Raw genomic sequence first — 1,109,613 nt, 5'->3', positions numbered from 1 at the left:
TAACTGATTGACAGTTCGGGGATGGGGGAGCTAGGGTAATCAGATAGCAAGTGTGAAAATTGCAGACAGGGGTAGGGGGTAATAGGCGCCTATATAAGACAAAGCCCCTACAATCAGGACTGTCCCTATAAAATCAGGATATCTGGTCACCCTAGGGAGAGCTCTAACAAATTCTGGCTTTCTCAACAGAACACACTTAAGAGTAGGTACAGCCACCCCAGCCAAACCAAATCCTGGTGCAGTGAGTCCCCGTTAGGGGTGGGGGTGCCTATGGATCCTGGGGCTTGGCAGGGAAAGGTATTTTTCTGGTAGATCATTGTTGCTGTTGGGCAGAGACTCCCCTGGCCCAACAAGTGCTGCCCAATTTCTTTATATGGGAATAATCTACTAACAAGGTGGTTGTGTAGATCTGAGATTGCTGATGCTCTGCTCTTTCCCCACTCTCTGAAGTGGAATAGGATAGCAAGCTCTTTGAGGAATAGGAGAATCAAGCAAGCACTGACTTTTCCATCACACACCACCACACCCCTATGTTTTCTGAAAAAAAAAAAAGAGAATGTAAAATAGTCTTCCACCAAACACATAGCAGCAGTAGTAACATTGCAGTAGGATCTAGGGATCCTGATGATAGACCAGAATCCCATTTTGCTAGGTGCTACACAAAATAAAAAGTCAGTCCCTGCCTCTAGGAACTTACAATCTAGTATAAAACAAGAGGCAACAGGCGGATACAACAGAACAGATATGTGGAGCACAAGGAAACAATAAGACAAAACTGCATGAAAAGCAGTGTTACCACACACCAGCTGCATAACCATTGTCAAATTTGTTGTAGGAATCACAGCAGAGGAGAGTTTTAAAACACATAGTGGTTTTATGTATGTTTTCCACTATATATTCTCCCTGCTCCCATAATGCAGCCAGGGTACAGAAGAGCCACTAATCTAGCTAGCACAAGTAGCAGTAGCAGTGTAGACGTGGTGGCGTAGACATGGACTTCAGCACTGGCTAGCAACCAGAGTACATACCTAAGGTTCCTGGCAGGCTTGTACTCTGGTTGCTTGGCCATGCTGAAGCCCATGCCCTCTACATTGCTGTGATATCTAGATTAAAGTTAGCATATGTAAACCTAACCATGCTATAATCACACCTTCATTTACAGTGTAGACATCCCCATAGAGCCAAAGATTCTCCACCCCCATAGGGGAGAGTTCTAAAGGATTCTGACAGCTAGAGTTAATGGTAATTATCTCTAGAAAGAGTTAAAACAAATTTCCTTAGAAATTAAACTCTTTGGTGAAGGAGTAAGGTTCCTTAAGAGAATTTGTGGGTTGTTGTTGGTGGTGGTGGGGGGGGGGGTTTGTTTTTGTTTTTGTTTTTTGGTATTGTTGAATTACCTTCTTATAAGAAACATCATGTGGAGGCTTCAGAGACCCAGGCACTAAATAGCTGGTTTCAGGGGAAAAGTTTCCACCCCTAGGAACATTATTCCATAATTGTCCAGTAGGAGGTTTCTTGAACTTTCACCTGAAAGCTCGAGTATTGGTCAATATTGGAGACAGGACATTGGATTAAATGGATCATTGGTCTCATCTGGTATGGCAATTCCTATGTTGCTGGAAGAACAAGAATAAATATGTTCCTCAGACTACAGTGGACTCAATGGAGCAATGAATAGACAATAAAGTTAATAGGGCTCTGCATGAGTGCAAGGGTCTATGCACATGGTAGGACTGGAGCCAAAGAAAATTAATTTTTCTTTACCATGACAGTAAAATGTATTAATATAAAATGTACCCCCATGACATTATATTTCTTTCTCTGCATAGACACCCAAATCCTTGACTGTGTAAATAAAAAAGGTAATTTCTTAAAAATATTTTTTATAGTGAGAACATCCTTTTAGCGGGACTTGAATTAGGCACAGGACTGGTGTTAGTAGATATGGGTTCTAATGTTAGCTCTGACTCTGACTTGCTGTGTTACCTGGGACAAGTTACTTAACATCTCTGTGCTTCCGATGTGCCATCTGTAAAAAATAAATAATAGTACTTAGCACTGACATGTTCCTGAGAGCTGTACAGACACCACCTAATTAACCTTCATAGAATCATAGAATATCAGAGTTGGAAGGGACCTCAGGAGGTCATCTAGTCCAACCCCCTGCTCAAAGCAGGACCAATCCCCAACTAAATCATCCCAGACAGGGCTTTGTCAAGCCTGACCTTAAAAACCTCAAAGGAGGGAGATTCCACCACCACCCTAGGTAATGCATTCCAGGGCTTCACCACCCTCCTAGTGAAAAAGTTTTTCCTAATATCCAACCTAAACCTCCCCCACTGCAACTTGAGACCATTACTCCTCGTTCTGTTATCTGCTACCACTGAGAACAGTCTAAATACATCCTCTTTGGAACCCCCTTTCAGGTAGTTGAAAGCAGCTATCAAATCCCCCCTCATTCTTCTCTTCCAACGAAACAATCCCAGTTCCCTCAGCCTCTCCTCATAAGTCATGTGTTCCAGTCCCCTAATCATTTTTGTTGCCCTCCGCTGGACGCTTTCCAATTTTTCCACATCCTTCTTGTAGTGTGGGGCCCAAAACTGGACACAGCACTCCACTACTCCACTACTCCTCTCTGAGACGTAGATATATTATTCCCCACCCTGTTTTGCAGATGAGGGGAATTTGGGAAGAATAATAATATGAGCTGCCCAAGGCCATGGAGAATGTCAGTGGCAGAGCCATAATTATGAATCAGAACTCTGACTGTTTAATCTGTGCTCATTCTTCTACTAGATTGTGTTGCCTCCCTGAGGAGGAGTGGGGATTTGCATTTGTTGGTACCCAGATATCCTGGTGACGGGCACATTAAAAACATCTTGATAGATAAATTGGTTTGCCTGCCTGCCTTAAGATTGGCAATTGCAAGACTTCTATGTACAGAGAATTATTATTTCACTATTATATTTTTAGAAAGATTCTGTGAAACTGACATTTTGGTTCCTGAGCTAAGATGTTGTCAGTCATTTGTTCCAGATCCATGTTGGTTTATGTTTGAATTTTAGATCTTCCTCCTTCTGTGTAATGTTCCCATGAGTTACCTGTCAGTTACAATGTATGGTATTACTATATAGGATCTATTCTTGATAAATACACTTCCTGTCAATTGGCAGTCTTGCAGCATATTTTTACAACAGAGCTCTCCTGCTCAAAGCATAGTCTGTTGTTTATAATATAGGATTGAGATGCATTGCTTTTCTAACACTCACAGTTAAGTCTCAGATATCAACATAAATAATGTTAAGCTTTCAAAAATCCCTCAAACAAGGAATATATTATTTTCCACATGAGGCTTAGTGTGACAGAAGTAAATAAAGAGATTCTATCTGGTGCTTGCTTATGCTTAGGTGCAGTTGCTGAGTATGTAAGTCAAGGGCTAGCAAAAAGGGGTATAAAGGGAGAACATGCCCAAGTCTAGCTCTTTTTTAAGGATCTTACTTCCTTGTTAGTTGGATTCCTTTCCCAGGGTTATCTGAGTGCAGGCACCCATAATCCTTTCAAGGCAAATAGGCTGCCATGTGGACTGTGCTGTAGTTTCAGACAGTAGACCTCAAACATATACCACACACACAAACATGTGTTGCTTTCTCATTTCTTGCTTAAGCTGTATTCAGACCCAGCTACCCCATCCATTCCCTTCAGTATTTTTTTGCTCTTCCCACCATCCCTCTGCAGCACTTTGTATTGTAACTTCCTAATTACTAAATACTCAGAATTACAAATCTGAAGTTACACAAATCTGTTTTTAAGTAGTTTCACCTATGACTGGTGAATCTCTGAAGATTTTCTTTTTATGTTCAAGTTTATAAACTCCCCCTCCACAACTGAGTCAATTTTTTTTTCTAGCCAAAGAGAATCCTTGGCATGCCCAATGTTCACACTTCAACACCTTCCTTAGCACTCTTACTGCAAGTTATCCCATGTGAGTAAAGTCAGTCGGCCTCCAGATGTGCAGTGGGACCCCAGAGTGCCTTCCATGCAGAATAGTTTATAAGATTAAGTCCTACCATTCTTCTCCTATCTACTGTAGCCCACTGAACCTAGTAACAAAAGAACTCTTGCTGTCTGCACTGGCTCCCCATTAACTACTGAGTCTTAATGGAGGCTTCCATGTTCATTGTGAAACCCATTCACAGGATTGGCCTGAATTACTTAAGGAACCACCTTTCCTAGGAGGATCATGAGCTCCCATGGCAGCGATGTTTGCCTGGAACAATGGCACTGTCAGCCGCATGACACACACATGTGGCCAAACATTCTCAACAAGTGGCCCACAACTGTGAAATTCACTTTTAAAAGAGATTCGAATGATCCTGAAAAGTAGACTAGTACTCACAGAACTAAATGTAAAAACTCTTTATTGTGAGAAGGCTAGGCCAAATAATGGTTTTAAAAAATGATTCCTATGGCCTGGGGAATGGAGAAAGAACTTTGCGAGTATACGTCTTTAGATATGTGAGCACTCATAAGAACAGCCATAATGACTGATGATTGATCATTGATGATGATTGATTGATGATGAAGTTAATGAATTGGTTTTTATTTTCCACATTTAGTACAAAATAAATGTTTCCCCCTTACTGAGATGTGATGGGGAACTGGATGCCCGAGGCTGAATACAATGTGCCAGGCTGGTTAGTTACTTAACCATTTGTGCTTCGTGTGTGGTCAGGGCAGGGGTTTTTTTTAAATAAATAATGAGGGGAAAGGTTCTTGGAGACTGAATAGAACCAAATAAGAGGAATGTGTAAGGGGAAAATAAATCTAATAAGCTCAGGGGACTGAAGCATGCACATAGTGTTGTTGGTGGTTAGAGAACAAGATCTCTGTTAAGGAAATAATTAGGAAAACAAATCCACTTCTGTAACTGGACAATACACACAATGTCTATTGGCCTGTACACAGAGAGAGCCACCTACTGGCTCTGAGATGTATGTAGTTTTTCCATTGCATTTGATTTAGCTTTTTTGGCGAGGAGATGGGCAGAAAATGAAATATTTATGATTTTCTGCCATGTGAGAATCATGACTCCTGCCAAATACAAACTGTTTATCATCCAGGGCCTATCACTTGCAAGATCTCACATTCCCTTCTTTACTACTGCAATTTTGAGTATACATACAAAACAAAGTTTTGGTGCAAATATCTTCAAACAGATTGTATCTTAAAATGCTTTACATGGTTTAAAAAATATATTTACAGATCTAGACTGCAATCCTGCAAAGACTAACATGTGTGAATAGTTCTACTGAACTGAATGGGACTGCTCACCTCCCTAGTTCTTTGCAGGGTCAGTCCCTTAAATAATGGGGGAGGAGGGAGCAAACAGTAGTAAGTAAAGAAGAAAGGTTTTCAACTGAGATTACTGCAGTGAGTTACAACCCACTCCACCCCTCAACATTTAAGTCAATAAACGTCACATAAAAGTTATCAGTTTACTCTGCACAAAGAAGAGGTATTTATTCACTAGATTTTGCTGATACAGACTAACACGGCTACCACTCTGAAACTTATTCACTTTGGATGCACTTTACTAGTTCTATTCAGTTAAACATGAGGGTTTTTTTAAGGCTAGAAGGTTTCTTTCCAAAATAAATTAATATAAGGTGCCACAAGTACTCCTCGTGGTTTAAGCTTTACAAAGTAAACCATATTAGCACTTGGAATAGGTTCTGGGAAGAGACTGCCCTCCACTGGCATTCTGGTGATAGTTCTATGGTTCAGAAGACTATTGTAAAGCTATAGTGCATTTCCTACAAAGGGCCATACATCATCCCTGTATGTTATGGATTCAGAGTTTCCTCCATATGTTGTTCCAAATTTTGGTACTGTAATTTATTTTGCTGCAGCGGGTAAGACCACTGAATGGCAGCTAGAGAAACAATTTCCTAGGAAACAATTTCCTACCCTTATATCTTACAATAGGAATACTTCAAAGTTCTGTGAATAGGTCAATACTTTTTACTAAGGATAGATATTATTTGGAGTGTCCTGTTCCGCTAGCTTTATATGTACATTCCTCATTTTTGTAATCTGTAGCCTCTCTAAATGGGTTACTGTCCCACATCCCTATTAAGTTCAAAGGATTAACCTAGTAATAATTTCATATATTACTATTGTAAATTTACAGGAATTTGACCTGTGCACCATGTTTTGTCCAATAACTGGGTTTAAATTTTATTTGCCCCATATTAATGATTGAGACACATCATTAATGAAATAAGTAGTTAGACTGTACTAACATTTTAACTTGCTAAGGTATTTCAAGAATTTTCTTCCTCTCCTGTTCCTGGTGAGTTGCATTTGTATATATATTATATTGTTACCTCATGTCTCATAAAGTATTTTTCTATAAAAGGCAGCCCCAAACACTTACATACAAATTTATGCGGGATTGGGAAACTATAGCTTCCCTCCCCACTACAAAGTTGACCAGAAATTCCCTTTAAAGTGATATATTGTGATTCTATAGACCAAGGATCACTACCATATCAGAGGGCAGAAAAACAGAACTAGAGTGCCTGAATTTGTTTTAGAAAATATGAAGAGGAAACCTTCAGACCAATACCTGCTCAAAGAACAAAAATGATCCACAAATATGCTGCAAATCAAATGGTCATGTAAAAGGATAATCTGACTTTTAACAAATGCATCTAATCTGCAACAATCTCTGGCACCACATAGATACATGTACTCTGAAGGTAGGTGTGACGCTTCCCAAGGGTACCCAGGGCTCTGAGGCATCGCGCTACCACTGCCCTTTGCGTGAGGAAGCCTTGTTGTGCCTGTTGGGGGTCAGCTCCCCAACTCCACCACCACGGGCAACATAAGCTCTTCCCTGTTGGTCTCACAGGCCCACTACACACGTTAGCTATAGGCACACTCCAACCCTCAAGCCCATCAAGTGTCTCACTGGAGTGTCCCACTCCTGTTCCACTGGACACTTGCAGTATTCACAGATTTGCTGCTGTCAAAGAAACATTACACCCCTGCTTACCAGTTCCCCCTCAGATCACTGCTCCACTTAACACACAGCACTTAGATATGTTTATAGTGAAATCAAGTATAAGTTTATTGAACAAAGCACAGAGTTTCAAGTAATAGCAAGTAGAAGTATTGGAAACAAATTATTACATATAAAACAAAATTATAACATGCATCCTACAGCCTAGACTTTATTAGCATGATACTTCCATGTCTTGCAGAATATCCAAAATCCTTGCAGTGTGTAACAGCCAGGCTGTCTGAGTGCCTCCTTTCATAAGACAAACACCCTTTTAGCTTGCCTCCTTAGTGAAGGACCTAGTGTGTTCCTTTGCTCCCCACGATATACAACTTCCATTATTTGTCTTCTTCATAAACAGAACACCACCCTGCTGTTTTGTTTCTTCCTGGAGATTTTCTTTCTGGCAGATTTTGCAGTCTCTTGAATGGCACCTGGCGCTGTCTGCAGATAGGTCTCCATTATGAGGCAGACAATGCACAATACACACTTGACCAGACAGAGATATAAGTCTCTGTTACCTCCTCCCTGAAAAGAACATATCCGAGGTATGTCACCTCCTAGTGATCTGCATTAATTCCAAGACCGTAGGAACGTAATTTTTAGTAGAGACACATCACTCCTTAAATATTGTTTTTACATACATTTCACAATAATTATGATGACCATTGGGCTACGGTCTCTCAGTAGAGCCCTCACATGCCACCCTTTGGTGACCTATTATGCATATATCTGACCCAGGGGATCCCTGTAAAACCCTATGAACCCCCTGTGCTCTCTGCAGTTGGCACTAACAGCTTCCTGAGTCACAGTAGGAATCTAGGCCTTTGATTCCCATTGTTCATTCACTTGGACACAGATATATATACAAAGGGTCCCACTGACTTTCCAAAGTCTTATCTAACACATTGAGCATTGAGGGTGCCCAGCATCCTCCAGGCCACTCTTGGCACCTTGCAGTATGGGGCTCAGACTCTGAGTTGTCAGATTAAAGAATATATTTGCAATTCTGAACAGACAGAATGAACCACTGGGATAGTTAACTACCCAATAAGAATGCTCTGAAGATTAATCCATTTGTGATTAAAATACTGTGAATGGTACATATACAAAACAATTGGATCCTGGGGAGTGCTGGAGGAAGATGCAGCTGTGTACCATTGGTATTTTAATGAGGGAGCAGGTGTTTCTCCAATTATTGGGGCTCCTAAGGGGAGCTATTTCAAGTACCCAAAAACCACTGCACTACTTATATGGTAGCATCATACCAATTACCTGGTAACTGCCTAAATATTATAAAAGTGAGCTATTGCACGCAATCTATGTTCTTTAGTTGTGCAACTCCTGCAGAATCTCAGTTTTCCACCTGTCATCCTCATAGGCTCTGCAGCATCACTGTCTGTCTGAGGACAGCTGAATACAATCCTTAGAGTAGCCTGTCAATATCACATTGAACTTTGCCCATTCAGGTTTATTTGAAAATTATTTGAAATGCTCCCTCTTTCAGGAACTAAATAGCTCGTCTCTAGAAGATGCCAGCCCCTGTCAGCACTGGGAGCTCAGGCCTTGAATTTGATGTCACAGAGAGCCACTCTGCAGTAGCACGGAGAGATGAACAAAGTGGCCCAACAGGTCTTTTCCACTTCTGATTTTGAGGAATCGCTGCACTTTGACTCCTGTTTTGTACTAGCCCTGAACTTCCCCTAGCTTTTTAAACAGCTAACTTGTCAAAGTGTGTTGGTACAACCTATATTGCTAATCTTTTTCCATACGAAAAATTCTCTTCCTGTTTTAATAGACTGTTAAGTTCATTGCAGCAACATGCTACTGTGTTCTGTTTAATTGTGACAAGATGTGATGTCTCCAAGCAAATGGCTATTTTTGTGGCCAGGGTTCTCAGTGCCACATGACAGACCAAAACGTAAAATCTGAACTAGTCAGAGCATTACTCAAGCAATTAACTGTCTCACAGAAGATGGCTCAAAGCCAATAGGCAGACACTGGCAAATACCGAAACTGGAATGCTACCTTAGTGATTACCTCAAGGTCTTAATTTTTGTTACTTTGAGTTCTCTGGAGGAAGGCAACAATTCTTTTTACATTCTTACAAAAACAGATAAATCAAAGAACTAGATGTTTGAGTTTTCCTCACCATAGGTTCCTTGACATCTTTTGTGGACAGACATCCATCAGAGATCACTCCCAAAGAACTTGAAACAAATTTCCACACATTCAGGTTCTCAAAGACTCTTCTCAAATTCATCGAGAATTTATTTGTTAATCCAGGGTCAAGTTTGCTGAGCATTTCCTTATTCAAGCATGTAAGCACTACTTTAATGGTTTACAAATTGTTTGTTAAATGTTTGCACACAGACAGGCTGCAGTTCCTACTTGGTGGACACACCTAACAAAAGGAATTAGATTACAGGGTTTATAAGCATCTGGGCCAGAGCATTGAGAATTGTAGTTCTGCATATTTTATATAAAATTGGCCCATCATGTGTTTGCTAGAAATCTACAGAATAAAGTCATCTACTGGTAAGAAAGCAGAAGACCAATTAATCTGAAATGGAACAATTTCTAAATACAGTATATTAGGTCTTTTCCATTTTACCATACATCTACTCTAGAAAAAGTTACAAGAATTGGAAGAAGCTGCTATTCCTTGGACTAAGTTTATTTAGGTACTTTTATGGTCCCCCATCAATACAGTATTGCATTTGTGACCTTGTTCACAATAGAGGATATCCCTGAATCCCTTTCCTGAACTAGTCTGAAGACAACTACTCTTCCCTCCTTCACATCCTTCCTCAGGACCCAGTTTACTGTGTTGCTTAGAAGAGACCATCCAGCCACTGTAGCTAGGTGTGTGTCAGTCAACAATACCTCATTTAGGATTTTTTTTTAATGATTTGGAACCCAGAAGTGTGCAATTTCTTAACTATCCAGCCATATGATCGTCTTTTTCTACTCTCATTCTCCCTTCCCTTCTTTCCTTTGTTAAACTCACTTTTTGTATCTTGTTCAAATCAGACAGTAAGTTCTTCAGGACGGGGATTGTCCATTATTACGCATGTACATAGCTCCCAGCCTAATGTGGACCCATGTGGAAAATGTAGGCACTGCTGCAATACAAAAATAGGAAGGATGAATGCAATTTTATATGTAATTTGAAGTCAACAGATCTCTTTTTACTAGAAGTAATGGGATGAAATTAAGAAAAAAAATGTAGACCAACTACCCAGGAAGGCTTTGTGACAGAGATTGACATTAGGCTGAGGACCAACTTCTTAGAAATGTAATGGAAGCCCCAGTGCCTGACATCAGAGGGGTAGCCGTGTTAGTCTGGATCTGTAAAAGTGGCAAAGAGTCCTGTGTCACTTTATAGACTAACGGACAAGACTCTGAAAAGTGTACTATGGAGAACAATCCTGCATTAACAGGAAGACGTGCTTGATAAGAGGGTAGATTTTTTCACCATCAGTCTTCCATGATAAATCAGTGTCATCAGTTGATAACCCTGATAACAGGGTTCAAAAAAGAACCAGATAAATTCATGGAGGATAGGTCCATCAATGGCTATTAGCCAGGATGGGCATGGATGGTGTCCCTAGCTTGTTTGTCAGAAGCTGGGTATGGGTGACAGGGGATGGATCACTTGATGATTACCTGTTCTATTCCTTTCCTCTGAAGCACCTGGCATTGGCCACAGTCAGAAGACAGGATACTGACATAGATGGACCCTTGGTCTGACCCAGGATGGCCGTTCTTATTCTCTTATGTAAGCCAGCATTCAAAAGAAATCCTACATAAACAAAGAAAATGACTGCAATGAGGGCTAGAGCCCAAATCTACCTTGTCTAGGGGCGACTGATTGGCAGGCAGAGTGAAAGCTGATGTGTGCCCTAGGAGGTTGCCCAAATTCATGTAAATTAGTTGCCACCCTTAGGCATTTGCAGAGGAGGCTGTGCTATTACACACACACTTACAAAGGCAGGGATAAGGAGGACTTGTGGCACCTTAGAGACTAACAAATTTATTTGAGCATAAGCTTTCGTGAGCTACAGCTCCAGCTCACTTCATGGGATGCAGGGATCTGACTGCTCGGCTTGTATGAATTCTAATCCAGAGGATTTCCACTACTGTGACCACTGAAGTGGTGGGGAGAGACTAAGGGATGGAGGGAGCAAGTACATCCCCCTCGTTTTACATGTCCTGTGCAAGGGGGTTTCCACTCACATGACTCGGGGGAAGCCCTGGTTCCTGGCATGAGAGAATACACTCGTGTCACCATTAACCACAGAGAGCCTACGGCCCCATGATAACGCTGCACGGGAGGAGCAGGCGGGAAAAGGCGGAGCTGTCACGGCGCGAGGCCCTCCACCGGGATATGTCGTGACACAGGCAGGGAGGGCGGGGTAACACTAAACCAGCCCGCTGCCGGCGGCACCAAGGCAAACAACAAGGTGGGGACCGCCCTCCCACTTCCGATCCCGGAAGGTCGCCGGCAAAGCCCGTCCCCGCAGCTGGGAAACAGCGGCCCCCTCAGCCGTTCCGCCCGGCCCCGCTGACCCCCGCTGCCCGAGCCGCGGACGCCCCCAGTCGGGGGAAGCAGGGTCGGGGTGTGCGAGGGAGACAGACCCGGCGGGGATCGGCGCCACTCCGGGCCCCCGCGGCCTGCCCTCCCGGCGGGGGAGGAGAAACGCGCTGCACCGCTCCCCCTCCCCCGGCTGAGGCGGCGGCGGCGCCACGTCTCGGGCTGGCAGCTGGAGGACGGAGCCCGTCGGGAGCTGTCAGGTCTGTGGGGAGGGGACGGGGCCTGCTGGGGGTCCCGTGGGCGGAGCGCTGGGCCCCGAGTCCCCACAGGGAAGGGCTGGGGGGCAAGAGCTGGCGGAAGGGCCGGGGGTCCTGGGTGGGCCGGCGCCGGGGAGTCTGGCTTGGGCTGGGGCTCTGGGCTGGAGGGGCCGGGTCTGGGCTGTGGCCTGGACGGGGCGGGGGGTGGTGGTCTGAGCTCTGGCTTGGGCTGGGCTGGGCTGGGCAGGCCGGGATCTCGCTCAGCGTCCGTGGGGGCTTCAGGCCAGCGCTTTGTGTGTCCCAGGTAGGCGAATTAAACCCCGTGCCGTTGGTGCGGGGCGTGTCAGTCCTCGTGGACACCTTCCTGCCTGCCCTGTGTGGAGGTTAAACCTTCTTCCCCGCACCAGCGCCAAGGCCAAGCGGTGGGTGGCTCGGTGGTGCTGAGCGTCTCTAGTTTCTTTGGGGTTGTGGTGGATGCAAGGTGCGATGTCAGTGCGGAATATTATTGTGCCATCTCTTTTTTCCTAACCTCCAGCCTCCTGTCTCGGAGTCAGATAGAAGACTTCTGTCATCCTAGGTGTCCCTAGCTTATGCTTCTTGTCGCTTGTTTTTCTCTGCCTCCGATAACCATAGGCATAAGTTTTAAGTTTCTCAGGGTGTCCGGCTGTGTTGTGCTTTTACTAAAATGGGTTCTTTTGGGGTTTTGGGTTTAGTGAACGCCTGCGCTCTTAGTGCCGGCTATACACTCCCCTCCAACACTGCTCCTTTCTGTGTAAGGGGTCTGATGGGAGCCTGTGATGGGTATGTTATAAAGAGATAATTTATAATGGACTTTAATAGCAATTAGAAGTCAAAATGTGATGACTTTATATGATTAGGAACAAGGAAGAGCCTTAGGAAGGGGGAGTACTGTATAGACACAGCCCTTTGTACAAACTTTGTTGTTATATTTTGCTACGTTTTAAAAGTCTCTCTGTGCAACGTGAATGTTTATGTAGAGGGCAGACACGGGTATTTGTTATTGCTAGGAATGTGTGACAAATCATCTAAAGTAGTCAGACTGGATTGTGTAAGGTGTAACTATGGTGATCGTAAACTCTCTTTACCCTATTGCTACAGTCAGGATCCCCTTATGATTTGTTCTATGTACAGTATCTGTTGTGATGTCAGCACTGGTAGCAGCTATTACTCAAGTTTAAGTTAGAGTTATATGTAACTTTAAAAAGTCAGCGGTTATTTGTAATGTATGCATATTTCTCTTTTGTGGAGGGAAATTCCATCCTAAAATGCCTACCCCAGTCCAGACACCTGTTGTGAAAATAGGCGTGGATTAGCTGCTGGCTCTCTAGGGTCATTGCCTCTTTGTTATCCATGTGATATAGACAAGGCTCTTTGGTATTGGGATAACACTAAGTCCAGTCCTGTGCATGTTAAATTTCTATTGATTTCAGTGAGAGTTTTACCTTCTTGACTGCAGGATCTGGTCTTAAATGTGGTTATATTTTTCCCTTTACACCATTGCTCTTATCACCAAGAGATCAAGTGGTGTGGCACCTCAGATGTACTCTCTGGAGATGGAGAGGGAATAGAAGGTTAAATTGCTCAAATTATTTGATTGTGTGTGGAAGTGTAATTTACACTTTTAACAGTTTTTACACTGTTAGCTAAAATTTTGCTCTTTAGTCAAATGCTTTTTAGTGTCTTGTTTTTTGTAATCTTCTACACTTTATATTTAATTAGCCTATTGGTAATTTAAATGAATGCAATATTATCTTTATAATTTAACAAATTATCAGTTTATGTCTTGACCCATATTTAAACATTTGGCTGTTTGACATATCATTGGCAGAATGCAGTGTTTTTTGTTAGGAAATCCTCTGTAGCCTTGCCCTAAGAGAAGGCCAGCCTTGACTGGCAGCTAGCTTTCATTTTGACTGTCAACACAAGCTGTAATTAGTAGGTCATGTTCCTGCAAAGTTATATGTGTTGTTTGCTGTGGAGGAACCTGAGCTACAACTGAATAAACAATAGTGTCATGATTTAAATAAAAAGTTAAATTCAAGCCACTATTTGCATTCATACAGGTAAAATAACAGACTTCAACTGGAATAACTCCCCAAAATGAAAAATACAGCACAGGAGTCCAGATTATTAATGAGTAGGGTGACCATATGTCCCATTTTGGCTGGGATGGTTCCCTTTTTAAGCCTTGTCCTGGACATCCTGACTTTTTTGGCAAAACTGGGCAGGTTTGCTCTTGCCAACTGATCATCATGCCCAGTTTTGCCAAAAAATGGTGCACGACCACCAAAGGGTGTGTGCCGAGGAAAGTTCATGGGGCTTGAGCAAGCAGTCAGCCCTGGGTGGGGGGGCCTGGGCCAGCCCTGCATTGGATGGGGGCGGGGTGCAGGTTTGAGAGAGCCCCAATGCGATGACCCGTTTTCCTTTAGGGAAATATGGTCAGGAATGAGTGACCACTGTTGGAGTAGGACAATTACATACTTCTAGTTTATTGGAGCTGATACCAGGTTTAAAATATATATTTACATTAAAAAGGACTTTAGGATAATGATCTTAAATCAATTGTCTGGGTGCAGAACCAATTTCTGTAGGCTTGCACAGGTCTTTGTACTGTAAAAGTTGAGAAATATGTTAGTAAATAATGTATTCATTGTCCAGGACAGTGGATTATTGTCTGCACTATCATTTCATACCTGATCTGTACATTGAAGTAAATGGATTGAGTGGGTGAAGAGCAATTTGTAAGTGCTACTTACTGTCTATCTGGTATCTTCAAAGTTGTGAATATGTTTTTTAAATAAATGTATTTGTTTCCAGTGAATGTAGCATCTTGGTAACTGCTTTTTTTACTCCAGGATATTTTATGACCTCCTGGAATTTCTGAGCTGCCTACTGTAAACCAACGAAAGAAAAGCCCACTATTGTGCTCCTGTATGACATCTCGAATAGCACTGCTGCTGATGGAGACAATCCGGACTTGGTAGTTCACTTGGAGGCAAATTATTCAGAAGAATTAATTTCCCTGGATCTGGGTCATTCTTACCATGGACTCGTCATCTGTTCAGCAAGATGCCCTGTTGGAGAACAGAGCTAGCAATGGGGCTTCTCACAGTTCAGAAGAACGGCTGAATTATAAGGCCAAATCAGATATGCCAACCGAAGGAGCTGAAATTAACAGTAAGTTGTTTCATAAGAATTGAATCTCTTTCTGATTATAAGGTCTCTCTTTCACTCATGATTTTGTCATACAAGACATTGACCATTATTTTGTTGGAATCAGTAGTGTATTTTGCTGTATAGTACTACAGAATGTCTTGTGAATACTACAACCCATCTGTCTTAGAAATTCAGAAGAATTCCAACTTTTTAATTTAAAAACTGCTTCTAAATTTTGTTTTTAAAGCCATTAATTAAAACCAATTAATTATGATAGGGACTGCTCAATCTGTGTTATATTTCTCTTCTGCTGACATTAAAAGTGGTAGGATCCTTAAGGGCTTGTCTACACCTGGAGTTATTATGGAATAGCTATTCTGGCATAACTCCATGTGTGAATACTCTCTTATTCTAGAAAAAGAGTGCTTTTTTCCAGTTTTAGCATAATCCACAAACTGTTCCATTTTATGAAATAATGAAGTAGAAAATTTTGCACTTGTTCACAAGAAGTTTAATAATGTGCTTACCTAAATAGGCCTCCTTAGCATAAAGATTTATTGTTGAACATAAGAACGGCCATACTGGGTCAGACCAATGGTCCATATAGCCTAGTATCCCGTCTTCTGACAATGGCCAGTGCCTGGGCCTTCAGAGGGAATGAACAGAACAGGCAATCATCGAGTGATCCATCTCCTGTTGTCCACTGCCAGCTTCTGGCAATCAATGGCCAGGAACACCCAGAGCATGGGGTTGCATTCCTGATCATCTTTGCTAACAGCCATTAGTGAACCTAATATGCATATGTGGAACTGATTTAGTGTTGGTTGGAAATGGTTGAGTAATTAATGTATGTTACAGTTTCCACCTATACAGTTCTGGTTGTTTTTGTTTTGTTTTTTTGGTCATACAGCTACAACAAGGGGAGCCCAGAGCCTTTATTTGCATTTGTCAGACAGCCTTGTATCTGATTGCCAGGGTATAATCATAAGATGAATCATTCATCTTGCATGAAGTTAAAATTTAACTGTTTCCTGTCCTTATCTCTGTCAAGCATCTTCCTAACAATCATAGCTTGTAAGTAGCATGCTTTTTCTCTTGTTTTTAATCTATTTAATTATACTTTCCAGTGCTTTCAGCAAATTGCAGACATATATCAAAATTACTGTCACTAAAGAACATTGGCAATAGCATATAGTGTCCTGTGTATTCTGTGGCTATAGAATTTGTCATAAAATCATTCCCATGCTGAGAATTATGCTCCAGAATCTTTTTTTTTAATGTATTTTTAACACTTTTTTTTTTTATGGTTGAGGATAACCTTTAAATCATGAAACAGATGTAAATTGACGCAGCGTTGTCTGCAGATTGAGAAAGACAGGCTGAAACAGTCGCTCAAAGATTTGAACTGCCCAGTCATTTCTGAGGCGTTGTGGCTGAAGCCTATAAGTGACATAGCTATTTCACTACTCACCATCACAGTAGAAATAGCCAGCTAACATGCCAAATTGCCTCCCATGTCCCAACCTAGCTTTCAAAATGGCTCTTTCCTCTTCACAACTTCTGATGCAGTTATGCATTCCCAATACAAAAATCTGAGACATATCAAAAACTGAAACAGCACCAGTATAATTTTTTTAATATAAAAACCAATAACATGGGCTGTTGTAGTGTTTTTGTGGTGTTTATTTTAATATTTAGTTCAATGCAAACCTCCATTGATTATATTTAAATGAAAATGTCTGAAGAATTTCAAGTATGATGTTGTGAAGGCCAAGACTATAAAAGGGTTCAAAAAAGAACTAGATAAATTTCTGGAGGATAGGTCCATCAATGGCTGTTAGCCATGATAGGCAGGGATGGTGTCCCTAGCCTGTTTGCCAGAAGCTGGGAATGGGTGACAGTGGATGGATCACTTGATGATTACCTGTTCTGTTCATTCCCTCTGGGGCACCTGGCATTGGTCACTATCAGAAGACAGGATACTGAGCTAGATGGACCTTTGGTCTGACCCAGTATGGCTGTTCTTATGTAAGTATGTTGCATCAGAATGTTGGCAGGTCAGCACTAGATGTTTTTGTTCAGGTGTGGTGGGGTTTTTTTTTGGGGGGGGGGGGTGTTATAACGTTTCTATACTGGGGGAAAATAATATGTAGATAATTATATCAGCAAAAAATGCTTTTGCAAGTACAGTTTGATTTGTTTGAGGAACTGCTATCAGCTATTTTGGCAAAAAGCACTCTTGTAGGTATGTATCTTGCTAGTATAACTATACTGGGAAACCTTTTCTAGGACAGACTAGGCCCTAAAGATTCCAGGGATGTTGTCATGGAATTTGGTTCCATCTTACCACAAACTGCATGGCCCATGACCTTAGTTAACACGAAACGCAGTGAAGCCCTTTACAACAAGACATTTTCTTGGTAAGCAGTGGTTCGTTATAATTGGAAATACAAGTATCACCCTGCAGTAAATCTCAAACAAATGGGCAATACTCTATAAACGGAGTATAAACGGAGTATAAACGGAGTTTCACTATATCCTAATTTACTCCAAGTGGATTATAGTGTGTGCTTCATTTTTTTTAGGTAATCTTTGCATCTTGAATCAGTATATTCATTTGTTTACTGTCTTTTCATTTTAAAACTCTTCTAAAGTGTAATTTGACCATACTAAATGAGAAGACCAGTTTTTATGTAACAAAACAAAAGCACTGCCCTACTTGAATCCCCCCTGTCCCCCCAATGTATCTTATTTAACTTCAGAGAGGTGCTTTAAAGGTTACCACATCTGAGTATTATTATTGTTCCTGATTTTTGTATAACTTCCCTTCTTCCTTATCTGGTGCTTGAAATGATCCTATTTTATGCCAAAAGTATTTCATAGCTAAGCAGTAACTTTCATATCCAAGTGGAAAAAGAACCACTTTCTTTAATCATTGTGATCTATTTGCTTATATTTAGTTTCTGTACGTTATCAATAACAGCCCTCCTTTCTGAAAAGATGAGTGTGTGTCAGAAGTAAGCAGCAGAAACAATTCTATTTTAGCACAAGTTTTTTTCAGCTCTGTTTGTTCACATAAACGTTTTTGAATAAACTGTACCAGCCGGGTGGCTATTTCAACTTCCTTTTGGATAGATTTTTTTTTTCTCGAGCGATCTAGAAACATGTGTCTTAAAATTAATCATGAAGTTCTGCCACAACCATGTCTTAAATGTACATCTTTGCTCCATCAAGCAGAGAAGCAAGATGGAGGTCTTTAAAATATAAATTTGTATATTTTATATATAAGTGTTATGCTTGAATTGAGGATGTATTTTTTTCCTCATGTAAAATGCATATAGACACCGCCAAACAGGGATGAGGTCCAGATTTAGGTTAGTTCTTTTTGCGTTATATATGAAATCTAATAAAAATTAATTGGGGGACTTCTGTTTTGTATTTTCTTGCTTCATTATTTTGGTTCATGTTGTCTATTGTGCTGTATACATATGATGCATCTGAGAACTGGGATGATACTTGCCTAACAAGGTTGTTGGGAAGGGGCTTAGTTAATGCTTTTGATGCCCTTTGAGATCCTCTGATGTAGGGCATAATAGGAGTGCAAAGTATATCTGCTTGTTCTGAATGGAGAAATAAACTTCCTCCATCTAATTTCTCTTTGAAGTAGAAATCATAGCAATTCGTAGACATTCTTACAATCCAAAAACCAATCCTATTAATTTGTTGGATTTGGTTTTGGAAGTGTGTGCAGGGTTGAATGGGAGGACTTATAGCTGCCAGTGTGAATTAATGCAATGTAACTTTCTTTTCAGCAACTAGTATTAATGCCAACAAAGTGCCAAATGAAGGAGAAAGTCTGGAGATAAACAGCAAACGGGACACTTACCAGAATGGACCAGAGGCACTCTATCCTGACCTCCCTTTGTCTTTTGAATCAACCAGCAGTCCACATGGTCAAGACTCTCCAGGTGTGGCTGGTTTCCATGACAACCTAAGGAAGTCTCAGGGAACTAGTGCTGAGGGAATAGTTCTTAGAAAAGAAGCTTTGCAGTCACTCAAACTAAGTCTTCCCATGCAAGAAACTGAATTGTGTAAGCATCTGTTTACTGTAGAGCCCCTGCTTCTCTTGCTGCCTAAAGCTTTTTTTCTCTGAGCGTGTCTGCAGAATCACTTAAGCTTGGACTAAAATTCATTTTTGCAATAAACCACTCTCTGCTCCCAGTAAAGCATGTGCCTTAACATTTAACAAGTTTGGTTGTTCTATTGACCTACACATTATAGTGGATAGGAAGCTAAATTGCCCTAGTCTGTCCCACTTCGGGAGTAATGGAATGACACTGAGAAAATGACAATTTTAGGTTAAATAATAGCAGAAGTTTCTTACACTGGGATGTCTTAGGCCTTGTCTACACTACAAGGGAAATTCGATCTAAGCTACACAATTTGAGTTATGTGAATAGTGTAACTCAAATCGACGTAGCTTAGCTCTACTTACCGCAGGATCCACGCTACATGATATGGACAGGAGATGCTCTCCTGTCGACTTCCCCTACTGTTCTTGATCTGGTGGAGTACAGGAGTCGATGGGAGAGTGATCTACAGTCGATTTAGTGGGTTTTCACTAGAGCTGCTAAATCGACCACCGATGCATCGACCGCCACTCAATGATCCCCCCGGTAAGTGTAGACAAGCCCTTAGACTAGAATAGTCTCTCAAGGGAAGTAAGAGGAGCTGCATCACATATTTAATACTAAACTGGACAAAATTCAAGAAGATGTACTGTAGGGAACAATCTTACGCTAGCCTCTGAGGGATGGGACTAGAAACTGAATAGATTTTTGCCTATTTCCTTCATTCTGTCAGAATTCGAGTTCTAAAGCAGGTGGGATTTAGATGGTAAAAGTATTCTTGCTCTTACTGTGGAAGGTTTTGTCTCAGATCACTTGAAAGAATTGTGGCATTTGTAAATATAAAATGATTTAATTGAGCACTGTAATCTCAATGCTTACACAAGGACACTTTGGAAGATGGGGGAGTATTCCTGAGCTGCATGCTAAAGGGCTGTCCTTGAGAATGATGCATGCTCTGCTTAAGCATGAATGTTGTGTACATGTTGCTGATGGGAGAAGGGGTTGATGTAGGGATATTTTCCACCCTTTTTGTGTTGTTTGCCTTTTGAAGTTTTCTGAGTGACTTTAGAGGTAACTTTTGTACATAGGTTCATCTGCGTCTTCGCTCCCATTGGAGAAAGAGGAACAAATCAGACTTCAGGCAAGAAGGCGTCTGGAAGAGCAGCTCAAACAGTACAGAGTAAAAAGGCACCAAGAAAGAGTAAGCACCTTGTAGCAGATCCTCTGTTTCTAGGTGATCTCTGTGTAGGTGGAAAGCTAGGAAAATGAACCCATACCTGTTAGCCGACGGCCAAGGATGTTTGGTGAGGTGCCAGCTATGCCCGTTTATACCATCCGTGACTTTAACCGCTAGGACGCACTGTCCCTTTGCGGCAGGCAGCCCGGGCTAGGCTGACGGATGCCCCAAGGTCCTAACCACCCGTGACTTTAACTGCTACAGCTCAGAGCTCCTTCGCAGCGGGCAGTCAATACTGACTGACAGGTGCCCCAATGTCAGCACTAAGAGCCTCTCCACACCCGTGACTTTAACTGCTAGAGCTCAGAGCTCCTTCGCAGCGGGCAGCCAGGATTGACTGACAGGTGCCCCAAGAGTTTGCCCCGTGGAGGCGGCACAACTCAACGCTAGGCTCTTAGTACTCTCACCTAATGGCCAGGCTTTAGAGCCAAAACGGCTGAGGTTCTTTAATTGTGTTGGCTGCTTTACAGTAAACCAGAGAAAACAAGTCAGGCTTATGCATAAATGGTTACCAAAATTTATTAAGCTAGATTCTAATCATGTGGTTACAAAATTGCTAGTGCCTACTTATTTAAATGTAGAGATGTTACACACACAAACAAGTTACAAAACTGAAGCCACAATCCCAAAGAAAGAAAACAAAGTATAGAGCTCTATTTCAAAATATGTGTACACTAAAGATAGGAGATCAGGTGTGGGTGCTTCTTACCCTCCTTGCATCTCTCGATTCCAGCGGTGCCAAGCCAGGATCGGTCACTCAATTCCACGGAAAGACGAATAAGGGACAAGGCTTAGGGACCCTCTTAGCTGCAGAAGCCTTGGGAGGCTGTCACTTATCTGACCAGCAGATAGTGAAAAGCACTCAAAAATCATGGTGCTGTAGGTCCCCTACTTATACCTCTGTACTCCTTTATTCTCTTTCTCCTTTCTTATGCCAAATTGAGGCTGGTCTGTCTGGGTGACGCCAGCTTTCGCAAGAGTAGTTTACACTTGCAAGGGAGAGAAACAGTAAGTTTAGACTACTGGACATTTCTTTTATCAGGGTAAATATTTCCCCACCTAGGATGTTGGTGTGTGTGCATCACGCTATTTAGTAGGGGCTAAGAGCCATGTCTGTCACAGGGCCTCTGCCTGCTGTGAGCTTAATCGTTGTATCTGCTCCCAGAGGCACATTGTAGCAGCACACCTGTGCTTTTCACAGCTTCAAAGGCTGTGCTGGAATATATGTTAAGTGCCCTGTTCCGGCTTCCTCCTGTGTTTCCAGCAATGCTGGTCGGGGGGGGGGGGGGGGGCTGTCTGTCTGGCTACAATACCTGCCCTAAACTGTCTGTTTCTTGGCTGTACGCATTCAATAACGTCTAGCCAGGAAAATGTATTTTTCTAATTCTCTTCTGTATGTGCCAAATTTTGCCTTCAGTTGCATCATGGTAATCCATGAAGGCTGCAGGGTACCACTAGAGTAATTGAAGGAAGAATTTGGTCCTATATATTTTTCCTGAGGTTGGAATGATTATTTGTTTTATATATTATGGTATCCTATTTACCGTAGTCCACAACTTTGAGTGTCTTCCCTCACTTGCTAGGAATTTCACAAAGAAATTGCTGCTTCTAGGTTTTTTGATGATAAATTGGAAAATCTAGTGTGAAGAACAATAATATATGGTTGGACTAGTAGAAATGTTAAAAACAACAACAAATTTTACAATCCCTTGTTAAGAAAAGCATAGATCTGAGTAAACTGCCACTGCTCTCTTCAAAAGTGTACAATGCGAGATTTCCATTTAGGCACCATCTGCAAAAACTGTACACGTTTCATCATACCACTATATATACATACTTTATTATTTGTTTATAGTGCAGTAGAGCCCATAGCCCCCACTGGGGACTAGGGCTCCGTTCTGCTAGATACTGTTAGTAAATTTTACTCTGTACTAACAGACAGGAAGACATGGCTCCTACTCAAAGAGCTTACAATCTCAAATACAAAAATAGATGAAGCCTGGGGGAAAGGTACACAATATCCAAGCAAAGGCCATGATTCCATGATGACAGGTGCAGTCTAAACCTGAACATAATTTACCATGTAAGTAGTCCCATTAAACTCAAATGAGACTCCTAACATGCATAAAGTTACAAATAGTTGTGTTTGAAGGACTAGGGGCAGCAAGATCAAGAGAATGATTGGCATGTTTTATTTCCTTGATTTACAAAAAAGAGTGTAGGGGTATAGTGTGGGGGGAATGGGAGGAGCAGGTGGGAGAAGGGGGTAATCCAGGAGACAGAGAAGTGGAGAAGGAAGAAGATGGATGGAGAGAGTACACAGGGAAGATTAAACCCTTTGGAGATAAGTCCTGAGTAAAGGATTCTACAGTTCATATTTGGGTAATACTAAATTGACCTTGTGCTCATAACACTTTTGGTTATTTCTAAACTGAGTCTCTTTGCTCTTATGCATTTATCTCATAATGTGACATTTTAATCTAGTATTTTTGAGCATTTAATTGTATATTTATGTAATCAATATAATTGCATTTGATTTATCTAGTGTCAACATAGAATTGCATGCTATAAGTAGAATGTGCAAATCTGATATATTATTGTGTATATATATTATTTTAAAGAGAGAGTATTTTAAAGTTTAAAGCTTTGCAGTTTCACTTTTTGAGGAGATACTAAATATAATTAATCCCCATTAACTGACTTTCCATAATATTGTTTTTAAATGCCCGCCCACATCTAAATCATAGATGTTCTGAAAAGTATCTGAAAAATCCATATTCTTTTCTTTGTCTTCTCATAATACAAAAAAAAAAACCTTAAAAAATTTTGGAAAGTTTTAAATATAATTATTTAGAGGCTGAAGCCTTTATAAAGTTGTTAAAGAACACTTTTGCAATATCTTCTGATTAGTTTTCACAGTTTACCTAGATTACCTTCACTGTGTCTGGATTGAGACTCAATCAGTTAGCTCTCCTCCATATCCAAATCTCAGCCAGGACTGGGTTAACTAGCTATTAAGAGAAGCTTGTTCGTGAAGTGCTACATAAGCCCAAGTGCTGTTATAAAAGAAAAATGAACCTTTTACAGCTTTCTAAATACAATGATAAGAAAAAATTGATGTGAGTTTAAGTGTAGTCTTCTAGAATTTATTGTTCGCTTCTGATTTCTTTTAGTCCAGCTACTCTACAACCAAAAACCGGCCCTCTAGTACACTAGATCCGGAGCTGATGTTAAATCCAGAAATCTTGCCAAGGGCCAGCACTGTAGCTATGACAAAAGAGTACTCCTTCTTGCGGACCAGTGTCCCAAGGGGGCCAAAACTGGGCAGCCTGGGACTTCCAGCCCCTTCAAAAGAGAGAAGAAGCTCCAAATCTTCCAAGTCAAGTAAGATCCGGTCCTTGGCTGATTACAGACCTGAAAATTCAGATCCTGGAAATGCTACTAGGAATTTTGTGACTGCCGATGCATCTGGTGGGTCTCTAAAGGAGAATAGAAGTGGTCTGACTTCTGTAGTATCTGAGATCTGTCTCCGCTCTGAAACAGATGACCGACTGGAAAATTCCTCCATAGCAGGAGACAGTGTTTCAGAGATTGACGGAAGCGATTTAGGAATAAGGCTGGATGGAAATGAGAGTGACAGCTCTACCTACAGCAGTGTGTCAGGAAGGGGGACGTATAGCATTTTATTGAATGCAGAAGGCAAACAAGGCATTTCATGTACTGTAAATGGCCAGGAGATCCCTCCAGATGGAGTGGGGCAATTTCCTTCCATCAGGGAAGTATTGCAGGCTGCAGCAGCAGAGCATCATGCCCAGGAGCAGGAAGTGAATGGGGAAGTGCGGAGTCGGAGAGACAGTATTTCTAGCAGGTAAGACATTACGTTGCACAATACACACATTGCACTTCTTTGGCATATGTAACCTGATGCTTTAATTCCCAACTACAACATTTGGGGTATAACTAAAGTTCTGTTCAGTATGATCAGATGTGTGATAACTAATGAGTCCTAATAGAAACCACTGCGCTGAATACATTTTTATTATAGATATTTTTAGTTTATAGGAACTGTCCCTGATCAAGTGATTAAAACAAGGGCACTGTAGACATGTGTATGCTTTGTCATCACGATTCTTAAAATATAGTAGAATTTGATTGTGGTGTCCACTGCTTGTATTATCCACTCAGCCCTATACATCAAAAATGGCTTTCCAAAACTCATATCCAGTTTGTGCTGGTGTGTTTACCTATCCTGTGCACTAATCACTGGCCGTTTGGTTTTCAGTATCTGATTGATTGAAGGGATTTCTTTGTTTTCATAGAGAGGTAATAATTTTGCACCTTTCTGAGGACCACTTGGTTGAGACTAATAGTGTTACAGTTTGTGGGAGTGCCAATTAGAGCCAAATATAACCAGATTGGGAAATTTGGTTTTTCACAATAGTGATCATTCAGATAGAGTTGTCAGAACGGGTGTAGGTGCATGGCGAGGAGAGGGATTATTCAGGCATTACACGCTGAACAGTGAATGAGCAGAATTTTTAAGGTATGCATTTTTAATGGCCTAGGGAACAAATTTACCTAAACTGTAATATTTCAAATATTTGTAACTTCCTGTCATGATTCCAGTCAGGTTTTTAAAAGTTCCTTACTTTCTTTTAAACTTGTAGAAAGGGACCCTTTTGGTACACCCATACGTAACTTAAAAATACAGTAATACTGTATAAGTTTACCCACCACCAGTGACTATGGCTATGTCTACACTAGCACTTTTGTGGGTTAAACTTTTGTCAGTCAGGGGTGTGAAAAAACACCCCTGACTGACAAAAGTTACACTGACAGAAATGCCGGTGTGGACAGCTCCATCAGCAGCATAGAGTGGGTACACGGGGAACCTTGCAGCAGTTCAGCTGTGCTGCTGTAAGTTCTCTAGTGTAGACATAGCCTTTAGGCAACTTAAACTCAAATTGTCTTCCCCCTAACAATTCCTTCCTCTACTCTTTTCGGGTGCCTAGAGCTTTGCTCTATACCCTGAAGGTAGTTAGATTTGGGCTTATTTTGGCCAGGAGGTGGGGGTTGGTGGGGGCAAATTTTAAAACCATAGTGCCTTCATAGAGAATGCCCTGTTAGCAGCCCCCCTCTTTCCATCTAAAGCTCTCTTTGGTCTCAGACTAGTTATGTATTACGTGCCACAGAATTTCACTGGGCTGCACTGATTTTTTTAAAAAATGAAATGATATATGATACTGTCTTAAGAAACACTAATGTGTTCTCTTTGGTCTGTTTATAGACTAGTGATCTGTGCAGAGAAGTGTGTGGTTCTTCTATTTATTTGCTTTCGGTCCTCTGTACTTGCAAGATGCCAGGATACTTGCCCTAGATACTCATATCCTCTTCAGACCTTTAGAAGGGGTTTAACTGTTAGATCCTCAGAAGTTTGTGTCTCTGACATCCTAACTATGGCTTAATATCTGTCCCTTACAGGAGATCAAGGTTAGACTAGCAAGCAGAAAACTAGTCAAACTCACAATACTATTGTTGTCTAAAGATGCAGTTACCAAAACAACTTGTACAAATTTAGAAAATACAATTATTTGTCTTATCTTTGGAAGAATTACAAACCTCAAAATTCTTAGAGCAAAATCAGTTGTCATTAGATAATCATAATCTATGCCTAATCCTGACAGGAGAGAAAGCAGAAGTTCTGCCCATTTTCTCTGAACTTCATGGATTTGCTGAGTAAACTATACTGGGGAAGGGGAATAGGGTATACTCCATGCTGAATAGCTTTTTTTTTTTTTTTTGCTTTAGCTATCCGTTTATTTTCATGTTAAAATAGTTTTATGTGGTTAGTGCATGTGAAAGGTGCTTGATCACAAGTCACTTTTCCCTTGAGATGTCTGTAAATCTCTTGGTAAAGGGATGTTTAGTTTCTGAGGATAATAAAGTCAGCCCATTAACTTTCTTTCCTGGAGAACAAACATCCGTTCCATGATATGCCCAGTTTTGGGGAATTCAGATAGCTCCCAATCCAGCGTTTTTTCTGTCAGATGGCAAGTGAAATTTGTTTCGTTTTTTGTGGTGAGTCTTTCACAAAGCTAAAAAGACTGCCCAAAACTGTAGCTCATTTAGTACTGAGTTATTTAGTGGAGTTTGAACATCTTGTAATTTCAGCTTCACCTCTTTATAAATGGGTGATTTATAAAAAATCCTAACTCTTTAAATGCCTGTGGTTTCTGTCTCCAGCGTGTCTGTGGAAAGCTCTGTCACAGGAACTCATGATGAAATGTTGCAGGTCCTAAAAGAGAAGATGAGACTTGAAGGACAGCTCGAAGCACTGTCATTAGAAGCGAATCAGGTAGAAAATTAATCTGAATTTCTGTATTTAATCAACTACAGTCATACACTAATTCAAATTTTAGAGTAGATCCCACATTGTGTTTGCAGAGAGGTGGTTTTCATAAATGTTACATAAGATAGCTAAAAAGGCTGTTTGTTTAAAATAAAGCTTTTAAAATCTGAAATAATAATAATAATAATAAAAAACCTATACTGAAGTGGTCCACAAAAGAGAGAATAGAGAAAAAGGAGTGTAAAGAAGTAGAAGTAAACGTTGAGCCAGTGGTGGGCTCAACATATATTAAATATTTACCCTTAAAGTGGGTGGCAGTTTCAGACTTCTTTCTCATTCCATTTCTGTTTAAAAAAAAAAAAAAAAAAAGTTAAGGACAAGTGAGTGTCAAACAGTAGGGGACATGAGAGCAGAGGAATGATCACTTGCAAGCATAAGATGGGTATTTAAAACAAGACTGAGACTGTCAGTGTCTAGCAAGCTATCTTAAGTACCAAATACCTGTGTCCGTCTTTTTTTTAAGGATGCTGTCTATATTGTATGCACTTTGTCTACATTTTTCCTGCATATTTGAGACATTTATTAAATACAGCGTGATTTTTTTTTTCTTATTTTACATAGAAATGTTATCCAGCAGAGCAAAATAATATATTTGGAGCGGCTGACTCTTTTAGACAGAATATTGATATCTCTACCTCTCTTGCTAATGCACTATACTTATTTATTAGTTTCTCCTAAAATTATTTTTTATTGTTTGGACTTGTTCAGGCACTTAAAGAGAAGACTGAGCTGCAAGCCCAAATTGCAGCTTTGAACATGAGGCTTCAGGATCAGATGGAGCACAGTCAGAGCAGCCAACAGAAGCAGGATTCGTTGAGCTCAGAAGTGGCTACCTTAAAGCAATCTTGCTGGGATCTGGAACGAGCTATGGCTGACCTGCAGAACACCTTGGAAGCCAAGAATGCTAGCTTGGCTTCCTCAAGCAATGACCTGCAACTGGCAGAGGAACAGTACCAAAGACTCATGGGAAAAGTTGAAGATATGCAAAAAAATGTTCTCAGCAGGGATAACACAGGTGAGCTAATGTAAACTTGAATCTTGAAAATGTATCTTTTTTTTCTGTTCCACAAGCAATTTAATTAAATCTTACTTCTTGTGTGCACTATCAATTACTGATGTAACTACCTTGCAAACAAGAAAGTGATTAATTTGTTGTGTATCATGATGCTGCCTACAGGGTCTTACTAGATAGCATTTCCATCTTAAGACAAGGAAGAAACTGGTTTCCAGTTAGGCACGTTCGGCATTAAAAACGAGGGAATAGGGAGAAGTTATTAACTTGTATCTCATTGATATCAGATCCTTAGAGATTTGCATGATTATTTATTTTATTATTACTATTTCTTGTTTTGCGTTACAGGAGTTCCCAGAATGTGCTAGGCACTGACCAGATGCAAAGGAAGGCACAGTCAGAGTCTGCAGTCTAAAAACTGTTTGACAATTCATTAACAAGTTTTTTTTCAAAAAGAGAAATATATTTTGGTTAGCTTCAAGTATCCTTTCCATTTCCCAGACATGTGCATACTCCCAAATGTTTTACTTATTTCCGCCCTTCTTTATGCAAAGAAGTGACCTCAAAAGCTGTTTTCTCCTAATGACCCTAATTCTGTGGGTCCTGAAATTTCTTCTGGTTTGTGGGAATGGATGTTCTTTGTTATTTAGGCACACTTCCAATAAAAAGATGACTGTGGACATATGTTTAAGGTTCATTGCAACACTTAAAACCATCAAAAATTGGACATTGGAATAGCATAGTTTAATTTTTTTTTGCCTTTTTTAGTACACGGGCTGCGACAGCAAATGGCTTCCTTACAGAACCAGCTTCAGCAGGTGCAGTTAGAACGGACCACGTTGACCAATAAGCTAAAAGCGTCTCAAGCAGAGGTCGCATCGCTGCAAAATGTGCGGCAGTGGTACCAGCAGCAATTGGCAGTGGCTCAGGAGGCACGTGTTAGACTACAGAGTGAGATGGCCAATATACAGGTAAGTGTGTGAACTTTCCACACCCGCACTGCTTTCTTTCTTACATTAGCTTTAGCCAGTGGATGAATTCTTTTCAGACTTTTAAGGAGGGCCCAGTCTCATTTCTGTATTTATGTAAGGTGCATGATTAGCTCTGTCCCTTTTACCTGTCATCCTTAGGTGTTACTTCCTGTCTAACACTGAGGCATAAACTTAACCAATGCACTTTCTGAAAAGCTTATTAAGCTTTCTCATGGATGTAGATCTGTAAAGCCATTAGGTGACAGCTAAGGCCCAGGTAGACTGAGTCCTCTTCTCTGGAGCATTTTCATTGTCCACCCACGTTTTGAGTATTTGTATTGACTTTTCCTTCCTGCAGGCTGGGCAAATGACCCAAGCAGGTATGTTGGAGCACCTCAAACTAGAGAACGTGTCATTGTCCCATCAGCTAACAGAGACCCAGCACAGATCCATCAAAGAAAAGGAACGTATTGCAACACAGCTGCAAAATATTGAGGTAAGGTTGTAGGTGGCCTGTCTGAATTGTGTTCTGTTGTTCAAGTTTTATATTCCAGTTTAGTGATCACCATATCTTCAGATTCAGGAAGAAGGTATTTGCACTGGTAGAAATGACTTCACTATGAGTACATTCAATTGGTGTATATCTTTCATGATCAAAGAGCTTTTTCAAATTTACATCCCCAGAAGGCAAGTGTTGCTTCTCCAAATTTTAAAACCACATGAAGAATCTTGCTAGTTAAAAAGGAAACTGTCAGCCTCTGTAGGTCACAAACTTACCTACCATAAAGAGACCCTGTTGACAGGCCTAAATGTAGCCCCCTTTGATTAAAGTAAAATGGAGCATTACAGACTGGGACCTGGAGTCTGAGGCCCTAATTTTACAGTTGAGATTAGCCCAGCCATGAGATACATTGGAAAACTTAATGAGCCACACTTTGGCCACCCTGTTGTAAACAATATACATGCGAGGGATGTGGCTCTGGATTATTTGCAGCAGATAAATTCTACTGAGACTTGAATCCTCATTCTTGCACTCTGATATTACTAAATATTGGGAAACCCAGTTAATATTGTGGCTGATCTAAAACACCTTACTCATTTTAGTGTTGGTTAATAGGTCAAGAATTTCATCCAAAAACAAAGGCTGGTGGCAAAGATTTGTATTTGTTATTGCAGATTAATAATTATTGTTATTTTAAATAGAGGGGTGGGGAACTTAACCGAAATTGGTCATATCGTTAAAGGGCTCTCTGTGAAAATCTCTCATGCCCCAGGCTTATCCTTCCTGTCCTCTAGCAGAAAATATTAATAAAATTTTCAAAAATTCCTAGGTAATTTACACTCCTAAATCCTGTTTTCAGAAGTGACTTCGGAACCTAACTCCGAATCTCACTGAGATTCAATGGGACTTAAATCACTGAAGTTCTTTTGAAAATTTTATGCTGGGACTGCAGAAATGTTCGGTCTTCCCTTCTGTAGTAGCTTATCAATTTTTAAAAAATGAAAAGCACTTAGCTAGAATTCAGTCTCTTATGAATGTGCAAGATGCACACTAGTCATTTCAATGGGTGTGTCCTAGAAGCCCAGTAATCTTCAAATACTGAGTGGATAACTTCACTGAGGGCTAGGAGTGTAATACAAAGAACTGAATAATGTTTTCCTATTTTGTTCTCCAATATTTTTTCTGACTTTTTTTTTAATCCATTTCATCTGATATTTTTACCATTTTCCTAATTCCTTTGTAAATACTTCCTGTTTTTTCTGTGCAGGCTGACATGTTAGATCAAGAAGCTGCATTTGTACAGATCCAGGAGGCTAAAACCTTGGTGGAAGAGGATTTGCAGAGAAGGCTGGAGGAGTTTGAGGATGAGCGAGAAGAACTGCAGAAAATGGCTGATTCTGCAGCAGCACTGGAACAAGAACTGGAACAGGTAGACTTGATTACTGGATAGTGTCCCAAGGACTTCCTGGAGAACATTTAAGCTGAAAGACTAATACATGGATTTTCAGTTAACAATGTTTAAAGTGCTGAAAGATTACTCTAAAAATGGCATGGAAAGATAAGCATGTTGTGTGTGTCATTGAATTGCAGCTCAAACTTGCTCAGTTACTTGTAAAAAGAGTCCACTTCTACCCACCAGTCCTTCAAATTCTACCTGGGATCAGAAAGTTAAACCATTATATTTCTTTCTTGTGCATCCTTAACAATAATAAAGATTTGGCAGTTTGGAGCAGAGTTAACTATTCTTTTGATGTGTGAACTAGAATAGAATTGAGCTTCGTCTCTTGGTGATTGTAGTTCTGCAGTGCCAAAAGAATTAAATAATAGTAAAAGTTAGATGTGCTAGTGAATTCTGCAGATAATGATTCTGCATACACACAGGGAGTGCATCTCTGTTGTTAGAAGTTGTCCTTTTAGATAGTCATTTTCCTGAGTGCAGCATCACTTTACACCAGTGTTTCGTAAAGGATTTCATTTGATGATGATGTGCAGGGGAATGGAATGAGGGTCTGGTGCGTGATAGAGCTCAATGTTATGACCAAAAAGGATGTCTAAGGGTAATGGTATTTTAAGCAGAAGCTAACGTGTTTATATGCACACTGAACACTTAATTTAAAATAGAAATTAAAAAGGTCATAAAGTAAAACATGTAGTCTCCTAGGATTGTCAGCCTGATCAATGTATGCTCTGTAGTTGCACAGAATGGCCTCAATATAATCAACACTGTGAATAGAGAGAATCAGTGAAACATAAGATCGCCTTCAGCTTTCTTTACAGTTATTTTCTATTAGTCCCTCAGAGATACTAGGTTATTTTAATTTTTTTTTAAAAGTACATTCCTAAATAAAAGTGGATTTTGTAGTTTAAAATTCATCTGAGATGGATTAAATCTTTTAAAAACTATTTTTTTCTTTAGGTGAAATTGACTCTGCATCAGCGAGATCTGCATCTTGAATCTTTACAGCAGGAGCATCTAGCGCTCATGAAGCAGCTCACCATAACCCAAGAAACATTGCACACCAAAGAACAGTCCCTAAATGACCTACAGACTCAATATGATGAGCTGGTGGCCAGGTTAGAGGAATTCCAAGGTGATATTATTTCCAAGGATGACACGATCCAATATTTGCAGAATGAAAAGATTGTCCTAGAGGTAGCTCTGCAGGCAGCAAAAGCGAGCAAAGAAGAACTCGATGAAGGAGCAAAATGCTTAGGTGAAAGTACTGAGGCGGCATCAGAAATCTTGGCGCAATTGAGACAAGAAATAGCTATAAAATCAAGCCAGGTAACGAATTTCTAAAATTATTCTTTTGCAAGTAACAGATGTAAGTGTTGACACAGGCTTGTGATAGAGCCAAATATATGACTGGAGCATTGCAGACCAATGGTGTTTAGTATCACGTGCACATAAACTTTAAGATCTAGAGAATGAAAATAAATCTAGCTGTTTTATGACTGTTCCCCAATAGTGAATATTGCTCATTTATTCTGTTTATATCAGTGGAATGTTCCTATTATTATTTTATATCTGTGTCTGTGCTTCTGGATTCATAAAGTTTGTGATGTGCAACTGAGTTATTCTTGCATCTTCAGGATTTAATAAACAATATTTGTTCTTTGCCAAGAAACACAGATTCATGTCTGATATCAATTTTCAAAATGAATAGATTTATATTATAACTTTTTGTATAAAGTACACTTTTTGGAAATAGTATTTTTAGTGCACTGTGTTCATGAGGCAATCTCAGCAAAGAAAATGTTCTTATGCATACAGTAAGGTTAGATTCTCTGTGGGCACTCCTTTTGGAAGAATTAATAGCTGCTTCCTAACTTAAAGCATACCAGATCTCATATTTGTCCATTACTATATGCTGAAAGTGGTTCCCAGACTTGTTTTTTTCATGTACCAGTTTACCAGATAGGTTTGCTGTCTACTAAGGTTCTGTTGTGTGTGTTCTAACCCACAACGGAGCTTCAACTAAACAAAACTCGATTTTCATAAGTAAGTTTGGACCTACAGTTTGTGTAGAGCATCCCAAACTTGAGAGCAAGGTAGAGCATCTACTTTTCTAGTGGAGGCTTGCACTGGGACATGTTCAGCAAAGAACTAGATAAGTTCATGGAGGATAGGTCCATCAATGGCTATTAGCCAGCATGGACAGGGATGGTGTCCCTAGCATCTGTTTGCCAGAAGCTGGGAATGGGCAGCAGGGGATGGATCACTTGATGATTACCTGTTCAGTTCATTCCCTCTGAAGCACCTGGCACTGGGCACTTTCAGAAGACAGGATACTGGGCTAGATGGACCTTTGGTCTGACCCAGTATGGCCGTTCTTATGGGACCCAGCAAAGATTTCACATTGAAGGTAGGGAGGAGGATTCTAGAGTATTGGTCACAGAAGTCCAAAGTACCTCTGCTGGTACATGCAGTATGAAAACATTTTTGTAGCTCTATAAATTATGAAGCACCTGCTATTTATTTTGATTTAACTTGAGCATGTAAACTTGAATCGGTGTCATCTAGATACACTATATAGAGCCTAATGTATCCTAAAACATGCATGCCCAGATAATGGGAGATGCTGCATCCTTGATGGTGGCTTCGGGAAGATTAACATTCTGAATCTGTCTCAACTATTTAGGTATAAAACAATTTATTATTTGCATTACAGTAGTGTCTGATGCTACAGTCAGGATCAGGGCCCTGGTTTGTCTAAGCACTATGCATATACATAACAAAAAGACAGTTCCTGCCCAGAGAATTTATAATCCAAGTAAGGCAACATGTCTGCATTTTTCTCTAATAGATGGAAAATCTGCAACAAGAAAGTGCCAGCCTGAAGAAACAGACCCAAAAAGTAAAGGAGCAGTACCTACAACAAAAGGTGGGTATACATAGCCATTTCAATATTGTATTAAAAACGAGCAAAGATTGTGTGTTGCAGGGAAGGCATGTACTAATAGGTTAATGGCATCTTACTTCCTAATGACAATGGTATTATTTAACTTGCAGGCCATTATAGCAAATAGAAGGAATGTTATGACACAATTTATTATAAATGTGTGTGTGTGTGAGGTATATTTCTGTAGGTTATACATTGATTTTTTTTTAAACTGTAATTGACATAAAAGCAGACACTTAGGCCAAATCATGTTCCCATTAAAGTCTGGGAAGTTTTCCACATGGACTTCATTTGGCCTACAATATGTTAAGATTTCTCTAGTTAATTTGTACTAGGTGACCACTTTTTCAACAATATTCATTTTTATTCAAAAAAATTGGGTAACTTTTCAAGTATCTTAAATTTAATGCAACTGTATGAAATTCTGTTGGCATGGGGAATTTTAATTTAAAAGAAATAATTTTTCCTCCAAATCTTGTTTGGAATGATATAGAATATGATTCTAATTTTAAACTAAAGATGTACCAGGACTTCAGATGTCCCCTATAGTGGCACCGTTGAGTGGTACCATTTGCTTGCCTATTAGTCCAACAACTGTTTTAGAAATTGTGCCCTGGTGGATATCTCTCTGATTCTGATATGTGCACTAGGTAATGGTGGAAGCTTATCGAAGAGATGCAAGTTCAAAGGACCAGCTGATTAGTGAACTGAAATCTACAAAGAAGAGGCTGGACTCAGAAGTGAAAGAATTAAAACGGGAGCTACTGAAAATTCATGGCGAAAAGCAATCCATTGATGTTGAACGTTCAAGACTTCAGAAGGAAGTATCCCAGGTTCACCAGCAGATGGTGGAGTTAGAAAGCCATCTCCAGTCAGTGCAAAAAGAACGGGATGACATGGAGATACAGCTACAGGTGAGGAGGAAATCTAGTGCAGCTATCTCAAGGATAACACACATTTGAGCTGCAGCTAATCCTATTAATTATTGAGGTGTTGCAGGTAACAGTAATCTTTTAAACTAAGGTTATCAAATACGTATTGAAGGCAGTTGTATGTTACTTACTTTTGATGGTTAAACTGAATGATGATGTATTGCTATGTATTGGTACTGTATAAACACATATTGAAGTCAGTGGAGTTATACTGATTTTATACCAGTAATAGAGTGAAGAATTAGCTGCAGGTATGGTATAGGAGTGCTGTGGAGGCAACATTCTTAGCTCCCAAAGTTGTCAAGAAGTGCAAGTGTCTTATTTTGCTCAACAACAATCTTTCACCTTAAGGACTTGTATTAGCATATGCCAAGGGGACTACTGCCCAGTCTGTAGATGTCAGGATGGTGACTCGAATTAAAATAGAATTAAAAAGGGATGGGAACGGAGACTGTTTTGTACATGGAAGGAAACATCCTTCCCCTCTCACCCCCAATCCTTGTATACAGAAAAGGAAATAGTTTTGAAAATTACCACATTACTTTGTTGTTGATTCATTAAACTAAACCTTACCATAAACTGGTTGCCAAATATATACAAAACTAGTCCTGTTTTTACCATTCTGATACACTCTGTGTGTGTATATATAGCAAACTGGAATGAGGATTTCTTTTGTGCTTACCGTATTTTCTCCTTCCTCCCTCATCTTTTTTCCCCCTCAAGTCTTTGCAGATTGATAAAGAACAAATGACATCTCTTGCTGAGACGAATGAGGTACTAAAACTACAGGTAGAACAAATGCAAGAGGAAGCCAAAAAGTAAGTCAGCTTTTTACACAGCCAGAATAACAGTAGCACTCGCTATTCTTATTGTGCTTTTTGTCTTCAGTGTGCTGTACAAAAATTACTGTTTAGTTTTTTCCTCTACCCTTGTAGGACAGTGTATTTCCATTTTACAGCTGGATAAACTACTTAACTTCTGTGCCTCAGTGTAGCCTGGGCACACAAGTTGTTGGTAGGACAGGAACTCGTGAGTTTCAGGTTCACAGACCACTCCTCTGACCATTCCTCTTTATTACCAAGCTTTGTGGAGTATGGCATGAGGCCAAAGGCACCTGAAATTGTACCAATAGCAAACTGTTGCTCACCAAAAGTGGCTTTTTGCAATTGGTATATATCAAAACAGTTACTACACAGATGTTAACATTAATAAATCTTATTTTTTAACAATGCCACCTTTCATAAACACTAAATTGAACACCACAAATATTGTTACTGTGGCTGTAGATGTGATGGGAATGGGATGGAAGAAGACATGTAAATGGATGTTGGGAAGGAGAAGGGGAGCAGTAATATAGGCTCCACCACTGTAAAAAGTACAGTGCAGACCTACATAAAAGTGAGTTTGACATACAAAGAGAGGCTGTCATGTTAGAAGGTAAACTCAGGAGTAGTTTTCCATTTCATTTATAGGCGTCTCCAGCAATGCTGCCCAAGTCATGCACTCTCTTGTTGCTGATGCACAAGAACTGTGACATCACCAAGGACTAACTATCAAATCAGAAAATGGCTTTCTGCAATTAATATACTAATTTTGTAGAGTAAACAACTTGGTATTGTCCCCTTAATATTTGAAAAACATGGTTTATGTGCTAAGCAAAAGCTTTAGTGGTTCTTTTATCAGTATATTTGATTTTGTGTAACTTTGGGAATAAATAGCTTCTTTGGGAATCAGCGTCCTGTAATGGTTGTTTGCTATGACCTCTCAGTAGAGTTTTGTAAATCTAAAAGTTTAATTGTTCAATACAGTTTTCAGGCAGTTCTCTTTGTGCTTTCTCATTCTAGGGCCATCACCGAACAGAAACAAAAAATGAAGCGTCTGGGGTCAGATCTGACCAGTGCACAGAAAGAGATGAAGGCAAAACACAAAGCCTATGAGAATGCAGTTGGCATCCTTAGCCGCCGGCTGCAGGAAGCCCTCACTGCAAAGGAATCTTCTGAAGTGGAGCTGAGCAAACTAAAAGCACAAATTGCTGATGGAGGAAATAACCAGGCTTCCCATGTAGGATGATGTCCTGTAACTTTGTTAGTAGAGAGATAGGATTATCTTGCATTACTACTAAATACTTAAAGACATGGCCTTACCTATAGGTTCATTTATCATATAGAGAAAAATTTTGGTAATGAGATGATCATCTTTGGGCAGGATTGTATTTTACAGGGTTTTACCTTCTACTGAAAACACTGCAAGTTTTTCTGTGTAACTGTATTACTTTATACCAACAACAAAGCTTCGTTCCCGTAGCCAGCTGTGAAATCTCCTTTCAGGACTTAAAAAGTTAATAACTATGGTGCCTTTCAAACTAAAATAAACTAGAAGCTTGCCCTTTAACATGCATTTAAATCTGCAGTAAAGATTCTATATGCTACATATCAGTCACTGGGGAATTCACTTAATGTGTGCCTTGATTTATTATTTTAAAGAAAACCACTTCTGCAGTAAAGTATTACTTAAATATTGTGAAGATACTGCCAGTTTCCAGACCTATAGACCATGTGCCAGTGTCTCAAACTGTGAATTTCCTTATCAAAAATAAGGAAAATGTTTTGGCAATCTCCAAATATATGAGTAAAATAAACAGCCTACCCCCAGTTATAGCTTCACTTCAGAAGGAGTGTCAGCCGTAGCCCTGAATTCCTGTTAATGTTCCTGTTTAAGCACAGGTTTTCAGTATTTTCTTTTTATACTGAAATATAATGAAGCCTTTTTTACTTATTAACTAATAGTTTCTCCTTTACCTGCACCAAACACTCTGTCCTCCTTCAAATCCCTCCTTAAATCCAACTATTTCCACATAGCTTTCAGATGCTAAAGCTCTTTTTTTGAAGTTGTGTGAAGAATTCTGTTCTCTTATTGTATATATTATGTCTGTCAGTGAAAGAAGGCAAGCTTCTCAGGGCAGAGATGTGACTTTTTTATATGATTTCATACGCCGAATATTTTTGGTAAAAAAGTGACGCATCAAAGAGTGAGGGTTGGCTTATAAACAGGTCTACACCAAAATTTGATGATTTTTAAACTCTATGAAGTCATTGAATTGAGTATCTAATACATGGTTGTTTTGTTTACCTGGAGCGTCTGCAGGCATGGAGCCCCTCAATTTCCTGTGGCTGCGGTTCGCCGTTCCCAGCCAGCGGCTTACCCTAAGGGGCCGGGAGCCAAAGTTTGCCGACCCCTGAAATATAGGGTTGGCTTATGAAAGGGTCATGCAGTTTTTACTATTTTTCCTATCCATCTTGGGGGATCGGCTTATAAACGAACGGGCTAATGAACGAGTATATACGGTATATTGCATCTATGATGCAATATAAATATATTCATTAAAAGAGTAATTTCCTTTTTAGCAAAATAATCTGTTAAATGTAGTAAGTTGTTTTTTCTGACCCAAAATATTGTCCAGTAAACATAATAAGCACTTTAAATCTATACCTATTGGAGGAATAGACTTGTTTAAAAAAAGAACAATTGCTTCTGCAAAACAAGTGTTTTACTAACTAGGCTTCTGATGTCTTTGTCTTTAGGAAAGGATTCACGCTTTGGAGACAGAGCTGCAGGCTGTTAGCCACAGTAAGATGATGTTGGAGAAAGAGCTGCATGAAGTAATTTCACTCACCAGCCAGGAGCTTGAGGAGTACCGGGAAAAAGTGATAGAACTTGAGGATGAGGTAATTGCCTGCGCTTTCCTTGCAGACAGGGAGGTTCAGTGTACAACCCAGGGGGCAAAAGAAGATTTGGGACTGAACTGTTCAAATCAAATGAAAGTATGTTATAATCTTACAAAGGGAAGATTGTGTCTGCCACAGCTAATTTTGCTGCAAGCTGCCAACTCCTCATGACTTTATTGGGTCCTTATCATTAATGCTATTATTTAGTCACGGGTATTTTTAGTAAAAGTCATGGACAGGTCACAGACAATAAACAAAAATTCACGGCCCATGACCTCTGTCCTTGACTTATATTATAAATACTCCTAACTAAATCTTGGGTGGGGAGAGGGGTGCTGCTGGGGGAGCACCCCAGAGGCCATTGCTCGGGGACCACCCCGGGGGAGGGGGGGGTCACTGCTGATGGGGGTTGGGGCCAGCGGCAGCAGCTGCTCCGGCCACCCCAGAGACCACTGCTCAGGCAGGCCACAGGGCCAGCCGCACTGGCCGCTGCTCAGGCATTCCTGGGGCCAGCTGCCCGACCAGCAGCCAGTGCAGCTGGCCCCAGGGCCGCTCCAGCCGCAATCGGTGCGGCTGATTGCAGGGCCGCCCCCCAGCGACTGGCTGCAGAGCCACTCCAGCACCGGCTGGTGTGGCTGTCCCTAGGGCCACTGAGCAGCTAGCCCCGGAGCCAGCTGCTTGGGCAGCCCTAGGGTCAGCCACGCTGGCTGCTACGGAGGTCGCGGAGCCACCACCTCCATGACAAACATGGACCCCCTACTTATAATACAGGAAAAAAAGCGTGGTGGTGAAAGAAAAGAAGCTCCTACATAAAAGAGACCAACTAAGCCTGGTCAAGAGATGCTGAGTACCCAGGACTCCCATTAATTCACTGTTGAAACTCTAAGGTGGCACTAGAAATATGCAGTACTGACTTCTCTACCATCAGTAGCACATCCCTTCTTTTCATCTCCTGTGGACAGTACTTGTGCCCTCTACTTCTAGCCAGCATTTTAGTCTTGCAAAGAAAATCAGAATAAGAATCTGGTTGAACTAAATTTTAGAAGCATCCATTGTGAAAGTTGGAGAATTTTTCTAACATCTTATGCACAAAGCAATCATCATGTTTGATGAGTCTACCTCACAACTTCTTATGACAATAATATTGTGATTTTATTTATTTATTTTTTTGGTTGCAGCTTCAGGAATCTAGAGGTTTCAGGAGGAAGATAAAACGTTTAGAAGAAATAAACAAGAAGTTGGCCCTCGAACTGGAACATGAACGAGGGAAGCTCACTGGTCTTGGTCAGTCTAACACTGCTTTGCGGGAGCACAACAACATCCTAGAAACAGCACTAGCAAAGAGAGAGGCAGACCTGGTACAGCTGAATCTCCAGGTATTCAAAGCATTTGACATTTTGATGTGACATTTTTAGAAGAGGCGGCTAATATTCTTCTGATTGCAGAAGGTACAGGGACTTGATTATGTCTGTAGATTTTCATTCAAAACACGTGTTTAAAGAAATGATGTGCTTTCTCCAGGTCCAGGTCTCATGTAGCTTACATTAGAATAATAATATAGGTATGAGAGACGTGTCATAAAAAAAATTTCCACTGGGTTAAATTATGAACTTTCTCAATGAAAACATTAACAAAAATTTCCAAGAGTGAAAGCGACAAATTTAATACAGCTCTTGTTAACATATATCTTGTATCACATAAAGATCTGATATCACTGTTGATGCTCTTACTTATTTTAATATTTATGTCAATATAGCACCTTCCCCCCCCATCTCCAATCTACATTCACCATTACTGAAATATAGCCATTTCAGGGGTGAGATGGCAGTGTGCAGTGAGAGTGAATAGCAGTAATGGGAGGGGAAGTTTTTGCCAAGGATTCTCAGGCAAACTCTTGCTCTTTCATAGGTGCCATGGGATCTTTAAAATGTGCAGAAAAGCAGAAAAGACCCACGAGCCTAATAAATTTCATGTTACTTCCTTTGGAAGGTTTTGTGGCATTTTTTGTTTCTGAAAAGCAGGTCCTGTTTGCACCCTACTGTATTGAATTCTGAAAGTTAAATAACTCTGCATTTGTAATTCACCACCACCTCCAACGGGGGAGTTGGGGCAGAGGTAGAGAGGAAGATACTCTTCCTCCATCTCTGTTGGAACTTAGAGAATTCTCATGTTTTCCTCATTCCCCAGTGCCCTTGAGACTCTATCATGACAACAGTTCTTCCACCCGAGGGAGTCCACTTAAAAGCATCATTAGACTCTCAAGGCCATGCAAGTTGTGCAAGGAGTGGCTCTGATCACCTCACTAGATAAGGCATGTTTCTACAGTGCACCCAGCTCAAGGTGCAGGTAGGGGGAGGAAGTTGACCCAAGGTGTGTGAATGAATGATTAAAATTATACCTAAAACCAGGGATGATATTTTATTCAAAGCCAGCCTTTTATAAACCCTAAACCTTCATTTTTTAAAAAACAGTTGACACTTCATGTCTTACACAAAACTACATGCAAATGAACAATAGCTCTCTGGTCAGACTAGGCACTACTGCCTTTTTTTCCCCTTCTTCCCCCACCCCGTGCCCCAAAATTTCTGCATGTTGTGCACAGACCCTGTGTTGTGCCACTGAACCTCTGGTTTTGTGATACCATAGGTTCAAGCAGTCCTAAAGCATAAAGAGGAGGAGGATCAGCAAATGAAACAACTTATTCAAGCCTTACAGACTGCCTTAGAAAGAGAAAAGTCAAAAGTTAATAACCTGAAAGAGCAGGTAAGGGCTCAGCTTCTGCTTTGTTACTTCATAAGTGATTTAAATACAAAATATTGAATAAGTAGTAAATTCTGTTTTATGTGTGCGTGTCTCACCCATGTATCATCTCTACCTTTTAATAATCCTATAATACTGGTCAGATGAAGAAAAGCTGTCTATTTTGCATCTGTAGGTTGCGGCAGCCAAAGTAGATGCAGCACATAACCGTCGTCATTATAGAGCTGCTGTTCTTGAGCTGAGTGAAATTAAGAAAGAGCTCCAAGCCAAAGAACTGCTTGTCCAAGCCCTTCAGGCTGAAGCGGACAAACTACAGTAAGTATACAATAACATATACTAAACACTAAGTTTCTTAGAACAAGGTGAATAAAATGGTTGCAATATATTAAGAAATCTAAGAACAACTTATGTATTTGAATTTTTGGTTTTGGTCCTCTGGTCTGTGTGGAATTAGTCCTGTCTGAGTCTTATCACTTGCCACAAGTGTGCACTGCTTGCAAAAACACTTCTATTTTCTGTCTCATGATTCTTGTACTGTATCTGGGATACACTTTCTTCAGACCATCTCACCTGCACTTCTTACAGTTTTGATACAGATGAACCCTGCCTCATATACTAGATGAGGTTAACACTCTTCTCAATATCTTGACTCTGTTGCACTTCCCTTTTCCATATCCCTGAGACCTTAATTGCAGGATGACCTTGATAAGCAAATGAAGCTTCAGCTGACTATCTACTTTTATGGTATATACCAATTTGTTTTGTTATGTGGAAATTTGAACTGGCTGCTTGCTGCTGAACATACTGGTTATTCCATCATGTTCCAGTGTCTTCAGAATGCAGGATGTGAAAATTTGAAGTACAAGACCTCAATGAAGCTGCTTACAGGATTTTGAGCTTTTTGGAATGATGCTTTTTTTTTTTTTAAATGTCAAATAATTTAAGGCTTTGTCTAAACACACGTTGTACTTCTTTAACTATACCAGTCTAGTTCCATCCACTGTGGATGGAATAGTTTATTCCAGTATGAGAAGGGTAATAAGCTATGCCAGTATAAGCACTTTTATACAGGTATAACTGTGACCACATTAAGAATTGTACCCGTATAACTATTTTGGTAAGAAATCACACCCCAGCTGAAATAGATATACCAGTACAAAAACTGTGGGTAGACCAGGCCTTATTCCTCCCTCCACCATAGAATTAACTTGTCATCTCACAGCCTCAGTCCTGCAGATAACACTGACATCAATGCCAGAATGGATCAATATGGGAACTGCTTCTTTTAAAATATCCTACTAACAGCTTTCCCTTCGTATGAAATATTATCAGCCATCAAGACATATGTCAAGAAGTATGTAGCTATATATCAATATATCTATCTTACTGAAATTCTGTCTTTTGGCTAAAATCCAGGGGTGAGCATATAGACAAAGCTTGTCAAAGAAATAGTTCACCAGACTTTGCTGCTAATTTTATAAATCCTAGACTATTTTGTGCCTCAAGCTGATGATCTATATCACGTACTGTTAAATATTTCATTTTATTAGCCATATCTGTTATATTATAAAGAGATAAAAATACAGATAATGGCAATTTGAGGTTTTCTGCCACTTCCGTTCTAGGGTTGAGGATGGGAAACATTCTCAAGAAGTATCACAGTTCCAGCAAGAGTTGGCAGAAGCCCGGTCTCAACTCCAGCTTCTACAGAAACAGCTGGATGAACAACTTAGCAAACAGCCTGTAGAAAACCAAGAGGTAAAAGCTTCTAGTTAATTCCTTACTCCCATACTGAATATGTCTTATTCAGGAGCATGAAACAGAAGGTTTAATTCACATCTCACCTGAACAATTTTTGTATGATTTTCTTTTAATCAGCAGTCTAAAAAGTGGGAGATGTTTACGGCAAATAAGTAACAATTAAAATACTCATCAAATTTATGATTGATTGCTCCTGTAATGAATTTTAAGGTGTTTTTTTTTTTTTCCTCTCTCTGTAGGTTGAAGACCTCAAATGGGAGGTGGCACAGAAGGAGAGAGAAATCCAAACGCTGAAGCAGCAGTTGGACATGACTGAGCAACGCAGTCAAAAGGAGTTAGAAGGAATACAGCTAGTATTACAGGTACTTGAACTGGCCTGTATGACTCTGATAGACAGGTGTTTTCATTGAAGAGTAAATCTACAATTGGGGAGGAGATACTTAGAGGGATACTGTAAGGTTAAAAAGCAAAGTACTGTACCAGTGTTACATATAAAACTGTAGATGATTAAAACTGAGAGACTTTTTGAGATTTATCAGTTTCCATTTCATTATTGTGTTTGCTTTTTGTACTGAAACAAGCTTGGACAAGCAGCATAGGCTAGTCATGTGTTTCTAATTAGCTTCACTTTCTGGTTCTTCTGCATGAACACAATGCTGCTGTGCCCAGTTGGCAAATAATAGCAATGGAGTGAGATGGAGGGGTGGTAGTTACTATTGAAATTAAAGAAATGATGGAAACATTTCTTTTGGGTCTTGTCGAAACTTACTTTTTACATAATCTAAATCTAAACTTCACTTCAAGAAACCTTGCACTGGTGAATTATCAAACAAATGACTTGATAGGAATAGGTACTATAGGACTTGTACATAATGGTTTAAATGATGCCAGTATCTGTCACTGCAAGAAGGAGCAAGAATATGTCGTTTAAATAGGTTGTCCTACAATACTCTTTCAGAAGGTAATACACTGAATTAAATGTTTCTGGCTTATATTAGTGGCATATCCTACACTGGCATCTGACTTCAGAATTTAGCAAGTAGTTGAAATATTTAAACTAGTAGAATATATAAAACTGCAAGAGTCATTCAGCTTGCAATTTAATGGTTTTTAGCAGTTAAAATATGAACACTGTACTAATAAGCTGGAATTTTCCACTTTAGACGGTTTCCCTCACACTGTTTTTAAGCTTCTTTAATGGTTAATTTTTCATTCTTTAGAATATCAAGACCGAGTTGGAAATGGTGCGGGAAGATCTGTCAATGACTCAGAAGGACAAGTTCATGCTTCAGGCTAAAGTGACTGAATTGAAGAACAGCATGAAGACACTGCTGCAGCAGAATCAGCAGCTGAAGACTGACCTGAAGCATGGCAAGATGAAGAAGGTATTTAAGTAGGAAAAATACTTTGATTATATCAGGGTTCTTATGAAGTTATGCTACAGAAAACTTTGTTCCCAATTAATTTTAAAATAATGTCAGAATTACACGTGGGGATCTGTGGTTTTCTTATTTTATAAACAGTAATTCCTGGGGGATTTGCTGGTTTGTAAACAGGGAGTTCACTTCTCTTTCAACAGAATATCTTTCTTTCTGTGTATTGAAGCATCATGTTGCATTCACATGTTGATTCAGTGCAACAAACCAAAAAGGAGAGAGAGAAATAATAAACGGTGGGCAAATCTTCACTCCTTTAGATAAGCCCTTAAAAGGGCACCTGCTTATGCAGTCTGTCCAAGTCCTTTCTGGTCTCTTTCACTCATATTTTCAACAGTTAATGGCTTCTTCACTAGTTCTCATATTTAGTACTTATAAAGAAAGGTACTCTAGCAGTGAGTCTCTCTCTTTTTTTCTTCTGCTGACTACTTAGTAAGAGAATCTTTCATGGACCAACTCCCCTTTCCATCTCCCAGTACTTGATTATCAAAATATTTCACCTTGAGAACAGCAGGAAGGGTTCTGCAGATCACTGGTGATCCACTGATTACAGTTTGAGAATCAGTGCCCTTCAGTGTAACCCATAATGTCCAAAAGGATTTCCTTAACCTATGCCAGTATTTTGTCTGAACTGGCCTCTTGATTAACATTCTTCCCCCCCCCCAACCCCCCCGTATAGTTAAACTTACCACAGAGGACCAGGGCAATTAATTGAATGCCATACTGTCTCAGTTGCCTATTCATCGGTCCCTTAATAGTATGAGATCTTGACTAGAGACTGTCCCTCTTATCTAGTATATAGAACTGAAGAACCTTTGACTCCACCTCACCTACCTGTCTAGAATATATTTGTTTACTCACAAGTATGACTGACAAACTAGACTGATTCAGTCTGTTATGTAGCTGAGTCTACTCTGTGAGTAATCTTCTATTATCCTCTGAACTCTGACCATTATGCAAGTATGTGGATATGGAGCAGGATTTAACACTGTTCCTGTGGGGTAACAGTGATGTCAGGGAACATGTTTTATTCCGTTTCTGTTTGGGTTTTTTTGTTTTTCCTTTAAACAGAAGAAGGAACTGAAGGGAGAGACTAATTCTTCAAATCCTGTGACTCCAGTGAAGATTCCTGACTGTCCAGTACCTGCCGCACTGCTAGAAGAGCTCTTGAAACCACCAACAGCTGTGAGCAAGGAGCCTTTGAAAAACCTGAACAGCTGTCTCCGCCAACTAAAGTATGACACTTTTTTTTAAACCACATGTTATTTAATATTAAAAATATTCTTAAAAGTCTGCCACTAGTCTGTATCTGGAAGGTGACCCTTGTGTTAGTTTTCTCTTTGATGTGCTGCCTGGATTCCTGTCTGCTATAGAATGTTTGTTAAACATTTTCATTTTTGTAGCAGTTTTCATATCTCACCCTACAAAACTCCCAAGTGAGCTGTATTGCTAAGAGAGCTACACTCCCTCCCTATCCAAAGTAGATTCTGGGACGGCAGGTTGATTGTGTGTGCTAAGGTTTTTGTCTGTTCCTTATTCTGTATTGCTTTCTTCCCCTTCTTCTTCCACTTTATAGCATTATTTGCTCTCTAGCATATCAGTATGTTAGTAAAATCTACATCCAAGTTGCTGTCATTTAGCTGCTTGGGAGGGTTAAATGCTTCCACTGAGGCTATAGTTCTGCTTCATGCCTGACCAGGGGGATGTATGGAAAAGAGCACACTGCAATGTTGCCCTCTCCCTTTGGACTAAGTGTATCCTCTCCATGTTGCTCCCAGCCCAGGGATTAAGAATCCTCAGTTTCTTGGAGACTTAGGCTATGTCTACACTTCAGACACTGCAGCTGCACTGCTGTAGTGCTTCAGTGTCACTACAGCAACAGGAGGGATGTTCTCCCATCACTGTAGTTAATCTACCTCCCTGAGAGGGAGTAGCTAGGTTGATGGGAAAATTCTTCTGTTGACCTAGCGTTGTCTACACCAGGGGTTAGGCTGGCTTAACTTCATGTCTCACGGGGCTGTGAAAAATCCACATCCCTGATACATTAGCTATGCCATTGTAAGTTTTCAGTGTAGACCGGCTCTCAGTTCTCCCATACATAAGTGCATTGTGTTTCCATTATGCTTCAGGTAATTTTGGGTAGATATCAAACCTCAGAAATGATTTAGTCAGTGTTTAATCATGCCTTTTTTTTCCCTGCGAGACTAACTTTCAACTGATGATACTTCCGCTTTCTCTCGCACCATTTTCAAAAGGCAAGAAATGGACAGCCTTCAGCGTCAGATGGAGGAACACACCATAACAGTACATGAATCGATGTCTTCATGGACTCTGATTGAAGGGCAATTAATGGACCTTACTTCTACCTGTCCTGCAACAGCATCAGGCGAGCAGGAAATTCCTGCTGTGGACATAAAAGAACAGAATCACAATGCTGGTGACAAAGAAGCATTGAAACAATGACCGTTGTTTTTCATCACAACTGCTTTAAGCGTGTACAAGAATCTAACATTATTTATTTGTTTCAGTGGATTTCTTTGTTAAAGGCAAAAGCAGAGCAAATGAATGGTTTCAAGGAATCAGCAAAACATTCACTGCGGACCATGCTGTATTAAGGTTTCATATGAAACCATCCCTCACCTCACTGAATTAGGTAAATCCATGTTGGGGACAGATGATAAATTTGGCCCATTTATGCGCCTAGGCAGAAATTCAGAGGAAGGATTAAAAAAAATCTGAATTATTATTAGAGATAGGCCAAGAAGATAGTGTTAGATTCTGGATCTGGATTTGTTTAATTTAGTTAAGGGATCACTGTAATCTTGCAACATCAGATTATCTCAAATTTTCCACCATTTTGGGCTGCATCCACATCATATCTAGAAAAGTAAGACTTTTTCCAGTTCCAACCGTAGGCACTGGGTCAGGCTTGGGAATCTGAATCCAAAACCTCCACCCTCTTGAGTTCAGGCTATAGGTGTCTGGATTTCAGATTTTGGTTCAAGCCTGTCTCTAGTTATGGCAAGCACGATTGCCCTGTAGTAAAAGAAATCGACTATAAAAGTTGGTCAGTGCAGACCAGTAAACTTTCTTTGGCAATGTTTGCCCAGGACATTTTCTGGAGTGCCTGATTTCCCTCTTGCATTCTCAGGCCAGTAGGGAGCTTTGTTTCACTGCACAAATGCTTTTTTTGCACCTTTTTAGTTAATTTCTGAAGTAGACATCCCTGGTACAGGGTATGTATATAAATAATAATCATCTGACCTGGAGTGTCTGTTTTAATATGCTTATACAGTAAATTAAGATTGACATGGGTGTTTTTGTTACTGCCATTGTTTTAATGTTTGACATTTAAGTTTGCTGTTGGAAAACATTGTACATAGTCCTTAGGGAAACTAACCCAAAAAACCAGAGATTTTACAAATGTAACTATTTTATTTGTATCTTTTTAAAGACAAAATGATATGCCTATAAAATTATTTTTATTTGCATCAGCTTTAACTTTGTTTCCCTTTTCTCATCCTGCCTCCCAAATAGGTGCACATTGTTCATGCATGGGAGCTTTGGCACTACTGCAGCCTTCCTTGCAGAGGCACCCTGCTCAGTCTAATGCAAGATGGCTGAAGCAGTGGCCTTAGATTCATTTCTCCTTTGATCACATCCCTGTCCTGTTGACAGTGCGGGGACAGGTCATCCCTTCCTCATTCCTCTAGAGGTAACACGGATGCTTTGTTTTGCCTACTCTACAGTCTGAATCGCACTTTGCCACATGACAAACTTACATCTAGAGGAATCAGTGGATGCTCACATACATACATGTACTTTTTTGTTTTTGTTGAAAGATATAGAAAATAGGGACAGTTGCATGCGCTGTAGTTTGGATTTTTTGACCAATCAATACCAGTAGATTAATTTACTGAAAAAAACTGATGAGGTTCTCGTGAGATAAGGATTGTTTGTTACTTAGGTTTTGCATTTACTGAGACACATTATCATTGTTATCTCTGTTCTGCAGATGGTCAAAATCCATCTTTTTCTAGAAAGGCAGTTATCTCTTTTCTTTGAGAGGGCTGCTCTTTTGCAATATCTTTATTTTAAAACAAACAAATTTACCTTCTATGTAAAATTGTAGTTCTCTAAATCTCTTTTACTCAAGCTCTAATCCTGCTGAACAGTTTGTACTGTCTAAACTGACTGTGAAACTCCAGTATTGGATTATACCTTTCTTTTTTTTTTTTTTTTTTTTGCTAAAATTAAAATATGAAGGACTGATATTAAAGTTAAAAGTCAAGGATTTCAGGTTTGAGAGGGAAGGAATGGTTTAATGTGGCCTTAGTTGCCAATCATGTAGGGTTACTGAACTGTTTTAAAAAAAAAAGCTTTACTGACTCGCCCAGATGTGCTAATATTTATATACTACTTAAGTCTTATTTTACAGAGTAAATGGTACGGAGTAATTTTGCTGCTGTTCATGTCCTTTAAGCTGCCTGTATATTGTGCTCTAAGAGGAAAAAATAAAAATACTGTCTTGTTAATTGATCAAGTTAAAACTACATAATAACTAATATATTCAGTGCAAAAAAATGTATCAAATGTTCAGGTTTTTAAGTAAAATACCCTTTGTGCAGGTTTAATATTACTGTTCTGTGTGACAAAATGCATTATCTACAGGTTAAGAATCCATTATGTTTTAATTTGTAAGTTTGGCATCATTTGTACAGCCAAAGCATTTATCTGAGATTTGTATTGTACTAGTTATCATAATGCACCCTTTTTCAGGGCAGTGCTGCATCTTTCTTATGACTGCTAAAAGACAACAGAGCAAAGTACCTTAAGTGTATAGTTTTCCTCTTAAGAAAAGAGATAATTATGTTAAGTTGTGAGATACACTAGCAGGGCCATCCCTATGGAGGTGCGGGGCCTGGGGCAGAAGTGACAAATCTGTCTCTTCCGGGACTGTGCCGGCCAATCGTTCCGGCCTGTGGGGCCCTCAAAGCGCAGGGCCCGGAGCAGTCGCCCCATTCACCAGGGATGGCTCTGTACATTTGTTATGTGAAAATTGAATTCTCCTTTACTCCACCCACCTGTCTCTGAGGGTACCCAGTTTCCTTTTTTAGACTCTTAAGATATCACACTTCTTGTTCCTTTAATTTATATTCACCACCCTTTACAAAACAAAAACAAAACCCATCCTCTGGACCTAAAAGGGGTGGATGACACTTGAGGGTGCTAAATCCTATGAAGTGCTGAGGACATCCTTCTCCTAATGAAGTCAGCAGGAGTTGAGGGAAGTCAGCATGTCCTAGGAGATGCTCAGCACATTACAGATTCAAGCCTTCACTTTAGAGCCCTTCAATCTTATTCCTTAATTCAGAGAGGTGGTGATTGTGTTTTTTAAAAGGTTCTTCCTTCCACCCTGGGGTTCAGCATAATGTCTCCACAGCATTCCCAGATCTCTTGTTTCTCAGGCCAGTAAAACTAGGAGTGGGAATAAAAACCCTGGTCCCCCCTGCATGTATAAGAGCACTGACAAATAATTAAGAAGAAAACTGGTGCCTCATTAACATTGGTGTGCTTTTAGAAATTAAAGGAATAATCTCAAAGGGATCTATTTTTGCTGTGGTTTTGCACTGCAATAGAATGTAATTTCTGTGTATGTTTCCTCACTCCTAGTAGTTGCTACTTCCCCAGCCAAGTTTTAATGATGAAAGAGAAATAAATGTTGCTGTATTGTGAAAAATTTACGAAGTGATAAGGTGGTAAAGTCTGCTGCATTATTTTTCAAAACCATGTATTATTTTTGTTTTTTTGAAGAACCTTTCCCAGTTGTATGTTTAAACCTATGTTGGAAGGATGCTTCTAGAGTTAGTCTCTGGTGTTGTATTTTGCATGAAGTTTAATTCCATTGTCTTCCAGGTTACTTGGAAGTTTTTGTGTACCACATTAGGTGGTCAACTCAGTCCTTCCTCTTCTTTTGAAAAGAGTCTGATCCCATACTCTTCACTCAGGCAGTACCCCTATTGAAATCTGTGGGTGTTTCATGTGTGTAAGGAGTACAGTATAGTGCCCAGAATGGAAATTCTATCTAGGGCATATACATTCATGTATTGCAAATTTCTCCTCATAGAATTGAGATTCAGTGTTGTGAGTGTTTAACAGCAATTAAGCTATCCCACAGAGTGCATTGATGGTGATTAATCTGGTCAATATAAATTTGATTAAAAGATGGCAAATTCACTATTGGTTTAATAGATGCACAAACTGGTGATGTATGTTTATCTTAATTTTGGAAGTGAGGTGTGAATTCTTGCATGTCATACCCCCAGTGACCAGAAGCCTTTTTTATGGGTGCAGTGTTTTCATTATGAAAGCAGACACAGCCCAGAGTAACCATTAACGCTAGCCAGGTAGGATATGATGACGTTTAATTCCCAATAAAACATGTATCAATCAATCATGTGAGACCTTCTCACTTAGGAGCAGCCTTGTCCCTGTTACAGATGCAGAGATTTCTTGGGGAGGGAAACATTCTAAATATTGTAAAAGAAATGCTGTCATGTTTTATACGTGATTTTCAGTCATCTGTCTAATTCAATTGTATTTATAAAAACATTGTCATTTCACAAAGTTTCTGAGTGGATAACCCAGGGGAGGGAGGAGTTATACTATGTACAACTAATGATTATGACCTTACAAAGCATGTAATTAAAAAAATTAAGATGTGCATAGGAAATCTTTAAAACTTTTTTGTGCAATAAACTATTTTTGGTAAAGGGTTTCATGTTTTTACTTTGATCGTGAAATAAGTACACATTTTTCAGTAAACTTTTTTAAATATAAAATTCTAAAGATGCTGTACAGAAACTTTTTAAAAAGATCTTTTTTTTAAAAGAAATATTGTATATTACTTAAAACATTTAAACTATTGATTGTAAAGATTCATTGTAATTATGTTTCCATTATATTTAATTTATTGAGCGTGTGCTGAACGTGTCAGGAATGATGAAAGATAAGTGGGGTGCATCTACATTTGAAGTCAAATGTACAAAACTAAACAGTGGGGAAATGTCATCATGATTTTAATTTAAATTCAGAAATTTGAAAGCAAAAGAAACTAATAAATGACTGTACCTTGCTTTCAGCATTAAACAGTATACGTTAAAGGGACATTGTCAACCTCTGAAGGCTTCTCATTTGAAGTTGTACACGCTGGCTGGTTTATTGTACAGTCATACCTGTACAATCCCTATAAACTCTCAAGGTAGATATGCTGTACGTGCCTTGTCCATACAGGTCCTATCATTAACTGACTGTGTCCTGAAATTGTCCTACAATAATGTTTTTAATATGATTACAGGTCTTACAGCTGTGCTGGCCAGCGTGAATGAAGCTTAACATCACTTTTTTTTAAATGGTGTACTATTCACAGTGGACAACAGTTACGTTTACTAAAATAATTTTGAATGGCTCTCAAAGAATACTTTGATTCATGATCTGTCCACATTGCAGACAAAACCATACATTTAATTAAAAACTTTGTTACAAGATTTTTTCCTAGCACATCACTTCTGTAACACAGACAGGACCAAACAGTGGGTGTAGTTTAGAGTAGACAATTTATAGTACAAAAATAATTGATAGTCAAAAAATCAGCTTTCATGATGAAACATTGCCCTAGAAAACGAAAACTTATTTTCTACATTTCTCTGCCAGGTGCTTAAAATTTTTAATTAGATGTATGTTAAAATTAGCTGGTAGGAAAGGGAATCTAAATTTAATTAATCTGTCTTCACCCCTCTCACCCCTTTTCTGTTTTTTCCCCTTTGGCTCACTTTCCCATGACTCTGCCAATGATGCACACTCCAAGGCACTCTGACACCTCAGAGAGGCATCTGGTCCAAGCTATCTGTATTTCAGATTTATATATGTGAGACCAAGCTAGAGAGCAATGTCATGAAGTGGGTTAAAATTCAGCCTTGCCTCCAGCAGAAAAACCTTGGTTCGGTGATTGGTTCTTAGAGGGTTACTGCCCTCTGAAGTGGGTGGAGACTTTTAAAATGGTAGTTTTATTTTAGCGAAAGGATAGCTGAAAAAACACAAATTTACTTTCTATCTAAGAAGAGCAAACTAAGAACAACTGTAGAACTATAAACTCAATCAGAGCCAGACACCACTGAGTGGTCAGGAGACAACCAGACTCCGGGGAAGTTTATCAATTCATCTGGTAGCCCGTTACCTGCAAAGTGGACTCCACCAACTAGCAGGTCAAGTAAACTCTGAGACATAAGCCAAAAGTAACCCCATGTCCCTAGGAGTCCACCATTACCAATACATTGTCCACAGCCAGCTCCAACCTTTTTTTTTTTTCAAGTTCCTCCTACTGCCTTGCTGCTTTTATGATACTTAATAAAACAACAAGCTGTATGTTAGACCCTTTTCTGAGTTTCATGCAGTATCCAGTCTTGTGCCTGTCTTAGAGAGTAAGCTCTTTTGGGCACAATTTGTTTACATTTTCTGTTTTATCTAGCTCAAGTACGTTGTTGGCATGGAAACAATCACTGAAGCAGAGTAGGGCTTCTAAAACTAGTGGAAGAGCAGTGGGCAGCTGAGAAAGCTACCTATGCCCCAGGGGACACACACCGCAGTATTTTCTGAAACAAGACCTGGTCTGGTTCCAAATATAACATGCATCTTGAGAACTACAGAAGGGCGGGTGGTCAGATTCTGAATATACTATAAATGTAGTAACTGGATAAAGGAATACTTTTTCATAAAAGTAATAATTTTGCTGAAATACAGGGCTTCTTCACCCATCTGCTCATTTTTAAATGGCTGAGTCACGATTAGTGCTGTTTCTTTTGACTATTTTTAAAAATAAAGTTAAATTGTTTATCTGCATAACTTTTTTGTGGTGTTACTCAGGGATGCTGGAACAAATGTTATAGTGGGGGTGCTGAGAGCCATTGAAACAAACTGTAAACTATGTCTATAATGGAAACCACTTCAAGCCAGGGGGTGCCGCATCACCCCTAGTCCAACACCTATGGTGTTATGGATTCCCAAATTCTTTGGGATCTAGCTGCTAATCTGGCAGAGACTCATGGCAGCCTTAGCTGAACATTATCAAGGGCTGGACTACACCACTTCCACAAGGACCAAATTTTGTTAACTGAGTGACAAATCTTCAGAATGACAGTACAAAATACAACTGGAAAAAATCTTTCTAAAGATTTTAACAGAAAGTTCTTAAAATAATGAAAGTATCAGTGTTAGAATAAAGTGTGATACAGCCATGCTAGTTCCAGAGTGGTAGCCATGTTAGTCTGTATCAGCAAAAAAACAAACAAACGAGGAGTACTTGTGGCACCTTAGAGACTAACAAATGTATTTGGACATAAGCTTTTGTGGGCTAAAATCCACTTCATTGGATGCATGCAGTGGAAATATATATACAGAGACCATGAAAAAATGGGTGTTGCCATACCAACGGTAACAAGACTAATCGATTAAGGTGGGCTATTATCAGCAGGAAAAAAAAAAACTTGTAGTGATAATCAGGATGGCCCATTTCAAACAGTTGATAAGAAGGTGTGAGTAACAGTAGGGGAAAAATTAGCATGGGGATCCGATGAAGTGGGCTGTAGCTCACGAAAGCTTATGCCCAGATAAATTGGTTAGTCTCTAAAGTGCCACAAGTACTCCTTTTCGTCATGGGGAAATAGTTTTTACTTTGTGTAATGACTCATCCACTCCCAGTCTTTATTCAAGCCTAATTTAATGGTGTCCAGTTACAAAACAGAGTCCAGGAGGGCAGCTCCAGGCATCACTGTATCCTACACAATCCAGGAAACACTTGTCCAAATCAACTCACATTTGGCAGGAAAACCCCCTATTTTGTCCCCTACAACTCAACCTGCTATGTTTTGAGGCTGACAGGGCTGGGGGGAAGCCAGGGGGCAGAATTTAGGCAAGGGAAAGGGTGAGTCTAATACATACATAGTATGTCCACATCTTGAATATTGTGTGCAGTTCTGGACACCCCATCTCAAAAAAGATATAATTGGAAAAGGGCAACAAAATATTAGGGATATGGAACAGCTTCCACAGAGATTAAAAAGACTAGGACTGCTCATCTTAGAAAAGCGATGACTAAGGCAGAATATGATAGAGGGCTATAAAATCATGAATTATGTAGAGACAGTGAATAAGGAGGTGTTATTTACCCCCTTCACATAACACAAGAACCAGGGGTTTCACTCCATGCATCTGAAAAAGTGGGGTTTCTTTTTTACCCACGAAAGCTTACGCCCAAATAAATCTGTTCATCTTCAAGGTGCCACCGGACTCCTTGTTGTTGTAGGCAGCCTGTATAAAACAAACAGAAGGAAGTACTTCGCACAACCCGCCGTCAGCCTGTGGGACTTGTTCCTGTGAAGGCCAAGAGGATTCCGGGGTTCAGAAAGGAACTAGGTCCACCCATGGCTGTTAGCCAAGCCGGGCAGGGCTACAGCTCCATGCTCTGGGTGTCGCCAAGCCTCTGAACTGCCAGACGCTGGGCCTGGACGACAGGTGATGGACGGCTTGAGAAACTGCCCGGTCCCGTCCCTTCTCTCTGAAGCACCTGGCGGACAGGCGCAGCCCACGCGAGCCCCGTCATGTTTTTTCCCACCCGGCGGCGGGGCCGTGCGTTGTTAAATTCCCGTCAGGCAGTAGCCTGGACAGCTTATTATTGTGCGCTCTGCTTTCCCGTCAAGCACTTGGGCAGGACTCAGGAGGTGCAGGCGGGAGGGGGAGATGATTTCCTGTCAGGCAGCTCCGTGAAGGGGGGGGGGAAAGATCTGGTTTTTTCCCTCAGGCACTGGAGAACACAGACCTAATCTGGCGGGTGGGGTCCTTGTAAGGCCCCCTGGGGTGCGGCGGGCGCGATAGCGGTGCCCGCGCGGGGCGGGGGAGGGGGTAGGAGGAGGAGACGGAAGCCGGGAGGCTGCCTGAGGTACCGTCCCTAAAGGGCGTTTGTTAAGGGAGTGCCCGGGATCTGGCGTGAGGCGGGTGGGCTGAGCTTGGCCTGGGCCTGGGCTTGAGACGGAACGGGGATGGAGCGGTGGGCCGGGTCGGTCTGGGGTTCCCTGTGGGGGGCCGGCGGGGGCCGCTGGCCGGGCTGGGAGCTGTTGGCCGCCTGCGCGGTGATCGGCGTGGTAGGCTGGCTGCTCCGCTTGCTGGACAGGAGGCCGGGCGGCCGGAGGGCGCCGGGGCCGCTCCCCTCGCCACCTGTGCTGCCCGGGGGGAGCCGGCGCTGCAGTGGGAGCCGCCCAGGTGAGAGACTCTGGGGAAGCCGGGAGGGGGAGCGTTGCCTCCAGGCCTGCTGGATGAACGGCCGGGCTCTGGCGGGGCAGCAGCCTGGGGTAACCGCCCCCATGGCCCCCGCAGATCTCGGGGCCTCCAGGCGCTTCTCCCCGGTTCTTCACGGGCCCTTTCTTACTCGGGCAGCCGGTCCCTGCGGCTTGCCCACCGAGCGCCTCCCTCACCCCTTGTCGGACCTGACTCCCCTGAGAGCGTCGCGGCGTCTGTGTGTGCAGCTGCTGCTCTGCTTCTCTTCTCGCCGAGCCTGCCACACCCTTGCTCTTTGTTGTGGGGCTGGCCTGCCCCAAACCTGCCTCCAGACGCCTTTGGCTAGACTTGCCTGCAGGCAGCATTGCTACTTGTGCCGCCAACTCCCCACCACGTGTTATCTGCGCCACCCCCAGGGATCACTCTCTTTCCAACGTGTCCCTTCCCTGTTTTTCCTTTCCCATCTCTAGATCGTCTCCCTCTCGCACGTTGTGTTTGCCCAGTGTTTTCTCAACATCTTGTCACTAACCTCACCCTAGTAATCATCCGTCCTTTTTCCGTCTAGGCTCCCTCTTCCCCACATCTTATCGCAGACACATTTTCCAGTATATTTTTTTACCACACACGTGAGTGTGAGACTCTTAGGTGCCATACTAATAGGCACTTTAGAAATACCCAAAACACAGAGTCCCCAGTCATACACACTATTCTTCTGTTGCACACGCATCTTGGCTACTTCTTCACCTGATTTGTAGCTAAAGACAGGGCTGAGTTTTAGGATTGTGCAGGTTTTAAGGAGGGAGGAATTAAATGATATGATCTCATTGAAATACTTGTCTCACAATGTTTCTTAACATAATGGAGAGTCTTTCCGAAATTAATTCATATGTATAGCTGTTGCAGAAAACTGAAAGTTTTGGCAAACTGGGTGGGTGAAAAATGGATTTGAAGACTAAGGGAGGTCTACATATACAGTGGTGCAGCTGTGCCTAAGCAGCTGCAGCACGTCTGGTGAAGATGCTCTATGACAACATGAGCTGCTGTCCTGTTGGCATAATAAAACCATCTCCATGAATTGCAGAAGCTATGTTGGCAGGAAAAGCTCTCCCGCCAACATAGCGCTGTCCACACTGGCACTTATGTTGGTGTAAATTTATTCACACCCCTGAGTGACAGAAGTTATGACTTGTAGAGATAACTGCAGTGTAGACATAACTTTAATCATTGCTTGAAAACACAGTGCTTAAAACAATTTTAAAGAGTAGTAAAAGCTGCAAAAATGAAAACCTTTTTTGATTTTAAAAAAAAACAGAGGTGGGGATTGTGTCTTGATGCAATGGTATGCAAATACAACCTTTTAGATCTCCAGTTTTATTCCTACCTTCTGTCAAATAGGGACTTCGCTTTTGATAGTAAATATGACATAAATGTGACCCATACCAGTTAGATCTATTTATAATAATGTCTCAGCTTCCTCCCCAAAATAATTATTTAAATGTGTTTAATGATATGGTCACCTGAGGTGAAGTATATATCAGTTTAGTTGTTCATAAGCTGAATATTTTTGGTAAAAAAGTGATGCATCAGAGAGCGGGGGTCGGCTTATAAACCAAAATTTGATGACTTTAAACTATGAAATCATTGAATTGAATATCTAATACATTGTCGTTTTGTTTACTTGGAGCGTCTGCAGGCATGGAGCCCCTCAGTTCCCTGTGGCCACACGCCACTTCCCGCAGCTCCCATTGGCTGGGAATGGCAAACCACAGCCACTGGGAGCTGAGCGGGCTCCGTGCCTGTAAACGCTCCAGGTAAACAAAACGTCCCGACCCGCCAGCTGCTTACCCCGGCGGGCTGGGAGCCAGAGTTTGCCAACCCCTGAAATATAGGGTTGGCTTATGAAAGGGTCATACAGTTTTTACCATTTTTACCTATCCATCTTGGGGTGTTGACTTATAAACAAAGGGGCTAATGATTGAGTATATACGGTATTGTTTTATGATTTGTGCTCTCCTTGCTTTCTCACCCCAAGGTGCTAAGATAGATATGTGGCAAAGTAAAGGGATAGTTTAGTAGGGTAGTTGCTGTTTAAGGAAAAAATTCAGAGACCAAACAGCATGACAATACAACTGAATCTTAGTTTTCCCTCAGAAACACTCTTCCAGACTCTAGAGTAGGAAAAAGCTGAAGTCTTTATGGTATCTTGTAGTATGCTGTGTGCTTATTTTTAAAGCATGTGTACCATTTAGCTCCTACAAACTGTAATCACACATTTTAAGTTTAGTTATGGTCTTCAGAGTCAAGTCCCATGTATGGGTTTTTATGGTAAGAAATGTAATAGTTTACACTGAGATCATATTTGCTTGCAGCCTCTGCTTCTTGACTGAATGTGGAAGTGTGTAACAGTGGAGGCTATTCCTGTGGTAAGAGAATTCCTGTGCTACCCCCATAACTTTGAGATAGATGGGTTGGAGGCAAAATGAAGTGTCATTGGTGGAGAGGGAAATCTGGCAAAGTGACCAGTCACACTTCCAGTTGTTTGCCCTGAGAACAGGGAGAGGAGAAGAGCCATTTTAGTTTCTAAAAATTGTTTTTTCCATGTGTTGACTGGAAAAATACTATACTGTCTTTTTGCAACCTACATAGTTCTCTCCTTCATGAGCAGATAACTAAAATAACTTATGTCACGCTTTCCCTTGCATTTAATAGAAAATATTTCAATAGTCAGAAAAAAGCAGGGTGTTTGTAGCTACAGTTGATGTCACTTTGCATTTTTTCCAGGTGAAATAACAATGGATACTATATTGTCTCGACTGAAGCAGCTAACGCCAGATGATCTTAGAGAAGAAATTGTGAAAGCTGGACTGAAGTGTGGACCCATTACCTCAACCACCAGGTTTATTTTTGAAAAAAAATTGGCTCAGTTTTTGTTGGAACAACAAGGAGGGTTGGAGATTAATGCATCCACTCTTTCAGAGAAATCTTCTGAAAACATTGCATTTCATAGTAGCCAGTCAGAAGTACAAAGAGCTTGGAAATCTACTGCAGTGAACGACAAGAGTCATGTAAATGTCTCTGAAGAGGGAGACTTTGGGTACAATATGGGCCTGAATCCCCCAGAAGAGGAAGTTGTAATGCACAAGACCTGTTCTGCATCAGTCTGTGGAGGAGTAGATGTTGATTCGCAAATAAATGCTCAGACACCATCTAGAGATCCTCCTCTATACTATGGCGTATGTCCAGTTTATGATGACATACTGGCAAGAAATGGTAATTACATTTATAATTTCATATGTTTGACTATTTTTGAAGGTCAGAGATCGCATGTGCCTTTTACATAACATATTACAAAAGAAAATAATGTTTTCCAGCTGGTGTATTCCTTTTTTAGGTATATGGTGTTATTACTCCTGAGGGGAATTCAGCATCAAAAATTAAAAATTCTGCGCACAATATTTTAGAATTCTGCATATTTTATTTGTCAAATAATGCAATATAATAACACCAGTTTCAATTATTTTGGTAATTTATTTAGACTACAATACATTGGATGGGAATGGGGAGCACTGGAGGAAATCTCTAAATCCCCTTTGTCTAATAGTAATGTAGCTAGTTTTGACCCTTTATTTCTAGTTATTAGTCAACAAATGTATGGAGACATGCTCAGTATTACATCATAGGCAACTAAAGCACAAGTCAGGGCTGGGGAATCAAATTCAGAATTTATATTGGCTACTGATCATCTTCAGAAAGGTTAGGTAGTAAACAGTTCATGGAGCGCGTTTTGATGTCTAAATTTTTGCACTGAAAAATTTTCCTCAGTTCGAATCGCTAAAGCACCAAAGCATTTATGAGACCATACTGTCGTTTACAATAGGGATCTAAAAGAAAAGGAGTACTTGTGGCACCTTAGAGACTAACCAATTTATTTGAGCATAAGCTTTCATGAGCTACAGCTCACTTCATGAAAGCTTATGCTCAAATAAATTGGTTAGTCTCTAAGGTGCCACAAGTACTCCTTTTCTTTTTGCGAATACAGACTAACACGGCTGTTACTCTGAAATAAGGATCCATTACACCACTCTGGCAATGCAAAGGAGCCTTAAAACTTTTTACTCCTGGGAGTAAAATTCCCCCAGGAGTAAACTTTTACACCTGTTTTATGCTTCTGGGGGAATTCACCAAGAATGGGAACAATTCACTAACAACAATGGGAACAACTAAGCAGGCAGGATGCTACATTATGCTGTGCCTGAGGGGACAGAGCCTGCCTCATGCCTACCTCCAAACACCCTGAAGTCCTGTCCCTCCATGCTGGGCATCCAGCAATAGTGAGCCAGAGGGACAGTCTCTCTTGTTTGCTCACATGCCTGCAGGGGATGGGGTGGGGTGGTGAATGACATCTCTCCATGCATGCCCAGCCGTTCTCCCCCCACCCCACTGATTTATGTCTCTGCTGGCTGTTGGGGAGGGGTGGAGTGACTGTTCTTGCAAATTCCCTTTGCTTCCCCTCAGAAGTCATATTTCTGTAGGGAAACAAAGAAATCTGTGGAGGACATGAGTTTTGCACCCATGAGTATCTCAGAATTCCCCCAGGAGTAAACTGTTGTATCATCATGAACTGAGATAGCTAAGAGGACACTTGGGCCAGTGGAGCCATAATGTGACCTATATTGCCTTTTTGTTTTCTCTGTTGTCAACATTCATGGCATTCTTTGTTTAATTTGGATATTTGTACTTGTTTAAAACAATCACAGCAAATCAGTAACCTGGCAGTTTGGTGTGGGCTCAGCATGAATTTAGATAAACAAGAAGCTTACAGTTGTAAATGATTATTAGAACATTGTTTTTAAATTATGAAAATTTTCTTAGTAGCACTTTACAAAAAACTAGAATTACAGTGAAAGGTTTGAATACTGCTGATCTGGAATAATGTGGTTAATTTGAGATTAGAGCAAATCTTGTTTCCCTGTAATGACCAACCATTGTTGCTATAGGAGTGATCTGGTGAAAGTTTTCATTCTCTTTTTGTTTTCTTCCCTCCCAAGCCAAAATGCATCCGAGAGAGTAAGCATTTTGTTTCAATGCAAGTGGTAATACCCATTTGAGGGAATGGGTATAAAAATTTGTTATGAAAGGTTTAATGTACATTCTGAGACTTTCTGAAGATATATAGTTTATCTTCAGCTCCTAGTAGTGTAGGAGTTTAAGTAATTGAGCATGTACTAAATAATTTATATAACATTGTACATTTATATTGTACTTTACAACATTAACACATTATTTTGCCCCAATTAACATAATGTAAGTTATTTTGTAGCTTCTTCTGGTCTGTGAAACAAGATTGTCCCAAGGTCTTCATATATTGTTTCAAATTTTCAGTGTTAAGAATTTATAAACAGGGCCCTGTGTAAATCATGATTGATTGATTTTTTTTTTTTTGTTTGCCATTTACAGTTGTGAATTTTCTAAAGTATTGAATTTCACGGAATTAGTATGGAATTAATTTTACAAGTAAATTTACTCAATTTCAAGGATGGAATTAATTTTACAGATAATGTTAGTAAATTTTGATGTTGTCCTTTTTTAAACAATCATGGATTGGAGACATTTTAATTATTTACACTGGACCCTACTTATAAATTCTTGTCTATTTTTAATTCGATTGGGATCTGTGTATGAGTTTGTAATATTTTTTTAATGGCAGTTTGCCATTATTTTGGAGGTTTTACACTGTTTGCTTGTTTGAAGGTTTTGTCTAGAAGTGTTGGGGAAAAAACAGTAAGCATCATTTCCAGTGTATAGAATCATGGTTATAAGTCATTCCACTTGTTCTACCATAACAGCTGGCATTCATGAGCACCCCTACTAGATGTCACTCAGGTGAAAGAAAAATGAGAGAAATGATCTTCTCTCACTTTTTACACCACCTATTCAACAGGAACAAAAAAGCAATCAGAAAAAGAAGCAGTCAACACTTCATTCAAAAAATGTAGGTTTTGAACTGATGGCATCAGTAGTTTTTATTACCAAGTTCTATGTATTCCTTCACATCTCATAGCCATGTGATATCCTAAGGCCTAGATCATATAATTCTTTCTTTTTACTCATTTGATGCAACCTAAAATAAGATATTACCAAATTTCTCAGTTCTAAGATGTCAAGAAAACATTTCAGAATATCTTCTGATAGAAGATAGGGGCTCTTACACTTTGAAGCAGTGGTAATTTATTCCTCCTCAAGAATGTCCTGCTCTTTATGATAAATCCAGTGTCCAACAGAACAGAATACTACTTAATAAAAAGCTTTGGACACGGTGGAAGGTTCTGTGTTGGGAAGTCTTCAAATTATGACAGAGTCACTTTTATAGTAGATCTTCCTATACAAAAGAATATTGAAAAGAATTTATGACTATTAATATGTTAGCTTTCGGTCTTGATTTGAGATATTTATATCTCACTTGGTGAAGATGGTAAGTCATCTTTTTAAAGAGAGAGTGATGCTCTTGTGCTATTAATACCATTGCGTCTCTCCCTCTAGCAAAAGTTCCTGAAAATATTGCAGTGACACCACACATTATGTTCCATTCAATCTGGCACTGGTTGGAAGTGATGAAATTCTACCTATCTAGTTTTAGAGGTTAAAATTTATAAAGGTCACTTGCAACACTAGCAGGTATGTTCTTTATTACAGACTGCATCTAGTATACCATGTTTGGTAGGTAAACACAATGTGGGAACAAAGCTTGAAGGGCAGTTTGAGAACTTTGTAATCTGATTTCCATGATTAAATTTGACCTTGAAGTGTGGTGTTATGGAGAGAGCTTAATTTTGGTTGTACTGTTTCTATTCCAGAGAAAGTGCATGTTTATGATGATAAAAAGGAAGCTCTGCAGGCTGTTAAGATGATTAAGGGCTCCCGATTTAAAGCTTTCTCCAACAGAGAAGATGCTGAGAAATTTGCAAAAGGAATATGTGATTACTTCCCATCTCCAAGCAAGTCATCCTTATCTTTATCTCCAGTGAAAATAGGACCACTATTCAACAGAGGTGAGTAAAAGCATATGTCTGTGTAGACTAAACGTATGCATCATAGTATCATAACTTTTTAGGAGGTGGGGGGAGAGTTTTGAAATCATAGAACTTGTGAATCAATCTGATAGTAGATGAGCCCTTCACAAATGTAGAGTGCAGTGTAAAGGTTTCGAATTTCTTGGAATCTTACATTAAAATTTGTTTCCAAGCTTTTCTTTAAAGTAAAGGAGATCTTAACCCAGAATTGTGGATCTTAATTTAGTCTAAATGGGACTGCTATCATTGTGTATAGAGAAATGACAGCCCATGTTTAATCTGTCCATTAACATGAGAAAAAGCTAGAAATATGCAACAGAAATCCTATCTCTATTCCTTCTATTTGAGTCTGAGCTTTACCTCAGTTAAAACACTACTGTCAGCCTGAGAAAGGAGAATTCTGAAGTCTTCTGCATAGTGAAGGTAACTGTTTCCTAGAAATTCAAAAGACCAAGAATTATGTTCAGAAACAAAATAAAATATATTTTTGGTACATTGGCAACTGTACCATTACTAAAAAGAAAAGGAGTACTTGTGGCACCTTAGAGACTAACAAATTTATTAGAACTTAAGCTTTCGTGAGCTACAGCTCACTTCATCGGATGCATTACTGTATCCTAAAGAATGAGCATGGAATCGGGTTGGAGTTGTGGAATCTATTGAAAGTTGGCTGTTTCTTGATTTAAGACAAAGAGAAAAAGATATTTTTATTATTTGTATTGTTGTAGTGTCTCCGAGCCCTAGTCACTGACCAGGACTCCTTGTACTAGGTGCTGTACAAATGCAAAAGATCTTGGCTAGATTTCCTTCCATTGTCTTCCGTTGTTTTCAGTCCAATTACCATAAAATAAATTGGTCTTATTCAGAGTTGAGTTCAGTCATGCAAAGAACCACATGGATTATGAAGCAAACTTATTGTGCATTGTTTTACTAAAGCTAACATAAAATATATTTTACACAGCCCATATACATGTTGCCTGTTGCTGTACAGACAGATGTGGTAGGATTTTATTTATTTATTTTTCAACCAATATTCGTTTTAATCATTTACATTTTTTAATTGGGAAGATATTTTAAAAATCACAGTAATTGTACTGAGTTGACAAAGATTCCTAACAGCTTCTGAAATAAAATAATTAAATTTGATCATATTTCACAGTATTCTTAATTGATAGAATTGACAGCAAAAGAGCAAATCGCTTACAAATTCAACATATATTTTTAACTTTCTTTGTACATTTTGATTTTTGCAAAATATTTTTTTCTTTTTGGATGGAAACAGAGCGGCAGTGATCAGTTTCACCAATTAAAATCAAAGCCTTGAAAATCTAAGTGTATATTGTGTTATAGCAAAAAGAAATTATAGTTGTTTCCCCATTACAAATTGCTAGTATTTAATGAACAAACATTTGTGATCTTACTCTAAAAATTTGAAATTAAAAGCATATTTCAGTGGCAGAGGATATGAAAATAACACATTTTGGAGAAAATGCATCAAGAATAATATAAAACTTTTTTGTTTTGTTAGATGGCTTGTGCTCCCCTGAGACAGAAACGGTTAATAAAGAAAGAGCCAACAGTTATAAAAGTCCCCGTACTCAGGACCTTACTGCCAAACTTCGGAAAGCTGTAGAGAAAGGAGATGAAGCAACGTTTTCAGAACTTATCTGGAGTAACCCACGCTATCTGATTGGATCTGGAGACAACCCAACAATTGTACAAGTAAGAATGTTTTCCAAAGTAGAATTGGAAAAATTCCTCCTTTTCCCTCCTCCCAGCCTCAAAACCAAATATTTTTCATAGAAACAGTTAACAAAGAGCCAGACTCTTGTGTCCCTGCCCTTGTGTCCAACTGAGACCAGGACTCAACCATCCAGTTCTGTGGTCAGTGAAGCTGGGTAGCTGCAACTGGCTGTTTCTGCTGCGCTGCATCTAGTCTAATTTGATGCTTCATTTAGCTCATTCTAATTTGAAATTTATCTGTTTTTGTTAACAATATGGAGTTTTTCAACCTTACTGGTTTTTGTAGTTTGATGCTTTTCTTTTTCTGTTTTTCTTTGTCAAACTAGTCAGTGGCCATCACCTCATAGTTTCAAGAATTTTTAGCTCCCATTGTCTTGGCATCTTTGCTCCAGTTCCAGTACTGGTCAGTTTCATTGTTGTACGCTCTCAATTTAAAACTCTGTGCTCTTTCTCCTTTTGGAGCTTGTATCAGCTCTTGATTTTAGTCTGCCAAATGATGCAGTGGGCTTTGCATCAACAGCTTTTCTTCCTCCATTTTTAGAATGTGGAAGCATCCAGGGTTTCAAGAAATCTTGAATGCTGTCAGATACACTCTCTCTGATCTCTGCCTTGTTAAAAAAAAAACAAAAAAACACTAAGGGCAGGAAGGAGGCAACCTTAACAGAGAGCTAGATGTGGGAGGACATGGAAAATTACAGTAGGGTCATCACAGCAACGAGTGAAATCAGTGAGCGAACCTGCTCAACATCTTATATGTCTAAACATAAATGCAAGGAGTATAGGGAATAAACAGGAAGAACTGGAAGTATTCCTACATAAGCTAAATTATCACTTAGTTGGCATTGCAGGTACTTGAGATAAGTCTCATGACTGGAATATTGATATGGAGGGATATAGTTTTTTTTTTTTCAGGAAGGACAGGCGGGGTGGGGAAGGAGGAACTGTTGTGCTATATGTCAAGAATATATACATTTGTTCTGAGGTTCAGGAGGAGGTGAGAGGCAGATCAGTTGAAAGTCACTAGGTCAGGGCTCTCACAGGAGGCTGAACTTGATGGCCTCTCAAGTTCCCTTTCAGCCCTATATTTCTATTATTCTGTAACTGGAGTGGCTGTTAGATTTTTTTCAAGTATGTCACCATGAGCAGTCTCTTCCTATAGAAAGCTCTTGAAGATCCTGCTGGCTGAATCCTGATACTTCCGTAAGTCAGGATGAATTTGTAGGCTATTGCTAAGGTTAGGTTAAGATTTTGTCATGGTTATTTTCAGTAAAGTCACAGACAGGTTGCGGGCAATAAACAATAATTCACAGGAGCTGTGACCAGTCTGTGACTTACTAAAAATAACAGGGGAGCGAGGGCTGGGAGAGGTGGAAGGAGGAATGATAGCTGGAACCCCATGTGGGGGAAAACGACAGCCCCAGCTATACCACCACGGGTGGGTTCACAGCCCCGTCTCCAACCTCTGCTGCTGCCATGGGAGGAGGTGGGTGGCGCCCAACTCTGGCTGTAGCTGTGGAGGATGAAGGGGGATGCACAGCCATGGCTCCAGCCCCTGCTGAAGCCATGGTGAGAGGTGGGGCATACAGCCCTGGCTCCTGCCACAGCTGCAAGGGGGGCATACAGCCCCAGCTTTGGCTGAAGACGTGGGTTGGGGATGCACAGCCCCGGCTCCGCCCCCTCCGCTGACAGCTGAGTCACGGAGGTCTGTTAAAGTTATGGAATCCATGACCTCTGTGACTAAATCGTATCCTTAGCTGTTGCCTTGAATGACCTAGTGAAGAGTCATAGCTGGGCTTCAAGGTTTGGGGGAGTTTTTGGCATCATTCCAATGGAATAGGGCTTAAGTTGTCCCTGAACAAACTATAGGCACCCAGCTAGACATGATGAATCACCGTCACCAAAACAGGTTAAGGTGGTGTCACTTTTGGTGTTTTAATGTGCTACTGAGGTTGGTGTTGACTTCCTTGCTACTCTGGACTTGCCAGTCTGGTTGACGTTGACTCAAGTGAGTCATTGCCTCTGCTGAAGAAATAAGTTTGATCGACATCAAGAGGAACCTATTTGATACCTACTGTGCAGCATTTTCTGCCCTAGATGCTGAAAGCAATCAGAGAAGGCATCCCGTTAGCCCAGTTCTGTTGTGGCTGGTGTATTCATTTCCCAGAGCAGAAGGAAATATCGATAGGCCTGCTGTCTTTGTTTAACCAGATTGCTTCTCTCACAAGTTTTTCCATCCACTTTAGTACAATGAAGTAGTGTTGCAGTGTTGACCATGGGAGTTCAAAGCAAATGAATGTCGGGGTCTCTGCCCAGGATGACAGAGGGCAAATGAGTTAAAGCATTGAACACCAGTACTATTGACAGTCTGTGCCTTAGGCCTTTGTGCAGCTGATATCAGTGTAGGCTTTGGCAGCCTTGTGCGTCTGTCCCTGGTATTGATGCAAAAGTTGAGGATGCCTGCTGTAGGGGACTGAATGACGTGCTATTTGGACACAAGATACAGGGAAGTTGTCTGAAGCTATGTACATCTACGCTAGAGAGAGAGAGAGAGCTAGTGGAACACAATGACACTATGAAATGAACCCCAAGGTAGGGAGAGACAAAGTAAAGTAAACTGAATCTGAAAACAATTAGCTGTTAATATAAAGAACCAGTGTAGTGAAGGTGTGCACAGATCCAAAGTTCTACACCAACACTAAAAATACCTTTGGAAGCTCTTTCAATGTAAGGATTAAACTAAGGGGTTAGGTATTGCAGTACTTAATACGTTTTTACTTTTTGTTTTCAGATCAGAACTGTGTGTTTAAAATCCCTGCTTGGTATCTTAATAAGTAACCAAACTCTTAAGCCATTATCTGTAAGATCATTTGTAGGTATGGCTTTCCTTAAAGAATGTTTGATTCAATTACCAGAATACATAAAATGAGACCTATACTTTTCCTAATATAAAAAGTGGACTTAGGATTTTAAAATATTCTTTATTTTTGCTAAGAAGTCCTCTCAGTTCATAGTACTAGTTAAATTTTAATGTACATGGACAGAAAGCTAGGAGCAGAGTTGAATTCAAGCCTGTAGTAGTATGAACACTTAAAGATATTGCCGAGAGAGTAGTTCTGTTAGAACGGGATCTAATGTAAGTTGAAAGCAAACAGAAACCTGAGAATTCTCTAACTTTCCCTAAGTATTCTGTTCCCTACTTTTTCCCTTCATTCATTATTAACCTGCAGGATTTTTTAAAATGTTGGACGGTTGCTTAACTATTTCCTGAAATAAGAAGTTTGCAGTTTCTTGCCCATTTTGTTTTACAACTACTCCAAAGAGGCTGGAGTGCAGAGGTTGAGTACAGTGTCTGAGACTTGGGTTAGCTTTATATCATTCAATTATGATGAACTCTTATCAACCATGTACAGTAGTATTAAGGAAGGCTGGAATTACTTGAAACCCATTAAGTGGAATAACTGTTTGTAACATAGGGCAAATGCTGGATCATTAAGAAGTCCTTGTGGCGTCTTGATGAAGCACTACTTATCTGGTTTCCTCTCTGAAAAAAATTGCCAAAATGCTACTCTGGGCCCACAATCTTTAGAACTGAGGAGATTTATCAGTAGGCTGACACTTTATCAGAGTGAATTTTATATGCAGTATACAGTAAAATCTGTAGTATGTATAGCAAACTGAACTTTAAATTTATGGCTTTAATTTTCTCTTGTTGAAGTGATTATGAAGCTCAGTATGTCAGGTGATACTTTGGTGCTCCTTTTGAAGGTATACTGGCCCCTTTCTCTACTTAAATCTGTCCTAAGCATTTAGTGGGTTTAAGGCCAGAGTACCGTCAGCTGTAAGGATAACTTGGATAACTTTAAAATCTTACCAAAATTGTGCAATATGTCATCTTTAAAATGTTTTCATACTAATTTTTAAACTACAGTAAAAGCTTTTAGAACAATCATGCTGGAAGAACAGGGGCTGCCGGTAAATTAAAAATGCCGGTTAACTCAGAGGGAGGGGTTTGGAGTGTGGGGTAGGGGCGTGGGAGAGGCTGTGGGGCATAGACTCTGGGAGGGAGTTTGGGTCCAGGAGGGGGCTTGGGCCAGGGGGTTGGGGTGTGGGAGGGGGCTCGGGGTGCCAGGTGGGGGGGGCACTCTCTCTTCTAGCCATTCCCCATCTGTGCTGCTCCTGGTGGAGGCACGGCCAGGCAGCTCTGTCTGCAAGTGCCACCCCCCACAGCTCCCATTGGCCATGGTTTCCCGGCCAATGGGCTGGGAGCCACGGAGTCAGCACTCAGGGAGCGGGGATGGAGACAGCATGCCTGCAGAGCCGCCTGGCTATTCCTCTACCAGCAACAGCAGAGACAGGGAGTTGCCTGAGCTGAGTACCCCTGCATCTGGCACCCCTCAGCCTCTCCCACACCCCAGCCCCCTGCCAACCCTGCATCAACAGCACTATAAACCAGACTTTCAGTGCAGATCGGAAATGCTGGTTTATAGAGTTTGCCGGTTGGTGAAGTGCCAGATAAAAGAGCTTTTACTGTTTGTTTTTTTGCTTTAAGGAAAAATTTTCCAGTAACAAAAAACAAATCTAAAAATAAGACTGAATGATACCCCCATAGTTAGTTTTTGCTGTCAAATGAGTTAAGTTTAGCAAGGGAAGCAAGCTGTTTAGATTTCAAATAGTTCTTAATGTTTGTGTTTTATTTGCAGGAAGGGTGTAGGTACAATGTCATGCATGTTGCTGCCAAGGAGAATCAAGCTGGCATCAGCCAGTTGCTATTAGACACTTTGGAAAATCCTGAATTTATGCGGCTCATGTATCCAGACGATGACGAAGTAATGTTGCAGGAGCGCATTAGATATATAGTTGACCTTTACCTTAATACACCGGATAAAATGGTGAGAATTAAATGTCTTCTAGGGCACTCATTTGTTATGAAAGGAAGAGCATGAGTGGCATGGAGCATTGTCACTTCTAAAAATGATTAGGGGTTTGGAACACATGACTTATGAGGAGAGGCTGAGGGAACTGGGATTGTTTAGTCTGCAGAAGAGAAGAATGAGGGGGGATTTGATAGCTGCTTTCAACTACCTGAGAGGTGGTTCCAGAGAGGATGGTTCTAGACTATTCTCAGTGGTAGAAGAGGACAGGACAAGGAGTAATGGTCTCAAGTTGCAGTGGGGGAGGTTTAGGTTGGATATTAGGAAAAACTTTTTCACTAGGAGGGTGGTGAAACACTGGAATGCGTTACCTAGGGAGGTGGTAGAATCTCCTTCCTTAGAAGTTTTTAAGGTCAGGCTTGACAAAGCCCTGGCTGGGATGATTTAATTGGGGATTGGTCCTGCTTTGAGCAGGGGGTTGGACTAGATGACCTCCTGAGGTCCCTTCCAACCCTGATATTCTATGATTCTAGTAGCAGAAATTATCAGGTTGTGTCCTGATTTGTTTTTAAAAAATCTTTTTTTTTTTTAAAAGCGCCCTGTAGATTAATCATGGTGATGGCTCTATTTTTAAGATGGGGGAAAAAATAAAATAAATATATGGGTTTGGTCACATCATGTTTCCAAATACATACTAAGTCTGGGTAATGAATGAGAAGCTGGGAATGTTCAATGAAGGTATATGTATAATTTTTTTTTCCTGTGTTGTAGGTATTTGATACTCCATTGCATTTTGCTTGCAAGTTTGGGAATCTGGATGTGGTTAATGTGCTTACCTCACACCCAGACATTGTAAAGAATCCAAAAAACAAGTATGGTCAAACTCCAGCAGAAGTAAGTTTTTCCGCATCGGGTGCAGAACTGTGATGATTGCAGTTGGACATCAATACAATTTTTGATTTTTAGGGTTCAAGCACAGATCCCCTGACTAACGTCAATAGATTCTTGCTTGAGAATGTCAGGTTATTAGGGTTAGAATATACCATCTCTAGTGCTGGAATAAATTTGTAGTATTGATTGCATCTGGGGGAAGGTTTTAGTTTGTGGCTCCCTAGAATTTCCTACCTCCAAGTTGTATTACATTTAATGGCCTGACCCAACCTGTGGACTTTAGATTTGAATGTGAAAGCTGCAAGTTTTGATTTGGTGCACAGTGTTCCACATTGGTGGAGGCGAGTCATACGGTTCTTACTGGAATGTTGACAGAAAACTTTATTTATAGGAAAGTCTGAAATATGTTTCCGGTTTTAAAAAAAGCAGTTTGCAGGTGGGTGGGTTGGTGGGTGGGTGGTATGTCTGAAGGACCAGGGGACCCTTTTGTATCCAAAAAAGACATGGGCGTGGGAATTACAAGATAATGTTGTGGGCTTTGCTAACTAAGAGTAACATTTCTTCTAACAGGTAATCTGTGAAAGAAACAAAAATAAATCAGTGGAACTGAAAGAGAAAATAAGAGAATATTTGAAAGGTTTGTATTCAGAGATTTAATATGTAATCTTCGTTGTGTATACAACGTCCAAAAATGTTAATTGGTTGTCATTCTGTCTTATACTTTCATATTTATGTTTAGTAGTGTTCCTGTTGACCAGTTGCCTTGGTTTTGATATAAAGGGCTCTTACAATGAGAGAAACTGGATGACCTGTTGATCAATATTTAGAGATTATAGAATAGACAGTAATCCTCACACCCTTGTGAGGTAGGTACTATCCTCATTTTACTGATCAAGAATTTGAGACAGAGATTTTAGGCTACTCAATTACAAAAGGCTGCACAGGGAATCATCATAAAGTGAGGGATTCATCTTGTTTCCTTGTGGTTGTCCTTAAATGCCAGATCTGTGGGTGTAAGTTTTTGCAGCATGCAGGTTTTGAAAGTGCTAAAGATCCTCGGGAAGCAGATATGTCAGTACAGCAATTCCTTCTTTTGTGAGAAAGGGACCTAAAATAAAATCTTCAGCATTGAATTGGTATTAGAAGCAGTGAGTTTTATTAAAAGATGAAGACTTTTTTGCTAGTGAAATTAAGTCAAATTTCTAGTCATGCAGATGTACTGACGTTTTAAATAATTCCAGAAAGAGGCAGCAAATTAGTGTAACATTGGGTTCTTAAAAAAAATCATATATCATTTTATTTTTAGGTCGATATTATGTGCCACTATTGCGAGCGGAAGGCAATTCCTCATCTCCAGTGATTGGTGCACCTTGGTCACCTGATCAGTCAGATGATAACCCCCTTACATCTTTACCTAAACACAGTGGAAGCCCCAAAGATCCAGTCTTGTCAGTGAGAGCTTTTGCAGGCCCAATGACTCCCTCCAAGGTAAGGATATAATCAGTGATGAGCTGCCAAAATCTTAACAACCGGTTCCCTATAAAAAGTTCTGATTTAAGGGATGTGCCCCAGTATGTATTTTTTTGTACCAACAGAGTTACCATATGTCTGTATTTTCCATATGTCTAAATTTACCATATGTCTAAATTTTAAAAATTCCTCCCAGACAGCAATTTAAGAACCAAAAAGTCTGACCTGTCTGGGAAAATACGAATGTATGTTAACCCTGCCTAAAGTCCTTTTCTAAAAAGATGGGCCTGAACTAGAAATGAGCTCCATTTCACACGTGTGGGTCCCCACCACTCCCTGGGGGTGTGCTAGAGTGACCAGATGTCCTGATTTTATAGGGATAGTCCCAATTTTGGGGTCTTTTTCTTATATAGGCTCCTGTTACCCCTCACCCCCTGTCCTGATTTTTCACACTTGCTGTCTGGTCACCCTAGGGTGTGCACATATGTGTGGGTCCCAGCTGCTCCCTGCCCACCTCATTGAAGCAGGTGTGCAGGGTTACTGCCCTGGGAACTGCAGGGCACCAGTGGACGTGGGGCCAGCTGCAGACGGGCGTGTGGCAGGGCTAGCTGGAGGCAGGGGGTGCAGGATTGGCTGGAGGCAAGGGGGTGTGGGACTGGCTGGAGACAGGGCAGGGGCTGACTGGAGGTCTAGGCTGGCTGCGGGCAGGGCAGGGGCTGGGTGCGGCAGGAGACGGGCTGGCTGCGGGCAGGGCAGGGGGTGCGACAGGCCTGGCTGCAGTCAGGGGGTGCAGGGGTGGCTGGAGATGGGCTGGTGCGGGCAGGGCAGGGGGTGCAGCAGAGGCTGGCTGCAGGCAGGGGGTGCGGGGGTGGCTGCAGGCAAGGCGGGGGGTGGCTGGAGACGGGGCTGGAGGCAGGGCACGGGGTGCGGGGGTGGCTGGAGGCAGGGGCTGGCTGCGGGCAGGGTGGTGAGTACTTACGGGGAGAGCAGCAGGATGCAGCCCAGGCTCAGCAGAGCAGCCGGGGACCCACCAGGCAGCATCGAGAGCCCCAGGGGCAGGGGAGCAGCAGCAACAGGGCTCGTGCCCAGGGCCAGGCAGCAGCCCACATAGCTCAGCACAGCGCCCTCGGCGGCCGGAGGAGGAATTACATCACTTCCTGGCCAGAGCCCAAAGCCTCAGCGCCCCCTGCAGGGAAGGGGGTTAACAACCGGCTCTAAAACCGCTTCAAAATTTAACAACTGGTCCGCGCGAACCAGCTCACCACTGGATGCAACGAAGATGTCGTAAAACCAGATGCTTTCCTAATTCTCTTGTGGCTTTCAAAATATAGTAATTTGAGCCCAAGCTGATGGCTCTTTCATTGGCATAGCTTGTTAGTTTGGTAGACCCCACTGAGGGTTCAGCATCATTGCTTTCCATGTTTTTTGTGGGGGGCAGAGGGAATTTTTACCATGCAGAGAAGGGGTGGTGGTATGTTTGTATGTTTTTTGGAACCCTCTTAACAGATTATTGTGGAGCTTTGGTATCTGAGGAGGCTGAGCGTATCAGGAAGTGGGGAAAGGTGGTAAAAATAAAGGAATAGTTGAAAACTCTTGTTTTCCTACTGGGACCCTAGTTAAATATTCTAAGACGAAGATGACTCTTGATGTATCTTCTGGATCTGTACAGTCCTTGCACATAAGTGCCCTGGTTTCCCCTGCCTGAAACTAAAACTGATTTTAGAGGTAACTGTTAAGCACTTATGAAAACATATAGCTAGAAATGGCAAAAGATCTAGCATATTCTAACTAAAAACTGATATTAAATGTTTGAATCAGTTTATCACCACTTAATCCTGCTAGAGTAGACTAGTAAAATGTTTATCCAATTGAAAAAATAATAAATCCTAATGGAATTATAGGAAAACATAATCGTTACGATGGCAGGTAAATATTAAGGTATCTTTAATACAAAAATCATTGTCTACAATTCAGACATTTCATCAGTTTATTATCTGAACGTATTAGTCTGACACCTTTAGAAATACTAATTAACATGTGTAACCCTTCTGGCAGGTGGTGTCACCAGCAAGATGTACCACTGGTATGCGTGAGCTGTCTGCTTTCCATCTGTTGATGAGCTAGAGGAAGTGACTTAACTCAAACTAGTGTCTTACACATGGTTGAGAGCTTTTTCCTTTGACACTTTATGACCACTTGATGTGTCAGGCTTATTGAGAATGTGTTGTTTTCCCCCTAAATAGCCTTTCTTGATTACATTTTTACTTATTCATTTAAATTCAAAATTTATACTCTTTGAAAACTTGTGGAGTTGTGACATAAATGACAAATAATGCATTATTTTAGGCACAGGCATATACCCTTAACCGTCTAAATGTAGCACTCAGCTATTAATGTTGGCTGGCTCACATGTAATGAGATAAAAATGTAGGTGAGTTTAGAGAATTAACATTTTAGAAACTAAAATTGTATGTCTTCTGTTCTCTGGTGTGCACCAATCAATAGATTTCCTTCTGTGCTATTTCCTGGAAAATAAATTCAATAATTAATGTAAATAGCTTAGGTATACAAGGCCTTAGAGAAAACACACTATCTTTTTAAAAAAAAAATCCTCCAAGGAGGATATACACCACCTTATAGCTACAAAAGAGATTTCCATTTGACAATTACGGATAATCTAGAAAAGTCAGTCAAACCCAATATGTGACTTGCTGTAGTACAGAAGTTGGTAATGGAAGCTTTAAATTGTGGTAACTCTTCTCATAGTTATGCCTAATATCACTTTCCAAATTGGTGCTTATGAGACCAATTGTGTACAGCAATAAACAAGTCTGTTGGGGTGAAATTTTGTGTCTAAAATGAAAGACATAAGTTATAAGTGGTTATAGTTGAGCAATGTATATAGCTAAACTTGAATTGTATATATGCAACTGAAGAACAGCTAAATTCGTCATTGAACAACCTAATGTGTGTCTGAAGCAAAAAAGCTTCTAGGTAGAGAGGCTTAAGCTGCAGTGTACTTAAAGGTGCATGTACTTTTATTGTCTACATTCTGAATTTGTTTTGAAGGCAGAAGAATTTCGCAAGCTTTGGAAAACTCCACCTAGAGAGAGAGCAGGCTTCTTTCACAATGTCAGGAAATCCGATCCAGAAAGAGGAGTTGAAAGAGTTGGAAGGTACTAAGAAAATCTCAGCATGAAAGAAATGTGTTAGCAATAAGCCAGAAAATCATTTAAAAAAAACTCCATCACTAAAGGCACATTAATGGTTAACATAAGAACAAGCTACATAAAGCAAAAATTCTTCTACAAACATTTTACAATGTATATTTTGTTTGGGTCCTTATTGTATTTTTGTGTAAATAAAAAATGCTTTTACTCAAAAAATGACACCCATAGACCTTAAATTCATAAGGGACCATCATGATTATGTAGTTCTGCACATTGTAGGCTACCTATTTAACTACAGTACTTTGGAAGGGGAGAAGAAATACATTTTTTAACTGTTATCCGCATTATGTCCAGACCTCTTTTCTCAAACCCCACCCACTCTTCTGCCTAATTTCTCAGAATATTTCAGATTATGAAGAAAGCCAACAATTGGGACTTTGTCCTTTTGAAAATCAGATTGTCAGCTAATTGAGTAATAGATTTGAGCATTGCCTACATTTTCTGGAAGCTGGGAGATTGTTAAAGTTTGGTGAAATGAAAAAAGATGGAAAGGTATACCCATATCCTTTCTCCAGCCACACAATACAAAAAGTGTCCACCTTTGTAAAGGTTTCAGAGTAACAGCCGTGTTAGTCTGTATTCGCAAAATTTAAATTGGTTAGTCTCTAAGGTGCCACAAGTACTCCTTTTCTTTTCACCTTTGTAAAAGGTGAATGTGGGTATGCATGGATCCTCACCACAAAAGATAGATTTTCTGTGTTGTGGTAGCACGCAAATGTAAAAACTTTTAAAGCATCTAAGCTTGTTTAAAACCAGGAGTGGCGTCTATCTTTTCTTTAAAATTACCCTTTTTCTGAAAAATGAAAAATGTTGATTGACTTCAACTAAGAAGTGCCTATGCCAGTAATTGATTCATTTCTCCACCTGATGCCTAGACGCAGTCATCTTAAATCACAATCTGAGGCATTTTTACGATTAATAAGTAAAGCTTTAGGATTACTAAAAAGGAAAGAAATTAGAGATAACACCTGATGTGTTATGGAGAGGGATACATATTATTGCTGATGCAGAACTTGGTTGTTACAGAATTCTTACATGTGTTTCACAATTTCAGAGGCTTAGAAATAGCTGATAAAACATGTTCTTTAAATTTATTGTCATACTAATATATTATGTCTTCACAAATTATTCGTTTTATCTTATTTATTGCAGGGAGTTAGCTCATGAGCTGGGGTTCCCGTGGGTTGAATACTGGGAATTTCTGGGCTGTTTTGTTGATCTGTCTTCCCAGGAGGGGTTGCGAAAATTAGAAGAATACCTGAGTCAACGGGAAATGAGCGAAAAGGCTCAGCAAGAAACAGGAGAAAATGAAACCTGCAACAGATATAAAACTCCACATTCTTCTGGTAAGAAAAGAGCAAACATTATTGTAAACAAAATGATTTACTTTAAGAAAAAACTGTGAGCAGGTCTTGGAGTTCACATTTAATTAATTTTTTTTTTTTGAATTGCAGATATTAATCTGTTACTCAAATATTCTACTTTCAGTGTAAAAACATTAATTTAGAGAAGTGTGGGAGGTTACCAGATCATATATCATTAAACACTCTCCATCTTGCATGCTGTTGTTCACTAGATTACAGATTCTGGATTGAAATCTTGGCCTCTTTAAAGTCAATGGCAAAACTCTCACTGACTTCAGTGGACCAGGCTCTCACTTAGAATGTTTGGGAATTCCTTTGTGAAGTACAGTCAACATTCTAAAACAGAAATAATTTTATCCAGTTGTGGGCAGAGGAGACACACTAACAAAGGCCTAAATCCAAACTTTTTGTATCAATTTAATGGGCTGCAGGTCATAACTCAGAATTTCCGTTTCACAGGAAATGCTGATGCTTCAGGATTTGGTTTTGTCCCTTATTGGAACAAAACTAAACATTTTTTTTTTTTTTTAAATTTCCCAAAAAATGGGAATTCGCAGGTGGGGGAGGAAATCATTCTAAAAATTTGGTTTTGGAAAATTTTGGGTTTTTTCCTTTTTACATTTTCATTATGTCATTATTAAAGTGTAGTATGACATCATGTCATTATGACAGTCATAATATTCTATTTTTAAATATTAAGGGCAGCTGTTTCAATCTATATGAAGTAACATCTTTTCTTATTGCCTAGATCAGTGTCTCCTGTTTGTTGCAGTGTAACTGACATTTTGTCAGTGTTTAATTAAAACACATTATGCTATGACTTTGACCTATCATGAAGTAATGTAAATAATATAAATATAATATAAAAGTGAAAATAATTCTGAAACAAAATAAAATGAAATGTTTTTTTATATTTTTCCAGAAAATTTATTCTTGCAGTAATTTTCTTTGTATTGTGAAATTGTATCAATTTCATTTTGGTTTTGTCAAAATGACATTTTCTGATGGATATCTGTTCTGACACAGATTTTTTTTGACCAGCTGTAAGCACAGATCCCTTTTCATAGTGGTTCCCCATTAGGGAAGTATTTTTCCTGTAACCAAGGTTATACAAGTCTCACTGCACCAATTGTTCCCAGTTTCTCTTTTAATTAGTTTGCGTGGATGCACACACAACCCAGCCCTACAGAATTTCTCCTCTTACTAGTTGGCTGTTGGTGGGTTTAATTATTTCTATCCAAATAAACGTGTATGTGAAGCGATCCTATGCTAAATCTTCAGAGGAGCATGAATATGGCAACTGGTTCCCCAATGTACTTAGAGAGGTGGACCTGGAAACAGAGCTGCTTTTGCCATTTTTTTTCCTTTTAACATCTAAAGTCCTGTATTCTCAAACCACCAGACTTGATGCTAAAGCAAATACTTTGGTAAAATTCCTAGCTTAACCATCGACCAAGTCAGTTGCAGTAAAGTAAAGGGTTTGTCCAATGTTAAATTTCTTTCTCAGACACGCTCCTAATGTTCTTAACATAGAAAAAGTGAATGCTTTTTTGTCTCCAGCAGCAAAAGGTGGGTGTACTCTATCAAACTCCTGTGTACTTTTCAGTAATCTCTAATTGCAATATTGTAGTAGAAATAGGATCTGCAATAGTTTATGTGCTCACCTAGGTCCATGTTGCAGAAATAAATACATTCTGTAAAGTGTATATCATTGCCTGTTGTTGAAAGAGGACTGTATATATTTAGGTACCTATTGTAACTTCAGTGGAACCTCTGGTGTGTAGGAGGACATGGCAAACTTAATAGTTAGCTTACATCTATATCTTTTTGCCATCATATTCTGCCTTCTGATTTTATCTTGGAACTTGGTCTGTTTCTGTGAATCGGGCACTTTAAGTGAGAAGCACAGGAAACATCTCTCTGATGAATACGATAAAAAAGGATCATTGCAAACAAGATGTGTATATTTTTTGATGATAGGATTACTTAGGTTAACTAATACCATTACTTACATCAGATTATAAAAGGGTCTCCATAAATGGATACATACATGCGATAATGGAATTACCTTAAACCATAAAGACCATAGATCTGTTCCTAGTTTTATCTGATAGGACTTCAGTTGTCAAGCCTCTTATTTATATCTTTTTATTAAAATTGTTTGCAGGCAAAAGTAAAAAGTGCTGCAATTCCATTTCTGTTGGAGCATTTTTAGATGAAGATGATGACGACATGAGCTTGGAAGAAATTAAAAACAGACAGAATGCAGCACGGAATAACAGCCCACCTGTTGTGTCTAAGGAATCTAGTATAGATGCTATTGGAGATTCGGAGTGTGACATACTGTCAATGGAGCACAAAGTAAACATTATAGAAACATCGGACCTCTCCATGCAGTATGAGAAGGGGGTTTCTTCCAGCAAAAATGGATTTTGCAGCCCTGTAACTAATGAGAAGATAACTAGTGACAGAAAACATTCACGTGGTGGAGAGGAGTGCCTTATATCCCCAGTCTCCAATTTAATGGCAGAATTTGAAAGACTGTCTTTCCAAGATGAAGCAGTGGCAGGGGAATGTTTGGTGGTGAAATCAAACAAAATCATTGCAAAAACTGAGAATGAGAGAATTTTGGCTGAAGGAATGAGCCAGGTCAGAATATCCAAGGACCAGCTGGGTAAAACCTGCTCAGCACTTTCTATGGCAAGCTGTTCTGAGCCAGCTACTACTGAAAAGCCTGGAGATACAAAATTAAGGACAGAAAACAAAATACCATCAGAAGCTGAGAGACTGTCATTGGACCATGGTATCTGGGACAAAGAGACACAGCAGCTTGGCAGTCTTGCAGTGCAATCTGAGTGTGCTGCTTATTTGTGTCAAGAGCCCTCTTCTCAGAGATTTCTTTTGAAGACTCCACCAACAAATGAAAATACAGACAAGTTATTCCTCTTTGGGTATGAATTGGATTGATGTTTAATATGATTTTGTTTTACTTTTTTGTCCTTTGATCCATACATGCAAAACTAGTTCCACACGCTTTTAACCTTGCTGTAAGAAATTCTTCAAAAAAGTTTCAAACACCAGTTATAATCACTTGAAAAAAGACCTCCTTAAAATGCTTTGCAGTTCCTACAGTAAAGATGCAGTCCTTTCACGCTCTCTAAAGATTGTGTGTAAAAGAATTTGAGTATGAAGAAAAGAGCTCTGCGGTTTTGTTTCAGTACTAGGGTTTTCAAACAGACTCCTCAGCCTGGAGCTAGCTCCTGTTCGTCAGGCAGGCTTGTTCTTGGTTATGAACCTTTCAATTAGGGATGTAAAATGTTAACCGGTTAACCAGTCAGTCTTACTGGTAATGTATTCAGTTAAAGATTAAATGCCTAATGTGCACATTAAAAACGTTGCAGCAATTCCATTTCATAGTGTATGTGGAACTAGGTTCTGCATTGTTTCGGGACCACTGCCATGGAACTGATGTCATAGGCGCGGAACTAAAGAGTGTGGGGGGTACTGCAGCATCCAATGTTTTACATGGGGTCCCAGGTGCTGGCCCTGCACCTGGGGCCCTGGCTGCCAGCAGCGGAGCCATGAATATGGGGTAGTAGCGGAGCTCCGCTTAAAATATAGGGGTGCTGCAGCACCCCCAATTCCCGCACCTATGTTGTGAACTCGTTAACGGTTACGCATTTAACAGATACAATTTTAATAGTTTAAACGCTCTTTACATCCCTAATTTCAATTAGATTAAGTTCTAAATAGCTTTCACATTCTCAACATATATGAAACTGAATTTAAGGATACTTTCCAAGCTTTCCTCTGATCTGACTACTAATACTGTTTTGCAGTGAAGCACATTGAATGTCCCTACGGATGGGCATTATTTCTTATATCAAAGCATGCTTGAAAACGATCCATTTGAATGTGAAGAGCAACTAATCCAGTTGACATGCATGTACCTATTAAAAACATTTCAAAATATCTACACTGGGGTGTGGGGACATTGTCTTGTCTAAAAAGTTTAACAGCTCTGTTTTCATCTAGTACCATTTATATTCTAGGGAACAACCGTCAAAGCTGGATAGTGATGTCTTAGCAGCTGTAGAAGGAGTAGAGATTGACCCACAGAAATACCCCATTACTTACAAATGGAAGAATGCTGTAAAGTCCTACTCTTCTTCTGACAGGCAAAGGTATTTATGTAAATTCAACAGAATAAGTTGAAGAGGAACAGTTTTTTAGTGTGTCTGTGGCAGGACATCTTTCGTAGCTAGAATTTAAAGCCCTAGCCTATACAAAGTATAAATAAAATGTATTCAATTCTATAGCATCTAATGTCTTTTAAATTAAGACTTATACCCATTGCTGAACTAGCCAGTCTCACGATGCTGAATGTTCTGTTATTACTCAACACATAGTGACTGCCATATTTGCCTGTACAGTCACTGCAATACCAATTTCTAACTTATAATCATTGGTGCAATATAATACAATAATAGAACTGCTTTGGAATATCTAGATTATGCAAGATGCCATATCAAATGAATTTTTAATTTTAGATTATACAATCTAGATGTCTTCAGACATTTTGTTACCCTGCCATAGTAGATGCAGGTTTTGATACCTGCAGGGGTGTGTGTTTAGATTATGTGTATGGAAATATTCTCAGTGGTCTTCTTGAAAAATATGAATAGTATGTTCTGCTAGCCCAGCAATATGAACAGTCAGCACTTCTTAGCATGACTACATATGTGGCATGAAGTTACAAATTTTATTATGAAACGTAGTTGATGTTTCTAAGTCATATGAGGATTTTTCACAAGGGACCAAAGTGGTGGTGGTGGTGGTGGTTTGTTATATTACAGTAGTTTTAGAGGCCCCAGCCAAGATTTGGCCCCGCTGTGATAGGTGGTGTGGAAACAGATAGTGGAGCAGAGTCCCATGTCCCAAAGATCCTACAGCTTAAGTAGACAAGACAAACTAAGTGTGGGAGGTAAAATGACTTGACCAAAGCCATGCAACAGGTCAGTGGCAGAGCCACAGAAAGTCCAATACCCTTTCTGCCATACTGACTCCTGTTTTTTTTCTCTCTTCTTTCCTTTTGTATTGGTATAGCCATCCTTATATTCATTTGAATGTGGCTGCTTAAAATGTTCCTGTGTCACATGGAAGTTTTTTCACTGAAATACTCTTTACATTTTAAAATTCTCTCTCAAAATGCATTATGTAAAAAAAAATCCACTTGTTCTTGCTAACAGTCTTAGTAATAATTTGACTTACTACATTGGAACCCAATGTAAAAGCATGAATACTTCCTGGAAGACTCAAGGGTAGGAGTGGGAACACGCAACAGCCAGGCAGCTTATGATGGCGCAACTTGGAGTTAATGGGTAGTGTTGTCTGGTGGGAAACTTTGGGAGAAGAGCTGAAGCAGCAGATTTAGCGAGGAGTGCAAAAGGATAAGATAAGGAGAGGGAGAGAAGTTGCCTGCTGGCTGCAGGTGTTTGGGAGGAAGAAAGATGAGAGGGTGGCAGAAGCTGAGAGGGGCTGTTCCCCAGCCCATTTTTCTAAGATCAAAAGGTCTTATAAGTCCAAGTGGTGCATTGAAATAAAGGAGTGGCTTTTTTTCCTTAAATCATGAAGATCTGTCTTTGATTAAAGTAGTGTGGAAACAGGTTTTTGTTCTTTCCTGCTGGGTTGCCATACTGCCTGTGAGCAGTGGACACTTTTCAAACACAGCCACCCTCTTGCAGCAAAAGGCTCAGAAATGGCAATTGTAAAAATAAACTGTGTTTACAAATAAACTTCACACTTCAGTCAAGCTGCTTTTTAGTAAACTTTCAGGTGTCTGGGTTGAAGAATCCTTTCTTCAAAGAAGCTGATGTATTATCTAGGAGCTTTTATTCTTATTGTACGCACTCAGTTTTACAGGAGCGTTGAGAAATTGTTTTAAAATCCTAAATCAATAATAAAATAAGTGTTTAGACTTACTACAATATATTTACATGTTAAAGCATCTTATTAAGGCAAGGAGCTATCTGCTCTTGTGTACATTGCTAACACATGGTTGGTGCTTAATGTAAGTAATAAAATATTTGGAAATTAGTGTCTTTTCATTTACTTGGCAAGAGGGAACTTTGGTCTTGCCATTTCCATTTCAAGTGTTTCTAGTGCCAACAACACCTCAATCAGAGACAGGGAGTACAGAATAATGCCCTGCTTAAGTATTCTTAGTGTCAGGAAAAATGGAACCTGGCAGTACAGGTCTGGATAGGTACGAAGAAATGGATATTCATACATTCTGAAATAAATATCTATGCGTGCAACTGAATCTAAATATGTATTATTGACTTGGAGTCTTTAAAAGCTTTACAGTATGTTTAACTCTTTCATTACTCTTTTTAAGGCTGACAGTGTTATCTTCAAAATCTATTTCTGCTTCGGTAGAAAAATATACTGTCGTGAGATTATTGTTCTGTATGATAGAATAGTAATTAATTGGTAAAACCAAAGTGAGTAATCCTGGCTCATTCAAAAATAAATATTAGAGATAATTTTATGGTTTTTAACCAAGTAAACATTTAGTCCATAAAAAATGTATTTATTATTTCTATTGCATATGGACACATTGCATTAAAAAAAAAAAAAATACTGAGTCTCTCCTATGGCCAAACCTACAAAATCACTGGTACAAAGCCTTCTTTAACCAAATACCTTGTCCATAGTCTTTTAAGTGTTGATGTGCTGAAGTGTCATTTTGAGCTTTACAAAACAAAGATAACCTGCCATTTCTTTGATGTTTCATGGTAGGCTGGCCATCTATGCTTATGAGTTCTTAAATCTTATCACATGATCAGCCATAGAAACAAGATAATAAGCGGGTCCTGGTAATCTGGTTGGTCTGCTCAGTACCTTTCCTAATATATATCGGTGTTGAATTGCAGTTGGCCAAATGTGCACAATGTGTTTTTTATAATTAGCCATTTTGGAGAAAGAGACATTTGCTGGTTTCAGTGACATATCCATGTGTGACCTAATATGCTGCACCCTTGTTTTTCTTTCCCCCCTGTCTGTCTCTCTCGATCTGTTCAGTGTTTTCTGATGCATCTCCAGCAAGCTCACAGGGTGCTAGTGAGAGCCTATTTCTCACCCCATTAAGATTGTCTGTCTGAAATATTAACCATATGGTGATTCTTTATTTTCCTGTAGTTGGCCAAGTCCAGCACTGAAAGGAAGGTTCAAGTCCCAGTCTCTTGCAGCAGGCCCACCAAATGGTTCAACGTACTCAAGAAGAAACAGTCCAGTGATGGGCAGCCCAGGGAAATATGGCAATGTTGCTTCATTTTTTCCGGATCTTGGGAGTCCTGGGCGGTACAGTCCAGTTTATGCCAACAATATCCTGTTGTTAAAACTGCATCACTTGTCAGAACCTTCTGCCCATTAGAACATAACTCATCTTCCTGGGACTTTAATTATATTTTCATTTTAAGAGTGAAGGGAAAAACTGTAGCATTGCTAAAGTGACATGAGGAAGTGTCCTTGGCTATTTATTTATCCTCATTTGAGGACAAATATACATTTTAAAAATTGAGTATGTCTTGACTTCATGTACTGGATAGATTACTGGTGATTTGCAAGAAGTTAGTGAAGTTAACTCTTATCCAGTAGTTATAAAACTAACAGTAGGGCAGTGACCTGAACCTTTCATGTAGTCATTTCTGCTAGAAATGGTGGTGTTTGCTGTAGGCCAAATGTGATAGTCAAAATGAACCCACTGATGCATTTTTTTTCACTTGGATAATTTTGAAGCATCTTCTCTCTAACCTAGAATTCTGTTTATTGATAAGTCATGCAAGGAGTCAAATGCATTCATATTCCATTTACAACAGGAGAAAAAAAACGTTTAACCTGGGCAATTACCTCTTCCCTGTTCCAGTAAGAATTTGACTCCCCACTGCTCAATACAGAAAAGTTTGCTTATGGCCAACTATTCAGTCTAAACAGTAAGAAATCTCTAAAATAAAGAGCAGCCAGAGAAACTTTTATGAGTCACTTCTCATTCTGAGGATGATGATAAAAACACATCACAGGTTGAGAGTTTTAGGAAAAAGGCACTATAGAAATTAGTGACCTATGTTTATGTTAATTTGAAAATAAAAGCTCAGCTTTTGCTGTTTGCAGACTTCACTAGTAATTACACAAAAGCTTATCAGCAATAATTAAAGTAAGTTTACCAGTGATGTATGTTAATGGTCTAGTTTAATGTAATATATTATGGAGATAAACAGAAACCCATGAAGTGGTTCCTTATTTCCTAACTGTTAGAAGGGATGAATAAGGACTGAGACATTGTTTTTATTGAAATTTATTGTTTTATTGAAATGTCTGTAGTCTAGATATAGTAACTACCTTTTTTTAAAGCTACAATTAAAAATAATTTAATTTCTCAGTATTCTTTAAGGATGAACCCTTTGGATAGTGCTATATGGAAATTGGAAATGTTTCTCAACTTGAAACAGAACACTCAGAATGTAGATTTTGATAGTTTGTGGTTTTGCTTAAGAAAAGGCTTTCAAGTAGTGTAGTTCCCTATTACATATAGTTTCTGCCACACAATTAAAAATAATCTTTATGCTAGACACCTGATCAGAAAATTCAAAGGTGCCATGGGCATATGAGTAAAAAGGATAGATTATATTGGTTGATAACAATACCCCCCCCATTGCAAAGAAAAAATAGCCCCTCAAGGAGCTTTTGTAACATGCATATGTATCTAAAGGAACCCTAATAGTAGATGGGATGGCATAGTATATTGTTATCCAACTGTGGGACCTTTATTACGTCACAGAGGTTGGATTAAATTGTACAAGACATGGCTGTTTTGGTAGCTATTGCACACTAGAGTAAAATGACTGTTTCATACACAAACTGTACACTGTTCTGAATATACTCGTTTGGTACGAACTTCAAAACTGCACTTAATGCTTTTGCAAGCTTAATAGTGCCTTTTATAGCATTTTTGTTCGTGGTTTTAAAAGTGGCATCCACTTACATGGGAATTTAAAATGTAGTTTCCCCTCTAAGACTCTGAATGGAAAAGTATTCTAAAGGTGCTTACTGTTTTGGTAAAATAGCTCTGGAGTTACAGGTGTATGTTTTGGAACTGTGTTTATAGGTGGCTTAAATGGAAATTGTTGTTTGATTCCCATGAGCTGAATGTTAGAAATGAGTAATTGACCCATCATTCAAATATTATCCACCCAAGTTGCTTTATTATGGGACTCTCCTCCAAAAAAACCTACTATATTAGTAGTAACTTTTCCAGTGGCTATTCATTTTTGTTGCTGTAGAGGTCTGTATCAAGCATACATTTCAGTTGCTTTAACTTCTAAATTATTAAAAAATCAGTTTCCCTAAACTTTCTGGACTGTGTGTAGTAATTATCCAGTCTATCCAGGTAATTGCTTAAATATTATATACACAGACAAGTGATGTGTGTGTATATAAAAGCTGACAACACTTCACAAGTTAGTTGTACTCATCTTGATATACAAACCTTAACACTGATTACTGCATATATTTTTTTCCAGTACTTCCAACATTTGTGCCTGTCTGAGGCAGCTATGGGCCTCCAGATAATGGAAATTCCCACTTAAATCTATGATATAAGTTCTACGTTCCTGTTTAGAAATAGCTTAAGAAAAACTTTGGTAAAACACAATCAGGGGATTGAAAAACTGATGCTTTATAACTAGTTCCTGTCCTTTTCTTTTATATGCTTTTTTGTATTAAAATGCAAATTTTTGGCACCAAAACTTCTAACTCTTGTTTGGGGAGGGAGAGAGCATTTTTTAGTGACAAATGCCTTATAGAATTTGCATTTTAGTCCATGTGTTTGTACTGTTTTAAGTAAATTTATAATACATAACTTCATTTATTTAAAAATATAGCAATTTGTTCATTCAGAATCTTAGAAGATCTTCTAGAAGAGTCTGAAGACACTATAAATCTAGATTGGGACTGTTTGTTTAGTTTTTAATAGTTGATCTCTGATTACGCAAAGGGTCTTTTATATGTCAAGTAAGACTTTAAAATGCTGAGCTTCTATTCTAACAGGTAGTTAAGGTGTCATAGGTGGATGGGAATATAGATCCATGTTGTGAAACTAAATGCAGCGATATACAAACAAAGCATCTTTCTGTTAGATACTATGGTTTTGTTTCTATAATGAAATTTAATTGGTGCCTCAATTTGGGACATGAAACCAAAGGTTTGGAAAATATTTCACAACTTGAAAGACTTTTTTGTCTCTTGCTCATGGCATTTTGGCATTCAAAAGAAATGCTCATGTTTGGGGGGAGAGAAATTTATGCTCCACGTTGCTCAGATCAGAGAGGGGTATTTTAATGGTACAAAATCTGTACTCTCTAAATAGGGCTATTGCCAGCTTAATTTTGTTTTATGCCTTAGTGCCAATACAAATGCTGATTTCTGTACATGTGCAAAAGATGTGTTGTATGTGTTCTTGCCTTCCACCCTGCACGTATTTATGGTTCTTTCAATACTGTATGTAATGTGCTGGAATAAAGTGCACAAAATATTCAGCATTAGACACTGCTACTGATTATATGGTGGGGGATTTTCAAGATGCCCATCTATCCTGTATGTATTGGTTTCAGGCATAGAGTTGCTTTTGAACAATTATAAGGGTATGAGATCATGAGCCAATGATGTTGGTGTAGTCTTTTTAAAATGCAGAAATGTCATGCTTCAGTTCATCACCAATACACTTCCCTTCTTAGGGCTTGCAGTGGGTATTCCAAAATGTGGTGATTGCTATACTGAAAAGTACACAAAGAGACCCCTTAAATTTTTATTCAAATATTTTAAAAAGTTGATAGACAAAATTATTCCAATTTCTTGTAGTGATTGCTGAAGACAATCTCCCCCCCACCCCATTTTCCATATACAAAGTTTTATGTTCTTTACTAGCTTGTTTCACTAAACTAAGCTATCTGTCTCTAGCAGTTGGATCAAACAGCCTGGAACAAGTTCAGGGTTTTAACTGCTCATGTTGCTAGGCAGTATTTCTCATGATTAAAACTTCATATTTGTTCTGACAAGGGAAAGGTGAGTACCTAACATTTTCTTCAGGAAAAGTTTGTCATGTTATTAACATGATTAGCAGTAACTTCCTACCCACTTATTTGCTCTTTCACCTCTTAACTCATATAGCACCAGAGTTTTTGCCCAAACTTACTACTCATGGTTGGAGTGCCAAAAGGTACATAGGCATTAACAGCATCAAGTAGGGAGTTTGTTTGTTAGTTCTTAAAGCTTACCTACATAAGCCAAGCACTTGCGCAGCCCTCTACTACCTGACCAATTTGATACTGCCACCAGCCCCATTCAGACATCAGGACAAGGTAGTGTGGCTTATGGGGAAAGTCTGTCTTAACATTTACTTTCCTTCTGGAGTAAGAGGGGTAGGAAATTTCTGGCTTCTAGCTGCTTCTGTAGATACAAAAAGACTTCTGCCATTGTGCAAGGCAAGAAGTATTTTTCAGAATAGGGGAATGAACATCCAAGACAGGAAGCATTAAAGTCACACTCCAACGTAACACCACAGCTCTATACTTCTCTCCTCATTTCAGTATGCCTTGTGTCTGCTAAACACCTACATGTACATAACTTCAACAGGGGAAAGCATGAATAGTCATACCCCTCTATAGTAAAGGAATCAGTTCACCAAAAGCTCAACAAGGAAGAGTAATTTTCACTTTACAGGCAAGTGATGCTCACAAATATCCTTTCACCAGTCTTTTCCCACTCCACATCTCAGAGCAGGGAGGTGTCGCTCTTCATTTTATGAAGTGATACAAGTCCATAGAACTCTGAAGAAATGTAGTCTTCTTTTTGGGACTGAAAAGCAGACATGAGTATGCAAAGGAGGTAGAGGGGATTAAAGTACAATTTTAAAATACCATCATACCCTGATATTACAAATAGAAATTTAGTGGTACAGTAGTTGGATGTACTAGTGCAGAGAGACTAGAAGCAGCTCCCACATGGCCATCACCTGCAGACTCAGGTGCGTGTGATTTTATCTGGAGGCATGAATCCTGTGTCTCCAAGTGTTCTAAGTGCCACTCTTCCACTAGGACGGATCACCAAGTGGGTTATACTGCCATTATTAAGGGACATCCGAAGCCAGCCTTCTGGGGGGAACTGTAATGCTCTATTAAAAGAGAAAGCAATTAGTATATGGTTTACTCCACAAGCATATGTGAAGATTAGCATGCATCTGACAGAACTATTGTCTATCATTTCTTCTATCTAGAACAGAACCACCCCCATGAAGCTGTCAGCCTCCAGCATTTACAGTAGGGCTAAATATTAAAAAAAAAGTATTTTTAATTTATAAGGGAGGTCTCACTCAGAGGCTTGCTAGGTGAAAGGGGTCTACCATACAAAAAAGTATGAGAACCACTGCTGTATACCAAGCAGCTCACATGCAGAATCTCTGCCTACTGCTATCTTTGAAAAGTTGATATTGAGTGGTCAAAGTTAACATGAAAGCATATATGGCTTTGTTAATCAGTGGCCACTCCAGCAGGCTTTTATAAAAGAGTGCAACAGATTAATGTAGATTGGACATGGAAAGCTTAAAAAAACCTGTTGCCAGGAGAGCTTTGAGTAACCTAATAAAACAAGATGACAGCTGCCCTAGATTCAAGACCAAGGAGCCAGTGTAGAAGTTTTCAACTTTGGTATTGTGGTTACACTCCTTGAAAAGAAAGGTTCTCAGAGGAAAAGCAGCTGATAGGAAGGAAACGACAAACTATATCATGCACTTGATGTAGAGGCTCTTGTTTAGCAGTCCTTTCCCAGCTCTAATAGGATAGTTTACTCCCACAATTACTAACTGAACTTGGCACATTAAATTATAGCACAACACCTGGAGACAGTATTAGAATACTATGCCAGAGTAAGACTATAGCTTTGACTGCTGCAGCTCAAACCATTAGTGGCCACAAACATCAACACCAATTAAAAAGTATTATTTTATACTGTGGCTTCCCAAAGAGTGCAAAAATGTTCTGCTGCAGTAGTCAAACTAATTTTAAACTAGACGTAGAGAGGTGGGGAAAGCAGGGAGGGAATGGAGTGAAGGGGAGCCACAGCATAATTTAAGCGGAGTCCTCAGCTGCAGAGAATTGGTGGTTAGGGAAGGTTATGACCTGGAGGTTCACAGTGAGAAGGACATGAGATGGGGTGAGCAAGTCCACTGAGAACTTTAGGAAACCAGGCAGGAGAGTGAACTGGAGTCATAGGTGCATAGGAAGTCAGTGAAGATGACAGGATATAATCCCCTTTGTGCAGAAAAGTAGTCTGGCTCTAACCTCAGCTTTCTTCAACAAGGGGAAATAGCACTGTTTACCTTGCCAATAAGTACTAGAGTTTTTAAAGCACCAAAGAGGGCACACTAATATAGCTCACAGCAGAGAAACACAGATCTATGGTTTTAACAGAGTATCTGCTTACTAGAATAGAATAGCATGAATGCTTTGTTGCTAGTGAATGGCAACTGTCCTGCTCACAAGGCAAATAATTTGTTAGGCCAGAGCCTGTAGAGAAGAATGGTAGCTGGGTAAAGACCTAACACTATCCCTCCCCAGTTCCTGAGCCACCTTGCTGCCCTAGCGGTAAGGGTTTTTTCCCCCCATTGACATTAAATGCTTTTGGGAAATAAATTTATTTAGCTGCAGGAATCCTGAACTGCTGACACAAAGGTGCTAGTTCTGTTTTAAGGCAATATGAACCACTGGGTATGCATGTAATCAAGTTTGAGTCCAACTAAAAGCCACCTCAAAATACCTGCATACCACTGAGGCCTGCATAAAGTTAAACTTTCTATTACTCTACAAACATTTTGTATTTGTCCAAGTTTCTCTTGACAGCAGTCCACACCTGAGTTGTGCCAAAAACTAGAATAGCCTAGGACAGCATTAATGATCTGATGTTAATATAAAACCTAGAAAATCAGTCCCAATTCTCAGTACTCTGTACTAGTCTCTCATTATTAATTCAGTGTGGATGTTCAAAATTATTTTAAAATCCCTTTTTCATATCTGTAGATTAATCTTCTGATCATATGTTGTAAGCACAGCTGCTCAGAGAACCAGGCACTCATCCCCTCCAGTCACTTCAAACCTGTTAACTGATTTCCTAGCTGTAATGGACTAGAGACAGTGCAGTGCACTAACCCAATTTAAAAAGGTTAAAGGTTTGACATTTAAATGTGCAGGTGGGTATTTGGTCCCTCATAAATTACCTGCAAACTATGTAGCGGATCACATTGGCATGGCAAACAAAAATCTCATAGCTGTCCTCTTCCTGTTTTGCATCAGCCCTATGAATATAGTTTCGGAAAGCAGCCTCAATACGAGCCCCATCTTCATAATACTGCTGATGACAAGAGAGTTTGTAAGTAGACACTGAAACAGATCAAACCAGCCATGAAGCTACATGCACCTTCAAAAGGGGTGCTGCTTTTGGCTATGGCTACACTACTGCTCAAGCTGACATAAATTATGTCGCTCCTGGGTGTGAATTAGCCACCCTCCTGACAGACATAATTTATGGCAACATAAGCACTGGTGTGGACAGCGCTATGTCAGCAGTAGAGCTTCTCCCACCAACATAACTACCGTCACTCTCAGGAGCTGGAGCAATTAAGCCAACAGGAAAGCGCTTTTCCCCCCCCCCATCAGCTCAGAGCAGCGACAATAGAGACCTTTCCAGTGCCGCTGTAAGCTCTCTAGTGTAGCCATAGCCTTAGACAGTTATAATTCCTTTAGGGAAAAATAGCTCAGCCTCAAACCTGGCCAAGCGGCGAACAGAACACTGCCAGGTTACTATGGGGAATTTAAAGTTATGACCAAATATTTTAAAATATAGGACAGGTAAAAGGTATGGAGTGATCCAAGGCCTAGGACATACAGCCTACAAACAAACAATACAGTTAATTAAAGACTGGACTATGCAGATTATTTATATATAAAAAATATAAACTTACCACAGCTTCTGGTTTCCAGTGAGATACTGGAGGGACTGGTTCTATAGGAGCTCCTTCTCTTAGCAGGTCAGTACTAATTTTTTTGACCCCTGGAAATGAAGTACACATTCAGAAAGTGAAGTAAAAGCCACTTTATAGGCCAGTTCACAAACAGACCAACCACATAATTTCTCTTGCCATCAACCTAACCCAAGAATCCTTACCACCATCTACAGGCAGGAGTGAAACCACACCTCAGAACAGCTGCTATCTTTATCCATCACCCTTTCAGTATGCTACCACCTCCTCCTCCTCCTTTAATTTAAAGTGACAAGCACTGCACACAGCAGCATCCAGTACACACTTTCCATACAAGAGTGGCTAACCCAGTCACAACACTGTCCTGTATTAATTCCAACAGCTCTTGTAGAAATGATCATTAGCATTCTCTCCCTTTCAGCAGAGTTGCACTTCCAGACGCAGGTCTGTGGCAGTCAGTAAGCATTCTTGGTTACAAGCTAACTATTCCAGCCTCTCCTCCTAAACATTCTGAAAGTTCAAAGAGCAAACTGCCAACGTCTCCTACACAGTAATACATTCAGGTATCGACCACTCAGAGGGGTCAGCTCACTCTTTAAATTGCAGCTTCATTTCTACTTCGTCTTTATGACTATTTCATTTTTAAATTAAAAAGTTAATTTACAAAGTGTACAGTGGTCTAGGATATGGCTACACTTCAACTGAACACTACATGTCAAAAGGTGCAAAAGCAGCAATCATAAGACAGCATTATGCTATCAAACCCCACTTACCTGGAAGATGCTTGCTGATGATGTCGGTTGTTTCCATTGCTCTGGTCATAGAGGAGTGGATAATTGTATCAAATTTCAACCCCAAACTTGCCAGCCTGCGCCCAGTCAGCTCTGCCTGCTCACGACCTTAAGAGTGAGATTAGCTATATAATAAATTGCTGATATTTTGCTCTTTATATTTAACAAATATTAGCTCATCATCCTTCTATGCCAGCCCTGATCCTTCCTTCCAGCAGTCAATGCTTTTAGCAGCATCACCACCAAGAGACCAGGCTTGCTAGCTGCCAAGCTCCAATTCACATTACACAGGCTGGAAGGGATTTCTGTTGGTTAGGCCAGATCCAGTTCTTTTAGTTTCTGATTCTCCACTTTAATGGGAAGCACTGAAGAGAGGACCTCACCCATTAGTCATGGTCCTTGCTTTTTAAATCCCACAAGGTGAACCACTTCCTCACTGGGCCCATGCAAATAGCTGTTACTGTAGCTAGGTCTTCAATTTGCCAGTCACTTTCTACCGCCCCTACATTCTAGGAATGCAGAAGAAGGAGAATTGTGTGCATGTCTGGTAGTCCTGCTTGAAACAAAGGCTGCAGATATGTTAGCTTGGAAGGAAACATGCATTATCCACTAATTGAGCTTCCTCAGATGTTACTTGCAAGATGAGAATAAGTTTTTACCTACTATCCCAGGGTATTTAAAATCTTAAATAAGCATAGATGGATAGAAGGGTAGATGGCTGAAGGAGACATATGACCAGACAATTGCAGAGCCAAGAATATAAGCCAGGAATCTACTATTCTAACCACTGTTATTGTCTCATCAGATGTGTATTTAATATATTCACACCTTTAATCAAATTTGTTCTTGAGCATGCAAATTAAAACTCAGAAAGCATCCATATTAACATCTGGCACCATGTTTTCAGCAACTGAAGCAGCATCACATACAGAAAATTCTTGCCCTTTCAGGGAAAAAGGGTATAAAAACACCAAAGATGTTTACCACTCTTTTTTAAATTAAACAGCTACAGAATTCTAGTCAGTGCTACTTACAGTTTTTGATATCCAGACATATGCATTAGCCAAGTACAGATTAATTTAGGTATCAGTATACAAACAGATTGTCTCATCTCATCTCAACAAATGGGGGTTTATTAATGTAATTCCCTGCAGCCTCATTAGAGATAAGGATGAAGCAAGGAGCATATATAATGATTCTCTAACTACGAGCACTCCAACTGAAAAGACACACAAGAAAGCCAGAGAAAAAAAATCTAGTTAACAGCTACATGAAACGCCATTTAGTTATTTTCATCACCAGAGTCAAAAGGTGTGGCCTGCATAATAAAATCCCATATAGAAACCCATTTCCAAGACTTTAGAATCCAGAATAGTCATCCTGGGTCTTGAATTTAACTCAAAATTTCAGCCAAGGGAAATTTTAAAAAAATCTGCTGTGAAAGTTTAGTTCAAAGTCTCAAAGGAATCCAGTACGAAGCGCTGAAGCATGATTACTGCACAGGTGGCGGCATGTTTGATATATGCCTAAACATGCATTTTATTTATAGGATGGGGGGGGGGCGACACGACAAACTTATTTTGGCCTATATATGTTCAAAGGATCCAACATCCTAAGTAGGAAGTTGGCAATAGGATCCAGAGCAGAACTGGTTGCATTAACGTATGAGATTAGTGACAGACAAAGAACCTCTTTCTCTATGAAGCTGCACAATCAAGTAGGGTCCTAGTCGCACATACCCAGTTGTGTCAGAGTTCTGTCTTTATCAATCCGGCCATCCAAGTTGTACTGAGAATGGCGGATAAGGAATATGTGTCTGGTAGCTTTTGCTTTGCAGTGATCTAGGCGGGAAGCAAGCTCTTCTTCCCCAGTCTCTTCATTTTTCTTTTTCCGGTTGATAAGAGCCAGTGGCTCACGTCTAAAAATATTAAAACAAGTCATTTTTATATGTGGCAGACGAAAATGTTACAAACAGGGACTCCCGCCTCAATTGATTTCAGTATTTGGAGGATCTAAAGATTTTTTCCCCCAATTATGTTAGCAAAAGTTTTTATCAAACATTTAACTCTTCTCTGAAATACCCCAAAAACCCATATACAACACATTCGAGTTTTACACCCTATCTAGCTGAAGTCAAGCTAGCACCACCCACCTACCTGAGACTCATGCTACCTATTAGTCAGAATATAGTATAGTTGTAATTTAGTTCTCAGGGGGAAAAAATCCCTATAAACACTAGTAAGGGATTCAGGCATGCTTTGACAGACTATTACTCCTGAGGGCATTCTGCACCAAAAAATTAAAAATTCTGCACACAATATTTTAAAATTCTGCAAGTTTTATTTGTCAATAAATAAATGCAGAGGCTCCAGCATGGGTGTGGGGAGCACAGGCCACTGGCTGTACGAAGGTGGGAGATCACCCTGCAGTTCCCCCACCCCAGGGACATGGATTCAGTAGTAAGGCTGCACCCGACCCTGACACAGCACAAGGCCTGGGCCTGCCCCAGAAACTCCTTGGGGCCCTGCCCCTCTGCGCCAGGCGCACCAGGTGTGGGGCAGACAGGCTCAACCAGGCAGGATCCAAGTGGGGAGGAGCTCAGTGTGCAGGGATCCAGGTGTGGGTGAGAGGATTCTGTGTGGGACAATCTAGGTGTGGGGGACCTGGATGCACAGAAGCTTGTTGGGGGAGGTTCCAGGTGCAGAGGCAGGGGGCTTCCAGATGAAGGTAGTTGGGGCTCAAGGGAAGGGTGTGGGGGTCTGGGTGTTGGAAAAGTGGGGCTTAGTAGGGGGGATCTGGGTGCAGCTAGTTGGTGGTCACTGGCATGGGGGCCTGGATGTGGGGGCTCACAGTGCAAGGGGTGGGGCGTGGTTTGGGTGCAGGGATGGGAGTCTGGAGGTAGGGGTTGAGATTCAGTGTGGTGGGGTTTAGGTATGGAGGGCTAGGGGGGTTCTGGATGTACCAGGTGAGGCTTGGCAGGGGTGTCTGGGTGTGGGAGGTCCAAATGCACAGGGGTTGGGAGGCTGGGGGAGCAGCTCCCTGTATAGTGACCCCTCCCCCACAGCTGAGGAGTGATGGAGGTAGGAAGCAGTGGAGGATGCTGAGCTTCCTGCAGCTGGGGGAGGTTTCTGGGGGTGGGTATGACACAGCCCCAGCCACTTCTTGCAAAGGAATAGGAAGTCCTGTCCTTTCCTGCCTCCAGCCTGGCTGAGACTAGCAGCTGATCCCGGCTCAGGGTAGGAGCCACTGGCTGCAGCATCCCCAACCCCGCAGTGATTTACCTCTCCGCCCAGGTGCCTGAAATGATGTACCTGCACAGCTAGGGAGTGGTGTGTGACTGCTCTTTCAGTTTCCCTTTGTTTCCCTGTCATAAAGTCATTTTTCTGTGGGGAAGCAAAGAAATCTGTGGGGGATATGAATTCTGCGCAGTGGTGCAGAATTCCCCCAGCAGTACTTTATGGCATATATTAAAGTACATCCAAGTTACATTCTGTTAGTTTGGAGGAGAGGAGCACAAGCGAGAGCATCTTTGAAATATCTGATTATTAATTTTACTCTTGCCTATTGAGTAGTTACCCTTGGGTTTCCACTGGAGTGTGAATGTCAAGTTAGATGGTATTTTATGCGTAGAGAAAAAGAAATCTGAATGGAATATTCAGCAAAATCTTAATTTTACCTGTCCAATCTTGCAACACCCTATTCCCTACTTGATTCTGAAATTCATTAGAGTGGGAGATCTGATTCAAACTGTTGTATTGTCCATCTATTTAGTGAACTAAAATTATGAACAGTAGGTATGGCGGAGCAACACATTCAGAAACAGGACTCACAGATTGAATCAATTAACTAGGAAAACTCAGACAATGCTAGTTCCACAGCATAACGTCAATTTTTGCCTTATATTTGATTAACACAGAACAGATCTACATTTCTAGAAGGAAAGAAAAAACCCTTCTTGTTCATTTAGCTTCTAGCCAGTGAAACAGGATTGCCAAGAATATGCTGGTACATATCAGGTACCTGTATCAGGAAAACAAAATCATAACCTGTGTTTGTATAGACATTTAATTCTTTGTTCTTGTTTGCTAGAAGCACTGGTTAAGCACGTGTCAACAACTGATTCTCTACACCAGCTAAAAATATTTCTTGCATCCTACTCTATGTTTACCTTTTCTTTGATATGCTACTGTACTAAATTAAGACATAATTAGACATATGGCTCAATTAGTGTTCAGAGTACTATTCAGGTATACAGGAAATTCACAGTTGAGCATACACTAACCCACTTCTTAGTAGTGCAACACATTGGATGTCACTGCAGTACTTACATATGGAAGAACCACCACTGACTGAATCCCCCTGCATAAACCAGGTACAAAGGTGCAGGTAGAGCCTGCAGTGGGACTGGGATCTTGCAGGACCTATTGCCATAATAGCGAGAGCAAGTAAAATGTACTTTGATGCATGCAGGATTGGATGGTCAAAAAAACCCGAAAGAAAAGGAGTACTTGTGGCACCTTAGAGACTAGCCAATTTATTTGAGCATGAGCTTTCGTGAGCTACAGCTCACTTCATCGGATGCATACCGTGGAAACTGCAGCAGACTTTATATACACACAGAGATCATGAAACAATACCTCCTCCCACCCCATTGTAGGGAGAGTGGTCACTTTGGATGAGCTATTGCCAGCAGGAGAGTGAGTTTGTGTGTGTATGGGAGTGGGGGGGGGGGGGTGAGAAAACCTGGATTTGTGCTGGAAATGGCCCACCTTGATTATCATGCACATTGTAGGGAGAATGGTCACTTTGGATGAGCTATTACCAGCAGGATAGTGAGTCTGTGTGTGTGTGTTTTTTGGAGGGGGGTGAGGGGATGAGAGAACCTGGATTTGTGCAGGACATGGCCCACCTTGATTATCATGCACATTGTGTAGAGAGTTGTCACTTTGGATGGGCTATTACCAGCAGGAGAGTGAGTTTGTGTGTGGGGGATGGAGGATGAGAAAACCTGGATTTGTGCTGGAAATGTCCCAACTTGATGATCACTTTAGATAAGCTATTACCAGCAGGACAGTGGGGTGGGAGGAGGTATTGTTTCATGATCTCTGTGTGTATATAAAGTCTGCTGCAGTTTCCACGGTATGCATCCGATGAAGTGAGCTGTAGCTCATGAAAGCTCATGCTCAAATAAATTGGTTAGTCTCTAAGGTGCCACAAGTACTCCTTTTCTTTTTGCGAATACAGACTAACACGGCTGTTACTCTGAAACCAAACAGAGTGCAGTAATTTGCAGAAAAACAATCTTTTTTTAAAAAATAAAGGTTTTAAAACAAATTTGAGCAAGGGATAGAAATATCTGAGGTCTATTGTAACAGGAGTTAAAGTATTTTTTACATGATTTAAGCAAGTTTTTTTAATTCTTTTAGTGGTAAAAATTGTGTCTGAATTCTATTTATATATAGACTATATTAACGGACCTTTTTGGGGGGTGGGAGGGGGATTAGTAGCATGGGGAAATCTCTCTCTCTTGTGGGATTTACAGGTGGGAGCATGATAAAAATACAAGAAACAATGCGGGAGCAAAACTGGGTATTGCGGGATGGGACAGGAGAGGGATTTAAAAAGTAGTCCCGCATGGGGTTCTAGGGGCAGGCAAAGAATAGTTCTCATGAACCCTTGTATACAGCATTATATGAAAATCTTTAGAGAACAGATATAGTCTCAACCCTGAATTTTCTTACTCTCCTAGTTTTAGGTCCTCTGTATCTTGACTGCATTCTGGAAAGAATATTTACAGAAATATGCTAACATAGTTTCACATTTCAGCATTGGCAGAATCATTAAGCTACTGCTTGAAGTCCAATATTCCCGTGGATCTGTAAAGATGTAAAAGTGGCAAATAAACTTGGGCATTTGTATCACCTGTATGCTATAACTGCATTAGCATTGTGTGTGCTAAGCTATGCACTATAATAGTATCTGTTTAGCCAATCTATGTTCATTAGTTTAATATTATTCACATCATGAGCAGCATGTCTACCTGTTCTAGATATCAGCTACACAGGAAAGCCATTCCTGCACAAGTACTAGAAGAGTTATCACCTCTGAATCTTGTTAATTTATAGGAGGGAGGGGCTGTTTGTGCAAATTTAACACTCATTGAAGATGACAGAAAGATGTGCTGAGATCTAGACAGCCAGCTTCCCTCAAAACCTTACCAAAGTGCCTCAGTCTTGAACCTGGAAACCACCTTTAAGGGTGAAAGGGAAGTTCAGTAATCCTGGTCCATTCAGCTCTTTGCTTCTCTGCAGAGACTGTCAACAAACCTATTGTCCAAACAGCCTCAACACTGCAGTGGTGGCTTTTACTGATGTGAACTAGATCAAAACAAAATTCAGATATAGGGAAGCAGGAGGAACAGGCTGAAAGATACTCCATTTTAGAATTACTTCATAGAATATCAGGGTTGGAAGGGACCTCAGGAGGTCATCTAGTCCAACCCCCTGCTCAAAGCAGGGCCAATCCCCAACTAAATCATCCCAGACAGGGCTTTGTCAAGCCTGACCTTAAAAACCTCAAAGGAAGGAGATTCCACCACCTCCCAAGGTAACCCATTCCAGTGCTTTAACACCCTCCCAGTGAAAAAGTTTTTCCTAATATCCAACCTAAACCTCCCCCACTGCAACTTGAGACCATTACTCCTTGTTCTGTCATCTGCTACCACTGAGAACAGTCTAGATCCATCTTCTTTGGAACACCCTTTCAGGTAGTTGAAAGCAGCTATCAAATCCCACCTCATTCTTCTCTTCTGCAGATTAAACAATCCCAGTTCCCTCAGCCTCTCCTCATAAGTCATGTGTTCCAGTCCCCTAATCATTTTTGTTGCCCTCCGCTTGACGCTTTCCAATTTTTCCACATCCTTCTTGTAGTGTGGGGCCCAAAACTGGACACAGTATTCCAGATGAGGCCTCACCAATGTCGAATAGAGGGGAACGATCACATCCCTCGATCTGCTGGCAATGCCCCTACTTATACAGCCCAAAATGCCACTGGCCTTCTTGGCAACAAGGGCACACTGTTGACTCATATCCAGCTTCTCATCCACTGTAAGCCCTAGATCCTTTTTGCAGAACTGCTGCCTAGCCATTTGGTCCCTAGTCTGTAGCGGTGCATGGGATTCTTCCGTCCTAAGTGCAGGACTCTGCACTTGTCCTTGTTGAACCTCATCAGATTTCTTTTGGCCCAATCCTCTAATTTGTCTAGGGCCCTCTGTATCCTATCCCTACCCTCCAGCATATCTACCTCTCCTCCCAGTTTAGTGACATCTGCAAACTTGCTGAGGGTGCAATCCACGCCATCCTCCAGATCATTAATGAAGATACTGAATAAAATCGGCCCCAGGACCAACCGTTGGGACACTCTGCTTGATACTGCCTGCCAACTAGACATGGAGCCATTGATCACTACCCGTTGAGCCTGACGATCTAGCCAGCTTTCTATCCACCTTACAGTCCATTCATCCAGCCCATACTTCTTTAACTTGCTGGCAAGAATACTGTGGGAGACTGTGTCAAAAACTTTGCTAAAGTCAAGGAATAACAGTCCACTGCTTTCCCCTCATCCACAGAGCCAGTTATCTCGTCATAAAAGGCAATTAGATTAGTCAGGCATGACTTGCCCTTGGTGAATCCATGCTGACTGTTCCTGATCACTTTCCTCTCCTCTAAGTGCTTCAGCTATCGTCAATTTGCTTGTTTCCAGCAGAAAACAATATGAGCTTAGAAGACAGCTTTGTGCTTTCAGTTTACTAAGTCAGCCCCAGGCCCTTCCAACAGCACTTATTTTTAACTTAGTTTTAGTGCATCTATTTATCCTCTATTTAGATCCCGCTCCCCTACCACACAGCTGCTTTAAGCCTCCCTCTTTCATTCTCTCACACTGCACAAAGTAACCCTCCTGCAGCTCACACAGATTAGCCCCATTGCTATCCTGCTGCCAATACCAACATTGCACTCTACCACCATAAACCTTGCCCAAATCTTCCACAAATTAGCCCTCATGGTTCTGTTTCTCCAACAGACATACAGTAATCATCTCCATCTCATACAAATCATTTTACTACTCCTCCCTGTCTCAACACACACAAAGTAATCCTCCTCCTCCTGATCCTACAGCACACAGAACAATCAATTTCTTCAGTGCATTACATATTTTGCTTCTACAGTTTACACACATCTGTGTATTTGTTTTATGCATTTTTATAAGGAATAGTACTTGGACTCTGGCTGAATAAAATTAGTCTGGTCACAGAGAGTTGCCGCTTAACTGAACTGTGATTTTTGCGGTCAACAGCCCCCATGAGTAGCTTTAATAACATTTGATCAATATTTTGATTTGATAAACACACTACTCTACTAAATAAAGAATGAGCCTCATATGTTTTTAAAAGTTGAGAGATTTCTGAAGTTGTTTCCTTTTCTCCAACGGTAAGACATTAGAAAAAACATGCCCCATAAGGAAGATTCATGTCTATAATATATTTTACAGGACTACTTTTATTCTACTAGTGAACTGTCTTATAAAAGATGCATGGGTAAGACAAGTCTGCAAGGATGGCTGTCAAAATTCATACTTGGAAAGCTGATCCTACCAAGTGTGGTGAAAAATACACAAATGAAAAACCCACGGCAATTTTGATATATTACTACAAAGCAATTTATACCTCAGGGAACAACAGAAATATCAGTAATTTTAAGAACAAATCCTAACTAGATAGTCTAGCTCAACACTACTTCCATATTAAACCAATCTTTAGGTTTTGATGCATAGGAAATTTTTAAAACTACTCCTAGAAGTTTGCAGCTTGAGTGGGTTCCTTTATGAACTTACTTTTTTTTTTTCCTTCAGAGACCTAAAGACCAACAAATTTAAATCTGCAACAGGGCCATTCTCTTCTAAAAGTCTTCTAAATTTGACTGGACAGGGGTTTTCTAGCAGGTGTAAGTAACAGTGCTCAGACTTTCAATTCCAGCCTGATTAAGTGACACATGCTCCTGTTTCAAAGATAGTTGTCCTTTCACCCCTTCACCTCCCCAGATCTAGAGATCATTGAGACCAATTATCTATTCTGACTGCTCTTGCATGTTGCATCTTTAAAGGGGAGAATTCCTGATGATTCACTTATTAATAAGTTATTCTTAAGAGACTCAAAGAAAAATTTCCAGTACTCACTAAGACGACTTCAAGTCACACACTGCCTTTAAGAAGTTGAATCAAAGCTACTGGAAACAACTTGAAGCATGACAATTCTGAAATAAGATTTTTCCTTAGATTTTTTCCATACAGATTTCTAATTCTCATTTTCCATTAAATAGAAGCTCTCTAGGGTGACATAACAAAAGTAACATTCTATATGGAGTAGAGACAAGGCCAGTCTTATTTTAATTAGACACTTTAGTTCTCAGAGAACCAGATTTAAACCAAAGTAATAGTCCATGCTTAGTGTGATAGAGTGTTTTCAACTTTCATGTAAAAGCTTATTGGAGTTAATCTGCATTAGTTCTTACATAGTCTGCAGTTTCTAGCTTCAAAAACTAAACTCCAAAAAAGTGGCAATTATGTTTCTCTATTCCCCACAGTAGACATCCTAATTCATGCATGTGATAATGAGCAATCAAATTTGCAGAAGTAAACTTTTCCAAGAAGCACTGACCAATTGTGTGCTATGTGCGTGTATATTTAGCAACCTTAACTATAGGTTACGGCCAGCTCTAGCTGTAATTAATTTCAGAAATACACTTTTTGGACAGCCACAGTAAAAGGCTGCACTACCAGTTAGAGTCACAGAGATAGACATCTAGTCTGACCTGTATATGACAGGCCACCACCGCCCAGCACTAAACTCAACAATTGAAGCTAGACCAAAGTACTCCAGCCAACAGGAAACTAGACTATTATGTGCCACAAGCATAGACAGGCAGCACCAAGGTGCACCAGTGCCTAAAGCCCACTCAATGATAGGGAAATGATTGAGATACTTCCAGATAATCCTGGCAAGTAACCTGCACCACACACTGCAGAGGAAGCCAAAAAAAACCCCAACAACTAAGATCACTGCCAACCTGACCTGGGGGAAATTCCTTTCTGACCTCACATAGTTAAACTCTGAGCACATGAGAAAAAAAACAGTCAGCCAAGCACCCGAGAGAGAGAATGCTCATTGACACCTGAGAGCTCTGGCCTTCTCCATCCAGTGTCCCATCTCTGGCCATGGCTATCCCTGATCCTTCAGAGGAAGGATATTAAAAAAAAACAGAATAGACTGGAGATGGAAAAAAATCCCTTCATGACTCCTGCACGTGGCCATTTGAACCCTTGAAGCATGAGCTTTTAGGAACATAAAACAAACCACAAATGAGAAGCAGGGTTGCTGAGCCCAGCCTCCTACCATCACAAGCTAATGAAAACGTCCTATCACATGGCTATGTTAGAGAACTTTGAGTAGTATATCAAACAATGAAAAGGTAGTATAAAGAGCAGCTCAAGTGAATTTGTGACATATAACTTGGCTAGTCACCCATCACACCACTAAATGGTGTCTGCCCTGATAGATGTATCATCTACACTGCAAAAAATAATCCAGATCTCTCATATATTGAAAACGACATGTTTTTGTGGCAATCTACAAGTCATTCCCCCACTCTAGCAGTAGAGAGATCAACTGAAAACCCAACTATTTTCGTATCACTTAGAGGGCTCAAGTGAGATCAGAAACCCGCTTGTGCTAAGTACAGTACATAAAAATTGTGAGCTCTTTGAAGCAGGCAGTGACTCACCTTTTTCGTTATTAAAAGTGGCAAAGGGTGGGAGTAAAGAAGCATTACACTCACTTTACAGATGGGCAACTAAAACAGACAATAAGTCACTTGCTCAAGGTCACCCAGGATGTCTGTGATAGATCTAGGAACTGAACCTGAATCTCCTGAGCTCAGCATCTTACAGAGAGGAAGGATAGACTTGTGGTTATTACAACCTCTGCAAGTGCTTGTCCATTTAGAAATAGATTTTAAGTCCCACAATTGCCCAATCTTCTAGTTGTTGTCTAAAATGGTTTGCTTTCAGAGCATAGTTTACTATTGTACTCTAATTCTGGCTACTATTCACAAGGGCTAGAGTCAAGTTAGCAATCCGAGTAACCATCTGTAGCTGCTCTGTGGTCTGTGTCAAGTGATTTGGTATGGTGTCAACTAAAGTCATCACAGTAAACAAATGGCCTCATCACAAAAAGTTCATAACTGGCCCTTGTGATGCAGGTCTGAATACAGCAGCCAAGAATGGATTGGGAATAAATTGATCTACCCTCCCCACTGCAAGTAGGCCTCCATGTCAGAGAGAGGGCATACTAGTGGGCATATTAAGTTTGATTTCAGTCTGCTACAGTTGTTACATAGTTAAGTACATTTCTAGTGAAAGGAGCAAGGTTGACTGAAGTACTAGAAATAAACTTCATTTGCACACAGAAGTAAATATGGGTAATTAATCATGTGGATTCATCAGCACATGAATTCTACAAATAGTCAGATACGCCATTTGGCCACATACCTACACACACACCCACCCCAAAGATAACTAAAAATAACTATTTAAAAATGCATCATTGCTTTGAGATTTTTAAATTACATCTATCTAGCACAATCTTTAGGCATATTAGATTGGATAATGCCTCATGTTTTGATTCGAACACATTATACAATCAAAACAGCCTGCTAGGATTTTAGTTTGGATTTTGTTTTATTAAACTGGAGTCTGGCATACAAATCTCTCTGGGGAGATAATTACACCAGACAGGAGCTCAATGAGCTAAAGCTTGATACTTATATTTGCCCATTTTAACTGCAAAGTATTTATTATAATGAACAATACAGATGATTAGTCATTAGCTGAATATAGTCAGTCCCCTAGAGAGGCAGGCAAATTAAGTTCATTAGAATTAAAGAAAAAAAAATCTAAATCTGATTTGCAGTTGCAGAGATTAACCAAACAGTATGTTTGATATCTGCATAGTCAAAAGTTTACTATCCACAAAAGCACTCTGATAGATTCAGTCCTATATAAACTAAGCCTTTTTATGATACAAGATATTAAGATAATTTTTTACACAAAATGGTTAATTTAATAAAAACTGAATAATCCAAACAGGCTAATTACTGCAATTTCTGATACTGCATACACTTGGACTTCACAGTCTCCCTATTCCAAAGAATTAGTAGGATACATTTACTGAGCCAAAAAGGAGAAATGACTTGTATATGTCTATACCATAGAGAGGACTATGAATTCCATAAATTAAAAACGAAGAAGGTATTCCTACAGAATATTTAGGCTCTATAAAGACACAAATTACTTAACATTATTAACCTCAGTATTTTAGCTTTATTTAAGTTTCGCATAATTCTACCTTCCTACAGTTCCTCCTGAAATTTCAATTACCTGAATTCACTTCCTGTTTTAAATTGTTGCATAGTTCAGTGCTGCTAAGAGCTATTAGTTGCCACAGAGAAAGTTCCACTACAGAGAAAGTTATACCTCAATGGCAGCTGAGCAGACCCCTCTATATAGTCTGTGGAGTACTTTGAGATCAAAGAGTCTAGGTATTAGTTATTAATTTCTCCTCCCACTCTGTTATGAAGTTGGTTATATGTCATGTTCTCTTAAAACGCCCCCCAATAGACCTATATTTATGTCCATCCCGCAGGGGCCTGCAATAATTTCACTTTCGTTATTGTAATGAACTTATATCAGGAAGGGGAATCGTCAAATGCATCCAGTGAAGTGAGCTGTAGCTCACCGAAGCTTATGCTCAAATAAATTTGTTAGTCTCTAAGGTGCCATGAGTCCTCCTTTTCTTTTTGCGGATACAGACTAACAGGGCTGCTACTCTGAAACCTATCAAATAGAGAGCGTAGACAGCAGTAGTTGAAAGATTTATCATACGTAATTATGCCTTTTGTGTGCTATTTTTCTACGTGTAAGTCGTTTAGGTGTGGCGGTGGTAGTGGAGAGGTAATGTGCTGTTTATTTGCACCCCAATACACCAGAGGTGGCTGCATTTCCAGGGTACTTACGTAATTTAACGATGAAGCAATTTAGAAAGGCAGGCCCGCTCCCACAGCAGCTTTTATCCAGCATCCCAAAACACTTTACAAACAGGGGCAAATCCTCCTCTTTTCAGACTGGGAAACTAAAGGACCGAGACATTAAGTGACTTGCCCGCAGTCAATCAGCAGCTGGACCAGGACTGGAACTCAGGAGAGTCCTGACTCCCTAATCATCTTCTCTCCTCATTACCAAAACCACAAGCGGCAGGGCGTGCGCGCCTCCCCCACGAGAGCCCATTTGGGGCCAGGCAGCCCCCTCCTGCAGGAAAGGCCTTTCCCCCCGACAGGGAGCGGGAGGGACCCTGGGTTCCCCCATGTGCATCCCCCCCACAAGGAAGAATCAAAGCGCCCCCAGTGGGGAGGACTGAGGGACCCCTCCGCCCGCCGGCAGCCCGTGTCGCCCGGGGACGGGGAACTCGGGGCGCAGCCTTGAGGCCGCTCGCTGGGTCCCAGCGGGGGGACCCGCTGCCCAGCCCCCTAGGCCCCGGCCCCACCTGCGGGCAGACGCGGCTCGCTCCTACCTGTCCCAGTTGCTGTCCCAGTAGCCGCCCGCGCCGGCGGCTCGCTCCACCCAGCCCGGCGCTGCGGGGCAGGAGGCGGCGGCGGGGGGCAGGAGCAGCAGCCCGGGGGCGGGGGCGGGGGCTCCCGCCGACCGGGTCTCCGCGTCCCCCCCGGCGCCCCGGGCCGGCTGCTTGCCCACGCCCACGGCCGAGAAGAGCACGGAGCCGCCGGCCAGCCCGCAGGCGGCCAGCGCCAGCGCCCGGCGGAATGACATGGCCACGGCAGAGCCGGGGAGCCTGAGCGGGAGCGGAGGCGAGCCGGCACTTCCCGCCCCCCTCACAGCTCCGCCCTGGACGGGGCGCGGCGCGGGACAAGCTTCCTCCGCGCAGCGCACTGCCCGCTGGCCTAGGAGGATGAATGGCAGGGGAGGGAAAGGAGGGAGCGGAAGGGCGGATGGTAAAGGGGGGAGAAGAATGAGGGAGAGGAGGAGGGGGAAAGGGGAGGGTAAGGTGAGAGGATGAGAGGCAGAAGCAGAAAGAAGAAGTGGGGGGAGAAGGAGGGAGAGAAAGGGTGAGGGGGGAGGAGGAGGGTAAGGGGGAGAAGAGGCAGGGGGAGGTCTAGAGGAAGGGGAAAGATTGAAGAAAGTATGGAAAGAGAGATGGGGAGGGTGTCCCCCAGACCATGTTATTAATTATGAGTTTGTACTGGAATATCACCCAAGAGCCCAGTCATAGTTCAGGACCACACTGTGCTGGGCGCTGTACAAACACAGAAGGAGAAGACCGCCTTTGTCCTATATAGCTCTGTGCTTCCCTTCCCACATGGCTGGCCGCAAGTTCCGAGCTGGTCCCTGGCCCCAGCCCTCTCCTGTGCTGACCCCCTGCCTGACATGAAGGACAGTTGTGGCTTCTCTCAGACCCTTAAGCATTATGAACTGTATTTACATGCACAGCAGCAGCATATCCCACCCCCAGCACGCTGCACAAGCCAGTGGGAACAGTGACCAGAATATCATGAAACAGTGGCAATTAAGGAAAATAAACCAAATAGATTCTAATGGGTACTTGACTTGCATTGAGTCAGTAGGCTTGCTGACGGGATTAGGCCCTCAATTGTGTTTCATTGTTATTTGTCCCCAGACATTAAAAACATAGGCCTTCATCCTGCACAGGTAGTTCCCTATGCCCATATTGAGCGCCAATGAGACTCCACCTTGGTGCAGGGGGTTACCCACACGGAGATCATTGCAGAAAAAAAGCCCCAATGTGAGTATCTCTGGGCTAAATTCAGTCCCAGTGTAAAAGCAGGCACCAATCAGTTGATCCCAATAGATTTGAGCTAGCTTACACTGCAGTGGAGTGGATTTGTTGCTTAAGAGCTACAAAGGAAGTGGGTTTAAATAAACCATGTGACTCAGATACATTTAAAAAAAAAAAATTGTAGAGTTGGAGATAAATTGTCTTGCACATATAACTGGCCAGTACCTACCTCCCTTAGTTTCCTGACAAACTGTTCAGCTATCAAGCCCACATTTCTCGGTTGCTTATTAACAGTGCACTCCTTTCCAAAACAAATTGTGCTCCACAATTATCTAACAAATATTAACTGAGCCCTAGTGCAAGTTCTTTTCCTTGAATCAGGATCCTTGTTTAGTTCTGTCAGTATTACAGTGTGCTCAGGCACAGGACAACCAAACACGGAAATTAACCACGCACATATTGATATCGATGCAATCCTTTGTCCTATATCACAATACTGCATACCCAGAATTCAGGTAAATTCTTTTCCTATCACTGTACCTCAGAACACACATCTTGGGAATGGCAGAAACACCCAAGTAGGACTGTTGCACTGGAAGTTATGCAATAACAATATAAGGGTGTTTGCATAAGGTTACATCTAAATACTTTGTTAAAGTGCTCAGCTGTTTAAACCTAGGTGCATTGTAAACTTTGAAACCATAGAACGCGGAGGCTGATAGTGCATTTAATAACCCACACAGAAGATGCCCTAGATATGGGATGTGCATAACTTTAACATATGTAAACAGGTCTCTACATTGATTTCTTAGAAGAATTAAATTCTGTGTTGGTTTATTTTCTGCAATGAGAAATTTTAATACCATGTTATATTTTCAAGCAAACTGTTGAGCAGATCAGCTATAAACTATAAAGATCAAATACGAGTTTTGTTAACGTTGTTAACTATATAATGTATTTTTATATAGGGGGCCTATTGGTGGTTTCTTGGAGCAGGGAAGCAGAAGGCCTTAAGTGTCCTCCATAAGAATGACACTTATAATACTCACTCCCTTTGATCACTAAACTTCTACTAATACCTCTGCTACAAACCAAACCAAACCACAACAAAACCTAACCCAACCAGTGTTTTTACCTGCAAAACTGGGAAGTTCCAAAAACTCCATGAAGTCCATTAGAGGCTTCACTATTGCTATTAATTTTACATAGAAAGCACTTAGATACACCGGTGATAGGAGGCAGGATGAAACCCTGACTTAGGGGCTAGCTTCCTCATGTACAGGATCTCAGACAGACATACACTCAGGGAGCTAGCTGCTCCTGCTGTCTTGCTGATGTGGCTATATTCCATTTTTAGTGCACTAGCTTGATGAGAGCTAGCTTGAGCCTGTCTCCTTATGTTGGGAATCACACCCCCAGCTGGAAGTGTAGGCAGACAGTAAACTCTTCACAACAGCAGACCTCCTAAATAGCAGCTCTCAGTGAGTACTTCTCTAGAGCTGCTTTCCTCCTGCCCCTGTCATATCATCTCTAGCCCTCCCACACACACACACATCTTGCTACTATATCAGGAAGCCTGGCTTCATTAAAACTAAAACACAACATAAAAATTAACTGCTATATTTATGCATATTATTTCATTCTCTTAAGAGGAGCAAACCAAGTTGAGGTTTAACTTTTCAAAGTCCTTTATGGCTGGTAATTTCTGTGGGACAAGAACACACAAGTGACAAGCATTCAAAAAGGTTCTGAGTCTTAAAATTTGCCATTCAGGCTTTTGCTTCTTCTCAGAAAATTGAAGCCATACAATCTCCCGCTATGAAGCATTGAGGACTGCTGTGTAAATGAGAGCAATATAGTCTCCCCATCTACCCCATTGCCATAACCCAGTTGCATGACCACAAGTTACTAAAAACATATCACTACCATATCCAAACAATTGCTTGAGTAATGGTTTAATGTTTGTGTGTGAATTTATTTGCAAACTATAAAACACAAGTCTAGAGATAAGATAAGCAGAACAGAACATTTAGTGCTAAGCTGGCTCCCAAGTCCCATATTTATCCAATGAGATGACCTAGGAACCGGCTTCAGCACTGATTTACACCCAGTGAACTCAGTGGTTTGCAAAAGGCTGAAAGGAATTCTGTCAAATTTGAGCCTCAGGTTCCTGTATTATTTTGAAGATAAAATGTGTTATTAAGCTGGAGAGACTTTGTACATTTGATTGTGCATTCTGATCATTCCTAGTTTCTCTGTTTAAGATGCACTCTGCCCCTCTTAAATTCCTCATGCTAAAGCAATGCTATTCATAGTGTTCTACCAACATTTCAGCAGGGAGACCAGTTTCTGATTTCAGTCTTAGTGCACCTCCATGGAGTTACTCTGGATTTACATCAGTGTAACTAGAAAAGGAGGACTTGTGGCACCTTAGAGACTAACAAATTTATTTGAACATAAGCTTTCGTGAGCTACAGCAAAGCTTTTGCTCAAATAAATTTGTTAGTCTCTAAGGTGCCACAAGTACTCCTGTTCTTTTTGCAGATACAGACTAACATGGCTGCTACTCTAAGATCAGTGTAATTGAAAGCAGAGTCTGCCACACTCACATTTATCCCAAACAAACTTGGTATCATCATATTTTTATCACTGTGAGTGATTTACATCAGAAACACTGAATGATTAAGCCAAGACTATAGAAAAGATTACTTCTGCTAAAGAAGTTAAACCTTTTCCACCTAAGTGTTTTTCCCCTGAAAACCACTTTATGATTCTCTGTCCTGCACTTACACTGTGGCAGCTGAGACGTATGTTTGGATGCCTTATACTGCCTCCTCCTTGGACATTTTACAGATCAACAGTGGCTCCCAGGGGTGAGACAAGTGTATCACACACACATACAAACGTTTGCTACTGACTAGGACTTTTTTTGTCTTTCTCTCTCTTTCCTGAATGATAATCTTTCAGAATCATTTTAGTTCTTAGTTTCTTCTTAAACAGCTTTAAAACTAAACTTAGATTTTGTTTCAATTTATCATGGAACTATGAACCCGAATCATACTGAGGAACTGTGTTTGTATTCCTTCTTATAAGTTACCTTCAAGCAATGAAGGCAAATGTATTTATCCTCAAATCTTCATCCTATGCCCTACAAGTATACCCTTCCCTTTCATCAGATATCAGTCCATCCCTCTCCCCTAAAAGATCGACTCCCTCCCAGCTTCCCAAAAGTACCCTGAAGCATTCTGCCCTCCCATGCACCCTGTCTTCCCTCCATGCTAGTTTCCTCTCTCCCTGAGACAGCTATTTTCACCTCCCAGTTGTCTTCCAGCCTGTGTCCAGCTAGTTCCCTCCCAGCTCCCAGTCATCCTGAGTCCCAGCTTCCACCTCTCCAGTTAATCACTCAGGAAGATGGGGAGCCTCTGGGCAAGGCACCCATCAGTACTCCACAATCCCAGGAAGACATGATCAGGGCCAGGCCTGCAGTCAGCAGCAGCAGCAGAAGTTGCGGACTAGGCCTTCGGGACAGGGGCAGTGTGCAGAGCCTTCCTACCCACCCGTGCGTATAGGGGCTGCAGGACCTGGCGACCGCTTCTGGGAGCCGTGCAGAGCTAGCCTGCCTTAGCCCCAGGTCTGCGCTGTGGACTTTTAACTGCCCAGCCGGCAGTGCCAACCAGAGCTGCCAGGATCCCTTTTTGACCAGGCATTCCGGTCAAAAGCCGGATGCTTGGCAACCATATCCGGTTGCCATAAGATCCATAGAGGCAACAGCACAAGTTACAGCAGCCCTAGGGGTCAGACTCAGGATCAGGAAGCATGATCCACTTCTCCTGGTACTTGTGTGGAATCTGCTGGACCACTATAGGACTGAGTAAGTGTCTGGGTCTTCTACCATTCACTTAAATGGGAGCAGAAGCAGGAGCAGGTCCCTGGTCCGTAGTTTGTAAGTGGAATGTGTGAACCTTCAGAGAAAAAAATAGCAATTATAGTAATAAAAAACACATCTGAAAGGATAAAAATGTGTTTATGAAAGCACTTCCAGCTTCGGCAGGCAGATTTAATCACCATCCATCATCCCTGCGTATAACAATACCGCTGACTATTTAGCACATTAAAAAAAAAAGAGGAAACAGTGTCTGTGTCATTTGATCCAAATGTGTTCAAACATATACTGTGGGCTTGTTCCTGGCCTTCTTAAAGGAAATATCGATGTCATTCTGAGCTGCTTCAGATCCAGCACAAGCTAAACATTACATTAGTTTTAACTGTTGGGTTATGAAATAGAGCTTGTAGAAAGTCATTAAATTTAAAAAAAAAGCCAAGAAAAACACTGCATTTAAGCAACACTCCACTTGTGACTCAGCCTGTCCAAAGAAAGGAATTTTGGAGCTGAGCCTCGCTCTCTCTCTGACCTTATATGACATCATCATTTAAAGAGAAGCATAAGATATTTGAGCTCAGTGAATATTGTACACAATTTTCCATTAATATTTATTTGCTTGCTTCAGCCATGCTTGTACCTCATTTGTTTTCGCTTGCCATGACCACCAGAGAGAGAATGTTTTACTTGGGGAAAGCAAATTGCAAAGTTTCATGGGGGAACTGTCTGTGGAAAGTGAATTTCAAATATGCATGTGGGAGTACTTGTGCCATCCTATCAAAGGTGGAAATGATACAGTGTGATTTATCTGACCAGTAACTACTAATTGGAAAGAGCAATTATGGAATACTCAAGGCAAGCTGTTAAAACTCAATCTGTAGAATGAAAATGTTTTGAAAAGAAACTGGCATATAAAATACATATATCTGGAAATTATGATCTGCTTGCAGGTGTACACTGAGCAGAAAGATGGTAAATGTAATGGCTGCATTAATGCACTATTGTTGCAAGAAAAGGTGCAAAAACTGCTAGAAAGAGTAGTGGGGGAAGCAGAGAAGTGAGGTCTAAAGATCTCACTTGAGAAGACAAAGACAATGGTGACATCTAAGTCTGTTGAAAAGGTGAAGCTATTCCTATCCAAATCTGAGAAGGCATTGGGGTGTGCTGAGCACTTCAAAGACCTGGGTAGCAAGACTACAAGGGGCGCAAAACAACACTTAGAGATCTGACATAGAATTGGACTCGCTACTGCTGCTCTAGTGACACTAATTTTGAGAAACAAAAGTATTACCACTGTAAACCCCACTTGGAGTTTGCCACCTCCTGGAATTGGTCTGAGCCTCTAGAGGGGTCCTACCCTTTGGACTACAACAATGACAGCTACCAGCACTCTCTGACACCATTTCCCAGCATGCGTGGGAAGAGAATGGACTCAAAACTCCTGCTGATGCTGTCAGGGGGCTTCTGCATGGGGTGATAAGGACAAGTAGTTTTCTGGGCCAATGATGAGTCAGGGCTCCTCAGTTCTCTCAGTGAGAGAGGACAACCTGACTCTGACTGAGGGGTTTTAGCTTTAGTTTTGAGCTTTGATTTTGGGAGCTGAGAAAGAAGCAGAACAGCTCAGGGAATCTCTGATTAACTCCCACTCCCCACAAAAGGAGTCTTTGAACTGCTGCATGATCAGTGTCTGGGTCAGGCAGTTCCAGCCCTGCCAAGACCAGTGTCCAGAGTGGCAGAGATATGACCCAACACTGTCTACCGAGAGCCAGCCAAGACCTCTGCATGACTTCAAACCAGAAAGCCAGGAACCTGCCCCACCTGGGGCAAAGACACAGGAAGGGGACCCTTTTTGTTTAAGTTGGCCACTGTTCACAACATTGCAGACCTTCTCTCTGAACTCATCCTCAGTGTGCCTGGGCAATGCCAAGGTGATCCAGGCGCTTGAGATAAATTGTGAATGGTGGGAGGTGGGTAATTTGTTGATTTATTAGTGCTTAGTACTTGTGAGTTAACCTTCTCCTTTTCTTTCCCCAGAACCTAATTTCCTATCCCCAATAAAGCCCTCCTTTATTATACTGTTATGTCTGGAGTTGTAATTTCTTTGCTGGGGTTTGTGCTGCATATTGTTTCTTGTGTATTGGGTTCTATACTCCTTGTCAGTAGTGGTAGCATTATTCATTTTCCCCTAGGGACACATCCCTTGTGCCTCAGGCACAGTGAGGAGTCACCTTGGGTGGAGGCACCAGGCGTCTAGAACCTAGGACCCAAACCATGAAAGAAGAGGGAAGAAGCCACAGCAAGTAGCCAGCAGCAGGGAAGAAGCTTGAGCCACACTCATGAGAGAGGCTCTAATTATAAAGTGTAAAATTAGGTTGCTGCAGTCTTTTGTCTTCAGCATCTTGCTATGTGACTATGAGACAGGAAACAGGACATTAAGAGGCTTTCTGCATTTGAATTGAAATGCTACGCCTGAATTTACAGTACAACTGGAGTGAGACTTGATATCATCAAGAAGATCAGATGAAGAAAACTTGAGTTTGCAGGAGATATGGGTTAAATGAGTAGAGGAAAATTGACAAAGCACGTTCTGTAGGGACTGGTGCCTGGGGGCACTTGCAGCAAGTGTGGCTTAGTGATGAGGCTGACTGGATGGGATGCGGTAAGACTTGCTTCTAGTGGCTGTGTGAAGACCATGAAATGTAGAGGAAGATTGCTGGCCAATGACTCTTGTGTGTTGTGTTTACCCTTCATTATGATGTGACTCTATTGTGCTTTGTACTATGAGAGAATGTGTATGTATGTTCTATTCCATGAGATCCATTCTCGCAGCTCTGTAAGCTGTGATGAGAAAGGTAATGTAGCAACTTTGAGTCAAGATTCCTACTGACCATCATTAGGCAACACCTTAATTTGAAGCAGAGGGCTGAGCTGCAAAGTGTCCTTTTGTGCCTCCCTTGCGCATATGAACTGCCCTGTGCCTCAGCCAGCCAACCCAAGAGCCTACTGCATTGACCAGGACTACCCAATAAGAACACTCCTCTTAGAGGTACTGCCCTATTGGATGATTGTTGCAGGCTCCACCCTGCAATTCCACACTGGCTGTGTGCCCTTTCAATACTCACATACCTTACTGGAGTTTGAGATGTATGAATGCAAAGGTGCCATATAAGTTTAAAGTTGTATTCTTACTTATAACAAAGGAGCATCACCATCACACAGTGGACAGGGAGATTCCATTTCTTTGCTTTAAGGATTCAACCATTTCCTTGCTTTAAAATCCCAGGCTCCATGTCACAGCCACTGTCCTTCCAGTTGAGGAGGACTGGAAGGAACTCTCTTTAGCAACAGCCTTAATCAACTAAAGCAATTGCTAACAATTGATGTGAGGCACTCCAAGGTCTGAGCCTGTCACCTCTACCGCATACCCAGACCCCATTAGCCCAGAGAATAAGAGATCTCCCCAGACTGTCCTGTATTTATTGACACCAAGATTGCAGAGATAAGTGATATCACTGTAGACTGGGCATGACCAAGAGAATTGTGTGTCTTTTGCATATGGTAGCCATGAAGCTATTTCTTCTAGCAGCTGCGTGTAAATACAGTCTACTGAATAGGACAGGAATGGAACCCTACAAAACTCCTCGAGGGAGGACTCTGGTTGCAGAAGTCCAGATGACCCCAGCATCCTGTGATTGACCCTCTTGCTGCAGAGAGGTTCAAGAGTATGAGGCTGAATATTTGCCCTTCATGCATGGAATGCAAGAGACTCCTCCCATCAGGAAAGTTATTCACGTGCATAAATGTTTGCAGGACTGGAACCATAAAACTTTTAGTGAAATCATCATGGAACGTTGCTCCTGCCATAAGCTATTTTTCAACATATTGGATTTCTGTCATTTCAAATTAAAATGTTTCTGTCATAAACATACAGCTAAGGGTAGCATAAAGTCCTTCCACTGGGAGGGAATGGGCAAGGACATTTCTACCTATGTCTGGTCTTGTGAGGTGTGCCAAAGAGTGGGGAAAACCCCAAGACCAGGTCAAAGCCCCTCTCCAGCCACTCCCTATCAGTGCGGTTCCCTTTCAGAGAGTAGCTGTGGATATTCTGGGTCCTTTTCCGAAAAAGACACCCAGAGGAAAGCAGTACATACTGACTTTCATGGATTTTGCCACCCGATGGCCAGAAGCAGTAGCTCTGAGCAACACCAGGGCTACAAGTGTGTGCCAGGCATTAACAGACATTTTTGCCAGGGTAGGTTGGCCCTCCGACATCTTTACAGATTCAGGAACTAATTTCCTGGCAGGGACCATGAAAAGCCTGTGGGACGCTCATGGGGTGAACCACTTGGTTGCCACCTCTTACCACCATCAAACAAATGGCCTGGCGGAGAAGTTTAATGGAACTTTGGGGGCCATGATATGTAAATTCGTAAAATGAGCACTCCAATGATTGGGACCGAGTGTTTCAGCAGTTGCTCTTTGCCTACAGAGCTGTACCACATCTCAGTTTAGGGTTTTCACCATTTGAACTTGTGTATGGTCTCAAGGTTAAGGGGCCATTACAGTTGGTGAAGCAGCAATGGGAGGGGTTTACACCTTCTCCAGGAACTAACATTCTGGACTTTATAAACAACCTCCGAGACTCTTTAGCCCTTGCTAAAGAAAACCTAAGAGATGCCCAGGAAGAGCAAAACGCCTGGTATGATAAACATGCCAGAGAGCGTTCCTTCAAAGTAGGGGACCAGGTCATGGTCTTGAAGGCGCTCCAGGCCCATAAGATGGAAGCGTTGTGGGAAGGGCCATTCACGGTCCAAGAACTCCTGGGAGCAGTTAACTATCTCATAGCATCCCCCACCTCAAACCTAAAGCCTAAAGTGTACCATCTTAATTCTCTAAAGCCCTTTTATTCCAGAGAATTAAAGGTTTGTCAGTTTACAGCCCAGGGAGGAAATGACGCTGAGGGGCTGAAGGTGTCTACTACGAAGGAAAAAGTGACGGTGACGTGAAGGAGGTGAACATCTCCATGACCCTTGGGCATATGCAGCGACAGCAGATCAAGGACCTGTGCACTAGCTTTGCGCCAATGTTCTCAGCCATCCCAGGACGGACCAAACGGGCATACCACTCCATTAACACAGGTAATGCTCGCCCAATTAGAGCCCAACCTTACCGGGTGTCTCCTCAAGCCAAAACTGCTATAGAACGGGAGATCCAGGACATGCTACAGATGGGTGTAATCCACCCCTCTAACAGTGCATGGGCATCTCCAGTGGTTCTAGTTCCCAAACCGGATGGAGAGATACGCTTTTGCGTGGACTACCATAAGCTAAATGCTGTAACTCGCCCAGACAACTATCCATTGCCGCGCACAGATGAGCTATTGGAGAAACTGGGATGTGCCCAGTTCATCTCTACCTTAGACTTAACCAAGGAGTACTGGTAAGTACCGCTCAATGAATCCGCCAAGGAAAGGTCAGCCTTCATCACCCATGTAGGACTGTATGAATTTAATGAGCTCCCTTTCGGGCTGCGAAATGCATCCACCACTTTCCAAAAACTGGTAGATAGTCTCCTAGCGGGATCGGGAGAATCTGCAGTTGCCTACTTTGATGAGGTGGCCATCTTTTCTGATTCATGGGCAGAACACCTGGAGCATCTGGAAAAAGTCTTTGAGCGCATAAGGGAGGCAGGACTAACTGTTAAGGCTAAAAAGTGTCAAATAGGCCTAAACAGAGTGACTTACCTGGGACACTAGCTGGGTGAAGGAACTATCAACCCCCTACAGGCCAAAGTGAATGCTATCCAAAAGTGGCCTGTCCCAAAGTCAAAGAAACAGGCCCAATCCTTCTTAGGCTTGGTCGGGTATTACAGGCGATTTGTACTGCACTACAGCCAAATCACCACCCCACTGACAGACCTAACCAAAAAGAAACAGCCAAATGCAGTGCAGTGGACTGAAGAGTATCAGAAGGCCTTTAACCAGCTTAAAGCGACACTCATGTCTGACCCTGTGCTAAGGGCCCCCGACTTTGACAAACCATTCCTAGTAACCACAGATGCGTCCGAGCGTGGTGTGCGAGCAGTTTTAATGCAGAAAGGACCGGATCAAGAATTCCATCCTGTCATGTTTCTCAGCAAAAAACTGCCTGAGAGGGAAAGCCACTGGTCAATCAGCAAAAAGGAATGTTACAGCATTGTGTACGTGCTGGAAAAGCTATGCCCATATGTTTGGGGACAGCATTTGCACCTGCAAACCAACTGTGCTGCGCTGAAGTGGCTTCATACCGTCAAGGACACTAACAAAAAACTTCTTCAGTGGAGTTTAGCTCTCCAAGATTTTGATTTTGAAATAAAACACATTTCAGGAGCTTCTAACAAAGTGGCTGATGCTCTCTCCCGTGAAAGTTTCCCAGAATCAACTGGTTAAAATCGTCCTTGAAATGTGGAAAATATTGGTAGTTTTTATATAATCAGTAGTATATCTAGAGGCGCATGTGTCTTATTAATTCTGTTTTCTCCTAGAGCTCCAGGAAGAAATCACAGCCAGTGTGGAGCAGGCTGTCCAACACCATCTATGATTTGGGGGGCGTGTCATAAACATACAGCTAAGGGTAGCATAAAATCCCTCCTTTACCTGTAAAGGGTTAAGAAGCTCAGATAACTTGGTTGGCACCTGACCAAAAGGACCAATAAGGGGAGAAGATACTTTCAAATCTGTGGGGGAAGGTTTTTGTTTTGTGTTTCTTTGTGTTCTCTCGGGAGGCAGAGAGGTACCAGGTCAGAGAAAACCATCTCCTCCAAACAATCCTGAAATGAGTCTCTGATATTACAAAAAGTGTAAGTAAACAAGGCAAGGCGCGTTAGGTTATCTTTTGTTTTAGCTTGTGAATTTTCCCTGTTTTTTGTAACTTTGAAGTTTTGCCTAGGGGGGAATCCTCTGTGTTTTAAGTCTTATTACTCTGTAAAATTACCTTCCATCCTGATTTTACAGAGGTGCTTCTTTTACTTTTTTTTCTTTATAATAAAGTTCTGCTTTTTAGGACCTAAAAACCCAAGGGTCTGGTCTGTGCTCACCTTGCTTACCTATATGGTTGGTAGATTATTCTCAAGCCTCCCCAGGAAAGGGGGTGAAGGGGCTTGTGGATTATTTTGGGGAATCAGGAACTCCAAGTGGTCCTTTTCCTGAATCTTTGTCTAACTCACTTGGTGGTGGCAGCAGTACTCATCCAAGGACAAGGAAGGATGTGTGCCTTGGGGAAGTTTTTAACCTAAGCTGGTAGAAATAAGCTTAGGGGGTCTTTCATGCCGGTCCCCACATCTGTACACCAGAGTTCAGAGTGGGGAGGGAACCCTGACAGTTTCTATCTACCAGTTATGAACCAAAGGGCTTGCCAAGTTACACTTGTGAAATGAAAGCCTTTTTAAAAGTTATACAGGTGCAAAAACAAAACAATTCCCATTTGTTAATCTTTTTATTTCGATTAGACCTTTCATTAGGTACACACAGCCAATTCTGCTTCTGAAACCTTGTTTCTGAAATTAAAGATTTATTAGAAAGATGCTGAAAATATCTTACCCAGTTTAATGCTCTAATAAATAATGGTGTGTCACACCAGGAGGGATTAATTAGGAGCAGATGGCCTAATGAATGGAAACATAAGGAAAGCATTTTAGTGTGGTCACTATCCAGGAGGAGAAAACGTTATTTGATTATATGGCCTCAATCAACAGTAAACATTTATTTTGTTAAACTAAGCACAGGTGCTGCTGATGGCTAATAATGATGCAGCATTGAGCGGTATGAAACATGGTTAGGCATTTTATAAATCCTGATTAGTAAGCAAGATCTAGGTTTTGCAACAAGGTTTGTAAACTTTTCAGAAATCATAACTGTTGGGCTGACCACTCTTTGTTAATTGCATATTTATTTTGTCCCTTTTAGAAAGAAGATAAAGTTCATAGAATCATAGAAGATCAGGGTTGGAAGGGACCTCAGGAGGTCATCTAGTCCAACCCCCTGCTCAAAGCAGGACCAATCCCCAACTAAATCATCCCAGACAGGGCTTTGTCAAGCCTGACCTTAAAAACCTCAAAGGAAGGAGATTCCACCACCTCCCTAGGTAACGCATTCCAGTGCTTCACCACCCTCCTAGTGAAAAAGTTTTCCTAATATCCAACCTAAACCTCCCCCACTGCAACTTGAGACCATTACTCCTTGTTCTGTCATCTGCTATCACTGAGAACAGTCTAGATCCATCCTCTTTGGAACTCCCTTTCAGGTAGTTGAAAGCAGCTATCAAATTCCCCCTCATTCTTCTCTTCCGCAGACTAAACAATCCCAGTTCCCTCAGCCTCTCCTCATAAGTCATGTGTTCCAGTCCCCTAATCATTGTTGTTGCCCTTCGCTGGACTCTTTCCAATTTTTCCACATCCTTCTTGTAGTGTGGGGCCCAAAACTGGACACAATACTCCAGATGAGGCCTCCCCAATGCCGAACAGAGGGGAATGATCACGTCCCTCGATCTGCTAGCAATGCTCCTACTTATGCAGCCCAAAATGCCATTAGCCTTCTTGGCAACAAGGGCACACTGTTGACTCATATCCAGCTTCTCATCCAATGTAAGCCCTAGATCCTTTTTGCAGAACTGCTGCCCAGCCACTCGGTCCCTAGTCTGTAGCGGTGCATGGGATTCTTCCGTCCTAAATTCAGGACTCTGCACTTGTCCTTGTTAAACCTCATCAGATTTCTTTTGGCCCAATCCTCTAATTTGTCGAGGTCCCTCTGATTCCTATCCCTACCTTCCAGCGTATCTACCACTCCTCCCAGTTTAGTGTCATCTGCAAACTTGCTGAGGGTGCAAGTTGGGACAAGTAAGATATGTAAACTTTACTGAATTTTTTCTTTCAGGAACAAATAACTTTTTGATGGCTGTGTGTATTGGTAGGTATGGCTGAAAATGATTAGATTCCGGTGCACTGCATGAGAAGGTGGTATTCTGCCTAAGAGGAGGAACTGTGGTTAGACTACGTGCCCCGGGGATCAGAAATTCTAGGTTCTGTTTCTGGGCAAGTGACTTAAAATCTGTCTCAGCCGCCCAGTTCATGAAATGGGGCTAATAATATCTATTTCACCGTGCTATGAGTCTTAATGTTTGTAAACATTTTGAGATTCTCAGATGAAAAGCACTACATAAGTCTATGTAGGACCAACTGTGTGCTACATGCTTTACAGACAAATAGGAAGGCAAGGTTCCAGCCCCAAAGAAGTTATACTTTCCATTCTTCCTAGCTCTGTCTCTAATGCTAGTTCAGAAGATATCCTTCACTTCTTTACTTCATTTAAATGACTCCAGGGATGAGCTTGACTCAGGATCTCTAAATCCTGCTGTGTCTCTTTTGGAAACAAACATTTAAGTCCTTTCTTTTCACGTTCAAGCTGCAATGAGATTCTATATGTGAAACCCTGCAATGAACTGCTATGTGAGTGAAGTGATGCTAATTATGAGCCTGGAGAAATGGCAAAATATGCAGCCACATGTATGACATTCTCGGCTGGCGACACCAGAAAAAACAGCATCTGCAGATAGGATTTAGCCAGACGAGCTTTTCAAACGCTGCTCTTAATTTTCATGAGCCTAAGATCCAGATTCAGCAAGGTGCTTAAGAATGTGCCCAATTTTAAACATATGAGTAGTCCCATTAAAGTCAATGGGGCCACCAATACTACCAAGCACAAGTTTCACAACCTCAAAGGTATTGATAATCAATGGGAGTTAGGCACCGAAAGACCTTTGAGGACCTATGCCTCTGTACCTGAACGGGGATAACTACAGAGAGATGTATTTGGCCCAGTGTTTGTAAAGGTGGATCTGGGTTTCTCAGCAGAAAATTTCATGCATGACTGTTGGTAAGAGAATTAGTGAAAACAGATTTGTTTGTATAAATCTTTTAGGAACAGAAAATAGCCTCTAGTTACTTACAGAACAGGACACTGCATCCGACTCAGCACTGCAAGCTTCCCCACGCTACTCCTGCCAGCTTACTTTAGGGGGACCTCTTTCAGTTGTGAAGAGTTAGTGCAATTTCTGTGTCCATTCAGTTTTTGGCCTCTGCACACAAAATCCAGAGTTAAGGACAGATTCTGATCTCAGGTACACCAGTGATAACCTAAAGTAGTTCCATTAAAACCAGTGGAGTTATTCCAAATGTACTCCAGTTTAACAGAGATCCATCTTACCTCTGAAATCTGATTTGCCTAGCTTTGGTCTGCTTGCGTCCCACTAATGTTATTTCAACTGAGGATTGTTGGTTTTTTGTTTTTTTGTCAGCAACTAGAAAATTGTGACAAGCTTCTTTTGTTCCAAATACTCATTATTACACATGTCGTCTTTCTGTCGCTCACTCCCAAGTTTAATAAGTGTAAGGCATAGTTATGCCCATTTATAAATAACTTTTTTCATCCCATCTCTGTTCCAAAAAATTTGGCAGATATCCCAGGTAGAAGATTTGAAATTATGTCCTGCCAAAGACAATTGCTGTTGATGAATCACAGCACACACGTGAAGGTTACTTGTTGCTGAATATATATAGCTGTATTTTGAAGGCAACTTGGAAACTCTATACGATAGTTGCCAAATGTATCATAAAGTCACAAGAAAAGGCCATTTGGACTCCAACTCAGTCTGATTTGGGTATCTTTGCTGGCCAAGGTTAACACGTTATACAGCTCTGATAGAATTCTCAACACAGCCAAATTCACTCATGTCAAGGTTCCTCCCCCACTCTGAACTCTAGGGTACAGATGTGGGGACCTGCATGAAAAACCTCCTAAGCTTATCTTTACCAGCTTAGGTCAAAACTTCCCCAAGGTACAAAATATTACACCCGTTATCCTTGGAATGGCCGCTACCACCACCAAACTAATACTGGTTACTGGGGAAGAGCTGTTTGGACGCGTCTTTCCCCCCAAAATACTTCCCAAAACCTTGCACCCCACTTCCTGGACAAGGTTTGGTAAAAAGCCTCACCAATTTGCCTAGGTGACTACAGACCCAGACCCTTGGATCTTAAGAACAATGAACAATCCTCCCAACACTTGCACCCCCCCTCTCCTGGGAAATGTTGGATAAAAAGCCTCACCAATTTGCATAGGTGACCACAGACCCAAACCCTTGGATCTGAGAACAATGAAAAAGCATTCAGTTTTTTACAAGAAGACTTTTAATAAAAAATAGCAGTAAATAGAAATAAAGAAATCCCCCCTGTAAAATCAGGATGGTAGCTATCTTACAGGGTAATTAGATTCAAAAACATAGAGAACCCCTCTAGGCAAAACCTTAAGTTACAAAAAAGATATACAGACAGAAATAGTTATTCTATTCAGCACAATTCTTTTGTCAGCCATTTAAAGAAATCATAATCTAACACATACCTAGCTAGATTACTTACTAAAAGTTCTAAGCCTCCATTCCTGTTCTGTCCCTGGCCAAGACGACTACAGACAGACACAGACCCTTTGTTCCTCTCCCTCCTCCCAGCTTTTGAAAGTATCTTGTCTCCTCATTGGTCATTTTGGTCAGGTGCCAGCGAGGTTACCTTTAGCTTCTTAACCCTTTACAGGTGAGAGGAGCTTTCCCCTGGCCAGGAGGGATTTCAAAGGGGTTTACCCTTCCCTTTATATTTATGACAACTCACATAGAGTTTTGCCCCCCTGGAAGGGAAACATATGTTGTAAATTATGCTGCTGCCCTTACTGGGCCAAAGTTCTCCCCTCAGATCTATTCACACAGCTCCATATGGCATCAGTGGGAATTCTGGATGAAAAACCAGCCCTATACAGAGGGCTAGCACATCAATACAGCCCTACACAGTGGTGCACATCCATAGCCTATGTCAACTACAGGGTTTATATATCAACTTAAGCCCTCAGAGGATAGGCTTAAGTGAATTTTTAGGGCATGTCTACATGTATAGTGCTGCAGTGGAGAGAGCTCTCCTGCCGGCATAATAAAACTGCCTCCCTGAACAGCAGAAGCAATGTCGGTGGGAGAAGCTCTCCCATTGACATAGCACTGTGCACACGAGTGCTTATGTCGGTGTAACTTATGTCACTCAGGGGGGTGGTTTATTCAGACTCCTGAGTGACATAAGATTTATTGACATAAGCTGTCGTGTAGACATAGCCTTAAGTAGTAAGACTCAAGAGGTAGCCCTCGGCACAGGGGTGAATTTAACGCTGTGTGTGTCTATCTGAGCACATAATTTGGCTGTTAGGGTACACATTAAGGTGAAAATTAAGTGTGAAATGTAATGGGATTGCAGGGCTCAAAATGAATTAATGTGGCCCCTGGCTCAAGAGAGCATTGTGCAGGCCTATTTCAGACCAGAATGTGGCTAAGAAGGACAGTAGCATTTACACTGTTTTCTTCAGTTGTTGCTCTCCCCCCAACATCTTTGTGCAGAGAACTAGCAATCCGGGAGGTGCCCGTGTTTACACTCAGTATGCGGTCAGTGTTTACTCCCTATCGATAACCGTTTACTGCTTACATCACTTTGGCTACTGTGGTGACACTAGCTGCAATGGTATTAGTACCAGTGGAAGCTTACTGTGGTGAAGGTCTCAGTGACTTATAGCATTTACCACCATAACAATTAAACCCACTGAGGAGCATGCAGGTAAAAAGGCCGGAGCTAAAAAAACCACCTTGCTGAGACCAGGCCTCTGCCCATTGCTAACATCACTGCAGTTGAACTACTGGTAGCTCTGGTGCTCTGGGAATTTTTCCTTACATTCCCTAGTATAAACAAGACGTGTGAATTTGTTATGGGGTGGGGGGGAAAGGATGATTTTCACTGTGCTAAAATGACTGCCACATGCTATGAATTTTTACCTTCTTTGGCCCTGAAACATCAAAGCAGTTAAGCACATGCTTACATTTGAGCATACCAATACTTCCATTGACATTTAAGAATATGCTTTCGTGCTTTGCTGAGCTGAGAACTGTATGAGCAGATTCTGTTCTGTAACATTTTCTCACGGAGAATGTCAGCGAAACAGTAAAATAAAATGTTTGCCATTTACATAGATATTTGTCATGTGCATGAGCAATGGGCATGGCATTATCCTTAGCCTGTTTATTCACTGGAACATGGTAGTTGTTTTATGGCACCGGTTTAAAAACTGCAGCTGTTGGAGCAAAGGAAAACTGCTCTACACACCAAGCAGGGTCCCTTTTTTAGGTGAGGTCTATGCCTGCAAGACTGGGTAATACAAAAGCAAGGCTGAGATTTCTAAAGCTGTCTAATTGACACCTAATTCCCATTAAATGAATAGGAATTGGGTGTACAGACCTCCTAGATGGCTCTCAAAAACAAACCCGTCCATACGTACAAATATAATCCCTTGAATCGTCAAAACCGTTTAGCTTAAAGAATGGGAGAAAAATCCAATCATCTTTACTAGCTCTAGCAAGGACAGAGTCTAAATCTCCACCTTCCTGCCCCAAATTTCTCAGTGTGGTAATCTTGAATGCAAGCAGATGTATTATAAATAAAAAAACAACAACTGTTAGTCTGACAAAACCGTTCAGACTCGAGGTCTTGTTTTTTAAAACCCATTGTGCTGGAGGTATTCAGAGAGGAGGAAAGATGGGTGCTGCCGAGATAGAGTTTCCGGAGAGAAATTATTTGAAAGCCTTCTATAGACCTTTTCCCACTGTAAGCAATTTACCACCAGCATATTGTGCAAATGGTTATAATCCAATATGAATTGTCAGTGAGTCTGTTTCATAGAGACAGGGAGTATAATTGGAGGTTAGTTAAAAATAGGTTGATTAGACACGTGTGATACTCGTTGACATTGATAGGAATTTATGAATGGTCTTGTCCAACTATTTGTCAAACCTAAAGTAATCAGCACTTGCTGTAACTATCACCGGAATATACTGAACATTTTGTGCAAGTCTTTTGATCGTTAATTGCAGATTGTCTTATGATTCTTTTATAGTTGAAAAAAAAATGAAAGAGCGTCTCCAAGGTCTTAGCTCAGTTACATCAGTGGTAACTTTGCATGTTTCAAACTTGAATGCTGCCATTTCATGCTTATCTCACAAAAACACAATTTTGGGGCTGCGAAATGCCTGGAACACAAATTGTGGGTATTCTGAATTGTGTGTGTTGTATTTTTTTCCCCATAAACACAGAAGCCAGACAGAAGCCTCTAATTAAAAGGAACCTGACAGACAGTGACACAAGACTACTGGCTGCTGCTTGAATGCATAAAAAATATTAGCATCAGTTCTCTTTATCCAGTTTACCCATAAGAAATGAACCCCTTTTGCCCTTGGTTTTATTTTGACATTATATATTCCCTTCCCTGTCAATTTAAGATATTTCTTTTCTTCCTTCACTTTACCTTCGTTTCTCTCTCCCCTGGGTTTCTGATCATGAACTGAATGGTTGGTTCCACTCCCTAATACAGTGTACCTACACCAATGTTTGCACTGTCTATATTACATGCTGCCCAACTGTTAGCCATTTTGGGATCCTGCTCGCATGAAAAGCCATGGATGACATAACACTGTATTTTACTTAATAAATTACTATTCAGATGATCTCAAAGCACTATTCAAAGGTTGTTCAATATCATGCTTCAGAAGTAGCTGCAGTGAGATGTGACTTTCCTAAAGTCACAAAGTGTATCAGTGGCAGAGCTGCAAGTAGGACCCAGATCTCTTGGTCCCCAGGCCTGTGTTCAGTCCATTGAACTGCACAGTGCAGCATGTAATATACTGTTGTCCCCTTTGGATCCAAGAGGCTAGTCAAAGTTCGGAACCCTAGGGATATTTCAATTGGAAGTAGAAATGTATACTTTGGAATGTTCTTTGATGCCAGCTTCTTTATTTACGAGGAACGTACAAAGTCCTGTGTCTCTGAACACTGAAGGAGCTAAGAAAAAAAGCACCAGTTTCTTAGCTCACAGCCCCCAAGCTTCTTAAGTCAACACCTGGCCAAAAAGCTCTCTCTCTGTTTTTCCAGGGTCACACTGTTCTTACTCTGAAAACTGTTCTTACTGGCTCCCGCTTGGCTTTCTGGCCTCTCCGTCTCTCTCTCTTTGTTTTTGTCTGTTCTCCGTTTCTGTGCTCTCTCTCACACACATGATCCCCTACCCAACTCAATATTCAGAAAAACACTCCTGGGTGGGTTCACACACACTTTTTGTCGGTGGGGGGCTTATGCATACAGTTGTGTTAACTGAAGGCTGAGTTCACGCCTATCAATTTCAGTGGGGTCTGAACCCATAACAAGGTTTCACCCAGCTCATAACAACACTCCCCACCTCAGCTTCACCCATTGTCTTGATGAGGCCTAAAATGGTGAGCCCCCAACCATCCAACCCAAACAGAAAGAAAAGAAATAATTTAAATTAAAAATGATAGAAGATTAATTATTTACCTAGGTACAGTGTGTTTCTGACAGGACAGTTTCATATCACCAACATACAAGAATTTTATTCACACCCAAATCTGGGGATTTTCTCTCCAGAGATTTGCGTTCAACAATCAGGGAGAGGTCCTTTTCAATCAGCCCCTGAGGAACACCTATTGTTTCTGTTGAATTTGCTGGCCTGCCATTCTGTTTGAATGGGAGATTTGCCTCTAACAATTTTTCCAGCCTTAACTTCCACAGCTATATTCTCAGATTCCCAGGGGCAGCCAGGATCAGTCACAAGAGTCTGAAAATGCTAAATCACACTCTGCTGACTGTTGAAATGGTTTCCCCTCTTTTATTATGTCTTGTCTGTCAGAAACATTCAGCAAATGAACGGGGATCTGTTCCTGATTCAGATCCACAAGAGCTTCAACAGCTAAGGGTACGTGTGTACTGTGATAAAAGACCCGCAGCATGGCCACGGCTGGCCTAGATCAGCTGACTCAAGCTCACAGGGTTCAGGCCGCCGGGCTATAAAATTGCAGGGTAGCAGTTCCAGCTCAGGCTGGAGCCCACGTTCCGAGACCTTGTGAGAAGGGAGGCTCTCAGATCCTGAACATCTATGCAGACCCCGGCAAGCCCAAGTCAGCTGACCTGGGTTCTGAGACTCAGTCCCGCAGGTTTTTAAATCACAGGGTAGATGTACCTTAAGATCCCGCTTGCATATCAAAGACCCTGCATATCGAAGACCCTGCATATCAAAACAGGTTTCACCCACTTCCCATCTTTCCCTTGCTGGACAGCTACCATAGCATGTAGTTGTTATAATAGTTGTGTCTCCAGGGTAGGGAAATTCATTCACTGCAGACCAGCTGACTACACACCATTTGTCTCACCCGGGTAATTTCTCCAAAGGGAATTTCCACAGACGGAATGTGTAAGACACCTTTCCTGACACTGATTACACAGTTATTAGCCAGACTGAAATATAAGCCAATTATTAGCTCATCCACTATTGCAGCCACACAGACTTCTTGCTCAAATTGCAGAGGTCCAATGGTCAAAACCCTATTTTCACATGGGTGCCCTTGCCCCAGTCACAGTCTCTATTTGAGACCAATTAGGTGATTCAGTTCTGGATCCCCTATTCCCTAGCCTTTTTAGTGTGACTGGTCTAATAACTGTTATGTCTGAGCCTGTGTCAACTATCCCTATACATATCATAGATCCGATTACATACCCAATAGCCAAACTCCCATTATTGTTGTTTAATTGCCCAGATCTAAACAAAAACAGTGGGGCTGATCCTTGTACCTTTGCCCCTTCAGCTTGGCATTCCCCCATTTCTCAAAGTGTCTCTCTAGGCACCTGCAGCAGTCTGTCTTGGCCTGCCTTAGATTTATAACAATCCTTTTTTGTCCAGTTTTGTCACAGTAGCAGCATTTAACGGAACTGTTTCCTTTACATTTTTGCATTCTTGCCAATTTCCCTTGTTTTACAAATCAAATTTATACTCTGTTATAATTCAATATGAATCAAATTAGAATCCTCTTTTTTATTATGCATATTAGACACAGAGCTGTACTTACAGGGCTCCTGGTGATCAGCTTCCATCTTCCTCACTAGCAGCTGTTTCCTCTTCCAGCACACTTCTGCAAGAAAAGATTCAATTTCTGTGGCAAAATCCCCCAGCTTCTTGAAGTGCCTTTGGCCTTCTTTCACTGATCTTGATCTGCAAGTCCACATGAACATCTATAAATTGGTCCATTGCCACCCTATCCTGGAAGGCTTCTGGGGTATCTGGGTATGCCAGGAACACAAGTCTCTTCAGGTCCTTCTCCAGTTCAGAGGGGGTTTCTTCTTTCCCTCTTCTAGCTCCTAGCTGTGCGCTGGCCCGCTGAGATTGATGGCTAGCTCCAGATTGCAAGTCAAGGGCTTGTATCAGGTCTGTATAACTCTCTCTCTTTCCTAGGGGTAAGTTCTGCAGCACTATTAGAGCTGGGCCACCAAGCTGGAAACCCCCTTTCTGTCCTTCTTCCCAGCCAGTCATTTGTGGCTCTCATGTTGAATTGATCCAACTGAGCCTCCCAGGCAGGGGTACTGGAATATTTTTTATAGTGGGTGTGCTGAGAGCCATTGAACCAAACTGTAAACCCTGTATATAAGGGAAACCACTTCAAGCCAGGGGGTGCAGCAGCACCTCCAGCACCCCTAGTTCCAGTACCTATGCTCCCAGGGTGTTTTCCCTTCAAAGAGAGCGGAGCTTTTGTATTATTTAGGATGAAACAGCCTGACCTCTCCCCTCTGGGCCTCTGTGGGTTACAACTGGGGCAGAAAACTGTTGTAAATATCCAGTCTTATTTAAGTCCCCTGGCTCAAATTCCTCAGCTAAGCAGCTGCTTTCCACTGTGACCTGTGATTCTTGGAATTTTCAGCTCGCTAAGTCCTTGCTGCAGTTCATCTATGTTAGCAAGTTCCATGCTGGCTAAAGCTTACACGGTCTCCACTATTTCAGGAGAAAACTTCTGGTCTATGGCAGTCAGTTTGCTAGTCACCTCTTTGATCTGTCTTGCCATTCCAGCCTGAGGGCTTTGCAGCTGGGCTTCCCGACCTGCCTAGAAACTGTGCAGATGTCTCTCCAACAAAGATTTAGCCATCAGCTCTTCCTGAGAATGCTCCAGATGCTGCTTTAAGTTCCCTTTGTGAAGTCTCCAGATATTGTTCTGAATCCCGTTGGCCATTTCTGATTTCTGCAAGCACCTCCATTATTCGTTTCATCTTGGTTCAACAGGAATACCAGTTGACAATCTCGCTCCTTGGAAACTGGATCCTGCTTCTTACACCTGTTGTGCTCCTATTAAGTCAAAGTTCAGAGCCCTGGGGATCTTCCAGCTGGAAGTAGAAATTGATGGAGTCTGCTATTTTCTTAGATGGCATCTTGGTTATTTACAAGGAACATACAAAGTCCTGTGTGTCTGAACACATAAGAAACCAAGACCACAAGGAGCAGTTTCTTACCTTTCAGCTCTGTAATAGGATTGCTGCATAGTGAGCACCCCCTCCTGGCCAGAGGTGTCTCTGCAGGCTCCCCACCTCTGTTTTTCCTCACTTTGGGACCCTTTAAGAACTCACAGGAGGCTCTTTCTGGTTAAAAATACCCAGGTTTGGGGCTAGTTTAATATCAGAACCAGTTTACAATGACCCAGAGTCCCAAACTAAAGTGCTTTGTTTACAACACAAATAAAAGTCCTTTCTTAGCTCTGGCATTTTCTCTCACCTACAGGGCTCATCTTCTATCCTGGTGTGATCTCCCAGCTTTACCTCACTGGGGTTCTGACGTCTGGTTCCAAACACAATCAGGGTTTCCCACCCCACGCAGGAGCCTCCTGCTCATCCGAATTCACCTTCCAAGCTCCCTGGTGTCATGGTCCTGCAGAAGTTTTTTTCTCCTCCCTGCAGTATCCAACATCATAGCTGCAACTCCCTGGGCTTCCCCCCTTTTATTGGATCCACCTTCTTTTCTTTATAGGGAGTTGCCTGGTTCCCCTCAAGTAGGGCCCATTCTATAATTAGTGTCCGCTAAGCCCCAGGGTCTCCAGCCCATAGGACAAGCCACCCTATTACATGCCCCCTTTAGAACTTTGCCCACACCAGAGCAAGATCTCCTACAGAGAATACCCACACCCTTTTTTTCCCTGGCTATTTCATCGGTGTGGCCGGCTGCACCCCTGAATGGTCTGGGCTCTCAGAGACTCCAGCTCCCCTTCCACTTGCTCACCATAATTAGCAGCAGCCTCCTGTGTGCTAAGGTTGCTGGACGTTCCTCAGCCAGTTGTTCCCAGGCACCCTGAAAAGGGGCTTGAGCTACTCACACTTCCCTTGTTACCTCACAGTTCCCCCCTCCTCATGTCATCTCGGACACTACAGCAACCCCCTGTAGCACCATTTGGGTGCCAGCTTCCTCCCTTTGGGCCCTAGTTTGCATTCTGATGGTTCCCTGGACCCACACCTGCTTCCCAGGATTCATTTCTGTTGGGGGTAGCTCAAACTCTAATTTTGGCTCACCTTCTACCTCATCTATCTTATGCTCATCCTCCTCGGGTGGTCTGGTACTCTGATCTAAATTATCTGTGATATCCACAGAGTGGTGCAGAACTCCATCCTCTTCCTGACCCTTTTCACATACAGGGGGCTTACAAATTCCAGCTAACAAATTATACATGACACCAGCATTTGATGGATTGTTCCAAAGATCAAGTCCCATTTCTGTCAAGATTTGTCTTTTCTTGCCATCCTCAGACCATTGTATCCCCTTCCCACAGTACCAACCTTCAAAAGGGCAAGTATTCCACTTATGACCTTCCAACCCGTACCGGAAACATACCTCAGAGAGGCTAGACTTTGTCCTTGTTGGGGTCAGCTTCTTCAGAGGGACCCCAACCTCCTTCGATGGCTGAAATAACTGCTGACTTTTGAGACCCCTACCACTGCTGCTGCATGGCAAATTGTACCGCCTGCTGCTTTTGTTGGCTCTGCAAAAGTTGCAGGAGAAGTGTGCAAGTCTTTTACTGCTGCTCGGCTAATAGGCAGACAATTTCCTCCATCTGTTTTTATGATCACCTCTTCTATATCCCCTTCCCTCCTTGGTGGGAGAGGGGTGTCAGATTCTGCCAATGATGCCAGTTTGTAACAGGACTGCTGCTTACTGAGCGCCTCCTCCTGACCAGGGCCTCCTCTCTTTCTTTCACCTCCGACCCCAAATAATATTCAGTCAAAAGCGCTTGGCTAGTTGCACACACACTTTTTGTCTTAGGTGGGGGCTTAGGCTTACAGTTAAACTAATTGAAGGATGAGTGCACAACTATCCAGCTTAATGGGTTTTAATTCATAGAATCTCAGGGTTGGAAGGGACCTCAGGAGGTCATCTAGTCCAACCCCCTGCTCAAAGCAGGACCAATCCCCAATTTTTGCCCCAGATCCCTAAATGGCCCCCTCAAGAATTGAACTCACAACCCTAGATTTAGCAGGCTAATGCTCAAACCACTGAGCTCTCCCTCCCCACAATTCAGCACATCAGGTTTCACCCAGCTCATAACAACACCCTAACTGTCAAAAGGACAAATCATAAAGGGCTTGATGGTGCACATTACACATAGTAAGGGGTTATGCAGAGCTCCCCTGCCCAAGAGGGAACAATGGGAGGTGGTCTGCTTCAGGAATGAATAAATAAATAAATAAAGAATGTTGATAAACTGGAGAGGGTTCAGAGAAGAGCCAGGAGAATAATTAAAGGATTAGCAAACATGTCTTTATAGTGATAAACTAAACAGATTGAGCTCTTTGAGTCTAACAAAGAGAAGGTTAAGGGGGCGGCGGGCCTTAATTCATCAGTCTAGCAGAGAAAGGTATAACACTATCCAGTGGCTGGAAGTTGAAGCTAGACAAATTCAGACTGGAAATAAGATGTACATTTTTAAGTTGGAACAACTTACCAAGAGTCGCGGCGACAGTTTTAAAATCAAGATTGAATGTTTTTCTAAACGATCTGCTGTAGGAATTATTTTGGAGAAGTTCTCTGGCCTGTGTTACCCAGGAAATCAGACTAGATGATCGCAATGTCCCTTCTGGCTTTCTATGAAGCTATGAAAGAAGGCAGAATATTCCATGGGGAACAAGGATTGTGGGCGCACCCTCAAAGCCCCAGGGAGGATAGGGCAGGAGGAGGGGCCATTGCTCTGGTCCCTCTTCCTTTTTTTTTTTGGAAACTGATTTATGTGTGATTTTTCCACATTATCTTTACAAGTACATAAACAAAACCTCTCACAATCTGAATAAAGATCCTTCGCCAGCACATGACATGATGCTAAAATGGGGCTCTGCAATCTCCAGCACTTTAGATATATATAAAAAGAGTCTGTATAGATATCTAAAGAATTCATGTAGATAAAACACAAGAAAAAATTTATTTTGGAAATTAAATGAAAAGCAAAATACCCAGAGAGAACAGTATTATAAATTCGGTAAAAAAAATGAGGGAGAAATACAGTAAATTACCATGGTATATTTTCTTACTTAGGGTTACAGGTTTTGAAAAATGCAGCCATTCTGTGCTTTAATACAAGTGAAAATAAATATATTTATTTTGCCTTTACATTTAAATAAACTCATGCAAATTGTATTTACACACACTCTCTCTCACACACACACACCTAACCAACTAGCCCTTAAAAGCAGGGTGTGTTTTCATATCTTAAACATCCCAAACAGTTATTATTTCTAACTCTCCCAACCTCTTTCAAATTATGATTAAAATCAGGGTCCTGCAGAAAGGACCATCTTAGCAATGGAAATGTTTTGTACACCAATATATGATTTTATTCCTTCTTTGATATCCTTCATGTGCTATGAATACTGGGCATCAGATATATATTTATATGTATTTCTGTACAACATTAAAATGGACACGAAAAGACAGGAAGTAATAACGTTTTTGTCATGGCAACATAGTAGCTTTTTAGCTCTCAAGAAAAAATAAAAAAAGTTGTATTTCCTCAGCAACGCGGGCCTTGGCAGCAGCTCCAAAAGCCCACTACCATTCTGTATTCTGTGCTGCAAACCCACAGTTCAGTCAGATGTAGTATCTTCTTTCTCAGGCCACTCAATCTACTGCAGTTTATTCTATTGTATTTCTGCTCATTGTTTGAAAAAATAAATTATATGCACAACCATCCCAATAAGCAGGGAAAGGAGAGCTAAATTGCTTAAGGCAGTCATGCATATGCCCTTTTGGAATAAATAGGACACTGTAAAGCAGGTATTATTGGCAGTGGGATAAACATTATAAGGAAATATTCAAAAAGTCAAAGAAAGAATCAAGCAGAAAGTTGTTATGGATCTGTACTAAACTGGTCTTTCAAAGTCAGTGTTTGAGACCTAGATTCCCATAAACAACATCCATCAGACAACCAGCCTCAAAACTCCATCACCAAAGCAGTGATTTAAAAAGATGCTAAACTCTTTAGCGTGGAGCTGAAAATGCACACAGCTACCGAATTGCTCCTGGATACCTATGGGGTGTCTCTATCTAATCCTCATCACTATAGGATCTGAGCCCTGGCAGAGATTCACAACACCCTTGTGAGGTCAAGAGGCAGTATCCCCCATTTGACACAGGGGGACCCATTTGACACAGAGGGATCCGAGGCATAGAGAGATTAACTGATGTGTCCAAAGTCAAATAAAAAATCTGTGGTTGAGCCAGGAACTGAACCCAGTTCCCCTAAAGCCCATCCCGGTGCCTTACCCACCAGATCACCCTTCACACTGACCACACAACTACTATATCTGGTTTCTGCATCATAAAGCATAATGCTGGGAAAATGCCAGTAAAATACCTGTGCAAAATTTGCACATTTTGTTATCTAATGTACATTAGATTGTGACCAACTCCATGGAAGTAATCTGTATGTTTGCATTTTGTTATAAAACTTTTCTGAAAAATCACTCAGTTCATACCCTAACCCATCTACTTACAAGCATTTGCTTCCCTATTTTAAAATCTATACTTGCAGACATCTTTCACTGAGACAGTTAGGGGCTGATCCTGAGACCAACTGGACTAGCAGTGTAAGGGTTGCAGGACTGAGCCCACAAGGAAATTCATTGAATTTACTCAGATGTTGCATTGACAGCAATGGGAGTTTTTCCTGACTAAAGCAGCAGGATCAGACCATTAACTTGTATAAAAAATCTTGTATCAAATGCCTTCTCCAGAGCTTTAAAACAAAACAAACTAATAAAAGCAAAAGGATAGAGATATTTGGAAAGATTTTTTGTTGGTAGCATGAACTCATTTAATGTGTGATCTCACAAGACGAACAATCAGGACAACATTTATTCCCTCCAACACCTGTGTTTTTGATTATTATTGTGGGCATTGTCTGCCATAATAGAAGTTATAATATTAAATTGTGATCCCCTAGTGCCTCTCATCCAAGGATCCTGAAGCATTTTGAAGCCATTCAGTAACTTAGGACCATATGCTGTCACTCTTCTAAAATGGGTGAAGGAGTCTTTCAACACAGTGAAACTGCTCTGGTTCCAGTGTATGTGAACCACACGGAATCTATTCACCTCCATAGGCACAGTGCTTCTCTGCTACAGTGCGGGTGGTCTGGGGACAGGGTACGGGAACTGACCTATCAGCCATGGCCCATGATTCACAGGTATAAATTTCCCATGGAGGTGGATGCAGGAAGACGGCTGAGTACTGCTTAGCTGCTCCATTACCAAAACCTTAGCTTGTGGATGAAGGATTTCTTCCTCATCCCAGGCCCTTTTAGATCCCCTGTATAGAGCACTTTTACACAGGCTTTGTGGGAGTGCTGCAGCAGGACCATTAGAAGTACAGCTCGTCAAAAAATGGGGAAATATTGGTGAAAGTTTTCACAAAAAAATGCCCTTCGTTGAAAATTATTGAACATTTTTGACCAGTTCTAATTAGGATCCCTAAATGTTGTTCTAATGTTAGATAACTTATGTCCTAAAGGTGCCACTTAAGAATTACACATTGGGTGAAATCCAAGATCCACTGAAGTCAATGGCAAAACTCATGCACTTTAATGGGGTCAGGATTTCACCACTTCATTGGAAGCTGTGCACATGTAATTCACTGGGCTTAATATGTGGTATCATGTCCCTCTGGAAACAGGTACTCTCTCATGCCATATCTAAGAGAGTTACTTGTTTATCTCAGGTGGCCAAAGCTGGGGTTTTGGTGTGAAAAGCCCTAGAGTCAGGCTCCGTTGAGGACCATGTGTGCAGCTGTGGCTCAATACACACTCACTTAAGGATACTTTGGTTCCAAAACATGGACAGTAATTACAAAGCGATACATTCCTCAGATGACAGCCTAACTTTTCTTTAATCTCTTACTCAGGCATCAACTTTTCCAAGGCAAACCCGGTATATTCTTTTAATCTTTTCCCTAAACTATCTCACTGAAAGTTTTCCCAGCAGGCATCAAGTCCAGGCAATAGCTTAAGTGCATCCTCAGAATGGTACTCTTGACCCCATGGAGCAAAAAACATGCCAGTAAGTGAGCATTGATACGGAGTGGTGGGATTTTTAAGAGATTAAATAAACCCTGGAAATTTCAATAGGGTCCTGAGGATTTTACATGGCTGGTAACCTACATACCCTTCTTACAAGAAAGGCTTTTAAGCCATTTACGTTTGTAAGGTGGATGGTTTTTGGTTTTGGTTTTTTGCAAAGGGGAAATTTTTAAAATAAAAAATGTCTTACTTAAGTAATTAACAATGATACTTTAGATCATTTAAAACTGAAATAATTTAAGAAATCTAGTCAATTTTTTACTCTTTGCTTGCTTTCTGCACTCCGAACAGATCTCAGAGTGAAAACAGATGGGACAATTTCATTTTTGTTTCCAGTCAGTTTCTTCATCTAGTTCTCATGCGCTGGCACAAGGATTGCAAGGCGATGTTTAAATCCAAGCAAGAAGTTGTTTTGGCTGGAATTCTAAAGACAGCACGAATATTACCGTTGTTTGTCTCAACGAAGCTTAAATTTAGGCTGGGACTTTCAAAGCTGTCAAAGGGATTGGACGTCCAATTCACATAATCAGGCTTTGAAAGTCCCAAATTTGGGGCATACACTAGCCAACAAAATCCATATCATACCATCAGATGGTTTCTTGGTCAGGGTAGGCAGGAAAGTAACTATATTATTTTTTCAAACAAACAAGTGCAGGAGAATTGCCAAAGGATTAATGTTGAGACAAGAGTTTTGCTAGTCAGAACACAGAGATGGCTATCAGAGGAACAGCCGTGTTAGTCTGTATTCGCAAAAAGAAAAGGAGGACTTGTGGCACCTTAGAGACTAACCAATTTATTTGAGCATGAGCTTTCGTGAGCTACAGCTCACTTCATCAGATGTATACCGTGGAAACTGCAGCAGACTTTATATACACACAGAGAATATACCAGCAGGACAGTGGGGTGGGAGGAGGTATTGTTTCATATTCTCTGTGTGTATATAAAGTCTGCTGCAGTTTCCACGGTATACATCTGATGAAGTGAGCTGTAGCTCACGAAAGCTCATGCTCAAATAAATTGGTTAGTCTCTAAGGTGCCACAAGTACTCCTTTTCTTTTTGAGAGATGGCTATGGGGCTCTAGTTCACTGTGTTACCCCAGTTTTACACCAGTGTCACTCTATAAAGTCACACGACCATAATGCTGTGGTGAGTCAGCCTCTGTGAACAGCCACTTTGCAAATAGGACTCCCCTTAGATGTTTGTTAGGAAATTACATTACAGTGTTGCCAACTCTCAGGATTTTATGGCAAGTCTCAGAATTTTTGATATTTGGCTTAAAACCCCAGCTCCTGGAGTCATGATTATGTGAGAATCACTGCTTTCACTTTAAAACAATAAAGTCCTTATGGTTGTGAAGAAAAGCTTGACAATATGAACCAGATGTGCCTTGAAGGTGCAAGAGAAGAACGCAGAGAAAAAGAAAGAACAAAACAGCAATTTTTGAACTTTTGTGTTGGCTGTACTTCTCTTCTCCCATAAGGAGCTTTCAGATTCTGTTTGACTATTGGAAGGCCCAGGAACGGAGCAGAATCTGGCCCATAAATCATAACATACTCTTCTGTGATAGCACTGGACCACAAACTGGGTGCCTCCACTTGAAGGTTTGTGCACAAGAAGTCCTGAGCAACTTTGATTAATGAGAAATGGATAGGTGGAATATCTGCAGATGCTGATTATGTTCATGTTGACCAGAAAGCCAGCGTTTCCACATCTGCTATTGTTGCTGAGGCCAGATATTCCGGGAGTGGATCTACACACTAGATCTAATACATGGAGGACAGCTAGTGTTAATCCTCTTTAATTCCCACAAACAGTTACTGTTGAAGATGAGCAATAGAGAACCCCAGTTCTATGGTACAAGTGTCTGAAGGATCCACCAAAAGGAATGAATGTGAACGAAATCTAACAGGATAGCTACATGGCATGAGATAGTGTGAGGGAAAGAAAGTGTAGGGGAAAGATAATATGGATAATGTAAGTTCTTCTTTACAATCACCAGAGAGGGTGAATCATTTATACCTAGACTCACTTATTTCACGCTGAAACAAGATTTAATGTCCAAAAATGTGCAAAGGCCATAGCTGAGTACATGGGTATGGCTGTGTGTCTACTGAGGAAGAAACTGTTTGATGTCAGTTTGCTCACATGAAAGGACTAACGAAATGCTGCCAAGGTCAATGAAACACAAGGTGTCTTACTGCTGTACATGAGCCAGCTTTTCCAAGTCTGCTTTGTTTGAAGAATTACTTCCATTTTTCTATCCTCTCACCCTCTTTTAGGAAATGCAACCCACCCTTCCACACTCACCCTGCTTTATTCCTTTGAGCACCAGGCATGTTTCCCCTCTTTGTAGATCCAGGTCCAGGAAGTATGCTAATAGACATCATATACTAAGACAGCCATATTGCACACACTTGGGGATATGGAGACATGCATAGAACAGAACTGGAACAAAGGATTTACCACAGCAAGATCATCACGTCCTGTATCCTGCTTTCTACAATGGCTTTGAAAGAAGGTGAATACATAAGATATGGGTCAATAGGAGGGTGTACCAGTGAAAATAAATATATGGAACTAACCTGAAGGACAAGGTCTAAGATAATAACACCGGTTTTCCCTAAGTCTTCGTAACCACCCCTCTTTTTAAATGTTCCTCAAAAGAGTCTTAACTTGCTCTGCCACCTACTTGATTTTACTTTTTCAGAGCCTTCAAGAGAACCCTTTGGCAGAGATGCTGTCTCTGATCTAATCTTCTATTGTATTTTCAGCTTGTATTTCAACAAATATTTTTGGTATATATGTTGCAGCTGACACAGTCCCTAATTTTGTTTCTGTAAACAAACATCAGTTGCACTTTTAAAATATACCAGATGAGCAGATCTGTAACCAGTTTTCTTTGAATATATGTACACACTTATGTACATATTATATAGATATATATACACATATCATATATCTTTATAAGGCACAGTCAAATGTACCATCGGTTCTTTAGAATTCTTTTTAACTATGGAAGTAGATCATATTTCACCATATAGTTTGAAATGTCTAACCGAGACATTTTTGAAATGTTTCAATGATACAAGTTCACGAGCTGTGAGATGTCTTCTGTAAAAACTCCAGTTATTGTGATAAGACGAACAAAAATTATTTTGACAGTAATTCAAATCCACTTAGTATATAATTGTTCTTCCCCTAAAAGCTATTTTCACCTGCACAAGTAGTTCCCATCTGTGTCTCTCCTTGTTTCAAATATTACGTTCTCGTCTCTAGTTTTAAAAGTGAGCCGAAACTTGAACCCACAGGACTCTAAAAAGAAATCAGAGAAATTAATGCTAACTTAGTAAATTTAGCTGTGTCTTATAGAAAACATCTGAATAAGCTGGAATGATTTTATATAAAATATAGTGGGCCAGACCCTCAGCCATTTGACTCAACTGAAGTCAATGGAGCGATGCTGATTTACACCAGCTGAGGATCTGATCATTATATATATATAGCCTAATCTTTATCATTCAAAGAGACTCCAGAACACAAGCATGACAAGCATTTACAATGAACACCCTTCATGAATGAATCCTCTCTCAGTGTCACCATACAGTGTCACCAAACCCTCTTAAGAGCAGCTGCTGTGGGATCTGCTCTTAAGAGGGTCTGGCAACTGTATCAACTATAAACTAGTAGCACAGACCTAACTGGCATATTGTCACAGACTAGAAACAAACAGGTTGATGGAGATGGTTAGACAGACTGGAATTTGGCTATCTGTCAGATGTACACATCCTGTTGTCCTGGATAGCACAGTTAATCATTGGCAATACTAGTGCCTTCAGAGATTACGATAAGGAGTCATCTCATCTTGTTTTCCACCCTCTTTTAGGCATCTGGAAGAAGGTGTTTAAGATACAATTAGTTTCCTTTGTGTTTTACCACCGGAGGTTTTTGCATCCAGATTGACCTTTGTTCCATGCAAGACTACCACATTTCACACACTTCTACGTTTTACATATACATGGAGGCCAGCCCACAGACGGTGCTGAGTATCTGCAACTCTCTGTGTAGTCAGGGGGAGCTGAAGGCCACTTAGGATTTCACCCATGGAATGTGATGTAATCAATGGAATATTAACAAGGCCTCAGAAAAGGGGCAGAAAGAACATATAAGCCTTCTAGACAATACTGAAGCTATACCGTCTGATGCAGAAACACCAGGAAAACTTGACACCTTAAAATACCAAAGTAACTCAAGCATTTAAATCTATCTATCTATCTATCCATATATGTATAACCAGAGCCAAAAAATGTTTTATAGACAGAGCTCCACAAAGCCTGCACAGATACATTCCAACAATTCAAGGTGGCAGAACAGGTGCAATATAGACCGTAAGAACATGTCAACATAAACATCCCAAACTGTCTACGTGACAGCAACATTGACCCTCCCGACCCTTCCCTCTTCAAATATATATCTCTAGGCTGGACCAGAGGTAGACTACAAAGAAAACTGCATTGCAATTTCCACATCATTTAAGCTTTATAGGAGTGCAGCCATCATCTGAAGAGGCTTCCTTATAGTATTCATGATGCAATTATCCTAGGCAAAGTTCAGATAATGCTTGGGTTCCACTTTCAAAACAGCAAGACAAACAGTTCATTTGCCACATATCAGATTTTTGACATTAAAGCACAGGTCTGGGTAGCTCTTACAGCTGAGGTTAACCAAAAGAAATGATTGAATTTGGGTTTTATTTAATTTAAAAAGTAAATACAAACATGTGCTGACTGTGTGCTTCCTGTGATAGCCTCCCACAATAATGCAAGGTAGAGATTTCTTTAATATACTTACTCACAAGCTGCACTTCTCTGAAACTTTATTACCCAGCTGCATGAAAATATAGAACCCTGAGGTTTTTTTCCCCTTCAGACAACACAACATTTTTGCTCACTCAGGTACTTCTGCATCCAGTTTTCAACATACAGAGCCAAATGACAGTTGTAAGTCAGAGCAGAATTTAGCCCACCGTTTCAAATTCATTGCTATGCAGGTTTTCCTATTAAGTCAACACACAAAGAAGTAAAAAAAAAAAAGAAAAGAAAAATTGTAAGGCTTCAAGTAAAAACATCTCCTCTCTCACCCATTCAGGGAGTACGGTTCATTTAATATCATGTTACTCTATTTATTATACAGTTAATTAAAGCTACAGCTCTCAGGATACACTGTACTAAAATGAAACTGGGGTGTTAAACTGGAATGAATGAACAGTGAAATGATGCTAATAAAATGGGATTTGCAATGAAAACTTGATGTTTCTTAAATAAGAAATAGACATAATATACAATCTACTGCTAAAAATAAAAACATATTAAAAAGATTTAAGACTTTTGAAGCACAAATTAAGAAAAACAAAACAAGAGGCTACTTTAAAAATATATTAACCTGCAGTGGATCTTCTGTTATGATCCAGGGGATCAGATCCTCAATTAATGTAAATTGGCGTAGCTCTATCCAACATAAAGAGCACTACTCCAAATCACACCATCTGAAGTTCTGGGCCTTACTGTCTATAAACACTGAAGGACTATGTGAGTAAAAATAGCACATCACTGATAATTTGTAAATGCTTAAAGAACTGTAATTTTGGAAAGCTTGAAAAAATAACATGGGCCAGATCTTGCTCCCAAAGTCAACAGCAGTTTTGCTAATGAGTAGATCCCCACTCATCCAACAGGAACTATGCAAGCAGATGCTTGTGCTCATGTGGCTCCAATTGCAGGACTGGGGCTTTAGATGGGAATGGGGCTGAATTTACTGAGTGCAATCTCAGATTATTTCTTAGATTATTACTTCCAGGAAGAGTTGAAAAATTTACTTCCATCTCCAGGTCATTCATATTACTCTATTATGCAAACTTCAAAAAAGAATTTTAGTACCATCATAAGCCTATTAATGTGCCAGATGAGTCTTAACTCTAGTTAAACCACCTTCAGAAAAAGTATATAGAACTGCACCTGAACCTAATTATTTGTATCCCCAATGCAATCATTTTTCTTCCTCTCTCCACATGAGTTATAGCTAAATAACCCTGGCTATAAGTGTTTGAAAGGTTTACACATATAGTACTGTGTTTAGTCTTATTGAGCCATTCTTGCTCAGGAGCTTATGTAGTAATTTCAAAGACCTATTTGCCCTTAAAATATGTGGATTTTTCTTTTCTAACATCGTAAAGTATGTTCAAAGTGTAGTGCCATGGGACGCATATTTTAAAAGCTACATTGGTGCAATATAAAAGCCTCACTTGGATGGCTTGGTTTTATAATCACTCAGGGTGATATAATCTGCCCCTGTACAGACTGCCAGCACAAGGCCTATGTTCCATTTAACCCCTGTTTTGATAGCTTAAGTGTGACATTAAGTGGTACTTAAGTGATGCACAGACCTTGTGCAACTCTCTCCACAGAGATGAATTTCACCCCTCAAGAGTTAAATTTGTGCTGGAATTGCAGATGAGTAGAAATTAAAGATGAAAGAGAACTATAAGGCCATCTAGACCAAGTACCTTGCCAGTACACAATTGCTCCCTGTAGAAGGTTTTCTAATACTTTATCCAATTTAGTTTAAATGTTCTAAGTGGTCAGGCTTCCTACTAAAAGACTATTCCACAACCCCTACCCCTACTATTAGCTTAATGTTTTTCCTTTTAAATATATGCCATTTGCTACCAGTGATAACCCCTTGTATCACCTTTGGGACTACATTCTTCAAATTCCATATCTGTAAGCTTATCATACCTCCTTCCCTTAATCATTGCTCAGTCAATTAATTACATATTTTTACCTCTTAATCTTTTTATAAATCAGCCTCTCCAGCTTTCTGTTTATATCTGTTGCTCCCCTCTGAACTTGATCCAATTTGTCAGTATCATTTCTGCCCAGTATTGTTCTGGCAATAAAATGCCTGTAACTAATGACAATACTCTAGATAAAATTATACCAAACCTATATAGAGGGACTATTACTTCTCTGCTCTCTGATACCTCTGTGTATGCAGTTCAAAATGTCACTGGGCCTTTTTGCTGCCATACTGCACTGCAAGCTTATATCTAGTTTGCTGTCCACTATTACTTTAGGTCTATTTCTGCTACGTTAATTTCCAAATTTCTCTCTTCAGATGATCTGGTTCAAGCCAAGACCGTTACTCAGAAGCATGATTAACCCCATACATTTCTATCCAACCTCTCAAAAAGAGATGTGCTATACAAGGGACATAATAAGCAGATATTGAGGTGGCTGTCAAAATTTACTGAATCATGAGGCAAATGTTAACTAAGGCAAATCTGAGGTCAGTATTTTCCTCAATGTACAATAAATCTTAGTGTTTATGTATTGTTACATAAATTCTAACTATCAAATATCTGGAGATCTCTCCATTTTCAGCATGGCATGCAGAGAAAACATTACTCCCTTTGAAGCCAACATCCTGAAGGGGAGATGAATTTAGTTGTCCAGCAAAACCTATTTACCTCTGAAGGGCCAGTCAGAAGGCAGAGATTCCATACGCTATCTGCCTGGCTCTTTTTTTGGTTCTTAAAATAATGCTGCCTCAAAATCCAACAAGATAAACATAGCTTTGTGAGGGCAGGAGAAGGAGGAAAGCCCAGAGAACTAAATAGACATAACTGATATTGAAAAAAGTTATTGACTGGAAAAAACTTTCTGCCCAGCAATACTGAGGGCTGGTGCTCATTAGGCAGGCAGCAAATTTATATCCTCTATGTATGTGCTTGGCTCAGTCACACACACACTGCAAAACTCAACTCATGATCATGATAACTTTCCTCTAAGATTATACACACTGCACCACTGCAAGACAATAAACCATGTTACTGCATACATCCCATAAACAAAAAGGAGGAGATAGTTTCCCATCTGAATTTTTTTATGTCTTAGAGGCTTGTTTTTCAGAGTCAGAAGCCTTTAAAAACAGAGGGAGGGGGAGTAACAGGGAGGAATGAAAAATCCTTACTTATGTGGCAGTCCGATTCCATAAGACACAAATGGACACACACAGAATTTCACACATAGGGAGGCGAATCGTGGACAGTGAGAAGCTGCTGCTATTCTTTCTCCCCTCCCACCCAGAGCAAGTGGTGGGGGTGGGGGGAGAGGGAGAGGGAGAGAGAGAGAGAAAGAGAGAGACTTTAAACACTACATGATGCTTGAGGGCCACTGCGCCCTGCCTGGTTCCTTTAAAGCAGGAGGAATAACACCGACAATGGTTTGGGGACAAATGGTAGTTCTCATACACACAGACTGCAAACAGGGAGTCTGGTCTCCATATCTGTAAGAAAACAGCAGTCAGGCCAGTGGCTCGTCCCAAGATTTTGCTGGCCAGAAAACTCGTGGTGAGGAAAAACATGACCCCAGATTAATTCTTCATCACAGCACAACTTCTACACGACAGTTTTGTTTGACAGACAAATACACAATGGCTTTTTCGCTTTCTTTCATGAAAGAAATAATCTCTGTGGTTGAGGTGCTAGGTGGTAGCCAGTTTCCGCAGTCAGTTCGAGACAGTTTCTGATGGACTGTACAATTTTATTCCCACAAGAATAAGGCTGCAGCTCTTTTTTGGCCAAAAGAGAAAGATGAAAACAAACAGAAAAAAAAACAAAAAAGGACACTGGCAGCTGCTGCTCCTTTTGTGGTTGATGTTGTTTGAGTCTTCACAGTGCACCTAGCTTCATGGCTGGCTTAATGGATGGCTCTTTATTTTAAATTTCTTTTTATTTTACACTGAAATTTCATAGGTTGTTCCACCAACGCCAGACACCTTCTTAACGTTTGAGTGTCTAGCAGGACTGACCGGGGCCCCCTGGGAACTTGACGTTGAACCCAGTCGACAATCTGCCCTGGAAATTCCTTTTGGCTGTCCATTTATTTTACTATGAGGTGTCTTCAACTGCATGTCCTCCCTGCAACAAAATAAATATAAAGCGATCCAGGGTTAGTGATCAAAGTAATGGCAGCCAGATAGCCAGACAAGCAATTGCCCTTGTTACTTTATGTCTTGATACAGCAAAACAGTTAAGCACGTGAGTATCCCCACTGAAGTCAATGGGCCCGATGCAATGCACACTGAAATTAGAGACTGCAGCTTAATTTTGTCTTTGCATCAGGCCCACTGGGATTAATCACATGCTTAAATGCTTTGCTGGATTGGATCTTATTGCGTAAGAATTTGCTTTTTTGAAAGGTCTCTTCTGCATTGCTGGCCTTTGCTCAAACTTCATTTTACTTATGTTCAGAAGAAAAAAAAAGCACTCCAAAAAATCTCCTAAGAAAAGGCAGTAGCAAAACACTTCTAGTGAAAGAACAGAATGCTGTTACTAATCACTAAATGTCACAATAAAAGTAAAGAATAAGCCTCTAGGGCCAGATTCTCAACTACAGAGGAAACACAGAGTGCAAGTCAGGAAGGGTAGCTTAAAGCTCACGTTTCTATTCCCCTAATCCTGGTGCCATGTTAGACAATGCTCGCATTTGCATTTCCTGGACTCCATCTATCATGTTAGAGCAGCCTAAGGAATGCTCTAGTTTATGATGGTCTGCAAAGGCCTCAAGGGAGCTGAAACACAACCAAGGATAACCATAGCTCAGGGTGCATGAGCCAGGCCCCTTTTTTCCTGCTATGCCAGCAGCGGTACAAGAGTTCCTATGTCACTCGACAACAGAAAATCACCCTTCCATCGGACCCCTTCTGCAATGGGTAAGATGGCTTTAAGGCTGCACTGTAGAATCCGGCCCTTACAGAGCAATTATGACAGATGTGATTAAAGATCTTTATGAAAGAAATGACCATATTGAAAAGGTTAACATATGTCAAAGTAGGGTGTAAATCCTTTGTCCATCACAATCCAATAGCCCTCAGGTAAGGCATATATGGAGCATGAATGGAATCTGCTGAAACAAACAAGGTTAGTTTGTGCTCTAGGGCAGATTCTCTTACTTGGCTGCTCCTAATGTCAGTCCCATCAATCTATCAATTTCTCAACACTACCTTTCAGGGATAAGGAAGCAGATGAGACTGCTTTATAGGCAAGGACATGGCTTACTCTTGTACAGGGCCAGATTGTGTCATTGAATTTTAAAGAGAACGCCCAGCTAATTTCAATGACACTGAACATGCTTACAAAGGATTTTTTCCTGTCCCTGTCTGATGGCTAGTCTATGTAGAGGATAATAGCCAATTAGCAGCCCACTGAGTTACTACTTTAACTCAAGTGGGAGAGATATCTGTACCTGGTGTTGAAGGTCCCAGGTTCAAACTCTGCTGATGACCTGTGGCTAAGGTTGTCTCAAGAACATTTTTTAAAAGGAATGCGCTGTCCGCACTGGGGGACAATCTGCAAGCCAAGACCATTTTTAATTGGTTTAGAACATGGCCCACTCTGCATGGGAGCAAAGCATTTAGAGGCAGCACAAGGTAGGATTTATTGCATCCAACTGATGAGCCTTTACTTCACACTGCCACCATACACTCCCAAAATAATATGTCTCTCTCTACTGGCCCAAAGTTTCCCACGATGTAAAGATGTAAAGACAGGGATTCATCTGACACCTGGTATGAATGTTCTGCCCTGGAGCTAAGGAAGCAGCTCCAGTATTTCATGCCAACCTAAGTTCTGCTACACACTTAGGCTGTGCCTGCACTAGAGAACCAAACTATAGGTAACTGAACTGGCAAGACATCACAAGTGTAAGTACCAGCATGTCCATGCGGGTTTGACTGAAGTTCTGCCCTGCATCCACATTAGTGTTGCCATGGTCCACTGCAGTCTCATTGCCCTCCAGGTACCTATCCCACAGTTCCCAGAACAGCTCCCTGAAGCACTGGCTCCTCACAGATTTTAAAAGGCTTCTGGGAGCCTAGGAAATTGTGGAAGATTTCCTATAAGTCCTTGGGTACCAAAGCTATTTCTTGCTACTTTTTTTAAAATGGAAGCCAGGCTGAACATTTGCTCCTGATTCTTTCTTGTCAAAAAGCTTATCAGGAGCTCCTGCAGAAACACAGATGTGAGAGAGCTGCAGCAAAAGTGTTGTCTGTTCTGCTATGGCCTAGACCACTATAGTATTGGAGTGCCGGTATCTTTGGGGAGAGTTAGAGACCTAAGAGTTGGAGTTTTTGTTGCAATGGTCATGCACACTTCCACCCCTGGAGCAGTCAGACCAGTGTAGTACTTGAGGATGAAGTTCAGTGGGTGGAGCGCTGCTTTTGGAGCAGGGCCAGGAGCATAAGTGTAGTTTCTATATTTCTGTATTTGCGGGAGTGGGGCAGCTCCAGTCAGGCCAATGGGACCACGCATAGAGGAACAAATTCTGTGCCTGCTTGAGGCTTGTTGTTGCGGGGGAGGGGCACTGCCCTCTGAAAACTACACCCAGGGCCAGGAATGCAAACTGGTAGGACAGAGTTTGTTGGAGAAATAGAATGATCAGCCAAAATTCTTCAGTGTAGACAAGATCTATGTGTAGATGTTGATCTTGGATTTTCTGTAAACAAAACTATAGTTGATACAGCTAAGGCAAGGGATATTAGGTGACTGAAGCCAGACTTTAGCCTATAATTCTTTATAGCATGTCACTTGGGATTTGTTTGTCTTAATCAAGAAAACTAGCTCCAGAAACTAGTTTTTGAGTGGTGATTTAATGGCCAATGTCCCTGATCTTCTGTAAAAAGTAAACACAAAAGTCTTCACCTGCTCAGTAGAGCTCAGCAATAGAGCACAGCCCCTTATGATGCAATTAATGCCCAAAGGTGGCTCTAAAGTGGACTGGCTTTTATTGATCCTTTGCGGGCCATTTCACTGGCAGAGAATAGCAGAAGTGCAGTGCATTCCAGACATGTTCCTTATGTTGTTTGAACAGTGCCTATCACAATGGGGTCCTTGGGCCTCTAAGAGCTACTGCAATAATAAAAATGGAGGAGGGGACCAGCATAGAACTGTTACTCCAGTCCTATACTGGCCAGAGAACTGCCTCCCAATATGTGGGTTCTCTGTGGCACATAAAGCAGCTGCTTCCTAAGGGAAAATCAGGGATGTTCCCAGCGTGTATTTTCCTTAAAGGTGCTTGTCAGCATCTGAATCTCTTGCTCCCCAAAATCTGTATTCCCAACTTTAGTGCAAACTATTTAAAAACCAAATTCTGCATTGATTTATACCATGCTCAATCTTACTGAAATGCAAGGGATTACACAGGGCCTAAATCAGCACTGAATTTGGTCTCAATAGTCCAGTTTCTTCTTATCATGTAGCATAAGAGGTCTGAGGATCTCCTCCACGAAACATGAGAGACAGGAGTTAGGAGAAAGTGGAGGAGGGGCATTAGCATCTGCAGTGCTGCTGTCATGGGAGGTAGAGCACGAGATGTATGCAGAGTTACCAGCACAGAACTCCTGCTGCAGGTTAACTCTTGTAGGCTAAAAGTTTCAAATGTATTGATTTTTATGCTTGACTTTGGGCACCATCTAGGCACGTAAATGGAAATGACTCATATTCAGATGTGCTGAGTGTAACTCCCTTTAACCTCAAATGGAAGTTATGGGTGCTCAACCTATTTGGAAAAATAAATTAGTCAGGCCACTTGTACTGCACTTAGCATTTCTGAAAACTCCAGAGATCTGACCTGGAGTGAATTTACTGACACTATACCACTCGCCCATAAGGTGACAGCTGTATGATCAATAAGAGACAGAGACCAATGTGATGCAAACAGCTGTTGTATCAGCATCCTCCCTCCCCGCTCCTTACACTAATTACCATAGCAGCACCTGGCATCTTTGGGGCTCAAACTGAGGGCAGACTTGGAAGGGAAAACAGACAGTTCTTAGTAAAATAAACTCATTAGTTTAATATATATGAAAAGGAGAGAAAAGGACAGAAGTGTCTTCTTGCTGAATGTTCACTATTCTTCCACTGAGAAAATCATTTTCACAACTACAATTCACTAAGAGGCTTTGGAGCAACTTTCTAACACTGGATTTTAGGGCAATGGCAGAGGGCATGACAGAGTGCACAAAGCATCAGGTGTGGAAAAAAGCTGGACTTCCCTGATGCACAGAATTAGATCCTTCCATCATGCACTCAGCTGAAGTAATTACAGCATGGGCTGTGTATTGTGAGGTCTTTTCAGACCTTCAAACTCAAGGTGCATATTTTCCCCAAGGAAGAGAGAGAACCACATGTGATCGATGCTAGCATTTCAGGAAACTGCTCAGATACCAGTTATCCATGTTCTTATTCATATTAAGCCGCAAACTGAAACCCTCCATTCTTCTGTAGAACCATTATAGCATGGGAAGTGGTGGTACAAGCTTCCCAGATGCTGCCTGCCAGCTAGCCTCAATTCTGTTTTACAGGGACCACCTCCATGATTAAATTAACTCAGGCTACAGGGCTGTTCAGTTCTTGGTCTTTCTGCTGAAACTCATCATGAGGTGACCGCTGTGATGGGCAAAAAAGAGGGAATTTATTTATTTATTAAAACAGCATTTACTTGGTATTTTTAAAGAAACTCACTCTTTGCCATGCTCCCTGCCTCTTATTCTTTCCTTTTGGGGGAGCATTTGTACAATAGATTTATTGGCAAGGATATTTGCAGAAAGCAGATTTCAAAGTGGTAACTGCAAGTATTCAAGGAAGCTAAATTATAAATTCTCACATGCAAGTGCTCCCATACTCAACCAATCAGAAAACAGAAACAATAGTATCTGAGTTATCTGACTAATCACAACAATAAAAAGAGGTTATCAAACACTCAGCTGTTTACAGTCAAGCCATATTTTTAAAAGACTTCTCCAAAAAGTTCAAATATATTCAAATAAATACATGTGAGGAAATTCAATCAATAATCTATTCAGTGATATGCCACAATTCAGAACAATCTAAATTAATTTATTCCGTGATTTGTTAAATCATCTCTACTAAGAAAGTGAAGGAAGGCCAGTTTCACCTAGTCTGTTTTCCAATGAAAACATACTTTTACATAGAAACAGACCAGTATCTCCACTTTAGTTTAGAAGAGTAACAAGAGCAACATCTGTAACCAATACCTCATACTAGCAACATAAAACAATCTAATTTTAAATTACTACACATGCAAACCAGATTTTACAAAACAGTTTGGGCAAATTATCTGACTTGAATGAAGCGTCACACTGATATAGGAGTTTAATATCACTGCTTGGACCTCACTGGCCCAATTAATCACTGCACCCACCTTCATGAATAAGGCTACGTTTTAGTCACGGGTATTTTTAATAAAAGTCATGGACAGGTCAGTAAACAAAAATTCACAGGCCAGTGACCTGTCCATGACTTGTCCTATATACACCTGACTAAATCTTGGGTGCTCTGGGATGGGGGCAGCTGGGGGCTCAAGAGGGAAGCGGCGGTGCGCAGCCTGGGACCCCCACTGCTGCTGAGAGGGGCGGGAGGACACAGTGGCCTGAGACCCCTGCTGCTGTTGGGGAGGGGAGGCACCATGGCCCAAGACTGCCCCAGCAGCAGCTGGTGTGACTGGCCCCCGTGCCAGATGCACCAGACGCTGCAGAAGTCACGGAGGTCCCAGAAAGTCACAGAATACGTGACTTCCATGACCTCTGTGACAGACTCGCAGCCTTAATCATGAACAATCCAATTATGGGCAAGAGGAATGAACTGAGAATTAACAGGTCAGTAAACCAAGAGGAAAATATTTTTTGAATTAAAAGTGGAATGGCTTTGGGAAGGAAACACTTTCTCTATTTATGGACAATCCAAATAATTTATGGGATATAGCTAGAAGTATAATCATAACATAAATAAATAATAAAATAAATAAGTTTTCACACAGAATTTTTCCTTCCTTATGCCAGGAAGAATACAGCAAGGTGTAGGTAGATTCTAATTGACCAGTGCTCTTTAATCACCAATTCTGCATTACTGGGCACCCAGAATAATCATTAAGAACCAGATTTTACAATCCTTACTCACAAAAAGTAACATTTTTTGCTGCCAGCAGTCCTAAAGTAGAAGGCAATACTCAGCGTGGGTACGAGTGGCAGAATCAACCCCATAACTTTAAAATAATTATCTAATTTATTCAATTAATTACCTAATTTATTCAATTAAACGCTTGTTTATTCCTAACTTTGTAAAAACTTTACAACTTCATTTAATCATCGAAACATTTCACATTATAAAATTTAAACTCTTCTTTCACCAAAAGGCGTTATACAAGCTCAATGATTTGTATAAAATGTTAGCGTCACTACTCCACCATTACTGGAACATGTTATGAAGAAAAGGAGGAAGTCCTTTAACGAAGCACTTCAGCCTACTGAAACTCCTTATATTACAACCTACAGCCTGAGTAACAAGAAATAAACAAATGTTCAGTGACGATAAGGTTGTTATGAGACCCAGAACTAAAGAGCTACCCACGCACATCACAATGCCTGCTATTGTTTAGGCAAACAAGTAAGCTGGGTCCCGACAATTAATAACTGCGATTGTACTCGCCTGCAAGGACGACCTTGTTACTTACAAGCTATTTAAGCAATCCATACCTTTGTGCTCCCACAGATTGCACCTCCGTTATTTCCACAGTGTTAACAAATGAGACAGCCTTCGGACCGTAAGAGGGTGACCTAGGCATCCCTGTAGGGGATGATGGGACCTGATGGCCTGGTGACTTGTAGGAGCCATTGCTCACCCTGCCCTGTAGTGCCTGATGGGACTGGACATTGTTATTGGCTAAATCGGCTTGAAGGGAAGTTGTGGAAGTCCTTGGTGCCCTGGCCATTGCACTTGAGAGGGAAGACACTGAGGACTGGAGTATAGGGTTCCTTGTGCTAAAACTGGCCGCAGTCATCAAATTGTCTCTGGAGCCATATCTCATCACCATGCTGCGAGGGTCTTCAGACAGCGCACTGACTTGCTGAAGGCTGTAAGAGCTAGGGGTGTCATACACACCCGAGTCTGCAAACACTGAATCCGGGTGTGAGAGGAGGAGCTTCTCCCTTTCTTCCATTTCTTTCCTCTCCTGGATGGATGCCATGATGGTTTTTGAAAGGTTGTCGTAACGGACGGGAGAGGGGTCCCGTTGGTGCGGCGCTGGGCCACCCAGTACTGGGCTGAAACTCTGTGGAGCCTGGCGTTGCAGCTCGCTCCCCCGGAGGTGACACATTTTGGCTGACAAATATGGCGAATGGTACCCGACGGAGCCAACAGCAGAATGGGCTATGCATTTCCTCCCGGAGGGGGACATGGAGTTGAGCAAACTGTCATAAGACAGACTTCCATTTCTGTTTGACAGCGAGTTGGGGGAAAAGATGCTTTTGTAGGGGGTGGAAGCAGCCCCTTCTGATCTTATTGGATGAAGCGGTACTTTGTCTGTCCCTCTCCTGCTGGCAGACTTCAAGCTCAGGGATCGCGAATTGACGGCGAAGGAGTCTGTCTGGAGTGGGGAGGACTGATAAGTCTTGTGAAGCGAGCTCTTCCTGTAGTTTGGGATGTCCAGGTTGGGCTCCGATTGATAATCAAGGCTCTGGTTGTTCTCTTCAATCAGAACTTCTTGCTTGTGTCCCTCCTGCATGGTGATCTAAAACAGAGATGAGTATGAGAAAGGGAAAGCACAGGACACAGCACACCGCACTGATTTGCTTCTCCTGGTGAGTGAGAAGTGCATAGGGAGAACAGAGCTGGGAATCAGGTTGTCTCAAATTCTAAGCCCAGATTTGACACAGATTCATTCTATGGGTTTGGAAGTGTCACTTAACCTCTGTGCCTCACGACACAGTGATAATAATTTACCTCAGAGGTGAGAAGGGTTAATTCATATTTGTTACATGGTAAGTATTACTGATTGTAATAAACATGCTGAGGAGTGAGCACTGACAGTTGCAACAAAGCCCTTTGCAAACAGAGGTGACCAACCCTTTCAGACTGAACCCCTGTCAAAGTTGGTCAGATTTTGACTGGACAACATTGACCTTGGAAAACGTTGTCCTTGCAGATTAGAAATAAAAGTTTCCAAGAGTAGCTTCCAGTTTCTGGAACCTTCATTTTGGAGAGCCCAGCTACCCACAATTTGGGCTTTTTAATGGTGCTGAGCACCCCCAGATTCCTATTGACGTTGGATGGTGTGACAAATGCTCAGTGATTTTGAAATATAGGCCAAAGCTCTTCGAAGTTGAGAGGCCACAAACTGAGCCACCGTTGGTCAAAGGTCACTTTTGAAAGTTGTGGCTTTGATGCAGAAGTGAAGGAGTTTTTCCCATTGCATGTGCTGTGTGGGAGAGAGTGCTATACCAGACAAGGAAACGTAAACCCCATGTTTTATTTATATACATTGAAAGCATGAAGAAAACCCCTCTGTTGTAAGCATCCACTTTATAGTATATGTAAGATTGCCTCTAATTTTGTTCAAACTTAAAGGCCATTCTCTGCTAAGCAACTGATTTTGGCCGGTCCCTTATGACAGGTTTCACCATAACTGACAATGAACTGGTTATAGGAACTTTGCAAAAAAAAAAAAAAAAGAATGATTAGTGAATGCTTACTTAATCAGAAAGGCAATCAATACAGCTCGTATTGACTCCTTTCAGTTTTTTTTTTAAAGGAAAAGGAAAAAATACAAAAAAGCATAACTGACAGAAGGGTGCTTTTATACTCATTTTTACTTCAAGGTTGTGTCTTTGAGTGGGAAGATAGAGAAATGTGCACGATAGTTCACTACCTTCCTCCACCATGGAGATAGATTGGATTCTTCTCTGGAAAAGGGATGATGGACTCTGCTTAATGGGGAAGATATGATGCAAGTGGTTGGCCTATTTCCTCCCACTGGGTGTTCCGCTCTCCCTCCCACAATTTGTTTTTATTGCTCATGAATGGTGCTAGATTGACAGGCTGAAGACCCGGTACAACTCAGGAGTAGCAGCACAATCTTCTTCACACCAGTCCGCCACTGTACTTCAAGCCTGAAGCGAGAGGACAGTTACGCCCAACCCCCTAAATGTGGTCACCGTATCTATTCAGTCCTCTAAAATTGCCAGCAAGGTTGCCTGTTGGTACCAGTTTCTGTGATGTGGCCACTTGTGATGTTGGTACCACTTTCTGTGATGTGGCCACTACTACAAAGACCACTAAACTCATTTGACACAGGTCAGTCAGCCTAAGGTGACTCTGTCATCTTAGGCTAGATTTGAACCAGAAACCTAGAAGTTAAAGACGCTATACCCAATTACCAGAACCCACCACTCCCCTCGTCTGATTGGAATCTGTATTGCAGAACATCCCAAATGGAGAAAAAGATTCATCCGTTGTAGGTTATGTCAGGCACTGCATCTGGACCTGGAATACTGTCGGTACTGCACTACCCTGCTTGCACACATCAACATTTCAGCTTAAGCGCTAGCTGATGCCTGTAAATACATTTGGAACTCGCTGGCAAGCCATTTGTCCAGTAATAAAGTGAAGATGAGATACAGATTTTGATTTTGATACAGCCAGCTTGGCGCAGTACTCATGTTCTGAAATGCTCCCTTTCACAAGGCAATTTCTGCCTCATTCTGGGGACAGATCTGGAAAGCATGATTTATAAGTAGATCATGCAGTAAGACTAAAACCTCATGTTTTTAAAGCTGATGAAGAAGCAGTGACATCTAGAATGAGCAGGCACGTCCTTCATTTTCAAAGTTAAAAGGACATTGCCAAAGCCCCCCTTTACCCCTACCCCCATCACTGCCGTTTAGAACAACCCCTTGGAAGCTTGAATCTGACTTCTATTTCATACCTCTACTACATTCATTCCCTTGATTGCAGGTATACCCTGGATATTACTGTAGGGCGGAAGATGGAATTGCTGCTGAAATTAATTTTAAGAAAATAGCATTGGGCTATTTGTTTAAGGGGAAATATCCATCCATATATAAACATTTGCATGGATTTTGGCAACATACGTGATAGAACAAACCAGTAACTTCTGAGCCTATTTTCCAGGACAGAGTGTGTCCCTTTAACTGTTATGACTTTAATTTCTTTTCTGTTAACAGATAATATAAAGGGTCATTTAAAAAAAACCTGTAACTCAAGCATTAAAAGTGTGTTAAGGCAGTTCAAATGCACATAATCTTATATTCGTTTTAACAACAATATATACCCACAAGGAATTCTTTTAAAGCTCTTTTTGTGAGCTTACATGCTCAGGCATCTCCAAAGCATGTCATCTGTTGGCCTAAAGGGCCCGATCCTGAGAAGTATTAAGCAGACACAAACTACTGTTGACGTGAATGGGAATTGGCTTTCACGTCAGTTGAAGCTGATAGGAGTTGAGAGTTCTCAGGATCAGGTCCAAAATTTGGTAAAGCAACTGGGCACATTTTTCAGTAGGGCATCATGACAATTACAATAGTACTGAAAAAAAAAGATGATTTCACACAGAAAGTACTGTACATTCAGTGTGTACATCAGGTTGAAGTAGCCTACTACTCATTTGGAACAGGTTCTTCTAGACAATTGTGGCGTGCTCACCTGCTCAGCCGCAGCATGGTAGTGGACTTTGGGATTGTTGCTGAAAGCTGGTCGATACTTATACATGGCAGGAGTGGGGGGACTGATCAATTTAGGTGAAAGACCACTCTCTGGAAAAACAAATGTCAACAGACCGTGTCCATTAACAGTATGTCTAAAATGGCACATTAATAAATAAGATTACAGAATTGTATATAAACCCAATAAATACACATGGCAATTTACAAATTGAGCTCCAGTCCTGCAAAGGGTTAAAACTCTGTGTATACGTACTCATGCGCAGAGTCCCACTGAAGTCAATGGGATGCCACATGGAAGTAGCTACACGCATGGCTGTAACTCTTTGCAGGATTGGACACGTATACGTGTCACATCCTGTGGCCCATAGAGCTTACAATCTAAATAAAACAAGAAAAACATACGACATAATAGGTTCTTGGTAGCTAAAGCCAGAGTTGCAAACTTACCTCTTCCCCCAACTGCAAAATACAGCTGGGTCCAAACTAAATACCCCCACATTCAGTAGTGTTTGGATCCAGAAAGTTAGGACTTCTCAGCTGTCTCCTTTGGCCTAACCATAGACCTGGACTAGAACACTTTGGGTTCTGGGGGAGTTCAGATCCAGATCCAAGTTCTGAGTCTAGGGGTTTATCTCTACTGTAAAGCCAAACAACCCTCTTTCTGGAATTCCAAATGACCTCTGCCAGGTCCTTTGCTGGATCTCATCCCAGCTGAAATGCAAACACACATACTTGCCTACCCAGTATCAAAGTGATATATTCTGAAGTAAGTGCAGTATTTTCCTCTTACAGTATGCACTGAATTCTATACTTATATCAAATCCTCTATCAAATTAAGAATTAAGAGAATTAAGAGCTTCCCCAAAAGCACAAAAAAATCCGTATTCCATGAAGGTTCTAGAAGAACGATGAAAGCCCATTGACACCAAAATATTTTCATAGCATCAAAAATAAAGTATTGATCAGGCTACTATACCTTCACTGGTTCCCAGCTGCCCCTTTAGTTCAGAGTACTTGCTTGGATCTCCTTTGGGAGGCAGAGGTGGCTGGATGTCCATGGTTTTATCCTCCAGACCTTCCAGGCTAACTTTAGACTGAAAATAACCATGGAATCAATCATTTTCCTCAAGTGGTTTAGACAACAACATGTGCTAAAGTATTATAGATTCTGAAGACTTGTCTACACTGGGATATGCCATAGCGGTATACTGTGTGTTAACGAACATGGGGATAAACACAATCTAGCACTCTACGTACATAGGCCTGTTATGTCTAAAACTGAGTTTAACCGCACTCAACTGACCTGATTTTAAACCAAACAGTCCTTATCTACACAGAGTGACAGATCATGTTTAACCTCATGTACGTTAACACACAGCATACCATCGTCGGCATTTCCCCATGCAGAGAAACCCTCAGCAACTAGTGTTCCTTTATTACCAAGGAGGCCATTCCAGGAGTTCACTACACAAAGCTTGAGAGATGATTTCTAATGTCTATAACACTTAGCACCATAAATCTTGCAGCACTTTACTAAGGTAAAAGCATCATTATTCCCATTGTATACAAACAAACAGAGAGTGAGACACCAAGATGTAGAATGATCTGCAAAGGTCACACTGCCAGAGCTAGGAATAGAATCCAGTTCTCCTGGGTACCAGTCCTATGTCCTATGCACTGGATCACAGTGCTTGCTGGAGTTTGAGGCTCGTTGCTTGCCTCAAGTAAGCCAGGTCACCTAATGGTGCCAGGACTCCTGCCATCAGCACAATGTAGTGGATTCATTAAAAAAAAGAAAAGAAAAAAAAAAACAGAACAAGGGCCAGGAAGTGAAAAGACCTTTGCCAACTCTTAACTAACTGTCAAAAAGAACCAATGCTCACCCTTCTCTTGCTCTCCCATTGGAGTACTATAGGAGGACCTTCAAAGAGTCAATAGCTCTTGGCACTATTATTCCTAATTTACTTTCAGAATGCAGGGAAGAGGACTTGACTTCCGTCATGTTCCTCCAGAGGTGTATTATCTCTAAGAGCCTCCCAATAACAAAAGTTATTTTCAGCCTAGTACTGGTTTTCAAGTCGTACTCGTAGACAGAGGGTATTGAAGGCGGCTTTACCTTGCTTCGGTGAAGATTGGCTTGGATCCCATTGTCACTTATCTTCACTGTGATCTGTCGCTCGGAAAGATCTGGTCTGAAGAAAGGAGGCTTCACACTTGCAGCCTGCTTTTTCTTTGGCTCAACAATGTACCTGATTGATTATTCAATAGTAATGGTTAAAAAACCCTCGGCATGCAGACAAGAAAACCCCCATATTTGCACTGTATAATTGAAGAGATCTGGCAAAATCTACACGAGTGAAGGACATTTATCTCAATGGATGCTTGCCCAGGAGGTACAAAAATTAAAGTGAATAAGGAGCTGAACAGGAGATGCCACCAATAAAACCCCCCCTGCAGTTTTGATACACTGGTCTCCAATGCAGTTCAGGTGAGGAGGGGCAAGAGGGTAGCACACAGCCACACAACCAAGTAAAAGTATTTCCCTAGGACTTTGACAGCTCTATAGGAGATGTGAGTAGTAATGTGCCATGCCAATTGTGTTTTGGGAGAGGGCTTGGTTTACCAGCACCTAGAAGAGTTTAGTTATATCAGGAGACGTGGGAAAGGTAGACCCTTTCTAAGGATGATAAAATTGGAACACAGGAATGATTTTGAGCTGGTGGATCTCTCCACATCACTCTTCTCCCCAAAACCCCCCAATTTTATGGTGAAAGGAGCATTCCTGGGAGCTGGTTGAAAAGTGATAGAATTTTTCACTGCTTAGGGACCAATAAATGGAGGTAAAACAATTTGATAAACTTAAAGGAGACAGCACCACCATTTGACACCCAGTGACATAAGTGACAAAATATCTGCACTAGCTTCTTCTAATTTGGACAGTGGACAGGACACCTCAGCAATGATGGTTTGCTTGGTGATTCCCACAAGTTCATGAGGGAGAAGATATGTGACAGTTTGAATGGGCCTTGATAAAACACTAGGACAATATTTCCTAAAATTCTGAGTACAGCAATGGCATTTTAAAAGTGAAGATACTACTCAATACTCTATCCTACCAAAGAGACTACAAAGGAAAAATGACTGTCCAGTTTAGGTGCATATAGGTTTTAACCTCCTGCTCTCTTAAAGTCGCTGGGCCTAATTCAAGGGCTCATGATTTTGGTCAGTTCAGGAAATTTATTTAACACTAGGAACAACCTGCTAAGCTTTGCTTGCTGTCTAATCAAGAAAAACCTCATACTAGAGATAATAGTGCGTGTGGGTTGGGACAGCCCAGCACCTTGAAAAGTATATTCAGCCCACTCCCACTACAATTAAAATATGTCTGTGTGTGTGTGTGTGTGTGTGTGCTGGACAGCTCAGCACCTTGGACATCTATGTTCAATCTTTTCTGTTCTATAGCAACATTAAAGTTCGTGACCATCGTTTCAAAGGGCACAGGCACAAATAAATCTGCTGAAAAGTAGGGAACCATAAATAAAATCCAAAATCGCAAACCGTAGCACCAGGTGGGAAATCATCTCTGTTTTATGATGATGAAAGGTGTCTGTGAGATTGAAAGCAACAGCTGCCTTGAATTAATTATAAAGCTAAGGGGCAAAAGGCCGGGTTTAGATACTTCATTTCTTTCCAGCAGTGACTAGAATCTTTAATGTGTACTTTGGAGGACAGTGTACCATGCAGAAAATATGTTGCATTAGGAAGATTACAGCTGACATGGATCCTTCCAGTTATTGAATTTCACTGGATAAACAACTTAATGAAGCCATGTTCGAGAAAAGCGGGAAGCGGGAACAGGCTATCAACCCCAATTATTAGTTTTTTGAAAAAAAAACTAGTCTTATTATAAAATGGCTCAGTAAACAGAAAAAGCTGTCGATATGACATGGCCTGCTAGCCATAATACTTGGTTTGGGAGTGAAGACTGTGAATTATATTAAATGAGAATGGCAAGACTAAGAGCTGTGCAAAGTGCAGGCATTGTACAAGCTTCCCCTCAGCTCTGCCAATTTCTTGCCATACCGTACCTCTCCTCAGCAGATATTACTACCGGATATGAACGGGGCCAGACTCTGGGGTGGCTCAGAACGTTGTTTTGTTTACCTTGTGACCCAAGTTTAAGAATAACATTCTTCCTTACCTGGGAGCCAGAGGGCTGCAGAGCACATGTTCCACGTTACCACAGCATCCTCGAGTGAAAGGATTCACCCCCCCACGGAACTTACCCGTCACCTGGAAAAATATTCAGTGCTCAATGCTCTAAATGTGGAAGAGGCACCCGTTAACACTTAGAACCCCAAGAATGAGTATTCCAGCCCTTGCTGTTCTGCATATCCACCACGCTTCACTTTCCCCAACTGGTTATTCTTTCTTGTAAATGCTGCTCCCTCGCTCTGTCAGCCCCAACAACACAAGAAACCTTAACGCAACTTCCTAAGCTCTCACCTCCCCATTATGCTACCATCTGCATGTAGGCTAAAGGCCCCTGCCCAAAAGTCCAGAGAACTCGAGGCTCCCTCTCTGCAATCCACAGGCACCAGCTCCATCTCCCCGTATCCTTCATGTTCCAGAGTCCTGTCTGCCCTCAGCCTGGCTGCCTGATCTGTCCTGCTTCCCTTTCCTCTGCCCTGGCAAGACATACTCTAGTAGCTCCTAAATCCCAGACATGTCCCTTCCTACGTTCCTAATATTAGATGAGACCAAATGGTTCATATAGATCAGCATTCCATTTCCAGCAGTGGCCAATCCTAATGCTTATCTGGAAGGTGCCAGGAAGCCCATAATGGGCAGTTATGGAATGATAACATCTGCCTGGGAATTAGCTATTTTCCTAGTTGTTAAACCCCTCTAGACTGGTGGGATTCACTTAAAACTTCGTGTGCCTGGGACAGAGTTTCATAAGGGTCATTCTAGCCATATAGATAAGAGCCCTGAGTGGATACAAAATTGACATCTGCATCCGATCCGCAATCCGCAAAAATGGTCTGTGGATATCTGCGTATTTGCAGGGCTCTGCTTCTAGAAGGTATGGAATCATATCATCGTTGCACACCGTGGGAAGCCAAAAAGGTAAAAATGGTCATATTTGGGTAAATCTCAGTAAAGCCAGATCCTTCATTACAGGGGTTGCCATTAAAATAATTAGAGTTGTCATTTGCAAGTAACACTTCTTAGTCATGGGATAGTCCTAACTTAGTGCTAAGTACAGGGAGCACCATATAACTGCTGTAAATATAATGACTTGCACAACACCAAGTATAAAGATTAAATGGCAATCACTGTCTTGGTGTTCCTATTTTGTTGCTGGCCTTTTTAATGCAACAGGAACCTATTTACAAGGTCAATATAGGAGATCTTTTCTTCTGAAGATTGGAAGAATGGCTTGATGGCTAAAGCACAGTACTGGGAGTCAGCAGCTCTGGCCTGTATTCCTGGCTTAGTCATTGACCTAATGCCTGACCTTGAGAAAGGCACCTCATGTATCTGTGCCCATTTTTTCATTTATAATATGAGGATAATAGTTCCTTAGCTCACAGACTACACTGTCAATTACATGAATTATGCATAAAGCACTTTGAGATCCTCAGGTGGAAGGTGCTGTGGAACTGAAGGGTATTGTTGATTCTATTCAGGAACTAAAAATACAGTGATAAGATGACATCTTGTGTTATTTGGATCCCATAAATGAGTTCCTGAGTCATTCCAAAAGCTCACGAAAAATGTAAACTCAACTGTTATACACCCCGAAATCATACCCTCTTTAATAAGAATAATCAGAGAGAGTGACACCTGGCATGGACACACTAACCAAGAATTTCTAGCAAAACACCAGAAACCTGCACTATCTGGCTATTAAAAAAACAGGAGAAAAGGGGGACAAATGCAGCTGAGCAAATTTTGCTTGTTCATTATTTCAGATAGTGAGGAAAGCGATTCAATACTGAGGCTGCCGGAGAAAAATGAATGCTTTAATACAGTGAGTCAGTGCCAAAGCTAGGAACAGAATCCACATTACCTCACTCCTGGGCCTGTGCTTTAATTACTAGAATGAGCTTCCTCTGGAAAAGACCAGATGGATCATGGAGCCCATCCTCCAATCAGGGCTGCATAGTCCACATGATAGAGAAGATGAGATATTCAATGAAAGGTACATTTAGTCTTGGGCAAATAGCACAGAGAGATAGGAACTCCATTACAGATAGGTGAACCTCAAGAGATTTGGCAGCTCAGGTAAGCAGATCAAGTTTGGATGCATTATCCAAAGCTTATTTGAACATCATTTTTCCTGGAACTGCTGTGAGTCTTAACTACAACAATTTCTGACACTTTTCAGTTTCAGACTAGTTGGAAATACAAGGAGACTAGAGTTTTCTAGTATTTCTTCTTTCTAGCCCAGATGAAATCCAGAAGGACTATTTCACCTGGATGCAGAGGGCTAGCATGAGGCCTATGCACAGTGCCACCACGTCTTGTAACATGATTTGAGCCTCTGATGCAGACAGGCTTGCCGTGAGGCACAAAGCTCTGGGCCTCATGCAATTTTCAGGCTGCCATGGAGAAAGCCCCCTCTGAGTGGCTGCCATTTCCCAGCCCCCTGGGGAAGGACAGCCAATCCCAACAGGCATTAAGCAAAGCATTTCCCCCTCCCCTCAGAAGTAATATGAGTTTTCAGGTAAGGGGTGTGAGGGTGTGTGAAAAAAACAGCCATACCATTTTCACAAGAAGGGAGGAGAAAGCAGAAAAAGCCAAGCAGTGTCACCCAGAAGAGTGGTGATGGGTTATTGCACCTCAGCCACTAGACCTGTCAGATGTGGAGTCTCATAAGGATCAAGTCTCTCTCTAGTCCTATTCAACCTCTACATGAAGCTTGGGTGAGTTGGTCTGACAACATGGATTCAATTCCCAGCAGCATGAAGCTGACACACAGCTCTACCTATTCGTCACCACAGGTGACCACACCACTACCACCAAGAGGGCCCAGAGCTTGGACAAAATCAGCTCATGGATGAAGAAAAGCTGGTTGGAGCTTAACCCCAACAAGGCAGAGGTGATGCTGGTGGGCAAAGGAAAGCATTTTTAAGAGTTTACTGACACTATGAAGTCTCCTTCGGTTGAAAGAAAACACCCACAACTGGTTTAGATTCCTTGCTGATGCTAAGCTCTCATATAGCAGCTTTGCAAGTAATGCTTCCTAACATGCCTAACTGCCCACAGGATGTGATGGAGTCTCTTAGCCAGTGACTTGGTCTCAGTTATTTACACCTTTGTCAATTCAGCATTTTGTCTGGACAACAGCGATGCAATGTACCTGGACATTAAGCCATCAGCCCTTAGGAAACTCCAACTAGTACAGAATGGTGCAGCACATCTTCTCAGTAACACGGGCTGCAGCAAGCACATCAAACCTGTCCTCTGCTCTCTGCATTGGCTTACCATAGAATAGGATCAAGTTCAAGATCTTGATCCTTACCTTGCAGGTGCTCAATGGCCAGGGCCCAGGATATCTAAAACAATTGTCTAAAGTTCTGGGATGAGAATTATGGTCAACCACTCCGCTCCTCAGGTGCAATGGCACTTTCTATCACATAGGTAAGCCTCATCTGTGCAGGAGACAAAGCTTTCTCCAGGGCTGATCTGAGACTGTGGCACAAATTTGCCCAGGAGCTAAGGACCATTACAAACCTTCTGCTCCAAGTGAAAGGTGCACTCTATCGATCTGCCTTCCCTGATGCACACAGAGCAGTACGTATGTATAAAGAGAATCCCCTCCCCAAACAAAATCCTACCAAAACAAAACACTCCACTGCACATGCAATTCTCCATGTGGGAAGAGGATGAGAGAGAGAGGACGAACCACATGTGACTGACGTTAGTCACATCACTTAATACATTCTTGGAAGATAGTAAGACACTACAATGAGGAGGGCAGGATTAGCATCTATTTAAAATAGAGGACCCTACTGCAGCTGCCCCCTTGTCTCCACCCTGAAAGGGTGTGAGTGAAGAATCTCCATAGCTGCCGGAGGAGATGAGATGTGTTGGGGGACAAAGGGCAGATGTGGAGGCACATAAATGATGTGGGCCCAGAGGGTTGGAGCAAATGTTAGTGGGGCAAAAAGCTAATGGTTAGGGGTGCCAGTGTGTGGCTGGGGAGACACCATATTAATTAACTGGCATTTTGGGAAGATGCTGATAGATTCCCTGCATCATCAGGCAGCACATTCTACATATTTGAATAATTTTGTGGAAATTCAAGTTCCACTGGGTATTTTGTCACAAGATGTTGGCCGGCACAGGTTTTGGAGCAGCAGAATGAGCTCAGATCAGTGTGTATGTGGCAATGAGCTAGCTCAAAGCTGCTCATTGTTACACACATTGTGGGCCGGCAGGGGCAGCTGACAGAATCAACAAAATCAGAAGACAGAACAAAGCATGATTTAATCTTTTTTTTTTTTAAAAATGTGATGATTCTTTTGAGTCTAACTCATGAGTTCGGAACTTTTGAGGTTGGCAAGACTCCATGTACCACTTAAACCGTGTTTTGAGGACTTACGTAGGACTTAAGTGGTACATAGGCCTGTGCTGTTCCACTGTGCCTGGGAGCTTGCCCAAAATTTAGTCAAACAGAAATTTGAGAATAAAAGTTACCCAACCTTTTTAGACCCTCGGTAAAGCATCAGTTTGAGTGTTAGTGTTAAGGTTTGGTCAGCTGCTGCTTTGCCCAACCTGATTTGCCCATCTGTAAATACTATATCTTCTCTTTATCCTCCCCTAAGAAAGGGATCCTTCTCAACTCCCACATTTCTAACAGGAACATGGAGGTAGAATTGTTTTCTTACCTGCTCATTGGTGGTACGCCCTCGTGCCACTAGAACAATATGGAAACCTGTGAGACCAATGACTGGGATAAAGAACAATCCAGCCACACACATGACAGCCATGCTACATCCCAGAGTTAAGGAAACTGTGTCCAATGACAGGGAAAAGGGAGATGGGGGGGAGGGGAGAATGGAAGGGGAGAGAGAATTCCCTGAACTAGAAATCTAGTAAGTAATCCCTATCTTTCTTTAGGGTTTTTTAAAATTACACATTGAAGTATGTCTTGGAATTAAGCACTAGAAATTACTTCAGTCTTTCAGTGCTGTTAGTTTCTTGTTTAACATGAGTCCTAAAGTTATCTACTCCTCAGAGTCCAACACAATATTGAGTATTTGGAAGCCATACGGTCCCCATGCCTCCCTTCCTACTTTACTTTACTTCATTCTTTCTACAGTATCTAGTAGCTTCAAGGAGCTAGTCAGCTGGTCCATTCCTTTAAGAGCCAGAGGAATACAATCATCTGGGACTGACCATGTCCCAGAATGTCAAGGTAGCAGAGTAGTGATCTCTCTCCTGCATCTCTCCAAGCTGTCCTCTCATTTTAAAATGCACACTGGAATTTATAGCACATATAGCACTGTGAAAACCCATGATCTATGAAGATGCAGGATCCTCAACAAAAATGTGCATGGAGACCAGCAATGATTATCACTGCCAGTGGCTTTGGCCAAATTTATATGTGGTGTAAGATGGTGTAACTACAAGCATTTCAATGGAGTTACTTGTGTTTACGATAGGTACTAATCTGGCCCATGTGATGTAGATTCAGGTAAATGCAGATGTTCTGCTTCCTCTTCATTGAAAAAGCAGTCCCTTCACCAAGCATTTTGAGAGACAGAAGCTAAACAATAATTTAATGAAAAAAGAAAAGGAGTACTTGTGGCACCTTAGAGACTAACAAATTTATCTGAGCATAAGCTTTCGTGAGCTACAGCTCACTTCATCTTATGCTCAAATAAATTGGTTAGTCTCTAAGGTGCCACAAGTACCCCTTTTCTTTTTTGCAAATACAGACTAACATGGCTGCTACTCTGAAACCAATAATTTAATGGTCTCTTTTTTTTTTGGCAATGCTAAATTTTACAGCCCAGCCTCCTAGTATGTTGAGAAGCTATTGGTTGGCATTTTTAGTATCATAAAACTATTTTCTAGCATGAGACTAAAACTCTCTATATTGCACAGGATGCTGTGAACTGACTCAAACGCTACAGTATATTCTTCTGGGAACCTTGGTACAATGTGTAGTGCAAGCTGCTGAGTCAAGAGGTGTAAATAGTCATTTGACAAGAATGTCTGGATCCCTGCAGAGCTAGAATGCCAGGCTGCAGCATGTCATACATATCTTCCACAACAGCCAGGTCAATCAGCCCCCCTTGAAGTGACCATGGCAGAAGATCCACCGAATGCTGTAGAAAAACCACCTTTGGAGTATCAGGAAGGAGCCCTGGATCTTGAGTGGTTCTGAAGATCTGTAGCTCCCACTGACTAAATGCAGTGGGAAGACCAGATTTGATTATTTCACCCCCTTAAATGGGTCCTTGAAGCATTAAAAGAAGCTGAAAAACAAACAGAATGTTGATTCACTGATTTTAGTTGTAACTATTCTGTAAAGGCTCTTATACACTTTGAGTCAATGAGAGTTACTGGGGATCAGCACTCCTGAGGATCAGACTCCAGCTATGGTCCCCAGTTCATATAGAATTGTGAAGATTCCTTTTGTTCTTCTTCAATCCCCTTAATTAATGATAATGTTATAACTGATATAGTGCTTTATGGTAAATCCTCACCACACAGGCTAGTAGATCCTTACCTGGTATCCCCTCTCCTTCTAACTCTGCTTCTTCCATCTCTTTATCTCATTCAGATAAATAAAAAAAGAGTAAATGTTTTTCTATAAGCCAAGACAACCATATAGAAATCTTTAATCCTGAAGGATCCCAAAGCACCTTACAAAACATGTAGAGGGATATACAGCTACCACTCAAATGCAACAACCTCTGGGGCAAAGCAATTGTTTTAAACACAGTAATATTACCCAACAGTCTTAGACAAGACAAGTAGGAGAACCATATCCAACTGAAATTAAAGGGAGGATTTTAATGAAGCAGGATGTTGCTTTCTGTTATGGCAGCTGGATGACAGATATACACAGAAGCTAAGCAGCAACTTCTGAGGCAATCAAGGCTTCCGTAGGTCAGGCAAATGTTGGGGAGAAATTGGGTTGGGTTTTACAATAAAAGAACATGGGTATCAGAGAAAGGGAGCCAATCCCATTATTTCCTGAAAGGCAAATCTTATACAAACAGTTTCCTTACGGCACCTCGACTTCTTAAAGATTAAAAGGAAGGATACGTAATGGTGGTATGAGCTGCCCCCAGCTTTTCCATATGGTTTAAAATATAGATCAGCCCAAAGCTGAACACTCCAACCATGTGTGTGCTTAAGGACAGCAAGAAGAGGAAAAAATATCGGTAGTTCCTCCGTCCTATGCAATTGTTGACCCATGGGCAGTGATGGTCAAAGTCCTTGTAAAGAGATGGAGAGACATGGAATAATATCCAAGCAGTGAAAGAAAAACATTGCCTTAGAAATAAATGTGAACCATTGTGCTACATCTATCCAAAAAAACCCCGAACTTCAGGTAAAATCAGATTAGGTTTGGAGCTTTGCAGATTGGCTCCATCCTGACATTGCCTGGCTGCCCAGGTAACAAAACAACATGCTGCACCCTCTTTATAAGATTCTCCTGGGACTGAGGGACTCTTATGACTGTGGATGAAGACACACAAATAGGTTTAAAAACGAAACAGAGGTGTACACCACATTGTGGGGCGAAGACAGTTTCTCTTCTTCTCTGGCTCCTGTAGCATTGTATAGTTATCAGAGTAAGATTATCATAAATCGTAGTGTCTTGTACCTGTAACTTCCCTGCCAACTATAGATTTCCACCCCCCTCCCTCCCCCACATTTTATATATGTAAAGGTTCAATAAGGATCCAGAGGTTTTTTATTTTGAGGTTTTGGCCTCTTGAAAAAGTATTTTTTTTTTTTGGCAAAGCTCAGGCAGGAAGCAATATCTGGCTAATAAGTGGGGGAAAATTCTGGATGAAGTTAAAAAAATAAGCACTTGAAACACCCAGTTTTTCCTGATCAAGAGTTCCCATGTGCCAGAAGGCTGGATTAAGGAGATACTTATAATGAGGTCATAGACCCTTTAAAGTTCCTTTAACACCAGTTTTATATGGCTGTAACTCTGCTGACTTCACTGGGGTTATTCCTGGTGTACACCAGCATAAATCTGAGCATACTCAAGCCTGGAGTGAGCAAATTTATTCTATTCTGTTCTCTTCACACCCAGTACAGTACATCCTTTATTCTTGTCAATAGTGACTTATCCTTTCCTTTGTAACAATGTTATATTTAGATAGATACCTCCCACTAATGGCAAAGTGGTTTTTTTAAAAAGTAACTTGTAAATTAACTATAAATATGTTGTGCGAGAGACATGTGCAGCTCAAAATATTTGGAAATAAAGCTATATTGAAACCTCAGCTTTGGGCACTTCCATGAAAATTTGTCCTAAAATTTTATTCTACCACAAATTCGTTTTCAGGTCCAGTTGGTCACACCAAGTGTATTTATTATATTTCACTTGGTTTTGTTTTTTTAAGGGATGTGATAGAAAAGAGCACCTGTCTCTGAAAGCTTGGAAGCTGGACATTGCTTTGCACATCTCCGAATCAGAATCAGTCTGATTGTTTGAAATCAGATGTGCTCAAAAAATCTGTCTCTAGGCTAAGAGCTTTTATCATGAGTTGCAGCCCAAAGGTGAAATAAAAGATACAAAGTACAACCTCTTCCTAAAGGAGTATCCTAACAGAAATGCCAATAGACTTTTTCATTATAACTGTGTCCAGGCACTACTAGAATGTACAGGTATACTAGGGAATAAGTGTCACAAGAATCAATAAGCAACTTAGCCTGAGACTGAAATTTATTGATTAATGAATTAATGCCCTTGCTTGTATCCCTCAGTAAGCAATCACATTTTAATTATGCAGCAAGAGATTCCCTGTTAGCCAATCAGAACAGCAAGTAATGCTCAGCTGATCTAGGCATAAGTAACACTCCTCAGAACTGGAACTCACTGCACTGGAGTCTTGCATTCTGACTTGCTCTGAGGTCCAAGCCATTTTATTTTTAACGAGAAGTTACTCCGGGATTCCCTCCCACTTTCCTCTCTGACTTCCCTGGAATATTGTGCCTCGATGCCACCGGTGACATTAGGGGTGCATGGAATTGCCAGCGTTTACACCAGCTAGTTTCAAGAAATCTTGTGCTGGCAACACTTCCTTTATTGAAAATGGGGTTTTCACACAGACACTGAGGGGTAGGGGGGAAGGATTTCAAATTTCAATTCAAAATTTAGCTTCACCTAAACAATATTTTGATGTTAGAATTAGTGACAATGTTGATGTTTTAACTCAAAACTCTGAATTTTTGGTCCAGTTTTCTAGTGAAAAAGCCAGCTCCATCCAACAGCCTACATCAGCCCAACAAAATGGCTGTCATGGCTGCCCCTGTCCTTTCTGGGAGCCCTGCTTCTCCCAGCAATGCATTTCTCCCCATATCCCCTCAGCTCTCGCACCTTGCTGACTCTCCCCATGACAGGGAACTGGAATGTTGTCCTATCTATTAATGGGTATTAGGCAGAGCATAGCTTCCAGCTGGCTATAATTTAGGAATCTGCTCTTAGGGATAAAGCAAATGACATAAACTAACCGCAGATTGCCTCTGTCACATGACTAGCTCCACTGTGATTATTCATATGATTAAGGCAAAGAGGCTTTGGCCCAATATGGTATACATTATATTCTGGCTGACTTTGAAATTCACTTGGTGAGTTTTAGCCTATTGCCAATTAGGGATTCCCATTATTTTAATCATACAATTGAATACATTTTAAAATGTATTAAAGATTTAAATCAGTCTAATGAAAAAATACACCTTACAGTAGAAATGATCATTAAGAAGTGGAATTTGTAGCTCAGCAATAAAAATTTCCCGTGGCAATAAAACACCATGGTTACAGTCCACTGTATTTATGAGTTTGGGAGATGTTTATGGCCCAATAACATACTCCTTTACTTTGGGGTCATTGTTTAAATATACTGTGTGCTTCACTATGACCTCAAATTTATCAATGTGTGTCCAAGCCGCATAACATAGAGGAATTAGAAGCATGCATGAGGTCATGGCCATAGGACTAACTGCAGTTTATAAATGGGTATGTAGTATTTTAATTTTAGACTCAGGGATTCTTATTCTATTCTTCCTAAAATTCACATGCCACTGAGTGTTATGATTTACAATTCAAAAAATCATACTCTTACTGCTATTCATATTTACATATTTAATAGGGGACAAAGCAGAGGGATCAGGAATTTTGCAAGCAGACTTTCCCCCCGTCTCCTCCTAAATTCTGCCAATGCCCCATAACCTTCCCTTGTAATGCTTCCAGTTTCATAAGCCCTAGGCTACTCCTGAGCAGAGACGGCTAGGAATACCAAATCATGCACTGCGTTTGGGGTGGAGAAAGAGTCATTAGTGACAAGGATGACACCAAACTCTGTTTCACTTGTGACTTCAATCAGATTGAGGGCAGGATTCTTAGGCAATCTGTCAACATCGGTGGAGTGGCCGCAATTTACACCAGCTGAGAATTTGGCCCTTTACCGCTAATTTTTTTTGGGAGGGAAAGACAGGGAGTCTTCACTCAGCTGGGTCATCTACCTGTTCACAGGTCCACAACCTAAATCCAACCCAAAAGATCAGCTAATCAAGGAGATTTACCTCAACGCAGTTGTCACAGACGCTGCAATGGGAGCAGCGGGGCGGGCGATAGAAATGGCACGTGGCACACCATTTCATCCGTACTTGGATTCCTTTAATCTCCACGTTCTTGTAGAGTGGAGCTCGGAAGTCATCATCTTTATCCTCATCTTCATCTGCTGCTCGATGCAAAAATATAAATAAATAAATAAAAATAATACAGATTACAGTTTAAAGGTGGAAGATTTAACACTATCAGGAGTCGGATACATGGACACTACATGTGTGCTGGTGCTTTTTGGAGAAATAAAGAGTGATAGAAGTGATGTATTGTCAGAAAGGGGTGTCCTGATTGCAGAAGGATTGAATACTCCGGACCTCATTTTAGTAGCAAAGAGAATAATCCCAGTGCATTTATTGCCTTGCTAGCCAGCCCACTGATCTTATTTGATTCTTGTTTTAGACAGCATTTGCTCCTAGAAGGATATAACTAGTGCTCAAATGGTTTCAAAGCGGGGTGGAAATCTACCATGCTTCCCAAGCATCTTGTTGTGAGATGTTTGCTGCATACATTAGTAGATTGAATCAACTCTGACCACCACTTGGTCAGGCAACAGGAATTGCAATAAAGAATGTCAAGGGAAGACTGAATTAGATTGAAAAAAAAAATCCATACAAGATATCCCTGAGAAATTAATTATCTGATTCATCAGTACTGACCCAGAAATCTGCTTCTCCAGCGTAGCCTGACATACTATTCAGATCAATAAAACATTTCATTCAGAAGCTATATACATACTCTAGGGGAGGGAGAGGAGGAGGGTGGCAAACTTTTTGTCCCGAGGGCCACATCTGCATATGGAAATTGTATGGCAGGCCATGAATGTTCACAAAATCGGGGTTGGGGTGCAGGAGAGGGCAAGGGCACTGGCTGGGGGTGTGGGCTCTAGGGTGGGGCCATAAATGAGGAGTTCAGGGTGCGGGAGGGGGGCTCCGGGCTGGGGTGAGGGGTGTGTGTGGGGGAGTGAGGGCTCCAGCTGGGGGTGCGGGCTCTGGGGTGGGGCTGGGGATGAGGGGTTTGTGGTGTAGGAAGGTGCTCCAGGCTGAGACCAAGGGGTTTGGAGGGCAGGAGGGGGATCAGGGCTGGGGCAAGGGGTTGGGACACAGGGGTGGGGTGTGGCTCAGGGGTGCAGGCTCTGGTGGCACTTATCTCAAGCGGCTCCCGGAAGCAGCGGCATGTCCCCCCCCTCCAGCTCCTACACAGAGGCACAGCCAGGCGGCTCTGCTGCTGCACGCTGCCCCATCCGCAGGCACCGCCCCTGCAGCTCCCATTGGCCGTGATTCCCGGCCAATGGGAGCTGCGGGGGCGGTGCTTGGGGTAGGGACAGCATGTGGAGCAGAGCCCCCTGGCAGCCCCTTCGTGTAGGAGCCAGAGAAGGGACATGCTGCTTCTTCCAGGAACCTCATGGAGCAGCCCCTGACCCTGCTCCCCAGCTGGAGCGGGGCAAGACCCAGACCCCGATCCCCAGCGGGAGTTGGAGGGCCAGATTAAAACGGCTAGCAGGCCGGATGTGGCCTGCGGGCCGTAGTTTGCTCATCCCTGTTATAAAAGCTCCAGTGTGAAATAAAACAAGCCCCTAGCTTAATGGCTCCTGGGAAACGCTTATAAAGATGCTAACCTATCCAAATAAGAATCTGCATACAGTATATATACACACAGCTGCCCTTCAGAAAAACTCATGATGAAAGCTGGCACTTTACACACACACAGAACTGTCAAGAGTATTTATCACTGTCCACAAAGAAAAACTGCATGTTTCTGAATAATGGTTTACATTTGGAATTGAATAGTCAGCAAATGGGCCCAAACTAATGCCTTAGGTCTGGGTCCAGGGCTGTCCTTACCCATATGCAAAGTACGCAGCCGCAAAGGGCACCAGGAAATTTGGGGCACTAAATTTCCTGGTGCCCTGCACAGCTGCGTGCTGCTCCAACTTTTCCCCAGGGCCCCGCCGCTGCTCAAGCCCCTCCTCGCCCCTTCCCCGCCCCAGCCCTGCCTCTTCCCCGCCCCCACTCCCCTGAGCTCTGCAGCAGGGTCAGGCCTGCCACTCACTGGCGGGGGGAAGTGCAGTGACCCGGCCCCAGCCACGCCGCTGGTGAGTGCTGGGGGGTGAGACCCCTCTACCCCCCAAGGCAGCCCACCCCCCCACCCCACAGAGGCCTGAGGCCTGCCCCCCCCGCTTCCCCTCCCCCACAGAGGTGTGCTCCCCCCCGCAGGGGGGCTGCATAGGGCCCCAGAATAGCTAGGGATGGCCCTGTCTGGGTCCCAGGCTCCCAGCTGGTGTCAGTGTTCCCTCTAATTTTTTACGTCCATGTGCGGAATGAATTTTGTTATGTGCACCAATATGGAGGTGATGTGTGATGAGGGTGGGGTCGAGGGGTTCAGCGTGTGGGAGGGGGCTCAGAGCTGGAGCAGAGGGTTGGAGTGTGTGTGGGGGTGAAGGCTGTGGCTGAGAGCGCAGGCTCTAGGATAGGGCTGTGGATGAGGGGATCGGGTGCAGGCTGCCCCAGTGCTGCGGCAGGGAGAGAGTACTCGCCCCAGCCCTCTCTCACTGCAATAGCTCGGGGCCAGGTGAGAGGTGCCTCTCCCTGACTATGGCAGCTCCAGTGGGGCCGGGCTGGGCTGGTCCTGGGGAGGGGCACCTCTCCCTGCCTGTGCGGCCCTTGGTGGGCTGCAGCTTACAGGGAACTTAGGTTGGTGTCTGTATTTGGCCACTGATGAATACCCCAAAATCGGGTCCAGATTTCAAACTAAGTTTCTGAGCGTTCAAAGCTGGGCTTTAATTCCTCCCACCACTGAGATACAAGGCCTGATGCTCTTCTCACGTATACAGATATAATGGTATCCGTCTCCACAGAGCTACTCTTGGTTTACTCCAGTGTCATTACAGTAACTCCTCACTTAATGTCGTCCTGGTTAACGTTATTTCATTATTAGGTCGATGACCTATTAGAGAACATACTTGTTTAAAGTCCTACAATGTTCCCTTATAACATTGTTCGGCTCCCCCTGTCCCGTGTTACCCATATGAAAATATGCAGCTGCGAAGGGCACCAGGAAATTTGGAGCACTAGGGACCAGGTCAGGGTGCAGGGGCTTGCCCTGTTCCGCCTGCCCAGCATTCCAGCCAAGGAGCGGGTCCCCACCCTGTTCCCCAGCAGGAGCGGATGGAACGGGGCAAGTCCCCACGCCCCGACCTCCCCGGCTGGAATGCCCAGTAGGCAGAGCGGGGCAATGGTTCCCAGCCAATGGGAGCTGCTAAGTCGGCACTTGTAGCGGGAGCAACACGCAGAGCCCCCCTGGCCACCCCTCCCCCTAGGAGCTTTAGGGACATGCCAGTCGGAGCTGGGTAGGGAGGCTGCCAGTCCCACCAACCCTCCCCCTACACCAGAGGGGTCCTGGGCCACCCCCCCCCCCCAGCACCCCTGGACCACACCCCCCCAGCACCTGCAGCTCCCAGCCCAAGTTTTAGTCCGGGGTATATAGTACAAGTCATGGACAGGTCACGGGCCGTGAATTTTTGTTTACTGCCCATGACCTGTGCATGATTTTTACTAAAAATACCCATGACTAAAACATAGCCTTAGTAATTTGGAATCCAATCTTGGACCAGTAAAGTCAATAGGAGCCTTGCCATGCATTTAAAATGGGAGTAGGACTGGACTCCTAGGGTAGGATGTTCAGAATTACTCAACACTGGACTATCTCTGCTCCCACTGACGTCAGTGAGTGCTGAGTACTTTTGAAAATCCCACATCTAAAAACATAATCCCTGATCATGGGGTTGCATCCCTGACCATCTTGGCTAATAGCCATAGGTGGACCTATCTTCCATGAACTTATCTTGTTCTTTTTTGACCCCAGTTATGCTGTTGGCCATTGCAATATCCCATGGCAATGAGTTCCACAGATTAATTGTGCACTGTATGGAAAAAGTACTTCCTCTTGTTTGTATTAAACCTGCTGCCTATTAATTTCATTGGGTGATCCCTGGTATCTGTATTGTGGGAAAAGATAAATAACTCTTCTGTATTAAACTTTTCTACACCATTCATGATTGTATAGACTTCTGTGGTATCTCCCCTTAGCCGTTTCTTTTCTAAGATGAACAGCCCTAATCTTCTTAGTCTCTCCTCATATGGAAGGTGTTCCGTACTCTTCATCATTTTTGTTGCCCTTCTCTGAACCTTTTACAGTTGCATTCAAGGTGTGGGTGGACCATGGATTTATATAGTGGTATTATGATATTTTATGTCTTATTTTTTATCCCTTTTCCAATAGTTCCTAACATTCTGTTAGCCCTGGTCTACACTAGGAGTGGGGGAGGGGGAGTCGATGTCAGGTACGCAACTTCAGCTACGACAATAGCGTAGCTGAAGTCAACGTATCTAGATCGACTTACCACGGTGTCTTCATGGCGGTGAGTCGACTGCCGCCACTCCCCTGTCAACTCCGCTTGCGCCTCTCGCGGCACTGGAGTTCCGGAGTCGACGGGAGAGCGCTTGAGGATCAACTTATAGCGTCTAGACTAGACGCGATAAATCGACCCCCGATATATCAATCGCTACCTGCCGATCTGGCGGGTAGTGTAGACCTACCCTCAGTCCTTTTGATTTCTGCTGTGAGCGGAAGTTTTCAGAGAACTATATACAGTGATTCCTAGGTCTCGCTCTTGAGTGGTAACCACTAATTTAGAAGCCATCATTATATATGTGTAGTTGGGATTATTTTTTCCAACGTCCATCAGTTTGTACTTATCACCACTGAATTTCATCTGCCCTTTTGTTGCCGAATCACTCACTTTTTTTAGATCCTGCTGTAAGTCTTAGTTAAGTCCAAACTGGCTGGTATCTTGAATAATTTTGTACCATCTGCAAACTTTGCTACTTCACGTTTTCCAGATCATTAATGAATATGTTGACAGCACAGGCCCCAGTACAGATCCTTGGGGAACCCTTCTGTTTACCTCCCTCCATTGTGAAAACTGACCAATCTGCATAGCTGGCTCAACCCTGGTCTTCTCTTCTGAGATGAATCACAGGTAGTGGGAGTTAGGAGTCTTGGATTTTATTCCTGGTGAGTCACCATGGGTCAAATTTTCAAAGATATGCACGCACCTGAAGATGAAGTTAGGTACCTAGGGTGGGATCCACAAAGGGATGTAGGCAACTAACTCTTGTTTTTAGGCACCCAGGTCCTGTTTTTTAGGTATCACTACAATCCACAAAACTCACACTCAGCTGCCACCTAACCTTTTAGGCACCTATGTTTTTGCCTCTGGGCATATGCACGGCCGTCTCACTCTAGGCGTCCGGGCAACTATCTCCCACCTGAGCCTGCACGCACATGCCTCGTGATAGGCGTCTGGACACGTTATCTCCCACCTAAGCTCCAGAGTGATTCACGGACTCAAAGAGATAGGCACTCGGCCACCTAAATCACACACAGGGACGTGATCCAGTGGGCATTCTTAGAGGCAGGGCTTAGCAATCACCCCTCTGGTCAACATCTCCCATTAGCTACTTTAGGCGGCTCCCCACCCCGCCCACTGAATTTGTGGATTGCAGTCTAAGGCACCTATGTCCCCTCATTCATTATCTAGGTGCCTAGGCACCTAACTCAGGCTGCCTGAATGGCAGTGTTGCTCCTAGATTTTCTAGATGCCTGAAAGTTAGGTGCCATAACGCTAAGCATTGCAACGTCTAAGTCCCTTCATGGATCCCACTCCTGTGGGTTTTCAAAAGAGCTTAGGCATCTAACTCTAACTGATTTAAGTGGGAGTTAGACCCCAGGTGCTTTTGGAAATAGCAGTTGCCTATCTGCATCTTAAGGAACCTAAATATGGTTGAAAATTTGGCCCCATATGACCTGGGGGGCAAATTATTAACCTCACTGTGAGTTAACCCTTAAACTCGGTAATTATATTTACCTTAATCAGTGTTTGTAAAGGGCTCTGAGATCCTCATCTGAAAGAAGCTATATAAATTGAATATGTTTATCACTGGCTCCTGTCTGGAAAGAAATAGCATCACTTGCATGAGCAGTTACGGCTCATTCAAGGGAACAGTGAAGAGAAGATACTGAATGCCGGAGAGAAAATGCACTTTGCAAGGGGCAGGGATCCATTTGTTTTGCGACCTCCCCCAAAGCAGGCTCTGTTGCAAGCTGTGTGTGAATGACTAGTGGAACAGGGACAAAGTGAGACAGTAATTCTCTCATTTTGATGGTTTAAAAGAAATAGTCACGTCATCGTTCCCATAACGATAGACAAACAGTTTTTATCCTGTTCAATCAGCTATGCCCCAGCACTAAATTAAACAGCCATTTATTTTACAACATATATTTAAAAATCTCCACTCTAACTCTAGCCTTAATCATTATCTTTTTTAGTGTTCAGTGCTACTGTGTTTGTTCTAAGCCTGCTGGAGTGAATCGCTGTTTTAATGCAGCCGCTTTCAGAAGCTCAGCCCTCCACTGCACCATGCTCAGCTGCCTATTGTGAAGGCAATGACTTAAATCCAATGTGCCAGCATGACACAGGGGATACTAATCACAATCACATCAGTCAGGCTATCTTCTCAATGAGAGCTACGTTATCCAATGCCAGGCCCCAGATTACCAATTCAAGCAAGTACAAGGAGGAAAAAAACCTTTCCATTTCAGAAACCGACAGAGCGTAGCCACAATTTAGCTTCATCCGTGCATTTACAGCCAGCTGAAGATAAAAAAGGGAGGGGAAACGAAACCAATAGCAAATGGGCTGCTTCGGAAACCCTACTATTTGCCTTGGCTTTTTTTTTACCCCTATCCCCCATTACCTCGTGGAAAAACTCCAGGGTCCATGAAAGTTGCCATGCTGAAGTTTGCAAGTACGAACAAGAACACGAGCCCATTGTACACAGGGATGGCTGGGGAGATGGCTCTTGTTAACCAGGGGCACCTGCAGAGAGAAAGAATTAAAGATGAGGACTTTTTATGATGTAACAAGCAGAAGCTTCCTGTTCACAGCGTTCAAGCCTTACTCGCCCCCACAGATCATACAGTGGTTGAATTTGTTACCTCAGAGTTGAAACAACTATGACAGCTGGTTTCAATGATCTACAGTACATATGATCTGCCCTCTGTAAAGCAGCATAGTTCTACAGGGCAGAAAGGACTGAATTGTTTATTTGTAGGGTTCTTGTGTTATGGAGCAATCTTTTTTTTTTTTAATGACTTGACATTTTACTTGTTTGTGTCATTGCTGCACCCTGACATGGCATTTCTGTAATCAGTGGCAAAGATTCTGCTTTCAGTCACTAAAACAGAATAACTTTATGCTTTCAATTGGGATTACTCCTGATTCCCACTGGTGTTAATTAGAACTGAATCTTTCAATCATCAATCTCCAGAGGATGTACAAATAGGAAAACAAATAATTTCCATCAAGCTCTTATTTCCTATACAGTTCTCCCCAGTGAGAGCCCTTAAATCTGTAAATATCACTCCTGGACATCATTGCAAAACCTCTTTCTATGGGGGAAGTACAGGGTAAAAAGCGTTAGTTAAACCTCGTGTTAGGGGGCCAACAGAATGCAAGCATAGTAGTTAAAATACTGTGCATAGCATCTGCCATGTAAACTGTTTTCCAGAAGAAAGGAGATTTGTAACGAGTGTATAACTGATGAGTCAAGACACAGGAAGGCTGTTCTAGCTGCAAATGAGAAGGCTCTTGCACCAAGGGGGATGGGAGTACCAGAGCAGAGCACAGATAATTTCCCTGATACACAGACTATACTTAAGATGATTTTCCTTGATAAAGGAATTTATTTATTCATTCTGCCACTTATACTGCTTATAAACGTAACTCTGAAACCTAAACCAAGTTTATTTTTCTCCATTGTGTACAGGGCTGGCTCTAAGACTTTTGCCACCCCAAGCAAAAACTTTTTGGCCGTCCCCGCTTTTTTTTCGTGCCCCCCTCCCCCCTGGCTCCGCCCTAAATCCGCCCCTTCCCAACCCCTTCCCCAAATCCCCGCCCCCACCTCCTCCCCCGGGCGTGCCGCATTTCCCCCCCCCACAATTGCTTCCTGCAGCTTCCCCCCAGCCCTGCAACCCCCTGCCCTAGCTCACCTCCACTCCGCCGGCTCCCCTGAACACGCCGCCGCTCCGCTTCTCCCCCTCCCTCTCAGGCGAAGGAGAGGCAGTGTGTTCAGGGGAGCAGGCGGAGCAGAGGTGAGCGAGGTGGCAGGGGGGAGCACAGCCTGGGCGGAAGGGGGGAGAAGCGGAGTGGCGGCGGCGCGCTCCGGGGAGCAGACGGAAGCGAGCTGGGGCGGCGGGGGCACATTTCTCGGGGCGGCATGGCCCGTGCCGGAACGCCGCCCCGAGAAATGTGTCGCCCCAAGCACCTGCTTGTTTTGCTAGAGCCGGCCCTGATTGTGTATATAGAGGTTTGTTATTGTAGGGTTCCTAGGAAGCTTACCTCCTAAAGAAAACTCCTGAAGAAATACCTACTTTAAAAATGGGAACAAAGAGGACCCAGGGAATTATAGACCAGTCCGCCTAACTTCAATAACTGGAAAGATACTGGAACAAATTATTAAACAATCAGTTTGAAAGCACCTAAAGGATATGAGGAATAGCCAGCATGGATTTGTCAAGGACAAATCATGCCAAACCAAACTAATTTCCTCTGACAGGGGTACTGGCCTAGTGGATGGAGAAAAGCCATAGACTTTGTATATCTTGATTTTAGTAAGGCTTCAGTCTCACATAACAGTCCCATAAGCAAACTAGGGAAATGTGGTCTAGATTAAATTACTATAAAATGGGTGCATAACTAGCTGAAAGACCATACTCAAAAGAATAGTTTTCAATGATTCACTGACAAACCGTGAGGACATATCTAGTGGAGTCCAGTCTTGAGTCCGGTACTATTCAATATTTTCATTAATGACTTGGATAATGGAGTGGAGAGTATGCTTATAAAATCTACAGATGACATCAAGCTGGGAGGTGTTGCAAACACTTTGGAAAACAGGATCAGAATTCATAACAACCTTGATAATCAGAGAATTGGTCAGAAATCAACAAGACGAAATTCAATAAAGACGAGTGCAAAGTACTACACTTAGGAAGGAAAGATCAAATGCACAACAATAATATGGGGAATAACTGGCTAGGCATTAGTACTGGCTGAAAAGGATCTGGACGTTATAGTGGATCACAAATTAAATATGAGTCAACAATGTGATGCAGTTGCAAAAAAGGCTAACATCATTCTGGGATGTATTAAGAGGAGTGTTGTATGGAAGAGATGTGAAGTAACTGTCCCACTCGACTCAGCACCAGTGAGGCTTCAGTTGGAGTATTCTGGTAATCATACTTCAAGAAAGATGTGGACAAATTTGAATGAGTCCAGAGGAAAGCAACAAAAATGATAAAAGGTTTAGAAAACCAGACCTCTGAGGAAAGGTTAATAAAAATGGGCATGTTTAATCTTGAGAAAAGAAGATAATAGTCTTCTAACATGTTAAGAAAAACAAGGAGTCCGGTGGCACCTTAAAGACTAGCAGATTTATTTGGCATAAGCTTTCATGGGTAAAAAACCCCACTTCTTCAGATGCATGGACCATGCAGCTGAAGAAGTCCATGCATCTGAAGAAGTGGGGTTTTTTACCCACGAAAGCTTGTGCCCAAATAAATCTGTTAGTCTTTAAGGTGCCACTGGACTCCTTGTAGTTTTTGTAGATACAGACTAACACAGCTACCCCTCTAATATGTTAAGGGCTGTTATAAAGAGGATGGCGATTAACTGTTTTCCACATCTGCTGTGGTAGGACAAGAAGTAATTGGCTTAATCTGCAGTAAGGAAGATTTAGGTTAGATATTAGAAAAAACTTTCTAACTGTAAGGTTAGTTAAGCTCTGGAATAGGCTTCCAAGTGAGGCTGTGGAATCCCCATCATTGAAGGGTTTTAAGAACTGGTTGGACAAACACCAGCCAGGGATGGTCTAGGTCTAGCCCAGCACAGGAGGCTGGACTAGATGTCTGTTCAAGATTCCTTCTAGCCCAACATTCCTCTGATTCTATGGAAAAAAAGCATATTAAAAAGTCACATGGATTTTGCAAACAGAAGTAAGAAAAATATAGAACCAAAAAGTTTGAGTCCTCACAACTGAGAGGACACCTTTAATCTGTACCAGTCCTGACAGTCAGGCACTACCCCATGCCCATATCAGCATAATGCACTGCCCCCATTAGTGTATCTCATTCATCATCACCCTAGGTTGTGTAATCTTTGGCTGTTACTTAAACCTATATTTGAGCCAGACTGTTTGCAGTGCTGAACCCTGTCAAAAAAAGTAATACTCATAAAGCAACCAAACTTTCCCCAAATCTAATTCAAACTGTTCTGTTCCAGACATATCACTTTAAACCGCTGTGAATGGTGCTGTTGACCTTGGAGAAAGACCATTAAAGAGGCCCCTGTGGCTAGTATTAGAATGACAGAGCCATTTGCATGTTCCGTCTGCTAGTGAATGAGCAATACACAGAGATTCTCTTACACTCCCCTCCCCTCCCCAACCACTATAACAGGACGAGGCGTCCCACATTTTACTTCACAGAGTGCCTGTAACATTCTTTACTAACAACTAAGCTAAAGAGGCCTAGGTGCCTTTATTCGCTTCAGTCAGCCTATATTTGCTGGATTTGTTTGGGAGTGGACCGCAGAACTGTCATGCTCGAAGAGACCAATATCCTGTCACCGACAATGGCCAGATGCTTCAGAGGAAAGTGTAAGAAACCCAGCAGTAAGCAGTTATGGGATAAACTCTGCTCATGGAACTTCCTTCTCTAAGTCTGTTATAATTCCATTCCATCCAGCTACTGATGAATCCATTTTCCCAGTGAATGAGACAGGACATCTCAGCAATCAAGGATTATAAAGTTGCTCCTCACTTGTCAAGCAGGGAAGGGACAAGTCAGCAAACCAAAGGACAGGAAAGTCATTCTTACAGATAATTTGCCACACAGAGCAGGTCTTTAATGAGTGAAACTGCCTTGGATGATTAATGTGATAACTGTTAAAGTTCTTGTGTGTCATTTATGTTGTCATATTCCCAACAACCACAGCATAACATTAGGAAAACTATAACCACAAACTAAGCTGTTCATTTACTGAATGAGTAGCGCAACTGAAAGACTTCACGGAAGTTGAAATAAAGGGTATAGTCAGTCATCATAAATATTAGCCAGAAGCTCTGGTCTCTTCCTTTCTACTTTTTCCTTCCAGAATTTTTATGTAGCATGAAATATTGTGTAAAATGAGATCTTATGAAAGGCGCTTCTGAGCTTTTCCTCTGTAAATTAGAATGACAAGTAAAAGCAGAAACTGGGATCAAGCCAAAACCAATCTCAGCAAAGATATGTTTTTAAGAAGCCAAAGCTATCCTGAAACTTTCATGCAATAATCTCAGCCTCTTTGAAGGAGAACTTCTGGGGAAAAAAAACAAATGAAAAGTACAGTTTGATGGGCAAAGGATTCTCTAGAAACAGCACATTCTAACTGTTCTTCCTTCACCCCCATTTTTAGGCAAAAAATAACAGAAGCCTTAACCGAAGTTTGGAAGTTTCTTTTGCTACTAATACTTTGTGCAACAAGTATGACGTTTCGCATCTTGCTATTTTTATGCCAGGAGGGGAAGTTCACAGTCATATTTATGCAGATTCCATAAGAGAGATGCCCTTCTCTTCTGGAGACTTCGATTCAAGTCTAGGCCAAGGCACAAATAAAAATGCATTTGGTGGCCTTAACTGCCTTCCTCCACCTCCATCTGCTTACTTTCCAAAATATTTCAGTGTCTTGACAAACTCCTCCTTAGCTTGGAGATGAAAAGCTTGCAGTTAACTATATACTTTGTCATCTTGGTACGTGACCAAGGACTTTTTGGACCTATGGCAACTCTAGAGTAAGTGGTTTTGTATTTTAAACCACAGTCCTGAACTGAATTAGTATGGTCTAACTTTCAAGTATGGACCAAATCCAACACCGCTAAGTTGGAGATTTCCGCAAAATTTGCAGCCCAGTGCAGCAGAACTGCAAAAGTAATTTACAACAACTGCAATCCTACAAAATATGTCCCTGGACAGATTAACTATATTAGAATGATGCCAACTGCCTCACAACAAGTGTGTACTTTTTGGAACTACAGAACTATTCCCAGTTAGGCTACCCAAGAATAGAGTAATTTTATTAATTTGCCATGGACAGTCACAGGAGGGGTAACCAAGGGTGATGCCAAAGGCAGCAATTGTACAACTTTACCTGGTAAGTTACCATATCTGTTGCTTCTGGGGTGTTGTTTTGCCTTTGATTTCAATGGGGCCATTATTTCACCCTTAGACTGGAGTCCCACCCGAACAGAACTAGCCCACTGCATATGTTATTGCCTTGTATTTCTCATCCCCCACTTTCAGAAGAAGCCAGCCCAATTTGCTATCTAGTTCAGTTGTCCGAATTCACTATATTACAGTTAATGTGTTTTCTTTTAATTTCCCACTGTTTTTACTTTGGAGATACCCCATCTCCAGTACCCAGATTTTCAGCAGTAATCCTAGTAAGGTATAAGCCAGAACTAGATGCATTTATTCAAACACTCCCCACTAAAAAACTTTAGGGATTCACATAAATTGGATCTGTATTCAAACCATCCCAGGCTTTGGATTGTAAGCCTAACTCCAACAGATACAGTTTTGCAGAACCAAAGCCACTCCAGTGTTGCCCAGCTCGAGGTTAGCACCATACATTTGCCAACATTAGCTATTCTTCACAGCATCCCTGTGATGTGAGCAAGTTAACCCACATCTAAAAATTTACCTGTGGTTTGAATTATTATTTGCTAAATGTGTTATCATGCCCTGTTTACCTCAGGTTGCTGTTTCAATGCCGTTGTGGCTTCTTCATCTCCCAGGGTGTCACAAATGACTGCCTTGCAAGACATGATTTCACCCAAGCAGTGTGCAAAACCAACTTCTAGGGAAGCTGCCTTTCTAGGTCACTTGGTGGAGGGATGCCTCATTCCAACACAAAATGCTCCTAAGCCGTGATGATATTCTGACATTTATACTGGTACATTACTATTGTGCACCAAGGCCAATGATAAGTACAAAATGCAATTGTGTAAAATTTGAGTACCATTACTGTCATAGGATCAAAGCTGTTAGAAAGACCCATCAGCACACTGCCTGCAAGACCAGCATACAGTTCCCTGATGGAGATTGCATTACAGAGTTTTTTCTGTGGTAGAAATAAAAGCCAGGCATCTTTGATGTGGATTTACATCCAGAAGTGGAACGATGAGGTTCAGCATGGCATCTTTGTTCCCTAAACCCCAGTCAATTTCCTATTAGATGAAGCTCTACCTCCTTGTCTTCACAGAAACACCTAATAACACTATGACTGGAGAAACCAAAGTGAGTGACCGTAGACAAGGTAAAAGATAAGGGAGGGGAGACAATGCCAGATGTTTTATGACTTCACGTGGTTTTGGTACAAAGCAACCAGATTTGCCCCACCTGGCATAACTGTAATCTCAAAGACTCCCTATCTCCTACAGAAGCTATTCTTAACATAACAATAAACATTTAAATTCAAGTTAACTGGAAATAAAGAGCACAATAAGCCCCCTGTTCCAAGTTTAATTTAGATCTCTAACCCAATGCAGGAAATCTGCAGACAACCGCTATTATTTTTCCCCAGCTGTGCTACAAGGAGAAATTCACCAAGAGAACAGCCCTTTAATTGTTTTGTTTACTACAAAAATTAGAGCCAGCACACACCAGAAGCACATATTGTAGACAGTTATGAATCTCTGAACTAAGCACACAATTACACAGGCAGCATTTTCCGCATAATTATACATCTTTGGCATAGAGCAATACTGCACATAACACCTTGCAGAGTAATTCAGGATGACAGATTTAATCTCATTTATCTTATTTGCTCTCAGAACCCTGTCACAATAAAATGAAAAGTTAAAAAGATTAACAAATAAAACTTACTAGGTGTCAGATACACCTAAGCATTATCAACTGACTTCCTTTACTAAATTAAACAGCAGACAATTTTTCTCAGTTGGTGCTAAGAAGTAGGTGTGTCGTACAATTACAGTTCATCTGTTTTTAGATAATTGATCAAGGTTATTTGTTCCAACACCAAATTAAAGTTTTATTTAATCCTATGGAAATCAAGACAAAAAAAATACAAATGAAAGGAGCATAGTGAACATCAAAGAAACGTATTTTTAAACAATGAAATCTAATATGAATCCACTGTATTTGCAGGTGGGAGACCTGGGTTTAATTCCATGGTCATCATGTGGAAGACAGAATAAGCTTTGATACAGTGAAGGCCAGAAACTCTGAAAGCAAGTAGGCAGAGACTACTGCCTACCATACTTACCAATATTATATCACTGTTTCTTTGTACTCCTCCATCTGACTATAACCATTTGTTGTGTCTTGTCTTATACTTAGATTCCAATCTAACAGGGACTGTCTTTTTGGTCTGCGTTTGTACAGCTCCTAACATAATGGGGTCCTAGTCTATGACTAGGGTTCCCAGGGAGTATGGTTTTACACATAATAATAAATAAATAATAATAATAAAATTATAATAATTAATTAGACACAGGTACTGGAAAAGGGCCTGAGCCACAAAGCTTGAATCCAAACCCAATCTTCCCACCAAAATTAAGGAGGCTTGTATTAGGGTTTTGGGTTACAATCATAGAATATCAGGGTTGGAAGGGACCACAGGAGGTCATCTAGTCCAACCCCCTGCTCAAGGCAGGACCAATCCCCAACTAAATCATCCCAGATAGGGCTTTGTCAAGCCTGACCTTAAAAACTTCTAAGGAAGGAAATTCCACCACCTCCCTAGGTAACACATTCCAGTGTTTCATCATTCTCCTAGTGAAAAAGTTTTTCCTAATATCCAACCTAAACCTTTTCCACTGCAACTTGAGACCATTACTCCTTGTTCTGTCATCTGATACCACTGAGAACAGTCTCGATCCAGCCTCTATGGAACCCCCTTTCAGGTACCTGAAAGCAGCTATCAAATCCCCCCTCATTCTTCTCTTCCGCAGACTAAACAATCTCAGTTCCCTCAGCCTCTCCTCATAAGTCATGTGTTCCAGTCCCCTAATCATTTTTGTTGCCCTCCGCTGGACTCTCTCCAATTTTTCCACATCCTTCTTGTAGTGTGGGGCCCAAAACTGGACACAGTACTCCAGATGAGGCCTCACCAATGTCGAATAGAGGGGAACGATCATGTCCCTCGATCTGCTGGCAATGCCCCTACTTATACAGCCCAAAATGCCATTGGCCTTCTTGACTTTTGACTCATATCCATCTTTTTGTCCACTGTAACCCCAAGGTCCTTTTCTGCAGAACTGCTTCCTAGCCATTCGGTCCCTAGTCTGTAGCAGTGCATGGGATTCTTCCGTCCTAAGTGCAGGACTCTGCACTTGTCCTTGTTGAACCGCATCAGATTTCTTTTGGCCCAATCCTCTAATTTGTCTAGGTTCCTCTGTATCCTATCCCTATCCTCCAGCATATCTACCTCTCCTCCAAGTTTAGTGTCATCTGCAAACTTGCCGAGGGTGCAATCCACACCATCCTCCAGATCATTTATGAAGATATTGAACAAAACCAGCACGAGGACCGACCCTTGGGGCACTCCACTTGGTACCACCTGCCAACTAGACATGGAGCCATTGATCACTACCCGTTGAGCCCGATAATCTAGCCAGCTTTCTATCCACCTTATAGTCCATTCATCCAGCCCATACTTCTTTAACTTGCTGGCAAGAATACTGTGGGAGACCGTGTCAAAAGCTTTGCTAAAGTCAAGGAACAAGACGTCCACTGCTTTCCCCTCATCCACAGGGCCAGTTATCTTGTCATAGAAGGGTTGGCCTGTTTTGTGGCAGACTTCTTGTCTTGATTGTTTTGACTCAAACAAACAAACAAAAAGAGGCCCAAATCATTTCAGACCTAGTTATCTGACAGACTACCTCTCTGATAATGAGATATCTTAGCAGGTGATAAGCAGAGATACCTGAGATGACAATGCCCTGGTTTTAACGAGAGACAACTACTTGCAGGGTATTTCTCAGTGTGGGGCCCAGGATTCCGGAACTTGCTTCCCAACTGGACCTTACACAGAATGAATCAGGACACACTGAAAGGCCAATGTATTATTCCAAGCTTTCAAGTAGGGGGTGGGGTTTGCAAGAGGGAAGGGACAGAAGTGGTGTGTGGGATTGCTGTTCTTTCTTAATGGCTGACTGGGTGAGGAAAGAACATGTGATTTATTTGGTAAGTTAGGGAAGGGTTTTGTTTTATGGTGCACTTAGAGCAAGACAAGCAGGTAAGATCTGTATCCAAACTCCTTCAGAGTTCAGGAGTGCTTGGACGTGGTAGGTTCAGAACTGTTTTACGGTAACCTGCAACAATAACCTTGCTGCTGGTAACAGAAACCAGAGCAGGTAAATACTGTCTTAAGAAGCCTCCACTGCTTTGTTGGGAGCAGAACGATAAGCAGAACCCTGTGTTTTTTAACAAATATGAAATAAAATGCAAAACAATGTATACAATTAAATAAAATGACAAACTCACTCGGCAGAGTCGGCTCCTGTCCCATGGTCCTTGGCCTGGCTCCTCACTCCAGGTGCTGCAGCTTGGTGCATAGGGTCACAGTGCCACTCTGGTTTGGCCCGGCTGCCCCTCCATCATCATGACAGCTGGGCCAAACCTGAGTGGCCCTGCGACCCTGCATACCAGGTTGCAATGCCCAGAGCAGGGAGCTGGGCCCAGCCCTGCAGGACAGGAGCCATGGCTGTGGGGTTAGTACAGTTCATGCTGTGGGGTGAGGTGCACTCTGTAACACCCCCTCGCACCGCCCACTCCCCAGAGGCAGGACCCAAACCAGCATAGATAAAATGAAATAATTCAAAATTCCCAAAAAATAATATGGGGGGGAGCATTTCACAGGACTCTAAAGATAAGGGAGCTCCCAAAAGTTCAGACAAACATCCAAGCTTTGAGCTGCTTATCCAAATCAAATCAGAATCTTCTAAGGTTTGCTTATATGACTACTGAACTGTATCTAATGTTTGATCGGAGTTTAGCACACCTCCTTCCTCAGGTGGAATGAAAAAATTTCTTTCTGTACAAAACACAAGGTGCTGGTTTACAGCTCGGAGAAAGAATATCTTTTAACTCAAATCAACAGTATTAGGGTGATGCAACAATTATGAGAAGTAATTGGCTCAGTGCTGTTCAGCCATGCAGACATAAGCAGCTCAGCAAGGTAGAGCCTAATTAGATAATAAGATGGGCCAACAAGAAGGCATAATTTGATAATCACCGGTATAAACTTCATTGGAGACCTTCCAATTAGCTGTTTTCTTAAGTTGTACCAGCCTGTTCTTGTTTGATAAATTCAGAGTTTATTTTCCTACACCCTCTTCATTAAAAACAAATATTTACTTGGGGGCAGCATTTGACCAAAAAATTGTACAGTAAGGGACAGTAAAATATCACTGGAATCTGGGCAATGGTTTGACATTAGTCATATTTCACTAGCATCTTGTAGCCCCAACCAAGATTGGGACCTTATTATCCTATGCATTGTATAAACAATCCCTGCTCTGAAGACCTTACAGTCTAAACTAGGGGTGGCCAACCTGTGGCTCCGGAGCCACGTGCGGCTCTTCAGAAGTTAATATGTGGCTCCTTGTACAGGCACCGACTCCGGGGCTGGAGCTACAGGCCCCCACTTTGTAGTGTGCCAGGGGATGCTCACTGCTCAACCCCTGGGTCTGCCACAGGCCCTGTCCCACACTCCATCCCTTCCCACCCTCTCCCCTGAGCCTGCCGTGCCCTCGCTCCTCTCCCCCAGAGCCTCCTGAATGCCAAGAAACAGGTGATCGGGAGGTGCAGGGAGGGAGGGGGAAGCACTGATTGGCGGGGCTGCCAGTGGGTGGGAGGTGCTGGGAGCGGGGGATGGGGAGCTGATGGGGGGCTGCTGACATATTACTGTGGCTCTTTTGCAATGTACATTGGTATATTCTGGCTCCTTCTCAGGCTCAGGTTGGCCACCCCGGTCTAAACAGATGAGAGAAAGGTTAGGAGAGGAAATACCTAGAGAGGAGAAGGAATTTGCCTCTGGCCACCTAGCAGGCCAGCAGCATAGCTGGGACTAGAACCTAAGCCTCTTGACACCCAGGCCAGTGGCCAAGCCACTAATCCATGCTGCTTTCCTTCTTTTAGTAGCACCTGTATTAGAGAGGGACCAAACCAAACAAACTTTGGACAAGTTCAGACTTGGATCTGAATTTTGCACGCCTGGCCCATCCTTGCTATTAAACAGAGCAAAGCATTTGGAAGACAGAGCCTTCAAGAGTTGTTTGGGAAAAGTTTGATGTGTACGGCACAGTCTGCACCTCATGGTGGGGAAACACAGCAGAGCCGTCTTAGCCTTAAGTGCTGAAGAGCTGACGCACCTCTTACATAGCTGAGGCCAGGAGGGATTTTTCAGTTTATACACTGTTTTCCTGCCCAAAGTCACAGGTGAAGCAGTTTTCTGATGATGTACAGTCAATACAGTGACAACAAGAAAATATCTTCCATTTTTGGTCCTTGCTGAAGATGTTGGGGGATTATTGTACATCTCAATACATAGCCCAAGCACCTGCAACTGTAAATAAAGTCCTTTATAAACAAAAAAAGGTGTCACTGCAATTTTTTTGAGGTAAAGGCGCATGTCTGACATCATACACAATACATGGTCTTGCGTCAAAAGCACAAACCTAGGACTCCGGAGACCTAGGCTTTATTCCCAGCTCTCCCAGGCTTACTTTGATAAATTACCAAATCTCTGTACCTCATTTGTAAGAGTAAGGATAATATAGTAGCTACCCTGGCAACATACCACTGCTAAGAGGTAAATTAGTGATGGAAGGTGATACAAATGCAGAGTATAAAACAGTTGGGGTGTTTCATAAAAAAGGGAGTTGGGGGCAGAAAAAATAGAAGTTAGAGAATTTATCAGTTTTCAATATTGAAACTGATAAAGAATGGACTCTGACAATGTGAGAGGTGTTGCAAAAATATCTACCTTGAACTGTCAGGTGCAGTTATCCATCACAAAAGGGGTTTTTTATCCTCTCTTTCCTAGTGAAATATAGTTGTGAGCCAGAGCCAGAGGTTCAAATCCATCTCCAGCTTAACTACAATTATTCAAAGGAAATGTGCTGGGTTGAAATTCACTGAGGTTTAACAAGAGCTGATGGGGTTTCAGTGAACTTTCCATTACACCCTGGACTCATTCCAAAGGCTAGTTGTCCATGTCTGGTATAGTACAGATGAGAGGAGTCAAATCAATTAAAAAGTCAACTTGAGATATAATGCCCCTTGGTGGAAATTCTTATCTGGGCTATATATCAGCAGCACCAAGTAAAATCTGTTCAAAGGCTTCTCACACCGCTGCTTGAAAGCTCTATAGCCTGCTTCCTTCCTCTTTTTAAATAGTCGGCTCCCAGTTTATCTGAGAAAAGCAACTACTGCCATATGAGCTGATGTGGCTGAAAGATGGAAATAACTAAATCCATTTAGACTATAAACAAGCAATCACAGGCAAGGAGCGCACTCTATTCTTTTCACTTTGAAATTTGTATTGCCTCTTATGCAAGAAAGGATAAAACAGACTGTACTTTGTCCTCAGCACTGGAGAACCAAACTTACTCCAAATGAAGGCTTAAAACCATCATAAAGCACCTGACTGAGCAATACTAAGGCAGGAGGAGAAAATCTTGCTTGACTCCATTTGGTAGTCACCTTAGTTTGTAAGCTCTTTGGGGCAGTGACCTTCCTTTGCTATGTTTGTAAAGCACTAAGACACAGTTGTACATTTCCTTTTATCCATTTAAAAAGTGAAGCTTTTCAATTTCACCAAGCACTTAAGGCTTATAGTGTACTCGGGTTCTATGACATGTATAAGTCAGATCTGAGAACACACAGTATCATTTCATAGTCAAACACAGGAGCGTGATACAATTCATATCTGTAAGTGAAGCAGTAGAGATTCACACCATTTACAGCCTCAAGTGGGGGATGCCTGGTGAGCCACAGATGGAACAGCAGTGAACTGGAGTCTCCAGCTCCTCCCACGCAACCTGGAATGGAGCTTAGTGCTGCCCACAGTCAAATAGGAATGGACCTGGAGGACTGGGAAATGGACTAAGTCCACAGATCCAGTGATCTAAATCCTCCGTGTGAGGTGAGGTACAGAGCAGCATCGGCTGCTTTACCAGCCCACGGAGTAACAAAACACCTGCAGAGAGACCAGGCAGCCTGCCTTTAGGCGGAGGTGGAAAAGGAGGGTGATTTTTTGGATTGCACATACTTTTTGCAGGCTGGATGAATCACATACCTTAATGGGCACTTAAAATAATGTCATGTTTAAAGCTCTTGCAAGAGGAGACAGTCTTAGTGCTTTTCAGACTTAGTGCTTCCCCCCCCCCCCCCCCCCCGGTGACACACACACACAAACTCACTCTCCTGCTGGCAATAGCTCATCCAAACTGACCACTCTCCAAGTTTAAATCCAAGTTTAACCAGAACGTCTGGGGGGGGGGTAGAAGGGGGGGGTGAGAGAGCCTGGATTTGTGCTGGACATGGCCCACCTTGATTATCATGCACATTGTAGGGAGAGTGGTCACTTTGGATGAGCTATTACCAGCAGGAGAGTGAGTTTGTGTGTGTATGGGGGTGGGGGGATGAGAAAACCTGGATTTGTGCTGGAAATGGCCCACCTTGATTATCATGCACATTGTAGGGAGAGTGGTCACTTTGGATGAGCTTTTACCAGCAGGAGAGTGAGTTTGTATGTGTGGTTTTTGGAGGGGGGTGAGGGAGTGAGAGAACCTGGATTTGTGCAGGAAATGGCCCACCTTGATTATCATGCACATTGTGAAGAGAGTTGTCACTTTGGATGGGCTATTACCAGCAGGAGAGTGAGTTTGTGTGTAGGGGGGTGGAGGGTGAGAAAACCTGGATTTGTGCTGGAAATGGCCCAACTTGATGATCACTTTAGATAAACTATTACCAGCAGGACAGTGGGGTGGGAGGAGGTATTGTTTCATGATCTCTGTGTGTATATAATATCTGCTGCAGTTTCCACGGTATGCATCCGATGAAGTGAGCTGTAGCTCATGAAAGCTCATGCTCAAATAAATTGGTTAGTCTCTAAGGTGCCACAAGTACTCCTTTTCTTTTGACATTCAAATGTTTTCCTTATAAGGTCAGATCATGCCCACCTAACTGATATGAGTAATCCCAATGAACGCAGTGGGAAAATTCACTTCCATTGCAGTCTATGAGTGGACATTAGGGATGAGTGTAGCTGATCATGTATATAGAGAAAGATTTTGCCCACTGTGAACCATTTCTTAAGATCCTGTCATCGACACCTCCCCTTCCAGTTCCAATCCCGTTCTTTCTCTGGAGCCATTAGAGTGTTTAGTAGCATGAAAATAATCAGAATGTACCAAGGAGAGAAAATGAAAATAAACTGACTTTAACTGATGGATGCTTCTACTTGACTATATTTGTTCCTATCTCCAAGTATAAGGCTTTACATTTTGTAGCACTGACTCTGCTGACTTCAGGCCCCAGTGCTTTGGTATCTCCAGGTCACTCTACAGTTTGGTTCAGTGTTCTCCCTAACTGTTACCTGTTCTGTTCCAGATCACAACTAAGTTTACCCCCAAAGAAACTCTGAACATGAAGCAGCTATGTGTATCCCTCTCTGCTTTTGACTTTAATCGGTCATATATCCCTTCAAAAATCCCATAATGAAGTCCTAAATCAAAGTTTTGATTAGCAGGAAGCATCACTGCATGAAAACTATGTTTATCTACCTATTTATGTGGCTCTCACCAACACAGTATCACAATTATTAAGGGATTTTAACCCCACCATACCCTTGTGAGGCAGGGAAGGATTACAGAAGGGGAACTGAGGCAAAGAATAGATTAAGTATCTTGAGACAGACATGGAATTGCTATGCAATAATTTAAAAATACTGAGTGTTAATAACATTGTCATAAATATAAAGGGAAGGGTAAACCCCTTTGAAATCCCTCCTGGCCAGGGGAAAGCTCCTCTCACCTGTAAAGGGTTAAGAAGCTAAAGGTAACCTCGCTGGCACCTGACCAAAATGACCAATGAGGAGACAAGATACTTTCAAAAGCTGGGAGGAGGGAGAGAAACAAAGGGTCTGTGTCTGTCTGTATGCTGGGTCTTGGTCGGGGATAGACCAGGAATGGAATCTTAGAACTTTTAGTAAGTAATCTAGCTAGGTATGTGTTAGATTATGATTTCTTTAAATGGCTGAGAAAATAATTGTGCTGAATAGAATAACTATTTCTGTCTGTGTATCTTTTTTGTAACTTAAGGTTTTGCCTAGAGGGGTTCTCTATGTTTTTGAATCTAATTACCCTGTAAGATATCTACCATCCTGATTTTACAGGGGGGATTTCTTTATTTCTATTTACTTCTATTTTTTATTAAAAGTCTTCTTGTAAAAAACTGAATGCTTTTTCATTGTTCTCAGATCCAAAGGTTCGGGTCTGTGGTCACCTATGCAAATTGGTGAGGCTTTTTATCCAACATTTCCCAGGAAAGGGGGGGGTGCAAGTGTTGGGAGGATTGTTCATTGTTCTTAAGATCCAAGGGTCTGGGTCTGTAGTCACCTGTGCAAATTGGTGAGGCTTTTTATCCAACATTTCCCAGGAAAGGGGGGGGTGCAAGTGTTGGGAGGATTGTTCATTGTTCTTAAGATCCAAGGGTCTGGGTCTGTAGTCACCTAGGCAAATTGGTGAGGCTTTTTACCAAACCTTGTCCAGGAAGTGGGGTGCAAGGTTTTCGGAAGTATTTTGGGGGGAAGGACGCATCCAAACAGCTCTTCCCCAGTAACCAGTATTAGTTTGGTGGTGGTAGCGGCCAGTCCAAGGACAACGGGTGGAATATTTTGTACCTTGGGGAAGTTTTGACCTAAGCTGGTAAAGATAAGCTTAGGAGGTTTTTCATGCAGGTCCCCACATCTGTACCCTAGAGTTCAGAGTGGGGGAGGAACCTTGACAAACATTATGAACACTGTATGTGACCTGGTTAATAAGGTAAAGTTATTGTACATGGGGTATAAGACTTTTCTCTAGGACTGTATTGTTCTAGCTAAATAGGGGGTTGAGGAAAAAACTAGCAAGGAAGCTAGGGTTGCCAGGTAGTACTGACTGGACACCAAAAGTCCAGTTACCTGGGTAACCGTCTGCAATCGGTTTCCGTTCTGCTGCCAGGAGGGAGGGAGGAGCAGTTGCTGGAGCAGTGCTCAGGAACTGCCTGGCTCCAGCGGAGAGAGGTACCGGCGTCCAGGGGGAGGGATCCTGAAGAACATGGCATTTGAGTGGGGCCGGTGGCTGGGCTCACCGCTGGGCCCCCTTCTTAGGTTCCTTTGTGCCCCATCCCCAGGGTGATGCCCCCCATCCTGCCCCAGTCACCCCTCCACCTCCAGAGCACGGCTCTCCCTCAGACATCCTGCCCCAGGCACGCCTCCACCCCGGGAGCACGGCTCTCCCTCAGACATCCTGCCCCAGTCACCCCTCCACCTCCGGAGCGCAGCTCTCCCTCAGACATCCTGCTCCAGTCATCCCACCACCCCTAGAGCCCTGCTCAGCTGGTGGGGGGAGGGAGGTGGAGAGAGCAGCGAGTGATGGGTGGGGGGGATAGGGCCTCAAGGGAAGAGGCAGAGCAGTGGGGAGGGAGGTTCCAGCACTGAGTGTCTGGTTTTCACAAATTAGAAAGTTGGCCACCCTAAAGGAAGCACCACAGGGGGTCCACATAAGCAACCCAGGCTCTGAGACTCGGGGCTGCAGGTTTTTCTTTGCAGCATAGACATGCACACAGAAAGAGGTGCTGTGGAGGCATCTGAAAGAGCTGTGTCTTTCCCCAGATCCAGGGAATGGTAAGCCTTGGGGAAAAGCAGGCCTGAGTATAGACGGGTTTATTGTTTTTAAGAGCTGTTTTCTCTGAAATGCTTTTGTTCTAACTACATAATACTTTGCTTTAAGAAGGCTGTTTGGTCACTGGATACCATTGTCATAGCTCCCAGAGGGAGATACTGAACCCAAGTCCAACCAGCCAAGGTATCATGGGTAGTACCTGGGGGCTACCGCCTACTCAAAGAGTGGAAGAATCACATGATTCCACGCAGAGACAGGTGACAGCTTGAGGCCTGACACTGGAGAGGGGGTGAGCTCAAAGGAACCAGGAAAGGTCCAAGATGCCGTTAGCCCACAAACATGACATGACTTGCCCAAGGTCATGCAGCAGATCTGTGGTTCACCTAGGACTTGAGCCCAGTTTTCTGCGCCCCAATCCATTGTCCCCTCCACTAGAACAATTCAGCATTGTGACAAACATCAACTTGAACATGGAATTGCTCTGCAAACTAGAGATTTCGGACTACAGGTGCTGGACGTAGGGGAGAATTGTTATTCTTAAAATAAAATAAATCCCTTTAAATGTGACTAACAGCTCTTTTCCTACAACAGAGAAGCCAGGAAGAGCAGGAAAGGCAATATGCAGGAAAAGGAAAGCGAGCAAGATTTGCCAACCAACAAAACAAACAAGACCAGAATGAAACAATGGTCAGAGGTTTTTAGAATCTCCTAAACTTTAATGTATTATTTGTATTACAATAGCACCTAAAATCCCCAACAGACCAGTACCCAACTGTGGTAGGCACTGTTCATACAGAGCATGTAGACTAAATAGACACAGGAAGTATTATCAGAGCCCTGTGTAGTCCAAATTCTTCACCAATGTTAGTTTATTCAATTCTCATCCTTCCACACCTTCTAGAATTACACACACACAGGTATATTGACTAATTTTGTATTCAAAGATTATTTTGGGGGTATTTTTTGCACTATGCTCTCCCGGTCTTCACAGTCCTCAGTTGTCGTTATACTGTCCAGAAACTCAGAACCTCCTTTCCCACAAAGAGACCAGAGAAGAGGGAGCTTGTAGCAAGCTTTAGTGCTTCTCATCCCCAACTGCTGAGCCTTGGTGCTGCATTGTTCTCCAGGCAGCTCAGTTCCCCAGTCTACACTTGGGGCTCTGCTCCTTGAATGCAAACTGTACTCAGGCGCTGGGTACACAGAACCATGCAGGGAGTATTCACTTATAAACCAATTAACTGCCCTTGTGAGGAAATCTTGTAAACAAGTTCTAGCAGCCTAGGGAGACAAAACAAAACATTGGATGTCTGGCTGCTGCTAAGTGACCAATTCCACAGCAAGAGAGCTGAATTCTGTGGAAAAATGCCAAATTTTACAGCCACAGAACTGTAGTTCCTGGCATCCTGACTAAGATTAATGGGACAGTTCACACCTCTCAGAGCCATTGTTTCAGGCTGTCTGCAGACTTGGGCAAGCATCAGTTTTCACTGTTCACTTTTAAAAAGATTACGTTAAAAACTATGAGGGCTAGAAACAATTCTTTACAAATAAAAGTAAAGATTCTGGAGCCTAATTTTCTATTGAAAGAGCTGAATTTTGCCACAAGCTCCATGGGCACAGAGTACATGGATTCCTGATTATCTCCATTTTACAGATGTGGGACTGAAGCACAGAGTAAGGGACTCAGGCAAGGTCACACAGGAAGACTGTAATAGAATCAGGAACCCAACCCAGCTCTCCTAAATTCTAGGCCAGTGCCTTAACCCCAAGCCCCTCCTTTCTTTTTCACTTTATCAGACCACTGTATTCGATTTCCTATGTTACCCCTTAGACACTCAGAAGAACAATCTGGCTCCCTATTATGGAGTTAAATACCTGGCCTACTTTAGTTTGTCCTGAGGTGTTTAAAAACAGTGGAGTGGAGGAGACTCCTCCAACCACTATATCCCATGTTAGTGGAGTATAGTTTGAGAGGACATTGGTCACGCAAGCAAATGTAATAAGGATTCTTCACAAAAAGCAGAGGAGGAAAAACAAGATGTGCAGCTGAACACTGCAATAAAAAGCTCAGAGCTACTGGATGATGTTGAAGTGAATGAGGCAACAGAGCTGGCAAATGCTCATGTCCAGATACAGACAAACAGTCCCGGATTTCTATTTATTGTGGGGACTGTCGCAGGTTTAATTCTCTTGGGAATGTCCTTGATTTCCTTTCTAATTCAGCTCTTCTTTGTCCCAGTTCCACACTTCTCTGCCCATTCTACCTGACCACACAGCAGGGAATTTTGTTGTTCTTGTGAGTTATAAAAGCTAGTACCTGCTAGTCCACCTACATCACAGTTCCTCTGCCGTTCTCCCCAACACTTTACCAAGGGTAAGAGAGAGGCCAAACTCAGTCCTACCATAAATCCATTCATTTCAGTGAGGTTAAGGGTTGCCAACTTTCTAATAGCACAAAACAGAACACCCTTGCCCCGACCCCTTCCCGAGGCCCCACCCCTGCTCACTCCATCCCCCCACCCTCACTCACTCTCACTGGGCTAGGGCAGGGGTGCGGGCTCTGGCTGGGGGTAGGGGCTCTGGGGTGGGGCCAGAAATGAGGTTTCAGGGTGCCAGAGGGGGCTGCAGGCTTGGGAGGGGGTTGGAGTGCAGGAGGGGGTGAGGGCTCCGGCTGGAGGTGTGGGCTCTGGGATGGGGCCGGGGATGATGGGTTTGGGGTGCAGGAGGGGGCTGACAGCTGGGGCAGAGGTGTGGGAGGGGATGCGGGCTCCTGGAAGGAGTTAGGGTGAAGGAGGAGGCGGCTCAGGGCATTGGAAGGGGGTTGGGGTGTGGGCTCCGGTCAGGCAGCGCTTACCATAGGCAGATCCCAGAAGTGGCCAACGACTTCTAGGTGCGGGAGCCGGGGGTTCTGTGCACTGCCCACGCCCACAGGTGCTGCCCCCACAGCTCCCATTGGCCACGGTTCCTGGCTAATGGGAGCTACGGAGTTGGCGCTCTGAGCCGGGGCAGCACGCAGAGCCCCCATGGCCACCCTTGAGCCTAAGGGCCGGACATGCCAGCCGCTTCCGGGAGCCACGCAGAGCTAGGGCAGGCAGGGAGCCTGCTTTAGCCCCCCGTGTCGCCGGGCGGACTTTTAGCAGCCCGGTCAGCAGTGCTGATTTCAGCTGCCAAGGTCCCTTTTCAAACTGGTGTTCCAGTTAAAAACCGGATGGTTGGAATTGGCAACTCTCACTGAGATTAGAGTAAGGGAGTATTCAGCTGAAGTACGTTAGGGAGGGAGGGGGACTGTTTCAAAATTAATTATGAGCAAAATGTTTGTCTTTTTAGATCTTTTTATTCCACCTGCTGATTCTCTGCACTTTTGGCAAGGAAGAATGGTCGCACACTCACATAGCAATGCCCAAAAATACAGTGCAGTCTTCCTCATTACCTTTTATAACATTTAATAGTACATTTACCACTCACGAAGGTGAGAGACTCCTTGCACTGACTTGAACTAGATAAAATGCAGGAAGTACTTTGAGCGCTTCCCAGCACAGCTCTCCCCCTGCACCTCAGTGTTGATCTGCAACACCCCCTCACACTCTTCAAACAGATATTACTCATCTGCGCCACAGTGTGTAGTGTTTTTAGGAAAGTAACCAACATGAAAGAGGAAAAACAACACTTACTCAATGTCAAATCTGGGCGTTAAGACCCAGATCCTCAAAGATATTGAGGCACCTACATACTTTTGAGGATCTAAGCCTAAGTCCGTAACTCCCCAGCTCTGTTGTAAACCTGGGCAGAATCAAATGCTAAAGGAGACGTGAACAGGAAGTGGTTATGAAATCAAAGGAAGTTAGGAACCTAAATACCTTTGTCGAACTGGGCCAAAGACTCTAAAACAACAGGCTTCCCGAGCAAACACACCACTTTTTATCAGTGTTGTGCTCTGACAAGAGATCAAAAGGTAGCACCAAAATCCAATTTTTCAGCACCTAGGACATCTAACGAGGAGTTGTGCACTAGGAGGCATTCATGTCAATATAGGGAGAAATGGGCAGCAGGAGATAAGTGAGGATCTCATCTCATGCCATAGTAGATCTAAATTCCCAGGGATACAAGAAGAAGAAACTGCTTCCTTACCATGTTTTTTTACAAGTAAGTCTGGATATGGCTAGGCACCAGCACTTCTGCATTTCAACAGCTGAAGGGACTCTCAGAACAACTTTAAGCCAGTTTCAGCTGAAATATTCACACAGGGAATTATTGCACAGTAGGAATCTAGCCAAGTGAGAAACCAGCAAATGACATCCATAAGACACAGTGTGCACTGACAAGTCATAATGCAGCTGAGTCCTCAGTAAAGGTGGCTGCATTATCCTTCTTCCATCCTTCTAACTGCATTGTCTGCAGCCAGCATGTCATACTAATCATAACCCAGCCTGCTAGAATGGTGCCTCTAAAAGATCAGAACATTCTTTACAGCATCTCAGTGGGCACTTCTATCACATGCTTGAGCTTTTTCTAAGCATTGCATAGAACCTATGTGGAAAAGACTTAAACACACCTGCTTCTAACTTACAAAATATCAGAATCATTAAATTAATGCTAGATCCACAGATCCACTACAGAAGTGATAAAAGCAAGGAAGCAAGATAGTCACTCCATCCTTCACTGTCCCCTCTTGATTAGAGGTTGCTGGGGTTACAGCTCAATGGGGTGATCTTGTGTTCTGTAGTACCTGCTGCAGCAGGAAACTACTGGCTTTCTATGCATCAGTGGGTGAGTAATATTGCCCTTGAATGGCTGGCTCACAGAGCAGATAAATGACCTATTAGTACTACTAGCAACAGGAGTACATGTTTAGCTTGAGCATTGGAGTATTTTTTGGAGCTGAAAAAAGAAAAGGGTTCTAGTCCCACCTCTCCACGTATCTGGGTCACATTTCTGAGATAATTGTGTGGTATGTCACAACTAGATTCATTACACAGATGTGAGCTTGCACATGTAGAATTGATATAATCTGAACCATAAGTCTGGGTTTGGGAGTTTAAGACACCTTTAAGATCAGCAGCTCATTAGCAATGAGCAAGCCTACCACAACACAATCACTGGGAAAAACCACAAATTCAGTAAAGATAGATTTTGGTTCTAGCTTCCAAGACAATTAGTATAAGACCAAAAAAGAAAAGTAGTACTCCTTTTCTTTTTGCAAATACAGACTAACACGGCTGCTACTCTGAAACCTATAAGACCCAAGTTTATTATTTTAATATATATATTAAAAATAATAAACCTCTGTGTGTGTATATATATATATATATATATATATATAAAAAATAAAATAAACATAAAAACAGAGACACTGTCAGGCCTTATAGAAAAAGTAATTTGTTTGAGGAGATGACCTGGCAGCATTTTACCAGTAAAGTGAATTAAGTCCCCCACATCAAAATGGTCACCAGCCATGAAAAACTGCTTTGTATGTTGGATAACGTGCAACAGGCTATGATATAACCACCACCTGTGAAACAAAGCTTAACTCTCTGCATCTCTACAGGGATGCCAGACCCATGATGAATATCTGTTTTGCATGCTGGGATTTCTAATAGATCAAACAAAACAGGATTCTATTCTTGACATAGCTGGTGCATACAAGTGAGACAACATTTTATATATCCATATTTATAGAATTAAACAAAGAATAGTTTTTAAAAAAGTAATACCCTCTTAGAAGTTCATGGTGATTCAGAGAAATTCTGCAATCCCATATGACCATTTGGCTTTGAAGTATCAATAGAGGAACAGCAGCCAGTATTGTTTCTTTTATATTTTCAAAGAAAAAAATCCAAATACCATCACCAGGCCACAGGTGTTCATCAGAATATCCTACCCTTTCAGATTGATAAGATAATAGAGAACAAAGCTGGTGCATTCTTTAAATATGGGGGTGTTTATTGCACCAGCAGATGCATACAGATTTACATACAATCCAATCCCCCAAAGGTGCTGAGTGATCACACTACTACTACTGCCCTCAAGTTTTCCCTTAAAATGAATCCTAGGTTTTTACAAACATGAAAACCCTTATCTATATACCAGCTCTAGTTATATTTTGTAGGTCAAGGGAAAAAAAAAAAAACCTCCCTCCTTTCCCTGAATTTTGAAAATCAAACATTTCAGCCATTTTTTTACCCAATCAGAAAGTTACTCTTGTTTATAAAAATAATTCAAAGTTTTTCTATTAAAATCAAGATTTGATAAACAGTCAAAAAATTTCAACCCACTCCAGTTAGCTGACTGAAAACCCAAAGATTATCACCCACATACACCACTTTCTCTAACACTAACTGAGAAGCTGGAGAGCCTGTATTATATATGGCCCTGGACTCCTCCCATTCCCAAAATGCTCTGTAAAAAGGAAATTAGTCAGCAGACTTCCCCACCCCCCATTCTTTCAGTAGGTAGAACTTTCTCTGTACTAGGGCTTGAATCTCTCGCTGAAGTAAGGAAAATGGGTATGATTTATGAAAGTACTTAGGTGCCTAAGTCCTGTTTTTAGGCACCACTGTAATCTACCAAACTCTAGCTTGGCTGCTGCCTAAGCCTACAGGTACCTAAACTCACTTGGCACCTAAATTTATGCCATGTGCCCTGCAGCTTCACTCTAGGTGCCTGTGTACCTATCTCCTGCCTGAGCATGGGTGCTGCTGCCTCATGATAGGCATCCAGATATCTATCTCCTAAGCCTCAGAGTGATTCCCAGACCAGAAAAGGTAGGGGTCTGGCTGCCTAAGTCACATGGGAGGAGGGGGCTGATCTGGTAGGTGTGCTCAGAGGCTGCCTACCAGATAGGGTCCCTCAAGCAAGTTCACACAAAACTGCCAGGTGAAAGCTCCCTTTAGCCTAGCGGATAGGGAATGCGCCCAGGATGGGGGAGGTTCCCCACGTCAACTTTCCCCTCCTCCTGGAGGGAAGAAGAGATTTGAACAGGGATGGGCCACCTGTCAGGTGCATGCCCTAACCATTAGACTATGGAATATTCTGATGTGCGGCTCCCTCACTCCCTCCTGTTGATGTTGTTTCACTTGAATTGAATAATTAAATATTAATTGGGCAAGTGAAAGGTCTCGAATGACCCTATATCCTAGTGGTTAGGGCACTCTGAGAAGTAGCAGGTATCTGTTCAAATCCATCCTCCCCCTCAGGAGAAGGAGGGATTTGAGCTAGGGGGTCTCTTAACTCCTAGGTGAGTGCCCTACTCACTAGGCTAAAGGGTATGAGGGAGAGCAGCCTCCTTTTGCTTTAGGCCTTGCATGTGACCTAGACAGCCCAATGCCCATCTTCCCCACTTCTGGATGGCAAGCAGAGATAGGTGCCTGCCTGCAGCCTACTTTTAGGCTTAGGCACCTGTGCCCATGAGAGGGGTGGGGCTTAGGATACACCCCTCTAATTGGCATCTCTCATTGTCTAGCTTAGGTGGCTCCCAGCCTTCCATATGAAAGGTGCTTTCAACGGTGAGCATGGGCAGGGAGATGAGACTGGTACGCTCAGCCACAAGTTTTTGTTCTGTTTTGGTTTTGTAACATGCAGTGGCTTCACATACAGGGGGGAAAAAAAGCCTTGCAAGACTGTAGGAGCATTTTAAGTTTTTCCTTGACTAGAATGCAGTGATGCCTGCAGCCACATGTACGGTGTGTACCATTGGCAGGGACTGATTATGGCATAGGCAACGTAGGGCTCAATTTGGGGGTGGGGGGATGGCACAACCTGAGCTTCAGGGGATGGGGCTCAGGTTTGCTTCAATTTTGGCTCTCCTGCCACCTCCAACTCCCCCCTTGTGAGAAGGCAGGGGGTGGCTCCTGCACTGGTGCTCCCCCTAGTGGCCCGTCTGGCCTCACCCCTCTTCCCACAGCCTGTCTCTCCTTGGCTCTGCCCACAAGACTCTCCCAGCAACAGCCTCGAGACCTGCTAAAAATACAGGAAGCTGCAATGGGGGAGCCAGCCAGGAGTGGGGGAGCAGGGAGCCCTGGAGGGGTGGACATGAGTGAGGGTTTGTAAGATAAAGTGTCTGGTGACGTCCTGGTAAATTAAAGTTAGCGTGGTAAAGTTGTGCATACCGTGTGCTTGAGCGAGCTCTTCATGAAATATGTAACTAACTGAGAATATGGATTCTTGCTGATTCCTCAGAAATTGTTTTTCCGGTCTGGAAGGTAATACCCGATCTCAGCATGATTAAGCTGCATAAACACTGCTCTCTGAGATCGCTTATGGGCATAGTAATAGGCTTGTGTGGGAAAGAGAAGCTGCTCCTAGTGTGTGCTTTAGTGCTTAAAGTCTCCTTGCAGGTTTATGAGGCCACGTCTACACTACAGGCACGATAGAAGCACTGTTCTGATACCACAGCTATGCTGCTATAACCCTGCAGTGTAGATGCAGACTGCAGCGACAGAAGGGTTTTTTCCCATCACTGTAGGTAGGAACTCCACATCCCCAAGCAATGGTAACTAGGTCAACGGAAGTGTTGGTTATTCCATAATTATCCATTCTGTGGCTTCTTGTACCTTCCTACAAGACATCCAGTACTGGCCATTGTCTGAGACAGGATATCAGACTAGAAGAACCACTGATCCAATCCAGACTGGAAATTCCTGTATTCCTAAATCAGGGCAGTTGTGGCTCGCGTAGTTATAACTAATATGTGGCCAATGAGGATTTCATGGCTGTTACTATGCTGCACACCATGTCCAACCTGGAACTTCACAGTGACAGCAGGGATAGAACCCAGATCCTCCTACTTCAAAAGCCCCCGCAGCTGAGCTAAAGGAAAATTACTGTGTGTTAGCAGGTTAGGTGTTATGGAGACACTAAAGCAATTCCTATTCCATCCACTAGAGGGCAGTGAGACATACACAAGCCAGAAAATTACAATCTATTATGGCATCTTCGTAACTCATAATGAGAGATTTAAACAAAACCAAAGTTTCAACATTAAAGACAAAACAGTAAGCAAAGCTATTTAGGGCAGTGAAAATGTTACAAAATTCAATACATTCACATTATAAAATGCAAGAAAATCATAGCTGAAACTAGCTCTTTTTTTTTTTTTTTGGTCCTTTTATTATCCTAATTTCCTTCCTAACTTGATCTTCAGCCAGCTACTTTCCCTGCCTCCTTCTGAAGAATTTTGGGAAAGGGAGGTGCCTGGGCAGCAGCGATATTGGAACTGCCTATGTTTGGTAGGCAAAGTGCACGTCTCCCCTGGGAGCCTGTCTCCCTTATTCCCCTCCCAAAACTCTTAACTTTCCCCTTCCCTTTGGCCTCTCAGGGACTCTCCAAACTACTTTCAGTCTTTGCTTGTGCTTCGTCACCATCTCTGGTCACCTGGCTGCCGCGCTAACTAGTTCAGTTGCTGTGTAAATCTTTTCCTGCTGCAAAAGAGTCCCAGGCTACTGTTGCAACAGGCTCAGCTATTGGACGAAATGGTGTGCTTGATTGCCTCCATGCAGGCACGCAGCTTCCAGCAGATTTACTGTGAGAAGTCTCTGAGGCTCAGAGTCAGACATGAGATGTGCAGCGGCTTTATAGCTGCTACCGACAGGACCTGTGTTTAAGGACGCTTATTAAGCAAATGCTCACATGGGGCACTGAGGTGGAAGTTGGTACTCACAGTAGGGTCTCAAATTATTAAAGAAATGCTGCCCCCCCGCCTAGTTTGTGTTTCTATTTTTTAACCCCAGCAACAGAGCTGTGGGCCCCAAGCTTTCCAGCCTGCACATTGGTAACTCTAGTCTCTCTGTCTGCCCATGCAACAGAGACAGGGCAGGCTCCTAGTAGCATCTTCTCTTGAAATCATATCACTTTCTTTCCTCAAATAAAAATCCTTGGTTAAAAGAAAAACTGCCTGCATCGGGAGTGGGGAGTGACAAAACCTTTGATCCTTCCCTCTGGTGAAACAGAAATGGATATTTTAACAGTAAAAATTGTTTATGATGAACCATGTTATCTGAGGTTCAAATACTTGTCACTGTTATCAAACATAAAAAGGGAGTTCTTGTGTTTCCGTTTTGTTACACTTGGAGAGGTATAATTTCTGGCAGTCTGCAAATGAAATACTTGTCCCAGATAATGCCCTAAGAGATGATACAATCCTAATTAAAATGAACAGGAATGGGATTCCATATGGCACATGTGATTTTGCACCTTGCCAATGATACTTTGTAGTGTGGCAATGTGAGGATCTCCATGATGGAGCTAGGTGGCAGGAAAGAAGTGTAACTGTTTTATTTGTATGTAGTATCTCCTACCCCTGCTCTATTATCCTGCAAAATATAAATAAAAGCACTGTAGCTCAGGCTGAATGGCTTCCTTATATACTATAGTAACCTGCAAGTTGGGAAACCTGGACATAGACTGAGGGTATGTCTACACTTTGAGCTGAAGGTGTAATTCCCAGCATGAAGAGACATACATACGCTAGCTCTGATCGAGCGAGTGCGCTAAAAATTGAGTGTAGTTGTTGCAGTGTGAATAGCAGGAAGGGCTAGCTGCCCTGAGTACACACCCGTGCAAGACGCTAGGAATATATTTAAGGCAGCTAGCACATCTTGCTGCTTGTACCCTTGAGACTACACTCTATTTGTAGTGTACTAGCTTGATCAGAGGCAGCATGAGCTGGGAATCACTCCTCCCAGCACAAAGTGTAAACATACCCTAACATGGCTAAAGGAGTTTGTCCTTTAAATCCATTATTTGATCTGTCAGGTAGGTTGTTAATCACATTTGCCACCATATGATACCTCTCAACACCCAGTAGAGGCCTGTGGTTTTCTGAAGGTGTTACAGTGTTGTCAGGAGAGGTGCAATTGTGCTCTAACAGCAGCAGCACCACAAGCCTCCTGGCCCCCGTCGGCAATACTGTCCTAATCCTAGAACATCAGGCAGGTTCACAATTTCCCGGGCTGGACTAGCAAAACCTGGTGCAGTCCCAAACCAAAGGGGACCCTTGGCAGATCCATTACAGATGCAGAAAGTTAAGCAAACTGTCATCACAGCACTGTCCACCAGCTGTTAATGATGTGGGATGGGCAAACAAATTCAGGAGGGGGGGAAACAACCAAAAAAACACTTCCTGCTGAAACTCACACCCATTTCCTAGCACCAAACTGGGATGATTAAAGGAATGTTCAACTCAGCATTATAACTTCCAAATTCACATCCAGGACTATAATTAGAAATGCCAGGTATCTCATGATTAACTCTCTTAGGAAACTTCTAGGTCAATGTTGTGGGCAGCGGATGGGGGGTGGGGGGAATGCCCAAATTTTAGAGTGTTTCATTCTGGTACTCATCACCAGAGCATGTGGAGTTTTACCACTGACTTCAATGGGAGCAGTTAGGTCACTGCTTAAATCCTTTAGAAAACTGCCAATCCCTGAATTTGGTTGATTCACTTGTTGCTTCTTGACTTAATTTAGTTCTTTACAAATTACAGAGTTGGATCAAGAGGTTTTCCCTTTAGGATTGAAAGGCAAATCTATTTTTTTAAAACTGCAACTTTACAAGAGATGTCACAGTGGGATATGATTAATAGCGATCACTGGATTTTCTGAATGAAAAATCCACCCATATTTTCTGAAAAATCTTATGCCACAGACAAATGTGCTTTGGACGACACTAGAATTTTTCTACAACTGTGGGATATCTTGTTTTCCCTATATCCACCTTCACTGGAAGTCTGGTATCTAGTGAAATGCTTAGGGGATAGATACGTAGCTGTGATTTGCATGAGATTTTAGCCACGTGACTTGATTAATGTTAACTGCTGAAAATGTATCCTCCAGACATACACACATGATGCAAGAGAAAAGCAGCACATTTCTTTCCTGTTTTGAAATACATAACATCACTCCATTTGTTCACATAGGTTCCTTTAGCTACTTATAATCATAATATGTAGCATGAACAGCTCCAAGTCTTTTCACTCTCATCATTGCTTTAAATGGCTATTAGAAAGTGGAGATACAAATCTATAACCTGTATTCATAAGGTGTAAGGTAGGAGTAGGAAGAACACACTAAATTCTCCTTAGATGGCTAGCTTAGAGATTCCTTTTCAGGAGAAAGGAATTGAGGGAGAATGATAGCACATTGCTCTCTGGAGTTGGGCATAGTAATGTGGGAAAATTGAAACCATCTCTTGGGAAAGGAAACCATAAAAAAGAGCACTTGGAGGGCGGGTGGGGAGAGAAATGAAAGTCTAATTAAGCTAAGTTTTCAAAGATGAAAAAAGTATGAAATTAATAGTCAGCTCAAATGCATACACCTGAATTCCAGAAGAGCAACTGCTTCCACATGCACACTTTAAATAAAAGAGCAACTTGTTATGGTCAGCTGAGGATGGAAATGTAGTCGATCAGAGGATCCTTCACTACCTATTCTACGTGAGTTTAAGTGACACCTTCTCTGCACCTCATCTTATTCACATGTATAATTAGCTGTTCAGGGTTGTGAAACTTTCTTTTAAAAGTACTTGGAGATCCTCTGATTAAATGAATTGTAAATTCAATGTAATACTTTCACTGATCAGTAGAACTTCATGAATTGTTAGTATATTTGGACAACAGGACCCAGTTCTTGCAGAGGTTAAACAGGATTTCAATTAGTCTCTTTAGCCAGATGCAAAAGGAAAAGCAGAGACTCTTTGATGTGTTAATTGTACAAATCAGCTCATCAGTAGTGAGAAAAAAATAAACTTTCTACCACATTTTAAAGTAATCCATCAGCAATAACATTTAAATTACATTTTTACTGAATCCATTTAATCTGAGTTTTAGTTTCTCTAGGGCTTTTGTGAACGGCTTGGAAAACAATTATAGAAAAGACACTCTTTGACTTCCTTGAAATAATGGTATTGAGTTAAGTTAAACATATTGCGGACATATACAAGCTGGAGGATTTAGTCTCCTTGAGTGTCTTCTTTCTGAATAATAACAGGTTTCAGAGGAACAGCCGTGTTAGTCTGTATTCGCAAAAAGAAAAGGAGTACTTGTGGCACCTTAGAGACTAACCAATTTATTTGAGCATGAGCTTTCGTGAGCTACAGCTCACTTATGAGCTGTAGCTCACGAAAGCTCATGCTCAAATAAATTGGTTAGTCTCTAAGGTGCCACAAGTACTCCTTTTCTTTTTCTTAATAATAACAGATGCCAGGAAAGCATTACATAGCCTCAAACCAGAAAATAATTAAATTCTTCACTTTTTATTCTTGCAAAACTAGACAAACTTTCAAGTTTATTTACTGAAGTATTTGCAATTTCTAACAAAGCTCTCATTTCAAAGCAGAGAGAGCATTTTAATACATTTAAAAAACAAACAGTGGAGAAAATCTTGGTCTTGTTTAACACCTGTTTTCTGAAATTCGCTTCTTTCTGGCAGCCAACAAAGACAGGCACAAAGCCTCATCACACTGGACAGCATGGCACTTGTATAGTGAAACAGTGTTAATAAAGGTGCTGCCTTGTTACAGCCAAGTTGGGTGTGCACTTTTGGCAGAAAGACTATCTTAGCAGGGGTGAGAGGTCAAAGAGAAACAAGCCCCCGTTCTACCAAGGTTTTTTAGATCATTTGTAAGACACAATTCATAGTGCGTGCCTAAGAATGAAATAAACCTGTTATATATAAAAAAGCTTTTACTGTTCATTTAGAACTGCACAGCTGGTGTTAAGAATAAGGGCTAACCACATTCATCTCACTTCAAACAGCAAGAAAGAGTGTGGTGACTAACTGCTGTTATCAGTCATTCATTTTTCCTCCATCAGTACAACATCCCACTGTTTGTAGGAGAGCTTTCTAGGAACACTGTGTACAGCATCTGGTCAATTATCTGTATTAAGGTGTAGCAGCTGATTAAATCTTAAGATGTTACAAGTAACCTTCAGGCAAACAGACTGCTCTAAGACATCAATTCTGCAAACCTTTGTATATATGTGTACATTACTTCCCTGAATAGTTCCACTGACTTAAATGGGCCTAAACTATGAATGGTGGATTTGCAGATTGATGTACAGACCTGGTAATAAGCAAGAAAGCTGTAGTTTATAATCTCTAATTTAATGGCATATGTTTTGTCCAGCCAGCAAACTCACTACTTTAAAAAAAAATGCTACAATGCATGATTTGCCTGTGTAATAGTTACATCTTGCTTTACATGCAATCAATACTGTACATGAAAAATTTCTTGCCCTGGCATCTGGTCTTACACTAGTGTAAATCAGGAGTAATTCCATTTAAATCAATGGATTTACAGGGATGGAACATCTGTGCAAGATCAGAATCAGGCTCCTTGTCAAGACTTGAATCAAAAGAACAGTAAAAAATTTGCAGAGGAGAGGGAGAAATAGCACCTATCTGGGCCAATCTTTTTCAGTGGCAGCTTTGTTGCATTTTTTGGTCACTTCTGCATTTTCAGAGGATGTCCAATCGGTGAAGGACCCTTTTCTTTCTTATCATTTGGACATTTTAATGAGGATGAAAAAGGCCAGCTCTCGCTCTTTCCATGAGAGGCTTTTTCTAAATCTTCAATGAAAGGCAGCCACACTGTACAGTAAGTATGTTGCGTTATCTTCCAGTTCCAAAGTATCACATTTTAGGCAGTCATTTATCATTGGTCCCATTAACTTCAGTGGAACTACCTGAACAGTAGCGCACGTGAGTAAGGGTATATCAGTCTAGCACTCAATAATTAGATTTAGTCCATATTAGAAAAATTGCACTAGTGTAACTAAATCTAACATTGATCTATGCAGAGCAGTACAAACCCATAATGCAGGCACACAAATTGATCTAAGCAGAGTTGTTAGCAGTTTAGCTTTATTTGGTTATTTTTCTAATGTTTAGCGTAGCACCTTCTGTTGTGTGAAGGGCGGACTAGGGATTAGGATAGGGAACCAAGCATTCTTCTTCATATTTTACCGCTGTTGCAGGTAAGTCACATCCTCCGACTCTTGTTTCCTCATTCAGGGCAGTGGAAATAGTGCTTGTCTACGTCAGAGTATTGTGATAGCGTTTGTAAACTGCTTTGAACCCCGATGAAAGGTGCTATCTAACTGGAGAATATTGCATTCTTTTTAATAGAATATTAAATGCACTAGACACCTCATCTGCCCACAGCACTGCTGTAATCAGGGATGATAATAAAATGGTGCAACTGCAGATATTAAAATAAGCTCCCTAGGCTCTCAAATATTCTTGATTATTTCCTACCTTAATATCTGTCTGTACCATAGCCAGGCAAACTATGGCCTTTCAGAGTTCTTGCATTAGCGGCTGCAGTTTCATGCTGCAGGGACTATTCACATTTAAGACTCAACCCTGGGTTAGTTTTTAAAATGGATAGTTGTACAGTTTGGAATTCAATTTTAATTTAAAAGAGGTGAAGAGGTGCACCAAATTGAGCTCATTGGGACCAACAGTTTGGAGTTGATTATCCTACCTCCAGGAAAGGCAAAAAGTGGGAAGACTTGTGGGGTGGTGGGCAAGAGGGGCCCTGAATATTCCCTCTTTCTAAACTATGATATTACTTGAAGGAGTCCATGCAGGTAGTGGCAGCAGCAGGCAGGTAGACAGCTATAAGTGCAGTTTGTCTTTTTCACAAAAAACACCCTTCCATGTGTGACTTGGGTCAGCAGTCCTGTTGGAGATGACAGAACAACTTGCTTCCTAGGAAATGCATGTTGCTTGCTGTATTTTATTTGTCTATTACACAACTTAGTAGGTTATTTAAAAATCAGATTAAACATTTATCGGAATAAGACTAACATCTGCCCTGAAGCTAGCAACAATAAAAATAAGGGGCCGAATTCTCCACCACCCTGTGCAAAACAACCATAAACTGCTGCCACATTGGATTTCTCCACTTATTGCTGTTGGTGGCTTTTTATACCCATTTCACCCAGGTGTAAAGGACTGCATAAATTGCAAGGCAGTGGAGAACTGGGCCCAATGGCTATCATTCCTCATGGTTCATGGCATAAGTTGAACCCCAGCTGGATACAGGAAGAAATTTCCTCCATATTACAGTACAGCATAATAAGAGCCATTAGGGGTTTTTTATATCTTCTCCTACTGCATCCAGTAGAGTCAAGAAACTGAATTAGCTGAATCAATGATCTTTTGCAGTATGTCAGGTTCTATTAGGAAGCAAAGTAAATATTTCAAGCAGAAGTTGGTTAGAGCTGCCTGGTTTACAGAGCCTCAGTGAGAGGGCATTGGCTTCACCCAAATGTTTTCAGGACGACAGATCGGAAGTCTGCTAGATGTACTCCTGGGGGTATTCTGTGCCACTGTGTAGACAGAATTCATGTCCCCTGCAGAGTTCTTTGCCTCCCCTGCAGAAAAATCACCCCCTTGCCGAGCCCCAACCCCCTCCATCTGGACTCCTACTCCGGCACCCAGACCACCCACGCTGAGCCCCCCACACTTGAACCCCTACCCCGACAAGCCCCACACCCCCATACCTGGACCACCCGGACAAGCCCCCCGCACCAGGACCTCCACCCCACTGAGCCCCAACCAGCTGCACTCACATTCCCACTCTTATTTATCCACTTAATCTTTTTTGTCCCTCCCCACCCCCATCCTCTTGCCCTGTGGAAAGGGAGTCAATACATTATTTTCGGCCAACACTCCAGTCTAAACAGGCAAAAATCCTTCAAACAATAAAGGTATTTAATGTTGCTGATCTTTCACAAATCACAACGTTTACAAAACACCTCATGGCAGATAGTCTCCAGCTGCAAAGTTGCAATCCTACTTCATATTTACAACACCTAAGGCCATAATTTGCCTGACTTTACTTTTAGGATTCAGATAAGGGATAGCACTGGGAAAAATGAGAAACTTGGCACCATGTAAGTTTGACCTGAAAATCAGGCCACTTATTTAGGTGCTATCATGTGGAGCAGAGAGTCCTGGTTTAGGCAACCAGCCAGGAAAGCGTTACCCTTAGTGACCAGCAGCCTCACAGTGCATAGGACCCATCTGGGTTCTTGTTGCTTGGAGTTATGGGAGTCTCCCGCAAATACAGAGAGAATATCAGTCCTAAAATAGGTTTTAATTGGGCCACTATAATGTTAAACATGGATATCTAATTAAAGAAATAATTGATGGATACAACTCCAGGGAAATGATGGGCATAGACAGTAACTGCAAATCAAGACTAATCGGAAACCCTTGCTTTCTAAGGAAGCCAGCCTGGTACGCTGGTGTTAACATCTCAGTTTACTATACAGTATCATTCACTGTGGATTTTGGTCCTTTCACTTTTAATAACTGTTCTATCTGTACTGTATGTTAACTGGAATAACCCTGCTTTCTAATAATGCTGGAAAGCTATTAAAACAGAACCAGGGCTTAACATGCTATTTATTGATCTATGCCTTTAAGCTGAAGACATCATTGATGTCAGGTCAGCAAGCTAAATCTGTAAGCAGATATTTGAATGAAAGAAATGTTAAACTGAAAGTACATTATCATTCCACTCTAAATGATAAGGCTCCATTGTCTGTCTTTAAGACAGTGGTTCTCAAACTTTTGTACTGGTGACCCCTTTCACATAGCAAGTCACTGAGTGCAACCCCCCTTATAAATTAAAAACACTTTTTTTATATACTTAACATTATTATAAATGTTGGAGGCAAAGCGGGGTTTGGGGTGGAGGCTGACAGCTTGCAACCCCCCACGTAATAACCTCACGACCCCCAGTTTGAGAACCCCTGCTTAACAGCAGACACTCATGAATATTACATCTTGGACTAACTTAAGGAATGTGGGGGGACTATGCCCATTTAAGATTTAAAATACATGACAGTCCATCAAAACAGAGGGTTCTGGGACATCACAAGACTAGTTTTGCTACCCAGTTGCAAACTCTTTCAATACACTGGTTGGTGAAGTCATCAGAATGCCTTCACGGAAGAGCAGGCTCACTGAGCAGAGCTTAGCCATTTGTGCACATGTATGAACTCTACTAATCTTTCCTTTCTCCTCCCCAAAGAGGTTCCCTGGAGTGAAGGTTAATTGGCACTGTTGTTGGCAGACTTCAGAGGGGACAGCGAGAGAACTAGCCTCCTGCCCCACGTTTATGCGCATTAGCAGGGTAAGCTGAGGAAGCAGACAGTGCCTGTGCCGCAGTGTCTGTAGGTAGCACTGCAGTCTCTAGCTCTTATTGTTTATGTTACTGTCTCACCTCAGAGCCCCCGTCATGGACCAGGAAGGATGCCATTGTGCTGGGCACTGTACAAACACAGAACAAAGACAGTCCATGCTCCAAAGAGCTTACAATCGAAGGACAAGACAAAAAACAGACAGACTGATGGGGAGCACAAGGAACAATGAGACAGTATCGGTTAGCACAATAGGCTGTGCTGATGTCATTGCATGGCAGCCTAACTGTTGTCAAATTGTCTCTAGGGGTGTAACCTTGCAAAAACACTAAAATAATTAAATCTTTACAAGTGATAGTGTAAAAATACCCCTCCCCTGGTCATCCTGATGCCTTAAAATAAGTACAAGCTTTAAATCTACCTGACTGTACTACATTCTGTTCTTAGAAACCTGACTGAAAGGTCACTTCAGCATGAAGGCAAATAAAACTTCACCTGAGCCATAAAGATGGAGAGCCTTCCATGTGCATCAATGACTGCACGAAACAGGGTTTAGTTTAACAAAAGAGCATGAATATAGTTGATTGAAAATGTTGCATTATTTGCAAGTAGCTGAATACACAAAGAAATGGAGAAAACAGTCAAATAATTTAATCTCAAACTCTGAGCCCAGTCTTGATTACACTTACTACCAGCCATGGTGCGTACCACCACCAAAAGCAATCCGATTTATCTTCATAATATTGCTCCTGCTTGTAAGCACTATGACACCCTGATTCAGGAAAGCATCCCTATATAAGACAGCACTTCAGCCGTGTTTAAGTCTCAAATTGGGGCCTATGCCTGCTACTAACCGATTGCCTGATCAAGACCAATTTGTACAATGCATTTGTGCAGTTCTAGAGACAGGCCTCTATCCTACAAGCAGCTCTGTGGAGCTCTACTGAAGTCAGTGGAGGTCCCTTATCCAGATAGATGAAAGATTGGGTCCACAGCTTTTAACCCCTTAACATGCTATTGAAATGGCTACAGACTTGTTTTGTAAGTAACTACCATAAGAAATGAAGCCATTGCGGGGGGCTCTCTTAGCCAGTACATCTTGCCCCTTTTCCCTTTAGTTCTTCACAATGCACATGGCAAATCCTTTGCTCATTCATTGACAAGTCTGCTTTCTCTGCTTGGTTTCCTGGGAATCTCTATTGGCTGCTTGTCAGCCAACTGCTCACTTTGCCATCTACATAGCCAGGGGGCTCAGTGGTGCCAGCCAACACTTGTTTAACTAATGCTACTGCTTTATAACACGTCATGCTCTGTGGTATTGAAACGAAAAGCCAGTAAAAGGAATATTTAATCTAGTGACTAAACACAACACCCTTTGCTCACTGCTGAAACTGGCAACATGCCACCCCTGTCTGCTGTCTTCACCACCAAAAGGACTATTTTAGAAACTCAGGGTCCTGTGGTATTGGGAACTGTACCTTTAAGTGGCTTAGCTTCCCAGACAAAGTCTGGGGTATGGGCACTGCAGAAGCCCCTGTTCTGTTATGCACAGGCATTACTGAATAAAGGGGCCCTCTTTCAAGCACCTGGAACCCAGAGTGATTACTAAACACCATAGCTCCCTGGCTACGAATTATTAAATTGAGTAGCCTGGCAAGAAAAGCTGGCCAGCCATCAATAAAAGCTTTGGTCCATCAGGCGGTGAAGCTGACGTCCTCCATTTCCAGACCCAGGTAATCAGAATACAGTTCTTTTGCAAGATTTCTGCAAAGCATAAAGACTAGACCTGTATGTGTACACACTACAATTTATAGTGAAGAATTTATTCCATAAATGTCTCCTTCCTTCCTCCGGTCTGAGAATTATCCAAACAGAGCAAAGCAATCTCAAGCTTATCTCATCATAATTATTTGCAAGATAGTCCAGCAGCCAATTCTTGGACTGCAGATCATTTGTTAACATGAATACAGAGGGCCTGCATGGCACATAAAGCATTAACACAGGCTTATGAATCACTTAACTTTTGTGCCGGCCGTGGCAAAGAGTGGAGTTTCTTCTCCATTGTGAATATTTGCAATGGATGTGCTGGGATGGTTAGTGAAGCAAAGGAGTATTGTTTCAGTCCCCTGAACTTAAACATAGCTAAACATCAGTGTGAATTGTGACTTTTATAATCAATTATACAATTCACAGTTTCCTCCGAGTGAACGTTGGAGCTTAAAATTAAACTTTTGATGAGTTTTTCTTCCAGGGAAGTTTGACTGATTAAATGTTTGCAGAAAACCAGAACAAGGATCATCAACACTGTCAAAGTAAAGAATTCACTTTCAAATGAACACTTGAAGGATTTTTTTCTCTGATCACCATTCATCCAGAGGTAATACAGATGTAACACGAACCCCAGTGACCTGAAATGGTACTATGAGGATCCTAAACCATTTACTAGCCCCTGCTCTCTTTCTACCCACATCCTCTATTTGCCACAAAGGTTCCTGTTGGTTGGCCATAAAATCTGATTAGTTTACACTCAAAATGCAGTTCTAAATTCCAAGTGAGTTGTGCCTAGAAAACACCCTCCCTCCTCCTAAGAGCCATCATCCAAATCAAAGCACAGAGGACTGATGTGAATAGCACCACCAATATGAATTGCAGCAAGAAAAATTAAACATGTTTAACTGCTCAAATAAGTGACTAAAATTCTCTTTATTTCTGACTTTAACGGTTTGCAGAATCAGGTCTGTATATTTTTATACCTGCTCAGTATAATAAATTATACTTCCAAAATGGCCTCTTAAAAGGCAGCTCTTCCTGGTAGCATTACAGGGCTGTCTCCACACAAATGTGGTGGTGCAGTTATTTCTTACTAATAAATCCTAACAATATCACAGTTTCCCAGAACAAATGCTGTCTTTGTAAGAACATCTCTGTTTGCACAGTGTATTAAAATACTCAATTAAATTATGCTAGTGGACAGTGGGAAAACCTGATGAATGGATCACGAAGCTCTTAATCTTGTTCTATGTTGGCCATAAGGAAGATTTTCATTAAAGATGAACACTAAATAGTGGTTTTTAAGAGAAACATCTTGAATTAAAAATGCTGTTGTATATTATATTGGTTTTATGGCCCACATGAATATGAAGGTGGCTTGTGTATATAAATCACAGCATTTTAAGTAGAATATCACTTGCTCATCTGTATTAGATTTCTCTAAGGGATAAATTTTAGCTGTTCCTCAGGTCACCAGGTTGGCACCTGTACGTGCTGATGCAAAGGTCATGAGTATTATTGGCTACTGCATATATATGGTTGACTGATAATCCTGCTGTATATGTAGCCCCAGTGAAATACAGCCAAAGATTACTAAGCATGGCTGCGTGATTTAGCAGCCTACATCTCACATTCAAAGGTGCTGAATTTTCAACCTAGCCCTCCCTGCCCTGCCCCACCCCAGAGTCATCTTCCACCATAGTCTAAAGCCACACTGCTCACACTCCATGTATTCTGTTCACCTGTCCCCTTCTCCAGTCATTCTTTTCAACTCAGCTCTCTACCAGCCCCAACACCATGTTTATGGACACACTAGTTTTAGTAGTTAATTAACACCCATGACATGAAAAGGTGATTCACATTCTGGGGAAATTCTTTGCCACACTCTTGGATGAGTGCATGCAAGCTATTTCTGTTATAGGAGACAATTACTGCATATATGTGCCTATAATGGACAGCAGATTGGTTTCAGATTAATTCCATCAAAGCCTGCTTTATATCAGATTAGCCCAACGAGCTAAACTCAAAATCAACTCTACAAGAGTGGCTTTAACTCCCTTTGGCCATATCTACGCTATGAAAGTACTCCGATTTTACAGAAGTTGGTTTTTGGGAACAGATTGTATCAAGTCGAGTGCATGTGTCCACACTAAGCATATTAATTCGGCGGTGTGCGTCCACAGTACTGTGGCAAGCATCCCAGTTTCTGCAGTTCCCGCTGCCCACTGGAATTCTGGGCTGAGCTCCCAATTCCTGATGGGGCCAAAAATTTGTCATGGGTGGTTATGGATAAATGTCGTCAGTCAACCCTCCCTCCCTCCATGAAAGCAATAGCAGACAATCATTTCACGCCCTTTTCCCTGGATTGCCTGAGCAGACGCCATAGCATGGCAAGCATGGAGCCCGTTCAGCTCACCGCAGCAGTTATGACCATTGTAAACACCTCGCACATTATTGTGCAGTTTATGCAGAACCAGCACCTGAAAAACCAGGCGAGGAGGCGACAGCAGTGCGGTGATGAGGACATGAACACAGATTTCTCTAAAACCGGGTCCCCAACAATTTGGGGATCATGGTGTTACTGGGGCAGGCTCATGACGCGGAATGCCAATTCTGGGCCCGGGAAACAAGCACAGAGTGGTGGGACCACATAGTGTTGCAGGTTTGTGATGATTCCCAGTGGCTCCGAAACTTTTGCATGCGTAAGGGCACTTTCATGGAACTTTGTGACTTGCTTTCCCCTGCCCTGAAGTGCAAGAATACCAAGATGAGAGCAGCCCTCACAGTTCACAAGCGAGTGGCAATAGCCCCATGGAAGCCTGCAACACCAGACAGCTACTGGTCAGTCGGTAATCAATTTGGAGTGGGCAAATCTACTGTGGGGGTTGCTGTGATGCAAGTAGCCAACGTAATCATTGAGCTGCTGCTGCTATCAAAGGTAGTGACTCTGGGAAATGTGCAGGTCATACTAGATGGATTTGCTGCAATGGGATTCCCTAACTGTGGTGGGGCTATAGACGGAATGCATATCCCTATCTTGGGACCGGACCACCAGGGCAGCCAATACATAAACTGCAAGGGGTACTTTTCAATGGTGCTGCAAGCACTGGTGGATCACAAGGGACGTTTCACCAACATCAACGCGGGATGGCTGGGAAAGGTTCACGATGCTTGCGTCTTCAGAAACACTGGTCTGTTTAAACGGCTGCAGAAAGGGATTTACTTCCCAGACCAGAAAATAACTGTTAATCATAGAATCATAGAATATCAGGGTTGGAAGGGACCTCAGGAGGTCATCTAGTCCAACCCCCTGCTCAAAAGCAGGACCCATACCCAATTAAATCATCCCAGCCAGGGCTTTGTCAAGCCTGACCTTAAAAACTTCTAAGGAAGGAGATTCCACCACCTCCCTAGGCAACGCATTCCAGTGTTTCACCACCCTCCTAGTGAAAAAGTTTTTCCTAATATCCAATCTAAACCTCCCCCACTGCAACTTGAGACCATTACTCCTTGTCCTGTCCTCTTCCACCACTGAGAATAGTCTAGAACCATCCTCTCTGGAACTACCTCTCAGGTAGTTGAAAGCAGCTATCAAATCACCCCTCATTCTTCTCTTCTGCAGACTAAACAATCCCAGTTCCCTCAGCCTCTCCTCATAACTCATGTGTTCCAGACCCCTAATCATTTTTGTTGCCCTTCGCTGGACTCTCTCCAATTTATCCACATTCTTCTTGTAGTGTGGGGCCCAAAACTGGACACAGTACTCCAGATGAGGCCTCACCAATGTCGAATAGAGGGGGACAATCACGTCCCTCGATCTGCTCGCTATGCCCCTACTTATACATCCCAAAATGCCATTGGCCTTCTTGGCAACAAGGGCACGCTGCTGGCTCATATCCAGCTTCTCGTCCACTGTCACCCCTAGGTCCTTTTCTGCAGAACTGCTGCCTAGCCATTCGGTCCCTACTCTGTAGCTGTGCATTGGGTTCTTCCGTCCTAAGTGCAGGACCCTGCACTTATCCTTATTGAACCTCATCAGATTTCTTTTGGCCCAATCCTCCAATTTGTCTAGGTCCCTCTGTATCCTATCCCTGCCCTCCAGCGTATCTACCACTCCTCCCAGTTTAGTATCATCCGCAAATTTGCTGAGAGTGCAATCCACACCATCCTCCAGATCGTTTATGAAGATATTGAACAAAACCGGCCCCAGGACCGACCCCTGGGGCACTCCACTTGACACTGGCTGCCATCTAGACATGTTGGAGATGTTGAAATGCCTTTCATTATCCTTGGGGATCTAGCCTACCCCTTAATGCCCTGGCTTATGAAGGCGTACGCAGGCATCCTGGACTGTAGTAAGGAGCTGTTCAACTATAGGCTGAGCAAGTGCAGAATGGTGGCAGAGTGTGCATTTGGACATTTAAAGGGTCGCTGGCGCAGTTTACTGACTCGCTCAGACCTCAGGGAAACCAATATTCCCATTGTTATTGCTGCTTGCTGGGTGCTCCACTATCTCTGTAAGAGTAAGGGGGAGACATTTATGGCGGGGTGGGAGGTTGAGGCAAATTGCCTGGCTGCTGAATACGCACAGCCAGACACCAGGGCAGTTAGAAGAGCACAGCAGGAAGCGCTGCGCATCAGAGAAGCTTTGAGGGAGGTTACCAGTGGAGTTCCTCAAGGATCTTATTTAATCTTTTTATTACTGACCTTGGCACAAAAAGTGGGAGTGTGCTAATAAAGTTTGCGGATGATACAAAGCTGGGAGGTATTGCCAATTTAGAGAAGGACAGGGATATCCTACAGGAGGATCTGGATGACCTTGTAAACTGGAGTAATAGTAATAGGATGAAATTTAATAGTGAGAAGTGTAAGGTTATGCATTGAGAGATTAATAACAAGAATTTTAGTTATAAGCTAGGGACACATCAATTAGAAGTAACGGAGGAGGAAAAGGACCTTGGAGTATTGGTTGATCATAGGATGACTATGAGCCGCCAATGTGATATGGCAATGAAAAAAGCTAATGCGGTCTTGGGATGCATCAAGAGAGGTATTTCCAGTAGGGATAAGGAGGTTTTAGTACCGTTATACAAGGCACTGGTGAGACCTCACCTGGAATACTGTGTGCAGTTCTGGTCTCCCATGTTTAAGGAGGATGAATTCAAACTGGAACAGGTACAGAGAAGGGCTACTAGGATGATCCGAGGAATGGAAAACTTGTCTTATGAAAGGAGACTCAAGGAGCTTGGCTTGTTTAGCCTAACTAAAAGAAGGTTGAGGGGAGATATGATTGCTCTCTATAAATATATCAGAGGGATAAATACCGGAGAGGGAGAGGAATTATTTAAGCTCAGTACCAATGTGGACACAAGAACAATTGGATATAAACTGGCCACCAGGAAATTTAGACTAGAAATTAGACGAAGGTTTCCAACCATCAGAGGAGTGAAGTTTTGGAATAGCCTTCCAAGGGAAGCAGTGGGGGCAAAAGATCTATCTGGCTTTAAGATTAAACTCAATAAGTTTATGGAGAAGATGGTATGATGGGATAACATGGTTTTGGTAATTAAATATTCATGGTAAATAGGCCCAATGGCCTGTGATGGGATATTAGATGGGGTGGGATCCGAGTTACCCAGGAAAAAATTTTCTGTAGTATCTGGCTGATGAATCTTGCCCATATGCTCAGAGGTTAGCTGATAGCCATATTTGGGGTCGGGAAGGAATTTTCCTCCAGGGCAGATTGGAAGAGGCTCTGGAAGTTTTTCACCTTCCTCTGTAGCATGGAGCACGGGTCACTTGCTGGAGGATTCTCTGCTCCTTGAAGTCTTTAAACAACGATTTGAGGACTTCAATAGCACAGACATAGGTGTGAGGAGTTGCAGGAGTGGTGGGTGAAATTCTGTGGCCTGCGTTGTGCGGGAGAAATAGTTTTTGCAGGAGTGGTGGGTGAAATTCTGTGGCCTGCGTTGTGCGGGAGGTCAGACTAGATGATCATAATGGTCCCTTCTGACCTAAATATCTAATATCTATGAAAACCAGTTTCATGACTGGCCAGGGTACTGTGTGACACTTCTGTTTGTTTCTCCTTGATGAAAACCCACCCCCTTGGTTGCCTCTAAATTCCCTGTAAGCCACCTGCCCTCCCACCTTCGATCATAGCTTGCTTGCAAAGGAAATAAAATCACTATCATTTAAAAAACATGTATTCTTTATTAATTTATTATAAAAATAGGGAAATAACTCACAAGGTAGACCAGGTTGGGTGTGGGAGGAGGGTAGGAGGGAAGGAAAAGGTCACTTTAAAACTTCTTGAATGACAGCCTTCTGTTGCTTGGGCTGTCCACTGGGGTGGAGTGGTTGGGTGCCCAGACCCTCCCCCCTCATGTTCTTGGGTGTCTGGGTGAGGAGGCTATGGAACTTGGGGAGGAGGGAGGGCGGTTAAACAGGGGCTGCAGTGGCAGTCTGTGATCCTGCTGCCTTCATGAACCTCCACCAGATGCCGGAGCACGTCCGTTTGATCCCTCAGTAGCCCCAGTGTTGCCTCATGCCTCCTCTGATCTTCCTGCCGCCACCTCTCCTCACGTTCGTCGGCCACTTTCCTGTACTCTGATATTGTGTCCCTCCACATATTCTGCTGAGCTCTGTCAGTGCCGGACGACTGCATGAGCTCAGAGAACATTTCATCGTATGTGCGGTTTTTTTTCGCTGCCTTATCTGAGATAGCCTTTGGGATGGAGGAGGGAGGCTTGAAACATTTGCAGCTGCTGGAGGGAAAAAAGGGAGTGAAGTATTTAAAAAGATACATTTTACAGAACAATGGTTATACTCTTTCATGGTGAACACTATTCACATTACATAGCACATGTGATTTTGGTACAAGGTCACATTTTGCATCTTATATTGAATGCCTGTGGCTTTGGTGTTAGAGATCACACACACAGTGCCGGGCAACAGAATTCGGCTTGCAGGTGGCCATGATAAGCCATAGTCTTTCGGCTTCTGCAACCTTCACAACAGCAGCGCCCTCCTCTCTCATACCAAACAAAGCACGTTGAGTTGGCCATCTAGTGCTGCGGTTTTCCTGTTAATGTGCAGCAGCAGGAACCAAACTAAGCCCTCCCCATCCAATGCTCTGGGATGATTGCTTTACCCCTCACCCCACCATGTGGCTGGTATCAGGGAAGATCCCTGCTAGCCAAACGCAAACAGCTCAGCGCCAATGGCCCCCACCCCTCCCACCACGTGGCTAACTGCAGGGAGGATTTCTTTTCAGCCACAGGCAAACAGCCCAGTAGGAACGGCCACCTCTGAATGTCCCCTTAATTAAATTCCCCTATTTCAACCAGGTTACCATGAACGATATCACTCTCCTGAGGATAACACAGAGAGGTAAAGAACGGATGTTGCTTGAATGCCAGCAAACACTGGGACCATACACTGCCAAGCTTTGTCATGCAATGATACCAGATTACTTGCTACTAGCATGGCTTGGTAAAAGTGTCCTACCATGGAGGACAGAATAAGGCTGCTCTGCCCAGAAACCTTCTGCAAAGGCTTTTAGAGTACCTCCAGGAAAGCTTCATGGAGATGTCCCTGGAGGATTCCTGTTCCAACCCCAGACACGTTAACAGACTTTTCCAGTAGCTATACTGGCCATGAATGCACCCTAAGTCCTCAGGGCTACTTAATCATTAAAAAATGCTTGCTTTTATAACATGTATTATATTTAAAAAGGTACACTCACCAGAGGTCCCTTCTCCGGCTTCATTGGGTTGGGAGGGTATTTCAGTCAGGGTGATAAAAAGATCCTGGCTGTTGGGGAGAATAGTGAGCTGTGTGCTCTCCTCAAGCTCATCCTCCTCATCTTCCCCGTCCACAAAATCCTCAGGCGTGGCGGGGAGTACCCCATCATTGGAGTCCACGTACAGTAGTGGGGTAGTGGTGGCGGCCCCCCCTAGAATTGCATGCAGCTCAGCGTAGAAGCGGCATGTCTGGGGCTCTGTCCGGGAGCATCCGTTTGATTCTTTGGTTTTCTGGTATGTTTGTCTGAGCTCCTTAAGTTTCACGCGGCACTGTGTTGCATCCCTGCTGTAGCCTCTGTCCCTCATGGCCTCAGAGATTTTGTGAAATATTCTGGCATTTCGTCTTTTGGAACGTAGTTCTGATAGCACGGATTCCTCTCCCCATACAGCGATCAGATCCAGTACCTCCCGTTCAGTCCATGCTGGAGCTTTTTTTCGATTCTGGGACTGCATGGTCACCTGTGCTGATGAGCTCGCCTGACCAAACAGGAAATGAGATTCAAAAGTTCCCAGAGCTTTTCCTGTACACCTGGCCAGCGTATCCGAGTTCAGAGTGGTCACAATGGTGCACTGTGGGATAGCTCCCGGAGGCCAATACCTTCGAATTGCGTCCGCACGAACCCTAATTCGAAACGGCGATGTCAATTTCAGCGCTAATCCCCTCGTTGGGGAGGAGTACAGAAATCGGTTTTACGAGCCCTTTATGTCAAAAAAAATGGCTCCGTTGCATGGAGGCGTGCAGGGTTAATTCGATTTAACGCTGCTAAATCCAACAAACTCGTAGTGTAAACCAGGCCTTTCACAGTTTGATTTCTAGAAAAAGCAGTTAATTCTCAAAGACAGATCTTGGGGAAGAAGAACTGGAGATCCTTTAAAAAAAATCTTATCTGCAAATAAGAGCATTACGGCTGTGACAAAGGAAGGGAAGCAGAAACACAAACAGACTTCACACACATACACACACAGGGGCAATAGGAGAGCTCTGCAGGTAGCACCCTATCAGCTATAGCTATTGTGCTGATGCCACTGGGTGCGATCTTGTAAATGTTACCGACCAGAGTATTTACTACTGTGCGTTGTTCCGTTGGTGTCTGTTCATAACAGTAAGCACCACACCCAGTAACACGTGTTTGCAGGCACAAGACTCAGTTTAATCTAGCCCATAAATACAGGTAAAACAGTGGAGTGGAGGACCCTTCAAGTCGCCTCTACTGCTCCTGCTTCTCTGACTGAACCATGTTGCTACAGTGACTTAGTTTCTATAAAATGCTGTTGTCTGTGGTCTCTTGCAGAAAATTAGAGAGGAACAGTTGCAAAGGTTATAGGTTGGAGAAAGGGGGGGAAAACATTAAAGAAAGAAAAAAGCTTTTCACGCTGCTACAGTTAAGAGTGTTTCTATTGGAAAAACCTATTCCTGGGAGTTCATAAGCCTGGGCATAAAAACTTGCTCCAGGCTAACTTTGCCTACAGAAAAATACGTTCCTTTCATTCATGTGAAACTCCCAGTTACTGGCAGGGACAAAAAGTGGATCCCCTGAAGCTTCAAGCAAGGAAAGTTTTTTTAAATTCACACTGCAAAAGAATGCAAGCTTCTTTGTGTGTCAAATGCTTGTTTTCCTGTAATTCAATAGCAGCTCAAGGTTCTGTAAATACTAATTTGCAAATGCTCAATAGCATAGACTGGCTGAGTTTTTTTTAATATTTATAAAACAAACCCAGCGGTGGACTGCTTGCACATGCTCAGTACCTTGTTTTCAGGCCATCTGCCACACACATCTATTAACAATACAACAGTAGCTCCACAGTGGAACAGAAATGCCTTATAACTATGGATTTACATAACCGACTGTAGTAACTCCAGGTTAGTGAGGGCAGCTGATGAACAGGCCCAGAGTAGGATGGTATTTAAGGCCTCAAAAATGTGACCAACCCTACAGCACATGACTCAGCTTCCTAACCCCATTACAAATCTAAAATATCAAGCTATCTATTTAAACCATTCAGCAGAGGGTAAAAGTGGTGTAAGAAGAGTCAAGCCTCAGATAAATAAATGCAATATTTTATTGTTGCATTACATTTTTCAAGCTACATAAATAAGTGCAAGGACATTTTGTGGTTGTACTAAGCCATTATGACAATTATGACCATATTGTGGCAGCAAAATGCCAAGAAATCCCCTAGGATTTAGCAGTATTCTGACATTACAATCCTGCAGTCACCTCCATAAGCAATAAAACTAAATTGCTGCACTGATCCCTGCTGTATTCAAGAGGACTGTGTCAAAGCAATGCAGCCTGTCAGAGAAGAAAGTCAAAATGTATAACTAGTGGCTGATAAATTCTGAGCAGTTCTAACAAGTGGTGTGGTAGGAATGACTGCAATGCAAAAACTAATATATATTCCAGAGGCTGTAAAAATTTTTTCTTCTAGCTGTGTCAGATCTACCTGAATAGGAAACCCATATTCTTAAAGAGAAAGTTAGTGACCATGGCAGACTTGCCTGATCCTATGCGGTGGTTAAGGCAGAAAAGAAGTCAATGGAGTTGCATAAAAATATAAAACGAAGTGGTGTTCTTCCCGAGTTGCGGCCACCACATGTGCTGAATGCAACATACCCAGCTCCCTTCCTCTGCGTGTGAAGGTGGAAGGTTGGCACACTGTGTCTTGAGCAGTTAGTGACTGGGCCAGAAAACCAGCTAGGCTGGTGACAGAAAAGAATAATGTCTTCAATATCCTAAAGGCGAACGTAAGGGATATGGATTTTTGGGGGGCAGAGGGAGCGTGATGGATGGACACTAGGTAATAGAGAGGACTGATGAGGATGAAACACTGATTAGAAAGAGGAAGAAAGCAGGAACGAGAATATGAATGAAAACATGGGGAGAAACAGAATGAATGCAGGAAGTAGATGCCGGAGAAGAGAGAGACACTAACAGCATGTAGCATATAACAGGAGACAGTGTACAGGATGGGAAGAAGAAAAGAAGAAAACAAAAGCAAAGGAGATGGTATAAAGTGTTGGAACAGTATCGTGTATTAGTGAGTCCTGTGGAGTAATAAGTTACTCCATATTTAAGGGTGCAGTGAGTTACTGTTTATGTCTATAAGGGGCATCCATTCCAGGATGATGCATCACTGCCTCATAAAGATACTACTGAAGAACAAGGAAGTTTGTCATTAGAATGCAGCAGATTATTGTATATGGCAGGGCTTGGCATCACCCCGCTACACCGATTGTTAGCACGCTCTCGGGAGGAGTCCCAAGACTGCTTTTAGCCCAAATTCCAAGCAAGTGCCAGGGATCAGCAGGATAGGGAACTTCCCCACACTCACTCACCACCAACTTCCAACAACCAGCTCTAGGGGCCACAGGAGTTGCTTAGTCTCTCAACAGTCCGTGCAGTCTGTGGCCCTTACTGGTCTTTCTCAATGGAGGGCCAACGATCAGTGATAAAATTTGCTGCGGGTTAGTTTTTAAACTATGTATGTCTTTGTCCACTAAGAGCTGAGCTGAGTCCAAACAGCTGAAAGCTATAAGGCTTGGTCATTCCTGACCTCTTGTTACATCAGTGGCTGCTTTACACATATAGACACCTTGATCAGCGGCCAACTGCCTACATGCAGCATCAAGAATAGAACTTGTGACCGTCTGCTCCAAAAACTAACTCTCTCCTTGGCAAGTTGAAGAAGTGACCGTACTCGCTCAGTATTTACGGGACCGGGCTCAAACAGATGCAGGAGGCTGTAAAATAGGAGACTATTTTGTCCGAAGTTAAAGCAACAGGCTCTAACTTTTTGCCTGGTTTCGCCAGTGCAATTTCATGACTTTCCACCATAAGCAAAAGTCACTTTCTCAAAATATTAAAGGCTTGGTGAGTTGGCATTGAACAAAGACCACAGTCCCACCCTGAGTGGTTTATAACACTCTTGAAAAACTGAAGATAGTTTGCTAATCAATAGCCAGGCTATATATTTTATTGGCTTAGACTAGACAAGAAGCATCTGGCCCAAGCAATGGTACTGCAACAAATAATGCAACAACTATTTATTTTGCCTCCTTAAGACAATCACATAAAGCACACTCAATACGTAACCTGTATTTGAGATCTATTGTCCAAATCCTGCTTTCAATGGCTGGATCAAAAACTTGCTTCATAAATTGTTGGGGCTAATTTTTGGCATAGTTCTTTCTTAAGGCCAACAGCTGGGGACAACATGCCCTTGTTGCACTCAATGGCTGTTTTAGGACCAAAGCCTGCAATAACCTTAATGCAGCCTGCACTCACGTGATGCTAATTGCAGGATCAGGGCCTTATTGTAGACAGCAGGCTAAGTACTGATATGCATGAACCATGCTTAGAGATCTAAAATGTGTCAGCTAGTAGTTTTGGCTGAAAAAGGAGGGGCAGGACTTGTGTAGTTTCCACAATAGGGAAGATTTGACTCTAGTCATATCCAAAATACAGACCAAGTAGTGAGTTCTAGCCTCCATACATATGGTAGTTCTACAGATTAAAGGAGTCTGGTGTTTACAGCCATTTCCCCTTAAAACTGGGACAATGTGTCTCATTGGGTTTTATTGTTGGGAGTGAAAAAAAAATTTTGATTTTAGATTAACCTGAAGCTGATTTGTTTCCTCACTTGGGTGTGTGAAAATAAATGAATGTTTGTGAAACACTCAGATTCTATAGTGACATGCGCCACAGACAAAACAATGAGGAATTAATAAATTCTGTCTTCAGATCACTGTTTGGACAATGTGCAGTTAATACAGCATGGGGCCACACACACAGTGAACAATGAGGAAACACTACTGAAGGGCATGTTTACATCAACAGCACAGGAAACAGGGGAGTACGTTTACAGCACTCCAGCATGCTGCTCACTATCTGTCTGTGTGGACCCTGCTGCTGTGCACTAAAATTCTCTATTGTCAATGCACATTTAGGAACTTTTAGTGCACAGCAGCAGGGTCTACACGGACAGCATGCAGGAGCACCGTACATTCAAACTCCAGCATGCTGCATGGTAAGTGTTTGTGCAGATATGGCCAAAGCGAGCATCTTCCATCCTATGCACTGAATGAGGCAAGGGGGATACTGGGAAAAACAGGTTTCAGAGTAGCAGTCATGTTAGTCTGTATCCGCAAAAAGAAAAGGAGGACAGTATGTGATCATGTAATTAAAGAGTATCATAATGCACAACAAGGTGGTCACATTAAAGTTGCACAGGTAACCTTAATTCCGGCACTTCCTATCTTTTGAGTTCTACACTTTGGAACCATATAGATGCTCTTTTAATGTACTGTTTGTGTATTTGTACTCCAGTAGCCCCAGAAGAGATCAGGGCCCCATTGTGCTAGGTACTGTACGAACATGCCGCTGCTGGAGAGAGCCTGAGTGCAGAACTGGTGCAGATTGTGCCACCGCAGTGTGGAATTCTATCTGGAAAAGAATGATGGCTTAAGAAACTTCAAAAGGCATGAAACTGTTTATTTACTGGTGACCCCAAAAGGGCCAGCATCAGTGTTGCCTGATGAAAAAAAACCTGCAGATAAACAGTCAAATAAGGATAAGATGTGGTTTGTCAAACAAGCTGTGCTAAACCTTAAAATTAAGTGCCAAACAGCATCGCTGTTACCCTAAGTAAGGCAGATGGGGCAATAGCTGTGGAGGAAAGGCAGATAGTGCTACAACTGAAGATGCGCACAGGTAGATGAAATGAAGAGCCAGCTGAGGACCTAATGAAAGCCAGAACCAGAAGCCAATAGGACAGGAAGACCTGTCATCCAAGAGAGAAGTTTCTTACTCTGGAGTCAAAATGGGAGCAATTGAGGGGTCACGTATGCTGGAGAAGCACGAGAGTTTACAGGATCCAAGAACTCAGAAGCGCAAGGACACCAGCTGGTAGTCTGACCCATTCTCGTCACATTCCCTTTCAGACAGATGTTAAGGACCAGGAGAAGTCTAGTGTAGAGCTACAGGTAAGAGGGGAAATTGTTTAAGCCATGAGGAAAGTGAACCAGGACCAGCAACAAACCAAGGGCCATGTCAATGGAGCCAGGTTTCAGAGGTCAGCCACATGAAATTGGAGGCTGGACGTGCTGAGCAGCGTAAGTCAGGTGGTGATTCCAAATGACCGTCTGGTTAGCTGCAAAGAAAGAAATTGCAGATAAAGGTCTTATAATTGTTCTATTTTTTTTGCTCACAAAAGATAATGATGTGTTTAAATTACAGGTAGCTATAATCCTAGTACTCCATGTTAGTAAAAGTCAAACATTCATTGCAGAGAAAGTCAAGGCCAACCTATGTTGGATGATGGAGGCCAAGAATTATCAAAAAGACAGAAATCGCTGCTTGATGGATACACAAGTTACCATTTCTGATAGCAAAATGTACCACTGCAAAACATTGGGGTAAAAAACAAACAAAAAAAAATCTGTGCATGCTCTGAATCCTACTTGGGTAAACAAAACAATGCCTTGTTTCATTCTAATAAATACATTACTATGTTACAATAAAGAAGTTTGTATCTGTGAGACTGAAAAAGGTTTACAAGAGAAGTTACTTTAAGGGCTATTTGAAGTATAGACTGAAAGGAGTTTGAGGAAGATATTTTTGGTTTAGAGGAAAAACTACTTAATGTAGAACTTTATATACCTAAACAGGAGCACTTACCTCTGCTGGAGCTAGAATTCCTACACCTAGAAGAGAACAGAGGAACACTTCAGTGTTTAGTTGCAAGGCTGAAGTTGGCATGTCAAAAGTTAAGTTTATTTTCAAAAATAAATACTTACCCAATTGCTGTGCTTCTAGGGTGTTGATGCCCCTATAAATCCACTGATGGATCTTAAAATCAGGGGGGAAGGCAGGTAGAAGATAAATCTGCAGCTCAAACACTAAATGTTGATATAAAGAAACTAATGTTGAGCAACAGGTGCTGGTTGCTGCTGGTGTTAAAGTAACCATGGCAGAGAGAACAATCTTGCTTCCTAGATGACTAGATTTAGGGTTAGTCCTGACTACCTGGTACACAAGAGAGAGAGTCTAATGATGATGTCTGGGGTTAGGTTGTTTTTCTTAGCTCTATAGATTGGAGGATTTCATGCAGAACAAATTGCTCATTAGTCCCTTCCACACAAACCACACAGTCTATACAAAGCAAGTTCATCCAGCACAGTTGTGTTTCCACTGGAGTGATGCCTAAGGTCTGGAGTCCACACCTGAGGTTCTCCCCGTTGGCAATATAACATGCCATTGTCTGTTTGTTGTACCAAGTTTTTACAATATGCAGTCTGCTCTTCCTAAGGCATTTGAATCTATTAAAGAGAGCTTCCACTGAACAGGAATTGCACTTCTGAGAAAATATCCTTTGACCCCCACTCCCTGGGATGTGAACTTTTGTTTGTACTTGACTAAAGAAATTTTTCCAAACTGGGCCCTTTCAAGTCTTTACAATGGACCTAATTGCCTGGGATTGATCTCAAAGTTACCTTATTAATGAATTCCCATTATGAGATGTTACTCAAAAGAGTTATAGAGAATGCCATGGTGGGATTACTGGCCACAGAGGACCAGCTAGTTTTAAGTATTACGACAGACCCAATGTTTTGCTGCAGTGTGGGGCTCCTCTTTCACACCGAATGTCAAATTCTGTAACAATGCACATAAGCCGCAAACAAAATGTTATCCTACCACACAGAATAAATTCTGGTGAACTAAAAGGGCTACATCCACCAAACCCACTGCAAGTAAGCCAGTGCACTGCATGATTGACTCATGTTTATTTTTACATATGCTTCTCTTTATAATAGTATCTATTCGCTGTGTGTTGTATTTGTATGTTTCATTTTAAAAATCCTATCTTTTTCAGCTGCAAATTATTATAACAGAAGATGTCTTATTTCTACGGATACTGTTACCTAGTTTCTGTCACTAAGACATTGGGCCAAGTTCATCCTAGGCATAAAAATAGACTTCAATGAAATTAAACCAAAAGGGTTTTTTTAAAAGCTTTGCCAAGAAACTATTGATGGATTGCTGAAGACTTATCCTGACTATCTTGCTGGTAAGCTGCTGCCACTATTTTCGATCTTTAAGGAAAGAATCATGCTTCACCTATAGCAAAATAAAGAGATTGCTTTCAGTAGTAAAAAAAAAAAAAAAAAATTAACCAAGAAAATCTTTAAGGTGGTTCTACAGATGGTCACACTCCAGCTAATTATCTACAATTATATCTAAATAAAATTCCTATCAGAACTGAATTGTTAATTAAGATTCCAAGTGATTATTTAAAGCCTTAGAGATTTCATAACTTTGCAATACATTAATTTATTATATCTAGCAATAACAAGATGGCTTTCCTGAGGTTATTTTACAGAACACCTGTCCTCGTAGAAGTAATTGTTTAACTTTGTGCTTGCGAAAGGTATTGGATTCACAGCTTTGGAAACTGAAGCTTTCTGCATTCTTAAAACAGGTAGAATACAGAGGCAACAGTGAGATTTCCTGACCTCATTGCTCTGCCAATGTGCCATTGCCCTGCTTGGGGGCAGCGAGAGAAGTGGTGCTTCTCAGAATGAGGCCTCTAGGCCCATTCTATTGGTCTCCGCTGAGATTAAGAACAAGCAACCCAAATGGTTTTAAATAAGTAAAAACTTGACGGTGGAGATGAGGGAAATTCAAGCTGGTAACTTGGAGGTGATGGAGATGGTTTGGTAGCAGTAGTTTTCAAGGGACTAAGCCCCAATTCCTGAAAGAGTATTTTGGCGGAGAAGCATATTCTCTCCCCCGCCAACGCGGCACTGGTGCTGTGGGTTTAAAGCAGGGGTGGGCAAACGTTTTGGCCCGAGGGCCACATCGGGATTGCGAAACGGTATGGAGGGCCGGGTAGGGAAGGCTGTGCCTCCGCACACAGCCTGTCCCCTCCCCGCCCCCTGACCGCCCCCCTCAAAATCCCAAACCCATCCAACCCCCCCGCTCCTTGTCCCCTGACCACCCCCTCCTGAGACCCCCTGCCCCAACCGGGGACCCCACCCCCTATCCACATACACACACCCCAACAGGCCCCCCAGAACCCCCGACCCATCCACCCCCCCCCACTTCTTGTCCCCTGACCGTCCCCTCCTGGGACCCCTGTCCCTAACTGCCCCCCCAGGACCCCACCCCCTATCCAACTCCCCTTCCCGGGACCCCCCCAACCCCCCAGGACTCCACCCCCAATCCAACCCCCCTTGCTACCTGTCTCCTGACTGCCCCCCTCCCCGAACCTCCGCCCCATCCAACCGCCCCCTGTCCCCTGACTGCCCCCCGGGACCTCCTGCTCCTTATCGAACCCCCCCTCACCATGCCACTCAGAGCGGCAGGATAGGCTTATTGGAAAGCCTGGGAGGTGGATGGGTGCAAGGCACGCTGCCTACGCAGCAGGCTAGCTACAGGGGAGGGGCCGGGGGCCAGCCTCCCCGGCCAGGAGCTCAGGGGCCGGGCAGGAGGGGCCTGCGGGCCTTAGTTTGCCCACCTCTGGTTTAAAGTGTAGTTTGCCCAGAGGATTCCCTGGAGCTTAGCCTAGCAAGTACAGAATGCGTGGGAACCCTTGAGATTTGGGGTGCTGCAAGCATGACCTGAATTATAGGATGCTGCTACTGGAGAAGATAAAAGCCATTCCATCAACAGGTACAAACCTTACCAATTAGAGAGATGGATCAATTTCCTTAAAAGAATTTTTGATTTGGTTCTAGGGATGAGTAAAGTGTTGATTTTTTAAAAATACTTATTTTCGTCTGTCCAATTAATCTATTACTAACTCTCATACAGAAATGGAAGGATGGGGTTATGGTTAGTACGGGAACCATAACCAGCTTCCTGATTCTCCCCCCATGTTTAAACTCTCGTCAATTTGCATCAAAGATTTTTGCTGCACAAATACTAGTTTTATTCCTGCATCTATCAGATATAAGTATAGACCAGTACATATACTTTATCTTTAATGATCCTATATTTAAGGTTGAAAACAGGCTTTCACACAACTTCGAGAGCCTCTGATTGCTAACTAGACATCAGTCCAAAGTTATTTCTTTGGAGAAAGTTGAGTCAGTCCCAAGAGAAAACTTTATGGGGAAAAAGTTTAAAACTAAGAAAAGCTGTTTGAGACAATGATAATTTTGCCCAATTGCCATATTTTAGTTGTACTGGCACAAAGCTCCTCTTAGAGATCCTGCCAGGACTCCAGCACTAGACCCTTCCTTGTAATGACCAAAGGATAAATAGAACATGATCTCAGCATTGGAATCGGCATGACTCAGATCTGCTAATCCTATTTAAGGTAGAGTGAATGGTCCCTTAGAATACAGGCTAACTATTTATGCTAAACAGTCTGCTCAATCTTGCATTTAGCTGTGACATTCAGAGTACTTTTCCCAGACCTGAAGAAGAGCTCTGTGTGGCTCGAAAGCTTGTCTCTCTCACCAGCAGAAGTTGGTCCAATAAAAAGAAAATACCTCAACCACCTTGTCTCGGGAAATTCTCCGTTAAGAATTCAACACCAAACCTACCTGTTCACTCTGACCTACCCTGGAAAGGTAGGTGGGGGTACAGACACATCCAAGTCATTCCCTTTGTGGGCTGGAGACTACCCCTTGACCCCATCGACCCCACTGCCCTTTCATAATCATGAACCAGCACACTGTAATACATAACACTGATCAATCTCACAAGGTCCCAGAGCATTGCTCCACAGAGATCTGCACATGCAGAGGTCCCTCCACTCATTAGTCTCCCTCCCCTCTGCACAGAAGGGTGTTTTCTTAACACTGCAGAGTGGGTTGATCGGGACATGTACTGTCCCCACCGAATTTCTTTGAAGGAGTCAGTTCAGCCTCAAGTTGCCTTTTTTGCTTAACCTTCCCGTCCCCCACCCCGATCAGTGGAATCCACAGCCAAAGGTGCATAGCGCAAGGCTGCTAGGGCACTGCCAGGGACAAGAGATGGCAGGGGGTATGGGGAATTCTACACAGATATCCCTGGACTCCCAAGGGTCCCCAAAATATAGGGACAAACCTTGCTCCCTCACATGGGACGATGCAAGAACAACTCATTGAGGGAATCCTCAGTAAAGAGTGACAAACAGTGCCTATCAGCAGCTGTTTTGTTATACGGTGCCTATCAGCAGCTGTTTTGTTATACGGTGCCTATCAGCAGCTGTTTTGTTAACACTAGCTCCAACCCTACTGTGGATGTGAGTTTGTTTTTACTAAGAGCAAGTCGACACTCCTGCTTAAGTCGATGCAACTTAGTGGTTCAGGGGTGTGAAATAGACATACACCTCCCCCGAGCGACGTAAGTTACATCGACTTAAGTGCTGTCCACCCTGGTGCTATGTCGGCAGGAGACGCTCTCCCACGTCTATACCAGACGTGCTACAGCGGCGCAGCTGCATCCTTGCACGCTCTAGTGTAGACTTGCCCTAAGAATCAGCCAAGAGACTGGAGTTCTCTTAATCATAGGGAAAAAAAAAACCTCTCTTCAATTGTCACATGGGCAGCCAGAGTCTACCAGAAGCAAACTCCTGATGTAAGGATAACACCCACTATCCCTTTACTCTATGTTTTAGGGCTTGTCTACACTTACATTTTATAGCGCTCTAACTTGCTGGCTCAGGGGGGTGAAAAACCACCCCCCTGAGCGCAGCAAGTCTGAGCGCTTTAAAGCGCGAGTGTAGGCAACTAGACGTCTTTATACAAAAGCAGTTGGCAAGAGACTATTAGTAACTCATCTTTACATCCCATTTAACAGTTAATAGATTGCTTTTGTAATTCATGACTCAGCTGAAAGCAACACAGTAACAGTACCAAAACCCCCAGGCAGTCTCTCAGGATTTAGAAAAGAAGCCAGTAAATTATAAAACAGCAATCCAACAAGAACACAAAAGCAGGTTCCAGCAGCTTTGCTTACTGACCATGTTCACACTGGTTAACCTTAGACAATATAGACTGACACCATTTGCCTGACCAAATTCAAGTGATATCCCTAACTGACTGCCTGATGTGTTTTGCTATGGCATCAAATATTAAGTGTTAGGCCTAGTCTACACTTAAAAGTTTGGTCAGCATAGCTATAGGGCTCACAGGTGTGAAAAATTCCACCCCTGAGCCACGTGGCGATGTGGATCTAGCCCCTGTTGACCTTGCTACTGTTGTTCGGAAAGATGAAGTTCCTACAGTGACGGGGGAAAAAAACCCTCTGTTGCTGTAGGAAATATCTACACTACAGCTATGGGTCTGTAGTTATGCTGCTGTAGTATACATAGTGTAGACATGGCTTCAGTAATCTGTCTGGGGCAGATGAGTGACCTTTTACATGGGCTTGTGAGTTTATGCAATTCAATTTTCAGATAAGATCCAACCTTAGGCCTGGAGTGGGCCGGGGGGAGGGAGAGAGAGAGGTGTCTCCAAACCCTCCCATCTCTGGGTAGCCAGAGCTTTGGAGGCTAAGGTTCCCTTTAAGAGTGCAGAGCACGCCACTGAAATGGCAGTTCCCACCTGAGCTGGGATAAAATGGAACACTACTGCTGATCAACAGGAACTCTGTTTTTCCTGCAGATATTGGGTGTATAACATCCTGGACTTTATCCAGATACAATGTAAGAAAAACATCCAGAAATAAAGCTAGAAAGAAAATGTGGAGCAGCCCTGTCCATAGATGAACAGCACTGCCCCATTAACCTTATTTTTAAAAGGTATTTTTTATCTGAGTCCCCAAATTAACAAAGACCCTGCTCCCACCCAACATCTAGCTGTCACATTGCTGAATCCAGGTTCCCTTTTAGGGCCAGTGACTCAACACCTTAACAGGAAAAATATAGTCCTGGCTGAAATGGGAATCCAATGGGAAGGGAGAATGTTAAGCTTATTGCAACACGGAAGGAAGGAAAAAACCATTAGTAGCTAGAAAGGAAGCACATTTCAATAAGGTTGCTTCTGTCCTTAGAAAAAGGGAAAGCAAATACAGGAACATGTTCTCTCCTATACACAGTTGTGTTTTTATGGTTGGAAAATCTTTACTTTCAGTAAAACTAGGCAGAGGAAGAAAAATTAATCTTCTTAAGCACAAAAACCTGCCAGATATCAAAGGCAACTCAGATCTAGCCTGGAAGAGGCTTAACTTAATACTGTTTCCTTTTATGTAACTAGGAAGAGTCAAAGACCTGCAAATGTACAAGTGAACAGGAGGGACAAACTATTTTTTAAAAGTTTACACCTTACTACATATGCTTAAATATGAGCATCAGATCTGTAAGACTCATTGGGCCCAAAAACCTGGACGCTTCTTTGGTGCCAACAATCCCCTACCCCCTCTTATTTGAGTGCTACCAGATTTGTTCTACCTTCTAACGACTTAGGAACCACAGGAGCAAAAATATGTTTCCATCCATGATCAGACTTAATATTCTGGTATTATTTTTACATAAACTTTTGGAACTATTTCAAAGAACTAATTCCCTCCACACAGGACTTTGCTGAACAGTAGATGAATGCAATGTAGCCCCATGATGGAAAGGTGTGTCACTGGTTTGATGAGAATTAGAAGAATCACTTTCTCACATCAGTAGGATCATTAGGTCATCCAAGAACTCTTTTTTGGAGACTTTTTATTTTACCTCTGCAAGGGTCACCCAGCACACCGACACAATTGTCATTCATGGGAGGATTTAAACGAGTGGAAAGCATGTTTGAGATCTGCTCTAAACAGTCCGTGCAATAATTAGACTAAATCAGTTTAGAAATTAATTGTTAAATTGGAGCAACCTTCTGTGTGTGTGCCCATATTCTGGATTAAGAGTACCTTATATCAACTGAGGTTAAGTCAGTAAAAAAGAGACTTAAGCCAATATAAGAAGTGCCTTAAACTAAAACAGATTTAGAGTTTCCACACAAGGAAGTTGTTCCAATTTAACTAAGTTCAGATCTACACACAATCTTTCATTTGTTTCGGAAAGCTCAAAATGGATTTAACATTACAACTTTAATTTAAACAACTGTGGAGACAAGGCCTGGGTGTGTGTGTATGTGGCGGGGTGTCCATCCCACAAAGGTTTGGAAGGAGTTAAGATGGCCAAACTGGCCAATTAACTCCTCAGGCTGCACCTGGAGGGAGAGCCAGGAAGCAGGGAACTAACTGACTGCATGCAGGCTCGCCTCTACAGGAACAGGTGGGGCCTACAAAGCCAGGAAGCTGGCTACAGATGGGTGTGTGGGGTTCCAGGCAAGGAAGTAGGTTGCAGTCATTCCCTGAGTGGAGGGAGATGGGAAGCCAGATAAATAAGTAGGAAGAAACCAAGGGAAACAGCAGCAAGGGGTAGGACCATGAAGAGACCGTGGCTGCTTGTTATGGGGTCACTGAACTGGAACTCAGTGCAGAGGGAGGGCCTGGGTTCCCCTACCACACACAGAAAAGTGGTAAGGACATTGGAGATGCCAGGCGGCGGGTCTGGAAGAACTCTGAATTCCCCAGAAGGGGAGCACTTTAGTGACCTGGCCAGAGGGCCAAGCCACCGAGAGGAAACTGCAGTCCCTGGAGTGAGGAGGGCCACAGGGCATGGGGGAAGACACCACTGGAAGGGGAGTGCAATGCCTGACAGAGCTAATTCCCAGCACGAGGCACCGCTAGCGTTGAGTGAAACTCGTGACAGTGTATGAGAAGGATACTTTAAATAATCAAAGCTCCTCCAAAGCATTATAAACACCCAAACATCCTGCATCTAGCTAGGTGTCTTGTAAACATGGTACAACACCACAGTGTTGGCTGAGTCTTGCTAATTAAAAATTCACAATATTCAAATAGAGAAGTATCCTCCATGGACCATTTTATTCATTCTGTATTAGAAATAGGCCCAAGCTGTGAGGTTCAGATATCAATTTGAACTACCCCAAAGTTGAGGGACTGGTGCTTGGTTCCAGACCATCTCTTTTACAAATTATATACTTAAGCATCCAAATGTACCTCCTCCTCCAAACTATCCGTACACCCCTCCATTTTCCCCATCGCTATTGCAGTTTACAGAACTGCCAGACCCCTTACCACGTTCCCTTCCATGAATACCATGTTTATTCAGTTTTCTAGACTAATAGGTTCAGCACCATGAATCTATGAATTAACAGCAAATACAGCCTACACCTAGCTTAGCACTGATTCTTCCTTTGTGCGTTCTTCCTTGGCCTCCTGGATTTGAGAACCTCAAACACAGGCAAAGGTCTCACTGAGTAGTTTTAATGTTACAACTCTAACAAGATGTGGTCATTACTACAGAAAAACAAGAAGAGAAGAGACGCCATCTGCCTTATTAGATTTATTATCTGTATTTGATTAGCTCAGACTTTGTTAGTTTTAAGCTCCAATGAGAAAGCTGTTTTCTCAAAATTATTCTGGATCTGTTTTCTGTGGGAACAAATCTTTTTATTGTAAAAATTTCCCATTTATAGTAGTATGGGATGATTCAGGGCCAATCTACATGGCATTTTGAATTTAGGTCCCTCCATCTTCCCAATGGTCCATAGTCCATAAGCTAAAGCAGTTGCCACAGCCTGGGAAATGATGCTGAAACAGAGACTGAGAGTGAGGAGGGTGGATTTTGCTCTAAACACAATGAACCACCTGAAACGCATAAGTGTCTTATTAGCAATGCACATTGCTCACTTACAAGCCAAGGAGAAGAGCTGAACCTTGAGATTTCTCACTGCTATATACAAGTTGGGACAAAGATGTTAGATGCATTGTCTTGATATTAAGCAAGTTGCAATTTTAAAATCCAATTAATGCATACACAAAAATATGTAAGTTTTAATGTACTGCATGATCCAGTTTGGAACCCACTTATCTATGTGAGTGAGTGCCATCTCTCCACTTGCGCTGAATGTGTTGCTAATACAATATATCACTGGTAACAGTACATTACATACAGCACGCCTGGCTAGTTTTGCTAAGGAATGTTTAAAATAATAATAAAAAACAAAACAGCTCTGCCTGTAAATCTGCTTCCCGTTTCTGACTAGAAATTAGCAGCTTTGTTAGTAAGGCAGCAAATTCAGTCCATCAGAGTTTTCTCCAGAGGAAGCTTTATACTCAAGAGCATCTCTCTGCCAATTGTACAAGAGAAATAGCCACTTCTCATTATCTCTTAGGGTACATCAACACTGCAGCTGTGAGCTTGCTTCCCAGGGTGGGTAGACAGACATGTTAGCTCTGCTCAAGCTAACACACTAAAATAGCAGTGTAGCCAGGGAAGCAGGGGAGGCAGCTTGCTTGGGTTAGCTGCTTGAGTACAAACCCTCCTGCACCTCCAGACAGCTAGCCCAAGCTGTCACCCATGCTACCACAGCTACACTGCTATTTCTAGCATGCTGGCTAGTGTGTGTCCATCCACCCGTGCTGGGAACCACACCCCCAGCTGCAGTGCAGACATCATTAGTTCTGCTCTGTACACAAATTACAGTACTAGCTTCTTCTCCCTAAGATTGGCAGTCATCGCACCAAGGCATTGGAATCTACTGCCTGTTACCTGGTTTACACAGTGTAGAACATGTTTCAATATTTTTTTTTTTTTACCTTCTTTCCACACATTGTGTATATTACCATATATACACAATGGCTGCTGAGCTCATCAACTTTGGATGCCACAGGACCATTAATGCTATGTTAACCTTGCATTTTCACTGTGCCTGGATTTTAAAAAATCAGAACCCTACCTGGCAGCACATTTACAAATTATTTCTCGGCCTCTTCCCAAATTTCCAGCTATAGGGGGCTCTACAGACATGATACATTTAGAAACTAAAATATATTCACATGAGAGCACTGACCTCTGTTTTTTAGATCCTTGATTCAAGCATATTAGTACAGTTAGAATTAGTAAGGTACTGGTTGATGCTACAGGTTCATTGCCTGCACTCATCCAAGGCTCACCAACGCACATGCTAGGATGGCTTATTGCTGTTAGGATATAGTGCACTACACCTCCTCCCATTAAAAAAAAAAAGAGCAATAGCATTTAACATGAAAAATAGTTACTAGTCCAAGAGTAAGAAATAGTAGGGAAAGTTTATTAATGCCTTCTCTATTATTGTAATTACTTTCTCCTATCCATTTTCATTTTTAAAAAGCCACTTCAAGTCATCTCAGAGAAGGCCAGCTGCCCTTTCAGTAGTGTCTCTCAGTCACTTTCACTCTGGTGGAAACCATCTCACCAGAAAGTCCCAAACTGCCCTTCAGAATATAGCACTGGACAATCAGTGCCACCTGAAATCCTGATTTAAAGCCAGCTGGCATTGCACAGGGAGAAGTGGAGTTGCCAGATCTCCAGAACCTGGTTGGGGATTACAGCCACAAGCATCCCTTCCCAGATAGCCATGCACGGTATACTGATACCTTGACAGCAAAGGCTGACTAGAGTGGAGGTAAATGAGTTTGGGAACCAATGTGCCATGACACTCCTTACTATTAAGGCAATATACATATTGTTCCACTGTGCTCTCCGTCCACCTGTACAGCTTCTCACTGGTGTAAATGTACCAACCACAAGGAACTCTTTCGGAAGATTTTCTATTTAACTATAGGTTTCAGAGTAACAACCGTGTTAGTCTGTATTCGCAAAAAGAAAAGGAGTACTTGTGGCACCTTAGAGACCAACCAATTTATTTAGTCTTTAAGGTGCCACAAGTACTCCTTTTCTTTTTATTTAACTATACATCATCTGTGTATGGAGATGCAGCTATGCAGCATGCTGCTGTGACAAGGAAGAGTCTCATTGGGCTTGGTTGTGTGATTAAGCCAATATTGCTTGCCAGACACACTCACTAGGTTACTAGTCACAAAAACAAATAGACAGCGAAAAGTCCCGAGTGCTGACACTTCTTTCCATTATGTTTTTCCTGACACAAGGCAGCAGGAAGCCATCCTGCTCGCCACCCTTTTTACAGAGTCAACAGTGTGCCTACATCCTCTGCCTTTGTGTAGGACTTTTTATATTTAAAAGTAATCAGTATAAATAAAAGGTGTTTCCTAATAGTAATAATTCTCTTAGCAACCTGGTGTGTAATGGGACAAGATTTTCCAACTTATGTCTCAGTTCCACTCCCTCGAAAAAGTTTCCTCTGTACTTCAAACATCTTGTTCGCAGGATTAGGTCCAGATGGTTGGGTAAGCATGAGATCATATTGCCCTCTGTCTTTGGCAATCCTGGACTACATGTATGTACACAGAAGGGAAACCAGCTTAATAGTGGAGCGCTTAAGCAGAATGAACTGAAGATACAGTTTGCCTGCAATTTGCGCTACAATGCATAATGACTGCTTCTGAAGAGGACCGAACAAAAAGATATTTGTGAGATATTGAAATGATGCGGAGTTGAATACTTGACATTTTTTAAACATGCAAGGGCTGTGACATGCTGAGCAGAGGCACATTCTGAACAAAACCTTTTTAGAGAAGATTGAAGCAAGCCCACTCATCACCCATCTAAAGGCCTTCATGACAAGTTTTGAACTGAGGCTTGATTGTACAACACAGAGCAAGATATTGTGCCAAAACGTCTCGGACAGTGAAAGGCTCTTTAAGTTTGTAGCTATGGTGCTGTGTGCAGGAAGTGCAGTTCATCTAATCCCTCCACCCCCTAAGGATGGAGGAGCCTTAAGAGAAAGAGCAACAATCTAAAGTGCTGTCCAATGCCAAGATCCACCTCTGCTCACTTGAGAGCAGCAAGTCTTAGCACAGCAGCTAGAGTCCCTTTTGGATTATTCTTTTCTGGAAAGAGCTGGTCTTTGGCTTATGTGGTCTCCATACTTTTGCTCAAGAGTTTAGCTCAAATGGAGTTGTTGGCTCAACCCTAATAGCTATTTTTAACTTAAGTCCACTCTCTTCTCTTCCCCTGCCCCCAACTTATTCCTTGTGCCTAATGGGGCAAATCCTCTCCGCCCAGCACTGGTCTGAGCAGCCAGTTCAGGTGTGGGGCACAGCACCAGGGTTGGATGATGAGCAGGGAGGAGCTACAAACTTCTCCAGGGAGGCTATTCTAACCTAGCGACTGAAATAACTTTCACAGGCCCCTGGACACACTTCTCTCTGCAGGGAAGGGTTCTGCAGCAGTGGCTCCTCTGGCTTCACCCTCTGCACAGGGAACATGCACAGAGCAGAGGTCTCATGGAAGGGTCTGGACCACTTGCCTGGTCCCTTCTGGCAAAATTCTGCCACCCTTTGCCCAGCAGAATCACACCAGCTCTACTGCCAGGCCACCTTATACAGCCATTATGGAAGGGGCTGGATTTCCCCATCAGATGCCTGACACGATAAAACAAGTTAAACAGGTGCACCTTATGGCCCAGATCTCTGTGCCATTAACGTTGACGGGAGGAGGCTCTGGTGCACAGATACCATGTGTCAATTAGTTTATTATGAACTTCAAGCTAGGGAGTGGTTTGAGCACTGAGTTTGGGGCTCTCAGCTCAGTGGAAACAGGTCCAAATCCCAACAGGTCAACTCATCGTAGAGACCCACACCCGAAATGATGGAGGGCTGAGACTTTAGAGGCTTATTCATAGATTCCAAGGCCAGAAAAGACCATTGTGATGATCTATCTGACGTCCTTTATAACAAAAGCCATAGAACTTCCCCAAAATAATTCCTACAGCAGATCTTTTAGAAATACATCCAATCTTGATTTAATAATGGCCAGTGAGGGAGAATCTACCACGACCCTTAGTAAATTGTTCCAATGTTTAATTACTATCTATCTCAAAGATTTACACTTTATTTCCAGTCTCAATTTGTCTAGCATCTGTTACAGCCATTGGATCAGGTTGTACCTTTCTCTGCTAGATTGAAGAGCCCAATATTAAATATTTGTTCCCCACATAAATACCCATAGATTGTAATCAAGTCACTCCTTAACATTCTCTTTGGTAAGCTAAATAGATTGAGCTCTTTGAGTCTAACATTATAAAGGCATGTTTTCTAATCCTTTAATCATTTTGTAGCTCTTCTCTGAACCCTCTTCAATTTATCAACATCTTTCTTGAGTTGTGGGCACCAGAAATGGACACAGTATTCCAGTAACAGTCGAATCAGAGCCAAATAAGAGGTAAAATAACCTCTCTGCTCCTACTTGAGATTCCCATTTACGTAGCCCAGGATCACATTAGCAGCCACAGCATCACACTGGGAGCCCATATATCAGCAGAATATCCATCACGACCCCCAAATCTTTTTCAGAGTCACTGCTTCCCAGAATAGAGTCGTCCCCCCCGTCCTACAAGTATGGCCTGCAGTCTTTGTCCCTAGATGGATACATTTAGCTATGTTAAAACACATGGTTTTTCTTATCTGTTCTGGACGGATAAGAAACCTCCCTCCCCACTTTGCACATGTCATTTACCAAAATTACCTATGCATGTCCACAACCTTTGTGCATCAGTCTGTGTAACCATTAAGGATATTTAACATGTGGAAATGAATTAATATGCAAACTAGATACCATTAACTAGGGTTTGAATAGAGACTGGGAGTGGCTGGGTCATTACACATATTGAATCTATTTCCACACGTTAAGTATCCTCACACCTTCTTGTCAACTGTCTAAATGGGCCATCTTGATCATCACTACAAAAGTTTTTTTTTCTCCTGCTGATAATAGCTCATCTTAATTAATTAGCCTCTTACAGTTTGTATGGCAAATTCCACCTTCTCTCTCTCTCTCTATTCTTTCTAATGTTCCATTCAATGCATCCGATGAAGTGGGCTGTAGCCCACGAAAGCTTATGCTCTAATACATTTGTTAGTCTCTAAGGTGCCACAAGTACTCCTGTTTTTTTTTTTAATTTTAAAGGAACGGGCAGGGAGAAGTCCGCTCTTAAATTATCAAGACTCCACAGCACGTCCTATTTTATCTTTATGAGACAGTTCATCTTCCCTTCCCCCCATTACACAACCATCCACCACCATAAAGATTCTCTTTTCACTTACATTCTTACCAAAGGAAAACACAAGGTGGACTAATTTCCCCAAACACTTGCAACAAATACAACTGAAACTAGAGACACTCACTTGAACATGACTTCATTTCATTATTACTTGATTTCTAATCCCCCATATTCTAGGACCAGCTCGATTTGGATGACAGCAAATGGTGAGGAATAAATTAAATGGAAACTTCAGGAAAATATTACTAATCCTGCCTGAGAAGAGTGGGCCAAGAGTGGGTTTGGTCAGTCTGATTCTGGACAGATTTAAAGCTTAACTAGTGACTACAACTACGCAAGAGTGGACACCGAATACACACATAGTCCACATCAAGTCATTTACAATCCTGGGGCAAATTCTGCATCTCTCGAATACATTGTAAATAAGTCATTATATTACAAAATCCACATTGAAAAATGTTCCTGAAGAGGCCAATGTCACTTTGTGCCAAATAGAAAAGGAGGACTTGTGGCACCTCAGAGACGAACAAAGTCCTCCTTTTCTTTTTGCGAATACAGACTAACACGGCTGCTACTCTGAAACCTGTCTTTGTGCCAAACAGTCACTTTTTTTAATCTTTAAGAGTACTGTGCAGAAAAGTTAGTTGCAAGTAGACGAGTGAGTCTGAGATTTAATTTTTAATAGAATAATTGAGGATTAGCTGAATTCATAAGCCTCAGATGCTCCAGTATGGAACTTGAACAATACTTTGAAAGTTTTCTATTCAGGTGAAGTTATTAGTAAGAGCAGCCTATTAAAGTCTCTTCACCCCCTAAAATTATATCACAGAATACCATTATTGAATCCAGAAATATTCACACTTTGAGATACTGCTGCTTCAGTAAGTCTGCTGAACCACTGAAATGCATGGGCCTAACAAACCTTTGGGGGGAGGGGGATTTATACCCTAGAGAAAGGAGATAAAGGACCCCAAATATAGAGGAGTAACTGAGAGCAGAACCTGGTCCCACAAATGACGACTTAGGACAACTGTTCAAAAAAAAACTGGTATTGTCCCAATATTTGGGATAAAAGGCAATGCTTGCTCAGCCCCCTAAATAGGTAATGTCCACGAGAAGTAAGGGGTGGTCAGTAGCATGAATATGCAAAGCACTGTTAACACCACACTTTTCCCCGAGTGAAGCATATTAATAAATGAGTTTCCATGTACTATATAGGGTTCCTTACTAATAAAGACATTGGAAAATCCTGAAACAATGTGTACATCTACACAGCAGACAGTGATGAGGAAAGATGGGGGAGATTTGTAGGACAAATCCTTAATACAATTAAACAATTGAAAGAGGATCTCTTGATCACATAGCATCCATGTGTCCTTTGAGTAATAAGACTTTAAAGTGCAACGTTTACTCAAAATTGTGTATAAGTCACTTTGAGACCTCTCTATAATAAGTTACTCGATTTTAATACCAGATGTAAGAACTTCTAAACTGTAGTTTTGTAAAATAAGTGTTCTGTATGTATACTTTTTAGGAATGGACTGAATGTTGCCAACTTTGTGATTGCAGAAAACTGAACACGCTTATTCCACCCGCTGCCCCGCCCCAAGGCCCCGCCCCTTCTCTGAGGTGCCACCCCTGCTCACTCCATTCCCCCTCCCTCCCTTGATTTCCCCAACCCTCACCCATTTTCACCAAGCTGGTGCAGGGGATTGGGGTGGGGCCAGGTATGAGAGGTTTGGGTTTTGGGAGGGGCTCACGGCTGGGGCAGGGGATTGGAGTGCAGGGGTGGGTGAGGGCTCTGGCTGGGGGTATGGGATCTGGTGTGGGGCCAGTGATGAGGAGTATGGGGTGCAGGAGGGGACTCCGGGCTGAGGGGTTTGGAGTGCGGCAGGAATTGGGGGGCTCTGGGAGGGAGTTTGGGTGAAGAAGAAGGGGGCTCTAGGCTGCGGCAGGAGGTTGGGGCACGGGAGGGGCTGTGGGGTGCAGGCTCTGGGTAGCGCTTACCTCAGGCAGCTCCTGAAAGCGGCTAGCATGTCCCTGAGGCCTCTAGGGGGAGGCATGGCCAGAAGGCTACGCGCACTGCCCCACACCCCTGGCCGCAGGTGCCGCCTGCACAGCTCCCATTGGCCACGGTTCCCAGTCAATAGGAGCTGCGGAGCTGGCACTCAGGAAGAGGGCAGCACACAGAGCCTCCCAGGCCACAGGGCCATACTGGCTGCTTCCGGGAGCCGCGTGGAGCCAGGGCAGACAACTGGACTTTTAACGGCCCAGTCAGTGGTGCTGACCAGAGCTGCCAGGGTCCCTTTTTGACTGGGCGTTCCAGACATCTGTTAAACCTAAGTGGACCAGAGAAAGCAAAACAGAGAAACAATGTGTTTGACCAATAGGAAACAGTTAAAAATCAAATGACTAAAACCTCAGTGTTAGGTACCTGGAAGCTAGGCTGTCCACTGAGGGAATACTAGAAGGTTCATGCAACCTTTCCCATGCTTTCCCATCCTCCCCCTCTACATATAAAACAAAGTCTAGAGTTTTGGCTTCCTCTACCTATAGGAAGACTGGTTTCCCCAGGGAGCAGTGCATCATCAATAGGGCCTTTAAAGAGTTTGTGCCGTCTCTTCAAGGAGTTCAGCCTTTTTAAGTAATTGCTCCTTTTTTCTCCATAGCTAAGTTTTATTCAGCATCCAGTGCAGGGGTCTGAAGTCTCTCCCTCACCAGCAATGTAGAGCTGGATGGCAAATACCTGATCTGTGTGGTCCGGGGATTGGTTGACTGTATATTTAAATCAAGTTTTACAGCTGCATAGCCATTCATCAACACATACTGGTAATATTTACAGGCTCTTGATATTTGGGAGAGGTTTTTTATTTAAATAGACAGTTGAGGCATAACAGAACTGCAGAATTTATTATCACTTTGCATTCTCAGTTCTGCTCTATGTATCTTGTGCACAGCCAAACTGTTGTCAACTAGCATTTGACTAGATATTATCATGTACTTAATCACTCTCTGATGGCTGAACTCACTACAGGTCGACAGATCACAGCTCAGAACTAGCCAGGAACCTTGGTCTGCAGCCAGCAGCTTTAACAGATAAGCCTAAAAGGAAGCTTTCCCCTGGCTGAGCCAAAAGCACCGAGCTAGGTTGTCTGAGCTGAAGTCACTCTTTGTGTATCTTAGGCAAGATGATAAACACTGGGTCAGGTTAGATTTATATTTGCAATCTCCTGAATGAAGTGGCTGGGCACTGTCCATGAGCAATACCTCTCAGTGGACTGATGCTATCAACTACCAAGCTGTTTTGGGATACCATATTAATAAGCATATTTGCTTTCGCTAGTTTCATGTTTCTAAAATGAAAAGACTGTCAGGATAAGAACAGCAGGATGTCAGTTCTATATTCAAGTTTCTCTCAGAACCCTATTCTTTCTGTAAGATAAACAATTATCACTTCAAGAGTTAAGTTTCCTTTTTAATGCTACAAGCTTCTGAATGATTTTCTGGCAAGGTAAAGAGCACATGATCTTCCAAAGTAAAGGAGGAGATCGCCATACAATGTTTCATTCTTGTTTGTGATCATGCATTAAATCTTGTATACAACTGGCCATGGTTTTCAATAGGACTCAAGCTAGCCTTTGAAGCAGCCCTGGCAACTATCTGCACCTGCAAGTAATGGAATACTTTTGATTTTTGGAAGCAAACAGATAGTTAGATATTGCACCTGGAAATGATTTCATTTGCACAGTTACAGATGCAAACAATTAAGGGTGGAATTTTAGAGTTTTTTTTAAAATGGCATAAAGAGCTTAATATTTAAATTATTCCAGTTGCTTATGCAGCATGGATGTTTAGTTTTATTATGTCTTTGGGGATTACAGTTGCATATACTTTGCTATACATTATCAGTCACCCAAACATTCAAGTTTACATTGACTTTTCCTCTGCACAGAAGGTAAACTAAGTAGTACAAGTGTTTCAGGGATATTAAGAAAAAAAATGTTTTTTCAAACAGGATGTGAACTACATTGAATCTCCACTTATCCCCTCTCCCACCTCATACTATGTGATTTCAATGTCAATGCTACTGTATTTCAGCCATTCTCTGCAAAAGCTAACTTAAAAACTGAGCAGCAGAAATTAAAGATGGAGTGGCTCAAAACTGTAGTTAAGCAAAATCTCTGCAATGTATTTATCATAAGAAAAGGATAGGCTTCATAGTCCATCAGGATATATTACTTGGAAAACAATCAGCTACTGTGATGAATATTCTTAAGCCATTGCAGGCACAGATCTGTACAAAAAGGGATTATCTCAAAACCTCCTTATCAGCAGAAATTCAGATGGCCCATTTTACTGATTCTACTTTACAGGGTTAAATTTAAGCTATCTGGCACAATACTAGAGAAACATGTTAGTTTAAAAAGACTTTTTTTTTTTAACTGCACTGATGATTCTCAGAGCTCAGTTTTACCCTGGAGCAAATTTGCTATTTCATTGTTACTAATGAAGTCAGAAAAGTCAGAAGAACAAAAATAGCAAAACAGGAGCTATTGTATACACAGCATTTCTTGCTGATATCAAGGATGCTAACAATTATAAAAAGATTTAGCAATCTCTCAAAATAATCTTTAAACTATGCAAAGAAAGAGGCTTTTTACCTTGAAAAGAAGATTTGATCCATGTTACGCTTTTAAGATAGTTATTCACTGTTAACACTTTACAGTTTTATTTAGCTCCATCCTTCTCATACCAAAATGCAAACTGCATGTGAAGTATATATATATTTCTGTAAAGGCCAGCACTGTGCCCTGTTCCCACTGAACACATGTGCCTCTTCTCCACCATTCTTGGAGAATACCCTTATGGACAGATACTAACCATCACAATGCCACTTTGATAGAAAACTGCACCAAGCACGATCTTCAGTGTATCAAATGTTGCTTCAAATCCCAGGGCCTTGTCTACATACAAACAAATCAGTTTAGTTAAGCCAGTGCAAACTCCTGTGTTGAAACTGCTTTTGTTGAAATTTAGCATAAGTCACTTCTTAGACTTTAGCTAAACGGAAGAAAGCCTGGTTTAAACCAAAATGAGAGAGTCCACACATCCTTTTGCACCAGTTTAACAACAGTTAACAAACAAACAATAAAAAACTCACCCTAACCACAAGTTAAACTGGTGCAACTCTGCAAGCAGACGAGCCCTAGGATATTCCAGAACCTCAACAGCATTCTTCATCAAAGAGCAAAACAAAGCAACTGAGTCTAATCAATTCTGCTTCCCCTCCCAAACCCCTGAGAGCAATAGCTGTTAACCATGACATCCCCTCTCTGAGACATTGGTACCCGGACAGCTGTTACAACAGCTGTTACACGTGAAGATCCGCACCAACAATGCCATAGATCAAACTGAAATCCTTAGGAGTAGAACACTATTTACACTAGCCTCCTAATTGAAAGTTTGTATGACAGCCAAGGAGTTCCAAGATTTGTTACCCATAGGTTAAGTATAAGCTGATTTGCAATTAAGAGATCTAGCTGGAAACATTTATAAATACCTTTCTCTACCAAGGAAAAAATCCTAGCAGAAGGCTGATTTGTAAAGCAAACTATAAGCAATGACATCAAACACAAACCCTGGCTTTAATGGAGACAAGAGGCTGACCTCTGCCTAACACTTGGAAGACGGACAAGCATTTTACAGGACCTGCTGATGCCTCATAGGCAGTCAACTTTTTTGTTGATTTATTTAGATATTGTTCTCTTTGCACAGCACATATGTTGTATCATTTCCATATTTCCCTTCCCCCATTTATTAGCTAAGGGCAAACACATCACATTGAATCATAGAAGATTAGGGTTGGAAGAGACCTCAGGAGGTCATCTAGTCCAACCCCCTGCTCAAAGCAGTACCAACACCAACTAATTCCACCACTGCCCTAGGAAACCCATTCCTTGCTTCACCACCTGCCTAGTGAAATAGTGTTTCCTAATATCCAATCTAGACCTCCCCCACTGGAACTTGAGACCATTGCTTCTTGTTCTGTCATATGCCACCACTGAGAACAGCCGAGCTCCATCCTCTTTAGAGCCCCCTTTCAAGTAGTTGAAGGCTGCTATCAAATCCCCCCTCACTCTTCTCTTCTGCAAACTAAAAAACCCCATTTCCCTCAGCCTCTCCTCATAAGTCATGTGCCCCAGCTCCCTGATCATTTTTGTTGTCCTCTGCTGGACTCTCTTCAATTTGTCCACATCCTCTCTGTAGTGGGGGACCCAAAACTGGATGCAATTTTCCAGATGTGGCCTCACCAGTGCCGAATAGAGGGCAATAATCACTTCCCTCAATCTGCTGGCAACGCTCCTATTAGTGCAGCCCAATATGCCATTAGCTTTCTTGGCAACAAGGGCACACTTAACTCATATCCAGCTTCTCATCCACTGTAATCACCAGGTCCTTTTCTGCAGAACTGCCGCTTAGTCAGTCGGCCCCCAGCCTGTAGCAGTGCATGGGATTCTTCTGTCCTAAGGGCAGGACTCTGCACTTGTCCTTGCTGAACCTTAACAGATTTCTTTTGGCCCAATCCTCCAATTTGTCTAGGTCACTCTGGACCCTATCCCTACCCTCCAGCACATCTACCTCTCCCCCGTCATCCGCGAATTTGCTGAGGGTGCAATCCATCCCATCATCCAGATCATTAATGAAGATGTTGAACAAAACTGGCCCCAGGACTGACCCCTAGGGCATGCCGCTTGATACCAGCTGCCAACTAGACATCAAGCTGTTGATCACTACCCGTTGAGCCTGATGATCTAGCCAGCTTTCTATCCATTTTATTGTCCATTAATCCAAGCCATACTTTTTCAATTTGCTGGCAAGAATACTGTGGGAGACCATATCAAAAGCTTCGCTAAAGTCAAGATATATTATGTCCACGTCTTTCCCCTTATCTACAGAGCCAGTTATCTCATCATAGAAGGTAATCAGGTTAGTCAGGCATGACTTGCCCTTGGTGAATCCATGTTGACTGTTCCTGATCACCACCTTCTCCTTCATGTGCTTCAAAATGGATTCCTTGAGGACCTACTCCATGATTTTTCCAGGGACTGAGGTGAGGCTGACTGGTCTGCAGTTCCCAGGATTCTCCTTCTTCCCTTTTTAAAAGATGGGCACTATATTTGCCTTTTTCCAATTGTCTGGGACCTCCCCCGATCGCCCCAAGTTTTCAAGGATAATGGCCAATGGCTCTGCAATGACATTAGCCAACTCCCTCAGCACCCTCGGATGCATTAGATCCGAACCCATGGACGTGCATGTCCAGCTTCTCTAAATAGTCCTTAACCTCTTCTTTCACCACTGAGGGCTGCTCACCTCCTCCCCATACTGTGCTGCCCAGTTCAGCAGTCTGGGAGCTGGCCTTGTCTGTGAAGACGGACGCAAAAAAAGCTTTGAGTACTTCAGATTTATCCACATCATCTGTCACTAGGTTGCCTCCCCATTCAGTAAGGGCCCACACTCTCCCTGGCCACCTTCTTGTTGCTAACATACCTGTAGAAACCCTTCTTGTTACCCTTCACATCCCTTGCTAGCTGCAACTCCAATTGTGCTTTGGCCTTCCTGATTACACCCCTGCATGCTCAAGCAATACTTTTACATTCTTCCCTCGGCATCTGTCCAAGTTTCCACTTCTTGTAAGCTTCCTTTTTGTGTTTAAGCTCACTAAAGATTTCTCTGTTAAGCCAAGCTGGTCGCCTGCCATATTTGCTATTCTTTCTGCACATCAGGATGGATTGTTCCTATGCCCACAATAAGGCTTTTTTAAAATACAGCCGGCTCTCCTGGACTCCTTTCCCCTCATATTAGCCTCCCCGGGGATCCTGCCCATCAGTTCCCTGAGGGAGTCAAAGTCTGCTTTTCTGAAGTCCAGGGTCCGTATTCTGCTGCTCTACTTTCTTCCTTTTGTCAGGATCCTGAACTCGACCATCTCATGGTCACTGTTGCCCAGGTTGCCACTCACTTCTACTTCCCCTACCAACTTTTCCCTGTTTGTGAGCAGCAGGTCAACAGGCGCACGGCCCCTAGTTCATTCCTCCAGAACTTGTTCCAGGAAGTTGTCCTCAACACTCTCCAAAAACTTCCTTGATTGTCTGTGCACTGCTGTGTTGCTCTCCCAGCAGATGTCAGGGTGATTGAAATCCCCCAGGAAAACCATGGCCTGTGATCTGGAAACTTCTGTTAGTTGTCCGAAGAAAGCCTCATCTACCTCATCCTCCTGATATAGAGGTCTATAGCAGACGTCCACCCCAACATCACCCTTGTTGCTCTCGCCTCTAAACTTAACCCAAAGACTCAACAGGCTTTTCTCCAATTTCATACCAGAGCTCTGAGCAATTATACTGCTCCCTTACATACAGTGCAACTCCTCCACCTTTTCTCCCCTGCCTGTCCTTCCTGAACAGTTTATACCCATCCGTGAGAGTGCACCAGTTATTTTAGTTACCACACCAAATCTGTTATTCCAGTCACATCATAGTTCCTTGACTGTGCCAGGGCTTCCAATTCATCCTGCTCGTTTCCTAGGCTTCTTGCATTCGTGTATAGGCACCTAAGATAACTTTCTTAGTATGAATCAGGCCTCCCCTGTTGCACCCTCCTCCTTGTGTTTCCTTCTAGTATCCCACTTCCCCCCTTATCTCTTGGCTTAGGTCACCATCCCCCAGCGAACCTAGTTTAAAGCCCTCCTCACTAAGTTAGCAAGCCTGCAAAGATGCTCTTCCATCTCTTTGTTAGGTGGATCCCATCTTTCCCAGCAATCCTTCTTCCTGGAACAACATCTCTTGGTCAAAGAATCCAAAGCCCTCTCTCCGACATCATCTGCGTAACCACTCATTTATCTTCACAATTCGATGGTCCCTACCTGGGCCTTTTCCTTCAACAGGGAGGATGGATGAGAACACAACTTGCACCTCAAACTCCTTTATCCTTCTTCCCAGAGCCATGTAGTGTGCAGTGACTTGCTCAAGGCCATTCTCGGCAGTATCATCGGTGCCCATGTGGAGAAGTACGAAGGAGTAGCAGTCTGAGGGCTTGATCAGTCTCGGCAGACACTCCGTCACATCCACATGGGTTTTGGTTTCATCAGCTCCGCCTATCTATTCACCATTTTGATTATAGTTTTTTGAAGCAAAGGCATAGGGGCAAGACCAGAGGACCCTGGTTAGATTTCTGGCTGTCAGACTGATCCTGTCTTTTTCCTGCCCAGCCCCAATTTATGAAATAGGGATAATACTTATATGCTTAATGGAAATGGGTTGAGAGTTAAATGCTTCAACACCCTTGGGTTAAAGACACTACAGTATATGGGACAGTCAGCTTACCTCCACTCAAGTCATTTACACTAGCTGAGGTTCTGGCCCAGCATGCCATGTATTTATTCTATGTGTTGACACCCCATCATCATCAGTAGTGGAGAGGGTAATTCAGTTTACATTAGATCATAAGCTCTTTGGAGTAAAGGACATTTTATCTACTCATCCTGAAAACACTTCCATGTGTACCCTCATGTGAATGCAGGTCCACTAAAATCAATGGAACTATATACCAGTGTGGTCAGGACCCATGTTTGTTAAGTGCTCAGATGCTATGGTGACAGGGACCATGTCAGTACTTAGATAATGCAGTCAGATTTGACAAAGCTAAATTAGGCAAATCTAAGATGTTGTCTCTCCTGTTTGCCTCATCAAATATTAAATTAATTTTGACATCATCTAGCAAGTAAATTCTTCAAATAATTTTTGCATCATTCAACCAGCTCTATAAATGGTCCACACTCTCTACCAATGCTGCAAAAAATAGAATCAAAGTTGGAGTAGTATTTTGTACAAGTACATATTATTTATTTAATCCTAATATTTTTTCCCATTCATTTAATATTTAAGCGCTCTGGAGGTTCAAATACAGAACTAAATAACTTTTCATTTTGCAAAAAGCAGCCATATTTAACAAATTAAGAAGGCTTCATAAATTGTGTCCTCAATAGACATTTTGGGTTTGTCCTTTGTATGCTTAAAATTAAGTAGCAAAAGGGCTAAAAAAAAAATCCCTTTGCTTTGCATATCCAGAAAATCTACTATATCATATTTTGCATAAGTGGTGTAAAGTCATCGTATTTTCCTTCAGCAGAATTACCTGCAGTCATTCCTAAATGTGACAAGCTGTTTATATTTAAACCAATTCCTCAGTATTTGCACTATCAAGCTCTAATTCATTATTTAGGAACCAACACAAACCAAGCTAAGTATATTAAGGGTTACCTAATCTAAACCTCATCATTGTATTATCTGAGCACATGTAAGAGGCAAAAGGTGGGCATGTCATGCCCAAGCTTTCAAAATGTGTATTGAGGACAGAACACTGTGTATCTCTTAGTATGAGGTTCTACATGCCCCAAAGAGGATGTCATGGAAGAATTTAAAGCCTAAACTGATGAAAATGGAAAATATGCCCAGAAAAAATTGAGGTTTCACAAAAAGATTATCCTACCCATCTCCGATTACTCAATGCGGACATGATTACAAGTTTCTGTTTCCCCCCGCTTCCTCCTCAAATCTGCATCAAAGTTCATTCCATCATCCTCTTAAAAAGAGAGTAGTAACATTTCCATTCGTTTTCTGTATCGTTGCATACAAAGCTTAAGCGCCAAAAAGCTTCTTAAAATTTTAATTTAATGCTTCAAAAAAGTTAAAAAATATCAAAGGGAGGCCAGCTAGCAAAACTGCTGAAAAGCTGAACATGTTTGTATGGATAACTTCCTCAGAATGCAAAGCATTGCGGCTGCTTATGGTACACCGTACAGTCAGTGTACAGTTGACCACCCTTGCAAAAACCAGAGCAGACACAAAGAGAAATAGGCAGCAAGTTTAGTTTGTTACTGCAGGAACTGAAAGACCTAAAAATCTTTATTTGCTATTGCACTGCCATCAAAGATTTTTTTTTTTAAACATAGCAAGATGAGTGAAATTCAGCAATTTGAGATCCCTCAAGTAAGATTTGGATATTATGGATGATAGGTTTAACTGTCTAGAGTTTCCAAATACCTGAAGCGTACGTGGTACATGTCAGTCCTGATCAAACCCTCCGCATTTCTGATCAACCCCTTCTGTTAAGAGGCAGAGACTGCTGAAACACTGCAGAAATCATTTTAGGGTATGGATTATTCTGCAAAGCTTGAGAACAGAGCAAGTGTCAAGATTTCTTACCTTGTGTCCATTTGTCAGTAGAAGTTTACAGTTCTCTCCAAAAAATACAACTGTGATGGATTAGTGTCTCATTTCCATAGTTTCTCTTTGATATGTGAGCATAATGAAGGAAGAGAACATTTGCCAAACTTGGCTGCCTAAATAAGCAAAATGGCTAGTGTGTGCAAACACAAGAACAATGTGCAACCAACCATCAAGCATTTACTTGGGAGGGAAAGATGGACGTCTTCTTAGAAATTACAGTGTCCTTCCCTGGCACATCCATAATGCAGTACAATGGTCTGTCTGTGCAGGCACAGTACTACGCCTCTGTGTCCTATGCAGACAGTGGGGGAGAAACAAACCGCATTTTGAAAAATCATGAGAGCAGAAAGTTGAGCCCATTACATACCACCTGCAATAAAATCCTTCTGATCCGCTAGTCTGCTTTGAATGCTGAACTACAGGAAGCTTTGACAGCTTTCAAAGACTGGATGAACAGGCAGGCCTCTTAATCAGCTATGTCTAGGTTTGATAGTTTTCTGCATGGGGATGGATTTGATCACCCATGAAGTCCCTCCCCCCCAATAAGATCTACGAACCAAAGCTCAGCACTGCATTTCCCCCCCCACACACCCAAAAGATTTAGACCAACAAATACTCCAGTAAAGGATCTGCATTTTAAACAGAACAAAAAATGAATTCCCTTTTTATTGTTAACAGCTAGACTCCACATTGCACGTTATTGGAAAAATGTGACCCCCTCCTCTTATGGGATTTGTGGTATAATAAAATATGGACTACTGTTGTAATGGAAAAGCTTTCACACCACATACATACACAAGAGAAGGGCTAAAAAGAAGACAGGTATTTAGAAATTTGGTCACCTAGCATACTCTGAGAAGGAGGGTTCCCCAGCTGGCAAGCCAGATCATTAACCTGATCCTGAACAAGTAATGTATAATATTAATCTTTTATTGTAACTTCGCCTTAAAAAAAATTTAAAAAAAAAGATTTAGACCAACACAAAAGGGAAACAATCCAGGTATCATAACTACATTTTGGATATGGAATATGACACAGCTAAGAGGTAGCCACTTCCCCTCCTCACTTAAATCCATCAGAAACAATCCAGAATTTCATCTGGTTTATCAAATACATAATATATTGGAGGAAGAAGGTACACCAGCTATTCTGTAATGATAAAATTATGGAAATTAATATAATGGGTAATATTAATACATCAGCTTGGTCTTATTTGCACTAAAACTTTCTAGCAAGTCCCATGTAGGAATCCTAAGTTTTAAGAGCCCATGAACAAAAATAGAAACACTAATTATGGGAAAGGCCACTTCAGCAGGCCTCAGTGCTACATAGTTTAACGAATCATTATTGATGGACCCAGAAGATAAAACTAACTTTATGAAAAAACGGGAAAAGGATCTAAAAGCACATTACTTTGGAACAATGGCAAAATACATGGAGGAAGGCCAAAACTTCATCTATTTGTGTAACTAAGGAAAACTGCAAGACACTATCAATGATATTTCACTCTAAGTTAAGGAAACTATATTTTTTGGTGTGTGTATGTATGTATGTGTGTGTGTGTAAAGGGAGATAAATGCTGGACAGGATGTGGATGAATAGGTACCTTTTTGCATACCTGGTGGGAATGCTTTAAGATAATACTATTTCCTGGAGCAAAACAAATAGAATGTAAAGTTAGGCTTCCCACAGAACCCACAGTGATTCTATTAGGTTAGCATTCGAAAGGAGGCTGACTCAGGGAAGGACCCATTGATAAACACAATGGCTACTAGCAGCCAGATGTGAGATTGCTTGTTTCTGGAAAAGGACAGATCCCCCAACATTAGTGGTATGCAGAAATGAAGGCTAGGGAATTCTGTCACTGGAAAAAAGGACACCCAGCCTTATGAAGATCAAATAGATTTTATAATGTATGGTTACCATTTTTGGTATTTGAACAAAATACAGATCTGAGGGTGATGAAACACAAATATGTCTTTAAAAGGTACCAAGTAGAGCTTATTAATAAGATTTATTAATACCTGTATGGAAAGTTAGTGTATGATAATAGTGACAAAATAAAGTTTGAAGAAAACATAACACGTGAAAGTTTGACCAGTTCTAGCCCCGACCTTTCGTTTGCCCTCATTAGAGAGAGCTCTGCTATAGCACCCTTTGCCTATCAGCTACCATTGGTCATACACTAACTTCCACTGGGTTTGGGGCTGTGCCAAACCCCAACTCACAAGTAAAGTTTTTTAAATGCAGGTCATCCAGTGCAACTCCTTTTGCCCAGCCAAAAGGTCTGAACTTGACCTGAAGCATTTTAAAGAGTTCCTTCCTATGCTAATGGATAAAGTTTCTTGTGGTGGTAATTTTGACATAACTGATGGCACAGAAAAATATAACTCTGAACCAGGGTGCTTAGCTAGCATAACCACACTAATTTAGGGTATGCCTGTGTATTTACTCTTGGCATTTCCATTTTCTGGTATAAGAGCATAGCCTAGTTTGTATACTATAAATTACGCAACTTTTCAAAAATAGATGCTGTTCTGTTGATTTGCATATAAGAGTTACTTATGTAAAATAGCCTCCAATGTTATCACATTAAATGCCAGAGCTGAAAGCCCATTATTTTCCCCAACAGGAAAGCAACACAGGATTGTAGCAGTTAGAGATGAAACCCACTATCTAGCCCTCTTCCAGAGCAGAATACAGTCCTCCTGAAAGACACATCAATTTATGTAATTTATGACCTTTCCAAGCATTAACTGTTCCACAAGAGTTGCTAGCTATGATAAATAGCTACATTAGCAGGTCAGTTATTCCAAATTAAAGATCGCTTTTTCTCCATTTATTTTGGCTTAGTGAGGAGACGCGAATATACAAAGCAAGCTACCATGGGACAGTTGTACTGGTGTTAGATCCAGCTATTGTGAGATCTGTATAGCCTACAAACCTGGATTGCCAAATGCTGTGTAGAGGAAATTACTGTTAACCTGACCCCATCCCATTCTGCGGCAAAATCTATGCACCATATGCAAAATATGCAAGAGCTGTAACGCAAGAGGCCTACAGGCCTGTATCCTGTAAAACTTGGCTTAAGCTAAAGCATTTACGTATGCTATGCTGTGGCACTTGACCCAGATAATGGACTAGGCCAATCTAACCAAAGGGCATCCGAAAAAGTCCTTAGTTGTCCAATACATGCACCCTCCACCCTGCAAAAGTCCCTAGTCAAAATGCTGCCACAGCAAACCGCAGATCTTGATAATGACAAGGTATGTCAGCACTGTGCTAATTATGAAACTGTCCTTCCAATATTCCTTATAAGACTTTATTAATAATGCTTGAGTGGTGGAAAATAACTAATAAGGAAATGTATCATTTGACTCCGGTTCTGGACCTATACAAGTCTGGTATTATAGGGACAGGGGCAGAATGAGAGACCAGGGTGGCACCTGCGCGTGACCATCTCAGTCTCCCTCTCCCTGCATGCTTGTGTTCAATAAAAGGTCTCAGGCTGTTTAAACCAAACAAATGGTGTGACTCATTTTCCACAACAGCTGTTAACAAGCCACCACCACCACTTTTCACATCCACTAAACAACAAAATAAGGTAGCTCATGATTTCACATTTTGTAGATAGTTTCAGAAACTGCTCACTTCATTATTATTATTTATTTGTATTATTTTAGGATCTCAGAGCCCCACTCATGGACCAAGACCCCTTTGTGCTAGGTGCTGTTCACTTGGAGTCCATCAGGAAGTAATGCATACTATATACTTGCTAGGGGCCCCAATTTAGAAGTCCAATTGCACAGAGTTGGTGCAGGACATGGTCCCCTACTTGAAAGAAAGTGTGCAAGTGTAACCCACACACCTCCTGGGTGTGGTGTTCTGTCCCATGTAGTGGCACTGAGACCACTTAGAGAGAGAGATTAATGAGTCTGCTCTAGAGCCTTAGCTTTTAGCTCATGCAATAGAGGCTCATGCATTAGTTCCAGAGGTCCTAGGTTTGATCCTGCCCACCGACAACCGAGGTCTGTCAGTGTTACACAAGGATGAAAAAAAAATATCAAAGGTTCTACTAATCTCCGTTCTCCTAAAACTTCACTAATCTCTAGTGGTTTATCATTTTGGCAGATACTATATCCATCCCTTTCATTGAGCTGGAAGATACTGATGGAGTCATTGATTAAGCCTGAACAGACAAATAGAAAATGTACCCAGGACAAAGCACAGAGCCACATTTCATCATCCTCCCACATGGGACTGATATGGAATTCTGTTTTCTCTATGAAGGGGAGACAAGAAAAGCCAGTACTTTAATACTGGCCAGAGAGGGGGGCACTGTATTCACCCCCCATAGCACTTGGTTAAGATACACATCCCACTTTAGCTACATTTGAGTTTTAGATGATCTTTTAAGCCAACCATTCCAAAGAACACCAGTACACCCCTCCTCCATCTAGGCGAGGTATAGAACTTCTGTAACAAGCATCACTACTGGCAAAGCATTAGGCAGCAGCTCTTTAGGGAACAGAAATGTTTTGTAGGGTAGACGTGGAAATAGAGGAACTAGTAAGTGAAGAGACTCCATCATTAAGAATCTGTTTGTTCAGCTTCTCTCCCGCCCCCAAATCTATATCCCAAGCATCAACACCAACTGTATTTTAAAACTCACACCAGCTGCTATGCAAGGAATTCAGGCTCTGCAGTCTCTTAGCCGCATTCCTATTAATAGGATCCATTTAAACATAATCTTCCACATTTCAACCCCACCAGACTCGTCAAAGGTTGAAATTCAAATGCCAATATTACAAAGCCCATCCATGAGAGAGATCCTCAATTAGTATTCAGTGACTGGCAGATGTGATATCATAGTTAGATTTCAAAGCAACAGCTTCATAAGTAAGGGGTTTGGAGAAAGATAGTTTTAGTCTGACTGACTGCAAGTTTAGTGGTCAGATGAGGGTATATACTACCGCAGAGAGGTGCTCAGAGTATGTAGCTCTGTACAGCCAGTCAGCTCACAGCATTAAAGCAATTTGTGAGTGTGTGTTTGAGTATGTTTTTCAAAGTTGTAGCACTCACTCATCTCCATTTTTAAAAGAATCCTGTTCACAGCTTCACAAATGGAATAGAAAGTATTACCATGCAAAGTTCTGGGACGGACTGGACGACAAGATACATTACAGAAGGATGCCAAAAGTGGTGACTGCATCTGCACACAGTTCAGATAAGGCTTTATAATCAAGACCGAATCAGGACTAGGGTTTGGGATGGTGCCAAAAATCCTCTGGTGTTTCACCCACAACTGCAGAAGTCCCATGAGATTTCAGCCTCATGAGGCCACATGAAACAGATGTAACATACACAAATACTAGATAAAATATTCTGCTTATATACCAACTTCAGCCCAATTCTCTTCCCATAATGGTGTAATTCAGAAATAACACTGTTGACGTTACTAAGTTACAATGGTGCTGGGGCTCAGATTAGAGTTTCTGGTTTTGCGAGTGTCTAGTTTATCTAACAAAGCTAGAAAAATCCCATGATGAGTCACTAGATGCCAATGTAATGTTTTTGTGCTTATAAGAATTTAGTGGTATTGACTCAAGATTATTCATCTCCCAGCCCCTATAATAAAAAGCAATCTACCTTTCTTGTAGAGTAAGAAATGCTGGTGATAATAGATAAGATGCACTATGCCCTACCCCACAAAATCAAGACCCTTCCCCTTATTGTTTCCGAGATATCTTGTTTCTTATTTATTTTGCTCCCTAAAAGGAGATTTGCTGGTGACTGTGTGTCTAATCCATGTTTGCACAGCATGTTCTATTACACAATACCCCACAATAAGGGGAGTTATTCAGTATAAACAAAGATTTAAAAAAATATATAGTTTAGCAAGTTAGAAAGCCAGGATTTGGGGGGGGGGGGGGGAGAGAATGTCCATATTGGCCAATATTCAGCACATTTTGCTATTTTCCCCTGTTCCTGTCATCATGCTCTGGCATGGGTCTCCCCAGCCATCCAGATGTGAGCAGCTGGAATGAGGTAATGAAGCACCATCCAAGAACAGCATCAGGGCCCACAGGAACTGCGTGAGAGAGGTGCCAGACCTCGATGCAGCAGCAAGCCCAGCTCTAGCAAGGGGGCAGCTTCAGATATGGCCGCATCAATGAGGCCCACTAAAAACAATATTCAGAGGATTTTACTTTGGGGAGGGGAGTCTCCAATAGCTAGGCCTTCCTTACGGAACTGGATCACAAACATCCGTCTATTTGCCTAGCCCCAATAAAATAAGCCAAACTGTATTAATATCCTGAGGTCATCACCAAAGCATTTAAGTAGCTAAGGCTTTGCTCTTCAGAAGCCGTGGGCCAATTTCATGCTCAGAACAGTATTTAGTATCCTGAGAAGCCATGAATGAGCAGGGCCAAGAAAGCCCATTGACGTGATCGTGGTTTTGGCTAACCCCATAGGTACCTCCTGTAGGAAGATGTCTCTCATAAGAACCAAAACGAAAGTTTATTTTATATGCCTGGCAGATGGCACAAACAGTAGTGTACGTAAGTCAACCTGGCCCCACAGCTGTAGCAGAAAGTCAAAGGAAGGTGAATGATGAGCAGGAATGGCCTTTCTCCTCCTTCAAGCGACAAGCATTTAGTGGATAGTAACTTCTAACACAGTTTTAAAAAGTTGGGTTTGGAACCAGGAAGCAGGGCCTGAAGGAGTGATCTGATGCCACAGATGGGACCCACTTGTCCCCCTGCTGAGTCTCACTGTCATGATGCCACTCCAGCTGCATGTGCACTCTGGAGCATAAGCACTAAGGATTTTATAAGCATAGCATACCCTGAGGTAACAGTCAATCCGAAGAGCACAGTTGGAACAGAGCTGAACATGGCCACCATGTTCTCCTACATGTTCCAAAGGTTCCTAGTAATTAAAAAGTCTAATTCCTTATAGTGCCTCTTTAAGCATCTTTCCTATTGTCTGAAGCAACTCACCCTTTCAAGATCATCATATTGTTGGAAATCTGTAATTTCCCTGCATTTGTGTTCCCCTCCTTTAAAAGAAACTCTATCATGCTCTGGAATCGCTAACCAGTGGCAGTGAAAAATATACAGGATTGTCAGCCCGAAGGATTGTCCTGGGGTCTCCAGGAATTAAATTAATCTTTAATTAAAGAGTATGTCATGTGGTGAAATCTCCAGGAATACGTCCAACCAAAATTGGCAACCCTAAAAATATGCAAAGAGGAGAAGAAAGCACTCAGACAGTCTCAGAGCAGTCCGCTGCTACATGCAGTCAAGTAACGCTGAAGATGGTTCTGAACCAAGAGTCGTGATCACGTGCTGCTTCGTTTTATTTTTAAAATGCTGCATGCCAGCGAAGTGTACTTACTGTTCTGTACATTTAACTGTTTCTATTTCTTGCTGCAAAGGAAGGACTTTTGTTTTGCACACGCCTTGCGTTCTGAACCTGGCTGAGCAACAGTCAGTCGCGGCATTACTTTAAGGGAAGTTGATCATTCCGAGAGAGAGAAACCCTCTGTCCACCTCCTTCTATGGCCCAAGCCCCTTTCCATGTGCTCTGTCTCCTCCCAACTGCCCCTTCATGCTATGCTTGGAACAGCCACCCAGTGAGCATAACCAAGCCCTCCCTCTCTTTTCTCAACCCCCCTTCTAAAAACCCACCTGTTCCACGCGGTGTACCAGCAATAACGTCCTCATGCCTCTGTTCACTGTACTGTACCCGCTTGTGCCTTTAGACTGTAAGTTCTTCAGGGCAGGGATCTTGGTTTTTGTTTAGCATATTTTACCTGTTGTAAAGCGCAATATAAATAATAACGTTAAAAAGGGGCATTGTCAAGTTTAGGCCCCAAAAAATTTAATCCAGCTTTAAATTTGTGTAGTCATTTCAAATTTGTTGGGGCCACCTGTGGTGTCTTACCCTCTCTGTATCAAATTGCACCAGAAGAGAGCTTAACACAACCTCAAGTGCATAGGTCCACCAGAGTGTCAGGGTGATACCTCTGGCTCGTACTATCCACGTACTCAAGCTAGATGACCATAGTGGTCCTTCTAGCCTTAAAAATCCATGAATTCTTGCATGTGCCCTCTAGGACGACAGGATGTGGGCCCTGGATCATCATAACTACAGAGTTATTTAGGTTTATTTGCTATTTATTATTATTTCCTACAATAATGTAAAAGAGACTGGTATTTTTTAAAAGTCAAGATTTTCCATACTGTAAGCTATTATATGTGTGCCCTAAAAGCCAAACAGGTCCTGTTAGCTTTTTCACTTACATGGGATGTCTGACATCTAAATTTTAGAAAAAAGGCTTTACTGTTCTACAGAACAGACAAATTGTAGCTTACCTCTAAAATTAAGGTGTTTAAAATCATCTTTAAGATGAGGGATAAGAGGGTTGAGAGCATGCACAACAGTATATCAGTTAAATGGGAAACAAATCACTACCAGGTGTAAATGTTTTTTTGATAGAATCTTTGTAAGTGGCTCTGAATGCCTAATGGAATCCAGTGATGATAATGGACAATATTGCATTGTTTACATGATTTGTGTTCACTGGACAGGCAAGAGGGAAAAATTATGTAGGCAAAAAGTTCACCAATGGAATCTATTCACCATGCACTTCCGATGCTTCATTCAAAATCTTCAGTCCTCCATTAAGAAGATAAATATATTGCTAACCACCCATCTAGAATTCCTCTGCTTTTTACCTTACTTCTGAACCCAGGAAAGCTAGAGGGGGAGGAGTAACAGCATTTAAATTGAAGAGGGAATCTCACTCTAGATATCTTTAATTCATCCCTTACAGGCTTGGCTTTTATCCCAAGTTCAAAAAGATGCTTTGAAGAGCAAAGGTGCTTCATGTCCTGTAAAATGAGGATACAAAGTAGGATGCTCCTGAACCGCTCTACAAGGGGGTTTCTTTCCTCTATACCCTCTGCAAATCAAATTAAGGAACTGGATTGGGACTCTGAGTTAAATTCACTGTTTTGGCAGATTTTCTTTAGCCCTGATCAAGTCACCTACTATCCCTTAGTTCCCTAACTGTAAAATAGGGATAAAATTTCCTCTTTCCAATGCTTTGACTAAATTTTTTGAGGCAGAGATTGTCTTATTAGGTGTTTGGACAGAGCCTTGCCTGATGGATCTTCAGTAGGCTACTGTAACAAATATATGGTGATATAATATACCAGGCAGAAAGGAACATATTTGTTCTGGCTGCAAAGATTTTCAGAGACCTGTTTCAAGCACATACATTCATTAATACTGAGGACAGCTTCAGCCTTTTCAGTGGGGACCTGTATCCTCGAGAGGTCTGGGAAAGGAAATCTGTTTATTCTGGTTTGTCCATAGCTTTGCAAGGCTGGCCATTGTGGCCAACTTAATTTTTATAGGATGCGACTATTACAGAGTTCCAAACATAACATATGTACGTAATAGAGTGATTATATGCCATAAAGAGAAAGTACGCTTTGTGCCTGCTATTTTCAAATCAAATCAAATCTCTACCCTTTTAACATGTTTTCCTTCTGAAATGGGGACTCACTGGGGAATTTTGTTTCATTTGGTCAAATGACTGTCCCAAGAGCAGAATTTCTGAACCATAAATAGAGGTGTCATATTTACAGACTCAAAAGACCAGACTACAGCTCCTTTAAAATGAGTCCTTCTACTAAAGTTTCTTCGTAGATATCCACTTTCCATCTATTCTTTCACCAGCATCCTTAAAGACAAAATTATACTAAATTTGCATTACCCAAGCATAGGAATTTGAGCCATTTCAATCCCACCAGATAATCTAGTTCTCCTAAAACAAAGCTCTTATTCCCATGAAAAGACCAAAATCTGCTCATTGACTTGTGCCATCCTGTATTACAGTAGGATTGCAGACTGGGTGAGCTCATATTCCTTGTGTTAAGGTTCTGCTTCTGATTATCATTTGTATTATGACCTAATGACCAATCAACATCATGGTTTCATTTAATTATATTTTTACTTCTCCAAGGTTACATTAGGTCAGTGACACAGAGTCATGAAAATAAAACAGGTCTCAAGTCCCAGTTTAGTACTCTGTTCACATTTAGGGGCTTCTGGCAAAGTTCTCTGGTATTCCTCCTCCTTTGCTGGCCCCACTCCTCCCAATTGCAAGTCTCTTCACTCTCTACCTTCTACTCCCACACAGGTGTCTCAGTTCCATGAGTTATTTGGAGCTATCCTGCAGGTTCTCCCTGCCATAAAACTCCAGTGAACATGCAAGCTAGATTTGCACCTTTCCTCCCTCCACCCCTGGAGGATCATGGGCCTGCTCAACTGAGAGACTGTCATAAATATAAAGGGAAGGGTAAACCCCTTTGAAATCCCTCCTGGCCAGGGGAAAGCTCCTCTCACCTGTAAAGGGTTAAGAAGCTAAAGGTAACCTCGCTGGCACCTGACCAAAATGACCAATGAGGAGACAAGATACTTTCAAAAGCTGGGAGGAGGGAGAGAAACAAAGGGGTCTGTGTCTGTCTGTATGCTGCTCTTGCCAGAGACAGAACAGGAATGGAGTCTTAGAACTTTTAGTAAGTAATCTAGCTAGGTATGTGTTAGATTATGATTCCTTTAAATGGCTGAGAAAAGCATTGTGCTGAATAGAATAACTATTTCTGTCTGTGCATCTTTTTTGTAACTTAAGGTTTTGCCTAGAGGGGTTCTCTATGTTTTTGAATCTAATTACCCTGTAAGATATCTACCATCCTGATTTTACAGGGGGGATTTCTTTATTTCTATTTACTTCTATTTTTTATTAAAAGTCTTCTTGTAAAAACTGAATGCTTTTTCATTGTTCTCAGATCCAAGGGTTTGGGTCTGTGGTCACCTATGCAAATTGGTGAGGCTTTTTATCCAACATTTCCCAGGAAAGGGGGGGTGCAAGTGTTGGGAGGATTGTTCATTGTTCTTAAGATCCAAGGGTCTGGGTCTGTAGTCACCTAGGCAAATTGGTGAGGCTTTTTACCAAACCTTGTCCAGGAAGTGGGGTGCAAGGTTTTGGGAAGTATTTTGGGGGGAAAGACGCGTCCAAACAGCTCTTCCCCAGTAACCAGTATTAGTTTGGTGGTGGTAGCGGCCATTCCAAGGATAACGGGTGTAATATTTTGTACCTTGGGGAAGTTTTGACCTAAGCTGGTAAAGATAAGCTTAGGGGGTTTTTTCATGCAGGTCCCCACATCTGTACCCTAGAGTTCAGAGTGGGGGAGGAACCTTGACATGGTGGCACAGTGGTGGGATTAACCTGAAATCATCTGAGATCCAGTTGAGATTTTTTGAACTAGAAATACAGATTTTAAAAAGGAAATTTTTTTTTCTTTGGAAAGAAAGTCCAGAAAGCAGCTTTGAAACTGAAAGCAGCTTGGTTTCTCTCTGCTTTGTGGCCAAGCAGAGACAAAAGGGGATTATCTTGTGAATTGCAGGTTTTCTTTGCCTGGAGGCAGGGTACTTAACTCCTGCAGGGAAATTCACAGTCTTCCAACCCAGAGGTTTTTTTTTTCTCCTTTCTTCCTAAAAGTAAATAGGGGGTGTGTGTTCTACCCATTTGCTTTTTCTTTGGGCTGGGTAAGCAGGTTTCCAAGTAGTTGGAGGTTTTTTGCTTTAATTTGGGCCCAGAGCAGAGACAAGGGAATTGTCTTTTTCTGTAGGCTGACAATCACTATCAGAGAATAGGTATTCTATTCCAGCACAGCAAAATTTTACAGCCAAGTTTTGTTTGTTTATTTCTAAACCTCGGGTGTAAAGTTAGTAAAAACAGAGAGGTTAGAATGGCAAAATCTGCGGCTCGACTACAGCTCGAATTAGCCAAATTTCAGGCTGAGGAAAGACAAAGGGAACATGAAAGACAGATAGAACTCATGCAGCTGAAGAAGGAACAAGAAAGGGAGGCAGAACACCACCAAGAGGCTGCCCACAAGAGGGAAATGGAAGCAAGGGACAAAGAAATGGAAGCAAGGGCCAAAGAACTGGAGGAGAAGGAAAAAGAGAGGAAGCATGTGGAGGAGGTGGAGAAGATAAAGGCCCAGCAGAATATACCAACAAACCCTAGCAATCCTTCTCCAGGTACCACTTCCCATCCCAGAAAGTTCCCCACCTACAAGGCAGGTGATGATACTGAGGCCTTCTTAGAGAACTTCGAAAGGGCCTGCCTTGGGTACAACATCTCTACTGACCAATACATGGTAGAGCTGAGGCCGCAGCTCAGTGGACCCTTAGCTGAGGTGGCAGCTGAAATGCCTAAAGAACACATGAACAAGTATGCACTGTTTAAATCCAAGGCGAGAGTCAGAATGGGGATAACACCCGAGCAGTCTCGTCGGAGGTTCAGAGCCCTAAGGTGGAAACCAGACATGTCATTTACCCGACATGCCTACCACATTGTGAAACATTGGGATGCCTGGATATCAGGAGCAAGTGTTGAATCTCCAGTAAATTTGCCCTTCCTAATGCAAATGGAACAATTCTTAGAGGGTGTTCCTGAGGAAATAGAAAGATACATCCTAGATGGGAAACCCAAAACTGTAATTGAGGCAGGAGAGATTGGAGCCAGATGGGTGGAGGTGGCAGAGAAGAAGAAAACTGGTCGCAGTTGGAGAGGAGACCAGAAGGGACCACCCCAGACCACACCCTATTACCGGGGGCCGCCCAAAGCCCCACCTACCTCCCAAAGAACCCTCCAGACCCCTTATCGTCCCACCACCCCATTCGCCAGCAACCCTCCTCGCCCCAGTGACCCGTCAGCTGGACGATGTTTTAAGTGTAACAAGCTGGGGCATGTAAAGGCCAACTGCCCCAAGAACCCCAACAGATTACAGTTCATTGCACCGGAATCACACCAGAGGTCCACAGGCCCAGATACCTCCCAGATACCCTTGGAGCGGAGGGAAACTGTGAGTGTGGGCGGGAAGAAGGTCACCGCGTGGAGGGACACCGGAGCACAAGTGTCAGCTATCCATGCTTCCTTAGTGGACCCCAATTTAATCAACCCAGAGATCCAAGTGACGATTCAACCCTTCAAGTCCAACTCTTTCAATTTGCCTACAGCCAAGTTGCCTGTCCAGTACAAGGGCTGGTCAGGAATGTGGACTTTTGCAGTCTATGATGATTATCCCATCCCCATGCTGTTGGGGGAAGACTTGGCCAATCATGTGAAGCAGGCCAAGAGGGTGGGAATGGTCACCCGCAGCCAGGCTAAACAAGCCGTGAGGCCTAGCTCGGTTCCGGAAACTTCTATCAGGACCCAGTCAGAGGTGATGGACCTGGACCCCAGGCCAATGTCTGCAACAGCAGTAGTGGATCCAGTCCCAGAGACCCAGACGGAACCAGTCCCAGAACCGGAACCAGCCGAACAACCAACACCAGACCCCGTGTCAGCACTGAATCCAGTACTTGCAACCTCAACACCAGAGGGCCCCACCGAACCTGAACTGGCAGCAGCCGATAACCCGACCCAAGAGGCTCAGCCGGAGCCTGAATCCCAACATAGTGCACCAGCGGAGAGCGGTTCACAGTCAACAGAAACAGCTCCATCCCCTATATCGCTTCCAGAGGGACCAAGCCTAGGTCCACAATCCCATGAGGAACTGATGTCTCCAGCATCAAGGGAACAGTTCCAGACCGAACAGGAAGCAGATGAAAGCCTCCAGAGAGCTTGGACGGCGGCACGGAGCAACCCACCGCCTCTCAGCTCTTCTAATCGATCCAGGTTTGTTGTAGAAAGAGGACTTTTATACAAGGAAACTCTTTCTGGTGGACACCAGGAAGACTGGCATCCTCAGAGACAGTTGGTAGTTCCAACTAAATACCGGGCCAAGCTCTTGAGCTTAGCCCATGATCACCCTAGTGGCCATGCTGGGGTGAACAGGACCAAAGACCGTTTGGGGGGGTCATTCCACTGGGAGGGAATTGGCAAGGATGTTTCTACCTATGTCCAGTCTTGTGAGGTGTGCCAAAGAGTGGGAAAACCCCAAGACCAGGTCAAAGCCCCTCTCCAGCCACTCCCCATCACTGAAGTTCCATTTCAGCGAGTAGCTGTGGATATTCTGGGTCCTTTTCCGAAAAAGACACCCAGAGGAAAGCAGTACATACTGACTTTCATGGATTTTGCCACCCGATGGCCGGAAGCAGTAGCTCTAAGCAACACCAGGGCTAAAAGTGTGTGCCAGGCACTAGCAGACATTTTTGCCAGGGTAGGTTGGCCCTCCGACATCCTCACCGATGCAGGGACTAATTTCCTGGCAGGAACTATGAAAAACCTTTGGGAAGCTCATGGGGTAAATCACTTGGTTGCCACTCCTTACCACCATCAAACAAATGGCATGGTGGAGAAGTTTAATGGAACTTTGGGGGCCATGATACATAAATTTTTAAATGAGCACTCCAATGATTGGGACCTAGTATTGCAGCAGTTGCTCTTTGCCTACAGAGCTGTACCACATCCCAGTTTAGGGTTTTCCCCATTTGAACTTGTATATGGCCGTGAGGTTAAGGGGCCATTGCAGTTGGTGAAGCAGCAATGGGAGGGATTTACACCTTCTCCAGGAACTAACATTCTGGACTTTGTAACCAACCTACAAAACACCCTCCGAACCTCTTTAGCCCTTGCTAGAGAAAACTTACAGGATGCTCAAAAAGAGCAAAAAGCCTGGTATGATAAACATGCCAGAGAGCGTTCCTTCAAAGTAGGAGACCAGGTCATGGTCTTAAAGGCGCTCCAGGCCCATAAAATGGAAGCATCGTGGGAAGGGCCATTCACGGTCCAGGATCGCCTGGGAGCTGTTAATTATCTCATAGCATTCCCCACCTCCAACCGAAAGCCTAAGGTGTACCATATTAATTCTCTAAAGCCCTTTTATTCCAGAGAATTAAAGGTTTGTCAGTTTACAGCCCAGGGAGGAGACGATGCTGAGTGGCCCAAAGGTGTCTACTACGAAGGGAAATGTGGTGGTGGTGTGGGAGAGGTGAACCTCTCCATGACCCTTGGGCGTATGCAGCGACAGCAGATCCAGGAGCTGTGCACTAGCTACGCGCCAACGTTCTCAGCCACCCCAGGACTGACTGAACGGGCATACCACTCCATTGACACAGGTAATGCTCACCCAATTAGGGTTCAACCTTACCAGGTGTCTCCTCAAGCTAAAACTGCTATAGAACGGGAGATCCAGGATATGTTACAGATGGGTGTAATCCGCCCCTCTGAAAGTGCATGGATATCTCCAGTGGTTCTAGTTCCCAAACCAGATGGGGAAATACGTTTTTGCATGGACTACCGTAAGCTAAATGCTGTAACTCGCCCAGACAACTATCCAATGCCACGCACAGATGAACTATTAGAGAAACTGGGACGGGCCCAGTTCATCTCTACCTTGGACTTAACCAAGGGGTACTGGCAGGTACCGCTAGATGAATCTGCCAAGGAAAGGTCAGCCTTCATCACACATCTCGGGCTGTATGAATTTAATGTACTCCCTTTCGGGCTGCGAAATGCACCCGCCACTTTCCAAAGACTTGTAGATGGTCTCCTAGCGGGATTAGGAGAATATGCAGTCGCCTACCTTGACGACGTGGCCATATTTTCGGATTCCTGGGCAGACCACCTGGAACATCTACAAAAAGTCCTTGAGCGCATAAGGGAGGCAGGACTAACTGTTAAGGCTAAGAAGTGTCAAATAGGCCTAAACAGAGTGACTTACCTTGGACACCAGGTGGGTCAAGGAACTATCAGCCCCCTACAGGCCAAAGTGGATGCTATCCAAAAGTGGCCTGTCCCAAAGTCAAAGAAACAGGTTCAATCCTTCTTAGGCTTGGCCGGTTATTACAGACTATTTGTACTGCACTACAGCCAAATCGCTGCCCCACTGACAGACCTAACCAAAAAGAAACAGCCAAATGCTGTTCAGTGGACCGGAAAGTGTCAGAAGGCCTTTAACAAGCTTAAAGCGACACTCATGTCTGACCCTGTACTAAGGGCCCCAGACTTTGACAAACCGTTCCTAGTAACCACAGATGCATCCGAGCGTGGTGTGGGAGCAGTTTTAATGCAGAAAGGACCTGATCAAGAATTCCACCCTGTAGTGTTTCTCAGCAAAAAACTGTCTGAGAGGGAAAGCAACTGGTCAGTCACTGAAAAAGAATGTTATGCCATTGTCTACGCTCTGGAAAAGCTACGCCCATATGTTTGGGGACGGCGTTTCCACCTGCAAACCGACCATGCTGCACTAAAGTGGCTTCACACCGTCAAAGAAACTAACAAAAAACTTCTTCGGTGGAGTTTAGCTCTCCAAGATTTTGATTTCGACATCCAACACATCTCAGGAGCTTCTAACAAAGTGGCTGATGCACTCTCCCGTGAAAGTTTCCCAGAATCAACTGGTTAAAATAGTCCTTGAGATGTGGAAAATATTGTTAGTCTTTATGTACTTGGTAGTATATTTAGAGATGCATGTGTCTTATTAACTCTGTTTTCCTAGAGCTCCAGGAAGAAATCCCAGCCAGTGTTTCACCCTAGCTGAGATTTGGGGGGCGTGTCATAAATATAAAGGGAAGGGTAAACCCCTTTGAAATCCCTCCTGGCCAGGGGAAAGCTCCTCTCACCTGTAAAGGGTTAAGAAGCTAAAGGTAACCTCGCTGGCACCTGACCAAAATGACCAATGAGGAGACAAGATACTTTCAAAAGCTGGGAGGAGGGAGAGAAACAAAGGGGTCTGTGTCTGTCTGTATGCTGCTCTTGCCAGAGACAGAACAGGAATGGAGTCTTAGAACTTTTAGTAAGTAATCTAGCTAGGTATGTGTTAGATTATGATTCCTTTAAATGGCTGAGAAAAGCATTGTGCTGAATAGAATAACTATTTCTGTCTGTGCATCTTTTTTGTAACTTAAGGTTTTGCCTAGAGGGGTTCTCTATGTTTTTGAATCTAATTACCCTGTAAGATATCTACCATCCTGATTTTACAGGGGGGATTTCTTTATTTCTATTTACTTCTATTTTTTATTAAAAGTCTTCTTGTAAAAACTGAATGCTTTTTCATTGTTCTCAGATCCAAGGGTTTGGGTCTGTGGTCACCTATGCAAATTGGTGAGGCTTTTTATCCAACATTTCCCAGGAAAGGGGGGGTGCAAGTGTTGGGAGGATTGTTCATTGTTCTTAAGATCCAAGGGTCTGGGTCTGTAGTCACCTAGGCAAATTGGTGAGGCTTTTTACCAAACCTTGTCCAGGAAGTGGGGTGCAAGGTTTTGGGAAGTATTTTGGGGGGAAAGACGCGTCCAAACAGCTCTTCCCCAGTAACCAGTATTAGTTTGGTGGTGGTAGCGGCCATTCCAAGGATAACGGGTGTAATATTTTGTACCTTGGGGAAGTTTTGACCTAAGCTGGTAAAGATAAGCTTAGGGGGTTTTTTCATGCAGGTCCCCACATCTGTACCCTAGAGTTCAGAGTGGGGGAGGAACCTTGACAGAGACACTTCCCTGGCACGTGGGAGGGCTGTTGGTTAGGACTAGTTCGGTGAGCACGGTATCTGGGCAGGAGTAGGATATTTGAAGTCAGTGGAGTTTTGAGCTGGAACAGCTGCCCCGAATTTGGACACCAAGTCAAGCAGAGTTGGAGAACAGAGGGTAAACTGTACAGAACTGCTGCATCAGCATGGAAGAGCCACCCCAACAAGATGTACTGCTGGGGGCCAGATACTTAAATACCTTTAGCGAAGGGAAGGACTAAGAAGGAGCAGCCCAGGTATTAAAGATCTTTTGAACTGCCCCCTAGGGTCAAGCAAGAAACTGTATTCTTAGTTATCGGATTAAGCCATGGACCCTAGGATATTTGCAACATTTTCTGCCCATCCTACTAAATCATCCTGGTTGAGTCACACATCAGTGTATATTGGGACTGACCAGGTGCTAGAGCCCACAGGCCTAGAAAGACGTGTAAGCACCCTTAACACTTGCCTTCAATTTATGGTACAAAGAACATGCTATCAAGTACAGTATCTGTCCTGCAAGTTCTACCCTCCCGATTTGTCACTAGATCCCATTCCAGACTTTTTGAGTCACAAAGGCTGGCTCTGCCTTTCATTTTTGTGCTTTCAGAGGTGTAAAAATAGAACATTTCAGGACATCAGTAGTAAATTACTAGACGCTTTTTACTTTGAAGCGATATTAGCTTGGTAACAGCTAATTTTATGTTGAGCATAACCAACTTTATTAATAGCAAGATTCCATCATGATTTAAGAAGTCTGGCTTTCAGCAAGAAGCAGAATGACTATTTTAAGCATCTCAGTTTCCAAACCCCTGAAAATGGTAGTTTTCCCTTCTTTCCAGTATAACAAAATAAACCAAATAAGATATTACAGCTTATATTAGAGGATCAGAGGATCCAAGAACAACAAGTCTGCTAGCCACTAGTGGATATATAAAAACAGTCTGGCATAAGGTTCAAATATCCAGTAGAAACCAGTCTGTAGCTATTGACAGTTCTCATGTTATAATTTGACCTTCATAACTAGATTGCATGCCAGTATGGGTACACTTTTCTTTTGGAAACTATGCTAGGAAAGGGGCCAGTGAGTTCATGAACAGTTGGGAAAGCATTTTATTCTTGGTTTTAAGTGACTAAGGTTCCAAAATTTGTTCTCTGAACTTTAGTCCTTGGGAGGAGATATGGGGATGAAGACCCCATTCCCACCCCACCCAATGCACCTCTGTAAGGAAACATCTGGAGTAGGCAGAGACAGTAGAACCCCAGAGTTACAAACACCTTGGGAATGGAGGTTCTTTGTAACTTGTAACAAGTCAAAAGTTTACAATAGAACATTGATTTAATACAGTTTTGAAACTTTACTATGCAGAATACAAATGCTGCTTTTAACCATCTTCATTTAAATGAAGCAAGCACAGAAAGTTTCCTTACCTTGTCAAATCTATTTTTTCCCCCCCTTTATATTTTCAGTAGTTTAACACAGTACTGCACTGGCTTATATATTTATGTATGTATTTATGGTCTCTGCGGCTGCCTGATTGTGTACTTCCGGTTCCAAGAGAGGTGTGTGGTTGACCAGTCAGTTTGTAATTCTGGTGTTCGTAACTCTGAGGTTCTACTGTAGTTTTAGGCCTTAGACAGGTAACTGCAGTTGAGCAGATCTTATCCATAAAATAATGCAAGATGGTTTTTAGAATGGCAGATTAAAAAGCAGAAGTCTGCACTTACAAATGGTAGCCAAATTTTCAAAACTTCACAGTCTTCAACACTAAGGTAGGGAGCCTGATTCCACATTTGTGTGAGCCTAACTTCCAAACTAAGGCATTCAATTATGCCTTTCATAAGTGTGTTTAGTGTCATGAAAATGGAGGGGAAGTGAGAACTCACATCTCAGAGCTCCAAAAGCACTAAGTAAATATTTCATGTTTTTTAAAGACAGAAGAGAGATAGCCCTTTGGAAATGAAGGAATCAGATTCAGATACTCACTGGAGAAACAGCTGGATGTTCCACTTCTCTTTTCCCCTCTAACCCCTCTAAGTTTTAGCACGAATGAAGCCCGGCATTTGGAAGGATATTTAAAGAGGTTCTTTTCCTTAGAGTTGGATGGAGCTGCTGCTGGAGATACTGAACAGTTAAGAAGATCTATTTAGATGTAGTCTGGTTATTGAGTCCCGGGGGCAGGGAGTGGGGAAGCTGGGTTAACTACCTTAAAGATTTGTTTTCTGTAACTGCTAGTTAAAAAAAGAGGTTAATCAAGTTCTTCGGACACATAGTCCCAGGTTAAAATTAAGACTGAAGCGATTACGAGTAGGGCCTAGATTAGTCCTGCCAGCATTTGTTTTAAGCTTTCTCCATAGCTATCATATCTCCTTTCTCCCCCAAAGCAACCCCTTTTCCCTGACTCATTCCCCTGCCAAAGAAACGATCCACACAACATACAAGATCTCTGTCAGGTTGTAAATATAGTCTCCATAAATTCCAAAACCATGGTCATTTATGACTTAAAAGCCCACATGACCCCACTGAATTATTGTAACTATTTCTGGGCCATTTAGGAGACATTCATTCAGTTCCCAGTTTCCTCGTACCCCAAAGCTCAAAGCTGTAAGAGTACACTTAACTTTCATCACATGCTCAAATCCAATGGAAGTTAATGGGATTGAAACATGTGCTGAAGAGCTTTACTAATGTGACATATACATGGGAAAACTTCCTGTTTTATTTGAGAGCATGTTAGCTCTTTTAGCACTTTTCACCCAAGTACTTTTGGGGAGAGTGGATTTCTCAGACTGACTCTATAAAACATTACTTCTTAAAAACACTTTAACCCCCACCCCAAAAACAGAAAATATTTTCACCCACCAGCAAATTACAGCCACATCTGGGATGGCACACAGCTGCTGTTTGACAACTCATCTTACACAGCTATCTAATTGAAATTCATTGATTCCAAGCCCAGAAGGGACCATTGTGATCATCTAGTCTGACTTCCTGCATCACACAGGCCATAGAACTTCTGCCAATGGCTAGGTATTCTCATCCTTAAAAATGTATACCTTATTTACAGTTTGAATTTGTCTAGCTTCCACTTCCAGCCACTGGATCCAGTTATACCTTTCTCTGCTAGATTGAAGAGCCCATTATTAAATATTTGTTCCCCATGGAGGCACTTATAGACTGTAATCAAGTTACTCCTTAACCTGCTGTCTGGTAAACTGAATAGATTGAGCTATTTGAGTCTATCACTATAAAGGCCTGGTTTCTAATCCTTTAATCAGTCTTGTGGCTCTTCTCTGAACCCTCTCCAACTTATCAACATCCTTCTTGAGCTGTGGGCACCAGGATTCCTGCAGCAGTCGCATCAGTGCCAAATACAGAGGTAAAATAACCTCTCTATTTCTATAGAGATTCCCCTGTTTATGCACCCCAAGATCAAATTAGCTCTTTGGCCTCAGCATCACACTGGGAGCTGATATTGGGCTGATTATCCATGACACCAAATCTTTTGAAAAAGTCACTGCTTCCCAGGATAAAGTTCCCCATCCTGGAAGTATGACCTACATTCTTTATTCCTAGATACACTTACATTTAGCTGAATTAAAAACGCATATCGTTTGGTTACACCCAGTTTACCAAGCAATTCAGATTGCTCTGAATCAGTAACCAGTCCTCTTCAGTATTTACTACTCCCCAATTTTTGAGTCATCTGCAAACTATCAGTGATGATTTTATGTCTTCTTCCCGGTAATGGATAAAAATGTTAAATAGCACATGGCCAAGAACTGATCCCTGTGGGACCCCACTTGAAACACATCCACTTAATGACAACTCCACATATACAATTACATTTGGAAATCAATCCATTAGCCAATTTTTAATCCATTTTGCATGTGCCATGTTAATTTTATATCATTCTCGTTTTTTAATCAAAATGGCAAGGCAGGTATTTAGACAGGCAGAATTTGACCATCCAAACTGAAATTCACTCAGAACATCTTTACCTTTGTGAAAAGCGTGATGGGATCTTTAATGACCTAGCCAAGATTCTCACCCCTTCTGAAGAAAATAGGGGATCGATCCTCAGTGATCCAAGAGGATCAGGTCAGATTAGTTAATCTAAGTATAGCACATAAACTACCCATCTCATAATATGCTATCATCTCTCCAACAATTAATAGCCCTGTGTAAGCAACTTTCGTATTAGCAATACTTCTTGCAACTTCTAGTAATCACAGTAGTCCATTTGAATCTTAGTCAAGAACATTTCCTTGAAGGACATCACTACTTACTCGTAAGGAGAATCCAAAGAGTTCAAGATACTGCTTTCCAGGTGTCAGGAGGATTTTAACACCAATTAAATATTGCATGTAAATCTTAAAAGCTAAAACTACATCCCCAACTGTAGTGAAAACAATAATAATAAAGATAAATCCATGCTATGGAAAAATTTACAGCTAGCCAGTCAGAGGAGAGGTGGAAGAGTTAATCAGTTTTTAATGCAGTTCATCTGGGTTTGCTTTGCTGCCAAGATTTTATCGTGTCTGAGTTTGGATTTTGTTTTTAATTTTAAAGCTAAGTGTCCATGCATATGGGTACATGGTATGTGTTTTGCTGTCAGAGAACATTTATTTGCACTCTTATGGTGCCTGTCATCTGATATTACAAACTGCTTCAAAGGTGGATCGATATTCTTCAGTAAAAGTGAACATGATTCTCAAGGCACAGACAGGTTAAATGACTGCCAAGCATAACATAAAGAACGTAACAGAGTCTGGAACAGAACTTATATCTCCCAGCCCCATGCTTTAAATACTAGATAATGCCTCTTCCCTACAGGATATAAAATGACAAATCCTTTAAGTTGTTATTTATTTGTGTAGTTTGAGATCCATTCAAATTCTCCCCCCATATGTTTTCCTTAACCCGCATACCTAAGAACAGCTTTCCCAAATGGAAATAGCAAGGTGAAGTGGCCCTTATATTTGCCAGATTCACAGCTTTTCTATGCTCCCCTGCATCCGATGCCCAGGGTTGTTTTCATGCCAAGTCTTTTCAGTCTTATCTTGCAGCACAAGATGCTGAAATCAGTACAGGAATACATGCTCTGATTTAGATCACCCCACTTAAATATTTATAGGTAATGCTGAGTACTTGCTGAAGTCTGAATAGCCCTTCCTGCAAGTATTCACAGGAGGTGCAAGAATTGCCTAGGAGAGCGTATCTCTTGTCCCCAGTCAGCCCCACACTCCCAACAGGAGTACCCCATCCACACCTGTAGCTATGACAGAAAAGACTGTAATTACGTCCTGCCCGTGGAAGGATAAAGCAGGATGGCCATAGGGATATAAGAAAGTCTGACAAATGCCTCAGGAAGCAGTGTGTATTTTAAAAAATAAAATAATAAATCACACACAGGGTAGCCAGCAGGAGTCAGCCATGGGGGGCACACGGTCACCTGTGCCGCACACACACTCATTTCACCCTGAGCGAACATCCCACCTCCCAGGACCAGCACCTCTTCTTATCCGACCAGTCCTCCTATCGTGCTGCTTCCCTACTGCTGGGAAAAGAGCTTTGATTCTTCTGCTGTAGAAAAAGATTCCAGTGTCTGGTCTGCCAGGAGCAGAGAAGATACAGTTCCTTTGTTCTGTGGGCAAGATGAGGCAGCCCTCCCTGTCATACAGGTTTTTGAAAATATTAGCATAGTATGAGTCAGCCCAGACTACGCTAGTGTTTTCTGCCTTTGCTACATGCCCAGGGCTTACAGCAGGGGTTCTCAACGTTTTTCCTGCTGAGGCCCCCCCTCAACAGCTATTAAAAACACCAGGGCCCAGTGGGGGCAGGGCCGGGGGGACCCTTGGGCATTAGCATAGTTTTACGTCTATTTGGGGGGGTGGAGGAAAGAGCTGGCGGGGCTCGAGCCAGCTCCGTACAGTGGGGTCCAGGGAGAGCGCACCACCTCCACCCCGACTCACTCAGGAGGTCACCCAGCCTCTCTGGGCTGTGGTGGGATGCAACCAAAAAATATAACTCAAAGGGGGGACTCATTTCAAAAAGTCTGAAAATAGCCCAGGGTGCAGGGAGAAGGTAGCTAGGGGCTGTGTGCATGCAGGTGGATAGCTCAGGGTGCATGGCGGGGTAGCTGGGGCTGGGTGCAAGCAAGAGGGTAGCTCAGGGTGCAGGCAAGGTGGGTAGCTGGGGCTGTGTGAAGTAGGGGAGTAGCTCAGGGTGCAGGAAGGGGGTAGCTAGGGGCTGTGTACGGGTGAGGGTACTTCCAGTGCGGCTCCCAGCTTCGGGGTGGGGGCACAGGGAGTCCCGACTCCTGGCGAGGGGAGGTTTGCCGGCTTCAGAAGGGGAAGACATTCCAAGTCTTTACGAAGGACACCAGCCAGTGCTCTGCTCACATGCCCCACTGAAGCTAGAAGGTTGCTGAAGGAACAGAAGCTCAGTTTGGAGAGGAAAGGTCATGGGTTTCTCCACAGAACATTAATGCTGTGCATGGATACAACGTACCGTATGCGCCCACAACAGGATGGTTAGTATGGCCTCACTGCACTGTTGCAGCTCTGCCCACCCAGTTCCTAACGGTGCAAGTTGCATTGGTGCAATCCTGGAACATCGCCGAGCTTGATGTGTCAAGGCAGAAAAATCAAGCCTCAAACCTCCGGAATCATCACAGCACTTTCATTATTAAGAGGAGAACCCAGAGTATCTAATCTAGGATAAATGTATAGTTTTCTTATTAAAGCCATGTGGTTTTAGGCATGTTTCTAAAGCAGCTTCAGATAGTGCTAGTCAGACATCAGAAAGGTTCAAAACCCAATCTGTTATTCAGATACGACTTTTCTCTTGCTCATTCCTGATTTGTAAGTTATTAGAAATATCTATCTACAGTACAAGTAGGAGAGAGTGAAGTATGATGGGTTCACTGTAAACAATGAGGAGGTGGAAGAAATGAATGGTTGGTACATGCTTGAAACAGACTGACAGTGGTTCCTGCATTGGAGTTAGGGTTGCCAACCCCCCAGGATTGCCAACCCCCCTGGAGTTTTCTGGAATCAGCATCAATCTCCCAGTGACTATTGAAAGGAATCCAGGAGATTTTAGTAGGATATTTTCAGAAAAATAACATTTTGTCATGTTGGAAAAAGAAATCTCCCGAAATAGCTTCAGTCAGAGTTGGCAACCCTAACTGGAGTCAAGAAAAGAAAACTGAATTGTAAGTCTTTTGGGGCTAGGGCTGTATTTTTGTTGTGTGGGTGTATACTGCACCTTGTCCATGGCTGGGGCTCCTCAGCCCCACCACAATGCAAATAATAAAACATTTAAAAGAAGTTGACTTTAATAAATCTTAGCATAATCCCCTGAAAACCTTTCTTGTGTTTGAATGGCACGTATTCACCTAAAGACATTGCTGTAAATGCTTTGGTTTGAATGGGATTAATACAAAAAATGTTTGTACTACTGGTGGTCCATTAAAGCTAATAGACCTGGCCGTCGTCTTCAAAGTCAGGAGAGTGTCAACAGTGACAAGGACACACAAAAGCATTTTTTGTTTTAGTGATTTTGAGGGAACCTGAAGTTGAGCTCTGCAGTGAGGGATTTCAGCTGGTGTTGCAGTAAGCGCTGGAAAGGTTTTGATAGATGCGGATTTTGTGATAATCTTTCCCTGTTGTACTTTATGGCATTATCCTCAATCTTTTTTCCTTCCCTAATTCCAGTGAAACTATAGCACCTCAACAATGAATGCATCACAAGGCCTAATTTACCGTAAATCTTTCCAACAGATTCTCTGAGAAGTTAGTGAGTTAGTGACTCAGAAGTAATATCTGTGGAGCTGCAATTTAGTATAAATAAGTAATACTTCCGCAACATTTTGCATCTCCAGGGCATTTTACAAACATTAATGATCACAACTCAGAGTTCAAAGTCTATCAGAGCTGTGATTAGACATCCTGACTCCCAGTCCCACACTTAACCCAGATCTAATCCTCAAATGCAGATTAAATGGATCCCATACTTACACTAGTTTACCCAAGGCCCTTCAAATGCAGAGCATGGCTAGCAAGACTACCTTCAACCCTGTATATTCTTGGCCATATCATCAAAAATACGTACTCAAGAACATGTGCACCCATTAACTGCATATTTGCAAAAACTTGTATTTACCAGGGTAGATAGGTAAACTGCATATTTAAATTCCCAGTTGTACAAGCAGATGCAGGACTTTGTGCTTGTAAATGAGGGTATCTGTCAGTTCTGTAGCTACATTTTGGGTGACTTTAAAAATTGCTTCCCCCTCATGCCAAAGCAGCAAACAGAGGCTTGGAAGCCAGATGTTGAGTCTTTAACAGGTTAAGTTTAGGAAAATGCCCCCACCCATAAATTATGATGGCTATATGTAATTTGGACAGACTATGTACTCTTGCTTTATACATTACAGGCTACAATAGTATTATCAAGCTTGCTTGGTGGTGGTTGTTGGAGGAATCAAGCTTGCACCATAAAGAGTGGAACTGCTCTAAAAATAATGACATACTGTAGAACTATAAGAGAAAACCCAGGTGGGAAACTGTCAGAAAGAATTGGCAAACGTTTGAGTGCTCCCTTGAATGTAGCCAGATATCTGTTGCTAGCCATCACCTGCATTACTTTCACAGGGCCCGATCCAAAGACTATTGAAGTCACTGGAAGGACCTTAATTAACTTCAATGAGCTTTGGCTCAGGTCCTCGGTGAGTACTGAATAAATGAAGACTCTTCTGATTAAAGCAGCTCAGCAAGAGGTGAGAAGTCTTGTTTGCAAAGGACAAACACCTGGCCTCTTATGCCAGAATTCTTTAGCCCAAAGAGGCTAAAAGGGAGCCAAAACCTGCATACTGCTGACTATTTCCATGCATATCTCTAATCATAAATTGAACATGACAGATTCTCTTCTATTTAACATATTCTTGCTTTAAGCCTCTCTTATTGGTTCAATTTAGTGACAAGTAAAATCTTGTTTAAAAACTCTTCCGGAAAAGAACATGGTATAAAATCAGAAATTGTTTAATTAAAAACATGGTCACATTAAAAAAAAGTAAATTTAGCCTAAAGAAGAACAAAAATGAAATTATTTACTTTTTAAAAGTAAGAGACGATTGTCAAAGTTTCATCTTTAGCTGGTCATGATGTTTTACAGAGGTGCTAGAAAGATCTTGAAAAATTGCCTCCCTGTAATGCATCTATTCACTGGATTTACGGTCTTATTAAAGTGTGGCCTTTATCTAAAATTATATTCTTTATGCTAGCATATCAAAATAATAGGGTGGTGCTTTAAATCATGTCTACCCCAAGCTGCAGCAGTAACATTTCCATACACTCGGCAGAGTACAAATCTCTACCCAGCTGCTTACTTGGCTTGCATGAAGATGCAGGACAACAAAGGTTGTAGTGGACGGGTTCACCTTGAGGTATATGATCTTACTGTCCCAGATCTACAGATGTATTTAGGCACCTAAATCCCAGTTTTAGGCATCACCGTCACCCATTAAACCCCCACAGAACCCTTTCCTGCTTTACTGTAGGCAAAGCATAGTAACACTGATTTTTTTTATTGCTCTCCAGGGATGTAGTCTTACTGATTAATAAATAAGGAGTAACAGAACACTTTAAAAAATTCAGGTTGAAAGCTTAAATTAAACCTAAATGCTCATAGTTGTGGGAATTTCTACCATACACAGTTATGGAACATTAAAACTTTAAGTGAAGAGACATTTGCCAAGAATTAGCTTCATAATCAATCCGTCTCAGATTACACTATACACATTTCTCTTGGGGGATCTACCATCACGGGGGGGGGGGGGGGGGGAGCAGTCATCCACATCAGTACATAGCACTCTTCAAATATTAGATTTCAGATTTGTTCTAATTAAGGGTAGTCATTCAAATCCCCAGTGTCATTCCAGATACTTACTGTCAATGAAGTCCAGTGAATAGAAAACTGGACCATAAAACAACCTGGGTTCTATTTCCTGTGCTGCGATTGACTTTGCTTTGCAGACCTTCACCTCTGTGCCTCAGTTTACCCATCTGTAAAACAGTGCTAATACCTGCCTCTCTCAGCAAAGTACTTTGGAGATCTATGCATGAAATGCACTATGGAAGAGCTAAATTTTGCTAAGATTATTCTTTTCCAAGTTTGGGGGCCTTGTTACTAGATCTTGGCCAAAAATCTAGACTAGACATGCTAGCAATGACGGGACTGCTCTGAGACTAGGTGCTGGCATTTTAATCACATCATTTTAGTGTGTTCAAAGCAAGCCAAGATAACAGCAGCTGGTCTACACTAGCACTCACCACGGCTGGCACTGAGTTGTGAGTATTCTCCTCTTGCAGACAACTGATACTGAGACTGTCAGATTTCACTTTTTCCATGCACATCCCACCTTGAGAAATAATTGCTATTATATCCTATTCACAAGAAAAGCCAAATACTTTTAGAGATAAAGTAAACCAAACTTGCACAGCTAATATGGCTTGGCTTCCATACTCCATTTTATAGCCTTGGAAAGAATAAGTGAAAGTGATCACTGATATCAGGAATGTCAAAGTTAGCATGCTCCTCCCAAATAAGTTTTAGGGAGGATAGTAGGAAGCATAAGGTGAATGAAAGAGTTAAAGAAGTTATATTCTGCACTTCATCAACTGAAGCAGAGTTTTGGCTGCAGTGATAGGTTTACTGAAAAACCACAATAGTACTGTAATGAGACTAAGTTATGATTGGTCATGCTGTCAAGCCCCTCCTGAAATCAGACTAAATTATTGCAATAGGAAGACATCATAGCAGAATTTTTTACATGGTATCCCTCTGCACAGTATCATGTCCCTTCCTTTTTCTACTACACTGATTTAGGAGTGTCCAGATGAAAAGTGATTTTTCCCCCTTGTTTTTAAACACTGTTGTGGAACTGAAGGGGCAGTTTGACCATGTTCTCATTTGAGATGTAGTCACTTCCCACTCCCACAAGCTTCAAATTTATTCAGTCTAGGGGGAAAAAAAGTTTCTAGGCAACAGATTTAGTGAGTTGTGAAATAGTCTCACAAGTAAAGCTGTGAGATCCCCATCATTGAGTCATATAGAACTAGATGGGACAAGGGACTGAAATATATGCTATAGAAAGCCATCCTGTATGGGCAGCAGGATGGTCAAGGTCTTTATCCATCTAACTTTTAGGATTTTTTAAAAACTTGATATGAGCCAATATTAAATTGTTTTTTTAAACCCTTTCCTATTGTGGGGCAAAATACTTGCAGCTGGTTGGCATTAGCCAGTTTCCCCAATGATAATCAAGGGAAATCATTAGTGTAAATAATTTTGCAATAAAGTTTCTTAAATGTCTTAATATGGTCCATTCCTTAGACAGTTTTGAAGAAGTCTTTCCTTCTAAAATAATTATGTGAAACAGTTTCCAATCCAGCTCCCTCCAGCAAGCTTGGCTGCGTTTACAAATGCCTTAGATGGAGGTTTGATATTCTATCAGCCATATTTCTGGTATTTGCAGGGCATAATAGTTTATTATTGTCTCAGAGAAAGCTGAAGGCTTCATTTTGCAGCATATAGGTCCGGATTCAGCAAAGCACTTAAGTGTGTGCTCAAGTCCCGGAAGTCAATGCTGAGCCCAAATACACTTGCAATTTTTCCATCCTTCCAGCCAAGGCAGGTGGGTGTTGCTACTTCTGGAGTCTAGCAGTCTCTCTTCTGGATTGTTCAGGTAGTAGTCGATACAACAATATGAGGGACCACTCTAGAGGATGAGAGAGGACTTCTACTGGCTACCTCAGTTTCAGACAGTGGTACATTTAGCTACTTAACAGTTATGTCTCTCCTTTCTATGTACTGCAATGTTCAAACTAAGGACACGAACGAAGAGCACGCCTGACAGCATTACACAGGGACAGACAGCCATTTTGTGTTTAATTCTAGGCATACTGTTAGGCTACACGCACACTCTGCTGTCTCATGGAGGCTAAACTTTGGTTGCCCCTAATTTTGTGGGTCTCGAAGGCTGAAAAAAGGATAATTCTGACAACTTCTGTTTTGTGTAGGTAAAGAAGCTTCCTCCAGTTCTCACACAGTCCAACCTTTTGATAGAATACCACGCTCAGAGGCAGCTACTAGGAGATGGGAGACCATGCAGTGATTGATGAGAGATATGAATCAACTGAAGAAGTGGCACCACAACACAAAATAGCCAAGGGACAGATTCTGAGACCCCTCATGGTCCCTGCCTGAAATGTTCCTCTGAAATAGGAAGTTTCTGCCACACTGGTGATGAGGAGCGGCATGCAGTTTTCATCCTCCAAATTCAGTTGTCAGGGAGTAGAGCATGAGGTACCTTTGCCCTCAAAGTCCCACTACCGGAGAACAGGGAGAAATGAGGGGGGATGTCAGGATCTAGCCATCTTTTCCCACCACCTCCATCCCACAGCAGAGCAGTTCAGCATAAGGTATCTCAAGGGGTAGCATTAGGTATTACATGTGCAACAGAGAGGCAAAACTGAGCAGTTTAAGTCCAAGTGGAAGGTTAAAGTTGAAAGTTGGGGTTGCTGTCACTCCCAGTAGCACTGAGCGTGGCTCAAACTTGTATGTACAAAGTCTTGTATGTATTTGGTTCCAACTAGGAGTTCTGCCCATACAGTTTTCAAGACCATGGAAGAGGCTATGATAGGTAGCCAATGGCTCCAGAGCATGTCTCTTTATAGAAAACAAACTAGATGCATCCCTGCTTGTAGGTGTCCTCTCAGTGCAGGAGCCGTACATTGTGACTTCCAGCCCCTGTAACTTCCAACAGAAACTACCTTCATGAATTTTTACATTTTATCTTTATTTTCTAGCCAAGTGACCTATACTATCTTCTGGAACTAAATAAAGGAGACATTAGATATGACCCTAGGGAAACTAATCTTTCCTTATGCCAAGGCTTTGTCAAGCACTAGTGAAAAACAAACAAATAAAAAACCACCACCAAAGTTATATGAGGGGATCAGAGGGAGGATTGGGGACCTTAAACAATTCTACACAAACTTTATAAGCACTAAGCATAAGAGCTGAGATTGTTATATAATTGGGGTGTTATGAAAATATGGCACTAAGTCGAAAAAGCAATATTGGTCTCTCCCTCTCTCTACACACACACAAAATATGCTCAATGAGTATTCCAGACTAAGGAATCTTTAAAATTATATCATCCTGGACTGGTTTATTTTCAGAAGAAAAGTTAGCATTTTTCCCTTAGAAAAAGTAGTATTTCCTTTAACCAAGCCACTTTATAATAGCAATAAAATACTCCAGGGTGTGGTGATTAGCTGTCTAATAATCACCACACTGATGGTGAATGAAGTCATGTGTCGCAGCACAGCATAGGTGTGGCAATTCTAGACAGCATCACACATCCTGTTGTGACTTATTACTTAATAAAAAGAGCTGTTACCAACTTTTTATGGTGCTGAACTCTGAAATAACTTTACATATATAGTACCATGTAGTCAAGGAGCAGGGCAGGGAGGGAGAAAAAGCTGTGCATGTATAATTAGGTCCAAATATGTAAGAAATAAGCCTGGGAGAGGATTTATAAGACGTGATAGCAGATTTCCCCCAGACACATCAAAAAAAGTTTTTCTTTTGATAGGATTCCCACAATATGCACTGTTTTTTCTCCCCTGCACCAGACAAGCATAAATCTGTGTAGGGTTTTTTAAATTTGTAGACCATTACATACTGTATTTTAAAAAGCAAAGTCACTGCTTAATTTAGCTCAGTACAGTTAAAGCTTGTCAGAGCATTTTTGACAAAATATGCTGTTAGATTGAAGCCAAGATGTTTCGTGGAGACATCATCAACTACAACAGGAAGATTCCTGAGATCTAGGGTGAATTCTGGTTACTTCTGAGAGGGGAGAGAGTAATCAAAAGCCTGATCTTTTCTTTCCAAAATGGACATTTAGACCATTCCATTTAGTGAAAACTTTTGAAATGTTTGCGTTCTGATGCGGAACAAAAACAAAATTTGCAACTTTGAAAGTGGTCGCAGCTTAGCGTCGTTGTACTCCCCCCTTCTCTAGAATTACTGTTTTCCTTATTCTACTAAAGTTCCTTACTCAGTGTTAGAAGATAGTGACCCTGACTCTTTACCATTGTCACAGGACAATAAATTGTCTGAAAAGGGGCACCTGCCTTTAAAGGGCTACTTACTTTAACAAAATAAGTCACTGCCTTTAAAAAAAAAAAAAAAAAGGTTTTGGGGGTGGGTTTTTTGTTTAAAAAAAAAAAAAAAAACCAGCTCAGCATGCTAGCTCAAGAGGGATGATTTGTGCATGTTCTGGATCTTCTATCCAGAAGAGGAACTAGAAGCTACAAGTTAAGCAGACTGTACAATTAACCAGGTCCTTCAAGTAGCTAGGATACCTAGCTTACAAAATATGCAGAATGGTAGAAATGGCTGTGAACCATTTTAAAGTCTTTCCTTTCCCATACTCCCTTCAAAAAAGTTGTGTTACCCTATTCATGTTGTTATCTTCAAGCCAAGCAGCTACAGATTGGGGGAAAAAAGAAAAAAAAAATTATGCCCCTGCATTACGGCTGATGATAAAATGGCCTTATTTTATTTAGTTTAAGTACATAAGTATGCCACTCTTACATAACTAATTTCAGTACTGGGGCTAAGGCAATGAGTCACTGAAATGTCTCATCAAAATGTAGCAGCTGAGAGATGGAACTAGGTTATTTTGTTAGGTTTGTTTTGGGTAATGGAGTGGAATTGCCACCAGAATATTAATGTTACACAGATGTGAAACGGCAATAGACGCAAGTTAGTCTTTTCACCACATTTACCTTCATTAACTGCCATCTCTGTTCCAATTTCATGACTACATTAAACACGATAAGCTATGTTTCTTTGAATTTCCTGACTAGTGCCTGTTCGCATCACACTATAATTTTAACATTGAGGTTTTAACTTGCACCATTATGAGGGTGAACAGAAAGGCTAGGCTGTGAATCAGTGCTGAAGCAGTACAATTCACTTCAGATTTCCTTGCTTTGTATCACAATTTGAACATTTCATTTCTTCACTCCCAAACCTCATTCTTCTATTAGAAAGAAAGGAATTTTTTGGTTAAACATCCAATTCACCTGAGTAATGGCAACTTCTTTTGGAGTGTCAGTTTCTCATATAAACTATAGTCCAGGCTGTTTACTTAAAAAACAAACCAAAAAACCACACACACACACACACACCCCTCAACCTGGAGAGCAAAGAGGCCAGAACTGTAGGTAATCATAAAATACTCTGCATATGTACAGTGCCTTTTTTAATCCAAAAATCTCAAAAACACTTTACAAAAATGGCAAAGTACAATTAGGTAAGAGGGCTAAATCATTTGGCATGAGGGAACAGGGTGCAAAGCTGCTTCGGTATCATTACAGTTTACTACACATTTATTGGATGTCCTTTGTAAAACAAAAAACAAAAACAAACAAAACCTTAGGAATGTGTGTGTAGGTAGCAACTTGGATTTTAAGATACAGTACCTCACTTGTTTATTGCAAGCACCATGCTCTTATGGGACACCTTTGTGTAGACTTTCTGTAATACAGATTCATTTATTTAATGGATGAATATTGTATACAAAGCTAATCTGAAATCCCGGTTATTTAACTTTGACTAGTAGCTATGCTCATAATTATTTCAAAGGAATAATAAAAATAGCTTTGAGAAAATGTAATTAATCCAGGATATAAAATAAATCAATTGTCAAGCTAAAGAGGATAGAACAACAATTTATGAGTCTTCAGAAGAGTACAAGGACTTAAATTTATTTAAAAAAAAATTAAAAACACTTGTACGCATCTCAAAACAGACCAATGAAGATTTTCTTCTTAAGCACAAGAGACAGAGTCTGGTTAGTTAAGCATATTGCTTTTATGGGGGTGCTACACTGTCATCATCAAATGCCTGATATGTCACATGGTGCCCTTCTTTAGAAGTTTGTGTTGGAACTGCCCAATCCTAACTGAAAAAGTGAGACTAGGACAAGTGAAGTTTTAGAATCCCATAATTGCCCTTAAAAAAACCCCATGCACTAAGTTCAATGGGCCTTATTACAATTTACAGGGAATTAAAAGAGATGATTGCATGCTTTAATATTTCATGCCTGCAATGCAGACAGTTATTTTCAGTCATAGTCTGAAATCATCACAAAGTGAAAGTCTGCTCTATATCATCTCACACTAGCCAAACCATCTTTCAAACCTTGAAGTTCTTCCCATTTTCAGATATAGGATTTCTCACCCTCTACCCCAAACTATTAATTTAGAAAGCTCAAAAAGCGCGGAGTCCTAGCAGGACAAGGACTTGCTTTGGGATACCAACTATGGCAAAATGCAGTATACATTCACTATTGCATAAATAAAATTAAGAATATTAATGTTAGAAAGTCAAGCACTCAGACCTTGGAAAGTGCCAGAATTAAGGTTCATGAGCAACGTTAATTTGGCCTCTTTGTACATATACATTACAATAGTTTAATTCCATGATCACACTTCTTTCCTACTGGACCGCTGCCTCATTCAATACCCAGGATGTATGGTGCTCAGTGAATGGGTAGTGATTCAAATTTTCTTTGTATCCTCACCATTCAATGCGTCCCCCTACATCTTATTTATTGCATACCATTTAAACCCTGCACTGAACATAGAATTAGTCTCCTCATGGACTTTTCTATGATTGTGAAACATTCATACTAAAATGATTAACATATTTATCATTATAACACCCCATGTGCTAAAATTATACTCTCTCTGCCCCCATTCCCGATCTGCAAAATGAGATTAAGGCCAGAATTGTTAAGTGCCCACCTTAAAACCCCTATGGCCTGACTTTTCAGTGTTCTTGGCATTTTTTAGTCATTTATCTGTTCAGAGCACAGGGAGATGCAAATGCTCAGAACTTCTGCAAATCAGATCCCATGAGTCTCAAGTTGGACAGCCCAAAAGTTAGGTACATAGCTATTATCCAGCTGTGAACAATTTGGTTGAAGTGACTAACCCAGCAACACCGCGGAACATTGTGGCAGAAGCAGGGATAGAATGCAGTTCCCCAGCATGGCACTCAATTGCCTTAACCACAAGATCATCCCCTTCCTGTATGGTTTTGTGTCATTCACTGCACACTTTCCATGTTCTGCATGGGGAACACCAACAGGTCCTACAGACAATAGCCTAATCCACTACACAACTTTGATTCATTCCCTCAGTATTGTCCATTTATGCACTGAATAAGGCAGGGGTCCTCTGGAAAAAATACTATATGATTGTGTAATTAATGCATAAAAAGGGGGGTGAATTAAGGTTACATGAGGTAATAGCTTTCTGTTGGTGAAAGAGAACCTTTCAACCTTACATAGAGCTCTTCTTCAGATCTGGGAAAGGTACTCAGTGCACAGGTAAATACAGCATAAGGAGTTAACACATGTTGTAAGAGACCATCCAAGGTGGAGTGGGAAATTAACGGATCTGCAGTCATAGGACACAGGAGGGTTAGTTGGTTACCGATTATTGTAATCGGCCATAAATCCAGTGTCTTTATTTAGTCCATGATTTTTAGTGTCTAGCAAAGATATAAATTTAAGTTTCCAGGCTCATCTTTTAAAGTTGTTATGCATCTTTCCTTTGAGGACAAAGGACTAAGAGGTCAGATATGGAGTGGTCATTTGTGAAAAGTGTTTGCACATGGCTGATATGGTGTTTTTGTCTCTCTAATTCATCTGTATGAGTTCATTTGGGAGTGTAGCAATTGACTGGTTTCACCCACATAGTTGTTATTGGGGTACCTAGTGCAGAGTATGTTGCAATAGGCACGTGTAGAACCCATTGACTTTGAAAGGCATGTTGTGGGAGTTTTTGATAGTCATAACAGTGGAGATGTGTCTGCAGGTTTTGCATCTGTTGTTACAGCAGGGTCTGGTGCCACTGAGTTGGTATGCCTTGGTCCATGGGAGTTTCCTTCTGATGATGAGCTTCACGAGTCTGGAAGGTTAACTGCGGCATTTCAAAACTGCTTAGCTTTTGCATCCTTAACGTTCTTTTAATAAAGGCTTTTTGTAATTTTCTAAGTTTTAAAAAAAAAACCCTCAAAAGCCAGAAATTCAACCATATGGAACCCTATTGCCCCGCCTTCCTCTTCTCCCCCCACCACACACACAAAGGGCATCAGCAGGGTTGGAAACTTTAGATCCACAGCAAACATCTCTATCACTTGAGCTGAGTATCAGCTCTCCACTCGAGGGGTGTTGTAATAGTTGGGAATACAAATTTACCCTAAATATAAGCTTAACTGTAAAAAGATAAAACAAGTGTTGATGAAAAATAGGTCAAGTTGCTTTCAATAATTTTATAAACAGGTGCAAGTAGGATGACCAGATGTCCCAATTTTATAGGGACATTCCCGATATATGGGGCTTTTTCTTACATAGGCACTTATTACCCCACAACCCTGTTCAGATTTTTCACACTATCTGGTCACCCTAGATGCAAGAGAACCAGACAGAGACTAAATTACTCCAGAAACAAAAAAGAAGGCCTCATTGATATACTTCAAGGACTATGTTGAAATCATGCTTAGTAAAAACAGAAGATGTGGAACCAGAAATTAATGAGCCAAAAATCAATGGGTTAGATATTAGGCCTAATAGGAAGACAAAATAATGAGAGGATGGGCTATTCCACCCAACACTCCTTTTTTTGAGTCCCTATTTAAAAAAAAAAAAAAAAGGGCTTTGGAAGGAAAAGAGGGAAGAACAGATAGAGGCTATTGAAGCAAGCTTCACCATTACAGCGGCCACCCTCACCATATCCTGGAACCTCAGGCCTTTTTCACCCTAATCATAAGAGATGTCCTGACCAGACCAGGCCAGAGAGAGGGACTCAGATAACATCACCACCTCTACCATCTCCAGCTGAATCCCAACCACCACCTGGGATGAAACTTTGGGCTGGACTACCCTATGGGGGTGAAATCGTGAACAACGTAGCTGAAGTCGATGTACTTACTATGGTATTTTCACTGTGGTGTGTCGATGGGAGACACTCTCCGTTGATTCCCCTTGCGCTTCTCGTTGAGGGGGAGTATCAGAGTCGACACTAGAGCGATCAGTGGTCTATTTATCGCATCTATACGAGATACGATAAATCGACCCCCGCTAGATCGATTGCTGCCCATTGATCTGTCCGGTAGTGTAGATAAGCCCTTTAACAGCAGCAGCTCATCTCAACTAATCTTCCTTTCCTTTCCCCGATAGGACAGTTATTCCCATCTTTGATACCATCTAAGTCTGAGACTGTCATACAAAGGGGGTATTCCTTCTTAAAAACCTCTCTCTAGCTAAAGGGGAAAGGAACAAGAAATGTCTTACTTTTACATTGCAAATGCTCTAACTGGTTTTCCCTCTTTTCTATATCTTTAATGAAAGGTTAAAAGGATTGATAACAGCATGCTTGTCATGGTACAAAGCAAGCTGAGGTCTCTGTATACCAAACTTTGTTTAACCCTGTTTAATGTTGAACAGTGACTGGGTTATGTTAATACCTTTGGCTCATTTATTCCATCTAAATGAATGCAACATTTCTGGCACCCAATGTAGGGCTTAAAGGCTTAATACATACTCAGAAGCTGACACCTTGGCAAACAATTTGCCAATTGTTTTCAAAGCTGGTTATGAAATTCTTAAATGTCTTGAACTTGTTTGAGATAAGAATGCAAAGCGAACTGTTTGTTTTTTGCCTTTTTTAAAGGAGAAGGTTAATTGTTTTAAAGTTCTTTTATTAATTTTTTTCTTTGATTTTGAAGTTTGTAGTTCTTGTAATTGGTAATAATTTTGAAGGTTTAGTGGGGAAAAAGTGTTTTTAACAAAATCAAAAGTGGTAAAAATGAAGTGTTCTATATTTTTGAACATTACATTACTAACACAGACTTCTATTAAAACATATTGGGTAGCTCTCCCTTGTTAACAAAATGACAGCAAATTCAGGGCTGCTAATGCACAGACTGACTCAAACAACCAGAATCAAGGACTCTTGCAACTCCAAACTTTTTGGAGATTATTCTGTTTTGTTTGAGCATTTTTTTTTCTTATTGTCAAAAAGAAAAGATTTTTTTCCTCCTTGTTGTTTTTGCCACCTTTGAGTCACAAATGGCTCATAAATGCAGACGTGGTTCCAAAAACCATCATTTTGTTTCTTCTTTTTAAAGAAGGCAACACAGTTGGATAAAAATGTCATCAGGGCTAAAGTTTTTCTCCAAGTAAGCAAGCTGAACCACTAATGCATAAAATTTTCATAGTTTATGTAAATGCACAGCTTTAACTGTGTAAACAGCAAAAACAGGGGACGTGTTTTCCACTTTTGCCCATCCTGGGAGGATAGCCAAAGTAGTAATAAAAGATGAGTTGTTCTTAAACATCTTACAAAAATATAGCAGCAGCAGTTTTAAATTTTGTTTTAACTACAAATAAAGCAAGTTGTAAGTTCTCAAGCTTTGTTAACATCTAAAAAGTTTAATTGTAAATTTTTTATGATCTAATCAAATAATATTCGCAAATACCAATTCTGGAATAAGTAATTTGCAAACTTAAAAATATAGCCAAGTACTCCCCCCTCCTTTCCTTTAGGATGCTTAAATTAAAATAAGGATTTTCTTTGTAATTGTGATTTTATGAACAAATGTCTGATCCTATGTGGAACTGGTTCATAAAAACAAACAAAAAAGGGATTATGTTGCAATAATTGGGACTACAAATTTACCCTAATTGTAATCTTAACTGTAAAAAGCATGTAAAAGTTTATAAAATGACAAAATAACCTATAAGAATAAGGCCTTGTCTATACTGCCACTTACATCACTGAAACTTTTTTTGCTCAGGGCTGTGAAAAAACACCCGCCTGAGCGATGCAAGTTTCAGCGCTGTGAAGTGGCAGTGTAAACAGTAGCTGTTACCCTTGCAGAGGTGGTTTTATCACAGCGCTGGAAGAGCTGTCTCCCAGCACTGGAGCCACAACTACACAGCCACGCTAAAGCGCGGCCGTCGGCTGTGTAGACATACCTAAATGTTGATGGAAAGTAAACCGGAGTTGCTTTCAATAAGCAATGTTACAGACAAACGCAAGAGAATCAGACAGCGAGACTAAATTATTCCAAACAAAGGCCAGGCTGACATTACTCAAGGACTGTCACTATGTTGAAATCATGCTTAGTAAAAACAGAAGATGAGGAATCAGAAATTTAATGAGCCAAAATCGGCATGGTGGATATTAGGCCTAATGGGTGGACAAAACATTGAGGGGATGGCTATTCCACCCATTGCTTCCCTTACCTTTTTTTTTTATTATTATTTTTTAAAAGGGGACCCAAAAAGAGATTTTGGAATAAAAATATAGGAAAAACAAGCTGAGACTACTGAAGCAAGCTTCACCCTCATGGGTGCCACCCCCAGTGTCTCCTCAGACCCTGGACCACCTTCTTCATCCTAATCCTTTAAAACATCCTGACCAGAATAGCCCCCCAGCCCTGCAAAAAAAGAGGGTGGAGTGGGGGGAGGCAAAATAACATTGCCACCTCTTCTGGCTCCAGCTAAATCCCAACCACCACCTGGAATAAAATAAAATCAAACTAACTCAAAAAACTTCTTTTCGATTCCCCAAAAAACAGTTATTACCTTCTCTAACATCTTCTAAAAGACCAACAAACAAAGAGGTTTTCCCTTCTAAAAACTCTCTCTCTAGCTCAAGAGAAAGGGAACGAGGAATGTTATTAAAATTAAAGCCTTACTTAATACTTTACATTTCAAGTGCTTTAATTATTTTCCCCTCTTCTCTATATCTGTAACAAACAGTTCAAAGGAATTTTAATGCTGTTTGCGCCGTAGTACTAAGCAAGCTAAAGTCTCTGTAAACCCAACCCCAAACCTTGTTTAACACTGTTTAATGTTGGACAGTAACTGGATTAGGTTAAGGCCTTTGGCTCATTTATTCCATCTAAACTGACACAACAGGGGAGGAGACACTTTGCCAGTACGTTTCATAGTTGCAGCTGGCAACAGAGGAATGGTAGGACTCAGGAACCTTGGGTTATATTTCATGCTCTACCCATCTGCCTGTCGCCTAGCATCCTCCTCTGCTCCAATTACCTACTGCCTGCACCCCAGGCCCTGTCCATCCCGCCTAGCCTATGTCTTCCTTTTGCTTCTCCTCATTCATGCAAGTAAGTTGGTTTCTTTCTCCACCATACTGCATGGGTTCCAGTAGTGGGAGCAGTGAAAGCACAGGAGAGAATCTTCTTCCTCTCAGTTAGGTGCCTGGTCCCACAGATGGAGGAGCAACTGGAGGAAGAGTCCAGCACCCCTAGGATGCAGCCTACTCCGTTGCTGTATAGGATGGCATGCATGCCAGCTGGTTGGCACACAATAGCTGTGGGGGGATACAGCATGCTCACCGAAGCTGGAATGTTCAGAGAGAGTTTCACTGTCAGCCTCTAAAAGGCCTCCGAGCATAACCAAGTGCTATGTTGAGAGGTTTACACCTTGACCAAATTTGAGCTGATTTTCACAGAGACACCAAAAGACCCTGACACTAAACCAGTCCGGTTCCCCTGACAAATTTCAAGTCCCTGCTTCAAAGCATGGAGGTGCTAGCTTTGCTGAAATGAAATTTACCATTGGCAAAACATTTTTTCCATACCTCATTCTGTTTAGCTTAAACTTTCCAAAAAAATTCTGCATAAGGCCGATGCCTGGCAAGGAAATTTTCAGCCTAAATGGTTAGTTTGGCAATGTTATAAACAACTGAAAACAGAGCCTTATAATGGAAAGCGTTAGGCCACCTTAATGATAAGGGATTGCTGCCAGTGCTACAGATAATTAAAACCACAAGAAAGTAAGGTAGTGGACAAGAGAACCTTAATTTTAGTCGACTGATGTTACAATAATTTAGCCACTTCTACAATTTCCTCCATCCTCAAAAGCACTTAAGTTGACATCCTTTCTACTGTTGAAAAATCTTTTTTTCCTACCAGAGTTACAACGTGCAAGACAGACTGACTAAAAGATTAGAGGAAAAAGTCTCTATATTTTCAGTTTTACTTTGCATAACCCAGCGGTTCTGAATCAGGAGTCCAGGGGTCCTCCTAGCAGGATCAGTGTTAGACTCGCTGGGGCCCAGGGTGGAAAGCCGAAGCCCCATCCTGAGGGGCTGAAGCCTGGGACCCTGAGCCCTGCCACCTGGGGTTCAAGCTGAAGCCTGGGCAATTTAGCTGCATAGGGCCTCCTGTGGTGTGAGGCCCTGGGCGATCGCTCCGCTTGCTACCCCCTAATGCTGGCCCTGGTTTTTATATGCATCAAGACAGTTGTTGTGGCACTGGTTGGCTGTGGAGTTTTTATAGCATGGGGGGGAGGGCTGTCTCAGAAAGAAAAAGGTTAAGAACCCATGGCATAACTGACAGCCTTGTGTGTGTATGCACATATATTTATTTTTTCTCTGTTTATGCAAACCTTTCTTAGAGCAACTGGAAAGGACATTTTTTTAAGAAACAGGAAAGATTCTTGACTAAGCATTTGAACAGATGAGCAGTGCAGACAAGGACCGCTCCAATTTGGACTGCTTAAAACAGAAGTAAACTGCTCAGGTGCAAGTGACTTCTCTTTGTCTGCCTTTGAGGTTTAACCAGTTCAGCTACATTGGTTCAGTGGAATCAAGGCACATTCTCTGTTTAGATTAATTCTAGAATTAAAGTGGATGGTGCCCCTTTTGCTAACTTTACCACTTCCCATGTGCGTTAGGTAGTCTTCTCCACTTTCAGACAGTGAGGTGAATGTAGAGGTTATATGACTCATGACAGAAAGGGAAGAGCTAGAATTAACACTCTGGAATTCCTGTCTCCCTGTTTTCTGGTCAGATCACAAAAGTCACCTAACACAAGAAGAAAGTAATCTGCACCAATTATTTTAAATATAAGTATATATTTAAAGCAATCTGCTAGAAGGAACAGTAACTAATGATACAATCTTAACCGATTGTCCAATCAATTGGAGATCTGAACTAGTGCAAGTTAGTAAATGGATACTCCTAGAACTCAAATTTTACTTCAAGTTACACATGTATGAAGGGGACTATAATCCAGTGCCTGAAAGCAATAAATCCTAGGATTCACAAATTTTATGTCTGCCAAATAAAGCAACAGGAACATCAGAATTTTAAACCAAAGAAGTTCTCCCAGATTTGGTCAGTAAGGAGCCATGGTAGTATAAAGTGTCCTTTCAGAGTCTTCTTTTTAATTAAAACATGCAGATCAATAAGATTACTCTAATATATATATTAGTATATAATTAGATTAATGAAACCATTTGGCCCTCCATTTTCCACATCAATAGATTAAAAACATTTTTATTGATTAACTAGGAACACGCTGGTGTTTAATAATTCAGCCTAAGATTGAAGCATTGAAAAGGCTAGGCAATGTAGTAGTAAAACTGCAATGACATATGGAAAACCAGAGCTTGATCTGAAGTCCCCTTTTTTGCGCCCTGAGCCAGATGGTTCTGGAATTACTGTGGAGGATAATATTTACAGAGTACTTTTTTTTTTTTTTAAGTCCATAGTAGAATACATGGCACTTTAGAGCATCTTAAAGGATCTCTTAGCACTTCTGCTCCTTCACCATGATGCAAGGATGAGAGATGACAATTTAAGAATCAGAATTAGTGTTAAGTTAGACAGTGACATACAGTAACACTCCTGAAGTTACTTTTCTAATGAAAAATTACTCATTTTACAGGTGTGGAAATGGAACCATAGACAGAGTCACTTGGCACCAGTGAACTGCTGGCAGAACAACCCAACCCAACAGTTGTACACAGAGCCAGATCCATAAGTAGTCGTACAGACCTGAAGCTGTCTGTTCAGCCTATTACTTGATAGATTTACTTCATTGTATTATGGGCTATATTAGGAATAAGATAGCCCAAACTTTTAAAACAAGCAAATTTTGTTCTCTATACCAAATGTGTTTTAATAGGATGGATGCATCCTGAAATGCCAAATATACCATAGAAACAGAAAGTAGGACAACTACAATCTTTTCTCTTCTTTATGTTAAGATTGAGTTCCATGACACCTTCAGTTCTTCTGGTGACTCTGTTGTACATGATGCTGCAGTTCCCTCATGAAATAATCCTGAAGGAACTACAGTATGTTTGTGCATGAACAGTGGTTTCCACTGGAATTTCAAATGCTCTTTTACATTAACTTAAATAAAGTGAAATTGCTTTTCAAGGGAAAGAGCTGATGTCAGCACCAGAAGCTTGAGAGATGGCTTGATTTTTCTAATGCATTTTAAAATAGCTAATAAAAGATGGATTTTTTTAAAGAGCTTGGCACATGTGTAAAAATGTGTAAGAGTTAGGACTGGGATTTTTCGGAGCAGCGCCTCTTGGCCCAGTGTTTTTTTCTACTTGTCTCTGGACAAAGCAGGTCACATTTCTTGAGAGCAAAGACCCTGAAGTGTAAGGGTGGTGGCTCTATTTTTTCCTTCCTGTCCTTCTCCCCTAGGACCTGCAGATGTTCATAATCCCCGCAATTTTACTCATCCAATCTCTGTACCAGCTACAGCAATTGTCACATGGAAACATTTTCTGACATTTTGAATTCAATAGCATGGTCATTTTTGGATAACAAAAGGGATTTAATTTTTTTGTTCATTCCCTCTCTCCTTCCCACCTGTCCCCTGTTCCCTAACCCTCCTCATCCCCTGTACATCCTTCCTCTGCTACACATTTCTCTTTACCCCTTGGAATAGTTGTGTTGTTCCTTCTCTGCAGGAGGTGGCTGTCGCCTTCAGGAGTTGGCTCCTGCTTCCTTTCCGCTTCTATAGCGGCAGCCTATGCTGGTTAATTCTTGTTTCTAGCTCTTTCTACAGTCCTGCAGAAGAAGCTAGAAACGAGGAATAGCCAGCACTATGCGACCTACCAGTTATTCATGGATCACTGTTTGGGAATCAGTAGGTCAGCCACACCCTAGAAACGCTGCTGTTCATCATCATCTATATCCAGTCTAGGTGTGACTAGTTTAGAGAGAGAGTCAGAAGGGTAGGAGCAGAAATTGAGGTAGTGTGAGCAATTCTGCTGTATAAGAAACCTAGGGCCCTTTGGCGAGGTGCTCCAAGAAGGCAAAAAAACTGAACTGAAGCTTCATGAGCTGCAGTCCTAGATTTAGGTTGTATTCCTGGTCGTTTTGGGAAGCTATAATCTATATTTATAAGCACCTCCAATAAGCTTGTTCTGACTCATCTCTTTGCAGTCCTACCTCCACTTTCAGCTGGTGACTCCAGGAGACCAGTCATCTGGCTGTATGTAAGAGAAGCTGCCGCTCTCCAAGTAACTTCAGTTTGAAAAGAGAAAGCTTAGCAGGGTAATGAGGAAAAATGGTCTTTACAGTTTAATGAAAATAAATCACAGATTGTCTGGCAAGAGACTTATAATAATGACTATTACTTACATACAGGAAGTATGTCCAGTGCTGTACAAAACACATAAAAAGACAGTCCCTGCCCCCAAAAGTTTACAGTCTTAACAAGCTATGAATGCAGCTGGATTAGCAAGGGACATTCCAATTCTGTAACTTCTCAGTATTGGATACAACAAAAAGTTAGAATAGCTTCAGTAAGAGTTTTGTGCAAAAGCACAATTGTTGTTATTGCTAAGAAGTTAGTTTATCTTATAGTAGAGCATCAAACAAGCTTCTAGTCTAGCCTACTTGCACAGAGTAGAACTGTACTCAGTTCTAGCTTTAAAATCCAAGATATTGCAGCCAGTAACCCATCACACACATACAACGCATCACCATGTATACACAAGAGCATTGCTGCTTCTCTACATACCTTGGCTCCCCCTACGTGACAAAAATAGTTATGTTTAAATACTATCGTAAAATGATTATGGCCCAAGCATATTACAGGCATGAGGTAAAATTTTCACAAACATTTCAATGATTCTGGAGCCTAAGCTCCACTGAAAAAAAATCAATAGGACTTAGATGTTTTTGCAAATTTTCCCCACAGTGGCCAGTAAAAAAAAGTATCATAACCCTCTTAAGCAGAGTTGATTAGGAAGCGGACAAAAATGTTTTTCTTTAAGTCTTTCCATTTTCCAGTCAGCCCCAACATTAAGGAAGTATGTTTTAGCTAAACATTTCCTAACCATTGTAACATGTTTTTATTGTCCAAACAAGAAGTTATACTGTTGGTTTAAAACAGTGTTATCTTTACAGGTCTTAAGGTTAACCAAAAAAAAAAAAAAAAAAAGAGATAAGCACTCTTCAGAGATAAATTGGACAACATCATTATTCAGTTCTTCTAACAGATATAGGTACTTATTGAAATGAATTTCTCCATCCTCGAGTTCCCTGCCAGAACATGCAAAGCCATCATCAGCAAGCTGCCACTTACGTAAGACCAAATATTTTGGACGACAACTTCAGGCTGATCAATTCAGTGCCTAACACGCTGCCAGGGCTTTAATAAAAGGTACTTCTATTTCACACGTCTATTGAAGAACCAAATTACTATTAGAAACCCATAGATTTTTAATACCTTTCCAAAATACTGATCAGTTTAACTTAATGGAATAATTTACCTTGCAACTTCTGTTCTCTCGAGAAAGAGTCTTCCCCTTCCCCACCACTCTGCATTGAGACACACGCCCAGAGACAGGCAGAAGGTAAACACTGCTGCCCTTGGAAGAGCGAACATGTTAAGTAGCAGTTTATTCCCAGCCTCAAGTTCGTCCTGAAGCTAGTTGCGCAGCTGTACCCAAGCCAGCGGGAATACCAGCAGTGTCATGTGCCATGTTTTTTATGTCAACTCAAGGCATGTTAGCTGGAACATAAGCTTGAACGCGGACAAAAACTGGCCTAGAATTACTGCTTCATAGCTACAGGCATGGGATTAAAATGGTTTTAGTTGAAGCCATTAAAAAGTTTAAATACAAATGACTTAATATAATTAGTAACATCAATATAGGCCAAGTGTGGCTAATTATAGCATTATGAAGCTGTTGCAGCACTAAATGCATCAGTAACTGGCAGCATTATGTATCATATGCTTAAAAACAGAATGGCTGCTCAAGCACTTAAGTTTTAGTAGTATTAAATAGCTGCCTACTCACGGCATTAGCCATTAGTTCAAAATAGCGTCTGTGACAGCCAGTCAAATACAGTGGAATCTTATGATGGAGTCTTCGCACACTTCACTGTAATAAGTCAAACTATAACTATATTTCTAATCTGCACACTACATTGCGTTGAAATACTGTCTTACTATAAAGGGTTCTACTGTATTTTAATCGGCCCTGGAAAAAGACGATAAAACTGGGGTATGTGCCCTTTTTGTTTTTTTTAAGTGATGCATGCATAAGGCCTGAAAGTTTTGTATTAAGCTTAAAAATTAGCAAATAAAAATATTTTCAAAGGCATCCAGAATGACAAGTCTGTTCTTCCATGGTTTGCTGTCCCCCACCTCCAACAGTTATTGGCCCTCGTGTTCACCAGGAAAAGAGGAGCAGTTTTTAATATGCATTAGCTAACATTAATATTCTGACATAAACTGAGCAAGCTGTAGCTTGAACACATTAGCTGCTTGAGGTAAATCCCCAGTTGGAGCCTAACATATTAGCTAACACCCCTTTTTTTCCCTCTAATATAGACATGGCCGCTGAAAAGAAGGGGTTTTAATCCTTGAGATCCATTTTCCCCAAGTATTCATTCGTCATTAGAATCAAACAGGTGTTCAAAACTTGAAGAGGCTGAAAAATTTCTTCCCCTCCCTGTTGCTCAGTCTCCTGTAGTATCATAGTTTCACCAAGGCCATGCCCACTTTACAACTTTTAACCATGCTTTTGTGACAAATTAGGAACACTATCTGGCCATCCGGAAGTTTAGACTTGAAATTAGATGAAGGTTTCTAACCATCAGAGGAGTGAAGTTCTGGAACAGCCTTCCAAGGGAAGCACTGGGGGCAAAAGGCCTATCTGGCTTCAAGATTAAACTCGATAAGTTTATGGAGGAGATGGTATGATGGGATAACATGATTTTGGCAATTAATTGATCTTTAAATATTCATAGTAAATAGGCCCAATGGCCTGTGATGGGATGTTAGATGGGGTGGGATCTGAGTTACTACAGAAAATTCTTTCCTGGGTATCTGGCTGGTGAATCTTGCCCATATGCTCAGGGTTTAGCTGATCGCCACATTTGGGGTCGGGAAGGAATTTTCCTCCAGGGCAGATTGGAAGAGGCCCTGGGGGTTTTTCGCCTTCCTCTGTAGCATGGGGCACGGGTCACTTGCTGAAGGATTCTCTGCACCTTGAAGTCTTTAAACCATGATTTGACGACTTCAATAGCTCAGACATAGGTGACAGGTTTATCGTAGGGGTGAGTGAGATTCTGTGGCCTGCGTTGTGCAGGAGTTCAGACTAGATGATCTTGATGGTCCCTTCTGACCTGGATATCTATGAATCACTTCAGCCAGTTCTAACATGATTCAGTTCACCTCCAGTCCACACAAACACTTGTGGCATCACAACCAAGTTCACCTGTTCACACCTATCACCCTATCTGTCGTGTTTACATCACTCCATTCTAGGATGTCATGCCAGCCCTCAGTGCTTCAGCAGGAGGCAGTGCCAGAAGGACATCCGCACAGAGCAGTGCCAGTAGCATGCAAACCAATGCAGTATGGTACGTCCTGAGGAAGGAAGACTAGCCAAAAATCAGTGAACACATTATGATTAGGAGTCACCCCCGTACTGGAAAAAGTATGCCAAGCCAATTACTAGGCAGCAACTATGTGCCAACTCCATCTCTGACAGGGGACACCATTACTAACAGAATTTTAACCACGTGGCATATGGGTATAAGACAGTTAATGCCAAATGTATTAACTGGTTACACTTTGTTGAAAGTTGTAGTGTGGACAGAAGCAGCCACTATGGCATCCTTCAGACTGGACAAGAGACTTTGAATTGGGGGGCGGGGGAGAGAGACTAAAAAAAACCAAAGCATAGGAAGGATCCCTGTTCTCCACAAAGAACAAGAAGATTCTAAAAGGGGCACAAGCTCAATTATTTTCTCTTTGCAAGTCATCTTTAAAGTCTGCTTCCCAGGCATGGTGATCCCCCAACCACCACCTCTGTTCTTTCAACCTTGGAGGAGCCATCCTTTCCTCTCACCCCTCTTCCCAGCCAGAGGCACATCTGCAGCTTTATCTCAAGATTACCACCACCGTTCCTTGCAGTGAGCAAGGCAGCTTTTAAGCAGTTGGCAAAGACAACTGAAGCCGGCCACATCTTTCTTGAGAAGCTCCCACTGGGAAGAAGGGTAATACGAGGAAGGCGTTCTTTGCAAGGGAAAATTCGGCACTGCTCCCAAAGCCCTCACACCCTCGGCAGATACAGCTGTCAGTGACTGAGCTTCAGCCCAAAATTGGTCTTCCCGTGTGGCCCATAACCACTGTGGTGTTGCTAGAGAGTTAAGGCTAGGTTGATGACCCCATTACATAAAGCCTAGTTTTCCAAAGAACTCATAATATAGCCACTTGACTAGCTTCAGGATGAAATTTAGGTCTTGTCTACATAGGAAAGTTTCAGTATAACCCAAGGTATGAATTTAAAATAATTTGTTATACCAGTGCAACATCACCCCAGCCCACACAGGGATATTCTCATTCCTGCAGAAGAGTAGCTAGCTTATGTTGTGAGGGAAGAAGCAGAATGAGTGTCCACACAAGGGGTTATACCAGAATAACTATGTCAGTTTAAACAAACAAACAGGTAAAGTAATACCAAAAATCTTTTGCATGTAGACAAGGCCTCGATGCACAAATTCTCTGCCCAGAAATAAGCTTCGGAAGCTGAGATTTAAATATTGATGCTCCTGTGTGGCTAAACCTCACCCACACACTAGGTCCCACTCTCTCCCTTTCAGTGTTTCTGAGGCAATTGCTCATTCCAGGCTGGTGCTTTTAAAACAGCTCTAAAATGAAAGCAGAGCCTTGTTTTCGGTTCTCATGACTCCATTCAGTAAATGGTAGCCCTGATGCTATGAAATGAGTCACACGAAACATGACACCAGGCAGCATTCCCTCCTCACAATGCATGATTCAAATAGTCATTTTGCTGCTGACACTGAAGGGGCCTTATGTTTTTATTAATTTTAAAAACCTGAACAATTCTCCCCCTTATCCATGCTAAAGGCAATTCTACTATCCCCACAACAGTCAAAATAACACAACCTCCTCCCACTGTGAGCCCTCCTCCCCCAACTAGTCGCAAATACTGTCAGGGCAACACGCACTGAAGCTCTCAAACCCCTACCTTGCAGCCAATGCAGTATTCAATAGGGACCCCTGCACCCCCAAAATCAGTATTTCCCTGAAGTTAGCAGAAACAACCAGGCTTGTAAAATGTTGAGTGAGGTTCCAGGCTAAACGCAGTTGGAGTTTTGAGGTTAAGAGCTATACATCCAGCCATCACTGGTGGAGGACTCCATTTATATATTATTTAGATTTTCAGGAATGCATTACCACAGGTGAAGGTCTTTACAACAGGCTTGCAGGCATCAGATCCACACTTCAGAATTCCAGGGTATCGCACCACCTTTGATGAGATTGCCTTGAAGTGCTATGTTTAGTCAGATGAGCTTGGCTACAAACAAGATCTAATGCAAGCTTGTGTTCTGTGCTCTAGTGCAATTCCTAATTTAGGCACCCATCGGGCCAAAAAATAAATAAATAAATAAAGAGAAATCATTAAAGAACTTCTATAATGAAAGGATGTCCACACTGGAGTCACAACTGAGAATTTTCAGGAATTTCAAAACCAAAAACAAGCCATCACTATTGCAGTCACATTAAAAAATTGTCCTGAAGAGTGCTTAAGTTTCTCGTACCAAAAATAGCCTCCCTTCAAAGCACCAAGTTGTACAACCACCAAAACTTGAGCGAAGAGGTAATTAACTTTATGGGGATTACTAGGAGCTTAAAAGCCAGACAGACCACAGATACAGAGAAACATTTACACCTTACCCAAGTCACAGTGGATAACAAAAGACATGCCATTTGGAGCAGAATCTTCTGGTTTTATGACTCTTCTTTTAATGAGTGGTTTTTGCCCATTAAATTAGCTACAGAAATTATATCTATCTAGAGTGATATGTAGAGATCCCATATTTTTAGTGTTTCTTCTGAAAAAATGCTACATTACATTGATATTATCTAACCCAACATCAAGAGAGAATAAGCTATTTACGATAGCATTACCAGAAGGAATCAGTTTCTCATTTAGAAAAAATGAGAAAAAGCAGGCAGAAGAGATGCAACTGATGCTCTAAAGCTGAGAATTTGAATATCTACTTTGAAAGAAAAGAATGGAATAATTAAGTGTCCGAATAAACCTACAACAGTGCAGAAGTACAGCTAAGCATTTAAAGGCACATGCATCAAACAATTCAAAGTTGTAGGTACCTATAGCAACTATGACTTGCTCCTGCAATCATATCAATGATTCATGATGCCTCATTCACAATATCACCAACCTCCAGCGTTCAAAAATCATGAGCCAAACCTTTAAAAAGTAACATTTTAATGAAGAATAGATTTGGGACGATATTTGCCTTTGAGTTTTTGAGGCTTTAAAACGTTTTTAGGCATTTCTTTCAAACATGAGAACGAGAAATTTTTTTAATGGGAAAACTGAGGTTCTTACATAATCACAGAACTCAAGAATCTGGAGTTTTAAGTAAAAAAACAAGTATTACTAGACTAACAATAGAGTCATGAGAGTTGGCCTGACAACATTCACTAGTAAAAGGGAGATAAGAGGAGAAATGGAGCAGTTTATTAAGAATTACGGTCCTTTACATACATAGACATAACGGTTAGTCCAGCTCCCTAAAGTTTTCTCCAACATACAATTCATCTTTCAAAAAGGAGAGCACCTCCAATGCCCTATCTGTAAGTACAATGGAAGAAAGCCTGAAGGACAATCTTTCCAAACAATTTCAGCAGAACAAGCCTGTTGTATGCAACACCATGAAACTATTTCCCACGTAAGGACTATCTTCCCCTCCTCCCAGTCTGATTGCACTGGAGGAGAATATAAAGCCCTGGCTCACTCTTGTCTCAGGGCCCTAACAAGTAAATGAGAAGAATGAGTCTACACTGTAAAAAGAAAAGAAAAGCATGATCTTTTCTTACTGCCACCAGGGACGGCTCGCTTGGTCACAATCCCCATTACCTATCTGCGGTGCTTAATTTTTGCTAGGGCTGAGCTCAGGCACCTCTAGGCTTGGCAGTTCAGAGCCCTGGCACCTCTGGGGTTGCCGCATCAGTTATGAAAGTAGTAAAATTGCTTGAGCCTGGACACCTCTTTCATTACAAATGTAGCGCTGCCTATATCTAAGGGTCTTACTACTATAGAAACACTACCTAACGATATATAATTTACATACGTAGCACCTCTCAGTCTGAATCATCATCAACTTCCAAATCTCCCTCCATCCCCACACACGTACAATCAACACTTCCTCCCTATAAATTCTCCTTTGGGCAGCAATCACACCTTAAATTTTTAGGTAAAAAGAAGCTGTTTGCTTTTTTGTTTTTGAGGGGTGAGGGGAACATATTAGATGGGGGATTAATGAATTCTGATTTACGCGATAAACATTTACAACCTAAGGCCTCAATCCTTCAAGCTGCTCTGCATGGGTTGACCTTGGCACCCAGGTCTACCCACACCTTCCAAGATTGAGGACTTAGCTATAGGGTCACTACTGTAGCTCAGTTTGACAGAACAAGAATACTATGTATTTGCAAAGGTGCAGACTTCCAGCTCCAGGAGTCATTTAAACTTTTAGTTACTGCACTTTGGTACATCTAAATTCCATATCATGACAGTGTATTCATGTAAGAACTGTGCAAGGAATAATAAAATAAATAAATAAATAAAAATAATTTAAAAATAAAAAAGCAGGTCCAACATGAGAGGCATTAAGGAAGCAGTGGTTTACAAACTTCACACTCATAGACCTCAAAGACAAAGGGGAGAAAAATCCCCCAAAAGCAGCCGATCAGATTTAGATAATCCTGAAAAGTACTCCTAAAATCTATAATGATTTACAGACACTTGCACTTCCTTCCATGATCTTTGCCAAAACCCTGTTAAAGTTACACAGAAAGCAGTTTTGCCTTACACATTTTAAAAAATTGAACTAAAGCAGTTTGCTTTAAAATAATATAATTAATTTGGCTTTTATATCATTCATGAAATAGAGGGCAGAGCAAAAATCAAAACCTAGGATGTCTTTTGAAGACTATTTACAACATTTGAAAAGCTTTTTTTGACATGTCACTTACTCTGCGTTGAACTCCTTCAGAAAGAAACAAGGCATGCTGTTGACAATAAATGAACAAAAAAGTAACACCAGAAATTTTGCTGTATTTAAACAGCAGCAGTTCATATGGTAATAAGAAGTGGTATCATATGTTTATTAACATGCTTTAGTTGATCATTTCCTGTCTCTTTGGCAATCTGCTGAGACTTTTCTAAATGCTATTTTATTGAATACATAAATTAAATGAATAAATTTAAATCAACTGTACAAACTGGATACACTTGCATCCTACAAATGATCCCCTCAGGCAAGTATAAGTAGGGTATTTGGGACTGTTCTTATTCCCTGTAAAGTCCAAGGAGAGATTCCCTCTGACTACAATAGGTATGTTATGAGGTTCTTGATATGAAGGTGAAAGATAAACATGGCAGGGGTAATGAGGCTGAACGGGTGCACTGGTCCTTGAATAATGTTCCCCACTCCCAAATGCATTTGGGCACAAACCCATGGCTAATTCACAGATGATCCCACTTGTCACTTGTGTTTAAAATTTACTCGTCTCTCCTTCCTAGGACTCTGATATGAGCAAAAATTCAAAGGATGCACTAAAGTGTGCTAAAATTCTAAGCTTGTACTGTATATGCACAGTTTATCAGCTGCAATCTATAAAGGACTGGTGCCTGGATTTACCATGGTTTTGGGACACAAATGATGTTGCATTGTTGGAGAGAGGACAAGTAGCCCTAATATTGCTGTTGTAGGTGTGGTACACATCACTACAAAGTTATTACAAAAGCTGAAAGCAGTAAACCGAAAATAAAGCTAAACTTTCCATATGTGCACAGACACCAGCCATTTTGTTCTCAGATTTGCTGCAGCTTGTTAAAGAGGACACACACAGTGCTTTCTTGTGGAGTTTGCTTTATTTCTTGTTGTTTCCCTTAGAATAAAAGTGAGTCTTTTAGATATTAAATACATGCTTGCACTTTGAGTGTGAAAAAACAACAGCAGGGCATGCGGAAAATCTCTGTGCTGATTCACTGCCTATTCCTTCAAGAAGTTATTTCCAGAAAGCTGGAGAAGACACAGTAAAACTAGATGGCTTTGGACTCCATTTATCAAAAACCTTACAGTTTCCTTCAGGGCACAGGAAACATAAGTAATGAGGAGAGAAAGCTAAAACTGTATGCAGAGCATTAATAGATAGTTTAAAAATTCACTGCAGACCTATTGACTCATGCCAGCTCCTGCTTTCTAAAGATGTATCCCTTCAAGGCTACTGTGCCATGGAGCAACAACTGCTAGGGCAAATTATTTCGTGCATGTGTCACTCTTGACATAGCCTCCTTCTAACAGCCTTCAGGGTGCCACAGGCACACCTAAGTTAGGAGGAAGCAAAGGTTTTATAAACACAGAACCACAGAAGCTTAGAAAAGACACCGGGCTCAAAAATCAGGATATCCCCCACTATACAGTCTCTTCCGTACTGTAGGCATATTTTTGGTTCGCTCTCTTTTTTTTTTTTTTTGCTAATTGTTATCTCAGAATGCCTTTTCTCATTTCTTAAGGAGAGTGTTTCTACAGTACATCTGTTCCTCACCTTTTCTTAAGCAGTTGGAATAGCACCAGCCTTGACAACCTCACAGTCACGATCAAAATTTTATTCACCACAAGCATGTAGGACACAGTGCATCACTTCTGTAAGCATGGTGCTGATTAATGTGTTCAGAAAAGGATTTCCAAAATTAGTAACTTCATAGACATCTGATCTCTACATATTTTACATCCAGAAAAAAAATCACATTCCTGTTTTATAGTTCATCATGAAAGGGTTGCCTTCTAGAGCCTTTCTGGGGTTAGGTCCATAATAGGTTTACATTAGGAAACTTTGACATGAGAAAATAGCTTAACTATTTGCAAAATATGTTTGAAGAAGTTGTGTATAGTCTGTCCTGCTGAATCTGCATGATTATTTGTAAATAGAAGAGGAAAATTAAGTAAGATGTAGAAAAAGCAAATCCATGAGTGATAAGACGACAAAACAATGAAATTACACACACATACAAGCCACGAACCACTAAGGCCTTGTTTCAGAGTAGCAGCTGTGTTAGTCTGTATCCGCAAAAAGAAAAGAAGTACTTGTGGCACCTTAGAGACTAACAAAAGTACTCCTTTTCTTTAAGGCCTTGTACGCACACAAAAATTGTACTAATTTAACTACATAAGTTTAGAACCTGTCGATTAAATCAGTGCTATGTCCTTGTACTGACTCTCTTAAATTGATTTAAGAGCTCCTTATACCAATTTACCTTGAGCTGGTAAGAAACAAAGGCACAGAGAACTCAGCTGCTACTGGCATCCCAAAGCTACCCCAGCCTGCGTGCTGCTAACCTGTTTAATGCAATGGTAACAGCTGAACTCGCTGCAGAGTAGAATGGGGAAGTGTCTGATCACAGTGGAAGAAACAAGGCTGCCACCTCTAGAAATAGCTGACAGAGGATTGCAGAGTATCTCCATGAAAGCTCCACTGAGATAACTCGAGTTTAAAAAAAGGGACATCCCTGTTCAGATAAATAGACTGCTCTGCATGGCCCCTCCCACCTAGCACAACAAGCCCAAGAAATGAAAAGCAGACATCAAATCTACCTCTGTTTATTCTACCTTTACCCAAGCACAGGGCACGGCTATGATGCTGACTGTGTAACCAGACTGCCATACATCCCTTCTCTGAATGTATTCCCTGAACTTTTATTTTCTAATCTTCTAGAAGTAAAGCTGAAAAGTCAATACTTTTGTCTTAGCTTTGTGCCATTTTTTAAGGAAACAGGCAGGAGGGAAGTGGGGGGAAGAGGGGGCAGATTAGGTCTGAGGGAAAGGAAAAGCAAAAAAAACCAACAACCTATTGCAAGTAATAATGCATGTACACACTTCCATGAGCTCCCATCCTCTTCACCTGCAGGCTCACCTGCACTTGTCTGGCGGGCCTGGATGGGACTCCTATGGAGTTTCAAACAGGTCCTGGCTCACCGCCTGGTTTGAATCCCCAGCCGTATCTCCCCACCCCCCCTGGTCATAGCAAGGATCTTCATCTCAGGCCCCTCTGAGGTATCCACAGTCACTGGCAGGGTGCTGGTGCGGTCACCACCAAGTGTGGAATGCAGTTCATTGTAAAAGAAGCAGTTCTGCAGAGCAGCACCAGATTTCTTGTCCTCTCCCTCCCGTCATGGTATGCCCGGCATAACTCTTTCACATGGCACTGCTCCTGATCCCTGCCGTGCCCCTTTGCCAGCATCTCCCGTGCAACCTACTTGTAGAGGTCATTGTTTTTGCAGCTGGTCCACAGCCTGCTTGCATATTCTCTTCTCTCCACAGCCCAAGGAGATCCAATACTTCTCGCCTGCTCCAGGCAAGAGTGCATCCAGTAGTTCTCTGTGCGTGGAGCAGGCATGGTCACTTTGGCAGTCAGATGCACGCAACACACGTGAGGGAAAAGCACTTCAAAAACACGCAGGGATTTTAAAGGGGAAGGTGGCTTCCAGTTTCTACGACCCATGGACAATGGAGTTCAAAACTGATCAGAGAAATCACTCTCACAGGACAGGGGCATTATGGGACAGCTGCTGGAGGACTGCTAGAGTACACACAGGTCATGCATGATCTGCACTCACACTGTGTCAGCCTAAGTAGGTCAACCCCGGCTCTGCTTCATTCGGAGAGGGGTGTTACTGCATCACTGTAACAGGACGCTTATGTCAGCTGCAGACACATGCATAACTCGGTGGACACCACTGAACTTACATTGACCTGAATTTGTAGCATAGACCAGGCTTCAGGCTAAACGGACATAAGGGACTCAAAACAATTTAAGTGTTCACGTAAGAGGTTTTCACTGATTTAACTGCATTAGTTTCTAAATTGAAGTAGTTAAATTGTTGCAATTCTTGTGTGTAGACAAGGCGTAAGAAAGTCCTTTACCGTACCAGGATGTTTTTCTGAAACTTTACATACAATTTAAGAAGATTTTGCCAGTATTGGTGAGTCAGGAAAGAGAAAGGGAACACGTTTACCCATACTCGTGAACCAGACTAGGAGCATAGTAGCCTATTTGTAGGTTGGTCCACACAAGGCCAGGTTGTACTACAGAATCACAGTAATGAGGAGTCGTTTTGTCAGTGTTTCTAACAATGCATCATTTTCTCTTGCAGTTTATCCTCTAGGGTTCAACACCTTATAAAAGGCATAGCAATTTTCTCAGCAGTCTCCCACTCAAGAATTGACCAGGCCCAATCCTGCTTCTCTTACTTAAGTCAACAAGATCTCAGCCCAAGATGGTGTGGCCTACAGTGGTGCAAGACACAGGAATGCTAGTCCGAGACGTATGTTGTGGGTCAGAGTTACAAAGCGTTCTCTCTCAGGTGGTAGAGGTTAGTAGCCACTGACTGCAGCAGCTATTGTTACAATGGGAAAAGAAAGCTAGCTCGTTTGACCTATGGTAAAAAGTGTTGGTGCAATACATGGAATTAGACTTTTCACCAGCAGTTACATACACCTGGATCCCTTGAATAAGTACCTCGTTTCTGTTTGAGATCTTAGCTCTTTTCAGAGGACTAACTTACTCAGCCTAGTGGTTTATAGCTAATTACTGTCCTTACACAATATTTAATTTAATCACCCGATTTGAAATGGGAACTGCAAGGTCTTCGATAAAGAGAGCCAAAAAGAGGCTCCAGCTTTACCACTAAAGCTGCTCCAAAGTTCTTGTTTCTGTATCTTTTGCTGAAATGCTATTTTGTAACTTACCATTAATATTTGGTGAAGAATAAATAAATATCCCTAGACCTCCAAATACAAAAGGACTCTTTCTTATGTTATTCGCATCATATGTATGGACGTAACAAGTAAAGACAGGTCCCTGCCCACAACAGTTTACAGTCTGACATTCTGAACCTGCAGTTGGTTCTAGGCAAGCACAGATATTGATCCACCTGATTCCAGTTGCAGGATCAGGGCTGAGACCTAACAATAGACAGGGTATGATGGAGAATGCATGGGAAGGATGAAAGTAAGTGAAAGATAAGGTGATGTTTGTGTCCGTGAATTTTAATTACTTTTACCTTTTTTTGATAGGGCAGATGTGGAGAAAGGAACAAAAGCAGAGATGGCAGCATGCTTCCAACTTGTGAAGCATAACACCTTCACTCAGAGTAGGATGGGCCAGAATACCAGTCCTTTTCATGAAATTAACACTAGAGCTAATTCTTACAGTACAGACTCGTGAAATCTGATGATAGGCTAAATAAGGTTTAAGACTTCACATCCCTGAATCCTGCAGAAAAATGTAAAATTTCTATAGGAACTGGGGTGTACATTATTCTCACTACTTGGATATAGATAGCCTATGCTAAGTTACTGATAACACCTGATCTCATTACCTCTCCTGCCACCCTCCAAACACAACCCAGCCTCTACTGGGGATCCCAGTATGTAGTGATATAAAATCTAGCTAAGAGAACTGTTTCTCCCTTTATCAAAAATGAATTGTAAATCAAATACAACAGACTGGGGAAAGGATCATAATTTCGCAGTTCTTGAACCACAGATCTTACAATTAAATCTGTCCCACTAGCCCTGTAATACAATGCAAGAAACATAATTTGGCATGGAAGATTAGCCACTCTAGAATGATATAAATGAATGTTTAATGACTACAGTGTTATAGCATAAAACATTTAACGGTAGTTAGTGAAATTTTGATACAGGCATGTCCATGTAGATTTACACATTAAAATAAAAAATCCCAGTCGCATCATGCCAGAAAGATGTACTAACGGCCCTCTTGTTTGACTTCTGGCACACAATGAATGGGTAAAGGCCAGAGGGCAGGCAGAACCTTTGGAAGAAAGTCTTTCATGGCAGCATCTTGGCCAGGACTCTATGTATCAGCTGTACAAAAAGCCTGGCAGTGGCACACATTTGGGCATCAATAGACTACTAAAGTAGAAGGCAGTCACAGCAGGAATTAAAGTTTAGGTGAGTTATTTTTTATTTTAACTAACTCAAAAGTTGGATTAAGTAACTTGCCTGAGGTCAAACAAGAATCAAACCCAAATCCTGTGAAGGTCAGTGCTTTAAACAAAAGACTGTCCTCCTCTAAAAAAGATGCCTCATCTAGACTGTCATTCCGCTGACTCAGAATTATTCCCTGTAATTACATTTGCAGTTATGGTGTATAAGTGCTAAGCATTATTACTGAAACTGCTTATTAGTGCCAAGGATGATGCTAGTTTAAACACCTGTCCACTGGGAACTGGACTGCAACCACAACTCATTTCACAGCCAAATGAAAAGAGATAATAATGACTCATTCATTACTGACCTAGACTAGTTAGATGACCCAACACTTTCAGAGGAATTTAAAAGCCTCCCCTGAAAGACATCTGGATCCACACTAATCATCCTATCTGAATGCATAAGAACCATATATCAGCACACTGAAACGTGGCTCTTTGAAAAAGATCAGTCATAACCAACTGCTTCACCATTTTAAAAGATGACCATTACACACACACACACCCCCACAGAGTCCTCTTAATTGAGACATCCCATGGGATGTCTTATCTTCCTGTTTAGGTAGTTGTCCTGATTAACACCTCAGTCCTGCATTGAGCTTTGCACAGGCAGATCCCTGCGCTCACACAGACTCCCATTTAAATCAGTGAGGCTCCATGCAGGTACAGGAATCTGCTTGGGTGAAGCTCACGGCAGGACAGAGGCTTAGACGTGAAATAAAAAACAAACAAGGAGAGGGGTTCAGTGCAGTCGATCTTTACTCTTCTTTAGCTTGCGTGTTAGGAATGCGGCACACAGATTTCCCCACTTGTTTAAAATGGCATTTGTACCCAGTGGCAGTAACTAAATGAACCCGCTTGGAAGAAGCGGTAGACAGTGGTCATTGACATTCACGTGTCAAACACCATGCCCTAGCTGGGACACATCCTAGCAAAACGTGAGGAACATTGTATTTAAAAGAAACCAAAACTTCCTCCATACTTATGTGAAGAAGCATTGAGCATCAGCACGTTAAGTGTGAAAACTCCCCCCCCCCCCCGGGCTAGATTCCTAAGGGTCTGTCTACACAGCAACTAAAAACCCGCAGCTGGCCTGTGCCAGCCAATTCGAGCTTGCGGGCCTCAGGCTGCAGGGTTATTTCACTGCTGTGTAGACTTCCAGGCTCTGGCTGCAACCCAGGCTCTGGGACCCTCCCACCCCACAGGGTCCTAAAGCCTGGGCTCCAGCCTGCACCCAGAAATCTACACAGCAATGAAACAGCACTGCAGCCGGATCCAGAGTGAGCGGGCATGGGTCAGCTGCAGGCATCTTGACTGCTGTGTAGACATACCCCAAGTTTGCTCAGCACCTACAGCAGGGGCCAGATTCTCAACAGAACTCTGACCCAGCAACTCCAATTGTCACTTATTTAGGTGCCTAAATGGGCGTGGCTGGGTGCTGAATGCTTCTAAAAAAAATCTGGCCCTTGAAGTACAGTTGCTGGTACCTTTGTGTGTCAGTAGCTGGAGGGCAGCATTTAGGCCTGGTCTACACTAGAGTTAGGTTGACATAAGGCAACTGGGTGAAACGATTTACCATGCCTTTCAACATTTTATTGTACAAAGTCATATCGTTGCAAAATATTGAACCCTGGGTGAGGGACATGAATATTATAGAGCAAACCACATATCATAGAGACAGGAATATGAGAAATAATAGATTTTGTAAAACTGGCTATATGAGGTTATCAAGACTGCTTAGAGCAATATGGCATCTTTGACAAGCATGGGTGGCGGGATGAAAACTGTGGAATAACTGCTCAATAACTCTCTCAGACATTTTGCATTTCACGTTCTCTAAAGGATCACATTATAAAAAGATCCACAAGGACTAAAATAGCAAAATATTTTCTTGAATAAATGATGATTTTTTAATACAGACCCTAACACAAATTTGATTGTTTAAATATATATGTTCGTCTATAAAGCCAGTCAAAAACTTAGTCTCCTGGGGGTTTAAATTAAATTGTTATTTACATTTCCTCTTTCGTATCCTTGTCAAATAATCTATGTAATATCTATATCAGAACAGGTGAAGTACATTGAGCATAGGGAAAATGTATATAAGCAAGAATCATTTAATTTTTTTTTTTAAATAAAGGAAGGGAGCTTTGTTTTGAACAATGTGATGCTTAAAATGGACAAGTTTGGATTCTTACTGCTTCCCCATCAGCCCTGTCTGCTGGCTGTCAGAGGCAGGCCTGGTTTTGGAAAACCCCTACCTTTTTACAGCAAATTCAATTTAAGAAAGTTGTATGGGATTATTTTCATTTTATATCTAAAACCTCACTTTAATTTAATTTTGCTCGTGAGTGAGATCTCATTTTGCGTGTTTGTTTTTCTCTTAAAAATTAATGTTTTGCACTAGCACGATGACTCCCAGGTACATTGCGATCCAGCAGTGGTGGGTCTCAGTGGTCAATCCTAGTTTGCTGTCAGCAGTGTACTGAGTTGCCTCAACATTTTATCAGAATATAATATTCGGTTTCGTCTTATTACTTAGCTCCTCAGAAGCCAGCAATACTGAAGTGTAGTACAACATTAGCCAATTGAACTGCATATGTAAATTGAGTGCATTCTAACTGGTAGCAGTGGCTTCAAATTGTTCACTTCCTGGGTGGTGCGGAAGAGGTTGCATACGGAACCCCCTACAAGATCTACAATGTCCGAGTGGTCTCAGGCACCAGACTTGAGGCTTTGTCTTCCCCTCTACTAAGTGGGCTGGTGTCCGTACAGAAGTATAGGTTCAAATCCCACTCTTAACACACAAATAAGGCCACTGGTTCCCTGCAGGCTGAATATGTAAAGAGAGTGAACCACATGGGGCCAGAAAAGACGCTGAGATGGCAGATTCTTCTCCTGTTCCCCATGGAAGGCAGGCCTGAGAACATCAGTATTACCAACCCCAGGTGTTTGGTGTTTTTTTTTTTAAAAAAACACCAAAACACAAGATTCTTAAAAATAAGCTTTAGATTCTTGCCTTCTGGGTTTTAACCCTTTAGGGTACACTCAGGTCACACTTCTGAACTTGTGTCTCCAACCATGAGGGTGTGCAACTCTTCAGTGAAAGCAGAGATTCTCACATAAATGACTATCTCCAGGAGCAGGGGCTTTAAGAAAAAAACATCAAGTCTCATGAGACTTGCAATAAAATGTGAAGAAGCTGTCAACAGTAATCTTTGCAAGAGGTGGCTCTGCTCACTACTGAGTGTGCAGGAAGCATCATTCTGCTCCCATACTGTGGAACAGCAGCATCCTTGCTGTGGTTTTTTCCAGGCTGCCTGAGTGATTTGGGTGGGGCTGGAGGGGGGGGAGGGAGGGAAAGAGAGACCCTGACCCTCAATCTTACACCAGTCTGTCCAAAAAGCACTCGTCTCAGGTTATTTTGCAAGGGTTTATCAGCAATGAGAGAACAGTAAAAAATAAATACGTAGTAGTTTACTCTCATCTACTGCAGCAGGCACCTCATTGCAGCAGGAGAAGATTTGACGTGTACAATATCTAGAGTCTGTAGCAGCAGACAAGCTCAGCATACTAAACTTACACCCTGCTCTGTAGGAAAACGTTGGAACTGGATGTTCTAGAGTTTGATTGCATATACTACATTAAACGCTATCCCCAAAGTGAAATCAAAGCTTAAAACTACCAAAACACGAATAATCGGACTCTAGTTTTGTTCTCATTCTACATATGGCCAGGGACCATTTCATGGTATGTAGCCTCTTAATTCACAGTGGCTTTACTGTTTGTCACATTCTAGCTTTAACTCGGATTACGTGCTCAGTTTAAGTGTGACATTTACCCCTGTACAGAGGACCAAAACAGGCTTATGAAACCATTTAAATCCAATGTCTTAAAGTGCTAACTCCCTGAGCAAGGGCAGATTTCACACCAAGTGCATTGTCGAGTACATGCTGAGATTTCTTGTATAGATTATCTACAGATTTTAACCAGGAGACAGGTTTTGTTTTCTTTTTTTCTCTTCATTTGCACGAACAGCAAACTGCCTCAATAACTTATTTGAAACAATCCTGAATTTAAACAAATGTGTGACCGAGACAGACTGAAGCTGCTCAAAGTATTGTTATTTTACAAGGTATCAGTAACTTTTCCCTAAAATTGTCGTCAAGTCTTGATAATTCTGCAGCAAAATGCATGCTAGTTAACTGCTCCTTTCTATGTATTATGAGTTAATTCAAAACAATTTCCAAATGGAGGAAGATGCTCCTACTTCGAAAATAATCAAGTGCGTACCATCTCGTGAATTGCAATTCAGATTGTTCTGGCATGTGTGGAAGAAGCTTGTCTAGTGAAGTCCACGATAAGGGAATTAATACTTGGCATTGAAATGTTAAGTACTAAAAAAAAGGAAGGTTATTTTTACTTGGTGGACTAGGAAGTGGTTTTTGTTTTTTGTTTTACAAACACTATTAAACTAAGGGCATGTCTACACTGCAACATTAAGTCGACTTAAGAGGACATACAGCCACCAGTGATTAATTCAATTTTTAATGTTCCTTCTGTCAATGGTGAACATCCTCACCAAGAGCGCTTACACTGATTTAACGGGCATTGTGGGACACTGACAGATGGAGCCCCGCTGCCAGGGCTCTCCTTCACACCCTCCCCCCCAATCCCTCACCACAGGCTTGGCCAGCAACAAGTGATGTAAGCAATGCAGTGTATACACAGACACTGCTTTGAACTAACTACATTGACTTAAGCGCTACACCTCTCACGGAGGTGAAGTTAAGTCGGTGTAACGGACGACTTACATCAGCCAAAGTGACATGTTAGTGTAGACACTAACAGGCATGGTAAAATAATGAGTAATAAGCTTCTATATAAAGCAGCTGTTCTCACACTAACGTACAAGGATTTAGCCTTAGAACATCTGAGAGACTCTCCCCCTATCTGCAGTATGATCCAGGCCATTGGGAAGCCTCAGAACATAAGAGTAAATCTCAAATAGTTAATGATTTCACATTCAGAATCTAAAAAGTCAGTATTTACTATTTAGCTATGATTGAAAGTAACCAAGATAATTTCTAAATTGAGTTAATAAAGGTTTTATTTGATATCTGCAGCCAGTTCACATGATGAGATAAAGGGTAGCATTCCCAGTAATATCTACACAAGATGTATATGTTAAGATCCAGCTATAAATAAATAGTTTACCTCCCTGTAAACAATAATTGTTAGGTTAGTCTAGCCATATTTTATTTGCAGTAGTAGGAGAGCAATCTGGGGCTAATGAAATATTCCAGCTGGACATATATATTGCAAACTGAAAATTTATGTAACATGCATGATGGTGTTGTCCAGTCATCTGAGTTGATTTTTATTATCACTAAGTCAGATGTTCGCAAAAATGTCTTTCCCATTGCTAAGTGGGTTTCCTTTCAATCGGAAGTAGGCTATCTGTACGGTGTCAGAGAAACTATTAAATGCTTTATTATCATATGGATTGTAATTTTTTTGGCACAGGTGGAGAAAATTTTTTTCTCTGGCTACTAAATTCACCTAATGGGTTTTTTCTTAGTGTAATTTAAGATACCTATTGAGATTGTAAGAACTCCAATTGTCTAGCCTTAGATCAATTTCATCTGGCATTGCTTGATGGGGGAAAAATATAAAAAACAGACACCGAAGCAGTGACACCAAAGTTTTGCTGCATCACTACTACTTAACCCCTCATGTGCAGCTCCAAAATTCTTGCAGCAATGTAATGCTGCCATTCCACTTTTAAGGCCTCTTTTACATGAGAAAGTGTTCAGCATAATCTAATGTGTGAATTCAAACAGATATACAAAATAGGTACAGCATTACATGGACACTTTTTTCATTAGGTCATTTGGGAAAGGGTATAAGCTACACTGAAAAGCCACTCATAATAATGTTCACATGAGGATATAACTGTAAAACTAGCAACTGTCCCTTGTAGACAAACCTTAAGACAGTTGGGGAAAGAGGTGGAGTAGGCGGACCTTGCAATTCTGAATTAGTTACCACTTTTAAAAATTATTTTGTTTTGAATGAGCGACCCTTATAGTTTACATTATCCAGAGACCAACAGAGCTTGTTCCCAGGCTGTTTATAAATAGAAACAATCTCTATGAAAATGTTCAAAGGGAGCATGCCCAGCATAGTTTTCAAACATGGACCATAGTTCAACTAATATTCCATAAAATACCCTAAGCCAAAAAATTGCTTTGGTATAACCAAGTACAGAGACTAGAGGCTTATGCTCATCTAATTCAGACAGCACTTTGTTTTACTCTATTTCTGTATGCCTCAAGATTCCTAAGCTCTGTTCATTAGGAAAATTAAAGGAACTCGCTACTAGCATAAATCGCACATGTTGGTCAGCCACAGCTGCAGCCAACATGCAGGGATAACTTTCATAAGATTAGTTATTTCGACTTTTCAAACTAGATTAGCATTCCAATACCAAAGTGAGGACTGCATTAAAAATAGCTACTGAAAGGAGATTAATATATAGTCTCTTCTCAGTCCACATGCATCTCTTAGTGGTAGAGAAGAGAAAAATAGCACTTAAAATAAGAGGGCACACAGGAAATAGTCTTGTTAAGTAACTAGGTTCTACAAATAATGGAAAACCTAATCTACGTAATTAGGAAGACCCGCTTGGCCTCTTAAAGAGTTTGTGTACACCTGGATACTTAGGAAAATTAATGAATTAACTTAAGGTGTATATGTAATATGGACATCTATTCAGAATTAAAGTAGCCTTAATTCAATTTAGCTTAATACATTTCCAAATGTCATTTTAATTCTGAATAGAAGCATCCAAACAGGGGTTTGTTGAGGTTTATATAGTTTAAAAGTAAATTTGGATCAGTGTTCCTGAGCGTTCCCATCTCTTCATGGAAAATTCACAGGCAAGTTGGTGTGAAAAAGCTAGAATGTATATTTAAAGCATAATAGTTATTCCACATCAATTTCTGTGTAGATACTCTCTTATTCCATACTAAGAGTGCCTTTTTGCAGTTTAGGTTAATAACTATTCCATACTATCTATTCTGAATTTTTTTCCCTGTGTAGACAAGCCTCTACTGTGACACACTGGACAAATCACCTTTGTGCCTCAATCTCTCTACCTGTAAAATCGGGATAATATTGTTTACACAGTTTATGGCTAAAAGCACCATGTTAAGTGTTAGCTATTTGTTACTGTCAATGAGGAATTTAAACATGTGTGTTGCATACTGACTTCAACTGTGATTAAAACTTTTACCTTTAGAGGCCCTAATGTTTTGTCCATTTCCCTCTTAGTCCACAAGAGTATATAAACTCTGATCACAGACATTGTGCATTATTGCCCATGAATGGATTTCTGCTCCTAAAAGAGAAAAACAAGCATGCTAGATCCGTTGGACTCCACATGAGGAAGAGTCATAGAATCCATGGGAAGTGGCTGTAATAAAACCATGTTATATTCCATTATAAAAGTCACCTTTCACACTCTAGGTGAATGAACTTTACCACTGAGAGAGCCTGGATTTATGTCTCACCATGACAAGTGCTGACTAGTGTCATCTTATAGAAGCTATAAACCCACAATGAAACTGTCACTATTTTGCCTTTTTAAAAGGGCACTTCTTTGGGTTGATACAAATAAACATATTTCAGGGACACTGGAAAGCCTTAAAATTTACACCTTGATTATTTCCATCTGAAAGACCTTACCTTTTCCAGAGTCATTCCATTTATCTTCCCAACTGGAAATCACGCACTCACACAAAGCAAAAGAAAAACACAAACCTGCCACTAAAGAGGCTTTCAGAATATAAAAGATGGAAAGCTCTTACAATACATTTGCAGATGCACATGACTGTCCTCAGTATCATCTCAAGCTAGAACTTTCAGTAATTATGCCGGAGAGTTAATTTCAAGTTCAACTTCATATTAAGCAAGATTTCTTTCTTTCTTTTTTTTTTTAATCTACACAGGAAGTTGTACCATTTTAAACTGAACGGTGTTATTTTACACCCATTTTGTTAACCTTGTGCAGCTTTAGCTGTGGATACTCAAATTGATTTAAGCCAGGCTTATATTAGTTTAGCTTGCATCACTAAATTCACAGTTGCAAGCTGAACTGCTATGGCCAGTTTTAACCCAATAGAAGTGTCCACACAGTGGTTTGCACCAGTTTAACTAAATTTTGTACATCACACCTTTTGTTAAACTGGTGCAACTTGTGGTGCAGATAAATCCATTGTACAGGTGTGAGGTTGCTTTCATCTAGTTTTCAACTACGTAGAACACTTTTACAAATGCACTTTGATACCAGCTAAATTTGAAATCTCACTCTCCATGCCTGCGGGGCCAGAGTGTAACTCTGGTGAACGTTACTGGTCCCTCCCTCTGTACCTGATCTGCAGAGGATGAGTGTTATGCCCTTACCCCCACAGCTGGAGACTGTTTAGCTCAAGTGTAGAGATGCATGTTTTTAGCTCTGGAGTAAAGACAACTCAGGCCTAACTTTTAGGCCCAGATCAGACCCAAGCCTACACAACATGAGAGGATCTAGTCATTTTCTGATCTGACCCTTCACTGCAAACCAGCGTCAGCATGGCTCTCCTCCAGGCTGTGGGGTCAGCAAGGCAGCTGGTGAGTCCCCTGCTCCTGCTGTCCTCTGCTGTGCACACTGCAAAGTGAGAGGTGCCGAGACATCCTGGTGCACTCACTCCACAGCACAGCAAGATGGCAGAGGCCGGCAGAAGCAGGCCCAGTTCAGCCACTGCCGTGCCAAACCCACAGAAAGGAGATGACGCAACCCAAGAAGGACTTGTTGTTTTCCCACCCAACCTAACCTGGACCCAAACACTTGAAGTCTAACCTCATCAGGTTTGGTTTGGGTTACAGGGCTCTAGTCTGGAGGTCCCTGCTTCACTCCTGGGTGTGCTGGACAAGATGGCATCCAAACAAGCAGTGAGCGTTCAGGGTACTTTTTCCAGAAGAGCTAAGAAATTTCACACTTTCCCTTTTAAAATCCTCAGTTAACGAAGGCAGGTTTTTCTGATATTTGTGTTTCAAAATAAGCAGGAAGAATCCAGAAGGTGAGGCATTGCAAGAGGTACCCCCAACAAGCCAGGTTAAAGGGATACTGTCAGCTTGACTTTTGAAACTAATTTAAAAATAGTGTTCCGATAAAACAGCTTTTAAACAATATCCAAATTTAAAGAAAACAATTAAAAAACGTATAATGGGTTCCTTCTGCTCCCCCGTGATGTTTAAGAGCATGATTCAGGAAGTGCAAGAGCAGCACTCAACATGCTTGAGCCACCCTTTTTCCTCCGCTGTGTACCTGCTCCCTCTTCACCTTCAGCTGTTATTAGTAAACAGCACAGGGCCTGGAGACCAGCATAGACTGAGCTAAGAGGTGCAAATGATCAAGGAAACAACTGATTATAAACCAAAGTCGACTGAAAAGGAAAACAGGTTTCCCTCCTCTCTAAATTCTTCCATTTCTAGTAATTTTGTATTACTTGCAACTGCACTGGCTAAAACATTATCAAACTGAACTGATTTTAAAAAAAGTATAGTGTCCCTTTAAAATTAACCTAGCAAAGCAACCTTAGCTGTGTAGCAACTGATGGCATCCTCCTAAGGGTACATCTGCACCACTCAGACTATAACCAGCATAGTTACATCGCTGAAGCTATGCGGGCATAAACCCATAGCGTAGACGCAGCCTACACAAACACAAGGGGGTTTTCCATCAGTGTAGGAAAACCACAGCCCTGAACGACGGGAGCCATGCTGATGGCAGCATTCTTCTATTGGACATAGCTGCATCTATACTGGGGATTAGTCTGGTATAGCTTCATTGGGCAGGGGTGTGGTTTTTTCAGAAAAAAAATATTTGGGTTCAGAATCAGAATTTTAAGTCAATGTTGTAAATTAAAAAAAACCTGGAGGAAATATTGGAAACTCTTTCCAAAGAGTATAAAATTCTCTAGCAAGATTTAGGATATTCTGAATAAGACAATGCCATTACACAAATAAAACTAAACAGGGTGTGGCAGGAGATAGCTTCTGGAAATTAACAATATTCAGACAAGAAAGGAATGAGAGGACATCCCTGTTACCAAGCTTCTTGGTTTAAAGTGAACAATGGAGGACAGAGGATAGGAAACTGTCATTAGTTAGCTGTCTGTTTACGGATTCTGAAGTGACAGTGGTGCCAAAAAATTTACTTAGGACGACATCGGAGACTTCGTCTTCATTGCAAAAAAGAGGTGTGTTTTTCATCTAGATAGCAATCACAATTTAAAAATCTCATTGGAAACAAGGAACAGATAGGGTTAACCTAGATTAGCTTCTGTTGAGGTAAAAACTATGCCCCCTATCCAGCATCTGCATCTACTAGATGCATTGAGACATCTTCATATAAAATCTTACTGGAGACAAGGTAACTGTCTCAATGTAAGAACACTTTTTGTAGTGAAAACATGGGCCAAAGATCAGATCTAACAACCAAACCTCCATACAGCTCAGTGAGGTACCTACCACTGATGCCTTACCTTCATTAGGAAAAGGTGTTCTAAGATGTAAGCATCTTAGTGTAAATAAGGCAAGTTGTAGTTAGTGTGTGTTAACTGATCAAGGTAAACTTTAAACTCCCCCTTGCGCAGCTAGCATGTTAAAGTTACAACTAGTTTGTCTACACTCAGACTAATATGTTAGCTCACTTGCGTTAAACACTGCTAACCCTGTTCTCCTAGTGTAGATATGGCCTGAATGTGCATGCTAGAATTCAGCTCTAAAGCCAGTAAACTAAGCAGCTTAAACATTTAGCTAACTTTATTCCAGTCAGCATCCTTGATGCTTTCTTAAGAAGGTGCAGAAAACAGTGTGCTCAAGACTAATGATTGATGAGCTCTGTCTGGGGGAGGCGGTTGCAATGTTGAAGTTAAAGCTAATAGCTAACTTGCTCATAGCAACAGCAGTTCTCCTGGGGGCGGGGAGGGGGACCTATTTAGAAGTGGGACTGTTAATTCCACCTGTCTATCCCCATCAAAACAGCATTCCTCCATTTTTTAATCACTGTATTGCAGAAGTGTTTGTATTTGACTATTCATGGAGTGCTAACCAGGTGGGAGGCACCACATGTACATTTAGAGGACACATTCTCTTGGTGTCCCTAGCCTCTGTTTGCCAGAAGCTGGAATGAGTGAGAGGGGATGGATCACTTAATGATTACCTGTTCTGTTCATTCCCTCTGGGGCAACTGGCACTGGCCACTGTCAGAAGACAGGATACTGGGCTAGAAGGACCTTTGCTGTGACTCAGTAGGGCCATTCTTAAGTCTCAAGGAGTTCACAATCCAGTCCAGACAGACAAAACAGTTCCGAGGTTGTTAGTACACTGAGTGCCAGGATCTTGGGATTTTTTCTGAAAGAAATTGTGTGGGTGAGGAGAGAAAGGAGTTCATCAAGCATCATATAACCGACATCAGCTGTCCTCTTGGGCATACAGAGGTAGCAGGGGACAGCCATTTTTTATTTTTAGATTTGTAAAATGTGCCTTTCGTGTCTCAAACTATGTATTAAATGTAACAGCTATCACCTTTGCTAACAAAGAAGAAAAATGACACACAAAGCTTGGATAAGGAACTTCCACCCGTGCTGCAGTAAATCTGGACCTTTCAGCACCAAAACCACAAGCTGCTACCAAGTGAGCTAAAACCCAAAAACTCCTTTAGCTGCACCTAGCAAGCTGTTGGGCAGAGGCCAATCCACTAGAGGGAGACATAACTACACACTAAGCCAGCATTTACACCTTCCACCATCCTCTAGAAATGGTCAGAGCTGAGTGAAATTTTTCATTTCAAAACATCTTAAACCATTTTTTCAGACGAGTGAAAATTTGTGGAAGACTTGTTCAAAACTGTATTTTCCCCTTCTTCCCATTTGCCAGAGGGAGAAGGAGGAAAAACCAAATCAACTTTTCACAGAACATTTTTAGAAAACAATTTAAGTTTTCTGCAAAAAGCAATTACTAGGTTATTAACCAGACAGAGAAGTGAATTCCATAAGAGGACTTTTCACTGAGAACATTAAGCCACTAATTAGTTTAAGCACTTTCACAGCTTTTAGAGGTAGAACTCCACATTTTAACAGTGTTTTCCCTCCATCTCTAACTCAGATGGTCACTATTTTCTTTTCACTCCTACTGTGACTAATCTTCAATTTCTCTCTCCTTGCACACCCATTAGTCTTTAAGTCTATTTTCTCTGGGATGGTCCTGTAAAAAAAGGTCCCGAGTCACAGACTGCAACCCCAGAATGTCTGTTGCATGCACCTATGAGTACATTCCATTTACTTCCTCTCTATAAAAAACAAGCTGAAGTCTTATCTTTAAAATTTATTGAACGAGTTTCCACTTTTTGAATTTTCTCTTTACTAAAAGTTCTCCCGTTTTATTAACCTTGTTTAAACCCCAATATACAAGTTTTATTACAGAAGGGACTTTTTGCTGCCTCCCGTGATCTCCGTGAGACCATTTCTGCAACGTCTCTCTATTAAGGTTCATGTTCCTGCCATGATTTAAAAGGTGTTTGAGTCACAGAATGTTCCTTGAACCAGCATTCCATTTCAGTAAGTGGAACCACCAGAAATTTCTGACATGGGGGGGAGGGATAGCTCAGTGGTTTGAGCATTGGCCTGCTAAACCCAGGATTGAGAGTTCAAGCCTGGGGGGGGCATTTAGGGATCTGGGGCAAAAATTGGGGATTGGTCCTGCTCTGAGCAGGAGGTTGGACTAGATGACCTCCTGAGGTCCCTTCCAACCCTGAGATTCTATGATTCAGTGGGAGAACTCAAAGCTTTTCCTAACTTCTCTGCACTTACATGTATTGCCACACTTTTGTTTAAGGCCCTGCATTCCTAGCATATTGTGCTACCTGCAATTCTGATGATCACAGATACCAGACTAAAAATCCACAAGTTCAAATCATTCAGTACTAAAAACCGCAACAAGTGGCAAAAAAAAGATTGGTTATCTTTCTCTTTCCATTCTGTTCACTACAGAATCACATTTCACTGTGTGCAGTTGTGCATTTACAGCACACACACTTTTAGTAAAGTACAAAACCCTTAACTGTTTAACTGCAATTATGCAATTGCAAATACATAAAGGGGTGAGAGTTCATGGCAGAAGTCTGGTTCTTTGGTTGAACATCCCCATATTTACACCATGGTAGTCTGTGGTCAGAGGCATAAACCCCCATCCTCCATGAAAGATAAGATAAAAATATTGTATTCTGTTGCCAAAAATGACAGCAATTTGAAGAAAGCATGTTGAAGAAAGAGGTAACAGAATTTCTGCTACAAGTGAATGGTCACTCTAGATATTTTGAATTCTAAACATAGAAACAAATTTTCCCTTAGTTCTTCCCTGCCGCAATTACTCAATACATCTTTCCCATCCATTTAAAAAAAACAAAAACAAAAAACAAAAAAAACAACTGTGAATGCTAATCATTTTTGAATAAATGTTAGATTTAATTACATTGTACCAGTCTTTTATGGGACTGAATTAGCCCACCTCTTGGAATGCTCATATTTATTATTGAAGCAATATACTTTGAAGAATTAAGGGCACAGAAGTGCAATATTCAGTCAAATTCCTTGATTACTAACAAATTTAACTCTCCCCAAAAGAGGACACACAAGAAGATTCCCACATCTTGGTGAAAAAAGTAGTGAAAAAAATCCATAATGGCATTTGTGTGAATTAAAATCATAAGAGCACCATCGATTAGCAGCACCATGGAATAACGCTAATGCCAATGTCTATGTAGTGTGTATTTCACATGATCTTTAATTGCTACCAATTTATGATTTAGCAAAGTTTTCAGACAAAAGGCTAAAAATAAAAATTCAATTAGTAAAAAGCTTAGACTGGCCTTCATTTTTAAAATGTAAAAAGCTCTTCATGGGGAGGAAAACATTTACTAATGACATAAGGCTTAAACTTGCAAGCACTTACACATGTGAGTGGTCCCATTCACATTCTCAGCACTTTTCATAAGAGTACGTTACTCTCAAGTGTTTTCAGTATTCTCTGTATAGTAGTTCAGTAAGTGGCTTGGAAGTGATAGGTAGCTAGGTAAAGTATTTTCATATTTAACCAAAGTCGGATTATCTTAATTATTAGATTCCCAACATAAGGAAGATTAAGATCCTGATTAGAGTGTCCTACAGATTCATATGCTAACTTGGTGTAATACACACGAATGACCTCAATGAATTAGTCGGTCTTGCTAGGGCACTGAAGTTCATGTCACAGGAATATCTGCCTTAAGAATTGAAAGTTTTAAATAAGGAAATAGTGAGTGTTGATAAATCTTAAAACTAGACCCTTCCAGCTAATAACATATTCATGTTATGATTGTCATGAATACAATTCAATCCTGCTAAGGCTTAACCATTTAGGACCAGTTCCTCAGCTGGTGTAAATCAGGGCTTCACTGAAGTCAATGGAGAAGAAGATCTGGTTCACAATCCCAGCCTTGCAGAGATGCTGCCAAAATCTGTAAAACAAGCTACTAAGGTGGAGAGAGAAAGTTGTTGGAGAAACCAAACATGGACTCTACCTTGACTTACCCAATGCAAGTCAAACAACTTGTTTGTATTACAAGAAAAATATTTATTGAAAAGCTAGTGGAAGATGGAAAACCAATTCTTGAACAGATCTTGTTTGTGCAAATGTTGGTCTGGCAAGTGACAAATCTAAGGCCCTGTCCATTCACACCTACTTCCTACTCCTGTTATAAATCAAGACTTCACAACAGCAGGCAAGGGTGTTCTGGGACTAGAACTATTCTCAGAAAAAGCAAAGTGCATTGGAAGACATTTAGGCATCGACCATTTGCAGCACTGAGTTCAAAGTCTCTTATTCAACTCAATAGATACTCATACTTCCAAAGGAATGGTCATATTCCTTTGTATACATCTGTTGCTTATGATACAGTGAAACATTATGGTAGTACCGAGAAATCATTTAAATTGCAAGCATACTTTGTGCAAGAGTCACAGTAATCTTTCTTCCCCCCAACCCTCAATGATTAGAACTGAACATCACAGAAACTATTAGTATGTAAGGTTCAAGGTCACAGAACAATGAAGACTTCTTAAAAGCCACACACTGTCAGTCTGAAATAACCGAACCAAACCTACCACATAAACCAACCTGTGTCTCATGTCTGTCCCTGTACAGCCAACTATAATTAGATACTCAAATGATGAATGGCAGGCCTGTAAAGCTAGCAGCAATTCTTAGAGTGACAGTCACAAGGAAGTACAGGATTAAAGCCAAAAGAAAAGGAGGACTTGTGGCACTTTAGAGACTAACCAATTTATTTGAGCATAAGCTTTCGTGAGCTACAGCTCACTTCATCGGATTAAAGCTGGCAATTTCTTTAAACCGAAAGCACTAATAAAAATAAAGAATGATTTGGTCAAGGGCATGTGTGCCATCGTCAAAAGCTCCTTCAAAAATACAATATAACCAATATTTGTATCTTATTCTAAAATTCTAAATTAAGATTACTCTAAAAGGCTAATGAACACCCTAAACTGCTGGTACAGTACAGTATTGAAAATCATATCACAGCCAATACAAACCTGATAGCAGACAAGAGTATACTCCCACTGTTAAATGGCAATCTTGCAGTGCTGACAGATTTCCTGGGCTCAATTTAAAATTCAACCATGACAAAACAGGATACATACAAACAAAGTTTCAAAATAAAGCAAGGAAGCATGAATCTTCTAGTTAATATCCACGTAAAAAGCTTTTCATTTCTAGGAGAGAGAGAATATTCATCGAAGCACATTTCAATCAACTACAACAAACCCATGAAGACAGTTTGGAACACACACTTGAATTAAGTTATTGCAACCTCTGCTTAAAATATATAACAATGCCTTTGCAAGCAAACTCCAGTATTTCAAGCAAAAAAAAAAGGGGGGGGGGGCAGTTTTAATACTCTCTAACTCAATTTAACATAAAGAGAAGGGAAAGAGAGCTAAAGCAGGACACGACTCACATATTAATATGACTACTGGAGAGCTGCAAGCCAGTGTCTTCGGAACCAGAGCATAATTTTGCATCTAATGGGGGGAGGGGAGAAGAAATGAGCAAAAGGAAGATTTTCTGGGGGGCGGGAGGGGGCAGAAACACCACAAACCAAAACCTAAGTCTGTATATCAGATTCTGAAGCTTCAGGGACAGTTACATAAAAAAAGATACATCAATGATTATCAGCGTCTCAGAAGAATCCCCGTCCCCTTAAAGAAAACCAACCAACAAAAAAAAACCAAAAAACAGAAAACAAAAACCCATGAGATTTTCAATACAAAAGGCCACTTCTCTCTCTCTTCCCCCTTTCCTCCCCCCCCCCCCCCAACATCCACAGACTTTAGCCAGATTTCACTGCTAATGGCAGAAAAGCATTTTACCTCTGCAGATCTATTTCTCTCTCTCACACACACACACAAATGGACTCTATTTGCATATAAGGGGAAGAGGAGGGTAGTTAATTGGCGCCTTTGGAGTGCACAGACAGCAGCTGCCAGAGTCTGGGAGAGCCACCATTTCATGGCAAATAAACCCCTAACGGGGGAGGGGGGACACACACACATTTTTATGCTGGGGAAATAGAACAAACCTCTGCAAACTGAAGCCAGGGAGGGGATGGCAAAAGGCGGGGGGAGAGCCGGAGCAGCAGCGTCAGGGCCTTGAGGAGCTGTCAAGCCGCGAACCCACCCCCAGCAGCCCAGACCGTGCAAGCCCAAACCCAGCCCCCGCCCAACTGCCCCCAGCCAGCCCCCCCAGAGTCCCCCACGCCAAACCCTCCAGAGAGAGGAGCTCGGCTTTACTTACGTGAAAACAAAAAATAAAGTAGTCGAACCCACTAATAAGGCAGCTGCTGTGGAGACAGGGATGTATTTAGTAGGTTTAAACCTCTTTCCAGTGCTGCTGGGCATCCTGTAGTTAACACATCACTGTGTACTGCAACCCAAGAGGCGCCGGGGAGGGAGGGGAGGGAGGGAGAGAGAGAAAGATGCGAGGACCCTCCAATGCAGAGGCAAGGCAGGGAGCGGGGGGGAAAAGAAGGGACGAGACAGAGAGAAAGGGAGTGAGAAAGAGGGATTGAGAACAGCTGACCTCCAGCACAGGAAATCCCACCCACACAGGCCAGCCCACTCAGCTGATGTCAACGAGCCCCTTAAGGTAGAACTGCTCGGCGAGAACCACCCCACGCAAAGAAGGAAGACAGACAGGACCACGGCCACGTAGCGTACAGACACGCACGTTCAAACCTGCAGCGCAAACAGAGGCAGCTCAAGGCACAGGCTTTACGCTCTGCACACGAGAGGCTACAGGCAAGCCACAAACGTGCGGTGGAGACAATGCAAACAGGCCTGGATCTACAGATCAAACCACCACACACGCAAATGCCTACCACGCTCATCCCGTATGTCCTATCGAATTGATAATTGTTCCATCGAATTTTTTTTAACCCATCCTTCAGCATTCAGTAGACACCTGTATTCCCGCTCTTGGGATGGACAGGCTTTTTGAACCAAGGTGGAAAGGGGTCGATGTAACTATTTCTAGAGAACCCTATTGGCTTAAATTCCAAGGGACTTTTTCATGACATTCAAAAGTTGAAGTTAGTCAGTTATCGGGCTACACAACACAATCCAGACTTTCCTGTCAAATACCGTTGCCTCGGTACTGTGGGCTACTGCTCATGGACAAGCCTCTGCAAGGGTCCCATTGAACTCAGCAGGGCTCTCCATAGAGGGGGCTTTCTATGCCAAACAGCTTGCAGGGTTAGGGCCCGTAATGAAGAATGCCAGCACCACAGACCCAAGTTTGATTTACTATTGAACCAGGAATCATGGTCTTTAGTATTCAAACAACTGCTAGGTTCTGCTAATTGAGTGTCCTGGAAGTTTAATTAGTTGTTGCATGAATGATTTAATTAACCCAGAATTGTGTTGTTTGCTCTTCTGTTGTTTAAAGGGGTTTCAACCAGTGCAGTTAGGGGGACACAAATACTATGTGATTGAAGGTGACAGAGCAGAAAGTTTGCCACACGGTTGGTTCTATGCAGAGAATGTTGCTGTGAGCAGCTCTCTCTGCTTCATATTAAAGGGGGTCAAGCTCAAGTACCCTCACTGGTCACAGTGGAACAAGTATCACATGGGGAGAAAGGTAATCTGGTCGGTGCAAGGCCATTTAGGATTTTATAAGTTAAAAAAATATCTAAAGTCTTGTTTACACTGGATATTTGCCTCCATTCTAATCCTCAGCGACCAGCTAAAGTTATAGCTGCACCAATGCATACCCTTCGTATAGATCACAACGTAGACTGGTAGAGCTTACCTTGCTTCAGCCAGGAGTACACTGCACCTCGACAAATAGCAGCTTCCCTTCTCTACATTAGAGCCGAGCGCTAGCACAGCGAGACTGGTAGCTAGAAACTAAACATCCCAATTTTGGCCAGGTGGATATTAATATTGCCCATTGTAAGAGGCCAAATACATACCTGATTTCCCAGTAAGAAATCAAGAGCATTCCCAGAGGCTCTAAAAGAGCAATCACAAGAGCAGATTCCCAGAGGCTTTAAAAAAAAAGCTTGCTCTTGATTACAAATAAGGTGCAGCAGTTTAAAGTAATTCGGTCAATTCACCTGCCCTCCCCGCACACCTGAACTGAAGCTCTTCCCTGAGTATAAGGCAGCTCCAAGAGAAGCATTTGGCTAAACTTGTAACCCTTCCTCTTTTTAGAGAAGCGAGATGAGTGGAGGAAGTGTAATGACCAGGAGGTTCCCTTTGGTGAGACCTATACTATCCATCACTATAGTATTTCGAAATTTACCATCCTCCCCCTTCAGAACTAGATCAATTTGATCAGATAAGATTGAGATGAAGCTGCATATGCAAACGGGACTGCACACCTTTCAGTGTCACATTTCAATTGGATAGAGGGAAGCTTTTAAGCAACATGCTTGCTGTCTATCTATGCAGCACTCAAAACCCATGGGAGCCTGAGGAATAAGAGACAAGGACAAGGAGTTAAACCCAAGACGGCTGCATGGCAGCATACAGCACTACCAACCAGAGCCTCTAATTCTACTTTGGTAGTTATAAATAATTGATTTCTCATGTACAATTATGAAATCTCAGAGTATCAGCTAGCAACTTTCTTTCTGCACCCTCTTAGAACAGAATTTGATTTTACATCTCTAAAGGTATCCAAAGAGTTTTAATTAGGGCTGTTAATTAATTGCAGTTAACTCACATGATTACCTCAAAAAAATTAATCACAATAGCCCTTTTAAATAGAATACCACTTAAAATGTATTAAATATTTTGGACATTTTTCTACATTTTCATATATATTGTATTCTGTTGTAATTGAAATCAAAGTGTATATTTTTTTTGATAATTTTCACAGTGCAAATATTTGTAAACAAAAAATTTTTCAGTTCACCTCATACAAGTACTGTAGTCACAAAAAGAAAAGGAGTACTTGTGGCACCTTAGAGACTAACCAATTTATTTGAGCATAAGCTTTCGTGAGCTACAGCTCACTTCATCAGATGCATACTGTAGAAAGTGTAGAAGATCTTTTTATACACACAAAGCATGAAAAAATACCTCCCCCCACCCCACTCTCCTGCTGGTAATAGCTTATCTAAAGTGACCACTCTCCTTACAATGTGTGTGATAATCAAGGTGGGCCATTTCCAGCACAAATCCAGGGTTTAACAAGAAAGTCTGGGGAGGGGGGAGCGGGGTTAGGAAAAAACAAGGGGAAATAGGCTTTAATAGAGACTGGGAGTGGCTAAGTCATTATGCAAGGTAACCTAAGTTAATTGTATCCAATTTGCAAATGAATTCCAATTCAGCAGTCTCTCGCTGGAGTCTGGATTTGAAGTTTTTTTGTTGTAGTATCGCAACTTTCATGTCTGTAATCGCGTGACCAGAGAGATTGAAGTGTTCTCCGACTGGTTTATGAATGTTATAATTCTTGACATCTGATTTGTGTCCATTTATTCTTTTATGTAGAGACTGTCCAGTTTGACCAATGTACATGGCAGAGGGGCATTGCTGGCACATGATGGCATATATCACATTGGTGGATGTGCAGCTGAACGAGCCTCTGGTAGTGTGGCTGATGTTATTAGGCCCTATGATGGTGTCCCCTGAATAGATATGTGGGCACAGTTGGCAACGGGCTTTGTTGCAAGGATAGGTTCCTGGGTTAGTGGTTCTGTTGTGTGGTATGTGGTTGCTGGTGAGTATTTGCTTCAGGCTGGGGGGCTGTCTGTAGGCAAGGACTGGCCTGTCCCCAAGATTTGTGAGTGTGTTGGGTCCTTCAGGATAGGTTGTAGATCCTTAATGCATTGGAGGGGTTTTAGTTGGGGGCTGAAGGTGACAGTTAGTGGCGTTCTGTTATTTTCTTTGTTAGGCGTGTCCTGTAGTAGGTGACTTCTGGGAACTCTTCTGGCTCTATCAATCTGTTTCTTCACTTCCGCAGGTGGGTATTGTAGTTGTAAGAATGCTTGATAGAGCTCTTGTAGGTGTTTGTCTCTGTCTGAGGGGTTGGAGCAAATGCGGTTGTATCGCAGAGCTTGGCTGTAGACAATGGATCGTGTGGTGTGGTCAGAGTGAAAGCTGGAGGCATGTAGGTAGGAATAGCGGTCAGTAGGTTTCCGGTATAGGGTGGTGTTTATGTGACCATCATTTATTAGCACTGTAGTGTCCAGGAAGTGGATCTCTTGTGTGGACTGGACCAGGCTGAGGTTGATGGTGGGATGGAAATTGTTGAAATCACGGTGGAATTCCTCAAGGGCTTCTTTTCCATGGGTCCAGATGATGAAGATGTCATCAATATAGCGCAAGTAGAGTAGGGGCTTTAGGGGACGAGAGCTGAGGAAGCGTTGTTCTAAGTCAGCCATAAAAATGTTGGCATACTGTGGGGCCATGTGGGTACCCATAGCAGTGCCGCTGATTTGAAGGTATACATTGTCCCCAAATGTAAAATAGTTATGGGTAAGGACAGTCACAAAGTTCAGCCACCAGGTTAGCCGTGACATTATCGGGGATAGTGCTCTTGATGTCTTGTAGTCCATCTTTGTGTGGAATGTTGGTGCAGAGGGCTTCTGCATCCATAGTGGCCAGGATGGTGTTATCAGGAAGATCACCGATGGATTGTAGTTTCCTCAGGAAGTCAGTGGTGTCTCAAAGGTAGCTGGGAGTGCTGGTAGCGTAGGGCCTGAGGAGGGAGTCTACATAGCCAGACAATCCTGCTGTCAGGGTGCCAATGCCCGAGATGATAGGACGCCCAGGATTTTCAGGTTTATGGATCTTGGGTAGAAGATAGAATATCCCAGGTCGGGGTTCCAGGGGTGTGTCTGTGCGGATTTGATCTTGTGCTTTTTCAGGGAGTTTCTTGAGCAAATGCTGTAGTTTCTTTTGGTAACTCTCAGTGGGATCAGAGGGTAATGGCTTGTAGAAAGTGGTGTTGGAGAGCTGCCGAGCAGCCTCTTGTTCATATTCTGACCTATTCATGATGACAACAGCATCTCCTTTGTCAGCCTTTTTGATTATGATGTCAGAGTTGTTTCTGAGGCTGTGGATGGCATTGTGTTCCGCACGGCTGAGGTTATGGGGCAAGTGATGCTGCTTTTCCACAATTTCAGCCCGTGCATGTCGGCAGAAGCACTCTATGTAGAAGTCCAGTCTGATGTCTCGACCTTCAGGAGGAGTCCACCTAGAATCCTTCTTTTTGTAGTGTTGGTAGGGAGGTCTCTGTGGATTAGTATGTTGTTCAGAGGTATGTTGGAAATATTCCTTGAGTCGGAGACGTCAAAAATAGGATTCTAGGTCACCACAGAACTGTATCATGTTCATGGGGGTGAAGGGGCAGAAGGAGAGGCCCCGAGATAGGACAGCTGCTTCTGCTGGGCTAAGAGTATAGTTGGATAGGTTAACAATATTGCTGGGTGGGTTGAGGGAACCATTCCTGTGGCCCCTTGTGGCATGTAGTAGTTTAGAAAGCAACCTTTGTTGTAAAAGTGCAACTTACAAATGTAGATTTTTGTTACATAACTGCACTCAAATGCAAAATGTAAAACTTCAGAGCCTATAAGTCCACTCAGTCCTACTTCTCCTTCAGCCAATTGCTAAGACGAACAAAGTTGTTTACATTTACAGGAGATAATGCTGGCCTTTTATTTACAATGTCATCAGAAAGTGAGAACAGGCATTTGCATGACACTTTTGTGGCTGGCATTGCAAGATATTTACATGCCAGATATGCTAAACATGCATATGCCCCATCATGTTTTGGCCACCATTCCAGAGGACATGCTTCCATGCTGATGATGCTCATTAAAAAAAAAATGCATTAATTAAATTTGTGACTGAACTCCTTGGAAGAGAATTGTATGATTCCTGCTCTGTTTTCATGTTATAGCAGTCTCGCATGATGACCTAGCACATGTTCATTTTAAGAACACTTTTACTGCAGATTTCACAAAACGCGAAGAAAGTACCAATGTGAGATTTCTAAAGATAGCTACAGCACTTGACCCAGGATTTAAGAATATGAAGTGCCTTCCAAAATCTGAGGGGGACGAGGTGTGGAACATGCTTTCAGAAGTCTTAAAGAGCAACACTCTGATGTGGAAACTATAGAGCCCAAAACACCAAAAAAGAATCTTCTGCTGGTGGCCTCTGACTCAGATAATGAAAATGAACATGTGTCGGTTTGCACTGCTTTGGATTGTTATCAAGCAGAACTCATCAGCAGCATGGACACATGTCCCCTGAAATGGTGGTTGAAAGCATGAAGGGACATATGAATCTTTAGCGCATCTGGCACATAAATATCTTGTGACGCCAGCTACAACCATGCCATGAGAACACCTGATCTCACTTTCAGGTGACATTGTAGACAAGAAGTGGGCAGCATCATCTCCTGCAAATGTAAACAAACTTGTTTGTCTGAATGACTGGCTGAACAAGAGGTAGGACTGAGTGGACTTGCAGGTTCTAAAATTTTAGTTTTATTTTTGAATGCTGTTTTTTGTACATAATTTTACATTTGTAAGTTCAACTTTCATGATAAAGAGATTGCACTACAGTACTTGTATTAGCTGAATTGAAATATACTTTTTTTTTTAACAGTGCAAATGCTTGTAATCAAAAATAAACAATGTGAGCACTGTACATTTTGTATTCTGTGTTGTAATTGGTATCAATATATTTGAAAATATAGAAAACATCCAAAATTTAAATAAATGGTATTATATTATTGTTTAACAGTGCAATTAATTGCAATTATTTTTAATCACGATTAATTGCGATTAATTTTTTTAATTACTTGACAGCCCTATTTTTAAGATAAGCCTTCTCAGTTTCTCTAGGTTTTTTCACAAAGTAATAACTTACTAATAAAATCAGGGGGTGTTACTAAAGGAGGAAGTGGTGAACAGTGTAGGAGTATTCCTTAACCTTCTAAAGTACTCTGAAGTCTCCAAACTTCCACTTAGCCACTACTACTAAAATGCAGTGCCCAATCTTCTAGGCGGCTGCTGAAAAGTTCTAAATTAGGCAAATTTAAACATAAATTAGAGTTGGGGGCAGGGGGAAAACAACATGACCTCTACATTGCTGCTTTGAAAATAGCATTTGTATTTAAACTGTTTGCTTTAAAAAATACAACAAACTGGCATTGTAGTCGTTTCAATCTGCAACTCTCATATCTGATCAGCATTGTGCTTAGACCCTGAAAATTTCCCAGTGACACCCCAAATTCAGAAAATTATATTTATGTTGGAGACAGGATAAATCACCCTTACTATGTAGAAAAAAATGGTCTTTGCAGGAGATGACATTTGGGAAAGTGTCTGCTTTACATAAGACAGCAGCTTTCATCAGTATGGCATAATGACAAGACAACAATTTTTTGTGAGGGGTCTGGGTTGTGTTGTAATGTTTAAGCATCCAGTATTTAATATATTCAAGTAGCTTGTTCTTATGCAACCTTGTGTTGTTTCTTATGAAGCTCAGTATTAACAATTTTCTAATATGTACCTACCTTATCTAAGGTATGCACTGACAGAGTTTAGAGAGTAAAATTTACTGAATATGATCCTCTTCTACAGGAATTCACACCCATTAATGCAGATATCAAAATAATTTACAGGTCAAGTTTAAACAAGTACACTGAAGGCATTTTAAAAAAATTATTAATGATAAGCTTTAGGAGTAAGCAGATCTTAAAAACATACACACAACCCTACCCCCCCCCCCCCCATAATCCATATAGAGGGTTCAGCTGTTTCTTAATTGGATACAGGGTTATCACTAGCCCCACACCTTAATTCTCTCCATTCTCCCAAACAGCTGATCACTATATCCCAACAAGAAAAACGTTACCATTCTGCTCATATCGACAGCATAATTTCTGCAAATCAGGCAAGCAAGTATTCTGCAAGTCACAAATTTAAGCATGTTCTGCCCTTGATGTAGCTTTTGCGTGCATTATTTTTAGAGACTCCTCCACTCCCCCAATATATTACATATTCTCATATAAAATAGGATTAAATATTCTGGAGGCAAGATGGGGTTGGAGTGAGTAAATAGCTGGTAACATACAAAAATGGAATCCTGTGAATTTCCTCACTAGGATTGAAAGTGTAAGCATAATAGAAGTAACCACTAAATTATCTCAATCGAACTTTCAAAAATACTTCCTTAGCAAATCTGTGTTACTCCCATTTCCATACCTGCAGTTTCGTAACTGACAATTTGATGTGGTAATTCAACTAGAGACTGCTACAGATACAGGAATGAGTTACTATTCCACTGTATTTGCCCAACATATCACAACTAAGACATCCGTTCTTGTGAAATTCTGAGCTCTAATTCCATACATCGTATTACTATACTAATACGATATGTAGTTTAAGTCCTCTGATGCAGATTCCTAAACCTATATAGGGAAAACATTTATACAAGCCTTTATCAATACTGTCCCTTTAGAAGCTCATTAAGTGGGTAATATAAACAAATCTAGAACACTAATCTTAAGATTAGAGATCTGCAGTATAATTCATTAAAGAAATGCTGCTTGAAGGGTTTGTTGAAATATAGTTGTCAGGAAGAGAAACATTAAGGAGTGTGAGACAATGGGTCCTCAAACTAATTAACTTAGAGCTCCTACTGAGCTAGGAGATTGGTAAATGTTAGTATGCAAATAAGATATGTATGTATATTTGTCAGTTTCTGCTTCCTTTTGTCTCTTATGTTAAATTGGCTTTCCCTTATCTGTTTAAATAAGTTAGCTTGAGCTTTTGCAAGAGGCTCACATATCTGGGTGCACTGGCAAAGTGCTTTGCTAATAAACAAAGTGGTCTGACAAATTTTGGGAGTCTTGAATCTGACTTTGACAAACCTGAAACTACCAACAGTGAGCAATACTGTTGTAAAAGGGCAGGGGAAATAAATCAAACGGAAAAACATCCCGAGAACACAGTAGCCAACATCTTGAGTTTATGAAAACTATACAAAGTTTTCTATACTAAACTTAAAGATTCTTTTTCAAGTCTAATTTTTATGTTAAGATCCATTTTTAAACCACTTCTTGCTTTTCTATTTATAGAACAGCAGCCAAATAGATTGCGGTACTTTGTTTTTTAAAGTAGTAATGTTTCAGTTTAATTAAAAAAAAAACAAAAAACAACCCACCAACTTTTCTTTGAAATGCTTTTCCACAGAAATTGTTTTAAGTGTTCACTTGGAAAACAGAGGAAGCAATGAGAAGACTAACAAGCCATGAGCACTAAACAAAGGCCTACGGAAAAATTCATACCAACGGACTTTCACTAAGGATGAATATGGCCCATGAAGTACAAGCCTGAATCAATTCATCTGAACAGTAGAGTAAAACTATCAAGCCAATAAAACTAAGCACACATGCATGAGTGACTAAAAATCATACAATGAAGTAATGACAATTTATTTCAATTGTAACAATACCTGGGATTAACAGGTTAAAAAAAAATGAAGTATACATGAGTATTAATTTTTTGCAGTCAGGCTCAACAGCAGAACTAGAATGGCCCGTTTTCTGCTTCTTATGCAGTAGCATAATCTATTGTGTCTGCATTTCCAAAACACAGTTTTGTTGTTTTTTTTTTTAAATAAAAAAAGCAAATCTTTTAAATGAAAAAATTTAATGTATAGTTTATTTTGAAATTAGATTTGTAAACTTCACCTCCCCTTTAACAAATTTAAAAACATTGCTTGTCAGCTTCCATTTAAATCTACAGTGGCTTTCATGAATACATAACATTTTGGCTTTTACATTGAGATGGCAGTAAAATTAAGTATTTGGAAACATACAATACTATCTTAAATCAAAAACACAAATATCAAACACATCATGCTGCTGAGATCCCTTACGGAGGAGACAGCTGAGGTATTTGTTTTATTCCCTAGGATCTTTATAATTCTAAAACATTTGATTTATGTATCTGGTGTTTGGAAGGGGCAAATCTCACACCAGATAGTACTTGTGAAAATCTGCTGTGCTAGTAACAGAGGAAGAGAAATGAACTTTGCTCATGTCAAAAGTTTATTTTTTCCCTTTAATATAAAATGGAGTACCTTCTTTATAGTTCCAGATTTGATCAATTTACATAAATTTAAAGCATATTTAATGCTCATTTTCCATGTAGTTGGTCTTGGAGAATTTAAATTTAATAAATGGAAGAATCTATGTAGAGGGAAGTCAGCAGGCTTTTAGACCCTCTTTACCAACATTCGGTTCCCTCTTTTAGATATTATTGGTCATCACACCTTGACAGTTCAGAAAGGCTAGATTGAGTTTACTTTTAAATAATTGTTTTACTGATAGTTGTGTTAATCTTTATACAAGGAAATTTGTCTATCAAAAAAACAAAAACAAGACATTTACTGAATGAAAAGGCTTTTTGTTGGTTTTCTACCCTGGTTTAAGTCTTCCAAAACTCTAGCAGTAGTTAGAAACTAAGTAGATCTATTGCTAATAACCACTGTTAAGGGAGCAGCTTCAACCATAATACTTATTCCCATTTAAAGAGCATATTAACATTATATTCCATCTTGCATATTCAAATTATAGGTTTAATATTTTTGTAGTAGTATTAAGACCTCCTCATACTTTTCTAAAATGCAAGTATTTTATAACTCCACAAATTCTGGTAAAGTGATTGCAAGTTCTGAACACATCAGTGCCAAATTTAGAAAGTGACTGTTGGAGTGTATTGCTTACACCATTGTATTTCAAACTGTGGGAGGAGGTTATCTGGGGTGTGACAGTTGGGGCAAGGGGCTCCAGGTGTCCAGGCTAGGGAGAGCATACAGGGAGGTTTGGGGCAAGAGAGAGTACATGCAACCCCACCCATAGCCTGCTGCTTTCCATGCATCACTGACCACTGCAGTCTTCCTGAGCATTCCCTTGTTTGCTGCCCTGCACTCAGCCAGAAAGCCATAGCCCTGCAGGAATGAAAGGGAGGGTGAGAACCCCTGGTTCACTCTGCTATGGGCTTCTCCAGGGATGTCCAGCTGGGTCCTGCCATCTGCTTGTCTCAATGAGTCACTTTCTGTCCTGGATGGGCAGGAGTAGGGGACCCTCTTACGCCACTCACATTGTGGTGGTGGAGCACACAGCTCCATGGCATGTTGTCTAACGAGGTTAGATTCATCCCTAACATTAAGTAGATATAAAAAAAAAAAATGTACTTCCTTAAGAGTCAGTGAATGGCACATCATGAGTGATCTATGGTCCTATCTACAATATAGAAGTAGGTTTTATAAGTTGTTTTCTAACACAAACAGCACTCTTGATCCTTTAGCATGGTTAAAAGAGCTTTTGAAAGTCATTAAGACTTTTAAAAAGTAGCTTCCTACTTATCTTTTGTAATGAAAACCTACATGAGACTGTATTAAATTACATCCAATGCTAGTTCAAAGGATATCTTTTTCCACTACTGTCTGCCATAAGTGGCCATCATACCAGTGGAGTTGTGCCAGGAGAATAAAAAATTCTACCATCCAGAATTCTCTGGCACTATAGCCTTCTAGGAAGCAATAGATATAGTGGTCTGCTAAAGAAAACTGTAGGTACCCTGTCAAGCAGGAACAATCCTCAATTAGCAAACAAAAACAACCAAAACTGGTGTAAGAGGCCTGCTTAAGTCTACTAATTTAACTTAACATACAAGAAATGTCTGCATAATTTTACCAACAGGAAGGATTAAAATGCACTTAATCTAATCTGATTACATCACTTATATGAAGATACGCACCCTCAAATATGTAAACACCAAGTGCAAGAATTATAGTCACAAGTGTTTGAAGTGTACAGAAAACTCAGTTCTGTCCTTTGATGCTGTTTTCAAATTTGTTTTATTCACTCTTTTGGATGACTATAAATAAGTGTTTCCACTATGGAAAAGAAAGTTAGCACAGTACATTTTCATGACTGGGGAATGGATTTTCTGAAGACATCTTCAAAAGGGCAAAAGTTTAGAAAAAACAATCTGAATGTTGGAATTCAGTTCTTTATAAAGTCCCTTGTAAAAATTAAAAAAAAAATTAAGGAAAAAACACAAGGCCCAAGATGATTTATTGCTTCTCTTCAATTTTTTCCTTGGTCTCTTCTTTCTTCTCAGATTTTTTACTCTCTTCCTTAACAGAAAGCTCTTCTAATTTCTCAGCAACTTTGTCAGCACTATCATTTTTCTCTTTGCCTGCTAAGAGATTGTTTGAAGAAAAAAAGTTACACACACAGTATGGTAGATTTAATTAACAATTGGAAAGCTGTATTAACTTGTTTTTCTGAAGAAAGAGTGTAAATTGGCTTTTGAAAGAGGATAAAGAAGTGTTTTTTGAACGCCTTGAACTCTCTGCCACACTCCAAGATGATTCATACTGTTTCTTTTCCCTTGCTGATACATACCATGCCAAATGAATGTAGACTCACTCCTTCCCCCTCCTTTAAAACAAAAACAAACAAACCAACCAAATAAAAAAAACCCCAATCACTACACTAGGCCATAGCTTACTGACTAAATGGGATGCTACCCTTTGCAGTACCCTCATGAACAGTTTTTTGGATTGCTATAGGGTAACTACTGACAAGGTGTATTTTGTGGAATTGGATGTGCTGGTTCCACACAACTTCCAGCTCCTTAGATAATATCCTTATTCTAATAAGGAGTTATTTGCAATTCAGGTCTCTATCCTCCTCTCTCCCGCCACTCCAACAGCTTTGCTTGAGTGAGAGAAAACTAAGGCTACAGTTTACAAGGGAATTCAGTTCCCTGCATTGCCTAAACCACCCAGATTTCCTGAAGCATTTGAATTGCTGACCAGCAGGAGTCTATACTTTAGAAATTTAGAATGGAATTTTATCCACTAAAGGAGTAATCTCTATATGAAATTGAAGATATTTGTTCAGAGAGCTTCTCTCCGTTATACGTGTTGTGTGTGTGCCATACAGAACCATCAAATTAAGTTGGTAAAGTTACTTCACAACTTAAACAAAGTGAACCAAGTTTCAAATGTTAGTTTAAAATATAATCCTGCAACTGGGGTATTTACTTGTGAACAAAGGAAAATTAAATAAATAATTTAAAAAATCAGTATGGTAAAACTGCTACTCAAGTGTAGTATATATTTTCATTATTTATACAGAAAAGTCTTTCTATAATATTTGCCCTAAAAATTATGTCCCAGGAGCAATTGCAAGTCTTCTACAAGGAAAGAAGAGTTCTCAAACCATGGACCATTACTCTAGCAGACTGAAAAAGCCCCTGGACTGAAGATTGCAGTCAGGCACAGAGTGAGTCTGCCAAGAGACACCAAATATTACAATGAGCAATCTAAGGATATTCCCTCGCCCCCACCATAGACATTAAAAACTTGGAAAAAGGAGAGGACAAAACAGTGCAATACTCATCTAAATTCCAAGAGGAGATTAACATCTTACCCTTCTTTGCTCCCTTGTCTACCTCATTCCTGCATTCTTCAAATTTTGCTTTGAATTTCTGTGCATCTGTTTGAAATAAAATGTTTCTTCATTACCTTAAATTATGTACAATGCCTCTTCTTTAGATCTATTTGTTCTGAAACAGACATTTATCCTGAAACAAATTCATTTCTACATGTTAGTTTGACTGCCTTTTTAGTCTAGAAACATGCACTTAGTGGATTTCATCTTAGTTCAAGTGATCTTAAGTATACAGGCTTCAATTATTTCTCATTATTTAAATACTCTCCAAAGAAAGCAATGCATGTTGCACTTTTGAGTGGGTTTTCTACAAAGTTCTCATCTTAAGCTTCTGCTGCTAAGCACTATTTTAAGCTATCTGAACTTCTATTCATACCTTTGCTACTAGGCATTCACATTAGAAGTCTACCTACCACACATTCTTGTTCAGTCAGGGCCAGGGACTGAGAGGACCATAGACATTTATTTTCTCACACCTAGAGATTGTTCTGCCAGGATACAGCTAAGGAGGAATGGCAAGTTGTCACCATCACTACCTATACTGCACCTGAAGGGAGAATTTCCGTCTCCTGAGTTGAAAATCCAGTCCATTTCATGAGCACAAACTGTACTTTAAAAACAAAAACCAAAAACCACCGCCACCACACAATGCCATCAGTAAAAAGATGCAGGTAACATGGCTCAAGTTACAGCTAACCAGAATTCTTCTGAAGACAACCTACATCAATACATTTCAGTCTAAGTGATTGGTTCGGAATAGTTCCATTTCAAAGATAGAAACTTTCTGATAATGGCTGCTATCAGTCCTATTACAATAAGCATCCCTCCAACCCTTTCTAACTGAAATAATTTGAGAAGCAGATAACCACAGTCAAGTCACTTTCAAATAGAACTAGAAAGAATAATTTGATAAGCCCACATTGAGATAGCATGACTGGCCACTTGAGGTCACTATTGCTCTACAGGAAAATGCGCATTTTTAAAGACTGAACATGAAGCCAGAGGTTTTTTTAGAATCTCTTCAGAGTGTGCACCCTCCTCATGGATTTTCAGAGCTTCTTTGAAAGGGAGTTCATCGTGCATAGTGATACCCCCGACAGGACCAGAAACTGAACTTTAATTAAAAAGACCAGAAGTATTTGTGGCACCTTAGAGAGTAACAAGTTTATTAGAGCATAAGCTTTCGTGGGCTACAGCCTACTTCATCAGATGCATAGAATGGAACATATAATAATTATAGATATATAACACAAAGTGGAAGTTGCCATACAAACTGTAAGAGGTTAATTAAGATGAGCTATTATCAGCAGGAGGAAAAAAAAACATTTTTGTAGTGATAATCAAGATGGCCCATTTAGACAGTTGACAAGAAGGTGTGAGGATACTTAACAGAGGGAAATAGATTCAATATGTGTAATGACCCAGGCACTCCCATAAAACACAGATCCATGCTTCTGCTCTAATAAATTTGCTAGTCTCTAAGGTGTCACAAGTACTCCTGTTCTTTTGGCGGATACAGACTAACACGGCTGCTACTCTAAACCTGAACTTTAGTTCTTTGTCTATAAACCCAAGAAGGAACTCCACTAATAGTTTGCTTTCTATCCCCTCTTATCTGCTACTGCAAGGCAGTGTATAAAGGAAGCAATGAAAGCCCTCAGTCACCCCACCCCACCCTCAAACTCAGAGATAACGTTAAAACCCCAATCCTAAGCTTATTCTTCTAAGTAGACTTTTTTTGGTAGGGGATTCAGGGGTTTAAATAGAAGGCTTGGTTTCAGTGAAAGTTTGCCTGAAGAAGAAAGGATGCTTTATTAGAAAGGTGAAACTGAAAAAAACATTGTTTGCCGATATGTGTTTATATGGATCGGCCACAAGGTGCCAACTGTGCAATGGAACATGTTGGTAGTATTTTTGTTTACTACCATCTTACCTTCCTCCTATGTGCCAAGCTAGACATTTTAATGTGGCTAACCCACTGGCACATGCAACCTGAAAGTTATCTGGGATGCACAATAAGAAGCCAGCAGTTATAATGGTCTTTGACAGTCACACACTGTTTGCTGCATTAACTGCTTGAGGGCTAGTGAGAATAGCTGGATCTAGAAGTCCTTCACCCCTTACAAGAGCTACCACTAGACTAGACAGGAGCCAGAAGAGAAAGATTAAGCTGGTTGTGCAGCCACCATGGGATTCTCCTTGGATGCCCGAGTCACAGGCAGAAGGGGTTTTAGCAGCCCCAGAGAGCAGTTCACTAACCCAGTAGCTATCTGGGGGGGTGTGATGAGAAGGGAAGAAGTGTGGCAGCCATTTTGTTTTCCAAGTCTCATTTTATTTCTCATACAATTAGTTTTGCATGTTCTATTTAGGAATGAATGCAGTCTGGCATTCCATGTAGGGAATTCCAGGCAAACCACTACAATTTATCGTCACTTATTTTGGCGTTTGTAAGGTATTTGTGGCAGAGAGTGGCTTCCATGCTATGTCTGTATAGTCCCTAACCACTCCTGACTGGGGTACTCAAGTGCTACCAAGATACAAATAATTTCACCTCTAATTCCCTAAATCATGGCGTCTATTCTCCTAAGTTACCTAGAGGAGATACTGCACAGTCAAATTTGTTTTTATATTTTGAATAGATGAGAGAATTTGCCTGTTCTGACCACAGATATGAGATACTCCCTTCAACAGGAGTGTTATTCCTCCACAGTGCTCAAAGCCTTTCATTAACATAAAATAACAGAACCAGAATCTTGCACCATCTCTCTGAATGGTCTAACTATACTAACCTTTGGGAGCATTGTAGCAAACAATATATAAACTTTAAATAAACTTTAGTCTAGAAAGATTTACTATAACCTATCGTCCAAGTTAACCATGGTTGTTAGGATTACCATATTCCACTTAGAGGATATTTCATTTGATATGTTAAAAGGAAGAGACAAATGCATATTAACACCTAGTACTTGTTCAGTGTAGCGGTCAGTAAAGTATGTGATTCTAAGGGAGATACGCCTGAATGAAAGATTTAATACAAGGTAATAATTTCCATACAGTATTTGTAATGTCACAAATCAGAGGTTCTCAAACTGTGGTCTGCGAACTCCATTCAGGTGGTCCGCGGATAGATCCCTCTAAGGTTTGTGCCTGGGTGGCCGCACACAAGAAAATAAAGGGCTACCCACCTAATTAGTGGAGCTGCACAGGCATGGCTCCACAAATTAGGTGCCTGGACCCTGGAGAAGATACACATGTAAGGTGAGGTGGTGGCCTTGGGGGAAATAGAGGGTAAGTGGGAAGGGGCAGTGGGAATTTGGGACGTGCAGGGCAGCGGCGGCCAGAGAAAGAGGAGACTTCCCCAGCTCCAGGGCTGTGGCGCCAGGGAGAGACGGCCCTCCTTCCCAGCCCCAGCTCAGGGGCTGCTGCAGCAGGGGAGAGAGGGCACATCCATCGCATTAGAAAGGTAAGACTACTGATATTAAAATAGGAGTTGTGCGCTTTTTTTTGTAGAACAAAAAACGTTAAAGGTTGTTTTTTTTTTTTTTAAATATAGCGTTTTTACCCAAAGCGCTTTACAATAGTTAGCTAATGGTACAAATGACATTTGGAAAGATCATTAAGTGGTCCGCTGAGACCCTCAGTAATTTTCAAGTGGTCCGTGGGAAAAAAAAAAAAAAAAAAACAACCACATTTGAGAACCACTGCCACAAATTTAATCTTCATTAAAACATGAAGTTGAGGTAATTAATGGAAGTAAGGTGAATACACTGGTTGAAGTCCTGGAGTTATATTGTATTAAAATTATTTGGAAACACTAACAAGCTCTCTTGAAAACAAAGTGTCAGCACACTTATCAAGGCAACCCCCCCCCCCCCAAAAAAAAACAAAAACAAAACCAAGAAAGTTATAAAGATGGTGTTGGATGGAAGGTGGAAGATAACTGCTCTATTTATCTACATATTCAGAGCATTACTAATTAACTAGTTGCACTCTGAATTATTTCTGCTGCAGTACTATTTAGATAGAAGGGACTGTCCTTCTAGACAAATATTAGGGTGGCTTTCTATGGACAAATGAGGCTTTTTTCTCCCCTCATCCCATTTTGAGTGCTTACAGCCAGTGGGATAGATTCTTTAAAAAGACAGGGAATATTTATTCTTTTCTACCATGGGAGCTACAAAAGGTAGTGGTAACTACTTTCATACATTTACTGTAGAATACTGTGCAGTATTAAATGGCCCAAGGTTACTTCCTAAAGCAGATAGTATAGTATCAAAAGAAACTGATCTTGTGCCATCACTCACTTTCTGCATTTAGGAACCGGATTGCCAAAAGTTCAGGTTTAGGGCTTTCATCTGCAAAGTCAGCATGTGTGTTCCAAACCCATGCCCTGTCACTTCCAGCATTAGGCTTCAGCTCCATTAAAGGTGTAACTACAAAGAAAAAGAACTGATTAGTCCTAGCTCCATATAACATTTTGAAATACATTTCCACATAAGCCCCACAAGTACCTTAAGAAAGTCAGCTCTTAGTAAGATGAAGTAAATAAAAGATTTTATACCTCACAAGGGATTGTAATGTAGTTATTTCTAGCTGAAATGGAGGGAAGGGAAAAAAGGATGGTGCCCATATTGTTCTGTCCTGTGTCCCAGAACAATCTGTAACGGGAAGCCAATACTGCCAGAGTGCTAACCACACACTTCTATTCAACTCCCCCCAAAAGGTCATAGTTCCAATTTAATACCATTTTAGAATGCAGTGTTCCCCTACTGAAAGGCCAATGGTCTAAAAAGTACTTTTAGATAGTGGCCAATACGTATGCTTCAAAGGAAGGTACAAAAGCATCCAAATAAAATAGTAAAGTTTCTTCCTTTCTGCTGCTGGTAATCTTACGTATTATAGACAGCACTTAGCTTTCCTCTGAGATTATTCATGTAAGTGATTTCTCCCTCCTCCCTTTATGCCATCTTAAAATTCTGTTTCAATATCCTGCGACAAACTACAAATATTCAACAGTATCTTTTTAACTGCCTTGTTACGCTTGCTTACCCTTTTCTGGGGCAGGTGCACTAAACTAGAGAAACTGTAGTTTCAGCAGAAGTCACAAGCTTGATGAACCCTTCGTTCCAATTTTTGTTCATCCCCGGGCCTTTTATTTAGTGTATATAGTAAGTACAGGGACCACAGACAAATAGAATGCTAAAATGCTATTTCCAATTATACTTTTCAGTTGCTTCAAACATCTCCATTCAGCAAAACTTCCCATGTCTGATTTCTGTTCAAACAATTTTTTCCTAAACTTGTGTCAAGACAATCCTTTCAGCCATCTAAATGATTTCAGCAGAAGAGTTATTTTCTGCTTTAAATAAGTTTGAGACTTTGCAGAACTTACATACTCCACATTGCTAGATCTCCTTGAAAATGAATGAGCATTCAAAGAGACTTCATTACAAAACTAAAATATGCAACAAAGTATTCTGATGCCTGTTTAATTTACTAGATTGTAAATATACTTACCTGTAGTATTATAGAACTGTGCACAATTAATAAGTTAAACGGGCATCAAACTGGATGCATACACAGAACTTGTCTATTTACTGACGTTAGACCACTGGCCCATTCTGCCAAGCCATTTTTAGGGTTAAAAAATAACCTGCACGAATCCTATAAGACTTGATAACTATATTGCACATAAAAATAGGTGACAGGCAAAGGGAAGTTATGGGAAATAATGGAACAAACATACTATAATGATTTGCACAGATTTTTAGGGTTTTATCTCTCCTCATGAGAAGGCGAATTGTTCCCTTCTCCCTGTGCTTCAGGAGTTTCACATCCCCGGTTCCTCGTTCTTTCCACTCTGGAAGATCATTTTCTGATGCAAATCGAAACAGCTTTGCTCGCCTTGAGAAAGAGAGAGCAAGAGATTAGAGTTTGTACGCAAGAACAAACCACGCTGAATAAAAGGTCCTTCAGCCCACCTGTCTTAGGTGAAAGTTAAGATTCCACAGAGCTTTCAGGAGAGAGGAAATAAATCCAGAGTCCTCACCAACAAATTAGAGTTCAAGATGACAGATTTTCTAGGCAAATTGAGCACCATGCTATCTGTAGTCAATGAACTAGTTCAGGACAGAATACTGTATGAATGGAGTCATTAAAAAAAAACAACCTTCACTGCCCCACAAAAATGTTGCTGAAAGAACGTCTGTGTAATTCCAAGACAGCTCCATATTAGCACTGAATTTATTCCATCAAAAAGTGAATTTCATGATTTTTTTAATCGTAGGGTACACGGATTTAAGTTACAGAAGAGATGTGTTACTGTCGTATATATTTGGAATGAAATTAGTGCATTGAAATTACAACCAATGATTCAACAAAAACACAAATGAAGCCAGCCATGTTGGCCTATTTTCATGGCAGTTTGTTAATTAACAAACTTGTTAAAGGAGAGACGAACATTTAAAAGTAGCTGCCCAGCCTCTTTTCCAGATCCGTTATTTTCTTCAGCTATCTACTTGTGGGGGAATTCTGCACCACTGCACATGCACAGAAACATGTCCCCCCACAGATTTTTTTTTGCTTCCCTGCAGAAAAATGGTTTCTGCGGGGAAGCAAAGAGAAACTGCACCAGTGCTCACTCACCCTCTCCGGCAGCACGGATGCATCTGTTCGGGCAGCTGGGGGAGAGGTAAGTCACCACGAGTGTGTACGTGGGGGGTGTCTGTAGATGCCTTGGCTGCCCAGGGACGATAGTCCCGGCTGGAGCAGAGAAGGGGGTGGGGACGGAGACAGAGTTCCCCCTCCCCTACATGGAGCAGCCAGGGCTGGGTCAGATCAACCCCCAGAAACCTCCCCTGGCTGCAGGAAGCTCTGCAGGTAGTGGGAAGTGGGGTCTGGGTGCGGGGGAAGGGTGTGTGTGTTCCAGGTGGGGTGGGGCTAGGGGAGTCCAGATGCACAGGGGATGGGCGGGGAGGGGTGAGCAGCTCCCTGTAGAATGACCCCTCCTCCCACAGCTGAGGAGCGATGGGGCCAGGAAGTAAGGGGGAGGAGTCACTGTACAGGGAGCTGCTCCTGTCTGCCCAACCCCCCTGCATCTGGACCCCACCCCACTGCCGAACCTCAGCCCCCTGCACCTGGAATCCCTCCCCACTGAGCCCGCCCCTTACATTGGGACACCCCCCCCCGCCAGATCCCTACCCCACCAAGCCCCACTCCACTTACACCCAGACCCCCCCGCTGAGTCCACCCCCACCATCTTCACCTTGACTCCTCAGCAAAGTCCCATTCCCCCTGCACCGAGAATCCCCCAACAAGTCCATGTGCATCCAGATCCCCCCCCGACCCCCACACCAATCTGTCCGCACACAAATTGTACCACACAGAACCTTGGTACTCGAGGGAATTCTGCACCAAAAGTTAAAAATTCTGTACCAAAACATTAAAATCCTGCATATTTTGTCAAAACAACAGTAACACATTAACAATATGATCACATCATTTTCAGTTATTTGTTGAAAAGTGTTTTGAAATAAATTATGAAAATAATTTAAAATGGTGAGATTATATTGTGTTATTTTGACAAATAAAATGTACAGAATTTTATAATATTGTGTGCAGAACTTAATTTTTTGGCAGTTTTACTCCTGAGGCAATTCTATCTCACACACCACCAACAGTTCCATTTAGGAGGGTGTTTTCCAACCCAATATATTAATGTAAATGCTTTGCATTCAAAGTTAATTCAGTCTTACAATTCTTTCATTTAAACTTTAGTGCTTGCTTCCCTCCCAATTCACAAGGTGGACTTTTGTGCCCTTCTATAAGGGCTACAGGATTGATATCCTAATTGGAAAGAAAAAGCAGACTAATTTACAAATAATTCTTAGAGTGTACTGCTTTTCTGATGTAAACAAAAAGGTACCAAGCTAACAGCATACCTTGTTTTAGATTGGTTAGCTAAAAATGTAGTATTCCTACCTGGAAAACTTTCAGATCAAATCAAGACATCTTCTTCCTAACACTAAGGCTGAGCAAGACAAGATTACCTCATGAATATTTTTAAAGCAAAAGGTCAATTCCCTTTGTGTTTAGGGATCTCAGATCCATGTCAATACTATACCCCCAATAAAGGGATTACTTGCCAAGTTAATTTTGACCTTCAAACAGAGCCATACCATAGGATCAGGTGTCTCACAATGTAACCATAAAACAATTTGGTTAGTGTTTACCAGTTAACAGGAGTGTGCAAGTCCCTGGATCCCAGTGTTCCATACACCAAAGGAATAAATACTTCACTCCCTTAAACTATCCCTCGGTTGCTTTCTACCCTCAGAATCTCAATTTGTAGTTACTGTACAACACAGAGGAAAGGGAGATTGAGTGTTGCTCTGCAGAGGCAATATAAATAGGACCCCCCCCACACACCCCAATGTAAGTAACTCCCTTCTCTCCTTCAAAAACAATGCCTTCACAAAGCCCTTAGTGTAGGAGATTATGTAGCAGTGACCTCTCTGTAAAGGTAGGCCAAGGAACTCTGCTAATGGAACTGATTAATATGTATCTTCTTGATACTACAATGAAGTTGTGACTTGAAAAGATATAAGTAGGACAACGTATTTATGAAATAAAGGTAGGTGGGGCCTGCACACCAGTGTCTGCAATTGAGCTGCAGAGAAAGTTTTAACTTTAAACTAAGAGTCTAAAGGAAGTAGTCAGGAATTAATGTGATAGAATTTGAACAACCTGCACTCTCTACCACAGCCTTGTGGGGAGGTTGAGTCCTATGCTGCAGCCAGGTCAGTCTGACATGCATCCTAATGCAGATCAACTACCTGGATTCAAGGTGGCTTATTTTTTGGAACCCTAGGATTCAGGAAAGACCAGAGCACTGGCATCCAGCCAGGTCTCAGCAAATTTGTCAAAACACTTCCTTTTGCTGTACAACATATTGAACTGCTGGCACCTTAACAGCTTTCCTAAACTCTATTTAAAGGACCCTCTGATCCTTAGCAGAATATATTCCAGTGTTTCTTTAGGGGTTGTTTTTATAAGAGAATGGCTTCTTTCATCTGGGACTGCACAACACTTGGCATACAGAAAAGTTTAGTGGTCACACTCCTCATGCAGGTCAATATTTGGAGATGTTCTCATAGAACCATGTGTTATCAGAGTCTTACAGGAGCACACTCTGGAACGAAGCTTGAAAATGACTACTTTTGGCCATCTGACTTTTCCCAAATGGGCTTCATGCCTATTTGAAGCAGGAGCATCATGGAGCTAAAGGAATGCATCTTAGCTCCTGTGCTACATACACTTCTCTCTACAGAGGTCTCCAGCTTAGGAAAAGTTCAAGGCATTCTACAAAATTTAAACTTAGAGTAAGCCAATTTGTCCAGTTTTCTAACCATATAGCTATTACAATTTGATGTCTGCTAACACAATGGAAAGAGCAAGAGGTGTTTCTATGACTGCTGCAGATGATGGCAGAAGGGAACCATTGAAGAGTTAGAGAGGGTGGAGCATTAACACCTCAAATCTATAAAATATTGATTCAGTAAGCAAGCAGACAGCTTCTACTGGGGGGGAGGGGCAGGGGGAAGATGGGCGGAGGAAGTGTCACGATGACCCAAATATTTAAGCACAGAGTAGGACATGTTAATTTTAAAAAAAGAAAAACCTAATTTGTGACACAGTTACACATCTCTAGACCCAACATTTTTGCACAATTCAAGTTAAAAGGTTTAAATTTTTTCAAATCCAAACTTTCTAATGATATCTAATTGATAGTGAGAGTCAGGATTTCGTCATGTTACACTATATCAGCCCCAACACTCCAGGGGCACAGACATTAGTCATATCAAGTGCTATTTTCTTTCTACTAGTACTACATTGTTTTAGGCAAGTACCCCGTGTGGTGTTTTGCAACAAGCTACCTTCCTATCTTTTATTAGTGTTTTTCACAGTTTAAAAGCAACTAGTGTTTAGAGACCTACCCAGTGCCATCCTACTTACATCTTAAAGAGTTCTTCCTCATCCTCCTCAAGGGTCTTGATCTCTTGTTCAGGAAGGGAAACTATGGGCTCAAATTGAGGATCATGGTTAGAATCATCTGCGTTTTCAGTTGAGGTGTCATGTTCCTCATGAGTTTCCTGTGAAAATAATGCAATTTTAAGAACAGTTCTGCAGTGGCTACATCTGTATTTAACATGTGTTACCAAAGGTATTTAGGAACTACTCTGAATGTTCCAACTACATATACACTAACTACATTTTATTCAGCCTTTTAAAATATGCAGATTTCCTTCACATTAGTGAAACATAGGAACACTCACCCAGGAGTCTAAGGACTTGTCTACATACTGCACAGATGCGCACCAGCTGTGGTGTAAATTCTAGCGCACACCAGAGTATGGCGCACTGACTGTGGATCTTACTGGTGGACACTAAAAGCTCTAACACAAACTGATGTAGTCCCGTTTGAAATGGAACTACATCGACATGCACTAGGGAACTTTTAGCACATTTCACTTTTAGTGCCCCAGCCCTGATCCCCCTCCCACTTTCCGAACCCCTCAATCCCAACCTGGAGCCCCCTCCTGCACCCCATATCCCCAGCCCCACCTAGAGCCTGCAGCCCCAGCCCTCACCTTAATCCCCTGCCCCAGCCCAGAACCCCCTCCTGCACCACAAACTCCTCATTTCTGGCCCCACCCCAGAACCCTCACCCCCTCCTTCACGCCAACCCCAATTTTGTGAGCATTCATGGCGCGCCATACAATTTCCATACCCATATGTGACCCTTGGGCTAAAAACTTTGCCCACACCTGCCCTACCCAAAAGCAGTAAAGAAACTATTCATACAGAATGACTCTAGTCACAGTGGAAATAGTGAGAGCAGAAAATTTCTAAAAGTTTTTTGAAAATAAAAAGGTTTTGGTTTGTGTGTCATAAAGCACTGCACTAGCTCTTTGAAAACAAAAATCAAGATTTCCTTTTTTATTGTAGATCCCTGCCATGAAGAAAGAGAAAGGATGCATATTTGGAGAAACAGGGGGCACACAGAGTCCTAGACATAAGAGTGTAGATGGAGGAGTTGCAAAAGTCCTTGAAATAGAGGGGGGATGGGAGAATGGCACCCAGGGACCTTGTGGGGTGGAACAGATGAACACAGAGCCCCCTGGTTTGTGCGATTAGCTTGGCCAACAGAAAGCAAGAGAGATACCTTCTCCCTAGTATTCTCACAGTAAAACAATTAAGATAACATAGCTACAATGTTCCTTTAAAAAATTAAGCTGACCAATTAACCATCAAAAGATCTAAAGCAACACCACTAAGTCAGGCTTCTAGCTATAACACAACTTTGTAATACGAGAACAGTATCAAAATGTCTCAGGTTAAAAAGAATGTTGGTATTCTTGCAATGTTAGAGATATTTAAATATTACACTGATTTTATTTTTAAATCTTGATTAAAGTATCGGCTGGAAACCTAGAATTAGCAAACTAGCCTAAGGCTATGAAAAACTGTTCCCCTATTTTTGGTTTTGGATAATATGTTTTAAGTTATTGAAGTAGTACTCCCTCCTACAGGTTTACAGTTAACTTTAGATGCTGAAGTTCACAAGTTCAGAGTCATCTACATTATAAGGATCCCATACAACCTAAGGAGCATACTTACCACCACATCCATATCTGTTTTTATCATTTAAGTTATTGGTTTTGAGACACTGTGCACTCAAAGCAGGTTATTTTTAAAAGAACAAGATCTGTATATTAAGGAAATATTAAGATACAGAGATTTAAAAAACCCTCAAAATGAAATTGTCATGGCACATGTGAAATTTAAGAAAAGTGATATTTTTCATGAGAATGTTGGGTTCAAATATACAATTAGTGTTTTCAAATTATGACTTTGTATGTGCAACATAACATAGTAGCTTCATATCAATAGGGAACAAGTAGACTGACAGCTGCGACAGGAGCTCTTCTATAACATTGGGTCAATTCATGCTTCAAAATATTTGACTGGATAAATGAGAGAAAGGACATTTACTAATACAGCTTAAGTAACTGTGTTGGGAGAAAAAGAAAAAAAGTGTGAAGTTTTGTAAAAACCATTCATGGCCTTCTTGAAAAATTCCATTAAAAATATTAAGATACACAGTGGGATGCTATATCCATTTGAATTTAAAATTTCTGTATGCATTTTAATTATAACACCTAAGATCACAATGGTGCACGTATGATCAGTTTATCTTACTGAAAAGATCTTATAAATGTCATTGAGGAGGAAAACCCAAGATGTCAGCACATACCATTTAAAGAATACTCTATCAGAAATTTTTAAAAGTTAAGTTGAGAATACCCCTTTAATACACACGTAAAATGTAGACAGTTTTAGATATGGCTTTACACACAGAGTTAGTATCACACAACTGAATTTCCAATTTAACACTTTACCCTGCAGCTATGTTGTCTTTGTTCTTGACTTAATTTTAATATATAAGAATCACTAAAAGACTTCTCACTTAAGAAGCCAAGAAATGAAATGTGGTTCTTCTATAGCCAAAGAAGCCACAAGAATATTCCAGAAGTCTAGCAAACAGTTTCTTTGCAACACAGGGAGGGAGAAAGCATGGTCTTATGGTTAAGGCATTAGCAAGGGACTCGAGATCTTAATTTAATTCCAGCTCTGCCACAGACTATGAGATCTTGGTCAAATCACTTAGTAGCTGTGCCTGTTCTTTATCTGGAAAATGAAGATAATTATTCTGTTCTTCCTCACCACTGGCAGTTTAGATTATAAACTCCGGGCAGATACTGTCTCTCACTAGGTGTATGTACAGCACAACAGGGCCCCCAGCTTGGTCGGTGCTTTTATTGTTACTGGAATACAAGTAATGATTCGACAGGAAACCAGAGTTAGTTCAAAGATGCTACAACACACCTTTTGGTGACACCTGTTGAATGTCACCAGTGTTCTAGCACACAAGAAAATGGAGAACAGCCACAGCAATAAAACTGTGATAGAAGTACACTGCACCAAGACCTGATGGTTTCCAAGAGAAGGGGGAAAACATCCCAGAGAGAACACAGGCCAGGCTTGTAGAACTGATAGACTCCAGTACTGAGATAAACAAACCTCACTGCAGAGATAACTGATCCCTTTATTCCGCCCCCACTTCGATTCCCTGCAGGAGCCACAAGAAAATCTTAAGTAACAATAAGCACATGTTAGAGGTGGCGAAAGAAAACGAATCACAGTATTGCGATAAAATCCCACCCATCCGCGATATAAAAAGCACGTGGGAGTCTAGGACGACTAGCTCCGGCCCTGCCGATAACATGAAGGGGGTGGGGGGGGAAGCTAAAGCTCCTGAGTCATAAACCAGATTGTGGCGCCTGCGGAGGCTCAAACGCCCGCTTGGGGCAGAGCCGACCCCGCTGCAGGGCGAGGAGCCAGAGTGAGGCGGAAAGGGATGTCACCGTCTGTCTCGGCCCCGGCCGCCGAGTGATGGGCCCAGCAAGAGACCGGGACGCACGTGTGGGCGGGCAGCCCCCTGCACGGCGAATGCCCGACCCCACGTGCATCTAGGGACGCTGGGTGAAAAGCCACCCAGGCCCCCTTTCCCGCCAAGACAAGGCCGCCCTCCTATCTCCCTCCTCAGCCGCCGCTCTCATCTACGCGCTCGGCCTCGGGTCCCTCACCACGAGTCCCCTAAACCCCACTGCTCTCCCGGACAGCCTCGCTACTCTCCAGGGCCCCTCACCCGAGCGGGCCGCGGGCTTCTCACCCATCCGTTCCCCGCTGCGCCTCCAGGCCCCCCATCCACCGTCTCAGCCCACCCTAGCCCACTTCCTCAGCGCCAGGCCGCCCCACGCCACCTCCGGCTCCCGAGCCCCAGGCCGCCCCAGCGCTGCCCATGGAGCCCCTCCGCCCCAGATTGACGAGGGAAGCATCGGCATCCTCACCTTGGTCTCCGCCATGGGGCTGGGAGGTGGCGCTGCTCCTAGACTAGACTCGTTCGCGTCGCTCTCTCCCCCCACCGCAGCTTTGGCGCTGAATTTCCTGCTTGCCGCTCCCCGCCCCCTCCCGCTTTTACCTCATTCCCGCAGCCCGCGCCGCCGTTGCCGCAAGGCCTGATGGGAAACGCCTACTTTACCCCGCTCCCTGTCTCTCTTGTAATGCCGCTAGCCGTAGGCAGCAGGGCGACCCCTCCCCCTGGTATTAGCCTTTTAGTGGTACTAAATCGCAGCCACGCCGAGGTGTCCGGCCGGGCAGTTTCTCCAGGCTCCCACTCGAGGTCTCGGAAAGAGCACGAATTCCCCCACGAGACGCGCACAGCATCCCCCACTCGCCGGCTGAGTCTAAAGAAAATTCAGCTCCAAAGATCTAGCGTGTGCCCCCAATTAAACCTTTTCACCCCATTCCCGAGCTGTTTCCCATCAGCCTTTGCGACTTGGCGGCGACCATCCCGCGTCTCTCTACTCTCAAGATGGCGCCTGCGTGTGTGGTGGAAGGGGGGAGGATTATTTTAATCTTGTATTTTTAGGATTGGGGGATGTTATAAGCGCAAGGGGCGGATTCCATGGGAGAATCTGTGGGAAAGGGTGGAAAAAAATTGCTTTTTTCCCGCGGGCATTTTAGCTTCCCGGTGACGTCACGGAAGACACCCCCCCCCACCTTGAAGCCCGCCCCCGTTCGGTGTATGTGTGCCGCGTGAGGTGGGGACGGGTCGCGCGGGGAGATGGGCGGGAGGCGAGTGTAGCGGGGGGAGGGCCTGCGACTGAGGAGAGCGCAGGGCTCCCTCAAGCTCCCGGCGGAGCCTGAGCCGGCGCTCGCCGCATCGGCGCTTATTGGCCGCAGGAGCCGCGCCGAGATGCGGTGGCATCCTGGTGTGGTCCCGCGGGGCGCGGACGGGATGCCCCAGGCTAGTGTCTTGGTGCGCTGGATGCTGCATGGGTGGGTGAGGGTGCTGCCCTGGGGCCGGGGCGGGTCGGGATAGCGCTGCAGCCTGGTGGCGGCGGCGGCGTTGCACCACGGGGTGAGATGGCGGGGCGCGGTGATGGGCCCTTGCGGTGGCTCACGGGGGGTGGCGTGGTGGCTGTGCACTGTGGCACCCGGCCTCAAGTGGGGTGGGGCGTGGTGATGGCCCTTAGCTGTGGCACGTCGGGGAGTGCGTGGTGATGGTGCAAGGCTAGTCTGGAGCGGAATGCTGCAGTGGCCTCACACCCTGTTGTGCGGGCACGGTGCTGTGCTTTGTGGCATCGTGGTGGTGTGGCAACGGTATGGGGGAGGGCATGCTGGGGTGTGGTTGGAGTGGAGGGGCATGGCCATGATTACACATGCCCAGGGCTGGGCGCTGTGATGATGGAACCATGTTGTGGCATATTGGTGGCAGGGGCTGGGGGTGCACTGTGGCTCAAACTCCCAGTATTTTCTAACTTCAGCAAGTCCTCGTTCAAAGAGTATTAAATCTGTAAAACTGAAATCTTTACAGGACTGAAGAAATGATGGAAGGAAAGAGTAGTCTCTGTGTCCCTGAAGAAGAAAATACAGCCCCTTCGGTAGAAGCAGAAAATATAACTGAGGTGGAAATTAAGCAAGACAAGGGAGATAGTAGCCATGCAGAGAATACAGAAAATTGCCCTGATATGTACAGATATATCAAAGGAGATTTGTTTACATCGGAGATTTATAAAGTAGAAATTCAGAACCTTCCAAAATATATTGGCTTTAATGATGTAAAGAAATTTCTTGCCAAATATGGACTTAACCCTCATAAGATAAAACTTTTTGGGAAACAAACTTTTGCATTTGTGACATTTAAAAGTGAGGAGGAAAGGGACAAAGCTATGAAAGTCCTTCATGGAGTCATGTGGAAGAGCCGATATTTGAGTGTTAGGCTTGCAAAGCCTAAAGCTGATCCCATTGTAAAAAAGAGAAAGAAAGAAGGGGAGGATACTGAACAGAAAGAAGCAAAGCGTCCAGCTTTAGCAAAAGACAGTGAAGAGGAACCTCTCAGTAAACAGATAGCAGATGTGGTGACCCCTTTGTGGAATATACCATATGAAGAACAGCTGACAAAGAAGAAGCAAGAGTGTGAACAAGTGCTGCAGAAACTGACAAAGTAATTCCTTTTTGTAAGGGTACTTTAATAATGTTTATGAGCTTTAATGCAAATTTGTATTACTATAGCTAAAATCCAGTAAACCTTCTCTCTATTCCCTACACAAATATAACAGTATAAGTAAGTCTCTTTTAATATGTAAGAATGCTTTTCCTTAAATTACCACCTCAACCCCAGAGCTTGAAAATTACATTGGACTAATGTATAGGACTTCATATTTTTAGTACTTGATCTGCTTGAAAAGACCCTGCGAAATTAAGGAATGTGGTTTTAAGGAAAATTATTCCATAAGCCACCAAGGTTAAAAATGAAAATTTTATACCACTGAAAAGCTAGAATTAGCAGGTCCTCAGTGATATAAGGAATGAACTCTGATAGGTGTTGAGATGTAACTTTTCAGTCACATCATTCTGATGGTCTTCTATAAACCCCTCTACTCTAATTCTCACATTATTTAGTCTTTAAAGTATTACTCCTGTCTAAGAAAATAACTTAAATATAAAATTACAGTTTTATCTATGCCTTATTCTGTTACAAAATTATCCATATAAAGAAAACATTTAACCTTGATAGTCATTACTCACTTAAAAAAAATAAAAGCAGACAAGGTTATTTTTTCCCACCTCCATGCTTAAATACCCACCCAGGTCCCATCATCGTAAGATTATACTTTGCAGCAGCCATTATTTCACTTCAGCAGGACTGGATGAGACTCTCTTTACTTGTCAACTTTTATTCCTTAATTAGTCGGGGGGTCATTATAGAAAAATGCAGGGCTCTCCTGTTTCCCTTTTTACAATGATTCCAGCTGAGGGGTGACAGATCAGCCATTGCTTTATTCTGGAACTCTGTAGCTGTTTTATGTATTTATGTAGATTTTGAAATTTGCATTTAGTAGCAGTATGATGTAAATACTGTTTAGATTTCCCATTGACAAGACTCTTATGGAAGAATATCCTTCAGGTATTTAATAATTGATTTTCAGATAAGAAAAATAAAATTGGATGCCTGTAAATGGTCCTGTATTGTTTTGTATAACAGCCAGTTAACCTGATTCAGCTGTTTAAATGCATGTATTTATTGAAAGGCTTGTCTTCCGTAAATCTGTTAAACTTTTGCAGGGAAATAGGAAACAACAACAAAGCCCTGTTACCTTGGTTGTTTGTACAGAAGCAGAAGTATAATAAAATCTGTTGCCCAGTAGAGGGAGTGAAAGCATCACCATTACAGGTACCTCAAAATCTAACTTGTGGGTATGGAGTGATAATGTGTAATACACTCTAAAAGTAAACAAACTCTGTTGGTTTGAGGGATGGGGGACTATCTGATGGGCAATACTGTGGTAGCAAAAATATCTGTAGGTTGGTAAGTAAGTAGAAGCTTGTGCTTTACTACCTTTAACATAAATACTGTAATGGAACTACTAATCTAGCAGTAAAAAAAAAAAAGCTCTAAACGAATTGAAACCTTACAAAAATTAAAAATATTGGATTGTGCCTTTTCTCCATAGGCTTGCTTACTATTCTGTAATGCAAATTCAGATTTTTTTCAAAGGAGTTTTGCATTTGTTACCCAGATATAGCAAAACCTCCTAACTATAACTCAGGTTCTTTCAACAATATCATTACTAGATCCTTCTTCAGAAATTAAAATTTCCATATGGGCTGAATTTGGTATTCTGGGTCTCAGGCCATCAATAAAGAAATAAATTCACTAACTAAACTTCAGTATTACAAAATTAAAATTTAAGACTAGTGCTACAACAGATGTTTCAGGACAGAAGCAGTTGATATGCAAGGTTCTATGTATATAGCTTAGGTAGTTTTATTTCTTCTTTTAAAATTTTAGACTGAATACCGCAACAAATGTGAATTTTTGATTGGAATGAGTTTAAATCAAGAAGACAAAACTGTGGGTTGTCGCCTTGGCAAATACAAGGGTGGAAGCTGTGCTGTAGTGGAACCATTTGACACTATTCACATTCCTGCTGTTGCCAAAAAGGTAGTGAAGGCTTTTCAAGACTACATAAGGTGAGAACTAAATTAGGCTGAATGGCTTACCCTGAAAGATTCGTAGATACTAAGGTCAGAAGGGACCATTATGATCATCTAGTCCGACCTCCTGCACAATGCAGGCCACAGAATCTCACCCATCAACTCCTGTGAAAAGGTTTTTGCCGTCTTAAATATTTTGAAATATGTACAAAATGAAACATTTTGAAGAGCTGGATGGTTATTTTGAGAACTGAAACTTAAGTAAATTGGTTCCATTCTGTAGCAACTCCTTTATACTTCGTTTTTACACATGGCTCATCATGTGTTATTTGTTTTATTTTATTTACTTTTATTGAGCTTTTTAAGTGTGTTCAGCACTACGCAATACATAGAGGAAGACCGTTACTGCCTTAAGGTATTTAGATCTAAGATGGACAGGCAGTACTAAATCAAAATATTAAATGGCCCAATCTCAAAATAGAGCAAATATTTTGTTTTAAAGTTTTCTTATGTTCTCATTGTAATTGGTCGATTAATGTTAAAAGGATTTACAGAGAAAAGAGTTTTAACGAGGAATTTGAATGACAGAGGGCAATAGTTTGGCATACAAGAAAATGGGGGACTCTTCCACATGTAAGATCAGCCTGAAGGAAGGCACAAAGATGAAAATATGAGACTCCTGAGTAAGGAACAGTTAGGAAAAGGGCAAAAAAAGTTTTTGAAGAAATGAAAATAGAGATGTGGGCAGAACCCTGAAGGTAAAAATGAGACGTTTGAAAGGGCAATGATGTGATCTGAACGTTGAGAAAGGAAGATACTTGTATCTGTATTTTTGATTAAGTAAAGAGTGTTAAGTGAGAATCATGAAAACCAGAGAGGAGGAAGAGGTTGAATTCATTAGGGGAGAGATGATCAAGGCCTGGATCTGAGTTTTAGCCTTAGGGTATTGCGATTGGGTGTATAGATGCTTCAAGGGACCTCCCTTGCAGTCTATGGGCAGGCTAACAACAACAGAGATAAAAGGCTGCAGCCCAGTCAGAACAGACAAAGCCACAGTGAAGGGGCTCCATAGGGCGAGACCTGAAGAAGTCATCCAGAGGAACCCTGTTCATACAGAAGGGATCAGAGAAGATTACCAAGCAGGAGGTATGTTCAAGGCCCTGAATTAGGAAGCATCAAGAGATTTAAACGAACAAGCCACTGAACCACCCAGAGTCCCTGGGATACAGAGGAGAGAGCGGGTCTGGGTCCCCTACCACCTTTATACAGGTGGGTGTAGGACTGCTGAGAATCCCGAACTGAGTGGTAACAATAACAGAAATATTGGACTTTGGCTTTGTGTTCCTGTTTTAACTTAGTTTATTTCTGTCCTGTTGAAGAAAGAAGGGAAGAAACCCATAAAGGGGGTAGCACTGGAAAAGGGGTTAGGAGAAGCCCTGAGGCAAAGGGCCAAACTTCTGGGACTATCGAGCAATGGTCTGCTAAAGGGGTTGGAAGAACTTCGGGTAGAGTCAGACTCCTTTCAGTCCCAAAAGCGGAGAGACATAAGCAACCCAGCTAAAGGATTGGAGTTATAGATGAAGATTGATAGATATAGGTTCCGTCCCTGAACGAACTAAGCCAGACTGAGGCAGGGATAACCATAGTTCTGTGGCAGACCACCATAGGGTACTACAGGCCAGAGCTCCCTCAGTTACAGGTATATTTTGCAGATGTCAACAAGGGTCAAAACTAATCTTTTGATTTTAATAACAGCTTATTTTCTTCTACCTTATTGTATGGTGAAGTTTTTTACTTATGTGAATTATTAAATATTATGCAGAATTTGCTCTTCTATTCAGTAACTGAACTTTTGAAAATTGCAGGTCAACCCCTTACTCTGTGTACAGCCTAGAAACCTACGAAGGTCACTGGAAACAACTCACAGTCCGCACCAACAAAAATGGTCATATCATGGCAATTGTTTATTTTAATCCTCAGGTACTGAAGCTTTATATAATATAAGAAAACCCTCTGAATGCAATGGACACTTGTTTAATGAATTAGCTGATTCTCAAGCAAAGTTCTCTGATAACAGTACTATATTACTTGTATTTAATCTGATAATTATTGGTGGGCCATGGTATATATGTTGTTCATAACTATTCTACCTCTTAATTACAAAGCCTATGGATTTTTTTAAAAGAAAGTTCAGTCAGTTTGTCTGAAAATTATAAATTATCTGAAGACTTTCTTCTTCATGGTCATGTCTCTGGGAAATGTTATTTTGTGCATGGAATCCCTGTGTGGGGCAGGGCTCTAAGATCTGACATATAAAAATTAGGTAAAGCATGACCATGTATTATGTATAAGAGTGTTACAGGTAGCAACATCTACAGTTAAGGTTGTGCTGTGCTGCTCATTAAAAGTCCCCCACCCCCTTTTTTTTTTTTTTTAGTTGCTTATAACTTTACCATGCTTAAATGGTTTGGGCTGAAATTTTCTATGCCATATGTCTGCCTCAGACTGATTTGATTTTAAGTTTTAGCTAAAACGATTCAGCTACTTCCAAGAACTAGTCTAGGGAAAAATGAGTTTTGCCTATGTTTAAAAAAAATAAATCTTAAAACCATTTCATTGAGATGCTCTAGAGTTGACGTGCTTTGGAGCAAAGGTTTGAGATTTGGCAGGAGGTTCACCCTGGTATCGGGAATGTGCCTTTTGTCATCTTTGATGATTTGCTCAAATTTGTCCAGTTTGCAAGCTTCTGAAAAATCTCAGTTCACATATGCTCTCACAGCTCCTGCATGTCACCTGGACTTAACATGTGCATCCCCACAGAGCTATTGAGCATTCTTTATCTTGGGGCAAACAGGACTTCTGTAATTGCTCCTCTTGCCCCATGCCACTGGTGCCCTAACGGCAGCGAGGAGCAGCCTGACTCGAATACACAGGGGTGAGGAAAATGTGGACCGAGGAAAGAAGTTAAGAGCAGGAGGCATGAGGGTGGGGGGAATGTCAAGAGTAGATGGAGGCAGAAGACTGGAGTGGCTGATGGGAAGGCGCTGACAACAGGAGCAGGCATAGGAGGGGTAGCAGATTGGAGCAGAAGGAGATGAGGCAGAAGAGTCTAATAACTAGAGTCCACTCCCCTACAGAATCTAGGAGAATGTACAGAGGAAGGTCTTGGGCCTTTTACATAGGCCAGGCTGGAATAAGGATGTCCCACTAGTTAATGCCATTTGTAGCCACATGACTCTTATAAAACCCAAGCTGTGTCTGTTTAATGTCCCATACAAAATAATACAGTAATTAGAGTCACTGTTTGATATCTTTTCCGTATATAAAATATTTGCTTCTCAATACACAAACAAATGAATAAAACTGAACAGAACAAATACTAAATTAAAGTGTTGGAAAATAACTAAACACACAATAATCTCATCTTCCTTTCAATGGAACTTCTAGAAATTAAGTAAAGAAGAGCTTGTTGACCTGAGAATCTCACTGGCAAAGTACTTTACAGAAGAAACTGGAAAGGACAGTGGGGTAACCTCTCTTTACTTTGTAGAGGAAGGGCAGAGGTAAGTTTTGTACCTGTAAAGGAAATCTTAAGTGGCATTTCTCCTGTAACTACCACCCTGCATAGTAATTAATATAGAATGAATAGCAGTGTCATTATTATTTTATTGCTAAATTATTGACATTGTCCATGGAAGAGACTCCTAATATTTTATGGTCTTCTGCATTATAGCTTGTTTCTCTGCTTGTGGATTAGGTGCCCTTTGTTTATTGGATAAAGGCAGTTAGAGCTTTGTATCTGGATAAACCTGGCCAGTTAGGGGCTGTCACAGGAGGGAGGATACCTTTTTAATTTTGTTGTGGAGAACCCAGGAAGAAATTTTCTGGGACACTTCTGCTCTCCCCACCTCCTTCCTTTCTTGCCAGTTTCTGTCTGGTTTTGCTCTCTTCACCTCTGTCCTTCACAATCTCTCTTCTTTTGCCTGAGGACCCCATTTTATTTTTCCAGAAACACTAAATGCCTCCTCTTCTGCCTCTATACCGTGGCAGATGTACCCTTTGAGAACAGAAATTGGACAGTAAGACACAACTTTTGGTCTTAAGATATTTTACAGCTTTCCTTAAAAACAGCCTGTGAATTGTTTTCATTTACAATATTGCAGTTTAAGGCTAAAAAATAACTTTCTGAAGACTCTGAATTAAAGAATTTAAATGCAATTATAATTTAATCATTGCATTGATAGGTCTCATCCTGTTACAGTGAAGCACAGTAATTGTACAATATTGTAAAATCAGCTGTGTGTCCAACTAAATTATTCTTTAATAACTTTGCTAGGCTTCCTATGTGTGATAATAGTGATGCCCAATTCTCACTAGTAAAAGTAGAAAATCAACATATGTAAGGTCAGAAACCAACATACTTTTGTTTTTAAAACTGTTGTGTGTGTCTGCGTGGATTAGTTTTTGGTTTGTTTTTTTTTAAGGTCCCGTTAATGTGGTTGTAGTGTCCTCCTTCCTTCCCCCCCCTTGAATGTGTCTGTACTATAAGTGGCCATGGCTAAAACCTGCTGTAATGTGTTTGGTGGCTTTTTTCTTTCAGAAAATCACCCAATCGTGAAGACTTGCCCTTACAACATTTGGCTGGTGATAAGTACATATATGAAGAGCTTCTTGGTCTAAAGTTTAGAATTTCCCCCCATGCATTTTTCCAAGTAATGTTGGTATTGAATTTTGCTAAATTAAATTGTATTAGAGCTGAAGTAATAAGATGGATTGCTTAAATTACTGCATTAAGATTTTTAAACATTTTCTAACAGATTTTTTGGCTAAGAACAGTAAGGTGGCTAATACTGCAGAAAAAATGCTGCCTGGACAAAGAGGCTGCAGAAATATACTGAGCGATCTAATCTCCATAATTACATAAATCTGACGTAGCTGAAAATATTTTTTAGTGGATGAATACCGGTTTTTGCTATATTAAATATTTAGTTCCAGCATTTTAGCTGAAGTGAATGTTTAATGGGTGTTTTTATTTTTGTTTTTTTTTTTTAACTACTTTGGTATCTGACACATTCTGTGTTAGCAAGCAGTCTGTGAATAGAACAGAAGAGAAGGTTACTCACCATGTGCAGTAACTGAAGTTCTTCAAGATGGTTGTCCCTGGGGTGCTCCATTTTAGGTGAATCTGTATCCTGCACCTACGATCGGAGAATTTGAGTAGCAGTGCCCGTTCGGGGCACACATGCGCTGTCCTTGTCTCACGCCATCTCTGGCGGTTACCTAGTGCTGTGTGACCAAACCCTTCTTGGTTCCTTTTCTGCCGCCCTTGGCTTTAGACTGAGCGATTGGCAGTGCCTCCGAGCTTGCCTTTATCTTAAAAATTAGATTTAGCCTGAGTAGTTATAGAGCTCAGTTACTCAGTTTAGCTACCCTTCTCTTCCCCGTTTATTTTTCTTTTTTTTTTTAAAAAAAAAATTCTTAATAGATTAGCTATTTTCTTTATTATTCCCAGTTACCCCTTAGTATAGTATACATATCTTCCCTCACAGGGGGAAACGTTATTCTTAGGGGCATGCCCAGATCTCCAGGTTTTAAATGCTGCCTAACTTGCCAGGCGTCAATCCCGCTCTCTAACAGACACTTGTAGTGTGTCCTCTGTTTCAGCGAGACATTCGTTCTGCAAAAGTGTTCCATTGCCATACTCTTAAGACTCGTGCACCAGAAAAGCGAGGAACCTTAAGCTAAAACTTCTTCTGATGGAGAAGTCTCTGCACCCAGCTTCCGATCTAGGATTATGGACTCCTCCTGGACATCGCTCTCCAGCGACAGCATCTGACAGACATTCCTTATCACCCTCATAGAGGAAAGAACACCATTCTAAAAAGGTGGCAAAAAAACTGGTACTGTGACAGCCAAAGACCCTAAGTGGGCAGGTTTGGAGAGGAGCAGCAGAGGGAAACTTACCCTCCCTTCCAAGGTAGTGCTGGAGCCACTCAAACATGCATCATGAAGCAGCTCAGAAGCACTGCTGTCTATGGCGCCACCTTCTGCCTCTATAACGCATAGCGTGCAATCATCAGCACTGAAAATCTCATTGGTGATGCCAACAACTTCCTCGGTACCACAACAGTCTCTCTAGCACAAAGACCTGCTAGTCTCTTCAGCACTGGAATCTCCTCAACTCATACTGATGTTACTCCAGCATGATCGGTACCATGTCAAGTTACACCACCATCCAGAACAACTCCTCCCTTCTCCAGCAATGAGGAGGATGATGCGGAAGGGGAGATCTACTCATCATGCCACTTCTTGCCCATGCAGACAGCCACCAGATTGGGTCCACCAGAACATATTGAATACCACCCCATGACTGAAACGCATGGGTGGTATAGACATCCAAGGATATCACCACCAATGCCATTCCCGCCACAGTAGTTCAACTGGGATCCATGGGTGGCATACTGACAATGCTTCTCTAAGCCTTCCAGTACCCACAGGGGGGGTGAGCGAGAGAGACCTTTTCCCATCACCCTCAATACCTGGACCTGCTGATCCTTTGGAAGAGGTGATTGAAGGGCTGGAAGAGACTTCAGATCAGGAGATCACCTCAGCTACTAATTTCTCCTCCTCCTCTCCGGACGAAGCAGTCTTGTCCCCACCATCCACGACGGGTGATGATTTTAAACAATTCCAGGAGGAGTTTAAGGAGATTGTGGACTCGTTAGAAATACCACTGGAAGAAGTTGCAGAGTCTCAACACAGGCTGTTGGACATTTTATAAACGTCAACTTCATTCAAGGTTGCTCTCCTTATAAACGAGGCACATAGATCCAGCCAAGACCATCTGGCAGACTCCAGCAACACTTCCACCCACTTGTAAAAGAGCAGACAAAAAAATACTACATTCCCTCCTAGGGAATGGGATTTTTTTTTTTCTTCCAGATCCCACACCAAACTCTGGTGGTAAAGAAAAGGAGTACTTGTGGCACCTTAGAGACTAACCAATTTATCTGAGCATAAGCTTTCGTGAGCTACAGCTCACATCGGATGAAGTGAGCTGTAGCTCACGAAAGCTTATGCTCAGATAAATTGGTTAGTCTCTAAGGTGCCACAAGTACTCCTTTTCTTTTTGTGAATACAGACTAACACAGCTGTTACTCTGAAACCTCTCTGGTGGTAGAGGATGTGAATGAATGGGGCAGACAACATCAATCCAGATGTACCCCATATCATAGGAACTGGAAGTGGTTAGACCTCTTTGGGCCTAAGACCTACTCAGCAGTGACCCTACAATTCAGAATTGCCAATTACGAGGTACTGATAGCCAAATGTGTAACCACTCAAATTATTTAAAAATGTCCAAATTTATTATCTATCTCCTTTAGGACAAAAAAGAGCAATTTAAAGCAGTCATCTTGGAGGGCCACCTTCTTGCTCAAACAGCCTTACAAGCCTCACTGGACTTGGCAGACACAGCGGCACAATCCATCGCTACATCCATAGTCATGCACTAGGCTTCCTGGCTCCCCATCTTTCTGAGTTCCCCAAAGAGATACAGTCTACAGTGGAGGATCTCCTATTTGAGGGACTGAAGCTGTTCACAGCTAAGACCAAGTCGCTTCACACCCTAAAAGATTCCAGGGTGACTCTTTGGTTTTTAGGCATCTCTACACCTACACAGAGATAGAAGCAAGGGAAATATTACTCATGGCAACGAACAAGATCTGTGCCATACGTACAACCACCGAGGTAATATGACCCACAGAAACGTAGACAGAGGGCTACAAGGAGTAGACCACTCCCATCTCAGCCATCCCAGCAATCCCGCTCGAAGCAGCAATTTTGAGGGTTTGGTTGAGGACCCGAGATGCCTCCCCCGTTTTCAAGTGCTGGAACCACCTACAACCGTCCATCCTTTTGGAGACCGTCTGATCCCATTCCACCCATCGTGGCAGAGCATCATGTCAGACAAATAGGTATTAGAAATCGAGACTAGCTATTCAGTCCAATTACTCTCCATCTCACTATGCAGGTTTGTCGATCTAGTCAGTCTGATCACTACAGCACAAACCAGCCCATAGACATTGGCCAGGACCTGCCTCCAACTATTAGGCATCAGCCCACAATTTCACAGAGCACTGTGCAATAGAGCAGAACTCAACATCAGATGCTCTGCTGAGACTTACCGTTTTATCATCCTTCACAAATTCAACTCTGAAGCCCTTTCCTCCCAATGAGGGGCACTGCTCTACAATCACCTAAAGTAGAGCACCCACAGAGACACTCGAAGAAGAAGGGACTGTTACTCATCCAGTGCAGTAATTGAGGTTTTTCGAGGTGGTTGTCCCTGCGAGTGCTCCACTATCCACCCTTCTCCCATCTACTTCGGAATTTCCTGCAGGGACTCTGTGGTAGAGAAGGAACTGGGGTGTGTGTGGGGGAGGTTGGTCTCAAAGCGCTATGTAAACATCAGAGATGACGTGAGATAGGGTCAGCACATGTGCGACCCAAACGGGCACTGCTACTGAAAATTCTCCACTTGCAGGTGCAGGGATGCAGATTCACCACAGGGACGCTCCTTCAAGTAGTAGAGTTGCCAGTTGGGAAATACACTACAAATGTTGTATTTCAAATAATTTTCTTCCAGCAAACACTTAAGCCTCAACAAATGCTTGTCTGAAAACACAAAAGAGGTAATGTTCGTTTAACAAAACATTTGGAGGAGAGGGGAAATAAAGTGAGTGCTAGCATTAGGGGAAGGAGAATATTCTTCACCTTAGTTTGCATGTAACTTCCTTGAGAAACTGGGAATGACACATGTGCTTTAAGGAGATCTTATAGTTGTGTTTTTATTCCTCACTTGAGATCTTAAGCTATTAAGTTCTTACCTTCTTCTTAATGTAGACCATTTTTCTAGGTTAGAGGTACTGACCTGGACAACTTCTTTCCTGACCCTCCAGTCCTGATTCCATACCTACACTTGGTTACAGGAAAAGTAATATTAAGGCAGGCAGCATTAATGAGACAAGGTGAAAATAAATTCACTTTGTGATGGATGTAGTTGCATGGGTATGTCCTCCTATTTCTGTATGTGGAGTATTTTTTTTGTTTTGTTTGTTTCCTCTCCCTGGGTAGGAATTGCCATTTAACACAGATTTGTCCCTTCATTGCCTGCAGTTTGGCCCTGTTCTCCTGTGTTTGCTGTCCCCTCTGATTTCGGTGTACAACAAACACGACTTATTTATTTAGTGCCTTAAGCGTATGCTGTATTACATGTTTGAATTTACACCAAAGCAACATCCAAATACGTGAAGGGGTTATATAGGGTTTTTTTTTAAACTTTGTCAAAAACACCTCTTGAAGCCTTGAATAAGTCCTGGTCTGTTGGGCCAGTTGTGTATCTTGCTGTTGCTAGAGATAAACTTTGATTTGCTATCTCATGCTGTCAGTACAATTCTGCTTTGAACTTTATATGTAAAGTTGGCTTATTTTAATAAGTGTTAGAGATGAGGAAGGGGAAAGCACGTTTTCATATAAGGGACTTAATATTGTTTAAATACAATAGTTTTTTGTATTTATAGGTTATATTACCTTCGCTGTTGTAACAAAGGGGAATATTTGTGTTGGAATTCCATAGGTAAATACACAGGCTGCAGAGGTTCTATATAAAGCCATTAGAGACTGGGCCCAACTGAACCAAGATAGCACTGTACTTGATATCTGCTGTGGAACAGGAACAATTGGAATTTCACTGGCAAAGGTGAGCCATATGCCTTAAATGTATTATTCAGCAAGTCATAAAATGAACTTGAAAGTTAAGTTGCAGATCTCTCATATTGCATTTAACTGAGGAAAATGCTTAAATCAAGTTATTGCACTTTGCTATTGCCAGTGCTTTAGGAAGTTGACTTAATTCTGGACATAAATAAATACTTCCCTGCTAGATATTCTGGCTACATTTCCTTTATTAGATTTGAAAAGTCCCACATAACTTAATTTCAATTAACTTCGTAGCAACTGACACAACTTTCATTGTCAAAAGTACATGAAGGTGTAGTTCATATTTTTGAAAAGTCACTGGGAAAAGGACACTTTATTAATTTTGCCGGTCTCTGCATATATTCAAAGACAGATCTACTTTAGTGACCGTTTATCTCTAGAAACAATACTGCTAAAACTGACTGAGCTGGACTCTCTTCCATTTTGTGCACCAACATAATTATTTACTAAGTCCTAATCAGTTACATCTGTGGAAAAGCATTGACAGCTATAGAGATGTGCACACATAATTGAGAACCTAATTTAGTCGTCATAATTTCTTATTACTGGTAATTATGCACACAGTGGAAAGAATTCAGTTTCACTCTAAGGCAGAATTTACAGGGCTGGCAGTGAGGGAGATATATATTTAAGAATAAATTGAGCACGACTAAAACGTCTGCCTATATGTGGAGGTGGGGAAGTCAAAGGAAGTCTTTCCATCTATCCTGATCTATTGGACAGTCTGAGGGCTTGTGTAGAGGAACAATTGGTGCACAGCAAGTTGATGTAAATCTACACCGCACTAGCATGCTGGGCCCTGTCTGAGTAGACCGGGGTAGCCAATCTGAGCCTGAGAAGGAGCTAGGCTTTACCAATGGACGTTGCCAAAGAGCCACAGTAATACATCAGCAGTCCCCCATCAGTTCCCCCCAGGCTCGGGGAAGGGGTGGAGTGGGGGATGGGCCTGTGGCAGGCCAGGGGTTGAGCAGTAAGCACCCCCCCGGCACATGGAAAGTTGGCGCCTGTAGCTCCAGCCCCAGAGTCAATGCCTATACAAGGAGTCGCATATTAACTTTTGAAGAGCCACAGGTTGGCCACCCCGGTGTAGACCCTGCTACTGCGGGTCCCTAGTTTCCTCGTGTGCATTGATCTGTTCTGCTTTGAAATGAGTAGATTACACAATATTGAACTTTTAGAGCACAGGAGCAGTGTCCACAGACAGCGCACTAGCATGCTGTGCACTGTAGATTATACCCCAGCTTGCTGTGTACTGTCTGGTCATCAAGACAAGCTCTAAAGATAGCCTACTAGTTTACTCACCACTTGCTTTATTTATTTATTTATTTAACTGCTGTAAAGGTAGTGCTTTTTTCTTCATCAGGTAAACCGAGGAAATGAAATTCTAAAGCCTGTGCTATGGCAGGAATCACTGATGCATGACAATCACCCTCAGTTTTCCTCCAGTCTGGCACTTGTGTCGTCAAGCATGTGTCACACCCTGTTGGACCCATTGATGTTTTTTCTTTGATTTCACAGAAAGTGAAGAAAGTTATTGGTATCGAACTCTGTCAAGAAGCTGTGGAGGATGCCAAAGTGAATGCCCAAATTAATGGTTGGTAAAGTTGTGTGTGTAAATGCTAGGATCTTTGTTTATGTAGGAATATAAGAGTTAAGCACCTGACTTCCATTGAATTTGCCTAACTTCCTTATTTTCATCTGAAAATTCCAGCCTCAATTAATTACTTGAAAGCTGTAATTATTTCCATCAAATATTTCCATTGATAAAAATCCACTGACGTTAATAGTCTTTTGAATACAAATTTAGTATCTCTTTAAATCAAGGAAATTTACCTAGTTTAATTTTAAAAATCCGACCTCGGAGACTCCCAGGAGGTGCCAGGTGTATTGTTATTCTGTATGTGTGTGAGACATAGACCCTTACAGCAGAACTTGAACAGAAAATACAGGTGGTAGAGATGATACTTTTGTAAAATTCTGGGCATCTCCTACTTCAATCATGTCACTAATAAAGAGTTCTGCAACATCATCACCCAACACGCTGGGTCAAATGAAGACCTGACGACCGTGAAGACGCGCAAGCTGAAGTGGTGTGGCTATGTAACAAGATCATCTGGCCTATCCAAGATCATCCTCGAAGGGACAGTAACAGGGGAAGAGAAGAAGAGATGGATTGACAACATAAAAGAGTGGACAGGAATGAACTTCGGAGCCTCAAGCACTGACAATCGTCAGGGGTGGAGACAATTGGTTGATTGCTTATCAATGATGGTGCCCCAATGACCAATGAGGTTATAGGAGTGATGATGATGATGAAGAATTTTTAAAATAACTTAAGCAATATAATCAGCAAATTGCTCATTTAACAACATTGCCTAACACTATGTACCATAACGTTTAATGATGGCATATTAAAGACTGAGAACTTCCTTGACACAGAATTTTAATGCAGGATTACAAAAATAATTCATATTTATGTTGATTTTCAAGTTGTATATTAGCTCTCAGGCACAATAATAGATTATTTAAACACAATAGCTTTAGTATGTCTGCTTGAATATTATACCGATGCCAGTTCCTGCAAAAGCTAATCCACAGTTTGTCCCAAGGCATCAAATATTGGCATTTCTATATGCAAAATACTATAAGAACAATTTAGCTAGTAACTCTACCTACTTATGTGTGCACACTAATTAAGATGTTTTGATTTATACTGAAATTTCACATCAGTTCTTTATTTTTATATTTACCTTTCTCAGATTTGAATAACATTGAATTTCACTGTGGAAAGGCTGAAGACGTTGTTCCTTCTTTAATTAACTTATTAGCATCACACAACCTGATTACAATTGTAGATCCACCTCGGGCAGGACTACGTAAGTTTATTTACTTAGGTCTTATTTAACGGATAATTAGTTGAATGGTTTTAACAGAATGAAATCAGTTAGCTGATTGTTGGGAGAAAACTTGAAACAGCCTTGTACTATAACAGGACAATCTTTATGCTCAAGTTGAAAGTTTGTTTTTCTGCAAATATAGTAACATACACTATTGGCAAACAACTTTAATTTGTCGCCTAGATTCTAAAGTCATTCTTGCAATCCGAAGAGCTGAACACTTGAAGAAGCTCATCTATGTATCCTGCAATCCCAGAGCTGCCATGAACAACTTTGTGGAGTAAGTTTTTGAATTGGCCAGGTAAAGCCAGCAGGCAGAATATGCTTCCTGAAAAAAGTGAGGCTGAATTCTTTTTGCAAACAAATAGATTAAGCATATTCGCTGTAGGATTGTATAGCAGTACTTGACCTTGCCTTGGGAGACCACTTTTGATTGTGTGATGGCAGGCTCTCCCAGCAGGACGGAGGAAGACTTACCCTCCAGTAGCTTGTTAAGTAGTAGACCTGAAATGTATGATCATCCTATGAGGCAAGGGCTTTTCCTAGAAAATGCAGACTGGTGTTCATGGTCCAGGAAAATTAATACTATACTTTGTTTTTCTCTTAAGTCTTTGTCGGGCCCCCTCCAATCGTGTCAAAGGAACCCCTTTCCGTCCAGTTAAAGCAATGGCAGTGGATCTTTTCCCTCAGACTATGCACTGTGAGCTGCTGATATTCTTTGAAAGGGTAGAACATTCAAATGGAAACTCTACTGAAGCAAGCCCTGACACAGCTCAGGTCATGAATACAAATACAACAGATTCTACCCAGGATGGCAGTATTGACCCACTTGAAGAGAAAGTAGGAACTCTGTCTTCTACCTAATGTTGTGGTAGGCTGGGCAGTTTGTTTGCGCACGTATGTGCATATATATTTTATACACTCAGGCAACCATCTTAACCTATTGATTTCCTTCTAAGAGGCAGAAGTTACTTTTGCTAGTTAAAGAATGTTGCAGTTTGAGGCATCAGCAGAAACACCATACAAGTTAACCTCTGTACAACATCCTAATTACCTGACTTCCAAGTGATGAAGGCTTTCAGTTAAGTATACTGACAGCAGCATTTTTCAACTCCGTGAAGGAAGATTAGTTTAACTTTAAGATGCTTAAAACAATCCAATTCCTACAAGGAAAATAACCTTATTACAGACAACTTGGATCAAAACCTGCTATTTTCACTCATGCACACTTATATTGAAGGTATTGGGACATCTTTCAGGAGTAAGGCCAGCATGACTTGACCTAAATATTCTGCACGTTCTTCATAAAATACTATCCAGGTATGTTACTAGGATTCAGATATGTGGATTCCCTCCAAAAGTTGACTGACTGTAGGATTTTTTTTATGCCCAAGAAATTTCTTTGTTTGAAGATGAGTGATAAATAGCTGAGAGAGAACATCACTTAATAGCCATCTGGCAGATGGGCAATTCTGTTGAACAGTAGACTTTTGCCTTGCAGACCACTTTAAATAAATTTGATTTTTAAAAGCATTGTTGAAATTTTCCTTAGCTGGGATGTTGGTTTGCATTGAAAAGTGGTTTGAGTTGGCAGTTGCAGGTTTATAATAAATTATTTGCATTAAAGCAAGCCTGATTTTTAGTTACTATTGTAAAAAGACTTTCCTGCTGCCCTGGTATGTAGACTAATTCTTTACTGTGGGGAGAGAGATTCTAAACTCCCTCTTCAACTTGCTTGTAATCTGAAAAATACATGAAGCTTACATACTCCTGGTAGAAAATGGACCTCTGTTTTGTGGTTCTGGTGGAGACAATGGGTTGCCCCCTTCAGTGGAAGGATCAATCACCCTCCTTAAGTGTGACTGTTCTGAGTTAAACTGGAGCTATGGGCCAAACTGATGATCTGATGTTTGAGATCCAATACAACTTCTAAGGGAGAGAGTTTTTCTTGTTCTGTAATAAAGCGAAAAGAGGACTGTATTCAGTGCTACCCCCTCCTATTTCAAAAGAGGAAAGATTCAGAACAAAACAAATGCACACAAAAATACTCTATTCCAGAGATGGAGGAGGAAGCTAACAGAACAGAGTTAACTTCCACAGCAGATTAATTCATATAGGGGTATAAGGTTAGGTTAGGACTGAAACTGTGGACCTTACCATGGTTAACTATTCCTCTAGCACCTTCAGCCCAGAGTGCTGTAATGTGAGCTTTCTTAGGCATATGCAATCTACACAGAAGTTTTATCTGACTCAGAGCATAGCTAACAGCTGAGGAAATTCTGTGCAAGGCAGAATTTGTGCAGAATTCCATTTTTTCCCCCCTGCAGAATTGGCAGTGCAGGGCTGCTGCTAGGAGCTGTGGAACCCAGCAGAGCCCAGCTCGCAGAGTGGCTGCATGGGAAGACTGGTTCCTGGGTTTGCTGGTCCTGCTCAGTCATGTGATGTGGCTGGGCCCTCTCCTTGCATGGCAGCTGCTGGAGCCAGCAAGCTGCATCCTGCAGGGAGAGGCAGGATGGGATTCCTGCTTTCCAGGAGGGGCAGAAACTTTTAAAATTGTGGGGGCCCTCCCCCCAGCAGCAGGTACAGGTCATCTCTGCTTGGCAGGACAGTAATAGCTATACAGAGCCTGTGGCTGGGCTTGCGGGGGGAGAAGGATGCAGGTTGCTGGGTACAGGCCCCTCCAGTAACCCTAAATATCCTTTCCCAGTATACATGCACCCCTCCAGTTCCCCCTCACATTATCTTCTATTTGGGAACTTGAAATATGGTAACTCTAGGGGTTCAAGGTGAAAAAACCTCCTAAGAATTGACTACAAGACTGGAGGGGCAGGCTCCTTCCTCCCCTCCTCCCGATATGCACAGCTGGGACATGTGACACACCCAGACTAAGGGACATGACAAAAGCATAACAGGAAGTGGCTTGTGGTAGGCGTTTCTTTAACTCTCTACTCCCAGGGGAATCATTTTTGTCATCTGTATTGTTAGACGTACTTGGACAAGTATTTTGAAATAAATTACTAAAATAATTGAAACAGGCATGATTTTGTTGTGTTTTGACAAATGCGCAGAATTGCTCCAGGAGTAATAGCTGCTTCTCCCAGGTGGAAGAAGTTGACCTGACTGCATTAACACGTGATTCATGCTACTTTTCAAAGTTCATTACAACTGCAACTTGACAGTGTTTTATGTTTATAAAGACATTAGGTAAACTCCCACTCACTAATGGGGCCAGGATTTTACCCCTGCACTGTTGAACACCTCACTGTTGCAGTAGCTGCAGCAGTGAGAATGAATGTGCTGTCTGTCATCTTCCCCCCACACCCCCTTAGAATTAATTCCCTCCAGTGATGCACAAGGGCTCAAGTTAAGTGACTGGGGACTTAAAGCAGTACACTCATTTGTATTTCCATAGCACCTAGGAGCCCTCAGTTGTGGACCATGACTCTGGTGATGCTAGGCATAACACTGTGCCTATGAACTCAAGTAGAGAGTCCACATGTGACCTATTCTTTTTCAGAGCTAGTGTTGGACTAGATCCTCTGCATCAAGCTATTTTAAGTGAGCTGGTCAGTAACATTAAAACTTCAAATACAATAACTTCTCTATCTACTGAAAAAGCCAAAAGCACATCAACAGGGTGATGTTACTTCAAGCCAAGTCCAGAATGTAAGAAACAGAAACATCAATAAAGTTCAATAACTTAATCAATTATCAACTTCTGAAGTAATTTATCAATTGAAGAAATCTAATACAGGCAATTTATCCTAAAGCTTACACATTTGTAACTGAAGTCTTATACATTTACATACAGAATACAAAAGAGGGAATGTAATGATTTATGCAGGGATGGGTTTTAGGTTGTGTGGAACTTCATTAATAAGCAGGGAAAAACTAAATCTCATCTCTGATTTGGGAGAGGGAAAAACAGTTACTTAACTTTTGTAACTGTTGGTCTTAGAATGGAATGGACATGAGAAACACATCTGTTGCACAGTCAGATTTTTGCCTTAACGGTAGCTGTAGGGGTTGTCAGTGGCACGCTCTGGAGTTCCGCGCTCATATGTCGGTATATTTAGGTGTTGCTGGCCCTATGCCCTCTCAGTTCCTTCTTGCTGACAACTCCAACTGAAGGGCAGGAAATGGAATGGACATGAGCAACACATCTTGAAGAACAGTACAAAAGATGAAGAAAAAACGGTTACCTGAGTACTTGCTCATGTTGATTCCATTCTAGGTGACTCTGAAGCAGTATCCCTGGAACTGGGCTTGGAGTTCATGATCCTGTGGTTTACAACAGTGCTCTACCAAAGCCAGCATCATCACAGGCCTGCTGGGTAAGTGCATAATGAGATGTAAACATGTGGATGGATGACCACGTCGCAGCCATGCAGATATCTTGAATTGGTCGAGGGGGCAGTTACAATCGCTGGTGGAGACACTTTTGTCAGATCATAGCAGAAATGGATGTAGGTGGTCATCTGTGATGGAATTCTCTGGGTGGACACAGGAAGACCTTTCATCATGTCCACCACCATGACGAAAAACTGTCAACTTATGGAATGGCTTGGTCATTTCCATGTAAAAGGCTAGCATTCTCCTGACATCCAGAGAGTGCAATTTACGCTCTTCTTCTGACTTACGAGGTTTTGGAAAGACAGGTAAGTATACATCCTGGCTTGTATGAAACTGTGAAACTACCTTGGGCAGGAAAGCCAGGTGTGATTGCTGTTGGACCTTCTCCTGGTAGAAGAATGTATAGGTTGTCTCTGAGGTAAGCGCCCTAATCTCAGAGACCCTGTGGGCAGATGTTATTGCCACCAAGAAAGAAACCTTCCAGGAGAGTAGAAGATGGGAGCAGGAAGCCAAAAACTCAAAGGGGGGAGCCAGGAGCTGCGGCAGTATGAGATTCAGTTCCCATGGCTAATGATGAGAGAGAAAACGGCTATCCACTTGTGAGGCAAGGGGAAGGTGCTCTGACCAACCATCATGGTAAGAAGGAAGCGAGAGGGCGTAGGGCCAGTATCATCTAAATATACCGATGCATGAGTGTGGCACTCTGGAGGGTGCTACTGCCAACCCTATGTATACCATGAAGGCAAAAATCTCCAACTCTGCACATGGGTACGCGCACACACCTAGACATGAGCAAGCACTCGAAGAAGAATATCAGTGTGCCTGGCTAAAGGGTTTTCATTTTTATGAAAAGGGGCTAGTTTTACCATGAAAATGTAAATCAACATGTTACACCTGCTAATAAATGGTAAGATACTGATATTTGCATAACAAAAGCAGACTTCAGTTAACTTCAAAAGACCAGGTGGGAGACAGCTCAAGGAGAGGATTCCCACTCACAGACAGTGGCAACACAATACTATTAGTCAAACAAATCATTTTTATAATGTAATATCAAACTTTATTGCTTAAAACTAATTGTCTGAAAAAATACACATGTAGTACTCAAAGACCAAACACAAAGGCTTATATGATTGTGCAGGAAAAAAAGCAAAGCAGAGGTTCAGTGAGAATGAGGCTTTATAGTTGTACCAATTTAGCACTGGCATCAAGCAACTGCACTCTACAATTCATACAGCAACCATTGTTATCTACTTGGGCACATAAGAATGCATTATTCACTTTTCCCTTCTCAAATACCCATCAGAATACTGTTCACCTTTTATTTTGTCGAGAATGGCATTAGTTCTTGCACTTTTCTGATACTTAATCTAAAATTCTTCCCCCAGGAAGTTTGACAAGGCAATTACCTTTGTGAACTTTGCCCCAGAACCAAAATATAGTGCTTGTGTAGGATGTAATCAAGCTTTTAAAGAAAGAATACTTAGATGTTACAAGTGTGTATTGTATGTAAAGCCTAACAGTGTCATAGGAAAGTGGGAGTTTACATACAACAGCAAGAGTTTTTAAGCTTAATAGAGCCATTTCAAGCATCTGGGAACCCAACTATATCTCTTGCTTAATAAATATTTAAAGCTGAATGACTTGTGTTTAAATAGGTAGCCTCTGACTATTTCACTGGAAGTCACAGTAATTTTTCATTCAGTACCATAAAGATTTGAATGCACACTAATTTAACCCTTAAAGTCAATACACCACACTTCTGTCGAGAAGCACGATATGCAAAGCAGAATAGGTCTAATTCCCAAAGGATGGAACAGTTCTTATTAATACATTCCATCCCCATAAATATAACCACCTTTCCTAGGATAAGGGGGAGGATAAAGAACAAAGATCAGTGACAAAAGCAGTAGTTTTGCTTTATGCATTCATACAATCAAGATCTAAACCTTTACAGCTGGTTACCTAAAACACACGAGTTACAAGACAAATTTAGGGTACATCTTGAATCACACCTTAGTGTTCATGCAGAAGCAGAAATTAATGCAATGACCTATCCTCTATCACAGCAGCTCGTGCTTATGTGCAAATGCAAGACTGTTACACTCCAAACAATAGTAAACATTAAAACACAAGAATACTTCACAATGACAATAAACAGCAGTTAAGTTGTTTGTTCCAGCAGTTATTGCGCTTTATTTTCTGGACAACTCTCCAGTTAAAGGCTGCAGCAAGGTCTAATACCATCCTTTTAAAGAATGCATAATATGTGAGAGGCTTTGGTTCACAATGAAATATCTAGATGCTTTATTTAAGGGCAATGGTCACCTTACGATTCAGATAGTGGCAGACTGAGGTAAGACTAAAGCAAAAATGCTCAATACAGCAATCCTCTTAGAACACAATACAAATAAATTCCTAAATGAGGCATCTATGGATAATCTGCAGGTGGCCTGCAAAATATTGACATTCTGATTTTGGACAAAAGATCCACAGGGGTGATTTGTCTTTTACAGTATTGTCCAAGGACAGATTTTTTTTGCTAGAAAACACACAAACTGAAACACCACCTACTTACACAGTAATATATTTAGGCAAAGATATAAGCCCTGTCTTCATCAAAATCAGAGAGAAGCAGCAACTACTGCTTGTAAGTACTGCACCAATGTTACACATCTTTCAAAAGATGGAGATTAAAGCTATATTAAAAGAAGAGAAGCAGAGGCAGTACTTTTTAGATCGGTCACTTTTAAGAATAACGTCTCATCCTCCACCTATCCTTCTGTACTGAAAACAGGATTACAACTCACAGAACTCAAAAGCTGAATACGATAATGAAGATTGGGTGAGTTCTTATTTGCAGACACCTCTGAGCATATCACTTATAACAATGCAAATACAGAAACAGATGAGACTGATCTCAAATATCAGAAGCAATAAATTACAGAACTTTAGCTTGGGATCAAAAATTTAAGTTTTCTAATTTCCAAAATAGCAAGGCTGATAGTAAAGGTGTTAAAATCCAGTTGGCACGATCAGTCAGTATACTGCAGTATGCTGTACTCAGATTTCAGACATGACAACTGTCCGGACAAGTACCAGACCTGCAGCATTTATAAGGATTAAGAACTGTATCTCTGTCCCACCAATGATTCAGGGAGCATACAATATAGCAGTACTAATATCAGCTCTTGGATAAGTCATTGGACCCCTACCACCAAACTGGCTTCTTGCCATTTCCCCCCTTCTCAAGCACTAAATGGTTCCCCCTTCAAATCTGAGCAATTTACTGCATTAGCCAATAAGGTAAAAACCCTAAATAAAGGGGAAAAGCAGTGCTTTCACTACAACCAAAATATTTCTTCTGTGCATAACTTATTAAAGCCTCAGCAGATACAGTAAGTACTGCCCGTTTTCTAAGATTGTATTTCAAAAATGCTTGCATATTCATGTCCTTTTTCATCTTAATCAGTACACTCTATTACGGTCTTATTCTAGTCTTTTTTCTACATTGTATCCCAAATCTACGTTCTAATTTCCATTGCAGAAATTAAGTTTTTTAGTATTTGAAGAAAAATGTAAGTAAAAAGCCAGTAACAACTTTTTTTTTTTAATGTAAGATAGCTGCAATCAGTTAGTTTAGCATTTCCAAAGGCCAGGCCACAAGGAGAAATTGTTTCAAAAATCTTTCATTTAATGAAGCAAGTTATCTAAGACTTAACTAAACAAGTAACATGGCCAGACACCAAACAAATTAAAATTACTCTATTACAGGGGAGTAAGGGTGGAGCTTCTTTAAACAATGCACTGGCAATATATTTCAGAATACCCATCAAGAGTCTTCAGTTATATTTCTCCTTCAAGCTCTGCAGATAGCCTCTCGAGTGGCTAAGTTACTTGCAGTTTATATCAAATTACTGTGATTCCCAACATTTTCTCTGCCATGGCACATCTCGAGCTCCAGGGACTTTTCCCGCTGCCCCCAGCTAAGCAGCTGCAGGAGGGAAGGAGCAGGAGATTGAGTTCTGATTGGTTGTTCCACCCTTGGAGGAGGTGGGACAATGAGGCATACTGCCAATCAGAAGGCAGTTTCCCCCCTCCCCCGTTCTCACATATAATTTTTAAAAAAAATTCCACGACACTGGTTGGGAAACACTGAAATAGAGGGCCAAATATTTTCCCTTCCAATTGGTTTGTAAACAATCATAACTTTTCCTTTAAAATAAAGCCCAACAATTTGGGATATCCAGCTTGTTGCTCTTAACACTACCAGGTACACTTGTTCTTTTCAAGTAGAAAAAAAATCAAAACAAAACAAAAAAAACCCCAAAACAAACAAACCTGCATACTGTGATCTCAAAAAAAATTAAAAGCAAACCAACCTTAGCCTGGCAGTACACAAAATAAAAACGGCATGACTGGCCTAATCCTATGACATTAGGAACATCGCTCATCACTTTTTCCATGTATCTGTCAAAGTGTCTTATCAGTGCATATTATTATGTGCTGAAATGCAACAAAACTTTTCACAAAAATAATTTTAGGCATGTTCATACAAGAGTATGTATATATAAAAATTTATATATAATATATCAGCTTCAACCTGTACATAGATTTTCTGAATTTGATCCTTAAAACACATCCATTCAAGACAACATGGATGACTTTCAAGGAAAAAGTGCTTCCTTAAATGTATCCTGTGTGAACATGCCTATATCTTCTGTGCATTTGCCCAAGTAGAGATCTTTATGATCAATCATTTAAACATACATATCTCAGGAGGTAAAAAAAAAAGTAATATTGCCCTGATGATGCAAAAGAACAATGCATAACTGAAGCAGCCAGGATTGTAAAGTTATCTTGCATTCTGCAGCAAATAGATTCTTAAATAATTGTTGAAAGTAGTTTCTCCATTTGTTATTGCTCCCCGCTTGTAAGTTTTCTGGTCACACATCAACAGTACACAGAGGTTCACTACCAGGCTGAGCTGATTCTACTATTGTCATCTTGGGTTTCTTTCGAGTTTCCTCCTTTAAAGAAACAAAAAGCAAAAAATCAAGGATAAACAAGTTTTTTTTAAAAAAAAACAAAACAAAACTGAGCAACTACTTAGTTCTAGTGGCAAAAATCAATTAAGTTTGACTTGATGAATTCAAATTATGTGAATGACTACTTTAGCTCATGATGAAAAAAGTCTGGTAGCTATAACAGAATTTCATTAAAAGGAAAAAGTTTTGCTCCTGAGGGAATTCTGCACAAAAAGTTTTTAAAATTCTGCGCATTTTATTTGTCAATAAATGAATCTGGAAGCTCCAGCATGTCAGTGAGGAGCACATGCCACTGGATGCACAGAGGAGGAAGATCACCCTGCAGGCCGCCCCCCGACTCGACAGTGAGGCTGCACCCACACCTGACATAGCGCAATGGCCAGGCCTGCCCCAGAAACAAACACCCTGGTTGCCCTGCCCCTCCATGCCAGGCCCACCAAGATAGGTAGCAAATGGGACAGCGAGTCTTGTACGCACGCCCAGCCCTGGCCCCCAATCCAGGTTGGTGCAGGCAGGCTCAGCCCAGCAGGATCCAAGTGTGGAGGGGCTTAATGTGGAAGGGATACAGGCATGGGGTGAGAGGGTTCTGCATAGGGTAATCTGGGTGCAGGGAGGGACTGGATGCACAGGGGCTTATTGGGGGATTCAGGGGGAATGGGACTATGCAGGGGGGGTCCATGTGAAGGAGCCTGGAGCTCAGCAGCAGGGTCCAGGTGCTAATGGAGTAGGGCTCAGCAGGGTGGGGGTCAACATGCAGCTGACTGGGGATCAGCAGGGTGGAGGACTGGTCAGGTTGGTCCATGTATGGGAGGGGGTGGGGCACATCAGGGTGCGGGTTTGAGGGTGGGGAGGCAGTCTGGGTGCAAGGGTGGGGATCCAGATGCAGGGGGTAAGGCTTGGTGGGGGTGGGATCAGGGTGCTGGGAGGCTCGGCAGGGGGTCTGGGTGTGAAGGGTGTTCAGATGCACAAGGACTGGGTGGACAGGGGAGCAGCTCCCATTACAGTGACCCTCTCCCCCTGCAGCTGACAAGCAATGGAGGCAGAAGGGGGGGGGGGGGAGGTCCTGGAGCTTCCTACACTGGGGGAGGGGGTGTCTGACCTGGGAAATCCTATTCTCTCCCCCCGCCCCGCCCAGCTGGGACTAGCAGCTCAGGGCAGGGTAGGAGCCACCGACTGGGGCATCCCAGCCTCCCCGCCCCGCAATTTACCTTTCTGCTGGCTGCTCTGGGCACCCAAAACAACATGCCAGCAGGGGCACATGACTGCTTTTGCGGCTTCTCTTTGCTTCCCTGCAGAAAAATGACTTCTGACGGGGAAGCAAAGAAACCTGAAGGGCACATGAATTCTGCATGCATGCAGTGGCGCAGAATTCCCCCAGGAATAACATTTAAATTTTGAGTGTCTAGCCTTCACTAAGGTACTGTAGGAAACAGATTCAGAACACTAAAAATAAACGAACTTTGTTCTGTGTTCTGGCCCTGCAACACAATTTTAACACGTATTTTTAAGAAGTCTGCAGTATGCACTCACCCTTTCTTGTGCCAACTTTTTCATTTCTTCCTGTAACTTGTTCAGGATGTGTAGATTTGGCTTGTTCTTTTTGGCATACTGCTGAAGTTCTATCACACTTTTATCAGAGGTTTCCTGCACAATAGGACCATAAGTAGTAGCAGAAAAAACATTACCAAAAAAATCAGTCTCTCGTGTGTATTTTTTAAATAGTCACACCTCACAGAATTTAAGCAGGGGTAGGTTCCCTCCCACCCGTCCCTCTTTAAATGAAAAGGAACGTGCAACAAGTCAACTGTGTATTAGTTGCTAAAAATTGGTTTTACCATTTTAGCCTATAGCAAACACATGAGCTTGAGAAAATGCTGCATCTCTAAAAGAGTGCTGATCTTATGTCATGACAATAGCAAGAATCAATTAATTCAGAAAGCAGAATATCCTTTAGGGTTACTTATCAATATAGATAAGTAACATGCAACGAATAAAAGTATTAAGGCTAGAAAGCTATGCCAAGAGAAGGAAGGGAATGAAGAGTTTTTATCATTTTTAACTGCTCAGTATCACAACAGAAAAAAGCAACTTTTTACAGGGTAGATTACAAAGCAACCACAAAATCATGTTTACCTGTTTGACCATCTTGCTATTCTCTCTACCATACATACGCAATAAAGAGCCCCAGTTTTTCACATGCGGGTGCAGTAGCTGTAGGATTTTCTGAGAAGCTAGTTGTTTCCCAACTCTCTTGTTCTTACCTGGACAAATAATAACCAACACACAAACATCACACTAGAACATTAAAAAAGGGTGTACATAAAAACTACATTAAGGGACTCAATTAATATATTCCTAATTCTCTTCAAGATTTATACACCAAAGGGTAGAATAAGCATGTATCAACAAAATATTCACGCAAGATAAGCATTGAGGAGTACAAGAAAAAAGGAAGAATAATTTGTAAGCAAGCATAGGAAGTAAAAACCAAGAACAGTACTTACACCAGCCTCGCACTGTGTGCTTGCCACAAGTCATGACATATTCACTCTTCTGATTTTTACCAGGAATCACTTCAAACTTGATAGATGTGTCACCCATTCCATGGTTTCTTAAGCACACAAACTTAATATTGTAAGGGTCAACCAAGTAAGTTGCATAGAAAGAAACTGAACTGAACAATGTGAGGTCAACATAATTGAATCTGGACTTAAAGTACAGTAAATTTCAATTAAAAATTAAGCAAACTAACAGGGAGTCTCATTTTCTGTGCCAGGAACGTGACTGTACCGCTTTGCAAAAAATCAGCATTACCGCCTCTCAAGTGACAGACAAAAATACATATAAAATTCTAAGGACCAGATCCTACGCTTATGAAGGGGGAGCAGCAATACCAGACCTGGGGCAATGCTGCGGTATAGACACTGGTGCAGACCACAGGTAACCGGCAGTTCCTGTCTCCTTCGGGTCATAGCAGACGGAGTAGGCGGGTGGCCACACTGATATTCACAAGTGCTGGAAAGGTACACCATCCTGCCGGCACCTCAGTAGGAGTAGACGAGGAAGAAAGGAACAGAGGGACTCTTGTACCCTTCCTACTTTAGTACATCTAACAAACAGCAGAATTTGCCCCCAATAACATTTTTAGCATGGTTATGATGTGATCCTACCTTTTAAGGCACTCATGGAGAATCTGATACGGAGACAACAGTCCAGCTTTACTGGTCAGTTCATATACCCGTGAGTCCTCAATACTGATATGGTTAAAATACTACAAAAGAATTGAGACACGTTCTTCAGCTACTGGTCAAACAAGCACAATATTGAAAGTGTCCTACTTCTCAATTTCTTCTATATTTACGTTTGTAAACAAATTAAGTTTTATATTTTTCATCACAGAGCATTTTAAACTACACATTAGATCTTCATTATCAGAATTACTGTGTTAGCCCTATTTTAGCAAGCAACACTACAGACCATTTCCTTCACACTCCAATATACAATGAGAAAAATTTACTTGTTCCTCTACTGTATATTAGAAAGCTTCTGACCTTATTTTTTTAAGCTCCCCCATTTCCACAAAAGATGTAATTCTCAGTTCTACTTATTGGCATTTCATACATAATAAAAACATTGTTGCCCAATACAACGAACTCTCAACTGTGATTTAATGCTTTTAATATTACATTTAAAAAAAAAAATCTTTGGGCTGTCTCCTATAGTAAAATAGAAGCTTCCCCAATTCCCATACTTATTACTTCAATCTGCAGAGTGGTCTGTTTAGGTTTTTCAGGGCAAAAACAAAGGGCTCAGTGATGACTGTTCTTTAATTTCTACTCATGATTTACTGTGTATTTATTGAAAGAACTCAATTAGGCAGATATTAGAAATTTAAAATAATATTTTCTCTACTTTAATCAAATAGCACTGTTGTCATTCCTCCAAACCACTTTTCTAGTACTTTCCACGATTTCGGGTTTGTAGCCCAAAGTTTCAGCTTGAGGTTGGAGATTTACTAGCCTCTTACAGTGAAGAGCTACTATCCACTTTCTATTATATGAACAAGTCCAGAGAGTTCAGGCTCAGAAAACTCCAGCAAAGTGTTCCTTCTAGTGTGAATCCCGGTCTTTTTATTTTAAAATCAGTATCTGTCTCCAATTATTTCAAGATTGGACACACATTCTTTAGGGATCGTTTAAGAACAATAAGCTCAATCCCACCAGGAATGATATAGGAGGGCAGACTAGAACAGTGACTCACAAACATGTGGGCCACCAGCACTCTCTGGTGGTCTATGGAGAGCTAGCTGTCCCTGTTTTCAGTCTCTCTACAGATACTTGAGATGCTTTTTGCAATGCACAGCTTGGAGGCTTGCAGAAACTGCTAAAAACAAGAAAGAGTGCAAACAGGAGCCAGCCTCAGGGACTGGAACCACTAGCATATGAGGAATATGCCAGGGACACAAGGCTGGCCAACAATGTCTAGTGAAGCAATGGAGAATCAAGTGGCTGGACAGTATATGCAAGTGACAGGACACCCAGAAAACAGGGAAAAAGGCAGGGGAAGAAAAACAAATGTGAAGGGAAATGAATTTAAGAGCAAAATTAGACAGTGATTAATCTTTGATCAAATTAAAAGATTATTAGAATATTTAATGTGACCAATTTGTTGCAAGCAATTGCTGTAGTTGCCACAATGATGTTATGCAATCATGGCTAAAATGGAGTCACACAACAACCTCTATCAAGCAATGGTCTACAATGAAAGAGTTTAGAAACGCCTGGACTAGTTAACCCACAAGAAGTTGCTTCCAATGCATGTACTGGTTAAAACAGCCAAAGTCTAAATAGTGATCTACCTCTAAGCTACTATTAAAAGGTTTTATGTACATTTTTATTTGTGCTGTTGCTTGCACTTCCATGGGCTAGGCTTGAACCCCATGGATAGGGCTAACAGAGAGAGTTAAGGGACAAAACAGGCTTGACAACTGAAGTCTGGTCTCTTTCTGAAGTTTCTACACATTTGTCCAATGTACTTTTCAACAACTCTGGGCATGTGAAAAAAGTCAAGCATTAATAACTATCATTTTCACAAATCATCAAGAGGACATAGAAAAAGACCTCATCCCTACTAAGATCTTCCCACCCAAAATTTGTTTACCATGGTAGTATTAGACTATCTATATGTGACTCTGGATTTTTCCCCCCCTAATTCTAAGCACCATGTATTTGATAATATAAGAAAAATCACAAGTATTGACTGTTTCTTCCTGAAAACACGAGGGACTCTTCTTCAGTAATTAGGACAGCACTTTGTAATGTTGAAGGAGAAAAAAAAGCCAAAAACAAACAAATAAAAAAACCCACAAAACATACAACCAAATACACTATCTTGTATTCAGGGCTGGAAAAATCCAATTTCCCCATGACAAATCCCAATCAGAGCCAAGTCATCAGTTTCCTCAGAATTTAAGTTTTTATTGACAGCCTTCCAAATGTGAAACAAATTTAAGTGGATTCAGTGTTGTCTTATGAAGTCAGCAAACTAATGGCTTCAATTTGCCATTTTGCTATTGCTTCACTTAAATTAACCGCTAAGATCAAATTTCATATCTGCTCTTCAGAAGGTCAGGTTCATGATGCTGGTCAGGAAATTTATGAGCAATACCAAAGGCAGCACTAAAAAGTCACTCACAGGAAATGAAATCCCCACAGAATGGAAACTAGGGAGGGGATTGAGTAACAGAGATCTGCTTCGTCTTGTATCAACCAGGAGACTCTGGTCAGAGGAATAAAGCTGCCAACTTTGTCATTTTTAGCAGCTGAAGCAGATTTGGGGTGAACTGCAAAATGTATCAAGAACTGATATGAAAGAAGACGAGAGGTCTCCTTTCCCCCACCAAGCAAGCTCTAAAGACAATACTGTGGTAGAAATCCCAGCAGCCAAGGCTTGGAGAGATCCGCATTTCCCACAAGGACTGATGCTGGATCTTGCTAGAGAGAACCCTTCACCCTCTTTATCACTTTTTGGCTACTAGGTAGTTACTATAAATTTCAAGCCTTTAAACTAAAATCTTCCACCTGAATGGGAAACTGATAACTACCACTATGTAGTCAGCATCCACATACCCTCTGCCTTTTGGCATCTAATGCTTTTTAAATTAAGTTATTTTATATCAGAAGGTCAAGTTAATTTATACCTCAAGTTCTTCACTGTCTTTGGGCTTTTCCTCAGAGGTCTGTTTAACAAAGTCAGGAATGAGGATTTCCAGTGTAGCTCGGGCTGTGAGAAATGATTTAATGTCTTGATTAGATTTACTATATACAAAGATTCTACAAAGGCATGTTTATGACAAGGCAACATCATTTCTTTCTAAAACAGAGGCCCTCAAAGTGTGGGGCACAGCCCCCTAGAAGACGAAGGGGACCATGGAAGGGGGTGTGGCAGGGCCCAGGCCACCCCCACGGGGTGGGGGGTGGGAAGGAAGCGCCACCCATCCCTTCCCCACCCCCTGCTCTGCTCCAGTTCTGCCTCCAGTCACGTACCTGGCTCCCACCCCCGAAGGAAGCGCCACCCATCCCTTCCCCACCCCCAGCACTGCTCCAGTCCTGCCTCCAGCCACATACCTGGCTCCCGCCTTCGCACCCTGGGTGTGGCTCCGCCCCAACCCCAGCCTTAGTCCCACTCCCAACCCTGGCCCCTTTACCCTGTCCACATCCCCGCCCCCGAGCCATGGCCCGAGCCCCAAGGGGGGGGGGTCCACAACCCTCAAAAGTTTGGGGACCACTGTTCTAGAATGAAAGATTCTCAGAGCTGCAGTTCACAGATAAGTAAACTTGTTTCTACTTTATAATGAGGCTTGGCGGAACTGGATTTTTTTAAGAATAAATTTCAATATAGATAATATGAATGTTTATTTTTAAGCTTTTTTTCCATTTTTATCAATTTAAATGTCCACAGTTATCAGTAACTATGGGGAACTCTGTCAGTAAATAATTGTCTGTAGACATACTAATTCAAAGAGTTAAAGCTTTATGACTGTTAAACACCAATTGTCAACATCACATCAAAATATACAAAGTAAATATCCTTAAATAAAACACTAAGAAGTTCTCAAGCAGCATTTTTTTAACTAAATGTAAATTTTTATCATCGATGGAAATGTTCTTAGTTGGTTTGTGCATGTACGGTGAAATTGACATTTACTGATAAAAATCTAATCCTTCCAAGCCTCTATGTAGTATACAATTTATTAATTTATAAGTACAGAGTCTGTCTGAACATTGACTTATTTAAGAACGTGTATTTAAGCTTACTGAGTCAACACTGAAAGACTCATCACTATTAAGCTGTACACTCACCCATAAACAATTGCTTCTGGCAAAAGTTTGGAGTCACAAGAGAGTTTAAGTGCTTAAGTTCCATTTGCAAAAGTGGCATAGAAGACCAAGTTCCACTGACAGTCAACATGACTAAGGCCAGGTCTACACTTAAAGATTTTGCCAGTGTAGCTATGAAGGTTAGAAGTGTGATGCTTTTACAGTAGCCATGCCAGAAAAAAAAACAAGTACAGGTGCAGTTATACCAGCAAAAAAAGTGCTTTTAGCAAGTATAGCTTATTTAATTTGCCAAACCAGTCTAAGCTATATCAGCAAAAGTATATTTTGCTCATATAACTGCATCTGCATTAGGAGGATTTTGTCGGTATAGCTCTAAAGTTGGAAAGGCTTCAAAGTGTAGCCAAGGTCCTAGGTTCCTAAATCACTTAGGCACTCTTTAAAATATGATACCTTGTCTTTATGCTGAGCCCTTAAGCCAGAGTTTGAAAGCAGCTGGCCTCCAAAACATTCACATCTAGGGATGAGTACAAAGTTCTAAGTATCCACGCCCCAAACCATCCAGAGACTTATTACAGAACAGAGTCAACATCTTAAACTGAAAGCAAATAAGGAGCAAATGGTAGTCTTTGGAAACTGGAACAATAAGTTCAATGTGGCTTACACTACCAAGCAAAAAGATCAAAATTACCAGAGAATTTCACAGAAGGACAAGAATTGGGTAATTATATTTTACCTTTCACATTTATATGATCACCCTTTGTACTCCCTTTATGATCTTAAATCTCACGAAATCTTATGGCTTTTCTAGAAATAGAGAATTACTTCATATCTGCTGATTAAAGATCCAAGATTAGTATTTATGTTAGTGTCTGAAGTTTCTCCAAGGTTTCTAAATCCCACAGTTAGTTGCTTGAGACAGGATTCATTGTAAATTTAATAGTGTTCCCCAGTTCAATTGTTAACCATTTTCCTCCAAAAATATACACGAATACACCTCTCAGTTGAGTATCAAAAAAAGCTTAATTTAATCCTACTCATTGCTGTTAACCAATCATCTCCAAAGCAGAGGTACAAGTAGGCAAGCATAGCAATTCAATGGCTGGTACTTAGGAAGTATGTATGTTACCAGCTTTATTCTTGGCGAGTTTTTTGCTGCTTGCAGTTCCTGCCCCATAAGTCACTCCATCAATAATCACTGAGGCTCCAAAAGGCTCACTTGGGTTCTCTTAAAATGTGGGAGAGAAAAGCTTTTCAAAATTCCAATCTTTTAAATATAAACACACATTAAAAACATACAGTAAAAATAAAATCATCAAGAATATGAGAATGCCCCATACTTGGAGATTTGTTTTCTCCTTCATTTGAACCTCAAGAGATCTGAAAACTAACTTCTTCCTCGCAGGGGTTCTCAAACTGTGGGTCATGATCCTATTTTAATGAGGTTGCTAAGGCTAGCTTATACTTGCTGGGGCTCAGGGCCGAAGCCCAAGCCCCAGGGGCCGAAGCCGAAACCCTTGGGCAGCGGGGCTCAGGTTACAGGCCCCCTGGCTGGGGCTGAAGCCCTTGGACTTTGGCTTTGCCCCCCTCTCCCTCACCAGGGCAGTGAAGCATGGGCTTTGGTCCCCCCACGTGGGGCTTGGGCGGGCCCAGGCTTCGATCCTCCCCTCCTGGGGGTCACATAGTAATTTTTGTTGTCAGAAGGGGGTCACGGTGCAGTGAAGTCTGAGAATCCCTGCTCTAGAGAATAGCAATCACCGCTCACCCATTTATATACAAAAACATATGCATCTTTTCTCAGAAGGGACATATCAACCATGAAATCATCACCATCTCATGTACTTGTTCAGAATTAAAGTACTGTGATTGTATTACATTGTGAGCACATTTTTTTGGAATTTCTGTCAACATTAAGGTTTTAATTCCATATGATGTTTTGGAGTCACTTACATAGTGTTCCAACACAAAACCTAAGCATTTTATAGTGAAGCATAGTATCAAACGTTTCAGAGTAACAGCCGTGTTCGTCTGTATTCGCAAAAAGAAAAGGAGTACTTGTGGCACCTTATCTCTACGGCGCCACAAGTACTCCTTTTGTTCATCAAAAGTGCTTTTTGAAGAACTAGAGCTGAAATATAAATCCAATAGGATTAACACAACGGGTGAGAGAAGAAAAGGGTCTTATTTCAACAAACATGATCTAGCAGCTGAATGGCTTTTTTATGTGCCCACCACACAGCTGGAAGGGCACAAGTTCTTTCTCCAATATACATGTGATGAAATGGATAAAAGCAGAGGCAAGGAAGTTATGTATGCCTTTGGGTAAGGCTGACTGGAGTGTGTGGCTGGATGAAGCAAGGAAAACCTGGAAGATATCTGCAGACGAGGTAGATGGTTTTGGTACAATAAACTGTGATCTGCTAATTTTGTGTCATTTTTAGGTTGCCTTTGTTAGATAATGTAATCTAACTCATTCAACCCCAATCCTTATCTCGAAGGGTAGATCCCAAGGACAGTTGCTCCCCTGGATCTTTGTCCAACTGGGAGCCTCTCATAGGGCAGATAAACCCAGCAGGAAGTTTAAAGACTCAGCCAGGAACTATCAGGATATGGTCCATCACCTTAGGATAATTTGATTCTTTTTTCATGTATTTATTTAGATTTAAAATTATAAAATAAGATGGCACGCAAAAATGCTCCTGGCAGTCCAATAACTTCATTAATTAAACAATATAATGAAATCCCAGCAGCTTTGAAATAATAATTCCAAGAGGAATCCAGCCAGCCACCTACAGAATTCATTCCACCCCTTCATCATTTTGGGAAGCAGATAGTTAATCTTTACACTCTTTCTATTCTTATTAACTGGATGGAAACTTTATAATCTATACCTAACCAACTTTATTTTTTCCTCTTCAAATAGAAAAAAACAAAATTATAATTCCAGCAACTGCCTGAGGAGTTAACGGCGACTAAGTATAGATCCACTTACCACATGACCGTGGTCATTTTCAGTATCCATTCACATATTTTCAGAGGTCAATTTGTATGCATACAATTCTAATGTTACCAGATTTATGAAGGAACATAATGCCATAATGACAAGACTGATACGGATCAACTTCAACATGAAATACAAGAGCTGTAATGAAGATATTTGAACTTTGACTTGCCAAAGTCAATCCAATTTTTGTGAGCAATAAAATTCAAATTAATGTTAAAAAGTTAGTATGGCTATCCCAGCATAAGTGTGTGTTGTGTGTAACATAATAGATAATATATTAAGCGAAACCTTACAATTCTAAAGATCCGTTGACACAGGAATAAAAACCCCACAGTTGGCCTGGGTCAGTTGATTCAGGCTCATAGGGCTCAAGCTGCAGGCTAAAAAATTGTTGTGTAGATGTTCGGGCTTGGGCTGGAGCCCAAACGTCTACACAACAATTTTTCAGCCCGCAGCCTCAGCTCCACGAACTGGAGTCAGGGGATCCAGGCCAGCCACAGTGGTTCCGCAGGTCTTTTATCCCTGTAGAGACACACCTTAAGAAGCATTTCCTAATTAAAAGGTCTACGTTAACTTTAGTATAAGGCCATTTTGGAAATAATTTGGGTTTATTTTTAAAAGAATTCTTTTAACACTAGTCAATTCAATAATAGTGCACAACATGCTATTCAACTGGCTGCAGATCAGATCTTCTGGATACTAAGTGACATGAGTAAAATAATCAGACACTACCCTTATGACTGATAGTGTCATACAATAAAAGTTAGGATTACCACATTTCAATAGTGCTTCCTTTTAGATGAAAGTCAAATATATACATTACCTAAATCAGTTTTCATTTTAAAGTATTTTTTCCAGCTCAGAGGAACATAGTAACACTGTTTTTGTAGTGTACACGTGTATACACACACGTACGTACGTATGTACGTACGTAAGGGAGAGGTAAAAGGAGGCAGAAGATTATGCTACTTTTGTTGTACAAACTAGAATTTGGCCCACAGTATACTCTCAAGATGCTTAGTAGGAAAGTCTCCATTTCTTGCTGCTTTTCAGAATACCCAAGCATTAAAATAAGTATCACTGAACAAAAAGCATTGTGCTGAAGTTAGAATTCATGCAGACTTACCACATTCAAAGAAATTGTAAACAGGGCGGACCTTTAGGACTCGTTGCATATATTCATGCAGTATGCAAACTTCAGACTTCCCATTGGGATTAATAACAAACTCTGGGAAAATAAAGACCTTTCATTTAAGTAATTCCAGGCTTTTGAAAAACGGTCTACAAAAAACAAAAATCCAAAACTGCAAGCTACTGAGATTAAAAATGCCCTGCTTATTAAACATTTATTCAAATGCATGAAACTAAATATTATGATAAATGCAGTTTACTCAAACATGGATTACTAAAATCTCAGAGAGTCCATTTTTAAAGGCTTTTTTAAAACAATTACTAAGAAAATAAATCTTAGATCAAGTTCTGAGAAGATTGAAAAATACACTAATTATTGTAACATGCCTATTAAATAAATACTCACTTTTCTGCAGCCACTGAGGTTTCCTGACATCCAATCATAGAACCACAGAAATGCAGGGCTGGAAGGGACCTTGAGAAGTCACCAAGTCCAGCCCCCTGAGCTGTGGCAGGACCCAGTAAGACTAGACTATCCTTGAAAGCTGTTTGCCCAATTTGTTTTTAAAAAACTTTCCATGATAGGGACTCCACAACGTCCTCTAGAAACCTATTCCATAGCTTAACTGACCTTAGCGTTAGAAAGTTTTTCCCTAAGATCGAACCTAAATCTCCCTTGCTGCAGATAGAGCCCATTACTTCTTGTCCTACCTTCAGTAAACTTGGAGAACAATTGATCACCATCCTGTTTATAAACAGCTCTTAACATATTGGAAGGCTTACGTCGCCCCTCAGGCTTCTCTTCTCAAGACTAAACATGCAGTTTTTTCAACCTTTCCTCATAGGTCAGGTTCACTAAATCTTTTATCATTTTTATCCTTTTATCTTCTAGACTTTTTCCAATTTTTCCACATCCTTCCTCAGCTGTGGTGCCCATAACTGGACACAATACTTCAGCTGAGGCCTCACAGTGCACAAAAGAGTGGGACAATTACCTCCTGTGTCTAACATACAACACTCCTGTTAATACATCCCAGAATCAAATTAGCCTTTTTGGAGCTGCATCACACTGACTACTCATTCCGTTTGTGGTTCACTATAACCCCCAGATCCTTTTCAGCAATACCACCACCTAGACAGTTATATTCCCCATTTTGTAGTCGTGCATTTGATTTCTCCTTCCTATCAGACTCTAGCACCTCAAATCGACCACAGAAAAGTTATTGTCTCATAGCAAGATAAAATGGGTTATGTATGAATCCGTTCCTTTCCCTGGTGGACGTAGGCTTCAAATCCAACTCATGAAAGTGAAAAGAGCTTGTCCTATCCCAGAGAAATGTGCCAGCAAGATCTGCCAGGTCCAACTGGAAGGCTGCACTTATTCCCATGGGAAGAAGCAGCATATTTCTCCACAGTGGAGAGAACTGTTTGCTGGACCCAAAAGACAAAATACACTATCCCTGAACTATCCTAGAAAGGGAGATCACATTTGATTCTAGCCAAAAAAGGACTTTTGTTTGTTAATCATCCCCTGAAACAAAGGAACTGCTTCATTTATACCCACTGAAGCAAACTGCTTTAGCGTCACCACCATGAAGGGACTGTTTGTTTAATCATACTGGAGCTAGAGAAACTGTATTTTACTAGAAAACAATGAAGTATTACATTAAATAAAAAGGCAGAAGGAACTAAGACAACCATTTACAGAAAGTCTGACCAATAAACACCCCTTTCCAGGTTCTTAGAAGACCATGCACAAGCTCTACCCTGTGCAGTACATGTATGATCTCACCACATTAATGCAGGAGATGTTAGGATAAAAGTGACTAGTCAAAGTGCGGTCAAATAAACAAAGCAAAACAGTTTTCTCTTGATGGGAGAAAAGAATGACAACTGGAACACTGCTCAGGACCAAGAAGTCAAAATAGGCGCTTGGGGGGTCCCAGGCGAGGGCTTGTGGACTGGCAAAACCCCGGCTCTGACTACTTCCTCCTATGGGATCTATGCCCCTTTCTGGGGTAGTCCCACTGTCTCAGGGGAGGGAAAGGCTGCGTAAATATGTACTGTGGATGATACTGCTGCTGCTGACCACCAACATAATGGCCCCTATGCACTGCTGGCATGTACACTCCCAAAGATCAAAGGGTAGCCTAGGAGTCCTTGAAGGAGTGCAGAGTCTCATCAGCCTTGTCCGAAAACAGTGCTCGATATCAAAGGGCAAATCCTCTATGGCCTACTGCACTTTGGGAGCAATGCCCAAATTCTGCAGCCAGGAAACCCTTCTCATGATCATTGCCTAGACCATCACTGTGGCTCAAGTATCTTAACTACCAAGCAGCCTTCACTGACAAATGCCTGAAATTCTGCTCTTGAGGCTTCAGGCAGCCTGTCTGCAAACTTAAGACATAGCTGTACTTGAAACAGCAAAACCTGCTGGTTAGCAATTTGCACCTGCAAGGAAAAGGAAGTGTAAATCTTCTTAAGTCAATTTGTTTAGAGTCCTTTTCCTTGAGAGTGGATTTAAACCTGCCTTGTTCACCATGGTTTTGACCAGTGAATCTGAGGCCAGATGGGAGTGAAAATTCAAATCCCTGCACCAGAACAAAGTAGCGCTTCTCCATGTGCTTTATCACAGGTGGTACTGAAGTTAACATGCTCTAGAGGACCTTAACAATGTGTTCTTTGAGCCGGCTAATAGGAAGAACGACTCTCCCAGGCGCAGTTGGCTGTGGGATATCCACTAACTTGTGGGTGTTCTCCTTCATGAACTCTGCTTAGATACCTAGAGAAGCGGCCACTGACTGCAAAAGGTGCTGATACACTTTGAAATACCAAAGTGGAGGAAGAGCCAGGCATCACAGATTCATCCAGGGATGAAGATGAAGCGGTTAACTATTTTGGATCCTGCTCTAGGACTGAGGGGCCTGGACAGAATGATGCTGGAGGCTTACCAGTGCCTGTGGTGGATCGACAGTCAATGCCACAGATCTGGTCAGTGATCTTGCCTTTGAGCGAGATGAGGAGTAGCACCTCCTCTTCTCCTGGAGGCTACTGGTATGGATAGGCCCTTGGTAGCCTGTAGATGCAAGGCCAGGGACCCCCAACCTGATAGTAAGAAGAGTGCTGATCCTGGTACCCAGAGCACTCCATGAACACCCCCTGGACGCCAAAGAGTTCCAGGCTTCAGGAGATAAAGACTGAGCAAGCACTGAGGGTGCGAGCAACCGGTCTGACTAGTGAGTCCATAGCCCAGAATGATGAGGAAGCTGGTGCTGATGGTGGAAATGCTACCAGAGGCACCAAGTATGCCTTCATTGTTTCGGTACTGGAAGCGGTATTGATCCTGAAGACAGTAGCCATGCCAAAGGAACTGATAGTGCTGATGTGCAGGGTGGTGACTGCTGCCAGAGTAACATTGGTGACACCAGTTGCAGGAATGCCAAAGACATTCCTGGTGCTGGGGAGGTCCCTTGCACCAAGCCTTGCACCAGCCTCTCTTCCAATGACTGTAAAAGGGAATCCTCAGTGTACAGTGTTGACAGACTCAGAGATTCAGCTGCCTGCCCAGTCAACAGGGCTATCAAAGCCACAGCCCTGTTAAAGTTGTGGACCAAGGGTTAGGTTGGGACAAAGGCAGAGGAGGTCCGTTGCTGCCTGAGACACTGCCGACGCAGAAACAGCTGGTGCTAGTCACCTCATCGGTACCAGACACAACAGATGCCCGGGGACTGGAAACAGAGTCAATGCTATGGGGGTCTCTGATCTCCTTGCATGGTACTGGGGTGCGGTTGATGGGACCTGCTCCAACCCATGCATTGGAATTCACCCTGTGCCAATCTGCCCTCCTTCTGGGGCATGCAGAGGAGTCCCCATGCAACCTGGAGCTGCCTCAGGTCAGTCTTATGCAACCTTTATCTCAGCACACTCAACAGGGTAGGACTCCTCCATCTCTTTGGAGGGTTGCCAGTTCCTGAATACGAGCAGCAGCACTCTCAGAAAGTGATGGCAACCTCTGATCTGACAAGGGCCTCATCACTGAAGCAGGCCAAATGGCCTGTTTGAGCTATTGCTGCTTCAGACAAAGATCCCTCACCACCTGTGTCAGTTTGGTCAATGATCTGCAAATTGAACACCGCTCCTTGATAGGGGCTTTGCCTAGGCACAGCAAGTATCACATGTGGGGATCCTTGTTGAGGATCACCCACCCAGCCTCCCCCCCCCACACACACACAATGGACAATGTTTAAACTCTGGTGAAGGCATCACCAGGGAAATACTTAAATTACAGCTAACGCTAAATCAAACTAAACTATACTAACCAATTTATTTGAGCATAAGCTTTCGTGAGCTACAGCTCACTTCATCGGATGCATACTGTGGAAAGTGTAGAAGATCTTTTTATACACACAAAGCATGAAAAAATCTCCCCCCACCCCACTCTCCTGCTGGTAATAGCTTATCTAAAGTGACCACTCTCCTTACAATGTGTATGATAATCAAGGTGGGCCGTTTCCAGCACAAATCCAGGGTTTAACAAGAACGTCTGGGAGGGGTGGGGGGGTAGGAAATAACCCTATTTCCCCTTGTTTTTTCCTCCCCCCACCCCTCCCAGACGTTCTTGTTAAACCCTGGATTTGTGCTGGAAACGGCCCACCTTGATTATCATACACATTGTAAGGAGAGTGGTCACTTTAGATAAGCTATTACCAGCAGGAGAGTGGGGTGGGGGGAGATTTTTTCATGCTTTGTGTGTATAAAAAGATCTTCTACACTTTCCACAGTATGCATCTGATGAAGTGAGCTGTAGCTCACGAAAGCTTATGCTCAAATAAATTGGTTAGTCTCTAAGGTGCCACAAGTACTCCTTTTCTTTTTGCGAATACAGACTAACATGGCTGTTACTCTGAAACCTAAACTATACTAATTAACTATATACAACTAGAAAAGTCACTAAAATAGAGGGATTGTGAGGCGAAAGCCATACATAGTTCAAACTGCAGCCATGGGTGGTAAGTTATTTCCGTGATAGCATAAGAAAAGGCTTCACCACCTATGTCCAAAGCAACCAGTATAAATTAAATTAGAGCATATCCTACAATCTTTCCTAAGTCAAGCAGAGTCTTCCATGCAGGACAGCAGGCTCATTAGCCTTTAGTGTGTTGTAAGATTCCCAGCTACTGCAGCCAAAGTGCTCAATGCATTTTTGGATGCTATCAGAAAAGTAGGTACCATCTATTATTAAGTTCAATAAGGCTGAAAGAACCATTCTTTAGAACTTACTGCTCAGTATGACGCAAATTTAAATTGCAAAATAAATATAATTACATCATATAGCATAAGAGCATTATAAACCTAGAGCAGTAGAAAAGGAATGACTGAGCAAAAAAGATAAAGGGCTTAAGGACGAATTACAAACACCCTATTACCTGTAACTGGTGATTTTTAAACAAAAAAATGTTTTTAAAAAAATTCTTGTCATTAACTGATTCAGAACAGAGGCTGTGAAGATGACATTTCATTAATGATTCACAATGTAAGCAAAAATGTGTACCTTCTACACAACGTTTTCTATAGTAAATATGACAGGTTTCAGAGTAGCAGCTGTGTTAGTCTGTATCCACAAAAAGAAAAGGAGGACATGTGGCACCTTAGAGACTAACAAATTTATTTGAGCATAAGCTGTAGCTCACGAAAGGTGCCACAAGTCCTCCTTTTCTTTTCATAGTAAATGTGTTTTGACAATAATTTTTCCAATGACCATAGCAGGTACAAAAACAGAACCAAGACTATAAACTTTCAAAAAGAAAAGGAGGACTTGTGGCACCTTAGAGACTAACCAATTTATTTGAGCATAAGCTTTCGTGAGCTACAGCTCACTTCGTCGGATGAAACCTATAAACTTCCAGTACTTCCTAAAATCATGGGACCATATAGAAATCAACACTTTCCATACTTTAAGTCAAATTTAATACTGGAAAATGACAAATTTCAAAATTCTAACTCCAACTAGATGAAACTTACCTTTCTTTGTAGGTGCATCTTGCACAGACAAGGTAATGAGTTTCTGATTGGCTGGCAGAATAGGCCGCTCAGACTCCGCCTGCTTCCGCTTCATTTCACGGTTGAACTGTCGTCTCTCAGCCCAGGTTCTGAATTTTTTTACGGTAACTTGTTCAAAATCAAAACGCTTTTCAAGGTAGTGTCTAAAATCCTCAAGGTCTATGAAAAATAATCAAATCCAGTTATTCCTATACTTCACCATGCAAGAGACCTGCCTGTGGACTCTCAAGAGCAAGATTAATGAAAAACTGCATGTAATTCATTTGTACAGTCACTCATTCCTGTCTTTTATTACATGTGCAACTGTTGTACCTTTGCCAAAAAAAGACTAACCCTCCACTGTGTCCAACACTTAATATTTTATATATTTTCAATGACAGTGCAATTTTGTTGGTTCCCAAAGCTTTACAAAACTTTCTCAAAACATAATTTCTATACTTGTTCCTATTATATTTATTCAAGTCTATTTTTAATGTAAAAACAATTTTCAGCTTAGTCTCTTTTTAAAAACAAGTTTTACAAATTGCCATCCTTGATTAGGCACAACAACTGTCAAGCAGGTCTTAAACAAAGAAATGTGTATTTACCTCAATTTACACATAAGTAGTAAGCAAGGTCCTTGAGACAGCAAGAGAGAGAGAGAGAGAAGGCAAACCTGCACTTTAGCAAACAGCAGCATGAAACCTCTTTCACAACAAGACCCCATATCTCCATCTCCACAGCTGGTAGGAACTTTATCTAGGGATAACCCTCAGGAAAATGCATTTCAAAGGGTGACAACTATAAAAGGGAAGGGCAAGCACACCACTGTTCTCTCTCCCTACCCATCTCTCTCTTTTCCACCTAAGACTACAAAAGAAACAGCATATGGACTTTGGAAGCGGACACTGACTTGAAAATTTGGTCAGCAGTGTCACTGGGAATCTGTGGTAAGAATTTTACCTTGAACCAATCTAGTTTATGTTTAGAAAGTGTTTTATCTTTCTTTCTCTTGTAACCATTTCTGACTTTAATGCCTTATACCTGTACTCATTTAAAATCTTTGTAGTTAAATAAACTTGTTTTATTCTTTAATCAAAACTAATCACGGGTTGTGAACTGTACAGGAATCTCCATTTATGGTGGCAAGCTGTTATATATTGATCCCCTTAGAGAGGAAATGAACCTAATATATCTGGACTGTCCAGTAGAGTATGTGAGTATATTGGGTTCGCCCTGCAATTAGTAACCAAGGCTGCTAGATGCCAAAGTGTGGCTGGTGTTTTTGGACAGGCTGCTGGGGTCAGAGTTGCTGGACTAGGATTTTGTCTATACACAGCCACTTGGGCTGTAAACCTGCATGCCGTTGGTGAGGAGCCCAGGTTGAGAGCTACAGCAGCAAAGCATTGTGAGACACCCCAAAGTTTCAGGGCTGGGGTGACAGCCCCTCACTGGTCTGGATTGCACCCCAGAATGTCATAATATGTACCTCAGTTTTTAGTTCAAAAGGAGGCTCAGTAGAAAGGGAGAATCAGTAGAAAACAGAACAATGACAAAGCTAAGTTTCCTCCAGAGAGAATACCAATGCTTCTTAAGAGAAGGGGGAGGGACAAAGGGGAGGAGACTATTAATGGGAAATGCTTGCCATTCTGGCTCCTGCCAGATTAACAGGATTGAATTTTCCCCAGGCCACAGCCTAGGGACACTAAATTGTTAAAAACCCCTTGCTACAGAGGAAGGAAGGGAGCACCAGCTGGAAGAGAGACTGACAAAGAAATGCAGAGAATGCAGCAACTCACTATTTCTCCCAGGCCAGAAGTACTAATACCATCACCTAGCTTTTATAGCATTTTTCATCAGTATTTCTTAAAGTACTTTACAAAGGAAGTCAGTATCATTATCCTTATTTTTACAGAGGCACAAAGAGGTGAAGTGACTTGCCTAAGGTTACCAGTGGCAGAGCCAGGAACAAGCCCTGAGCCCCAGTCCAGTGTTTTAACCACTGGGCTGAGTGGAACTTACCAAAAAAAATTCAAGGAAAGGAAAAAGTTTTAGGTAAGACCTTGGCATATAGGCTTTTTGTTTTTTTCATTTCTCTTCTTGTTATATTCCTCTGAATGAATAAACAGTACGTTTTGATAGAACTCGAGTCATTTTAATTTGATGGTGGTCACAGGCCCCTGGAGAGACACTTTCTTGCAGGTGCCAAATACAGTTGGACCAGTCACGTTTACACAGTTGGGAAACAGGGAGACTGTAATCCAGAGATCCAGTCCAAGAGTAGCTGAACCACAGTATTCCACCCCTGAGAGGTGCAGGAAGCCAAGCATGCAACCTGAGGGGGGGCTGTTGAAAGGGTCTGCAAAGGGCTCTAAAATGCAGTTCGCCATGTAACTGTAAAAGCAAGCTTTTTTATTTTATTCTCTGCTGATGCCCTGGACATTTTTAAGATACAATCACCACCTTCATCCACAATCTCTACACTATTGCAGCATAGAGGTTCTCTCTACAGTTCAGTTTTCTTTGTTTGTTGGCTGGGCAGCCACTTCATTTAGCACAAACTACATCAGCACTATGTACTTCTTACCAGGAAGCATCAATAAAATGGCAGCTCGCTGAAAGACCATCGGAACAGTTCACAACATTGAAAATACTAAACAGGTATTTCTTAAAGATACTTTGGGAAAAAAGTTGAGCTTAAGTTCATGTATTCTTAGTTAGTTAGTACACTACTCCATATTAGAAATAATCTGCATTTTTCCCATAGTTCTGTACTAACCTTAAGTTTTCAAACAAGTCTAAAAAGGAACTCATTTTAAACTTGTTGCTTAAGAAATTTACAGAGCCTATCTTAGGCTATCTCTACACAAACACTTTTGCTGGTCATGGGTGTGGGAAAAAACAAAAAACAAAACAATCCCCCTGACCGACAAGTTTCCCTAACAAAAGTGCTGGTGTGGACAGCGCTATATTGGCAGGAGACACTCTCCCACCAACATAGCTATCGTCGCTTGTTGGTGGTGATTTAATTATGCCAGTGGAAGATCTCTCCCACTGGCATAGAGTGGCTACATGGGAGACCTTACAGCGGTGCAGTTGCAGCAGTACAGCTGTGCCACTGTAAGATCTCTAGTGTAGACATGGCCTTAGGCTTTGTCTACATTACCCTGCTTTTAGCAACACAGCTGTGCTGCCACAGCTGTGCCGCTAAAAGGCACGCAGTGTATCTGCTGTTTGTCAGCAGGAGAAAGCTGTCCTGCAGACCAAAGACTTCCACTCCCTCCCCCCGAGTGGCAGCTGTGGTGCTGTTCACACCGGCAATTTTGCCAATGAAGATTTGCCGACAAAGTTGCAGTGTAGACAAAGCCTTAGTCCATTCACTGCAACATCTTGACTAATTAAACTACTACCATGAGGCTCTATTTTAACCATTATTCACACTCCTGTCACCTAGAGCAGTGCTACTCAAAGTGGTGGTCCGCGGACCGCTGCCGGTCCGCAAGCCATTGGCTGCCGGTCTGCAAGCACACTGGAAGAAAAAAAATTGCCGGTCCCCCACATCAGATAGCTTGAGAAGCACTGACCTAGAGGACACCTCTAGTGCACTATACACATGACTATACCATGAGACAATCTGGCAGCTGATGCCAATGCACATTGTGGCCAACATTAAGCACAACAACATAGAGAGAACACTTTACTCTGGTACTCCATAATCTCCATTGGCTGCCTTTTAGCTTCTGGATAGAGTTTAAGGTGTTCATTTTAATCTATAAACATGAAACAATTTAAGACTTGGTTACTTGGGGCACAGCCCCTCCTCCGGTCTGGGATACTGTTGCAGATGCAATTAGTGGAAGCAACAGAGTTCCCGTCCGCTCAAGATGTATTAAAAAAGGATGTAGTAGGAAAGCTCCTAGCAGGGTGTTTGCTAATGATGAATTCCAAATATGCTCTCCTGTTTGCTCTGTCAGAACATGAATTGTTAGCTTTCCAGTAACACCGAACAACCCATATGTTACTTCCTGGATTTTAGAGGCGGGGCAGACTGCTGGAATATGTACAGAGGATAGTAAAGGCTTATTGTGGATATTGCTTTTGTTTGGAAGTATTATTCATAGATATTTAGGTCAGAAGGGACCATTATGATCATCTAGTCTGACCTCCTGCACAACGCAGGCCACAGAATTTCACCCACCACTCCTGCAAAAAACCTCTCACCTATGTCTGTGCTATTGAAGTCCTCAAATTGTGGTTTAAAGACTTCAAGGAGCAGAGAATCCTCCAGCAAGTGACCCGTGCCCCATGCTACACAGGAAGGCGAAAAACCTACAGGGCCTCTTCCAATCTGCCCTGGAGGAAAATTCCTTCCCGACCCCAAATATGGCTATCAGCTAACCCCTGAGCATATGGGCAAGATTCATCAGCCAGATACTACAGAAAATTCTTTCCTGGGTAACTCAGATCCCACCCCATCTAATATCCCATCACAGGCCACTGGGCCTATTTACCATGAATATTTAATTACCAAGACCATGTTATCCCATCATACCATCTCCTCCATAAACTTATCAAGTTTAATCTTAAAGCCAGATAGATCTTTTGCCCACACTGCTTCCCTTGGATTCCCTTATCTATAATTCCCCAATTCTATGATGACTTATATGGTCAATCTTTTTAATCTTTACACATAAAGAGTCATAGTCTAAAGCCCAGGGTAAGCTTCAAATTTAAAAGACAACGCAGACCACTGGTAGCCTATGAACCACAGTAATATTTCTAAGAAACAGCAATATACATTAATTAACCAACCAAGGTAAATCACTGACAAAGCTCATAATGAGGCTTGATCAGAAGTTGGCAGGGAAGGGATTCAGACGCGTCTTCATAGTTTTTGTACCAATGTAGTCTATTTCAGTTATGGGTGAAATTTTCTGTTTTGTTAAAAAAATGGTTAAAGCAATAGAACCACTAGTGGGCATGCAATTATATTGGTCTAGCTTACTCCCCTGAATATACATGAATAAGCTATACTAGTTTAACTGCATGCTGTGCCTCAAGAAAACAGGTTGCAAACCAGTATAGTTAAATCAGTACAGAAAATTTGTGTGTGTAGACAATTCCTCAGATGGGTATGGGAATAATACTTTACAAAAGGATGACCCAAATGGTGGTAGTATTTATTTATTCTATAATTTAAGTCTCCTCTAAATAGTCCTTAAATGCATAAAATACAAGTTTACAGTACTATATTCTGATAATTCTCAAATTTCTATTTCTAAAAGATCCTTTCATGTTGACCATAAGCACTCCTCAAAAATACTCCACAGTTACATACCTCCATTCACTGAGGATCAAATTGCTTTACTGAAGTGGGTATGTATCCCGCCCCTTTTGCAGATGAGGAACTGAAGCAGAGAGAAATGTGATGGCTTGCCCAAAGTCAAGCAGTGAATCAGGAATAAAATCTAGGAATCTTGACTGCCAATCCCCTCCTCTAACAAGTAGTAGGCATGGCTTTCAGCACTTACCTACAGATTCATCTTTACACACTTCAACTTTGGCCTTAACTTGTCCTAAGGCTCCTGGTGCTGCATCACCCCCTGAAGGCTCTCTCTCATCTAAAGGCCCAGAATCAGCAGCAGTTGAATCTGGCTCCTCTGTTTGGCAGTCCAGGTCTGAAGACTTGTCTATGTGCTTTATAGGCGATACTTCCCCATTTGGGGTTATGTCATTGTTTTGTTCCCTTTCCTCATTGTCCTTCATTTTCTTGTAATGCAGACAGGGAATGCTACTCAAGGGAGGATCATGTTTCTAGAAGTACAATTATACAAGAATATATAAGTTTAGGAACCATGAAAAGACAAATCTAGTCAGTTTCAAGATGCAGTAGTGGTTATACTAGAAATCTACACTAACCGTCTCTCAATCCGCCCAACATTTTTAAAGTCACATTTTCTGATTTTTAAGTGCTCCTCTGCCCCCTGCTGCCCTATGGAGAATGCAAGCAAGTAAAAAAAGAATAACTATGAGAGAGAAGAAACAATGAAACTGACTACAAAGTGCTGTCCAATGAACAAACAGTTGCAGATAGTGTTGTTGTAATCATATTAGTCCCAGAATATTAGTACTTCAATCACCTTGTCTGTCTATCTGAAATTCAGAGTTGATAAATGCACATTAGAAAATATAATCCCAACTATACATATAAAATGATGGGTCTAACTTAGCTGTTGCCACTCAAGAAAGATCTTGGAATCATTGTGGATAGTTCTCTGAAAACATCTACTCAATGTGCTGTGGCAGTCAAAAAAACTAACAACGTTGGGACTCTTTAGGAAAGGGATAGATAATACCATATTGCCTCAATATAAATCCATGGTACGCTCACATCTTGAATACTGCATGCAGATGTGGTCACCCCATCTCAAAAAAAATATATTGGAAGTGGAAAAGGGCAACAAAAATGATTAGAAGGAACAGCTTCCATATGAGGAGAGATTAATAAAACGGACTCTAGCTTGGAAAAGCTGACTAAGGAGGGATATGATAATCACAACGGGTGTGGAGAAAGTAAATAAGGAAGTGTTATTTACTCCTTCTCATAACACAAGAACTACGGGTCACGAAATAAAATCATTAGGCAGCAGGTTTAAAAAACAAACAAAAGGAAGTATTTCTTTACACAATGCACAGTCAACGGATGTTGTGAAGATCAAGATTATAACGGGGTTCAAAAAAGAACTGGATAAATTCATGGAGGATAGGTCCATCAATGGCTACTAGCCAGGATGGGCAGGGATGCAAAACCATGCTCTGAAGTGTCCCTAGCCTCTGTTGCCAGAAGCTGAGAATGGGTGAAGGGGGATGAATCACTTGACGATTACCTATTCTGTTCATTTCCCTCTGAAGAACCTGGTGTTGGCCACTGTCAGAAAACGGCATACTGGGCTAGATGGACCACTGGCCTGACCCTGTATGGCTGTTCTTATTGGATTAATTTCTGTTAGATCAAGGCTTGTGTCTCTCACCAACAGAAGTTGGTCCAATAAAACATAGTACTTCACTCAAACTAAAACAGATAATATAAGAAAGTTTCTATCTAATAACTTTCAATACAGTTACATAATTCCATTTAGGCTCCCATACTTCACCCCCCCCCCCCCCCCCAGGACACCCTAGCTGTTATAAGTAATAATAGATAGAGCTACACTTCCCCCCCCCCACCCTTCTCCAAAACAAGATTCCTTTTGATGAAAGCTCTGATTTTAAAAAGGAAAAAGATAGTTTAGACTGAAAAGTCAAGGTTTTGTTAAAATTACAAATATATTTATATTTACAAAACTTAACAGGAATGCTTTCAGATAATTCAGTGACTGTTTCAATTTAAATTAATGGTGTTAAGAGAAATTCAGGTTCTGCACACTCCCACTGTAATTTGTGGGAGTTCTGTTGTATTTGGGTAGCACATGTCTAGTTCTGGGAATGAGATTCCCAAGCCATAATTTGACCCTCTAAACAGAATGAATACCCACAATTTAGATATACCTCTGCAGTATTAAAAAAAAAAAAAACAATTTTGCAGTGTTGTGGTAGAACAAGTAAACCAGAAAGTAAGATTGACTAGTCCATTTTAATTGCCCAAACTGTAGTGTAGTTAAAATATATTTGAAATAAGGTGTTAAGAACACAGATAAAACTGTTTGAAAAACAAAACGTCCCTATCTGGTCATATCTAAGAGGTTTGAAAAATTCTCCAAAGCATACTTCCAAGACTGTTTTGACCAATTACAAATAAATACATAAACTGATACCTAATATTTTTAAATAACTCAAACATTACAATAATAATTAGCAGCTCAGACCCCTACCCTTATGCTTCCTGTTCCCAAGAAATAAGGTCTGGACCAGGTAACAACTCTGGATTCTCTGTGCAGATATACAGGAATGCCTGAGTTATGGAATGTCATGATCCATCCATCAGGCAATGGTTCTGTAGGAGGACGGCCACGACCTTTATGAGAGGAAAAAGAAACTCATGCAGACCGTTCACCATTTTTTAATATAACCTGATTTTATTAAAAATTAATTTCTGGTTCTATATCCTGAGAACATTCTTCCACCTAAATCCTCATTATAAAACTAAAAAATGCTACATATATTTTTATCCCCCACAGATACTACTTCTTAAGTGTTTGTACAGTACCTAGTACTTTATTGGAGTGCTATCACATATCAACCACCACTACACTGTGCCCCTCCCAAGTTCCCACACATAGGTGGATAAAAGCAGAAGGTAATTTTAGCCATGACTGAGCCTAATTTAACTAGGCAAAAAATTCTGAATTTTAATTTCAATAGATTCTATGGCCAACCATTACTTTTCTTAAATGGTTATTTCTGTAGCTATCAAAGAGTAATTAGGAATCACTTTTTCACTCTCAGTCAAGACACAACCCAAACATGATTTCATCCTACAATCTTTCATACTTAAATCAGCTACCTTTTTATAAAGGTGACAACTCCAAAACAATATTAGGGAAAGATTCTTATGCTCACATAGAAGGCAGGATGGTCTCGTTTTTCCTACCTTGTAAACCACAGAACAGACTATGACAACTGAAGGTTAGGACAGTGTTTTGTTGGTTTTTCTTAAAAAAAAAAAGGGTTTTTTCCTTTTTTTATATATAATAGGATGCATTTTTAAAAATGCATTCCTCAAGATCAGACTGAGTTTAAATCTAATTTAGACTATTTTCAGTTGGATTCTTCTGTATTACTTCTGATTTAAGTTCTTTGCGATGTTTGCATAGGGAAGGTTACATAAATGCAAGCAACTGACTTTTTCGATAGTTCTTCATACATGAAATATTCCCTGTAAAATAAGACAACTTTAACCACAAAATTTAAGTGACTGAAGCAGAACAAACATTTCCGTTTTTTGGCCATGCCATGATGTTAAAGATGGAAGAAAAAGTAGATTACATAGTTCATCTGCCTGCTAATGCAGAAGTGTTCCCTATATTTCTCCCATGGTACCCTGTATCTCAGAGTAGCACCCTTGAACCCAGATATTCACCACTGTCATATAATTATGATATGTTTTGTATAAAAGTATGCCTTGTGAGGTATCATATTAAAAGTCTTGATCTGTTGAACATTAATATCCTGTTGGACTGTATGTGAAATTATGAAGTTTTGCTATGTGTGTGTTACTGAAATATGTCGTGAGGTTGGGAACACCCACAACCAGCCTCTCAGGTACAACAGTGGAGTAACCAGATGCGCTGATGGCCCATTAAAGGGAATCCACACTCCAAACGACCATCCCAGAAGACTTCTCAGAGAGCACACAGACAATGGAGGCTACTTGACCAATGGGGGCAGACCTTCATGTCACAAGCATAGATCTTTCCAGCAAGCTGGAAGAAAAACTATAAAAGAAGGGGAAATGACATCATAACTTGACCTCTCTCCCACCACAACTCAACACCTGGAAACACTTTTGGAGGACAGAGACTTTGAAGTCAGGAGGGTGGTCCTGGGCTGGAAGACAGTTGAAAATCTGTGACCTGTTTCTATCATCAGGGTGAGACACTACTTGATTCAAATCCTGTTTAGTTTATATAAATCACGTTGTGAATTTACTTTTATTTCTTAGCAAAAAGAACAAGGAGTACTTGTGGCACCTTAGAGACTAAAATATATTTGAGCATAAGCTTTCATGGGCTACTTTATTTCTTAGGTAACCAACTTTGATCTCTATGCTTACTACTTATAATCACTTAAAATCTATCTTTCTGTAGTTAAATACATCTGTTTTACATTTTACTTAAAACAGTGTATTTTGGTTGAAGTGCTTGGGAAATCTCAGATCAGTGTACAAGGCTAGGGTGTGTCCTCCCCATATCAAGGGGGGGCGGGGAGGAGGGAGAGGGACTGGGTAATGAACTTACACTGGTCAGGCTTCTGACCAGGGCAAGACCGTACAGTTCTAGGGTGCAAGGCTGGGGGGAATTAGCTAGAGCCTCTTTATTGTTGGTTCATGAGTGGTTGTGAGAAGCACTCGTGTAACTCAATTGGGGGTGTCCCTGCCTGTGGATATCTGTGTAAGTGCAGTACCTGCCAGAGGTTTGTAGCTTGCTAACAGCATCACAGTGAGAGAGGGAGCCCAGGTTGATGGGATAGAGGGCTCAGCAGTCCCACAGTCCAGGTTGCACCCCAGAAAATCCCATCACATCTCCATAAATCCATATAAATAAATTTGCACATTATGGAGAAGGACTGAACACAAAAATTCTCAAACAAATTCTGAAATCTAGAAATGTCATGGTCCTATCCTATGAAGCGAGGCCCTTTAACAGTAAGAACCATACTAGTCTGTCTTTACTAAGTTCCAACATTGAATTACCCACAATTCTACATACATGCACCACAGAAAAATCAGAGATTTAATTAAAAGTAACTTACTTTTAAGTACAGTTTTTATTTTGGTCATCATTGGCTGCACGCTTGTCTCTCCATCAGATGGGTGGTCACTCTCACCTCCATATTTCTCATCTATTCTCCTCTTTTTGGGAGCTCGAAGGCCCTCTTCCAGCAGAGCATCCACATCATTATCAAAATCATCCTGAAAAAGACATGGTCAAATACCATCCTTCTATAGCTACTACTGTCCCTTGCTCTGTCAAGAAAAGGTACACATTATTTATACATAGTTTGCCTATGGAGTTGGATGAAAGATTCCCAATGCCATGGTAAGGAGACTGAAAAACAAGGAAGTAAATTTTCATAAATGGTCACTGGATCAGCAACTGATATTTCATGACAATCTGAAAGGAACTGAATGAAACCTACATATCCAGGCAGCCCTTAAAGAGTCTGTTACAAGGCAATATATCATAATTCAGAGCTAAATTCAGCACCTTCTAAAGTATTTTGCTATATCATTCAAAATTTTAACCACCAAAATTCTTACTATAATTAACTAAATAAATTAAAGGATAATTTAATTTAAGTTGTGCACAATGGATAGAATTTCTTCTGTCAAAGAATTTTGCATTTTTATCTTCAAGACTGCAAGCTCTTAGATGTGGTCTTTCTTACACATCTTTGCATAAGTTTTTCTAATCACTTGGTAAAAAATATTTACATACCTCATAAGAGTAATTCAAGGTTTCTTCATCCACTTTATCTCTTTGAACGATTGCTTTAGATGTGAACCCTCCTCCTTCATCAATTTCCATCAAATTGTCAGTAAAATCTTCTAACTCATCCAGAACTGCATATTCCACTCTCTTTTCCTGATCAATATCATTTTCATCATCCTTCTTGTCATCATTTTCACCCCCTACACCTACAGTTTTACCATTACTACCACCAAAAGGACAAACATACAAATCCCCATTGACATTATTAATACTAAAATCTGTATCTGGCTTATAATCTTGCTCAGCTCCAGTGTACAGAACTTTTCTGTCTTTGCTTTTGCAGCTTTCTGTAAAGCTGACACTAATTTTTACATCTTTAAGTAACTTAAGATCAGGGGTGAACTTTCGAACTGAAGGTGCATGACGAGCAGTTCTTGGGCTTTGGTCACTATTGTTAGGGTCTATTATAAGACGAGTTTTGTAGCAAGCGGATCCCTTTGTCAGAAGCTGTGTTCTGCAGACAGTGTGCGCGTCCCCAGCAGGGGTATCTGACTGTCCATCACCACCAGAGCCAACGTCCATTACCTCTGCGTCACTGGACGTTTGCAGGGGAGGTGGTGGAGGCTGTTCATTAGGCGGCAGAGGTGGGGGACAAGTCTGGTTCTCCACATTCATTTCTCTTGCAGGTTCTTTGGGGAGGGGAGGTGCATTTTCAGTTTTCTCCATATTTAAACTGTAAAACTACTGTTTTAAAAAACAAGGCTTTAAATAAACGTATATAATCTATATTCCTAACATGCACAAGTCCATCAAGATAGGTTTATCATGTTCTATTCAATATGCAACACTGATGATTCAGTTAAGCTGACTACATTGTTCTTTTCATTAATGTAGACAGCTTTCAGAATCACTGTCTCAATTATTGGAAATCACAATGCATTCAGCTTAAATAGCTGAAGACTAAGTAGAGTGCATCTTCATTGGGCAAGCAGGTCTCCTTTTCTTCTTTCAACCTACAAAAAGAAAAAGATTTGTCACAGAAGAGCTTGAAAGTCAACTGTCCCATTCATCAGAGGTAAAAATGGAATTCCCTCCCAAACTCTTACTTAAAAAGGATACTTGCACATCTATTTTAACTTCCAACTGACTGTAATGCTCTTTTTTACCAGAATTAAGAGCTTTCATTGTTTCTTTGTTAGTGCGCCAGAATCACATTACGCCAGCACAGTTCAAGGAAAACCTATTGGTAACTACTGCGGCATGACCAGCAGGTGCAAAGCACTGGTTTTTAAATGGGTCAGATAAAAACAGCTGGTTGAATAGCATTCTGTTACTAAGATACTTATCTATATATTCAAAAGACAACTAGTTTGCAATGTTAAAGCAGGGTCAAATAGTGAAGGCTTAAAATTTGACCATGTTCTTAAGAGACAGTGGATTATTTTTTTCAGTGTTCAATTAACTATTTGCAATATTTTGCAGAACAGTTTATCAAATCAGAAATTACTCTCTGGATACTATAACACAAAAAATTTGATCACCTACTAAAAAGTCTGAATAGATTTTTTCTAAGTAGGGATGCTAACAGTTGTGTGGTCTTATATTCATGACTATTACAGGTCACTAGAATTCCTTACTCATGACATATTTAGAACCTAAATCCTGAGTGCTAAAACTGAAGTCTTGTAACCATTACTATTAATTTTGAGCAGCATCTACTAGCCAAAGTATTTTAGGTACTTTAGACTGGCACACATATTCAATTACTCTGTAATTTTACAGTGTTACATCAAATAGGCTCTTAATACCATTTTACTTGCTTTCTATATGGGGGGGGGAAGGAAGGAAGAAGGGAGGAGGTTAATTGTTGTCTGTGCAGGGCCCTGAGTACCTGGGGAAGGAAAGAGGCCGCTTTTATAGTTCTTTCTTACCTGCTAATTTGGTTTCGCCAAGTCCCTTTGTGCCACCCCATACAGTGGGTGTAAGTCCTCCTACCAGCAGGAAATAAAGTGATGTTACTCCCCCTACGAGAGTCAGCTGGCTGAGTCTGCTCTATTCAAAAACTTGCCGGGCAGTAGAGAAATTGTACCCAAACATTTCAGAAGTCTTTGTCAGTAGTACCACCACACATGAAGAAGCAAGGGCAAGATGTCTGGGTTACCATAGGGGGACTTAGAGAAGCCAATTATAATTCTCTAATGGATCTCTATGTATCCAGCCCAGCTAAGTGAATTTCAACAACAGGATCCAAGCTACAAAACAGACAGGAGAGGTAATTAAAGCATTCAGAAAGTAATGGATTACAACATGCCAAGCCTACCCATGTAGAGATAGATGAAAGATAAAAAAAACAAGAAAGAATTGAAGCTTGGCTAGGCCACAAAAAAGGCAGTTTTGAGTTCAAAGCAACTGTGAAATGTGAAGCACCAGGTAGAAGTCCCGATGGACTAAAGAAGAACAAAGCATGATTTGAATGTTAAAATCAACTGTTATAATCTAATTAGGAAGGATCAAATCACGGGTAAAGGAAAAGAGGAGTGACAGTCAAAAATTACATTACAGAAACTCCTCACTTAACATTGTAGTTATGTTCCTGAAAAATGCGACTTTAAGCGAAACGACGTTAAGCGAATCCAATTTCCCCATATGACTTAATGTAAATGAGGGGGTTAGGTTACAAGGAAATTTTTTTCACCAGACAGTATACACACACAGTACAAGTTTTAAACAAACAATGTAATACTGGTACACAGTGATGATGATTGTGAAACTTGGTTGAGGTGGAGGAGTCAGAGGGTGGGATATTTCCCAGGGAATGCCTTACTGCTAAATGATGAAATAGCAATTGGCTGATCCCTCAAGGGTTAACTCTCACACTCTACAAGGCAACAGGAAAGGTGGGAGGGCAGACAGAGACACACACCCTGTGTGTTTGAGAGATAGAGATGCGCATTTCCCCTTTAAGTGTGAAGAGTGGGGTCAGAAGTACACTGCCTTGTTAATTAGATCAGCAAGCTGAGACCAGACTGCAGCTGCTGCCTAAGGCAGCGGCTCCCTCCCTCCATGTGTCCCCCCTGCTCTATGGAAGATGGGGTAAGCAGGGTGCAGGAGCAGGGGGACACCCTGACATTAGCCCCCCTCTTCTTCCCCTCCCGCCCACACAGCAAGCAGGAGTCTCAGGGAGCAGCTCCAAGGCAGAGGGCAGGAGCAGCACACGGCAGTGGGGGGAGGGACAGCTGAATTCCGGCAATTGATAGCCTGCTGAGCAGCTGCTGCACAGGGAATTTAGGGGAGCTGCCAGTCCACCCTGGTTCTAACCACCCACCGGCTAGCTGCAATGGGCTGCTCTTCCTGTACGCCGTGGACAAAACAGGCGGCTGCCAAATGACATTAGAAGGGAGCATTGCACAACTTTAAACGAGCAAAATTGTAACAACGTTGACCAGGATAGCTTTAAGTGAGGAGTTCCTGTACCTGTTTCCAAGTCACTAACAACTCAAAAGAAAACAATGCTGAATGCTTACAGATCAACGTCCTAACACTTAATCACATAACGGGATATTAGATGGGGTCAGCTACTGACTGCCAAATCAAACTAGGCAACAAGATGAGCACCTATATAGAACATTTAAGTGTGTGATCATCAGGGACTTCAATCCGAACGACATATGCTGAAGGTCTCATACTCCCAGTACTAAAACATCCTCAGAACTTTTCAATATTATAGAAGACAACTTCCTAACTCAAAAAGCATTCAGAGTAACAGCCATGTTAGTCTGTATTTGCAAAAAAAAAAAAAAAAGGAGTACTTGTGGCACCTTAGAGACTAACCAATTTATTTGAGCATAAGCTTTCATGAGCTACAGCTCACTTCAGAGCTGTAGCTCATGAAAGCTTATGCTCAAATAAATTGGTTAGTCTCTAAGGTGCCACAAGTACTCCTTTTCAAAAAGCATTTATCAAATTCTCCTGTGTTGGATACAAAGACCTCAACTTCACTAAAAGGAACTGAGCGCAAAGCTAAAAATCAGTGGTAAACTAAGGTACAAATGTGATCACAATTTGATCACATTTAACGTATGCAAACAGCAAACAAATACAAATCAGTAACATAGTTAATGCTTTAAAAGGGCCAATTTCACAAAGCTGAAAGTTATGAGCCAAATCAGTTGGAAGAAAGAATTTAAAGAGAAAAAAGTTTAATTGGGAACTGTTTAAGAACAAATCCCACAAGTGAGAAAGAAGGCCGCATGGTTAAAATCCAACCTGGCTACTAAATATATATACACATACCTATACCTATATAAATATAGGTATGTGTGAATGAACAAATAGAAGAAAGGGGAAGCTGAGAGTAATTAATATAAATCAGAAGCTAGGAACTGCAAAAAATTGTTAACTGAAACCAAAGGACACAAGCAGAAATCTATGGACAGCAGAGTTAAAGGGTAGGCTTTTTTTTGTTTAATTAGATTAGAAACAAAAAGGAATACTTAAGGGGGACTACCATGGGAAGCAGTGACTCTGAAAAAGACTTAGGGGTCATGATGAATAATCACCTGAACATGAGTTCCCACTGAGATGTTGTGGCCAAAAACATTAATGCAATCCCTTAGATCAGGGGCGGGCAAACTTTTTGGCCTGAGGGCCCCATTGGGTTTCTGAAATTGAAAATGGAGGGCAGGTTGGGGAGGCTGTGCCTTCCCAGACAGCTATCCGACCCTCCCGCTTCTCACCCCCTGACGCCCCCCCCCCCCCCCGGGACTCCTACCCCATCCAACCACCCCTTCTCCCTGACCACCCCCCAGACCCATCACCCCTAACTGTCCCCCGCCCCCCGGGACCCCTGCCCCATCCCTCCCCCAGCTCCCTGTCCCCTGACTGCCCCCCACGCCCCATCCAACCCCTCCTCTCCTTCCTGACTGCCCCCCTGCCCGCATTCAACCCCTTATTCCCCGCCTTCTGACTGCCCTGACCCCTATCCACACCCCTGCCCACCCCCCAAACTCCCCTGCCCTCTACACAACCCCCTTCCCCGGTCCCTGCTCCCTTACCACACTGCCTGGAGCACCGGTGGCAGGCAGTGTGGCTGCACCAGGACAGGCAGCTGTGCAGCACAGAGCACCAGGTCAGGCTGGGCTCTGCAGCCCTGCCGCCCAGAGCATTGCACCACGTGGCAGTGTGGCTGCTGGGGAGGGGTGACTGCCTCCCAGGCCAGGAGCTCAGGGGCCAGGCAGGACGGTCCCGCAGGCCGGATGTGGCCCACGGGCCGTAGTTTGCCCACCTCTGCCTTAGATGTATCAACACAGAAATACTGAGAACGGGGAAGGTATTTGGCACTCATATGACCACTACTGGAATACTGTCTCTGGTTTTAGAGTCCACAATTTAAGAAGAATGTTGATGAACTGGAGAATATTCAGAGAAGGGCCACGAGAACAATTTAAGAATTGGAAGACATGCCTTATAGTTAAGGCTACGATTTAGTCATGGGTATTTTTAGTAAAAGTCATGGACCAGTCACGGGCAATAAACAAAAATTTACAGCCTGTGACCAGTCCATGACTTTTACTAAAAATACCCATGCCTAAATCTGGGGGAGTGCTGGGCAGGGGCGCACAGCAGCTGCTCAGGCACTCCCCAGGGCCAGCTGCCTGGGCCACCTGAGCAGCAGCTGGTACAGCTGGCCCCAGGCACTCCCCAGGGCCAGCTGCGATTGGCCATGAGACACCTGAGCAGCTGGCCTCAGGGGTGGCTGTTCTGGGGTCAGCCGCACCTGCCACTGCAGCTGCAAAAGTCACAGAAGTTGCAGAAAGTCACAGAATCCATGACTTCCACAACCTCTATGACAGAATCAGCCTATTAATAAGTACCTATATGGGGAACAAAACATTGATAATGGGCTCTTCGGTCTAGCAGAGAAAGGTACAGCAAGAATCCAATGGCCAGAAGTTGAAGCTAGACAAATTCAGACTGGGAACAAGATGCAAATTTTTAAACAGTGAGGGTAGTTAACCATTGGAACAATTTATAGACGCTCCCCAGGTTATGCAAGACCCAACTTCCGCAAATTCGCACTTATGGAAAAAGTTCCATAATCTAGAAATAGGAGGGTGGTTTGGGGTTTTTTTTGGTGTAACAGTCAGGTATACTTTTCCAACTTACGCAAAATTCGAGTTATGCAAGGCGTTCCAGAACGGAACAATTGCATAGCCCGGGGAGCATCTGTACCAGAGATTGTGATGGATTCTTCATCGCTGGCAATTTTTAAATCATGACTGGATGTTTATGCAAGACATGCTCTAATTCAAACAGGAATTAATTCAGGGAAGTCCTCTGGCCTGTGTTAAACAGGAGGCCAGACTACATGATCACAGTGCTCCCCTCTGTTGTCATCCCCTTTTAAAAATCTATGAAAGCCTCAATTTAATTGCTCTAAAATAATCCCATTATTCTGGATGGGAAGCCACTGGAAATTAGTTCTATTTTGCTTCTGTAAGACCTGAATAGCTAATACTTGGATCCTCAGGGTGCTGATGCTAAGTGTTTATCCATCCCATCCTGAAAAGGCAGCAAGATTGTTATATTAATGTTCTAAGTGATCTGATTTGCTATTTTTCCATCAGGCTCTGAAACACCCTAGACTGTGTGAAACAGCCCTACACTTTTATACCTCTGTGGAATGCATCCATTACAAAAACCCATTTTCATCACATACACCTACATAATGGCCAGACTGAATGACAAATTCCTAGGTTCTTCATGGTAAAATAAGCTTTTCATCAGAAAGTTTTGGCTGAAGGGAAGATAAAACCAATAATCTCAGTATAAATTCACTAACTTTGGGAACCAATGCCTCCTAAATGGTCCAGGTTCTCCAGAAGGATTCTTGAGAAGAATGCTGACTATAAGGAGTAGAAATTATGTACACAAATTCAAAATCCCAAGGATGAAAGAAGTACCCACTCCAAGACCTAATATGTTCCTGACCTTGAAGAACAGTTTACCTCCCTGTCTGATCAGGAAGCTCCCAGACCCAACTAGAAAGATCATCTTTTGTGGCATATCAATTACTGCAGTTTCTCTTTTCCAGGCTGTGTCGAGCTACAGCTCAAGAAGTTTATTCTTCGGCCAAGTTTTACAGCAATGGGACAGGAACTTCCTTTTTACCTGCCAAGATTTGGCAGCTTTTGTGCCCTGTCTGGATGTTATTGCCTGTAAAATTATTGTTGCTTAGTCCTTCCTTCACATCAAAGTTGAAGTGATGAACTGGGAATCAAGCTGTCTGTTACTTGGTACCTGCACTTCAGCTGGAATGGAGTTAAGAAGGCCAAAGGCGCCTTTAAGCCAACTTTGTGCTTCTTGCATTTTTTGTCCTGTGCCTGGCTGCTGGCATCAGAGCTATCCTAAGTCTGATCTAACTTATCTTCTGCTTCTCATGGCTCCCCATGAGAAGCTAAGAATAGGCAGAGCACAGAAGCACTCCCAGCCACATCCTCACCCACACCTCTAACATCAGGAACGGAGAGAGAGGACCTATAAAGAGCCAGTGGGGAGACCCCCTTATGCAGAGGGTATTTTACTGGGACTCTTTCTACCCCCTTTATGCCACCTGTTTTCTAAGGGGATGATTTGGAGGGCCCTCTGCTAAAAACAGAGCCAAATGGAGCCTAGATTAAGACAGCCAGCATGCTAAGCACACTAGATCCAGTAATGCCATTATGGAACTCAGAACCTCAAGGCATGCCCTCAGCTGTTACAAAGGCCAAATGGATCAAGAAACTCACCTGTGATTGCAGCTTCACTATTAAAATATTCCAAAAGGAACAGCTTACCTATCAAGGTATTAAATTACTAACCCCAAGAGACATTAATTCCTATGGTAGAGAAAGGTTCTCATTTATCATCCAGACATTGGATTCCCTGAAGATTCATGCTGACTGCTAAGCCATATGCCCAACATAACCATACTAAAAAATTGCCTATGTAAATCTGACTAACACCATCCTTTTGGAAAACTGCAGTAAGAACTACAAGTACCTTTGAGAAGATGTGGAATGCTACTGTCAAGTGGAAATTAAGCACCCTGAACATTCAGAACAAAAAACTGAAGGAACTTCTGATAAACTGGAGGGAATATAGACACATAGGTCTGTCTCTTATTGATCTATAGGACACCTAACTCCACCAAATAGAACATCTGAATTATGGAATGCTAGACCTCCATCTGGAAGGAGAGCATGGAAAGGAGTTTACTTTCTCCACATTCTAATGGGACAGTATATAGGATGCTGTCAGGGATTATAAAGAACAACAAAAACAGCACTGAATCACAAGACAACATACTACCCATCCTAATTTTTGCTGCCTTTTTGAGCATATTCTTTGAAGGAGACAGATTCTTGCTACAAGATAAACTTGATGGAGTAGACACGAGACATGAAAATATCTAGCACACAGCAATGTGAACAGGTCCAGTCAAAGGCAAAGCCCTAAAAGGCTTCAGGAAATTAAGTTCCTTGTTAGAAACTGTACATTCCCTGCCCAAGATGTCCAGAAAGGATGAGTGGTTCAGAAGAAACTTGAGCCCTTTCTATGGCTCACCATAACCAGGGTTTCCCCTCCTCATCCTCTGGCTCCGGAAAGCCATGTTTTAGAATAGAAATGCAGGCCACTTGTATAATCAATGCAGCTTAGAAGTCAAACCAAAAAAAATCTCAACCCAAACTACAGACTATTCCCCCAAAAGGAATTTCTCACTCAGGATCATCTATCTTAATGTCATCAGAATCTACCACGTCTGCATGACAACACTGCCTTCAGGAGAGAAGTTATTTTCTGCTTACAAAACAAAGAAGATTCAGTTTTGAAAGACAAAAGCTGAATTAACGATTGGAAGTTCAGTTCTGATTTTGTGACAAAGGAGAAGGCCCCATAAATCACCACCACACAGAACAGTTCACGTTCCTTCATGTCACCAGTCTTGGCACAGAGAAACATGTTCTGAAGGTAGGGAATAACCTCTGGAGGCCATCAAGATGACCAAGTAAAAAAGCCAAACAGGGATACAGCCATGATTTTCTCCACATACTGGAAAGAAAACACACCTATGCAAAACAGATGACAATATCACACACATAAACACGAAGAGCACTGGTGCGGCCAGTTAGCGATCACCATTTTGACCAATATGGTCACATCCCTGTTGTGACCCCGGCACCCTCTTATTCACCACTGTCATATCATCAGGATATGTTTTGCACAAAGTATGCCTTGTGAAGTATTATTCTAAAAGTCTTATCCGCTAGACATTAATATCTCATTGGATTATATGTGCTATGTATGTGTTACTGAAACATGTTGTGAGGTTGAAAACACCCAAAAGCAGACTTTCAAGTACAGCAGTAAAAAGTACAAACAATGTTAATGGCTTATTGAGGAAATGCACACAAGCACAAGGATTACCCCAGGAACTGTGTACAACAGAAACCTCTCAGAGATAGCATTACGCAATGTGAACTGTTTCACCCAGGTCACAGCAAAAGAGCTTTCCAGCAAGTGGGAAGAAGACATGAAAGGGGAAATGACATCACAATGGTACCTTGCTCTCCCTACAACACACCTGGAAACACCTGAGGAACAAAGACTGAACTGGGAGAAGTGATGGTCCCAGGCAAAAGGGATTTCTAGCCTGTGTATGAAAACCTGGGATACCCAAGCTGCAAAGCAAAGGCAGCTCGTGCCTTAAGAATCTGCCAGCCGGTTTATCACTCAGGGCGAGAATTTGCTAATTCATATCCTATCTATCTACAGTAAAAGCTGTGTTATCCGACCCTGTACCAACCGGAAAGCTCGAAACTGTCATTTCTAATCTTCATAGAAAGTCTGGTTTATAGTCCGGTTGGTGCAGGGCCGGCAGACTCCCTACCTGGCTCCACGTGGATCCCAGGAAGTGGCAACATGTCCCTGCTGCTCCTAGGCGGAGGAACAGCCATGAGGGATTTGGAGTGCAGGAGGGGGTGTGGGACTGGGGGTTGGAGCACAGGAGGAGGTGTGGTGCACAAGCTCTGGGAGGGGGCTCAGGGCAGAGGCTCCCTGCAAGCGGCCACCTGTCCCTGCTGTTCCTAGGCAAAGGCGTGGCTAGGCGGCTCTGCATGCTGCCTCCACAGCTCCTATTGGCTCCTATGGAGCCAGCGCTTGGGGCACAGGCAATGCACAGAGCCACCTATCCTTGCCTCCACCTAGGAACAGCAAGGACAGGTTACCGCTTGCGGGGAGCAGCCTGAGGTGACCGCCCCCTGGATCCAGCACCCCAAAACCCCTCCCATGCCCCAACACCCTGCCCCGAGCCTCCTCCCACACCCAAACTCCCTCCCAGAGCCTGCACCCCCTCCCTCACTCCAACCCCACACCACCTCCTGCACCCAAACTCCCTCCTGTTTAGTTAACTGGAATTTTTCACTTACTGGCACCCCTCATTCCCCCAGCATGATGCATAAAAAAGCTTTTACTGTAGTATGTTAAACTCAGTTTGCAGTTTTGTTTATTTACTAGGTAATCTGCTTTCATCTGTTCGCTATCACTTATAATCTATCTTTTTGTAGTTAATAAACTTGTTTTATACGTTTTAATCCAAATCAATGTGCGTTTGACTAATGTGTCTGGGGAAAATCGCAGCTTGGTTACTACAAGTGTGCATGGTCCTCTTCACACTGAGGGAGAGGCGGACCAAGTATTAAACCCATATAAGGGCCAGATTTGAGCAGGGCAGGACAGTACTGCTCTGGGGTCCTAGGCTGGTGGTTAGAGAGCCTGCATGTAACTTCACCTGGGTGAGTCTCTACCTCTGTGAATGCTGGTGAAAGTGCAAGCATGGAGGGCTTTGCAGCTTGTCACAGCAGCACAGTGTGAGAGGGAGCCAGGCTGGTGGGTCAGAGAGCTCAGCAGTACTCCAGTTCCAGGTGGCAACCTGGTGGGAATCAGTCACATCCGTCCATGAGTACCATAGTAGGTTATCTGGAAAAAGCAGCAGTAAACTGCACCTTAAATAAGCCCCCCTCAAATAGTGAAACAGCTGCTCCATTTACAGCATGACCCACTTGCTAACGTGGTTTCAATGGGGGGAGGGGAGGCAATGTGGGACCATTTGTAGTTCTGTAGTGTACAGAAAAGAATAAGGAAGGCTTCCATTCACCCCACACTTAAGTATTGGCTTCCTAATAATAACAAAAAAGAGAGAACAAACAAATTGTAAGGCAGCTTTTTGCAAGGTAATTCTTGCCAAGAAAACACCACATCAGAGCCAAAAGACCACCCCCCATATAGTGTTCATGTGAATATGCAGAAGTGATACTTTTTATGAAAATCCCTAAACTATCTAACCGTAACAGAAAGGGAAAAATTCAAAGAAAAAAAACCTAAAAAATAAGTTCAAAGTTCTTTGGCTGGCTAGACATCTCTCACCTGCTGGAGACAGAAATGGAATTGAAAAGGTTCAGCCAGCCAGCCCACCCCTCTTTGGGGGTGGGAAATGATAGCACACAGCATTGCCAGTTTCCTGTCTCCATCTGATGGTAGGAGGACTTGTGCCCACTGCCTGGGTTGGCAAAAGAGGGTTATAGAGGAAATGTTACATAGATGCCATTATATTGGGGCAAGAGAATGGCTGGAGCAGCCATTACTGGGGTGGAAGGTGATCAGGTACAGAATCCTCATTTCCCAGTCAGGAAGGAGTGGCCAGTTGGGGGATCCCCATTAGCTGGGGCCAAGGGAAACCTCATTATTGCTCACATAAACAGATCAGGGCAAGAATCTTCATTGTTTAAAGAAGGAGAGGATTGGGGGAAAGCTTCTCCATTCCTGACCACAGAAGAAACAGTCAGAGAAGAAGAATTAGGGATAAACCCCCACACTGTTCTGGGAATGTATCAAATGGAAATCCACCCCATTAATCCACAATTAGGGATAGAAGAGGTGCAGGGAAGCGCCTTCATCACTCCAGCGAGGCAGAAGAAGAAAGTGTACAAGAAAAATCCTTCCTGTTACCCCAAAAAGTGAAGGTGAGGGGGTGGGAAAGCAGGAAGATGTGCAGGCTTCTCCTCATTACCCCAACGTGAAGGGAATCCGACGGATGGGGAGGGGGGCGCGGAGGAAGTGGGCGGAGTTCTCCTTACATTGTTAAGGCTGAGCCTGTGAATAGGCAAAAGGATATGAAGAGGACTGCCCCGCTCCTCCATCACCTTGCGTGTGAGCGAGCGAGATTCCTCTCATTACACAGAGTAGGGGGACGCGCGCTGAGAGGATGCGCAAGGGCAAATATTTCCCAATCCCCATTTTCCCACTAAGTATGCGCGCGCAGCGAGAGGGGGATCCTCTCCATTCCCGGGGGGGCGGGGGGGGCAAGAGAAGTGCATGGGGAGGACTCTTTCCCATCAACCCCCGCGAGCCGGGCAATAGGATGTGCGGGGGAAAATCCTCCATATTACTAGGGGAGGGGGGGAGCAGAGAGAATCCCCCCCCAGGGATATTTGTCGCCATTATTCTGGGGGAGGTCGGGCGCCTCCTCACTGCCCGCGCCAAGGGCAGGGGGGAGGGGACTCGAAAGAAGGAGGTGCAGGTAGGACGGGGCCTCCACACACCCAGGGTGGCTCTGGAGAGGAGGCAGAATAGTCCCCGTTACCTCGCTGTGCTGGGGGGAGGAGGCAGAGGATTGTCCCGCGGGGAGGAGAGGGAAACCCTCCCCATCACCCCGGCCGGGGGACGGCACCAAGCCAGCGGCTGGGCCGCAGGCCCCGCTCCTGCCCACCTTCTTCGACGCGGGAGTCTGTGGGCTCAGCACCCACCTGGGCCATTCCGTGTGTCCCCGCCGCTCCTCTTTCCCGGGCCGGGGGAGTGGGGGGGGGGTGCCTCGGCCGCCGCCTCCTCACAGGAGCCGCCTCCCCCGCCCAGGCGCCACCATCTTGAAACGCCTGCTTCAATGGGGCTCCTGCTCCCGCGGGCGGGACTATGCGGGCCCTGAACCAATCATACTGGCATTTCCATCTGCCGGTCACTTCCAGCCTCGCGCTCTATTGGCCGTTTCTCAACCATGTCAGTTCGCTCAGCGAATAGATACACACCTAGGAGACATCCTGCGGAAAAGTGACCAATGGGAGAAGGGTGGAGGCGGGGGAAGAGAGACAGCGAGAGAGGGAGGAAAGGTCTCGTCTCAGAACCCAAGAATGGGCAGGGTCCGAAGCCGAGAGGCGCTGGGCCCCTTCTTAAGACTAGGGGAGAGTGAAGGCAGGAGGCCCTGGGCGATGCCTGTCAGAAGATAGGGGTTGTTTGGCTCGTATGTTGCCAAGGCAACCATCACCATGGTATCCAAGCACCATCAAAGCCCCAGAGTCCCTTTCAGGGAAATCCCAATGATCTCACCCACTAGGGCAACAAGGACTAATAGGGAGCCTGCTGACAGTGAAGGAGCCAAGCAGTTCACCACAAAAGGTGGCTTCTCTGGATTCTTCTGTACTAAGTGCCCAAAGCCAGCCATGCCCAGGGCCCATGAATTACTAGACACAGTGAATTATTAAAAAGAAAAGGAGTACTTGTGGCACCTTAGAGACTAACCAATTTATTTGAGCATGAGCTTTCGTGAGCTACAGCTCATGAAGTGAGCTGTAGCTCACGAAAGCTCATGCTCAAATAAATTGGTTAGTCTCTAAGGTGCCACAAGTACTCCTTTTCTTTTTGCGAATACAGACTAACACGGCTGTTCCTCTGAAACCAGTGAATTATTAAGTGTTCACACCACAGGCCGGAAACCCAAAGTCAGGCAAATTACAATGTACACTATGGGATAGCAGTCCCTGGAAGGCTTGATCCTCTTTCCACTGGAGATTGCGTATTTCTTTGTACATACAGGCCTCTACCCCGGAAATAGCCTGTGAGCTTAGCAACCTCATGTCCAAAACCTCTCTCACTTGGCCTATGCTAACTAGCCTCAGTGTTGGTGCTGTACACTGACACTTCAACACCCAAGCACAATAGGATTATTCTTAAGAGATCCTGGGGCAGGTCTAACTATCACTATCCAAGAGTTCCCCATACACAAAGGGGAAAAAAATGCTCCCACAAGAGATTTCTCCTTTCCCTGTTTTATCAGCCCTGCTTGTGTTGGTACAGTATTTACTTATGTTACCTCTTTATACTAGATTGTAAAATTCTCTAGTCTGGGAGATATACTTCTGATATTTTATACATCTGTTCTCTGCATCTTATAATTAAAAATAGGCTTGACTCAATCCACATACAAAGCTGGCTTACACGGACGCATGTTTACCCTCCCCTAGTTCTTCTGTTTGTTTTACCTAAAGCTTCTTGTCTTTAATAAATAAATTAGATTATAAATTCCCTACGGCAGGGACTATGTTTCACGCTGTGTTTGTAAAGTACCCAGTAGAACTGGGCCTGAATTTGATTAGGGCCTCAAGGTACAATTACAAAACCAATAATAAATAGGAAGATGCCATACATACCCATTTTATATAAATACTACAATTAGTCAATGGACACTTACTGTTATAGTTCTTCCTCTATTACTTTGAAATTAGGCTTTAAAATATACACCTCACAGTTGCTCATACACAATTATCAAAGTTCAGTAACTTTACCTTGATGTGCAATGTAGGACTGCCAGTTCTGTGATTTGTTACCAGCTCGCAATAATTTTACATATGCAACCTAATTTGACAATGGTGCATCAGAAAGTCATCGCACCACGTTGCAACCTTATGATGCAATGACATTTCATAAGCCTGACTAGTGTTTTTAAGATCCAGGAACATCTGTCAGGCAATTTTTGCAGTCATGGGATAGTCCTGAGGTTCCTAGAAATACTGTTATGAGAGATAACACTTACTTAACATTTCCTTTAGTAGGGGTTTCCACAGGAGTTGGTCTGATTTGATTAAATCACGTCTAATAATGTGGCATTTAGGTTGGCAATGTCATACTGTTACATTGGTACTTTACAATGTAGTATAGCAACATGTCAAAACATCATCACCGAGCAATACACACAACCACGACTGCATTGTATGGAGTTCAAAAGTTATTTCAGGACACTTTGTAGTATTGTATTTGCCAGGGTATGGTGTCAGGATAAAAACGAAGATAATTATGGAAATAGTAGGAAGAAGGTATTGCTATAATTTGCTTTCTTTCTGATCCCATGATTATTGGCTCTTGCTCTGATGCGACAGCTCTGTACATGCTGTCTTGTGATATCATAGCTTCAACAGCATTAGGTTGGAGCATGGAACTGTCCTGAAGGCACTCTCCCTTCCCCCCCATTTTTCAAAGTTTCTTTTTCAAAAACAAATAAACAAAAAATAAAATAACCAAACAAAAACATACAACACAAGAAAGAACTTATTTAACTCCTGATGCACTGGCTTCTGTGGAGTTTTAGGGCATCTATGACATCCTATTATTGATGTCCCTTTAAGCAGGAGCAAGACTGATGAAAGAAGGGGAAAAAATGGTTTTAATGCGCCAGATTCCCCTCTTAGCCTGGTTATTGGGATCAAGTAGATATTATAGGGTAGTTCCTGAAATTTAGTTCCTTATCTTTGCAGGCCATCTTTAAAACTGAAGTAAATTTCCAATCTATTTATTCATCACATAGGTTTGCACACACAAATTTGTTATTGTAGGGGGGCTCATAAGTGATGGCTTTTATCACTGATTTTAAAAAGCAACCTGAAAGGAGATATTTAACACACGCATTGTAAGAAATACCTATGGCTTTCTAAGACAGTAGGTCATATTTTGACTATTTCAGCCTCAACAGTGTCAAAAAACAGGTAGTTGCATTATTAATTGTAGAATTTATACTGACATGAGAATTTGTAATGAACTATACCCATCATGTTAATAATCTACATAACAGTGCCAATTCACTGACAGAAGAGAAGGAGGCAGTCCTTTGGTGGGTGTATGAGAAAATACAAGTGCTATGCTTATTGGTATCAGAATGATTGCATGACATCCAGATTATATATATCGTGCAGCCATGTGGAAGAGTTAAAAGTTGCAGAGAAAGTATCACACTTAAATGTTTGCATCTTTTGATACATGGCATTTTCTAGCTCCTTAATAACTATTTTTCTTTTAAAATCTAACAATACGTTACTCAATTTTTATGGGTATAGAGAATTCTGACATCATAAACATTGAATTGTGTAGAATAAGTAGTCTGACCACTGGACTTGGGAGCCTAGAACTTCTTGAATTCTAATCCCAGCTCTGGCTTTCTTTGTTGCCTTAGACAAATAATTTAACTTCTGACTCATAAAAAATTAAAACAGTAATTACTTCACAAAGATGTTGTAAGGATTAATATTTGCAGTGTGCTCTGAAAATGAAAATCATTATTTAAGTGCTAAGTACTATTTAATATATACTACTATTTCTTGATTACACCTCTCTTTTCAGCAGGTTATAATACCATGCTTTTGTGTAGAAATTTGCTATGGGCTGATAGGTAGGGGAGAGAAAGACTGAGGGAAAATATATTTCTAAAATTTTGTAATTTTAGCATGTTTTTTCTTTTAAAATTATAAACCATAGGGAAGAAAAACAACCAGGAACAGTTTAGCATGCTTGTTTGCATTCCAGTAATAAAAAAAATAATAATTTAGAAAAAAATAAATATGGCAGGTGGCTGGTTTAATATAGTTTATTTATAAGAACTTTGCACTATATAGCATTTTATAGAAGGATTACAATGTCTTTTATAAACACTAAGCCTCATAAAAGCCTTTGAAGGACATAAGCATCTCCCATTTTACAGGAAATAAAGAAGGAGGTTTACATAAATTAAGTGGCTTGCCCAGGATCACACCACAAATCAGTGTCAGAGCCAGGAAAAGAACTAAGGATTTCTGACTCCAGTCCCACTCTTTAATCAACAGATTAATTATCTCTGCGCCCTAACATATGGTCCCATCCCATGGGGGGTGGCTGGGAAGGAGAGAGTAAGGAACATGAAGTAGGAATCTCTATTATACTTGGGTTTTAAAAAGTGGCTTGTTCACTCTACAGTAGCTATTTTGTCTCGTGTTTTCTAAGTCTATGTTTACTGAGTTTCTGGAGCATTCAGCCTGACTAGATTAATGAGGGGAAACTAATAGTCTTCTATACCAGATACAAAAGGCACAACATCCATTATGTCACGTAATGGAGCTAAGTGTTGTACAGTAATAAACAAGCATTCAACACTGGCCAAGTTTACAAGGCAAACTAGGCTTGTATATCCTATTATACAGACCATCTTTAAAAAGTAACTCATACTGTACTCAAAATGGCTATGGCAAAGGAGGAATAAATTAACCTAATTTCAGCAACCTCTTATTCTCTTTAGTTAAAGGTTTCTGTTTAACCTTCCCCCTGCTTTTGATTGTAAAAGGAGTCGTCCCCATAAGAGTGGGAAGATGTGTGGCAGGGGCAACGAGTTTTGTACCATGACTCCAAGGCCCACAAGCAGTGAACACCCACCAACATAGAGAATGAGAAGCCTCCTGAATTCTTAATATGATTTCTCTTTCTGTCTACTTTTATAGATTTTCTTCCCACAGTTGTTCCCTTTGTTACACTAAAATTCTTAAGTCTTCCTCTGGAGAAATAAAAAACTGTTACTGGACCTTAAAACAAGAAAATGCACAAAGTTTTGATTTCAACTCCAGCAAGACAGAAGAAAATGTCCAGTGTTGTGTTTGCATTTCATTAGGAAACAAAGGGGTAAAAAACTTGGTCCACTAATCTGGTTCAGAACAGGACTCATTTTAGCCTGCAGACGTGCAAAGGGACATGTTCATGAGAAAGGTGTGGCCAAAGTTAAAGGGGAGATTAATTCTGCAGAGTTCTGCCTGCCACCTCTGGTGCATCAGGATAATGTTCAATTAATTTGAACGTTGTTACCAAAACAGTGGCTGATGGCATTTTAAAAGTGTAGAGGCTATAATTCTTCTTTGAGTGCTTGCAAATGTGTATTCCATTATGGTGTGCATGTGCCCAGCACACCAAAGCCTGAGAACTTTGCTTAGCAGTATCTTTTAGGGCACCGTTGACACCATCTGGCCTTTAGAACCCTTCCTATGGCTATTTAAGGGCAGTGCTACACCTATCCCCTTCAGTTCATTCTCACTGCCTGTGACTTGAGTTGGAGCATTCTGTTTAGTATTTACCTCATGCTTTTGTTGTTAACTTGGAGTTTTCTCACCCTTTTTTTTTTTTTTGCCTAAGGTAGTAGTACCTTAGCGTTTGTACCAAATACAAGGGTTTATTACCTAAAATCTTAAATCTGTCCTCAAAAGCTAAAACAGAATCATAGAAATGGACTGGAAGGAACCTAAGCAGGTCATCTATCCAGTCTCCTGCACTGAGGCAGGACTAAGTATTATGTAGACCATCCCTGACAAGTGTTTAACCTGTTCTTAAAAACCTCCAATGACTGATGAAGTGAGCTGTAGCTCACGAAAGCTCATGCTCAAATAAATTGGTTAGTCTCTAAGGTGCCACAAGTACTCCTTTTCTTGTTGAGATTCTACAACCTCCCTAGGTAATTTGTTCATTGCTTAACTACCCTTACAGTTAAGCAGTTTTTCTCTATCTTAAATCTCCCTTGCTGCAATTTAAGAAAATTATTTCTTGTCCTGTCCTCAGTAGTTAAGGAGAACAATTTATCACCCTCCTCTTTATAACAATCTTTTATGTACTTTAAAATTTATGTCCCCCCCGTCTTCTTTTCTCCAGATTAAACAAGCCCAGTTTTTTCAATCTTTCCTTACATCTCTTGTCTTCTAAATGACCTTCAATAATTTTTGTTGCTCTTCTCTGGACTTACTCCAATTTGTCCACATCTTTCCTGAAGTGTGGTGCCCAGCACAGGACACAATACTCCAGTTGAGGCCTTACAGTGCTGAGTAGAGTGAAAGAATTACTTCTCATGTCTTGCTTACAACATTTCTGCTCAGACATCCCACTGTGATGTTCACTTTCCTTGCAACAGTATTATACTGTTGACCCCTATTTAGTTTGTGATCCACTATAACCCCCAGATCCTTTTCAGCGGTACTCCTATTTAGGAAGTCATTTCCCATTTTGTATTTATGCAATTAATTATTCCTTCCACAGTGTAGTATTTTGCATTTATCCTTACTGAATTTCATCCTATTTAATCCAGACCATTTCTCCAGTTTATCTAGATCATTTTGAATTTTAATCCTGTCCTCCAAAGCACTTGCAACCCTCCCCAGCATGGTATCACCTGCAAACTTTGTACATGTACTCTCTGACACATTAGCCACATCATTTATGAAAATATTGAATAGAACCAGACCCAGGACAGATCCCTGCAGGACCCCATTCAATATACCCTTCCAGTTCAATTGTGTGATGTCTGTGTATTGTGACAAAGTTCGTCCTCTACCTTGGTGGGTCCTGGGCTCATTGGCGGATTTGCTCGCCTCAGAGATTCATGGCAGCCCTCAGTTTGGCCACTTTTGTGGCTCAGATCTGCTGTTTTACTCAGATAACCTCATCACCAGCCAGCCTGGGGAAAAGAAAGGAGAACAATCCCCGCTGTCTCTGCTGATCCACCATGTGGGTCAGGGAACAGCCCAGAGACCTTCCCCTCTGGTGGGACCCACAGTCCAGGTCAACTCCTCCTGTGTCTGACCAGGAGTTGGGAGGATTTGGGGGGAACCCGGGCCTGCCCTCTACTCTGGGTTCCAGCCCAGGGTCCTGTGGAATGCAGCTGTCTAGAGTGCCTCCTGGAACAGCTGTGTGACAGCTACAACTCCCTGGGCTACTTCCCCATGGCCTCCTCCCCACACCTTCTTTATCCTCACCACAGGATCTTCCTCCTGATGTCTGATAATGCTTGTACTCCTCAGTCCTCTAGCAGTACGCCTTCCCTTCTCACTCTTGGCTCCTCGCGCCTCTTGCTCCCAGCTCCTTGCACACATGCCACAAACTGAAGTGAGGTCCTTTTTAAACTCAGATGCCCTGATTAGCCAGCCTGTCCTAACTGATTCTAGCAGTTTCTTCTTAATTGGTTCCAGGTGTCCTAGTTAGCCTGCCTGCCTTAATTGGTTCCAGCAAGTTCCTGCTTGTTCTGGAACTGCCCATTACCTTACCCAGGTAAGATCTGCTTAATCTGGGGCTAATATATCTGCCTTCTAAACACTCTCCTGTAACCATCTGGCCTGACCCTGTCACAGTATATATAGTAAAACTAATTGATTATGAAATATAGAGGACTAGCTCCAGTAGTGACTTCTGTAAGTATTACTAAACACATCACACTTACCTAACACTTCCAAAAGAGGAAAAATAAATCTAGGCTCGGGATTGTCTGAAACTGGCCACTAACCTGCATGAAGACTAAACTGTTGCATGCCTACAGGCCAGATATTAATATGAATAAGTAACTGAGGAGTTACATAAATGCCTTAGATGGACAAGTGTTTTCAGGATCTAGGACACCAGCTCAACTATAGACCAGGTTAGGAGAAAATGAAAGTTGTTGTCACCTGATGACTTTAAGATGACCTAATTGAAATGCATTGGGTGGGTTCAGGTCAGTTCCCAATGAAAAGGCACCTGCATAAGTATTATTACCCTCACAAAAGATACCACCAGAACTGGAAGCCTCAGAAGAGGGGCCAAGGGGCTGTGCAGAGGGAGATCCCTTTGAGGTGGTTGCTGCAGTTCAGGAGACCCTGTAGTGAAGCTTGTACCACTGTACCTGTAATGGACAGTAAACAGAGCATTTCATTCTCCAGGACTGCCAATTTGTCACCGTTTATGAGCAGTAAATTCACATGAAAATTACAATTATGGACTTCTGGAAGCCAGATTCAAAATTTCTCAAACACCCAAGCCCTTTACCACTAAATCCCTGACCCTTCAAACTGCTCAGTGCACACACAGGGATCCACCAACATGGAGCAGCTTGCTTTCAGGATCAGGGTTTAAGGATGTAACATCAGGAAATTTAATTAACAGTTAGCTCTGGCAAAACTCAGTTCCTAATGCCACAGAGCTCATCATATGCAGGGCATGGGAGTGGTGGGTAGAAACAAATCACTTTAACATCCACCCACAATTCAGCATAACACTGCATTAAAAAAAAAAGTCAAGGCAATAATGACTCCAGATTACTCTGTCCTCCAATTCTCGCACCCACAATACATCCCAAGAAAACTAGCCTTAAAAAATCAGGAGTTACAGGCTTGCTAATAAAGTTGGCAAGACTGCATTTTATCAGATTGAGAATTAGGTGGAGCTAGTGCCTTTTTCATATCTACAGTAGTGTACTATCAGTGTGCAACAGCACAATCCCATCTGAATGGCAGTGAAACCATATATTGCAAGACTGATTTTGCTCAATCCAGGCTCTATACTGAACATAGAGTTCTCCCTATTCGTGTAGGAATTCTTGTTTTGTTAAACTATAATTACTTCCAACAAATCAATTATTTTAAATGTTTGAAAAGTTAAGGTAAGAAATCAAAGTAACAAATTGATGCTAGCTACATAAAGCCATTAAAATAGGTTTAGTATCTGTGTACATTTTACAAAATAATTTTTCTGTGAAGTTAAAAAGAACATAGGCCAGATCATCAGCTAGTGTAAATGATGTAGTACGACTGAAGCCCACTGAGCTACATCAGCTTACACCAGCTGCATATCCGGCCTGATATTTAAAAACAAACTGTCTTGATTGTGTTATTGAATCAGAAAGAATTTTTTAAAGTCTAGTTTAATGTTTACCATTTGTGCAGTTTGTAATGAACAACAATTACACATCGGTTAGCTTGGACAATGAAAGACAAGTCAGTTCTGGAATATTTTCTAGTCAGATTCTCTTTTTTGGTTCTTGTGCCCTGGCACAATGCTGCAATAGCAGCAGGGGAATTTTCATCCTAAGCTGCATCTGTGGTGTAGGGTCTGTGCTCCTAAATCCCTAGGTGGCCAGGTATGACTGTTGTGATCCAAAATCGATTGACATCAACAACAGTCTGTCCATTGACTTCAATGGGCATCAGATTAGGTTCCAAGTAGAAATCTCAGGACAACCTTAACGAGCACCACCATAATACACAGATTGCCTAGCTATATTTTGGATCATATCTTAAGATAGTGCATGCCAGTAGTATCTGGCTTCCGAAGAGCAGAGAATAGGAATGAGTATGAAGTTGATCCACTTCTAGAAAGCTTTGTGGGGAAATCCAAATTCTTGTCCTTGTGGTTTTTTTGCTTCCCAGGCCAACAAGAGCTACCAGGCACGTGCAAACAGCATTCACAGGCAGTGAGAGAGTGAGAAAATAGAGTCTGACATAATCTGAAAGGCTCTAGAGGAAGTGAGAGATCTTCATGGAGGGATGTCAAAGAACCCTGGCAAAAACAATTCTAGCCTTCAGCCATCCAATCCTGGCATTGGAGGCAAGCTGCATATACAGACATGAGACACCACATCTGTGGGGTTGCTGTCTGGAACAAGTCACTTTTTTTTTTTCTTTTTTTTAAGATGGAAAATGTCAAAATATAATCCATGTCCAGGATGAAATCCTAACCACACTGAAATCAATTACAAAACTCCCACTGATTTCAATAGGGTGAGGACTTCATCCCCAGCATACTAGGTGCAGAAGGTCACATGTGCCAGCAAAATGTAAATATTCAATAGCTAGAAACTGTTGGTATGTTCAGAGGGAGGGGCACGAGAAGTCAAAGCTGTTTGGAAGGGAGATGGGGAAGGCAAATGTATCTTTGCCCCCGTCAGATTGTATTTTACAATTCAAGTCCCAAATACCTTTGAAGGCCAATATCCTTCAGCAAAAACAAATAACGTAAAACACACTACTGCTCTCCTTATCTGGCCTCCACAAGTAACCATCTCTGTCAGCTGAGGAAAGTCCATGCCCCACGGAAAGAGATGTCAGGGAGACTCCACGGCCATGCTTAGGTCAGTCCTCTAATGTCAAACAAAGTTCACTGATTGCTACAGAAGATAATCAGAGTAGACACATCCTTTGTCTCTGTGCTAGAGGAGAATTACTAATGTTGCATGTGGCACCCCGTCTGGTTTCAATTTTAGGGCAACTTGGACTGTGTTGCTGTGGAGCTATGCTGTCCACAGAAGCTCTGAAGGTCTAGCAAAAGTGGACCCTATTTTTTTCACTGGAAAACATCCACCTATAACATGACTGACTTTAATGTTTATGAGATTTCAGTTAACAGAATTAAAAACGGCATACCTCAAATTAATATGCATTCAGAGTTATTTGGAGGAAGAAAGATAGTTCTGTGGCTACAGCACTGGGATGCAACACTGGAGATCTGATTTTCTGGCTCTGCCCTGCACTTCTAGTGTGACCTGGGGCAAGTCATTAACAAAGAAGAAAAAGGGGGTTATAGAAAATAGATCTTGTCTAACTCGACTCAGTTCTTTGAGTGATAAAAATAATAGTCTTGATGCAACAGATCTGTGTAAGGCATTTAACTCTATACTGCACAACTACATCAACATTGCACATATTAAATGGATTAAAAACTGACTGATAGGATCTCAAAATGTAACTGGCAGATCATCATCATATAGGTGTGTTTCTAGTGGGGTCCCACCTAGATCAGTTCTTGGCCCAACACTATGTAATATTTTTATCAACGACCTGGAATAAAACAGAATAATTACTGATAAAGTTTGCAGATGACACAAAGGTTGGAGACGTGGTAAATAATGAGGACAGGTCACTGATTCAGAGCAATCTGGATTACCTGGGAAATGGCACAAACAATATGATTTAAATATAGCAAAATGTAAGGTCAGACGTCTAGCAACAAAGAATGTAGGCCATATGTACAGGATGGGGAATCCTATCCTGTAAAGCAGGGGCTCTGAAAAAGACTTGGAGGTCATGATGGATAGTCAGATGAACATGAGCTCCCAGTGTGAAGCTGTGGCCAAAAAGGCTCCCGCAATCCTTAGATGTATAAGCGGGGAATGTCAAGTAGGAGGAGTGGCTATATTACCTCTGCATTTGCAATGGGTGCAACTGGTGCTGGAACACTGACCAGTTCTGGTGTTACCACAATTCAAGAAGGATGTTGAAAAGTTGGGGAGGGTTCAGAAAAGAGCCATGAGAACAATTAAAGGATTGGAGAACATGCTGTATAGTGAGAGACTCAAGGCGCTCAATCGGTTTAGTTTATCGAAGAGAAGATTACGGGGTGATTTGATCACAGTTTAGAAGTACCTACATGGGAAACAAATATTTGATAATAAAGGTTCTCTGTAGTCCGGCACACAGAGGTATAACAGGAACCAATGGTTAGAAGTTGAAGCCAGACAAATTCAGACTAGAAATAAGGCATAATTTTTTTAAGTGAGAGTAATTAGCCATCAGAACAACTTACTAAGGGTTGTGGTGGATTCTTCTTCTTCACTGGAAATCTTTAAATCAGGATTGGATTTTTTTCACTTGAAGCAGGAATTAATTCAGGGAAGTCCTATGCCTTGCTATTAGGAAGTCCTAGGCTAGTAGGAAGTCAAACTAAATGGTCATCAGTCCCTTTCTGCCCTTAAAAATCTTGGAATCATAAACAGTTATTCAGTGGCTTTTAAATTGGTGGTCTTGATTAATTTCGTAATGATGCCCCAATCACACAAAACTTGTCAATTATTGGAGACTCTGCTCAGATCATTAAAGCAGCCAATTTTGAAGTCAGCAAACACACTGCATTAGAGATGTGGTCAGCCAGAGTGGGGGTCCCTGCAGGTTAGGGCTGAGCCTATGGTGGTGCTGCTGTATAGCAACAGCAGCTCTTCCTTGTACTTGATAAAAATAGGCTAATTTCCAGTGCTTCAAATCCAGCAACCCTTAAATACACTACATTCACCTATGGGAATAAAAAGTATTTAAACTATTTCCATGAGGGAAAGAATACCAGTCTTAATAATACTTTGCTTTATATAGGTCCTTTCATCTCAACCGATCAAAGCACTTTTCAAAAGTGGATAAACATTATCTCCATTTTTACAGATGCATAAATTCAAGCACAAAGGACAACAATCCTCCTCACCAGTTAGCGGCTGTTCCATTTCCTCACGTCTCTGACATAAGCAGTTTTTCAAACGTAAAAGAAAGACTTAATAATTTAAAACTAATCACTTCTCAAGAGCTGGAGCTGTTACATTCCATTAATAACCACATATTGGTATCTTATCTCTGTAAGTCCAAGGCCAAGTTTGCACTACAAACTTTGCCAGCAAAGCTATGTTAGTCAGGGGCGTAAAGATGTGTAATTCCCTGATCCACATAGATGTGCCAGCAAAAGCCCCTAGTGTAGAAAGTTACATGGGACAAATTGCACTGGTACTGATATAGTTTATTTTGCTTTGTGGGGAGTGGAATAAGCTGTATCAGCAAAAATGCAATATAACTAGGAAGCGCTTTGGCAGTATAGTATAGTAGCAAAGTGCGTCTCGTGTAGACCTGTTTACTGTTGAATGGTCACCAGAAGAAAAACTTTTGCAGTTACTTGGCATATTTAAAACTCCATTCGTTTACTACGGTTGCCTTAAACCTTTGTTTTGCGATGGCATCAGTCAGGCTCCAAGTAGGCTGCACTGTGGAATTTTTTCAGAACAAAAAATCACTCGATTAGCTGTTCAGATGTTTGTGTTCTGTTTTGTTTTTACTGCCTCTCAAGCGCTACATTATTTCAAGACGATGAAAAATCAAAATGATTAACAGCACATGTAGTGAATCAGTATGGTGGGAAATTTACTTGATTTAAATGCATATCAAAAAGGAGACGACACAAACGTGGATCCATATGTTGTCCCAGTGATGCACACAGCATGGTATCCATCGACTACACATACTCAGTTTGGTTGCCACGTTAAAAATATGCTTGGGAAAGAACCCTGTAAACAGGAGCCAGTAAACACACTTGCTTTACTGGTCCCACTTTCTTGTTCCTCCTCCTCCTCTCCCTGTCCCAATACTGGAAAGGGCAACAAACAACATCGGGCTGGATCACAGACTGTGAGCCTTTCTGGGATCCTAAAAAGTCAGGCTTGTTGTGTGTAGCTAAGGGAATTTTAGTAACCAGGGTTCACATTTGTACGTGTAAAGCGTCTGTTCCATGGGGAGGAAGAGGTAGGTGGAGACATTCATGAGCAAGTGCAAAATCATAACAATCTTAAAGGGATTTAGAGTCGTGAAGAGAATTTCATCTGATGGATGGGAAGGAGTCTATTAAGGCAGAGCTTTCTTTTGAAGAGGTTTTAAAGAAATCATTAAAGGAAGCGCAAGAGATGGATAACAACTTGGAGAATTTTAATAGCTTATGCCTGCCCTTGTCTTCAGTGGTGCCTGCCTTTCCTTCCTGCACCTTAAAAAAAAAAAAAGCTTATCTTCAGAAGTCAGTGGTCTGAAGTGAGCTCTTCTGTGTCTCAGTTCCATTTCCAACAGGCAAGTGGTCACATCAAAAACAAACTCACCACAGCTAGCTTCCTTGCTCATAGGCTTAGCAGAGAGGCCAGGAATTCAATGGGTTCATGGGCACTGAATGATCCTCTTAGAGTTAGAGTTGGTGCCCCAAGACTGGGATTTGGGTGCACCAGGGTAGAGAAGCTTCCACTGCTGTGGCGGTCTGTGCTGTACCTGTTTTCATGGACAGAGGACCTTTGTCTCCAGGCCTATGAATCCAGCACCTTTCATAAGCCTCCCCCCCCCCCTTTTTTTTTGCTTTTGTTAACGTAGTGTCATCTTACTGCTTCTGGATGGCTCCAAATCATGCTTCTCTAAGCTTTCCTCTGTATTCCCAGAAGGCCAAGCTCTCTCACCATAGCAACTAGAAAAATCATGCTGTAATGGAACCTGCCCATGAAATTTGTAGCTTATGGAAAAATTTGAAAAAACATAGAATCATAGAATATCAGGGGTGGAAGGGACCTCAGGAGGTCATCTAGTCCAACCCCCTGCTCAAAGCAGGACCAATCCCCAATTTTTGCCCCAGATCCTAAATGGCCCCCTCAAGGATTGAACTCACAACGCTGGCTCAAACCACTGAGCTAACCCTCCCCATACTGCAGAGAAAAAAAATTCAGAGGTATCCGTTGAAACGGAGTATGTGATCATACATGTGGGGCTTGCAAACATCTGGTATGAATAAGTCTAAACTGCTGTTTGCTCTTGCCAGTATAGAACTTTATGCACTTAAGCTCCAAAAAAGGACTATGTAGACAGCAGGCTTTGAAAGCACCTCCCCATGTATTTCTAATCAGTCTTTTGGGGCCAGATCTAAACCCTATTGAAGTTAATGAGAGTCTTTACATTGCCTTCAGTAACAGTCAGATTGGATCAGGGTCCTTCATTACTAATCTCTTTTGCATGGTAACAAAATCATGTTGTCTTAAGAGTTTACCTGCTGCCATTGCCCATTCTATATCTGAAGTTGTCCTCATCAGAATATGACAATTATTTTTAGAGTGATTAAATATAGTATAAATTGCAGGGAACCAAATCATGCCCCCTCCTCCATAAGTACAGAGGGCTTGACCTGCACTGCAATTGGTATGGTTCCACTGAAGAGCAGGAAGGTATTCATTCAAATCAACGTATTCAGTAAAATGGATCAGAAATCTCCCAAGAAAAGCCTCTCTAGTGTTACTCCAGCATTTCTGCTGCTGCCGGAAGTTGCCTGTAAATGCTCTCAAAAATGTAGAGAGGCGCAAGGGCAAGTGACTCATATTTTCAAACTGCATACCACTTAGCCATATCGTGTAGATCTGGGTAGCCTGGAAAAGTCTCATTATGTACGTGAAGTTTGGAGATAGAAAGGGGAGTGGGACAACAAGTTGCAGAAGGAAGTAGTAGTAATAGTGTGTGATGGGTGAGCCCTTTGTCTCCTTCCTAAATATTTTCATTATGTCTCGTTATAGTACATGTTGGGCTTAAGTTTACAAAACACAAAGCTGGAGGACATGACTTTCAAAAGGATACTGACAAATTCAGTATACCTCTAGAATTCTCATACCCCACAAAAAAGTTAAAAGTGCCAATGAACCACTTTTAGGGGACCCAACAATATTAGTCAACGAAAAACGATACAACTATTTTCGAAGTGATGCTTCCATCTCCCTTAAGTGTCAGCTGATACTAGAAAGTCATCTCAAGATCAAATAAAATTTCCAAAGATTGTTTTCTTCCTAAAAGAAGAGACTAGATTTCTGCAATACTTCTGTAATAAAACTAAAACAATATAAAAACCTCCCAAAGCATTCCTAAAAGCTTGTTTGGTATTCTGAAAGAGTGATGGTCTGCTTCTGGAAAGCATGCACAAGTCATCTAGGGGATAATAATGTTTTTTTCTGAAGGACAGTATGGAAGGAAGAGCTATTAGGATGCTGTAAAAAGTTAGATAGTCATTGAAAGGATGGCAATTTTTCCTGAATGTCAGATGTAGGATGAAGGGGTGAACTTTTCTTGTGCCTTGACTTGAGGATAACCTCCCATCACCACCCCACCAATACATAAAGTGGGAAAATAATCCCAAATTTACAGTGATTTTTAAAAGCACAAATTTCTGAATCTGGGACCTCCTATTGCATAGTGGGTAATGCTCTCAATTATTCTACATTATAGCACTGTATCACCAGAAAAGTCACTATAAGCGTAGATGGTAACACAGATCCAGTCTATTATCTAATTTATCTTAATGAACCCCAGCAGAAGCAATCAATGCATGTTTATAATCTGATCAAGTTACTGGCCAAGAGTTGGCTCACTGCCTATAAAGGCTAGCATGTCAGGTGAGATACCACTTAAAGCATTTCCTCTATCACAAGAGACAAGCTTGTAAGACGCTTTATTATGCTAACAGACATGTTGCCTTTTCAGATGTCACACACAGAGCAAGCATATAAGCTTTTATGAATAGCCTCAGATTCAGGAAAGCATTCCTATTCAGGAGGCCATTTAAGCATGTGCTAAACTTTAAGCCAAGTTCAATTTATTTTTTTGACTTAGTAGCTGTACTTCTCGATGACTATTCAGCATCAGACCCATGCTTTACAACATACACATTCTTTGCAGGCATTACATAATTCTTACCGAGCTCTAGGGATCTTTTTGACATAACTGGTGCAGAGCTCCAACCTCTACTGAAAATGAAAATGTCATTAGTAATTATGTACCATTCCAGACGTAAACTAGTTAAATCTTAAATCATGTAATTGATGACAATATTCTTGTACATATACTGTAAACAAGTAGGCATCACTATTTAAATGACATTGTGATTAGCAGCTGTTTGTATGAAGATATCACTACAGTGCTACCAAGTATCCCTGTTCTAGCCAAGATATTCTAGAGTTACTCTCCATCTGTCTTGTCATATGACCAGTGCATTTCCACTTGAGCTTCTGCAACATCTTTAGAACATCTTTCAACATAATGATTTTTCTTCATCATATTTGTTCTGTCTATGCAGAATCAACTGTATTTCCCCCTGCTTCATTCCTCAGGCTTTTGAGCTATTCTTTTCCATTTATCATGCCACTACAAACATGTCAAAGCCTTTATGTGAACCAGCAAGGGATATTGCTTTTTACTATTTTGTATGGTCTCCCATTCTTCTTAACCGGTTCAAGTTCTTGTCTATCCACGGTAACCTTCACTTTTTCTATGTTTGCTGTAAATTATTTTTTTCCAATATCCGTACACCATAACCTCCGTGGTCAGTCTTTTGATCTTGAGCTTTAAAGGCATGAGGAGATTTTAGGACTCTAATCAGATCTTGTTTCAGAGTAACAGCCGTGTTAGTCTGTATTCGCAAAAAGAAAAGGAGTACTTGTGGCACCTTAGAGACTAACCAATTTATTTGAGCATGAGCTTTCGTGAGCTACAGCTCACTTCATCAGATGCATACCGTGGAAACTGCAGCAGACTTTATATATACACAGAGAATATGAAACAATACCTCCTCCCACCCCACTGTCCTGCTGGTAATAGCTTATCTAAAGTGATCATCAGGTGGGCCATTTCCAGCACAAATCCAGGTTTTCTCACCCTCCACCCCCCCCACACAAATTCACTCTCCTGCTGGTGCTAGCCCATCCAAAGTGACAACTCTTTACATAATCAAGTCGGGCTATTTCCTGCACAAATCCAGGTTTTCTCACATCCCCCCCACCCCCATACACACACAAACTCACTCTCCTGCTGGTAATAGCTCATCCAAACTGACCACTCTCCAAGTTTAAATCCAAGTTAAACCAGAACATCTGGGGGTGGGGGGGTAGGAAAAAACAAGAGGAAACAGGCTACCTTGCATAATGACTTAGCCACTCCCAGTCTCTATTTAAGCCTAAATTAATAGTATCCAATTTGCAAATGAATTCCAATTCAGCAGTTTCTCGCTGGAGTCTGGATTTGAAGTTTTTTTGTTTTAAGATAGCGACCTTCATGTCTGTGATTGCGTGACCAGAGAGATTGAAGTGTTCTCCGACTGGTTTATGAATGTTATAATTCAGATCTTGCTTTTTCATTCAGTTTCTAAAGTTCTTCTCCAGGCAGGATGTACCAGACAGATAGTATCTCTTTCATTTTAGCTTTTTGCTCTCCTTGTTAAGCTTAAATATTGCAGCATGATTCACACAGATGAGTTGTGTAGTTCTCATAATTTGTTCTTCTGCTTCCTCTTCAGTTGATTACAATACAGATTCTGTTCCCACCGAGTCTAGAGCCTTTCATGAGCCCTCAAAATCCATCAACAAGATGTCTCTGTGGAAAATAAAGCAGATGAAGAATTATCCAGTGTTTTGTTACTTGAATCTGATGTGGAAGTAATTTCTAGCAGTTAATATTCTGTATAAATAAGGATATTTGTTAAACCAGAGACGCAATATTTATTGTTTAAATTGTTTAGCTAAATTTCAAGTTTAAGATGCTTAAACTTTCCTATTTACTCCCTAGATATTTCAAGGACTCTCTTGTTTTGAGACCTTGGTAAATATTGTTTTGTGCCATTGTAAATGAGAATTTACGTCTCTTTAGGATATCGTCTCAATATTTGGTTATTGATGTATTTCACTTGCAATAATGAATAATTTAAAAAGCCATACACAATGGATTATACTCAGACATCTACAATACTATCTAATCTTCTGAAGACAAGACTGCATGTGTCTTTGATGGTATAACTATTATCTGTTTAAGATTTAGAGCTATTCCATCTTCAGCTTGGTTTCTTGCTCTTCATTAGTGGAAAGAGGAAAGGGACCTGGCATCCTAGCAACCAACAGCCCCATGGGACATCCAGGAACTACTGTTATTGCTTTTTCCTATTTGTTGCTTTTGCATCTTTGGGAATGATGAGCTACTACCTGCTTGTCAGAAACCTGAAGCACCCATAGCACCTTTCATCTAAGTTTATATTACACCAACACTTTAAGGCCCCAAGTCTTGGCAGCGTCTCTTCATGACCAAAAACATTTTGTATGGGACTCTTCAAAACCCAGCTATGCTACTCCAATGTTAGCCCTGCATTAGCTGAAGCAACCAAGCAACCTGAGGTGCAAAATAAAGGACTGATGCACAAGTGAGACCAGATTCGTGAACCACCCCAAGTTTTCTGCATGGTAGTGCAAAGTACCAGTTGCAGGAAGAGTGGATCTGATCCAACATTCCTCTGTGGGTGGAATTGGGGGAGGAGGAGTTGGTAACAAATATTTTAGATCCGTTAATAAGGTGTTTCTCAAACATCCTTTACAATTTACTCAAGTGCCTTGATAGTTGGTCAAATAATGCTTCTTGATTGCATGTTAGTCATGGGTTTATCTGGGAATTCAGTGTCTCCCTGTAACATGCCACCACATTGACCAAAATTAGGACAATTTTGTCTTAATAGTTAGTCTTCTCAGAGCAACCTCTGCTAGTCTCACAACACTGCTGGATAGCTCCACCCATTTCACCTTAGAGGCAAGAATAAGCAAGTTTATTCTCTTTTGTCAGCAGTTCCTACCACTTTATGAGTTTGCTTGGCACATTTTGATTGGGTCCAATTCTCCTCTGTTATTTGACTGAAATCAGTGGAGTTAGACTGATGTAAGATATCATAGAATCAGGTGTCAAATCTGCATCTGTTGCTCAAAGCCATATATTGTGTCTCACTATCAAGAAGTATCAGGTTATCTTGCTTGAGTGGTCACAGACAAGAGACAGGTAGAAGAGCAAGCCTCTAAGACCTTTGCTTTTAGGACTTCATGAAGGCAGAACCAGGAAAGTGAAACCTGAAGGTGATCATGTACACCACATCTTCAATAAAAGCAGAGAAAACCTAGCAAAGGATTGTGCTGTACATATGTTAGTTACATTAAGAGAGGCAGGACCCACAAACGGAATCATTGCCTTTCTGGGGAACCTGTGTGCAGGGCATCTGTTTTAGGGACAGAAGTCAATCTTTTGAGATTACATAATTTGTGACAAGTGCAACTAGTGAATCTCTTATGATCTAGCTAAAACCATTCAGGTCACCAATCTTGTTCCCCAGGGAATCTAGGATTGGGAAAAAAAAAGAGTACAGAAAACTCATTTCATGTAGGTCTTCACCTTTGTCAATTGAACCTGTTCTCCAATATTATCTAGGTCCTTATGGCCCTAGATATGCCCTTCTTCTAAGCTGGACTGTGAGGACGATGAAGATGAGAGGAGTAAATCCTCAGAGGAAGGCAAGTGCCAGGTTCTCTCAGATTTTTGACCTCCATCTTAAATCTTTTTTCTTGGCCCTTGTTTGGGAGATGACTAAACAGATAGCATAAGAGAAAGGAGGAAGGGAAAAACCATAAGCAGCTTTAACTTTGGGGTGGCCTAGAAAGGTTTCCACACCCTGTTTTTGGGATCCGGAGGGGAGAGGAAAATAAATGCTAACTTCACAGATGTATGATCTTCTTCAGGATGTATTCACCATATATATATATATTTTCCACTGTTAGTATGCATGCACCCAAGTTTGGATTCTTTTAGCCAGCAGTGTCCATTGGGGACATGTTTACATCTTGATTGTCCTTGTGCCTCTCACCTGAAGGTATAACGGGCAGCATGACCCCCCCAAAAATTCCTCAGCTCCTTTGTCAATGGAGAATCCAAATGGTACAGGCCTCCATAGTAGCAAGGAAGGAGGGGGGTCATGGAATAATATAAGGGACACACATCAAGAAGAACCACAATTGCTGTAAAGGTAAGTAGCCATTTCTTCTTCACAGCTCAGACCCACAAGCAATAACCTGATCACAGGAGGCAGGTGTTAGGAGCCTATCTGAACAGTGATTGTAAAACTGCTCTGCCAAAATGAGCATCAGATTTTGATGCTTTTACTATGGAGTAATGGTGAGTAAGTATACATCAAACCCCAAATTGCTGTCCTATATATTTCCACAGTGGACAATTTCTCAGATGTTGAGTAAGTTGCTTGAGCCCCGGTGAAGTGGGCTGTAACCCTCAATGATTGGTCTAAATTAGCTATTTCATAACATAATTTAATACATGTAGAAATCCAATTAGGTACTCTCACTGTTGACATAACCTGACTTTTCACCCCATCTGCATTAGCTACAAATACCTGTGGGGACACTTTAAAAGGAATAGTCTTATTAAGATAGAAGGATAGCATCCATTCTTAACTATATGTTAGATGTGAAGTTTAGCTTACCCTTTCTTGGAATGTGGCTTTGGAAAGAAGACAGGCAGGTGTATTACTTGGTTGAGATGGAAGTCCGATTACCTTTGGGAAAAACTTTGGGTGAGACCTCAAGGTTACCATGTCTTCATGAAATACAGCATATGGAGATCCCTCCATGACAGCTTATATTTCTCCCACCCACTGCTACTAGAAAGGCTATTTTAATGGATAGGTGGAAAAGGGGACTGGTAGCTAAGGGCTCAAAGGGAAGACCCATCAATACTGTCAGCACTAAGTTGAATTCTCAAGGAGGACAAGCCTCTTTGATTGGGGGATGTACCCGCAGAAGACTCTTCAGGAACTTAGCTACTCTAGGGTGGGAGGACATTGAATGACCTCACATAGGAAGATGGAAAGCTGAAATGACTGCTAGAGGGACCCTTACAAAGCTCATGGATGGTCCTGAATTCTTTAAGGACGAAGGGCATTCTAGTATATCAAGTATTTGAGTTACAGATGAGGATAAACTGAAGTTGCTGAGCCCAGACAGTGAATCTCTTTCATTCGAAAGAGTAAGCTAGCCTTATAAAATCTTTTCTAATGTGGATAAGAACATTCTGTACCTCCAAAGAGTGGATCCTCTCTACTGTTAACCAGCCAGCATCCATGCTGTGAGGTGCACATGGAGAATCTGTCCCTTCCTTCAGAATATCACATCTGGCTGAAGAGGTAACGGGACTGCACGTCGAATGGAGAGATTTATCAGGTCCGAGAACCAGAACTGCCTTTGCCAAGCCAGTGCCAATATAATGATCTTGGCAGAGTCCCGAGTTTTCTGATTACTCTTGGAATTAGCAGAAACAGAGTATACACACAGGTTAGACCCCTAGCCCAGGGCATCAGCAACACATCTGACAGATTCAAGTGACATTTTTTGTTTTCTCCCATTGAAGTCTGTAGGTCTGTAGAGGGTTGACCTCATATGATGAATATGTCCCGTTTGACGGTGTCCTTCACTGACCATTCGTTGGCATTTGTAAACTACCTGCAGAGGTAGTCTGCCAGAACGTTCTGCAAGCCTGGTAAGTGAAGTGCTTCTCAAGTAAATGCACAGCTTCTTGACAAGGGGGGTGGATCTTACTCTGCCTTGCCTATTGATGTAAAACATTGCTGAGGTGTTGTCCATCATGATCCGAATCATTAGACCTCTCAGAATTGGGAGGAATGCTGTGACAGTTTTCCTGAGGAATCCATAGGGCTTGCGTGTGAAGACTGTCGAGACTGGAGGCGTCTTTCTCCAAAGTCTTTGATAGGTATGGTGGAGAGAAGAGAACTCCTTTGTATACTTTTAGAGGACACTTTCACCAAGACTTCTGGGGGCCATGCTCCTTCATGTCTAGATTATGTCTGTTGGACTGATATACAAATTTCAACCTCTCTGGCATGCAGTGAAGATGAAATCTGGGATGCTGAGAAATGTATGTGCAGGAGGTCACGTGTCCCAGAAGTCTGAGGCAAGCTCCTACTGACGTCTGAGAATGGCCTTGTATATAACTGATGATCTACTATGGCTTAGAATCTTTCCAGGGGAAACAAACACCTCATATGCCCATCAGTAACAGATATTACTGCCTTACAAGGACAGTTTTCAAATCCTGAAGACTTCAGTTCCAACATAAAGGGTGGACCAAAACTGGGTGAAGTCTCAGAGAAAAACAGGGTTTTATTTTAAAAAAAGAAATGAAACACGATGTACAAAGCAATCCTAAACAGCTGTGGCACTACAACTATTTACAAAAAACAGGAAGGGATTAGAGAGTGAGCAAGAGGCTTGGATACTGCCAAAGTTCTGACTCAGCCACAGGCAGTGAGAAGGAACTGAAGGATGGGTAGGGTTGTCCCACCATTTATGCTCTCGGGCGGGAGTCACAAAGGCATTCAGGGTGCAGGTGTGGGTCCTAACAGACAGTGCTGGGCAAAAATACCCAAACTCGAGTGCATGGGGTGACTGCACACCAACAGGGAAAGATATATGAGCAAGCACTGAATGACTTCCCTACATATCTACGTAGGGATTAGTAATTATGTTCCCAATGCTTCCTCGAAGGATCCAAGAGGAACCAGAGGCTGTGACATGGAGAGAGACAGCCATGGGTTGTTAGAGGGGCTTCACATTTTCCATCTGGTCCTGCTGTGCATGGAGTGGCATTTGTTAAACCCGCTGAGAAAAGGGGAAGCGGCTTAGAAGAAAGACATTGGCAAAAGGTGTGGCACAGGGCTAGTCTGAATTCTGAGAAGCTGCAAGGAGGGCTGTGCAGCAAGTACTAGCAGATGGCTAAGGCCACAGGAAGGTGCAAGGTGGATTCTGCTGAGGAAATTTGCCTCCAGTACCTCTCCCACGCCACGCTGTGTGAAGAGGTACAGACTGAAGAATACGGCACTACGTAGAGGGGATTCCACAAGCTGACAGAAGGTGACAAAAATGCTCATGATGAGATGAGAGAGGAAAAAAGAAGTTAGCACAAGCTACAGCTCTATTGCAGAGAAAGGAGGAGTGAGGGAAAGACATCAAACAGGTTCTTGCAGGGATGTACTATATTGGTGCCACCAGAAAAGCAATGTGTGTATATGCCTGCCTCTGAGCCGAAGTGGGCAAAGCCACTCAGTTCATTTGTCTTGTATTGTATCCGTTCATCTACTCAAACACAATATGCAATTTCCACCCCATTTCCAAAAGAATTTGTGCATTTAATTTTGAGTATTTATTCCCACAATCCACAGAGAAATTTACTGAAAAAGTGTGTCAAACTTGTGCAGCTGAACACTGGCACGTGACCATAGCTTCCTTCCTGTTCTGTTATGTATTAACCTTTTGGTCATACTGCTAGGCCAATGCTGAGCGGTTTTGAAAAAGCCACCCTAAAAGAAAAAAAGTGAACGTGTTGGAAACAGATGTCATTCTACATCTCTCTCTTATTTCTACTCCCCGTTACATCACTGAGTGTCTCCTTACCCCATCCCATGTGCACACAGGTACAAAACACGTACACAATTTATTAGGGTGGCAAAGATTTGGTCACCAAACAATTTATTCGGACTCTGGTTTTCAATACAGATATACAAATGACAAAATTTAAAATAGCTTAAAAAGGCAAAAACTTGGAATCAAGATTTATAAATAGTATTTATAAATTCCTTCTAATTATCATCACAGTGGAAAAAACTGTTTGGTAGGAGAAAAAGCTGCTGTAACCTTATGACTTTAAAAAGATACCCCACACAAATTAATTTCACAGCAAGAAACTGAAAAACATGTCACCCAATAATCTAATTTGTAGTTTTACATTTGATATTCCCTCTTTTTAAAATACCTTATAAAAATAAAATGCCTTCTCTGTCAATTTTGTCATCACTTGGTTATAGTTGATTTTTTCCAGTGATTGAATGCAACTAAAATTAGCACTTAGCAATGAACACCAGCTTATACAAATAATTATACCTCAACATTTCCATGCTCTAGTACCATTGCTGATATCAGTGCAGCTCTGGGAATAGAGAGCCTGATTATGTTTCCACTAAAGTCAAGGGCAAAACTCCCATAAACTTCCACAAGAGTAAGCTAGGGGTCACTGTATTACTGCTATGATACAGCCAGCAGAGGAACTCTACATATTTTGTAGAGCCCCCCCCCCCCCATGGTCTTTTTCATTTTAAACTCTCAGCAATTAGAAGTTGGATATATTGAACAAATACAAAACCCAGCCATCAAGAGATTGATTTAAATTGTAGGAAAGGGCGTTAAGATCTCCTGTGGTCGAATCCAAGCTCCGACACCGACAATCTGCCTCTGGCTAAGGTGATAAGCCTCTGTCTCAATTTCCCCATCTGTAAGATGGGTTAATACTTCATTTTCATACTTACCTACCTCAAAGGATTGTTCTGAAGATTGATGTTTGTACAACATTTTGAGGATGAAAAGCAATTGCAAATATTTCTACTTTCTATGAAGGTAATATGTTTAAATGTAGGTAACAAGTTTAAATGTAGGTCAAATTTTAGCCATTCATACTTTGGCAGTGTTTCTGACATATATAAATAGACTGTGAATGATGAGTTAAAATACTTTTAGTAACAACAAAAGTTAAATGCACACTTGCCAATCTCAAATTTAAAAACAGTTTTTTAGTACTACATTTACAAAAGCTTAGAGGTTCAAGGCTCAATCAAACACTGACAGAACTAAATCAGAATCCTTTGCCACTACGGAATACCAACTGGCTGGGTTATAGAATCTGTCTGAATGAGATATTTTTTACCATTAATTGTAAACGATAATGTAATTCCATATATTCCTGATTATGGACTATTTTTTGCTTCTGTGTTTATATTCATTATGTTTGCAAGTACAACAGATTATACACACACACACACACACCAGTGAATTTAATTGATAGAATAAATAGCCATGTAAAGAAACATTAAACTCCTTCCATAGCTCAGGAGAAGGAAATCCAGGAGTCCCCCGCACTTGAAATGAAGTTCAATGCAACCATCCAGGTGCATGAGTCACAAACAGGCATAACTGTGATTGTGATAGCAGTCTGGTCCTTAAAATTTGTTCGAAGGTGCACTTGTGCATTTGTTACACAGTATGGCTCTGATCCAGCAAAGCACTTACCCGCATGCTCAATTAAGCATGAGAGAGTAGCCTGGTATCACTAGAAATATTTAAACAGGCAAAACTCTTATCTAAAATGATCATAAGAGGGAAATAACTAATTTGAATACTGCTTTGGTATCGCCAGACAGTCATTACTCTGGAAATGGCCTTTTGCAGTCCTATTAGAACCCCAATGAGAAATCTGGTTTCCACTCACACCACAGATGACACCCTAAGAGGCCTTAGTTTCCTCTAAGCATTTCAGTACAAAATAATAGGCCCGGAGTAGAGAAAACAACTGAACTTCTCTATGAGCAATATAGGAAATACTGCTATATTGCAACCCTTTCTACAATTCTCTGATCACAGTAAAGAACACACTCAATGAAGGGGGAGGAGGGAGTCAATGAGTCAAATCAGTATTTAAGGTTTGGCATTTGGAGTAAGTTACAGTACAACTATAACGGCAGCAAAATAATCTTGGATTTTAAAATACTTTGACATTAGCAAGAGATTCTCTCCATCACCCACTATTGGCACTGACTAATGGAAAGAAAAAATACATTTAAATAACCAGCTTTATAATTTACAGCTTAAAGGAACATGGGAAGTGTATTTTAACACCTAACTTTTTCCAGCACTATAATATTGTAATATGTCACCAGGTAACAAATATTCTATTCTACCATAAAATATCAGCAATCACTCCCAGCTTTTAACACATTATACCAGTACAGAAATAAAGCTAAAACCAAAGCTTACCAAAAAGCATAAGTATAAACTTCATATAGTTCACTTTTTGTTTGAAAACATATCCTACTAGTTATCAGTCTAGAAGAAAAAAGAGGCCTACATTGCTGGTTAGACTGCAGGCAACAAGGTGCCACAATACAGAGCAGCTGATTCCTTCACTTCAGAGAGGGAGCCCATCACACTCCATGATGCTTTAATCTCTCCTGAACAAGAGATTAAAGAGCACAGACCCAAACTTCAGTTTCATTCCCTCATCAGAAACAAGTATTGGATACAAATGAGAAAGACAATACTACATAAATCACTTTACTCAACACTGTACAACTTAAGGGAAAATAGACTTGTGAAGAATAACAACCCTTTTCCCTGTGCAGAACACTGCACCATTGTATGTCTGAAAAATTGTTATATTACACTAAAACAACCCAGTCTGCGAACGTAACATACATTCATCGATGCCCAGATCCATGATCAAAAAATCCTACAAGCATATGTTGAAAAGGCAGACAGATTTTCTAAAACCTTTATGGTCTATGATCAATAGAAATGTTTCTTTGTAAAATTCCAATGGAATTTTTTTTATAATTCACATAACCACCATTCCCAGGGATCATTTCCAGAAGTCACATGACATAGTTATGCCAGTTCACAAAGTGACTAGAAATCAACCATAAATAAATGTGTACCTGACTAGTTTGTCTTTGGCCAAGCTGAGCGAAGTGTGAAAAGTTATCACGATTGATTCTGAAGGTTTAAGTTACATTCTGAAAATCTTTGAACTTTAATAACGTAGAACTTGATCTTCCAAGGTGCTGCATACCTTCAGCTCTGATTGAAATCAAAAGGAACTAGGGGCAGTTAGCACCTCGTAAGAAGCACTCAATACCTTGCAGGATCAATCGCCTAGATATTAACAACATAATTTAAAAATCATGCCTAGAAAATAAACTGTGTCCTTGAAACTTAAAATAAAGACTTGCACAAAAAGCAACATTTTTAATCCAGCCAAAATTTTACTGTAAAAACTTTCTTCCCTTGGTTTTGTGCAAAAGGTTTTAGTAGTTGCTAGGGTATGCTATGGATTTAATAAGCTTTTCCTTTCCATCTCAGGGTGCTGGAGGCTGGTACAAAGCCTTCACTGGAGTTCAATAGCTTGTTCTCTTGTTTCTTTTATCATGATTCATTCAAATGGAAAGTTGTTAAGTCTGCAGTTCGAACTGATAGGTGCTTGTTTTCCATTGGTTGATATCTGCATTGAGCATGGTGCGCTCTGTGAAAGTAACATGTCCTTCTGCATCAATGAGAATGACTGTGTTAGTCCTGAAAGAAAATAAGGGAAGAAAAAAATTGTAAACTTCATTTTTGTCTAACCATTTGCACAATAATACTTTAATCTAAATTTTTCCATTAATTTCACTTGACCACAATAGCACCACATAGAAATAGGTCTGAAAAACGCCAATAAAAACTCAGATTTGAAGAAGGACTAGAAACATAGAATCATAGAATATCAGGGTTGGAAGGGACCCCAGAAGGTCATCTAGTCCAACCCCCTGCTCGAAGCAGGACCAATTCCCAGTTAAATCATCCCAGCCAGGGCTTTGTCAAGCCTGACCTTAAAAACCTCTAAAGAAGGAGATTCTACCACCTCCCTAGGTAACGCATTCCAATGTTTCACCACCCTCTTAGTGAAAAAGTTTTTCCTAATATCCAATCTAAACCTCCCCCACTGCAACTTGAGACCATTACTTCTCGTTCTGTCATCTGCTACCGTTGAGAACAGTCTAGAGCCATCCTCTTTGGAAACCCCTTTCAGGTAGTTGAAAGCAGCTATCAAATCCCCCCTCATTCTTCTCTTCTGCAGGCTAAACAATCCCAGCTCCCTCAGCCTCTCCTCATAACTCATGTGTTCCAGTCCCCTAATCATTTTTGTTGCTCTTCGCTGGACTCTCTCCAATTTATCCACATCCTTCTTGAAGTGTGGGGCCCAAAACTGGACACAGTACTCCAGATGAGGCCTCACCAATGTCGGATAGAGGGGAACGATCATGTCCCTCGATCTGCTCGCTATGCCCCTACTTATACATCCCAAAATGCCATTGGCCTTCTTGGCGACAAGGGCACACTGCTGACTCATATCCAGCTTCTCGTCCACTGTCACCCCTAGGTCCTTTTCCGCAGAACTGCTGCCTAGCCATTCGGTCCCTAGTCTGTAGCTGTGCATTGGGTTCTTCCGTCCTAAGTGCAGGACCCTGCACTTATCCTTATTGAACCTCATCAGATTTCTTTTGGCCCAATCCTCCAATTTGTCTAGGTCCTTCTGTATCCTATCCCTCCCCTCCAGCGTATCTACCACTCCTCCCAGTTTAGTATCATCCGCAAATTTGCTGAGAGTGCAATCCACACCATCCTCCAGATCATTTATGAAGATATTGAACAAAACCGGCCCCAGAACCGACCCTTGGGGCACTCCACTTGATACCAGCTGCCAACTAGACATGGAGCCATTGATCACTACCCGTTGAGCCCGACAATCTAGCCAGCTTTCTACCCACCTTATAGTGCATTCATCCAGCCCATACTTCCTTAACTTGCTGACAAGAATACTGTGGGAGACCGTGTCAAAAGCTTTGCTAAAGTCAAGAAACAATACATCCACTGCTTTCCCTTCATCCACAGAACCAGTAATCTCATCATAAAAGGCGATTAGATGAGTCAGGCATGACCTTCCCTTGGTGAATCCATGCTGGCTGTTCCTGATCACTTTCCTCTCATGCAAGTGCTTCAGGATTGATTCTTTGAGGACCTGCTCCATGATTTTTCCAGGGACTGAGGTGAGGCTGACTGGCCTGTAGTTCCCAGGATCCTCCTTCTTCCCTTTTTTAAAGATTGGCACTACATTAGCCTTTTTCCAGTCATCCGGGACTTCCCCCGTTCGCCACGAGTTTTCAAAGATAATGGCCAATGGCTCTGCAATCACAGCCGCCAATTCCTTCAGCACTCTCGGATGCAACTCGTCCGGCCCCATGGACTTGTGCACGTCCAGCTTTTCTAAATAGTCCCTAACCACCTCTATCTCCACAGAGGGCTGGCCATCTCTTCCCCATTTTGCGATGCCCAGAGCAGCAGTCTGGGAGCTGACCTTGTTAGTGAAAACAGAGGCAAAAAAAGCATTGAGTACATTAGCTTTTTCCACATCCTCTGTCACTAGGTTGCCTCCCTCATTCAGTAAGGGGCCCACACTTTCCTTGGCTTTCTTCTTGTTGCCAACATACCTGAAGAAACCCTTCTTGTTACTCTTGACATCTCTGGCTAGCTGCAGCTCCAGGTGCGATTTGGCCCTCCTGATATCATTCCTACATGCCCAAGCAATATTTTTATACTCTTCCCTGGTCATATGTCCAACCTTCCACTTCTTGTAAGCTTCTTTTTTATATTTAAGATCCGCTAGGATTTCACCATTAAGCCAAGCTGGTCGCCTGCCATATTTACTATTCTTTCGACTCATCGGGATGGTTTGTCCCTGTAACCTCAACGGGGATTCCTTGAAATACAGCCAGCTCTCCTGGACTCCTTTCCCCTTCAAGTTAGTCCCCCAGGGGATCCTGGCCATCCGTTCCCTGAGGGAGTCGAAGTCTGCTTTCCTGAAGTCCAGGGTTCGTATCCTGCTGCTTACCTTTCTTCCCTGCGTCAGGAAATAACTTGGGTTCCCCACACCCCATTCCACTGAATCAAATTCTGTACTATCTTTCTTCACTGCTGCACTTAAGGCAACAACCACACAAAGCTTCAGGCTGATGGACAAGGAGAACAATATATAGCAGAGAAGACTAATGATAAGCTTTTTAATTGCTGAATATGTTCAAGTCAGTTCTAGCTTGAAAATAAATTTTACCTGGCAGCATTTAGTTGGCACAAATATCATCAGACACACACATCCTTGCTGATTATTTATATCAACTTACTTCTGCATTCTTCCTTTTTGTATCAAATGCCCATACAAATCTCCTCAGCCTTATTGCTCACCCGTCCAGAATACCACTAATCACCACCTGAGGACACAGACGCAAGGTCATACAAAGAACCTCTCCGTTTCTCTTCTGAGGAGCACAGTCTCTCCAAAGAGCAATTTTTGAACATTGAGATGCAAGTCTGCTCTCACCCAGATGTAAAACTGCTGTGTGTAACTCCACTGACTTCAGTGCAACTTCTGATTTACACAGCAAAAAAATCAGGCTTCGCGTGGGAAGGTATGAGACCTTGCAGTCCACCTTAGCCTTGATTACCAGCTCTAATTAGTACAGCCATAAATCACAGATGTGCAGGGACACCTATGTACTAGTCAGCTGTCCCTTATTTCAAACCCAAGTTGACCTCTGTTTTACATGAATTGCATTTTCACACAGGCAATTTAGTCTACCGATTCACTCAAAGGATTGGCAGTCCACACTTCTGAGTTCCATGCCTAATGCTACCACTAATTTTGTGGTGTTGGTCAAATCACTTCTGCTCACCCAGCTGCAAAATGGGTACAACTGCCTGAATGGGATGTTGTGAGGCCTAATGTTTATGAAGAGCTTGGAGATTGCTAGATGAGACCACCTGTACAGTATTAATCAGAACTGAAGTCCTAAATAAAGAAACAGCAATGGTGAAAAATAGGTTAGACTAGTTCTGCTTACATATCATTACATGTTTGCCACACTCTTCCTACTCTGTCTTATATTGGGGATTTATTCCACTTTGTCTCCCACATTCAGAACCATTAATTGTGAATGGCGTGACTCCATGTGTTCTCTCCTAAGGCTAGTGATGTGTTGAGATACTGCAATGGTCATGCACTTTGTCAGCAGCAACGTCTCAACATATGTGAATAGTAATTCCAACGAAGATGAAAAATGTATCTGATATTTTCACGGAAGACAACTCTGAGTGTCTGGGATAATTAAGTCAGCAAGTTTGAGGATTTAAGTTGCCTTATGCTGAGAGTTGGGAAATACTAGACCTGGCATGGTGAACTAAAGCGACTAATGTATTGGGAATAGGTTAAAACTATGTCTCAATATTTAGTCCATAAATATCCAATGCCATTTCTCCTTTCCCTAAAATTGGCAGAGTACAACCAGTGAAACACAAAAACAAGTATTTCCCTTCATGTATTCCTTCAGGACTTCAGTACCCAGTACATAAATAAACAGGTCATGTTTCTGCATGTGTTTTATTACACATCAAAGCAGTACTCTGCATTTTGCAATGGCTTCTCAGTCAGTTCTCTCCAAATCTGTTTAAAAGTTCTGACGTTATTCTTTAAAACCCCCTAGGAAATTAGGACCAGCCATTTCAGAGACTACCTCTCACTCATTTATCCACCAAGACAGCTACAGCAATGGAAATGACATAGCTGACTGAGTCAGTTATTGCGGGGACGCCAGTTTATTCTCCCTGGCAGACCCATATCTGAGGAATTCTCTGCCTCCAGGTATTGGCAGAGCCATAACCTTCACGTTAGGGTACAAGATATATATTGTGCAAACCTTCTCATAACAATAACTGATTCTCAATGTTTACTCCTTTCTTCCTGGAGGGAGAAAGTGAGAATACCTCACTTAAGAAAGCGAGCACAAATTAAGAGAAGATGGAGGAGACCAAGCTTCAGCTGATCATAATAATTCTTAATCTGAATATGGCACCTAGCTATTATATATAGTGAGTTAACTACAATAAATCCCTAATATAGCTAGGCATACAATATACATTTTACTTTTAGAATCAAGTCTATTTCTCCACTTACTTAGGTAGAAGAGACATAAAAAGGTTTATATTTTTCCATACAGGGTTATGTTTTCTTCACGTTTGGAATCAGAAGTTGAAGTGGGTCAGTATAATGTACTAATACTTTCTGATGTTCAATATAACTCATCACTTGCTAGCAGATCTGTCACTTTGCTAATATGCTGGCTCCTGGAGATAAGCAGAGCAGCAGTAGGCAAAGCTGAGATAAGTAGAGCAGGGTAAAATCTTTCAGGTCAGTATTTTACTCGCCAAAAAAATGGAGTTCTGGGTTGACTGAAATTACTCGCAAATTCAGGCTGAATTCAGCAATTGTTTTCAGCTGAAAGTATATAATTTCCCCCCCCCCAAAAAGAGTCAAATGCTTTGTTTTGACATTTTCAAAACGAATATTTTGACTTCGTTTTGAAACTATGTTTCTTTTCCAAATTTAGCTAGATTTAAACAAAAAATGGTAAAAATACCCAAAATTAAATTAAAACCAAAAATGAATTATTTTGTTGGTTAAATGACTCATTTAAGCAAGAAACGTCCCAAAAAATTCTGTTTTGGGTCCATCTGAAACAAGTCCCCCCCAGTTTTTTTTTGGTTAAGCCACCAAACTGAAAAAAGAAAAATCAAATATTCGCTCAGTTCTAATGATAAGCCCAGCTGAATGGCTACGACACAAAACTGAATAACCATTGTCAGTTTCCTTTTGCAGCCAACTCCATGTATATAATATTTGCTGCAGAAGGAAACTGAAAAATCCTACATCAGTTTCCCTTTATAATCTGTCACATATAGCTGGCAAAAAGGCAAACTAAATGTTAAAATAAAGGTACAATGGGGGATGGAGGGAAAACAAAGGAAAAGGGGAGAATGAAAAAAGCAAGGAAAAAATAAAATGGAGCTCAAAAATAGAAAAAAAGGATGTGGGAATGAGCAGTGACTACATACTACATAGATGGGTGCTCTAAAAATGCAACAGACCCCTCTAGTGGTGGTATAATTCCTTCTTTTCCCTGCTATATTCAACTGTGGCATAGGATATGCAAAATACTCCAGCTCATTCCAGAAGGGGAGCCAAAGCCTGGATTTGGTAACCTTAGGAGATTTCAGGTTTCACCTGGTTTCCTGAAGATTGATGAATAGAGGAAGAAAGAGGCAACTGAGAGGCTGCTGCATGCAGTAATTTTGCTGTGGACTACAATGTCAAGTAAAGCATTTTCATGTACTTAGAAGAAGCTGTTGCAGTAACTTGTTCGTGTGTGTGTGTTCTGAGAGGGACAGTGTGATTTTTTGACTCAATGAACTTTTTAAAAATATAAAAAAACTTTCTGAAGCTGAGGTTCTCAACAGGAAGAGGTGGGATAGCAAAAAAAACCACACATTTTTGAAAGGGTAAAGTTACTTAACTTTAAGGAAGTTATAGCTAGCATCATTAGTAACTGTTTGACAAATTGAAAAGGAGTACTTGTGGCACCTTAGAGACTAACCAATTTATTTGAGCATGAGCTTTCGTGAGCTACAGCTCACTTCATCAGATGTATACCGTGGAAACTGCAGCAGACTTTATATATACACAGAGAATATGAAACAATACCTCCTCCCACCCCACTGTCCTGCTGGTAATAGCTTATCTAAAGTGATCATCAGGTGGGCCATTTCCAGCACAAATCCAGGTTTTCTCACCCTCCACCCCCGCACACAAATTCACTCTCCTGCTGGTGCTAGCCCATCCAAAGTGACAACTCTTTACATAATCAAGTCGGGCTATTTCCTGCATAAATCCAGGTTCTCTCACATCCTCCCCACCCCCATACACACACTACACTCTCCTGCTGGTAATAGCTCATCCAAACTGACCACTCTCCAAGTTTAAATCCAAGTTAAACCAGAACATCTGGGGGTGGGGGGGTAGGAAAAAACAAGAGGAAACAGGCTACCTTGCATAATGACTTAGCCACTCCCAGTCTCTATTTAAGCCTAAATTAATAGTATCCAATTTGCAAATGAATTCCAATTCAGCAGTTTCTCGCTGGAGTCTGGATTTGAAGTTTTTTTGTTTTAAGATAGCGACCTTCATGTCTGTGATTGCGTGACCAGAGAGATTGAAGTGTTCTCCGACTGGTTTATGAATGTTATAATTCTTGACATCTGATTTGTGTCCATTTATTCTTTTACGTAGAGACTGTCCAGTTTGACCAATGTACATGGCAGAGGGGCATTGCTGGCACATGATGGCATATATCACATTGGTGGATGTGCAGGTGAACGAGCCTCTGATAGTGTGGCTGATGTTATTAGGCCCTGTGATGGTGTCCCCTGAATAGATATGTGGGCACAATTGGCAACGGGCTTTGTTGCAAGGATAAGTTCCTGGGTTAGTGGTTCTGTTGTGTGGTATGTGGTTGTTGGTGAGTATTTGCTTCAGGTTGCGGGGCTGTCTGTAGGCAAGGACTGGCCTGTCTCCCAAGACTTGTGAGAGTGTTGGGTCATCCTTTAGGATAGGTTGTAGATCCTTAATAATGCGTTGGAGGGGTTTTAGTTGGGGGCTGAAGGTGACCGCTAGTGGCGTTCTGTTATTTTCTTTGTTAGGCCTGTCCTGTAGTAGGTAACTTCTGGGAACTCTTCTGGCTCTATCAATCTGTTTCTTTACTTCTGCAGGTGGGTATTGTAGTTGTAAGAAAGCTTGACGGAGATCTTGTAGGTGTTTGTCTCTGTCTGAGGGGTTGGAGCAAATGCGGTTGTATCGCAGAGCTTGGCTGTAGACGATGGATCGTGTGGTGTGGTCAGGGTGAAAGCTGGAGGCATGCAGGTAGGAATAGCGGTCAGTAGGTTTCCGGTATAGGGTGGTGTTTATGTGACCATTGTTTATTAGCACTGTAGTGTCCAGGAAGTGGATCTCTTGTGTGGACTGGACCAGGCTGAGGTTGGTGGTGGGATGGAAATTGTTGAAATCATGGTGGAATTCCTCAAGGGCTTCTTTTCCATGGGTCCAGATGATGAAGATGTCATCAATATAGCGCAAGTAGAGTAGGGGCTTTAGGGGACGAGAGCTGAGGAAGCGTTGTTCTAAATCAGCCATAAAAATGTTGGCATACTGTGGGGCCATGCGGGTACCCATAGCAGTGCCGCTGATCTGAAGGTATACATTGTCCCCAAATGTGAAATAGTTATGGGTAAGGACAAAGTCACAAAGTTCAGCCACCAGGTTAGCCGTGACATTATCGGGGATAGTGTTCTTGATGGCTTGTAGTCCATCTTTGTGTGGAATGTTGGTGTAGAGGGCTTCTACATCCATAGTAGCCAGGATGGTGTTATCAGGAAGATCACCGATGGATTGAAGTTTCCTCAGGAAGTCAGTGGTGTCTCGAAGGTAGCTGGGAGTGCTGGTAGCGTAGGGCTGAGGAGGGAGTCTACATAGCCAGACAATCCTGCTGTCAGGGTGCGAATGCCTGAGATGATGGGGCGCCCAGGATTTCCAGGTTTATGGATCTTGGGTAGTAGATAGAATATCCCAGGTCGGGGTTCCAGGGGTGTGTCTGTGCGGATTTGATCTTGTGCTTTTTCAGGAAGTTTCTTGAGCAAATGCTGTAGTTGCTTTTGGTAAAGCAGGTACTGATGGGCATTTCAAGCAATGTCTAAGACACAAAGCTAGGAATAAAAAAAGATCAGAATAGAAGAAGATAATCTATGGATTACAAGTGATTAAACTTATGCATAGATATTAAATTCACTGAACAAACCCATTTTATGGTCTAGCATGTTAAATTTTATGGCAGCATTTGACTTTAGATATATGTCTTGATACAATAGTTGTCTATTTTGCCTTGAAGTATTTATTTTACCTTGTTCCATATCCCGGGCAACGAACGCACAAAGCTGCATATTCGGTCAATACAGGTTGCACGTGTTCCTTTCCTTGATCCTCTATTGCGGGATCTGGTAGCTGACTGAAATATAAATAGCACTATTTCTTGCCCAGTATTAACACAAAACAAACCCTCCTACCCTTACTAACTATAATCAACACACAGCTTGATAATGGTAAAAAAGAAAAGGCAAAATGTCAAAATCAAATGTGATTTTTTGAAAACAAACATGAAAAGAAGGGACCAAAGATAAAAAGGTTTGTCAGCTGTTTCCAAGAGAAAATTTCTCAAGGACTTGACCTTTCATTTCATCAGCTTTCTATTAAATATTTTAATGATTTTTGACAGTCTCTCTCCTTTCATTGCTATTCCTTCCTTTCTGTATTTGTAGTGTTTCTTGAAATAAAAGAATACCACTTTTATGGTCAAGTAACTTAAAATACAAAGTGTAAAAAACAAGTATTATTCAAGATGGACTCATGGGGATTTCTTTTGTTTTGGACAGAAACCAGTCTGCAACTTCCAAGAAACATTTGGAGGAACTGGAAAATTATATTGCACAATGCTTAATAAATTTCCAAAGTAAACAAGTCTGCCATGGTAAAGCGTATTGCAATAGTAAAATGGTATTGAGATTTGTAAACTGTAATTAATGAAACCTCAACACCCTACAGAGAAAGAATCCAAGATCAGAGAGTCCATAGCAGAGCTAGGAATAATACCCAGATTTCCTGCCTTCCACTCCTAACACTAGATCGTGGTCCCCAAATGTGGAAAAAAAATATAACTCATGATGTCAATGACTGACAAATTCAATTTGTAAAGACAAATTTAAAACTATTTTCTGCACACTATGCCTGCTTCTCTGGTTCTCTGCCTCTTCCATCTCCATCACTACTCAAGTTTCTGCCTCCCACCATAGGCCAGCTTGTGTCAGTGTCTACCAAAATAAGACGAAGTTCATCAGCCAGTTAGGCACTCAGCGTGACAAAGAAGAGAGTGGAAGGAGACGGACGATTCAGTCCTGTTTTTCTAGAGTTTTTCCTGCTCCACAAAGAGATGATACAGTTTGACATGACTTTAGTTACTGCTATTGAAGCCCAGGGTCCCAGATCATGCTAGTTTTCTTTGGGGGAAATATACCAAGTCAGACTGTTTACACAAGTGAGGGGAGAGGGAATCACTAAAAACATATAACGCATAATACCAACAGGGGAAGAGATCCTGAGGTGGGTTTGTTATGGGAATTAAATCTTATTCAATAAACCTATTAGATAGCTCACAGAATTAATGCTTATGAAGTGCCAAATATTTCATATGAAAGATATCTTTAGTTCTTAATTCCCATTGGGTGCTTTGAAAAAAATCTCAGCCATTTATTTTAAAATTTTGAACTTTAAAGTTACCTTTAAGACACTCCCCCCTTTTGGAACCAAAGTGATACTCTTGATGTCTATTAGCACAAATGCAAGATCTTGGGTGCATGTGCATCTGAGTTGTGCAGTACCCTACAGGTCGGCTGTCTTACTGCTAAATGAACAGTACAGCACAGCAAGTTTTTTGAAGCACATCAGTGTTTTTCATTTGTAATATCGAGTGCATAGTAAAAATAGCGGAACAGATGCACAACTTAACACTCAGTTCAGTTTTCAAAAGCCCTCAGCTTGTCATGAGAAATGTTTCACTTCCTCTGAAGCTTTGAAAATACCACACAAACATACTTAAGTTTTGTTTTAAACCAGATTAAGCTGACAAAAGACAGGGAACTTCAAGTCTTCATTCAAGGAAATGCACATGCTATTCAAGTGGAGGTAGGTGTTTATGTAAGAACTGCTATGGTCCTAGCGAAGGGCTTGGACTAGTGTTTTATGCAAACTCACATACTGTATCCAATGGACCAAAATCAGGCTATATTTACTACATATATGTGTCAAGAGAGGCAGCTAAACAGTGTCACTACTGACTCCTGTCCTGAGCCATCCCAAATCTGTGGCTCGAGCTAGGGCAACATCTGGGGTTAGGAGTTACGGAAAGCATGTTTTAGTTTATCATGATTTATCCTTCCTATATCTTGCATGCTCTACTCCTGCCCTGGCAGGAGTAATCTTTAAGGAGTAAGGTATGATAAGTCAGAACACAGATCCACACTAATGCTGCTTTTGCAGTGATAGTGTCTTGTAGGTCTGTATCTGCCTGCAACACACACAAAATCAGATCAGTAGGGCTGGAATTTGTTCCAAGGGGGAAGGGAAGTATATTATTTTACCTTTACTTGACTTTGGTTAATATAAGATGAAGCTTTAGCATTACTTTAACGCAGTTTTTGTAGGTGAGTTTTAAAATGTTTGTACTTCATGTTAAGTAAAATGTGCGTTATGTACTTACGGGTCTTGATTATTCAGCACTTTAATGAGCTCCTGTACCAGGTCTTCTTTGGCAAGGTCCTGACTTTGCTTGATCACCTCTGTGAAAAGCTGCTTTCCATACTGAAGTTTCTTCCATGGAGTATCCAGCAGAGAATTACTCAATCCATAGATTCCTGAATATTGAAATTAATAAATAATAATAAAAACTTGGGGGCAGGTGAGAAAATGTTTGTATTAAGCATTTCTGTGGGGTGAAAAAGTTAACACATATGCAACACAGCCAAAAATATAACATTGCCTCATCCTTCAGGGTTTGAAGGAGAAAATAAATCAAGCCTTGTCAGCAAAACTCATCATAGGCCTTTTGTCATCTTTTCTCAGGAAAATTTGCTTATCTTTAGCACTTACTCCATTACCACCTACCGTTCCACCATTTCTGCCTCCAATACCGTAGAAGGTATTAACCCATATGGGAAAGAGAAACGTAGTATTCTAATTTAAAAAAAAAAAAATCAGTTAATGTAAAGTCTCATTTCCAGATGCTTAACTCTTCATAAAAAAACTATTTCTCTTTGTTTTGGAACACAACATTTTAGTCTGGCAGTTTTCCTGAAAAAAAGCTATGGATCGTCACACTAAAGGTACTAAATATTAACTGAATCACAGGATTTTGCCACAGCTATTAATGAAATGTAGGTTGAGATGTGAAATCAGGTGTAATTTCAAGAAAAGATTTTTCCAGGAGGAAGACATTGTAATGGAAGTATTAGTATACTGTATAACCTAAAATTGAAAGAAAAACAAAAACAAAACCATGCCTCATAATTGTGACACTGCAGTTACTTCACAAAAATAAAAACCAACAATACTTCCAGCTTTGAACTCCATCAAATAAATGGTACAAGGAATCATTAACAAGAGGCTATGTGTTAACGGTTTTAGATTTTAAAAGTCTCATGCATTCAGAGAACAATCCCTATGGATCACTTCCGGCAGCATTCCATCTATATAGCTGCTAGTATATTTTCAGGAGAACAGAACCTTAGAAAGAATTTTCTGGTGATTTACAGTTGTCTCATACAGATTTCATCATTTTTAATCTCATTCAAATGATTCCCTAGCTAATCTTTATAATTAGATATGCTATAAAACGTATGTCCTGATACTAGGCAAGAGATTAGAGCTCTCCTAGCACACATTAGGGTATGGTTATGTATTCCACAGTGTTAAAATGAAGTGATTTTATTTGTTTCTCAGTTTTATACTAATCCTCATCTGCAGCAATTACTGTAAACCTCTGGTTTGGTAATTTATGGCAAGGTATCTTTCGAATTACTTAGTACATTTTGCAATCTCGTCTATCCAGTTTATTCCTTTTAATCACATAATTCACTTTTCTCTCTGATGTGACTCTTGACTAATTCTGCACTCATTGATGACAGCAGGGAAATTTCTCCTCAATCGTGCCCTACATTTCCTGGCAACAATCCAAGAGAATAAGCACTGGCTGAACAATGTAAAGATCCTCCAACACTCAGTTCTCCCTTTAGGAGGCCACATCTACCAAGAATGAACTCTCTGTTGATATGTGGAGATCAGGAATAGCTCTGCTACATTCTGCAGATACCTGGTTTTTATAATGCAATTATTTTTTAAACCGCAACATGAAAGAAAGTTGCTAGTCTTTCCGAACAGTATTAACACACACACAAAAGACAGTCTATTAAAATGTCGAGTCCCCACTTTTGTTACTGGCTAGGTTATCCCAGATTCTGAAGCGGTTTAATCAAAGAAATGGAAGAGATTATATATACATTTTACCCATGCTATCATCCTGGCTTGTTTTCTTTCTACACGCTAACGTTTCCCTGTCAACAGCTGCCACTGTGACAGTCATGCTTTCATCTGGACGAGCATGCCAGAGATTGGCACAGAGGGATTACACAGAATACAACAAAGCAGTCACTGGAGACCATGCATATCACTACACATAATATCCATGTGCTCCAGGATTAAGACCCCCAGTTCTCTCCCCAAACAGTGCCACTGTCACCCTGCCTGACTGTTTTTATTATGATTAGCGATTACATTTTGTGCTCCTGAAAGCAGGGGCTTGACGCATAGCGAAGACAGGCACTGCAGAAGCTTTTCCAAATCCTGGCCTGCAACAGTTTTGTTAATCTGGTTCTGGGTTCCTCTTGTGCAAAGCAGGCCAAACATTCTGAAATGTGTCAAACTAGATGGTGGTCGTGCAGCGTGAAAGATACATGGGCAAGCAGATTGCCAGCAAATTTGTTTGCACAAATCTTTATTTCAAAGATTTGGGAATTATCAGCCCTTTTGTTGCTGTTCAAGAGGATGTGTTTTAAAGGAGTTATGTTATAATTCCCTTTTTAACTATTTGCTTACAGAGAGTATCTCATTAACCTCGTGAAAGGCAAAATAAAGATGCCATCAGCATTAAACAAAACACAGAGCAAACTGTTCTTAAAAGCTACGTTGTTCAGAATGGTTATTTATTTTTGACCATTCAAAAAAAAATTCAGTCTTTTGGTGTTGGAATTTTGGATTCATATTTTGTAATGTTTACTCATGCAAGGATGAGTACATGTTCTGTCAGCAAATCTAAGGATTCAAATAAAAAGAAGTGTTATTTATTACGTAATTGTGACAACATATGCCAAATTGCCCCCAAAAAAGCATGGGGGGGGGAATAAATGTGAGAATTAGCAGTCAGAGAATAAATTTTGAAGGTACTATACTAAAGGTGGGATTTTTCAGAAGTGCTCTGCATTTTCCTAACATGCTGTTACTTAGTACTTGTAGTGCCTAGAAGTCCTAGTCATGACCTAGGGCCACATTGTGCTAGGCACTGTACAAACACAGAACAAAAAGACAGTCCCTGCACCAAAGAGTTTACAATCTAATTATAAAACAAACAGATGGAGACAGACAGGCCAAGTGGGGAGTACAAAGAAACAATGAGACAATATTGTTCAGCATGATGTTCAGCAGTGGTCTCAGCACACCAGCAGCCTAATCATTGTCAAGTTTTTTTTGTAGTCATCATGACACAGAAGAGGTTTAGGGGATAATGATTTTGTAGATATTTATGGGGCACTCATTCCTCCCAAATGCAAGTAGCAGCTTGTTCGAAATTTGACAAGTAGGTCAATTGTAGGCATGGGTCAACATCTTGATAGTAAGTGACAGATGATAGCCGATGTCAATAGGAGAAACTCTGCTTCCAGTTATGTTAGTGGGAGTATTACCATTGATTTCTGTGAGAAGTCAAAGCTGAGCGCTTTTGAAAATATCACCTGTAGAGACATAGGCCTCAGTTCTGCAGTGATATTAGCATGGGGATAGCCCCATGGACTGCAGTGGGGCTCCACCTGCATGGAAACAATTGTAGGACTGGGCCATACCATGAACTTATTAACTAACACTTCATTTATGAGTTTTCACAAAAAAGGATTTAAAATAAAAATGTTAAAAAACACAGAATGTGCCATAAAATTAAAAAATTCAATTACTTAAATATGTCTTATCCTCTCGGATTTTTCCTCTTTAATAACTAAAAACTTAGAGCAAATAAATACACATTTCACTTTTTTAAACAGGGCAACAATAATATTCACAACTTTATAAAATAAACCCACCAGCATTTAGGAAGATAGGTTCTGATTCTCCTTTGTTTCCATAGTAGCAAATTACATCTCCGTTGGTGGTGCTAAAAAAACAAAAAAAACAAAAACTTTTTCTCCTTGTGAAGTGACAACTCATATCTTTGATTAAGTTCTAATTTCCTGCAACCTTCAACACAGCAAGACATTTTACCTATTACCACTATCTGGCTATACAGCTCAGAGATCAGATGATTAGTTATAATCATGCTCCTTCCCTTTACAATCACAGGTGAAATACTTGTATCAATCTCACTTTTAAATATCATTGTAAAAAAGCTAATAAAAACTACAAAAATACTGCAAAGGATGCTTTGCAACTTGGCTTAGTGAGGTAGGTGTGTGTGCGTGTTTTCTAAATCAGTGGTTCTCATCCAGGGGGTATGCATACCCCTGGGGGTACTCAAAGGTCTTCCACGGGGTACATCAACTCATCTAGATATTTGCCTAGTTTTACAACAGGTTACATAAAAAGCACTAAAGGTCAGTACAAACTAAAATTTCATACAATGACTTGTTTATACTGCTCTGTATACTATACATTTCAGTGTAAGTACAATATTTATATTCCAATTGATTTATTTTTATAAATATATGGTAAAAATTAGAAAGCAAAACACTTTTTCAGTAATAGTGTGCCGTGATACTTTTGTATTTTTATCTGATTTTGTAAGCAAGTAGTTTTTAAGAGAGGTGAAACTTGGGGTACGCAAGACAAATCAGACTCCTGAACGGAGAACGGTAGTCTGGAAAGGTTGAGGACCACTGTTCTAAATATGCAAAGATTCCATTACTTGGTAAGTGTTTTGTTTGTTTTCTGGCTGCCTGACTTAAAAAGAACAATCCATTGTGGAAAACAACCGCACTTTTCTATAATTTCATCTAAATCTCCAGTTTATTCTAGAAAGCAGGGGACTGTGGGCCATTTGACAAGTCATTTTTATACCCCCTCATTAGAAACAGGATAGGACATAATATTTGTCTCTTAAAAGAGAAATGCAGCTGCAGGCTCCTTTCAGTGAACTGCAGCTACTGGCTGCGTGAACTCTCTATATTTTTAATATCATTGGATGCACAGTGTAGTAGACACCTTGAAATAATGTCTAGACCAGAACTTTTCAGGGCAGTCCTACAATATAGCTAATGAGAATGCTTTTGCTTGGCAAGGCTGAGATCAGCATATCTATATAGAATTCGGGTCTGCCTGAACAAATCTGCTTTTTTAAATAGCCTAGCAGATGTAGGCAGCATGTCAAATTCAAGCCAAGTGACAAGGAAATCAGGCAAGTAATCAATTTTCAAGATTTCTCTCTCTTATGGAGGAGGGAAGGAAAAAAGATCATAAGCTGCCATTAGATTATTCACTCTCAGTATCCTTCATTCCCTTCTGCTGACATGTAAAGGCAATTCCTCAAACTGCTATCAATTTATTGGTCTGGACACAGCTATGAGATCATATCAAGCTGTATTTCACTCCAGTGATTTACTTATTATTTACCATGAAAACAGGCATTACTCTAGTCACCAATAAATTAATTACAACTGTACTGGAGACTTTAATTTATTATATACAAACCTCAGAAACGTTACCCTCTGAGACAGGTTCTCTTTTTGGATTAAGAACTTTCAGCAAAATTGAATATTGTACGAGGAGGAAGCAGTATAGTACAGCTGATGAACCATTTCTAGTTCCTTGTTTTTCCATCAGGTAAAAAGACAGGCACCAATAGCTTGATGCAAACATGTATCAACAGAGTAAAATCTCATGAACAAAGAACAGCGTGCTGGAAGTTAGGTTGCCTGTGCATAAATTAGCAGCTGGTACATGAACCTTAGTAACCACTGAAATTGTTCTTTTGTTCAGCTATTAATATTCTTCTCAGGAAGCTATAGTGCAAGATATAGTCTAAACTTTCCTTCCCAAGACCTGGGGGGTGGGAGGAAAGGGGACGGAGGAAGTGTAAGTTCTAGGACAGAAAAAGAAAAAAGGCAGGAGGGAGACAAAAACAAGCACAAAAAATACAGTTTCTGGCCCTATAAATGACTGAGTATTCTGGGTGTCTGGCAGACGGATGATCTGGTAGGCGAGTGTGCTGTAGGAGGTGGTCTTTAAAACTGACCTATTTTATTTTACCTTCTGCTATGAGAAGAACACTACGTAGACCTTTTCCCTTGTTTGTTCTAATCTTAAAGTCTTAAGAAATGTGAATATTTTCATCAGCATTTTGAATTAGGGGCTTTATACACATTGGTAATGTGCAGCTCCCCAATCCTGATGGCAGTGGTGTAGGTGGCTTCTTTTTCTGTTGGGGGGAGGGGACATCAAAATCCAAGATGATGTTCTTCATGTATATGACCAGGCCGTAATTTGGATGGTAGTGGCTAGTCATAAAGTTGTAACCATGGATATGGTAGCGGCTAGCCTGCTGGTCATTGGAGACGTGGGTTTCTTGGAGTGTAAGAACGTTGATGTTATGAATCTTCAACATGTTTGTGAGATATTTGCACTCCACCTGGGAAAGTCCCTCAATGTTAAATTGGAGGATCCTTGTTCCAGAACCTATCTGGCATGTTACTTGGCCCTGAAGAGGGCCATTATGGTGGCTTGAGTTGTTGCTCTGAGATCATTGATCCATGTTTGGTCGCCAGGTTGATGGCATTAATCATGATTTCTCACTTAACAGAGTGGGCTGCATGAAGGCTGCCTTCTTCCACCTCAAGCCAGCGTTCCCGAGTGCACCAATCCCAGCCCTATACATTGGTGACTTTAACAGCCACCACACTACGTGGGGCTATAAAGTAAATGAAGCCAATGGTGAAGACCTCATGGACTGGATGGCCACAGAAGAACTGCAACTGGTCTTTGATCCCAAACAGAGAGCAACTTTCCGTTCTGCTCGCTGGCAACACGATTACAAGCCAGACTTCACTATTGTTTCCAAAGATCAAAGTGGGAGTACGCTTCAGCCATCCTGCAAAATACTTCCCAACTTCCCCAACAGCCAACACAGGTCCATTATCACCCATGTCAGCATAAAAAATCCTCGTGATTCTGTCGAAACAAATCCCATGGTGGAGCCTTGCCAGAGCCAACTGGGATTCCTATAAGGAAACTGTCAAAAAAAATGACCTTTTGCAGCAACACTATGTGACACGACCCAACACTGACCTATCTCGGAGGAAAGCTGGATTGCACATTCACCTTCCACGACTATCTGAAGAAGGTAGTTTCCAAAATGAAGACAAGGGTCAACCTGGTCCAGAAACTGGTAAGCACAAGCTGGGGAGCTTCAGCATCAGAGTTACGGACATCAGCAATGGCCCTTGTGTACTCCGTAGCTGAGTACTGTGCACTAGGATGGATCAGAAGTAGCCATACTTTACTTGTTGATGTCCAACTGAACACTGCAATGCAGTGCATCTCTGGAACCCTCAAGTCAACCCCAACATTTTGGCTGCCAGTGTTGTCACACTGTCACACACTGCTCCCCCATGCAATCACCGCAATGCTGCAACCCTTCAGGAATTCCCGAGGATCGTGGAAAATGAACATCTTCCCATCTACCAGGACCTTAACAACGACCCTCTCCACCACCTGAAGTCACATAAGCCCTTTTGGACCCATGCATTTAACCTTCAACAATGCAATTAAAACCCTGATGAAGCTTGGAAAGCCAAATGGAATTCACAAGAAGTCAAAACAAAACACCTCATGGAAGACCCAATTTAGACAATCCTTGGCTTCGATCTCCCATGAAGTTCATGGGCAACCCTAAATTGTATCAGCATAAACCATGCCAGATGCAGATACTTGCTGCAAAAATGGAAAATTTAATACTCTCCAGTGTGCAACTGTGGTCACCCTGAAAGGACCATGAAGCATATATGTTCAATTCATATGCCCAATGAATGCCCAATTCACAAAAGGAGGAAGGAGGAGGAAGGAGGAATCACAGCAATACACTCTGCTACTCTAGACAAAATTATCGGTCTTAACCATGTAAAATTATAGTTGTTGCTCTACATTTACAGCAGTCATACGAAGAAGAATCATCAGCGTTTTTCTTTTCAACATTAAGATACCAGTTCAAACCCAGCCCAGGTTAATAGGAAAAGAGTTGATATAATCTCATGGCTGTTTGGGGATCACTCCAGTTCTCTACAGACAGATGTCCACATCAGAAAGACATGACAACAGGCAGCCTCAGCAGCGCATTGTTGATTGATCACTCCCTCACCCCTGTGGAAGTGCTGCTGCCACTTAAGCTGCACCTCTGCTGTGCATAAGGACTTTGCAAGAAAAATGCTAGAAAAGATTAATGAGTGCATTGCTGGTAGAATGTGCCAGAGTGAAGTTCCTGTATTTTTCCATTTAAATTCAAACTTCACACTTTCCCATTCATAAATTAACATAGCTGTTTTCACAACTTATTCCCTGCTTACAGAGCCATTTGTTTAGTGGTAGGATATCTGAAGTCGGACCATCCCACAGCAGTTCTTTTTCCTTATTTTTATGGACAGAAAACATGCTTAAACCATTTTAGGGAACTATGCTTTAGTTTAGGGAATCATGCATTAGGGGCTTGTTTACAATTGGAAATTTACTAAAATAGCTATTGCAAAATAATTATTTCATGTGAACACTCTTATTCTGGATAGCTATTTTGTTAAATTTCTGTGTATAGATAAGTCTTAAGTTTGTGTATCTACCAGGAGTTAAATCATCACTCCAGTGTGGTTTTTTCCTGTCCATACAGGGAAGAGTAAGCATAAATAACTGCCATTCATCTTAATGGGTAAACTCAAATTTTTACTCTGTCCTCCCTACACTCTCCAGCAACACCACTTCAGCAGAGAACTATGGAAAGAAGGGCTCTCTACCACCACTCTTCATGTTTCACTAGGGCCCCTACTACCACTCCAAGTCCTCTGTTAACTTCGGTAAGGGCTGAGTACTTTTCTCTTCGACAGATTCTGGCCCACCTAAATAGAAACGATCTATGGAGTGGGAAGCCCTATCCTGCCCAAAATGAGGTAGAGGGGGCCACCACCGGCCCAGATGGTAGTTTGTGTGTATGACTCTTGACACCCAAGGAGCAACGAGGACACAGTGACTCCCCCACATTTGTGGTGTGCTTAGATTTTCAGATGGACTTAATCTGGTCACAACCATTGATGCAGTTCCATTAATGACAGTAATAACGATCCTTAGAATAGACAGGGCTCCTGTGTTTTTACCACTGTCACCTAACCCTGCTTAGAATAGGTCTAGACAACAGTAGCAAAAATGCCATTGAAATTTAAGAACTCTAATGTAGACACAGCCCATTTTATACAAGGTTAATTTTGCAACGTTGATATGACCAAAAAACCCCAAATCTAAAGTTTTAAGCTGCTGTTATTCTACATGAAGAGTGGCTACAGAATGGTCTCCCTGGCTATTAGGAACAGAGAACTTTCTCAGGTTATAGCAACTTTAAATGTTGTGGCCAACCTCGATATTGTCTCTAACTCTAGAGATTTTCCTTTTAATATATGGATTTAATTAAGTGACAAAATACTAGGCTTTTAAATTACAATTTTCACAGAAGACATTCAAAATTTGCTGACAAAACCAGAGAGTCAGAACTCCCTCTCCACTTACATTATTGACAGATAATATAAATAGCATTTGTTTTCCTGACAGCAAACAGTTATGGGCAACTACTTCCAACTTACTAAGGCTTCTCTAGAATTGAACTCTAGGAAAGTTAATTAAAATAGAGCTCAATATTGTGTCCAGCTGTATTGGCATGACAGTACTCAGCACACTGAGCTTCTGGGCGCTGCTGTTATATAAATATTAAATACATGTTAATAGTAAATTATTAAGTCTTCAAGTCCTACCATATTATCAGATAAATTACTTTTGTTACCTGTTACAAATGACTTCAATACTGACAGCAACTTAGAAACTTCTGTAATATCAACAGTTTCAATGCATTTATATAAGGTTTGATCAAACTAAACCGAGACATGAAAAATGAGAATTCCTCTACTATGGTGATGGTCCCAATATGAAATAACTAGCTGTATCGCCTGGAGACCATTGTCGGGTCTCATCTGGAACGTTTTATACTGCATGACATTGAAGAGTTAAGAGTCCAGACTGACAAGATTAATTTCACATACATAGGGATTGCTTTACAAGGAAAGTCTTTAAGAACTTAACATGTTCAACCTAAAAAACCTGCAAGAAAATAGACTTGTGGTTTAAACACACCTGAATGGAAGTAGATCCCATGAGTAACTGGGTAGGAATCAGTTTCTACTATGAGAGATGAAATAGGCCTCAGGTGCAATACAGAAAGGGATTTTATACTCACAGAAACACATTAAGTATCGTGCAGACACAATAAATTGACCCCTGCTGGATCGATCGCGGCCCGTTGATCCAGTGGGTAATGTAGACAAGCCCATTGTGATATGCAACAATGGAGGTCAGCAGTGTCACATTTCAATCTAGACTATATGCTGCATCTAGTTATTAATATTTTGTGGTATTTGCTGAAAACTAGGCATTGTTTTTGTGAGGCAGAAGATGGATTATAGGCTGCTATGATTCTCCAAGTTTCTCTTTCTAGGTTAGACACTATACAAGTAGTAAGCAACTGTACTTAGTATTACCATGCCCTAAAGTGTTTGAGGGATTTTGCAGAGGAAAAAAAAATCTCGATTACACTATGTGATTCTACTATGAGACTATTTAAAAAAATACAACAGTAATACCCTCAGTTAAGCCCTTCAATTACCCTTCGCCTAACTACTCCTCTGCCCCATTCCTCTTTTACATCTTTTCCCACTCTGACTACTGTCCCTTGTCTTCTTTGCTGACTCCTGACTCTTTGACTCAATGTGCCTTTGCTCATTGCCACTTATACTTGAGCATTCAGCTAATGCTTCTCCAAGCCTTCTTCCCCTTATCTCCTTGAGAAATCTAAAAATCCAAATATTCCATGACTTTCCAGCTATAAAGATCATTATGGTGTATTATGTTGTAACTCCGTTAACAGCTTTAACTACTGATCATATTTTTCTAACTATAGTACTACCCAAGTAACAACATGCATCTTGGGTCAAGTGCTTGATTTGCTAGAGCATAAAAGTTGCTCATTGCTATATTGTTTTCTTAAATTACAGTGCTAATTTTAAAATTGAATCTCAGCTAAAAAAAGAAAAGGAGTACTTGTGGCACCTTAGAGACTAACAAATTTATTTGAGCATAAGCTTTCATGAGCTACAGCTCACTTCACTGGATGCATTCAGTGGAAAATATAGTGGGGCGATTTATATACATAAAGAACATGAAACAATGGGCGTTACCATACACACTGTAACGAGAATGACAGGTGAGCTATTACCAGCAGGTGCGCGGGGGGGGAAAAAACCTTTTGTAGTGATACATTGGTCAAACTGGACAGTCTCTACGTAAAAGAATAAATGGACACAAATCAGACGTCAAGAATTAGAACATTCAAAAACCAGTTGGAGAACACTTCAATCTCTCTGGTCGCTCAATTACAGACCTAAAAGTCGCAATTCTTCAACAAAAAAACTTCAAAAACAGACTCCAACGAGAGACTGCTGAAATGGAATTAATTTGCAAACTGGATACAATTAACTTAGGCTTGAATAGAGACTGGGAGTGGATGGGTCATTACACAAAGTAAAACTATTTCCCCGTGTTTATTCCCCCCCGCCCCACCGGTCCTCAGACATTCTTAACTGCTGGAAATGGCCCACCTTGATTATCACTACAAAAGGTTTTTTCCCCCGCGCTCTCCTGCTGGTAATAGCTCACCTTAAGTGATCACTCTCGTTACAGTGTGTATGGTAACACCCATTGTTTCATGTTCTCTATGTATATAAATCTCCCCACTGTATTTTCCATTGAATGCATCCGATGAAGTGAGCTGTAGCTCACGAAAGCTTATGCTCAAATAAATTGGTTAGTCTCTAAGGTGCCACAAGTCCTCCTTTTCTTTTTGCGAATACAGACTAACACGGTGCTACTCTGAAACCAGCTAAAAAAAGGTGCTTTTCACTTTTTGTCTTTTCAATCGCCAATCTCAGTGTTTTACAAAGTCATGCATCATTATTTCTATGTTACAGGCAGGGAAACTGGGGCACAGCTAATTCAAGTTACTTTCCCAAGCCAATGGCAGAGTTGAGACTAGAACTCAGAGCTCCCAAATTCCTAAACCAGATACATCTAATAAAACTTAAAAAAAATCAAATACATGGGCACCTCAGAGATGACCAGGAACACTGGCAGGGGAGATCAACTGAGAAACTCTAACTAACAGCAATTTAGAGCGGGGGCAGAAAGAGGTGGGGGGTGGCTTGGGGAAAGGGGTGGAGTGGGCACAGGGCCTGGGATGGAGCGGTGGTCAAGGACCCCTCGGAAACAGAGCAAGTTGGCGCCTATGGATGGGAGAGTCCTCATTTGGGCTATACTGGAAGGATTTCAGATCAGCATTTTAGAAGAAATCAAAATAATCATGACTTATTTTGATCTACAGCCCAAGATTATTTGGTTTAATTTCCCCCCAAAAACAGATTTTTTCCCATGCATTAGGAAGGCATACATTGCTTGCACTGTAAGGTATACATGACCTGTCCTATCTTAATTCATCAAAATTATGGCTGCAAATTCAGTAAAGTTGTTAAAAAATATAGTTTCTTCACTGAGGTTACAATTTCCCTTTTCCTTACTTGGAATGTCTGTATTAGGAATATTCAGTTGATCTTTAACAAAGGGGTTGAAGCAATGAGGGTGGTAAACAAGAGACAGGATAAAAAAGCTTTCTATTTATAATGGAAACACGCAGGTTTTTTGCCCCCCCTTCAACATATCTCCAGTACATATAAATCCTATTTATGGAATTTGGTGGATGCTGCAAAAGATTGTTCTTCACCTTCTATTAGAGACACAATAATAAGGACAGACTTTAGAAAAAACTGTAAATTATTTTATGACCAACTGGTGTATGTGCTTTGGCAATATCATTACTATTTTAAAAAAAGAAGCAACATGGTATTTTCCACAGGTTAGTGAAAGCTCTGCTGAAAACCAGAGCCAGAAGAATAATTTATAAGGAATAACTGGAGGAATTTCCTCTTGTTTCCTAGATGGCAATGACAGATTCTCAAGTTATAAATTAAGCAATTTTCATCTGTAGTTTGTCCACGAACAGTTGAACTAATAGTCAAGATTCAAGCTGTTCTGATTGGACATATATCTTTTTAAATTTTCTGGTTAGATGAGCTTACTTTGCTGTTTCAGAGAACATTTCTGTCAGCACACTTGTTTGCAAGAATACTTGCAAACCAAACCAAAAAAACAACAACAAAAACCCAAAGACCATGAATAGTCAAAGTTGAGGACGTTTAAAAAACAGACACAGGAACTGCTGAAGCGTTCTTTCAGGATTGACACAGCGATGAACCTCTATTTTCTTCTCCTGTTACTAGCTCCTCTGATCAATTGCTGGGATATTGTGTAGATAAGCCAGATGGGCTCTGTGACAACCTCTCTGGCGCCAAGCATGAGAGCCATTGACTCTCAGATGATTTTGTACTGGGTGGATTCAGTCTGTTTCCTGAGGATGGCTGTTTTATGGCTTCCCGGAAACCTTGATCCACGTCATATTTGACTGCGTAAAGCAAGTAGCATATCTGAGCTGAGAAGACTTATGGGCATTAACAACAATCAGGCAAGAGGGAGAAAGTGTCAGCCATTTTTTTAAAAAATCCAGTGTTCCCCATTTAGAGGGACCCTCAAACCTTATCCTTTGAGGGAAGGTGATTGGGAAGCTGCTGGCCATTCACTTCCAGAAGCCCTTGAACCCTGACAACATCCTATGTCATTTCCACTTTGGGCTTCTTCTGAGGAAGGATCTGTACTTGCTGGGACTGTAAGTCATTGCTCATTAGTTTTTAGATTAGGGCCAGCTCGCCATTTGGGCCAAAGTAGACCTCAGCAGCTTTTGATGTGACTCACCACATTCACTGAAAGAACAACCTAATGAACATTGTGGTGGGTCTGGAATTGCCCTCAAGTCATACCTAGAAGATTGGCTTCTGTCAGTCAGTGGTGACAGACAAACATTTGCAATCACAGAGGAATTTGATTTATGGTGTTCCAAGGATCTCTCCTAACTCTTTAGAAGGAGATTCAGTACACATACTCAAACCTCGCAAGTGAAATCCTTATAAACATGTGGTAGGGTTATTAGTATTGATATATAACTCTTGCCCTATATCTACTGCATGTTTATCTCCCTCCTGGAAGAATGCTTGGATAGTATTGCCTGTTCTCAAGCCTAGGAAAATAGAATTCTTGCTTAGAAATTATTATGAAATTTCATGTCCCCGGCTACTGAGGAGAATGAATGGATGAGTCAAGTTTTATGGTCTAATTATCAAACACACTCTTTCCATAGAAATCTCACCTGAATCGGACATCTACAAAGCATTTTGTACTCAGGTAAGGAATATGCAAAGGCTGAAGCCATATTTCTCTCAACTGTAATACCTATCGTGAGGATCACAGAACCAGATTATTGCAAGTCCCTCCTAAAAAGACTCCCAGCAGTGCTTCTTCTCATTCAGATTACATTAGCACATTTGTGCACAGCTTTGAGAGACTGATTATATTACATCCAACTTGCACGCTTTATATTGGCTGTCTAAGAAATGGATTGGCTAAACTGATACTATTTTAAAGCCCTTAACTATGCACGTCTACGTCGTACTTGAGACCTTCCTGTGAGTCTTACACTAAATGGTACTTTACAAGGAACCTACCACCAGACCTTAGTTTGGCAGGCAATTGTAATATGGTCTGACACACAAGTGCTGGTAGGTTACTAGTCTCCATTTCCTGACCTGAGTCACATGGCATGGCCCAGGATTACAAAACGTTACACCTCTGACCATATCCATTGGCTCTAGTAATTAGATCTTCCCTCTTCAATTGTTTAGAAAAAGGAATACTCTACTATACCATTTAGTTTAGCTCTCATGTCACTAATGTGATGTTTTACGAAAAAGCTGTTATTGCTTAGAGTGTTGGTATTTCATAACTAAATAAAATGTTTGGCAAAAAATCAAATGCAAATAAAACAACCAAAACCAATCGAACTAACACAGCCTATTAATAAGTACAGAAAAAAGTCACCTAGGATACAGGTAAGAGGAGCAAATCCCTACATGACAAAGGAGAAGATTATTCTGAAGACATCTCTCAATTACTAGCTGAGCCTCAATAGTATTCTGACCACAATTCTTTTTTTCTAAAATGTTCTTTCTGCAATGGCTCATTGTATTACCAAGAAGAATCCACCTCTGCAGCCTGTATTTGCTGCTTCTGAGTTTCCGACCATCAGCAAATGGGTGGGCATGTGTCAGCACATGACCAACAATCAGTAGCATTCAGTGCGGTCATAATTTTAGGCAGCAAATGCACATCCTACATTAACCAATAAGATGAACTCAAGCCAGGAATTTTTAACCAAAATTACTATTAAAAGCAGTGCAAACACATTGTACTACCACTCTTTCTATGTAGTTCTATTCCTGAACTTGTTGCCCACATCCCATTAACAGGTTCTGTGCATCAGTGGAAGCACAAATTGCTATAGCAGACTGCGAGATGATATTTTAAAAGATAAGTAATAGGAGTGCCATAGGCTACATTAATACTAGAACTGATGAATTTGCCATCTACAGAATGCAGCTATGTAGTCAAGAAAATATGGGAAACGAACATATTTCCTTTTTATTTATTTCTCTATTTTCTTTGTAAAATAACTCAAATTTGACAGATGCAGCAATGAAACAAATGAATTTCAGTATGCATATCCCATTATTCATTGTGATAGGTTTTCTTCTGGCTATTTAGTATATCTATGTTTTTGTATAAATATGAATTCCTTACAAAGAAATGCTGGACGCAGTAGAAGATCTTATTAATAAAAAAAACTTGAATTCAGCTAGAGGAGCGCAGCGCTCTCCCCTTGAAGGCAACATAAATAAATGTGGTGCTCAATAAAAAGACAGAATCACTTGGACTATTTTACAACTCCTTGGAGATTTTTTGTGTGGGCTACTGGATTATCACACTTTTTTATATTGTAAATATTTTATGGGCTGAGAGAATAAGGCAAAATTCATTAATACAGATCATGGCATTATGATGTGTAATATCATAGTACATAGATCAAAAGTACAGGAAGGTATAATGTCTTTTTTAAAAGGCACCAACCATTTTAATGGCTGTTTTATTATTGTATAAACAATATATTTTCAGATTACCAAACCTGTAAACTGTAGTAGAGGGGCTTTCAGGAAAAAAGATCAGAATGATTCATCTCCCCAGGAGCCTGAACAGGAAAAGAGAACTAAGTTTTAATGGAAGGGGATGAAAATGGAGAAAACAGCCCTTAAACACAGCTATAAGATAAGCCTCATCATAAATGAGACCTCCTGCTGAATAAGAAGTCATTACTGCCTTCCTTTACTGATGGCTTTTTGTGTGAAAAGATTATTAATATCTACCATCTGCTTTGAGATTCTTGTGACTGAGTAATGCAGTAATAAGATTCCCTGGAGTTTAACAAAAAAAGATGGGGAGTACATAGAAACCACAAGGTCACTAATTCAAGACATCTGTATCTTATTGTTTCTACATTCCACATTTTCCCAGCTATGCATTTTCTATTACACATACCTCAACCATAAAGTTGCTGCTGCCACCTTATAAGGGGAATTGTTTTGTCAAATAAAATAAGATTGAGGTCTTTCAGGAGAGTTTTTAAATGGAGATGCTTCCAAAGTTTAGCTGAATGTGCCAGTCAGCTACTCTTCCTACTCTCATTTGGCTCTGACAGTTTTTTCCCTACTGTTTACAGCTACTCTGTACTGGAGCCCAGTAGCAGAAGTCAAGATGAAACATCATTGCAAGCATGATCATGAAAATAGCACAAATGCTGGACAGGACTTCCATGGGGCAAGAAGCCTCAAACTCCCTCCCCTTTTCCCCACGAGCTCCACAAATATCAGTAACAATTGGGCTACGGAAGCGATAAAGATGCAATTAAAATGATTGCAACCTCAAAATGCAAGGCAGCCACATTTCTTATAAATCTCAGATATGACAGTAGCAAAACAAACAAAAAAGAAAAAACCCAAACCTCCACAAAACATATGCTAGTTTAGATTCCCTCCCTCCTTAAATATAAGCAATAACAAATATTCTAGAAAGCATAAATCTTAAAGTGATATATGGCTGCACAGCAGCTGAAAGCTATTCAGAATTTATCATTCAGAATTACTTCCTGGACCCTGCCTCCACACTCAGGGCAGCTCCATGTTGCAATCAACAGTAATGTAACAAAGTGAAAAGTAATGAGGAAATAAAGTACAACACAGGGCATGGTTATCATGAGATAACCATACCCTGGGGACATCATGAGCTCTAATCTTCTAACAGGATGAATATTTTACATGTAACAATGCAGCCTGGATTGTTTTACAGCTAACATAACAGTGTGAATGCATATTTTCTGTGCAAGCAAAAAGAGATGAAGTTGGCAGTTTAAAACGCTGAACAGAAATTTCAGCTGAGCTGTGTGGTTCACACAGATTAATCTACTTCTTTAGAATGTTCATGAGGTCATCAGAATGCTCCCTTTCTGTTCGGAATATTTTTTTGAAAAATACTTGGCATTTTTATACACTATTGTACATACACTACCAACAAATAAAATGACTGAGAACGTACGGTCAGATATTCAGAGCACATAAAACATTGCTCAGTGATTTTGCTGGCAGAGTTTCAAACAATACCAGTGTGGTGGTGTTCTGTTTTTTTTTGTTGTTTTTTTTTTGGGGGGGGGGGAGGAGCCTGAGGCCAGGGAGAAAAGAGATCAGTTCTTTCATACTCAATTTCAGCTTCTTTTTCTTCCTACCCATGCTGGTGCATGGGATGCTCCAAACTCTCAAATAACTAAGCACTCAAACATCAGAGTGAACAATTCAATAAAGGTGGCACAGCAGGACCACAGACAGCTGGGTCCCTGTGTTCATCATTAAACCACAGGGCAAGGTGGCTTTACTGTGCAGAGGTGGGGATAGGATGAGGAATGTAAGAAAGCTCACAGAAAATCAAGCACAACACCTGACTCTCCTTCCACTTGCCCAAAGCCTTCTGTATTATTCCCATACTGATCCCATTCTACATGCCAAAGCCTCCTGGACTACTTCCTGGGCTGGTAACTAAATCCCACCCGTGTAATCTCTTTGTTGATGACCAGGTTGAGAAAGGCATCCTGGGTTTCTAAACTCACACGGCTACCCCTCTGATACTTGGCAATGAATTTAGCCGTATGAAGAGGAAATCCATCAACTTAATGAAAAAAACTTGCACAGATACAGACAGACATCTTCCTCTCCAAGTGCAAACAGACAGACATCATACCAAATGGACTGAAAAGTAAAAAATCTAATGCAATCGACATACTACACTGACTGTGGTGAGAGATTGTGCCACACACTCTCAAAGAAACTGAGGAACCACCTGATCAGCATCCTGTACAGCAAAGAGGAGAAGATCAAGAATGAGCTCTCAAAACCAACCTTCCACACAAACTTCCATGTGGCTGGACTTTACAAAAATGAGACAAGCCATTTACAATGCACACTTTACTTCTCTACAGAGGAAAAAAGACAGTAAACTATCTAAACTCCTACATGCCACAGGGGGCTACAACAGTGGTACCCTTAACTCACCCAACAATATTGTTAATCCATCCAACCACACACTTAGTCTGGCAGAAGAATCTGTCCTATCTCGGGGCCTCTCTTTCTGCCGCACCACCCCCACGCACGTGATACAGTTCTGCGGTGACCTGGAAGCCTACTCTCACTATCTCTGACTCAAGGAATATTTCCAATACACCACTCAACAGTGCACTGACCCACAGGAACGCTCCTACCAACACCACAAGAAGAACTCTGCGTGGGCTCCTCCTGACGGTCGAAATGACAGACTGGACTTCTACACAGAGTGCTTCCGCAGACGTGCACGGGCTGAAATTGTGAACAAATAGCATCACTTGCCCATAACCTCAGCAGTACCGAATGCAATGCCATCCACAGTCTCAGAAACAACTCTAACATGATAATCAAAGGGGCTGACAAAGGAGGTGCTGTAGTCATCAAGAACAGGTCAGATTACGAAAAGAAGGCTGCCAGGCAACTCTCCAACACCACATTCTACAGGCCACTATCCTCCAATCCCACTAAAGAGGCATTTGCTCCAGAAACTCCGTGCTATAGCACAGGAACAAATCTACGCAGACACACCCCTAGAACCCCAACCAGGAGTATTCTATTTGCTACCCAAGATCCATAAACCTGGAAATCCTGGATGCCCCATCACCCCAGGCATTGGCACTCTTACAGCAGGTTTATCTGGCTATTTGGACTCTCTTCTAAGAGTCCTAGACTACCAGCACTCCTAGCTATCTTCGAGACACCACCGACTTTCTGAGAAAACAACAATGCATTGGTGATCTTCCTGAAAACACCATGGCTGTAGAAGCTCTTTACACCAATATTCCACAGGAGGATGGACTACAAGCTGTCAGGAACAGTATCCCTGATGAGGCCACGGCACACCTGGTGGCTGAGCTTTGTGATTTTGTCCTCACCCACAACCATTTCAGATTTGCAGACAAATTATACCTTCAAGTCAGCGGCACTGTTATGGGTATCCGCATGGCCCCACAGTATATCAATATTTTTATGGCTGACTTAGAACAACGCTTCCTCAGCTCTCGTCCCCTAACGCCCCTCCTCCACTTGCGCTACATTGATGACATCATCATATGGACCCACAGGAAGGAGGCCCTTGAAGAATTCCACCTGGATTTCAACCATTTCCACCCCACCATCAATCTCAGTCTGGACCAGTTCACACAAGAGATCCACTTCCTGGACACTACAGAGCAAATAAGTGATGGTCACATAAACACCACCCTATACCGGAAACCTACTGACTGCTGTTCTTACCTACATGCCTCCAAATTCCATCCAGGACACAGCACACAATCCATTGTCTACAGCCAAGGCCTAAGATACAACCGCATTTGCTCCAATCCCTCAGACAGAGACAAACATCTACAAGATCTTTATCATGCATTCTTAAAAATACAGTATTCACCTGGGGAAGCGAGGAAACAGACTGACAGAGAGAGAGGGGTACCCAGAAGTCACTTACTACAGGACAGGCTCCACAAGGAAAACAACAGAACACGACTGGCCATCACGTACAGCCCCCAGCTAAAACCTCTCCAGCACATCATCAACGATCTACAACCTATCCTGGGAAGCTATCCCTCACTCTCAGAGACCTTGGGAGGCAGGCCAGTCCTTGCTTACAGACAGCCCCACAACCTGAAGCAAATACTCACCAGCAACTACACACCATACCACAGAAACATTAACTCAGGAACCAGTCCCTGTAACAAACCTCGTTGCCTACTCTGTCCCCATATCTACTCTAGCGACACCATCAGAGGACCCAACCACATCAGCTACACCATCAGGTGCTCGTTCACCTGCACATCTACTAATGTGATATATGCCATCATGTGCCAGCAATGCCCCTCTGCCATGTATACTGGCCAAACAGGACAGTCTCTACGTAAAAGAAAAAATGGACACAAATCAGACATCAGGAATGGTAACATACAAAAGCCAGTAGGAGAACACTTCAATCTCCCTGGACATACAACAACAGATTTAAAAGTAGCCATCCTTCAACAAATAAAACTTCAAAAACAGACTTCAAAAGAAAAATGCAGAGCTACAATTCATTTGCAAATGTAACACCATTAATTTGGGCTTGAATAAGGACTGGGAGTGGCTGGCTCACTACAAAAGCAATTTTCCCTCTCTTGGTATTGACACATCCTCATCAGTTATTGGGAGTGGACCACATCCACCCTGACTAAATTGGCCTTGTCAGCACTGGTTCTCCACTTGTAAGGTAACTCCTGTCTCTTCATGTGCCAGTATATTTATGCCTGTATCTGTAATTTTCACTCCATGCATCTGAAAAAGTGGGGTTTTTTTTACCCACGAAAGCTTATGCCCAAATAAATCTGTTAGTTTTTAAGGTGCCACCAGACTCCTTGTTGTTTTTGTAAACTCAGGACAGTGTGTCCAAGATATTTTGAGGATTCCATAACTTCTCTTATGGATACCAATTTCTCAGATAAACTCAGTTTGCTTTTTTGTTGTTGCATTTTAGTGCAGTGGTGTCATGTCATGATCAAGTAACTTTCTAGACTTCAGCGCAAAAAGTCTGATTTTTCAGCCATTTGCTGTTTCAGCAGATCTTATGGAATTCAGACCCACCCATCACCATTTCAATGACAAACCCAATTAATCAACCTACCCCAAATTAACCAAATAAAGGTCTGAATGGAGCACCAAAAGAACATACCCACTTCTCATGACTACTTGCCAACCCTTCCTCCTAGAATACCTTTATCTTCATTACAGAGACCATGGGCAAATTAGTGGGATGTATAATTGTATCTACCCAGCAAAAGATGACCCATGGCAGTGAGTTCCAGAGCCTGGGACAGCTGACTCAGGCTTACAGGGCTTTCACTAGGGGGCTAAAAATAAGTAGTGTAGATGTTTGGACTTGGGCGGGCGCCCAGGCTCTAAGACCCTGCTTCCTCGCCAGGGGGACAAAATAATTCCCCCCTTGTAAGGGCTGAGTTTGCTGTATGCCAAACTCCACTGTACTAAAATGTGCCTATCCACACACAGAGTTTCCTCCAAATCAGCAAGAAGAGTGTTGCTTTCTAAATATACCACTTCAGAACAGGAAAATAGGCTGAGAAGAAGTTAGCAAACTCCATACTGTTTTGAAGTGGTATATTTAGGAAGCAATACTAATGAAGAGATTAGAAAACTAAAAACCACAGGGTTTTTTTTTTCCAGCATGCAGCCCTGTCATTAAAAATCAACAATGTTAAAGGTGACAAACACCTGTGATGACGTGGAGAACCAGGTTAAACTAGAAATGTCAAATAATTTGTTTTTAAAATGAAGATGCAAAGACAAAGCTGCGGAAGCAAACAATCCAGGCTTTAAAAATCCTCATGGTTTCTCATCCAATTCTTTCTGCACATGGTTGTATCTGTTTCAGTCTAACAGGATGTCATTAGGCCAGGGTAGAGAAGACTGAAATATGTATGTGTACAAACCTTCAGCATGTTGAGGATCAGTCTATAAATGTACTTCCCATTGTTTGTAGCATCACATGCTTGGATATTTCCCTCCCTTTCTTAGAGTGTAATGAAATGAATAGTAAAGATAGTAAACAGGAGCTGCAAAAGAACGCTATCTACACAGCAGAAGGCACTGTCAAAATAGTTTTTAATCTGTCTTTTAATGGTTATTTTGCTGGGCCATTTTACATCAACAACTGCAATAATAATCATGTTTGCCGTTTATATGGAAAACTAATTTACATTTATATTTCTTTCATGACTACTTCTAATTTCATGACATGATGAGTTCACATATTTGATAGCAATGGCTTTGGACCATTAACATGCTAAGAATCTTATTTCAGCCGGGTACTCAGTGTTGAAGCAGTATCAACACTGAGAAAAATGAGTCAACATGTACATCTTTCTGGGAGATATATGTGTCTCTTATTCATGGAAGTCTGACCCAAAACACAAAAACAAATGGTCTTACGGAGCTGACAGTTACCTACTGATCTAGTGTAATTCTTTGTATTTTACACTCCTATTGCTAACATTAGTTGAAGATTAAGATAGTTTGGAAAGCAATGTGATTATGCTAATAGATAAATGCTTCCATAAGTATAATGTATATACACAATAGAACTGACAGAGTTATTTTAAGGCTTTTCTTGGTCAATTTGAATCTCATTTTAGGTGTTTGTTAACAAACAAGAAGTTACCCATGGTATCCTTTCTGATCTCTTTTCAGCTATAGATGTTGTATAACCTCATTTACAGAGGTACTGTACATCCAACATCAGATTGCTGAGTAACCACAAATCTCTTAGAAAAAAAATTAAAATAAAAGGAATAAAAAGAATCAAGGACTGTAGTGTTTAAAACTGCTATTTAGTTAGGGGTTATGTAGTAAGGCAGCCTTGCAAAAATTCTACTACTTCACTTGTCCAGAGCAAGTTATTATATTTGGTGGTGCAAAGTGTGTTTTCCCCCTCCATTCATCATGGTAAAAGGTAGGGAAGTAGTTTTTGAACTGATCCTGGTAAAATTTTCCTGAGAGTCGTGCAAAGGTATAGTAAGCCTATGGCAGCTGGCTCTTAACTCATCTGAAGTTTCTTTTTAACATTTGCAATTTTTGCTAGCAGGGTTCCTCAGGAGTCAAAGGATGTGCAACAGCTTTTGATATGGGGGGGGAGGGGCTGCCTTTTCACTCTCTTTACCCTATTGGAAGATTATGGCATTTTGTTGTTATAAATATCACTAGTGGACTGACAAAGAATGAACAATGCAGTCAGAATCCCTGTCTCCAGCACCCACCCTAAATAACTAAGCACACCACCTTTGCAACATGGGTGATCTTTGATCCTGTCAGCAATAGCTGAAGTCTATCCTGAACATTAAACCTTGTCACTCTATTGCCAAGTCATATACAGACAATGACTTATAGCCTCTGATTCAATATGCATTTTGCATTTAAAGTCTCGCTACTCGTAGCTCCCAAGTATAGCCATTTAACAAAGCAGATTTTTCATCAAGCATTTCTTCTATAACCTTTGATGCTGCAGATCCAGCACAAGCCTGCAACTCATTAAATCAACAAAGAAAATCCTGCACATGGAGCTTCCCCTGGGGTTATTTCTTTTACACCAGAGAAGCAGGTTACCAGAGAAGTAGATTGAATCAAGGAATGGGCCACCCAAATACCCGAAGAGAATGTGCTTCAATATGGAAATAAAACCCCATCTGACCACACACCCCTAAGTTGTCACCTACCATCCTACGCTGGAATGGGGTCTCACCAAACAGCTACAATGCATGCTTGATGGGGACCACATTCTGACAGAAATCTTTCCTGAATCCCCTCTTCAAGTCTTCAAACAAGAACCCCCCGAACCTCATCATTAGAAGCAAGCTCCCCACAGAGCAGGACACACCAACTCAAAGTGGCCCAGATCCTGCCAGAACAACAGATGCAAAATCTATAGACATAACACCATACACAACACTCCTTTCCAAGATCCAAAGGTCCTACACATGCCTATCACAACATGTGGTGTACCTCATCCAGTGCATTAAATGCCACAAGAACTACGTAGGTGAAACAAGACAATCACTATCAGTGTTCCCTTTAATTTTTTATATCCTGTGTGGAATGAATTTTGTTATGTGCACCAATATAGAGGTGATGTATGGTAGGGTGGGGCTGAGGGGTTTGAGTGTGGGAGGGGGCTCGGGGCTGAGGTTTGGGGTGGAGGGGAGGGCTCTGGCTGGAGGTGCAGGCTCTGGGATGGGGCTAGGGATGAGGGGATTGGGGCATAAGAGTGGGCTCAGGCCTAGGGGAGGGGATTGGAATGTAGGGGGGTGAGGGCTACAGCTGGGGATGAAGGCTCTGGGGTGGGGCCGGGGATGAGGGGTTGGAGGTGGAGGAGGGGGCTCAGAGTTGGGGTGCGGTGGGGTGAGGGCTCCGGCTGGGGTGTGGACTCTGGGGTGGGGCCAAGGATGAGGGGTTTGGGGTGCAGGCTGCCCTGGGGAGAAAGGACTCCCACTAGCCCTGCCTAGCCCTCTCTGGCTGCAGCAGCTTGGAATGGGGGAGGGGACGCACCTTTCCCAGGCTATGGCAGCTCCAGTGGGGTGGGGCTGGGCTGGGGGAGGGGTGCCTGTCTGTGCCGGGTGGAGAAATAGTACCGCTGCCGCAGCCAGCAGTCACACGCGGCTCCCCTACCACAGCCCCTCCAGCCCAGCAAAGTTATGGGGAAGGGGCCGCCCCCTGGCACCACTGCAGGCACCTCCAGCTTCATGGGCTGCTGGCCAAATGGGCAACTTTGCACAGGGGGGGGCTCTGCCTTCCGCTCCCTGAGCCCATGGGGGAGGTACTCACGGGTGGGTTTGAGCTCCCCAGTCCCCATGGGAGGGGTAAAACCACCCTCGGCTGTATCAGCCACTGGAATTGCGTCCCCGGCTGAGCTCCGTGCATGGACACATGTCCCACAGGCGGGATCAGCCTTTGCCTCCCCGAGCCCACCGGCTGGCTTCCAAGGCTGGGCAAGCTCGGGGGTGGGCCCAGTGGGATGGGGGGCCCGGGGCAGCATGGCACTCCATCCCGTGGGATGCAGCGGAGTGGCGCTCAGGCACCTGCCACTAACTCACCATCACTTGTTAAACTCACCAGATGACTTTGCTGCAGCACAATGGACGGGGGGCGCCGCTGCTTGGCTCAGGGTTTTAATTCCTCTCCACTGCATGTAACCTGACCACCACCACCGCCCCTGGCAGTTCCAGCTGGGCCGGGGGAGAGACGCCTCTCCCCGCTTCAACAAGGTTGGGCTGGGCAAGGGGCACCTCTCCCCGCCTGCACGGCCCGTGATAACCTGCTGTGCAGCCGTGCAACTTAGAGGGAACTTTGATCACTGTGCTCTCATATGAACTCACACTGAGAAAAAAAAATAAAAATCAAAGTGATCACTCTATATCTGACCTCTCAGTCCTCATCCTTAAAAGAAACCTGCACAACATCTTCAAAAAACAAGCCTGGGAGGTTAAATTCATAACTTTGCTAGACACTAAAAACCAAGGACTGAATACAGACACTGGATTAATGGTTTATTACAGCAATATATAATCCACTAACCCCACCACCATCTTTCTTCCCCACTTTCCCCTCTATGACTGGAAAGTTGTTAACTGGTCACGTCACGTCACCTTCAATGGCCTCTTGAAATATGAAAAGTCTATTATTCACTCAGCTCTGTCTGGAAGTACAATTCAGAAGGCTGTCACGACAGTCTGTAATTGGAGAGTCTTTCGTAACCTATCAGTATTCTTGGGGTAAACTAGCAACAGATTTAATAAACCAAGCTACTCTAGTTGAAAGCTAGCCAGATGGCAGCGAGCTGGGGGTGAGGGAGGGTGGAGGAAGAAAGAGGTCAGCAACTCTAAATACAGTAGAGCTAAACGAAGCAATTCAAACTAAAGGGTAAGGAAGTCCCAGTGTGGAATAATGAACTTTGCAGAGCAGAGCGCACCAATGGTGGAAGGAGCACACACTATAAGTATCCAACTTGGTTTCTGTATCGGGCTGGTTAGTGTGTGTTCAGAGAACAATATATGCATTATCTCAGCCACAACAAATCAGTTCACTAGTTTCAGCTTTAGTAAAGAGCAATCTACTTTTGCTGTGGATTTACAGTTTCCCTGATTTGCAGGTTTACAAAGTCCTTCTTTATACCAATCAACATGGAGTGGGGGGGCATCAAACTTGTCAAAAACTGACTCCCTGATAAAGATACTGAGTCTCCCAGTTTTTGTTTTTATTAATTAGATCATTCAAATTACTGCTTGACGATGCTTGTTAGAGTTCAGCTGAACATACCAGCAGACTTTCAAAACACCGTCTCCTCTCACTCCAGGTGAGCTTGGGGGCTATTTGGTCCTTCACCTATTCCCTGGAGCAGTGATGTGGGGGACTGGTTTGGTGTTCACGCATATCTCTGAAGTGCTCACTTTATCTTTCTGCTGTTGCAGTTCTTAGAGCCAGGTTATTTATCCCTAAGCAGGAGCAGCAAGCACTGAAAGACTATTGGTATCTTCACAGCTGGAGCGCGTCTGCCTTGATAAAACATGTTTCTCCTTTTAAACTTCAATCAGCTAAAAAGAGTTCCATTTTCCCTCCCCACCTTATCACAGCAGTTTCCAAAATGAAAACAAACAGCCAAAACTGGCAAGAAGCTATGGTTTTGTGTACCTAAAGACCTTTCAAGTGTTTTATCCCTAGTCCTTTATCTAAAAATTTTTTTGGGGAAAAGTGAGTGATGGTGACTGGATTATGACCAATTGAGGTCACTTCAGCAGAGGGAACAATAATTGTAACAGTGTCACATTTGTTGACAGGATTCTAGAAAGGTATAATGAACTTAATTCCAGCACCCTCTTCTCCAAATGAGAGTGATTTTCCGAACTTGTGCAGAAAGGATAGTTGCGGGAGGAGGATTCTGGTCTGCAGGTGGTGGGAAGTTTGGAGAATACAGCGCTGGAGGGCCGGCCATCCCTACTGGGAAAGGATTACAGTTGTGGTGCATTGTCTGTGATGTACAGTGAGTCTAGAAACAAGGACCACACTTGAACCGAGTAGAGGATATGTACTATTAGATGCCTTAAATTTTTATAGCCTCTCTCTTGTGATAAGCATATAAAGTACACGTACACATTATGTATCCGTTAAGGTTGTCTGTACGGAACATATAGCACCACCTATGGTTAAGCTTGATCAATGCTTATAAGACCCTGTTTTCAGTTGCTTAAAACTTGGCCAAACTGACCATTTAGGCTGAAACGTTCCATGCCAGGTACCTGCCTCAGGTTAGTTCGAGAAATTTCAGTGATAATGGTTCATCCATTTCTCAGAAAGAGATCAGGAAAAATATGTTTTGTCCAGATTAAAAATAATTCTCACAATCATTTCCATTAAGTTCTAAAGATTCAATGATTTGGAACAGGGACTTGAAATTGGGTAAGGGGTCATCCTCATGTCAGGAATGTGCTTGCTGCAGTTCATGAGAATCCATCCAAATTTGGCCAAGTCATAAGGCTCTGAAAAAAATCTCAGTTTGCACATATTCAGTAGAGGTTAAGCAGCTTCTGGCAAATAAATTCTCTAAAGATTCTATCTGCACTGGACATGTTCCATCTCTTCACAGCTCAATTGAACTGTGCATGTATCATCCCCTAGAGTAAATGAGCATGCTGCATCCTGGGGCTGACCAGGCTTCTCCTGCAATTACTCCTCCTGCTATTGACTACTGCAGTGCTGGGGAATTGAGAAGCGAGTCTCTCCTGTGCTCTCAATGTTCCCACAGCTGGCATCTAGGCACTGTGGAAGAAGAGGAAGCAGTCACACTCTAATGCAGAGGAAATTTGAGAAATAAGGGGCAAGAAGCCAGGATGGGGCAGATAGGGCAGGGATGCAGGTCCATAAGGATCTATAACCACTAGAGAACACTACCCTAGAGAACCCAGAATTAAACCCAGGAGTTTTGTCTCTACATTATTCTGCATCCTCAAATAGCTGTGAAACTCACTGGCAAAGATATAACATCCTTTCTCCCACCCCACCCCCCAAGTGACAAGTCCACACAGAGGATAAACAGACTACCAATGCCACTCTGTTAGCTCAAGTCTGTTAGCAGAAGTCTGTGCTGTGGATCTGAAGGTCCAAACCCTGATAACCCAAGCTGGGGATCAATGTGGTTCCAACTAGATGTAATGTTTGTTTTCAAATTTTTGTTTAAACACACACAGATAGGAAATTACATCCAAAACCACTATGGTAATAGAACATTAAGGTTGCAAAGACAAGCACTGACCTTAGAAAATTCTTGTTCAATCTTAATCCAGCCCCCTTGTGGGTACACATTAGATTCAGTCTTTAATTACATTCTCACATATGACCCCTGCCTTATTCAGTGGATGGGAAGTTATTTGGTACTTCTTTTTATCCTCTACTTTCAATGTGGTCCAATACGAACACACATACTCTATTACACTCCTAAAGAAAAGTACTAATCACCAGTACAAAATGTTTCCATTTTACTATTATTATCCTCAAAGGGCAGAATTGATCCAACTTTTCTTACTAGATATCTATAAGGAGAAAGGCCGTTTAATTGCATTAAAAAACCAAAAAGCAAAAACACAACCAAATGCCAACACACAGAGAATTTTAACAGTCTCCCAATAAAGTATTAATTCTATTGTTTTCCCATTTTGTCATCCTACAGGGATACTACTAATTCTATTAAGAACTGCTGAAATCTCAGTCACACTTGTTCTCTGCCTGGGTATTAATTCTACTTTCTCTCAGCAATATACACTGATAATAGGTATGAAATAATTCATATTCTTGTGAGTGCTAAACAACAATCTGAGATGACATATGAACTGTGTCTCAGTTCGGATTCTCCTCTGATCGCTGACAGTTCTCGTTTGATTCCTGCGATGCATGTCTTCAGGTAGCTTACTATTCAAACGATTTTCAAATCCTCATTACAATCCTCATTCCCCTCTTATTCGAATTCTCCCTGTTCACCTGACCTGGTGACCAATGTGAACAGCTTTCAACTTTTCTTTCAGTTGTAAAGTAATTCCCGTTACATCTCCCACCCCCATTTATCTTCATCCTTTCATCTCACTCTTGAATTTCATTCAATATCTCCAGCAGTTCTAAAATCTTATCCCATCATCTAGCCCTTAATTCCCAAACGCACTTCCTTGAAAGGTTGTAGAAGCGTTAGCCATTTAATCAGTCACATCTTCAGATACTCAGGACTTGTGTATACTGCTCTGCAGTTCAGACTACGGGGGTGACACTAGCATTGTGCATCAAAGTGGTGTGCTGTAACTCCCCTGTGTGGATGCTGCAGATGTGAAATAAAAGGTTCCTAGTTTGCATTAATAGAGTCCTTTTCAAACAGGACTACATTAATGAAAATTAGCAACCATTTAGTTCACACCTGCAGCATCCACATGGGGGAGTTGTAGCACACCATTCTGGTGTGCACTTCTAGTCACACCCTGGTAGTCTGAACTGCGGGGCAATGTAGACAAGATCTTAGCGTCTAATCATTGGCTTTTGCAGTTTGTGTTTTTCCCTACTCATCTCATTTAATTGATACTGCCAGACTCCATCAAATACAATTTGCTGCATTGATCAAGTTTCCAGGTTCTGAACACTATTCCCCATCACTCCATTGCCCCTGTCACACTGATTTCCTTCTGGGTTCTTATTTGGTTTCAGCGCTAAAAATCTTACTCCTGATCTCTCAGCTAAATTACTGTAGTTCACTAATCAAATCTTGATGTTACGCTCCAGTAGCTGTCAGTGTATTTTTTACAGTAATGGTGTCTGTACTGTCAGGACAACGTTTTGTATTTGACTGGGTTTTTATTCCTGGGTCTTTATTAGCTTTGTTAAGTCAGGAGACGGACAGTATTTGTTCACATTAAATTGGCAATCCAAATCCTGAATCAGAATTTTTGTAGTTGTCCAGAAGTCTGGCAGTCAAAAAATGTATCACAAAATAAGGGTGGAAGAACTTTAGAGATATTTCAATGGAAAGATTTCCTATCTTCAAGAAAGGAATGCTGAGAGACGCACTACAAGAAACTACTAGATAATAAGACAGCCCTCTGGTTTCTGAAAGAAACAAAAACAAAAAGAGAACTGTAGAAAGTATATGAAATGGAGTAATATTCAGAACTTTGAATACCCATGCCTGTTAGTAAAAGCACAAGAGCTATAGCTTTTGCCTGTGACAAGTCACAATACTGTGATAATTTGTGCTAATAATTCTATGCACTTCACTGCTTTCTTGTTTCTCCCTCTTCACCTTTTGATCTGTAAAGTTTTATAGACTTACCTCAAGTCGGCTGCTATTAAATTAAATCCATTGTAAAGGTGTCCTTCTAATGAAACTTTCTTCAAGTAAGAGAAGCTGTCCAGATCTGTAGTCAAGAAGTTTCTTACAAGTGCACCTAAGAAGAGGAGGAAGGATTTAGAGTTAGTTAGAATCACTTGCATATGAAAAGTGAGGATAGCTAATCTGGCAAATTCAGTCAAACAAGCAGAAAACATAAGGCTTAGGATTCCTGTTATTGGTGAGGGGCAAAATATGGAAATTAGGGTTTTCTATAGTGCTCACATTAAACCAATATAGCAATGACGACACTTATTTTTACTCTGAGGAAGAACTCCCAATTCTAGCTCAACTGCATTGGATTTATGTTTGCGGAGCCTTATGTATTAGATGTTCTTTCCCATTACCACTCTCCTCAGTCTTTTATTTCATTTCCCCTACATGTTCCTTGTAGCCCTGGCTTGGTATACATCTAATGAGGCTGGTTTATTTGATCTATTTAATGTCATATTTTTCCACTGCAGGACCTCATGACCCTGAGTTTACAAGCAGACCTACTTTTTTTTTTTTTTTTTTACTATAAAAATATAATGAGAAAAAGTCTCCTAAAAAAGAAAAATGGACATTTTCCCATTTCATATTATGTTCTGCTCACAAAAGTGTCCAAGGAATACATCAATCTAAAACACAGAGCTCAACCACAAGAAGTTTAAGTAAGAGCTTGTTACATGTTCAAAAAACTCTTCAGAGGAGGGACAGGGTGTACAAAAAAAAGGTTTCTACAAGCCTTGTTAATAGCTACTAGTATCACCTCATCGGATGAGAAAGGGGGTTAAAACAGCACTTAGTTAAGGCTGTAACAAACATTCCGTTATATATAGTCTTCATGCTTTATTCACTCATACATTTTCATTTCCTCATTCTGACTCCATACCTCTTCCCTTTGCATTTTTATCAATCTTTGGCTGCAAGTAGTTTGTCAAGGCAGCCATCTTGCCTTTCTTACTGATTCCAAGCCATGTCCCGCCTTCTTTTCCTTCCTCCATATCCAAACCTAGAGCAAATAGTGGCATAAGCAGAAATAAGACAGATTCACTACTTTGCTGCTTTATCTCATTTCAAAAGCCTTAAATCACAGTTCCTTACTAAAACACTGAGTTTAGCTAGGGCTGGATAGATGCCTAGAGTACCAAGGGTTTTTGGTTTTTTGGAAAGTAAAAATGAAATTTTAAAACTAAAATCAGTATTTTACAATTGTTCAATATTCACCATTTAATAAAATCTCAGTGATCATAGAAAAAAAAAAGTCAGTAAATTAACCCAAACCAAGATTTAAAAAATTTAGACTGTGTTAAAAGGAATATAACTGGATTATGTAGAGCTAGAATATTTGTTAATTCAAATGCAAATCTCAGGGAAGGATTAGCTTGTTGGAAGCACAGGGGCTTTTGGGGGGTTCTGGGTGCAACGGTAATGCCTGCAGGGAGGGTCCAGGTGAAGGTGGTTAGGGCTCAGCGGGGGGGAGAAAGGCTGGGTATGGAGGAATAGAGCTTGGTAGGGGGTCTGGGTGTGGGGGACTCAATGGGGGGGTCCAGATGCTGGAGAAGTGGGGCTCAGTCGGGTGAGGATCCAGGTGAAGCTAGTTGGGGCTCAGTGGGGTGGGGATCTCTTGAGGTGGTCCAGGTGCAAGGGGAATGGGGCTCAGTAAGGGGAAAGGGGTTCTGAGTGCAGGGGGTGAGGCTTGGTGGGAGGGTCTGGGTTTGTGGGGGGTCTGTATGCTCGGGGGTTAGGTGGATGGGGGAGCAGCTCCCTTTGCAGAGATCCCTCCCCCTGCAGCTGAGGAGTGATGGGTGCAGAAAGCCAGGGAGGAGGGGGATAGAGTTTGCAGAGCTTCCTATAGCTGGGGGAGAAATCTGGGGGTGGATCTGACCCAGCCCCGGATGCCATGCAGGGGAAGAGAAGTCCTGTCCTCCCCAGCCCAGCTGGGACAAGTGGCTGAGCCTGGTGAAGGGTAGGAGCCACCAGCCGGGTCTTCCCCAAGCCACCCTCTACCCCACAGTGATTCACCTCTCTGCTGGATGCCCTGGGCACCTGAAACATACTGCTGGGGAGGGTCACAAGACCACTCTTGTGGCTTCCCTTTGCTTCCCCATCAGAAAGTAATTTTTCTGCCAAGATGGGCATGCTCATGGGGTGACTCAGAAAATGACAAGGCAGAGCTGCTAGAGCATAGCTTTCTGAAGCACTGTAGCAAAGCTCTGCCCTAAATTTCAGGTGCTGGAGTGACAGACTGGACTGCTACACCCCAGCTCAGATTTGGATGGGCCTGGGTGCTAACTGGGTGGGCTGTGGCCCACCCGTGGCTATGCCCTTGGCATGTAATAATTTTCTTTATGTTGAATCTGCACACAAGGCATTACTGCCACTCTACACTACAGTTGCCAGGCATCCGTTTTTTGACCGGAACGCCCAGTCTAAAAGGGACCTGGCGGCTCTGGTCAACACTGGTGACTGGGCTGTTAAAAGTCTGGTCAGTGGCACAGTGGGGGCCCGGGGCTAAGGCAGGCTCTCTACCTGCCCTGGCTCCGTGCTGCTCCCAGAAGTGGCTGGCAGCCCTTAGGCATTGGGGTGGCCAGGGACTGGGAGGCTCCGTGCATTGTCCCCGGCCCGAGTACCAACTCCGCAGCTCCCATTGGCCAGGAACTGCGACCAATGGGAGCTGTTGGGAGAGGAGCCTGTGGGCGCAAAGGCACCTAGCCACCCATGTGCCTAGAGGCTGCAAGGACCTGGCGACCACTTCCTCGGAGCCGCAGTAAATGCCAGCGGGATCCTGCACCCTAACCCCCTGGCCCAACCTGGAACCCCCTCCTGTTCCCCAAGCCCCTCATCCCCAGCCCCACCCCAGAGCCTGCACCCCCCACCCAGAGCCCATACCCCCTCCCGCATTCCAACCCCCTGTCCCAGCCCAGTGAAAGTGAGTGAGGGTGGGGGAGATGGAGCGAGTGGGAGATGGGGCCTCAGAGAAGGGGCAGGGCAGGGGTGTTTGGTTGTGTGTGATTAGAAAGCTGGCAACCCTACACTCCACTCCAATTGTAAGAAGAGTAAAGAATGAATATCAGCCATCATAGCTATGATGGACAATCCCTGTAAGTTATGGTACAGCAGTACAGAACAAGCAGCAATGTTTTAAGTGTCAAGAATGATCATCAATAATAAGTGACAACAGGCAAGAATAAATTGGATATATTTACTTTTTTGCCTTGCTACTTTCATTTGAAAGAAGTGAATTATTAATTCAAACAGTGTACTAATCAGATCTGCACAGCTAAAGCCCCTTGCAGTGAATTGCCACAAACACCAGCTAGGGAGGAGGGGGAAGAATATACAATAAGAGTAAAACTTCAAAAATGGATTTTATTATCTATTACACTTTGCTGCAGGCTAGTATTCAGTTAATGTTATGATTTCAACATTTAAGTATTTGTTCCTCCCCTTTGGCGGCTGTGTAACAAAGGAGGCAGCATCCAGAGTGTCTGGCAGGAATTCTGGAATGTCAGCCAGAATTTCAGAAAGCGAGGAAGCTGCAGTGCAGTGGGAGTAATTTATCCTCACAGACCTCTCTGCCAACGACACCACCACGTAACATCAATGAAAATTCTGTGCGGAGTCAGAATGTTCTATTTAAACAACGCTGTCTACTTGAGCCTCACATTTTTATTTCGGAGACTATGGAGATGTCATCCAATTGCAACTGTATTTTAAAGATAGATTCTCTATAAAAAAACGGGTTACTCTACAGCCTAACAACAACAGCCAGGCAGAAAGCTCATAAACCAAAACAACTTTGGTCATTCATCAAAAAATTTCAAACTGATAAGAAATTAGCCATACATTTTTAAAATTTCATTTCCTTTTAACAATTTTTAAGTCACTGACTACTATTCAGTAATTTCATTTTCCAGTTATTCAGGGTACTAAATAACTAATTATGTTAGATGGTATAATGCATTTTCACTATACTGCTTGAACTGTGGCTTTTGGAGAACATATGATGAAGAAGAGTGACGGACATTCAAGGAAGTTTTTTTGTAGTCAACTAAATGCAACAAAACTCAGTGGACTTTATATAAAATGTGACCATGAGTTGTCACAGCTGATTTACAAATTGTTGTCAAAGTATCCATTGCATAGGTTTACTGCAGCTCTGAATCACTTCATTCCAGAGTTCAGGTTTACAAACCACCCACTGAAGTTCTTAAGAAGTTACAGTACAGATTAAAGAAAACATACAAGACAGCAATACAACTAAGGCCCATTCCTTTTTCAAGCCCATAAACTGGTTTTCAACCACCACATGTGAAGACAGGTTCTTATAACCTGTGAATGTTCTTGTATTTCTAACAATGTTTTTGTAGATTTGCGAACAAAAGTACATGGGGAGAGAGATTCAAGACAAGATTCCATTAAAAAAAGTTACATACCACTAAGGATTTCATTGCTGCTATCCCAGAAGTCTGCTGATTTTGATGGTCTGTTGTAAAATTCATCCCTATTAGCTGCTAGGATAAGCCTGTAGGACAAGAGGAAGACTATGAATTTCAGATAGTGCACGGATCAAGTATGCAAGACTTGTAATTTTTTGTTCCCCCTGCAAAAAACAGTACATTTTTGTAGCTGGAGGAGCTGATCACGAAGGTATCTTTCTTCAAAGACGACGTAAACTACAGATCCTCCAATAATGAATTTAACACTCTACGCAGAATTTCTCAGATAAAATTTAATTAGCATGATCCCCAAAAACAGAACCAAAGTTGCTGAACTTCTGAGGAAAATCACATTTCCATTTAAAGATTTTGTACTTAGTTACAAATAGCTTCTTGTATTACTGAAAGATTAAAGAAAAAGGGAGAAAGTTTGCTTCTATGAAAATATGTTGCAGGCCTTTCACTTCTCACTCAGTTGTTTAGAGTTTTTTTGACCCCAAGGGTACGTCTAAAGTACAAAATTATTTCGAAATTATTCTATTTGAATTTTCGGAAGCTATTTAATACATTCGGTTTTCTGTGTCCCCACTAAAGAGCGTGAATTCAGCGGATTGCGTCCACAGTACCAAGGCTAGTATCGAATGTCGGAGCGGTGCACTGTGGGTAGCTATCCCAGTTTCTGCAGTCCCCGCTGCCCATTGGAATTCTGGGTTAAGCTCCCAGTGAATGATGGGGCAAAAACATTCTCGCGGGTGTTTCTGGGTGTGTGTCGTCAGAAAGCTACGGCAGACAATCGTTTTGTGCCTTTTTGGCGTGCAGATGCCATACTGCTTTCAGCAGATGGTGCACCGCTGCTCTCCTGCTATGATGAATCCACCTCTCATCTCCCTATGTAATCTCTACTATCTACTCTTTCTCTTCCTCATCGAATGCTTCCGCTGCCAACTCTGCTCGGCCATCGTGAACCGAGCACCACAGCTTCCGCCACCAACTCTGCTCTCCTGCTATTGCCATGCTTCCAAGCTTCTCCATGTTGTCTGTCCTGGGCTCCCACCTCCGTTAAAGCCACAGAAGACAAAACATTTTCAGCCTTTGTTCGGCTACCGTGAACCAAACAGCACAGCTTCCGCTGCCACTCTGCTCGCCTACGTTTCGCGCCCTTTTTCCAGGATTACCCGTGCAGGCGCCATAGCCATGGAGCCCGATCAGGTATCCACTGCAGTTTTGACCATTGTAAATACCTCACGCATTATCCAGCGGTATGTGCAGTACCTGCAAAACCGGGCAAGGAAGCGACGACAGCGCGATTACTATACCAATGAGGACATGGACACAGACAGCATGTTGGGCCAGGTTCATGCTGTGGAACACCGACTCTGGGCCCAGGAGACAAGCACAGACTGGTGGGACCGCATACAGTTGGGGGTATGGGATGATTCCCAGTGGCCGAGAAACTTTCGTATGTGTAGGGCCACTTTCATGGAACTTTGTGACTTTCTGTCCCCTGCCCTGAAGCGCAAAGACACCAAAATGAGAGCAGCCCTCACAGTTGAGAAGTGAGTGGCTGTAGCCCTGTGGAAGCTCGCAATGCCCGACAGCACCTGTCGGGTCGGAAATCAGTTTGGAGTGGGGAAATCTACTGCGGGGGCTGCTGTGCTGCAAGTAGCCAACACAATTATTGACTAGCTTATATCAAGGGTAGTGACTTTGGGAAATGTCCAGACCATTGTGGATGGCTTTAATGCACTGGGGTTCTCTAACTGCGGCGGGGTGATTGACGGAACGAATATCCCTACCTTGGCCCTGGAACACCAGGGCAGCCAGTACATAAACCGTAAGGGGTACTTTTCAATGGTGCTGCAAGCACTGGTGGATCATAAGGGACGTTTCACCGACATCAACGTGGGATGGCCGGGAAAGGTGCATGACGCTCGCATCTTCAGGAACTCTGGTCTGTTTGAACAGCTGCAGGAAGGAATTTACTTCCCAGACTAGAAAATTACTGTTGGGGATGTTAAAATGCCTATAGTTATCCTCGGGGACCCAGCCAACCCCTTAATGCCATGGCTCATGAAGCCGTACACAGGTACCCTGGACAGCAGCAAGGAGCATTTCACCTACAGACTGAGCAAGTGCAGAATGGTGGTAGAATGTGCATCTGGACGTTTGAAAGTGCGCTGGTTAGAATGTGCGGTTAGATCTCAGCACAACCAATATTCCAATTGTGATTGCTGCTTATTGTGTACTCCACAATACCTGTGAGAGTAAGGGGGAGACGTTTATGGCGGGGTGGGAGGTTGAGGCAACTCGCCTTGCGGCCAGTTTTGCACAGCCAGACAACAGGGCGATTAGAAGAGAGTGCAGCAGGGAGCGCTGCACATCAGAGAAGCTTTGAAAGCCAGTTTCATGACTCGCCAGGGTATGGTGTGAGAGTTCTGTTCGTTTCTCTTAAAAGTTACCCGCCCCCTATATATATATATATGAGAAAAGGAAATAAAGTCACAATTGTTCAAAAATCATTCTTTATTATCAAAACATTGAGAGAAATCAGAAGCTAGACGGGGGAGGGGTAGTATTGGGTTAGGGGGGTGGAGGAGGAGGAGGGAAGGACAAATCCAGAAACCAAATCAAAACTTAGGATATGCCAGCTTTCTGTTGCTTGTACAATCTTCTGGGGTTGACTGTGTGGGTCCCTGTAGCCTTCCCCCACCCAGTGTTCTTGGGCATCTGGGTGAGGAGGCTATGGAACTTGGGGAGGAGGGACGGCAGTTATTCAGGGACTGCAGCGGCAGTCTGTGGTCTTGCTGCCTTTCCCCCATTAGAGCCACCATACAGCGGAGCATGTCAGTTTGCTCCCCCATGAGCTTGACCATAGCATTATGCCTGCTCTCATCGCACACGTCCCTCCTCTCTTTGTATTCATGTAACGCTTTACATGACTCCACAATTGTTTACCTCCACGCATTCAACTGGGCCCTATCAGTGAGGGAGGACTGCATGAGCTTGGCAAACATGTCGTCCCGAGTTCGTTTTTTCCGCCTTCTAATCTGGACCAGCCTCTGGGACGGAGTAGATAGGGGCCGCATTGAAACGTTTGCGCCTGCTGCAGGAGGAGAAAAAGGGAGGGCAGTATTTTAAAAGATACATTTTAGAGAACAAAGGGGACACTTTCTCAGTGAAACAGGCAATTCATAGTACACAGCACATGTTCTTTCTGTACAAGGTCTCATTTTGCCTCTTATACTTAAGTGCCTGCCACTTTGGTGTGAGTAAGCCATCACATGCGGCCAGGCAACAGAATTCAGCTTGCAGGCAGTGGCCAGGCAACAGAATTCAGCTTGCAGGCAGTCTGCGGGCTGTCTGGGATGATCACTTCACACAACACTCTCCCCTGCCCATACACACCCACCCACCGCAGGGCTCCGATGAGGCTCTCAGCAGCAATGGGCCCTTTAAACTAAACGCGAACAGCCCAGCCAGCTGGGTTTCCCCCCACCCCATGGCTCCGATCAAGCTCTCACTCACCAGAAGTGCCTTCTCCAAGGTCATGGTCCAGGAGCATGCTTTGGGAGTAGGGGAAGGCTATTGACTCCAGCGTTAAGAACAGTTCCTGGCTAGGGGGGAAAACAGATTCCCCACTTGCCGCCTGTGTACTGTCCTCCTCCTCCACTTCCACCTCTTTGTCCTCCAAAAACTCATCCTCCTCGCTCCGTGCTACTCCCCCCTTGCAGGTGTCCACAGACAGTAGTGGGGTAGTGGTGTCGTCACCCCCCATAATTGCATGCAGCTCACAGTAGAAGCGGCATATATGGGGCTTCAGAGTAGCAGCTGTGTTAGTCTGTATCCGCAAAAAGAACAGGAGTACTTGTGGCACCTTAGAGACTAACAAATGTATTAGAGCATAAGCTTTTGTGGGCTACAGCCCATTTCATCGGATGCATAGAATGGAACACATAGTAAGAAGAAATATATATACACATACAGGTAAGTTGGAAGTTGCCATACAAACTGTGAGAGAGGCTAATTAGTTAAGATGTGCTATTATCAGCAGGAAAAAAAAAACTTTTGTAGTGATAATCAAGATGGCCCATTTAGATAAGTATCCTCACACCTTCTTGTCAACTAACATGTGGAAATAGATTCAAAGTGTGTAATGACCCAGCCACTCTCAGTCTCTATTCAAACCCAAGTTAATGGTATCTAGTTTGCATATTAATTCAAGCTCAGCAGTTTCTTGTTGGAGTCTGTTTTTGAAGCTTTTCTGTTGCAAAATTGCCACCCTTACATCTTTTACTGAGTGGTCAGAGAGGTTGAAGTGTTCTCCTACCGGTTTTTGAATGTTATGATTCCTGATGTCAGATTTGTGTCCATTTATTCTTTTGCATAGAGACTGTCCGGTTTGACCAATGTACATCGCAGAGGGGCATTGCTGGCACATGATGGCATATATCACATTGGGAGATGTGCAGGTGAATGAGCCCGTGATGGCATGGCTAATGTGATTAGGTCCTATGATGGTGTCACTTGAATAAATATGTGGACAGAGTTGGCATCGGGCTTTGTTGCAAGGATAAGTTCCTGGGTTAGTGTTTTTGTTGTGTGGTTGCTGGAGAGTATTTGCTTCAGGTTGGGAGGCGGTCTGTAAGCGAGGACTGGTCTGTCTCCCAAGATCTGTGAGAGTGAGGGATCATTTTTCAGAATAGGTTGTAAATCTTTGATGATGCGCTGGAGAGGTTTTAGTTGGGGGCTGAAGGTGACGGCTAGTGGCGTTCTGTTATTTTCTTTGTTGGGCCTGTCCTGTAGTAGGTGACTTCTGGATACTCTTCTGGCTCTGTCAATCTGTTTTTTCACTTTAGCAGGTGGGTATTGTAGTTTTAAGAATGCTTGATAGAGATCTTGTAGGTGTTTGTCTGTCTGAGGGGTTGGAGCAAATGGTTGTCTCTTATAGCTTGGCTGTGGACAATGGATTGTGTGGTGTGTCCTGGATGGAAGCTGGAAGCATGTAGGTAAGTATAGTGGTTAGTAGGTTTCCGGTATAGGGTGGTGTTTATGTGACCATCGCTTATTAGTACAGTAGCGTCCAGGAAATGGACTGCTTGTGTGGATTGGTCTAGGCTGAGGTTGATGGTGGGATGGAAACTGTTAAAATCATGGTGGAATTCCTCAAGGGCTTCTTTTCCATGGGTCCAGATGATGATGTCATCAATGTAGCACAAGTAGAGTAGGGGTGTTAGGGATTGAGAGCTGAGGAAGCGTTGTTCTAAGTCAGCCATAAAAATGTTAGCATACTGTGGGGCCACGCGGGTTCCCATAGCAGTGCCGCTGACTTGAAGGTATAAGTTGTCTCCAAATCTGAAATGGTTGTGGGTGAGGACAAAGTCACAAAGGTCAGCCACCAGATTAGCCATGACATTATCAGGGATACTGTTCCTGATAGCTTGTAGTCCATCTTTGTGTGGAATGTTGGTGTACAGGGCTTCTACATCCATAGTGGCCAGGATGGTGTTTTCTGGAAGATCACCGATGGATTGTAGTTTCCTCAGGAAGTCAGTGGTGTCTCGAAGAGCGCCCGTTTGCCTCCCTGGCTTTTTGGTACGCTTGCCTGAGCTCCTTGATTTTTGTACGACACTGTTCTGTGTCCCTGGAGTAGCCCTCTTTCCATCACGACCCTGTAGACTTTAGCGTACGTATTTGCGTTCTTTTTTTTGGAACATAGTTCTGCCATAACAGATTCGTCACCCCAATATGCAATGAGACCCAGTACCTCCCGTTCGGACCATGCTGGAGCTCGTCTGCAAATCCGGGACTGCATGGTCTCTTGAGATGGTGGACTCTGCATAGTCACCTGTGCTGATGGTTACCAAACAGGAAATTCAAAAGTTCCCGGGGCCTTTACTGCCTGGCTAGTGCATCGGAGTTCAGAGTGTTGTCCAGAGTGGTCACAAGGGAGCATTCTGGGATAGCTCCCGGAGGTCAATATCATCGAATTGCATCCACAGTACCTGTAACCCAGAACCGTGATCTCGATTTTAGCGCTACTCCACTTGCATGGAGTACAGAAATCGGAGCCCTTTAAAGAGCCCTTTAAATCGAAAAAACTCATTTGGTTGTGTGGACGGAACCAGTTTTATTTCAAGGTAACTCGGCTAATTCCGAAATAAGCGCGTACTGTAGACCAGGCCTTAGAGACCGTGGTAGTGGAGGATACAATGTAAGCCAAGGCTCCTATGGTCCACTGCATGCTACCATACTGAGTAAACTTGCAAGCCAAGAGTTCCTGCCATTGAGCAGGAGGTAAGTCTTCCAGAAAATCAATCAGAGGCACAACTGAAAATAAGGCAAAATAAAACCCAGTTCTCTTTTGGAGTAGGAAAGTTTAGCCTTTCCTCTCCTTGGAAGCAAGCTCTGGAGCAGAGAATTTAAAAACACATTAATGCTGAAGGCTGAATACAGCAATAATGCTGAATATGTGCACGTGTATTATGATACGTGTACTATTTTTTACCCACAGTATCCGTCCCTCATTCAGGACTCACGATAGATGGTGCTCACTCAGAGTAACTATTGTATCCTCATTGTTCAAAGTGTTGTCCCATTCCCGATTTACTGTACACTATTCAAACCCTGCTCTGAAGAAAGAATTATTAATTTACTCATGGACTATTCTACAGCACTTATCTGAGTGCTTCATAAAGATTAGTTAACTAATCTTCACAGCATTTGTCTGAGGTTAAGGAGTAGTATTATCCCAGTTTTACAGATTGGGAGTTGAGGCACAGAAAGATTAACGTCAAAAGTTTCCACTAACTTTGGGTACCAAATTTGAGAAAACCAGGACCTGATTTTTCAGAGTACTTAGCATTATACTGCACTTTATGTATTCAAGAACAGATCCCAATGACTTCAGCCGCCGTTGTGAGCGCTCAGCATTTCTGCAAATCATACCCCAAGGAATCTAGCTGGACACCCCAAAAATGAGGCACACACAACTAGTGATCACCTGAGAAAAGTCTGTTTAAAGAGGCTTGCCTAGCATCACATAAGAAAACTTTGAAAGAAACAGGGATAGAATCCAGTTTTCCAGACAGCATTCAACTGTATAACCAAGAAATTATTATTTATTTGTCTGAAGTCCCCTGCCTCATTAACTATACACCTTCCAACTTCTGCAACAAATGAGGCAGAGGTCTTACAGACAATGCCTCCATTATGGTGCAACTCTGATTCAACCCCAGAGCAAGTCCACCCTGTGCACTGAATGAGGCAGGTGTCCTGTGGACAAAAGAAATAGTATATGGTCATGTAACTAAAGACTGTACATAATGCAAAGGGAGTCAAATTAAGGTTACCCAGGCAACCTTAATTCCAGCACGTCTTAACTTCAGAGAGCTTGACTTTGCAACCTTAATTACGTCCTTATAATGTAGTTTGTAATATATTATTGTATATAAAATTTATTTAAATATAGAATGAAGAAGGAAATAGCCTCTTTGTCTTCCATTCACTTTTAAATATTCAGGGCATAGAAGGGATGGTCATTCCGTCTTAGACCCATCCCGACAGTGAAAACTGAGCATCAAGATCATTTGTCTGAGTCTTACTTCACTGGTATGTGCTAATCTTTCGTAGATAAGGGGAAGTGAAAGGGAAAGAGCATAGCCTTGTTTCATACCAGCCAGGAATAGGGTGACCAGACATCCCGATATAATTGGGACTGTCCCGATATTTAGTTGTTTGTCCTGCGTCCCAACTGATGTACGGTCAGGACGCCATTTGTCCCGAAATTTTGCTTCAGCGGCACTCCAGCTTTTTGGGGCGGCAAAAAACCAGGAGCGAGCCTGTGGCTGCCCCCCCACGTGTCCTGATATTTTGTTCTTGTCATCTGGTCAACCTAGCCAGGAAATGTTACAAGAGGGCAGAGTTTGAGCTTCCTAAGAACAGTACAGAGAAACATTTTAATCCTTACTGAGATTTGGCCACTGCAGCAAACAAAATGCAGGAGGCCCATGGAGGCTCCATAATCAAAGGCTAGTAGGAGGTTAAGAAATACAATATGTAATTGAAAAACACTGTCAGATGAAATTCTCTGTTTATATTTGGTAATAAGCTTTTCTCACTCAGAGCTCTCAGACTGCTGTGTTGTGCTTCGCAAAATGTGTTACAGCTCTTGACATACCGCCTAAATCTAAATTATACAAGTTTAGAAAGTCAAACAAATATTGTATTAAACCATGCTGGGTTTTACTCAGGCCTAGTGAAGATATAAAGATAAGATTTTTTTTCTAGCTATGTGCACTGTCTTCTGTTTTAGGATTTATGTAGTTATAATTGGTGCTTGGAGACTTAACAGGCAAGCTCATGTGCATTTAAAATATGGCTGGACATGTAAGAAACATGTGCAGTAAGGGCATTTTAAAAATAAATTTTTTAAGCCTTGTGGGAACACAAACCAGCCAAATTAAGAGACTACATAATTTTATGTCAGGCAGGGTGTGAACACAAAGCAGGTAGGATATGAAAAGTCAATATGGTTAGATTGCCTCAGAGGAATCCAGAACAAGTACTCTGGCTTTTTTAACCTTTAAAACATGACTTCTCTCAATTATTAAACCAATACACTCATGTACAAAGCATTCCAATACCCACTGGATCATCCCATACTGCCATTTCATCCCCATGCTAACGGTGAAGCTCTGGAAACAAAATGAAAGTTTGTGCTTCTGTGTCTGTGCACCCATATCTTTTCTGACAAAAAGCCAACATTTGCGATTGTTTAAAATCTTTGGCAGTCAGCATTGAAAGCTCAACCTATTGTCTTAACGCAACAAGTAACTACACAAACTAAACAAGCCTCAAGAATAAAAACTGGAGTTGGCAATAAAATTACTCCATGTCTATATTGAGAATTAGGCTATTAAGATTATCCAAACTTCCTATAGAAGTGCAAGTACGCAGATTAGCTTCACTTTAGCACTGTCGAGCTCTTCCCGATCCATAGGGCCCCTACCAAATTCATGACCATGAAAAATGCGTCACAGACCTGAAATCTTGTCTCCCCCTCTATGAAATCTGGTCTTTTGTGTGCTTTTACCCTATACTATACAGATTTCATGGGGGACACTAGTGTTTCTCAAATTGGGGGTCCTGACCCAAAAGGGAGTTGCGGGTGGTGGGGGTGGGTCAGAAGCTTATTTTAGGGGAGGTCGCATTATTGCCACCCTTACTTCTGCGCTGCCTTCAGAGCTGGGCAGCCAGAGAGTGACAGCTGTTGGCTGGGTGCCCAGCTCTGAAGGCAATGCCCTGCCAGCAACAGCACAGAACTAAGGGAGGCAATACCATACCATGCCATCCTTACTTCTGCGCTGCTGCTGGCGATGGTACTGCCTTCAGAGCTGGGCAGCTGGAGAGTGGCAGCTGCTGACCAGGAGCCCAGCTCTGAAGGCAGTACCGCCACCAGCAGCTGTGCAGAAGTAAGGGTAGCAGTTCATTGAACCCCCCTCTACAATAACCTTGCAAACATCCCCACCCTAAACTTCTTTTTGGGTCAGTATCCTTACAATTACAACACCAGGAAATTTCAGATTCATATAGGTGAAATAATGAATTTACAATTTTTAAAATCCTCTGACCGTGAAATTGATCAAAATGGACCCTGAATTTGGTAGGACCTTACCTATCCAATAGGATTTTTTTTCTGCTACAGATAAAACAAAGTATCATCTTGGCAGTAGAACTGGTTTTGTTAAGCAGAAAAATCAATGTATAAAAAACTTCCCATGTACATACATAATGTGGGATAGGAGAGTCTTAAAAATAAATTGTCATTGCTTACTAAAAATGAATAGTCCCTTCTTCACAGAAAGCCCTAACTGTTTAAGCATTACTTCACAATGTTCTTACCCACCTACCAAAAATGCCCACACAAGCTTACAACACTAAATGACTGCAAATAACTGCCTTCTTCATGCCAAAGCAAAGAACGGGGGATACAAAGGCCCAATAAGTTTAGTGTGAAAAGACAGTCAAGGAGCAGCAAATTCTTAAGTATTTTAAGGGTGATCTCAGAGACAAGTTGCTTTTTAAACCAATTATTTGTAATGTATTTGTTCATTATAAAGTAATTTCAGTGATCCACAAGAGTCCTTTATTCTGAAAGCAATTAATTCACTGGAATACAGTACAATGGATTACTAATGTTTGTAAACCATTTATCTAAGTCAGTTTTATGTTCAGTGTTTTAGCTTTAATATCAATTACCATTTGGTTTGCCAATAACATTAGCTCATTTCTCTCAGACCTAGAAAACCGAAATTATTCCTGGTTCTCCCTCCCCCCACCAAAACAGAAATATTCTTTTGGCAGCTTATTGGTACTGTGTAGGTTCAGAGTATTTGCTTTTGGTTCAAAATCTTATTTACTGTGCTTATTTTAGCATTTTTTAGTCCCATAAGCAGAACTATAGGAACCTGTGGTATCTTGAAATGGACACACAGAGGCAGAGGGAGAGGGAGAGGGGGGCACATGTCCTGCAGTTACCATCTTGGTTTCCCTTCATTAAAAAAAAGTCAATGGACAATTTAAAATTTCATTTTAGTTTTAAAAATGTATTGAGCACTACCAAAAAGTGGTATTCTGAAAAGAATTTTCCTGAAAATCTAGAACAGATTTAGGAACGCCCTACAAGGCGAAGACATGTGCAACTAGCAGTCTGTAATTCTAAGTAAATGGCACTATAGGGAAGATGGAATGATGAGTTATTTGTTAGAGTCACGTAAGGCTCCCACTGTGGTGGTACGAACAACATATTCTGCTGAAACTCAAGCCTTTGGTAAGAAGAAGAGTATGGCCCGGGGTGGGCAAACTATGGACTGAAGGGACAGATGCGGCCCCCAGACATTTTAAGCCGGCCCTCAAGGTCCCACCGGGGAGCAGGGTCTGGGACTTGTCCCGCTCTGGCACTCCAGTCAGGAAGCTGGGTCGGGGCTTGCCCGGCTCCTGGAAGCAGTGGCATGTCCCCCCTGCGGCTCCTACACATAGGGGCAGCCAAGGGGCTCTGCATGCTGCACCCACCCCAAATGCTGCACGCACAGCTCCCACTGGCCGGGAACCACAGCCAATGAGAGCTGCAGGGGCAGCACTTGGGGTCAGGGCAGCGTGCTGAGTAGCCTGGCTGTGCCTCCGTGTAGGAGCTGGAGTGGGGACATGCTGCTGCTTCTGGGAGCTGCTTGAGGTAAGCACTGCCTAGAACCTGCACCCCGGCCCCTTCCCACACCCCAACCACCTGCCTCCCGAACCCCTTGGTCCCAGCCCAGAACACCCTCCTGCACCCCAAACCCTCATCCCCAGCCCCACCCCAGAGCCCATATCCCTGACCAGAGCCCTCACGTCCCGTCCCCACCCTGGAGCCCCTTCCCACAACTGAACTCCTCACTTCTGGACCCACTAAAGAGCCCGCACCCCCAGCCAGAGCCCTCACCTCCTCCCGCACCCAACCCCCAATTTTGTGAGCCTTCTTGGCCCACCACACATTTTTCATACCCAGATGTGGCCCTTGGGCCAAAAAGTTTGCCCACCCCTGATCTAGTTCCATTTTCAAAGACACTTCACAATATATGAAACAGAATTGGTTTCAAAATAAACCTCAATAAGATCTCACTTGTTTGTTCTGCGTAAAAATTTACTGACATTATCTGTAACAAGTTTCCTCATAACAAGACCTCATAACATTTTAAATCCCAAACATGAGTTGCTAGTCAAGTTGTGTGTTAAAATGCTACATGAAAAGATTAAAATGGAGACAAGCTAGGAAGCGCAGAGAAATTGTAAGTTAATGCTACAGTGATGTCCTTAATCAGGGCATGACAGTTATTTACAGAGAGCTTAGAAATCCCTGATGAAAAGCGCAAAGTATATGTATTTTCCTCTTTGAATGCCACTTAATTGCCATGATAATCCTTTGACTTTAGTGTTGCATAGTTTATTCTCTTCTGGATATTTCTATTCTATAATCTTAGCTTAGAATTTTTGTCATCTTGCTTAGATGTAAATGAACAATCTTATATACATTCATAAAAGAGTGAGTGAGTGAGTGAGTGAGTGTGTGTGTGTGTGTAGAGAGAGAGAGCGCGCTTTCAAAACTAAAAATTGGAAGCAGTGGTTTCCTGAAGCTCCAGCTAGCTTCAAAAATTCAAGACATAAAACTACGGTTTGTTGAATTGAAATGCAATTTAAAATGAAAACTCTTAAGACTTACCAATAAAATTAAAAAAACCCACAATATTTATAATAGAAACTAAAAGTTTAATTCAAACACTACAGAATGCTGCTAAAATTAAAACGTTCATTTTGTCTCCTGTAACACAGTAATCATACAAAAAAGGAGCAATTTGAATGACCCTTATGACCAAATTATATAAATCCTAAAAATAACTCAATATTTCAACTGTGTTAAGATTATGTAACATTTTAATGTTGCAGCAGAGAGATGAAAACATGACAAATCATTTCATTAAAGCAATTTCCTGTGATATAATTCCATAATAAAAAAGATTATGTGATTATAGCTTTGAAGCCTGAAACCTGTAATATTTATTCATAAGACATGACTCGTGTAGTTAGGTAAGATGTGATGCCAGCACGCCACTTTTTATTATAGTCCAGGTAGCCATTCCCTAGCATATGATACAGTGCTTCACACTTACACTAAAAGAACATAAAGTAGCTTGGATATAAAAAGACTGTAGACAAACGGTACAAATAAAGGGCAAATCACCAAGTTCTGAGGTGCAACAGGACAGAGGTCCAATAGAGCGTGACAAAAATCCACATTAGGCTGTGTGTTTAATTTAGTAAAAATGAAAGCTGTCAGACGAACAACTCCATAAATGAAGTTACTAGAATGGTAGTGGTGAATGCGTAGGCGCTTACTTTTATTTTTCCCAGGGATGCTCCACCCCTCCCCCAAGGCCTTGCCCTGGCTCCGCCTCTTCCCCCCCCCCGCTCTGCTTCTTCCCAAGGACCCCTGCTCACCAGCCATCGCTGTTCTGCACTGTCCACCAACTCCTCCCTGAGCTGCCAAACAGCTGATCGGGGGAAGCCGAAAACAGCTCTGGCTGGTGGGAACTGACCATCCACTCTCCCCACCCCCCCACCCCCCCGAGTGCTCCAGCCCTGGAGCACCTAGAGAGTTGGCACCTAAGCGGGAAATGTGTTTATTGCTTGAGAATATGAACTGCACTGGTTATGGGGGAAAATGAACAGGCCAACCCAACAGGTCTCCTCAGCCTATTTTGATTAAACCAGACACAGTACATCTATTAAACTAGATAAAGAAAGTGTCCAAAGAAGATAAAAAGGGAAAAGATTGTTAATGTCAGTTATGACGGTGACTGACAGATTAGTATCTGTTTGCATGCAACTGTATCAGATTTTTGTAAAAGCCATTTTGAGTCTAACCGTTTTGTTTGTGCCTTCACATCGGCTCTGTAGCCTCCTCATCGAACTGAAACAGGTGTCACCTAGTAGACGGCTAGCCATAGACAGTCATTAAACCTTGATGACCTTCCATTGAAATGGAAGCACCCACGGACAAAGACCTGGCTACCATCCAGGGAAACCCTTTCTCCGAGGTGGGCTGGTAGTCAAGCAACAGATCACCTGACAAGGGGTTGAGGTTATAAAAGAACTAGGTCTTCTCTGAGTAACACTCTCACTGACCAAAACAAGAGAGAGGAATGAAGTCCAGGAGAGGAGACCTAGAACCCTGGAAAGACACTGATCAAATTCCCAAGGAATGCTATAGAGTGGTGAGGAAACAAAATGGCATCTGGGTATTTTTTACTTTGCATGTGTATCTGTTGTGCTGTCTAAAATAAAGAGTGATTAATTTAGACCTCTCTGTAAAGTCTGTCTTATTGGTTTCAACTATTGAGTGATCCCACCGGGCTAAACAGAACTCGAGTACCCACTAGGGTGGAGCTCTGAGGAGGATGTGGTTCAGCACTGATTTGGTGGACTAGGGCAGCTGGACCCAAAGGTGGTACTTCCAAGAAGTGCGGCCAGACAAAATCTCTGCCCAGGAAGTGAGCCCAGAGGCCAAAGAAAGAGGCAGTGCTGGAGCTTACTCAGGTCCAGGGAAGCTTAATGTACATGGACCCAGCATATGGGTCCAAACAACATGGTGAGCTTAGCTGGGCCTGTGACAGTGACACATTCCCAACGTGTTAGTACATCACAAGAAAATCTTGACAATACACTTTTTCAGAGAACAGAAAGAATATCCTTTTTAACTAGCATTTTTAAACATGGAAAGCACTAATGTGTATTTGAGATAAGTGAAAGTTTTAGTCATTTGACATGCAATATAGTGTAATCCACTGGTAGGACCCATGGAAGAGATCCATTTCACACAGTTCTTGGACATGCTGAAAACAAAAGTAAAGTGCTAAAATTTCCATTGTAAGTATTTTTGTAAGTGCTCCAAACAGAAAAATACCCACACGTTCTAGAATAGATAAGATTATTGTTACTTATTGTAGCACTCTAGAACCAAATCTAAAATTTGAGACGGTGTTGTATTACAAACCCCAATTTTCATGGGTTCAGATTTGGCATTTGAAGTGATGTTAAGACCAACCAAAACATTCAGGTATAGTACACTTTTTGAATGTATCTACAATGTGGTTTCCAAAGGTGTCTTAATGAGAAGCATCTAAACAAAAATCATATGGACCTCCTGGAATAATCTTGACAAGTTCTCAGGGATCTTTTTCAGAATTTGGATACCCAAGCAATAAAAAACAAGAGTAGACGGAAGGTGAGGACAGCTGAAGTAGTGATTTTAGACCAAGCATTTACCCAAAGTTACTGCAGGAGGAGAAAAGTATTTTTACATTTAACGTTTGCAGTAGACACAATACAGCAAGTTAAGATCAAAACTCAAGTCTGACCTGGCTTGCTTATGTGGTCTTATTTTGCTATTTGAGTTTAAAAAAAGTTTGCTTTCCTTTAAATTGCTTTTAGAAAATATTTAGCGCTCGGAAAAGGTGCCAGATAAGCAGGCCTAGAGAAAGAAGTCCTCTATTAATACACAAAGGCAGGCAGTGCCATTAAAATACGAGTATGATGCCTCATCATGTCTGATCTTTGGACATTGCTTCTACTGCCTGAACAAAAATGGACAAATTCCAGAGTGCCTTTTAGCTAGCTAAGAATTTGATCCTGATAATAAATTGAAGAGAAAGCACATTTTCAGTGTAGTAGCTACTAGAGCTGTCAAGCAATTTAAAAAATTAATCACGCAATTAATCGTGTTGTTAAACAATAATAGAATACCATTTATTTAAATATTTTTGGATGTTTTCTACATTTTCAATTACATTGATTTCAATTATAATACAGACTACAAAGTGTACAATGCTCACTTTATATTTATTTTTATAACAAATATTTGCACTGTAAAAAACAAATGAAATAGTATTTCAGTTCACCCAATACAAATGCTGAAGTGCAATCTCTTTATCATGAACGTTAAACTTACAAATGTAGAATTATATACAAAAAAAATTGTATTCACCAACAATATAAAACTTTAAGGCCTACAAGTCCACTCAGTCCTACTTCTTGTTCAGCTAATCGCTCAGCCAAACAAGTTTGTTTACATTTGCAGGAGATAATGCTGCCCGCTTCTTGTTTACAGTGTCACCTGAAAGCGAGAACAGGAGTTTGCATGGCATTGTTGTAGTTGGCGTCGCAAGACATTTACAAGCCAGATGCACTAAAAATTCATACATCCCTTCATGCTTCTACCACCATTCCAGAGGACATGCGTCCATGATGACGACGGATTCTGCTCGATAATGATCCAAAGCAGTGTGGACCGCCACATATTAATTTTCATCACTTGAGTCAGATGCCACCAACAGAAAGTTGATTTTCTTTTTTTGGTGGTTCGGGTTCTGTAGTTTCTGCATGAGAGTGTTGCTCTTTTAAGACTTCCGAAAGCATGCTCCACACTTCGTCCCTCAGATTTTGGGAGGCACTTCAGATTCTTAAACCTTGGGTCGAGTGTTGTAGCTATCTTTAGAAATCTGATATCGGAATCTTCTTTGTGTTTTGTCAAATCTGCAGTGAAAGTGTTCTTAAAATGAACAACATGTGCTGGGTCGTCATCTGAGATCACCGTAACACAAAATATATGGCAGAATGTGGGTAAAACCAGGGACCAGGAGACATACTGTTCTCCTCCAAGAAGTTCAGTCACAAATTTAAAACAAGCATCATCAGCACGGAAGCATGTCCTCTGGAATGGTGGTTGAAGCATGCTAAATATTCATATGCCTCTTCATATCTGGCATGTAAATACCTTGAAATGCCGGCTACAAAAGCGCCATGCAAAAGCCTGTTCTCACTTTCAGGTGACGTAAATAAGAAGCGGGCAGCATTATCTCCCGTAAATGTAAACAAACTTGTTTCTCTTAGCGATTGGCTGAACAAGAAGTAGGACTGAGTGGACTTGTAGGCTCTAAAGTTTTACATTGTTTTATTTTTAAGTGCACTTATACAACAACAAAAAAATCTACATTTGTAAACTGCACAACAAAGATTGCACTACAGTACTTGTACAAGGAATTGATATACTATTTCTGATATCTGATGAAGTGAGCTGTAGCTCACGAAAGCTCATGCTCAAATAAATTGGTTAGTCTCTAAGGTGCCACAAGTACTCCTTTTCTTTTTGCGAATACAGACTAACACGGCTGTTCCTCTGAAACCTGTCACTATTTCTTTTGTCATTTTAACAGTGTAAATATTTGTAATCAAAAGTAATATAAAGTGAGCAGTGTACACTTTGTATTCAGTGTTGTAACTGAAATCAATATATTTGAAAATGTAGAAGAACGTCCAAAAATATTTAATAAATTTCAATTGGTATTCTATTGTTTAACAGTGCGATTAATCATGATTTTTTAAAATGGTGATTAATTTTTTTTAATCATGTGAGTTAACTGTGATTAATTGACAGACCTAGTAGCTACAAATCCTATCTCTCTGAAACTAAAAAAGTTGCAAACCACAAAAAATATTTTGTGCTCCCCTTCTGGCTGGCTCCAAAAAGGGTGTTATGGAGGCAACCTGGGCCTAGTGACTAGGACAACATACAGAGAATCAGGAAGTTATTCCCAGTTTTGACACTTATAGGGTGCGACCTAGAGCAGTGCTTCTCAAGCTATCTGATGTGGGGGACTGGCAATTTTTTTCCCCCCAATGTGCATGCAGACCGGCAGCCGATGAATTGTGGACCGGCACAGGTCCGCAGACCACCACTTTGAGTAGCACTGACCTAGAGGAAACCAAGGCATGAGATGAAGTGACTTGTCCCTGTTAAATGGGGATAATGACTGTTTTTTGCTGTTTTTTGTAAATCTGAGATCTAGGGATAAAAAGTACCATGAGAGCTGAGTATTATTGTTGATCAATATTTAGAAACAAAATTTTGCAGAGTTTTTATTTAAAGGTGCCAATGAACATTAAAGTTTGGTGACAAAAAAAAGTATTTCATCCTTTTCCTCACTAAACAAAATTAAATGGATTAAAAGTACATTTTGTGTAAAAAAAAACAAAAACAAAAAACAAAACAAACCACACAACTGAGCCAAGCGTGATGGGTTGGACTCCCCTGTCTGGGATGCCACCTGATGTGCTGGGGTTCTACTGACCCTGCCCGCCTGTTCCACTGGTGGGCTTCCTCACACTGTCCTTGCTGTGCCAGGCCCTCAAGCCTTCTCTAGCACAAACACAGGTAAGGCCACACTCAGCTGCAGACAGACTGAAATCAGCTCTGTGTGGGAGGATTCAGCTCAGGACTTTAACCAGCACTCACGTGAACACCTCCTTTGGGGTGTAAACCCAAAATTATATGGTCTTCTACTGTATAGAGAGATCTGTACAGCATAAGCTCATAAAAATTGCCCCTTCCCTCAACGTGATATGCACAGCTTTTTGCCCCCACCCCAGATATGAATTGCACAAACTGGGTCTTAAAAATAAAGAAATAAGTTAAAATTTACCTTTTGTAGTTTTTAAAGTGGTTATAAGGGATAGCAAACAGAACAAAGCAGATTACTGAGCAAATAAAAACACACACAACCTATGCTTAATTCACGAAAGAAACAAGTTACAAAATGTAATTTCTCACCCTAAATGTTTTTTCACAGGTAACAGTTTCTGAAGTTTAGAGTGCCAGTTATTTCTCTTTACAGACTAGACCACTGTCTCAGCCTGGACTCAGCCCTTGCCTTTCCCCAGCTTAGTTCCTTTGTCTCTTCAAGTGCTTTCAGCAGTCTTCCTTCTTGGGCGGGGAGGCAATGGAGAAGAACCCTGATTGACTCACTTCCCAGCCTTCAGTAGGCTTTACATAAGGCGGGAATCCTTTTCTCCAGTGGAAAAAATATCAGAAGCATTCAAAGTGGTACTCTGTACCAGGTGACATTATCAGATGACCCTACAGGGTCAAAGCAACATCCCAGGAAGCTTCTCAGGAAGGTGGGAGATTAGTATCTTCAAAGTTCTATTGTCCTTCTTAAATGGCTCACCCAGGCTGACTGCCTACTGTCTGGTGGGCGTTCTCCCAAGTACACACACAGTTGTAATTGTTATATAGTCAATATTCCTAATTTCAGATACAGAAATGATGCATGAATACAAATTGGATAATCACATTCAGCAAATCATAACCTTTCCAATTATATATTTTATGCAAGATGGGTCATGTAAGGTATCTTAGTTATGCCATATTCATAACAATATTTCTATGAAGAATATGGGGTGTAGCATCACATCAAGATCTTGTATATTTTGAACCTAAAATTATTTACTGCACATTTATATAAAAATTAAACATACTGGAAATCCCTACATTATACTGAGTACTCTGGCTGACAGATGTCACTGAAATGGAAGGATGATCTGTGGCAGTTTAGTCAAAGGTGTCAGGCAATGCAAGAGAAAAATATTTCAGTAAAATTAGGTAACTCAGCAGAATTTGGGCCATAATGGACCAAAAGTTTTTCCCTATTTTGACACTGATAGCCAGTTATTTTCCTGCCAGCAATCAATAGTTCCAAACTTGGTGTAACTCTTTCATAGCAAGCAAATAAGAAATATTACTTTAAATATAGATTGTGGCATAAAGTTCACTTGTCATATAACATTCCAAATAAGCATGATTACAACATAGGCCTGGGGAATTGCCCTAGAGGTATTATCAAATGGACACATCTGCCTTTTGCTATCAACATGGATAGAAAAAACAGCCTACATTGATTGGATATATTAATTCAATACAAGTCCTGCGATTTCTGACAATCCTTTTTGCTTTTAAAAATTCAGATGTATGCAAGAGCACCGGATGGACAATTAAGTTTTTAGTTCTCAATTGCTTTGTAGCAACAAAGCTATAGTCATTTTCTTTTCAACATAAAAAGGGCAGACACAAATTAATAAAAGCCTAAAATTATTTGTCCAATATTTGACTCTACAGACAGTAAACAAATCCATATACGTTCTTGTGCTTCCAGGAGCAATATGCAACAGGTAGTGTCAAGTGGAACCAACATATTACGCATAAATAAAATAATAGTAATACAATGCTAGTAGGCATGGTGGCTGTGTGGTTTAGATGCTCAGCTAAAACCCTACAAGTTGTTGGTTGGAGTCTTGCTTCATCACCTCCAGTCCAACCAGCTGTGAATGGGTACCTGGATCCACTGGCATAGCTAATCACTCCCTTGCGTACTATTGGCTATGGAAATTGCACTGAACGCAGCTCAGAGCGGATTGACTTTTTTCACTTAAGAGAAATGTAAACAACGTCATGGAGTGTTGGCATTATACCAGCACAATTTGAAGCACTTGACTCTGATTGGAGACTAGGCATTATTGCCCAGGGTTAAAGTAAAAGTATCAGACTAAGGTTGTAAAGAAAAGCATTTTTGTTTTAATCATAATTATGATTACCTGTATGCATTTTTTGAAACTGGACGAGGATCAAACTTCAAGAAAAGAATGCACATGGGTAACGTGTGGTGAAGTCTTGCTTCTTCCCAAAGGGTTAGTGCAAGGTCATACTGCAACAACCTGTGAACAAAATAAATGCAATAAAGGAAATTACATTGCAATTTCCAGAAGCATAAACTTACATCCATCCTGGAGTTTAAAGTTCCTCTATTAACAGCATTCCATAATGAAATCAACAGGATTTCAATGGTATGTTTGTCTTAATGGATGGTTTGTCTTCAAAAATCCTCACTATTATCACTTCTAGTGTTGCTTAAATAGGAATTCAATTCAGAACTCTGGCAAAGAAACAAGTGACAGGAGAATACTGATATATTCTAGGAGCAGTACCTAGAGCACTAACTTTCCTGCCAAAGCAGGGAAGAAAAAGGATTTATCTACTCGTTGCCAGTACAGTGCAACAGTGATGCTCTTTGGTCTGCACCAACAAATATGGCAAGACATTCTTGTCAAGATTTTTTCTTTAAAAAGCAAACTTAGAGAAGCACACTCATGTATACTGCAGCAACAGCTGGAAAAAGTGTAATCAAAAGTGTTTGATGAGAAACTAAAAGCGCTCTCTTTTCTGTAGAGCTACCTATTAAAAACTGAGGGGAAAGAGGTGATGTAGTAAAGGGGAAAAAAATATCAGCGGCAACAGAGTATATATTTAATAGAGTGGGAACAATGTACATTTCAATTAACACTGTTTCCAACATTCCCAGTAACTTTAAAATTCTGACCACGTGACCACGTGGTCATATCGTGACCATTAGAGGCACGACAAATGTTCTTTACAGATCAGATACTCAAAAGGGCTTTCAAATATTTTCTACATTGGCCCAATGGAAACTTGTCTGGTAATAAAATTGCACCATGATCTTATTTTTTGCCTCAGCTGAAACAATTAATAGAACCCTATTCACTGAGCATCCTTAAGCCTCTTCCACTGCTATGGACAGCTTCCCCTGTGTGAAAGTTTTCAGAGTACAGATATGGGGATAAAAGAAATCAAAACCTAAACTCTGAAACCATTCTGAATGATTAATTTATTTTGCCTTGGTAAGCAGTGACTGAAATGAGTTGTACTAAAAATTAAATTTAAAGGTTTTATAAATCAAGAATACGGTTGAAGAAATAATTATTCTTTTATTTCCTGATACACATACCGATTTTAATTCAGTCTTTTCTTTTACAGCACGTTGCTAAACTCTCCCATGATATTCCATGTGTTAAAACTTCAACAGAAGCAAGGTTTTTCTACAATCCACACTATTTCATTTTTACCATCAAAAGCAGAATTATGAGTACACCAATTATATAGATTTAAATTAACAGCCTGACCACAAGCTGCTGGCTTCTCCTAAGTCACAGTTCGGCATTACAACTGACCTGCTGTCACTATCATGGCACAACAAATTCAGCGTTCCAGTCACTAATATTCTACAAAGGACTCCTCTCTGCTGCAGATTATTTAATCTGAAAGGGAACCAACACAGTGGACAAAACTGTGCAGGGAGGGATAGAGTAGTATTTTAATCTCTGCTCCTATACATAAAATAATTACTCTTTCAAACAGTGACTTAATAAAGTGCTGATTTTTAAGGTTCTATTAGGTAAGGACTGAGATATCTTAGCTATATGGAATATTTTCTCTGTTAAGATGGGATACCATAAACTAGTGACTAAATTTCTGTCACTACTTTCTTCTGCAGAAGAAAATAGTAAGTCATGCAGTAGATTCTCAATCTCAAAGATAAATGCAGAAATGGGTCACACAGTGACAATGAAAAAAATCTTCAGTGTAAGGGAAAATAAGATGTAAAAATAGGACAACTGATCTAGTACTCAGGTGTTAAACAAAACGCATGTATAGAAAATCTTCTTTTAAAAGGTAGAGATTTGAAATGTCACAGGACTTTAGCACTTCTCGGAACAGCAATTTTATTTTTCAATTTAAGAAAACAAACATGTCAAGAGAAGATGCATAAGACTGCAGACTGATGATATCCCACAGTAGCCAGTTCATTACAGTAGAAAGGGATATCAATGTTAACTACTGCCCTCTACTGGGTGGAATAAGAATTGTTCGAACCCTGGATTTTAGTTGTAACTATTAAAACTTACAGAGAATTCTTCATTACCTGTCAGTTCTAGCCATGTATAACAGGGTAGCTGGCCCACTAAATGAAACTGGGCTCAGAGCGCCTGTTCCAGTCCAGGTGCTCCCAGCTGGGCCAATTAAGAGGGCAGGGTGGCACCTGGGGGGCTATAAGTATTCAGTCAGGAGAAGGGAAGGAGAGGAGAGCTGCTGGAGACAGAAAGTGGATCCTAGGAGAAGGCTGAAGGCAGGAGAGCAGAAAGAGAGGTTTGCTGGCTGGCATCTCCAAGCCAGCGATCCAGGGCTAGAGCATTAGCAGAGGGAGATGCCTGTTGACTCTAAGCCAAAGGCAAGGGCCAGAGAGGGTTGAAGGAAGGGAGAAGAGTAGCGGAGGAGCTTACCAGATGATGTCCCTTTGCTGGAGAGCTGGACCCTGAGGAACAGTGAGGGGACTGTGAGAATGAGCGATGCTCCTCTGGCAAGAATGCTCCCAGCAGAGAGGCTATGGGAGTTCCCTCTAGGAACAGCAGAGTTGCACCCAAGAAGAAAGGGCTGGGATGACTGTCCTGGAAGAGGGATGGAGGAAGACAGATAAGGAGCCTGTGACAGAGGACAATGAGGTACGGTGAGAACAAGAACTGTATGTACGGAGGTGATAGATATGGACTATGTTTCGGGATTTTTGTAAGACTATAAACAATGCCTCTCCTGGTAAGTAAGAGCCTGAAGTGGAGTCCTTCAGGTTACCCAAGAGGGCAACTGAGATTATGGCTGTCCTGAGGGGGTGCCTGATAGGAGGCCACTTGTTTACACCATGACATTCTTTTCCTCGCATCCCACCTTAGTGGGTATTGGACTGGGCCTCGAAAGAGAGAGACACAAAAACATAACCCCATTGATGGAAGTGGGGATCAGGCCCTCAAGCTTTAGCCAGTAAGGGAAATACTAATTAGATTGCAAGCTCTTTGAGGGAAGGACTGAGTCTACCTGTCTGTGTGCACAGCATCTAGCATAGTGGGGCCCTGATCCTGATTGGGCAGATATGTTCTTGTAATACAAATTGTTCCTCATTCTTGACCTGCTCCAGCCCCTGGCCTCTCAAGTCATTATGACTCACATAATTAGTACATAAACTGAGACCTAGCATGGAGTTTTCAGCACAAAAGGAATGTTTTAGCTGAAGTTATTACTGACTGAAGATTGAGTTTAGGATAGAAACCACCTTTCAACTCACTAGACATTATTACTGTAACACTATAATGAAAAACAGCCTATGAACAGATTTACCTTAGCTGACAGCTTTCTATCATTTCTTTCAACTGTTGTTCTCACAGACAATGCCATAATTTAATTTAACTGGCAGTCAGTCCCTGACAATACCTTGATTGAATAGGATACTTAAAATAAGAGACAATGAATGGCAACCGTCCAGCCGCATGTTTTTGCTGGGAAAAAAGTCTTCTCTCTCTTTTTTAAATTCCAAAGGGGTGGGGGAGTTGTCTGTGGGCAGAGATATTGATAGGATTGAATTTGGCTGGTTCAATCCTCTGGGGGGTTTTTTGTTTTGTTTTTAAAAATTGATTTCTCAAGGACCCACAGTTAACTGCAAGTTATCCTCATAAGCTCTGTTAAAAAAGTGCCAAATGTTTTTCTTCCTTTTTATTAAAGGAGTATAAGACATAAGTTTTCTGGTAATGGGAATCATGTATTCATGTATTCTGGTAATGGGAATTCATGTATTCAACAGTGAACAGGAGTGTTATGCACTGCTAGAGTGTTTCAACAACTTCTTTCCATTCCTGTCTCATATTTAAAAGGTCTTTGTTGAGCTTCGGCTGCATACTGCACTAGTACATGAGACACACTGGATCTGAGAGTTTTTAATTATAAAAAAAGAAACCAACAACAACAAGACAAATACTGAATTTTAGGATGTTCACAACTGAGCCTTCCATAATTTAAACAGCAAGCCACCCTCGGTCAATTAAGGAACATTATTTACAGACTCCAAAAGAGAGCCTAGTCCCATCTATCCTTAATAGAAAGACGTTTTTCACAACATAGGAAGTCAATGAAGAGGAAATACATGATTGAAAGGAATATGTCTTTGCTCTCCCAACTGTCATGCTAATTGCATACAGTCCAACTACCTCACGACAAGTATTCCTTCCACTATTCTCCCAGATGCCTTATCTGCTTTATTTTCACATAGTTTGGAAAAAAAATATTCAGCAAAATGGACAAAAAGGGTGGAGACAATCTTGAGATTTGTATGCAGTATAAAAATATAAAGTTAAGAACATTAACAAAAACACACCCAAAAGTTTTAAAAGTGAGAAGAGCTGGAAAGTTCAGCTTGCCCTGAGGAAGGCTGAGCATTGTCCTCCCTGTTTTTGTTGGGCAACTGTTACACTATAAAGTGAGAGAACTTATTTGCACTTGGTGCACTTATTAAAACTTGTCATGTGAGTTGAGAGATTTTGCAGTCTTTCAAGAGGCAAAGGATTTTAAAGAGGTGTCCTTATTACCAAAAGTGACACATAGGTTCTTGTACAACAGAAGACTGTCCATAAAACACCAAGTTAAAAAAAATTATTAACTGGCTGGCTCAGGGACAAACCAATACCCCTGTTTCAGAGTTGAGGCCAGATTCTGATCCCTGCTCCAGGCTAGAAGAATGATGGCAAGGGTCCTTTTCCCCCTTTACCCAGTGTGAGTCTATGAGACTAGCATTATTCTATACCAAAACATGCCAGCTAATTTGAAGAACAGTATTGATAACTCAGAAGGAAGTCCCTTCCAGTCCTCAGATGAAGAATAGTCCATATGTGGTAGCAGGTGAGTTAGAACGGGGGGAAAACTGGCAGGGATCACTGGGACTTGTTTTGGAAGAATGGGGAAGCCCACTCAGGGAAGGCAAGGGGTATAAAATACTTTAAGACAGCTGTCAGATTTCCATCAGCAGCAAGAGCAAGAACTTTCACAGTTTTCATTCAGTGTACTGCCAGCTCATTATTTGGCTTAGTCAATCAACAAGCCTATTGATGGTGGATTGTTCGTAACTACTCTTCATTTTATAAAGAAGCTTCAGTCTCTCCATTAGCTGATTTGTAGAGTTTATTTTGATCAATAAAACAGCAAATTCTGTTACAATATAAGAACATTTAGCTGTTTGTACCAAGCCACTGCCCAACACAAGACTCAAATAAAAATGAATGGCACGAAACAGATCTTTATCTTTAAATAGCAGCAAGACAGTAGGTTTTTTCCCCTTGTAGTTTTTGTAATGCATTGTATTGTTATTTAAAGGGACATCATTTTTCAACTCTTCACTTAAATACCTTTCTAGAAGATGTAAACTGTTTTCCATATTAAGTTTGCTCGTTTGACAAGAGTCTCTCTCTCTCTCACCCCACCCCATTTCTAATGGAGTTTGAAATTAACAGGCCTTTTACTTGCTGCTTTTGTGAACTATTGATACCCAGCTCCTAAAACGGAAAGTCTGTTAACTTGGGCTACATCTTGCTGGCTCTGAAACAGAGCAGCATAAACTTCTGTAGGTCCTACATAGTTATTTTTATTTCATTCCTTAGACAGCTGTGGATTTAAAAATAAAGTTTTAGAATCAAGAACACTTTTGGAACAATTGAAGTCCAGTTTCTCTTCAGTGCAGTGAGGAGACTTATTCCTTTAAAAAATAAATTCAGTGCAAAATGCAACTGAAGAATTTTTGTATTTTCTTTGGTCAGAATTCATAATACACTTGCTACACATTGTGCTGGGCAATTTAGACCCAAAATTTAAGTAGAAACAATGGGTTTAAAAAATAATTTGTATAAATGTTATTTTAAAAATTTCAGCAGAGACTGCTGGATTAAGATGAAGTTCAATGCTGCAGTAGCATGCCGCAGAAAAAAAAACAGAATAAAAGTAATGACTATAGAAAGTAAAAGTTACTCATTGTTGTAGTGCCCAGGAAAACTACATCTTTAACCTCTTTGTGGCTTTCTTGAGGGCACCCCATTTAAATCTCAGGCTTCTAACAGGATTTAGCTGCAATTCCTCCTGCAATTCACTATGATCACTTTAGCTACTCTGACTTTAGTTCAGCACCTGTTCTGTTCTCTCAGGGGCAGTGAGAAGGTTAACCAGTGATCAGCCAGCATTCATAAAGCAAAGTATTAGTTATTCACAACAAAAGCACTAGAGAAAACATATGTTAAGAACAATATGAAAGTCTAGCTTGCATGCAAGTGCAACTTGCCCGGTATCACCCAGCCATCTTCCATATGAAGACCTTGTCAAGTTTGCAAGTACTTCAAGTCCTCTTGCTGGGCCTGTCCTTCTGGTCAGTCTCATGTCAATCCTTGATTCGGGAGAAAGTGAGCTCCCTCCATATAATATAGCAACCATTATGGCTAATAGCATTAAACTACAAAAAATGATGTTGAAGAAAGCTAATATGGCTGTTATAATACCGACCTCCTTATCTTTTACAGTAACACAATCTAGGGAAGCGTAGGAACTCATGAGGGACCCTTCCACTGCAGTGATGCCATCTGTATTCCAGAGACACCACTAATCCAGGTGACTCACTCTGATCAGAAGTGCCTTTACAATAACTGAAATGGACATAATAGTTCAGGGAGATCAGATTCTGAAGTAGAGAGAAGCAATGCTGAAGATATTTGGAAATCTTTCCATACATACAGGATCTAGACTGGACAGGCTTAATAGGGGAAGTTTGAACTCTGATGCAAATGGTATCCGTTGCACAGTTATCAGTTTAGTTATTAAAGCATTTTTACTGCTCTTTAATAGCAGTTAATACTCATACTGTTATGACACTCAAGACATTACAACATACAGCTTTTTCTGAACAAATAGTTGGAGGAGGGGCAGTCAATGGATAAGGCAGCTGACAGACTCAAGATTAACCTAGTTCATGAGGGAAAATTTCACAAATAGAGCTATCAAAATATAATATCATCCAAGCCTAATGGTGCCTTACTTACTAACTTGTGACTCAGGTCATTAGATCTGGACAAGAAATGACCTCCTTGACTCCAAGCAGAGTGGAAGTTGCAACTAGCACAGAGACAGACAGGCTAATGCACAGAGGAACTGGGTGTCTTGTGTCAAAGAATCAAATATTTTATTGGCTGAAGAAAGTGAAAGTCTGGTTGTTTACTGAGGAACAAAAGAGGATGTGGGCAAAAGGTCTAAGCAGAAGTTTTAAAGAAGCTAGACATTTACACAGTTGGTCTGATATTGTAAACAAAATATGGGGGGGAAGAATCTAATTATCCAAATTTGTACATTTAAATGAATACATTGGGGTCTCATCTAAATGTGCGACAGTTACAGCTTTCTACAAATGTTTAAGATTAATAGGGACAACCCTGTGAACGCTAACTATGACATCAATAGGACTACTTACATGCCTAAAATATCAAATTTACCAAAACCCACAAATGTACACACTTTTTTGGAAGTGCTTTTTAAAAAATATATAAACATACCATTTACCAAAAGAGATAAGAAATTTAAGTTACATTTGAAAAATGAACTTTTCTACATACCATTCTACTTTACAATCGTCTTCAATGCAGCTGGCTTATTGCACATCTTGCAATATGCATATCCTGAAGTACCACTATAGATCAGTTACTGCCCCAGCTGAACATCTGATATTTCAAAAAACAAGTCTACTACTATGAATAGAACCTAATCATATTTAGATAGAAAGTTATCCATTTAGGCAATTAAATCATAATGTGATCACGGACAGGGGATGCAATTGCATTGCTTCCTGATATCACTACACATATCACTGCTTGTAATCTTTAAGAATTCATGTTGCTTTATGCAAACATTTTTCATAAATTGGGATTCACATGTATTAAAGAATTGTATTTTCCAGTTCATTTTTGTATGATATCTTGTGAAGGCTAAAAGTCCAGCTGTAACATGGGAATGGGGGGGGAAGGAGGAGAATGCTTCTAGAGAGGAAAGATGAAGGGTAATTTCCCTGAGCTCTCTATGTTGTAGCAGCATGTTTTGAGGACTGTTACATTAGGTTGCTTTACTCCTCAAGACACTATTCTTTTAGCAGACTCAAAGTGAAAGAAAATTTTATTCAAATTATTTCAGAGAATATATCGGTATAAATAGAACAGGAAATTCTGGAGACAGAGGAACTAATTTTTCTTAAACGTCCAGAAGAAAATCCAAAGAACTCTGATTAAACAAATATGCTCAATAATCTTAATACTAGAACATTTTTCCTCCAGATGTCTTGAGGAAAGCCCCAAAAGGCTCAACATACTTTCTCAGGCAGCTACAAGGAGATACAATGTCAACTGGCCATCCAATTTGTCAAAACACCTTTTAGGGAATCCCAAGTCCACCCACCTTCTACCATTCAGTGAATTAGAGTACATTTCCTCCCAATCTCAAGAGGCATACCCTTTGTCTAGCCACGAACTGAACTCCAGGGAAGTTATTCCAGTTCTAGGTGTTCAGGTAAAGGCCTTATCCATTTTCTTTTGTCACGTTCAAGTTAACAAATATGTCAGAGGAGTTTCTACAGCAATCAAGGATGAGGGGTGGAGAAGTCGGAAAAGAATCCTCCACTAGTTGCAGCAGAGCCATGTCCAGAATGTTACTGCCATCAATTGCACTGAAACAGGCTCTGGGTCTGCTCAGCTAGACCGCCTCCTAACCCAGCAACAGTAATAACAGGCTGATCTGCATGGACTTTAATCTACTTGCTACGTCACTATCTGAAAATGCATGCATCCGAAGAAGTGAGCTGTAGCTCACGAAAGCTTATGCTCAAATAAATTTGTTAGTCTAAGGTGCCACAAGTACTCCTTTTCTTTTTCCCCCAATACCGATTCCCTCTGAGACACCCAGTCTTATTTGTTCTGTTCTTGCAGGCAGGGCAATGAAACAAACAGAAATATTCATCACTGTGTTTTCCAGATCTTGGAGGCACAGAACTGGTGTGAACCATTAGTTTAGTACTTATATTACTTGCATTTATTTTTACAAATTTAGATGGGCTTTTTATGTTCCTCTGGGCTCCATTTAGGAGGCCAAATCAAGAGATCTAGCCTACAAAGTGTTTTAGCTCTCTAAAATTACTTCTTCAGGCACAAAGGGTATGTCTACACAGTGAAGAAATGGGCTTGGGCTCCAGTCCAAGCTCTAGGACCCTGCAGGGTGAGAGGGTTCCAGAGCTTGGGCTCCAGCCTGGGCCCGGAAGTCTACACAGCAGTGAAACAACCCCACAGCCCGAGCCCCATGAACCTGAGTCAGCTGGCATGGGCTAACCATGAGTTTTTCTTTCCTGTGTAGACACACGCAAAGAGCCTGTGGGGAAAAAAGCAGGTATACAGATTTATTTCATTTGCTCAAAATAATTTCAGATATCAATTAAAACACAATCCAGACCACAAGCTACTTATCAATAAAACGTTTAAGGGCTTTGAACTAAAGTTACAAGACAATTATGGAAGCATAGGGTATGAAAATAAGGAATCAATACTCAAGTTTCAATACAGAACTACAGAGCTGAGACGTGTGGCTGAGAGCCTTGAAAAGCAACTCAGTTAAGGAATGTGACTTTCATCAGGCAAGTGGTGTAAGGGGAGGGAGTTCTAAATAGTAGGAAAGACAGAAGTTGAGGTATTGCTTTCAGGATGGATTATAACAATTTTGGTAAGCAATGAATTCCAGTCTGACACACAGCTATATCAAGATGCATGATTTATTATATTAAGAGGTAGTATGAATGATCTTGATATATTACTGCTCTGCAACCTTCCAACTCAGATTGACCAGGCACCTGCCCCACATATACTTTAATCATGTTTATTGGGAGATTTTATAGTGATGTACAATAGATACTGGAAGTGTGTACTAAGACAGGAGACTGCCTATACCTGTTTGGAGCGGGGGATGAGGCACAGATGATAAAACTGGTTTCAGCAGACGACACAGGTTAGGCCTCCTCACCTGTAAGCATTTTAGGGCTGAGTTCTAGTCTATATTTTTATAGCTACTAGTAAGTTCTGGATGTTATCTGAAATAAAGTAATAAAGACAGGATTTTAATGGAATTAAAAAAATTGTTCCCTGTAAGTGAAGAAGGGCTTGTCTAAGTTATAGCAGCCACATTTTTAGATCAGGAAAACAAACCTTCGTTCTGCCATAAGGTGCCACCGGACTCCTTGTTGATTCTGCCATATGGGAACTGACGATCTCTTAAAAATAGATCCGAGGCTTAATTCAATGTAACAAAGATTTTGTACTATCTGACTGGGTTAGTGTTTAGTACCTTTCATTGCTATATATTTCTGCAACTTCCCCAATAGCCATCTGCTTTTTTAATTTTGCCAACATATTGGTCACTGAAGTTAAACAAAAAATTTTAAACCAGACTACTGCTGCTTCCTCTCTCAATTTCTTAGTATTTAGTCTCTTGTGGTATCACCATTCCACTAGTTATCCCATCACAGACCTGCCACCTTGACTGGAAGCTAGTTTGTAATTTAAGACTATGAAAAAATAAATAAATCTTACTTTTGTCACTAAATACAGCAGATGAAACTACACATATGCAGGGAGCAGAAATGCTGAGTAAGATTCCATTGAGAAGTTAGATAGCCCAGAGTGTCTCAAGGTGGATACCCAAACGTCAGCAGACACATGAAAAACTGACTGTGCATGGTCACAAGTCTGATGGAGCTGGCGTCAGAACTCGGGGGTTCTAAGCTCCCTGTCTGGTGTGCTACCACATTATCTTCCATAGACTGGCCCAATTTTTTCCTCCAGCAGTGGGACCAAAACGGGAAGATACTTGCAGCCAGATCCCATAGCAGGCACTACAAATTGAAGGCCACCCAGAAGCATATTTCCCAGCTTCACTCAAAAAATAAAGGAAAACATGAAACTGATGCCTCACTGTGCAGCACAAAATCATTCTCCAGTTTGTGGGGAGAACTTAATGGGAAAAGGTTAACCAAAATAAAGATACAACGATGAGGCTAACATATTCTCTTCTAACAAAAATCTTAAGTATTTGCGCTGTTTGATATGTTTAATATGACAAGACCCATTATTGCTAGAGAATGAATGAATATTAAAAAGTTGAAGATGGCCCTTCAAGGTCTTCAGTGTAAATAAAGAGAGAATGAGTTTATCTGGCTCTAATCTCACTATCTTTAGTGAGCAAAAGAAAAGATATCAAGGTCGAAGTGAAAGCAAAAGACTTCTGCAGCTGCAATGGAATTTCATTCTACCACTGAACTCAGTTATTACTAAACAGACAAAAACAGCTAGTCTGAAACAAGAGTTGCAAATATTCCGCAATTAAGTATTCTGCTTCAAAATGCATTGCTGATTCTGAAAGTGACACTAGAGTGACAATGCAGGTAACTGGCATTCTCATGCTAATCATTACTCTGTGATGATCACTGAGTCCGACAGCATAGTTTGCTGTTCTGTTATAAGGGGTCTGTTAAAATGCATGCTCTGCAAAGGCAGGGTGTGTGCACGGGAGGAGGGGTGCACTTAAAAAGGTAAATGCACAATATATGTATTCTCTTTTCATTTGGTTGAGCACCATTTGGCTGATTAGGAACAATTAGCTCACAAATTTGACATAAACCCATCTTGCTCTGAAGAACTGTCAATAGAAATGTCTGAAATATGAAGCCATTTTTTATGCATTTTGATTTTGTAAATGAACCATCATAAACAACATCTGTCAGTTACCACTGCAATGTCAACCACTACAAACCAATCTGAAACTGTTCTTTACTCTACATACTAATGCACAGCTAAAGCTCATTAGTCACTAGATTCTGATGTTGTTGTGGCACATAAAACTAACACAGTCTATTTTACTCATACTTTTGAACTTGCCTCAACTGACCACTATATCACTAGGCCAAGGAAGAATCTATTTGTCTCTGTTTTCTTTCAGTGACATTCTTGGTGGAGTGAGAATGCACACTGAAATGTAATTCAGACACTATAAAAGTATGTTCTATTTGACAAGTCAAAGATTCAAAAACGTTTATTAACTTTCAACCAAGGAAGCCCTTCTCACAGCTGCCTTATGTTTGAGCCATTTCAATAATTCCCCTTTGCATTCTTCTCATGTAGCATGTATTCCTTTTGTGCAGCTATCTGACAGCAGTTTCAATTGCATTTGGCTAGAGCCCAGTGGCTTGCACAGAGACGAACTGGACAAGATAGATCTGAGTTGCTCTTATAAAAAACAACAACGCTATGTTTTAAGCCACAGAAATATGATGACACCATGGTAAAGCAAACGAGCTGCGTTTGAAAATATTTCTCCCATCTCAAGACACAGTTTATTGAACAGAATGTGCTGGGGTCAATACAGACTAGCTTAACATGTTCAAATTCAGTATAGAGAAGAGCACCATTTGAGCACCATTTTCAAACACAGATCATTTTTCAAAGGTTTACAGGACCTTCGACTTTACTGCCCCTCAGTAATCCTAATGTCTTCAGTAACTTTTTAAAAAAAAAGAGTGGAAATATAAAGAAAAAAACTGTCAACCTTGGCAGGTGAGCTCTCTGACCTACTTTGACAGTAGTCTAGTTTTCATCCATACTCTGGGTGTTTGTTTTTTAAACTAATCTTTTCCCAATAAGAGAAAAATTCTGCCTTCTAAGACTTACAAACTGGGGCACACAAACCAATTTGCTTGTACTACCTTTTCTGGCATTTGTCAATCATTTGTCTAGAAATATTGATTAAAAAAAATCCACACAAATTCTCCTTTAAGTCAAGAGTTAAAAGAAAAGGATAGCCTACTGCTGAGGTAGAACATTTTAAGTCACTGATAATAGTAAATTAAACTAATTTAAACAATACACATTGATATTAGCACTTAGCATTATGCAGTTAAAAAGCAACTCTCTTCATAAATATTGTTTTCAAATTAAACCACAACATTGGTTACATCATATAAGGGTAACAATGAAAATATTTTTATGCTATGTATAAAAGACAAAGCAAGATAAAATATTCACATTTGATATTTTAGGCATTTACCAACAAAAGCTCAGTTCATAGTCACAACCCAGATTTCCCTGAAGTTCCTGTTTTTCACCCTTTTTTCCAGCTAGACTAGAGGATGAACAGATCAAATGACATGCCTTGGGGAGTAGGAGTGAGGCAAAATGAAGGATGTGTGTGTCTATATTGTTTTTATTCATTATGCTTCCCACCAGTGCAACTACATTGGTGATAGCAACAGTGAGTACTCTACTGTAGACAAGTAGGTATCCGAGAGCTGAACTTATTCCTCTATTCTAAACTCTGGAGAATGTGACATCCATCTAGGTATTGTTTAGGTAATGCATCAAAATACTCAAAAGACCAATTACTTGGCAAACCTTGTCATTTCCAACAATATGCAAAAAGCACTGAATCTAACTAGGAATAGAATGAGGTTTCCCATTTAGAAGTCAGATTTTCAAAGAAACAGAGTTCATTTGTAACAGATAAGGGAAAGCATGGTGTTCCAGTCCAGTATTTTGGAAGAAATTGTCCCATTACCAAATCTCTTACTGTTCGGAGTATTTCTGGACAGAATGGTAAGTGGTTGTCAATAATCACCAGTAATTTATGGAGAACTACACAGTAGTCCACATGCATTAAACTGTTTGTGAAACCAAGCAGTGAGGGATTTGGGTTTGGTGTGAATGCAGGTGGTTCCCTAAACGGACATCTAAAAAGTGGTCTGAAAAATTAAAGTTGGAAAGCCACTGAATTAGCATCATGGGAAACAATCCAGTTTCTTCTTCTTTCTTGTCATTTCCCTATTCTGGGTCAGCAACATTTATAGCCTTCTTCTAAAACACATGATCATATGCCAGATTGATCTCTCTGAGGTCAGCTGCTATCCAGTCCACATACCGAGTCTTTGGTCTCCTTCCATCCATGATCATTTCAAGAGCCATCCTACAGATATAGCTTTCAGATCTCTACTGGATATGCCCATAGCACAATAGCCTAGCCTCCCTCAGCTTGTCTTCAACTGGAGCAACCTGCATTAGGCCTCTCACAACTTCATTTTATTTCCTATCACAGAGCATTTGACCATCTCAACATCTTCATTTACATGATGGAAAGATTACTAGAAACAATCCAGTTTATTGTACAGATTTCCATGGAGAAGGCCTAAATTCCCTCAAGTTTGCAAGTGTTCAGATCTCAGAGGGTGTCTTATTTAGGTACCTCTCAAATCATTAAACTAAATATAATTTCTCAACAATTTAAGTAACTAAAGATATTTAATAAGGAGCAACTATAAGAACAGCCATAGTGGATCAGACCACAGGCTCATCTAGCCCAGTATCCTGTCTTCCAACAGTGGCCAATGCCAGGTGTCCCAGGGGAAAGGACTAGAATAGGTAATCATCAAGTGATCCATCCCTGTCACCCATTCCCAGCTTCTGGCAAACAGAGGCTAGGGACACCATCCAGGCCCATCCCAGCTAATAGCCATTGATGAACCTATCCTCCAGGAACTTATCTAGTTCTTTTTTGAACCCTGTTATATTCTTGGCCCTCACAACATGCCCTGGCAAGGAGTTCCACAGACTGACTGTGCATTGTGTGAAAAAATACTTCCTTTTGTTTGTTTTAAACCTGCTGCCTATTAATTTCATTTGGTGACACCCCCCCCCCGACCCCCAGTTCTTGTGTTAGGAGGAGTAAACAACACATCCTTATTTACTTTCTCCACACCGGTCATGATTTTATAGATCTCTATCATATCCTCCCCCTTAGTTGTCTCTTTTCCAAGCTGAAAAGTCCCAGTCTTATTATACTCTCCTCATATCCAACCTGTTCCATACCCCAATCATTTTTGTTGTCCTTTTCTGATTTCAATATATCTTTTTTGAGATGGGGCAACCACATCTGCACGCAGTATTCAAGATGTGGGCATACCATGGATTCATATAGAGGCAATATGATATTTTATATTTATTATATATCCCTTAATGATTTCCAACATTCTGTTCATTTTTTTGACTGCCGCTGCACGAGTGGATGTTTACAGAGAACTATCCACAATGACTCCAAGATCTCTTTCTTGAGTGGTAACTACTAATTTAGACCCCATCATTTTATATTTATAGCTGGGATGATTTTTCCAATAGTGGGCTTAGTTATTGGATGCCTTGTTATCAAGGAAACAGAATGTCTATTCCATGAGAGAATGTGTTGTTGATCACTGGTTTTATTTTGCAAGTTCCCTGCTTACAAGAGTCAGCAATAAAGTGGAAAAAAACAAAAAATACAAGAACAGAAGCCACATCAGCGGCCTTCCAGATTGCTCAAGAGTTGGAAAAACACAGCAGTTGGCCCCTTCACAATTTTATCAAAACAGGGGAAAAAGTCAGCCTTCCACTGAAGACCAAATTAGCTGCACAAAGCAAGAGACTGCCACTGAAAAGACTGTGGTGCATAAGATGTGTGTAATGCTCCTTTACGTAAACATTAATACTTTCCATCTTCAGCCAACTGATCCCTCCAGGACTACCTATCCTACAGGAGTAAGTCCACATCATACTGCCTCTCCCGCACTCCAAGAAGGCAAAGCGTAACAAACCCAACCTGTAGGCACAGAGCATATAAAAAATTGGCAGCCAAGGATGGGAGAAAGCTCTCTTGCTCCCATTTCTCAAGAATGCTGCCAATCCTCCTCCACTGATTAACCTTATGTTTCTGGAGAGCGGCAGTCTCCTTCACCAGATTTTTTTGCCCATCCTTTTGGCAGGACTGATTGTTTAAATTTTCAGTTTATCCCACTCCTTTGTTTTCTTCCTCCTTGAAGAACAGAAATCATCTGAAGGAGCTTGTTTTGGGAGACGGATCCTTGAAGATTTCTCCCTCCAGTCACATATCAGATAAAAGAGAAACAGCCCCATAGTACAGCTTTGGGATTAAAAAAGCAATAGATCACAAAATACTTAGTTAATTCACGGACACATCCCAGTCAACCTCAGATCCATAATCCTGATTGCCAGTAAAGTTAATCTAGCAAAGGGAAGGGAATGATCATAGGGGACTGCATGATGCTTAGTTAGTCCATTTATCTAGTGGTTAGAGCAGAGACCTAGATTATATTTCCAAATTAGCTTAGACAGACATATTTTAACTGCTCTGTGTATCAGTTTCTCTCTCTGTAAACTGGAGATGACTTCTAATACAGACCCAATCTTTGTAAAACACAAGAGTCTCAGATGAAGTGTCTAAATTATGCTGTATTCCACAAACAGTGTCAAGGGTATTGTCAAGGTTCCTTCCCCACTCTGAACTCTAGGGTACAGATGTGGGGACCTGCATGAAAGACCTCCTAAACTTATTCTTACCAGCCCAGGTTAAAGACTTCCCCAAGGTACAAACTGTGCCTTGTCCTTGAACCCTATGCTGCCACCACCAAGCGTGTTAAACAAAGAACAGGGAAAGAGCCCACTGGGAGACGTCTTCCCCCAAAATATCTCCCCAAGCCCTACACCCCCTTTCCTGGGGAAGGCTTGATAAAAATCCTCACCAATTTGCATAGGTGAACACAGACTCAAACCCTTGGATCTTAAGAACAGTGAAAAAAAAAATCAATCAGGTTCTCAAAAGAAGAATTTTAATTTAAAAAAAAGGTAAAAGAATCACCTCTGTAAAATCAGGATGGTAAATACCTTACAGGGAAATCAGATTCAAAACATAGAGAATCCCTCTAGGCAAAACCTTAAGTTACAAAAAGACACAAAAACAGGAATATACATTCCATCCAGCATAGCTTATTTTACCAGCCATTAAACAAAAGGAAATCAACACATTTCTAGCTAGATTACTTACTAACTAACAGTTGTAAGGCTGCATTCCTGAACTGTTCCTGGCAAAAGCATCACACAGACAGACGAACCCTTTGTTCCCCCACCTCCAGCTTTGAAAGTATCTTGTCTCCTCATTGGTCACTTTGGTCAGGTGCCAGCAAGGTTATCTTAGCTTCTTAACCCTTTACAGGTGAAAGAGTTTTGCCTCTGGCCAGGAGGGATTTTATAGCACTGTATACAGAAAGGTGGTTACCCTTCCCTTTATATATATATATGACAGGTATGCTCCCCAATCCCTCAGAATCAGTAGTATGCTCTGCTCATGGAGTACAAGAAGGCCTTAGCACATCCACGGACTAGGAACTGTGCAAAGAAGATCCTTTAACCTGGAAAGGCCCCTTAAACAGTTCAGCAGCGTACTTTCTATATTAATAAATGTGTTGAGTTTAATGCTAACAAGATAAAACCTTGGAATTTTTGTGTGCATACACACATGATTTTTCTTAGGTGCCATATAGCAGAACAGAGCACACTTATCCAAAACATGAGAGCGTAATGAGAAGTTATCAGGCTACATTACGCTACAGTATTTGACAGCAAAAATAATAAGCGTCTAGTATTTTAGACAAAAATGGGACAATTTGCCTTTGTGCCTCATACCACATGCTCCAACGTAACTCTCAGCAGACCCATAACAATAGCATTTATAGTCTATGAAAACCTAATAAAAGTACTAGGTGGCCACAGTATCCATAGGAAGACTAGGGTTTTGCCACTGTAAGTTTTCTAAAATCCACTAATGCAACTGAAAGTAACTTACAGTTTCGTTACTATAGAAATGCAGAGATCCAGAAAGAGTTTTGTTTAACCTTTATATCACAGCTGCTATAAGAGTTATCAGCTTTCTGATACAGCAGTCTGGCCACACTTGTTTTGTGTCAGTCAATGGTGTAAGGGTCAATCGGTAAGACTTTGACCCTCACCATAAACCTGTATTTATTTATGTTGCCAACATGGTTGAGTTTGCTAACATCTGAGAAGATAATTTCCTCTACTTCCTTTTCTTAAAAAGGAAGAATATCCTGTTTTATTATATTAAGTCACAATATAATAAAAATTACTATAAAATAATCAACTGTTGCTTTTACAGAAGTAGGTGTTAAGTTAGTTTGAGCTCAGCATAACGAAGCGACAGCATAAAATCTGCCCTTGGCTGGAACTCAAACCTCTGATTATCTACCACTAATAGGGCAAGATTACAGATTTTAATAAACACTCCAATAGTTTGATTTTCACAGTGGTTGTGTCTTCTTCAGTAAGAGTCCAAATGTCTTTCACTTATCTCTACGCATACTGCCAGAGTAGTGGCTGGATTTAATATATTTTTGCCATCTGTCCTAAAGATATGAGATGACCAATACGTTGCCAACTCATGACTTTACCATGTGTCAATATTTGTTGTTTCTTAAAACCCCAGATCCTGGATTCATATAATTAAGTGAGAATTGCCATTTTTAATTTAGAAAAAAATTTCTAGCCCTCATGGTTGCAGAGAAGTTTGGAAATATAATCTATCTGTACACAAATGGCTCAAAAAAATCAAAAAAGCCCAAACATTATTATTGGCTTAAAATCCAGAAATGTAAGAAAACCTCATGGTGATTTTTTTGGGGCCTGACTCATGATTTTTGAACACTTGGAATTGGCAATGTTAGATAAACTTGGAAGTGGCTATTCAAAATAATGACCTACCTGAAAGGAGTAATATGCCTGCATCTCACCTTTAGTTAATTTTAAGATTCCCCTCCAACCTCCCAAATACTACTTTTCGCATAAAGTTGTAATGCTGATGAAAGGTTTTGTCTCAAAAAAGCAGTGCTCTGGTTATGGTAGGCTCTCTCCCCTTCCTCTTTCCCTCCCCCACCCCAAAGCTCATCACAGTTTGTGTACTGTAATCATTTTCTCCTCCAGATTTTCCTTTTAACCTGAATATTTTAAAAACACTTTCTTATATATTTCAGGAGTCCAATTCAATCAAAATAGGTCATCAACAAACTAATACAATTCATGCAAAGACAACAGATTTCTGATTACTTGTGTATCAAACAAATCTTGTAATTATGCTAGATTTCCAGGTAGGAGTGATAATATTGCTATTCCATTTCTATAGTTACTCTTGTACAATTACATAGCCAAACTTACTTGGAAGCTTGCTGTTATGTCCATTACTACTTTCACTGTGTCCTTACATATGTCAACATTTTATTAGTATTTGTTGACTATTTATGAACATTTAGAATTAATGTTTTTCTGCTCCGTTGGCATTTTATAACATCATTTGTACATGCCATCTCAAGAACAATGCCAGACATACTCAGAACCACCATTCCGATTCTCTGCGCACAATATGCCTATTAATTTCAGTTTTGGCTATGCTGCTGCTGACATCCTCTTGGGTGCCTGAGAAAGGGCATGCACCAAAGTAGAAACTGACTATGAGAAGTGCTTTCAAGGGCACCAAAAACTGAAAAGAAAATATTTATCCCTTATTCTTTCATGTATAATAATCAGAGGTTACTATTACAAAATTTATTTTAATTGGACGCTGTATGATTGGATCCTTTTGCTGAACTGAGGTAATAATTTGATCCAAAAATGTTATTGACTGATGAGGCTCATGGGACACTTCAGAACTATACTTACATGAGCTACTAAGCTAAAAGATATTGGTGTATCCCCACTGAAGTAATGTTGATGCCTGTTAAGTAGTTTAAAATGTTATTAAAGGCAAACAACATGATTCAGCAATGGACGATTAACTACTTAGCAAATAATTATGTCTCAGAACATTATTATACCATCATTCACGCAGGTATTATACTGTCATTCACTCTAAGACCATAGAATGGTATGTCAAAACAATAACATCAATGCCGACAGAAATGTTGACCAAACAATCCAGTGAACCAATACAAAGATTCCAATAACTGTGGGTGGGGGAAACTAAAATGACTATTCAATACTGATTGCTATTCTTCTGGTGGGAGGAAGGTGTTTCTTTCTGTAAAGCCTCCTGAACATTAACTATTTGCCATCAACTACTTTATGTGGTGTGAAATTGTCAATGTCACTAAATCACCACAGAAGGGTCATGACATGGCATTGAAGAGACCCTGTGACACAAGTCAACTTGCTTGAAAAATAAACATCCCCAAACTCCATGGCACAAAGAGAAAATAAAAGACAATCCCAGAGCAATACCAGCTAGGATTGTGCTCAAACACCATCTAAATAGGTAATTACAGTAACGCCTCACTTAAAGTTGTCCCGGTTAACATTGTTTCCTTATTAGGCTGCTGATCTATTAGATAACATACTCATTTAAAGTTGTGCAATGTTCCGTTATACGGTTGTTTGGCTTGTCTAGCTCCGCCTGCCCAGTGTTCCAGCCGGGGAGCTGGGACACAGCATGGGGGCTTACCCCACTCCGCCCACCCAACATTCCAGCCAGAGAGAGGGCAAGCCCCTAACCCTGCTCCCGGGCAGGAGCGTGGGGCGGGTGGAATGGGGCAAACCCCCCACGCCCCAACTGTTCTACGCCCCTGCATCAGCCAAGCTTCACAATCATCCCTGGTGAGTACAGCATTAAATTGTTTAAAACTGATACTATAATGTATATAATGTCTTTTGTCTGGTAAAATTTTTTTCCCTGAAACCTAACCTTCCCCTTCCCCTTTTACATTAATTCTTATGGGGAAATTGGATTAGCTTAACACCGTTTTGCTTGAAGTAGCATTTTTCAGGAACATAACTACAATGTTAAGTGAGGAGTTACTGTATATGCCAGAGTATAAGAGTCATTCACTAAATGTTAATTCAATAATCTTAGTACTGCTAACCCTAAGCATTAAAAAATCATGAGTTAAACCCAAAAAAGTCAGATTAAGTAAAATATGATTTTTTTTAAATTGGGGGGGCTCTTTTTTTGCCTTCTGGTATTTGAGTCATTAAAGTTTACTAGAGTCCAGATTTCTCTGCAACCACAAACTTCCATAAATGATTTTTTTTCAAAAGCAAAGGGCCTCAGGTGACCACCTGACTCCCATAGTTGGAGCTTTATGAACATAGAACAAGACTTGTGATAAATCATGAATGTTACCAGTCTCAACACCCTTGTGAGGTAGGGAAGAGGGTCTCAGCCCCATTTATGGGCCAGGAACTGAGGCATGGGACGGTTTAAGTGACTTGCCCGAGGTGTAGAGTGACCAGATAGCAAGTGTAAAAAATCAGGACGGGGGTGTGGAGGTAACAGGAGCCCATATTAAAAAAAAACCCCAAATACCAGGACTCTCCCTATAAAATCGGGACATCTGGTCACCCTACCAAGGTCCCACGAGAAGACGGTGGTGGAACCAAGAATGACTCCAGATCACCCAAGACCTTAACCACAAGACCATCCTTCTCTTATTGGCAGGACGTCACCCAGGGCCCCTCTGAGCCTGAAACCCTTGTGGGAGGCCACCAGGGACCCCTCCCCTGGGTGAAGCGGCGGTGACTGGGGACCTCGCCTGCAGGGCGCTGCGGACGGGACCAAGGCTCCTACCCCCTGAACTCTGACTCTACAGGCTGCCCCGGACGGCGAGTTTTAACGGCCCTCCTATTCTTACAGCCCGACAGCTCCAGGGGCTGCCCCACGGAGCAGCGAGCCGCTGACATTCTCACACTCACCCAGCACGCAGAGCGAAACGCCGCCGCCACCTCAGGCGGTTACACGCTTCCGGGAAAAGGTGACACCCTAACAACAGACACACCCATTGGCCTCTTAGGCCCCTCCTTCTTCGCATGCTATTGGCGCGTAAGCCGCTCTTTTCTCCCGACCTCTCATTGACTCGCTCCCGTGTCGCTCAAGTAGGGTTGCGGCAGCGTTCCAAATCGCGGCTCTTCTCTGCGATCTGCCCCTCCCCGCATCTGGTGCGGCTCTTCCGTTCTGTGCGCTCTCCTCCCCGCACGAATCTCCGCTCCGCTTACCTCATCTCTCCCCAGTAGCTCCTCCCCCAATGGTTCTCCCCTGAGCAGTTCCCGCCTCTCTGGGCCTTGGTGATGGACCCAGAACAAGGGTGACCTGGGGGTGGTGCCCTGCTGGCCCCTAAGCCCAGCAGGCCCAGGAAGCTTTGCAAAGCAGAGGCAGATGGAGCATGGCTGCTGGGAGTCATCTCACACACCCTCTCTGTGCTGACTAACTTTGAGCTCTGGGAAGTTTGTTCAGGTGTAATGAGCTCCAGGCCTGATTGTCCATTGCATGACCCCCCTTTTATGTCACCTCAGCATGCAGATATGGCCCTTCCGGAATAGCCCTGGTGTCAGGGCTCTATGCACCTGCCACACTCCCCTCAGTTGTATGTGGCCAGGGTGGCTGTGGTCCAGCTAGTCTCATTTGCCAGAAAGGCTCCTTGCGTCCCCCAGCCACATTTGAGGAGCCCTGAACTTTCTTTGATCTGGGAACTGGGCAGGACCTCGGTTTATCCCAAAATGGGAAAAAAGAGAGGGGGCTTTGTCCTCAGTTACAAACTCAGATCAAAACACAACATTGCCAGAATTCATAATCCCTTGATGATTCTACCTGGAACTGCAGGTTTAAACAAGGATGGGGTAAACTGAGCTGTTCACCTACCCAACTTGAAATAGTGACTCAAGGAATTTACCATGTGGGGCTTTCAAACAAGATCTTAAACACTTAGGTTCTGCCTGCTTTTCTGGGCAGATAATGGCAGCAGCATGGCTTCAGTTGACCTTCAGCTGTAAATTCAGACTGCCTTCTGGCGGAGCCTCCAGGAGAAGATAGTAGTAAAAGCACTGACTGCTCTCTGAGGGTTAATACCTATCCCATGAGGATAAATCAAGCCCCGTATATAGAAGGTATGAAAACAGTTCTTTAATATGAAGCACTATGAAAGGAAAAGAGCTTCCAAAATAGTAAGAGCTATTTGTGCTATTACATCTAAAGCAGGATGTTAGGCTGATATCCACAGTAAAACTTCAACATGCATAAATGTAGAGAAAAATAGATTTCAGTTTTGAGTTTCCAAGATGTTATTTAAACACAGCTTTTCAAATTTAACATAAGGCAAGTTACACAAGTCTATCAATCTGTGTGGCTCTGCAACTGATTAGTTAATTGTACAATTTTTGAAGTCAAGGAGAGGTGAGAGCACACAGTGCCTGACAGCAGTTACACAGTAACGTGCAGCATTAAGGCCAAAGATTGTTTCAAAAAATCTATTGCATTCCACTGGGTTTTATTTAACATATTTATAGATCTAGCAGATCATTTTGACATTAAGCAGAAGAAATCTCTATTGGGGAGTAATGTCTTAGAAAATGCTTTAGAATGGATGATTAGAGTACAGTAAAACATGTCATAAGCTATCACTTGAGAGACCAACCATATTGGTTGTTTACCAGAGGTGGATCTATAATAAAGGACAAATAAAATATGCTGAGATACTTTAAGGTAGTCTTTTAAGTCAGGAGGTTTCTTAATAAGGATGGTACCTTGAATAGGTTTGAATGTAATTTGAACGAATTGTGTTCCATGGAGACTTGATATTTTGTCTTTGTGATAGTTTGGTCATGTTTTTCTATTTTAGCATTTTGATGTGGTATCCCTTCCCATAATAAGACTATGTTTTTGTAAGATGCTAATAAGATCTTTTAGTTAAGGTATCTAGGGCAGCAGTTCTATCTTGTTGAAAGTATTTAACCAAATTATAAATGCTTCTTTGCTTGATACCTATTAAAAATCCTCAGATGTTAAGGCTCTGCATGTCTTCAGTAGAAGTTGCATCCCTGGAGAAGAGGAAAAGGCAAATTCTCTATGGGTTTGAGAACATAGATAACTGTGTTGGCTTTCACTGATAAGCCACATATTTGCCTGTTTTCTACACATTTGAAAAATTTGATTAGTTTTACTGTGCCATTTGAAGATTTTGTTTAAGGAGCTTTCCCAAAAGCAGACCATTAAGGGGTAGCTAGATGTAGTGGGGCTATTGCCTATTTAATCCCCTGCTTCTACTTCCTGTGCCTATAGTAATTTCTTTTCTCCCTCAAAAGCTCTAGTTGCTCTTATGTCCTTTGTTAACCCCCCGTCTTTTCATTTAGCTTCTATTACTAACCAAATTACAATAGTTCATTCTCAAGTGGATATTGTTCACCTGTTTGTTTTGAGTGCATTCAGTGAAAGAAGTGGTGGAGAGTCCAAGGAAGGGGTCCATAGGCCACTGGTGGTCTGTGGAGCACTTGCTGGTTGTCTACAGAACTGAATGGTCACATGGTTCTTCCTGCTTATTTCTAGATGTTTCATTACATTAAAAGAGCTAAAAGAATATATTATACTTTCCTAATTTTACAGTAATTGCCTATATGGAAAATTATAGCCACAAGGGTGTTACATAATTGCAAATGTGAGGGGAAATGTTTCACAAAACTGCGATTGAGAGAAGATGTGGCCTGTAGGCTGTTGCGAGGCTTCTGCTGAATAGGTCACTTGACACTGATAGTTTGGTTAAGTTGATCCTACAAGCACTATGTACATAAGTCCTACTGAAGCCAAGGGAAATTCCAGAGGGCTCTTACAGAATCAGGCCCATTATTTAGTACAGATTTTACCCACCTGCAAAGTTATAATGACACTGTTGTATTTCACAAGGGTTTTGTCAAGAAGACTGAGATTTTCAGAGGTGATTAGTGGTTTTGGGTTCCTCCATTTTGGGTTGCCCAATTTGACAGCAGGAAAAAAGGGCCCAATTTTTCATGGGGTGTCAGATTCAGCACCCAAAACCTGAGACCATCAAAAGTCATGTCAGTCTGAAAATGTAGGTCTAAGGGATAAATTTTCAGGAGGTAGGATTCACTTTTTTTGAAGCTATAAATTTTGAAGTGTAGATGCATCTCAGGTGCTTAGAACCACATGTACCGATATTTTCTTATACTGTACAGATGCAAACTTCCAGCAACTGCAAAAAGAAGTTCAGCTTCAGCCCATCTAAAAATTAGCTTGGGATGGAGGTTCTTGGGGAGAACAAGAAGATCTGGTTTTGATTTCTGACTGACAGAGAATTCCTACGGGACTTTGGGAAAGACATTTACCCGAACAGATATTCTGTAACTAAGGCCCCAATCCTGCAAAGTGCTTTTACTAATATGTAGTGCCATTCATCCAGAGATCACATCTTGAAAAAGGCAAAACTCATGGAGGTGAATGGGAATTTAGCTGAATCAGGAGAGCAGTATTGAGCCCAAAATGTATAAAGCAGTTAATACATTCAAATGAAAGGTTCTAAATATATCAATCATAATAAAACTTGGGTCCAGTTTATAATGTTGCCAGCTCCTGTATTTTGTTGCACGATGCAATATCTGGCATTCCTTATAGCCCCAACTCTTGAATTTGTGTTGCAAGAGAATCTCTGCTTTCGTTTGAAAAAGCAAGTCTCATGGCTGGCGGGAAAGCTTGAAGATGTGATAAGTGAAATGTAAAGGCTTAAAAAAAGGGCAAACAACCATACATTTGTTTAAAAATCATGAATTTTTAAAAGACTGATTTTTGGCTAAATATTTGAATGTTTGGACTTGGTGATGCTGAGTTTATGTATTATTCTGGTGCCATAAATCCTTGCACAACCAATCCTGTATCTTGGCACTCAAGTCTTTCACTGAAATCAATGCAGATTTGGGATATCTGAATGCAAGATCAAGCTCCTCTTTGTTTGGCTGTTTAGACTTTGGGGCTAAAAGTTCTTGCTGTCCGGATGTCATGTTTCCTTTTCAGTTTGTTACATGTGCTTTAGAATCTGCAAAGTGTAAATCTATAGTGCTTCAGAAGAATTTTTAATTCCATGTTTTGTTTTGATTTTTTGTTAATCACCATGGTATTTCAAGTGATTAAACAAATTAAGAACATTAAATCATCATGTATTCCCAAACGGAATGGGACCAGTGAACTTCTCTCTCACTCCTAGGGGAGGCTAATTCCACTTTGACGGACGTTCATGCTGTCCAATGCCAAACTGCGCTGGCAGCCAGTGACCAGACTAGAAGAACTTCACCAATGAGATAGTCGTTGCTGGGTTTAACAAAACAAAGATGCCCAATGGGAAAAATCATGGCTAGTGAGGACTGCGTCGTTTTGTTTGCTGACTGCAGACGGACAGCTGCGAACTAGGGGGCAAGAAGCAGCCGTAGCAGGACCATTTTCTGGATTTGGAGCACAATTCAGCTGTTTTCTACCCCATCCCCGCTGCTCCCAGCACAGACACACTAATCAGCCTTGCTGTCCTTAAAGGAGGGAGGGAAAACCTGAATTCCTGTTTCCATCACTCAGTATTTTTAACCCCCACCAAAGTTTTACTGATAAGAAAGGATGAACGCCCCCACCCTATAATAGAGTTGGAAGGATGAATAGGAGTGCACGTTAACTTACAAGATCCAACTGCGTCTCTGGTGGGCATCTTATTGGGGGTCTTTTTGAAAGGGCGTGGGAGAAATTAGGCGTTATACAAACTTTACAGTTGACTGTTTAAATGTAAGCCCTGCGGGGCGGGGGGCAGGGTTGCACAAAAACCCTTTAAGAACAGACATTATTCTTCAGCCTCTTTTTTGAGGGCGGGGGGAGTAGACTTTTGGGGAGCGCTATAAGGAAGGTTGTTTCTCCGTGAGAGATGAAGAGCGCCAGACGCTGGATGTGGGAGTGGAAGACCCTATAGAAAGATAATGGCAGCAAGTTTATTTGTCTTTTAAAAAGAAGGAATCCTAACTGTGTATTTTAAAAAGAAAAGCAGCAAAAAAGGTAAATGCAAAAAAGGGTTAAACACTCCTTCTATTCCCCCCCCTCCCCCCGCGCGCCTTTGGATAAAGATGTTTTCTTGAATACCCTTTGTAAATGAGGAGGGAGGAATTTGGAGGTGGGAGGGAGGAAATTCAACCCGAGTCGGATGCATCTACTATGTTGGCTTGGTGGGTAAGAAGGGAATTGAATCTGAATCCGACGTACCCATTGTGATCTCTGGAGAGGAATTTATGAGTTGGGGGATGGAAGGAAATGCAATTTAAATCGAATGCACCTACAGCGCTTTTTCTGGGGTCGGGGAATGAGTGAGTAGCAGGCAGTGGGGATCTTAGAGGTGTTTTCTGTTTCTGGAAAATGAAAAGGGAAAGAGGAAGAGGTTTGGCTGATCTACTGCCGATCAATTGCTGAGTATTTTATTTAAGAGGGTTTGTTTGTTTTTTGGTACACCCGCTTCCTTGTGATCCTGTGAAGCCAGAAGAGGCAAGGAAAATATGCTGAGGACAGAAATAGAAGAAGAGATGGTGAGCAGATCTTTGGGCTTGGGGGAGTGAATGGACTGTATCACAGTCTTGTATCACAGATCTTGCAGGGTGAGGTGAATTTAGGATGACTTTGCATCAGGGTTGCAGACTAGCTTTGTTTGTTTAAGGTTGCAGTTCAGGCTTGAAATAATACATATTTGTTTTTCCTGTGATATACAGTGAGGAGCTGATTGATGTGAATGGCTAAAATGGCTAAAATTACAAATAGCCACCACACACATGCAAACCGTAAATAAACCAATACTGTGTTAATTCTGCAATATGATGAGCATCTCTTGTCATAGAGGGAAGTCATTTCTCAGATTATTTGTGGCGTGCATAGGAGATGAGCCTCTTGCTTTGTAAAAAAGAGCACAAAAAACTAACCTTTTTATTTTAAATAGTGAAATGATTAAATCCTCTTACAGCCTTACCATCCGAAGGAATTATTTTTACTTTGCATTTTTCTCTACAGTATTACTTTGCATAGTTATAAGCTAATGTTTCCAAAACTTGAGCAACTCTTTAAAATGTTCAGATCAAGCATATAAATGGCAGAGATCTCTTTTCCCATATTGTATTGTATTTGATGGATTCTTCTAAAACATTTATTTCTCAGGTTTTATAATGTACTCTTGTGCCTAGTTATGGTGAACTCCAGCTTTTGTTCTTAGCATGTTCAAAAAATACTAAGCTGAATTTTGCACAAGTAATGTCACTTCATGGTCCAATGTTATTAATCTTTTTAAACATTGACTGTATGACATCTACAAATTGGTGAATAAATATTTTTTCCTTAATGTAGTGAGGATTTTTTGTGGTAAAATTCCTGATCCCAAGTGATAAAATATTGACATTGGCTGATAGTATCTTCCTATGGATGCAATGCTGCAGTCTGCACCTGTTTCAGCTTCTATAGATTTAAAGAGATATCTTACTTACAAAACTGGAGAAATTTTATGTTGTGCAGGAATGGAACCTGACATTTTACTGTCTCTGAAAAATGTTAGAAGAAACTGGAATAAGGAAAAAATGAAGTTTCATATGGAGTCTGCTTTGGAGCAAATTAGGATTTGTTACATATGCAGTGCTAGTTTAATATATGATGTCTGAAGAAATTGGAAGGCTGGATAATTCAGTTTCTACAGGAAAGCAACTTGTGATCTACATTATGATCCCAATAATGCAAGATATTTAGATGGATGGTTGTTAAATTTATTTTAAGCGACATCTCTGTAAATGGTTGTCTGAAATATTTAAATTATATGCCCCATTAGGCAAATGGGTTTCTTTCCCCTGCCTGGCTAGAGGAATGTATATGGTGGGCAAGGTTGAGAGGAACAATACAGTTTGACTGTATAGTTATATCCCCATGTTTTGTATAATGATGCTTAGGCTTTGTTTTATTTGACATTGGTTGTTATCCCTACAAAGTTGCCTTTGCTGATTTGATATTATTATTATATGGTTCCTCTCGACATAAATAACTAAAGCAGTGGATTTAACCATAGATTTGACCTGATATTTAAAGGTAATTGATGAAAAATTGTTTCCCATTGCTTGTGGTTTTCATCTGTTCATTCAAAATTCCTGCAGTGGAATTTTGTTTCAGTAATTCTTTATTATTGAAAGGACCAATAAGTTAGCAAAATGCAGAGTTATTTACAGGATATACCATTTGTCAGTAGTGTACTGGCAGAGAGTAGAATACTTCATTTTAGTTGTACTTTTTATTTTGTACAAGCTATAATGAAGACTGACATTTTATCCTAGAAGTTCATGTATATGCATATTACAGTTATATAAATGGAAGCACCTAAATCTTATTTTATGTAAAGCAATAAACACTATTTCTGCATTGTTTCCGGTAGATTTAAATTTGCATATGAAACTGTATACTATCAGAAAACCTGTCGGAACTGTTGTACTACCAGATTTATAATTTGCTGCTCTTAATATTTTATTATGTGGGTATAAATCGTTGATGCAAATGCTGTAAACAAATGCCTTTATAGCTAAGAGTGAGACTACATTTAGCTTATCCCCTTCCAATTTAAGGGAAGTATGACAGCATGTTATACAGTGGATTGCTTTAGTAATAACTATCAGTGTAATCTCCAAAGCAGAAGTTCCAATCAGATATTGCACTCCTTCCCCTCTCATCTGCATAGGAGATCAAGGGCCAAATTCTGTTATATTAGTATAGATTGGATTCAGTGATCACTCTGGGTTTACACCAGTCTCATTGAAAGTAGATTCGAGCTCTTAGTCTTTATTCTAAATTCATATCTCCTTGTAGTTCAGAAGAGTCAGTAATCAAAGAATATTTATCTTCCTAACACAAAACACTTAGGATGCATGCAATTAGACAAACATTGCATTTTCTCCAAAAAGTAGATAGAAATATGATATTGCTATAACATGAAAAACAAGAAAAAAGATATCTTGAGGTATTCTCCTATTAAGTGACAGAGTAGGTATGATTGACATATGTCATGTAATCGATAAGTAAGGCTAAGATTTCGGCATGGGTAATTTTAGTCAAAGTAAGGGACAGGATATGGATAATAAACAATAAATCATGGAAGCCGGAGCCCTACCGCTTGAGGCTGACAGCTGGAGCCCCGTCTCCCAGGACTGAAGTTACAGAGGTCATGTAAAATCACGGACTCTGTGACCTCCATGACCGACCCATAGCCTTATCGATAAGCACAACCATGTATCTCACCTATCTTTGGAAAGCAGTGGAATTTGACCTGCTTATTAAAAATAGGTCTTTCCCCATCCATTTGAAAGAAGCCAAAATAAGACTGAAAAACAGTGGCACATGCATTTCATTTTCTATTAGCCCTTTCCACTTCCTCAACAACCAAAACCAGACAAGCCACAAAACCCCTTCAGGTTCCATTATACCAGGGTTCTAACATCTGTGATCTAGCTCAGGATGAATCTGTGTGAAGTATCCCATAAGACTGGGATATGTAAAGGAATCATATTCCTTTTGTTATCTATTTCTCTGCAATGTTTTAGGAGCAGGCAGCAAAATGTAGTAAGCTCCAATTTTTTGAAAAGCTGGCAGAGAGCCATTTGGCAATCAGATTTTCACAAAATGGCCTTTTGGTGTGCACAAATAGCTTATAATTTAATGTTAAATGAACAGCATCTATTACCCTTCATTGCTTTATAGACATAGTTAGTACACGAGACAAAGTATCTTTTCTATAGTCTTGGTTACATTCATTGACTGCCATTGTTTCATTGAAGTTTTCTAGTTTGACCCACAAATACGCATGTCCCTTCCAGTACTTAAGGGTTAACTCTAAGAAATCGTGGGGAAAATGGTGGAGAGGAGAATGCGGAACCGTGGGGAAAATGAATGAGGGCCCCTAAATTATTTTATTCTATTATAAAGGACACTTTAGTTTTCTTAATCTAGTTACTGAATTCCGACTCCTACTAAGAACCAACTGAATACATCTTCTGGTAAGACTTGTCATTACTGGGAGTGTATCACTGTTGGTACTGTCGTGGTCAGCCTGTGAAAATAAATCTAACTACTGAAGGCACTATCATACCACTAAACATTGTGTATTTTGGCTTATCAACTTACCGATTTTAATTCATTATTGTAGTGTTAAATTATGTTAAAAAGGATTCAGGGAGCTCTCTTTGAACATATTCTCTCAAGTTTAGATTCTTATTTATGTAGGTAATCTGCTTTGATGAATACAGAATTGTATGTTTTATGACCTCATCACCCCCTCCTCTTCGAGTGAACTACAAAAGAGTCAAGTGTCCTCAAATTAATGGAAACTCCAATTTTTCTATCTTGAGTTGTCTAAGGCTTGAGGGGCTGAGTGTCCACAATTCCAGTTCAAGTCAATAGTGCTGCCGGATGACAAGCACCTATGAAAATCAGGACCCCATGTGTGCCAAACTGTGCACTGAAAATTGCTGGACACTTTTGAAGAGGTTTGCCTAAGTGTTTACATTTTTAGAAGTGTGAACTTTTGTATAGGCTAGAAAATACTTAGTTTCTTTCTTTAGCATAACAACACCTGTTGTGATTCTAAATCTTTGCAGTGCAGCATCTCTCTAAATATCCCATTACTAATCCAGCTAGCCCTCATTCATCTAAGCATTACTCACCCAACTAGTGTAGTTCCTGAGTAATCAGTCGCTATAGCCTGCAGTGAGACAACCTAAGGATTTGGAGACTCAGACTGTGTTTGTTTTTGTAATTTTACAAAGCAAAGTTATGGTTCTAGGTCGCAGGATCAATCTGACTAGATTTGCTTATAACTAAAAAGTAATTACCATGCAACACCTTTCTGATGGCCTTGTGAAACGAGAAGTTGGTTTTACTCTATTTTCTGGTGCACAAATGCTCACCTTTGTAGCAGTCTCAGAGATCCATAGACTGCATTGGCATTGAGAAATTGGAGATAAATGAGTTTTGGCCTAAGAGATGGTTCCTCCATTTTAGATTTGGGGCAACTAGTGGGAAGCTTTCACTGCTGCTGCACTGGTTTTGAGGTTAGAAGATTTCAGTCTCCAATATTGTAAATATAGCACTATCCATGGGCACTTAGTCCACTTAACAATCGAGGGAAATGATGCAATTATGTTGTAACAAAATTGTCTAGAATCGTTGGATACATGTAAAATGGGACTATTGCTACAGCCCCATGAAGACTGTGGCACAAACCCATGATTTTAAAACACTGAAGAATTTGATTGTTTTGAGGCAATATTTCAGTTGGTTAAAAGAAATGTTCTTGAAAAATTGCCCCCGCAACAGAAAATGTCTAATAGCTAGCAATGATAATACTTTATCTTGTACAGCATTCACTGTAATCAGTAATCCTCAGGTAAGATAAAAGTGTAATGGTAAAAAGACCTCATCACTGAGGTCTGTCTTTTGGTTTGAGTAACTGATTTGTGTGTTTCGTGTCTGCAACAGAAAACTACTTAATCCCTTTGTCTTTTATCTGTGCAGTTTACCTGGTGGCAGTTTTACAAGGCATTAAGATTAATTAAGAAAACCTCGGGAAGATGGTGCCTCTCTTATTTAATTTATCCACTTTATACTGTACTGGAAGACCATTTTGTGATGTTGGAAAATGTGCAGTATGCTATGTCTCACCAAATATGATCGCATCATTAGACATTTTAAGATCTTTATTCAATATCTTTCAAGATCTTTATTCACTTGACTGTACTGTTTTAAATCTTCTACCATTTTTTCTAATTATGGTTTTCCTGCATCTTGTGCACATACTTTTTTATTTCAGGAGCTTTTACAATGTTTCCATGAGCTACAGTGTGGAAATATGCTTCTGATTTGTAGGTCAGTGAGAAATTGAGATTTTGCAATCTAAGCAGTATCGTTTCTTTGCTGGTTCAGTGCTTACGTGACATTTCAAGTTGGCTAAAGAGTAAAAGGACACTGTTGAGGTATCTTTCACAATTTAATTTTTAATTTTTTATTTGTATACTTACTGCTGTCATATGACCTTGGAAGCTTGAAATCTGAAGCCATACCAACCAATTCATCCTCCAGAACAGTGGTTTACTGTGTGGCTTCTTATGGTTTATTTAAAAATACTGAAGCATTTAGTGTGTTGGGAAAAACACTGATGAAGAATTACATTGCAACAGTGACAGATTTCAGAGTAACAGCCGTGTTAGTCTGTATTCGCAAAAAGAAAAGGAGTACTTGTGGCACCTTAGAGACTAACCAATTTATTTGAGCATGAGCTTTTGTGAGCTACAGCATCCGATGAAGTGAGCTGTAGCTCACGAAAGCTCATGCTCAAATAAATTGGTTAGTCTCTAAGGTGCCACAAGTACTCCTTTTCTTATTGCAACAGTGAACATTGCAACTTGGTGTAAGAGGGAAAAGCAACTAGATCAATTTTGGCTCATGGAATTTTGACATTATTTAATTATGGTAAAACTCAAGTATTTTATTTCCTCTCCCCCCTCCACCCCTTTAGAATTGTGCATTTATTAGTCTTGAGAGTGTACGGGTAGAAGTTGCTTCCTCGTCATGGAATCATAGAACTGGAAGGGACCTCGAGATCATATAGTCCAGCCCCCTGCACTCATGGCAGGACTCAGTAGTATCTAGACCATCACCGACAAGTGTTTGTCTAGCCTCCTCTTAAAAATCTCCAGTGATGGAGATTCCACAACCTCATGTATTGACATTCTTATCAATGGACTTCCAAGACCTTCATTCTCAGTTAGATACATTTTAAGTTACTTAGTCAAGTGTTACCACATGGATTCTTACAGCTACACAGTCCCATTGAATTAATTTGGCTTCCACTCAGGTGTGGGGTCCTCCTGGGCAGAACACTTCACAGGATCAAGGCCTCACTCTATATCTTGCACTTTATGTTCCTCAGGAATTGATTTTTTCTAAACTTATTTCTGGTGGCACAGAAAATGCACAAGATGCTTTCCAAACAGAAAAGGGAGTTCAGTCCATGTCCCAAGGTTGCTTATAGTCTAAAGACAAGTGGCATGGAAGGAAGGTTATTACATTACATTCTTAATGTATGTTAATATATAGTTTAAATATGATTTTAAACTGTTTGTTGGCAATAAATCTGAGGAATATTTTTCAAGTTCCCCATAGTTACCTCAGCAGAAGAGAGTATTCAGTGAAGGAATTCAATGTGGAGAAAGAAGAGGTCTGAAGGATGAGTTCAGGAAGATTGTTCCATGCATAGGGTTGGAAATTCTCCTGTAGCCCAAGTGACAAGGCCTGTGCTTTTGGAATAAGATGATCTAAATTAATTCCTATAGTTGCTATAAAGTTCTGAGTGGTAGCAGTATGCAGCATAACGACAAGGTCCTAGGTGGCCACAGACTTGGTACAGCATTGTACATTGTTGTCTTGTGTGCTTGTTTACATTACAAAGTGCACTTTTAATAGAAGTCTAATAGAAGTGCACACTTGGTAGTTTTGACAGTGTTCAGATCTCTGAACATTTGTTAAAACAAAATCTAAAAATTCAAAATTAATACCTATAGAGAAATGATTTAGAAATGTTTAAAATCTTGACCATGGTTTAAAAAATGTATTTAGGGAGATTTCCCAATTGGATCCATTTTGAATTGTCTAATTGGAAATGTGTTATCTTTGGGAATACTGCAAGTTCAGAAAGGTGTATATTAAATCAGTCCAGAGCAGAGTTAGTTGAACTGTTTGTTTGTTTTTTAAATATATAAACTAGATAAAGGATTATCCTTGCAAAAAACAGACCCAGGTTAAGTGTGTGTAACAGATACAGTGTAGATGTTTCTTAGGTTCTAGAAATTCATCTGATTTGATAAACGCATTCATATATAAACAAGTACTCTGCTTTCAGCTCCAATGAAGATATTTCTTTGTAGGGAAAATATATCACTTATCACTGTAAAAATGTCTTTGCTTAATTTATCTTTTTTTTTTTTTTGCAGTGTTAAACAAGTTAGTGAAACCAAAGCCACTCTAGCCAGGGATTTAATAGTCTGTTAATCAATTGTTATGGCAGCATAATTTCTGCACATGACTTGGAAGCATATCAGTGTAATTCCTCCATGGGGCTTTTTCCATTACAATACACAATTCCTGCTTAATGTGGGTTATGCAATGAGAAAGTGTCACCTTTATTTTTTGCAATTAAGTCCTTGAGCATTGAATTATTCTGATTATGGACAACAATGGAAGGGCTCATCTATGTATAGTAGTCCTATGAGTAGGGCTCTACCAAATTCGTGGCCATGAAAAACGTGTCACAGACTGTGAAATCTGTTCTTCCCCCATGAAATTTGGTCGTTTGTGTGCTTTTATCCTATACTATACAGATTTCACAAGAAGACCAGTGTTTCTCAGATTAGTGGTCCTCACCCAAATGGGTGTTGCTGGGAGGATGCAAGGTTATTTTAGGGAGGTCACCATTTTGCCACCTGTACTGCTGTGTTGCCTTCAGAGGTGGGCAGCCAGAGAGTGGCAGCTGTTAGCTGGGCGCCCAGTCTGAAGGCAGTGCCGCGCCAGCAGCCCTGCAGAAGTAAGGGTGGCAGTACCATACCATGCCATCCTTACTTCTGTGCTGCTGCTGACGGTGACTCAGCCTTCAGAGCTGGGCTCCTGGCCAGCAGCCACCACTTCGAGATGCCCAGCTCTGAAGGCAGAACCGCCAGCAGCAGCAGCGCAAAAGTAAGAGTAGCAGTACAGCAACCCCCCTTACAATAACCTTGTGACCTCCCCACAATTCCTTTTTGGGTGAGGACCCCTACAGTTACAACACTGTGAAATTTCAGATTTAAATATCTGAAATAATGAAATTTATGATTTTTAAAATCCTATGACCGTGAAATTGACCAAAATGGACTGTGAATTTGATAGAGCCCTACCTATGAGTAACAGATGTTACTACTGTGTGATTTAATTAAGCAACAATGTTCACCATTGCTGGGTCTGCTGCTAGGTAACTAGCTGACTTGTTAGACAGCTGAATGTACATAAGAGGATCACGTTAACTTATTTTTTAATATTTTAAGATTCAAAAAGGAAATCCTTTATAAACCACATTTTAGTAGCAAGAGTTGGAGATGCCAAAATACCCCAAACTCCTGGCAGCCTTGCTCTAAAGATAGTTAATAAAAGGTGGGATATCTTGGGATTTGAGAATCTCAGTCTGAAGATGGCACTTAAGTGGATTTCTGTTTGTACTTGAAAAACATTCACTTGAGTTGTTAGCAACTATAGATAAAGCCCACCTCTAAGATTAATTATTCTAAAAGATTCTAGAAAAAATTCCTTCTGGTTATTTTGTGCAGTTTCATGTTAATTGACAGTTTAACTTCCTGTGATGTGCACTAGCATGACAGTATCACTCATGTACTGACCGGGAAATCATGTACATGTTTCTGCAAGACAGCATTTACCAGTAACAGCAAAGCTGAACCTGAAAGTTGAGCGGCATTAGGCAGGAGTATGCACAGAGAGGAAAGTAGTCCCAAGCATTGTGGGTATTACTGTTCTGGGGCTTGCAAGAGAACCTTTTGAATATCAGCCAATATACAGAAAAAACCCTAAAAATGTTTATTGAAGAAATTAAAAAGTTAATGATGGGCTGTTTAAATGGTGCTTTTGTAGAAAATTGAAGTTTTAAAGATGTAACTTGACAGTATCCCTTTAGAACTTATACAGAAGAACCCTTTGCAATTATTAGTGTAATTATTTTTAGTGATGTCCTGCTCTTCACTTTGAGGCATCTAGCAAGTCTTTCTAACCATGTATATCAGACTGAAACTGTTTAAAGGTTAAATTGCTGGAAGTATAAAATCTTTTCCCTATTGTGCCTCAGCCTCCATTTTGGGACCAGAGTGACATTGAACTATGTCACTACTACACAATAGTTCTTATTTGCTACATGTAACGGATTCAGGTCAGCTGTAAAATCCTTGGGTGCAGAATGCATGTGTGTGTTTACTACACTTATGATCTGATCACTATATCTCTATTAAACTTTTCAGTAGTTCTTACTCTGTCATTTGAATTAGCAAATAGTAATCTGCTACAATATATAGTATGGAAATTTTGATTTAGAAGTAAACTCTGTTAAAAAAGAACCCCTATTAAATACCAGTCTAACATTCTTGACAAAGCTCTAAGGCAAAAGTGTGATTCAAGAAAGCTTTATTCATGCCAATTTGCAAAAAAGCTATAGCCCATGATGAAAATTGCTCTGTGCCAGTTTTGCAACTATGTAAATAATAAACACAAAATGCTCCTAAGGTTTCAAAAGCAAAATTTTACTATAGGCAAGACCCATAGATGTAAGAGTTTTCCAGTAAGTTTAAGATGTAATCTTTTTCTGTCCTTGAATAAGTATCATATAACTTTATTTTATCAATATAATGCCAAGTGTAGTATCAAATATGAATCCTGATTTAAACTGGCAATGTTCAGCTTCCTTGTGCTGCAGGCTGGGTCATAACATGCTGGTATAACTACTCCACAAATTTTTAGTTTAGCTCTCCTTTATTTCAATGTGACAATACAAGTAGTGAGTTATTGATGGCAGCTAAAGTGACACCATTATGACTGTAATCAATAATCCACCTGCTCAGAATAACAACTACCACCAGGAACATATTTTGAATTGATTCAGAAATCTATGCCTCCTTCAGTTACCCCACTTTGTTACTTCCTTGATTTATACAACAAAATCTCTACTTTAGGCAAGCTGTTACAGAGTTAAATACTAAGAAATGATGGCATATCCAGATGTAAATTACACAGTAAATATTTCACTATAAACAGAAATACCACTTGCTAAATTCCTGTGGGTTCTGATTCAGGACCAAATGCTTCCTTACCACAGCCTGCAAGATAATGTAAATGAAAAGCCATATTTAGACAGTGCTTTAAATGGGGTTTATGACAATGGAAGACACTAAATGGCCTTTCGAGATCAAACAGTCCTAAACTTGAGACCTTGGTAAATTTACTTGATCACATTCAAGCTCCTACCTCAAATTAAAATTAAACACATGTGCGTATACTCCCTCCTCCCTAACTTCACTGTTCACCTTTTTCTTCTGTTTCTCACTAATTGAGGAAGTTCTCATAAGAGGACACCATTTAAAAAATTGTTGCTCTCTAGCTACCTCTTCTATGCCTAAAACTGCTGAAATTAACAGGAGGTACAAGCTATAACCAGGATGCAAGAAACTGCAGCGTTCTTGAGAACAAGATGTTTTAGGCCACCTGGTGACACATCCTTACCCTCCAATCCCTGGTTCATTTTACTGTTTAGCTGATTAGACAAGTGAGCCCGTTGGCAAGCTACCATACAGATTTATTAAATGGAATAAAATCAACTTAAGGGCTATAAAAATTTGAAAAGAAAACTTGTTTTAAAGTTTTATTGTGAATAATCTCAGCATGTGAAGTGTTCCCTCAGCTACGGATACAATGGTCCATATAGTTTCAGGTAGACTTTGTAGACTTTGCATTTAAAACTGATTGAAAAAACTTCAGACTGAAAATGCAGATCTATATTCCATTCTGCTAGTAATCCACTCATTAGTTTAGCTCCTGTAGATGTAAAACCTTACTACTTATAGAGAGCTTAACCTTTTGTGGTCCCTGCCCCCTGCAATGCCCCACCCCTGCTCTGTCTCTTCCTCCCAAGGCCCTGCCTGACACTTGCATGGGGGAAGGGGGCAGAGAGGAGCGAGCGGAGGGTGAGGCAGGGAGGGGGCAGAGCACAGGAGGAGTGGGGAGCAGGGCCCCTTCTGAGTGTGGGCCTGGTGCCATTGTAAACCTGGTACTTTACTTATAATGTTAATAAGGTCTTTGCACCAGAAGCATCCACAATTTGCTTCAAGTGATCACCAATTAACTTCCAGATCTTCTTGTTGACTATCTTCTATTCAGAAGTAGCTCCCAAAGCTGTAATTGTAGTGTGCTCAACTGTGGCAATATTTTTCAAGAGGGGGACTGAAACTATAAAAAGGAAAGATGAACACCCCAAGTACTATCTCTCTCTTCCTGCCCGTAGAGTCATTGCACCTGAAGGAACAAAATAAGCAGCTGTTGGACTGAGGGAGGGGTCCTGACCTAAGAAGTTTGGTCAATAAGACTCCTGAAAGAATGTGGTGAGAAAACTTTGTTTTGAATTTAACAGTTAGTTAAGTTAGGCCACCAGTTGTGTTTTATCTTTATTTTTCTTGTAAACATTTCTGACTTTTATGCCTCATTATTTGTACTCACTTAAAATCTTTCTCTTTGTAGTTAATAAACTTGTTTTATTGAATCCAGTGCGTTTAAATTGAAGTGTCTGGGAAACTTCATTTGGGGTGGCAAGTTGTATGCATATTATTTCTGTTAAAGACAAAGGGTGTGTTGGGGTCACCCTGCAGTATAACCAAGGCTGGTGAGAGCCAGAGTGTAACTCACGTGAGGCTGGCAGGCTGCAGTTGCACATAGACACTCAGGGTGTGTTTTACATGCTGGAAGACTGTTTCTGAGCAGCCCAGGTGGGAACTCCTTTAGCAAGGAATCATAAGGCACCTAAGATTGCAGGGAAAGGGTGTCACAGCTGCTCATTAGTCTAGATTGTACCCTGGTATGTCACGTTCACCCACCAGCATGTGGGAACATATTTTCTGTTCATATCTTGTCCTGTGCAAAAGGAAAATACATTCTTGGAAAAATCTTTGCCATGTTTGCCTTTCCTGCTAATCCTTCACTCTGACATGCTTAATAGGTGGTAAATGTACTTTTCAACCTTTACAAACGCTCATTGTATTGATGATTATTGCATTCCCTATCCATGCAAGTCTACCTGGTCAAAGAGACAACCAATGCATTTAACTTGACACAGGAAAGTGTTCATCAGGGTTTCAGAGCAGAGAGCCATTATATTGGTACTACTGAATTTCAGAAAGATTGATGTTTACATGGCCATTGATATCTTACCACAGAATTGTAGTTTGTTACATCATTAAGAATGAAGGAATCATAAGCCTTCTCAAGGAGGTTTCAGTACAGGGGATGAAAGTGATATGCCAGACAGTATTATTGTTCCTGTTTTTAAAAAAGTAATGGTTTTGAAAATTAGAAATCAACATAAATACAAAGTATTATTGATCCTTGTGGACTGAAAGGATAACATACTGCTAAACAAATACCTGCATTCAGCTGAACAGTAAGTAGCATGGGATTCTCTTTTCCAGGGGATATTTCCTGATTACACTGAAAAGATTTACAGCCTTCTAAAATGAGAAGTTCTGTTGTCATCTCTGGCCATTTACCTCCAATTCTACTGAAATTGACTGAGAAGACAGCAAACTGATAGAGGCATTTCCTTAGCTGCTGTACCTTCCAGCTAATGAAAAGTTCAATTCTGAGAATTGTTACAAGTTTTGCAGCCTATACTTAACTTTGAACAAGCAGGATGTAATTCGTTTGATCAGATAATTCAATGTTATGTTGAAGGAAGATCAGTGGTGACTGGGCAACAAAATGGCAGATTAAATTCAGTGTTGATAAATGCAAAATAATGCATATTGGAAAACATAATCCCAACTATGCATACAAAATGATGGGATCTAAGTTAGCTGTTACCACTCAAGAAAGAGATCTTGGAGTCATTATAGATAGTTCTCTGAAAATATCCATTCAGTGTGCAGTAGCACTCAAAAAAGCTAAAAGAATGTTAGGAACCATTAGGAAAGGGATCAATAATAAGACAGAAAATATCAAGATGCCATTATTAAATCCATGATACGTCCACACCTCGAATACGGCGTGCAGTGATGGTCGCCCCATCTCAAAAATATATATTAGAATTGGAAAAGGTACAGAGAAGGGCAACAAAAATGTTTAAGGGTATGGAACAGCTTCCATAGGAGAAGAGATTAAAAAGACTGGGAATGTTCAGCTTGGAAAAGAGATGACTAAGGGGGGATGTGATAGAGATCTATAATATTGTGACTGGTGTGGAGAAAGTGAATAAGGAAGTGTTATTTACCCCCTCACAACACAAGAACCAAAGGTCACCCCCAATGAAATTAATAGGCAGCAGGTGTAAAACAAATAAAAGGAAGTACTACTTTATATAATGCACAGTCAACCTGTTGAACTCGTTGCCAGGAGATGTTGTGAATGCCAAAATATAACTGGGTTCAAAAAAGAAATGAGTTCATGGAGGATTGATCCATCAATGGCTATTATCCAAGATGGTCAGGGATGCAATCCCATGCTCCGGGTGTCCCTAAACCTCTGACTGCCAGAAACTGGAGATTAATGACAGGGGATGGATCACTTGACAGTTGTTCTGTTTATTCCCTCTGAAGCATCTGGCACTGGCCACTGTTGGAAGACAGGATATTGGGCTACATGGACTATTGGTCTGACCCAGTATGGCTGTTCTAATGTTCTAATAGCTGAATTCAGAATAAAAGGAATATATAAGAGCCTCTTAGTGATTGATCTAGAGAAGACCATACTTCGGCTGGGACTTTAAAAGGTTCTTAAGGAGTTAGGGACCAACTCCCATCGACTTGATTCATAGGCTTTTCTGGAATTTCCAGTATTAGGATATGACCCTTGAAATGGTGTCGTTTTGGTAAAACTTACTGAGATCAGAGGTATTTTAATAGAATTAAATTCTTAAAGATATTTTTCAGAAAGTCCATTGGCAGATTAACTTTATAAATATGTGCCAAATTCCCCAGACAATATGGCTAAGAGGAGCATTTAGCATACTGGTAGCCTAAATTTACTTTATTTTTTCTTTAGGTCCTCTGACACTCTAACATACACTATCTTGGTGATGTCACATTAGCTATGGAACCTCAAGGAAGCTTGAAGGCAACACAGGTTATAGGGTTTTTTCCCCCTGCATGTTAGTTTTAACTATGTGCACAGTTTTGCAAAGTGAAAAATATGAAGCCACTTTTTAGCTAGCTTATTTTTGGTCGCTGAGAATATTTGTAGGCTTTCTAAAAAATCCATGTGCAGGTTTTTTATAGCTGTGGAGAGACTCTAAATACCACTTCCATTTATACTAATGAAAGCTCCAGTTAAGACTGTGCCATTTTAAGAATATTGAAATCTGTACCTTTCTAAGGCTGCCTAGTGGGTTAGTTTGCCCACAGTTAAACAGATAAACTTAGAAACAAGGATAAGCATCCTTCCAAACAGTTCCTTTTCAGATTGAGCAAGCTGTTTTTATTTCCTTCCCTGTAGGAGAGCAGTGTTTCTGGTAAATGTAGCATTATGTGTGTCAAGTCCTGTTCTGCCAGAAGCCTTTCCTTGCCTTAGTACACAAAGCTTGGTGTCTTTTTTTTCCTGGTTTATCTCTATTTTAGTCTATAATTCAGTCAGCTCTTCATGCTTTTGGTGTCACAAGAACAATTAAACGTTATCTGGGCAGAAGTTGAAAGTTTCACGGTTAAAATGTTGTATAGTTTGTGAAGGGCACAACCAAGGTACGGGGCAAAATCAACAAAATCTCATTTTGGGAACCAGGAATATACATTCTGAGGTTTCCAGGTCCAATATTTCATCTCAATTCATGGGTCAATCCATTAAAGCTGGGCCTTACCATACCTTCTGTTAACTTTAGGGGGAAACTTGCTGTATTATCTATAGAAAGTACACAACTTGTCTAGGTATTCCAATTGAGTCATGCATCTGCTCTTTTCAGATTTTGCTATTACTATTGACTGCTGGATCCTCGAAGAAGGTGTTGGAAATTTATCCTCTAGCTGGTAGGGTTGCAAGATCCAGTCCAATTCATACTGCAATCTTCAAGATTTTCCTGCACTCTGAGTGATGACTGACCTCAACTGTAAAATGTTATATGTTTTATATCACATCTGCCGTGCTGCGATGAGTGGCTATTCTTATCTGTAGCTAGTGGGAGAGCTCAGAACTATTAGTTCTGGACTGGTGTTGAAATGCGATTTTTAAAAATAGTGGTACTTTTCCCAAGCTCCACCCATGAAGAGCCAAAACAAGACTCTACGTGGAATAGATCTTCATGAGATTAATCTCCTTCCTTGTGTGCCTCGAACAGTAATGAAATAGTCAACACTGATACCTAGGGCTGACTCTTCAGCTGCAGCACTAACCATGTTATTCAGTACACTTCTCTTGCTCCATTCCTAGAAGACGGACATAACCACGCAGACTACATTATGACCTAATGTATTAAATTTGAAAGATGAGGAGTGCTTTTGGAGAAAAAACTAGTAGTTTTTGCAGACTAAGCAAGCAAGAACAAAATTTCTATTCTCAAATTTTCGAAAGAAAATAGAGAAAACCAGATAGCTCTTTCATAGCTTTTGTTACTGCAAAAGTATTTGAGAATAAGTAGGCTACAGTATTATTATGGATTGGATTAAATCTCACTGAAACTGGTGGGCATAACAGCTATTTATTCAGAATAAATATAAAAAGCAACTGAGCTCCTTTGTGGGATAGACAGATAAATCCATAGGTGCCTCTGCCCAAAACAAAGGCACATGGCAAGGCTGGAGTAGGAGTTAGCCATGCAGCCGAAGGGGGCTTTCATTGTAATCTGATAAACTCCGTGACAGGGGGTTGATTAAATTGGATCAGTGTGTCAGTGGGAAACAGTCAGAAACACCAAACAAACAAAAAAGAAGAAGAAAGCCGAGGAGACAGCAGAACAAGTACTGGGAGCACGGTTCTGAGAAAGCACAAAGAAAGCTTTTTGGGTTGCATGTTGGTTGAAAGAAGCTTGGAGGTGTGAGCAAAGAGAATCTCCTGTTTGAGTCTTCCTGTGTTCAAGGAAACTGGATTTTGTTCAATCTTTGTAAATAAACAATTATGCCAAAGAAATGCTTGGCGCCAACACTAATTTCTCTTGACCAAAACAACCCAGAGGATCTTGAATTTTGAGTAACCGCTCAAGTCAAAAAGGGGTACAAGTATGATAATGCTTTGGAACCAGAGTGACTGGAGAAAAGTAATGGAGTACTTGTGGCACCTTAGAAACTAACAAAATTATTTGAGCTTAAGCTTTCGTGAGCTACAGCTCACTTCATCGGATGCATGAAAAGTGAGTCAATGCAAGATAAATCATAGCAGTTACAGATGGAAGTGACCCATTAGGTAATCTGGTCCATCTTTTGCAAATACAGAATGTTCCCCATGGTACATGGATTCCCTTCCTCAAGAAAGGAGAGTCCTTGTTGTCTAGTAATTACTCTTGCTGAGAGTGAGGAGACATTGGGTTCCATTCCCAACTCTGCCACTGTCCTGTTCCATGACTTTGAATAATTCACTTCATTTCTGTGTCTGTTTCCCCTCTCACCCTTTCCCCATCTTATTTGTTTGGATGATAAAATCTTGGGGCAGTGAATGTCTAAGTCTATATATAGTGCCTAGCACAATGAGGCCAATAGCAATAAAAAAATCCAGAATAACACAACTATTCCCAATGCAAAGGAGTTGAGGTCTGGGGAAAAGCAGCTGTACTTTGCAGCCAAATGGGAAAGCTCATAAAGGAGAGAGTGATTTTTTTGGAAGCAGTGAGCCAAGGTTATACCTCAGGATTGAAATGGCTTTAAAAATATTCAGTTACACATATCTCTCAAACAAGTAGAGAGCTATTAGTAATTATTTGTATTATAGCACTTAAGAACCATCTCTCTACACTTTCATTTGCTCTTTATACTGGCATCCCACAGAATATTGAATAAAGTTCAAGGACTTTTTCCTTATCTTTAAGGTGCTCTATTGTTTAGGCCCAGAATATTTAGAAGACCATCTAAAGCTCTGGGATGAGGACCATGGTCGACAACTTTGCTCTCTGGCAAAGCGGAACTCTACAATAAGGGTAAAGCTCATCTGTGTAGAAGACAGGCATTTCTCAGTGGCTAGTCTGAGATTGTAAAATGAACCTGCCTTCCCGGAACTAAGGATCATTACAAACCTCACCACCTTCTGCTCCAAGTGGAAGGTGTCTTCCTTGCCTTTTCTAATAGGATAGGAACATGTATATTTTTAAAAAAAGAAACCCAAACAAGACACTCCACTGCATACACTTCTCCCCCCCCCGGGTAAGGGACGAGAGAACAAACACCACATGGCCACTGTTGGTCATACTACTTAATGCACTACTGCAAGGTTCTCAGATACTGTGGCGATGAGTGTGTTCTAAGAACCTGTATAGAATAGCTATCGCTGGCCTGAGGAACTAAAGTGGAATCAAATATGCACAAGAGCCTGCTGACACAACACAGTTATTGGCTCATCTAGGTGCACAAACTTGTGTGGGTAGAATTTACTTATACAAGAGTCCAGAATGAGAGTAGCTATAATCAGATGAGCAAAAAGGCTGGAATAGGCAGATTCTTTTCTTGAGTTCAGGATTGATTGTTCTTACTGCCTGTAGTAGTTGCACTGAAGATAAAATATTTGCACCAGGTCGGAGGGTGCTAATTGGTGAAAATAAATCAGGCAAGGAATTTTCCTCTACCGATTGTAGAGAAATTATAATAAAGGAAATTATTCAGGAATAAAACATTTACACAAATATTAATAATTCATAGCCTGATTCTCCTCTAACTTACCCCTGATTTATACCAGTTTAACTTCATTGGATGCAGTGGAGTTATTGGTGTATTTAAGAGAATCATACACCAAGTTTACTTCTCCGGGGGAGGCATTTGACATTTCATTGCCTGCTAGCATTGTCTTTCTTGAAGCAAATGTCACTTGAGACTTTTCTAATAAGGGACAAAAAAAATATTTGAGCACTCTTGTCATTTCAGATAAAATCAAGTGACTGAGGTCCCTTCCAACCCTGATATTCTATGATTCTATGATTCTATGACTGATTTCTGATAAGTCAAAATATCAGGCTTTTGGAGGTTTCTTCCCTTCCCTAATAATTATAATTGTTGACATGTATTGTTTGTGCAAGGAACTTTTGAGAGTCAGTTCTTTATGGAAAGCTATGTAAAATACTTTTGAGGTTATGAAATTGAAAGAAATGAAATGGTATGGGGAATGTCAAGACCAAGGTCAATAAGTACAAGGAATGTTTAATATTCTGGGGTTATTCCTTCAAAGAGACCTGCTCAGTGCATCTTTGAACTGGCCTTTGAGTGTTTAGGGCAGTCATTGAAAGATGAAGGCACCCTATACCATGTAGGATTGGACCCTTAGGAAATGGGCTGTTGTTACTAATGTGATACAGACATGCTCAGTTCATGTTTATGTGCCTCACTCTCATGTCTAAATACTTTGATATAAGAAGTTCCTGATAACTTAAGATACTACAGTAGGCATTTTAGCCAGATATTCTGGCTGGTGGATACAAAGTGGAGAAGTCTTAACCCAAAAGTTGTGTAGGAAGGTGTTTATTCACCCTTGGGTTATGCTGTCTTCTGCTGGGAGAATCCAAGTTGTGAAGCCCACAGGATAGGGGTCTCAGTGGTGCAAGCCACTTCCATCTCCCATGAGTGACATATGACTGACCAATGCAACTCCCAAAATAGCCAGAGCCAGTCAGGGAGGGCTGGCTGGACAGGTTAATGGGCTAGGGCAGGTGTAGGCAGTTATTTGGTGCATCCCATGAGCATCCTTGATGAGTGGGACTCCACTGTTTAAAGCTACCGTCTCATGGCTCAAAAGTTTGGAGTCCATGTCCCCAACTAAGGGTATATTGGAGAGAATTACATTATCTGGATGAGTGTGGAGAGAAAGCCCTCCAGAGTAGACTTATTTACCATTTAAATGTACGATTTGAAATTATTTAACACAAACTAGAAATTAGCATTTAGCAAAATGCAGGGTTCACAAAGGTTGTTCTAAAGTTGCAGAAGTTCCTGCTGCCATTTTATATAGCTGGTTACAAAGTATAGTGAATATGATCTTTTAATGTGTTGTGGTCCACCAGTAGATATATCTTCCATAATCTTTTTTGTTTCTATCAAATATTTCTCAACATCTTGAATATTATGCATTGCTTTTCTACAGTACTCTTAGTGACTGCTGCAGGAACTCTTAGTTAACTCAGCTGGAACATCTTGGCCTCTTGGAGGTTTTCTGTTACATTCCGAGTAAAAAATAACTGCCTACTTGTGTGGTATTTTGATTCCCTTCCTTCCCCTACCCTTTCTTGTTTAGGGTTGTTTTGCAGGCTAAATTTAAGACGGCTGTTGGGAATGATAAACCCAAGATGATCGTAAAAGATATTGTCTGTTGGCATGTGTACAACTGGGAGGATCAGAACAATGGAAGGTTAATGTTTTGGATAAGCTGGAAAACATTGTTTAAAGTAATTCACAATGTTCCTGTCTTTTAGGGTGGATAAAACAAACTGAAAATGTTTTTCCCCTGTTTATGCACATTTTTCAAGTGCCGCAGAAGCTGATGTAATACTGTGACTGATTCTGTGAAGGGGTTAAGTGTCTTCTGTGAAGTATTAAGTACCATCTTCCACAATCATATTGGAGGGACCATGGTCATGGAACTAAGGATTCAAAGTTTTCTGCATTATGTCTAGAGCTGTTCTATAAGAGACATTCACCCTTTAGTGTGTGGAGAACAGCTAATATGGAGGAGCTTCTGAATATTTATAAGAGACTTATTAAGCTAGTTCTCAGTGCAGTAGTTCACTGACTATACTCATTACTTCCCAATAAGTGCTGTGCTAGAAGATTGTTAGAGCTTATGATACACCGCTAGATTAAGTGTTCTTTTCCATCATTTTTTCTTTCATTAACGGTGTTAAGCAATGTTACTTATTCAGCAAGTTAAAATTACATTTCCACTTTTATTGCTGCTGTACTTCTAGTTTTGGCCTGGTTCCTAAGAAATCCATACCTTTTGGGAGCTGCAGTTTGGCAGACTAAACTTTTCTAACAAGGTTATAAATGATGACTGGAGGGCTTGTTTGCCTCTATTGCTGCTTGACTTGGTTTGTGTGACACAACAGGGCAGGACAAAGGAGGTCCAAAAACACGTCTGACATATACCCCATATAATTTTAACACCAGAGACTTTGTGAGACAAAAGGCTAAATGCAAGTTTTATCAGCAGGTGATTGTAGCTGTGTAATTCACATACTGTTTGTTTTGTAAAGCAGAATCACACTAGCCTGTTCTAATAGACTTGTAACAGTGCTTTAACTGGGTGGGCCAGGTCCTGGTTAGACTGCTTAGTCTTTACTCACATGAAAGTTACTAGTGCTTCAGTACGAGCTAAGATTGTGCTATTTGGTTTCCTCACAGGATGGCTGGCCTAGTAGTAAAGTAGGTCCAACTCCTCTGTGCCAGAACAGGTACTCCTATTTGGCCAACTAAGACAAAAGGGCAGTGGGGGGAGTGGTAAAGGTTTAGTGAAAGAGAAACTCAGTGAATCAGATCAGACTGAGTCAGCCAGGAGGCTACAGCTGCCAGAACCCTGAGACTGTGTGGTTCGTGGGAGAAGGTTGAAGGCAAGAGAGCAGCAAGAGGTTGATGGCCCTAAGCCAGGGCTGGAGGAGCAGCAAAGAAAGTTGCCTTCTGGCTCTAAACTGGAGAGGGCTGAAGGCAAGGGAGCAGTGGAGGAGTTTACCACTGATATGTCCAGGGCCGGAGAGCAGAACGCAGAGAGAGGGCTAGGGGAATGAGGGCTGCTCTACCAGTAAAGATGATCTTCCAGCAGAGAGCCTGTGGGGGCTCTGGCTGTGAAGGACTGGGTTTTAAGAACTATATACATGGGTGGTGATATGGATTACATCTTAGGGCTTGTTAGAAACTATTTGCAGTATGTTTGGTAATAAAGTGGTCCCCAGGAAGGATTAAGCAAGAGAGTCTAGCATAGAGTTTGAGGTAACTGAAAGGGGAAATTGAGGCAGCCATGCTGCAGGAGGGCATCCTAGGTGGAGTCACCCAGTAATGGCCACTTGTCAGCAAAGTAAGGGACAATCAGTCATGCTTTATAAACAGAATGTAATATAAAGGGTTAATAAAAGTTATGAACTTCTTACAGGCATAAGTAGTATGTGTTACAGACAACTATAAGCACATCCTTGTAAGTGTTACAGATGGTTATCTAACCATTCCTATAAGCAACCTGTTGATCTGCTGGACTTATAACAATCTATAATTGATCTTTATTAAACCATTTCACTCTTTTTAAACTGTTAGTAGGATCTTAATGTAAATTGTGACTAACTATTAATGTGCAAAAATCCACTTTGAATTTTTCTGGTTTTTTAATTCTGATTGGTTGATTATTTCTGGTTATGGCTATACTGAACCCACATGGTTATTTCCTGGGCGGGGAGACGGGGGAGGAGGGAAGTTATGTGCATTTCACACACAATGAGAGAAGAGTCCAACCCATGTTAGGATAAGAACACAAGAATTACCATTCTGGATCAGACCCCTGGTTCATCTAGTCCAATATCTTACCTCTGAAAGTGGCCAAAACCAGATGCTTCTAAGGAAGATGCAAGAAGCCTCACAGTAGGCAGATGTGGGAAGGTCTTCCCCTTCCCCGCCCCACTTTGAGGGTCTCATCCTAACACCCAATAGTTTGAGACTACCTTAAACCCTGTAGCATGATGTTTAGTATCCCTTCCAAAATGTCTGGATAGTCTTGTTACACATAAGTCTCCAGATCATCTTTGAATCTTGCTGAATTCTTGGCCTCATTGTCACAGGCCATGCCTGAGTTCCATGGTTTATTTACACATTGTGTGAGGTTTTTTCCCCCCCTTTTGTCACTTTTGAACTTGCCATCTTTCACAGACTGTCCCTTTGTTCTTGTGTTAGGAGACGTACCATTTGCTATTTTATTTACACTTATGTTCCTTCATTCTTTTCCTTTCTAAAGTTAGCAATCCCTTCAGAAGAAAGTGAATCAGGGCCAGCTGCCTCTTGTGCACCTGCTTGTAGTCAGACATCACTCTGTGGTGCACTGCTACCCATTTCTCCCCTCTTCAGGGCCCTTTAACTTAGCGTCCACAGGTAATTAAAACAGTCCCCTCCTGGGGTTCCATTACTGAGTCCTTAAATTCCCGCCCCCCAGGCTTCAACCCAAGTTCATTCATTTTCTCCCTTTAGGTAGCGAGTTCCTAGACCTTCTACCAAGAACTAGGTCCCAGATCAAAACGTTTCAAGGCTTCACCTGGCTGGTGCTCAGCCCTCTGGCTTCAAGGCCCCCAAACCCTCCTCCCAATCAGGCTCTCTAGTAGATGCTGGTCCCAGTACTCCCAGTAGGTTTGCCATCCCTCCAGGATTGTCCTGGAGTCTCCAGGAATTAAAGATTTTGATGAAACTGTCCAACCAAAACTGGCAACCCTAACTCCCAGACTTTACTTGGCTGAAGCTCAGACTTCTGGTTCTGCTTCCAGGCCTAAACCCTTCTCTCAATCAGTGTCTAGCTGAAGCCTCTTGCCCTCTTGGGGCCTTCCCTGTAGAAACCTTTCACAGAATCTGTAGTCTCTGTATGATTCCCTGGGCATCTCCTTTTCATTGCAGCCTCCTGCTGCTCTCTATGTGGTGGAGTCACCCTGACCTCTCCCAAGTGTGGCTCATTCTGTAATCAGGGTTGACTAGCTCTAGCCCTTTAAGAGTGAGCCACCCTGTTACAGAGAGGTTTTCAATGCACTGTTAGAAGTCATAAGCAGATATGAAATACCCATCGCAGTGAGAGGCCTTGCATTCTTTGCATCTTATGCCAGCCATGTTGCAAGGTTTATGCTACAGATTAAATACCTGGAAGGTATCAGTCTTTCTCGGCTGCCATCTAATACTGTCTGCGAAGTGGAAAGTTTCTAGGCCAAACCAAGCACTTGGATGTTCCCCCCCCCTCCTCAGACTGTTACATTTTCTCCCTTTTTATTTACTTGCACTCTGCAACTCTCCGCTTAATTCTAGACATAATTTCAGGACTCAAGAAACTATAGCCAGCAACTCAGGGTCACTCTATCTCTGCATGAGGGCAAACCTCTTCTTGGTTTGTATTGATTCTCAGACAAATATTATAGTCAGTTATTTGAAATTGAAGATTGAATTTCTTCTGGTTGGAAAAGGTCATTTCTGATTGGTATGAGAACATTCATTTACTCATAATCTTTGAATAGACTAAACACTGCATATACCATATGTGCTGACAAAACAAGTTTAACTGGAGGGAGGCACATTTGGTCATTTGAAGCTACAGTTGGCACTACGAAAAGCTTATCCTTGTTTGCATTAGAGATTCCCCCCCAAACTGCACACTGATTCCAACAGTGATGAGTGGCATCAGCAAAACAAGTAGTGAAGACTTACCCTACTAATGAAATGAGAGCCCATATATAACTAACATTCAAGCTATCTTGGCATTTTGTGGAATAATTGAATTTCCCCAACACAAGTTTCCTTATGTGTGTGTCTCTCCAATCGGTGAGGAATGGACTAAGGTCTTGGGTATAAAGGGCCCCAGGCTACCCCATACATGGGTGGAAGAGTGAGCCCACTAAAAGGGCACAAGTTATTGTCCAAAAGAACCGCAAAAACTCTTAAAAACAGACTGGTAAGGCCAGAACTGCAAGGCTGGTGAACATATTCCATTCCAAAATGGACATTTCAAAGCTGTCCCAATCCTAAGTAAACAAGGGCTAGAGCAGCAGGAGCCGCCGCTGCCACTGGGTAGTTTGGCCTGCTCCTTCCCTGCTGCACACAGGGAACCTTTAAGGATTCAGATTCTAGGAACACATGAAAGAAGTGTCTGTGTGGGGAAATTACAAGTGACCCCCCTCCTCCTCCTTTCTCAACCCAACCATTGGGGATGCCTGCACAGTAGGGAGCAAATGGACAGTATTCTGGCCACTAGCATGCTACGCTGCAGAGAGTAAGGGATTTCCAGCCGTACATTGTTCTAGGAGCTGTATTCTTGTAATAAGAGGATGATGGGGACACCTTGAAAATAGTCTGGAAAAGCCATGATTATGTTTACTATGAATTTCTCACTGAAATAAATTCTTCCCCTCTGTGATGAGATTTATGCAGAATATCAAGGAAGGACCTGCTGTGGTTTTCATGTGAAGAGAAACTGTTTATAGGCAGTGTTGTTGGCTTTTATGGGGTGTTTTTTTTTTTTTAAAGTTCCAGCTCCTGGAGACATGAGAATTTAAGCTTTCATTTAAAAAGTTTCTAGCCTCCATGTTTGCAGAGAAAAGTTGGAAAATGGGACTCCAAAAGGCTCCAAACCAGAAAAGAGAGACCAAAAATGTAGTTTTTAAATTCATGGTTTTTAAGCTAGTCATGTTTTTTGGGGTCCTGACTCGTGATTTTTAAACACTTGGGGTTGGCAGTTTTTACATATAGGGTCACATTATGGCAGGTCCACTGCTAGATGGAAGGGTTGGAGTAAGCAGCACACTTCTCCTTCCAGCACTCCCTTGGAGGAGTGCAGGGTGAGAGAAAGCTTGCCAGCACTGCCAGAATCTTTCCACATGCGTTTTTTGAGCTCCATGAAAATCAGAGGGAGTTGAGAGTTTCAAATCCTTGTAAACACACCATACTGGTAGGGTTGCCAGGCATCCATTTTTTGACTGGAACACCCAGTTGAAAAGGGACCCTGGCAGCTCTGGTCGGCACTGCCGTCAGGGCTCTTAAAAGTCTGGGCGGCGGCACAGCAGGGGCCCGGGGCTAAAGCAGGCTCCCTGCCTGCCCTAGCTCTGCATGGTTCCCAGAAGCGGCAGCCAGGTCCTTGCAGCCACTAGGCGCGTGGGTGGCCAGGGATGCTCCGTGTGCTGTCCCTGCCCCTAGTGCCAGCTCTGCAGCTCCCATTGGCCGGAAACTGCGACTAATGGGAACTGCGGGGGCAGCACCTGCAGGCGTGAGGGCAGCATGCGGAGCCTCCCTGGCCGCCCATGTGTCGGGAGCCGTGGTAAGTGCTGCCAGGACCCCAAACCCTCTCCCAAACCCCAACCCACTGCCCCAGCATGGAGTGCCCTCCCGCACCCAAACTCTGGAGCCTGCAGCCCCCAAATCCCCTGCCCCGGCCCCCTCCTGCACTCCAAATCCCTCATCTCCAGCCCCAACCCAGAGCCTGCACCCCCAGCTGGAGTCCTCATCCCCCTACCGCACCCCAACCTCCTGCCCCAGGCTGGTGAAAGTGAGTGAGGGTGGGGGAGAGTGAGTGATGGAGGGAGGGGGGATGGAGCGAGCAGGGACGGAGCCTTGGAGAAGAGGTGGGGATAAGGCTGGGATGTTTGGTTTTGTGCGATTAGAAAGTTGGCAACCCTATACACAGGTAAGAGTCTCATTGTCTGCAGTAGGAGTTTTTGCTTGTAGTATCAGGGCCCACAATAAGAATATTAGAATTTAAGATTTTGGTCCAGTTTGATTGAGTTCTCTTATCTTATTATTGGAGACATGAATTAAGATGGGTTCAGTCAACATTTATTCTTTTTTGATCAGATTCTTAATGGTGAATGTTGTGTAGGCTACACATGGCATTGTTTTTTTTTAAAATGAGAACTGTGAGAGCATCTTAAAAGTGGACCATGCAATATGGCCCTCGTTTTGTATTTCCTAATATTTTAATTAACATTAATAAACATTTTTAAACTTTAGCAGGTTCCTACCTGTAACATTGCCCCACCGAAGTCTTTGTTTTTAGTCCTATCTCTGATTTTTTTCACTCTTTACTTTTTCCTTTGGCTAAAAGAAGTGCAGTGTATGTATGTTTTATTTGTGGAAAGTTTGCTAATGGGGAATAAGATGTTCTAAACTAAGTAATGCCAGAATTCTGCCCCTGACCTCCAGGTTGAATTGCTCAGCAGATGAAGTCTGAATTGCTAATAGAAATGATACTTTGGGAGAACATTGTTGCCCAAGGTTGGGTTTGTACAGATTCAACACATTTCTCTGACTACCAGCTCCCTTCAGTGCTGCTTCTGGAACACAGTGACCCTATTAAACCACTTTCATTTTGTGACAAATATATTTTCTGTGTAGGTGTTTAACTTGCCAGTATGTTTCTTCCATTTGTAATGGGATTTTTCCTTAGTACTCCTTTTGCTAAACATGATGTGGGACTAAATGGCGCTTACTTATCAGAGCTGATGTAGATAAACAAAGCATCCTGTTTACTAATTACATCAAATAAACCTGCATCAAATGACTTCCCGTAGTTATTGGAAGTTTCTATATTAAGACATGATGTTGCCCTGTACTTATAAATTACCAAACCAGGCAGAAAATTTACAAGGGAAGATAGACACATCCTGAGACACTCAAATACTGTATGGTAGCGAAATTCTGACTGGCCTTTGACAATTGGAAAAAAACAGATCATATGTGGCTTGTAACTGATAATTGGATTTTTTTCCAAAATACATGTGTTATGAAATTAAAGTTCTAACCAGTGTTGTATAAGATAGAAGAGAAAGTTTTTTTGTTAGCAGTATAGAGATACATTAACGGTGCAAAACTTAGAGCACCAAGACTGAATTTTTCTGCTTATGCTGATCAAGTACAATTAAAACATATATTATTTGGTCTAGGTAATACTTAGCCCTGCCATGAGTACAGGGAACTGGACTAGATCTCTTGAGGTCCCTTCCAGTCCTACGATTCTATGATTTGAATGCATAATGTTGCTTTAAAATTAAGTTAAGAATTTTTCTACCTTTTCTATGTGTGCAATGACAACATATGTAAAGACCACTGGAGATATATTTGGGAGTGTATTCACTCCTTTTCAATTTTTTCATCCTCTGTCAGATTGATTAAAAGTTTTTTAAGACAAATTTCAAAAACTTGTCAGATTTATTAGTGTTGGTCAAGAGTTCTCTGGCACTGACATCCAAGACCCCTGCTTTTTTATATATATAATTATGCTATAGAATTCAGGGATGAAGAGTGATCTTTTTTAGATCAATGTCTTACAAGAACAGAGTAAAATCCATCCCCTTTTCTATCTAGCACAAGCCACAGTCTGCCAAGATGCTTTTTATTTGTTTTCTGGATTGTTTGTATTATTGTTCCACCTGTTTTGGAAGAAGAATTTCAGAAACTTTGATAGGTAGATTAGAGAAGTTGTCTTGTAGCTTCGTAAGTATGTGTAATGCGAGGACATACAATTTTGTTACTTCCTGCAGCTAAAGGCACCACACTAGATTACGTTCACACTGGTGCTAAAAATCACAGAAAGGGGACAAAGCACCTTCCTTAGCATATCTGGAGTTTTATTTATGTATGTGATTCAAGAAAAATTTCTTGATGGCTGTATTCTGGTAGTTTTAATCCATTATGTGGTTAATGTAATCTACCACTGGGCACTGTTGTTTTTGCTCCTGGTATATTTTCCAGTCTCACTTTAGACATCCTCAGTCCTGTGGTAAATTATCCTTAATGGATTGGATTAACTAATACAATTAAACAAGATATTTCTTCTGAATATTAATTCCAGCCAGACTAATAATAGAATCATAGAAATATAAGCATGGAAGGGACCTTGATAGATCATCTAGTGCAGGCCCCTGCACTGAGGCAGGACTAAGTATTCTCTCCATCTCTGACAGATGTACATGGAACCACTGGTTCTTACAGGAGAAATGCCAAAGTTGTGTATTTTTGTAGGCAAGTTTACTTATTTGTTTCTAATACAGGGCTATTTTAGCATGTGTTATATGGCACTGGATTTTGGTTTTTAAGACGACATGATTAGTGTACCTGTAACAATAGTAATAACTAAACAGGCCACCATGTGTTAGGTCACTGATTTCAAGCACAGGCCTACCATTCTCCAAAATATATTTAAAAAAAAGAATAGGAGAGGAGTCTGTTATACTGTATCTTGCATTATATTTTTAATGCATTGTGATTTTTTTGAATTTTGTTGTAAAGAGGTTTCAGCAGAAGCCTACTCAGTTGCCTAGCAGCATCTGAACCAAATGGGAAATGCCTTCTGTGACTTTGCCTTGTCATAAGCAGTGACTCTGAAGATCACTGAAAGTCATATCATTGCAGCTTTACTCCCTGGGTACAACACTGCATTTTTAAAAATCATATTAGGTTGAGAAGCTGTATGTTGGCACTCAGCTCCATACAATAGTACTTCCAGTCTTGGCACAATTTATGGAACAATGGTCTCTCTGCTTCTTGTGTTTTTCAGGGACATCCACATGCTTATTAAGTTTTGCTTTGCGAACGGCGGAAGAAGGTTGTCAAATTGGCTGAAAGAACGGTAAGAGCTGTCAGTTTTCAAAGATACAAGGATGTTTTTCTGTTATTAACACAAATTTTCACAGCTGTGGAATCTAGATTCAAAAACTGCTGCTTCCCTCTCTCTCCTACCCCTTGCTGTTGCAGACTGTCTGACAATTGTCATTCTTTGCCTCACAAGAAAAGCAATGAAAGACTAAATTCATTTTCTGGAAATAATCTTTAGTGGCCTTTCCGTCAAACAACAGGACTATTGAATTGAGTGTATTTGTAAATTTAAGATATGCAAGAATTTGAATCAGTTTATTTGGCACAGCAAAAAAAAAAAAAAAACCTATGGAAAAACAAATGCCAGGCTAATCAAAATGTTGGTTAATTAACAGACTATTGTAACAACAACAATAAAGCCTTCAAAACTTTATAAATGGATCCTTTTAAAGTGTTTCTGCTGGCAACCCACTTCTAGATAAGAGGTAAACTGGTTTCCTGCCTCTTCATCAAGGCTATAATATTATTTGACCTCAAAAAACTGCAGTTCTGTGTCCAGTTTCATGGTACTGGCTGTGTATGACTATGCCCTCACAAGGCAAAGGTCCTTACCACTACTGCCAGCTAGGGGAAATCTTTAGCTCAAGTGGTAGGGACCTATGTTTTTGAAGTAAAAGGATCAAGCTTTAATACTTTCTCTGTAGGTGTCATTTACCTAGTATTTGTATTTTTCTACAGTACATGGATGTTACACAGGTATCATGATGGCAGTTATCTACTTGTGAGGTAGCATTTATGGTTTCTTGCAGTACTTGACCCTCAGGCTGCTTATCTAGTGTTCAATGAATAGTTCTCACTAGAACAGTGCAGGCAGCAGAGCTGAAGACCAAACATTTCACTCTGATTACCTTAATTTTAGGGAACCATTCCTGGGGTAGCTAACCCTACCCTGCCACCAGACAGAAGTTTTCTGATGCTAGGTAAAGCAATTAACAACTAGTCCTTTGGAATAAAGTAGGTACGTCATGCTTTAGGTGTAATTTAAAAGACTAATCTTAAGTATGACTAAAGACAGAAGGCAGCTATGCTTACAAAATGAGAAAGTTAGTCACACAAATCCAAAGTTTTTAAACCGTTCAGTTTTCCAATGTTTCTGAAGTGTTCTCTTGGTAACATTATCTTCAGAATAATCAGATTATTGGATAAAGAGGAAATACTATTAATATGGGAGGATGGAAGCAAGGCTAAGAGTTATGACTTCTTAACATGATAAGTAATATATAGGAGGCAGGTGATGGTCCTACATGAGTTTGCTAATACATAGAGCTTTTAGAAAGCTACTAGAAAATAGAAGTGTGGCAGGAACTGGATAGAGATCTCCCCTATCAAACCTCTTCATTTGTTCAGAATTATGGCAAAACAGCAGACAGTATAGCCATTGGCATAAAAATTAGATACTTTCGGTATGGGCATGAATAAGCAACCAATTATTCCTTTAGTGAGTATTTGTGAAGAAAAGGGGGAATCTCCAACTTTTAAAACATTGCTGCTGCATTGCATTGGAAAGGGCTTACCAGTGTTACAGCCTAGTGATTAGGTTTCTGGCTACAATTCTCCCCCATCTCTAGTGTCCCCTGCTAGTGGTCACTCCAGCGAAGTGGCAATCTCTCTTTTAGCAGATAGTAATTCAGCCCTCCAGTCAGATCATCATTGAAGTCTGCCCTTTTTCGGGGCCACAGAGTCCAACAAAGTATAGAAGTCCAGCATTCCCTCAAAAAGGAGTCTCTGTCCTAACCAGGGCCCCCCAAAGACCTCACACCCTTACTTCAGGGCTTATGATGACTTTATCCTCCTTATCTCCAGAAGGTGTGTGTTTATACTGCCCTCATGGCTGGCTGGTAGGGGAGCCCAGGCCCTTCTTCTCTACCAAGCTCCGACCCAGGGCCCTGCAAAATAGAATTAAGATCAAGTACCCAGGAATGTTTGGAGGCTGCCTCCCTAGACCACTTCCTACTATTTCCCTTCCCAATCCAGGACATGGTCACAGTCTCACCAACATTCCAAGACAAGATAGTGTGAAGCATTCCTTAATCCTTAAGGACAAGCTTTTTCAGCACCTAGGATAGCTGCTGCTACTTGCACACCCCTCCACCACAGTCTCCCACTATACCAGTGTTTCTCAACGAATTTACCATTGTGGGCCGCGTATGTAGCTCTGTATGTGTTATGTGGGCTGCATCCACACAGTATATATATAGTATCTGTATGGCCCTGGGAATCTTACATGGGCTGCAGCTGGGTGCTGGTTGGGTCGCAAGTGGCTCGCAGGTTGAGAACCACTGCACTATACCCGACTGAGGAGCTATCTTCACCAGGGCTATCTGGCTCTGTTTTAAACTCCTCCTCCAGATAGAGCAGGCTTTGCAGCTGCAGTGGAGCAGGGCTGGTTGAGTCCAGAACAGCTTTCTAACCCCTTCTATCTGAGTGTAATGTTTATATACCTCATCACAGGCAGTAATTGTCATTACAAAAGTTATTTTTATAGAGTTTGTGACTAAAACTGATTTGCTTGTTTCAGGAATTAGATGTGCTCTTTTCTCATTTTAAAGAAGGCGTCACCTTATATCAGGACAACCATACATTTTCTGAATGATGGCGCTTTCAGTTGATTGCTTATCAGACCTGGGAGTATGTTGGCTAGTTTCTCTACAGAGCGTAGCCTGCTTGTTCAGACAGCTTACTTCTAAAATATTTTTAGGATTATTTTAATTGATCATTGATTGGTGGATAGTGATCTTAAAATTTTATTGAATTTTCCACAAGCCGTAGAGAACTTGATGGAAAATCTTAAAAGCCAGAACCATTTTGGACCTGCTCATACTCCCATCAAACTCAGTGGTTTAATTTCCATTGCTTTCCGTAGGAGCAGTACCAGTCCTATAAGTGTAGAAATTGTGCCATTTCTTTCAAGCACAATTATAATCCTGTGCTACAGCTAGACTCCCACAAGAAGCTGTGTAACCATCTATACAGTTGGTATGAAGAAAGGAGTTTGCTTTCATACACTATGTTTGGGTATGGGTAGGGATTTTTAGGTGCTTCTGCCCAGGGCCGGCTCTAGGCACCAGCTAAACAAGCTGGTGGCTTGGGCGGTGCTGCTGAAGGGGCGGCACTCCGGCTGTTCTTGGGGTGGCGCTCCAGTAGCCCCGGCGGCAATTCGGCGGCAGCCCCTCTTCATTGTTTCCCACGGCGGCAATTCAGCGGTGACTCTTTTGACTTGGGTCTCACCATCGGCGGCAATTCGGCAGGTTTTTTTTTTTTACTGCTTGGGGCGGCAAAAAACGTAGAGCCGGCCCTGTTTCTGCCAGGCCATCCATATTGTCCTCTTGTCCCTTTAACTCCAAAACACATTGTACCATTAGCAGACCGAGGTTAGAGAAATTTTTTTTCACGTGTTCAGGCTGTTTTCCATTTCCTCTACTGCATATGGGGCCTGATCCTTAGAGGTGCTAAGAACCCTCTTTAGATAGACTTCAGAGAAATTTGCAGGTGCTGAGCACTTGTTGGGATCAGGTATATAGTGAACATTAATGGCTAAATTCTGCAGCCCCAGACATCACTGGTCACATCCTCAGGGATTCAGGGGAGAGCTTCAGAATCACTCTACCCATCTCAGTACTGTGCTAAAATTAAAAGGAGGAATTCAATTTTAACTGTAGGTCTTGAGTTTTCTAAAATTGCATATTATTTCAGCTCTGCAGTCTTTCAAGCCAATATTATGAAAACAATAATTTCATATGTCCTAACCTCATTCTTGCATAGACAGTTATTTTCCAAAAGTGTGCACTTTTCGGCAGGCAAGAATATATTGACTATATAGTAATAACTTCCATTAAATATTTAAGAAGGAAAGGTGCCATTACAAGTAACAATTGACTAGACATCTCCTGCCAGTGTTCATCCTGGAATGGTCTTTGAAAGAATAAACATGGATGCTTCCTCAAGAGTTCAAAATATATAGGTCTGTCAGATGAAATAAAAATATAAGCTGAACTAGGTAAAGAAGAATTTCTTTTTTCTTTTCTGAATCCTTTGTGTGTTGCTTAGCTGCTTGTAGTCAAAGCTAGTCTTTGCTTTGATGATTAAAACTAGAATCTGAACTATGGTAAAGTGTTTGATATCAAACACTTGATCTCAAATCTGGGAGTTTTAATGGCCAAATTCTGGCCTCTGACATGTGGATACAGCTCCTGTTGATTTCACTGAATGCAAGTTTGGCCTAATCCTACACCCACTGAAGCCAACTGAAGCAAAATTGGGACCATAGTTGTGTGGTTTCAGAGATCAATTTGTATGACCTGAAAAAGCAACCCCACACTTTTCTGGCAAATACATAATGGGCTGGTTCTGGCACTATGTATTCTAATAGGTTGATAATATATAAAATTTTACCAATATTTGGAGGAAGAAAGTCTTCCACATTGCCTGACTTCAGGTATTCTGATGCATCCTCTGAATATGTGCTTTTCATGGTAAATGTGTTTATAACCATGTTTGTCCACATAAGCCAGTTTATTGGTTCTTCTATCTCATCTTTCATTAACTTATGACCATGCATTTTGGCTTTCATCACTGCCAACTTTTTCTGGAGACCCAGGAACTGAGAGTTAATCTTCCTGAAATGATAGATTCTTCTAGATTATGCAACCTCTAATTAATGTGCTCAATAAATTGAGCTGATTATCTCATTTTCTCAAAATTTTCCTAATTTGTAAGTCTGTTCTGGAAGACTGGGAACAAAGCCTTGATATGTCAAATTGGGTTTCAGAATCTTAATTTCACAGGTGTAATTCCCAAAGATAGCTCCCTAGTCTATAAATGTTTGCACTATTCAGCAAATTGGAGCCAAGTATTTTTAAAGAAACTTCTTTCCTTGAGTCTATACCATGTGTATAATTAAGTAGCGGCTCTTCTTGTGCAGCTGCCAGAAACTTTTAAACAATTAAGAAGGGCTAGTTCATTTGATATGAAGTTTTAGTTATCCAGAACTTAGTGTTTTCAGGTTGTCTCTGCATGACGTTACCTGAAATCCAGGGGTATGTCTACACTACGAAATTAGGTCGATTTTATAGAAGTCGATCTTTAGAAATCGATTTTATATAGTCGATTGTGTATGTCCCCACTAAGTGCATTAAGTCAACGGAGTGCATCCTCAATACCGTGGCTAGCATCGACTCATGGAGTGGTGCACTGTGGGTAGCTATCCCACAGTTCCTGCAGTCTCCGCTGTCCATTGGAATTCTGGGTTAAGCTCCCAATGCCTGATGAGGCAAAAACATTGTTGTGGGTGGTTTCGGGTACATGTCGTCAGTCTCCCATACCTCCCTCCCTCTGTGAAAGCAATGGCAGACAATTGTTTCATGCCCTTTAGGTCGACGGAATAGGGTTGGTTGTGTAGATGCATTTGTTTTAAAATCCACTAATGTGGCTAAATTTGACCAGGTGTAAACTGGGGCCAAGTCTCCTGGATTCCTATGTGGGATTTTGTGCCTGGGGCTTTTACATCTACATGATTATCTTCTTGCTGTGGTTACACAAGTGATCAAAATTTCCTTACAAATCCAGATTCTGCCTCCAGTATCATGTATGCAATTCTAGTGCTTTCAGTGAAGGCTGAATGGGTGTAGATGTGGGCAGAGTTTGGACAATAGTTCTCTTCCTACAAAAAGTGATGGTCTCATTTCGGTCAGTTTATTTCTGCAGAAGCAGTAGAGTGAAGTCTAAAATGGCTGCTTGTTTGAAAGTCCAAGGAACCTGTCTTGGCCTGCTTATGAGCTAAGGCAGTTCATTCAAGTTTATGATAAAGAGATGTTTTAATGTCGTGAGAGAGAACTGAGTCATGTGAAAGCTGTCAGGAGAAAGTTAGCTTTATTTCATACAAAGGAGCAGATCAAGCAGTAAGCTAGTAATACTGACTTTTAAAGTTCTACACTGAATAGGAAAAAATAACTGATGAATGGCTATTGAAATTAGTTGAATGATTCAGCAGACAATACCTGGTTCTTGCAAAATGTATGTATGAGAAATTTAGTAACTGGTGTGATTCTCAACATGTCTTAGCCCCCAGCTTAAGTACCAATGTGGAGAACTTTTTATTGAGCAAGTTCAGAAAAACTCAGACAGCATCAGTATATGCTTTCTCTTAGAAAGCAGAGTTCTAGCAAGTCTCCCTTCTGTCTCCATGGCCTCTTGAAAAAGAAGAGGACAAATAAATATCAAATTTAGCAGCAGTTGTAATGTGACCCTGAAGTTAGTAGAATTAAAAGATATTATGCATCAGAGGAGCTAAGCAGCCAGTAATACTTGCTTAGCCACTGCTGGCAGGGGATGTGATGTAACATTATGAAAACTAGTTTTTATTAAGTCGTACCTGATCAGACTATAAACTAGAGTTATCTTCACTGTGTAGCAGACCCTGCTGAAATATTGTTGATCAATACAAGGAGGTTTTTAATGTGGACTAGCTAATTGACTTATTTAATTCAGCGGTGCATTTGACCTGCTTAGGAGCAAAATGACTTGCAGAAGTACCGATCAGTCTCAAATAGGAAGTTGCATTTTCCAGATGAAGTTATTTTAAAAGTGTACTCTTAGCAAGATAGTACGGTAATGCATTATTTGTAGAAGGCAGCTCTGGAGGCAATACTTTGTTGCTCAAGGAGAGTTTTGCTCGAATTCAGATTCTTCAACATTCAAAACCATATGTGCTACTCTGGAACCTAAGAATTGTTATCTTAGATGTGCAAATACATTATTAAGATCTATATTTTGTGCCCTCAAGTCCTTTCCCTTTCAAAATGGGAGCATGTTAATGCACACCGATAAAAAAGGATGGAGAGGTTACAAATCTATGGTGGAAAGCTAATCTTCAAAATTTGCATGGAACTTCCATTCTTTACCAAGTCTCAGATGTAAGCTCATACCATTTTGGCTCAAAAGTAGTAAAAAGGTTGAAATATGTCTACAAGTAAACTATATTTGGGCTCTATGATTATGATTTCATGACTCAAATGGAAAGGAGTCTTATTTAGGTTAGAAAGTAACTTAATACACACAGTATGCCAGTCACCCAAAATGACTTTCACCACTGTTTTGAGTGGCTCTAGGCCCTTGTATGCACTGTGCTTTATAGGAGCTAATTGCTTAGGACATAAATTCACACCTATGAAGATCATTTGATAGGGAACTCATTATTCAGTTTTAATGAATTATTTATTCTACCATAAAAATCATTGATAAGTCTGTAGCTAAAGACTTCTCACAACATAAACATGACTGTGAATAATACTTTGAACATCCGTCACCTTCCCTATGAAACTCTTCCATGCACTTCACAAACGTTAATGAGTTAAGGCTCACACTGTCTTATGAGAAAGATTAGTATTTTTCCCATTTTCCAGACAGGGAAACTGATGCACCTAATGAAGTGACTTATCCAAATTCATAGAGGAAGTTTGGGATAGAACAGAGAAGGAAAACTAGATCATCTGACCTCTAACCCTTTTCTTTAATCATAATTCTATTTTTCCATCACATATACAAAATGAATGACTATTTTATTAATTACATCTTCTAAACATTCACTCTTACATTCTAGGCTTTTCAGAAAACACTTCAGTTTCAGATCCCATTTATAAAGAGAACTTATAGGATGAATATTAGAATGAAAATTTTAAAAATACCTCATGAGTGAACTAACTAAACCAAGCCCCCCAAAAAAGAAGAAAGTGAAACAGCCTTTCTAGTCCTATTCAAGGCTCAATAAAATAAAGTCTTACTAAGCTGAAATGAAGGAAATATTCTCTCTGCACCTGCAGAAGATGTTACTGCGGTAAAAAGCTGGTTTAGCACGTGCGTAAACTCTGGTTCCAGGTGCTAAGCCGGTGACTTTCACCAGTTTAGGGGTTTGATTTCTTTTAAATCATCAACAGAAAACATGTACTGCTTACGTTTTAAAAATTTAAGTTATTTTTATAGGTTATAATAAGTTTAGACCTTAGTGCAGGTTCTCATAATTTCAAATTTAATTTTAAATAGACTTATTAATTTAATTTTAATTAAAAATCAGATTTTTTAAAAAATAATTCATTTTTATCTACCTTGCTACTAGTTAGTGCATGTATTGCTCTTCAGCCTGAGAAGTATTCTTAAATGTTATCTGTGTTTTTTCTTTTTTCTTTTTGTATTCCTAAGGTCCTAAGGAGATATTATACTTCAATAGTTTTGTAAAAAGATGGCAAGTTTTTTTTTGCTATGCTGGTTTCTTGATTTGTTCTGGTTCTGTGGTGTTGCTTTAATTCCAAAATTATTATCCAAATTTTAAATGTGTGTTTAAATTACTTAGGAAAAGGATGCATAGGAATAGAAGGGCCAGAGACTGTTATAAGCTCAACAGGTGAAGGGGCCTGTGAGAAAGAAAGAATTGTTAGGAAAAGGATGCATATATATTAAACCTGGTCGTTAAAAGTTATTTTAAAAAATCATACAGGGAGTTGTGTTGTGGAAGGTTCATGTCTCAAGAGATTGAAAATGAGGTACACAAATAGTATTTCACTGTTGAGTTACTAATTTAATGCTGACTGTGGTGATAGTGATTAAAAATTGGTATTACTGGATAACTGTTAAGTGGCTTTTATGGGTTTTACTGGGAGATTGGTAGGCCCAGAAACCAGTAGCCTCAAGAACCAGTGTTCTAAAGCCTGGCTGACAATTGGAAGAAGTAGAAACCCATTGAAAATTTCAAAGGGATGTTTCCAGTAGGGTTTTGTCTTGTGTGATTTAATGAATAACTAACATGATGTAATAAAAACTTATGGCTTTGTTTGTTAGGGCTGCCTGTATCTGATGATATTGTAGATTTACTTTAGCATCCTGCTTCAAACTTAAAGAGTGCTGCCTTCCACATCTAAGGCTAAATTGTCTCACTGTGCAGAATGCTGTATGGGGTAGTGGAGATGCATTACCCTAGTTGGAGCGCCAGGAAAATGAGGGGAACATGGTCACAGTATTCCCCAAGAGTTAAATGCAGCATTTGTTCCTTTTTCCTGTACAGTTTAGTGCCATTTGCAGTGGTGTTGTAGCTGTGTTGGTCCCAGGATATTAGAGACTAGGTGGGTGAGGTAATATCTTTTATTGAACCAACTTCTGTTGGTAAAAGAGACAAGCTTTTGAGCCACACAGAGCTCTTCTTCAGGTCTGGGCTTAGTGCCAGGTAGACTTGAACAATCATTGTAATTTTGGCAAACCTTTTGTGTGCAAAGGAAGATTTCTGCTTTCCCCTCCACAGACTGTACACTAGCACAAGGGCTGGTCTCATTCTCACCGTCCTTATTTGGGGAAACCTTAACTGTCATACTCATTAGGTTAAAATGATCTTCATGATGTTCTTTTTTCAATATTAACTGTTGTTAATATTAATTAACAAATAATTAACAATTAATTGTGGTCTATGTTTGTTTAGTGGTTGTTTATTAATTATTATTATTATTAACATAAATCTAGTGCTTCCTCTTTTTAAAAGGTGGTTATAAATAAAGGAAATTTCTAGTGACCTTATGGGCTGGGAACCAGACAACAAACTTGTGATGGGGTATACCAGGCCATTTGAGACCCCCTGATGGAGGCCTCAGGGTCCTACCACACCCTGTCCCAGAAAGGAGCAGTGGAAGTGAGTCCTCCAAGCAGCCTAGCAAGGCTGTGTGGGATGCAGCCAATCAGAGAAGGGATGCAGGGAGAAGTCAATCCGGGCCCATATAAAAGGAGCTGCAGTGCAGAGCAAGGGTCAGTTGCTGCCTAGAGCTAGAGGAGTGAAGGTGGTGTTCCTGTGTTGAAGGACTTGTAGGGTCTTGAACAGAGTAGTTGCTGGCTGGAGTCAGAAGAAGAAGGACGCTGTTCCTGGCTAGCTGAAGGGACCAGAAGGAGTGAAAGGCTGGGAGACTCCACCGGTAGAGAGACTAGGGATAAACGCTTCCTAAGCAGGGATAGGACTGTGAAGCTCTCCAGGCACAGAGGCCTGGGAGAGAGAGCCTTGACAAGAAGGGCCAGAGACTGTTATAAGCTCAACAGGTGAAGGGGCCTGTGAGAAAGAACCCTAAGAGAACAGGGCTGAGACTGTTAGGGAGTCCCTAGGTAAGGAGGCCTGGGAGAGAGGCTGCTCAAACAAGCTGAGGACCCAAGAAGCTGATATGACAGAGTGGGAAGCAGCCCAGGGAATACAGCAATAGACACTAGTGAAGGAAGCAGCAAGTGGCTGCTAGTCATAGGGTCCCTGGGTTGGGATCCGGAATAGTGAGCAGACCCGGAACCCTCCACAGGCAGAGTGGCTAAGGGCCTAGGAGGCAACAAGTTTGGAGCCCAAGAAGTGGGCAAGTGCTTAAACAGGCCCAGAGATGGAACTGAGGACTTATAGAATCATAGAATCATAGAATATCAGGGTTGGAAGGGACCCCAGAAGGTCATCTAGTCCAACCCCCTGCTCGAAGCAGGACCAAATCCCAGTTAAATCATCCCAGCCAGGGCTTTGTCAAGCCTGACCTTAAAAACCTCTAAGGAAGGAGATTCTACCACCTCCCTAGGTAACGCATTCCAGTGTTTCACCACCCTCTTAGTGAAAAAGTTTTTCCTAATATCCAATCTAAACCTCCCCCACTGCAACTTGAGACCATTACTCCTCGTTCTGTCATCTGCTACCACTGAGAACAGTCTAGAGCCATCCTCTTTGGAACCCCCTTTCAGGTAGTTGAAAGCAGCTATCAAATCCCCCTCATTCTTCTCTTCTGCAGGCTAAACAATCCCAGCTCCCTCAGCCTCTCCTCATAACTCATGTGTTCCAGACCCCTAATCATTTTTGTTGCCCTTCGCTGGACTCTCTCCAATTTATCCACATCCTTCTTGTAGTGTGGGGCCCAAAACTGGACACAGTACTCCAGATGAGGCCTCACCAATGTCGAATAGAGGGGAACGATCACGTCCCTCGATCTGCTTGCTATGCCCCTACTTATACATCCCAAAATGCCATTGGCCTTCTTGGCAACAAGGGCACACTGCTGACTCATATCCAGCTTCTTGTCCACTGTCACCACTAGGTCCTTTTCCGCAGAACTGCTGCCTAGCCATTCGGTCCCTAGTCTGTAGCTGTGGATTGGGTTTTTCCGTCCTAAGTGCAGGACCCTACACTTATCCTTATTGAACCTCATCAGATTTCTTTTGGCCCAATCCTCCAATTTGTCTAGGTCCTTCTGTATCCTATCCCTCCCCTCCAGCGTATCTACTACTCCTCCCAGTTTAGTATCATCCGCAAATTTGCTGAGAGTGCAATCCACACCATCCTCCAGATCATTTATGAAGATATTGAACAAAACCGGCCCCAGGACCGACCCATGGGGCACTCCACTTGATACCGGCTGCCAACTAGACATGGAGCCATTGATCACTACCCGTTGAGCCCGACAATCTAGCCAGCTTTCTACCCACCTTATAGTGCATTCATCCAGCCCATACTTCCTTAACTTGCTGACAAGAATACTGTGGGAGACCGTGTCAAAAGCTTTGCTAAAGTCAAGAAACAATACATCCACTGCTTTCCCTTCATCCACAGAACCAGTAATCTCATCATAAAAGGCGATTAGATGAGTCAGGCATGACCTTCCCTTGGTGAATCCATGCTGGCTGTTCCTGATCACTTTCCTCTCATGCAAGTGCTTCAGGATTGATTCTTTGAGGACCTGCTCCATGATTTTTCCAGGGACTGAGGTGAGGCTGACTGGCCTGTAGTTCCCAGGATCCTCCTTCTTCCCTTTTTTAAAGATTGGCACTACATTAGCCTTTTTCCAGTCATCCGGGACTTCCCCCGTTCGCCACGAGTTTTCAAAGATAATGGCCAATGGCTCTGCAATCACAGCCGCCAATTCCTTCAGCACTCTCGGATGCAACTCGTCCGGCCCCATGGACTTGTGCACGTCCAGCTTTTCTAAATAGTCCCTAACCACCTCTATCTCCACAGAGGGCTGGCCATCTCTTCCCCATTTTGCGATGCCCAGAGCAGCAGTCTGGGAGCTGACCTTGTTAGTGAAAACAGAGGCAAAAAAAGCATCGAGTACATTAGCTTTTTCCACATCCTCTGTCACTAGGTTGCCTCCCTCATTCAGTAAGGGGCCCACACTTTCCTTGGCTTTCTTCTTGTTGCCAACATACCTGAAGAAACCCTTCTTGTTACTCTTAACATCTCTGGCTAGCTGCAGCTCCAGGTGCGATTTGGCCCTCCTGATATCATTCCTACATGCCCGAGCAATATTTTTATACTCTTCCCTGGTCATATGTCCAACCTTCCACTTTTTGTAAGCTTCTTTTTTATGTTTAAGATCCGCTAGGATTTCACCATTAAGCCAAGCTGGTCGCCTGCCATTTTTACTATTCTTTCGACTTCAGGGAGGGTCAACCTTTTTTTGGACTGTGTTACCCCAGAAGGGGTTTGTTTTACGTTTGTTTCATATACAGATTGCCTGTGACTCAGCCAGAGAGCTGAGTCACTGAAAACCCATCTGAAAAGAAAACTGCCAGCAGAGGGCCCCACAAAAACAGAGAGTGCAGGCATGCACTTGGCCAGCAGGAGGCGCTTGCAAGAGGCGAGGGGCCACACTTTTACAAGCCTTCATAATGTTGTAACAGAAAAGAGATTTTTGCTTTGAGAACTTCAGTATTGAGCCCTAGTTATTAACTTTTAAGAGTATTTCCAATATATATGTGGAATCCTAATGTACCAAACTTCAGGTTTCAACACTTAGAGAAAGGATTTTATTTTGGCTTTTTTGCTTTTCAGTGACTTTATTATTCACAAAAATAAGCGACTACTGTGTCCTTGAAAGCACGGAAATTTGCCTTACAGACTTCCACCCCATAGCTCAGTGCAACTCAGTCAAGTACAATTACTCCAGTCTTGGATTTTTCCTGAGCAGAAATGGCCACTTCTGAGATGTGGTAGAGACTCCCCAAGGACTAGGTTGATACCTAAAGGTGGATTTTGGCTGCATTTCTTGCACCAGTACTAGACTGTGTCTCTCTACCATTAAGGGACTGTTGGTGCCTTTTTCTCAGCCTGAAAGCTTTCATAAAAAATCAAAAGCTGAAAAACAGACACCACCCTCCACGCACTCTGTAGAAACAGCAGTTTCCTCTTGAGTGCATAGAAACTTCATGTTTCCATTGTTTTGCCCCACAAGCTGGCCTTTCCACTGAGAATCCCTTTCCTTCTCTTGATATGGAAAATCCTTATATTTACTTACATTTTATAACCTTAGGCACTTTACAACACTATAATTAACTATTTCAAAAAAATAGCTGCCATCTAGCCATACAAACTAATAAATCACTGATAATGTCTACAAACAGACACCTCTGTAACCCATCACCACCACCCCCACTTAGGGTGACCACATGGCAAGTGTGGAAAATCGGGACAGTGGATGGGGGGTAATAGGTGCCTATATAAGAAAAAGCCCCAAATATCAGGGACATCTGGTCACCCTACCCCCACTACATTCTCAAATGCATAGGAAAAAAAGTGGGCTTGTATGTAGTCTGGAAAGCTACAGTCCCTCCTTGTGGTCAGAATAATCGGCCTAATCTATTTTCTGACACATTAGCTCTGTGAAAAGTGTCCCTTTTGTCATTCTCAAGAGCTTTTAGGTCTTTCTAAGAGGAGGAAGGAACCCTGAATGGCCACAATCTTCACAAAGAGAAGAATTTGTGAACCGATCAAAAAACAAATGTTTGTCTAGTGGGTATGTGAAGGGTGGTTCTTTCCTTCTTTGTTTGGAGGGAACTGAGCTGGATTTTAATGATGTTAAGGTACAGTTTTCATTCTTTAATGGCAATTTGTGTCTTGAGGAGCTGCAAAAAATCTATAAAGAATAAATTTATTAAAGTATACATTATCTTTTCACGTTTTATATGTTTTTTATAAAATGTTTGTTTACTAACTTCTGGGGGTTTTGTAGGAAAGGGCAATATGTGGGCTAGAATATTTCCCACCCCAGTTAATGCATGCTAATTTTTAAAGCAGTATATTTTGTAGGTATTTCTCATACAGGTCAAATATTTAACAACCTACTTGTACTGTACCTGTCTTCTGAAATATAAAAGTTGCCCAAAGAGGTGGCTAAAATGCTGATGCCTCTTTTTTGATATCCAGGAGAGATCCTCTTATTTAGGTGTCCATAGTGGGGTAGGAAGAAGGAAAAAATAATTTATTTGTATAAATCACCATCTATAAACTCCTGCTCCTAAAACAAAGTGAACGAACAGAAGTTTGAAAACACTTTGGTCACATCTGCTGTCATCATGGAAGATGAGGGAAAAAGCAATGAATTAACACTTAGGTTCTTTTTACCGAGTGCATATTTCATGAAAGTGCTTGCCAGAACTTTTTGAATGTTAATTGAACAGTCTTACATTAGGGATGCGTTGTACAGTTTCTCTTATGGTTATCCATGAAATGATTGTGGCTCATTTTGCTGTTTGAGACTTCAGCGTTAAAAATACATGGAATATATTTGGTGCAAACCCACTGACCATGGTTTATTAATCTGAAGCAGAAAAAACAGGATTAGATGAAAGCGTGGAACACACAGAGCAATGGAAGGAACATAGGAAAATCCCATGGCTGCTCCAGTTCTTGATATGATAGAGAATGTCCATGATCCAGCTGCTCTATTTATAGGAATGTTATTTCTGGGGAAAATTGTGGTGTCTTGAAAAGAGCCTCTTACAGTTGGCAACACTGATTTTCATGTAATAGGTCTTAAATGAATTTGAACAGTCCGTTTCATATTAATGATGATTTAGTGGTATGCACTGTTTGGCAAAAACGGAGGTCCTTAATCAGGTGCAGCATCTACTGAGTTCAGCAGATGCCCACAGAAGAAATACTGACTTGGGTGAGAGTTGTACCTGAATAGGCCTTCAAGATTTGTCTCTGTTCAGGAATTCAAGCTTATTTTACATGGTTTTTGGAAACTGCATTGTACATTGGTAGCACTCAATTATTAATTTTTCACAAATACATTATTCATTAGTTTGACTAGCACTGGGAATCCAGATCTAGGAGTACACAACCTTTTCAGAAGTAGGCTTTCTGTGGCAATCTCTGTGTGCCAATTAGAGTGTGGACAAAGTCGTCTTTGTTACACTATTTCAAATCAGGAGTAACTCCACTGATTTATTGGATTTACTCCAGAATTAAACCAGTATAAATAAGAGCATGTTGTTTTCCTGGAAGTTTTCTGTTCACATACAACTGCTTCATTGGTTTGTCTTTGGTGGGTTGATTTCTCTCCCCTCTAATTACTGAATCTGTAGATTTGTGAAATTGCTGCATAACACCTGCAGCATGCTGGCACTTGCTTCACCAGAACTATGAATGTAGCCCTTTTACAGGTGGCTAGCTGCTTTGGGACCTGTTGGATGTACCTTCTCCTCTATCTGACTGAGACTCTTTTCTGGCAACATAAAAGGCTGTGCCATACACCTAAATCTATCTAAGGACGTTTGTTTTTTTTAATACAATAAATAAATAGACTTGAGCAACACTGTCTTTCAGAAAAGCTGGGGTGGACAAAATCCACAATGGAACAAGGTAGGAAGCGATTAATGATCTGTCAAGGAGAAAGTGGCTGAAATAGCCCTTCCCTACACCACCTGGCCCCAATATCAAGCCTTGAGGGAATGAAAAGAGGAAAGAATGTCTAGGGTATTGGCTGAGCAGTAGAGCTGGGTGGGAAATGGGTTTCCTGTCCCATGAAAATTGTAAAATTGTTTGATTCCCCCTCCCCCTTCTCATTCTGCGTGGGGCGAAACAAAGTCTTATTGAGTTTTGTGAGAGATTGAGACCCATCCATTCCTTGTGTGTGCCATAACCACTGGGCTTTTATATATTCTGGGCTGGGTGTGTTTCAATTCCTGACAAGCTCTTCTCTGTGATTCTGTAAGATAAGAACCCCAGGAGGATCTGACAAGCTTGGGGAGAAGGCTTGAACTGCACTTTCTTACCTTATGTTGTTGGTGAGTTTGGCCTCCACAAAGTATGAGGACTCTGTTTTTAGAACAGATTGGAAGTCTGCTCTGAGGAAGTCAATGCCAGATTCATACTGGTATGTTTTATTTCTTGTTCCCTCCCTTCCTGTGACACTGAGCACCACTTGATTCATGCCCTGTCTGTTGTAATAATCTTTGTATAAAATATGCCTTGTGAGGTATCATTTGAAAACTAATAACTCACTGATCATTAATATTCTGTTGTGATGTATATACGCAATGGGCAGTAAAAGTTAAAATATATACTGGAATTACCTCTGAAATGTGTGTAAACCAGCTGTTTGAGAGAGAATGTGGGTAATATCTTTTATCCAATATCTTTTATTGGACCTACTTCTGTTGGTGATAGCCTAAGATTGAAAGCTTGTGTCTATGTCTACACTGGCAACTGAACCACAAAACTTTTGTTTTTCAGAGATGTTAAGCACCCCCCCCCCACCCCTCCGCCGCCCTCGAAAGACAAGAGTTTTGCCCATGACAAGCACCGGTGTGAGCAGCTCTTTGTCAGCAGTAGCTCTCTCCTGCTGTCAATGCTAATGCCGCTCATTGGGGGTGGACTTTTTTTGTTGGCAGGAGAGCCGACAAACAGCGGCTACGCTACTCATCTTTTAGCAACATGGCTGTAGCGACACAGCCGTTGATAAAAGCTGTGTCGTGTAGACATAGCCTTACACAGAGCTCTTCTTCGGGTATGGGAAATGTACTCAGTGTTACAGCTAAATACAAGGTGGAACAGATTGTTTAGCCTAAGTAGTTAATACATATTTCAGGGGACTATTCAAGGTGAAGTGGCCCGTTAACATCTATGTGGTTGAAACCAGACAATCATTACACACACAATGAACTCACACAGGAAAATGATAAAAGATAAAAACAGCATATCACGTGTGGGTGAACACTTTTCACAGAATAATCACTGTAGATCTGACCTATCAGTTCTCATCCTCAAAGGAAACCTGCACAACACTTTCAAAAGATGAGCCTGGGAGCTTAAATCCATAACTTTGCTAGACACTAAAAATCATGGATTGATTAGAGAGTGGATTTATGGCTTATTACAACAATCTATAACCCAGTAACAACCCACCACTCCTAGTTGCCTTTCCCCTGGTCCCCTACCTCCCCCCCCATAGCTTGAGGGGTGTTAATGGGCACTTCACCTTGAATGGTCCCTTGAAATATGTTTTAACTACTTATCCTAAACAATCTGTTCTACCTTGAATTTACCTGTGACACTCTGAGGGCAAGTCTACACGACAAAATTAAGTCGACCTAAGTTACGTCGACATACAGCCAACACAGTAATTGAATTGATTTTACATGTCCATACTATGCAGTTTGTGTTGGCAGTGCATGTCCTCACCAGGAGCGCTTGCACCATTTAACTACCAATGTGGGGCATTGTGGGATAGTTTCTGAAAGGCAGCAACAGTTGATGTAAGTAACACAGTGTCTACACTGACACTGCGTCAACCTAACTATATTGACTTAAGTGCTATGCCTCTCACAGAGGTGGAGTTATTAAGTTGGTGTAGCGGGCAAGTTACATTGGTGGGAGCTACATTTTAGTGTAGATTCTTACAGAGTTAGGTTGAAGTAAGCTGCCTTACATTGACCTAACTCTGTAGTGTAGACCAGGCCTGAGTACATTTCCCAGACCTGAAGAAGAGCTCTGTGTAAGCTCAAATTTTTATCTCTCTCATCAACAGAAGTTGGTCCAATAAAAGATATTACCTCACCTACCTTATCTCTCTAATATCCTGGGACCTACACAACTGCAATAACAATGCATAAACCAGGTTTGTCAGGGAGAGTTGGTAAACAGCTCTATCCTAACCAAAGGAATGTGTGTTTACCTCAATTTACATAAAAGCAGAAACTGGACCATCAAAAACATTAGGGGGAGGAGATGGCAAGAAACAGAACAATTTGCATTTCAGCAAACACAAGTGGGGGAAGAGAGAGCATGGAGCTTCCTTCTTCACCAGAGTGCATGTTCCCATAGTCATAGCTTGAATAAACTTTACTTTGAAGGGTAACCCTCGGAAGACTCAATTTAAAAGATTTTTACTGGTCTATAAAGGCAGGGGGGCTGAACCTCAAATTATAAGCAGTTGAATCAACTGGTTGTACACAATATTACTGTATTATAAGAGTGTATGGAGTGAGGTCTTTTCTGAAAGCTAATGGCACACTGGTGATTAATATCACTGTGAAATATTTATTAACAATATGAAAAGAATTTTGGATACTCATTGATATTAGGCTGTCTTGTCTGCCCAGGCAGGCGGGAATATCAAAGTTATCTACCTGTCTCCTATGTAAATTAAGCATGGTGCAACCAGAAACAATGGAAGCCACAGTTACATAAAAATCCTACAGGGAAATGGGAAGCCCACAGGAAGGGAGGGACACCATGGGGTAATCCTGCCTCAGGCCTTTTGAAACAAGTTCATTGAACTTTGGAAGATATAAGCAAGGAGAGAAGCGGTCTTTGGCATCCATCATGAGGCAGACACAAGGGAACAGAGCTCTTGCAAGCTGGGAAAGATGGGTCCTGCAACGAAAGTGGGGATTGAAGTCTCTGGGGCTGAATATAGGTGAGAAACCTGGTTTGGCAAAGATTTTTCACATAAGACAACAAGGGTCGCCAACACCTTGTACTTCTATGGAAGGTCTTCCTGTCTGAGGGAAAGTTGGCCATGGCTGGAAGGAAGAATGACTGGTGAGAGAAACTGTCTTGAATAAAGCCTGTATTTTGCTAGATAAAGTTTTAGACTTCTGATGCGTGTTTTCACTCTGATTTCCTGGTAACCCTTTCTAACTTTATTACTTTTACTTGGCATCACTTAACTTACATGCTATTGTTAATAAGTTTGTTTTATTTCACTATAAGCCTACTCAGTGCAGTGTTTAAAGGGAACGGTGCATTCATCCCAGTTAAGCTAATATGCTGTGATGTGTTTCTGTGTCTTTAGAGAAGAACAAATGAACCATATTATTTCTCTGAACTGTCCAGGAGAGAGCTGGACATTGTAGAGCACACAGTTTTGGGAAAAATTGGAACTGGAGTGTGTTGGGATCATCCTGCAAGTGGTAACCAATGCTGGTTGAAGACAGAGTAGGGCTGTGGACAGACTGGTAGGGTCAGATCTGCTGAACCAGGGCTGTTTAGTGCATAGACACTCAAGGTGTAATCTGTATTCTAGTATGCTGGTTGTGAGCAGCTCAGGTTGAGAGCTATAACAGCAAAGCATTGTGAGGCATCCAGGATTACAAGGCAGGCGGTGGGTGACACAACCCCTCACTGGTCTGGCATTGAACCCGAGAGTGTGACACATACTGTAGAAGCAGTTATCAATTTAGACACTTTGAACCATCAGCAGAAATTGTCTAGTTGTTCATGGCAGCTTTCCATGTGGATTGGTGGCTTGTCAGATTGATGAGTGATCAGTTACCAAAATTAATATTAGTACTTACTAGAGATAAACCAATGGAAAGAATATATTGTGTCTCTCCGATTTGAACAGCAGGGTATCTCTCTCACTTTAGGACACACAAAAATTGCAGGGCTCAAAAAGCAGGCAATGATGGTTCTTGAGAGGAAGCATGAATTTAGCAGGGCTGGGAGTCATCAGAATTGGGTTATGTTCTTAGGTTTGTCGTTGACTTCCTGTGTGAACTTTGATTAAGTCTCTTAAAATCTGTGCCTCAGTTTCCCTATCTGTATAATGAAGCGTCATGCTTTAGACCAGGGGCGGCCAACCTGTGGCTCTGGAGCGACATGCAGCTCTTCAGAAGTTAATATGCGGCTCCTTGTACAGGCACCGACTCCGGGGCTGGAGCTACAGGTGCCAACTTTCCAATGTGCTGAGGGAGTGGGGGGGGGGAAACAGGGGCTCACTGCTCAACCCCTGACTCTGCCACAGGCCCTGCCCCTACTCCCCCCCTTCCCGCCCCCTCCCCTGAGCCTGCCATGCCCTCCCTCCCCCCCTCCCCCCCGAGCCTCCTGCACGCCACGAAACAGCTGATCAGGAGGTGCGGGAAGGGAGGGGGGGCGCTGATTGGAGGGGCTCCCTGTGGGCAGGAGGCACTGGGGGCTGCTAACGTATTACTGTGGCTCTTTGGCAATGTACATTGGTAAATTCTGGTTCCTTCTCAGGCTCAGGTTGGCCACCCCTGCTTTAGACTGAGGTAGGTAATCCTGGATTAATCAATTAAATAAATTTATATGAGGCCATAAATGTACATGATGTATACTGAGGACAGTGCCAGATATTGGGAAGGAAGGATGGGTTAGTGGCTAGCACATGGGACTAGGATGCAGGCAATCTGGGTTTGCTTCTTAACTAAGCAACAGTTGTGTTGAGTGACTTTAGACAAGTCAATTAATCTATAGGGTTTAGGGTGACCAAATGTCCTGATTTTGGGGGGGGAGGGATAGCTCAGTGGTTTTGAGCATTGGCTTGCTAAACCTAGGGTTGTGAGTTCAATCCCTGAGGGGGCCATTTAGGGATCTGGAGCAAAAATTGGGGATTGGCCCTACTTTGAGCAGGGGGTTGGACTAGATGACCTCCTGAGGTCTCTTCCAACCCTGATATTCTATGATTCTATAACAGATTCCTGTCTCAAAGGATTTATAATTTAAAGGCACAAATGAAATACATGATAAAACATAATAGTAAAGTATGGCAATGATAGTTGAATGCTTCATGTATCTTCAGAAGTTTCTTATTGGAGGAATCTTATATAAACAGGGGCACTATTTTAGGCATGTGGAAAAAGGCATGGAGTTGAGCAAGCAATGGAGACAAAATAGTTAAGCAAGAAAGCATGTAAGTGTACATACAAGACTCAAGTAAAATGTCTGTCCTGCAATTCTTAATAGTTGCAGCAACATTAATGAAAGCTGTATTTGAACAGATCATTTGATTGTTATAGTCATGGTAAAATCAGTATTCATGATCCCAGGCTTCCTTTTAGGAATATGCATTTAATTTATACATTGTAAATAAAGCAACTGCAGGGAAGAACAGGCCAATAGTTTAATAGTATTAACAAATGACTTCCATAGCACTGCAAATTTACACCACATTTCAAAGAGTGAAAAAAGTTCTCTGCCATCAAAGAACTTGGGGATTTAGATTGTAAAATCTGAATCCCCAAGTTTTCCGTGAGATCTCCCTGGGCAGATCCATGCCTGTATGAAGATCATGGTCTCTCTCATTCAGTGAGCACTATGAATACAGAATGGAGAACGTTTGCTAAACAAAAGTTGTAAGAGCTCCCTTTGCAGTTGAGTTTTTATGCAGATGCACACAATCTAGGTAAGAAAGGAAAACATCCTTTAGTTAATTACAGAAACACCTAAGAGGGGTCAGTGTTTTTCCAACAACCTTTTAAACTTGATTAATTGGTAGCAAGAACAGCATTAAATCACCTTGTCATTAATCCTTATTCACCCCACTGAAACTTGACTCTTGTCTGTAATTTAAAGGAAATTAGCTTTTAAGGGGACCCCTATAGGTAAAACCTGTACAATATAATCTTAACCATTGTAGAATTAACTCACTATATACAAGCCAATAGTAGTTAACTATTAGTAGTAAACAGTTGTCAGTCTGGGATCCTTCTGGTTCTATCTTGATGACACGTTTGTTATGGATTGACTTTATTGATATTTCAAACAGCACATGGGCTAGTAATAGTGGTTATACAAGGTTTCTTTCATAGAAACGTAGGGACTCCTGAGTCTCTGGATGGAAAGAACACCTGTATGCATGTACTTCTACATTAGTTACCTACGGTTAAACTTGTAAAGTAATGGACCATGATTAAGGTATATATTGTTTACTGTAAAAAGAAAAGGAGGACTTGTGGCACCTTAGAGCCTAACCAATTTATTTGAGCATAAGCTTTCGTGAGCTACAGCTCACTTCATCGGAAAGCTTATGGTCAAATAAATTGGTTAGTCTTTAAGGTGCCACAAGTACTCCTTTTCTTTTTGCGAATACAGACTAACAGGGCTGTTACTCTGAAAATTGTTCACTGTGTCTTTGCAAAATTTCATGGGACTGTTTGTGAAGCTTTTTAAAAAAAAAATCTGGTAGCTGTTATGGAACTACACTTGGTCACTTAAGTAGTATTTCAACAGTGGTTTGCTTGACTTCATTGGGAGCTCTGCACATATGCAAGAGCTGTTTTTGGTCCACAGCAGTTCAGTTAATACCAAGGTTCGCCATCTTTTTAATTGTGAAGCCAAAGAATTAAAAAGAAAAGAAAAGTTGTTTGTAATTAGCTAAAGAATGTTTTTCTTTCTTAGCTAGATTGTGTACACCTGCATAAAACCAACTGCAAAGGGAGCTCATTACTTTTGTTTAGCAAATGTTCTCCACTCTACATTCATAGTGCCCACTAAATACCATGGGTGAACATTTGATTCCTGTAATTTGTTTTTTACACTAAAAATAACTTGGAGTACTGAAGCAAAGTTTTATTAGAGATTTATCTCAGCTGGAAAGCTCAGATCTGAATCTGAACATAGTTAAAATTTGAGAGTGTTTGGATCTGTGGTTTTGGGTTGGATCTATCTCTATTTACTGTCAGGTTTCAGAGTAGCAGCCGTGTTAGTCTGTATCCGCAAAAAGAACAGGAGTACTTGTGGCACCTTAGAGACTAACAAATTTATTAGAGCAGAAGCTTTCGTGGGCTACAGCCCACTTCATCGGATGTAGCCCACGAAAGCTTCTGCTCTAATAAATTTGTTAGTCTCTAAGGTGCCACAAGTACTCCTGTTCTATTTACTGTGGTATGACTGAGCGTCAGACTGTCAGGTCCCATAGGGAGCTGCAAAGCTTACTTACATTTTCAGTTTGGTGGCATAGTAGTGGAATTCTTTAGCTCCAACTCAGGGGTATTAAAGGCTGGGAGACTCTCTGAGGGGGCGACAAGAAACCTGGGTGAGAAGCCCGTTCAAGCTACTGAGTGCATTCTCCTAGGGATCTGCTAGCTGATTTAAAAAATAAAGCAAACTCCAGAAAAGGAGTGAGTGTTTGGACAATATCCTATGGTTTGTGTATCAGGAGGAGAGTAGAGGCAGGGGATGCAATGATGTGGGGACTCAGCCCATTCACACATGGCAAAGATAAATCATTTTAGCCTGCTGTGATTAAAAAAAAGACCTGTGTTTCACATCATATGTGGAGAAGTTAGAAAAGAAGCACAGAATACGGAAAACACACTGGATTTTGGGGAAGAGGTATATTGCATTTATCCAGTTCTTCAATCCCAGCAGATTCCAGTATGCTTTATAGAATGTAGAGTGATATGCTACCATAGGTCTCACTTCAGCCCCTGTAGAAGGTAGCAATTAACAGCACATAGCAGTGTTTTAAAATATTTTAGGAAAGGAAGTGAAGAGCACATGCCTACTGGAAACTACAGTGGAAAGGTACAGTAGATGCAGTGCAGTTACCCACAATGGAATTTATCAAACATCCTTCTAACAAGTGCTATGGGTCTATTAATACTCCTTTTACCATATATCTACCATATATCTTAGCTGAAAGGTGGAAGATCCAACAGCCCACTGGCCTCTGGTTTCATAACAGAACCAGAGATGAGAACACTATCCTGTGTGTGTTTGGTGTCCCATCCACATAGTAACTTGGCCAGACCTAGCTTAACTTGTCAGTCACAGGCTCACAGCATAATGCCATACCTTTTTCCTTTCTAAATACTGTGACCACTTTTTTGTCTTTTAAGAAATGGAATTATTTTTATGTGCATTTCTAATCAATATAAACACAGAAGGGCTTCTTTTCCATTGTGTTGTGCTTGAAAAAAGAAAAAAGGTCCTCTATCCTTTCAAAGGAAAGTAATTTAAAGAGACTGCACTAACTGTAGCCTACCTCATTTCTGAATAATAATGAGTACAGATTAAACCTTGCATTTAAATCTCAAGATAATCAAAACGTTTGTTATGTCAACACTTTCCTAATTTCTGCATATAGTATGCCTCTTTGGCACTTACGAGAAAATAACACTTGAAACCAGTGGCCACAGTTTTTCATTATCTCTTGAACAAAGTTAAGCTGATGTTAAGAGATGGCCAGCCCTCTGTGGAGATAGAGGTGGTTAGGGACTATTTAGAAAAGCTGGACGTGCACAAGTCCATGGGGCCGGACGAGTTGCATCCGAGAGTGCTGAAGGAATTGGCGGCTGTGATTGCAGAGCCATTGGCCATTATCTTTGAAAACTCGTGGCGAACGGGGGAAGTCCCGGATGACTGGAAAAAGGCTAATGTAGTGCCAATCTTTAAAAAAGGGAAGAAGGAGGATCCTGGGAACTACAGGCCAGTCAGCCTCACCTCAGTCCCTGGAAAAATCATGGAGCAGGTCCTCAAAGAATCAATCCTGAAGCACTTGCATGAGAGGAAAGTGATCAGGAACAGCCAGCATGGATTCACCAAGGGAAGGTCATGCCTGACTCATCTAATCGCCTTTTATGATGAGATTACTGGTTCTGTGGATGAAGGGAAAGCAGTGGATGTATTGTTTCTTGACTTTAGCAAAGCTTTTGACACGGTCTCCCACAGTATTCTTGTCAGCAAGTTAAGGAAGTATGGGCTGGATGAATGCACTATAAGGTGGGTAGAAAGCTGGCTAGATTGTCGGGCTCAACGGGTAGTGATCAATGGCTCCATATCTAGTTGGCAGCCGGTATCAAGTGGAGTGCCCCATGGGTCGGTCCTGGGGCCGGTTTTGTTCAATATCTTCATAAATGATCTGGAGGATGGTGTGGATTGCACTCTCAGCAAATTTGCGGATGATACTAAACTGGGAGGAGTGGTAGATACGCTGGAGGGGAGGGATAGGATACAGAAGGACCTAGACAAATTGGAGGATTGGGCCAAAAGAAATCTGATGAGGTTCAATAAGGATAAGTGCAGGGTCCTGCACTTAGGACGGAAGAACCCAATGCACAGCTACAGACTAGGGACCGAATGGCTAGGCAGCAGTTCTGCGGAAAAGGACCTAGGGGTGACAGTGGACGAGAAGCTGGATATGAGTCAGCAGTGTGCCCTTGTTGCCAAGAAGGCCAATGGCATTTTGGGATGTATAAGTAGGAGCATAGCGAGCAGATCGAGGGACGTGATCGTTCCCCTCTATTCGACATTGGTGAGGCCTCATCTGGAGTACTGTGTCCAGTTTTGGGCCCCACAGGCTTAGGTCAGGCTTGACAAAGCCCTGGCTGGGATGATTTAACTGGGATTTGGTCCTGCTTCGAGCAGGGGGTTGGACTAGATGACCTTCTGGGGTCCCTTCCAACCCTTATATTCTATGATTCTGTGATTCTATGTAATGAATTTAAAATTTATCCAGATGCTGAGAAGTATCTGATAAAGTATGACAATGCAGCATGATTAGAGCTCTTAAACCGTGTGAATAAAATAATAAGTGTTTAATATGACTCTTTTAATCAGAAAGCATAAAATACAGTAGTAATTATTTGTCCACTAAAGTCAAAAGCTAATTGGGACGAAGGGGGGGAAAAACCAAAAACTCAAGATGCTGGTATTTTGTTTGGTCACATGGTAACAGCTGGAAATTTCAGAAAAGTTTGAGTTGGTTAAAAGGTAGATTTTGTTGGAAGGAATAATGCAGCATTGTGTTTGTCAGTTTATTATAGCAATGGAATTTCATTAGCACTACTATTCGTTTGCGTTGTGGGAGGAAGAGTAAAATAGATTCTCTAACTTAAAATGTCACTGTCAATTCCAGCTGCTGGAATTCTCTGTCATTTGTTGGCTGGATCTGGGAAAAGGAAAGTGGGGCTATTAGTCAACCCTGCTGTCCCTAATTGATGCCCCTTGTGGTTTCTTTTTACATCTCTTCCTTCCTTTTCTCCTAACAATCAGGCCCTCACCACATTTTGATGCTTCTCCATCTTTATTTGTAAAATGCAGTTTTAGTCTCAAATACGTAAACCATAGTTCATCCCATGCTTTGATCTCACCTGAATTCCTATAAATTCTTCACCCCCCCGACTCTGCCCTCTTTAGTCTATCCAACATGATGTTAAAATGCTCTTCTTTCCTCCTGCTACAAAACCAAACATTTCCCTCTTCAATTCCCTTTGTATTTTTCTGCATAAAATTAAAATTCCTATTCTTTATGACCTCTTTCAAGGAGTTGCACAACTGCTGTGTCTACATCTCGGCCTTCTTTTCCCCTTACTTCCCTGTGACATTCCCCAGGGTATAATCTGGACTGATGGACAGCTGTGTCCCCTCAACTCTCCAATCTGGGGTGCCTTTTACATTGCGTCGATATGAGAACAATCACTCCTGGTCTGTTCACATAGCCTCTAGCGTGCAAAATTACTTCCTCCTGACTATATATGAGTGGTTCTAGCCAGCCACTCCTGAATTATATTGCAGAGTAACATCAGCAAACTCCCAGTCCCAGACTTTTCCCCAGAAATGTGCGTTTTATACTACCCAGCTTTGTCCTTTGAGATGATACAAGCTCATAGAAAGTTCCTCATTTCATTAGTAGAAAATGATATGCACAAATCTTGCTATATCAAATGAAAGCTCCCAAACACTTCAGTCCAAACACACTGGCTTAGATAAAACAATAAAACAAGTTTATTAACTACAGAAAAATAGATTAAGTGATTACAAGTAATGAGACATAAAAATCAGAATTGGTTACAAAGAAATAAAAAGTAAAACGCAAACAAATACCTAACTTAACAAGCTAAATGAACTTAAAGCAAATGGATTTCTCTCACCATATATTCATAGCAGTCTGGCTGGATTCCTTCAGCCAGGACCACTCCCCAGTTCACTGATGTTTTCTTTGTCTTTCAAACATTGTTGATGCGGTGAGTAGAGATAAGTGGGGGAGAAAGGTGAATTGGGGCCTCTATTCCTCATTTTTATATCTTTTCCTCCTCTGAGAATCACCTCCCCTGGGTTCAGGTGACAGCAGGTTTGTTTGCCAAGATGTAAATTTCTTGCTCACACCCTTCTTTCTGCCAAAGAATGGTCGCTTAATTAGGTGATAGTCCAGCTAATTTTTCTTGACACCTGGCTGAGGCGTTAGTTTGCCTTTTTGTCTCTGAGGAACTGGTTTAGGCTGCTTCCCCAGATATGGAATATGCCTTAGTAACATCATACAGTAGAATCTTATAACTTGACATACAATGTTGCCACACATATTTTACCAGGACAATACTGACCAGTGAATTACGAATTTTCAAATGATACCTCACAAGACATGCGTCTACAAACTTTATCATAAGGGTGCAGGCTGTCACACTGCCACTTGTATTACATCACCAACCAGTTCCCTCTTCAAGTCCCTTGTCATCTTATCTTTCTCTGCATAAAATTCAAACTCCTATTCTTTCTTACCTTTTTTAAGGAGTTGCATAACTGCTGTGCCTACATCTCAGCCTTTTTTTCCCCTTACTTCCCCCCTTTCGATGGCCTTGTTTGCAGTCACATACATGCTTTTTGTTTCTTTTCATGCACCACATAGGTCTCCAAGGGCTGCACCAATTACTTACTCTCTTGCTACAAATCCCTCCTTAAAACTCACTTCCTACTTTTGACCTCTATTGCTGTGCCCTCAATTCTTCCTCTCTTCTATGGCCTTCCACTTAAAATAGATAACTAAAGAATCAGATCTTACAAACTGCATTTATAATACAATCTGATTATCTTTATTTGTTGTAACCCTCATCCCTCCATTAATTTGGTTTCTCTTAATTTTCTCTGTCTGTCTAATTTATGGTTCTGAATTTGGTGCACAGAGGAACATGAGTATTGCTCTTCTATTAAAATGGTGTAGCCAAGCATTCTTCTCCACACCCTGCAAACTCAGGTCATTTGGGATAGGGAGCAGGATATGGCCCTGTCTCCTCCTACACCCTAGCTGTGCTTTATGCAGTCTTTGCTGTGAATTAAGCAAAACAACTCCTCCCCCAACCTTTGCATAAACCAGTCATAATCTGGCCCTTAGATCATAAGCTATTTTGGGCAGAATTTCTCATCTTACTCCGTAAAACTCCATGAATGAACGTGGCGCTAAATATTAAAAAATGCTGTCATTGTTACTCAAAGTGGCAGAATTTCCTAGTTATGGAAGTTTCTGTTAGTGGTCAGGAGCAGCATTCACAATATGACTGTTGTGCAGTTCCTTATTACCATCCAGTGAAATGTTAAAAACAAACGAAAACATCTATTAATCTTCCCTTCATAAATATTGCAGTGACTGAAAATGACTTTGGCCTCCTGTGACTTATTCTCCCTCCCCTCAATTGTGAAGCTTAAAGTATTATCCCACTGCTAGTTGCTCCGTGTATATTGTATAATTTTCTATGTTACTTTTTAGGAAAACCTTTGAATGTAAAAATTTGCTTTTGTTCTACCGCAACCGCTTTTTTTTTTTTTTTTTTTTGTACCTAAAGTAGAGAATAAAATGCTTAAATCTCTTCTTTCAATGACACCTACGGGAAGTGACTTTTATTATGTGGAGAGGATTCATTACCACTAATATGTCCTGAAAATCTGTGTTAATAGTCCATATTTGCCATAGCTAAAGAAGACCTCAGCTCTGTGTCTCTAATTAAAGAAGGCAAAGTGCTCCTTAGTACCACAGTGGGGTGTTGGTTCACCCCTGGAGGAAAGAGCATCCCGTACCATCAGAATAGTGAATGCTAGTATAATGTATTTGACGTGCTGGTATTAGAAGCTATTTGTACTAATAACACTGCAACCTAAGCAGTTTAAAAATAAAAGTTTACTGTCTCCTGTTAATCTGTCAAGTCTATATTTTGTGATAGATAAAGGTCTAGTGTAACTTTGCATGCTTTAAATGTGGCTTTAGTTGAACTATTGCTTTTCAAAATATTTCCACTTACCTCTGAAGTTATAATGATGGCATTCATTCCATTTGAATATAATTGCCACACTTTGCATTTTATTCAGGTAATGGGATTTAAGCAAAGAATTCATCTTAACTATAGCTTTCCTGCCTAGTGGAACGTGCTATCTTAGATTCTTCCCCCCTCCCCCCACCCCCGGCTTTAAATGCCACCAAGCAAAGAATCAGCATTATCAGTCATGATGAAATCAATCCATTGATGCTACACTGTATACTTAGGAAAGGACTGATCTTTACAATATTTGTGAACTACTAAATAGAAATATGACAAGTGTGTGTTTGGAAGACCATCTTTTACTGAAAGCTACCTATGTTTCTGGATAAGGTAACAGGCACAATTTGTAGTTTTTCACATTGTGGTACATTTAATCCTACTGCATATGTGGGACCTTTGCCTAATTATCATCTCTTTGTGCCATTTTCCAATCTGTAAAGTGAGAAAAATACTTATGTCTATGTCACAGGCTTTATTTAATAGATATTTTCAAGTGTATCGAGATCCTCCAGAGGTTGCATTATTAGTGCCAAGTACCAACAAGCATCTATTCCACATAACATAATAACAGTGAGTGTCTTGGTAGAATATGAATGGCATGAACTACCAATTTGTCTTTCATAAAGTCATACTTAAAACACCTGGGAAGATGTCTCTTAAAAATTAACATAAGCAGCACACATATAATTGCACTGTCAAGAGTTACATGTTACAGATAGGATGATGCATTGTGGGTAACATTTTCAATACCGCCATAAGTCCCATTTTCAAAATTGACTTTTGCATTTAGGCTCGTAGGCCACTTACGGTACTTTTGAAAATGTTATCCTGTATGTCCCTATTGATGTGAACACAATGTATTTGTATCCCCTTGGCAGGACAACGTATCACACTCAGTCTAGTACCCTTTGCCCAGTTGTGTAGATTTGATTCTTGAAGGTGGTTGTAGAAGGGCCAAGGTCTACATAGCTGAACAGAAACACATCTCAGAGTCCTGAATCAAACAAATAGATCACTTTGTGGGGTTCAGGTTTACATTATAGCTTTACTTCTGGAGGCAAAGTAAAATAGCCTAGTAAAGTATCTAGCCACATTCACTTCATTAAGCCGAAGGGTCTTCGAGCTCAAGCTGTAAAATGGGCACCTTCTATATTTCCAGAGCTCCTTGTCTTGACATCTAGGCAAGCTCTGTTTTCTCTCTGAAATGAACTCAGTGCTATCAGTTACCTAAGATGTAGCTTAAGACCATAGGCCTTTCTCCAATTACTTTTAACTTAGGGAGCCATTCCCAGATGGGAGGCAGAAAACTTAGTTGGAAAATATGGCTGCGATTTAACCTTGAATTCTCCATGCTATTGTCTAGTTCCCTTGGGATATGACTGGGGATGGATACTTATCACTGTGGACTATTTTGTTTAAGAAGGAAGACTATTTTAAATGAAACATCACGACTGGATACGGTTCTTAAAATGGATACGGATACGGTTCTTAAAATGAAAGATGCATGACTCCCGTTCAGGGCCATTAGTGAGAATTTTAGGCTTAAGGAACTCTGATAGTGCTTCAGTCCATTCTCCATCCACAGACCTCTAACACCTTTCTCTCGCATTCTCTATTCTTCATTAAAGAACAAATTAAAATATATTCAGGTGTAGCTTACAAACAGTAGCCTTCACTCTTGCTACTGCCTGGTGTTAGCTACAGTGATGAGAATCATCCTTTGATGCCGATGTATTCATGTGCTCTCTGCTCTGCAGTGACACACTGGCTACACTCAGTGAAGAGAGCAATGTGCAAATCAAAGGCAGTACAGCTGAGGATGGGCCCTGAGGCATCTATGGAGCATTATCAGCTCTTTGCACTCTAGTTAGCCATTAAAGGAGGCTGGGGGAGCAGCGCACACTACTGGGCATAAGGGATGTCATGGCTTTTTAATTTTTTTCTGCCTGGATCAGTGTCTTCACTGGGTGTCTTGAAATACTTGGGTCCCTGGGGATTGTCTCCATTTTCAGCCTTGCTCCTGAGCAATTTCAGTGATACTAGCATCTAGTTTAGCGTTGTTTCTTCAAGAACTAGGTCCTTGACTGATTGTAGAGGAAAAACAAAGAGAAGATTGAAAATGGCTTTTCATGCTATTAAAGCTCTAAATAACCTTGGCACTTGGATGTATGTCATGGGAATAAGGGGGAAAGCCTTTGAACCATAAAAAGCTTTAAATACCGAAATGCAAGATCAGGTTGTCATATCAGCCGACTTGTAGCGTCTGCTCAGTGCTAACCATTTACTCTAGTATTCTTATGTGTCATTGAGAGAAAATTGTTAATGGGGTGCTAGGCCACCAGCCCTTCCCTACTGTGTATATGTCTGGTTATTTCACTACAGCCACTCGTCTCTCGATTATTTTTACGTAGCAGTGCCTGTGATTCTGTACTGCAGGTGAAACCTTCCAAGCATATAAGCAGTGCCTTCCCCAATGAGCTTGCAATGTAAAAGCATAGCAGATACAATACAAAACTCTCACAGAATGGTGAAGGTTGCATTATGGCCAAAATGCCAAATGAGAGCAACTACGACTGCCTATGTGACAGCAAATTGACATTAAGGAGGCCAGACTGTAGAGATTAGGTTAGAACATGGCATCTCAAATGGAGGGGCATGACCCACAGGTGGACAGCAAGGGGGCTGATGGCCAGGTAGCACTGTACTCACTGAGAAAGTAGTAATATCCCACATTTGTGAGGCCCCACTAGGAACCAGGGAAGGAGCGCCTTAATACTATTTAAAGCTGTTGTAAAGAGCTTCACAAAGGAAGCCAATTGCCACCATAACAGCTACTTCCCTTCCCCTGCTGTTGCCACCACCTTTGCTCCATCCCATCCCCTATGCAATATTGATGCTGCTCCTTAGCCCACCTCTTCTACTGGTGCTGGCACAGCACTCGGCCATTGAGGAATGAAAACACTGCTTCAAGATCCTGCGGAGCTGCTTTGCAGACTCTTGAACCAGCCCATCCCCTCATCCAGCACCCCTATCACAGGAGAACTTCCCTGGCCAGTCAGAATCATCAATCTGAACATCTTTCAGTACCTACCATTCCCCCCAGCGACAGCCACACTCAGCAGTTAAACCGTCCAGTTTCTATCTTTGACCCCAATCCTCTCAGGACTGCAGAAGATTATAGGTTTGGATGGGCTCCGGCAAGAAAACACAGTGGGCGGGTGGGTAGAAAATGGTTGCAAACTACAGGTCTAGAATAATAGTATTTAGTGTTGAGTTCTGTTCCCCAGTTCACAATTCCAGGCAACTGCACCTATGTTTCCCCTCCGCGGTCCAGCAAGGCGGGACCCACTCTAGGCTCCAGGTTCCTTAGCTGTCATCTCTCTTGAGTGGAGATATATGTCTCTCTCCCTTCTGACTGGGGTATTTCCAGGCTGGACAGTTGTGTGACTATACTGTGACATCCCCGGCAAAAGAGTCTGGTTAAGCAGGCCTGTCTCACTTCTCTCCTCGTAGATGGTACACAGTGTAATTACTCAGGCAGAGCGGGGAAAGGACCCTGGCTTTCTCACATCCTGTGTGATTGCGATAGTCACTGAGCTAAAAGTTATAAGGGGGGATGTCTTCCTCCTCATTCTTTCTTGGAAAAAAAAGCTAATGGGGCTTAGAAGCCTCACTCCAGGAGGCAAAGAGTCCTGTGGCACCTTATAGACTAACAGACGTATTGGAGCATAAGCTTTCGTGGGTGAATACCCACTTCGTCAGATGCATGTAGTGGAAATTTCCAGAGGCAGGTATAAATATGCAAGCAAGAATCAGGCTAGGGATAACGAGGTTAGTTCAATCAGGGAGGATGAGGCCCTCTTCTAGTAGTTGAGGTGTGAACACCAAGGGAGGAGAAACTGCTTTTGTAGTTGGCTAGCTCCAGGAGAATATTCATGGCTTTGAATCCCACGTGGAGAGGGGTGCCTGATTTCCTAAGTCCTTTTGAGGGGTGTAGTTTAGGCCACTCTCTTCTGCATTTCCTAGTGGCTAGCTTATGCAGCTCTCTGTTCAGGATGCTGGCTTTTGTGAATTCCATCCTTAGGGGCCTAAGCCTGTCCAGGCATTGTATAGGGAACTCAGATGCCTAACTCAGAGTTGTGAATTCCACTAGGCATCAGGGCAGCTAGCATTGCAACACCTAAGCCTCCCTTGTGAATCCCACACTATGATTTATAATTTGTCATCTGAGGACTACTCGTAAGATGCTGAGAGAGGTCACAGTATGGAAAAGGTTAAGAACTGTCAGTTTTTTTGACCTCCCATTTAAGCAGCAAGACTGTCTTGTGTAATAAGGGCTATTTATAAATTGCTCTATTAAAACATTCATATCACACCAGAAATGTACACAGCATGTTGCAACACAAAATACAAAAAAAAAGCCAATGAAGGGATTCAATGGGACAAGATTTTAACAACTATTCTTGTACAGACTAGAAGGTTTAGAGGACGATATGCTGGCGAAGTGGTCACAATAGAAAGGCAAAGTAATAGGACCCTAGAGAAGAAGAATCCAATGTTTACTGAAGTATCAAGCCATATTGTTGCAGCTTTTCTTTCTCAGTTACAACTAGAGCTAGTAGAATTTTTTCTTTTACATTTTCTTGAATATTTTTACTTTTTCTACCAGCTCTAATTGTAACACTGATACCTGCCATTTCAAGTTTAGCCAGCACAAACCTCTTAAACTGCAGTATCTATCCCAAAAGATCTTGATGTACCAGTTTCTGGCAGAAAGGTTGTAATGGGGAGAGAGATCTAACAACCCAAAGTCGAAATATCATAAGCTCGTGTTGGGAGTAAGTAGAGCACAGTAATGATATTTGGAGTTTATGAAACTCTTCACTTGATATCTAGTCCATTAAAGGAAAAGGCTACAAGTCTGTACAAATTATGATTTTAATTTTACTGGTTATGTAAATACTCCTCAGCTGAATACAATGAATACAATTTAATTCCAAACAGATAAATAAAGTAAAGGTCAACTGAACGTAATTATTCTTTGTAATACTGTCACAAGATACACTGCGCATGCAGGTGCATTCTAAAACTATGAAGTACTGCAGTAAAACAAATCAAAATGGGACTAGAATAGATGTTTTCTGGGCCAATGGCTGGAATGTGCTTCCCAATCACTTTTTATTCCCTTTTTAATTTTGCAGTAAGTTTTTCGGCATTGAGTTTAAAACTGGCAGATGGAATGTTTAAAACTGTGTGGCTGGGCTTTGAAGTGTCTGCTTTCTCCTGTGTCTTTGATGTATTCTATAAGTCTTACATCTGTAAGGCTTACTGCCAAAAGCAATGAAAAGGAAATTAAGGGGACACTCAAGTTAATCATTGAAAAAAGTCCCTTACCTGGCAGAGGTTTTGAAAATGTATCCTGTCAGTGGTGATTTTCTGCAAGGATGGCCTCTAGGCTTCATGTGGTATCTTCATGACGTATTTCTTGAATACTTGGCATGTAGGACTTTTCTTCTGCTGTTGAAAAACTGCAGTGCTTCTTCTTTTCTCACATGGACGATAACAGGAAAACAGATGTACCCATGCAAACCCTTCTGCTGTATCATGCCCTTGGCTGTTTGTAATATTGTTAATTGATTTATATCTTTGCTGAAGTCCTGCAATATCATTTATTTTTTGAGGTAGGTTGCCCTGTTCTAGCTATCTTTTGGTTTCTTTAGTAGGAGCTCCTTAGCTATAAACCTTATAAATATGCCTTTTAAATGTTTTTGGTTGTTTCCTGGGCATAAGTTTTGGTCTAGCATTCTATGTACTCTCTCTGTTTCCAAATCAGTGCCTGGGAGTAGTTGAAGGAACTGTGAAGTAGGACTTGCTGCATAGAGCCCCTTGGCCCTCCTTTATTGGGTTATTTCACAATTGGCATGGATTTCCCTAGCTTTTTATTCAGAAATATCCTCAGATATGCTTCTTAAAAGCCTCAAACTTGACCATGTTCTGCAGTGCTAAGCTACAGATTCCTGATGGTTTTCCATTCATCTGGGTTTGGGTGATGAGGCTGGAGTTTGTTCTGCATTCCTGGACTTTCTAGACTTTGGAACCAAATTCCTATTTTAGTTATTTAGTTAAGAGGACATTTCTAAATTGTGGAATAAGGGGGTTCAGTACAGGATCACTTCCAGTCTCTGCCATGACACGCTTCACAAGTCATGACAAGGCTTAAAAAATGGAAAAAACTTCCAAAGAGCTCACATCTCTGCCAGCTGTTGCTCCTGTCCCTGGGAGGAAGTGGAGGAGTGAGTTGGAGGCTCTGCTCCTGCATCTCCACCAGCCACCACTTCCTTTCTCTAAAAGGATGGGGAGTGAAAAATTGGAAGCCTTTCCCTCTGCTGACTGTTGCTTCCTTTCTCTGAGAGAAAGGAGAGAGCATGTTAAGAAGCTCTAACCCTTTGTCTTTGTTTCCTTTCCTTTAGGCAAAGTAAATTTAAAAAAGAAAACTTGGTGGCAGTAGAAGACTTGATACCCTTCTTGTGTTGCATGCGTCTTCCAAGCCATTATTTTCTAGTCTCTTTATTTCCCAAAGCAAGGGATGGAAGTCTGATTATTTCACCAGGCACAAACAAGGATAGATGGGCAGTGTCATGAAATAATTGTTTGTCTTTTCAAAGAGCATAAAAGCCAAATTGTAGAGGCTGGAGTTGCACCTGCTTACAGTAGCTCTGAATTTTGCCCTTAATGTGTCTAAACTTTCCAAGGGATAAGGTATGTCTACTTGGACAAATTACTGTGTCTTTAGGGCTTCATTTAATCTGTGTGCCTGGTATCTCCTATTTACTTTAGGTACAAGATAGTTACAAAATAAGGGTTAAATTCTGCTATCAGAGGTGCATGTTCAACTCCCAAGGTTTTTGGTGTATCTGCGAACATTTGTTTTAAGGTTTATTTATAAATGTTATAAGGCTTTTGAAAACAAGAGAAATGGAAATGAAGGAAGGGGCATTTCACAAATAAAATGGCTTATCTTACAGATGGATGAACAGAAGCACCCAAATATTAATTTTTTGTTGCAAGTTCAGTAGTAGAACTAGGCACAGAACTATGGAAGGGTTGGAGCAGACTCTGCACACCCTTCTCTTATGCGAAATAATACACATATTAGGGCCCAACCCTGAAAACATGCACATGAATAATTTACATATTTGAGTAGTCCTACTGAAACCATGAAACTGCTCACATAAGTAAAGTTATGGGCATCTTTGCATGATCAGGCTTCCCAGGTATAATCTGTCCACTCAGGACAGATTGCTCACAAAAATTATTAAATGAAATAGTCATCTTTGAAAGAGCCTATTCTCTGGCGTAGTTGAAGCAGCGCACCTCACAGGTGATGGAAGATTCCCTTTCTAGAGTTATATATTTGTCTCTTGTGACTAGAAGGTGAGTCACTAGCAGCATCCAAATACACTAACTCTGGTATTTATATGGAATGATCCATAATACAGGTCAGATAGTATGGGTTCTAGTTCTGCCCTGGGATGCAGTCCTCATTGAAATCAAGAGTCCGCCTCAGAAAACTGAACTTTGTCTTTATCACTTTGGAAGCTCATGTTTGCATCATTATAGGAGGGAATTAAGTATTTTCACCCCAAATTTACAGAAGGGGACACTGAGGCACAGAATGATGAATAACTTGCTACATAAAATGGAACCACAGTTGGGATTAGAATCCAAAAGTTCCTATTTTAGTCCTATGCATAAACCTTAACTCTTTCTTATAAAGAATTGAAACATTTTAATATTAAAGAACAATGTGAAAGAACTAATTCCAGGAATCTCCTACATCTATTCACTGAGGCCCAGATCCACAAAGATACTTAGGCTGCTTACTTCAGTGAATATCAGTGGAAGTTATGAGCCTAAATACCTTTGTGGATCTGGGCCTCAGTCCATCCCTCCCAAAAATCAGACTTACCAAAAAAAAAAAAAATAAACCCCAAAACCCACAACCTTTCTCTTAGCAGGGCTGGTTAAAATAAGAGGCCACCTTACCTGCCTAGCTCACTAGTGAACTGAAGCTGTTTTCATGTAAACTCAGGCAAATTGGAGAGGGAGGAATGCCCCTTTCATGGGTTCTTTAGGAATTCTCCTCCCAAGGACCCATAAAAATTGGCAAGGACAAGAAGGATTCATCACACATCTTCCTACATCTCCAAGAGCAGCATAATAAATTCTCTTCATTCTGACCTGTTTCAAAAGAATGATGGAGAGGTTTGATATGCAAAGGTACAGAAAGCAGGGACACGTGTTTCTGGCCCAAGATTGTTCCCTAGTTAAGACTGAAGGGCTTCTACACACTATTCTCCCATCACCAATTTAAAACGGAAATGAGGAATTTGTTATCACTTTAGTCCAAAAGGAGCTTCCTTCTCTCACCATGCTCTGATGTCGATGGGTGTAACACTAACGCTGACCTGGGTCAGGTGACTGGGACAGGAAGGTAAAAAAATCATACCAATACTCCTGTGTGACAGAGTAACCTTTATTGTAATGGGAGATGAAGGTTCTTGGCCCTTTTAGTTTGATAATATTTATTTTATTCTTCTTCGAGAGTTATCCCTGTGGGTGATCCACTCCAGGTCCTGTGCCTTTGCTCAGAGAATTTTACAGCAGTGCCCATATGGATTGTGCACGCACAATGCCTGCCTCGTTGTCTGTTGAAGTGTCTCGTGTGCGACTGGGACCCCCACAGTTCCTTCTCAGCCACCCCATGCCTGAGACAGAACTCCGCAGTCCCATTCATACTTAGTTTTTCAAACAGATTAATTAATAGTTATTTAGTGTAATCCAGTTTAGAGAGTTAGTTCTTTTTTGTACTAAGTTTTCTTTCTTTCTTTCATTAAAAAATATATATATATTTGACCTTTCAACCCATAGTTAGATACTAGCCCTGTTATGCCAGGCTTACCGGGTTTCAAACAGTGCACCTCATGTAGAGAAGTGATGCCAGTGTCAGATGGACTCTCACTATGTGTCTGCTGTCTGGGTGAATCTCATGTTCTCCAGAAGTGTGTCCATTGCAGCAAACTTAAAGCAAGGGCATGAAGAGACAGGACCTGAGGCTCAAACTTGTTTTCATGGAGAAGTCTCTGAGACCAGCCTCTGACCTGGGACAATAGTCCCTTCAGTCACAGACTCCTTCACCACCTAGGTCCCCAAAATCGACAGGGCCAGCAAAAAGCAACCTTCTACGTTGCCTCAGAGAGCACAGACCAGTAATAAATGGTCACTAACGAGATCACTCTCATAGGTGACGGCATGACGGCATTGCACCTCAGCACGTACGATACCAGAAGACGGCACGTACAATACCACAAGATACCACAAGACAGCCGCCATCGGCACCCACCGCCCCAGTACGGAGGTGAACGGCTCCAAGTTGCTGGCCTCCACCATGGTACCGCTGGTGCCTCTGACAGAGATGGCACTGGTGACTGCTCCTGCCTCGGTGCCACTTCCAAAGACCTCTGGAACCACGGTGCCAACACCCGTGGCATTGGCACCCACACAACCCTCTGCATGACGGTGCAGATGACACTGCTTCCCACAACACCCACACCATCGGTGCCGTGTCCTTTCCTGCACCAGAGGGATTTGCTTGTCTCATCCACTCCACAGTCTCCTCTCTTGGGTACTGATGTTTCCCCGAGACATCGGCTCCACATCAGCATCTATCTCCAATTCCATCGCGATTCTCCAATGATGAGGATGATGAGGCTCAAGGGTTATTCTCCCCTCACCACTCTTCCCCCCGTTAGAACACCCATGGCCACTGCACCACCCAGGTCTCGATCATCCTATGACCGTGACATCACTCCCTGGTATGGACAGCCATGGCTGGGACCTCCCGTGCCCTATCAGGGACGTTGGCCTTATTGGAGCCCTTGAGGGTCATATAGAAGATGCCACAGCAGATACTACCTAGTCCTCCTAGGGAAGTGTCAAAATCCCCACCTCCACCTTCACACAGGGCGGAGGACATACAGGAACAGAGTAGGCAGTAGATACTGCCCCAAGGGGGAGAGCAGGGTGGCCCGGGAGGCTAGCGGGGGGCCTGGTGCCGGCAGCAGGAGTTGGGCTTGCACTGGGCCAAGCATGTATTTCTTTTTCTTGCCTGCAGCCCACCGGGCTTGGGCTCAGTCTCTGCAGCAGTAGCTGCGAGCAACCCAGCCCCAGCCTGCTCCGCTCTGCTGGCTCCCGGTGTCGCCTGCCATTGCAGGGTCCTAGCACCCCCCCTCCACTAGTGCCAGGGCAGGCTGACCCTGCCCTTCCACCTCAGACAATCCTTTCCCTTTTCCGGCAGTACCCTCCACCAGCACAGGGGGCCCCCTCACCTCTAGCACAGGTGAGTGCCAGTCAGTAGTCTCCATCATCCCTCGCCTGTTGCCCAGCACTGGTGTCCCCCCAGTGCCCCACACCTCCCCCTTGCACTGCCCTTTCTCCCCTCTCCCAGCACTCAGTGGGGTTCTCCAATGCCAGGGCCAGCCCTTATCACCCCCCTGCCTCAGGGTCCTCCTTGCCTTTCAGCCTTGGGGTCCCCCTCCCTGCAGTACCAGGACCTGGGGTCCCACAACTCTGCTCTCTCCACCACCCACCAGTACTTGGGTCCTCCATCCATCTGCTTTTGTGCCTTCCATCCCCCAGAGAAAACAGCTCTTAGAGCCCCTCCTCCATGCTGGAGGGTCCTGGGGTCCCCCAGCACCAGGGCACATATAGGCCCTCCAAGAGCCACCCAGTTCCCAAGACATGGGCTCTCAGTGTTGCGAATGTGTAATTACATTAAAAAAAATCCATTGAGGGTAGCGAGACCACATGCACCTGGGAAGTGAGTTTGCTGCAAGGAAGTCTCCAGGAAGGTGGATTTCAGAATGTAAGGTTTCAGAGTAACAGCCTTGTTAGTCTGTATTCGCAAAAAGAAAAGGAGTACTTGTGCTAAAGCTCATGCTCAAATAAATTGGTTAGTCTCTAAGGTGCCACAAGTACTCCTTTTCTTTTTTCAGAATGTAAGCGGTGCAACACTGATCGTCATCGGTGAGTTTTTTTAAAAAATTATATGAACTTCATTATAATTATAAAAAAGAACTACAATATAATATAACAACATTATAATTATACAGCTGGGCACTATCAATATTTAACCTGCAGCCAGCAGCTGCCCTTGAAGTTCACTGTAACCAGATTTCACCTGTATAAAAAAATGTTAAGGGGGGCCCCATACAGGCTGACTTACCCCGGGCCCCACACCCCCTGGCGACGGCCCTGAATACAGGTATCAACCAGATACCCTTCCTACCCTCAGCAGAGACCATACGAGCAGCAACAACAACAGAGGTGCAAAGACAAAGGCGACAATGCCATCGCCCACCATCAGCAACAGCGTCTAAGCCCTTCTTCCAATAAAAAAATTTGAAGCTTTGGTTGAGGGCCTAGAAGACCTCTCACTGGTTCCAACTCACAATACTATCATCCATCTCTTTGCAGACCGTTTAAGAAGAGAAGGTTACTCACCTTGTGCAGTAACTGAGGTTCTTCATGACAAGTGTCCCTATGGGTGCTCCACTACCCACCCGCCTCCCCTCTACTTTGGAGCTGGATATAGGTTCTGGGGTAGAGAAGGAACTGGGGACAAGGTGATGCACACAACACTTCAGCGTACAACAGCGCGCGAGGCAGGCACCTTGCGTGCACATGACCTGTACGGGCGTTCCTGTAAAACTCTCTGAGTGAAGGCACAGGTGTGCACCAACGCCTGGAGTGGAGCACCCCCAGGGACACTCATCTCGAAGAACCTCAGTTACTGCACAAGGGGAGTAACCTCCTCTTCTGAATCTTCAGAATTCCTTGCAAATGAATATGAGGAGAGGTAATTCTAATCCTTCCTAGGTTTAATGTGGTCATCTAACTCAAATGGCCAAGGAGGTGTATATTCAGACTTCTCCACTCACCTAAAAAATGTGAATCGTTGGGCTGAGGATCAGACAGATGCAATCTCAACCCCCAAAACATTTGTTGAGAAAGCCTGAAAATAGAGGTGTGGGGCTAAATACTGAGGCGAACAGAGTAGATCAGTGGAGTTAATTTGCGTGTATATTGGTGTAAATGATGTGATTTTGACTCTTAGTGTGGAATGCCCTTCTCAGCCTTAATATAGTATTCTATATAATGCGCCTTATTTTGATAGTTCTGGCTGTTTGCTGAGCCAGAGGGCTACAGACACATTTGGAATGTCTGTGCTTGCTGATTACAAATCTCTGAGGTCCTTGGAAGTACACTATTTTTGAGGAAAAAAATCTGGTCTGTATATTTTGGTTTTACCCCAAAGGTTATTCTTTTAAGTTTATTTATCTTGGCAATAATACCTAAAGTACAGAAACCCACAAAAATGTGCTAATTCCTTATAAATTAATTCAAGCAAGCACATATGTATTTGTACACTCCTAAGGTGCAATGGCCTTAGGTGCTTTTGTTTGGAAGAACAATGAAACAAATGTTCTGATTTCACTGAGTAGTAAAAGGCAGGTATATTCTCTCAGGATCAGTGACTTATGCTAAGTTCATTATGATCTTCCAGTAACCTATGCAACATAAACCTTTGCTCTTGCCAGTCACATAATTAGAAATAAAATCTGAACATATTAGGCACATTTTTTTGAGTGGCCTGTCCCAACACCAAAAGTACAATATGGTCATAATCCCTTCGCCAGCATAAAAAAAACAAAACAACAACACTATAGCAGGTATCACCGGGTAGTGCAGTTACGTATACTCTTCAAAGTCCTTTTCTTAGTGATCTTGGGAAGAAATACCATGTGGGATGGGAGCTTTGGTTTTCAAGGTCTGAGTAGCAGGAACTGTGCACAAAGCAAAAGCGTTGGCTTTTTGCCTTGGTCTCTAATTGGGGTTGATACTTGAGGCAGAGTTTCTTCCTGGGACCCTGGAATTGGCAAGGGGCAGAGATTCCTGAAAAGAGGGATTTTCTGCCAGTTTTTGACCACCACTGTTTCAGAACTGGCATAAATAAAACCAGAACTTGGAATATATCTGTACTCAACGTCATTGATTCCTCCTTCACTAGGAAGCCCTCACATCTGCTATCACTCATCAGAAGAGCAACCATACTTAGTTCTTGAAGAGACTGAGTAATTAGGGCTGATGTGGATGAAGTGATTATAGCTGGAGGAGTGGAGAGAGATTAAAATCTACTTTCACATCCCAGCCAAAGTGGGAAGCTGCAGCCCAATACCTTTAAGGCCATACAACTCCACTGAAATCAGTTATTTCAGATTCACAGTGGTATATCTAAGAGCAGGACCTGGTACAAAGTCTTTACTCACTTTTGCAAGCTGTGCTTGAGTCTCCACTGCCTCTCACCTTGCACAGTCAGGTATAGGAGTACAAAGTGGATATCAAATGCCACCAACCTGATTTGGTAGAGTTTTACAGCCACTTTACACATGTAAATTTTTATGCAAAGTGTACAGATTCATTAGTGATACTTGTAGTGTAGTGGTTCCCAAACTTGTTCCGCCACTTGTGCAGGGAAGGCCCCCTGGCGGGCTACACTGGTTTGTTTACCTGCCGCGTCCACAGGTCTGGCCGATCGCGGCTCCCAGTGGCTATGGTTCACTGCTCCAGGCCAATGGGAGCTGCTGGAAGCGGTGCAGGCCGAGGGATGTACTGGCCGCTGCTTCCAGAAGCTTCCATTGGCCTAGAGCAGCGAACCGCGGCCACTGGGAGCCGCGATCGGCCAAACCTGCAGATGCAGCAGGTAAACAAACCCAGCGTGACCCCCAGGGGCTTTCCCTGCACAAGCGGCAGAACAAGTTTGGGAACTACTGGTGTAGTGAGTTGCTGAGCAGCATTTGGCCCTTACTGTTGAAATTAGCCTATTTAGTCTTATGGAATCTGGAGTTTGACAAGAAAGAATGAATGAACATATTTAAATTCACTTCTGAGTCTCAGATTTTCTCTCGAAGTCAGTAATTTGGGCAAGGGGTTATTTCTGTCACTAACATCAATCTGGGAAACAGGACTGGCTCTAGGCACCAGCAAAGCAAGCATGGACGGTATTCCGACCATCCTTTTTTTCTTTTTTCTTTTTTTTTGCTTGGGCAGTTGCACTCTTGGAGCTTGGGGTGGCAAATTTTTTGCTTGGGGGGCAAAAAACCTAGAGCCGGCCCTGCTGGGAAATACTGCTAATGAGCTCCCAAGGCTTGTGCCTATGATTGCTCCTCTTCTCCCGCCTCTGTAGAGCTTCCAGCTATATGTTTTCCTTTCGCTGCAGCAATAGCAGTTTGCATGTGTTTTTTAACTAATGGGGTAGAGAGACTATTGGTTTTTAACAGGCATAAGTGTTAGAATAGCTCCTTTTAGCTATTCTGTTTGATTGTTGGCAAACCTCATAATGTTAAAATGGGGCATGTGGGGAAGAGGACTATAAAGGGTTCTAAGTACTTATCACCTCTTTACCCAGGACTCTGTTCTGCATTTTCTTCAAGTTCTTTGTGTTTTGGAAATATGTAGCAGAGATGTTAGACTTGCTAGATGTTAGACAAGTTCCCTTTTCTACATAATGGATGAAATTAACTTTGTCAGAAAGGCAGAGTAAAGACTTTGGATGGAATGCAGGAAACAGGGGAAACAAAATCTCCTCCTGCTTGAAAAAGTGGGACCTTCATAGTCAAATACTTTTCAATCTATTATCTGCCTACTTAAGTATTGTAAATTCATCACTTACCTGTATTCTGTATGTAGAGTTCCTGACATCAGAGCTCCAAGGAGGGAGTTGGGCTACACGAACAGGCGGACTCAAGGCCAGTGCATAGACATAGATCCTTCAGGTGTGTGGTCTGTGTGTCCAGTGTGTTCTCCTCTGAATGTGGGATCTGGAGTCTGAACTTGGTATTACTTCTGCTCTAAATGTAGTCAGACTGTGCAGTGAATAAATTGCAAAGGGATTGTCCTGCAGTTTTCCTTCTCCATTTTCCCCTCACGTAGCCTTAATTACTTGGATTTGCAGCAAATGAATTTATTATTCATCCTGTTGTAAAATTAACAGCTTAAAAGGAGAAGAGACTTCACTTTTGTTGGGGAAAATGTTTACAATAGAAACAAGGACTAGCTGAAATTTTCCATTGAAATAACTTTTCTATAGAATTGGTCTTTTGACTAAACCAAGATTTTCATTAAGCATCTGCTTTATTTGGAGAATTTAGACTTTTAATGAAAAAATTGAACACCAGAAAACTGGAAAGTTTTGGGTTGAAAACTCAAAATATTCAGTTATGCAATGCTGCCATTGGACCTTCTGGAAGTTGTAGTATGGGTACCTCCAACCCCATTCTCCTCTATAGGCCAGGTTCCTCAGACAGATTATATCTCCCCATGACATTACCCAGGGTACAATCTGGACTGTTGACCCCTCAGTTTTCAACTTTTACACTGCTTCACTGTGAGAGCTACCACTCATGGTCTGTTCACACATAACCTCTAGCATGCAACATCACCCTCAGCTGAATTATATGAGTGCTTCTAACTGGCAACTCCTGAATTATATTGCAGAGCAACACCAGCAAACTCCCAGTCCCAGACTTGTCCCCAGAAATGTGCGTCTTGTGCTACCCAGTCCCAGGTTTTGGGGCAGGGAAAGGAAGGGATCATTAGGGAGTTGGGGAGCCTCCCCCATGCGGACCCCAGCTGACCCCAAGCCTCTTCCATTCAGTCAGACACATCTGCCCTGTCCCTGTGTGTCCCTGCACTCCCATCCCCACGTGTCTTTGCAGCCTCCCTCCCATTCAGCCTCTGGCTCAATGCTGTCACCCTTCTAGATCCTGAGCCTGCGCCCCAGTCTGCTGTCACCCCACTAGCCCTTCTGAACCCCAGTCTGTGACCCCCCCTGCAGCACCATGTGCCCTAGTCTGTCTGTCCTAACCTGGCTTTGTGGGCAGGGTGCTGTGATGAATGCAGCTGTCTGCTGGCTGTTTTGTCATCACAGCGGCCTCTGATGGGTGAAAGGTGGAATTGCAGCACTTCTCGGGCAGAATGTATTTTCAAGGGCAGGGAATTCTGCGCTGGACATGAATTCTGCACACGCACAGTGGTGCAGAACTCCCGCAGGAGTAATTTTACCAGGACAATAATGATCAGTAAATTATGAATTTTCAAATGATACCTCACAAGGCATACTCTGAATAAGATTTACCACAGTCTTGTGAAAAGGATGAATATAAAGGTATAGACCAGCGGTTCTCAAACAGTGGGTTGGGACCGCAAAGTGGGTCGGGATCCCATTTTAATGGGATCACCAGGGCTGGCATTAGACTTGCTGGAGCCTGGGGCTGAAGCTGGAGTCCAAGCCCTGCTACCCAGGGCTGAAGCCAGGGCTCAGGCTCAGGCCTTGGTCTCCCCTCCCGGGGTCATGTAGTAATTTTTTGTTGTCAGAAGGGGGTCATGGTGCAATGAAGTTTGAGATCCTCTGGTATAGACTGTCCCACAGTGCACTGTGGTGGATCAGCAGGAGGGATGCCCATGGTGCATCACTGGAAGTGTTATCCAGCCAGTGAACGTGGCCTGTAGAGGAGAATGTATGAAGCTCCTGAACTATGACTACCATGAGGTATCCTGGTGAGGTTTTCAAATAGAATCTTTTCATTAATTTTCCATGGGGGAAAACCTATTTTCTGATTAACAACCCTTGAATTCACTGGGGACTTACATCTGTCTTTTTGATACACCAGTTGAATCATACACTGAGATGGTAACATTTTTTTCTTTTACCTTCTGCATTATAATCTGCATAGAAAAAATTATGTGTAAATTTAAAAAAAAGCTAAATCATCTGTTGTTTTAAAAATTACAGTAAGAAGACTTGAGCATGAATTTTATGTGGTACTATGGTTTGTCTGCCTGTACACTCGATCTAAATAATTATAGCTGTAATGATAGAACAGTTAAACAAGGCTGGGTATGCTTTTTGTGACGGAAGCTCTGTTGCTGAGGCTTTGATAGCTGTAGCATTTCAAATAGCATCATACTTGGTATATAGCTTGTTAGACTTAATGCACTTTTTAAAAGATAATTTTAAAAGTGCCTTCACATTAGGAAGCTTGTTTTAATGGAATTATTTTGTACTTAATGGCAGCTCTATTCAGAAAAGTGACTAAGCAAAAATGGCACCCTCTTAGGCTTGGTCAAAACACAAGTGGCACTGGTTTAATTAAAAGTGTAATATTGCATTATGTGTTTTAAACCAGCGCAACTTTGTAAGGGGATACTACCCCAGTTTAAACATGGCTCACATAGGTTTAGTTTGTTTAAATAATAATGTAATTAACAGGGGCATGCTAAACCAATATAAGCCACGTTTGATCTGGTGTAGCGTTCACACACACAGTTGCACTGGTTTAACAAAATTAGTGCAATATTACACTTTTAGTTAAACCAGTGCAACTTGTTTGTAGAAGAGACCTTACCGATTTGGTCTCGGAGGGTCTGGCTACCCTGCTGCTAGGAGTGGTTAGGCAGACTGGAGCTAACACACTAAAAATAGTAGTGTGGCCATTGCACTTCAACAGGCTGTCAAGCCCAGGGGATCAGGTGGGCTTGAGGTCTTGAGCATCCATACTGCTGTTCAGGTCTGTCTACAGAGGCTAAGGGCATGGCTACACTTGCAGGTGTAGAGTGCTTTGAGTTAAACCAGCCTTCGTAGAGCACAGTAGGGAAAGTGCTGCAATCTGTCCACACTGACACCTACAAGCGCACTGGCATGGCCACATTAGCAGCTCTTGCAACGGCCACAGAGAGCTGTGCATTGTGGTAGCTATCCCAGCATGCAAGTGGCTGCAATGTGCTTTTCAAATGGGTGGTGGTGGAGTGTGACAGGGAGTGTGTTGTGTGTATGTGGGGGAAGAGAGAGTGGGTTTTTGGGGGGGGTGAGAGCATGTCAGCATGCTGTCTTGTAAGTTCAGACAGCAGCAGACCCCCTCTCCTCCCAGTCTCTCTCTCTCACACACAGCATTCAATAGGAATGGTTGCTTTGTCTCGGAGCAGATAAGCAGCCGGCTGTCAGAAACAGAGCTTTCAAAGGGCATATCCTCATTCCTGCAGCAATTCCAAAACAATGAGAAGAGTGGCCACTTGACTTAAGGGGATTATGGGATGTTTCCAGAGGCTGATCAGAGCACAGTAATGCAACACCTTGTTCACATTGACGCCTGGGTGTTTCAGCCAAGGTGCAACAAGCGTTAATCTTCTCGCTGAGGTGGAATACCAGGAGCACTGTAGCCTGTAGCCCTAAGACGCTCGCTCCCAGCTGCAGTGCAGATGTACCTGGAGCTGCTCTCCACAGCTTTGCATCTTGTGTAGTTGCTTGCCCCTGTTCTAAGTGGGTGTTAAATGCTACCATTCTGATTTAATAATATGTTTTAGACTCATGTAGGTCAGGTGTAAGCCTACACATATTGCAAGGCCATGGAGAATTGGACCCCGTTATGTGTATTCCCAGCAACATCAGTGCTTTAATCATTAAAGTAAGTTGGGTGACCCTACTTTTTGTGCTGAATTGTTTCACCTGCTAACAGACCCACTCATCTAAAGTGCTGAGGGCTGCTGGGGAGGGACTGAGCACTCTGTTTCCATTGAAAACAGAAGTGTTTGGCATATTGCAGCCTCAGCCCTTACCTTCCAACTGTAGGGCCAAATTTGGCCTTCATTTGCACTTGTGCAACCCCTTTGAAGATAATTAATCTGCACATGTGTAAGAAGGGGCAGAATTTAACCAGCAGAATCTTTATTATTGTTGATGATTTGTGAGCTAGAAAGAACTCAGTGTAACTAAATCTAGGTGGAGTTTGTAGGGCTGGCTGTTAGAAAACTCATCTTTTAACTTGTACTACAAATTTGCTTTGGAAATTTGAGGTAATAAATGTGAAATCTCATGCCATTTTTAGTCACCTTTCAGGGTAGAAACACATTTTAATACAGATTAAGGTTCCAATTAAAACAATAAGTACAATGGTCTCTTGTTGGAACTGTGTTATAAAGAACTGCATTATAAAGTTGCCATAGCTAGGTGCTGATGTTTTGTAATTGGCTTACTAACTGTATTACCAATGTGTCCTAATGCTATGCCCTCCTTTGCCTGTAAAAGGGAAAACAGACTCCTACAAATAGAGTACTTGTTTCCCAAATACAGAATTATTAAAAAGTTGAGTACATACTCAGTTAAGACCTGATCCTCCCTACTCAGGAGCCTAGCCCCCATAAGGACTGGAGGATCAATCTATAAAGTAGCTGAAATGAAATGCCTATGCTGCAGTACAGGCAGGCAAAACAATGCACTGGCATGGAGATTCATTGTGCTCATATAGGGCTTCCTTCTGCATGCCTTTCTTAATGGGAATTCTACGCAAAGGGCATACAGGATTGAGTGTATAGCTTGGAACATAAAATAGGAAGTACACCGCACAATGCCTTGTTCAGGAGCATGGGAAGTGGATGAATTACGACGGTGCTCTCTGAAAATGTAAGACTCACTAGAATGTTATATAAGGTGTTTTTAAATAAAAGCAAGTAAGTATTTTAATCTTAAAATCCTTGAAATGAGCACATTACACATGTCTTTTTTGTACACATAAATTTGTTTTGCTCTTGAACTGGCAAATGAGACTTGTTTTGGTCCAAAGCCAGATAATATATAAGGCAATTTCATGCCTAGTGAATTATAGAAGAGAATGTTTGGTACGTAAAGCTTGTGTCTACAGCCTGCTGGCTCCCCTCCCATTTCTCTTAATCCCTTTGGGAATCTTAGTTTGAACCATCTTCCAGAGCCTGAACAATTTCTAAAAGCTGGGAGATTGCTCCAGCGGAATGAAAGGAATTTCAAATATGATCCCTTTCCTCCCGGATGGAATTTCTTTTTGCTAATTCCAGATGGTGGCAAAATATGCTTTGATCTTAGCATAATGGTCATCCTTGTCAAAAAAACACTTTCTGAACTTGGGCTCAAAGGACACTAAAGAAAATTACTTTAAAAATATTTTTCTGGGCCTTTGTATAAACTTTTAGAAAGAAGAAATTATGGTCTGTTTCCTTACTAAAATGCATCTTCCTTCTTCACTTTTACATGCTGACAAATTAGGGTAATGCACAGGGGTGAGGCTACTGGCCTTACATTTTTTTAACAGAAAAAAAAAAAGTCAGTTTGTGAAGGGAGAAGGAGGAACAAGGAATTAAACTTTCTTACTAGTTGTGCTTAAGATGTATGTATTGTAGGCTAGTTTTGGTTAAATTGGGGGCTACTGTACCAGTTTTGGGCCTGATCCTACAACCTCGACTTACACAAGTAAACCCAGTGACTTCAGGGGAACTAATTAGATAAGGGCTACTTGCACAAGTAAGGATTGACACATGGGGTCTTTTCACAGATGTCCCTTAAGACATCAAAGGACTTTTAAAAAATGCACTAACATTTCTTCTGTGATACATTTAAAATAATCATGCAGATAAGGATGTATGAATGTATGCCAGGAGCATCATATGCAGTGGGGAGAGTTGTCTCCCCACACCAGAGTTTGGTTTGCCCCTCCCAACTTTTTGTAAGTCCGGTCCATTATGTCTTTCACTTTTGTCCCCTCCCCAACTTTGCAGGATATAATATAATCGCCTATAATGTTCTGTATGCTGACGCAATTTTGCTCCTTCCCCTGAAATTTTTTCTGAAATGATACCCCAGTGTATGCAAAGGTGATTCCAGACATACATTTGTAAAATGCTTTGGAACCCTTCGATGAATATACACCATATAAATGTACATCATAGACATCATTTTTCAGATACTTTCGTGTACAATTTTATACAGAGAGCAATTCCTAAATTTATCCTCAATGTCACTATAGTATTTAAAAAGAGCAAACTTTGGTGTACATAATGTAGTTACATGCCATAATGCTTGATCACTTTGCTTAATTTGTTAAGGAACAGAGATCCAAATTTTGCTTTCTATATTGGTATGAATAGTCCCATTGAAATCAATAGGGCTACTAGCCTACTTGTATGAGTAAAGGGAGCAGGATTGGCTCCATATTTTTCAAAGGAGCCATGAATTGTATGAAAATACTTAATATATAAACATGTTAAAATATTTATGTAGTTTTTTCTCTTTTCCTTCCCCCATGTAGGATGGTAGAGTGTGAAAATTTTGCCTTAGTTATTGATGTGCTGTACAAAGCTTAACAGTTCAATTTTATTACAGCTTGAGCCTTTTACCATGGCAACACAAATCCCATGTTGCAAAAATGTGGCCCACTCCTGCTTGCTTTGTAATCCATGAAAGTTCTGCTATTTATTTCAATGGGATCAAAATCAGGTCCGTGGTTTCTGACAAAATGGGACAAAATTAAATATAAAAGCAAGTAGAGCAATGTTGCTCATATATAAAATCCATGCAAACTAAAACCAGAGGGAAATCATTCCAGATGTACAAATCAATCAGGATAAAATTGCCAACACCTACCATACAAGAAGGAGAATCAGTGTTTTAACATAAAGTGGGCTACTAAAATGCAGTAACAACCTTAGGGCATTTCTACACTGCATCCGGGAGTGAGTCTTTTAGGCATGAAACCAGCATTGTTGTAACAAAAACTCTTTGTTTAGACTAGTGATAGGATTTTTGGGCACTGTTTGGGGTACTGATAGAATTATTCTGCAGTGTTTAAATTGGTCATCTTTGCTTCTTGGATTCTTGGTTTTTTTTAAGCTGCTGAAGTTAGAACCAGACAAAATGTATAATACATTTTTTTCCTTTTATGAGTCACTTGAGCAATAGTGACTAAGCAATAGCACGAAGAGGGGCTTCATGCTAATGAACTACAGTATGCCTGGGTTTAAAATGTGGTGAAATATATTTGAATTTTTTTGTTAACAGTTTCCCAGTCTGGCTCAGTAGATACTGATTATGTTTTGACCTATCATTACAGAGTTCTCAATCACGTGTCACATGGAACTAACATCAAGTTAGAAACCTGATAAGGTAAGACATTATTTACCAGGGTTTTAGCCCACGAAAGCTTATGCCCAAATAAATTTGTTAGTCTCTAAAGTGCCACAAGCACTCCTGGTTCTTTTTACCAGAGTAAATAACCTCATTCTTTGGTATTAGTAAAGTGTAATATAACAGGGAATCCTGACAAGATGACCTGAAAGAAAAAAAGCAATATTTATTGTGGTAGCATAAGAAGACCTCATCTTGGATCTGTTCATTTATGTATAGCAAGATGTTGGTTCAGTATTTATGTTCAGTACAGACTACAAGCTAGATGGGATACCATCACACTCTCCTTGTGATGCAAATGGCAGGCATCGATACAAAGCTTTGCATCTGTTGATTCATTTCTGACTGGTGATAGTTTTCCCATGCTACTCTGTAATGAGCTTATCTTCCAGTGTGATTGCATGTAGGCAAGGGAAGGGTAGAGAAGGGAACAGGCAGGATTATAAAGAAAGCAAAATAGGTGATTAAAAATGCATCATAAGGGATGCCTGTTTTCACACTCTTCGCATGGGTACTTTTATACTCTTCGCATGGGTACTTTTAGCAAATGCCCTAACTTAGCTTCACATGCCAGTGTCCCTGGATGTGCAAGCAGAAATGAGCAGCACTCCACAAATCTGAGAACCGTTACCATGTAGATTAAAATGTGTATTTGCTTCTGTTCAATCTGACGGTTTTGTTTTTATCATAATGAGGTAGATGTTATGTATAGAACATACTGCTAGGAAGACAGGATAATTAATACAGGGCCCTGCATATACTGAGTACTCAAAGAAGAGCATTAGTAATAGTGGCAACTGTTCACAAGCCATATAATGCCTTGTTCGTCTTTTGTTTAAAATGTAGAGCAGTGGCACTTTAAAAACAAAAAATGCAGTGTTTCTTGTCCTTTTCTATTACTTCGGAGACGTGAATAATCATCTTGGTAAATACAACGAGGAATCCTTGTGGCACCTTAGAGAGTAACAGATTTATTTGGGTTATACCTCTCTACTGTATTCTCCACTCCGTGCATCTGATGAAGTGGGTTTTAGCCCACGAAAGCTTATGCCCAAATAAATTTGTTAGTCTCTAAGGTGCCGCAAGGACTCCTTGTTGTTTTTGCTGATACAGACTAACGTGGCTACCACTCTGAAACCCATCTTGGTAAGTGTCTCCCATTAAAAGAAAATTAATATGAGTGTAGAACAGTTTATAGTTTTCTCATTGCTTATCACTGAAGGATTGTTTTGGGACATAGTTTGTCATATCAGAATGTGCTAAATATCAGTCAAATTCTTCAAAACCCCTTTGTATTATATATGGAAGAACATCTACCAGTTAAAACACATAATTGGTAGTTGAGACATGGCCTGTATTTCTGACTCTGCAACAGACTACCTATGTGATCTTGGGTGATTCGCTTATCTCTGTCCTTCATCTCCTCCATTAATAAAATGGGGATAATACCTACCTCAGAAGTGTGAGAAGACTAAATTTTTAATGTCTGTAAAAGTGCCTTGAGATCCTAGATTAGAAGCTCTCTGGGTTTGGGACCACGTCTTTATATGTTTTCATAGTGTTTAGAACGAGGAGTCCCCAGTCCTGCATTGGGTTCTCTGGATATTACTCCAATGTATTAAATAATCCTTGTGTGAAACGGGTATAGCAATATCGGTATTTTTAAAAAGACATAGATGGGTTTAAAAAATTGTGGGGGAAGCTCCAGAGGAAGTACACAGCAGGAAACTTTCAAAAATGTAAAAATAGGAACTTTCAGATAGAGTTGGTATTTGTCAGCTGTGCTAACAGCTCTGAGCCTTGTATCATCTTGATGAGCCTTTCTTGAGCAGAAGCAGGTTCTTGACTGCTATTCTGGTATTGATGGTTTAGCAAGCTTCCCCCTGCCCCTCTCTTTAAAAGCTGAGTCTTTTGTCAGATTAGCAGTTACAGTCTGAGCTATTTTTCTTCCTTTCAGCTCTTCCTGGAAACTACAGTGGGACCTGAAAAAGCAATATCCCAATGTGTAGTGTTCTTATTACACTAGCTGTTTACACACTTCATCCACTGGTGGAATGCAGCCATCTCTGGGGTTGAATGCTGCTTAAAGCACAACAATTTACTACAGGACAATTTAGGACATGAAGTAGTAAAACAACAGAGACAAGTTAGGCAGGACACTTATTCTTCCAAGGAGTGCAGTGAGATCTCTAACCATGAGTGCTGTATGACACCTCTGAAAGAGTACTGTCCCATGTTGGGATGTATTGACTGAAATGGAAGAGTGACATCTATTGAATACCCTCCATACCATTTCCTACAGGCTTTTCCTTCTAAGCACTGAGGGAGGCTGACACCTGAAGAAGAGCTCTGTGTAAGCTTGAAAGCTTGTCTATTTCACCAACAGAAGTTGGTCTAATTAAAAGATATTTCCTCACTCACTTTGTCTCTCTAATATCCTGGGACCAACATGGCTATACAACTGCATACAACTATTTAGATTGTGCAATCTGATGAGATCGTGGTCCAAGATGCAGTGGCTTCAGGGCGTACGTGCATTAGCAGAACATCAGGACAAATGTGCTTTTAGTTTATTGATTTTCTGTTTCCCAATTAGAAAATAGCTTATTTAATAGCAAGAAATTTTAAAATGTTTTACCGTATATATTCTAACAAACAAGGCTCTTACCAAGTCAAATCTGGGGTTGACTTTGATGTAATTCTGTGGGTTTTTAAATTTTTAGCTCCTATCCTTTATTGCTTTCTGAAAATACTCATTATGAATGGATGGCTGATCTTAAGACAGTCTCTGTATGTTTTCCAGTTGCATCAAGCAATCCATACCCTAAAGGAATATTTAAGCTAAGTAGGGAGTAGTATAACAGCTATTCGGTAATAATACACAACTCTAAGTCCTCTGCAGCATTAGTGGCTGCAAGGATTCTGTTAGCAAGTTTTTGTGAACAGTTCAATAGATGCAATAGTTCAGCAAGAGATTAAAAAGGGGTTGTCTTCATGTCTCCTCATGATGACCCACCTGTCTGGAGCATTGAATTATCTTTATTGCTTTTATTGAATTATCTAGTTCTAGTGTGTGCCCCTGAAAGCTTTGGTGCCCTTAAGTACTGTGGCTTCAAGGTATTTAGATTAGGATGGTGTCTGCCATTCATAGCTAGAAACAGTTGGAGAGCTTCTATAATGGAAGGCAGAAATGGTATTTGAATTATGATTCACTGAGTAGGCTACAACTTTGTAGCTGTTAGCTCCAAGCAATCCTGTTTGGCATGGGCATGTTCAGAGGCCTTCATTTCCCTGGTGTCATTGCTGTATCTCACCTATGTTTTTTCCATGTCTTCAATCTGCCGCCCTCCCCCCCATGTATCATTCTGATTTTGGATTTTTGTTTTGTTTTTCTTTTTTCTTTTTGATTCTTTCTCCCATTCCTCTCCGCTCTTTTCTCACCTCCAGTTTCCTCCTCTGTTTTTCTCCCTCTCCATTTCCTCCCATTTTTCTTGTTCCCTTTTCTAGTTCACTCCCATGGCTTCAGTCTTTTTCTGTTCTCCTCTGTTCCCAGTGTTTAATTCTCTAGTAATGTTTTCCACATAGTGTCATTTCTCCTATAAACATGAGGTCTGAGGTTTGTCCAGCCTGAACTGATGGATAGCTCAGTGGAAGTGTTCTGGTGAATTTTAGATTATTTTCTTCGAGGCCACTATACCACGTCTTACCTGGTTTTAAGGCTCCTTATAGCCTATTAATTGCAGAATTGCTCTCAGTCAGCTGTAAAGAGCCTGCTCCTCTCCTGCTTTCAGTGATAATGAACTTGATCTGCATACTGCTGCCATCTGATATCAGTCTTGTGGGCCACTTCTTAAATATTATCATGTGGAAAGGGGAGGCACCAGATTTCTCCAAGGATTGCTTCCAGATTGCTGAATGAGGCAGAGAGAAGCAACTTTTTGGCATCTTTGCCAGTCGCTACTCTAAGTGCTGAGGCAAGTCTTACAGTGTCTCTGGTTAATGTTCCATAACCATGTGGTCTTTCATGCACAGCTCTGACCTATAAGTGTTGGTGTATATGAAAATGCAAATACAACTGGAAAGAGTAGCCAAAACCTTGAATAAGGTTTATTTCCTCTCAGCTTCATTTCTAAGATTCTTCTGAAATTACTTCAGAAAATCTATACCGTTTAATAAAGAATTAGATCCTGTCTGTAGAATTTTTAAATCAACTCGTAGATTTTAATAGAGATTTTATCCCTGTTATAGAATTTCATAGTTTTGTTTAAACATTCTATAGAAAGGCTCTTATTCTCTATTTTTAGAATCACAGAAATGTAGGGCTGGAAGGGACCTTGAGAGGTCATCTAGTTCAGCCCTCTGCTCTGAGGCAGGACCAACCATACCTAGACCATCCCAGAGAGGTGTTTGCTTAACCTGTTCTTAAAAACCTCCAATGACAGGAATTCCCCAGCCTCCATTGGAGGCCTACTCCTAGAGCTTAATTGTCCTTACCGTTAGAAAGTTTTTCCTAATATCTAACCTAAATCTCCCCTGTTGCAGATTTAGTTCTAAAGGATTTTTCCAAAAGGGTTTTTTCTCTCTCCCCCTTTTTTTTAAAGTTATTCTAGTGGGAAATGGGGATGTGATAGCATTCCCAGCATGGAAGAAATGTAAAAACTGAAGCTAAAGCCTGGGTAGGGGCTTCTCTGTCTTTCTTATTCTTTATCTATTTACATGTAAAAGGCTGGGTTATTGACACTTTATCATATTTATTGTAGGTTCCTGGATCTTGTTGTCATAGTTACAGCCTGGTAGTCAGAAAGAGTTGAGCTGGTTTCAAAGTTATGCTAATTGACAGTTTCTCAGGGAAAATAATCCCCAAATTTCAGGCGCTAAACAATCATTCTTGCCCTAGAACTTGGGCAACTGTTTTGTGTAGCTATTCCTTATTGACCAGACTGCATATACAAACTGACTTTTTTGGTGAGATCAAGTTATGTTTACATGACTTGATTGCCAAAAACTTTCCATCAGTTCTGTCCTCCCTCCCCAGAACTCTGAGAAAGCTATATTCATTCGGTGCTGGCATAAATTTTCAAGAGAAGTCACTGTGATAAAATATTTCCATAGAACTGAATTTTGCGAAGTGAGCCCACTCTGAAATCACCTTGCAGCAGCAGCTACTGTCCTGTGCAGCTGGGGCCAGCTCCTTGTTTCGGGTGTTGTGATCTGGCAAATGTAATCACAGCGCCACTCAGGTTTGGCCTGACCGCCCTTCCATAATGATGACTACACTGTCATGTTAACGAAGGGGCAGCCAGGCCAAATTTGAATGAGTGCCACTGTGACCCATTGTGCCATGTCACAATGCCTAGTTTCAAACAGGTATAAACTGCACTTGAGCAAGCCATGCTGCCTAAGTGTAAACCATGTCTACACTACAGACTTGAACTGATGCAACTACTTCAGTAGCAAAATCCCAGTGCAGACAAGGACTTATTGACCTAGCTGGGGTGGACATATAAAATTAATAGTGCTAGTGTGCAGTAATGCTGACAGAAGTCCTACTTCCATCACCTAATAGGCAGGGGACAGGGAGGAACAGCTCTTAAATCTACTCCCTGGTAATGTCCACTTAGTGCTATATATTCAGAATGTCTTAAATTGAGTGCTCTGAATAACAGGTCTATTTTAATATCTAGTGGTTATCCAATTAAAAGATAAAACCCCAGGCACGTCCAAGTTGTCAAAGTTAACAAAAGAACTTTCAGCACTATCTAAAATTTGATTTGTCTCTATTTTTTAATGAAGAGGTGGTAAAAGCAAAATTATTAATGAGATCACTCTAAATTGCTCTGATGTAGAAACTCTGATTTGGGAGCACTTATGCACATTCTTTGAGCTAGTGATGACTGTGAACACTGAATAGCAGTGAAGAGACTGTCTTTCAAGGCTTTATGGGCAAAAAGGCTGTGTATCAGTTGTGTCAGCTGTATGGAATTAGTAAACTCAATTGAAAAGCCCCACTAAGACTTATGAAGTGGTTTTGGTTGGTCATGTTTTAGCCTAGGCTCTGCAAGAGGCTAAAACGTTGCCAACTAACATGGCTTCATATATGTTAGCTTGTATCTTAGCAAAGCTTTTCAACTGTGTTAAGATAACTTAATTGAGCTGACAGGATTGAAACACACCATTTTGGCCATTAGGACACGTCCAAGAGAGCACCTTTGCTTGGCCTTACACTCCCATACCTTTCTGCAGCGTTCTTGGCTGGCAAGCTCTGAACTAGCTTTGGAATCCACTTGAGAGGAAGCACATTGCCTATGCTTTGAGAATGTTAAATTTTATACTGCTAGCTGTCACAGCTTTGATTTAAAACTACTTCTGCTTATGAATTGTTTAGGCAATGTCTGGTGGCTGAAATACAGGATGAAGTGCCAAGAGGTCAGATTCTATTCCTGGTTCTGCCACTGACTTGCTGTATGACCTTGCACAATTCATTTAATCTCTCTGTGGCTCTGGTTTTCCTCATAAATTAAAAAAAAAAAGGGGGGGTTGGTGGTGGTGAATTTTTTCTGTAACTATCTCATAAAAAGAAATGTGTATTAATGTTTGTAGAGTTCTTAAGATTCTCAGATGTAGGCGTCTATAGAAATGATAAATATATAATTTTATTATTTCTTATTGTAACTTGTTTCATTAGTATAAAGTATTAAGCTTCTTGAAGTTACCGAATTCAGTCTGAAGCTAGTGTATTCTGCCAGCCTACCAGCAAAATATATTCTCCTATCCTAATCTGTGGCTTTACTTTTTCCTGTTGCTTGGCTGCTATTGTGCACACCCTGAGAAAAGACTGTATTTCAAAGGGGGAGGTAGTGACCTTGTATATTCAGTAGCTTGTGCATCAGTTTAAATTTGTAAATTGCTTTAAAACTTAATGATAAAAATATATAAATGTAAGATTATCGCTATCAAGATTCTTACCATAAATGTGGTTTAAACTGTAATCTCATTTGGTTTTGTTTGTGACACAGTTTTCCCTACTTTCTCCAGTGTAGTCTTCAAGTGATAGGTGGGGATAGTGCAGTATGGTTGGGGAGATGTCTGGACGCATCCCTGCTGCAAAGAGATTGCGTAGAGTGAAATAGAAAGTTAAATTGACTGTGAGGCAGTATTAAAAGTTGCTTCACAAAGTGTAAAAACTTTCCCTTAACTAGCCTGACTAATAATGTTAACTTTATAGATAATAGGACAATTAGTTGGCTTTCTCTCTCATAAAATCTGTACATTTGAAAAGACATTGCTTATATTCAGCCACTGAAATATCTGGAAAAAATGTAATGTTTATGACCAAAGTGTAAACTTAAAATTAACATCTCAGGATTGCTTTATATTATTATGCTTATTTTATTTCCAGCCAACTAAAATTCCCACTCCATTCCCAATGGATACATTCGTTCCAGATTTCCCAGTTTTAGCTCAGGCTTTGCCTACATTTTCCTATGTACATTGGTAGTTGTTCTCTTTCAATATTTGCATAAAAACAAACTGCAGAGGCCTTGAGGGGACCATTCTAGAAGTCTCATGTTCCCAGGTGAGGGGTTCTGTAGCCTTATATTGCTGGGATATTAAAATTGCAGTTAAACTGTAATTTTCTGAGAACCCTACCTATAAATATCAATAATATTCTGTCTTAATTAATTTCGCTAGCAAGCCCTTCCTCTTTCCTGCTTCTTTCTGAATGACTCATTATCTCAGTTAGTGACATAGGAATGTGATGTCAGTGAAAGTTTATATCTTTTTTTAATTTGCTAAGGTTGAATGACTGGATTTTATACTAGTCTGAAATTTCGTTAGTCTGTAGTTCAGCAGGGAATAGAATCAAACCCACATTTAAACTGTAAGGCTGTTAGAGATGAGTTTGGATCTGGAATTTTGATTCAGACCTCTCTCTAGTTATGCACTGTATAAGAACTTAATGGGTTCACTCCTGTTAATATATTGAACTGCTGGCATTTTCACTCCTCATTTAGCCAGTCTGATTCCTGTATGGCTTCAGTGAGAATTACTTGTATCTGGGGCGGGAAGGGCAAGAATAAGATCCAGAGCGACATTAGACAGTACTGCCCAGGCTAGATCCTACAAGCAGCTGAACACTCCTGCAAGGTGGTGATTGCTCTCAGTACCCAGGGACTGCATGGTGCTAAGTAGCTTGCAGATTTGAGTCCCTGTGACCCGATGGCTACTCTGGCATGAGTGATATTTGCCAATGTAAAAGATTTAAAATAAAACCTGTAGCTTTAAAAAAAAAATACAGTCTCCTGTCACAAAGATTATAGTTCAGTAAAATAAAGTTGAGTAAAATACATGTTAGCTGTTTTCAGTTTGAGCATTAAATCAGTCTTGTTAACATGGCAACATTTAATTTAAGGAACCTATCATTTTGTACCAGTGGTGGAATCTATCAAGTAATTTTTTCCCCCTTGAATACCCCTAATTTTCTTCAACACTTGATGGATTATTTTTCAATGCAAAGAGAATGCTTTTTCTTTAAATAAAAACTTGTGGAAATGAAGTTGTTTTTAAAGAATGAGGGAATGTACTTCTAACTGCTTTTTAAACGGTGCATAAGAGCTCTGGCCATATTATCTAGATTGACAGAATTCTGCCTATAGTGACCTGCTTTAAAAATTGGCTTGTGTGCTTGGCTGATGATTTCCAAACCTTGTTATGAGGTCACACTGTCAGTTGGCACAGAAGGTCTATTGTGGTACTTAAGTTATGGCCTAAGTATTTATTATATTGTGTGACTTGGATGCATGACTGTACGATCATCCAGTAAGATACAGGGTTATTCATGAGACCCAGTTGCATAGTGCCTGTGCTGTTACCAAAGCCAGTGTTATGGGCCTTGCGTTATGTGCTATGATTTTACCTCCAAAACAGTTTATTCAAATCTTAAAATATTGTCAGTACATCTAGATGGAGAGTCTTTGTTTGGCCTTAAATTGACACCAAAGTTCAATTTTTCATGCGCATGGTAAATCTGAAATCTGAGATGAGATTGAGGGATTGAGACTGTCCTATACCCAGAATGAAACTGCTGGTGGGCATTTAAAAGAAAATCTGAATATCTGACACAAATTACCCCACATCTTGTTAACAGAGCCGAACCTTGATAATTCACACTAATAAGTAGGGCTCATTGAGGGTTAGTAAGTGAACTGACACTGTGAAATAATCAAGGAATTTGCATCACAAAATGTACTTCAATCTCTTTATTTTGACTAACATGGTTTAGTTTTAATTATTTATGATTCTTCTGGTATATTAGGATATTCCATAAATGTAATGAAGTCTTAGTAACACGAGACTTCTCTACAGCTGTGCTATTACATTTTTGCTGGGAAGTGGGGTGAGGCTGCCAGATTATTTGTGAGAATTATTGGGTTTTATATATTAAATGAGAACTACTGAGGTGCTACTGTAGTGTGGTCTATCTTTATTTTGTGTTAGTTCTATAGCCTAATCAATTCTTCTCTTGATTTGAATGAAATCACCATTAACATTAATGGGAGTTAAAGTATGTGTACACGTCAAAGGAAAAGTGAGAACTGAAGGGACAGGAAGACTGGATTCCTCGAGAACAGCAATAGTCAGAGATAAAGGATTAATTCTGCCTTTTGTTGCATGAGGTTCTGCCCTTCTGGGAATTGCATATGCACATCCAGAGGTAGATTGTTTCCTAAATGTGACGTTTCACTCCATATTCTTTATGAAAATATGCTTATGATGTGAATATGACATAACTGAGATATACTTTATGCAAGATAGCACATGTGAGGTATCATTGGAAAGGTTATGATTTACTGAATGTGATTATCCAATTTGTACGCCTATATCATTGCTGTACCTGAAGTTAGGAATATTAATTATGTATCTGTATTTCAAATGTGTTACTTTGGGTGTCACCCCCAACCAGCAGGGCTAATGGGCCATTAGCCAGGAAGGGCTAATGGGCCATTAGCACAGACAATGGACTGTGAAAGAGCTTAGTCTTTTTGCGGACTCTGGAGACAGCCTATGAACAGTGGCTGCCACCGCCCTGCAGAGACATGCGTCCAAGTCACCTGGTACTGGATACCCCACCTCCCCTTTTGGAATGCCAGTGGTTTTCCACTAGAACACAAAGGGTTCCCGCCTTACACAAGAGCTATATAAGGCAGGGGAGTGACATCATCATGGTTCTCCTCTGCCTCCCCACCCTAAGAATGAGGAGTACTTGTGGCACCTTAGAGACTAACAAACAAGAAGTGGAAGATTGGACAAATGACCAGGGAAGAGTATAAAAATATTGCTTGGGCATGCAGGAGTGAAATCAGGAAGGCCAAATGACACCTGGAGTTGCAGCTAGCAAGAGATGTTAAGAGTAACAAGAAGGGTTTCTTCAGGTATGTTAGCAACAAGAAGAAAGTCAAGGAAAGTGTGGGCCCCTTACTGAATGAGGGAGGCAACCTAGTGACAGAGGATGTGGAAAATGCTAATGTACTCAATGCTTTTTTTGCCTCTGTTTTCACGAACAAGGTCAGCTCCCAGACTGCTGCACTGGGCAGCACAGCATGGGGAGGAGGTGACCAGCTCTTCGTGAAGAAAGAAGTGGTTCAGGACTATTTAGAAAAGCTGGATGAGCACAAGTCCATAGGGCCGGATGCTCTGCATCTGAGAGTGCTAAAGGAGTTGGCGGATGTGATTGCAGAGCCATTGGCCATTATCTTTGAAAACTCATGGTGATTGGGGGAGGTCCCGGACAACTGGAAAAAGGCTAATGTAGTGCCCATCTTTAAAAAAGGGAAGAAGGAGGATCCTGGGAACTACAGGCCAGTCAGCCTCACCTCAGTCCCTGGAAAAATCATGGAGCAGGTCCTCAAGGAATCAATTCTGAAGCACTTAGACGAGAGGAAAGTGATCAGGAACAGTCAGCATGGATTCACCAAGGGCAAATCATGCCTGACTAATCTAATTGCCTTCTATGACAAGATAACTGGCTCTGTGGATGAGGGGAAAGCAGTGGACGTGTTGTTCCTTGACTTGAGCAAAGCTTTTGACATGGTCTCCCACAGTATTCTTGCTGGCAAGTTAAAGAAGAATGGGCTGGATGAATGGACTATAAGGTGGATAGAAAGCTGGCTAGATTGTCAGGCTCAATGGGTAGTCATCAGTGGCTCCATGTCTAGTTGGCAGGCGGAATCAAGCGGAGTGCTCCAATGGTCAGTCCTGGGGCCGGTTTTGTTCAATATCTTCATAAATGATCTGGAGGATGGTGTGGATTGCACCCTCAGCAAGTTTGCAGATGACACTACACTGGGAGGAGAGGTAGATACGCTGGAGGGTAGGGATAGGATACAGAGGGACCTAGACAAATTGGAGGATTGGGCCAAAAGAAATCTGATGAGGTTCAACAAGGACAAGTGCAGAGTCCTGCACTTAGGACGGAAGAATCCCATGCACCACTACAGACTAATGACCGAATGGCTCGGCAGCAGTTCTGCGGAAAAGGACCTAGGGGTTACAGTAGACGAGAAGCTGGATATGAGTCAACAGTGTGCCCTTGTTGCCAAGAAGGCCAATGGCATTTTGGGCTGTATAAGTAGGGGCATTGCCAGCAGATCGAGGGACGTGATCGTTCCCGTCTGTTTGACATTGGTGAGGCCTCATCTTGAGTACTGTGTCCAGTTTTGGGCCCCACACTACAAGAAGGATGTGGAAAAATTGGAGAGAGTCCAGCGGAGGGCAACAAAAATGATTAGGGGACTGGAACACATGACTTATGAGGAGAGGCTGAGGGAACTGGGATTGTTTAGTCTGTGGAAGAGAAGAATGAGGCGGGATTTGATAGCTGCTTTCAACTACCTGAAAGGGGGTTCCAAACAGGATGGATCTAGACTGTTCTCAGTGGTAGCAGATGACTGAACGAGGAGTAATGGTCTCAAGTTGCAGTGGGGGAGGTTTAGGTTGGATATTAGGAAAAACTTTTTCACTAGGAGGGTGGTGAAACACTGGAATGCGTTACCTAGGGAGGTGGTGGAATCTCCTTCCTTAGAAGTTTTTAAGGTCAGGCTTGACAAAGCCCTGGCTGGGATGATTTAGTTGGGGATTGGTCGTACTTTGAGCAGGGGGTTGGACTAGATGACCTCCTGAGGTCCCTTCAAACCCTGATATTCTATGATTCTATGAAATTTATTTGAGCACAAGCTTTCATGGGCTAAAGCCCACTTCATCAGATGCATGCAGTGGAAAATACGGTAGGAAAATATAGATAGATAGATAGATAGATATACAAAGAACATGAAAAAATGGAGGTTGCCATACCAACTTGAACGAGAGTAATCGATTAAGGTGGGCTATTATCAGCAGGAGAAAAAAAACTTTTGCAGTGGTAATCAGGATGGCCCATTTCAAACAGTTGACAAGAAGGTGTGAGTAACAATAGGGGGAAAATTAGCATGGGGAAATAGTTTTTAGTTTGTGTAATGACTCATCCACTCCCAGTCTTTATTCGAGCCTAATTTAATGTTGTCCAGTTAGCAAATTTATTCCAGTTCTGCAGTTTCTCGTTGGAGTCTGTTTTTGAAGTTTTTTTGTTGAGTAATTGCTACTTTTAGGTTGGTAATTGAGTGTCCAGGGAGGTTGAAGTGTTCTCTGACTGGTTTTTGAATGTTATAATTCTTGATGTCTGATTTGTGTCCATTTATTCTTTTGCATAGAGACTGTCCGGTTTGGCCAATGCACATGGCAGAGGGGCATTGCTGGCACATGATGGCATATATCACATTGGTAGATGTACAGGTGAACAAGCCTCTGATAGGACCTAATCACATCAGCCACACTATATGGTGTCCCTTGAATAGATATGTGGACACAGTTGGCAACGGGCTTTGTTGCAAGGATAGGTTCTCGGGTTAGTGTTTTTGTTGAGTGGTTGCTGGTGAGTATTTGCTTCAGGTTGGGGGGCTATCTGTAAGCGAGAACTGGCCTGTCTCCCAAGATCTGTGAGATTGAGGGATCATCCTTCAGGATAGCTTGTAGATCCTTGATGATGCGCTGGAGAAGTTTTAGTTGGGGGCTGAAGGTGACGGCTAGTGGCATTCTGTTACTTTCTTTGTTGGGCCTGTCCTGTAGTAGGTGACTTCTGGGTACTCTTCTGGCTCTGTCAATCTGTTTCTTCACTTCAGCAGCTGGGTATTGTAGTTGTAAGAACGCTTGATAGAGATCTTGTAGGTGTTTGTCTCTGTCTGAGGGGTTGGAGCAAATGCGGATGTATCATAGAGCTTGGCTGTAGACAATGGATCGTGTGGTGTGGTCTGGATGAAAGCTGGAGGGATGTAGGTAAGTATAGTGGTCAATAGGTTTCCAGTATAGGATGGTGTTTATGTGACCATCGCTTAATAGCACTGTTGTGTCCAGGAAGTGGCTCTCTTGTGTGGACTGGTCCAGGCTGAGGTTGATGGTGGGATGGAAATTGTTGAAATCATGGTGGAATTCCTCAAGGGCTTCTTTTCCATGGGTCCAGATGATGAAGATGTCATCAGTGTAGCGCAAGTAGAGTGGAGGTGTTAGGGGATGAGAGCTGAGGAAGCGTTGTTCTAAGTGAGCCATAAAAATGTTGGCATACTGTGGGGCCATGCGGGTACCCATAGTAGTGCCGCTGACTTGAAGGTATGCATTGTCCCCAAATGTGAAATAGTTGTAGGTGAGGACAAAGTCACAAAGTTCAGCCACCAGGTTTGACGGGACATTACCGGGGATACTGTTCCTGACAGCTTGTAGTCCATCTTTGTGTGGAATGTTGACCTGGAAGCAAGAACTGAACTGAGGGGAGAAGGGTTGAACCCAAGCTGGAAGGGCTTTTAGCTTGTGAGTAATAATACCTAAGGTCTCAAGAGGGAGACCAGTGCAGCTGCCTTTCAAGACTTTCTGTAATCTGCCTGCAACTATATCTAGGGTGAGAAATACTATTTGTAACAAATTTCTTTAGTGAAACTAGCTTAGTTTGCATGTTTGGTTTCATTTGCTTAGTAATCTGCTTTGTTCTGTCTGTTATCTCTTATATTCACTTAAAATCCACCTTTGGTAGTTAATAAACTTATTTCTTGTTTATAATAAAACCCGGTTTATACAATCTTTAACTGGGGCGCGGGCAAGAAATGTACACATCTCTCTTCACATTGAGGAAGAGGGTGGATTCTTATGAGCTTGCGCTGTGCAGATTTTTCTATACAGCACAAGACAGTATTATTTTGGGTTTATCTCCCAAAAAGGGGTGTACACGTGAGTGCTGGGGGAGTCCTTTCACACAGAGCTGACTTCAGTCTGTGTTTGAAGTGGGGTGTGGCCCTACCTTTGTGTGTGTGTGTGTGTGTGTGTGTGCGCGTGTGCGCTGCAGGAGGCCGGATAGCTTAATTCAGCAAAGCAGAGAGAGGGAACCCAGGCTGAAATCCCAGTACATCATGTGGCATCCAAGAAGGGGGGTCCAACCCATCACACTAAAAGTTCCTTTTTATTGATTGCATCAAGATGAGAGTAACTTAGCTTTAAGCACATGACTCCCCCAAACTTCGTAATGATTCTTGGCCCAATTCTGCCCTCAGTTATACCGGAACAGTTCCTTTTGAGAACTGTGCCTGTGTAATGGAGGACTGAGGTGGGCAGTAGCTCAAGGGAGTGCTGCCTTTAAGGTAATTTTAGGCAGGGGACTGCAAATAGCTTTCTAATTGAGTAACTAGAATTCAGTAAAATAAGGAGTGAAGGCTACAGAAGAACTATGAGGGTGCACACCATGTTGAAAATTGGATGTGGTGCCTTCTATTGGAATAAAGTCAACACTTTAGTCATTAAAAAACAAAACAACAACTTCCCCTTACACCTATATGTATCACCTGTATCTTGGGCTGAGCTCATGGAGTCAAGGCAGTGTCATACACACACAGTGATGTAGAGGCAATGACAAGGAGACTTACAAATGTAGATGTGGAAGGTAACGACAGATCAGTTAAGTGGGCCAAATTCATCACTGACGTAAGCAGGAGGTAGAATTCATCACAGGTGTAAGACATGAATTTAATAGGTTTAAATCAAGGACAAATTTGCCTCAGTGGTGGTAAATAAGCGGCCTCAGTTAAGGACAGATACAATGGGCAATGGTTGAAGGATGGGGGTTTGGTAGCTGGAGGCATACCAATATGAAGAAAATTAGATTGAAGCCAAAAGCTTACTTGATTAAGGCAGGCAGAGAGGGTGAAGTAGAGGTAGTCATTAAAGGTTTTAAGAGATGTGCAGTTAAATATCAAAAGTGAACTTAATGTTTTGAATTTCATTTGCTACTAATTTAGCACATAATGTTCCACATGTGACTGAACAGCTACTCATTTTTAAAGTCATTGTAAGGGGAGCTGGTAGCAACCCCCATATTTAAGGTTGCCTGATGTTTTCCATTAAAATTTTTGTGGCATTTTAAAAAGAAATGCTAATACCTCTGTTGTTTTCAGCAGGTTTTTGAAATGCAGCAGGAAGCATGCTCTGGGGCTAGAGATATACCTTGAAATTCTGCTCAGGTTTTGCTAGTTATAAACTACAGTTATGAGCTGGGTAAAACCTTATTATGGGATCAAGATAGGTGTGGACTCACCCTTTAGTTAACATAACTGTAAGCATAACCCCCATCTAAGACAAAAGGAATGTGAACAGTGGTGTGCAGGGTGTGAATACAGGGGTGCATTCAGTCATAGTGTAGAAGGCAGAACAAAGAGAAACTGACAACAGATGAGAGAGGGATAGGCAAGGAATAGCTGAAAGCATGGTGGCTGAACCTGGAAGAAACCTGGGGAGAGATTTTAGGGTCAGGGATACAGGCTGAAAAGAATGCTTTCAGGGTTGTGAACAAAAGATGATGTTTCCTGCTGATGATTCTTTCTATGTTCAGACACTGGACTTTGTACATTCTTTGTAAATAAACAACATTGTATCAAAGAAAATACCAGTGTCCATCAATTTCTGCTTCCAACTGGAACATTCCCAGGGCTCTGAACTTTGACTAATCACTCATGTCGAAAGAGGAACGTTAATCATAATTTCCTCCATCTCTGTAGGGTTGCCAAGCCTCCCGGTTTCTCTGAGAGTCTCCCAGAATCAGGCCCTATCTCCCGGAGGCTGCTGAAGCTAAACTGGGAGATTTTAGGTGCTAAAAGTCTGGTGGCACAGAGGGGCTAAGGCAGGCTCCCTGCCTGCCATGGTCCCACGCCACTCCCGGAAGTGGCCGGCAAAACCCTGCAGCCCCAGGGGTGGGGTGCAGGGCGTCTCCATGCACTGACCTCGTGCCGACTCCGCAATTCCCGTTGGCCGGGAACTGTGGCCAATGGGAGCTGTGGGGCTGGCGCTTGCAGGAGTTGACAGTGTGTGGAGCCTCCTGACCGCTCCCCTAGGGGCCGCAGGAATGTGCTGACCTGCTTCTGGGAGTGGTGCGGAGCCAGGGCAGGCAGGGAGCCTGCCTTAGCCCTGCTGCGCCGCTGCCCAGGAGCCGCCCAAGGTAAGCACCTCCTGGCCGGAGCCTGCACCCCAACCCCCTGCCCTAGCCCTGAGCTCCCTCCCGCACCCAAACTCCCTCCCAGAGCCTGCACCCCCTCCTGCACCCCTACCCCATCCCAGAGCCCCATCTTGAGCCCAAACTCCCTCACAGAGCCTGCACCCCTCCCACACCCCAATCCCCTGCCCCAGCCCTGAGCCCCCTCCAGAGCTTGCACGCCAGATCCCCTCCTGCACTCCAAACCCCTCGGCCCCAGCCCAGAGCTCACACCCTCTCCCACACTCCAACCCCCTGCTCCAGCCTGGCGAAAGTGAGTGAGAAAGGGGACTAGTGAGTGACGGGGGGTGGTGGTGGAGTGCACAGGGCGGGGCCTTGGAGAAGGGGCAGGGTCTTGGGGCAGGGAAGGGAACAGGGCAAGGGTGTTTGGGTTTGTGTGATTAGGCAATTGGCAACCCTGTCTCTCAGTTGCAATTTAGCAGTACTCCACAATAACTGAAGACAAACATTCTTAAGAGCTAGGTCACCACAGTAGCACACACCGCACTGGGAATGTCTGGGAACTGTTGGGATAGCTGGCCTTGACCATACCCATGGACCCACAGCAGCCTATCTGAAAGCATGATCTGGGGCAGGAGGAGGGGGAGGAAAGAGAACTGGGAAGGACTGTGCTTCCCTCAGCCAGCCTTAGGACCCACCATATGGTGCCAGCAGCCCATCCACACCTCCAGAATAACTGTTTCTCCTGCTGTCTGCTACAGTAGTTAGTCTTGTAACTCAAGCTGTGTTGTGATATTGAAGGTACGGGGTTCAGACTGCACTGATGATTCACGATAGGGGTGTGGTTGCATTGTTTTAACCTTTTTTTTCACCTTTTTTTCCTTTAAAAATTAAAACCCCTAGGAAATTACACATCAATGACTTTTCTTTTTATATAGATTTAGGTTGCAAAGTCATTAACTTGAAAGTTAGGAAATGCACAGGCAGCTGTAAATGTCTGGCAACCTTAATTCTGTCTCCTTGTGCATATGATAATATTTAATTACATTACAGTATTTAATAGATTCTAAGGCCAGAAGGGACTAATGTCGTCACGTGCTATTTTCACCTTTGACTGCTGCTTCATTCATTGTAGACACACAATGAGTAAATTAGAATTAGGAGTAAATGAGTCACAGTAGTTTTGGCATTTCCTAACTTTATAGTGCTTGACTTTGCAATGCAAATAACTTTATCTTAACTATTTTTGTATGTAATCAAATATATAATTTTAGAAAACTCTTGTATTAATTTAAGATTTTTATGAACACATGCTTGGTAACTGTACAGATTGCAATCAGATACAGAAAAATTAAGTTCACTAATGTTTAATACTCCAATAATTATTTTCATTACCAAGAGAGCAATATGTTTTAATTTTTTTAATTTGGAATTTTACACTATCATCATTTATGCCAATTTCTTTCCTAAAGTAATCCTTCCTGGATTAGAGAGTTTACGGTCATTCAAAAGTAATTTTATATTATGAATTTACTTTGAATAATGAGTCTTCTATTAGATATATTGTTACCCTACAGTGTATGTTTTGCAGACAAACGATTCAGATTAGTTTAAATGAGACATCAGAGGGTGAAGATGACAAAGGGAAAGGCAAGGAGAGATACTGTTCTTAAAAGTTAATATGAGTGTTTAAAAGAAAGGTATGTTTTTTAAAAGGGTATAATCTAGCAGAATAAAAGCGGAATCGTGAACAATAAAGTAGGATTTTCAAATGTGAGGCATGCAATTGTGCATTCAAAAATATTGTATAAGTGTATATAGCTACAGTACTACAATTGCATTTGCAACCCAGATAAAGTGTTTATGCAAATACATACATAACGGGCCATTTATTTATGAATTTACCTGATGTGCTCATGAGCATAATAATGATTATTTCAAATAAGGCACACACAGTACTCCTGGGGGAATTCTGCACCACTGAGCATGTGCAAAATTCATGTCCCCTGCAGATTTCTTTGCTTCCCCGCAGAAAAATGACTTTCTGACAGGGAAGCAAAGGGAAGCTGCAAGATCAGTCACAGACCACTCCCTAGCAGCGCAGGTACATTGTTTCAGGCACCCAGAACAGCTGGCGGAGAGGTAAATCACCGTGGGGTTGGGACATCCCAGCCAGTGGCTCCTACCCTGAGCCAGATTAGCTGCTAGTCCTGGCTCAGCTGGAGGCAGAAGAGGACAGGACTTCCTCTTCCCCTGCAAGGAGTAGCTGGGACTGTGTCAGACCCTCCCCCAGCTGCAGGAAGCTCAGCATCCTCCCCTGCTTCCTGCCCCTATCACTCTTCAGCTGCAGGGGGAAGGGATCACTGTATGAGGAGGTTTCCCCATCCATCCAACCCCCATGCATCCAGACCTTCCATACCCAGACACCCCTGTCAAGATTCACCCTGTACACCCAGAACCCCCCAGCCCTCCATACCTGAACCCCACCCCACTGAACCTCAACTCCTGCATCTGGAGACCCCCCTGCACCCAGACCCTCTGCCTTTGGACCCCCACCCCTGCACCCTAGACTGCACCCTAGACCACACCCACTGAGCTCTCTGCACTCAAACCCCCACCCTGATGAGCCCCACCCCCCTGCATCACTCTGAGCCCCCACATCTAGACACCCATGCCAGTGACCCTCAACTAGCTGCACCCAGACCCCCACCAAGCCCCACTCCCTCAGCACCCAGAGTCCCTCACTAAGACCCCCAGACCCAGATCTCTCCTCTGAGCTCCAACCACCTTCACCTGGAAGCACCTGCAGAGTCCCATTGCCCCTACACCTGGAAACCCACCCCCCAACGAGCCTCTGTGCATCCAGATCCCCCACACCTAGACCCCCCTACTGAGCTGCCTGCACCCAGATTGTCCCACACAGAACCCTCTCACCCCACACCTGGATCCCCCCACACTGAGCCCCTTCACACTTGGATCCTGTCTGGTTGAGCCTGCCTGCCCTACGCCTGGTGCACCTTGTGCAGAGGGGCAGGGCCCCATGGTGTTTTTGGGGCAGGCCCAGGCCTTGTGCTGTGTCAGCGTCAGGCGCCTCACCACTGAGTCTGCATCCTGGAGGTGGGGAGGCTGCTGGGTGATCTCCCACCTTTGTGTAGCCAGTGCCATGGTGGAGCCTCCACATTTATTTATTGACAAATAAAACTTGCAGAATTTTAAAATATTGCAAGCAGAATTTTTAATTTTTTGGTGCAGAATGCCCTCAGGAGTAACACAGTTGCATATACTATGCAGGCACAATTAAATAAAAAAAGTCAGGTCCATAAATTGCAAGGACTGAGTTGACTGGTTAGTGGATTATATTGGAATAACTAATTTTGTACATACTTATCTTTTGACTATATAGTCAAAAAGCTACTTCTGGTCACAAACAACCAAATACAGAAAGTATTTTTTAAACTTTTATATCTGAGGTTATGGAACAGTGGTGGGCAACCTGCGGCCCATCAGGGTAAACTGATTGCGGGCCACGAGACATTTTGCTGACATTGATCATCCGTAGGCACGGTTCACTGTTCCCGATGAATGGGAGCTGTGAGAAGCGGCGGCCACCACGTCCTTGCCTTCCACCGCTTCCCACAGCTCCCATTGGCTGGGAATGGTGAACCGCAGCCAATGGGAGCTGCAGGGGGCTGTGCCTGCTGATGGTCCATGTCAGCAATATGTCTCATGGCCCACAATCAGATTACCCTGATGGGTCACATGTGGTCCGCGGGCCGCAGGTTGCCCACCACTGTTATAGAAGATTAAATTTAATTAGCAATTTAGTCCGGATTATTTTAAGACGCCTAAAGTGCGGAAAGAAATAAAAAGTGGAGGTTCTTCAGAAGTCCGTTGCAGATACAAATAAAAATCTGGTGTCCATGTAAAATGTAATCCTTGGTCTACTATTACTGGACCATGTCCAGACTGAGAATGCCTGTGTAATCCCATATGCTGCACTGCCACGTGTCGTATGTGTTTAGATTGTCTAATTAAATGATTCTGCTTGTTATCTCAGGGTGCAAATTTAAATTCTTAGTCTAATCATAATTTATGTATCATATTTAAGATGTGAGGCTACAAAAAAAGAACTTAGTGTTCTTTTGTCTTATTAGAGTTTTAGGTTTCTCAAAGTTTCACAAACCAGGGAATAGGAAAAAGTGTGATTTTTCTTTGCCCCGTTCAGGAGAGGGATGTGTTAAATAGCATTACTAAGGCTGAAGCTAAAAGGCTAATACAGTTGCGCTCACTTGAAGGAAACTGCTCCCATTTGCTAAGCAGTAGTATTTTGATAAAGTATGAAGGGAGAGACAGTATTTGCTATTTTTTTGTGGAATTTAATTCAAAATTATTAAATTCCATTTGGCATTTTTGAGGCCCTTTGGGGCAGAATGCCAGTGTGCTTGAGGCTGAAAGCATCTTGGTTTGGCTAAGTGACCCGTATTTTTCTTAGCTGGGCAGAATTATTAATTATGTGCAGCCCGGCATAAGTATGCTACTGGAAATTCCAACTGAAATCTTTCAGCTGATTTCAGTGGACAACTAGGTTTTGGGGCCATGCAATGGATTTACTGGGCTACTGATTGTCTGATTGGAAACCAGCAGAGATTAGTGGCAATGAGCAGAAGCCAGATGAAGAGTCCTAAAGAATTTCCAGGAGGGTTCTAGTCATGTGGTAGACAAGTCTCTTCTGTTCCCTTACAGAGGAAGCAACTAACTGCTAGGACTGGAGCCACCATAAGCGCACCCAGTGTTGGGGCAGTTGTGTGCCATTATTCCACCAGTAGTACTGCTGCCATAGGATTATTACCCACTGGAACCAGCATTTAAACCATGTAAAAAAAATGATAGCTGCTTGCACTGGATAAGTGGGGAGGAAGATAGCTCGGTAGTACGCATTATGTATGATTAGTTAAGAGGCCTAGATATGCACTAGGGAGTAAGGTGATTGGGGTGGGAGTGGTTTTGTTGGAGAGGAGGGACTGGTTTATGACTATATACCATCCTGAGAATTTTATTGAAATTTGACTCGTTTTGTAGATCTCATCAAGGCTTGAAAGCTAAGCTAAAACTGAAAATTGCATGTATTTTCACCTACAGTATATAAAGTAGTATAAGAAATTCTAGTTTGTTAGTCAATACAAAGTGTAATAAAAGGCAATTTATACAGATACAAGGGGGGACTGTATCATAAGTAATAGCATCAAGACAGCATAGTTAGGGTTGAAGTTTCAGTCTTACCATTGAGGGAGAAGTTGGTCCAATGAAAGATATTACCTCTCCCACCTTGTCTCTCATTGTATTACTTGACTTTTGAGGCCTTGATTCAGCAAAGCATGTGTCTAACTTTAAGCACAAGCATTAGTCCCTGCAACTTGAATGGGATTTAAGCACACACTTAAGTGCTTTGCTGGATCTGGGCCAGAGTACTTCATTTCTCAATCTAAAAGTGAATTTAGCACTTTGACATTACTCACACATATATAATTAGAGCAAAAGATACTCTGAAGGTACATGGAAAAAGAAACAAGTTGTTTTTGTTTCCAAAGCAAGAATACTGGCGGCTGCTGTTCAGTTTAGCTAGGATAGATGCTAGGGGCTGAAACATCATTAATTTCTTTATAAATTAAACTTGAGAGTAGATAATATGGAAACAAAACAGCTATGTTTTTGCTAAAACATTTTATATGTCTTTATGGTTAAAAAGAGCTACAAGATTTTTGAACAAATATTTTATTTTATAATATAAAGAAGACTATAAATACGTACAAATAAGCAAAACTTTTTGACATACTGGGTCAAATCTCTTCTGTTGTATCCATGCAGTTCCATGTTGCACTTTGGAACAGAAATACACTCACTGAAAAAAGAATTATCTTAAAGTTAGTGCAACATAAATTTTACTTTTTAAAATCAAATGTAGATAACTTGTTTGATACCAAATATTGTTACTGAGAGTTGTAACATGCACCACACTCCTCTTCCAAAGGCAGTCAGAGATTCTCGCTAAATCAAAACTCTGCAAGCTGTCATTCTTTGCTGTACCATACTCTAGCTATAAATAATTACATGTTTGATGTGCACCATGAACAGGAAGAGAACAAAATAGTACTGGTAGAACAAAAATGTTTAGTGTGTTTACCATTTTGGCTTGATGGATGACAGCCAACATAAATTGGAATTGTTAAACAATGCTCAGAAAGAAGAATTCATATCAATGCTGTAGAGACACTACTTAGTTTTTGATTTGTACTGAAGGAGCAAGTGTCGACTTGTAAAAGTGTGATAAGGTGCTGCAAACTACTGCATAATAACTTTTTTACTTATCTACATCTTCTGATCCTGGAAAAATAAATCAACCACCTGTAAGCTAAAAGTACATGGAACAATGAAAGAGAAAAATTTAATACTGTATCCTTACAAGTCGTGTGAACTTGTGAGTGGTCAGCCACACAATAATGTGTTGCTGCTTGTCTCTTCAATAGTGCTCTGGTATGGTAAGTTAACTTTTATATATAGCTCTTTCAAACGGATAATGATTTCTTGGCCATAAGTGAAGATTGCAAGTTAAGTTTTCTCCAGAAAGGGAACTTGCTAGTCTCCTCTCGGTTTTTTTATAACATTAAGTCAGAGTTCTCCTGACCTCTGCATATTTTGTGAAACAATCACAAAAGACGTCAATTTGGGCAGTAGGCTGCAGGATGAATATTCAGAATAATGTATGGGCCATGGAGAGTCAAATATTGCAAGGAATAGCATGATGCCCTTTCAGATTGGATACCTGATTTGAATGACCTTAAGCCTCCCTCTTCTCAAGTGGAATAAGGCGTTGGGGTTGTTCAAAGGACATAAGTCAATGGGGACTCTTTGTGCCCTTGATTTCAGGGATGTGCTATAATGCAGCTGCTGAGCCATGAAAAGACACTTGCACAAGTGGGGTGGGTGAAGAGAATGATGAGTCACTGTGGGAATGGTAATAAAGGCCTTAAACAACATAGGTCTGGATTCACTGCTTTTGGCCTTGGGGCATTACCTTACAAGGGTTTGTGTTCAGTGGAGGTATGATGTGATGAAACCTTGAAGGAAATCGCAGATCAGAAATCGTTCTACCCTTCAACCCAAACCAGTAAGTTGTTTGTCCTTTTGTGCGACAGTAATATGTGTAGTTCCCACCACTGGAGCACTACTGGGTTGAAGCACTGGTTCTTATACCTTGATTATTCCAAGTAAAGAGAAAATATCCTCATCCAACCCCTCTGAATAGCACCAAAGGAGATCCTTTGACACCTCTCTCCTGTCTTACACTAAAGTAGTGCCTGAGAGGCGGTACATGGCTAAGGCTTTGGCTACAATTTAAGGCTTTTAGCAATCCGCACTGCTTCCCACAGCTCCCGTGGCGGGGAGCAGTGATTTGCGGCCACTGGGAGCTGCGGGGGCCCATGACCGTGGACAGTGAATGTCAGCAAAATGTCTTGTGGTCCGCAGTCAGATTACCCTGATGGGCTGCAGGTTGCCCACCACTGGTGTAAGCCTTCCTTCCTTCCGTCTGCTCATTTCACTTAATCATATCATGTATCTAAAGTAGTCCCCAATTCCAATGGGGATCATTCACAGTAGTAAGTACAGTGCCTAGAATTAAGTGTTTGTGCCCATTGAATGTAAAATCCTCAGCGTAGGGACCAAGTCTCTTGGTGGGGTATGGCAGACAACTATAGTACCCAACATTAAGTTATAGTAATTAATCCTGCCTCCAGGGAAGGTTTTATTCAAGATACCTATGTCTTTTACTCCATCAGTCTTCAAGGCACTATCATTGGAACATAGAAGTGAGGAATCCCATGAATATTAATATCAGATTATCATACAACTGATATCATAGTTTCTGTATGTATGTATAGTACCATGGGAATATGAAAGAGACATTTTTAGATAAAAAAGAATTTTGACAATGTTTACCTCTGACAGATTAAGGTTATTTAAAATGGATTAATTTTTAGTTTCATGGTTTCTCAAAGCTTCCTAAACTCATAATTTACCCTAGAACATTGAAATAGAGGAGAAAGTTCTGATAATTCTATGTAAACCTGTATATGAGCCTCTGATATACCCAGTTGTAGCTGAAATCTTTAACAATATAGTCTGTTAACAGCATGGTTAAGGAAAAGTGTAGTTTTGCAAGGTTATCAAAATAAGTTGTCTATTGAGCCAAAGATAAGATGCCTTGTTTTTTGTCGATAAATAGTAAACATTGCTGTAGATGATACACTTCAGGTGTGCAATAAATGATCAGAAAAATGGTATTTCGCTTAAATAGACTTTTTATTGCAGAAATCATAGACTGCATACCAACACTTACAATACAGTAGGTAAGTATAACATATTTAATCAGAAAATAGCCAGCAGAGATGTGCAGTTTAATACACCCACTTGATCATATGGTTTTAAGCAATATATTGTAAATTTTTATTAACAGGCAGCAATCACTCTATCCTGTATATTCAGTTACCAGAGAGGCAGCAAGGTCCAATTGATAAAACAAAGAATTGGGAGCCAGGAAACCTGCGGGGTTCTATTTAAGGCTTTGCCGTTGATTTATTATGTGCTATTTAACTCTGTGTGTCATTTTCCCAGGCTGTAAAATTAAGTGTAACAAGGCGGCCCCCACTGGGGCGCCCTCTTATGGAAGGCCATGGCACAACTGGTGAGCCTGCCTCGGTATCCCTTTGGAATTCACCATTATACAGGAATATTGTCTCTTAGCAGCATATTCAAACCTATTAATTAATCTAAAGTGCCATAGTCCACAGATCCCTCATAGTAAAAACAGTTTATTTCAAATCCCCAAAGTAAAACAGGATTACAGCACAGCAGCTCTTCAATCCCTTTCAAAGGTCACCATTCCCAGGTCCCACATCTGAATATAATTAACCACTAAGTCACATTTCCTTTAGCTCCGGTCTCCAGGCCTGAAAGTTCGAGGACATGCTTCTCTCCCACAAGTCTTCTCTTGTATCCCCAAGTCAGGTCTTTGAGCAACAGAACTTGCTCCCGTGTTCCTTTCAGCCAGGCTACCTGCCTCCAAGTCCTAAGCCTGCTCAGGGAACATTGCTCCAAGACCAACCCCTTGTTCTGAGCTTGGCTTTCTGCAGCCTTTCACTCAGGTCTTCTGCAAAGGGAGTGTCCCACAGTATTCCACTCACCCAGGCCTTCTTTCCTGTGAACCCTACCTTTGCTCCTGGGATTCACCCTCCTGTTTTGAGCTCAGTTTCTCCTAACCAGGCTGATTCTTCCCCTGCTTTTTAAGGGCCTCTGCATGAGCTTTCCTGTAACTTGGCAGGGGTTCCACAGCTCTGGCAAGTCCTCACCAACAACCTTTTGCTGTTACCAATGGCTCTCTGTACCAGCTCTCCTCTGCATCTGCTGCCTAGGTCTCTCCTTTCTTCCTGAGGCAGCTCTCACCTGCCCCTGTCTGTCCGCCTCTTTCTCAGGCAGTTCTAACTCCCCAGGTCTTTCACCACTCAAGGGCCTGGGTGCCCTCTTTTAAGCCCAGTTGGGATCAACTGACGATTCACAGGTGCACTGGCCTCTTCCCTCTTAAAGGATCGGTGTCACCTTGCGACTCTCAAATATAACCACCATTTGAAGCGCTTTGAGAATGCGTGCAGTGAGCCACAACAGCACTATGAGCCATCATCATTGTTCTACCTATGTCTGACTGTAGACAGGTAATAAGCATTAATGACGTTTCCCAGTTATCTTAGTTATTGGGTGATCAAAATTATTCTCCCAAGGCTTGCTGAACAAATATGCTTTAAAAAAAATCTTACTTTAAAAGAGAATTGGCCTGTCATAAAATGATTTAAGAACATACTCTTCAGCATGTCTTGATTAAGGTAATTTAGTTCAAATTCTAGCCAGTCTTTGTCTGAGAACACTAAAACCTCTCTACTGTTGCAAATACATGGAAAAATTTTTACTTGAAATAGAATCTGGTAAATGTAGCTCCTCAAAGTTTCTATTGGTTTCCCTGTAAACAGTTGTTATTACCCAAGTCTCCCCACTCCATTCAATGCAGCACTGATTGTACAGCCTTGGTATCAGTTCTAGCAAACTAACAAAGTTTAATAACTCTGGATATCTACCTCCCACACACACATTTCCCAAGTATTTAGTTGGCAGCAAATGCTGCAGGATATGTTAAACTTAAACTTGCAAGAGAGGTTAGAATTGGAAAATACCCCTCTATATCTGCCTGGAGGTGAGATTCTTCAATGGAACATCACTGCAAAGCTAAGCACAGTTTCCAGTTGAGGAAATTTTACTTCTGAGAGTATAACTTTTGTACCTTCCAATCTAGATTCTTCTTACCCTTTTCTTCTCTTCTCCTCAACAAATTCTCCCTCAGTATGCTTTCTCAAGTTTCGTACGTGCTTTACAATGCTTTACAGAGGTTAAGACCAGGAAAACCTAAACAATCAATAAGGTGTTATGTCTGCCATTTAGAGTTTTGGGGTTTTTTTTCCAGGAATTGGCTGGAATGTGGATTTCATAGATATTACTATGGACTATGAAAACACTTTGGAGTTTCAAGTTAGTTTAGAAGGGCTATACTATGTCATATGGTTTCTGACCTCACTATATTTAAAATATAATGGAACCCCATAGATGTGTTACCTATTTGGGAACCTGGATTAAGCTAGGTCATTAGGCACTCATACTTCCTAGGACTGAATCAATTAAGGAAGTGCCAAGGGGCAGACAGGGAAGTAGTTCCTATTTGGTAATAAATAGTGAGTTCTATGAAGCAGACTCTTTGGAGATTTGTTTAGGTTTTCCTGGTCTTAACCTCTGTAAAGCATTGTAAAGCACGCACAAAACTTAAGAAAGCATACTGAGGGAGAATTTGTTGAGGAGAAGAGAAGGTAAGGGTAAGAAGAATCTAGATTGGAAGGTACAAAAGTTATACTCTCAGAAGTATTGATTGTACATTGCTGTGTGATAAACAGAGGAGTGGATTAAGCTAAATCAGAAAAAGGCACTCTTATTCTGGAATAAGAGTGTTCACTCAGCCCTGGTCTACATTACAGAGTTAGGTCAAATTTAGCCGCGTTAGGTGGATTTTAAAATGAATGCATCTACACAACCAACTCTGTTCCATTGACCTAAAGGGATCTTAAAATAGACTTCTGTGATTCTCCCCGGCGACGGGAGTAGTGCTAAAATTGACCTTGCTGGGTCAAATTTGGGGTCGTGCAGATGCAGTTTGATGGTATTGGCCTCCAGGAGCTATCCCAGAGTGCTCCAATGTGACCGCTCTGGACAACGCTTTGAACTCTGATGCACTAGTCAGGATCACAGTAAAAGCCCCAGGAAATTTTGAATTTCATTTCCTGTTTGGTCAGCGTGGCGACCTCAGCAGCACAGGTGACCATGCAGTCCCCTCAGAATCGCAAATGAGCTCCAGCATGCACCGAAAGGGAGATACTGGATCTGACTGCTGTATGGGGAGAAGAATCTGTGCAGGTCGAACTCCGATCGAAAAGAAGAAATGCTAATATATATGCCAAAATCGCACAGGGCATGGTGGAGAGAGGCTACAACATGGACACACAGCAGTGCCGCGTGAAAGTTAAGATGCTCAGGCAAGCCTACCAAAAGACAAAGGAGGCAAATGGTTGCTCCGGGTCAGAGTCCCATACATGCCGCTTCTATGATCAGCTGCATGGCATTCTAGGAGGGGACCCTACCACTACGCCACCACTGTCCGTGGACACCTGCAAGGGGGGAGTCTCACACAACAGGGAGGAGGATTTTGTGGATGAGGAAGAGAAGGAGGAGAATGAGCAGCAGCCAAATGCAGAATCCATTCTCCCCAGCAGCCAGGACCTTTTCATCATCCTGGAGCCAATACCCTCCCAAGGTGGGATCCCTGACCCTGAAGCTGCAGAAGGCACCTCTGGTGAGTGCACATTTGTAACTATAGTACAGGATTTAAAAGCAATAGTGTTTAATATTTGATTTGCCCTGAAGAATTGGGATGCATTCGCTGCCAGTACAGCTACTGGAAAAGTCTGTTATCGTGTCTGGGGATGCAGCGGGAATCCTCCAGGGACATCTCCATGAAGCTCTCCTGGAGGTACTCTGAAAGCCTTCGCAGAAGGTTTCTGGGGAGGGCTGCCTTATTTCGTCCTCCATGGTAGGACACTTTACCACACCAAGCCAGTAGCAAGTAGTCTGGAATCATTGCGGCACAAAGCATTGTATCGAACACTCCTGGGTTTTGGTCTCATTCAAGCAACATTCGATCTATATCTTTCTGTGTTAGCCTCAGGAAAGTGATATCATTAATGGTTCACTGGTTGAAATAGGGGAATTTTTATAAGGATTTTTGAAAAGGACCCTGTTCATGCTGGGTTGTTTGCGCTTGGCTAAAAGGGATCATCCTGTAGAATAGCCACGTGGCGGTGGGAGGGGTAAAGGGATCATCCCAGAGAACAGCCACATGGCAGGGGAAGGGGTGAAGGGATCATCCCAGAGAATAGCCACGCGGTTGGGTGGGGGGAGGTGTGTGCTGCACATCCACCCGAAAACCGCAGCCCCTCCTTTTAAATGTGAAACCCAACCGGCATTGCTTGCTCTGGGAAAGGAGGGCACTGCAGTTTGAAACCATTCCCACATGTTATGAAGGCGGAAGAAGCCAACCCCACGTACCAAAAGGCTTACCATGGCTGCCTGGAAACAGAATTCTGTTGTCCAGCTGTGTATGATATGTCACCATACTGGCAGGCGCTCAATATAAAAGGCAAAATATGACCTTGTACCTAAAGCACATGTGCTGTTCTCTGTGAATTGCTTGATTCACTGTGAAAGAGTCTCCTTTTTGTTATCAGAAATGTATCATCTTAAATTTTACTCTCCCTTTTTATCTCCCCCAAGGTGCAAATGTTTCTATGCTCCCCCATCATCTCTGTCTCTGAGGTTATCGCAGATTAGAAGGTGAAAAAAACGCACTCACGATGACATGTTTTCCGAGCTCATGCAGTCCTCCGGCACTAACAGGGCACAGCTTAATGCATGGAGGCATTCAGTGGCAGAGGCCAGGAAAGCATTAAGTGAGCGCGAAGAGCAGAGGCAGGAGGCAATGCTGAGGCTAATGGGGGAGAAAACGGACATGATGAAGCGTCTGTTGGAGCTTTAGGAAAGCCAACAAGAACACAGACCCCTGTTGCATCCATTGTATAACGGCCTGCCCTCCCCCCCAAGTTCCATATCCTCCTCACCCAGAAGCCCAAGAACGCAGGTGGGGGAGGCTTTGGGCACCCAGCCACTCCACTCCAGAAGCCACTCTGTGGCCCAAGCAACAGAAGGCTGTCATTCAAACAGTTTTGATCTGTAGTGTGGCTACAATATGCAATATGGCCTTGTCCTTCCCTCCTACCGCACCCAGGCTAGCTTGTCAGTTATCTCACTTTTTTTTAATTAATAAAGAAAGAATGCATGGTTTCAAAACAATAGTTACTTTATTTCCTTTGCCATCTGTGATCAAAGAGGGGAGGGTGGTTGGCTTACAGGGAATTAAAATCAACAAAGGAGGCGGGTTTGCAGCAAGGAGAAACACACACAGCTTTCACTCGTAGCCTAGCCAGTCATGAAACTGGTTTTCAAAGCCTCTCTGATGCGCAGCACGCCTAGCTGTGCTCTTCTAATCGCCCTGGTGTGTGGCTGCTCAAAATCGGCCGCCAGGCAATTTGCCTCAACCTCCCATCCCGCCATAAACGTCTCCCCCTTACTCTCACAGATATTATGTAGCACACAGCAAGCAGCAATGACAATGGGAATGTTGGTTGCACTGAGATCTAACCTAGTCAGCAAACAGCGCCAGTGAGCTTTTAAATGTCCAAAGGCACATTCTACCACCATTCTCCACTTGCTCAGCCTAAAGTTCAACTGCTCCTTACTACTGTCCAGGCTGCCTGTGTATGGTTTCATGAGCCATGGGAGCAAGGGGTAGGCTGGGTCCCCAAGGATAACTATTGGCATTTCAACATCCCCAATGGTAATTTTCTGGTCTGGGAAGTAAGTCCCTTCTTGCAGCTGCTCGAACAGGGCTGAGTTCCTAAAGATGCGAGGGTCATGCACCTTTCCCGGCCATCCCACACTGATGTCGGTGAAACGTCCCTTGTGATCCACCAGTGCTTGCAGCACCATTAAGAAGTACCCCTTGTGGTTTATGTACTGGTTGGCAAGGTGGTCCAGTGCCAAAATAGGGATATGTGTTCCGTCTATCACCCCACCACAGTTAGGGAACCCCATTGCAGCAAAGCTATCCAGTATGACCTGCACATTTCCCAGAGTCACTACTCTTGATAGCAGAACATCAGTGATTCAACTGGCTACTTGGATCACAGCAGTCCCCACAGTAGACTTGCTGTCAAGGTTCTTTCCCCACTCTGAACTCTAGGGTACAGATGTGGGGACCTGCACGAAAAACCCCCTAAGATTATTTTTACCAGTTTAGGTTAAAACTTCCGCAAGGTACAAACTATTTTACCTTTTGCCCTTGGACTTTATTGCTGCCACCACCAAGCGTCTAATAAACATATAACTGGGAAAGAGCCCACCTGGAAACGTCTTCCTCCCACCCCCAAAATCCTCCCAAACCCTGCACCACCTTTCCTGGGGAAGACTCGATAAAAATCCTCACCAATTTGCATAGGTGAACACAGACTCAAACCCTTGGATCTTAAGAACAATGAAAAAGCAATCAGGTTCTTAAAAGAAGAATTTTAATTGAAGAGAAAAGTAAAAGAATCACCTCTGTAAAATCAGGATGGTAAATACCTTTCAGGGTAATCAGATTCAAAACATAGAGAATCCCTCTAGGCAAAACCTTAAGTTACAAAAAGACACAAAAACAGGAATATACATTCCATTCAGCACAGCTTATTTTATCAGCCATTTAAACAAAACAGAATCTAACGCATATCTAGCTAGATTACTTACTAAATTCTAAGACTCAGTTCCTTTTCTGTTCCTGGCAAAAGCATCACACAGACAGAGAAAACCTTTGTTTCTCCCCCCCTCCAGCTTTGAAAGTATCTTGTCTCCTCATTGGTCATTTTGGTCAGGTGCCAGCTTGGTTATCCTAGCTTCTTAACCCTTTACAGGTGAAAGGGTTTTTCCTCTGGCCAGGAGGAATTTTAAAGGTATTTACCCTTCGCTTTATATTTATGACACTTGCCCACTCCAAATTGATTCCCGACTGACTGGTAGCAGTCAGGCGTTGCAAGCTTCCACAGGGCTATCACCACTCGCTTCTCAACTGTCAGGGCAGCTCTCATCTTGGTATTCCTGCGCTTCAGGGCAGGGGAAAGCAACTCACAAAGTTCAAGGAAAGTGGCCTTACACATGTGAAAGTTCTGCAGACACTGTGAATCATCCCATATCTGCAACACTAGTCCACCAGTCTGTGCTTGTTTGCTGGGTCCAGAATTGGCGTTCCACTAGTTCCACCAGTCTGTGCTTGTTTGCTGGGTCCAGAATTGGCGTTCCACTGTATCAACCAGCCCCACTGCCACCATGATGTCCGAATTGCCACAGCCCGTGCTTTCAGGAACGTGTGTGTCCATTTCCTCATCACAATTGTCCTTGTGCCGGTGTCTCTTAGACTGGTTCTGCACATACTCCAGGATAATGCACAAGGTGTTTACGATGCTCACCACAGCAGCGGTGAGCTGAGTGGGCTCCATGCTTGCCATGGTATGGCATCTGCATGGGTAACCCAGGAAAAAAGGCGCAAAATGGTTGCCTGCTGTTGCTTTCACAGAGGGATGGAGGGGCGACTGACGACACGTACCCAAAACCACCTTCAATAATGTTTTTGCCCCATTAAGCATTGGGAACTTAACCCAGAATTCCAATGGGCAGCGGAGACTGTGGGAACTGTGGGATAGCTACCCACAGTGCACTGCTCCGTAAGTCGATGCTAGCCACAGTATTGAGGACACACTCCGCCAACTTAATGTGCTTAGCGGGGACATACACAATCAACTGTATAAAATCGATTTCTAAAAATCTACTTTTATAAAATCAACCTAATTTCGTAGTGTAGACATACCCTCAGGCTCTTAAACAGAAAACAAGTGTTCGGGAATAATTATTCTGAAATAGGTACTTCAGTAAATTTCCAAATGTAGACAAGCCTAGAGTACATTCAGGTCACAGGAAAAAGACATAGAAGAGTGTCTTTGAGATCTGAAAGTAATTACTTTGAGACAAGATGTGTGAAGTAATATCTTTTATTGGACCAACTTCTGTTGGTGAGAGAGTAATTACTTTGTAAGTTCGAGTCATACTTAGAAGTAGTAAGTGTTCACATATTTAGTATTGAATAGCTTTGTAATTAACATGCAACTGCTCTGCCAGTGCATAATACAGTACTTACCTGGGAAGCAAAACATGGTGTAAGTTCTCAGCTACTATAGAGAGGAGAGCTATATAAGACCTGGTGAAGGCAGGAGCAACTTCTAATTTCATTAATTCAGTGTGTAATTGCATAAATTATATGCACTGTAAAAATATTGTCCTGGACATTCTAGTAGTTATTCTTTGGCATTCGAGCTGATAGAAATACTGGAAGAAGAGCTCTGTGTATGCTCAGAAGCTTGTCCCTTTCACCAACAGAAGTTGGTCCAATAAAATATATTACCTCGCTCACCTTGTCTCTCTAATATCTTGGGATCAACACGGCTACAACAACACTGCAAACAAATACCTCGTGATGTTTTTCTTTCAGCAACATATTTTGGACAAAATGTTTTACACCACTAAGCAAGACTATTAAGACTATCTGTTAACAGGGATAAAGTCGAAGGACTGACATGTTACTGACTTTGCCATTGTGACCGTAGTAATATTTAGAGTGCAGCGTACTAAAAAGAAGTTTCCCTTGCAGTGATTAACATCATATGGAACTATTTTTAAAATCAGAGCAATTATAATTTGTCTTTAACTGGCTATGAAATATATTTGTAAAGATTGCAAAATTATAGTCCGTGGTTGTCTGTCAAATCTCTTGGAGGCGGTCGGGGGGCAGATCTTACTAATAATGTTAAATCTTCCAGAAAATAGTCTCCTTGTTTAATTATGAAGATTTAAACTACACTAGATGCTATGTATAAAAAATACAGAAGGAATTAAATTGACGATGTATTGAGCTCAGCACCATTTATTTAGAGAAAACTGTCTTAATATTTTCCCCAAATTTGTAAAATGTGCCATGTCAAACATACCTAAATATAGACAGCCTATCATTCTTGGATAGCTGTGCATTAGTTTCCATGCTATTTGGTCAAATACTATGACAAGAATGTGAGACTTGCAAAGGAAACTAGTTTTTGGCTCATGTAATTGAGATTTTTATCAGAAAAACAAGAAAACTGGGAGGGAAACAACTTATTCATAATATTGTTCATATTATCCAACTATTGAAGCAGTATCTGTATGTCACCCCTCTACTCCCATCACACACATTAAAACTAAGCCATGAGTTAGAACAGTGCAGTTCTCAAATAGAGACCCATTGGTCTCATTTTACAGGTCTATATTTCTTCTTTAACTCCTATTCATTTGTAATTAGTTTTGGCCAGATTCTTTAGTATACTAATTAGTTTTTCAAGAATTCTAAGGTAGTCTCTTCTTTTTCACAGATGAAAGTTAATCACTGCCTTGGGCTCTGTTTAAACTGTTAGAGAAACCTGGATACATTGGTGTTGCTATGCCATGTAAATTGGCAGACTCAGAGAATTGGTAAGTGAGATCCCATGGGAAGCTAGTCTAATGGAAAAAAGAATTTACAAGTTTTGGGGAATTTATAAAGAGACATTATTAGGGGCACAGAAACAAATTATCCCAATGCGTAGGAAAGATAGGAAGGTAAGAGACCACCCTGGCTTAACTGGGAGATCTTCAACAATCTGAAACTCAAAAAAGAGTCATACAAAAAGGGGACACCAGGTCAAATTATGAAGGAAGAATGTAATTTCCTCCCCCCTGCCCCCTGGCAAAGCATATAAGGACAATATTAGAAAGGACAAGATACAAAAGGAGATTTAATGAGCTAGGTACATAAAGAGTAACAAGAAAATGTTTTACAAATACATTAGAAGCAAGATGAAGGCCAAGGAAGAGTGAGTACAGGGTAGGCCCATTTGCTCAACGAGGAGAGAAAGACAACAACAGAAAACACAGCAAAGGCCGAAGTGTTAAATGCCTTTTTTGTTTCAGTTTTTACCAAAAAGTTTAGCAGTGGTCGGACAACAAACCTAGTGAATGTCAATTTAAGTGGGTAGGAGCTGAGGCTAAAATAGGAAAAGAACAGGTAAAGAATTACTTAGACAAATTAGATATTCAAGTTGGCAGGCCCTGATGAAGTGCATCCTAGAATACTTAAGGAAGTAGCTGAAGAGATGTCTGAGCCATTAGTGATTATCTCTGAGAACTGATGAAGGACGGGAAAGATCCCAGAGGACTAGAAAAGGACAAATATGGTAACTATCTATAAAAAGGGGAATAAGGACAAACCAGGGAATTATAGATCAGTCAACTTAAATTCAGTACATAGAAAGATAATGAAGCAAATACTCAAACAATCAATTTGTAAGCACCTAGAAGATAATAAGGTGACAAGTAATAGTCAACATGGATTTTTTCAGAAAAGATCATATCAAACCAACCTAATATCCTTCTCTCACAGGATAACAAAACTTATGGATAGAACGGAAGCAGTAAATGTGATCTATCTTGACTTTAGTAAGGCTTTTGTTACTGTCTCACATCACCTTCTCATAAATAAACTGAGAAATGTAGCCTAGATGAACCTTCTATAAGGTGGGTGCACAAATGGTTGGCAAGCCATACAAAGAGAGTAGTTATCAATAGTTCACACTCAAGATGGAGGGGGATACTGAGTGGGGACCTGCAGGGATCTGTCCTCAGTCTGGTTCTATTCAATATCTTCATAAATCATAGAATCATAGAATATCAGGGTTGGAAGGGACCTCAGGAGGTCATCTAGTCCAACCCCCTGCTCAAAAGCAGGACCAATCCCCAATTAAATCATCCCAGCCAGGGCTTTGTCAAGCCTGACCTTAAAAACTTCTAAGGAAGGAGATTCCACCACCTCCCTAGGCAATGTATTCCAGTGTTTCACCACCCTCTTAGTGAAAAAATTTTTCCTAATATCCAACCTAAACCTCCCCCACTGCAACTTGAGACCATTACTCCTTGTCCTGTCCTCTTCCACCACTGAGAATAGTCTAGAACCATCCTCTCTGGAACCACCTCTCAGGTAGTTGAAAGCAGCTATCAAATCCCCCCTCATTCTTCTCTTCTGCAGACTAAACAATCCCAGTTCCCTCAGCCTCTCCTCATAAGTCATGTGTTCCAGACCCCTAATCATTTTTGTTGCCCTTCGCTGGACTCTCTCCAATTTATCCACATCCTTCTTGTAGTGTGGGGCCCAAAACTGGACACAGTACTCCAGATGAGGTCTCACCAATGTTGAATAGAGGGGGACGATCACGTCCCTCGATCTGCTCGCTATGCCCCTACTTATACAGCCCAAAATGCCATTGGCCTTCTTGGCAACAAGGGCACACTGCTGACTCATATCCAGCTTCTCGTCCACTGTCACCCCTAGGTCCTTTTCCGCAGAACTGCTGCCTAGCCATTCAGTCCCTAGTCTGTAGCTGTGCATTGGGTTCTTCCGTCCTAAGTGCAGGACCCTACACTTATCCTTATTGAACCTCATCAGATTTCTTTTGGCCCAATCCTCCAATTTGTCTAGGTCCCTCTGTATCCTATCCCTGCCCTCCAGCGTATCTACCACTCCTCCCAGTTTAGTATCATCCACAGATTTGCTGAGAGTGCAATCCACACCATCCTCCAGATCATTTATGAAGATATTGAACAAAACCGGCCAAATGAACCAAAACCAAAACCAAAAAAATGATTTGAATAATAGCATAGAGAGTACACTTACGAAGTTTGTGTGCAATACCAAGATGGGAGGGGTAGCAAGTGCTTAGGAGGACAAGATTAAAATTCAAAATGATCTTGACAATCTGGAGAAATGGTCTGAAACAAATAGGATGAAATTCAATAAGGACAAATGCAAAGTACTACACTTAGGAAGGAATAATCAATTGCGCAAAATACGAAGTGGGAAATGACTACCTAGGAAGGAGTACTGCATAAAAGTATCTGGGGGGTTTTAGTGAATCACACACTCAATATGAGTCAACAATGTAATACTGTTACAAAAAAAGCAAACACGAGACACAAGCAGTAATTCTTCCACTCTACTCAGCACTGATAAGGCCTCAAGAATACTGGAATACTGTGTCCAGTTCTGGGCACAACACTTTGGGAAAGCTTTGGACAAACTGGGGAAAGTCCAGCAGAGAGCAACAAAAATGATGAAAAATCTAGAAGACATAACATATGAAGAAAGATTGAAAAAAGAGGGTTTGTTTAGTCTGGAGAAGAGAAGACCGAGGTGGGGGGGAGGGAGGACATAAAAGGTTGTTATAAAGAGAAGGGTGATAAATTGTTCTCTTTAACCACTGAGGACAGTAAGGGGCTTAAATTGCAGCAAGGGAGATTTAGGTGAGACATTAGGAAAAAATTCCTAACTGTCAGGGTAGTTAAGCACTGGAACAAATTACCTAGGGAGGTTATGGAATCTCTGTTGTTGGATGTTTTTGAATAGGTTAGACAAACACCGGTCAGGGATGGTCTAGGTAATATTGAGTCTTGCCTCAGAGTAGGAGACTAGACTAGATGACCTATCAAGGTCCCTTCCAGTCCTACATTTCTATGATTCTATGTATGTGTAAATTGTCTTAGGAGTTGGCTTTATGAAAGAGAAACACTTGGTGGGGGACGGTTTCTTAATTTTTGGACTTCACTCTGCTTTGGAGGATAATCGGCAAAGCTGAATTCAGAGAAATTATTCCATATTATACCTGACTCTAGCTGCTGCTGTCAGCTTCTATGAGGGCTGGAATGTGGAACCCAACACACATGGTGTTGGTGCTAAAATTATAGGGAAAACATTGGGAGTGGGTGTTTACTGCAGTTTCAGCTGTAGCTGTGATATCAGTGGTAACTACAGTGATTCTAGAGTCCTCTTTCACTGACACAGTGCAATGAAGACTATGCAGGATGGGCCACTTGCTTCTGAGCTGTTGACCTCTGCTTGCTTGTTCTCTTTTGAATACGTTTTGTTTTGGTTGTTTTCAGTAAAAGAACCATTTCCTCCAGTTGGCAAGTTCAAGCTGCTCTTTGAAAAGGAATGTTATAAAATCATCTGCTGTGCTAGGAACACAGCTTAGAGGTTTATGAAATACTAGGATTTAATAGCCATTACTGTTCTTTGGATTCTAGTAGTTGGATTTGTTCCCTCTCAAACAGGAGATGGAAGTCATGTAGGCCCAACACCCCTCGAAGTAAGAATAAATATTTGGTAAAAAATTCAGGAATAATGAATCCTGTAGTGTTTGTATCATATTTATTTTTACAGCACCCGCATGTGTGCTACGCATATTGTGGAACTTAAATTATGAGCACTAGTTCCTTTAAAAAACAAAACAAACACAAAAACTTCCAGTACAGAGAAACCCTTTTATTCCTTGCCAACTTATCTTAGTTGAGGGGGGAAAAATCTAGGAATAATACTTGTGTTGGATGATGCCAAACTAGATCTCTTAGAATATCAATAAATGTTCATTGTTTTTTGGGATGGGGTGGGGTGTGGAGGGAAGTGTATTGCTTCAAGATTAATACTTTTCATCAGTGCCCTTGAGATACGTAGACAATCGTTTTGTTTTCTGAAAAGCTGCTTACAGAAACATTTAAGGGCCAAAACATGGGCTATTGAAGCCAATGGGTATTTTGCCATTGACTTTAAAGAGATTAGGCTATAGCATTAGAGGCGTAAATTTCTAATTCAATTAAAACAACTCTTTTTCAGTATAGTACAAGGCATTGAAATAATTTATAATGTAAAAGTGCTGCGTTTTAAAAATCTCTTTTACTATATTTGGATGAAGAGATTCAAAGACTATTTAGTACTCTATTTGTAAAGCTCTATTTGCACGCACCTCTAATTTAGTGAGCATGATGGCAATAATGTGTCCATTTTTAGTGCCTTCCTTCAATTGGTTTGTTGCCCAGAACCAGGGAAACTGCAGTATGGAAAATTGGCATCAAGTGTAAATGTGACTAACAAAACTGTAGCCACAATCCTTATTTTTGCTCTTACTGTGTGCTAAGACAAAACAGGATTTAGTATTAGGAAATTCAAACTGGAATTTATGACAGACACAACAAACACCACCACCAGATTAGTAAACTCCTGGGTCACTTAGGGTAACTAGCCATGTTCCTTAGATTTAACAGAACAACTGGGATTGTGTGCGTGTAACTGAGAGGAGCACTTGTCCCACTCTGGACAGTACTCTATAGAGGTCAACGCTATTTGTTTTTTACAGCCTAAACAAGCCATCCAGAAGTGTGGCCAGTTGCACAAGATAATTGGAAAAAGGCCAGGTCTCAGAGTTTGTCAGGCTTTAAATATTTTTGAAAATTTTGGAGAACGTCCCTTTTAGAGTAAAAACTGCATGAACTCCACTTTAATGCATTTTTGGTAAAATCTAACTTTATCCAGAATTATCTGCCTTTCTGAACTATGGCAGTTTGAAACTACTCCTAACAGATATTCTGATTCAATGTACAGAACTCGAGTTGTCTTTGAGTCAGAGTTTACTTTAGGAATGGAAGCTGCCAATCAACCTGTGATAAAAGTCTTAAATACAAAGTAGGGCCAGGAGGTTGCCTGTCTTATACTCTCTCTCACTGCCTAGACCATTCATATCTTTGTGATTTTTAAAAAATTGGTAAAGTGTGGCTCCAGTCAAAATCATCTACTTAGGTGCAGAGAAATGTAACCATTCTCAAATATATTGTTGAAATAGAAACATTTTCAAAGATCTAAGCTCTTCGCAGAAGACACCCCCTCCTATCAGTGGTAAAAGTCGGGTTTGTTTGTTTTTTAAATTATTTGACCAGTTAGCTAATATGATCTGAGGCTGGAAGGGAACCACAAATCACACTGTCATTTACAGTAAATGCAATAGCAAGGTTAGCTAGTTTCTCCCACTTCAGGCATTCCCTCTCTTCCCCACCCCCAACTGGACTTGTATGGTGCCAACCCACTTGTGGTAGAACTGTAGAAATTCTGGTGCAACTTGTTGTCCTGTTCCTCCCCTCCCACAAAAGTAAAATCTAAACTGCAAAGCAAACTTGTAAATGTCTTGCTAGGATTCCCATTTTTAACTTGAGGTAAAATTGCAATTTTCCCCAACAGCAGGTCAAGGAATTCTCATGTATTTCTGAAGAGGAAATAACCTCAAAAATTACCCAAGATGTAGTTTAGATTCAGACTGGGAAATAAAGTTGCTTCATGCATTCGCTCTGCTGCTGATGCTGTTAAATCTTGTGTAAATGATTTGCAGCTAAGAAATTTTAAATATAGGCATTCAGCACTGAAAAAGCCCATGTCTCTGCGGGGGGGGAGGGGGGGCTGCTTTTTTAAAGTCTTTGATTAAACTGAAAGTAACGTCTGAAAACATTTATTTCCTTCACATCATTGTGGCAATTTTGTTGTGTCATTCCTCCTTTTACCTTTTTAATTTGTAATTACTGTTGTATAAACCAGGAAACAAACGTTGAATTTAACAGGGCTCGCCTCTGTCCTAGTGTAGTCTATGATGTTAGCACATTTCTGAAAATAGATTTTTGTTGTTGCTTTTTAAATCTTCAAAACTACAGCTGCCAGCATTATGTGAATTCCAAATATAGTAGCTAATTTAAAAAAATCTAAGTAGATTTCTTTCTTAAATACAGGAGACTCTGCATGTCTTCATTTAGATGATGCAACATTTCATAATTAGCTTTTTCCTTCCTTCCTTTCTCCAGCTTTAAAGAGTAGTGACTTACTTTCAATTACTGCTTCCGATTGTTTGAATGGCAAAGGTGTGGCTGCTAAATAAGTGTCTTCCCTTTAAAAAAATCATGATTATTAATGCAAATTTGTGGTTATTTATGAGGAATAGCTTCTAACTGTACAGATGTGGTGGTGTTTTTAAAGGCACAGAAACCTTGTATACTGAACTAATTTCATTTAAATATACTTAACATGGCAATGAGAACCTGCTGTAAACTTCAGCCTGCCACAATCTGTTCTGAATCTGCACACGGCAGTCCAGAGTTCTGCTGTTTTAAGATGGAGCCTGACTTTTAAACTCTGCTGCCATACACACATCCTTATACGACAATGAGAGCCACTCCACACAATAGGATATGATATCTGGAGGATATTATAAATGGGTAAAGGGAAAATATGGGATGCTGTATCCTTGTCTCTTGAGGGGTTGGTAGAACAGGGCCAGATTGAACCTATTTTCAGATGACTGAATTTCTGTCACTGGCGAGAGTGAGCAAACATGATTAGCATTGGAAGGCAGATTAAAGAGAGAATCTCCAAAAATGCATCGTCCCAGGCATGAGCAATGAGGTTTCTCTACCTTTGCCAAGTAAGAAGTGGCCCAAACCTGTTGAAGTTAATGGGAATTCTGCAAGGATCAGGCCCTCTCTGTGTCAAGATCAGGCATTTAGCAAGTTTCTGCTGATTTCGTAACTTTGATAGACACAGTGTGAACCTTACTGATGTCCTCACTCCAGATTTATTATCTTTGCAAAGACCTTTGTCTAATTTATAATTATCATTAACCATCGTTATTTCTTAGTGCAGATTTGTAACTTTGCATATGAAGATTACTTTTAATAGCTGACAAATCTAACTCGAACAGGTTGTTAAACTACTTTTGGCAGGGGAGCAGGAAGTTATAGCATCTATAATTGAAGGTGGGACACTTTCCTTTGGTAAAGAATAGCTGCATCTCAGAGTGGGTTTCATGTCTGCGGTGGCTGTGATCCCTCTATATACAGGGCTTGATTCTAGGCTGTGGTCCCTGGTGATGGGACGTAAGCTCAAAGCCTGGTTCAGTGACTCAAGTCAATCAGATATCACTCTGCCAGCAGGCCAGCTGGTACAGCTCAAAGTGGGTAGGGCACGAGGCCAGGGAATCCAGTGAATTCCCAGGCAGCCTGCTGGTGGTCCTCCTATGGTGCTCCTGCCATCTCTGTGGTGGAGGACGGAGATGGTACTTCCTGCACTCCCCCTTGTGGGAGAGAGAATCCTTCCTTGGGTTCAACTGCCCCAGTGCTCATGAGTCTGTAAGGCTTTTGGAAATCATTCATTTTGTATAATATGTGCATATCCTATATTTCATATAATATATGATATATTGCAGAGTAATATAGTATTTTTAGTACTGACATGGTATAATCATTAAATGGGCAATTTTTGCAACGTGATTATAGAAAATACCTTCAAGCCAAATTTAATATGAACATTTGTCAGAATGAGCCTGTAAGACTGGATATAAAGGAATGAACACATACCAAATTGTTCTGATGAATAGAAATTACCTTCTGAAGTAATGTGAACTTGGGATGACTTTTTACTCTTTGTGTAATGAAGGGGAAATGGTTCATTTCTGCTCTTTTAACAGATGCTGCCTTTGAATTGTAAAAAGAAAGGGGGAAAAACACAGATAATGATTTCCAGTGAAGCCCAATTTGTTAAAAGGCACAATTAAGCTTTGAGATAAATGATTTAGCTTTTAAAACAGTGAGAGTAAAAGAATTAAACTCTATTCATAACCTCTGCCTGTAGGGCAGCTTTTTGGCTTCCTTAAAATAAAGCATTGTGCAATCCAAAATTCTATTTCATGTTTGTATTCTGTATCTCTTAAACTGTATATCTGCAGTGACAGCTATTTTGCATCCATTTTAGGGCAGGTTATCTTATTTGAGTCAATGGGAGAAATTTCTTCTTCTGAGAAGTTAAGCATGTTGCTATAGCTACTGAGCTTGTGGCTCTAGTAGGATTTTTTTTCACCAATTTTCTAACATAATTGTTAAAGAAGGCTATTATTTCCTGTAATGTTCTGGTGCTGAGGCTCCTTGGAAGATGTATTTTTTTCTTCCTGCTAACATAGGAGAATATGCATATATGCCACTTGCATGTGAATATATACAGGCATCAAATGCAAAGAGTAGATGCACAGCAAACATTGCTTCTTAACCTGTGTTTATTTGAGAGAGCTCTCTTGATTTTCTACCTGTTTTAGTTTGGGGACAAAACTCTATTCTAGGCTTCAGGACAATAAATTATAATAAATGATACTATAAAAGGTGGCTTATGTATCCACCGTATGTTGAAAGTGTGCTGTTGAAAATAGCCTCTCATGTATAAATGTCTGTACTACAATTAAAATAGATGCACTAGTAAAAGGCTTACTACCAAATATGAATTGCATATTTTTATGTACATGTTTAAAATGGTCCTGTGCACTTTGAAAACAAGTCTCCTAGTCTACTGAGCATCTCCTAATTTAGAAAGATGACTTCTCATCCTTAGTCTTACCTACAGCAATTTCCACACTTTTTCTTGAGTCTCCATCTGCAGTAGCATCCCAGCTCTGTTAGCAAATCCCTACTTCTTAAAAGACTTTGCTGATGTGGGTTGTGGTTATGAAACCCTTGTTCATTATGGAAAGAGGCTGATTGATGCAAATAGTCCCACTGATTTAGGAAATACTCACTGGACTACAAAGCTGTCATCCAAATGTGTGTTCATGGCCACTTCAAATGTGTACATAAAAATGTGGTATTTGTATTTAGCAGTAGTTACTTTATTAATGCATAGAACTTGAGTTGCTGTACAGAATTTTGTTCACAGATTTCATTGGTAGCATTCTCATAGGTGCTCAAGGTGAGTGTGGTTGTCATGGTTTATATACTATGTCCTGTAAGGCAATATGGCATCTGTGTGTTTAACAGGTCATAGTGGACCTCCTAGTTGGAAATGGAAATGGAACCTTGGAGCTAACTTCTGTGACAAGAACAGAATGGCAGATGTCAACTGTTAATAGCTTTCTCTCAGGCAGCTGTAATCTGGGGTGAAGGGAGATGCTATAACTGGAAAGACAAGATTTGTGGTTGTAAACCTATATTGAAAGATATTTAGGTGACTAAAGACATAGACAGGCACCTGGAGGGATTTTTAAAAGTGCCTAAGTGAGTTAGGTGCCCAACCTGCTTAGGTGGTTTTGAAAAATCTTACAAGGTACCTGTCTGCCTCTTTAAGCACCTAATCCTTTGTAAACCTGGCCCCTTCTCAAATGCTGCTGAAATCTCTAACAATAATCCTGCAGTGGCTCTCACAGCAGTGGGATTGTCTGTTATTTGCTGGACCTAAGTGGCTGGGATAACAGAATATGTTACTGTTGTGCCACTTGGGAAGGTGTACATTTATTCTTTACACAAGTTTTATTCAGGTCAGATTAACATGCAATTTAGACAGCAAGAGCTGTGTTACCGATTGATTTTATATGGGAGTTCATAACTTTGTGATACAAATTATATGTAGGCTATCAATATTGTGATGCTATTGGATAATATTTGGGAGATGTTTGAGGAGCAATGTTTTAAGTGGTTACAATCAAATAAAAATACTGAGAGAAAATGTGGGATGGCATCAGACACTCCCTTAAGGGTTGTGACTAAGAACAAGTGAGGAATGCAAGTTGATCATTAAATATTTAGCACCATCACTGTGCCCAGTGCTGTGCCAAATGTTGAAGACCAATCCCTACACTAGGGAAATGCCAGTATAAGGGCCCAGTCATGCAAACCCCTCTTAGATGGTGCTCACTTATGTGAGCCAGGGGTGTTGAGATTTTATAAGTGCCCTCTACAGTGGTATGGGAGAGGCCTCCTAGCATGGCTTCCACTTAGCCTGCAAAGTGTTGAGCTAGTGTATCCATCACTGAATTACACTGAGACTTCAATGCCCTCTGTGCTTCAACTTGCTACTGAATTCAGAACTTTGATTTTAGTAAACTCCCACCAATCTTGCATGCAGATACACAGAATGGTATATAGGAATGGTAATCTGTTAGGACATTATTTTCAGAGGACAGTTAGGGTAAATAAAGATCTTTCTTCCTTCACATTTTTGCCAAGGAGTACAGTTCTTCTTCGAGTAGTGTCCCTATGGGTTCTCCGCTTTGGGTCACATGCACACCTCGAGCCCTTGAGATTTGCTGTTAACACTGTTCATTTGACCCATGCATGCACTCTATACAATCTTGTGATACACACCGAGGGATATAAGGCCATGTGGGCCAACCACCTTCAGTGCCTTATCTTCTGCCTCAGCCTGAGATGGAGCTATAGTATGTCAACCTTGGGCATGCCTCAGTGTGTTTTGCAATAGTTCCGTATTAGTTTAGTGTTAGTTCTTGTTAGTATAGAATTAGTTAGATAGTAGTGAGAGGTTTGGATTTTTTGCTCTGCTTTCCCCCCCTTTTTTTTCTGGGGAGCTTATTTGGCCTGGTCAGGTATGCCTGGTTCGCCAGGTTTCAAATGCTGCCTCTCTTGTCAGGAGGCTGTCCTGCTCAGCAGTGGGCATGCTGCGTGTATCCATTGCTTGAGAGAGTCCCTTATCTCTCAAAAGTGTAAGTTTTGCCTGGCTCTCAAATCTAGAGCACGGAAGACTTGGGAGACCAAATTGAAGCTTCTGATGATGGTGTGCTCTCTTTGACCTGCTTCCAAGTCAAGTCAGAATGCCCCCCTCGTCCTGTACATCTGTCTCTGGGCAGATCCAGTGCCTCTTCCACCTTTGCTAAGGTCCCCCCTAAGGAGTGGAAGACTTAGGAGGGCTCAGGGAAAATTCCAAAGAAGAGATTAGTCTTCTACCACAAGGAGCTAGGTCCCCAAAGGCCCCAATCTCCTGTAAAGTCTATGGTATTGGAGGCCTTGACTTCTCAGCTTGGTACTATGGAGGCAAAGGACTCTTCCTCTGGTACCGGTGGAGCCAGCAGATCCCAGAGCTTTTGCAAGAAATACAGCTCCAACAGGCCCCCAGTACCATCTGTGAAGGGCAGGGAGGCCTAGACATAGACTCCTCTACATCTACATCAGACTTACCAATGATGCCTTTTCACTCGACTGCATCAATACTGGCAAAATCCAAGTGCCAGACACTTTTGCCTTGGTGCCTACGTGCTCCAGATCAATGTTACCATCCACCTCAACGGCTGCATTGGTCCACTCGGAACAGCAGGAATTCCGCTACTCCAGGGACCTGTAAGTGCTAGATGAGCCGGGCTCCAGCTGTTAGTCCCAGCCAGACTGCGGAGGGGCAGGACTTCCTCTTCCCCTGCATGGCTGCTTTCAGGGGGAGATCAGACCCACCTCCGGGTACTTCCCCCTGCTGCAGGAAGCTCTGAGGCTGCTGCCTTCAGAGCCCAGCTCTGAAAGCTGTGCAGAAGTGAGGGTGGTAATCCTGCAACCCCCCTACAACAGCTTTGCAACCCCCCCGACCCTCTTTTGGGTTGGGACCTCCACATTTACAATGCTGTGAAATTTCAGATGTAAACATCTAAAAACATGAAATGGACTAATTTAAAAACCCTCTGGCCATGAATTGACCAAAATGGACTGTGAATTTGGTGGGGCCCTACTTATGAAGAAGTTGGCTGACACTTGCAGATACTTCCTGAAGAGTCTCACAACACAAGCTTCTGGACATTCTGCATTCGGCAGCACCCACCCAGATTGCATTACCCGTTAATAAAGTGCTCCTGGTTCCAGCAAAGACTGTATGGCAAACTCTTGCGACCATCCCACAAACTTTGGAACATAAGGATGAGAAATATTATGACCCTCACCCGGACTCAGAATTTTTGTTTTCCCACCTGCCAATTAATTCCCTAGTGGTGAATGCCATAAATGAGCATGTTAAGCAGCATTACTGAAGGTCTACACCTTATGATAAGGATTAGAAGAGGTTAGACCTATTTGGGAGAAAGGTGTATTCATCTGCAACTCTCCAATTTTGGATTGCAAACTATCAGGCAATCAGGGCCAACTATAACTTCACAAATTAAAACAAGCTTGTAATCTTTATTGAACATCTTCCACAGGAGCATAGAGAACACTTCCAGGCCATCATTAAGAGGGTCAGTTATTAGACTGAGCCTCTCTCCAAACATCCTTCGATGCCACGGAGACTGCCACTAGATCCATCTCCACAGTGGTGGCTCCAACTGTCGGGGTTCCTGAGAGAGGGACAGAACATTGCTGAGGACCTCCCGTTTGATTGCCAGAAGCTCTTCATGGGGACTGTGGACAGGTAGTCCTGCACACACAAAAAGACTCGAGGGCCACGTTGAGATCTCTGGATATATACACTTCTATGAACAAGAGGAGATTTAGCAGGTCTCAAACTGTGCAGAAATTGCACCCAGCCTGGTTACCTGGATTTTATAGAACCACTGAACCCTCTAGAGAGAGAGAAATTCCAGAGGAAAAGAGCTTCTCACCCTCCTTCAATAAGTACCCAGTCATAATTGAAAACAGCAATTTTGACACGTTGGTCGAGGGCTCAACTCCTCTCTCACCTCTACTTTGCAAGCTGAAAACTTTCACCCACCTTTCCACTTTTGGAGATTGTCTTTCCCATTTCGAGGAGGCCTGGTGTGGTGTGTACAACTGACAAGTGAGTTGTGGAGGTTATAACTTTGGGCTACACCATCCACTTTATGTCCTTCCCTCCCTCCCACCGCCCTTCCCCATCCCTCTTCAGGCCCATGTAGCAGCTCTGCATACCTCAGATACTGGAATGTTTCTTAGTATAGCTGTGGAAATTGCCTGTGATCTGGTAGAGTGTGCTATTATCCTTTGGGGAGGTAAAGCACCAGCTGTATCATAGAAGCAGTAATTCTATCCAGGGATCCACCTTGAAAGCCTCTGTGAAGAAATCATGGACCTCTTGTATCTTTCAGTGATGGAGATAAACAGTCTAGGTGATTTCCAAATTTGCTTGGTCCTATCCAGGTAAGAGGTCAATGCCCATCTTGCATCTAATATATAATAGGAAGTCTCATGCTGAGATTTATTTGGTTTAGAGAAAAATACCAGTAGATGAATAGACTGGTTAAGATGGAAATCTGACAGCACTTTGGGTAAGAATTTTGGGTGCAGCCATAAGGAGACTTTGTTCTTGAACAGTGCGGGGTGGGAGAGTGTCTGTCATCAAGGCCCTAACCTCCTCAACCTCGTGGGCTGACATAATAGCTACTAGAAAAACTAGAAATGTAAGTGAAGCAAAGAGCAGATTACCATAGGTTTAAACACTACACTTTGGTCCACACTGTCTGATCTGAGGCAGCACTTGGTTCTGTTATACTGTTGTCAATCTTGGACTTGATTCCAAAGCTTCCTGCTCCATGTGGGGATGCTGCTCGTTATTGGATTGAGGTTCACATACTCAACAGCTGAGTCTAACAAATATTTATTAAGGCAAAACACTCAGCAAGTAGTGATCAATTATTTACAAGGAGGAAGCTCATTAAGATGATCTCACCAAAGTTGCCTCCCACACCGGACAATACAGCTTCAACTTCCCTTTGTCACACACACTTGTTTTTATAGCTTTTTGTTCACTTTTTTTATATATGGATTAGCCCCTCATTTCCATGTTAACACTCCTCCGCCATTATTACAGATTTAGTGTTAATTCAAAGTATTCTTTTCTAGTTACTGTATCTTTTCTTGTTCTCACAAACATGATTGCTCTGCTATTCTTACACATGCGCAACACTAAAAATGATTATTCTGAAGTTTCTTACATGTACACAGTTCTACTTATGCTGTTAAACATCAGAACAGACTCTTTTTAAAATCCACAGCAGGCTTCTTTCAGGCCTAAATATGCCTTCACTCCCAACACTTGGGAGTCACCTGAAATGGAGCATCCATAGGAACACTACTTGAGGGTTACAAAGAGGTGACTTACCTTGTGCGGTAACTTTTGTTCTTTGAGATGTGTGTCCCTATGGGTGCTCCTCTTTCACCTCTCCTTCGAACTATTCTTTGTTGTACATTCCGATAGAGAAGGAACTGCATGCAGTTTGCCTTTGCAGCCTTATATACCCTCAGTGTGCAGCATAAGGTTGCATAGAGCGCATGCATGGGCCAAAACGGATGCTGCTAATGGAAAATCTCCAATCGAGAGCTTGAGAGGCACATATGCAGCTGAAGTGGAGCACCCTTAGGAACACACATCTCGAAGAACCATGTGTTCAATTCCTTGCATTTTCTGTTGCAGCCTTAATAGTTTTTTACTATTAATATGATTTAACGCTATTGTGTTAAAACAAAACTGAGAAATAATGATGATATAATGATGTATACAAGGGGACCGTCTGTGACTTTGTATCCTAGGGGCCCAATAGACAGCTGTTAACTTGCAGTACCCAAAATACTTTTCTGGTAAACCAATTTTCTGGTAGAACAATAGCATTCCTGACTTCTGTCTGTAGCATTTGATTTGAAATCAATAATCCTGCAAATTATAAAACGGTTTGCAACCTAATCTTGGTGTGTCACAAAATACTAGATTACCAGTTTGTTAACTGATGAATATTGTAATTTATGCAACCTATGCAGATGGGAAATAAGTCAATTTATCTGGGGGTTACGCTTACATTGTACATAAGTGTTTACACCCATGTTAACTTCAGTTATACAAGCAACTTCCTATCTCAATTAAAATCTGAAACATTTCAGTGTAGATTAGTATTGAGGGATTCAATTATGATAATTTTGATAAATTAATTTCCCAATACCTTTAAAAATAATTTGGACATTGTCATTTATGAGTAATCACTTAAAATGATTATCTAGTAATTTTCAGAGTGACTGTGACCCTTGACCTGGAAATTATTGGCTTTAAAAAATTCCAAACTTTGAACATTGCTGTAGGAATAGTTTTAACTAGAGGGTTTAAAACAAAAATATATTAAATATATTAAAATCATACTTTGTTAGCTCCTGTCACGCTGTCTGGAATGGCTCACAACTGAGAGTGCCTACCTCAGGGCAGACTGTCAGAATCCGGGCAGACACCCAAGCTGGTGATGTGTTCTATAATTAGATTTCACCAATCCCGTAACAAATGTGAACTCCTGGATCATTTTACCATGGAGTCACAGACAGTCCCCTTAGACTCTCTAGTCTTATCTTGCATCCCAGACAAACAGAACTTAAACCAAAAATCACACCACATCAGGTTGCTCCCAGTCCCAAGAGACCGGTCACTTACCCCAGATCAATTGATACTCCAGATCTTACACCAAAGACAACACTGGCAGCCAATTCTATAGCACACTAACTATAGGTTTATTAGCTAAGAAAAGGAAATGAGAGTTATTGAGAGTCTAAAGCAGGTAAAATATATTAACAGGTGAGTCACAGCTTGTAATTACAAATGGTGGCAGTGATGTAATAAACTGCCAATTCCCCAAAAGTCTTTTCAGGGTACGCAAATTATCTCTGGGGATCTCTGTTTTGCATATGGTACACTTCCTGTAAGAATCCAAACAGTCCAGAGATGCAGGATCTTTCCTAGAATCCATATTTATATCTTCTTCACACAGAAAGCAAGCTGAAAGTTTGTCTACCCATGTGGTCTTTTCCTTTGACAGTGAGCAAGAAATGCACTTTGACCCTTGACCCCCTTTCCTCATACACAATGGACACTTGCTTTGAAATTAGCATTTCACAAGGCTTCTTTGAGGGGTTATTTAGTTACAAGGGTATACACACTGTAAATGTTTGCTATTGGATTATAACAGGATGCAGATAAGTGAAAACAATGCAACTTAAATCCCATTAGTTTTCATGAAGCTTAAACATCAAATACACACTTATACGTTCAACAAACACTTTGATCTATACCAGTGGTTCTCAAACTATGGGGCGGAATGTGTTAAGGGAGGCTCAAGCTGTGTGCTTAAAAAAAAAAAAAAAGCTTTGGCTGTCAGCCCTAGGTGGCTGGGGCTCATGCAGAAGGGCCAGGCACACCCAGGAGGCAGGGATAAAGGGGACAGCTGGAGCCCCACCACCCGGGCTCAGGCTCTCCTTCCCTTCCCCACAATCCCTCGCCTGGAGGCAGCGGGGCTTTGGCTGTCAGTCACAAGGTGGTATCAGCAGCACAGAATTAAGGGTGGCAATGGGCCCCTGAGTCTGCTGTGAAAAGTGATATTGACAAATATCACTTTTTCACATTGCCACCCTTCTGGACTGCTGCTGGCGCTGCCTTCAGAGCTGGGCTCCTGGCCAGTAGCCGCTGCTCTCCGCTCTGCTGTCAGACTTGGGTGGCAGTATATGTACTTGGGCAGGGAGCGTAAATGACTACAGATACAAAGAAGGGGGCCAGATCAAATAAGTTTGAGAACCACTGATCTATACTAATACAGAAGTGGATTGACCTGAGTACACTCTAGCATGGCCTGGTCTGTCAGCATCACACAACTACCTTACCTACTTTAATTTCCTTTCAGTAATAAAGAATCTGTATAAGACTGTGGTTATTGGGTAGTGCTAGGTGGTTAGTAATACTGTAGAAAACTAATCATCTCATGGTGAACTTAAATGAAGTGCATAGGCACCACTTTCTTGTAGGCAAATGTGTCTAAAAAGGTTGAGTTAACCACTGTGTTTCTTGAACATTTTAATGTGCAACCAATACATTGTGATCAATCGTCTACAGTTGAAATGCAGCCACCATGGGGTGAAATATGGAAGAAGTTGAACAGCACCACTGCACAATAGGTTAGGGCAGAAAGTGAAGATACCTTCTCCACTTGAAACTACAAGAGGAATTTAGCTGGTCTAACATGCTGGCTAAGTTTATGTACTTTCTCTGGTGGCTGGTCTGCATGGTGGATAAGAAGCTACTACTGGTTCCAGCTAAAAGAATTACTCCTTTAGCTCATGTGATGTGGAGTCTGTAGTAAGATGCTGAAGATCAAAAGTGTAGTGCCCACTGACAGCTAATGTGGGATGGTAATTACACTTGCAAGAATATGAGGCTACCACTCAGAAAGAGAAGTTAATTTTTCTTTATTATTAAGCAAATTTCTGGCACTCAATAGTAAACATTTTTATTCTTACAAGATAAGAGCTATTTCATTCTGATGTTGTTTATATTAAATATTTGTATTTATTTTGATTTATAAAATGGTGCCTATCTTAAACTCTAGCCGTTCACAAAATAAAAATAATTCAGAAAAACCATTAAAGTAACAAATCAACAGCAAATAGACTTCCCACAAAATCCAAACAACCAGCCAATGAAATTCAACAAGAATACCTCACTCACTCCAAAAACAAATCACCCTGTAACCACGCAGTCTAGGACATACAGGAAAATAGGTGATTCTTAAAGCATGAGATGTAGGGGAGATGTGTGAGTTGTATATTCAAGATTCCTATCTGTAGCCCTGTCCCTTTTGCAGTGAGGGGGCTCCAGTTCAATTTTGTTCCTAATCACTTCTGTAGCAGTACTGCATGGGGAGAGATGTGGTCCCAGGGACAGGAAAGTTCCAGGCTTAAACTTCATCCCACAATCAATAAGCAGATAATGCAGATCCTAACCAATGACCAGTGTGTTGTGATGCTTTTGAGACACCCTATTTAACAAGACAGAGCCTGTGTAACCGTTCTTTCACATACTAGCATATGTTATCTGTTTACATTTGGATTCTTTGGAATGAAAGTAGCTGTGTAAACATAAGATTGGCATCATTAGATTTATTTATTTTACTTTTCAGCGTTAGCAATTCTTGAACTTTTCCTCCTTACTGTCTTTGGCTTTGATCCTGCAAAGGGGTCTCCATATGCAGAGCCTTACTCTTATGTGGAGTCCCCTAAAATTAGCATGCACCCAGATCACTCTGCAGGGTAGGCAGCTCTGTCTTGTTTTGTTTATCAGTAGGTTTGTGTTTTCCTATATTTACAACAGAGCTTGAAATTAGTAGTGTATGTTCCATCCAAATAAGCATGGAGCTTGACATTAATATGGCTTTTATTTGTTGCCTCTTTTGTGAATAATTATAATAAATGATGCTAGCATCACAGCTGTAGATATATAGGCTTTTGTTTCCTGTTATAGGGCCAGCAGAGAGAGTACAAGAGCATAGTATTTTGTTTTTTTTCTGTGTCCTTGAGACTTTTTTAAAATTAATTTATCGGCAAGAAAGGTGGATTTAGGATGTTATTAAATGGAAATACTTTATAAAGTAGATCAGATTTTGGCTTTTAATTAGTATTTCATACTAATGTACTTTTATAATAACAAAACTTTACAATTGTGATCCACTCATGGCCATACACAGCAATCAATGAGGATCAAACTTACAACTATCAGCACCAAAAGCACCAGTCCTTATCTCTTAAGATGGAGGAATAATACGTACACTAGCTCTTTAAGGAGTATGCTTTTAGCCTTACTAGAGCCAGCCCCTTGAGGGAGACATACAGTAGACCAGTGTTACTCAGTCTAATAGTAATCTTGCATATTGTCTTATCATTGCAACATTACAATTTAAGGGTTAAAACAATTCTTCACCTGCACAGCGGCTGGTGGAATAGGTGCTGTGGATATAGGACTGTTGCACCTCATTTCTTCAGTGATTGAAGGGACTATAAATTGGAAGTATGTACTGTTACATATGGTAACTTTCTGGGGTGGAGATAAAGAAGTACAGAGGAATACAGGTGGATCTTCTGTGTTTTGAAGAGTGCAGAAAACCCACAAGAAGAAAATGATCTTTACAAATATGTCAGCAATTTTGGCCTTAACAGTCTCACTTTCTCTCCAAGCTGTCAATAATTCACCACTATTGATTGCAGAATCCTTATCAGTGTATATGACCACTGTTAATATTGTTCTAGTGTTTTAGATACAAACGTGTATTCTTAAGGTCACCCATGTAAATGGTGACAGTTTTCAGAGTGGTAGCCGTGTTAATGGGGGATCAGTTAGGAATGAATGTAAGGGGAAAATGCCATCATGTTGATTGTACTGGGTATTGTTAAAATTAATTGGTATGAAACCTGGTGCTGCTAAAGTCTAGTGCTTTATCTGGACATGTTAGAGTTTAAATGACCCTTACTAATTTTTTTTCCCTTCAGTTCGAAGCCTTGTTACAGTAAAAGCTGATCTGTGGCAAAGAAAACTGTAACAAGACCAGGTTCTAGGATTCATACAGCAAACATAAAAAGAAAAGGAGTACTTGTGGCACCTTAGAGACTAACCAATTTATTTGAGCATGAGCTTTCGTGAGCTACAGCTCACTTCATCGGATGCATACCGTGGAAACTGCAGCAGATATTATATACACACAGAGATCATGAAACAATACCTCCTCCCACCCCACTGTCCTACTGGTAATAGCTTATCTAAAGTGATCATCAAGTTGGGCCATTTCCAGCACAAATCCAGGTTTTCTCACCCTCCACCCCCCTACACACAAACTCACTCTCCTGCTGGTAATAGCCCATCCAAAGTGACAACTCTCTTCACAATGTGCATGATAATCAAGGTGGGCCATTTCCTGCACAAATCCAGGTTCTCTCACCCCTCACCCCCCCTCCAAAAACCACACACACAAACTCACTCTCCTGCTGGTAAAAGCTCATCCAAAGTGACCACTCTCCCTACAATGTGCATGATAATCAAGGTGGGCCATTTCCAGCACAAATCCAGGTTTTCTCACCCCCCCCCCCACCCCCATACTCACCCCACCCCAAACTCACTCTCCTGCTGGTTTGTGTGTATATGGGGGTGGGGGGGGGGTGATTTGACATCGATCCCGCAAAAGCAGTTCCCTGCAGGAGTGGGTAGCTGGATACACAAGGGAATACAATTTGGTTGAGGGATGTGGGATTAGGGAAGGCATGTGGCACAAGACTCCCAAAGCCGCAAGAAACAGCCTCAGTATATGTCAGTTGTGTGAAGAAGGAAACCAGGAGAGGTGAAAGTGAGTCTTTCCTATGTTAAAGAAAAATAAATTGTTGGAGTGAGATTTTGGATGCCATTATACTGTATATCTCCTTTCATCTCAATATACCCTGGCTCTTGCCTGTGAGGATTTCACCAGGCTTATCTTCTCCCTTTCCACCCCCCACCATCCCTAAATAATTAATGACTTATGATAGAGCATCTGTTATAGGCTCTGGAGGCTTAGTTATAATTTAGATCACAATAACAATATGCATAACTGGTAGCATCTTCCACTGTCATTTAGAGTCTGTATGTCTGTCTTAAATTAGCAGCCGTGTTAGTCTGTATTCACAAAAAGAAAAGGAGGACTTGTGACAAACTAACCAATTTATCTGAGCATAAGCTTTCATGAGCTACAGCTCACTTCATCGGACGCATTCAGGGGATGAATCCTGGATTCTATAGCCTTGAAGTCACATAGTTGTAAATGCTCTTTTATGAATGGCTCAGTTTATAAATACAGCACATTTCTTGATGAATTGCTCTCTCACGGAGGCTTTGGAATTGGTGGTTCCAACTGCACTTTCAGATCGTTCAGCTCTCCCTGCCTCTCCGCTGGCCTTCACCAATCTCCTTGTGGCATGTTTTGGGGAGGGAGTCTTAACTCTCTTTGTCAAGCCACTGTCCGCTGTTTATTGTGCCTGTTATTGGGGGCAGTTGAGGAGCTTTGGTGCCTTTCAGTTATTGTCCTGGACATGCAGGAACTATAACCTGGGTCAGGTCTAAAATAAAATCTGATTTTTATTAGGAAATCGCAGGAATAGAAAAAAATTAATCACAAAAATATATTGTGGATATAAAGCTCCATTCACATGCACAAATGCTATGGAAACATAGCTAGATAGTATTGTTATCAGCAATATTTATTTTATATTATGGTAACAATTAAGGATCGTGTCTGCATTACGCCAGGTGCTGTATGGGCACAGTGTTTACAGTGTAGATGTCAGACAGAATGTGTGGGTGGGAGGGTGACAAGATGAACAGAGTTTAGAGGATAAGAGGTAAGCCGGGTATGGTATCTAAAATATTGAGGGGGGGGTGGGGCTATATCTCTACATGAGGAGTTGAGGGAGGCATTCTGTTCTGAGGCTCTGGGATGAGGCACCTCCCTCTATCCTTTACTAAGGACTGTGCCCACGGATTTGGCCTGGAGAAACAATGTAAATTGGCTGTGAAGTTTAATAAACTATAAATTATGCCTGAAGGCTGAGCTATCTATTGTATCTATACTTATTGCCAAATAAAAACATTGCAGAGGGATATATATTTAGCCTGCAGCTACCATTCAGCACCAGCTGAAATCATCATAAAGAACAAATGTTTTTATTTTATACAGGACTGAGTTAATGGTGATGTTTAATTCATGTTCAAATCCTTCAGCCTCTAAATTTCCTTGTTTCATTACAGTACTTCTTAAACAGACTTAATAAGAGCCTCAATTCCCATGATTACCTCTTCGGAGATGTCACAGTATATCCCAGCTGCAGAGGAAGTTCTGCACAGCATTAATTATGCACTAAAAACATAATGAAAGCACTTGACATTTTCCCCAGATCCATATCATATTGTTTTACTGTGTTTTGTTTGCATTATCTCTATTGATTGAAAAACTGTGACATGATAACTTGTCCCAGGGTAAGCTTTAGGTACCACACGGTAGTTTCTTCCTACCATCCATAGAGGCTAAAATGCCTTTACCATTTAGTAGTCCCTAAAATAAGATTGTTAACATCTGCATCTATATGACCTTAACCCAATGTGGCTAATTAGATCATTGCCAATTATTACTTTGCCTTCCTATTTTGTGCTTCCTTATCTGGTAACATGGAAACAATGTATTCTGTATCATTTGTTAAATTAATTAGTCACTGATTGCATCTTATTATCTAAGGCCCTGTGTACACTACAAATGCAGCAATGCAACACTATCCCCCAACATGGTTAAGTGACAGTTCCATTTTATAGTCTACATAGGAGCTAACCATCCCGGGATAGTTAATTACTTCAAACTTCACACCATGCTCTTTTGTGATTCAAAGGAGTTTAGCTGGAGGTAGGTACAAAACATCATTTCTCCAGAGGATAAAGTACATGCAGGAAAACAGTCGTGATGAAACCTTCCAATCTATTTATAAAAGCAGTTGCTGTTCTCATGCCAAGACAGATGGAACCATACATAATGAGCAGTGGAAGTTAGCCTTTACCAAGGGCATTTTAACAAATATTTCTAAGAAAGAAGCATGGAACTGCTGACAATTCCCAACTCGTTTTAAGGGACAAGACCACCGGTAGCATGTTATTAGTTCTGCTGTAAACGTTAAATAAACAAGTCATGGGAGGGAGTCAGAAAAATCCACTAGGTTCGCCCTGTACAGTTCCCAGCGGAGCACCCTCCTTCCATGGGAGCAGTTTGGCAAGGAGCATGTTGCCGCTACAGTGCTGCAGAAATACTTCGCAAGCGCATACTGGTTTGTAAACAGACTTCATGTCAAGTTAAAAAATTTTAAAAATCAATATATCAGTAAAAAGCCTGTTGGAGAAGATGTCTTTCTCCTGATGTCTGCGTTATTTAAGTATCGTAAACTGCTGCTGTAATGAGATAAGTTGCTTTGGAATGAAAAGATATCACTTTATGAAAACCTGGGCTTGGAATTAATAATGCTGAGAGGTTTTATCTCATTTTTCCTCTTACGATTTTTTTTTTTTTAAATAAAGCTTCAAAATAACAAATGCCACCTAAAATGAAGGGTCTCCTGAGTTCACTTGCTCACCTCCTCTGCCTGGATGAACACAGAAGGAGTGGAGAGATTACCATGTTAGTGCCAGCTCTGAGCAAAAGAGCACGTAGGGCTTTGGTAGCTGTATAGCCAAGGGTGTGTGCAGGCTCTCTCACATGGGGCATACAGTTTTGCACATGGCTTTGAAACTCCCTGTAAAAATAGATTCTTGCTCAGGTGGGCAGGAGCTCAGAGTGATACAGAGGCGCATGGTCAGCCCTGGAGAAATTTCCTTGCTCTGATTCTCCTCCCTGATTAAGAGGAGATGTCATTTGCAAGGGATCACTAGGGCATAACCTTACTGGCTGGTTAGGTGCAGGGGATGAGGGAATGTAAAAAGAAGAGTTGTGGGGGATAAAGTAAAACAAACTAAGTCTCAGTGTTTCAGTCTTTACTCGCATGAGCAGTCTCATTGAAGACAGTGTGAAATCCTCTGACTTGCTGATCACTGAAATCTATTGATTTTAGAAGGAATTGTAGCTGCTCAGTATCTGTCAGGATTTCAGACTTCCTCTGAGCCAATGGCTGATCAGGCTGATGCATCAGGATTTGTCCTCAAAACTTCATATAAGGATAAGGACTGCAAGACTGGGTCCCTACTACGAATGATCTGCAGGTTTTGTCCCTGGAGCATGTTCATCTCTGGTCACATAATAGATGCACCTTTGTGTTGTATTCTGGAAATATCTAGGTCATTCTGGTAAGTTTGTGCATATGTGGATGGTTTGATGTTGTGTGTAGACAGTACTGGACTAAATAGCATAACATAGGACAGATGTGGACTAGTGTTCTGTTCACACACAGGAGAACCAACCAGAGTTCCTTGGAACTGGAAGAGAGGTGAAGAACAGAACCCAGTATCAATGTCCTTGCTGGATAGTGTACAGATTTAATTAAGTGTGTTCGGCCTCAAACAGGGCCGTGATGTACAGTGCCATAGACACTGCAGGCCTGATTCTGTTGGTGTACACCTTGTGGCCGCTTTCACCAAAGCAAAGTGGCTATAATGGTACAACTTTGACAATATTTTTTTGTACCCACTATGTAAGTGACTGTGCAGGGCAACAAAGAATCAGGCTGTGCACAAAGTCTAAGATTCTGTTAAGAGTTTTAACTCTACACAAAAGCTGGTTAAAAGCAATAAGTTAACTCACTGCAAACAGATACTCTGAAAGAATGACCATTATATACTATTCAAAAAAACACTAGTTAATAAAATATTGTAACTTTTGAATAGATTTTTGTCTTTAACTTAAAATCCTAGGTCTCAGGACAGTTTGAAATAATGGTACCTAAAAGAATAAATGGACACAAATCAGACGTCAAGAACTATAACATTCAAAAACAAGTCGGAGAACACTTCAATCTCTTTGGTCACTCAGTTACAGATCTAAAAGTGGCAATTCTTCAACAAAAAACTGCAAAAACAGACTCCAACGAGCGACTGCTGAATTGGAATTAATTTGCAAACTGGATACAATTAACTTAGGCTTGAATAAAGACTGGGAGTGGATGTGTCATTACACAAAGTAAAACTATTTCCCCATGTTTATTCCCCCCGCCCTCCTCCCCACTGTTCCTCACACATTCTTGTCAACTGCTAGAAATGGCCCACCTTGATTATCACTACAAAAGGTCCCTGTCCCCCTGTTCCCACCCCCACTCCTGGGTTGTCCTGCTGTTAATAGCTCACCTTACCTGATCATTCTTGTTACAGTGTGTATGGTAACACCCATTGTTTCATGTTCTCTGTGTATATAAAATCTCCCCATTGTATTTTCCACTGCATGCATCCGATGAAGTGAGCTGTAGCTCAGGAAAGCTTATGCTCAGATAAATTTGTTAGTCTCTAAGGTGCCACAAGTACTCCTTTTCAATCTGCAATACTGTAATCTCCTTCTTTGGATGTCTTTTGCCTCCAAGGATTTAACCAATATAATGGCTATGGTAATAGCATTTCTGATAGAAGGAATAATAATCAGACTGTATCTCCTGGGCCCACTTTCTCTCCCTAGTTAGCCTAACAAGGGTGTAGCAGAAGTTCCTTTTCAATAGAAGCATGTCAAAAGTATAGCAAGGTATCTGATCAGATTCCATTTTCTGGTTGTCTGACTTCTTAGAGCAGTGATTCTGGATCAGACCTGGAGCCCAAATCAGCATCACTTGCTTCTTGTCAGTCTTTCATTGCATCAGTCTTGCTTAACATGTCTAACTTGAATAAAGAACTTGTATAAGTTAAAAATCCTACCATCTAAACTGTAAAAGCATAAATCTAAGTGTATAAATCTCTCTCAGCTCTGTGTGACTGCATTTCCTATAAAAGGAAATCTTTCTCCTCTCAAAAATTGTCCTATTAAATAAAAAAGTGGTGAATAATTTACATTTTATATACGGTAGTCACTCTTTTTAACTTTGATTGTGATATCTAATTACCACAAATACTGCTGTGTAGTAATAAATTCAAGGAAAATACCTTTGTGTCTTTCACCCCAAAGGATCCCAAAGCACTCTACAACCATTTATATCGCACCACTGCAATGCAGCTAATTCAGGAGTAGAGGGAGGCAGCTAGGAGGAGAACAAGTAGCCAAGGCTCAAAGTCGGTGGAAGAAACTCATAATTTGCAGTAAAAAGAATGGTCTCTGCTGCACAGCAAGGGGCAGGGATGGGAAAAACAGAAGATACTTAGTAGAACTGAACATCACATTATCCCCTTGGAATATGTTACCGACAATGCTCTTGGTCTTACTGAACCACAAACCAGTACAGCCTCCTGAAAACTGTACATAGCAGTATGCCTGCCTCAGATAGTGGTCTGAACTAGATGATCTCTCAAGGTCCCTTCCAGCCCTACAGTTCTATGATTTTATGTAGTTACAGGGAGAAAATATCACATACTCATCATATACTTTCTATTTTTATTTCATTTACATCATTGTAGACCGTGAACGATGCTCAGAAAGCAAATACAGCAAGACCATTTGTTTCTCCAGGGGACAGCTGTCTTGGGTATTGTTTCCCCTAGGCTCTAAGTTTTGCTGGAGGATTCAGGCCCTTTTCCAGCGTCGTAAAATAAATTATAAAATGAAATTGTTTTTGGAGGTGGGCACGGGTATAATGTTCTGCAAACTGTGACTTCATTTTTTTTTGTTCCTGCCATCATCCCCAGCAGTCCTGATAGCCCAAACATGGCACACACATTTATTTTTGGGAAGACACTGTGTAACACAGAAAAAGGCAGCTAATAGAACTCTCAGTTCGTTGGCTGTGTGAAGGAATTACCTGGTCACTTACAGGTGCAGCTTATGTGGGTGTTCCTGTACCTGATCATTTAGATTCTCTGTCTGATAGAAAATGCATCCACTTCTTCTAAATCAGCAGGAGAATATGAAGGTCTATATAGCTGGAGTCAGGAGTTTGCATATAGCTCTTGCTAGGGAATCAATCTCCTAGACTCAGCAGGAGGCATACCACAGAAATAGTAGGAAAGGAAACTTGAAAAGATGTGGGATGATTTTTCTTTAACATAAGTTTAGATTCATGTAATTTCACTTCTATGATTCACCATTTCTAATGTAAACAATAAAAGGCAGAAGAGAACCAGTTCTGTGAGGGTGGAAGTAAATGTGAATAAACCTAAATAGGGAGGCAAACCGTGGAGAGCTTTTATGGAGTGCCTTTGGGTTAAGTCTCAAGACTAACATTGGTACTGTTACTTGTGTTATACTCCTGGCAGAAAAATGTTTCAGCCATTTCTTTCAGTGGTGATGTCCAAGGAAAGGTCATTTGATCCAGCCATTTCACTGTGTGTAGCTGTTGTTTTGCTGTACCTGAAAGTGTGCAAGGGACCTTAGAGAACAGATAAAAATACATAATTCAAGCCCCAAAGAGCTCACAATCTATCAGGCATGACTCAATTAAGGGTAGTAACAGAAGAGTTGGAGAGGGTACAGACAGTGAAAATGAAACTTAATTCATTTTAAAAATAAAGACTGAACCCGAGCCAACACGGATTTGTTAAGAACAAATCATGCCAAACCAAACTAACTTCCTTTTTTGACAGGCCTAGTGTGGTGGTTCTCAACCTTTCCAGGAGTCTGATTTGTCTTGTGTACACCAAGTTTCACTTTACTTAAAAACTACTTGCTTACAAAATCAGACATAAAAAATATAAAAGTGCCACAGCATACTATTGCTGAAAAATTGCTCACATTCATGTATAATTATAAAATAAATTGACTGGAATATAAATATTGTATTTACATTTCAGTGTAGAGCATAGAGAGCAGTATAAAAAAGTCATTGTCTAAATGAAATTTAGTTTGTGCTGACTTCGTTCGTGCTTTTTATGTAGCATGTTGTAAAACTAGGCAAATATCTAGAGGAGTTGATGTACCCCCTGGAAGACCTCTGCACACTCTAGGGGTACACATACCCCTGGTTAAGAACCACAGGCCTACTGGATAGGGGGAAGCAGTAGATGTGACGTATCTTGATTTTAATAGGGCTTTCAACACAGTCCCAAATGACATTCTCAGAACCAAACTAGGGAAATGTGGTCTAGATGATACACCTATGCAGTGGGTGCATGACTGGTTGAAAGACCATACTCAGAGAGTAGTTATCAATGGTTTACTGTCAGACCTGGAGGATATATCTAATGGTGTCCCACAGGGGTCCTTTCTGGATCTGAACTAGACAACATTTTCATTACTGACTTGGATAATGGATTGGAGAGTATGCTTGTAAAATTTGTGGACCTCTCAAGGTCCCCTTCAGCCTTATATTTCTATTACTCTGTTTCCAAATATTTCAGTGCTTTAATTTCATGTCAGCATGTTGATCAATGACAGACTGTCACCAGTTTCTTTAAGATTGAAGAATTTTGCAGTGAGCACATTGCCTGACTTGTTTGATAATTTATTATTTATGTTACGATCAGGACCACTATACTAAATACCTTACAGATGACTAAAATGAAGAGCATTCTCTCCCCACAGAACTCAGTCTAATAAAGATTAGATATGATGACAGTTGCTGTTTGTCCTGTGTGTATGCACATCTAAAATGATAAATCAACACCTGTCATATGGAATACACAATATTTCTGTTCTGCTGTCTTTGATGTAAGTATCAATGTACAACAGGAGACAGCAGAAGAACTTAGTCCAAAATATTCAAATAGAGGGCATGTTCATTTTACTTGACTTCAGCTTTGAAAATGACTGTTTTTTTAAAAATCTAGAACAGACTACAGTCAAAACTGTGTTCCCTAACCAATTCTTAGTGCACACATTGTGTAGACTATCTGACTGGGAATGGGTGGCAGGTCTAGATGCTTCTCTCCTCCTTTGTTTCTCATATCTTCAGTATTGTGCGAGGGGGAGCTCGGGGATGGCAGCGATTGCTGGCTGCAGGACTTCATCATCATTGCAGGTTTTTTCTGTGAGTAATTCCTCTCTACATTCTGCTCTGAAATCCCACTGAGTGCCAGCTCAGCAGTGCTTTGACTCCTGAATATAAAAACCATCAGGTATGCTCGGAATTGAATACTTTAAACCAAGTCGGAAAGAAGCAGAAGAGAAGCTTGGTGCAGTTTATAATACCCAGTACTGTCTATGGTGCAATGGGGGAAAAAAATGTCAGAAGGTCACTTACTATGGTATATTTGTTTATGGCGAGGTAACTAGGACCCATAGAGCATGCAATGTGTAGTGTACTGTATCTGATTGTGATAGAGGTGAATGGTAACTTGCATAGTTCCGAAAAGGAGAGAAAAAAGATACTTTTCTGGACTGGTAGTTCAGCTGTTGAGACTGATAGGTCCAATCCTAAAAAAAAAAAAAAAAAAAAAATGTTTTGCACAGAAGTGAGATGAGTGATTTCTTTTATTAGTTATGGACACTTGTGGTTGAGGAGACTGTGTACAAATGTATAGATTACTATGAGAAGTGTTCATCCTTTATATTAAGATGTTGCTTGCAGTGTGATTAGATAGTACACTGTGTTCAAGGCTTTTTAGAGCAAATTGTGAGTCAAATGAAATTATGCAGTAGGAATCTTGTGGACAGCTACTGGATTTGGGTGGATGGGGAAGTGGGAAAGAAGAGGAAATCAAGGCTAGGATACAGCTGCAGTAAGGCTAGCTTTTTGTTGAGAATCCTTGTGCTATTATTTTTCTGGGAAGTAGGTCCGCATGCATGAAAGCAGAGAGAATACTGCTTCAGTGTTCCATTTCTGCATGCAAAGTGTTGCAAGAGCTGTAGTGCCAGTTATTTAATGTTGAGGAAAGGGGCTGGAGGGAAGTGTCTCATATCACTGAGCCATAGATCATAGAATATCAGGGTTGGAAGGGAGCTCAGGAGGTCATCTAGTCCAACCCCCTGCTCAAAGCAGGACCAATCCCCAACTAAATCATCCCAACCAAGGCTTTGTCAAGCCTGACCTTGAAAACCTCAAAGGAAGGAGATTCCACCACCTCCCAAGGTAACCCATTCCAGTGCTTCACCACCCTCCTAGTGAAAATGGTTTTCCTAACATCCAACCTAAACCTCCCCCACTGCAACTTGAAACCATTACTCCTTGTTCTGTCATCTGCTACCACTGAGAACACTCTAGAGCCATCCTCTTTGGAACCCCCTTCAGGTAGTTGAAAGCAGCTATCAAATCCCCCCTCATTCTTCTCTTCTGCAGACTAAACAATCCCAGTTCCCTCAGCCTCTCATAAATCATGTGCTCCAGCCCTCTAATAATTTTTGTTGCCCTCCGCTGGACTCTTTCCAGTTTTTCCACATCTTTCTTGTAGTGTGGGCCCCAAAACTGGACACAGTACTCCAGATGAGGCCTCACCAATGTCGAATAGAGGGGAATGATCACGAGCTCCCTTCCTGCTGAATCAAAGAGCAGCATTGCCAAGTTCTGTAGGTAACCCAGCCCATTTCTCAGACAAGAGGTGCCCTGTGACTTGAGGCCTCTGTAGCAAATGCGTTAGGATTAGGGCTGTCAAGAGATTAAAAAAATTAATCGTGATATTAAAAAAATGAATCACGATTAATCATGTGATTAAAAAAATTAACTGTGGTTAATCGCGCAATTAATCGTGCTGTTAAACAATAATAGAATACCATTTATATAAATATTTTTGGATGTTTTCCACATTTTCAAATATATTGATTTCAATTACAACACAAAATACAAAGTATACAGTGCTCACTTTATATTTATTTTTTATTATAAATATTTGCATTGTAACAATAAAAGAAATAGTATTTTTCAGTTCACTTAATACAAGTACTCTAGTGCAATCTCTTTATAATGAAAGTTGAACTTACAAGTGTAGAGTTATGTACAAAAAATAACTGCATTCAAAAATAAAACAATGTAAAACTTGAAAGCCTACAAGTTCACTCAGTCCTACTTCTTGTTCATCCAATTCATAGAATCATAGAATCATAGAATATCAGGGTTGGAAGGGACCTCAGGAGGTCATCTAGTCCAACCCCCTGCTCAAAGCAAGACCAATCCCCAATTAAATCATCCCAGCCAGGGCTTTGTCAAGCCTGACCTTAAAAACTTCTAAGGAAGGAGATTCTACCACCTCCCTAGGTAACGCATTCCAGTGTTTCACCACCCTCCTAGTGAAAAAGTTTTTCCTAATATCCAACCTAAACCTCCCCCACTGCAACTTGAGACCATTACTCCTTGTCCTGTCCTCTTCTACCACTGAGAATAGTCTAGAACCATCCTCTTTGGAACCCCCTTCAGGTAGTTGAAAGCAGATATCAAATCCCCCCTCATTCTTCTCTTCTGCAGACTAAACAATCCCAGTTCCCTCAGCCTCTCCTCATAAGTCATGTGTTCCAGACCCCTAATCATTTTTGTTGCCTTTCGCTGGACTCTCTCCAATTTATCCACATCCTTCTTGTAGTGTGGGGCCCAAAACTGGACACAGTACTCCAGATGAGGCCTCACCAATGTCGAATAGAGGGGGACGATCACGTCCCTCGATCTGCTCGCTATGCCCCTACTTATACATCCCAAAATGCCATTAGCCTTCTTGGCAACAAGGGCACACTGTTGACTCATATCCAGCTTCTCGTCCACTGTCACCCCTAGGTCCTTTTCCGCAGAACTGCTGCCTAGCCATTCGGTCCCTAGTCTGTAGGTATGCATTGGGTTCTTCCGTCCTAAGTGCAGGACCCTGCACTTATCCTTATTGAACCTCATCAGATTTCTTTTGGCCCAATCCTCCAATTTGTCTAGGTCCCTCTGTATCCTATCCCTGCCCTCCAGCATATCTACCACTCCTCCCAGTTTAGTGTCATCCGCAAATTTGCTGAGAGTGCAAACCACACCATCCTCCAGATCATTTATGAAGATATTGAACAAAACCGGCCCCAGGACCGACCCCTAGGGCACTCCAGTTGACACCGGCTGCCAACTAGACATGGAGCCATTGATCACTACCCGTTGAGCCCGACAATAGCCAACTTTCTACCCACCTTATAGTGCATTCATCCAGCCCATACTTCTTTAACTTGCTGACAAGAATACTGTGGGAGACCATGTCAAAAGCTTTGCTAAAGTCAAGAAACAATACATCCACTGCTTTCCCTTCATCCACAGAACCAGTAATCTCATCATAAAAGGCGATTAGATTAGTCAGGCATGATTTGCCCTTGGTGAATCCATGCTGACTGTTCCTGATCACTTTCCTCTCATGTAAGTGCTTCAGGATTGATTCTTTGAGGACCTTCTCCATGATTTTTCCGGGGACTGACGTGAGGCTGACTGGCCTGTAGTTCCCAGGATCCTCCTTCTTCCCTTTTTTAAAGATTGGCACTACATTAGCCTTTTTCCAGTCATCTGGGACTTCCCCCGTTCGCCACGAGTTTTCAAAGATAATGGCCAATGGCTCTGCAATCACAGCCGCCAATTCCTTTAGGTACTCTCGGATGCAACTTGTGCGGCCCCATGGACTTGTGCATGTCCAGCTTTTCTAAATAGTCCCTAACCACCTCTTTCTCCACAGAGGGCTGGCCATCTATTCCCCATGTTGTGATGCCCAGTGCAGCAGTCTGGGAGCTGACCTTGTTCGTGAAGACAGAGGCAAAAAAAGCATTGAGTACATTAGCTTTTTCCACATCCTCTGTCACTAGGTTGCCTCCCTCATTCATTAAGGGGCCCACACTTTCCTTGGCTTTCTTCTTGTTGCCAACATACCTGAAGAAACCCTTCTTGTTACTCTTGACATCTCTGGCTAGCTGCAGCTCCAGGTGTGATTTGGCCCTCCTGATTTCATTCCTACATGCCCGAGCAATATTTTTATACTCTTCCCTGGTCATATGTCCAACCTTCCACTTCTTGTAAGCTTCTTTTTTATGTTTAAGATCCGCTAGGATTTCACCGTTAAGCCAAGCTGGTCGCCTGCCATATTTACTATTCTTTCGACACATCGGGATGGTTTGTCCCTGTAACCTCAACAGGGATTCCTTGAAATACAGCCAGCTCTCCTGGACTCCTTTCCCCTTCATGTTAGTCCCCCAGGGGATCCTACCCATCCGTTCCCTGAGGATTGCTCCGACAATTGCTCCGACAAACAAGTTTGTTTACATTTGCAGGAGATAATGCTGCCCACTGCTTATTTACAATGTCACCTGAAAGTGAGAACAGGCGTTCACATGGCACTGTTGTAGCCAGCGTTGCAAGATATTTACAGGCCAGATGCGCTAAAGATTCATATGTCCCTTCATGCTTCAGCCACCATTCCAGAGGACATGCGTCCATGCTGATGATGGATTCTGCTCAATAATGATCCAAAGCAGTGCAGACCAATGCATGTTCATTTTCATCAGCTGAGGTAGATGCCACCAGCAGAAGGTTGATTTTATTTTTTGGTGGTTCAGGTTCTGTAGTTTCCCCATTGGAGTGTTGTCTTTTAAGACTTCTGAAAGCATGCTCCACACCTCATCCCTCTCAGATTTCGGAAGGCACTTCAGATTCTTAAACCTCAGGTCAAGTGCTTTAGCTATCTTTAGAAATCTCACATTGGTACCTTCTTTTTCATTTTGTCAGATCTGCCATGAAAGTGTTCTTAAAATGAACAACATGTGCTGGGTCATCATCCGAGACTGCTATAACATGAAATATATGGCAGAATGTCGGTAAAACACAGAGCAGGAGACGTACAATTCTCCCCCAAGGGGATCAGTCGCAAATTTAATTAATGCATTATTTTTTTAACAAGTGTCATCAGCATGGAAGCATGTCCTCTGGAAGGATGGTCAAAGTATGAAGAGGGATATGAATTTTTAGTGCATCTGGCACATAAATATCTTGCAATGCCAGCTACAACAGTGCCATGTGAACGTCTGTTCTCACTTTCAAGTGACATTGTAAATAAGAAGCGGGCAGCATTATCTCCTGTAAATGTAAACAAACTTGTTTGTCTTAGTGTTTGGCTGCACAAGAAGTAAGACTGAGTGGACTTGTAGGCTCTAAAGTTTTGTTTTTGAGTGCAGTTATGTAACAAAAAAATCTACATTTGTAAGTTGCATTTTCATAATAAAGAGATTGCACTACAGTACTTGTATGAGGTGAATTGAAAAATACTATTTCTTTTATCATTTTTACAGTGCAAATATTTGTAATAAAATAGTATTAAGTGAGCACTGTGCACTTTGTATTCTGTGTTGTAATTGAAATAAATATATTTGAAAATGTAGTAAAACATCCAAAATATTTAATAAATTTCAATTGGTATTCTGTAGTTTAACAGTGATTAAAACTGCAATTAATTGCGATTAATTTTTTTTAGTTGAGTTGACTGTGATTAATCGACAGCCCTAGTTAGGATGTAACATCTAAAGGAACAGGGAACAAATTCTTCAGTGGTCTTGCTTTTGTGGCCCAGTGACAAGTAAACCTCCCTGCATAATTTTATATTGGGAATTCAAAACTAGTTATTAGTGATATGTCTTCTACTCCAAAACACTGTTCTCAACTCTCCAGTGATCATTATGGAAATTACTGAGTTTTTGGTAATAAAAATTTGTACCTCCTTGTTACGCTTAATTTCTTTGCATACTTCATTCACTCGTCACCTTAAAATATTCTTTCACTGCTTGTCCGGGTGGTTTCTTGTTGCTTTATTTGTCTTTGGATTGGTTTTTCAGGCTTCCACTCACTTCCTCTCTAAAGAGAGTCTGTGGCTTTGTAATAAAGCCAGTTGTTCCATGCAAAGCTGAGCTCATCAGCAGGGTTTTAATACTCTAAATGGAGGAGACCTGTAATGAGAGTGGAGAAGCAATACTGTAATACAGTTGGCCTGTATGACTAATCAGTTAGGTTAAGAATTCAGACTGCAGAATACCAGAGCCTTCATGCCTGATTGATGATAACAGCAGCCAAATGACTTATTGCCCTTACTGTTAGCATCCTCCACACTGTTAAAGAGGAGATTTCCTGCATTGTACAATAGATTTGTCCTGTTGTTCACAATGCTGGCTCTTGTAGCACATTATATCGAAATCAAAAACAAAGGAGGTCAAACTGGATGGTTCCCTGAATTTATTCACAAATGCAGTGACCTAGGAATGTGAACTAATGCTTGTTATGTCCCCCTCCTCTCACACACATAAGAAGTGAGCCTATGTGTCTGAATTTATCAGAGTATGAAGAATTTAATGTCTTATCCCTAATGACCTGGATCATGGGGTTTGTTTTATTTTCTTTCAATAAATCTCTCAGAGCATAGTTGGGGCTAACTTCTGTGAATTGTGGCTGTTATTATAATGTTGGTGACATGCATAAGCATAGAATTGAATGAATGAGATTAAATCTCTTATAATGGAACAGTGGGAAAATAAATAATTTGCTTTGTTTAAATTTAATTTAATTTGTTTTGCCTTATGGTTTAAGCTGTAAATGGTTCTTAGAGAATCATATTAATTTTTGTACCTAATAATTTGAATCTACTGTAGGATGCAGAAAAGTATGAAGCATATAGTTATGTTGGGGAGAGAGGAGGAGAAAGATTGTGACCTCCGGGCATTTTCTGCTGTGAATGAAAAGATGGAGATTCTTTCCTTGTAGAATCCGAGATCCAACTGTAAACTTGAGACTGCCACTCCACTCACTGTTCTGCAAAAAGTAACAAGACAGAGGATATGCAGAAATTTCTAACACATCGGTGTGGTAATGTTTCATGTGAACTGTGAATTCATCATATGTCTAAGTCCTAGGGCTATTGTTTTGAAGTATGTGGCAGAATAATGTGATTTTCTCAACATTCTAGCACCAATGTATATTTTCTCCATTTATGAGATTCGGCCATTTGTTACAGTATATCACCAAAACAGAGGAAAAAGATGGCTTCTGCCTATTGGATGCTTGGTCTACTAAACATGAAGCATTCTTGGAACAGAATTCTATTGATTGCTTGAACTGTCACCCCAGGTATTCTCATAGTTTATTAGAGACACTGAGCTTCCTTAGTTCTACTGTATACTTTGACAGATTTCCTATAGAAGGTGCCCAAATTATAACTACCTAATGGTCATTCCCAGCCAGAAATTGAACTTGTTACTTGGAAAAGACCCCTAGAACCTAATGGCCCAGGAGATAAGAACTAACACAGGATGCTGACTTTGAATCCCTCCATCATGAATGGCCCATCTCACCACATTTTATCACTCTTCTAACTAAAGAGTGGCTCAAATCAGAACAGCGGGCCTGAAGCCCCTTTAACTTTGGAGAAGCTTGGATCTGGATCAAAATTTCTTAGCTCAGCCCTGACTCTTTAATGCACACGTTGCCTGGAAAGACTGTCTAGGACTCTCTCCAGAACCTATCAGGCAACAGGCGTGACTGTTATTGATGGGAAGCTGGCCTTCCTTGACTCTTCCCTACAACTACTGGATGACAACATTGGGATGTTATTGCAGTTACTCTGGGCATGCACTTGTAACTCTGGAGGCACTACTGGTCCACAGTTTCTACAACAATGCTGTTGCTACTCAAGGTTAGCCCTGATTCTTTAATACAAATACTGCTGAGTTGTTCATACTGGGAAGCGCTGTTCTTGCAAGAGGTATTAGTGCTAAGGAAGGATTTTCAGAATTGCCCAGCTCTAAGAGAGTAAAATGTCTCAAGCATGTGATTTAGTTTTTGAGCTATCACTTGTTTCCCAATCATTTTTCTTTATATCTGGTTCTAAAAATTTTTGTGTAACAGAGAACTTTCCTCCTGTCCACTCCATTCAGTGCTGAGACAGTCCAGGCTACTGAAATAGAACAGCAATATCGAGTAACTGGAATTTACTGCCAGACACTTTGGTTTGGGGAAGTGAATTTGGCACTCATGAAGGTGAGGAACTGTCAGCAGTGGCTTCGGAAAGGTGGCCTCACACCTTCTCCCATCAGCTTTGTCATGGGGACAGACTGTCAGTTGTGCTGCATTTTACAGTGTCTGGTGCAGATAAATGACCATCAGATTCAGTTTTTCTTCTGATCTAAATAGCACAGTGAATTTGCTCTCCATCTTTATGTAAGTGTAAGCCAGGTAGAGGAGTCCTATCTAATAACCACCATTTGGGTGGTGTCAGATACAACTCAAACTGGTCTGAGTAATTTAAAATACACCAGACTTTTAGATTGTAATATAAATGTTCTGGATTCATGTATCTGCATTACTTAAAGTTCCTGAGATCTCAGACAGTTTAGACTCTTTATTTGCTATATTCATATGAAATATTTCCACTGATTCGGTTAAAAAGCAAGACCTGAATTGGTGAACCTGCCTGATGCTCTACCTCCTGAACAGATGCCAGATAAAGATGTCATAAATCTGGCACAACCCAGGATGCTATAATGTTCCCTAGACTAATAGCACTCACTCCTCCATCTGACACCTATGTGAAAGGATCCTAGATTCAAAGTCTGGATGGGATACACTGAATGCGTGATCATTATGAAGATGGAGTTTTGTGCCATTTTGCCCAATGGAAGCAATTATACAATCTGCTTCAGACTTAATTCTTACATTTTTTGCAGGTTAGGCATGTCTTACAGACAGATCTGGATGGTAAATTAGTTTAACCTGAGGCCTCAGTGATTGAGTTGCCCTGCTGGGGCTATGGATCAAAACAGTTGATATTTAGCCTGTTTGAAGTTCAGCTGTGTCTGACCTGCTGGGCCTAGTGACAGTTTTGGCTGCAGAGCTCTGCACAAACTGCAAAGAAATGAGAGAAGAAATGGGGATACATGAAAATGGCAAATCATGAGAGTCTTGCCAGGATGTGTGCTATTCCCTGCTCCTTTCACCTCATAGCAATATGTTACACAGTCTGCACAGATGTACACATTAGTGCTGTTTGTTTGGTGGGTGGAATGAAGTGGCATGTATAATCCTATTTAGAGAAAACATACTAATATGTCCCCAGGGAATTCCTGAAATAATTTTGTAAAAACAGAGACAAAACTAGACTATACTGAAGTTATGAGGAGAGAAAACAACCTGTGCGGGGGCTATGATGGGTAGAACTCATACAGATTTGCAGTTGCTACAACAGATGCAGGATCATAACTTTCAAATGCTGGAGCAGTGTTCAACCAACAGAAAAAGAGCTGTGTTCCTATTATGCCTGAATTAGTATTTGCTTGGTACTTTGTGTTTCTATGATGCTTTCACATCTGGAAATCTTTAAAAACATTCTTAGTTCCAGGGGAAAAAATCTTACATGTCTCAGAGTCGGATCCCCCTGACCAATCCACACATCGCTTCCCACTGCTGTGTCCAGAAGTCCCTCTCTCTCGCAGATCTGTTCATCAAGTCCAGGTGTTAGAGTTCACTATCAGGTGAGCTTACATTAACATTTTCACAAAGGAGTGTTTGATCCAGGAATACCATCTGGAAGAAACAGTCTTTCCCCCCTCATATGAGGACTATTGTGCCCTCTTTACCTTTAGGAGATTCCTCCACCTTCCTATCTCTAAGTTCACAGGCCATTTTGATTGCCGCTCCTTTGATACTCCTCACCAGTCAAGGTGATTGACATTTTAATTTGTATGTCAGTTTTTTTTTTGGCTATAGGTTTTGAATCATGTCCTCATGGTGGATGTGTCTTGGATGATCAGTGGTAGCATGGATTTGACTCTTTAAATTTGCTTTTACTATGAATGTAAACTGACAGATTACAGATTCTGTGTCACAACGTGTTTGATATTCAAAATTCAAACATTAGTTTTGATTGGGCACATAGGACACATAATTAAAATTGTGCTTCTGCTGCAAATATGTTGACAGATTCAAAATTTGCTATCCATAAGTATCTGTAATATTTATTTAAAGTTAGCTGTTTACTGATAGGAATGTTCATAAAACTTGTTCATGTAAATATTTGAGAAATATAGAAAGAGGGTATGTGAACACCATTCAGATATACTCAACTGTTTAAGTAAACATTCATAGAAAATATTTGGAGGTATTCACCCTTCTGTAACGGTAATGTTAAAAAGCAGAGTACAGGTTCTTCTTGCCCTCTGTATTTATCTCATTGCACGTAAACTTGAAGCAGTTCCACTCAGGTTTATTGGGCTGCTCAGTGGAACTACTTCAAGCCACTATTCAATAAATCTATAAAATGGTTTATATTACAGTGACTCTTCTGTCCTAACCTGCTTTTACTGTTCTGCCTTCTCCCACAGCAGTGTGAAAATTATAGTGCAAGCCAGCCCTTCAGATTGGCAGGAGCCCTGTGGCTGAGTACAGAATTAGCTAACAGAAGAGATTGCTTGGCTTGTCTAGCAGGATGAGATATATGAACCCTATGGAACAATTCCAATGTTTAATTAAAAATATTAGAAACACAGACTGTCCTCTAGTTCCTTCCATCTCTTCGTCTTTCATGCTCATCTAGTGACTATCTTGATAGACCTGTAAGCTAGAAAAAAATCATTGGTGGCTCTTTCTGTTGTCATAGCTCTTGGTCTAGGGATACATGTCCCCTGATACTTTCCTGTGCTCTCACATGTTGCTTGGTAATTACTATTGCATATTCTCTTGTGAGAGATTAATTTACCCTCCACCTTTCCCCAGTGTGCTCCTTAAGGTCACACCTTTGTGGGAGTTTCATTGAAATGCCAGAAATACTTAGGATATTTCTATACAGTTGTGTTAGGACTTTAGCCACAACTCACTTTCTGTTAATTCTCCAAAGAAAAGTGTTTAGTGATATACATTAGTGCTTTTTTATTAATGTACAAGTTATTACTAGAAAAGGGGGCTGTAATTTTTCTTTCTCCTTTATTTAGACATCTGTCCCCCATCCTCAAAGCTCTTTTATGGATTGATCCATCCTTCAGGGAGGCATCCTAAAATGTTGCAGGGATCTGCCAGCAGAGGGCACCTTCAATCCAGAGTGTGGGACACATCCCACACCGCCCTTCCTCATGTCATATATTACTGTGGCTCTATAGCCAATGAAACCTCAGTCATCAGCCCACAGCAAGGCCTGGAATTTCCCAGTAAGTTTCTGAGATCAGGGCTCTAAGACAGCTTAATGGGCTATTGCCAAGTGCTGACATACCCAAAGGCTTCCCGATCAGTCATCTTAAATGATTAGTGGTGGCCACCACAAAATGAAATTTAAGATTAACTGAAAGAGCTTTTACTTGTTTTATACCAGTGTTTCCTTGGCTCTTTGCAGGTCTAGTTTCATTTGTGTTGTATGAGGTTAATAGCTTCACAGGTACACTGATATTAATAAGTAATTCTTCATTGAAGGTTATATTGAACTGCTGAAGTTGGAGATAGCTCTCTGCTATGACAATGTTGTGCATAAAACAGTTATCCTATCAAATTATAAGGGATAAAATAATAATCTGCACAGTCAGATGTTTTGAAGCCACATAGGAAGGCAACAGGATTTGAATGTAGTTGATTCACCTAGTAGAGGAACCTGAATACAAGCAGCAAATTCAGCATAATGACCCACTGGTATGTCAATTAAATCTTTCTAGTAAATGAATCATACAAGTGAAATTTAGCTTTAGGCTTTTGATGCTGCTTCTACAGCAGTAGTTTATTCATCCGTAGACAATTCTAATAAATAATAGTTGGTACTTTAATCTTCAAAACACTGAAACATTAATGCAACAGCCCTTGCAAAATAAGTATATACTCCAATTATCCCCGTTTTAGAGACAGAGGGGAAAAGATTTGCTCAAGGCCACCCAGCAAGCCTGTGTTAGAGCTAGAAGGACTGACTCCCAGCCCTGTGCACAGACCACTAGATAACACTGCCTCTCATGAACCTCTTTTAGGAAATGTGACATTTTACCATAGAAGTGGTGCTTTATTTTATTTTGGCCAGTTTTATTTAAAGAAATGGGTAGGGGGGCTTGAAATTTTGATTGCATTCAGTAGACAACACTGGAAAACATTTTATTTATTATTTGCACTGCAGTAGAGGCTTGGAATCCCAGTCATAGGTTAGACCATATTTATGTTCTTGGAGAGAGATACTGAGAGCACCTCCCCAAAATGTAGGTTCAGACACTGAAGTTACACTGTGAGGGACAGATTACAGGACATATAGTGGGGAATATTCTATGCCTCAGCAGACACACCTTGCTTCTCTATTTTTATACTTGAGTTGGATTTTAAATTATTGAGAAGTTAATTGTTGACCATTTTTGCTGTCTATGGAAGACTTGTAAATCTTAATATAAAACTGGGTATATTAATGGAGTTCACAACTCAAGTAAGGGTCACTTTATGGCTGGTCTTATGTGGGTTCATTCTGCCCTGCACTTACGAAAGAGGCAACCATAATCGGACTGCAAAGTGTTGGTGAACACAGGGAGATTTGTCACCTAGTGTTACCCCATTGGTGGGAGGACTACCGGAGAGGAATGCAGTAAAGAGGAAACCTGCATGAGAACACTGACTACATAAGCAGTCTGCCATAGTCAGGCCATCACCGCAGGTCTTCTGCGGGGGCAGGGGGATGGCCCGGGACTGCTGCTGCTAGTGGGAGCCATCAGGGACCACTGCAGCTGGCGGGAGGCGGCCAGGACTGCTGCCGGTAGCGGGAGGTGGCCCAGGACCACCGGAGCTGGTTGGGAGCGGCCCAGGACTGCCACCTCCCCTGCTGGCAGGGGGCGGCTGGGACCGTCTCCGCTGGCCACCGCCAGGTCTGGGACCACATCCCCGGGACCGCTGCTGCTGGCTGCCGCCAGCCCTGGGACCATTGGTGCTGGTGGGGGCTGGCCCGGGACCTCTGGTGCTGGCAGGGCCAGCCCGGGATTGCCGCTGTTGCTGGGGGAGGCACGGGAGGTGGCACAGGACCGCCGCTGTTGCTGGGAGGGGCTGGTGCAGCTGGCCCCAGGGCTGCCTGAGCTGCTCGGGCAACCCTGGGGTCAGGCACACCTGCAGGCTGCACAAGTCACGGATGTCCCGGAAAGTCACGGAATCTGTGACTTCCGTGGCCTCCATGACAGACTCGCAGCCTTACTCATGAGAAAGCCCTCTAGATTATGTTAGTCCCTTTCAAGGTTTGTAGGAATGAAGATGTGTTCAGAACTCTGAACATGTGTGCTTCCATTGCCTCATTATACGCCGAGTGTCCCAACTTGTTTCCTGTCCTAGAGAACTTCCTAAGCAAATTAATATAAGTTTGTTGCAGGCAAGACAGCCCTCTTCAGAAACCTGTCCCTAGCGTAAGGACGAGAACCACTCTAGCGTTCAACAAAATCATAGTTTCAAGTGACATCCACTTAAAACTACAAATGTATGGCCATATGCTCCTACATCTAGCTTGCTGAAAATGTAACTGCTCCAAAATCTGCTTCAGAAGTTTCCTATTGGTGTGCCATCATAGGAACTTACAGCACAGTGCCACAAAGAAGGTAAAAACAAGATCCACAAATTCAAAGTTACTGTGGTGGGATGAAGACAGGGTAAAGCCAAAATATTACATATGCTCTCATAGGAAATCTGGTGTACATCACTACAGGAAATATACAGCAAAGTGCATTCAGTAATCCTACAAACTTTACAAGGTAATGCCGCAAAGATGTCTAACTTACAATGCACTGAGCAGCATTCATTTGCTGTTTACAGATTTCCTCATCTTAGAATGGCAAAATGTAAACATCTGACTGAATGTCTAAGCATTAAAGGGTCAATCTGCTAAGAGTAAGGTCATCTCTCCATTCTGTGAGATGCTCAGAAAAATTTCACTGCAAATTTCAGTACTCCTTGGCCCCCGGCTACAAATGCTGCCATGTACAGTGGTAGCACATATGCTTCATACTCTGCAGTTCACTGGGCTAGATTGTCCTGGTGTAACATGAGTGCAAAGTGCTAAACTTAGGAAGGAAAAATCAAATGCACAACTACAAAATGGGGAATAACAGACTAGGCAGCTGTACCGCTGAAAAGGATCTGGTTATATTGGATCACAAATTGAATATGAGCCCACAATGTGATGCAGTTACGAAAAGGCTAATATCATTCCGAGCTATAGTAACAATATTGTCATGTGTAGGTAATTGTAGGAGGCAATTGTCTTGCTCTATTCAGCACTGGTGAAGCCTCAGCTGGAATATTGTGTCCAATTCTGGGTGCCATACTTTAGGAAAGATTTAGACAAATTAGAGAGAGTCCAGAGGAGAGCAACAAAATTAATAAAAGATTTAGAAAACCTGACCTGTGAGGAAAGGTTAAAAAACCTGGACATGTTTAGCCTTGAGAAAAAAAAGATGGAGGAGGAACCGATACAGTCTTCAAATATGTTTAGGGCTGTTATAAAACAGATGGTTATCAGCTGGTCTCCATGTACACTGATGGTAGAACAGGAAGTAATGGGCTTAAGCTGCAGCAAGGGAGATTTAGGTTAAATATTAGGAAAACATTTCTGGCTATAAGGGCATTTAAGCTCTGGCACAGTTTTCCAAGAGAGATTGTGGAATCCCCATCACTAGAGGTTTTTAAGAACAGATTGGATAAATGCATGTCAGGGATGGTCTAGGTTGACTTGGTCTTGCCTCAGTGCAGGAAGCTGGACTGGATGACTTACTGAGGTCCTTTCCAGCCCTACATTTATATGATTCTCTATGATTCCATGATTTACTTCAGTGGAGTTACACCAGGATTGGATTTGTTCCAGGACATACAGTTTTAAAATATATTCAATGGGTATTTAGCCACATCCACAAACATTCGGCTTAGCTAGCAGCCCTTACTCACATGAACAGTTCTGCTGATTCTAATGGAACTAGCTGGATGAGTAAGGGTTGCAGGATTATATCCATCATTTTCTCATGATTTGATGACATATTTATTCACTCATGTGGCTCATTTTTGTAGTCAATATTGACAGAATTTCTTTTTTTTTAACACCTTTCCATTATAAAGGGTGGTGCATCAATCTAGAGAATGAGAATCTCAGCTAGAACCTATTGTCCTGGGCAACGTATTCACTATTAAGCTTTTCTTGCAGAAGCTTATAGAAAGAAGAATGGAGAAATATAAAAGATTAAAGGCCAAATATAGTGCAAGAGATTGTATAAATTCATGTAATAAATAGAGAGGGGAAAATGATTAACATTTAAAATTGGTATATTAGTTTTGTTGTTCACATGGCTTTTGAACAAGAAGAAAAGTTTAGCAGAATGACCTCTCTCTCCATCTGACTTTAAAATGTGATTATGCTCAGAAGAGACTATAAATCTGGCACATTTATTACTCATCAGATGAGCCTTTACACTTATTAAAGAACCAACACAGCTATGGTGGGAGCTGGAGCTGGAATCTAAAGTTATGCCTGGTTAACTTTTATTACGGGTAGTGATTACAAACCAGAGACCACAGTTTAAAATCCCAGGATGAGTTTGTAGGGCTGAAATTAGAACATCCTTTTATTTGTAAAATGAACACATTTCATCGGGAATCACTGCGGTCTTGTTTAGATAATTGGGGATAAGCATCTATTTCACTAGCTTAGTTCAATTGATCTATCTTAAAGGTGTTGAAAACTGCACTTAACACCATTGTAGACACAGTTTGACATTTTTAGCTTGATTTTTGGCAGGACAAGTTATGTCCTACACATTGATGTTAAGTGAGATTTCCATTGAGTTAAGCTAGTTAAATTAAGCTAACTGTATTTAAAAAAACGCATGCCATTTTTTCCTAATCTAGACAAAGCCTGACAGAAGGAACCTCTTGATGCCATCTTCTATCTTGGGATGAAAATCAGAAAACCATTGTATGGACTAGAGCATGTTTCATGTGTGCACTCCTCTGTTCCCCTTTTCCTTATGGTGCTATAATTGAAAGGGGGAAGTAGTGTTTTTTTTCTGCTGCCATTCACTTTTAGGTACATGCAGTATATGAAACAAAAATACTGTGTTATTGTTTACTGCTACCATTGTGTCAATCAGATCTTTTACCTGTATGGTAGACACCATTAACAAATTCAGTTTTACCCAGAGTTACCACATCATGGTTTCAAATACCACAATTATTTCCTGTTCTAAGTAGGTAGAAATACTGTAGTATCTGTGTGACAACTGTTGATTTCTTAATTGCAGCCACTATCCGTTACATACAATATCTGACTTCCTTGTATAATTCAAAATAGCATGCTATTTTTCACTAACCATGCATTCACTACGTGGTAATTCCTTGGTAACTTGCATTACTGATTCAGTGTTCTCTCCAGAGATCACTGAAATCATGTGGTCTAACTGTTACACTTTTACATACAGTAGTCACATTTTAGAGCAAAACACTATCTGCTACTGTACTGGATAGAGTGTTTTATCGAGTTATGCTGTTCCAATAAACAAGACGTTCCTGGCATTCTTCCCACAGCTCTCCAGATTTAGTATGTATGGTTTCTGCAGCCTGATTTATTTGTTTACAGACAAGGAAAAGAATCTAATTTCAGAACAGAATCAGGTTTCAGAGTAGCAGCCGTGTTAGTCTGTATTTGCAAAAAGAAAAGGAGAACTTGTGGCACCTTAGAGACTAACAAATTTATTTGAGCATAAGCTTTGGTGAGCTACAGCTCACCTCATTGGATGCATTCAGTGGAAAATACAGTGGGGTGATTTATATACATAGAGAACATGAAACAATGGGTGTTACCATACACACTGTAACACGAGAGTGATCACTTAAGGTGAGCTATTACCAGCAGGAGAGCGGGGGGTGGGGTGGGGTGGGGGGAGAAGCCTTTTGTAGGGATAATCAAAGTGGGCCATTTCCAGCAGTTGACTAGAACGTCTGAGGAACAGTGCGGGGTGGAGGGGGGGAATAAACATGGGGAAATAGTTTTATAGAATCAGATTATTATTTTCTTCATTTCTATGGGATGAGAATTGTACAAGATAACATATAAATTAGAGATTAAATAACTGAATTTCAAGATATTCAGGGTATGGGGCATCTTGATTTTTATTCAGTCCTAAAATTGCACATGATAGCAATATCATCGTAAATTGAAATATACCAGTTAGTGTAAATATACATATATGTTTATCTGATATGGTTACTCCAAAATTATACTATTTATAATCATTTTATTCAGATTCACTTTCTGATTGTTTAGGCAATGCATACTTCAAAATTGGCTACCATTTAAATCTCTCTACCTTCATGCGCATAGTAAATTGTGTATGTAAGAAACCATAATTGCATGGGCCCATGTGTTCCATTATTCAGGAGTTTGAATTTTAATGCAAATTTTGCAGGCATCTTTTTTTATCTGTTCCTTTGATATTTCCTCCATGTTTAATAATACTTAGTGCTAAAATAGTGCTTTTTATTAAAGTGCCTAAAGGAAGTGTGTCAGGGTCAGGCCAGATGGCTATAGGAGAGTAATAGAAGGCAGATATATTAGCCCCAGGCTAAGTAGGTCCCTTTTCCCTGGGTAAGGTAACAGGGAAGGTTCCAGAACAATCAGGAACCTTCTGGAGACAATTAAGACAGGCTGATTAGAACACCTGCAGCCAATCAAGAAGCTGCTAGAATCAATTAAGGCAGGCTAATCAGGGCACCTGGGTTTTAAAAAGGAGCTCACTTCAGTTTGTGGTGTGCATGTGAGGAGCTGGGAGCAAGAGGCACTAGGAACTGAGAGTGAGAATGCGGACTGTTGGAGGACTGAGGTGTACAAGCATTATCAGACACCAGGAGGAAGGTCCTATGGTGAGGATAAAGAAGGTGTTGGGAGGAGGCCATGGGGAAGTAGCCCAGGGAGTTGTAGCTGTCACACAGCTGTTCCAGGAGACACCCTGGACAGCTGCATTCCACAGGGCCCTGGGCTGGAACCCAGAGTAGAGGGCGGGCCCGGGTTCCCCCCAAATCCTCCCAACTCCTGGTCAGACACAGGAGGAGTCGACCTGGGCTGTGGGTTCAGAAAAACGGCCAAGCTGAGGGCTGCCATGAAGCTCCAAGGCGAGCAAATCCGCCAATAAGTGCAAGACCCACCAAGGTAGAGGAGGAACTTTGTCACAGAAGGTAAGTAACTCCCATTTTACAGGTGCAGTAATTTGCCCAATGTCACATAGCAGGTCAGAACCAGGAAAAGATCCCAGATCCTTTGACCTACAGTCCAGTACGCTATCCACTGAACTACATGCTTAGGTTCATAATCCCTGCCTTAGGAATCCTTTGGATATAAATATGCTTTTTCATTACAAAAGTTAGGGATCATACTATTCATTGAGAGACAGTGTGATGCAGGGTTGCAGCCTGGAAGTGAGGATCACAAAATGATTTTAGTTCCAGCTTTTCTATAGATGTGACCTTGAGGTTAGTCACTTAACCTTTCTGTGCGTCCGTTTCCTGTCGTAAAATGGGGATGATAACTTTCTCACCTTTGTAAAGTGTGTTGAGATATTTGGATGGAAAAAGCTCTGAATGCAAAACGTTTTACTATATATATATATATATATATAGTAAAACATTTTGTATATATAAAATTTTAATATTCACTTGTTAGGTTCTCCTTCATGGATGGAATCATAAATGTCCTTCCACTCTCCAAGTGTGGAGTGTGCCTCATGTGCCATGATATTTTTGAGTTAAGTATTTTAAACTTGCCTTTTAGCACCTGCCTTTCTGATAGCAACCTATGTGGGGGAGAGGGGAGCTTTGACAAAGAATTCAGCAAGTTGATTGTCCTCTTGAGTTGTCAGTTTGGAATGCTAACAAAATGCCAGTTGTCTTTACAAGATATGTTTGCTTTTTGGCCCAGGTGTGAAATGATTGATGACAGACTTCAGAAGTGGTGAAGTACATTATTTTTATCCTACTTCACACTTTTATCCTATTTCACATTTTCAGTTAAATAAAGGTAGAATTGTAGGTGCTATTTACCATTGTGCTACAATCTGCCCTACAGAAACATATTATCTGCTCTTGCAATCATTTTCACTTTGTTGCGGGGAGGATATCACAGTGGGACGTTTATGAACTAATACTACTTCTAATTCTATTGTGTTCTTCACCTCAGAATGATTCACAAGCATGGACTCAAGTACAGTTATCTCTGAAAAGTGATGGTTTAAGAGGACATTTTGGAGTTTTATGTTTATGGTGCCTCAGTCATATCCAGATTACACATAAAAATGTTCACCTGTGAGACCCTGGAAACAGAGCCTACGCTCTGAAAGTCAGGCTGGGTTCTTTACATTTTGCACATCACCAGTAATATGGATTTTGTAGGCTGAATTTTGCCCTCGCTGACATTTGTGCAACTCTGTTGCCTTTAATGACTTTCAGAGGTGTAACTAACTTGCCCGCCCGCAGTGGCGTGCTTATAGCAGCAGGTTAGAAGGAGAAAGTGCAGCAGTATTGATGTTTCCTCCCCTTGGGCAGCATGTTGGGATGAGGGCTTTTGAAGAGTGCCCTGGGGGATGAGTGAGGTGGTTTGATGGCCAGTACCACAGAGTGTTGGATGGAGGAGGGACCCAGAAGGAGATTCAGAGCTGCCTGGGGACTGAATTGCTCTCCCAGCATTCTAAGTGCTCCAGCTCTTTGCATAGAAGCTGGAGAACCCAGATGCCAAATGACTATTCTGCCATACTGTAGTTCTACGGCTATAATTTGGCTTAAGGAAAACTCTGCAGCCACTTTACCTGTGGAGCAGTTTAAGAAAACATAACAAATCTCTAAAACATTTCTCCTGTAGTAGGTCCCACGTAATCCCTTCATGGAGTTATTGCAAAAAGTCTAGTGACCTACTCAGGTCATGGCTAGTAGACCAAGAGACAGTTTTGTGCTCACAGATTTATGTGAACATATTTTTTTCAGCAAGTGGTGATGTGGAGGGGAGCCAATCATGATCCAGCAAATTTGATTGTTAGGCAAAAAAAACCTCCTATTTTGGATAGCAAATTCCTGATTGGCTCACCTAGCAAATGTTGAGGGACAATCCATTTCTTACTTTTTAAACAATTTCCATGCAGATGCGTAATTATAAAATGCGTGAAGTCTGAATGAGCTTTGTAAGCTACATTTAAGCTACAGCACTATTTTTGTCTAAGGGAAGGCCTGGTACTTTGAACAGAAATTGCCAAAAGCATGAGTTTATTATGGAATTGAAGCATATCCTGCGACCTAACAGGTTAAGAATATCAAAATAATGCTTATTCTCTTTAGAGACATTCATGTATTAAATCCTTTTAAAATCTTGGCAGAGCACTGCTTCAAGCAACAGGACCATTACTGTGATTCCATTCAGCTTAATTTATGCAAACTTGACAGTTTCAGTAAATTGCACCAATAAAACCTTTGTTCCCAGGAAGTCAAGTTGTAGTTTAATGCTTGACTCTTTGGAATGACTCTGGATTTCCATGACAGTTGGATGGGTTTCATTTGCTGAACATTGGATCCCCCATGATTGGCAGATGAACCAGTAAAAGCCTTCCTACTGAACCTTTTATCTCAAAGGCTCACTGTGAAATATTAATTCACATTTTAAAAAAATACCTGCATTAAAGGGATGTTAAATTTCTGACTCCGACCAACACAAGGATTGAAATTCACAGTTAAGGATCAAGTCTTTAATACTTTAACACAGTGGAGCACAGCAGAGTAATATTAAGATAGGGTCCATTGTAGCCTTTGTATTAGAATTTTGATCCCTATCTGGGATTTTCCATCCTCTTATTGGTTTAAGTCATAACGCTTTGGGTGAATTTTCTTTGAATTCACATTCAGAGCCAAATCATGCCATCCTGGACAGTCAAATTTTCCATTGGCTTCAGTGGGACTTCTCTCTAGGTAAGAATTGGGGGAAGACAACACTGTTTGGCTCCAAATGTCAAAGATATTGTAATAACTATGGTTAAGGTTGAGATTTTGTCACATTTATTTTTATTAAAAGTCTCAGACAGGTTGTGAACAATTAAAAAAAATTCACTTGAGCCTGTGACTTTTCTGAGACTTTTACTAAAAATAACAGGGGTGGGGCAGGGGGGAGGAATGACAGCTGGAGCCCCATGGTGGGCGTGCGAGGGGGGACTGCAAGCCTGAGTCCCACTGCCACAGGTGGGGAGGAGCACACAGCTCCGTCCCTGTCCAAAGCCGCGGGTGATAGGAAGAGGGAGCACAGCCCCAGCCAAAGCCATGGGGTGGGGGTGCACAGCCCCAACTCTGGCCCCAGCTGAAGCCATTGAAGCCGAAAAAGTCACAAAGGTCTGGTAAAGTCACAGAATCCGTGACTTCTGTGACCTCCGTGATTAAATCGTATCCTTAACTATGTTGCATGTACCTGCTATAAGGGAATTTGTGCCACAGCTCTCAATTACAGAAAATAGATATTTAGAGTGGAAACCCTAATGCATGCTAAAGGACAGTGCCAAAATTTATACAGAATTATCAAAACTCTATTGAATGGTCGCATACTTTTACTTAGGTTTCAGAGTAGCAGCCGTGTTAGTCTGTATCGGCAAAAAGAACAGGAGTACTAGTGGCACCTTAGAGACTAACAAATTTATTAGAGCAGAAGCTTTTATTATACTTTTACTTACAGAGCCAGCTAGTATAAACATTTTTTCAGTGACTTGTTTTCCTCATTTCTTCCAGGCACAGTGCAAAGCCCATCTATTTTTTCCCCCACTGATCCTTTGGAGAAGGGAGAGAGTTGAGGATTAGAGATTATGGCAGCTTGCTTTATTCTTATGATGGGTAAATATTAGCACTGTGGCATTGTGTGGGCAGTCCGATATATTGCAGCCTTGCAAAATTCTGTGCTCCCACTCACTTAAGGTGATTTAAATTTTTTTGACAGGCAAGTAAAATATCATTAGTTTTTGCATTACCATCAGTCATCATGGTAAAGTGCAGGTGGGTAGATTTTGTGCCTCGGATGGTAAAGTTTCATGTCACTTTTGTAGGGGGGAGGCATAGCTCAGGGATTTGAGCATTGGCCTGCTAAACCTAGGGTTGTGAGTTCAATCCTTGAAGGGCCCATTTAGGGATCTGTGGCCAAAAATGGGGATTGGTCCTGCTTTGAGCAGCAGGTTGGACTAAGGTGACCTCCTGAGGTCCCTTCTAACTGTGAGATTCTATGAGTGTTATATTATCATTATCTTGTATATTATACTCATAGTATCCATTTTATTTTCTATATTTAAAACTTGTAAAGCACCTAGAGCCTGTGACATCACCTTGGCTGTAAATAAAAATTAATATTCATTATCTCACTTCCAAACTATTTGCATGAAGATATTTACCCCATTTTAATCAGCATCTTGCTGTCAGGTTGAGGTTCCAGTCCAATGTCTCTGGACTCGTAATTCCTTCACTACAGGTCACCTGTGATGCCACAAAAAATGGACAGTAACAGGTAGGAGGAGTAAGAGAGAACTTGCATCTGCACATTAATAGCTTGATGGGGTCTTCTAATGGTGAAGTTGCTAGAGATATTCTAAACCTGCTTGCAAAGTTCCACCACAGTCATGAAACTATACACTATTACTTGCAATTGCTTAGCTGTTTATAATAATTGGTGTTCATTCAGATTAGAAGAACAGATGTGCAGCCACATACTGTATCTCAAATCTGAAGGTTAGAAATATTTAAGATGCAAATCAGATCTGTGCAGTAGAATTATTGCTTCCATACTTTTGACAGTTAGACCTATTCATCAGTTTTATCACACTTGATGCTTGTTAAAAGGACACTGTCAGGGCGGGCAAAACTAAAATTAGATCTGCCACTTCTGTTTCTGTTTTGTGCGCACTCATGTCGCACTGCCCTCCGTTCTACCTGCTACATTCTTGTGAGCAAGGAGTGGGTTTGAAATGTAATGAGCAGTGTTCTTGGACAGCAAGGCTCTTGTAACTCTCAATATTCTGCCTGCCTCTGAGATCAGAGCAGACAGATCAGCGGTGCAGCATGATGTCCCCACAGTTTCAAACAAATCCCATGCCTTTATTTGTTATTTCGACCTGTGTTGTAACTTTTTATTTTATTAGGGGAACAAAAGGAAAGAGCTAGCATGTATTCATGGTACTAAATACTGAGCCAGCAGGTAAAATAAATGACCTCAAAATTGATGAACACATTCAATCTTCAAGCCTTGCTAATGTGCATCTGTTCAGACCATCTTTAGCTCCACACATATTAATCCTGCCAGGATCACAACCAGTCTCAGGAACTATGGTGATGAATGTGGTCTAAAAGCTTAGATGAAATAGTCTTGATAGATAGCTGGCAGGGGTCATTGCCAGCTCAGTGTGTGTGCATTAAAATGTGAACTGTGTTTCCTGACCCCAGGTCCTACCCTAGAATGCCCTTCCATGGCTCTTGTCATGGGGGGAATGTGGACAGATCATGATTTTTGGCAGGAACCAGGGTTAGGTATGGAAACATCCTCCTCAAACTCATCCTGCTTTGCATTAATTTCATTGGAGTCTCACATTTATACCAATAGTAAATTTAACCCAGTTAGTCTGTTTTGATATTTGATACATGTACTTTTGCAAGTGATGTAATATGGTTTATTCATTTAAAATTTAGTTTAAAAAAGTGTGCTCCAAAACGGATCTGGATCTGTTGCCTTTACAAGGAAACTTAGACCTTGCTTACTTTCTGGGCCCAAACCATGGTATGTTAAATCTCAGAACGAAACTACTAGCACATACATAGGCAAGTTAGTGAAAAAAATTTACTGATCAGAAGCTTGTTTCCATATAGGTTCTGAATTTGGTAGTGCTAAACTACTTGGGTTTTTTCTCCCTTTCAGCATTTAATGTCTCTCTGCCAAGAGATGTCTTTCCAGTTGCAAGAAACCCACATGTAATGTGTTGACACCCGTTTTCAAAAGTGGCCTCTGATTTTGAGTGTCCAACTGGAGACACCCACGTGACCTGATTTTTCAGAAGTGCTGAACATCCACAACGTTGACTGAAATCAGTGGTAACTGCAAGGGCTCAATTTCTCCGAAAATTGGGTCCAATTTTCTTTAAATTTGTGCACCCGAAATAAGAGGTTACTTTGAAAAAGTGGTTCTAAATATCTAGCCATCTGCATTAATATTTAAGTGCCCAGGGATATCACAGATTAGGGAAGACTGGAAATGACTAACCTATAGCCTTCCTAGACAATAGACTGAATCCTGCCTACCTCACTTGAGCAAGTACTCCTTTTTCAGTCTCTGGTACCGCTTGTGTAAGGGACTGCGGAAGACTTTGTTACGGCCTACCTAGGGAAATTCCGCTTTCTCGAGGCCGCCCAGTCACTGTAGGACATGGGGAACCAATTTTAACCGGTTTTAGGCCGGTTTTGTCTGCCTTGCATGGCCCATTGCCAGGTAGCGGAAAGCCCCTTTAGGGAAGTACCTAATTATATATTCATGAGCTGTTTCTGTGTATTGCTTATTATGGCTCGCTGGTTGCCCCTTCGTCGGACTCCGTCCCAGGCAAAGCTCCGGTGTGCTGGGTTCTCCACCTCTGTGACAGCAACGCTTGGAGTCCCCGTTGCGGGTGTGTCACTAACCTTCAATAAAGCAAATAATTCGCTGCTTAGCTGCGTGTGGGTCTCGTTTTCTCAGAGTACCCCTGCAGGCCTGCAGTGCTTCAAATACCTTGGCCCAGAGCAGCTTGTATAATTAAGACAAACAGGATTTTTGTCGTTATATGAGCACTTAGCAGGAATCATACAGAATTCTATGTGATAATTATCATGTGGCTTAAAACCCAGGCAGCTTCTTGAAAACAAACCTCTTCTATGCCTATATGTTATTTTAAACTAGGAAGTTTAAAAAATATCAAGCATTGCCGAAACTGGCTCATCATTAGAAATATGGTCATTTATACCATGGGAGCATGTGCAATATTAACACTGTCTCTATTTATTCCTCCTCCCCAAGTGCCAGACACTATTCTTCATCCACATGCCCAGCTCTCGTTGGTAGGAAAGAAGTGTTCCTAGTAATTGTAGGCTGAGATTTTTTCAAAACTGTGTGATTTGAATGCCTAGTTTGTATTGAAATTAATAGTTTTCTATAACCCTAGGCATCTTTGAAGAACTCATCTGCTATGTTATAGCGACAAAGGGTGTGGATTTTTCTAAGAATTATTTTCCAATTCATCTTTCTTATGCAATCACCTCTTTTCTTTCCTGTCAGAGTTGTGGAGTAGGATGGCATCAACTGCATCTTGCCATAGGCATTCACTTGGCTATTTTTCCTGCTTGGGTATTCTTTTCTAGCTGTGGTCTCCATAGTAGCTGAATCAGGTACCAAAGTGATATCCTCAGAAGATCTCTAGTTTCAATTACTTATTACAAACCTTGTTATACTCTTTCTAGGCAAGTTCTTGTAACAGCCACATGACAGAAATGCACTCAAAGGGATAAATACAACGATTCAGGCTCTTATTGACACTATCTTTACCTTTAGTTCCAAATGCACATTGGCATAAGCATACATTGCCAATTCTCACTTGGCATTGCTGCTTCTGTTGACAGAGTGAAAGCATGGATCCCTTAGGCTCATTCCTTGCCAGTTTTGCTGTGTTCTTCCCACTCAGAAGATGAATTTGTATCAGCAAGTTTCATATGCTTGGTTTTCTGGCATGTGCTGCACTTTTCAGTATTAGCATCTGGATATTTACTTGAATGCTAGGTTGGTCTCTCAAAGGTCTTTGATCTCTTGTTCATGTCTCCAGTGTTAATAAAATGCAGTGTTAGGGACAGAGTGAGATCAGGCTGTCATTGAAGGTAGCTACTGTCAGTTTGCTATAATTGCTAATTTTCCTGTGATCTGTGATTGGATAATTAAAGGAGAACTGGCAAGTATTCTAATAACTCTATTTTTTTACTCTTGTTTTTTGTATCCTCTCAGAACCTGGAACACATTCTTTCCTGATCAGTTCTGTGAATTTAGCAGAAAGATTTTCCTCCTAATTTTTTGTAAAGAAATCAACAAACCCTTGACATTAACGAAGTTAATCATGGTTAGCACAGCTCGAAGAATATGGTTTGTTAATTTATTCTCCTATAGCTGGCCCAGCAGATGAACACAAAACCTTGTAGATCCTATGAAAATAGTTTAAAAATATCTGCAACAAGAATGTAATAAATTTCCTACATCTGTAAAGGTAAACTAGATAATGAATATCAGATAACATCCACCATCAAGGGAAAGGAAGCAGTATGGTCCAATAGATAGGGCACTGTACTGGGAATCAGGAGGAATGGGTTTTATTCCGTCTTTGCCATTGACTTACAATACTAACATAGGCCAAACTTCAGGCTGTGTCCATTAAAAAAAATAAATCTTATACATTTGACAAGGTACTACAGGGAGGATAGGGATGACCTGTTTTTCACCCATTGAATATAGTGTATGCAGATGTGTGCTTTGCTTATCTACGGGCACTGGCCAAGTGGAGTAGTGGTGTTTCTTTAATTTGATTTTAGTGTAAATTTCCTTTGAATTTTATTACAGAATGAATAATACAATGCGTAGATGAGATAATTTAGCAAATGCCGCTGCTTATGTTTGTTTCAAGGTATTCAGATTCCTGCTTCCGTACACATATGGTACAGATAGTAATATTGCTTTGACCTTTTAAATGAATGGTTAGAACTCCTTTTGTTGTTTAACCCAACAGGTGTGCATAATTCTATAGCTACTGAACTCCCTAACCTGAGAATCTGTTAGAACAGTGGTTCTCAACCAGCGTTCCAGGGCCACGAGCAGGTTTCAGGGTGTCCACCAAGCCTGGTAATAGACTCGCTAGGGCCCAGGGCAGAAAGTCAAAGCTCCGCCATGTGGGACTGCAGCCTGGGGCCCCAAACTCCACCACCTGGGGTTGAAGCTGAAGCCTGAGCAACTTAGCTTTGTGTTCCCCCTATGGTGTGGGGCCCCGGGCAGTTGCCTTCCTTGCTACCCCCTAACACCAGCCCTGGCTTTTATATGCAGAAAAACAGTTGTTGTGGGACAGCTGGGCTATGGAGTCTTTAGGGCATGGGGTAGGTGGGGGGTCTCAGAAGGAAAAAGGTTGAGAACCCCTGTGTTAGAAAACCAGAAATGTTTATGTATTTTTTTCAGTAGATAATATAATTTAACTGTCCAATCAACATCATGTTTTCAGTGATCCCGTATTTTATTTCTTTAAGATCTGGATATTTGCATACCTGGGAATAAATATATCCTGATCCATTTTAGTAACTCCTTCTGTTATAAAAAGTAGTTGAACAAAGCTAGGCCAAATGTCTTAATGTGATAGCTTCCCATTAAGTAGCCTACAATAATCAATATGACTGCCCAGCAGTTTGAACATATTAGAAATGAAACATATTGCTTACACACGTTCTGGACTTGGAACACAAACAAATATGTTGAGTGTATTCTCTTTTAGCAAGCTTTCTTTTGTTGTGTATGTGTTTCGGTTTGTCAATAAGGGGTTAGTAAACTTTGATCTACAGCAACTATAAATGATTCATTTCTTCTTTCCTTATGTATCTATCTAGCCATTTCTTTTACATTCATGGGGCTTAGTGGGTTGGATGCTATTTATAATTCCTTTTTCTGGCCATTGTTTTTCAGTGTAGAGTGCTACCGCACTTCACCTTTAATTTTCACGTTTCTCCATGGGACTGTTTATATTAGTGATCTTAATCTGTGCTAGTGGAATGCTGCTCTGTGCATATGACTGAAGAAGTCCAAGGTAGAATTTGCCTGCTTTGCTCCCTTTTATGTGAATGTCACATCACCTTTGCGGTCAATGTTGATAAATATGCCCTTCTAGATTATTTTTGAACAAAAAACAAAGGAAAAACTCTTCCTGAAATTAATATATATATTAATTAGTATATATACACACACACATCTTTTTTGTGTTAAATAAATGAAACTACTATAATCTCTCTATTCCTTGGATGACAACTTTCACATGCTTGTAATGTTTATCTGCCCAGAATTCAGTGGCAGAATATCCTCCCCTGATAGTAATATGATTGACCAGGCGACACTTTATGGGAAGTTTGGAAAGGGCACTTGAAATGATCCAGCTCACAGTTATCGACACCGTCTTTTGATTTTATAATTGTGCGTTACTTCTGACATGTTTGCAATTGGTCCAACCGGGACTCATTTCTATAAAGGTCCTTGTGACAAGCACCGGAGTCCTTGTGTTCCTTCATGGAGATGCTCATGTTGATTTGACCATTCTCCCACCACATACACACAGTCACTCACTCTTGGCACTAAAGATAGGCCAGTTGGCCTTTGAAAAAGTGAGGTGCATTCCACTGCCTTGATAACAGCTTTGCAACTGTTCATTTCCTGTTTTCTTCAATTTTGTGCTCAAAAATGCTGCTTGACAAAGATAACTATAAGAGGTGGCAATTAGGCTGAGGCCTTGTTCTATCACTTTTTATTAGAGAGAAAGGGATGGTTTTGTGGTTAAGGCAGGGTTGTGAATTGGGAAATCTGGGTTCAATTTATGCCTGTCTTTGACCTTCAGCAACCTTCTTAATCTCTCTGCATCATTTTCCATACTTCTGATTCTTTGTTGTATTCTTTTCTCCCACCCTTTGTCTCTTGTCTGTTTAGAAAATAATGGGAAGGCAGGGACCACCTCTTTATTATGTTTTTGTATGATGTATAGTATGGGTGGGGGGCTAAGTTAATTGGAGCTGTTAGGTACTATTGTAATAGTAATTAATGCTATTGTTGTATAGCTCATATTGTAGACTATAATTATTAATAATATTACTTAGTCCTAATGTAACTTTGAAACAGAATACAGTTCTTAAGGTAAGGCAGGCTTTTTAAATTTAACTCATAAAATGCTGTTAACTGTCAAATGTTCTCCCACCCCCCCCCAGATAATTTGTGGAGTCCTTTCTTCCTTTTGTTTATGGGAAAAAAAAAAGCTTGATATTTTTAGTACATATTTTAAGCAAGAAGTAATCCATCAAAATAAAATATCTTGTAGCTGCCTTTTCTTCAGAGTTGAGACCTTGCCAGCTTAATTGCTAAGCCGGTAGACGTTAGCCACTTGCAGCCAGTACAGCATAATTAAAATTCTAGAAGGATGTCAGATAAACACAGAAACATCTGATAATGTTGACTGTAGAGTGCTTCTGGTTATTGTAATTATAATGAAATTGTTACAGCATTGTATGGTTTTATAGCAGCTAATCTGTGTTGTAAGACTACAATAAGGAATGGATTGGAAATCACAGTTTTCTTTGTAAATTAAAATTGTTGCAAAGATTTCCTTTTTAGAGTTTACTACTGAAAAATCCAGATTGCTTTGAGAAGTCTGTTTTCTGAAGGAGATATCTGAAGCCTCTTCCTACCTTTTGTCTTTACTTATACAGTAAATCTTTCAAAGAAATTACGTGAATAGTTGGTGACACAAATATGTTACATTTCCGTTTTCTTTAGGAGAAATCTTACTATTCCTTATCAAAACCTTTTGAAATGGCCACAATGATTCCATTTGGCTACCAATTTAATTACATTAGAGTGAATTGGCTTGTTAATTGCAAGAAACTCAAATACACTGGTGGACAGAATTCACTGCTGGAATCGGTGGAGCTTTGCCTCCTGCAGTCAATGGTGAACTTGGTCATCCACCCTAAAACTAAACAACTTGTTTCTTTCCTTTTCACTCCCTCCTATGTCCACTTCTGACATTTTTATTTGGTTCCTTCCGCTCTAGTTTTCTCTCCTTCTCATTCGCTATCTGTCCTGAGCTCGGTACTGCCAGAGTGCATAGGCAGTAATCCTGATTTAGGGAGCCAGGCTCTGAAGCCACTTCCCTGCCCTAAACCTCAATTGGGCTTCTGGATTGGCTGAAGAGCTGAGTAGGGTTGGAGTTAAAAGCCCTTTGCTCACCAGGAAATCAACTGGCCATGCAAAAGAGAAGGGTTTTCCTGCTGGGGGGATGAGTGGATACTACTGGGGTAATTTAGAAGCTGTGCAGTTTCCACAGTGAATTTAAAACAGTGTTTTTAAAGTGGTATTTGATCCTCAACAGAAACTTTTCAAATTGAATTTGATTGTGTAAAACAACTCTGTTTCTCTCACATATTGAGACTGTGTCTTTGTATATCTTGAATATTAAAAGTTACTAGAATTATTATTCTTTTTGTGAATGATTGGCTTTGTTGCAGAGCACCATGAATCATATATCTACTTCATGACTTGTTATTTATATTCTACAAAGTTACAGTAATTCTTATATTGAAATTGAAATTTATGGCCCTAGTGTTATATTTGTGTTGAGATCTGAGCAAGCTGTTTTAAATGATGAAGTTTTGTTGAAAAGAGCAAATATGTAAGCTGTTAAGATAAAATTAAACATTTATACTCAGGTCTCTTGCAAGTGGTAAATTTATCTTATTGATTGACTAACTGTTCATGACAAAACCTGATTGAATGTGACATTCTGTGGAGAGTATGTTCAAGAAGAATGATTTTCAGTGCTGCATGTTCTTGGCAAGTATATTTTTTAATTTGTTTGGAAGTTGTTACTTATTAAAACTTCCACATGGTGATGTTTCTATAATGGCATATGAGTAATTCATTTCAGATCAAAAACACTGTGATTAGGAACGGGCGTGCTTATATAAGCACAGACTTAATAGTTTCCTGAATGAACCTACATTGTTTCCCGATTACAACCTCTCAAGATGGCGTTGGTGCCCTCCTCCTATCTGTCCTTTACACATTGGTTCTGCTTCACGGCTCAATGTATGCTGAGCAGAAAGTCAGTTAGAACTACTAAGTTCTGCAGTGGGATCTTCAAAGGTATGAAGGGCTGGGGTATAGGTGTATCACCATTTGGAGGGGAAGCCTGTGGTTACTGGAGTATAATAGCTGGCTAAAGAGGGGGTCTTGGCTTGCTGGAGGAAGGGGAAGCTTGGGGCAGGGGTTCACTGTTGAAAAGAGTGGGAGTGGGAGTCTGATAGATCTTAATGTTCTTCCAAGACAAGATACAAACTTTTTGAAGTTAGCTCAGAGTACTGTGCATGCCCTGCTTGCCTTGGAGCAGTCTCCATGGGAATTTCTATGCTGTGGTGGGAGCTAGGTTTGGGATGGAACAGAGGCAGAAGCCCACATGAGACAAGGGGGAGAATTGTGGTGGGGGTGAGGGTAAAAAGCCAATTCACACTTTCCTGTTTAAATGGGGACTTTTCCGTAACACTTTTGAGAACATAAACCCAAAAGGGGCACAATGAGGCGGTGGGGGAGGGGGGCGGGGCAGCCTGGGCTCCCCTCTGGGCACCTGAATAAAACTGGGTGGCATAACAATGGAGTCCCTTACCTGCTGGCATGAGGGAGGGGCGAGTGGGCCAAATTTGAGCAGTACTGTGAACCAAAGGCACCAGGTTGCAATGCCACTCACTCAAACTTGGCTTGGCCACACCTCTGTTACTATAGAGGGGTGGGTGTCATGATGGAAGGGTGGCCAGTCCAGATGTGGGTGAATCATGTTGCCTCCTGGTGCACAGGGTTGCAGTGCCACTCAGATTTGGCCTGTTTTGATTGGTTGGCCCCATGACTTTTGAAGTCCCTCTGGTACCTTTGGGTCCTTAACTACACAGGTCCAGTAGCCAAAATCCCCTCAAGGAGTGTATGTTCCCTTTATGGGCTACACACTACAGGCTGACATCCATGCTGCGCAAGGCCGGCATACTTGTGAGATGGGTAGGAATTCAGAATGTCGCTCATACAGACTGAGAAACTCTTATTTACACATCTTTGGTAAAGAGAAAAAGAATTCCATATATGAAAGCTGCTGATGTTCAGTGTTGTTGGCCTGAACTTGCTACATAGTCATTAGAAGTCTGATCCTGCAATTCTTACTTAGGCAAAACTCCCATTGAAATAATAACAGGTCTACAAAGAAGAATTTCTCCTTTGGAGAATACAACCAACTATTTGCAGCCAGAGCCTCCTTCACTCCTTAAGAACTTTATTTGCACTAAATTACAGCACCACCAAAGCTGGGTCTTCACATTTTTTTTTAAGTTTTCAGGGTTAAAATTTAATTATAATTTAAATGGCAGTGAAAAGTGATCCTTCCAGATAATGTAATACATTTGTGGTGCTCCTCTATAGAAGGGGCTTGTTATACCATGAAGAATTATATTTCTGGATTGGGGTATATTTACTGGGCATCAAAATTGAGTAATTCATCAACTAAATTAAATGAAACTTAATATTAGCATATAGTATAATAAAACTTCTTTTAAAAATTTGCATAAAAGGTGATCAGATGTTACATTTTAATTTAATTGGGCCTGATGAACCCTTGTGCATATTAGGTTGTAAAATTTAAATTACATTTTCTTAGAAAAGATATTAAAGTATAGTTTAATTGCCTCTCTCAAGATTTATTTAGCAATCTTATTTACACAGTTTTGTTTTTATATCTAATTATTTGAACTTGGTTATTAAAACATTACTATGTCCCATGTACATTATGCAAGAAACATCTACTTGCTTTTCAGTTTCAAGATGTCTTCTGTTTGTAATCAGTAACCTTACAAAAATGATAATCTCAGCCTTCAGCAGTTTCTTCACAGAAAGATTACTGTATATTAGCATTAAATAGTTAAAATTTATAAATTATGGCTACTCAGTGGATTTTGCAAATCTCCAAATTGTGTACAGTTGCTAATCTGTATGGCATGTTGGAAAACAAAATTTGGAAATGTTGCCTTTTAGATATAAAAATATTCAGAAATTGTCTGTTGTAGAGTAGCTTTCCATTCCATGTTGGGAAGAAGTTGTCCTCATCTAGTATTAAAAAGCACAAAAATGTTTTGGCTTCTTAAATTACAAATGCACAAAAATCTTTGACAATTTCTTTAGTGCCTAGGATTAGTTTAAATTTACTTGCTGGTGTCATATTAAATTAAAATGAAACGTTGCTTTGTGCTGGCTTTTGTAGTTATAGACGGCTTTTTAATTTTCCTTGAAGGTAGAAATATGGTAAACTCAAAATTACTGTTTCAGCAAATTACTGTATGAATCTACAATAGAAAATAGGTGCATTTAGTTTTCCAACCTTAATTTAGATGGCATTTCCTTAATACATGATTTACATCACTGCCATCTAATAATGACTTTGGTGACATTTTATAGGCCGCTGTGCATTTTAAGTCCTGACATTTTAAAAAGCCATGGTTCTTGTTTATGGCATATATGTGTGCTGAGGTGCTTTTGTTCCCTTCTTATGTAATATTTATATACAATTTACTGGTAATAACAGCTCTCACCCTTAACATCTGCATTATGGGCCTTCTTCCTTGTTTTATTGCTATTTTAATATAAAAGCAACCATATACTGGAGTTAGGGAACAAGCATGGACAGAGTAAGGAGTTGTAGGAGGAGATGAAGGCAGAGGTCTAGGCTGGGACAGAGCATTGAAGGTGACAACATGTTCTTAAGGCATACATGTTTATTTGCCCGTCCTTTTTGCAATTCAGGGCATTTTGATGTTCTGGTAGTTTCTTCTGCCTGAAAATATTTATTGGCATTAGTTGTCACAAGGATGGTTTAATTGTCTTTAATTTCTTTTTTTTTTTAATACTGTAGATGTTTGTGGTTGAGAGAATGTAAAAAGCCTAAGAATCTTGTAACAGTGTGACTGTGGTAATTAGTTACAAGTGAGAGAGAACAAGCAATTAGAAAAGCCATTAAAGGTTTTTCTCCACCTTTCTCATCTGAGTGCTGTAAGATATTTGATGTTATCGCGGATTTTAAGTATAGCATTTTAATAATGAAGTACAGATTATTTTATTAAGTGTCATGTGCTCTGAGCTGGTGTGTGTGTGTGTCTTTCTTTTGTGTGTGTGCGCGCAGGCATTAAAATGGACAGCAGCCAAGAACTGAAAAAGGACTCCAAGCTATAATAATGAGCATCAACAAGCTCCAGGCTGGCAGTGACTCTGGGCTTGATTTCTCCCCTCACACTACAGCAGTGTAAATGACAAGGAACTCCTCTGAAGTCTCTGGTGTTACAGGTCTTCTGTAGACACAACTAACTACATTTTCAGTCTAGTGGATGGCAAGTGAGGAAATGCCTTTCCCAAAAGAGGCCATGTGCTGTTGCAGCCAGCATAAAAGAATGAGGGACCCCCACAATAGGCCTGAGTATGGTTTGATTTTTAAAATGCCAGATTGGGAGTCCTGGCAACTGATGTCCTCTGTTTATCCACAGGATGGATGCAGTGGCAATTTGGCCTTTCCTACACTTGCTCTATCCACATGTCTAATTCTGATCCATGGTAGAGTATACTCCCTATATCGGGGTGGGCAAAGTATGACCTGGGGGCTGCATCCAACCCTCCAGACATTTTAATCTGGCCCTCGAGCTTCTGCCGGGCAGCGGGGTCTAGGGCTTGCCCTGCTCCATCTGGGGAACGGGGTCGGGGGCTTGCCTCACTCTGCACGGCTCCGAGAAGCCGCGGCATGTCCCCCCTCTGGCTCCTACACATAGGGGCAGTCAGGAGGCTCTGCACACTGCTCCCACCCCAAGCGCTGCCCCCGCAGTTCCCATTGGCCAGGAACCACAGCCAATGGGAGCTGCAGGGGTGATGCCTGCGGATGGGGCAACGCGCAGAGCCGCCTGGCTGCACTTCTGTGTAGGAGCCGGAGAGGGGGACATGCCGCTGCTTCTGGGAGCTGCTTGAGGTAAGCGCCCCCTAGAGCCTGAACCCCTGATCCCCTCCTGGACCCCAATCCCCTGCCCCAGTCCTGATCCCCCTCCCGCCCTCTGAACCCATCAGTCCCAGCCCGGTGCACCCTCCTGCATCCCAAACCCCTTATCCCCAGCCCCACTCCAGAGCCCGCACCTGAACCCCCGCCTGGAGCCCCCTCCCGCATCCTGGACTCCTCTTTCCTAGACCCACCCCAGAGCCTGTACCCCCAGCTGGAGCCCGCACTCCCTTCCACAGCCCAACCCCCAATTTTGTGAGCATTCATGGCCCGCCATACAATTTCCATACCCAGATGTGGCCACCCCTGCCCTATATGAATGTTATTCTGGGACACAGATGAGCCCAAATAAAAATCCCTCGACTCTTTGGGGGGTTATGCAGGGCAACCGTGACTCTTCTCATCTTGAATCATGCTTTTCTCTTACTTTAGACATGTCTTACTTTTTCCCCTTCCTCCTTTAGGACCTGATCCAGTTCCCACTAAAGTGAATGCCATGTTAGGTTGGAGTGAATATTTTATCAGCTAAGTTGTTATTCAGCAGAGGCTATGGACTGTAGAGTAAGGGGAGGAGAAGTAACCAAATGATGGAGAACGGAACAGAAAGTAGTGTAAGTGATATTGAAAGCCAATCAGACTTCTCTCAAAACTGATTCAAGCATCAGAGAGCTCAATCTCTCTGGAAGTGGAAATAACACAGGGACTTTTGAAAGAGGATTCTTGCAAAGGAGACAATTGGATTGCTGGACATCTTACACAGCCAGGAAACTGAGATTATTTATTTAGTTGCCAGTATATGTTGTTAGATTTTACCTTTCAATTCTCAGAAACCGCCTCTTTTCTACTTATGTCTGGCAAATCTCCCAAAGATGGGATGGGAAGCAGGGAGCCAGCCAGCAGCACAGCAATATCTACTTTGGATATCATTACTGTTGTTGGTTAGTCTCTAAGGTGCCACAAGTACTCCTTTTCTTGTTGTTCTATTGGCCCCACATTAGTTTTTACTGCACTAATAAAATAATGATTGTTACTCTGGATCTAACACTGTTAGGAGATGTAATGTGTAAGTAGTTCAGCAATAAAGGACATTTGGATACTTGCTCTCCCTGTAAAACCTGTCTTTACCATACCTAAATATCAGATTTATAGGCCTATATTTATGCTTAAAGAAACCTCAACAATTAGCTAGACTTGTATTTAAAACAACAGAAATAGTCGTCTTTTTAAAAATGCAAAACATTGCAGATTGTGTAAATTTGATGATCACTAGAAGTTTTTCTCTTTTAGGCCTGGTCTACACTCCGTTGGGGGGTGTGTGTGATCTATCTAAGTTATGCAACTTCAGCTAAGTGAATAACATAGCTGAAGTCGATGTACTTAGACCTACTCACCACGGTGTCTTCACTGTGGTGAATCGACTGCTGCCGCTCCCCTGTCAACTCTGCCTACGCCTCTTGTGGTGGTGGAGTACAGGAGTCAATGGGAGAGCACTCAGGGGTTGATTTATCGCGTCTAGACTAGACGCGATAAATCGACCCCCGCTGGATTGATCGCTGCCCGCTGATCCGGCGGGTAGTATAGACATACCCTTAGATACTGATATGCTCCCCCCTTGCCATAGTATCTGAATACCTCACAATCTTTAATGTATGTAGTGACTGAACACACCTACGAAATAGGGAAGTGCTATTATCTCTGCGTCTGTTTACACCACAATAAAACACCTGTGGCTGGCCTGTGTCAGCTGACTCAGGCTCATAGGGCTACAAAATTGCAGTGTAGGCAGTTGGGCTCAGGCTCTTGAGCTCGAGTCAGCTGACATGAGCCAATTCTGGGTGTCTTATTGCAGTGTAGACATAGCCTCTCTGTGCCTCAATTCCCTAAGTGGCCCAAGGCCTCACAGGAAATCTGTAGTGGAGCAAGGATGTGAATCCTGGTCGCCCAAGACCTAGGCTTGTGCCCTAACCACCGTACCATTCTTCCTGTTGACTCATCTAGCAACCAAAAAAAAAAAAAGGAAAAAGTTGAGGGAAGAGAAATAACTGATCTGTTAACTCAGTTATTTTTGCTGCTATAGGTTACACTGAAGACAAACCATGACTTGGCTTCTTATTTAAAAAATTAACAGTAGACAATAATAAACCAGCTAATTCAGTGGAGGGCATCATTTTATTGCTAACAAGCAGGAAGTAAGAGAAATTAGGATACAAACTCATTTTTCATTAAAATCAACAGGAACATTTAAAAAAATTCAAACATAAAAGTAGTTTTCTTTAATCTTTACTTGGTTACAGCCAGCCTTATAGGATTCAGGATTTTTCAGATGAAGATAACTTAGGCCATGTCTACACTACAAAATCATGTCTACCTAAGTTACTTTAGCATACAATAGCCCCATACTTGGCTGCTTGTGTTGGCAGTGTATGTAGTCACCAGGAGCACTTGTATCGATGCAGAGTGCAGTGCACTGAGGGTAGGTATTCCACTGGGCAACTCTCCACCATCCAGCATAGGGTCTTTGGAAAGTTTTAGCAATGCCTGATGGGAGCAAAACAAGTCATGCAGGAGTGACTGGGAGCATGGGGGAAATTTCCCATAATGCAGTGTTCTCTATCCCATAATTTCATCTGCATCTCATAATTTTTGCACCTTTTTTTCAAAATCCCAGAAACCTGTGTGTCCTCCTCAGTATCCGCCATCTCTAACAGAAGCATAGAGCTGTACAGAGCGCGATTGGCATGAGCATTGCAAGCACGGGGGGGCACGTGATCCTGCAGGATTTGCAGAGCCACAAGAGGCGCCACAGGCAACATGACAATACCTTGGAGGCTAGATTGCCGTGGGAAACAATTCAAGGTTGTTGGTGACATTCACAGAGCAGCTGGAGGTGGTGGCGTGCCAGGTCTGGACCTAAGAAAACATTGACTGGTGGGATCACATCGTAATGCAGGTTTGGGATGATGAGCAGGAGCTGCAGAACTTTTTGGATGCACAAGATCACATTCCTGAATGTGTGTGCTGAACTCACCCCAGCGCAGGGCCACCAAAATGAGAGCTGCACTGACAGTTGAAAGCGAGTGGCAATTGCACTGTGGAAACTTGCAACTCCAGATTGCTGCCGGTTAGTCGGGAATCAATTTGAAGTTGGAAAATCCACTACAGAGGCTGTTACCATTTAAGTCTGCAGGGCCATTAGTCACCTCCTGCTATGCAGGACTGTGATTCTCAGTCATGTGCAGGAGATACTGGATGATTTTTCAGCAATGAGGTTCCCAAACTGCAGTTGGGTCATAGATGGCACACATATCCCTATTTTGGCACCAGATCACCTTGCCACAAGTACGTCAACAGAAAGGGTTACTTGTCTATGATAATGCAAGCGCTGGTGGAGCACCAGAGATGCTTTACCGACATCACTGTGGGCTGGTCAGAGAAGTGCATGATGCATGCATCGTTAAGAACTCAGGCTTATTCAGAAAGCTGCAAGTAAGGACTTCCTTTTCCGACCAGTGGATTATCACTGGGAATGCTGAAATGCCAATCGTAATCCTGGGCAACCCAGTCTACCCCCTTGCTCCCATGGCTTAGGAAGCCATACACCAGCCACCCTTGACAGCACCAAGGAGCACTTCAACTCCAGGCTCAGCAGGTGCAGAATGACAATTGAATATGCCTTTGATTGTTTGAAGGGTCACTGGCATTGTTTACTTATAGGGTTGGACCTCAGTGAGAAGAATATCCAATGGTTATAGCTGTGTGCTGTGTCATGCATAATATCTGTGAAGCAAAGGGGGAAAAGTTTCTGCAGAGATGAAGTAGCTGTCTGATGAATTTGAACAGCAAGATATAAGGGCTATTAGAAGAGCTCAATGAGGAGCTATGCAGTTCAGCGAGGCTTTGAAACACCATTTTAATAGTGAGCCAGGGTAGTGTGTGTTGCAGTAGTGTGCTGTACCTGGCCTTGCTCTTTTGTGACCTGGTATGAATCATCTTCTGATTGCTGTGTACATAGGAATATAACATTGTCAATGTACCTATAAATATTGTTTGTGAATGATGATATGAGTTGTGTGACACAATGCAGTAACAGATAATCAGGTGCTGTCAGACCTGCTCAGCACCAGCAAGCATATGCTGTGAACTAATAAAGATTAATTTTGTTACCAAAAAAAGAATTTTATTCTGTAACATGAACCAGGCAATACAAATAATAATTTAAAATGTATAGATTAAGGGAACAGAACTTATGAAGGGGAGAGAACATTGATTTCACGTATACCCACACCAACCATGGCTTTCACAGTTCAGTGAATGTGAAGTTGTAATTGTCTTTAATGTCCCCCCAGGTGCAGTGGTAGGGGTAGTGCACCGACCCCTAATGTCACGTGGAATGTTGAGGGGGGTATAGGAAGGTCCCAATATTGAGTCCTCTATGGGCTGCAGATGGAGACGAGCATGGGATTGTTCAACCTGCAAGTCTACCAGAGTCTGCAGCATCTCTGCTCTCTGTCCTGCTGCATGCCCCTCCTCTTTTCCTGCCTCTTTCTCCTCTCTACTCTATCCTTCTCCAGGCTGTCTGCATGGGTGATCCTCCAGGCCCTATGCTCGTTCTCTGATGCAGCACTGGCTTGCAGGATCTCCTGAAATATGCCAGCCCGAGTCCTCTTTCCCGCCCCCTCCCCCATCTAGCTCAGGCATTCCGGTTGTGTGTGGAGGGGACCGTGAAGGCTGTAATGTCTGCAGCTGCAGACACAACACACAGAGGTACCATTGTCAGTGTATTGATGACAGAAATAAAAACTTAAGATGCCGAACTCACTCCTCTGGCTCCCCAAAAGTTGTAACACTACATGCTCACTTCTTCTTGGGATTGATTGAGCATGGCGCCAGTCATGTCACCAGCCATGGTGAGTGTGGCCCTCTGGGGGTTGGGGAAATCAGGAGAGAATAGTTCAGTTGCATGATTCTAGTTGTATAGGGCAATGGAACTGAATACTGGCACTGTTCTCCCCAGATGGTGATGATTTTAGCTGATACCTCAATCCTGAGGGTAAGAGGCAGGGCACAGCTGCTGCTGGCGTCCCAATGCCACCCGAAACCGTATGCTGCTAGCCTGTATAGTGCAGTGGTGCCGGCTGACATAATCGCTGAGTAGCTTGGAAAAGCATCCTACTGCGGCAGAAGGAAGAAGGCAGCCCTCCCTGGAAACCTTTGGCAGAGGATTGCAGAGTATCTCCATGAATGTTTCACTGAGATCTCTACGGAGGATTCTTGGGACCTCCTGGTGCACAGAAACAAACTGCTCTGTATGGCCCCCACTGCCTAACTGCAGAGGGGAATGAAAAGCAGATAGCAACTCTACCTCTCTTGGTTGTTCCACTACCTCTTCTACCACAAGTAAAAATGAGTAAATCAAAAGATGTGTCCTGCTGCTTTGTGGGTGCCATCCCTGTAATTTCCAAGTAAACTGCATACTTACCAGAGGTTCCTTCCCCTGCATCTGGCTCACCAGTGCTAGACAGGTGGGACTAGCTGGACTATGGTGGAGTCAAAAACAGGTCCTAGCTTGCTGCACAGCTGGATTTCATGTTCACCTGTCGTCCCCCATGCTCCTCCTCCTCTTCTTTGTCCACCTCCTCCTCCTTGCTGTTCACAGTAGGGCCTGTGACTTGGGCTCCTTGAAAGTATCCAGGGTGCTGTTGGGGGTGGTACTGTGGTCTCCGCTGAGGGTGGTATGCAGTTCTTTGTAAAAGCAGCAGGTCTGTGGCTCAGCACCGGATCAGTTGTTGGCTTCCTTGGCCTACTGGTCTATCTGCTGCAGCTCCTTTGCTTTCACACAGCTCTGCTGCTTCTCCCTCATCTTTCTCCCTCTTCCCTCCCCCCCCGCCCAACCCAAGCAATCTGCTCATAGATGTCCACATTTCTGCGGCTGGTTCAGAGCTGTGCCTACACGGCCTTTTCTCTCCACAGGCCCAGGAGATCCAGTATCTCCTGCCTGCTCTAGGCAGGAGCACACCTGGAGCATGTAGCCAGCATGGTCAGCTGGGTGGCTATAAAGAGCAGCTGGATGGCTATGGAGAGCTGCTAGGTGTGCTCGCTAAGCTGGGCAATCAGGAAAAGGATTTTCAAAAGTTCACAGGGCCTTAAGTAGCCTGGGCAGCAGAGTTCCCTGGGCAGCAGAGTTCACAATGGTGACCAGAGCAGGCAGTGTATGGCATTGTGGGTCAGCTGCTGGAGGCCAGTAATGGTCAACGTAAGTAACCAGTGTCAACTCTCGCACTGTTGACTAAACTACATTAACTCTGACTCTGTGCTGTGTGGGGAGATGGTTTTATTAAATTGGCGTAGCTGCTTTGCCTTGACCTAACTCTGTAGTGTAAACCAGGCCTTAATTTACTTACCTTCCCTCCCTTCAGATTGCAGCCAGGGTGTAAAGCTAAGAAGGCGGCTATAGAGTGGAACTGTAAGGAGCATCTGTGTGTATCTGGTATTGAGGATAGGCTGTAGAATGTGAGGAATCAAGGAAGGGTGGTCTGGGGAGTTGTCTGGTCTGAGTGCACTTGGCCGAAGAAGCAGGGAAGGAGAATGGAGCTGGAGAGGCACCAGCTCTCAAGGAGGATTGGTTTACATCTGAAATTCCTGGGCATTGTCTAGTTGTAAAATAAATACCACTTAACCTCTCTCCTTTTGTTTGAACTTAAAACTTGTGTAAAATTAACATTCAAAGCCCAGCCCTTTCCCCATTGAGGAGAATGAACTTCTTTCTGTTGGGGGCCACGTAGTGTTACTGCCCTACAAATAAATAATTACTGTACAATGTTTAATTGGAAAGCACTGACCCCCCCCCACTTCCCTTTTTGGGGTTCTTTCTTCTACCCGTGTGTCAGTTGAGTAGCTGAAGAACTGATGCACTCTTGGAGTAGCTGTTTGCCTCCATATTGATTCTCGATTAGCTTTCTCTGAATTGGGATACTGAACCAAGGTAAATGTTTTCCTCAAATTAAAATTATATGTGGCCCTTTTGATCTGTGGAAGATGTCTGAGTTTTGCACAAACTAGAATTTCCAAACAATGTAGCCGGATATTAATAAGGTATTTTCAGTTCAGTTAGGAAGAAAAGCACCTTTTATTACAGTGCAATGGAGTCAGTCACATCCTTTACAAGACAGCAGGAATGTTTAACCACAAGCATGAAAAAAAGCGGTTAGACTTGTACTGTCTAGAAAAGATATTTTCAAAGCTGCTGATATTGATGCATGGTTTTTAAACGGGCTGTTTTCTCCTAGGTGGGAACAACTCCTCTAGCGGAGTCAAAAAAACGAGTTAGAACTTTCACATTTTGGGAATGTTGGTGTTTATTTCCCACCATTGTGGATGAAACCCACATTTTCAGGTTCCCAAGCCAATGGATCTCAGGGATCCTCCAGAAGAAAGGGATATCTATCTTCATGGAGACTCCTAGCCAATATCCTGCCACCTGGCTCCATTAGGCCCTTGACAGTATGGTTCCTTCAGGAATCATCGTGCCAGGTGCTCCAGAAATCTTCAAATGTTTCCACCCCAGAGTAGGGGACAACAGCCTGTGTCACAGCAGACTTATTCTATGTATCCTGTGTTGTAAGAGAATTGAAGGGAGCTTGACTACCTACTTCCCCAAATATATCCCTTCTACAGACTTTAGACTCCATGGTGTCTGGGGTTGGGGGAAACAGACTTTTGAGGCTGCATTCACTCCTGTGCCTCCCCTGTGCTTCCAGCCCTCCCCTGTAATTCAGAAACACTGATTCACATCTGTGCATGAAAGCAGGGTGGAATCAAGGAAGCTGAAAATTGAAAGGTTTTTACTACATAAATTTCATTCATTATGTAAACATAGTTGTTACCTCTCCTGGCACAGAATAATAAATCTTTCTTTTCTCTGACAGATACATTATCATCAGATATTCCCTGGGCTTAATACCAAGGGAGAACTTTTCTTTTAAAGCAACTACAAGAAGGGGACAACACAAAAGGTATTATATTTCTACACTTGATTACAGTCTGTTCCTCTTCTGTAATTTTCTGCTTTGATACCATTTAAGGGTTTTAATTCATTAAGCCCTTTTTTAGTTTTAATTCTCTTTTTGTTCCTTTTTAAAATTCATTACTTCTTACTCTACTAAAGACCCTAAATCTGCTACTAGGGCAGCCCTGTAAAAGTGGGTGAGAGAGGAGGAAGGGGAGGTTGTAGTCAAGGTGAGAATCCAAGTTCTGTGAAACAAACAAAATAGACTGTCATTTCAATTTTTGGTTCAGAAACTCTATAGTGACTGAGCCAGGGGTGATGATGAAATTCAAGCCCTAGGTAAGAACATTCCTTACCAGCTTGTTCTTCCTTGATTCCACCCTAGCTGGTTTCCTAAAGTGTCCATCTCTTCTCATTCCCAGTTTCCTAACTCTCTCTCCTCTGAAACTCCCGTTTATCTTCCATTCACCCTTGCTAGGGTGGTAATTTGTCCTCTGCCTGGGTGACCTCCTCTTACAGCCATGCTTCCAGGGGGTGAAGTACAGCGTCTCTTAGGCAAAATGGTATTTTCTTGTGCCCTTCACAGAGATGTCTACCCTGTGCCTAAACCTGGCCCTGGTGAAGTCACCTAAAACTGGGGTAACAGAGCTCCAAACTGTTGCTGAGTCAATCCCAAAATGATTGTTTTGAAATCTACTCTGATTAGAGTTGAAACACGTAGAAATGAAATCAAAAGCCACATCCTTTGTCCAACAGACTAATAGGAGTAGTAGCACTAACATTCTCAGCTACTATGATTTCAGCTTCCTGTATCTTTTTAATCTGGGTGCTTGTGCTTCAAAAATTCCATTATTCAGCAACAACAGTGCATCAAATATTAAAGTACCGTAGTTTCTGTTTGTTTTCCTGAAATATTATTCCATTCTATGCACTGTTTTCCTTGTCTCTGTCTAGGTGAATTAGAGCCTTAGCCAAGGATTCTTCTAAAAATAACTTGACTCTGAAATAGCTCTTCCAGTTCTTTAAATTACCAAGTTTCATATCACATTTCTGATTTTACTTCTTCCCCCTCACATTTGATTGTTATTTTTGTTAAACATTGTCTCTGGTTTATGTGAAAAGCTGGAGGTGTATGTAATTCATATTAAAGTTCTCAAATTCTTTGTAGGAAGGATTCTGAAGAGTTTATTTTGTACTTAGTGCTTGGATTTTCTTTGCCACTTATCTCTATTACGTATGTAAACTTAATAAAAATGAGTTAAAAGATGTTTATTATAGCTAAAAACCTGTTTAAACAGCCCAGGTTTTTGGTGTAGTAGTGGAGAGAATTTATTATTAAACATTTGAAGTGGCTAGACAGTAAAAGCAAAATTTAAAACTTTTCCCACTCCTCAGCATAAGCATCAACAGAGTAGTTATTAAAAAGGGATGGTTAAATCCAAAGCTAGTTTCTTCAAGCAGATCTTAGGTAGTCACCCCGAAGCTAAATATCTCTATTTCTAAACAGCTGCAGTTAGGCCCTAGTGAAATATTCAGCTGGAAGGAAGACAACCCACTGACGGGGAGCTTCAGTTGTGAAAAGCATTGGGAGATCAAAGGACCTCGAGATTAAGATACACAAATAATGCAAAAAGAAAAGGAGTACTTGTGGCACCTTAGAGACTAACAAATTTATTTGAGCATAAGCTTTCGTGAGCTACCGATGAAGTGAGCTGAAGCTCACAAAAGCTTATGTTCAAATACATTTGTTAGTCTCTAAGGTGCCACAAGTACTCCTTTTCTTTTTGAGAAACACAGACTAACACGGCAGCTACTCTGAAACAAATAATGCAGCTATAGAAGGAAAGAGGGCACTGTATGACTACATTAGCCTGGAAGGAAGTAACTGGACTTTCCAAAAGGTTAAGTGGAGCTAGGCTCTAATCCAGCTCGCCTCTGAAAATTTGGAGTGGTTTGGACTGGAATCTGAACTCTGTGGCTCAGGGCAATGTTTAATTATAATTGATCCCCTCTTTGGTCTATGCTCCCAGTGTATTAGTGGCAGGAGCTTCTATATACATAGCAGGTTTCAGAGTTTCTATATACATAGCACTTACAATCATTAAACTACCTGAGGTGAGTATTGAACCCCCTACTGCTATCAGTTCTTTTTTCACCAGAGATATTAGTCGAGCTCCTGGACACAGCTACTGGATTCCTTGGCTTTCAGCTGAAGCTTTGATAAAAAAGGAATCTTCTCTATGCTCAATCTCTCTTCTGTTTGCCCCTACTAGGGAAACCAGGCAGCCCCAAGATCACTTCTGCACTCTGGCTTTTGCAGGGCTGTTGGTGATTGCTCCTTTGCAATAGAAGCCAAGAATCCATCAAGGACAGCACTTTGTACTCAGTGAGAGAGGGGAAGCTCTTGTAACTGAAACATGTTAGTAACCAATCTATAAATCAAAGGTATAAATAGTTGGGGTCCAGTATGTGTCTGAACATTGCACTTGCAAGGAGTCAGCAGTCTTCTAGACTGGCCAAATGGCAAAGCTTCCAGCTCCAACCTTAACTTTCTGCTGCCAGGGATTGCAGTCCCAGAAAAAGTACATGTCTTCAGGATGGCTGGCTAAAGTGAACTTTAAACCCATGCTCCTGCAGCCTGTGGTCCCCTGAAATGCCAGATTCCCTGTCCAGTCAGATACATGGCACAAAACTAGGACTAGCCTTATTTTTGGCTACTTTGTAACTCACATATTGCTGTTTACGTTTGTAACAATTTACTATTTGGTTTGTAGAGAGACATCCCTGAAGCATTTTAAAACTGGGGCTTTATTATTCTGATTGAGTGGAGGAAAGAAAACATCTCACCTGTAATTATTGTTCACTGAAGTTTCGAGTTATACCCCTGCCATCTTTCTCATACAGTTGGGGACACATTTTGCATTCTGCATGCTTTTCCAAAGTCGGCATGAAAATGGATCTGATTGTTACTGGCTGCAGGTTTTGCTGTATCACATCAGAGCCTAGCCTGCATATTCAACTGATAAGCAGAGCCATGATTTTATAACACCCACATTTTCAGAGGGCTCTCTAATTTTGAACACCACAGATGCTGAATGTCGTACTTGAGATACCTATGGCGTGGTTGTCAGAGCTGCTGAGCACACACTGCTCCATTTGAAGTTGTCACAGGCCCGATGCTCTGGAACTGCTCTGTATGAAGCCAGATAGTTGTCGCCAGGGCAAGAAGCCTTTTCAGCTATGGCCTTCCTGGGTCTGACCTCAGAGCATTCAGCACCCGTGTTCTCACTGTGCACTTCCTGCAGTGACTTTCCAAATTGTATGAACAAGGCATAACGTTATTCTCCGAAGGCTAAATTCTGCTGTTGGTGCAACACTCATGTCAGTGCGTCAGTATGCAGAGCAGACCACGGCCCTGTGCTTGGAAGATCAAGTGCTAAGTCTCTGCTTCCAGGAGCCACCAATGTCTTGATCCCCAGAGTGGAGAAGTTAATTGGCAGGGTTCAAGACACTGTTTCTGCTCCTCAAACAGGCAGCTAGACTCTGGACCAGGATGTTGTCATTGTCTGTAACAAAGACTACTCTGTTGGCAGTGTTAAGAAGACATTTATGTGCCAGAATCCATCATATGAAATGATGGGTCTTTGAGACCGCGATTAAAATGTATCTGTTTTTCCTGCTTTTGAATGCTTGTGCATGAACAGGCTGATTATTTGAGTTGTCTAGTGAGCTGAGTACATTTGCTTCTTGCACATATTATTCATTATTTCTTAAATATATATTTGCCTTGTGAAACGAAAAAGCTGCAGTGTTATTCAGGGAGAACTGGATTGTAAACAGATGTATCTGTATTGACTGAAGGGGAGCTGCCTCCTGCTTTCCCCAGCTCTGAATTTGGTCCATAAGATTACAGAAGACAAGTAAAGCACTGATCTGTATGTGTTTACCCAAGCTGGAATACCTCCAACTCCAGTGTAGATGTATCCTTAGAATGGGACAGACAGTTCCTGGAGAGAATTAGAGCAATTGGGTCTCATTCTGTTTTCACCCTAACTTTACGCTGGTGTAACTGATTTCAGTGGCATTTGCCTGGTTTAAAATAACATGAGATCTCAATTTGTTCCTATTTCTCAATGAGAGAGAAGCTGCCATAAGGGAGAGTAACGCTGCATGAGTGGTTGGTAAGCAGTTAAAGTCTGTTTGATTTTGTAGCTTCAGGAATTCTAAGCCCGAATATTGACTTTTTATCTGTCAGAGCTATTATTTGTACCTGTTTTTTCAGACCCCCTGAAGAGGTGGCGAAGAAGCCACACATTCCAGAGGAAGGTGGGGGAGAGATTTATAAAACAAGATACATGTTCAGAGAAACAGAAAAAGGGATATATTTTTTCCTCTGTGCAAAAAGAGCCATTAGAAAAACATGTTCTGAACTCTGCAGGACAACAATTTTTCTGGCAATACAAATTGGTTCATGAGGGAGAAACACCATGGCAGATATTTATTTGATTCAGACTTGTAAAAAAATATTTTCTGCTTTGATACATTTATTTCCCTTATTGTCATAAGCATTAGTGGAGTTGCCCTCATAAATCCACTGAGAAGAGAGCACTAGAACTAAACATTTGTTGTTAGTCAAGAATGTATGTACACAGTTTTATTGGAACTAGCCTTTCTTCCACTGTAATCTACAGATCTCGTTTAGCCCTGCACTTCTACAATACATATATATATAAAAAAAGCAAATATCTCAATAGCCTGAAATCAAATTAGGTCCGTGTTTATCTACATGTAAAACACCTGACCCACTCTGCCTCCCTTGAATGCAAATAATTTTACTGATAAACAAAGCTAGACTGTGTGCTTTGGATCTGAGATTAAGTAGCTTCGTGTTTTTATCTACATGATACTATTTATAGAATCAATTAACTCCTCATCTTTGGGATAAGTGGTGTGACACATCTGTTGCTGAGCTCAGACACACTCCTCTGTAGGGTCACAGTTTGATTTCTTCCTCTCCCCTCAAAATAACCACTTTTTAACTAGTATCTATTAGCTTAAACACCTGCCTTTGGACATCATTATTGCACTATTTGTATTCTGTGAAGCTGGCCTAGGTAACTGAATGGCTTCCCTTATCCCTGCTACTTGACATTTTTTTCCTTTGCCATTACAATCACATTTTCTATGAACGGGTGAGGCTGCAGGCTTTCCATATCCTGCTGCAATGTTTTTGTTGCTGTACTTTGCTGCAGAAAGGGTCTTCTTGCCTGTGACTGTTGAGATCACTCCCTGCTTGCCTACTCTCTTGATCTTGAATTTTTCAAAATGGTGATTAACTATAAATGTTTGGACTCTAGCAATTCACCACTTATAATCAACCCCAGAGCATGATGACAGAAATGTTAGTTTTCAGAGTAGCAGCCGTGTTAGTCTGTATTCGCAAAAAGAAAAGGAGGACTTGTGGCACCTTAGAGACTAACCAATTTATTTGAGCATGAGCTTTCGTGAGCTACAGCTCACTTCATCGGCTGCAACTTCATTCGATGAAGTGAGCTGTAGCTCACGAAAGCTTATGCTCAAATAAATTTGTTAGTCTCTAAGGTGCCACAAGTCCTCCTTTTTTTTAGAAATGTTAGTATAGCAGTTCTCCTTGGAATTGTGGTTCCTCTAATACAACCAAGTCTTGAAGCCAAGACAAATGGGTGACACTAGTTTAAGTTTTTAATTGTTTATACAGTCTTGTGATTTTTATCAGAATATTTATCTCTAAATATAACCACACCTTATTCAAGTTATAAAAAGCAGTTTGACCACAAGCACACAATATTAATGAACCCATGGTATCAATAGTCCTTAAAGTGCATGAGTCTTGACGGATACAAGTGATAGAAATGCAATGTGAACTAAAGGCTGTGTTACTTAAGAGCCTGATCCTGTTATCTTTTCTTAAGTGAGTAGCACTTGCTCCAGGAGTAAACCCATTGATTTTGATGGAACTGCTTGCATGAGTAAAGGTTGCAGAACCAGGCCCCATTCTTATCAGAGAGGACCATCTGTGCAGATGGAATATTTTAATTTAATATAACATTTTCCAGAATTAATATTCCCTGCATTGCTTTTGTTTTATATAATTATTTTAAGGAGCATGTTCTGGTGAAACAGTAGAACAGTAGCTTGTTCAGTTTGTCTCTGGTGCATATACCGTTTTGAGGCATGACAGAAGGTAAGGCATGTGGAGTCTTGCACGTCCATCCAAAAGACCAAAGCACCATCTGGATCATTGGACCGCAGAAGACTACAGATACTGCTGACTCCCTTGACACTGATGGGTCCCTCTAGACAGACTCTATTGGTACGGATTACCACTATGGTATCACAGGAATTCCATTTTTCTTAGAGACACTGGAATCCCCACTACTCGATACCAGCATCTTGGTACTGATCACATCTCGGTTTCCTGAATTCCCCGTGGTACCGAGACACTCACCATCGGCTCCCTTATTTGCTCCACCTCTATCAAATGAAGAAGAAAAAGGCAATGATGATAACATATCTTCTCTCTATGCAGAACTCCCCAGGAGAATGTCAAGAGACCAATCACCTAGAAACATTTACAGAGCCACAAGACTGACATGACAGACAAGACCCACCCAATTGTGTTTACACCCTTGAGTACCCTCCCAGTGACCATACTGGGACCGCTGGGCAGCCTATAGGCACTAGTTCTCACTGTAACTGTGCCTTAGTGGGTCACAACTGAGGATGCCCAAATTGAGGATGAACTGCTGAGAAATAGGGCAGATACACCCCAAGACTGGTGGCTAATCCCCCATAGGATATACCAAACCAGCAACAAAAGTAAACTTCTTTTTCACCACACTGGCTAACAAGGAGTCATAAAAGCAGTTTTCTTGAGCATTCCAGTTCTTATATCACCACCAAAAACACTGGATTCAGAGATGAATGAACCAGTCTCATCAAATGAAAGGTTCTTCGGATCCCAAAAGACCACCCACGCACCCAGGTCAATATATATCTTAGATCTCCCCCAAAAATCACACTGATGCCAGTCCTTTAGTATCTAAAATCTAAAGGTTTATTCATAAAAAGAAAGAAAAAAAGGTGAGTTAAAATTTGTTAAAGGAATCAATTACATACAAAAATGGCAAAGTTCTTGGTTCAGGCTCGTAGCAGTGATGGAATAAACTGTTGGCTTAAGTCAAGTGTCACGGAGTTCCCGGGCAATGCTCTGGAACAGCTCCCTACGAAGACAGTCAGGACTCTGGTGAAGTCTCCTCTCTATGAGCATGTCTTCAGGGCAAGAAGCTCACATTGCTTCCACCTTCCTGGGTCTGACCTTGGAGCATTCAGCATCATCTGCCCCTCCGTGCGCTTCCCACAGCGAGTCCACCCAGGCAGGGTCCTGGGGAAGCCAGAGGGTCCTGTACCCCAACTTCGCAGTCAGACATGACTCTTAGCCAGCCAGTAAAACAGAGGTTTATTAGATGACAGGAACATGGTCTAAAACAGAGCTTGTAAGTACAGAGAACTGACCCCTCAGCCGGGTCCATTTTGGGGGGCAGTGAGCCAGACAACCACGTTTGAACTTCACTCCACGTCCCCAGCCAGCCCCAAACTGACTCACTCTCCACCCCCTCCTCCTCTGGGCTTTGTCCCTTTTCTGGGCCAGGAGGTCACCTGATTCCTTTGTTCTCCAACACCTTTAGCTATCACCTTGCAGGGGGGAAGGGCCCAGGCCATCAGTTGCCAGGAGACAGAGTGTTGGCCATTTATGTACACTGGCCCTTTGCTCTGCAACAATTACACCCTCTTATCCCACCACCTAGAGACCTAAGAAATGCATAGGGGAAACTGAGGCACCCCTACAGAATTCAGAGGAAACATTAAGAACAGTCCCACTTTGTCACATCATGATGAAATAAACTTCTGGCTTAAGTCAAGTCTCTGGAAAACATCCACAGCTTGGATGGGTCATTCAGTCAGAGCTTCAGTTTGTAGCAAAGTTCCTCCAGAGGTAAGAAGCAGGATTGAAGACAAAATGGAGGTGTTTCAAGGACCTTTTATAGCTTTTGCCCATGTGGAGGGCATCCCATTGTTCTTACTGTGGAAAATTACAGCAACAAGATGGAGTTTGGAGTCACATGGGCAAGTCACATATTCATGCCCAATTTTGCTCAGTCACTGCAGGAAGCCATTACCTACACTCCAAACAGCACATTTACATGACAGTCCACTCAGTGTAGGTGGGCATCTCCCATGGTCCATTGTCAACCAAGTGTTTTTTGATGAGACACTTAATTTGAATGGTCCCTCCAAGATGTGCTGGCTAGCTACCTTGTGGGTGGTACCGTAGGAGCCAACATTTGAAATCCAGGTACAGAGCCAATACTTATAACTTCAAATACAAAAATGATACATGCATACATATAGCATAATCATAACCAGCAAATCATAACCTTTTCATAGACACCTCACTTGACAACCTTTGTACAAGATTTGGTGCAAATATATAACAGTGGTTGAAACAATGCTTTATGTGGTCATATTGTAATCAGATAATGCACACCCTTGAGTACCACCCAGTGACCGTATTGGGACCCGTGGGCAGCCTATAGACACTAGTTCTCTAGGCTCTCGAATGTCTCACATAGGGATAGAGGAAAATGATCTCCCTCAGCTTCCCTTTCTAGATCCTGATCCCCAAGAGGAGACTTTTGAGGAACAGGAAGCAAGACTGGATAAATAAATTATTCCAGCAACAAACATTTCATCATCCTCTCCAGACTGAAGCCATTATGCTTACTCCACCAAGTAAGGCAAAGGACTTCAAACAATTTCAAGACCTCACCAAGAGAGTGGCAAACTATCTTTAGATATCCCTTGAAGTAAAGAAGTTGCAACAAAAGCTGCTAGACATTCTCCATGTGTCCTCATCAGCTCATATGCTACTCTTCCTGATCAACGAGGCCCGACTGGACCCATCCAAAATCATCTGGCAAACACCTGCCATGATACCACAGAGGGAAGGGTTTCTACTCCAAATACTTCCTGATACCAAAACAAAAAAACAGAAGATGGAGACCCATTTTGGATTTGAGATCACTAAACAAATATGTAAAGGCACAAAGATTCAAGATGTTCACATTAGCAGCAGTAATTCCATTGCTGGACCAGGGAGACTGGTTCTCGGCCCTCAACCTACAAGATGCCTATTTTCATATCTCAGTTCAACCAACCCACAGGAGGTTCCTGAGATTCACCCTGGGTCAAGACCATTTTCAATACAGAGTGCTTCCATTTGGCCTATTGTGCACACCCAGTATGTTCTCAAAAGGTCCTATCTGTGGTAAATTAGGTCCTGTCTTTGCAAATTAGGAATCATGATATATCTGTTTCTAGATGATTGCCTACTCAAAGCATACTCCTTAGATGACACCCCATCAGCCATGCAGAAGACTACAACTGAACACTCAAAAATTGACTCTGACTCCAGTACAATATGTGGAATTCATAGGAGCCTGTCTAGATGCAGTGGAGGCCAAAGCCTTTTCCCCACTACATAGGTTCAATACTCTAACCAAGCGGCGACATGACCCTGCTGTTCCTAGGCAGAGGAACGGCCATGGGGGCTCCATGTGCTGCCCCCACCCTGCCCCGAGCACTGGCTCCGCAGCTCCCATTGGCCAGGGACCGCAGCCTCTGCCTAGGAGCAGCAGGGACATGTTGCTGCTTGTGGGGAGCCACCTAAGGTGAGCGCCACCTGGATCTGGCACACCAAAAGCCCTCCCATGCCCCAACACCCTACCCCAAACCCTCTCCCACACCCAAACTCCCTCCCAGAGCTGGTGCCCCGCACCCTCTCCCACGCCCCAGCCCGAGCTCCCTTCTGCCCCCAAATTCCCTCCCTCTTAGTTAACTGGAATTTTTTACTTACCGGCACCCCGCATTCCCTCAACATGCTGAATAACAAAGCTTTTATTTTATGTTGTTTTTGTATGTTTTCATGAACGTTGAGATTCTGGAGAACAAGATCTCAACTTCAGAGAGGTGCTGGTATGATGTACCAGCTCAGTCAGAGTCCTGCATAAAATGTGTAAATATTAAGAAAAGATATAAATTGTTATGGTATTCCTGAGAGTATAAATAAGGTGTGATCTACACTTTAAAATTGTATCAATCCAACTATTTTGGTTAGGGCTGTATATTTTTTTTTAACTGAAATAGTTATGCTGGTACAGTTCTTAGTGTGCATGCAGTTACAATGGTAGAAAGGTGCCTTATGTTAGTATAGTTTAGTTAGTATATTGTTGTACAAGAATAAGCTATACCAGCATAAGCACTTCTGTACTGGTAGAACTAGGGAGGTTGTACTGCTTTAACTATACCAGTATGATTAAATATATACATCTTTTATGTGTAGACAAGCCTTAAGATGCGCTGGAATTAAATGGCATGAAAGAAAATTTAGTCTGAAAAACGGGAGGGAGGGGTAAGCGCTATTGGATTGTGGAATAATTTCCCAAGAGAAATAGTTCAATGTCTGTGGTTAGTGTCTTTTAAAACTGCACTGGGTAATATATTATATACAGCAGCGGTTCTCAACCAGGGGTCCGCGAGCTCTTTCAAGAGCCCGAGCTGCAGCACCCCCACAGGGCTGAAGTCAGGAGCAAAGTTTGAAGCCCCAATCTGTGGCGCCCCCGTGGGGCTGAAGCTGGGAGGCGTGGGGCTCAACAAGCCCCAATCTCCAGCGCCCCCTGGGGGCTGGAGCTGGGAGGCATGGAGCTGAATCCCAGAGCCCCAAGCCCTGGTGCTCTCCAGGGAGCAGAAACCCTGAGCACATGGACAGAGTTGGGGACATGAAGGTAAGATCTGTCTGGGCCGGGGACCTGGCTTCATGGCTGGCAGAGCCATTGGGGAACAGGGACCGCAGGAGAGCCCTCTCGGCACACAGCCCCTGCACCCTGAGCTTCCGCTCTCCCTGTGCCCTGAGCTACCCCCATGCCCACACACAACCCCAGCTACCCCTCCCTGCACCTTGAGCTACCCCGATGCCTGCACACAGCCCCTAGCTACACCTTCCCTATACCCTGAGCTATGTTGTCCCTGTGCCCTGAGCTACCCCCATGCCTGCACACAGCCCCTAGCTACATAGGCGCGGGAAGAAGAGGTATGGGGGGCTGCTACTGGCCACAAACCTGCCCCAGCCTCGGCCCCCTTATCCCTGTCCATGTCCCCCCGCTCCTGGAGACATGGCCCTGCTCCTGGCCTCAGCTGATGGGGGAAGGGGAGGCACAAGGTAAAAAGTTTGGGGATAGTTTTGCTGGCTTTCAGCACCCCCACTATAAAAGGCATTCCAGCACCACTGCCTAGCTAACCCCCGCCCTGCACCATAAGCTACATTCTCCCTGCACACTGAGCTACCCCCTCCCTGCATTCTGAACTATCACCCTGCCCGCACAGCCACAGCTACCCTCTCCCTGCACCCTGAGCTACCCCCCTGCCCGCACACAGCCCCAGCTATCCCCTCCCTGCATCTTGAGCTACCCCATCTGCATACAGCCCCTAGCTACCCCCCTGCCTGCACCCTGAGCTGTTTTCAAAGATTTTAAGCTAAGCCCCCCACCTTTGAGTTATAATTTTTGGTTGTGCCCCCCACCCCCCAACCCAGACAGGTGGGTGGCCTGCTGAGGTGAATCGGGGGTGGAGGTGGCATTCCCTCTCTGGACCCCACTGTGCAGAGCTGGCTCGAGCCCCGCTGGCTCCTGCCCGGCCCTCCCACCCCCGCAATAGACATCAAACTATGTCTATGCCCAAGGACCCTGCCCCGAGGGCCCCCCCGCCCCCGCTGGGCCCTGGAGTTTTTAATAGCATATTGGGGGGGCCTCAGAAAGAAGGAGGTTGAGAACCCTTGATATACAGGACAATCTTGTTTTGGCAGGGGATGGACTAAGTGATGTACAGAAATTGTTCTTAATTTCTATATTACAATTCATCAAAAGGCTAAGATTATACAGTGCCTTTTTCATCCAGCGACCTCAAAGTGCTTTTGTAAATGTGAATTCTGTCTTCTGAAGAAGGTGTCAGTAAGCTAGTTACTATTATTCTCAGACAAACTGATGCACAGATAAGTAGGCTGAGTAATTTACCCAAGTTTTCACAGCCTGTGTGTGGGTGAAGTGCGAATAAAACCCAAGAATCCTGGTTCCCAGCCCCCTGCTTTATCCACTAGACAGGCTCCCTTTGTGTAAGAACGTGTAAGCATGTTTATATGTTACACTAATTCTGTTTATCTAGCCATTGCAGCTTTTCATGAGTTAATATGTGATTTCTCTGCCTTTAATTTGTGAGGTTTATTAGGGAAAAATTAATTTTAAAACTCACTGGGAAACCAGTGGTATCTCATACCTAACTATTAAATTGCCACTGACTGAATTAAAGAACCTTTGAACCTTCTGATTGTAGAAATCTTGAACGTCTTGTATTGAAACTTTATTTTTCCTGCTGGCAATAATGAAACTGGTGAGCTGCAAGCTTTGTTGACTTATCCATGCAATACAAACTGTAAAAAAAATCCAAAGTTCCTTCCCAAGGAAGTGTCTGCTTAGTCTTCCTGTTAGCACTTCCACTGCCCTTGTTCCTTCCCCTGTTGAAGGCTTGTTTCACAGACTGCTTCTATCCCCAGTAACAAAAAAACCCTAACCAGCCTTTTTGTTTCTTTTGACACCAACACAATATGTCAGCCTATGCCTATGAGAGAGCTATATTGAAATAGCTTTCTTTGTGAATTTCTCATTGCTATTCATGGGTGGGGATTGTCGCTTAAGGGTCAAATTAGAACGCAGTCAACCAGAGCGACGACAGTGAGTGGAGCCAGCCTCCAGCTAGATTCCCCCTCCAAGTTCTGAAAAGCTGTTAACTTGGAGTTCATCACATACATTATATATTGGTTTTGTAAAATGCTCTTTTCATACGCACAGGCTGAATTCTGCTGAGTTTGTTCCTCATAGTCTATACTTTGTGGGCTCACCTTTTGCCCCATCTCATTACTTTCATCTTTGTCTGCATCTTAGGTCATTTGTGCCCTTTCTGATGAGCTGTTGATCACTAGTGTTGAACTTCCATCATTTTAAGGAAAACTACTTATTTGAGTGAGATGGATTTTCTGTTATCTTCACTGGGATTATACTGTAGCAAACTTGTAACCCTTGACCCAAAGGAGTTTCAGCACTGAATCCTCCTACAGGGAGAATTTTATAAAGAGCAGATTAGAGATTCTTTGAGCTACATGTAGCTTGTTAGCTCCAAAGATCTGCCTTCATTCAGGTTCCCTGTAGGACTGAAGTTCAGGTGGTTACTTTAAACAGATCAAGGTAGTTTGTGGTTGCAGGCTGTAGCATAGTGTGTATCATAAAACTTGACCAACATCAGTGGATGTTATGTTGGGTTAAATTTCCAACATGGGTGCCTAAAGGTAAGCACCTAAATAAATGGCCTGGTGTTTTTTGTTTTCCATTGTTGCTGAGCATCCCCATCCTCGTAGAACTCAACTTGGAGGTGGGATATTTACACTTCTGAAAATTGGGTAACTCAAGTGCCTAAATATGACTCTGAGTGCCTGACATTAGACCCCCATGTTTTGAACACTTTGGACATAATGTCAAGTTGTACAAGTTTCTGAATCCTGAGTTCCAGAATTTTCAGCCCATGTAAGACACTAGCAATAAATTTCTCCAGTAACAAGTAAGTATTTCCATTGACAACATGTTGGCCAATCTGGCTGTCAGGATTAGCTTCTATAAATGTGGTTTCTCTTTTTCTTCTGAGTTATGCAGAAAATGCTATATATATATATATATATATATATATATATATTTAAATGCTAAATATGTAAATATATATATATATATAAACTGTGACATTCATTCCATATGGAAAGGAGGACATTTGGAATGACCATGTTTAGAAAGAGGCTCTTGGAGCACTAATGCCTCAATAACTAACTTTTCTTCTCCTTCCTTCTATTGTAGCTGATTCTGCTTGAGGCTGCTGTCCTGCTTTCTCTACACTTTTCTAGTCTTAGTGGGTGATGTTACAGCATCTTTAACATTCAGACCCTAATACTCTACTAGGTGTGTATTGCTTGGTTTTCATTGCATGATTTCTAATGTTGCATGGGAGATAGCATTCACTCTAATGCTGCTTGTGTACTCTGGCAACTTTTAGCAAATAAACTGTGAATCAACAGACTTTTTCAATCCCAGTTTTCTGTTATGTTATTCTTTCTCTCCTTCAGATGCACGTAGCTACTATGCCCATACATACACATACATATCACGTTCTGTTTTGCTTTCTCTTATTTGCCTATATTCAGGATACTTCTTGTTACTTCCCACAGCAGTATTCCCTGTTAGTAGGACTCGTTCCTGCTTGGATGCAAACTGGATTGTGAGAGCAGCAGCAAACCATCAGAGGGGCTGAGTATGTTGTTATTCATGAGGTGAACAGGCTATGCAGGCTACTGGGCACACAAGAAAATGGTCACATGCCATGGGATACTGAGGAGCTCTCTGAGAAGCACCTTTTCCTGAGAAGGTTCTGACACATCTCTGCCACCAACTGGCAGACCCTGCTCTGTTTCTAACTGCAGCTCGCTCAAGTACCCACTATTCTTCATTCGCAGGAGGAATAACTGTGAATCCTATACCTGCATTGACTGGAGTGTTTAGGCTAGGATTTTCAAAGCAATGTAAGGGAGTTAGGTGCCCCCACTGAATTTCAGTTAGGGTATGTCTCCATTGTAACTGGAAGTGAGTCTCTTATATGGGTAGACAGACTCATGCTGGCAGGGCTCAAGCTAGTGTACTGAAAACAGCAGTGTGGACGTTGCAGCTTGGGCAGCAGCTCAGGATCCCAAGCCCGCCCGACCCCCTGGGTCTGAGTTTGGGTGCTTAGCCCAAGTCTCTGCTGGAGTTTTAAGTGACCACACCGCTATTTCTTAGCATGCTAGCTCATGGTCTGCTAGCACAGGAGTCTACCTAGGGCTGGGAGGCTGGCTCCCAGCTGCAGTGTAGACATACTCCTAGAGATCAGTGCCTCGCTCCCTCAGGCTCTTTTGAAAACCCCAGGCAATACCCTTCCTCCACCCCCACCAGACCCACTCTCCCATTAGTCCAGAATGCACAATTCAGTGAACAATTAGGGCTTTACTCACATTGCTGAGCACAGTGCAGAGATATGTACACAAAAGAGAGAGAATCTGGAAGTCTCTGCACAAATCCTGAACAAACACAGAGGACTGCTCACTAGCACGTTGACTCTTCGTAGGACAAAATTCTTAGGGACAAATCTCCCCTTTGCAGAAGACTAGCAAAAGGCCTGTGCAGTCCATAAATCTCAAAAGTTACATACCGTAAAACAGGGCATGAGTTGGATGTAAGTGGTGCATAGCTCTTTTGCCGGTCCTTTGCATCAGGGGGAATTTCACCCTAAGTGATCACTTAAACCAGGGGTTCTCAACCTTTTTCTTTCTGAGGCTCCCCACAACATGCTCCAAAATCTCCAGGGCCCCGCTGGGGAGTGGCAGGGGGAGGGTGGCTCAGGGCTCTGGGCTGGGAGGTGGAGAGGAGGTCTCAGGCATAGGTGTAGTTTGATGTCTATTTTGGGTGGGCAGGGGACAGCAGGGGTCGAGCCAGCTCTGCACGGGATCTGGGGAGGGAGCGCCACCTCCACCCCCTGACTCACCTCAGCAGGCCACCCCCTGTCTGGGTTGTGGGGGAGGGGTCGCAACCAAAAATTGTAACTCAAAGGTGGGGGGCTCAGCTTAAAAAGTTTGAAAACAGCTCAGGGTGCAGGGTAGCTAGGGGTTGCATGAGGGAAGGGGGGTAGCTAGGGGCTGTGTGCGGGCAGGGGGTAGCTCAGGGTGCAGAGAAGGGGGTACCTAAGGGCTGTGTGCAGACAGAGGGGTAGCTCAGGGTACAGAGGTTGGGTAGCTAGGGGTGTGTGCCAGGAGGGCTCCCCCTGTGGTAGATGCTCCCTGAGGGCTCTGCCAGCCACAGAGCCGGGTCCCCCCGCCCAGATGGCTTTTACCGGCTGCATGAGCAAAGGGGGCTGGGAGCTGGGGAGCAGCTTCAACCCCCTGCAGCAGCGGGAGATGAGGGAACACCGTGGCTGTCTGCTCCGTGGCACCAGCCAGAGCAGCAGCTGTCCCGCACTGCCCAGCTCTGGCTTCCGGTCTCCGACCTGGCCAGGGGACGGGGAGAGAAAGAGGTGGAGAATGAGGGTGGAGTGCCCCGGGTCTTCCCTGCTCTTGCACTGTAGTTTGGGGTGGGTGAACACCTCTGTGTCCCCCAACTCTGCCTATAGGCTCAGGGCTTCTGCCCCGGGGGGAGCACCGGGGCTCAGGGCTCCGGAATTCAGCCCTCCTGTTCCCAGCTTTGACCCCACAGGGATCGCCGGGAATCAGGGCTTCAATCCCGTGGCTCCTGGCTTCATCCCTGCAAGAGGTGCTGGGGCTGTGGGTTTTCGCGTGGGGCCCCGCGACCCCTGAAATGGTTTGTGGACCCCCCTGGGGGCCAGGGACCCCCTGTTGAGAACCGCTGACTTAAACAACTAGTTTTTGCTTATGTTGACCCATATGAGGCAGCTTGGTGCATTGATTCTAAATATGAGCAATCAGAAAAGACAGATCAATTTACTGCTAGTCTGTATTCTAGCTGTAATACAACATAATAGGACATTTAGAATCACATAGGTAGGACAAAATAGATTTGCTTTTGTCAGCATAGCCTTTGACACTCTTTGTGCAGTTGTTTGCTGTGTTTAAAGTAAGTCTCTAGAATTGCAGCACAAGGAATAATCTTTACCTGGCTGCTATAGTTTAAATATTTTTCATTTATTTATAGGGTTTTCCAGCACACATTAATTTATTTACAAATGGTAGCAAATTGCAAGTGGCAGGCTGCCTAACTAACTTCATGAGTCAGTACTTTTTTTTTCTAGAAAAGACTGCTGATAGTGTAAATTGTTCAAACACTAGGTAAATAATTGGAAATGCAATCAACAGAAAGCAAGTATTTATCTACTAATAAATCATTTGAAATGCATATGTCAGTCTTTGTCCAACCGTTCTTAAAAGGCATTTAGTGATTCTGCTGCTGTTTCTGCCTAGCAGTCAGAATTTTTATGGTCACTAATTGTGCATTTATTTTCTGCCTGTGTTTCTCTTTGCACAAAGAAAAGAAACACAATATCTATGGTTGCAAAGAGGCTCACATGTTATTTCCTTCATGGAGAGCTATAGGATACTCTAGAGATTGATATTATTTATATCATCTCATTTTTGCAGATGGGGAGAGGTTTTCAGTTGCGTGGCATTAGCAGCCATTTACATTTATTCAAGGATTTTCTGAAGGGGAATCTTTGTCACGTGTTCTCAGAGCATGGCTTGAAAAGTGTACAGCAGCTCAGTGATCAGCCATGTCTTTTTCCTTTGTATTAATGACACCGCTGCTTCAAGTCATCAGTTGGGGGGAGGAGGGGCAGGCAGGACTCTTCATTTTTCAGACTTTTGTTGTTAGATGTTCCTAAGGAGAAAGACAGTGTGAACTCTCTAGCATTTTATTTTTATACTGCTAGGGGAAAGTAGATTTGTAATTTGTTTAAAGTAATTTATACCCCATTTTGGTGTCCTCTCCTTCACCTCACTCCCAACTAATTCCCTTTTTGTAGTTAGACTATGGAAGCATCTTATAGGAATATTTCCAGAGTACCACAGAGATAATAGAAACAGGTGTTCTGGAGAAAGCTTTGTTAGCTCAGGCCAAGAGAGATGCTTGTTGATCACTCAAAACCATTACTTTTCTGAATCTCTAAATTTTGAATGAGCTTTAATTCATGGTAGGTTCATCTGCTAGAGGCTCTGCTTCAGAAAGATCTTGAGTTTACTGTGCTTCCTCTTAGAGGCTATTAGAGGAAGCAGGGTAAGCTTTGTAGTACTGAGTTTTCCACAAAAACAATGAGGAGTTTTCCACAGGAACTCAGCTTCAACCTGCTCTTGAGTTGAGGAATGTAGGGGAACATTTGGAGAGGTGACACCAGGACTTCAACTCATCACATCTATTTTCCTCCTGTTAAAATCACATATGGCAGATCTCTATTTATAGTCTGCGGACCACTGTACAGTCCACGAACCACTCCCAGGGGGTCTGAAGAGCTGCTAACAGTGGGGAGGTATCTGTCAGTTTTCAAACAGTGATTTTTTTCTCCATAGGGACGCAAGTTCAGGACTCTTAAGATTTCCAGAGGATTTTTGGATCAATAAATTAATAAGACGCTTGTCTGCACCCTGGTTTGTCTCTGCCAGGTGTTCCTTTGATATAAATTCAGCCATGATCAAACTTGTGGATGACTCCAAAATTAGAGGGGTACCAAATAAAGGATAGAACCAAACTGCTCTGCAATGATGGGAGATTAGAAAAGTGAGGGCTGCAGACAACAACCAGGGGAAATTCATTCCTAACAGATGAGAAGCCCTACAAGTAGGAAGAGGAAATAAACAGTACAGCTACAGAATAGAGTTACACAAACCTTGTTCTCCATGCAGCAAGTGCACTGCATATCAACCTAACCTCTGCTACTGTATCGCAATTTGACAGCATTTAATAGAAGTAGGAGAAAGGAATGATTTGCTGCTTTCTGCATATGGTATTCCTCGGTGTTCTTCAGTTCATACACTGCAGTATTAATGCAGACTTTGAATGTTTACATATCCCTTAGTTCTGCATGGGTGCAGAAGGGATGTGGGAGAGGGAACAAAGAACTTTCTCTTCCCATGGCACCCTTACAGAGCAGCTCGTTACAGACTAGCACAGTCAATCCGTAAGACTAGCATGGCTGGTGGTGGCAGTCTTCCATCTGCCAGTGAAGAAGGTTGGTTGCAGGGGAGAGTGCATGTCTACAACCTGTTAAAGGTTGGTGGATCTGAGTTAGCCAGAATTCCTTCCATGGTTCCAGCTGCAACTTGAGCCCCTCCACACCTCACTACTGCAGGGTTGTGCCTTGAAGACACAATCCAGCCCAAAGTCTACAAAATACCATGAAGATTCTATTGTGAAATGCCAAAAAAGAAGAAACAAGCCATTGAAGGAAATTAGACTTGTTATGGTGACAGTAGAGGTCTTCTGTTTTTCAGGCGAGACTGAAGAAGAGTGCATAATTCCTTCGCTTTTCCATACAGAAAAGGATCTTGGGCTACTCCTTAGGAGTTAACAATAAGTTGCAGGGCTGCAAGAGTACTTGGTGGGTTTTTTGTAGATAGATAACAAAAGGAACTAGTGGCTTATAGGTTGAGCAGGTAACTATACCCTCTGAATCACATAGAAATGGGATAAAGCCCTTTGAAAGGACTTATTAAGAATTGTTTTAAGTACTGTAGCTTCTGACAAGACAGGAAACTTGCTTGAATTGTGGGGAAAGCAGATAATATTGCCTTGTGAGTGCCTGAGTTCCAGATATTGTAAATAGTGTACTCATTATAGTTTAGTTTCAGTAAAGAGATTGAATTGAAACCACCATGCATCTTTACATAATGTCCATAATTCTTATATCAAAATATTTTGACTCTTCATTAACTTTATACATTTGCAACATCAGTGGGAAGTTGAGCTTCATGCATCACACACATGCTGAGAGGGCTTATTATGGAGAACATCTTAAAAATGACATAGTCAATGCAGAGACATCTCAAAAGAAACTTGATTGATTTGCTGTGTTTTTCCAACATGTGGAGACAAGCAAACCTGTACATTTTCCATGGAAAGTGTCCTTTTGTTTTTCCTCATTTACATTAGTAGCAAGCAGCTGCATGACTGACTGCTATGTGTGAAAATTCTCATTGGTTATCATGCATGTAAATACCCTGGTAATACAATCTGAGAGAAGGTGGTGAAATCATGGCTTAAAGAAACTTCATCTGTAATTGTGGAGTCTGCATTTAAAAAGCATGTTCTGTGTTATAATTTGCCACCCCTTTCTCTCATTATAGCATGAACATATTTTTGTCCAACTTGCTAAATTTACAAGGATCCTTCAAAATGTGTACCCAATTAGTGACGTTGCTAGGACAAATGAAGTATAAAACCAATAAGGGTGTGGCATTTGTTGTCCAGAAGCATGAAGCTTCACTGTTTGAAAGCTTTAACTATTATCATCCATTCTGTGAAAGACAAAGATGCCAGATGAATAGTTATAAAGAATATGTTCTTCCAGCAAAAAAGAGAAAAGTAATATTATCTTTATATCCTTTTAAAAGTACATTATTATTTGCACAGTGAAATTAGTTTTGCAAGAGGCATGAAAATCTCTTGAGACAGAAGTTTTAAAAGAAAGATCAAAGGAATTAAATAATAATTCTATATAAGGTGAGCATTTTTTTTAAACAGGGAAGCCTTGGGGTAATTACTTTTAATTTAAAATCAAATCAATGGATGGAAATGAAGTCTTTTCAAAGAGCAATTAGAGTTTGCATCTTAGAGTGAATGCTATTTAATAGAGTAATTAACATGTGCTTTTTATTCTTAACCTCTGACCTGTGCCCTCCTGCCCCTTTACCTAACCCTTTCCATTTGCCCTGGTCAGTTAACAGGCAGGAACATTTGAGAACAATCATGGATGATTATGATATCAGGTCTGCTGCCAGCATTTTGGCATCTGTTAAAGAGCAAGAGGCTCGTTTCGAGCGGCTCACCCGTGCACTTGAAGAAGAGCGACGCAATGTCTCCTTGCAGCTTGAACGTGCTAATCAGCCCTCAGAACGAATGAGCATGTGCAACATTGGCAATGGTCAGCCACTGGCAACTGCGTGGCAGCAACTTGTCCTGCAGGTAACAGCCTGCTTCTCTTACCAGTCACTAGAATTCACACCTCCCAGAATATCCCATTCCAGAAAGTAAAGAGCCTCTCCCAATTTATTTGTCATCAGCATTTCATTCCATAGTGTGTATTACGAAACAGAAAAACACTGAACTCAGCATATTTGTTTGACTAATTGAGGTAGCATGGATTACAGCACCTCGGATAAAATGTTACTCTCATCTCTTTTTACCCCTAAGGATGCTTCCTAAAAATGATAGCTCTCTGATAATTAAACCCCAATAAAGACCTTCACACCGGCTCTTATAGCTATGTGCTTGCTACATGTGATGCTATCACTATGCTTTTAAAAGCAGGGCCAAACCGTGATGTCATTATCAAGTAAAGTTTTCTTTTGAAGTCAACTGGAGTTGGTTAGAACAGGGACTGGGTGAAAATGGTGGATTTCCTCTGTTAAGGACTGCAAGCCTACTCCTTGAGTAAGGACTTCAGGATTTGGCACATCGTGTTTATTCAAATGAAGGACTTTGTTCTAAAGTTACAAGCTCTGATCTGTATGTTTGTCTGTTCATAAATCCCAGCCATAGTTTTGCCTCCCGCTTGCTCCTTAACTCTTTTAATGTGAAGTGACAAACTGGTTGTATTTCCAACTGATTCTTTAAACTAGCAAATGATTTGGAAGCCTGTGGCAAATAATGCAGCAGAAACAGTAGTATTGGGAAGGCTGTGGTCCATAATGAAACCCTGATCTGCTAGGGACTTTAGAGCTTGCTTCAATCATACCAGACTCTTGCATTGATCGGTACATGGGTAGGGTTCATGTGATGTCAAAACAGCTTTATGCTAATACATTTTTGGTGGGCAGTATTTCATAGAAGCTGTCCAAGTCAGAGAGTTCTTTCTGGGTGTTCAGTAGCTTACAAATTCAGTGGGTAGATACAGAGGAATTTATTTTGTGAAAGACGGCTGTACAAAACATGGCTGCCATGTTACTCCCTCTAGTCACTGTTTGTTTATCCTTAGCATCTGTTTTCAATTAGGACATTCAGTCACAAAGAATTGGCCTTTACTGCTTGGGCTAAAGGAGTAACTCCATTAGCTGTTAGCAGTTGTAAGTTGTTATCCTGATGATTAGCCACTAGAGGGGGATGCTGCATACATTTTAGAAGAATGGTACACCTGCACCTTTGCTTTTTCTGAGTGACTTTGTGAAAGGTGCCAGATCAGGTACAGTATGAGCTTTCCTGCATGGCTATGCTTTAAAGCCCAATCAACTCCTATTAAAATCAATAGAAGGATTGATGTAACCAGGCCCTAAGTTATCCTTCTTCCGAAAGGGACCACCTGTATAAGTAAAAACCAGAGTTCAGTCTACATGTGTGTTCAGTCCTTGGCCTCTCTGGGGGCTAGACATGAAATGCTTCATTTGTAAATCATTAGTGTTCAGCTTTACATTCACTGTGCGTTTCATCATGAAGGGTACACCCAGCACTTTACAGGCTATATGCTACAGTATATAGGGATCTGTCACTAACCACTGAAAGGCAGCCATTTTTGAATGGCTGTAGATCATTGGTGGGTGACAGATCTCTGTGTAGTAAACAATCTCAAAAAAGATCTATTAGAACTGGTAAAGGTACAGAGAAGGGCAACAAAAATTATTAAGAATATGGAACAGCTTCCATATGAGAAGAGATTAAAAAGACTGGGATTATTCACTATGAAAAAGAGACAACTAAGGGGGGGATGTGATAGTCTATAAAATCATGAATGGTGTGGAGAAAGTGAATAAGGAAGTATTACTTATCCCTTCTCATAACATAAGAACCAGGGGTCACCCAAAGAAACTAATAGGCAGGAGGTTTAAAATAATCATAAGGAAGTACTTCTTCTCACAATGCAGAGTTAACCTGTGGAACTCAATGCCAGGGGACGTAGTGAAAACCAAAAGTATAACTGGGTTCAAAACAGAATTAGATAAATTCATGGAGAATAGGTCCATCAATGACTATTAGCCAAAATGATCAGGGACACCACCCCATGCTTTGGGTGTCCCTAAACCTCTGCCAGAAGCTGGGACTGGACGACAGAGGACTGATCAATTACTCTGTTCAGTTCATTCCCTCTGAAGCATCTGGCACTGGCTGCTGTTGGAAGACAGAATACTGGGCTGGCTGGACCATTGGACTGACCTAGTATGGCCATTCTGGCTTTCAAAAACGTAACCTTGTAGCTAATATTAGAGTTTTTCCATTTGAATCTACAAAGGGAATTATATACCAAATCTAATTATCCCATCTGGAATTTGGGCAAGAAATGAGGATTAACAACCCGTTCTTTTGGAAAGTGCCATATAATCTGTAATGACCCCTGTGACCAGGGCTTCTGTTTTACATCTTGTCTGACAGTTGGGGTGGACACTGGCCAAGAGACTTACTCAGTGAAGTATTTGTAGAGAAAGCTTTGCTGTATGCCTGCAGCAGCATCACTGCTTGCCCTTGTAATAATGCACTCCCGAGCTTCTCCCAGACGTCATTCTTAGCTTCATTTTTGTTCTTTTGTTTTATTTTAAACAAAAAATGCTTTAGAAAAGGGAAGAGGACAGAAGCAAAGTGTGAGAATTGTAATAGTTTCCTGAAGTCCTTTAAAAACAAAATCAAGGACTTATGCAAATGTTGTTTCTAATTCATTCTAGATACCTTGTCAGCTGTACTCCTTTTTTTATTTTTACACCAACCTTAAGCTGTTCGTTATCTCAACAGCATATTCTTGTTCTAGGCTGCAAGCAGCTCAGCTAGCCATTTCACTAAATGGAAAGAAAAATAATCTTATGTCATTCTGTCTGTTCAGCGTGAGCTTGGAGTGCACAAACAGCACAAGCAAATTGTACTCCATTTGTCTACGTTTGCTGCATATGCTTCAGGCATTATTTAGCAGTGTACATCATCTCTTAACCGCCACCAGGAAATGTCAGATGGGCAAATAATGTCAGAGATGCACTCTAATTGCAAAAAGATTTTTACTTAAGTGTAGCTATTTAAATGGGGGAAAACATGGAGGGGGGGGGTTGCTGAAGGCTTTTAAAAATATTTGTTTTGATGTCCAGGAAAGTCATTTCACCACCTCTCCCACTATAAATACTGAAGAAAAGGTTTGTTCACATGTTAATTGGAAAGGTCTGGAATGATGCTTGAAGTCTTTTTGTCCACAGAACCAAATGCTATGATGTACCATGAAGGGGAAGATCTGCTTAAATATTGTTACCACGCTATGACCCCCCTGAGAGCTGATAAACAGTTGTAACTCCCATTGACTTCAGTGAATTTTGCCTGAGGAAAAACTGGGGGAGCTCAGTTGTACTTGGCTTGCACAGTCCTTTGTTGGAGGCAGCACGCCTGCCAAAGTTCCTGGGTGTGCAGGGGCTGGGTGCTTGCCTCTTGTACTTTCCTTGGTCGGGGGATGATTAACTAACTCCATGTGGGCAGCCAGCTCTGCTGGCAAGTGTGATTCCTGGAGAGAGGAGTAACAAGTTCTATGTGGTTAATGCGGCTAAACAAACCTGGGTAAATGCATTTTATACCATGTGTCTCTTCCAAGTTGTCTCCAAAGGAAGCTTCATGTAGAGGGCATTGCAGTAATCCATTCTAGAAATCCAGAAAGCCATGGATCACAGTGGCAGGGGCTACAATCATAAGAGGAAGCTGTAACTGCCTCCCTAGATGCTGTTGGAAAAAGGGCCCTCTAGAACACCTAGACCACCTTAGATGCAAAGAGAGTCAAAACAAGAGCACACTGGCAGATCATGAGTACTCTGGTCTATCTTGCCACTCAGACAAGCTTGCCCCTGTGATAGATGGTCCCTTACACCACAAATCACAACAATATTCAGGTTGCTCCCATTCCCAAAGGACCGGTCACTTACCCAGGTCAGTTGCATCTCAGATCTCAAGCCAAAAACAAGGCTTGAGCCAATCCTATAATAAACTAACTAAAGGTTTATTAACTATGGAAAAGAAATAAAGAGTTATTTACATGTTTAAAGCAGGTTAACATACTCACACAAATGACAGGTTTCAGAGTAACAGCCGTGTTAGTCTGTATTCGCAAAAAGAAAAGGGGGACTTGTGGCACCTGAGAGACTAACAAATTTATTTGAGCGTAAGCTTTCATGAGCTACAGCTCACTTCAGCGGATGCATTAGCTCATGAAAGCTTATGCTCAGATAAATTTGTTAGTCTCTAAGGTGCCACAAGTCCTCCATTTCACACAAATGAGTTGTAGTGTTAGGTTTCAAAAGATGATAGAAGCTGCTACGATATGCAAGCTCTATATGTTCTTTAGGGCTAACCAAAGCTAAATGGTTGGGGATCCCTTGCTTTTACTTAGAAATCTTTGCCCCTCAGAGTTCAAGCATCATAGAGATAACAGTTTCTTATGGACTTTTATTCCATTCCCCCAGAGCTCAAGATAATGGGACAAGGGTTTGTGCACACAAAGTCTTTTGTCCACTGATGTTATACATGGCTTGTCTGGTGTCTGTGGGCATTCTTTTGTTGGGAAGGAGATGACACTTCTTGTGGTAAACTAATCATAGGACTGGAAGGGACCTCAAGAGGTCATCTAGTCCAGTCCCCTGCACTCAGGGCAGGACTAAGTATTATCTAGATCAGAGGTGGGCAAACTATGGGCTTGTGGGCTGCGTCTGGCCCGTAAGGCCTTTCAATCCAGCCCTCGAGCTCCCACCAGGGAGCAGGGTCAGGGGCTTGCCCCATTCCGGGACTCTAGAGCCTGCACCCCCAGAGCCCGCACCCCCACCCCAGAGCCCACACCCCCAGCCAAAGCCTTCACCCCCTCCTGTACCCCAATTTTGTGAGCATTCATGGCCCACCATACAATTTTTATACCCAGATGTGGCCTTCAGGCCAAAAAGTTTGCCCACCCCTGATCTAGACCATCCCTATAATATTTAAGACTTGTTAATGCTTCACCCCCCGACTGGGGAGTTTATAGTATCAGAGCAAAAACTTTCACAGTCTCAGAGAAAACACTTAAATATTACCTTTTAATCTGGGATACAGATTTTGTAAGTGAAATTAATTCATGCAGCAACTTACAAGCATTTCATAGAGTAACACATTTTTATAAATCAAATGCCTATTTTAACAATACTAACACACAGTAACCCAGACTGGTTTCCAGCTATGCATTTGTCAGTGTTCAGTCAGGCTTAGGGGCCTTGCATGAGCGTCACCTGGCCTGCCAGTATCACAGCCACCCTTAAAAATGGCATAGGAAGCCTTTCCTGCCCTACAACACGGTAATAGTGTAAAGTTTAAGTGCATATTCATCTTACAGTGTTCATTCTGTTAATAGAAATTCTTGCTAAAACCCATACCACCTCTAGCTCCATTCAGGTCAGTGTATTCTTCTGTAGCTTTGGGCACTAGAAGCTATGTGACTGGCCCTGGCTATATGTTACCAAAACTGAAATCCAGTTGCCCTCAAATGAGCAGAGCCAGCTGTCCAGGCATTCTTGTTTGCTTCCCTACATGTTGCTGTAGAAGACAAGACTGGAAAAAGATGACTCTGTAGTTTGATGTCCCAAGGTGTCAGGGTACTGGCAGCACAGATGAATTTGGACATTTTATCCTTTTACCGGTGCAGACATAGCACAATAACCTTTTAAGTATGGTATTTATGAATAGAGCGTATCTTGTTTCTTTCACAAATGTTTAAAGACTCCAGTGATGATGTGATTTTTTTCTAAGCTTGATAAACCTTAAAACCCTTCATGTGTGAGGGATTTTATTTAATCTGCCTGCTTCTATTTCACTTTGTTTCAAATCAAACTTCAACTTAGTTCCTACTGTGAGCAGTGGAACGATAGAGAAAAGATATGAAAGTGAACATGTGTAGGGTCTTTACTATAGCACCCTGAACTGCAAAGAGGAGCAATATTGTCATTGGATCGCGGCTAACCATTCCGAGCACATAATATTTTAATATTAAAGAACATTCTTTTTAATAAAAACAGCTCACAGACATGAAACTTATAACAATAAAAGGCCAGATCCTTAGCTGGTATACATTGGCATTAACTTCAATCAAGCTAGGGCAATTCACATCAACTGGAGATCTGACCAAAAATATTCACATTCAAAGGCTCCTGCCCCTATCAATACACTGACAACTTCCATTCATGTTAATGCTTCATAAAAAAAAAAAAATACAGCACCGTTTTCTCAGTCAGGCTAGCTTATCCCAATGACTACAACACAACAATACTTTGATCTCTCCAGTCTTCTTTCCAGTGATCTTGCAGTGCTTTACAAGGATTTGAAAGTGTTTTCCCGCTCATGCAAGGTAGGCAAGTATCCGTGTTTTACGGAGTGGAAAACTGAGACACAAAAACTAATTGACTTGCCCAAGGTTTTACAGAGACTCTGTGGAATAATGTGCAGTAGATCCCAGATCTTTTTAACTCTGTGTCCTGTGCCTTGCCCACAGGACTGTCCCTCCTGCACGTTGAATTGAGACCATTAAAATGGAGTCTGAAAAGACTTAAAATTGACAAAATAACCTACTGAATTAAACTGTTCATTGTATTTCATGGCTTTGACCTTGATTTCTCATTCTTTTAACCTTTATTTCGTGAATGCTCTACAAATAGAGCTTAGAATTTTCTTTAACAGTTGGCTAGGGCACTGGCAGGTAGCTTATACCCAAAATGGAATGTGCAAATACAATATATAGAATTACAAAACCTGGTATTAAAAGAAATGTGGACATGAATTTACTGTGAGGCACATTGTGTCTTAGAATGTTAATACTCTGTCACCCATTTGCATTCTTGCTGTTTAAACTGATGGTGTTATTCCTGTGAGTTCTGTAGATCTCTACTGTGCTTTATGGAATACTGTTTCATGGGAAATAATAGTTCCCACTGGGGAAGGAAAACTGGATTTAGTGTTGTGTAGAGAACACGGAATTGGCATACATTGCTAAGCAGTGAATATTGACTGAACAGTGGGTGTAGGGGAACCTGTGTGGTGATTCTATACCTATTCCTCCCAGCATGTGTTTTGTTCATGATGAGCTGTCTTAGGAGACCTAGGATTGGAAACTATAAATACAATTAGTACGTTGATTTTGTTTTCAATGGCTGTTTTCCCCAAGTGGAGTGGCAAAGTAACACAATATACAAACATGGGTTTTTCACATTTTGATCAAATAACCTTAAACTATTGTCTGGCTCAGTGTTAGTCCAGCAGCTCCACAGCTTCAAAGATTTATTTCATCTTGTAAACTTTTTGGGTTGTGATCACACCATGTAAAAACCCAACACGGAGGGAAAAGGTGCAAAGATGGGCAATAAGTTACATCTTCAAAGCAGTGCTCTAGGATTTGCTGTGTGGCTCTTGCTATTGATGGGAGTTAGGAAACTAATCCTTGTGTACCATTTTGAAAGTGTCCCTCTAATTTAATTAGTGTATCAGAGCAAATTGCATCCCTATCAGGATGCTATCACATTACACTTAAGTTACTACTTAATGCTCTCATCTGATTTTATTCATGTTTTTGTTCATCTAAGTGCCTGATCCTGCACTTAGGCCAATGATGAGCGTCTGTATGCCTGTCCTGTCAAATCAGCACCGCTGAGCAGTTGTGCAAATGCATTAGTACCATTGCATGCCCATACATCTGAGGGTAGGACTGAGTCTCTTGTTTGTACCTTTTGTTATACAACACAGAGTAATTTGCTCTCTTAAACGTCGCTAACTGAATGAAGCATTTATCTGGAGCATGGTTTGTGATTATCCTATTTGTGAAGGGTTATTACAGATTCACTAAGGCCAGGTGCCATACAGATTTTACTATTTCACGTAGGGTTCTATGAATGGGTTGACTCATTGCCAGGCATGACATAGCAGCTCTGTCTCTGCTGAGGGTCTCCAACCCATGGCCTCTCCACCTCTGCAGTGGCCTGCAGAGGCACTGACTTTCCAATTTCCGGGGGGTGCTTAACCCCTGCTGTGCCCCACACCCCACCTTCATTCCACCTCTTCCCTCAAGCCCCCACCCCAACACTGCTTCTTCCCACCCCTGCCCCAACTCTTCTGCCCCCTCCCTCCACCTCTTCCTTCCCCCACAGTGCCTCCTGCACTCCTGAACAGGTGATCACCCGGCGGACAGGAGGTGCTGGGGGGGAAGGAGCTGATCGATGGGGCCTGCTGGCAGGTGGGAGCCATAGGCGGCGGGTGAACCCCCACTTTGAGGAGGCTAGCCAGCCAGCCCCGCCCCTTCTGCCCAAGGCCCTGCCTCCCCGCATGCCAAAGCCCCGCAACCCACCCCCCGATAACAGGAGGAGCCATGAGGCCCCCCGCGACCAGAGGAGCCCTGGCTTGCCCACCCTGGGCCAGCCCCCACAGTGCCGGGCTGCGTGCCACTCCAGGCGGCTCCCCACCTGAGGCCGAGCTGGCCCCCACCTGAATGCCGGACACTAGAGCCAGCACCCCTCCCGCCCCACAGCCAGTGGCCCCAATGCCCAGTGAAGCCACCTCACTCCCCTGCCAGACCCCTGTGCCTGCTGCTTGCTTGCAACATCCCTCCTCACTCCCCCGCCCCAAGGAGAAGCGATGTGCTGATCAGCATCAAGACCTGCGGGGGGGGAGGGGCAGGGGGGATGTAGTGCAGGTAGGCAGGTGATGGCAGCCGGAGCCGGTGGTGGGTGGGAGGGCCTCAGGGAAGGGGGCAGGGCCACCGTGGCCCTCTGGTGGCTGTGCCAGGGAAAGCTCCTATTATAGCTGTCCGTGGTGGGAGCTGATTGCCAGGGCTGCGCGGGGGGGAAGGGGCGGCAAGCACCCACTATTTTTTTCCATGAGTCCTTCAGCCCCAGAGCACCCACAGAGTTGGCGCCTGTGATGGCCTGCCTCTTCCTGTACTTGGTCCTCCAGCCAAGATCACTTCAAAAGTCTCTTCACTTCTGGGGTAGTCCATAAACAAAAAAGGAAGGGGAATTAATGCAAAGAAACTGAATTAATAAGAGAGAGGGGAATGACTCCCTCTCAGATGTGTCACGATCTGGCCCATCCTTCCCTCAAGGAGGGGGTTTAAGGCAGTGGTTGTCTGGGAAGCTCCTCCCTCCGGAGCAAAGGGTTGAAGGTCTGTTCTCTTCCCTCACTTGCCCACAAGCGAGCTGTTCTGCTCCCCTTTTAAACAACTCCTCCAGTCTGTGCTTGTGCCTTGCAGATGTGGTGGGGTGGAGCTAGCTAAGCCTAGAGTGGCACCTTAACCCCTTGTTCTCCAGTGTGGGGTTTGTATACCTCACAGATTCTGATTTTTTTTTTTTGACTGAAATATTTAAATTAACCTGAGTGTGGATTGGAAGCAGTTATACCAGTATAAAAGAGCCTTAGACTGGTATAACTGCATCCCCATTCTGGGAATTTTACTGCTTTAACAATTCCAAACTGGGATAGTAAAAGCAGGAGAAAAGCTATTTGTAGATCAGGCTATTTCTAAAAAAAAAGGTTCCCACCATTTCAATTGTCAGTGCTCTAGCCCGACGAGCTTTTGTTACTGCCGTTTTGATTAGACTTGCCTTTTCGCAGGTTTAACTAACATGGTACTACATAGTAGTAATACAGGTCCAGACTCTTGACACACTAGGGCTTTTGCCTTAGAACTAGTGAGAACACTTGAAATAAATTTCTCCAGCACAGGGCATGTCCACATCCTATATCATCCTTGAATCCGTATATAGTTTTAGTTCTTGCTTTGCCTTTGTTTTAACTTAACCAAGGCATTAGGGAGACATAGGGGTTTAAGGGAACATGAGGGAGGAAAGACTTGAGAGATTCCAAACTGGCTGTCTTTGTCAGGACAACTTGAAAACCCAGCTCAAAATGCCATTAATCAACCAAGTTAAGAGTAACCCCACTTCAATCTTTTTCCACTGTGCAAACGTGCATCTGGCTGCTCAAGCAAAACCAACCTGCAAAAACAAAGCTACTGAATGTTTCATGTTTAAAATTCTCATCACTTATTTTTCTGGAGCCAGCTGAAACAGAGAAATTAAAAATAAGCAAGTGTTGATTTTTTAATTTATTTTTTGATAAGGAAGTTTGCTGTCTGCTGTATTTTGTGTCGGTAATTGAGTGTCAGCATTTTTCTGTTCCATATTAATACTGCAGTGCCTTTATGGTGGAGTGGTGGAACACAAGCTCTTGCCGAAAGTGACGTTCCTTTTGAGGAAGCGAGGCCGGGGTTCAAGCAAAAGATAAGCTGAAAAGGACAGCAGAGCACACTGCAGGAATGCAAAGCTACAAGAAGAAGTTAGTGCAGATGTTTTCTGAGAAAAAAGCCACCGCTTCGATCAGTAGTGTTACACCTGTGTAACATCAAGCCCGTTGATTTTGCTGACCCAAATAGCATGTAGGGTTCTTGACAGATTCAGTAAGCTACTGGATCACGGTTTTTGCTTTTTGTTTCCAAATTACGGAGATTAATCAGTTCCTTTGATAAAGGCAACACAGCATATCTACTAAGATTCTCTGCCCTAAAGTAGAGCAGTATAGGTTTGTAGAATTTGACTGTTGAAATTTCGGGGCCAATTCTGCCGTCTTGTTATTACAGGTGATAGATGTATTAGAACTGCACATATAGTTACAGGTAGCACAGCAGTGGGAAAAAAGTATAGCCTGATCTAAACTGAGGCTTTGCTTGAGTACCTGAGGAGTCTTCTGCTCCTTCCATCCCCTCCCCATGCAGACTGCAAGCAGTCCCCTTTTCGCCTGGTGTGTCAAGTTTCGTTCTATTTAGCTACTGTCCACAGGGCCCCTTGGCTGTAGGGAAGTTTATGCTTTTCTTTCCCTGGGACTAAAATATTTGTGCTCATATTAAGGGACTGACAGTAGTGGAAAGTGACATGCATTCTTTCCTCACAGATAAGGTGAGGTGCAAACAAGATCACTGTTGGTTTCCAACTGCTCTACAGAGGTCTGCAATGCTATTTCGCTCTTTCAGTGCCAAAATTCCCACTTTAGGAGGGATCCAGGGATATTTATTCCATGCTGCTGCATTATCGCTGGTATTGAGCAGACTGTCAAATGTGATTGAATTTTCCAGTGTGGGTTTAGTCCTCGTCTAAACTCAGCTGACACTCTAAAAATGTAGGGGCTGATCCTTCAGTTGTTACTCATGAGAGGCATCTCGTTGACTTTCCAGGAAATTATCTGGATCAGATTTTGATCAGTTCTTGCATGGATGCACAGGAAAGTCACCCTCTCTGCCCCTCTACTGGGACTAGCCAGAATCCCAACAGGGTTTATAATACCTGCTTCCTCCTAAAAAGAAAAGGAGTACTTGTGGCACCTTAGAGACTAACCAATTTATTTGAGCATGAGCTTTCGTGAGCTACAGCTCACTTCATCAGATGTATACCGTGGAAACTGCCTAGGGCACCACTGCTGGTAATATCTGAAATGGGGAGAGGTCATCACAAGGCCAAAGGTGGTGCGGCAGGTGTGCTGGTGTGTACTCCCTGGGGCCCTTTGCCCCAGGGAGTACACACCAGCACACCTGAATTCCTGCTGGGGACCCCAAAGATTGCATGGGTCTTTTATAATCCTTTTTGCACTCCTGACAGTGCACGGGGCAGAATCTAGCCCCACAGGAGTGGGCTCTAAATTAATGCAAGAAGTCAGATGGTGAAAATGCATGTCCAAAAAATCAATGGGAGCATTATCATTGATTTCAGTGGGACCAGAATTGGACCCATAGGACCAGAGTGCATGACATATAAAAAGCCTGCTGTACGGAGGTTACCAGTATGAAAATTTTAAGTTCTACTGAAGTCAGCTGGAGTTGAGAGCACTTAGCACCTTGCAGGAGCAACTCATTAGGATCAAGTGCATTACCGACTGAGAATCACAGGCATCAGAGTGCGAGCATGGCCTGTATTGAGTCAACTCACTGTATGAATTTTTAATAGTAGATTACTCCTGGAGAAAGTATTTTAAACTAAAAAAGTTAGTAACTAAATTGCTGAGAGCTTGGTCCTTGTCCTTTGGGGGAAGGCGAATGATGATTTTCATTTTCGTATGACAATTTAAGTTTCCAAGCATAGTTCCTATGTGGTTAGTATTTCAAGGACATATTCTCATCACAGTAGCCAACTTTCATGTAGTAAATAAAAACCCACAATAAGCCAAAAATCAAGCTAATCCCATTTCAAAACAAGGCCAAAATAAGCCAGTCCCTAAGAACCCCAACCAACACTCTATGTGACTAGATCCCCCCCGGCGTGCAGTCAGGGTCTGTGGTGCACCCTGACTCTCTCCCCCCCGTGCCCCTGCTTGCCCCCCTTTGTCCCGGCTTGACGGGAGCTGATTAAAAAAAAAAAAAGCAAAAAGCAACAAGCTGCAACAAGCTGCAAGCCAAAAACTAGCCAAGAAGCAACTCTCAAGCCAAGGAAGCCAAAAACAAGCCCAATTTCTGCATTTTTTTTAAGCGGGTTTGGCATGACTGATTCTCATCTTAATTCATTGCATTTTAATCATACAGGTTCTATTAATAGTTGAAAATAGGCATCTTTTGTTAGACTCCCTTGCTATTGTGAAATACCTTGCTGTTCTCCATAGTCACCAGAACCTATCTCACTAATCCATTGTCATTCAATTGTTTCCGCCTACATAGGCAGCCATTAAATTCTAACAACTCACTGTTGTCCCACATCTGGCAGAGACACAATACAACCCTGTTAATCAGTGGTGGATTCCACATTTATAAAGAGGCATTCAGCGATACAACAATCTGTATAGTAACAACTTCATAATATAAGCCAGAATACATAAATTGTATAGCCAGTTTTCTCAAATCTTCACGTCTCCCATTGGGTTCACTTTTGCTGTCTTGAAAGCGCAAAAAGTACCTATATTGTGAAAGGAGTTTGTAAATGAAATTGGGGGTTACAATCGACATAGCTGAATTACTGAATCTGTTGCTAGCCTGGGTCATCTTACTAAAAGTGACGTCATGCTTATGGTTAGATTCTGCTCTTAGGCCAGGTCTACACTACAGACCTGTATCAGTATAACTATATCACTTGGGATGTGAAAAATCGACACACCTGAGTGACATCGTTATACTGACCTAACCCCCCCCGGGTCAGCAGAGTTATGTTGACAGGTGAGCTACCGTGTCTCAGAGAGGTGGATTAACTATGCAGATGGGAGAAGCTCTCCTGTCAGTGTAATAGTATCTTCTCTATGTGAAGACAAGCCCTTAGTTTCACTGTTGCAAGTCTGGAATAATTCACTGAAGTCAGGGGACATACACTGGTGTAAATCAGAACAGAATGCCCAAAGATGGCCAGGCCCGCTGACAGCAATTCCGGGCCTCCAGGGCAGAACAGTCAGTGGGCCTCCTAGAAAGGTCCTCCTGACATTTGGGCGGTGCTTTGCCTGCACTGGCTGGTGCCCAGCGAGCTGCTGCTGGCTGTGTCGCTGGTGCCCAGTGAGCTGCCGGCTGTGCTGCTGGGTGTGCTCTTCCGGCACGACCAGGGCTTCCACACGCCCGCCGAGCTGCCTTCGCCACCGCAGGCACCACCCCGCTCGCGCCTAAGAGCCCTGCGGCCCGCCCAGGCCCTTGGGCAATTGCCCTCTTTGCCTGAAGATGGCCATCAGCAGCCTGAGGCTGAATACCAAGTGTAATTACAGCCTTTATTTTAAAATAAATAGCATAGTTTATTCATGGTAAAAAGCTTCTGTCCTTTTTAAACTGCCAAATTATTGGGCTGAACAAAATATTCTTTTAACTATAGCTGTGGTGACGGAAAGTGATACGTAATGCTGCCTAAGTGCTTTTTAGGAACAGGACTTAAAATGAAGATGTATCTTTAGCCAAAGACATAGTTGTGTTTTTAGGCCAATACAGTTAAAGGTGGCACTTGAATTTCCATTAACTGTTCCCTTCCTTTGCCAGTCTGTTTTCATGGGTGAGTATCTCAAGTGCAGGAAATTTGCCCAGGACTAAAACTTAGCACACAAGGCCTTTACCCAGGAAACCTTAACCCTCTTTTCAAAAGATTCTTTTAAAAAGAAAATGTAGAATTGTTTCAGATGGTTCTTTTTTTTTCTTTGCCATTACGATTCAAAAACAGGTTTTGTTTTTTAATAAAAAGAAATTTAGACTAGATCAGAAGCGAGTAACATGCCTAACGGCTTTTAGCATTTTAAAAATGAATAAACCAAACCAATCACCTTCTCCCAATGAAACTCTGAATTTTGACAAATTAAAGATATCCCACAAAAGACCCATCACCTGAGCAATGTCCCACACAAATATACCCCAATACTTAGTATTCCGACTCTCTTTGCTGCTTTTGTATATATTAAATGGAACAAAGGAAACCGATTTATCCATGACACTAAAGTAATGAAAAAAGGCTGACTGGTATTCAGTGTTATGAAGGCAACCCTGATGTTTCTGTCTCTATGGGAAACCAGGGTTCTTGAGCTGCTTTGGGAGCTCCTGCTCTGCTGGCTTTATGGAATCTACATGTCACTGAAGTCATATGCTGTGACTCCAGGCAGAGTTGTAAACCATTTCACTTTTACTCCTGAGCAGATGAATCCATACACCAGCAGTAGTGATAGGGAAGATTTTCACATGGGTATATCTAGGGATAGTGGATGAAATTAAAAAAAGGAAATTTTGGGCTAAACACCAGGAAAACCATTATGGTAAGATCTTATTGTGATATAGTCTCTGATCAAGTGATTGAAACCTCTTTCTCTGTGACATTTAAGACTAGCCTGGGAAAAAACCTGGACAGACTTTACAGTACTAAAGAAAATCCTGCACTGGGATAGAGCTTAAATCTCCCATTTTCCCCTCTAATTGCTAAAAGAGAAAAAAGATTGCAGATGGAAGAAAGGTGGTGCGTTAAAAAGAAAAAATAACGAGGTGCTGAGGAGTGTAGAAAGAAAGAATAGGGACAAAAAGCAACCCTTAGAATGAGAGAGGTGAGCTATCATCAACACTGAGATGGCAAAGGACAGGCAGCCTGTTGCCAAAATGTAAAGTTCATAATGAGTCCTTTAAGGCCCCAATTTTGCAAACACTTCTTCAAGTGAGTAGTTCCACTGTTCTCAGCATCAGATTCAGTATTGGCCAACCCAGGTGTTCAAAAATTCATGACCTGAGCCTTCTAAACATCATGAGATTGGCTTAGAAATTTTGAGACCTGAAATACATTTTGGGTTTTTGATTTGCCTTCTGGTTTTTGAGCCTTTGGGGGTTCATATTTTCAAGCTTTTCTCCAGAACCATAAGGGAGGCAAACTTTTTTTAAATAAACACTGAGATTCTTATATACTACCATGATTCCAGGAGCTGGGGCTTTAAGAAAAATACCAAATATCACAAGACCTGCAAAAATATCTCAGATCTGACAACATGGGAGACTGCTTACTGAGTCAGAGCTGCCAGGGTCATGCCTGAAATTTTCGGTTGTGTTGGCTTTCGTTCAAGAGTAGCTGTTTCCATGCTCTATGGATATAGACTTTACACTCAATAAAAGAAAACATTATAAAGGCCCAGGCCCTGACACATATCCCTGTATGTTTCTGACATGAATGGCACTTTTCTACACCAGGGTGGCCTCAGTAGAAGTTGAACTCTTTTATTTAGTTAACTAACGGAGGAGTCTCCTCCTGTCCCTCCTGAGCTAGTAAGATGTATTCCTTCTTGTGCCTTGCCATGACCTTTAAGGATGTTTTCAAAGCCTATTGCCAACCTGCCTCTAATCTAAACTGCTCCATGTTAGATGAACTCTGAACATTTCTCACCTGTTGGAGCAAACTGAGGTGGCACAGATAACAAAAGTTTTAGATTGGGATGAAATTTTGCACAGCATCTACCATTGCTGTCAACCAGAGGAGCCTTTGTGATGTTAATTGTGATATTAGTAATTGTAAAATAAAGCTACATAGTTCTGCTCAGTTCTCTGGCCCCTAAAATGCAAAGCCAAAAACAGTTGTCCCATAGCTGTAGTGTCCAGCTCTAACCCTGACATTTCTCGATAGTAAGAGAAAAGCTGAAGTTACAACTCTGGTTCCTTCCTGTTTCTAAACGTCATTATGGGAGACATCTCTTTCTTATTTTTAGCTTACAATTGATGTTAGTTAACAGGTTGGTAACAAAGGTTACCACTTGGCCAATATTTGACCACCTTGGCCAGTTTTTTTATGGATGTGCCAGTTGCCAGAAAAATAATTTAACTTGCCAGGGTTTGTTTTTTTTCCATGTGGGTCTAAGGATTTGCATTATTATCACAATGCACTGGGATATCTAATGTTAGAAGTTTCTATGTCCAGTTAAAGATGCTGCAGTGTTCCCACTTCCGCAGTTTAAGCGGTAACAGATCAAAACTGTTGAAAATACAGCAGCTGTCTGCCCACCGACATGTATGAGAAAAGGTTTGAGTCATAGGAGAGTGAGGTGATGTTCAATGTTATCAATCTTACCTATATATGTTATCTCTCTAGGTACTCTAAGTGGCCGTTGAAGGGGGGGAGTTACGGAGTTGACTTGTGGTTGGGGGTTGAGGTTGCGGGGGGTTTGCTTGTGTGTGCGGGGGCGGGGGTTGCATTTCAAAAGTGGTAACCCTATTGGTAACACTGGAAGCATTTTCTAGAATTGAGGCTGAGATGTATGAGAAATTGTGGGGGTAAGCAAGCTTGCTGTGTGAAAACGCATGCTTTGAAAATGCAAAATATTTAAGTGTGACCCTAATTTCTCATTCTCTGTTTGGTAGCTGGCTTCAGAGGCTGTTGGTAGTTGTCCCTGTTTTCCATGATCACTCCCTAATTTGGGGGCTGGTGCCCAGCAGTGCAGTTAGCAATTCATCCCTAATTACCATTGTTTAGGCCACTGGCTGTTAGAGTGGTGGATTTATTTATTGCACGGGTAGTTTGCTGCAGGAAGCTAATATGAAAGAGGAGAAATATCCTCAACCCATTGGCTAGTCACTGAAAGCAATGCCAGTTATTTAGCACTGGAGGCAGGGCTTAGCTGGTTGACTCAAACCTCATTGATTGCTTACCTCTGAAGGGCAGGGTTCCAGTGTCAAAATGCTAGTTAAGTGTTGTCCCTTTCCCCTGTTGTGGATCAGCAGGTGATAAAGTGGTCACACTAGCTAAGGTAGGTTTCCAAGGAAAGAGCCTTTCCCAGGAGACTTAATGTGCTTTTGAGTTCCTTGCAAGGTGCAGGAAGAGGGACCAGAGCCTAGTCCTGAGAGGTATGGGAGGATACTTTTCGTTTTCAGTAACTGTGCTTTCAGCAAAGCAACTGAGATATTTTGTTAAAGGGCAGGTGTATAAGTTAGGGCAGCTTGTTTACATTAAGAATATCAAAAACATGCAATATCTGGATGGAAAGTCTGTGTTTTTTCTACTGAGCAGGAAAAATATGAACTATAGCACAGCTAATGCTCTTTGCTGAAATAATGTACCACCAAAAGGGCAAAATTATTGTGTTTTACATGCATATGTGTGTATTATGGCAGTACCTGGTAGTAACCCCCATGTGTGTATAAAATGGTTAAAAAAATAATCTGAGGATTTTAGTTAATTGCAAATCCCAGTTTTCCTGTGCTGGGAATCTAAGAGAGGAGGAGAGATTGATTAAAAATGGATGATCTTCCTTTTGTGCTACTGCATGAGTGCTGGCTAGTCTATTTATTTTCACAGTCCAAAGTGAGCGAACTGCAAACAAGGATTTCCCTGCTCAAGTTGATAAAATGTTGAGACCCCTCCTAGTTCGTAAAGAAACCTGCTCAGCTCCTTTTCAGGTTCAGGGGTGTTCTTTAGAGAAGTTACTTTGAGGCTGAGACCCCATGAGCTGTAACAATCTCTTTCCTGTCTGGAAACAACCTGTATTTATTCTTCTTGCAAGTAACCTCCTAAAATAACCGGAAAAAATAGAAGGAAAAATACGGAATGGGTGGGATTTTTGAATGGGCAACTTGGTGCTGACTCTAGTTAGTGTATAATCATTTCACAGGTTCCAGGGTTTGTGTGGGTCCTTCGCACAGCAGCAAAAGCAAAGGGGGGGGGGAGATTTTAAATTGGGAAAATGAAAAGGAGTACTTGTGGCACCTTAGAGACTAACCAATTTGGGAAAATGTGACTGTTAAATAAAACCATTGGCGAGGGCCGCTTGACGGCAGGCAGCCCCTGAAACTACTTAAAACTGTTTTATAAAAAACTGACTAGAGTAAAGATTTCAAACTGCCACGATCCCTTTATAGTAAGAGAAGGAAGCCTGCTTCCCCCCCCCGTAAGGCTGTGGCGCTCGGATGAACAGCATGCAGGATCCCAGCAGTACAAACGCCCTCCCCCCGCTGTTTTACACTGGCTCCAGCCTGTGTGTCTCACTCTCTCAGGCTGCTGCTTGCTGGGTGTGGCTAGTGCTGCTTTATTGGAGATTCCAGCTGTGGCTGTCTGTCAGTTTCCGCCCCCAAAGAGGACTGAGTTTGCAGGGACTGGGAGCTGCGGTAGGAAGAGTAGGAGCAGCAGCACGCGGAGATCAGGTTTGCTTTCTCCAGGGGATTAGGAGAGAAATCAACCATCTGAAGAAGCCCCCCCCGCTCTACTGCTATCACGAGTTTTTCTTCAGAGCAACTTTGATTGTGGGTTCTCTTCTCTGGAACGGCTGTACGTGTAGATAGGCTGCCGAGAAGCTCTCAAACTGCAATCGATCAGATTACAAAGGGTGTGTGTAGGGGGGCTCATTCAGGAAAGAGGCTCGAAAGGCAAATGAACCGGGCTGTCAAGCCAAAGAGCTGGATCCACAAAGAGCCTGCCGTAATCCGGATCTTTGCCTGGTAGGGACTGTAAAACTGCCACCTTTCATGAATGCCGGCAGAACTCAAACAGGTTAGTGCGAAACTTACATTGCTTCCCTCCTCCTCCCACAGGTCCGCTATACATCATCTGTATTTATTTATGCATGTTTGTTTGATGGTTGGTTAGAGTGTCTGTCTGGAAGAGAGGGAGGTTTGGGGTTTATTTTTTTAAATCAGAGGGTTAGAGGAGAAATCGAAGCTGCTTTTCTAACAGACTATTGGAGAGAGATTTTGCTTTTGTCTTCTGTGTTAACTATTGAACCTCCCCCCAAAAGCAAGCTATTGTTTACTTTGACCTTCAACAAGGTTCAGTAAATCCAGGGCACTCTTTGGCACTGAATAGCTAGAAATAATGTTCTTTATTTACCAAAAAAAACCCCAACCCTCTGCCATTGTTAAAGGTTTGTTCTCCACTCAGCGTTCCTTTGCTTTCTCTTTTGTTTTTAACATAACCTTCTGGTACATTCAATATCAAAAATAAAGTGAAGTTGGTTTAAACAAACCCCTCTGGCCCATAATGTTAGAAAATGTTGTGGAACTATTGTGGAAAAACTCAAACATTCTACCTTACCTTGGAGTGTTTTTGGGCATTGCAGGGCAAAGCATTTGCAAGTGAAATATAAATAAAGATCATGTAGACTTCTGCTTTCCTGGAATAAGAGGAGCAAAACCTGCAGATGATACTCATGTGCATTAATATGGGCTAGCATGTTCAAAGTGGTGGTGGTTCAGCTTCCTTTGATTATCTCAGCTAGAAGCTGTCCATGCATCTTAGTAACACAGTTGAATTGGATTTCTCAAAGCAACCGGGGTATCAAAAAGTCACACTCTTTCCTGGGCTTTGTGGGAATCCTTGCATGATTAGTGATATACAGATGGTTCTTGCGGCCATTGACCTTTCTGCTAGAGATGGTAGGATTCCTATCATGTTTAGGTGCTTGTTTGTCTGTATTTCTTGTGTTGTACACCACCTGTGGACTTTTCAGAGAGGAAAGAATGGTGTTTTACCTTTTTATATTGCTTGACCTGAAACTATTCTGGCTGTTGAATTACATGTGATTGGTGGTTGATGTACACAAAGTTAGCAACAGAAACCTGTCTCCTTGGATATTTTTCCACTGGGAGGAAAAAGCTGGAGGTCGGGAGCAGAATGCTAACTATCAAAAAGGCACATCTGAGATGAACAGACTTGTGTGTTTCTGGATGGGCAGGGAGGGAAACAGAACATGGAAAGGAATGGAATATTACCCTTAACTGCATCAGTTGTACATGTCAGTTAGTTTCTCCATGTAAATCTGTTTTCATTGTCCGAATAAGATAGTGTTATGGCCTCAATTTTAGGTGACCCTCTCCATGTTTAGGATGGATGGATAGATAGATTTTATTTCCTCTGCCCTTCTTTTGGATGGAACATGGATGCTGGGTTGATTGAGGTCACTTTGCAGTATAACTTGCAGGTGGTACTGTAGGTGGGAATTAGAGGGCTCTTTATTTTAAGAATTGTGGTGGTTCTTGAACTGCTTGTTGTCGAAGTAACTTATTGTGCAGTTGTATAGAATATGGAAATTGAGATTATTAAAGGAAAACTAATCTTAAATTAAAACTAGACTCGGAGAAGAGTGAAGAGTTTTGGTTTGGCTGTTAGTGATTTGACATTCAGGCTCAGATTTGAAATCTAGGTATGGGATGTTGCTTCAGGCCTATCACTGGCTCCAAACACTGGATCAGGCACTAACTTCAGGCCAAATATCAAAATCCACAATTCCCTGTGGCTGCAACTGCTTTATTGTCTGCTGTATTCATCCTCCGTAGAGGAGGAGGTGGCAGCAGAGGGGGAGGGTAAGTCTGCATTGCTGCACTAAAACAGCACAGCTACACCGCCGTAGCGCATCTGGTGAGGATGCGCTGTGCTGATGGGAGAGTGTCTCCCGCCGACATACTGCCGGTGTGGACGGCGTTTAGGTTGCTGTAACTTACTTCATTCAGGAGTGTGTCTCCTCCCTCCCCCCTGAGCTCCATAAATTATATCGACTTAAGCAGTAGTGTTGACCAGCCCATAGTTTCTTCTGCCACAATACCGTTCAGGCCTGTACCTTGCCTCTTCTTTCTGCCTCAGCAAATAGATAGTCTGCTGACGCTCTTATCACAGGCATCAGTCACCTCAAACTGTCCAATTTCAGGAGCCAATGACTCTCATGAACTCTATCAGAGGGCAGAAGGTTATTTTCTTCTGACGATTAAACCTAATTCCCCCTTGTTGGGTAAAGGCCTGAAGTAGATTAAATCCCTTTACACCTTGCTTTCACTAGCCTTTTCCCTTCAGACTTACCCACGCTGCCCTTACGCTGCTGGAGCTGCACAGGTGGTGGTGGTGTAGTTGGGCCACTGGCGTGCACCAGCACTTCAATCGCCACGTAACCTTAGACTTGCTCTGAGCAGGGTTGGATTATGCAGTGGTTACAATGCTGGTGGCCTGTTGGCATAGTGCTGTGGCTCTGTAGCAGTAGTGGGAAGTCTGAAAGAAAAAGTTACCGGAAATACAGCCTGAGTTAGGTGCTTTTGTTTTTAAACTCATTGTAAGCATCTTTCTGACTAAACTGGTTTCTGGCATGATTTGTCCAGTGTGGACAGAGCTAGAAAGGGGGTTGAATTTCTAGCCTAGATTCTTATCTAGGCTAGCATGCACATTTAAACATGGTTTGCTCTTGTCTACATTGAACACTCCCACTTAAATGGTTTCAACATCCCAGAGTAGATGGTACTGAAATTTGTTTTTTAGGCATCTATTAAATCCAAATCCTGAGGTCCTTAATTACACAGGACTCACTGAGGTTAGTTTTTATTCAGGTAAAACCTTAGGATTTGGACAGTAGTGAATGCTGGATCTGCTGTTAGCAGTGAATATTGTCATTAAATTGTGTTAACATAGCTGGAGAAAAGGATAGAAATATGCCAACAAGATCCTGTAAAAAGCTCCTAGGCACTATGGTAATACAAATACGTGTGCATGGGCTCTGAAAAAGGAGGTGCTTAATAAGTAAAATTTGTTGTTTTTTAAAAAAAGTTTTCCATGAAGTATTCAATCCTGGACAGTTGATAACTTTTGGGATAGCGAACTCCATAATGCCTAACACATACCTATATATATGTTAATCCCGCTTTGTAACAGCAATAAATTGGTGGTAGCAACTTTGCAGTAAAGTTAGAGGGTAACTCCCAGTTGTAGCCTGATATTTTAATACCCCATCTCTTCTTTTTTTTTCCCACTAAAAGGAAACCACCCTGAAATTTTGCAGAGCCCATTTATTTCATAGTAAAGTTTTTCTCAGAATTTTGATTAGAAATAAGAAAATAAGTTTCAGGACATTGCCATTTTTAAGATTTCCCCCTCCTTTCCTTTCTCTGGAGTGTTCCTAAGTCTTTTTGGTGCATCAGGCCTTCAAAAGGGTGTGGCCTAGAAACTCCAAGTTTGTATTTGGTTCGGTTAGCTCTTCCGAGGAGCTGCACACTGAAGAAGGGGTTAAAAAAGATTGTTTAAATGTTGCTGTTTATATGCTTGAAAATGGCTATTCTTTCCTTTCTCCTATCTGACTTACTCAGTCCAAGAAATCTTAACGTTGCCCCATAATAACTTGTTTTGACCTTTGCAGTTTTTTGCAAGTATTATGGAGAAAAGTTAAAGTTGCACAAGTAGGATGACTGTGATTAAAAATATGTAGCTGTGGGAACTGGTTGTGTCCTTTAACTGTTCATGCCCAGACTTTTTAACTTGTAAAATTTTTGAAAACTTTCTGCAGGGACAAGAAGAGTTAATTGAAAAACACTTTCAGCCTTAACTCTTTAACAAAGATTTTTTGTGTGTGTAGGAAAGCTATATTCGGGAATCGCTTTACCCACCAATGAAATGCTGCTACCTCTGATATGGAATGTGGCAGCTATTTAACCAAGTACAAGGGGTTGAGAATGTTTAATGGGACTAGTAGCAATGAAGCCAAATTCCTAATAAGGCTTGGGGAAAGGGAGAACTCACGAGCCCAGAAATGCTGGGTCCCTTCTGTTTACCTCTGAAACAGGTAGAAATATACTGAGGGGAAGGGGTTTTCTTCCCCTTCCACTGGCTGCCTGGCAGGGAATAGCGGTGCTGATTGGCTTTCATGCTTCCTCCTTCCCAATTTAAAGTTTTCCCGGGGGTCCTTTTGACTTGCTCCACAACTGTCCCTCCCTCCTCCCACACTGGTAGTATCTTGAGCTCTGGGTTTGACTGTTCACCTGTTTTGGGATCAGGAAGGAATTTTTTTTTTCCATTGCACTAAACTGGCAGAGGTCTGGTGGGTTTTTCTCCTTCCTTGCAGTGTTGTGGGGGCACAGTTAGACAAAGGAGTAGGAATAGGAAGTCTAACATCAGGAGATAATATAGGAATATTTAGTTAGCTGTAACTTTAGGCTGGTGTCGGGGGAAGATAAATGCTGAAAGGGCTAGGTTCCAAGGGTAAAGGAGACCTGGGGTTTCACTGGTGGACCTTGTCCCTTTACTGACAAGGGGAGTCTTGAAGCTTATACAGACCTAGATCCTCCTTGGTATCCACTACACCCCCTGTGGGAGGGAGGGCGAGGGGGTTCAGAAGTAAGCTGAGCTTAGTCCCATGGGCAGACTGAAGGGGGTCTGTCCTGAGGTATTGGTTATGTGGTGGGAGTTCTGTTATCTCATCCTGGACCCAGTTAAATGCCTGATGTGGGAAGGGGTGAGCATATGTGTCCCTTCCCATTGTTAAGTTAATAAAGTTGGGACCTGCCACTCAGATCCATCCCTGTGTCAATCTGTCATTTGTCTGTGTCCTGACCAGTGCCACCAATGGAACTTGAAACTGTTACCACAATGTAAGCTTATACTCAAATAAATTGGTTAGTCTCTAAGGTGCCACAAGTACTCCTTTTCTTTTTGCGAATACAGACTAACACGGCTGTTACTCTGAAACCTGTCACAATGTAATTGTACCTGTTAAGGGTTTGGTGAGCGCTTGAAGGCTGAACCCTCTACTCTTAAGAATCTCCTGGAATCTTTCACATCTACAGGTGGTCAAGACATGACCATTATAATCCTTGGTGGAACTCAACTGCAGTTACTGGAATTATACGACTGTCCATATTTTCACTATCATCAGCACATAGAATACAAGAGAGCCTGCTGCATTATATTCCATAACTTCAAAAAACCCCAACAAAACAAACAAACAAGCACCAATCTAATTCACAAAACTTTACTGCTGTTTACAATGCACTGCATGAATCAGAAAACAACATGATTTTCATTACCAGAGCATGAAGTACAAAGCTATGAGGAGGGGAAAAAAATACCGTGTTTTTATTTGGTATTCTAAGAAAACAAGCTTGGGAAGCCATTGAGGAACCAGAAACACTGCATACGATGTTTTTAATGTCACTTTTATGTCCTAACTCTACTTGAAAACAATTTAAACTTCTGAGATTACTATCTATAGTTTATGCCCATAAGAAACTGAGTTCAAGTCTATTTTTCTTTTAAATAAATAACCCTTAGATTTCCAATATCTCAGGGAGGAATAAAATTCCCTCGAACATTCTATTTTAAAAACAGGAAGGGGTGGGGAAGGAGGTGGAAGAACCCGAGTCTTTTGTAAACAATTTTGTGGTTCCAGCTGCCAAAACAGTATCCACAAAATGCTCTTAAGCCAAGTGTCTTTGGACGCAAGAAAGCTTAAAGAGCAGTAATTTTAGAAACACCCACACATTTAAGTGTATAATATTATTTTATCAATGTTTCTTTTTCTGGAAAGTCTTTGGACTGGAGTCAGACTCTAGGAGTTTTATACCATATTTGTTATGCCTCTGGTATAGACAGCAAAGCAGAGATTATATTTTATGTTGGTTTTAAATTTTGTGTTGGCATTATTTAGCTGGAGGTTTTTTTTTTTTAAAAAAGTCCCATTTGCTACAGAAGAAAAATAAAAAGCAGCATCTTGTCCCATGCAATATCCTTCCAGTCCACCCCCAAGAAAAAAAACTGGCGGCTGAGCATCAGTTTAAAAAGGGGGGAACAGTACTAGAGATGAAAAGCAAGTTGCACCAGATTTAAAGCAACCTGAAAAATCTGGGTCCAGAAGAGCTCACTTCCTATTTTGGCATCAAAATAAGTAGCAGGATTTCCAAGAGTGCTCAGCACTCTTGAAAAATCTGATTAAGTATCACATAGGGAGCGGACAGAGCTCTTCTGAAAATCTAGCCCTTAGTTAGTGGCTTATATGGCAGAAGAGCTCTTCTTTAAAAACAAACTAATAAATGCCACTTCAGTTCCTGCAGATTAAAACCTTCATAATGTCTTCAGGCGGGAACTTATGTAAATATAGAATTCCCTCTCCCATGCTAATGTTTTTACCAAGCTGATGAAGAAACATTAAGTAAAAAACAAAAATACATACATGAAAATAAAGGCACTAAACCTTGGATGCTGTACAATATGAAGGTCAGTCCTGATGGTTAATAAACACAATTAGAATTCCCTTGCTTCTCCTTCTGTAAAAAAGAGAAGGTAATCTCTCTTATTTTCTTCAAATTTCCTGTCTGTCATTCAAGGAAGGCCTTTTTGCTATTTCCTGTTGCAAAAAGTGATGGATGGCAAGAAGTGTTTCTGATGTAACTACAAATGTTTCTCCCCTCCAGAAATAACCTGCTAAAAAGCATATTGTACCTCAGAAGCAGGGTAGCACCCTTAAAAGCTGCCAGCTGCATGCAGGAATACACAGTGCTGGTACTGCTATGCCACTGGCTGGTGTCAGGACTGTCACTAACTGATGAGAAGTTGAACAGGAAAGGGCAGAGAAATGAGATGCAATAGGATCACATAATAAAATAGAAGATAAATGTGTAGCCTTGACCAAGATGCAGTTTAGCCCCTGGAACTACAACAGAATTTGGGGAGGGAAAGGAGACAAACAATCCAGATAAAATGAAACTGCTAAGGAGAAATATAAAATGCAGTTGTCTTCCTCTTAATGTATACATTTACCAATATTAATGTGAACTTTTATTATTTACAATAATCTTGTAACCTCTTCAGTCCATTCTCTTACCAACTTGTTCACAGAAAATATTTTATTGTACTTTTGTGGATATTTGAATAGCCACCACCAAGTAGTAGTTCTATTCAGGTTCTTACAGTTGCATCATCATGATCCCCAAATGTCTTCAGACGTGCTTTAAATAACAAAACTGGCATCTATAAGAAAGACCCAATCTACTTTATTAAATATTCACCAAGTTATCTAGTCAGTGCTAGACGGCAGGGAAAGGCTTCTAACCTAAGACAGCTTTATACGTGTGATCTCTTCTGAAATGCATCCTGGAAGCTCTTAATGTGCTTAGCTTCATCGTCAATGCACTGTTATTAATAGATGATGACAGCACATAAACTAGTTTAATAAAAAAACCTGCCAACTTGCTCACACAATTTTGGGGGGTCCAAGGGAAGAGAAATGATCTTTCTCTTTCCCCATCTCCAAACTTTCACTAGAATTTCTGATCATTGGCTCTGCTGTACTTCAAACTCATCCTGCAAAGACCTGTACAGCACGTGAACCGTGCAAAAATCTTTTGAAGCTATCATGGAGGGAATTTAGGCTTAAGACCACAGTGTCTTGAGTTAGTCTATTGACTGCATTTACAAGTTTTGGAAGGAACATTTTAACTACTGCCATTATGACCCCTATTAATGTAGGGAAGATACATTTTTCTGCTGATTAGGTACAGTATATTGTCTCATAACTATCATTTCTGAAGGTGCTTACATCTGCAGTTCATATTATTTTCCCAAATACACAAACATGAAGAGCAGTGAATGAGAAAACTGAAGCACCCAATAGAGCGGAATATCTCACCCATGAAGTCCAATCATCTCTCTTTCAGGAGTGTTCAGGGCTCATGCAGAGCTCATGAGATATGAAGGCCCTTTCTTCTCAAATACTGATTTATGACTGCATTTTATAAGAACTGGCAGCAATAAAAGAAAACGGTGATAAGGAAGTACCGGTAAAGAATTTCTTTGGCTGTATTCCAGCAATTTCAAATATTATCAACTCAACAGAAACAGCTACGCTATGATAGCACACAAACCAATCAACACTAAAGTGAACTCATAAAGCTGAAATTTTTGAAATTATAATGTACAAAATACAATTCCATTTTATTACAGAGAAGCAGTGAAATACAATTCACTAATGTTGTTAGTTATCAAAAATCAACTACATAAAATACTGGAGTTAGAGGGAAAGGTTTAGGTGCCAACCGATGCCAGCTGAGGATCCTGGATTAATTTATGGACATTCGAGTAAAATTCTATAATTAGTAGCAATATTGCAATATTTTATTTACAAACAAAAAACCCAGAAATACTACTTCTACAGCATTTAGTATTGTGCTGCAATATTTAAAATCCTAGAAAAGGAGGAAGAAATAATATGATTACTGTTGCCCTTATTAAAAATATAATTTATGATCCGTAAAAGAAGCTGTGCTCGGAAGAAAGGCTGATGAAAACCACATCTCTGGTTCATGAGAGATTTAGAAATAGAGGAAAGATCACCAAAATGGGCATCTCTGGTGTCCCAAAGAATATGGGAAGTTTTTCACACGTGCTGAGCACATCTGGAATTGAAGCCAACAATACAGAGCATATTCTAAACCAAGTTATAAAGATCGTGTTCCTTCCCTAATTTAAAGTTTATAGAGCAATGGGAGAATGGCTCTGTTAGCAAGAAGGGTTAAGACAGACAGCACGCTTATGAGAAGTCAGTACAATACTTTTAAACACACAGTTAACTCTAATTTTGTAAGTAGCTCCATTGACTTCAATGGGACTATTCACGTGCCCTAAACTAAACATGCAGTTAAGTACCTTGTTGAATCAGGGCCTAAGCTAGGCCCTAACAGAAGTCTCTGCTGCCATCAATGTTAGTAATATTCATCATCTTAAATGTAATGAAGCATTTTCTGGTGGGCAAGAAAGTAATGCACAAGTAGAAGTGGAACTGCATTCCTTGGGGACCCTAAGCTCCCTGTTTATTAAGGAAAATAGAACCGGGTATAATGGTTGTTATGAAGGCAACTTCCCAAGAGGATTTTGCAAAATCCTAATAATTTTTCCCTACCCAAGGATGGCGGGGGAGAGGACTATACAGCACTAAATTTACACAGATGAAGTTCTAACCCCTTAAAGAATACAATTTATGGATTAGGACATGCTCTGCTAATGCAGAACATAGGTTCATAAAGGGAATAAAAAAATGCGGCAACCTGTATAACCAATTTATAAACAAGTTTGTGCTTCCTTCTGTCTAGATCAAAGATAGAATGTGTTTCACTCTCAGCCATCTATTGTTTAATACATAGAGTAGATGTAATTCAATACAGTGGGAACTACAGTATATAGCTTTATACCAACTTCGCTTTCAAATTCTTCTCCACAGCTACTTTAAAACATTTAACATACTGTCAATAGCCTTTACTAAGCTCTTTAACTGCATAACTCCATTTCATTCAAGTCTGTAAAGCTCTAATCTTTGTAAGTACTTATGGTTTACTTCTTTAAGTGCATCAGAAAACAAGCCAGCTAAGGCCCACATATTGATGTGCCTGAAAGTGACAACTGTAAATTCCCTTGTCAATGACATCATCAAGAAAAAATTTAAATAGCTAAAGATGCACAATTCGCTAATTTCTTTAAAGGTTTACATTTTGAATACCAGAATAATCCTGAGCATGCATAAGAACTTCATTTGCATCTCAGGGCTCTGCCATGCATAAACAAACTGAGCTGTCCTGTCTCACACTAGACCCCCAATGAATTACAAACTTATTTCCCATTTGGAGGGTCATTTATATGATAGGCCCAATTCTGATCTCTGTTATATTACTATGTATCCAGAATAACCCCATGCAGTGACCTTGATTCTGGGTTTTCACCTAAATATGTTTAAATTCCTCAAATATATGCATACAGCACACTCTTTACAATTTAAAAAACAAACAAACAAAAAAGGCTGTGACATTCCTGTTTAACTTCAGGCTTTTGGTTGATTTCTGAGATCTTCTGGAATGCCTCCAACATCTCCGGACTGTCAGAAGCCACAGCTGCGATAACTATGAAAATTATACTGAATAAAATTAGAGGGAAAAATTGAGTGATTTTAGCCAAAGGAGGCAGGCTGCAAAGAGGACCATTCTGGAGCCCAAATATTCTCCAGGTTCACTTATAATTGTTGATTCTATTTATTTTCCCAGTGCTCAAGAGAAGGAAGGGAAGGATAAATCTGTAGGGTTTAGCAAAAGGAAAATCTCAGACTTTTCAATTTCCCATTGTAGGCAAGTGTGGAGTAGCCATTATCAAATGGGCAGAAAGTATCAGCATAGGTAATGAACAATCGCTTTATTTTGGTGTTAGGAGTGCATTGTGCTGCTGGAGGTACCTGTTTTTGAATTGCACTAAGGTGATATTGCTGAGAGGGATATATATACACACACACAGAGGTAAGAAGCTGTACAACGTGTGCAGTACAGTGCAAGCTGGTGAAGTCTGACTGTTGCTGGGCAAAGTATGTTAAACAAACATTGACGAATTTCTAGTCCCAGTCAAACCAACTCTCTCTGTTGCTTAAATTCTAGCAGCAACCGTACAAAATGTTGGGTTAGTGTGAGAAATTCACTTTTGAGTTGTCTAAGAGGAGCCTCCTACAAGGCTCCTTTCTTTATTCTGACCATATCAATGTGTCTGTCTTTTAAGAGCATTTGTTCTCAGGTTTATTTATATTGGCAGCTACTAATGTTTCAGTGAGTTAACCTAAAGATACTGCGTACTGTTCTGGGGCCACATTCAGCTGTGAGAGAGACATGTGCAACTCTATTGAAATAAAAAAGCTTCAGACCAAGCACATGCTGTTGATGATAACAATTGTTACATTTTGATCAGCATGGTTCTCTAAGCTTTTTTCTGAATGGGTAAATGACTATTCTAAAATGTTCCACACTGTGTGTTTCTGGGACACAGGAGTCCATATTGGGAAATTTTCATCTACTGAGGAAGGATGATCTTGTGGTTCAGAGATTCTTAGATTAAGACCAGAAGGGACATTATGATCCTCTAATCTGACATCCTGAATAACACAGGCCATAGGATTTCACCAGGTGGTTTCTGCATCAAGCTCAGAATGTCTGGTTGAGCTAGAATATGTCTTTTAAAAAAGATGTGCAATCAAACTGGTGAAGGTACTAGCCTAGGACTTAGGTAATGTAGATTCAATTCCTGGCTCAGCCATAGACTTTTTACAACTTTGGACATCACTTAACCTACCCTGGGCATAATTTCCCATATGTAAAACAGAGATGATAGTTTTGTGCCCAACATGCTTGTTGTGACAATTAAAAATTCATTAATGACAGTGTATTCATGTTTTCTTGGGTTTCTGTATGTGTATTCAAGGGGGCTTTCAATCCTGGCACTTCAGATTGCAGTTTCTCATGCACAGGAATGCAGTTCAATATATGTGCCCTGGCACTTCTCCTGTTTCTTGGTTTAGAAGATCATAGTCAGCAGGTCATAGTATGGAATTGCTCTTTTAGAGGAGCCCTAATACCAAGCTACTGTTCATAAATGTCATCAGAACATGTCTTCTACTCAAGTGGTGTTTAAACTTTAGGAAGAAAGACCACATCTTCATGTTGCTGTGCTCCTTTCCCCCCTTTCCCTCCTGCAACTCTCTCCTCTTTCTCCCATCACAGACACATTTCTCATCTGCTCCCCTTCTCTTTAACACCTTTGCTTACCCCAGTGACCCGATCTCATCTCATCCCCTCCCTTACTCTTCTCCTTAACCTCTCACTCTCCTCTAGCTCTTCCTCTCATATACATACATGCTCTAGTCTCTCCCATCTTAAAACCCCATCCTTGACCCTAGTTGCCTTTCCACCTACTGCTTCATCTTCCTTTTCCTTTCCATCTCTAAGCTCATTGAACACAGTGTCAGCAATCACCGTATGGAGTTGGAGTTCCTAGATGCTTTCCAGTCTGGCTTCTGCCCCTTGCAGTCCATTGAAACTGCTCTCCCCAAAGTCTCTCGTGACCTCCTTCAAGCTAAAGCTCAGAATTAGTACTCCATCCTCATCCTCCTTGACCTGTCAGCTGCCTGTGACATAGCTGACCATGTCCTCCTCCTTTGGCTTCCATCACTCTGTCTCCCCCCCCCCCAGGTTTCCTCCTATCTCTCTAATTGCTCCTTCAGTGTGTTCTTTGGGATCCTCTTCCTCTTCCTTGCCCACCAATTTTTCGTGCGGATTTCTTAGGGCTCTGTCCTTGGGCCCCTTCTTTTTTTTCTCTCTACACCTTATCTCTGGACAATCTCAACTGCAAACACAAAACAAGTACCATGTTATGTTGATGACGTACAGATTTACCTCTCTACTTCAGATCTGTCTCCCGTCCAAGCTAAAATTTCAGACTGTCTCTCTGACATCTTCTTGTGGATGTCTAGCTGCCAGCTTAAGCTCAACAGAGCTGCTAATCTTCCCACAACCTCATTTCTTGATTCACTGCGGACAAAACCACTATCCTATCCGTCACTCGGGCCTGTAACCTTTGACTCCACCTGGATGGTAGACCTCTCCTTAGGTCCTATGTTCAAATCTTCTTTCTGTATAAGGTCTCTAAGGGAATGTCTACACAGCATCTGGGAGGTGTGATTCTGAGCTTGGGTAGATATAAACACTCTAGCTCTGCTTGAACTAGCATGTAAAAATAGCATTGTGTCCGAGGTGGCATGGACAGCAGCTTGGGCTATCTGGCTGAGTAAAATACCACTTGACCCCCCACCTCCCCAGGTATGTAATCTGGCAGCTAGTCTGAGCCACCTTGCATGCTGCCTTGGACACATCGCTATTTTTAGTTGCTAGATTAAGCAGAACTAGCACATGTATGTCTACCCAGGCTCATAATCCCACCCCCCAGCTACGATATGGCCTTATCCATCCACGCAGGTAAAGCACTCATGATCTCCTGTCTCAGATACTGCAACATGCTTCTCTCTGGCCTTGACAAATGCAATCTTGCTTGTCAATACCACTTGTATGCATTCTGAATGCTACTGCAAAGATCATTTTCCTAGCTTGTCCTTTTGACAGTCACCATTCTCTCTGAATCCCTCCTCTTCATAGCATCAAACATAAGCTGCTTGTTTTCACTTTTAAAGCTCTTCATTTAATCCCCACTCTACCTATCATCTTCGTTGATGCTCACCTCCAATTGGTTCATGAGGCCAGCCTCCACCACCCACCTGTTTAATATTCAAACAGGCACCTTTGTGCGTTCTCCCATGCTGTCCCATATGTTTGGGAGGTTTGCTCCCCATAAACATTCACATAACTAACTCATTATCCTCCTTAAAACTCTCCTTTGCTGTGATGCTTGCAAAAAAACTCGACAATGTTGTTTATGTGCAGAGACCACTACCTGTCATACTGACTAATATTGTCTCACTGTTCACTTGTTCTCTTACATCTGTCTGTATCCACCTTTTTGCCTCTTGTATTATACTTAGTCCCTGCCCCCAGGAGTTTCCAAACTATCTTTTTATTCTGTGTCTGTACATTACCTAGCAAAATGGGGTATTGGTCTCCTAATAATAACAAATATTCCTAGAATACTAGTTCAAAAACCTAGCAGCACACTCCTCTTATTTATGTAACTTTAGTTATAACAAAGGACTGAACTGAACTATTGTGAATTGGAAAATGTATTCAATTCCTAGCTGGAAAGATTTGGGTCCAATTCTGCTGTCGCTTGTAGTGATTTTGTGCTAGTGTACCTCTGACTTCAGAAGGAGATACTCCTGATTTATGCTTGTGGAAGTGAAATTAGAAACTGGCTGGCAGATACGAATATCATTATAACCTGTTTTGGAATGTAGTGGAGGGTTTGAAGTGGCAGAGGGAATTATGACTTGTGCTGATCAATTTGTTGGAAAATGAAGAGTTAAGAATATAAAAGTAAGATTACAGATCTAAAAATGCTGGTTTTAGGTTTGTAGTCTCGAGAGAGACATTCAGCACCATTGCACAGAGTTATTTCATTCTTAATTTTAATTGACATATCCCAGAATGCAACTTTCCCTTATGAAACCTCAGCGATCCCTTGTACTTACAGTTGGTTAGTCTCTAAGGTGCCACAAGTACTCCTTTTCTACTTACAGTACAAGTTGACAAGTGGGTTTTTTGTTTAGTTTTGAAGTTTTGGAACTCCTGCTCTGAAACGTGGGTGCTTGTGTGATTCAGGAATATATATTTACCTGCCAACTTTTAACTGAGATTTCAGTCATCATTAATTTCTTTTTGACTTCAAAGTCTTTTCTAACAACCTTACAAGTGTGTAGACTTGTTTAAGGAAAGATTCATTTGAATTTCATTGTAAGCTGGTTATCTCTTGGGATTTCAGCTTGCTTCAGCCTAAAGTAATGAAAGCTTTTTTCTGCTGCGGCTAGTGGCAGGGACTCTGTCTCATGGAATTGTTAACCTTGAGCTCTAGTGACAAGTGTATCATATGGGAGGTTTAAACAATAGAATATTTAAATTAATATATTTATATATTTTTGGCTGTAAAAGTGACATCAGGGTTGCACCTTTTCAACAGCTTGTTCTGGCCATAACACATGTTTCATTCCTCTTCTGCACTTGATTCAAGTTTATAAACTAGAACTAAACCAGAATGATAGTAGCAGCTCCTTTTCATAAAATTTGGGGTGATGTAGGCACTTGCAGTTCCATGTAGAGTTTAACAAAGTGTGTCAGAGTAACAGCCGTGTTAGTCCGTATTCGCAAAAAGAAAAGGAGGACTTGTGGCACCTTAGAGACTAACCAATTTATTTGAGCATGAACTTTCATGAGCTACAGCATCCGATGAAGTGAGCTGTAGCTCACGAAAGCTCATGCTCAAATAAATTGGTTAGTCTCTAAGGTGCCACAAGTACTCCTTTTCTTTTAACAAAGTGTGTGTTACCCCAGTCCAAAGAAACTAAGTTATTGCTGTTCTTTAACAGGATTATCCCAGTCACTTTCCTTAAGCCTTGTCATACGGTCTTTTGTCCACACTATGGCCTGTGAGTGATTAAATTATGGTACAGTATTCTTTGTAGATGCTGTGGGGACACACAAAATGGGAGCTTTTTGCTTAAACAACAACTTTGCATTTGTTGGCTCTTTTTTTTTTTTAACTGTTTAAAGATGGATGAACATACACTCACTCTCTGAATATTAAAATTTGATCAAATAAATTTTGTTAGTCTCTAAGGTGCCACAAGTACTCCTTTTCTTTTTGCGAATACAGACTAACACAGCTGCTACTCTAAAATCTGAGCTCTAGTTATCCATTTTGGGGTTAAACCAAAATTTCAGGTCTGAACACACTGGAAATTTGAGAAAGTCCAGAACTGAATTTTATTGACCCAGGCCACTATCCAGTCCTAGTTTGATAACATAGGAAGACTCCAGCATTTTAGTTGTTTAAAATTATTCCCAAGATTGCTCAAACTAGCAGTCCCATATTACAATATTTTACTAATATCAAAGTGCTGGTATGCAGAGCTTTGGAGAATAGATTCTTAAAGGGCTCTCAAAGCGTTGCACAACATAACACAAATCCATTATGCAAAGTGCAATAACATCTTCAGTGTGTTTGTTTAGACAATTATACTACTGTGCAAGTGGTTTGCCAAGGGAGACATGTAGCATTAGGGACAGTAATTGGAGTCTTCCCAACGCTGTAACTTCTTCAGTTAAGTTCCCTGCCACCCACTGCTTCCGGAAAGATGGATCAATGGTGATGTGGGTAGACTAAATAGGAAATGACAGCTAGAGGTCATGACATAGTGAACTCCAGTTAGAATTAAGTGGCTTTTTTCTTTTTTTCTCCCAGGCATAAATAGGATTTGTATCTGTTTTTTAAAACTGGAATAGGTGATTTTTAAATGGCTCACCTTGATATGGTAGAGGAAGATGGATCAAGAAAACAGAACCCAAGGCAGCATGCTTCTCTGCTGGCTACCCAGCTCCTGGAGCATGTGCCCCTGACAGTTAGTCTTAATGTAGATTCCCTCATAAAGAATTCTCATGGCAGAAATTGAAGCTGTTTTTCAGACAGGTAGCACAGCGTGTAGTAGTGGCCCCACTGTTAAGAGTTTAAGGGGAGCAAAAAGAGGAAAGGAAACTTGGAGGCATGGGGGAGGTTCCCTATCAAATTATAGGATGTATGAGTAAGAGAGGCATAAGACAACTCTGACTGACTTCTGTTATCCTACCTGATGGAGCAGCCATAACGTTAAAAAAACGATGCCATTAAATGCAGTGTTCCAAGTGATTGATTGGCAGTACAATGGTAAGTGTGGTCCATTGGCTATTTTTTTTATAATAGCTGCCTATAAAACGGTTGGCTGTCCCATCAGCAGGCAGTACTTGTTTTAAATTCCTAGCCAGAGCCTAGGACCTCCATGAGTCTCATCCAGTCAGGTACCTTCGCTCGGAATACCACCCACTATATCCGGCTCCATGAAGGAGGCAAGTGACTCTCATGTCTTTGTGGTAGATACTATGTAACTTCCTGTTCCCTGAATTCAGTCTATAACAGTGAAGCACCTGAACACTCTTTCGCCTTCTTGGGGGGATGATTAAAAACCATGATCTGTGTTGGCCCCATATCTAACCTGCTGTTTTGGGGTTTGGAAGATGGAGGAAGTCACGCTGCCTGTCTAAAGCTTTATGTCCTTGGCTGTGTTTTCTGTATCGGTTATGTAACGTGCCTACAGTTTATGACAGCCACAAGGGATAAATCTAAATAAGTCTATTACCTCACTCCTTGTTTCCAGTTTTCAACCTGCTTTTGTATCCGATCGTTGGCTTTATCTTTTTGAGTTTTAAGGTGGTGTGTTTAAAAACTGTTTTTATTGTAGTTTGTTTATCATGGCACAGAATGTCTAGGGAGGGCAGTGCTTTATAAACATTTAAAGTTCAGGCATGCTTGTTTTGCCCAGCTTCAAAGCAGGACCCCTGCTGATTAGGTTCTAGATTGAGGCAGATGTCACAGTTCTGTTTTAAGTTTCTATTCTTCATGTGTCTCCATCTTACTCATACTGGTATAGTTCTTCCAGAAGCCTTACGACTTCAGAACCTGCATATATTGCCTAAATAGTAACACATTTTAAGTTGGTCTGTTTTTTAAATTAAATACAGTAAATGTTACACACCCACCCACGCACCCTAGTCATGTACAGTAAAGTCAGGGGATGTGTCCTTATGCATGTTTTTTGAGGGGAAAGGGTGTTGTTCCCTCTCCCCCCCCCACCCCCCGGGTTCTTATAAGCGAATAACCTGGAAGAACATTGTTGTTACATTCAGCTTATTGTACAGTCAAACAGTATCTATTGTTCACAGTCAACATGATTTTAGATCTGTGGCGGCTTGCAAGTCAACTGTGCTGCATTCTTTGTTTTGTGTGATACTGCGTTGCCACAGGCTCCGATTAATTTAAATAGGCTTACCATTTATTTTTAGTACAGTTTTTAGAGGATATTAGGTTTCGGACATATTCTGTTTGGGAAAGCTACTTTTTGTGCTGCTCGAACGACAAAAAGCCTGGAATAATAGGCGTGACTGTTCAGCCTCCTATGCTGCATGATGCAGATATAACACTTAATTTGTAAAGGGATGTCCTGCTGTATGCACTTATAAATCTAGGAGGAAATCTATCTGAAGTGTCTTAATGTCCTTTAAGGTGAAATTCACCCCTTCAACTCCAGTGAGGGCGTAAAGGTAGTAGTCTTTAAACCCCGTGCCTTCTGAGGTGAAAATTCACCCTCAGGGCAGTGTTCAGTGTATAAGTAAGAATGTATATTTCTGTAACCAGGTGCCCAAAAGCCTCTGGGGCCCTTTAAAAATATCTGAAACCATAGCTAGAAATCAGACATAGGTATTAAGTTGTGATCACACCAGCACTCCCCTCCTACACTTCATCCTCAAGTGACAACAGCCTCGTGTCTGAGCTGTCTGTTTCCTATACAGACTGGGGAGAGATAGGTAGAAGACAGTGCAGAGCTCCTCTTCCTCTAAACTGCCATGCATGAAAAGAGAAGGAATTGCATTGGGATCCGCCTACATCTGCTTTTCAGAGAGAGAGAGCGTCTTTCAATTGCACACATCTTGAGGATGCTACTTCAGTCTAGAGACCTGATTCTGAGAGGTGTTGAGCACCGGGCAGCTACAGAAAGTTTTGACAGGTTTCAGAGTAGCAGCCGTGTTAGTCTGTATTCGCAAAAAGAAAAGGAGGACTTGTGGCACCTTAGAGACTAACCAATTTATTTGAGCATAAGCTTTCGTGAGCTACAGCTCACTTCATCGGATGCATGCAGTTTATTACGAAAGCTTATGCTCGAAGGAAGTTTTGAGTGCAGCACTTCCTGGGATCAGGCCCCTAAATAAAGTCTCCTTTTTTTTTAGGGAAGGATAAAGTAGTTCCAAGAAAAATAAGGAACCACTTGAAGCAGCCCTCTCCTGAGGCTGGGTGGGGAAAGGTTAGTTTACTTCTGTCACCAAGTTACCTTTTTGTGGTGTGTGGTTTTGGTTTTTGAATGTGTCTGCACTTTCTGCTTCTGGGAGGGACCCCTGAAGTGAAGTACAGGAGACACTGCTCTTTTGGTATTTCTGGTCTGACTTGAAGCAGGAAGTACCAGGCATCTCAGCAGAGAGCCTACTCTCAAGGCTTTCCTGCCTAAGGGACCAATCCTGTACCGCTAGCGTGGATGGGAGTTTTACCATTGAGTGCGGTTGGAGTAGGATTGGGCCTTTTTGTTTTGAAGATTCATGAAATCTGCATGAGTAAACAAACTTTTGGGTGTTGGCCTGTGGCCACTGAAGTTCACCATCACTGAACATGATTTATTTGCAGTGCTGAGTTTCGCTTTTATTTGGACTGATAAAGAAATATTGGCCATAATGATCTTAGAGCCATTACACTGATACTGCTCTCTTCTCCTCTTCCCTCCCCACCCCCTCTCAAATGCCAGACTTTTAAAGGTGCAAATCGTTGCTTTCACAAGACTGGTTTCTGTTCCTTCCTCCTGCCCCTCTCCTTCAGGCATGCACAATCAAATCAATCTCAGTGCTTTGCTGAGCAAAAGCATCTCTAAAAAGGCAGTTAAATTTACAGTAAATGTAGACAGTTTCTTGTACAATATACATGAGGAAGATCTGAATGAGTAATTTAACCTGAAGAAAAGAGTATCAATTGTGGATGGGGGAGGAAGGGGAATTGTTGCTTAAAAGATGTGATAAATGATCACTGGTAATATTTTATTGTATTCATCTATGAAAATCATTCAGGTACTACAGAGAGGGCAAATTCATGTTGTCCATATGTTGGATAATGTTTTCTTTTAACATATGTATATTTAAAATATATGTATACTTTTCTGCTCTATCTCAGTAAAACTCATCCAGTCCACTGCGTGGGTGGGATTTTCAGAAGTGCTTAAAGGGACTGAAAATTAATGGGTGCCTAACCCCCTTAAGTACACTTGAGACAGAAGAATGCAGCCCCCTCCTTCCTTGGAGGCTCATCCTCTCTTGAGCTCTGTGCTGCAGCAGGCAGAGATGCTAGATGAACGGAAAGCATGGGTTGCTGCAGGAGCATGCAAAGGGAAGGTGGCTAGGGCGTTCAAGGCAGAGAGTGCTGAAGCATTTGGAGAGCTGATCCCTTGTTTATGTTCTAGCCGCTGATGCAGAGAGCCATCTGGTACCAGTAGCTAGAATTTAGCAGATTTTGAACTTTCACTGCCACTCTGTAGAGAACCTCGGAAACAAGTATGGAAATTGGGTATTACTGGGCAGTATGGGTGTGGTAAACCACCTCTGTGCTTTGGTGTTTCATCTCCCTGTAGCTACTTTTAAGATGTACTGTGTACCCCATAGAATGCTGCTTCTTAAATAGCTGGCCTAGGGATAGTGCAATGCACTGACATGGTAGATGGAGGGTTTATATTTTCTTTTGGCTACCTTGCTTTTACAGCTGGCAGACAGCACACAGGTTGGCACAGCTGACTGTCTCCAGCGAGAAGAGACTGGAATAACAGGCTGTGGCAGGTCAGGATTCAGGTCCTTCGGAAGAGCTATATTGAAAACCTTCTACAGTACGTACATGTGCTATGTTGTATCTGCTTCTAGCTAGTGATATTAGGCTCCCTCTTTCATGAAATCATAAAATCAGTTCATTTAAAAAAAAAAACACACCCCAACAACCTACAATAGTTGTAACATGTGGGACACTGATGCCCAAACTTTTGAGGGTTGCCCCCCCGGCCTTCTCCCTGGCCACGCCCTCCTGGAGTGAGGGCCAGGAGTGGTACCTTGGCTCCAGGGAGGGGGGATGCCTACAGGGAGCACAGGCTAGGGATGCAGCTGGGGATGGGCCTGGGGGCGGGAGCAAAGCTGCAGCCTGGCCTGTGGTGGAGGCTGGCAGCTGGGCCCGGGGCCAGGTGTGGCTCTGCTCCCACCCCTAGCCTGGGCCAGGAATGGCACTGTGGCAAGTGGCCAAGACTGGGGCGGGGCCAGGAGCAAAGCCACAGCCAGGCCACTGTGGGGGCTGGCAGCCAGGCCTACAGTGGGGTGCGGAGCCGCCCTGTAGCTGGGGAAGGGGTCAGGTGTGGGGCCGGGAGACAGGGCTGTGGTTGGAGGCAGTGCTGGAGCAGAGCTGGAGGCAGGGCGAGTCTGGCAGGCGCTCCCTCCCCGCTACCCTTGGGGGCTGGCCCGGCTTGCTGCACCCTTCCCCCCAGGGGGGCGCACTCCACAGTTTGGAGCCCTCTGGTGTAGAATGAAGATTGCAGCCAGGGCCAGATTAAGTTTATGAGGGGCCTAAGGCCAATGGGAGGGAAGGGCCCAAGTATGAATTACATATTGCAAAAGAAGTAATGAAGTCATCAAACATTTATCTACATACATATTTACATATTATTTATGTAAAATTAACAAATTTATTCTACTATCACTGCACTCAGTTCTTCAAACAATTCCTTCCCCCCCCGCCCCCAGCTTTAGCTGTGGCAAAGTCATGAATGATATCATCGTAATTCAAATATTTAATTATTTCATTCTTGATGCTCAAGAGGGGCAAAGCACTGAGATGCTCTTGGTGGATTGGAGGACATTTTTGACCCTTTATTAGAAGAGAGAAGGAACATTCTTCACTACAGTTCGTGATCATTAGTGATAAATACAGTTTCAACATTTGGGAAACATTCCGTTACATTGGATTCAGTGATAACTCAGTACATTCAAATAGATTTGCTTTTGTCATCTTTTCTCTCAATATCGGAGAGTGATGTGAATTCAACAAATTGAAGAAATTCTTTAGTAAAATCTATTGGGAGATCGTCTGGGTACTTCTGACACTGATGTTTGATACCTTCACTGACTTGAGAACTTGAAGTGTTAAGCGAAAAATTTATCTGTACACGAAAGGCTTTGTCAATATTTCCATAAGCCTCTATTCAATGTTCTAATGAACTCTTCAGTTTGTCAATGATTGTGATGAAGGCATCCTTGTCACTGAATGAGTGGGCAGTTGCATCACTCACGATCTTTGCATCTTTTCTTGATTCTTGAGATTCATCATTCTTGATGCTCTCTAGTGCTTCAAGGTTGTTGGGGTATCCCAATACAGCTGCATTCACAGCTTCAGCGTTGGCACTCCACGGTGCCCCTGAGAGTGATTTGGGCACTGGGCATTCCTTTGGTAGTGAATCTCTAAGAATCATCCAATGACTAGTTGAGGCAGAGGAAAAAAATGGTGCAATTCTTGGACAAATCCAAAAGAAGAAACTGCTTCAACACAATCCACGGTAGACTGGCCAACAACGTTGAGTGAGTGTGCAGCACGTGGTATGTAATCAACCAAAGCATTGCGCTCTTTTTTAATCTTTGCCTGCATCCCTGAATATTTGCCACTCGTATTACTTGCATTGTCATAGCTTTGGCCATGACAAAAGCTGATGTCAATCCCATTTTGGGTGAGGAAATCAAGTAGGTACAAGGCAAGTTTCTACCTTGTGTGGCTGGTGTTTACCTTGATGTTTATGAAGGCCATGAAATGCTCAACGGGTCCGCTGGCTAGCACATAACGCAAGATGACAGTCAGCTGATCTACATGTTAAACATCCGGTGTTGAGTTGACGGACACTGAAAAACATCCCACATCTTTGATCTCATCTACAATGGCTGATAGCATCGTCTTTCCAGCAGTGCAATGAATTCATCACATCTATCACAGACTTATTTGTATGGCCTTTTTCATGATTTGCACGTTCAGGGATGTGCTGAGCTAAGAAAGGGTTGAACTTAGCAATTAGCTCTAGAATGCCAAGGTAATTGCCATTGTGTTTCGATCCACCAGTCTCATCTGAGCACGGAATGGCAGCCCACGCTCAGCAATAAAAACTATGGTTTCAACTACGCATCTGAGAACATTCTTCCACTCAGCACAAGCTTCCAAAACTGGTTTTACATTTGGGTATCAATTCTGCCATTAACCTTCTTTCAGGCATGGTAGCTGCTAACTGGCAATATATGCCGCTCACTTACTGCATGATTGGTAATGTATGCAGGATTCTTCCAATAACTGAAGCCTTCACAGAACATTCCCCACTTTTTGGTATCCAAAAACAGGCAGTAATAAGAAGGTGTATTGTTTTTTTTAGGAGGTGAATAGATGAGCCATTCTTGCTTGTCAGTCTGTTAGGCTTCACGTATAAAACATTGATTTGGTCAGATAACGATTCTGACCGGTGTACTCTTGCTTTTTCAATGAAAAGTCAGCATCTAGATTCTATAATGAGGAGTCTTTGTGGCACCTTAGAGACTAGCCAATTTATTTAGGCATAAGCTTTTGTGGGTTAGAACCCATGCATCTGATGAAGTGGGTTCTAACTCTCAAAATCTTCTATGCCCAAATAAATTGGTTAGCCTCTAAGGTGCCACAAGGACTCCTTGTTGTTTTTGCTGATACAGATTAACACAGCTACCACTCTGAAACCCATCTAGATTCTGGCATTTCTGTGGGACCTTCTCAGTTCAATATGCAATGAGATCTTGAGAAGTCATGTCCTGCTTGCCTGGATCATTGGAAAAGGATATTTTTGTTTTACTATCACTGGTAAAGTCTTCAGAGGAGTGGAATGAGACTGCACCTAGAGAAGTCACAGGAGGCTGCTCCTTTTCATCAGGCCGAGCAGCAGTTCACTTGGGCTGGTATTCGCCTGGACTTCCTCACCACCAGACTTTAGTAGGAGGAAAAAACCTTAGAGAAGGAGTACCTCTTGTCTTTGCTGTCTTTCTTTTGGCCTTCTTCAATTTCTGCCATCCTCCTTTTTTCGACATGGTTTCTGTTGTCCAGTGTAGGCCTACTGTGTACAAAGTTCAATGTTGCTTGGGCCCACAAGCACTTAGCCCACAAAGACAAAATCACAACCACCATAAATTGAATTCACAATCTTGATGGATTAATTTGTACAAAGCAATAGCTAATGAGACACACAATTTCTGATGGCCCTGCTATCATTGCTCAGCTGTTACCTCAATATGGAATGGAGGGCCTACAGTAGGGCCTAAAAATAGGAGGGCCTAAGGCTGTAGCCTTATTAGCCTATGGGTTAATCCGGCCCTTATTGCAGCATGCAACATATTGGATACATTTCCATGGTTGACAATGACAAGGCTGGGGGGGTGGATTAGTGTGAGGCATATTAGAACATAATGTAACTCTAAAACTTCAATCTAAATGAGGAAACAGTTTCTCATGAGTTGGTTATGGATGTCAACCTGTTGTAATCTGAGAAGTCCTGTTTATGTGGTAGGGTAATGTGTTAGAAATGGGGTGGAATTAATTGTAGAAAAACAATGTGGACAAAGTTAGCAAAACACAGAGGTGTGACGCAGCTGCCAGCTTTCTGGCATAGAAATATTTTGCATGTTATAGAATATTTCTTTAGTGCCATAAATTTACACAGCATTCTACAGAGAGAGGTCCTGATCAGAGGTAGTGCTAGCCTATTGGGGGCCCTAAACAACAATATTTGCCCACGCCCAACACATAATAAAAAGCAAATGGGGGCCCGCTTGAGCAGCTTGGGGCCCTAAGCAATTGCTTAGTCTACTTATGCCTAGCGCCAGGTCTGTTCCTGATCCTGCAATTGGAACGACATGTGCACCAGGGTCTTCGTGCGTGGAGCTGATTTTACAGGACTAGGGCCATCAATGATGCATATTTCCTGCCCTCAGGAGCATGTAATCTTAATTAGACAAATCGCACATTTGCAAAGTGAAGGGGAGGTATGTAATGATTATTGATGAAGAGAAGGGCCTGTGTGAATAGTTAATTTTTTTGAGAGGCTATTTGAAAGAGAAGATGTAGTTTATATGTACTGTGGATCACACATGTACGTACACTAGCTTTTAAAAGACATTGTTAAAAGATATTTTTTGTTTATTTGATAGACAGTGAAAATGTACTTCAGAGCTGTGATCTATTGGCAACTCTGACAAATTTAGCATTCTGCTACTTACCTTGAGCAGAATAGATATAATAGATGCTGTGTTGTGCAAAAAGGAACCGGGTGAATATGACCTTGAGATTATATAGGGGACAACCTCTGTATGTAACAGGCATTAGAAGAATGTAACTGTAGGACAACAGTTTTAATTCTGGTTGTTTTTTTTTTAATTCTTGCCAAAAAGCACAGAGAGAATTTGTTGGAAAGAGGGGAGACGTGTTTTAACCATCAAACTTCACATCTTTAAACTCTGAGCCATCAGGTGTTCTTGGACCAGGCAAATATCAAGTTTATTAATAATTGGACAATGTTATTGTTTTCTGTGTTTTGAGTGAAGCTAAGAATCTCCTAGTTCAGAAAATTCGCTTCTAAGCACTGATCTATTTATCTGAAATGTATTTTGTGTGGGTGTAAAATCTCTTCAAGTCTTTTCTTCTTGCTTTAAATCATGCTTTCTTGTGAGGTTTTTGTTTTTTTTGGACAGCTATATTGTGAAATCAGTAGGTGTCTAGTAGACTGACTGTACTAAAATTTTCTTTTTATCTGCATCTGCTGGCATCTTGAAAGCAAACAGAAAACTCCCGTTTTTGTTTTTGTTGATTGTCTTGTGTCACAATGAGAGTGTCATACTGGGTGAAGTCCCTTTATTTAGTCCTGAGGAAAGATCACTGGTATTACCCTTGCATTTATAGTCACTGCAGGTCTGAATGCAGTTGGAGGCTATTCTAAGAGTTGTTGCTTGTGTGTCCTTTCTTGGGGTCTGTCGAGTGGGAAGGCTCTATGAAGGGGATTCAGGTCTATACTTCTAAAAAACAAAGCTTGTGCTTAACAATTTCAGTGGCTAAAACATCTTTCAGCATATTTTTGATGCTATTTTTAGGTGATGGTCCAGGCCTATTTTGAACATGCCAACAAAAATCAGCAAGTCCTTATAAGTAGCCTAGAAAATCCTATATTACTTTGTTCTGAAAAACTACCCAGGTTATGTTTAGGAGCTGCTATGGAATGACACTTGTTTATTTGACATGATTTGGAGCAAAAAATGATAGTTATGCTTTGACATAGTTTTGTCTTCCAAAACCTCTCTTCTCTTCCGTATGAGATGAAAGCTCCCCCTGGTTCAGTTCTGTGTCACAGACCTAACCTGCAGCTGACAGAATCACATCTTGCTCCATCACTGGCTCTACTTATCCCCTGCTGTACATTGGTCATTCTTACATTTAGGTAACACACATGGCTTTATCTGAAGACTGACTCAAGAATGTCAAAAGTGGATACAAAAGAGATCATTGGGATCCCAGTTCAGTAAAGCACTTAAGCATTTGCTTAAGCCTCACTGATTGATTGGAGTGTGAATTAATTTTCAGTACACTTAAGGGACTTCTTCTAGGGGATGATGATGCATTCATTATTTACATAACGATGATGTTAAATTCAACAGGCTGCCTTATTAATGCGGCAGAAAAAATATGAGGTGGAAAAGTTGTCCAAGGCAGTCTTACTTTCCTTACTTTCCTCGTGTGCTTACCACCCAGCTTCTACCAGATTTACAGGGGTGAAATCTAATTGTCTCTTTTGACATCTTTCTTTGAGTCCTCTTCATAATTGACTTAAATTATTATTATTATAATTAATTATTTATTTCTAATACCATAGCGCCCATCAGCTGTCCAGTGTCCTGGACCAGGACACTATTGTGCTAGGCGCTGTAGAGACTGTGTCATGGCAAACATCCGATTTTACCCATCAATATTTTGAAACAATTGAACTGACTTTCCCTTCCTAGATACACACATTTTAACTTTTGAAAGCCGACAGCAAGCAATTTTAAATTACAGGTCAAAATGTTCAAACTTAAGTGTCTAAAGTCAAGCAGCTAAATCCATTTTCAGTGTCCTGAATAAAAGGCCTTATCTTTCAGAGAAGCTGCGCATCCCACAGTGACTGTCTCTGTTTTGTTTCACAATAGATTTATAAAGGCAAACCTTTTTATATACCCTTACTGGGTATACTATACCAAACATTGCTGGGGCATTATAAAATTTCTTGGGACACTGAACCACAGATACCTTTTGAAATGGTAAACTTGCCTTTCCCTTGTGGTTATGGGAGGAGAAAGCTCAGCTGAGCAGCTTGGAGGAGAAACATTATTAGGCATGTCCACTTTCAGGTATTGGTAGCTGTCATAGTTCACTGTTTGTGGTCTTTTCAACTATTTACAATTTCCACTTGAATGTGTTTTTGTTTTTGCTCAGGGAAATCTAATTTGACTTAATTGTGAAATGGTGGTTAGGTCATTGTTCTTTGGCTCTCTTGATCCACTTATAAATTAACTTTGCAGTTTCTCTAGCGGAGATACAATATTTTACTTTAGCGCCTCTCTCGAGAATCCTAAAAAGAGAGTTCCACTTTGTGTTTAATTTCTTACACAGTTAGAGATGAGGATCAAATCTACAAACAAAACAAAAATCTACCTGAATTACGTAAAAGGAAAGTGTGTGTGTGTGTGTGTCTCTCTAAAGTGTGTGGGGGAGAGGAGGGATAGGGAAATCCATTGCTGAATTGGGAAAATGCAGGTAGTATATTTTCTGGTTATGATTTTATGGGCATGTAAAATTACTTTCTAGTGACGTCTCACAGAGGGAAGAAAGAGACACTCTGGAAAAACAGCATTTTGGACTTTCTGGAAACAGGTGCAAAAGTGAAAATGAAATATGTGGATATCTTTCCCACACCCTATCCCTTTTATCTGAATTGGCAAATAAAATAAGACCACAGGCTTGATAAGGTTTCTGCTTTGTTCCTTATCAGCTAGTTTAATCATTGAGAATGACTTTTTCTCCTTTCCTGAATGTGGAAAACTCAGGTGCCATCAGTGCCTCGCAGGCTTATGGGTAATAGGGTTTTTTTTTGTTGACTTAGAAGAGAACATGCTTTTCCCACAATAGAGGTAACCTGTTTATTTCAGAGTTGTTTAAGGTTTTTCTGTTTTGAAATTGAATATTTTATCTATACCTATGGGGAGTGATGGAAAGACCTTTACCCCTGTTAAAGAAAACTAGGGTACATCACGGCAGAAGTATGTTCAGAGCTAAGGCAGAAGAGTCAGACTAAGAAGTCCTAATTTTATTTTTAGTGACAGTGAAATAAGGAGAGATTAATCTTTTGGGTTTTATTAGCCTGAAAGTAGAAGTTTTGGCATTCGGAGTCTGATTTTAAACCCACAAAAATGATGGTAGTACAGGGGTGTGTGTGTGTGTGTGTGTGTATATATATGTGTGTGTATATATATATTTATTTATTTTTTGGCCGAATTCTGTTTCGTGTTCTTACAACTATCAGTTTCAAAACCAGCTACACACAATGAAAATGTGCTTCTGTCCTACTGTAAGCCATTTCAGATTGACCAGATAGCAGAAGGTGCCACAATTTTTTGAAGGGGATAATAATGGTGGATCTCTTCAGCAAAAAGTAATTAAATGCAGATATTTTACCTAAGTCCTTAATGGGTCTAGACATCTGTCATGCTGAGTCCATTTTGCCCCTTAAGAGACTCTATTTCATGGACCATCAACCCAATAGACTTTAATGCCCCCCCTTTGAGCAATTAGGTTCTGTCAGGTCAGTGGGTGTGCTTTTGATATGAGGGTCAATAGGAGTTCAGATTAAAAACCTTTACAGACCCTTAATTTGTGAGAAATGATATGGCTCAATTTTCATTCAATTTGAAAATGTCTGAATTATATTCTCCAAGGCTGAAATTGGGTCAGAATTATCATGGGCTCACAGACCCAAGATTTTGGTTTGCTTGTTGTGCTTCTAATATTCATAGTTTTTATTTATGTAAGTGTTCCTGTTTTTAGGTTAGTTCAGGAGTCGGTAATGTGTCTGTGGTAAAAGTTTTTTGAGGTCAGTGGGGGTGCTCATGTCAGGCAGCTCCCCGCCAGGGCCAGCTCTCCCGTTTTTGCCGCCCCAAGCAGGACGACTGAAGACAGAAGCTGCTGCCGAATTGCTGCTGCAGCGCAGAGTGGGGCTGCTGCTGAATTGCCACTGCGGCAGCCTGAAGAAAGAGGCTGCTGCCGAATTGCCGTGGAAAGACAAATGCTACCCTGATGGCAGATGGACTGGTGCCCCTTTCACAGTGCCGCCCCAAGCACCTGCTTGGAACGCTGGTGCCTGGAGCTGGCCCTGCTCTCCACAAGTGGCTCCCTGTCCCTGCTGTTGCTGGCATAGGTGTGGCCACATGGCTCTGCAGGCACGCTGCCTCGGTCCCGCCTCCCCGAGCGCTGACTCCACGGCTCCCCGCCCATTGGCTAGGAACTGCGGCCAATGGGAGCTGGGGCAGCGCACAGAGCCGCCTGGCAGCGCCTCCACGTAGGAGCCAGAGGGGGGACATTCTGCTGCTTCCGGGAGCCGCCTCAGGTAAGCACCACCTGAAGTGTGCACCTCTGACCCCTTCCTGTCCCCCTGCCCCACCCCGGATCCCCCTCCTGCCCTCTGAACCCCTCGATCCCAGCCCGGAGCACCCTCCTGCACCTCCACCTGGAGCCCTCCCATCGCCCCAACCCCTGCTCCAGCCCTGAGCCCCCTCCTTCACCCTGAATTCCTACCCTGGAACTGTACCCCCCCAGGCCAAAGCCCATACCCCCTCACACACTCCAATCTCCTGCCTCAGCCCAGAGCCCCCTCCTGCCCTCTGTCAATGTCCGTCACTAAGTCTGGTAATTTTGTCAAGTGTCCGTTGCGCAACATGGTGGTGCTGACCCCTGGATTAGTGTGCTAGAGCTCTGTTTCCTTTCTGACACAATGGAAGGGACATGATAGTGATGGCTTGTGTGGTAATGCAGACAGAGTTCCAATAATGACAAAATATGGAGGCCTACGTGTCAGGGGAAAAAATGCAAGGGAATGTCTTTTTGCCATGATGGGAGCTACGTGTCAAGTCCACTAGATTAGCTGAGTGTAATTTATGGCTCGTAATAAGTTGGTCACTATTTTCCTTAGCCCCCCTCAAAGTTTTGTTCCACCATTTTTATTCTTTCATTCCCAGAGTTAGCATTGAATATGAAACTTTTGCCAGATGCAGGCGCTTGTTGCAAGTTGGGCTGGAATGATTACTCTTGTACAGCTTAGAATGGAGAAGGAAAGCTCAGTATACTTGCAAGTCATTATATTTTACCCATTTACTGTATCCTCACTTTTGTGTGTAACTTTGTTTCTCTCCTCCTACTCCAGCCACTTAAAACACAGTATGAAATGCTGAAATGTATTATGCCTGACCTGCTCTAAAGTTAATGCTAGCCGAGCACTGGCTATGAGAGCAGGACCGGAAGGCACAAGGCAATTCTCCCATAACTGGCGGTGTGAACGGTCTAAGGCCATGTCTACACTAGCACTTATGTCAGCAAAAATGTTGTTACTCAGGAGTGTGTATGTGTGTGTGTGTGTGGGGGGGGAACCACACCCCTGAGCAACATAAGTTTTTCCAGCATAAGCGCTTGTGTACACAGTGCTATATTGGCGGGTTTTATTATGTCGACAGGAGAGCTCTCCTGTCGGTATAACACAGCTACATGTGTGATCTAACAGCAGCACAGCTGGACCGATACAGTTTTCTAGTGTAGACATGGTCTTAGAAAATATGACTAAGTCAAACACATTCTCATTCATCTTTCTATGAGTGTTAGAGTTGGGGACACAGCAACATATGTTGCCTTTGTGGTTTGAGCAGGGAGGAAGGGGCTTGGAGATCCAAACCAGGCCTTACTCTCTCCAAGAGCAGAAGAGCTAAATGGATTTACAGTGTGCATAAGCAACTTTTACAGTCTTTCTGCAACAAAATTACATTGCAAATGTATGACAGTGCAACTGTCCCAAAGTTCCAACTCTGCCAATTGGTGAATGGAGTGCTGGAGGGGCATTTTTGGAGAGGGAGTAGTTGTTCCTGTATGGTAATTGTAGAACAAACATTGTTTGGTAGTTCAGCAGCGGGCTTGAGCACTCACCAGCTTTTCATTGTGGTGTGTGGATCCTGCTGATGTTTCCAGAGGCATTTGGAATGGCAACCAATTATTTAGCCAAGTGTAGGAGAATCATTGTTGGGAAATGCTCCCTGTGAAATAGTTAGCATTTAAAGGGACAGAAAGAACTGTTTGTTCTTATGTGGCAGATGCTGTTCAAGTGCAGAAATGTTCTTGCTTGTTCCTGGAACTGATATGAGCTGCTTGTTCATGTGGGTTTGAGTACTTCCAATTTCACTTTTCTTCTCTGAGATGTAGGCACAGGTAGTGCGCCAGCTGATATAATAACAAGGTACCTTACCTGCATTGCAGTTCTTGGAATATGGTTACTGGCATCATTGCCACCGATATTATTGTCTTCATTTTTCTTCTTTCTCCTATACTTTGGAATAGCTCCAAAGTGCACTGAGATCCTTCTGAAACATGGAGCTTTTAGTTTGTTTTTTCTGAAGGAGGAATCTGACAGTGAGGATCTTGGATCATGGATTTTGTTTTTCTGTTAAGCTGCCTCCCCCTGTTCTTTTATTCAGTTTAAAACCCTCTTTTAAAAATACACAATTCACCAGTGGTAAAGATCCTCTGTGTGTAAAGGATCAGCACAAGTTTTGTGTACCATTTAAGGGTTGACGTGGGACTTAACCAGCACCAGGTTTATGTGCTGCTTATCTGCACAGGGGGAAATTTCACTCCAGTTGATGTCTATTGCAGTTATTTATTGATCTGCCCATCAGTTTTGTTTCTCAGTGCCAACTCTGCATGGTGCATATCTGCTGGCCAATTTTATGAGCAATAAAAATGAGGCATTATAATGTAGCAGAAGAGGTGTCACCCTAAAGTCTGGAAAACAGTCTCAACTTTTACCATCTCTGTTCAGAGCTTTATGTGCAAAATCTCCACACCCATAAGTACAAAATCTGCAGGTTTGATTTTTTTCTGTTGAACCAAATGGCAAGAGTGTAGAAATGTAAAACTGAAATCTATACCCAACACTTGACTTTGTAAACACTCTCCCTCACCACTCCGTGAACAGGGTTGATGGACTTGTTCTCCCCAAGTCATCTGGGAGTTGTGCACTGTCTCTTCAGAAGACCAGCCATCACCAGTAGACTCTGTTCCCTGACCCTGAGAAGGGGCTGCATGGGTTCTTCCTTCCCTCCCTATTTAACAAAACAAAAGCTAAGGGCTGGTTCTCTCCTCCCTATGGAGAGAAGCAAGTGAATGAGGTTTCAGCCTCGTGGACAGATCAAATGCCCATGGATGTTTGGCAAAGCAATCTTAGATTAGAGCAGGCTGTCTGTGGCAGTGGTGGTCAATTTTATCATTGTGGTCCATAAAGAATTTCAAATGGAGATGCAGACCCCTTTGGAAATATTAGACATAGTCTGCGGACCCCCAGGGGTCTGCGGACCGCAGGTTGAAAACTACTGGTCTTTGGGCCTGAAGGCTGGCCTTTCAGCTGTTTCCATGTCACCATCAATGATAACAATGCTTCACCAAGTGGACACATGAGGGAGATGTGTCAGATGAAATGCTGCTTGTGAGCATCATCCACAGAAGGCAGATGTTGAAGATTTTCTGGAAGTATCCGACGTATTAAAGTCAGACCCGCCTACTTTGGTAAGTCAAAATGCCTGGGGAAAAACTGCAGACAATCTACATTAAATGTGCATGCAGTAGGCACAAAATATGCATAAAACTTGCAGAGTGGGTACCCCAATTCCATAAAAAGCTAAAGCTTTCCAACTGTTCAAACACAAATTGTCAGTGTCACATGTCAAAGTACACAAAGGAAATATCTGTTAAATCAAACTTGTTCTCAAGCAGCATTTTTCTTACTTTGCCTATCTGTAAACTTTTGTTATTATCAATGGAAATATTTTTGGCCTGTTCGTGCAGGGTGAAATCCCCATTTACTGATTAAAACTCTGATTCTTCCAAGCCTGTTTGTTGCCTAAAAGAAGGGGGGTATATCTTGGTCACTGACCCCACTGTGGCAACCATCCTAAAGCCCGGGGTCTCTATAGGAAGTTTGGGAGACATGGACCAGACTTGAAAGCTGAAGCTCAGGCAGGTCTGAAAACAAGATTGTACAGACGCTGCTGAGGGTGTGCTCTGAGATTATATATAAAATCTGTGTGGGAGCCTCTTGGTACAAGCACTATGCCTCGTGTATGCTGCTATTTTGTTGTTTTTTGAATACAAATTGAATTTAGATTACAATTACTTGTGTTTTGCAACATTATTGTAAAATAGCTTATTGAAGATACCATCAAAATGCTGATGAGGTTTTGGTTTGAAATCTCTCATCTGCATTAGAATAGGATATTATAGAGCTTTTTATGCATTTCTTTTTGGGTTGTTGACTTTATCAACAAGATCAGAATCACAGATATATGTATTTCTCTCTCTCTCTCTCACACACTCACACTCTCACACACACACACACACACACCCCTCCCCCCCACCTTAAGAACACATTGGCAATTCAATATACCATGGTAGATAAGAATCTTTCTTCTTCAAAGCACAAACGGTATTGTAGTTGTTACAGCATCTCAATGCTTTGGTACACCAAACCTCTAAGGCCTGGCCTACACTGGAGGGGGGGATCAATGTAAGTTATGCAACTTCAGCTACATGAATAACGTAGCTGAAGTCGATGTACTTAGACCTACTCGCTATGGTGTCTTCACTGCAGTGAGTTGACGGCTGCTGCTCCCCCATCAACTCTGCCTGTGCGTCTTGCAGCGGTGGACTATAGGAGTCGGCAGGAGAGCTATCGGGGGGTAGATGCAATAATCTACCCCCGCTGAATCGATCGCTGCCTGCCAATCCGGCGGGTAATATAGACATATCCTAAGTTACTGGTAACGTGCCAGGTGTACCACAACTCGGAAGCAAACACTGAAGGCGCTCCAAATGCTAGGTCCTATAGGTGCCAGCCAGCCATGGTGGATCCTAAAAACAACTTGGATATGAAGATAAATGAAAGGGTATTTTACTAGGACTGGCAGAAGGGGGAAGGTTACAAATAATCTTGGTGCAGAGGTTTAAATGTTGCAAATTAAGGTAAAACAAGAGTGGTTCCTATTTGCTCACCTACGGAGATTCTTCATGCCGTTCCCCAGCAGTTTTCCCTGTGTTCAGATTCCCTGCTGCTCCAAATTTTTCTTGAGGCTGCTGCTCCCCCTGAGCAAGGTTACTTTCATAGCCAGGGAAAAGGGATGTGCTTGTGTGTCCATCCTGCAGAGTCATGGACCAGTGTGGCGGAAGTTACATGTTAGTTTCCTGCTTAGCCAATTAATCATAGTAACACTGATTTCAGACCTCTGCTCATTCACTCTTCATTAAAATGAACAGATGCTAAATATCTGAATATCACCTTTTATACAGTAATATCAGTAATTAGTTGCTTGTACATTGTGTGACTTTAATATGATTCAACTTCTTTTGGGGGCTGCCTCCAAGGCATGTGATGAGTTATGTCTCTAAAACAGACTTACTTTAGATGCATAGAATTATTTGAATGCAAACGTCTTTAACTTGTAAATCTGTTAACTCTGTAGTAAATTTACTACATATATTTCATACTCACTGCCTCTTTCCTACATGGACTGTAAAAAAGGTGCAAACAAGTTTAGGCAGTCTTCAATGTCTCTGCCTCTCCTTTCCAGTTTGTACCACTTCCTGTCAATTTCATGCCCAGCACTGGCATGAAACATACCCGATTTGAGAAGGAGATTGAATACTTGCCTGAAAGTTATTTTGTTATCCAGTAAAGATACTGAAAAATGTCTGTCAAATGCGCTCTGCTTGTTGCAAATGGAGAGCCTTATTTACGCAATATGAACTCCTTTTACTGTCCATAGAACCATCTCTTATATCTTACAAAGAATGATTTTTTTTTAAAAAAAAAACTTCTAATATGGAAGGAGCTACACTTTTTCCACGTAGTTTCCATGAATACTTTTATCCCAGTGATGTTTGTCTTGATTTTGTTTCAAGATGTGGTCTCAATATTGGGGTGTTTTTGAGCCCACATAATTGTTAGTTTGTTTAAAGTTGATTAGGTAGGGTGCTACTCATGGATAATGGAACGTTAGCTTAATACATATTCTAATGCTCTTGGCTAGGGTTGAATGGAAGTTACTCAACTGAGAATTTCCCAATGACACAAGAGCCTTAAAGTTGGCATTATGAAGTGTGTGGATTAGAATGAAGAGGCTTTGCTAGAATATAACAAAAGACAAAATTCTAGGCACAAAAAATAAAAAAGCTTTGATTGTTTGTTTTAGACATATGTGATTCAGAGGTTTGGAGTACTTATTACCTAATGGCTATTAGGGCATCCTTTTGGGATCACTGTAGTGGATAATTTTATTCTTATCCTGTACTAATATTCACACATTCAGCACACAGAAACTAAAATGCATTTGTATGCTTGAAAAGAGATTCCACAACCAGCACTGAAGCAATAGATTTGCTGGAACCGACAAGCCACATCCATGCAGAAGTTTCAGTGCCACTCTGGCGAATCACCACCCTCCCTTACCAATTTTTTTTTTAATGGTAAACTTCTAATGGGCAAAAGATCAAGAGGCAGGCAGCGGTAGAAATAAAAATATGCTGGGAAAAAAACCCTTGTGTTGTTGCATTGCTAGTAACATATGGGAAACCAGCAGCCAACAAATCAATTTGGCAAGCCAACGTAATAGCTGTTGTGGAATGTTTCTGTTGCAGGATGTAAGTCAAGAGCCAGAGAATGGGGCTCTTCATAAGGAGAGGGAATGGGAGTTAAACAGTGAGCATGCATTAGTATTTCCCTGTCTGACCTGAGAGGGAGGGCTGTAAATCAAGACTTGGAACTTTTAATCAATCTGAGTCCACAAAATCTCTTGCTACGTCAGTCATCTTCAGCATGGACAACTGATGACTACTTGAATAAATACGGATGTAATCATCTTGGTGGAAGGTCATTTTAGTCATATGTAGTGAATTATTGATTTTGAAGCAGTTTTCTATTATATGCCACAGAACCTCTATTTCAGTACATAGCTAGTGATGCTCAGACTATTTCTGCTTATTCACAGCTTCTGTTTAAAGGTAGTCGTAATTGTATCCCTTGAGATATCCACAGAGGAAAGTACAGTTAGCGCCTAGTAGACCACTGGATATCACTGTGCTCCACAATTAATGCAGCTGCCAGTACATCTGTTAGGCTGTAAATAAGCTAGTTAGGAAAGATCGGCATTGTGTAAATTAAGCCAATGCATGTTCAAGCACTGTACAAATACATGGTGATATGCCCGAGTAGCAGTTGTCAGGATGTAGCTCTGATGTCTGACATGTCTTCCTAAGGTGCCAGTGAAACGATTTTAGTAGGTAGGGCTGTCACTTTCAACAGGAAGCGAGAGGATCTGTGAATTGTCTCTTGCTTTCTTTATAATTTTGCCACATCACTTAAAATTTTGTTTTCCTTCTGTAGCCAAAATGTTAGCTCCCTTCATTAGGCCCTTTCCCATTCCATTATTTTTGCTATGGATTATAGATATTTGAAGGACTTGGCTTCAGGCTCAAGCTAAATACCCTGAGTAAATGAAGATCTAGCATCATGATTCCCAGAGAGATTGAATGGCTTTTAAAGGGAAACTGGAAGAATGACAAAAGACTTCATCCTGATAAAACCTGATCAGCTGCACCAAAAATGCTCCATTTTCTGTGGCTTGTACATTTCCACGTGCTTCCATGTGGCTATAAAGAATATCTGATGGAAAGAGTTCTGTACATTGTTCAGTCCCCAGTTGGTTGGTTTCTCGGTTGCTGTGAGCTAGCCTGAAAACGCTTTTCCTGGTGTGGACATTACTTCTTTACTGGGCCAATGGGAGCTTTTGTGGACCTGTTTACTTGCCTTTTCGTGACCAAGTACCTCCACAGCTGAAGTCTGGAAACTAGCTACCAATCACAGCAGCATCATGCAGGTTTTAGTGTGAATTTAAATACCACGCTGAACTTGCTGTAAAGCTAAAATGCAGCTGAATGCAGGAACCAGTAGTAGTGCTGGGACGGTACCTCCTGAGTCCTTTAAGGGAGCATTGTTTTCACTAGCCTGATTAATTTATGTAAACTCTGCACACAAGTGTACCAAAGACTCCAGTTCAAAACCTAGGATCAGTCTCTCTGCCCGTACATTATGGTTGCTGTGGAGGAGGAATAGGTAAACTCTGAAGGTTTAGGTTGGCAAAGGAGGGTGGTGACCTCTAAATTACACACTTATTGCCTGGTGGTCCTGTGCAATAATGATGAACGGTTGAAAGGAGCATCCAATACAGTCTGAGTGGCTGGGGTTGGAACTTAAGAGGGGGGGAAACTGTTCCTGAAACTGCATGTATCCCCAAGGGTGAAACCATGCAAGACAGAGTTCAACTTGATTATTGTGAAAGAGGAGGGATTGCTACCATTGTACTGATGTATAAAAGAAGCAGTTAGTTTCCATTTTACCAGTTTTCTGAGTTCAAATGCGTGGGGTTTTTTTTTTTTTTTTGCTTGTGGCCTTGCCTATGTTCTGATTTTACGCAGCTGCATCTGTCAAAGGTTTATGAAAAGGGGAAATTTGAATTGGTGCTTGTACTTTTGAAACTTAAATGAACAGGTCCTAGTTCTGTTAGTTTTGTTAACTTAAACATATTTCTGCTTTTTGTTCCCCCCAGAGGTGGTCCAAGTGTGTTAGAAACAACAGAGCCAACTAAAACTCAGTGAATAATTCAGCCGTTGCCTGAAGTAATAGCAGAAAGAGGAAAACCCATTTATTAAATCAACGAGAGCAAAAAGCTCTGTGGTTTGTAAAAAATCTTCTGCCTTCTCTCTGAACCAGCTGAATTTCATTTTTGCAATTTATTGTTCCTTCTCTAATTTGGGTTTTACTTATTCTCCTGGCATCTTCCCACAACCACCTGCTGGCTTCCTATCCTCTGTCTTCTAGACAGAAGGTTCTTTGCCCACAAAGCAAGCAGTTCCTTTAGGGGAAAAAACAGGCTATTTGGCTAAAGCAGGGTGGGAAGAGGGGCCCATGGTTCCTTCCTTTCATGCAGTTGTTCTTGCTTAGCAGTGCTTTAGTCATCATTTTCAGGATGAATTTCCTCTGGGCCCACTTCACAAAGTTCATGCTGTATGCCAAAGGTGTAGACCGAGTCCTAATTTCTGAACACTTGGCCAGGGACACGGGTGCAGTAAGAGATGCCCTCTCTTCTCTAGGAGCTGCCATTGTCACTTCCTTAACGTTTCCAAGCCTTCTCAACTTGAGAAACGACTAAATTAAATCCCCTGAAGTATTAACGGCACCTCCTACTGCTGCTGGAAGCAGACCTGACCTGTTCTCCACACCTTTCTCCTTCCCAATTTGTCAGAAATAATGTATTGCTTCCTTTGCAGCCAAAGCTCCTGCTTCATCTTGAGACGGAACAGTGATTTGTGACTTTTGGATTTTTCAGTTTTTGGCTGCCTAATTTATGAGATTTAAGGCCTGATTTTGAGGAAGTGCTGAGCATTTGCCCTCTGAAAATCTGACACGTTGGTATTGCAAGGTGGGCACCCAAAATCATTAGTCACTTTTGAAATTTTTAGGACTTTGCCTTTAGTCGGAGTGTGTGGGTAAGAAACTGTGGGATTAGAACCTGGAACCATGGGCGTTCTGAGCTGCTGACACTGCCATTGTAAATTTAGGCTGGGTTTCACCTGGAGGACCCTGTGAAGTTAGACTCTGCAGGAAGTACCACCCAGCAGGCTCTGAGTGGTGACCGCTCAGAGCCGACTGATTGTTTGGCTCAGGCCAGTATATAAACCAGGAAGCCCACGTGGGGAGTTGTCTGAGCAATGACATAGACTCCTGCTTGCTTCTGCCCCAGACCTTGCTTTGCTCTGGCACCTAGACTCCAGCCTCTTATCCTGGTTTGTCTCTGACTTTTTTTGCTATTTGCCTGCTGTCTGTGACCTAGTGCCTAACCCTGACTCAGCACAGCCCTGACTTTGCTACTGGTCTCCTGACTGCAACTTGGCAACTGACCATTGTACACAGACTCTCAATGGCCTGGCCCTGACAATGTGACGTGGTGCTGAGATTAGGATTGCCAGGTTTGGTTGGCCATATTCTTGGAGGTTTTACCACATGATATAATCTTTAATTTAGGGTTAATCTTTAATTCCTAGACACTCCAGGATAATCCTGGAGAATTGGCAACCCTAACTGAGGTGCTGTCTTGTTGCTGGCAGATGGGGGGCCTGTCTCCAGCTCTGCTTCCTCCTTCCCTCAAATGCTTGGGGAGGATAATGAGGCAAGGTTTGGAGACTGTTGGCCAGTTGTGTTTTTGGAATACAGGGCAACGTTAGAGCAAGGAGGACTCCACACCCCGTTGTATGGGGCTGAAGAATTAACCCAGACTGGGATTTGTTGGTTTTTGTTTCTACCACTATAGTAGTATTTGTTGTTGTTGCACTCTGAGACCCTTGAGGGGTCTGTTCTATATTTGAACATCTCGATCGCTGAAACATCCCACCTGCTTAGTGCTGCAATCCTCAAACTGCCTTTGTTGGCCAAGCAGTTAGGGGCCAGTCCTTGAACTTTTAGGGCATGATTCTTAGCCAGACATTCATAACACCAAAAAGTGGAATAACCAGAGTGTGAAGGGCTCATAGCAATGTCAGCACAAAACTTCTCTTCCCTGGAGATGCTGCAGTCTTACAAAAATGTACATTGGGTCCGTGTGTGTCTAATGCACCCATGCTCAGAGATAAGGAAAGCACAGTGAGGTTTAACCACAAGTGTGAGGCTTTAGGCAACATGCAAGCTATTTGCATACTAGGTCTGAATTTAGAGTATTGGTAGCATGCTTCAGACTCATAATATATGTAATATGCTTGCTGGAACACAAGCCACTTCAGATGCATAGCCAAGAGGGAGATGCCTGTCTGCATGGAATTTCACACATCTCTCAGCTCAAAGATCTGAATGCAAAATATTGTACTTCGGGACATCATACAGATATGTGACTCTTGCGGGATGGGGAGCTGGGCTTTAAGTCCATAAAGTCTTGACAAAGATTGTACCCATCCATATTTAGTGTTTTCATCTGTAACCATAATAGTCTTTTTATTTAATTTGTAACATCGGGACAGGGATCTTCTAGCACATTGGTAAATTTCCATGCACTGTGATAAAGCTGTATTAAAAAGCTGTTTTCCCCTAATATCTTACTTATGAGTGTTGCAATCCATAAAATAGTCCTGCTGCTACCATATACTTGGTCAGTGACCTTTGCATCACTTTGCAGCCGAGATGCAACATTTCATGGCTTGTGATGTCCTGCCCATATGATAAACTGGCATTTTGGCCATGGCTCAGTCGAAAAACCAGTGTGGTGCTCAGTTTGAGAGTCATGCGACATATCTCAAAATGTTTCAGTCACTTCTCATGTGTCATATGCAGTTCTCCTTTTATTACCTGCATTTCAGAAAAAACCCAGAATATATGCTGGGCATAGTGCTGAAACTGAAGAAAGAATAAATTGTATCTGTAACTAATACTGAATTTTATTTGGCTTTCTTATACAGGGCCTCATGCTTCAGTGGAACTATAATTTGATCCTAAATAGAGTATTATCCATATAATCAGTTATAAATGAAACTACTGCATTATGGATAAGTGTTTTTTAGACACACAGTCCCAAGCCTGGGTATAACATTAATTGCTCCTGCCTATGTTTGCTAAGAAATTTGAAGCCAAAACAACATTTATTTTTTTCTTTCTTTGTTTCTCACATAATACTAATCTCAGGTACTCTGGTAATCTGTTTTTAACCTGCAAGTTATAATTAGGTATTTTGTATCCGATTATGCATTCTTCTGTTTTGGTCCTGCTGGCTAGACACGCCTTTGTGGCCATATGTGTGAGCTAAAGAATGACCATGATATGGAATTCCCTGCTGCGTCCTTCTGCAAAAGCGCAGAAGAAATGTCTCCTCTCTTGCGAGGTGCTGAGCACTCTCCACGTCCATTGACAGCAACTACTTGGCACCTTTTCAGGGTGAAGCATAGGAAGTGCATAGTGTGTGTTGTTGTGCTGTTCTCGCAGTGCACAGTGAGGCTTCTTTTTTCAGTGTCTTTGCATTTTTAAATAGAGTCCTGACTGAGTCGAACCCTTAGTCAGGGGTTAGAGTTCAATAAAACTTTGCATCATACTTTTAGGGACTTTCAGTAATTCTTGTAATCCATCTTGTTTATTTCTTGTAAATGACTTGATTGCTTTCTCCAATATGAAGACACCTCCCTGAACATAAACTCTAGCAGAAACTTACATGCTATACAAATTCGATTTAAACATCGTGAGCGTTCAAAACTTTTGGAATCTTCTGATTTTTTCCTTCAGGTTGTTGAAAACAAACTCTAAAGGCTCAAACTTTTTCCTCCTCATCAAAAGGACTACAAACCATTTTTTAAAAATGAAAGTTGAGTTTCATGTAATCACTTATCTCCAGAGGTTGGCGCTTTAAGAAAACACCAAATATTGCATGACTTGTGATACAATTGCAAGCAGTGGTAATGCTAAATGGGACTTACCTGGCAGACTGCCTAGGCTGGAAGGATGATGAGATCTTCTTTGCCTAGTCATACTGGGAATTTTTGCTTTTTAGTTCCCGATTTCCTCCGGCACTGTATCAGTTGAAGATAGAAATGCAGATCTTGTGAAGAGACACATTTAAACTGTTGCACATAATTGCCTAGCAAGGAGTTCGGTGCAGTTACAGAGTCTACACCACTACTCATGGAGACAAGGCCAGGTCTGTACATCTGCCTAAGCTTTGAGACTGTTCCTTATCTTAGGAGCCACTAATGTGAAAATGTAGTTAATGGGCAGATGCTTTAAAGTGCATTTCCCAAAGAGAGAAGTTGGAGTTTTTAAAAGATGCCATTAAAAATTAAAAGTACCTGTTTTTGCTGATCTGCTTAATCTACTTTCCCACTTACCATACCACTAGCAAATGTATTGTCAAATCTACGACCAGGCCAAGTGAATAAATTCTAAATAAAAGTTTAGGATTTTTTATCTGCTCTACACATTTTATGAGGTTATGGAGGGCTTACTTAACACAAGCTTGGATGAGCTGGTGAAATGAAATTGTTTGGTTTTCCCATAATACCAGTACGCTTTGGTCTGAATTTACAGAATATTTTTAAAAAGATCTCTCCAAAATATCCAACCAGGTAAGCCTTCCCTAAATCCATCCCCTTCTGTAAGGAAAAACTCTCCAGATGCGGAAAAACTGTTCTGAGAAACTCAGATAAATCTCATAGAAATCCTGAAAAGTCATCTTCCTCAGGAAGTAGTTTGTGTTACACCAAGGGGAATGTGGCATGGGAACATGGACCCCCTACCAGAATAGATGGGCCCCAAATCCATTAGACAACCTCCTAGAACTCAGGACATCCCTATTCAGGCTCATGACCTCCATGTGTTATCATGTGCTGACATGACATGAGCCTAATTTATGCCTGTTTACACCATCACCTGAGGAAGGGAAGGGGACATTCATCTTTATCTCAGGGATACTCCCACTGAATGTGGGAGGCTAGTTTGCTGTGGGATGATGTGATGTAGAGTAGCTGCTCCATGACTCTGTTTGCACCCCATCTATCCTTGTTCCTAGGACTCTTAAAGCTCCAGCTATTTACTGATCATGCAGATGGGCTCCTATGGTGTGAGGGGAGTGGGAAATGTTTCCCAAGTGGCTCTCTCTCTTTTCCCTCTTTCAATTACTTACTGGCCACAAATGGCCAGTTCCTGTTCCTTGCTTTTTACTTCTGCATCACCCAGCACAGGTGATGAAATATCCCATTGTCATAAGTGATTGTCAGTAAATGAACCTGACCAAGAATATCCCATTTGCACTGGGAAGAATGACATTCTTTCTGGATGTACCTGGCTAGATAAACAAGTTATTTTAAGTGGTAAAGACAATGGGTATAAAATTTTCCAAAGCACCCGATTGACTTAGGAGATCATGGATGTCAACGTGACTCAAGCTTCTAAGCTTTCTAGGCACTTTTTTGAGTGTGTTAATCCAATAAAACTCTGGATGAAATTTTAAACTAAAAAATTGTCAGTAAAATGTGTAGTCCAAAGAACAATTTATGTGTACCCAATTAGTACGTACATTAGCATAATTTATTAATACCTTTAAATATTTGTAATGCTTCCCTTACTGAGCAGCCAAATGGCTCTTTACCATAGACAACTGGTACTAGGGAATTAAACTGCCATAGTGACTGGTGTTAGGCTATTTTGTTTCTGACGTTGACACAGCATCATCAGTTAGAACCGAGCACCATACTATAGGATTATTTTCAGGTAGCTGGGTGTCTTTGTGGAACCCCTCATTTCCCCTCCAAAGTCATTCAAATTTCTATACTTCTGAAAGAGCGTTCATGCTAATGTAGCTGAGAGAGTGGTCTGAATGCCTTAATTAGACAGAGTTTGCTGCATCATGGGGAAAGATACTCCATCAGCCCATGGTGCTTGTGATGGAGAATGGTGACAAAACTGTACAGCCAAAATCCATTTGGCTGTGTGTCTCTCAGACTGCCAGCAGATCCTGTTACATAAGCTTGCCTTCAGTAGTGTGCCAGATGGCAAGACCACTGCTCTGGTGGCTGAATAGCAGCAAGAAATGAATACTTGGAGTGAACCAAATGAGAGTCCACTGATTTCAGATTACAGATTTCAGCAGCTAGGATTCAAAAAGTATTCATTTGACCAAAAAGGCTAGCTAGCTTTAGGTTTGTCAAATTAGGCAGACAGCAAGAATGAAAAATTGGGACAGAGGATGGAGAGTAGTAGAAGCCTATATAAGAAAAAGACCCAGAAATCGGGACTGTCCCTATAAAATGGGGACATCTGGTCACCCTATGTCAAATAGACAAATATTGGGCTAGAGATGCTAAAAATGGTGGTAGATACTTAGTCATAGATGTGCATGTAAAGTTGATGATCAGAACTTGCAATGAGGCAAGAAAGTCAGCAGAAGTATTTGTGGAAGTGTGCTGTATTTTGCAGCTGTACTTCTAAGCAGGATGTATGCTCACTTGACTGAGAGCGTTCTTTAACCTGCTGTACTCGTTATGTCAGTCACATTTCTCTTTAATTCCAGTTACAAGAAATAGCCAGGAGTTGAGGTTTGACCTGTGGGAGTGGACATACAGCTGGTTTCAATTTGGAGACCTGAAGAGGAATTTTTGTTTCTGTGGGAAAAAAGGATTCTCAAAACATATATGAATGTACTATTAGAAAAATATTTTTAAAAAGCACACTTTAATTCATAGTGTGGTGATTATATGAACTGCAGGTTTTTAATCTCATGGAACTGAATCTTCTCACTAAATAGAAATAAGAAATTTTGGGGATCGGAATGTTTCTTCAATGTTAAGATGTACCCTTGTGAAGAACTAATGGTGTTTTTTTGGATCATCAGAAGCATTGCTCTTCCCCAGTCAAGCAGATGAGCAGAATTTTGCAAAATTGGATTAAACTAGCCTTCATGCTCTCGTCTCCCATTATTGTGATGTGTAAAAATAAGGCCAGTATTAGATAATTGGAAAGAGATTTGGCTCTAGTGAATTTCAATACACAGATGATATTTTCCTAGCAGGAGTTAAACTGTATATGTGATGTAGCTTTTGCAGAAACTGTGGGAAAGCAGATGTCATTTATGTAGGAAAGTAAGATTCTAACAGAGTGATTTTTTTTTTTTTTTGTCCATAGAGCTCAAAACACTTTATGAAGGGTATAGGTATCATTATCCCCATTTTACAGATAGTGAGATGGAAGAACAGGAAGGTTAAATGCTTTAGCCACAGTCATCCAGCAAAGTAGTGGCTGAGCTAGGAATAAACCCTCTGTCTTATGAGTCCCTATCTAGTACTCTGTGCAGTATGCAGAATGAGCAACAAATATGGTAAGGTGAAAAGAAGGCAGATACATCTATGCTAGCTCTGATGGATAGTTTCTACTCCCTCCAGCCTACGAAGTGAGTGTATCTTGGCCCTGTGTTTAGATTGAAAGGGGATGGCAATAAAAACTTCAGCAGAACTCCTGTGAATTGTATTTGATGGTTCTAAAAGATTGCTGTAAAAGGGGAAGAAGGAACTGTTTATGCTGTCCTACTGGTCAAAAGAAAAGGAGTACTTGTGGCACCTTAGAGACTAACCAATTTATTTGAGCATAAGCTTTCGTGAGCTACAGGTCAAAGAGCTGGCTTTTCAGAGTTGCTAAATAGGAGGTTGAACTCTTCAGACATGCACTGAAGAGATGAATGCTGTGCATCAAATGCCAATATAGGATGGGCAATAAAGAAATAGAGAATGCTTTGAAAATGTCTAAAGAGATAACCATTGTACTGCTGAAATGGGAGCTTATGTGTTCAGAATTTAAGAAAATCAACAAACTCTTGAGGATAGTGGGTGCCTGTAGGGAAAAGTATGCTTATGAAACCTACAAATGGCAAAAGCCTGGGCTGTAGAAAAGCAATAGGAGTACGAAGAGAAAAAGACAAGATAGTGCAGCGCCTCCCCTCCCCCGACTGGCCATGTTGAATCAACTTGTGGCCATTTAAAGACCATGGGATTTCATATTCTCATCAGTGTGCAGAGGGAATTATGATCAGCATTAATGGGAGTTTTGCATTTAACTCCCCACAAATCTAATCCTTCAGATGTGAGACAGCAAAATGTTGTGTTAACGAGCACATAAACTGATGATCAACATCTGAGTAGAGCATTTCTGAAATTCCTAACAAATGAATTTCAGAGGTGGCTAGATCTGCGTTTTAACCTCCCTTTTCTGTGTCATTTTGCAAAACTTGCTTCCTGAAAAGAATTAATTAATTTTTGCAGAAAGCCTGAAAAATTTGTGTGTGACTAAGGTGCAAGACTGTGAGTGAGGAGAAAATCTAGGTTCTATTCCTGGCTCGGACAGAGACAGACTGACACTGGTGTTTTGTGTAAGTAGTAAGAGTTAGACTGTGATTAGTTAACATTTTAGCTACCCCCGTACTGTCAGTTGCACACTATGAATGGAAACAGGGCTCTTGTTTGGTCTGGGACATCTCCCGCAGCATATCAGAGCTGTTCTTCTCCCTGCTTCTTACCAGGGTCATTCTGTCAATATCCTCCAGATGTGAATCCTTATGGGCTGTCTAAATGTGGTTTTTTCCTGTGTGGTGTTAATAGCTTTTGCACTGGCTTCCAGCAAGGTCCCACCCTAATGTTTTCTCCTCCTTGTTTCAAGTTTTCTATCTTCCTGCTGCTTTTAAAATTTATTTGTTCCCCAGCTCTCCTGTAACATGACAGTTAATTGGGGAAGAAATCTCCAACATGTTCCATTTCCAGGAGAGAAGAATTAAGAGAAAGGGAGCACAAAGCAAATTATAATAGGTGGAGATTAGGAGATACTCGGAAGGTTCACAGCAGTAGCAGTACCTGAGAAATGTGAATCCTGTAGCACATAAACTACCAGGTTAATGTCAATGCCTTGGTTAAGTTTTAAGGGAAAAAAAAAGAAAAGAAAAGAAAACAAGCCAGAAGACTTTATGTACATCCCAAATCTACCACCTGATTTGGCAAAGCAAGGAATTACTCAATGTGGTTCTGGGAGCATGGAGTGGACACCATATCTGCCCATACTTTTGAATGGCATTAATCACCATGGCTTTTTCCTCACATTGATGAGCATCATTTGATGCTCACTGTAAGTTCATAGCATCTTTTTTTTTTTCCTCATAAAATGTGTGCGCACTTAGGGGTGAAACCAATCACTTCTCTGAAATGTGTATGAGAGTGTTATTGCTCAGGGCATTTTAGTGCTACAGTCCATGTGTAGTAGATAGCAGCATGGAGCCAGCATGGGTGTCATCCAATCAAAACTTCATTTTTCCCCTGATTTTGTTGGCTCAAGCAAGTAGAATGTTACCCAATTTTGTTTTATGCCTCCAGGATAAACTGTGTTATATGCTTTAGGTCTTTTCAAATATTTGGATTTGAATGTGTTTGAGAGTTCATACACCAAGTATGTGTCTTGTGGACATCCTGAAATTATTATTATTATTTTTTTTTTTTGGAGAGGTATAAAAGTTCAGGAAAGAACTCTAAAAGCTTCCACTTAGATTTGTTGATGTTTTAAAGATGTCTTTGTTTTTCCATTTTTCCTGGCAGGCACAAGAGGTTGAGTCTTCTTTCACTTGCACTGGTGTAATGTCATTGCTTTCAGTGGCATTAATGACCCACATAACGATCCGATGTTCCGGATTTACACCAGCCAAGCAAGGTCTCATCCTGAAACTTATTCTCCATTACTGTACCTGCTGCTTAGGCAGTTAAAATGTTGAGCTTTTTTTCGTTTTGGGTAACTGATGTAAAGATAGGCCTGAGTTGGGTAATTAAGAACTAGATCACAATTTTCTCATAGTTGAGAGATCTTTAAAACAAGAAAATAGTAACATATGTCATTGTTGAACGTAGATCAGTTCAGGTTCCACACATGAATTTTTTGGGGGGATGGAAGCATGGTTCAGTATTTGGAACAAAGGAATGATGACTTGGAGGACCTGGGTTCTGCTCCATCTCTGCCACTGGCTCTGTGTGACTCTGCGCAAGCTGATTTTACCTTCCTCTCTCTCCATATCCCACTATAAAACGGGAGACCGTTATATTTATCCACACTTGTGAAATGCTTTTAAGATGTATAGCTGTAAAGCTCTATATAGAAGAAGATCTTGTCAGCTTGGGTTGTGATCCAAGATTTAATATTACAATCGAGGGCCTTCTGCTAAATCTGAGCTATTTGATCAAATAAGTGTAGTGTCCTAAAATCAAGATAATTCCTTCACTGAAATTTCAAGCAGACTGTGGGATTTTGATTTAAAATACTGGAACGATATAAAATTAACATGGCACACAATAAAGGGATTAAAAACTGGCTGATAGGTCTCAACCATTCTCCATTTACAATTACATTTTATCAAGTGAGTGTGTTTCCAGTGGGGTCCCGCAGGGATTGGTTCTTGGCCCTACAGTATTTAACACTTTTATGAATGACCTGGGAGAAAACAGAAACCGATCACTGGTAAATTTGCGGGTGACCCCAAAATTGGGGGAGTCGTAAATAATGAAGAGGACAGGTCACTGATAGAGTGATCTGGATTGTTTAGTAAACTGTATGCAAACAAATGCTGTGCATTTTAATAAGGATAAATATAAATGTATTCATCTTGGAACAAAGAATGCAGGCCAGACTTGCATGCGGATGGACTCTCTCCTGGGAAGCAGTGTCTCTGAAAAAGATTCAAGGGTCATGGTGGATAATCAGCTGAACATGAACTCCCAGTGTGATTATATGGCCAAAAGCACTAACGTGCTCCTGAAAAGCATAAACCGGGGAATCTCAAGTATGAGTAGAGGTTGTTTTACCTCTGTATTTGACACTGGTGTGACTACTGCTGGAATATTGTGTCCACCTCGGTGAGTGGAATAACATTTAGCATCCCTAATCCTTGCAGCCCCACGCTGGGCCCCTCTAATAGCCCTGCTCTCTGGCCGTTCAAATTCAACCTCCAGGTGTTGAACCTCAGAGTTCCATGCCTAAGTGAATCGTTCACCCTTCCCTTCACAAATGTTATGGAAGGTACAGTACGTGGATATAACTGCGGGGATGCTGTCATTGGCCAGGTCCAGCTTCCCATACAGAGAGCGCCAGCGGCCCTCTAAACAGCCAAAAGCACACTCCACAGTCATTCTGCACTGGTTCAGCCTGTTGTTGAACCTCTCCTTACAGCTGCCAAGGCTCCCTGTGTAGGGTTTCATGAGCCACCACATTAAAGGGTAAGCGAAGTCTCAAAGGAATAATTCGTCTGCCAAATGTGACATGGCTGGCGAGACTCGTCAGCATACTCCTCAGCAGTTCGGGCTCCATTCTCGCAGACCAAAAGGGAAGACAAAGTGCGCAGTACAAAAACGTTGAAAGATGGCGCCAAATGTGGACGGAAACACAAGGATTGCTGGGATGTGAACTGATGCATCGGGTCAGGACCCAGAATGCCCCCTTCCCACAAGCCACAGTGCCAGAATGGGAAGAGGTGCTCTGTGGGATAGGTGCCCATAATGCACTGCTCCCAATGCTGCTGCAAGTGCTGCAAATGTAGCCATGCCAGTGCACTTGCAGCTGTTAGTGTAGACACACTGCAGCGCTTTCCCTACTGCGCTCTCTGAAGGCGGGTTTAACTCGGAGTGCTCTACATCTGCAAGTGTAGCCTTGCCCAAAGAGAAGGCTAAGGGGTGATTCGATTACAATCTTTAAGTATCTACACAGGGAACAAATATTTAATAATGGGCTCTTCAGTCTAGCAGAGAAAGGTATAATATGATTCAAGGCTGGAAATAAGGTGTAGATTTGTAAAGTGAAAGTAATTAACCATTGGAACAATTTACCAAGGGTTGTGGTGGATTCTCTATCCCAGACAATTTTTAAATCAAGCTTGGATGTTTTTCTAAAGGGTTATGCTCCCCAAATTATTTGGGGGAGGTTCTCTGGCCTCTGCAATACAGGAGGTCAGACTAGATTATCACAGTGGTCCCTTCTGGCCTTGGAATCATCTATGGATTCTGTGTGAGGTCTTTTTATGACACAGCTGCCTGAAACAGTACGCCAAATCAGCAATTGGAGTACAAAATTTACAGGCCAAGAGGATTGGCAGTATTTTTTCATTGACGTGTTGCATTGTGTAAATTCTCCTTAGAGTCCTAACAATATTTTGCTCTGTTTTATCTCTCTCCTTCCTTCTGTCCTGCACCTGTCATGTCTTCCCAAAAGTGTATTGCTGCATATAAAATCCAGGGACACTACTCAGCTGTGCTTCTGCAGCTCCTGTATCATAACTTTCTTCCACCTTGTCTATAAATCCTCCTGCTAATGTCCCTGGTGCTCTTTGGAGGTAACGATCCGCATCATCTCAGGTGTTCGATAAAGTGTTGAGTAAATTGTTTGGCAGTTCCATGTAGTAAACATGGAGGATTAAATGAACTTCATTGCTTTTTAATGTTTTAGTTCATTGATAGCTTAGGGAACATTTATTTCTTAAGTGTAAAGTAGAGAAAGTTAAACATCTTTCAGTGGAGTTATTGTTGGTAGTCTCTGTATGTGTTAATTGAGTATTGTACGGGTAGATGGTTGTTCCTTTTTTCAGGGCGCTCATCAGATTTTGGATGATCCCATGCCTAAGAAGTGTTGAGCAGGGAAGAATGGTATACAGTTGCTTTACAAACAGCTAGTACTGAAGGTGTTGAATTTTTTTCCTTGGAAATACAGGCCAGATTTGGAGCGAGCAAGGCTCGCTTAATGGGAACTTGCACGTAAACTGTTTTTTGTTTAGATTTTTTTTAAAACTTGTTTTACCAGCTCGAAATCCAGCTTGCACCATCACCAGAGTTGCCATTGGGATTGTCAATGTGGTAGCAGACTGTTAGAGTGCTCTGCTTTTATTCTTATCCAGGCTCCGTTGTACTGAGCCTGGAGATTAGGTTGCTGTGCAGTAGTTGAAGGCAGCAACGGTTCGTGAGCTGCCAGTACAGCACCTCAGTCCAATACATGTGCTAACTCCAGAAGAAAGGTGAAGCGTTAAATAATATGTTAAAGTTGCCAGCAAATCTGCAGCCATCTTCCCAGTTCATATAAATGCAAAACAGAAATGAAGCATAGAAAGGTGAAATGAGTTTCATCTTAGTGCTAGGAAATCAAGAGTGCTGTAGTCTTCGTGGAGGAGGGGAAGCCTAATTGCAGTTCCCAGTGCGCTCTCAGCAGTTATTTTGTGCTCATTCCCCAGTGGAGCTTCTTCAATATTTGGTAGTTACCATAGAAGCCCTAATTCTCAGGGCAGCAGCTGTCCGTGAAACTCTTTTCTTTGGATCTAAAGCGGTCGGAGGTCAAAGTGGAATCAAAAAGGGGTGGAACTCTTCTCATGCACACTTGGTTGATCACTGCTGCTCCCTTTCCTCCTGCTGTAGCCCTGGGATATAAATTGGATACCCCAGTGAGGGCTGCAGGGTAAACAGCTACACAGACCACTAGGATTAATGGGCCAAAATCAAAGAGAGGAAAAATTAGACTGAAAAGAGAATGAGGAAATCCTTTCTAATGGTGAGCTCTGTTAAACACTGGGATGGTTGCTTGAAGGAGGTGGTGGAAACCCAATTGTTTGGGACATTTGTAGACAGAATAAAGCACTGAACAACCCTGCAATGGCAGGACGATACATTAGGTAATCTAAGCGGGTCTCTTCAGTCTGTAACTTCTCTCATCTAAACCCATGCTGGATGTGCTTATTAGCTGGTTGTTTCTACTTGTCCCAGGGTGCTCTGCTCACCGCTGGAGCACTTCCTCCTGGCCACTTCTGGGGATTAGCTCTGCCAGTCTGACACCCCTTCCTGTGGGTTACTCACTCAGTCTCTCTCTCATTCTCTCGGGACTCAACTGCTGCTGCTTCATGGCATGGTCCTCCAGCCAAGCTGCTGTAGTTCTCCCCTTCCGGAAGGTTTGTGTGCATCAAGCTCTCCTGGGACCCAGTGTACCAGGCAGTCTTCCCTTTCACTGCCCCTTAACGGTGCCACTTCCCCAGTGGCAGGTAGGGGCAACCCAGACCTGCCCTCTACATTGGGTTCCAGCCCAGGGACCTTACAATAAACAGCCATGGTCTGCACAGTCCTAAACCTTACTGATTATATCCCTAGGCTACTTCCTGCCTGGCCTTCTCTCACCCAGAGAGGGACTGCAATCTCTTTTTCTCTCTCTGCAGCTCCCTTCTGTTCTCAGCTACTGGGCTTTATACAGGCCCCTCCTGCTCCTATCCAGCTGAGCTTCATCTCTGATTAGTCTTCCTTGATCCCTGGCTTTCCTTCAGATGCAGCCTAGGTGGTTAACTAGCCCACCTAACCGCTTTAACCCCTTCAGGTGTGGGATGGGCACTTCTTCACACTACTGAATCTGATAAGCAGAAAATAATTAACTAAGCTGACACTTAAAATTGTGGTCACTAGGCTTTAGAGTTAAGAGACATTGAGATGAAGGGGGCATCTCACTCCTACTTTAGTTAATGATGCATCACACTATCAAAAATCTGACCTTTATTTTTTTTAATTTTTTTAAAGAGACCGCTATATGGCAAATACAGAAGATGCACCATGGTCACCATTAAACAGCTGCCTCCTTATTTTGGAGGAAGATTTTCAAAGACTTAGGTGCCCAACTCATGGGTGCGCTTTTGAAAATATTCTTCCTTTTTGTACTTCAAGCATGGGAAATCTTGCAGCATCTCTGATACCACAATGTGGAAAATAGTAAAATGTGGATGTTTCACTGAAATAGTTTTCCACATACAGCAGTCATCAGTGCCATACAATGATTAGGCAAATAGTGGTAGGAGCATCTGTGCAGCTTAGATCTGTATTCTGCCACCCTCTGACCTGCTGTTATTGCTGCAGCTGATTCGTCCTGTATGGTGCTGACTATCTTGAACGCTCATGGCTGTCGCCCTGAACTGCAGTAGGTTTTTATAGAAGTTCAAACTGCTCAATAACTTTTAGTATTAGTTCCTAAACTACCTAGGAGTTAAAGGTTAAATCCCAATCCTTAAAATCTTTCAGGCTGTAGATCTATCAGCTACTTTAGAACATTCAGTATAATGTGCATAGATTTAGCTGAACCTAATTGACAGACCTTCCTTTGTCTGCCATTTGTTTCCTTCTATATATATATATATATATATATATATACACACACACACACACACACACACACACACACACACACACACACTGAAAAAGACATGCAAAAAATAATGTATCACCTTAGCTTCACCCCATACCTACCTCTGCGCCTCCCTTCCCTTCTTTTTCTTTCCATTTAGCTGATCATCTCCTTAGTAAGCCCACCCAACTAACAAGACATTTACTGCCATCACATTGCCAGCTCTGCTTGTGTGTTCTATCGCTTCCCCCACCCTGTGTTTGTTTCACTGTTTTCCTTGTGCTTCCCTGTCTGTCTGTATCCATCTATTGTCTCATGTCTTATATTTAGATTGTAAGTTCTTTGGGGGCAGGGATGAATTTTTTGTTCTGTTTGAACAGTGCCTAGTGCAGTTGGGGTCCAGATCCATGGCTAAGGCTCCTAGGAATCATGGTACAGGTTGAACATCTCTAGTCCAGCACCCTCGGGACCTGATCTGTGCCGAACCAGAGAATTTGCTGAACCACGGGAGGTCAATGCAGAGTGCCAGTGGGTCTCCATAGGCATGGGAAGTAGGGCTGCTGCAGCACCCCCAGCCTTTGCGCCCAGTGTGGCCACTTACCTGGGGCTCTGATGCTGGCCCTTCGCCCCAGCCACTGGCCCCTCACCCGACGTCCCAGCCTCTGGCCCCAGGTCCTCCCCCTCCCTCCCAGAGCTTGAATGCTCAGATAACTGTTCGCGGCACTCTGGAAGTGCTCGGGGGGAGGAGGAGGTGTTGGTGAGTGTGGGGCTGCCGGCGAAGGCGGCTGGAAGGCTGCATCCACTAAGTTTTTTCCTTATGAGTGCTCCAGCCCCGGAGCACCCACAGAGTCTGCGCCTATACTGGACCAGGGAGTGCCGGATTAGAGACCTTCAACCTGTAATACAAATAATAAATGTTGGCCTAAAAAAGCCCCTTTAAGAACAATAGCCTCCGGCGATGAAAATCACGGATGTCGATTCTGCAGGCTTTTGTCTTTTGAAATATTGTAGAAGAGATTATCTAATGGAGGGACGGCACGCTTTCTAATGATGCAAAGGGATTCCGGCGACAACAGAAGCCAGCTGCATTTGGAAGGTTTTCTTTGAATACATGTAGCAGAGGTGAAATCTCTTAGTGACATGGAGTGCAGTGCATAACCCAGTCATGTGGGCAGCTGCTAGTAGATGCGCTTTTTTGGAGTTGAAAATGAAGTGTTACTAGAGATGTTAAATGAAGCTGCCACATGAAGTCCAGCCTAAGGAAGAGTTAAGTGTCTACAGTCGTAAATTGGTGTCTGTGTTAAGTCAGAGGGAAAGAAATTTGCCTTGAAAAATCTGTGTATTGTATGCTGTGTGTACTCTGTCACCTGGCTTTCATAATTAAAAGAATCATTATCTGTGCTCCAGCCATTTTGTATCCTGGATTCCTCAGTCTTCTGATTATTTTTGCTAAAATGGTTATATCGTGCTGCTCCCAGAACCTGTAGGAAATCCAGAATGCTAATTGGATGATGAGGCATGGTTGTTACTTGTCTTTACTGAATTTTCCACCAGGAGGCAAATCTCAAACAGGAGAGAGAACCTTTGCTCACACTTGAGATGCAGCTACTTAATCCTCATACCATCCCTCTTCCCTTAATTCTTGTGTTTGGAAATACTTTAAAAATACAAATCAAACCCTTGTTTACATAGGGTGAAACGCACTCCTTTGCATCACTCAGCTCCCACTTACACCCTTAAAATTTAAAGTTACACTTCATTGGTGCATAAACTTTGTATTTGTACTCTGCTCAGGAGTGCCTTGTCTGCATAGGGGAAACGGACCACCATAGGTATTCCAGAATACACTGAAGGGTAAGCAAACTAGTTAATCTGGTTTAAAGTTGCTTTTATTTCAGAACAGTATGTCCATGTGTGGGAGGAGGGCAGTTATTCTGGCATAGTTATTCTTGTGTAATTTAGCTATAGCTATTTTCTCATGTAGGCAACTAGAAATAAAGGGCCTGTAAAGGAAATAGGGGGCGCATCTGACAATCCCATACTATAAAAGCAAAAGATCAATTGGGGAGATTTTCTGAGGGATTCGTTTGATATGTTTGTATCCTGTAGGAAGCAGCTGTGGAAATACAGTGACTGTTTGGTTTTAGGTCTAGGGAGACCTTTTATTTCTATATACTTTTATAAGCGCCTGGAAATTGGTAGGTGCAGTAAATCTAAATCAAGCAGCTTGGTTCTGCTGGCTACACAATCTGTGGCTATATAGATGATTGTAAATGTAATTGTCATTTTCCCTTGTTCCCCTGTTCCTAATTTCTTTTTCCCTCCTCTCTTCCTCGTATACAGTACTCTAATTTTGGCAGTTTGAAATGCTTTGGCTTCTGGTGGACCACTTGAGTCACTCCATCTGAAATAGCTTTCGAGTGAGAGGTGTTGAATTGGCTTTCATTGAAGTAAGCGTGCAGTGGATTCTGTCATTAAAGTTGGCTTTGATTGGGAGATTTTAGTAACTCACCAGGGCTGCATCCAAGAAAATAACTGGTGGGTTCTGATAATTCAAAGTGTGACATCGCTCCAGGGGATATTTCTTCTGATTGCAATATATGTAACATGGATTATACTATAGTACGTGGAAGTTCTGTCAGATGAATCACTTGTGAATATGGGGTGTCGTCTCCTTCTGTGTGTAGACTTCAGAACTGCTCACAGGATATTTTATGCTCTAAGGGTAAATTGATGGTGCAAGGGATTATTTAACACTTTTTTGCCCAGTCTATTATGAATAAATCCAGTTAGGTGTAGGGAAGGCAAGTTGCGCTTGCTGCATAATGGTTATATTGTGTGGCACACATGCCAAGAAAGAATCTCCTGTGTGATCTGATCTGGTGTGTGTTGTGTCCACTTAAAAATATTCCTCCAAAACAATATTTTTTCATTATAACCTTTGAGTTCCTAGATATTGTGCTGAAAATGAAAAATACCACAAGACTCGTCCCTGTCACTCAGTGTCTCCAGCTGGATTTTACATCATGTTCTTTTTGTTTTTTAAAAGAAAAAGGTGGGGAGGAGGGAGAAGAGAGAGAAGACCTAACAGCTGTTTATATTGGATTTTCTTGGAGATTAACCACTCATGACTTCTGGATCAACACCAAATATATGCCCAAGCATGGCTCTGTCAACATATAGGGTAATCCAGAGCCCACTGAAGTCAGAAGAACGATCTGCTTTGACTACAGGTCCCTATGCAGAAAATAGCAGGTACCTGTATGAATAGCTGACCCTTAGGTACACAAGTGGTTACTAAGCCATATATTGATGTGGCATTGTGGGCTCCATGGTTACTGCACAGCACTTCATCAAACACTTTGCAGAGTCTTTGCCTATGATCAACATACCTAAAAGCCAGACATTCAGCAGTCTGTTCCTGAATCTCTCTTTTTAGCTAGTGTCTGAAAGAAGTATTCCCTACTAAACGGTATGTCAGGGGATTTAATCATTGGAAGGGGCAGAAAGTCTGACTTGAAGAGCAGCAGTTCACGGATTTGGAAGAGATTTGCCAACTCTCAGAAAGATAAAGTGCCCTACCCAGTTGCATGTGGCATGCTGCAAACCTTTCAAAAACTTTCATCCCAGTGAAGAGAAATCTTCTCATCTTGTTATTGGCTGCATTACTAGCCACTGCATCATACACTAATGCTCCATGTTGATAAATTCAAAAGTCGTTTTTTGTATGTGCCAAGCATCGAAAGAAAATATGTTTGCCAGGCAGCCTACTCTGTCTCCAGTTTGCAGCCCACATGAGGAGCAAATACTACTTTCGCCACAACTAGCTTGAATATTTTACTTTTTTTTTTAAATTAATGATGTGCAAGAGGGAACAGCGCAATGATTAGCGAAGAACTTTTGATTAAAAATGTGAAATAAGTATCTCCCCACCCCCATTCATTTCTTGTGAGCACAACCTACTGCAGTTTCCTCAGCAGGAGGGCTATTTTCGGGCACATTATATAGCTTCCCAGATTAATACATAGATATATTTTTGGAGCACTTTCACCTCATTGGCTACAGCAAAAAGCCTTGTTGGAAGATCACAGATCTGCTGTGCTACCCATATGATCCCTTTGTTTACATTTCTTTCTGCTCAGGTCTTAAATGAGGATGTTCTTAGAACTACTTCCTTGGTGGTGTGTGGTTTTGGGTTGTTTTTTCCCCTCCTTCTTCCCCTGGAATCCTATGCGGATGTTGGTTAGCAGATAGTCACCATTATAATTTACATGATATACCGTAGCTTGGTGAGAGCTCAGAGCAGAGGAGAGTGATTTGCAGTGTAAAGATTTTGAACCTATGTGCAGTGGTTTCAGTCAGGACAGGTCCTAGACTTTGCAAGGGCCATATACAGGAGCTCTATCCAGCTCCCCTGTAGACACGTGTAATCAGAAGGTGACTTGAGTAAGCCCTTACGGGACTCTTAGATGGCCAAGGGCTCGTGAGGTTCCATAAGCACCTCAGTGTGCAAGCTCTAGAACAAATGAGGTCTTAGCTACGTGTAATTTTACGTAGTCGCAAATTGTGTGTGTGGGGGAGGGAGGGGGAGAAGAGTATTGGTGGACCCCCAGACTAAGTACACCACTCAGAACATGGAATACCTCATTTTATCACAACTTCCTGAGTTTGGTTTGCAGTCAGTGTGTGGGACCACTCAACTTGTGTTTCATGTGATATTTGCCTTCATCAGTGTGTCCATGTTCGTGCTGTTCGTTACCAAGCAGTGAACAGAGGCGAATACTGAGTGAACCCATGCTGTTGACAGGTTATATAGGTTTTTTGTTTTTTAAAAGATCTGTGTCGTTCTGACCTAGGCCAATCCACCTGATTAAAGAAAAGTCTCTAACCATTACCTACTTATGTGTCTTGAGATTAACTGGCTATATGGTATTGTCTAGCTACACTTATGAGACTCCTGGACATGCCGATACAATTATTTGTCTAAGCAGTGGTCTAACATCTGGTCTCTGCCTGGACAGCTTGCTTTCAACAGTATATTATTATAGTGACAATGTGGTAGTCAAACCTTGAAATGTGATATGCTTATTTAGCTACGATGAAATTTCTATCCCAGAAATATTGACTTTAAAAATACATCTGAAAAGAAGACAGGGAGGCCAGCTTTGTCTGGTGTGTGGCTACTACTGAGCTCTAGACACTGCAACTTGAGTTCACCACTGGGTGTGGTAATTATACTTGTTGTTTGTCATGTTTCTGAATTGGGCTAAGTGGATGCTGCCCAGGTGAGGGAAAGCTGAAATTAGAGGGTTAGACTAAATTAACATCTACGGTCTTGCACTAGAGATCTTGTGACAGTATGGTGTTCACTATCAAAGTGATGTTAGCTGCTCTGTCTAATACATAGTCACATACAGGAGGCTGAGACGGTTTAAGACAGAAGCCTGTGATCTGAACTTTATTCTAGAGAAGAACTTGTGCATATGGGTGCGAATATACACTTCTTGAGCTAGTGCAGTGTTTACACAAGGGCCGTTATAAGACAATTTCTGTGCCCTGTGCTCCCACAGCCTGTGCTGATATAGACAGATCGATGAAGGAAAACTCCTACATCAGTAAATGAAAAGTCACAGAACCTGCCAGCTGACATTATTAAAATATGTGATGAAAAAAGACTCTCTCTGAATGAAACCAATAGCGTTGGAAAATGATGTCACCATATATGCTAGTGCCAGGTGCACTGTAAGAATCCAAAAATATTCCTCCTACACTGCATGCTGATGAAAGGGAGTGGGAGTGAGAGGATACATTGGTTTAAAGCTTAATTGGATAGCGGTAGGAACAGCTGCTACAAATAGATTTTTATAAGGAGTCTAAAGGTAAGTATTTGGAAAGGAGCTCTCTATTGTGACTCATAGAAGAGGATGGATCCAGATCAGTCTCTTCTGTCTTACATCCTAAAAATGCCCTCCCTTTCCAACAGAGGCTGTACTTGTATCTGAAGGAAGAGCATAGGTCATTTTAATCTGGTTTGTCTTGATTTCTTTTAATTTTCTCTTAAATATAGAAGGAATGCTTTGTACTTAGCAAAAATGGAAAACCGAGCTGATAGGTTTTTGGATTGAATTTAGTGCCTTCATGAGCCTCTTAAATAGGGGCCAGACCCTGGCACATCTGGCAGCATGGCAATTAATTCAGTAGATCAATTAACAAATACATTTGCTCTGAGGGAAAACCTTTTAGGTCTCACCTCATACTTGGCTCACAGGTAGTGTATATTTTTCTGTATACTAAATACATCATTTTGTTAACTTTTGCTACCTGCTTTCTTCTTGAAAGAGAGAAGCTTCCTCTTTCTTGATAGTTTTAGGAGTTTCTCTAGGACTCAGATTTTTATTTACTGTATACAGTAAATTGTGATTGGCAAGTTTTTGAATATATGCATTTTGTGTACTTAAAGAAAAGGAACCTAGTTTCAGGATAGGATAGCAACATCCGCCTCCTTATGAGTATCGAGCATCTGTGTTTGCAATATATTTGATAGTGCATTGATGATGCAAGTGTTGCAGGCTGGATAAAAAGTAGACCCCATGGAGTTGTAAGGAGTTATAAGGATGGATTAAAAAATTTAATTTAATTTCTATCATCTCACAGCATGGAAACAATGATGGCAAATCAATGTATATGCTGCTGATAAAGAGAGAATATTAAAGTAACACTTGAGCTCTAGTTCGATGGTTGACAGTAAAGATCTTAATCTGCTGCACCTGTTTCTGACAGCTAATTGGTTTTTCTGCAGATCTTCTCGGTAATAACCAGATGCAAATGGCTATAAAAGCTGTTTTGTGCCTGACCATCTTAATTTGCTGAATATCCGAAACTGCAGGTTAATGCTTTAAGAAAGAAAAGAAATAATCACAGTCTGTTACAGTTCGGCTGCTGAGATACAGCAAATGTTCTCAGAGTAATTCATCAGTGCTTTGTTCTGGATATTTATTTACCTATAAAATCCAACTGAACTAAAGTATATGAACTTGAACTGATGTTTGATTATATTTCCTGATTAGTTTAAAGATATGAATCAAATATTATAATGCAGATAGCCTGTGTTACAGGATCACCTGTAATATTAATAATAATTGTGATACAGCATGGCCAGAGGGCAGCAGGAGAGTGTTAGAAGGGAGCCTTATTCCCTGTAGAGGGAAGAAAGTTTGCAATAAATTAATTAGAGCACCTGAAGCTAGTCACCTGATAAAACCCCCCTGCTTCAATCAGACAAGGGCAGGAGTTGAAGCAGAGTGGATTGGTGTTGGAGCAGAGAGCAGTTTGGAGGGAAGCAGAGGAGAGTTTGGAGAAGTGCTGCGGTGGGCTAAGAAGACCAAGACCCTAGGTAAAGGGACACCTGGTTTGTGCAGAGGGAGGGCAGGAAGCCCCACAAGTTGAAAAGCAGGAGAGGGTAGTAGTCTAGAGGAAGGAACCATTAGTTCAAGCGGTTTACCGCTGTCCCTAGGGCCCCTGGGCTGGGACCCGGAGTAGAGGGCGGGCCCGGGTCCCTCCCTCTCCACTCCCCTCCTCTAGGACACTAGTGGGGCAGTTAATACCCCAGTTCAGGGGCGAGAAACAGTGCCCTGAACCCTCCCCAAGAAGAGAGAGTGCGAGACCCATCAAAGTAGTGCTGGAAATTTGCCACATAATAAAATATTCCTGCTTATGTCCAAAAAGGACACTTCAGAATAAGTAATATACGGAAGGGCTGACCCTGCAATCCTAATGCTAGCAAAGTTCACACTGAATTAAATAAAACCAGGGAACTTACAAAATCAGCAAAAGACAGCTAGTGACTTTTGGTTGTCTTTAATAATTCAAGATGGATTCTGTCCTTGCCTCACCTGAAGAACATTGGAAGTTTCCCTGACTTACAGGGTAAGGTCAGGAATGTTTAATTTATCCCTCCAGGGTTTCTTAAATTCTGCTTATGATTTTTAAAATATTCTTTAACTGTGTGTCAGCTTTTAATGATTTGAGCTTGGCTGTGTGCATGGAGAACAGGAGAGAGGTCTTCATGAACTTAGTATATGTCCCCTGCAATACCCATCTGGAAGTACATCTGATGTGCAGATGTGCAGGTTCCATGTCTAGTTGGCAGCCGGTATCAAGTGGAGTGCCCCAAGGGTCGGTCCTGGGGCCGGTTTTGTTCAATATCTTCATAAATGATCTGGAGGATGGTGTGGATTGCACTCTCAGCAAATTTGCGGATGATACTAAACTGGGAGGAGTGGTAGATACGCTGGAGGGGAAGGATAGGATACAGAAGGACCTAGACAAATTGGAGGATTGGGCCAAAAGAAATCTGATGAGGTTCAATAAGGATAAGTGCAGGGTCCTGCACTTAGGACGGAAGAATCCCATGCACCGCTACAGACTAGGGACCGAATGGCTAGGCAGCAGTTCTGCGGAAAAGGACCTAGGGGTGACAGTGGACGAGAAGCTGGATATGAGTCAGCAGTGTGCTCTTGTTGCCAAGAAGGCCAATGGCATTTTGGGATGTATAAGTAGGGGCATAGCGAGCAGATCGAGGGACGTGATCGTTCCCCTCTATTCAACATTGGTGAGACCTCATCTGGAGTACTGTGTCCAGTTTTGGGCCCCACACTACAAGAAGGATGTGGATAAATTGGAGAGAGTCCAGCGAAGGGCAACAAAAATGATTAGGGGTCTGGAACACATGAGTTATGAGGAGAGGCTGAGGGAGCTGGGATTGTTTAGCCTGCAGAAGAGAAGAATGAGGGGGGATTTGATAGCTGCTTTCAACTACCTGAAGGGGGTTCCAAAGAGGATGGCTCTAGACTGTTCTCAATGGTAGCAGATGACAGAACGAGGAGTAATGGTCTCAAGTTGCAGTGGGGGAGGTTTAGATTGGATATTAGGAAAAACTTTTTCACTAAGAGGGTGGTGAAACACTGGAATGCGTTACCTAGGGAGGTAGTAGAATCTCCTTCCTTAGAGGTTTTTAAGGTCAGGCTTGACAAAGCCCTGGCTGGGATGATTTAACTGGGATTTGGTCCTGCTTCGAGCAGGGGGTTGGACTAGATGACCTTCTGGGGTCCCTTCCAACCCTTATATTCTATGATTCTATGCAGCTCCCTCTTTTTATTGCTTTTTTTTAAAAAAAACAAAAACAAAACTTTTTGCTATTAGAAGAATGTGCAGCATTGTATTTGAGACTAAACCTCTTGTTCTTCAATTACATGCTTAGAATGGAATCTTTAAATTTAAGAAATGAAAACAAGGCAAATCTTCCAAAAGATGAAAGTTGAAATGTATGTAATTGGACTTCATTATATGCATGTTGGAAATAATGAAATGTGTCTTCAGTGTGTGTCCATTGCATATGCTCATATGGTTTCTGAAAATTCCTAGAGAGAAGCTGACAGCATAAAGATCCATTATTAATACAGATGTGCTAATTTACTTCTTCCTTAGAAACAATCTTATTATGAACGCAGCCCTTTTTCTGTTTGCAAATAGTTTGCAAACTGAAATGGATTTCTGCAAGTGTTAGTACTAACTATTTGTGTAATAGTTTGGACAAACAATTTGTAGCTTATTGATTATTAACCGACTGTTTGTTTAGATTATTTATTTTCTAAAGCGTGATTGGTCGTCTGGATCACATGATATTGTTTCTGCTCCTTGATTGTTTGACTGAGACTTTTCAAACTAGAATAATGAGTAATGAATATTTTTATTCACGCACAAATATATATGTTTGTGTGAATGAGTATTTGTTTGAGAGAACAGCTCTCTCAAATAGTTGTGAAAACAAAATAGATGTTTGTGAATAGTAAATAATGAGGTGGCATGAACATGGCTGAATCAGTGATTTCAGACTCACAAACTGTCATGCAGTATTTTATCTTTTTTTTTTTTTTTTTTTTTTTTTAGTGCTGTATATGTATATACCTCTATTTCTGTTCTTTAAAGTTCCCCAGTTTTCATTAGTAGAATATATACCTTTACAAGTATCTTCAATAGTCAATATAATATATTCATGCTATCAAAATGTCTCCTATTTCTTTCAGGTGCATACATACTTTTTCTACTTAGTATTTTCAGCTGAACTCCTTAGCAGTGAAAATTATTAGTCCCTGATCATTGCAACTGAAATGATACATGAAGTCAGCAAAAATCTTTTCACCCAGTGAATAGGCAGGGCAGGCTTATAAACCAGCAAACTGCAGAGCTTTGCAAGATATTATGGATCCAAAAGCACAATGAATTATGTCGACAAGATTTAAAAAGCCAGGATTAAGAACGGCTGTAACATCTTCTACCAGTAGGGTCATAGAACAGGTTATCTGGTATTCCTCAGTTCCAAAACACTGCTATAAGAGTATACCAACCATCTGTTACAATATTGTGTTTTACAATCAGAATTGAATGATCTGATTACCCGGAGGATTTCCTTTAATTTACCAAATGGAGCTCTATGCTTTGTAATGCTCCTTGCTCTTGGCAAATAAATACTTTGCCAGTTTTCTGCAAACTAATTTATTGATGGGCAACTTTTAGACTTTTTCTGAATAAAGTAATTTGATTTCTGCTCTTGGGCAATTGATAAACACGGGGAAACTATAAATACTGAAGTATGTGAAAAGAAAAGGAGGACTTGTGGCACCTTCGAGACTAACCAATTTATTTGAGCATAAGCTTTTGTGAGCTACAGCTCAGCATCTGATGAAGTGAGCTGTAGCTCACGAAAGCTTATGCTCAAATAAATTGGTTAGTCTCTAAGGTGCCACAAGTACTCCCTTTCTTTTTGCAAATACAGACTAACACAGCTGCTACTCTGAAACCTGAAGTATGTGAATCATTGTTCACAGAGAATGTTGAATTAAATGAGGGAGGCTGGGTTTTCCATGTGTGTGGATGCAAACTCCATCTATTTTGCATAAAAGGGCATTAGCTGGAGTGGAGTGACTTGTTCGTCACTTGATCAGATAGGTGTAGTTATACATAATACAGACTGGTGCTGTAACTTTGTGCAACCCATTTCTTTTAACAGGCTTTTATGTTTGAAATGGTTTCATTGAAGAAGGCTCCATTATTTGTCTCTGCTTTAATACAAAAATGTATTAATAGAATGTTTTCCTTCAGCATGTTGACTTTTGATTATATCTTGACTTTGGAAATTTATTCTTCACTAGTTGATCTCTCTCTCATCCAAGCTGACTGAGCTGTCTCTGTGGAATTCTGTTTCATGTTTAGATCAGGAGACTCTCAAATCTGGTGAAATTGCTGTAGCTTTCCAAAGTATAGGTTGTGGCTGAATGCCTTGTATTTGCATTGGCAATTCCTTCAGTGAGCTGCTTATAGGAGCAGCTCTGCAATGAGAGAAAACATTCTTATTGCATGTGTTCCCATTCTGTGTGCTGAAACTTGGATCATCTGGTGATTTTTTTAAAAAAAATAAAAACATACTGTACTTTTTTAAAAAAGGAACCAAGTATTTTGAAGGGAGGATTTTGGCTAGGGATAGTGAGGTCTAACTTTCAACTCGATGGCAGACCACTGCATTGTATCAGTTTCAAAATTTCCAGGGATGTTCTAGGCATTGATGGGCATAAGCCTATTGATTTTTTGGTGTAAATCGGAATAATAGAAAAGTCTGACTCACCAAATAAATAAATCAGTGCTCCCAGAATGCCTAGTGCATCAGGCAGGGGAATCTTTTTGCTTCTCCTGCCTAGACATCAGAGGCAGCAGCTCAACTTTTTTCATGGGGATATTGTCCGTAAGAGAAATAATAGACCCTTACAGGGAGGGCTTGTGGGGAGCAGGAACAACAGAGTGGTGGAAGAAATGGGGACCCAGAAATGGAGTGGGGGGGCAGTAGGGGCCATAGGGATGGAGGAATAAAGGATCTGGAAGGGGCAGGGGGAGTGGGGTGGTTGGAAGTGGGGGAGCAAACCTGGTACCCACAAAGGAATGGAGGGTGGGGAGTGGAGGTGAGGAAAACAGGAACCCAGAAGGTGGGGTATTGAGTGGGTTAATGTAGAAGCGGAGATACATAATGGGGGAAGCAGTGGTATGGAGGAAACACCGAGGACTCTGGCATTGGGGGTGAGGGGGAGAGAATGGGAGGCATACAGAGACCCAATTATGCTGGGAGACCATGTGGAAGGGGGTAATGTGGGAGGGGAGCACACAGAGTCCCTGGCATAACAGGGCAAAGGTATGAGGGGGAGGGGAGAACGGACAACAGGTGAAACACAGAGCTCCTGGCTTGTCAGAGGTAACATGGTGGAAATATGACCCCTGGCATGGGGAATGGGTTGGGAGGAGTTGCAGGGAATCCCTGAAATAGAGGGGCATGGGAGGCTAGCTCACAGGAAGCTGTGGCAGGGGGAATGGAGGGGTGCAAGTAGCCACTTGTGGATGTAATGTCCCCAGCCTACAGAAGCTGCAACATGCATGCCCCCCTGGTATTTTTTTATTTCTGCTTTTCTTACCCTTTTCTCCTCTCCTTAGGAACAACACTTCAGCTAAGAGTGAGTGTTGGTTAAAGCAGATAGCTCTCAAACATAGGTAGGCCAGCCTCTCCCTCTGTTGTTGATGATGATGACTATCTTGTGTGCAGATTTGAGTGTCATTGCTATCTTTCCTAATTAAGCTTTGTGTTTTTGTGCTGTAGGCTACCATGGAGCTTGAGGTGCTACAAGCCTAGTGGGGTGGTACAGCAGAGGTCTTATTCTGAAAAAGGTTGGAAATCTCTGGATTAAAGGACAGTTTCCTTCCTTTCCTTAGAGAGTTACTTGCACAGTTGTATGGGGCATTACAGCTGCATTCAGTCACCTCCCCTTCTAGAAGAATCATGTTAATTGTTTTTATGAATCTGGATCAAGAGAACAGAGTGGATTTTGAGAGGGAAAACCAGCAGTCATGAAAAGATGTGATGTGGTTTGGAGAGATCATGGTAGCACGAGGCTAGGTACTGGCTTCCTGAGCCTAGTGGGAAGATGCCCACAACCCCTTCTGAGACATCATTGGCTACCAGTGCAGGAGCAGAATGTTTTTTCTTTTTCCCGTTTTCAGATCTGCATGGGCACACACTCTTCAGTGCAATTCAGTAATACTTTTGTGGCATGACAAGATAGACAAGTTTCACCGTTCATGTATACATGCTTTGTGCCTGTACACAAACTTAAAATAAAAGTATAAACAGGGCATTGTGCCATTTTAATGCATTTTCAAACAAAAAGACTGGAAATCATACAAACCTCAATCTCTGTCAAAAACACCTCTCTCTCTTACAATGAGTAAGACAATTTTGTTTTATACTACCTTTTAATTTCCTAGTTTGCCACTCTACTTAACTATTTGAAATCTTGAATTCATCATTTACGTATCTGGTTACATCTTACTGAAATGGCTGTTTGCCTTTTCTTGGGTGCTAACTGACAAAAAGGCAGATGTTGATTTGTTGATAGATGCCCATTTATTCTTTGTTTTTCTGCTTGTTCTCAGTGGTTGCGTGAAGTTGAAAGCAGGGCTTGTGTCCAAGGTTCTTGTGATTAATCTCTTCCTTCTCTGGGGACACCAGTACATGATACACTCCTAGTGAATGATTGGAAACACAAAAATAACATAGGCAAAGCATATGGAAAGCAAAGAATAGCACCTGAATTGTTTGGAGACCTTGGGGGGGGGAAAGCTATTGGTAGTGCAGTTTGGCCAAGATTGTATGAAGTAAAATAACAAAAGGAACACTAACAAATAAGGAAAAAATTGAAGTTTTAAGGATGTATTCATTTCCCCCCTTTTTACCTCCCACTCTTTTTTTTCTACCACTTTTTTTTTCCATTCAGTTTTCTTCTTGTATTCGATCTCCACATCTTCGTTCTCTCATGCGCCGTCCCCATCTTTCCCGCCCCCAGTGTTGACTCCTCACATTCTTTCATGTTTCTCATCTGACCCCTATTCTCTTCTGGCCTCTCCCTCGTATTCCCATAATTGCTGCTGTTGATGGTTTTCCCACTGTCTGATTTAGCAAGCTGGACTGCAGAACTGTATTGCTGTTCTGCTTTGATTACTTGTCCCATATTAAAAACAAAATAAAAAGCAGTGGCTTTAGTAGATGGTATAAATCAGTAACGTTATTACGGATGCCAGCCATGGGCTCAGTGTAAGAATGTTAGTGAATTAGTGAAAACAAAAACACATGGCAGACGCTCAAGCTTGTTTTGTTTTCTTCTGTTCTGACAAACCTAAGGCCAGCTGCCTTATTTAACAGGACTAGAGTGAGGTTTTGTTGGGAGCACTGATCTGCTAGTTCTTTCTAATGACTCCATGGCCACTTGGCCTTGTCTCATTGAATGCCATTGATGTGTGGGTCAAACAGAATGTGTCTAGATCCCTTCTGTGAATAAGAATTGGGAAGCCTTTTGTAGCTGCTGCCAAAAATAACAAGGAACTGACAGAAGATAATAGCATGATTGCTATATTTGTGCAACTCCTGTTGTTGTTTGGGTTCCTGATCAGCATGATGGATGGAATGACTCCCCTTTTATAAAGGAAGGGAGCTTCCTACAAAAAATAAACATGAGAAAAACATTTTGTTCTAATGCCTTGTTGGTGAAGTCTGTAACCTCATGTTCCATTTGCATGTCTTCCACTATAGCGAGGAAATAGTAATTTAGATTTGAATGTCTGTCCTCATTTCACCCCACTGGTGCTCCACCATACAGTTTTTAAAGATGTCTCCAGTTGTGAGGAATCTCATTAAGAATGAAAGCTTGGCTTGAGATCAGTGGAGTTGAATCATGGTTCAGTAGCGTTTTAGCAGAAGTTATGTGCTAGATATGTCAATTTCCTACAGTATCTTTGGGAGATGTTACTGTATTATTAAGTTTATGTATCATTGTGGGCAAGATTCTGTGTGTAATTGCATGGGGCAGGGTAACCGTAGCTTCTCCAGGAACTAAAACGTGTGTGTGTGTGTGGGGGGGGGGGCAAGATCAGGTAAATTCATTCAGGTTGTAACACCTCTAGAGGAGAACCACCACCTGGAGAGGCTTCCATGCATGTATGCTTCAAACTTGATTCTCTAGCGGTCAACCGACAAAAAACGGATAAATAGCCTGAGTTTAAAATGACTCATGGCTTCCTTTCTGATCCAGCAAATGGACAGGCCCTCCAGTACAAGGGAGGCCCCAAACCTGGCAGAAGGATTAGAAAGACTTTCACCTACTGGGGCCCCATAGGACTGATGGGTGACCTCTAGTTAGCTGTTAGTTTAGGTATAGGAATGTTTGTTCTCAGTGTTTTTACCCGAGGAATAAATGTGCTTGTTTAGAAAGAGCTGTGTGGTAACTTGTAACTGCTGGCAATACGCTGTCCATAGCACTTGGGGAGAAAGCAAAGCACAGGTGCTGACCTTTTTAGGCTGGCTGTCTTGCTAGAGATACTGCAGTGTAATCCAGGGAGTTGTGAAGCTTTAAAATCTCTCACTGGAAATCTTTGGTGGACCACGGAGGGGGAAAATGGGTGCAGTTGCCCTGAACTGTGATAATTTATATACATTCAGTAGGGACTCCAGAATGAATCAAAAAGTGCCATTCTATTTTAAGAACAGAGCAGCAGTCTGACAGCTCAAAATCAAATAAAGTGAATTCTGCTTGATGTATGGTCTTGGGTACGTTATCTGTGCAGTACCCATGGAATTAGCCATGGATTAATGGTAATGGCAGCCAAGCAGTTTACTCCATAACTTACTCCAGTGCTACTGTGTGCCCGCAGAATTCATGTCAGCTGCAGTTTTCTTTGCTTCCCTGCAGAAATATGACTTTCTGACAGGGAAGCCAAGGGAAGCTACAAGAGCGGTCATGTGCCCTTCCCCAGCAGCACATGGGCACATTTGTTTTGGGCTCCTGGAGCAGCCGGAGGAGAGGTAAATCAGTGGGGAAGGGTGGGGCTTGGGACGCCCTGACTGGTGCTGGGTCAAATCCATCTAGGGCTGGGTCTGACCAGCCCTAATCTGCCCAAGCCCCATGCATCAAGACCCCCCCATACCGAGATGCCCCCACTGAGCCTCATGCCTCCATAGCCAGAAGCTGCCACTAAGCCCTCTGCACCTGAACCCCCACCCCACTAAGCCTCATCCCCCCCACACCTGGCCCTCCCCAGCACCATCCAGGACTGGACACGCCCTGACTGGCAGCTCCTACCCGGTGCTGGGCTCAGCTGCTAGTTCCGGCTAGGCTGCGGGGTGGACGAGGAGCTTACTTCCCCAGGTGGACGAGGAGCTTACTTCCCCAGGTCAAATTTATGTTCATAAATGGGCAATTACAATTCCTCTTGTTTGTTACTCAGGCTCTTAGCATAGGTGTATACGTAATTAAATAATTTATTCTCTTTGTATCTGTTGGTGCCTCAGTTACCGTTTTCCCCCCTCCACATTGTGATTTGTCTCTAAATGAGTGTTCATTTGTTTCCCCCTTCTCAGCCTCCTCTTTTGTTGTCAGTCCATGTTACTAGTTTGGGGTCCAGTGTTGCAACCTTTTCCTTATATGAACCACCTGTACTTTCTCAAGCAGTCTCTCCTGTGTGTCTAAAGACTGTCTGCTGGCATAAGTAAGGGTTGCAAGATAACCCCTTTACTATATATTTCAAGGTGGATGAAAGTAAGCAGGATAAAATGGCCTCAAAGGAAGAAAATGAAAAATTGTCAGTCAAGTCTGTTGGGTTGTTACAATAATGCAGTAACTCCCATTTCACTTGTAAAATGGACTTTCTGCTGGAATCTTTTTTTCTTTTTCTTTTTTTTTCTTTCTTTTAGAAAGTTTACAGTAAAAGAAGCAGCCCCTGGCTTTGCTGGCTTGCTTGTGTCTCTTGGCTTTCAACTGGACTTGTAGTCATCCAAAGATCTCCCATGAAGTTACTTTCCTGCTGTCACATTTTTACTCTCTGGGGATATATAATACTGTGTTAAGAAGCTGATCACACATTCTCTGCTATGTTCAGTTCAGAAAATAGCTGCTTTTCTTTTTTTAACATGGATCATCTTCTGAGGAGTTATTTGGACTGATGCTGACTTGGTTTCTTAATTCCAAGCAAACCTGCTTTGGTGCTTAATAGTGGGAAATGTTGGCCAGTTCCTTCTTTATGGGATGGGTGATGATGAGATTCATCATCAATCACTTTGTACTCCCCAGAATAAGAAATGATTTATTTAAGAAATGCCACTCTTCGAATTTAGGCTGTAGAACAGCCTTTCATCAGTGATCCACTTATTTTTACTGTTCCGTTTGGAAGGGTTTGGGGTTTTTGCTTGACCTAGTTCATTATGTAGTTCAAACGTCATCCATGGGCAAGAGTGCGGGTAGGGGGAGACTGCACTGAATTTTGTTCTGATTTTGATATAAGCCACCAGGACATGTAGAATCATAAACTTTAAGGTCAGAAGGGACCATTACGATCGTCTAGTCTGACCTCCTGCCCAACGTAGGCCACAGAATCTCACCCACCCACTCCTGTAACAAACCCCTAACCTATGTCTGAGTTATTGAAGTCCTCAAATTGTGGTTTAAAGACTTCGGTCAAGTCTTGGTAAAAACCCACTTCTACATCCTCAAAATTAACTCTGCCTTGAAATAAATTAAGTGTTTTGCTCAGGTCCTTTATACCAGTGCAGTCAGCATAGTTACTTCACCATACAAGCTATCTGGTGTGCTCTAGGTGTGCATATAAAACCTTGAAACTGAAGTACTTCTACGTGTAACTATTTGGCGCTGTATGACTCAATGTGCTGGTGTTGTGTGCTCGCCTGTTAGTGACTGTACCCTCTGAGTGTCTATTTCATAAAGGGGAAAATCTGTCAAGCTGAGTAGTGGACTGCAGGTGCTCCCCTGTGTGTGTAAATTTGTGGATTTGTAAATACTAATATGTGTGTCATCTTAATTTCTGATCAAACCCTGGGGAGGGAGTGGGGAGAGAAGGAGAAATGTTTCTTAAATGTCTGACAAGAAAAGGAATGTGCAAAGGACTCCCCCTTCCCACAAACCTGTGTGCCACCATTAAATAAGCAGCAGGTAGAGAAGAAGAAAATTCTGCTGGAAGATAGTGATCCGTGACGTAACCTTGTCCCAGGAAAACTCTCCGTCGGTTTAGCTTCTGCTAGCTCATCTGAAGACCCTAGGAAGACTGCAAGTACGAGCCTGGGTCACGTTGAGCTCAGTACACAACTGCTGTTTGTTTAGTCAAATATTCGTAGTGTGTTTAGCTACTGATTTTTTTTTTAGTAAATCTCGCTGTAGTATTCATTTAGTCTGTGGCTTGCTCATAGCACTTGGCTAGCAAATTACAGGTCTACAGTAGTGCAAAGGAAAAAGATCATTATCTGTGCAATCACAGTAAGATACAGAGTTTTCCCATTCATTTAATATGATCTCGTGGACGACAGATTTTCCTGATTTAAATACTAAGCTATAGCAACATAAGCTGCATTTCAAGAGAAGTATGATTTACCCAGAATGCAATCTGCCTTATGTTGTGGGTTTTTTGTTTTTTTTTTTTAAATAAAAAAATGGTGTTTGGAAAAAAACGCTCTTATTGAGTCTAGTTCCTGAAGCTGAGCTGATGGACCATTTAGGAGAAAAGATGATCTTGTAACTAAGGCACTGGAGTGTGAGTCAGGATACCTACGTTCAATTCTGAGGTCTGTCACAAACTTCTGACCTTGGGCAAGTTACTAAAGCATGATATGCCTTTGTTTCCCCATCAGTACAGTAAGGATCACGTCTGCCTCATTTCTTCCCTTTCAGGAATGTTGAACTAAATTCATTGTCTGAAAATCCCTTTGAGCTCTGTGGGTGGAAGGTGCAATAGAGTGCCAAGTTTTGTTTTGAACAGTAATTACTTATTCTTGTAAAGGTTTTGTCTAAGCAAAAAAATAAACCCAGCCCCCGCTGCAGCAAGTCTCACAGCCTGAGTCAACTGACTTGGAGCTCAAAATAGAAGTGTTGTCTTGGTCTGGAGCTCAGGCTTCAAAAAACCTGGTGAGTGGGAGAGTCTGAGCTTGGGCTCCACTGCTATTTTGAGCCCCCCAGCATGAGCCCAAGTCACTTGACCCAGGCTCTGAAACTTGCTGCTGCAGGTTGATCTGTGTGTTGTGTAGACGTACCCAAAGACACACCTTGTTCTTTGCACTACTCGGAACATGTGTTTTAATGCCTCTCCCAGTACTGCTTCCTGTAGAGGTCAGAAGATTCATGTTCTTTTGGCAGAGTAAGTTGACTCTCTGTATCAAAGTTGCAAAGGGAAAGGCTCCTCTGTTCGTTTCTCTTCTTTCAATTCAGTATCTGATCTTCCTGTGTAAATACACCAGCTTCAGTTTCTCTTTGAGCCTTAGTGGGATTTGAACTACAATCATACCTACTTTATAGCTGTTTCATTTTGTTCCCAATGCAACATTCAAAGTCTAAACTGAGTGCTCATCAAAACAGATTTGGGATGGTTTAGGTCATTTGCTCCAGTACATGCTCTATGCGTCTCTTTCCCAGTTTTAAAGGCTATCTGTAATTACAGTGTTCTGAAGGTCACCGGGCACCTATCATTCATCATAGTTATTGAGCATTACTTTTAATGTAGTGGGGTGATTAACATTACCTACTTTGAAGATGGCTGGGATTTAAAGCCTCAGCATATTCAGTTAGCACCAAAATGATCTGAAAAAATCCTTGCTGTGGCAAGACAAGACGATAAAGAACCGAGACCTCTTTCTTGTGAAAGTGACAAATTGCCCTTTCTGATCCAGAGGGCCAGCTTGGGTGGTGGAGCTGTGCAGCACACTAGCCTTCAGCTAATGGAGTAAAGGGGGGAGAGTGGGAGAGAAAAATACTGAGGTGGAGCGCAATGAATAGGGTATTTTTGTTATTGCCTTGGGTTCAGGTTTTTTTGTTCTCTCCTCCAAAAACAACTTTGCAGCAGGCCTATAATTACGTGGGTCATCCAGCAGGTTAAGAAGGAGGCACTGCCTCTGGAATCCCTCTTTTCCCCCACTTCCATTCTTAAAACACTGTTTACAATCTTCTGCCGTTTTCTAGCTTTGTGGAAAAGTTCAGTGGGTCAGCTTCCCCTTTAGCTTCATCCATCATTCCAGTCAATTAGATGTAGTTGAGGGCCAATTGACCAGTCTTCCATTAACTGAGACACTTCAGATTGTTAAAATAGCATAAAAGCTCTCTTTGTAGACTGCTGGGCAGAGATTGTAGATTTGCCTGTTGATGGGCAGTTACCCATGGCTGAACAGAGCCCTAGTGTATTTTGCTGCACTTCAGGGATGAATATTACTACTACTTTTCTTGTTCCGTTTGATTTTTTTTTTCTTTCTTTCTTTCTTTCCCTGAAAGGTGTGTGTCTTGAGGAGAGCTCAGATCATGAATTGCACTGGTCCATTCCAAAATTCTTCTTTCGCTATTTCTGGTGGTTGAAAAGTCCAGTTTTTAATACTGGCTTTTAAAGGCCTTTGGCATCGTTCTGTATTCACCTGTTATCATATTTGTATCTGAAGGGAAAGGAGAATGTGAAACTGCTCCGAGACCAGCTAGTGCATTGTGGCGTACAGCTTGGTTCATTATGGTATCTTGTGCTAACTGAGCTTGTTTTTTGATTTGGGGAACATTTTTCTTTTGTGAAGACTTGACTGACTTCAGGATGTGGCTTCTGTGAGTGCCCATGTCATACAGTTGAACAGCACAAGTGACCACTAGATCGTCAGATGATCTCCTGTATCACACAATAGAGTGCCTTAACTAAGACCCAATTTCGCTTGGGCTCCGCATCAAGTGACAGTTGCTTTAACTGCAGAACACACTGAACATGAGCACTTAAAAGATAAAGTTTCCGTTTATTATTAGCAGTAATTCAGTATGACCTGCAGGCCCCAACCAAGTGTAGATTCCTGTTGTGCTAGAAACTGTAAAGATATAATAGTCCCTGCTCCAAAGAGCTTACAGTGTAAGAGCGTGTCTACATATGGAGTTATTCTGCAATAGCTATTGCTCTTTAAATTCACTCCCTACCTTAATCTGAAGTATCTATTCAAGATTAGATTGATCTTGATCATCTGATCCTGCAAAGACTGACTTGTGCGCTTAACTTTACACATGTAAGTAGTCCTATTATATAAAGCCATTGCAAAGATTAGGGTTTCATTAGAAAAGTCAGACAAAGGGTAGGAGACAGGAATTATTCTCATTTTTATTGAGTTAGAAAATGATAATCTGATTTAAGTATGCCCAGATTTCTAATATGTTTCTAGTAATCAACACATTTTGGCTTTGACTACACTAAGCTTTTTTGGACAAGTGTCCCACTGGTGTAAACAGCCTTGCTGTCTTGCTGAAACCTACAGACCTGCTATCTAATAGTAACTTGTAGTAGTAAGCAGTACCCTGAATGTAGCCTTCACTGCAATCCACTAAACAGAAGGACACTGCAGGAAGTACGGTTATTAGATGGACATGCTTTGAATGTTTTCGAAGAGTGACTGTTTTGGTGGGAAGAGGTAATCTGTAATTTAAACGGTTTCATAAACAAAGAATAAAATAAAACAACTTTTCTGGCTCAATGCTGGCTCAATGATCCTTCTGGGGGAGCTTATTCTTTTATTAAGCAGATATAAAATAGTCACTTTGATGGAAGGATAACTCTAGGACTCAAAATGATGATGGTTCTAGGGACTGCAATAATCTAATGCAAAGTAGGCCCTCAGATATTTCTGTATGGCAGATCACTCTGCTTTTAACAAAACAAGAATTACTATTTTACAGTTCTTGCCTGAAATGTCTGAAGATATTTCAACTGCACTAAACTCTTACCTTTGTTTTTTAACAATAGCTTGTTTTTAGAGGCTGCTGGAGATTTAAGCACAGCTAAATGGAGGTGATTCATCCACTGACAAAAAGCAAGGAGAAAAGTCTTCAGGATTGATACACTTTCTCACTAACTGGATTGGGACCTACTTTTTTTAATAAAGTAGTGTTGACTTCTGATTTTCTTGTGACCGAACCAAAGATATGATGGCTTGTATCGTGCCTCATACATTACACTCAGTGACTTCTCTTGGTGACACCTTGCAAATATGCTCATTTATCACAAGAGAACTCCTGCCATGATTTTATGTAAACGCTCGCACATTTCTGAAGTCTGACCATCACTCTTGAAAGGTTAAGTGAGATGTTGTGATCTCTGGAAGGCAAGGCAGAGAGTAACATCTCTGTCCTGCTGGAGCTGTCAGAATCCTGAACATCTTTCCGACTGAGGAGGATTGGATAGGAGCCCTCTTCAGAGACAGTCTTCGCTGTTGCTTAATCACTGTAAAGCAATGGCTCAATCTCAACTTTTCCATATTGGGATCCGTCCCCCATTTAACAATATGGAAAGGGTAAGGTGGTCACAGCCCCCTGACAACTATTCATGATCCCCAGAATGAGAAGTCCTATGCTGACTGACGCCAAGCACGACCTCCTCTTGCAGGCTGCCTTGTTAGTACCTTTGCAAAGTGAGCAAAGGAGTGAGTGGGATGTGGGTCCAAACTGGAATCTCCTGCTGCATGACAGGATAGGAACTGCCACTAAGACTAGCCGTTGAGGGAACTATATTTGAACCCTTACAAATCTGCACAGACTAGCAAATATCAAAATGTCCATCAAGTCAGGTTTGTACTAAGTCCTTAAATAATTGAGCTGAACTGGTTAAATGTTTGAAACATTGACTTCATGCAGAAACCTGTAAAGCAAAGGAGTGTGCGGGATATTTTCGGAGCTATGTAACGTGAGATTCATTTCTGATGCCTTTTAAAGAATTTGAAAGTAGCAATGAGTCCTGATTTCTGTGACTGAGACGCACAAACCATGATAATGGAAACTAAACATTTTTTTGTTTTTGCATTGTTGCTACTTTACCAAAAACTTGAGTCAAGAACATTAAAAAGCTTTTGGAGATCGAAGAGCAACTCCTGGAAGTCAACTTGGGGAACAGGAGGTTGGATGACATTCCAACCTTTTCACTCGCATGTCCCTGGATAATCTATGCATATGCAACTTGGGTAGCTGTCTGCCCTGGGAAATCTACCTTGAACTAGGCAAACTTTTAATTTTTCGATGCTCAGGACAGTCTTTTCCAGCTGATAGCACACTACATTAGGAATGCAAATGCATATCAAATCTCTCAGGATCATCATTTTAGAAGCAGCCACAGGATAAAAACAAGCACGAGTGTTCATTTAAAGTTCATTTAAAGTCGGTGTGCTCTAGTCTGCCATTCACGCATGTTGAAGTGCTAGGCTTTAAAGATTTTCTTTGCCCACAGGCAGCCTGGATACAAAGGGAGTTTTTTAATTATTATTTTTAAGTAAAAATATAACAAAAAGAACCTACTTTTTGCCTCCTTCAATTTTCCTAAGTTTGTTGTCACAAAGCAGGGTTTGCCTCCTAAAAATGTAGGGAAGGAGGAGAGAAACTAGGTCATCCAGTAGCCTCAAAATGCAGCCGTGGGTGAGTGAGTGTGAGAGAGAATGAGAACAAAAGCCACAACTTTAAAAGGTATGGGGATTTGATACCATCTGAAAGTTGGCAGGGAAGGTTACAGGGAAGGGAATACAATGGATTATGTCGAATGGACTTGGATATTGTGTAATTCTGTTTTACAGTGAAGAATAATAATGGATGGTTCTGAATTTTCAGTGCATTACAATGTGTAAACTGCCTTCTGGTTGTAGAGAACCTCCACTTAAGGTGAAACTTTTCTGTTGGTTGGAGAAAATGGCTTCACTATAAGGAGCTGGAATTAAAGCGCATGGTTTGTTTTGTTGTTTTTTTCCCTGGAAAATGTGCAACTCTGAATAGATTTTTTTCACAGGACTTAGTTTCCCCTTTAGCCTATGGTGATAAAACATAAAATGACTCTTAAATTGCAGAATGCTTGCATGTTTTACTAGTCATTGGCAGTAATGATTAGAGAAATGAAAGCTTGCAAACTGCTGAAATGAGTGATTTCCTGTGGGGTTTAACCATATTCAGGCTGACAAATTTTGCAGTCTTAATTATGCTGTGATTTCAATGGGAAATGGAGTTGGGCCTGCCTACGCCACCAGTGAATTGGGTCCAGTGTGCATGTTCCTTTTATGATTTGTCCCCTTTCCTGTTTGGTTGAGATGTCCACCTCCAGTTTAACACCTGTACTGAAGTCTGTGACGGGGTTAATATTAATGTGTACTTAGACATGAAAACTATTCACTAGTTAAAATATAAGCCCGAATTGCAATAACAGATATTTTCTGGAATGTCAGAATATAGCAGTAAATAAAGTAAACTGAACAAGGGTACCTTAACCAGCTTGTTTCAAAGAAGGTTACAGATCATGTGAGGATTAAATGAAATATTTTTTCCCCTGTGGAGTCTAACAAGAGAATTTAAAGCTCTGCTCTTGTTCATCTGCACAATGTCCATTTGAAAGTAGTCTCTCCTTCAGGACTCAACAGAAGGCATGTCACCACCTAGGATGCTATCCAGCATACCATGGGGTTGAAATGTAATTTCCTAAATAAAATGCTACAAAACAATACACTGTAGTTTCCTAGTGATGACACTGCTCACAGGTGCAGGATATTGAAGTCTTAACATAATTAAACTCAACACCTGCCTGGGAACAGTTTCATCCCCATCATTTTATTTTCATATGAAGCGAAAAGAGATCTTGAATGCCCCACAATCATTTCTTAATGGAATCGGTTGGCGTTGCAATTGATTCTACATAGGGCATAATACTTCACTGCTATTTTTTAAACATTTCATTATTGAAATAAGTATAGAAGGAATATCACAGATTCCTCTTACATCTAGTAAGACTTACCTTTGTAAGCATAGGCCCCGATTCTGCTGTAGGCTCTGTACTCTTACACCTGTGCACAGCCCACTGGCTTTAGGGAGTACAATGAAAGGAACGGTTATATCATTGTACCTAGCCAAGGATTGCAAGTATTTTGGAAAAGTCTTATTTCTCAAGCTGTAAACCAGTGTTTCATTGTCCATGTATTGTGACACTTCTGAAATTCATTCATCCATTAGGAATATCTCTTCTGATTTCTGTTGCTATGTGAGGCACACAAATTGCACAAGGAAAAACGTAACAGAAATTTCTGCTTGGGAGGCAGAAGAATCATCTTCAGGTAGCCTTCCTCAAGAGAACCATCCTTTCTAGAGAATTTTCATTCTGTTCAACAGTGGACTATATAAGGTTGCCAACTTTGATTTGCAGAAAACCGAACACCCTTGTTCCGCCTTGTCCGTTCTGAGGCCCTACCCCTGCTCACTTCATCTCCCATCCCTCTGTTGCTTGCTCTCCCCCACCTTCGCTTACTCGCTCATTTTCACTGGGCTGGGGCAAGGGGTTGGAGTGCGGAAGGGGATGAGGGCTCCGGCTCAGGGTGCGGGCTCTGGGGTTGGGCCTGGGATGAGGGGTTTGGAGTGCAGGAGGGATCTGGGGGAAGGGGTTGGGGTCCAGGCTCTGGCATGGGGCTGTGGATGAGGGGTTTGGGGTGCATAAGGGAGCTTTGGGCTGGGACATGGGATTAGGGTGTTGGGAGGGGGTGTGGGCCCTAGGAGGGAGTTTTGGTACAGGAGGGGGCTCAGGGCTGGGGTAGGGGGTTGGGGTGTGGGAGGGTGCGGGGTGTGGGCTCTGGGTGCCACTTACCTCAGGCAGCTCCCGGAAGCTGCCAGTATGTCCCTGTGGCTCCTAGGTGGGTCCATATGCCGCCCCTGCCCGCAGATGCTGCCCCTGCAGTTCCTAATTGCCTGCGGTTCCCAGCCAATGGGAGCTGGGGAGCTAGTGCTCGGCCGTGTCGACGCCTAGGAGCTGGAGAGAAATGACAGCCGCTTCTGGGAGCTGCGCGGAGCCAGGGCAGACGGAGAGTCTGCCTTAGCCCCGCTGCACCACTGACCAGGCTTTGGTCAGCACCACTGATAAGGCCATGCAGAGTGGCCAGGGTCCCTTTTCGACCGGGCATTCCGGTTGCAAACCAGACACCCGGCAACCCGAGTTGACTGTTGTGTATATACTACAACCTTTAACTGAGATTGTAACCAGTTAGGCCTTGTCTATACTGCAGGATATTCAGCAGGGAAAAATTCCCACTACTGCTACCACCAGTTCAGTTGTGTGATTCTTTAGCTAACCATATTTCCTTAATTATCATCACTTTTGACCAAGATATGTGTTAGCATACTGAGTAACTAGAAGGCCTTGATAAATTATTTATAGCTTTGCTATGCACGGCTACTGAGGTCTGAAGAGTGTGTTTTATCAGCTGGAGATAAGTTTTTAATACTAAATAAGATTAAATGTTTTGAAAGAAATAGTCCTGTTTACTGTGGAGCATGGTGGGGTTTTTTTGTTTGGTGTTTTTTATGCACAGATACTCCACTCATCCTAGATTGAACGTAGCAGGGAAAGTGAAAATCAAGTGTAAATATGAAGAAATGGTCTCCTGTAAATGGGCAATAAATGCTGAGTCCTTGATGTCAATTTCAAATGAACTCCACTTATTGAGGTTATTCAGGCCAGCCTACCCTCAGCTAGTTATTCTTGGGTCAGTAAAACCCTCCTTTCTGAATCTATATTTCCAGGCGTCTGACATCTTGTATGTTTGTTGTTTTTTAAACAACAAACAAACCCTTCTAAGTAGTGACCATATAAATGACAAACATGTTCCATTTTTATTTCTTAGGAGCAAAGCCCCAGCAACCAGACATCAATAACAATGATGCAAGAGCCTCAGGAGATGGTAGAGGAGACTGTTACTGTTGAGGAAGACCCGGGTACCCCTACTTCCCATGTGTCTATTGTGACTTCAGAAGATGGAACCACAAGGAGAACTGAGACTAAGGTACGTATTTTTGGACCGTGCTGAGTATGATTTAGGGGCATTAGAAGGGTTATTTCAAAGGTAAGGCTTGCTCTCCTTTTTCATAAGAGGTCTATTGGGGAGAAATGGTAAAACTTCAGCCTCACACAGGAATTTAAAAAAAAATATTAATGGCATATAGAATAGAGCAGTACGATAATCACGTCTCTGTGTGTGTGTCAAACTATTTACAGTCCTTAGTAACAGTGTGGGTCTGCCTATTGCTTTGTTCCTCAGAAAATAGTTTTCCAGTTTCCACAGATTTTGTTTTAAATATCACCACAATTGCACATGAGTAAGGCCACGTTTTAATCACTGGTATTTTTAGTAAAAGTCACGGACAGGTCATGAGCAGTAAACAAAAATTCACAGCCCATGACCTGTCCATGACTTTTACTAAAAATACCAGTGATTAAAACTTGGAGGGTGGCGCGGCCCTGGGGGCACTGCAGATGCTGGGGGGGCATGGCCCGGGGGGCACAGTGGGTGATGGAGAGGGGGTGCAGCCCGGGGGGAGGGAGGAGAAGCAGTGTTGTGGGGATGGGACAGGCTTCATACCCAGCTCCTGGGAAGTGGCGACCCAAGCTCCACGTGCTGCTGCCGCTCCACCCCAAGCCCGGGTTCTGCAGCTCCCCATGGTTGGGAACCGCGGCCACTGGGAGCTGTGGGGGCAATGGCTATGGGCGGAGGCAGCACGTGGAGCTAGGAGCTGAGGGAGGGGAGTTACTGTCTCCCTTCCAGGGAGGTCCCCGCCAGGTAAGCATCGCCCCACACACACACCCCACGCACACCCAAACTCCTGCTGCTGGCGGATGGGGGGAGCCTGAGACTGTCCCAGCAGCAGCCCGGGCGACTGGCCCAGGGGCTGCCTGAATGCTCAGGCAGCTCCCAGGTCAGCCGCACCGGGCTGCTGCAGAAATGGAAAGTCACGGAATCCATGACTTCCATGACAAACACGGGGCCTTACACAGGTTTGATTCAGTATGGTCTCTGTCAATACCATGTAGGTTATTATGAATATAGATGTTACTACTGGCCTGCCTTCCCCTTCACTCACTCTGCTCTTGTTTACTCCCCTCACTTTGTCTTGTCTCAGGTTAGTTTCTGTTTTCTGTGGGACAAGTTTTGTGTGTTTGGAGCTCTCTGGGATGCTTTGCAGAACTCTTAGAATAGCATTGTATCTAAAGTTCTGGACCTCCACAGTTACGCTGACATCTTTACTAGGGTTTGGTCCAGTGAAGGGTCAAAGGTGTTTCTATTTTTAAAACTATTAAACAGCATTCATTAAAACGAGATTGTCCAGCTGTTTTCCCCCTTAGTTTGGACATAAATGGACAGCCAAAAAAAGTTGTACAGAAGTCACCTTGTTGGACACTTGCATGTGTTTACTGGCATTCCAAAATTGCAATCCCTTAAGATATCAGTTCAGAGTGTCAGATCTCAAACTAAAGGGGCACAATTCTGCTAAAGTCAACAGAGCTGCACAAGTTTACACTGTTTGAGGATTTTGAGGAGTGTGTTCTTTTGGCTGTTCTAAATGCACCTTTAGATGGTCCAAAAAACCCCTGGCCTTTCCCAGTAAGTTCATATATAGGATTTAAAAACCACCTCCACCTCCTCCCATTTTATTTGAGGGATTTATAGTTCCGTATTTTAAGATTTAAAAACAGTGCCTTACATCTTTAAATGATCTGAACTCAGTATATTGTATTTTTTTTCTAGCAAAAAAAAGTATACAGGGAGGAAGTAATAAATTTAGATGCTGATGAAATGGAATAACTTTTTTAATAAACTAATTATAATGCATAATTTTATGAGACTCCACCCTTTAGGTCACATCTACCATTGTATCTCTTTGCACGGCTTAGGTTAATGTAGTTTGTAAAAAATCGCAGAGGCCTCCTTTCCATACAATGGCTGTTAGATAAGGGTGCCACATGGATGATATAGTTTGTCCAAAATAGTCATACTGCTGATAAGCAACGTGTTTGTTCTCATAGCGTGAAGAGTGTAATCTTCTCTTACATGTGTGACAAAGTTCCTTCTCTACCTTGGTGGGTCCTGCGCTTACTGGTGGATTGTGCTTGCCTCAGAGATTCACAGTAGCTCTCAGTTTGGCCACTTTCGTGGCTCAAATCTGATGGTCACTCAGATAACCTCATTGTTGGCCAGCATGGGGAAAAGGAAGGAGAACAATCCCCACAGTCTCTGCTGGTCCACCTAGTGGGTCGGGGGACAGGCCAGGGTCCTTCCCCTCTGGTGGGACCCACAGTCCAAGTCAACTCCTCCTGTATCCAATACGGAGTTGGGGGGATGGTGGGGGACCTGGGCCTGCCCTCTACTCCGGGTTCCAGCTCAGGGCCCTGTGGATCACAGCTGTCTACAGAGTTTTGTGTAACACCTGTGTGACAGCTACAACTCCCTGGGCTACTTCCCCATGGTCTCCTCCCAACACCTTCTGTATCTTCACCACAGGGCCTTCCTCCTGATGCCAGATAGCATTTGTATTGCTCAGTCCTCCAGCAGCACGCCCTCTCACTCTCAGCTCCTTGTGCGCACCTCAGTAACTGGAGAGAGACCCTTTTTAAAACCAGGTGCCCTGATTAGCCTTAATTAATTCTAACAGCTTCCAAATTGACTGCAGGTGTCCTAATTAGCCTGCCTGCCTTAATTAGTTCTAGAAAGTTCCTGAGTGTTCTGGAATAGTCGCTGTTTTACCCAGGGAAAAGGGACCTGCTTAACCTGGAACTAATGTATCTACCTTCGACCACTCTTTTGTAGCCATCTGGCCTGACCCTGTCACACATGGTATACCTGCTATTTCACCATCTTCCCCACATACCTTAAACAAATACTGTACCTGTTCTCTCTCACGCTCTCACATACATACCTTTTTCCCCATGCTCTGAAGAAAATCCTATACAGAAAAATATGTTTAAATTAACATGTGATATCAAAGAATAAACCTATTTCAGGTACATCCCAAGCATTATAAAATTGAGTAGAAAATTGACATGATTTAAGCCTTGCTGAGGCCCCACAAAACCCTAATCTGCCTCCGTATGGTCTTTTAATTTATGTCACTGTTAAATCCGCTTCAGTCTATGTGCTAAAGCCAGGGAAATTTTGGAACGTAGAAGAGCCATTTTACTAAAGGAATAGTTCTGTTAAAGTCCAATTTTGATTCAAGAAGTGATGTTGAAATGTCCAAAATGCAGGTTGGCCAAACCACGTGTAATTCGGTCAGAAAAGGCAATGTGGTTTTAAAGGGATCACAGTTATCTTTGAAAGTGTATACTTTTTAATTCTATATTTTAATATGGTTTAGATTTTTAACAGCCACTTAGAAATCCAAGTGGTCTTCAGCTTATAGTTGGCTTGGTAGCAAATGCAAAAATGGAGACAGAGTTGCAGTTCATTTGCAGTGCTTTGCTCTGGAAGTCGATTGGCATTATTCTAGTTAGGTGTTTTTATAGCTCCCGTCATTGCGGTATCTGAGCATCTCTCAAAGAAATTGGTTTCGTGGTTACCCCTGTGAGGTGTGGAAATACTGTCCCCACTGCACAGACGAGATGGAGGCACAGTCCCACCAGAAGTGTGTGGGCAGATTTTCCAGATCTTCTGACTCCCAGTCTTGTACCATAGACTGTCCTTCCTCCCAGAGGTTGAGATACTAGCCTGGGACTCCAGAGACCGAGGTTCGATTCCCTGCTCTACCGCAGGCCTCCTGTGTGACTTGTGACAAGTCAGTCCGTCTCTCCGTGCCTCAGTCGGAAATAATGGGACTTCCCCTTCTCACACGGTGAGGATGAATACACTGAAGACTGTGAAGGGCTTAGATACTAGAGCAACGGGCACAACGATAGTACCACCCACCAGCTCACCTGTCTTCGCGATGCCCTTTATGGGCATTTGCGACAGTGGAATCTGTTTGGCGCAACAATTGGTCAGTGATGACCGTTGTTAATCGCTCTCTTGTCACTGACCCAACCATGTGTCCACCAGGGTTTAATCTGCCAAGGTACCTGTGGTCATCTCGGAACCGGTTTTGAATGGGACAGGGCAACTGTGTGGCCAGTCTCTTTGAATGGGGGTTTTCTAATGACCCGTGATGCAGCTGCGGTCAATTCAGACTGTCACATATCCTTGATGAGTGCCCACTTGTTTTGACAACAGACTGCCTGCTCTCCACCTGGCTGATGATGACACCATCAAATGGCTGGGCACATTGCGCATACGCTGAGTACTACAATAATAAAATAATAATGAAAAGCTGACATAGATTCACTTAGAGCGGCTTTCACACATCCTGGCCCAGGACTCCTAGCAGCGGAAAATCAGGCTGGAGGGAGTGCTTGCAGCAGTGCAAGGAATTGTTAACCTTCCCCTGTGTTAGGGAGCTCCCCGAGGGCCAATGCAACTCCCCAGGTGAGCGTGGTGTTGGATGGGGAGAGGATATGGCAGCGAAATATATGCTAATTCAGTACACCCCCCTAGAAAACTACCACTAGCAAGAGTCCTAAGGAGTTGCTATCACCCCAGCGGCTTAAAACATTGACTCTAGCCCTGCTTAAAGTGTGCACTCACTTTTTTGCATCCCTTTTAAAAGAACAGTATTTCATACACTAGAATTAGGACTGTCTTCAGACACACAAACGTTAAATCTATTTTATGTAATGTTTAATGCATTACTTTAATAAAAGTGGTACTAAAAATAGACATGGTTCCTGTTTTATGTCTATATATACATGCTCTACATCCCGCTCCCCACACCTGTCAGCCAGGAGCTCATTACCTTCCCTTGCAATACCCCCCCTCCCCCGCAATGCTATGCAAAATGGGCTCAAGCCCAATTTAACCCTTCCCTCATCTGCGACTTTCTCCGACCATGCACTGGCACAGATCATGTTCCGCTTTACATACCTATTTTCCTCCCATGATCCAATCAATTTCCCTCTAGATTTCCAGACTAACCATCAGTCGCCAGTTCAGTTCTGCCCCATTTCCCTCCTCCACTCCCGCCCCCCCATGTAGGTCTCCAACTGCAGGCTCTGATGCCTTCCTCCATCAGACAGGAGCTTCAGGGTATGTCTACACTAGGCTTTTTACCTGGAGTTAATTGATTGCCAGTGAGCTTGTTGTAGTGTTTTTTCCAAACTACAACCCTTTGTTCTTTGCCTTAGGCTGAGCCCTCATACCTAGGGCAAGGCTTCCTTTCACCCTCACAGCAGGGAATGTTCTTCTGGGAAGTGCCTTGCCAGCCACTTCCCCCAATCAGATTTTCTTTCAAGGGAGCAGCAGTGCCAGGTTGACTATTATGCTGAATGCAGTGTCTTAAAGACCAGAGAACCCAATGATCTGCTCCTCCACCAGCCAAATGCATTCGAGGAGCTTTCCAGGGTCCCACTTCCTACCTTTGGATACCTCTTCAGAGACCATTTTGGCTGTGTTTCTGTGACTGGCATGACTAACTCACGCTGGTATTACTTAATTTGATGTGCTATTTAGAACATGCTTTTGGGTTCCACAGATCGAGAGTGCATTTTAACTTTTAGGTTTTCGATTCCTTTTCATAGAATCATAGAAGATTAGGGGTGGAAGAGACCTCAGGAGGTCATCTAATCCAACCCCTGCTCAAAGCAGGAACAACCCCAACTAAATCATCCCAGCCAGGGCTTTGTCGAGCTGGGCCTTAAAAACTTCTAAGGATGGAGATTCCACCACCTCCCTAGGTAACCCATTCCATGCTTCACCACCCTCCTAGTGAAGTAGTGTTTCCTAATATCCAGCCTAGACCTCCCCCACTGCAACTTGAGACCATTGCTTCTTGGTCTATCAGCTGCCACCACTGAGAACAGCCTAGCTCCATCCTCTTTGGAACCCCACTTCTGGTAGTTGAAGGCTTTATTCACTTTAATTTTGCATTTGAGACTTAGGGCTAGAATTAAAATGTAGTGGCTGATGTAAATGTGAATGCTCCTGCACAATACTGTTCCCTTGTGCTTTCTTTTATACCTGTTGTTTCAGGTCCATAATATGCTACTGTCTTTTTCAAAGTATAATTAAAGTAAATAGCCTCAACTCAGAGGCACTGAAATTTGACATTGTGCTTTTCCTTTCTTCTGCTTCTTCTCTTTAAAACTTCCTATTGCGGTGAGTTGTGTTAAGAAGAAGGGTTAATAGAACTCAATAATTGCCATCTTTTAAATGGAGAACACCTTCTTTCATTCCGCATTTTGAAATGTACTTTCTGTGATTGCTCTCCAAACTATTTCTCTTTGTTTAGTGTACGTACCTTGCTGGCTTGGTCTTTGCATATCATTCACGGCACAAAGGATGTATCTGATATACTCCATCTCAACTTTACAGTCTATCCTGGAAGGCAAATATCTAGAACATTAAAACAGTGAAGGTCACCTTGGGGAGGAAGCTACCACATTTAGTTTCTAGCATAGGAATACTGCGGCAGATTAAATGAAGCCTGTTCTTAAGTGGTTGAAGAGCACTGAATAAAGTAAGCCAAATTATTTCTGTGGGGTTTTAGATATATATAAAATGTTCTTTTCTCCATTTCTGGATATTTATTCTCCTATGCATTGGAATGCTAAATGCTTTCCAAGAGAGATTTTGATCCTCTTTTTGTATAAAACAATGTACCTATGTTTTTAGATAGGCTTCTTTGTTTGTTTTTTGTGTTTTAAAAATAAAAGCCATCCATTGAGAACATACACACTCTGCCTCATGCTTTTCAGTGCTCACCAGGGGCCTGATCTTGCAAAGGGATGGAATACCTGCTCCTCCCATTGTGGGGATTGAAAGTGCTTGTGATTTAAGCCCCAGATTCCTGAGGTGCCACTTAGCTCCACAGTACAGCCATACACTTAAGCAGAGTTTTTTGAAAGGGCTTTAAGGGGAGGTAGGCACTGCAGCTGGAATGAGTTTCAGTGGGAGTTGAGTACTTCACTCGCTTAGGCCTCTTTGAAAATGTCAAGTTTAAGTGGAAGAGGGGGAAAGTTTGAACTGCCTTTTTGAAACTGTTCAGGGTCGGTTCTTACCCAGCATTTAACAGAAAGGTAAAGCCTTGAACCCATTTGGCCTGATAATTTTACAGTCTATAGTTCAAAAATAAGCACTTGGAAATGTCAGTGTTTTTATCCTTGAATTCTTCCTTCTTTCCTGTTTCTATTTTATGACACAAACTCTCTCTTGTCCTGTCAGTTTCTATAAAATATTTAATTAATCTGAGCTGTCTTTTTTGTTTTTTTTTTTTTTTGTTTTTTTTAAAACCCCACAACATGGAATGTAGGAATTATAGGCACTACTTAATCAAGTGGCTTCATTTGTACACAGGCAAGCCGTTTAAACAAAATCGTGATAGGATCTTTCTCTGTATTAATGTTTGCACTTCACATGCTTTGAGGCGCTAATATGCACTCTGCGCTTATCTATCCAGTCACCTCTAATTTGGGGTCATTTACAATAATTGCTGTCGTTTGGTTTTTTTTTTCCAGTTTGTTTTCTCATTTGCTGTTCCTGTGACTTCAAGGCAGGAAAGAAAAGCATGTAGGTTTTTGAAGTATAAATGTTTCCGTTGGGTTCTGTTGGCAAATGCATTTCCAGAAAGAGAACTGGAGGAAATATTGCTGTACTACATAGGCCTCAAATTAAATATCAAAAATTGTCACCTTGTAAATAGTGTCAAGGCTGACAAATACACAATTTAATTGACATTTTCATTTTTAAAAAAATATTATCTAGCTGGATTTGAAATACAATTTCAAAAGTGCCCACAGGGAGGTTTGCGTGAATGCTTATTGTATGGTAAGCTCAGATGTAAATCTACAGAACTCCAGCATGCTGTGCACTAGCTGTCCATGTGGACAGCACACTAAGGGACTTTAAGTACACAACAGCAGAGTTCACATGGTCAGTTGAGTGTGGGGCACACGGGAGTGTTGTAGATTTCCATCCCAGTTTGCTTCACACTAACTCATCTTTTAGGCATGCCCTAATTTAGGAAGCCTAAAGCTCATATTTGAAAGTAATTTAGGAATTCCTTTTTGGCAATGATTGTTAGACTTCCTAAGTCAACACTGAGCAGAGCAATACCCAAATACCTTTTGAAAATGGGGTTTAGGCACTTTTGAAAATTCTACCCTCACTTTAATTTAAATCTAACCTAGATTAGATCAGCAATTCTCAGCCTGGGGATTGTGAACAAGCTCTAGGGAGCTGAAACCACCCTCTCTTTATGGAGAATTGTCCCAAAGAAAAGTCTTTTTTCTGATGTACTATGGAGTCACAGTATGGAAAAGGCTGAGAACTTCTAGACTAGGTAATCCATCCAAAAACTACATTTGAGTGTATCAGAGAGTGTCTTCCTGGGTGGAGCCTTTAGGCATTCCCATAATACAAATTGTAGACCTTCCAGGATAAGAGTTGAACAGTTAGCTGACCAGTAACAAGCCCAATGCTGTGGCAGTTGTGCTCATCATGCACAGTGTGCTCACCTGTTTTCCCCATTCTTTTGCTACTCGCAAATGTGTGGAATATCTCTATTTTTCTTTTAAGAGGACCGAGGATATACTTTCAGTTGATTAAGGGTACTGATTCTTCACTTCCTGCTCCGAAATGTTACATAATGCTACTATGGCTTGTTAAACCATCTCTACCACAGAGGGAACTGTGTTGCAGTGGTTGGTAAAGTGTATATGTATGTATATAGGGCCTGATCTTGCAGAAACTTAGAAATAGAGTTAGGCAAAGTTCTTCAGTTTATTAGTAAATCTGCTGAAAAATGCAAGTTTTGGGTCAAATTCAGCAAATAGTTTCAGACGAAAAAACCCAAAAGTTGAAATGGGTTTTTTATCATTTTAACATTTTAGAAATGTCATTTTGAAATGAATCTTGAAACGTTTCATGGGACCCAAACAAAACTACTTCGGTATAAAGAAAAACGAAACAAAATTCAGTTTGTTTGAAACAAGCCAAATCTATTCTGTTCATCCATCAAACTGAAAAATCAGTGGTTCAGATGAGGAGTCCCGTTGAATTTAATGGGACTGTTTGGGCCAGTAAGTATTGCGCTAGGTTGGGCCCGTGGTCTGTGAAGAGCTTTGGCATCCTTTAGAATAAAAGGTGCAGCATGTGGTAGATCTCAATTGGGATGGCTTTTAGTCTTTATTATTAGTGTATTGGTATCAGGGGAACAAAAATATATAAGGAGAGGATCTTGCTACATTATCAGCCTGTCAACTCTGGCTGTGTCCCTGAAGGGAATATGGATGAAACATTCCATTGAGTTAAATTTCCTGCAGTGAGGGTTGGTTTTTTTTTTGTTTGTTTGTTTGTTTGTTTTGGGTTTTTTCTTGATTAGAAGCCTAATAAATGGAACTTGCTTTGTGTTCTGACTAGTTGTTTCTAAAAGCTTCCTTTCATTGTGCTGCAGGTGAGAAAAGGAGTTAAAACAATCACTAGATGCACTTCCTCCCTGTGACCGAGATACTAGTAGAAACTCCTGTTATCCCTTCTCTGGAAATAGACCCTGTACAGAGAGAACCACCTTGATTTTTCATTATTTTACCACTGGTTATGCTAAGATAAAGATTGACATTAATGCACAAATGGAAGAATGTTCCTTTTGGTTGATCTGTACAGGGTCTTTCTGGATGTCCCAATTCTTTCAGGTGTTGGTTGGGAATCACATGGCTTTTGGCAAACACTGGGGTTGAAATTGTGCTAGCACCATTATGTTTAATCTGCTTCCACATGGTTGTTGCCTTCTGGGTTCTAGGATGGTTTGCATGACTAGCAGACACATTATAATTATTTATATAACTATTCTAAAACAGTGCTATGGGCATTATGGCTATAACAGACGAAAGACACAGAGTATGTAACATTGTACATGTGCTTATTTCAAAGATCAAAATATCCCTGGGGACACTAATGTATGTCGGGTACCAGCAGGATACCTACCAATCTTGGCTGAGACCTCTAAATGCTACCTTAACACACATACTAAATAATGCATAATAAGTTGCTGAAGAACTGATTTTAAAATGTTTTGGTTGTAACCTAAAATATATAAAATAATTTGGATCTTAATTTTTTACAGAAGCTTTGTAAGCAGCTTTGCTAGAGAAAAACAAATGCCATTTTCTTTTATCTTCCAAATAAGAATTATTTCATTCTGCAGCAAAAAAATGAACGTGAAGGGGGAAATTAGACAAGCTCCAAGAGAATTGACAATGGAATTTTTTGGCAGATGTGGATGTTCATTGTGTCCTCTTCCCTCTGCATAACCTTCCCCTCCCCCCCTTCTTTTTTCTTTTGGTACCAAGGATCTTCTGTCCTGTGGATCAAAACCTGTTTCCCACTTTTTGTGCTATAGTCATAGCCCACCCATGCGTGTATTGGCTGTCTCAGATTGTGTCTGATGTTGATAATTTTAGGAATAAATTAAACATTACAAACAGAAATTGCACACATGTGGCAACAGGATTCTTAAAAACACAAATCAGCGTTCTAGGATGCTACCTGACTTGTGTTTAATAGTGCAGAGAGTAAAAGTTTTGTGAGCGTATAGTTGCTATTTATGTTCTTAGGAGAGCTAAAAAGAGGGGACCCCACTTTTTGCACCCAGTAGGATTGCCCTTGCTGTCTTTCAGTATGCAGAAATCTTTTTAAAACTACTTTAACCCCCTCTCTCACTGTATCTTGTTCCTGGATTCTGCTCTGAAAATTCAAGGCTACCAAAAACTGTAACATTGTGTCTTGCTGCTATAGAAAAGTCCCCGCATGCACCAACCCTGAGAGATTGTTTTCTAGCACTTTAATATAGTTTTGTGTTTGGAGTTGGAGAGGATGGTACTTAAATGTACTGCTTACTTTCATATCCAGATACTAACAGCTCCCTAAGTTATTTGCAGTACTTATTTTAACCTATGCTCTCTTTTTCTGTAGAAGCTCCTTTTACTGGATGACGCTGATGTTAATACATAAAACTTCTGATTGTGTCGTGCAAATACCATGAAACAAAAATGAACGGCCAGATCCTATTAATTCAGTGATACTATTATTTCTCTTTTAGGTGTGGTTCTCTTTCTTTTAGCTTACCAGAACACAAAAATAGATTAAACTGCAGGGAGGACACTAATTACTAAGGCAAACCCTCAGGACGCTGAAGGAATTTCCTTCAGCTCTTGTCCTAATGACAGAAAAGATCCTGTTGATATTTGGTTCATGATGCTGTTTAATTATGCTGTTGGTGGGGAGCCATTCTTGCCATTTTACAGACGTACAGGACTTCATTATTTCATTAGGCTGAAGTATCATTTGGCTGCAGATGTCTCTGGGGAAAATGCTGTTTGGGTGAAATTTTCCTGTTCACGCTTTGTGTCAAAACATCTGGCTGGAGGATATGTCTGGAGCTGCTTCAAAAGATGTGCTCTAGTATTGTTTTAACAGTGGCTTGGCTAATCTGGTCAGTGATCAATATTTTTTTAATCAAAGGCTGTAAATCAAAATCTCTCAATGTGGGCTTCTGAGCCATTGAACATACCAGAAACAGATTTAATATCTGCTATTTTACTCCATGTATATACAGCATTATGCAGTTTAGATTAAGAAAAGTATAACATACTTACACTTATCCTTTTAACTCTCTCTCCATAGTTTCTAATATTTGGTTTAAAAAATCTCTCATTTATTTTTGTTCTTTTCCAACGGGTAATATAAGCTAGTGTATTCTCCCTCTCACCCCAGTGTTTCTAATGACAGAAATTACATTACTCTATAACCTCCTTATATGAGCAACAATATCTTCCTTGTACTAGTATAGCTTTAAAATAGTGTATATTAGCCACTTGCTACTGCAGGTAGCAAGACTATATTTTGCAATGCAGCAGTAAGCCTGTGACCAGAAAGAGGCAGCTAATGCAATGCCCTAAACAGCTGGAAGCTGGTATAAGTTTGTCAGGTCTCAGGGTGGCTAAGACAAGACCATGTGATGTGCCTGCTGTTTTCAGCAATGAGGTTGTAAATTAGTCAACTCCAGAGACAGAAACTGTGTTTTCTATCTTTGCTGTTCTATTCCTGACCCCTTTATGCATGTTGGTCTTGTTTTGTCTTTATAGGAAATAAGATTGGACTTCAACAAAAGCAGCAATGACAGCTCTAGCCTATCTCAATTAACTTTTTCTCTTTCTCCCAAAAGGACCATTATTACCATCTTTAATACCATTAAAGAGACTGTCTGACAAAGTAATTTTTCCTTTTAAATCAGGGGTGGGCAAACTACCGCCTGCGGGCCGGATGCAGGCCACGAACCATTTTAAACCGGCCTGCGAACTCCCACTGGGGAGTGGGGTCTGGGCCTTGCCCTGCTCCGGCACTCCAGCCAGGGCACTGGGTCGGGGCCGCACCACGCGGCTCCTGGAAGCCACGGCAAGGCCCCACTCTGGCTCCTACATGCACCAATGGCCCCCTCCTGTGCTCCAATAGGAGCTGCAGGGGCGGTGCCTGTAGATGGAGCACCATGCAGAGCCACCTGGCAGCGCCTCTGCCTAGGAGCTGGAGAAAGAAACATGCCCCTGCTCTGGGAGTTGCTTGAAGTAAGCGCCGCTTGGAGCTTGCATCCCTGAGCCTCTCCACGTGCCCCAACCCCCCGTCCCCCTCCTGCTCTTCATACCCCTTGATCCCAGTCCGGAGCACCCTGCACCCCAAACGGCTCATCCCAGCCTCACCCCAGAGCTCACACCCCCAGCCAGAACCTGCACCCCTTCCCGCACTCCTACCCCTCCTGCCTTCCTAACCCCTCGATCCCAGCCCAGAGCACCCTTCTCTATCCCAAACTCCTTATCCCCAGCTCCACCCCAGAGCTCGCACCACCAAGCAGAGCCCTCACCCCCCTCTCACACCCTAACCCCAATTTTGTGTGCTTTCTTGGCCCGCCATACAATTTCTATTCCCAGATGTGGCCCTCAGGCCAAAGAGTTTGCCCACCCCTGTTCTAAATACTCTCTCCAGCTAAAGAGATGAAGAGATGTTGTTAAAATGAAAGCTTTATTTAATAGTTAAGGCATTTGAAACATAAAGTGTTTTCTGTATCTTTAATGAAGGTTCCTAGTGTGTTGGCCATAGTACTACACTGGGTGAAATTTCTGTATGCCAAACCCTGAACCTCGCTTAACATTGTTTAATGTTGGGCTGTGACTGGGTCACGTTTACACCTTTGACTCTTTTGGTCTCCTTGTATTTATTTTTTCATGTCTTTGGATGATCAGAGTGAAATACCCAAACAGTCTAAACCCACTTGAGGTTGGAATAAACAGGATTTATAAGGAGGAAAAAATCATATGAAAACAAAAGTAATACTGTGCATAAACATAACTTCAATAGAAGTGTCTGAAACTCTGCAAAAGGTGATCTAGATGGGTACAGTTTGGGATGGCTGCAATGACAGTCTTACGCTGGTGGCAATCTAAAATAACGCCATGTAACGGAGAGCAGTCAATGGTTTTTTGTAGGGGTTCGGTATGAGGGGTAGAGGAGTGGAGCTTAAGGGAGAAAAGGTTGTATTATTTGTAACTAGAATATTAACAACCTTAAATTCTGTCCCCTTTGATGCTCCACCTTCATATAAGCTCAATTTTCTAATTGCTAAAACAGCATCCTAAGGCTGGTATGGAATTTTATAAGTCATTAGGTAACCTACTGCCTGCCAGGATTTCACTTGCAGTATGTTTTCTAGTGTTTTCTAGTCTAGTTTTAGATCTCCTCACGAGGAATTTCCCTTGTACTCATCCTAAAACTTGGAGCCAGACAGAAGGAAAACGTTAACATCTGTATTGGTTTCTGCTTCACAGGTCACAAAAATGGTCAAAACAGTCACCACTAGAACAGTACGCCAGGTCCCCCTGGGGCCTGATGGCCTGCCTGTAATGGACAGCTCCTCTCCCATGGGCAGCTACACAGATTCAATAGACAGAAGATACATGAAGAATGGTGAGCGTTACATCACACCACAAGCTTCGTCCACGTTGACCAGATCTTACAATAGCTACGATGCTTATCCCGACGGCCACGATAGCCAGTATCGCCCCTTTATCAGCCACGATGGCTACGGAGACCTAGCTGACAATTATGGCAGCTTGTCCCGTGGCATCAACTACCGTCCTCGCTATGCTTACATGCCAGGAAACAGTTACCGGCCAGAGGATGGTAGTTTCACCTTGCCAAGCAGAAGGGATAACTATGGTCCCATCGCCCAGCCCCAAGTGCCAACAGGCAGCAACATTGACTTGAATCGCTCCCAGCCAGAACGTTTCCAGCCAGAGCCTTATGGGCTGGAGGACGATAACCGCAGCCTTGGGGTAGATGATGAAGGGTATGAACTGGACCCAGATTACTCCACAGTGAACCGAAGGACATCTGCAGGGGTGCCTGAGAGGGGGAGACCTCACAAAGGAAGGTAAAATCCTGCCGAATGTTTGCTATCCTCTCTACAGTTATTTTAATGATTTATTTTAAGCATAAAGAAAAGGAGTACTTGTGGCACCTTAGAGACTAACCAATTTATTTGAGCATAAGCTTTCGTGAGCTACAGCTCACTTCATCGGATGCATACTGTGGAAACTGCAGAAGACATTATATACACAGAGACCATGAAACAATACCTCCTCCCACCCCGGGAATGTCTTCTGCAGTTTCCACAGTATGCATCCGATGAAGTGAGCTGTAGCTCACGAAAGCTTATGCTCAAATAAATTGGTTAGTCTCTAAGGTGCCACAAGTACTCCTTTTCTTTTTGCGAATACAGACTAACACAGCTGTTACTCTGAAACCTGATTTTAAGCATAAAATATTAACCTCTAATAGTCTGCATAAACTTCTTGAATGACTGAGCAGCAAAAACAGGCACAGTTGCAATCAGTGTGGTCTTTCCATGAACAACTAACCTTTTATAATCACAAGAAATCAAAATTACTTAACATAAGCAAAAAAAAAAAAAAAAAAAAAGGAATGAGTGTAAAACTCTAGCTTGGGTTTCCAATTTTTAATTCTGATTCTGGGTGTGGAGATGACTTTCCCAAAGGAATTTGGTGTCTCCCAGTGAATGCTCTTACAGCCCTTCCCTGGAATCCTGAGGGACAGGGATTTTGAGTGGGCCCCTTCGGAGAAAAGTTGGCTCTCATGAGGCAGTGGGCTTTCCTAGGGAAGACCAGCTTGTTTACCACAAACCAGATAGAGACCCTGCAATATATGTCACCAAACACTATGTGAAAAATGATATATGCTCTGTGTGCAAGGATCCTTTCCCCAAATTACAGGGCAGCTTCATTTTAGATTATATTTAGAAAGAGAAAGTGATGACTCTTACAAAGGGCTATGTTGCATTTTTATTTGTAAAGAGACCGTTTTTGTGACTATATTGTGTTGTCTTCCCGTCCAGTACCAAGGGGAAAATGGGCTAGTACATTTGTGAGAATTTTGCAGGGCCCGAATGTATCTATCTGCCAAACAGGAATGTTAAAATTAACAACTCTCTGGTTACAGTTCTAAGAGGCTTAGGGCCTGTCGTTCCATGTTGCTGAAGGAATACCGCTTCTAATAAGTATAATCTGGTGGGATATGCAGCACGCTCTGCTCCCAGTTGAACCCAGCTGGGAGATAAGGGTGCTCAGCACTTCATAGGAAGTGCATGAAAATTGGGCCATTATTTAGTAGTGTCAAACCACAAGAAGGGAAGAAGACAACATATGTATTACCCTTAACACAACTAGAGAGGCAAGTCACAGATTACTTCTGCTCTAACCACTTTCGTGGGAGATGTTCTGCTTTCTGTCACAGCTCACGTTTTGCGAAGCATTCTGGAACTTCTGTCATCCACATCAGGCTTGCAGGAACTGGTTCTTGTGAGAAAAACCGTGCTTGGTAGCAAGGGATTTCTTTCCAGTTGAAATCACTCATTGGCTTTCTAAACCTTGAAAGCGTGTGTCATTTCTAGCTATGACATATAATGACTTGTCATTTGCTGTGTCTCCCTCCTTCCCCCTCCCCCCCCTTCTGGGTTGATCTAGTTAGAATACAAGCCTGGTCCGTCTATGAAGATGTCTGCTTAATTTCCATTATTTATCATTTAAAATAAGTTAAAATCTTGAGTACAGTAACCTGGATCTAGTTCCATTGACCCCTCCATTGGAGATTCCTTCTGAAGAGACAAAAAAGCAAATGCCACCAAACTGGCACCAACAAACGAAAAAGAGAAAAAAGAAAAGAAGCCAGAGCTGTACAGGAGCTTCTGGAAATTCTACATGATGCAAGCCTGCAGTCTCGCAGGCTAACTCTTTCTCTCTCACACTTGCATACATTGGGGGTTGAAATGAACACTAATCTGGCAGTTGATGGGTACTGAAATATTGATTGATCTACCAAACTCGAATAACCTCTCTGTTACCTTGAGGCAAAATTTTATTTTATAGCCCTTGTTAAAAGCAGTCAGGCAACAGGGGACTTCAATTTTTGTTGCCATTTTGCAAACTGCATGCAGGATGAATAACTAAATACTCTCTTAGAACCTATCAATTTTGCATTTTCAAAAGTTTTGAAACATCCCTTTGATTTATTGTTCCACTGCAGTCTTGTTAGGACCAATTTACAGGTTTTGTTTTGCATTTCTTTTGTTGTTTTTCCATATTTCATATGATCAAGGGGCTTTGACAAGCAATTAATCTGAATGTGGCAGTAAAGTTTAGCTTGTGAAAACGTAAAAGGAGTGAATGAGAGCTACTTCATAAAATAGTTGCTCTTAAACATTTACAACTATTCAAAGAAATATTTAAACAATTAAACCTACATCTCAGGTATGCCCTTGATCTATAAGAAGCTAATGACAATAAATAGTGCTTCATGTTTAAGGATTGAAGCCCCAAGTAATTAGTGCGTGATTACAGCTTTTTAATTCTCTTTAGTCTTTTCATCTTAAAAGTAAAGTTACTGCCTATCAGACTGTCTGGAGTGGCTCACGACCAAGAGTGCCAACCTCAGGGCAGACACCCCAAACTGGCAGTATGTTCTATTAGATTTCATCAACCCAGTAACAAATGTGAACTCCTAGATCACTGAAACAGTCTTACCATGGAGTCACAATCAGTCCCCTTGAGATTTCCAGTCTATCTTGACATCCAGGCAAGCTGGACTTAGTGATAAATGGTCACTTATATCAAAAATTGCAAAATATTCAGGCTACTTCCAGACCCAAAAGACCAGTCACGTGCCCCAGATCAATTTGTACCTTAGATTTCATTATCAAAGACAACACTGGTAGCCTATAATAAATTTAACTAAAAAGTAGGAAAAAGAAATGAAAGGTTTTTTTTACAGGTTAAAGCAAGCAATCATATATACATGAAGAAGTTTGTCTGCGATTCAAAAAGTGTCAGATATAGTAATCTATCAGCATTGAATGTCTTTTTAGGGCTTAACCCAGGTCAAAAAACCTATATTTTATCTTGGAATACAGACATTTCAAGTAAGATTAATGCATACAGCAACTTACAAGTATTTTATAGAATCTAAATGCATTTTTACAAGTCTAACACCTATCTTGAACAATATTAACATATAGGTGAGCTGGTCTGGCTTCCAGCTATGAATTTGTCAGTGCTCTGCTGGTGCCTGCAGACTTGGCAAGAGCTGGCACCTGGTTTACCAGCATCACTGTGCCCATAAAAGGTAATAAATAGATGGCACTGGAAGCTGAAGTCCTCTATGCATAGAATAGGATGATGATGGTAATAGAAGCTTCAACCATTGTGCCTCAAAGAAAACTGGGAGGGATCTTTTTAAATTTGAGACAAGATGGCAGGTTAGTTTTCATCTTCGACTGTCCGTTAAAACTATCGCCCAAGGTCGCAGACTGTGGTGGCAGTTTGTGTTGTGGATATTTGTTCTCTAGAAATAGGAGCAAGATCAAGCTTCGTTTTATACAGGCCACTGTATGGCCCTGAGATGTTAAATAGTCCTCTTTCCATTTAGGCCTAAATAAGTAGTGATGGAAGTGTCTGATAACACTTTTAATATCCAGTCTTTGGCAATAACCCATACCTGATCCTTCAGAGGAAGGCAAGTCCCAGGGCAATGTATGCTGCTAGTGGCGCAAATAGCAGAAAAATTAAAGGATAAAAGCACATTGTGAGCAATTCGTCTTCACAGGCAGGTAGAATAAAGGAGGTTGAGGTTGGTGGTGCCTATTCTTAACACATACCATATGAGACTTCTCTCAGCACAGTGTTGTATGAGGACAAGACATACAGTGATTCTCATCAATACCTGCAGGGAAGGTACTGCTCACGGAGGAATGCCAGGGAAGGGGTGTTAAATAGGGGAATGGTTGATCCCAAACCAAAGTAGACCTGGAATTAATCACTTCCACAAGAGAAACTATAAAACCTTGCATACAGAGGAGGAAATTGGAACAAATCTAACCCTTCTGAATTGTCTTCTTTAAGACTGGGGCCTTTGGGCCTGAACCAGGCACAGGACTTTTTGCATTTGGCAGTGACCTTGGTATTATCTGTGAGTTAAATTGAAACATGCCTGTGATAGATGCTCTTGAAATACCTCAGATCTGCACTGGTTTTGCCAACCCGCATGCTGCTCCAGTTCCAACATCCAATTCCTGAGCAGGGATTAATTGTGTGTGGCGATTTTTCTGGTGTCCACAAATATTCCCTGGAGTTTGGAAAAGACCAGCGGATTTATTTTGTCCCATGTCATTTTCAGTAAAGGTAGATAATTCTAGGAATAAATTACACACAACAAACATAATGCCAAATAGAATGCTTGGGAACAGATCACTATGTACTTCATTAAACCACAGCATCTTCTGCTCCTTCATTGTGTGGAGATGGGAATGAGCTGGACTCTTGTTTGGATGCTTACCCAGATCATGGCAGAAATCCAAGTGTAAGACTTTTTTTTTTTTTTTTTTTATTTTTAAATGAAGGTTCTTCTCCGCTATTGCTGCATTAAGATGTTACTAGAGTTTAAAATAATAAACTTCTTGATCTATACCTGGTGGCAGAGTTACTGAACTTACTCCCATTCCATCCCAGAAAACTTGGATAAAAGCTAGTCATCTAGGTCTACTGCATTGTGTTGAAGTGATCTAACTCTCTAAGTAGAGGATCCTAGTCAGGTGGGTTATATCTGCACATTGCCTTTCCCAGTTGGTGGAAGTTTTATCCACTCTCCGATCAGCCAGCTATTGACAGTGTTCTCACACTCCTCTCATCACTGGCCTAATTTAAATCAGTTGTATTTGAATATAAATTGGGGCGATGGGGAGGGGATTCAGATCTTCTTCAAATACAGATGCGTGTACAAAGGCAATTTTTCCATTTGTTTGCACTCCTGTGCATGTGGCTGTGTGTGTTTTGTAAAGTCAGTCCGCCATTCTGGCTCTCTATATTGAGAGTGTTTGTTGGGATCATACACATTTTTAGAATGGGCCCCTCGGTCTGTAAAATTCAGAATTCAGGCAACTTTGTTATTGATATTAACGCCATGTCCCCAACACTGGAGTGTAGATGACAAGACGCTTAGTTTGCGTTCTCTTGAAGGAGGTAAAACACAAACATAAACAGCATCAGGTGCAAAAATTTCAAAACCTGACCTGCGGTAATGAGTGCAATTCTCCATGCACTATCACTTGGACTAGTGAACAACTAGGGCTGCCAGGTGTCGAAAAGTGACCCTGGTAGCTCCAGTCAGCACCGCTGGCCGGTCGGCGGTGCAGCAGTGCTAAGGCAGGCTCCCTGTTTGTATTGGCTCCACACGGCTCCTGGAAGCAGCGGCATGTCCCCCTTCTGGCTCCTATACATAGGGGCAGCCAGGGGGCTCCGCACCCTACCCCTGCCCCAAGCGCCAGCTCCGCAGCTCCCATTGGCCAGGAATTGCAGTCAATGGGAGCTGCGGGGGTGGCGCCTGCAGCTGGGGAAGCACACAGAGCTGCCTGGCCACACTTCCGCATAGAAGCCAGAGGGGGGACATGCCGCTGCTTCCGGGAGCTGCCTGAGGTAAGCGTGGCCCGGAGTCTGCACCCCAACCCCCTCCCGCTCCCCGTCCCACCCTAATCCCCCTCCTGCCCTCCGAACCCCTTGATCACAGCTTGGAGAACCCTCCTGCACCCCAACCTCTCATCCTCAGTCCCAGCCCAGAGCCCGCAACCCTCAGCCAGAGCTCTCGCCCCCCACGCCCTAACTCCCTGCCCCAGCCCTGATCCCCCTCTGAATCCCTCGGTCCCAGCCTGAAGCCCCCTCCTACACCCCAAACCCCTCATCCTCAGCCCCACACCTCAACCCCTCTGCCGCAGCCTAGAAACCCTTCCTGCACCCCACACCTCCATCTGGAGCCGTCACACACACACCCTGCACCCCAGCCTTGATCCCCCTCCTGCCCTCTGAACAGTTCAGTCCCAGCCTGGAGCACTCTCCTACATCTCAAACCCCTCATCCCCAGCCCCACCCGAGAGTCTGCACCCACAGCCGGAGCCCACACCCCAACGCCCTGCCCCAGCCCAGAGCCCTATCCTGAACTCCAAGCTCCTCATCCCCAGCCCCAGCCCCACCCCAGAGCCCACACCCCTAGCCAGAGCCCTCGCCCCTTCTTACACCCCAAGCCCCTCAGCCAGCCTGGTGAAAATGAGCGAGTGAGTGAGGGTTGGGAGAGGGAGGGGGGTTGGAGTGAGTGGGGGAGGGAGCTGAGTAAGAGTGTTCTGTTTTGTGCAAGTATAAAGTTGGCAACCCTATGAACGATTGACACTAGATCATTTTTCCTGGCAAATGAGACCTGGCAGAATTTTAGACCGATGCTGAAGCTCTTTTGGATGTCTCTCTGTATGTCTAAAATGCATATTTAAAAAAAGAATTAAACCACCAAAGTATGTCAAATACAAGACTAATTAACGTCTGCCTGCATTCCACAAACTAGTGCATTGAGTGAAGGCTTCATTCATAAAGGGACACTAAAAGTTTCTATACCTAAAAATGAATTTTTAACATTTGTCCCCTATTATAACTAGGGAAGATAAAAACAACGATGGAATTTCTTTTTAACTGGTCCTTGCTGCAAGTTGAATTGCTATTAAAAGGAGCAAATTGACATATTGTGCTCTGTTCATGAGGAATGTGCACAGGTTTATTTACAATGGGTTCCACAGTAAGTTGGGGTGAGAGAAATGCATTTTGATTCTATGGTAAAATAGGTCCCCTGCTTACTTTTAAAGGTGACTTGTAAAAGTATTTTTTTAAATTGGATTCATGCCTTGTTTGCGTCCTTCATAAGTTTTTTATATACACAAGTGGTTTCTGTATTTTTTTTAAATGCTGGAAGTATCAGGACTACCAACTATGGGGTTTTTAATTTTACTGGAGCATTTGTTGGGGTCTATCAAGACGTATAGTGTGACCTTACACAATTTGATTGAGGGGCAGGAAATGCTAAATCATTTTAACAAAGGCCCCTGTTCCCATGCTGTTGTTTGATTATATAGGTTAACTGGATATTAACAAAAACTAGTAAAAACCAGAATTTTAAACAGTCTAATTCTAAATCCCTTCTCCCCCTCAATTGCCCAACTTTCACTCTCTTGTCGTCTTCAGTGTCAGCATTCCACCGGTGGAGTATCAATAGTGTGGGTTGGGTTGGTTTGGTTTGGTTTGCTAAAATCCCCTGTTGTGTTCATGGCTGTAGAGTATTCTAAGCTAAGTAGAACCTGAATTTCTAAAGTTTATAAAACAAAGTTTTTTCAGGCCTCTTTTTAATATTTTGAAAGAGTAAATAAAAAAGGGGCACAAGCCCAATTAAAACAAAAGAAAACCTTACAACTCACTTGTAAAGTAAAAGATAGTCTGGAACATCCCAAATACCCGAGCAAGCCAATTTTTAAGTTCTAATAACCATGACAGTATCCCTTCTACTTCTACTGTTTAAACCTATGGATTGTGAGAGTTTGAAATTGGGAGATAAGTAATCTGGATCTTTGTTTTGATGCTTTTAAAACTCTGAATAAAAGGAAAATTTAATTTAAATTTAAATTTTCTAGATACTTAGTCTTTCGCTTTGAACAGGACTACATCCTTATCAGATTTTGATTTCATAGCAATGCGCAGGCAAGTACTTTCAATGCAGGTCAGCTTATTTTTTTTAAAAAAAGGGAGGGAGCAGGTAAGCATAAAAATTACAGCAGAATGCAGTTAACCTGGAGACACCATCTTGCCGGGGATGGAAGTGTACTGAGATACCTGGCCAGAGTCAGGCTGAATGAAGAACACTCTGGTGCTGCTAGTTCAGAATTGTCTTTTTTTAATTATTATTTTAATTTTAAGGTTCCGCCTCAGCAAAGCAAGCTTGTTTTTATTAGCCACTAGGGGGCTTTGTGGTTGTTCCATGTTTGTGGATGTCCATGAGCACTTCTGCACTCTTTGCAGATGGAAAATGACCTGTTCTAGTTGGCTGTGTCTTCCTGCCTTTTGACATTATTGAGGAAAGGCAGAATTGTCATTTTCAAGTTTCCCACTTAAAATCCCACAAACACTTCTTTCCATTTTTTTTAAATTGCTGGTCCGTCCCCTCCCCCCCCTCCCCCCCCCGGCGTAATGACTTTATCACCGTTTTGAATGTGGGCTCAAACAGAAACATGTGAACCCTCTTCTATTGCCTTTCGTTCCATTGCAGCAGCTCTGGATTCCCAGATATTAACTCATTCCCCTGCATGGCAATCTTCCAGATGTTACTTGTGCTGGATGGGGAGGCTGTTTCTGTTTCTGATAGGTTAACCAAGCACTGGATGAGGAAAAACTCCCTTCTTCATTCAGCTGAGGTGCGTTGGACCAAAATTTGTGTGCGCTTATTAACACTTTGTACAGCGTATTAATAGTTCCCCAGAAAATGCTTTAAAGTAATTGTTTATCTTGTTTGAAGGCAAATGTCTTTATATTCTATAGGGATGGCAACAGATTCGTAATCCTGTTTGTTTCACTCTAATAACTGTCCCATTGAAGAAGGCTTTGGGTGGTAGGAACAGAGTTTGAGGAAAGCCTGAAAAGCCTGCGCAGGAATCAGACTTTATAAAAGGGTCAAGAATTAATAGCAGTGGGCACCTGCCAACGTTTTGTGCAGTTTGGGCTTTTGTGTTTTCATTGTCAGTTTGTGCTTCTAGTTTGATTATGAGCTAGCAGCTTATGTGGTGCTGCTTGACTGGTCAAGAGCTGTTGCTGATGGCTACAAAGGAGTGTTTCCTTTTTCTTCATCTGCTTTCCTTGACTTTGATCTACACGCAGTCTTTTGCTGGCTTAGGAGCTCAGGAGCACATCCCCTCTCAAGGAATTTGAGGCATCTGATACCTTCTCATATTGAACACAAGGTTGTGCTGAAATGAATGGATTTCATCAGGGAGTGATATTTTTACAGCAAGCCTCAGCAAAATCAATAGGTCGTTGTGTTGAATCCTTCTTATTGGAGTAATTCAAGGCACAAAATCTTTTCTCCCCATTTTGGTTCTACAAAGTATATTAAAACTGGATTTGATCCTTTCTTAGAGTTGTAAATACTTATGAGAATTTTAATTTATTTTAAATATTTTACATTTAATAATAATTGGTGGTAATATAATAATTTAGCATTGTGTCATACAAGAGAGCATGGTGCTTTCGCTTGACTCCACACCATTAGGGTCTTCAATCTGATTCCTGTGAGCAGATGATGAAATCAAGGAGACTATGTTTGGGCATACGGCGGACCGCCCATGCAATTTGAATAACAAGACCAATTCTGAGCTGAAGAGAGGTTTCACTGTGGTGAGGTAACCGGCCTCATCCCTAGACAATAATTATCTTCATCTTTGTGCATGGAAACCCCATGGTTAGTGGGACGAGAATAATGCTTATTTAATTTTACAGTTCAATTGAAGTTATAGGTAGTTACCTTGTAGACAGTTGATCTGACTGACCCTTGGTGATTGACAAGTCACCTCATCACAACAGCAGCCATGTAGAGGGTGACTGTTTGTGCTCATCTCTGTCTCCCTCTACTGCTTTGCCGGGCACAGTAAAGATACGGCATTAGGAGCAAGATTGAGGCAAGGAGCTAGCGTGTTTTCATTGTATCCTAGGTGCATGTAAAAACACAATCTTGCTCATTGCATTAGAGTTCTGGTGTTTTCTTTATCCTTTTTGTCTTGTAAATGGGAATAAATCATTTTAATGTTATTACTTCCCCTTATAATGAAGACTGAAAACAGCTTTGTTACATAATGGGAAATGTAATGGCTGTTCAGACACTGTAAATTACAGCCTAAAGAAAGTAATGAATTATGCATGCACAAATAACTGCATCAATAAAAGGATTTTCTTCAGTTTCTTTCTGAGTGTTTTGAACACCTGCCCATTTATATCCTCTCCCCCACCCCCTCCCCCCTCCATTTCTGGTTAAGATCAGCAATTAAAGTAACTTAAAGTTGGAAGAGATGCTTTTAACATATAGACGTTAATTGTATTATTCTGAGTTCAGACCCTGTCCCCAGTTGCTCTTCTCCTTGGGGTTCTAGTTTAATTAGCAGTCCCTTAGAATATTACTGTGTTCCTTCTTGCAAAATAGTAGTAGTCTATATAGCCTTCTGCATGACATCAGGAATATTTCAGCTATGCACAATGTGTGCCTAAAATCCAAGTTTAAGGACCTCTTTCCTGCAATTTAAAATTGCTTGCTTGACTGAGAGAGCCACAGTTCCAATCTGCCCAGAACAATGGCAGCTGGCAAAGGCTTCCACTGTTTAAAAAAAGCAAATAAGCTGTACTTACAATTTCATGACTGTTTCTAAAATTAAAATTGCAGTACACACACACACTGCGTGGGAAGGGCTGTGTTGTCTTGGATTCTGTGGGGCTTTGCTAAATAGTAACCTTAATTTCTATTGATGGTCATCCCATCTGTCAGGTTTACTGAGCAATGAAAGAAGTAATATAATTAACTTCTAAGAAGTTCCTTTATTTTAGCAGATACAAAAACCACTATTAATTGGAAGAGGGGCAGAAAACCCCCCGTTGTACACCATAGCTGTATGGATCGCCTAGTGATCTTAAGCATCTGGTTTAAAACAGTTAGACTCCTTGGAACACAGGTTCAGAGCCTTGTAGGACTAACTTGGCCCTTCATTCTTCAGAGGCAGATAAACTGAGTTTACTATGTGTGGGTCTTTTGGTTGAAACTTTAATAAACAAGGCCCTGATTCTGAAAATGTTTGTGCACATTTTTAACTTTATACATGGGTCATTCTGTAAGCCAGTGGGTTCACTTGTGTACATAAAGTTAAGAATATTCTTGTGTTTTCAGGATTGATGGCCCCTGCACCGATGGCTGATATTTTTTTTCCCCTTCACCCCACTGCTGTGCAGTATGTTACGCACTGGTGGGATTTTACCCATTGCTGTGTCCCATTTTACCCATTTACTCATTGCTGTAGATAGTTTGTGAAATGCTGAGCCTACAGGATGTGAGGTAAGGCCCCCCCTCCCAAATGTCACTTTGTTCAAAATGTCAAACTATATCTATCTGTCTCTTTCAATAACAAGTTCTTAAGCTGAAAATGTATCTCCTTACAAATATTCTGAAGAAACTTCACAACTGGTTGCTCAAGATATGATCTTTTTCAAAGTAGGAGGATAGAATTACAGTGACTGCCATTAAAAAGTCAATTTCAACTACTATTATATACTGTTCCTAGAATCAGGGCTTTTCTACGGAGGGCAAAAATATTTTGGGTGATTGTGGCTGCCCTTATTGCACAAACTATATACAATAAATTACACCACTGTTAGAAAGAGATCAGTACAGTTGTTCCTAATGCACAGAATGACTGCAGCTGGCGGCTTGCATCTAGGCTTAGCCACTGTCCGGGAGGGAAGTGACAGGGTGGTGGAGTGACTTACCCTAGGTCACATTGCAGTTCAGTGGCAGAGCTGGGAAACCTTGGCCTCCTCACTATCAGTTGAGTGCCCCAATCCTGGACCACTCTGCAGAAGATCTGTTTGGTATGAGCTCTGATTCCAAAACTTGGGTGTTCCTCCACCTTTTGCAAACGATCATTGATGAACTGAGGGAGCTTGTCTGGGCCCCAGTAACACGTGCTCTGAATTGGAAATGTAATGGACCTTGTTATCCTTGCTAAAAAGTGTGTGTGTTGGTGCAGTGTTTGGGGAGGAACTACAAGTAGTTGAGAGGTGCTTTCTGTCCATACCTTGGATGCCTTTAATTAGATTTCTAGCTCATCATAAGAGGATCATCATTAATGAGGTTTAGTGTTTCCCACTAAATGTAACCCAGTTCTATCATAACTACTTTGGTAAAATACCTAAATGAAAGCAACGTTGCTGACTTACAGTTCCTGTCATCGTTTTACTGCTCACCAAACAAATATTATGCTATGGTCTCCTCATTGCTGAGTGGTGATTAATGCTGCTTAATTTTGGTATGGCCAGAAAAACACTCTTTGAAAAATGCAAATATCCTACCGCTAATGCATGTGTGAGGTTAAAAAGATTGATCATCACCCAGATGTTAATCCTGGCTCAACAGCACTGAATATTAAATACTTTTTTTTTTTTAATTTTGAAATGTTCTTCTCTGTTCAGGGGCTACGATGACCCTGTTGAGACAGAGATGGTTGACGAGAGGATCCCTTACCTTCACGGTGGCTACGCAGCACCATTAGCACAGCCTGAGAGGGGGAGCATGGCTAGCATCGAACGCCTGGGCAAGCGCTCCCCCTCCATTGACAGCATCCGCAAAGACCCCAGGTGGCGGGACCCTGACCTCCCTGAAGTGATTGCCATGCTCAGTCACCCCATCGATCCAGTCAAGTCCAACGCGGCAGCATACTTGCAGCACCTGTGCTATGAGAACGACAAAATAAAAAAGGATGTGAGGCATCTAAAAGGGATTCCCATCTTGGTGGGGCTGCTAGATCACCCAAAGCCAGAGGTCCATCGCAAAGCTTGTGGGGCTCTCAGAAACATCTCTTATGGGAAGGATAACGAGAACAAGGTGGCTATAAAGAACTGTGATGGGATCCCGGCATTGATCAGGTTATTGCGGAAGACAAACGACATGGAAGTCAGAGAGCTCATTACAGGTCAGTGTCTGTATTTTTTCAGGGGAAGGCTTTATTGGTTTTGGGAACAAGAATTTTTGAAGGTGGCAAGATTGTCTAAGAGTTATGAACCACTGGCTGCAGTCATTTGTCTCAGGGCATGTCTGTATGCTGAGTTAGCGTGAGGCATGTGGGGGTGTAAATCTACAACACTGCAGGAGGTCTGTGTGGACCCTGCTGCTGTGCACTAAAAGTTCAAAGTACGCTCGGGAGCTCTACACCATAGAAGTCTAGCTTTGTGGGTGCCTTGGGCTCTCATACCTTCCAGGATGTTACAGTGAATACAAGCCCTAAGAGGGCTACATATATGTAACAGATCAAGTTAGTTCACTCCAGCAAGCCTAGCTGGATTGAGAGCAACAACACTCGAGTTACACAGAGTGATTGGATTAGCAGCACAGAGTGAATTGCATCCCCGCTACATTACTAGTTACGGCATCAAGAGCCCTACGAGCACCACATAACTCAAATTCGAGATTTGTGCGTGTAGCTGGGAGTTGGGTTATGGGCAAAACTCGAGTTGCTTGCTGTGAAGACATGTGTTATGTCCTTAAGCGCCTGATGTTATGAGACCCACTGGATGCTGCCGCATTAAGTGCGTCACAGTGTAGCTGCATGCACCTATCTATTCAGGGGAAAAACCAAGGTGCTGTGCAATGTGTGGTGAGGTTGTGTGGCTAATGCTATAAAGGCTAGAAAATTTTCAGATTGACAGGCACAGGGGCTGCTGCTGAGACAGTTTTGGGAGAGGGAATGTTCATTATAATTTCAGGAAAGGAGGCACTGCCGTTTTTTTAAAAAAACTGCCGGTATATACTTAGCAGTGATTTTTTTTTTCCAATTATTTGTGGCTCCATTATTCAACCAGCTTTTGTCTGAACTTAGCCTTGGACATACTCCAAAATGAGTAGTGAATTACATGCCAGGTTTCAAAGTTCAGCCATTGAGTTACATATGTGGAGGGGGGTGAGAAAGCATGTCAACAACTCTTCACATTGTGGAGACTTATTCTTCTTCAGCCTCCCATAATTCGAAAGCAGGAACATAGATTTTCCCCCCTTTGAAGAGTCAGGGGTGGGGGAGGAGGAGGAATGACAGTTAGATGGAGACCAGATGGAGGATTTTACTCCAAAAATAGAGTTTTTCAGAAAGCACTAAGCATGTGAAAATAGGCCTGTATGATTGAAATGTTTAGCTACCTCATCTGTATTGGGATCTGCCAAGCAAATTCAATCATAAAATGTGGCATAATACATTTGAGGTAAACATTATAATGCTATAATCACTGCAGGACTTGTGGCAACTCTCCAGGCTTTTACCAGACATCATCCTTTGAGATGGATATTGGTACTGAGATGCTTGTCCTTCCTCAAGCATTTTTATTTATTCAGCAAACTGGGCCTAACCATGCAATCCACAAACTAACTTCCCTCCTTCCAGTCCTTCTCCATAGAGCTAGGAAAGAGGAGCCTTTTGCTAAAGTATTTGATTCAGCAGGATGGCTGACTTTGTATTTTGTCCTTTTAAAAAAAAATTGGATAAATAAAATGCATTTCTCTGCAGTTCTGGTTTGTTCAAAACTCATTTCCAGAGCTCTGCCAAGGAACACATTTATTTTGTCAGATTCAAAAAAGAAAAAGCTAGTCTATAATTTACTCTGGAGGAACATCATTATAATGTTAAGTGGTAATCAGTCATCTCAGAGATGGCAAAAACAAACTGGAGTTTGCCCCCTTTCCCTCTGAATGGTGTTTGCTTTGAATCCCGACTGATGAATTAATTTCACAGTGTAAGTATGTGCCATTTGATCCTACCTCAGAAGTAAAATTAGTAATTTTGTTCTGCGTCCTTATGTAGGTATAGTTCCTACTTGCTATTTTAAGCTGTTTTTTCTCTACTGAGAAACCCTAGGAATGTTTAAAAGTATTAACCTAAACAGATGTCCAGCAACAGATGATGATTCTTTAATCTCCATCTATGCAGGATGAATTTAATTCTACTCTTAAAGCAATAGCGTCAGAACTGGGTGTTAAACATTCTAGCAGTAATGCCGAAGGGAACAGAGTTTCAACAACAACTGTGTGGGCTGAGGCTGGTGGAATCACAGCTGATATTCAGACTCAGCTGAGACTGAACTGCCCATCAAAAAAAGGTTTCAGAGTGGCAGCCGTGTTAGTCTGTATGCGAAAAAAGAAAAGGAGGACGTGTGGCACCTTAGAGACTAACAAATTTATTTGAGCATAAGCTTTCGTGAGCTACAGCTCACTTAGAATCATAGAATATCAGGGTTGGAAGGGACCTCAGGAGGTCATCTAGTCCAACCCCCTGCTCAAAGCAGGGCCAATCCCCAATTTGTGCCCCGATCCCTAAATGGCCCCCTCAAGGATTGAACTCACAACCCTGGGTTTAGCAGGCCAATGCTCAAACCACTGAGCTATCCCTTCCTGCACCACTGAGATGAAGTGAGCTGTAGCTCACAAAAGCTTATGCTCAAATAAATTTGTTAGTCTCTAAGGTGCCACAAGTCCTCCATCAAAAAAAGAATTCCGAAGGACAAGACCAGGGAGAAATAAGATTCAAGTCTTTAAAACAATACAAGAGGAGCATTCAGCCAATGCTACTGCAAAAGGACTGCATGCTCTGCAGTGTTACGTGCACTGTTTACAGTTCTGGAGATCTCATCATGATGATGATAAGTTGACTTTGTATCAGGATTACTTCCCACTGCAGTCGATCAGAGTATGCGTTTGCCATGAATGCATTTTATTCTGTCTGGAATTAAACCTTTGAGAACTTTTGCCACCATACAGAAGTTTGTTCAGATTCAGATGGAGGTAAAGAAGAATAAATTTAATTGCTTCTTTTAAAAGGCTGCAACTTCAGACCAGTTGTTACACGTTATCTACACTAATTGTGATAGTGATTGCTATTCAGATCTGAATTGTGGCCAGCCATTAATTGACTATTCTAGGTGTGGTTGCATTATAAAATAGGGCTGAGATTTCCAAAGGGTCTAAGTGAGTTATGCCCCCAAATCCCATTGCAATTTGGGCACTGGACTCCCTTAAGCTCCTCTAAAACAAAAACCCGGCCTAGATATATACATCAATATATATCCTAGGATACTAACTCTGAAAGGACACAGGTTAAACAATCACTGGATGCATCTACACGGCAAAAAAATAAAAATAAATAAACCAACCTGCTGTGGTGAGTCTCATTGCTCAGGTCAACTGAGTTGGGCTTGTGTTGTGGGGTTAAAAATAGCAGTGTAGCTGTTCAGATTCAGGCTGAAGCCTGTGCTCTGAAACTTGGCAAGTGGGGAGGGTCTGAGAGCCCAGGCTTCAGCCTGAATCCGAACATCTACACGGCTATTTTTAGCCCCGCAGCGCGAGCTCCACGGGCCCAAGTCAGTTGACCCTGGTAGTGAGACTCACTGCTGGAGCGAGAGGAGGTTGCTGGGTAGACATACTCATCGTATCACTCAGCAGTCTACAGTCAGGTTTCAGTATTCTGATATCACATGACTGCTAGACTAGGTAAGTCTGTGTAGCTTTTCCCATCTCGTGGTATCACCTGCCTCGGAACTGAAAGCCTGTTGTTGCTTGACATCATAGCTCTTTTACTAGAAGTTCTGTGTATAGCCTAGAATGGCATTCGAGCATGATGGCCCTCAGTGCACGCCAGGCATGTTAGGCATTTAAAAATACCTACCAATCCCCAAAGATATAGTCATGCTGTATCCTCTAGTTCTCTTTTTTAAAAAAAATCTAGGGTTGCACAAACAACCTGCACTTATTGTACTGCAGAAATCTCAGTTTATTAAGGCTTTCACAGCTACACTATGACTTGAGCTGCAATCAGAAATGCTACTCTGTGGAGCTCCTCCTTGAATCAGTCCGCAGTTATCCTCTTGGGACTGTGCAAAACTACCCATTCAATGGATCATTTTCTGACTTCAGAAATGAGAGCTGAGCTGATAAAGAAAGAAATCTGTTCTGACTGGGAAAGCTGCAAAGGTTTTTATCTTGAATGATAAGGTTTGGTGTGGAACAAATGTTCCCATCAGATATGCAAGACAGAAATTCTATTATACTCTTTTGACAAGCAATCAGAAGTTAGTAGCTTTAATGAATTTTTCATTCTTTGTGTGCTCATTGAAATGTAATTTTGTTGTTTAATGACACTGCATGATATTTTAAGTGGTGCAGAACATTATTCTTCTGACACTCTGTATTGGCAAATTGGGTTTAATTGAAAAATGATTGACCTTAAATGTTCTAAGGAGAAAATCTTTTGATCTAATAATGTTCTATGTAGAAAGTTGCTGTTTGATGCAGCCAATCAGAATCCATTTCTTGTGGGCATTAATTAATGTATGTTAGAAGCCTAGCAGCTAACCAGAATTCATTTCAGCGGGCACTAACTCCTCTTGTAAGTCCACTACTATGAGCAGCATATTTTCTAATTACAGGTGAATTTACTCCTTTTTTCTGTTGGGAAACCTGTCAAAAGAATATATATTTCATGATGCACTCTGTAACCCAGTAATTTATCTTCAGGACCTGTGCTTGGCCTCTTTCAGCTTGGGATGCCCAACTCCCATCACCAGAGCTCAATTTTATTTTATTTTTTAAAAGACTGCATATATAATAGAATACATGTCAGACAGATGACTACAAGATCAACTAACATCAAGAGCACCCAGCGAATATATGCAATTTATTTTAGATGATAAATGATTCAGTGTGCTGCATAGATGAAAGAGTAAACAGGTTCTTGGTTTTTTTTAATTTAATAGTAACACTGGATTCTGCAACTAAGCAAAGTAAGAAAGAAGATTCTGTTTGGATTTCAAAAGATGTTAGCATGTCTGTGTTTGACACACTTTCTTTAAACCTGCCCATCATAGACAGCTACTGGAAGGTGGGGCCCACAGCATTTGGAACTGTGGGCTTAAATTGTTTTTATATGCTGTGAAGTGAGGATTTATAAAAACAGTTTTATCAACCAAACTACTTTAAAAAGACAACCTTGTTGCTTCTGCCTATGCTTGATGCCTTGGGTAGCTTGAAACCTACATGTATATTCAAGCTAGCTCTTATGAATGAGAGAGAAAATTGATTATCTTCTGCAAGGCAATAGTATATCTTCTTATTTAAATCCTAAAATGTATGCCAACCACTGATCAATGCTCAAAAAGGCAAATTCTTTTAGTAAAGGCACATGGAAAAAGTTGATGGATGAATTTGTCTTGCAGTTACTGTTTTAATGACTTCTCTTTAGGGTCATTTTAAGGAACTGATAAATTGACAGGAGTTTTAAAACGGACTTTTTATAAGATAACATATTAATTATGACAGGTTTCAGAGTAGCAGCAGGTTGCAGAGTAGCAGCAGAGTAGTTAGTCTGTATTCGCAAAAAGAAAAGGAGGACTTGTGGCACCTTAGAGACTAACCAATTTATTTGAGCATAAGCTTTTGTGAGCTACAGCTCACTTCATGCTAATAAATGTAGTGAATCATTTTTAAGGGCAGAGGTCAAATTACGGTGATATTAATCTTTGTCACTCTTTGTTCTCGCTCAGGTTTAACGTACAGTTTAAAAAAAATTTTAGAGTGAACTTAGTTGTTAGGGATTAAAATTGTTGCTATGGGTGCCACCATGAGAACCTCTTCCTGAGCTTGGTCCCCCAAGACACTGGAGAGATGCTGGGATGTAAAGTTCTGATGTAATCCCCTTCTTGAGTGATACCTTTTGAAAAGAAAAAAGTTTTGTTTTGTTTATTATCTGTCTCCTTTCTGAAGAAGTATTTTCCCTACATAGCCAGCCATGAATCTAAATCCTTCCCACATCATCAAATGTTGCATAGGGAATGACCAAGGCTCTGCCTATCCTGGACCACTCTTTGTATATCTTCTAAGTTTTTTCCCTCCCTGAGTACTGTTTGACAGAAAGATTATTTTGATCTGTATCCCCCATATAGCCAGCTACTGGACTCTTGTCATTTATTTCCTTTGAACATCTTAAAGGTCCTACTTACATATTTTTTGTATAATATGGGGTATCTTTTGTGCCTCTCTCTAGTTTAGCAATGCCTCCTTTGGAGCATAAAAAGAGGCTGTGCAGTGGGGGAGAAATGGAAAACCTCGCAACCCTAATTGCATCCTTGAGTCCAGAAGGGACAGAGGAGATGCGGGGTGGGGGAAGGTTCTCTTGGGTGTCAAGTTGTTGTCTTGCAGCCCCTACAAGGAGCAGCTGTTTGGCTGCCCAAGAGAGCATTTGTTTTTAAGGACTTGTTAGAGTTTACAGGCAACATTTCTTTAGAAACTATGGATGAAGGTGCCCATGAGTGCCTTAACTCATGCAAGTAGTCCCGTTGTTGGTTAGATGGGACAACATGTTTGCTGGACTGGACTTTCTTTTTCTGGCCATTCAAGCTCTGCAATCCAGATGTGATTCTCTTGAATCCATGTAGGATTTAGTCTGTTCAGAAATAGCTACCAGTAATTGACAACATAGAAGAAATATGGAGATAAGATCCTTGTTTTACAGACCTAGGGCACATTAAAATCTATACCACCTTGAAGTTGTCTTCAAGGTGGTACCCAAGCACTGGAGAATTTTGCAAAATCTTCTAATATTAGGACTGCTGGTTTGTCTGATGTCTTAGAAGGGTGTTAAACTTTTTGATAAGCTTTGTTCTATGTTGAATTATATCGTTAAATTGTCCTAATTCCAATATTAAGAAGATTTCAGATTTCTTTTAGACGTTTAAAACATTTCCCTAGTTGATTCTTCTCTAATCTCAAAAAATGAAATTATTTACTCCAGCAGCATTGTAATGTAATGAATAGTCAGTTGTCTGGGGCAGGTGAAGAGAGGAAACTGATGATTTAACTGGGAATTGGTCCTGCTTCGAGCAGGGGGTTGGACTAGATGACCTTCAGGGGTCTCTTCCAACCCTGATATTCTATGATTCTATGAAGCATCCTGTTTCAGATGAAGAAAGTTTTGTGAATCTCTGACAATGAAACCACTCAAACATAAAGGGTATAAACTTTTAATACTTTATTCAGAGTGTGTCTGTGGCCTACCAAACTTTTGTATTGGCCTCTTCCAAACTCAGAATGATTGATTAAAGATTTATTTTGTTAAATCTCAACATGCTTTTTAATTATGATGTTTTACTAGCTCAGGTAAGAATTACTGTAGGCCAGTAGAAATATAGAAACCATAGGAATGATCCTGCTGCATCACACCAGTGATCCGTCTCTTCTGGTATCCTGGTTCTGCCAGTTGCAAGTACCGGGTGCTTCAGAGGAAAGTATAAGAAACAGTTCTGCAATAGACGTGCCCACAGAAATAGTTTTGTAAGGACCCGAGGATTAGAACCCAGGTCTGCAGAGCTAGGTGTGGCTGATATTCCCATAGTCCCACCAGGAGGCCACATAGAGGCACTGCCAGGGAGCACTGTGGAGAGTGGGCGCCGCAGGAAGTACTGCCCACGAGACCCAGAGTGACAGTACCCTGCAGCCTTCTGATTAGCCAAATGCTCCTACTTAACCCCAGGAAGTTGTTTGGGCAACCACACAGACCTTGGCTTGCTGCAACGCCGGACTTTACCTTGTCTCCTGATTTCTGGTCTCTGGCTCCAACCTGACTTAGACCCCAACTCCTGCTTCCCAATTCTAGGCTGGTACTGCCTCTGATCTCTGGTCTTCAACCCTGGCCTGACTCTTGTTTACAGGACCTGGCCTTGTGATTCCTCCAACTCCTGCCCAGTGATTCCCATCCCTGGTGGGCAGACCTAAGCCCAGCTGTGACCTCTTGGCAAGACAACCCATTCTCCAGTCCTTTACATCGTTGTTTTTCCTCAACCCCCAGTCATATTATAAGCACATTGGTAGCCCCATTGAAGTCAGTGGGACAATTCACATGCTTTGCTGCATTGTGAGTAAAGAATGGATAATTTGTTAAATCAAAGGGTTTGATATGATTCTGATGACAACTTATTGAACAGTTCTGTTTTGCCTGATTATAAGTATTTTATATTGATTAGGTAGTTGCCTTTGCTGTCTTTACAAAGTATCTGTGTAAGTTGAAGTAGAAGAAAATTAGTATTGGCTTTTTTTTTCCTTCCCAGAATTGAGTGGAGATATTGAGCTTTTTTTTCTTTCTGTTTCCTTTTTTTCTTAACTCCCAGAGTGTTTAGTAAATTCTGCAAAAATGAGGATATGTTTGTTTAATATATAAATTGGTAACAATGGAAAGCTAATTTACACTTGTCATTTATATTATCTTGTTTAAATGCTAAGTAAAATAATTTCCAAAAAGCACACATAACTTATATTGTGTTGTGTATCTACAGTAAGTGAGGTGTGCCAAGTAAATAATAATAATGTATGTACCCAGAAAGAGATTAAAGAAAGATGGGTTTTAACATCTGATGTACATTCTTTTGTTTGCTGCTGGATTTGTTTAATATTTAATGTGTTCAGTTAAATCTAAACAGATGTCTGGGTTTTGTAAATGCCACTTGGAATCGGAGGCATCATAAAGTGTCAGTCTTAAAGCTCTGTTAGTTGTCAGTCTCCTGGGTTATAATTGCCACTCACGACTGGTAGCAGAGATAAAATTCCCTTTCCAGTCTAGTATGTAACATGACCCTATATGGATCTCACACTATTAAAATAGGACAAAAGACATTTGCCATCTCTCATTTTTTGCAGTGAAAGCTTGAGCATTAAGCATTCATTCCAACCCACATCAGGGAGGATTCAGTATTGCAACTTTATTTTTCTGTTTGTTTATAGACAGGTGTAGCAGGCTTGGTCCTTCTTTCATGTACACCAGTTCTTCTTCGAGAGCTGTCCCTGTGGGTGCAGCACTCCAGGTGTTGGTGCGTCCCTGCGCCTTCGTGCGGAGATTTTTACAACAGTACTCGTACCGGTCGCGCGTGCGCAGAGCTTGCCCCCCAGCTCTGAGCGTACCTTAATAGTATGCTTGTGCGACCAGTCTCCTCATTTGCTTCTCTACTGTCCCTGGCCTGAGACTGAGCTTGGCAGACTTGTTAGAAAACTTTTTCTCCCTTGTTACTCTTACCCTTTTAGATAGTTTGTTACCAATAGTGTTAGTTATTAGTGTTACCAGTAGTGTGTGTTAGTTTTCTCTCAATTTTTTTTTCTTTCTCTTAGTTCCTGTCAGCGCAGCCACTTCCAACATGCCTGGCTTCCCAGGCTTTAAGTGCTGCTCTAATTGTAAGTATGCCATCCCTCTGTCAGATGGCTATTCAAAATGCATAAAATGTTTGGGGGAGTCCCTCATCCCCCCAAAAATGTGCCCACTGCAGCAAACTTGAGTCTAGGGCACGAAAGGACAGGGAGTTGAGGCTAAAGCTGCTCCTGCTGCAAAAATCCTTAGGGTCAGCTTCAGACCCAGGTGCTGATTCCGGCTTTGCTCCACGCCACAGCCCCCCCGCCTCTACAAGATGAAGAAAACTTCAAAGAACATCACCTTCTGTCACCCGCAAAGCGAACTTCACGGGAGAAGGCTTCTTCCGGCACGTCTGCCGCCTCTCTCCCAGCGCTTCCCTGGCTGAGCAGTTTTGACACGCCGGGCGAAACCCGCTTCAGGCTTCCTGTTGCCTGCCTCTCAGATGGCACCTTTCGGCACCGTGGTGGAAGTGGTGCCGACACATGCAGACGTGCCTGACCCCCCCGCAGGTTGTCACTGCTCTCCCGACACCGACACCGACACCTGCTGAGCTGGCCGGCGGACAAACAACTTTAAAGACACTGGTGCAGAAGAACTTTTCGTAGCAGCAGATTCCTCTCGCACAGCCCTCACCACACAGAGGACCTCCAGCACTCCAATTTTCGCAGTCAAGTGACCTGCTGGTGTCACCCGTTCTGCAGTCACCCTTACTGAATGCCTGCTTCTCCCCAAATGCTCAGCCATGGTCTGAACAGCCTTCCTCCAGTGAGGAGGAAGCTGGTCTCCAGGGGGATTTTTCACCATATGAAGTCTCTCATCCGCAGACCCCAATTAATAGAGGCCATAGAAACATCACCTCGTCCTACTCTCAGGATCCTGCCCCATGGTGTGTAAACCCGTGAATGGCACCACCTGTGCCCTTCCCATCACAGTGGCAATATTGGGCCCCGTGGGCATCCTGTCCTCGAGACCACACTCGCTATGCCACCTCAACCAGGCCCGACACTGGCCCAGCACCACAAGCTCACGAACCTGCCACTGATGCCAGTCACCAGACAGCACCATCACAAGTGCAGAATCAGGCATGACCTGTCTCTAAACCAGTAGACCCAGTTATGCCTGACGAAGCCCTGCTTCCTCCTCCCTGGTCATCTTCAGATGACTTTTCAAAATTTCAAGACCTTTTCAAAAGAGTGGCCAGTGAATTAAGAATCAATCTGGAGGAGTTTCCTGAATAGCAGCATGAGTTAATGGACATCCTGCAGCTGCCGCCTTCTTCCAGGATTGCATTGCCAATCAACCCACCCTTCTGGAACCTGCCAAAGCCATCTGGCAGACTCCTGCTGCAAGCTTACCTACCTGCAAACGAGTGGACTGCAAGTGCTTCATCCCTTCCAAGAGCTCTGAATTTCTTTTCACTCATCCAGTGCCTAATTCGCTGGTGGTTGACACAGTCAACCAAAAGAACAAGCACCAATATCCCCGCTCCATCCCAGCCAATAAAAACAGTAAGCATTTAGATCTGCTTGGATGTAAAGTATACGCGTCTTCCACCCTACGATTTCGAATTGCTAATTATACGGTCGTTCTGGCAAAATATGATCACAAAAATTACAACAAATTCATGGACTTCATTGAGGACATTCCAGAAGCAAAGAAACAACAATTCACTGCTTTAGTCTCTGAGGGACAAATCATATCACGTACCGCTCTTCAGGCGGCCCTCAACGCGGCCAACACTGCAGCAAGATTTACAGCTACAGCAGTAGTCATGCGCAGAGGTTCATGGCTCTCTTCCTCTTCATTTCCTCTAGCGGTCCACTCTACTACTGAAGACCTTCCATTTGACCGTGACAAACTCTTTGCCTCCACAATGAACGACATCGTTCACTCAGTGAAGGATTCAAGAGCAACTCTCTGGTCCTTAAGAATACAAACCCCTACGACCAGAAGGCGACAATATAGATACCGCGCAAAACCCGCCTGCAGCTTACCAACATCCACACTACCCCATGTATACCCAGCACTTCCAGAGATCCCATGATGACCAACAGCAGCAACAACACCAGGGACCCAGATATCAGAGTTGCCGCCCCAATTCCACGGCGCTGTCTCAACCCCCTCCGACTAACAAGCAGATTTGAAGCCTTGGTCGAGGGTTTCGAAAACCATGTTCCCACTTCAGCACTTACACCCCCGTCCCTACTTTTGGACACTGCCTACGACCATTCTTCCATCAATGGCACAACATTACCACCGACAAGTGGGTTTTAGAGGTCATCGCAGTTGGCTATTCCATCCTCTTCCTATCCATGCCTCCTACCCACCCTCGCTCCCCGTCCCTCTTCAGGAACCCTCTCACAAGCAACTGCTCCTGCAAGAAGTGCACCATCTCCTTCTATTGGGAGCAGTGGAGCTTGTGCCTGAAGGGAAGGGGTTTTACTCTCATTATTTCTTAACAGAAAAGAAAACGGGGGTGGCGACCGATCCTTGACCTCGGGTGGCTCAACAATTTTATCAAGAAGCAAGAGTTCAAAGTGGTAACCCTCGCCACCATAATCCCAGCGCTGGAGCAGGGTGATTGGTTTTCAGCCCTCGACCTACAAGACGCCTGTTTTTTCATGTGACAATACATCCAGCCCACAGACGCTTCCTTCGTTTCACCCTTGGCTTGACGCATTTTCAATACAGGGTACTACCCTTCGGCCTATCCACTGCCCCCTGTGTTTTTTCCAAGCTCCTGGCTGTAGTTACTGCCCACCTCAGGAAGCAAAGAGTCATAATATTTCCTTACCTGGACGACTGCCTTCTCAAAGCCTCAACGCTCGACGAAGCGCTTCAATTCACGCAACTCACCGTCGATTGTTTCCTATCCCTCAGCCTATGAATAAACAACAACAAATCCACATTAATTCCAACCCGGCACCTGGAGTACATCGGAACATACCTCGATTCCCAGACGGGAATAGCATCTCTCCCGTCCGATCGCTTCACCATAAAGCAGCTGGCAACAAAACTTTGCAACAGTCCTCAAGTCACCACTCGAGACTGTTTGTTTACAACTACTAGGTCACATGACCTCATGCACTTTTGTGGTCCAAAATGCACGACTCTACATGAGGTGCTTCCAAGCTCAGCTGGCCATGGCTTACAGACCCAATGTGCATACCCTAAACAAACCCCTATCCATACCTTTCTGAGTCAAAAACTGTCTCCTATGGTGGACAATTCCCTCCAGCCTCTGCTCCGGAGTCCCCTTTCTCCAGGAGGCTCAATCCATCACTGATGCATCCCTCACAGGGTGGGGTCCTCACCTGTTACATCACCCAGGGGCTATGGTCTCCAACAGAAACCTCCCTGCACATAAACATCCTGGAACTTCGAGCTATAAGCAATGCCTGCCGTCACTTCCTCCCGTTTATCCGTACATGTTGGTTCTGGATTATGACAGACAACATTGCCTGCATGTTCTATGTAAACAGGCAGGGAGGAGCTCGCTCTCATTCGTTTTGCACAGAAGCTATGAAACTGGTGCCTTGCGAACAATATCCAGACATCAGCCGCCTACCTTTCTGGAGCTATGAATACCACAGTGGATGAATTAAGCAGACACTTTCCCTGGGACCACAAATGGAGATAAACGAAACGATCATCACCAACGTATTCCGCATTTGAGGCTACCCAACCATAGACCTCTTTGCAACTGCAAAAAACATGAAATGCCCCGGATTTTGCTCCAGGGCAGGACTGCGCAAACACTACCTGGGAGATGCATTTATGATTCTGTGGCACCGGAACTTACTCTGTGCTTTTCCCCTGATCCCGATTCTCCACAGAGTTCTGACAAAAAATATGAACAGATCGTGCCAAGGTGATTCTGATTGCCCCAGCATGGCCCCGACAGCCGTAGTTCCTATTCCTCACCAAGATGTCAACTCGACTACCAATCTTGTTGCCACTCATTCCGAACCTCCTTTCGCAGCAACATGGCCAATTTCTCCACCCCAACCTGTCCATGCTCCACCTCAAATCTTGGATCCTACATGGTTCTCCCAAAATGAACTAGCATGCTCTGATGAAGTTCAAAGAGTTCTCCTACATAGCAGAACACAATCTACTCGCACCACCTATCTCCAAAAGTGGAAGTGATTTACCCAATGGTGCTCAACAATGTCTCCTCTTTCTCCTATATCTGCACCTCTTCCTCTTATACTTGGCTACCTGTTAAACCTCAAACAATCTGGACTTTCTTTTAGCTCCATCAAAGTCCACCTAGCTGCTATTACAACTTTCCACAATAAATTGACAGTACCTCTGTGTTTGCTCATCCGATCACTAAACGTTTTCCCAAAGGACTTCAATCCCTATACCCAGAAGTTAGACCTCCTACCCCTCCATGGGACCTTCACTTAGTATTATCTCGCTTAACTCAACAACCATTCAAACCCCTAGCCACTTGCTCCCTCTTACACCTTTCTAAAAAACAGCATTCTTAGTGGCAATCACTTCTGCCAGACGGGCAGGAGAAATAGCAGCTCTCATGGCAGACACACCATATACCCTATTTTTTAAGAACAAAGTTAGCCTTCGATTACACCCCAAATTTCTTCAAAAGGTCCATTCATCATTCCACATCAATGAATTGATACACCTGCTGACCTGCTTTCCTAAACCACATGTGAAGTCTTTTGAATCCACAATGCATATCCTAGACGTACGCAGAGCTTTGTCCTTCTATTTTCATAGAACCAAGCCCTTTAGGAATTCTTCTAGACTCTTTGTCTCTATCGTGGAGCGATCCAGAGGTGCACTTATTTCGACCCAGAGACTTTCAAAATGGATTTCTGACTGTATCCGACTCCGTTATCAGATACGGAAAGTTATGCCTCCAGCAGACATCAGAACTCTCTCCACTAGATTGATGGCTACTTCTGTGGCTTTGCTACGCAAAGTTCCCCTGACTGACATCTATAAAGCAGCCACTTGGTCTTCTGAACACACTTTTGTTAAGCACTATTCCCTTACTCAGGGCTCCCTCTCAGACACACAATTAGGGAGAGCTGTTTTATCTACTGCATTTCTACCCAATCTGAAGTCCCTACCTCCTTGAGATACACTGCTTTTAAGTCACCTGGAGTGGATCACCCACAGGGACAGCTCTCGAAGAAGAGAAGGAGGTTACTCACCCTGTGTAGTAACTGACGTTCTTCGAGATGAGTGTCCCTGTGGGTGCTCCGCTACCCATCCTCCTCCCCCTCTACTTCAGAGTTGGGGTAGCCTCTGTTGTAGAGAAGGAACTGAGGAGACCGGTCGCACATGCGTACTATTAAGGTACATTCAGAGTGGGAATGCAAGCTCTGCGCGTGTGCAACCGGTACGAGTACTGCTGTAAAAATCTCCGAGCGAAGGCGCAGGGACGCACCAACACCTGGAGTGGGGCACCCCCAGGGACACTCATCTTGAAGAACATCAGTTACTGCACAGGGTGAGTAACCTCCTCTTTTGCACTGGTAGAACTCACTGACTTCAGTGGCATTACTCCTGCTTAACACACATGTAACTGGGCAATTGGGTCTGGTGAGTCAATATCTGGTAGATAGTTTAAAAAGGAGTTTTGGGAGAGAAAAATTGCAGGCATTGTAACCGTGAAACTTTGGGAAATTGATATGTGTGACTGAAACAAAAGTCCAGACATGACCATTTATTGTTCCTTGTGGGTTTTTTAAACATAAAGTGTTTAAAGACAAATATCTGCAACTTAAGTTATTAGTTTGCAAAAATGTGTAGACCTAATGATGCACGTTGGATACATACTAATAGTACATATTATTAGGAAAGAGTCTCTGGATATTTAGGAAAGTCTCTATCATTTTTCCATTCAGTCCTTGCAAAAATCTCCTTCATTCTCATGCATTTCAGTGGAAATGAAAGCGGTGTACCTATTTCTCTCCACATATTTGCTTATTTATAGTTTTGAAATGTTACCAAGTAGGATTAATAAATTCTGTATCTATGAAATGAAGGTTCCATTTTAGTCCCCACTCGATAAGGAATAGCCTTTGTAAAACTGAGATTTGGAAGGATATTTGTACTTCTGCATAAGTTTGCCTGGCAATGTCTGGAATATGGAATGTTTAAGCAAAAACTTTCCTATTAGATTTCAACTTTGTCCTTTGGTTTGGAGATGTTATTCTGCTGAAAGCATGAGGCGAACAGAAGAAGGTTTTTGTTTGCCTTTCTTGAATTAGTCAGCTTTGTGAAGGCTATATTACTTCCCTTTATTAGCAGAAACCAGCTGATGGTTACAAAAATGTATTTCACCCTCTGATTTCAAAGGAAAGTCTAAATTATTATCCATTTAAAAAAAAAAGTAAATCTAGAATCCATTTGTTTCTTGGATCACTTGTTTTTCAGTTGAAATCACTGGTGCCTAAATGTTTTGCCTTGTACAGTGCTGAATGTTTCCATGAACCATTTTTAAGGGCTAATCTCCTCTTCACAGTTCTGCCACTTGATCGATGTGGGCACAGTTACCTATTCCCCCGAATGTAGATGCTGTTATACCAGTGTCAAAGGGCTTATGCTGTTGCAGCTTATTCTAGTTCAGGAACTAAAATAAACTGTACTGGCATAGGTACCTATACATTAGTTTAACAGCATCCTGTAGGGTTTTTACCAGCATAACTGTTGGCAAAAAATCACACCTCTAATTGACAGAGTTACATTGTTAAAACTTTTAAGTATAGATTAGCCCGAAGATATTTTGCATTGTTTACCACGTAAAACCTACGTTTGTGACTTCTGCTGCTTTGATTTGGTATTTACCTTCTTTCTACAGCTGTGATTCAAAATCAAGGTGAGGTGATAAGACAAAGAGGGTTGTGGGTGCTCAGTCTCCCCTAGGAATAACGCCCTCACTGCACTGTATGTGCCTGTGACATAGTGAATAATATGAAAGTAAATATGGAATGCAAAAAGTCTGGGGTGAAATTCAGCCCTGTGTAGAGAGTCGACACCGGGGCTATGTGCCCTTTAAATCCAGTTTAAGCCCTATTTTGAGGTTTTATGAGGTTTTTATTGACCTTGCAGTGCCCTCTGCACTGGGGTGGGGTTTTTTTTCTCCTAAGTAGATTTGCAAGTTTAATTATATTAACACTTCGTTCAGAATGAATACTATCATTGAATCTTTACACTTCTAGTTTATGTAGATGATGAATGAACACCTGTCATATGCCTCCTGTATATTATATGGCTCAGCAGTTTCAACCACTCTACCTGTTTTAAATATAACTGCGTTTAGAAAGGTGGTATCGCTTTCTGTTTTGATAATTGCTGAGTGAGTCCTAACCATGTGGTTATATTGGATTCTCAGAAATGTTGTCAGGTGAGTAATTTCCTCGGTTCATATTGTTTTATGATTTTAATCTTTTGGAAATGCTAGTCTGCATGAGCAGTACCTGTAAACTACTCTAACTTGGCTAATAATCATTGTTTCTCTCTAAGGCACTCTTTGGAACTTGTCATCCTATGAGCCCCTAAAGATGGTGATCATTAACCATGGCCTTCAGACACTGACAAATGAGGTGATTATCCCCCATTCCGGATGGGAGAGCGAGCCGAATGAGGACTCTAAGCCTCGGGATGCTGAATGGACCACGGTGTTCAAGAACACATCTGGCTGCTTGCGGTAAGATGGGAGCATGGATTGTGCTTCTGTTTATAGCATCTTAGCGTATGTTTAAAAAAGTGGTTTATTTACCCTGACTTTGAAATCAAATATCCTGCATCTCTTTTGCATAGGTGCACTTAGGAGCTCAATGTGGCAATATGGGAGGCTCTCGTTTTGCCACAAATTCTCTTGTACTAGAGCCTTGTAAGTGCTGACATTCTAGTCCCATTTGTGAGAGTGGTTGGTCATTTGTGTAAGATGGAACATTATATATATATAAATGTTAACCTTTCCCTTAGTGGGGGCAATGCTTGGTAGAACGGTGACTTCCCAAGTTATATCCCAAGAAGAAAATATGCCATTGCAAGCATAGTCATAAGTGCTAGGAATCCAGCTTTAATCAGCTGTGCTGGGATCAATAGGCTGATTCTGGTCACTTGTCAAGTCCTTTCCTTAGTTGCCCATTTGAGAGGTTTTTTTATGACAAGTTTTCTAAATGATTCAGTTCTTTGAAGCTCTTCCTGCACGAGTGGACTTTTATTGCCAACTGGTGAGGAAATGCATGATATCAGTGTTAACGCTTTTTTATTGATTTAAGCTAAATCTAGAAGACTTCTGATTCAGATTTATCTGCAAGCACCCCAGGTGAAGATATTGACTAACTTGATTTCAAATTGCAGCGAGTGAGGAGCTGTAGGATATATATTATGAACCTGTCAGAGATACACATTCAATGTAATTCATAGGTGTTAGCTTTAGATACAGTTTGCCTGCTGAGCATTTAAGAACCAGTTTCCAGTTTAAAAAAAAAAAAAAAGACCTTTGATTAGGTGGTATTTGCATTTCTGAACTCCTCCACAACTGGACAGTGCGTGTTAGAACACAGGGTCTGAAAGAGCCCTCAGCACAGCCTGTGAAAATCTAAGGTACCGACATTCTGTATAGAGTGACTGACTTTCATTTTATATGTTTTTCCTTGAAGTTTTTGTAAATAGTCTATAAAAGATTAAACAGTGTATATACACTGTTAAATTCTTCAGTGTTATGGTGAGGTCTAATAGTTCAAACAAAACTAATAAAGATTCCGTATTGCACCTTCTGGTGCACTGAAGTGTACTTCTGTCAGATTTCTACTGATGAATATATCTTCAGAAAGTTGGTTCATTTCCGTTCCTTGGGCTTGCAGTCTCTAAATTTTACTAACTATTCCCATGAGTAACTTCATGAATGCAGAAAGTAATGAAAAGTGTTCTGAAAGGGCCCATTACTGAACTTATTTGCAGTCCCACTGAAGATGGAGGTCCTTTGAGTAGGATCCAGACATCATAATTTTTCCTTAGCAGTGCCTCACTTTCTAATGGTTTTGCAAGAGGAAATTAGTTATGGTGAGGATAAAAGGATTATCTGAATAGTATGAGATTCTCTAATGATTGCAGACAAAAAACTGATTGTTAATAGATTAACATGATCCATGTCATAAATTATCTATTAGCACCCGCAATGCTCTGGTCTGCTTGAATGTCTGCATTCCCAGTCTGTTTTTTTGCTGTTTTTTTTTTTTAAAATTAAGGTGCTGCTTTTGGAGGAAAAAGAACAAAAATTTTATTTACAGGACCCAGCTTTCTTCAGCATAATGAATGTGGGCATACAGAACTAGTATCGTGTTAAAATCTGCTAGCTGCAGAATTCCACCTCACTTTTTAGATCACTAAAGTGATCCTGTTTTAAGAAATGATTTGAATTACATTGTGATGGCACTTGCTAATAAACATATGTGGTGCCTACTGCTGGAGCTGTGCATGCAAATCTATTGCAATCCTCATGTCTACAGTCTTTCTTCTGTCACTACTGGGGAGAGGGGGGCCAATATCTGTCTATCCTTTTTTTTTTAATTCAGAGAGAGCTAGTCTTCAGAGAAAGTTGAGTATGTGCTCCAGAGAATTTGTTCAGGTAAATGGGGAAAAATCTGGAACCGTTAAAGAAGGCAATTTATCAATCTTCTTGTTTTATAAAATTGGTATTGGAATGCCTAGCCATTGTGTGGAGAGAGGAGAATTGTTGTGATAATATAACCATTTTTATCCCATTGCTATTTGGAGGCATTAAAGGAGAGGCAGGATGATCCATACATAGAGCAAAGGATTGGGTGTAAGGAGATGTGGGCTCTTTCCAGGCTCTGGGGTTCCCATTCTGTATTATGTGGGTAATGATACCTATCTTCTATAAAGTGCTATGAGATCCATGTGTAAAAAGGGCTAGATAAGAACAAAGTGTTCTAATGGGTGTTTGGAAATCTGTTGGCTCTTGTGTTGAGGCAGCAGTTGGTCATAGAAATTCAATTTTTGGTGAATGGAGCTAATTACAAATTGTAACACATTTACCATTTGCAAAAATACATGATCTGATTTGTACCTTGGAGGTTAGTCCTCTTGATCGTTTGCCAAGCCCACCTTGTCTTTTCTGCAGGTGATTCTGAAAGGAACACTGCACTGCTCTCTGAATAAAGAACTGAGAAATGAGCAACTATTTGGACTGAGTTTTTAAAAGTAATTAAGATCACGTGGGCTCAGCAGTGCCAGTGCACAGCATGCGCATTACACATGCACAGCTGCTTTCATTTCAGAATTTTTCAGGAATGTTAATGAAATTTACCAACAAGTGTGGGTGGCTTTGCATCAAACTCCTTGCTTCTCTATGAGAATTGCTGCTATGTTAGTCCATGCTTTTGCTGATGTTGTTTACCTTGCACTGATCCACAGATGGAGAGGCTGGGGGATTGGTGATATTACAAGGCATATTGTGCATGCTATGTGCATTGTGTGAGGGAGGAAGGGTACTATGGTTGAATACCAGTGTTTAGAGCTAGTGTCTCAGCTGAGATAGCTACACTGTCCCTGTGATTCCAGTGCTGGAGCTGCTTTTTATTTAGGCCTCGCAGCACATGGTACCTACTTCTAAGCTTAAAAAAAAAAAAAAAAAGGCACCTTATGATTTAGTGCTAGATCTCCCATTCACCAAGCTGGCAGGAATGCTTAAATTAAGCTTGATGTTGATGTTAGCCAGGATTGCTGTAAGGAATTGTATTCAGCAATCCATTCCGTAACTGCTAAATCTAAGTCAGAGTTTAAGAAAACCCAAATGATGGTGCTAAGAAACACGGGATATGATAACTGGCAACTTGAGACCAGTGAGAACTATAATGTCCCTTTCTGTCCAGAAGCATAAATAGAGAAGCCACTTGATATTAGTTTCACCAAAATCCTGTCTCTTCCCTGCCATGAGTCACACAATTTCTGAACAGCCCATAACCAGATGAAACACTACTCTGAGCTACCAGGGAATACTCAAGATCTTGAATGCCAAGTAGGGACCAGAGGAAGACAGGGCTTCCTATCAACATTTGTTGACTTTGGAAACAGGTGTTTGTTGTTTTGGGGGGCTCTTTTACATTCATGGGGCAAGTTCATATTGTTTGTATCCCAATATTAGACTGAAATATGAACAGCATCTTCCATCCATCACCCTAATCCTAGCCACTCCACCTTGACTCTATATGCAACCTGCCAACAGTTACGTTTTTGAATGACGAGAAGGAAAACCTCAGATTTCATTTTGTTAATGCAAAATTTGACAGTTACAACACTGTGGCCAGTAACTGGGGTTGCTGCATGCTGTCTATTTCACCAGGAAACTAGGTCAAATATTCATGAATTTGTGGAGATGATGCTGATTTTCAATTCTGTTTTGTTAATCTTCCTCTTGGTCCAAGGAATGATAATGGCCCCTTTCCTTGTCAAGCTTCACTTATTTGGTCAGATCCAATATCTGATTCCTGAGATAGGGGTGATCATCTGACAGATCAGAATAGTCGTAAGCCTTTTGATACTAATCGGGAAGTAGCACAAAATTTGGCAGTTCCTTTTCTCTCTCAACATGGCCACCAGGATAAGAGAGTGTTGAAAATCTGGGAATGCATGATGTGCTTAATTTTTTTCCAGGAGTGTTTTTGCTGGACTCTTGACCTTCAGAGGCTGTATCTCAAGTTTAAGGAATTTGAGTGTCACACAGGGTATATCTATATTATTAAAGTGCTGTTTGTGAATGAGTATCTCCAGCTTTCTTAAACAACATGCTTGATGATCTGAGCTGTAGAACACCGAAATAGAATACCAGCCCATTGCGAGCCTCCCTCTTTGAGCAACTTCAGCCTGATTTGCCCATAAACCAGCAAACCACTGATTTGTTTCTGTCCTTTTCCTAGCTGCAGTAAACAATGTACAGCTCTCCTCCCCCAAAAAGTTGTTCTGAAACTATTCTGATATGTGGGGCTGGAGAATTGGGACTAGGAAGGAAGAAGGGAACTTGCCAATAGAATCCGTAATAAACACAGGTGGTTCTCTTATTTCACAGGTGGCTCTCTTATTATTTGGTGTGCAAATTTGATGTCCTCAAACTGATTTATTCTTTTAGGTGTGTGGAAAAGGAGATGTCTCTTTTTTAATTACTGTCTGTCTCTTTTTATTATTTAATTCCTGCCTGGATTTTCAATCCAGAAACATTTGCTTTTAAACTATACTATAATCCAGTTTAAATTATGTTCTGACTTGATGGATCTTAAAAAGGCCATTTAGCAATCCTTCCTTCAGCTTTGACTAAGACATTAAGGCTCATTAGAGAAAGGGTACACTTAATGGAATCATTCCAGGAGAGAGATGGAATTTAGGTTACCCTGCACTCGTTAACTCAGTGCCAGAGACTTTCTGTGTTTCTCCATGTTTGTGCTGAATTGTTTCTCTTTGGCTTGTTCAGATAATACACTGTTTGCTCTTGGTCAGGAGTAGAAATGTGAGACCTTTCGGTCAGAGAGGGCTGTCACAATCAGAATTCCTTTTCATTTCCTGTACAGTTATACATCATGACTCTGAGTCTTATAGAAGCAACCAGGCTTTTAACTGCTTTAAAAAATTTAATACTGTGCTTAATTACCATTCCCCTCTATTGAATTACCATTCATTCTCTCTTGCATCTTGCAGATTTTTTTCAGTTTTGAAAGGGGAAAAGGATAAAATTTCATTCTTAAATTGCTGATTTTATAGCATGGATCTTGTGCTAAACTGACCTGCTGTCAACAAATATTTAAATTAGTTCCCTTGCATACTAAATAGATGAAAAGTGCTACTTTTCCAGGTTACCATCTGCAGCTTTTCTTGTCAATCCTTCTACTACATAGAGACTCCTGCTCACAAACAGCCCCAGGATTCAAATCCTGGCCATGGATGTACAAGTGCATAAAGAGAGACCCTGCCTACTTGACTTGCACCAAAAAATGAATTCTCTGCAAAACAATCTTGCACAGAATGGCTGTTCACCATGAAGTTATGGAGGAAGGATGGTCCAGTGGTTAAAGCACTAGCCTGGGCTGTAGAAGATCCAGGTTTAGTTCCTACTCCACCACAAACATCCTGTATGACCCTGGGCAAATCTAGTAGTGTCTTTCTGCCTCAGTTCCACATCTGTAAATGGGGATAAATAGGGAAGTACTCTGTCACATTAAAGATTGAGGCACTAGGATACTATGGTGATGGGGGCTGTATAAGTACCCAAAGTAGGTAAATGTTAATAGCCCCCTCCTTTGGAATCAAAATACACAAACAAATATGGGAGTGTGTGTAAATAATACTCTAATCCTTGTACACTGTTTCAGATGGTGCTGAGAAAAAAGGGGCTCAGCGGAATGTCCTAAGTTACTGTATTGTGGATATATTTTGTTCCAGGTGTATATTTAGTATGTGACAGTTTAACAGTCTTCCTTGAGAAGCCAGAACATGTTGTAGTACATGAAGCTTGCCCAGCAGAATTAATTCATTACCATTTGGACCAACAAGTGCAAGAGTAGTAGTAATATAGAATAAAATCTGTGAACCCCATACCATTGCCTTAACTTTTTCCTATACTCCTTTTCTTGGTGTGGGGAACATATTGAGCTACAAAGCTCTGTGGTGATCTCTAGTCTTCCACAGAGGGGAGTTAGGTCCAGCATGATGCTTTACAATGTGGATCTGTAGAAAAGCTCTGATCAGAGATCACTAGTTACCAAGTCACGGTGGCACTAATGAATAAGAAAGAGTTGGTTCTTTTCTCTCTCCACCTCTGCAAAAGGAAAACCCTGCTCCAATTGTTCTGTTGGAAAAGTAACAAGGATCATCCCCACTAAATGGGGAAGCTTGGCCTATACAGGTAATGTTGTATTACGAGGAGTTGGGATCAATTCAACTTGAGGTTTTCTGTATGGGAAAGCTAATGTGTAGCCATTTTGGAAACTAGGCTGTAGTGAGTATTCTCCTATCCCTTTGAGACCACTGTATAGCTTGGCTTTTGCTGCCTAGTGAAGTATGTTTTCACCAGGGGACAATCTAGAATGTGGTTGTCCTAACTAGTTATTTTATCTTATTTTTTGATTCGGGGAAGGATTCTTCTAAGATCACATCATTTCTCTTACTCACCCCCCGCCCCCTGGGAGTTTGGCAACACTGCAGCATTGGCCACCTAAGGGGATAGGTGCTAGAATGTCACAGGAGGTTTGTCTTGCCAGAGGCTGAGCATGCTGTGTTCCCATTCCTGGCAGTGGGGGACCATGCTCAGTCACCCAGATGGCCCCATTCTGTTACTGTTTCCAGAGCCTGATGTCTCTGAATGTTGAATTCCAAGGAAGGAGGGGGAAAAAGCTATGTCACAATGCACCAGTTATACCCTCTGTGCCTATTAATGATTAATTTATATCTTTTCTCCAAAGAAAAGTGACTGGGAATTAGTTATCAAAATGAATTACTTTCAAGCTTTATCTGTCTTCCAATCCTGCAAGCATGATAATAAATACATGATAACGGTAGCATTATATTTCCCCTGTCTGCCCTCCCACCTACATGAGGCAGCATTGAACTCAGACTGACAGAAGTGGAAAAGCAGCAAAGCATAAATCTTGGATTGGAGAGAGCTGGTTGTGTGAGCTTCTTCTAAATAGTTTTGTCTGGTGAAGGAAAGGGCACGGGAGGTGAGACATTGGGGAGATCACTGCAGTACTGTCAAGGTGCCATTGGCCTGTGTCAGGGGAACATTGAGTAATTTGCCTGTTGAAGCATGACAGGATAGAGAGGGTATTTAGATGAAGGTTTTCAGATGCAGGCTTTCTTAAAATGACAGTAAATTAATAATTAAGCTTAAGTAAGTAGCCTACATTTTATACAGAGAAACAACATTCCATAACTCCCCCCTGAGTGCTAGGAAAATCTCCAAGATGTTCCCCCTCTCTGAAATGGGATTCTCTGACAAAGCCCTTTGGATGATCTTTCTCCATGTATCACCCCATTCCCCTATACCACTATGACAGCATATTTCAGCTGGCATCCTTTTAGCCCAGGACAGGGCCTCTTTCAAAACATATCACTGCATTACAGTCACACAGAAGAGTGGTGTCTGAGTGACACAAAATGCCACTGAATTATTATGTCCCACGCCACTGTTGCCATCTCCTCATCTTCACACATGCTACTGACTGTGAGGCATTGGGTTAGTTGCCTGACCTTGCGTTTCAGTCAGTGTAGTACAAAATGGAGTTCAAAAAATATATATCAGACTTTGCTGAGAAGCAGGTACATTGTGACCTGCACTTTCCTCAGGGAAATAACTTCAAAAAGTGAGGAAAATTGAACTGACGACATTAAAACAACTTTTCCAGGCAACTTTCTCTTTAGGGACAGCAAACACTGAACAAACTTGAAAGAGGGTGAGGTTTATCTGTAGAGTGCAGGTTCAAAAAACAACAATTAGACTCCTAAGGAAGTATAATAAAGAGGAGAAAGCTAAGGCAGTTTCTTAATTAGCTTATTGATGCTGTATAGGATCATAGCATATGGCTGTCCTGGGGCTTATATGAGTACAGTGTTTAATTCCTGCTAGTGAAGAGCTGTTAGAGTTCTGCCTGACAGTTCCTGATGTTTAGCTTGTAATAGAAATAAATTATGCATAGATTTTAGTAGCAGAGACATAGCCTAGTTACATGCAACCTTAATGCTTTACAACCGAGTCTAAGGTATAAATTAAAGTTGTACACTTGCTTATTGCCTTCTGTCATTTCCTTAGGAAGGAATTATAGGTCCCTGACCTCTTGGCTCTGAATGAGGGGAACTAGAAAATGTATGTCACCATGGTTTGACGAAAAGTGAGTTCACAACAAAACTCACCGATACCAACACTTTTGGAATGGAGTTGATGTAGAAAGTGGGCATAGTTTTACACTATTCTGTATACCTAATGGATACAGAGGCCTTCCCTTTTTACACAAAGTAATTCAGAGATTCTTTTCACATGGCAACAGACGCACATGGTAGGACAAGCAGAGCCTCTTATCTTTCTCTCAGAGCAAAAAATGGAAAAATAATTTTGAAGCTAAGCAGCCACCAGCCATTCCAGTATTCTCTTGCAGCATGTTTTGGAGCAGCTCAGTGTTATAGAAGAGCAAAACAAGGCTCCCACAACTAGGTCATATTAAAGGTAACCAGCAAATATTTTAAGTAGTACATGTATTTTTATGGGCTGAATGCCCCACATAGCAAAGGGCAAACCTCACAGCTGCAACTGAACTTTGTCCAGCTATGCTGGAAGGACAAGAGGCAGTGGATGTGGTTTAAATTAGGAGGCAACTTTATTATCTTGAATATATGGGAGTACCCAGCACATAAATTGTACAGTGCAGGTTGTCGTCATTTCCAGAATCCTTTCCAGATACATGGGTGGCTGCTGTGAGCCCTCCCTCTTTCCAGTCTGGTCCCAGCCATCTTGCTGCTGTAATCCTGCCCCGCTCTCCCCTCGTATGAGGGTTAAGGGGCCTAGAAAGGAGGGTGGTTGACTCCCTGCCATACCAGATATAGGCACCTTGAACCCCCTTGAATTCCTCAGCAATTTTAATGGATGCTTCTTTTACCAATCAGTTTTATCAGATCACCTTATCCGTTCCATAATAAATACCCGCACTGCACATCTGTCACAAGCTTTCATAAGTTGTGACATTTATAGCCTAAGCCACTTGCCCCATCCCACCAGGTCCCAAAACCTCTTTGCCTTGGCCAATCTGGCAGTGAGGGAAAAATTCCTTCCCAGACCCCAAGAAAAGGGGTGACTATTGTAATGCCCATACATGGTCATGATGAAACCCAGTCCTTTAACTGCTTCTGAGGGTGGGAAGATGGGTGCTGCCAGGCCACTCAAGGTGAAAGAGGGCTTTATGCCCTGTGTAGTTCCTGTAAATACCCCCTCTCTTCTGCTTGGCTAGGGCAGTACCCCCGCCCCCACCCCCAGTCTAGCTGTGCAGCTTCCTGCTCCTCCCCAGTCAGCACTGGTAAAGTCTCTTTCCCCTTTTACTCCCCTGCTGTGAGCTGGAGAGGGTGGCCTTAAAGAGGCAATGACCTCTTTCCTTCCAGCCTGCTGGAGGAGGACCCCATCAGTTATGGTAGTAGGGCAAATACCCCTCTCTTCCATCCAGCCGGCCATTGGACCATTCACTTAAGGTGTGATGGCAACATTGTTAAACCATGCTGCTGGTTATTCCATCCTTGGTTATCACGGGGAGCTCCTTAAATCAAAGAATTATGACTTGAGAGTGAGGAAGGCAACTGTGAGCTTTCTTGATTGTGTCTACACTACGTAGGTTTCTCCAGAGCACAGACTAAACTCCCTGTTACAGCTCTTGGCTGCTGTACAGCCGTTTGCCAGTATTTGACCGATTTAAAAAACAATATAGATTTTGAATAGATAAAAGGGCCTCTGCCACATAGGGCAGCCACTGCTGCTGAAGCTGTATTCTGTTGGGACTACCCCAGTATTTACGTGCTGCAGTGCCTCTGAAGTGGCTCTTCTCTTCCATTCCTGCCCACGCTGGATGGCTGTCCCCTGCCACCCTTCCCCTTCAAAGAGACCTCCTGTTCTCACCCTTGGGCCTTAGATTTCTTACCATCACCTGACTTCAGGCTGCTCAGTTCCTGACCTTACTGCCCTCTGCTACTATTGGGTAACCTTCTTTAATATCAGTGACCTCTCCACTGCCAGCCAGTTCCCACTGGCTTCCTTGTGTCCTATGCCACCTCCTGCTGACTGACTCTGTCCTGCTCACCCTATCTGGTTCCAGGACCTCTTTTGCATCACAGGTTCCTTTTCACTTTCTTTGGGTTATTAGGATCCATAGTCCCTAAATCTCAGTTAAATTGCTTGGGATTCAATGAGGAGTGAAATGTGGAATTCATCACATCTCTGTCTGAAATGGGAAAAAAAGGGTTGGCTTGAAATGAGTCATGTGCTGAAGGTAGCACTTGCCATTTGGGACATTCTGCAATAAAAGTACACACAGAAATTCAGAACAATTTACTACATGTGTTCTTAATAATTACCGGTCATCTTTGGCAAACATCTGACAGGATTGTGGACTGGGATTGAGTCTCAGAGCTGATGGGTGAAACAGGCAATACATTAAACCCAGCCTTGCAAAACAGTCATGGCAACTTATCAGCCCAGGCCTGGAACTTAGCCACCTATGTTGTGCTGGTAGAAGTAATGGAGCTAATGATACATTCCTCACCAGTCAAGCAAGAAGAATTAAGCAAAACTAATTTAAGCTAAAATTGTTCAGAGAAGCAGAAAGACAGTAGCCTAAACTAGGGTGGTTGGCAGAATTCATGCATTGTCCCAGGCACAATGACGCCAAGGCTTCAACTCTTGTTCAGGTCTGGGTAATTCTTCCAAAGAAACAGTGCAACAAATGAGTGCCCCATATGCCAGAGCTATGCCAAACCTAAGTATTCCTTGGAGTGCATCAAAAAAGAAAAACAACTTTTAACTTCACAAAAAATATCCTCTCCCCTCAGAGAGGTACGAGGGCACTTTAAACAAAGTATTTTTCATGACAGATGAACCAGCACTGAAGGACGATGGTGACTGTGTTATTCCCTAACATTCTGCTCTCATGCTTCTTGGACACCTCTACATGATAACAAACGATACTGCTTTTCAGCAAGATGGCTGACACCAGCAGTCATTTTGGAAACAGGAGTTTTACTAAAACAGATTGTGTATTAGAACTCTCTGGTTACGTTCTCCAGACCCAAGGAAGAGCTCTGCGAAGCTCAAATGCTTGTCCCTTCCACCAACAGAAGTTGAGCCGATATGTCCCCTACCTTGTGTCTCTGTAACCCTTTCGTCCCTACCTTTTCACGTGTTCCTGTTTAACTATCCTAAAACATGCTGCTTGCCCTGTGAACTTTCAGATTGCCAGGGAAGAATAAAAGAGGGGTTGCTGTTCTTCAAAACAACATTGATTTTTTTGCATTGAAAGAATACAAATTAAGTACCATGCATTTAACCTCTTTACAAATCTTGCTGTTGAGGATGATTTGTGTGTGGCTCTGATAGCTGCACACCTATCCCAGAGGTGGTGAAAGTCAACCCTGTTACTGCAGACTTAAATGTTACATTGAGACTTGCATATCATATAGGGGCCTATGTGATTGTCATTACAGTAACATCTAAATCAAGGATGGATTCCTCACATCCTCCTCATTTCTTTCTATAGTCTTTCATACCAGCAGACCAGATTCCTAATCTGATGAGTTTCCACTCTGGTAGGTCTTTACTTTTATTTAACATTTACTCGGTGTTCCTCCATTTTGTTTTCCTAGGGAAAGGAGATATTTAAACAGCTATACGAATCTTCTTCCATTAGTCCTGCCTACAGATCAGTATGCAAGACTTTTGAGATGTGAGAGAGAATCCAGGTCACTTTCTCCTTCAGCGGAAAGGTGGGGGAGGGAGGGATGACAAATCCAGGTGTGAGATTCTGTACAGTACTGTTTCTGTGCTTTGTTGCTTTTAAATGAAATCAGTCATGCACTTATACTAATGTGTAACGGATTCAAGATTAGCATGCGTTCCTGGCTATGTGTGTCCTAAGAGCATCTTTATTTGTTAAGATTAATATTGTCCTTTGTGTATTCCAATATGGCTTAAAGGGATACTATGAATATTTTTGAAGTGTAATGTACATTTAAAGCTCTCTTATTTATACTACGGGAGCCCTCTTTTGAGGAGGACTGAAGAGCAGGAATCAACAAGAAGGCAGAGTTCCTTGTGCAAGCAAAGAGATAAGTGAAGTGTTGAGGTTAAAATGACCAGTATCTCTGTGCAAAACTCTGAAGATGAGAACTCCTCTCGGATCAAAGAGTTTAAGGAGATTCATAGCTTAGGGCTAGAAAGGACCATCAGATCATGTAGCCTGAGCTTAGGGTTGCCAGTTTTGGTTGGACATATTCCTGGAGGTTTCATCACATGACCTACTTTTTAATTAAAGATCAGTCTTTAATTCCTGGAAACTCCAGGGCAATCCTGGAGGGTTGGCAACCCTGTGTGAGCTTCTGTATAGCACAGACTGTAGAATTTCTGCCAGTTATAACTTGTATTGGGCCCAAGGAGACTCCTCACGAGATTTTAATAACTGGAGTTTCCCCCCCAAATATTTTCTTATTTTTTTAAAACCCGTTCTCATGCTGGTGAAAAGTTGCTGCATGAACAGCACTGGAGACGGAAGTCCCACAGAGATGCTAGAAGCGAGGATGCAGCCAGTCAGATATGTAGCAGCTGGATTCTCTTCACCAGGTAGTCACGCTGGCGTATAGAAGAAGCTGAAGTACCCATCCATTTGGACAGGCAGTCAGATTTATTTCATCTATAACAATATTTTCATCTATAACAATATTTTCCCCTTCATGCATTTTTGAAAAGTCACATGGGACTCGGAGCCTGATGCCTCAACCACAGAAAACCATCTCAGACTTCGCTGAGACCTCTGCTGAGCCCAGATACCGTGGGCTAGATTCTCAGCTTGTGTATATCATCCTAGCTCTATCAAACTTAACAGACATACGCTGATTTGCCCCAGCCAAAGTTCCGGCCCCATATTTTATCCTGTTTCCTCTCTCATACCCCAGGAACACAGACTTCAATTCTCCTTTGATTAGAGATATAAAGGTGTGTTTGTGTCTAAAAATGTGTGGGCAATGATCAATGAAAAGCATAACTCTGTACCTGTTACAAATCTGTTCGCCACATGTTGCGTACATGTCTGTTGCACACAGTTCAGAAATTTCTGGATCTGTAATCACTAAGCCCTGGTGAAGCTTCCTCTTCTTTCTCTGGAATGTTGCACTGTCCAGGCAGCCTACAAATCCTCTTTTATGTCTACTGGATACTGTGGAGTATTCATTAGTTTTTATCGCTCTGTTGAAAGGAGGTAGTTTTAGAAGTTCTGTTCAGAGGCTTTCTTTTTGAGCAGAGATTGACTACCCTTTGATTTTATCCACATGGTATAAATCATTCGATATATCAACATAAAGTATCAGTATAGAAGGTTAGCTGCACAACTTGCTTAGCAAAGAGCTGTGGGACTAAATCTCTGTACGTTTTGCTGAAAATGTACATTTGAGTGATGTGCATGGCGAAGAGGACAAGATATGAAGTAATAATCCCATGTTGGTTTCAAGTGACCCTCTTCCCTTTATAAGATGAGATATACAGTGAAAGGGGGAGAGGTATACATCAATATGATGATATGGGGGGTGGTATAACATAATTCAGTTACAGTTTCTGGAGTCTTAAACTATAATAACAACCAGAGTCCTCGAAGTATAATCCTATCAAAGGCATAACTGAGGTTGCAAGCCCTTTAGAGAATGGACTGGTGCAATGTTAAAGTGTAAGAAGTAGTGTACTCAAGTGCCTGCCCATTAGAGAGGATAGAGAATTGCAATTATGAGCTTAAAGATTGCTCCTTTAGCTTCTACCATGGTCTAGTCCTCTGTCATTTTCTTCTCCACGTTCAAATATCTCCTGAAGATATGCTTCTCCAATGACAGCGACAAGAAATTAGCCGACTGAGAATTACATGGTTGAGGGACACTTGGTGGTGAGCTGCCTCTGAAGAAGGGTGCAGAGGTAGGATAGGTGTTTGTGAGGAAGTAAGGACAGGAGAGAAAGAGGAGGTAGAACTGGTGAGAGCAGAAGAGAAGCCAAGAGGAACTTTGCTTCTAGGGATTAGTGCTGAAGGCCATGCTACACAGAGGAAACTTTGATCTACACACTTGTGGATAGGGGCCATAAAGGTGGCATTTCCTCAACTTTCAGGCCTCCCTATCTCAATCCTGGAGTTGGCTGAGGAGCGTTTCAACCCCAGTGCAAATTAACTCCTCAGGGCTGCTCTAACTTGCTCTGGTTAGTAAGGACCCCTATGAGCTGTTATACTGAGATTGTCAGAGCACATCACGTTTCAGCCCAGGCTCTTCCCTCCTCACCAAACCCCCCCGCTGAGGGGTCCAGCTGTGTGTGGTATAGTGCTGTCATCCAATCATTCCCCGATAAAAGGGGAATCCCCAGCTGCTTTTTATGTGCACTGCCTGAGCTGCACAGAGGGCACTTAGTGTAGGGAGGAATCTGGACTCTGTGGATTTAGTCTACTTATGAGGCTGTTGGTGCACTGTCCCCTTGGGAGCCAGGGATGTTTGCTGGGAGCTGGAAAAAACCCTATTTCATGTCTATAACTGTGTTGTCCCTGGCTGTCTAACCCCCACAATGTGCAGAAACCCAGTGACCCAGCTGGGCACAGTCCCAAACACCAGATATCTACAAAAGCAGGTGTATCTCCATGAGTTAGGTATAAATAGAGGACACATCCTCTCAATAGTGTTCCAGAAGGGAAGGTGGAATGTAACCAGTTGTAGTAACCTTGCTGTGTGCTAGTGATGACATTAAAACCCTGACACCTGGTGACGCTCAGTCCATTTTCGTTACAGCATTAATAATCTACTAATCTGATTCTTTTTATTTTATGTTTATCCCAGGATATTAGAGAGACAAGGCGGGGTCAGGTAATATCTTTTATTGGACCAACTTCTGTTGGGATGAGAGACAGACATTCCAGCTACATTCTGAAGAGCTCTGTGTAGCTCAGAAGTTTCTCTTTCATCCAACAGAAGTTAGTCCAGTAAAAGACCTTACCCACCTTCTTTCTTTTTATTTTAGTTTGTTACATGCTAATGTACTGTTGTGATATATGAGAATTTATTTTTAATGCAATTGTGTCTTAAATTTCAATACTTTAATTCATTAAGCCAAGGGACACAGAGGACTTCTAATATTGACAAGTTGAGTTTTTCTTTGTTGATGTATTTGCAAAATATATGTCTACGCATGTCTACATTAATGTTAATCCTAAAATGTATAAATAAAAAGAAAAGGGAAATACAAAATCCCTAATGTTGCTGAGAGCTAAAGCCACAAAATACATGAAATGAACATTATTGTAAGTATGTATCATAAATGAGCCATTTAAAATTCTCTTCTGAATGGGTAATGAGAAGATGGGGGAGGGAAAAAATTCAGTGTGAAGTAATCTGATCATTTCTTCATTACAATTCAGTCAGTTTTCCTTAAGTTTAGAAATAAAAAGAATTAAAATATATAATAGGGGAATAGGAAATAGGACATGTAACTCCAGGTGGTCCATTCTCATTGTATATCTGCCACCCTTCAGCTTAACAAGTAGTTTTAATGTAGTTGAAAGCGGAGTTCCATTTTAATGTAGTTGAAAGCGGAGCATCTCTCATCATAATTCTTATAACTGCTATAAGGTACCATAGAGAACTTGAATCCTAATTTCAGTTTCACAAAGTTAAAATTCACAGTTGGGCTCTTGATGCTATTGGATTAATACAAGAGGAGAAAATATACCATACAGAATGCTATTTTCCATGTATCCAATGAAAACTCGTCCGTGGTATTCACTTCTCCCACTCCTTATCGGCAGTTACCAGCTGAGATGTATGTTATTGTTTGAGAATAGGATTTATTTATCACTACATTTTACTTGCATTCTAATTATAGAGAGTTAATATGCTATAACATGCAACTTACAATTAAATGTGTATTCATATTTTGAAAGGTCTCTGAGCAAATGTTTCCTTCTAGTTGTCTAACTAACATCTCAACGTGCCCATAAAGATGTGGAAAATTATTAATTTGTTAATTACATTGAACAATATTGGCAGTACTTATACTTGAAGAAGAATTGGCTGAATAGTCCAAATGGAAAAAGGTAGTGATTTCATTATTTGGACTTTTGAGAGAGAACATTTTTTAATATGGGGTTGTGAAATTCAAAGACCCTGAAGCTGACACATTGGCTATGTTTCTATTGATATTAGTAATGTCTGTCTTTGGTGACAATGGAATGTACTCAAGCATGGTGCAGAAGCATTTTGCCATTTCATTCCCTTTAATTTCAATGGAAGTAGGGAAGCTAAATTCCCTTGCAATGCTTGGAAAATTTAATGGTAATATGAAATTGGCAGGCACGAGCAGTTAGTTCTTTCAGTGTGTGAGATCCAGAAAAGGTAGAGTCCCTGTCTCAAAGAGCTTTACAGTCCAAGAAATTGTCTTCACTGCACTGTTAGTTCAAAGTAGTATATTTGAGGAGCTGCATTCCAGATAAGAGTGGCCACACTGCAAAAGGTGACTTGAGCTATGCTCAAGTTACTGCCTATACACTTGTCACAATACTGACTTGAGCGGAGACACTTGCTTTCTGGGGCATATCCCTTGGTTCTTTGCACCATTCCAAGCTGCTCCTTCCCCAACCTGTAGTGTAGTTCAGAAGAATGTTTGTTTGTCCGCTGTGGGCACACAGATTGTAGTATTTGCCCAGCAATTTATTACAGCGCACCATTTCCATTGATGGAAACATTTGCATCCAATGAAGTAGGCTGTAGCTCATGAAAGCTTATGCTCAAATAAATTTGTTAGTCTCGAAGGTGCCACAAGTACTCCTTTTCTTTTTGCGGATACAGACTAACACGGCTGCTACTCTGAAATCCATTGATGGTGTTTGTCTGCACTCCGGTGGGAAGCCATGAATCCAGTTCTAAACGATGAGTTTTGCAAAATGCTGATCTTCATAGTATGGTCGTTTTGGACACACAAGCACCATATTGGGTACGAGATGCAGTGAAGCAGCCTTTCAGCAGTGGCTCGTCACCCTGAGAAGGTGGTGACATGCTTTCTTGCGGCGAGCACGCAAGCTGTTTGCAGACATGATGCGGGAGTGGACACGCATAATGCAGATGTTCAGAACATAGAACAGCCATACTGGGTCAGACCAAAGGTCCATCTAGCCCAGTATCCTGTCTTCCGACAGTGGGCAATGCCAGATGCCCCAGAAGGAATGAACAGAACAGGTAATCATCAAGTGAGCCATCTCCTGTCACCCATTTCCAGCTTTTGGCAAACAGAGGCTAGGGACACCATCCCTGCCCATTCTGGCTAATAGCCATTGATGGACCTATTCTCCATGAACTTACCTAGTTCGTTTTTGCACCCTGTTATAGTCATTGACTTCACAACATCCTCTGGCAAAGAGTTCCTCAGGTTGACTGTGTGTTGTGTTGTGTGAAGAAATACTTCCTTTTGTTTGTTTTAAACCTGCTGCCTATCATTTGGTGATCCCTAGTTCTTGCCTCCTGGGAAGGAGTAAATAACACTTCCTTATTTACTTTCCCCACACCAGTCATGATTTCATGGACATCTATCATATCCCCCCTTAATCATCTCTTTTCCAAGCTGAAAAGTCCCAGTCTTATTAGTCTCTCCTCATACGGAAGCCGTTCCATACCCCTCAGCATTTTTGCTGTCCTTTTCTGAACCTTTTCCAATTTCAGTATATCTTTTTTTTTTTTAAGATGGGGCAACCACATCTGTGCAATGTCCCTGTTCAGACCTGTGATTCTGACCTATGATCACAAGCACTGAGTGAATGATCTGGTAGCATGATCATGCTGCCAGAAGCTGCAGCTCATGGTAGCATGGCAGGGAGGTGATGGTAGAAGACTGAAGCTGGGCCTGAACCTGGGCTGGCTGTTCACCCACTTGCTGGCCATAATACCCAGCATGTGTTCGAACGTATCCATTTGCTGCTGGTGCTCCTCACTTTGCTACTGGTGGACCTGCTGTCTCATGGGCAATGTGTTCAGCCACCATCTCCTCCCTCTCCAGCATCCTCTCAGCTGCAGTCTGGAATTGCCATTCCTGCTCTCATGCCTTCCTCTGTAGCTCAGAGCGGAGGTCCAATCTTTTGCCAACGTCCCTACGCATCTCCATCAGAAGGTCCTCCCTTGTCCTCTTTCTGCTTCTCAGGTTCTGGCAGATGGGCCTGTAAAGGGAAACAAACAGTATGTCATTTTGCTTTTTTTCTTTTGTTTGTGACAGAAACATTACTTCCCCTAGACTATGCATCACAGCTAGGCAAAAATTGCAACTTTATTCTCAGTCACATCTGCTCCATTTCATAACCCAACTTTCTCCTCTGAAGCTGCAGGATTCCAGGGTTGCTGGCCATCTTAACAATGGCAAGTGCTTTGCATCTGTTCTTAAACCTAAACCTTAAAAATGTTTTGTGGAGGTGGGGGAAGGGCTGAGGCAGCAGAAGAGTACCAGTTATGTTCTTCTGAGTGGTAGCCGTGTTAGTCTGTATCAGCAAAAACAACGAGGAGTCCTTGTGGCACCTTAGAGACTAACAAATTTATTTGGGCATAAGTTATGTTCTTAACACTTTCAGGCTGTGGTGGATTTGGAAGATATTAATTTACTGGAGATTTCTCAGTGGAAGAGAGATCTCTGAAGCAAAATCAATTATATAGGCCACAAAGCTGTTTTGCCATCTTGTGACTGGTCCAAATTCATGACTGATAGTGAAAAGTGAGCTACAAGGGAGCTTGTGCGAAGTTTGCCCTGCCTAGAAACTTGACAGAAAGACCAGTTGGATACCCTACTGTATGAGACATTCTACTGCATAATTCCACAGGAATGGAGTAAAATTTGAGCCAATATAAAGAACTACATGTAGAAGTAGACAAACGACCCCCCCAGCTGCTCCAAGCTCATCGTCAGAAGCAAGCTCCCCACAGACCAGGACACACGAAGTCAAAGTGGCACCAGACCCTACCAGACCAAGAGATGCAAAACCTGCAAACGTATATCTCCTCTGCTACAATGATCAATACACCGCACAATACACGTCTCAAGATTCATGGGTCCTACATATGCCTATCACAACATGTGCTGTACCTTAGCCAGTGCAATAAATGCTCCAATAACAACTATGTGGGTGAAACCAGACAATCGCTACGCTCTTGAATGGACTCACACAGGAAAATGATAAAAGACGACAACACCGTGTCACCTGTGTGTGAACGCTTTTTTTTTTCCACAAAGTGATCACTCTATATATGACCTATCGGTCCTCATCCTACAAGGAAATCTGCACAACACTTTCAAATGACGAGCCTGGGAGTTTAAATTCACATTATTGTTGGACACTAAAAATCATGGTCTTAATAAAAACACTGGATTTATGGCTTATTACAACAATGTATAACCCACTAACCTCCCACTAATGAGAAGTGGGAGGACTTCAGTGTTTGAGTTCTATTCGAAGGCAGCAGAGAAAGGCCAGTGCACTGCAGACAGTGCAGGCTACTGCTTTGTTTCTGTGTAAACAAAAAAACTGTGTAAGTTTCTGCACACTAGTTTCACCTCTGCATTGACACTGGCATGATTAAGGGTTGAGACAAAAAAAGTCCTGGTATTGGAAGCAACTTCTTGTTTGTATGCACGAGAAACCATCAGCTCCGTAATTGTGCAGTTTTCAGCTTTGTCACGTGCTTTTGACTAATCAGAGATCATGTAGTGAAAAATGCCCTTTTTAAAATTTTTACAGGTAGACTCTTGCTTCTGTTGGTGCAACTTAGTGCCAACGAAAGTGAAAATGTATAGAGTCTGATTAAATAAACCTTAGCCCTTTGTATTTCTGTTTAATCTTAATATCTGTTGTCTCATGAAACTAAAAACATGTTGTACGTGAAGAGACTTGTCTGCTTATTTTTTAATTCCTGTGGATTCATTGGAAATATGCTGCTACTCTGGAGTCTTTGGTTTGGGGATGATTGTAACTTTGCAAACTCCTCAGAAAAACCTCTACAAATGATCTGTCTGATTTAAGATGATAAAACTCACAGAAGAAACACTTCCAGCTTATAGGCCCTGAAAGGTAGTGCTCTTACTTCAAATGAATTTAGCTGAGAAGGGATTAAGGGTTTGGCCTGTTCTGTGTAATAACTGGGATAAGTATTGTGCATGTAGCTGTGACACATGAGGTTTGAGCTGCAATGGAAGCCCAGAAGAATGAGCAGATCAAACTTCCTATAACCATCTAATCCAGTTTTCATTCAGAGTTGTTAATTTGCAGGTTTGTGGTCCATGCTTTTCAGACACTAGGCAAAGAATATCCCATGGTTTGTCAGACTTTCTCCAGCTGATCTGCTTTTCATTACCAGAAAACTCCCAGGGTTTATCCACATGTGTTGGGTTCTTCAAAAATATAACACAAAGCAGCGTAGATTTGACCTTTATTGTAAAGGTTACGGTGCTAAATGTTTCTTTTGCATTTGTTCTTTGTCAGGAATGTAAGTTCAGATGGCGCAGAAGCTCGCAGAAGACTAAGAGAGTGTGATGGCTTAGTGGACGCTCTCCTTCATGCTCTACAGTCTGCAGTAGGCAAGAAGGATACAGATAACAAGGTGATCTTGTGTATTACAATTTGGATGAGTGTTTGCATTTGTTGAGGGGTCGAGCTCTGACTTCACTAGAAGCTAAGTTTTATTTGCTCGTGCAAAATAGGTCTGCATTTGTCTAAGGATATTCTGGAAGGATAATCTAGTTTCATAAATTGGGTCATAGAATCATAGAATATCAGGGTTGGAAGGGACCCCTGAAGGTCATCTAGTCCAACCCCCTGCTCGAAGCAGGACCAATTCCCAGTTAAATCATCCCAGCCAGGGCTTTGTCAAGCCTGACCTTAAAAACCTCTAAGGAAGGAGATTCTACCACCTCCCTAGGTAACGCATTCCAGTGTTTCACCACCCTCTTAGTGAAAAGGTTTTTCCTAATATCCAATCTAAACCTCCCCCACTGCAACTTGAGACCATTACTCCTCGTTCTGTCATCTGCTACCATTGAGAACAGTCTAGAGCCATCCTCTTTGGAACCCCCTTTCAGGTAGTTGAAAGCAGCTATCAAATCTCCCCTCATTCTTCTCTTCTGCAGGCTAAACAATCCCAGCTCCCTCAGCCTCTCCTCATAAGTCATGTGTTCTAGACCCCTAATCATTTTTGTTGCCCTTCGCTGGACTCTCTCCAATTTATCCACATCCTTCTTGTAGTGTGGGGCCCAAAACTGGACACAGTACTCCAGATGAGGCCTCACCAATGTCGAATAGAGGGGGACGATCACGTCCCTCGATCTGCTCGCTATGCCCCTACTTATACATCCCAAAATGCCATTGGCCTTCTTGGCAACAAGGGCACACTGCTGACTCATATCCAGCTTCTCGTCCACTGTCACCCCTAGGTCCTTTTCCGCAGAACTGCTGCCTAGCCATTCGGTCCCTAGTCTGTAGCGGTGCATTGGATTCTTCCATCCTAAGTGCAGGACCCTGCACTTATCCTTATTGAACCTCATCAGATTTCTTTTGGCCCAATCCTCCAATTTGTCTAGGTCCTTCTGTATCCTATCCCTCCCCTCCAGCGTATCTACCACTCCTCCCAGTTTAGTATCCTCCGCAAATTTGCTGAGAGTGCAATCCACACCATCCTCCAGATCATTTATGAAGATATTGAACAAAACCGGCCCCAGGACCGACCCTTGGGGCACTCCACTTGATACCGGCTGCCAACTAGACATGGAGCCATTGATCACTACCCGTTGAGCCCGACAATCTAGCCAGCTTTCTACCCACCTTATAGTGCATTCATCCAGCCCATACTTCCTTAACTTGCTGACAAGAATACTGTGGGAGACCGTGTCAAAAGCTTTGCTAAAGTCAAGAAACAATACATCCACTGCTTTCCCTTCATCCACAGAACCAGTAATCTCATCATAAAAGGCGATTAGATGAGTCAGGCATGACCTTCCCTTGGTGAATCCATGCTGGCTGTTCCTGATCACTTTCCTCTCATGCAAGTGCATCAGGATTGATTCTTTGAGGACCTGCTCCATGATTTTTCCAGGGACTGAGGTGAGGCTGACTGGCCTGTAGTTCCCAGGATCATCCTCCTTCCCTTTTTTAAAGATTGGCACTACATTAGCCTTTTTCCAGTCATCCGGGACTTCCCCGGTTCACCACGAGTTTTCAAAGATAATGGCCAATGGCTCTGCAATCACAGCCGCCAATTCCTTCAGCACTCTCGGATGCAACTCGTCTGGCCCCATGGACTTGTGCACGTCCAGCTTTTCTAAATAGTCCCTAACCACCTCTATCTCCACAGAGGGCTGGCCATCTCTTCCCCATGTTGTGATGCCCAGCGCAGCAGTCTGGGAGCTGACCTTGTTAGTGAAGACAGAGGCAAAAAAAGCATTGAGTACATTAGCTTTTTCCACATCCTCTGTCACTAGGTTGCCTCCCTCATTCAGTAAGGGGCCCACACTTTCCTTGGCTTCCTTCTTGTTGCCAACATACTTGAAGAAACCCTTCTTGTTACTCTTGACATCTCTCGCTAGCTGCAGCTCCAGGTGCGATTTGGCCCTCCTGATATCATTCCTACATGCCCGAGCAATATTTTTATACTCTTCCCTGGTCATATGTCCAACCTTACACTTCTTGTAAGCTTCTTTTTTATGTTTAAGATCCGCTAGGATTTCACCATTAAGCCAAGCTGGTCGCCTGCCATATTTACTATTCTTTCGACTCATCGGGATGGTTTGTCCCTGTAACCTCAACAGGGATTCCTTGAAATACAGCCAGCTCTCCTGGACTCCTTTCCCCTTCAAGTTAATCCCCCAGGGGATCCTGGCCATCCGTTCCCTGAGGGAGTCGAAGTCTGCTTTCCTGAAGTCCAGGGTCCGTATCCTGCTGCTTACCTTTCTTCCCTGCGTCAGGATCCTGAACTCAACCAACTCATGGTCACTGCCTCCCAGATTCCCATCCACTCGGGTCATCCGAGTGATACCATTGTTAGCTTGTCTGATATGAATAAGGAATATTAGAGGTGGGGGAAGCAAGTGGAAAGATAATGCTACAGTAAATGCAATGGCATTTTATTATTATAATTATTCCTCAGTTATTTTACGTTAATGCCCTAAGTCAGAATTGGGGCCCCATTATGATGGGCTCTGTATAAAATATAACTAAGGAGACAGTCCCTGCCCAAGGGAACTTAGTCTTGTTGAGACAATATTGTACATATTGTTTCGAGGCCAAATTCTGTTCTCATGCTGCTCCCACTGAAGTCAGCAAGTGTTGATTGCTCTCTCAGGGTACAACTTGGCCCATATGGTTTTACCACATCCCATAACATGTAAGTAACTTATGAGGCAGAAGGCCAAAAGCCTTCATGTACTTGAGAAGTCAGAGAATGTGGTAGAACTTTATTACTCTGAATGCTTTGTTGGTTATATAAAATGTCTTAGCTTTATATTTTTTTCAAACTAATGAGTCTCCGTCTGTATGAGACCTGCAGAAGCAAACTGCATTCGAAAGCTTTGTCACTTAATCACAGACCATTTTGTAAGTTGATTTTGAAACCACCTGATGTTTTCCTTTGCAGCCTACAGAGAACTGTTAAGGATTAACTATTACTACAAGGTCTGCTTGTACTCCTATTGATTTCAATGCAAGCCCGAAGTTTGGGCCAGAGAAAGTTCATTTAAATGGGTCTCTTGATGTAGGAGGGAAGGGTGTATCGGAAAAGGAAAATGTTTGATGATATAGTAACTGCCCAGTACATCTTTTATAGTCAATTTGAACTTCTGGTAAATCTATATTCTTTAAACAAGATCTGGTGGTATCTTTGATCAGAGAACCTGCATCTTGCATAGGTGCTATTTATGAAGAGTGTTAAATTTAAAACATTGGTTTAATAGAACCTTAAATTAAGGCTTATTTGATCAAATCCACTTAGAAAACTTCATTCTTCCCTCATGTAACATAAAACTTTGCAAATATGAGGGTGTGTTCGTTTTTTCTTCCAATTTAAATCTCTTCTAACAGTCTGTGGAGAACTGTGTGTGCATTATGCGAAACCTTTCATATCACGTCCACAAAGAGGTCCCAGGAGCCGACAAGTACCAAGAGCTGGATGCAAATCAACCTACCAGCACAGGAGGCTCTCAGAAGAAGAAAAAAGATGACGCTGGCTGCTTTGGAGGAAAGAAAGCTAAAGGTTTGTGTCATAGTGGTCTCATAATCAAGAGTGATTTTTGGAGTCACATCGATGTATTGCTGTGTATACCCGTGCTCCTGCAAGCAAGCTTGTGTAATTTTACTAACATAAGTAACTTCATTGGTGCCAACGGGACTATTCACATGAGTAGAGTTATACAGTTGCATGTTTTCGGACTCTGAGTCTGTTTGCGCAGGATTGGGGCATGTGTTGATCTTCCCTGTTCATTATTACTAAATATTTTAGGAACTATTCTCTCATTGATATGTATGTGTAACATCCATTTAACCATAGTGGTTATGTGCACTGAAGTATGACCAGCCCCCTCATGTCCACTGCTGGCGAAGGCTGATGTGTTTGGCGTCTCATCATGTGCCATTGTTGCCTCATGCATCAAATCCCCTGAAAGTTTCACATTAGTTCCATCCATCTTGCTCCACAGCATTTGCTGATTTATTTGGAAACAAGCCAAGTACACGCTAATTTCCATGCATTGTTGTCCCGTCTCTGCCTGTTTCATATTTTTTAATCTATCACATTTTTTTTAAAAAGCACAACGCCGTCACTCTTACATTCATTTAAATGGCAAATGTGATTCTGGTAGCTTTTAATTGTCAATCACTTTAGACCTGTTCTCTCCATGTTGGGCACAAGTGTCACAAATATGTTGCATCTCAAGAGGGGATTAATAAAGTCTCAGTAAACCTCCTTTTTATCTTCCTTTCAAATACTGACACTCAACTTATATATTTTCTCATTAGTTTAGGAAATTCAACTTCCAGACTGAATTGCTAAAGTTTCCAAGTTGGGCACCCAGTTCTTTGTTTGTGTGTACTCAGATTACTATAGGTAGCCAAATACTGTTTGGGGTTTTTTTATGTTGATAATTGGCCAGGTATGGAATTGATCTAATTTGAGTCCGCATATTTGAGGGCCCAAACCTGTGCTCCTAGGTTTAAAAATTTAGTCCCCCCCACATATACTGAACTTAAATAGCTGGTGTCAAGTTGCTCTACTTCAGTGTACTACAGTAGTTATTATAGTATGTATATCAGTAACTACAGTCTGTCTTCAGCTTGACCTAATGTAATTTTAAATAAAAAAAAATAGGTCTTTAGCAATTGGAAAAGCTCTTTGAGGAGGCAGAAAACATCACTTGCTTGGCCAGAACTTATACTGTGTATATGAGAAAAGGTAATATGATTTTCTTTACAAACAATTAACTTATGCGCACTTGGGCCATCTGCTCTCTCCATTTGTGGGTCCATATTATCCTGCCACTTGAGAGCAATGCCAATGGGGTGGAAGCATGTGAAAAATAAATCTGATGTGTGAAATATATTCCGTGTGTAGAGAGAGAGAGAGCATGATTGCTGAGCTCTAATGATTTTCATCTTGATGAGTGAAGAGTCTGAGGACTTCTAAATGACTGCTCTGCTCTTGTATGTCAGATGTCTGTCCACTTCCCATAGGACTCAGCCCTATATATGTTCTCTGTCTGTATATGGTTTCTGAATTTATCAGCCAAAAATTTTGGGGTTGTATTTTGGGGAAAATGGGGACCAAAAGTGTGAGCGACATTGAGGACAAACTGCCATTGACTTGAGTGAGAGATGCAGATACTTGGTGGCCTCTCAATTTTGGCTCACAATGTTCAGCAGAAAATCCCAGTTATTTTTCCCAAGCATGTTTTAGCACTTTTCCCATGCAGCTCTCAGCTGTAAAAATTCGTGCTGTTTTCTAGGATGGAATTGACTAGTAGCAATGCAGAGCTCCCAGCTGCTGATGTGCAGATAGAAGGGTTGAGAGGGACAGGCAGGCTTAGTATAAAAAAACCCAACCCATTAGTAAGTCTGCTTTTAAAAACATAAATAAAATAATCCTTCTCTTACTTCTAAATTTCTATGAAAATCTAGACTAAAAATTCCTTACTCTTCTCGGTCTAGCACTTGAAAATAGGTCATTTCTTTTGTCTTCTTTTTTAATCTTGTGATGTTTTGTTGTTTTATTTCATGGTCATTGATCATAGCATTTCAAACACCTCTGCCAAGGGCTAGTCTGCCTCCTTTCCCCCCCACTACCTGCAGCGTTTTTGGAAATAACTAAAAAGAAAAAGAACCTTCAGGGGAAAAAACACTCTTTCAGCAGGAACAAGAGGGAGGGGGAAAGTGGGAAGTGATTTTATTAGTGAGAGTTAGAGCAGCCCTGTAAATTGATTCTGTGCTGTGAAATTCTGCCTCTTTGTGATTGTTCCTTTGTATCTTCTTCCTTCCTGTAAACTTTTGTTTTTCCTTTACTGCTTTTCTGGTAATTAGAGGAGTGGTTCAATCAAGGTGAGTCCTTCCAGTACTCTCTTTCCAATATTGCCATAATCTCCTTCCTTCACCTTTTACATGCAAGGATTAGGCACAGTGGCCTCACTGACCCAACACGTTCAATACAGGGGTTCTGCTGCTGTCACTTGAAGATCTCTTAGGTGCATGCCAACTGTCCATCTGATGAAGGGGCTATTTCCAGTCTTGTTGGTGCTATTTGGAAGGGGCCACTCTCAGTAAAGAATACAGGGCCATATTCATCTAAAGTTTAAGCCCACTAAATGCATGGAATTGCACTTGGGAATTTGGCCCTATATGCATGTGCTAAGGGATCAGGTAAATGCATATGGCTAAATTTTGCTCACCAAGGATAGTGACAGACATAGTCTAGTGGTCGAATGTGGGAGTGGGTGCCAGAAATTCCTGTTCTAATCCCAGCTCTTTACTAACTCCATTTGTCATCCTAGGCAAATCACTTAACCGCATGTTTCCCCCTCTGCAGAATGAGGATAATGCTTACCTCCCTCACCTGTTACTTTTGAGGGTTCATTAGTTCGTACAGTGGCTTGAAGATGAAAAGTGCTGTTGTTTATTGCCATTGATTTGATAGTGGCTGCTGGAATGGGATAGGTTTCAGGTGATGACGAATGATTGTTGCTGCTGGCACAGTGGATTGAAGAAGGCTAGGGTGAAAAGCCAGTGGTGGTCTGCAATGTCATTAGGGAGACCCTGCTTTCTAGCTTCCCACTAATCAGGCCCTGGAACAGGAGTGTTGCTAAGGTGGCACTCCGCCCCTGGGAGGAGCAAATGCCTCATGTCACTTAACTGGGCATTTTTCTAGCTGATGAATTAGCAGCATGTTATTAACTGGCCCTTACAGGGCTCTTTCCCTTTCAGTTCTTCTCACCCAGAAAGATGATGGTTGGGGATTTTGTCCTTGAGGAAAGTATGGTGTAAAATGGAAGGGGGACATGGGATATCCTTTGGGCTTTTTGAGGGAAGCATAGGACTGTTGTGGGAAGAACACTGAAATATTAGTTGTAAATAACACAGGGTCACATCCTGAAGGCCTTACCAACTTTTTAGAAAGCATTTGACCCAGTAAGGATGACAGTACGTGAGCCAGAGTAATGTTTTTGATAAGTCCTTATGAGAAGGAAGAAGCTTTAATTTCACATTTTATATGACTGTAGATCATGTATTACACAAGCAACTTTCTTGCCAGGCTACTTTCCCATACCAGAACACTGTGCGAGCTCTGATAGCCCGGCCCCATAAAACAGGCCTCTCAGCAGCTGCCTGTCTTTTGGCGAGGTTCTGAGCTGGGCTTCAGATCTGGCAATATCATCTTTCTTCTTCTGCGTGTCAGGGGCAGGAAGGGAAAAAAATCCATAAGCACAAACTTTGCACTTTAAAACTTTTTGTTGTCATCTGCCAGTGGAATCATTAAGCATCGCTGTGCTCCATGACTGTCACCGCAGGAATGGCTGAATTTGTCAGGGGCTTAGGGCTGAACTTTTGTAGGACAGGGCGATCTTGCGTTGTAAGTTGTGCGTGACATCGGATAGGGAAGAGATTCATGTCACCCAATTTTGTAATTATGATAAAATTATGATTGGATATTCAAAATTTGTAAATTTAATCCATTTTTACAAGTGCCCGCCCTCTCATGTGGGTGCTATAGAAACCAATTTAAACCAATACAATTCAGTGGTTCAAAAAAGCCATAATTCTGTGAACCTTCCCATCCTCACGCAGACTTCTCTTGGCTCCTCCCCTACATCACAGACTTCTCCTTCCTAATCCGCTCCTCCCCATAGGAAAAACCCTGGACATTTAGGTGTCTTGTAACATGATCTGCAGTTTCCCAACCCAGGCACTTGGTGGACCAACGGGGAAAAGTACTCACTGAGGACTCTCCTCACTGAGAAAATAATGCTTTCCCTTTAAACTGCCAGCTGGTTACAACTGCTGTCCTATCACATGAAAAAAGAAGCTGTTTCTCATGTGACCATGAGGCAAACCACTGAGGGCTTCATAGGTGAAAGCCAGCACCTATACCTTGCCCAGAAATTGAACGGCTGTCAGTGAGGATCACAGAGGACAGGTAGAATGCTTTTTGTGTGTGAAATACTGCTTAATAAACAGGCAGCTGCACTCTGCAGCCTAAAATAGGCTCTGTGTCACCTGCGTAAACTGGGTCTTCAGAGATTATGCACAAGACTATCTTGTTTGAATTTAATTAACAATTTAGTTGATGATGCACAAGGAGAGGAATCTAGCTCATTTTCTTACCGCGCTAACTCGGCAGGGCTAACAGCAATAACAAAACCAAACCGTATTTTAAAGTAAATAGATAGGGCTTTGGACAGATCTGTTCAGTAAGGTGCCGCTTTTAACAAGCTTATTTTCAGAGTAGAACTGCCCTGAGTTTGAAACTTGCCAGTGCTAGGGACACAAAACTTAATGGCCTGCAGTAAAATTATTACCCAAACTAAATTCTATAGATAAAATGGAGGCAAGTTCCTCTGTCTTCATTTAGAGCTTTTCTTTTCCCAACACTAATTTTAAGCCACCCTCCCTTCACTATCCCACTTTTCCTCTGTCTTGGGATTTTTCTTAGCTCTGAGCAGTGACAAGCAGAGCAGGGTTCTCAGCTGAACAGCCAGGTTTGACTGTCACCATAAAAAGTAGCATCCTATCATAATGTCTGACATTTTGTCTTCCTCTGTGTCACTAGCTCCCCAAGCAACATATGACTGAGTTTTTTGCATGGCCCAAGAATTGGAGTGAGAATTTAGGGCTATCACTAATTCCCATCCCTCATTCTGGCAAAGAGATTTTTCAAAAGGAGTGGAACAAAATGTGGTGGTATGAACTTTTGGCAAACAAGAAAACGGGACTTTATGGTCTGGTACAACTAAGAAAACATACTTTTCAAACCAACAGAGCTTTAGATGCATGTTTCCAGTGTCTGATAAAGAACAAAAGGGATAGCCATATTGCACTGGTGTAGGTGCAAACTGTAGTCTTGAGATGAATTTGGTTGGCAATTGTCACGTTGGTAAATGTTTTTTAAGAATCTGATCCAGTTACATTGAAGTAAATTGAAGGGCTCCCACTGACTCCAGGGGAAGGTGAAACCAGCCGTAAATGGTTTGGGAGCAGTTTGTTTATTTTGGAGCGAAAAATATTGACAAGCTAGTGATGCTTCTTGCATTTCAGACTCATAGGTCTTTCCCATCTCATGACCAAGTCCTACAACACAGCCAGATTGCTCACTACATTATATTTTCAAGTGCTTTATCCTGTATATTTTTAAATGTCTCAAGTGGTGCAACTTCCAACCCTTCATGTGGGAGATTATTCTGCAGTCAGTAGATGCACTGCTAGCTTGCTTAAATGGTGGTGTTCTGAACTTCATCCCATTGCTCCTAGTTAAACCCCTTTGTACCATCCTAAATAATTCCTTTCCCATCTTGATTATTGTGCAATGTGAAAAGTATGCGATTGCCCCCACACTTAGTTGTTAACCAGAGCTAAACTGTAAATATTGTAGTAATTCTTCATTAAGCCCTCCAGCCTTTTGCTCTTCCTTTAAAGTCTCTCTCTAATCTGTCAATGCTTTTCTGATAGTAAGGAACCCTGAAGTCAACACAATATCAAGGTGTGGTTGCCCCAGAGCAGACTGTTTCCTCCTCCCTCTTAGTAGGGGGAAAATGGTGAAAATTAAATCATCCTTCCCCACCTCATCTCCCCACTTGTTATTTTTGGAACAAATTGATAAATTAAACGAGGGTGGGCAAACTATGGCCTGTGGGATTGCCACGCTGCCAGCCCCCCCAGCCACTCCCGGAAGCAGCCGGCACCAAGTCCCTGGGGGAGGGGGAGCGGAGGGCTACACGTGCTGCCATCACCTTCCCCTAAGCTCCCATTGCCTGCGGTTCCCCAGAGGCCGCAGGGACATAGTGCCAGTCACTTCCGGGAGTGGCGCGGGGCCAGGGCAGGCAGGCAAGGAGCCGGCCCTGGCCCCGGTGAATGCCGCTGCCACTCCAGAGCCTCTCCAGGTAAGAGGCGCTGGGCCGGAGCCTGCACCCCAAACCCCTCCTACACCCCACACCCCAACTCCCTGCCCTGAGCCTCCTCCCACACTTCTCCCTGCACCCCTGCCCTGAGCCAAGTCCCACACTCCGCATCCCCTCCTGCACCCCAATCCCCTTCCCTGAGCCCCCTCATACACTCCACACCCCTCCTCTGCCCCAACCCCTTGCCCTGAGCCCCTTCCTGTACACTGCACCCCTCCCACACTCCCGCCCGCACCCCAACCCCCTGCCCCAGGCCTACATTCATGGCCCTGCATGCAATTTCCCCACTCAGATGTGTCCCTCAGGCCAGAAAGTTTGCCCACCCCTGAATTAAACAGTACTAAGTCACCAGGATCAGATGGAATTCACCCAAGGGTTCTGAAGGAACTCAGGTATGAAACTGCAGAACTATTAACAGTGGTACATAGCCTATTGTTTAAATCAGCTTCTGTACCAGATGACTAGAGGATAGCTAATGTGATGCCAATTTTTTAAAAAGGCTCCAGAGGCGACCCTGGCTACTGCAGGCCACTAGTAAGCCCAACATCTGAACCAGGTAAAATGGTTGAAACTATAGTAAAGAACAGAATTACCAGACACACAGAAGAATGCAATGTGTGGGGAAGAGTCAGCATGGCTTTTGTAAAGGGGAATCCTGCCACTTCAATCTATTAGAATTCTTTTGAGGAGTCTACAAACGTGGACAAGGCTGATCCAGTAGATATAGTTTACTAGGACTTTCTGAAAGCCTTTGACAAGGTCCCTCAGCAAAGGCTCTTAAGCAAAGTAAGCAGTCATGGGATAAGAGGGATGGTCTTCTCATGGATCAGTAACTGGTTAAAAGACAGGAAACAAAAGGAATAGATGGTCAGTTTTCAGAATGGAAAGAGGCAAATAGCTGTGTCCACCAGGGATCTATACTGGGACCAGTGGTGTTCAACATATTCATAAATTGTCTGGAAAAAGGGGTAAACAGTGAGGTGGCAAGATGTGCAAATGATACAGAAGTACTCAAGATAGTTAAGCCCAAAACAAACTGTGAAGAGTTACAAAGAGATCTAACAAAACTGGATGATTGGGCAACAAAATGGCAGATGAAATTCAATGCTGATAAATGCAAAGTAATGCACAGTGGAAAACATAATTGCAACTATACATACAGAATGATGGGGTCTAAATTAGCTGTTACCACTCAAGAAAGAGATCTTGGAGTCATTGTGGATAGTTCTCTGAAAACATCTGCTCAATGTGCAGCAGCAGCCAAAAAAAAAAACTAGCAATGTTAGGAACCATTATGAAAGGGATAGATAATAAGACAAATATTATAATACCCTACAGTGGAACCTAAGATTTACAAACACCTCAGGAATGGAGGTGGTTTGTAACTCTGACCAAAATGTTATGGTTGGTCTTTCAAAAGTTTACAACTGAACGTTGACTTAATACAGCTTGGAAACTTTAGTATGCAGAAGAAACCTTTTAACCATCTTAATTTAAATGAGACAAGCACAGAAACTGTTTCCTTACCTTGTCAAATCTTTTTTTAAACTTTCTCTTGATTTTTTTTAAGCAGTTTGGTTTTACATAGTACTGCACTGTATTTGCTTGCTTTGTTTGCTTGTGTGTATGTGTGTGTCTCTGCTGCTGTCTGATTGCATAATTCTGGTTCCAAATGAGGTGTGTAGTTGACCAGTCAGTTCGCAACTCTGAGGTTCTACTGTGTATAAATCCTTGGTATATCCACACTTTGACTACTGTGTGCAGTTCTGATCATCCCATCTCAAAAAAGATACATTAGAATTGGAAAAAGTACAGAGACGGGCAACAAAAATGATTAGGGGGATGAAACAGCTTTCATATGAGGAAAGATTAAAAAGACTGGAACTATTCAGCTTGGAAAAGAGACGACTAAGGGGGGAAGCGATAGTGGTCTATAAAATCATGACGGGTGCAGAGAAAGTGAATAAGGAAATGCTATTTTCCCCTTAACATAACACAAGAATGAGGAGTCACCCAATGAAATTCATAGGCAACAGGTTTAAAATAAACACAAGGAAGTACTGCTTCACACAGCATACAGCCAACCTGTGGAACTCGTGGCCAGGGGATGTTGTGAAGGCCAAAACTGCAGCGGGGTTCAAAAAAGAATTTGGTAAATTCATGGAGGGTAGGTCCATCAATGGCTATGAGCCATAGTCTGGGTGTCCTAAGCCTCTGATTGCCAGATGCTGGGACTGGATGCTGGGGGATGGATCACTTGATAATTTTCCTGTTCTGTTTATTTCCTCTGAAACACTTGTCATTGGCCACAGTTGGAAGACAGGATACTGGGCTATATGGACCATTGGTCTGATCCAGTATGGCCATTCTTAGGTTCTGTTTTCAGAGCCCCTAATTCAAAGCCTGAATTCATGCATGCACCAGCAAGCCCATTTTTACATGGGTTTTGTCAAAATGTCCAGCGTGCTACTTTCTGCTAAATTAAACTTCCTTTAAATTAAAGTTAATGTAATAGTATGAATCTGTCCACATCCCTTAGCCAAGTGTTTAAAGCACAAAATCATTTCCCTTGGTTTCTAATAAGCAGCTAAAATTACACTGTGTTAACTGAAGGGCAGTTTGAGGTTATTTGCTGTCCTCTTTGCGATATATTAAATCCAGGCCTTCCTGCAGAACCATTTAAGCAAATAGCACTAAAAAGGGGGCCCATTCTGTTTCTCTCTGAACCTCATCCTTGTTCCAATGTATAGCTGTTCACAGTGAATCTAGTAGTCAAGATGTATCTTCTACTAAAAACCAGAGAGAAAGCCTCATGCAGCTGGAAGACATGAGGCAAGAATTTTTGTCTACATTGTTTATAAGGGCACAATACACTGGATTTATGAGTGAGGAAAATAACTTGACAATGAAGCTAAGTGGCCTGAATTTCAGAGGAGTTGAGCCACCCACAAGACTCACTGAATTGAAGGGAACTGCAGATAGTCAGAATCTTTGTAAATCAAGCCAGGAGGTGTGCAGTTTTGTACCTAAATTGCTCATACAGACACAATGGCTACGCATGTGGATTGAAGGCTGAATATATACATATAAAGAAGATTTTATTGTTTGTTCTGGTACTGTTACCACCTCTCATACTGTAGATGCACAGTACAGTAACTGTTCTATCCATACACTGAAACCCTTTGTCATTTATTGTCCTATTTTATGTACAGGAAAGAAAAATGGAGATCTGGACAGGAACTTTGATACACTTGATTTGCCCAAACGGTCTGAAGCAGCAAAAGGTAATGCACTAATCTGGGTATGTGCTCTTGAAAATAAGGAAAATGGGAGGTTGGGACTTTTAAAAGGACTTGCAAAATGAGCAACATACAGTGCTTATACCTTGATTGCGTACTCAGTTGAAATAACAGATGCATGTCATGTGCTGCTTCTCTTCCCATGTACAATACTTGACGACTCGTTTTGTGAGTGGATCCCATGTTTTTTCCCTGGATGGAGGTGCTTTCACCCAACCCTAAACCTAATCTGCCCCCATTATCTCCTGTGGCCAGTTTAATCAATAGAAACCTACATAAGAACGGCCATACTGGGTCAGACAAAAGGTCCGTCTAGCCCAGTGTCCTGTTTTCTGACAGTGGCCAATGCCCCAAACGGAACGAACACAACAGGTAATCCATTCCCTGTTGCTCATTCCCAGCCCCTAACCTCTGTTTGCCAGAAGCTGGGAATGGAAGACAGGGGATGGATCACTTGATGATTACCTGTTCTGTTCATTCCCACTGGGGCACCTCGCATTGGGCACTGCTGGAAGACAGAATACTGGGCTAGATGGACCTTTCGTATGACCCAGTATGGCCGTTTTTATGTAGATTTCTATTGATTAAACTGGCCACGGGAGATAATGGGGGCAGATTAAGCCTAGGGTTGGGTGAAAGTGCCTCTATCCAGGGACAAAACATGGGATCCGCTCACAAAACACAATTTTGCACTTTCTCCACAATAGACACGAGCATAGGGTGTTGTGTAGAGAAGAAGACATAAGAGGTTATTTACAAGAGCTCTCCTCTTCTCTTCTCCACTTTCCTCACAATCTGCTTTTCAATGGCAGCTTTATAGTTCCCCACTAGTTCGCATTAGTTTAGGTCTTTTGGGGGTTTTATGTCATCCACGGCTGGTTGACCTTGATATCCCCTGGTAATGGCAATGGTAATTTCCCCTGCTACAGTCAGCAGCCCCTGTAGCTTTTCAGAGCATCCAGAGACTGGAGGTCCAGACAGAGATTTTGATGGATTGTGCTCTGGCTTTTTTTGGTGTTGTGTGTGTTTCAGCTGTTGGGAGAAGTGAAATCTCTTCACAAACATTTGGTGTGTAGTACTCTTTTCAGTGGTAATTTAGGGGATAATTTGGGGATCTCCTGTGATTTTTGCTGCATACTGCAATTGTTTGCAAATCTCAAGCTTTCATTTAAAATAAAAATGTTTTTCCATTGCAAAGATACAGCCTTTGCCATACAAACTGATGCAGTGCTGCCCTGTTAACTCTGCAGAAAACTCTCTTCTGTGAACACCATTCACCTAAATGAGATGTGACTATCAAGATCTAAGTGGGTCTAAATGGGAAAAAAATTAATACACACAAGCATTTTTCTCATTTTCTTTATTTAAAAAAAGGAAAAAAAGGTGAGGAAAATGAATGAAAGAAAATGTTTGCCTCCCTATCCACAGTATAAACTCTACATGCAATGTGCGGGAGCTATGTGGCCTAGTGGATAGAGCACTGAATTGGGACTCGGGATACCTCAGGCATGGGTCAGTTGCTGGAAGATTCTCTGCACCTTGTAGTCTTTAAACCATGATTTAAGGACTTCAATAGCTCAGACATAAGTTAGGGGTTTGTTACAGGAGTGGGTGGGTGAGATTCTGTGGCCTGCATTGTGCAGGAGGTCAGACTAGACAAACATAATGGTCCCTTCTGACCTTAAAGTTTATGATTCTATTGCCAGCTCCACCACTGACCTGTTGGGTGACCTTGAGCAAGTCACATCTCCTCTCTGTGCCACAGTTTCCCAGTCTGTAAAACGGGGATACTGCTACTGACCTCCTTTATGAAGCACCTTGAGAGCTATCGAAGCTTCATATAAGATTAGGGTGGTGGTGTTATATATAGTTAAACACTTAAATTTTTAACTAGGAATCAAGTATTTTATGGGGAATGAGACTGAGTTATTTATGAACTGATCTATTGGCCTCAGTCTATATACTGGTTTAATATAGACACAGGTTGGCTCTCTTTGCGAAGGAAACTGTGGCTGTATCTTGTTAGACTTGTGCTTCAGTACCAGTTTTGAGCTGGGTCTAATCATGCAAGATACTCAGCGCTCCTGGAAGATGCAAAGAGCCTTCATACACTTACTGATTACGGGCTGGGCCTAGGGGTTTGGTTGCAGAGCAGAGAGGCCTTTTAAGGATAAAAATTTTAGGCTGGGCCTGAAATATGTTCTAGGTGGCGTTGTTTTTTGTAAGTGCTTAAATGAGCACTTTACTTTTTGGACAAATGGGCTTGATAACTACTTGTTAGAGGATTGAGAAAGCCAAAGTAAAAAACGGAAAGTAGAACAAACTTTACATGTATGGCATAAGGCAGGCCTCAGCCCTTTAATTTACTGCTAAATGTGGTTGCAATGGGGGTGCCAGGCGGAGAAAAATGGACACACACAAGATTTCTACAGAGACATGCATCTTGTGCAAACATTCTATTTTTTTTAAAAAAAAAAGCTGGGGGTGGACTTTGCTGACAGTGTTTTGTGGATGTTCCTGCTGGGAGTCACGACTATGTCTCGTTGCCTGTGCAGTGTTGTAGCTGTGTTGGTCCCAGGATATTAGAGAAACAAGATGGGTGAGGTAATATCTTTTATTGGACCAACTTCTGTCCAATAAAAGATATTATCTCACCCACCTTGACTCCCTAATCTCCTTGCCTATGCAGCTAGGCTGCTAAGATTACATGCTGTTCAAGAGGTTTTCTTTGATAATTTTGAGGAACCCAAATTTAATCTATATGGATAATGTTAGTCTGACTCTATATCACATACTAGATTAGGTCAAAAGATTAATCCCATCAGCATTTTGATGGATGATACCTCTTGGGAAAAGAGGGACAGGAAAAACCATTTACTGAAGTGTACTTGAGGAGGAAAAGCAAATTAACATTTATGACTTTTTTTTTCCCCCCTACAAGAAGCTTCCTGCAAAACAGCCAGTTTACCCGATAGTTCCTGGGTCCTGACAGTTCTAACAAGATTGCTGCTATTTTGAATTGTTCAGAAAGATCAGCAAAATAAAATTGCAGTTTCAAAACAGTTTAACAGCTCAGGCCAGATCCGGGCCCTGGAGCATAATTGACTCTGATGAAATCACCTTTCAGCTGAGGCAGAATCTCCTTCTGAAGATTGAAAAATCATGCAAGTTTTAATGATCAGATGCGTTTGGTTTGAGTGACACAATGAAGTGCTTTTTCAAAAACCAACAATTATAGATTAGTCTGTTTCATGGATTATTTAAGCCATATTAAAGTGAGTTTTCTGCAGGACTCTTTGAGCAAACGAAACTACAGTTGCTGTAAGAGCTGTTCATGCCGTGCAGCAAATGAACACAGCGGTAGTTAACAGACTGTTGGGAGGCAGTGCTGTTTTCTGAATCTTAAAGCCAACTTCCCTAGGGTTCATTGGGCAAGCTAAAGAGCAGCCTTAAAAACCGCTGGTCACGATTCCCTTATAGCAGGGGTTCGCAACTTTTTTCATTCTGAGCCACCCCGACAACATACTATAAAAGCCAGGGCCAGCATTAGGGGGTAGCAAGCAGGGCAATTGCCTGGGGCCCCATGCCACAGCAGGCACCATGAAGCTAAGTTGCTCAGGCTTCTGCTTCAGCCCCATGCAGTGGGGCTTCGGCTTTCTGTCCTGGGCCCCAGCGACTCTAACACTGGTCCTGCTTGGTGGACCCCTGAAACCTGCTCGCGGGCCCCCCAGGAGCCCCAGACTCCTGGTTGAGAACCACTGCCTTATAGAAATGTGTCATAAATGTGATCATTGGGTTTAGTTGATCCAGTGTTCATGTTGGCTTTAAGAAACTGTCAATTAGAGAAGGAGCTGTCCTATTTGCCAATATCTCTAGAAAGCTAAATTGGCATCCACAGGACCTTAATCACAAATCTCTGCCTAATAAACAGCTGAATGTGTTTAAATGGGAATAGCCATAGCTTTTGGCACCTTTTCTTCAGTGTCCGGTCAAGACAACCTATAAACAAGTTAGTGTATTGAAAAAAGAGAAGCAGGTTTGGGGTGACTGCCTGGCTTTATGTTCATTTATTCTGCCCAGAGATAACTCATTTGGTTGCCATGTGGAATGGAACTGGTGATATAATGCAATTTTTCAAGCAAGGATCTAGTGTCTTAAAAATGTGAGCTGCTTTTCGCCAATGGCTGTTCGTTTTTAAATGCAAGGACAGAGTTTGCCTAGCCTTGGCGCTCATTGAACACCTGTGACCTTTCCCTGCCACACTCTCTGGCAGGAAAACACTTCCGGCTTAAGGCTGCTTATTTGTGGAGAAATCCGTTAATATGGTGTGGGACAGTGCACAGTGTTTTCAGAAATGGTCCCATCTAATAGAAAAAGTCTTCTGTGGCATTGTCCAGAGTGCTCTTCCCATAACGGGAAAAGAAGTCTAAAGAGTAGCTTTTTCCTGTTTCTTCCTCCTTGAAGGATGTGGCTCATCTTTCTGACAGGTGGGGTGGGGACATAAGCTTTTGATGGCTGGAACTGAGGAGAGCCCATGTGAGTCAGAAGGGAATGGCAGAATGCTAATGGGAAAACATGATTGTTAAACTGGGGCAGGTCCTGAGCAAAATACCCATTTCTAGTCCATTGTTAGAAAAACGATGTTGCTAAAATCCTTCACCATTATAAAGTAGGTTGACAAAAATTCTATCTGCTAATTTTCTCCTCTGCACAGTGTCCTCTTTGGCAGTGAATACCACAAACAATGCAAGTATTGATTTCTCCTGTGCAAAACTTAAAAAAAAATAGTAAATAGAGCGCAGCATGGTGCCTTTGCTTTGCTTTTAGAGCCCTTATTTCTACAGGTGTTAAAGTGAAAATAAACTGAGCAGACAATAAAGGGGAGAACACAAAGAGGGGGGGAGAAATCCAGAGTCATTCTGTTAGTGAAGGCTGCAGCTGTAGTCGGGATAACAGATTGGTGAGATAACCAAGTCTTTTCAAGAAATCTATTGATTAGCTTAAGCCCTCTGGAGTTGGTTTAAAGTTTGTGACATTGTTCTGGAGTGGTTAAATCCTTAGTCTGTCCATCTCTTGGGCAAGCGTCAGGGAAATCCTGTTTATTAGATTTGCTTTTCTGTGCAGTCAAACCTGGTTAATACTAATTAAATTATAAATTACAATTTATTTTTATTAAACCATCAGCTTTTAGTATATGTGTGTCTGTGTATAATGGCATAATATAGGTTGCTGTTAGACACTCAGATATTGGAGATGGGCCCAGCTCTGGGGGTTTGGTTCATCCCATTATGGAGACTGGAAGTGTTTGGACAAAAGAGGGTTTGTTCAGGTCACATGAACTGATACATGAACTAATGGATAAAATTGTTATTCACTTATCTCTACCATTCAAGAATAAATCATGCCAAACAAACCTAATTTCCCTCTTTGACTGGGTTACTGGCCTAGTCAGTAGACATGATATATCTTGATTTTGACACATTCCCACATATGTCTCAATCAAACTAGAGAAATGTGATCTAGATGAAATTGCTGTAAGATGGGTGCATAACTGGTTGAAAGACCATATTCAGAGTACAGTAGTTATCAATGGCTTGCTGTCAAACTAGGAGGATGTATATAGTGGGGTCCACAGGGATCTGTCCTGGGTCCAGTACTAGTCAAAATTTTCATTAATCACTTGGATAACGGAGTGAAGAGTGTGCTTATACAATTTCTGGATGACACCAAGATGGGAGGGGTAGCAAGCATTTTGGCAGAAAGGATTAGAATTTTAAATGGCTATGACAAATTGGAGAAGTGGTCTGAAGTCAACAGGATGAAATTCAATAAAGATAAGTGCAAAGAAAGGAAAAATCAAATTCTCAAATACAAAATGGGAAATAAATGGCTAGGCGGCAGTACTGCTGAAAAGGATTTGGTGGTTATAGTGGATCACAAATTGAATACGAATTAACAACGTGATGCTGTTGCAAAAAAAGTCTAATATTGTGGATGTATTAACAGGAGTGTCGTATGTAAGACACAGCAGGTAATTGTGCTGTTCTATTCAGCAGTGGTCTGAGACCTGAGCTGGAGTACCGTGCTCTGTTCTGGGCACCACGCTTTAAGAAAGATTATAAACAAAGTGGAGAGAGTCCAGAGGAGAGAAATAAAAATAATAAAAGGTTTTGGAAACCTGACTTGTGAGGAAAAGGTAAAAAAACCCACAAAACCCTGGGTATGTTTAGTCTTGAGAAAAGACAACTGAAGTGGAACTGATAAGTCTTCAAATATGTTATGTGCTGCTTATAAAGAGGATGGTGATCTATTGTTTTCCATATCCACGGGAGGTAGGACAAGAAGTAATGGGCTTAATCTGAAGCAAGGGAGATTTAGGTTAGATAGTAGAAACAACTTTCCAGTGATAAGGGTAGTTAAACTCTGGAATAGGCTTCCAGGGTGGTCTCTGTCATTGGAAGTTTTAAAGAACAGGTTAGACAAACACCTGGTGGGAATAATTTTAGGGGTACTTAATCCTGCTCAGCATAGGGGAATAACCTAGCTTGCCTCCTGAGGTCCAGTCCATCCCTGTGATTATTTTGTTCTTAACTGCAATTTAATTGCAAAAGTTGCCTATGGAGTAGGATGAAGGTACGTAACCTAGGTCCTGAAACTAAAGCTATTTAGGAATGGAACAAATCTGTAATGTCCTGTTAACAAGTCTGTGCTGCTGCAAGAAGCTGTTTGTGAAAACTCTGTGTATTTGAAAACTAGTTTGAATTTGTGCATGTGCATTTACCCTGAAAGTTTATGGATATTGGTGGATGAGATGTTGGATGAACTTGCTAGCAGATGAATTTCTTCTCCATATATATCACAATGATCAGTTGCTTTCTATCTAGTCCGATACTATAAACAGATTTTTTATTTCAGAAGGTGAGTGTTGAAACTGGCTAATCTTTTGTGTTGCCCATAAGCAACTATATTTAGACTTCCTGGTAGTGTCAGGGTAATGATTCTAAGCTAGTGTATTACAAAAATGATAATTTCTCTTTGACTAAATGGTGACACTGTGTGTGTGTGCGGTGAAAGAGAGAGAAACTTCACTAACGGTTTTATCTTGATTATGGGTTTGTGAATAAGATTAGCTGCTGCTCTAGCACTTATGCCACTTTCATTTTATTTCTTTAAAATCTTACAAGTTGATTCAAGTGTTTTGTGTGCCCTTTTCTGACTCCTTTCAATCATTAGTTTTGACTGCAGTGTTGTGAATAAATGACTGACTGATAATGGTACCATCCCCACTTCTCCTCCTCCTGCCAGTGGAAGTTGTAAGGCGAGTTCTTCTCAATCCCTCACCATGAGAACATGTAACGTGTTATTACATTAAGATCTTCTAAGTTTTAGGCACGTGAAATTGAGAATTCCCATCAGAATTAAGTCTCTCTCATTTCTGTTGCTTTACGAAGTACAGTGTTCATTTTAGTCCCCTGTGTTGTTCATAATTTACAAAGCAGTGAAATATGGGCTCCTCTGTCTTCCAGTATCTTGAATCAGAGAAACTTTATTACCTTGGATAGGAGAATCCCCTTTGTGGCCTTCCCTTGGTAAACTTTTTTTTCCCAATCTGATACATTTAAATTCTCACCTCTCCTCATGTGCCAGGAATTTAGAATGTGGGAACCAGTTGGTTTATGCTCCATTACTCAAAACTCAATCAGCTAACCCATTGATTGTAATTTAAAAGTTGGCTGATTTATTCTGGATTGTTTTTAGTTTTTCATCCCCTTTTGGAATTCTTCCATTGACCCCTGCTTTCTTCACCACTGGTTTGAAATGTGGCAATGAATTGCTGCCTGGCGCACTGAACTTGGGTTATGGAGTGCCATTCAGATGGAAACTAATTATTTTGCAAACCTTTAAGAGTCTCTAAAAATAATTACACTTCATGAATCATAACATGAGGCCACTTTCCTCAGATCCCACTGAGGAATATACTAAGAAATTGCACCATCTACTCAGGACACTCCCTACACTAACACAGGGACAAATCAACATACCCTTAGAGCCCCGACTGGGGTTATTCTATCTACTACCCAAGATCCACAAACCTGGAAATCCTGGACACCCCATCATCTCGGGCATTGGCACGCTCACTGAAGGACTGTCCGGATATGTGGACTCTCTACTCGGACTCTGTGCCACCAGCACTCCCAGCTATCTCCGTGACCCTAACCCTGAGAAAACTACGATGCATTGGTGATCTTCCAGAAGACACCATCCTAGCCCCCATGAATATAGAGGCTTTCTACACAAACATCCCACACACAGATGGAATACAAGCTGTCAGGAACAGTATCCCTGATGATGCCATAGCACAACTGGTTGCTGAGCTCTGTGACTTTATCCTCACACACAATTATTTCAAATTTGGTGACTATATATACCTCCAGACCACTGGCACCGCTATGGGCACCCGCATGGCCCCACAATATGCCAACATTTTTATGGCTGACCTGGAACAACGCTTCCTCAGCTCTCGTCCACTCACACCCCTTCTCTACCTACGCTACATTGATGACCTCTTCATCATCATCTGGACCCATGGGAAGGAAACCCTGGAAGAATTCCACCACGATTTCAACAGTGTCCACCCCACCATCAACCTCAGCCTGGACCATTCTATACGGGAGGTCCACTTACTAGACACTGCAGTGCAAATAAGTGACAGTCACGTTAACAGCACCCTATACCGAAAACCTACCGGCCGCTATGCCTACCTTCATGCCTCCAGCTTCCATCCCGGACACACGACATGATCCATTGTCTACAGCCAAGCGCTGAGGTACAACCACATTTGCTCCAGCCCCTCAGACAGAGACCAACACCTACAAGATCTTCACCAAGCATTCTCAAAACTACGATACCCACATGAGGAAATAAGGAAACAGATCATCAGAGCCAGACGTGTACCCAGAAGCCTCCTGCTGCGAGACAAGCCCAAGAAAGAAACCAACAGAACTCCACTGGCCATCACATACAGTCCTGAGCTAAAACCTCTCCAACACATCATCGGTGATCTACAACCCATCCTGGACAACGATCCCTCACTTTCACAGGCCTTGGGAGGCAGGCCAGTCCTCGCCCACAGACAACCCGCCAACCTGAAGCATATTCTCACCAGCAACTACCCACCGCATCATAGTAACTCTAACTCAGGAACCAATCCATGCAACAAACCTCGATGCCAACTCTGCCCACACATCTACACCAGCGACAACATCACAGGACCTAACCAGATCAGTCACACCATCACCGGTTCATTCACCTGCACGTCTACCAATGTAATATACGCCAGGGCTGGGTATGCAACTCATCTTCCCCTTGCAGTTTAGTGTCTTTGGGAGGCCACTGGACAGAGCTATAGCTCCACCTCAAATGCTGGGACTCTTTCCCCAACACAGCATCAGGAGAGACTATGCAAAATACAGCTGCTCCAACTGAACGAGTTTTAAATAGCTTCTATTCACCCTCAGCCGATCAGGGAGCCAGGACTCATACCATGTGACTTACTGGACTAATTACAAGCAGCCCAGCTCAAAATTCAAAAAAGTACCACAAAAATTTGTGGTAACCCACATTAACACAATGTGGCACCTCCCCTTCTTCCCCCCCTTAGTGGCAAATGACTCAGATACCTTTTACCTGAGGAAGGTACCAGCCATGCTGTTAGCATGGGTTATGTTGGTCACAAATTGCTTAGTCATCTTGATCTCACATTCTGTTCACACTATGAAAAAGGTCATAAATAAGTCTGTTACACAGAATTGTTCCATTTGCACAAACTTTTCATGAACTCAGAGGCAGGCAAATGTTGTAGATCAGTTTCTTTTGTAACCAATATTTTGTCCAATATTAGTAGTCACCAGAGATGTGTCTACTTGCATGCTGAGAAGATGCTTCTCTATTCTCTGCCTTACCTAATGCTCCTATTTGTCTCCCAAGCCACCTACCTGCAAAAATAATGCTATATTTTTTCTGAATGTTTTGTGACCCTTGCTTGGGTGACGGCAAAGGGACAAAGAGAGAGAAGTCCCAGCAGTAAAAGTTGCCTTAGTAGGAATCTATTGAAACAAGCTTTCTTTTTATAGCCCTGAAATCTAAATTCACCATTGCCATGTAATAGGGTAACTATGTTACAAATGGCTGTCCTCAGCACGATTCTTTTCCATTCCATTCAGGGTGTATTCGGACATAAATGGATTTTAAAATCACTAGTACAACTGTAGCTTTTATTGGGCTAGTTTGTTAGGATTATGTTCCTGACTGCACAGATATCTTCACTTGAGATGGAAAATACCATTATTTTGTCATGACATTCCTGGTCACATTCGTTATTCTAAATGCTTTATTGTCCTACAGTACAGTGTCAATATTAGCTAGTACGTTTTGTGGTAGATTTCTGATTGTATTTTAATCACACAGGGCTGTTGAGCTTCATCATTAAAACAATCTCACTGGGCACTAATTCAGTCTTGTCTTGCAGTGAGCTCCCATTGCTACACAGATGTTGCATAAAATAAAACATTAGCACAGCTCTTAAAAGAAATCCTCCTTGCTTGTTTGCTTTTATGCAGGTAGAAAGCACTGAACAGCGTGGCATCCCTGGGATGACCTCCATTTTCCACGTAGATCAGCTTGGTAGCAAGAGGTTTACAAAAAACCCCAACAACCTGTTTTAAACAGAGATTTAACCAGCTGGAAACAGCTGGTTGTCCCCATAGGCGTGAGGATGTTTCACCATAGGAGTAAAAATAGGTTTTTCTCATACATTTTCAGCAACAAAAGATATGGGCTGGGAGGGTACTGGGAGAGGCAACAAGGAGAGGCTTCTGACTGGCAAGAGCACACGTACTTCGGAAAGGTGACTGATGCAGTTTCCATGGCAGCAATGCTGTCAGAATCTTGCTTCCTTTCTGCCCCGATGTGCCCCATGTGTAGCGTTACTGCCGCCAAATCCCCATGCAAAGGGTTTCCTTGGGATTTCAGCTCTGCTGAACTCAGCAAGAAAAAGCAGTGCCCTGGCGTCTCCGTTTATATAACCTAATGCTCGGTTGTGTCTGTTCCTGAGCTGGGAGACTGCAGGGGGTTGCAAGCCTCTTGCTGGGCGTCGCTGTTCTTGGCCATCCCCGCCCTTGTAAAGTGCTTTTCAAAATAACGTTTTCTATTTTTAACCTCCACAGACTGCAGATAAAGCCCTTTCCTTCCATAACCACGGAGTGGAGTCTGACCCCTGTCTCATTTCAAAATATAGTGCAGTCTTTAACCACTCCAGAAACTGCAAATCTGCAAAGTGTTTTTTTTTTTTTTGGTTTATTTGGTTTTTTCACAAGGTTGAAGGGTTTTTAAACTATTAACCACTGAACAGAGAGCATGATGACTAGGGTCCGATCCTGCAAGGTGCTGAGGTGACTCCAAATGAAGTCAGTGGGAGCCGAGGGCCTGGTACAGAGCACCTGGAATACATAGATCCAAGGAAATGAGTGCAGGAGACGGGGCCAGATAACCCCTCAAGGTCCCTTCCTTCCAGTCTTATGATTTCTACGAAATGTGTAGCAGCCGTTGGATGCCAGAAGAAAACTAGGAGAAAAATAAAACCCAGCTGACACTTCCTATTAACACTGCTTCAGAGAAACCCAGGGGGAGGTGGGGCAGGTGGCTACATTTTAGAAATGCAGCTTCAATAAACGTTTAATAACAGACAAATAGCAGATGAGTCTATTCCAGTTTATTCAGGCTTATGTATCTTTGTCCCTTGCAGAATAGCTCACCAAGCTCCAGTAGTCATTCACAGTGCCTGCCTCCACGTTTTTAACAATGCATCTGTTTCCTTTTCTGATCAGAAGGTGTGAGCGTTCTTTCTTCTTCTTGAAACCTGCGGTGTTTGTGTAAGGTGATGGGTTTAGAGTTCTGACTGAAATCTCCCAGCAGGCCATTGAGAATGGATACTAGGATTGCTTGCTTTTGTCCTCTAACTCCTCCTCTTCTCTCAAAGTCTTGCTACGTATTTAGATTCTGTTCTTCATTTTACCAGATAGATGGTGTTAATCTTTCAAAATTACCTACCTAGGGCACAGATATTCAGGGACAGAGATTCTGGGGACTTCTCTTGGTGTCTACATAAGCACTTATTGCACAGCAAGCTGGAGTGTAGATCTACAGCATGCCATGCACTAAGTGTACGTGAGGACCTTGCTGATGTGCCCTACAAGTTCCTGGCGCACTTTGACGTCCTGCTGTTTTAAATTGCAGTAGGTCATTGCACAGTAGGGAACATTTAGTGCACCTCAGCTGGGTCCACATGGATGCTTAAGTCCGTGGTGCTCTGGAGCCCTGTAGATTTACACTCCGGCTTGCTGTACAGTAAGTGCTTATGTTGACATGCCCTTAGAATTTGGCCCAGATTGTAGCCTCTTAAGGAATAAGAGTTTAACCCCTTGTGAAAGAAATACTAAACAAAGCTACTTCGGATGCACACATGAAATAAGGCGGCTGGATGCAAATTGCAGCACTCTTCCATCCGCAGGAAGGTTTTTCCAAAGTTGGGCCTGTACTGTCCAATTGAGATTCCTCTCCAGAGTCCCAATGAGGACTGTAGAACAACCACTGATAGTGAAGGCATGTCCACGCTCACCACCTTCTTCTCCCTTATTCTTAAACATTAACATTTCCTTAGTGGGGAAAAAACCTGGCAGTCTGAGACTAGATATTCCCCCGGCCTCTTCAGATTCTATGGCTCTGTGGGGACCATATAATAACTTATTTTACTTCACAAGTCAGTTCCCCAATCTCTCATGCCTGAGGCTGACACCCAAGAATATAGCTCTAGTATACTAACTAGCAGTACTTTAGAAAAGCAAGGATCCCCAGGGGTAAATTTCCTTTTTCTAACATTGTTGTGTGTCTAACATTTCCTTTTTCTAACATTTCTAACATTGTTGAATTTGCGGCCAACTTTATACATTCATGGAAAATGAAATTTATAATGCATGTGCTTAGAACATCTTAAACTAGCCTGGGACAGATAAACACATAGAATAAAACAGCCTATGAGTAACAAAACAGCAGGTGCTCCACTGCCGCATGGAGTAATTATGGTAGCCATAAGGGAGGAAGTATGATATAGAGTGTTCAGCAAAGAAACTCTTAAGTTCTGATGCCAGCTCTGCTACTGACTTGCTGAATGGCCTTGGGCATGTCTGTTGACCTCAGAGGCTGTGTCCGTATTAAGCATATTTTAAACATTTTGCGCCATTGCAGTAGACTGGCTGCTGGTGGTGTCCAATCTTGTCAGGTAAGTAGATGACATGATAGTAAAAACAGCAACAGCTGCCAGTGCTTTATCTATAGTAGAACTCTCACCATTGCTAGCACTGCTGGTTCTGTAATGATGGGAAATGTTAATGGAAAGCTCAATATAGACCCAGTTTCGGTCAGTCCTGGATAATGCTTGTTTACCACGCAGAGGTGTGGCGAGGCTGGATTGAGTAATTTACGGTACATGGAGTGTTTTGAAAACGTAAAATGTTATAAAGTGCTTAGTATTTTTACTGTTCAGGCTTTCAATGGTTTTTTCCCCCCCTCTATTTTTTATGGATAGCGTAACGGGGCTCACTCACCACTCTGGCGTCTCCTGCTGGTTGTCCTGGGGATTAGCTCTGTACATTAGTGTGCCCTCTTTGGGTGGTGCCTTGCCACCATCACTCCTGCTCTAGGACCCGCATCTCTCCAAGGATCGTGGTGTCCTCTTTAGCCAGACAGCCCTCTAGTCATGCCACACTCTGTGCTTCCCCCTTCCGGGGACCTGCAGGCTGCTGTTCAGCCACTTCCCTTAGTGGCTACTGCAGCGAATTGTCTGACCACTTCCTCGTGGCCCCAGCATCCTTTTTGTCCTTGCCTCAGGGTCTCAGCCTGCAAACCCCAGCAGCCAGCCAGGAGCTGTCACTTGCTCCCCCAGTCCCTGCTAACAGGGCTGCTCTGTCCAGGGTGCTGGCAGCTCTCTCAGCCCTCCAGAGACCGTCCATTCCTCTCTGGGCTCCCAGCAGAGAACTGAACTCCTTCAGCCCTTCTCTGATTGGCTGCCTCCTGCACAGCCTCCCAAGGATTCTGTTAACCCCTTAGAGCACCGTGTGGGGCAGGCACCCCATCACAGATACGTAGTGTCATTTATGATGCTCTACTCTGTGTGTGTAAATCTTTAAATAAAATTAGAACTTTAGCAGATTGACTGCCCAGGTAATGTATTTAATTTAGTTATGGCAACATATGTTGCCTTGCAGTTATGACACAAGTGACAGTATTTTAAAACTTGAACCACTAATGTGTATTTGCATTTCCTTTTCACTTGGGATTGAAGTATGTGGCTACTATTTCTGAAGATAAAATAGATACCACTGGAAAGTGACAGCTTCAGGTTGCTACTACTGTTTCTTCTGTTTTCTCCTCTCCTCCCAAACTACCCTGTGTTATGCATCGCTGCCTGCTTTTGGCTGAGAAGGGTTAATATTTTTTTCCTCTTCCTTGGTTTGTGTGTGTGTTTTTGCATGTCTCATTTACCACTTCTATTCTACAAGCAATTATAATAGTTACTCTAAAATACAATGACTGTTATTACAGAGTCCAGCTCATTATGCAGATGCTCTTATAGAATTGTTTATAAAATGAGAATGTGCCAAGCAAGCCTGCCGGGAATGAAAACAGAGGACTTGGAGGGAGAGGTGCATTTTCCGCATCACTGCAGCTGTCTCAGTCTTGGGACTTAGTCACAGTGGTGAAAAACTCTGCCCATCCATCCAAAACTGTTGGATTAAGTAGGATTCCTGCCGTGCCATTTCTTCAGTTTCAATTAAGCAGCAACAACAGAAGATGTAGAGAAGACTATTCCATTTAGCATAAGTGTAATTAAAAAACAATGCAAAACAATGGAGTTGATGCTTCTAAGAAGGGTGAATATCAAGAAGTCGTCTGGTTGCCTAGCCAACATTATCACAGAGCAAGGAATATGCACCAAGCCGCTGCTGCCAATGTGTGGAGATGAAATTGACTTGTTGAAGTCCATTACAAAAACCTTGTTGCACAAAATTAGGAGTGTCTCCTACTGTCCACCAACAATACTGCAGCAACATTTAGCTGACGGAGGCACTTGTCAAACTCGGAGACTGGCAGAAAGCTTCAGAACAGCTGAGGCAGAATGACTGCTGCCTTGGATGTCCTGCCAGATTATCAGAAATGCTATGCATACAAGCAAAAGAAACTGTTAGAACTCTGCATAAGATGGTAAACCGAGTCCCCTGGCTGTCCAGATGGGAATAGAACATCCTGGATAATGTTTTTAAAAGGTCTAAGTTACTCAGGCACTTTTGAAAGTGGGACTGAGGCTCCTAAATCTCTTCAGTCCTTTTAAAAAAATGTTATCCTGGGACATTTCTCTGGAGAGTATAGGACACCCCTACCCTCCTGATCATACTTCATGGGCTATGGAACATGTCGAAGTATGGCTGTACACCGAGCAAAATGCTGCATTGTACAGAAAGGGAGTTTGGTCTAGTCAGTGGATAGGCCATGGATGGGAGGAGTCAGGATACTTCGGTTCTCTTCTCAACACAGCCGCTGAAGGTACTGAGCCACTGTAGCTGGGGCACCGGCAGCTCATGTAGACATTCGCATTAGCTATAATCTAGCTAGCTTGCTAAAAATAGAAGTCAGGATGCTATTGTGGCCTTCCTTCTGTTTTTAGTGAGCTAGCAAGAGCACTTAGTTAGCTTGGGTATGTCTGCATGCGCTGCCAGTCGCGCTGCCAGTCACAGTGCCCCCCTCCAGCTGCAGTGGAGCCTTAGTTTGGGAGAATGTTTTCAGCTACGTCTGAAACTGGGGCCATGAAACCCACAGTGTGGATTTCCCAAGGAGGAAAGGGATGACATTGGCAAAGTTAGAGTTAGAACTGGCAAATGACTAAGGAGGAGACCAGATCTGCTCTCTGTGGTATGGACAGATATAACTGCTTATGTCAGCAGCAAAAATATGTTTTTATTGCCTTTCACTTCAATTAGCCCTACAGAGCCAGGGGAAGGAGCTGAATTCTTTAACTAAGTTCCAACTGCATGTCCAAATTGTCAGATTAATTTAGGGCAGAATTCAGGCCACAGAATTTTTATTACTAAGTCATAACGTGCAAAACTCTCTGCTGACTATCAGATATCAGCTTGACTTTCAAGGGAGTTTATAACTTATTTTCACTGTGATGTGAGCACATTTCATCTGGAGCCATCATAGTACAGTAAAACCTGGAACCCTCACAGTACCATTTTAAATTGCTTTTCAGGAACATGTTTGAAATCTTGGACAAAACCAAAAACAATGCCAAATAAAATAGCTTCATGGTTCTGAGCTTACTACAAAAGGAGAGAACAGACCACAGGAGGCCAGCAAAGAGGTCTTTGCTATAACCCAACAAAGAGGGAAGCAATGTGTACAGCAAGGTCTTAGCAGTTTATCAGTTCAACAAGAACAGTTTTTCAAGTGTTAAAAGTGAATTTTAACCAAAGAAGTAAAAGATAACTTGTAGTCTAAAATAACCTTTGTACCTCAAGAATCAGTGATGCACAAGGAATGAAACTATTGAAACTAAGATGCATTGACTTGTTTGCAGAAGGGTAAGTAACAGGATCAAAATATAAAACTTCTATTTTCTCTGTATTAATAATAGCTAGTGCATTTGCCTACACAGCCACTGCAGTCCTGTTATGTGACTCGTTTCTTTGTAAAGCGCTGTGAGATACTTTAAGTGTGAAATGTGCTCTATAAAACCAAATTCAGTTGTAAAACTTTTGAGTGCTCTAGTCAGGCTTAAAAGCTTCCCTTCCACCTCCTCCCCTGCTCCATCCTCGCAGGGGAATGATATGACTTATTGTACCATATACCGATGTCTAACTGTGCATTAAAGAAAAATGACCTTGAACTTTTGAGAGACAGAAATTTTATGTAATAAAACTGCCTGTCAACTTAAAAACCAACCTCACCTCCGCATAGTTTGGAATCTAGTATCAGTCCAGCTATTGTTTGCTTTGGAGCCAGGGAGAAGATGATCACTAACCGACTTAGTTTCAGATGATCAGCATGAACAATGATTGCTGCACAGAGGGAGACAAACCATTTTTACTTCAGCCTCCTGGGCCATTAGTGTGTCGCTGAATGCCCCGAGTCTTGCTCACAGGAGACACTGGCAATATTTGAAATTCCCATGTTCATTTAGGGCTAAACTGTGTCTCATCCTTGCCCAGGATGAGGAAGATGCAATGAGCATCCTCCCCCTGTGCCAGGGTTGGCCACAATTGCCATCTTTGTGGTCTCCAGGGCACCGGGGCTGCATCCTGCTAATATGCCCCCTGTGGGCACAAATTGCACCAAAAGTGGTGGGCAGGAGGTGAGGCCCTAGCTTTGCCCTCCCTCCACATCAAACAGCTGGCCAGCTGCAGAAGGGTGCACATTAGACACGCTCTCCATCCATGCCAAGGAACTCTCCAGGAGGCACAGCGCCTCCTAAGGCCCCTTCATGGGCAGTGCAGCTCTGCAGCAATCCCAGCGTTAATAATAGCCCAGTCTGGCACTAAGAAAGTGTGTGGGTTTCTAAAATGCCATTTTTGAATTATTGACCCCACTGAACGCACAGGTGAAAGAATATACTTTTACTTGCATGAAATATTCTGTAACCATGGCTCTCTGACATCCATCCAATTCCCTCAATCCTCTCCCCCCGCCCCCCCCCCCCCACTGGTTGGTTTGAAAAGAAGCCCTCAGGGCTAGCATGGAGCGTAATGTACTTTCTGATGGGTAAATAGTGGCATGGGAGGGGGGGCGGAACTTGTTACAAAAGCATTGCTGATGTTTTTAATGGGTGTCAGACGTTCTAAAAGAAGTTCGGAGAATTTGCTGTTGCCTTTGCAAGGAAAGGTTTAGGGAAAGTTCAAATTCTCAAACTTTTACTCCTGGGTGACATTGGGTGGAAGAGTCTGACATTTCATGACCGTCCTTGCCCTGAACTACTTGCAGTCTAAATAGACGAGGTGGACATAGGGTGGCAGGAGAAACAGAGGCATAGAAAGGTGAGGTGATTTGCCCAATGTCATACAGCAAGTCAGTAGCACAGCTGAGATTAGACCCTGGGTGTCCTGATTCCCAGACCAGCACTCTAGAGCATGCTGACAATCATGTAGATGACCTTCCCCATTCCAGACACTGTCATTTTTTCATGTTGACACTGCATTCAGATGCAATACCAGAAAGAATATTTAATGAGTTCTGCTTTGAGACCTTTGAAATCGCAATCATCAAAGCTGTGATCATGATCAAGCACATAATTACATCATGTCCTGCTGAGAGCTTAAAAAATGATGAGGGAAAAGCTTCTGCTAAGACTCTTGTAACAAACGTGCAAGGTCAGGAACATGAAAAGATCTGGAGAAGGGGTTATGCTTTAGCTAGTTTCCCAAATGACTTTTAAACACTTAGCAATGGAGGTTTTTGACTTCCCCTGAAAATATGGGGTTCCTGTTCCTTCTTGGTGGTACCCTATGTATCCCAAATACGGAGAGTGTAAAATGTGGCTGCACTATCCGTAAGCATGAAAAGGCAGCCAATGGGCTTAGGAGCCGAGATCAGTGACAAAGATGACTATGGTGCTGGATACATCGTGTGTGCTGGGACTTCTCAAGAAAAGAACAACATATGAATGTTAAGAGCATGAGACCTAATCCCACTTATTCCATTAAATGAAGTCTACTCCAAGAGGAGAACATTTTCCTTTGAGTTATGGGTAGGTTATAACATTTAATATGCTCAGGAGGGCACATACAACTCCCAGATTTGTACAACCCTGTAAGGCTTTCCTTAGTAGGGACTGTGTGTTTAGGGTTTAATGCAACAACCAGCTTCCCTTCCGAGTTTTACCCACCCACCCACTGAAAACAAAACTGAAACGGAATCTAGTGGTGAGAAATTTTAAAGCATTTTCACACATGGCCAGACACGACCCTCCCTAGACTGTGCACTGATGAGATGGTGTCCCTGACCTACCTGAAAGTCAATGCTTCCAATTTCTAAATCCAACTGTTAACCAGCTAGCAAGAGAGGCCAGCCCAGTCAGAGCCTCCCAGCTGTGTGTTTGTAAATGTTTAAAAACTGATGTAGATGCTAATGGGATGGAAAATGCATGCATTGAATATACATCTGATGATGCTTATTGCAGAGTTCACGACACTGTTTGTTTTTCAAGCTCCATACAGATATGAATAGCTTTTACGTAGAATTATCTACTTTTACCTAAAATCTATAAAATGTCATTTTAAAAACTAACCTCTTTTCATCCAAAAGTCACTATATAATTGCATAATTTTATCAGATTTTTTTTTAAAAAATGAACTAAATAAAAATCCTGTCCCTAACAATATGGCTTTCACAAAGAAGGGGTTCTTGCCATCTTTTTTTAATTGTGGGGAAGTGCAGTGGTTTGAGCAGCTCTCAGAACCCCAAATGCTGCTCTGTGTGGATATGTTGGCACTGCCAAGAAAAACTCCCAGCGGTGAGTCTCAGAGCCCGAATCGACTGACTCAGGTTCAAGGGGCTCAGGCTGATGGACTAAAAGGAACAGTGTAGATGTTCACGCTGGAGCTCGAACCCTGAAACCTGATGTGAATGGGGCCCCAGCCCAAGTAGGAATGTGTAGTATTAGCCCACAGCCCAAGCCCTACAAGCCTAGTCAATTGACCTGGGCTTTGAGACTCACTGTAGTGTATACATGCCGATGTGCATGCTTTCTTTGCTGTGTTCCTTTCAGATAGCCTCTGTTGCTTCTATGCTCTGGAATCTCTCAGCATGACTTTCTTGAAGGCTTGTGAATCTGAATCATGACGTTACTGAGGACAGATTGTGATTTGGGGTGCTCTGAAACATTTCCATGTTCTGTATCTGGAAGACTGTCTGTGTGCTTCCTCCATATATCTGACCAAAGAATCTCATCCATAGCTACCAATCTGGGCCCCGATCCTGCTTAGCTTCACTACTGTGAATAAACCCATTTGCACACGTGTGTTTGCAGGACTGGGGCCTTCGCTACCTCTCTCTGATTATATTCTCTCTTTCCACAGCTCTATCCAAATTAAATTTAACAGTGATCTAGAACTGTTTCCAAGGGATCTATATGTTCACGGACAAAGTTGTTCGTGTCTATTTTGCCTATGATTATTGAGCATTTAAGCGAGTCAGTCAAACAGCAAGTATGTTGGTTTCTGTTGTCACATTTAGCATTAGCCTTTCCATTTAAAAAAAAATTGTTGGTAACATTTGTGGCAACACTTGTAGCTTTGGGATCAACCCTCTACTTGGAAGGAACTTGGGCCTGAAGGGAGTGAGAGGAGGTCTCTCTCCTTTATGGGAGAGAAGGGGGAGGAGGGGCGGGAGAAGGAGGAAGGTGAGATAAGTAGGCAAGGGTAATGTGAAATTGGTTTTGATAAAGCATTTTGAATTTGACACAGCCAGAGACAGAAGCTGGTGAGAAGATTGAATGAGGATATGGTTGGAGCCAGTGTAGGGGCTGATGATAATTTTAGCAGGGTTGGTTGTGTGTAGAGTGGAGTGTGAGCAGAGGTAAAAAGCAGGGATATTGGAGAGGACAAAGTTACAGTAATCAAGGTACTTGGGCAAGGGGTTCAGAGGTGTCCTTCTGAGTTTGTATTTGTATTACAGTAGTGTTTATAGGTTCTAATTGTGTCCTGGGCCCCATTGAGGCAGTCCCTTCCCCCAAAGAGCGTTGTCTAAATAAAGACATACAATGGGTAGCAGGGAGAAACTGAGGCAGAGACATGCAGTGACCTGCCCAAGGTCACACAGCAGGTCATTGGCAGAACCAAAGTCTCCTGAGTCCCAGTCTGGTGCTCTATCCTTTAGACCACTCTGCTTCCCAGTCACCAGGAAAGTGAAAATTGTAATATCAAACTGGTAACTTTATTTTTATAGTCACCTGCACTCATAACTGCTTAAAGCACTTAAACTTCCTTTCTCCTATAAACCTTATGTTTTTCGCAGATGTTGCTCTTTGATCAGGATACTTTGAGGATAGACCTGAAATGCCCATTCTCTACAGAGAACTTAAAGGTGGTTTTGTATTCACTCTGCCTCCACACTGACTTGGAAGCAACTTGATGCTGAAAAGATATTTTGTTCCGGTTATAAGGAGATGTTTCCATTGTCCGACAGCAGTAGAGTGGATGTAATAGAGAGGGGTTTAGAAGCACAGACCTTCCTTTGGGGATGTGTGACATCTTTCATGAAATGCAGAGAAGTACTGAAACTTACTTTTGACTTCAGAAGTTGAAGTGGGAACTAATTGGCAGTTTCAAACAGTGAACAGGATTGGAGGATGTATTTGGATCTGCATACAGTAGCTTACTAAACATCGAGCAAGTTAGCAGCTTCCCATAAATGCATCTAATTATTAAGTACTTTTGAATACTATTATGTAGATGGGTCTTTTCATAGTACTTGTACCCATTAATACCAAAATGCTTACTGGTGTTTTTTGTCATTATAAAACTTTTCCCAGTGTAAGTCCACAGCACTCTGCCTGTAACAGACCAAATACTAGCCCTAATGAGGAAGCAACAGTGGCCTAGAGTTACTATAGGCTAAGATTCAGGTTGCATGCTTTTTCCCAACACAAAACAGGACTACCTTTTCCACAGAAGTTCTGTATTATCTTTTGAAGGGTCCTCAGCATAGCCATTTCCTCCAGCTTGCATCAGAACACTTCCCTCACTGGTATCCATTGTGAGTCTGAAGTGACTCCACTGTGACTCTGAATTTACTCCAGTGTGTGATAATGAAGGGCAGAATGTGATCCCTTCTCCTTCTTTGGTATGGCAGCATGGAAGGTCGACATCCAAATTTGTCATCCACTTAGTGGCTTTCAGTGACGTGGAAAGAAGTAAGGCTTTCCCTCTAGAGAATGATTTTAGATTAGGATTAGGTGTGCCATGGTTTGTATATCTTCTCCACATTTGCATATCAGGCTGTCCTTCATTTTCCATTTGTGTAATAGGTAATTGCAACACTCGTGTGAGGTAGTGATGTGATTCACTGGAAGCCAAAGGATGCGGAGTTCTGTTCACTCTGGTTGCCTGGTGCAAACTTCCAGAAATCAGGAGCAAGTGAATTAATATTTATGTTTTGAAATGAAAGAGTCAAAGTGAACTCCCTGAAGCATGAGTAACCTAGAAAGAAGCTTTTCAAACCATAAAGTTAGCTGCCAAGCATGGGATGATGTGTAGATTTTGAAAGATCTGTTTTGTTTTCTAAGTTGCCTTTCCCCAGGCACTGAAGATAAAACTCAAAGAACCAGCCTGTCAGGGTGAGATCCTGACAGGTGCCAGCCCTAGCTGAAATATTGTCTGCCTAACTGCATCTGTTGAGGCTCTTAGACAGCGCCCATCACTGTGGAATCTAAGTACCATGTCATGGGTGTACGTGCTTTTTAAACAGGAATAGAAAGTCCCTGGTGAACCAGTGAGTGTTTGAAATGTGATCAGCAGAGGTCCCATAGTTCTGTCCCAGTCCGCACACAATTCCTTTTCTCCGAATTCCCAAGTGACATTTATTTTCTTCACACTGGGGCAAAATATCAAATTGTAAATAGCACCATCTGTGAACAAAGGCAAAGGGCCCAGAACTGCAAGGCGCAGTGCACTCCCAGAGTCCATTGACCTCTCACGGGCCTTTTGAAAGCCAGAATGCCTCTGGAGGCCCAGTGGAGTGCAGGGAGTGGCACCATTTACAGCAACCGTTCAACAGGTGTAGCCAGCAGTTTTCCCCCAAAACACAACTGCCCTGGGGCACAGAGAGGCTGTGGCCCCTCTCTGTAATCTCCCCATCTCAGGTCACTTGCGCTGCCAACATTGCTAGCTGCTACTCTTTCCTTTTCCTGGCTGAAAGCCAGTTTATGCTGCCTCACCCCTATGTGGGCGCACTACTGTGAGGAAGGGCTCTCTATGCGCACTTCTCCTCCTAGCTCACTCTTGTGATGATGGCAAAACTCAGACTTTGTGTTGTGGGCTTCTTGAGTGCACATGTGAGTTTGATTGTTTATTTAGTTGAGGCACCAGCATAATGTGTCTTTGCTTTCCCATGCCCTCCATGTGTGTCTCTCTCAATCTCTCCTTTCCTCCTGTCCCATTTTGGGGTGCAATTCAGACCAGTGAGAGGTTGTCATTGCCTGCTCTGTAATCCAGGGTGCCTTCAGTGCTCTGCTGCTCTGGCTCACAGCCCAGACACCAACAACCAGCAGAAAAGCATTCAGTTCCCTAAGTATCTGTGTGCTGTGCAACCCTGGTACAGCGCTCTGACCCCAGCTGCCTACCTACAACACAGCAGCCCCACCTGATCTCCACCTGCCTTTGCTACTACTGGCCACGTGACCCCAGCCCCAAATTTCCCCAAAACTATCTGCCCTGAAATGTCCAGCCCTCATTCACGGGAGTAATAAGGTCCATTGCTGCTTTAAAGAGCTGAAAACACAGCTGTTTGTTGCCTTAACTGGAGTTAACAATCACTGCAGTTCAAACACAGTACTGGGTTGGTTTAGATCAAGAGTAAAACAAGTTTATTAACAAAAGAGAGAGATTTTAAGTGAGCTCAAGTACGAGAGATAAAGACAAAAATAGTTACAAGCAAATGAATGTAAAATATGCTTTCTAGTGGCTAAGGCTTGACTTAACTCACTATGGCTTTTCGAAGAAATCTATCTTGAACTAATCTTTCTTCTTCCCAACAATGGCTGACTTTCTGTCAGTCAAGACCTTCCACATAAGTACAAGGTAGCTGGTTCCCCTTTGTCTTCATGGGTGAATGATCTTTGCCTAAGCAGGTTTCTCACCTATGTTCAGTGCCCAGAGACTTCAACCTCTCTGGTTGAAAGAACCATCTTTCTCAGCTTGCAATAGTCCGGTCCCTTGTGTCTGTTCAGTGATGTATCCCAACATGGCTTCTCCTCTCTCTTTATATCTTCCCCAACACACTGTTTTGTCCCCAGACTCAGGATGACCTCATGCTATTCTTCCGTTTCTGTGGACTTCCCATTCCCCAGCTGATTCACATGTAAAGAGTCTTCCATTGTTTTTGGTCACACCTTGCTTAATGGTGGATCACTTCCTTCCCACCTGTCTGGGAGAAAACCTGTTTCTCCTTTTATTTGGTCACAGATCATAAAGCATAATATCAATGAGTATTCATAATTCCTCAAAGTGTTTAATATAGATATTTTCCAGTTATATTGGTCACTAGTATGTCATTAGCTTTTATAAAAGACCTTACCTGATAATTTTTATAACACAGAAATATAGTATACAATCATTTGATTCAATTACTTATCATTTGAGGTTCAGACCCCCACAAAAGGCTATCTTCCCCATTCGCGAGGTTGATGGCTTTGTCTGCCTTTTATGTGAATGTGCCTTCTTCGTCTCTGATGACGGCAAGCAAACACACGTTCCTTTGCCTAGGCAGACTGGGTTTATGCATTGCTTGCCAAACGTTTTAAGAACGTAATTCTAGGTCAGCGAATCAAACTTGATTTCTACCAAAAGGCAGTTATGATCGAAAGGGTGATGGCACCTCTCTACTCAATTCTGTAAGTCTGAGTCACCTCTGATGGGTTTTGTGAGGGAAAATAAGTGTTTTCCCATTTGTTTTAGGAAAAAATCCTCTCATGATTTCTAGACACAGATAGAAACAACTTTAAAACCACATCAACTGACTCAATATCAACTACTAACAATAAAGAATTCCTCAGTCAAGCTCTCCTCCACCACACCCCTTTCTCCCCCCATATCCTATCCACCCCTGGAGAGCCTGAAAAAATAGATAGGACTTGAAGTGTATCCTAAAAGTCATTGCACCGAAGTTCCATCAAACCACAGGGGAAGAAAGTTTCCGTGTTCACTTGTATGAAGTGTCGATTTTTTTCAGCATAATCTGATTACTGCATTTTTCTGGGTAGCTGGTATGTTGCTTTCTTTGAAGGCTGCATTAATGACTTCATTTAGCATGGAGTCCCCAGGTGTTCTTGGTTTGTACTCAAGGGTGGTGGGCAGACATCCATCAGAGCTTCCAGGTTTTCTGCTTGTGTAGGTGGCCCAAACTCCAGCAAGGCAGATGGGCCAGGCAATGTTCTTGGTTTGTTTTTTGCAGTCGCTGCAATTGCTGGGTCTGACTGAACAGGAGGGGTGACAAAATAGAGCTGTGTGGCATACCGCACATGAGGCGCGAACCTTCAGGGCAAATGAGCAATCACCAGACACTACCATCTGGGTCCTTTCAGGGAGAAAAGAACAGAGCCATTCAAGTGTGACTCTTCCTATTCCTGCCAGGGGCCACAAATATGTCAAAAACATCCTTGGTCAATAGTAACAAAGATAGCTTATAGATAAAATATGTATTTTATAATCAGCATGGACATCTGATCTTCGTATACCAACAGGAGATCATCAGCTAACAAAACCATTCTAATCTCCATGCCATGCCCCAGACTGAAAAAGGGTCAGGAGATTCTGTGGGTTAGGAAAGGATCCTGGGCCTGATTGAAAAGGGTCAGGATTGGGCAGAGGGAAAGGTGTGATAACTGGCAAAATTGTCAGTGTCAAGAAACCTTGAGCATGGGCCAAATTGCCACTCTCTAGGTCATCTTGCCCTTCTGAAAAGAGGCATTGATAATTCACACCACTAATGAATCCAGTTTGATCACTAGATTTTATCAGCTGTCAGGACAAGCATGGGTCCAAATCAAAAGTTGCAGGAAGATGCTCCCAAGTACTTGGGAGTGAGACTGGCTGGAATGCAGAAGATTTTGCATTTGTAACTTTCTTACCTGCCCCTCGCCCCCACTCCCATACATTGATCTGAAGTCATTGAGGTCACCATCCTGATCAGACTTGATCCTCAAAATAAATAGAAAACTCTTCACAGCAGGGGAATAATTGCCTCTTCATGCATGAATCATAGAATATCAGGACCAATCCCCAACTAAATCATCCCAGCCAGGGCTTTGTCCAGCCTAACCTTAAAAATATCTAAGGAAGGAGATTCCACCACCTCCCTAGGTAACACATTCCAGTGTTTCACCACCCTCCTAGTGAAAAAGTTTTTCCTAATATCCAACCTAAACCTCCCCTACTGCAACTTGAGACCATTACTTCTTGTTCTGTCATCTGCTACCACTGAGAACAGTCTAGATCCATCCTCTTTGGAACCCCGTTTCAGGTAGTTGAAAGCAGCTATCAAATCCCCCCTCATTCTTCTCTTCTACACACTAAACAATCCCAGTTCCCTCAGCCTCTTCTCATAAGTCATGTGTTCCAGTCCCCTAATAATTTTTGTTGCCCTCCGCTGGACTCTTTCCAGTTTTTCCACATCCTTCTTGTAGTGTGGGGCCCAAAACTGGACACAGTACTCCAGATGAGGCCTCACCAATGTCAAATAGAGGGGAACGATCACGTCCCTCGATCTGCTGGCAATGCCCCTACATATACATCCCAAAATGCCATTGGCCTTCTTGGCAACAAGGGCACACTGTTGACTCATATCCAGCTTCTCATCCACTGTAACCCCTAGTCCTTTTCTGCAGAACTGCTGCCGAGCCATTCGGTCCCTAGTCTGTAGCGGTGCATGGGATTCTTCCGTCCTAAGTGCAGGACTCTGCACTTGTCCTTGTTGAACCTCATCAGATTTCTTTTGGCCCAATCCTATAATTTTTCTAGGTCCCTCTGTATCCTATCCCTACCCTCCAGCGTATCTACCTCTCCTCCCAGTTTAGTGTCATCTGCAAACTTGCTGAGGGTGCAATCCACACCATCCTCCAGATCATTTATGAAGATATTGAACAAAACCGGCCTGAGGACCGACCCTTGGGGCACTCCACTTGATACTGGCTGCAAACTAGACATGGAGCCATTGATCAGTACCCGTTGAGCCCGACAATCTAGCCAACTTTCTATCCACCTTACAGTCCAAGTTAAGCTAACTCAGATTCACTAGGCTGCTTACCCATAGGTATATGGACTCTGCAACACTAACAGTTTCACACAGTGACATAATGTGTGGTAAACATAGCTATGGGAGAAGGAGATGGATTCTACTCTGGCTGAGGCATCATCAGTAGAATTTTTAGGTTCGTTCCATTTACAGTATCTTTTTCTCTTTGCTGGTGATGCAGGGATTAGAAAGAACCCAGCTTGACTTTCAACCTCTAGGGTGGGTTTGCAGCCTTGTCAGTTAGAGGAAAAAGTCTTTACTTGCAAACAGATCATATTTGATGTGCAGTTAATGAAGAGAGAAACCCTAGCATGTCTTTTTATTTTAGAGAGTCCAAACAATTTTAAAGTGTCATTATTTGAAAATGTTTTGTAGGCAGCACATTCTTTCCCCCTTCCCCTGAAAATGAAACAAATTTTGCTGCCACTGAGAATTAAAAATCCACAACTTTGGCAAGAAAGAAAGCATTAACATTTGATGTACTGTACTTAAAGAATCCAAGGTCAGACGTGAGTCTTCAAGGACTATTCAGGGAAGAAAGTGATTTACATAAACTGTGCATTTTAGTCATCCAGCCAAAAGACTCAGTGCTAACTTTGGAACTGAAGCAGGGTCAGTTGTTTTGTAGTGATGGTGGGACGTTTTTAAAAGATGACTTACAAATGCTGAATGTATGTATTTCAGCAACACTCCCCCTAACCAGAGTAAAGGGAACCTTCAGCATCTCACCCCTCCCCACACCAACCTCACTGGTCGGAATTTCCCTCTCCTCATGCCCCGCTAAGGGGGACGTCACCCTCCCTTACTGAACTACCGTGTTGGGGACCCTCCGTACTTTTCTCAGTTTCAAGTTCCGCTCTCTTCCTGCTGAATATGCTGATGGGACTACGAGCCCCTAAAGCCTCCCTCTCCTGATTAGTGGGCAGAGAGAGGGTTGTTGCTAAAAGCACTTTGAAGCCAGGAGGCCTCACAATATGCACTGAGCACTAGTGGGCACTCAGAATATTGTTGAACTAACCCACTTCTAATGTTACTTTGCAGGTGTCAGGGTTCCCTCCCCACTCTGAACTCTGGAATGTAGATGTGGGGACCCACATGAAAGACCCCCTAAGATTATTTCTACCAGCTTAGGTTAAAACTTCTCCAAGGCACAAATTCTTCCTTGTCCTTGGACAATATTGCTGCCACCACCAAGTGAGTTAGACAAAGTTTCAGGAAAAGGACCAGTTGGAGTTCCTGTTTCCCCAAAATATCCCCCCAAGCCCCTTCACCCCCTTTCCTGGGGAAGCTTGGGAATAACATACCAACCAAATAGGTAAACAAGGTGAGCACAGACCAGACCCTTGGGTTTTCAGGACACTAAAACCCAATCAGGTTCTTAAAAGCAGAACTTTTTATTATAAAGAAAAAAGTAAAAGAAGCACCTCTGTAAAATCAGGATGGAAGGTAATTTTACAGGGTAATAAGATTTAAAACACAGAGGATTCCCCTCTAGGCAAAACTTCAAAGTTACAAAAAACAGGAATAAACCTCCCTCTTAGCATAGGGAAAATTCACATGCTAAAACAAAAGATAAATCTAATGCATTTCCTTGCTATTACTTACAATTTGTAATCTTAGATGCTTATTTCAGGTAGGGTTTTAGGAGATGTTTTTCCTGCCCTGGTCTCTGTCTGTCCCAGAGAGAACACAAACAAACAAAACCTCCCCCCACAGATTTGAAAGGATCTTCTTCCCTTATTGGTCCTTTTGGTCAGGTGCCAACCAGGTTATTTGAGGTTCTTAACCCATTACAGGTAAAGGAGGGATTTTATGCTACCCTTAGCTGTATGTTTATGACAGCAGGTTACTTGGAAAGGGAGAGCAGTATTAGCTTAAAGACTTTGCCTCATGGAAAATGTTGAGTTTCATTGCCACATCTCTTATCTAAATAATGTATACACTCTATATTTTATGTGACTAAAACCAAAACTGAGTGCCTTGTCCTGTGCAGTCTTTTTCTGCTACAAGAGTCTTCTCCCCCCCTCTCCCCTCCATATCCCCGTCTAGTTCTGGATGCCTCTCAGTCTGCTTTATATTCAGACTGACTCATTCTCTTGTCCTTGCGCTTTTCATTTTCTTGGGTATCTCTGATATCTTATTCCATACATTCCAATAGCATCCTTTGTGTGTCTATGGCTTTCATGCCAGTATCTCTTTCCAGTGTGGCTATAGGGGGTAAACTGTACAAGAGCTTGCTTAGTGTTAGAAGTGTTGTATGTAACTTACTAAAATGTTCAGTAAAGTCATACACTCTGGTCTTTGTTTTCTATGTAGAAAAGTCCCTTCTTGATTTTCCCTTACGACTTGAATCTCCTGTATCACATTTTTTGGTAGCTCCTTTCTGCATTCTTCAAAGACTATTCTGTCCTTTTCTTCTGGGATCACAATCTGTACTGGATATAGTGCTGCTGATCAGATCTAACCAGTACCTTCTATTGTAAGAATACCACCTATCCTGATATCTATTGCACCTTGAAGTGAAGGCTGTATGGATTATTCAAGACTTTAGTTTTCTCATCTCTCCTTCATATGCTGCAGCATTTTTCTATCCAAAAGGTATCTCTTCTCCCATCCCTCTCCAGCTTGACATTCTGTATTCTACATTGATCTACAGTGAGCTGCATTTTCCATCTATCATTCTAAGCACTTAGCTGTTAGATCTGACTGCATTTGTGCTACCTTAAACTGCTTCCATTCAAAGAAGCTTGCAAATTTATCTTGATATTCAGGTTGCTTTGTGCACCATGTACTGAAGCACAGAATACAAATTGAATGGCACTGATGTGAATTTTATAAAAACGCTAATCATGTTTTCAGTCCTTTTTAAAAATATATATTCTTCAAGGAGATTTTTCTCAAATGATGTAGTGTAGAACAAAGTATCTTGTTGAACTACTGGAATGTTTGCTGCTTATGTCTTTTGAAAGTGCCCCGGGTTCTATTGAAAATGACCATGAACTCTGGTTTTACAACTGTTTAATTCAAAAACAGTGGATTACATGGTTTGTAATGAAGTTACCAGCCCATTGCTGAAATAGGGCAGAAGTCCAAGATTTGCTGAGTTTCTCTTTTTTTTTTTATTCTGCAAGAATGTTGGTTTCCATTACTGACATGATTGTTTCCTTTTGGCTCATTTGCCTAGTTGCTTAGGGAACCATTCGCTTTCTCTACAAAGTGTACTTTTCTGTGACCTTGCAGAGGAACAGCAGTTCCAGTTTGGGATTCCTCTTGCACCATCTGGTGGTAGCTATTGCAAAAACACTGTTCGAATTGGCTGACGTAGACACCTCAGAAATGGATAACCATCAAGCTACAGTTAGATGTTCTTCAAAGATTGATGGACTCACTATATGGCTTTGCCAGGGTCCCATACACCATCTTTGTATGGAGTGTGCTCCTCTTCTTTGAAACTGTGAGTTGGAGTTTATGCAATGATAGAAAATAAACCAGCAATGCTTTTTTTCTGCTCCAATAACCATTCTTAGGGGTGCAGTCTGTCCTCTCAGCACAGCACATATGTGCATCATTTCCCATGCCTATAGGGACAACTAAACTGCTGAATGGATGAGGGAGAGTATGGCAGTCTTGCTCTGAGAATAATCACCTTGGTTTGGGATTATACGAACATGCCAGGGTAATGTACCTACTACAGTCATTTCCACTATTGCCAGAATGTTGTTTGATATGGGTGCAATATGCACATAGGCATAGATAGGTTTCATGGAGGAATTGATCCGTGACTCAGCAACAGTTCTATGCACAAGACCAGGATGTGATTCCCCCCCCCCCCCCACCACCACCCCGGTTCATCTGTTGTGATGAGATAGAAGTGCTGGAAGTTATACCTTCCACTACCATGTGTGGAAAAAGATGCTTTGAGGTGGTCAACAGTGACCCTATAAAGAGGGGACTGGATTGTTCAGAAGTTGGTAGTTGGATTATAGCACCTTCCCCCTTGGGGTTCGCATTGTGACCAAACATTCATTCCGAACTGATGGCTGTTCGGGGACCATGCATGGTGGTGAAATGCACTTTGTAGTCTCCGTCCACATCACAGGAATTACTACTGTTGTTGGCAGTCTTAGCAAAGAGACTGAGGATTGAGAGGGCCATGGAAACTGAATGCCCTCTTGTCCCTCAAGGTGACCCCTCCAAGACAGGGTTGAGGCACATTGGTGAGATAGTGTTGGGAAGCTTGCATTACTTCTGCCTGGTCTGCTACTCTTCTGTGGATAAGGAGAGAACTGTCAGCCTGGCACCTTGAGCGTGCTAGATCCACATAAAATAGACTCCTCTGCCAACTAAGGAACAATATTAACGGACAGAAGAGAAGCTCATCTGGTCCCCCTCAGTTAGGAAGATGGGACTGCAACAATTGTAAAGAGGGGCTGGCACAAGAGAACCTCAGACTCCCCTGAAAAGGGGGACACAAGCCTGGAGAATAGAAATGTTTTAAGGAGGGAAAGGAATATAATTCCTTAGTAGCTGTTTCCATACAATCCCAGTAACTGCCTGGGGCGCCTCTATACTCGATATGAATGCTTGAGGACCACAATGGCCATGTCACCTGACGTTTCTCCTACCTCCTTAAAACGCCAAAAAAAAAAAAACCCAACAGCCAGTTAACTGACTTCTGTACCTTGGTTTTGGCAATGAAAAGGGTATAGATAAATTTAACTCATGCTTTTCCAGGAAAAAGCTATCTAAGTTCTGGTTCAACACAGCTCTTAAGCACATGCATAAATCTGTTTACTTCAGTGGGATTTAAATATATGCTTCAGCGCTTGCTGAATTGGGGCCATAATTCAAATGACCTTTTAAAGAAGCAAAAGAAAAGCAATTGACATTTTTTTCTTGTTGACTCATTACCAGCTTTAATGATCCTCTTCTTTTTTAGCTCCATTTTTAAAATGGATATAGGCAATTATCCATATATTACACAAGTACCTGGAAAAATAATTAAGATAATCTTGAAATTCAGGAAATCGGTTTAGAAGAGAAGCAGGTGCTTAATGGAGGTGAGACCAGCTGTGCTTCTCGGGACTCTGCAAAAATACTTCAGGGGAAAAAATGTGTGAGGCCTCCACACAGCACTGGAAGGAAATTACAATAATTCAGACAAAATCTATCCTCTGAGTAGCAGAACTGGCTTCTGAGGGACAAAAACTGGAGAAAATAGAAAAGTTTTTTTCAAGTGAAAATAATGTTTAAGAAAAGAGTGAGGTTGAGGAAAATCCTTCAGGCAGAGTGGTGGCATTAGCAATACAAGGCTCTCATCTTTGCTAATGTGCCTGAACTCACGAAGGGCACTCATACTAGTCCTGTTTCAGCAATCCCCCTCATCCTACAAGGCTAGCCAAGCTGGTATGGGAGGGCCTTAGAATAAGCAGTAACGGGCAGGAGAATAAAAATATGAGGGGAGGGGATTAATTGGGGGGGGGGGGGGAGTCATTCACCAAATTGTCTGTAAGTCATTGCACCCCGAGCAGAAATGTATTGGTAATTAATAAAGGAAGTGCAGAAAATTAGACAGAAAAAAAAGGCGGGGGAGGGATGCTCCTACACTCATGCTGGAAATACAGGGAAACAAGCAGGAAAAACAGGAGGCTCTCATGCATGAGGACCAGTAATGACAGAGGCATGGTGGGACACACGTGAGTGGAATGCAAATATCTAAAGGCAGGTTCTGTCTGCAGTAGGTAGGATGTGGAGGGGGGAAATGGAGGTGATGTGGTTACCGTGTATCAATAATACCATGTATCAATAATATAATAATCACTAATGTGAAGAGATGAGGAAGATGAAAGTGTCTGTGTTCAGATAAAGGATACAAAACCTGGCATTGATGATGAGGATAAATTATAAGCTATGTAACTAGAGAGCAGGGGAAGATGAACCTCTCCTGGAATTGTTTCCAAAAATGTCAAAGTTATGACTGCATCTAAAGCAGTGTTCTTAAGTGGACACTGACTGAAGAATTGCCAACTATTTAACCACAGACCACTATGAGCTCCTATACAGACCTGATATCCCTCTTACAATAATGTTTTTTGTGTTGTAACACTATCTTTATCCTTCTGGCTTGTCTGATTTATGTTTAAAGTTAAAATTTCCATAAAAAGATTATCGAAGGTGTCAAAATTCCAATAAATGATCAGTAAGAGAGTTTAATTCCGGAGATTAGCTAATGGAAAAAAGGATACAATCCACATATTGTCAAAGAATATTTTTACTTGATGTCAGAGAGTTCCCTATTTCAAACGTGGAAGCAGCAATACAAGGTCTGGCACGAGGGCAGTGGGGAATTGAGGGTGGAGTGGTCACAAATTTAGTGAATTTGTGGTGCAAATGAATTCTAGAAAGTCACAATAGCAATGAAGTTCTTTTCCCTGCTATAGCAGATTGTATCCACACACCAGTTAGTTAACCTCACAACACTCCCATGAGCTGAGTGTTTTCCTCTTTTATAATTGGGGAAACAAAGGCACAGAATGGTTGAGTGACTTGCATAAGGTTAGTCATTCAGTGTTAGTGGTTCTATTCTTGACAAATCCTGGCTTTCCCAGCCTCCTGCTCTAGCCATTCAGTGATACTGCATCCTGTTAGGACATTACCTCTCTGAAAGGATTGAAATGACATTTAGTGAGCAGTGTAAAATCAGCTGTGGTACGAAGTATAATGTATATAGAGAAAAAAGAGGTAAGAATTTATGCAGTATAAGAGATGAAAGACCAACAAGACCAATAGAATTTAAAAATACAAGGAAGATTTTTTTTAAAAAAAAGTGGTTGAAAAGAAGGTAGTAAAAGACCTGGAATATGAAAAAGGATGATCGTCTTTGGGAAGTGGGTAATTGTAGCGATTGGAGGAAATAGATATAAGGCATGCAAGAATAAAATAAGGGAAGCTAAAAAGAAATATTCCTGTCTAGGGCAGTCAAAGGAGAGAAGAAAGAGTTCTATAAATACACCGAGAGAAATACTAGGGGAAAATACAAAAAGCTATTAGTGACCAGGGGAATAGTTGAAAGAGAACTCCAAAATGCCTAATATTTTAAATAGCTATTTTTTGCTTAGCCTCCAATAAAAAAGGGAATGATATCGCAGAAATGGGAGAACTTGGGACCAGGAAGCAAGGGACTTATTTGAGACAAGAATGATGCTGGAATCAGGGCTTGCCCCCCGGGCAGGTACACACTTGTCCGTGGAACAAATAATGGTCACTGGTTGCTTCAAACCTAGTTTCAGACAAAGAACAGGTGAATCCTTCAGTGGTTTAAAACAATGTCAGAGCAGCCTGGGGTGCAAGTGAAATGCTCAAAAATGTAAAATAAAAAATAAAAGCACATCCAAGCTTTTTATTAAAGCATGGAGCCTAATGTCTAGACCTTGCTATCAGTATGGGGCAAAGGCGGCTTCTCGGGCTGCCACTGAAGGAAATAAAAAAAAAACGTTGAAATTTAGCTCCTCATTGCTGATTGGGATACACACTCAATCTGATCAGCTGTTAACTTGAGTAGATTCACTAGAAGCAAATGAAAAAACTGTAAGCAACCGGTAAAGAACATAGTGGAGGTACAAAAGGAACACACTTCACCCTTCCCTGTCAACCATTTGGGTCCCACTGGCTTTGGGATCTGCTTGGTCTGCAATAGTCCAAATCTCATTCTTCTTTCCCTGGCACTTTTGTGGAGTAGGGGTGGGGAGAGGAGGTAAAATTTAAGGGTGGGGGATTATTTCCTGGCTTGCTGGTGGAGAATTGTGCTGGTGCTATATTTGTTACATGGAAACAGTGCCCTTTCTAGCATTTGTATGAATCTAAATAGATTCAGCATGTTTATGCCAAGACTTAATTATCCCTTTGTCTGTTCTGCACCTTTGTGCTACCTCTCATGTTGTTCATAACACCATGAATGTGTCCCAACCCGCCCTTGTGGTAAACTCTTGAAAAGCAACCTAGTCAGTGTAGTTGGAAAGCTTTACACAGAACATCTTCCTTTCCATGTTTACTCCAGTAGACCCCCTCTTTAGTGTATTGTATCATCCCCATGCTTACCAAAGCACTTCGGGGCATGGATTTTTTTTCTCTGATGTATATTCCATGTACAGTGTCACTCTCCATTGACATTGCATTGGGTTGGCAAGTCCTTTGTACTGGTTACTTGCATAATCTCCTGTCATTAATGTAATGTATCATCCCCACTTGACGACTAGATCTTGGGAGATGGAGAAGAGAAACAGCCTCAAACTACATGACTGCCTATTCCTGACTCATAAATAAGCAATAATGTAATATGGATGTGCTACATAAAAGCCTGTCACTATAGTGAAACATACTCTTAACAATACTACCATAGACAAAAAACACCTGTGATCCTCAGATTTCAATGGGTGCTTATACAAACATCAGTTCATGTAATTAGCATGACAAAACCACTCTAAAGTAAATAAACATCATCCATGTTGTACAGCACCTAGCACCGGGGGGGTGCAGGTCCATGATTAGGGCTCCTAGGTGCTACAGTAGTACACACCATGTATCATAATAACTGTATAAATGAAGACACTGAAGTTACTATCAATAACTTGCCCAAGATCACTTGGGAAGTCTGTGGCAGAACTGGAAATAGATTCCAAATCTTTTTAACTGATTCCAAATCTTTAAGTCCTGTGCCTTACCTAGCAAACTGATGTACTAACTCTGGGAATATTCTTTTAAAGAGTGTTCCATCTACCACAGCCTCTAGATTTAATACAATGCTTGTATATCTCTTCATATCATAATTGAACCAAAATTATTCAGTTGTATTTCTCTCCCACTTTCCAGTTGATGATTCTCATCAATCCAACTTTCCATGGCCACCTTTCAGCAGGCAGGCATGGGAGAGGGGTATATGGTATGATCATGCTGTACACTCCGACTTTGGGCATTATTAATCATGCCTAGAAAGTGACTGAAATTGAGTGTACAAAGCAGTGCAAATTGAATTCACACCCAGCTTAGCAATGCAGGTCTGAATTTGTGCAAACAGACCCAACCTCATGTCACCCGGCTGTGCATACACATGCTCAGTGTGATTAAATACATGGAATCAGAATAACACAAAGACTTCTAAATGTTCAGTGGTGAGGTGGGATCTCCTTCCTGAAAATGAGCAGAGTGAATTTGTGTGCAGGGGCTCTCAAAATTGCAGAGTTAATATGTCCTACTGAGTTCCAGCATGCGCCACTTTCAGCAGGTGGGAATAGAATAAGCTGGGTTTAACTGAAATCCTTATCCTTACTCTGCCAGTGTAGTGTGTTCTGACATGTTTCTCATACATCTTGAAATAAAGACGTGTCAAATATTGATCCATATGTTGCCTCTCCTGTTTTTCCCCCTTCAGGCTTTGAACTGCTCTACCAGCCAGAGGTGGTCCGGCTCTACCTCTCGATCCTCACTGAAAGCCAGAACTTCAACACTTTGGAAGCTGCAGCAGGTGCTTTGCAGAATCTCAGTGCTGGAAACTGGACAGTGAGTCTAGCCTTTTCTTTTGCTTAATCCTAGTCAGAAATTGGTACATAGAAATTCCCTTTAAGCCCTCTAGGTCTGATGTCACTTGATAGCTGGCAAATTGCACTCTGTTACTTTTCTTTTGTGAATCTCTTTTGGAAGAGTTTTAGCTTTTGGTTTGAACAAAGTCTAAATTATTAGCTTTTAGAAAAGGTTTCAGTGTTACACAGAAGTATTTTAAAAATAAAATAGACTTCCATGTATACTTCTGCTGAAATATTCATCAGAGACGTGATCCCGAAGGTTAACAAGCAATGCTAGTCTAAAGTTAAAGAACAAACTCTGTCTCCTTCAGACAGACTAGAATCTCCCCTTTGTGGTATCTGGGTAGAGTTGTCAAGTGCCTAATGATTTTTGAATTTCAGTGAGACTTAGGTGGTAAGTCACTTAGACATTTTTGAAAATTTCACCTTCTGTTTTCACCTGTAAACAGGGAGGCATGAACTCCAAAAAGCCAAACTGGCATCTTTCTAATGTCACTCAAGCAATGTTGGAGATAAGACAGACACTGACAAAACAGAAGTAGAATTGCTTAATTCTGTTGATTCTCCAGTTGTTCTGACATTTCTCATCTTTCCTGTTGTCAGATAAGCTAGATGCCTGGAAGTTCTGTTTGGAATTCGCAAACAGTGTTTGTGAATATTGGCAACTTGCAAAATTGTCATGAGAATTTACTAGGCCAGGCACAAAATCTCCTCTCCCTCTTTACCATGCTGATTGATGGTAACAGATAAAAACTGATGCTCTGGGGAATAAACAACTATTCACTTGCCCCAGGCAAATAGAATTTTGTATGGCTGGAGTGTTGTCATTGCGGTTAAAGGGAATGCAAATCTTAAAATGAGCAAGTGTTACTTTTTAGACCACTTATCTACTGCTGCTTTCATTTGTGGGTTTCTTCAGCAGTGCTTGTTTTTAGAGCTGGGTAACCATATTTACCCCAGGATTGGGTATTGTCCTGATTCATCAGATAACACTGGGAGTCGCATCTCAAAATTGCCACCAAAGCCTTCCCGTAAACCCCCCCGTCCCTCTACAGTGATCAGTCCACTCTTAGCAAAGAATACTGGAATGTCTCTGGACATGACAAAGTGAGGTCATCCACAGCAACTACAAGTCTGCGAAGAGTAAGGTGCTTTTCCCCACTCTAATTTGAACAGGAAGACGCTTTTTAAAATACAAGTATTTACAAACATGCATGAAACAATAGAAACAAGTAATTTTTTTAAAAGATAACAGGAGCTGTACATGTCTTGCTCTTCCCTCTAAGTGACCTCTTTTCTGATGGAGAGGAATAAATTTTCCATTGAGGCATATATAGTAGCCTATACTCTTCCTCTGCTGCTCTTAAATTTTATAGAACAGATGATATTTCTTCCCCAGCCCCCCGCCAGCTATAAGATGAAATACTATCTACCTCCTTTTCGTGCTTGGTGCACAATAGACTTGGATGGTGGGATAAGTCACAGATATGTTGCCATGCAGAGTATAAGGAAGTACTGTTTGCATAAGGGAAAATTCTTCAATTTCATGCTGGAAAAAATCAGACCCCAACACTGAAAGAAATGCAGGAAAATGTGTCTCTAAATTCACAATGTTGTGTGTTGCTTTTCTTCCTGTGTGCTCACAGTGGTCCACGTACATCCGTGCAACAGTGCGAAAGGAGAGAGGCTTACCAGTCCTCGTTGAGCTTCTCCAGTCTGACTCTGACAAGGTTGTGAGAGCTGTGTCAATTGCCCTGAGGAATCTCTCTATGGATCGTCGCAATAAGGACCTCATAGGTACCTTCTGAGCTTCTCTTACAGGAATGTGACCCCATAAACACATGGGCACTGTAAAATTGTTTAGGCTTTTGTCAAGTATTGAAGCTGAGGTTTATTCTGCATACAAATTCCATTTGCGTTATATAGGAGTCTTGTGCATGCCCCAAGTGAAGAATTGCCATTTGAAAATTAAGTTTCAGCCCATCCAGTTTCCATACATGCACATAGTGTGATTTAATGGAAATGAATCTTTACTTTGCAGTAGATCTCAAAATAATTTGCAAAAATATAAAGGCTTTTTGATTTGATATGATTCCCCCTCTGGCCCCCTTTGCTCTGTCAATGAACCCTGCCTCACCTCTCCCACTTCCAGCCTTTTACCTTCTCCTGTGCTATCCCCTGTATCGAGAAGCCCGGTACCCAAGTGCTCTCCATTCAGATCATCACCCTTAAAACTCAGCTTCTCTGCAATGCTCCCCAACTCTAATCCACATTAGCAAAAATGCACTCACTACTCATTAAATGGAAGTGGCAGAAGCTGAGCTCCAAATTAAAGCCTTTGTGTGGGTCTCCCAGTATATTTCCTGGGCAATTTTCCCGATCTGTTTAAACTGTAACCTCACCAAGCAAGAAAATGTTTGTGCTGCATACAGAGCACAGATGCTGATGCTTAATCAATACAAATCTCCAATTCTACTTTAATACGCCTACGTTTCATAAAAACCACGTCCAGTGTAGAGCTGTAGCTACCAAATGGTACAAACACACATCTGAGAGTAATGGGCCCAGGACACCGAGGCTTTACTTCAGTGCTGCATAGCATGAAGGCCAAATGGACGTTCTTACCTTTCAGGGGAAGGTTAATATATGCACTGTTGCATACCTTGCCCCTGCAGACCTCTTACAAGGCTACACTGAGTAAGTGTTGTGTGCATGCATTAGCATTAATACGTTAGCCTCAGTTTATGAATGCTTGTTTGCCTCAGGCACAGCAAAGTGTGATGTATTGGCTGTGAAATTCTTAATAAATGTGTCAAACTTTTTTGCCTCTGATACCTGTAGTATTGATTATGCAGAATGAGTTTGCTTTAGATATCAGTTCTCAAACATCTTGAGAAAGTTAATGATAAATGCAGTATGAAATAGCCTTGAGATTCAAGGAAATTACATTAGAAAATCTTTAGACTTTGGGAACTTCCTTATATTTTAGCTTTCAGGACAGGAAGCTGTTTCTTGAAATGATTATTGGGTCTGGCTAATGGTAGCTCTTCCCCTTATCTAGGTAGTTATGCCATGGGTGAACTGGTAAGAAATTTGCCTAGCAGACAGCAGAGATCCGCTAAAAACCTGGAAGAGGATACAGTGGTTGCAGTCTTGAATACCATCCATGAAATCATTACTGACAGTTCAGAAAATGCAAGGTCCCTGATCCAGACACAGGGCATTCAGAAGCTGGTAGCTATCAGCAAGTCAAGGTAGGTTTCTTACTAGAATAGAAAACAAAGTAAAGAGGATACTGTACGAACCCCACTGTGATGCTTTGTGATGGTGCCCAGACATCTTGACCTTTCAGATGTGTAACTGAAGCACTTAAAACATGTAATAAAAACAAATCCTACATCAGTGACTTTAATGGGTTCATAGAATATCAGGGTTGGAAGGGACCTCAGGAGGTCATCTAGTCCAACCCCCTGCTCAAAGCAGGACCAGTCCCCAATTTTTGCCCCAGATCCCTAAATGGCCCCCTCAAGGATTGAACTCACAATCCTGGGTTTAGCAGGCCAATGCTCAAACCACTGAGCTATCCCTTCCCTCCCACCCAGGTCAGGTCGGGTTGGGTTGGGTTGGGTGATAAAATCAGTAAGATAAAAAGTTCTGTCATTTCAGGGTACAATCTTTCTTTGTTTTATTTATGCCTTAGCATTATGCATGCATTTATCAGACATCATTTGCAGTGAAGCTGAGACCTGTGTTTGCAAAGCAGGAGACCTTTATCCTGTGACATTCCATTCCTGAAATGTCAATGATGCAACTTTATTTCTGTTAAAAGAAATGGTTAATGATCTGCAGTGATCATTCTGTCTGAAGGACAACAGTAATAATTGAAATGACGATTTGTACCATGTAGCCCTGTTGAAAAGCTGTATCCTGATTGGAGAAGGGCTTCCTTCTGTACTTCAGCCAATTAGAAATGAGCTCATTCATAAGTGCCTTTTCAACAAACTGTTGAGAGGCTGGCTGGAGATTTCTTTAGCCTTTGCCTTTTCATCAGTAAGGCCTTGTCTACATAGTGCTTTAGTCCACATCAGAGGGGTATAAATTTGAATTTGTGCTAGTGTGTCACTCACTAACTGGCCCGTGTGGACTGCGCCGGCATGCACTAAAAGTGCCCTACTGTTGGTGGTGTTGTCACAGTCGGGAACTTTGTGTGCAGCAGCACAGTCCCCGCAGCCCAGTTAGTGCACAACCTGCTAATGCAAACTAAAATTTGCACCCCTCGGTGCAGACAAAAGCACCATGTAGACAAGCCCTAAGTAAGAGTAAGCCAGAAATTGAGCCACATGGGGCTCTGTATAGCAGACTGATACTGACTTGGCAAGGAATGAAAGGAAAATGCTTTTCAGGTGAGAATTAGTTTTGTTTGTTGTTTGATCCTCATTGTCCTGTGGGGTGTGTTTCAAACCACTGGTTGATTTCAGCTAAATTTAGTTTTTTATATATACTCGGACCAAAATTTTGAAAAGTGGCCTCTGGATTCCCAACTTTAGACATTAAGTTCTTGTTTTCCAGAAGTGATTGAGTATTGATTTCTTTGGCAGTTTTGGGTGCTCAGCACTTCTGCTTTGATCTATATAAATGCCTGTTGAAATCCACTAGGCAAAAGGACAATGTTATCCAACTGGCCTCTGTACCTGCACACTATGCATATGAAAATCAGACATCTGCATATTTAACTACCTCTTGCTTATGCAGATGTCTCTTGTCTGAGCAACTGTATGTTTACACATGCAGGTAGATGGACCCACATTAATAGAAGCCACTATAGAATTGGGCCCAAAGAATGTATTTTTACAGTGTCACATATTGCATTGCTTCTTGGGAAATAACAGACCTGCTAGGAAGTTATGGGTTTTAGCGTAAATGAGTTTGCATTCCTAATGTTTGAGGCTCTAATTTTGTCTCACAAATTAGCCAGTCCCCCAGGGAAACAAAGGCAGCATCTCATGTTCTTCAGATGGTCTGGAGCTACAAAGAGCTACGAAGTGTCCTACAGAAGGATGGATGGAACAAATCCCATTTCCAGGTAAAGATGCAGAGTCCTAGTCCAGATCAGTGGTCACAGAAAGCCCCATGAAGGTGTTTTATCCTTCACTCCATGTTGAGGCCCTACTCCCACTAATGACAATGGCAGGTAGACCAAGAACTCTAAGTTGGTGTTTTCCAGTGATACCATAATTTTACTATAATTGTTTTATCATAAATACAGTTACTGGGTGCATATCTAGAAGATCTGTGGCATGTGCCTTCCACATTTTAGGGGTTATTCCACTTTAGATGTACCAAGTCTAATCCCTACAAATATACATTGCATCAAGGAAAGACTTGGCCCATTTTTGTATGTTGCTGCTCCCTTGGGACATAGTCCATGTAGCGTGTTGGGCATCTGACTGTTTTTTATGTGAAGCTGCTGCTACTTTCTTTATCTGAAAAGTAACTGGCTTTCACTGTGGCCTGTAAAGAAGCTACTGGCTTGCCCAACCAGGTGATGACAGAAGGAGGAATCGTCAGCAAAACTTCAGTGAAATGAAAAGTATCCAGAATCACAAATTAGATTCCAGGCGAAGATCAGTTTATCAAGAGGGGATGGAGTGTGAACAGGTTTCCATACATTTTGTTCAAGTTATAACTTTTTTAGAAAATTCGTTTTATTTCTTACTCTGTTTGCAGCGGCTTCTCAGAACATAAGAACGGCTACACTGGGTCATATCAATGGTCCATCTAGCCCAGTATCCTGTCTTCCGACAGTGGCCAATGCCAGGTGCTTCAAAGGGAATGAACAGAACAGGGCAATTATCAAGTGATTCATCCCCTGTCGTCCAGTCCCAGCATCTGGAAATCAGATCCCTAGGGACACCCAGAGCTCGGGGTTGCATCCCTGACTGTCTTGGCTAGTAGCCATTGATGTACCTATTCTCCATGAATGTATCTAATTATTTTTTTGAACCCAGTTATGGTTTTGGTCTTCACAACATCTCCTGGCAATGAGTTCCACAGGTTGACTATGCGTTATGTGAAGTAGTACCTCCTTTTGTTTGTATTTAAACCTGCTGTCTGTTCATTTCATTGGTTGACCCCTGGTTCTTGTGTTATGTGAAGGGGTAAATAACACTTCTTTAGTCACTTTCTCCACACCAGTCATGATTTTATAGACCTGTATCATATCCCCCCTTAGTCATTTCTTTTCAAAGCTGAATAGTCAGTCTTGTTCATTTCTCCTCATATGGAAGCTGTTTCATACCTTTCATCATTTTTGTTGCCCTTCTCTGTACCTTTTCCAGTTCTATTACATCTCTTTTGAGATGGGATGATCAGAACTATGCACAGTGTTCAAGGTGTGGGCATACCATTTATTTATTAGTAGCATTATATTTTCTGTCATCTTAGCTATCCCTTTCCTAACGGTTCCTAGCATTGTTAACTTTTTTGACTGCCGTTGTACATTGAGTGGATGTTTTCAGAGAACTATCTACAATGACTATAAGATCTTTCTTGAGTGGTAACTACTAATGTAGACCCCCTTCCTTTTGTATGTATTGTTGGGATTATGTTTTCCAATGTGCATTACTTTGCATTTGTCAACAATGAATTTCATCTGCCATTTTGTTTCCTAGTCACCCAGTGTTGTGAGATCCCTTTGTAACTCTTCGCAGTCTGCTTTGGACTTAACTACCTTGAGTACCCTTACTCTTCCATTTTGTCTTCTAGTCTGTCTCTGCAGCACCAAAGGGACCCAAAGGTACATCTGGCAAGTCTGGCTATGACGACAGTACTCTGCCGCTGGTGGATAAAAGCCAAGGTCAGTTCTGCTCATTGGTGTGGGCCATAATGATTTTCCTTTTGCTATTTGCCATGTCTGTTAAGTGTATTTCTCAAATTGGATAAATATCAGTTATCACTTTTTTTATGGTGCCTTTCATCCAAAGATCCTGAAGCAATTGACATTACAGACTATATAGACAATGATCACTTCCACTGCATGAAATGTATGATACCCAGTTCAAGATGAAAAGTTCAGTTGGAGCTTATAGGGAGTATTTTAGATAGGCATGAAGTAACTACCCAGCAGGAATTTAGCCAAGGAGCAGGCTAACTATTGTGGTAAGTCGATGGTATTTGTACTAACCACAAGTCATCAGATCTTGGTGTTATATCTCATGCAAAGGGCATCACCTCCAGCAATGCCCTGGGATGTTTGTTCAATGCTGATTTATTTGACGTACCCTCTGTTGAATCACCAGCCCTGTTTCCTGTGTCACTTAGCTTTGCAGTGGAGGTATTCTATCCAAGTTCTGACCCAGACCCAACTGTGCTTAGTTTGTCAGATTTGACAATAATCACACCAATGGTTCCAGGGCTCCAGGCCATGTTGATTTCCTCAGTCTTTTAATTTTGATCATGATGGAAATAGAAACCAATGTTAAAATTACCCTCTCGAGGCCTTTGATCGCCTACTGATTGCTCTTGTCTCTGGGCAAAGAAGGGAACCTCATCCCATCTTGGATGGGTACAGAGATAAATTCTAGAAAGTATAGGTGGTTCAGAGGGGCACCGAGTTGGTGGCATCCTTTGGATAGAGGAATGTATGTGATTCAGAGCCATGGCATGAGGGAGATCAGTTGAGTGTGCTCTTTGGGGGCCTAACTCAGAATCTTTCTTCGTGAATTATCAGAACCTTAATATCGTTTCATTATAGCCTCTTGTGTCCTCATTATAGCATCTTGAGTGCAATAAATCATTGTCTCCTCTACTGCCTCCAGCCCTGTGATTAATCCCAGTCTGCTCTGTTTTCATGTCAGGAAGCATGGTACGACTAGTTTCAATGCTTCTGTTTTGTAGATAATGAGAAGGCTGGAAGTCGTGATATGATTCCTCTGGATGAACTTGGTCCAGGTAAATGCAGTCCCGGCTCAACCCCCTGTCTATTTCAATAGAGCACACTGTCACTCATGAGAAAGTTCAGCGCTTTTTCTGGGAGGTATTCTTTCATGTGGATAAAGCTGACATTTAAAAACAGAACTTTTCCTTCCAAAAGATCAGTTGTCTGTTTTTTTTTAAAATGCGTATACTGCATATATGCTGGTATCCCCACTACTTTTTAACCAGATCATGTAAATATACTGAGAGCTTCCTGCATTTTAATCTCTTTGCTTTGAAGTGGTTGCATCCTGGAGTGAGAGATTCAAAAGCCATCAGATTTCAATTATTGCTTTTTTTAAAAAATGGGACACTACTTTTGTGAGCTTTAAATCTACTTAAATATCATATTCTGTCTGAAAATGTTTTTCCTGCTGTTCTTACAGGTTAGCACAAAAAATGACCCTACTTGAAAGAGGCTAGGGGAAAGAAGTACTTTATTGTTCAGTCTGTAATTATTGTCACTGTTTTCCTGAATTCAGTGAGAGAGTTAGTCAGCCCTGCTGCCTATATGGATCTTTCACACAAGAGAGGAAAGAGAAACATTTTTTAAAAATAGGAATACATGATTGTAAAAATCTGCCATGAGTGATAGGAATGGTGCCGGGGTTTTCTGTATAAAAGTAGAGCTTAACAGAAGGTGAACATGATCGAGCCAACAACTTTAAACTGTTCCTCATTGGCTCAGTGGGAGTTCTGCCTGGGTGAAGATAGAACATAATCTGAGCACAGAATTACAGAACTGGCTCTGCGTGTGCGTGAAAACTGGGACGAAGAAATAACCCTCCATTCTTCCTTCCATATATGAAATGCAGGCTATGAGAAAGTAATGACTTCTCCTCGTCTTCTCAGTTCCCCCAGTCCATCAAGGGGATCTCTTGAAAGCCAGGCAGAATGGCTTAATTTTCCCAATACAAGTTATGGGAATGGCTCCCTTTCACCAGGCTTCTCTGGAGCCTCTTTTGTGTTTGAGGCTTGCATGGCAGTGAAGAACAAGATGCTGCAGGCCATAGCACAATCCACGCGATCCGTGTCAATAACACTGGCATTACTGTGTGGTGTGCAGTCAATTGACGCAGTGGGCATCAGCTGCCTTGCTCGTGGCAATCAGTACTGGACAGAGGGAGATTTTACCAGTACTTGGAAAAACCTCCACCCTGCGGCTGGTGCACCTAATATGGCAAATGCAACTTGCCCACCAGGATCTGCAGTGAGAGAAGATTTCCCGAAAGCCCCATGAAATACATAGCCATTCTGCATAAGTAGATGAAGCAGTAAGGACCAAGGATAGATAAACTCTGAAGAGCTGGGTGGTCTGAAGACTGTTGTTCAGATGTAGAATAGCAGCAGGAGGAGGAACTCCTACTTCTAAAGACAGGTTTCAGAGTAGCAGCTGTGTTAGTCTGTATCCCTAAAAAGAAAAGGAGGACTTGTGGCACCTTAGAAACTAACAAATTTATTAGAGCATGCTCGGGGGTCGCATAACTAGTTAGCATTCCAGAGTCTCATTCGTTATCGGAATTAACCAGACAAATCGCTCCACCAACTAAGGACGTCCACGTCCACGAACGAGACTCTGGCATGCTAACTAGTTATGCAACCCCCGAGCATACTCTAATAAATTTGTTAGTCTCTAAGGTGCCACAAGTACTGCTTCTAAAGAGAAAAGCTAAGCTGTGTCCATGCAAGACGTTCTCTTTCAAAATGCTGCTAAACTCTGTGGCATGGATGTGAGAACAACTTACTGAGGGGCTCAGGCCCTGATGGAGATGAAGGATAATTAAAAGCCTGAGCTGCTGCTTTGTCAGCAACAATTGGGAGAAAAAAAAAAAAGCAGGGATTAAGCCCTGTTTCTTCTGACCTTCCGCTGGTATGGGAAAAGTCAGGGGTTTCCCTGTTAATAGCCACTTCGGAGGCACGCGGTTCTCAGGATGAAGGCTGCAATGCTGCATGGGAGGCAGTGCTGTATAAGGGGACAGGGCTGTGAGTCAGGAGATAGCGGTTCTGCTACTGACTCTGCCATTGACTTGCTGTAACTGGTTTGTGCCTCAGTTTCCCAATCTATAAAATAGGGATGAGTCCATATTTCTGTGAAGTGCTTTGAGATTTGAAAGGCATCGCAATCTGGGACAGACCAACTGTTTCCTTTTAGTACAACAGCATAAACACACACAGTGTTGCTGTGGATTTGCCTCTGTTTTTCCAGGTGCAAATATTTGTATTTAAATGTCTGCGTATCTGCAAGTTGGATAGTTTGATATCTCACGATTGCCATGTTTGCAGGTGCAAATGTGAATCAGTTTGAGCCACTGCTGAAAATCAAATACAGCATTTCCAAAAAGTCAGGATAACATAAAGATGCTACCTTCCATGACCTCAGCTGACAGCATCCCCCGGCATGAATAAACTGTCTATATGTAGTTTGCATAAGGGAAGACTGAAATAATTGTCCTCACAATGAAAGACAGTAACTTAAAAGAAGATCTCACAATGGGATTGTTAGGATATAGATATTCAGGCCTGTCTGTAAAGGCCTATACTCTAATTTAGGTGTATTTTTATCACTTAGCTAGTTACAGAGGTATAAAAGAAAGAATCAAAATCACTGTCTGCTGGTGTAAGGGCCTTCTCTTACTGTGACAGTCTGAGGCCCTGTTCTTAGGTGAAGATCTCTGGCTAAGCAGCAGAGGCAGCCATAAGCTGGGAAGCGAACGGTCAGATCCTCACATTCCAAACTAGTCACATTGAAATAAGGTGCTATGGGGCTGTTAGGAATACAGTCCTGTCCTGATAATGCCTATCGCCTCCAGAGAAAGGGAAGTGCCTAGAAAATGTAAAAGGAAACTTAGTTTGATAGCATCCTGTCTGGCAAGAACTCACTTATCAATAGACACAGCTGGGAAACCCTTATGTCTTTATAGATGTAGTTGTGAAATCCTCATTTCTGTATTGTTCTATCATTGTAGTCCCCATTTCCCTATTGTTTGTCTGTATAATCTCTGTCTGGTTCTGTGATTGTTTCTGTCTGCTGTATAATTAATTTTGCTGGGTGTAAACTAATTAAGGTGGTGGGATATAATTGGTTAAATAATCATGTTACAATATGTTAGGATTGGTTAGTTAAATTTCAGTAAAATGATTGGTTAAGGTATAGCTAAGCAGAACTCAAGTTTTACTATATAGTCTGCAGTCAATCAGGAAGTAAGGGGGGGATGGGAACAGGGAATGGGGGTGGGGAAATTGGAATCATGTTTTGCTAAGTGGGGGGGGGAATGGGAACAGGGACACAGGTAAGGCTCTGTGGTGTCAGAGCTGGGAAGGGGGACACTAAGGAAGAAAACTGGAATCATGCTTGCTGGAAGTTCACCCCAATAAACATCGAATTGTTTGCACCTTTGGACTTCGGGTATTGTTGCTCTCTGTTCATGCGAGAAGGACCAGGGAAGTAGGAGGGTGAAGGAATAAGCCCCCTAACAGGGATAGCTATGTACTAACTAGTTCAGCAGTCAGGGGAATAGGATCAGAAGTTCTGTGCCCACAAGACTGTAGTTCAGTATTCAGAGAAAAATATTAATCTAATCAATGTTTCATTTGTTCCACAGGTTAATACTGATGTGGCTTTAGTAGGTGAAATACAAATTGATTTTAGGTAGGCAGTTTGACAGAATCTCTCACCTAGGAGAGTCCACTCAGATCTGTTCACCACCTCTAGAAAACGAGGTTCCAAGATTTCTGTCAAAGATCCCTTTTCTTGGAAACTTTTAAATCAATTGTAGCTGGTCACTGGGATTTCTCTGTATCTCATCACCAATACCTTTAAAGGCCAACTCACAGGAAATGCACTAACTCTAGGTAATTGATTTGCTCCACTAAACTCCAAGAAAATGGATAATGTTAATATTTGACTTTCCGTTCCTCAGGCTCCTCCAGCCAAAGTCCAAATGGCTTATACCTTCCTAAAACACACTCCAGATTGCTTGTTAATTCCATATAGACTAAATTAAATTTGATTTTAGAATTAATCTTGAAACACGGAAGGAACTGAGTTTGTTAATTCCACCACAGAGCCATTGCCCTCAGGGCACCAAGATATTACTGTACTGGTACAGCCTCCTTCAGGATAGTTTTCATTTTAATAAATCTAACCACAAACTTCCAATCTCAGTTGCTATCTTGATGTATTCCCAACTCAGCGTGTGGTTTTTAGCTCCAAACAATCCGTTAGAACTGACGTGTGTGACACCATTAACAAGCAAAAAGAAAAGGAGTACTTGTGGCACCTTAGAGACTAACCAATTTATTTGAGCATAAGCTTTCGTGAGCTACAGCTCACTTCTGTTAGTCTCTGGTTAGTCTCTAAGGTGCCACAAGTACTCCTTTTCTTTTTGTGAATACAGACTAACACGGCTGCTACTCTGAAACCTACCATTAACAAGGGGTCAGCATTCAGCTGAACAACAATACACGCTACAAAATGCCTTTTAGCTCAGATGTAAACCCAAAGACCCTGACCATTTTTTATCACTTTGATTAGGATTCTGAAGGCTGGTGTATTGATTAAACGCTAGTTTTTTGCCTACCTAAAATATCCATTTTTTTCCCATTTGTATATGGTGATATTCTTTACCTCCTCTCCTAAACTGTTGTGAAATGTTAAACACTAGACATGTATCATCTCCGTGGCAGTTGCATTTCAGTGGTGGGTGAACGGTTCTCTTTGTAGTTTACCTGTTTATAAAGTGCTTCGGGATCGTTCTTGATGAAAGGTGCTACACAATGTCAGTGATCTGTTACTTGTAAGTAAATATGATTAAATACATTTTCAAATGTAAAGGGCTGCTTCTGAGTTGACCATCGAGTTTGGGAAAGGCGATTTTTGAACGCCATTGTGCTATCATTTAAATGTATAGCATGTACCCATGACTTTTACTATGAGTTGTAACGTTTTTAGATCTGTGTGTGTGTTTGTTTGTGTGTGTAATTTGAAACTGAATGACTTATTGTACACTCCCCGGGAGTGTTGGCTAGGTGGATGGTTGGGATTTTTTGGTCTAACTGGCACAAGCAGGGATGCTAGGTATCTTAACTGTCAGCAGAGAACTGAAAGTAAAGAAGAAAAGCCGTATAGCAGTGGTTCTCAAGGTTTAAGTTATGCACCACATATCTCAAATGTACTTGATACACGGCCTTAGTCATTATAATCAGCATAGTTATGGATTATCTTTTTATATGATATTGATCTTAATTAAACATGTGGACCATCTCAAATGCCTGGGCATTCTGCAAGGCTTGTGCATATGTTGATTTACTGAGCCAAGTATAAAGACAAACATCTTTTTATAAACTAACTGGATTGCAGCTTGCGTAGCCTATTTTGAGAACTGCTGCCCCATAGACTGTTTACCAGGAGTCGCTCCATTTACAAAGCTTTTGTGTTACAGCTTAAAATTGCTTACTTTTTAGTTTCACCGGTAGCCCTCAAAAACGACATCTAGAGTGACTGACTGACTGATTTTAGAAGGCCTATTGAATGCAAGCAATAAACCAAGACATGAGGCCTTCTGACATTTTATGTAAAATCTTTTTGGAGAGTACAGTTTGACAGGAAGTAGAACCTGTAATGATCCTTTAATTACATGGAGAGATACAAAGCTTATTAAGAACCACAAATTTGACTGTCACTTAGCCCAGATTAGAAAGCTGTCAGGGCAGGCAGGAGAATATGTTTGTCCCTGATAATGCGGGAAACTTGATGCACTAGAGGAATAAAGTAGTATTTGTAACCTCTGACAATGAATCCAAGTAGTTTCTGAAATACTTACAGCATTTCTTCATAAAGCCCTTCCACCCCCTTCTTTCCTGTTTACTCATGTATTCACATTGCTTTTCAACTGTCAGGGAGAAAAATCACCCACAGGTGCCATTTCAAAATGAAAGGCAGGTCCAGCACAGCAGGGTTTGCATCGAGATCTCACAAAACTCGACAGGCTGCTTTTCTTATCATGCCAAAGGGGATGTCTCCAAACTATTGTCGTGTCCTGCTTGTAGTCAAGTTCAGAAGGAGTGGGAATGTGTTGCATGCCACTCCGAGAAGGAACCCAGCCAATTATTCAGGTTGTTAAGTGCAGAACGCAAGATTTCAGCTGGATTTGGAGCTCATTAGCCACAGGGTGTGAAGTAACAGCTTGCTGCTTTCCATGGACAGACTACTACTACACTGCAGCCGGCCAGAATGGAAACTCTGCTGCTTGTTAATGAGATACCAGCATTTGACACGGAGGGGGTGGTATAAAAGGAGTTCTTTTTAAAAAGAAAGGTGGTTAAAAAATAAAATTGCTGAGCATCAGCCCACGAGGAAGGCACATGCCTATGTCTTTGATTTAACGCTTTGTGTCTGTCTCTCTTTCTCTCTCTCTAGTTCTTTGACAATGCAAAACAGCCAAATCTACCATGGTTTTGCTGCCTGATTGTCATGTCATTCCTTCACAGATGGGTACTCCACCATCGATCACCGGGACAAAGAGCGCAAATACAAGACCAATGACACTATAGGGGACGCATCGGAGAAAGAACCTTTAAAAGTAAGCTTCCAGCTATTCCAAAGGCTGCTTAATGCCATTACAGAATGGGACATCCAGTGTCAGGCAGCAAGGAACGTGTGTCGCAAATACACAGCAGGGGCTTGTAAATGGTTATCTATAAAGGCACCATTTCGTAAGTGATCACTAGTTAGCCTTAAATGGAAGCAAATTCTGCTTTCTAATAAGGGAGCAACTGCTGGAGATGGTTTTATAAGCTGATATGTGCTCAAGTTCCTGTAGGTAAATAACGGTTTTACAAAAGAATGTGTTTGCTTTATCACTTTCAGCTCCTCCATCTAGGTACATTCCCCAGCCCTAAAGTGTATAGCTCTGCAGGAGACTTTGTTCTGAGAATAGTCACATCAAGCAGTTACTTCCCACCATGGAAACCATAAAGGAGTGTAGCTGAAAGCCTGTGTGTCTTTGTAAAGCTGTGTGGTGTATATAGCTCCCAGCCCTCGCTCAGACTCTCCCACACATGGACTCTGTATATGGGTTGGTCTCTCTCACTCTCTTACACAGAGCCTTCTTTAAAATGGATTTCCAACTTGCTTCTTCCACGCAGTTTCCTCACTGAAAAGTCAGACTTGAATCTTCCACTTCCATTGTGGGCTGTTGAGTTTAGCAATACAGGCTGCATGCTAGTAATTGACTCTATGCAATTTTTCTTACATTCATGCACAATTTTAGCTAAGTTTTTATAAGCAGTTGCTTTATGCTTCCAGCAGTGCAGTGGCACATGGGACTCCTCCCTACCTTGCAAAAACCCACGCACACACTCTTGTGTGTCAGCAGTGGGAAAAACCAGACAATGAAACAAGAGTTTGTGATAGAAATCACTGCTCCCCGCCTTGGTGCTGGTGTTGGGAACCTCAGTGCTAGGGAGCCCTGAGCATCTGTGGTGAAATCTCCTCAGTGTTTTGTGGGAACTCCAGAAGATCCAGATGCTTCAGGTTAAATGGCCAAGCGGTTGAAAAGGAAAGACTTTTCAATTAGTGCAAAACACTGAGCAAAGGCATGCAGAAATAAGATAGAGAAAAATCTTTCCACAGAAGAGCCAGTTGTACACCTGCCTGGCGATGGTCTGTCTATATTAACATGTGGACACAAACACTCACTATCCGGATTGAGCATAGCTACCCCTCCTCTCTATTAAAGGTAGAGGCCAGCCGCAGTCCACATTTCAATTGTTCAGACACAAATAGTTTTTTCCTCTTTCGTTCAAAGGCTATTTAAAACCTTTTGCCTTGTCAGAAGCTTCTCATCTAGCAACCTTATTAATATAAGCCATTGTCTTGTGATATCCTTCCAGTGCCAAACCCTGCAAGCTTACTGTTATTAGCTGGCCTGAATGAGTAGAAGTCTCATGTCATGTGGCTGCAGTGTGACTGAAACACTGACCTCTTTACCCCTTGGGTTAGCCCAGCCTCTGATCTTACTTTAATATGACCTTCCATTATCCAGTACTGTAAGTTGTTGAAGATTATGGCTGTGCATAGATTAGGCGACCTCAGCGACCCTTAAAGCTGTACTGCAAGGGAACAGCCACTGTTGTTTAAAACTAGCTGCCCTATTTAGTACATGTACAATCCATTTCCTAAGCCTGCACCCATTGTGCTATATATAATGGGATTTGATAGCAATCACCTTTTGGTGTGAACATGTAGAATGCTAATTGCATCTATGCTTTACAGTCACTAGTAAAGATGGAAAGGAAACAAAAATCTTTGGTTCTTCTCACCTTTGCCTTTGGAAGGGATCGGTGCTTCCTTCATTAGTTTGTCATCTCTGTCCTTTCCTGTTTTACTGTGTAGTAGCCCTGATCAAACTGGGAAATTTCTATCTTAAGTGCTTAAGAGCAATTCACTTCGTATTATTCATGGTTATGTTTCAGGGTAAATTTCCAAAGTGCTACACAAAGATTGAGCCACAAGGCTCTGAGATTGCCACTGATGGGAATCGGTGTCTAAATCCTAGTTACCCACTTTGGAAATACCATTTGATTGACACAGATGTTATTCTGATATGGAAACAGATGGCCCAGCCTGAACCAGAGGTTAATGGTATAAGCTTTCCAATCCACCCGTCCACAGTCTTAGTGTACACTACAGGATGCTGAGGAGGAGGGTGAACTAGGGGAGATGGCTGCAAAGATTAGGATGTGGCTCTGCAGAAATGACAGAAAATGCTTCTTCCAGAGGAGAGGGGGATAGGTTGGGAGGAGAGAGGATGAGCAAGTGCTCTTTACTTTTACTGTGTGACACACACAGGTAGCCAAATACAGCCCACGGAGCTGTGCAATGCATCCCAAGGCCACCTTCATTTTTCCTAAAGTTGAGGTGCTTGGTGGTCCATTGTGCAATGCTTTGGCTTGATCGGAGCAGGAGTTACTTGCATCAAGATGGAGCATTGGGACCTGTCTCTTCCCCAGTCTGTGCTTCCTCCCTGTTAAAGATGGAGGACAGCCCAAATGCTGTCTGATTTATGCCACTGAGGTGCTGCCCGCAGGTTCCTGTCATGTTGTTGAAGCAGTCCTTAGTTGGGCAAAGTCTAGATCCCCCTTGCACTACCCCATCCAAGAGAAACGTGTGTGCTGATTTCTAGCTGGTGAACAATCCAGTAACCGCAAAAAGAACAGGAGTACTTGTGGCACCTTAGAGACTAACAAATTTATTAGAGCATAAGCTTTCGTGAGCTACAGCTCACTTCATGAGATGCATTCTGAAGTGAGCTGTAGCTCACAAAAGCTTATGCTCAAATAAATTTGTTAGTCTCTAAGGTGCCACAAGACCTCCTTTTCTTTTTGCAGATACAGACTAACACGGCTGCTACTCTGAATCCAGTAACTGTGGCTCAGAGGCTGTATGAGTGGCTAGGATTTGTGAATAATAATTGCAATGAAGTGAAGTGCTGCCACGAATGCTTGTCAGTGCCTGTGGAATAGCTCATGCCTTTGCCAATTTTGTTTCTTTCTCTCTCTCCACTAATTCCCCCCTTGCAATCCTTTGAGCTGACTGATTTGTTTGTGTTTGATTAATCCGCTCTGTTTTGCCTTTAACTCCTCACCCTGTTTGCTGCAGAATGACACAAATAGGAAAAACATTAACAGGAGTAACAGGGCTTCGGTGAATCTGGTGGATGCCCGTGACATTAAACCCCAGCCTGTTGACTCCTGGGTCTAATTTGCATGCATGGTAGGTCCTTTTAATGGTAATTGGTGCTAGTGATTACCGTGTCTCATTGTGCATGTTCTGTATCACTGCAGAATCTCTCCGAGGCTAACAGCTAACTGGTTCCTTTTAGGCAAATGAAAATGCATTGGAAAAGGGAGGTTTATATTGCACACTGTATCTTTAATTAAACACAATAAACCACTGCTGTTTGATTAAAAAATAACCTGTCAAATAACCAGACAGTGAATTAATATTCTGACCGATGGGCTGTCAGAGGAAATGTAAAGGATCTCTGCTATTAGGACATGGGAATTAAATTGAATATAGTTTTCCTGACTGACCTCAAATGTTTACAGCCATTCCACCTCCCCCCCCCACCCCGTACTCATTACCAGGTTTAGCCTGAGTCCTCAGGAAAAGTACATCCTGGCTATTCATGGATCTCCCCTGAGGCTCCCAAGATTTCTATGGTCCTGTCCTCCGAGGGAAAGCTGGTGACCACGCACACAATTAAATTTCAAGGGGGGAGAACGTCAGTCATTTAAACATGGAGCCACAAGTCCCACCTCCTGCTCCTTCTTCTCCGCAGTTCAAGGCTTTTTTGGACCCCTTCTTGTTCTCTACCTTCCCTATGTGCCAAGCTCCTTAAAACTGTGCCAGCTTTTACCACTCCTGCTGCCACTAATCTGCCTCCTGCTGCCCAGTCTGTTATCCATGTTACACCTCCTGGCAGCCCGTCAGACGCCGCATTGTGTATAGTACAGACTGTGTGGCTGTCTGTGGACTAAAAGAATATCTTTAGTAACCATGAGGATTGCACTACACAAGTTCTCCTTACCCAGTGTCTGATAGTCCCTGAAGGCCTGATTTCCAGAGATGGTGAGCACCCACTACTCCCATTGCTCAGCACTGCAGAAAATCGGTCCTTTTCTCTACATGGAAATCACATTAATCAGTGAGAAGGAAACTCAAGTCATGAGGCGAGTGCAGTACAATAGGAGAGATCAGAATTCATGACTCATTCTTGTTTCCTTGATGGGAAGGGCTGGAACCCTCTGGCCACTGCAGCCTATAACAGACCTGTATAAGGCCTTTCTCAGCTAGGTGGACAATTCTCCCAGACCTGAAGAAGAGCTCCATGTAGCTCAACAGCTTGTCTCTCTCACCAACAGAAGTTGGTGCAATAAAAGATATTCCCTCACCCACGTTGTCTCCCTAGTTTTCCCAGTACATACTCAGTCTTTGGCTACTAACCATCCCCCTTCTGGTCTTAAATTGCTGCCACTGTCTATCCTGTGCCTGTGTTGGAGACAAATGGGTCTGTGGGCTTCAGTCCTTGGGGCTGTCAGTCTGGCACCTTTCACTGGCTTTTTGTTGACTTCCAGAAGAAGCATTTCTTTAAATAATTAAAATTTCTGATTGGCTGCTTTGCTGACGCCCTTTGGGTGCTGGTTCAAAGAGCAATTCCTCCATCTCCTGAGAAAACCTAGAAGACATGCGCTGTCTTCACACAAATTCCTGATGGTAACAGACGAAGTAAAGCATTGGAGACCCGGGGCGGGGCGAGGGTGTAGGATGTGAATTCGCAGGGCTTTGGAAACCTCTGGGAGAATGTTTTTAAAAATCACACCTGAAGCTGGCAGAGTAACTTTGCAACATAAGCAGCCCCAGTGATGCTGCACTTCTCTGCTCTTTGCATTCTCCTGGCAACTCTTGGCAAGTAAGTTTAAACCTGAAACCGTCCAAGGTCTCAAATTTAGATTCACTTTGTTACTTTTCTAAGACCTTAAAATGATGGGGAAGGAAAAGCTCTTTAAACGTGTGTTGGGGCATTAAATTCATGTGAAGGTGAGCAGTAGTAGCACCAGCAGACACTTTGCCACTGCAGCGCTCGTACTGTTCCAGTCCTGAGTCGTGCTGGATGAGAGAACACTGACTGGGCCAAACTGTGTGGTGATTTAATGATGCAGACCCATAGGGGACTGGGATATAACCAGCAGATTTCTGCTTGCTTGCTTGAAGATTTTGAGTCCTGCTCTCTAAAAGTGAAAAGCCAGAGCACAAAAGCCACTGGACTTCCTGGTGCCCCCTTAGGACAGTGCTTTCAGGTGCATTAGGAATCAGGGGACCGTGAAATCCTTACTTAAGAGAAATTCTCATTGAAAGCAAGGGGAAATCTCTCGAGAGTAAGGGGAGCAAGGTCAGACACAATTCATGGGGTTCTCGCATCTGATTCCCCTGGGCACTGCCCTGAAAATTCAACCCATCCAGCTACTACACATGTGAAACCCTGGGGGGTCTGCTGTTGCCATAGATTATTTATTATTTGTATTATGATAGTACTCCAACCAAGATCAGAGCCCCATGGTGCTAGGTGCAGTAAGAAGTAGTGGTCCCTGCTCCAGAAGATTGAGATTTAAAGCTTTGACAGGACGCAGTAGTCCCACATTTGTGCAGTGATCCTTGAGAGTGGAGAAAGCATCGAGGGTGGGTGAGGGTACCTTTTTAAACTTAGGGTGGCTTTTTGGTTTTGTTGTTGTTTTTGGGTTGTTTTTTTTTCTAATTTCTGCCCTTAAAGGAACTATGATATTGGGGGTGGGCGAGGGGGGTGGACTAGGGTGACCAGATGGCAAGTGTGAAAAATCAGGACAGGGGGTGGGGGGGGTGATAGGTGCCTATTGTAAGAAAAAGCTCCAAATATCGGGACTGTCCCTATAAAATCGGGACATCTGGTCACCCTCAGGTGGACGCTTGCAGTTGTCCTGCTACCTGAGCTCACACTGTATGTGCTGGAGATAATCAAAGGTGCATTATTTCATATATTAATCAGCTGTGGCTTTATTTTCCAGGGCTAGAGTCCAACTGCTTTTTTTTTTTTTTTTTTTTTTTATACTGAGGGGAAAAAACAAATTTGAACCAACACAGAGGATCTCATTAATCACCACTGCCATTCAAATTCGGAGGGCGCTGCATCAGTGAACAGTCTGCAGATTCTAGGAGGGTGTGGGGAGAAAACAGACAACTGCCATCAGCCAACCCCGGAGCACCATGCCTTACAGCAAGACAATTTGCTTTTTAAAACTCAATTACATTCCCACCAGACACAGCCACCTCCCTTTGTCCCCCTCCCCCAAAAGAAGAAAGAATCCAAGCTTACATCTAACTAGTGACTCTTAAATGAGGATGGTGCCAAGGATGAGAAGAGACGGTCACGTGGTGGGAAAGAGGACAGCTTTGCAAGTGAAAGAGGAACTGCAGAATATTTGAAATATATCCTTAGGTATAGTCATGAGGAAACTAGCACTTTTCATTTGTTTTTGTTTTTTGGGTTTTGTTTTGAACTGTGAATTTAATTTTTAAAAGATTTTTATATTAGGGAGTTTGGTTTTCTTGGTTTTGAGCTTTTATTATTTTTTTTCACAAGAAATGCAGGAACATTGAGTGGGTTTGTTGGATTTTAAAGAAAGGAGAAAAAAACTATTTCGGCTGATTGAATGAACTGGAATGTAGACAACGAAGTTGATGCAAGCTGTATAATCTGCTATTAGAGGAAGCGATATCACACTGTGTTATATTATCATTATAATCTGGTGTAAAATACTTCTGCCTTTTGACTTCTGTAATGGTTTTATTTTTACTTCCACATATGTAAACAGTTTGTTGAAGGTTTCACTGTCCCAATTCAGAAATCTGTGCTGAGAAATGGAGTTGGCTGCCTTTTTATTTTTGTTGCTCATGATGATTGCAGTAAAGGAGTTGCTTTTCCCCCCCCCAAGTGTTGATGTTGGGTTGATGGTTATTTAATCTTTAACATAATTTTATTTCCCATAGCTGTTAACACATCGGGGAAGAATGGAAACTTCCTCATTAGGGAGTTCCGATTAGAACACACTGTAATCTGATGCCCCTTATATTTTTAATGATAGACTTGGTTGCTATTGGATCCATGCGTGTTTTCGGCTGTCGAGCCTGATGAAAAGTAACTGATATATTTCTTAAAGAAATCATCATCCTGGTTTTGTTGTGTTGCTTTTTGTTTTTAGGTTGCACACTTAAGTAAGGGTAAAATTCAGCCTCTTGCTGAGGGTCTACTCAAAGCCACCTGGTAGGCCACAGGCAGACTCTCTGCACAAGGTTGAATTTTTGCCCCCCACAGTCACATTTTACACACATGCTATCTGGTGATGCTATGTATTAAATGCAAATCATTGATTTCCTTTGGGTTTTTGATCCAATGAGGGAGAAGGATGAAACAAGAATCAAATCTCTCTCCTAGCATTGGATGGATGCCTTTTACTTATTTTGCTTAGTTACCATTGTCATTTGGTTGCCATGTTTACACCTACAAGTTCTTAAATACAGTGTGACTGGAAAGCACATCTTTGAATCAAGCAAACTTAATTTTAGGTTTTCAGTGCCTGCCATTTCCTTTGTAAATTAAAAATGAAGAAGAAAAAACCCACAACAAAAAACAAAATATTACTGTAATAGTAAACGTCTAATTTTTTGTACAAAATTAAAAAACTAAAAAAAAAGCAAGCCTCAAGAGCTTTGTATCTTCTTGAGTATAATAAAATTTGACAAATACATATCTATAAATAAATATATATAGTTGTGCAGAGGATAGGTTGCCAAAACCGTGCAAGTAGTATGCAGGAGGACTGTTGATTCAGGGAAAGACTGATGCTCGAGCTACAGGCACTAACTTGATCCCCCTTCCCATCCCGCTCACGCACAGAGAGGTTACGTCTGGGTCCTAAGAAAGGTGAAGTTGCTGGGAGATTGGTTATGTTTACCCTGGTGAGAGAGTCCTGTGAGGTCAAAGATGCTCAGCTGGGCAAGGGAGGCAAAGACAGATCCATCTGTGACCATTTGGATTCTGATGGGCGGGGAGTTTTTTCTTCTTGTAGATGTAAAGCATAGAGAGTGAAACCAGATACATAGTTTTACTGTATATTCTAACAACGGTGCTCTTTTCATACTTGTTCTACCGATAAGTGGAGACCCTTTTAACCAGGCTGTTACACAGAAGAGTTTTATACTGCTTTGGGTTCTGTACCTTGTGTGTTTTTGTATATGAAAGGATTTTTAAAAAAAAAAAATTTCTGCAGCAATTAGCAATGGAACCTTCTTTGTGGCCTATTAGAAGTGCATAAGGAAAGGTCCCAGGAGACTCGGGTATCAGAGTATTGTATTTACCAAAGGAGTCTCAGCAAAAGATTACTGCAGATAACTAGCCAAATGTTGCAAGGCTTTTCTGCTAAGTCTTTGCGATGTAGTCATTCTACAAATATTCCAAAGCCAGGGAGAGGTAAGGAGGGACAATGGCAAAAGGGGAAGGCTGTAGGAAATACCCTGGGGAGAGGAGACTGGCAATAAACTTAAATGATCTCCTATGCAGAGAGAGGCCCCTCCAACAAAAACCTAGATCTAAACACCCATGCTATAGGGATGTTAAAAATCTGGATCAGAATCCAGATTGGGCAAATGGCCTCTTTATAATTGGCCAAACAAAAAACACAGGGGTGTTCGAGAAGCAGATTGTGTTTTATATTCTAAGCAGAAACCATCCCACCCGATTAGACGGAATGGAGCTGGATGCTTGGAATCATTGTGGGTGATTATTCTTTTCCCTTGTTTCCAGGTTTGTCTTTTTGTGACTGCTTTGTTTGCAAGGCTGCTTGCTCCTGAGTAAGACACCTCACCTCCCCCAAGTTAGTAGTATGCGGTGTTTATACCAAGAGGCAAAATATCAGGACTATTAACAGGAGCAGTGTGGCTCTGACCACACTCACCACAATGAAGATTTACTCAGAGTATGTAGCAATAACAAGAATTTAATCCTGTACATTTCACTGCTTTTCTTCTGCTCCTCTCCTGCAAGCCTTTCCCTGGACAATGAGCAGAGAGAGGGATCCCAGGGCTGATTTAAGACATGAGAATGGCCTCCAGTGTCAGCAGCATCAGCCATAGACCAAATCAGGAAACTGTTTACTTTAAAATGATGCTGCTGATCAGTCCTAGCATCACATTTAATCAAGTTGCAGTGGAAGCATGCTGCAGGGGGTGGGCTCACCTGTGGGAGGCGCTCTTTTACAGAAATGTATTGGTGCAGGGCCGATGTATGGTAGCTATAGCTAGCTGATAACCTACTGGGACTTTTCAGGATGTCTCCCCTTACCCAGCCCTTCCAATCCCTCCCCCCACAACCCACCTGTTGCTTCCCATCTATGTTTGGGCTTCATTTGAAAAGATAGGGAATGTGAAGGAAGGACGCACTAGGCATTTTAGGAGCGTTCGAATGCAGAGGCGGGAAAGCAATAGTGTGTGTGACAAAATCAGTCTGAAGTCAAGCAGCATCAGGTCTCAGGATTAGGCATGCAACCGCCTCCCTGCCATTTGCTCCAGACGCCTGCACCATGACAGCCGGAGATCAGGCCCACAGAGGAGCAAGAGCTAGAAAAAACACCCCAGAGTTTCTAGTGTGTCCTTGTGGAGGAAGCTAGCAGGACAGTGGGTGCAGGCTTTCTGTTGATCAGGAGGAGGCGCGAACCTCTGTTGCCTCAGCTAGAGGGCTGTGATAAAGTGGGGGATAGTTTGATTCCCTCAGGGACTCAAGTTATCCCACGGAGCTCCGTCCCCAGGAAGCAGCCCTAGCACAGCCCATGGCACTACGCTGTGACCACTGAAGAAAACAAGTGCTAATTTTGGTGGGGCTCCCATGACTCAGGAGCCCCCTGTGGCTGTAGGTTTGGCTGCTGTGTGTTGGAGTAATAGCTGTACCGAGTCAATAGGTTCCTACAGCTACCCATGGTGGGCCAGGCTGTGCTCAGTGCGGGATCCTAGGAGGGGTGCGGACATATGGGGCTCCAAGCTAAGCCACCTTTCTGCTCTCCTGATTCTGGAGCTGGCCAAGTACCAGTTCACCCCTCTGCATAACTTGGGGAGGCCCAAAGACTAGTGGCTGGACTGGTGGCCCACAGATCAGTTTGCCAGCTGTAGATTCCTGGAGTTTGGTGTGCTCTGGCCACCCCTCGCTATGGTCTCAGGAATGCCCCCTACATAGGGTAGAGTGAATAGTGCAGAGCAAGCACCACCCTTCTTTACCACCCAGGGATTCCTCCTACATCTCTCAGAGCAGCACTGTCTCTAAAACATCATGAAAAGGACTGGTTTTGGGGACCAGGAACTGGCCCAGGATAGGGAGACACACAGAGGAAGCAGTGGTTTGCAAGTATGGTTCCACCACTCCAGTAAGCTCTTACCAATACTGATGAGAATTCGTGACACATGGCCTGCTACACACAAGGCTTGTGATATGCAAAGCACTTTTTCACCTGGGTTCAACTCCCAGAGCATTAGGATAGAGGGTCTCCCACTTTCGTTACTTACCTGCAGCTTACTGTGCGGTTTAGGCTTGATTACCAACAGGGATGGGGGCATTATAAGTTCCTAGATAGCGGAGGCAAAGCTTCTGGGGCCAAGGGCCATATTAATGAGGTTGATTTTATTGCTTCCTGCTGTGACACTCCTCATGGCCTCACTCTTTCTTTGAAAACCGTAATGTGCTACTAGCTTCAGCCCATGCTTTTGTGCTGTTGGGGTTGGGGGTCTCTGTCTCTCTCTCCCCTCCCCCCTCCCCCCCATACTTTCAAAGGTGTTTATAGAGGTATAGTTTCTAGCAAAGTCTCTTCACTGTTCTGCTCCTAAAAAACTGATGTTTCCTTACCTTTCACAGAAAGGTTTTCCTCTGATTATCAGTACAGTAACTAGTCTAGTGCATTAAGGGACAGTATTATAAACTATTTTTTTTCCCCTGTCTTAAATTTACATTGGGGTAGAATGTTCAGAAACACGATGGCAGGATGAGTCATGAGGGGGAAAGAGCATATGCTGCAAAACCTGCCAATCCAGTTGAGGATATAATTGTTCAGCAAAACAAAAACATAACTAGACTAAGATTACTGGTAATTAGTAGCTAATGTGTTTGTAACTATCATGTGCCTTAAAATTTTCATGGTAGGAAAATAAAGAAAAAAAAATCACCAATGTGTTTTCTGTAATACTACTCAACATTATCGCTGTAGTTTAGACTGGTGGGTTTTTGCATTGTATTTACACTGTACTATAAACTGGAACACTTAGAATGGTTTTATTTTAAGAGTAAGATGGGGGAGGGCAATAAAAGATAATTATGCTTTCATAGAACAAATGTTACCATAACAGAATGTATTATTATAGGAATTTTCCATAACACCGATAAGTAGAATGCTTGTTAGAAACCAGGTATGTAGGATAACAGTTTGGTGTGTTTTCAATAAACCATGCCTGGAAAGAACATGTGTGCCATTGGTTATTTGTTACATCAGATGTTCTAAATATTCTCTGCCACATAACATCATTCAGCCAGGACACAGGGTAGTGGGACCCTAGCACAGGCCAGCAGTGTGCTGCGAAAAAACCTCTAGTAATGAAAGTGATTGGTGTATGCTTTAACGTACTGCAGCTGGAAACAGTAATTCTATGGCTTATGTCAGCATTATAGCAGAAAGCCATATAATGACTTTGGAGTGTAGATCATGGCTTTACTAAGACACAAGGGTGTTTCTGTGGAGGGAGGGAGACATCTGCATGGGTCTGTTCAAAGGACTCCACATTTGGATTGACAAGCATATCTTACTGATGGCTTTACCATTTGTGAGGTCAATGCCCTTTCCCCACGCTTGCTGATGAAATATTTTAGTACACCACGTCACATGGCTGTAAAGTGTGTGTGTGGGGGGGGGGGTAAAAAAAATCAGAGATGCTAGGAATTGACTGGAGCTAGATGCATGCTTTGGGTGAGGTGTGAGACTTCTCTTGTGCTTTTCTTTTTTTACATGCTTTTGGGGTATATTAGATAATTTAGTTTTCCTGCTGTGTGGAAAGAAGATCCACCCAGAAGCTGAGGAGACAACTTTCCAGTACATGACATGGCCCCTTGCTGACAGATCTGTTGTGTTAATTTTGATGGAATAGCTGGGCCCAGGCAATCAACAGTGTTAACGTGATCCTATCACTGTACAACACTAAAGAGTTAAACATAGTTCAAGGTTCTGAGTACAGAGACCTCAACCTGCTTAGTCTCATGACAACCGTCCCCATTAAACATTTTATAACCTTGTGTTGAAGGTGCAGTAAAAGAGAGAAAATCAGTCAAAGCATTTCAAATGTCAAGTATTAAGTAAGGCTTTCATTTTACAATATTGCTCATTCCCTTTTCCTTCAGCAGTAGAAAGTTTTTATAGGGAACGCCCCAGCCTGCCCCATTTGACAGTCTTTTAGAATTGGATAACTGTTCTTTTCTGGGGGAAAGAGAAGTTAGTTCAGCTGGTCTGGAGCTGATGATAAAGACCAGTCCCATTCTCTTGAAGATCAAACAAGGCAAATGGACACACAACATGACGGCAAAGAACCACCAATGTAGAAAATGCAGTTTCTGTCTCTGGTCCCTACTCCTGTAGCAACTCAGGACAGCACACGATCTTATCAGTCAACCCCAAGACCTGGCAAACCAGTATGAGCATTGGGAGGTATAGGGCATTGCTTTTAGCTGCCTATCTGCTCATGAGCTTATAGCAGAGTTGTAAAAAATGCCATCTTGTCTGGCTAAGCCAGACCCTTACTAGACAGAAGGCAATTTGAGAAAGATAGAAAAGAGAAGAAATAAAGTGGAGAAAGGTCAAGGACACATGAGGGAGGGGTGACAGCAGGAACCCAAGTCTCCCATTTCAGGTGCTATTCAGAACTTAACCAAAGTGGTAGAAGTGATGATGTTATTGGTTCCCTCTCTCTGGCCTGGATTGGTCAGGACACCTTTCAGGTTCAGGACAATGAAGGCCTAACAGTGTGGTACTGGATCTTGGCATCCCAAGAGATGGTGGGAGTAGCAGCCATAATGATAAAGTTCTCTCCTTCCAGTCTACCAATTTCCACCATTTTGATTTTCCCTAAAGACTTTTTTTTTAAAGGATCCCCTAAAGGAGGTGGTGAGTGGCACAGGCCATCTCCTCTGTATTTGGTCTACCAATTAGATTAGTTAATTTCTGATTCCATTCTTCTTTTGTTTATTAGTCATGACCTTAACACAGTCCTTGGGTGGTATTAGCAGATCTTTTTGTTTGACCTAATCCAGTCTTTCACTTCTGTCAACTTTTATATAACAACTGAATGTAGCAGGCTGAGTTGGATATTTGTGACCTTGGACAACGTAGAGAACAAACCTCTGCACAACAGATCTTCTCTGAGCTACACCCTTGAGGACGGATTCTCCCTGGCAGGTTTATCAATGTTGATCAGATCAGAGAGATTGATGTCGCAAACAGTGTCACACTTCCTGACCCCCACTCATCAAGCATGGGAAAGGCCCAGCAAAAATCTGTAGCAGTAATAGTACCCTGCAGTGAGGTGGTGAGCAAGAGGAGGCAAGGTTCTCCCGGAAGTTAAACAGTGAATCATATTACCAGTCAAACGTCATTATACCATTAATAAGTTATCACTTTTGAGGTTCCAAAGATGCTTGTTAGCAGTACTGGGGAGTTTATCTTCAACTTCCCTTCCCTCCTTTAAATCTCAGATGATTTTGCACAACATGCATTCCAGACATCTGCTGCTCTTATACACACAAAGGAAACGTCTCATTTTACAAGCGATGTGGCTATTGCCCTCAGAATCTGGCTCCTAGTAGGTATTGCCAACATGCGGCTGCAGGAAAGAATCTGACTTCTGTTTTCGTTATGGCTGCACTAAAGTGGCAATGAATAGTAGATGCTGTAGGTAAGATACTGAGCTAAAACAAATCTGTGGTTTCTACAGTTGACCTTTTACAGCTGTCAGAGTAATTTCATTTTCAGCTCATCATCTTCTGGCCAAACTGGAGAACGGAGTCCCTGAGGTGAAAGGTTAATGTGGGAACAATTGACATGAAATATCACAGCCCTGATCTGTTTCTGATTTCAACAAAATCTCCAGTGAGCTTCCTGTCACCACAGTGGGTGTTCACCAGGATTTTTTTGCTTCCTCCTTGTGACGAAGTGGGACTGTTCTTAATGTTTCCTCTGAATAGTGTGGGGGTGCCTCAGTTTCCCCTAGGCAGTTCTTAAGTATCTAGGGGGTGGAGTAAGGGTGTATGATCATTGCAGAGCCCTAGAGGGCAGGTGTGTGCAGGAGTCTGGACACAGAGAATGGCCAACACCCTGTTTCCTGGCAACTGATGGCCTGGGCCCTTCCCCCCCTGCAAGGTGAGAGCTGAAGGGTTGGAGAACAAAGGAATCAGGTGACCACCTGGCCCGGGGAAAGGAACAAAGCCCAGAGGAGGAGGGGCTGGAGGGGGTTTTCAGTTTGGGGCTGGCTGGGACATGGAGTGAAGTGCAGACGTGGTTGTCTGGCTCACTGCCCCCCAAAATGGACCCAGCTGAGGGGTCCCGTTCTCTGCACCTGCAAGCTCTGTTTTAGACCATGTTCCTGTCGTCTAATAAACCTTCTGTTTTACTGGCTGGCTGAGAGTCACGTCTGACTGCGAAGTTGGGGTGCAGGACCCTCTGGCTTCCCCAGGAGCCCCGCCTGAGCGGACTCGCTGTGGGAAGCGCACGGAGGGGCAGAGGATGCTGAATGCTCCGAGGTCAGACCCAGGAAGGTGGAAGCTGTGTGAGCTGCGTGTCCTGAAGACAGGCTGCTCACAGAAAGGCGACTGCCCCAGAGTCCTGACTGGCTTCATGGGGAGCAGTTCCAGAGCATCGCCCAGGGACTCCGTGACAACTGGTGGCAGCGGTGGGATGTACTGCACCCCGTGGATGGTGCTTCCTGCAGTAAGTGACTGGGGAGCAGTAACACGAAGGGGGATTGCCAAGGACCAGGCCTGCTGAAGGCTCAGAGAGGAGTGGTTTCGGGGGGCGGTTAACCCCTGGGAGTGTGTGACCAGCGAGAAGGACTGTGCAGTAACAGGGTTCCCCTGGGGATTGCAGCGAGCAGTCCAAGGGGCGGAGGAGTCTGCAGCTCGACCCTGGCAAAGAGGTGGTGACCTCGAGAAGGGCTGGCACACTAGGGGTTCTCCCTGGAAACCGTGGGGAGCTGAGAACACACAGGCCTGTGAGTCCACAACAACTTGGGAGGAGCGGAGTGATGGCCTGTCACCGTCTCCTTAAGAAGGACATTGTAATCCTGTGCAGAAAGAGAGGGTTGAGCGTTGGAAAGTTCACCAAAGCAGAGTTAATTGTGCAGCTGGAGGAGGATGACCGCTCTAAGGAACAGATTCCTGACCCCAACTGGGGCTATAGCAGGATCTGGGAGCAGCTGAAGCGGGAGCCAGGCATCGCCAAGACTCCTGTCCCCGACCAGACGAGGGTCTTCACGATCGGGTTCCCCATCGGGGGATCGAGACGGACGGGATTGGAGCTGAGTCTGAGAGAGCAAGAGGACTGTGAGAGACAGCGAGAGCCCGAGAAAGAGCTGCAGAAGCAGCAGCAGGATGAACTGGCGGTGGGGGAGCGGAGAGGCCTAGGGGACCTCCCCGGGGTGAGTGGGGATAGACCCCGGGGTGCCAGTTCCGCAGGGAACCTCGAGACTAAATTGCTGCCCCTCGTTAAGGAGGGGGGGGGGGTGTGGATGCCCACCTCACTGCCTTTGAGCAGGCTGGCGATTTGAACCAAGGGGACCCTGCGGAAAAGCCCCGGTGTCTAGCTCCCTTGCTGGGTCCCAAGGCCATAGACTCCGTCAGCCAGATGGGTGGGGATGTGGACAGGCTCCCACTCCTGACCCCAACCTATATGTCTGTGTGGAGTTTCCTGGGGCCAGGCCCCCCGGACCTCCAGTGGGAGCAGAAGGTGATGGTCAATGGGGAGACATTCTTGGGGTGGCCAAAGGGCATGGGCTGCATAAACCTTCCCACATGCGGCCTGCGAGTGCTATTGACCACCCCTGACCTAAGGGAGGGCGTGAAACTGGAAGGGCCTGGTGTAACTCCTACCAAGGAATGGGAGAGATGCTGGGGCATCCATGGGAACGTTGGTGGCTTCGAACTTCCCCAGGTCACCGGCTAAAGTGACCCCGCTCAGTTCGATCTCGAAGGGGGGAGAGATGTGACGAAGTGGGACTGTTCTTAATGTTTCCTCTGAATAGTGTGGGGGTGCCTCAGTTTCCCCTAGGCAGTTCTTAAGTATCTAGGGGGTGGAGTAAGGGTGTATGATCATTGCAGAGCCCTAGAGGGCAGGTGTGTGCAGGAGTCTGGACACAGAGAATGGCCAACACCCTGTTTCCTGGCAACTGATGGCCTGGGCCCTTCCCCCCCTGCAAGGTGAGAGCTGAAGGGTTGGAGAACAAAGGAATCAGGTGACCACCTGGCCCGGGAAAGGAACAAAGCCCAGAGGAGGAGGGGCTGGAGGGGGTTTTCAGTTTGGGGCTGGCTGGGACATGGAGTGAAGTGCAGACGTGGTTGTCTGGCTCACTGCCCCCCAAAATGGACCCAGCTGAGGGGTCCCATTCTCTGCACCTGCAAGCTGTGTTTTAGACCATGTTCCTGTCGTCTAATAAACCTTCTGTTTTACTGGCTGGCTGAGAGTCACGTCTGACTGCGAAGTTGGGGTGCAGGACCCTCTGGCTTCCCCAGGAGCCCCGCCTGAGCGGACTCGCTGTGGGAAGCGCACGGAGGGGCAGAGGATGCTGAATGCTCCGAGGTCAGACCCAGGAAGGTGGAAGCTGTGTGAGCTGCGTGTCCTGAAGACAGGCTGCTCACAGAAAGGCGACTGCCCCAGAGTCCTGACTGGCTTCATGGGGAGCAGTTCCAGAGCATCGCCCAGGGACTCCGTGACACTCCTGTAACAGCTTTATTTGTAACTAATGCACAGCATCAGCAGTGCCAGGCTGTGGTACAAGCTGACAATAAGTAAATGAAAAATTAAAGGGATGTTAGCAAATTTGGTTGATCCCTCCCCTCCCCCAATCTTTCAACTGTCATCTTACCTGTTTAAAAAGCCAGTTTTTGTGTGTGTTAGCCCTCAGCCATAATGGGGAGTGGGGTGGGAGGGTGAGGAGATACTGTTGTAGGAACTGAACCCGGTCTGTCTCGTAGCATGGCTCGCTACCACTGGGCCCTGCCAATATTTTTCATTTGGCTAATTTATCTCACTTAGGATTGCTTAGAATTGATTATTTGCAAGGTGAGTTGGGAGAACTGGCTGGCGGAATTTATTTAATAGGTAATTTCCATCAGTGGCACTTTACAAGCTGACAGTCTTTGGTCAAACACTCAAGCTCTAATTTGCTGTTCCATGAGAACAGGATTGTGACTATTTGGGTTGTCTTTGACACCCATTGTAATAGGATGATACTGCATTGACACTCACTCGATGCTGGGATCTTTAGGATCCTGAATAGCCTCCTTTTGTACAGGGATAAATGGCTAGCCTACAACCTTCACTGCTTCCTAAGTGTGCTTTTACTCTGAAAAGCAGCTCTGTTTGCCAGTCATTCAAACTCAGCTAGGTTCTTTCCTTTCCATCCTTGGTCACCAGTAACAAATAGTGTTACATGGGTTTGGCTGAGGGCAAAATTTGTCCTTGCATTTGGAACTTGGTTAACAATCTGATGATGCATGAACCGGAATAGAACTCAGCTCTTCCACAGCCATGCTGGCCCTGTAGTTCTAGTAGGAGGAAAACCCTTAATTCTGACCTTAAAAAAAGTGGCTATGGCTCTGACTGCTTACAGAGCTCACATTGCCATGCCACAGGAGGGAATCCACTCTGTGTAATATCTACACCAACCTAATGGCTTCTCTGTACTTCGTCCTGCTTTCTTGATGATATTCTCCTTGCATAATAACTTATTTCACATCCACACATTTAAAGGTCTGTAGGCTAAAAAATGAGAACACTCTTCCCTGATTGGTTTGCAAAGTACAGCAGAGGACTGCATCCACACGCAGCACCTAAACCTTCATTCATATGCAAATGATCTCCCGGCGCTTGGTTTGCTTCAGAATTCTTACATGCAACAATGTCACAATACAGAGCTTCTGAGCAGACCAGGCATCCGGCCTCTGACATGTGTTGGACTTCATCTGTATCAATAAGTCACAGCAACCAGCTGTGGTGAGAGGAAGACTTATGTGCAATCAAAGGCATACAGGCTAAAAATGGAAGAGGCCTGCCAAAGTTATGACCTTTAAAACGGTGGGCACTGGACACTCACCCCCGGCTGTAGATGGGCTTGTAAATCATGTCCTGCAAACTGCTTAAAATCGCCAGAAGGGCTTTGGTACCATGCCAGTGAGTTACACACATGATCACTAATGGTATCTACAGCTAGGCACTTGTATGTCATTTACATTTCTATTTCGGGTTAGAGAAGCTGCCCCTAGAGGCTCAGAAAGGAACGATGCGCACAGTGCAATATTGCACTATTAGCTATGGTCACTACATGACATTTTCACCTCCTGAGGCATCAGTTATTGGCCAGTCCTGGAGTGGATGGACCAGGGATCTGATCCAGCAGAGTTTAAGACTGAGAGAGACAGACGATCAGCGATTTTCCTCATTGAGGTAAATTATCGTGGCTTTGCCTCATTGTGCCTATTTGGAAAGTATGCATCCACGAGCTGGCTGGGTGTCAGAAACCATGATGGGGCATGGTCATTCCTAGTGATCAGAACCATGGCAGTAAGACCTAGTGCTGAGTCAAGGTTCAGAGCCGGTTTGGAGTGAGGCCAGAGTTAGAGCAAGGCTGGAGCAGGCCAAGGCTCGGGGAGTCTGTTGTCACTGTGAGGCAGGAGAGCGTTCCAATCCATAGAGTGATGTTGAACAGACTGAGCTGCTATTCCTCCTTTGAGGCTTACATACACCTGCCCTGAGAGTCACCAGACCAGTTTCTGGCTTGTGGATTGGCTGGGGCTTAGCACACGAGTGACTCCTCACTTTACACTGGGTTCCTCTAGTTAACTCTGTCCATTTTCAATCTGATCTTACAACTGTGGTTAACTTGCTCTCCTTTCCGGTTGTATTGTTTGAAGTCTTTGCCAAGCTCGTTTTCACTGACTTAGAGATGTGATTCTCTCCAGCTCCTGAGCCAGAATAAATGACGCTTCAGGGAGGTGAACTGCAAAAGCAGCTGGCTAAATAACATGCCTGTGAGAATCCAAAGTGGAAGGGGAGAGGGAGTACATATTTACTGGTTTTAGAATACAGGGTCTATTTCTGTAGCTGCTCCCTGGCTTGAAACCTACAGCGGAAGTGCTGGGCAGAGTTCCTGTGGAATAAAATGGAGTCACACACTCAGTAACTGCATAAGTCATTTTTTCCCCTTCATTTTTACTTATAAATTTTGAATTTTACACAGTTGTGCAACAGCAATGGGACACGTTGAGAAGTGCCCTGCCAGTGGATTACTGCACCATTTGGGTGAATAAAGTCACTTTGGGTTTGGTCTTGTACCTTAATAATAATCCTTAGTATTTACCGTAATGTGAACACAACCCAGGGTGTACAGTAATCGCCCAGAAAGGCACAGCCTGTTGTGTCCTATTATAAATCATCAGCCAGCATCTTGCATTTATGCAGCTCTTGGCCTGCAGTAAGAAGCGTATCCCGTCCCCAAAGAGCTTGCATTGGTTATGGTCAATGCAAAGGGTTGGAAAACAGCATTTTATCAAGGTCCTGGCAGTTTGTGTGTTTGGTAGTTCATTATAAAGAAGCTTAATGCTACTTGTCTGGTAAAAGAACCCTGGAAATGTATATTTTCACCCATTTATTTTGCGTAGCCTTCCTGGCCCCTTCCCCACAATCACATTAATTATCTTGTCTGCCTTGCCCACTGTCAAACTGTGTTTTGTTTTGTTTTCCCCAGCACAGTGCACCATGGATTTTTACTGGTAGCTACTGAAGAATGCGTGTGACGTAACCACAGGATTCTTCACAGTGGTGCATTACCAGTTATTAAGCGAAATCAGAGCTGCTGAAATATTCCTTCCCTGCAAACTGTGTCTTTCTCGCTCTTAGAAGCAATTAGTCTGTTTTGGCTTAAGGACACAGAAAATCACAGCGACTGCTGAGAGTTTGTTTCACTCTTGGCTGGTAGGGTTTGAACTCAAAGTAAAAAGATTGATTTTTGCTGTTTGGCAAGAAGCAGATCACCTTAAGGGAATGTATATCATCTTGGATGCAGATAGCCATCTGAAAAGAGAAAAAACCAGGCCTCTGCATCTAAATCTTTGGCAGGCTACCCTACTTATGCACATGCTCGCTAGACCTTGGTTTCCCTCTTCTCTTAAACCCATCTTGTTCATCATAACTTGCTTTAACTACAGCCCCAAAAGTACAGAAAGCTAAACTTGAAGCACGGTCAGAGTTAACCTGTGCAGTTGCATTTACACCACTTGAAACAAAAGTTGGATACCAGTGACTCCCTTTATCCCAAAAACACGGCCTTTTCCATGGCATCCTTCACTTTCATGTACTCCACGTGTGAGGGATAGTTGGTACATTCAAAACTGTTGTTATTGCGGATGTACTTAATGAAGTCTGGAGCCCCAGGGCAAACGACGTTGTCAGCCAGGATAACAGAGCCCTTCCTCAGCAAGCCATGTTCCTAGAAAGAAGAGAGACTTGCACTTGGTGAATCTGTTCACTTTAGAAGGAGTTAACGTTTACTAAGTGCTAGTGCAATGCACTTTCGTATTAGTGACATTTCCTGCAAAAATGAATCCTGTACTAACATGGGTTTGATCAGGGAAAAATAGCTGTGACACTCTCTACAGGTTCTGCAAGCAACAGCTGAAAAGCTGGATCTTTCTGCTAACGTCATCAGCAGCAAAAGAGTTAATGATGCTGATAGGAAATTGATGTCATTGGGATTCAGATTCAAACGAATGGGGACAGGTCATGCCTAAATTATTGTTTCTGGCGGTCTCTGCAGGGTTAAGATGACAACTCTGGGTAATTCACATTTGGAAGGATTTCTTCACACGGGTAGAGACTTGACCATTCCTTTTTATTTCAGGTTAATATTGAAATTTTGCAGAAGCTGGTGAAGCCACCAGAGAGGGGGCTGCATGGCATTCTGGGCAGCAAAGTCTCAACTGGGCCTCTAGCCCACTACTGGAAAAACACAGAGTTCAGGACTGAGATTTCCCGTGCTCAATCTTCCTCAATCCCATCCAACTTTTGGCCACTTTATTTGGCGACAGGGCACGGAGCACGGTTCGTGCCCAAAGAGGGCCAGGCTGGCAAGTTACCAAGAATTCAAGGGGCATAAGTAACTTGCCATATACCCAGGCATCCAATGTTTAACAACAGTAAAGCTGCAACCGTAATATTTGCTGACTTGTATTTTCCTTGACAAAGAGACACTACTTATCTGACGTAATTTTCAAAATAAAAGCCTGCAGCTTATCAGCTTTGTTCCCACCCTGCAGTTATGGGGAGGGTTGCATCTTTAAGGCTCCGTGCATGGCTTTTGCCCCACAAATCAATATTGTGGAGGCCACCGGTGGTTAGCTCACCATGCTCACCTCTTGAGTTTGTGCCAACCCAAAGAGAAGAGGCAGTTTGGGAGGTATGTAGATATCCTCTGGCCTGTACTTTCTAATAATCAGATCAGAAACTCGAGTGAAAAGGGCATTTCCAGCACTAACAGCTGTGTCCTTGTGACTCCGCTGATGTTTGCCAGGTGCTCCTTGTATCAAGGACCTTTTCTAGAACTGTGTGAAGGGGAAACTGCGTGGGACTCAAACCACAACCTAGGTCATCTGAAATGCTTGTCAAAAACTATGTTCAAAATGCCAAGTTGGAGAAATGTTCGAAGTGTTCCCTTCAGCTGGTCCATCTCAGATCCCCAGGTGATGTTACACAGCAATGATTCATGAGAATAAGCAAAACAACACTATGGTTTGTAATCGCATCAAACTGTTGACTAAGAAGCTGGATCTAAATGATCCTCAATCCTTTGCTTTAGCTGGTTTTTTGTTTGTTTGTTTGAGGTTCAGAGCTGGAAATGGTGCTCTAGCCCTCCAAACGGCTCGGAGCTTGGTAACTGTTACAGAGCAAGTTTAAAAAATAACTTTCTCAGGAGGCAAAGCAATTTCAGAACAAAATTTTACTGTCTCCCAGCTACTGGTGTGTAAATTCAATGGTGGGTTTTAACAAGAAGTCCCAAAGAAACTCTCGACTTTTTAAAAAGCTGCTTGTAGGGAGGAGAGAGTGGGAGCCTAAAACACAGTGTTTGTATTCTCCAAACAGGGGTGGTGAAACTGGTGCTATGCGAGAGAGGGAGAATGTGGCTAGTGCGAAGCAGTCAGCAGAGAGACTCCCATGGTCTTAATGCAAGAGAGGCTCATACAAGAGCGAGTGGGTAGATATTTGTGGAGAATGTAACTGAAAAATGGCATTTCCATCCAATTAGTCATTTCAGTCTAGAGATAATCACAGGTCTAATAGTGCTATTGAGCTGTGATATTAGGTGCATTTGCGCTGTTCTTTATAAACACAGAGGCTGTGATCATCACTGGATTATTTGTTGACGTTTGGAAATAGCCTGGGGTCCTCAACTGCTCTCGTTTGTCATTACCTGGCTGTTTAAAGCCAACCCATAATTTGCTATTGCTATAATAGCCTTCTAATTTTGTAATGAAGTGTCATTATCTGTTACCTTTGTTGCTGACAGAATCTGTCCCCACGTCTAGCTGTGGGTGGGGAGAGTCTGAATGGCATTTCCTGGAATGAGAACCTAGCATGGTGCTAGGAATAGTCTTCCCTCTGCTAAGGGCTGCTTTATATCCCATCAGATGGTAAGGATGCCCCAGATGTTCACAGAAAGAAGGTACAAACGTGTTATCGAGAGAGAATTTCATCAAGGAGCACAAACCCTGACAACAGAGGGAGAAGAGTTCGCCACCAGGAAATTAGTGATGTGAAGGCTGGGTCTGAAATCTGAACTTCTCCAAAATTCAGGGCATTTGGATCAGGTGTCCTGGCTTAATCTGATAGGGAAAGACTTAAGTCATGACATTCAGACCCAAATCGTACTTCTCCAGTGTTTGTGGGTGGTTCTCATTGGGTATTCAGCTTCAGGCCTTTCCAGACAGGAAGATCCTGCAATCCCTGGGAAGTGCTGAGCACTCTCAGTTCCCACTGACAATAATAGGGGAGACGAGGGCACTTAGCACTGTTGTGAATCCAGCCCCTAAGCTCCATCCCTTTTCACCACGTGGCTGGTTGATTGTTAAAAGTTTCTCTGGTGCGTGCCCCGCTATAGAAAACACGCACTTCCCAACTGTTCTGGGAAGATCTTACAGACATCTGGATATTCACTATGGGGGTTTTAGGGCTGAAATCATTCCAACTCACAAGCAGCAGGATGGTGTCTGGCAGGTATCTATCTTTCCAATGATCGAGAAAGACAAAATCCAGTGTGTCCACTTCATGCTTTTTCTTCAGCTGTGGGATAATTGTCTCCGAAGGGCCTTCTAGAATTTTCACCTGAAAAGCAAATACATCTCATGTTGATCCGGGCACCTTGTTTTAAGCACGTTGCCCCTCACCCTTTAAGGTGCAGTCAGACTTCCGTGACCATGTTAATAGCCTTGGTGGAGAACTTCAGCGGGCTTTGGATCACATGGGCTTTTTTGATAAATTGACTCAATTATTTTTTTCTCTGTGCAATTATAAGAAGCCTGTGACCTTGTCTCTGCTGGGTAAAGTGACCCTCTGCTAGTGACAAGGGAATCCCCTGCTGAAAACAGTGTGCAGCTTGGCTTGGCACTGCAGTCACATCCCAATCAAACCTTCTTATCTAAAGCAAATAGAATGTACAGAAGAGAGGTTAAAAAGACTGGGGTTATTTCGTTTGGAACAGAGCTTGCGGGGAGAGCATGCAAAACAATGAACCCGTTCTTCTTACGCATAGTCAGGCCATGTCTACACTAGGAGTGCTTTGCTGGTATAGCTATACTGGTCTACTACACCAGCAAAGCGTTCCTAGTGTGGATGCAGTTTATACTGGCATCAGCATAGCTTGTTCCAGCCCCCTGAGTGACATAAGCAATCTCAGTAAACATGCAGTTGTGCCAGTGTAACTGGGGCTGCACTAGGGCCTTTTGCCAGCCAGCTGGGTCAGGCATAATTGCACCTCATCACACCCCTGATGGGCACAGCCATGCTGGCAAAATCTGTAGCGTAGTCCTGGCCTCCGTAGAGGATGCAAGCAGGGGAGCGGCAGGCACACCCTGATTATCGGTTTATCAGCACAAGCTCTGTTCAGTGGAGAGGAACTGCGGCACCTGTATTTGGTAAGTAGGTACCATATGGCTTGAGCAAAAACTAAAGGTGAGGGAGTCTGTTTATTCTGGCTGCTGATTTATGCCTCAGCCTTTGGCTTACAGTCACCTATCTAATGACTTGTCAGCAGAGCACTGTTGAGCCTCTCTGTGTTCCTCTGACAAGTCGGTTGATAGGTGATTGTAAGTCAAAGAACCTAGCCATTCCCAGTGCGATAAACCATTGTCTGCCTACATGGGTAACCGGTTACTAGAAAAACAGCCAAACCTAGAAAATGAAATCTGAACACTTTCCAACACTAGAGAGCATTGGATTTAAATCACAGTTCCTGTACCTGCTGCTACGTATTCTTGTTCTGGCTCAGAAAGCTGGAAACTTGTGAGAATAGCTCATGCAATTTGCGGAATTTCAGCTCTAATCCCTGCTCTCACTTGAGCCCCGATGTCTTTCCAAACCCCAATTTGGATCTGAATCACACCACTCTAAGAACATAAGAACGGCCATACTGGATCAGACCAATGGTCCATCTAGCCCAGTATCCTGTCTTACGCCAGTGGGCAATGCCAGGTGCTTCAGAGGGAATGAACAGAAGAGGTAATCAATCATCAAGTGATCCATCCCATGTCACCCATTCCCAGCTTCTGGCAAACAGAGACTAGGGACACCATCCATGCCCATCCTGGCTAATAGCCATTGATGGACCTATCCTCCATGAATTTATCTCGTTCTTTTTTGAACCCTGTTTTGTCTTGGCCTTCACAACATCCTCTGGCAAGGAATTCTACAGACTTTGTGTGAAGAAATACTTCCTTTTGTTTGTTTTAAACCTGGAGCCTATTAATTTAATCTGGTGACCCCTACTTCTTGTGTTATGAGAAGGAGTAAATAACACTTCCTTATTTACTTTTTCCACACCAGTCATGATTTTTATAGATCTTTATCATATCCCCCCTTAGTCGTCTCTTTTCCATGCTGAAAAGTCCCAGTCTTATTTAGCTCTCCTCATATGGCAGCTGTTCCATACCCCTCATCATTTTTGTTGCCCTTTTCTGAACCTTTTCCAATTCCAATAGATCTTTTTTGAGATGTGCTGATCACATCTTCACGCAGTATTGAAGATGTGGGCCTACCATGGATTTATATTAAGGCAGTAAGATAGTTTGTCTTCTTATCTATCCCTTCCCTAACGATTCCCAACATTGTTAGCTTTGCGCCATCTTTACTAACTACTCAGTTATCTTAAACACAGTGTGTGTGAAAAGGGATTGATGACCCTGCCCCAGTCCCTAATGGGCATTTCCTAACTTGACGCATCTACCACACAGATGAGCCCAATGGCCGTGCTCAGTTCACTGCTAAAATAGCTTGGGATATTGCAATTGCTGTGTTAGCTGAAGTATAAGAGGGCGAAATACCAATATTTCTTCTGACATAACATCTACTCAGTCTCTTCATTTACCAGCCACAGAAGAACAAGATGTACCTTATCTTGCACTCCAGCAAACTCAATCATCTGTTTGGCGATAGCAGCAAAGTCAGGGTTGAACTCGATGGTCAGTAAGCAAGCGCTGGGCTTTAACAGCCGAGCAATCCTCACAGCAGAGTAGCCACAATACGTTCCCAGCTCCAGCAAGGCTGATGGCTTTGTCTCCTCCAGTATCTTATCTAGAATCAAACCTGAATGGGAGAGAAATGGGTTAACTCTGGACTAAATCAAACGGCATCATATAATAAAGTTTGTGGATGGAATCTTACAAGTTCATTAATAAGCTGCTATAAGGAGATTCAAAATGTGATGGTTTATGATCAAATATACAGGGCTTCCTTTGCAGACTGGCTCGCACTTAAAATGAGATTAATTTTGAAATGTCAGGAATCTTGGAAAGAAACCACTTACAAATACCTCAAACGAAATTGCTGCTTATTGTATCAACGGGGCCCCTATGAAACTGAAAATAGTCTTGTGAATGCTTTTGCAATTTCTTTTTTGCACTAGGGCGACTTCAAGAAATAGGTTGTCTTGTATAATACTGGAAAATTGATCATCTGACCTAGGCTTCAAATAGTAAATTTTCAAAAAAATAAGTACGTGGGGGTGTTTTAAAAGAAAAATAACTTTTTTAAAATAAAAACCCACATTTTTGAGTGAAGATGGGCCTGTATTAAATAAAATTTACCACAACTTTGAGTGAAAAATGCAACATTTTGCAAAGAAATTTAGTTGTTGCAAAATCTGTCCCCATTCATGAAATGTAGAGCTCTTAAACTTTGAGAGAGTTCACATTTTGTAAATAATATTACACGCAGTCGCCTTAATGTAAGACTTTTAAGTTAAGAAATACTCATTATAAAAGGAACAGTCTAGCCAGCTGACAAAGGCACTATTTATTTGCGCTATAAAGGCCAGGAACCTACAATAAATAAATAAAATTGGAAACGATATCCAATCCTTGCAAAGAAATGGACTCAGTGACGGAAGTCTCTTCCATCTTTAATCTTCTATGGTCCTAAGTAGTGCAAATACATTAGATACCTGAATGAATATTTGAAGGTATTTAGCCTTTGGCATCATGATGCATGAGCCACCTGAGCTGCTTAGTTACCCACTATTAGCATTCACCTTGTCCTGTGCTATTTATTTATGCATCACTTGTGTACAAACTGAACTGGTGTGGTGCTGCAATTTGTAATTGAGCACTCTTGTTTAGCCTTCAAATCTTAGGAATTAAAAATAAATAACGTTGGGATTTTGCCTATCTTACTGGAGCAGTGCCCCTTGGCACCCACTGTATTGCCAGGTTTGTCAGCTTTTCCCCTAGGAGTCCCTGTTCTCAGAAAACTTTTATCTTCCCTTTTTTTTGGAGGGGTGGGGATGGGGGAGATTCTGTCCTATTATGAGTAGGGCCCTACCAAATTCATGGTCATGAAAAATGCATCACGAACTGTGAAATCTGGTCTTTTGTGTACTTTTACCCTATGCTATATAGATTTTACGGGGGAGAAGAGGGTTTCTCAAACTGGGGGTCCTGACCCAAAAGGGAGTTGCAAGGTTATTTTAGGGGGTAGTAGTATTGCCACCCTTACTTCTACGGTGCTGCCTTCAGAGCTGGGCAGCCGGAAAGTGTCAGCTGCTGACTGAGGGCCCAGCTCTTCAGCGCAGACGTCAGGGTGGCAACACCCTACCAGGCCATGCTTGCTTTTGCGCTGCTGCTGGCAGCGGTTCTGCCTTCAGAGCTGGGCTCCCGGCCAGCAGCCGCCGCTCTCCAGCTGCCCAGCTCTGAAGGCAGCGCCGCCGCCAGCAGCAGGACAGAAGTAAAGGTAGCAGTACCGCGACCCCCCCTACAATAACCTTGCAACCCACCCCCCACACAATTCCTTTCTGGGTCAGGACCCTACAATTACAACACTGTGTGAAATTTCAGATTTAAAAAGCTGAAATAATGAAATTTTTAAAATGCCATGACCACGAAATTGACCAAAATGGACCGTGAATTTGGAAGGGCCCTAGTTATGAGGACTGCCCCCCTGATTCCCATTCTTTTCACTTGCCTCATCCAAGGTCCTGTAATATGACCACCATTTTTGCAGCTAAGGAAAGGACAAGGCTGGAGGGGTCACTGCTGGGCAATGTGAAGTAATACCCCCTGCAGTTCTTAAAACCCACCTAACCACTGAAGTGTGAAAATGGTTTTCTATGTGGGTTTCAAACTCCCAGCCATGTGCACCTCAATTTAAAAATCACACTGCAGTTTAAGTCCACTGCCAATTGCAGCGAGTGGAACAAACTTTATAGGCATTGGTCAGAGCTGCAAAGACAAACTGTTCAGAACTGTCTGATTCTAGTCAGTTTCTCATTTCAGACTACTGTATGTATAAGCTGACTAGGAATGGTCAGTGTGCTTCTGAACTGAGTCCCTTGCTGATGTAAGAGAAACCAGCTAGGTCTGCAGAAATCCCCTCAGGCTCACTGTGCAGTCAACTCCCAATTCAAGAAACTTTCAGACTGTTTCTCTCTATTTTCATGAAGTGCTGCTTTACATATGGAAAGCCTGCAGAGGAAAACATAGTAGAAAGCTAATTAGTTTCCCTCTGCAGCTTTTCCACATGGAAAGCACTTTAGCAGCTTTGCAGAGACTAAAAATAGAAAGGTGGGTTGAAAAGTGCCAAAGAAAGAGGAAGGAAGGGTGACAGAGCAGATAGAAATGAGAAAATGGGGAGCGAGACTAGGACAGAAAACAGGAAAGAGTATGTAGATTAAAAGGAGGGAGGGGAAAAAAGAAATACAGAGAACACAGGAGGAGATGCACAAAGACAGGAAAGAGGGAAGGAGAGAACTGGGGAGAAAGGGAAAAGGGGCTGATACTGGTGAAAAATGCATTCAACTGCAAAATAATGCAAATATTAAACTGATTGACTTAAGTAACTAAATGCTATACTCCACCCTCAGCTCTCGTGCAAAACTTTCACTGATGTTGCTGCAAGGCCTCTTGGTTTGGCTCTTCTCTCATTGATCTAGCCCAGGGATCCTAATTAACAGTATAACTCAGCCTCCTCCTGCCATCCGGCTTTTATTGGCACATAAGTGTGTAGTGCTCCAACTGTACGTTATTTGTATTAATTCAGGGACTTCAGTGGGAGTGACTGGTGCTCTCCTTTCTATCCGTATGGTCTAAATACCCTGCTTTTGCACTTACTGTTGCCCCTAATGGTGAAACTCTTGACCCCATATTATTTGTGCGACAGACTCTGTATATTATCTTAAAGCAAGTTTGTCGTCAATGCTTATTTATAGGATTATTTGTTTTAATAAATGCAATTGGTCATTTGTAGCACAGCATATTGTTCCAATTTATTGTAGATTAGGGATGGCTTGTTATAAATTGGTGTAGTGCTATGTACCTTCTTGGGATATGATCTCAGCATGGTCATTTCTGGTCAATACTTGGATAAGAGGCCTCCAAAGAAACCCAGGGCATTTCAGGGATCAGGGCTGGTGATTCAGTTGTTGGCACTGGTCCTTCTCAGCAAGTATTGAACCAATGTCCTAGCAGTGTACCATTGAAACTGTTGTTTCAAATGAGCTATAAGGCACAGTCTAGACCATTTGGGGTCACTAAATGATCCCAAGGTGTTATCCCACCAGATGCCCTCGCAAAATCCCCTAGTTTGGGGAGTTGGTAACTTGGTGTATCTGTGTGTTATTCAAAACCACAGAGGAGACTGCACTTTACTGAGCATTGAAGCCACTCCTGTCAGGTGCTTTGGCACCTTTAAGATGAAAGGTGCCAAATAAATCCAAGATAGTGTCACTACATAATTCAATGCATCGTGGGCTAAATCTTAATATCCACACTCAGTTTTCACTCAAGCAAATTTCTACTGAAAGCCAAGGGCATTTTGTCCAAGCAAAAACCTCAGAATATGACAAAATATTACCAGGGCTAGAGCTTTAATAATGTGTGCACAGATACTAGAAGCTACGGCTTTCACCCTAAACGTACTACTCATGGCATCACAGGAACTGTTTTCATAAACTAGGCCTAAAACATCGGGGTCTCTGACTACTGCGTAAAAGTACAAGTTTACTAGGGTTAACCCTAGATTACTATGTTTAACCTCCAAATTCTCTGCACTGCCTCCAACTAAAAGGGTCATGTTCTGAAAGAAGCTCTCAGATCTGTAAGTCACAGGATGTGTATGTTAGAAGTGAGCTACTACAGTTATATGAGACAATAACTGAACTTTTTTGAATGCAAAGTAGTGAGACAATGAATGTGCACCCAAGAGGACAAATTTTATCCACTTAGCTGATTTGGCCTTTAAGAGAAACTAAGACTTGCCAGGGGATAGTAATGTCAGATTTTCCTATTAGTATATGGGACAGCTTCTTGTGTATATTACATCTGTATGATCTCTCTTCCCTCGAAAATACATTGCCTATAACTATTGTTTATATGTGCAAAATTCCTCTTATTTTAAATACTCATGGTTCGCACATTTCAATCAAGGATCTCAAAATGCTTCATAAACACCAGTGAATTAAGGCTCATGGACACCTTTTGCTGGAAATAGGATACGAACCATTGTAACCAAGGTCTAGAAAGCAAGGCAGTGACTTTTCCAAGGCTACGTAGCAAGAAACTGGCAGGAATCCAAGTCAGGCGTTTTTTGTTTAACTCCCCAGATGTCCACCTTCCCTCAGGAAGCAATGTGCATGGCACATCAAAAAATCACATCTGGCCCCATGACCCTACAGTGCACCTGCTGGATTCTTCCAGAGAGATTTACACCATCATGCATGATCGTTTGCATAACCACTGTTATGGCATGCAAAATTGCTGTGTTTTTTCAGTGACTAACAGAACAACGTATCCTGTACCATGCCAGTCTCAAACTCAAACATAGCCTTGAAGAGCTTATCTCTGATGTGATTACCTTTTTCATCCCCCACATTCATGGCCCACTCCTTCTGGGAGCAGTACTTATCTATGGTGTCCACTACGCTTTGGGGGTCTCCTTTGATTGCATTCTGCAGCACGAAGTTTAAAATCCTCTCTTCTTTGCTCTGAGCCATGATGAAATTGGTTATTTTCTGCAGGATGATTTCATTCCACAGAATGGCTGCCCAGCCGTTGTTTCTGATGAGCACTGCAAGCAGCAGCAAAATGAAGAGCAGGCTGGTAACTATGGTCAAAAGGATTGGACAGCTCTCCAGCATCTGGAATAAAAGAGACAAAACAGGTTTTTAGTTAAGGTGGCACAGGAGAGAACCATCTTTCGTATAACTGTTACAATAGAATAACCCATAAGCAACACCCAGGATAGGAATATATAGAACTTACTATAATTCTACTGTACAGTGTGGTTGGAAACGGCTATGTTGTATCCAGAGAGAGACAGTGATCTGAGAGTTCCCTTTAGAGGCAAATTCCATAGGCGGTCAACAAGTGTCATTATTAATTCCCTACTCCCCTCCCCCACGTAGCCACTCAGTTCTGACTCCATCCCAAAACACCATTGCACAGACTGGCTGTGCTCTTTAATATCCTTAAAGTTGCTTTAACCATTAAAAAGGATTTAAAATCCTAAATAGTTGTACTAGGTGTGATTTTCACCCCCTCTTGTCTGCGTGAGGCAGGACTGTGGTTGTGTTGAGATTGGTGAAGAAATTTGGAGCTTTTCACCTTCAATCTGAGCACTGTGATCTGTAGAGATCAGCGGTTGTTATGCAAAGTCCTATGTGAAATGAGCATTAACGAAGTAGTACTGGTCTCCAAGTCTCCAGGAAACACACCACAAAAACCATCACTGTTAGGCCCCTGCCTTGCTGGCACGGTCTGCAGAGAAGTGAAGGACTGAGCGTGTCACAGAGACTGAACTACCCTCTCCCACTTCAAGGTCGCAATTGAGGCAGGTGCTTGGCGCGGTCCAAGGAAGCTGGCAGTACAACTGCTGCCTGTAACACAAACTTCACTTCACTTTGTATTTGAAAGCATGGATTCTTCTCCCCCCCCCCCACTCCAGTTACAAAATACAAAGTTGAATCCCTGTGCCAGAGCCGAGGAATCCAGGCCCGTGAATTTCAGGAGAATGTACAAAAGGGTGCATTGTTCTTCAACTGACAGGCTGGGTTTTGCAGCCAGCTGCAGTCACCTCATGATACTGCGCCTATTGTTTCCAAGAAACTTGGCTTCTTTGCTGAAGGTGCCCTTGTGTACGTTCTCTAGACATGTGTCTCTCCAAGTGTAGGGCATTAGGGCTTGAAACTCACCAGATGGGATGCACATCACCCATAAAGCTCAAGCGATAAATCCCTTCAAAGCCATTTACCTGCACAGACAACTCTCTGCAGAAAGGTATATTTATTATGGTAGGGAATGATTCATTGATTTTGAACCGACCGTAGCTCCAAAGAGCTGCTATGGACTGTTTCTTTAAATGAAATATTAATTTAGTCTTTATGGAAGTGCAGAACTAAGAACACTGACTGCGCCAGGCTCTGTAAAAGCTTCTCCCATGCAACACTGCCAGGGCACCTGTTGATGCAGCCTGTAACACCTCTGTTCCTCCACTCCTGTGTCTCCACTTGAGCTGGGGCTGACAATTGCACCGGGGAGTTGGAACGTGCACAAGTCAGGACAACGGTGAGTGACTGCCAGAATCGTTTCCCCTTACAATTTAATTTGGGATTTGCACATACATCTATGGAATTCAGAGGCTCCTTCCCCTGCCTACCACACCCCACAGTTCTGCACTGGAAAGTACATTGTTCTCTAAGCCATTTTTAATACGAACAGTTTACCAGCCTCTGTTATTTAACCCTTTCTACTCCCTCCCCTCAATCCAATAAACTCCATTCAAAGGGCCTGTTGCAGGGCTGCCTGAGCCCCATTCTGACCAACTCTGGTGCTGCAGGTACTCCCTGCCTCAATCACCCTTCCCTCAGGGCCCTTTAAGAACTCCACAGTCTAAAGGGGTGTCAGACAAATTCCCGTGCAGAGCTTCTACTTCATTAAATCCCAAAATAAACTTGAAATAGTGTCTCCCCTTGGCTCAGGGATAACACAACCCTCCTCCTAGGGGCCTGTGGTCTCTGGGAGCTCTTCTCCCTTAGAGTCTCTCTCTGTGACCACCTTTCTACTACTGAGTCTTGCTGACCTTTTGTCAGGCTCAGCTGTTCATTATCCCATTAGCTGCCTGGACAGACTCTTGCTGTAGCTCACGAAAGCTCATGCTCAAATAAATTGGTTAGTCTCTAAGGTGCCACAAGTCCTCCTTTCCTTTCTCCTTAAATTAGCTCATCCTGGGTGGTCTAAAAGGAAACAGCAACCCACTGAACTCAACAGGAGCACCTCACAGACTAGAACCCCCGGGGGAAGTTGGGAAGAAGAGAAATGGCTCACAACCTGAGAGAGTGCTGATTCCTTCTGTCAGACCCCTTCATGTCCAATCGTCCCAGCCAGGCCCGACAGCTCTGGCTGCCACTGTATTAAAGTCTTACATGCTCTGATGCCCCCTTTTAAATAGGGCAGCCACAGCCAGGGGCCCAGCAGAGCAGCTGTTGCACCAACTGGACGCTACAAGTGGATCCTCCAACTCTTGGTCTAAGCTCACAGATGCGAGGGAGTGGGGTTAGCCTGAGAACCGTAAGTGGGAATGTGTGTGCGGGAGGGGATTGTTTCCCCAAACTTAACCTTTTGAGGTTATTCCTACATTTTAGGGGTCCCTACATTTCCTTTCTTTAGTCTGCTCTTCAGAAGTATGGCTCATGTGGAAAAATCCACCTTCAAAAACTTTAAATTACCATGCAGGACACATTTTGAGTTCAGGAGATGATTAGGTTGCCATGGAGATGTGCTCAACTCATGTTACAGTTGATGTTTGTTCACTCATCCACTTATCTCAGTTGCACAGAACATATAATTTGTTTGGAACACTTCCAGTCTGTTTCTTTTGGCTTCCAACAGTTAGCAATGTTAACGCTCACATTTGTAACATTCTAACATGCCCACTGCAAAGAACTGACCCGAGTTACTGTTTTTTAAGGCCTGATGGTATCATTTGGCAGGAGGAAATCATGTTTCTTAGCCATTTAACCCAGATAGCAAGAAGCTTCTCTCACGTTTTCCAGAGGCATGTACACCAATCTGACCCATCCGCCCCCATGCACAAGTAGTTCTGTTGATCATTCTGGCCAGTTTCCTATGTTCTTCATAGAAAAGAATGCATACCTTTGGGCTGGTCTTTCCAAACCTGAATGAAGAAGCTTCACACTTTCCACGGGTGGAGCTTAGCTTGGCCTCTGAGGATGTCATTGGTTTACAAACACCCTTTTTGATTTGACCTCCTTACTTCTTCTAGTGGCTTCTTGTGAGGGGTGTGGCTGTCATTGGTGGATTATGGCTGTCATTGGTGGATTAGTATTATCAAGTGGTTGTAAAGGTACTAAATGTTCTTAAATGGGTGTGGGCATAGGGCCCCTCCTCAAGAAACCATTTATTGATGCCAGACTGCTCACTAATTACCACAGAATGCCTAACCTTCCCTTTTACTGGAGGTGGTGGTACAGGTGCATCTGGATACCAGTGACATTCTGGGCAGCATCCAGTCTGCATTGAGGCCTCTCTTGGATCAGAGAATGCATTTGTCACTATCACGATCACTGCCAGAGAGTTTCATTTTGTTTACACTGGACCTTTCAGCACCTTCCAATAAGATTAACCATAGGCTGTTGCTTTCACAACGAATGGATTTTGCCAGTATGGTTAGGACTGTCCTTCGAAGGATCCAGTCACACCTGGGACTTAGTCAGGATGGACAGTAACTGAAGAGTATTAGGTTGCATCTTTCAGAAATGCAAGCATTCTCCTGGGCTGCTCAACATATGCGTGAGACCTCTTGGCGAGACCACTTCTGAACACAGGCTGAAACAGCATCTGTATGCTGATGAGACACAGCTGCTATATACCTATTGCCCCATGTACCCTGTTAACTCAGTCTCTGAATCTCTGCCCTGGAGGAATGCTTGCACAGTATCGCCAGCTGGATTCATCTGACCTACAGCATTTAAATATTCAGTAAAAAGGAGAGGAGGCTGCTTTTCCCCTCTTCTGCCTTCACAAAGGACTATTTGGAGGTAACGAGCCAAGGTAAGAACCTTCGCATCCCTTTCATACCACATTCAACGCAGGCTTTCAATGGGAAAGGTCATGGTGGCAAGTAGTTTTCAGTGGTGCACTTTTCTTATGCTGTTATCCTTATTTATTGGCAAGGTTGTCATGAAATAATTATGTGCCGTCCCTTCAAGGAGGTCTTCCAACAGTGCTGCTTCATTGCCTGAAGCTGGGGGAAGCACAATCACTCAATGGGTGAAATCACATTGCACTCACTGCCTAGAAAGTGGTGAACTCATTTTACAGAATCTCTGCTGGGTTTTTTGTATTTAATTATATAGATCTAGTCTCTGTGTATGCAAACACCTCCTCCTTGGGCCCCCTGCAGATGTATATTTGCATTCTGACATCAGTTTCTATTTAGGCATTCTGCCATTGTGGCTCAGCTTGGCAGGTGATCATAGCTTTATAGCTGGTGGGCCCTGTGCTGTGAAACTATCTCACTCCCCCCACTTCTAAGAGACACTGAGAACTTTTCCTTTCCAAAGGCAGGTGTTTTGTTTTGACCCCTGTTGGCCCCACTATTGCCACACGTAGTGCCTAACATCAATTTTAAATGTCATATGTTAAAACATACATAGTTCTGACATTTTGTCAGGCTAAGGAAAACTCTCTGAGCCACAAATAACCCAACCTCAAATCCCCACCAGCCTCCCCTTAAGCAGAAGGCTCAATGAACAGACAGGCCTTTCCATTTGTCCTGAAGGCTTGCCCTGGAGTTGGGAAGCAAATTCTTGAGTCAAGGGCTATAAGTAATAACTTATTTCACTGCAGATTTCATCCATGACTCCGGATTTGAAGCTAAATTATAACTGTATTGTCTCACATTGCCATAAGGGACCTAGAGTAGGAAACTGTTCTTCTCTGCTTTTAACACTGGTTTCTTTTTATGTTTTAGCTAACAGAGATTTGGTAGGAAAATCTAATGTAATTCAAAGGGCCTATTATTTTGGGGATGGTGTTAAAAGCCTGACCCCTCAAACTCAATCTGCTGAGTAACTATTAGTCTTTACTTGCTTCACATGATTAAGGGTTTTGAAGAATTGGTCTCTTATAGTATTTTAGTTTGATGCCTATGCGCATAAATGCCTTACCTTACGGTTACAAGTGGTTAAAGACTAGAACGCCTTTCCTCTAGATCTCTAGAGTTAATATTTGGGGGATTGCTAGCTAGAGCTTATATAGAATATAAACCTCTTAGCCTTAGCCCATCTAGCACACTTGCTGTTTGCCGCTTTGGGATTTATTTGTTTTGTTTAAGAAGGTTTCTAAATTTCAATTGGATTTTTTAATTGTTGTACAGCACCCAAGGGACCTAGGCAAGCTGGCAATATAAAGTTATTAACTGAGTTCCCTTGCAAGACATTATCCTGAAATCTGCATTCCAGAGCAAGTGGGTTTTAAAAGAAGCAAATCAGCTTTGTTTAGCTTGATATTTTCTGTAAAAACCTTAATTTCTTTTTCCCCTTTGGGAAATATCAGAACACCCACCCCATTTTGCTGGGATGTGTGAAAGAAAAATCTTTGCAATATCTATTCAGCAATAAAAGCAACTTATTTTCAAGAGCCAGGTGCTTAAATGTGGAGTATGCCCCCAAACTGAAATGGTACAGTGCCATACCAAAATAATAGGCAGTTTGTTTTTTCTTTCGCTAATAAATATCTGATGTGCAAAGTTAAAAATGTAATTCAACCAACTTAAAACCAGCACTGCCCAAGAGGACAGATTCTTATTCCTGAGTTCGTTATGACATCATTAAAAAATGCAACTATAATTGCAGTTTTAATGTGGATTCACAGAACACACAAAATGTACAGAGAAACAGAAATAAATCACTGATGTGCATCTCACATAACAATATTATTAGAAGATAGCTACTGTTATTATTAAATACTTGTATTACAGTAGGGCCCAATGGCCCCAGTTGACATTAGCGGCTCTGTGTTAGAAACGTATTTGGAAGATATGGTCCCTGCCTAAAGACGAACAATAACAGACAACATGTAAAATGTTAGCAAGGGAATTAAACAAACAAACCCCATAACACTGGAGGGATATCATAGTCTAAAACAGTGGTTCCCGTACTTGTTCTGCCCTTGCTGCTTCCAGCAGCTCCCATTGGCCTGGAACAGCGAACCGCGATCGGCCAAACCTGCTGACGTGGCAGGTAAACAAACCGGCCCGGACTGCCACGGGCTTTCCCTGCACAAGCGGCGGAACAAGTTTGGGAACCACTGGTCTAAAATGATGATCCAGTTTTGTCACCAAATCCACATTCAGGAAAACAGATTATTCAAGGATACCAGATATTAAATGTCCCAGCGTGTCAGAGCACTGATAATCTTTCTTCATATGTTATGGTATAGATGCAGAATCTTGCTTGTTTAGATCATACTGTATAAATAACTCACCCTTTTACATAGAGTATATCCTATCCTTTCATTCATGTGACTTATCTCATGTATCCCCAAATTTACAATATATTGGCTGTCTCTTCTGCATGTAGTCTGAGAGTATACATAAAGGACTTTAGTTTCTCATCAGATTTTACCACATAGGTTCCATTGCATTTTTGTGCCCAAACCTTCATAAAGCAAAGGTGTGGCCCCACTGGGTAATGTTTACAGTTTTGGTCTGTGAGAGCAGGTGCTTTTCCCAATCTGCTCAACAAACACAGTTCATATAGTATATAAAGTGCAAATGTGGCCCTTTCTTTTTGAATTTGGTTTTTCAAACGACAATAGGATAAAGATCAGATTAACCTTTCTCCCCAGGTTTAGCTACTCCTAGAGTTCCTCCCTCATGATTGCTCAGCCCACACCCACTTATCCTTGTTACAGAAGGATCAGCATCTGCTAGCCAAGTAGGGTATTGCAGGTAAACGCTTCCAGCCTATTCAGTTATGATATTTGGAAACGCCACAAGAAAGAAAGAAGGTGTTGAGACAATACCAAGTATTGAAACAAAAAAAAAAAGTAACGGTGAAAGATCCGACACCATTTGTCTTTATAATGATCTTGCACAGAAGCATTCTCCAGCACTTCCCAAACCCCGCCAATGGATTTATGAAGTATAAAGAATACTTCACCAAACACTGAAGTGCAACCATTGCTAGGGCGAAAGGTGGAAACTGATTAAAAGTACTCTTTGGCACTCCACACTAGTTTAGAACAGGCAGTGAACACCTTCCCTGATTTGAGAATGATGGTGCTATGTAGACTAGAGGCAATTTGTTGTTAGGTTTCATATTGGGCAAGGACATCAGGGTAACACACTCTTATAAAAAATACCATGGAACGTTTAATGAGAATTTCATCAATTTCTCTTATCCTAAAAATGGCACCTCCACACATACAGACTAGAACTCCTTTCTTCCACATGTGACATTTAGTCAGTGCTGGCTCAGGTACTAAATCATTTACTATACTTTCTGCAGCATCTGGGTTTTCCTTAAGCACCTGACCCTACTCAGTTTGAAAGATCTGATGAGATCATATCCTGATTTGGTAATGCAACTCAGCTTTTCATCTAGACCTTTATTGTGCTCTTTTACAATGAAAAATCCAGTAATACAATTATAGTTTTAAAGAAGAGTAAATGTTGTGTTTGGGATTAACTGAATAACCATATGATCAGTTGTTTTCATAAAAACAAAGCAAAAAAGCCTCTGGGATCGCATACATTTTAACACGAAAATAGCTGCATGTAGAAGGTGCAGTCAGAACAATTCATCCTCACCTGTGATTTTACTCAAGTACGGGTGACTCTTACTGCCTTAACCAAGGTGCCTTTTATTAATATTATTTACCAGTTTTCTAGGGGTGTTTCTCCAATCAGACTGAATCATTTAACATCTGTTGTGCACCTAGAGTTTTTTGAGATACAAAACTGATTGGTAACTAGAAATGACGAGATTAGTTTTTAAAGTTGTCATATTTCTATGCTTCATAATAAATGTACCATAGAAAGGTGTGGGGGGATTTGATGTAAAGTGGTGAATAGTGGTAATCATTTATTTCCCATTTCACCCCCAAAAAGGATCTCCATTTGCTGCAAACTGAAATTTGCTAAGAAGAAAAGTAAACAACTTGTTTTACAAATTTGAGGGCTCATACAAGTGTGTGCCTTAGTAGCTTTGGCACAAGGAACTCAGGATTTAATTATGCTTAATAATGAAACATTTAAAATGTAATGATTAAATTAGATTAAAATAGGATTATTTAAATCTTGGGAAGGTTGAGTTCTGTAGTGATAACATTTTGAATAATTAAGTCCTCGTCGCCTGCTGCTGCAGAAATTAGTTGATAATGAAAATATACTTGGAAATAAATGTCTGTTCTCTGTTAATGTTTGTTTTAAAAAATTAAAACTGAATCCTAGTATATCATTATCAGTTTATCCAAGATAAAACTACACAACTTTGCTGTAGTCCTGTCTGGAAATACTCACAAAACTCCCTATGCGGCAAAGACATCATGTGCCCTTAGGCTGCTGTTTTCCATGAGAGATGGCCTTATGGTCCTTCAGGAAGACGAAGTTTTATTCTCATTTTAGCAGCAGATTACCTGTCTGACCTTGGACAAGTCACTTAAGTGCTGGGGGCCTCCATTACACTATGAGTAAAATGCTACACAGGGTATTGTGAAGCTAAATTAATTCATGTCTGGAAGGTACACTGATATGTTTTGGAGAGATGGCATCTGAGAAAGACTAAGTGTTTATCTATATTTACTACAGAGATCCATTTTGGGACACCTTGATAACAAACACCAAGGTGACACATTAATATTCTTGACGTTCTGAATAACTGGTAAAAATGTGGATATAAACAGTGCTTCAAATGCTTCCCTTAATCGATTTTGTCCCACTGATATTACCTCCAATTTTGCTATCATCTTTCATACATTTAATCTAACTGCCAATTGCTTGGTTGGTTGTTCTGAGTTTATTATGAGTCTGAGTAGCTAGTTGGTACTGTAGTGTTACAATGCAGGGGGTTTATAATCCAATCTAGATTTTATTAGCTCACATAACCTGGTGTGAATGGAGAATGCTTGGTAAATTTATACCATTCAACCTTCCTTCACAAAAGAATCTGTCCACTGGCCTGATGGTATTGATGAACAGACTACAATAGAAGAGTGCCCTGGGACAATGGGTCCTGAACTCATTGCAGAAAGACTGCTGCTAATAGCCAGCATCCATCAGAGGAGAATGTAATAATGCTAAGCAATTACATAGTGTTTTCCTTCAAAAGGCCCTGCACATTAACTGATTAACCCTCCTCTCACCCCTGTGAGGTAGGTAAGTAGTAGTATCCCAGTCTTTCAGGTGGTGAAACAGATTCAGAGAGGTTATGTCTGAAATTTTTAAAAGCTCATGCCCAAATTGTGCATCAAAACACCTGTTGCACCAGTGGAAGTCAAGGATATACACATGTTTGCGAGCCTGGCTCACATGGCCAGCATTTTACATCTGCATTTTGTTCATGTGCACAAGCGCTTACATGCTTTTGCACAGACTTTTAAAATCTGGGTTAATTACTTTTCCGAAGGACAGAGGGAATCTGTGTCAAAGCAAGGATTAAAATTCAAATTCCTGCCTCCCTGTCCTACACTAAGATGACTAAAACCACCTCTCTTTCTATGCCATTCAGTGGGTGCTTATTTTTAGTCTTTTCCATGGAGCAAGACCAGCAAAGGAATTTGGCTAGAACATCCAGGTAAGTGTCTGCCAAAGATAAGATTGCCGTAGTAATCACAAAATTTATTATTTTTTTTAAAAGGGAAAAAACCCCAACCAATGAAAAACAACCCTCAATCTGGTATTTTAAAATAGAAAGAATATTTTTACTCTTATCTTCTGACAGATGTAACAATAAGGCTGAAAGTCAAACAAGGTGTTTTTTTACCTTTTACTATCAGAAAGCCAGTGTATTTCTAAATGTGAAGAAATCAGATAGCCAAGAAACCGTAATCTGGACTTGTCTGCTTTTGTCAAGTACAAAAGTACAAACCGTAATTAGTTTTTCCATCAACATCTTGTTATCAAGCTACAAGCACTTTTCACCTTTTTTCCCCATTAAGGATTTCCTCACTTAAAAATCTAAATCTCTGGATCCTCATACTCACCTAGTCCTATAATTCAGTTTTGTTACCATGACTACATAAATGTCAATATTCACTAAATGCAAAATTCTGCTGATTTAAGAATCTGTTTCTTTTGTCTTTTATTCTGCCTTTTTCCAGGTTCAGTGGAAACAAAGTTAGGTTTCTTCTCATTTTTCTGGATGACAGGAAGAGGGCAGAAAATAATAAATGCCTTTTATGGACTAGAATCCCCATTAATTAGGCTTCAGAGGGGTGTTTATCTCCATTGCACCAGACAGATTTCAATTACGATAATTATATTCTGCCCTCCTAAAACACCCTCTGTAGTTTCTATTGGCTTTACGATATTCTTCTGCACTCACTGTCCTAAAAAAGCCATGTAGAGACCATGCGCTCTATAAAACGGATTCTGATTGTCTGATTGATCATTCTCCCCCCAGGTCTCACCCATCCAGCAATCCAATCCAAGTAGGTGTAAGGGTCCACACATATGGATCACATTGCAGTATTAAGGCCTTATTTCTTACATTTAAAAAGCATTTTTAAAATAAACTATTATATTACGCCCTGAATAGCAATAGCTTTACTGGGATATCATTTTTCTAATTGTTTTATTTGTTTCTAAAGTGTCCTTATTTCTGTTTCATAATTGTTTACAATTTTGTGCTATTATTTTGAGCTATCAGCAGGTAGGGCTGGACACTGCCGGTCAACACATGACCTGCTGCGCTGTTGAATGTACCATGTGTACCCTAACACAGACATTGATAGAATGTTGACAGACAATAGCAGCTGGGTGTCGGACCAACAAAGAAAGTAAAACTAGATCTCTGGCTGTAGGTTGCTGAAATAAGATGAAACAGAAAATACTGAATGAATCTGAATGCCCACACTCATATTGCTGACAGGGTTAGTGCTCAATACGACCAGCATGCTTCTGGGGATGCAGACAAAAGCCATCAAGCAGATGGTTGTTGTGGTACACTATAAATTCTGCAGTATTGCGCTAGTGCTTGAAAACCAGAAATCAAAGTTTAAGCAGTCTATTACCGTAGTCCCTGGCTGAGCAAGTGCAGAAACCTTGAAGTAAATTTGATATTAAACATTATCTAGGTTTAATAATCAGAGGTGTAGTTAGTAACCCTGGTAAGGAAAAATGGGTTTGGGGTTTTTTTGAATGTCCCATTAAGTGAAGGTAAACACCAAGGGCAACAAGCAGATACCCTGTGAGTAGCAGCAGTACCAGCTGCAGTTCCTTTTCAGAGGGAAGAAAGGCATTTTGTGGTAGAGCTCCCTAATCAAAATGCAAACCAGGGTAAAAATATAGCTACAGAAACACATTCATCAACCCCGAAACATCATTGCAAATATCACTGAACATAAGCTTGCCTTATATTCAGCTTTTTCTTGAAAAGTAATTTTAATGAGTACTAGATGCCGATGTAGTTATCCACCATTTACATTTTCAACCTAATCAGGATTATCTCCTCTTGCTCTTTCAACTGTTGTGGTTGACAATACAATATGAAAGCATTACATATAATATGTCCTACTGTTCTTTAAAGACTTGTTGCTGCCCCCAAATTAGCATCACTAAAGTGCCTGGCAGTCAGAAACCTGGCAAAAACTTCTTCCTCCTACCCAGCGCCATCTGAAATAGTAGCATTCTCTAAGAGAGCATAGCATATCAGATATCACGTCTAAAAAATAGGAAAATATAAACATGTACCTTCATGCATAGAACAGAAGCTGTTCCTTCTGATATTTTCCTGTGTTGTAGTGATATGGATTTTACAGGATACAAGTCCAAGAGCCTGCAGAAGTCGCAGTCTCCTTTGATCACATCACTGGCACAGCTTACATGTTCTGGTATACAGAGATTCTAAAAGGAGATGTGTCCTTTTCCCCCACTCTTCATTGCACAATTTATGTTGGCTCTACCTTCTAGTGACACTGTTCTTGTTACTTAGTTACTGCACAGCGGATGCTGGCAGTCAGGCATGAGCCAAATTCATCCTCAGTGTAGGTTAGTCCACTGTGCTCAGTGGAGTTACACCAGGGATGAATATGGCCCATTTTTTTTTTTCCAGTTGAGACTTATCACACTATAACTGATGTACAAATGGGAGATACAAGTCCCACGCACATCCATACACTGTAGTGCTGCTGGGGACTTTTGTATAATAAATTGTGTTAACATCATAAACTGGAAAATGAGGGAGAAGTGATCAGTGCATTACAGAAAATCAAATAAGACAACATTTGTAGCTTACGTTTAGAAGTAATTCTGCAAGACAGATCAGAAGAGCCACACTCTAACAAACTACTTCTTTCGGGCTGAATATGAGACAGAGGTCATGCTCGAAAACAAAATCCAAAGCACGTCTGTCCCTTTCACAGCAGGAATACTGAAGATAGTTGAACTGAAACTCACTCAGATAGTGGGAGAAAAGAAACAAAAGCCATTTCAGCATACAGCTATGAATAGACTTCACTGTGGATTGTTTTCTTCCCCTTTATCCTCTCTGGGAAGCTTAGCAAAAGTAGGAGTGAGCAAATTTCTACAATGCTATCATGGAAACTGCTCTAAATGGGCTGCAGAGAAGAACGCTCTCACCCCAACAGTGGCCAAATGGTGTGGAGCGACAAAGAAAGGGTTTATGGTAGATGACAAGGCAGCAAATGAAGGTCTATGAAGTAGACGGGGGCTAATTAACAGAGCTTCAGGAGAAAGAAAAAAATATAAGAGCAAGTGGATGAAATGAATAAGGAACTGTGGGAGGTCAGGGTTAGTGTGTGAGGACTAGGGTGGTTTTGTACCTCTTTAAGCAAAACATAAATGAATACTTTGGCACGTAGCACAATAAACAACAATATGTTATTTTGATACAGAATAACTTTAAAAGCCCCCACCACCACCCATGTGTTAGAGCAGGTGTGGCCAACCTGTGGCTCCCGAGCCACGTGCGGCTCTTCAGAAGTTAATATGCAGCTCCTTGTACAGGCACCGACTCCGGGGCTGGAGCTACAGGGGCCAACTTTCCAATGTGCCGGGGGAGTGCTCACTGCTCAACCCCTGGCTCTGCCCCCACTCCACCCCTTCCTGCCCTCTCTCCTCTCCCCCCCAGAGCTGATCGGGCGGTGCGGGGAGGGAAGGGGAGGTGCTGATCAGCAAGGCTGCCAGTGGGTGGGAGGCGCTGGGAGCGGGGGATGGGGAGCTGATGGGGGGCTGCTGACATATTACTGTGGCTCTTTGGCAATGTACATTGGTAAATTCTGGCTCCTTCTCAGGCTCAGGTTGGCCACTCCTGTGTTAGAGCTTCAGCTTAATAAATCTTTTCCTATATTCCAGACGCCAAAGAGAACCAGTAGAAAGCAATGATGAACTCGTCTGACCTGCAATAATTCCCCATTTGCATCTGAAAAAAACCCCTGTTTACAAAATTTAACATGATTCCACTATTAAAGATTTCTTAACGTTGGCACCAGCACTAAATCTGGCTCAGTCTCTTCTAAACGCAAGATGGTCCGTGCCTGCAGGAATAACTAGAATTAGCACTGTAGTTAATTTTAATGCGGAATATATTTCCCCTTTTTTATGGTAAGAAGAGTTTCTAACTGTTCAGACTGCACAGCTCAGTCAAACAAGAACACATACTGCACATTGATCTTATCCTCATCCCCTACTGTAAGCATTAAGATAATCTGTGATGTCAGATGAGGTAAGACAATTTGTAACCCCTTCTGTTCTTGACGTGCTCCATTGCATATGTAAAAGCATAGAATCTGCAATGCTGAATCAGAGCAGAGGTTCAACTCGTTTAGCCCCCTAGCTTTGACAGTGGTCTATACCATCTGCTTCAGAGGAAGGTGCAAGAAACACTGTAATGAGCTATTATGGAATAACTTGCCCATAGGAGAAGTCTTCTTCCTGACCCAAAACTGTGAAGTGTTGGCTTATGCCCTGAGGATTTACATCTATTATAAATTGTTTAATCAGTCTAATGTAGCGAGGGATGTTCTTGTTGTCCATATAAGTGTCTAATCTTTATATTATTAAAAAAATCCTAATAAGCTCTAAAACATTTCTTTAGCTTTGGGAAAATTTTTATCATGCTTTTTGCTCTGATTCCACCCCGAGACCTGTTCTATCCACAGTTTTTGTGCCATTATAACTGTCACTTGGGACTGTACCAGTACAACTATACTGGTAAAAAAAATACCCTTAAATATGGACACACTTATACCAGTAAAAAGATGACTTTTATTCTGATATAGCTCAGTCCCCTTTTCTGTAATCAGATATGACAATAGAAACACATTTACACCACTACTACTGTGGCCAACCTAGGGGTTGCATATAGCTTTAAATACACCATTATAGTTGGATATACAACTTCGCTGTGTACCCAAGGTACTAGAACAGTGGTTCTCAACCCATGGCCCATGGGCTGCTTGTCGCTCAGTCAGCACACAGCTGCGGCCCATGTGACATCCTCAGGGCCAAATAGGTAAAATATATATATTGTGTGGATGCAGCCCACATACCACAGAGAGCTGCATATGCAGCCCACAATGGTAAATAGGTCGAGAAACATTGCACTAGACGATGAGTTAGTCAATGCATGGCACATACACATATTCCAGCAGCACACATTCTCTTTTCCCAATAACCCTGGCCAAAGCCTGATTTTTAAAGCCTAAACAAAGAGAGATGGAGGAAAGAGCTGGGACGTTACTACAGACACCTACAGATCAAGTGAAATGTTTTTCCTCCAGTCAATTCTTTCAAGCCTTCTACTTCCATAGTAGCATGAGGGGATTTTTATTTATTTTGTATGTGTATTTTCCATTTTTCAGAGTCACATTAAGTTCTTCAAGAAAGTAAGAATGGGCCATATTTGTTCCAGAAAAGTACCTGGAAGATGTCTTAATGCATAAAATAGTTAACAATCAAGCAAGGTGGCCGGCAAAACCCCACTCTAAAGTTTAATAGAGAACTAGAGGCGAAGTACACTAGTTAGTGAGAATAAGAAACCATTCACTGTTTGCTTTACAAACCAATTGTCTCCATTTTAAAAGGCTATTATTTAGAGCGGTTTCAACATCTGCTGACTTGTCACAGAAAGTAACAAACATTCAGAGGCAGTTAAGTTTCCATACTTCTATATATTTCTCCCCCCCTCCCTTTTTTTAATATATCTTGACTTATTTGCATAAAATGAAGAACTTTGCTGCTTACAACTCCATCTGCTCCTGCTTCCTCACTTGACATCAATTAGCTGTTGAGGAGATGCCACAAACAAAAAATGACAGCTTCAAGTAAGGAAGAAAAAAAGAGAAAAAACAAATGAACTTCTGAACAACAAAAAGACCCTACTAACACGCCAAAAGTTTCTGGTGTTTAAAAAAAAAAGAAAAGAAAAGAAAAAAGAGAAGTTCTAACAAACAGAAATTTTGCTGGAAGGATTCTAAATAAAACAATTATTTTTCCACAAGCTGTAAGCAGCTATTTCAAAACAGTAGAAAACATCTTTAGCCAAAGGAAGTGTCTCAGGTTACAAATAGTCTTGTTGGGGTACTTAAACACATTAGAGTGGCTGACTTTCTTTTAAACCTAAAAAACCTGGTGAAATTAAATTATGACCCAGTTTACAACAGAGAGTAATTCTGTGGGTCTCCCAACCCCCTCTGGTAATTTTTCTGGAGTGAAATTCTATCCTTTAGATGCATCTTCAGATTTTACATATTATTAAATCCTAACATTTCAATGCAGGAAAGTTCCCAGATTTTAACAATGTCCTGGGATCTACGGAAGCTTTATGATGAAATCTGAATACTATATCACTCTCCCAAACCAAGATTAAGAATTTGAATTCATTTAGATTTAGACATTTCAGAGATATTCTGCTTTTAAAAAACCTCCACAAGCCAATTTTTGCAAGAGTTCTAACATCCAGGCCATTTTTTTCATTTTAAGATAGCATACAGTTTTCAGTTGCAAATTAACTGAAGTTCTGTTTCTACCAGTGCAAAACAATACAACTGTAAAAAAGGGTCTAATTTTCTATTTCTACAACCCCCAAAGTAAAGAATTGGAGCTTGAAAAGTGTTACATAATTTTCCACTGAAATGTCTGCAAAAGTGCTACAAGCCATTTTGACTAGCTTTCCATAGCTTTTGTCTATCTTAGGCAAGTAGATGTCCCTGTTTGCCAGTCTAGCCCCCACCCTGAGGTATTTCCCACACACTTAGCTGGCTTGACTTCCCCAAGCTTTCTTATTTCAAAAGAACCCAGCCAGGAGGACCACCAGTCACCTCAGCCTGATGTCACTAGTTCTTCCTGCCCCATCGCAGCTCTGGCTCTCTTCTCCTGCCTTACTGTTCAAGTCACTTCCACAGACAATCCCATTCATTTCACTTATATCACAGGCCATGCCTTCCTCTCTTTCTCAAGGTCACCAGCAGATTCTAGTTCTCCCTCACCCCCCACTTTTATGTCAAGATCAGGCCCCACACTAGCAACTGACCACAGAAAGCAATGTATGTGGAAAGCAACTGTAAGTCCTCCATAGAAGGCTGTTTAGCTCAACCAATTAACCCAGTTCCAGCCACACCCTCATAGGACATTCAATATGACTACAGTAAGATACAATTGCTTTAATTCACCCCCTCCCTTGCAAAACAGAATAATAGTGTAGTAACTTTAAAAAAAAAAAAACAGTAGCTACCTAATTTGGCTGTTCACTTCCTCTTCTCTTTCTAGCTAGTACAGCTGGAAAGCACTCGTTAGGTATAAGGAGAATAAAGTCAAAACGAAAAGAAAAGTTAAGATAACCTTTGTACCAATCAGTTACCCAACATGGGCGTGGTAATATTTTTAATTGGACCAGTTTCAGTGGGTGAGAGAGAGAAGCTTACACAGAGCTCCAAAGATTGTGTGTCAGAAGTTGATCCAATAAAAAATTACTTCACAAACCCCCACTCTTTAATATCCTGGAGCCAACAACATTACAACAACACAGCATCACACCAATCAGAAAGTTACAAAACTCTTTTTCACAGTGTGCATCTCAAACTGGTTCTCTACATGAAGGAGACTTTAAAAGTTTCACTGAAAAACACAGATATATAATCCATCATGACAAAGAGACACAGACTTTTAAAATTGTCCTGAAAATTAATCCCCAAATGACAGTCTCCTTCTTGGCAGGTTTGTTATCGTTTTACAGATACGAAGGTTACGTATATGGGTTGGTTTCTTGCAGAATTTATTTAAAAGTATTTCTGAAACATCATACATTGTCATTCCTTTTTCCATTTTTATAATGTATTGTTTACAATGTATTGAACAAATCTCCCCCCCAAAATCAACTAAATGCCATCCAGAGTATAAAACTGTAAAACATTTAAATGTCTTGCTACAATTGACGATATTCAGAAAATATGAAGCTGAGTCCAATAACACGTCATTTAAGAAATTTGTTTGCATTCCAGATTTCTAAGAGAGTGTTCTTTCACAGCTCCATATCAAAGCAGCTTGGGTGTAGGAGATATGTGCATTCATCTATCAGCACAAAAGGCATTTCTGAACATGATTTCAGGTTTGCTTTTCTAATACCTGTTCAGCAGCCATAATTATCATACTAGGATCAGTGGGACAAATTCTCCAGTCACATCATGACCCATCTCTGCAGCTGATACTGAAAGAAATGCTATTGATGGTCCTAAGAGCACATTTCTCTGGGGCTGAGTATCAGAGAATTTTTTACTAAGGATTCCTAGCTATGGGACATTTTTAAGCAGCAAGACACTGCTGATAAGCGACTTTTCCTAGTAATGAAATAATGTAATCGTCGAGCAACATTTTCCCATGGAAAACAACCTTTATGATAAATCCACAGCAAGGAGAACTTGCTCCACCTTTTGGACATATTGAACTCTTATCTTTAGTTTTGTGCACATCAGCTATCCGGCATTCAACAAGCAATATACCAAGGAGGTGTTTATCATGATACTGAACAGCTTTTCAATCCTTTTATCAAAGCGTTGCCATTTTCATTTCATGGTGTGTGTAAAACAACAATAAACAAGGAAAGTTACTGTGTATGCAGAGCATTTCTATCCACCCTAGGTGGTGTCTTTAGTCCCTCAAATCTTTCTTTTCCCCATTTTAGTTTCCCTCCATCCTGCCTCTCCCCCCACCCAGTGACCCCTCAGCCCTGCATGGGACTGACCATATTTCAAGCACAAGATGGCTGGATGCAGTTTTCTCATGAGCCAATCAGTGCTGTTCCTCAGCTACCTTAAGGAGGGAGGGAGTAGAGAATGACTAAAGATGGTCCCTTTCTAGGGCTTCTCCACAAGGCCAAGGCCTTAAAGTCCCAAGAATAGATCAGTCTACCTTGGTATTTGTAACAAACGAATCACCAAAGTATCTAGATTCCCATGTCGTAACATGCCCTGGAACTGGACCATAGCCAGAACTTTTGAATGAAAAAAAATGAGCTGGTCCCTCTGGCATAATCTTGATTAATGACTGGTTTGTATTTCTATAGAACCTTTTATCAGAGGATCACAGAACACTTTACAAACAATAATTAAATCACATAATACCCCTGTGAAGTAGGTCAATATAATTATTGTTAATTTACAGATGGATAACAGAAGGCACACCAGTGCAGTGCTACCCAAGGCTGTATAGTCAGTCAGTTGTAGGATCAGGATTAGATCCAACTCCAACCACTAGACTAGTTCCTTAGAGGCTCTCCTGCCTTCACTTGTGTGGCTGGGGCGGGCCCCCTGGTAACAATGATGTAGTGCTGCTGTGCTAAGGGACATGATATGGAGAAAAGGTGGGGTGCACGTTGCATAGATCCTCCTCATCTTGAAGAGGTGATGTGCTAATGCTACATTAAATATTCCAGTCATTCATCTGCAGTAGTGTTGATGGGCTGATTCTACAACCTCAGGAAAGAAGGAGGAAATCTTCACACCTCCGGTCACCCCCAGAATATCAAATGTCAACTTTTGGACAAAATGAGTTTTGCTCTTGTTTAAGAGGTATTCTTTGCTCACTGATGAAGTGAGCTGTAGCTCACGAAAGCTCATGCTCAAATAAATTGGTTAGTCTCTAAGGTGCCACAAGTACTCCTTTTCTTTTTGCTCAAACTGTGTACCATACTCTTATTTTTTTAATCTGACCCCCTTTTGCAGAGACCTTCCCTCCATTTCTTTATCAGAGGGGTTGCTGAGGCATGTGTGCCAGTCCCAGAAAAACCTGCTAATTGAAACAAAGTAAATTCCTATGTCGCCAGAGGGCCTGTTTAACCCCCCCCAACAACCATGTCTTAAAACTAAATTGGAATGATATGAGCACAACACAGGGGAGGAGTTTAGCAAGGAAACCCTCTGGTTCATGGGAAAGGCTGGGTAGGCAGAGTTTGTGGGATAATGTTTCGTGCAGGATCTGAGCCCCTCCCCACAGGCTTGAGGGCACTGATTCGCGCAAGGTGTGCAGGGCGGCGCTGCTCCCCAGGGCACACAGAGAGGCTAAGTGACTTGACCAAGGACACCGCGCCTCAGACGGAACGGGGACTCGAACCCCCGTCCCTCGCCTGGCCCAGAGCCTCGGCGGGGTCGCCCAACACCCACGTACCTTCTTGCTCAGCCCGCACCCCAGGCTGTCCTTCCCCACCGGGCGCTGCCCTCCGCCTGACTCACTCAGCCCCACAACTAACCTAGTGCAGCCTCCCTGCGGAGCCCCGAGCCGACCCTCTCCGCCTCCAGGCGGTCTCTGAGGGGCGCACGAGGGCAGCGGCTCCTCCCTGTCTTTCAGTCAGGCGCTGAGCCGGACAGGCCGGGCATCTGGGGTCCTGCCCGGGCGGCGGCCGCCGCGGTAACTCTTGCCGTACAACATGGCGGCGCTGTGGCGGGGGCGGAAGCGCTTCCCATGGGAGCCTGTGCTGGGCCGTACGGCTCGGGTCCTGTCAGGTACGGCGGCCCCCATCTCCTTGCCGGTTACCCTCTGCCGGAGCGGCGGCGGGGGATGGCTTCCCCCTTCTGTCTCCTGGCGAGCTGCTGCGGGGGGGACAGGAGCGGGTCGCCCTGTCGGGGGAGCTGCTGTGGTGGGGACGGGGGGCGGCCTCCCCACCCTGCCTCAATCTGGGGGGCAGCCGCTGGGGGAGGTGACTGAGACCCTCCCGGGGTGGGGGGAGGGGCAGTGAGCTCCTGGTTCTTGGACCTAGGGAGCTGCTGGGGGCGGCGGGGGAGGGGCAGGTAGGTGGCCATCTCCCCCTGCCCTGGAAAGGTTGGGTTGGGGGCGGGAGGACTCTGTCCCCCTCCCCCAGCTCTGAGACACCCCGACCTTGCGGTGACACCTTATCTGAAGGCACCTAACAGCTTTTTAAGCACAACCATTATATTGTGGAGGGAGGTCAGTTGTTCTAGGCTCCACCTGTCTCTCTTCTGAAACGTACACATCTGCCAAGAAGACTCCCTCCGTTGAAACTGGTGATACAGGGTCCCGTGGCACCTTACAGACTAACAGACGTATTGGAGCATGAGCTTTCGTGGGTGAATACCCACTTCTTTGGATGCATGTCATCACCCACAAAAGCTTATGCTCCAATACGTCTGTTAGTCTATAAGGTGCCACAGGACTCTTTGCCGCTTTTACAGATCCAGACTAACACGGCTACCCCTCTGAAGCTTGGTGATACAGGGTTTTCTCATATCCTGCAAGTTGTTGAGTGCTATCGCTTCTTATTTATTTAACTACAAATTGATGGCTTTTGGTAGCTTGAAAAATCAGCTGTTAGCAAACCAAGTGATCTGGCTGGTTTTGATGGAAATCACTTGGTTTTTACCTTTGTATAAAAGTGAGTTTGTTAAAATACTCTTGGTTGTTGCAGACCACTAGTTTGTAATTTAGATTGCGGCATCTGGTTCCTTGATAACAAAAATTAAATAGTTTGGGTAGAAAAATGTCTACCTCTACAACAACTTTCTTTCAACCAAAGTTTCATAAGTCTCTTTAACATGTTGCTTTGGAGATTGCATGCATGGAAACTTCAGCCACAGTATAGGACCTGTTACACTCTTGTCAATAAAATATGCATTAGAGTTCCAATTATAATGATCTAGTAAGCTAGAGGCATTAGGACTTATGTCAACCCACCTTTTGGTGGACATTGTCAGTAAAATATCTAATTTACTTGTCACCCTTTTTGCTGTTTGTTTACTTTTTGCTTTTCATTTCAGAAAACAAACTGGTTAGTTTTATATGCTGGTTTTCATGCACTAGCACATTGTTGTTTTGGAGGGTAGAATGTTTTAGTGGGTACAGTAGAGTGTTATGGGACACTCATATGACAATATTTTAATAAAAAAACCCAAACCTGACAGCTTGTAATGTACCTCTGCCATCTTTCTAATTTCTTCTTCTGTTTTTTATATGTTTTTTTCATAGGCAAAAATGAGTATGATCTTCTGGTGATTGGTGGAGGTTCTGGAGGCCTTGCTTGTGCAAAAGAAGGTTTGGAGCTGTAAAGAAATAATTTCAATTTTTTGTTTAAATTATGTCAATATTAGTTCTCATTACTGTCTCTGCTAGTCTCCTTAAAGCATTCAGTCCCTACAAAGAATGTTTTCTTAAATCATTAATTCACTTAGATTTAAGGACAGGTTTCAGAGTAACAGCCGTGTTAGTCTGTATTCGCAAAAAGAAAAGGAGTACTTGTGGCACCTTAGAGACTAACCAATTTATTTGAGCATGAGCTTTCATGAGCTACAGCTCACTTCATCGGATGCATACCGTGGAAACTGCAACAGACTTTATATATACACAGAGAATATGAAACAATACCTCCTCCCACCCCACTGTCCTGCTGGTAATAGCTTATCTAAAGTGATCATCAGGTTGGGCCATTTCCAGCACAAATCCAGGTTTTCTCACCCTCCACCCCCCCACACAAATTCACTCTCCTGCTGGTGATAGCCCATCCAAAGTGACAACTCTTTACACAATGTGCATGATAATCAAGTTGGGCCATTTCCTGCACAAATCCAGGTTCTCTCACCCCCTCACCCCCCTCCCAAAAACCACACACACAAACTCACTATCCTGCTGGTAATAGCTCATCCAAAGTGACCATTCTCCCTACAATGTGCATGATAATCAAGGTGGGCCATTTCCAGCACAAATCCAGGTTTTCTCACATCCCCCCCCACCCCCATACACACACAAACTCACTCTCCTGCTGGTAATAGCTCATCCAAACTGACCACTCTCCAAGTTTAAATCCAAGTTAAACCAGAACATCTGGGGGGGAGGGGGGGAGGAAAAAACAAGAGGAAATAGGTACCTTGCATAATGACTTAGCCACTCCCAGTCTCTATTTAAGCCTAAATTAATAGTATCCAATTTGCAAATGAATTCCAATTCAGCAGTTTCTCGCTGGAGTCTGGATTTGAAGTTTTTTTGTTTTAAGATAGCGACCTTCATGTCTGTGATTGCGTGACCAGAGAGATTGAAGTGTTCTCCGACTGGTTTATGAATGTTATAATTCTTGACATCTGATTTGTGTCCATTTATTCTTTTACGTAGAGACTGTCCAGTTTGACCAATGTACATGGCAGAGGGGCATTGCTGGCACATGATGGCATATATCACATTGGTGGATGTGCAGGTGAACGAGCCTCTGATAGTGTGGCTGATGTTATTAGGCCCTGTGATGGTGTCCCCTGAATAGATATGTGGGCACAATTGGCAACAGGCTTTGTTGCAAGGATAAGTTCCTGGGTTAGTGGTTCTGTTGTGTGGTATGTGGTTGTTGGTGAGTATTTGCTTCAGGTTGCGGGGCTGTCTGTAGGCAAGGACTGGCCTGTCTCCCAAGATTTGTGAGAGTGTTGGGTCATCCTTTAGGATAGGTTGTAGATCCCTAATAATGCGTTGGAGGGGTTTTAGTTGGCGGCTGAAGGTGACCGCTAGTGGCGTTCTGTTATTTTCTTTGTTAGGCCTGTCCTGTAGTAGGTAACTTCTGGGAACTCTTCTGGCTCTATCAATCTGTTTCTTTACTTCTGCAGGTGGGTATTGTAGTTGTAAGAAAGCTTGACAGAGATCTTGTAGGTGTTTGTCTCTGTCTGAGGGGTTGGAGCTTGGCTGTAGACGATGGATCGTGTGGTGTGGTCAGGGTGAAAGCTGGAGGCATGCAGGTAGGAATAGCGGTCAGTAGGTTTCCGGTATAGGGTGGTGTTTATGTGACCATTGTTTATTAGCACTGTAGTGTCCAGGAAGTGGATCTCTTGTGTGGACTGGACCAGGCTGAGGTTGGTGGTGGGATGGAAATTGTTGAAATCATGGTGGAATTCCTCAAGGGCTTCTTTTCCATGGGTCCAGATGATGAAGATGTCATCAATATAGCGCAAGTAGAGTAGGGGCTTTAGGGGACGAGAGCTGAGGAAGCGTTGTTCTAAATCAGCCATAAAAATGTTGGCATACTGTGGGGCCATGCGGGTACCCATAGCAGTGCCGCTGATTATCATGATTATCATGCACATTGTAGGGAGAATGGTCACTTTGGATGAGCTATTACCAGCAGGATAGTGAGTTTGTGTGTGTGGTTTTTGGGAGGGGGGTGAGGGGGTGAGAGAACCTGGATTTGTGCAGGAAATGGCCCAACTTGATTATCATGCACATTGTGTAAAGAGTTGTCACTTTGGATGGGCTATCACCAGCAGGAGAGTGAATTTGTGTGGGGGAGTGGAGGGTGAGAAAACCTGGATTACATATCTAGGAGGTATTGTTTCATATTCTCTGTGTATATATAAAGTCTGCTGCAGTTTCCACGGTATGCATCCGATGAAGTGAGCTGTAGCTCACGAAAGCTCATGCTCAAATAAATTGGTTAGTCTCTAAGGTGCCACAAGTACTCCTTTTATATTTAAGGAGTCATTCATAGACAAGAACAGGACAGTCTTGTATGGGTTTTTTTTTTTTTCCCTCTTATCTTTCTTTAAACTCTGGCTTCATTGCCATCTGGATTTTTAACACACAACAGTAGTGAAATAAGGGCTTAAATTACACTGAATGCTTCAGTAGATGGTATCCTTTTTTCCTTTACTCTTTATTATACCTTCTGCATGTTTACACATAGTAAGAACAATTGCTGAAATTAGAAAAGCCAGACAGCTGTTGGAAATGCCAGGGAAATGCTCTCTTTACTAACTGTATTTAACATGTTTAATAACCTTATTTTTTTCCCCTCCAAAACTGCAGCACTATAATGAGGTTTTTCTTCATGTGTTTTCCCCTTTGCTAAATATACTTGCTCTCCTTGTTTTTGTTTTGAAGCTGCTCAGTTTGGAAAGAAGGTGGCAGTTCTAGATTATGTGGATCCTTCACCTAAAGGTATGAAAGTAAGCCATGATCACTTTTTATACCAAACAAGTCTTTAAATAGGTCTGTTTCTAAACGCATTAGTGCCAGTGTGGTGGTGGTGTTTGGCATTGTAGATGTACACTGTAAGTCAACCTTTTCCCTCTAGAAGTCAGTAGCATAACTCCCCTTGACTTCAATGGGAGCGGAATTTGATAAAGTTTAAAATCATTGTCTCAGTTAAAACATGACTGTTAGCAAATGTAACTTACAATTCAGCTTGTGTTCATTATCTTATCTATAAATCAAGTGGCTCTTGAATTTTTTCTATGATTTATTATGTAAATTAGGAGGTAGGAATGCAGACATTTGAATGTTTATAGTTCGTGTTGCTGTGCTTTAGATCTTTTGTGCATTGAGCAGTGTAAGCTATTAAGCTATTTTCAGTACTAATTTTAAATTTAAAAATAAAAAGTTACTTCCATAAATATATCTTAAGCAGAGTTAGAAACTCATCTGCAGCAGATTGTGTAAGGGGCGCCTGTGATTTCCAATCTAACTGCATTAGTTTAAGATTATCTGTTTGGATTTTTCGTATGTTCTCTTTAGGAACCAAATGGGGACTTGGTGGCACTTGTGTGAACGTTGGTTGCATTCCTAAAAAGCTTATGCATCAAGCAGCTCTTTTAGGGAGCGCCCTTAAAGATGCCCAACATTATGGCTGGAATATATCCCACCCTGTTCACCATGACTGGTAAAGAATATTGTACCTATGCATTTTGTGTTTCCTGTAGATATGTAATAAAAGTACCAAAATTTTCCCCGCTGCTCTTCATTCTGAGATAGCAACAGAATTTGAATTTCACTTGGACCATTCTTTGGCAACTCTTTTGAAAAAATCAGGCTTGCTTGTTTTACAAAGAAGATATTGTGTGTGAGTTTTGATTTAGCACTTTGTTCTAATGTCATTTATGTTGCAAAAATATTCCTAACTTCCATCAATTACCTGTGCATCAATCTTTGAGTTGCATTTTCAGAATCTGTAATATGATTTAACACTTCATGTCTTGTTTCTTGATAGGTCTACGATGGCAGAAGCCATTCAAAATTACGTCAAATCCTTGAACTGGGGACACAGAGTGCAGCTACAGGACAAGTAAATGAAACTCTAAATTTCATCTTCCCTCATATAATCAAGCAGCTTTTCTCTTCTTTGTAGAACTGCTGTTTCAGCTTTGGCATTTCCTGCGTTTTTGCAAGTATTGAAACTCTCCAGCAGAGACTGTTAATCTGTTTGTTAATGTCAGCTAAATGAGTGAAAAATTTTGCCACTTTTTCCTTATGTGTAGGGCCTTACCAAATCCATGGTCCATTTTGGTCAATTTCAGTGTCATAGGATTTTAAAAATTGTAAATTTCATGATTTCAGCTGTTTAAATCTTAAATTTCACAGTGTTGTAATTTTTGGGTCAGGACCCCTACAAGGAGTTGGTGGGGCAGTGTCACAAGGTTATTGTAGGGGGGGTTGCAGTACTGCTACACTTACTTCTGCGCTGCTGGCAGCGGCGTTGCCTTCAGAGCATCAGCTGCTGGCCAGGAGCCCAGCTCCCAAGGCAGTGCCTTGCCAGCAGCAGCAGCACAGAAGTAAGGGTGGCAACACTACTGCCCCCATAAAATACCCTTGTGACCCCTCCCTGCAACTCCCCAATTTACCCCTCCCTGCAGGACCCCCAATTTGAGAAACAGTGGTCTCCCCCATAAAATCTGTTTAGTATAGGGTTAAAGCACGCACAAGACCAGATTTCACAGTTGGAGACCAGATTTCATGGTCCGTGATGCATTTTTCATGGCCGTGAATTTGGTAGGGCCCTACTTATGTGCAAAGTGATTAGGAGTGACTGCTAGACAGAAGCTGTCCTGTGAAGTTTTGTCATCTCAGAGATTTAGTTTTGGAGTGCCACAGAGCTTAAGTTAGGAATGCGATAAGAAATCTTTCTGCTGGGATGACTCAAAGTAATATTGATAAGTTTTGGAAGGAACTGTGCCCAGCCTCTTCTGGAAGGAGCACTACAGTAACTTTAAGGATGAGTGCAAGTGAATGGGATGGTTCTTCAGGACCAGAATTCTCTCTGGTTTGCAGGAGAATTTACATTAATATAGACTAGATCTGAGATTCCTTTGAGAGAGTTTGCACACAACACCAGTGAATCTGTAAATAACATTGCTGAACTAGAAAAATGAATGCATAGTTATCATTTAATGAACAGAAAAAACACTATCCCCAACTTTTCAGGCCTTTCTCAAGGTTGTCTAGACCGTTTGGCAATGTTTCCTTTGTGGTGAATATGAAGTTAATGGGTAACTTAGGAGTTGTATAGCTAACTTCAGAGGGAGTCACAAAGCTAATGTTCCTAAGTATGCACTACAGTGAAATAGTAATACTATGCCCTTATTTGGCACCTCTGATCTAGGAAGTCAGTGGAATTTGGTTTTTTTGACATTAAACCTTGCAACATCTTTTACAATAGGTGTTATTCACATAGTATAGATTACTTAAATGACCTGCCTAAGGTCACATAAGTCAGTGGTGATGCCACAAATAGATCTACGAAATGCTGATGCCCCCCTTCCATTTACTTTCCTGTTTTGCTGCTATTTGTGTGTCACTTTAGGTCTGATGCTCTTGAAAGAGTAGGCTAGTTGATTGTATGTCCCTTGGATTTTTGTTCACTAAGCAGGTGTAATTTTTTTAAACAGAAAAGTGAAGTATTTCAACCTCACAGGCAGTTTGGTGGATCCACACACAGTCCGTGGTTTGACAAATGCAGGTAAAGAGGTGAGCTACATGGCTGATTATTATAGCATAATCTGGTTGAACTTCAGAAACTCTAGCCCCAAGTCTGTTATTAGCTGTCAAATATACTGGGATCTAGGTTGTATTTTGCAAATTTAGTTTGCGGTTATCAAGCCAGAACCTCCTGCACATGAAATTAACAGGGCTTTGCAACTGTAACGTACTCTCCATCCAAGGATATCAAAGTGCTTAAATAAACATTAATATATTGATAATTGAGCATAATAAACCCCACTCCCAATGTTGAGTTAGCTTGTATTATTATTTCCACTTTACAGATGAGAAAACTGAGGCACAAGAAGGTTAATTGTCTTGGCCAAAGTCCCATAGTATTGGCAGAGCCAAGATCAATGGCAGAGGTTTAAATAGAACTTCGATCTCCTCACTCTGTCATGCTGAAACCACTAGATGAAACTTTCTCCTTATCTTGTCTCCTGGGTCATCTAAGAGATGCTTTTCCTCCATTTGCAAAATTGGGAAAACATTGCGTTCATTTTTTTAATGCAAGTATCTTGCAGTTTAACTTCAAGAACCTGAGTGGAGTCATGGTTAGTGATCACTTCTGCCCCGTGAGCAAAAGATCTGGAATAAAAATATAAGTGTGCCAACATTTTCAGAAGTGAGGCACTTTAAAGAGGCGTGACTTTCAAATAGCAGATGCTCAGCGCTTTCTGAAAATCAGACTCATTTTAAGGTGTCTTGATTTTGGTACCCAAAATCATTTGTCACTTTTGAAAATTTTGGTCATAGTCTCTATCTTCTTATAGCAAAATTAAAGAAAAAATTAGCTGCCATTGGTACACAACTACTGCCTCCAAAAGGAACCTTTGAGTCTGATCAATATCGTAGGAACAGTTGAAAGCCTTACCAGATTAAAAAGACAGACTGGTGGGGAAAGTGTAGGAGTAGAGTTTTTGTGCGCGTACTTTAGATGAATACAACCTGTGTTAAAATAGTGCTGGTTGGTGCACGAGTTTACACAAACAGCATGTGCTAATGCCAGTTTTTCCTCAGTTCTTATTACTCATATGTAATTAAAAGCTAATGACAGACAATAAGGTTGTCTCCGAATAAAGCTGGTGATTCTTGCGGAGGTTGTGGATCATGATGATAACTTTTTGTATCTTTATTTGCAGACGGTCATTACTGCAGAAAACATTGTTATTGCCACTGGAGGGAGGCCAATATATCCTACGCATGTAAGTTACGTCTGCCATGTCCAATAGCTTCACTTTTTCTGCTGTAGCTCACACTAAAGGTTTGGAGGACTTACCAAAGGACATAAATGCACAGGTGAAGATACAAATGATTAACTTCTTTGAGTGTATGAACTGGAACAGTTGTCTTTAACATAATACGTGAGCTTTCCAGAAAAAATTAAAATAAAAGACCCTGCAAGCTAAATTGAAATTGTGCAACAACTTAAAGGCAAATGTTGCTTGTGCTGTAAACTCAAAGCTTTGACCCATCCAGGATCTTGGCAATCTGGCTTTGTGATATGGGATGGTAACTCAAAATTGATTTTTATCCCTTTTTTAATCAGGCCATAACCTGTTGCCCTATTTCACCACCCTGAACGTCCTTGAGTCTAAAAGCCTCCAGCTATGAGTATAGCTTTGCACAGTTTAAACCCTTAACCTTCAAAAACAGCAGAACAGGTAGAAGTAGCACATCACTTGTGTAATCTTCTAAGGGGCTGCACAAGGGATTCCATGCCATGTAATCCAGTTTTATGAGATGTCTCAGGGTCATGCATCTGAAGTTGGAGAGCAATAGGCAGGTCCAGCTTTCTTTTAAAAGAATGTTTTTTTAGTGCTGGTGAAAGGTGCCAGACTAACAGTCCTTAAAACTGGTCATCTTCTTGTACAACAGACAGTTAAGTATGGGCACTCGCTGTGCAAGCTTTCCCACACTGTCCTGACAATTGATTGGAAGGGAACACCTCCTGGGATCAGGGTGATTTACATTCTTTGGACTCTCCTGAAAATGTCAGTTAGTTTTAATTGTGATGGTGAGTTTGAGAGGTAAATACCTGTCCACTAGAAACTGAATTGAGATGTCTGAAGTCATTTCATAAAAGCCATTGGTCTGTTCTCAGATGAAGTTGCTATCAACCAGGGATGGGTTCTAACCAGTGACCTGGTGGTAAAGGGTCCATAGCATGTTAGTTATCCTGAGGCCCATCTGTGTTGTTTACCAAAGGCTGATCTCGCTGAACCTTAAGCCTCTCAGAACTAGCTGGCAATACCTATATCACACATTGTAATGGGATGGGACTCACCACCACAGCACCTCCTGCTGGCCATCCTGGGAATTAGCTCTCATTTTACCAGAGCACCCTCATCTAGTGGTGTCTTCGCCCGTCGTCACTCACTTCTAGGACCCATGTTGCTCCTTGGACTGCAGCATCCTCTTCTGGACAGAGCCCTTCAGTTGTACCCCACTTGGATCTCTCCCCCATTCCGGGGGACCCAACAATCCTCAGTCCATCCACTTGCCTCAGTGGCAAACTACAGCTCTAGTTTAGCCGCTCACTTCAGTGGCAAACTGCAGTCAATGCACTAGCCACTCCCCTCGGTAGCAAGTGGGGGTGGGGGCAGGGACCCAGACCCGCCCACTACTCCAGGTCCCAGCCCAGGGACCCTATAGCCAGCAGCCACATAATGCCCCTCCTCCTACTCCGCCATCTGTTTCCCCAGACCACTTCCCCACAGGCCTAGCACCTTCTCTGCCCTTCTATCAGGGCCTCAGTCTGGTGGCCATCAGTCTGGAGCTCCCTCTTGCTCCCCTGACCAGCACTGCTCTGTCTGTGGTGCTGTCACTCTCAACTAGTCCTCCCTTCTTGGCCTCTAGAAAGAAACTGTCTCTGTTCAGCTCAGCAGCCCTCCTTATATGGGGCAGCCTGGCCCTGATTGGCTGCTCCACTAAGCCTTCTCCTTATTGGCTGGCTCAATAAGCCCTCTTCTGATTGGCTAGGTTCTGTGCAGCCTCCCCAAGGCTGCTTTAACCCTTTTTCTGCCTGTGTGGGGCAGCTGCCCCATCACACACACAATGTAAATTCCTTTGACATAGTGTAAAAAAACAAAAATAGGCTTTCTGCTTGTTTTTCTGCAGGTGTAATTTCCTCATCCCTTATTGTATAATGCCTGCATGAAAGAAGGGTGAAAGCATGACCTAGTCAAATCTAAAAATGATTATAGCCCTTGTAAGGAAAAACAAAAAATGGGTTTCTCCATAGGAGTAGTGGAGGTGGTATTGAGCATCCTTTTATGTAGACATTGCTGTTCTTATTATCTATGTTCGTTCAGTAAGCCATGTCAGAAGTGTCTGCCCATTTCCTTCTATTGTCATGGAGGGGTACTGGGACTTTGGTGCTCTGATACGATGAGCATCATTGGCAAAGTTTTAGTGGCAGCTGCTTCAGTGGCACTGATGGATGATCTCCTCCTGTTAATGGATAGAGGACAGTCATCCATTTTCATCATGGTGTACCTCTCTCATGGTCAACAGTGTCGAATGCTGCAGCATCTGTTATCTTGCCTGAGAGAGGTGGCAGGCTCCTAGGATAATACATGCTAAAATGGTTAGAGTTCTTTCTGAAAAGATGCTCCCAATGAGTAGTGATGAGAAACTGCACCTCTACCACTAGAATCAATTCTCTGTCTGTTCCTTTTCAACACCTACTTATAACCTCTAGGTGAAGTGTTCAGATGACGTGGACTCAAGTTCCAGCAATTTGCAGATGATCTACAGATCTACTTATCCATCACCGCATACAAACATATCACATGATGGCCCAGTGTTTGAATGAGATCAGCTCTTGGATGAAGAACAGTTGGCTGAAGCAAGACAGAGGTGATGCTTGTGGTCAGAGAAAAGTATTCTGAAGAGCTTGCAGACAAGGTGCAGTCTCTGTTGGTTGAAGATGCACACCCCCTAATTGGGCAGTTCAGTCTGTAGTCTAGGAATACTCTTGGATTCTTTACTGATGATGACCTATCACATAGCAGCATCTACAAGTAATGCTTTCTACCATCTCCACTTGGCTAGGAAACTCCCATCCCATCCTGGCAGACAAAGACCTGGCCTGAGTTATTCATGCCTTCTTCACCTCTCAGCTGGATAACCACAAGGTGGTATACCGGAGTATGAAACCCTTCAGCACTTTAGAAACTCCAACTAGTGCAGAACACGTCAGTGTGTGTCCTACCATGAACACATCAGATCAATCATTCACTGTCTACACTAGCGTTCCATATAATTTTGAATCAAGTTCAAAGTCTCAGTCCTTATCTTCAAAGTACTCCATGACTTGGGTCCAGGATATGTAAAAGATCATCTAAAGCTTAAGGACAAAGACTGTGATCAGTAACTATGCTCCTCTGGTACAATGGAACTCTCCACAAAAACAGTAAAGCTTGTCTGTGTGGGAGACAGAACCCTCTCCAGGGGTGGTCCAAGACTGTGATATGAACTGCCCCATGAACTAGGGTCATCAGACCTCACCACCTTCTGCTCCAAGTGCAGGACACATTTCTTCAACCTTGTTTTCTCTAACATAAACACAGAGCAATAGATATATTTATATATACATTTTTTTTTTAAAAGCACCACACTACCAAAACCAGAAACTCCAGTGCTTCTTCCTCTGGGGAGAGGATGAGAGAACAAACATGTGACAGGTGTATAGTCATGTGGCTTAATGCACTACAGGAAGTTACTCATACTGTGTTGTTGAGCATGGTATAAAAACTTACGTAGACTAGAATAGAAAAATTCAGAGTCCCAGCTTCACAGTCATGGTTTGGATAGAATTTCAGCTTTATCACACCTAAGAACTTGCTGATTGCCTTAGATAACTTATTCTTAATATTACTCTTGAAGCATTCAGGGTTTTTTCTGCACATGTGTTAAAGTAAAGGGGGGGAAAGGCACACCACAGCTCCCACTCCTTTGACAGAAGAAGAAAAGTTCCCCTCTTGTGCTTGGTTTGGGTAAGCAGCACTCACTCTACTTCTTGGCTGCTGTGATGAGAGTTCCCCCTTCTGTTTTAATCTATGTTAACCACTGTTCCAATAGTAAATGTAGGAAAAAAGTACAAGAGATGACTGCAGCTACCTTATCTATAGATAACATTGGCAATTCTGTGGGTGACCAATACTATAGATCAGAGCCTAAACATTCTAAAAAGTCACCGCACGTAATGAAGAACATAGGGTTGATTCCACACAGAAGCAATGGGAATTTCAGGGGTGTTCAACATATGATTGGTCTGTTGGTGGTGGGTTTTTATTTTTTAAACCACTGGGCATGTACAAATGCAGTAAAATTCTAAAATGTGTATTAGCACCTCTGTGTAGTTCTTTAGCTTTGTGGTTTTTATTTTGCAGAAAATCAGAAATCGAGCTAAAGGAAACAGTACAGTGTCTTGTAGTGCTCAAGTTCAAATTTTCATTTATTTCTTTAATGTGTTCTATAAGCTCCAAAATTATCTATACATTTTATTCATAGATTCCAGGTGCATTGGAATATGGAATTACAAGTGATGATATATTCTGGTTGAAAAAATCTCCTGGAAAAACGTAAGACTTTAATATATGCTGTTACTTGCATTCTTACCTTGCTACAGTAAGGCAAAATAGTGGTTTAAATTACTGCTTTTGCATTCTAGCTTTCGCTATCATTCTGTTTCACCTCTGAAATTTTTTTCCTGAATACAGCTATGCCTAATTTAGTAAAGCTATTTTGTGGCTTTATTTCTGCGCCTACCGCAGGAATGTTTTGCATAAGAAACACCTTTGAAAAGCAAATTGAATTTTCAGCATCCTAGATGAACGTAGCTTTTTTTTATTTTATTTTTGCAGTTATAAAAAGAAGCCACAAGAGGGCAGCAAGTGCTTAGAATTTAATGCCATATTGTTATTCTTTGCTGTGACTCTTTTGTGTATGTTTGAAATAAGTTTTAGATTGGTAAAACATAGTCCAGTTTATTTTTTGCTAGTGTTTACTCTTAACTGGTACCGCTACTTTGACAGCAAGTCAAAGAACATAGAACATGATGACACTGTGTTTATCATTCTCTTATTCTCCTCTTTTTGGCTACTTCAGACTAGAAATACTAGTTTGATATATGTAACTTAATACAAAATTAAGTCTGATAAAACTTTCATCTATACATTGCAAGCTAATTAGGCAAAATAGTAAAAATGTGTTCATAAAGAAAACCCCAAAATTTCAATGCACAATGTGGCAGTTACAGTAAACACTTTATGGTGAAGTTCTGTGTAAAGGTGAAATAACTGGTAGTAGAGGTTTCTGCTCTACTAAATTGTAAGCTCTTTGGGACAGGCACTGTCTTTTTATTCTCTGTTTGTACAGCACCTGGCACAGTGAGGTCCTGATTTGTGCCTGGGATTCCACAATACAAATGATAGGAAGTGAGTGATTGCCAGTACTGTAGCCAAATAAAGATGTTTATATTTTTAACTTTCTCTAGTGAGCTGATTCCAGGAACTAAATATATCTCTATCACCTGAGGGAGCTGAAATTGCTATTCTGAAACAAAATGTAGGTGCCATTCACAGTTCTGGCTACTTTGAATACAGAAATGCAGTGTGTCTTCAGTTAAACATCAACAGATAAACAGAACCCTTTAGTACAGTTTAAAAAGAAACTAAATCTGCAGTTGTTTGCAGTATATCAGTCACCTCTTGAATTGTGAGAGCATGATTTATGTGAGGAAATTGTTTTTTTTTTGTTTTTTTTTTAAAAACTAAACACAAGATTTATCCCTGTAAGATGTTTCTATGAAAATGTGGCTTTTGTCCAGTTGCTGTTAATGCAAGTTGTAACAGTGTAATGTGGGAGTCTAGTGTTTATATGTTGCATTCCTAAGCTTTAGTCAAAATAAGCCTTGAGGGGCTACAGTAGCATTTCTGTACTTTATCAGCCTGTGGTGAAGCTGATGAAGGAGGGAGCTGTTCACATTCAGAAGGGTTTTTTCTGTCCAATTTATTTCCCTTATAAATATTCCCAAGGTTCAGTTTAATGCCTTTTCTTTGCATTCTGATCTGGATTCTAATTATTCTGCTGTTTTTACATATCTCTTGTATTTAGCAACATACAAATTACAGGGCTGTCAATCTTCAATTATTTTTCTAAGGGAGACTTAAAAATGACCAGACCAGACTAAACCAACAACCAACCAACCTAAGAGTCTTAAAAATCACCTGATATATATACACACACTAAAATCCTTCACACAAGTAGTGAGAACTGAAAGACTGCCATCAAATCAATCCAAACTGAAGGAGTCTTCCTCCAAATGAGAGAGACTTGGCAAGGTGTGAAGGGGCTGTGTTCTGGCTTTTAATTCTGCCTTTTTGACACTGAAGATGTCAAGGAGCCTATTGGTTTGTAGGAGGGGCTGTAAATCAGATTAACTGTTGGTGTTATATATGGCTACTGACTTGCATCTACTTCTCATCTAATGAAAGAGGGGAGCAAATGTATGCCCAAGTCCTTGTTCTACTCCTGGTGAATATTTCCTTATAGAGGCTGTGTTGTGTTTTTCAGCATTGGTAATTGCTGTAGGTGATGTTGGCCCATTGTGTGCTAGAGGAGGAAGGTGCACCTTCCATTTAGTGATAAATCCGGGTGCCCTGGCATTGGGCAAATGTATCTCCGAGAGTGATAAATTATTTACTTAACTTTGACATGTACCACTTTTGAGTTTCCCTGTTAGCGCCACCTGTTCTCCCAGCCGCTTACTGCTGTTTAAATTGGGGGATGTGTAGATGTTCTTCAGGACCTTTTGGGAGCTTCCATCTGTCTCACATACCTTGTGATGCTAGCACCACTCACCAGGTGATAGTGTCCTTCAGTTAGCCAGAGATGTGGCTCCTAGGTGTCATCAGACGTACTCTCCCTTGCCAGTGCTGCATCACCATTGCTCCTCCCATAACAAAAACCCTGAAGTGGAGAGAGTTTCATCTGTCAAACCGGAGTTTCCCTCATGGCCTCAGAGAGTGGGGATGTGACTTGCCCATAGCAAGTCAGTAGCAGAGCCCCTGATTCCTTGACCTCCCCACTTTAGTGCCCTCTCCACTGTACTACACTGTTTCACTAAAAATTAATTGTTTTTAATGGCAATGTGTATTCAAATTCTTCATTTTTTAAAGGCTTTCTTGTGTTAGTGTTTTGAAATGTTCAAACCAGTACGTTTTCATGAGAGCTAATGGCTCTGCCAGTTTGCAAAGTATTTTAAAACCAGTTATACCTTTTTATGCAAAAATATATATCTATATCCAGCATTTTCTATTACATATATTTTAATATTAAGGCAAAATATGATAGCTAAGTTCCATGTCAAATATGCTGCATCAAGTACCATCCTGAAAAATTCTGCTTAAACCAACAGTTTAGGCAAAACACACACACACAAACAATACAAATGTTGATACTGTAGGTTGATCTTAGAAATGTATTGGCCCTCTTATGATCCTGTCTCTTTAAATATTGCGTCTGTACAGTTTGCAGCAAGGGAGCATTTTGTTGGCACGTGAGGATTTAGAGTTAATTGAGGAAAACCATTGGCGGAGGAAGACCTCGATGCAATGGATTATTTTGAGGCAGCTGTTGCCTCCTTCTGCCTTCTCTCTGCTGGCATTGCCCCTTATGTTCTAAAAGGCTTACCTTTCTAGAAACAGAAAGAAGAAAAGGTGGGTGGGTGTTAAAAAAGCCAAACCAAATGTTAAAAATACCTCTGACCCCTGCTTCAAATACCATTAAAGTCCTTTTAAAAGCCTGGATGTATAGCTAAAGATCAGTGTAAAACTGGAGACTACCTTTATGCCTCCTTATTGAATCCCATAATTCCTATCTAGAAATGTTGATCCTTAATGGGGAATTTCCTTAATTAGTGAACTTTTATTCTTTAAATATAGTTTTTGTTAAAGTTTAGGAGTTGGTTGAATTTATTACCAAACAATGGGATTTAAGAGTATAAAAACAACAACAGAGTGTAGTACCAGATATCACTCCCGTGTTCTAAAAGGGATATGGTTTAATAGATGGCAGTGTGCGTGAATCCATGACTGTCCAAGCTCTTTGTAATAAGCTAAAGCAAGAAAACCCTGATACATACAATCTTCAGAGACAGGCAGACTACATATTTGAGTGTTGCCTAAAAATAATGTGGTTAAAGCCCAAATATATAAAAATCCAAAATTTTAACAATATTTAAACAATAAAAAAGAGCTAATAGCTCCTATAGAATCGGTGGTACTCACATGTAAGATTAAGAATTTTTTAAAAGGCTAACTTTTGATACAATACAGCTGTATTATATTAACTGTTTTCTTAAAAATAAAAATAACTAATTCAGTAAACATGAGCTCCTTAAAGAACTTTTGAATAATATTTATAAGCTCAACCAGTGCTGCTATTTTGTCCTGTCTGCATTTTGAATGCATATGGGTACTTAGCAATCAACTCAAGGAATCCCCTTCACCCCTGGTATGACTTCTGCTATTCTACATTTTTTGTTTGTGTTAGAATAATGGCCTGAGTTTTAAATTCCAGATTCTGTAACTAATGCAGGTTTTCAAGGGAGATTTCAGAGTGTCAGTCATTTTCTCATCGACAGTTTATTAAGCTTGTTGCTAGGATTCTTGATACAGGGGTGCAGACGTACTTAGTAATGTACTACATGGGAGACCGAAAGAAGCTGAATACTCTGCAAGTTTCCTGGACTGGATAGTCTATCCTTTTCAGATTTTTTTAGTTAACCAAATCTTGGTCTGATCCCCTGAGCCCATCTATTATAGAAGCTAAGTAATACTTTACATTAACTGGACAGTTGCAAGCTTCACCTGTCTTCACAAGATTTATTAGCGTAGCTTCAGATGATAACTCCAGGCACATTCCTGTCACCCAGCTCTCATGATGTTGGTGAACATGAGTTGCTTTCTGCACGGCACCAGAACATTATTCTGAGAGAAGCCATTTTGTAAAAAATGGAATTATATTAGTAGTACTTGTAGGGATTAGCTCTGTCATTAGAATGATCCATTCTAGCATTGCCTTGCCTCTTCCAAAAACCCAAAGAGCTGATTTCAGTAGGCCACCCACAACTAAATTTTCCCTGTCTAGGATTTGTCATTTACTGTACAATATTTGACTGATGTTGAAAACGGGTTTTTAAATTTTATTTGAGAGGATTTATATTATTTTATTTCTTAAATCCAAACACAGTTACACTATTTATCAGTTTTCTACTGTCAAGGTGCTCTTATGGACCACGATGTAGGCAGTCTTGCCTAGTAGTCAGAGCAGGAGTTAGGTCTAGTGAGCGGAACAGGTTGGGGAATGAAGACAAGAGTCAGCACCAGAGTCAACTGCCAGTTACGAGAGCCAGGGGTCAAGCCAGAGTCAGAACCAGGAATTGAAGCTGAGGATCAGAGCTGAGGTCAGATGCCAAATGCCAGAGCTAAGGGTCAAACTGGAGTCAGGATCAGAAGGCAGAGGCTGGGGTCAGAGCCGGGACTGGTCACTGATGAGTGGAGGGGAAAAGAAGGCAAAGATCAAGAATGGAGTAGAAGCAAGGTGGGAAAAGGAGCAAAGGTACAGATAAGGAAAGGGCCGGGAGCAGGGTAGGAATGAGACTGGCTGCAAGGTCCAGTGCAGCCATAACAGGAAACTACCTTATTGCTCGGACAAACTTCCTGCTCCTCCTCCTGGCTTAGATAGCGTAGTTGGACCAATTGGTAGAGCTGGGTGATCCTCTAATCAGAGCTCCCGTGGATGGGGCTATACTCCTAGTCATAGCCCACCCAGTTTCAGTAGCCATTGGGTGGAGGCCAGGATGTGGCAGCTGTCTGGGGACTCCCAGGCTAGGGTTCAAGACAAGAGACATCACATGTAGCAGTGTGACTTCTTTCAGAGATATATGTGCTCTACAAACAATCCTTAAACAGTACCTTCATCATTAAAGGAGGATGAAATACTGTGTTCTAAGTAAAGGGTTTAGCATGCTTGTCAAACAGACAAGGTAGGTTTTTTTTCCAGTCTGTGGTTGCTGTGAGGTATGAAATAGCTGTTCTAGGCTGAGGACTATTAACCTCTAAATTGGTGGTGGGAATCTTCCCTGAAGATGGAACACCCCAGTGCTCCTCCTGCCCCATTTGTGAATTCTGGGTTCAAAGTACAGTACCAAATGTTTCCCATTGAACATTGTCAATGGAGGAAGGAATCTGTGTCCTTGACACCGTCCCCCTGTTGCTAGTATCTCTCTGTCAGGATTAGGGCTGCGCTGAATGAGGTGCTGTTACAGGCATTTGTAAAAACAGGGATACCTAGAATGTGGCTGCATCCCTGGCCATCTTGACTAATAGCCTTTGCTGGATCTATCCTCCATGAAGTTATCTAGTTCTTTTTTGAATCCAGTTATAATTTTGACCTTCACAACATCCCCTGGCAACAAGTTCCAAAGTTTTACTATGCGTTGTGTGAAGACATACTTCCTTATGTTTGTATTAAACCTGCTGCCTATTAATTTAATTGGGTGACCCCTGGTTCTTGTGTTATGTGAAGTGGTAAACAATACTTCCTTATTCACTTAATCCACGCCATTCATGATTGTTTAGACCTCTATGTTATAGACCATCCTTGCAGGGGGGGAAATACCAGAGACATGCACCACAGTAGCATTTAACTTCAAAAAGGGGAACTACACAAAAATGAGGAGACTAGTTAAAAGAAATTAAAAGGGATGGTCACAAGACTGAAATGCCTGCAAACTTCATGGTAACTTTAAAAAAAAAAACATAATAGAGGCTCAAACTATATTTATACCCCAAATTTAAAAAAAATAAAGTAAGAGGACCAAAAAATGACACCATGGCTAAAGAACAGAGTAAAAGTAAAAGGCAAACAGACTTTTTTTAAAGAAAATGGAAGTCAAATTTTACTGAGGGAAATAAAAAAAAAAGCAAAAACTCTTGCAAGTGAAGTGTAAAAGTTTAGTAAGTCAGGCCAAGAAAGAAGTCAAAGATCAACTAGCAAAAGACACTCTAACAGCAAAAAAAAAAAAAAAAAAAAAGTTTTAAGTACATTAGAAGCAGGAAGCCTCCCAAACAATCATCTGGGCCACTGGACGATCAAGGTGCTAACGGAGTACTCAAAGAAGACGAGGTCATTGTGGAGGAGCTAAATACATTCTTTGTATCAGTCTTCACTGTAGATGATGTGTGGAAGAGTCCCACACATGAGTCATTCTTTTACGTGACAAATCTGAGAAACTGTCCGAGATTGAGGTGTCAATAGAGGAGGTTTTGGAACAAATAGATAAATTGAACAGTAATAGGTCACCAGGGCCAGATAATATTCACCCAAGAATTCTGAAGGAACTCAAATATGAAATTGCAGAACATTAACTGTGGTATGTAACCACCTAAATCAGCCTCTATACCAAATGACTGGAGGATAGCTAATGTAACACTGATTTTTATAAAAGACTTCAGAGGCAATCCTGGCAATAACAGGCCAGTAAGCCTAACATCAGTATCAGGCAAATGCATTGAAACTATAGTAAAGAACAGAAATAGCGAACACATAGATGAACACAATTTGTTGGTGAAAAGTGAACACGGATTTTGTGAAGGAAAATTGTGCCTCACCTGTCTATAATTCAAATGTGGACGAGGGTAATACAGCGGCTTTCAGAAAGCCTTTGACAAGATCCCTCACCAAAGGTTCTTAAGCAAAGCAGGTAAGGAAAGGTCCTTGTAACTGGTTAAGAGAGAGGAAACAAAGGATAGGAATAAATGGTCAGTTTTCACAGTGGAAAGAGGTAAATAGCAGGGTCCCCCAAGTAGCTGTACTGGGACCAGTGCTGTTCAACATGTTCATAAATTATCTGGGAAAAGAGGTAAACAACGAGGTGGCAAAGTGTGCAGACAATATACAATTACTCAAGATAGTTATGTTCAAAGTCAACTGCAAAAAGTTACAAAGGGATCTCTCAAAACTGGGGGACGGGGCAACAAAATGGCAGCTGAAATTCAATGTTGATAAGTTCAAAGTAATGCACATTGAAAAATATACAAAATGCTGGGATCTAAATAAACTGTTAACACTTAAGAAAAAGATCTTGGAGCCGTGGACAGTTCTCTGAAAACATTTGCTCAGTGTGCAGTGGCAGTCAAAAAGCTAACAGAATGGTAGGAACCAATAGGAAAAGGATAGTTAATAAGACAGCAAATATTATAATGCCACTATCTAAATCCATGATACAGCCATACTTTGAATACTGCATACAGTTCTCATCACCCCATCTCAAAAAAGATATATTAGAATTGGAAAAAGTACAGAGAAGGGCAACAAAAATAATTAGGGATATGGAACAGCTTCCATCTGAGAAAAGATTAAAAAGATGGGTTGTTCAGCTTAGAAAAGAGACTACTAAAAGGGGATATGATAGAGGTCTATAAAAGTCCGTGCCTAGAAGAGTCACAGATCCTCTACTTTTGTTGCAATCCCATTTTGTGTGTCGTTTTATTAATTGTATTGTGATAGCACCTAGAGACCCCGATATGGATCAGAAACCCATTGCACTATGTGCAAATACATAGTAAGTGATGGTCCCTGTCTGAAAGCTTACAATCAAACTTAACATCAAAATCTATCTTGGAACATAAGCAAAAAATATTTTTGCTCCAAGCAGCCAGCTTTTATCTGTAATTTGCAACCCAATAAATGAGTTTAGTCATGATTCCTTTTAATCCCTCGGTATTCCCACTTTGTGTGTGTGTGTGCTTTTATCTGTTTTGTTTTTCAGAATGTGTTTTAGATGTTTTATTTCACAAGATAAAAACAACTCCATTTTCTATAAACCTATCAATTTTTTTATTAATAAAATAGGTTCAGAATGAAATCTGACAATTTTTAACGTTTGTCTTTATGTTGGAATTTGAAAACCACACTCTTACAGTTTCTATCTAACAATGTCAAATGTGCAGATCAAACTTATAATCTTATCATCATACTACACACCAGAAAATAATTTTATATCAATTGTGTGAAAAAATGCACAAGCTCATTCCACTGCTATATTTTTTTTCCATAACAGGTTGGTGGTTGGAGCCAGCTGTATCCTTTGTAAAAGTTGTAATGATTTATGATTACGATTGACAGATTTTGTCTTTTCTGTGAAGGCTCAATTGTCTGAATTCCCTGCTCTTGAACTGTTTACCTGCATCAGTGGTTAAATTACATTAATAGCATTTTCAGCAGTATAGTCACAAGAATTCAGATCAGATATGGTGCATTCTGAGGGTCTTGCAAACATTTATCTATGAAGTTTTCTGTAATGTGAACACTAGCTCGCCTTTGTTTTTTCTTTGTACAATAGTAACATTATTGCCATGGCTATTTCATTGATTAGAATAATCCAAGTCTCATTGTGGCAACATCCTTGTTTTGGTTGTTTTTCATCTGAAATCATGTAATCTATATTCCTTTAATTGATTATTCAAAAGATGTGTCCCTTGAGTGTGCTGGTTTTCTCACAGGCATTGGACATAATACCACGGTCATGGTGAGAAGTATCCCACTTCGAGGGTTTGATCAGGTAACCAATGGTACAGCTTAAATCTCTTGAGATGTGTGGGGTGTTTTTGTCTTCTGTAGAAATAGCAGCACTCTCCTTCACAAAATATTACCTTGTAGGTGTGTTATAAATATTAACCCTGTTTTACAAAAGGGGATGTGTGGAGGGGGAGGTCTAGTGACTTGCCCAAGGCTACAAAGGGAATTGGATCAAAAGTGAGATTTGAAATTTCTTGTTCTTGACTCTGTCTTGTATTCAGACCACAAGACCATACTTCTTTTTTTCTTCTGCTTAATTCAGAAAAGAGGGAAGTGGCCAATTTGATTTGCTCTGGTTGTCCCATGGCTCAAAGCGTCAAAGGCTCTCTCTCCAAAATTAGCTTAAGTTTCCACTCTTGTACTGACTGAACCATTCTTGCTTAAAATTTCCAAGTAATTCTCTCTCATTCAGATAACAAGCCTAGAAAATTTCAGCTTGAAGGATGAAGCCTTTGGAAAGTTAATCATCTGAAAACAGAGGCTTAGAATTTAAACCAATAGACAACACTAACTATAGTGGTCATTCCCAGTGTAATTAGTTGCATTTTTTTAAACAGTTGTATATAGTAGATGTGCGTAATCAATGCATGTTAAAGATTATTATGGTTTGTTTTAGAAGTATAAACTTTTTTAAAAGAATGTTTTCCATATTTCTGTAGAAATGGGATGGGGCAGATGATTTTAAAATATGGCTACATCTCTAGAATTTGAAAAAGGCACAATACTATAAAAGGCACATCTACTATATACAACTGTTTAAAAAAAATAGCCTAAACTGGCTAATATTCTGGGATTTATTCTCATCTTGCTATGTAAATCCATAAGATTTTAGAGTATTTATAGAGTGCCATGAATGTGTGGGCCCTTTACAAAACACTTAGAGAATATCCTTTCCCCATGAAACTTTGTCTTATGTGGATAGAAACAATACATGGGATAACAGTTTCAATACAAGGAGGAGTGGAGGCAAAACAGGTCTGGAGATAGGTGTAGTCAGATTGTAACTAGTTTGAGCCTGACAGAGACTGATGAGGTAATATTGATATACCAGGTTTCAGAAGAGAAATAACATTGGCATTTGCTTTACTGTATTGCCAACCACAACTTTTAGCTTGAAAATAAAATGTTAAGTATAAGCCAAGAATGAGCATTTCTTCTGTGTGGGTGGCTTTGTGATAATATCCTTGTTTATCAGTAATAAACAACTTGTATGATAAAGTACAACCTGACTCACTACAATCAAGAGCAATGACATCTTTGAATAAACCTGTCAGTGGGACAGTTCACTCCTTGACAACGGTGTGGCGTTGGTTCAAACACATTTATCAAAGGTGTCTCCTGAAAAACCACCGTTTTCTTTTTTAGTAAAGTTTTTCAGGATACCTTAATGATTCACGTTGATTGCAGAGACGCATGATAGGTGTAGTGGTTGCAGGAAGCTCTGTGCTAGTTGGGTTATGTAAAGCTATCCCATTTTCAGACTACCAGAAAAACTGAAATTCTGACAATGTTAAGTTGAATTAGCTGATTCTTTATAATAGAATATAATATATTCTTTTGATATATATCAAATGACTTGGAAAACAACCAATCAGCACTCCTTGCTTTACATTTTTAAAAGTGATCTACTCACTTGAATCAGCTCAATGTTCTGGGAGGGAGGCAGGTAAGTATAACTTACTCCCTTTTTATAGATGGAGAAGCTGACATACTGAGGCTAAGTGACTATCACAAGGCTATGCAATAGGTCTGCAGAATAAGGATTGCATCTTGGGACTTACTGGCCATGCTCAGTGCAGTAGATTATGATGGCTGTCTACACAACAGTGAACAGTTTTAAAATCCCAGTCTGACTATTTTGAAGAGATGGTTGTAAATAGGACATTGAGGTATCATACACATTGTGTTACATAAGAACATAAGATTGGCCCTACTGGGTCAGACCAAGGGTCCATCTAGCTCAGTATCCTGTCTTCTGACAGTGGCCAGTGCCAGGTGCCCCAGAGGGAATGAACAGAGCAGGTAATCATCAAGTGATCCATCCCCTGTTGCTCATTCCCAGCTTCTGGCAAACAGAGGCTAGGGACACCGTTCCTGCCCATCCTGGCTAATAGCCATTGATGGACTTTATCTGAAAGTAAGCAGCAACATAATTCTGTCCACTCAGACATCTGTGGTTCTCCAGTTTGAGACATTTGGTTTTTGCTCACTGCTTGCCTAGAGGAGAGTGGTGTATGTAGGATAATGTCAGTCACCTTCTGCAGAAGCAGTGCTGTCTAAAAGCAACTTTGTTAAAGAGAAATAGTAGTCATAGGTGCGCTACAAAACAAAATAGAGGGTACAGATAATAAACAAGACTGGAGTTTGGGAATCATACCCTGTGTATAAAGGACACATACTGGTATGTATACACTCAATGTCAGTAAGGATGATGACGTCTACCACCTAATGGGTAATATACTGAGCCAAAGATGCATCAAAAGATCTGTAGAGGGTAATGAAAAAACATATGTATGTAAACACCAAAAAACGGAAATTAAAAGGAATTTTCTAGCATTTTTGTCATCTTATTTGACTTGGTCCTCGATTTAATAGCAAAATGATCATGCATTCCAGCCCTTTCAGTCCCCTTGATGACGATTAAAGCCCCTTGTAGCATGCAGCACATTGGACTTAAAGTATGTAGCAAGGCCCCCAAGCTGATTGTATACAAGGGAATTATACCACAGCATGCCACATCGCTAATTGATTATGGCATCTTTGACGCAATGCTCTGTTAAAAAAATGAGCTCTTGCCATGGATAAATATAAAGACTTACCTTTGTGATCAGGCCACTGTTTGGGCTGTGGTCAGAATGTGTCTATGAAACAAGTGAGATCTGGCAAAACAGGACAATTAAAAATTAAGGCCAAAGTGTGACCTGTGCTGTAAGACATGACTTGCAATGGATGTAAATATACTGATTCTTAAAATTATAATGAATTTCCATCCTGCCACTGTAGTTTGTCAGGACCTCAGTTTGTCTGTCGTGAGAAATCTCCAGGTTCTGTCAGGTTCACTGGATTTCTCTGGCACAGCATGAGAAATCCCAAGGTATGAACATTAGGTTTTCTGTTAATGCAAAAAAAAAAATCTTAATTGTATTTTTACACACTGATATTTTACACTCTCTATTTCCTATGCAATTTGAATGAGGCTAGAGGTGATATATTCTAAGGCAAGGCCAGCCAAAACAAAGAAAAAGGTCCTCAGGGGACAGCTGTTTAAATCAAAATTATCAGGTTTTTTTAAGGAAACTACAAGGTTGCATAGGTTTGAAATAACAAAGTGTGCTTGAGGTGGTTGATGTACTCACTAAGTTTTAATGAGCATGAATGAGTTGTGGATTTTTGAGAAGACTTAAAAGTTGCTTGTTTTTAAATAAAACAATGTTTAGGTTTTTTTACTTCACAGCAAATGTCCTACTTAGTAACCAATTACATGGAATCCTGTGGTACAAGATTTTTAAAGAAATGCACCCCAAGTAAAGTTGAAAAGCTGGAGAGTGGCAAACTGCAAGTTACCTGGAAATATGTTGACTCAGGCAAAGAAGAAATGGATGACTTTGACACAGTGATGTGGGCAGTAGGTAAATTAGATCATTTTAAAATAACTGCTTCTTAAAAATGCTTTCCACTCTTGAAATGAAATCCCTCACCCCTGGTGTTGTGTCGTGTCAAACAGCCTGCCCCTCTCCAGGTCTTAGCACCTGACCATTGATTCTCTCTCTTCTATACTTGACTTGTTCAGTTACAGTCCAAAAGTTCCTTTTATTCTGATATTCGAGGGGTCTGCCATTTCTGCTACTGCCTCTAAACTCCACTTCCTCCACTGCAGTGCTCAGCATTCAGTTAGGAGAGAGAGAATCAGCCTTCTCTAAGAACTCCAACATCTCACAGGAAATCTGGTAGCTGGAGGTATTTGTGTATCTGAGACTCTCCCAGTGAAGAGCTCAACTGTTTGTCCTCCACTCACCTAAACTTGAGGTGTGAGAGCCAACTCCTGAATCAGTAATAGGTACAGAAATGCATGGTAGCCTCCAAGCCATTAAACTAGTCACCAAAAACTTATAATCAAGAATGAAATGAAACAGGTTTTCCACTTCAGTTACATCAAATGTTATAGACAATACCAAGCATATTCGTGTAGAGTCCAAAGTGTTGAGTAATGTATAATATAAGGCATCCAGACATGGACTGGAAAACACTTTTTCTGCCTCACCTCCCGCAACTCTGCCATCACTACCATTGTCAATTTGTTTTCACTTGCTGTGGTCGCTTATTTAGATTGTACTCTTTTTGGAGTACGGGACCTATTGTCTTAGATTTTTGTAAAGCTCCATGCATATCTATGGCAGGATATATCAGCTGAGGCGGGAAGAAATCTGGCTAACTTTGCATTTAACAGACCAGAAAAGATTTAAACTTGTTGCCCAAGAAATCTGTCTGCCACTGGAAAAAAATCAGTTTGACCATGATTTCATTATTATTCTGATTATAATACTTCTATGATACTCTTTCCTCTCTTGATATTGCATTATAATGGTTGGGTAAACATTACCCCCATTTTACACATGGTGAAAAATGAGAACCAAAAAGATTGTGATTTGCCTAAGCTTACCAAGTGGATCAGTGACAGGAGTCATTGATAGGAACTGGATGTCCTGATTTACAGCACTCAGTGGTCTGTCCAATAAACCACAGATGCCATCCTAGTTGTCTTTTCTTCTGAGTTAAACTAACTTTTTTGTATCCCTATGACACAGAGAGAAGGATGTAGGTTATAAATCCTGATCAACTTTTGCTTTGTTGCGCTACTGTTGTGTGTCTCCATCTGAGAGTAATGGGGTTCTTTAAGGTCCGTTAAAAACTATTTTAATAACTAATTCCCCTCTCCCATAACTGATAAAAGGCACAAGTATTTGTGAAGACCAGAAAGCTCATGCTGTTTTAGAATTGCAACGAGCCTGAAATCTTTAGAAAAATGTTCAAGAACTGACATCATTTCATTTTTCACACCTGCATGTTTCCCAAACATCTTATCTGATTTGCGTCAGACTTTCCAGTAAAATTCTACCCTGGTGTATAGTCACACCTGTGAATTTCTGGTGGATTGAATTACTTTTGGCAAAGTTGGAAGTGGGAGTTGTTTAAAATTGAGCTGATAAAAGAAACCTGGCTTTAACCTTAACCATAATCTATAAAGTTGACTAATACACTGCTGCAGGTCAGTTGAAATGGAAATGCAATTCACTGCTTTGATTCAAAGTAAAACTAAGTATTAGAAAGCAATGTTAGAATAACTAAATTTGTTTTATATTCTGGAAACTAACTGAAGTACTTTTTCCCCCTCAGTGTTCACTTTTGCACTCCACCCTTTCAGAATTAAACACATTAACAGTTAAAGCTGGTTAATGGATGTGCAGTCGGGGTATGATTCATTGTATTTTCTCTGTATCAACACACCCACACCAGGTGTCTCAGATAATAGACTGGGAAACTTAGTAGTGTTGAGGATTTCCTGTCTGCAGATGTGCCAATTACGATGCTGATTGAAAAAAGTCAGCTTGTAGAGTTACTTAGAAATTAGCCTCTACAGTTAACTAGTTGTGGTCTGAATCATAGAAAACATTTCATTGTTGAATGTTTACATACTCAGAGTGGCACAACCATCCTAGAATTTTATTCATTACATTAAGTAATAGAAAATATATTCTTTTATAGTGTTAACATTGGGAGAGGAACCTCTCTTGGTAAATAAACTGGCTACCTATTTATTAAGGAAAATTTGATAGCACTGTTCATGAAGTTTATCCTCTTTGCTAAAAATGTATAATTTGCAAATGTATAGAACAGGATTTCCACTGTCCTAGATATTCATTTGCCACTCCTGCTAGAGCTGTTTTTTTGAAATTGTTCAACTTTTCCACTTGTATGGTTCAAGTCACCAAAATGTGGTCTATATTATGCCCCAAACAGTTTTAAATCTGGTTGAGCTGAACCAGGTTTTTAAACCAGTTAGAATATTTGGGAAAATTGTCCTAGTGTAGACAGCAGGTCCTGTAGGACTCCTAGAATTGTATGCAGTGTGGTGTCCGTCCCAGGATATTAGAGAGGCAAGGTGGGTGAGGTAATACCTTTTTATCTTTGTTTTATTGGACAAACTTCTGTTGGGTGACCGAGACAAGCTTTCTTTCAGGTCTCTGTGTGGCTCAAAATCTTCTCTCTCTCACCCAACAGAAGTTGGTCCAATAAAAGATAGTACCTCACCCACCTGGTCTCACTTCCACAATGTCATTTAAAGGCTTCAACGCAAAATCTTTGCCTGCAGGCCTCAAATGGGACTACATTACATTGCTGAATTGATCCATTAAGGACTTTCAATGAAATGGAAGATTAATCTTCTACCTGTGTTGGCAATTATATAGAGCTCATCATCATAGTATCTGAACATCCATCAAAAGACTGTTGTTTCAGAAGAATTCCCATGAGCTCAGAAGACAATGGATCTCTACTGAAAAGACAGTTTTTTGAAATCTGCTATGGTATTATGCAAATAACTTTTTCGTGTTGTTATATATCACCTTTTCTTCCTGAAAGACTTCAAAGCACTTGCACCATATGGGCCTGATTCATCACTGCTTTGTGCCTTAGATAGTAATTTACAGTTGTACCACCTGAGTGTAAAATGCTGCCAAATCAAAAGGTAAATGATTTACATCTACTATATACATGCATAAATGAAGATCCAAGGTGAAAAGCTCTGGAGAATTGGATCCTACATGTTGAGATCACTTCACCGCCACTGAAATGCTGTAACCTGTGGGATGAATTCAGCAGCTCTTTAGCAGCACACAGCAACATTTCATAACCATTTATAACAGGAAGTGAAGAATAATGTATCTATTTGAAATTGCAAGGGGAATTTAAGAAGGCAGAACATATTGCTCAAACTGGAATTTGCCTGTGTTCATCGAGGATAACACCCCAACTTCTGTGAAAAATGTTATGAAATATTTCATTACTGCAAATCTTGGTGGGAGCTAATAATCATGTGGGTCAGCTACACCAGATGTGTTTATAAAAGATAAAAACACTTTCTTCCAAATTTATGGTTCCTGTTTAGGAAGCTGGACTGTAGAGTGGTTGGGCCTCAGTTCAGACTGGTAAAGAGATAATATTTTTGTATGCCTCCCTCTCCCTTTTCAAAAATAAACCACCATATGTTGTTAAAAGCTTGATATAAAAAAAACTCTCAACGTAGACATCTTTATACTATTCAGAATTGTGAATTAAACATTCAACAGAAGAAAGGAACTCTTGAGTTAAAGAGCTGCTAGTCCAGCTTTAACTCACTATTGTATTGGCCTTATGACAGTTGATGTATTATCATGCTGCAGCACCTAGGTGCAACAGGGTAAGTTAAGGACCCTGGCAATTATTTATTTGCCTCTGTTAGTCAGAGCTTTAACAATATTTGAACATATATTTTTGTGGATTAATAGTTGTATGTCAAATTCTGCCTTCCTAAATTCCCCCTGTAACTTCTGTTGGAGATACTAATATTCACTTCCTGTTCTGAAATATTTTTTGTTCCTGTATGCTGCTGAAGAGCTTCCGTGTTCCACCCCAGAGATGGCTGTAGCATGAGATACCTCCTGCTAATAGGTGAGGTCAACAGAAGAGTCCAGCATGTGTGTATGTAGATCACTGAGTCTCTGGCACTTGGCTAGACCTGTGAGTTTATGTGGAAGGCGCTCAGATAATAGGGTGATATGTGCCAGTATAAAACCCTGCGATGGGCAAGATAGGCTCAGAGTGGAAGAGAGAAGACCAGAGAAAAAAGAACCAAACAGCTTTAGTTTTAAAGATGCAGGGGGAGATTGTATTGAGTCCTCTTGGCCATTCAAATTAATGTTGTGATGCCAACATGTTAAGAAACAGCTCTCTTGAAATGTCTGCATTAATCAATGACACATGTGGCATTCAATGTACATTACTCCCCAACCCTACCAACAATCACCACAAAATATATCCTTCCCCTTTCACAGCATCTTATGGAGGTTCCTCCATGAGGCTCCATTGTCTTGGGGCTGCTCCTTGCACCCACAGTGATGGTGGGTGATTTTTCCAGCCTCTAGCTACGAGCTAGTTGGTCAGGTCAAGAGTGGTTCCTTTCTGGTAGAGGGCTGGGTGGTTGGTTGGGGAAATGGATTTCTGAAGTGCATAGTCTGTTTGTGACCTCTCTTAATTGAGGGACTTGGGGAACCTCTAGTGGGAGGGTAGGTTACTCCTGCCTGGGGGTGGTCTAGCGGAGTGGGCTTTCCTTGGCTAGTAGTGTTGCAGGGTAGAGGAAACAGGGCTCCATATTCTTTCCCAGTACTAGCTCTTCAAACTCCGTCATGGAGCCACTGGCAAAGCGAGGGCCAGTGCCTGCAAGACACTTAACTCACTGTAACAACATCTTTGCCCCATCTCCTCCCTTTTGATCTTTACTGTAGGAGCCATTGAGGGAGGAGGAGCTATGCTGTGCAATCTCTGTGCACCCACTGAAGTGATGGTTGGGTGAGATTCTCTTTCATGCACTCAAAGGCCTGTTTTCTCACCAGGGGGCTTGCATAAATCCACCTAGTTCATTAGCAACTTTGGTGAAATGTTAGGACAAGGTTTTATCTATCTCCTTTGAATCTGTTGGAAAGTGCTATTGAGTGGCTCCTGCCAACACACAAATGAAAGTGTATGCCTTGAGTTCCAATCCATCGATAAAGACAAACTGACTTTATGGAATACCCCAAAATTATTTTCATAGCCAAGCAGGGTGGTGTTCTGGTAAACTGCTGATGCAAAATGAGAAGCATAGACAGAACCAGCACCAAGAGCAGTGGGAGATTTACAGGTTAGCCACACACAAGAGAGCATTGGCTCCCGGATGGATGCAGTGGAGCAAGCATTTTCGAGTCACTGCTTGCTGTTATGTTTGCACTTACCCCACACTGGGATATGGGCACCATGTCTTTGAAATAAAATCACCTTTACTGTAAAAATAATGTATGCCTTAAGCTCTTTGTAAAACTGAAAAGGTATCCAATTGTCCTTGTTATATATGCTCTTCAAGCATTATGCCTTATGACTCTGGGCACCAGGTGATCTCTTTCCTAGTGTGTATGACTGAAGAAAGATCATTGGCTTTTCTTATTAAGAAAGGACTAAGTGTGCCTGAATTGTTTTTATAGCAGTTTTCTTCAAACCTTACAACCACATCAGTTTGGATTAACCAAGAAAACAAATTTTGCTTTGGAGCTTTCCTTTGATACTTCCCATATGTGGAAGTAATGCCCTGATCTCCTCTGGGTATAACCCTGCCAAGCCCCTGTGCAAAAGGGATGATCTTGAGAATCCTCTTCAGAGACTAGGCTGGCCATTGGATTCTTAACCTTTGAACTATTTAGTGGGAAATAATGGATCTCTGTTAATCTCAGAAAACGGTTACCTCTAATGTGCTATAGTTTGCTGAGAGCCTGGATATTTTGTTCTGAATTCCCATTACATTTTGTTTGTTTATTTTAATTCCTAAATCTCCCAGCAGGATGTGATTTCAACATTCTCCTGCTGGAAAGTTGTGTCACTTCTATTAAATGTTAGCCAGAGATGGAGTCTTTCTGGGGTTTTCCCAAGGCCCCATTGCAGTGACATGCAACTAGACTTTCTTAGACAGAATTGTTCTTAACATGACATTTATTTATTGTTGTCTGGTGTGAGAGGGAATTGGCTGATGCTAGATGTGCTGCATTTTGTTTTTCCTTTGGTTAATATGAGGGATCTGAATTTTGTTACATGCTACTTACATTTATCATCATGTGGCTGCCGCAATTGCTTCTTAGTGTTTTGTCAAACCTAGGAACCGAGTGTAATTTACACTTTGATCTGTGTGTGTGTGTGTGTTGAGTGCATTTTTGAACAGCTAAGATGTGAGTTGATGAGCAGTCCCCCTTTGCAATTTCCAGATTCATAGAATCTCAGAAATAAAGGACTGGAAGGGACCTCAAGAGGTCATCTAGGCCAGTCCCCTATGCTGAGGCAGGCCCAGATAAACCTAGACCATCCCTGATAGGTGTTTATCCAACCTGTTCTTAAAAAAATCTTCAGTGATGGGGATTCCACAACCTCCCTTGGAAGATTATTCCAGAGTTTAACTACCCTTATAGTTAGAAAGGTTTCTCTAACATCTAGCCTAAAACTCCCTTACTGCAGATTAAGCCCATTACATCTTGTCCTACCTTCAGTGGACATGGAGAACAATTATCACTGCCCTCTTTGTAATAGCCCTTAACATATTTGAAAACTGTATCCAGTTCCTTCTCCTCAGTCATCTTTTCTCAAGACTAAACATGCCCAGTTCTTTTAACCTTTCCTAAGAGATCAGGTTTTCTAAATCGTTTTTGTTGTTGTTTGTTGCTTTCCTCTGATCTGGTATCTCTCCAATTTATCTACATCTTTCCTAAAGTGTGGCATCCAGTATTTAAGTTGAAGCCTCCAGTGCCAACTAGAGTGGGACAGTTACCTCAGGTGTCTTTACAAATGACACTCTTATTAATACACCCCAGAATATTAGCCTTTTCTTGATTGCATCATATTGTTGATTCCTATTCATTTTGTGATCCACGATAACTATCTGATACTTTTCAGCAGTCCTACGACCTTTCCAGGTATTCCCCATTTTGTAGCTGTGCATTTGATTTTTTCCTTCTTACGTAAAGTACTTTGCACTTGTCTTTATTGAATTTCACCTTGGTGATTTCAGATCAACTCTCCAATTTGTCAAAGTCGTCTTGAATTCTGATCCTGTGCTCCAGAGTGCTTGTAACCCCTCCCAGAAGGGAGTCATCTGCAGATTTTCTAAGCATACTCTGTACTGCATTATCCAAGTCATTAATGTCATCCATACATTCATGACTTGGATGTCAGTGTGAAGACACTGTTTGGTGGAAAATGCTCCAAAGTAATTCCATGCCATCATTATAACTAATGCTACATTTCCTTCAAAGTTCTTATGAGTAAACAAAGGAGTCTGTTCTCCTTACCATGGTGAAGATAGAAGCTTGTGACTACCATTAATAGTGATCAGTCAGAGCATTGCTTTATATGAATATCAGAGCCAGCCTTTATGGACACACAGTCCTTGGTCATTGCCCCCTTAAATTGGGAGACTTAGGAAAATCTCCATTTTCTTTTTATTTATTTTTTTATTTTAACCCTGCAAGGGCCTTAAATTTCAAACGTATGTAAACAACTCTCTAGGTCTGCTTGTTAGTGATTTTATTGCTAAAGATCACAGGCTATCCACTCAGTTATACAGTTACCCAGCACTCCAGTGTCCAGCAGAACCAAAGCCATAGGTGCTTTGATTTTTGTTGTTGGGTTTGGCCAGACAGTAGATTACTTTTGTTGGCACGAGGAGAGCAGCAAGCTCCTTAACAGCTGCTGAGCTAGTTCCTGTGCTGAACAGCTAATATCAGCTTCCCCAGAAGCAGGGGTCGTTCAATACCACAACAAACTGTATGGCATAGCAAACTAAGCATGTGGCTATAATCATAGCTCTGACACAGACTCTGTGGCCTTTGCCAAGTCACACAAGCAGAGCTGACAAGAACTTGCAGGTCTCCATGGGTGAGGTTTTCAAAAGTGCCTTTGAAACATGAGTGCTTTCGTTGGGATGTGCTCCTAAATCATTTAGGTGCTTTGGAAATCTGATGCACGATCAATATTTTTTACTATTTTCTCCCCTTTCAAATGTCAGTTATCGCCAGCTGCCTCTCCTTGGGCATTATTGGCTACTTTCTTGTAGGCATTATAGTAGATGAAGGGGTTTGAAGGAGGAGGGGGTAGTGGCCTTAAAAATCAATTCAGGGAGGGTGGTCCATGCATTAAGGGACCGTGTGGAAGAAAATGCAAGCTGCGGGAGAAGCAGACGAATGAGGGATCAAGACAGGCATCACTGGTTGAGTAGAAGGTTAATGTAATGAGAGACCATAGCAGGTGAGCAGTAAGGAACGTGGTTGTGAAGGAGCAGTTAAACTTGGTGTATATGCCAGAAAACCATCTTGCTAGCCCTCCTCAAAATCCTCTGGCCGGTCCTATGCATAGTGGTGTGTGATCATGGTAGATGGGATTCCTTTACTGCAGAAATGCTTGGTGCAGTCCCTGGTGTGAAACTCTCAACGAAATGGTAGTGGGCGGATTCATTCCAATTTCCAAGGAAGTGATAAAGGAGCTATTATAAAGTCCTACTGAGGTGATATAAACTACCCCCAGGAAATCTTCAATGAACAGACCACTGCAGGATTACCCACAGACCTGTGTTGTGATTTTTTTTCCTGTTTGTGCCCGTTGCTGTGGCTTCTCCTGACTGTAGTTGGAGGTACTGTTGACATATGATGGTGCCATAGGCACCAACTCCGTGGATGCTAAAAAAAAATAGTGGTCCCAGAGGGGAATATGTGGTTTACCAGCAGCCCAACAGATCAGTGCCTCCCATCCACCAGCAGCCCCACCTATCAGCTCCTCCCACTCCATCCCAGCATCTCCTGCCACGATCAGCTGTTCAGTGGCATGCAGGAGGTGCGGGGGGGGGGAGGGGAAGGAGTGGGGACAGGGAGAGGTGGAGCAGGGGGTAAGGACTTGGGAGAAGGGGTGGGGCGGGGTCTGGGGGGGAGGTTGAGCACCCCCCAGGAACCGAGGAAGTTGGCACCTATGGATGGTACACCTGGGCTGCCTGTAGGCTCGTGACCAGTGCCGCATGGATCTGATTGTGTCTGAGGAAAGTTCACTCTAAGAGCTGCTCACTGGGAGACCTCATGTAGGCTCTGGTGGCTACATTTAGTGTATGACTGACCTGGTGTTGGCCCCAGAGGGGAATATGTGGTTTACCTGTTGATTTCATTAGCACAGTTGACTGACAAGTTCCTTCAGGAGCCACTCTGCCAAAGCTTACCTAAAACATTATTTTCTGTACAGACAGCAGGGGAATAGGGACAGGGATAAATCTAGTTTTCAGGGAGACATGGTTACCCTATTTGTTTATTAAAAGTGCTGTTGTCATTCACAATTATTGAAGGGTTGGGTGGGATCATGGCGGGCAAAGGTCAATTAACCATTGTTTGAAGGTGGAACAGGCATCTGTATCTTTCTTTTTCTAGGACGGTGGCATAATATGTTGCAGTTCTGATTTAAAAAAACAAAAAAAACAAAAACCAAACTACAGCCAGCCCTGTGCCCTATATGCTTTCAGAGACTCCTTGTTTTTCAGAGTTCAAGGCGGTGGTCATCTTTAGTGTTTGGAACTGTGATTAAAAGCATGTGTGCTGACTTGTCGGAGAGGCCATTTCTCTGCTTTGATTGGTGGGGTTTGGAGTGTGCTTAGGTTTCTCTTTCTGGGAAGAAGCTGTAAACTGATACTTTCCTAAAACTGTACTTTAAAAAAAGTTGAAACAACCTTGAGAACTTAAGAGTAATTTATCAAAAACAATTAGCCTTACTACCTAACGTTAGGAAGACATGTTAGCAACTGCTTTAATATTGCAGATAGGTGAATGTGGGAAAATGTTAGGGCTCCCTAAATTTGGGATTAGAATTAACCGAGCTACTTGGCTGCATGTGAGAGAATTCATGAGCCAAAGGCTAATACAGTTGATCTGAAGTAAGATTAGTAAATGTAATTCTAGTTTGTGAATGTGAGCCACCGGGGCTGAAAGCCAATACAAATTCATTCTAGTTGAATATTTTATTACTGCTTTCATAACTGCACTTGGGCAATGTAGTTGGGCGTGGGAGTTTCTGAAAGACCAGCAAAGCACACTTTATGTAATTCTTTAGTTGTTAATACAAAATACACATGTTAAAATAGATTGGAATTGGAAAGCTAAGTGCAGATTTGATAAACTCTGTGTTGTGTTTTGTCACAGTGCCTCAAACTAATCTATTGATGAGATTAGGAGTTGGGTGGTTGTTTTTTTTTAAATGTCTGTTGCGTGCTAAGCTTTCTTTTGGCTTTGCCTGGGCAGGAAAAAGGGGAAACTAGAAAACCCCATTAGCTGTCCATTTTCAGAATATCCAGGCTTTACTCTCAGTACACAAAGAAATACAACAGTAGGAAGTTGTTTCACATCCGAGCCAAGATAAGGTCCTGGAGGTTTATTATTTTTGTTGCCTGATAGCATCGGGACTGTGGAGCAAGGGGCAGAGAAGGAACAGCAGATCAGCATCCCATGGGGACAACAGAAGGGAAGACAGACAGATAGCCAAGTGCCGACAGCTTCAGTCAGTACTCCCAGAGGAAGTGTTGGTTTCACCAGATGAAATTAATACACAGAAGTCCTTACTGAGGCATTCAGATGTGACATTGTTTTGGGGGGCCTGGTGATATGGCAGATGTGTAAAGCAGTGAATCATATGTTTACATATAATTAGGTCTGCATTGACAAGCCAGGTTTTCCTTTTGTTTAATAATTTCCTACATTAACATCAAAGACCTTGTTTTTTATAATGCAAACACATTTCCCTTTTTGTTTTGCTTTGCGTTAACATCAAACACGAAACCGTGAGTCCCACACAAAGAGCACATACTCCTGTTCCCTTCCTTTGTAGCCTCCAAAAATGGATACAACTTTAATAGGAGAAGGAAACTTTCCTCATTTTGATTTCTTCTGCTAATTTATCCTATGTGATCACGTTTGCCTTTGCAAGCTCTGCTGATACTGGATAACTTGATTCTGCATGTTACCTTTGCAATAATTTATTATTTGTATTACAGTAGAGCTTAGGAACACCCATCAAGGATCAGGGCCTGTTGTGCTAGGCACTGTACAGACTGCTCAGTGGAATGTTGTCAAGCTTTTGATTGACAAGTAGGATGCTTTCTGCAGTATTTTGCCATTTAGATTCCAGGCCATATGCATATTTTATTGGTTATATAACTTAAAGGAACACCATCAACTTAAATGTGTTCCAAGATGAAAACTTTGTAAAAAAAATAAGCTGTTATAAAACTTAGGGCCAATAGAAACATTGTCACAAATTTTAAAAAAAAATTGCAGGGAAACCAGTTGTCTTAAAATACACAAACATTCCCGTATAATATGTGAGACCCAAACATTATATCACTAGTAACTTGAAAGTGAAGTTAATTTTGCTGATTTTCTTCCTTATCTAAGGTGAAAGAGAAATGAAAGGGTAAACAAGGATTGTCAAGGGAGGGTGGTGGAGGAGGAATAGGATTGTTAAGGGTTCTTTCACTTTGCGTGAATGCTAATTTTCAGAGAAGATGACACTTCAGTTATAAACAATGTGTTGATAACTGCGTTTAATATGTAACATTAAACCTTCTGGCTTCTGCATATAATGCAATGGTCTTATCGTTTTGTTATGGGATAACTTTCTTGAAAATGATGTAAACTAAGGTACTTATAATGGTATTTTCCTTTCACAAAGAGAAATTCATGTCAATAATTTCCACTGAGAGCTTTACACAATCACAGTTTTTTGTTTTCCTTCTTGTTAGGTTATTGAACAGCACCAAGTTCTTGGAAACCTTTGATGGAGAATGACAGGGGTTTTTTTTTTATTAAAGCTGATGAAGAAATATTTTTAACATAAGTTTCTTCATTTCCTTAAGGCCGAGCACCTGACACTAAAACTCTGAATTTGGAGACAATTGGGGTGAAAATTAACTCTGAAACTGGAAAGATCATTGTTGATGCCAGCGAAGCTACTTCTGTTCCTCACATATATGCAATTGGAGACATTACAGAGGTACAATGTCTACATAAACTATTTTACAATAACAGGAAGCTGAACTTTGTTCCTGACTTATAACTAGTGACCAGATGTCATCATGCTTTAACATATATATAGTGTTTTGGTCTTTTTTCACTTTGTACAATGTTATGCCAGCCACCTGGATCAGTAATTTCCTTAACCAAAATCTTGTGAAGTATCTCTGTAGAGATTATTGCTGATGATTATCAGGAAATGCATTACTAGGCAGAAGTTGTTAATCTTTAATATTGTTTTATCCCTTCAAATAAATGTCTTCATGCAGTCCCTGAATGTTGAGTTAAAATATACATAACTACTGGAGCTGAATGAATAAGTCTCAATATGTCTATGGAATGACCGTGAAAATTTCAGTGAATATTTGATTTTTTGGGTTTTTTTTTTAGTTTTATTAGTTCATTGTGATTGGTCACGTGACACTTTCTCTTCCCTGATATGGAACGCTTCTGGCACAAGAATCAGCATCTCCGAATTTTAAAATTTGATTGCCCCAAATATTCATGCATGTGGTTCTGCTTCTCTGTGAACATTCATGCCACGTAAAACTCAATTGCTCAGAAGTTCATGGCAAGAGAACATAAAAGGGGGACAAGCATTCTTGAAGCTCATTCAGTAATTAGTCAAACAAAATGAGCAAAACAAATAGTCACAGATTCTTGCAGCATTAACTCAATTCTAATAATAATCTACAAAATGTGCTATGACAACAGTTTCTTGCACCTGTCAGAATGTACTTCGAGGCACAAGGCCAGATGTTTTCAGTCACGTAAAAACTCAGTGTCCAGTATAAACTGAGCATCTAGAAATGAGTTGTCTTCATAAAATGTTTAATTGTGTATGTCTGCATTATAAGCTTCACAGTTATAGCAAGTCCTCTCACCAGTAAATCAGATTGCTTTGATTCCCAAAGCACATCTTATAAATATTTGAGATAGCCAATACGTGTAATATATGGGCCTGGTCTTGCAAGGTACAGCTTTCCATCCACTACCACTGAAGTTAGTAGCAGTTGAGTGCATCAGTGCTTTTCAGGATTGGTCCTTATATACTTGAGACATCTTTTTTTCAAAAAGGTTTAAATACTGTGATGACATCCATGGGGTATATACAGTAAAAACTGAAAGATCTTTAAACGATTCGTGACTCTGCCACTTTTAAAGAATACAGTTGTCCCAACGCTTCCAAGAGGTATGGTAGGTTACAGAATGTCCTGAGAATAGTCGTCCACATTCTTAACTAGGACTCTGGAACCAGAGAGACATCTCATAACTCTACCTCTCCACCTTTGACCTCTTCCCCTCCATCTAGGCTCACATCTCTTCCTGTTTGTGTCTTTCTGATGTCTTCTCTGGGATGACCTGTTACTTCCTTCAAACTGTCAAAACTGAACTATTCCTTTCCTCCTACACCCTCTCCCCTCCCCCTTTCTCCATCATTGTTGACAACTTCATTATCATTCCCCACCACTCAGACTCTCACCTTTAGGGGTTATCTTTGATTTCTCAGACCCAGACTCTCACCATATCTTATCAGTTCTCCCTCTGTGACATCTCTAGAAGTTTGCCCCTTCCACTCAGTACCTCTTTCAAATCCCTGGTTCATGCCATAGTTGTCTCTCCTGACCTCCTGATTCCTCTCCGCCATACACACACACACATGCTCCAAATGTATTCTGGGTTGGGGGGTTTTTTTTGGGCCTCCTTCCTCTGAACCATCAGGGATGGCCACAGCTGGAGATGGGACACTGGACGGGATGTGCCTGTGCTCTGAGGTGGTACTGAGAGCTCTCTCTCTCTCAGCTGGCTGGTTTTTGTTCAGATGCTCAGGATAGTGCTGGGAAAGAATTTTCTTCCAGGTCAGCTTGGCGTTGGCCAGGGTGTGCGGGGGATCGCCTTTCTTTGCAGAGTGATGCGCAAGTCGCTTGCCAGGATCATCTGGGTATATCTCACTTAATCAGTGCCCTGCCATTGGTCCCTCCTATTCGCTGCCTGTGGCACACAATAGTTTAGTCTCCTGAGGGCTGTGTAATACTTTGGTCAACTTTCGGTTGTTGGGTTTCATGTGTGGCCATACAGGTGGTAGTGATTGTCTGTGATACGCAGGAGGTCAGACTAAATGATTGGGTGATCCCTTCTGGCCTTAACCTCTGTGGTTTTAACCTTTCTTTTCTTGAATCTCTCCAATTCAGAAGCTAGAGGCAGTGTAGGTAGAGCACTGGACTGGGACTCAGAAAACTGGGTTCTGTTCACGATGCTGCTGCTGATCTGCAGTATGACCTTGGGCAAACCACTTCAACTATCTCTGCTTCGCTCCCCTTCCACACATTGTTTCTTTCCCATGTGACTTACCCTGCTGGGCTGGGTGCTTCTCCCCTTTTCCTGTATCTTCGTCTCACTGTTCAAAAATGTCAGCACTTAAAAGCTTCATTCATGTTCTACTGTGACTCATGTTCTCTCTTGTCCCTCCTTTTCCTATTCTGATGCTGTGTGTCTCATTTAGGTTGTAAGCTCTTCAGGGACTCTGAACTAACAATGGTACTCTCATTTTTACACTGTGCCATGCCCACTGTGGGATGACCACTCTGGAAATTTAATCAGTGTTCTCTAGATATGCTCAGTTAAGATCATATTTATGTACCTCTCTATACAGTCTCAGTGCTTTCATTTAAGTAGCTCCCTATAACCCAAGACATAAGAGGGTATGTTGTTCACAGAGTCATAGAATTTAAGGCCAGAAGGGACCGTTATGATCATCTAGTCTGACCTCCAGCGTAACACAAGCCAGAGAATTTCATCCAATATTGAAGTGCGTTTCTATGCTCAAATTAAGTGATATAATCATTTTACGTGAATACCAAATTGTTTGTTAAAGGATTCATTTAGATCATTGAAAACTGGCAATGCTGTCAGTGAAGTGAAACTCCCAACTTAGCTGAATTTCTCTAGCAGATCAAATATCAGGTTTGAAATCACCAGACACTCTAAAACCACTGGTTCGCAACACACCAGGGTCAGCTCGGCCCTTCAGCATATACTAATTGAGAACCATGTATTTTTGTGTGTGTGTGTGTGTGTATCCTTTGGATAAGACCTTTTAAAAGAAGGAAAAAAGCCCTGCCAAAGTCCTTCTTGCTATATGTGGATATCAGTGATTTCCCCCCATCCTGCCCATAAAGGTAGGGTTTGCCACAGGATCCTTGGCCAGCATTGCCCCTCCCTCTGCTTTTGTACAGGGTCTTGCACACTGGTTTTCCACCAGTCTGCTCCCCCCAAACGTAGTTGGCAGCATTTCAGTGCCACTGTAAGTGCATAACTTGTGACATGCATTAGGGTCCTTTGAGATGCAGGGTGCATTTGACAGCTGTTATCTCTTAAAAGTCACTCTTGGCCCTCATTTCCCAAACTCATGTTGCATAGACACTAACTTGCTATTAAATATTAAGAGTTCAATGGGGAAGTTTATCCACAAATTAAACCCCACTTACCTCTTCAGAATGAGTATTGTCACTTTTAAGAGACGTACCTGGCTGGTGCAAATGTAGAATTGTGTGCATGGTTGTGCTCTTGTTTGGAAAATTAGACCATAAATTCATCTGAACTATTCACTTGTATAAACTTCCCAGGGGTGCATCCAGTGCTTTTGAAAAGGTCTCAGAACCCTTTAAGTGAATAGTGGTTTTGTTTGGGGGGTTTTTTAACTGACAAATGAAATCTCATTAGTTTCTTCATTATCAGTAATCGTGAGGGGTTGAGGCGGTAGATTTTGTCTGAGCTAGCAAATATATGTGACAGTTTTGCAAGTCTGGTATAAATTTTATGCTTGTTAAAATCCTCTCTCCCATAGCATTCTTGCTGAAGAAGCATAGCACATGCACCAGAGAAGTGTTGTTATAATGATATTTAACATACGTAGGAGCCACTGTAAATCCGCTTCTTCAAAGGGTGTTGTAGCAACTGTAATGGTGGAAGGTACTGTATGTTGCTTTGCTAGGGTGTTCTGAACAGAAATAAGACCAAAAAACTGAGTCATGTTAGAACAAATATACAGCACTTCAAAGCTTCTAAAATTCTCCTAGGAGGCCTTAAATGTTTAATATGTTGAAAGGATTCTTATGAACAATTCAAATCAATGATAATCAACTGAGTAGTTGTACACATGACTGCAAAGTGAGTGTTGACTTCAAATATTTACCAGGGAAGGTCTTAAAGCTGCTGTTTTATGAGAAATTGTTCTTTATCTGCATGGATGTTTTAGTAATTAGTTGGGTTTTGTGGAATGCATGGCAGTGCTTTCACAATTTTATCTCTCGTTCCAATCTTCTATTCATTTCTGGAATGCCAAAACAACATCTGTATTTCCTGCTACAGAAATGATTGGCAGACATTTTTCAGGCAAATGTATGTAAGAAAAAACAAATGGCAAACTTCATCTGGTAAATGACATTTACAGATCTTGGAAGCGAAAATGCTTTGTTTGAAAAGCCATTATTTGATGGATCTTTTTAAACAACAAAAAAAGCATAGGTTTGCAGTTCCATGATTTGTCATGGGTTGTGGAGAAAAATAGGCTAGTTTTCATTGACCTATGAAGCATGTGTATCAGGTACAGTATACATAAGTGCTTACAATACTAAATTGTTTGGATTTGACTTTTGGTATGGAAATCTATGACTCCATCACTACTCAGTGAGTATTAACATAGAGAATCCAAGTATAAAGGAGGTGCAATGGATGGTGGAGGAGACAATAAAATCCAAGGAAAACTACAAGAAAATTTGCAGTTCAGCTGATATTCGCATGTGCGCAGAAGTGATTCACAGTTAGATAAGCTATTACCAGCAGGACAGTGGGGTGGGAGGAGGTATTGTTTCATGATTTCTGTGTGTATATAAAGTCTGCTGCAGTTTCCACGGTACACATCTGATGAAGTGAGCTGTAGCTCACGAAAGCTCATGCTCAAATAAATTGGTTAGTCTCTAAGGTGCCACAAGTACTCCTTTTCTTTTTGCGAATACAGACTAACACGGCTGTTCCTCTGAAACAGTTAATACTATATACATAGAAATCTTATGGATAAGCTGGGAGGAGGGAATTAATCGAAGTGTCATTAGATACCCCAAGTGTTTTACAATAGTCAATAAAAGTTTGAAAAGCTTGGGTGGGTAGAGTGGGAAATCTTGGTTTTGATATTTGCTGAATCCCATTTCTAAGGTAGTGGTTAGTTGGAATACTAGGAAGGAAACCGTTAGATTGCAAAAGTATTGTGGCAGCCACCTAATGGCTTTGAGTGAATCTGAGAAGTATGACATCTAGATGGGACCTAAATCCACCAGCCATGGTCCTTTATAAAACATCAGCGCTACCTCTCAAAAAATCTTCCAGCTGCTGCCTCTTCACTTCCTCACATAATTTCTCCACTTAGCTTCTTGATCTCTTTCCCACTCTTTCTTCTCAGGGGCGCCCTGAATTGACGCCTACGGCGATGGCTGCAGGAAAGTTGCTGGCTCAGCGTCTGTTTGGCCAGTCTTCAGAACTGATGGATTATGACAATGTGAGTTGTTACTTTTTTTTTTCAGTATTGTTTAAAATGGTTAAAAACAAAACCCAACACCCTAGTAAATAGACAAGAATCATTTTTTCTAATTTGGGATCCAGCTTTTCAGACTGAGTGCACTGAAACTAGAATTCTTCTCGCTGTTGCAAAAGTCTCCTTATCAAATCACATATTTTTGTAGTTGCTAAATGCCTAGTGAGTGTCTTTCATCATATGGTTCGACTGTAACATTTGGGGTTGTTTTATGATGTGCCAGGTACCCACTACAGTTTTCACTCCTCTGGAATACGGTTGTGTAGGACTGTCAGAAGAAAAGGCAGTGGAACATTATGGACTGGATAACTTAGAGGTATTAAAATTTTTAATTGTTTAACTAGGACTTAGTTTCAGCATGGAGAGATGGGAACTTTTACCTGTGGAAACTATGGTAACAAGTAAAAGTGATTTTTGTGCAGCCATTGGTCTAGATCCCCAAGCCACTACTCCACATGGTTAGGAAGATTGAACGTAACTGCTCCAGAGACACCAAGGACCTCAATTTCAAAAGCAGGTGGTGTAACACGTAACTTGGGAAACCAAATTACTATTTTAATGAGTGATAAGTTACAGCCATCATTAAATGGAACTGCTACATCCCATTTGAGTCTTCAAAATTAGCTGCCCAGCTGCCTTATTCACCTAAAGGTTTCTGACGTCCCCTTGAACTTTCAGGTAAACAGATTTCTACTATAGTTCCATTTGTTTGATTGAAAATACACTGGTCTGGTATACTTATGCACTGCACGCAGATGAATAAAATTGCTTCAGGAATACATTCACCATCCACACAAGCCATGATGAGTTGCGTGTGAGTTGCAATGCACCATTGCTGGTGAGGAAGTTCAGAATCATTGTTTCTATTCAGCTGCTGCACTGTTATAACAAATCATGATTCCAGTTAGCCACTTTGCAAAAGAAATGTAGGGGTCTCTTTATTCAGTCTTCAAAGAAAGGTCATCTAGGTGTAACGCTTTATATTGTGGAAATGGAAATTGTAATAATTGGCAACTTCCTAGTTCATGTGCAGTCAGTTACTGATAGATTCTTGGTTACCTTGATACTCAATTTATGCTTTGAAATCAACATTAGGCTTTAGTGCTTTTATCGCTTCTACTGTAATTCATTGCTTTCTGGGTCTTAACACCACCTGAAGGACCATAAATGGCAACAAAGCAATTGTTCTTTCCAAGCAGTTGATTTTTTGCATACAGTATTTGTCTTAGCTATGGCTATAGGTGAACCTCATTATACTGCAAGAAAGAGATTGGTTGATTTAAAAAATTGTTTACTGGACAGTCTGGAAAAATTACCCTTTCAATTTCCCCTGCAGTACATGATTACAGATATGAAGAGCTTACAGTTTTTCATATGCTCAAAAACTTAGGAATTCCCTCACCTTTTGGTCAAAAGAGGTCTGAATCAAATTAAGATCAGATGATTATTTTGAATTCAGGACACTAGAAATGAGTAATCTGACTTTTTTCATATATAGAGAGAGAGATATCCTGTATAAATAGCTGAGCTTTCCATGAAAAAGATTTTTTCTGCTCTTGGTCTTGCTTTTCATGTGTACTTTTTATCACAGTAACTGCATATCTTGTAAGCTTTAAAAAGAAATCTAGCCCACTAATTAATGCTGTTATAAAAACCAATCTTGGTCTATTTTTCTGTTTATACAGCACTAGTGTATAGTACCAATTGTGTACAATAATAATAATCATGAAGTTATCATGTCAAATGTCTGGTAGTTATAGAAATATATATTCTAACAAGGAATCTTAATATTCATTTTTCCCAATCAGGTATACCATGCATATTATACACCTTTGGAATTTACAGTGGCTGAAAGAGAGACAACTCAGTGTTACATAAAAGTAAGCATTCAGAACTTTTAACTTTTATTAAAACAAGTGATATGGTCTATATTTTGCTTTAGGAACAAAAAGCATTTGTCAGATTGCTGAAAAACTTTCTCAAAATTGATGGGTTCTTTTCCCAATCATCAACCATTTTTCTCTAGCCACAGTCTCTCACTTTTGATATTCCTCACATAACACTTTACATCTTCAAAGCACTTGACGAGGAGTTAGCAGTTCTCACTGCTGATAGAGTGCTCCACAGACAACACATTCAGTTCTTAGGGAATTTCTGAATATTTATTCAGATCAGGATATTATTGTGCCGCCTTTTTTCTTTAAGACAAGGGAGGCAGTTCTTCATCAGCTAAATGTAATCTTTGAATTGTCGTCCCATTTGTCCTTATAAAACAAGCCACAAAGGCCTCCCTGTTTTACACCAGAGCTTCAGACCTGAAGTAAATCTCATTTTTTGGAACAGTTCATTTACTCTGATTGTAAGGTTTGCAGGCCCACTTGACTGTAGAAAGAAGCTTGGCTAGGATGAAGCATAATATCAGTGGAATATCTAGTACATTTTTATGTCAGGGGGGACTAACTTCTACCTTTGCAGTGGGATGAATGTATTGACCTAATAGGTCCAGCTCAAAGTATTATGCTCCTAACACCCTATGCCTAGGATATGCCAGACACTGATAGTTGAAGGGATTTCCCTCTATACATTTGTCAAATGCAACCTACAAAAACAGTTAGGTTGCTTTTATCAATGTCATGTCCAGCATAAGAAGTGAAGTGTCATTACTTCTCCTCAGCCATTACGTTTAGAAAGAGGTAATGGTAGAGCAGGATTTGAGGACAAGATGGCAGTGATACAATATCTGCTGAGAGTCACTTTGCAGATAATGCTTATTAAACTTTCCCACAAAACAAGTGAATAAACATTAAACTTGCAGTTGACTTTGAACCTCTGTGAGGGGTTTTTTGTTGTTTACAATCTTTTCAATATTAATGAATGTCTTATCAGGAGTACTGCTGTTATACAGCGGTGATGAATGAATCCACAGTCCCTATGCAGCCTTTAACAGTCCAGGCTGACATGCGTAGCAGAGCCTTTTGGACCAGTGGCGATTCAGTGCCTGATACAGATGCTCAGCTACATAGGGAGATTGTCACTATTCTTAGAGTGAAAGTGCTAAGATGCTGTCCTGTATAATCCACTTTCCAGCGTTGTTCTGGAACACAGGTGAGCATTCAGTGAGTCAGGCCTCCACACTCTTAATTGCCCACAGCAGATTCAACACTCTTCGCTCCTTCCTGGGCTTGACTAACTTTAAAAAAAAGTCACTTTGCATATATGGTAAATGTACCTAGCCAGACAGGCTGCCATAAATGTTCTTTGACTGAATTATAATGGCACGGGATGACCTGTGGTCAATGGTGACCATCTTTGGAAGTTCAGCTAATCAGCTGCCAAGAATTCCCATGTGACCAGCCTGTATCTCAATCAGAGAAGTGCTAACTTGGCCAATCTGGGTCAAAATGAGGTTAGGATGGGTATTGGACCACCAAGGACATTTGTAAGATGTCACCTGACAAACCACAAAGCACGTCACTTACTTTAAATCATTGTTTACTGATGACTCGCTAAAGTCTGCAGGATGCGCCACAGAGAAGCCTGAAGTGTTGGGAATGTAGATTAAAACCTCAGTTCAGCAAATCATTTAAGCCCATGCGTAAATCCCAGTGAAGTCAGTGGGATTTAAGCAGTGGTTAAATGCTTTGCTCCATAGGGGATAGGCGGCTGAACTAGTACTTTGGGGAAGCCCAGCTTCATGCCCCATGATGTTTTGCATTCAGATGGTATGCCTGCGAAAAAAAGAGCAGCGGATCATTGGCCTTCATTTCATTGGACCAAATGCAGGTGAAGTGATTCAAGGATTTGCTCTTGGAATAAAGTAAGTACAAAGGAATGTCTCTACTTTTAAAGCCTGATTTTTAAGTTATTGTAAGAGTATAAAAGATATCTGCTGAATTTTGGCAACTCTATAAAGAATCGATGTTTTATGTTACTTTTATGTAGTATTACACATATTTTCACTAAAATACTGTCATTCTTCATTGCGATATACTGGATTTAGTTAAAGAAATAATGGCTATAGTTAAGGAACAACTTAGGCAAAATGTATGATTGGCCAGGCATTGTTACATCAAAATATCAGCTTGAGTGTCCACCTATTAAGTTTGGTTCCTTCAAAGAATGACAGAGAAGCCTTTCCCAGCATTCGCAAAAAGAAAAGGAGTACTTGTGGCACCTTAGAGACTAACCAATTTATTTGAGCATGAGCTTTCGTGAGCCACAGCTCACTTCATCAGATGTGTACCGTGGAAACTGCAGCAGACTTTATATACACACAGAGAATATGAAACAATACCTCCTCCCACCCCACTGTCCTGCTGGTAATAGCTTATCTAAAGTGATCAACAGGTGGGCCATTTCCAGCACAAATCCAGGTTTTCTCACCCTCCACCCCCCCACACACAAATTCACTCTCCTGCTGGTGCTAGCCCATCCAAAGTGACAACTCTTTACATAATCAAGTCGGGCTATTTCCTGCATAGATCCAGGTTTTCTCACTTCCCCCCCACCCCCATACACAAATGGTTTTATAAACCTGTACAAGCCTTTTCTTTTTTTTTTTAAAAAAAAGTTCACTTTGATGTGTTGTCCATGAGAGGCCTCCTTATACCAGTCGGGTCTCCTAAGGATCTCGACCCTTTAAATGTGCCACCTTCCAGATCCTGATTCAAGTCTAGCCACCATCTGACTTAAATGAGACTAGACAACTCCTTCATTGCCTGGAGCCCTATATGAGCTTTTATGCTTTAGGGCATAAGCCTACTGCTAAGTGAGAAGGTGAGGAAGAAGCTTCTCCTATGTGTTGGGAGTTCTTTCATAATTTCCCATTATATGGAGATTTTACACCTTCTGAAATGTTTGGTACCAGCCACTGAGACAGACAGGACACTGGACTAGGTGAACCATTGGTCTGATGTAGAATGAGAGTTTGTTTTCATTGATAGTGAGGCACTTTCTCCTCTTGGGTTGAGTCCCCTGCCTTCTTTTCACTCCTAGCTTGAGGAACAATCCTAAGTCCTCTCTCTAAAGTGCAGAACATCACCGCTAGATCTGAGATGTGCCCGAGTGCTTTTTTCATTCCTCCCTTTGTCACTGACTTGCATCTTCAGAAATGTTTATTATAACAATTAAATGTATCGTTCCGAACGCCATACTATTTTATGAAGAAGGCAAACTCTGATCCCTGAGAAACTTTTTCCTAAGGATAATGTCAGCTAGTTGTCCTAAATGTCATCACCATATTATTATGGCGTTGTTGGCTTTTACTTCTGAGTGTAGCATAAATGAAAAGCAGAAAGGACTAAGGCAGCAGGACCACAAGTATCATGTGAGGAATATCTTGGAAATTGTTGACTGCAGTATACCCCAAATATGCATATTTCCAACATATGTGTAGTTCATTAGTTGCCAGTGGTAGAAATTCTAGTATTGCGTTTTTTAGGAGGTTATCGTTTTGAAGTTTTATCCAAAATAACCAATGCAAAGGAAGTATTTGAAACTGGAGCACTTTTCTGCCTTGCCTCTAGCCACAGTAACAGATTTTCAGAAGGTCAAATCTTGGTGTTGGTATACTGCTGTATTTCACAAGTCTTGGGTTTATAATGTACAATACAGGCGTAGTAAGTCTGAACTGCCATTTCACTTGATCAAATATTAGCTCTTATTTTATCCCCCATTTAAAAGGATGTCCCCTGCCAAAATAATCTGTGCTCTGGTAACGTGTGGTCTCTGCTGATTTTTATCCTACAGGGATTCGCCGATGCATATGAGATACTAGTGAAGGTTTCTTCCTTTTTTCTCAGTATCTAATTTTTCCAGCCTGAAACAATACTTAAATTTAGATCTTTGATCATGTTGCAGCATTTTCAGAAAATGACTTGACAGGAATAGTGGCACGTTTTAGGTATGACTGCACTGCAGCTGGGAGAGTGCCTCTCAACATGGAAAGACAGACTGGCCCTAGCTTTGCTCATGCTATCATGCTAAAAAGAACAGTGTGGACATGGCAGCTGAGGCTAACCATCCAAGCCCACCTAACCCCCTCGGTCTGAACTCCTGCTCTGCAGCATCCACACTGCTAATTTAGTGTGCTAGCTCGCACAGAGCTAGCGTGAGTCTGGGTACCCAGGCTGAGAGGCACACTCCTAGCTGCAGTGTAGACAAACCCTTAAAGGTCATCTAGGTCTACGCCTCTTGTGGTCAGAAGACTGAAGGAATTAACCAAGTAGGTTTGGCAGGTGCAGAAGTGGAAATCATGGATGCATGCTATGTACCTTTTGGAGAAGTTTTCTCTTGTTTGCATTATAGGAAATTGCAAGTGTAAGCACCATACACCGTCTGATATTCTGAGAGGGCAGTCTCATCTCTCTTCCAGCTGATTTTTGCCTGCAAACCAAACTATGATTTTTTCCTACATGGCTACCAGGAAAACCTGATGTCCATCTGCAAATGTTTTAATACCTGAAAGTATGGTCTTGTAGTTAAGAAACTGGACTGTGACTCACGAGATCTGGATTTAGTTCCTTGCTTTACCACACTCACTATGTGACCTTGGGCACATGAGTTAATCTCTCTGTACCTCAACTCTTCACCTATAAAAATAAGAATAATAATCCTTCCCTACCTCACAATGTTGTAAAGATAAATCCTTGAATGGTTACCACGTAAGTACCTTCATAGACTATGGTTGTGTTGGGAATTGTCTCTGCTTTGCTTTTTGGACAATAGCTTCAAATGTAATTTCTCCACTCGATATTACTCTGGAAAAAGAGAATAAGGTAAACCCAGTCTGATGCTTTGTGCCATTACAGATGTGTTATGTGTACAGAGTATGACTTTGTTCATTTTTTTTTGGTAGATGTGGCGCTACGTATGCGCAGATGATGAAGACAGTTGGCATTCACCCTACCTGTGCTGAGGAAGTAACCAAGTTATATATCACAAAGCGCTCTGGTTTGGATGCAAAGGTCACAGGTTGCTGAGGTTAAGTACAATCCCTGGACAGAAGTTAAAAGCACACAGTAGAACTGAGAAGGAAAAAGAACATTCTGAACTGACACAGCTTTGGTAATCGTAGTCCTGCAGTCAAGGTTTCCTAGGTATCACTCCTTCAGTAGACAACAAAAAGCGAATTTTACAATCCCAGCCATACAGTACCTACCTTACGAACTGCCCACACACATCTTTAAAATCAACGCAGTACTTAACCTTCAGGAAATAAGATTTATGTTAAAAAGCATCACTTCTGAAGTACCTGTGTCCTTTGTCTTGCTGGGAGCTAGAGAAAGTCATGATTTTCTGTACATCAAAACGTTTCTTGCCCATCACTTGGCAGCTAAAGCCATGTAAAACTTAAATGGATGTCACTTTGTTACAGGAACAGTGGCCATCACACTACTAACCATTCCCACCCACTGGCAAATTAATCCCACTTGGATGTCATCCCTCAGAGAAATGCATTGTGAAACAGAGGTGAAGAGGATGCCAGATATCTGGAGCTCTCTGACAGTGAATGTGTGACTTCCGTAGCCAGGGTTTTCCCAATAGAACACCTTGCTACTGACCTCCCCCAAGAATTCATCCATGAGGAATGATGTCCAAATCTCACTGAACTGAACCAGGGTCTCAGATAGTGAATAGAGAACACGGGCAATAATTCCTTCTCAGCTCGGGCAATACAGCTCCCTATTGGTGGTAATCACGAGAGTTCAAAGTCAGGGCTCATTGACAGGAGACAGATCCCAAAGCATATAGCAGTAGGTAAGCAGCCTTCAGTGTTTCAGGGAAATGTACGATGTACAGGAATTGGTAATAGGAGAATATAAAGTGATCATTAGGGTTGTTACACTATTGGGCGAGTTCACTGTTGGCATAGGCAGTGTGTGTCATTGTGGAAGCTCATAGAATTCCTTTAGAAATGAGGAAATTTTGCCATTTAAACACTTACAGAAAGAACTTTGGGGTTGGTGAGAACTTCCCTGCACATTTTTCAAATTGCCAATTAATTTCAGCTCAGATTGAAATGGCAGATCACACAAATTACTACTCCAATGCCAAATAGCAAGCAATACTGAAAATTGGAATTGAACATAGAACGCTGTGTGTGCTGTTCACACAGGTCAAATATTTGACATGAATTGGAGTGGGTGTATATGATCTGTGGTTTTTTAAAATAGATTTTCATTGATAAACTAAAACTGCTGTAACTCTCACAATTAGCTTGTGGTAGTTGGGATCTGAACTGCATTATATTAAAAAAAAAAAAAAAAACCCAGAAAGGAGATGTACGTGTTCAGAGCTCACCTTAAGATACCTGTCTGCAAACTGTTCTTTCAGCGTATTGCCCAAACTTCCTGTAGGAAGAAAGCATTCACCTAGTGTGAGCTGCTTCTTCTTCATATTGGCCAGAAGGGGGAGATCCTGACTAACGTGACAATATAAAAACAAGATAGAAGTCCAATAGCAGAGATGCTTTTGCCAAATACTGTTAAATAGCAGCCTGACAAAGGCAAAACAAAAACACAAACCCTCAGATTTTCATTTCAAGTAGCAATTTATTGCTAATACTGTATTTTGAGAAGTGCAATCACATATTTACTTACAACCCTTTAAAACAATGCATGTGGGAAGGGGAGGGGTTAGTTACCATTCTTTAGAAAGAAACAATAAAAATCAGTCTTTCATGCTGTATTTTAAACAGCAATATTTTTGCAAACGAGTTTTGACAGTTTCCTAGCCATCCTCGTCCTGTTAATTGCAAAGTTCTTAAAAACAGTTCGCTGACCGTGTATATCTTTGAAACTTTTTTCTTAGACTGCCCATTTTAAAACCTTGTTAGTTTACTATTTCACTGAGAGTTATACTATAGACAAGTGGTGGATTTTATTTAAGTTTAAAACGTATCTTGCCTCCAGAATTGTACAACGCATGCCCCAGAAGCTATTGAAAAACTCTGAAGCTTCAGCAGACATTATCAAAACGAGTGTAATAGTACTTATCAACACACCATCAAGGTGGTATTACAATAAATTCCTTTCAGGGATCTGACTTTAAAAACAAAACAGAACCAGCACTGTGGGGTTTTAACTGCCTCATTTCCAAAGTTTGACACTGTAAATCTTAAATGTGTTATAAATGTATTAAGTCTTGATCCTGTAGGTGAAGCAGATAATATACCCTAGCAGTACAGAGAGAGCAAATAGGTTTCCTACTGCTGTTCAAGAAAAATAAAAGTAAAAGCTGTATATGATGTGTTACAATATTTCTAAGTTAGTTTCACAAAGCTAGAATTTCAAGATACAATTCACAGCTATTGCGGCTTTTCCTAAAAACAAACAAACAAAAAAACCGCACCATACACACAAATTAAGGATAAGTTGCTTCCCAGATCTGTGACTCCTAACATTACAGATTTTAGAGTAGCATGTTCAAACTAGGATTTGTATTGCATAGTCCATAAAAGAGAGGAGTGGTTCAATCAAACGCTGTTGCCTAGTGAATATAGCATTCTGCATTTCTCATCACATATGTTGATTTGTTTGAGTCACCACTAAGAACAAGTCTATGGACTTGCAGGTGAAAGGAAACATTTTGGGAACGGAAATGTATTTGGTGTACTGCCTTTTTGTTGCTACTCCCTTCATAAAAAATGTTTTGAAAATGTCATGTTCACACACGCGTAGTCAAAACCTCCCTATCTCCTTTGGTAAAAGAGGACATCCTGCGGAAACATAATATTGGAGCCAAAACACCTCTGTACATTTTTGAGCAATTAAAAAAAAAAACCTTACAGTAAACTTTTTAAAATTCTTTCAAAATATTTTAGTTGATTTAAATATTGAGCATTTCAGAGCAAAACCTATTTGATCTTTCTCAGCTGCTGTGACATATTATCTGCTTCACCTAGAGCATTTCGGTTTTCAGAGATCTTGCTAGGAGAAACAGCCCTCAATTGGTTATAAGGTGTATGTGTGAGAATTTCTAATGATCTCTGTGTTGAACCATGGCATTGCTCATTCCCTTTGCATGCATTACTCAGGCACCCACTGGTTCAGCCATGGACCATGTTGCTGTTGTACTCAGTCCTACCTGTGGAGTTTTTGTGCATTATGTGCCATTAGAGAGAGGCCCAGGAGGTGAGATGAGTTAATTTCCCTTCTATCATGAGACTGCCAATGGAAAAAACAACTTGCTGTACTGCAACCAGTAAAGAGATCTGGTGGGAAACTGTCCAAGATTTTATGTGGGGTGTGAAATTAATCCACATCATCAGTGTCTGAAGTAGCCGTCTAAGGGAGACTTTTTTTGTTTTCAACAATTTATTTTCACTTGTTTAGAATCACAATATGGTCTTATATAGACTCCATGAAAATTGATCTTGCATCTTAAATTGCATCCTGGCTCTGGTCCTCATTGACTACAACGTGTTGTCCACTGAAGTAAATCTTGATGTACGTTCATAGCTACAAAACACTGATGTGTCAGAACCAAGAGTGAGGCAGAGTAACTGAAAACTACTTGGATTGGTATTATTTTTTTGGTGGATTCCTTGTGTGCTCTCCAGGGATAGCCTTTTGTAATAAAATCAGCCTGTCTAATGTCAAGTGCAAAGTCTGATAGATGCTGCAAATTATTTACTCTGTGTGTAAGTGAAAATGTATGTTTAAATGAATACATGCAGTCAGGCTGTCTTCTCGGGGTGCCAGCTAATGATGGCTTGTGTGTCAAACCACACAGTGGAGTAGACAAGTCTGAGGATTGCTGGACCCCTATTAAATATATATATATATATGATCCTGATATTTATTGTTACATTATGGACAAATAAATGATTTTCTTAAAGACTATGTTGCAATGTCTTTGCTTAACTTAATTTACAAGCATGGTCTGTGCTTACTGAAAACTTCATTCTAGTGGTCATCAATTAAAAGTGGGGCCTTTTTATTCTAATGTTTCTGTTGGTGGGATGCTGATTGGTAAGGAAACTAAAAACAGTCACCAAATGAAATTCAATGCCTAGAACGTGAAGTCACAGACATATCTCTCAGCTACCTAATCTCTCTAGTTACTAGCCCCTGAAAACTTTAATGGATTTCTAGCTTTACAGCACAGCAGGGTGACCTTGTTTTATTTTAAATTTAAAACAAAGGAACTCCTTACGCTCTGTAGCTATGCTTTCAAATATTCTCATGGCTTGCCCAGGTAATGAGAGCTACCGGATTGGCTCATAATACATGTGTGTTGATGATGATGTGCCTTCAAGAAGCATGCTAAGAGGAAACTCCCTTGAAACACTGGGAAGTCAAAGGATTAAACAAAGCATTTATTTGCCTTGTTTACAAGGCACAAATAAAATGGATTATAGTGAAACTGCATTACAGCAAAACTAACTAGTTGATTATGGGTAGTGCTAGGAGAAAACATGTTGCAAAAGAAATTAGGAATTAACTTTAGTAGAACATTGTTGTAGCCCATGTGATGAACTTCTGTCCATCAGAGGAGAAAGAACCACATTGTCTGGTTTCATTCTCAACTTCCTTTTATCTCTCTCGTCTGCTCTCCTTGGTGAGAAGTTCCCACTTAGGTATTACCTGATAATCAGACCTCTAACTGGTTAGTTTAAAATTAATTCTCGCATGGATTCTGCCCTTGGTGTGGTCTTGAAAAGGAATACTGTCACTTAGCTGTGTTAAAGGCCTTTTCACTCACACGCAGTTGATCTCTTGAGGTTTCACTGTAGCTTTTAGCTTTCTGGACCCATTTGTCTTAGTTTCAACATAAAATTTTAATCCTGTGGCAAATTAAAATAGAGAAAAGAATAACAGAACAGGCATATCTTGATGCAATTAGGCTAGTCTTTAAACCTGGGGATTCAGTATTCTGCATTATTTAGGCTGCCTCTACACTACAAGCAATTGCTGTGATTCCCCTGCTTGTGTATGCGTACTGCTGGTAGCTACCATGAGTAGAGCAGTGTAGCCAGGACACACAGGTAGCCGCAATAGAGGTATAGCTGTTGAACTAGAGGTGTGTATATCTTGCTTAGGGTAAGAGAGGTCCCAGGTTCAAATCCTAGCTAAATTGGCTTTTTTTTTTTTTTTAAATGAGCCCAGTTGGTTCAATTGACAAAGGGTCAGATTTTTAATCTGAGGGTCCACGGTTCAAGTCCCTGTTCAAAGGGTATCTTTTCTAGGAGTTCTTTTGGTGAAGGTTCATGGCTTGTGTTATACGGGAGGTCTGACTAGATTATCACAATGGTCCCTTCTGGCCTTGGAATGTATTAATCTAGGACTCAGCTAGTTCATCCCTATTCAGCAATGCACATGCTTAAGTCTCAATGCAACCAACAGACCTAAAGTTAACATTAACCACTGACTTCAATGGGATTTAAACACATGCTTAAGTGCAGTGTTAAATAGGAATAGACTTACGCTTAAGAGCAGACTTTAATCAGTGTTCAAAAACATAAGAAGCACAATGGACAGCCAGACATCCAGCTGAAGGCTGGCAGCAAAATATGCCCATATTGGCCTAATTCAGGGATTTTTGAAATCAAACTCATCTCTCCAAGCTTACTTCACACTTAGCCACGTTATTTGTATCAAACACATTGCCTGCTCTTTCAGACTCCGTGCGCACTGTGTTAAGAGAACTTTTGTTTTTAGTATTGCATAGAAGAATTTTCTAATGATGCTCCAGCAAAAAGCCACAACATACACACATGCAGTGGTTCCAGCGCCAAATTTAAATTATATCGGGGGGATTAAAAACCAGCGTTTTTTGCAAGGCAGCACATACAGGTTCTGATGTAATTACTTTAATTGGTGAAAAATTCTGAGCATTTCTGTCCATTAAATGTCAGCTAGCTAATTATATTTCCATCGTAGCACTCAAGTCAATATTGTCAGCTCTTCTTAGTTCTAATCCTCTACATTGAAGTTTGAGGGGCCAGGTGAAATATTCCTTTCAGCACCTTATTGTAGCCCTTGTCAGTCATCTTGCCATGAGACACATGAACGTTAAAAAGACCCTGGCAATGTTGTGGTATTATGCATCAGATTTAACAGTGTTTAATCTTGTGTATGCCTTAAGAAAACATTGTTCAATCTACTGGTGCTCTGTAGCCCTGGATGGGACCCTACTTGTTGGGGGAACAAAGGAAAATGATCTAATTGTTAATGGGTATAATGAAACCCTTAAGCCATGTCAGCATGCCGGCAGGTTAGTGAACTTGCCAGTCTAGGGAGGAGTTAGGATAGTAAATTGATGCTAAAACTGAGCACCGTATCCCACACTGTCAAGTAAAATAATATGATTTCCTAGCTGTTTGTGCAGCATGCGGTTGTAAATCTAGGAATTATTTTGGGGAAGTTGTCTGGCCTGTGTTCTACAGAAGGTCAGACTAGATGAGCATAATGATCCCTTCTGGCCTATGAATCTATAACACGCATGCTAAAATTTCCCATTTAAAAAAATCTCTTTGCATAAAACTAGCCAGTTTGAGCTCTTCCTCAGCCATAAAGGTGAATTGATGATTAAGCCCATCTGAGAAGGAACAGGTGGAGTTAGTATAAAACCAGGAAGCTGGCAGTAGAAAAGAGGAGGGCTGCAGTGAAAAAGCCTGCAGTGACTCTCTGGGCATTAAAGAGAGAAAGAAGGAAAGCCTGGGGTGCCAACCCCTGAGGGAAGGGTTTGCCCAGAAGGGTGATGGTGTGAAAGCTTGAGAGAGGCGGAGTATGAAAAGGCTCAGGGAAACAGTAGCAAGGTAAGATGTTGCAGACCTTAGTTCCTGATGAGAGGGTCCTTGAGCTGGAACCTGGAGTAAAGGGTGGGCCTGGGTTTCCCTGCTGGCCACTGGGGAAGTGATGCAGGCAGGGCAGTGGATTTGAGGACTGCCTGGGACAGTTTGTCCTGTGGGACTTTGATACCCCTGGAAGGGGAAGACACATAGCAACCTGGCCGGAGGTCCAAGCACAAAGAGGGAGCAGCCTGAATTACGCAAAGAGCATGGCTGTGGGGCACACACACAAGCGACGGAAGGGGACGTTGGAGCTGGAAGGAGCTAATCTCCAGAGCAGCCAGGAGGAGGTGCTGCTCCTGCAGCAAGTGAATCCTGGGACAATTTGGTGGAGATTGCAGGCTCCCTTGCTCCAGCCCCCCTTTCTACTGCCAGCTTCCTGGCTTTAAACTAGCCCTGCCTGTTCCTCCTCAGCTGGGTTCCAACCTCAATCAGGAGTTAGGCCACACCTGAGGGGAATTAACTTGCGTAGGCTATCTGGTTAACTGGGCCCTTTTCAGCCTCATTCGCCCTCTCCAGTCTAGCATGAGGTGAAAGCCTCATTTTTGTGACACTTTGTGTATGTTCAGCACCTACCTGACATGTTCAGTTCCATGCAATAATAAAGCCAAGAGCCATTACACGTCTGTCTTACAGAAGGCTTTTTATTAAAGGACTTTCAGACCCTTCTATACAATACACATGGAATTCAGATAGTAGCCTGGAGGCAGTTTTGTGAAGTGGATCGAGTACAGGACCGTGAGTCAAGATTCCAGGTTTCTAGTTCAAGCTCTAGTTTATGACACTGGCATCTCACTTACATGTCTGCTTCATTTTAACCGTCTGTAGAATGGGTATAAAGGCTTAATGTTTGTAAAGTGACATGGAACCATTAACCAAATGGCACTCAAATAAGAATGTGCTATTGTTACTGTATGAGTTGGACAAATATTCTACACATAGTTTGTCACTCCTTACTACCTTAGATTTCTGTAATGATTTAATGGCATTTAAAGGATGCCAAGAGGGCTCCCCTCAATATATTGCTCCTGTACCCACTCTTTATGGGTGCTTAGTATAACCACTATAACAGATTATTGCTCCTGATGAGTTTTGTGTATCTTTAAATTTATACTTTTACAACAATAATCATCCAGGATCAAAGCACTGGTTAAAGCCTCTCTTAAAAATATACCTTTTGAGAATTATCCTATAATCCTATTTTAGAATCATGGGAAGACCACCTTAGATTATCTAATCTACCTCCGTTCCAATCCAGCACTGGTCCCTACCATGCATTTCTAAGCACGGCATCTAAGTACTAAAGGTGCCATCATATTTTAATTCCTATAGGCAAGATCTAGCACATTTAACAACTGCTGGTCCTAAGTGGAAAATTAACATCATCCCTGGAAGGCTGGGATGTAAACTAACAAGGCAGGTTTCCAGAACCTGATTGCGTCAGTCAAAGTTACAGGATGGTGAGAAAACTGGATATTCCCTCAGGCAAGAGTGGAAATGGAGACCAGTCTTGTTGGAACAAGGTTCTCCGTATTAACTAGATGGAGGTATTGGAAGTTTGCAGCCTGTCACAACCAGCAGCTCCAAGGAAAACTTTGTTACAAGCAAACGTCTCTTTGCAATTCCAGGGTGGCAGGGGGGGAGTTCAGATCACCCCATGTATTAATACTCCAATTCAAGGCGACTGTTCGACATTCTACCCACTAACTACAAAACAGATTGAAACATGTCTGTGCTCCTCCTCTTCTTTTTTTTTTTTTAATCATGTCTGAAGGCTTGAGAGATTTTGTTTCACTTTCTGCTTGTTTGCCTACCTTAGAAACAACAGCAGAATCCAGAGCAGCTTTCCCTGTGTGGAGTGTGGGAGCTTGCCCAGTGGTCAGGCATCATGGCAGTGCTCTTAAGTCTTTTACAGGCAGCATTTTTCTCCCAACTCTTTGTTAAGTGTTTGAGTTAAATAGGTGTTAACAAAACGCAACGAAAAACAAACCAAACCCCAAGATTTTAAACAATAAGACTGCAGAGCTCTGCCCCACACAACTGCTCATGTCTTTAGCTCATGTGGTGTTAAAACCCCACTAGTTCTCCAGCAAAACCACAGAAATAAAGACCCCCTGCCTCTACTGTAAGAAAAATAAGCGGGGAGACTTTCAGTCTTCTTTAAAATACATAAAAAACAAAGAGGGGGAAAAAAAAAAAAAACAAGGGCACAGACATTTGTCCCCTTTGCAGGCCACCTATAAGAGACAAAGTCCAAAGCTATTGGCTACCTTGTCCTAGCACATGCTGTTTAATGGCCACAGGCTGTTTACTGAAAGTAAGCTACTTTATTCTGGTTTCTTATTGAAGTGTAAACGCACTTAAATGAAGTGAGGCAAGCTTCCGTTCAAGCTTATGTAACTAGTGCCCGGTTCCCATAGCTGTTTTGGGTTTATTCAGGAGGTTGAATAGTCTTATGTGGGTTTGGAGTCTTTAAAGAAACTCAAAGGACACAGGAATCTGGAATATTTATTTAAATATTTTTGTTTAAGAGGGGCTAAACAAGTGCGACTCAGTGCTTTTTATCACCTTTGATCATACTGCGCGGTCCCTTTCTGACAGAGGACGAAGAGGCAGTACATTAGTTTTCGCCTTCACACGAAGGCGGGTTGTGCAAACACAGCTGAAAACATCAGGAAACCCAGGTTTTTTCCCTTAGAAAAATGTAGTTAACTAATGCTCTGTTGGCAGGAGACTTCAGTAATCCAGAAGACATTGTTCTTAAATGCAGTGGTTTGGAAATCTTACCATTCTTAGTCTTTATATTGCTGTTCACTTTGGCTAGACCAGATGAATGGTTTCAGTAATGTATAAAGCAGCAATTACAAAGCATATAACAGGAAGCAATTTAAAGAGCACAGGACACTTTGGAGACCTGAGAAATGGCGATTTCGATTGCCAACGCCCATCTCTTTCTTTAAGTACTTCTTTTGCACTTGGCTTGGATCTAACTAGAGCTTGAAAGACCATTCTGATTTTTGCCTCTGCAATCTCTCCATCTAGTTTGTGCCACACACCTCAATCCTATGGATGAAAAGAAGCAAGATTTTCTTGAGGCTTTGGACTGTGCTTTCTTTGATTTAGTCTTGTCCATTTGTAAGAGCGGCAGGGTTGATCGGGAGTCTTAGCTTAGTAGTTTTGGTCCTACTCTAAATAGAGTTTTACATGTACTCTAGGTCTTTAGAATCACCTCCTAGTGTAGCTCAGCCTTTAGAAGTAATGGAGGAACTGCCTTATATTATTCTGTATCTTTGTTCTTTTGTACATTACTTCTCCAGTCCATGGCTAGTGCTATATTGACATATAGTCACTCAGCCTGATGTCAGTTAGCTTTGTCCCTGTTCAGTAAGTGCCTGGGAGATCCTCTTTATAGCTCCCTGAGCACTGAGGGATTCCCTTATTGTTCCTTCCTCTAAGTCCCTTACCTCTGTGGCTGCATATTTCCAGCTACACCCTGAATCGGATGCCCGTCACAACCCAGCAATGCTGCAACTGCAGAGGGGGCAGCTTTAAAACCATGCCGAGCATTTCCTCCCCACCATGAGCTGCATGGACTCCCTAGGCAGTTCACACAGCCTCTTGCCTGTCTGAAGTGTAAGGGACCAGAACAAGCACTGAAACCCAGGCCTTGGGCACGGCACCGCTGGATCCCCTAAAGTCAATACATGTCTGATTCACCCGTTCTAACAAAAGTACCTTGAGATTTTAATGATCTGTGGCAGAGCAGAACATCAGCTAAACCCATCTTGCTCTGTTCCATTGAAGCACATGTCCTTGTCTTCACCTGCCCCCTTGGTTATTTTGACTTCTTAGCTCCCAGGGTATCATGCTAATGAGCCGTAAACGCTCAGATACAAGCATGCAGCTCCCATGGACTTCAGTGGGATGGCGTGTGTGAGGCATAGACGCTTCTCTCATGCTGGTTTGTCCCCTTGCTTTGTGGTTTTGGAAGCATTGTTAATATCGCTAGGTTTACAAAAGCAGGTGAATGTTTACCCCCGAGCTATTGGCTTGAACTCCAGATAGCAAAGAAGAGATCACTTGAGTTTGCTTTACTGATCCAAGCTCTCTCCTAGCTCTGTACTTCAGCATAGTGTCACCAAGAACAATGTGAGAAGAGCTACTATAAACGACAAGGGAGTTTCTCCGTCTGTGCTGTGCCTGCATTAGCCTGGCTGAAGAGAAAAGAAGCAGATACTTGAGCTGCAAAGTACTTTTGAGCTGCAAAGGGCCTGGCCATTGCTTGAAGGGGGAAGCACATGAATGGCCCACTTGTCATCATGTTTTATTTTTCCTCCAGCTTTGACTAATGATGCATTTCCTCTGACCTCCCACGGGCTGTCCGTGGCTGACTTGCTTTGTCACTCTTCACGTCTGGTCGCTGCCTTCCTTGTCCACCCTGTTCCCATGGCAGGAACGCAGTGTCCTCCCAAAAAACACCCAGACACAAATCGTCTGTCATTCTCCCCACTCCTCTTTCAAATGGCCACTTCCCACTTTGTGTGGCCTTGCCGTCTGAAAGCAGCGAAAACACTGTCTGCCGGCCCCCACATGCCTGGAGTGCATGCCAAGTCTCCTTGTTTGATAAGGGAGCTCCTTCCATTAGTATGCCCTGTGAAAATACTAACGGGCCCTCCCTTTTAGTGTGTTTGGAGGATAAGTTTTCTGGATCAACAAGGAATTGTCCCTTTTAGCCTCTTTGAAGCCGACATCATTAGGGTCAAATTAGGTTTAACTCAAGAAATAAATTATTCCAAGAACAAATAGATTTATCCAACAAGTGTTTAAATGTAACACAGCCAAAGAGGGGAGAGGAGGGTAAGAGAGCACAGGAAGAATAAGCATCAAGGGCCAACCAATGTGTGGGAGAGAGAGGGTGATGGCAACATACGAGCACCCTCCTGAGCGGTAATGACAACCCTGGAGTCAGCTCCAGGCCACAGCCCTGTGTCCTGTGCTGGGTTTGGTCTCCTGCAGCCGCAAACTGTGAGAGTTGTCCTAGAAGTATGCAATGATGGTATTTTGCTTGGGAATCAGACTTGTCCCCGTGAAGGATGCACTAGGGAGAGCAGGCTATTTGGCTTCTTCCTGTAAGACTGTGGATTTCTGAGTGGATGCTTGAGTTTGCAGTTGCTTTACTTTCAAAGCTCTGGCTACCGACCTGGTAGAAACAGGCTGTTAAGGATTCTAATATCTTGGGCCCTTTCTATTAGAAGACTCTAATTGTTCCCCACGAGTATGGCACTATGGTCATCGCTTTGTTGCTCCACACCGCGTCACGGCCAAGCTGAACAGGGAAGGCAGTTTGCTGGGATTTATTAATGTTACAGATGGTTGGAAATATGTTTGATGTCTGCATTAGTGCCAGGGAACTTTACATGGGCATATCTCTATTATTCTTTCACTTACAATGAAAAAATTATAACTTTTTTTTTTAAATACCATGTTTACAGAGGTCTTAGAGCTAATATAAATTAGCTCTGCAGGGCCACATCTCCAGATGGTGTAAATCCTTTGGGGCTACAACTGATTTATGTGAGCTGAGTATCTGGCCCTTAGAGATATTTTTGTAAGCAAACCACGCTGTCTCACCTGAAACAGTGTCCTTCTGAGGCATTAGCTTCACTATCCTACATGCTCTGTAGCATTTGATTATCAGCTACCACCTGCTAGTGTAGCCACAGTAACAGTGGTTACGCTGACAGCTGTAAGGGCGAGATTATGGGGGAATATGACGTTTCTTTATTTCACTCTGGCAAAATCTGCAATTAATAGAATTCATTGAGAACGGTCACGTCATTCATTTTTTGTTATGGTGCAGGCTATACAAACATTGATTGGCTTTTGCTAAGAGGGGCCTGATTTGGATTATACTACAGCCAGTTTACACCAGTCTAAGTGGATTTATGCCCTGTCTACACCAGTGTCCCTGACAGCAGAATTGGTTCCTAAGGGACATTTCTAAGTCATTGCCCTGGTTATAAACCATTCTTAAGGGCCAGTCTACGCTACAAATTGGAACCCTGCTGTAAAGACTTTAGGGGACCACTGTGTTGTTTCCCCGGGTTTCCTGATAGGACTGAGGTTGTGGAGTAGACTGTATCTAGGAAGCAGTGCTGCCCAGTTATCCTTTCCAATGCTTGGGTTTCTGTTGCTTACTTTTTCCCAGCACTGTTCATCAGGTGGTGGTTCTGCTCAGTGGGTGAATGAGGCTGCTGCCAACAGTCAAATTCGACCCTCAGACACATGAAAGCAAAGTATCCTAAAGTTCCCTGGGAGCTGTGTATCTATTGGGCTCTCGGAGCTCCAAAAGTAAAAGTTCTGAATCCCGAGCCTATAAAAAGCAAAAACTCAAGGTGTGCTGGATTTGCTCGTTATTGCTACAAAGCTCTATTCATTTGCTGGCAACAGTCGGAGATTGGCCTTTTTCCATGGCTAACTTCCACTCCCTTAGCCAGCCAAAACGGACGATGGGAGAAATTCACTCTTGTATTCATCTCATGAGACGTACTGCATCTACCAAGGCAGGACCCAGGACTTGGAACCATGGCCTGCTAAATCTGCAGCATGATCTTCTGCAGCAGGAACTAAGTTTTCAAGGACTTTCCCCTTCTCTTTCCAAAACTAATTTTTTTAATCTCCTCTCCTTGACTCCTGATCCAGCCCCAGCTACAATGAACGATTGCCTTCAATGCTGATGAAAGATCTGTTCCTGTGCTATCAGCCATGCGTCTTTTGCCATCTCAATTTCGTACCAATTGCCTCTGCGTAGGAGCCGATGCAGCAGCAATAGTTATGCTTGGCCAAAGTAGTCTCTTGAAAAGGAGGATGATGGATGGCACTGAAATTATTTCCTTCAACACAGCTGGGGCACTGAGGATGTGTGAAACCCTTTTCTTTTCTTTTTTTTTAAATCTTGCCACATTTTTTTTTCCTTCTTCCATGCTGGGATTTTTGAAAATGAATCACTGTGCTGATGAATGAATATCTCAATTATGTTACAATAACTTGAAAAAACATGTTTTATGGAACTACCTTGCGTCACTCATCTCTCAAAATCAAATTGTTATGAAGGAGTTTACTGTTGTAGATGGCACAGTGGGTTAATACATTTTGGCTTTCCACTTTGATGACCAAACTAGGACACAGTGCAAATGAATTTGATTACCATAGCCTTGGTCTACACTAGGAGTTGAGGTCGAATTTAGCAGCGTTAAATCGATTTAATCCTGCACCCGTCCACACGACGAAGCCCTTTTTTTCGACTTAAAGGGCTCTTAAAATCGATTTCCTTACTCCACCCCCTGACAAGGGGATTGGCGCTGAAATCGGCCTTGCCGGGTCGAATTTGGGGTACTGTGGACACAATTAGATGGTACTGTCCTCCGGGAGCTATCCCAGAGTGCTCCATTGTGATCACTCTGGACTGCACTCTCAACTCAGATGCACTGGCCAAGTAGATAGGAAAAGGCCCGCGAACTTTGGAATTTCAATTTCCAGTTTGGCCAGCTTGGCAAGCTGCAGGTGACCATGCAGAGTTCATCAGCAGAGGTGACCATGATGGAGTCCCAGAATCGCAAAAGAGCTCCAGCATGGACCGAACAGGAGGTACGGGATCTGATCGCTGTATGGGGAAAGGAATCCATGCTATCAGAACTACGTTCCAGTTTTCGAAATGCCAAAACATTTGTCAAAATCTCCCAGGGCATGAAGGACAGAGGCCATAACAGGGACCTGAAGCAGTGCCGCGTGAAACTTAAGGAGCTGAGGCAAGCCTACCAGAAAGGCGAACGGCTGCTCCGGGTCGGAGCCCCAAACATGCCGCTTCTATGATGAGCTGCATGCCATTTTAGGGGGTTCAGCCACCACTACCCCAGCCGTGTTGTTTGACTCCTTCAATGGAGATGGAGGCAACACGGAAGCAGGTTTTGGGGATGAGGAAGATGATAGCTCACAGCAAGCAAGTGGAGAAACCGGTTTTCCCGACAGCCAGGAACTGTTTCTCACCCTGGACCTGGAGCCAGTACCCCCCGAACCCACCCAAGGCTGCCTCCTGGACCCGCCAGGCAGAGAAGGGACCTCTGGTGAGTGTACCTTTTAAAATACTATACATGGTTTAAAAGCAAGCATGTTTAATGATTAATTTGCCCTGGCATTCGTGGCTCTCCTGGATGTACTCCCAAAGCCTTTGCAAAAGGTTTCTGGGGAAGGCAGCCTTATTCCATCCACCACGGTAGGACACTTTACCACTCCAGGCCAGTAGCACATACTCGGGAATCATTGCAGAACAAAGCATTGCAGTGTACGTTTGCTGGCATTCAAACAACATCCCTTCTTTATCTCTCTGTGTTATCCTCAGGAGAATGATATCATTCATGGTCACCTGGTTGAAATAGGGTGCTTTTTTTAAGGGGACATTCAGAGGTGCCCATTCCTGCTGGGCTGTTTGCCTGTGGCTGAACAGAAATGTTCCCCGCTGTTAGCCAAGGGGAGGGGGTCAGGGGGAGGGGTTAGCCACGCGCTGGGGGGAGGCAAAATGCGACCTTGGAACGAAAGCACATGTGCTATGTACGTAATGTTAACAGCAAGGTTTACTGTGAAAGAGTGTACCCATTGTTCTATAAAATGTGTCTTTTTAAATACCATTGTCCCTTTTTTTTTTTCTCCACCAGCTGCATATGTTTCAAGGATCACAGGATCTTCTCCTTCCCAAAGGCTAGCGAAGATTAGAAGGTGAAAAAAACGCACTCATGATGAAATATTCTCTGAGCTCGTGCTGTCCTCCCACACTGACAGAGCACAGATGAATGCGTGGAGGCAGACAATGTCAGAGTGCAGGAAAGCACAAAATGACCGGAAGGAGAGGTGGCGGGCTGAAGAGAGGGCTGAAGCTGAAAGGTGGTGGCAGCGTGATGAGAGGAGGCAGGATTCAATGCTGAGGCTGCTGGAGGATCAAACTAATGCGCTCCAGCATAGGTTGAGCTGCAGGAAAGGCCGCAGGAGCACAGCCCCTGTGTAACCAACCGCCCTCCTCCCCAAGTTCCATAGCCTCCTCGCCCAGACGCCCAAGAACAGGGTGGGGAGGGCCTCCGGCCACCCAGCCACTCCACCCCAGAGGATTGCCCAAGCAACAGAAGGCTGGCATTCAATAAGTTTTACAGTTTAAAACTTTTAAAGTGGTGTGTGGCCTTGTCCTTCCCTCCTCCACCACCCCTCCTGGTGCTTCTCTCTTCCACCACCCCTCCTAAACTATGTTGGTAGTTATCCCCCTATTTGTGTGATGAATGAATAAAGAATGCATGAATGTGAAGCAACAATGACTTTATTGCCTCTGCAAGCAGTGATCAAAGGGAGGAGGGGAGGGTGGTTAGCTTACAGGGAAGTAGAGTGAACCAAGGGGCGGGAGGTTTCATCAAGGAGAAACAAACAGAACTTTCACACCGTAGCCTGGCCAGTCACGAAGCTTCTCTGACGCGCACCGCGCCCTCCTGTGCTCTTCTAACCGCCCTTGTGTCTGTCTGTGCTTAGCCAGGCGATTTGCCTCAACCTCCCACCCTGCCATAAACGTTTCCCCCTTACTCTCACAGATATTGTGGAGCACACAGCAAGCAGTAATAACAGTGGGAATATTGGTTTCGCTGAGGTCTAACCGAGTCAGTAAACTGCGCCAGCGCGCTTTTAAACATCCAAATGCACATTCTACCGCCATTCTGCACTTACTCAGCCTGCAGTTGAACAGCTCCTGAGTACTGTCCAGGCTGCCTGTGTATGGCTTCATGAGGCATGGCATTAAGGGGTAGGCTGGGTCCCCAAGGATAACTATTGGCATTTCAACATCCCCAACGGTTATTTTCTGGTCTGGGACTAAAGTCCCTTCCTGCAGCTTTTGAAACAGACCAGAGTTCCTGAAGATGCAAGTGTCATGTACCTTTCCCGGCCATCCCATGTTGATGTTGTTGAAATGTCCCTTGTGATCCACCAGAGCTTGCAGCACTATTGAAAAGTACCCCTTGCGGTTTATGTACTCGCCGGCTTGGTGCTCCAGTGCCAAGATAGGGATATGGGTTCCGTCTATGGCCCCACCACAGTTAGGGCATCCCATTGCAGCAAAGCCATCCACTATGACCTGCACATTTCCCAGGGTCACTGCCCTTAATATCAGCAGATCTTTGATTGCTTTGGCTACTTGCATCACAGCAGCCCCCACAGTAGATTTGCCCACTCCAAATTGATTCCCAACTGACCAGTAGCTGTCTGGCATTGCAAGCTTCCACAGGGCTATCGCCACTCGCTTCTCAACTGTGAGGGCTGCTCTCATCTTGGTATTCTTGCACCTCAGGGCAGGGGAAAGTAAGTCACAAAGTTCCATGAAAGTGCCCTTACGCATGCGAAAGTTTCGCAGCCCCTGGGAATCGCCCCAGACCCGCAACACTATGCAGTCCCACCAGTCTGTGCTTGTTTCCCGAGCCCAGAATCGGCGTTCCACCACATGAACCTGCCCCATTAGCACCATGATGCATGCATTGGCAGGGCCCGTGCTTTGAGAGAAGTCTGTGTCCATGTTCTCATCACTCACGTCACCGCGCTGACGTCGCCTCCTCGCCCGGTATCGCTTTGCCAGGTTCTGGTGCTGCATATACTGCTGGATAACGCGCGTGGTGTTTAAAGTGCTCCTAATTGCCAAAGTGATCTGAGTGGGCTCCATGCTTGCCGTGGTGTGGGGTCTGCACAGAAAAAGGGCGCAGAATGATTGTTGTCTGTTGCCCTGACGGAGGGAGGGGTGACTGACGACATGGCTGGCTTACAGGGAATTAAAATCAACAAAGGGGGTGGCTTTGCGAGAAACAGAACGGCCCCCTCAAGAATAGAACTCAAAACCTCAAGGATAGAACTCAAAACTGGGTTTAGCAGGCCGTTGATTTCACGGAGGGAGGGAGGAGAAAATGAATACAAAACAAATCTGGTCTATTTCTTGTTTTGATCCACTTCATCTATCTTTATACATCTTGCTAGCAGCAGACTGTGCAGTACGACCACTAGCCATCATCATCTCCTGGGTGCTCGGCAGAAGACGGTGCAGTATGACTGCTGGCCATCGTCTTCTGCTGGCTGCTGATTAAAAGACAGTGCACTGCCGGTAGGACTGAATCGCCATGAGACGAAACTTAAAAGGGAAATTACCTGGCTGAGTTATTCCCATGTTTGTCCAGGTGCCCCTGACCTCATTGAGGTCGGTTAAAAGAGCGCCCAGGACTAGGTCGATGACGGCTACCAGTCACACTGCACTGTCTGCTGCCAAAAGGCAATAAACTGCTGCTGTGTAGCAATGCATTACCACGTCTGCCAGCACCCAGGAGACATACGGTGAAGGTTAGCTGAGTGGGCTCCATGCTTGCTGTGGTATCGCGTCTGCACAGGTAAATCAAGAAAAAAGGCGCAAAACGATTGTCTGCCCTTGCTTTCACGGAAGGAGGGAGGGAAGGGGGGCCTGACGATATGTACCCAGAACCACCCGCGACAATGTTTTAGCCCCATCAGGCACTGGGATTTCTACCCAGAATTCAAATGGGCGGCGGAGACTGCGGGAACTGTGGGATAGCTACCCACAGTGCAACGCTCTGGAAGTCGATGGTTGCCTCGGTACTGTGGACACACTCTGCCGACTACATGCACTTAGAGCATTTGTGTAGGGACACACACAATCGACTGTATAAAAACGCTTTCTACAAAACCGACTTCTATAATTTCTACCTAATTTCGTAGTGTAGATATACCCTAAGCCTAGTTACTAGTGGGCAATTGTTCACACCATGAATTCTGCTTCCTTTCCTCCCCACCATCCTCTGAACATAGAGATGAACAATTTTACATGTTGGCAGTCTTTGCTTCAAGAGATGCCTAGGGTCAGGGTGTTGTGGATCTGGTTTGGAATGCAGAGCCAGATCTGTAAAAGGAAGCAACACCCTGCCAAGGTTATTGTCTGTGTTAGGGATTTTTGCACCAAAGTAGCTACACTAGTGCAAACACCAAGGTAGACATGTTGCACCACTGTAGAACAGGGCTTGTATCAGGGCAACTTACCCTGGTGTGTAGCTATGCTAGTGCAAGAATCGTGAATGTAGACAAGACCCATGATGGTTCCCAGCTTCAAAAACAGTCTCTCTCGTGTTCATGTGCATTGAAATACACCACAGTGCTCTCTGAAATCCATTTTGGATGCTCAAGGAGCTTCATTAGCCAAATTCATATCTCTAAGTTGGGTTTGGCTTAGTACAGTCCTGATCTGATTAACACAGTTCTATGGGTTCTGAAGGTCACAGAGACCAGCGGTATCTTTCTCTGTACCACATGGTACTAGCCCCTGCTGGAGACAGGATACTGGCCTATATGCACCACATACAGTGTCACAATTCCTTTGTTCCAATGAAGGAAAAGAGGGGCTGTGCAGAGGAGTCATGGCGGAAGCAGGCAGAGTGAGGAGGAAGAAGCAGTTTGCCTTCCAACAACTGTATTGTGCCAGAGGAGGACTCAGTACTGCCCAAATCTGACCTCGGGCTGGTGTTTGTGTTTTCTGAGATGACTGTTTCTAACCCTCACATTCTGATCGGGCCTGTGTGCTGCCTCCCAGTCTAACTGTAAAAAGGGGCATGCGTGCGGGCGTGGGATCCCCATGTGCCTGTCAAAGACTTTTAAGTTCTGGAGAAACTTCTTCTTTACCCACTGTAGCATTGCACCTGTGATCTGTTGCTCCCTGAAGCTGCTGCGAAGGGAACAGACTCTTCTAAGTGTCTTTCTTCTCACTCTTTTCAATAAATTATATTTTAAAAAGTAAAAAAAAAAAAAAAAAACAACAACAAAAAAACCCCAGGCACCTGGAAATCCCCTGTGAGTTGTGCTGCACTGCAATGTGATTGCTTGTGAGAGCTCTGCTGGCACTGAGGTAGCTGGAACTGAACTGTGTGGGTTTTGTCCCATTTTGCGCTTGGCGGATGCCCAGGTCCAACTTGGCCCGCGCTCTAAGCTGGGCATCAGCAGCCCAGATGTGGAAACCACAAACCCAATTCATATGACCCTAAAGATTAAAAAAAAACCAACCCTCAAATAAGCTTATAAATAAAACCAGACTTTTGGCTGATTTGTTTCCATATTTGTCTATAATAGACCCTTCTCAATATGTTTGTTTTATTTGGTTTGGTGACCAACACAGGTATTTATATTTCCAATAAAAACTTAAATCAGAATAAAATGTACCAAATAAGCTTAAATTATTTGTGCAGAAGATGATTGCAACCACCTGACGCATGTAATTCCTTACATGAAATGTTAGTCCACTTTGAATAGAGATTTAAGGACTCACCATTTGGCTAATGCTCAATTTATAAATGAAAAGGAAATTTCAGACACAGTGTAGGCCTCCAGGATCAATCAGACTAGGGTTGATGAGTTTGTGCTTAAGGTACAGGGCTGGACCTCAGGAGACCTGGGTTCGATTCCTGACTTAGCCCCAGACTTTCTGTGTGATCTTGGGCAAGTCACTTAACCCAGTGGTTCTCAACCTGGAGTACATCAACTCATCTAGATATTTGCCTAGTTTTACAACAGGCTACATAAAAAGCACTAGCAAAGTCAGTATAAATTAACATTTCATACAGACAATGACTTGTTTCTACTGCTTTATATACTATACACTGAAATGTAAGCACAATATTTATATGCCAATTGATTTACTTTATAAATATATATGGTAAAAATGAGAAAGTCAGGTATTTTTCAGTACTATTGTGGCTGTGACACTTGTGTATTTTTATGTCTGATTTTGTAAGCAAGTAGTCTTTAAGTGAGGTGAATCTTGGGGGTACACAAGATCAATCAGACTCCTGAAAGGGGCACGGTAGTCTGGAAAGGCTGAGAGCCATGACTTTGCCTAACTTTTGTCGCAGATCCCTGTCTGTGACGTGGGGATAATAATCCTCCCCTTCATTTGGGGTGTTGCCAGGCTAAAATCTATTAATGACTGTGAAGCACTCAGATACTACAGAGATAAGAGCTATATATAAATACTTCTTGTTCATGACATTTATCTATTTCTTGCTTCCCTGGCAGAATCCACCACCCTGTCAGAGGGATACATCTGAGGATCTCCATTCACTTATTTCCTTGCCTTTCTCTGTCAAGTATCTGCACTGAAGACCCCAAATTCCAGCCAAAGAAGAGTGCTCCACAGTGACCACCTGGAATCAGTGCTGCCAAACGATTTGAAGCAAGGTGGAGCATGGCATTCTGGGACCTGCGTCTCCGAGGGCCAGTGCTCTGTATTGAAGGTGAGCTTGGCCACAGTCACCTCTATTTAAACACAGATTTGTGCGGGCTTTGGGCTCCCAGCAGGTTGCCATTGCGCCTTGTGATTGGGCAAAGGGAGGGCCTCCTGATCTATTTCATCTCACATTTATGGTACAGTGCAGGCCTGGCCTGTTACAGAGTGAAATTGACCCTGTGTGTAGGGCTTGCACAAAGCCTATATACCACACAATGCCCTGTGAAGGCTTAAGTGAGACTCTGGCTCACAAACCTTAGGCGGGCTCTGTGAACAGGGGTGACTATCACCCACAGTGCGTAAAACTAAGCACCTCATTAGGTAGACAAGGTGACCTTTTGTACTAGACTTGCTCTAAGACAAAATACACCAAGAGCTCTCTTCTTCACGCTCAGAAAAATAACAAAGGAAAAACCTCCCATAGCTTTTGTTAGGATGTCAGCAGCAGAGGAAAGACACCAGAAGTTGTTCCATTCAAATGTCCAGTTTTTCTTTCCAATTGTTTCTCTGGGTTCCTTTTTAATTTTTTTTCCCCCTTCAGCTGTTTGAGCAATGAACTGCGCTTATGAGACAAGTTAAACATCTCTTCAGCTTCACAATGGCCCTGACATCTCATTGTTTGAAAGGCAATAGGGTCACTCAAAGTAAACTCTCCCTCGCTAAATAATGTTTTTCCACATGGAAATGTTGGAGGGCCACTATGTGCTGCCAGGTTAGAGAGGCCAGAAGATGCCTTCAGAATCCCCAGGTGCCTTTGTGTTTGTTTTTTTTTAATGTTCTATCACATGTAATTATTCTGTCCAAAGCTTCCCTGTTTAAATATGCTCAACGCGTCCAGTGCATTGCTCAATCTACCGTAGGAAAGAATTAAGGGATAAAGTCAATGCCATAGTAGATTAACCCGTTCTGCCTCTCAGAAAAGACTAAATATGAAATTCCAGAAGATTAGAAAAAAGCTAATGTTACACCAATATTTTAAAAGGTAAAAGAGATCAACTCCAAATTACCTTTGTCAACCAAACTTGTTATCTCACACACAAAAGATATCCAGTTAATTTCACAGGATGTATTTTCCAATTTGATCTCTTTCTAGGGTGAGATTTAGGGTGACCAGATAGCAAGTGTAAAAAATTGGGACGGGGGTGGGGGGTGATAGGAGCCTATTTAAGAAAAAGCCCCCAAAATCAGGACTGTCCCTATAAAATCGGGACATCTGGTCACCCTAGTGAGATAACAAGTTTGGTTGACGAAGGTAATGGAGTTGATGTAATACACTTTGATGTCTGTACGGCTTTGACTTGGTACCACACAACATTTTGATTAACAAAATGGAATGACATAATATTAACAAAGCAGACACTAAATTGATTAAAAGCTGGCTACTGGATAGGTGTCAAAATGTAACTGTAAGCAGGGAATCATTTAATCGGTGTGTTTCTAGTGGGGTCCTTCATGGATTGGTTTTTGGTCCTTTGCTATTTAACATTTTTATCAATGATCGGGAAGAGAACATAGTACTGCTGATAATGATGGTTAAATGAAAATGTATACATCTAAGAACAAAGAAGGTAGGCCACACTTACAAGACAGAGGACTCTTTCCTGGGAAGCAGTGACTCTGAAAAAGACTGGGGGGATGGGTTGGCGAATCAGCTGAATATGAGCTCCTAGTGAAATACTGTGGTCAAAAGGACGAATGCTATCCTTGGATGCATAACCTGGGGAATCTCAAGTAGGAGCAGAGGGGTTATTTTACCTCTTTATTTGGCACTGATGACATCGCTGCTGGAATAATGTGTCTAGTTCTGGTGTCCACAATTCAAGAAGGATGTTGATAAATTTGAGAAGGAAGAGCCATGAGAATGATTAGAAAACTTACCTTAGAGCAGGGGTTCCCAAACTTGGTTTGCGGCTTGTTCAGAGTAAGCCCCTGACAGGCCGTGAGAGGCTTTGTTTACCTGAGTGTCTGCAGGTACGGCCGCTCTCAGCTCCCAGTGGCCGCGGTTCACCATTCCCAGCCAATGGGAGCTCTGGGAAGTGGCATAGGCCGGGTCACCGCTTCCCGCAGCTCCCATTGGCTGGGAACAGCAAACCGCAGCCACTGGGAGCTGCAAGCAGATACCTGCGGACACTCAGGTGAACAAAGCATCTCACGGCCCCCCACAGGCTTACTCTGAACAAGTCTGGGAACCCCTGCTTTAGAGTGATCGACTCAAGGAGCTCAATCCATTTAGTTTAACAAAGAGAAGGTTAAGTGGTGACTTGGTTACAGTCTATAAGTACCTATATGAGGAATAATTATTCTATAACGGGCTCTTCAATCTTGCAGAGAAAAGTATAACACAATCCAATGGCTGGAAGTCAAAGCTAGACATATTCAGCCTGGAAGTAAGGTGTAACTTGTCAACAGTGAGGGTAATTAACCATTGGAGCAATTTATCAAGGGTCATGCTGGATTCTCCATCAGTGGCAATCTTTAAATTATGATTGGATATTTTTCTAAAAGATCTGGTCTAGGGATTATTATGGTGAAGTTCTCTGGCTTGTGTTATACAAGAGGTCAGACTGGATGATCACAATGACCTCTTCTGGCCTTGGAATCTATTATATGATTTGGTTAAACTGCAACAGAATTAGCTCGTGTTCCCTGGCGGAACCGGGAACAATAATTCTGTCCACTGCAGGAATTACTGGGTAAAATTATGTGCCCTGTGTTATGCTGGGGGTGGGGGGGGGCATCAAATTAAATGATTTAGCCTTAAAACCTATGAATCTTAAGATGTTGCTCCCTTCCCTATGGCCCACTCCACCTAAGGGCAGGAAATAAAAAATGTGCCCTATCCCCTGAAGGGCTGCCAAGCATGGAGTTTGGCAAACAGACACAATTTCAAGTATATGCTAGACTGCATTGCACAGAGTGTCCAAGTGCTGAGTGAGCGTCCAATGAGCCGTAACGAAATGCACGACTGAGTCAAAGGAAAACTGAAAATATTTCATAAAATCCATCTTTGCATCCCTTTTCTCTCTTGATATATTGCCCCTTATTCATGGCTGCCCAGGCCTTGGCCCAGGTGTAAATATGTCAGTGCACCAATGAGATGGAACATGGTCACAGGAAAATAGATGACTGTTCCTAGATAAAATGCTGAGCTGGAACTGAGGCATTTACTGTAAATAAAGGTCAAGGCAAGTTTGTCTTCAGGCTCCAGGGTCTGTTAATCCAGCTCCTTTCATGACCACCATGTGTGTGTGTGCAAACGTATTTACTTCCAGAATGCAGCATACTGATCATGTGACAATGCCCCATAATATTGTAACAAGTCTGTAGTCACCTTGGACTTCATGGTGCTCTCTATGCTGCACGCCATGACCATTCAGAAATTCACAGTGGTGGCAGGTGCAGAAATTGAATTCTTGTGCTCCAAAACGCCAGCTTGATTTAAAGGCGAACCTCCATAAACTGGTAGCAGTATCGGGCCTGTGACACAGTTGAGCAGTCCTTGCTCATTTCAGTAGAGAGCAGTGGTACACAAATACTAGCCAATACATTTTGATATTACCAAGTGACTGTCTTTAGCAGATGTGGTCACTTCTTTGCTTTAGATAATAGTACAGTGGAGCAGTAGTTGTTCCCTGTTCCATGTACTGTGTACGTTTGTCATTTTGGGAGTTTTTAGATTATACTTCATTAAAAATTATATATTTTAAATTAAACTTGTATCTGTGAAAATCAGCCACCCGGCGTCTTGACTGGCTAGTACACTTGCCATTTGGCATTGTTCTAAATAGCCACCTGGAAGTAACTGGGGAGGCGCAATTGCCTACAAACTAGAACTCTTTCAAGCAGGGGGTGTCCGGGTGGAATCTGGTCAGGGTTATAATCCAAATCCCACTACCCATCACATTGCTGTAGTGGTTCCTCTTGAGAAATTTGCTGAGTCATAAAACCAGTAGCTCTTCACAGACCCTGACTTAAAGCCCCTTACAGTTTCACTATAAATGTTAACTTTTTTTAAAGTGGACCTTACATGTCCTCAGTAATATCTAGGATTGCTACAAAACATTAACATCTCCTATTCCTCCATCATAGGGAAATGCTACACTGGTGATTTCTGGATTTTTGCAATCTCTTCCCTCCACTGTTTCAATATCCTGTAAGTCAAAGATCCTAATGGAGAATATTAAAAATGTAGGTCATGAGGAAGGTAATTATTTTTTTAGCTTAGTTAGTCTTATTCATATATGTGATCTCATTTCCCTGCAATCAAATTTTAATACTAATAAGGAATACATATTAAAAACATCTTCATAAATCCTCATCTGGTAGTCTGACATGGTCTAACCTTGAATGAAGTAACTCATATGCAGATAATATGGAACAGTGACATCTGAAATTATTTATATGCAAGACTCAGAGATCTCCAACCTATACTCTTGTGATGACTGTAAATGCTTGGACCTCTAGGTTACCTAGTTACAAGAAAACTGGTCTCTGCATAAGAGAACGAGTCAGCTCAATAAGAGAAAGTAAACCAAAATGCGGATCTGCTTTTCCCAAAAGGTAGCTGCTGGATTTGTGTGGTCATTAAATGCTCTAGAGATTTCATCATCGACTAAAGGACTGATTTGCTGCTGAGCACCACAGTTCCTTTGAAATTCAATGGTTGACAGCTTTAAAAATTAGGCCCCTGGGTCCTAAAAATAGCAAATGTGCTTTCTCCAGGTTAGATGAGGTGCTGTTCTGATGAAATATCATAGCAGACTAGGCTGTAATACATCTTTGCACTTGCCCATAGTAGGTCCTGCATGTTCCAAATGGAAACTGGTAGAATATTGTTGCTAATATGGAACTCACCTGTCTAATAATCATGGCATCCTGGTTCCCTGTTCTGTGCTCAGACCACAGCTCACATGCCTCGAAGAATCCAGACTGAGAACTGCTGTCATCGTTCCAGTAAAACAGAGAATCTGTGTGGTCTTCAACCTGTTTTGTGAGGGGGAGGTGACCCAGGGATCTCGTTTACCAATAGGCTTGGTCTTGCAGTAGTTCTTTGTGTTTCCTGCTAGGTCGACCAGCCTACCTTTTGGGATCCGACATCCCTCCTCTCCCCCCTGTGGAGGCCTGGCCTAATGGCATTCTGTCTTAATTTCTGTTATAAATCATTATTTCCTAATACCATCAAATTGTGGGAGTGGATAGATGATAGATTTGTCCATAAATTGGTTCAAGAGCAATAATTCCCCTCCCATTTTGAAGGATAATATCTTTGTTAATGGCTCTTTGGCAGCTTAATGGGTGCACATGGACTGGAGGCTTCTGTTTTCTCCTTAGAACCATGAGAGTCTGGGGAAATGCCAGGCTCAGCCCCTCTAGCACTGAGAAAGGAATGACTTGCATCAACCACCCCCAGTGATTTCCTGATGTTTGCTGGTGGAAAATGGCCCCATTTCACCCTGAAGAGCATTCACGAATACTCTTGAGTCTGATTTTATCCATGTAGCGCAGAAGCTGGTAGCGTCATCCAGATCGGCTTCTCGTGGTGAGGGTTTTAGCGTTTGCTCCGGCTACCACCCAAAGCAAATGCCATAGTTAACCCTCAGAAAGCGTGACATCAAACTCCTTAAATTTTGTTCTGCTAGAAACCGATTCAGTTATTAGCTGACACTGGCTGAAACAAAAGCCAAATGTTGATGAATGTCTTATCCGAAATGTAAACAGTTTGATTTTTCTTTCTTTGCAAGTCTGGGACCCGCAGGGGTTTTATCTGATTTTGGCAATCTCGGGCACATTTTGAGGCCTGAAGCATGTTTTTAATTGTTATGTCACAAAACTTGCCAAAATAACGAAGTATACGGCTTAAAAACGCTCTCTTTATGAAACTTCTCCACAGTTTGACTAACACAATAATTGCTGGAACTAGATCGTATTGCCTGGTGGCAAATGGAATTTTTTCATAATGATGCTGTCTGTCATTAACTGCAGCATTTGTTCTTTTCTCTTCAAGAGAATGACCAAAAATGTACAGTATCCTTTTTTTTATTACAGCTAACAGGCCTGGATAGGGTAATCTATTATAGGTGTAGCTATACCGAGCACAATTTATCCTGTCCAAAACAAAAATGTGTTTAATTGGGCTGTTAATCATTTTGTAATTCTAATAAAGTTGGAGCTGTATAGGTTTATATTTTGCTCTGAGACAGCGCTAATATTTCCCATAGTATTTGTTGATATTGTTTTTTTCCAATAATAGTGTTTAATGGAAAAAATCCCCAAAATAAAATAATATGATAACTCCATTCATTAGTAGAAGCCTTGACAGGCTGCAATTTACATGCCCTTCTCTTTTTTTTTTTTTTTTTTAACCTCTGGACTAAACCAGGAACAATAACACACTACTCCTCCTAACCAGGTATCTCTGATTCTAGCAAGTACTGATCTTTTTGTTTCACTAAAAGTTTCTTCTTTACTATTTTTATTAGATGACAGTGTTATGGAGACTGATTTTACCAGGGAAGAGACGTCTAGTGATTACAAAACAAGACTGGAAGTCAGGAGTTCTGGCTTTTATGCCCACCTCTCCTACCGACTAGTTGTGAGATCTTGGGCAAATCACTTAATCTCTGTGCTTCTGTTTCCTCTTCTGTAAAGAGGGTATTAAGATATCTGCCTCACAGGGGTGCTGCAAAACTTGTTAAAGAGCTTTGAGATCCTTGGATAAAAGGCGCTATAAAAATGAAAAGCATTATGAGTTGATGGCCCCTATTACAACCTGTCTGAAAGCCTTTATGAGGGAAGAAAGGAGCTTTCACGTTACATGAGCCAAGTCATAAATGTGGAGATTATAATGGCATCGAAACTCCTCCCCACACTACAATTGAAACTGTGCGAGCAATAACGGCATTTTTCCAGCTGCAGTGGGGCAGAGCTAAAGGATTTGTAGCTACAGGGGAGTAGCCTAGCAAAAGGGCACTTTGTTTTTCCTCTTTATCATTATTTATTATTTCTGTCACTGTAACGTTCAGAGTGCTCAGTTGGGATCAGGGCCCCATTTTGTTGTGCACGCTTCTGGAATGTAAGTTCCACATAAATGAATCCTGATAATGTTAATATTTGAGAATTGACACGAATATGTTCAGACTCTCCTTCTGTCTGGAAGGGATAAAATCTCATGAAATCCCTACCTGCCTTCAACTGAAGGCTCCATTCTAGATTCTGTATTTTGGACGAAACTCTACTTTTGTTGTTCAGCATGCCAGGTTCCCCTTCAATTATATGTCATTTTTTTTAACCTTCGTTATACCTCATGACTACGTGTTTAAAACAATAAGCACTGCTCCTGCAATTGGATCTGGATGTTGGCTTCAGTCGGATTTTGTGCGGCCCTGATTACAGGACTGAGACCATAGTGTGTACTGGCAGAAGAGGATCTGGAGTTGGTTCAGTTGGGTCTGTGAACGTTCCAAGAGTGTCCCTTTGCACAACTTAATGATTCCTGCTCCTCTCACTTGTGCAGACTTTGCGACTGTTAATTATCGCATTAAATAAAAATGAGAGCTTGCTATAATAACACCAACAGCCTGTGGTGGAGAAAATATGCGGCTACTTTGATACAGATCCCCTTTTAATGAGGACATAGTAGACCGCGAGGGCTGTTTTCCCAATATGTTAGTTGAAACCTACAATTCCTGGTTCACAGACATACCCTATTGACCCCACAGTTTTGAATGTTGGATCAAATGATTTTATTATTGCTGTTTGTTGTAGCTGTTTTTGCCACCTCATTCCCTTGATTTTACCACTTGTCTCTGTCAAATGAAAAGATGGGAAAAGGAGACATGAATTGGCTGGTGGGGTGTAAATGAAACAGGTGTTATGTGTGAAGTATCTGCTTTCTAATTGCTGCTGTTGGAATTTGGGGTGGCGGGAGGGGAAAAGATGGCTACACTTAATTAATAAGGCAGGACTCACATAAGCTCCAGCTGTGAGCATGGGATCAGTCTTTAAAAGATTAAACTCAGGAGGTGGGGCTGAGGTCTTGATTTCCTCCTAATGTTAAACCCCAAGACA

At 41.8% G+C, this 1,109,613-nt stretch overlaps 11 protein-coding genes, 4 long non-coding RNA genes and 1 other non-coding gene across 70 annotated transcripts; 7 read left to right on the top strand and 9 right to left on the bottom strand.

Annotated features, from left to right (window-relative positions):
- Nucleotides 1–7,107: 7,107 nt before the first annotated feature.
- On the bottom strand, nt 7,108–11,535 carry LOC125623046 (uncharacterized). 3 transcript variants are annotated; one of them, XR_007352896.2, is made up of 4 exons: nt 11,303–11,535; nt 10,733–10,868; nt 9,216–10,188; nt 7,108–7,591 (listed from the first exon to the last, which is right to left on the bottom strand). It is a non-coding gene; the product is annotated as an uncharacterized LOC125623046 (long non-coding RNA). The 3 variants fall into 3 exon arrangements; XR_007352895.2 differs by lacking the exon at nt 7,108–7,591 and having other exon boundaries at nt 7,663–9,467; nt 10,074–10,188; XR_007352894.2 differs by lacking the exon at nt 7,108–7,591 and having other exon boundaries at nt 7,663–10,188.
- Nucleotides 11,536–11,706: 171 nt separating this feature from the next.
- On the top strand, nt 11,707–51,085 carry GOLGA3 (golgin A3). 6 transcript variants are annotated; one of them, XM_048821825.2, is made up of 24 exons: nt 11,707–11,860; nt 14,734–15,055; nt 18,847–19,125; nt 20,253–20,365; nt 23,575–24,269; nt 26,645–26,756; nt 27,519–27,825; nt 28,591–28,793; nt 29,152–29,289; nt 30,563–30,724; nt 31,712–32,080; nt 33,603–33,680; nt 34,349–34,612; nt 35,354–35,448; nt 36,475–36,691; nt 38,212–38,355; nt 39,534–39,731; nt 41,002–41,118; nt 41,291–41,430; nt 42,741–42,873; nt 43,116–43,238; nt 44,097–44,261; nt 45,384–45,547; nt 46,568–51,085. In XM_048821825.2, exons 2-24 carry the CDS (start codon nt 14,923–14,925, stop codon nt 46,773–46,775), a joined length of 4,557 nt encoding a protein of 1,518 aa, XP_048677782.2. In that variant the 5' UTR covers nt 11,707–11,860; nt 14,734–14,922; the 3' UTR covers nt 46,776–51,085. The 6 variants fall into 6 exon arrangements, with proteins under 6 accessions (XP_048677782.2, XP_048677786.2, XP_074976082.1 ...); XM_048821829.2 differs by having other exon boundaries at nt 11,709–11,860; nt 18,847–19,002; XM_075119981.1 differs by lacking the exon at nt 11,707–11,860 and adding an exon at nt 12,144–12,161.
- A 4,164-nt stretch (nt 51,086–55,249) lies between these two features.
- ANKLE2 (ankyrin repeat and LEM domain containing 2) lies at nt 55,250–86,880 on the top strand. 2 transcript variants are annotated; one of them, XM_048821832.2, is made up of 13 exons: nt 55,250–55,305; nt 58,422–58,910; nt 62,495–62,689; nt 64,239–64,432; nt 69,154–69,342; nt 70,096–70,218; nt 70,786–70,852; nt 71,522–71,703; nt 74,755–74,861; nt 76,068–76,261; nt 78,447–79,230; nt 80,332–80,463; nt 83,480–86,880. In XM_048821832.2, the coding sequence occupies exons 2-13, from the start codon at nt 58,433–58,435 to the stop codon at nt 83,712–83,714; spliced, it is 2,880 nt and encodes a 959-aa protein (XP_048677789.1). In that variant the 5' UTR covers nt 55,250–55,305; nt 58,422–58,432; the 3' UTR covers nt 83,715–86,880. The 2 variants fall into 2 exon arrangements, with proteins under 2 accessions (XP_048677789.1, XP_048677788.1); XM_048821831.2 differs by lacking the exon at nt 55,250–55,305 and adding an exon at nt 55,324–55,625.
- A 249-nt stretch (nt 86,881–87,129) lies between these two features.
- PGAM5 (PGAM family member 5, mitochondrial serine/threonine protein phosphatase) lies at nt 87,130–106,153 on the bottom strand. Of its 2 annotated transcripts, none has more exons than XM_048821836.2 (6): nt 105,837–106,153; nt 93,898–94,076; nt 92,141–92,266; nt 91,350–91,438; nt 90,606–90,739; nt 87,130–88,508 (listed from the first exon to the last, which is right to left on the bottom strand). In XM_048821836.2, exons 1-6 carry the CDS (start codon nt 106,088–106,090, stop codon nt 88,358–88,360), a joined length of 933 nt encoding a protein of 310 aa, XP_048677793.1. In that variant the 5' UTR covers nt 106,091–106,153; the 3' UTR covers nt 87,130–88,357. The 2 variants fall into 2 exon arrangements, with proteins under 2 accessions (XP_048677793.1, XP_048677794.1); XM_048821837.2 differs by having other exon boundaries at nt 90,606–90,736; nt 105,837–106,150.
- Nucleotides 106,154–140,354: 34,201 nt separating this feature from the next.
- On the bottom strand, nt 140,355–329,304 carry ZDHHC8 (zDHHC palmitoyltransferase 8). 5 transcript variants are annotated; one of them, XR_007352881.2, is made up of 12 exons: nt 328,982–329,304; nt 176,740–176,861; nt 169,882–170,039; nt 166,381–166,553; nt 163,989–164,091; nt 159,290–159,381; nt 157,205–157,337; nt 156,065–156,182; nt 155,069–155,178; nt 151,105–152,138; nt 143,524–144,472; nt 140,355–140,551 (listed from the first exon to the last, which is right to left on the bottom strand). XR_007352881.2 is itself a non-coding variant. In XM_075119982.1 (12 exons), exons 3-12 carry the CDS (start codon nt 176,774–176,776, stop codon nt 144,289–144,291), a joined length of 2,142 nt encoding a protein of 713 aa, XP_074976083.1. In that variant the 5' UTR covers nt 176,777–176,861; nt 261,654–261,778; nt 328,982–329,078; the 3' UTR covers nt 140,355–144,288. The 5 variants fall into 5 exon arrangements, 4 of the variants coding, with proteins under 4 accessions (XP_074976083.1, XP_048677790.2, XP_048677791.2 ...); XM_075119982.1 differs by adding an exon at nt 261,654–261,778 and having other exon boundaries at nt 140,355–144,472; nt 328,982–329,078; XM_048821833.2 differs by having other exon boundaries at nt 140,355–144,472.
- A 49-nt stretch (nt 329,305–329,353) lies between these two features.
- LOC142069311 (uncharacterized) lies at nt 329,354–338,426 on the top strand. The gene is made up of 2 exons (XR_012665070.1): nt 329,354–329,576; nt 337,902–338,426. It is a non-coding gene; the product is annotated as an uncharacterized LOC142069311 (long non-coding RNA).
- On the bottom strand, nt 338,344–356,640 carry RANBP1 (RAN binding protein 1). Its single transcript, XM_048821947.2, has 6 exons — nt 356,155–356,640; nt 352,196–352,332; nt 347,928–348,085; nt 346,486–346,614; nt 342,161–342,226; nt 338,344–340,922 (listed from the first exon to the last, which is right to left on the bottom strand). Exons 1-6 carry the CDS (start codon nt 356,167–356,169, stop codon nt 340,795–340,797), a joined length of 633 nt encoding a protein of 210 aa, XP_048677904.1. The 5' UTR covers nt 356,170–356,640; the 3' UTR covers nt 338,344–340,794.
- LOC125623260 (small nucleolar RNA SNORA77) lies at nt 341,895–342,023 on the bottom strand. Its single transcript, XR_007352944.1, has one exon. It is a non-coding gene; the product is annotated as a small nucleolar RNA SNORA77 (small nucleolar RNA).
- Nucleotides 356,641–356,736: 96 nt separating the features above from the next.
- On the top strand, nt 356,737–376,016 carry TRMT2A (tRNA methyltransferase 2A). 6 transcript variants are annotated; one of them, XM_048821945.2, is made up of 12 exons: nt 356,737–356,889; nt 357,684–358,313; nt 359,435–359,543; nt 360,162–360,343; nt 362,173–362,287; nt 363,755–363,870; nt 364,908–365,028; nt 369,945–370,067; nt 371,606–371,681; nt 372,847–372,963; nt 373,168–373,264; nt 373,593–376,016. In XM_048821945.2, exons 2-12 carry the CDS (start codon nt 357,694–357,696, stop codon nt 373,846–373,848), a joined length of 1,932 nt encoding a protein of 643 aa, XP_048677902.1. In that variant the 5' UTR covers nt 356,737–356,889; nt 357,684–357,693; the 3' UTR covers nt 373,849–376,016. The 6 variants fall into 6 exon arrangements, with proteins under 6 accessions (XP_048677902.1, XP_048677901.1, XP_048677899.1 ...); XM_048821944.2 differs by having other exon boundaries at nt 356,737–356,907; XM_048821942.2 differs by lacking the exon at nt 356,737–356,889 and adding an exon at nt 356,932–357,145.
- A 2,355-nt stretch (nt 376,017–378,371) lies between these two features.
- On the bottom strand, nt 378,372–424,027 carry DGCR8 (DGCR8 microprocessor complex subunit). Of its 4 annotated transcripts, XM_048821938.2 has the most exons (15): nt 423,889–424,027; nt 412,978–413,037; nt 411,053–412,059; nt 410,367–410,526; nt 407,768–407,910; nt 405,428–405,710; nt 399,879–400,076; nt 393,853–393,954; nt 390,852–390,950; nt 388,585–388,667; nt 385,556–385,656; nt 384,890–384,996; nt 384,519–384,646; nt 383,916–384,029; nt 378,372–382,367 (listed from the first exon to the last, which is right to left on the bottom strand). In XM_048821938.2, the coding sequence occupies exons 3-15, from the start codon at nt 411,770–411,772 to the stop codon at nt 382,284–382,286; spliced, it is 2,322 nt and encodes a 773-aa protein (XP_048677895.1). In that variant the 5' UTR covers nt 411,773–412,059; nt 412,978–413,037; nt 423,889–424,027; the 3' UTR covers nt 378,372–382,283. The 4 variants fall into 4 exon arrangements, with proteins under 4 accessions (XP_048677895.1, XP_048677894.1, XP_048677893.1 ...); XM_048821937.2 differs by lacking the exon at nt 412,978–413,037 and having other exon boundaries at nt 423,852–424,027; XM_048821936.2 differs by lacking the exon at nt 412,978–413,037.
- Nucleotides 385,237–392,109, top strand: LOC142069312 (uncharacterized). The gene is made up of 2 exons (XR_012665071.1): nt 385,237–385,325; nt 391,962–392,109. It is a non-coding gene; the product is annotated as an uncharacterized LOC142069312 (long non-coding RNA).
- Nucleotides 424,028–440,094: 16,067 nt separating the features above from the next.
- On the bottom strand, nt 440,095–539,032 carry TANGO2 (transport and golgi organization 2 homolog). 6 transcript variants are annotated; one of them, XM_048822085.2, is made up of 10 exons: nt 538,899–538,983; nt 519,681–519,845; nt 517,140–517,259; nt 497,121–497,209; nt 493,574–493,693; nt 492,643–492,757; nt 465,873–465,943; nt 462,230–462,383; nt 459,821–459,925; nt 447,837–451,517 (listed from the first exon to the last, which is right to left on the bottom strand). In XM_048822085.2, exons 3-10 carry the CDS (start codon nt 517,193–517,195, stop codon nt 451,397–451,399), a joined length of 831 nt encoding a protein of 276 aa, XP_048678042.1. In that variant the 5' UTR covers nt 517,196–517,259; nt 519,681–519,845; nt 538,899–538,983; the 3' UTR covers nt 447,837–451,396. The 6 variants fall into 6 exon arrangements, with proteins under 6 accessions (XP_048678038.2, XP_048678042.1, XP_048678040.1 ...); XM_048822083.2 differs by lacking the exon at nt 519,681–519,845 and having other exon boundaries at nt 538,899–539,032; XM_048822084.2 differs by lacking the exon at nt 538,899–538,983 and having other exon boundaries at nt 519,681–519,858.
- Nucleotides 499,629–501,933, bottom strand: LOC142069346 (uncharacterized). Its single transcript, XR_012665138.1, has 2 exons — nt 500,649–501,933; nt 499,629–500,226 (listed from the first exon to the last, which is right to left on the bottom strand). It is a non-coding gene; the product is annotated as an uncharacterized LOC142069346 (long non-coding RNA).
- Nucleotides 539,033–543,358: 4,326 nt separating the features above from the next.
- On the top strand, nt 543,359–990,318 carry ARVCF (ARVCF delta catenin family member). 18 transcript variants are annotated; one of them, XM_048822054.2, is made up of 24 exons: nt 543,359–544,014; nt 544,486–544,535; nt 573,190–573,261; nt 624,359–624,411; nt 730,050–730,136; nt 744,178–744,279; nt 750,785–751,029; nt 849,230–849,388; nt 863,275–863,879; nt 876,100–876,599; nt 893,337–893,520; nt 914,105–914,222; nt 917,690–917,861; nt 920,177–920,194; nt 927,474–927,545; nt 964,102–964,229; nt 965,899–966,049; nt 967,314–967,506; nt 969,224–969,335; nt 971,018–971,108; nt 972,149–972,202; nt 978,716–978,807; nt 981,888–982,001; nt 984,830–990,318. In XM_048822054.2, the coding sequence occupies exons 7-23, from the start codon at nt 750,814–750,816 to the stop codon at nt 981,987–981,989; spliced, it is 2,967 nt and encodes a 988-aa protein (XP_048678011.2). In that variant the 5' UTR covers nt 543,359–544,014; nt 544,486–544,535; nt 573,190–573,261; nt 624,359–624,411; nt 730,050–730,136; nt 744,178–744,279; nt 750,785–750,813; the 3' UTR covers nt 981,990–982,001; nt 984,830–990,318. The 18 variants fall into 18 exon arrangements, with proteins under 18 accessions (XP_048678011.2, XP_048678010.2, XP_048678024.2 ...); XM_048822053.2 differs by lacking the exon at nt 544,486–544,535; XM_048822055.2 differs by lacking the exons at nt 543,359–544,014; nt 544,486–544,535 and adding an exon at nt 544,161–544,181.
- A 7,970-nt stretch (nt 990,319–998,288) lies between these two features.
- Nucleotides 998,289–1,029,932, bottom strand: COMT (catechol-O-methyltransferase). Of its 9 annotated transcripts, none has more exons than XM_048822103.2 (5): nt 1,029,807–1,029,932; nt 1,009,718–1,010,000; nt 1,004,766–1,004,959; nt 1,002,353–1,002,484; nt 998,289–999,596 (listed from the first exon to the last, which is right to left on the bottom strand). In XM_048822103.2, the coding sequence occupies exons 2-5, from the start codon at nt 1,009,998–1,010,000 to the stop codon at nt 999,417–999,419; spliced, it is 789 nt and encodes a 262-aa protein (XP_048678060.1). In that variant the 5' UTR covers nt 1,029,807–1,029,932; the 3' UTR covers nt 998,289–999,416. The 9 variants fall into 9 exon arrangements, with proteins under 9 accessions (XP_048678060.1, XP_048678061.1, XP_048678063.1 ...); XM_048822104.2 differs by having other exon boundaries at nt 1,029,725–1,029,818; XM_048822106.2 differs by lacking the exon at nt 1,029,807–1,029,932 and adding an exon at nt 1,026,798–1,026,887.
- On the top strand, nt 1,013,260–1,084,239 carry TXNRD2 (thioredoxin reductase 2). 4 transcript variants are annotated; one of them, XM_048822077.2, is made up of 17 exons: nt 1,013,260–1,013,931; nt 1,031,537–1,031,602; nt 1,034,420–1,034,476; nt 1,035,053–1,035,197; nt 1,035,525–1,035,599; nt 1,037,200–1,037,278; nt 1,038,433–1,038,495; nt 1,042,808–1,042,878; nt 1,051,425–1,051,444; nt 1,051,834–1,051,925; nt 1,055,397–1,055,571; nt 1,067,652–1,067,788; nt 1,073,267–1,073,362; nt 1,073,622–1,073,714; nt 1,075,207–1,075,278; nt 1,077,118–1,077,215; nt 1,080,255–1,084,239. In XM_048822077.2, exons 4-17 carry the CDS (start codon nt 1,035,112–1,035,114, stop codon nt 1,080,376–1,080,378), a joined length of 1,281 nt encoding a protein of 426 aa, XP_048678034.1. In that variant the 5' UTR covers nt 1,013,260–1,013,931; nt 1,031,537–1,031,602; nt 1,034,420–1,034,476; nt 1,035,053–1,035,111; the 3' UTR covers nt 1,080,379–1,084,239. The 4 variants fall into 4 exon arrangements, with proteins under 4 accessions (XP_048678034.1, XP_048678036.1, XP_048678030.1 ...); XM_048822079.2 differs by having other exon boundaries at nt 1,031,537–1,031,612; XM_048822073.2 differs by lacking the exon at nt 1,013,260–1,013,931 and adding an exon at nt 1,029,938–1,030,059.
- The last annotated feature ends 25,374 nt before the right edge of the window (nt 1,084,240–1,109,613 follow it).

This window comes from Caretta caretta, chromosome 15 (assembly GCF_965140235.1).
Source record: "Caretta caretta isolate rCarCar2 chromosome 15, rCarCar1.hap1, whole genome shotgun sequence".
Taxonomy (NCBI): Eukaryota; Metazoa; Chordata; order Testudines; family Cheloniidae; genus Caretta; species Caretta caretta.
The sequence above is the reverse complement of the archived record's forward strand: the minus strand, read 5'-3'. Positions and strand labels throughout refer to the sequence as shown.

Bases quoted from the DNA above. Each gene is read 5' to 3' on its own strand.
- ANKLE2 (XM_048821831.2), top strand. From the start codon at position 55,406: ATGGAGCGGTGGGCCGGGTCGGTCTGGGGTTCCCTGTGGGGGGCCGGC. The intron at 69,343-70,095 runs GTGAGAATTAAA...CCTGTGTTGTAG, and splicing joins TTAATACACCGGATAAAATG to GTATTTGATACTCCATTGCA. The intron at 79,231-80,331 runs GTATGAATTGGA...TTTATATTCTAG, and splicing joins GACAAGTTATTCCTCTTTGG to GGAACAACCGTCAAAGCTGG.
- ZDHHC8 (XM_048821833.2), bottom strand. From the start codon at position 329,085: ATGCCCAGCAGCACTGGAAAGAGGTTTAAACCTACTAAATACATCCCT. The intron at 166,554-169,881 runs GTAAATCTCCTT...TCTCTTTACAAG, and splicing joins TCTGTGACAACTGCGTTGAG to GACTTTGACCATCACTGCCC. The intron at 144,473-151,104 runs GTATGGATTGCT...ATTTTGTTGCAG, and splicing joins CAATCTGTGGGAGCACAAAG to GGAGGACATGCAGTTGAAGA.
- COMT (XM_048822100.2), bottom strand. From the start codon at position 1,013,097: ATGACATCCTCAGAGGCCAAGCTAAGCTCCACCCGTGGAAAGTGTGAA. The intron at 1,004,960-1,009,717 runs GTAATCACATCA...TCTCCCATTCAG, and splicing joins GAATGTGGGGGATGAAAAAG to GTTTGATTCTAGATAAGATA. The intron at 1,002,485-1,004,765 runs GTACATCTTGTT...TTTGCTTTTCAG, and splicing joins TTGCTGGAGTGCAAGATAAG to GTGAAAATTCTAGAAGGCCC.
- TXNRD2 (XM_048822073.2), top strand. From the start codon at position 1,029,984: ATGGCGGCGCTGTGGCGGGGGCGGAAGCGCTTCCCATGGGAGCCTGTG. The intron at 1,035,600-1,037,199 runs GTAAATGAAACT...TTTTTTAAACAG, and splicing joins AGAGTGCAGCTACAGGACAA to AAAAGTGAAGTATTTCAACC. The intron at 1,042,879-1,051,424 runs GTAAGACTTTAA...TTTCCATAACAG, and splicing joins AAAAAATCTCCTGGAAAAAC to GTTGGTGGTTGGAGCCAGCT.
- TRMT2A (XM_048821942.2), top strand. From the start codon at position 357,063: ATGCGGTGGCATCCTGGTGTGGTCCCGCGGGGCGCGGACGGGATGCCC. The intron at 357,146-357,683 runs GTGGGTGAGGGT...AAATCTTTACAG, and splicing joins GTGCGCTGGATGCTGCATGG to GACTGAAGAAATGATGGAAG. The intron at 360,344-362,172 runs GTGAGAACTAAA...TGAAAATTGCAG, and splicing joins GCTTTTCAAGACTACATAAG to GTCAACCCCTTACTCTGTGT.
- GOLGA3 (XM_048821825.2), top strand. From the start codon at position 14,923: ATGGACTCGTCATCTGTTCAGCAAGATGCCCTGTTGGAGAACAGAGCT. The intron at 38,356-39,533 runs GTAATTGCCTGC...TTTTGGTTGCAG, and splicing joins TGATAGAACTTGAGGATGAG to CTTCAGGAATCTAGAGGTTT. The intron at 41,431-42,740 runs GTAAGTATACAA...CTTCCGTTCTAG, and splicing joins GCTGAAGCGGACAAACTACA to GGTTGAGGATGGGAAACATT.
- ARVCF (XM_048822053.2), top strand. From the start codon at position 750,814: ATGGATGATTATGATATCAGGTCTGCTGCCAGCATTTTGGCATCTGTT. The intron at 964,230-965,898 runs GTGAGTCTAGCC...GTGTGCTCACAG, and splicing joins TCAGTGCTGGAAACTGGACA to TGGTCCACGTACATCCGTGC. The intron at 971,109-972,148 runs GTCAGTTCTGCT...TCTGTTTTGTAG, and splicing joins GCTGGTGGATAAAAGCCAAG to ATAATGAGAAGGCTGGAAGT.
- DGCR8 (XM_048821937.2), bottom strand. From the start codon at position 411,772: ATGGAGAAAACTGAAAATGCACCTCCCCTCCCCAAAGAACCTGCAAGA. The intron at 405,711-407,767 runs GTAGGGGTCTGA...TTGTACTTCTAG, and splicing joins TGGGAACAGGAAGCATAAGG to AAACATGATCCTCCCTTGAG. The intron at 385,657-388,584 runs GTATAAATTAAC...ATTCTTTTGTAG, and splicing joins AAGACAGTGAAGAACTTGAG to TATTTTAACCATATCAGTAT.
- TANGO2 (XM_048822080.2), bottom strand. From the start codon at position 459,273: ATGGATGTAGAAGCCCTCTACACCAACATTCCACACAAAGATGGACTA. The intron at 451,518-457,915 runs GTAGCCTGTTTC...ATTTTCTTTCAG, and splicing joins TGGCTAAGTCATTATGCAAG to GACTAACACAGTCATTCTCA.
- RANBP1 (XM_048821947.2), bottom strand. The intron at 348,086-352,195 runs GTAAGTAGGATG...CTCTTTCTCAAG, and splicing joins GAGGAAGAACTCTTTAAGAT to GCGAGCAAAGCTGTTTCGAT. The intron at 346,615-347,927 runs GTATGTTTGTTC...TTTTCTTTGTAG, and splicing joins AATCTGTGCAAATCATTATA to TTACACCTTTAATGGAGCTG.
- PGAM5 (XM_048821836.2), bottom strand. From the start codon at position 106,090: ATGTCATTCCGCCGGGCGCTGGCGCTGGCCGCCTGCGGGCTGGCCGGC. The intron at 91,439-92,140 runs GTAAGTGGGGTT...CTTCATTTCCAG, and splicing joins CATCAGCAAGCATCTTCCAG to GGGTCAAAAAAATTAGTACT. The intron at 88,509-90,605 runs GTAATTTATGAG...CTCTTTTAATAG, and splicing joins ATCCGCTACATAGTTTGCAG to AGCATTACAGTTCCCCCCAG.